The sequence below is a fragment of the Aquarana catesbeiana genome, linkage group LG07, assembly GCF_042186555.1.
Source record: "Aquarana catesbeiana isolate 2022-GZ linkage group LG07, ASM4218655v1, whole genome shotgun sequence".
NCBI classification, from domain to species: Eukaryota; Metazoa; Chordata; class Amphibia; order Anura; family Ranidae; genus Aquarana; species Aquarana catesbeiana.
The window spans coordinates 110,980,880-112,134,312 of record NC_133330.1 but is presented as its reverse complement, the minus strand read 5'-3'; the positions used below and the strand labels follow the sequence as shown (position 1 = coordinate 112,134,312).

Sequence of the window (1,153,433 nt, the reverse complement as noted above, 5' to 3'; positions counted from 1 at the left end):
AGACTCTTGCAACCTCTTCTACGCATCCTTCAAGAAGAAAACATCCCCTATCGTTGGGGATTTCCCTTCACCCTTACAGCCAAGAACCAAGGCAGATCTGCTGTTCTACGGTATCCAGAAGATCTAACCAACTTCTGTGACGCTTTGGGGATCAGCCCCCCTCAACTTCCGGATTGGGACTTAGTAACCACTCCACCGCCGCCGCCTACAATGTGGCAGAAGGTTCCCCCCTCTAACCGCAACCGGAGGGAAGGCACCCCTCACAAGAGTTCCAAATCCAGAAACGGCTGACTTGAACACTTTTTTCTTTCTTTTTTGGATACTTAAATATATAGATGCTCAGCCATTGCACTAGGCTGATAGATCTGTCCTGGACACCTTATTCATGCAATCCCCAATCTTTTGCCCCAGTTTTTTCATTTCTAAGTTTGATTTTGTTTTACTATATGGGCATATCTCAGTTGAGGCTTGGGAGGGAAGGTGTTTTTTTTTTTTTTTTTCCTTTAAGTCACCAACCCCTCCCCTCTAGTTAAGTGATGATTGTCACAATAATTTTGGTAATATCCTGTTGTATGATCAACCTAGGGCTCCCTTGCACCCGTCTGGCCTGCTCTGTTGGAGCGGGGCTGGACGGATCCTTGGGAAACCGTACTGACCTAGGTCCATTGACCTTTCAAGGTCAGCTGAAAACACTCCTTAGGCTTCGCCTTGTTTTGTTTAACACTAACCTTTGTTTCTTTCTTCTAGTCTCATCCTCTCTTAATCTATACCCCTTGTCCCTGAGTGACTCTCCACATGGACCGCAGACTGGGTCCAGACCCCTCGCCGGGGGTTGCCCGCTTCCAGTCCCAGGATCCATGGCCGTCGTCTTCAATCCAGGTAACATAAACCCCATCCCTTTCCCAACTAGAGACCATGGCTAGGATATTTTCATTAAATGTACACGGACTAAACTCCAATAAAAAGAGGCATCTAGCACTGAAGGAATTTAAACAGTCTGGCGCTGATATTATATTTGTCCAAGAGACCCACTTTGACAGGGGGGGCACCTTTGCTTTCGCATCCAGGCAATTCCCAAACAGCTACCTTTCCTCAGGACCACATAAACGGGCAGGGGTGGCCATACTCATTAAACAGGGTTCCCCATTTATATATGAGAGTCACTATGGAGACCCACATGGTCACTATATTATTGTTAGGGGTCAATGGAGGTCACGGGAGATCACCTTGTGCGCTCTGTACACACCTAATGTCAAACAACATAGATTCCTATCTAAAATGTTTACACGTCTTTTCCGCTCGGAACATGGGATCCTGGTGGTGGGGGGTGACTTTAATCTAATACACTCCACAAATGCCGACCGCCTTGTGGTGGACCCCCGGGCACCGTCAGCTCGAGCCCTCAGGGACTCGAAGCTCTTTCGCCAACTACTTAGAAAACATGCCCTCTTCGATGCCTGGAGGGCCCTCCACCCGGGGGATCGGCAGTACACCTTCTACTCAGCTCCCCATAAAACCCACACCAGGATTGACTACTTTCTTGTTAACAACTCTACTCTTAGAATAGTTCGAGAGGCCAAGGTGCTTCCAATCTCCTGGTCCGACCATGCCCCGATCACTCTTGCACTAGATGTGGAGTCCCCCAACCCTAGACCCTGTAACTGGAGACTAAACACTTTTCTCCTTCAACACCCTCAGTCAACCACGGAAATAACATCTTCCCTGAAATTTTACTTCAAAGAAAACAACACCCCTGACATCTCTCCTGCTACACTATGGGAAGCCCATAAGGCGGTCATCAGGGGTAGATGCATAGCTCTATCGTCGGCCATGAAAAAAGATGCATTAGCCACGAAACACCGAACTGAGAGGGAACTACGGGTTCTAGACACGCAGCTTCAAACATCTCCGACTATACCCCTCCTCAGGAAGGTTATCAAACTTAGGACGATACTAAGGGACTTTGCACTGGGCCAAGTGGAAAAAGCCTTGCTTCGATTGAAGCAGGTGTACTATGATAAGGGAAACAAGGCACATTCCTTGCTGGCAAAAAAACTACGGGAGAACTCCCTTAATGCAACCCCCCACCAAATTAAGCATAAAAAGGGCTCCCTGCTGTCCCATCCCAAAGATATTGCACATGCCTTTGCAGACTTCTACACCGACCTCTACAACAACCCTGACATCCCAAAAAATCCTCTCGCCCCAGAGCTCTCACTTAGACTACACCGTTATCTAGAACAAAGTGGTGTCTCCCGCCTACAATCCACAGACTTAGAGGCCCTAAACGCACCTATCACAGAAGAGGAAATAGAACATGCGATCAAATCATTGCCATCCCGTAAATCGCCGGGTCCCGACGGCCTACCATATGAATACTATAAAACTTTTCTTCCGCTCCTACTCCCTCATATGAGCAGACTATTTAACAACTTCCTTCGGGACACTCCGGTCCCAACTGATATGCAAAGATCATTTATTACCATAATCCCCAAACCAGATAAAGACCCCATATTATGTGCCAACTATCGACCCATTGCCCTTTTAAATTCCGACCTAAAAATCTTCACGAAAATACTCTCAATTCGCCTGAATGTAGTTCTCCCCTCTCTCATACATAAAGACCAGGTAGGATTCGTGCCACTTAGACAGGCGGGAGATAACACGAGGAAAGTGCTTGACCTAGTGGATGTAGCGAACAGGGAGGATTCGGCGTCTCTGCTTCTAAGCTTAGACGCCGAAAAAGCATTTGACCGTTTAGGTTGGCCCTTTCTGTTTGCCACCCTACAGCACATAGGGATGAAAGGTCCCTTCCTGCGAGCGGTGCAACACCTATACTCCAACCCCACTGCACAGGTCAGAACCCCCTTTGCCATTTCGGCCCCGTTCCCAATACACAACGGTACAAGGCAGGGGTGCCCCCTTTCTCCCCTACTGTTTGCACTATGCGTAGAACCTCTAGCGGCCCACATCCGGGGGAACCCAGATATTCACGGGATATCAGTTCGCGGTAGGGAGTTTAAAATTTCATTGTTTGCTGACGATATCATTATGACCCTGACGCAACCTAGAATATCCCTCCCGAACCTCCACGCCGAGCTTGATAAATATGGGGCACTATCAGGCTATAAAATTAATACATCCAAATCAGAAGCCCTCCCAATAAATATCCCAGAACCGGAGGTCGCACATCTACAGACCAACTTCCCATATCACTGGAAAACTATATCCTTAAAATATCTGGGAATCCACATTACTCCAACATTCGCAACACTCTATCAGGAAAATTTCCCCCCCCTGTTTCATTCTATCAGAACCATGCTCCTCAGATGGAAAAAACATCACCTCTCCCTACTGGGACGAATAACATCCATTAAAATGACAATCCTCCCAAAATTACTCTATCTATTCCAAACACTGCCCATCCCAGTCCCATCCAAACATCTCAGAAAACTTCAGACAGATATACTTAAATTTGTCTGGAATTATAAAAGGCACAGAATACCCCAATCAGTCCTTATGGCGTCTCGGTCTGATGGTGGCCTTGCTTTACCGAATCTGCTTAAATACTATCAAGCCGCTCAACTCAAAGCTATAATCTCGTGGTCCACCCAGTGGTCCTATAATAAGTGGACGGAAATCGAGAAGATCTGGATGGCCCCAGCCCACCCAAATAGTTTGCTCTGGTGTGCGGATGCGGAGGTGCCCCCTGAATGTCTACTAGGAGCTATGTCCCAACTCCGTAAAACGTGGAAAGCACTGCGCTCCCCGCATGGCCTTTCCTCTGAAAAATCGCTGTTAACCTCCTTTATATTCAACCCCAAAGTGCCGGATAGCCTCACACACCAGATGTCTTACCCATGGTCCTCCCGAAACTTGTTCCACTTCGGCAACATAGTAGATCCTAGAACACGTAGACTATTAGCCTTCTCCAAACTCCAAACTAAGCATGATATACCACGCCAAGCTTTTTATAGCTACTTACAGATCCGCCACTATGCCCTGACCATAGCACCTGACCTGCGATTTTCCTCCTTAACCCCCTTTGAAACCCTGGTTATGGCAGGTTTGACTCAGAGGGGACTGATCTCTGATATCTACAAAATTTTAAACTCCTACTCAACAGAAAAGCAAGGCAAACACCTCTATATGGTTAAATGGGAGAAAGCCCTTAAGGAGGAACTCTCCACGGAACAATGGCAGGTGATATGGTCCCAGGCAGCGAAAAGCTCAATTTGTACCCTATATAAGGAAAACGCTTACAAAATAATCTTCTTTGGGTACATGACCCCTGATGTACTCCATGCCATTTACCCCACTAGCTCAGATCGATGCTGGAGGTGCTCGGGAGCCAGGGGTACCCTTCTCCATATCTACTGGGAATGCCCCCAAATTGTCACCTACTGGGGAAAAGTTCAACAGTTACTGACCAATCTCCTGGGAAAAACACTCCCTATGACCCCCAAATTTTTCCTGTTAGGCTTGTCCCCACTAAAGCTTTCCAAAACCAATAAAAAACGAATACGCCACATTCTAACGGCAGCACGATGCCTTATAGCATTAAATTGGAAAAAGAAATCCCCCCCCACCCCTGAAGCACTTTATGCGAGGATTAAAGATATAGAGCTGATGGAGAAGATGACGGCCAGGATGCAAGACAGATTGGAAGCACATGATAAAGTCTGGGAGCTGTGGCACCTCCGGGAGGACTCCTTATAAGCGGATCACTGACTCACTCAGGTGACTTTACTCCTTCTTTTCTGTTCCTTTCCTTTTCCCTTTTCCTCCCCTTCTCTTGTTCTTATTACAAAAGTTGCTTTTGTTACTAGATATTGGAGGTTTGCTCCTGGCCTGTGGTGTTGGGGGGATGTGGTGACCGGGTTGACCTGGGGGCCGTATCCCTCTCGCAGCACGCTAAGGAAAACATTTCATGTACTTATACCTGTTTGTTTATTACTAAACATCACACTTTTCTAAATATCTCACCCGTTGTATTTTATGCAATGTAAACTGTGGTAACAGAATAAAATAAAAATGTTATTGAAAAAAAAAAAAGATATCTGACAACAGCACATGACTGGCACTCAAACCAGAATTCATGGCAGCTGAATAAAGACAAAATTCTAAAAATTGATCACATCTGATCACACCTGATGTACTACGGCCTATCTCATTTCTTGAGACCCCAACAAGCCAGGAAAAAGTACAAATACCCCCCAAATGACCCCTTTTTGGAAAGTAGACATTCCAAGGTATTTAGTAAGAGGCATGGTGAATTTTTTGAAGTTGTAATTGTTTCCCACAATTCTTGGGAAAATAAAGATTTTTTTTTTTTTTTTTAAACACAAAATTGTCATAATAACAAGTTAGTTCTCTTACACAGCACATGCATACTTACAATGACACACCCCAAAATACATTCTGCTGCTCCTCCTGAGTATAGCGATACCACATGTGTGAGACTTTTACACAGCCTGGCCACATACAGAGGCCCAACATGCAAGTAGCACCTCCAGGCATTCTAGGATCAGAAATTGCACATCTAATTTCTCAACCACTTATTACACTTTTGAAGACCCTGGAGCACCAGGACAATGGAAATGCCCACAAAATGACCCCATTTTGGAAAGCTAACACCCCAACGTAAAATCTATGAGGCATAATGAGTCTTTTGAACGGTTCATTTTTTTCCCGAAGTTTTTGGAAAATGTGTAAAAAAATGAAAACGCTTTTTTTTTTTTTTTTTTTTTTTAAACACACAAAGTTGTCCATTTATAAGAGATTTCTTTTTTTTTTTTTTTTGTAAATTCTTTATTTACGAAAACATAGGATATCAACATTCAGCATACATTGATACAAAAGACATATCAGTTTTGTTCGTGTTATAGGAACGTCTCGACTGGTCAGACCATGTAAATCTAACAGTAAGGCTTTACTATTTTTTTTTTTTTTTTTTATTTTTTTTTTTATAATCCAGAGTAATCATAATTTGGGTAGCCAAACTCTGGGTTAAGAAGCTCATTATGTCTCATGTGAGATTAAATGTATTTTTAGATAATTACTGTGTAGGAAAGCACGACCTATGGGTCGTCAATGCTGTTGAAAAGTTAGGAGAGAATTAGACAAAGTGAGAATACAGAAAAAGTAAAGAAGAGAGAAGAGAGGGAAAAATAGAGGGGGGGTGAAGGAGAGGGGGAGGATGAAGGAGAGGGGGAGGATGAAGGAGAGGGGGAGGATGAAGGAGAGGGGGAGGATGAAGGAGAGGGGGAGGATGATGGAGAGGGGGAGGATGAAGGAGAGGGGGGAAGGTATAGGGAGAAAAGTGATGATGGGGGGGACCCCTCATCCAGCCTTACCATCGGTTTTTACAGTGTTCCTCTCGAATAGACCAGTCTCTAGAATTTTATGCCACCTGCCTTGCAAACTCCTCAGAGTAGAAAAAGCCCATAGAACCCATAGAACCACTTCTTGAGGAACTGCTCTCTGAGTCCCCTCTCGGTTGCCACAAGTTCCTCCATGTTGTATACATCAGCTATCTTCTTCAACCACATTGCCGCTCCCGGGGGCTCTGTCCGCTTCCAGAGCAGGGGAATACAACTTTTCGCTGCTGTGACCAGCAGGGGCAGGATTGATTTCCTGTATGCCTTGCTCGGTATTTCATGGTGGTGTATTAAGAAGAACTCAGGACTCCTGGGCAGCTCTCGATCTGTGAACTTCTGTGTGATGCGATGGACCTCATTCCAGAAAAGTGTCAGGAGCCTACAAGACCAGAAGATGTGGAGGAGAGTGCCTGCCTCCTCCCCACACCTCCAGCACAGGTCTGAACTCTGCGGGAACATCCAGGGCAACCTAACTGGGGTATAGTACCATTGTGACAGCACTTTAAACCCTGCCTCCTGTTGGTTGGCACATATCGATGTTTTATACGTGAAGAGAATAATTCTCTCCTCTTGTCTCTTGGATAGCATTATACCCAGGTCTCATTCCCACTTGGCTATATAAGGAGGTCTGTACCCCTGGGGGGGTGTGATCAGAAGTTGGTACGATAACGAGATAGCATGACGCACTGGCTCTTGTTCTGAGCAAAGAGTCTCAAAAGAAGTCAAGATTCTTAAAAAAGTGCCGGAGCGGGCTGAGATTTAATAAAGTGAGCTAATTGGAGCTTGTGCCAGAAGGAGAGGCTTCCCAATAGAGGATCATTCATGTTTTCCCTAGACATCCACTTTCCATTCCTGGTGAAGTGGCGAAGTTGACTTCTGTCGCTCCCCTTCAGCTCTTGAAGTCTGGGGTCGCTCAATCCCAGGCTAAAGTCAGGATTCCCAATTACCGGAGTAAGTGGTCAGGGGGTAGGCGCTATCGGATGCTCACAAAAGATTTTTTAGGCCATTCGCCATGTCTCTCCTACCATGGGATGTTTAGTTACACGTTCAGGAAGGTTTTTCTGGCACCAAGGCAGTCCATCCAAGTCCATCCCTGACAGGAGCCGCTCTTTTTGGATCCATTGTTTTAATGTCCCGTGGCGACACCAATCAACGATTCTTGTCAAGTGGCATGCCGCGTGATACAGGGTCACATCCGGGAGAGCCATTCCACCTAGCATTTTTTGGTAAGCGTAAAATCGACTGGGCCAGTTGCGGAGGTTTCCGGGCCCAGACGAACATGACCAATGCTCGGTTAGCTGCTTTCAGAAAGGCATTTGGGATCCTAATAGGGAGGGTCTGAAGATGGTACAATATTCGAGGCATAATGTTCATCTTTATTATGCTACATCGTCCAAACCAGGGGAACATGCTCGTCTGCCACTTCTGTAAATCTTTTTTTGATGTCCATCAAAAGGGGGGGAAAGTTTAGGGAAAATAAATCCTCTATCTTGCTAGTCAGGCGGATGCCTAAATATTTAATGTAGGAACTTGCCCATTTAAAGGGAAAGTCTGCTCGTAGCAGGATGTTCAGAGACACCGGCATGGTTATATTTAAAGCTTCTGATTTCTGGAAATTGATTTTAAAAAAAGACAACGTACCATATTTCTGCAATTCCGGCAGCAGGTTTGGTATAGAAACCAATAGGTTAGATATGAAAAAAAGTAGGTCATCAGCAAAAGCTGCTATTTTAGGGGCCAGGGAATCACTTAGATGTATTCCCGATATGTTAGGATTGTCTCTCACCGTACGGAGGAAGGGTTCCAGGGACAAGATAAATATCAATGGGGATAAGGGGCAGCCCTGCCGTGTCCCATTGGTTATACCAAAGGGGGAGGAGAGCTGGCCATTTACTTTAACTTGGGCTGAGGGTCTGGAATAGATAGCATGTATCTAGTTCATCATCCGCTGGCCTAAGCCTACGTGATGAAGGGTCTCAATCAGAAAGGGCCAGTGCACCCTATCAAACGCCTTTTCAGCATTGGTTGAGAGGAGCAATATTGGGATTCCCCGCATTTTGGCAGCATGAATAAGGTTGATTGCCTTTGTGGTGTTGTCCCTCACCTCCCTTAAGGGTACAAAGCCCACCTGGTCTGAGTGTACAAGCGAAGGGATCCACTTCGACAACCTCATGGAGAGGACCTTGGTAAAGATCTTTAGATCGACGTTGAGGAGTTATATATTGGCCTGTAGTTTTGACAAAGCAAGGGGTCCCTATCTTCCTTTGGCATCACAGAGATGAAAGCTCGTAAGCAATCTTCTGGGGGGATCGCCCCTTCTCTGGCATCGTTATAAGCTGCCAGAAAGTGTGGCATCAGAAGATCGCCAAAAGTCTTGTAATATGTTAACGAGTACCCAGCGGGGCCCGATGCTATAAGATATTTCTAACACACAGCATGTACATAGCAAAAATGACACCCCAAAATACATTCTGCTACTCCTCTTGAGTATGGTTATACCACATGTGTGAGATTTTTACATAGCCTGGCCACATACAGAGGTCCAACATCCAAGTAGCAACTCCAGGCATTCTAGGAGCATAAATTACACACACAAATTCCTGCCAACCTATCACATTGTTGAAGGCCCTTCATATTTCTAACCCATAGCATGTACTGTACAAACCAAAATACATTCTTCTGAGCAAAGAGTAAAACAAAAGATTACCTGCGGTTTTAGTAGTGCAGTGGTCCACAGAGGAGAGCATCGGTCCAGGTAGCAGGCAGGGATGTGGTCAGCAGCAGCGAAAGGATCGTCCATGCAGCAAGCAGAAATACTTCCATAGTACAGGTAGCAGGCAGAGATATTAGGTTAGGTTAGTGCAGCCAAAGTTTAGGTCCAGGCAACAGGCACACGGTTCATGAAAAGTCCTGGGTCAGTGCAGGTAGAGTTATTGTCAGTACAGCCAAAGTACTTGTCCAGGGCAACAGGCAGGACCATCAAGGTCAGGAAAGAATGGGGACAGGGGTAGAGGCTTCTCCCACCCAAACTGCTTCCGGAGCCTCCAGACAACCAGACCCTGTTCTGGAAATTACAAAACAGAGAAAACCAAAAACTGGTTTTCTCAACTCAGAACACTATTCTGGAGCCCCACACATATGTGAGACCCCTGTGTAGCAGGGTGAAAGATCAGTCCAAGGGGCAGGCAAAAACATGGTCAACAGGAGGAGGTCAGTGCAGGTAAAAGGCAAAAATAGACGGTAGGCAGAGGCATAGTCGATAGTCCAGGGTCAGTTCACGTGAAAGGCAGAAACATGGCGGATAAACAATGCAGACGGCAGGCAGAGGCATAGTCGATAAGCAGGTCAGTTGAGTTGAGGCACTAGGTTGGTTGGTTGAGGTAGAAGGGAAATAATCAGCACAGCAATTGAAACCGGGGAAATGGCAGTCTATTAGATATTTGGGCTAATAGTTTACGAGAGTATGATAGCTCCTGAAGCATTCTCCGATGCATAGGCCAGGTTGGGAGGGACATTGGGGACAATGGAAACTGGTGTCTTCCCGAACTCCTCTTCTGCTGCACACCCAACATTTTTTTTGGCGTCTTCTTCCGGTTGCGGATGGTGGAATATTGTCAGGAAAGTGGCGCTCATGCAGTCTCCTGACACAGAGTGAATGCTTTGTGGGGGGATCCTTGCTGATAGATCAGGGCAGTGACAATATTTTTGATAAATTTGATAAAGGGGTTGGGTATTTCCATAGATTTTTGATAAGTGACGTACGCGTTATTAATGACCAAATGGAAGAAGTATATTGCAACTTTTTGTACCAGAAGAGGGACTTTCGTGTTGAAAGATAGGGCTGCAGCATTTGATCGTTTAAATCCAACCCCCCCCCCCCCATGAACTTATTGTATTTGTTGATACACCAAGACTTTTGAACTAAGCTCCTCCACTGTTAGGGGTCTCCATTCAAAAGGGAGGGCATAGCATGAGTTGGGTTGTTCTCTATTATATATTGACGGGCCAAAAGATTTTTTTTGGTCCATGATGCTTTGAAGTGATTTATTTGAAAAATAAATTTAAAAAAATCAATTTCAGGATAAACCTTCAGTGTTGGCCTGCACACCTAGCTGTGCTGTGAAAGGGGGGCTTGTGGCTGACCCTGTCCTAGAAGGCAGCCACAATGGGTTGGCCAAGGCATCCGGAAGATGGGTTTGGGCCCTACTTCTTTGGCGTGGAATTCCAGCGCTTGTACTGGGCCTTTCCTCCTGGGGTCTAGCAGCGCTTGTACTGGGCTTCTCCTCCTGGGGTCTAGCAGCGCTTATATTGGGCCTCTCCTCCTGGGGTCTAGCACCGTTGGCATTTGCTGATTGGAAATTGGGGTGTCTGGCGCTGCTGATAGCTGCCTGGAGTTCAGACCATCTTCTTTTTGGACGGACTACTTCCTCCTCCGATTCGGATGTACTGCCTTCAGGGGGGGGGGCTCGTATTGCGAACCAGAATCAGAGCTGGAATCAGAACTGTACTGGGGTGGTGAGAGCTCCCCGTTGCTCTCATCGGTCAGGCTTAGCATTTGGTATGCCTCTTCTGGGGTGTATACTCTTCTGGACATGATGGCTGTATGACAGGGCTGCATGACAAGGACTAATGGGCTGTACGTCAGCTAGAAATTGGCTGTATGTCAGGCACTGCTGGGCTCACGGGACAGGTACTCAGATGGGGTGAAAGATACTCAAACAAGGTGACAGGTACTCCTGATCGGGGATCGGGGTGGCAGGTACTCCGGTACTCCTGATGGAGGTGACGGATACTCCGGTACTCCTGATGGAGGTGACGGATACTCCGGTACTCCTGATGGAGGTGACGGATACTCCGGTACTCCTGATGGAGGTGACGGATACTCCTGATGGGGGTGACTGGTACTCCTGATGGGGGTGACTGGTACTCCTGATGGGGGTGACTGGTACTCCTGATGGGGGTGACTGGTACTCCTGATGGGGGTGACTGGTACTCCTGATGAGGGTGACTGGTACTCCTGATGAGGGTGACTGGTACTCCTGATGAGGGTGACAGGTATTCAGGTACTCCTGATGGAGGTGACAGGTATTCTTTATTCAAGGGGGGGAATCTGAGCACAGTAGTAATAATTAGTAACGCTGTAAGTCTGTAACTCACTGTTCCGATTTCTCCTTCTCACACTGGATCGGTGTGTGAGTAGGAGAACCCAGCAACAGCCATTACACTCGGGTTTGTTTACACTTGTGACCGGCTGTGATTGGACACAGCCGGTCACGTGGTAAAGAGCCAATTTTCATGTCCCTTGGGCTTTGACAAGCCTCGTCCCCGATCGCCGCGCTGCGCGCACGCTGAATCTCTTCAAAGTGACCGGCTGCGATTGGACACAGCCGGTCACGTGGTAAAGAGCCAATTTCATTGACTCTTTACCCTGATCGAGGATGGGCTGTGTCCGAGGGAAACGCCTCGTTCCCGATCGCCGCGATGCGGGCCCACTGCAGTGGTGAGAAGTGGAGGACGTCATATGACGCCCACCCGGAGGGAGAGAGGGTTCCTGCCGACGTCATATTACTATGGCCCGGAATGGAACTGGTTAAAGTGGAAGTAAACCCTATTATCGTTTTCAGCCAAGGAAGCTGCCATCTTGGCCTCTGTTTGATCTACAACTGCCATGATGCTGCACATGTGATCTGACAGTTTCGTTGAGAGCCAATGGGAGTGTTACATTTCTGGCAAGTGCCGGAAAGGTAACCCTTTTTGTTGGATGGGTTTACTTCCGCTTTAAGAGATATGTCTGATTGAATTTTCAGGAAGTCAGCTTTATGATTCAAAAAATGCATCATCTTTTCTGGCAGGGAGGATCTCTTAGAACAGGGATTGCATCATATACTCTCTCCTCTCTTTACACTGTAATCAGACTACATTTCCCATCATGCTTTGCAAATTATAATGAATGTGGGAGGTACACTAGGCTTGTACATGTAAATGTGAACAAGCCCACTTCAACATAAATCACACCCCTCATTCTGCAGCCAGCAAGCCATACATAACACATGGTATGATAGGTTACAGCCCCTTATAGATGTAAAGCATGTCTGTTCTCTCCCCTCCAGCCACAACAGGAGATAATCATATTGCCCTTACTTACTTTATGTAATCATTACTGAACTGTAGACACATCCCATAACTATATATTATACATACTGTACTCTGTTGTAATTCAGTATTACAAATATTGCTCCTGCTGCAGCTTTGAGATCATTTTAAGAGCAATCAATGACCCCAGTGCAGCTCATCAGTGACCTACCAGTGCATAGCGGGATCATTAGCACAAATCACAAGATGACACAGCAGGGATCTTTGGCTGTGACAGCGATCACTGTAATCTCCCACCGGATTGGCACAATGCGCTGTCAAATAACAATGCCGGCAGGAGATTACAGTGATCAGTGTTCTCGCATACAATACCTGTCACAGCCAAAGATCCATGCTGTGTCATCCGGTCATCTGATAACGATCAGGCTATGCACGAAGATAGCAGGGACGGGGGGGGGCGGTGTGGCGGGGATGGAGTGGAAATGCGGATTGCTGGCTAGAAGGAGAGAGAGGAGGAGAAGGAGACCACCTCCATGGGCGGCACAGACCGGGGGATGTGAGACCCCCCCGCCCACTACAGGAAATAGAACTCCCTGTTTGCTGTGGATTGAACTACAAGTGGGAGTGTCAGACCGCTGGCTGAGCTTAGGAGAGGGATAGAAGCCAGGGGTCTTACAAACAGGATGTCAGCAGGCAATAACGGTTTTTCAGCAAGATCACCAGGCTATTGCAGAGGAACTACAGAGCTCAGAAGAACATGGATGGCAACATTGATGAAGGTAGGAGATCAGCAACAAGGACATGGAAAAAAGTTTTTGCCCGGAGTTCTGCTTTAACTTCCCTGGCGGTAATCCCGAGTGTGGCTCAGGGTTAATTTTCAGTGCCAAAAGCGGTAACCCCGAGCCACACACTGGATTACACCACAGTATCCTTGTACAGTTATTTATCTTGTCCCTAGGTTCCCGCGATGTCCTCCCACTGTAACCTCTGCCCGATGCATCAGTGTTCCTGGGTTTCGTTCCCTGGGCAGAACCAGTGACAAATGGAAAAAAGTACAAAACATATTGTAATCTGTTAGGATTACATTACTGTATCAAATCATTTCAACTCAGTTTTGCCCCTAGTGCTTTGTCCAGTGCCCTGCCTGCACTTTCTGCCTGGACACTTGAGAACGTCCATGGCATCTAAAAAGCATCCCTCTACATCAAAAGTGGTTTTAGACCAGCTAGAAAACAGCAATAGTGAATTAGAATCACTTGAAGAATTGGGAGATAGTGATTTGTGGGGAAATTCATAGTCAGACACTGAAACTGACGTCAGCGATGATTCTGCGACTGAGCTCAATGATGTGCGAACTTGGTGCTCTTTTGACTGTGGTACGAATAACTCAGCTCCCCCAAGACTCCCATTTACTGGAGTATCTGGTATGAAAGTAGACGTTGAAGACGACAACCCCTTGGCATACTTACAACTATTTCTGCCGATGAGGTTATTGAAAAAATTGTTATTGAGACAAACCGGTACCAAGAGCAACAATTAGCTACTACGCATCGGAAGTTTCCAAGAAGCAGAAAGTGGGAACCAGTGACCAAAGATGACATTTGGAAATTTCTGGGCCTAATACTTCAGGGAGTGGCGGGGAAAGCCCTGCAGAAGTGGTATTGGACAACTAATAAATAACTTGCCACTCCATTCTTTGGCACAGTCATGTCAGAGATTTTTCCTGATCATTAAATATTTACATTTCGAAAACCACGAAGAATTTGATGAAACTACTCACCCTGCACCAAAACTAAAAAAAAAAAAAAATGGAAGTATCTCAAATGATTCTAATGAATTTCCAACGGAGCTATGTGCCAGAAAGAGATATCAGCATAGATGAAAGTCTAATGGCCTACAAGGGAAAGCTCAGCTGGGTACAATACATGGCATCAAAGAGCACGAATTGGTGTAAAATCCTACACGCTATGTGAATCGCCAACTGGCTACATTAGGAATTTAGTCCTATACACACTGGAAAAGGAACAAAATTTCAATACAAAATACAGCAACTATGGAATGGCAACATCTTCAGTTTTTTCACTCATTGAGCCAATGCTAAATCAGGGCTATTCCGCAACCAACAACTGGTGTACGTCTCCTGAACATCAGTTTCTTCTGCAAAACAAAAACAAATGCCTATGGGACCGTTAGGGCTAACCGGCGACATGCCGCCAATGTTTGGCAATAAGAAGCTGAAGACTGGAGAAATGGCTGCCTGGCAGAAAGGCAAAATGATGGCACTGCTATGGTGTGACAAGGAAGATGTGTGCCTAATGAGTACAGTTCATAATACCTCCGCTGTTATGGTACGCACGAAAGGTGGGAAAGAAATCGTGAAGACACAAGTAGTGATAGACTACAATAACACCATGGGAGGTGTTGAAAGAGCCGACCAAGCAATGACATTCTACCCAGCAACGAGGAAACAGCAAAAGTAGTACTACAAGAAGATCTTCAGGCATCTTCTTGAGCAATGCTTGTGGAATGCCTACATTCTGCTCAAAAAAAAGAAAGTTGCCGAACGTATCTTTGTGAACCACCAAAACCCATCAATGCCTGTGAATAGAGCTGGACATCATGCTGTTGGCGTTGTCAACCTGAAATGCCTGACTGGTGGTCACTTCATAGACTACATCCCACCAACCGAGAAAAAGTCAGCACCTACAAGGATGTGCATGGTTTGTTACTCAAAGCGAGATTACAGTGGAAAGAAAATCAGAAAGGAAACCAGGTTCCATCGTTCCGATTGTGACGTCGGACTTTGTGCAGTCCCATGTTTCAAAATTTATCAAACCCGGGATGTTTACTAAACCAATATGCAGTGTCTAGTATTACAGTGACTAGTAATATTGCACCCTTGTTTGGACAAATTTCAGTGTTTTTGATTTGATTACAATATTGAATAAAATGTATTATTATTATATTATTATTACATGGTTACATAGTAGACAAGGTTGAAAAAAGACACAAGTCCATCAAGTCCAACCTATGTGTGTGATTTTATGTCCATATTACATTGCATATCCCTGTATGTTGTGGTCGTTCAGGTGCTTATCTAATAGTTTTTTTTAACTATTTTTTGAATCGTGAAAGAGAATTCCATATCCTAACCGTTCTTACAGTAAAGAACCATCTACTCAGGAATTAGGACAGCAAGGTTAAACCTCTTCTCTTCTAATTTTAGTAAATGGCCGCGCGTCTTATTAAATTCCCTTTCACTGAAAAGTTTTATCCCTATTGTGGGGTCACCAGTACGGTATTTGTACATTGAAATCATATCCCCTCTCAAGCATCTCCTCTCCAGAGAGAACAAGTTCAGTGCTCGTAACCTTTCCTCATAACTAAGGTCCTCCAGTCCATTTATTAGCTTTGTTGCCCTTCTCTGGACTCTCTCCAGTTCCAGCACATCCTTCCTGAGGACTGGTGCCCAGAACTGGACAGCACACTCCAGGTGCAGCCAGACCAGAGTCTTGTAGAGTGGAAGAATTATTGTTTTATCTCTGGAGTTAATCCCCTTTTTAATGCATGTCAATATTCTGTTTGCAGCAGCTTGGCATTGCATGCCATTGCTGAGCCGGTCATCTACTAGGACCCCCAGGTCCTTTTCCATCCTAGATTCCCCCAGGAGGTTCTCCCCCTGGTGAGTAGATTGCATTCATATATTTTTGCCACCCAAATGCATTATTTTACATTTTTCTATATTAAACCTAATTTGCCATGTAGTTGCCCACCCTTTTAATTTGTGCAGATCTTCTTGCAAGGTTTCCACATCCTGCGTAAAAGTTATTGCCCTGCTTATCATTTGTATCATCCGTAAATACAGAGATTGAGCTGTTTATCCCATCCTCCAGGTCGTTTATGAATAAATGAAATAGGATTGGTCCCAGGGTCAGAACTAGAATTATAGTTCCAGATGACGTATTGATGACAAAACGCATAGGGCGGAGCCACAGTGTCATTGTACCACTTCCGGTTCTCGAGTTTGGAATGCAGAGGAAGCGGTACTTCCAATTTTAAATTGAGTTTATTACTTTGTAAGTTCATATCTTTATTATATATGGGAAATAAAACGGATTAAACCTTACTGCGCTATGGAGTTTTAATTTCTTCCCACATATACTGAACAAAAACGAGGAGAAGCAAGGGTGAGTCGGTTTACAATTGGGCAGGTGGTGGATTTTTAAGGCACAAAAATGGTAAAAAAGGTATATTCTAATATGAAAAGTATTTATTGAAATATGAAAAATACACAACATTTAATAAAAAAACATGTTGAGAATAAACACTCCAGTGTTGTCATACAAATCAGAATACATATAACGGACTAGTGTTTCCTGTACCCAACGCGTTTCGGAGTGAAAATGTAATCCTCCTTATTTAGGGGTATTAGTTTAAACAAGAAACTCAGTATTTTACATTAAAATAGAGAAAATGATAGCATAAATATAAAAATATATAACATATTGTACATCCAAATATAAAGTGTCAGACAGGATTCATGGAGGAATAATAAAGGGGAGAGCACTTACATAGACTGGAAGTCACAATTGTTTAAAAACATAGGAGGTGCCAAGAGGAGTTGTTTCCAAATTGCTTGAGCCACAGAGTCACTGAAGAAGGAGGATTACATTTTCACTCTGAAACGCGTTTGGTACAGGAAACATTATTTCGTTATATGTATTCTGATTTGTATGACAACACTGGAATGTTTATTCTCAACATGTTTTTTTATTAAATGTTGTGTATTTTTCATATTTCAATAAATACTTTTCATATTAGAATATACCTTTTTACCATTTTGAGCCTTAAAAGTCTGCCACCTGGGGATTTTGTTTCAAAAATGAGGAGAAGGGGCTGCAAAGAGGCATTAACATTGGAGGTCTGTTCCAGTAATACAGCAGTGTGGCTGTGAGAGGCACAACACCCCATAGCGGGGAGAGCTCTCTGGTAAGAGTATATATGAGAAGAGCACGGATTGAAGCACCTGCACTTATAAGTTCATTAATTCACCAGGCACGGAGAGGAATAAAAGTCACCAGTCACTTGATTTGTTTTTGAAGGACTATATTTATCATTATATTATACAAAATATATATATATTTCATTTGTTTAGCATGTTCTGTGGTTTATGGTCTCTCAATTCATATTTATTTTTATCAATTTTGTAATGTTTATTATGGATTAGATGGATTAGGATTAATGGCTCAAGTAATGTTTATGGTAACACACCACGAATTTTGAATAGCACAAGTCACTTTATGGTTTATTGAAGGATTTATAGCAAATTTCTAAGGTTCTATAACATAGGTCACTCATACGATGATTTAATCTTTCATCTCACATCCAATTAGCACTAAGCACTTTAATTACTGGAAAATACCACTCACAAAGTTTAATAGCACGTGTCACTTCACATGTTGGATTATTTAACTTTTGCAATACCACAGAGCAGCGCCATTACCACCACACCCATAACATTTATTTATATAATTATTTATAGTCAGTAATTTATTATAATTTATGATTTTGCGTTTCAAACTTTATCCACTTGACCACTGGGCACTTAAACCCCCTTCCTAACCAGAACAATTTTCACCTTTCGGTGCTCTCACATTTTGAATGACAATTACTCAGTCATACAACACTGTACCCATATGAAATTTTTGTCCTTTTTTTCACACAAATAGAGCTTTCTTTTGGTGGTATTTAATCACCGTTGGGTTTTTTATTTTTTGCGCAATAAAAGAAAAAAGACTGAAAATTTGGTAAAAAAATGAATTTTTCTTTGTTTCTGTTATAAAATTTAGCAAATTAGTAATTTTTCTTCGTAAATTTTGGCCAAAATTTATACTGCAACATATCTTTGATAAAAATAAGTACAACTTGGTGTATATTATTTGGTCTTTGTGAATGTTAGAGTGTCCAAAAGCTATGGTGCCAATATCTGAAAATTGATCACACCTGAAGTACTGACGGCCTATCTAATTTCTTGAGACCCTAACATGCCAGAAAAGTACAAATACCCCCCAAATGACCCCTTTTTGGAAAGAAGACATTCCAAGGTATTTGAAAAGATGCATGGTGAATTTTTTTGAAATTGTCATCCTTTCCCACAATTCTTTGCAAAATCAAGATTTTTTTTTTTTCACAAAATTGTCATATTAGAAGGTTATTTCTCACACACAGCATATGCATACAATGCATACAACAAATTACACCCCAAAACACATTCTGCTATTACTCCCGAGTATGGCAATACCACATGTGTGAGACTTTTACACAGCCTGGCCACATACAGAGACCCAACATGCAGGGAGCACCTCCAGGCGTTCTGGAGCACCCAGGCCAATTCTGACATTTCTCTCCTACATGTAAAAATAATAATTTATTTGCTAGAAAATTACATAGGACCCCAAAACATTATATATATATATTTTTTTTAGCACAGACCCTAGAGAATACAATGGCAGTTGTTGCAACTTTTTATCTTGCACGGTATTTGCGCAGCAATTTTTCGAACGCGTTTTTTTGGGAAAAAAAACAGTTTTGTGCTTTAAAAAAAAACAAAACAGTAAAGTTAGCCCAATGTTTTTGCATAATGTGAAAGATGAAGTTACGCCGATTAAATAGATACCTAACATGTCACCCTTCAAAATGGCACACGCTCGTGGAATGGTGCCAAACTTCGCTACTTAAAAATCTTCATAGGTGACGCTTTAAAATGTTTTACTGGTTAGGTGTTTTGAGTTACAGAGGAGGTCTAGGGCCAAAATTATTGCTCTCGCTCTAACGTTCACAGTGATACCTCACATGTGTGGTTTGAACACGGTTTTCATATGTGGGCGGGACTTACGTATGTGTTCGCTTTTGCATGCGAGCACACAGACGGGGGCGCTTTAAAATTTTTTTTTTTTTTTTTTTTTATTGTTCATTTTACTTTATTTTAGTTTGACACTTCCCCCCCCCCCCCAAAAAAAATTTTTGATCACTTTTATTTCTATTACAAGGAATGTAAACATCCTTGTAATAGGAATATGGCATGACAGGTCCTCTTTATAGTGAGATATGAGGTCAATAAGACCCCACATCTCACCTCTAGGCTGGGAAGCCTGAAGTAAAAAAAAACAATCCTGGCTTTGATCGTAGCGGTGAGTCGGTAGAAGCACCGGAGGGTGGTGGGAAGGGGGGGACGTCCCCTCTCACCTCCCATAAGAACGATCAAGCAGTGGAACAGCCGCTATGATCATTCTTATGGTGTAGGGAATCGCCGGCTGAAAAAGCTGATATCTGAATGATGCCTGTAGCTGCAAGCATCATTCAGATATCCCCGCTCAAAGTCAAGGACGTCATATGACGGCGGGCGGGAACTGGTTAAAAATTGCGGGGTATTGCGGAGTAGTGCAGGGTGTATTGCAGAGTATATTGCAGAGTATTGCTGGGTATATTGCAGAGTATTGCTGGGTATATTGCAGAATATTGCTGGGTATATTGCAGAGTATTGCTGGGTATATTGCAGAGTATTGCTGGGTATATTGCCGGGTATATTGCCGGGTATATTGCAGAGTAGTGCCAGGTATATTGCAGAGTATTGCCGGGCATATTGCAGAGTATTGCCGGGCATATTGCAGAGTATTGCCGGGCATATTGCAGAGTATTGCCCGGTATATTGCAGGGATGGCTGAGCATGGAGGGATGGATGGATGTGACTGCAATTGTCACTGAGCACCGCTGTGGGCACTACACATGCAGCCCACAGCGGTGCTGCCATCCGATCCCTCCCCCTCTCCCCTCGCACTGTACCGATCGGTACAGAGAGGGGAGGGAGGAACCGGCGTCATGACATGACGCCGGTTTGTTGATATGTGATCGCTCCGTCATTTGACGGAGCGATCACATGGTAAACGGCCGCGATTAGCGGCCGTTTACCGTGATCCGTGATGTGCCGGGTCCTCTGGACCCGGCGGTCACGGACGTCCACAAAGGATAACCCGACCGCGCTGTAGCCGTCTTTCGGCTATGGCCCGGTCGGCATGTGGTTATCATACCCGGGATGTTTACTAGACTCTTGTTTGGACAGGTTTAAGTGAGTTATTTCTAAGAATTACAGGCCTACAATATAAAACAACAAATTTCCATGCAAAACAATGTACCGCTTTGAAATTAAAAAATCTGAAATAATCAGACCGCCAGGGAGGTTAAGGGCTGGTTCACACCACAATAACGCGCTCCACATCTGTTCCGGATGCATTTCTGCATGTGCATTTTTAAAGCGTTTTTGTTGCGTTCCGGTGCATTTTTAAAAGCGTTTCCGGGTGCATTCCACATGTTTTTTTTCAGGTTTTTTTTTCTGGAACTGGAACTGACTGCACTGGTATGAACTATGCCATTGTGTGCGTTTCTTTGCAGAAAAAAAATGCACTGGACTGCATGTGGTGTAAACTGGCCCTATAGGATGAGTACACTTTTACAAAAAAATTAAATAAATAAATGCAGGTAAAAAATATGCATTTAATTTTATTTTTTTTGTTAGGGACCTGTAAAGCATTGCACCCACAATCAGCAGATCGTGGGTGTAATGCCACAGTCACGCGGACTGCTTGTGTAGCTGTCTGCCCGTACCTCCTATACAGGCAGGCAGTTACCCTCTGACAGGAAGCTCAATAAACTACCTAGAGCAAGGGTAGGCAACCCCCAGCACGCAAAGCCTCTTTTTCCAGCAGGCTACTCCCTCCCCAACAGCAGAGCAGTGCAGGGAAGTGTCAGACGCTAATGCATTTCAAGCTCACAATTCCCCATGCCGCACCTGCATTGTAAACGATGGGAAACATTGATTGGTTATCTAACTTAGTTGTAGCTGCGATCGTCAGCTCTTGTGATGGGGAAGAGATTGGGTGCAGTTCTGCTATGGGGGCGATCCCTGTTTCCAGGAGGAGGACGACTGTGATTGGCCACTGCCAAAGCCAGTCACAGTCCTGCTTGCCCAGCCCACCATCTGGAGGAAGATGACTCGCTTGGTTGCCACTACCAATCTCAAAGAAGGGATTTCACTGCAATTGAGAAAGCCACAATCAGGTGACAGTTTGTGGAATTACTGTTGAGCTTCTAGGAACTTTGTTGGAAAAAAATATAAATAATAATAATCTTCAAAAACACGCTGGTAGGTTAATTGCCTTCTGTCTAAAATTGGCCGTAGTATATGAATGTGAGTTGGGGACCTTGGATTGTGGGCTGTATGTGTGGAGTGCTGTGTAAATTGACGGCGCTATATGGGTACCTTAAATAATTAATACTATAATAGATGAGCATCTTAATGAGACACAATGTACAGGGATAGGGACAATTGTAGACGCTCACTCAGGTTGAACTGGATGGACTGGTGTCTTTATTCAACCTTTGTAACTATGTTAGGCCCCTTTCACATGTGTGGACCGTTCAGAACCGACTGTCAGTTTTTTCAGGCGGATCTGAACGGTCGCTCCATACAGCTCTATGGAGCCACGGATGTCCGCTGACATCCAATCCGCCCCGATCCGCACAATCCAGACGGATGGATGTTCTATTTTCCATCCCTCTGGTGGGTCGGATGAAAAACGGACAGGCGGTCCATAATCATCCGATCCCCCCATAGAGGAAAGCGGGGCTCTGACAGGTCTGTCCCTGCACAGTGTGCAGAGACGGACTTGTCATCCGCTGGCTCAGCGGGAATCAACAGAGCGATTCCAGCCGAGCAAGCGAATGCCTAAATACGGATCCGCATGTCTGAAAGGGGCCTAACTGTGTTTTTGAGGGGCACTGTGATGGGGAGGGCTCTGAGGAGGACCTGAAAAAGTGGGAGAGGCTCAGAGGGGGGCTGTAAAAGGGACACAAATGTGCATGGGGCTCTAAAGGGGGGACACAAAAAAGTGGAGGGCTCTGATGGGACATAAATGTGTGTGAGGGGGGCTGTGATGAGGGCACAAATGTGTGTAGGGGGGCGGTACTCTGAAGAGGACATAAACGTTCATGGAGATAATTTGTGTAAAATATACCATGTGGCCCTCGAAGTGAAAAAAGTTTGGAGACCCATGATTAAAGCCTCGTACACACGCTTAGATTTTTGGACGACCGAACGTCCGATTTTTGTGGCATGACAGTCTCATGTCGAAAGTGAAGAGGTTACCAACAATATGAAAATTTTCGTACAACAGAATACGACGACAGAAGTGACGTAATGTGTTGAATAGTTTTGTATGTGTTCTTTTGTTTCTGAGCATGCGTAGTCTTGCTCTTACGATTTTTTCCGTACGAAAAGCATACTAATGAAACGAAGATCGGACGTTAAGTTCACATCCGACAAAACTTTTATAGTCTGCACATCCAGCTTTTGTCTGACGAAAAAGTTAAAATCGGCTGTCAAAAGCACCGTTCTAACAATCCAAAAATCAGCAGACAGCTCGTCGTACAAATTTTCCCATCTGATTTTCGTATCGTGTGTACGGGCCTTTGGAGGAAAGCAAAAAACCCAGCAAAGCATAATCCAATTTGTTCCAGCAGGGGAAACAATTCCTTCCTGATCCCCCCGAGAGGCAACTGGATATTCCCTGGATCAACTTTACCTATAAGTCCTCATGCACACGGACGTTTTTACAGCTGCTTTTTTGAGCTTTTTTTGCAGCTTAAAAAGGCCTGTCTATGTTAGTCTATGGCTTCATGCCCACCTAGGCTTTTTTGAGCTGCAAGTGGCATAGGCGTTTTTAAGCTGTAAAAAAAACCCAGGACCAGTGGGTTCTGAGAGACGTTTTTCAGCTGTAAAAATGCTCTAATGCTGAAAAACGCTCAAAAACGTCATTCACCAACGTTTAACGTTTTTGATCCATTGGAAAAAAAAAAAAAAAAAAAACGCTCAAAAACGCTAACGCGGAAAAACGCTCAAAAACGCTATTGCAAAAACGCTGAAAAAAGTTTAAAAAAAAATCACTGCAAAGATACTGGTGTTTTCATAACGTTATTTTAACAGCCTGTGTGCATGAGGGCTAAATGTTAGTATCCAGTTATACTCTCAAACAAGAAAAAAAAAAAAAAGTAGGGATGCACCGAGATTTCGGCCACCAAAACATATCGGTCGAAAATTGTGTTTTCAGCACTTTGCCGAAAGGAAAATCTTGCCGATAATGGCGCCGAAAATTGTGCATGCGCAGTAGCGGGTGCGCGCGACGTGTGACGTCACTGACGTTCCTCATGAGCACGTTCCCCACAGTGGAGACATTATATATATGTACACAAATTACAAGTCAGATGTACTGCAGTGCATGGCAAGAGAGGTGCACTCACTGTTTAAAAAAAAACTAAACCACCCATCTTTTTTTTTGTTTTTATAGCTGCCTGGGGTTTAGTTTTTTTTAGATTGATTTTAGTCCTTTTTTCCCCCCCCCTCAGATTTCACTCCCACTATAGATCATTCTATGCTATTCTTCTACGCTACCAGCAAAGGTGGACCATGTCTGCAGTGTGGAAATATTTTAAAGTTTCTGATAAAGACCCCAAATTTGCAATCTGCAGTCTCTGCTCAGCAGAAATTTCAAAAGAGGGTACAGTGCCAAGGCATTTTTCAATAACAGGTTTGATACACCATCTGAAAACACGTCATTTAGTTCAACAAAATACAGGAAATCAGTACCGCTTCCAAAAAGTGCCTCAGGGCCAGGCTCAACACCATCTGTGGCGACAGTCTTTGAAAAGGTTAAAAAATCTACAAGTGACAGTCCCAAAGCTTGCGGCATTACAGAAAAAATTATGGAATTTATTGCATTAGATGACCAGCCATTCTCTGTTGTGGAGGACATTGGATTTCGTAGGCTCGTGCAACATATTGAGCCTCGTTACACAACACCAAGCCGACGCTACTTTGCAGATACCTGTCTACCTGAATTGTTTTGCAGTGTTAGAAAACACATTCATTAGCTAATGACTACCGACATCATAGCAATCAGTTTTACTACCGACATTTGGAGTTCAGTTGTCAGTCCAACAAGCATGCTTAGCACATTTCAATTGCAAAACATCCTACTTAACGCACGTGAGTTTGTTGGATCACATACAGCAGCAGCAATATCTGACGCTTTAAAAACCATGCTTGACACTTGGCATATTGAGAAGTCTAAAGTGCATTTGATTGTCCAAGATAATGCACGGAACATGGCAATGGAGGATAGTGAACTTAAAAGCATACCGTATGGCACACACGCTGCAATTGGCTGTGAATGAGGGATTGCTGAGTCAGAGCACCATATCTGATATCGTATCAAAAGGAAGAAAAATTGTGGGTGATTTTAACCATTTGCCGACCGCAGCATGTACATATACGTTGACACAATGGCACGGACAGGCAAATGGGCATACAGGTACGTCCCTTTAAATTTGCCAGCGTGTCATCGCGTGTGCACCGCGAGCTCCGGAGTCGATGTTCGCGGGGATACCCGCGATCGTCTCATGGAGAGGAAGAACTGGGACATGCTGATGTAAACAAGCATTTCCCTGTTCTGCCTAGTGACACTGACTACAGCTCCTTGTAATCGGGAGCGGTGATCAGTGTCGTGTCACACATAGCCCATCCCCCCCACAGTTAGAACACATCCCTAGGACACACTTAACCCCTGCAGCGCCCCCTCCTGGTTAACCCCTTCACTGCCAGTCACATTTACACAATAATCAATGCATTTTTAATCGCACTGATCGCTGTATAAATGTGAATGGTCCCAAAATAGCGCCAAAAAAGTGTCCGATCTGTCCGCCATAATGTCGCAGTCACGCTAAAAATCACTGATCGCCGCCATTACTAGTAAAAAAAAAAAAATAATAATAAAAATGCCATAAAACTATCCCCTATTTTGTAGACGCTATAACTTTTGTGCAAACCAATCAATAAACGCTTATTGCGATTTTTTTTTACCAAAAATTTGAAGCCTAAACTGAGGGAAAAAAAGTTTTTTTTTAAATATTTTTTGGGGATATTTATTATAGCAAAAAGTAAAAAATATTGATTTTTTTTCAAAATTGTCACTCTTTTTTGATTATAGCGCAAAAAATAAAAAACGCAGAGGTGATCAAATACCACCAAAAGAAAGCTCTATTTGTGGGGAAAAAAAAGGACGTCAATTTTGTTTGGGAGCCATGTCGCACGACTGCGTAATGGTCAGTTAAAGCGACACAGTGCCAAATTGCAAAAAGTGCTCTGGTCTTTGGCCAGCCAAATGGTCCGGGGCTACATGTTTTGAGGACTTGCCTAAGTCTTGTCTCCTCGGAGCTCTGGCTCTTAGGAAGAGGCAAGTTCTTGAAACACCTGATGAATGCTGATAAATTGTGGACTGGAAGCTGATGTTTTACAGTACTTTGACAACAAGCTTTTATACAGAACTGACGGCTTAGTAGTATGATGTGTATAATAGCCCGTACGCCCTCTGTCTTATTTTATGGTTCTTCTATTTTTGCAAAAATAAAGTAAACAGTGCAAATACCGTAGTCTACTCAAACAAAGAGGCTCTTAGCCTCCCTGGCGGTTTTCCCGAGTGTGGCTCGGGGTTAAAATTCAGTACCATTAGCGGTAACCCCGAGCCACACTCGGGATCGCATTGCAGGATCCTGGGGCGGCGTTACTTACCTTGTCCCCGGGATCCTGCGATGTCCCCCGCAGTGTCCGAGGGCTCCGTCCTCCTCCGAAGCCTCTCCGTGCCAGGCTCCGTTCCCTGCGAGCGGCGCGACGCACGGGGGCGGAGCCTGGCGGCAAATTCAAAAAACTGTCAAAATCATAACACATACAGTACTGTAATCTTACAGATTACAGTACTGTATGAAATGATTTCACATCCCTTTTGTCCCCAGTGCTCTGGCCCATGCCCTGCATGCAGTTTTACATGATATACACTGTTCTTTCTGCCTGGAAACTGGAGATTGTCCATAGCAACCAAAAAGTGTCCCTTTACGTCAAAAGTGGCTTTAGACCAGCTAGAAAACAGCGATAGTAAATTAGAACACTTGCAGAATTGAGCGATAGTGAATTGTGGGGAAATTTATTTTATTACTATTTTTTTAAATTTTTTTAATTATTTATTTTTATTTATTATATTATAATTTATGTTTTTGTGTTTCAAACTTTATCATACCCGGGATATCTACTAGACTCTGGTTTGGACAGATTTAAGTGTGTTATTGTTAAGATTTACAGACCTACAATATAAAACGCCAAATTTCCATGCAAAATAATTGTACCGCTTTCAGCACCTAAAATCCGAAATAATCATACCGCCAGGGAGGTTAGTCTACTCTTTGGCATTTTATTATGTCTGTTTTTTGTTAGGCGCCTTTCAAACGGACGGCTATTCTGCCGCAGTTAAAAGCATGTTTTTTTTTTTCTATGACGTTCAAGACAGCAGGCATCAGCTGCATTTGTACAGTGCGATTAGCTGCAGTTGCGTTTAGCTGCGGTTTGCCATTTCCATAGCAACCCGACAGGATCCCCACCAATACCAGGCACTGTTTGGTATGAATCTTGAGGGGGATCTCCACGGCAAATTTTAAATAAAAAACCGGCATGGGTTCCCCTCCAAGAGCATACCAGGCCCTTCGGTCTGGTATGGATTCCAAGGGGCACCCCCTACGCCCAAAAAACGGCGTGGGGGTCCCCCCCGAATCCATACCAGACCCATATCCGAGCACGTAGCCCGGTTGGTCAGGAAAGGGGGTGGGGACGAGCGAGCGCCCCCCCCCCCTCCTGAACCGTACCAGGCTGCATGCCCTCAACATGGTGGGGTTGGTGCTTTGGCGCGGGGGGTTCCCCTGCGAGCCCCCCCACCCCAAAGCACCTTGTCCCCATGTTGATGAGGACAAGGGCCTCTTCCCGACAACCCTGGCCGTTGGTTGTCGGGGTCTGCGGGCGAAGGGCTTATCGGAATACGGGAGCCCGCTTTAATAAGGGGCCCCACGATCCCGGCCCCCCACCCTTTGTGAATGAGTATGGGGTACATCGTACCCATACCCATACCCATTCACCTAGGGAAAAAAAGTGTCAAAAAAACACAGTACACGTTTTTAAAGTAATTTATTAGGCAGCTCCGGGGGTCTTCTGCCGACTTCGGGAGTCTCTCAGGCCTCTTCTCCCTCTCTCCGGTGTAGTCTCCGCGCTCTCTGGTTCTTCTCCGGTGCCTTCTTCCTTCTGCCGGGCTCCTCCGCTATCTTCTGCTCTTTTGCCGCTCTTTTGCTAGCGGAGGAGCCCGGTCTTTTGAGACGTCTTCTTCCCTCTTCTCTTCCAGAGATGTTGACACGATGCTCCCTCTCGCTGTAATGCCGTGAGCGAGTTCCGCAACCAATTATATAGGCATGGGACGTGGCCACCTGGTGATGTCACCCGGTGACTCCGCCCCCTTATGACGTCACAATACCATCATGCCCCGGGACTGTGACCTCATAAGGGGGCGGGGTCACCGCCTATATAAACCCATTGCAGAGGGCTCAGAGAGCATTCCAGCTGGAGAGAGCGTCGTGTCAACATCGGAAGAAGAGAAGAGGGAAGAAGACTGTCCAAAAGTCCGGGCCACCGCTAGCAAAAGAGCGGCAGAAGATAGTGGAGGAGCCGGCAGAAGATCCGGACACCGGGAAAAGACGCCGGAGAGACCCCCAAAGTCGGAAGAAGACCCCCCGGAGCTGCCTAATAAATTACTTTAAAAACATGTGTACTGTGCTTTTTTATTGACACTTTTTTCCCTAGGTGAATGGATAGGGGTACGATGTACCCCATCCTCATTCACAAAGGGTGGTTGGCCGGGATCTGGGGGTCCCCTTATTAAAGGGGGCTCCCGGATTCCGATAAGCCCCCCGCCTGCAGACCCCGACAACCAATGGCCAGGGTTATTGGGAAGAGGCCCTTGTCCTCATCAACATGGGGACAAGGTGCTTTGGGGTGGGGGAGCCCCACAGGTCACCAGAGTGCAGAACGAACTGCACTCCTGTGATCTACAGAGGAAGCATTCCCATAGAAGTCAATGGACCTGAAGTCGCACCTGAGCCAGACCACACTGCTCAGAAAACCGACCGGACTGTTTTTCAATTCGCACTGAATCCGCACTCCGGCTGCAGCGGACATATGTGAACAGGCACAATAAAAGCAATTGTCTTTCACGTCAGAAGAACTGGATGTGGTTCAAACTGCATCCAATTCGCATATGTGTGAACCTAGACTCAAAGAAAAAAAATCAGCACTTAGACAACTGGTGAACGCAACTCACTCATGTATTCCAGCATTGTGGAATTCCCCCTCACCCCCAACAGCTGAGCAGGGAAATAGACAAGTTGAAGATATCAAAGAAAGCCCCACTAAGTTGAAAAAAAACACACAATTCTATATTTCTATGTGGTTTTATCGCATCAAATTTTTCTGTAAAGAGAAGTTTCAACAACTGTTAATAGGCCGGCCATTTCAGTTCCATTATGATTTGAACTATCCTTCTTGTATATGCCACTAAACCCTTCCTATGTTCGATACTGTCCCCCAGTATATAATTGGGGTTATTTTTTCCGGCACATTCCCCATTCTCCCTCTCCCTTCTTACCTACCGCTTTTTGTCCCCCAACTCCTCTTAGGAATACCCATCCTAACAGTTCTTAAAATGATTGTAAAGTCTCGTTTAAAAAAAAATAAATAAATAAAACATATTATACTTACCTGCTCTGTGCAGTGGATTTGCACAGAGTAGCCCGGATCCTCCTCCTCTCAGGTCTCTCTTCGGTGCTCCTGGCCCCTCCCTCCTGTCGAGTGCCCCCACAGAAAGCAGCTAGCTATGGAGGCACCTGAGCCGAGCTGCAGCTCTGTGTGTCCATTCAGACACGGAGCTGTTGTTCGGCCCCGCCCCCTCTCTCCCCTGATTGGCTAACTTTGATTGACAGCCGCAGGAGCCAATGTATCTCAGCCAATCAGAATGGAGAATCTCGGATGGCCAAGGGACTCGTGAACATCACTGGACAGAGATGGGGCTCAGGTAAGTATTAGGGGATGCTGGGGCAGCTGCTGCACACAGAAGTCTTTATTTTAATGCATAGAATGCATTAAGATAAAAAAAACCTTCTGCTTTTACAAATCCTTTAAATTATGCCCTGACCCAGTTTAGAACAAGTCACCCCCAAATACTTCAAAATATTTTCAAATACAAAATGGTTCAAAATTATATTTAACTGTTCTTTTTCATGTAAGAACATACTACTCTTACTGCTGTAAGATTTATCAGTCGTGCCTTCACCATTGTTTATCCCTAAACTGTGTTCGATATCTATAACCACAAAAACATAACCACTTGGGCTCCAAAAGGTTTTACCCTCTTCATGACTGGGCTATTTTTTATATCCGGCACTGTGCTACTTTAACTGGCAACTGCGCAGTCATGCAACACTGTACGCAATAAACAAAATTAAAAAAAAAAAAACGATAATTTCTACTCTTCTAAAAAACCTAAAGAAACTTGCATAGCATACTAGCTCATTATGAATTACCTGAGATCGAAGCCCCTGCATCCGTCCTCCTACCCCGCTCCGGCGGCCGACATCGCTCCCGGAATTACTTCCGGGTATCGCGGGCTGCAGCGCTATGAATGGCCAGAGCCGCGAAGACGTCACTCCCGCTGGTAACAGCACAGTCTAACTGAATCAACGGCATGTGGTTTAGGAGATACCCAGTGTATCTACAGGTAAGCCTAATTATAGGCTTATCTGTAGCAAAAAGTGGTTGTAAAGGGTTTACAACTTTAAAACATATCCAATAAAATCATATTTCTTTATAAACTTAAGCCATGCTACAGTATTAAGTATTATGCTACATGGCTTTGTTAAAAAAATATCACAATAAGGTTTAATGTACACGGGACGTTTTAAAACCTCCCCTGAACGATTTAACTTGACAGATTGTAATCAACCTTTAAAAACGTCTGTTTTGCCGCGTTTTCGTTTAGGAGCATTTTTAAAAAAAAACATTTTTATTTATTTTTTCAAATAGTCAAAAATGTATCTCCATTAAAAATGCTTGTAAACGAAACGTGGCTAAAACGCGAGTTACCGCGTTTACAAGCTGTTACAGGCATTTGGCATTTCAAATGCCTCTGAACATCCGTCCTGAATGCATTTTTTTGCTTTCCAAAAAATGCTTCTAAGCTCAATTGCCTAGAAATGACTATAAATGACCCTGTGTACATGTACTGATAAGATAACATAGAGGAGAGTTCAGGGGCAGCTGAAATAAACGCCCAACTGCTCCTAAACGTCCGTTTACCAGCAGCAGTGTACATGAAGCCTAAGTGTACATTAATTGTGTGAAGGTTATAGCATCTACAAACTATGTTGTATATAATTGAAAATTGATCAATTCCGATGTACTGACAGCCTAATAACTTGGGGCCCTTAAAGTACAACTAAAAAGGTAAAACTTTTTTTTTTAGTTTTGGATGAAGTGCAAAGGTACTGGAACCCGTGTCAGTTTTTACTGCTCACTGTGCCTGTTTACCATGATCATTGAAAGTGAAAGTAAAACTCTTACAATATAGATACTCAGGGCAAACATGGCTATATGACCAAATGGGAGCAAGCTCTTGGGGAAGAACTCTCTGCATTGCACAGTGACAAGTCATATGGCAGCCAAAAGCTCTATCTGCACTCACTAGAAGGAAAACACATACAGTGAGGAGGAAAAAAGTATTTGATCCCCTGTTGAGTTTGTACATTTGCTCACTGACAAAGAAATTATCAGTCTATAATTTTATTTTACCAGTAAAAAGCAGAACAAAAAAAATTTAGAAAAACCCATTTGAAAAAGTTATAAATTGATTTGCATTTTAATGAGTGAAATAAGTATTTGAGCCCTTCGCAAAAACGGAAAATTGTATACTCACCTTTCCGTAATTTTCCTTTCCTGACGCATCTTCATGGCAGCACACACTGGGTTGTGACTCCGCCCCCACAACCTGACAGGATTGGTTTAGCTATAAAAGTTGAAGAGAGATGACCCTCACCATTCTCAGTATATATCATCTTAAGATAGGGTGGGAATCTGTGTGCTGCCATGAAGATGCGTCAGGAAAGGAAAATTACGGAAAGGTGAGTATACAATTTTCCGTTTTCCTGACGCCTTCATGGCAGCACACACTGGGAAATAACTCGCCAGTCAGGAGGGTGCAATTAAAGTTTTATTATTCTAAAGAGCTGTGGAATTGGCTGTAATAATGGATCTGCCAAAGTCCGCTGTAGTTAGATGTGCAGAATCAATCTTATAGTGAGAAGTAAATGTATGTCTTGACGACCAGGTAGCTGCCTTACAGATTGTCTCCGGTGAAACTCTGCAGTATGCTGCCCATGAGGTTGCCACTGCCCTGGTTGAGTGTGCCCTGATGCCTTCTGGAATGGCTAGTTGCTGAGACGAATATGCCTTCTTAATGGTGTTGACCAGCCAGGATGCGATTGTTCGGGAAGTTGCTGGATGACCTTTCCTAGGACCGTGAGGGATTATGAGAAGAGTATCTGATTTTCTGAAAGAGGCTGTAGCTTCCAAATAGCTGGTAATGATAGTTTTAACATCCAATGCATGAGGTTGACCCTGGTCGTTAGTAAAGGATGGAAGGTTGATATCTTGATTATAATGAAAAGAAGATGATACCTTGGGAGTGAAACGTTCCGAGGGTCTTAGTACCACTCTATCGGGATAGAAGACTAGGTAAGGCTCTGTTATTAATAGCGCTTTAAGTTCTGAAACTCTTCTCGCGGATGTAATGGCGATAAGGAAGGTTACTTTTAAAGTCAGGTTCCAAAGTGAGATTGACTCAATTGGCCAAAAAGGAGGTTTAGATAATGCATCGAGTACTGTGGAGAGATTCCAAGCTGGAAATGTGGGTTTCTTTGGAGGTCTGATTTTTAAGCAAGCCCTCATGAACTGAATCACTAGCGGATGTAGTGCCCATCTAATGCCTGTTTTAGCCGAAAGAGCCGAAATCTGGACTTTAAGAGTACTTGAGCTTAAGCCTTTGGTAATACCCAACTGAAGGAATTCCAGAACTTGTGGTGTCTCTGGTGATACTGGGTTCCATTTTCTTTGTTGGGCCAGAGAACAAAACCTATTCCATACTTGTGAGTATGTCTTGTTGGTGGTGTTTTTCCTTGCTTGTAGAAGAGTAGAAATGACCTCCTGCGAGCATCCCTGCTCTAACAGCCGAGTCCTTTCAATTTCCATGCTGTCAAGTGTAACTTCTCTGGAGCTGGGTGTAGAAATTGACCCTGGGACAGGAGGTCCGATGTTACTGGGAGAGGAAGCGGTTGTTGTAAGATGAGCTGTAGTAAGGTTGTGAACCATGGTCTCCTCGGCCAAAAGGGAATTATGGCTATTACTGTTGCTGATGATTTCCGAAGCCTGGATAGGAACCTCGCAATTAAGGGAACTGGAGGAAAAATGTAACCCAACTTGAAATTCCACGGATGGGTCAAACAATCCATCCCCTCGGCCGATGGGAAGGCTGCTCTTGCCAGGAATCTTCGACATTTGGTGTTTGCAGGTGTGGCTGCTAGGTCGATCTCTGGTGTTCCCCAGGTTCTTGAAAGAAGGGAAAAGGCCTGTTGGCTTAATGACCACTCGTTGTTTGAGAGCAGTTCCCTGCTCAAATAGTCGGCCAGCATGTTCTGAGCTGCTGGGACATATACCGCTTTCAAGTCTATTAGGTGTACTTGAGCCCACTCCATGATAGGGCGTACCTCCTGCATCAAAGAGCGACTCCTCGTACCCCCTTGCCTCTGTATATACGCTACCGCGACTTTGTTGTCCATTCGAATTACGACATTCTTCTCTACCAGGTATGGAGTGAAGGCCAGGAGTGCCTGAAAGGCCGCTCTGAGCTCTAGTATATTGGATACCATCCCATGAGCCTGAAACTTCCACTGCCCTTGGGCTGCTAGATTCTGGTAATGGGCTCCCCATCCTAGCTGGCTGGCATCTGAGGTAACCACCTCTGGTTGTGGAGAAACTAGAGGTTTGTATCTCTTGAGATTTTTGGGTCGTGTCCACCACCACATCGATTGCTTCACATACCTGTGTATGTAGATTCTCTGAAGCATTGATACTCCATCCCACTGCCTCAGAAAGGAATTCTGGAAGATTCTTGTGTGCCATTGAGACCACTGGATCATGGGTAGAGTTGCAGACATGGAGCCCAGGATACTCATACATACTCTGGCTGGCAAGTGTGTAACCGAGATTAGCCTCTGAATTTTCTGAATCAGAGGCATGATTTTCTCCTGAGGAAGCTGTACTCTGTTCAGGATGGTGTCTAGTTCCGCACCTAAAAAGATCATCTTCTGAGTGGGCTGAAGCTTGCTCTTCTGCCAGTTCACCAGCCAACCAAATTTCTGCAGAGTTAATAGTAGGATTTCTCGGTGTTGTATCAAGATCTGGCGACTTTCTGCTAGAAGAAGAATATCGTCCAGATAATGATGTACTCTTAGACCTTTTTCTCTGAGGTATGCGATGAGAGGCAGGAGAACTTTGGTGAAGGTCCTGGGAGCTGATGAGATGCCGAAGGGTAGGCATTGGAACTGGAAGTGATGTTGTTTGATTGAAAAGCGGAGAAATCTTTGAAAAGCAGGGTGTATTGGGATGTGAAGATAGGCATCTGATAAGTCTACGGACAGCATCCAATCTCCTAGATTCACTGCTAGTTGTATGGACTGTAGGCTTTCCATCTTGAAGGTTTCTAACTTGATATTTTTGTTTAGTCTCTTTAGGTCCAGTACTGGTCGTAAATCCCCCGTTTTCTTTTTTACCAAAAACAGAGGGGAGTAAAAGCCTCTGCCTTTTTGACATGGTGGAACCTCCAAAATTGCATCCTTTTGTTTTAGTTCCATAATGTATTTCAGAAGGATTCTTTCCTTGTCTGGAGAAGCTGGGAGTTTGGTTGGCAGAAAGTGGTTCCTGGGGATCTTGTTCAGGAATCTCCACCTGTGACCATACTTGATCGTAGAAATGGTCCAATGGTCCCTGATGTTTTCTGACCATATTTGTATGAATTTCTTTAGTCTGGCGCCCACCTTTGGAGGATGGGCGGGCGGGCGTACCTTCAAAAGGACTTCTGTTGCTCGGTAGAAGGGGTGGCCTTGGTTTTTCGCATCCTCAGAAAGGAAGACTGTGTGTTCTTCCAGTTTCTCTTAAACTTTCTGCCTGGTCTGTAGGTTTTGGCTTCTCTGTACCTTTCGGGAAGGTTACCTTTATAAGCAGGACCTCTTGGTCTCTTGGGTCTCCTGTCAGAGGGAATGAGCCCCGATTTTCCTCCCGTCACTTTAGAAATTGCTGTATCTAATTTGGAGCCGAAGAGATTGGAACCATCATAGGGAATTCTACACCAATTTGTTTTCGATGCTGCGTCGGCTACCCATGGTTTTAGCCACAGAGCTCGTCTTGCCATCACCGAGGCTAACATTGCCCGGGCCGAGCACCTAATAATGTCCACGGAGGCTTCTGCGATAAAATCGCCTGCTAATTTAAGTTCCTGTAGGGATGAAATTACCTTCTCCAAGTCTATCTCTCCCTGAAGAGATTTTTCAATATTGACAGTCCATCCTGTAATGGCTCTACCAACCGCTGCCGTGGTGACTGCTGGTCTGCAAGCGCCTCCTGCTGTGGAGTAGGCTTTTTTGAGTTCTAGGTCGATTTTCCGATCTAGGACGTCGCGGAAGGAAACAGCATCTTCAATGGGTAGGGTGACATGTCTTGCCAGACGCATTAAAGAGGCATCCACAACCGGGGCATTAATTAAGGAGGTGACGTTAGGTTCTCTTAAAGGATACATCTTTGTAAGTCTATTGTTTAAGTTAGGTCTCTTGTCGGATCTTTCCCATTCATCTTTAATTAAATCATTCAGCTCTTCAATGAAGGGGAAGGTTTCTGGATCCCTCTTCAGGTTCGGAAAATATTTCCGCGTTTTCTGAGGTATTTCTTCGGATTCTTCCCAACCTATGGCCTCTTTGACAGACTTTGCAAAGGGTTCGACCAAGGTGAAGTCAAAACCTGTTGGAATTTCTGGATCTTCGTTTTCTGAAGGAGATTCTTCTGCCCCTGCCTCGATCGCTGAGCGAGGAGGAGCCATGGACGTACCTGGGTCTGATCTGGTCGGCAGGGGTGCAGTTGACTTTATTATAGATTCTCTGACTGATTCCCGAATCAGGTCCGTTACTTCTCTGACGTCTGATTCTCTATCCTTCGTAGCTTCATTGAAGCACGAGTGACATACTAATTTATCTGGCAAAGCAGTAGCGCCACATACCCAGCAGCAATTGGCTGCGGGACGAGTGTGCTGGGTTTGCTTGCGATGTGACGAAGGTGACCTTCTATGATGAGATCGGCTACGTCGAGAACGACTGTGGCGTGAGTGACCATGACGAGAATGGCTTCGGCGTAAGTGCTTGTGACGCGAGATGAGGAGCGTGATCGGCTTCTGCGGGATCTTCTGCTTGAGGCATGGCTTGATCTCTCCCTGCGTCTTGATTCAGACCTGGAAGGACTGATAGAAGGAGTCTTGTCAGCAGATGTGCGCTCTTTTTTCTCTCTCTTCAATACTTACCATACGGACAGCCTCTTACCTTACTGGACGTGGATGGTCTGCTTGGGCAGTGGTCTCCATGAGCAGAGAGGAAGAAGGCAGGCAGGAATGAAAGAGGTCTGGAAGGGGTTAAGAGAGGAAGACAAACATATATATATACATATATTCATGCCTAGATAATAATAATAATAATAATAATAATAATAATATATATATATTTTATTATTCTATATTTTTTTTTTTTTTTAATTTTTCCCCTCCTAATTTTTTTTTTTTTTAAACCCTTGTAACGATGGATCAGGAAGGATAACAAGGACTTACCAGCTTCCAGAGAGAATCTTTGTTCCAGGATGCAAAAAAAGAGCAGGCAAAAACGAGCAGAATACCAAACTGCTGTTTTTAAAAGCCAGAGCACTTTTTTAAATATACCGCCGCCATCGCGCCAAAAATGACGCTCCGCGCATGCGCAGAAGCGTCGCAACGGCTCCGGCGCCATGTTGGGAGCTGGCAAAACAGTAAGCTGTCCCCATCTGGCTCCCCCGCGCATGCGCAATGCGGAACGGGACGCGCCGACGGCCATCCTGATCGCTGTGGAACTACAGAGCCCAGAATAAGAAGTATAAGAATTTCCAGGAAAAAGATAAGTAAAAATAACTTACAGGGGAGAAGAGATTTAGGAAGTGGAGACCACTGCAATACTGAAGCTTCTTTAAAGCTTACTCTGTGCCAGATGATCCATGTAGCTGCCCCTGAGACCACCAGAGTGGGGGCTCCCTCCATAGAAGCTCCTTTAGAGACTGTACAGGAGGGACTTCCAAACAGGAGAGGCTTGAACCTGCTGGGGTGATGCGGTAAGAGGCTCTGCGATGTCCAACCATCTTGTCAGGTGAGGATAAAAAAGAGAATGGTGGGGGTCATCTCTCTTCAACTTTTATAGCTAAACCAATCCTGTCAGGTTGTGGGGGCGGAGTCACAACCCAGCGTGTGCTGCCATGAAGGCGTCAGGAAACATGACTTAGTACTTGGTGGCAAAATCCTTGTTGGCAATCACAGAGGTCAGACATTTCTTGCAGTTGGCCACTAGGTTTGCACACATTTTAGGAGGGATTTTGTCCCACTCCTCTGTGCAGATCCTCTCCAAGTTAAGGTTGAGACCCACATTTGGTAACTCGAACCTTCAGCTCCCTCCACATATTTTCTATGGGATTTAGGTCTGAAGACTGGCTAGGCCACTCCAGGACCTTAATGTGCTTCTTGTTGAGCCACTCCTTTGTTGCTTTGGCCATGTGAAGAGAGGGTGACTCCCCCTAATGGGGGCATGTTTTTCTATCATTGTACAAAGTGCTATTCAATTGGTACATGACCCCTACCTGCCTGCACGCCATATACCTGTCGTCCTCGGATGGCTGCTGGAGGTGTTGTAAGGATTGGGGTACCTTACTCCACATCTACTGGCAGTGCCCATCTTTGCAATCTTATTGGCGCTTGGTCCAGGAACGTCTTCACTGACTCTACGAGGTCGATATCCCCCTCCTCCCAAAAAACTATCTTTTAGGGTTACTCCCCCCCCTAAATTACCTGGTTTAGCCAAAAAACTGACCAGTCATATCCTGACGGCGGCCCTCCAATGGAAGAGACAAAGCCTGCCGACCCCAACCAAGCTCTATGCTAGGATCAAGGATGTAGAGATTATGGAGTCCCTGATAGCAAGCCTGGTTAATAAGATAGATCATCACCATGCGGTCTGGGAGCCCTGGCATCTCAGAAAGGATCCACCAGGGATTTAAAGACCCTTCTCAACTCAGGAATCCGACTGTTCGCAGACCCTGGGGCAGTGGTGTATTTAGGTTTTGTGCTGCCCTAAGCCTAACTAACCCCCTAATTTAAATATGACCCACCCCTTCCTGTCAACGCCACACCCCTTCCTGTTTAATGCCCACCCTGTCATCTGTAAACCACACCCCTTCCTTTTGATGCTACACTTTTTGCTCTTAGAGCTCCACCTCAACTGCAGTGGACTCCTGCAGTTGGATATTCAGGTGCTTGAAGAAAGTTGAAGCTGCTCAGGCTGTTCAAAGCAATGAAAGGCTGACAGCCGCCGCAGCCATCCTCGATGTTTACATGTAATCACTTTATGGAATGATTATCTATGGTGAGGGACAGATGACTGTCCTTGGACACAAGCTGCTTGTGTGATCATCTGTCCCGAAACCCAGGTAATTGCTCCATGTGAGATTACATTGGAATACCAGTGGACAACTGCTGCCAGTCTGTCACTGGTTTGTATGGGCTGAGCTGTATGTTTTTGTGCGGGAGCCGGGAGAAGGGGCTTTTTTTGTGCGGGTGGGAAATATAAACCTCAGATTTAGGATTTTAAAGGCAATGTAACAAAGGATAGGATTAAAATAATTTATTGATATACAAAAAATTCATAACATACAAAAATAGAAAAATAGACTTCAATAATCAAGTGAATTTTTAAAATCAAGTTGCATGATGTAAAGAGAAAGAATATTAATCATAGACCGTGATACATTCTACTACGAGATAAAACCACCACCAATGCGATACGGTGGCGTCAAGTAGCAGTATTCCGACGTGTTTCAACTTATAGCTTCAAAAGAATCTTCCTCAGGGGAAAAATGTATCACATTCTAAGAAAGATCAAAATAACAATGTTACCAACTATATTTTTGTGCGAGTTGGGGGGGAGTGAGCAGATTTTTTGCTGCTCCCCCCTGTAAAGTGCTGCCCTTGGCCTGGGCCTTGTTGGCCTAGGCCAAGATACAGCGCTGCCCAGGGGTGATGAGCCTTGTCTTCCCAGGTTTCCTATTTTCTCTTCATCTTTCTCTTGTATGTTGGATTATTTCTTTTTTATAAATCCAGTGAGCATCTGGTTTACTCCATTTGGCCTGAAGTCACTGGAAAAGTCTCCATAGGAACCCACTACAATGTTTCGACACATCTGGTCTGCCTGATTTCCTCGTAGTCCATGTACTATGTCTTAGCTGAACTTGGCTGCAGATTTGGAGCCTCTATACGACACCTGAGTAATAATGTGTGTATGACATGACAGATCACTCTTGGAATTTTTTAACATTTTTAATGCTTATTCTTTTTTTGGTATTGGAAAAATATAAAACCTTAATAAAAATTGTCAATTAAAAAAAGAAAAGTGAAAGTAAAAGAAAATTCTACATTTTGGGTTGTCCCCAGAAAAGTAATAAAGAGAAAATCTTCCAATGGTGACACTAGTTCTGGTGACCGGGGTCCCAAAGAAATTCCCTTAGGGCCAGTTCACGCCAGATGCAGTTCAGTGCGCTTTTTTCTGCACTAAAAATGCATGCACAGTGTTTTCCATGTATTCCAAGGGCTCTAGTTCACACCAACGCAGTCAGTTCCAGTCAGTTTCCGCACCTAAAACTGACTAGAACTGACTGTACTGGTGTGAACTAGAGCCTTTGGCATACATGGAAAACAATGTGCATGCATTTTTAGGGCCGGTTCACACCATTAAAATGCACTCATACGTTCTGGATCAGTTTTCGCTTACAGTTCACACCACACAAAGTTCCAGTGCATTTTTGATACAATTTGCTAGGTTCCAGTACAGTTCTGTGCAGAAAAAATGCAGCACGCTCTACTTGTTTTTTCTGCACCAGAAACGGACTGAACTGGTGTGAACTAAAGCCATTGGAATACATGGAAAATACTGCATGCATTTTTAGTGCAGAAAAAAAGTGCACAGAACTGCATCTGGTGTGAACTAGCACTCAATTTGCAGGGATTTCCTCTCACTTAATGTTTGGCTATGGGACAGGAAGTGAAGGAAAATCTCTGCAATACAACAGAGATGGCAAAAAAAAAAAAAAAAAAGCTGATGGGTTCCTTACTCTATCCAAAAATGAAAATGGAAAAGACAAAAAAGTTTTGCCCATAGTTATACTTTAAAATGCCAGGATAGTACAAATATTCCACACATGACCCCTATTTGCAAAGAAGACAGTCTGAGCTATTTAGTAAGAGGGATGGTGAGTTTTTTCACCACTTGCCGACCGCTGCATGTACATATACGTCGACACAATGGCACGGACAGGCAAATGGGCGTACAGGTACATCCCTTTAAATTTGCCGCCGTGTCATCGCGCACGCCCCGCGAGTGCGATCGCGGGTCCCGCGGACGGATACCCGCGATCGTCTCACAGAGAGGAACTGGTAGCGTTTTGGTGAACTGGCAGGCACCAGCCCCAGGCAGCGTCAGGTTAGTGCCAGTAGCGATTATACCCACGCACGCACCGTACACCTCCCTTAGTGGTATAGTATCTGAACGGATCAATATCTGATCCGATCAGATCTATACTAGCGTCCCCAGCAGTTTAGGGTTCCCAAAAACGCAGTGTTAGCGGGATCAGCCCAGCACTTGCGTTTTGCCCCTCTGCCCGGCCCAGCCCAGCCCACCCAAGTGCAGCATCGATCGATCACTGTCACATACAAAACACTAAACGCATAACTGCAGCGTTCGCAGAGTCAGGCCTGATCCCTGCGATCGATAACAGTTTTTTTGGTAGCGTTTTGGTGAACTGGCAAGCGCCAGCGGCCTAGTACACCCCTGTTGTAGTCAAACCAGCACTGCAGTAACACTTGGTGACGTGGCGAGTCCCATAAGTGCAGTTCAAGCTGGTGAGGTGGCAAGCACAAGTAGTGCAGGTTTAGGTATCATCTTGGTATCATTCTTTTCAGCCAGCGGTCGGCTTTCATGTAAAAGCAATCCTAGCAGCTAATTAGCCTCTAGACTGCTTTTACAAGCAGTGGGAGGGAATGCCCCCCCCCACCGTCTTCCGTGTTTTTCTCTGGCTCTCCAGTCTCAACAGGGAACCTGAGAATGCAGCCGGTGATTCAGCCAGCTGACCATAGAGCTGATCAGAGACCAGAGTGGCTCCAAACATCTCTATGGCCTAAGAAACCGGAAGCTACGAGCATTTTATCACTTAGATTTCGCCGAATGTAAACAGCGCCATTGGGAAATTGGGAAAGCATTTTATCACACCAATCTTGGTGTGGTCAGATGCTTTGAGGGCAGAGGAGAGATCTAGGGTCTAATAGACCCCAATTTTTTCAAAAAAGAGTACCTGTCACTACCTATTGATATCATAGGGGATATTTACATTCCCTGAGACCCCGTACCTAATTGCCTGTAAGGCCAGACGCTGGTATAAAAAAGTGTCTGTATATTTATTCCAATTGGCTCTGCTGAATGCTTATGTGCTATACAAAGCTTCAGGATGAACTGGATCCTTCCTCAAATTCCAGGAAGAGATCATCACAGCCCTTCTGTTTCCAGACTGTGCTGTGGCCCAACTTCCCAATCCAAATGCAGTGAGCCGGCTGCATGGTTTAGGTATCATCTTGGTATCATTCTTTTCAGCCAGCGGTCGACTTTCACGTAAAAGCCATCCTAGTGGCTAATTAGCCTGTAGACTGCTTTTACAAGCAGTGGTAGGGAACTCTCCCCCCCCCCCCCAATTTTATCACACCGATCTTGGTGTGGTTTTTTTTTTTTCTTTCCAAAAGAGTACCTGTCACTACCTATTGCTATTATAGGGAATATTTACATTCCCTGAGCTAACAATAAAAATGATTAAAAAAATGAAAGGAACAGTTAAAAAAATAAATAAATAAGCAAAATAACTAATAACATAAAAATAAGCACCCCTGTCCCCTAGTGCTCACACGCAAAGGTAAACGCAAGCGCCGGTCTGGTGTCATATGTAAACAGCAATTGCACCATGCATGTGAGGTATCACCGCGAAGGTCAGATCGAGGGCAGTAATTTTAGCAGTAGACCTCCTCTGTAAATCTAAAGTGGTAACCTGTAAAGGCTTTTAAAGGCTTTTAAAAATGTATTTATTTTGTTGCCACTGCATGTTTGTGCGCAATTTTAAAGCATGTCATGTTTGGTATCCATCCACAGTTTCGGAGGCCATGGAATGCCCAGGTTGCACAAAACCCCCCCAAATGACCCCATTTTGGAAAGTAGACACCCCAAGCTATTTGCTGAGAGGTATAGTGAGTATTTTGCAGACCTCACTTTTTGTCACAAAGTTTTGAAAATTGAAAAAAAAAAAAAAAAAATTTTTTCTTGTCTTTCTTAATTTTCAAAAACAAATGAGAGCTGCAAAATACTCACCATGCCTCTCAGCAAATAGCTTGGGGTGTCTACTTTCCAAAATGGGGTCATTTGGGGGGGGGGGGGGAGGGGTTGTGCCACCTGGGTATTCCATGGCCCCCGAAACTGTGATAGGCAGTGAAGAGTGAAATAAAAAATTTACGCCCTTAGAAAGCCTGAAGGCGGTGCTTGGTTTTCGGGGCCCCGTACGCGGCTAGGCTCCCAAAAGCTAAATGTATTTTGGGGTGCAATTCCACATATGCCCATGGCCTGTGTGAGCAATATATCATTTAGTGACAACTTTGTGCAAAAAAATAAATAAATAAATTTGTCACTTTCCCGCAACTTGTGTCAAAATATAAAATATTCCATGGACTCAACATGCCTCAAAGCAAATAGCCTGGGGTGTCTACTTTCCAAAATGGGGTCATTTTGGGGGGTTTTGTGCCATCTGGGCATTTTATGGCCTTCAAAACTGTGATAGGTAGTGAGGAGTAAAATAAAAAATTTACGCGCTTAGAAATCCTGAAGGCGGTGATTGGTTTTCGGGGCCCCGTACGTGGCTAGGCTCCCAAAAAGTCCCACACATGCGGTATCCCTGTACTCAGGAGAAGCAGCTGAATATATTTTGGGGTGCAATTCCACATATGCCCATGGCCTGTGTGAGCAATATATCATTTAGTGACAACTTTTTGTAATTTTTTTATTTTTTTGGTCATTATTCAATCACTCGGGACAAAAAAAATTAATATTCAATGGGCTCAACATGCCTCTCAGCAATTTCCTTGGGGTGTCTACTTTCCAAAATGGGGTCATTTGGGGGGTTTTGTACCGCCCTGCCATTTTAGCACCTCAAGAAATGACATAGGAAGTCAAACTAAAAGCTGTGTAAATTCCAGAAAATGTACCCTAGTTTGTAGACGCTATAACTTTTGCGCAAACCAATAAATATACGCTTATTGACATTTTTTTTTACCAAAGACATGTGGCCGAATACATTTTGGCCTAAATGTATGACTAAAATGGAGTTTATTGGATTTTTTTATAACAAAAAGTAGAAAATATCATTTTCTTTCAAAATGTTCGGTCTTTTTCCGTTTATAGCGCAAAAAATAAAAACCGCAGAGGTGATCAAATACCATCAAAAGAAAGCTCTATTTGTGGGACGAAAAGGACGCAAATTTTGTTTGGGTACAGCATTGCATGACCGTGCAATTAGCAGTTAAAGCGACGCAGTGCCAAATTGTAAAAAGTGCTCTGGTCAGGAAGGGGGTAAATCCTTCCGGGGCTGAAGTGGTTAAAAGACCCACACCAAAGAATAAGGCGGACCTCTCCTTGATCCTCATCAGCTGGGATCTCCAACCCCACTACACTTTCAGCCCTCTCAGAGACCTGCACTGAGAGGAATGAAGGTGTAGAATTAGGTGTCCCAAGCACTTGTGGGCAATCTGCTAGCGGTACACCTAAATCCGATTGTAGCAGGCAAATTTCCCTACCCAATTGTTAAACCGTCGAAAGAAATCCGGTCCGGTCCCAGCCATCCACATGCTCAGAGGCTGAATGCTAGTTTGCTAAATTGCTAGCACTCCAACTACTGCCTTTTCAGCTGGTAGACTCTACCCCCTTTCGAGAATTTGAGGAATGTGTGGTACCTCAGTGGCAGGTTTTTTTTTTTTTCCCTCGGAAGGCCATTCCGGCTCTCTACCGACATGTGAAAGGCAATGTCTTGGACTTGTTGGACAGGGCGGTCAGCCGTAAGGTGCATATTACTGCTGACTCATGGTCCAGCAGGCATGGACAGGGACGTTACCTTTCTTTCACGGCGCACTGGGTAACCCTGCTGGAAGCTGGGAAGGATGCAGGACAGGGTGTAGTAATGTTGGAGCTTGATACGCCACCACGCCTCCAAAATGCTGGTAGTGGTGATTCTGCCACACCTCTCTCCTCCACCCCCTCCTCTTCTTTTTCCTCTACAGCCTCTTCCTGTGCAGATTTGACCTCGGAACCAGTTGTGCTCCGCAGGTGTTCTAGGGGCTACGCAAGCACTCAGGCAAAAAGTTGCCATGCGGTGCTTGAGTTGGTCTGCTTAGGGGACAGGAGCCACACTGGGGCAGAGATTCTGGCAGCTCTGCAGGGGCAGGTTCAGAGGTGGTTGACGCCATGCCAGCTTCAGGCAGGAACGGTGGTTTGCGACAATGGCACCAACCTCCTCTCCGCCCTCCGACAGGGACACTTGACCTATGTTCCCTGTTTGGCTCACGTCCTTAATTTGGTGGCGCAGCGGTTCTTGTGCAGGTAACCTGGGCTTACATGATCTCCTGAGGCAGGCCAGGAAAGTCCGTGGGCATTTCCGCCGATCATATAATGCCAGTGCTCGGCTGGCTGACCTTTAAAAGGAATGCAACCTGCCCAAGAACCGCCTCATCTATGACATGCCCACCAGGTGGAACTCAACATTCGCAATGCTGCAGCGGCTGCAGAGGGCCATCAATGAGTACCTGTGCGAGTATGGCACCAGGACAGGGTCAGGGGAGCTTGTCTTTTTTTCGCCACGCCAGTGGCTAATAATCAAGGATGCATGCACTGTCCTGTTACCATTTAAGGAGGCCACGAGGATGGTGAGCACTGACAGTGCATGCATCAGTGATACTGTCCCTTTTGTCTTCCTGTTGAAGCACACGCTGCGTGGAATAATGGACAGGGCACTTGAGGCAGAACAGAGGGAGGAAGAGGAGGACTTCCTTACCTCTCAAGGCCCCCTTTATCCAGACAGTATTTCTGCAGGACCACCTATCACACAGGAAGAGGAGAAGGAGGAGGGGGAGGAGGAGGATTGTGTCAGCATGGAGGTGGAGCCTGGCACTCAGCATCAACAGCAGTCTTCAAGGGATCATTTTCGGGCCCCAGAAACCCATGGACTTATACGTGGCTGGGAGGAGGTGGCTGCGGATCATGTCGTCCTTAGTGCCCCAAAGGACTCCGGACTGAATGCCTCAGCAAACCTACGCTGCATGGCCTCCCTGATCCTGCAAAGCCTGCGAAAGGACCCTCGGATTCGTGGTATCAGGGAGAGGGATCAGTACTGGCTGGCAACCCTTCTTGATCCACATTACAAGGGTAATATTGCAGAACTTATCCAGCCTTCGCAGAGGATGCAACATCTTCGGGAGGCCTTGCAGAAAGGTTTGTGCAATGCGTTTCCAGAGCCTGGGAGGTTGCAATTTCCTAGTCCTCCTGGACAACGTATTGCTGAGGCTTCGGTCAGTCACAGGAGCAGCAGTGGAGAAGGTGGCCGTCTGACCGATGCGTTCAATTATTTAGTCCGCAGCCCCAAGGTCTGATCGGTTCCAGCAACCATCGCCAGCATCTGATTTACATGGTGCAGGAATACCTTGGGGCAAGATCAGACTTGGAGACCTTTCCAACCGAAAATCCACTGGGTTACCGGGTCTTGAGGATGGATCACTGGCCAGAGCTTGCACAGTATGCAGTTGAGCTACTGTCCTGTCCTGCATTCTATCTGAACGCACATTCAGTGCTGTTGGAGGCTTTGTAACCGATCACAGATTACGCCATTCCACAGACTCGGTTGATCGGCTCACCTTCATAAAAATGAATCAGTCTTGGATCACCAGCTACCAAGCACCTGATGCTGATGTAACCAATATTTTTATGATTGTGAGATCCCTTGAAGACTGCCTATGCTGATGCTGAGTGACTATCCTATTCCTCTCCTCAATGTTCATGTTGATAGCTTCTAAGAACATTTTTGGTTCTGGACACCAGCACCAGTGCCTAAAGCCCAATTTTTCGGCCCCTGTTTAACAGGGGCGCGTAATTACAATTTATGATATAATATTTCACAGCAGGGCTCGTTCCTGCGCTCAACAGAATCTGTGAGGGGTTACAGTGTTGTGGCACCACCACCAGTGCCTAAGACCCAATTTTTCTGCCCCTGTTTAACAGGGGCGTGTAATTACAATTTTTGATCTAATATTTCACAGAAGGGCTCGTTCCTGCGCCCACCAAGAGTAACTGTGAGGGCTTACAGTGTTGTGGCAACACCAAAGGCCCAATTTTTCTCACCCTGTTCAACAAGGGCATGTAATTACAATTCTTGATATAATATTTCACAGCAGGGCCCATTCCAGCGCCCACCAAGAGTAACTGTGAGAGCTTACAGTGTTCTGGTACCGCCAACACCTAAGGCCCAAATTTCTGCAGAGTATATAGGGCAGGCCATATAGTATATACAGGCGGTCCCCTACTTTCAAACATACGACTTAAAAACGACTCCTACTTACAAACAGAGGGAGACAACAGAAAGTTAGAGGAAATCTACCCCTAGGAAGGGAAATTCTCTCCTGTATGAGTTAATATGGGAAAAAGGTGTCTCCACTGATGCTTTATTATCATCAATCCTTGTTTCCCTAAAAAACCCAAATTTTCAAAATCCAATTGTCATTTGGACAGAAAGTGAGGTGAAATCTTCTGAACAGGGGCACAGACAGAAAAACAAATGTTACAGGGGTGATGATAACCCTTCCCTATGTTATCCAAAAAGCTTAAAAATAGATTTTTTGGCTGGAGATACACTTAAAAAATGTACCTGTTCCAAATTACAAACAGATTCAACTTAAGAAAAAACTACAGGCCCTGTCTTGTTTGGACCACCTGTATACTGCTGTTCAGAGTATATAGGGCCTGGGGGCCCCACGCCTTTTCTTTGGGTGCAGGGTTTCCCTTAATATCCATACAAGACCCAAAGGGCCTGGTGATGGGCTGGGGGGGGGGTACCCATGCCGTTTTTATCAATAATTTTCATCCATATTGCCCGGACCCGACATTACATTACAGCCGCAAGCAGTTTTAAGTGACTTTAATTCCTTTAGAAATGTCATTTTGTGCAGGGACTGTTCTAAACACTGGAAACATGCGCCACTTTACAGGCATACTATAGACACCCCCAGGTACGATATCTAAAGGAATATTTCACTTTTATTTTTTCACTTTAAGCATCATTAAAATCACTGCTCCCGAAAAAACAGCAGTTTTTAAAACTTTCTTTTGCACTGATACATGTCCCCTGGGGCAGGACCCGGGTCCCCAAACCCATTTTAGGACAATAACTTGTATATTAGATTTTAAAATTGGCACTTTTGATTTCTCACGTTCGAGTCCCATAGACTTTCACGGTGTTCGAATGTTCGCGGAAACTTTCGGTCCGTTTGCATGTTCTGGATGCAAACCGAACCGGGGGGTGTTCGCTCATCTCTGGTCAGAGACGGAAGACCTAGTACAGGGGGCGGTCAGAGACGGCAGACCTAGTACAGGGGGCGGTCAGAGACGGCAGACCTAGTACAGGGGGCGGTCAGAGACGGCAGACCTAGTACAGGGGGCGGTCAGAGACGGCAGACCTAGTACAGGGGGCGGTCAGAGACGGCAGACCTAGTACAGGGGGCGGTCAGAGACGGCAGACCTAGTACAGGGGGCGGTCAGAGACGGCAGACCTAGTACAGGGGGCGGTCAGAGACGGCAGACCTAGTACAGGGGGCGGTCAGAGACGGCAGACCTAGTACAGGGGGCGGTCAGAGACGGCAGACCTAGTACAGGGGGCGGTCAGAGACGGCAGACCTAGTACAGGGGGCGGTCAGAGACGGCAGACCTAGTACAGGGGGCGGTCAGAGACGGCAGACCTAGTACAGGGGGCGGTCAGAGACGGCAGACCTAGTACAGGGGGCGGTCAGAGACGGCAGACCTAGTACAGGGGGCGGTCAGAGACGGCAGACCTAGTACAGGGGGCGGTCAGAGACGGCAGACCTAGTACAGGGGGCGGTCAGAGACGGCAGACCTAGTACAGGGGGCGGTCAGAGACGGCAGACCTAGTACAGGGGGCGGTCAGAGACTGCAGACCTAGTACAGGAGATGGTCAGAGACTGCAGACATAGTACAGGAGATGATCAGAGACTGTCGGTCCATTTTCATTCATCACAATTTATTGGAGTGGTCATGCAATGCTGTACCCAAACGAAATGTACATTCTTTTTTTCCCACAAATAGAGCTTTCTTTTGATGGTATTTGATTGCCTCTGCAATTTTTATTTTTTGCGATATAAACAGAAAAAGACTGAAAATTTTGAAAAGAAAAAAAAAAGATATTTTCTACATTTTGTTATAAAAAATGTCCAATAAATTCAATTTTAGTCATACATTTAGGCCAAAATGTATTCAGCCACGTGTCTTTGGTAAAAAAGACATGTCAATAAGCGTATATTTATTGGTTTGCGCAAAAGTTATAGTCTACAAACTAGGGTACATTTTCTGGAATTCACGCTGCTTTTAGTTTATGACTGCCTATCTCATTTCTTGAGGTGCTAAAATGGCAGGGCAGTACAACCCAGCCCCCCCCAAATGACCCCATTTTGGAAAGTAGACACCCTAAGGAAATTGCTGAGAGGCATGTTGAGCCGATTGAATATTTTATTTTTTGTCACAAAAAAAAAGTTGTCACTTAAGGATATATTGCTCACACATGCCATGGTTATATGTGGAATTACACCCCAAAATACATTCTGCTGCTTCTCCCGAGTATGGGGATACCACATGTGTAAGACTTTTTGGGAGCCTAGCTGCGTACAGGACCCCGAAAACCAAGCACCGCCTTCATGATTTCTAAGGATTTCACCTCTCACTACCTATCACAGTTTCGAAGGCCATAAAATGCCAAGATAACACAACCCCGCCCCCCCCCCCAAATTACCCCATTTTGGAAAGTAGACACCCCAAGCTATTCGCTGAGAGGCATGTTGAGTCCATGGAATATTTTATATTTTGCCACAAGTTGCGGGAAAATGACAAACTTTTTTTGACACAAACTTGTCACTAAATGATATAGTGCTCAAACATGCCGTGGCCATATTTAAAAATTACATCCCAAAATACATTCTGCTGCTTCTCCTGAGTATGGGGATAGCACTTGTGTGAGACTTGGGGAGCCTAGCCGTGTAATGGACCCCGAAAACCAATCACCGCCCTTCAGGCTTTCTAAGGGTGTAAAATGGTGATTTCACTTGCTCACTACCTATCACAGTTTTGGAGGCCATGAAATGTCAAGAAAGCACAACCCCCCCTCCCCCCCCCCCCCAAAAAAAAAAATTTGAGTATTTTGCAGATCTCGCTTTTTGTCAAAAAGTTTTGAAAATTGAAAAAAGAAAAAAAAAAATACATTTTTCTTTTCTTTCTTCAATTTCAAAAACAAATGAGAGCTGTAAAATACTCACCATGCATCTTAGCAAATACCTTGAAGTGTCTACTTTCCAAAATGGCCTCCATAACTGTGATAGGTAGTGAGGAGTAAAATCACAATTTTACACCTTTAAAAAGCCTGAAGGTGGTGCTTGGTACGCTGCTAGGCTTCCAAAAAGTCTCACACATGTGGTAACCCCATACTCAGGAGAAGCAGCAGAATGTATTTTGGGGTGTAATTCCACATACCGTATATACTCGAGTATAAGTCGAGTTTTTCAGCACATTTTTTTGTGCGGAAAGCGCCCCCCTCGACTTATACTCGAGTCAAGCACTTTTCTGCAGCAAAAAATTTCATTTGCAGAACTGACTTTGGGGCCCCGTATCTCAGGGCCACTTGGTGCTAGGAACCCCAAATTTGGTGTGCAAACCCAGTGGAACTGGTACCACAACATATCCAAAGAAGTTCCTAGCACTAAGTGGCCCCGAGAGACGGGGCCCCAAAATCGGTTCGGAAAATGTCATTCTCTGCTGCAGAAAAGTGCTTGACATTTTCTGAACCGATTTTGGGGCCCCATATCTCAGGGCCACTTGGTGCTAGGAACCCCAGCAAATTTGGGGTTCTTAGCACTAAGTGGCCCCGAGATACGGGGCCCCAAATTCGGTCCACTGTGTCCATCTGCAGCAATGTCATTTCGGGACCCTTTGGGTTCAGAGACCCCAAATTTTGGCTGCAGCTAGGGGGCATCTAGGAACCCTTAACTACCGAGTTTGAAGTTCAGGGGACCTATGGCTGCAAATGGGCACAGTGATGCTGCAAATGGGCATTGTTGACCCTCTTTTCCACTTACAGTAGCTGTGCATTTCTCACCCTCGTCTTATACTCGGGTCAATAAGTTTTTCCCATTTTTTTGTGGTAAGTTAGGGCCTCAGCTTATACTCGGAACGACTTATACTCCATAACCATGCCAGATTTGAACAATATATCATTTAGTGACAACTTTGTGTAAAAAAAAAAAAAAAAAAAAAAAAAAAAAAAAAAAAAAAAAAAAAAAAAGGTAATTTTCCCGAAACTTTAAAAAATATAAAACATGCCCATCAGCAAATAGCTTGGGGTGTCTACTTTCCAAAAAGGGGTCATTGGGGGGGGGGGGGGATGAACTGTTCTGGCATTTTATGCACAACATTAGAAGCTTATGTCACACATCACCCACACTGACCGCTTGAAGACAAAGCCCTTTCTGACACTTTGTTTACATGAAAAAATATTTTTTTTGCTAGAATATTACTTTGAACCACCAAACATTATTCAGTGGAACCTTGGATTACGAGCAGAATCCGTTCCAGAAGAATGCTTGTAATCCAAAGTACTTGCATATCAAAGCGAGTTTCCCTATAGAAGTCAATGGAAACAAAGATAATGAGTTCCGCATTGACTTCTATTGCATGCAATACCGCATGTGGCCAGAGGTGGTGGGGAGGCGCCGTAGAGCTTCGGAATAACTCGGGGACAGCTCGGCTGAACTCGGAAACACTTGGAAACGGAGTATTTCCGAGTGGCTCCGAACTGTTCAGGGTGTCACCGGCGCCCCCGCACCTCTGGCCAAATGCGGTACTGCACACCACATTAGCTTGAATTCTGCTCGTTTTGCGAGACAACACTCACAAACCCAGTCAAGATTTTTTTTTTTTAAAGTTGCTCGTCTTTCAAAACGCCCATTAACCAAGGTTCCACTCTATATTTTTTTTAAAGCAAAAGCCCTACAGATTAAAATGGTGGGTGTTGCAATTTTTTTCACACAGTATTTGCACAGCGATTTTTTAAACACAATTTTTTTGGAAAAAAAAACACTTTTTTATTTTTAATGCACTAAAACACACTATATTGCCCAAATTTTTGATGAAATATAAAAGATGATCTTATACCAAGTACAAGATTACCAAACACCACATGCTTTAAAATTGCACACAAACGTGCAGCGGTGACAAACTACATACATTTTTAAAAGCCTTTAAAATCCTTTACAGGTTACCACTTTAGATTTACAGAGGAGGTCTACTGCTAAAATTATTGCCCTCGATCTGACCTTTGCGTTGATACCTCACATGCATGGTGCAATTGCTGTTTACATATGACACCAGACTGACGCTTGCGTTTACCTTTGCGTGTGAGCACTAGGGGACAGGGGTGCTTATTTTTATGCTATTAGTTATTTTGCTTATTTATTTATTTTTTTTTAACTGTTCCTTTCATTTTTTTAATCATTTTTATTGTTAGCTCAGGGAATGTAAATATTCCCTATAATAGCAATAGGTAGTGACAGGTACTCTTTTGGAAAGAAAAAAAAAAAAAAACCACACCAAGATCGGTGTGATAAAATTGGGGGGGGGGGAGAGTTCCCTACCACTGCTTGTAAAAGCAGTCTACAGGCTAATTAGCCACTAGGATGGCTTTTACATGGAAGTCGACCGCTGGCTGAAAAGAATGATACCAAGATGATACCTAAACCATGCAGCCGGCTCACTGCATTTGGATTGGGAAGTTGGGCCACAGCACAGTCTGGAAACAGAAGGGCTGTGATGATCTCTTCCTGGAATTTGAGGAAGGATCCAGTTCATCCTGAAGCTTTGTATAGCACATAAGCATTCAGCAGAGCCAATTGGAATAAATATACAGACACTTTTTTATACCAGCGTCTGGCCTTACAGGCAATTAGGTACCGCGCCAACAACTGGTCGTTGAGGTCCACCCCTCCCATGTTGAGGTTGTATTCGTGGACAAAGGGGGGTTTCTCCACAACACCAGTCGCCGTTTGAATTTGGACCGTCGTGTCTGCGTGAAGAGAGGACAGAATGAAAACATTCTTATTATCCCTCCACTTTACAGCGAGCAAATGATTACATCTCAAGCAGGCTCTCTCCCCCAGCCTAATACTGGAATCTACAAGACGCTGGGGAAAGCCCCAGCGATTTGATCGCACTGTGCCACATGCGCCTATTCCATGATCAAACAAGTGACTAAAAAGTGGCACGCTTGTGTAATAATTGTCCACATACAAGTGGTACCCCTTTACGAATAAGGGTGACACCAAGTCCCACACAATCTTACCAGCACTCTCTAAGTAGTCTGGGCAGTTCTCTGGCTCTACGTAACTAGCTCTTCCCTCGTAAACCATAAAACTATGGCCCCTTTCACACTGTCGGACCCTTCAGGTCCGCCTGTCAGTTTTGACGGCAGACCTGAACGGGCACTCCATGCTAGTCTATGGAGCGGCAGATGTCAGCGGTGACATGTCCGCTGACATCCGACCCGGTCGGATCCGCTAAAAGCAGACGGATGCCCCTATGTTCGCATCCATCCCTGGCGGATCGGATGATATCTGATGAAAATGGACATGCTGTCCATTTTCGTCCCATCTCTCCATAGGCAGCAGCGGCGCTCGACAGGCCACTCCCCGCTCAGTGAGCAGAGAGGGACCTGTCATCCGCCAGCTCAGCGGAGATCAATGGAGAAATCTCCCGCTGAGCTGGCTGACAGAGGCGGACTCCGAGGCAGCAGATCCGCCTCGTGGGAATAATGCCTAAATGTATAGCCTGTTGCCCTGTCACAGAGCTTATACATCTTGACCTGGCACGCTTGCTGGGAAGATACTGTTTGAATGACAAGTGGCCAGAAAACCTAATCAGGGACTCATCAACGCAGACAACTTGATTGGGAGTAAACAAGACTGCAAACTGCTGGTTGATGTGGTTTACGAGGGGCCGAAATTTGGAGAACCAATCGTATTCAGGGTCACCGCGAGGATGACAGAGTTCATTGTCATTGAAATGCATGAACCGCAAGATCTGCCCGTATCGTGTCCTGTCCTATGCATTAAGATAAAAAAATTAAAAAAAAAAACTTGTGTACAGCAGCCCCCCTAATACTTACCTGAGCCCTATCTAGATCCAGCGATGTGCACGAAACTCGGCTGTCAGGGACTCTCCCTCCTGATTGGCTGAGACACACAGCAGGCGCCATTGGCTCTCGCTACTGTCAAAGTCAGTGAGCCAATGAGGAGAGAGAGGTGAGAGCCATGGATCCGTGTCTAAATGGACACACAGAGCAGCGGCTTCGCTCAAGTGCCCCCACAGCAAGCTGCTCGCTGTGGGGGCACTCAGCAAAAGGGAGGGGCCAGGAACGCCAGTGAGGGACCCGAGAAGAAGAGGATCTGGGCTGCTCTGTGCAAAACCACTGCACAGGTAAGTATAACATTTTTTTTGTTTTTAAATAAAAAATTAAAGAAAACACAAGACTTTACTATCACTTTAAGATATTAAATCAAAATTTGTTTTTTTTTTACTGTCACCAGTGCAGTACAGTGTCATCATGTGATTGGTGTGGCGGTGATCAGGGACACTACTGGTGACAGTATGCATAAAGAAAAAAAGAAAACCATTAGTAAATCATTGTTTATTCTATTTTTTTAACCTTAAAGTGGATGTAAACCCAATGTCATCCTTTCTAAACTACTGCCATAGGGGTTATCTATAAGGATATACATGCCTCCTGCATGTATCTTTACCTGTAAAATGTCTCCCCTCTGTCCGTTATGAGAACCCAAAAACTGCAGATTCGGTCGGTGGGTCTGTTGTCTGGAGCTCGGTGGGTAGAGTCGTGATGTCAGTAGACTCCTCGCCCACCTCTACACTCCCCTTGTCAATATGCATTTTCTCCTGCACTGAACTTCTGCTATGATCTCTAACATCCAGTGAAAAGACAGGAAAGTAACCACATGACTTCAGTATGCCAAATCATTGCGAGGTGTGGAACAGCCAATCCTTGCAAAGCTGCTGAAGAAAGGAGTGGGGGTGGGGAATTAAAAAATAATGCATGTCTTATGCCGCGTACACACGGTCGGACTTTTCATCTACAAAAGTCCAACGGACGCCGACGGACTAAAGCTGGCTGGTAATCCGATCGTGTGTGGGCTTCTCCGGACTTTCAGCAGACTTTTTCAGCCTCAAATCCGACGGACTTTAGATTTGAAACATGCTTCAAATCTTTACGTCGTAACTACGACGGACCCCGAAATCCGCTCGTCTGTGTGCTAGTCCGACGGACAAAAACCCATGCTAGGGCAGCTATTGGCTACTGGCTATGAACTTCCTTATTTTAGTCCGGTGTACGTCATCACGTACGAATCCGTCGGACTTTTGTGTGGTCGTGTGTAGGCAAGTCCGTTCGTTAGAAAGTCTGCTGCAAGTCCGCCGGAAGTCCGCCGGAAGGCTGTCGGACTTTTGTAGACGAAAAGTCCGACCGTGTGTACGCGGCATTAGGCTAGTGCACGACATATGTAAACCACCTGTCACTCACAGCAAGGGGGAGGATTTGACAAAGTTTTTCTCTGTTTGTCAAGATTTATCTCACTGAACAATAAAAGAGGATTGCTCAGAGCTGGATTAACTCTTTGTGGCAAGACTGGGCTTAAATGATAGGAAATCTTATACTCTACATTATGACATCAAAAAAAAAATTTTTTTTTTTTCGGGTTTACATCCACTTTAACCACTTCCCGCCCGCCCTATAGCGGATTGACGTCCGGGAAGTGGTTGTGTTATCCTGACTGGACGTCATATGACGTCCAGCAGGATAACATGCCGCAGCGCGCCCCCGGGAGCGCGCATCGCGGCGATCGTGGAGCGGTGTGTCAGTCTGACACACCGCTACACTGATCTTGGTAAAAAGCCTCCGGCGGAGGCTCTTTACCACGTGATCAGCTGTGTCCAATCACGGCTGATCACGCTGTCAATAGGAAGAGCCGTTGATCGGCTCTTCCTCACTCGCGTCTGACAGACGCGAGTAGAGGAGAGCCGATCGGCGGCTCTCCTGGCAGGGGGGGTCTGCGCTGATTGTTTATCAGCGCAGCCCCCCCGCAGATCACCACACTGGACCACCAGGGATCGCCACTAGGACCACCAGGGAGAGGGGCAACATGTGGATGGCCAGGTATGTACCCCATGGCCATCCACATGTGCCCAGTGTGCCAAATCTGTGCCAATCAGTGCTCACAAATTGGCACTGATTGGCACAATTATGTTGCAGTGATGCCCAGCAATGCCACCCTTAGGGGCATCACTGCAAACAAGCAATGCCATCAGTGCCACCCATCAGTGTCCATTCATGCCACCTGTCAGTGCCCATCAGTGCCCATCTATCAGTGCCCATCCGTGCCCATCTGTGCCAACTATCAGTGCCACCCATAAGTAACCATCAATGCCACCTACGAGTGCCCATCAATGCCACCTATAAGTGCCCATCAGTGCCGCATACCAGTGCCACCTATCAGTGCCCATCAGTGCCACCTATCAGTGCCGCCTATCAGTGCCCATCATCAGTGCCACCTCACCGGTGCCCATCAGTGCCGCCGTATCAGTGCCCGTCAGTGCAGCCATATCAGTGCCCGTCATTGAAGAAGAAAACTTACTTATTTACAAAAAGTTTTAACAGAAACAAAGAAAAACTTGTTTTTTTTCAAAATTTTCGGTCTTTTTTTATTTGTTGCGCAAAAAATAAAAACCGCAGAGGTGATCAAATACCACCAAAAGAAAGCTCTATTTGTGGGAACAAAATGATAAAAAATTTGTTTGGGTACAGTGTAGCATGACCGCGCAATTGTCATTCAAAGTGCAACAGCGCTGAAAGCTGAAAATTGGTCTGGGCGGGAAGGTGTCTAAGTGCCTGGTATTGAAGTGGTTAATCTAACATGTTTTTTATTTGTTTTATTTTATTTTTTTTTTACATACTTTCATCAGAGTAGTTTAGTGTCACCATGGTAACAGTGTACTGCTCTGAGGGGGCGATCAGGGATTTTTTTTTTTTTACACTGCTGTTACAATGATCGCATAGTAGCAATCACATGATCACCAGGCCCTGAGTACGGGGATCCACTATGTCCAGTGAACACAGCGGTTGCGGGGGGCATGCAACCTCCTTAGCCTGAGCAGGCAAGATTACATACTTATACGTGATTCTGCCTGCACCTGCCGACCTGACGCAGTATGTGTGGCTGGTCGGCATGTGGTTAATTGAACAAGCTGAATACAGAAGTTGATTGATTGCCATGCACAGCTCCTTCAGATTTTGGCCGATCCAATGTATTTTAGGTAGGATATTAAAAAAAACAATTTTTAACCACTTGACGACCGCCTCACGCTGATATACGTCAGCAGAATGGCACGGGCAGGCAATTTCACGTACCTGGTACGTGGTTGCCTTCCCGCGGGCGGGGGGGTCCGATCGGACCCCCCCCGGTGCCAGAGGCGGTCGGCTCTAGTTCGCGGGCGATGAGAGGTGAGGGGGAGGCCATCCATTGTTGGCCACCCCCTCCCGATCGCTCCCGGTGGATGAAAATGCTTCCTCTCCCTCTGTAATGTAAACAGAGGGAGAGGAAGTGATGTCATCCCTCCTCGAGCCGGTCTTTTTCATTCCGGCACCGAGGAGAGAAGACATCAAGTAAGTGCACAACACTACACGTTCAGTAGAACACGCCAGGCACACTTTTCACCCCCCTTCACCCCCCGATCACCCCCCTGTACCCCCTGTCACACTGACACCAATAGCAGTTTTGTTTTTTTTGCATTGGTGTCAGTTTGTGAGTTATAAGTGTTAGGGCAGTTAGGTTAGCCCCCTTTAGGTCTGGGGTACCCCCCTTTAGGTCCAGGGTACCCCCCTAAACCCCCCTAATAAAGGTTAACCCCTTGATCACCCCCGTCGCCAGTGTCGCTAAGCGATCGTTTTTCTGATCGCTGTATTAGTGACACAGGTGACGCTAGTTAGGGAGGTAAGTATATAGGTTCGCTGTCAGTGTTTTATAGCGACAGGGACCCCCATATACTACCTACTAAAGTTTTAACCCCCCGATTGCCCCCTAGTTAACCCTTTCACCAGCGATCACTGTATAAGTGTTACGGGTGACGCTGGTTAGTTTGTTTGTTTTTTATAGTTTACTATAGTTTTAGGTAGGGTTGTCCCGATACCACTTTTTTAGGACCGAGTACAAGTACCGATACTTTTTTTCAAGTACTCGCCGATACCGATTACCGATACTTTTTTTTTAATGTCACGTGACAGTTTTTTTGTTTTTGTTTTTTTTTTTTTTTTTTTTTTTTTTTTTTTAACAGTGCTTGCTTTTTTTGGGGGGGGGGGGGGAGGGGGTGAACGTTGTATGTGTGTGTTATTTTTTTTTTTTTTACAATTTTTTTTTTTTACAATAATATTTTTTTTATTCTTTATTGTTTTTTTTTTTTTTTTTTTTTAATCAGCCCTTTTGGGGGGCTTTGGTGAGATATCAGGGGTCTTAACAGACCTCTGATATCTCCCCCTTGAGACAGAGAAAGAGACAGAGGATAGAGATTCCCCAGTCCCTTTCTCTGCAGCGTCAGCTGCACTGAGAATGAATGGAGAGAAGACAGCGGCTCCTCTCCATTCATAAACTGACACATCGTAATCACAGGTGTTTCAGTTATGTGAATGGACAGAGTCAGCTGACTCTCTCCATAAACAAAGGAAGGAGGAGGAGGACGGAGGAACGGAGGGGGAGAACGGAGGGGACAGATAAGGAGAGCAGAACGGAGGGGACAGATAAGAAGAGCAGAACGGAGGGGACAGCTGAGAGGGACAGATAAGGAGAGAGGAATGCAGGGGACAGCGGAGAGGCACAGAGGAAAGGAGGGGGCACGGAGGAAGATGCAGTGACAGTCAGCTGTGAGCGATCACAGCTGTATGTCACTAAAGCAGCTGAAAGCCGCTGGGGGAGAATCTTTGTAACTCCCCCACGCGCCGATCACAGCTGACTTCCAGGTATCGGTGGAAGCATCGGGAGCATTTACCCGAGTACAAGTACTTGGGCAAATGCTCGGTATCGGTGCCGATACCGATACTAGTATCGGTATCGGGACATCCCTAGTTTTAGGGCACCCGCCGTTTATTACCTTATAAAGGTTGAACCCCCTAATTGCCCGGCGGTGATATAAGTTACGTTTTTAGGATCAGATAAGGTCTGCGTCGCCCCAGGCAGCGTCAGGTTAGCGCCAGTACCGCTAACACCCACACACGCAGCATACACCTCCCTTAGTGCTATAGTATCTGAATGGATCGATATCTGATCCGATCAGATCTATACTAGCGTCCCCAGCAGTTTAGGGTTCCCAAAAACGCAGTGTTAGCGGGATCAGCCCAGATACCTGCTAGCACCGACGTTTTGCCCCTCGGCCCAGCCCAGCCCAGCCCACCCAAGTGCAGTATCAATCGATAACTGTCACTTACAAAACACTAAGCACACATAACTGCAGCGTTCACAGAGTCAGGCCTGATCCCTGCGATCGCTAACAGTTTTTTGGTAGCATTCTGAATCAGTCGCTAACAGGAGCTTTTTTGCCTGCGAGTCTCACTAGTGTACCCCTAAATTTAGAGCCCAAAATGGCAAATCGAAGGTACACTAGTGAAGGGGCCTACACGTTTCTGAGCATGACAGATAGTGAAGAGGAAGTCACTCATCTGTCAGATTCAGGCTCAGAATATGATCCTGTAGAGGACAGCGGCTCCATGACAGATAGCTCTGACGATGGAGTTGTGGTCCCTGCTAAGGTCAGGCGTACCAGACCCCAAACTTCTTCTTCTGTCCTTGAAGTGCAAGAACCGCAGGGCTCTCGTATGGAGCAGAGAAGTACTAGCGCCACTATTCCTTCTGGTGAACTGGCAAGCACCAGCGGCCTAGTACACCCTGGTCATATATCTAGCACTGCAGTATCACGTGGTGACGTGGCGAGTCCCATAAGTGCAGTTCAAGCTGGTGAGGTGGCTAGTAGTATCCCGCTGCCACCAAGAAGACAAAGACAGGCCCATCGTGCCCATAGTGCCCTTCCTGCTGCATTCGCCAATCCGAATTAGGAACCCACCACTTCTGCAGCACCCGTACTTCCCCCATTCACTGGCCAACCCGGAATTCAGGTGGAAACAGTTGATTTTACGCCACTGGATTTTTATTCGCTGTTTTTCACCGAAGATCTCTATAGATCTATTGTGGACCAAAGCAATTTGTACGCTGGTCAACATATCGCCACTATTCCCCAGTCCTCCCTTGCCAGAGATTGGAAAACAATTACGGTTTCCGAATTTAAGCTCTTTCTGGGCCTTTCCCTCAACATGGGCATAAATAAAAAGAGTAAGTTGCGGTCATATTGGTCCACTGACCCAATTTACCATATGCCCGTGTTCTCTGCCTCCATGACCAGGGCACTTCAACGACAATGAACTCTGTCGTCCTCGTGGAGACCCTGGATACGATCGACTCTACAAAATTCGGCCCCTCGTAAACCACTTCAACCAACGTTTTGCAGACTTGTTTACTCCCCATCAAGTTGTCTGCGTTGATGAGTCCCTGATTAAATTTTCTGGCCGCTTGTCATTCAAACAGTACCTTCCCAGCAAGCGTGCCAGATACGGGGTCAAGATGTATAAGCTCTGTGACAGGGCCACAGGCTATACATGTAGTTTTATGGTTTACGAGGGCAAAGATAGTCACGTAGAGCCGACAAACTGCCCTGACTACATAGGAAGCGCTGGCAAGATAGTGTGGGACTTGGTGTCACCCTTATTCGAAAAGGGGTACCACTTGTACGTGGACAATTATTACACGAGCGTGCCACTTTTTAGCCACCTTTTTGATCATCAGATTGGAGCATGTGGCACGATGCGACCTAATCGCCGGGGCTTTCCCCAGCGGCTTGTAGATCCCCGTCTTAGGCTGGGGGAGAGAGCCTGCTTGAAGTGTAATAACTTGCTCGCTATGAAGTGGAGGGACAATAAGAATGTTTTTGTTCTTACCTCCCTTCATGCAGACACGACGGTCCAAATTCCTACGGCGACTGGTGTTGTGGAGAAACCCCTCTGTGTCCACGAATATAACCTTAATATGGGAGGGGTGGATCTCAACGACCAGTTGTTGGCGCCGTACCTAGTTGCCCATAAGGCCAGACGCTGGTACAAAAAAGTGTCTGTTTATTTATTTAAATTGGCTTTGCTGAATGCTTATGTGCTATACAGAGCTTCAGGACGGACTGGATCCTTCCTTAAATTCCAGGAAGAGATCGTCAGAGCCCTTCTGTTTCCAGACGGTGCTCCACCTCACCATCCCCAACCAAATGCAGTAAGACAGCTGCATGAAAGGCATTTTCAATATGTCCTCCCGAGTACCCCTACCCAACGAGCCCCCCAAAAAAGATATTGCGTCTGCAGCAAGCGCGGATTTAGGCATGACACCCAGTATTATTGTCCCTTCTGTCCTGACAATCCTGGTCTTTGCATTGGTGAATGTTTTGAACGCTACCATACACTAGTTGAGTATTAGCGTAGGGTACAGCACTGAACAGACTAGGACACACTTTCACAGGGTCTCCCAAGATACCATCGCATTTTGAGAGACCCAAACCTGGTACCAGTTAAAAAAGTTAAAGTTACAAAAAAAAGTGTAAAAAAAAAAAAAAAAAAAAAGAAAAAAAACAAAAAAATATATAAAATAAAAAAAACAAAAATAGTTGTCGTTTTATTGTTCTCTCTCCATTCTCTCTCTATTGTTCTGCATTCTATACTGCAATGTTTTACTGTTATGTTTTTATCATGTTTGCTTTATAGGTATGCAATTTTTTTTTTTATACTTTGTTTTTTTATTGTTAACCACTTTTTTGTTTTCAGGCACGCCATTCAGCTGCAGAGCGGATTTATTTATCTTGACAGCAACAGCGTTTGCTCCCACGATACATAAAGCCGTGACTCCAGCGCTGTCGGAGGTGATTTCACCAACACAGTTACATAATTCAGCATATATGCCGAAGCGTGGGGGCAGCAGTGGGTGGAGGAGCGATTTGCTCCTGCCTTTTGCGGGAGGATGCCCCCATGCTTCGGCATATATATATTTTAGGTAGGCACAGGTTGCGTCAAATGTTTTAATTTTTTACTATGTTTTTTTTTGTATTTGCTTTGCAGGTATGGTAAGTATTACTGTTATACTGTAATGTTACTTTGTTTTTTGTTAACCATCATTTGCTTAGCAGGTACGCCATTCAGTTGCAGCGCGGATTTATTTATCTTGACAGCAACAGCGTTTGCTCCAATGATACATAAAACCGTGACTCCAGCGCTGTCGGAGGTGATTTCACCACCACAGTTACATACTTCAGCATATATGCCAAAGAAAGGACAGTTCAAAACCCCCCCAAATTACCCCATTGTGGATAGACACCCCAAGCTATTTGCTGAGAAGCATGTCGAATCCATGGAATATTTTATATTGTGACACAAGTTGCGGGAAAAAGACAAATTTTTTTTTTTTTTTTGCACAAAGTTGTCACTAAATGATATATTGCTCAAACATGCCATGGGAATATGTGAAATTACACCCCAAAATAAATTCTGTTGCTTCTCCTGAGTACGGGAATACCACATGTGTGAGACTTTTTGGGAGCCTAGCCGCGTACGGGACCCCGAAAACCAAGCACCGCCTTCAGGCTTTCTAAGGGCGTAAATTTTTGATTTCACTCTTCACTGTCTATCACAGTTTCGGAGGCCATGGAATGCCCAGATGGCACAAACACCCCCCCCAAATGACCCCATTTTGGAAAATAGACACCCAAAGCTATTTGCTGAGAGGTATAGTGAGTATTTTGAAGACCTCACTTTTTGTCACAAACTTTTGAAAATTGAAAAAAAAAAAAAAAAATACATTTTTCTTGTCTTTCTTCATTTTCAAAAACAAATGAGAGCTGCAAAATACTCACCATGCCTCTCAGCAAATAGCTTGGGGTGTCTACTTTCCAAAATGGGGTCATTTGGGGGGGGGTTGTGCTATCTTGGCATTTTATGGCCTTCGAAACTGTGATAGGTAGTGAGGAGTGAAATCAAAAATTTATGCCCTTAGAAATCCTGAAGGTGGCGAGTGGTTTTCGGGGCCCCGTGCGCGGCTAGGCTCCCAAAAAGTCCTAAACATGTGGTATCCCCGTACTCAGGAGAAGCAGCAGAATGTATTTTGGGGTGTAATTCCACATATGCCTATGGCATGTTTGAGCAATATATCATTTAGTGACAACTTTGTGCAAAAAAAAAAATTTGTCACATTCCCGCAACTTGTGTCAAAATATAAAATATTCCATGGACTCAACATGCCTCTCAGCAAATAGCTTGGGGTGTCTACTTTCCAAAATGGGGTCATTTGGGGGGGTTTTCTGCCATCTTGGCATTTTATAGCCTTCAAAACTGTGATAGGTAGTGAGGAGTGAAATAAAAAATGTATGCCCTTAGAAATCCTGAAGGCGGTGCTTGGTTTTCGGGGCCCCGTACACGGCTAGGCTCCCAAAAAGTCCCACACATGTGGTATCCCCATACTCAGGAGAAGCAGCTAAATGTATTTTGGGGTGCCCATGGCCTGTGTGAGCAATATATCATTTAGTGACAACTTTTTGTAAATTTTTTTTTTTTTTTTTTTGTCATTATTCAATCACTTGGGACAAACAAAATTAATATTCAATGGGCTCAACATGCCTCTCAGCAATTTCTTTGGGGTGTCTACTTTCCAAAACGGGGTCATTTGGGGGGGTTTTGTACTGCCCTGCCATTTTAGCACCTCAAGAAAGGACATAGGCAGTCAAAAACTAAAAGCTGTGTAAATTCCAGAAAATGTACCCTAGTTTTTAGACGCTATAACTTTTGCGCAAACCAATAAATATACGCGTGTTGACATTTTTTTTTACCAAAGACATGTGGCCGAATACATTTTGGCCTAAATGTATGACTAAAATTGAGTTTATTGGATTTTTTTTTTATAACAAAAATTAGAAAATATCATTTTTTTTCAAAATTTTCGGTCTTTTTCCGTTTATAGAGCAAAAAATAAAAACGGCAGAGGCGATCAAATACCATCAAAAGAAAGCTCTATTTGTGGGAAGAAAAGGACGCAAATTTCATTTGGGTACAGCATTGCATGACCACGCAATTAGCAGTTAAAGCGACGCAGTGCCAAATTGGAAAAAGTCCTCTGGTCTTTAGGCAGCCAAATGGTCCGGGGCTGAAGTGGTTAATTTTGCATTGTTTCTTAGCCCTACTACAGTAACAAACAACAAATATACACATATATAGTACCACTCCAAACATCTGGAGCAGGAGAATTTAAATTGGGGTTTATTTGATTGTGGTTAATTATAGTGGCATGAAAAATAATGGTTTTTTTTTTTTACTATATTTGGCCAGTTTTCCTGATAATAAAAATCAGGAGATATCCAATACCATTTACAGCCAAACATAGGCCCAATTTTTCCTGGAAAAAAACATGCTATAATTTACCGTGTCTGTGTTTAGGGCCACTTACCTGCACACTTATTACATTAGGACAAGCTGCTGTGACCATGCCGCCACATGTCCTCAATCAATGGGCTGCACGCAGCCCCTGAAGTTCCGGAAGCTGCAAAAAATATAAAAATGTCTCTCTCACACTATAGGGGCATCATCACCCAGGTGGACAAGGCCTTAGTAGTTGTGACATGTACAGTTTTAATAAGATATGCCAAAGTTGCAAAACTGTGATCGGGCATTAAGATCTGATTACCTTCAGGCATTGAACTCAAAACCCCATAAATTTACATATTGCAGCTTACCAATCATTAGATGTGGAGCATGCAGGCATATACTGGCCCTCGGGACTACCGGCAGTTTCCCAAGGGGGAGATTGCTCAGTGTACCAGTTTCAGGGACAGCCAGTGGCATCATTAGGGGGTGGCTTTTGGGGCTATAGCCCCGAGTCCCAGGGGTGCCCAACCACAGGGCCGCGGCTTACTACCGGGCCGTGGCCTCTCTGCAGCCGTGCGGCGGGCAAAACGGGCAGGCAGCAAGGGAGAACCAGGCGGGCGAGAGAGCAGAGAGATGACATTGTCATCTGCATTACCGCTGTTCTGCCCTCACTGCGCAGCCGCGGGCAGCAGAGAGATGACATCATCTCTCACTGCCCGCCCTCTCTCTGGTGACATTGATGTAAGGAGTGGCTCTCTGGGGACCCTGATGTAAGTGGGGGGGGCTCTCTGGGGACCCTGATGTAAGGGGGGGGGCTCTCTGGGGACCCCGGTGTAAGGGGGGACTCTCTGGGGACCCCGATGTAAGGGGGGGACTCTCTGGGGACCCCGATGTAAGGGGGGGACTCTCTGGGGACCCCGATGTAAGGGGGGGGAGCTCTCTGGGGACCCTGATGTACGGGGGGGGGACTCTCTGGGGAACCCGATGTAAGGGGGGATTCTCTGGGGAACCCGATGTAAGGGGGGGGACTCTCTGGGGAACCCGATGTAAGGGGGGGGACTCTCTGGGGAACCCGATGTAAGGGGGGGGACTCTCTGGGGAACCCGATGTAAGGGGGGGACTCTCTGGGGACCCCGATGTAAGGGGGAGGCTCTCTGGGGACCCCGATGTAAGGGGGAGGCTCTCTGGGAAACCTGATGTAAGGGGGAGGCTTTTTTGCGCAATGGCGTATAGTTAATATACTGCTTTTGTGCGTGTTTGGAAAATTAAAGTGGGCTGGTCTGGATGAAGCCCCGGGCCACATTTTTGTCCCAGTCCAGCCCTAGGTGCATGCATTGGTTTTCTTTTTTTAATAAAAATTAAGAAAATGTTTGCTTTTGGAATTAATACCATTTTAAGCAATTACATTTTTATGTGTATATATAATACATTGTAAAGTGCGCGCTTTCCGCCGTTTGCAGTCAGACACGGAAGAGACAGTGCTGACAGCAACATCCCGCCAAAAGCCCACAGTGTCTCAGACATCAGCTTATTCGTCAACCCATTACCACCCCCCTTATAAAACTACATACACTATTACGAAAATGCTCACCGGCTACCGGTCTTCAGGCCCGTCACGCCACACGTTGCTAATGGCGAACCGTTTTTTTTTTTTTTTTTCCTCTTTGAAACAGCAGATTTGCCGACAACGGCTGCGCTCGCACAGACTTGTGGGATTTGAAGTTCTAAGTAGTGAAGAAAGCCTTTCCAGAGTAACAGCAGATACTACAAATCCCGACATGCTGTGCGCGAAGAGCAGCCGTAGGTGGGACGGTTGAGAGTATTGCTAATGTTGAAACAGCGGTGAGCGCAATGTTCTCAGTGGTAGTGTGTCAATGAGTCCGCTGTTCGTCAGTGCTGATTAGTTATCGTGTAGAGGCGATGTTGTGTAAGTGTGGAATGTTAATTGGAAAGAAAAAATCCAACAGGCATACTCTTTTGAATACAATGTTTCTTCTGCAATATAATAAACTTATTACCCCAAGCCTCTTCAGAATGCCCAGTTTTGTGTACAGTGTCAGTATGCTAGGAGGAATGGCATAATCCTGAACAGGCCAATCAAAACAGCTGAAGACCGGTACCCGAAAGAAGCCGTGAAGGACCTTGCAGGCAGGGCCTGTGTTCTGCTGAGAACTCCAACTCCCCAAAATCTCCAACCACCTCACTTCTGGTTACAGTTTTTAGCAATAATTAGAGATTTACAGGAGTTAGCGTTTTTGGCAGAACCCCGGGAGCGTATACAGTCCTTTACTGGATGATTTCGCTGTTATGACACAACACCGCTCACTACTAACCAAAAACATGGCTGCCTCCAAGGCAGCTACAACTTTTTTTCCCTGTACCCGCTGTTCTGTCAAAACAGCAAAATCATCCAGCACCGGACTGTATACGCTCCTGGGTTCTGCCAAAAACTGCAACTTGTGTAAATCTCCAATTATTGCTGAAAACTGTAACCGGAAGTGAGGTGGTTGGAGATTTTGGCGAGTTGGAGTTCTCGGCAGAACACCAGTGCTACCTATAGGCGAGATAGGGGCCTGCCTAGAGAGCACTTTGGTCACCTGCAGCGCCAGCAGGAGTGAACTGGGCCCAAGGCAGCTGGGCTGCTCCTTGGACTGGCGCCGCTCACCCAGACTCTCCACGCCAGCCCGAGAGTGCTGTGCTGCAGCCTATAGCCTCCCCCCTTCCTCCTCTGCCCCAGGAACCCCCTGGTGCGGCCTGTTGTATGAGAACGGGGAGAGGTGGTGCAGATGGCAGAGCGCAAAGGTACAGCGGCTCTTGGTGAACCAGTGGGGGATACCGAGGAGAGACTGGGTGGTGGGACCACAAAGAAGTACTCTGTGTGTCCCGTGCTGGGGAGAGCCTGACGATGGAGCCTGGAGGCCATGGAGAGGTGAGGAGGATCCATGGATGTACATTGTACTGGGGAGGGGGGTGTTCTGTGAGCAGTGCAGGGCTACACTGAGGGCTGGAGATGTACAGGACTTTCCAAACAGAGTTAGTAGGAATCAGGTGGGTCACTGTAGTAGTCAGGTGGGTCTGTGTAGTGGTCAGTGTAAGAATTGGGTAGGTGAGTGTAGTGGTCGAATGGGTCAGTGTAGGAATCGGGTAGGTCAGTTTAGTGGTTAGGTAGGTCAGTGTAGGAATTGGGTAGGTTATTGTAGTGGTCAGGTAGGTGAGTGTAGTGGTCAGGTGGGTCTATGTAGTGGGCAGGTGGGTCAGTTTAGGAATCAGGTGGGTCAATGTAATGGTCAGGTGGGTCAGTGTAGTGGTCAGGTAGGCCAGTGTAGGAATTGGGTAGGTGAGTGTAGTGGTCTGGTGGGTCAGTGTAGTGGTCAGTGTAGGAATTGGGTAGGTTAGTGTAGTGGTCAGGTGGGTCCATGTATGAATTGGGTAGGTCAGTGTAGGAATCAGGTAGGTCAGTGTAGTGGTCAGGTCGATCCGTGTAGTGGTCAGGTAGGCCGGTGAAGTGGTCAGGTGTAGTGGTTAGGTAGGTCAGTGTAGGAATCAGATGGGTCAATGTAATGGTTAGGTGGGTCAGTGTAGGAATTGGGTAAGTTAGTGTAGTGGTCAGGTGGGTCTGTGTAGGAACCAGGTGAATCAGTGTAGCCACAATCTGTCACAGCCAGGTGCCCGCAGTTAAGAAACCGCCGCTGATAACCAGAGGACCGGTGGAACAAACAAAGGACTGGGTGAGCACAGCGCTGGGTCCTGGGACAGGTGAGTATCTGTTTATTAAAAGTCAGCAGCTACAGTTTATGTAGCTGCTGACTTTTAGGCTGGGTTCACACTTATGCAAATTGGATGCTGGTTTCCGCTTATCCAATTCACATAGCAGGAGATTGTGACCGGCTCTCTATGAAACCGGTTGACACATCTCTGCAGTGGCTCCGGTGTGAATTGCACAGGAGCCCTGTGCGTCTTTTGGTCTGTTTCAGGTCCGAATTCAGCCAAAAATTCTGGCTTAAATCGGACCTGAAAAGGTGAATAGAGACGCACCAGACTCCTGCTGTGAGCTGCTGCGTGCTCTAGTGTGAACCCAGCCTTAATTTTTCAAAATTAGCTGGAGTGCCTCTTTAAGTAAGCAGGCCCGTTTTTAACCACTTGACCTCCAGAAGATCTTACCCTCTTCATGACCAGGGCATTTTTTGCTATTCAGTACTGTGCTACTTTAAAGCGGTAGTAAACTCCACTTTGTGATTTTTCTATGTACAGGTAAGCCTATAATAAAGCTTACCTGTAGGTAAAATGAATATCTATTAAATGTGCGCTGTTTAGGAGATATAATTATGTTTATTTGGCAGCCACTGACGTCACCAGCACATGCGCTATGAAAGAACAGTATACTTATTCAGTTCCTTCAGAGCTCTGTGCCTCGGGATTGACATCATTGTGGCTTGGCCATTCAAGCGGCTGGAGTTCACAAACCGGAAGGAAGACCCGGTGAAGGTGAAAGCCCTGTCAGCGGTGATAGCATGCTGTTGTTGGGCTTTGTTTCAAGGTAAATTTTTCATAATGTGCTAGTATGCGATGCATTACCTTGCAGGAGGTAAAAAACATTTTTTTCCTTAGGTTTACTACGACTTTAACTGGCAATACTGCAACACTGTACCCAAATTAAATTTATATAATTTTTTCACACAAGTAGAGCTTTTTTTTTAGTGGTATTTAACCACTTCAGTATCTGGCACTTTCTCCCCCTTCCCTGGCCAATATTCAGTTTTCAGCGGTGTCATATTGTGAATGACAATTGTTCAATCATGCAACACTGTACCCAAAATGTTTTAGCATTAATCATTTAATCACCGCTGGGTTTTTTATATTTTGCTAAATAAACTAAAAAGACCAAAAATTTGGAAACAAATGCATTTTCTTCATTTCTGTTATAACATTTTGCAAATAAATAATCTTTCTTTATAAATTTAGGCCAAACTGTATTCTGCTACATTTCTTTGGTGAAAATAACCCAAATCAGTGTATATTATATATATATATATATATATATATATATATATATACACACACAGTCTCTCACAAAAGTGAGTGCACCCCTCACATTTTTGTAAATATTTTATTATATCTTTTCATGTGACAACACTGAAGAAATGACACTTTGCTACAATGTAAATTAGTGAGTGTGCAGCTTGTATAACTGTGTAAATTTGCTGTCCCCTCAAAATAAGTCAACAAACAGTCATTAATGTCTAAACCACTGGCAACAAAAGTGAGTACACCCCTAAGTGAAAATGTCCAAATTGGGCCCAAAGTGTCAATATTTTGTGTGGCCACCATTATTTTCCAGCACTGCCTTAACCCTCTTGGGCATGGAGTTCACCAGAACTTCACAGGTTGCCACTGGAGTCCTCTTCCACTCCTCCATGACGACATCACAAAGCTGGTAGATGTTAGAGACCTTGCACTCCTCCACCTTCCGATTGAGGATGCCCCACAGATGCTCAATAGGGTTTAGGTCTGGAGACATGCTTGGCCAGTCCATCACCTTTACTCTCAGCTTCTTTAGAAAGGCAGTGGTAATCTTGGAGGCAGTGGTGGAACTACCACCATAGTGACCCATGTGGGCGCAATGGGGCCCACAGCCGAGTTGGGGCCCGGTGAGTGGCATTGCTAGGTGGGTGCGGGCCACACCAGGTGACACCCTTGGGTAGCGGCAGCCGCACCATTAACACCGCTCGCTGTGCCTCACGCCGCTGTGTCCCTCAGCGGCGCGGACTGAAGCCGCCTCCCCTTCTCTCTGTTTACATCCACAGAGGAGGAGGAGCCTGCACTCGAGCCTCGAGGGACACACACAGTGTGTATCTGGTGACTGGCAGCGCTGTTCTGAGGTATGTAAGAAGGGGGGGTGTCTATACTGCTGGGGGGGTCTGTACTACTGAGGGGAGTCTGCACTGAGGGGAGGGGTCTGCACTACTGATGGGGGGTCTGCACTCAGGGGGGGTCTGCACTACTGAGGGGGGGTCTGCACTGAGGGGGAGGTCTGCACTACTGAGGGGGGTCTGCACTGAGGGGGGTCTGCACTGAGGGGGGGAGTCTGCACTGAGGGGGGTCTGCACTGAGGGGGGTCTGTACTACTGAGGGGGGTCTGTACTGAGGGGGTGTCTGCACTGAGGGGAGGTCTGTAATAAGGGGGTGTCTGTACTGCTGGGGGTGTCTGTACTGCTGGGGGGTCTGCACTTGGGTGAGGGGTATGTACTGATGGGGGGTGTCTGTACTGACGGGGGTCTGCACTGAGGGGGTGTCTGTACTGCTAGGGGGATCTGCAATGAGGTGGGGTCTGTAATGCTGGGGGGGTCTGCACTAGTGGGGGTGTCTGTACTAAGGGGGGTGTCTGCACTGCTGGGGGGTCTGTACTACTGAGGGGGGTCTGCACTGAGGGGAGTGTCTGCACTGAGAGGGGTCTGTAATGTTGGGGGGTCTGCACTGGGGGGTGGTCTTTACTGAGGGGGGTGGTCTGCACTGGGGGGTGTCTGTACTGCTGGGGGGGTCCTGCACTGAGGGGGGTGTCTGCACTGAAGGGGGGTCTGTAATAGGGGGGTGTCTGTACTGCTGGGGGTGTCTGTACTGATGGGGGGGTCTGCACTTGGGTGGGGGGTCTGTACTGATGGGGGGTGTCTGTACTGAGGAGGGGGGTGTCTGTACTGCTGGGGGGGTCTGTACTACTGAGGGGGGTCTGCAGTAAGGTGGGGTCTGTAATGCTGGGGAGGGTCTGCACTGGGGGGGTGTCTGTACTGATGGGGGTGTCTGCACTGCTGGGGGGTCTGTACTACTGAGGGGGGTCTGCACTGCTGGGGGAGGTCTGTAATGCTGGGGGGGTCTGCACTGGGGGGGGGGTGTCTGTACTGAGGGGGGTGGTCTGCGCTGGGAGGGTGTCTGTACTGCTGGGGGGATCTGCACTGAGGGGGGTGTCTGCACTGAGGGGGGGCTCTGTAATAGGGGGGTGTCTGTACTGCTGGGGGGTGTCTGTACTGATGGGGGGACTGCACTTGGGTGGGGGGTCTGTACTGATGGGGGGGTGTCTGTACTGAGGGGGGTCTGCACTGAGGAGGGGGGTGTCTGTACTGCTGGGGGGGTCTGCACTGAGGTGGGGTCTGTAATGCTGGGTAGGGTCTGCACTAGGGGAGTGTCTGTACTAAGGGGGTGTCTGCACTGCTGGGGGGGTCTGTACTACTGAGGGGGGTCTGCACTGCTGGGGGAGGTCTACACTGAGGGGGGGTCTGTAATGCTGGGGGGTCTGTAATGCTGGGGGGTCTGCACTGGGGGGTGTCTGTACTGAGGGGGTGGTCTGCACTGGGGGGGTGTCTGTACTGCTGGGGGATCCTGCACTGAGGGGGTCTGTAATGCTGGGGGGTCTGCACTAATGGGGTGTCTTTACTAAGGTGGGTGTCTGTACTGCTGGGGGGTCTGCACTGAGGTAGGGGGTGTGTGTACTGATGGGGGTATGCATGTGTGTCCTTCAGGGGTTGCATACAGTATACTCCATACTTTGTTGTTTGAAATTAATATAAGCTGTTGCCTGGGTACTGTGCTACATGAGTGTGGTAATCTGTTGTTCAATGGCATTAGTTCATTTTTTTTGTGTGGGGGGGGGATGTTTGCGGGGGGGAGCATACAGCATTTTGCAATGGGGCCCTGTGATTTCTAGTTATGCGCCTGCTTGGATGTGTGTTTGGGGTCGTTATCATGTTGGAATACTGCCCTGCGGCCCAGTCTCCAAAGGGAGGGGATCATGCTCTGCTTCAGTACAGTGGGGCAAAAAAGTATTTAGTCAGCCACCAATTGTGCAAGTTCTCCCACTTAACCACTTGCCGACCGCCGCACGACTATATACGTCGACAGAGCGGCACGGGCAGGCAAAAGGACGTATATGTACGTCCTTGCCTGCCCGCGGGTGGGGGGTCCGATCGGACCCCCCCCCGGTGCCTGCGGCGGTCGGCAAATCTCCCCCGGCGATCGGAGGTGAGGGGGAGGCCATCCATTCGTGGCCCCCCCCTCGCGATCGCTCTCAGCCAATGGGATCATTTCCCTGCCTCTGTATTGTACACAGAGGCAGAGGAAATGATGTCATCTCTCCTCGGCTCGGTATTTTCCGTTCCGGGCCGAGGAGAGAAGACTGCAATGTAAGTGCACCAACACACTACACACAGTAGAACATGCCAGGCACACTAAACACCCCGATCCCCCCCCCCGATCGCCCCCCCGATCCCCCCCCAATCACCCCCCCCCCCCCCTGTCACAAACTGACACCAAGCAGGTTTTTTTTTTTTTTTTTTTTTCTGATTACTGTATTGGTGTCAGTTTGTGACAGTTACAGTGTCAGGGCAGTGAGTGTTAGGCCCCCTGTAGGTCTAGGGTACCCCCCTAACCCCCCCTAATAAAGTTTTAACCCCTTGATCACCCCTTGTCACCAGTGTCGCTAAGCGATCATTTTTCTGATCGCTGTATTAGTGTCGCTGGTGATGCTAGTTAGGGACGTAAATATTTAGGTTCGCCGTCAGAGTTTTATAGCGACAGGGACCCCCATATACTATCTAATAAATGTTTTAACCCCTTGATTGCCCCCTAGTTAACCCTTTCACCACTGATCACTGTATAACCGTTACGGGTGACGCTGGTTAGTTTGTTTATTTTTTATAGTGTCAGGGCACCCGCCGTTTATTACCGAATAAAGATTTAGCCCCCTGATCGCCCGGCGGTGATATGCGTCGCCCCAGGCAGCGTCAGATTAGCGCCAGTACCGCTAACACCCACGCACGCAGCATACGCCTCCCTTAGTGGTATAGTATCTGTACAGATCAATATCTGATCCGATCAGATCTATACTAGCGTCCCCAGCAGTTTAGGGTTCCCAAAAACACAGTGTTAGCGGGATCAGCCCAGATACCTGCTAGCACCTGCGTTTTGCCCCTCCGCCCAGCTCGGCCCAGCCCACCCAAGTGCAGTATCGATCGATCACTGTCACTTACAAAACACTAAACGCATAACTGCAGCGTTCGCAGAGTCAGGCCTGATCCCTGCGATCGCTAACAGTTTTTTTGGTAGCATTTTGGTGAAATGGCAAGCACCAGCCCCAGGCAGCGTCAGGTTAGTGCCAGTACCGCTAACACCCACGCACCGTACACCTCCCTTAGTGGTATAGTATCTGAACGCATCAATATCTGATCCGATCAGATCTATACTAGCGTCCCCAGCAGTTTAGGGTTCCCAAAAACGCAGTGTTAGCGGGATCAACCCAGATACCTGCTAGCAACTGCGTTTTACCCCTCCGCCCGGCCCAGCCCAGCCCACCCAAGTGCAGTATCGATCGATCACTGTCACTTACAAAACACTAAACGCATAACTGCAGCGTTCGCAGAGTCAGGCCTGATCCCTGCGATCGCTAACAGTTTTTTTTGGTAGCGTTTTGGTGAACTGGCAAGCGCCAGCGGCCTAGTACACCCCGGTCGTAGTCAAACCAGCACTGCAGTAACACTTGGTGACGTGGCGAGTCCCATAAGTGCAGTTCAAGCTGGTGAGGTGGCAAGCACAAATAGTGTCCCGCTGCCACCAAGAAGACAAACACAGGCCCGTCATGCCCATAGTGCCCTTCCTGCTGCATTCGCCAATCCTAATTGGGAACCCACCACTTCTGCAGCGCCCGTACTTCCCCCATTCACATCCCCAACCAAATGCAGTCGGCTGCATGAGAGGCATTTTTATGTCCTCCCGAGTACCCCTACCCAACGAACCCCCCCAAAAAAGATGTTGTGTCTGCAGCAAGCGCGGATATAGGCGTGACACCCACTATTATTGTCCCTCCTGTCCTGACAATCCTGGTCTTTGCATTGGTGAATGTTTTGAACGCTACCATTCACTAGCTGAGTATTAGCGTAGGGTACAGCATTGCACAGACTAGGACACACTTTCACAGGGTCTCCCAAGATGCCATCGCATTTTGAGAGACCCGAACCTGGAACCGGTTACAGTTATAAAAGTTACAGTTACAAAAAAAGTGTAAAAAAAAAAAAAAAAAAAACACAAACAAAAATATAAAATAAAAAATAATAGTTGTCGTTTTATTGTTCTCTCTCTATTCTCTCTTTCTCTATTCTCTCTATTGTTCTGCTCTTTTTTACTGTATTCTATTCTGCAATGTTTTATTGTTATTATGTTTTATCATGCTTGCTTTTCAGGTCTGCAATTTTTTATACTTTACCGTTTACTGTGCTTTATTGTTAACCATATTTTTGTCTTCAGGTACAGCATTCACGACTTTGAGTGGTTATACCAGAATGATGCTTGCAGGTTTAGGTATCATCTTGGTATCATTCTTTTCAGCCAGCGGTCGGCTTTCATGTAGAAGCAATCCTAGTGGCTAATTAGCCTCTAGACTGCTTTTACAAGCAGTGGGAGAGAATGCCCCCCCCACCGTCTTCCGTGTTTTTCTCTGGCTCTCCTGTCTCAACAGGGAACCTGAGAATGCAGCCGGTGATTCAGCCAGCTGACCATAGAGCTGATCAGAGACCAGAGTGGCTCCAAACATCTCTATGGCCTAAGAAACCGGAAGCTACGAGCATTTTATGACTTAGATTTCGCCGGATGTAAATAGCGCCATTGGGAAATTGGGAAAGCATTTTATCATACCGATCTTGGTGTGGTCAGATGCTTTGAGGGCAGAGGAGAAATCTAGGGTCTAATAGACCCTAATTTTTTCAAAAAAGAGTACCTGTCACTACCTATTGCTATCATAGGGGATATTTACATTCCCTGAGATAACAATAAAAATGATTAAAAAAAAAAAAATGAAAGGAACAGTTTTAAAATAAGATAAAAAAGCAAAAAAATAATAAAGAAAAAAAAAAAAAGCACCCCTGTCCCCCCTGCTCTCGCGCTAAGGCGAACGCAAGCGTCGGTCTGGCGTCAAATGTAAACAGCAATTGCACCATGCATGTGAGGTATCACCGCGACGGTCAGATCGAGGGCAGTAATTTTAGCAGTAGACCTCCTCTGTAAATCTAAAGTGGTAACCTGTAAAGGCTTTTAAAGGCTTTTAAAAATGTATTTATTTTGTTGTCACTGCACGTTTGTGCGCAATTGTAAAGCATGTCATGTTTGGTATCCATGTACTCGGCCTAAGATCATCTTTTTTATTTCATCAAACATTTGGGCAATATAGTGTGTTTTAGTGCATTAAAATGTAAAAAAGTGTGTTTTTTCCCCAAAAAATGCGTTTGAAAAATCGCTGCGCAAATACTGTGTGAAAAAAAAAAATTAAACACCCACCATTTTAATCTGTAGGGCATTTGCTTTAAAAAAATATATAATGTGTGGGGGTTCAAAGTAATTTTCTTGCAAAAAAAAATAATTTTTTCATGTAATCAAAAAGTGTCAGAAAGGGCTTTGTCTTCAAGTGGTTAGAAGAGTGGGTGATGTGTGACATAAGCTTCTAAATGTTGTGCATAAAATGCCAGGACAGTTCAAACCCCCCCAAATGACCCCATTTTGGAAAGTAGACACCCCAAGCTATTTGCTGAGAGGCATGTCGAGTCTATGGAATATTTTATATTGTGACACAAGTTGCGGGAAAGAGACAAATTATTATTTTTTTTTTTTTTTTTGCACAAAGTTGTCACTAAATGATATATTGCTCAAACATGCCATGGGAATATGTGAAATTACACCCCAAAATACATTCTGTTGCTTCTCCTGAGTACGGGGATACCACATGTGTGAGACTTTTTGGGAGCCTAGCCACGTATGGGACCCCGAAAACCAAGCACCGCCTTCAGGCTTTCTAAGGGCGTAAATTTTTGATTTCACTCTTCACTGCCTATCACAGTCTCGGAGGCCATGGAATGCCCAGGTGGCACAAACCCCCCCCAAATGACCCCATTTTGGAAAGTAGACACCCCAAGCTATTTGCTGAGAGGTATAGTGAGTATTTTGCAGACCTCACTTTTTGTCACAAAGTTTTGAAAATTAAAAAAAGAAAAAAAAAAATTTTTTTTTTGTCTTTCTTCATTTTCAAAAACAAATGAGAGCTGCAAAATACTCACCATGCCTCTCAGCAAATAGCTTGGGGTGTCTACTTTCCAAAATGGGGTCATTTGGGGGGGGTTTGTGCCACCTGGGCATTCCATGGCCTCCGAAACTGTGATAGGCAGTGAAGAGTGAAATCAAAAATGTACACCCTTAGAAATCCTGAAGGCGGTGATTGGTTTTCGGGGTCCCGTACGCGGCTAGGCTCCTAAAAAGTCCCACACATGTGGTATCCCCGTACTCAAGAGAAGCAGCAGAATGTATTTTGGGGTGCAATTCCACATATGCCCATGACCTGTGTGAGCAATATATCATTTAGTGACAACTTTGTGCAAAAAAAAAATAAATAAATAAATAAATTGTCACTTTCCCGCAACTTGTGTCAAAATATAAAATATTCCATGGACTCAACATGCCTCTCAGCAAATAGCTTGGGGTGTCTACTTTCCAAAATGGGGTCATTTGGGGGGGGTTTGTGCCATCTGGGCATTTTATGGCCTTCAAAACTGTGATAGGTAGTGAGGAGTAAAATCAAAAATGTACGCCCTTAGAAATCCTGAAGGCAGTGATTGGTTTTCGGGGCCCCGTATGCGGCTAGGCTCCCAAAAAGTCCCACACATGTGGTATCCCCATACTCAGGAGAAGCAGCTAAATGTATTTTGGGGTGCAATTCCACATATGCCCATGGCCTGTGTGAGCAATATATCATTTAGTGACAACTTTTTGTAATTTTTTTTTTTTTTTTTTTCATTATTCAATCACTTGGGACAAAAAAAAATGAATATTCAATGGGCTCAACATGCCTCTCAGCAATTTCCTTGGGGTGTCTACTTTCCAAAATGGGGTCATTTGTGGGGGTTTTGTACTGCCCTGTCATTTTAGCACCTCAAGAAATGACATAGGCAGTCATAAATTAAAGACTGTGTAAATTCCAGAAAATGTACCCTAGTTTGTAGGCGCTATAACTTTTGCGCAAACCAATAAATATACACTTATTGACATTTTTTTTACCAAAGACATGTGGCCAAATACATTTTGGCCTAAATGTATGACTAAAATTGAGTTTATTGGATTTTTTTTAGAACAAAAAGTAGAAAATATCATTTTTTTTCAAAATTTTCGGTCTTTTTCCGTGTATAGCGCAAAAAATAAAAACGGCAGAGGTGATCAAATACCATCAAAAGAAAGCTCTATTTGTGGGAAGAAAAGGACGCAAATTTCGTTTGGTTACAGCATTGCATGACCGCGCAATTAGCAGTTAAAGCGACGCAGTGCCAAATTGTAAAAAGTGCTCTGGTCAGGAAGGGGGTAAATCCTTCCGGGGCTGAAGTGGTTAAAAAGATGAGAGAGGCCTGTAATTGTCATCATAGGTATACCTCAACTATGAGAGACAAAATGTGGAAACAAATCCAGACATTCACATTGTCTGATTTTTGAAAGAATTTATTTGCAAATTATGGTGGAAAATAAGTATTTGGTCACCTACAAACAAGCAAGATTTCTGGCTCTCACAGACCTGTATCTTCTTCTTTAAGAGGCTCCTCTGTCCTCCACTCATTACCTGTATTAATGGCACCTGTTTGAACTTGTTATCAGTATAAAAGACGCCTGTCCACAACCTCAAACAGTCACACTCCAAACTCCACTATGGTGAGGACCAAAGAGCTGTCGAAGGACACCAGAAAACAAATTGTAGACCTGTACCAGGCTGGGAAGACTGAATCTGCAATAGGCAAGCAGCTTGGTGTGAAGAAATCAACTGTGGGAGCAATAATTAGAAAATGGAAGACATACAAGACCACTGATAATCTCCCTCGATCTGGGGCTCCACGTAACATTTCACCCTGTGGGGTCAAAATGATCACAAGAACGGTGAGCAAAAATCCCAGAACCACACGGGGGGACCTAGTGAATGACTTGCAGAGAGCTGGGACCAACGTAACAAAGGCTACCATCAGTCACACACTACGCCGCCAGGGACTCAGATCCTGCAGTGCCAGACGTGTCCCCCTGTATAAGCCAGTACATGTCCTGGCCCGTCTGAGGTTTGCTAGAGAGCATTTGGATGATCCAGAAGAGGATTGAGAGAATGTCATATGGTCAGATGAAACCAAAGTAGAACTGTTTGGTAGAAACACAACTCATCGTGTTTGGAGGAGAGAGAATGCTGAGTTGCAGCCAAAGAACACCATACCTACTGTGAAGCATGGGGGTGGCAACATCATGCTTTGGGGTTGTTTCTCTGCAAAGGGAACAGGACGACTGATCCGTGTACATGAAAGAATGAATGGGGCCATGTATTGTGAGATTTTGAGTGCAAACCTCCTCCCATCAGCAAGGGCATTGAAGATAAAACGTGGCTGGGTCTTTCAGCATGACAATGATCCCAAACACACCTCCCAGGCAACGAAGGAGTGGCTTCGTAAGAAGCATTTCAAGGTCCTGGAGTGGCCTAGCCAGTCTCCAGATCTCAACCCCATAGAAAACCTTTGGAGGGAGTTGAAAGTCCGTGTTGCCCAGCAACAGCCCCAAAACATCACTGCTCTAGAGGAGATCTGCATGGAGGAATGGGCCAACATACCAGCAACAGTGTGTGACAACCTTGTGAAGAAAACCTTTGACCTCTATCACTGCCAACAAAGGATCTATAACAAAGTATTGAGATGACCTTTTAATATTGACCACTTATTTTCCACCATAATTTGAAAATAAATTCTTTCAAAAATCAGACAATGTGATTGTCTGGATTTGTTTCCACATTTTGTCTCTCATAGTTGAGGTATACCTATGATGACAATTACAGGCCTCTCTCATCTTTTTAAGTGGGAGAACTTGCACAATTGGTGGCTGACTAAATACTTTTTTGCCCCACTGTATGTCACAGTACATGTTGGCATTCTTGGTTTCCTCAATGAACTGTAGCTCCCCAGTGCCTGCAGCACTCCCTCCACCATGCTTGACTGTAGGCAAGACACAATTGTCTTTGTACTCCTCACCTGGTTGTCACCACACACGCTTGACACCATCTGAACCAAATAAGTTTATCTTGGTCTCATCAGACCACAGGACAAAGTTCCAGTAATCCATGTCCTTAGTCTGCTTGTCTTCCGCAGACTGTTTGTGGGCTTTCTTGTGCATCATCTTTAGAAGAGGCTTCCTTCTGGGATGACAGCCATGCAGACCAATTTGATGTAGTGTGCGGCGTATGGTCTGAGCACTGACAGGCTGACCCACCACCCCTTGAACCTCTGCAGCAATGCTGGCACCACTCATACATCTATTTCCCAAAGACAACCTCTGGATATGGCGCTGAGCACGTGCACTTCAACTTCTTTGGTCGACCATGGCGAGGCCTGTTCTGAGTGGAACCTGTCCTGTTAAACCGCTGTATGGTCTTGGCCACCGTGCTGCAGCTCAGTATCAGGGTCTCGGCAATCCTCTTATAGCCTAGGCCATCTTTATGTAGAGCAACAATTCTTTTTTTCAGCTCCTCAGAGAGTTCTTTGCCATGAGGTGCCATGTTAAACTTCCAGTGACCAGTATGACAGAGTGAGAGCTATAACACCAAATTTAACACACCTGCTCCCCATTCACACCTGAGACCTTGTAACACTAACAAGTCACATGACACCGGGGAGGGAAAATGGCTAATTGGGCCCAATTTGGACATTTTCACTTAGGGGTGTACTCACTTTTGTTGCCAGCGGTTTAGACATTAATGGCTGTGCGTTGAGTTATTTTGAGGGGACAGCAAATTTACACTGTTATACAAGCTGTACAGTCACTACTTTACATTGTATCAATCATATCTAATCACATGGTACAGATGGGCAGTGATTGATCCTGTCTGTACCATGTGATCACTGTGACCAATCACAGCTAGCAACACAATTATGCACAGTGAATGGAAGCCATCCATTGTGTACAATTGTCATATAACCTGCTGTGATTGGTCACAGCAATCACATGGTACCAGCGGCGGGCTGTGTCCGGTGGATACAGCGGGTGACAGATCAAGCCACAGTGTGGCGATCGTAAGGCACGTTCTGGGTAGACGTCATATGACGTCCACCCAAAATGATAAATGCCTGCCTTGCCATCATTTGTCTATAGCCCTAGCGGGAACTGGTTAATTCAAGCAAGCAAATATATAGATGTGCAACAAAATCTGAAACAGATCCTATTGTACTGAAAAGTCTATATAGTCTTTTGTCTGACAGCTGCAGATGCAGCAAAAGAGAGAATGGGGAGAGAAAGTCCACTGAATCAGGGCCAGCCTTATGCAGAGAAGCAAAAGCAATCTCCAGGATATGTAAAAGAAGAAAAGAATGCCACCACTGAGTTTTTTTTTTATATAAATGAAAAAATACCAAAATTAAATTAAAAAATAAATAAATAAATAAATTTCGTTACAGAAATCTGTCATCGGCTGTGTCCAGTGTCATCATATAACTGGTGTTGTGGTGATCAGGTATACTGACTGGTGACAGCTTTGTTATTAAGAATTTTTTTACATAGTCATTCAGACATACTGATAAAAATGTAAAATAATACATTTGGGTGGCAAAAATATGAATGCAATCCATACACTGGGGGGAGAACCTCTGGGGGAATCTAGGATGGAAAAGGGCCTGGGGGTCCTAGTAGATGATAGGCTCAGCAATTGCATGCCAAGCTGCTGCTAACAAAGCAAACAGAATATTGGCATGCATTAAAAAGGGGAACTTCAGAGATAAAACGATAATTCTCCCACTCTACAAGACTCTGGTCCGGCCACACCTAAAGTATGTATCCTTAGATGTAGCTATGAGTAAGCACTCAGTCCTGAGTGCGAAACGCGTCAGCTTATCTGTACTTTCTGCATGACAGTCTTGTTATTTTGATGATCCCATTTTTTCAATAAAGTGAAAATTTTTTGACTACATCCGGTGTGCGGCATCCGAATCTTCTCCTCCATTCAAGCCTGCACACCTAAAGTATGCTGTATGCACCAGTCCTCAGGAAGGATGTACTGGAAATGGAGCGAGTACAAAGAAGGGCAACAAAGCTAATAAAGGGTCTGGAGGATGTTAGTTATGAGGAAAGGTTGCGAGCACTGAACTTATTCTCTCTGGACAAAAGACGCTTGAGAGGGGATATGATTTCAATTTACAAATACCGCATTGGTGACCCCAGAATAGGGATAAAACTTTTTCGCGGAAGGGAGTTTAACAAGACACGTGGCTACTCATTAAAAATAGAAGAAAAGAGGTTTAACCTTAAACTACGTAGAGGGTTCTTTACTGTAAGAGCGGCAAGGATGTGAAATTCCCTTCCACAGGCGATGGTATCAACGGGGAGCATTGATAGTTTAAAAAACTATTAGATAAGCGACCACAACATACAGGGATATACAATGTAATACTGACATATAATCACACACATAGGTTGGGCTTGATGTACTTTTGTCTTTTTTCAACCTCACCTACTATGCACCTATATAACCCCCGGAGGGGGGGGGGGCATGGGGACATCAGGGATTTTTTTTTTTACACTGTCATTGCTTATAACAGTGATGATCACTGTTATAAGCAAAAGTTTTAACTGTCATGAATGACTTTCATGACAGCTTGCTTCAGCGGCAAGCCTGGGCGGGTGCACGGTGTGCCCAGGCTCCGTAGAGGGGGGGCGCCGAAGTGCCAGAGTGCTTCCCTCCCTTCTGCTATCTTGTGTGCAGTGGCATCATTATGGGGGCGGCCCACACAGAGGCACAAGTAACGCTCTTTTCCCCGCTCACTCCACTAGTGTACAGAAGCGACCACGCTGTGACAAGGGGGAGGCGAGCCATGGGATCTCAGCGTATCTCCCCCCGCCCGCCCCCCTTTGTCCTGCAGTGGAGAAGAGAGAGTGGCTCTCATCTTGTTCACCGCCAAGCTTGGAGCTTCCCTCCCCATTGGCCACAGCGGAGGGCCAATCAGAAGAGGCTAGCATCATGGGAGGGCCAATCAGAAGAGGGGAGCATCATGGGACATGTAGTCCCAGAAGATTGTCAGCCCCATTTTTGTAGACAGGCAGCAGACTTCAGCCCCCAGCATTCACTCTGCTGGGGGGAAAGATTGAGAGCCTGGAACCCAGGAAGAAGCTAAGTGACTGCTACAGGAAAAAGAGAGGACTGTGCTGGGGGAAGCCAGAGAGAGAGCGCCACGCTGTACACACACCACCAGAGAGAGTGCGCCACACTGTACCTGCACCACCAGAGATAGAGTGCCACGCTATACCCGCACCACCAGAGAGAGAGCGCCACACTGTACCTGCACCAGAGAGAGAGAGTGCCATGCTGTACCCACACCACCAGAGAGAGAGCGCCATGCTGTACCCGCACCACCAGAGAGAGAGCGCCACGCTGTACCCGCACCACCAAAGAGAGAGCGCCATTCTGTACCCGCATCACCAGAGAGAGAGCGCCACGCTGTACCAGCGCCACCATAGAGAGAGCCACATTGCTGCCCAGTGCCACCAGAGAGGGAATCATGTTGCTGCCCAGCACCACCAGAGAGAGGGCCACGCTGCTGCCTAGCACCACCAGAGAGAGGGCCACGGTGCTGCCCAGCACCACCAGAGAGAGAGCGCCACACTGTACCCACGCCACTAGAGAGAGAGCGCCACGCTGTACCCGCACCACCAGAGTGAGAGCGCCATGCTGTACCCGCACCACCAGAGAGAAAGCGCCACGCTGTACCCGCATCACCAGAGAGAGGGCCACGCTGCTGCCCAGCACCACCAGAGAGAGGGCCACGCTGCTGCCCAGCACCACCAGAGAGAGAGGAAAACGGAGCCAGGGTACAGACATGCTACACTACTGGGCAACCCAGAGTGAGCGAACGTCCAGCCAGAGAGATCACTGCTGCAGGGTCTGGTAAGAGGGCCTGTTGGCCATTATCCATTATTGCTCCTAGGGACTGAGCAATTGGAAAGTGCCTAACCTGCTATTCTCTCTAGGCCTTATTGACAGCCGCAACACGCGCCAATGAGCTCCAATGCTGGGCTGCTCTTCCAAAAATACGAGGGGGGGTGACACCATGTTTCACTGCACCAGGTGACACCAATCCTAGTGACACCACTGCTTGTGTGTGTCTCACACACCGCACAAGCTTTGGTCTGAAATGCCCAGTGGCGCTGTAACAAAGTCCTGCCTCCCGGGAGATAGACGGAACACTGATCCAATGCAGTGAAACTGAATCAGTGCGACGTGTATCATAGGAGCCACGAGACGGTCTAAGAGGCGGAACTTTGTTACAGTGGCCGCCCGGGAGATTCAAATCCAAGCTCAATGACAGCAGGAGATCGCTGCCGCTCTGTGTGATCCAGGGACACTGGTAGGCTGCAATTGGTGGGCACTGGTAGGTGGCAATTGGTGGGCACTGGTAGGCCCACAATTGATTGACACTGACAGGCTGCAGTTGGTGGCCACTGGTAGGCTGCAATTGGTGGGCACTGATAAGGCTGCATTTGGTAAGCACTGGTAGGCTGCCTTTGATGGGCACTGGTAGGTTGCAATTGGTCGGCACTGGTAGGCTACAATTGGTGGATACTGATGAGGCTACATTTGATGGGCACTAATAAGGCTGCATTTGATGGGCACTGATGAGACTTCATTTGATGGGCACTGATGAGGCTGAGTTTGGTGGGCACTTATAAGCTGCATTAAGGGGGCACTGGTAGGATGCATTTGATGCACTGATCTCTTGTATCATTTCTGTAGTCTCTGACCATCTCTTGTACTATGTCTGTAGTCTCTGACCATCTCCTGTACTATGTCTGTAGTCTCTGACCATCTCTTGTATCATGTCTGCAGTCTCTGACTATCTCCTGTATCATATCTGCAGTCTCTGACCATCTCTTGTGTCATGTCTGCAGTCTCTGACCATCTCTTCTATCATGTCTGCAGTCTCTGACCATCACTTGTATCATGTGTGCAGTCTCTGACCATCTCTTGTATTACATCGGCAGTCTCTGACTATCTCTTGTATTATGTTGGCAGTCTCTGACTATCTCCTGTAGTATGTTTTGCAGTCTCTGACCATCTCTTGTATCATGTCTGCAGTCTCTGACCATGTCTTGTATCATGTCTGTAGTCTCTGACCATCTCCTGTAGTATGTTTGCAGTCTCTGACCATCTCTTGTATCATGTCTGCAGTCTCTAACCATGTCTTGTATCATGTCTGTAGTCTCTGACCATCTCCTGTAGTATGTTTGCAGTCTCTGACCATCTCTTGTACCATGTCTGCAGTCTCTGACCATCTCTTGTATCATGTGTGCAGTCTTTGACCATCTCTTGTATTATGTCGGCAGTCTCTGACTATCTCCTGTAGTATGTTTTGCAGTCTCTGACCATCTCTTGTATCATGTCTGCAGTCTCTGACCATCTCTTGTATCATGCCTGCAGTCTCTAACCATCCATTGTATCATGAAGAAATAAAGTGATCTCGCACAAAATTAGAAAATCACAAAAAAAAAACAATGGAATAAAATCCACTGATGGATAAATGATATAACAAAAATAAGTGCAATAGTAATAAAGTGCAAGTCCTAACATATGGTAAAACATATAAAATGTCAGTGAATAAAGTGACAGTGAATACCATAAATATTAAATAAATTCATAAATGTGTCTCCATCACGGTGGAGTACCATGAAAAAGTAATTAAAAATAAACAACAAGATAAAAGTGCACTACACAGTCCAAACATTGAAATAAACACCAATACATAGTATAAAGTCTATGAAAGATACAACAATGTGTATATAGATCTTCCAAGTGGGAGTGATGGATTTACAGGAAATTCCAAATCAATAACTTGGTATAAATGTTATATAAGGTAAATGGTATCAACCACATAAAGTTCCATATAATCTCTCTCAGTCTGTGGTCTCCCAGAACTCTCAACTTAATGATGTATGGTATTTTGCATAGAAAAATAATGAGTATCATCCACGTTCTTCTAACTGGATCCTATTGTGTGCATATACACTTCAGGTAGAGCCTTTGATGTTTCTCCCCTTCAAAACTTCCACAGATATATCCTGGATCACTTGTGAGGATGCCAAGAGGTTTAGGAGGTCAGTTTTTAGCAAATCCCACTGTCCATTCACAAAGCTGGTACACAATCCTGAAGTATTCCAGCAGTCACCATTTATACGTCCATACCATCTCCAGGTGATCTCATTTGTAATGCTTTAACGCTTTGTGTAGAAAATGAGACGCTTGCCTGGTATATTCTTGTATCACTAATTGAGAATATCGTTCAGTGCTCTCCATTCCTGGGGCCACACACAGTCACATGATGGGGGATCGTGCTGGGCTCCCCCCCTCCGGACAGAACACATGTGTCCAGCACTGCGCCTGAGCCGCTTAGCAGACATGATACATGGTCAGAGACTGCAGACATGATACAAGAGATGGTCAGAGACTGCAAAACATACTACAGGAGATAGTCAGAGATGGTCAGAGACTGCACACATGATACAAGAAAAAAAGAGAGGGGGGGTCTTTTAGAAAAAAAAACCCAGGGGGGGACACTTTAGCCCATCCAGAGTTGGTCCCAGTGGTTTGGGTTTCGGGGATGTGTCTGGAGCTAACACAGCATACACACACCTGAAGATAACCCATAAACATTAAATAATGTGAACAATAGCCATCCACCTGGAGGTCATAAACAGATATTTTCCTCCAGGGTGGCAATCCTCTGAATAAAATGGCATATACAAAAAAGACGGAATGAAAAAAGATTCCAAAAAGTATTCTTCAAAAAGGATTCCTTAGATAAGCGGGACCAACAATTTTTATTAGTTATCCATAAAAAAATTAGAAACAACATTTATATGTGGTATAATTAAATAACCCTCCTCCAAAATCATTTAGTTTTAAAGAGAGGTCTTAAAGAGAGACACCGGTGTCTATCACAGTCAGCCACACTGTTTGACACTCCATACACACAGCTTGACAGGGGATTGGGGACTCTGATCCGGACATGGGTTGTTTAAATGTTAATCGATTATCGTGACACACACTCCGAAGAGTGATTCAAGGTGTAGCCTAAAAATGTTTTGCAGACACTCCAAGGCCAGCTGGCCACTTAAGAAAAGGTATTTTCCAAGTCCTGCTAGATCTTCACTCGAGCATGATCAGTGGGTTTAGGCTATCATATACAGCAAAGTTCATCTATCAGCCATGGGGATCAATAGAGGAGTAATTTAAAAGATATGGAACATGGTGAGTAAAATAAGGAATGGTGCAGGTCAAGGAAACAGATACAGGTGATGGTAGCAGTAATTTTCACATTGTGTGAAGACTGTCACAGCTCACCGTTTTGACGTCTTGACCCAGCAGTCCTTTATCCCTTTATATAGGCTTCACCAGGATGATTCCAATCGGGGAATGGCACGGGTCAAGGAAACAGGTACAGGTGATGGTAGCAGTAATATTCACATTGTGTGGAAACTGTCACAGCTCACCGTTTTGACGTCTTGACCCAGCAGTCCTTTATCCCTTTATATAGATTTCACCAGGACGATCCCAATGCTTCAGGGGAAGACCAAAGGCAGGTTATCAATCGAATGGTGTATCTCTTCAAAGGGTTCCGCTGGATGGTTAACCTTGATAAGTGTCTTTTTTGAAGTTTGGTTACCTTCCGTGCAGAGTCCGTATACTTAGCCAATTCACATCAGCCCAGTTAAATCCACTATTTGTTGTGGGCTAGTATGTCAGCCAAGCAGAGCCAAGCAGAGCGGAGCTACAGGTGGATGGATGAAATTTCACCATAGGGCCATCGTGTAGGCAGATAGGCTGGTGCTCATGTTGCTGGAAACAAAAGTCTGTCTTGCTTACATGTTTCGCTTGTGTACCAAGCTTCCTCAGAGCATGCGCAGTTGCAACAGGAGTGCCCTTAAGTAATCAAGGATTTAATTAGATAACTTGGAATCAAATTAGGGAACTCTGTGTTGGACTGTGACTGATTAGACAGTATACAACACAACACACAAACATAATAAACACCCCGTGCAGCTACCCTGTGCCAGAATATTTCCGCAAAACCAATGTACAGATCAATTTCACATATACAGAAACACCCAGCGGGGCAAAGTCACTAGTGTCATCTACCATCAATTCTAGCAGATGCCAACCAACAAGCCAGATGTTCCCCCAGCCGGAATTATAACAATAATACGGATAGAGCTTAAACAGGCTTGGAAAAAGGAAGAAAAGGAAAAAGAAGAAAAAGAAAAAGAGAGTAAATTTCAATAAGCGAAAACCCTATATATCCATGTATTGAATCCCCCTGGGAAGGTTTTTTAATTAGTCAATTGACGGGATCCGAGAAGTCTTATGGACAGAATACAATATATATAGTGATGGTGATGGCCGGACACGCTTCCAGAATGTGTCACATATGCTGTCGAAAGGATGTCAAACCGATATACATAAATATAGCCCTTAGGGTCAGAGATATTATCTCAAAGGTTGGTCATGCAGGCTTTAAAACACAGGAAACAATATGTATTACTTATTTTCTAGTGAGCAAAGATGTGCGCCATGGAAAGGTACCAATGCGCACCTGACACAAAAATGTGGATCTTTAATTTAAGAAGCATGCAGCCTACAGGGTTAAATAATGAATGCAACTTATCGGTATTTTTGGAACAGTAGGAGTTATGTATAGAGAGAGCAGGTCAGGTGCGCATTGGTACCTTTCCGTGGCGCACATCTTTGCTCTCTAGAAAATTACTGCTACCATCACCTGTATCTGTTTCCTTGACCCGCGCCATTCCTTATCTTACTCGCCATGTTCCATATCTATTAAATTACTCCTCTATTGATCCCCATGGCTGATAGATGAACTTTGCTGTATATGATAGCCTAAACCCACTCACTGATCATGCTCGAGTGAAGATTTAGCAGGACTTGGAAAATGCCTTTTCTTAAGTGGCCAGCTGGCCTTGGAGTGTCTGCAAAACTTTTTTAGGCTACACCTTGAATCACTCTTCGGAGTGTGTGTCACGATAATCAATTAACATTTAAACAACCTATGTCCGGATCAGAGTCCCCAATCCCTTGTCAAGCTGTGTGTATGGAGTGTGAAACAGTGTGGCTGACTGTGATAGACACATGATACAAGAGATGGTGGTTGATACCATTTACCTTATATAACATTTATACAAAGTTATTGATTTGGAATTTCCTGTAAATCCATCACTCCCACTTGGAAGATCTATATACACATTGTTGTATCTTTCATAGACTTTATATTATTTATTAGTGTTTATTTCAACTTTTGGACTGTGTAGTGCACTTTTATCTTGTTGTTTATTTTTAATCACTTTTTCATGGTACTCCACCTTGATGGAGACACGTTTATGAATTTATTTAATATTTATGGTATTCACTGTCACTTTATTCACTGGCATTTTATATGTTTTACCATATGTTAGCACTTGCACTTTATTACTAGAATAGAAAAAAACTTGAATCACGCTAATAAATAACCATGAAAATTATTAGAAATTGTCAATAAAGAGTATTAAATACCCTGGAATGAAATACTAAGGTACATAAAATCAAATGGGTGTATGAGCTATATTAATATAAATCTCTGTGATCGCTATTGGTATAATCTATAACCAAATTGAATACATAATGGAAAAACAAATAATAAAAAATCTCTCAATAAATAATATAAATTGTCCACCCGTGCAAAACAACAAGGACAATATAAAAGTCCACACAAGGAAAATCTTCAACTGTTGTGTAGTGAAAAATATGTGATCCACCACCAGTGTAGAAGGGGTTACTCCTTACCAGACATAGATGATACCCCATTACAGAGGATCATAGAAGACATGTCAGCTGTATTGGTAAGTGTATCTCCCGTGCTGGACTGCTGAACTGCGGCTGTACCTCAGATCGTCATATGGGCCAGATCAGTTCAGATGTAAAGCATGGCATGTAACAGAAAGCAGAAAAACTCTGATTGTGTAAAACCTTTAACTTTATTTATATAAAACGTCAAAAACACACTTACAAACGTAGTCGGTAATCAAGCCTAGAGTCCGAACACACACGGACAGACCCGTCCTACTGGAAGGAAAACACAGACTGGAGGTGACGTCAGCGTGTCGTCCTACTCCGCCCTACGTGTTTCGTGATAGGTCACGTCATCCAGGGGTATGGGTGGCGCGCTGCGTCACCTCCCTAAGTACCGGAAACATCGAGCCAAGCCTCGCTCTGAACCGCGGTCCACCAGTGAGCGTCCAAATTGCTCAATATGGAGCGTGGGGCCAGACACGGATGGCCAATGAGTATTAGTAGATAATGCCAATACTAATACATACTAATAAATACTAATAAATCCCACAAAACATAAATACAACTCTAAAGCACCTATGCATGTTATCTGATATGAGTTCAGCCAAAGGCATCCAGTGCTAATAATATGTGTAAAAAAATACCTCAAATATTGGTAAAAGTATTAATAAAAAACTTTATATTAACAGAGGGGCCCTTGATATATATATCAAGGACACACCTGAAAGTTGTTAATCAAAAGTTAGTGAGAGATGCATATCCTTGTCAATCGCAACCCTAAACAGGAGTGCAATTAACAATGTAAACGTGGTACAGATCAACCCGCATGAAGTGTATGGTCCATCTCAACATCAACCTAACCTATGTCTGGTAAATGAACACTAAAATAACCAGCAGCTCTAACTAATCTGATAAATATAAATATACAGCAAACACTTGGGTTCTACCAAATGATCTTAAACCTGGAAATAAAAAGATCTGGACGATTGGGACCACAACCACAATGAGAATCACTGACATCTAGTGGTGAAACCACAGAATGCACAGCAAAAATTATCATTATGCATAGGATAAACGCCAAGTTCAAACCATAAAAATTTGTTAATTAAAAATATTCTTAAAAATTATTTTAGACACCAAACTTTTGTATGGAAACTCCAAAACAAAAAAGGGGGGAGAAGCTGTGACTTCTGCCACAAACTTGTAAATTTGTGAAATAATATACAATAGTCCTAAAGCAGCCCCATGGGTCCAAACATTGCTAATGAGAGGGACTCGTAGGACCCGGTAGATAGAGGCTCAGAGCAACAGCACCAATCACCCCCCAATTCACCAAGAACCATATAACCAACAAATACTCAAGAATTATTGATGAAAGCATTCACGTCGGTATCAACACTGAGTCCAAATGGAACATAAGATTTGAGTCTGTGGATCCAGGACATTTCACATTTTGAAATCTCCCTAACCAATGACCCACCCCTCCAATGTGGTCTATATTTGACAATACCCATATATATTGTATTAGAGGGGTTTCTACCATGTACCTCATCATAATGTCTTGATACTGGATGTTTATCGAAACCCCTTCTAATATTATTTATATGCTCAGTCAATCTGACCTTCAATGCCCTTTTGATCCTCCCCACGTACTGTAAACCACATGGACACTGTATAAGGTAGACCGCACCTTCAGATGAACAGGTTATAAATGGTTCTACCCTATACGTACATGAGGTACTAGTAGAAGTAAACTGACTGATTTTTCTGTCTCTACATCTATTGGCGATGCAGACCTGACATTTTTTACACCTGTGGTAACCCGTGAGATTATGAAAAAAAATCCTGTTTAGACTTGGTGGATCTTGAACCGTGGGGGCAATCCTATTACCAAGCGAGGATGCTCCTTTAAACACAACCTGGGGATTTTTTGGTAGTATGGTTCCAAGAACCTGATCACTGGTTAAGAAATTGTCATGAACGGGTGTGACCAGATTGTGTGGACTGCAAAGAGGAAACCCAACTGCATGTAAAGGTGAAATAGAATAATGTTTATTAAAGATAAGTGATATAAATAAACAACACCCCAAATACAAATAGTGCTCAACCAACCAACAGAAACCCACAGACAACAGATAATATATACAGCCAAAGGGAAGTACCGAAATCAAACACGTTAGCCAGGCCAGGGTCATACACAGGGGGATCAGCAACTGAACAAGGGCAGGTTAGGAGAGGGAGATAATGGATGGGATATGGCTACAAGGGAATAGGAACACAGGAGGGACAGGATCAGGATGGGATCGGATACCGGCTTAGGAGCAGGTTCAGGTTCCAGATACAGGGCGCAAGGAAGAAGGATACCAAGGCAAGCATGTGATTGCTTGCCGGGTATTTATAGGCCTGTGATTGGCCTCAAGTGACACCTGATTGTAGGAGGTACTGTCTGCTCCACACTGCCAGGATCTATCCGCTGGTGGACGCCAGTACTGCGGCCCAAAGATGACATAACATCAGCAGGGAAAAGCTTTCCTGACAGCTCCAAACTGCCAGGAGACACCTGCTGGTGCACCTCAGTACTGCATGCCAAATGACATATTACCAGAGGATGGAACATTTCCTGACAGATATGCTAGTGTTTACGAATCAACCTCTTGACACTCTTATGTTGCATTGAAAACGTTGGAATAAATGGCAAAGAGAATTGGGTGTTATCCCTATCCTGTTGTTTATCTCTCAAAAGCAACAACCTATCTTTGTCCCGTATAGATTGAAGCGTTCTCGACAAAGCACCACCATCATACCCCTTAGGGGTCTAAACAGGAATTTTTTTCATAATCTCACGGGTGATTGGTGCTGTTGCTCCGAGCCTCTATCCACCGGGTCCTATGAGTCCCTCTCATTAACAATGTTTGGACCCATGGGGCTGCTTTTGGACTATTGTATATTATTTCACAAATATACAAGTTTGTGGCACAAGTCACAGCTTCTCCCCCCTTTTTTGTTTTGGAGTTTCCATACAAAAGTTTGGTGTCTAAAATAATTTTTAAGAATACTTTTAATTAACACATTTTTATGGTTTGAACTTAGTGGGTTTATCCTATGCACAATGATAATTTTTGCTGTGTATTCTGTGGTTTCACCACTAGATGTCAGTGATTCTCATTGTGGTTGTGGTCTCAATCGTCCAAATCTTTTTATTTCCGGTTTTAGATCATTTGGTAGGACCCAAGTGTTTGCTATATATTTATATTTATCAGATTAGTGAGAGCTGCTGGTTATTTTAGTGTTCATTTACCAGACATAGGTTAGGTTAATGTTGAGATGGACCATACACTTCATGCGGGTTGATCTTGCACTCCCGTTCAGGGTTGCGATTGACAAGGATATGCATCTCTCACTAACTTTTGATTAACAACTTTCCGGTGTGTCCTTGATATATTTATCAAGGGCCCCTCTGTTAATATAAAGTTTTTTATTAATACTTTTACCAATATTTGAGGAATTTTTTTACGCATATTATAGCACTGGATGCCTTTGGCTGAACTCATATCAGATAACATGCATAGGTGCTTTAGAGTTTTATTTATGTTTTGTGGGATATATGGTACACCAGAGTGGTATGAGACGCTTTGGTTTATTAAACTGTACTTTGTCTGATTTTATTATAAGGTTTATTAGTATTGGCATTATCTACTAATACTCATTGGCCATCCGTGTCTGGCCCCACGGTCCATATCGAACAATTTGGACGCTCATTGGTGGTCCGCGGTTCAGAGCGAGGCTTGGCTCGATGTTTCGGTACTTAGGGAGGTGACACAGCCGCCCGTGCCCCTGGATGACGTGACCTATCATGAAACACGTAGGGCGGAGCAGGACGACGCGCTGACGTCACCACCAGTCTGTGTGTTTTCCTTCCAGTAGGACGGGTCTGTCCGTGTGTGTTCGTCCGACACAACGGACTCTAGTCTTGATTACCAACTCCGTTTGTAACTGTGTTTTTGACGTTTTATATAAATAAAGTTAAAGGTTTTACACGATCTAAGTTTTTCTACTTTCTGTTACATGCCATGCTTTACATATGAACCGATCTGGCCCATATGACGATCTGAGGTACAGTCACAGTTCAGCAGTCCAGCACGGGATATACACTTACCAATACAGCTGACATGTCTTCTATGATCCTCTGTAATGGGGGATCATCTATGTCTGGTAAGGAGTAACCCCTTCTACACTGGTTGTGGATCACATATTTTTCGCTAGACAACAGTTGAAGATTTTCCTTGTGTGGACTTTTTTATTGTCCTTGTTGTTTTGCACGGGTGGACAATTTATATTATTTATTGAGAGATATTTTATTATTTGTTTTTCCATTATGTATTCAATTTGGTTATAGATTATACCAATAGCGATCACAGAGATTTATATTAATATAGCTCATACACCCATTTGATTTTATGTACCTTAGTAATTCAGTCTGGGGTATTTAATACTCTTTATTGACAATTTCTAATAATTTTCATGGTATTATTTATTAGCGTGATTCAAGTTTTTTTCTATTTATGATTTGGTATATGTGTGTCATATATTTTGAATTGCTGCTTTCACAGTCATAAGTTCATGTTTTTTTTGCATCACTTATTTCTTAGCGCAGTTTTAAGTTTCTTTTTTTCTTGACTTTATTACTATTGCACCTATTTTTGTTATATCATTTATCCATCAGTGGATTTTATTCCATTGTTTTTTTGTGATTTTCTAATTTTGCGCGAGATCACTTTATTTCTTCATGATACAATGGATGGTCAGAGACTGCAGGCATGATACAAGAGATGGTCAGAGACTGCACACATGATACAAGAGATGGTCAGAGACTGCAGACATGATACAATGATCCCTTGCGCTACTATGAATAACTGTGGAAGGTGCCTGAGTGCAACACTAAATAGTGATAATCTAAATGATTGCTGCAAAACCCGATGGTCTTCACAATAACACGCAGCAGTGAATGAAGAAATAAAGTGATCTCGTGCAAAATTAGAAAATCACAAAAACCAATGGCATAAAATCCACCGATGGATAAATGATATAACAAAAATAAGTGCAATAGTAATAAAGTGCAAGTGCTAACATATGGTAAAACATATAAAATGCCAGTGACAGTGAATACCAAAAATATTAAATAAATTCATAAATGTGTCTCCATCAAGGTGGAGTACCATGAAAAAGTGATTAAAAATAAACAAGATAAAAGTGCACTACACAGTCCAAACGTTGAAATAAACACTAATAAATAATATAAGGTCTATGAAAGATACAACGATGTGCAGAGGCGTCATCAGGGGGTGGCTATTGGGGCTACAGCCCTGAGCCTGGGGCCAATAGCACCGAGTCTCTTGTCCCGGTCCAGAATGCAGGGGACAGGAGCGGACTGAGCCGTGGTAGCGCTGGCTCCGGCTCCAGCTCCGCCCCCGCCTGACTCTACTCTTGGTCACTGGTTGCTATAGCCGCCTAGCGGCTAGCAACCAGTGACGTCACTGCCCACTGTGCCCACACTGCCCAGCATTCAAAGCAGAGGAGGATTACACTTCCTCCTCCTCCGTGCTAGTGCTCATGGGGCCTGCGACTTCTGGACTGGAGTGTCCCTCCGGTGGCGGCGTGGAGTGCAGAGCAGCAGGGATGGGGTTACCTGGGCAGCTGGGAAGAGCCCAGGAGGGAGAGAGAGAGAAGACACCACCACCCTGAGCAGCATCCCCAGCGCCTCTCAGAGCCTGCACTCCACCTATCAGTCCTCTCCCAGCGCGCTGTGACTGGAACAGGAAGAAGGCGGGAATTACAATTTGGCCACCGTGCGACATCGATCGGCGCTGGGGCGGGTGGGTCTCCTCCTCTACTCTGGCTGCCTCACACACCAGCACCACGGCTGAGCTGCTGCTGTAGGACCTGGACACATGAAGTCTGTCTCCTACTGGTCAGGTAGGTCAGTCAGTGTGTGTATGTCAGGTACCAGATCAGTGTATGTAGGTCAGTGTGGGTAAGGTAGGTCAGTGTGGGTCAGTGTTTGTCAGGTAGGTCAGTGTATGTAGGTCAGTGTGGGTCAGGTAGGTCAGTGTATGTCAGGTAGGTCAGTGTATGTCAGGTAGATCAGTGTATGTCGGTCGGTGTATATCAGGTAGGTCAGTGTATGCCAGGTAGGTCAGTGTGGGTCAGGTAGGTCAGTGTTTGTCAGGTAGGTCAGTGTGGGTCAGGTAGGTCAGTGTATATAGGTCAGTGTTTGTCAGGTAGGTCAGTATATGTAGGTCAGTATATGTAGGTCAGTGTGGGTCAGGTAGGTCAGTGTATGTAGGTCAGTGTTTGTCAGGTAGGTCAGTATATGTAGGTTAGTGTGGGTCAGGTAGGTCAGTGTGGGTCAGGTAGGTCAGTGTATGTAGGTGAGTGTTTGTCAGGTAGGTCAGTATATGTAGGTCAGTGTGGGTCAGGTAGGTCAGTGTTTGTCAGGTAGGTCAGTATATGTAGGTCAGTGTGGGTCAGGTAGCACAGTGTGGGTCAGGTAGGTCAGTGTATGTAGGTCAGTGTATGTCAGGTAGGTCAGTGTGGGTCAGGTAAGTCAGTGTGGGTCAGGTAGGTCAGTGTATGTCAGGTAGGTCAGTGTGTGTCAGGTATGTCAGTGTGTGTGTGTCAGGTAGGTCAGTGTATGTCAGGTAGGTCAGTGTATGTCAGTGTATGTCAGGTAGGTCAGTGCATATCAGGTAGGTCAGTGTAGGTAGGTCAGTGTGTGTCAGGTAGGTCAGTGTATGCCAGGTAGGTCAGTGTGGGTCAGGTAGGTCAGTGTGTATCAGATAGGTCAGTGTATGTAGGTCAGTGTGGGTCAGGTAGGTCATTGTATGTAGGTCAGTGTTTGTCAAGTAGGTCAGTGTTTGTCAGGAAGGTCAGTGTATGTAGGTCAGTGTGGGTCAGGTAGGTCAGTGTATGTTAGGTAGGTCAGTGTATGTCAGGTAGGTCAGTGTGGGTCAGGTAGGTCAGTGTATGTAGGTCAGTGTTTGTCAGGTAGGTCAGTGTGGGTCAGGTAGGTCAGTGTATGTAGGTCAGTGTGGGTCAGGTAGATCAGTGTATGTAGGTCAGTGTGGGTCAGGTAGGTCAGTGTATGTCAGGTAGGTCAGTGTGGGTCAGGTAGGTCAGTGTATGTCAGGTAGGTCAGTGTATGTAGGTCAGTGTATGTCAGGCAGGTCAGGTAGGTCAGTGTATGTCAGGTAGATCAGTGTATGTAGGTCAGTGTGGGTCAGTGTGGGTCAGGTAGATTAGTGTGGGTCAGGTAGGTCAGTGTATGTCAGGTAGGTCAGTGTATGTAGGTCAGTGTGGGTCAGGTAGGTCAGTGTATGTCAGGTATGTCAGGTAGGTCAGTGTATGTCAGTGTAGGTCAGTGTATGTCAGGTAGGTAAGTGTATGTCAGGTAGGTCAGTGTGGGTCAGGTAGGTCAGTGTATCTAGGTCAGTGTGTGTAGGTCAAGTAGGTCAGTGTTTTTCAGGTAGGTCAGTGTATGTAGGTCAGGGTGGGTCAGGTAGGTCAATGTATGCCAGGTAGGTCAGTATATGTAGGTCAGTGTATGTCAGGTAGGTCAGTGTGGGTCAGATAGGTCAGTGTATGTAGGTCAGTGTTTGTCAGGTAGGTCAATGTGGGTCAGGTAGGTCAGTGTATGTAGGTCAGTGTTTTTCAGGCAGGTCAGTATATGTAGGTCAGTGTGGGTCAGGTAGGTCAGTCTATGTCAGGTAGGTCAGTGTATGTCGGTCAGTGTATGTCAGGTAGGTCAGTGTGGGTCAGGTAGGTCAGTGTATATCAGGTATGTCAGGTAGGTCAGTGTATGTCAGGTAGGTCAGGTAGGTTAGTGTATGTCAGGTAGATCAGTGTATGTCAGGTAAGTCAGTGTGGGTCAGGTAGGTCAGTGTATGTCAGGTAGGTCAGTGTATGTCAGGTAAGTCAGGTAGGTCAGTGTATGACAGGTAGGTCAGTGTGGGTCAGGTAGGTCAGTGTATGTCAGGTAGGTCAGTGTATGTAGGTCAGTGTGGGTCAGGTAGGTCAGTGTGTGTCAGGTAGGTCAGTGTATGTAGGTCAGTGTATGTCAGGTAGGTCAGTGTGTGTCAGGTAGGTCAGTGTTTGTAGGTCAGTGTGTGTCAGGTAGGTCAGTGTAGGTCAGGTAGGTCAGTGTGTGTAGGTCAGTGTATGTCAGGTAGGTCAGTGTGGGTCAGGTAGGTCAGTGCATGTCAGGTAGGTCAGTGTAGGTAGGTCAGTGTGTGTCAGGTAGGTCAGTGTAGGTAGGTCAGTGTGTGTCAGGTAGGTCAGTGAATGTAGGTCAATGTATGTCAGGTAGGTCAGTGTGGGTCAGGTAGGTCAGTGTATGTAGGTCAGTGTGGGTCAGGTAGGTTAGTGTATGTAGGTCAGGTAGGTCAGTGTGTGTCAGGTAGGTCAGTGTATGGCAGGTAGGTCAGTGTGTGTCAGGTAGGTCAGTGTGTTTCAGGTAGGTCAGTGTATGTCGGGTAGGTCAGTGTATGTCATGTAGGTCAGTGTGTGTCAGGTATGTCAGTGTATGTAGGTCAGTGTATGTCAGGTAGGTCAGTGTAGGTCGGTGTGTGTCAGGTAGGTCAGTGTATGTATGTCAGGCAGGTCAGTGTGTCAGGTAGGTCAGTGTGTGTATGTGTCAGGTAGGTCAGTGTATGTCAGGTAGGTAGGCAGGTCAGTGTGTGTATGTCAGGTAGGTCTGTGTGTGTGTCAGGTAGGTCAGTGTATGTCAGGTAGGTAGGTCAGTTTAGTGGTCAGCATTGATGGGCACTGGTAAGCCAGGCAACAACCAGCAAGTGAGCTTGCCCCCGCCACACAACCACACAACCCCTCCGCCCAACCAAAAAAACCTAGCGCCACTAGAGCCTCCCCCCCCCCCGTGCCGGCCTTGGACTTCGGGCTGAAGCCCCTGGTCTTTTTGCCACCTAGCAATGCCCCTGACGATGTGTATATAGATCTTCCAAGTGGGAGTGATGGATTTACAGGAAATTTCAAATCAATAACTTGGTATAAATGTTATATAAGGTAAATGGTATCAACCACATAAAGTTCCATATAATCTCTCTCAGTTGGTGGTCACCCAGAATTCTCGCCTTAATAATGTATGGTATATCGCTTAGAAAAATAGCGAGTATCATCCACGTTCTTCTATCTGGATCCTATTGTGTGCATATACACTTCAGGTAGAGCCTTTGATGTTTCTCCCCTTCAAAACTTCCACAGATATATCCTGGATCCCTTGTGAGGGTGCCAAGAGGTTTAGGAGGTCAGTTTTTAGCAAATCTCACTGTCCATTCACAAAGCTTGTACACAATCCTAAAGTATTCCAGCAGTCACCGTGTATACATCCATACCATCTCCAGGTGATCTCATTTGTAATGCTTTAACGCTTTGTGTAGAAAATTAGATGCTTGCCTGGTATATTTTTGTATCACTAATTGAGAATATCGGTCAGTGCTCTCCATCCCCGGGGCCACATACAGTCACATGATGGGGGATCGTGCTGGGCTGTCTTCAGTCTCTGAGCATCTCCTGTAGTATGTCTGCAGTTTCTGACATATCCTGTATCATGTTTGCAGTCTCTGACCATCTCTTGTATCATGTCTGCAGTCTCTGACCATCTTCTGTATAATATCTGCAGTCTCTGACCATCTCCTGTATCATGTCTGCACTCTCTGACCATCTCCTGTATTATGTCTATGTCAGAAACCATGAATCAGACTGAGACAGAAGTACAGTTAATCACACTTGTTTAATAATAATAAAAAGGTAAACAGAGTAAGCGTAGTCAATACATAGCCAGAGTTCAGTAACCAGATCAGGTAGTCAGCCAATGCCAATGTCAGAGAGCCATAGATCAACGTAATAGTACAGCAAGCAGGATCAGGAGCCAGAAGGGACGTCAGTCAAGCAAGTTTTCAACAGTAACGCAGGAGAAAGTCTCTGAGATGTGACCAAAGGCGAAGGCAGAGATGAAGTGAGCTGGACGGCTTTAAGTAGCCAGGATCATCAACTGCTGAGTAACTGTGGAGAGATAGGAGCTGGCAATTAGCCGACAGCTGAGTGGCCAGCTCAGAGAAGGAAGGGCTGAGCCCAGCCCTGACAGTACCTCCTCAACGACCTCTCCCCCTCCGAGGACCACCGGGCTTGAGGGGAAAACGTGGAAATCACGGAGGAGGACAGGGGCATGTACGTCCGAGGATGAGACCCAAGAGCGTTCCTCCAGACCATACCCCTTCCACTGCACCAGGTACTGTATGCACCCACGGAACCTACGGGAGTCAACAATGGATTGTACTTCATACTCCTCATGGTTCTCAACCTGTATAGGGTGAGGATGTGGCACCGAGGTGGTAAAGCGGTTGCAGACGAAAGGTTTCAATAAGGAGACATGAAACACATTAGAGATGCGCATACTAGGAGGAAGGTCCAACGCGTAAGCCACTGGGTTAATCCTGCAAAGGATACGGAAAGGCTGAATAAACCGAGGTGCGAACTTCAAAGAAGGAACACGAAGTCGGAGGTTGCGAGACAACAGCCAGACCCTGTCCCCAACCTGGTAGGAAGGCGCAGGCAGGCGTCTGCGGTCAGCATGGAGTCTGTGCCTATCGTTAGCATGTTGCAAAGCCTCCTGGACTTGTGCCCAAGTGGAACGAAGGCCACGGAGATGCTCCTCTAACGCAGGAATACTCTGCGGAACAAACAAGGCAGGCAACACCGAAGGTTGGAAACCATAGTTCGCCATAAATGGGGACAAACGTGAAGCTGAATTCAAAGCACTATTGTGAGCAAACTCTGTCCATGCTAAGAGGTCTGACCAGTTGTTATGATGGTCAGAAATATAGCAACGTAGGAATTGCTCCACGGAACGATTGGCTCGTTCTGCGGCCCCATTAGACTGCGGGTGATACGCAGAGGACAAAGCAAGCTGAATACCCAACTGTGCACAAAAGGCTCGCCAGAACCGGGACACAAACTGACTACCCAGGGCCGGGCAAAAGGAGCAGCTGCCCTGGGCCCTGTCATTGTTGTGGGGCCCAAAGCAGCTGCCTCATACTTGCCAACTATCCTGGTTTAAATTCCCTTGTCCCTTGAGATTTTAGTCCTGTGTGTCCCAATATCTCAGTGTGAAGTGCTGCTACTAATGCTAACGCTCTGCCCTATTGTTGTGTACAGATGACCCACCTGCAGACCCTGGGGGTCATTTACTAAGATGAATGCACTGCGCTGGTTCAGACCTTAATTGGTGCGCTGGATAGATCCTTAATTCAGCGTGTGAACCGGCGCACACACAGGAGTACCTACACGCGAGAATGTTTCCAGCATGATGGGATCGCGCTGGTTCTCGGCGAGGTACATCTCGCGCTCGCTGCAATAGGAAAAACACATCTTCCTATTAAATCAGCACGAGAAAAACCGGCATGGGTTCCCCCTCCGGGTGCATGCCAGGCCCTTCGGTCTGGTGAGGATTTCAAGGGGAACCCCCTACGCTGAAAAAACGGTGTGGGGGGTCCCCCAAAATCCACACCAGACCTTTATACGAGCGAGCGCCCCCCTTCCTGAACCGTACCAGGCCGCATGCCCTCAACATGGGGGATGGGTACTTTGGGGAAGGGGGGCGCGCTGCGGGCCCCCCCCCCAAAGCACCTTGTCCCCATGTTGATGAGGACAAGGGCCTCTTCCCGACAACGGTGACCACGCCCCATGCCTATATAAGTCGCCGCACACCTCGCAAATGGCATTACAGCAGGAGAGAGCGTCGTGTCAACATCGGAAGAAGAGAAGAGGGGAGAAAACGACCGGATCTCCACTAGCAAAAGAGCTGGAAGAAGATAGCGGGGCTCTGGCAGAAGATACTGGAGAGGAACCGGACAGCGGCAGAAGACCGGACCCCCGCTAGCAAAAGAGCTGGAAGAAGATAGCGGGGCTCTGGCAAAAGATACTGGAGAGGAGCCGGACAGCGGCAGAAGACCGGACCCCCGCTAGCAAAAGAGCTGGAAGAAGATAGCGGGGCTCCGGCAGAAGATACTGGAGAGGAATCAGACAGCGGCAGAAGACCGGACCCCCGCTAGCAAAAGAGTTGGAAGAAGATAGCGGGGGAGGCCGGCAGAAGATAGCGGACACCGGGAGAAGAGGCCGGACAGCGTGGAGAAGAACCGGACACCGGGAGAAGATGCGGAGAAGAGGCCGGAAGTTGGAAGAAGACCCCTGGAGCTGCCTAATAAATTACTTTAAAAACCTGTGTAGTGTGTTTTTTTTCTTGACACTTTTCTCCCCCAGGTGAATGGGTAGGGGTACCATGTACCCCATACTCATTCACGTAGGGTGGGGGGCCCGTATCTGGAGGCCCCCTTATCAAAGGGGGCTCCCGGGATCTGATAACCCCCCCGCTCGCAGACCCCGACAACCAACGGCCAGGGTTGTTGGGAAGAGGCCCTTGTCCTCATCAACATGGGGACAAGGTGCTTTGGGGTGGGGGGGCCCGCAGCACGCCCCCCTTCCCCAAAGTACCCATCCCCCATGGCATGTGGCCTGGTACGGTTCAGGAGGGGGGGGCGCTCGCTCGTCCCCACCCTCTTTCCTGACCGGCCGGGCTGCATGTTCGGATAAGGGTCTGGTATGGATTTTGGGGGACCCTCCACGCCGTTTTTTCGGCGTAGGAGGTTCCCCTTAGAATCCATACCAGACCGAAGGGCCTGTTATGCTCTTGGAGGGGAACCCATGCCGGTTTTTTATTTAAAATTTGGCGTGGAGTTCTCCCTCAAGATTCATATCACAGTGCCTGGCAATGGCGGGGATCCAAGTCGGATCCCCGTGTTTGTCGCTCATGGGGAAAGGAAAAAAAAATTTTCCTTTCCCCATGAGCGAGCCAGCTCGGCGCTGCTATCTGCAGCTGACACAGTGCAGTGCGATTATCTGTGGTTAAGTGCGGATAGCTGCGTTAGATCGCAGCTGGACGCAGTCAATTCTATTTTTTCTATCCGCACCAAACCGCATGTAATCAAAACGCAGTGTGTGAATGGGGCCATAGGAAAGCTTTGTGTGCGTTTAGCTGCGGTAGAAAACGCAGCTAAAAGCACAATTCTATCCGTCCGTGTGAAAGGATAAGGCCCCTTTCACACTGGCACGTTTTTCAGGCGCTAAAAATAGCACCTGAAAAACTCCTTAACAAGTGGCTCCATTCACTCCAGTGTGAATCGGGTGCTAGCAGGACAGTAGGGCTTCTTTTACACTGGGGTGGTGGGGGCGTCTGCGGTAATGCAGCGCTATTTGTAGCACGGCTTTACTGTCGTTTTAGCTGCGTTATTGGGCTGCTAGTGGGGGCGGTTTTAACCCCCCTGCTAGCGACTGAAAAGGTTAAACCCACACCCGCAAAACTCTGCTGGAGCGGCATTTTGCCGGCAGTATCACAGCGCTGCCCCATTCATTTCAATGGGGAGGAGCGGTGAGTTCACCGCACCAAAGAAGCTGCGGGCAGGACTTTTTTTGACGCCCTGCCAGCTCACCGCTCCAGTGTGAAAGCTCTCACTGGAGTGAATGGAGCCGCTTCTTTAGAGCATTTTTCAGATGCTATTTTTAGTGCTGTAGCGCCTCTAAACGCCCCAGTGTGAAAGGGGCTTAAAAAAAAGGCCTGCTAGCAGCACCTTTGGAGCAGTATATAAACCGCTCCTGCCCATCGAAATCAATGGGACAGCACGGCTATACTGCCGGCAAAACGCCGCTGCGGTGGCGTTTTGTGGGCAGATTTATATAAACCCCTTTTCGGCCGCTAGCGGGGGTAAAACTGCTAGCCGCCGAATACCGCCGGTAAAGTGGCGCTAATAATAGCACCCTTTTACCGCTGTCGCCCGCACCACCCCAGTGTGTAAGATGCCTCGGACCTGCAGACCTGAACGGACACTCCATAGACCTCTATGGAGAGTCGGATGTCAGTGGTGACATCAGACCCACTACAATCCGAAAAAGTGTAACAGAGGAAACACCTATTTTTCCATCCGTCTGCGGATCAGATCAGGTGACGACGGACTCTACGGTCCGTCAGCATCCGATCCCCCATAGAGGAGAGCGGAACCCTGACAGGTCCATCCCTGCACAGTGTGCAGAGACAGACCTGTCATCTGCCTGCTCAGCGGGGATCCACGGAGCGATCCCCCGCTGAGCAGAGCGGGCTCCATACACGGACATGTCCGTGTGAAAGAACCCCAAGGCCAACGCCCTTTGTACAAAAATCCACCGGAAAGTTTGTACAAAGTCCCATCGTGTGTATGAGGCTTAAACACCAGAAATTCATCTTTTCATATCTTTAAAGGTCACCATACACTGGCCAATCAGTTAGATCTTCCATAAATTAGATTCAATGCAAGAGCCTGTTTGGTTTTCTACAATTAGAAGTAATTCTTACAGTGCATCTTCCTATTACTGCTTTAGCCTAATGCTCTCTTTCCACTATTTCAACCCCAAAGTTGCGTGAATTACAATGTGCTTTTTCGGCTTGTTTTCCACTATTGCAAATTGTCATGCCACTAGGGACTGAAAAGTTGCATCACAAGTTCTACCCCATGATTTACAATGAGTACCGTTCATATGTGTGCGACTTGCTTACGCCCATGCTGTATACACAGCAGGCACACATTTTTATTACAGAAATCCATATTTGGCATGGAAATGAACCACTTGCTTACTGGGCACTTAAACCCCCCTGCTGTGCAGACCAAATTTCAGTGCTCATGCACTTTGAATGACAATTGCGTAGTCATACTTAGCAAAATGTTTTGTTTTTTTAAGTTCTCACAAATAGAGCATTCTTTTGGTGGTATTTGATCACCTCTGTGTTTTTTTCTTTTGTTCAAAAAAAAAAGGAAAAGACAGATTTTTAAAAATAATTTTGTATATTTTTGGATATTTTGATATTAAATTTTGCAAACAGGTAATTTTTCTCCTTCATTGATGTACGCTGATGAGGCGGCACTGATTGGTTACACTGATAGGCAGCACTGCTTGGGAACACTGGTGGGCATTAATAGGTGGCACTGGCAGGTGGTACTGGTGGGCACAGATGAGGCAGAATTGCCTCTTCGGGACCAATGTCCCTTGCACCTAAGCCGGTGATCAGCTTTTATTTTTATCCTCATGTTGTCAGCATGAGGAGAAAAAATAAACAATTACCGAGCTTTAGTTTACATCATGTAATCAGCTGTCATTGGCTGACAGATAATCGCGTGGTAAGGGGCCGGGATCGGCCCTTACTTCGATCTGTGATCACCCGAGTCTCAGTGCGCCCTGCAGGGAGCACACGGGGAGCCCGTCCTATGACAGCCTCCCAGAAATTCAGGTCCACGCTGTGGCCGTCGTTTGGCTATAGCACAGACACCAAGTGATTAATAGAAATGCAGATTTCTAGGACTGGCCAAAAATAATGTTTAGAGTCAAAGGCAACTGATGACTTTCTATTAAAGTTCTAAATGGGCCTTTAATATGCATCACAATTGAACTTAGGAATGTGTCTTTGCAAAGTTAAACTAATTAAAATCCGTTCTTATTTTTGCTTGGGGATAGACTGTAGAGGGATTCGAAATTTTGTCAGAAAGGGTGATAGGGGGAAGACACCTCCCAAATTTTTCCAATTTCTCATTCAAAATTATTCACTTCCTGTCACATAGCCAAACAGGAAGTGAGGGTAAAACCCTACCAATGTATGTCCTTGGGGACACAGCGGTCAAACTAAATAGTTTCCCCATTCGGGAAATTGCACTCTAGCATTTTGCCATGTACATCCCAAATTATTATGTATCTTGGGGTTTATTTACTAAAAGGTAAATTCACTTTGCACTACAAGTGCACTTAGAAGTGCAGTTGCTGGAGATCCTAGGGGGACAAGCAAGGAAAAGAAAAAAAACAGCATCTTTGCCTCTACATGATTGGATGAGAAAATCACCAGTACTACCCCTCAGATTTTCATCAACTACACTTGTATTGCAGAAAGGATTTGTCTTTAATAAACCCCAAAATACCTAATAATTTGGGGTGTACACAAGAAAGTGCTAGAGTGCAATTTGCATAGTGGGGGCACTAGTTAGACTGACCTGTGTGTCCCCAAGGAAAAATATTGTTAGGGTTTTACTCTCACTTCCTGTTTGGCTATGTGACAGGAAGCAAAGCCAATTTTAAGAAAAGGGACACAAAGCCCAACCTTAAAAAAAAAAAATAAACAAAAATAAAAAATAAAAATCTTGATTTCCCTCAAATGTCCACAATTAGAATAGGATTGTCTTCAGCTTGATTTTAGTTCAGTGCTTCTCAACCCTATCCTCAAGTACCCCCCAACAGGCCATGTTTGCAGGTTTTCCTTCATCTTGCACAGGTGCTTTAAATCAAAGTCAATGGTTTTGTATTTTGGACAGCTATTTTAGATAAGATAAAATTTCCTAAACATGTCCTGTCAGGGGGGTACTTGAAGACTGAGGCTGAAAACCACTGCTCAAAACGAAAATTGAATACTTACCACTCTGAAATGTTACTTTCCTGGTCACTATCCATGGCAGCATACGCACAATCCATGCATGTGCTACCATGAAGGCACCAGGAAAGTAACTTAAGGCCTCTTTCACACGGATGATCCGTATGTCCGTTTTTCATCCATCCGTTTTCGGATGAAAAACGGACATACAGTCATCCCTATGGAGCGTCGGATGTCAGCGGTGACATGTCCGCTGACATCCGACCCCGCTCCGATCCGAAAAGTGTAACGGAGGAAAAACCTACTTTTCCCTCCGTTTTCGGATCGGATCGGATGACGACGGACACTACGGACCGTCATCATCCGATCCCCCCATAGGGGAGAGCGGCGCTCTGACAGGTCCGTCGCTGCACAGCGTGCAGCGATGCACCTGTCATCTTCCTGCTCAGCGGGGATCGGCGGAGCGATCCCCGCTGAGCCAGCGTGTGTTCACGGGGCGGATCATGACTGATCTGCCCCGTGTGAAAGAGGCCTTAAACTAAAAAAAAAAAAAAAAAAGATTTGTGTAAGACATGCCAATCAGCCTAGTTAAGCTGCAGCTGGGAAATCAGTTGCATGAAAAGAACACACATAAAAAAACAAAAAATTTGAAACCATTTTATTGCTCCAAAAAAAAAAAACAGGACTCGGAAAAGAAGCAAGGAAAGCAAAATACGCACATGTATGTTAATTTGAGACACTAACAGAATATATTTGAGGTTTGACTCTTTTTCAGTGTAAATTAACAGGAGTTAAAAGGAGTGCACCCACAAATGGACATCTATTAGACCCCTTTCACACCGAGGGTGTTTTGCAGGCGCTTTAGCGTTAGAAAAAGTGCCTGCGATCCGCCCATAAACAGCTGCAGCATTGTCTCCAGTGTGAAAGCCCGAGGGCTTTCACACCGGAGTGCTGCGCTGGCAGGACGTCAGGAAAAGTCCTGTCAGCAGCTTCTTTGGAGCGGTGAAGGAGCGGTGTGTTTACCGCTCCTCCACCACTGCTCCCCATTGAAATCAATGGAGCAGCGCTGGGATACCGCCGGCAAAACGCTGCTATTGCAGCACATTGCGGGCGGTTTTAACCCTTTCTCTGTCGCTAGCGGGGCGCTTTTACCCCATCGCAAATCCGACGGTAAATCCGACGGTAAAACGCTGCTATAAATAGTGGTGTTTTACCGCCGATGCTATAGACGGCTCGGTGTGAAAGGGGTCTTAAGGATTAAAATCATTAGGCACAATATCTTGAGAAAGAATTTTAAAAATAATGCAGCACAAACAGTTAAATCAAAGTGAGTACACCTGTTAAGGATGTCCTTAAATTACTAACCTAAAAAACACACTCTGAACATACCCAAAAACATTCAAGTGCCGTTCACACACAAAAAGCACCACCAAAAAAAAAACAAAGTCCCTGAGCATGCCTAGAACAACCCAAATGCAGCTAGCACAAAATAAGCCCCCCCCCCCCGTCCAAAATTAAGCACATCATCCAGCATGCACCAAAATTACAGGTGGGACCAAACACCCCCCAGTCCAGGGGGGCAACTAAAGAGCCTAACGTGCAATAGTTATACAACAAATACCATTGCAGTCTAAGGGAACTGACTTGGCAATTTTACTAGTCCCCACTTGGCTGGCTTATCTTCTAGTTATTGGCCTTAACATGGGTATGGGGCCCAGGTTCCACCCTAAGGGACATATATCAATGTCACCAATTGGACAACCCCAAAAACAAACCAAGGACAAATGCCTTTAAATATGCCAAATTGCGTAAGGGCCAGTTCACACCAATGCAGTCCAGTGCATATTTTATGCATCAAAAATGTATGGAAATTCGGTTATATGGTTTTCAATGGCATAGTTCACACCAGTGCTTGCAGTTCCAGTGCGTTCCAGTTCCAGAAAAAAAATGAGAACATGCTGCATTTTTTCTGCACTGGACTGTACTGTAAAGCTGTAAAACGCATCAAAAACGCACTGGAACGCACTTGTCCTTATTTAAGTTTAAGAAAAAAGAGGGGGGGGGGGGACTCTGTATGGACTGTATCAAAAATGCACCAAAAACACACTGGAATGCATCAAAAGGGCCAGATTACACCATAGAAACGCAGTCTGGATACGTTCCAGGTGCTTTTCTGCATGCACGTTTTTGATGCATTCCAGTGCGGTTTTGGTGCGTTTTTTTTTATGCAGTCCAGTGCTTGCTTCCCCCCTCTTTTTTCTTAACCTTAAATAAGGACAAGTGTGTTGCAGTGCGTTTTTGGTGCATTTGGGTGCGTTCCAGTGCGTTTTTTATACATTTTACAGCGTTCCAGTACAGTCCAGTGCCTAAAAAATGCAGCATGTTCTACATTTTTTTCTGGAACTGGAAATGCACTGGAACTGCAAGCACTGGTGTGAACTATGCTATTGAAAACCATATAACCTACTTTCCGTGCGTTTTTGATGCAGAAAAAAAATGCACTGGACTGCATGTGGTGTGAACGGGCCCTTAAGGAATAAAAGTTATTTAAAACTACTTGCGGCTCTAATGAAATGTCGGTCCGGCAATACACATAAAAGTTCATTGATAAAAACAGCATTAAGAAAAAAAACAAAATTAAGAACAAAAAAATGTGTGGGGTTCCCCACGAAATTCCATACCAGGCCCTTCAGGTCTGGTATGGATATTAAGGGGAACCCCGTGCCAAAATAAAACACAAAATGGCGTGGGGGGTCCCCCTCAAAATCAATACCAGGCCCTTCAGGTCTGGTATGAATTTTAAGGGGAACCCCACGCCAAAATTTAAAACAATAATGGCGTGGGGTCCCCCTCAAAATCCATACCAGGCCCTTCAGGTCTGTCATGGATTTTAAGGGGAACCCCGCACCAAAATTTAAAAAAAATGGCGTGGGGTGCCCCTAAAAATCCATACCAGACCCTTATCCGAGCACGCAACCTGGCAGGCCACAGGAAAAGAGAGGGGACGAGAGAGCGCCCCCCCCCCCGCCTGAACCATACCAGGCCACATGCCCTCAACATTGGGAGGGTGCTTTGGGGTCCACCCAAAGCACCTTGTCCCCATGTTGATGAGGACAAGGGCCTCATCCCCACAACCCTTGCCCAGTGGTTGTGGGGGTCTGCGGGCGGGGGGGCTTATCGGAATCTGGAAGCCCCCTTTAACAAGGGGACCCCCAGATCCCGGCCCTCCGCCCTGTGTGAAATGGTAAGGGGGTCATTCTATTTTGGCCATATTTGTTAGTTGGACAGTTAGTACTACACCTCCCACATCACCCACATCACCCCCATAATATTGGCACTTCCAGCTTATTTAAATTTGAAGTTAAAGATGCCGTGCGCCATGTCTATAGTGGCGTACTGATTGCCTCTTCCCGTGCGCCGGGAAGAGAATAGTAAATGGGGGATCGCGCTGTGTTACCGGCGCAAATGCTTTGTAAATATGAAAATGTAATTTGCGCATCGGCGTGCACCGCAAATCATGACACAAATGCTTCGTAAATCAGCCCCCCTGTGTTTACATGTAAATTACCGGCATTCCAATGTAAATAGCGGCGGCCGGTGGCATTGATATGTATATTATGCCCCCCTGAGGTCATATCCACAGTAATTTCTAGCAACCAATCAACAAGCAGAAATCATGTGCTGTAATTTCTAGCAACTAATCAGTGAGCCGTAATGTGTGCTGTAACCTCTAGCAACCAGTCAGTGCGCGGTAATGATACACTGTAACCTCTGGAAACCAATTGCAATAGCTGCCTAATCTAATAAATAAAGACGGCCCTGTGATTACCCCTGTCTGGGACAATTACCTTGGGTAGCCCATGTAAGCGGAAGATCTCCCGAGCAAAAATAGAAGCCAGTTCCTTAGAAGAAGGCAACTTCTTGAGTGGAATACAATGCGACATTTTCGAGAACCGGTCAACCACCATAAGGATAACTGTGTTGCCCTGGGAGTTGGGTAACTCCACAATGAAATCCATAGACAGGTGGGTCCAGGGCCCCTCTCCATTGGGTATGGGTTGTAGGAAGCCCACTGGAAGGTGTCGTGGAGTCTTACTCTGAGCACACACGGAACAGGCAGCTGCGAAGGCAGTTACATCAGCACTTAGACTAGGCCACCAGAATTGTTGGGAAATGGCCCAAACGAGTTGATTCTTCCCAGGGTGGCCAGCAGCCTTGGGAGAATGGTAAGTCTGGAGAAAAGCAGTACGGAGACTCTTGGGAACAAAGCAGCGGTCACAATGTTTCTCAGGAGGAGCATCGACCTGAGCAGCAACAATTTTGTCACCCAAAGGAAAAGTAATACTGGTGTGAACCGTAGCCAGAATACCATCAGGAGGAATCACAGGAACCGGAACCGGAACCGACTCCATTTTGGAAGTGGAGGAAAATCGTCGTGACAAGGCGTCAGCCCTTACATTCTTAGTACCGGGTAAGACAATATAATTAAAACTCGACAAGAAAAGAGCCCATCGCTCCCTTCTGGGAGAGAGACGCTTAGCCTCAGACAAGAATGTGAGATTCTTATGGTCAGTGAGAATGAGAACCGGCACAGTGGTACCTTCAATAGATGTCTCCATTCTTTCAGGGCTAAAATGATCGCCAACAGCTCTCTGTCACCAATCTTGTAATTGCACCCTGCCGGTGACTATTTATTGTAAAAGTAGCCACACGAATGCATAGCGCACTCAGAGTTAGGACGTTGGGACAGAAGGGCACCAACTCCAGTCTCAGAAGCATCAAATTCTAGGCAATAAAAGGCAACGTAGCATCAGGGTGTGCCAACACAGGAGCAGAAAGAAGGGCAGCCTTGAGATACTCAAAGGCCTTAATGGACTCCGGAGACCAACTCTGTGGGTTGCCGTCTTTCCTGGTCATATCAGTCAGGGGCTTGACCAGAGACGAGAAGTTACGAATAAGCTTCCGATAATAGTTGGCAAAGCCAAGAAAACGCTGCAGAGAACGTAAACCCATGGGTTCAGTCAGTGTGGCCTGGCAGGTACATATAGCTTCCATAATCTGTTTCAGAGATGGCTCCCCCTCCCCACTCCTCTGGCATTATATCTCCCATTTCTTCCTGTGGAAACCCATCCAGGTAGAGTCCAAAGGAGGAACAATATTCGCCTGGTTGGTTTCCCTGAGAAGGCAGAGGGCAAACAACCCGAAGACTTCCTTGAAATGTGGCTTAAGGACAACATGGCGAACTATACCTTTTCACACTTATTCGCCATAGAGAGGGCTCACAGGGTGCCATCTAAACCTCCCTCTCCTGGGTCTCTACCTTCTACATTTTAGAGACAGTGAAAATATCCTTCATGCTGCCCGCACTATGGGAGACTTGCAATTTAATGGTAACCGAATTTCAATCTACCCTGACTTTTCTGCTGCTACGCAGAAACAGAGAACCAGTTTTGTGCATGTCAAGAAAAGACTCAGAGATCTCCAGCTGGCCTATAGCATGTTGTATCCTGCAAAACTGAGAGTGGTGGATAGGGGAAAATTTTCCTTCTTTAACTCTCCCACTGAAGCTTCTCGCTGGCTGGACACTAGGAGGCGCAATAGCCCTGAAGATAGACGCTGAAAGAAAGACACACATCCCTTTGATGTATGCCACTGCAGCATACCTCTCCAATCTTCTTTTGCTTATCAGTCATGAGGCTCAAAATAGTGTCCTTGAGCTCTGACACCTCAATTACACCATGCTTGTCCTGCTCGGTTCTACATGTTGGTTCAAAGTTCATTCTACTAAATTACTCTTGGATACAAGAGGTTTTTTTTCTCCTTCCTTTTATTATTTTAAATTTTTTATTATTATTTTTTTCTTTGGGGAACTTTATTATCTACCTCCCTGAGTGTATTACTGAACTGTGTATTGCCGGGAACTTGTACTTTTAAGATCCTTTTATACAGAAGAATAGGAGGTGTTTTTTTTCTCTTTCTTTTGCTTCTTTTCTGTTTTTTTTTTTTGTTGCCGGCATTGGCTACAGAAATTGTTTCCCTAATACATACAGGGAGGGCAGGGGGCGGTGGTTCACTCTTTTTGTTTTTCCCCTTACCACGATTCACTACAAACTGGTAAGCAGTGGGTCCCCCACCTGCTGAAGAACTATAACTTCAGGAATTGACTACGACCTATGACCCCCTGAGGTCGTCTATTATTGTTATAGTTATGGGATATGGGCGCACGGCATGTTGAGGCTGTGTGCAGGGTGGGAAGGGAAGTTATGCTCTGTTGTGTGCTGTTGTCTCTCTCTGTTTTAGTCCTCACAGATTGAAGTGGCTGGCCAAAAGCTGGTTAGCCGATGCTCTCCTGGGAAGCCAGTTCTGGTATTACTCCTCTTTCAATGGCGGGTAAGATAAATATATTATCATGGAATGTCCGTGGTATGAACTCAAAGATAAAGAGGTCTCTTGTCTTTGACTTTATCCGAAGATATAAACCCCATATTGTCCTGTTAGACACACCTACAGGGGTCCAAAGTCATGGCATTAAAGAAAGCTAACATTATGAGGATCATACATGCTGAATATTCAACGTATTCTCGGGGAGTGGCCATCTTGGTTACTAAGAAAGCAGCGGCACAAATTATACAGGTCAACTCAGACCCTAATAGTATATATGCCATATTAGTGTGTCAAATGTTTGGTATATGTTTAACTTTGGTGTGTGTGTATGTTCCACCACCGTTCTCCTTCCAAGTACTAGAAAGCATTCTAAATGAAACTGTGAAGATAGCACAGGGCCCGCTATTGTTAATGGGCGATTTTAATGTAGTGTCGGATGGGGATCTTGACAGGCATGGATGTGCGTCTGGCATGCGCCACACCCTTTCATCCTGGCTCAATAGTTATGCACTTATGCCGCGTACACACGGTCAGACTTTTCGTCTACAAAAGTCCGACAGCCTGTCCGACAGACTTCCGGCGGACTTTCGGCGGACTTGCGGCGGACTTGCGGCAGACTTTCTAATGAACGGACTTGCCTACACACGACCACACAAAAGTCCGACGGATTCGTACGTGATGACGTACACCGGACTAAAATAAGGAAGTTCATAGCCAGTAGCCAATAGCTGCCCTAGCGTGGGTTTTTGTCCGTCGGACTAGCACACAGACGAGCGGATTTCGGGGTCCGTCGTAGTTACGACGTAAAGATTTGAAGCATGTTTCAAATCTAAAGTCCGTCGGATTTGAGGCTGAAAAAGTCTGCTGAAAGTCCGGAGAAGCCCACACACGATCGGATTACCAGCCAGCTTTAGTCCGTCAGCGTCCGTTGGACTTTTGTAGACGAAAAGTCCGACCGTGTGTACGCGGCATTACTGATGTATGGCGTTGCAATAACCCAGGAGTCAGAACGTATTCATGCCACTCGGAAACTCATAAGACACTGACTAGAATAGATATGCTCCTGTCCTCCATGGATGGTCTCCAAATTATATCCGGGGTCAGGTATCTTCCTAGAGCTCTGTCAGGTCGCTCTCCAATGGAAGTCACATTAAATTTGAATGTGCCCATTGGAAGACGACAATGGCACCTAAAAACACAATGGTTACAGGAGGAATACGTGACACTTGGCTGCAAGACGGCTATTAATCATTACTGGAGGGAGAACGGTGCTGAGACCTCGATAAATAATCAATGGGAGGCTTTTAAAGCCACCATGAGGGGGGTGTTCAATAAAGAGACGAGAGCCTTTGCAAATGCCTTAAACTCAGATATTAAACAGGCTGAATGTGATGCTGCAACAGCTGAACAGGAATATATGCAAAACCCCTCACCTCAGACTTATCAGTTTTGGCAAGACCTGACAAGGCAATTTAAATTACTTCTGACTGACCAGACTATGAAGAAACAACTACAACAAGCTAGATCCATATTTGAATTTGGTGACAAAAGTGGCCGCCTGTTGGCCTTTTTGGCACGTCCTCTGTATGCCCCCACGTCGGTACTGCACCTTAAACAACCAGGGGGAGACTTGGTGAGGGATTCACAAGATATTCTGAACACGTTTGTAGACTTTTATGACAACCTATACCAGTCCCAATCAAGATGTACTGATCAGGAGCTTTCCTCCTATTTGGGGGACCTGAACCTTCCATCTTTGGCACCGGAAGATAGTGTAGCATTGGAACATTCCATTACCTCAGAAGAGATAGCTGGTGCTATTTCCTCCTTTAGGCCGGGTAAGTCACCTGGACTTGACGGCTTCCCGGTGGAATGGTATCAGCTACACAAAGAAAGCTTAATCCCGCAACTCCAAAAAGTGTTGTAAATGCAGAAAAAGAAGGTATACTACCGGAATCCATGCGTGAGGCCCTTATTGTTGTGATACCAAAACCCAGTAAAGACCCAAGCGAATGTGAATCATATAGACTGATCTCCTTGATCAATACTGACGTCAAAATATTGGCCAAAATCTTGGCTGGTAGATTGCAGTCAGTAATCCTTAAATTGATCAACTCGGATCAAACTGGGTTTATCCCGGGCCATTGTACCCACATGAATCTTAGAAGGCTCTGTGTAAATTTACAAATTTCACATACGAATACAGGTAAAAGAGTCGGTCGAATGGAATTATCTGTTTTCCCTGCTTAATAAATTGGGCTTTGGACCTAGATTTGTGAACTGGGTTAAGTTACTGTATAATGATCCCCGGGCATGTGTTAGAGTGAATGGGCTCATCTCAAATACATTTAAGATAGGTAGGGGGACGAGACAGGGATGCCCCCTGTCTCCGCTCCTCTTCACCCTAGCTATAGAACCCCTTGCGGTTAAACTTAGGAGTCGGGATGACATCAGGGGGCTCATGGTTGGGGATCTGGAGGAACGAGTATCATTATATGCGGATGATATGCTCCTATATTTAGGAGATCCGGAACTCTCATTATCTAATGCATTCAATGTAATTCAGGAATTCGGTAATTTCTCTGGTTTCCGAATTAACTGGTCCAAATCATCACTGTTTCCTCTACATCCTCAGCCGAACTTAGTACTTCCCACCCAATGCCCTCTAGCGATAACCAGTTTAAGTACTTAGGAATACAGATCCAATTGTGCAATCATTCACGAAAATGAATCTATGGCCTGTAATCAACGCCTTCAAGGATAGAGTACAGAAGTGGAAAGATCTTCTGCTCACATTGTTGGGGAGAGCTAACTTATTTAAAATGATTTTTCTACCAAAATTTTTATATATACTCTCTAACGCCCCACTATATATCCCTAAAAAGACGTTCCGATACATTGACTCCCTGTTGACCTCCTTTTTGTGGGGAGACAAGGCAGCTCGTGTGTCGCTGGCCGTTCTACAGCTACCAGTAGGAAAGGGTGGTCTGGCGATACCCGACCTTCGCTTGTACTACTTGGCGTCTCAACTAGTTCAGGCCCACTGGCATATGTTTCCACAGCTGAATAACGCTGTCACTGCGGTGGAGGCAGCTGTCGCAACCTCATAGGAAGCACTTTTGAATTTCTTTTTTAGAGGGATGGTGCCTACTCAAGACGGGGTAACTGTACTTCAATCAGCTAAGCGGGTACTTGAGATCTCTATAAAACATATACAAGACGGACCTCCACACCTATCACCAAATACACCACTATGGTTCAATCCTCGTCTAAAGGACCTTTCTCGCTTGAAGGATGGATATAGGTGGGCCAAATTTGGTCTTACGTATGTGCATCAACTATTTGAGAGAGGTGAATTTAAAACGTTTGCACAATTGAAGAGGGAAATGGGTGTCCCTGACACATGGGCGTTCTATTATTCCAGGCTGCGGCATGCTGCGCATGCACAATTTGGAACGGGGATGGTTCTGTTAGAAAACACAAAACTTGAATCAATGCTTGCAGAACCTGACCACACGAAACGTATTTCCACTTATTATGTGGTACTTATGGAAAAAACACAGCCGAGAGAGAAGAAAATGAGAGAGAGATGGACAGACATTATCCCAGAGTTGACTGAGGCTCATTTGAATGAGGTTTTAACCTCGTATATGTCCACGGTCATCTCTGCGAGGGATAAACTGATCCAACTAAGATACCTACATCAAATGTATTACACCCCATACAGACTATATAAGATGTGCAGGAGAGCAGACCCTATTTGTCATAAATGCCTGGTGGCAGAAGGTACTTTTATGCACATGGTTTGGGACTGTAGTAGGGTACGACCCTTATGGTCACAGGTAACCCAGTTTGTTGCAGAAACCTTTGATCTTCCAAATATATGTAGCCCACTGCTGGGTCTCTTGGGGATGATAGAGGACGATGTAATGAGCAACAATACTAGAATGTTTTTGAGATTATTGTTTCACTATGTCAGGAAGCTGTTTGTCTTGAATTGGATAAAGAGCGATCATCTTACCTTAGGAGCTTGGAAAAGATTAATTGATGCAAATATTACACTGTATAAAATGACATATGAAGCAAGAGGAAGTAAGAAAAAATTTAATAGAGTATGGGGCAGATGGATAAACACAAAAGAAACTACACCATGTGACATCTAAAATGATTTTGTTATAAAATATAGCCGAATGATAGACTGGGTAGGATGATATTGTGAGAACATGTTCCAGGGGACTGGAGAGATGACAGCGCACTGCACAATTGGTTTAAGAGGTATATACCTCTTTGGTTTAGTTCTTTAACTTTATATATATATATATATATATATATATATATATATATATATATATACACACATATACACATATATATATATATATATATATATATATATATATATATATATATATATATATATATATATATATATATATATATACACTTTTATATTATTTTTTTACTTTATTTTATTATTTTATGTTTTATACCAGATATTGGATTGCTGATAATTTGCATTACGATTACAGAAAATAACTGGTATTTTAGAGTTAAAAAATTGCTACCTGTACTGATATATCCTTTATCATAAGATGTTTATCCGAAACTACCCTTGAATGTTAATTATATTTTGACGGTTGCAACCGACAATATACCTTACATGCAATGTGTTATCCTATGTATGTACATCTGGCAAATAAAAACCTTTTAAAAAAAAAAAAAAACGCTTATTTTTTTTTTCCTTTTATCTGAATGTGAACTCTTGGTTAAACAAACGAAATCTCTTTAATGCACAGCATGTGCAGACCATCTCTTAACCAGGACTCAGGGGTTTGTAGCGCTGTAGGCACCCTCACCGTTGTGGGACAAGACCTACACTGATCCCTCCAATCCTTAATTGGGTTACACAGGTTCGGACTCTTTTCTTTTGTTTTTCTTTTTTCTTCAACCTACCATTTTTTATGTCACATTGATTATCACATAAAAAAGACAATAATTAACGAATTAATTACAAACCGCACTCCCTTTAAAGTGCAAGTGCAAATATCACACACTAGTGTAAAAAATAAAATGTAAATGTGTCAAATGATAATACTCATAAATGACTTTCGACTGGGTGAAGTCAGCAAACAATCAAACATCAAAAAATTGAAAAATTGAAAAATCAAAATCAAGTGAAAGCAAGAGTTCAAGATATGGCTTTCAACTGGGTGAAATCAGCAAACAATCAAACATCAAAAAATTGAAAAATCAAAATCAAGTAAAAGCAACAGTTCAAGATATAAAGGAATTCAAAATGAATTCAAAAAAGTGTTGAAATGATGTGGAAATCAAACATCTGGATAAATTCTCCTGGAGTTCGGCAAAACATCAGAAACAGTCATCCACCACCATCACTGGCCACACAGCCTACTCACCAGATTGTGGTGACTCCCATGACAGGAGTCAAAAACGCTTCAAGGACAGCCAGAGAAGCTTCACACGATCATGGCTTGGTTCAGGTGCTGGAACTCAGGTAACACTGTAGCTGCTTGGATGCATGCAAATGAACTCCCAAATAGAGATGGGTCATTGCAGACCATTAGTGACATAAATGGGGAGAAAATGAATGGAGAACTCCCATCGTGAAGCCAAAAATTTATTGGACAGGCTACAAACAAGTCGGACCGGTTTCGTCAGTGCATTCGGATGTCATCAGGGATCATACGTACAGGCACGCCGCTTCCTTAAATACACACACTAAATGAAGGTATCCAATCCGGTGACATCCCGCCTCGCGAAGGGATTAACCAAGATTAAAAATATAAAATAAACACTGCCATCTTGTGGCCAGCAAACAGAATGCGATATAAAATAACGTCTAAACTGCCATCTTGTGGATAGATGCCAGATTACACAACTGAATAAAATGTCAGTTTATAGTGGATAAATAAATCAGGATGTATAAATAAAATTAAATTAAATTAAATTAAATAGTGGGGTTAAGTAAATATAATTTAATTTAAATATAAATATAAACAATTTAGAGAATATAAAAAATTAAAAAAAATTAAAGAATATAAAATTGGGGGGAGTGTAAATTTAAAGGGATGAGACCGGAATGGATTGCCTTTTCACAATATATATCAGTATGGGTCAATAATTAGACAGATAACAATTTAGATCAATGTCGACATTAATACCTGCCGGAATAAGTGTGTTCAATCTATAAACCCATTCCGTTTCATTTTTTGATATTCTCTGAACCATATTTCCTCCCCTCCAATCAGCATCCAGCTTGTCTATCCCAAAAAATCTAGCCAAGCTAGGATCCTGCTGGTGGTGGATTCTAAAATGGTTCGAGAGACTGTGTTTGGGAAAAACGTTTTTTATGTTTGTGAGGTGTTCATTGATACGTGTGCAGAGGTTTCTCTTGGTACATCCGACATACTGTAACCCGCAGGGGGAAATAATGAGGTATGTGATATAGGTAGATTTACAGGGGATAAATTTATCTATTTTATAGTCTTTGCCCGTGCAGATCTGAAGTGTCTACTTTTCTCATATTATTCCTAGTTAATTTGCAGGCTTTACACTTCCAACAGTAAAAAAACCCTTTAACATCCAAGAAAGTGGGAGCTCTCCTGGGGGGTTTAATACATTCGGGGCCAGTTTATTTCGCAAGTTCAGTGCACGCCGATAGATGAATCTAGGATGTTCTGGCAGGAAACTAGACAGAGTCTTGTCTCCTAGCAAAACTGGCCAGTGTTTTGAAAAAAAATTTTCAACACTTTTGTAATCCCTATTAAAACTAGTCAGAAAAGGAACATAGTCCAATTCACATTTTTCTTTGATATTATCTTTCAGAAGTTTGTCCCTATCCATCCGTGAAATAAGTCATTGTGTGGTCCTAAGATCATTTTCCCGGTACCCTTTTTCTTTGAATCTGTCGACCAATAGATTTGATTGAGACATGTAATCTGATATAGAATCACAATTACATCTAATCCTTAACAGTTGCACCTTAGGTATCCCTTTGAGCCAGTTGGGATGATGACAGCTGGCCGGGGGTATATAACTATTTCTATCAGTGATCTTAAAATGGGTCTTGGTGAAACTGCTGATCTGCTGATCTGCACAGAGCTTCCTTGGCTCCTCCCACGCGTTACATCACAGTCACGTGACTTTTTCAAGGATCCTTGAAAAAGTCACGTGACTGTGATGTAACGCGTGGGAGGAGCCAAGGAAGCTCTGTGCAGATCAGCAGTTTCACACAGTGTACTGCACTGAATCTGCTCCTGTCTAAGGCGGCTGACTGCTATAGTAAAACCTGCATATGCCTTATCATTATAAGGCACACGTGAGTGGATTGAAGTTTGCCTGTGTACCTTGGTATCCTAACTATTGCACAATGATTGGTTTTTTTCTCTTATCTGCCTGTTTATGATTCCCACATTGGTTGTGAATAGAAGCAAAAAACACATTGGTACTATCAATGAGCACCTTAATTAAGCAAGTGTTTTTAAACAGCTTTGCTAGTGATCAAAAGCTCTATACCAATCAGGATTCTACACCTGTATAATTGAACCTTCTGAATACATCCCTATATATTTATTTTTTATGTGAATTTTTTACACATTTGGTGTCACTAATTTTTAATAATTTTACACTATTTTGATTGCTGGATTTTATAGGAATTTTTACTCACCGCTGGATTTACTTGACTATTTATATTTATTCATATATATTAATTTTTATGCACATTGTGAAGCGCTTCAAATATCATTATTTATTCTTTTTAAGTGACTCTGAAAACACTCTCTTTTGGTAGCAGCCTCACTTGGTTTTATGTGTAATTATCAGCTATTTAGCATCACAGCGCTTTGTGTTTTATATATATAGTTTCTACCATTGACCATTGATTATCACATGATTCCTAAATTTTATATTACTATTTTGATGCTTACAGGCTGCAAGCACACCTTTTTTTTTTTTTCATTTGTTCATGTCAGTGCTCGCCATAATGCTTATAAGATTATTGCTGTGATGTTCAATTTCAGATGCTATTTCTCTTTTTGTGATTCAAACCACAACTGTATTACATGCTTCTCTCCTCCCTTTCTCCCCCCTCTTCCCTTTCCTCTCCTTCACTCCCCCCTCCTCCCCCCTCCTCCCCTTCTCCAACCTCCCTAAACCCACCCTCCCCTAACCCATATCCCTCCTCCTCCCCTTCCCTGCAGCCCTCCTCCTGTAGCTAGAGAATGACGCTGCAAACTTCTCACAGTCACAGGCTACTTATACTATGCTATTACAAACATAATGATATAGTGTTATTACAAAAGGTTGTTTGAGTTTAACGTTACATAAAGTTGTATTTTCCTGGTTTGCAGCGGGGAGCTGTCACTGCTCCCCCCTCTCATGGTACACACACTCCCTGACCAGCAGCCTGGCGGGGGAGTCGGTGCACTATTTGGTTGGGCAACTATGTCCAACACACTTGTTGCTTCTTCACCTAACTGTCTGCTCTACAACATCTTTACCCTGCTCTTTGAACTCTCTCTCTTCTTCTTCCCCTATCTTTCTCTCTACATCCTCTATTGTTCCCCACTAGGTCAGGTGGGTCGCATGGTCCTTGTACTATCACTTAAAACTCTCTCCCCGAACCCCCAAATGGCCCCACTAAATATTCTCTCCCTTAATGTGAAGGGACTAAACTCCCCTAACAAAAAGGTTAAAGCCTTTCGTACCTTTGCATCTCTTAAGGCCAATATAGTGGCCCTCCAGAAAACCCACTTCTCAACCCAAGCAACTCTGAGATATTTCAGTTCAAAGTACCCCCACGTGTCCACCGCCTCTGCTGCCACTAAGCAACGTGGCGTCCTAATTGCCTTCCATCATAACCTGCCATTTACCCCGACAACTGAAATTAAAGACCCCGAAGGTCGTTACATTATTTTAGTAGGACTATTACAAGATATTGAGACCACTATAGTTTCATATTATGCTCCCAATAATAATCCAAACCCCTTCTTTACCCACCTCTTGCAAGTAATCCATACCCACTGCAAAGGCACACTATTTATGTGCGGTGATTCTAATTTAGTATTGCATCCACATCTTGATAAATCTCCATACACCCCTGAACACTATTCCCCTTCTATACATTTCCGTAATTTATTTCAACAAGCCTCTCTGATAGACACCTGGAGAGAATGTAACCCCTCCAAGAAAAACTTCAGTTTCTACTCATATCCACACAAGTCTTTCTCAAGGATTGACCATATTTTTATACCAGTATCTTCCTCACCAATTCTACTCCAATCCTGTATACACCCTATAACATGGTCAGACCACTGTGCAGTAATCACAACAGTCTCTTCTTTAATCCCGCAAGCTAAAGATCACACCTGGTGCATAAACTATGCACATTTAACCAACCAGTCATATTGCTTTGACATACAACTTGCCCTTAAAGAATACATACAACACAACTCCACCCCTGGAATTTCACCTGTCCTCCTTTGGGAAGCACACAAACCTGTGATCCGAGGGACTTGCATCTCTGTATCCACCCACCTCAAAAGAGATAAAAAACTCAAAATACAACTGGAAGCAGATTTTCACTGCCTCTTTCTCCAATTTCAATCCTCCCCAACTGAACTCCACAGAATTTCATTAGAGAAAACGAAAGCTGAACTGGACCTACTTCTGGCTGAATCAGCAGATAAGGCCATTCGTAGATCCAATCACACAATTTACACTAAAGCCAATAAACCTGATACCTTTCTAGCATTACGACTTTGTCGTCCGGAGCGGGTGCACAACCCCATTAGACTCAAGTTGGCCAAAGATGATTGCACAAGTAACCCTGTTGAGGTACTCTCTGAATTTCGCAGAAAGCTGGCTGAACTATATACAGCAAAAAACACCTTATTAATGAAACAAGCCAAAGCATTATTCCAAAATGTAACTATCCCCAAATTGTCAGAGACCAATCGTGAGTCAATGGAGTGCCCTGTTACGTCCGAGTAAGTTCTCCTTGCTATTAAAACGCTTAAACCTTACAAGCGTCCGGGTCCCGATGGACTCTCCAGCTCTTACTTTAAGAAATTTGCTACTATCCTGGCTCCCCTACTCACTAATGCTTTCAACGCCCTCCTTAAACAACACTCCTTCGGTCGAGACGCGCTGACAGCTATCATTTCCATGATACCCAATACAAATAACTCCCTTTGGTCCAATTACAGACCCATTTCTTTACCCAATCTGAAGATTAAGATCTTAGCCAAAATTATGACGTTACGCCTTAACCCAATCATAGGCGGCCTCATACATAAAAACCAGGTTGGCTTTATACCACGATGACAAGCCAGCGACAACATCCGATGTGTAATCCTACTCCAACATCTTGCTCAAGCACGGCAAATACCCATGCACCTTTTATCACTCGATATAAGGAAGGTGTTTGATACAGTCTCTTGGCCTTACTTAGACTTTAGATTGCAACGTTGGGGTTTTGGCCCAAATTTTCTGCAATGGATAAACTCCCTATACAATCAACCACAAGCTTACGTTAAATACTCGGGATTTCGATTGGACTGTTTATAAATACAACGAGGTAAGAGACAGGGTTGCCCCCTCTCTCCCCTAGTATTTTCTCTAGCGATTGAGCCGATAGCTGCCCTGCTCAGAGCGAATCCGAACATTAAAGGTTTAGATATAGCTTCCACATCCCATAAACTCTGTTTATTTGCTGATGATGCATTGCTATTCATCACATCACCACGTACAACTCCAAATCTTATCTAACTCTTAGACAAATTCGCTTTAATAACAGGCCTAGAAATTAATCAGTCCAAATCCAGAGCTCTCAACGTGTCTCTCCCACTAAAAGAATTTGAACATATACAAGAATATTTCCCTTTCACCTGGTCCACATTATCGATACCTTATCTCGGTATTAAACTAACTAGTGATCCGGCCCATCTATTTCGAACAAACTATCTCCCTATGTTAAAGCACCTTACGACCTTACTAGAAACTTGGCGACTGCTTTGCGTCTCATGGCTTGGTCGAGTTGCAGCGGTAAAGATGTCTCTACTTCCAAAACTTCTATATTTATATAGATTTCTCCCGGTCCTAGTCCCTCCTTACTTCCAACAAATTATCCAAACACGAGTAGCCAAGTACATATGGGGCCCCATCAGACCTAGAGTGTCAAGGGCTATACTACTCCGTAGCAAGCTTTGTGGGTGGCTAGGGCTACCTAATTTCTTAAGATATTACCATGCCACCCAGCTGGCCCAGATCACCCTCCTTCATGCAAATACAGAGATACCATTGTGGATCAGCCTGGAAGCGATCGACCTTCACCCCCTCACTGTGGCTAACTTACTATGGTTACCTACCTCTACTCGTGGCCATATAAACAACCCCATTACTGGGCACTCTCAAATTATGGGACAAACTACAAGGTCCATTTAAATTGATATCAGCTCACTCCCCGTTACTTTCTTTCCTATAACTTCCGAAATTCTACCCAGCCCTCGCTGATCCAAGATCATTCCAGCTCTGGCGGCGAGCAGGTCTGCATCACATACGTGACCTTGTCACTGGAACCTCTATAAAGACGTTCTCAACCCTGAAAAATCAAGCGGAAATGCCCTCAAAAGAATATTTTAGATACCTCCAGATAGCCCACTTTGTCCGCACAACTATATGCTCATACTCTTCGCTAGATGACCTTACCATATTTGAAGGAATATGCAACTCAGATCCCCATGCTCCGGGCATTATATCCCGTCTCTATAATCACTTAACTTCTCCCCCAGTTAACCTGCCCACTTACACAGTACAGTGGTCTACAGACTTATTAATAGACCATAATGCAGAAGAATGGTCAAATATATGGATTAACACAAAAAGCTAATCTCACAATATAATTGCCCAGGAAGCGAACTATAAGGTTCTCCTGAGGTGGTACCTAGTACCAGCTAGGATTTCTAAATTTCTCCCAAATTACCCCTCAGTATGCTTCCGAGGCTGCGGTGAGAAAGGCACTCATGCCCATATATGGTGGACTTGCCCGATTGTCCAGAAATTTTGGGTGACAGTATTCCGTATGGTTTCCACTTTACTCCAAAGTACCATAGACCCTGACCCGTCTTTGGCATTACTAAACCATATCACAATAGAATGCACTAAACCCCAGACACGTCTCCTCCTTCAACTCACTACAGCAACTAAACAGACAATAGCTAGGGCCTGGAAAACCCCAAAACTGAACCTTACCGAAGTTAAGAATAGGATTACCCAAGCCACGATACACAGTAAAATCGAAGCTACAATCTTAGATAGAATTCCTCAACACCTCAGAATATGGAGTCCCTGGGTTGAGTCCCTGGCTCTAGTAGATGCTGATTTTGATAAGCATCTACTAGGGCCTTAGTCCCCTTGCGGGGGTCTCGGACTAGGATCCACAGCATTTTAATGCCCAATGCGACCCCCCCGACCACTCTCTTTCAACTTTCTCTTATCTTTTTTCGTTCCCCTCTTTCCCCTGTCCTTTCCCCCTCTCCCTTCCTACCTACCACCTTACTCATAACCTCCTAACTGGTAATGTTACCTAACCGTTGCACAAGGTTTACTAAGTTCTGATCCTCTAGATGTTTGAGGATAACTCTCACCCCAATCACATGATCACACTATAGTTGTCTTATCTTTCTTTATCCGCCGCAATAAATCCGAAGCTTTCACACTTATTGCTAAAATGATTATCCCTTGTACTTACAGTAATGATAACTGTTTCTTTACGCATGTTAATAGCTCAACGTACAAAAAGATGTTGTGTAAAATACACTGTTAACTGTTATACAATGATTACCTGTTGATATTAATGTTTTCTTTTCAATAAAAAAGATTGAACAGAAATTGCCAGCGGCTCCGGAATCCAGATGTGCCGAGACTGAACAAGAGGAAGCACCAACATGAAGGAATACAGAAAGGAGATATGGGTCTAATACTCCACCTTCCAGATGTATAAGCCCCGATCATTTTTCCAGATGAAGAGAACAAGTGTCATGAAAATGACCTTTGACTCCACAGTAGAGGCACAGACCCAGAGTTCTGCACCTAGCGCGTTCTTCGGGAGATAACTTGGTCTGGCCCAGCTGCATAGGTTCCTCAACAGGCAGGGGGTGCTCCTTGGATCGAAGAGAAGGGACAGGGAGCTCAGTCTGCCTAAAGAACGGGGAGTGCTGGCATCTTTTTTCCAGGGCCCTCCCCTGAAAGCGAATATTGATCTGGTTACACAAGGTGATGACACCGTCCAGATCAGCAGGGAGGGATCTTCCTGCTAATTCATCCTTCACTCTGAGAGAGGCCATGTAAGAAGGTTGCAACTAGGGCCTCATTATTCCAGCTCAATTCAGCTGTGAGGATATGGAACTGAAGAGCATACTGTCCCACAGAAGCGGACTCTTGACAAAGACGTAAGAGAGCGCTGGCCACTGAGGAGACACGACCCGGTTCCTCGCAGATATTCCGAAAAAGTTTCAAGAAATCAGACAGGCTAGAAACCACTGGATCATTCAGTTCCCACAGAGGAACAGCCCAGGCTAACGCCTCACCGGACAGGAGGGATTTAATATAGGCTACCTTCGCCCGATCAGACAGGAAGTTTTGTGGCTGGAGTTCAAAATAAATTGTGCACTGGCTAAGGAACCCCCTGCAGGCCTTGGAGTCCCCAGAGAAGCGGCCTGGAACTGGCAGTTGTAATGAATGTGTGGCTGCGACTGGTGCGATATTTGCAGCAGCAGATAGTGTTTGAGGTTGTTGAACTGGGGATCCTAACAAGGCCTGAACCTGTTCAAAACGGGAGGCCAAATCCTGAAGGAATCGCATCACCTGGGTCTGATGCGATTCCTGGGTCTCAAGTCTGTGAACTAAGCCCTGCAACGGATCATCTGCAGGAAGCGGCACGTCAGCCGGGTCCATGGCTGATCAAACTGTCAGGCCACCTGAGGCCAGTTGACAGATGCACACCGTTGGGATCAGGAGTGCACCACAAGGTAGTGGACCCTACGGCTGACTGCTGCGGATGAGAGTCAGGGTGGTAAAGGAAGGCAGGGCAGCTGGAACACCAACACGGATCACACCGGGGTTACAGCGTAAGATTCCCTAGGGCGCGGAGTCTAGGAGCCAGCAGGTGTTCATCAGAGCCTCTAGTGGTGAGTATGGACTGGGCTGCAACTGGATCCAGCTCACGCCCACAGTAGGCAACAGGAGGATAGGGATAGTAAGGGAATAAGCCAATGTCGGGGCCACTAACAGACAAGGACAACAGAGTACACGCCAAAGGTTTAGGGTCACAGGCAAACAGGGATAGTCAGGGACACGCCAGAAGGTCAGGGTCACGAGCAGACAGGAATAGTCGAGAATACGCCAAGGTCGGTAACAGAGACAAACGTAAAGAGCAAGGCAAGCAGGAAACAGGAAGCCAAACACACAATGGATACACAATGGTTGATCAGCAAGGTTGGCTTTCAATGCCCAGGTTAATATAGTGTTCCTAATTAGAGACCGTGGTGGAGCTATGCTGAGGGAAGATTATTTAAACAGTCAGGTGAGAGTGGCTGGCCTCTAAAGGTGAACACAGAAGGAAAGGTGAGCTGACAGACACACATTACTGCATAACCATGACAGTCTGCAACATACTCCTCCATGGCCTTATCCTCCAAGACCGACAAAGGGTAAACCCGGCCACGAGGGGTTATGGCACCAGGTTGAAGGTCAATTGCGCAATCATACGACAAAGTACCGGCTTGACCTTTGTCAAAGACATCGCTAAAATCGCGCTACTCCTCCGGCAGGAAGGAGAGTGAAGAGGTGCACAGGACCTTGGCTACCTTCTGAAAGCATCTCTTACTGCACTGTGGCGACCAGGACAGAACCTCAACACGGAGCCAATCAAAAGAAGGGTTGTGCCTCTGTAACCAAGGAAAACCAATAACCAACGGAAACTTAGGTGAGGAAATAACTTGGAATTGGATTATCTCATGGTGAAGGGCCCCTACGGCCATGGACAACGGAACAGTCTCAAGAGTCACATGGGCAGGCTGTAGAGGTCTCCCGTCAAGAGCCTCAATGGCAAGTGGAGTGTCACGCAGCTGCAGCGGAATCGAGTCCTTCGATACAAAGGCAGCATCAATGAACAGGCCTGCAGCCCCAGAGTCGATTAGAGCCTGTATCTCGATGGATGACTCAGCCCAAGACAGGGTAACCGAAACCAGGGGCTTATCTTTCTGGGAAACTGGAGATGAAACAACGCCACCTAAGGTCTGTCCGTGACAGGACCTCAAGGTTCGGGCGTTCCCTGGACGAGTAGGACAAGATTTCAAAAAGTGACCAGCCTGGCCACAATAAAGGCACAATCTCTTCCTCCTCCTAATGGCTCTCTCATCCGCAGAGAGACACGTGAAGCCCAAGTGCATGGGTTCATCTCCACAGACCGACTCGGTATCAGAAGGCATGGGAGGTGAGGGAGGCAAGGGTGGGACTGCAAACCTCGGAGACAAATGTACAGGAGGCTTGTGCCAGCGCTCCTTAAAAGAGAGACTTTCTCTGAGTCTGGGGTCAATGAGGATGGCAAATGTGATCAAACTCTCCAGCTCAGTGGGTATATCTCGGGCTGCTATCTCATCCTTGATATTATCCGAGAGACCATGAGAGAAGGCAGCCAGGAGGGCCTCATTGTTCCAAGCAACCTCTGCTGCCAGAGTACAGAATTCAATGGCGTAATCGGCAACAGTTCTCGTACTCTGTTTGATGGACATGAGGCTCTTGGCAGCAGAAGCGGAGCATGTGGGAACATCAAATACACTTTTGAAGGAAGCCACAAATTCTGGGTAACTCAGGACCACGGGTTTTTGCGTCTCCCATAGAGGGTTTGCCTAGGCCAAGGATCTTTCAGAAAGCAAAGATATCACAAAACCTACTTTGCTTCTGTCCGTGGGAAATGCCTGGGGCAGCATCTCAAAGTATATCTCAACCTGGTTGAAAAACCCTCTGCATTGAATTGGATCACCCCCAAATCACTGGGGAAGCGGAGTGGAACTGGACATGCCGCTTATAGAGGTAATACGCGAGGCGGGTACCTGCACAGAGATTGGAGCAGCAGCAGGGATGGCCTGCAACACAGGTTGTACCGGAGCAGCCATAGTGGAAGATTCCAGGTGAGCGACTCAGGAGCGTTTGTACCGCCAAGGCAAACTGATCTATGCGGTGATCTTGGTCATCCAGGATACTGGTCATTTTTTATTTTTAATGGAAAAAATATTACCAACAAGTGGACTGACTGCATCTTCTGAATTCATGGCCTTCTCCTACTGTCAGAAACCTTGAATCAGACCAAGACAGAAGTACAGTTAATCACACTTGTTTAATAATAATAATAATGTAAACAGAGTAAGCGTAGTCATTACATGTTACAAACCTAAAGGGTGAGCCCCAATTGTAGAGGATGGCTTCTCTTACGCCTCCGACTTGAGGGCCCCTGGTAGTGGTGACAGGGGTGCAGGAGTGCAGAGTGGTACGAGTGCCTGGCAGAATCAAGAGCAGAAGGATCAGATGGCCGGCACAGCTGACAGGATGGACCAGTAGACAGGAACTGCAGACTGGACAACTCAGCAGACAGGAGAGCAGGCAGGATAGATCAGCAGACAGGTGAGCAGCCTGGGTGGCTTAGCAGACAGGCCCAGCAGACTGGATGGCTCAGCAGACAAGCTCAGCAGACTGGATGGATCAGCAAACAGGTGAGCAGCCTTGATGGCTCAGCAGACAGGCCCAGCAGACTGGATTGATCAGCAGACAAGCTCAGCAGACTGGATGGATCAGCAAACAGGTGAGCAGCCTGGATGGCTCAGCAGACAGGCCCAGCAGACTGGATGGATCAGCAAACAGGTGAGCAGCATGGATAGCTCAGCAGACAGGTCCAGCAGACTGGATGGAAGTTCAGGAACATCAGACAGGTCGGGTCGAAAAGCAGGCTGGAAGCAGCAGCAGAGGTGCAAAAGGAGCAGGCAGAGGGATGGTCAAACAAGCCAAGGGTCAGGTACAGGCGGATAACAGGAACAGTCTCAAAGCAAGCCGGGTCAAAACAGGAGCAGATATCAGGTTTTCAGGGAACACATACACAGAGCTGCAGAGCAAACAGCAATGATGCAAGTGTCAGACAGGTTTAAATAACCCGCCAGACACTAACGAGTGCATGTGCGTGCGTGCATAGACGCCCGCAATCGTGCACCGATGGGTCTAATCTGCCTGTTACTGGCAGGATCTTCATGACATTACATAGCCAGAGTTCAGTAACCAGATCGGGTAGACGGTCAATATTCTATGTCAGAGAGCCAGAGATCAACGTAGTAGTACGGCAAGCAGGATCAGGAGCCAGAAAAGACGTCAAACGAGCAAGTCTTCAACAGGAATGCAGGAGAAAGTCTCTGAGATGTGACCAAAGGTGAAGGCAGAGATGAAGTGAGCTGGATGGCTTTAAGTAGCTAGGACTGACGAGCAAATCATCAACAGCTGAGTAACTGTGGAGAGATAGGAGCTAGCAATTAGCCGACAGCTGAGCGGCCAGCTCAGAGAAAGAAGGGCTGAGCCCAGCCCTGACAGTCTGCAGCCTCTGACCATCTCCTGTACTATGTCTGCAGTCTCTGACCATCTCCTGCATCATGTCTGCAATCTCTGACCATCTCTTGCATCATGTCTGCAGTCTCTGATCATCTCCTGTATCATGTCTGCAATCTCTGACCATCTCCTGTGGTCAGAGGCGGCTCTAGGCTTTGTGAGGCCTTAGGCAAAATTTAGTCATGAGGCCCCACTCATGCCCTTTGCAGGGGTTAAGAATGAACCCAGTGGTGGCGCATCTTATTACTGCTGCTGTCTGTGTCAGTGGATGGGATGTGTAATGCGCCAATAACATGGGATGAATAGGAGAAAAGTGTCAGCAGAGACTGGCATAGTACACATCCCTCCCACACAAACAGCAGCAGTAATAAGATGCTCCGCCTCAGGGTTTTCCTAAGCCCCTGAAAAAATAAGGGTGGGTATGGCGGAAGGGACTAGGAACCATGGGGTAGGGGAGAAGGAGGAGGGGGTAAAAAGGGGGAAGTGGGTAGGAGATGAGGGATGGGTAGAGGAGAACTGGAGTGAAACTGGGGGATCCTGGTCTGTAGAGGAAGTGAGGGAGGGTGAGAGGGGGAGAGGGAGAAAGACCTTTACATCAGAATACTCACTGGGAGGCAGGAGAGAGAAGGCAGGGAGTGGTTGGATGGATGGATTAGGCTGCATTTCTCTTCTTCTGGTTGCTGGGTTCAAACTTCCCGCCCACAAAAACACAGGAGGAGGGGGAAGAAGGATGAGGAGCAGAAGCAGCTCTCTCTCCTTTCCCATCTGTGAGGGAGGGGAGAACTGTCAGCGCTGGTTCTCTCTCTGGCTGTGATCCGGAGCTGTCAGTGAGCTTCCATCCCCCAGTGAATTGGTCCTGATCGCAGCCCCGGATCATACAGCTTAGACTGGCTGGGACTCGGCACTGTGCTGATGGCAGAGGGATCCCTGCTGCCAGCCTCAAAGGGGACTCTTTAATTAGGCAAATTAGGCAGCCGTGCGGGCCCTGTGAGCACGAGGCCTTAGGCGACTGCTTAATTTGCCTAATTAAAGAGCCGCCTCTGCCTGTAGTATGTGTGCAATATGCCTGGGGGCTCTTTCTAACAGTCGTCTGTGCCCCCAGGATCGGCCCTGGCTTGTTTACTATTGTAACCTGTGTTTGGCTACAAATAATCACATGGTATAGGGTGCCAGGTACCATGTGATAGATAGGGGCCAATCAGAGCATCACAATAGTAAGCAAGCAGTCATGAATGGCTTTAATGCAATCATGTGATCGCTATGATTGGTCATAGCGATCACATGATACAGCTGGGTACCGAACGCCATGATTGGCTGTGTCCACTGGACACAGTGGTCGCGAAATTGTGCCGCTGTATGCCCCAGGGGGCGCACCAGTACGCATGTGCTCCACAATGTACTGGTGCCTGCAGCTTCCACCAGCTCTCAATTTTTGAAAACAATTTTTTTCTCTTTTTTACTATTTTTTTTACAATCAGCCATCAGAGTAATTCAGTGTAACTTTTTAATTTTTTTACAATTTTGTTTGGTTTTTTTTTTTTTTTGCTGATAATTTTTATTCATAATTATACTAAATACATCACATTACTCAGTATACAAAATTCAAAACAGTAAAAAACATCCTAATACCCTACGAGATGTATAAATCCATCCTGCAAGGAGTACTCTTCTAATTTTCTCCCACATTAACCCCTATTACCAGTGGCGTAGCGTGGGTTGTCAGCACCCGGGGCAAGGCAAGTAATTTGCGCCCCCCCTCCCTAACCTGCGGACTTTTATCACTCCCTGAGTCCCTTCAAATACAATAGTACTGACCTACCTGATTCCCATACTGACCATTACACACTACACTGACCACTATACTATACTGTCCACTACACTAAGGACTACACTGACCACTACACTACACTGACCACTATACTGTCCACTACACTGACCACTATACTATACTGTCCACTACACTAAGAACTACACTGACCACTATACTGTTCACTACACTGACCACTATACTGTCCACTACACTGACCACTATACTACACTGACCACTATCCTGACCACTACACTTAGAACTACACTGTCCACTACACTATACTATACTGACCACTATACTACACTGAGAACTACACTACAGTGACCATTACACTGTCCACTACACTACACTGACCACTATACTACACTGACCACTACACTAACCACTATACTGTCCACTATACTGACCACTACACTATACTGACCACTACACTACACTGACCATTATACTGTCCACTACACTGACCACTATACTACGCTGTCTACTACACTACACTGACCACTACACTACACTGACCACTATACAGACCACAATACTACACTGTCCACTACACTACACTGTCCACTATACTACACTGACCACTACATTATACTGACCACTACACTATACTGACCACTATACTACACTGTCCACTACACTACACTGACCACTACACTGTCCACTACACTACACTGACCACTACACTATACTGACCACAATACTACACTGTCCACTACACTGTCCACTACACTACACTGACTACTACACTATACTGACTACAATACTACACTCACCACTACACTACACTACACTGTCCACTACACTATACTGACCACTACACTGTCCACTATACTACACTGACCACTACACTATACAGACCACAATACTACACTGACCACTACACTACACTGTCCACTACCCTATACAGACTACAATACTACACTTCCACTATACTACACTACACTACACTGACCACTACACTACACTATCCACTACACTACACTGACCACTATACTACACTGTCCACTACACTGACCACTACACTACACTGACCACTACACTATACTGACCACTATACTACACTGTCCACTATACTACACTATCCACTACACTATACTGACCACTATACTACAATGTCCACTACACTACACTGACCACTACACTATACTGACCACAATACTACACTACACTGACCACTACACTGTCCACTATACTACACTGTCCACTACACTACACTGACCACTATACTACACTGTCCACTACACCACACTGTCCACTACACCACACTGACCACTATACTACACTGTCCACTACACCACACTGTCCACTACACCACACTGTCCACTACACCACACTGACCACTATACTACACTGACCACTATACTACACTGACCACTACACTATACTGACCACTATACTACACTGACCACTACACTATACTGACCACTACACTGTCCACTACACTACACTGACCACTATACTACACTGTCCACTACACTACACTGTGCACTACACTACACTGACCACTATACTACACTGACCACTATACTACACTGTCCACTACACTGACCATTACACTATACTGACCACAATACTACACTGACCACTACACTATCCACTACACTATACAGACTACAATACTACACTGTCCACTACACTATACTACACTGTCCACTATACTACACTGTCCACTACACTCTACTGACCACTATACTACACTGTACACTATACTGTCCTGCCTAGTTTTCCTATACTGACACTACATATATGGCGCCTGTCTCTTCTCTCTCTCCCCCCCGCCCCCCCGCCGTGTTTATCCATTCCTCACCTTCTTGTATCGGTGTCTTACATCGGTCTGGAGGATAGGAGGAGAAGACAGCTGCCCCGGCGGCTCACACTCTCCAGTGCTCGTCTCCCCTGCGCTCCGGCCGCCATATTTATTGTTTCCCGGCGCACTGTGATTGGGCGTATGGGGGTCATGTGCGGAGGCGGGACTTCAGGAGCAACCGTGATCGCGGATAGGCCAGCCCCTCGCCACACATGACCCCCATACGCCCAATCACAGGGCGCCAAACACCGGACATGGCGGCGGAGCGCGGGGGACACAGGAAATTAAATTAGGAGGAGGCAGCCAGTAGTGACACTACTGGCACGAAATTGCGCCCCCCTAAATGTCGCGCCCGGGGCCACGGCACCCCCCGCACCCCCCACGCTATGCCACTGCCTATTACCCCGGTACATAAACCCAGTATCAAGCCCTCTCTTTATCATAGATTCTTGCACACACACTTCTACTCTTATCTTGGGACCTACACATTTCCCTATCCTCTTTTTACACTGTTCTCAATATAGGGTGGTCCAGCTTCGCCAACCAGGGATTCCAGATTTTTTTAAATTCCTTTATATTCCCTCCCCTTACATAAACTATCTTTTCTTTCCCTATTGTTTCTGACACTGTTCTAAACCAGTCGTCTACAGAAGGGGGTTTCTCAGCCTGCCATCTCTTGGCTTTTCCCTTTCTTGCCTGGTAGAGGCATCTCCGCACCGCTTTTATTTTATCCCTCTCGTTGCCCAGGTTCCCCCCCACCCCCAGGATACACAATTTCGGGTCTAATTTAAGACTTAAATTGAAGATCTTGTTTATGGTCTCAACTACTTCCGCCCAATAGCGAAATAATTTGGGGCATTTCCATAGCATATGTAACAAATCTCCTGTGGTTTGGCACCTGGGACACTTAGCATCTACCCTTCTCCCCCACTTAAATAGTTTTTTGGGGGTATAATATGCCCTATGTAGCAACATTAAGTGTGAGAATTTCTGGGCAGTGAGACCGAGACCCGGTGACCCCCTTCTAGTATCTCCTTCCATTGGGTATCCAATATTGGCCCTAGGTCTCTTTCCCACTCCCTTCTACACTTAAGTTTTTACAAATATGTTGATAAAATTCTGCTATTAGCCCTCTTGATCCCTCAGTGCTCTCTATTTTTTGAGGAATAGGAGATTGTTCTCCAAATTGGGCCTGCAATGCATGCCTGATTTGTATGTATTTAAAATATGACTGATTCGGGATACCAAATTCCTCCTTTAGAGCGGCAAAAGTTTTTAACATATTACCATTATATAATTGTTCTAGTTTATCTATCCCCTTTAGCTCCCATGACTTAATTTTCCCTATCTGTGTCAGTTCTTGATGATTCTTGTTATCCCAAAGAGGTATACATCTCGCTACACCCTCCATACCCTTCAGGCCCTTAATGCAATTCCAGAGTTTTAACATTAGTTTGACTGTGGGGTCCTGTAAACAAACGAGTTTGCCTCCAGTACCTCCAGAACCCGCCTATGAGGTGCTCCTGTAATCATTATTCCCATATTATTATTACCCGTAGGGCCACTACCTGATCTCAAATGTTGCAACTGGGCTGCCAAGAAATAGCAACGTGGGTGTGGGACCGCCATGCCCCCCTCACCCATTGCTAACTGTAGGGTCTGTAGGCTTATCCTGGGATGCCCCCCCTTCCACCCAAGCCCTCTAAACAACATATTTATTTTTTTGAACCATTTTCCATAGATCCATACTGGTGAGTTGTGCAAAATGTACAGTAGCTGGGGCAGCCACAGCATTTTGACCAAATTGCACCTTCCAGCTACCGACAGTGGGAGTCCCTTCCATATGTCAATCTTTTTTTTAATTTTCACCAGCAGAGGGGCTAAGTTATTGTTTAAGAAATTGTCATTGTTATTGTTATGTGAATTCCTAGATATTTTGTTTTCTCCACTATTTTTAATGGGGTTTCTTCCAGAAAGGTGCCTTGTTTAAAAGAATCTATTGGTAGCAAGACAGATTTCTCCCAGTTTATGGTGAGACCTGAGACCCCCCAAAAATCTGAGAAGACACCCATCACCTGTCTAAGTGAGCCCTCCGTATTTCCCAGGAAAATAAGGACATCGTCCGCGTATAACGCGATCTTCTCCTCCCTAGTCCTTCTCCGGAACCCCTCGACAAACCTATTTTGCCTTATAGCGGCGGCCACTAGTTCCATTGCCAAAGCAAAGATCAGGGGTGATAAAGGACACCCCTGTCTTGTGCCTCTCTCCAGACGGAACTCGCTAGAGAGCACATTGTTGATTCTGACCTTTGCTTTAGGGTTGTTGTGTAAGATTTTTACCTATCTACTAAACGAAGTGCCGAAGCCAAATACCTTCAATACCTCCCATATGAATCCCCATTCAAGGCTGTCAAATGCCTTCACCACGTCTAACATCATGACAGCTCTGGTGCCCAAATTTTCTATTGGGATTTGTAAATTCAAAAAGAGCCTCCTTATATTCTCACTTGTTGACCTTTGGGGAAAAAACCCTGTTTGATCCGGGTGGACTAACTTATGAATTATTTTTTGAAGCCTGGTGGCAAGAATTTTTGCCAGGACTTTTGCATCTGAGCATAGTAAAGAGATAGGTCTATACGATCCGGGTTCTAAGGGGTTTTTCCCTTCCTTAGGCAGCATTATAAGTGTGGCCTCCGTCATTGATTCAGGTAGCTTCCCCTCCTGATATGCCCATTCAAACACCCTGAGAAGCTCTGGTAATAATATCTCCCCATAGTTCTTATAAATCTCCGCGGGGAGACCATCAGGACCCAGGCATTTCTGATTGGCCAATTCCTTTACAGCTGTTTTAACATCTTCTAATGTGATCGGGGCCTCCAATCCCTCGGTGTCCGACCCTGTGAGGGAGGGCAACTCCATTTTCCTAAAAAGGCTTTCCATTTCCGCCCCTACCACTGGCCCCCGGGATTTATATAATTCTTTGTAATATTTTTTAAACGTTTCATTAATTTTATCTGGCTGGGATGTAATCTCGCCATTCCTGGTTCTGATGGCGGGAATCGTTGGGGGGGGGAGAGTCTGATTTAACAATGTGGGCCAATATCTTCCCTACTTTCTCCCCTTCTCCAAATATTATTTGTTTTTGAAATAGCCTCTTACTTTCAGATTTCCTAATCATTACCTCTTTATATATTAACTGTTTATTCTCCCACCTTTGGTAATTTTCCGGGGATGGCTTTTTCACAAACTCCCTTTCTGCTACTTGTACCTCCTCCCTGGCCTTCTCTTCCCCAACCATTGATGCTTTTTTTATTCTTGAGATCTGCTGGATCAATAGACCCCTCAAATACGCCTTCAGGGCATCCCACATTACCCCTCTTGCTGTGGAGTCCTCATTTAGACCTATGAATTCTCTCAGCCTAGTTATGATCTCATTTGGGTCCTCAAATATCTCGAACCATATTGGATTCAGCTTCCATGTACCACACCGTTTATTCATCCCAGTGTCCATCATAGCTGTCACCAATGAATGGTCCGATATTCCCCTGGGATGGTAAGTTATACCTCTAACTATCTAACTATAGAGCGGCCAGGTCATTACCTAATATAAAGTCTATTCTTGAGAGTGAAGAGTAAGTGCCGGAGTAGCACGAAAACTGTTGTACCCCCGGTTTACTCATTCTCCAAAGGTCAATCAACCCTGCCTCTTCAAGAAACTGGCCCATTCGAATTCCATGCAAACCCTGTCCCTCTTTTCCTGAGGGAAATCTATTTCTTTATTTATTACAACATTAAAATCCCCAACTGCAATGACAGGGATATTCGGTTTGTCAACTATAAACTCCAATAAACCATATAGGACTTCTAGTTTAAAGGGTGGAGGGTTATAGATGTTCGCTAATATACATTCCTGGTTCCCTATTATGCAGTGCAAGAAAAACATATCGACCCCCCCGTCATCTATTTTGCATTGCCTGCAGGAAAACACAACCTCCATCCCAATTAGCACTGCCACCCCCCTCGAGTAAGAGGTGTGTACCGCATGGAACTGACACTGATATTTTTTATTTCTTATATGCATTTTAGTGTCCCTAGTCAGGTGCGTTTCCTGCAGACAGGCAACATCCACTTTAAAAGTATCTAACATATCAAATACCAGTGCTTTTTTTGGGGGAGTACCCATCCCCCTGACGTTCCATGAACTTATCTTTATTCCCATTGATTAATTAGGGGTGAAGTTATCACAAAGGCAAGGACAAAAAGCAAGTAATAACCAGGGGTACACCCTCAATACCTTTGCGGGGAAAATCCCATCTGAACCCATTACTCCTGTAAAATTTCCTATTGTGTTGGCTTTTCAATTCTATATAACCCCCTTTCTCCCTGTACCCCATTTACCCGGATATAGGAATACTTCTCCATATTCAAAAAATAATAACCCTATTTTAACACACAAAAAAAATAACAAAATTTCTTTTCATGTCATACCTGTCCCAGTGTTTAACCAACATACCAATTATCTCACTACAAACCTTAATATTATACCCGTATTTATCCGTGTCTTTGTATAATTCAGTGTGTCATACCTAATCTTTTCTTTTAGTGTGCAGCTTGATACCCTATATTGTGTTCTATTTTTCCCGTGCCCTTTACCCCTCCCCCCCTCCCTAGCCCCCCCAATTTTCCCACCCACCCTTCCCCCCCTCCCTCCCATACCACTCTAGGTTACCCCTAGGGGCTTTTTTAATGGCCAACCCATACCCACCCACCCTTCCATACCACTCCCCACCCCCAACCTCACCGACCCACCCCCCCTCCTCCCCCCCTCCCTCCATATACTCAACAAACTTGTTATAAACACACCCCAACTTAAATCCAATTCCATTTACCGTGTCTCAATCCCTTCTCACTCCATTTAATAAACATATATATTAATAAAATAAAATGATGCCCCATTTATGTGTACTAATTCCAACACTGTTCCACCTCTACTTCCTGGGTAATTGGTCTTTCTTATCCTCTAGCCATGCTAGTGCACTGTCAGGGGACTCAAAAATCTGACTTCCCCCCAGTGCGTTTATCCGTAACTAAGCTGGGTAGAGGAGAGCGTATGTGACGTTGAATTTCTGGAGGCTAAGTTTAACCCCCAGGAACTCAGCTCTGCGCTTCTGTAGGTCCTGGGAGAAATCTGGGAATATTGATATCCTAGCATCTTTATATAAGACCTTCCCCATTTCTCGAGCTTTACTTAGGAGTCTTACTTTGTCCTTATAATTTAAAAATTTCACTAGGAATGGTCTTGGGGGGGTTTCCAGCGGGGGGGGGGGGGGGGTCTAAACGGAACTCTATGCGCTCTTTCTATTGAGAATTGTTGAGTAAATGTCTCACCCCCAAATACCCCCACCAACCAGTTCTCCAGGAATGCAATTGAATCCGAGCCTTCACTCCCCTCCGGTACCCCCACCACCCTCACATTGTCCCTGCGAAGTCTGTTTTCCATTTCATCAAACTTCCCCACCAGCCTGTCAATTTTTTCCCTCCAGATCTTCACTTCTTGCTTCATAGGGAGCAGCTCATCCTCTATCAAGCTTATTCTGTTTTCTGCTTCCGTCACCCTTTCTGCTGTTTTCTTAAGGTCATGTCGTACTAGGGTCAGCTCCTCTTTAATATCCTTCATTTGATCTCCCAAAACCCCTAAGGAGTGCTTACATGTGTTTATTGCCAACAAAATGTCTTTTAAGGAGGGCTCTCCTTCTCCCATAGGAACTGGGGTAACTGTGGCCTCCAATTCTTTACTAATGGCTCCTGAGGCTTTCGTGGAGGGAATTTTTGTGCTTGATGTACCTATGGGCAAGCCCGGGTGTCCTTGGCTTTTCCTGTCCGTTGCTAATTTGTTTTGAGCTTGCTGCCGCCCTTTGTTTGGGGTATGCTCCGCTACGAGGACCATTTTCTCCAACTTAGCGGAGGCTGCAACCGCCGCTGCCATTGCCCGCCCCACAGTGGAGTGAAGGCCTTTTTTCTTCTCCTTCTCCTTATCCTTGGCTGACCGTAGAGATTGAGTTCCCATATTATCCTGGTTGGGGTGCTCATCACCCTTTCTTCTCCCTGACATATTGGGTTTACACCTTGTAGGATTATCCTTTATCCCAGCTGCACAACCTCTATCACAATAGGTATATTTGTTTGCACAGTTCCACCAACACCTGTTGTTATTTATTATTCAGTATGGTTGGTGTACTTTCCACCCAGAGAGGGGGAAGAGAAAGCACAAATGCCAAGCTATTCCACAGAGGGAGCCTTTTACCTCCTACCCCACTGCTCAAACAAAAAAGTCCCAAGGCTGGCACCACTCCACTTCACCCACAGGGTTATACAACAGCTCACAGTCTCTTATACCATACTAGGGTCCCTTAATGAACCCCTCTTTAGTTTTTACTGATACCTCAGCGGTGAGACAGCAGGATACGCCAGGAAATAACAGGGGATAACAGGGAGAGTTAATACAATACCTCCGTTTCACACTACAGGGCATACTTCATCCCCGGTCACTCGATGGTGTTTAAGTCCGGAGGATTACTCCTGTGCTCTCCACCTCGCAGTATGAAAACCTCAGGCTCGTTCCTCCACCCCAGCCAACACAAGACTCCAACCACCGAACAGAGAGCCTTCACAGGATGGTTACTTCATGCGCTTTTCTGCTCATCGAAGCTCTGTTCCTGCCATTCCGCGTCCTCCTCCTCCGACCCCTCCCGCCGGCCGCCAAACCGAGCCCTCCCACACCGTCTCACGTCACGCGGGGAATACACCGCCTCTGCCAGACTCCGCTCCTTCCCACTGTCCCGAGCAGCATCGCACTACTCCGATAGATATGGCTCCGGGACTGTATGAATCGAGGACAGCACCGCACAGCATGAAGAATAGTAGGTGAGAGCCTTCGTTTTAGTACGGGGAGGCTGGATTATCCATGGGCTACATAGTCCTGGAGCGGGATGGACACTCACTCTCACTCCACTTCTCTCACCTCCATCCGCTTCCGGCCACGCCCCCCCTACAATTTTGTTTTTTATAGTTTTTTTTTTGTTACATAAAGTGACCAGAGCAAAGCAGTGTTACCATAGTGACACTGCACTACTCTGGGGGATGATCAGCATATATATATATATTTTTTAACACTATGCTTATAACAGTGCTGATCGCTGTTATAAGCAATCCTTTTTATGAATGCACTCTATACCATGTGATTATTTGTAGCCAATCACAGATTACAATAGTAAGCAAGCTGTCATGAATGAAAGTCATATAATAGTCGAGGATCAGAAAGGCAAAGTACAGAAGGTCAGCTGGACACAATACGGAAAGTCAGCTGGGCACAGTACGGGGGTCAGGAATTCACAGTACAGGGACAGCATTGTGCAGTACAGAAGGTCATCTGGGCGCAGTACAGGGGTCAGGAGTGCACAGCACAGGAGGTCAGCTGGTAACAGTATAGGGTTCAGCATGGCACAGCATGTTGGTCAGGAGGGCACAGTACAGGAGGTCAGCTGGGCACAGTACAGGGGTCAGGAGAGCACAATATAGGGGGACAGTACAGGGGGCATGGTGCCTGGGGGTCAGGAGGGCACAGTACAAGGGGTCGGCATAGCACAGTAAAGGGGATCAGGAAGACATAGTACAGGGGGAGGAGGGCACAATACAGAGGGCAATCTATAATAAAGAAACAGTTTCCTCAAGCAGTGCAGTGCAGGGAAATTGCTGTCACAGATCTCACCTGTTCTGGCGCCTGTCAGTGTGCTAAATTTACAATCTGGATTGACATCTCCCCCCTCTTCTTTCCTACAGCAATTTCTGGCGCTTTGCAGGGGCTAAGGAAAAACCCCCTGAGGCGGAGCATCTTACTATTGCTGCTGCTTGTGTAGGCAGGATGTGTACTACGCCAATAACATGCGATGACTAGGAGAGGAGGGCTGGCAGGGACTGAAAGAGTACAAATCCCACCCACACCAGCAGCAGTAGTAAGATGCTCCGCCTCAGGTTCTGCTGGGGGAGAGGAGATGGGAGAGATGTCATTCCGGGTTATAAGGTATATTTACATACCTCCCAACTTTTTGAGATGGGAATGAGGGACACTTATCAGCAAAAGTATGCAGGCACAGGATGCACCCCTTGCCACGCCCCCTTAAAGAAGAATTGAACAAAAAAACAAGATTGGTTAAACCCACAAGTGCTTTTTTTTTTACCACAACTACTCATTTATATTGGCTTTTGGAATTTACAAATGCAGCAATTTAGAAATCAGATGAAAGGTTTAGCACTGGGAAACACTTTTTGAATGATAAAACTATATAGATCAGATCAAAATGAGGGACAAGTGAGGAGGAATGAGGGACAGAGGGACATTGTTCCTATTCAGGGACAGTCCCTCGAAATCAGGGACAGTTGGGATCTATGTATTTAGCCCAAATACAGACTGCTGCTGTCACCACAGCCCTGGTTCTGGGATGCTGCTGAGGAGTCGCCTAGGCGGCCGAGAACAGGAAGGAGGAAGTGGGACAGGAAGTCCCACTAAAAAGAGGGTACACCCCCCCAAAAAAATGACATGCCATATGTGGCATGTCAGGGGGCGAGGAGTGCTTAAAGCGGAAGTTCCACTTTTGGATGGAACTCCGCTTTAATAGAAAGCGTGACTGTCTCAGCACATCTGAGACAGTTGGCAAGTATGCCCTGAGAATAGGTAAGTATTCTTTCTGCTGCAGGGTAATTAGTATAGGCATTAGAAGTGGGTCGGAGCAGTTTTAAGATTAGACAATTTTAGCCTGGAATTCTACTTTAATAAAATTATTTACGTATTTGTTAAGCTAGTGTAGCCAGGAGTTGGCTAATAGTGCCTGCATTATCAGGATACACTCTACAGCATTGCTACTGTGAGCCTTTTCCCTTATAGTGCTCAGCTCGGACTCTGTGTCATCACACCCTAAAGATAGAGTGACTGAGATCATCTAAGAATGAAGCATCTTGGGACATGTAGTCCAGGGAGCCAAGTTTTACATTCAGTCAGACTGTTATGGACTTGTCAGGTCACCCGAGTCCAGGTGACAGATGCACACCGTTGGAGTCAGGAGTGCACCGCTAAGGTAGTGGACCCTATGGCTGACTGCTGCAGATGGAACTCTGGGTGGTTCAGGAAGGCAGGTCCACTGGAGCACCAACACGGATACCACTGGGAGCTAGAGCATAAGATTGCCCAGTGCGAGGAGTCTAAGAGCCAGCAGGTGTTCACCAGAGCCTCTAGTGGTGAGGATGGACTGCGCTGCAACTGACTCTAGGTCACAGCCCCCAGGGTCTCCCAGCTCACGCTCACGGTAGGCTACAGGAGGACAGAGAGGAAGCAGCAGCCTAGGACAACAAGGGATAGTAAGGAGATAAGCCAAAGGTCAGGGCAACTAGCAGACAAGGATAGACAGAGAACACACCAAAAGGTCAGGGTCACAAGCAAGCAGGGATAGTCAAGAACAAGCCAAGATCGATAAACAGTATCAGACGTAGGACACAAAGCAATGAGCACACCGAAGTCAAATCACAATATTGATCAGCAGAGTTGGCTTGCAGTGCACAGGTTAATATAGAGTTCCCTGATAGGGGCTGGGGTAGAGCCATGCTTTGAGGAGATTACTTAAGCAGCCAGGTGAGAGAGGCTGGCCTCTTAATCTGAACACATGGAGAGGTAAGCTGATAGACAAACATTACTGCAAAACCATGACAGTACCCCCATCTTACGAGGCCTCCCCCTCCCCCCGCCTGGGCCCAGGCTTAAAGGGAAACTTCAGATATAATCTCCTCAACAGACGAGGTGCAAAGACCTCAGATGCAGTGATCCAAGACCTTTCCTCACGACCAAACCCTTTCCAATGTACGAGGTACTGAAGAATGCCTTTACGAAACCGGGAATCCAGAACTTGACTAACCTTGTACTTTAGATTATCTTCAGAAACCAGAACCGAGGTAGGGAGAGGACGAGAGGACTTATTGAGGACTAAAGGCTTTTAGGAATAGGTAAGGGCATGAGAAGACCATCAGGAGTCTGAGCAGGGTCCCCCAGACCCTTAAAGATGAGCTGGACATCCAGCACAGGACCATCAGACTGGACAGAGGTCAGTAGATCCCTGAGGCCAGGTTAGTTAGAAGGTGATGTGTCACAGGAGTCAAGCTGGATAGCTGAAACACAAGCAGAATGCTGAGAGCCCTGAAAAAAGGTTGAAAACCCCACCTGGCCGAATGAGGCAGTTTATCCAAAGGATGGATTGAGCCTCTTAGATAGGTTTGAATGAACGTAGTAGTAGTAGGGTGAGGCCAGGTTACAGAAGGTCCTGAATAAGAAAAAGCAGGAAGCTCACTGGCATGGGCTGGACTGGCATAACTGGTGCAGAGGTCGACTGAATAGCATCAACAGGTGTAGCGACTACCTCAATCGCATCGCAGGGCAAAGGTAAATGGTTATGCAAACTGAAGTCAATGATCGGCTCAGGCTCACAGGTGGGCTCCTCATCCAGAGTGCCACATGACCAAGAGAGTGCATCAGCCCGACTACTGCAGGACACATCCCAGAAATCGCTATATGCAGCGGGAAGAGCAGAAGATACTGGGATGATGGCAACAGGGCATTTCTCATTTGGGGCAACCTTGAGTAGGCAGGACGGGGAACAGGAGGAACCCCAAGCCAGGATTTGTCCAGCAGTCCAGTCAACGTGTGGAGAATGGAGCTGTAACCAAGGAAGACCCAAAACGATAGGAGTTGAGGCCTTAGGTAAGATAAGGAAGAATATCCACTCCTGATTGAGTGTCCCTACCGACATCTTAACAGGGTGGGTCCAGAAGATAGGGCCCCCTGAGAGAACAGTGCCATCAATCGCCAAGACCACCAATGGCGTGGTGAGGGGCAAAAGGTTAATGCCGCGTACACACAAGTGGAATGTCCGACAGAAAAAGTCAGACGGAAGCTTTTCATTGTCTATTCCGATCATGTGTATGCCTCATCGGACTTTATTTTTCGAAAATTCTGATGGATCTAGAAATGGAACATGTTCTAAATATTTCCAGCGGAACCAATTCCTATCGGGAAAACAGCTCATCTGTATGCTGTTCCATATGCACATTCCTCACGCTGCAAATCTGTGATCTTTTAATGCAGCGCATTCTTTTCTTCTTTATAATGCTAGAAGAATGAAGTTGTTTTGCTGCTCATATTCACACAGAGTTCTCACAAACTGATTTCTGGATTATTTCTCCTGATCTCATGAATAATACTGTATTTTTTTAAAAGCCCGATCTCCATAATAATGTTTCCAATTTTTTTTTGTAGTCATCTTTTATTATTTTTTATTTCATCAAGATCTTTTTTTAGGATTATTTAAAAAATATTTTCTAGTAATCTCCATATTTTTTTGTGTGTGTCAAGTTACCACAATAACATTATTATCTTTTTTTTTGTTTGAACCTCAAGGAGGCTGGTTGGTGTTCCTTGTTAATTTGACATTGTCTTTTTGAAATGTACCTGCCTACTCACAAACTGTCCTTTTTGAAGAAAAACACATAGGCAAGTATTTTCTGAAAATAAAATATACATTTATTCCGGGTACCAAAATAAAGAGGAAGGCAACGCTGGAGAAACTTTTAGAATTTGCAAAGCCTTTTGGCCCCCAGGGCACACATCAAGTCTATGGAAAAAAAAATTGGGATCTTGAGGGGTCCATATAATAGGGAGCACAATCTGGTCCAGGAATCCCAGAGATCAGGACCAGCAGCAGATGATATCTATGTCCCCAGGCTGTGGTACTACACCAGCCTGTGTCTTCTGTCAGACCAGACTGAACCCAGGCCATTACTTTCTTCTCTTCGCTGCAGCCTTCCCTCCACGCTGCCCTGCACCCTTCCCTGCAGCCTTCTCTGCAGCCTTCTTTGGAGGCTGTGGCTCTGGTGGTGGACTTGTGGCAGGAGGAGGAGGATGGGTGAGATCATTTATGTGGCTGTTCTCAGTCAGCTAGCCCCTCAGTCCCTTCTGAAGGGCCTCACCAAAAATTCCCTCACAGAGGAGGCGTTGGCCCTCCTCCAATTTCATTAATCTTGTAGCTAGATAGCAGCCATAGGCCTCTTCAGCGTCAGGGGGGCTTCTGAGGACATCAGTTGCTTCTCTAATGAGGCCCAGTGCTGCCTCCTCTGTCACCGTCCCCTTCCTGGGCCTTTTTGTTGTAAGGCAGAGGGGAGGCACCTGGGATTGGGTGAGGCTCCTACTGGGCCCGCCCACCTCCTGGCTGACACGGGGCCCGCCCACCTCCTGGCTGACACTGGGCCCGGCCTCCTCCTGCCTGCCACTTTCCAGACCCTCCTCCTGGCTGAGCTCATCCTGTGTATAAAAAAGGGACATAGTTTTAGTTTTTGGTTCATCAATCACACAATTTTTAGCTCATGACTTGCAAATTGAATGTTAATAAATAGAAAAGACTATCATTCTGACCCCAGCATTTTTCAAGCTGGTCACAAACATTTTTGGCCACTACTGTCAATTGATATGTATACAGGGGGTCCCCGGGTTACGAACAAGATAGGGACTGTAGGTTTGTTCTTAAGTCGAATTTGTTTGTAAGTCGGAACAGTACCTTTTTTTCAGTGCACATCCAGTCTTTTATTTATTTTTGTATAATTTTTTTATTTTTAATATTATTTTTCTTATTCTTTACTTTTTTAATTACTTCTTTTTTATTTTATTAATTTAATTATTACTGTATTTCTTATTTTTTTTTAAATTTTTATCAATTTTTTTTCATTTAAACTTTATTGCTATCACACAGGAGAAAACAATTCCCTGTGTGATAGCAATTGGAGGTGACAGGTTCTCTTTATTGACCCTGTCACCTCCAAAACAGGAGTCCCAACACTGTGCTAGATTTCCACAGCACAGCACAGCTCTCCCCTCTCACTGTTTACATGGCAGCAGGGACAGGAGACACCAGAGAGAGGGGACCTGATGTGTGATGGCACAGCAGGGAGATGGATGGATGGAGACAGCAGCAGCAGTGTCTGTGATCCGAGTCCGGGCAGTGCACCTCGGCGGGGCAGCGGCGCAGGAAAGACCGGGGATCCTGGAGGCTTCACTAGGCCGCACTAGGCCGCGGCCACGACGGGCAGTTTTAGCGGCCTGGCAGGCCACCGGACCGTACCAGGCCTGTGGATGGGCAGGCCAGGAACGGAGGAACGGCTCAGTCAAGCAAGGAGAGGAAGATTCGGCCGGCAGTGACGTCATTCGGGCCCCGTTCGTAAGTAGGAGTTGTTCGCAACTCGGATGTTCTTAAGTCGGGGACCCCCTGTACATAATTTTTTGGATAAAATCATTAATTTGTAATCAATTATCACATCTAGTTAACATCATTAATATTAGGACAATAAATATGTAGAAAAATAATATACCTGACTCCAGCTGGGCGCATCCACTTCTTCCAGGATAGTAGGCCCAGGTTGTTCCTCGTCAGCCTCTGCTGGGGTGGAGGGAAGGGTGGAGGGAAGGCTGCAGGGAAGGGTCGAAAGTGATTCCCTGGCTTCAGTCTGGTCATCCAGAAACCGCAGTTTGTTGAAGTACCACAGCCTGGGTACATACATGTCATTTGCTGATGCTCCTGATCTCAGGGAAGCCTGGATCTTATTATGCTCCTTCTTATACATGTTCCTCAATATCCCAATTTTCTTTTCCAAGACCTGGATGGTTGCATCTGGGATCCGAGTCTTCACAAATCCCAGAAGTTTCTCCAGCGCTGTCTTCCTTACTTTTTTATTGTAATATACGTACGACACACGCGTGTACTTTATATACACTGCGCATGCATCGCCCACGTCGCCCGCCCCTGCGGTTCTTTCTAGTGTATTCCCCGCCCCTTCTCTTCGGCGCGCAGTTGGAGCGACATGGCGGAGATAGAGCAGGTGTCTGTTATTAGTAATTCCAGTAAGGAGGAGGAGAAAAGCCCAGAGCCAGAAACGTTCCGATCCCGGAGGAGATTTAAAGCCTTAAATATGTCCTTTGGTGAGATGGTGGAGATGGGGGACATCTTGAGGACGACCGACTATGATGGGAAGCATGGACCATACATAAACCCTAATGTGAGAAAGGACGAGATCATGACGAAAGTTGTGAAGAGTCTGCACAGAAATTTTGGGGTACAAAGATCAAAGGAGCAATTGAGGAAACGCTGGTCAGACCTGAAACTAAGGGAGCAGGATCAGTATAGAAGGATCAAGAAAGTGCTTCGAAAAAGTAAGTACTTGTCATGTGTTCTTCTTCTTATTATTATTACTTGTATGCTGCTCCATGTGCTTTTATTTACTGTACGACATTTTAAAATGGCAAGTTTCAGGTTATTGGGCACAGTAATCATTGTAGTAAACATCGTTTGCTCATTAAATACGATGTTTTGGGCAGATACAGGTTAAATACATTTGGTCATGCCTAAATATCTGTGTGCTAAAGTATACCTTTTGTTTCCTTCGCATAGGGGAATGAAGACTCGGAGGACAACACTCAACAGAGGACACCAAGAACCCCCCACCTGACAAAGAAGGGGAACTCCAAAAAACAACACACCCTGAGGATCTGGAGGAAGGAGAGGTGGAGGAACTTGGCGAACTTGTCACCACAACAGGTGAGTGTCTGACACCCCAGCTTCAGGTAATATATGTATGCCTGCATATTTATAATACCTGTTTTTACAAAACTTTTAAGGTGATTTGCTAGTTGTGGAAGAGCAAGCTGAACATTTCACAAGTGACAGCGCACAAAGGCTCATCCACAACATCATGACATGCAATCGTGAAATTGACATCATAAGAAGTCAACTAAATTTTATGGAGCAACAAATTAAGAACATGATTGATGTGTTGGAGAGAATTTAAAAAATCTTCAAAATGCAACTATTTTAAGAATTGTTTAAAAAAAAATTTTTTTGATAAATATTAAAAGCCAAATTTTGAAGACGGTGTGACACGGTGTGTCAACATGTGCTATTTGCCATCAGGGGAGATCAATGTATGCGTTTGGTGGGTGCAACCCCTTCCTCACAAATGCAGTAGGTGAGAGGAAGGGGTTGCACCCCCAAAACACGTCCATTGATCCCTCATGATGGGAGATAGCACATGTTGACATTAGTCATGGGATCAAGAGGTAAATACCCATTTTGAATCCCAATTTGTGTGCATCTTCAAACTTTGGCTTTTACAGGGGTGACATTACCCCATCTGATGAAGGCAAGATCAAGATACTTTGGACACTAGAATGTCTGATATTGCCTTCTGTTTTTCTAAGTTGGACTTTGTAAGTTCCAGTTTTGTATGTTATGTTATTAAACATGCCTATTTAGAACAAAAATAAAAAATTACAACAAAAAAACAAAAAAAAAAATGTTGTCAACAAAAATTTTATAACGCACATGTGTGAATGTGCACACAGTAAAAAAATTGATAATCAACAATGTGTGGCTTCTTATTTCAATGCTTAATACCAGTTTTTTTAAGTAATTTTGTGTTTACAGTGACAATGGGGCTTATTTACTAATGGAAAAACCACTTGGCACTACAAGTGCACTAGGAGAACCTAGGATACAGCCAAAACAAACACAAGCAATAAAGAAAATTCGAGATTTTAACAGATTTTGTTTTATTATAAAAAGTTTTAAACATTGTCTGGCATAGCAATGGCCCCCCTACCCATAAAATAATTCACATTATTCTCCCGAACTTCACAGGCTCTTTGGGGGGCCAAGCCAGTATGGCCAGTATCCAGGCCCGTCAGAGGATTCTGGGTAATAAGTCCGGCCTCAGGCCCAACTGAGGCTATATAATTTGTGGAATTTTAAATAATAAATAATTGTGCAGTATGCAGCATGATAGGATGATATGATTGAGTCTGTAGTCCGCCATATGTATTGCTGTCAGAAACAGGCAGAACCAGCTGCCCATTATCCTGAAGGCATTCTCAACAACTCTTCTTGCTCTGGCCAGCCGGTAGTTAAAAACCCTCCTCTCCGGAGTGAGGGTCCTTTGGGGGAATGGCCTCGTCAGGTGCTTGCCCAGACCGAACACTTCATCTGCAATAAAGACAAAGGGGAGTCCTTCCACGTTATCCGCATCAGGTGGCAATGCCAGGCCACCACTCTGGAGACGCTGGTAAAAACCCTGTCTGGGCAAAGACTTCTCCATCCGACATCTGGGCCATTCTTCCCCATGTCCACATACAGGAATTCATACTGTGCGACACCACCGCCATTAACACTACACTATTAAACCCCTTATAGTTATAATAGTAAGACCCCGAATGGGGTGGTGGCACGATGTGGACATGCTTCCGATTTATAGCCCCTCCACAGTTGGGAAAGTCCCAACAGTTGGCAAAATGGGAGGCCACAGTCTGCCATTCCTGTTGAATGTAACTGTGGAGTCAAACAAGAAAATAAAATATAAGTACTTTTGGACATAACATTGCAAGCAGATTACACAAAAAACATTCTTGCCCAACATCAGTATAACATTTATTTTAAGGAGTATTTAAAGACAAAAATATAAGGCCCACTTATCAGATTCCTCCCCCCCTCTGATGGCCCATTGATAAAATTTTAGGGGGGGCTTATAAATTAATTTAAGGACACACATAACATTTTGACACATTTTAGGGGGTGTTTATGGTAAAGCACTACAATGGAGCTGTCAATATACATTAAGTGACTAGGCTAGGTGTATATGGGCCCAGGATAGCGTGCTGGGGAGGTTAGTGAAGGAAAATATGCATGAAGGACAAAAAAGGAACATTAAAAGATTTCAGCATGCATGAGGACAAAGGGGACATTGACAGCATATTACAATCATGGTAATTAGGGAATGATGAAAGAAATACAATACATTAGCATACATTAAATACATATAATGTGATGTTAAAGGAGAAAACTTACCTTAATATAGTCCTTCTGCAGGACCTGTGTGATGGCAGAACAGGTCTCTGTGATAATGATCCTAAGAGCCTGTGGGGAGATGCCTGTTGAGAACCTGAGGTCCTGCAGGCTTCTCCCAGTCGCCAAGTACCGCAAGGTGGCGACTAGCCTCTGCTCTGGAGTGATGGCTTGCCTCATGCAGGTATCCTGCCTGCTGATATAAGGGGTCAGCAAAGCCAACAAACTGTGAAATTTGGGGTCCGTCATCCTGAGAAAGCTCCTGAAATCATCAGGATTATTCTCACGGATCTCACGAAGCAAAGGCATGTGAGAGAATTGGTCACGCTGGAGCAACCAATTCTTGGTCCATGAACTCCTCCCCGCCCTGTTCATGGACTGGGCTTGGGTCAAAGAATGAACCCCAACACCAAGCCCCCGCATAGCACGAACTGTACGACCAGTACGTACCCCCAACATGGCTTCAAAACGGTCAGCTGGTCAAAACGAACTTAACAGAACGCACTGAAGAACAGCAAGGCCTGTGAAGAGCGAGCTGAAAATCAGCAACAAGCAGACAAGAACGCACTGAAAAAACAGATATGAACTGACTACACGCACTGAAAAGCAGACACAAACCCACAAGCACAAACTGAACAGAAGTTAAACGATCTGAAAAAGCTAGAGTCTGAAAAGCGCGGATCGTCTCTAACCAAACATCTACTAACATGAAATAAACACGAGATAAACACGAGAAGGAGCCCAAAGGGTGGCACACTGGGTATTGAACTTCCGTTTTATAGTCCCGTCGTACGTGGTGTACGTCACCGCATTCTTGATGGATGGACTTTGGTGTGATCCTGTGTACACAAAACAGCAATTCCATCGGAACTCCGTCGGAAAAACCTTCAGAGTTTATTCCGACGGTAAAACCGGTCGTGTGTACAGGGCATAAGTCTCATGGAAGATGCAGTTCCCCAGTCCATGAAATTGCCAGCGGCTCCGGAATCCAGATATGCCGAGACCGAATGAGAGGAAGCGCCGACATGAAGGAACACAGAAAGAAGACGAGAAGGTGAAGGTGATATTTCAGGGTCCAATACTCCACCTTCCAGTTGTATTAGCCCCGATTGTTTTTCCGGACGAAGAGAGCAAGTATCACGAAAATGACCTTTGGCCCCACAATAGAGGCACAGGCCCAGACTTCTGCGCCTAGCGTGTTCTTCGGGAGATAGCTTGGTTCGGCCCAGCTGCATAGGTTCCTCAGCTGGCAGGAAGTGCTCCTCGGGTCAAAGAGAGGGGACAGGGAGCTCAGGCTGCCTAAAGACCGGGGAGTGCTGGCATCTTTTTTCCAGGGTCCTCTCCTGAAAGCGAATATTGATCTGGTTACACAAGGTGATGACACTGTCCAGATCAGCAGGGATAGTTCTTCCCGCTAATTCATCCTTCACTCTGTCAGAGAGGCCCTGTAAAAAGGTTGCAACTAAGGCCTCATTATTCCAGCTCAGCTCAGCAGTCAAAGTACGAAAATGAAGAGAGTACTGTCCCACAGAAATGGACTCTTGACGGAGACGTAAAAGGGCGCTGGCCGCTGAAGAGACACGACCCGGTTAGTCGAAGATTTTCTGAAAAAGTTTCAAAAAGTCAGACAGGCTAAAACCACTGGATCATTCAGTTCCCACAGAGGGGCAGCCCAGGCTAACGTCTCGCCGGACAGGAGGGATATAATATAGGCTACCTTTGCCCGATCGGACAGGAAGTTTTGGGGCTGGAGTTCAAAATGAATTGTGCACTGGCTAAGGAACCCCCTGCAGGCCTTGGGGTCCCCGGGGTGAACGGAACAGAGCAGGTAAATGCAAATAATTTGTGGATGTGGCTGTGACCGGAATAGGTGTGGCAGCAGATAGCGGTTGAGGTTGTTGAACCGGGGGTCCTAAGGAGGCCTGAACCTGTTTAAGACGGGAGGCCAAATCCTGAAGGAATCGTATCACCTGGGTCTGATTAGATTCCTGGGTTTCAAGTCTGCGGACTATGCCCTGCAACGGATCTTCTGCGGGTAGCAGCACATCAGCCGGGTCCATGGCTGATCAAACTGTCAGGTCACCTGAGTCCAGGTGACAGATGCACACCGTTAGAGTCAGGAGTGCACCGCTAAGGTAGTGGACCCTACGGCTGACTGCTGCAGATGGAACTCTGGGTGGTTCAGGAAGGCAGGTCCACTGGAGCACCAATGCGGATTCCACTGGGAGCTAGAGCATAAGATTCCCCAGGGCACGGAGTCTAAGAGCCAGCAGGTGTTCACCAGAGCCTCTAGTGGTGAGGATGGACTGCGCTGCAACTGACTCCAGGTCACGGTCCCCAGGCTCTCGCAGCTCACGCTCACGGTAGGCTACAGGAGGACAGAGAGGAAGCAGCAGCCCAGGACGACGAGGGACAGTAAGGAGATAAGCCAAAGGTCAGGGCAACTAGCAGACAAGGATAGACAGAGAACACACCAAAAGGTCAGGGTTACAAGTAAGCAGGGATAGTCAAGAACAAGCCAAGATCAGTAAACAGTATCAGACGTAGGACACAGAGCAATGAGCACACGGAAGCCAAATCACAATATTGATCCGCAGAACTGGCTTGCAGTGCACAGGTTAATATAGAGTTCCCTGAGAGGGGCTTGGGTGGAGCCATGCTTTGAGGAGATTACTTAAGCAGCCAGGTGAGAGTGGCTGGCCTCTTACTCTGAACACATGGAGAGGTAAGCTGACAGACAAACATTACTGCATAACCATGACAGGACTATAAATCTCAGTCAGCTGGGGAAGTAGAACAGAATGTTGGGAGAGGTAATAAAATGCCTGTGGGGACAGAATCGGCCTCTTGGGACTGTGGCCTCAATCTGCAAGCAGTGACTCGGTGTCAGACGGTGCTGCGGCCGAGATGCGGCCTGTGCATCAGGGAGAAGGGGAGTCATCATGAACGGGTACAGGAGCATCCACTGCCAGCCACTCCTGGTCATTCAACAGCAGCTTGGAGGCCGCTCTCTTCACATCCACACCAGATCCAGCTGAGCTGCGGTGCGACGCGGGGTTTGAGCGCCATTCCTTGGGCCAGACTCTGCAAAGGCCTGCTTTGGAGTCATTAGGACTGTTGAGCAGGCACTTGCCCATCCTCCTATAACAAGCGACACTGCATGCAGACACCACTGTCTTGTTCTTTTGCCTAAACCTGTAGGATCTTGTGCTACATATACTCTTTGCTGAGCAGTGTGTCACAGATACCACATGCAGGCATCCAGCAGGGGTGATCAGATCAGTTGGCTGCACTTAAAGGAATCAGGACCAGAGGAATAAGTGAAAATATATATTTATTAAAAATAATGACACGCTTGAAAACTAACACCAGTAAACCATAAACAAGAGAAAAGTAAATGAACACAGCAAACCTTATATAACACCTAACTAACTATATACAAGTAAAGGGAACACACATAAGAAAAACAAGACAGGGAAGCATAAGGTCAGTAAAGGGCGCAGGAAGCAGGTTCCAGGGGCAGGTCTCTGGATCAGTATTCAGGGTTCAGGACAAGAGACAGGAACAGGTCAGGCTCAGGCAGGGACACGGCTTGCAGGGAAAATATGGAAGCACTGGTCCTACCTGCAAAGCGGACTTATATTAAACCCCAGAAGTCCTATCAGGTGCAGCCTAATGACCTGTATGGTCCATCTGCTGGGAAGCACCCGCTGGGGGCCACCAGAACCACACCCTTTGGCTTTCAACACAACAGTGCCACCAGCAGGTGACTCAAGCAAGGACACAGGTCCTGACAGTCACCCCCTTAACCACTTAACAACCGGCCCATAGCCGAGTGACGGCTACAGGGCGGTTGCTTAACTCTGGGAGGGCGTACAGTGACATCCTCCCTGAATTCAGCACCCGAGAGCTGAATTCAGGGAGGATGTCACTGTACGCCCTCCCAGAGTTAACATCCATGACCGCCGGGTACAGAGGACCCGGCGCATCATGGATCACGGTAAACGGCCGCTGATCATGGCCGTTTACCATGGGATCGCTCCGTCAAATGATGGAGCGATCACATGTAAATGTCATGACGCCGGTTCCTCTCTCCCCTCTGTGTACCGATCGGTACACAGAGGGTTAGGGATTGGATGGCAGCATCGCTGTGGGCTGGATGTGTAGTGCCCACAGCGCTGCTCTGTGACATGTGCAGTCACATCCATGGATCCATCCATCCATGCTCAGTCATCCCTCCATGCTCAGCAAAACCCTGCACTACTCTGCAATACTCTGCAATTCCCTGTGCAATACTCTGCAATCCCCTGTACAATACTCTGCAATACCCTGCAATACTCTGCAATACTCTGCAATAGCCTGCAATACTCTGTGCAATACTCTGCAATACCCTGTGCAATACCATGTGCAATACTCTGCAATACTGTGCAATACCCTGCAATACCCTGCAATACCCAGCAATACCCTGCAATACCCTGCAATACTCTGCAATAGCCCGCAATACCCTGCAATACCCCGCAATACCCTGCAGTACCCTGCAATACTCTGCAATACCCCGCAATACCCAGCAATACCCTGCAATACCCAGCAATACCCTGCAATACCCCGCAATACCCAGCAATACCCTGCAATACCCCGCAATACCCAACAATACTCTGCAATACCTCGCAATACCCTGCAATACTCTGCAATACCCCGCAATACCCAGCAATACCCTGCAATACTCTGCAATACCCTGCAATACCCAGCAATACCCTGCAATACCCTGCAATACACAGCAATACCCTGCAATACCCTGCAATACTCCGCAATACTCCGCAATACCCTGCAATACTCTGCAATACTCTGAAATACCCTGCAATACCCAGCAATACCCTGCAATACCCCACAATACCCAGCAATACCCAGCAACACCCTGCAATACCCCGCAATACCCAGCAATACCGTGCAATACTCTGCAATACCCTGCAATACCCCGCCATACCCAGCCATACTCTGCCATACCCAGCCATACCCAGCCATGCTCGCCCATACTCTGCCATGCTCAGCCATACTCTGCCATGCTCAGCCATACTCGGCTGTACTCGGCCTCTGTATGTGGCCTGGCTGTGGAAGTCTCAAACATGTGGTATCGCTGTACTCAGGAGGAGTAGGAGAATCTATTTTGGGGTGTCATTTTTGGTATGTACATGCTATGTGTTAGAAATATTGTATAAATGGACAACTTTGTGTTAAAATAAAAAAATGTGTTTTAACCACTTCCTGCCCGCCGTCATACAACGTTCTTGACTTTGTGCGGGGATATCTGAATGATGCCTGCAGCTACAGGCATCATTCAGATATCAGCTTTTTCATCCTGCGATTCCCTACACCATAAGAATGATCATAGCAGCTGTTCCATGGTTTGATCGTTCTTACGGGAGGCGAGAGGGGACATCCCCCCCTCCCGCCACCCTCCGGTGCTTCTACTGAGTCACCACTACGATCGAAGCCAGGATCGTTTTTTTTTTATTTTTTATTACTTCAGGCTTCCCAGCCTAGAGGTGAGATGTGGGGTCTTATTGACCCCACATCTCACTGTAAAGAGCACCTGTCATGCCATATTCCTATTAAAAGGGATGTTTACATTCCTTGTAATAGGAATAAAAGTGATCAAAAAAATTTTTGGAAAAAAGTGTCAAACTAAAATAAACAAAGTAAAATGAACAATAAAAAAAAAAAGTTTTTTGAAGCGCCCCTGTCCCCGTGTGCTCGCATGCAGAAGCGAACGCATATGTAAGTCCCGCCCACATATGAAAACGGTGTTCAAACCACACATGTGATGTATTGCTGTGATCGGTAGAGCGAGAGCAATAATTTTGGCCTAGACCTCCTCTGTAACTCAAAACATGTAACAAGTAAAAAATTTTAAAGCGTCACCTATGGGGATTTTTAAGTAGCGAAGTTTGGCGCCATTCCACGAGTGTGTGCAATTTTGTAGGGTGACATGTTAGGTATCTATTTACTCGGCATAACTTCATCTTTCACAAAAACATTGGGCTAACTTAAAGCTTGTCTTGTGTACACACAGTCACACCAAATTCCGACCGTCAAGAACACGATGACGTACAACACGTACAACGGGACTAGAAATAGGAAGTTCAATACCCAGTGCACCACCCTTTGGGCTCCTTCTGCTGATCTCGTTTATCTCATGTTAGTACAAGTTTGGTGAGAGACGATTCGCGCTTTTCAGACTCTAGCTTTTTCAGATCATTTTACTGTTGTTCATTTTGTGCTTGTGGGTTCGTACCTGCTTTTCAGTGCATGTAGTCAGTTCGTATCTGTTTTCCAGTGCGTTCTTGTCCGCTCGTTACTGATTTTCAGCTCGCTCTTCACAGGCCTTGCTGTTCTTCAGTGCGTTCTGTTTAGTTTGTTCTGACCAGTTGACCGTTTTGAAGCCATGTTGCGGTTACGTACTCGTCGTAGAGTTCATGCTGTGTAGGGGCTTGATGTTAGGGTTCTCACTTTTACCCAAGCCCAGTCCATGAACAGGGCGGGGAGGAGTTCATGGACCAAGAATTGGTTACTCCAGCGTGGCCAATTCTCTCATATGCCTTTGCTGCGTGAGATCCAGGAGAATAACCCCGATGATTTCAGGAATTTTCTCCGGATGACGGACACCGTTTTTCACCGTTTGTTGGCTTTGCTCACCCCTTATATTACGAAGCAGGACACCTGCATGCAGCAAGCCATCACTCCTGAGCAGAGGCTAGTCACCACGTTGCGGTACTTGGCGACGGGGAGAAGTCTACAGGACCTCAAGTTCTCTACAGGCATCTCCCCCCAGGCTCTGGGGATCATTATTCCAGAGACCTGTTCTGCCATCATTCAGGTCCTGCAGAAGGACTATATTAGGGTAAGTTTTCTCCTTTAACATCACATTATATGTATTTAATGGTTGCTAATGTATTGTATTTCTTTCATCATTCCATAATTACCTTGATTGTAATATGCTTTGAATGTCCTCTTTATCCTCATGCATGTTGTAATCTTTTAATGCTCCTTTTTTGTCCTTCATGCATATTTGCCTTCACTAACCTCCCCAGCATGCTATCCTGGGCCCATATATACCTAGCCTAATCACTTAACAATGTATTTTTGTCAGCTTCATTGTAGTGCTTTACCCTAAACACCCCCTAAAACGTGTCCAAATGTTATTGTTGTCCTTAAATTAAGGCAGAGTGCCAGAGGCTATTTGTTGGCTCCCAAACTCATTTAGAACCCACCTAAAATTTTTACAATGGGCCATCAGTGGGGGTGAGGAATCTGATAAGTGGACCTTATATTTTTGTCTTTAAATACTCCTTAAAATAAATGTTATACTGATATTGGCCAAGAATGTTTGTGTCTAACCTGCTTGCAATGTTTATGTGCAAAAGTACTAATTTTTTTATTTTGGTTTGACTCCACAGTTTCCTTCAATGCCACAGGAATGGCAGGCTGTGGCCTCCCATTTTGCTCATCGTTAGGACTTTCCCAACTACAGAGGGGCAATCGATGGGAAACGTCCACATCGTCCCACCACCCCTTTCGGGGTCATACTATTTTAACTATAAGGGGTTTCATAGTATCGTGTTGATGGCGGTGGTGTCGGCGACATATGAGTTTCTCTATGTGGACGTGGGGAAGAATGGCCGGATGTTGGATGGTGGAGTCTTTGCCCAGACTACAAGTTCTACGGATGTCTGCAGAGTGATGGCTTGGGATTGCCACCTGATGAAGAGAACATGGAAGGACTCCCATTTGTTTTTGTAGCTGATGAAGCATTTGGTCTGGGTGATCACATGATGAGGCCATTCCCCCAGAGGACCCTCACCCCAGAGAAGAGGGTTTTTAATTACCGGCTGGCCAGAGCCAGAAGAGTCGTGGAGAATACCTTCGGGATAATGGCCAGCCGGTTCCGCTTATTTCTAACATCAATTAACATGGCAGAGTACAAACTTAACCACATTGTTTTATCCTGCTGCACACTGCACAACTTTTTAAAGTGAAATGCACCTGGTTATGTTGCCACAGTTGAGCCTGAGGCCGGACTTCATGAGAATCCAATGATGGCCCTGGAAGCTGGCCGTCCTGGCTTGCCCACCCAAAACGCCCGTGAAGTGGGTAAAAAATATGTGGAATATTTTACGGGTAGGGTGTCAGAGAGCTCACCTTGCTGGTCATGGGATTGGCCACCAGAGGGAGTGCCTGTGAGCAAGCCGGCCTATTTAAGTTTGTCAGGCACTCTGTTCAGTGCTGCCTGATCATCAGCTTCCTGTGCCGTAGTTCCTGTTTCCTGTCTTGTTTTCCTGTTTACCTGATCTCGTGACGACCCGGATTGCCCTTGGATTCCCCTGTTTGCTGCCTGTACCTGACCTTGGCCTGTTTGACTCCGCTTCTGCCTGCTCCTATTGTACCTTGCTGCCAGTCTGTTGCCGAACCCAGCCTGTCTCCTGACCATCCTGCTCAGTCTCATCGCCTGTGTTCCAGCCTGCACCTGCTGTTCATAGACTGCTATTCCACCAGCATCTGGACTCTAGTTCACAGGCTCTCATACCACTCCGCACTCCTGTGCTTCCTGTTACCTTACCAGGGGCCGCGAGTCGGACGCGTAAGGGAGCCTACTCTCTGCCCAAGCGGACTCACCGGTCTGGTAAGTAGGAGTCTGATAGTATCAGGCAGCCATGACCGAGTCCGGGCAGGGGGCCTCCCCTATGGACGAACTTTGCAGACACTTGGCAGGATTAACCCAAGCAGTCAAAAGTTTACAGGATGGCTATACCCGACTAGAGGAACGTGTTCAGGCCCTGTCTGCACCTACCAATGCTCAGGGGACTTCGTCTGCAACCGGGGCACCCTCCGCAGTCATGCTCCCTCCAGAGCCCAAAGTACCTATACCGGAGAGATTTTTTGGAGACCGTAGTAAATACCGTGCATTCCGGAATGCATGTAGTCTCTATTTTGCTCTGCAGCCTCGGACCTTCTCCCTAGAAGCCACCAAGGTGGGCTTTGTTATTTCCCTGTTGTCCGGTGAGCCTCAAACCTGGGCCCATCACCTTCTGGAACAAAAGTCTGATGCCCTGGAAAGTCTGGACGCCTTCTTCTTGGCGATGTCCCAACTTTATGAGGATCCTCAACTAACCGCTTCTGCTGAAGCTTCCCTGCACTCCCTTCGGCAAGGCCGCAGGGCAGCGGAGGACTATGCTGTTGAATTTAGGCGCTGGAGTTCCGATACGGCATGGAATGACTCGGCTCTGCGTCATCAGTTTAGAATGGGTTTGTCCGATCCACTCAAGGATGAGTTAGCACGGGTTGGGATACCTCAGACCCTGGAAGAATTAATTAACCTCTCAATCCAAATTGACCGTTGTCTGAGAGAACGACGCACCGAAAGATCTACCAGTGCCTATCGACCCACTTGGATGCTTCCACAGGTTCCCAGTCCTCCTAGTAGGCCTTTGGCTCCTCCAACCTCTCCAGTTTTCGACACATCAGAGCCTATGCAGCTTGGTCTGCTCCGTCCTTCCTTGACTCCTGAAGAGAAGTTACGAAGACGTAACCTTAACCTATGCCTCTACTGTGGGGAACCTGGGCACTACGCCAGCGTCTGCCCCAACAAGACGCGTAAGTGTCGTTCTTATGCTCGTATATGTGCTACTATCATGCCAAAACCTAGTACTCACCTTACCATCTCTGTCACTTTGCAGCTTCCCGGAAAGGCTATCCAAGTCTCAGTCATCGTTGATTCCGGAGCATGCAGCTGCTTCATGGACCAGGCCTTTGCAGCTCAGCATGATATCCCACTCCGACTCAAGACCCAGAGCCTGGCTGTCCACCTTGCAGACGGTTCCGCCCTCCGTTCCGGTCCTGTCATTCAAGAGACTATCCCTATAATAGCTACTATAAACTCTCAACACCAGGAATTCCTCCGTCTAGATGTCATTTCCTCTCCCCTGTTCCCTGTCATCCTGGGCATGCCGTGGTTGCTGGGCCATAACCCCCATATCAACTGGGTTTCTGGCAAAGTGGAGTTTCTCTCTGATTATTGCCAACAACATTGCCTGCCAAGAATGGCCCATGAGATACCTCAACTCCTCGGCCTACACCCTGAAACCAACTCACACCAAGCCATCCCAGAACCCTACCGAGATTTCTCTGATGTATTCAGCAAGAAAGGTGCTGAGACTCTACCGCCACACAGGCCCTATGATTGCCCTATAGAGCTGCTACCTGGAACCGAAGTACCCTTCGGTAGGATCTTTCCATTGACTTGCAGGAATTGGATACACTAAAACAATACCTTGATGAGAATTTAAAGAAAAAGTTCATCCGCCCGTCCACATCTCCGGCCGGCGCAGGCATATTCTTTGTGGAAAAAAAAGATCATTCCCTTCGGCCATGTATCGACTACCGGGAATTAAATCGGATAACGATCAAGAATCGCTACCCCTTACCCCTGGTGCCTGAATTATTCCAGAGGCTAGGAACAGCAACTGTCTTCACAAAACTGGATCTTCGCGGAGCCTATAATTTAATCCGTATCCGGGAGGGGGACGAGTGGAAAACCGCTTTTCGCACTCGTTTTGGGCATTTCGAGTATTGCGTTATGCCCTTCGGTCGATGCAATGCCCCAGCCACATTCCAACATTTTGTGAACGACATCTTCCGGGAATTTTTGGATCTCTACGTCATCGTCTACCTCGATGACATTCTCATTTTCTCATCATCACTGACTGATCTTCGCAGGCACGTCCGGAATGTCCTCGCCCGGTTCAGGCAACACGGGCTGTATGCTAAACTCGATAAATGTGAATTTGAACTCCAATGCATCCAATTCCTGGGGCTCATCATTTCAGTGGAAGGTATTAAAATGGACCCTCAAAAGGTGTCCGCCATCCTGGACTGGCCCGCACCTACGGACAAGAAGGGGGTCCAACGCTTCGTTGGATTTTCCAATTTCTATAGGAAATTCATCAGAGACTTTTCCAAGATCATCGCCCCCATTACTGAATTAACAAGACAGGGAACCCGATTCTGCTGGACCCCCAGGGCTCAATTGGCCTTTGAAAAATTAAAAGGATTATTCACGTCGGCCTCCATCCTCAAACACCCTAACTCTGCCTTGCCATTCGTGTTGGAGGTTGACGCCTCAGAGGTCGCAGTAGGAGCTGTACTCTCCCAACGTCAGGGCCCCAAGGCCCTTCTGTTTCCAATAGCTTTTTTTTCTCGCAAATTATCGGTGTCTGAAAGAAACTACGATGTAGGAGACCGGGAGCTTCTGGCCATCAAGACAGCTCTGGAGGAGTGGCGCTATCTTTTGGAGGGTGCTGTACATCCTATTCTAATCTACACGGACCACAAGAACTTGGAGTACTTGAGATCTGCCAAGAGACTAAAACCGCGACAAGCCAGATGGGCGCTCTTCTTCTCTCGCTTTCAATTTCATATAACCTACAGACCCGGCTCCAAAAACATCAAACCAGACGCTCTCTCACGAATGTTCCATGACTCCAAAGAAGCCGTCCCTCCGGACACTATCCTGCCTGCAGGAAATTTTTTATTACTTCAGGGGGATTTAATCTCCAGACTAAGGCAAGCTTCCACAACTATACCCCAACCCACTGAGACCAGCCTAAGAGATGGTTTACTCTGGCATAAGGAGAAGATCATGGTTCCTGAGAGCCTTAGGGTACCAGTACTAGAGCTTTGCCATGACCACAAGTTGGCTGGGCACTTCGGGGCTCAGAAGACAACCGAACTGGTGCAGCGCACCTTTTGGTGGCCACAGTTGGCCGAGGACTGTAGGAATTACGTCAGTTCCTGCCACACATGTGCCCGAAGCAAGAATATTCGGACGAAGGCCTGGGGCTTACTGAAACCCTTGCCCATCCCTGACAGACCTTGGAAAATGATCGCGATGGATTTCATTGTGGAACTGCCCCCATCCGAAGGCTTCTCCACCATCTTTGTCATAATTGATAGATTGTCAAAAATGGCTCACTTCTTGCCTATGAAAGGCACACCCTCAGCCGTGGAAACGGCGAAGATCTTCATTAAAGAAATTGTGAGATTACATGGGGTTCCCTCTAATATCGTCTCGGACCGGGGTGTCCAATTCACCTCCAGGTTCTGGAAGGCATTGTGTGGTTCCCTCGAAATTGAGTTAGCGTTCTCTTCAGCCTATCACCCTCAGACAAACGGCCAGACGGAGAGAACCAACCAAACCTTGGAGCAGTACCTCCGTTGTTTCTCGGCCTTTTCCCAGGATGACTGGGTTTCTCTGCTACCAGTTGCGGAGTTTTCATACAATAACTCCCTCCACTCAGCCATCAACCAGACGCCATTTTTTGCCAATTATGGATTTCATCCCTCCTTTCTACCCAGCTCAATACCTGAATGCTCCCTCCCGGCAGTGACCGAGACATTGGAATTCTTCTCTACCAACAACAAACTTCTGCAGGAAACAATGGCCCAATCCCAGGCTTCTTATAAAAAAACATTCGACAAGAAGAGGCGCGGGGAGCTTATCCTGGAACCTGGCAATCAAGTATGGCTGTCCACAACTAACTTAAAAATGGCTTGCCCTTCTAGGAAACTAGGGCCTAAATTCATGGGACCCCTCTCGGTGAGAAGAAAAATAAACAACGTAGCGTACGAGCTCAGTCTGCCGGACTCCTTCAAAATACACCCGGTTTTCCATGTCTCCTTACTGAAACCGGTCACTCCTGATCCTTTCCCCAACCGTAGTACCAGTCCTCCTGAGCCTGTTATGATCAATAACGAGGAGGAGTTTGAAATCGAGGCTATCCTGGACTGTAGGAAAAGGCGCAATCAAATACAGTATCTTATTAAATGGAAGGGGTATGATCCGGAGGACAATTCCTGGGAACCAGAAAACAATTTACATGCCCCGGAACTTATACAGACTTTCAGAAATGTTCATGCCTCCAAGTTGGCCCGGCTGGGCATGCGGAGGCTGCCCTTAGGGAGGGGGCACTGTCAGAGAGCTCACCTTGCTGGTCATGGGATTGGCCACCAGAGGGAGTGCCTGTGAGCAAGCCGGCCTATTTAAGTTTGTCAGGCACTCTGTTCAGTGCTGCCTGATCATCAGCTTCCTGTGCCGTAGTTCCTGTTTCCTGTCTTGTCTTCCTGTTTACCTGATCTCCTGACGACCCGGATTGCCCTTGGATTCCCCTGTTTGCTGCCTGTACCTGACCTTGGCCTGTTTGACTCCGCTTCTGCCTGCTCCTATTGTACCTTGCTGCCAGTCTGTTGCCAAACCCAGCCTGTCTCCTGACCATCCTGCTCAGTCTCATCGCCTGTGTTCCAGCCTGCACCTGCTGTTCATAGACTGCTATTCCACCAGCATCTGGACTCTAGTTCACAGGCTCTCATACCACTCCACACTCCTGTGCTTCCTGTTACCTTACCAGGGGCCGCGAGTCGGACGCGTAAGGGAGCCTACTCTCTGCCCAAGCGGACTCACCGGTCTGGTAAGTAGGAGTCTGATATAGGGGGGCCATTGCTATGCTATGTTAATTTTTAAATATTTACACAATAAAAAAAAATTTATATGATAATGATAAAATCTTGATTTGGATTTACTGCTTGTGTTTCTTTTATCTGTCTCCTAGGTTCTCCTTGTGCACTTGTAGTGCCAAGTGGTTTTAACATTATTTAAATACCACCCATTGTCACTGTAAACACCAACTTAATACAAAAAGTGTTATTGAGCATTGAAAGAAGAAGCCACACATTGTTGAGTAGAAAGCCTTTTACTCCATGCACATTCACGTGTGCATTCTAAAACATTTTGTGGTAAAAAAAAATCTTTTTTTTTTAAAGTTTTACCTTGAAATTTTTGAAAAAGTACAGAAACAGGCATGTTTCCAAACATTGCAAAAATGAAGGCAATATCAGACATTATAGTGTGAAAAATGTCTTGATCTTGCCTTTATCAGATGGGGTGAAGTCACCCCTGTAAAAGACAAAGTTAGAAGATGCACACAAATTGTGAGTCAAAATGGGGATTTCCTTTCTGATCCCATACCTAATGTCAACATGTGCTATCTTCCATCACGGGGGATCAATGGAAGTGTTTCGGGGGTGCAACCACTTCCTCTCACCTACTAGAGTTGGGAGGAAGGTGTTGCACCTACAAAACGCATACATTGAAATCCCCTGATGGCAGATAGCACATGTTGATACACTGTGTGCATCTTCCAAATTTGGCTTTTAAACTGTATTAAAACTTTAGAGAATTAAAAAAAAAAAAAAAAAATCTGTAATCTTTTTTGGATTTAGATTCTCCCTAGTTCATTAATCATGTTCTTCAGTTCTTGGTTTTTTCTTTGATAAGGTCTAAATCCCGACTACACCACATTATGTCCTGGATAAGCCATTGTGCACTGTCACTGGTGAAATTAGTAGATTGTTCTTCCACAACCTGCACATCACCTAAAATAAAAATACACACCATGTATTATAAATATGCAGGCATACATCTATTACCCGAATCTGTGGTGTCAGACACTCACCTGTTGTGGTGACAATCTCAACCACTTCTTCCACCTCTCCTTCCTCCACATCCTGAGGTCGTGGTGTCCTCTGCTCCCCTTCTTCCTGAGGTGTGGTGTTGCTGGTGTCCTCAGATGGATCAAGTCTTTTCTCCCCTATGAGAATGAAGCAAAAGGTATACATAGCACACAGATATTTGTGGCCAGAAATATGAATGTGAAACATTGCTTGGAAGTGGGGTACAATTGTCTGTTTCGGGAGAGTTCCAAGTTTAAGACATGATTAATTCCCTTAACCAAGCTTGAATATTTTCCTTTTTTGGACAAGTTTCACACATGTAGACACCCCAAGTATCCACTGGAGTACCTGTGTGGGACACCTTAAAAAGTTTGTTCTTGTGTCCTACACTAGTGCTCCTGAGTCCAGATGTGTAAACAGCTGCTGAGTGTCCTCTACTTAAATTACACTGAATCAAGTTTGCAATTCCTTCTAGTTACAAACACATCTAGACAACAATGTCCTAAACTTCTTTTACAAATTAGCATGACCAAATGTAGTTAACCCTGTATCTGCCCAAAACATAGTATTTAGTTGGCAAACGAACAATGTTTCTTACGACCGATTACTGTGCCCATGAACATGAAAGTAGCCATTTTAAACTGTACAATAGTAAAGAAAAGCACATGGAGCAGCATGCAAGTAATAATAATAATAGGAACACAGAGGGGCATGGCCGGCAGCGCGGAAGATGGCCACAGTGTAGGAGACCTCCGGGACACACAGGCTTTTCATAGCGGCACGAAGCGACTCGACGCATAACAAATTACATCCCCAGAACAGCCCCCGTAAGCTCGCGGACATGTTCACTCAAGTCCGGAACCCCCGCAGCCAACATGGCGCTGCCGCCTCAACCGCCGCTACATGAGGCAAGAACCGCTCCGGACCTCACAAACTGGAGACACGAGTGAAACAATCTCCTCACTACTCGGAACAGGCAAGTAATCACAGCTCCCCTTCCCACAGCACCCAGAAGTCCAGACCCAGGCTGGATCCAGTTCCACATGACACGGACGAGGAGGAGGGGGAGGGGGGCAGCATGGAGGAGGCCGCAAATACTATGGACCCCATCACTCAATTCCCCACCACAGGGTAACCGATCGTGGACACCACGTTAAAAAGCATGCTTGTAGCTCTTCGCAGCACACTGCACAGTGACATGCTGTCAGCAGTCTCCTCATTAAAGGCTGAAGTGGCAGAGTTGGGAGACAGGATTGGCCACATGGAGGATAGAATGGGAGAGTATGCAGAGGCCCACAATGACTTAGTGGACGCACACAGAGATACAGGGGATGCCATAACACAAATCAAAATGAAAATCGCAGACCTCAAAGACTGCTCCAGTTGCAACAACCTTAAATTCAGAGGGGTAGCTGAGACTGTATTACAAGGCAACCTAAAATGCTACTTACTTCAAATGATGTCCACCCTTTTACCAGAAGTCCCAGTGCAAGAAATGGTTATTGATAGGGCACACAGGCTACCCAAACCTCCATACCTCTTAGAACATATCCCCAGAGATGTCATTGCGAGAATCCATTTCTTCCATGTCAAGGAAAAGCTACTCCAAATCACCAGACAAACGAACCCGCTCCCAGACTCTTACGCAGGGATCAAACTATTCGCGGATCTCTCACAACATACTTTGATGGCTTGCAGACAATTGGTTTCAGTGACAAAAATGCTGCAAAACCACAAGATTTTATACAGATGGGGCCCGCCAGCTAAATTAGTGATTAACAGAGGCAACAAACAAAATGTAATCACTACACTTGAAGATGGCCTTAACCACCTTCGATCATGGAACCTCCTTCCACCCCCCCGGTGACCATGACCAGCGAAGAAGAAATGATACTCAACCCAGATACCCTGAGGACACCTCAGATCGTTGAAAATCTACTGCGGAGCGACATGAACCCCACTATAGTGGAAGCCTCAGTTTACTCATGAATCTACAGGACTTCTCCGCTCCTAGTTCTTAATCCCCTACAGAATACCTCTAAGGAAGCCGTCCCTAATGGGCAAGTAGTTACCCCCATTCACACGGAGAGTAGCGGCCGCTACTCAGTAACCCACCTGACTATTTACACAGTTTAACATTTAGTGAAATGTTTTTTGTTTGCTGTTTTTTTTGTGAGCGCAACAACGGCTCAAGTTTCTCTTTTTGCGCTATGTCCATTCCACGCTATCTGGATCTCACCAGCCACAGGAAAAAACACATCCACACATGTATCTTGCACTAATCTTTTCTGTTTACAGGTGACGTTAACTCCAATGCAGAGACATCAACACACTATGGATAAAGTCGAGTACCTACGGTACCTACAAGAGGACTCTGGCATCTTATGGCTCAGGATGAAGTTTTGCATAGTGTCTGGTAATCTATTAAGCATTTTATCTCTAACCCTGTGACATGACCATATCCATTGTCTCACTCAACGTGCACGGACTGAACAGTCCCTTTAAGCGTAAAGCAGCTTGGAAATTACAAGCAGACATTTTCTGCATTCAAGAGACCCATTTCCATGCATCCAAGGCCCCACAGTGCTCCCACAACTTATACCCACATGTTTTTACTGCTAATGCCCCAATCAAGAAGAATGGCATCTTTATAGCTATCTCCTCCTCGGTAGCATTTACAATGCATGAGGTTCATACTGACCAAAAGGGCCGATATATAATATTAATCTGTTCTATCAATAATATTTCCTACACCATTGAGAACTTATATGTGCCTAACGTTGGTCAACTTAAGTTCTTAAACTCCCTTTACAGGAAAATAGAGAGGATTCAGAAGGGCTCACCCCTCCTTGTAGGGGATTTCAACACCGTAGTAGATCAAACTATGGATGTCTCAAAACCGAGTTCTCATGCTAGACAAACCTTACAAGACTTCCTTAAAAGGAGTCTTCTATATGATCCGTGGAGGTGCATGCATGCCACTGAAAGAGATTTCACCTACTTTTCAGCTCCCCACGGATCATATTCAAGGATCGATCTCTTTCTAACAGACTTGAACCTACTACATAAAGTTCTTAAGTCTGAAATTATGAATATAACTTGGTCAGATCACGCACCCATCAAATTAACTTTGACAGAAAATCACAGAGCCGACTCGTCTCTGGCGCAACAATGCATTTCTGTTCAACAATCAAAAATGTAGGGAAAGATTGAATGGGCAATTAGAGGAATTTTTCCAACTTAACTTAACCCCCGAGTCAGACATGTCTAATGTATGGTGCACACATAAGGCTTATACTAGGGGGCTACTGATACAGCTGGCATCTAGAGAAAGGAAACGCAGGTTGCAACTGATTGATAACCTACTCGCCAAAATACAAACCCTTGAAACACACGACAAGCAAACTCACGACCCAAGCTCTCTTACAGACCTAATGAATTGTAGACACAAATTGAGACTTCTTATGCTCTCAGATCACGAGAAGCAGACACAAAGACTTAAAGCCAAATACTACTCACAAGGAAATAAAGCTGGCAAGCTTCTAGCCAACCAACTTAAAGCATGTCGCACAAAAAATTCAATAGCATGTCTCCTAAAACCAGGAACTAACTCTAAGATTTTTCACCCAAGGGACATAGCAAATTCTTTCCGAGAATACTGTCAATCACTATATAACCTTCAGACTGACCCAGATACTGTACAACCCACAGAGGACGTGATTCAAAAATATCTGACTGACCTTCAGCTCCCAACCATAGATGAAGACACGCTCTCACGATTAAATTCACCTATGACCGAAGCAGAAATCTCCTAAGTCATTAAATCCCTTCCTAACAATAAGTCCCCAGGAGCCGATGGCCTATCCTCTGAATACTACAAAACCTTCCAAAACACCCTCACCCCACACCTACAAACACTATTCAATGAAGCTGCAACCTCCGGTTCATTTTCCGAGGAAATGCTTAAAGCCATCATTGTTACTTTGCCCAAACCAGGGAAGGAGCCAACTTCTCCGCAAAATTTTCGCCCAGTTTCGCTTCTAAATACAGATCTTAAAATATTCTCCAAAATTATAGCCAATAGACTGGCGGAAATTACGCCCTCTCTAATAAATATGGATCAAGTGGGTTTTGTTAAAGGCCCACAAGCCTCAGACGGTACTAGGAAAATGATTGACCTTCTCACCATCTTAGAATCCAAAAGGGAACAGGCAGCCTTTTTAACATTAGATGCTGAGAAGGCCTTCGATCGGGTACACTGGGGGTACCTCAAAGCTACACTCAGTAAGTTTGGAATTCAAGGCACCATATCGAGGGCAATCTCAGCATTATACTCCTGCCCCTCAGCCCAAGTATATAAATCCAATACATTGTTAGACACATTTAAGATCTCAAATGGAACTAGGCAGGGTTGCCCCCTGTCCCCCATAATTTTCACCCTCATAATGGAACCATTTGCTGAAACTATTCGACAAAACTCGAATATTACAGGTATTAATACTGCAGATTGTGCCCACAAAATTGGACTTTTTGCGGATGATGTCTTACTTACTTTGACTAATGTGGCTCCTTCCCTGAGGATGGTACAAGATGAAATCGAGAAATTTGGTAAAATCTCATATTACAAAGTGAACCTAGTGAAGTCCTCCATTCTCCCCATCAATATTAACACACAGGCTATCAAGAACTTAAAAAGAGAGTTCCTTTACACCTGGGATAATAATAAAATAAGCTATCTAGGTATCAAACTAACCTTCCCCACATCTACACTATATGAAGCAAACTTCCCTCCACTGCTACAAGAAATCAAGCAAGACTTACTTAACTACAGGAAATCTGAAATCTCATGGTTGGGCCGTATAGCGGCATTCAAAATGCTGTCCCTCCCCAAGATACTCTATCTCTTTCGTACTATACCTATCAGAATCCCCACTAGTTTCTTCACCACTGTAAATAGGCATATTAATGCATATGTTTGGAAGTCCGGCAAGGGACTACCGAACTTACAGCTTTACCACAGGGCAACAATACTTGACCAACTTAAAGCATGGTTTGAACTCACTCTCACCAAGCGCTGGGTCAATATAGAGAAGAATATCTTATTAAAAAGAAACCTAACTTCTTTATTGATATCGAGTGCCACACATCAGAAAGTTTATATAGATAGTGCAGCCACTATCCTAGCAGCAGTTGAGGCTTGGAACACATCATTAAAAGAACTTCCCTACAATGATTCCCTCAAAGCCATAACCATCCCTACAACAGCCTATGAATACCTCATCCCCTCATTTTCAATAGCCTTTAGATTCAATACGGAGCAACTGTCCTTAGATGAGATGCTAAAGTCCCAGGATCTACAAACTTTATATAAAGCAGCACAAATAAAACACTTTCACAGAAATCACCCCAATCCCTATGTCAAAGTAAATAATACAATCTGGACATATTATCAGAGTATAGCGCCACCCAAAAAAGGAATTTTGTGATTCTATAAGTACCTGAACAACCAACAGGCTACGTTAAAACCTCCTCAAATTATTAAATGGGAAAAAATTATAAAAAGAGAGTACCCCCTAGCAGACTGGAATAAAGCCCTTAATGTGACTCTGAGCTCCTCCCATTGTACCTCCCACTGGGATAATGCTATAAAAATAATCTACAATTGGCATTTGACACCAGCCAAACTTAATTGTATATACCCTGATGTATCTGCGTTATGCTGGAGCAATTGTAGACAAACCGGTGACCTACTCCACATTTTATGATCATGCATGATTATTAAAACATTCTGGAAATCGGTGTCCGCTTTAATTACATACATCACCAAATCGAGCACTAACTTAAACCAAAATATGGCCATTTTTGGAATGCAGTTAGACAGCTTTCCCAAACAATTCTTAACAATAGTCTCCCACATTTTAATAGCAGCCCGAATGACAATAACAAATGATTGGAAAAAACAGTCAGCTCCCAATATAGCTGAAGTTATACGTAGAGTGAATACAAACTACATATGTGAAAAATACATAGCATACCAAAATAACTCAATCCACTCGTTTAACATAAAATGGATGTCTTGGACCCAGGAGTATAACTTGACCCATTTCTGAAATAGACTTTAAACAATTACCACTAACTTACTCGGACTACTCAAACTCCTTGACCCCCCTCTGAGCATCTGTAGGCCAGGGGAGGGCCGAGAACAACAGACCCGTGAACAATTTACCAACTTTAGTTTGTATAAAAGATACCGCCATACCCTATATGCTAGAATAACTACCTGGAACGGAAATGTTTGCATCTCGAATTGGTTGGATGTGACTATAGGACAAAGTTGTATGTTAACCAGTTTTCTTTTCCTTTTTTTTTTTCTTTTTTTGGAACATGTTCTGATGGTAACAGTCTTATATTCCAATGCTCAGTTCGATACATAGATAAAGATAGTAAAGCAAGGAAACTTCTAATTACCTTACTGTATATTGTGTTCATGCAAATATTTGTACTATGCGCAAAATATTAATAAAAAATGTTTGAAATAAAAAAAAATAATAGGGACACACGACAACTACTTACTTTTTAGAAGCACTTTCTTGATCCTTCTGTACTGATCCTGCTCCCTCAATTTCAGGTCTGACCAGCGTTTCCTCAATTGCTCCTTGGATCGTCGTATCCCAAAATTCCGGCGCAGACTCTTCACAACTTTATTCATGATCTTGGCCTTTCTCACATTTGGGTTTAGGTACGGTTCATACTTCCCATCATAGTCGGCCCTCTTCAATATGTCCACCATCTCCACCATCTCACCAAAGGACATATTGGAGGCCTTAAATCTTCTCCTCCGGGATCGGGGCGTTTCTTGCTCCGGGCTTTCCTCCTCCTCGTTACTGCTATTATGCACCTGCTGTGTCTCCGCCATGTCGTCTCCCACTGCGCCAAAAGAGAAGGGGCGGGGAATATTCTAGAAAGAATGGGCGGGGCGGGCGACGCGGGCGGAGTTTCATGCATGCGCAGTGTATATAAAGCTAACACGTACGTACGATCTGTGAGTGGAGGAAGCGCCAAACGTTATAACGAAGGTAACATTTTAACTTGGGTCATCAGTGGCCTATACTCATTCTAGACTGAGGCCTGAGAAAAAAGAACAAACATAGTCAAAACATAGCCAAAGTTCAGTAACCAGAATGGATAGTCAGCCAAGCCAGAAGTCAGGGATCAACATAGTAAAACAGCAAGCAGGATCTGTAGCCAGAAGGGATGTCAGCAAAGCAAATCTTTAAACAGGAACGCAGGAGATCTTCTCTGTGATGTTGACCAAGGCGAAGGCAGAGATCCTCTGGACTGGACGGCTTAAGTAGGCAGGACTGATGAGCAGGATATCATCAACAGCTGAGTAACTGTGGATAGAGATGGGAGCTGGCAATTAGCCAACAGCTGAGCGGCCAGCTCAGAGAAGGAAGGGCTGAGTCCAGCCCTGACAGTACCCCCTCCTCAATGACCCCTCCCCCTCGGAGGACCACTAGGCTTGAGGGGAAAAAATCGCAGAGGAGGACAGGGGTATGTACGTCTGAGGATGAGACCCAAAAGGATTCCTCTGGACTGTACCCTTTCCAATGCTACAGGTTACGTTATGCGCCCACGAAACCTACGGGAGTCAACAATGGACTGTGCTTCATACTCCTCATGGTTCTCAACCTATACAGGGTGAGGATGTGGCACCGAGGTGGTAAAGCGGTTGCAGACCAATGGTTTTAATAAGGAGACATGAAATACATTCGAAATACGCATATTAGAAGGAAGGTCTAATGCGTAAGCCACCGGGTTAATCCTGCAAAGAATACGGAAAGGCCCAATAAACCGAGGTTCAAACTTCATTGAGGGAACATGAAGTCGGAGGTTGCGAGATGACAGCCAGACCCTGTCCCCAACCTGGTAGGAAGGCGCAGGCAGGTGTCTGCGGTTAGCATGGAGTCTGTACCTATCATTAGCATGACGCAAAGCCTCCTGGACTTGTGCCCAAGTGGAAAGAAGATCACGGAGATGCTTCTCTAATGCAGGAATACTCTGCGGAACAAACGAGTCAGGCAATATGGAAGGTTGGAAACCATAATTCGCCATAAATGGGGACAATCGGGAAGCAGAATTCAAGGTACTGTTGTGAGCAAACTCTGCCCACGGTAACAGGTCTGACCAGTTGTTATGATGGTCAGAAATATAGCAAAGTAGGAATTGCTCCAAGGACTGATTGGCTCATCCTGCTGCCCCATTAGACTGCGGGTGATATGCAGAGGAGAAAGCAAGCTGAATTCCCAACTGTGCACAAAAGGCTCGCCAGAACCAGGACACAAACTGACTACCCCTGTCCGAGACAATCACCTTGGGTAGCCCATGTAAGCGAAAGATCTACCGAGCAAAAATGGAAGTCAGTTCCTTAGAAGTGGGCAACTTCTTAAGTGGAATACAATGACACATCTTTGAGAACCGGTCAACCACTATAAGGATAACTGTGTTGCCCTGGGTAACTCCACTACAAAATCCATAGACAGGTGGGTCCAGGGCCTCTCTCCATTGGGTATTGGCTGAAGAAAGCCCATTGGCAGGTGTTGTGGAGTCTTACTCTGAGCACACACGGAAGAGACAGCTACAAAGGCAGTTAAATCAGCACGTAGACTAGGCCACCAGAATTGTTGGGAAATGGCCCAAACAAGTTGATTCTTCCCAGGGTGGCCAGCAGCCTTGGGAGAATGGTAAGTCTAGAGCATGGCAGTACGGAGACTCTCTGGGACAAAGCAGCGGTCACAAGTTTCTCAGGCAGAGCATGGACCTGAGCAGCAAGAATTTTGTCACCCAAAGGAGAAGTGAGACTGGTGCGAACCGTAGCCAGAATACGATCAGGAGGAATCACAGGAACCGGAACCGACTCCAACTTGGAAGTGGAGGAAAATTGTCGTGACAAGGCATCAGCCCTTACATTCTTAGTACCAGGTAAGAATGAGACAATGTAATTGAAACTTTACAAGAAAAGAGCCCATCTCGCCCTTCTGGGAGAGAGGCGTTTAGCCTCAGACAAGAATGTGAGATTCTTATGGTCAGTAAGAATGAGAACTGTCACAGTGGTACCTTCGAGGAGATGTCTCCATTCTTTCAGGGCTAATATAATCGCCAACAGCTTTGTCACCAATCTCATAATTGCACTCCGCAGGTGACAATTGAAGGTCAACTGCGCAATCATACGGCTGGTGTGGAGGAAAACTACCAGCTTGGTCTTTGTCAAAACATTGCTAAAATTGCGGTACTCCTCTGGCAAGGAGGAGCGTGAAGAAGTGCACAGAACCTTGGCTACCTTCTGGAAGCATGTCTTACTGCATTGTGGTGACCAGGAAAGAACCTCAGCACGGAGCCAATCAAAAGAGTGGTTGTGCCTCTGTAACCAAGGATAACCAATAACCAGCGGAAACTTATTTGATGAAATAACTTGGAATTGGATTATCTCATGGGTAAGAGCCCCTACGGCCATGGACAATGGAACCGTCTCCTGAGTTACATGGGCAGACTGTAGAGGTCTCCCGTCAAGAGCCTCAATGGCAAGTGGAGTGTCACGCAGCTGCAGCGGAATTGAGTGCTTTGATACAAAGGCAGTGAATCAATGAACAGGCCTGCAGCCCCAGAGTCGATTAGAGCCTGTATCTCAATGGACGACTCTGCCCAAGAAGAGGTAACCTAAACCAGGGGCTTATCCTTCTGGATAACTGTGAATGAAACAATGCCACCTAAGGTCTGTCAGTGACAGGACCTCAAGGTTCGGGCCTTCCCTGGACGGGTAGGACAAGACTTCAAAAAGTGACCTGCCTGGCTACAATAAAGGCACAATCTCTCCCTCCTCCTAAAGGTTCTCTCATCCACAGAGAGATGCGTGAAACCCAAGTGCATGGGTTCACCTTCACTGACCGACTCTGTACCAGGAGGCATAGGAGGTGAGGGAGGCACAGGTGGGACTGCAAAGCTCGGAGACAAATGTACAGGAAGCTTCCGCAAGCGCTCCTTAAAAGAGAGTCTTTCTCTGAGTCTGGAGTCAATGAGGATGGCAAACGTGATCAACTTCTCCAGCTCAGTAGGGATATCTTGGGCTGCTATCTCATCCTTGATGGTATCCGAGAGACCATGAGAAAAAGCAGCCACGAGGGCCTCATTGTTCCACGCAACCTCTGCTGCCAGAGTATGGATTTCAATGGCATAGTCGGCCACAGTTCTCGTACTTTGTTCGATGGACATGAGGCACTTGGCAGCAGAAGCGGAGCGTGCGGGAACGTCAAATGCCCTTTTAAACGAAGCCACAAACTCAGGGTAGCTCAAGACAACGGGTTTTTGCATCTCCCATAGAGGGTTTGCCCAGGCCAAAGCTCTCTCAGAAAGCAAAGATATCACGAAACCTACTTTGCTTCTGTCTGTGGGAAATGCCTGGGGCAGCATCTCAAAGTATATCTCAGCCTGGTTGAGAAACCTTCTGCATTGGACTGGATCACCTCCAAATCGCTGGGGAAGCGGAGCAGAACCAGACATACCTCTTATATCCACACGAGGCAAAGACTCGGGCACTGCCGCCATTTTGTGGCTTCTCCTCACTCTCCACTGCACACCACGAGGATGGCCACACAGAGCTCCGACGGGGAGCCCCTATGAGAGAGAGCTATGCCCCCTTCTACCCCTGAGGCTGGCGCAGAGGCAATTACCAAGCCCATACTGGAGGCTATAACTGCCAGCAAGGGGGAACTAATGGTCAGAATTGACCACCTGGCATCAGAATGTAAGCTCATCCGCCATGACCTTGATAAAATGAGGGGCCGAATGTCAACTGTGGAGGGTCGCATCTCTGACATGGAGGACTCCACCACCTCCCATACAGCCCACCTATCCAAACTGCAGGATATGGTAAGGGCTTTGTAACACAGGGCGGATGATGCAGAAGATTGGTAGCAGAGAAATAATGTGCAGGTAATGGGGCTCCCTGAAGGGGTTGAAGGTTCTAAGAGAACATTCGCTGAACAGTTCTTTAACCACTTAAGGACCAAGCCTCTTTCTAAGATTTGTTGTTGTTGAGTTAAAAACAGTTTTTTTTGCTAGAAAATTACTTAGAACCCCCAAACATACATTTTTATCTAACACCCTAGAGAATTGTCAGGGCTGGCTCAGCCCTTCCTTCTCTGAGCTGGTAGCTCAGCTGTCGGCTAATTGCCAGCTCTCATCTCTCTCCACAGTTAACCAGCTGTTGTGGATCTGCTTGTCAGTCCTGCCTACTTAAAGATCTCCAGCTCACTTCATTCCTGCCTTTGCCTTGGTCACATCACAAGAAACCATCTACTGCGTTCCTGTTTAAAGACTGGCTTTGCTGACATCCCTTCTGGCTCCTTATCCTGCTTGCTGTTCCTCTACTTGGATCCCTGACTTCTGGCCTGGCTGATTATCCGATCTGTTTACTGAACTCTGGCTTGGCTGATTACCTGATCTGGTTACTGAACTATGGCTTGGCTGACTACCCGATCTGGTTACTGGTCTCTGGCTATGCTTTGACTACGCTTACTCTATTTACCTTTTTACTTTTATTAATAAACAAGTGTGATTTTACTTCTGTCTCGGTCTGGTTCATGGTTTCTGACAGTAGGCGAAGGCCATGAATTAAGAAGGTTCAGTCAATCCACTTGTTGGTAATATTTTTTCCAGATTGGATGAGCAAGATCACCGCATGGATCAGTTTACCATGGTGTTACAAATGCTGCTGAGTCGCACAGCTCACCTGGAATCCCCCACTGTGGCTGCTCTGGTACAACCTGAGTTGCAGGCCGTCCCTGCTGCTGCGCCAGTCTCTGTGCAGGCACCCGCCTTGAGTATTACCTCTATAAGAGGTATGTCTGGTTCTGCCCCACTTCCCCAGCGATTTGGGGGCGATCCAGTTCAATGCAGAGGGTTTCTTAACCAAGTTGAGATATACAGTGGGGACGGAAAGTATTCAGACCCCCTTACATTTTTCACTCTTTGTTATATTGCAGCCATTTGCTAAAATCATTTAAGTTCATTTTTTTCCTCATTAATGTACACACAGCAACCCATATTGACAGAAAAACACAGAATTCTTGACATTTTTGTAGATTTATTAAAAAAGAAAAACTGAAATATCACATGGTCCTAAGTATTCAGACCCTTTGCTGTGACACTCATATATTTAACTCAAGTGCTGTCCATTTCTTCTGATCATCCTTGATCAGAACTTCATTTGAGTCCAACTGTGTTTGATTATACTGATTGGACTTGATTATGAAAGCCACACACCTGTCTTTATAAGACCTTACAGCTCACAGTGCATGTCAGAGGAAATGAGAATCATGAGGTCAAAGGAACTGCCTGAAGAGCTCAGAGACAGAATTGTGGCAAGGCACAGATCTGGCCAAGGTTACAAAAAAATTTCTGCTGCACTTAAGGTTCCTAAGAGCACAGTGGCCTCCATAATCCTTAAATGGAAGACGTTTGGGACGACCAGAACTCTTCCTAGAGCTGGACGTCCGGCCAAACTGAGCTATCGGGGGAGAAGAGCCTTGGTGGGAGAGGTAAAGAAAAACCCAAAGATCACTGTGGCTGAGCTCCAGAGATAGGAGAAAGTTGTAGAAAGTCAACCATCACTGCAGCCCTCCACCAGTCAGGGCTTTATGGCAGAGTGGCCCGACGGAAGCTTCTCCTCAGTGCAAGACACATGAAAGCCCGCATGGAGTTTGCTAAAAAACACCTGAAGGACTCCAAGATGGTGAGAAATAAGATTCTCTGGTCCCGATGAGACCAAGATAGAACTTTTTGGCCTTAATTCTAAGCGGTGTGTGTGGAGAAAACCAGGCACTGCTCATCACCTGTCCAATACAGTCCCAACAGTGAAGCATAGTGGTGGCAGCATCATGCTGTGGGGGTGTTTTTCAGCTGCAGGGACAGGATGACTGGTTACAATTGAGGGAAAGATGAATGTGGCCAAGTACAGGGATATCCTGGACGAAAACCTTCTCCAGAGTGCTCAGGACCTCAGACTGGGCCCGAAGGTTTACCTTCCAGCAAGACAATGACCCTAAGCACACAGCTAAAATAAGGAAGGAGTGGCTTCACAACAACTCCGTGACTGTTCTTGAATGGCCCAGCCAGAGCCCTGACTTGAACCCAATTGAGCATCTCTGGAGAGACCTAAAAATGGCTGTCCACCAACATTTACCATCCAACCTGACAGAACTGGAGAGGATCTGTAAGGAGGAATGGCAGAGGATCCTTAAATCCAGGTGTGAAAAACTTGTTGCATCTTTCCCAAAAAGACTCATGGCTGTATTAGATCAAAAGGGTGCTTCTACTAAATACTGAGCAAAGGGTCTGAATACTTAGGACCATGTGATATTTCAGTTTTTCTTTTTTAATAAATCTGAAAAAATGTCAACAATTCTGTGTTTTTCTGTCAATATGGGGTGCTGTGTGTACATTAATGAGGAAAAAAAATGAACTTAAATTATTTTAGCAAATGGCTGCAATATAACAAAGAGTGAGAAATTTAAAGGAGTCTGAATACTTTCCGTCCCCACTGTACTTTGAGATGCTGCCCCAGCCGTTTCCCACAGACAGAAGCAAAGTTGGGTTCGTGATATCTTTGCTTTCTGAGAGAGCCTTAGCCTGGGCTAACCCTCTATGGGAGACACAAAAACCTGTTGTCTTGAATTACCCTGAGTTTGTGGCCTCCTTTAAAAGGGTATTTGACGTTCCTGCATGCTCCGCTTGTGCTGCCAAGTACCTCATGTCCATCAAACAGAGTACGAGAACTGTTGCCGACTACGCCATTGAGTTCCGTACTCTGGCATCAGAGGTTGCTTGAAACAATGAGGCCCTCGTGGCTGCTTTTTCTCATGGTCCCAAGATATACCCACTGAGCTGGAGAGCTTGATCTCGTTTGCCATCCTCATTGACTCCAGACTCAGAGAAAGACTTTCTTTTAAGCAGCGCTTGTCATTGAAATCCATGCGTCCGGCACCCTGCATGAATTAGGGGGGCGGCGCCCCTAATGGAGCGGCCGCCACTGCCTAAAACAAATTTTAGGGTATTTTTTACTGTAATTTTGTGTTTCCTAGACCTTTGCAGTAATAAGCCATAAAAAATTGGAGCTACCACTACTTTACTCTCTATGGTATCTGCTTTCAGAAAATATATGTTTTGGGGTTTTTTGCAATCTTCAGTCCTAACATTTTTTTTTTAACTGCTCGCCGACCAGCCGGCACAGTTATAGGGCGTACACACGGTCGGACTTTGTTCGTACATTCCGACAACAAAATCCTAGGATTTTTTCCGACGGATGTTGGCTCAAACTTTTTTTGTCTACACACGGTCGCACAAAGTTGTCGGAATTTCCGATCGCCAACCACGCGGTCACGTACACCACGTACGACGAGACTAGAAAAGGCCGGTTCAGAACCAAGCGCGGCACCCTTTGGGCTCCTTTTGCTAATCTCGTTAGTAAAAGTTTGGTGAGAGACGATTCACGCTTTTTCAGACTCGTGGCTTTCAGATCGTTTTCTGCCATTCAGTTTGTGCTTGTGGGTTTGTATCTGCTCTTCAGTGCGTGCAAGCAAGTTCCGCGTGACTTTAGGTAGTCATTGTATTCTTGTTCGTTCGTTACTGTTTTTCAGGTCGCTCTTCACAGGCCTTGCTGTTCTTCAATGCGTTCTGTTACTTCGTTCTGAGCAGCCGACCGTTTTCTAGCCATGTTTCGTATGCGTACTCCTTCGTGCTGTGCGGGGGCTTGGTGTTAGGGTCCTGACCTTGACACAAGTCCAGTCCATGAACAGGGTGGGGAGGAGTTCATGGACCAAGAATTGGTTGCTTCAGCGTGACCAGTTCTCTCATATGCCTTTGCTCCGTGAGATCCGTGAGAATAATCCTGATGATTTCAGGAACTTTCTCAGGATGACGGACCCCGTGTTTCACCATTTGTTGGCTTTGCTGACCCCCTATATCAGCAGGCAGGATACCTGCATGAGGCAAGCCATCACTCCGGAGCAGAGGTTGGTCGCTACCTTGCGGTATTTGGCCACAGGGAGAACTCTGCAGGACTTGAAGTTCTCGACAGGCATCTCCCTCCAGGCTCTGGGTATCATTATCCCAGAGACCTGTTCTGCCATCATACAGGTCCTGCAGAAGGAATATATGAAGGTAAGATTTTTATCCTTTTATATCACATTTTATTGTATTGAATGTTTGTTAATATATTGTATTTCTTTCCTCATTCCTTAATTACCATGATTGGAATATGCTGTGAATGTCCCCTTTGTTCTCATGCATGCTGGATTTTTATGTAATTATTATTTTAGGTCCTTCATACATATTTGCCCTTCAATAACCTCCCCAGCATGGTGTCTCCTGCCCTATATTCACCTCATGTAGTCACTTAACAATGTATTTTATCTGCTCCATAGTAGTGCTTTACCCCAAACACCCCCTAAAATGTTTGGAAATGTTATTTTTGATTTAAATTCAGGCAGAGTGCCAGAGGCTTTTTTTTTGTGGTGTCCCCAAATAATTTTTAGTAACCCTCCCTCCCCCCAACTGCTAAGTCAGCTGATCCCAATTCTCTATCTATCCTCAATCATCTATCTGCTGACTTTGCCAAACCCATACACACTATACCCATCTCTTTAGTGCTCAGATTTATGGATGAATTCCCCAAAGCATGTAGTGCAAGGGTCTGCCTGTATACTTTCAAATGGTACTGTTTAAAGTTTTTGTATCCTATTATTATCTTGACAGGTAATAGCATAATGTCCAAATGTCCTCAAATGTGTACAGTGTGTATTTATATCTTTGTATTATGACAGTTCTTACCTGTCCAGTGGGCTGCCAATAGTGTAACTAAGGAGGGTCTGTTCAAAGTAATAGCCTGTATTTAGGCATTCACCTCTCAATGAAGTGAAGAGGGTTACCTGTCCAAGATTTCCACACACCCCCTATAATGTTACAAATGGCCCATGAGAGGGGGGGAGGGGGAATATGATAGGTGTACCTTATACTTTCACCCCGGAACAGAGGGTTTTTAATTACCGGCTGACCAGAGCCCGAAGAGTGGTGGAGAACACATTTGGAATCCTGGCCAGCCGGTTCCGACTATTTCTGACAATCATCCATATGGCGGAGTATAAACTGAACCATATTATACTGGCGTGATGTGTTCTCCATAACTTTTTAAGGAAACATTCGGCCAACTATGCTGGCTCAGTTGGGCCTGAGGCCGGAATCCTACATCAAACCACACTGACGGCGCTTGAAAGTGGCCGTCCTGGCTTGCCCTCCCTGAGTGCCCGTGATGTCCGGTTACGCTACCTGGAGTTCTTTGCGGGTAGGGGGGCTATCAATATGCCAGACAATATGTGAAGCCTTTTTATAATAAAAAAAAAAAAAAATTCTTTGTGGACATTTACTGCTTGTGTTTGTTTTAGCTGACCCTGACAGAAATGTTTTGAGTGCAGAAAATGGCGTGATTGTGTAACCTTATACAAAGCACTGTTGACTGTTATTTCCTAAATGCAAAAACGCATTTCACTACAAGTGCACTTGCAACTGCACTGAAACTGCATTTGTAGTGCAAAGAGGATTTGCCCTTAGGAAATAACCCCCATTTTTGCATAAAACAGCAATTACATCACCGCAAAAGTGTTGTAGTGTTGAGACAATAATCCACACATTCTTGAGTAAGCCACTTTTTTATACCTGCACAATCACATGTGCATTTATCAAAGGTTTTTAAAACAAACCAACATGTTTGTTGTATAACAATTTTTGCAGTAGCATTATCAAAAATCGAAATGTCCATTTCAGATAAAACAGACCTGTGTAAAACCAACAAGAAAGCCAAAGAACTTGAACTTACAAAGTTCACATTAGGTAAAACCTGAAGGCTATATCAGACATCAGTATTTAGGAACTGTGTTTGATATAGCGTTCAGATGGGGGGAAATCACCCCTGGAAAAGCCAAATTTGGAAGATGCACACCAATTTACGAATGTCAACATGTGCTATCTGCCATCAGGGGGGATCAAGGGACGTGTTTTGGGGGAGCAAGCCCTTCCTCAACGCTACTTTATAATTGAGGAAGGGGTTGCACCCCCAAAACGCGTCCATTGATCTCCCATGATGGCAGATAGCACATGTTGGCACACTGTGTGCATCCTCCAAATTTGGCTTTTCAAAACATTGAAAAAAGATTTAAAAGATTGGACCACAATCCCAAAAATATATTTTGTGGGGTTTTAAATTCGCCCCAAAACATCAATGATTTTATTATTTTTTTTAATAACATCATTGATTTTTTGCTGTATGTTGTGCAATTCGAGATTACACCCCATGATCTCCCTGATCAGGATCTGGGCACTTTCTGATGTAAAACGTTCTGGATCCCTCACATCACGATCACCTAAAAAGAGATAAAGAAAACAAAAACAGGTATCAAAAATCTGCCACCATCCATCTCTTACCTGAGTCTGTGGTCGCAGACACTCACCTGTTGTGGTGCCAATCTCCACCACATCTTCTTCTTCCTCCTGCTCTTCTTCGTTTGGGGGTATTTCACCTTCTTCCATAGGTGGGGGGTCTGTGGTCTCCTCGGATGAGGGGTGTCCTCCGAGTCTTTTCTCCCCTATGTAAAACAAAAATGGTATAATTAGCACACAGATATTTGATGGCAGAACTAGAAATAGGAAACATTGCTTGGAAGTGGGGTACAATTGTCTATTTTAGCCGAGTTCCAAGATGTATTTTTTTTATTGCCCTTTGTCAAGCTGCAATACTTTACCTGTTTTGTAGAAACTTCACAGATGGAGACCCCCCTATAGTATACACTGGAGCACCTGTGTGGCCCCCTAATAAAAATGGTGTTCTGGGGTCCCACACTAGTGCTCCAGTGTCCAGATGTGAAAACAGCTGCTCAGTGTCCTCTCCTTACACACAATCTAGTTTGCATTTCATTCTAGTAACAAACCCATCTACACAAACAAATATTGGCATCCAAGTAGGCCCCAAAAAAATGTGGGAAAATGCATATGGCCTAAACAATGGTGTTTTAGAGGCCGAAAGAAAAATGTTTGATACGAACGAATAATGGGCCCATGAACATTAAAGTTGCCCTTTTAAACGTTACAATTAATAAAAGCATATGGAGCAGAACGAAAGGAATAAAGACAGAAAGAATAGGAACACAGCACGACTACTTACTTTTTTGCAGCACTCTCCGGATCTTTCGGTACTGCTCTGGCTCTCTCAATTTCAGGTCAGACCACCGCTTCCGGAGCTGATCTTTCGATCTTCGGATCCTGAAATTCCTCAGAAGACTCCTGACCACTTTCGCCATGATCTTGGCCTTTCGTATATTGGGGTTGGGGTAAGGCCCATACTTCCCGTCATAGTCGGACTTCCTCATGATGTCGACCATCTCCAACATCTCCCCAAAGGACATATTTGTGGCCTTAAAACGTCTCCTTCTGGATCGGGATGTGTCCGGATCCGGGCTTTCCTCCTCCTCCTCGTTCCTGCAATTAGCACGCACCTGCTGTGACTCCGCCATGTGCTCTTCCCCCACTGCGCCGAACGAAAAGGGGCGGGGAATAGAATAGAAAGAACGTCAGGGGCGGGCGGAGTTACACGCATGCGCAGTGTGTATAAAGCGTAACACGCGTGCGTATTACGTACGATCTGTGAGCGGAGGAAGGAGCATTGGACGCGCCGATCGTAAGAACGAAGGTAAGAGACAAACTTGTGCCTATACTGCTTCTAGATTGAGGCCTATATTGTAACAAGATTAGGAGAGTTTTGTCTGATATTAGGCTTTGTCTTGTGTTGTGTCTTGCAGTGAACATGGATATGCTACTCAAAGATAATGACTTCATGTCAGTATTCGTAGAGATGCTAAGGGAGCTGCCCTGTCTGTGGGATATTAAACACCCCCATTTCAAGAACCAAGCAAAGAGGAAGGCAGCACTGGAGCAATTGTGTGAAATTGTGAAGCAGGTGATCCCCACGGCAGACATCACCTATTTAAAGATATTAATTGGTTGCCTGAGGAGCACATATCTAAGGGAGCGCAAGAAAGTCCAGGATTCACAGAGATCCGGAGCAGCAGATGACATCTATGTCCCCAGGATGTGGTACTATGACAGGCTGCATTTTCTGGCAGGCCAGACTGAACCCAGGCCATCCCTCTCCAGTCTTCCTTCCACGCTTCCTTCCCCCCCGGCTGAGGCTTCTGACGCCCAACCTGGGCCTTCCAGGCCACATGTGGAGGAGCCCAGATTAAGCCAGGTATAGCATTCCTCTAAATATTTCAGGTTGTCCAATCAATGATGTTAACTAGATGTTAGTTGGGAGTACTAATTTATGATTGGGATTGATGAAGCAACAACTAAAACCATGTCCCTTTTTCATACACAGGGAAGTCTCAGCCAGGAGGTGGCCGGGCCAAGCCGGCTGGCTGATCTGCAGGTCCCTCCACCCCCCCTGAAAAGAGAAAGTGGCAGTAGGAGGAGTGCCCTAGAGGAGGCTACCGGAGGACTCTTTTGGAGGGCTACAGAGGTCCTGGGAGCACGACAGACCGTGGAGGAGGACATTGCTGCCGTCATTGCATATAAAATGCAGAGGATGGAGGAGGGCCAACAAGTCATGTGTGAGGCGCTCATATTGGAGGCTCTTGAGAAAGGTATGAGGGGCCAAATGACAGCTCAGACACACCTTTGCGATGGTCCTCCTCCTCGTCCTGCAGGTCCTCCTCCTCCTCCTCCCTCTCCTCCAGGTCCCCCCAGTCCTCCTCCAGGTCCTCCCAGTCCTCCTCCTCCTCCAGGTCCTACTCCTCCTCCTGCCACATCTCCAACTGCACAGCCACAGCCCGGAAGGAAGCATGGAAGGAAGACCAGACAGTGATTGGCCTGGGTTCAGTCTGGTCGGCCAAAAAATGCAGCCTCTTGTGGTACCACAGCCTGGGGACACACATGTCATCTGCTGCTATCCGGATCTCTGCGAATTCTGTACCAGACTGCACTCCCTTACATATGGACTCCTCAGGCCACCAATTTTGATGTTGAAGAATTGATGTCTGCCGTGGGGGTCCCAGGCTTCGCTAATTTCTCCTGTTGATCCAGTGTTGCCTTCCTCTTTGTTTGGTTCTGATCCCTTAATAAAGGATTTTTTGTTTTGAATTATACTCTCCTATGTGTTTTACTTCAAAAAGGACAGTTTGTTTGTGAGGATTCAGGTACATTTCAAATATACAATGTGAAATGAACAAGGGACACCAACACCAAACAATCTCCTTGAGATTAAATAATAAAAGATATCAATGGTGTTGGGGTAACTTGACACACAAAACACACACAAAAATATTCTGGAGTAAAAATAAAAATAACATTGAACAAAGATCAGCCTTTGAAAAAATCCAAACATTAAAGAAAAAAAAAGGCTTAAAATCCAAAAAAAAAAAAAAAAAAAAAGTTAAAACTGTCAGATGTGACAACTAATAACAATATATTCAGGGAATCCCAATAAAAAAACACAAATAAAACTTTGTGAGAAGTGTGTGTGAATATGAGCAGCAAAACTACTTAATTCTTGTCACATTATAAAGAAGAAGAGAGTGCGCTGTATTAAACCATTTTTAACATTGCAGCGTGACGAAAGTGCTATATCCATTGCGAACGCTAAGTTTACCAGAATGAGCTGTCCCGTCTCGGAATTTCTTCTGAGCATGCGTGGCACTTTGTGCGTCGGAACAGGCCACACACGGTCGGAATTGACGCGATCGGATTTTGTTGTCGGAAAATTTTATCTCCTGCTGTCCAACTTTGTGTGTCGGAAAATCCGATAGAAAATGCTGATGGAGCCCACACACGGTCGGAATTTCCGACAACACGCTCCGATCGGACATTTTCCATCGGAAAATCCGACCGTGTGTACGGGGCATTACACTGTGGCAGGTTGGCTCAGCTCCGCGAATTGCCGTACCGGTATGGCGATCCCTTTAATGGCTATAGCAGGCATGCACATGCGGCCGCGTTGTCTGCTGGCCACCCGTGATCGCTCCACAGAGAGCCAGAACGGGGATCAGTCAATGGAAACAAACAGATCCCCGTTCTATCAGGGAAGTAAAACAGAGATCTGCTGTTCCTAGTGATCAGGAACAGCGATCTCTCTCTACTCGCTGTCAGTCCACTGCCCCCACAGTTAGAAACACCTCAGCTTCGAGTTCGAGTCAAACCCATGTTCGACTCGAACATCGCATGTGCGACCGTTCGTCGAATTGCGAAAGTTATGGGCCGTTCGCGCCAAATTCGAGTGGCGCGTCACGGCCCATAATTCACTGTGGCATCGCAGTGCATTGCTGGCTGATGGTTGGCCAAGCATGCACTATGACCCGCATGCTTGACCAATCATAGCGCCGTCTGTCAGGGTGGCTTTGGCCAATTATGGCTCAGGGGGTTTAGTACACGCCCCACACTATATAAGGCCGCCTGCACGTCGGCCCTGTGTAGTGTGTTCCGGCGTTGAGAGAGAGATAGAGAGAGAGAGACAGTGTCATTTTATTTAAGTTAGAGTAGGTAGGCGAGTCAGTTAGCTGCACTTACAGTGTATTGTGTATATATATATATATATATATATATATATATATATATATATATATATATATATGCATCCTAGGTGTTGTGTGTGTATATATATATATATATATATATATATATATATACACTGTATTCAGTTTAGCTAGATCCATTCCTGTTATTCTCTTCCTACTGACAGGCAAGCAGGTGTTTTTACAGTATTTACAGCTACCTGAAGAAACTTGCTGGTGTTCTTCTGATCCTATTAGTCCTATTAGCTACAGTATTTACAGTTAGTTTAGTGCGTCCTCTGCACAGTGTGCACCTAAAGCTACCTGAAGAAAATTGGTGGTGTTCTTCTGATCCTATTAGTACCACAGGCAGCTGCAGTATTTACAAGTTAGTGTAGTGCGTCCTATGCACAGTGTGCACCTAAAGTTACCTAAAGAAAATTGGTGGTGTTCTTCTGATCCTTATGCCCTGTACACACACTGTACACATTGGACATTGATCGGACATTCCGACAACAAAATCCATGAATTTTTTTCCGATGGATGTTGGGTCAAACTTGTCTTGCATACACACGGTCGCACAAAGTTGTCGGAAAATCCGATCGTTCTGAACTCAGTGACATAAAACATGTACGTCAGGACTATAAACGGGGCAGTAGCCAATAGCTACTTAATTTAATAGCTACTACTTAATAGCTACTACTTAATAGCTACTTAATTTATTCTGAGCATGCGTGGCAGTTTGTGCGTTGGAATTGTCCACACACGGTCGGAATTTGCGCGAATGGATTTTGTTGTTGGAAAATTTTATAGCCTGCTTTCAAACTTTGTGTGTCGGAAATTCTGATGGAAAAAGTCAGATGGAGCCCACACACGGTCAGAATTTCCGACAACAAGCTCCGATCGCACATATTCCGTCGAAAAGTCCAACCGTGTGTACAGGGCATATTAGTACCGCAGGCAGCTGTAGTATTTACAAGTTAGTGTAGTGCGTCCTCTGCACAGTGTTCACCTAAAGCTACCTGAAGAAAATTGGTGGTGTTCTTCTGATCCTATTAGTACCGCAGGCAGCTGTAGTATTTACAAGTTAGTGTAGTGCGTCCTCTGCACAGTGTGCACCTAAAGCTACCTGAAGAAAATTGGTGGTGTTCTTCTGATCCTATTATTACCGCAGGCAGCTGCAGTATTTACAAGTAATGCCCTGTACACACGGTTGGATTTTCCGATGGAAAAAGTGTGATCGGATTGTGTTTTTGGAAATTCTGATCTTGTGTGGGCTCCATCTGACTTTTTCCATCGGAATTTCCGACACACAAAGTTTGAGAGCAGGATATAAAATTTTCCGACAACAAAATCTGATCAGTTAAATTCCGATCGTGTGTACACAAATCCGATGCACAAAGTGCCACACATGCTCAGAATAAATTAAGAGACGAAAGCTATTGGCCACTGCCCAGTTTATAGTCCCGACGTACGTGTTTTATGTCACCGCGTTCAGAACGATCGGATTTTCCGACAACATTGTGCGACCTTGCGTATGCAAAACAAGTTTGTGCCAACATCCGTCGGAAAAAATCCATGGATTTTGTTGTCGGAATGTCCGATCAATGTCCGATCGTGTGTACAGGGCATTAGTGTAGTGTGTCCTCTGCACAGTGTGCACCTAAAGCTACCTGAAGAAAATTGGTGGTGTTCTTCTGATCCTATTAGTACCACAGGCAGCTGCAGTATTTACAGTTAGTGTAGTGCATCCTCTGCACAGTGTGCACCTAAAGCTACCTGAAGACAATTGCTGTTGTTCTGATCCTATTAATACCACAGGCAGGCAGCTACAGTATTTACAGTTAGTGTGTCATGGTTATGCAGTAGAGTTTGTCTGTCAGCTTACCTGTCTCCATGTGTTCATCTCTAGAGACCAGCTGACCCTCACCTGACTGCTTTTATAAACTCCTCTAGCATGGCTCCACCCCAGCTCCTATCAGGGAACCCTATATTAACCTGTGCACTGCAAGCCAGCAGTGCCGATCAACCATTGTGTGTTAGCTTTCGTGTGTACTTGCTGTGTTTCCTACATCTGATTGCAGTTACCGACTTTAGCCTGTTCTCGACTTTACCTGACCTTTGGCGTGTTATGTTTATCCCTGTCTGCTAGTCGCCCTGACATTTGGCTTATTCCTTACTTTCCTTGTTGTTCCAGCCTGCTGCCTCCTTCCTCTTCTCCTGTAGTCTACCGTGAGCGTGAGCTGTGAGACCTTGGGGGCCGTGACCTGGAGCCAGACTGCAGCTCAGTCCATCCTCACTACTAGGGGCTCTGGAGAACACCTGCTGGCTCTTAGACTCCGCGCCCTGGGGAATCTATGCTCTAGCTACCAGTGGGATCTGTGTTAGTGATCCAATAGACCTGATTCCTGAACCTCCCAGGGTTCAATCCGCAGCAGTCAGTCCTAGGGTTCACTACCTAGCGGTGCACTTCGGAGTCCTACAGAGTGCATCTGTCACCTAGCCTCTAGGTGACCTGACATAGTGTTTTTTTTTTCTTAAATATTCTTTATTAACATTTCTTAAAATTTACATATCTTCCAACCGGCATGTGGTGATAACATCAAATTCATATAAACAAAGTTCCCTGGGGAGACGGCCACATACCCCACGTCCGTATATATTGTATTTCATACCAACAAACCTATTCTATCCCCAAGTTTACGACAAATGCCCATTATTTAATCAATGTCCATTTTACCTACCCCTATTTCCTAACCCCTCCCCGCCTCGGGATTCCATTTTTTTTTTTTTTATTTTATCTTTTTATTAATAGCAATATAAAAAGTTACATACTTTTCGTGGCATATTGTATTTAAAGTGCAATTAGCCAAGACAATAAAACATATTACAAAGGCAAAAATAGAACTAACTACCTCGCCTATCTACTGTGCGCTATGGTAATTACAAACATTAATAAATATGTAAGTAATAACAACTTTCAATGTGCTATTTTTCCCCGGGATTCCATTTTCAGTTTGAAGTTCCCCAAAGGATTTTAATACGTTCCCTTTATATAGCTGGGATAATCTGTTTATGCCCCATCTCTCCCATTCTTTAAACTCCCCCATGGCCGCCACCTCCTGTAAATTCCTATTATGCCACAAGGGGGCATATTCTGTAAACCCAACATATCCCATTAAGCTCTTTATTGCCTTCCAGACCTTTATTATCATCCTAATTGTGGGGCCGCTCTCAGGGAAAGAGTCAGCCTCCAATGCCTCCACCACTGTCATATGTGGCGCCTCCAGAGTCAACAACCCTCTATCTGCACTTCCGCCGCTTATATGCTGCAGCTGTGCTGCGAGAAAATAACATCTTGGATGCGGGAGTGCCATTCCCCCCTCCTTGATTGGCAGCTGTAGACTCTGGAGGCTAATCCTAGCCTTACCCCTCCTCCACACCAACTCCCTAAATAGTGTGTCAATTTTCTTAAACCATTTTTTATTCACCCACACCGGTGAGTTGTGTAGAAAATACAGTAACTGGGGCAGCCAGACCATCTTAATTAAGTTACCTCTCCCTGCCACTGTTAGGGGCAGCCGGCTCCAAATATCGATTTTGCGCTTAAATTTAACCAGTAATGGGGCTAGGTTATCTTCTATATACTGCTTGGGATCCTTTGTCATGTTTATACCTAAGTATCGTATTGTTGCAACCACTTTCAACTGGGGGATTCCCGGTGTCGCAGAGTTATTAGGGATATCTATAGGCAGAAGTGCCGATTTCTTCCAGTTCACCACTAATCCTGACAAGTTACCGAACCTCTCCATCGTATCCATTACCTGCCTAAGGGAGTCCTCAGTGTCTCCAAGAAACAGTAGGACATCGTCGGCATACAGAGCAATCTTCTCCTCTCCTGTTCTTCTTATAAACCCCCTCACCCTAGGGCAGGACCTGATATAAATTGCTAGTGGCTCCATGGTGAGGGCAAAAAGGAGGGAGGACAGAGGGCACCCCTGCCTCGTCCCTCTTTCTAAACAAATTTTTTGTGAGTTTTCATTGTTAACCTTAATCTTCGCACTCGGACCGTTATACAGTATTTTAATCCATTTTATAAAAACGGGACTGTCACGCTTGAGTGCTTCCGTCAGTATACCGCTTCCTAAGTTCTGGAACACGAGTCCAATGGATCTGGCTATAGGAACCCCCAAGAACTAGACAACACCAGTCTTGGAGTACATCAGAACTGTTTATTTGAGATCTCACACACATTTATACACCAGGATGACTCAAAGCTAACCTAATTAACATGAGCTAATTTACTACAAAATTTACCAAGACTAGATGACAGACTTGTGGGCACCGAGCTTCACACAGTAATATAAACACAATAGCTGGAGCTAATTACAATTAACAATACAAACAAAACCTAATTAACATGAGCTCCAATAGGAGTCGTCCCGTCTCCTACATTGTATAGAGGACAATGTGATCAGCTCATTCAATTAACATACATCCTGGGAAATATTGTGGACAAATATTACTGTCCCATTTTAAGTAGTCCAAGATATATTTTCTCACTCACCCTGTGCCAGGATGGCACAGGGTGACTTAGACATAAGATGTATTCTGAGTTCCACGGGCCCTCCCGTCACATCTCTCCCCTTTCGGCAGAAGACTAACACAGGAGGAGACCCCAGACGGATTGACTCCGAAGTTAGTAAGTAGTTCCAGTCCTCTAATGCCTGTACCCACACAGTACCCCAAATAAATTGTTCCAAACAAAGCATTACTCACCCAGCCAACCTCTGCCTCTCTCAGAGAACATATCTGCCGCTGGGGAGAGGCCTGGACTGGCCCTTCTCCCTGGAATCCTTTCTGCCGCTGGAGAGAAGACAGGGTGTCTGGGCTCACTCTGTCATGCTGTTGGGGATCTGGGCCCACTGCCCAGCATCCCTGGGGTATACAGGTGGAGACTGAAGTCCCATCCACCTTCACAGGAAATCCATCCTCTGTTAGTTGAGGGCAGAGTCCAGCAGTCCTCGGCCCTGTTGCCAGCCCTTCTGCTGGAAACCCCACACCATCTGTTCCGGCTAACTGTTGGAGAGGGAGGCCGACTGCCCCGCCTCCCTGGAACTCTGTAGTTGTTGCCGGTGCTGGGCAGAGGTTGGTAGCACTCTGCCCTGTTGCCAGCACTTCTGCTGGGGACTCCGCATCCTCCTCTCCGGCTAACCGTTGGGGCAGGAGGCTGGCTTCCTCCACTCCCAAACTGTGTAGCTGCCATTGGGGAGGTGAGCCGGCTGCTTCCTTTTCCATTCCCTCATCTGGCTGCTGGGACGACATGTCGATGGTACTGTCTCCCAGGTGCATGGATCTTTGCTGGGGAGGAAAGCCCGCTTCCTCCACCCTGGCCAACTGTTGGGGAGGGACAACACACACCTCCTCTCCCTTCTCCCCCTGTATCTGCTGCTGGGAAGTGATTGCCATCTTCTCACCCTGAGCCTCCACAATTGCTGCAGGTGTGGGGCAGAGGTCTTGGACCCTCTGTCCGGTTGCCAGCACTTCTGCTGGGGGTTTGCCAGGTGGTTCCTCCTTTACAGAAACGTCTATTAAATCCCCAGTCTCTGGAATTGGTAAAAGTGTGGGACAGAGGTCTTGGACCCTCTGTTCAGTTACCAGATCTTCAGCTGGAGAAGTTTGTTTTAACTCCATAGATGCTGCTGGCAGAAAATCACATGTCCCTGTCAGTGTTGTGGGAGAAAGGCCGACTACCTCTTCTCTCAAGAAGGCCGAAGCCACTGTTGGTGCTGGGCAGAACACAGTGAACTTTGGCCCTGATAGCAGCTCTTCTGCTGGAGGCTCATCAGGTTGTTCTTCCTCAGCAGAAAAGTCTATCAAATCCCATGTCTCTGCAACTGATGTCTGGGGATAGAGGTTCACCATCTCCTGTCCATGGAACCCAGAAGATGCTATCATTTCTGGGCAGAGGTTAGCAGAGCTCTGCCCTGTTGTCAGCACTTCAGGTTTGGGGACGTCAATCTCCGGATTTTCCACTGCCGATTCTCTGGCATGCTGCTGAACTTGTTCTAGCAGTTTCCTGTATGCCCTTTCCAGATGCTGTTCCTTCCTTAGCAAATGGTCCAGATCAGGTTTGAGCTCTGAGACCCCTGCAAGACCGAGCATAGACTCTTTATATTCTCTCAGGTCCTCAAGGTCAGGTTCCCCTTCATCGCCAAACATAAAAAGATCTGTAAGGCTCTCCCACAGCAATCCAGGGCTGCCAAAGTCATATCCCTCCAGAGAGCATTCTGTTGTCTCCCCAAAATATCCCTCCTCTGCGTGCCATTGCAGAGCCCGATAACGATTGTCCAGCTCTATCTCCTGCTGGACCAACCTGTCCAACTCAGTCACCCATTGCTCCTGGGGCTGCTCTCCCAGGAATGCCATCCGCAATGCCCGTTGGTCACTGGCCCGTTGCTCTTGGGTTGGAAAGCACTTGCCCTGTTTTATACCAGCGAGAAGGAGGGCTGCAATCCAGAGCTCCACCCGAATTTGCTGCCTAAGCTCCAGGTATTCATCCTCAGACACAGTCCTGGTGTATGTTGAAAGGATGATCCGCAGCAGCCCCGGGAATTCTGATGCCAGGTCCATATCTCCGCTGGGGTGACTGAAGTCTGCTATCCTGATCTTGGATCCAGGTGGAGGTTTAGATTTCCCAGACTGCAGGAAGCTTTCCCGCTGCTTGCCACCAATGTCACGGAACGTCCCACACTCCGCTTGAGTGCTTCCGTCAGTATACCGCTTCCTAAGTTCTGGAACACGAGTCCAATGGATCTGGCTATAGGAACCCCCAAGAACTAGACAACACCAGTCTTGGAGTACATCAGAACTGTTTATTTGAGATCTCACACACATTTATACACCAGGATGACTCAAAGCTAACCTAATTAACATGAGCTCCAATAGGAGTCGTCCCGTCTCCTACATTGTATAGAGGACAATGTGATCAGCTCATTCAATTAACATACATCCTGGGAAATATTGTGGACAAATATTACTGTCCCATTTTAAGTAGTCCAAGATATACTTTCTCACTCACCCTGTGCCAGGATGGCACAGGGTGACTTAGACATAAGATGTATTCTGAGTTCCACGGGCCCTCCCGTCACAGGGACCTAGGCCGAATTCTTCCAGAACCCGCCAGAGATAACTCCACTCCAGGCTGTCGAAGGCCTTAGTTATGTCTAGGGACACCACGGCTCTTGACCCCATGTTCTCTGTCGGGGTCTGGAGATTCATGTATACCCTCCTTATATTCATACTAGTGGTCCTGTGAGGGATGAATCCCGTTTGGTCCGGGTGTATTAGTTTACAAATGATTTTATTAAGTCTGGACGCCAGTACCCTTGCCAGAATCTTGGCGTCCGTACACAACAAAGATATTGGCCTGTATGCCGATGGTTCTAGTGGGTCCCCCCCTTCTTTGTGGAGCAGGATAATGGTAGTTTCGGTCATAGAATCGGGCAACCTCCCCTCCTTTAGTGCCCAATTCAGAGTTTTAAGTAATTCTGGTAACAGGATTTTCCCGTATTGCTTATAGATCTCAATCGGGAGACGGTCTGGCCCCGGAGATTTATGATTTGCCATTCCATTCACCGCTTGCCTCAGTTCAGCTAAAGTTATTGGGGCATCTAATCCCTCTTTGTCCTCCTCTGTAGCGGTGGGGATTGGCATATTCCTGAAGAATTTATCCATATCCTCCTCTCCGACTATCCCCTGTGACCTATACAGGTTTTCATAGTACTTCCCAAATGTGTCCGTGATCTCTGAACTATGAGAAGAGATCTCACCATTTAGAGTCCTAATTACAGGAATTGTCGAGGAGGAGGAGTTGGTTTTCACTAGGTAGGCCAACATGCGTCCCACACTTTCTCCTTCCACAAAGACTCGTTGTCTCTGAAAAAGTTGCTTATTCTCCCCCTTCCTTAGTACTACTATTCTGTAAGACTCTTGTTTATCCTCCCACAGTTTCGGCCTCTCTGGCGATGGATCCTCCAGAAATTGCTTCTCTGCCATCTCCAAATCCCTCCTAATCCCTTCCTCCCACTCTCTTGCTTTCTTCTTGTCACCTGCCACCCCCTGGATCAGTATACCCCTGAGGAATGCCTTCAGGGTGTCCCATTGTATACCCACTGTGGTTGAACCTTCATTAAATCTTACAAAATCTTCTAACTTTATTATTATCCTCTCCGGTTCTCCCATTAACTCCAACCAGTATGGACTAAATTTCCAGAATCCCCGAGCCTCCCTACCCCCTATATTCACTAAGACCACCATCAAAGAATGGTCCGAGACCCCTCTCGGGAAGTATGCTACGTCCTTTATTAGTGGCAACGCTTCTGCATTCCCGAGGGTCAAATCTATCCTTGAAAGGGTGGAGTGGGAGGCCGAGAAGCAGGAATATTGCCTTATTCCAGGATTCCGCAGCCTCCACACATCTATCAATCCTGCCTCTATCAAAAACTGGCCTAAACGGCCCTCTACTAGATTATGTGTTTGAACTGTCGGTGGGAATCTATCCAGTGCTTTGTTCGTCACCTCGTTAAAATCTCCTACGACTATTACCGGGGTATCCGATTTATCCAACATGAATTCCATTAGCTTATACAACACTTCGAGTTTAAAGGGTGGGGGGATATAGATGTTAGCTAAGACATACATTCTATTTTCTATTAAACAATGCAGAAAAATATAGCGGCCCATATCATCTATACTGGTCTGCCGACAGGAAAACACCACGCCTCTTTTCACCAATATGATCACCCCTCTAGAATATGAGGAGTGAACCGAGTGATATTGGGCCTGAAACCTCCTATTTTGTAGATATTTCACCGTGTCCTTTGTCAAGTGGGTTTCCTGCAAGCAGACCAGGCCCACCCCCCTCATTTCCAACAGCAAAAAGATGGCCGATCTCTTATTTGGATTCCCCATCCCCCGTATATTCCAGGAGCCTATCTTAAAAACCTTAGACTTCATCAAAGGAGCGAAGAGCAGGAAGTAGTTTCTATAAACCCCGTGGTACACATACCCAAAAAACAGGAAAAAAATAAATAAAAACCCATCTTTAGGCTTAGTACAATATATTGTGCAAAAAACCTCTGCATCCTCTGTGACTCCATACCCTTAAGGCAAATAACAAAGAACCCCACTACCACTTCCGTGAAGTGCATTATATAAAAAAAAAAAACACCCCATGCTTGCTCTCTGTGCTTTAATGCCCGTAGGGCTTATCCTACTATTCTTACTGTTACTATTATACTATGACTATTCCAAGTGTTCCCCCTTATCTTCCATTTTCCTTTTTTATTTACCACACTTGTGTTCAATCCTGGATCCCCTATCCCCCTGCGTTCCCCCCCAGTTACTAAGTGTGTTCTACTTTCACTCTGTCTTAATTTAACAAACCCCCATTCACCCACCTCCCATCCGTCCCACCCCCCCCAAACCACCCACCCCCATCCATCCCACCTAACTCTCTTGGCTCCTCTCCTTGAATTTCAGTCTCTGTTTGTTTCCTTCGAACCAGCTTGTTGCTCCTATCACTTGAAGCAAAGGCAATATAAGTGGCAGTGATCCTGAACTTTGAAAATTGTACCACAGTTACCCGTGCACTCCTCGATCCCTTTATTTTGTAATGCAGGGTCACTTGCACACCGTCTCTTAACAACAGCAGCAGCGAACAGCCAACTGTCAGGGCCTGTGCCCTATTTTAAAGTCCTGCTCACCTGCCCTCTCCGAACCTCGGATTTCAGCGACACAACGTCTGGATTCCGGCCAACCTCCGGAGGAGTTCTTCAGGTGCCACTTAGCAGGGACCTTCCCAGTTACCCCCCACTCTGGGGCCGCCAATCTTTCACCCTCCAATCTTTCACCCTCCACTGCTTCCGAATACTTTCGGCTCCCCGGACTCCAGGTGCACATGCGCAGTGGTAGCAGCAGCTCCGGCGGCACAGCAACAGTGCGGGACGGCTTTCAGGCTATGGGCGCCGGTTCCTCCGCCAGACCACACCTCCACACCCGCCCTCTACCGCACAGAACACCGGGGACAGTCTCCCAAGACGCAGAGCTGTCTAGTATTGCCGGCCGGATACTTCAGCAATAGCAATACGGTGAGAGGAGACTCTCATCTCACCCCTCGTTCACGCTCCACACTCAACCAACACCGGCATCTGACATAGTGTACTGTGTCCTCTGCACAGTGTGCACCTAAAGCTACCTGAAGAAAATTGGTGGTGTTCTTCTGATCCTATTAGTACCACAGGCAGGCAGCTGCAGTATTTACAGTTAGTGTACTGCGTCCTCTGCAAAGTGTGTACCTAAAGCTACCTGAAGACAATTGCTGTTGTTCTGCTCCTATTAATACCACAGGCAGGCAGCTACAGTATTTACAGTTAGTGTACTGTGTCCTCTGCACAGTGTGCACCTAAAACTACCTGAAGAAAATTGGTGGTGTTCTTCTGATCCTATTAGTACCACAGGCAGGCAGCTGCAGTATTTACAGTTAGTGTACTGCGTCCTCTGCACAGTGTGCACCTAAAGCTACCTGAAGAAAATTGGTGGTGTTCTTTGGATCCTATTAGTACCACAGGCAGGCAGTTGATTCTGCTAGCTGCAGTATCAGTATATATATATATATATATATATATATATATATATATATATATACATCCCAGCTTTGTGCAGCTACATCTCACTGCAGGCCATTAGTATGTCTGGAAGACCAACAAGGAGAGGCAGACAGTCACAAGCCAATAAAAGAGGGTAAGCAGGCTCTGTCTCTAGAGGTAACAGTGCTGGTCGTGGAGACGGTGCATCCTCATCAGCACGTGGCCGTGGGACACGCTTGTCCTTTTTTTCGGCAGCTGGAGCATTGAGCCGCAACCTGCGGAAGACTTGGTAGAGTGGATGACCAAGCCGTCCTCATCCTCCTCATCCTCTCTCACCCAGGCTCAGGGTACTTTGTCTGGCAAAGCAGCTGCCAACGCGGCCTCTTCCCTCGGCTCAATGGCATCAGTCACTCCTTCCCTAGCCCCACCATGTCCTCCTGAGGAGTCCCCCAAACTGTTTGACCACAGTGTTGGGTACATGCTCCAGGACGATGCCCAGCATTTTGAAGGCTCCGATGATGGTACCCAGCTAGAGGAAGGCAGTAACGTGAGCCCAGAGAGAAGGGGTGCCCAAGAAGGACAGCAATCTGGCAGTCATGTTCCCCCAGCTGCAGCATACTGCCAGCTTTACTCCAGTGATGAGGAGGGAGGGGATGATGAGGTCACTGACTCCACGTGGATGTCTGATAGGAGAGAGGGGGAGGAGGAAGAGGGTGCACATCTCCAACGAGGCAGGATGCCCTCCAGGGGTCAGCTTAAGGGCAGCACACCGACTGCATTACACCGCAGAGCTCCGCATGTGCAGGGCGCTGCTGTCTCTGCGTGTTATTCCAAAAGTTCTTTGGTGTGGGCCTTTTTTGTGACGAGTACATCAGATCCCACTGCTGCTATTTGCAACATATGTCTCAAGCGTATCTCACGTGGCCAAAACATCACCCGCTTGGGCACCACCAGCTTGACCAGACATATGTTGACCTGCCATGCAGTTCGTTGGCAAGCGTACCTAAAAGACCCACACCAAAGAACAAAGCGGACCTCTCCTTGCTCCTCATCAGCTGGGTTTTCCAACCCCACTATACCTTCAGTCCTCTCTGAAATCGGCACTGAGAGGAATGAAGGTGTAGAATTAGGTGTGTCACAGCCAAGTACTTGCGGGCAATCTGCTATCGGTACACCGACGTCAGATTGTACCAGGCAAATTTCCGTGCCCCAGCTGCTGCACCGCCGAAAGAAGTTCGCTCCCAACCATCCACATGCCCAGCGGTTGAATGCTAGCTTGGCTAACTTGCTAGCACTTCAGCTGCTGCCTTTTAAGTTGGTACTCACCAAGGTACTCACCAAGGCCGAGTTGCTGAGAGAGGCTCCCATTGCAGCTGGGCGCACGATACCCCTGGAAGTGGCACAGCGGGTATTGGGCATGAAGAAGCACGGGTCACCAGCAGGTAGAAGAGGTAGCGGGAAGGTCTTCTGGCAGAGAGAAGATCCGTGCAGGGTGGACTTGACACTGGACTGGAACTGGCTTGGCTGAAGCCCAAACAGCGAAGTCTGGAGAAGAAGACTGGAGCCAGTTCAGTGAGGAGGCTGAGGGTCAAACACAGAGACAAAGTCCAGAAACAGGCCGGGGGTCAAACACGGAAAGTCAGGCAGTAGTGGAGCAGGCTGATAATCAATCCCTGGGATCAGGCAGAGACAGAGTCCAGGAGGAGGCCGAGGGTCAAACACAGAAATCAAGCAGGTAGAGAAATCCGTGAGACAAGCCAAAGGTCAGGTGCTGGAGGGGTTCAGGAGAGGTCAGGTCAATCCGGGTCACAACAGGTAGGCACAGGTACACAGGCTCAGGAACAGGTTACAGGAAGCTGAGAAGACAAACCAGCAATGAGACAATACACAAGCTGTCTTTTATAGGCCCGCCAGGGGGACTCCCGCTGTGCGCACGTGCCCACGTAATAGTGCCGCATTGCGCACCCGCGTGCGCTGGCCCGCAGTATTGGACACTTGTATGCGCGAACCCGCTGAATCACGTACCCGTGCGTGCCGTAGCGCCACTCTACTGCGCAGCTGAACAGGAAAGCGCCGACGCTGGCAGGTCAGATTTCCGTTATTCCTCTGACAGTGCCCCCCCCAAGGGGCAGCCTCCGGATGCCCAGCTGGGATCGTATTCCTGGGTGTCTTCTGTGAATGTCCTGCACTAAACGAGGGGCATAAATGTTGTTAGAAGGTTCCCAAGAATTGTCCTCTGGGGGATACCCCTTCCATTTAACTAGGTACTGGACCCGTCCCCCCCTTTTTTCTGCAATCTAATATAGCCTCAACTTCAAATTCTTCTTCCCCTTCAATCTCAATTGGAGGGGGGAGGTAGTTCTTCTCTTCCCGAAAAAGGATTTGGGATTACTGGCTTTAGTAAAGAGGCGTGGAACACTGGGTGTATCCTATATGAACTGGGTAGCGTTCGTTCGAAAGCCACAGGATTTACTGCTCTCTTAATCTCAAAAGGACCAATGAACTTTGGGCCTAATTTATGTGATGGGTAGGGAAGTTTGAGATTGATAGCAGATAGCCACACTTTATCTCCAACCTTAAAACTCGGGTTACTCCTTCTCCCTCTATTGTAGTATTTTTCATAGCTATTTTGAGCTTTCTTCAAGGCTTCTTGAATCTGTAAAAAATGTGTTTGGATAAAGTTTTTCCAATCCTGTACTGCAGGAGTTGACACTTCAGGGATGGAATCTGGTAGAAAAGAAGGGTGGAACCCGTAATATGCCCAGAAAGGTGTTTGGTTGATGGCAGAGTGTATGGAATTGTTGTAGGCAAATTCCACGCAGGGCAGAAGGGTAGACCAGTCATCTTGGGAGCAGGAGCAGAAACAACGGAGGTATTGTTCTAAGGATTGATTAGTCCTCTCTGTCTGGCCATTACTCTGTGGGTGATAAGCAGACGAGAGAGAGGTTTTGATTTCCAGAGACCTACACAGATCCTTCCAAAACTTTGAAGTGAACTGAATTCCTCTGTAGGACACGATGTTGAGAGGAACGCCATGAAGTCTCACAACCTCTTTTCTGAAGATATTTGCAGTAGCTGAAGCAGAGGGAGTGCCCATCATGGGCAGAAAGTGTGCCATCTTTGAGATACTGTTGACCACTACTAGAATGGTAGTAAACTTCTCAGAGGGGGGTAGGTCCACAATGAAGTCCATAGAGACCTCTCTCCAGGGGCGTTCAGGGACGGGTAAGGATCTTAGAAGTCCCCAGGCCTTGGTGTTTGACCCTTTACTGTGTTGACAAGAAATGCAGGATTGCACAAATTTTTTGCAGTCTTTTCTCCAGCCCGGCCACCAAAAAGAGCGATGAATCAATTCAGAGCTTTTTTTGTATTCCAAAGTGCCCTGCTAGTTTGTGGTCGTGAAAAGTCTGCATAATCTGGAGTCTTACTGAGGGAGGAACGAATATCTTGTCCTGGGCCCATAGCAACCCATCTTTCCTTTCCAAAGAGGATACTTTGGATCCGGTGCATTGACTGGAGGCCTGTTTGATGGCTGACTTAAGACTAGGCTGAATGAGGCAAAGGAAGTTGTGTGGGGATAGGATGGTTCCAGGTTCTGTTGGTTTGCAAACTTCAGGAAACATACGGGAAAGTGCATCCGCCTTCCCGTTCTTGGAGCCAGGCCGATAAAAAATGTGGAAGTTGAACCTTGAGAAGAATAAACCCCAACGGGCTTGTCGGGGTCTAAGGTGCTTGACTGTTCGGAGGTACTCCAGGTTTCGATGGTCCGTGAAGATCATGATGGGTTGGGAAGCCCCCTCTAGCAAGTATCTCCATTCTTCTAAGGTGAATTTTATAGCTAACAGTTCTTGGTCTCCGTCGTAATTTTTCCCCGGGGGGGGGGGCTGAGTTTTATGAGAGGCAAAGGCTACGGGGTGAAGCAGTGCTTTCTGGCCACTTCTTTGGGAGAGGATAGCTCCTGTTGCAGACTCTGAGGCATCCACTTCTAGTACATAGGGCAAAACTGGATTGGGATGTTGGAGAAAAGGGGCTGAATAAAAAGTCTTTTTAATTCATCAAAAGCTTCCTGGCTTCCTGGGACCATTGGAATCTAGCCTGCTGGCGGATGAGCTGAGTGATGGGAGAGATGATTTAGGAAAAACCTTTAATGAACCTGCAATAAAAATTGGCGAAGCCAACAAATCGCTGAACCCCCTTTTTGTCAGAAGGAGCTGGCCATTCCTGGATGGCTTTAACCTTTTGTGGGTCCATTGCGACCCCTACTGTAGAGATGATGAATCCGAGGAACTGGATGGTATCCTTCTCAAATTCACATTTCTCCCCTTTTAGATATAGGCCATGTTTTCTGAGGATCGAAAGCACCTTCTTCACATGAGTTTGATGTAGCTCTATTGTAGTGTAAAAAATCAAGATATCATCAAGATAAACGATCACAAAGTTGTCCAGATACTCACGCAAGATGTCGTTGACCAGGTGTTGAAACATAGCCGGGGCGTTGCAAAGCATGAACGGCATCACTAAATACTCGAAGTGCCCAAATCTGGACCTGAAGGCTGTCTTCCACTCATCTGCGTCACGTATTCGAATAAGATTATAGACCCCCTGAGGATCTAGTTTGGTGAATATTTTAGCGGTTCGGGACGTTGGAAAAGTTCAGGAATGAGAGGGAGTGAATATCTATTCTTAATAGTCATTTTATTGAGCTCTCTATAGTCCACACAAGGTCTCAGAGATCCGTCTTTCTTTTTGATGAAAAAGATTCCTGCTCCGGCTGGGGACAAAGAGGGAGGATGAACCACTTTTCAAGGTTCTCATTGATATAGGAACGGAGAGCTTCTAATTCGGTCTTAGACAAAAGGAAGATGTGGCCGAAAGGGATTTCAGAACCAGGTAGGAGTTCAATAGAGCAATCATAAGGCCGATGGGGTGGCAAACTATCAGCCTTTTTCTTGTCAAGGATGTCCAGAAATTCATGATAGGCAGTAGGGACATGCTGGAGATTATCTGGCATAGGCTGTAGAGTTGAACAGGTGGCAGTTTTGTCATGGCTTGGCAAAAGGCAATGCTGAGAGCAGTACACGGAGGAGAAGAGAATTTCTTTCTTGCTCTACTTGATCTGAGGATCATGGGCCTGCAACCATGGGAATCCTAGGATAATTGGAAACATGGGTGAGCTTATAATGTCAAAACGAAGAAATTATTTATGTCCAGAGTCAGTGGAAATAAGAATGGGCTTGATTTCTTGGGTGACCGGCCCAGAGCAGGGTAGGGACCCATCTGCCAGGTGTATTTGCAGGTATTGTTTCTTGACTTGGAGAGGGACGTGCAGACTTTGAGCGAGGGACGTGTCTAGGAAACAACTACAGGCTCCTGAGTCAATGATGGCCAGTAGCTGAATCTCCTCTTCCGCCACCTGAAAAAAGACCGGGAGGATAAGGTGAGACTGGCTAGAACCAACAACTTGAAAATTCATGGCAAACTGTGGACTGGACTTACTAGGTCACACGGGGCAATTGCGTAAGAAGTGGCCTGCTTCTCCACAGTACAGTACAAGGTTGGCCTGACGCCGGCAAAGTCTTTCATCGGGAGTGAGCGGAGACCGGATTAAACCCAGTTACATGGGCTCCATGGAAGGAGCAGGAACAGGAGGAACCTGAGGTAGCATCAACAACTGGACAACTGGAAACTCTCAGAACGTTGCTCCCGGAGTTTGGTGGCTAGTTGGATCAGATCTTCCAGGGAGTCAGGAGTATCCACCCGAGCCAATTCATCCTTTAGAGTTTCCCAGAGACCCTGGCGATACTGGTACTTGAGAGCGGCCTCATTCTAGCTGGTGTCACCTGCCCATCTTCGGAATTCCACGGTGTAGTCTTCCACGGGTCTCTTCCCCTGGGTCAGAGCGTGCAAAATGGATTCAGCGGTGGCAGTGCGCTGCGGGTCGTCATACAGCTGACCCATTGAATCGAAGAAAGTGTCCACCGAGTCAGGGCTGATCCTGGCCGGGGTGCACGGGGTGCAGTGCACCCAGGCGCCACAGAGGTGGGGGCGCTGAAGTGCCAGAGTGCTCCCCTCCCTCCTCCTCTTGTCCGTAGGCATCTCTCTCACCGCCACCGCCGTCACTGTGCCCATCCCCCCTCCCTCCACCTGTCAGAGGAGGAGAGCGAAACAGCCGGAAACCGGAGCGGTTGTCTCTGTTTGCAGAGAGAGACCAGCCGCGGCCGCGCAGTGACGTCACGGGGGGGGGGGCGGTCCGAGCCCGACGTGTTCCACTTCTCCTCCTGTGTGTAACTCCCGCCTGCTGCCCAAGCCTGACACGCTCTGTTCTCCACCCGGGCGGCGCGGCTGCACACCGTCCTCTCCTCTCAAGCTGCCGCCCGGGTGTTTTTAATTAGCCTAATGGAGGGGGGGTCTGTACTAATGTAGGGGTGGTGGTTTGTCCTGGGGGGTCTAAACTAATGTAGGGGGAGGTGATTTGTCCTGGGGGGTCTGTACTAATGTGGGAGGAGTGGTTTATCCTGGGGGGTCTATACTAATGTAGGGGGGAGGTGATTTGTCCTGGGGGGTCTGTACTAATGTAGGGGGGGTGGTTTGTCCTGGGGGGTCTATACTAATGTAGGGGGGTGATTTGTCCTTGGGGGTCTAAACTAATGTAGGGGGGTAATTTGTCCTGGGGGTCTGTACTAATGTGGGGGGAGTGGTTTGTCCTGGGGGGTCTGTACTAATGTAGAGGGGGTGATTTGTCCTGGGGGGTCTAAACTAATGTAGGGGGAGGTGATTTGTCCTGGGGGGTCTGTACTAATGTGGGGGGGTGGTTTGTCCTGGGGGGTCTATACTAATGTAGAGGGGTGATTTGTCCTGGGGGGTCTGTACTAATGTAGGGGGGAGGTGATTTGTCCTGGGGGGTCTGTACTAATGTAGGAGGTGGGTGGTTTTTTCTGGGTGGTCTATACTAATGTAGGGGAGGTGATTTGTCCTAGGGGTCTATACTAATGTAGGGGGGAGGTGATTTGTCCGGGGGGGTCTGTACTAATGTGGGGGGGTGGTTTGTCCTGGGGGGTCTGTACTAATGTAGGGGGGGTGGTTTGTCCTGGGGGGTCTGCAGTCTCTGACCATCTCCTGTACCATGTCTGCAGTCTCTGATCATCTCCTGTATCATGTCTGTAGTCTCTGACCATCTCCTGTATTATGTCTGCAGTCTCTGACCATCTCTTGTACTATGTCTGCAGTCTCTGACCATCTTCTGTATTATGTCTGCAGTCTCTGACCATCTCCTGTATTATGTCTACAGTCTCTGACCATCTCCTGTATTATGTCTGCAGTCTCTGACCATCTCCTGTACTATGTCTGCAGTCTCTGACCATCTTCTGTATTATGTCTGCAGTCTGACCATCTCCTGTACTATGATTGCAGTCCCTGACCATCTCCTGTACTATGATTGCAGTCTCTGACCATCTCCTGTACTATGTCTGGGGGCTCTTTCTAACAGATTCTCTAACAGAAGCCCTATCTGTGTGCATCAGAGAGACTCCCCTCCAGGTCCCACTCTTCCTGTATTTTCTTAATTGTTAAAAGATCATGGGAGGATCCCAGGGTAACAAAAAGTTCTTAGGGGAACATTTCTGTGTTTGAGTGGTTGCCATAGAAACATTTGTAAAGGGGAGGAGTTGGTAAGATGACCACGCCCACGTGGGGGCGCCAGAAATATTTCTGCACCCATGCGTCTATGACCCTAGGATCGGCCCTGCACCGAGTTGAGGAGATTGTGGGCCCAACATTGTGGTTTGTCAGACAGCAATGAGATGACAAATCCCACTTTAACAGACTTGGAATGAAAAGTCCTGGGTTGGAGGGCTAAGTACAACTGGCAAGCATTTTTAAACGCCCTAAACTTCTTACGGTTCCCGGAAAACCGTTCCGGAGTGGGAACTCTGGGTTCAGGAAAGGTCATCACTACTACAGGGTTGGTTTGACCTTGCTGGGAAGATGTTCCACTGGCAGATGACGTGGTATCTAAGAGGCCTGGAGAAGTAGTCAGGTGCTGAAGGCGGCCTTCAATCTGGAAATATCCGTCCTGAAGTCTCTGAACAGCTTGGGTAAGGGCTGAAACTTGCTGGCAAAGTGCCTCGAGGGGAGAGGCAGAGTCGGCCTCGATCATGGCTGGTTTGTACTGTCAGGTACTCACCAAGGCCGAGGTGCTGAGAGAGGCTCCCCTTGCAGCTGGGCGCACGATACCCCTGGAAGTGGCACAGCGGGTATTGGGCACGAAGAAGCACGGGTCACCGGCAGGTAGAAGAGGTAGCAGGAAGGTCTTCTGGCAGAGAGAAGATCCATGCAGGGTAGACTTGACACTGGACTGGAACTGGCTTGGCTGAAGCCCAAACAGCGAAGTCTGGAGAAGAAGACTGGAGCCGGTTCAGTGAGGAGGCTGAGGGTCAAACACAGAGACAAAGTCCGGAAACAGGCCGGGGGTCAAACATGGGAAGTCAGGCAGTAGTGGAGCAGGCTGATAATCAATCACTGGGATCAGGCAGAGACAGAGTCCAGAAGGAGGCCAAGGGTCAAACACAGGAATCAAGCAGGTAGAGAAGTCCGTGAGACAAACCAAAGGTCAGGTGCTGGAGAGGTTCAGGAGAGGTCAGGTCAATCCGGGTCACAACAGGTAGGCACAGGTACACAGGCTCAGGAACAGGTTACAGGAAGCTGAGAAGGCAAACCAGCAATGAGACAATGCACAGGCTGTCTTTTATAGGCCCGCCAGAGGGACTCCTGCTGTGCGCACGTGCTCACGTAATTGCGCCGCATCGCGCACCCACGTGCGCCGGCCTGCAGTATCGCGCACTTGTGTGCGCCGTAGCGCCACTCTACTGCACAGGCACACAGGAAAGCACCGACGCTGGCAGGTCAGATTTCTGTTATTCCTCTGACACTCTGCCCCCTTCCGTGAGTTTGTGGAATGTGCGGTTCCTCAGTGGCAGGTTCCCAAACGCCCCTTTTTCTCACGGAAGGCGATTCCGGCTCTCTAATGGCATGTGGAAGGCAATGTCTTGGCCTCGCTGGACAGGGCGGTCAGTGGTAAGGTGCATATTACCGCTGACTCATGGTCCAGCAGGCATGGACAGGGACGTTACCTATCTTTCACCGCGCACTGGGTGACTCTTCTGGCAACTGGGAAGGATGCAGGACAGGGTGCAGTAGTGTTGGAGGTTGTTCCGCCACCACGCCTCCAAAATTCTAGTAGTGGTGATTCTGCCACACCTCTATCCTCCACCCCCTCCTCTTCTTCTTCCTCCATGGCCTCTTCCTGTGCTGATTTGTCCTCAGAACGAGCGTTGCTCTGTAGGCGTTCAAGGGGCTACGCAAGCACGCAGACAAAAAGATGCCATGCGGTGCTTGAGCAGGTGTGCTTGGGGGACAGGAGCCACACTGGGGCAGAGATTCTGTCAGCTCTGCAAGGGCAGGTTCAGAGGTGGTTGACGCCAGCTTAAGGCAGGTATGGTGGTTTGCGACAATGGCACCAACCTCCTTTCAGCCCTCCGACAGGGACAACTGACCCATGTGCCCTGTTTGGTTCACGTCCTTAACTTGGTGGTGCAGCGGTTCTTGGGCAGGTACCCGAGCTTACAGGATGTCCTGAGGCAGGCCAAGAAAGTCTGTGTGCATTTCCGCAGGTCATATATTGCCAGTGCTCATCTGGCTGACCTCCAAAAGGAATTTAACCTGCCCAAGAACCGCCTAATCTGTGACATGCCCACCAGGTGGAACTCAACGCTGGCCATGCTGTAGCGGCTGCACACGCAGCAGAGGGCCATCAATGAGTACCTATGCGTCTATGGCACCAGGACAGGGTCAGGGGACCTTGTTTTTTTTCCCAACGCCAGTGGGCTATGATCAGGGATGCATTCACTGTGCTGTTACCATTTGAGGAGGCCACGAGGATGGTGAGCAGTGACAGTGCATGCATCAGTGACACTGTCCCTCTTGTCCACCTGTTGGAGCACACGCTGGATGGAATAATAGACAGGGCACTTGAGGCAGAACAGAGGGAGGAAGAGGAGGACTTCCTTGCCTCTCAAGGCCCCCTTTATCCAGACAGTGTTCCTGCGTGCCCGCCTATCACACAGGAAGAGGACGAGGTTGAGGAGGAGGAGGATTGTGTCAGCATGGAGGTGGAGCCTGGCACTCAGCATCAGCAGCAGTCTTCAAGGGATCATTTACAGTCCGAAGAAACCCATGGACTTGTACGTTGCTGGGAGGAGGTGGCTGCGGATCATGTCGTCCTTAGTGACCCAGAAGACTCCGGACCGAATGCCTCAGCAAACCTACGCTGCATGGCCTCCCTGATCCTGCAAAGCCTGCGGAAGGATCCTCGTATTCGTGGTATCAAGGGGAGGGATGATTACTGGCTGGCAACCCTCCTTGATCCACGTTACAAGGGTAAGGTTGCGGACCTTATCTTGCCGTCGCAGAGGGAGCAGAGGATGAAACATCTTCGGGAGGCCTTGCAGAAAGGTTTGTTTGCAACGCGTTTCCAGAGCCTGGGAGGTTACAATTTCCTGGTCCTCCTGGACAACGTGTTGCTGAGGCTTCGGTCAGTCACAGAAGGAGCGGTGGAGAAGGTGCGCCGCTGCGTTCAGACAATTTTTTAGTCCGCAGCCCCAAGGTCTGATCAGTTCCAGCAACCATCGCCAGCGTCTGATTCACATGGTGCAGGATTACCTAGGGGCAAGATCAGGCTTGGACACCTTTCCCACTGAAAATCCTCTGGGTTACTGGGTCTTGAGGATGGATCACTGGCCAGAGCTTGTACAGTATGCAATTGAGCTACTGGCCTGTCCTGCATCCAGCGTTCTTTTGGCACGCACATTCAGTGCTGCTGGAGGCTTTGTGACCGATCACAGGGTGCGCCTGTCCACCGAATCGATCGATCGGCTGACCTTCATAAAAATGAATCAGTCTTGGATCACCAGCTACCAAGCACCTGATGCTGATGTAACCAATTGATTTTTTTTTAAATGTGAGATCCCTTCAAGACTGCCTATGCTGATGCTGAGTGACTATCCTGTTATGCTGAGTCACAATCCTCTTCCTCCTCAATTTTCATGCTGATAGCTTGTAAGAACATTTTTGGTTTTGGGCACCGCCACCAGTGGCCAAGGCCCAATTTTTCTGCCCCTGTTTAACAGGGGCGTGTAATTACAATTTTTGATGCAATACTTTGCAGCAGGGCTCATTCCTGCTCTCCAACTATAGTATCTGTGAGGGGTTGCAGTGGTATAGGTGCAATGAAAAATCTGGACTGCCGCACTCCGGATTGGAATAATAAAGGTAAAATCTTCTTTATTGAAAAAATGACATGGTATAAAATGCGTACATTGCTCTGTTGAAGTGATACAGCAAAACCGCTGACGCGTTTCACGCTCCCATAGAGCGCTTACTCATAGCTGGTTTGTACAACAATGAAAGTCACTTATATACACATTGTACGTCTCACACATGACCCCATACTGATTGTATAACTCTAAACAGCTGATCGTTAGATTGTATGGCCTCTTAACATAGAGTTAATTGGGTGTGTGTTTTATGGTGGAGTGTTTATTGAAGACGTGAATGTGAAGACAAGATGTTTCTATAGACAATACAAAAAATATCCATAAATAAAAAGTTTATATTGCTTTTAAAAGTCTTTTGAAGAAGGAAAGTTAGGAAGATATAAAGTTTCCTTTCTTTCCACGGGACTGAGATAGGTGCTAAAACTAGCGCTTAGACGTATAAACATGTAAACCATTATATAAATGAATGCAGGTATATATGAGCCATATGGCCCAGCAGCCACGGCATAGTGCGAAAGATATCATATGTCTGCTCAGTTTACAAAAAAATTTTTTATATATAAATGAGAATATTGTAAAGGTTATTATGAGGAGACACTATGAAAAACCACTGTGTTTTGTAAACGTTAAAGTCTTACATGTGAGGATCTGTGACAGTGTTTGCATGACTTTCAAATTTCATGACTTTATGTGAACTCTGCCAGATTTGAAATGCAAACAAAGTGTATGCATATATGGTGTGTGGGTGCTTTTTTAGTAATCTGAACTCCACAAGGAAAGAAAAAAAAAATATATTTTATAAATGCATGTATATGTGCATTTATGTGTATCATAAATATAAAAGGTGAAAATGAAAAATAAAGTGGAGATCAACATAAAACGTGAAGGGGGCATGTGTATATATATATATCTATCATCGTGAAAGTATATATAGAATATATATAAAATGAAACAAAGTGGAAACTAAACCATGTGTTTGTGGCTTGACTAAAAAACACGATCAATAAATGGTCTATGTCTGAGTGTATGTTTCCCATGCATCTCCTACACATATACCTGTCGAGCTTGTGATACGCATACAGGAAATAAATGGTGATAAAATATATCATGCACCAATAATTCTGTGGCTCAAACTCTCAAAAATATATGTGAGGGGTTGCAGTGTTGTGGCACCAGCACCAGTGCCCAAGGCCCAATTTTTCAGCCCCTGTTTAACAGGGGCGAATAATTACAATTTTTGATGCAATACTTTCCAGCAGGGCTCATTCCTGCGCTCCAACTATAGCATCTGTGAGGGGTTGCAGTGTTGTGGCACCAGTGCCTAAGGCCCAATTTTTCTGCCTCTGTTCAACAGGGACATGTAATTAAAATTCTTGATCTAATATTTCACAGCAGGGTCCATTCCTGCACCCACCAAGAGTAACTGTGAGGGCTTACAGTGTTGTGGCACCAGCACCGCCACCACCAAAGGCCCAATTTTTCTACCACTGTTCAGCAGGTGCATGTAATTACAATTCTGGATATAATATTTCACAGCAGGGCCCTTTCCGGCGCCCACCAAGAGTATCTGTGAGGATTACAGTGTTGTGGCACCACCACCACCACCGAAGGCCCAATTTTTCTACCACTGTTCAACAATAGCATGTAATTACAATTCTTGATCTAATATTTCACAGCAGGGCCCGTTCCTGCGCCCACCAAGAGTAACTGTGAGGGCTTACAGTGTTGTGGCAACACCAACACCTAAGGCCCCAATTTCTGCAGAGTATATAGGGCAGGCCCCTACTTTCAAACATCCAACTTACAAACGACTCCTACTTGCAAACGGAAGAAGACAACAGGAAGTGAGATGAAATCTACCCCTAGGAAGGGAAATTCTCTCCTGGAAGAGTTAATATGGGAAAAACGTGTCTCCTCTTCACTGATGCTTTATCACCAATCCTTGTTTCACTAAAAACCCCAAATTTTCAAAAAACATTCGTCACTGGGACAGAAAGTGAGGTGAAATCTTCTGAAGAGGTGCACAGACAGCAAAACAAATGTTACAGGGGTGATAACCCTTCCCTATGTTTTCCAAAAAGCTAAAAAATAGATTTTTTGGCTGGAGCTACACTTTAAAAATCTACCAGTTCAAAATTACAAACAGATTCTACTTAACAACAAACCTACAGTCCCTGTCTTGTTTGCACCGCCTGTATACTGCTGTTCAGAGTATATAGGGCCTGGGGGCCCCACGCCTTTCCTTTTTTTAAATTTTGGTGCGGGGTTCCCCTTATTATCCATACAAGACCCTAAGGGCTTGGTAATGGACTGGGGGGTGGGGGGTAACCATGCCGTTTGTCTCACTGATTGTCATCCATATTGCCGGGACCCAACATTACATTAAAGTCATAAGCAGTTTTAAATGACTTTTATTCTTTTAAAAATGTCATTTTGTGCAGGGACTGTTCTAAGCACGGGAATATTTCACTTTTTTTTCACTTTAAGCATCATTAAAATCACTGCTCCCGAAAAAACGGCTGTTTTTAAAACTTTTTTTGCATTGATACATGTCTCCGGGGCAGGACCCGGGTCCCCAAACCTTTTTTAGGACAATAACTTGCATATTAGCCTTTAAAATAAGCACTTTTGATTTTGAACGTTCGAGTCCCATAGACTTTATTGGGGTTCTAAAGTTCGCGAGAACTAGTGCGAACAGAACCGGGGGGTGTTTGGATCATCCCTACTCCCTAGGGAACACTAAACCCCTTGATCTCCCCCTAGTGTTAAGTCCTTCCATGCCATTTATACAGTGATCAGTGACTATTTTTAGCTCTGATCACTGTACTAATGTCACTGGTCCCAAAAAAGTGTCAAAAGTGTCCGATCTGTCCGCCCCAATGTCGCAGCCCCGTTAAAAATCACTGACCTCCGCCATTACTAGTAAAAAAAAAAAAAAAAAAGCCTGTAATAAAAATGCCATAAATATATCCCCTATTTTGTAGACGTTATAACTTTTGCACAAACCAATCAATATATACTTATTGCGATTTTTTTTTTTACCAAAAATTTGTAGAATACATATTAGCCTAAACTGATGAAGAAATTTGTTTTTTTGGGGATATTTATTCTAGCAAAAAGTAAAAAAAATTGTTTGTTTTTTTCAAATTTTTTATCTTTTTTTGTTTATAGTGCAAAAAATAAAAACCGCAGAGGTGATCGAATGCCACCAAAAGAAAGTTCTATTTGTGGGGGAAAAAAAAGGACCTCAGTTTTGTTTGGGTACAGCGTCGTATGACCGCGCAATTGCCAGTTAAAGCGACGCAGTGCCGTATCGCAAAAAAATGGCCTGGTCATTAAGGGGGTAAATCCTTCTGGGGGCTGAAGTTGTTAAACATGAGCAAAAAACAAAACAAAAAAAAAACAAAACAAAATAAAACTGTCTCTGGCAGCGAAGCGGTTAAAGGCAGTTATTCTGCGGAGGCTGGCACCGGGTTGGGTGATCTAGGCGGAGCCACTGGGGAAACTGGAAACGAAAGTCGAGGGGACTGTCCTGCGACTGTCGGGGAAAAATCAATGCAGATAGAACGGAGAGTGGAAGACACAGCAGGGTAAGGAGAGACTGGGGACTGTTTGCAGATTGAGAAGTTTAGAAGCGGTGTGCAGAGAAGTTTCAGTGTCCTGGGCTGCCCACGTGCTGTCATGTTTTGCTGATTGACAGCGTGTAGGATGGAATGAGGAACGCATTGAAGGCACGTCATATAGCAATAGAATAGCAAGCAGGGAAAACTGGCCTTGTGAAAGCTTCCGAAGGCATTTTAGATACACGTACACAATAACGTAGCTGTGTATGGAAGATGACACTGGAACAGCATGCGATGTTTGTGTAGACTTTACTTATGATGTCAGTGTAATGGGCGATCTGTATATTACTAATTATTAAAGGCTCGCATTTAAAATACGCTGATATTGGACTGTTCGGGGTTAATCGGCTGTTGCTAGGTAGATAGTTCTGTTAACAAAGGCGGAGTTTGAGTTTATTTCCTGTGCTGTCAGCTATGACTAGCTTTAGTTCTATCGTTTTAGTACTAGAAACATAGATGAAAATGATATGTGCTGTAGGTTTTTGTCTTCGGCAATGTTCCATTGCTTGGCTGTAGGCAAGGAGAACGACATTCAATACTAAGCGGAGGAAAAGTCTTCAAGAAAATGGCGCTCGTGACCTAGGCGTGGTTAAGGAAGTTTGTCCCCTGGCGTTTGAGCAGAATGGCTCCGGTGTTGTAAAAATTTCTTGTCACGTCACTTCCTGTGCGGCTCCGTCACTCAAACAGCTGACGGCGGGGCCTTACCGCGCATGCGCGATTTCACGGCCCTACATCCCGCGCTTAGCTCCCGCATGCGCGGTAAAGCCCCGCTGTCAGCTGTTGAAGTGACTGAGCCGCACAGGAAGTGACGCGGTCGAGATTCTGTATGGGTCGCAGAAATTTTTACAACAGGTGCTGAGGGGTGTTTCCGTTAGTAGTTAAGTGTGCTTGTAGTTGGTCTAGCGCTGTAGGAAGGGCTGTAAGATGTGGATTTTGTCCATTTATTTTCTGAGCAGCTAGTACTGGGTTCTGCAGAGTTCTCTTCGTGTTCGGGCTTAGGGGAAGCCGGTGCTCTAATGAACTGAACCTGGAAACGGACTTGAGAGCGTGTAAAAATTCGCTGCAAGTCCATCAAAAGTGATACTGAAAAAAACTTTGTTATTTGTTTGGATGGATGTGACATCATAGGCCTGAAAGAAACAGGATTGCTGACGCTTCTTCTTCCACCTCGTTTTCTGAACAGACTTTGCTCATCATTATGATCTCTATCAGAAGTAATCACGGATCTGTCTCGTTCTAAATTGTGGTGTCTTAGAGCAAACCTGGGATCTTGGTTTATGATATTATTAAAATGTCCTCTAAAAAGTCTGGAAAGAAAAAGCGCTCTCGTGGTCCAAAGACTGAGGGTACGTCTGCAGAACAAGTAGTATTTGGCTTATTGAGTGAGCTGCTTTCGAGAGGTGTAGAACATGGAGCCTATAAATGGTGTCTACAAAAAAATGCTGACCCGAAAAGAACTGTGTTTGTTAGCTGTGTTCCGGCAGAAATGCCTAATGGAGTAATATGTGCTATTATGGCTAGAACATTGAATCGGGGCCTTGTAGAAATTGTTGATGCTGTGAAATCTGCTGACAGTGTTTACCAATCCCTGCTTGTACAAGCTGAAGGGAACATTGACAGCGAAGCCTGCCAAACCCTTATCCGCTGTGAAGATTGTCCATTGGGGTATTGGATAATGATAATGCCATTAGAAGACAGTAATATAGGACTGGCAACTGCAGAAGTGGACCCGCCATCTGTTAATAAGGAGCCCCCACCCTGGCCAAAGGTGTCTACAGATAAGATGTTCTCAAAGGACCCCGCTGTTCTTACCAAGGGACCACCTGCTGTCAAAAAGCTTTTAGAAAAAAAGGTATTTTGTTCTGCAGAGGAGTCACCACCAAAGGGAAGTTTGCAATCGGCAATGGCACCATCTAAGGAAGCCAAAATGTTACCAGGTGCAATGGAACCATTACAAGTGAGGGAGCCACCACTTGTTGGAAAGCAACCTCCATTACAAGCTACATCAACTACAAAGGAACTTTCTTTGCTGGAAAAGGGCCTGCCATCTATGAGGAAGCCTTCTTCAGCAACAAAAATGCCTTTAGTTTGCCAGCATCTTCCGCCACCATTTAAGGTTCTGCCAGCTGCAAAGTTATTGCCAGCTGTAAAGGAACTGTCTCCAGAAACAAACGCTTTGCCACTTGAAAAGGAAGAAAAGCGGCTGAATGTGCTGATACCTTCAGTGATAAAAATCATCCTACCTGCAAATGATTCACTTCCCTCAGCAAAGGTTTCTTCACCTATAAAAGGGATGCAGATGATAAATAAGAGTGATAAGAACCACCAAACTGTTCAAAATGAAACCGATAGTCTAGTAAAGCTTCCAACTAGAGAACACTTTGATACAGTAGTTCCTAACCCAAGTCCTATCATAAATTATGGGACCCAAGGTAGAATTAAGTTTCCAGTTACCAAGCTGCCAAATGCAACATATGATCCAGTTTGGGGAGGTGAGATAGTGTTACAAGCATTTAAATCATTCGGTATTACAAGTGTGGAGATAAATTCTGTGGTCTCTGTAAGGTGATTTTGTGTGGGGTTTTTTTTTGGTTCCTGAGATCAACATTCTTCTGATACTATGCTCTTTTAATTCGGTGCATGTATGTCAACATTTGTTTCTGACGTTATGTTAAAAGATTTGAGATGCTTTAAATATTAGCATTTAAAATATTGTCATAACCTTAGCAAGGTCAGGATTTTTCTTAATGTGGGCCAACAATAAATTAATAGCTTGTACAGTACAGGAAAATATTTCAAGAGAAATGTTCTATTCCTGTTACATACCAATTTTAAAGATGGATTCACTTTTTTTTTTTTTTTTTAATATTCTGAGACAGGGCAGCTAAGTATTCAGCTTTGCAACTAAATGTTTAACGTTAGTACCGTATCATGAGATGAAGAAAAGGACTACCGTCCTTTGGTTCAATAGATGCTATATTTATGCATATATTGTTCATTTCAATAAAAAATAAAAATTTACCAGGCAGCCAAAAGTTTTATGCTTACCCTACATTAATAGAAGTTCAACTTCTTCCTTTTTTTTTTTTCAGAAATTTCAATTTTATCATTTGTGGGGTCAAATTGGCATTTGTTTTTTTGACAATGGCGATAAAAACATTGAGGAGCAGGATGGAAATTAACTAATTTCTAACTGTATGTGGCTTTCATTAAGCACATACATACAAAAATTGATTGTTAAAGCAAACAGAATTTTAAAATATGCTGAGAGCATATAAGAAAATCCAGACAGCCGCACTCCAGGAAAATATTATCCAAAGAAATTTATTGTAAAATCAGGATCATACCATATACAGAACACTGTGGCAAAATATACAGGCAGTCAGCTAACGCATTTCGCACTTATGCTAAGTGCTTACTCATAGCTAACAATAATAAGAATGAGACAACATATATACTTTCTATTGTGAATCATGTGACTATGTAATCATGCTGGAATCCGGAACAGCTGAGGTCCGGCTATGAAGGGTGTAAACACCTGTCAATGAATGATAGATGATGGGATTAAACATCCCTGTGGATACAAAGTATATAAATGTAAGCAATGGAAAAAAGAAAAAAATATAAAATTAACATGAAGGAACAGTGAGATTGATGTTTAAAAAGTTGACAAAGTGAAATTGGGTAAAAAGGAAATGAAAAAGTGAGTAAAGGAGAAAAATTGGATCTCAAAAAACTTATAAAAATGTATATGTGTGTGTATGTGCCCATATGTGAGGAGAAAAATTGTGTATATTAGACAGTTGATTGCGTGAAACAAAGAGTGAAATTCCAGTGTGAGCAAGAGATGTCACTCTAATGTGACTTCAATGCTATATAAAATAAATAAATATAGGACCGGGAGAAAAAGAGTGAAGTATGGAGATAATTATCTGGATGTATAAAAATGTTATAATATAGGGAGGGGAAAATACATAAAAGTTATACATAATGTGTCAAACAAAAAAAATATATATGTGTGTGTGTAGATAGATAGATAGATAGATAGATAGATAGATAGATAAACACTATTGCTTCGACCGTGTGTGGGCTCCACCGGACATTTTCCATCGGATTTTCCGACACACAAAGTTGGAGAGCAGGAGATAACATTTTCCGACAACAAAATCCGTTGTCGGAAATTCCGATCATGTGTACACAAATCCGACGGACAAAGTGCCACGCATGCTCAGAATAAATAAAGAGATGAAAGCTATTGGCCACTGCCCCATTTATATTCCCGACGTACGTGTTTTACGTCACCGCGTTTAGAACGATCGGATTTTCCGACAACTTTGTGCAACCGTGTGTAGACAAAACAAGTTTGAGCCAACATCCGTCGGAAAAAATCCTAGGATTTTGTTGTCGGAATGTCCGAACAAAGTCCGACCGTGTGTATGCCCTATAAGACATATGTTTTGATTTTGTAAATAAATGAAGTCCATGGTCATATAAGGAAAAAAGGGGGAAAACATATAGATATATGCCTCCTATTTTTTTTTAAAAAGAACTGTGTGTTTATGTCAAAAATATATACTTTTGTATTCACATATAAGTCACTCGAATGCGTGGTCTCAAATTTCTATAATCTGTAGAAACGAAGCCCCTCTCCTGAAAGGAGAAAACAGATAGACAAACACATGTGTTGATGAAAGAAGTTAATTAAATGCACATAGTAAAAGTATTTTAAACCTGTTCTACTGTGTGTATATGAAGAAAAAGACGATAAAAGAAAAAAGAGAACGGGGAAAGAAAAAGGAGGGAAAAGGAAAAAGACTTTCATCAAATTACATGTGTGAACATATTTCAGTATCATGAATAAAATCTTGAATACAATAAAGATAAAAGCCATACTTTAGAGAAAACAACTCTATGTTCAACTGTATATACATAAGAACTCATCAACAGTTGAAAAGTAGAGCATTTAAATACACAAAAAGATATGTGTGTGTGTGTGTGTGTATGTGTGTGTATATATATATGTACATGCACACGGACCGTGTTCGTTAGGAAGTCTTAGGGTCCCTATAGACATATTAATCATCCCCCCCCCCCCCCTACACAGTATAAGCCACCTTGTGAGAGTTCTTCTCTTTTTTCTTTCCAGGGAGCCTATTTTCAAATATGATTAACATAATCAATAAATACATGTTTTATGGCATACCCATGGTTTACTATTTTGGCTTAGGACATATATATTTTTCTGTATAATTTTTTGCATATGCGTTTGTATAGCTTGAATTACCACAAACTTCACGAACATATATCCAGCTTAGCATATACCTTTTACATAGATGTTTCTTTTACTATTTACAGAAAATTATGGTCCTAATAAGGACGGTCTTTATGCGTGTGTGTGTGTGTGTATGTGTGTGTGTGTGTGTATATATATATAATATATATATATTTTGACACAGGAGACTATTGTCTTAATGAACACGGTCCGTGTGTGTGTGTGTGTATATAACACACACACACACACACACACACACACACACACACACACACACACACACAAAGACCGTCCTTATTAGGACCATAATTTTCTGTAAATAATAAAAGAAACATCTATGTAAAAGGTATATGCTAAGCTGGATATATGTTTGTGGTAATTCAAGCTATACAAACGCATATGCAAAAAATTATACAGAAAAATATATATGTCCTAAGCCAAAATAGTAAACCATGGGTATGCCATAAAACATGTATTTATTGATTATGTTACTCATATTTGAAAATAGGCTCCCTGGAAAGAAAAGAGAAGAACTCTCACAAGGTGGCTTATCATACTGTGTAGGGGGGGAAAATGATTTATATGTCTATAGGGACCCTAATGCCCTGTACACACGGTCGTATTTTCCGACGGAAAATGTGTGGACCTTGTTGTCGGAAATTCCGACCGTGTGTGGGCTCCATCACACATTTTCCATCGGAATCTCCGACACACAAAGTTTGAGAGCAGGCTATAAAATTTTCCGACAAAATCTGTTGTCGGAAATTCCGATCGTGTGTACGCAAACCTGACGGACAAAGTGCCACGCATGCTCAGAATAAATTAAGAGACGAAAGCTATTGGCTACTGCCCCGTTTATAGTCCCGACGTACATATTTTACGTCACCGCGTTTAGAACGATCGGATTTTCCGACAACTTTGTGTGACCGTGTGTATGCAAGACAAGTTTGAGGCAACATCCGTCGGAAAAAATCCATGGATTTTGTTGTCGGAATGTCTGATCAATGTCCGACCGTGTGTACAGGGCATAAGACTTCCTAATGAACATGGTATGTGTGTGTGTATGTGTGTATGTGTATATATATATCTATCTATATTTAAATGCTCTACTTTTCAACTGTTGATGAGTTCTTATGTATATACAGTTGAACATAGAGTTGTTTTCTCTAAAGTATGGCTTTTTATCTTTATTGTATTCAAGATTTTATTCATGATACTGAAATATGTTCACACATGTAATTTGATGAAAGTCTTTTTCCTTTTCCCTACTTTTTCTTTCTTTCCCCGTTCTCTTTTTTCTTTTTATCGTCTTTTTCTTCATATACGCACAGTAGAACAGGTTTAAAATACTTTTACTATGTGCATTTAATTAACTTCTTTCATCAACACATGTGTTTGTCTATCTGTTTTCTCCTTTCAGGAGAGGGGCTTCGTTTCTACAGATTATAGAAATTTGAGACCACGCATTCGAGTGACTTATATGTGAATACAAAAGTATATATTTTTGACATAAACACGCAGTTCTTTTAAAAAAAAAAAAAAAAATAGAAGAGGCATATATCTGTTTTCCCCCTTTTTTTCCTTATATGACCATGGACTTCATTTATTTACAATTAAAACATATGTTTGTTTTATGTATATTCACACATACTTTGGTCATAGTGTGTGTTATATATACACATATACATTTTTTTGTTTGACACATTATGTATAACTTTTATGTATTTTCCCCTTCCTATATTATAACATGTTTATACATCCAGATAATTATCTCCATACTTCACTCTTTTTTTTCTCCCGGTCCTATATTTATTTTATTTAGCATTGAAGTCACATTAGAGTGACATCTCTTGCTCACACGGGAATTTCACTCTTTGTTTCACGCAATCAACTGTTTAATAAACACAGTTTTTCTTCTCACATTTGGGCACATACACATACATTTTTATTAGTTTTTTGAGATCCAATTTTTCTCTTTTACTCACTTTTTCATTTCCTTTTTACCCAATTTCACTTTCTGTCAACTTTTTAAACATCAATCTCACTGTTCCTTCATGTTAATTTTATATTTTTTTCTTTTTTCCGTTGCTTACACTTATATACTTTGTATCCACAGGGATGTTTTAATCCCATCATCTATCATTCATTGACAGGTGTTTACACCCTTCATAGCCGGACCTCAGCTGTTCCGGATTCCAGCATGATTACATAGTCACATGATTCACGATGGAAAGTATATATGTGGTCTCATTCTTATTATTGTTAGCTATGAGTAAGCACTTAGCATAAGTGCGAAACGCGTTAGTGATTGCCTTTATATTTTGCCACGGTGTCCTGTATATGGTATGATCCTGATTTTACAATAAATTTCTTTGGATAATATTTTCCTGGAGTGCGGCTGTCCGGATTTTCTTATCTGCTCTCAGCATGATTCAGCATTAGCCAGCACCTGGGGCTCTTTACTCCTGGAGAGAATCATCCACTTTACACCTGGTTTGGATCTACACTGGTGCGGGGAAAACTCTCTTGCAGAATTTTAAAATACTTTTGAGTGACATTTATCAAGTGTTAGTGTTTGTTACCCTAAAAAAAAAATGGATCCTGTTCCTTTAAAGCAGGGATATGGAATTAGCGAACTTCCAGCTATTGCAAAACTACAAGTCCCATCATGCTTGTGGCTGTCGGTATGCCTCATGGGACTTGTAGTTCTGCAACAGCTGGAGGTCTTCTAATTGCATATCCCTGCTTTAAAGCATGTTATACAGTGCATGTGCTGTGTAATCTGGCCCTCTGTATCACCTGAAATACCTGGCTATGGCTGCTGAGCCCTGACACAATGGTCAGTTTACGTGCCTCTGTCATCTGCTGCTATCTGCAGCTCTCCTGTGTCTCCCTCTCTCTCCCCCCTCCCTGCCAGTCAGCAGGTACCAGCACTGCTCTGCTACTCTTCCCTCTGCTCTAAAACTATGTTAGGTTTATACCATCCCCATTATTAGATAAGAACGTGTGTCCTAGTGTCTGTACTTTCCAAAAAAAAAAAAAAAAATACAGATTTCTACTTGTTTTCCCAGCGGTCACGTGACTACCTGGCTCTCTCCTCCTTTCCCCCTCCGCCTCCCTGGCTGACGTCAGCTCGGCCCTGCCCACTGTAGCGGCCAGACAAGGAGAGAGCCAACGAGTCAGGTGAGTGTTGGGAGGCATTGTGAAAACAGGTAGAAATCGTCCTTCCCCTTTTTTTTTTTTTTTTAGCACAGGCACTAGCACACATGTTCTTATCTAACATAGGGGATGGTATAAACCTAACATAGTGGCTTAACCACCACTTTAAAGGAAGTATAGCCAAAAGCGCGTTTGGCTGTACTTCTATGGATCACAGGAGTGCAATTCTTTTGGACTCCTGTGACCTGTTTTCAGCAGATAGTGGGCTGAAGTCTGCTCTCTGCTGATGTCACAGAAGTCAGTCCAGGCACCGCGTCTCTCGACAAAGTCTGGATCTGCAAGGTGCCTGGAACAACATCCAGCTCAGCCTCTTGGTGAACCGCTAACAGCTTGAGCCGGCTGCCCCCCTCCACAGCTCATGGCTGGATGCCGACTGACTGTGCCCAGCCACCATCATCTGTCCCTAACCGTAGTAATCCCTGGCTGTGTGAACAGTCACAGATAGCTGCAGACACTCAAGACAATGCAAAGACATGCTGATGTTGCAGCAGCTATCCATGACTATTCACACAGCCAGCCATTACCTGTGGTTAGCAACTAAGGATAAGCTCAGGCGTATTCGCAACCCGCACGTGCAGAGCCCGCCAGGAAGTCAGAACAGCAGGCAGTGAGACATTTTCCCGATCCGCGGCTGCAGAGATCTAGAAATGTCTCACTGCCTGTGATTAGCGCTGTGCAGTGCCGACTTACTGGCAAGCTCTGCACGTGCGGGTTGCGAACACGCTTCAGTTCATCCTTATTAGCGACAAATGATCGTGGTTGGGTGCAGTCCATTGTTGCATTGTAATGGGTTGAACAGCTGCAGCTCTTCTGACACACTTGCCATTTTAGACGCAGGAATCCTCAGATGAATCAATAATAACACAGAAATGTGCATGTGAGCTCTACAGCGTAATTTTTTTGTGCTTCACGTTTTATCTGTAAGCTACGAACACCTTGAAACTCCATCCCTGGCAGAAAGTAATTTTGTGTTCTTTCTTCTTCTTTCTTCTTCTTTCTTCTTCTTTCTTCTTTCTTCTTTCTTCTTTCTTCTTTCTTCTTTCTTCTTTCTTCTTTCTTCTTTCTTCTTTCTTCTTTCTTCTTTCTTCTTTCTTCTTTCTTCTTTCTTTTTTTCTTGTCATGTAAATCGAAGTTTTAACTTTCTCGCTCTTCCATTTGCTTATTTTCTCACAGGTGTTTCTATGGAGAGGCAAAAAAGAAGAGAAGATATTGAAAAGGGCTTGCAGTTTATTCAGTGAGTTTATCTCAGGTTTTAACATTTGGAATGAAAGTTTATTTCCTACTGTTTTACATCTGTATTATTATTTTTAATAGGTCCACCATACCTTTTCATGGCAATCAAGAGGCGTACAAGGTAAAATTTGTTGAATACGATATATGTTTTTCTATGTTTTCTCCATTTTTGCGTTCCTCTTGATAATACCTCCCTTTCACGCATAATTCTTGATACATGTGCCAACTTTAGTAATCGTGCCTGTTCAGTGAAGCATCCGGGTATACCTTTTTCAAAGCTCTGCATGGTTGATGTAACTGTATTGGAGGATGCCAGCTTTTTTGCAAGGTTTTGCAGGGAAAGGCTATGATTTAATCCGTTAAGTATGGGTTTTTTTTTTTTTTTTTTTTAGATTTATACTTACCTAGGTGGATGCAGCATCAGTCCAATGCTGCATCTGTCCCCTGGTGCCTCTGCACTGAGTGATAGAACCCTGCCGATCGTTCTAATTTCAGAGCTCCGTAAACAGAGAGCGGTAGACTGTCAGTCACAGCTCTCTGCTCATCTCCCTCTGCACTCATTGGAGCACAGGGCTATGGAGGGGGCGGAGCAGCAGTCTCAGGCTCTCAGCGGCTCGCTGAGAGGGCTGTCAGTCAAGGCACCTGGCAGATCTTGACTCCCATTGTCGGGATAATGTGGTGCCTGGATAATGTCAGCAGAGAGCAGGCTTCAGTCTTCTCTCTGCTGAAAACGGGTCACAGGAGTGCAAAACGAATTGCACTCCTGTGATCCATAGGAGCAGCCCAGCCAAATGGGCTTTGGCTGGGCTTTGGCTGGACTTGAACTTTTAAAGGCCAACTCCAGGTAACTAAAGAATTATTCCTTGCAGTGGGACTATGCCTGTACTGCAAGGGTTAAATGCTAAGGGACCAGTAAAAGAAAATGCATTGCCCCCTCCTCACAGACACATCCCTGGAGCATCTTCTCATGCTCCAGCTGTCCAGGGTCCCGACTACATCGAGACTAATACAAGGTCCACAGCTCTGCACTGGACATGATGTTGAGGGACAGTCCACAGCCAGAATTTGGAGGAGCACCATTAGCCTGGGGAGTGGGGTGGGTCAGGTGATTTAATTATTTCTCCTCTCCTCTAGATTAAACAACTCTTGCAGTGTGGATGCAGCTCCCCTGCAAGGGATCATTTTAAATATTCCCTGGGCTTATAGGGGAGCATGCCCTTGTTACCCAGTTTGATTTCTTGGTGGTTTTTACTGAACTCTAATGCTAGTACTGCTAATGGTGTCCCATACATCTTTAGAATGAGCTGACATGGCTCCCAACCCTCTTGTTTCATTAGGCCAGTTTGAATATGTTGGATATTTTTTTCCTTTGCTCCCAGTTCTACCAGCTTGTAATTAAAGTTCTCTAGTAGAGGTGGGTTTTAGCCCCTTAGGTTGTTTTTTTTTTTTTTTTTTTTTAATTTTTGCACCTAGCTTCCTCCTTCTGCAGGTGGGGATATAAACCCACACATATTTTGAGTGAGCTGTGGTCCTTTATAAATCAATGAATTGGAAGGGAAGTCAAACTTCTGTAATTAAAAATCCCCATAGGCGACGCTTTAACATTTTTTACTGGTTACATGTTTTGAGTTACAGAGATCTAGGGCTAGAATTATTGCTCTCGCTCTAACGTTCAAGGCGACACCTCACATGTGTGGTTTCAACACTGTTTTCATATGTGAGCTGTGCGTTCGCTTCTGCATGCGAGCACACGGGGACAGGGGCACTTTAAATTTTTTTTTTTTTTTTGTTAATTTTACTTTATTTCTAATTTGACACTTTAAAAAAAAAAAAAAAAAGCTTTGATCGCTTTTATTCCTATTACAAGGAATGTAAACATCCCTTGTAATAGGAATATAGCATGACAGGACCTCCTTACAGTGAGATATGGGGTCAATAAGACCCCACATCTCACCTCTAGGCTGGGAAGCCTAATATTAAAAAAAAGCAAAAAATGATCACGGCTTCCCAGCCGAGGCGGCGCCGTTTTTTTGAATGCAGAGGCCGGGTGTGACGCCATAACATTGCGCCCGGCCTCCATGATCATAGAGACTCCGGCAACCATCTGGTTCACCGGAAATCTCTATGGTGGACATCCGGGGCCGACGGTTCCGTTCTACGACTCACCGATCACAGAGTTGAGTCGGTAGAAGCATCGGAGGGCAGTGGGAGGGGGGGGACATCCCCTTTCACTGCCCGTAAGAACTATCTAGCGTCTGACCAGCCGCTGTGATCATTCTTATGGTGTAGGAAATCGCTGTCTGAAAACGCCGATATTTGAATGATGTCTGTAGCTTCAGGCATCATTCAGATATACCCCTGCTAACTTAAGGACGTCCATGGATGCTCAGCAGTCGGCAAGTGGTTAATAAGCATTTTTCAGTCCTTCTGCTATTACCTTGATTAGCCAGGAAAACATTCTTTGTCTTATTAAAACTAGTTTTCCTGGTGCCAAAGTGGTGGTGACCTTGCCAACTTCTGCCCACAGGACCAGCGCAAAGCCATAAGGTGTTAATTTGCTTTAAGCAAATAACTGAAGTTGCATTACAATACTGTTGCTTCTAACTGCATAGAGCTCCCACAGCAGGGAATAGACTAGCTTTTGCTGGGAATGGAAGAGCAAAAAGAATAAGCTGGAACTGAGGCTTCACTTCTGCTAGTCCATTTTTCTTTGAGGATTAAGTTTACCATGAGTGGAGAAGACCTGAAGAGCCAGAGGGCTCTAGGTAAGAACTTTGCTACAGCATTTCTATAGCCAGAGGAGGTAGCCTGACTGGCTTTCTAGGGACAGTGCCCTTTTGGGAAGCCCAGGACAACAGCATCGGAGATCCCGCTGAGGTTGAACAACTGTTCATAGCAGAAGGAGATTAAAAAAGCAGATTGCAAAGTCTAAATGTTTTGAAGCGTCTTCTCCACTTGTGGCCTCTGCATATGCTCTGAAAGTTTCTGAGTCATGGTGTTTTGCCCCAGTTCTCGTGACAAAACAGTTCACTGTTCCAAAGGCCTTGGTGGGCATTACCTTTTCTGGATCTTGAAGGTCTAAGGGGGGGATTGGTTCAGATGCAAGTTTTCTATTGAAATATTCAAAATTTGCCTTGCCTCTCTTTACTTGGGAGCCTTTCTGGCTTTTGTGGGCATCATGGATAACTAATGTTTCCATATCTTCAGCAATTTCTATGCCTTGCTATCGGACTTATATGGCCAATCTGGGGTCCTGCCCCTTGTCCTCTCGTCGTCAGCACCTTGGGTATTAGGATGCATTATTGCCTTCCTGATTCCTCATGCTAGGATCTTTAGATGATCACCAGGTGAGAAATCAACTGGTGTGGACTCTTTTGGATGGGTCCAGAACTTGCAAAGATCGTCGCTAGAGCAGACTTGCCTTGGGAAAATCTGAATGGTCTCCCACACAGCTCAGGACAGAGTGCTTTTCCTCATTTATAACTTTACACACTCTCGTCTCAGATTCAAGCTGTCTGGACCAGGATTTATCTGGCTGTCCTCTTTTGTATGAGAGGCCCAGAACTGAGGGTAGCCTCATGTGAGGCAATTTTACAGGCCTTTGTTCTTCAGGGGACAGGTTGACTTGGTCCTTGGACAGGTGATTTGCCTATCGCTGAGGCTCATGTGTTTGGCTCTTGAGCGAGGGAGTCCTCCCTTCCTGTTAAAGAAATCCCCATGGATCCCCATACCATTTGGTCAGTCTGGAGAGGAGTCCTGGACATCCTTTATAACAAGCGACTTGTTTGTCTTTGGCATCTTGTTTCCCAAAGTAACATCCAGAAGTTCTGGATGGATTAACTGTCCCTGAGGTATTAGACCTCCCTTAGTGGAAGGTTATGCCATCTGTATTTAAGCAGACAAAGCCATGAAGGTGGTGTACGTCATTTTGTCAGGTGGGTCCAGAGTTTTGCCATAGCAAAAAGATAGATTGGTATCCTTGGCAAAATGTCAGGCATGAGCATCTTTGGTATACACTGTGGCAGGCAGAAAGCACCAGGCAGCAGCGCCTAAATCTCTGAGATGATGGACATGATGTTCCTCATTGTTCCAGACTGAACTAGGCAGATGTACTATGCCAACTTAAAGGGACATCAGACAGTTGCTCTGTGGGATCTACTGGATCAGGATCCTCTGTTCCCAAGGAATGTGTGTTTTTTTTTTTTTGCCATCCCAATTTAAAGTGTTCCTAAACCCAGTACCCTGCATTTACTATATCTGGTCTCCCACAGTACACAGAACATGGAAATGCAATAATTTTAGTAAATATAGACTGCTAAATGTGAAAAAAAATGTGTGGTGCTGATATAGACAAGTACACCAAAAATGATTAGAGTATAAATCTGTGTATAAAAACCGTGCTTAAATAGTTGAATAGAAATGTATGACCCAAAAGCATGTGTAATGAAAACATATCCGTGCGACTATGCAAACCATTAAAGTTGCATAAATCACTAGGTGTAAACCGGATGTTAATTAAAAATATACGTAAAAAAAAAAAATTGCACACAAGGTGTAATATCTATAGAAAATATGTATCTCCAAGTGTAAATGAGTATCACATCTTCAAAATTATATTTTGAACTAATCATAAGTGCTCCAAATACACATAATGCAAAATGTAAGCCTCCAATAATACATGTGAGTATTATATATACAAACAATAATGACACCCTGAAAGTGCAAGACAAGAAATAAAGTGATGAAAAAGTAAAATATCAGTGGAATAAACTTATACACTCACTATATGTGAATAATCATATATATCCAAATAATATACAAGAAATACAAATGAAGTAGTGTCATGCAAACATGGTGTTTAGTATATAGAGTCCATGTTATTAAACAAAGTGATAATTCAAATAGATGGAACTAATGTGATGTTTTGATATTCCAAATCTGAAATGTATCTCGGGAAGCTCTAGGGATAAGCTGACATTCAAGTAGATATCTTCACATTGATAACTTCAAAAGGTAAGGAAAGATGAGGTACTCTTACCAGCAGTGATGGACTTACAAGCCATGAGCGGTGAGTCAAATACGCATTATATCGCCAAGCGGTGGATGTGGATTTGGTCCTAATCGATGGAATGTTCTGACCAGAAAATGAGCTTGAAGCCTTACTCACCACGAATGGACATGAGCCAGGCCCAGACACCCAGCTGTCTTAATAGCCGTCTTACTCTAAAGTGTGGCGGGCTTTAGTCATCATTCACAATCCACTCCATCAAAGACGATTCACAGGGTATAAAAGAAAAAAAAAAAGAGAGCCTTCACATAGTGTAAATCCGATAAAAAGAAATGGGATTTATTTGAATAAAAATATTCTCCAACATCCAAAAAAGACAATCCTAACAGTAAAAACTTTGGTTCAGTTGAACTAAAAAGCGCAATAAAAAGATGGCTAGGGTAGCAAATGGACCCAATGCGTTTCGTCCTCATAGACTTCTACTACATACCCCAGTAGAAGTGAGGGTGTACTGTGGTCCTTTCTATGCAAACATTCGGCACATAAAATATTCTCTTTGCCATGCTTATACTTGTATATCATGAATATTATGTTTTGTTTATTTTTAAACCTCTTTACAGGAACTGCTTGCTCCTTCTACTCACGAAGAAGTGTTGTAATACCATGAGATCTGGAGAGATTTGCCAGCTGACCGCATGTTCCTGATCATTTCTTATCTATTCCATAGGGCAAAGTTGTTGGTCCTAGTTCGTCTTGCTTGGAGTAGTTTATATCTGTCTCTTCAAAAAGGATATCCTTATTCAGTTCTTTGGTCTGTCTTCAGTTCACCCATAAGGAAGTTTTTGTCTCTTTGTTGGATGAACGTGGACCCTGTACTGATGCTCCTTTTTTCTAGCTCCACCCTGTCGAGTCAACTCGGTAGACCATTATCCAACCCCGTGGTCTAAAGTTAAGGTTCCATCCCTTCCTGACAGGATGCACTCTACTAAATCTGATTGCTTCCTGAGCTTTTGGCAGCAGACCACTGTTTCTCGTAGTGGCAAGGCTGCTGCCTAGGCTTTTGTCCTCACTTTCTATCATATTGCTTGTAGCCTTATTAGTACACTTGCAACAGGCAGGAGCAGGTGAATGCTGTCTGTGGTGCTGTTTTATTTATTTTTCTTATCGTACATCACGGGACACAGAGCCATAGTAGTTATGTGGGTTATAGGCCACCTTCAGGTGATGGACACTGGACACTGGCACACCCTAAGACAAGAAGTCCACTCCCTATATAACCCCTCCCACTACTGGGAGTACCTCCGTTTTTTTTTTTTGCCAGTGTCTAAGGTGTTGGTCACAAGTAAAGATGTGCTGTGCAGAGCTCCACTGGAGCAATCCTTGCTGGGGCTAGCTATGCAGCCGGATCCATTCAAAGTGTCTTCTAGGCCAAATTAAATGTCCGAAGAAAACAAGGCTTTGCCTGTAAATGCTTCTCTTTTTAGAGATCCAGTACTTTTGGTATTAAGGCCATAAAGTTTTACTGGCGGAGGTGCTATTACAGGCCCAGGATCGTGGGTTCCCCAGCTCCTGAAGGTTTTATTTACGGAACCCACCGTGAAGGGTGAAGATTGGTACTGTTGGTTTTACCACAGAAAACCCTGCGGCGGGAAAGGTAAGTGGAGTTTTCTAAGAAATTTTTGAATTTTCTTATGAATGTCTCCTTTTAAGTTAGTAAATGTTGTCATGCCTATGTGTCATCACTGGGAGCTGTATGGAACACATACCTTCTCATGCTTTGTTCAAAAGATCACAATGTGTCCGGAGCAGCAGGCTTCCTTCTCTCCAGTCAGCAGCAGACCTCCGGTAAGTCTGGGGGGGGGTTTCCTCCTCACCAGACACCCCCACCTGTGCTGTGTTCTCCCCCTCTTCACGAGGAAGCTCATTAGGAGAAAAATGGGGGGAGAAAAAGAAACCGATCGGCACGGCGGCTTTCAGGCTCTCTCCTCACCATTTTTGTCCCCCTCTCAGAGTGCTCCCATAGGATCAGAAACTCGCGTGAGAAAGTTCGTTTTTAAAAAAGGGGGGGGGGGGCTGAAGGTGACGGAGGGGAGCGGGGCTTAGCGCGGCGTTGGCGTCCTCCAACGTCCAGCGCAGGAATGTGTGTGTTTTTAAAGCACCATTTTTACTGCTGCAAGCTGACGGAGGGACACAAGAGCAAGAGGGGCATCAAAGAGGTTTTGTGACTTAGGCATTCCTTTTGACACATTTACTATTGCATCAGGCTGAGCATTAATAGCAGCGGCAGGGCTGGACTATTGCTCAAGCAGTGAATGCGTTCCTTCTGGTAGTACCTCTGCTTTGTGCATCGGGCTATGGTTGGAAAGGGGGGGTAAAAACACCTCATAAAAGGGCTCTAGGAAGCCTAGAACCATCTAAAAAAAGATGGCATCTTCCCCGAGAGTGCTTTGGCTGGTCAGAGTGAGCCATCAGGGACGTCGGGTGTTGCAGCTGCTTTTAGCACTGCAGGCCATGTATATATTACTGAAGAGGTTTTTTCCTCAACCATTTTAGGCATGGAACAAAAAATGTATGCCTTAATCGCATCCCAGAGTCGGACTAAGCATAATAGGTCCCCGTCCATTACCCAGGACCCTCAAACTGGGGAACAGGGGGCGAGAAATTATGCTTTTCTCTCAGGGGACCAGGAATAGGCTGATGACTCCTCTTACGGATGGATCGGGCTCACAGGAAAGGTTGTTGGTACAATCTCTCACTGAATTGGTCCGCTCCACATTCTTACTGCCAGTAGTGGAGTCAGTCAATGAGCCCACTTCTTGTTTGGGTTCGCTAAAGACTCCCCAAGCTATTCATGCTTTTCCTATCCATTCATCCTTAAAAGACCAGTTTAACCACTTCCCACCCGGCCACTGCACATAAACGGCCGGGTGGGCTATCTCTCCTTCTGAGTGGACGTTCAGGAACGTTCTCAGAAGGAGCGGGATCGTGCCCGCGCAGTGGCGCGATCCCGATGCGCTCATGTCACCCGGACACGGCGCATCTCCGGTCGGTAGGAGGGCTCTGCGATTGGCCCTCCTGATCACATGACAGCTGTGTCGAATCACAGCCGTCATGTGATGTAAACACAGAGCCGGTTGCTAGGCAATCTGCTCTCCTCACACGGAAGTTGTCAGTGAGGAGAGGAGAGCGGATCGCTGCAGTCGGCTGGTGATCAGTGAGTATGAGCTGTTTTTTTACAGCTTTTTACTCACTGATCACCAGTCTAGTGTCCCCACACATGTAAAAAAACACAAAGTAAACACACACAATGTCCCCAAAACACATCCCCACATAGTAAAAACACCTGTCCCCCACATATGTCCCAGTAAAATCACATGTCCCAATGATTATCTGCGCACATCTGTACATGATCATTTGCGCACATGTGTCCATGATCACAAAAACAAATTATTATACACTTAACGGGATTTTTTAAACAAAAACACGTAGCAGAATACATTTTGGCTTAAATTTATGACAAAATTCGATTTTATTGTATTTTTATTAAAATAGAAAGAAGAAAATATTGTTGTTTTTTCCAAATTTCCGCTCTTTTTTTTCGCTTATATCGCAAAAAATAAAAACGGAGTCATGAATAAATACCACCAAAAGAAAGCTCTATTTTTGTGGGAACAAAATGATAAAAATTTCATTTGGGTACAGCATTGTATGACCGCGCAATTGTCATTGAAATTGTGAGAGCGCTGAAAATTGGTCTGGGAAGGAATTGGACGAAAGTGCCCAGTATTGAAGTGGTTAAAGAGGTGCTCAAGATTATTCCTAATCAGCAGGCCCAAGATTTGGCCGGGATATCAGAGGCGTTATGTTTTACAGTAGACGCTATTAAAGATTCTATTCTCCAAGCCTCATGGCTTATGCTCGGGCTGGTACATGTGCATAGAGTTCTATGGTTGAAAAATTGGTCAGCCTAAGCGCCATGCTTGGCTAGTTTTCCATTTCATGCTGAACAGTTGTTTGGAGACTATCTGGATAAATACATCCAAAGAATTTCTAATGGAAGAAGTTCCCTGTTATCAGTTAAGAAGAAGTTTAAGCGTTTTTCTTTTAAATGGGCTTCTTCTCCAGTGCCAGGGGCATCTGGCTTCAGGCAGTCTCGACGGCTTCCACCCTCAAATCCCCTTGGGGGAGGAAACCCACTAAACAAAATACTAAAACCTCCTTTATGAAGGGGCACCCCCGCTTACTCGAGTGGGGGGAAAACTTCTGCAGTCTACTGGAAAAGCTTATGTATTCTGAGTGGGAGCACCCAGATAAACAGTTTTCCTCCCAAAAAAGTTTTCAACACTTTATCCTATGGAGGAAGAATTTAATAAGGAATGGGAGATTCCAGCAATTGATGCTGCTATATCCTCTGTGAACAAAAACTTGACTTGTCCTGTAGACAATGCTCAAATGTTGAAGGATCCAACAGATAAGAAGTTGGAATTCCTATTTAAAAACAATATTTCTATTTTGGTGACTAGAGTTCCCGTCTCCTCATTTTCTCAGATCAAACGTTCCCAGAGACCCAGAAAAAAAAGTCTTTCTGGCTTTGGATCATCTCTCTTGTCTCAAAAAGTGATATAGGTGGTCCCCGTGGAAGAGCGAGGTTTAAGGTTTTATTCAAACCTTTTTACGGTACCAAAACCACGGGATGTCGGACCTTTTTTAGATCTCAAAGATCTAAACCGTTTTTTGAATATCCGCTCTTTTTGCATGGAATCAATCCGATCAGTGGTCTCCATTCTACAACGTGGAGAACTGCTAGCGTCAATCGACATCAAGGATGCTTATCTACATGTACCTATTTTCCCCGCTCGCCAGAAATATCTACACTTCGAGATAGAAAATCTTCATTTTCAGTTTGTAGCTCTGCCTTTCGGTCTAGCTACTGCACCTTGAGTGTTTACAAAGGTTTTGGCTCCCCCTTTAGCCAGATTAAGGGCTCAGGGTATAACGATTCTAGCTTATTTAGACAATCTATTCTTGATAGATCAGTTGGTAGCCCGCTTAAACCAGAGTTTGGTCACCACAGTCCGCTACCTGGAATACCTAGGTTGGATTCTCAACCTAGAGAAATCCTCCTTAAAACCATCAAGGAGATTGCAGTACTTGGGCCTGATCATAGATACAGCTCAGAGGGTGTTTTTGCCCCAGGCAAAGATCAGTTCCATAAGGGAACTGATTCAGCTAGTCAAAGCAAAGAAGAATCCTTCTATTCGACTTTGCATGAGATTGTTGGGAAAGATGGTAGCTTCATTCGAGGCCGTTCCTTATGCGCAGTTTCATTCGAGACTGCTGCAAAACAGTATCCTGTCAACTTGGTCCAAGCTCTAGACTTCCCAATGCGTTTATCCCCCAAAGTGCGTCAAAGCTTCAGCTGGTGGTTGATATCCAAGAATCTTCAGAAAGGAAAGTCCTTCCTACCAGTTACCTGGAAGGTGGTGACAACAGATGCCAGCCTTCTGGGCTGGGGAGCAGTCCTGGAAGAAGCATCTGTGCAAGGAAAATGGTCCAAAACAGAAATGACCTTGCCCATCGATATTCTAGAGATTCGGGCAGTACGCCTGGCCTTGAAGGCCTGGACGCTCAGATTATGGAATTGTCTTGTCAGGATCCAATCTGACAATGCCACAACGGTGGTCTATATTAATCACCAAGGGGCACGAGAAGTCATGCAGCTCAGAGAGAGGTAAATCATATCCTATCGTGGGCAGAAGACAACATTCCTTGCCTATCGTCAGTCTTCATTCTGGGAATAGAGAACTGGAAGGTGGACTACTTGAGTCGCAAACAGTTGTTCCCAAGAGAATCGACTCTTCACCCCGACATCTTTCTGTCAATATGTCAAAGATGGGGAATTCCGGACGTGGATCTGTTTGCGTCCAGTTTCAACAAAAAGTTTGACAACTTTGTGTCAAGGACAAAGGATCCGCTGGCATGTGAAACGGATGCCTTGGTTTTTCCATGGGATCAGTATTCACTGATCTATGCGTTCCCTCCTGTTCTGCTGCTTCCACGCCTTCATCACAGGATCAAGCAGGAAGGGAAGGTGGTGATTCTTGTGGCCCAGGAGATCTTGGTATGCAGAGATTGTAAAGATGGCGGTAGGGGATCCATGGATCCTACCACCGCGGCCAGACCTTCTCTCGCAAGGTCCGGTATTCCATCCTACCCTACAAACGCTAAATTTAATGGTTTGGCCATTGAGACCCACATTCTGAAAGACTGTGTCAGGTTCAGTAGTTTCTACTTTGGTTAATGCTAGGAAGCCGGCCTCCAGAGTCATATATTATAGAGTCTGGAAGGCATATGTCTCCTGGTGTGAATCCAGGGGTTGGCACCCCAGGAAATATGTCATAGGTAGGATCATTGAATTTCTACAGATGGGATTAGAAATGAAGCTGGTCTTGAGTACTATCAAAGGCCAGGTGTCCGCCTTATCGGTGTTTTTTCAACGACCACTTGCTTCAGACTCTCTGGTTATTAGTTTTATTCAGGGGGTAACGCGGATTGATCCTTCGGTTAAGTCACCCCTGAACCCTTGGGACTTGTATTTAGTCCTGTTGGGATTACAGATACAGCCTTTTGAGCTGATACAAGATATTACCTTGGTCCTTTTTGACAAGGAAATTCGTTTTTTTGGTTGCCATATCTTCTGCAAGAAGAGTATCAGAGTTGGCTGTTCTTTCTTGTAAAGAGCCATATTTGATTATTCATAAGGATAAGTTTGTATTGCATCCTCATCCTAATTTCCTACCGAAGGTAGTGTCAGGTTTTCATTTAAACCAGGATATTGTTCTGCCTTCATTTTTTCCAGAACCTCGTTCTGCGGAAGAAAGGTCACTACATTCTCTTGATGTGGTAAGAGCAGTCAAGGTCTATTTGAAGGTGACCGCTCAGATTCGTAAAACAGATGTTTTGTTTGTGTTGCCAGAAGGTCCTAAGAGAGGACAGGCAGTGTGGAAATCTACTTTTTCTAAATGCATTCATCAAATGATTGTTCAAGCTTATGGTTTAACCACTTGCTTACTGGGCACTTAAACCCCCCTCCTGTCCAGACCAATTTTCAGCTTTCAGCGCTGATGCACTTGGACAATTGCGCGGTCATACAACACTGTACCCAAGTGAAATTATCATTTTTTTTTTTCCCCACAAATAGAGCCTTCTTTTGGTGGTATTAGATCACCTCTGCGGTTTTTATTTTTTTGTTATAAAAAAAAAAATATATTTTTTTTATTGTTATAAAATTTTGCAAACGGGTAATTTTTCTCCTTCATTGATGTCGCTGATGAGCCGGCACTGATGGTTGGCAAAAATGGGCACTGGTTACACTGAAAAGCAGCACTGCTAGGTGGCACTGATTGGCACCACTGGTGGGCATTGATAGGTGGCACTAAGGGGGCACTGCTGCAAATACCTGGGACTCTGATCCAAGCAAAAAAATATATAATAGTGATGGTGTTTGCGCTGTGAGGGAAGGTGAGAGGAGTGTTGCCAAAAGAATACTGGTGAAAACTAAAGTGGTAATAGCAACTGAATAAGTGTACATAAAATAATGGCTAGTGCGGTAATCATAAAATATAAAACATATGAAATAGATGCCAGTCCAGTGTTAACTTATATAGAAAAACACAAAATAAACAAAGTCCATGGATAATGAAGAAAGGTAAAAAAAAAGTCTGTGTCAAGCAAAAAAAAGCAACAATCCCACCACCAGGAAGCACACGTGTGCCAAGTGCAATCTTCAGTGATGACACCTCTGTGTCTGCAAGCAGCTCACCTTACTGCTGTAAGGTGTACAGCATATACTGGTCACAGGTAAGGAGGTTGATGAGAAGATAGAGCAATTTCCTATGTGTTGCTTGAGCAGTCCCAATAATGGATGTATGGGATCATGCGGAGAAACATAAAGAATATATAGCGTGATACCGCAACAAACACAGTGGGAAAGGGGCGGATCAAACAATGATGCACTCACTTTTGAAAAAGGAGCATAGGTGTCAATCCAACGAACGCCGAGTTCGTATGTCCTCAGTGTGGCATCTACGGTCAGCTCCTGCTCCTCAGTGTTTGTCAGGTGGACTCAACGAATGTTGGCATAAAACATGAAGAGATATGCATATAGCGTAATCCTGTATGCAAAAAACAATTTATTGAAAAACTTAGAAAAACAAACTCACATATAGAAGGCTGTATGAGGTAAAAACATCCACGAGCGCCAAGCTCGTCTCCTGCCGTCAGGTTGTGTATGTACCCAGTGCTCCAATCCTGCCATGTATCGTCACATCACGTGACTTCATCAGGGATCCCTAGTGTCCATCACCTGAAGGTGGCCTATAACCCACATAGTAACTACTATGGCTCTGTGTCCCGTAATATACTTCAAAGAAAAGGATTTTACAGGTAAGCTGTTTCAAAAATCCTATTTTTTTTTTTTTTTTGGGGGGGGGACACCCCCTTGAGAAAGGGGGGGGGGCATTCTTGTCCTGCTGATTTGGATGTTGGTGCAGATGGGGAGAATATTGCAGATGGTGATTTGTGTTTTATTGCCACCTTTTAGGACGTTCACCTTTTTATATGAAGACAGTTTCTGGTATAAGACTGCTTAGAAACTAACAATGGTAGAAGGTTCCAGAGCACAACTGCCATGCAGTTCCTGAAGGTAATTTAAAGCGCCCGCTGTACAGCTGGGCTGCGGCCCCTGGAACTAACTGCTGCTGTAGGACTAGCAGCATCTGAATATTGTGCGCATCTTACGCAGAGATGTTAACCAACACGATAGGCCGGACAGCTAATCGGGTCCTCTTTGGCGCATTCTTTCAGGACTACTGATGGGTTTAGAAGTCCTCACTACAGCTGACTTTAGCAGGAAGGTGGTAGCTTACTCACGTTCTTATAAGATAGGATTTGCGTAAAGTGCTATTAACCTGTTATGGACCGCCCCAAGCAGATGTACTGTGGCAGGGCAGCCCTCCTGCGTGAAATTGCATACATGTACGTGATTTCGTGCACTGGGGTGCGTGCGCTGCCGGCGGCCCACTCCTGCTGTGACACAGCGGGAGCCAGTCGGCGGGTCCGCAGGGACAATCTGATCGTTCTCAGGAGAGGCAGTATGTAAAGAAGGCAGACCATCATTCTTTGAGAGGGGAAGATGGAGATCTTGTGGTCCTAGCAAATAAAATAAATAAAATGCAATAAATTTATCCAATAGTTTGTAGACGCTATAACGTTTGTGCAAACCAATCAATATACGCTTATTGAGTTATTTTTGGAAAAAAAAATGTAGGAAAAATACATAGTGGCCTAAACTGAAGACTTTTTTTTTTTTTTTTTAATTTTTTTTTTATTGGTTGTTTTTTAGCATAAAGTAAAAATTATTATTATTCAAAATTGTCCAGTATTTTTTTTGTTTTTTTTGTTTTGTTTCTAGCGCAAATAATAAAAACCGCAGAGGTGATCAAATACAACCAAAAGAAAGCTCTGTTTGTGGGGAAAAAAAGACATACATTTTTTTTGGGGTACAGCTTCGCTCGATCGCGCAATTGTCAGTTAAAGTAACGCAGTGCCCTATCGCTAAAAATATCTAACATGTACTTTCCTGCTCCTATACAGAGGTTTTGCACAGAGGAGCCCCAATCTCCTTCTCGGGTTCCCCACCAGCACTCCTGGCCCTTTCCTCCCTCCTTAAAGTGTTAGCTCACCTTTACAGAAAATCTCACATGGATGGCCCTGACAGATCTGAATTAGAGGTGCACCAAATAGAAATTTTGGTGCCGAAACTGAAAATTCAGGATGCACTTGACTAAATAAAAAAAAAAAAAAAAAAAAATATATATATATATATTATATTTCAAATTCTTAATATGAACTTTATTATCGGCACCTTTAGAGCAAGAAAAGCTCAAGAAAAATGCATCTTTTTAAATTCTATGCATGTCTTCAGACTGGTCCATTGTGGCGCTTGCTGCATTTTTGGTCCGTTATAAAAACTGCATCAAAAATGCACCTACCCATTGAGAAGCTTCGAAAACGCAGTAAGGACGCATCAATAATGCACCCGTGTTATGTTTTTTGATGTGGTTTTTCGTTCACATAACCTATGAAAAACATACCATAAGCATATTGAAATCGTGGTAAAATTGCATGTGTTTTCGGCACACTTATGAGCACCTTTTTTTCTCTATCTACAAAATGCCAAAAGCGCAATTTTTGGCTGATATGTTTTGGATGCAGAAATTTTGGTGCATCTCTAATCAGAATCTGTCTGGTCTGTCCTTGCAGCGCTGGACGGAAAGGAGAATTCCAAATCCCCAGACCGATTAAGTGACTAGTGGGGAGGGGCTCTGGTATTGGCTCTCCTCTTACAGATTATCTGTAAAAGTGAACTAACCCTTTAAGCCCTGGTTCACGTTGGTGCGATTTGTCATGCGCTTTGACAGTCTAAAATCCCATGACAAGTCACACCCTACTGCCGGCAACGGAACCTTCGAAAGGTTCCTGCACTAGTATTTTTTTTTTGTGTGATTTCATTGCGACTTGCATTGACTTCTGTTAAATTAAGTCTCAAGCTGCAATGAAATTGAAGGTCCAAATCGCACTGATCTGCGGCTTTAAAATCGTGCTGAAGTATTGGTGTGAACCAAGGCTAAATGTTTGATTGGGGTGGATGCTGCTGGGTGTCACCTTTTCGTCATCTGTCAGTGGAAGCATGTTTATGTACAGGATCGCAGAAGAGGAAGAGGCAGGCCCCCCAATATAAACAGTAGTACTTTTTACGTTGCTGTGATTGGCCACTACAATGCTCACAAGGCACAGAGCTGCTCGGATCAGCTGTGTGCCTTTTTTGTCCCTGATATGAACTCTCTGACAGTTTAGTCACAGACAGGCACACTTGTGGCCTACGCCTTATTTCTGCAGTGCCTTTTTAAAAACTGCACTTGAGAAATGGGAATCCACCTCCCCCTTTTTTTTTTTTTCATAACCTTGCGGTAGAGAGGTGGCCTTTGCAGCAACCACTTTAGGATAATTTCTGCATGCAGATAAAATTGTTCTATTTACAGCATTTATCTTTTAAAAGAAACCTATACTGAGAGACATACAGATACTGCCATTATTGACCACATTCTGAAACAACCAGATGTCTGGCTGTCTTCGTTTGGTTTATTAATCAGGAACAAGAATATACTCATTGAAGAGTGAGGTCAGACTCCTGATCTGTGTAATTTTTCTGATCTGGGACTTAAAGTATTGAAACCATTGGATTATTTTTACAGCAAGGTAGCTGGCATTTTCAGGAGAGGTCAGCAATAGCATTCCACACATTTGAACATCAGTACTAAAGTGAAAGAACATAACTGAATATATCATACTCCACAATACAATCGAATGTAATTTTAATTCTGTGGATCTTTTTAAAGTGATTGTAAAGGTTTGTGTGTGGTGTTTCTTGTTCGTTAAAAAAAAAAAAGTCCCTATCCTGGCTCCTCCTCTTTGGCGAGTGCCCCCACAGAGAACCGATTCCCATGGGGGCACCCATGCAAGTGCGCTCCCAAGTCCTGCTGCTGCGTCCATTGACACAGACAGCAGGACTTGGCCCTGCCACCCGGCTCCTGTGTCGCTGGATTTGATTGACAGCAGCAGGAGCCAGTAGTTCCTACTGCTATCAGTCTATCCAATGAGGACCCGAGACAGCGGCTGGAGCTGCTGGGCTTGTGCTCGTCGCTGGAATGATTGGGTTCAGGTAGGAAAAAGGGGGGCTCTGAGGGGCAGCGGCAGCACAGAAAATTTTTCACCATAATGCATTAAGGTCAAAAACTGAGACTTTACAACTCCTTTTAAGGGCCCTTTTCCACTGATCAATTTTTCTTCCATTTTTTTTTTTCATTGCCAAAAGCGGAAGAAAGATGCATGACCATGAAATTCTTTGGAACTCTTCACACCAGTCAGTTGTGTGTTTCAAAAAGTCCTGCATAGTGGTCAGGGTTGGAGTTTTGGAGGCTTTGTTGCGTGATGACTTGCTAAAGGCACTCTCTATAATTTTATAGACTGCTGTTTACTGACACAAGTGGGGTCATGGTGTCATGTAAAAATACCTGGTCGACTTCCCTCAAATGGATGGTGATGATCGGGATGACATGTGTGGGATGCCTTCTTCACTAGACTCATGTCGGCAAGAAATCCTCTTCAATATAAAATCCTTCATAGGGCGTGCCAGATTTGCTAAGTTCTTTCCCTCTCAGTCCTCTACCTGCTGGTTCTGTTCTGTCCCACAAGCTGAATTTATTTATATATTGAGGGACTGTGTGGCCATCCAACAATTTTTGTTGCAAATCTGTTTATTGGGTTTGGTGGATTCCTTAACACCTAAGAAGAAAGTAACACATACCCTACTTTTCTTGTTTAACTACGCCAGGAAAATAATAGATTTATCATGGAAAAACCTGTGGCTACGTCATCTGCCTGCAAAGCATTGATGAACAAAACTCATTTTGTTCATCTCCCTACCTTTTTTATATAAGGCTACTTATAAAAAAGTACACAAGAGGGCTCAAACGCCTAGTGCCTTACCAACAAAACCATTTATCAAAAACGCACAACAGTGTTATACTTGCAAAATGGGAATAAAATCCAACTCTGATGAAGGGGTTCTGTCCCCCAAAACACAAAATATTTTTCACTGTGTTGCATCAGATGAAAGTTGCATCAGATGAAATGCCCATCTCACCTGCTGGAGCTGTTCACTTGATAAGCTTGATTTTATTCCAATTTTGGGAGTATGGGGTCAATTCACTAAAGCTTACTGCATGCTATAAGGGTATCAGGGTATAAGGGGGTGGTAAATATTGCATAAAAAGCGCTTAAGTCCAATTCACGAATGGACCACAGAGTAAAAAAGCATGCAAATATTACCACCAGGGATTTGCTGGCGGTATCGCGTGCGGTATTTGTCCCCCAGGCTGTTTTTTTGACACATAGCTGGTTGCTAAGCAGCGGGCCGGGAAGCCTGCCGCTGTGTCCTTTACAACTGATAACTTGTCATTTGACAGACAGATAAAACGTATGAAAAGAAAAAACACGCCAACATTTTTTTAAAAAACAGCGTAGGGGTCCCCCCCCCCCAAATCCATACTAGACCCTTACCTGCCCCCCCTGAACAATACCAGGCCACATGCCCTCAACATGGGGGGGAGCTCTGCCTCCCCCCACCCCAAAGCACCTTGTCCCCATTTTAATGGGAACAAGGGCCTCATCCCCTGGTGGTTGTGGAGGTCTCTGGGCAGGGGGCTAATCGGAATCTGGAAAGCCCCCTTTAACCACTTCGCATCCAGGCCAATTCTGACACTTCGCTCCTACATGTCAAAAATCATCATTTCTTTGCTATAAAATTACATAGAACCCCCAAACAGCAATTTTTCAAACGCGTTTTAAAAAAAAAAAAATAAACAGTTTCATGCTTTAAAAAAAAAACAAAACAGCAAAGTTAGCCAAATTTTTTTGCATAGTGTGAAAGATGAAGTTATGCTGAGTAAATAGATACCTAACATGTCACGCTTCAAAATTGTACATGCTCGTGGAATGGCGCCAAACTTTGGTACTTAAAAATCCCCATAGGCGACGCTTTAAAATTTTTTACTGGTTACATGTTTTGAGTTACAGAGGAGGTCTAGGGCCAAAATTATTGCTCTCGCTCCAACGTTCGCGGCGATACCTCACATGTGTGGTTTGAACACCGTTTTCATATGTGGGCGGGACTTACATATGCATTCGCTTCTGCGTACGAGCTCACGGGGACAGGGGCGCTTTAAAATTTTTTTTTTTTTTTTTATTGTTAATTTTACTTAAAATTTTTTATTTTGACACTTTAAAAAAAAAAAAATGTTTTTGATCACTTTTATTCCTATTACAAGGAATGTAAACATCCCTTGTAATTGGAATATGACATGATCGGTCCTCTTTACAGTGATTTATGAGGTCAATAAGACCCCACATCTCACCTCTAGGCTGGGAAGCCTAAAATTAAAATTAAAAAAAAAAAAAAAAATGATCACCGCTTCCCAGCCGAGGCGGCGCCATTTTTTTGAGTGCAGAGGCTGGGCGTGACGTCATAACATCGCGCCTGGCCTCCGAACGATCATAGAGACTCCGGCGACCATCTGGTCCGCCGGAAATCTATGATCTACATCTGGCGCCGGCGGATCCGCTCTCCGACTCACTGATCGCTGAGGTGAGTCGGTAGAAGCACCGGAGGGGGCGGGAGGGGGGGGGGGGCGTCCCCTTTTGCCACCCGTAAGAACGATCAAGCGGCGGAACAGCCGCTATGATCATTCTTATGGTGTACGGAATCGCCGGCTGAAAATGCCGGTATCTGAATGATGTCTATAGCCTCGGGCATCATTCAGATATAACCCCGGAATCTCATATTTGGACTTAAATACAATTAAAAAAAAATATTTGTCATTTGAAAAAATGACAACAGAAAAAATGGCCCTTTAAGACGTATGGGCGGAAGCGATGTTTTGACGTCTCTTCCGCCCCACTATAGTATGGAGACTGGTGGGGGCCATCTTCGCCTCACTCGTCTCTATACCCAGCCATGGACAGGTCCCAATCGCCTCCGCCGCTGCCGACTGCTCCGGTAAGCGGTGGAGAGCGGTGGGAGAGGGGGTGGCCCCTCTCCCGCTGCCAATAACGGTGATCTCGCGGTGAATTCGCCGCAGAGACCACCATTATCGTAAACAGGACCGCCGGCTCAAAAGATGGATACCTCGGTTGTGGCAGCAGCGGCTGCCGTTACAGAGATATACATCTTTAAACTGCTGACGTATATGTACAGGAGCCGGTCGGCAAGTGGTTAAGGACGCAGGGGCCGGCTTCCGGACCCACTCCTAAGGCCCCTTTGACACTGGGGCGGCGTCGGCGGTAAAGTGCCGCTATTGTTAGCGGTGCTTTACTGTCGGTATTCGCCCGCTAGCGGGGCAGTTTTACCCCCCGCTAGAGGCCGCTTTGCCGGCGGTATAGCCGCGCTGTCCCATTGATTTCAATGGGCAGGAGCAGTGTATACACCGCTCCGAAGATGCTCCTAGCATGACTTTTTTTCCCGTCCTGCTAGTGCACCGTTCCAGTGTGAAAGCCCTCGGGGCTTTCACACTGGAGAGACAGCAGCGGCTGTTTCGGGTCGGTTTGCAGGCGCTATTAATAGCACCTGCAAACTGCCCCAGTGTGAAAGGGGCCTTAGTACCCACCCTTAACTAATGCAGTAATTACCGCTAAATCAAACAAATACCGCATTCGGTATTTAACACTAAATTCTTTTTTTTTTTTTTTTTTTTTTTTTTTTAAGGAATGTGGCTTTTACAAAAGAATAAGAAATCAAACATGTCAACCAACCAATTCCATTATTGAATAATAATAGAAACTTTTCAGTCAGGACTTTGTACATTAGTGAGAAGACAATCCTGGTTCCATTACCTCGTTATAATTATTATATTTCACACTGGGGCGTTTTTCAGGCGCTTTAGCTTTACACTGGCCTGTATAGCGCCTGAAAGAAGCCTAATCTGCAATCCCAATGTGAAAGCCCGAGCCCTTTCACACTGCCAGCGGCCGATAAACGCTGGTAAAGCGCCGCTTAAGACCCTTTCCACACTGGGGCGTTTTTCGGGCGCTGGCAGTTTGAAAGGGCTCGGCCCATCGGCGCACCCAGCCCGTGGCAAAAACATGAAAGCGCTGCAAAGAAGCTGCTTGCAGGACTCTTTTTGATGCCCTCCCAGTGTAGCGCCCCAGTGTGAAAGCACTCGGGCTTTCACATTGGGATTGCAGATGAGGCTTCTTTCAGGTGCTTTACAGGCACTTTTTTTAGCGCTAAAGCGCCTAAAAAACGCCCCAGTGTGAAAGGGGTCTCTGTGTGAAAGCACTCAGGCTTTCACGTTGGGATTGCAGATGAGGCTTCTTTCAGGTGCTTTACAGGCGCTTTTTTTAGCGCTAAAACGCCTGAAAAACGCCCAATTGTGAAAGGGGTCTAAAACATAAAACTGTGGTCTAAAGACTCCAACAGTTATACTCTGCAGATTCACTGGAACCGTAGAGGAAGCCTCCCAACTAACATAAAACATAGTTGTAATAAACATGTGCAGTCCATTGAGTAAAATTAGTAGGGAGGAAGGAATGTTATTAAAAGATAACCGCAAACCAGGGGGATTTTTTCCTTTTATAAGAAAAGAGGGTGGGTGACACCAAGGTGTCAATAGGGGGAAAAAAGAGAGGAAAAAAAAGAAGTAAAGGAGGGACAATAGAAGGAAAGTAAGAGAGGAGGGTGGAGGGATGTGAAGTTCCGGCAAGGCCGATGACCCTAGACTCCAAATTACCTTAAGTCAAGCGACTCAAATGTAGGACTTGTACTCGTCTGAAAATCGGAACAGGTTCCAATGTGTCCAATGGGTGTTGTGCTCTTCCTCCTTTTCCCCTAAAGCAGCTGTAAGATGTTCCATCCGCTGAATATTACAAACCCTAGCGAACCATTACGACACTGTCGGGGTTTGCTGCTTCCACATGCTGGGGACACACGCCCTGGCTACATTCAATAGGTGTTTCAAAAGAGATTTTCGATAACGCTTACATGACATGGGAGTCAGATTAAGAAGTATTGCTGCTGGATTATCTTGGAGAGCAAAATCAGTAAGCTTATGAATAATCTGTAACACTTGTCTCCAGAAAAGGGTCAGAACTGGGCATTCCCAGAAGATAATGTGTAATAATGTGCCAATTTGCGTACCACATCTCCAACACAGAGGACTGTGACCTGGGAATATGGACGCTAGTACGGAGGGCGTCCTATCCAGCGTGTCAGGTTCTTGTATCTGATTTCCTGATATTTGCTACATAAGGAGGACTTATGAGCGAAATGGAGTATACGATTCTTTTGATCTTCCGTGAACGTGACATTAAGATCCCTATCCCACTTCCCAAGATGGGGGGGGGGGGTCATGTTGGGATATGTGTGCGAGTAAAATGTTATAGGAACTTGAAAAGGATTTCCGTACGGGCTCATCTCCCAGGCATAAGTCTTCAAAGGGCGTCGGCTGTCTGGAAACCAATGGCTTCCGGGAGGGATCTGAGGAAATGTGAAAGTTGCAGAATCCTCCATCTGCCCAAGATGGAGGAACCAGAGCTAGGGTATATGCTTGAGGGATCACTCCATCCAGAAGGTCCAATAAAAGAGGAGGCTATTACTAAACTTTGGTCTGGGTGAAGCCTTAAGTTTCTATCAGAGATACCTGGTAGAAAGTCCAGGTGACCAATTATAGGCGTTAAGGGAGAGGGAAAGCAGGGCAATCTCACCAACTTAAAATATCTATTAAGCTCCTGCAAGGTGGGCTCAATAAGTGGGTGTGGAGAGGAGAATCTGGAAAATCGAGACCCGCTCCAGGGCAGACCCTCGAGGGGAAATGGCACTGTTTCCCGTTCTAGACAGGCCCATAACTTATGGGGTAAGTGTCGGCACCAATCCACCACTCTATTCATGTTAACAGCTGTATAGTACAAGGCTGGGTCCGGGAGGCCCACCCCTCTTCTAGGTTTAGGTCGCTGTAATAGTGATCTTTTAAGTCGCGCAGGTTTACCCTGCCAAACATAATTAATGAAGATCGTCCGTAATTTGCGGAAGAAGGTCTGTGGTATCCTGACTGGCAGAGCTTGCAAGAGGTACAGCAACCTTGGCATAATATTCATCTTTAAGACGTTGCATCTACCAAACCATGAAACCACCAAGTTCTTACATCTGTTTAAGTCTGAGGAAAAAACACCCAGAAGGGGCTGGAAGTTAAGTTGGTAGATTAGATGGAATCTTGGTGCCTAAATATTGAATTGCCTGAGGGGTCCATTGGAAGGGAAAGTTGCCATAAGGGGAGTCTGTACACTTGGAGTGAATTGAACGCATGCAGTATTTTACTGTATATTAGCCGTGATTTGACCCCGTTAACATTGTGTGTTAATAAATGGTTTTGTTGGCAATGCACTAGGCATTTGCATCCTCTTGTGTGTGTTTTTACAGTATTCTGGAGGTTGCCTAGTCTGAGGAGGTCTACATCGTTGAAACCATTGCCCGCCATAATCCTTTTTGGGGAGTTCTTTGGATTAAGCACTGGATAGTTTGGGGAGGTTTGGTGAATATGTCCACCATGTCTGACTAAATGGTTTAAAGTGGTTGTAAAGTCTTGTGTTTGTTGTTTTTATGGGGGAAAAAAAAATGTTATCCTTACCTGCCCTTTTGCAGTGGATTTGCACAGAGCAGCCTGGATCCTCCTCTTCTCGGGTCCTTCTGTACACCTGGCCATTCCCTCCTGTTCAGTGCCTTACAGCAAGCAGCTTGCTATGGAGGTACCCCGAGCCAAGTCACAGCTCCCTGTGTCCATTCAGACACTGAGCCCCGCCCCTCATTTCCCCTGATTGGCTAGCTGACTTTGACAGCAGCGATAGCCAACGGCGCCACTGCTGTCTTGGCCAGTCAGGAGGGAGAATCACGGATGGCTGAGATACTGTGGACATCGCTGGACAGAGAGGGACCTCAGGTAAGTATTAGGGGGGCTGTGGGGGATCTTCTGCACACAGAAGGCATTTTATCTTAATGCATAGAATGCATTAAGATAAAAAACTTCTGCCTTTACAACTCCATTTTAAGTTTAACAGGTCTGTCCTCCAGTGTTTAATTTTAAGACTTAAATATATTCATTGACTAAATACTATTTTAGTCAACTAAAATATGACTAAAACTAAAACCATTCAGATGATTAAAACTTAAATGACATTTTAGTCAAAAGACTATGACTAAAACTAAATTGAATATATATCACAATGGCTAAATCTGTGTCTGTAGTGCATGTTCAAACCTTAATACCATAAATAATAAACATCTTATTAGGAGTATATAATGTTTGTCAGAAAATAATGCATTCAAATTTAACTAAACCCATTAGCGTTTAGTCGACTAAAATGTACTGGGGATTTTAGTTGACTAAAACATGACTAAAACTAAAATGGCATTTAGTCAAAAGACTATAACTAATTTTAAATCGAAATTTGATGTAAAAATTAACACTGCTGTCGTATTATATATATCGGAGGTTGGGCTATGTTCCATGTGCTTCCAGAGATGATACTTCATCAGCTTTAAAGTTATGGCTGCCCTCATCCTGCAAAGCCTAATTATGTTGTATAGGAACTGATTACTGTTGTGACATTGCTTTATTGTATATCCCATGTGGATGAAAATTGACAGTTACTTACCGGTAACAGTTTTTCTAGGATATCTTCCAGGACGGCACACCTGAGAGATGAGAGGCTCCTCCCTACAGGAAACACAATCGATAGCTGTTTTAAGTCCCCACCCTTCCCCTTGATCCTCAGTTTGTAGAGAAGTAACTCCTGAACCTGGTTCACAAGGGAAATCATTCCTCATAGGTACTCACCTTCTAGTGTTCTACCATTTTCCCTCCTCCAACGGGCGGGAAGTAGGCCTGCCGTCCTGGAAGATATCCTAGAAAAACAGTTACCGGTAAGTAACTGTCAATTTTCTCTTAGTCATCTTCCAGGACGGCACACCTGAGAGGATAATCAAGTACCTCAGGCCTACCTTAGGGTGGGACCACTGCAAGACCCTCTTGGCGGACCTTGGTTCTGCAGTGAGTTTTACCTCCACTCCCTATGCTTGATGAAGGTATTCTAGCTGGATCATGCGGCTGGTCTGCAGGTCTACTCCACCAATGTCCCTGCCTTCTCCGCTTCGGATGCAGGATCTAGGTGGAGTGGGCTCTTAAAGATGGAATCAGAAAACATGTTAAACTTGTAGGTTAGCAATGTTGCCTGTCTCACACATCTAACAACCATGGCCTATTGTGCCTGTAGGTGCTACTTAGAACCCCTAAAGATTAATCAGAGACCTGTGTTGTAAGACAAGGACACTACATTAATCACTAAGAGGGCCTGTCTTAACACTACCCTGTTCAGGGAATTAAAACTGCAAAAAAAGGTGGGCCCCTAACAGACAACCTTTTTTGTTCATTTTTATCTTTACATCAGCAAAGACTAAAGGGAAGCCTACTTAAGGGTAATAGATTAACCGAGGCTTGATCCCTGGGTTTAAGGCATGCCCACTCTATGGCTTTGCCTACTTCAGGAGAATAAAGTTCATAGCAGGAGTATAACACTTATACTGCTACATCTAGTTCTGCTAGAAGGGTGAGATGAAGGCCATGCACCGAGCCGTAACCTATTTGGTCGGGTATACATCTTTATACTTCATCTTCAGGTCATAATACTCCTCTGAACAGAACTTCCCAAGTTCTTACTAAGCAGGGCGATTCTTTATCGCCTTCCTCCAGTGTCCTATAACCCTACTGGGCTTCAACCCTAGGAAATGGTTCCAGCATTCCTGAATGTAAGGGGCTGAGGCTTTCTGACATGTGACGTCTGCAGCCAGAACTCCAGGCCCCTCCACGGAAAAGAGGGCTGAAATACAAAAGGTGATCCATGCATTATTAATATCACAAATTAAAAAGATCATAGATTGTGGACCCAGCACAATAGATTTAGACAGAAAGGACACAAGCATAGACAATAATGTGTATCCGAGTGTGGCTAGCTAAACCAACATATCAAATATGGGAGAGACCTAAATCTGAACTTCAATGTAGACAAACAGTCCTCACAGTCTGGTTTTCTGATGTGCAGCCAATATGTAAAAACATTAAGACACACGCAAACCCTCAGCCTTGGTTCACACTGGGACGACTTGTCAGGCGACCTAGTCACCTGACAAGTAGCGCCCTGTTCTGTGCAATGGAACCGTTCTAATCGGCGCGATGCAAGTTGCTCCGACTTAGAAAAAGGTTCCTGTACGACTTTGGGGGCAACTTGCATTGACTTCTATACAGAAGTCGTTTCGCAAGTCGCCGCTGAGTTGTGTCCTGGGTCGCCTGAGGCAGTCGCGCTGTAAGTCGTGCTGCCTCAGTGTGAACCGACCCTAAATGCTGCGTGTTTCTGAAGTGCAGCTAGCTAGGTCATAACTGATATATATACACATAAAGGACGGAGTCCTGTTTACGGTGGAGTTTTACTGATGTACAGCAAAACAGGGCCATAAATATAAGACAGAAAGACCCAAACTTCTATGTTGCGTATTTCTGACGAACCACCAAATACAGTTATAAGATCAATATGGTCACACAAGACAATATCTTTTCTGTTATGCAGTTCTGTAGTGCAGTCACATAGAACCAACACAGAAAGGACCCAAGCAACCTGCAGCATTGTGTTTTTCTGAAGTGCAGTAAGGTAAGGGAATCTGAAACAGAAAGCACCAACAAGCTTCAATGTTGAGTATTTCTGCTGTGCAGCCACATAAAAACAGACAGCCTTCCTAGCTGCGATTTTTCTGGTGTATTGCCAAGTAAGGCAATAACTCCATGATGTCTATTCTTGTTGTGTAGCAAAACCTCAACCAGGGACAGATAAAACTTAGGGCTCCCACACCTGTGCGACCCAACCTGCAACCACAAAAACGCAAGAGAAAAGTCATACACCATGGCTTCCAATGGGAACCATTCGTGTCTGTGCAACTCCAGGTCGCAGCGCCACCAAACAGACCCTGCTTTCTGGATCCACAGACCTCAAGATTACACAGGTCGCAGGTAACTTGCAATTTTCAGGTTGAACAAGCGAGGGGTCCCCAATGCTGTATCTCCCTGGAGGCGTGCAGCCAACAACCCCCTGCTGTGTATCCTTAAGAAGCAGCAAGGTAGAACAATGAGAACAGAAAAGACACCGCTCACTGCTGTGCCTTCTGATATGCAGCCGATAAGGCAGTAAATATAGAACATATAGGACACAAACAAACAATCTTCAATCTTTGTGTATGTCTGATGTGTAGCAATATACCAATACTGAGCAGAGACGCCACCACCCTCAATGTGTCTCCCTGCTGAGGCAGCAAAAACAAATCAGAAAAGGACAAGCAACCTCACTGCTGTGTCCCTTCTGATATGCAGCCAATAAGGCAGTAAATGTAAGACATAAAAGGACAGACAACCTTCAATCTTGTATATATCTGATGTGCAACAATATAACAATCTGAATAGAGATAGCACATCCATATTGAAGGGATTTGGCATGCGACTCAACATGTCAAATCGCATGCCTAAAATCGGCAGCCTTTGCCGTTAATAGCACGGTCAGCCCGACGCCACTTTGCGGGGCTGCACCGATTACCAAAGGCAGTACCAGTACTACCCCTGGCACAGGTTCAATTTGTATTTCCCAACAATTCAGGACCATCAATCTTCACTACTGCCTTTCTAATAAGCAACCAATAAGGCAGTAATACAGGACACAAAAAACCCCACACAGAACTCAATTTTGAGTATGTCTGATGTGCAGCAATATAACAAATATGAGCAGAGATGTCACAAGACTCAATGATGTGCATTTGCGCCATGCGTCACAAGACCAGAAAGCACAGACCACCTTCCCTGTTGTATTTTTCTGATCTGTAGCCAAATAAGGCAGTACCTTTTAGGATATAAAAGACAACAAACAAGCTTCAGTTCAGTGCATTTCTGATGTACAGCAATATACCCCTTATGAGCAGAAATGTCACATATCTCAATGTGCATTTCTGCTGTGCCACAAAACATCCCAGCAAGGACAAACCTTCACTACTGAGGTCTACTGGTGTGCAACCAAGGAGGAGTCATGGTGTATCCCTTTATGAAATAACCAAACAAAGCAATTTGATCCCTAGGCATAGCCTGGGCTGTAGATACTAACACTTCACCCCCAGTGAAGGAACAAATCCTAAAATGGTTAGACACCTTACTATAGTAGCTGTTGTCCTACCTTACCTCTGTAGACTGAGCAAACGCTGATCAGAAACTAAAGTCTCAATGAGCCCAGCCCTAGAGACCAATTTAGGACAGCCTCTAGAAAAGGTGGTCACCAATTTAGCCTGGAGGAAAATAGCCACCTCCAGGCTTTAAACAAGCAATCATGTATCTATCTAGCTCTTGCATATGTTTGCACAGAAAATCCTTAATTAAAGGATATAGGAAGCGATTTATGGTAAATCGCCTTTAGATCTGTCACTGAGTTGACTGCAGCCCAAACCAACAAAAAGGTTTTTTTCTTACCTCCGGCACTATAATATAACCACAATGTAAAGGTGGAGTGGGAGGTTGGAGCTTAGGACTTCAGATTCCTAGTAGCTGGGCTAATAGGGCCATATAACCTAGTGCACCTGCTGACCAGGAGAGCTTACTCCTGAATCCTTCAACCATTGCACAATCCATAAATTGTTCAGTGGTATACCTGGCCTGTAAGGAACTCTTTGTATCTACCAGGTCCCCCCCCTTAGCTCTATTCATCCCTACTAATGTCCCACAACCGGACATGTAGGGAGAGGCTGGCAACCTACTGTTGTGATAACCACAGTGTCTCTGCTGTAAGAGGGAGCTGTGGCTGGTGGTTTTAGCAGCAGCTTCTGGGCTATTTTGTTATGCAGACCCCAGGTCCTACACGGTACCACTCAGTAAATACAGGGGGAAGGGGAAGAAATGCCTTACCTACCTCTTTCCCATCTGAGGTGGTTTAGGCACACTCGCTCCTCTGCACCACTTGTCCACCATACAGCATCTCTGATGTAAGAGGGAGCTGTAGCTGGTGTTTTTAGCAGAAGCTTCTGGGCTATTTCAATCCAGACCCCAGGGGAGATTATCTCAAATGCCCAGAAACCATCTGACTGGGATTGGGGATTTTGCAGCTAAATTCCCAAGGTAAAGGAAAGTACTCACTGTTGTCGTCGTCTTCCCCTTTTGCCACAGCCACCGGGCTTGCTTTTCCATCCTTATGGTCCACACGCAAGGAGGATAGCCGCCAAAGTGCCCCCCCAACTGCTGTCCCCGTAGGGAGCTGCAAGGTTAGGCTGTGTCCTGCCAGTCAGTATATACACCTGGGGGGGCAATGCCGTACGTTCCTCATTCCATTCTGAGGTGGTTTAGGCAGACATCCACTGTAGTGAACTGGTGCCTCCTCGAGGAGGATGTGGGCGCCTGCTCCTGCTGACTCTCAGCCTTCCCTCCTGGGTAAGAACGTGGGTCGTTCAGGTGGCGCCTTCCCCAGCAGCCCACGCGAGCTACCAGGGGCCCAGGAGTCCGGGGCCCTGGAAAGAACTGACAGCCAGCACCCCTGTCTGAATGGACGCCCGGACAGGTAAGGGGTGGAGACAGGAAAAAGGCCCCTGAAGTTCTGGGGACACCACTGTACCCAGGGGCCTTCAGCTCTCAGGGGGGCTCTTCCAGTTTCTGCTGCCCCCCCTGAGGAAAGGATAGGGGAACCCCCCAGGAAGGATAAATATATCCGGCCAGACCCAGAGGCCCATCAGATACTAACCTGGCCCACCCTGCTTAGCCTCCGAGATCATACGAGATCGGGCAGGCGGCGCCCTCTTTCGTTTTCAGGGTGATGTGGCCGTAGGCCTTCCCAGGCATTTGGTCCGGCTCCCAGGGGGGGACCACCAGCCCCAGGCTTCGGGTCATTTGGAAAAAAAAAACAAACGGTTTCACTGTGCTTAGGGAGAAACACAATCAAAAACTGAGGATCAAGAGGAAGGATGGGGACTTAAAACAGCTGTCGATTGATTGTGTTTCCTGTAGGGAGGAGCCTCTCATCTCTCAGGTGTGCCGTCCTGGAAGATGACTAAGAGACATTGCTTTATTGTATATCCCATGTGGATGAAAGTTTTGTGATGGATGTCTATATCGTGCTGCTTGGAGCTGTGCTGACTACTGGTGCTAATATATTGTTCGTTTATTTTAAGAATCCCCCCCCCCCCAAAAAAAAGTCCTGCATGCTGCATTTTTGGTTCATGTCTAATGTAGTAAAAAAAACGCACCTTTTTGAAATGAATGAAAAACACACCCTCGAAAACCAGCGTATTTGGTGCAGTTTGAGTCGCATATCCTTTTATTTTTTCGCAGGTGCATAACACACCAGAAACGCAGTGATGTAGTGTGATAGCCTGAAATAGATTACTTATAGAAAAGTTACATTTGCATATGAAAACTGATTTGCATTCCGTGTCTCTGGATTTTTCGATGCAATTTGATAATTTGTGATATTTGTATTTACGATATAGCACTCCCATGGTAAACGATCAATTGGAGCAGAGTTATCTTGCTAACATGATTGTATTTATACCCTAAACTAGACCAAATTCTGTTTTGTTGTCCCACTGAAATCAAAGATTTATTTAAATGTAATAACTTTGTCGTTCTCTTTTTCTTTAGCATTTTCTTCAGGAGCTGGTTGACAACTTGTATAAGGAGGGCAATGACCTATACCATGAAGATGAAGTGAAATTAGCACTGGGGCAATATACAGAAGGTCTGACAGTGGCAGACTATGCAGCTTCTGAAGAACTTGTCCTTTCTCAGGAGCTGTTGTGCAGATTGTTTGTGAACCGATCCTGCTGCTATTATTCCATGGTGAGTAAGATCATATTGATGCAACACTGCTCTATAAATTTAATTATATTAGATGTTAATGTACAGCAGGTAAAATGAGAATCGAACACTCACCATATTTCTAGGTAAATTCATTTGTTTTTTTTTTTATTATTTTTATTGAAAAAGGTATAAAACAGTGACAATAAACAATGCGTTTAACATGAGCACGTGGAACAATAAGGTACATTTACAGTGCATTGATATTTTGCATAAGTATAATCATACAGCACTCTTTAAACTAAGCCTGATATACATAAATAAATTTCTAAAGGTGTTACTGACGTGAAATTTTCACCACAAGTCTAACAACTCATGCAATCCATGCATGCAAATACAAAGAAACCAAAACAAATACGTTCAGAAATTAAGTTATGTGTAATAAAATGGAATGACACAGGGAAAAAGTATTGAACACATGAAGAAAGGGAGGTGCAAAAAGCCATGGAAAGCCAAGTCAACAGCTGAAATATATCAGTATTTCGAAAGCAATCCTGCCCCTTGTCAGTGCAAATTAATATCAGCCTTGTTCAGTCTCAACTGATGGTCTAATAAAAGGTGTCTCCTTACCAAGGTGTCACACGAGAAACCGCTCATGATGGGTAAAAGCAAAGGCCTCTCTCCCAAGACCTTTGCAACTTTATTATTGCAAAATACTGATGGCATTGGTTACAGAAGGATTTCTAAACTTCTGAATGCTCCAGTGAGCACTGTTAAGGCCACAAATAAATAATGCACTCAACCACCATGGCCTGTATGCACGCTCACCACACAAGACTCCATTGATGAAGAAAAAGCGTGTTTAAAATTTTACTGCACATGATTTAGACAAGCCTGTAAAATACTGGCAGAATATAGTCTGGTCAGATGATATAAAAATTGAACTCTTTTGGATGCCATCATACACACCTTGTTTGAAGGTCAAATAGCACTGCACATCACCCCAAAAACACCATACCAACAGTGACGTTTGAAGGTGGGAACATCGTTGTATGAGGTTTTTCAGCATACAGTACTGACAAATTTATTGATGGAAAGATGGATGGAAAAATGTACCAAGACATTCTTTATAAAAATCTGCTGCCATCTGCCAGGATGATGAAGATGAAACAAGGGTGGACATTTTGGCAAGACAGTTATCCCAAATGCAAAGCCAAGGAAACTCTCAACTGGTTTCAAAGAGAAAATAAAGCTGCTAGAATGGCCCAGCCAATGACCTTGAATCCAATAGAAAATCTACGGTAAGAACTAAAGTTTAGACTTCATAGAAAAGGCCCATGGAACCTTCAGGATTTGAAGAACGAGCCAAAATCGGTTTCTCCATACAGGAGGTGTCTTGAAGCTGTCATTACCAACAAAGGTGTTTGTACAAAGTATTAAATAGATTTCAGTTAGTGTGTTCAAAACTTTTTTCCCTGTGTCATTCCATTTTACTACACATAACTTATTTGCTTTTTGTCTTTGCATGTATGGATTGCATGGGTTGCTACCGACATGTGACAATTTTATGTCAATATCAATAGCACCTTTAGAAAAATGGTGACGTTCAATACCTATTTTACGCGCCGTATGTTATACAATCATGTCTAAACTGTGGTGCTACAGGGGGAGAGGCGCCAAGCGGAAGTTCACCTCTACCCCCCCCCCGCAATCTTCTGGGACACGTCACAGAAGAATGCCCGGCCATTCAAGACGGCGCAGCACGGCTCACGCATGCGCAGTGCGCACCCGACTGTGAGGCCGCAAGCTGTCACGGCCAGGCGCCCGCATTTGCAATGCCAGCGCCGTGGAGAGGAGGGGGCAGAGCAGCGAGGCTTCGGCTGCTGGATCGCGGGACAGGTGAGTGTCAAGAGTCCAGTAGCTACACTTTTTGTAGCTGCTGACTTTTAAATGGGTGGAACTCCGCTTTAACATGACTTTTGTGTATAAGTGGGTAATGTGAATGTAAATGGAGTTTTAACCACTTAAGGACCAGCCTCGTTTTGGATTTTAGGTGTTTACATGTTTAAAACAGTTTTTTTTGCTAGAAAATTACTTAGAACCCCCAAACATTATATATATTGTTTTTTTTTTCTAACACCCTAGAGAATAAAATGGCGGTCATTGCAATACTTTTTTTTGCACCGTATTTGCGCTGCGGTCTTATAAGCGCACTTTTTTGGGAAAAAAAATCACTTTTTTGAATAAAAAAAATAAGACAACAGTAAAGTTAGCCCAATTTTTTTTTATATTGTGAAATATAATGTTACGCCAAGTAAATTGATACCCAACATGTCACGCTTCAAAATTGCGCCCGCTTGTGGAATAGCGTCAAACTTTTACCCTTAAAAATCTCCATAGGCGACGTTTAAAAAATTCTACAGGTTGCATGTTTTGTGTTACAGGTCTAGGGCTAGAATTATTGCTCTCGCTCTACCGGTCGCGGTGATACCTCACATGTGTGGTTTGACCACCGTTTTCATATGCAGGCGCTATTCACGTATGCGTTCGTATGCTTCTGCGCGCGAGCTCGTCGGGACATGGCGCTTTAAAAATTTTTTTTTTAATTTATTTTACTTTATTTTACTTTATTTTATTTATAGCTGCTGCTGTTACCGAGATATCCATCTTTAAAAAAATGACGTATATATACAGTGGCCATTCGTTAAGTGGTTAAATAAATATAACATTAATCCAGCCCTCAAACTTTCCGCTCTCATTAGGTGAGTATAAATAAGCTGAGGGCGAGTCAGCAGGCTGGGTTGAACAGGAGCCGCTTTCTTCTCCCAGCCTCCGCCCCTTGTCATTCTCTTAGCAGGGTCTGTCATACCCCGGGAGTCGGAAAGAACTAGATGAGGTGGGGGCGGCGAGCGGGGTTGGGCAAGAGCTGGCAAAGTCTAGCAACCAATCACCACCTTGTTAATAGGAAAAGTTAACTTTGCCAGCTCACGCTCCCCTATCCAGCGCTGTGCTCTGCTGTAAGTCTGTGTATACTAAATCAGTGAAGGTGTCATTCATTGGTTTTATTGTTTTAAATGCTATATTTAATATAGCAATAAAATATTTACTTAAGGCAGTAATGATGTTTACCGTGCCTATAGTAGCCAATCATATTTTATCCTTATTTTATTCATCAGTCAGATGAAATTAAATATGCTTTATGTTAATATTGTTAAAGTTGTTGGTATTTATTTTTGTAACTTAATTCTGCATAAAACATTTAACAGTGTCATTTCATAAGATAATTTTCGAGCAAGTGTTTAGGGGTATGGGTGAGGTGGGGTATCTGATGGTGAGTAACTCTTAAGGCCTGGCTATTAGCTCAGGACTTGACATTTTGAGCCCTAATCTATTTCCAGGCACTAGATTTGATTTCAAATAGAACATTTTGTAATGAGCCTGTCCACAAACCAGAATGTTTCAGGCTTCCTGCTCCATGTTTTTTTGTGTAATCACTTTTTTTATTTTTCAGATCAACACATGACAGAATATAAGTCGTATAATCATCGACCGCGCAGGGTCATGTAGGCGACAATTATTAGTATTTAGGTTGAACAAAAACATATATTACCACGTAACAAAAGCAAAGTGCTTATCATGGGAAGACTCTGGAAGGCCGACAAAAAGGGGCAACAAAGGAGCATCTTAAATGGGCCGCCTTCTGGAGAGTGCTTGGCCTGCTGGCTCGCGGCCGGAGCAAGAGGGGGGCCCCCCCCTCTAAGGGCCTCCATCAGTCCGCCCCCAGCTCCACGCGAGCCACCAAGACCACAGAGCGGTAATTGTGCCCATATAGAATCGGCTGAATTCCTAGGATACCCAGCATCCATCCCAAAGGGCATTGGGGCCACACTAGTCGAATTTTCAACCAGTTATCCCACATGAGTTTCCCATGTAATTTTTATAAATGAACAAAAAGGAGTGGTAACACATAATAAAGAGGGGAGGAGAAAGGGAGAGAAAGGTGGAAAGGGGAGAAGGGTTGGATTAGGTTACCTGTAAATAAAGTTGAGCTTCTTCCGCGCCTGCAACGGACTCGCCGTGACCGAGTTCAAGGTTCCATAAGTGGATTTAGATCCTGAGGTTGGGCCAGATGGGTTGGGTCCTCGCTTCCCTAAGATCTCTAAGTGCGGGGTCTGCTAATTCCAACAGTGCCACGTCTAAACTGGAAGGCACCTTGTCAGGGTCAGAAGTGTAATTAGTCCAGGGTGCCCAAGTGTTATGGAATCGGTCTTTATGGCCTTTATTAGTCGCCACCCAATCCTCAGCCTCCCGGATCTCACTTACCCTATTGATCCACTCGTCTCTTGTGGGGATCGTGGGTTTCTTCCAATAAATTGGAATCAAGCGTCTTGCTGCATTCAACAAATGAGGCAGTACACTTTTCTTATATCTACGTAGCGGGATCAGGGGACGTGCAGGAGAAAGTGAGTCAGAGAGAAAGGGACATCTATCTCTGTCACTATTTTAATTTGGTTTCGTATGTCTTCCCAGAAGGGTTTAATCAGGGAGCAATCCCACCATATTCGCTGTCCGCAGCCTCTCCAGCACAACTCTGATGTGGAGGGGTAAAAGCGGGTCAGGTCTGCTGGTACTCTGTACCATTGAGACAGTAGCTTAAAGTTCGTTTCCTGGGTTTTGGACTCTATCGAGGATGAATGGGTAAGATGATATAAGTGTGTTAAGTCCGTCTTTGCAATAGTTAGTCCTAAATCATTCTCCCAGCGCCTTATATAGGCAGGTGTAGTATGAGGGAGCGCTGACCCTATTAATTTGTACAGTTCCGAGACCATATGCGGTGTGGGTTCTTCTGCAATGAAAAGTTGCTCAATGTGGGTGAGAAGTGATAGGTCCCTAATCTTATTTCCCTTTAGTTGAAAGAAATGGTGTAATTGCCTGTACTTCCAGAAATTCATTGGTGCGCCTTGTCGACCTATAGGCAAAGCATCATAACTCAAGAGTTTACCGTCTTTCATGAGTTTACCACAACTGGCATCTCCACCTTCTACCCATGACTTAAAGAAGCCCATTTGCTCCCCTGGGGGGAATCAAAGGAAACCCCCCAGTGGAGCCAGCAGGGAAACTGGAGGGGCCAGTTTCAGCAGCGGGTTAATCTTATCCCAGACCGACAGTACCTGAGTGGTCAAGGGGGAAGTCATCTCCGACAATCCCCTATGCTCTCGGGACAACCAGGGAGCATATGATAAGTTCCTGCCCACTAGGCATTTCTCTAAGGATACCCACAGTTTCAAGCGAGTATGGAAACGCCAGTTAAGCATCCTCTGTAAAGCTATGGCTCTATAATATCGTCTGACGTCTGGGAGACCCAGACCACCATTCTGTTTTGAACGTCGTAGAACCCGAAGGGCTATCCTAGGTTTGCGTGCGTTCCATATAAAATTTGACAGTAAGCTAGACAGTCTGTCGAAAAAAGGTCGAGGTAGGGGATTGGTAGCATCTGTAAAAAGAACAGAATGCGGGGCAAAATGTTCATTTTTATTATATTCACTCTACCTAGCCATGTAAAGGCCGTCTGTGTCCATTGGGAGAGATCTTTTTTGACCATAGCTAACAATGGGAGATAATTAGCGGTATATAGGCTGTCAAAGCTATCTGTGAGTTGCACCCTCAGGTATCGTATAGACGACGTAGTCCAAGTAAAGGGAAAGGCGGTTTTAAGGGTCGTGACTAGGTGGGCCGCCAGGCAGATGGGGAGAATTTCAGATTTTGAAAAATGTATTTTAAAATTTGAAATGGATCCAAAGAGCTTCAGTTCCTTCATTAAATTGGGCAGAGAGAGCAGGGGGTCTGAAACATGAAACAAGACGTCGTCGGTATACGCCGAGAGCTTATGTTCTGTATTACCAACCTTAAGCCCTTTAATGTCAGGGCTAGCGCGTATTGTGTGGAGAAATGGATCCAGCACTTGGGCGAACAGGAGCAGTGAAAGAGGACACCCCTGTCTCGTGCCATTTCTGATGGGGAAGCGAGCTGAAAGGGTCCCATTTACCTTAACCTGGGCGCAAGGTGTGAAATATAAGGCCATAATGGAGGACAGCATGCGTGGACCTAGTCTCAGTGACCAATCACCCCGGTCGAACGCTTTTTCAGCGTTTGTTGACAATATAAGATAGGGCTGTGGTTCTGGACGAGTACGAGCCCAGTGAATGAGGTGCACCGCCCTGAGAGAATTGTCTCTGGCCTCCCTACCCGTTATGAATCCCGTTTGATCTGGGTGGACAATTTTGGGGACAAGATGTTTTAGTCTATTTGCCAATATTTTCGCTAAAATTTTTATGTCCAGGTTAAGGAGGGAGATTGGACGATAACTTTGGGGGACAGTGGGGTCCTTGCCCTCTTTCGGATCACGGTGATATGAGCCAGAAGGGCCTCCGGGGGTATAGTCCCACCCTCTGCTATAGAATTAAAGTATCTACACATAGGGGTCTCCAGATGAGTCAGGAAGGCTTTGTAATATGCCTTAGTGAACCCATCGGGTCCAGGGCTCTTCCCATTGGGTAAGGAGTTCATTGTAGCACGAAGCTCATTTAGGGTAATTGGAATATCTAGGTCCAAGGATTGTTCGTTTGTGAGCGTTGGGAGGCCAGCCGCAGTCAGGTAGTCTCGGATCGCACGTTGTCTAGTGTCTTGTGAAGCGGGAGGAAGGCCGGAATCTAAGTTATATAGAGTGGCATAATAAGCTCGGAACTCCGCAGCAATTTTAGAGGAGTGTAGGAGCGGTGCCCCTGAAGCATCCTGCAATTTATGTATATACGTCTGTGCATGACGCTTCCTAAGGGCACGAGCCAGCATTCGACCGCATTTGTTCCCGTGCTCGTAATATTTATGTGCTATGAATCAAAACTGTTCACGAGTTTGACAGTCGACTAGACGCAGGAACTGTTCACGTAGCTCTGTCAGTTCCTTCAGTGCCTCAGGACTCCCGTTAGCTTTGTGTCTAAGTTCTGCCTTCTGAAGCGCAGTGTGTACTCTCAAGAAGTCCGCCTGACGTATCTTCTTAAGTCTGGAACCCTGAGAAATCAGTGTTCCCCTAACCACCGCCTTATGAGCCTCCCAAACCATCCCCTCATTTTGCTCGTCAATTGGGTTTTCCCTAAAATATTGGGACAGGGTGTCTGCGACCTCAGCCATCACTACCGCGTCATCTAGTAAATTATCGTTGAGTCGCCAAGTCCACGTTCTCTGCGTGCCTGAAGGCAAGGTAAAGGCCATCGTTACCGGGGCATGATTGGGAATAGAGATGGAGCCAATGGACGCAGACTGTAAGCGTTCAAGAATATTACGGTCTACATAGATGTGATCAATGCAGGTGTATACATCATGCACTTTAGTATAGTAGCTAAAGTCCCGGTCTAGTGGTTGAAGCGTCCGCCAGCTATCAGTCAGTAAATGGGACTGAATAGTCTTACGGAAGTGCTTAAGAAATGCATAGGAGTGTGAGGGCCTTGCATGGGATATATCTAACAAAGGGTCAGGGCTTACGTTAAAGTCACCTCCTAGAACTAGGAAGCCTTCTCTAAAATCTGCCAGGTGGTTCAGTGTGTTGTCAATAAAGGTGAGTTGGTCAGCGTTCGGGGCATAAATTGTTGCGAATGTGTATTTCTGACCAGCGATACTGCCCTTCAAAAAGACGTATCTGCCCAAGGGATCTACTTCATGGTCTGAGGGTTGAAAGGGGCATGTCTTGTGTATGGCAATAGCTGTCCCTTTAGATTTGGGGGTCAGAGACGTGCTTCTAAACCACTGGTTGAAAAGGTGAGTGGGTAGTTTGGGAAGGGATTTTGGCGTAAAGTGAGTTTCCTGGAGGAAGATCACTTGAGTCTTCAGTCATTTTAATTCCCCCCAGAGCTTATTACGTTTGTGCGGGGAGCAGAGGCCCCTGACATTATATGTACTTACCCGTAATGTAGCCATGGGGTGACACTTATGTGGTCAAGATGTGTAGATTGACGGCGAGCCCGCTGCAGGGGGGGAGGGAGAAGAGAAGGCAAAAAAAAAAGGGAGAGAAAGACAAAACATATATGAGGTAAAGAACAAAAACAAAAGTAAAAGTATAACCATCAAAACAGCGCGGATGATAGCATCCAAGCTCATGTAACAACTAAGGGTCATGTTGAGGAGTCCCCCCCCTAAAAAAAAAAGAAGGGAGTCCAGACCATGACCCAAGATCCCAATGGGGATCAATACCCATAAAAATAGGGTGGCCATAAAAAATGAGAGGGCCTCCGTCTCCGCCCACCGCATCTAGCGTGGTGTGATCAGAGAGGGAGAAAGTGGGGGGACCCTAAAGGCTCAAAAACATTTAGGCCTACATATAGCCTTGTAGTTAACGTTGGGAGGAAGTTCCAAGTGCAATATGCAAAGAGACATACAACTCGTTGTCAGTTAGCCAAAAAGAGTGCGTATGTTAATTCCCAGATGGGCCTGGTCCCAATGAGGACTCCGAAAGATGTCGCCTGCGGTTTCTCCTGCGGTTTTGATTCTTGGTGGGTTGCCATGGCTGAGGAGCGGGCAGCTTAGCAGACACAGAGTCTGAGGAGCACCTCCAGTCAGGAAAGTCAACCGGATCCAAGTCCAGGGAGGACAAAAAGTGCGGGAGGTCATCTTTGGTGCGAAGGGTCACGGTTCTGCCCTCTTTAGTGACTTGGAGGCAAAAAGGAAATCCCCATCGATACACTAAGCCTGCGTCCTGGATAGCTGCTATGAGAGGACGTAGTGATCTGCGTTGCATAAGGGTGCGTCTCGAGATGTCTTGGTAAAAAGCCAAATGTGCACCATCAAAATAGGGTTTCCCCCTCATCTTCTGCATAATGCGGTCTTTAAGCGTATATTTTATGCAATTTACAGATGATGTTGTTTGCATCTTGAGAAGGGGGTTTCAGAGCCCTGTGTGCACGGTCTATTTCAATCGTAGCAGTGGCAGGCAGGCCCAGAATTTCTTTAAAGACTCCTAGAGTGAGGATAATGTCCCTAGCACCAGTGGCTTCAGGTAAGCCCCGTATCCTGATGTTTACCCGTTGGCTACGGTTCTCTGTGTCATCCAACTGACATAACAGGGCCTCAATCTGGTGGCCCTGCATGGTGCATTTATCTTGAAGCATGGAGATGACAGGGAGGGCATCCTCAAATTTTTGCTCCAGGGATTCAAGCCTGCCTCCCAGGTGACTTGTATCAGCTTTGAGCTGTGCAATGTCTTCTTTAAAGGCTTTTTCTACCCTGTCAGCAAAGCGTTCAAGATCTGCTTTCGTGGGTAGGGACATGATATGGCACCTGATATCTGTATCAGCCAGGGGATCTAAGTCAGCAGGATCACCGTCCTGGGATGTGGGGGAACCCGGGGAGATCGGGGGGGGGGCGAGTCACTCACCGACCTTGGAGACTGTATGGGGGATTCGTCCAGCTGCTGAGACTTGTCGGCGGTGGACTTTGCGGCCTTGTGTGCACGCTGTGTCTTCCCGGCCGGCGCCATCTTGGAAGGCTCATGGCCTCTCCCGTTGTGCCCGGAGTAGAAGGAATCTAGCTGGGACTGCCGTGATCGGTCAGTCCGTTTGTGGCTGGGAGGATGCCCGGTGTCTCAGGGACTTAATTCGCTGCTGGAACGGGCAATTTTCTCCGCTGTAGCGCTGTGAAAGTGCGGCGTTGAAACGGAGCTGAGAAGGCACACGTCTTCACTCCTCCATGGTCAGGACATGCCCTTGCTCATGTTTTTTTAAATGGCATAGCAAAGCTGTTATATTTTGTGCATTTAGGAAAGAGTCCAGGCCTTTTTTAAAACCATCTACTGAGCTGGCCAGAACCAGCTCTTGAGGGAGTCTGTTCTACATTTTCACAGCTCTTACTGTGAAGAAGGAAGTCGAGAGAAGACCCCTCTAAGTGCAGTATTCTAGCAATTTATCAGAAAATGCAGTTAAGAACACTTACAGGAGATCAGCATAAAAAAGCTCGTCAAATAATTGCATTCCTGGCGTCGGTAGGGTCACTCTCTGTCCATCTCCTGTAGCTGCGGGCCAGCATGGGGACACTGACAGTGACAGGGTATGGGATTGTATAATGTAGATATATAGAGAGAGAAAGATTTGTTATGTAATTTTGTATTGTCTCTTGATGGATAGGTGTGTGTGTGTGTATGGATAAAGTTCTGAATTGCGAGTGTATGGTGGGTGGATAAAGTGTGCGATGAGGTCTGATGGATCAAGTGACGTGTCTTGAAGCTCATAAATAAGCTCATAAAAATTTTAATAAGCCTAGCCCAGAAGGTGGAACTTCTTTTCATTGGTTCCTGTGCCTAAACCTGTGTACTTAACCACCTGACAAGTCGTGCTCCATGCATTGCAATGGAACCGTTCTAATAGGAGCGTCTCAAGTCGCTCCGACTTAGAAAAAGGTTCCTGTACTACTTTGGGGAGGCTTGCATTGACTTCTATACAAAAGTCGTTTTGCAAGCCATGTTGAAGTCGCCCTGTACGGGGCAGCTTCAAAGTCGGAAGACTTTGAAGCCGCCCCTGTGTGATCCGACACTTAGACACCAAGTGTCATTCTAGGACAAGGGATATTTGCTCTAAATTATTCTTATAAATAATCTGTTATAAGAATGTCCATTTGCTCATGGTACAGGCGTGGCCATATGATATTTCTAATATATGTTTTTGTATGTAATGTTTTTAGGAGATCTGGTAACGCCATCAGATGAGCGTACATTTCTGATACAGCAATATTTAATAGTACGAATCTTTGATTATCAGGAGTTGAAATTCCATATATAGCAATTGGACTGCCCAAAGTACTTAAATTCTAAAATAAACTATTTGAATATAGTTGTGTCACACACACATTTCCTAATAGTGATTACAAATAACTGTAGACATAACACCCTTTTCACCATGTATACTGTGTTCTGATTTACAATCCTATGAATATGTCCATTGTGTTTGTTGTGTAGAATCATTTATAATCCATTGGCATATAATATCTATATCTATCTCTCAGACAGGGTCCTGATAATTTGCAACATAGAAATTGTGGAGCGACTTTATATTATTTGAATGTCTTTAGCTGGTGTTACAGGAAAAAATAGTTCCTTTCTGTGAGTGGGTTTCTTCTGTGTTTCTTTCTTAGGCTTGCCACCATATAACCACGCAAGTCCATCTAAATATACGTAATGCCTTCATACCCCCCCCACCATTTAAACACCGATCAGGGGTTATCTTCAAACTTTTTTTTTATTACTGGTCCAAGGATCATCAAATCCTATTTGGCGATCAAAAAAATAGAATTATCCTTGGCTTCAGGAGAAGAATACACACTCATTGTTTTTTATAACTAGTTACAGACCTTCAGCAATTTGAGAACAAAAACAAAGTCTCAGGTTGAAAACTTATATGACTTGTGTCCCGAAGTTGACCCTTTGTCTCTGGGACCCATACCTACTTAAACATCCATGTTGAAATTATGAAAATATATCGATTTTTTTTTTTTTTTTCTTTTTTTTCCAACCAGAGTTCTGAGAGCCACCTTTAAAGAATGATGTATAAAAGTGGGTGGAAATAAGAGAAAAAAAAAACATGCCCTATTCTGTGATGCAGTAAGGCGGTGCATAATGGGATCTGACGTTTTCTGAATGGTCACATGATAAATGAGGAAGTGATGGCCTCAGAATGCATTTTTTTTTTTTTTTTTAAATTTTGAACAGACGTGCAGATTTAAAGCAGAAATTGGCTAGTGAGAGATAATATTGGAATAGCATGGGAAGAAAATACATTTGAAAAAGCTTCTATTTATTATGAAAAGTGTAATTCTGCCTGAATGAAGTGAGCTTACCCTTTAATAGTTTTCTATAACTAAAATATTCTCATACCATCTTTTACTGCACAGGAGACTTTCACTTGGCAACTTGTTTTTAAATGCACTGAATATTGTTTTGTATTGGGCAGAAAAAAAAGAAAAAAAATGTGAAAAAATTTAATATAATTTCAAATCTGCTCATTAAATTGTTTTCTCTTATTTATCTTGACTGCAAATATGTGTAGATTTTAACATACATGAGTACTGTATAGTCAATAAACCAATTTTTAGTTTTTAGATACCTAAAGTAAGACTTAAGGGCAAAACTTTTTCTTTTTTTTTTTTTTTCTGTTGGAGGACTTTTTTTGCCATCTGTGTCTCATTGGGGAAATTTCCCTTCATTTAGTGCCAAAACAGGAAGTGAAAGGATATCTGTCCAAAGGCAGGGAATCCCTAATTGTCAACAGAACTAGTGTCCCAATAGGAAGAGTTCTGTTCTGGTGAAAGCCCAAAATTTGGCATTTTCTTTCACTTTCGATGATGACCGTAAACAGGACAGCTAGGGATGATGATTTTCCCTAATTGGGACAGAGACAGCAGTAAAACAAATCCAATCAGCAGAAAACCAAGGAACAGAATTGTAAAATATATAAAGTGTAACACAATGCATTGTTACAAGATATCAGAGATAGCATTGAATTTGAACTTTAGTAAGGTGTAACAAAGATAAACAATAAGCAAAAGGTGAACACCAAGGGCGACTAGCCTTAAAAGTAACCAAGTGGTTATATAAACGTCACGATTATCATTACATTACAGTCCAGCGAGCTTGTTCGTTAGGGTAGCTGTGAGCCGTTGTGCGCCTTGATGTATCGGTGGAAGTCCCCAAGAGCATTGGTGGTGGTAGTGAGCGTGTGTAGACTTACTATTCAGGTTGCCAATTTGGGGATTATTGTTTATTGTCATTTGTTGGTTGCGCGGTGATGTCTATGGTTAGTTGCCTAATGTCCCTAGATGAGTTAATTTCCTGTGGGATTGCAGTCACCGGACCACTAGCAATTTCACAGGTAAAAGTTGAATCCAGTAGGCTTTATCAGTGTTCAGAGTGGTCAAGTGAGATGGTGGGGAGAACCGGTTATGTAAGTTTGTGTGGAAGGGGGGGACATCGGATTGAGAAACTCGTGGGAGAGGAGAGTGATAATGGATATAGTTAACGGGGGGGGGGAGGAGAGATAAAAGAGTCTAGTTATAGGGAAGTGAGTGGGATATCAGTCTCTGGAGGGAAGTAGTGTTTATGCCTGTAGTGTAGTGAGTGTGTAAAGGGATCGCAAATGAGAAATATGGGGTGGGGGGGAAGAGAAGATGATAGGGGGGAAAAGGGCAACATTTTCCTCCGACCTGACATTGTGTTCCTTCCTGTATCACTGAGATAGTAGTTTGGAGTATTCATCAGTAGTTTAGAAGTAATGCCAGCAGGACCGAATTTTCTTGAATATTGGTGGGCGTGTCTTTGGCTTGGTGCCCTAAATCCTCCATTTCTGCTAATTTTTATTTATGCGTCTGAACCAGTCTGCCATGGTTGGGGGCTTGGTGGACTTCCATGGAGTTGAGTTGCACATTTTTGCAGCGTTTTAAGAGGTGTAGAGAGAGAGAGAGAGAGAGAGAGAGAGAGCGAGAGAGCAATGATGATTTTTTTTTTTTTTTTTTGGGATGGAGGAGTGGTGTAGGAGCATTTTGGGCTGAGGTAAATTCTATCTGATAGGTGGTAATTTGAGTAGTGAGGCGGTGGACCTCTTTCCAGAAATTTTGGATTGAGGGACACGTCCACCATATACTTCGGAGCATGCTCCAACAGTTGGGGGATATAGTGGGGGAGATTTTGTGTAGTCTAAGGGGGGTCTTGTACCACCTAGAAAAGACTTTGAAGCCATTTTCCTGCGCAGATACATTGATTGAACCCTTGTGGATATAAGAATAGATGTTTTCTCATTCTTCTGAGAGGTTAATCGACAGTTCCCTTTCCCAACTATGGCTTGCTATATTGGATTTTGGGTTCTGGTCAAAGAATAGGATGGAATATATGTCTGAAATCAAATGTCTTTGCGGTTCTTTTCTGGTACAAATCACTTCGAAAGGTGTGAGTTGTCTAGAATAGTCGAAGCGTGTTTCAGGGTCGTTTAGGAAGTGTCGGAGTGGATATATATGTCCAGAATGGGAAGGATCGTCCAGACATCTGTGTTGACAATATGGGTAGGGTCAGAAAAGTGTCCCTGGAGAAAGTGTTCTGCGCGCATATCAATATGGGCCCAGATTTCTGAGAGGAAAGAGTCTGCTAAGCCTGGTGGGAATTCCCAATTGTTACGGATGGGAGTCAGTGGACCCGGTGAAGAGGATGTTTTCTGAAAAATTTGTAATGTGTTAATTAAAGTATGTTTGCAGTGGTGGAACATATATTGGAGCGGTCCAAGGTAGTAGCCATATTAGTATAGAGAACGCATTTTCAATGTTTGTCCATGCTTTAGTATGGGCATGAACATTCCAGTCTCTTCTCGTTAATTAATATGCCCAATGGTATTTGGCAATATCTGGAAAATCTATGCCACCTTTTAATTTGGGTAGAGTTAATCTTTTAAAGCGGAGTCTAGGACACCCTTTGCCCCACACAAATTCTGTACAGGCTCTGCGGTATGAGAATCGTTTGTAAAACCTATAATATTCTCGGGAGGATGTTCATTTTGATTATTGATGCCCTCCCAAACCATGAGAAAATGCCTGTCGACCATGACTTCAGGTCATTCTGAATGTTTTTGAAGGCTCGGGAGGTAATTTTTGGCATACAAGTCAGATAATTGAGATGGTAGTTGGATCCCAAGATAGGTCATCAAATCTCTGTTCCACCTGAATGGGAAGTTAGCTTGACATTGCGCAAGTGTCTCTTTCTGTAGGGAGACATTCAGAGTTTCCGCAGAAATTTATTTGTAGGTTAGTCAAGGTTTTGAACGTGGCGCAGTCCTTGAGTAAGTTGGGTAATGTATTATGTGGTTCTGTCACAAACCAGAGAATGTCGTCTGCGAAAGCGGTTAACTTGTACCCTGTTTCCCCGAAAATAAGACCTAGCGTGATTGTCAGTGATGGCTGCAATATAAGCTCTACCCCCCAAATAAGCCCTACCCTGTTTCCCCGAAAATAAGCCCTACCCTGAAAATAAGACCTACAAGGACTTTAACTAGGGCTTATTTGGGGGGTAGGGCTTATATTGCAGCCATCACCGACAATCACGCTAGGTCTCATTTTCGGGGAAACGGGGTATGTAGTCTTGGAGAACGACACTCCTTTGATATCCGGGTTGGAGCTAAGGCATTGGCGTAGCGGTTCTAGCATGAGGACAAATATTAACGGGGAGAGAGTGCACCTTGGCAAGTTAGATTCGCAATTGAAAAGGCATTCGATAGGTGGCCATTAACTCGAACCTATGCAGTTGGGGAGGAATAAAGTGCCAAAATTGTAGCATGCGGTCTCGTATGCCAATTATTTTGAGGACTTCTGACATGTAGTCCCATTCCACCCTATTGAATGTCTTCTCTGCATCCATGGATAGAAAAAATCCACGTTGCTGAGTAGAAGTTAACCATTTGTGAATATTAATGGCTTTTATGGTGTTATCTCTCACTTCTCTGCCCGATATAAAGCCCTCTTGGTCTAGTGAAATGAGTTTGGGCAGTAAGGGTAGGAGGCGGTTCGCTAGGATTTTGGTGTAGGTTTTGAGGTCTACGTTCAGTGGGGAGATTGGATGGTAGTTGGTTACTTGTGAGGGTCTTTGTTCGGTTTTGGGATCACAGTGGGGGATTGTCGGATGAAAGGGAGTTAAATGCTCTCAAGAAGTGTGGTTTAAGCGTTTCTATAAAAGTTTTATAATATCCTGTCGTCAAACCGTCTGGCCCAGGACTCTTTCCATGTTTCAACTGTTTAAATATTATTTACAGTATATTACAAAAGTGAGTACACCCCTCACATTTTTGTAAATATTTTATTATATCTTTTCATGTGACAACACTGAAGAAATGTCACTTTGCTACAATGTAAAGTAGTGAGTGTACAGCTTGTATAACAGTGTAAATTTGCTGTCCCCTCAAAATAACTCAACACACAGCCATTAATGTCTAAACTCCCGGCAACAAAAGTGCGTACACCCCCTAAGTGAAAATGTCCAAATTGGGCCCAAAGTGTCTATTTTGTGTGGCCACCATTATTTCCCAGCACTGTCTTAACCCTCTTGGGCATGGAGTTCACCAGAGCTTCACAGGTTGCCACTGGAGTCCTCTTTCACTCCTCCATGACAACATCACAGAGCTGGTGGATGTTAGAGACCTTGTGCTCCTCCACTTTCCGTTTTGAGGATGCCCCACAGATGCTCAATAGAGTTTGGGTCTGGGGACATGCTTGGCCAGTCCATCACCTTTAACCTCAGCTTCTTAATCAAGGCAGTGGTCGTCTTGGAGGTATGTTTGGGGTTGTTATGTTGGAATACTGCCTTGGGGGCCCAGTCTCCGAAGGGTGGGGATTATGCTCTGCTTCAATATGTTACAGTACATGTTGGCATTCATGGTTCCCTCGATGAACTGTAGCTCCTCAGCGCCGGCAGAACTCATGCAGCCCCAGACCATGACACTCCCACCACCATGCTTGACTGTAGGCACGACACACTTGTCTTTGTACTCCTCACCTGGTTGCAGCCACACAAGCTTGACACTATCTGAACCAAATAAGTTTATCTTGGTCTCATCAGACCACAGGACATGGTTCCAGTAATCCATGTCCTCAGTCTGCTTGTCTTCAGCAAACTGAGGACATGGTTCCAGTAATCCATGTCCTCAGTCTGCTTGTCTTCAGCAAACTGTTTGCGGGCTTTCTTGTGCATCATCTTTAGAAGAGGCTTCCTTCTGGGATGACAGCCATACAGACCAATTTGATGCTGTGTGCGACATATGGTCTGAGCAATGACAGGCTGACCCCCCACCCCTTCAACCTCTGCAGCAATGCTGGCAACACTCATACGTTTTTTTCCCAAAGACAACCTCTGGATATGACTCTGAGCAGGTGCACTCAACTTCTTTGGTCGACCATGGCGAGGCCTGTTCTGAGTGGAACCTGCTCTGTTAAACCACTGGTCATGGCCACCGTGCTGCAGCTCAGTTTCAGGGTCTTGGCAATCTTCTTATAGCCTAGGCCATCTTTATGTAGAGCAAGAATGAATTTTTTCAGATCCTCAGAGTTCTTTGCCATGAGGTTCCATGTCGAATTTCCAGTGACCAGTATGAGAGAGTGAGAGCGATAAAACCAAATTTAACACACCTGCTCCCCATTCACAACTGAGACCTGGTAACACTAACGAGTCACATGACATCGGGGAGGGAAAATGGCTAATTGGGCCCAATTTGGACATTTTCACTTAGAGGTGTACTCACTTTTGTTGCCAGTGGTTTAGACATTAATGGCTGTGTTTTGAGTTATTTTGAGGGGACAGCAAATTTATACTGTTATCCAAGCTGTACACTCACTACTTTACATTGTAGCAAAGTGTCATTTCTTCAGTGTTGTCACATGAAAAGATATAATAAAATATTTACAAAAATGTGAGGGGTGTACTCAGTTTTGTGAGATACTGTATATCTCCGTGGGTGAGAGGCTGCTCTAGGTCTCTGGCTTCCAAAGTAGACAGGGCTTTGGGGCTATATTTTGTGAGGAAATCCCTAATCATCTGTGATCTTGTGTTATAATATGTCCTAGGGTCGGAAGGGTTTAGATTGCAAAGGTGAGTGTAATATTGGACGAATTGATCTGCTATCTGATCATTGGATACTATTTTACGTCCCACTGAGAGAGTGAGTTGTCATGGACGTTTTTTTCGATCGGAGGGCTCTCGCCAAAAACTTTCCGGCTGATATCCGTGCCATTGTGTGATAGCATGGATTTGTTACAGGCCTTCCTTAAGATCTCCTCCTTAACCACTTCAGCCCCGGAAGGATTTACCCCCTTCCTGACCAGAGCACTTTTTCCAATTTGGCACTGCGTCGCTTTAACTGCTAATTGCGCGGTCATGCAATGCTGTACGCAAACTAAATTTGCGTCCTTTTCTTCCCACAAATAGAGCTTTCTTTTGATGGTATTTGATCACCTCTGCCGTTTTTATTTTTTGCGCTATACACGGAAAAAGACCGAAAATTTTGAAAAAAATGATATTTTCTACTTTTTGTTCTAAAAAAAATCCAATAAACTCAATTTTAGTCATACATTTTGGCCAAAATGTATTTGGCCACATGTCTTTGGTAAAAAAAAATGTCAAGTGTATATTTATTGGTTTGCGCAAAAGTTATAGCGCCTACAAACTAGGGTACATTTTCTGGAATTTACACAGCCTTTAATTTATTACTGCCTATGTCGTTTCTTGAGGTGCTAAAATGGCAGGGCAGTACAAAACCCCCACAAATGACCCCATTTTGGAAAGTAGACACCCCAAGGAAATTGCTGAGAGGCATGTTGAGCCCATTGAATATTCATTTTTTTTGTCCCAAGTGATTGAATAATGACAAAAAAAAAAAAAAAAAAATTACAAAAAGTTGTCACTAAATGATATATTGCTCACACAGGTCATGGGCATATGTGGAATTGCACCCCAAAATACATTCTGCTGCTTCTCTTGAGTACGGGGATACCACATGTGTGGGACTTTTTAGGAGCCTAGCCGCGTACGGGGCCCCGAAAACCAATCACCGCCTTCAGGATTTCTAAGGGTGTAAATTTTTGATTTCACTCTTCACTGCCTATCACAGTTTCGGAGGTCATGGAATGCCCAGGTGGCACAAACCCCCCCCCCCCCCAAATGACCCCATTTTGGAAAGTAGACACCCCAAGCTATTTGCTGAGAGGCATGGTGAGTATTTTGCAGCTCTCATTTGTTTTTGAAAATGAAGAAAGACAAAAAAAAAAATTTTTTTTTTTCTTTTTTTAATTTTCAAAACTTTGTGACAAAAAGTGAGGTCTGCAAAATACTCACTATACCGCTCAGCAAATAGCTTTGGGTGTCTACTTTCCAAAATGGGGTCATTTGGGGGGGTTTTGTGCCACCTGGGCATTCCATGGCCTCCGAGACTGTGATAGGCAGTGAAGAGTGAAATCAAAAATTTACGCCCTTAGAAAGCCTGAAGGCGGTGCTTGGTTTTCGGGGTCCCATATGCGGCTAGGCTCCCAAAAAGTCTCACACATGTGGTATCCCCGTACTCAGGAGAAGCAACAGAATGTATTTTGGGGTGTAATTTCACATATTCCCATTGCATGTTTGAGCAATATATCATTTAGTGACAACTTTGTGCAAAAAAAAAAAAAAAAAATTTGTCTCTTTCCCGCAACTTGTGTCACAATATAAAATATTCCATGGACTCGACATGCCTCTCAGCAAATAGCTTGGGGTGTCTACTTTCCAAAATGGGGTCATTTGGGGGGGGTTTGAAGTGTCCTAGCATTTTATGCACAACATTTAGAAGCTTATGTCACAAATCACCCACTCTTCTAACCACTTGAAGACAAAGCCCTTTCTGACACTTTTTGATTACATGAAAAAATTATTTTTTTTTGCAAGAAAATTACTTTGAACCCCCACACATTATATATTTTTTTATAGCAAATGCCCTACAGATTAAAATGGTGGGTGTTTCATTTTTTTTTTTTTCACACCGTATTTGCGCAGCGATTTTTCAAACGCATTTTTTGGGGAAAAAACACACTTTTTTACATTTTAATGCACTAAAACACACTATATTTCCCAAATGTTTGATGAAATAAAAAAGATGATCTTAGGCCGAGTACATGGATACCAAACATGACATGCTTTGCAATTGCACACAAACGTGCAGTGGCAACAAAATAAATACATTTTTAAAAGCCTTTAAAAGCCTTTACAGGTTACCACTTTAGATTTACAGAGGAGGTCTACTGCTAAAATTACTGCCCTCGATCTGACCGTCGCGGTGATACCTCACATGCATGGTGCAATTGCTGTTTACATTTGACGCCAGACCGACGCTTGCGTTCGCCTTAGCGCGAGAGCAGGGGGGACAGGGGTGCTTTTTTTTTTTTTTTTTTTTTCTTTATTATTTTTTTGCTTTTTTATCTTATTTTAAAACTGTTCCTTTCATTTTTTTTTTTTTTTTAATCATTTTTATTGTTATCTCAGGGAATGTAAATATCCCCTATGATAGCAATAGGTAGTGACAGGTACTCTTTTTTGAAAAAATTGGGGTCTATTAGACCCTAGATTTCTCCTCTGCCCTCAAAGCATCTGACCACACCAAGATCGGTGTGATAAAATGCTTCCCCAATTTCCCAATGGCGCTATTTACATCCGGCGAAATCTAAGTCATAAAATGCTCGTAGCTTCCGGTTTCTTAGGCCATAGAGATGTTTGGAGCCACTCTGGTCTCTGATCAGCTCTATGGTCAGCTGGCTGAATCACCGGCTGCATTCTCAGGTTCCCTGTTGAGACAGGAGAGCCAGAGAAAAACACGGAAGACGGGGGGGGGGGCGGGCATTCTCTCCCACTGCTTGTAAAAGCAGTCTAGAGGCTAATTAGCCGCTAGGATTGCTTTTACATGAAAGCCGACCGCTGGCTGAAAAGAATGATACCAAGATGATACCTAAACCTGCAAGCATCATTCTGGTATAACCACTCAAAGTCGTGAATGGTGTACCTGAAGACAAAAAAATGGTTAACAATAAAGCACAGTAAACGGTAAAGTATAACAAATTGCATACCTGAAAAGCAAACATGATAAAACATAACAATAAAACATTGCAGAATAGAATACAGTAAAAAAAGAGCAGAACAATAGAGAGAGAGAATAGAGAGAGAACAATAAAACGACAACTATTATTTTTTATTTTATATTTTTGTTTGTGTTTTTTTTTTTTTTTTTTTACACCTTTTTTTTGTAACTGTAACTTTTATAACTGTAACCGGTTCCAGGTTCGGGTCTCTCAAAATGCGATGGCATCTTGGGAGACCCTGTGAAAGTGTGCCTAGTCTGTGCAATGCTGTACCCTATGCTAATACTCAACTAGTGAATGGTAGCGTTCAAAACATTCACCAATGCAAAGACCAGGATTGTCAGGACAGAAGGGACAATAATAGCGGGTGTCACGCCTATATCCGCGCTTGCTGCAGACACAACATCATTTTTGGGGGGGTTCGTTGGGTAGGGGTACTCGGGAGGACATAAAAATGCCTCTCATGCAGCCGACTGCATTTGGTTGGGGTTGTGAATGGGGGAAGTACGGGCGCTGCAGAAGTGGTGGGTTCCCAATTAGGATTGGCGAATGCAGCAGGAAGGGCATTATGGGCACGACGGGCCTGTGTTTGTCTTCCTTTTTGGTGGCAGCGGGACACTATTTGTGCTTGCCACCTCACCAGCTTGAACTGCACTTATGGGACTCGCCACGTCACCAAGTGTTACTGCAGTGCTGGTTTGACTACGACCGGGGTGTACTAGGCCGCTGGCGCTTGCCAGTTCACCAAAACGCTACCAAAAAAACTGTTAACGATCGCAGGGATCAGGCCTGACTCTGCGAACGCTGCAGTTATGCGTTTAGTGTTTTGTAAGTGACAGTGATCGATCGATACTGCACTTGGGTGGGCTGGGCTGGGCCAGGTGGAGGGGCAAAACGCAGGTGCTAGCAGGTATCTGGGCTGATCCCACTAACACTGCGTTTTTGGGAACCCTAAACTGCTGGGGACGCCAGTATAGATCTGATCGGATCAGATATTGATCAGTTCAGATACTATACCACTAAGGGAGGTGTACGGTGCGTGGGTGTTAGCTCTACTGGCACTAACCTGACGCTGCCTGGGGCTGGTGCTTGCCAGTTCACCAAAACGCTACCAAAAAAACTGTTAGCGATCGCAGGGATCAGGCCTGACTCTGCGAACGCTGCAGTTATGTGTTTAGTGTTTTGTAAGTGACAGTGATCGATCGATACTGCACTTGGGTGGGCTGGGCTGGGCCGGGCGGAGGGGCAAAACGCAGGTGCTAGCAGGTATCTGGGCTGATCCCGCTAACACTGCGTTTTTGGGAACCTTAAACTGCTGGGGACACTAGTATAGATCTGATCAGATATTGATCCGTTCAGATACTATACCACTAAGGGAGGCGTATGCTGCGTGCGTGGGTGTTAGCGGTACTGGCGCTAATCTGACGCTGCCTGGGGCGACGCATATCACCGCCGGGCGATCAGGGGGCTAAACTTTTATTCGGTAAAAAACGGCGGGTGCCCTGACACTATAAAAAATAAACGAACTAACCAGCGTCAACCGTAACAGTTATACGGTGATCAGTGGTGAAAGGGTTAACTAGGGGGCAATCAAGGGGTTAAAACATTTATTAGGTAGTATATGTGGGTCCCTGTCGCTATAAAACGCTGACGGCGAACCTAAATATTTACGTCCCTAACTAGCGTCACCAGCGACACTAATACAGCGATCAGAAAAATGATCGCTTAGCGACACTGGTGACGGGGGGTGATCAAGGGGTTAAAACTTTATTAGGGGGGGTTAGGGGGGTATCCTAGACCTAAAGGGGGGCCTAACACTCACTGCCCTAACACTGTAACTGTCACAAACTGACACCAATACAGTAATCAGAAAAAAAAAAAAAAAAAAACCTGCTTGGTGTCAGTTTGTGACGGGGGGGTGGTGATTGGGGGGGGGATCGGGGGGCGATCGGGGGGGGATCGGGGTGTTTTGTGTGCCTGGCATGTTCTACTGTGTGTGTGTGTGTGTGTGTTTGGTGCACTCACATTACAGTCTTCTCTCCTCGGCCTGGAACGGAAAATACCGAGCCGAGGAGAGATGACATCATTTCCTCTGCCTCTGTGTACAATACAGAGGCAGGGAAATGATCCCATTGGCTGAGAGCGATCGCGAGGGGGGGGCCACGAATGGATGGCCTCCCCCTCACCACCGATGGCCGGGGGAGATTTGCCGACCGCCGCAGGCACCGGGGGGGGTCCGATCGGACCCCCCACCCGCGGGCAGGCAAGGACGTACATGTAAGTCCTTTTGCCTGCCCGTGCCGCTCTGTCGACGTACATCGTGCGGCGGTTGGCAACTGGTTAAGTTGGTAGTCTATTATGCAGCAGACTAAATCTCTGGGTGGATCATAATCCCTGCCTCTTGGGCAGAGGGCGCAAGGGGTGCTTTCCATCCCAAATGGTGTAGTGGGGGCCTGTCTAGTAGGTTATTGAAAAGGTCTACCACCTCAACTTGTAGTTGGTCTACGTCAATTGTTTCTGGGAGGCCTCGGAGACGGAGGTTGGTTAGCCAAGTCCTCCATATGATGATTTAGGTCCCGGAGTTGCAGGGTGTGGGTGTCCAAGGCATGGTATGTGCAGCAGAGTGCTGTGGAATGGTGCGCCATCACTTTTACCACTTCTTGGACTCTTCTTGCGATCGCCTGTATGTCGATCCGGAGGTCAGTGATCGCAGCCGTTGGGGTTTCTTTAATGTCTGCCGCCACAGATCGGAGATCTCTTAGGCTGGGGTGCTGGTGCAGTGTTAGAATTATCTCTCCATTTTTGGGAGAGATCCACATGGTGACTGCATCCCCGGATATCAGGCCTGTTGGTGAAAGTCCGCTTTGAGTGGGTGCCATATTGCCGGTCTAGGTCCGGAACGTTTCTGGGATATTTTGGCTCAATCTGCTGGTCAAGTCGCAGGCATACCTGGAGCGGGATGTAGAGGAGTTGCGGGGGGAGTTACCCATGATTTCCAGGCTTGTATGTGTGTGGAAAACCTCTGTTTTAGTCTGGTAAACCTCCCTCAGCGGGAGCTCACAGGCTAAGCGGCCATCTTCCACCGAGGTCAAACCATGCCCCCTCCTGGTTTTCTTTTTATTATCAGTAAAATCCTGACAGGTTTTCTAGTCCCTCTCCACTGTATCCAAAACTAAAAAAAAAAAAAAAAAAAAAATTTGGGCTTTAGTTCTAGTGCAATAATTTTGGAGTACAAGGGCTATAATTTGTAAACCAGCCTTGGAGAATATTATTATAAAGTAGGGATGTTGTGAATGTCTTTATTAAAAAAGAGCTTTTCAACTTTAATTAAATATTTCTTGTCACCAAATGTGTGCATATGCCAAATGGCAAAAAAAGGAAAATACTCCTTCAAATTCATTTTATTTTTTTTTTTTTTTTTTTTTTTTTTTTTTAGCTCTGGCATGCTTTTTACTAACTGTCTTGGGGCATGTTTTCCTTCCACCAATGACCTTCCCCCTTGCATTGACACATATGATGGGACTTAATTTACTCCCACTCACCCTAGGGGCTCATGCACAATGCATCTCAAAGAAGCGGCTCCTACATGCTTTTGAGCTTTTTTTGAGCTCTTTTTTTTTTTTTTTTACCTGGAAACTCATGTTGTCCATTGTTTCCATGCGAACTATGGCTTTTTCACAAGTTTTACAGGCATTTTTGCTTTTACAGACAACCCCCTCCCCACCAAAATCGCGTTATTGAGCAGAAAAGATGCCCAAAAAGTGGCATATGCTCTCACCCCCCCCCCCACCAAACTCACATTTGTGAGAGGAGATTTTGAGCAGAAAAGTGCCCAGAAACGTGAAAAAGCTTGAATGCACAAAGAGAAAATGAGCTGAGGGGGAGGGTTTGTGGGGAAAAAAAAAAAAGCTTATGCTCAAAAAAGCTTGAAGCTCAAAAAAACTGCTCGGTATTCTTTGGCTTCTTGGGCAAGCACCAGCCCCTACACCAGTTCCTTGTTTCCCCTCTCCCCTTTTCCTTTTTTTCTCACCCATTGTTCTCTGATCCCCATCTGTTTTCATTTTAGGTTTTAAAGAAAAATAAGCCACGTTCTTTTAGCTGCATGGGGTGTACCCCTGTTTTATGTACTAGTATTGCAGGTTCTTGAATTTGTATGTTCTAGGGGCCTTGTTCGGAAATAATGTTTTCCATGTAATCGGATTTCAGAATTATTAAAGATGACACGGTTCCGAATGTGTGTTGATATTTTATTATTATTATTTTTTTTTTTTTTTTTATAACGATAAGCATGATGGTTACAATCCCACACTCTGGGCTTTCCCTCCATGCACAGGTCTTGGGCAATTTGTACAACCTGAACAGGGGGTATAGGAGAGGCCCTTGAGGTGTTTTAGCCCGGGTTCGCACCTATGCAAATTAGATGTGCGTTTCCCCGCATCTAATTCGCATAGCAGGACAATGTGACTGGCTTCCTATGGAGCTGATTCACATATCTCCGGCGCAGCTGTGGAGCGCACTGCACAGAAACGCTGTGCGTCTTTGGCTCCGTTTCAGGGCCGAATTCAGGCATAGAATCGGCCCTGATTCGTCCCTGAAACGGGGAACAGGGACGCACAGCGCTCCTGTGCGATCCGCAGCCCGTTTTATAGTGTGAACCCGGGCTTAATGGCATTGTACAATGTCAAAGTATTTTGCTGTAGTCATAAGCTCTGTGGCATTTTGTTTGCCTTACCTTGTAATAAGCTTGCATGTTGAGGCAATAAACTTGCATGTTGAGGCTGCAGTTTGTAGTCATGGCTGATTTGATTCCCCAATGCATAATTCCACCTAACTTGCACCTATTCAACAGAGGGGCAAGCAACTTCTTGTTTAGTTACTAGAGCTGTGCAATTCTGGATAAAATGAGAATCACAATTTTTTTGCTTAGAATAAAAGATCACAACTCACTCATGATTCTATAGAACTTTTTTTTTATCATTAAAGTTTATTGAAGGAAAAAATAAAAGTTGCATTGAAATGATTCATTTTACAAACATGTGTTGTGATGAAGCAAACGATCTGAAAAAACAATGTCAACTAAATCAGTAGGTAGTAAGTTACTATAGCAATAACCACAAGGTTTATCATAGGTAATGCCTGAGGCCTCTGATTTATAACAGGATCCATCACCTACGCAATAGAACTTTTCCAATCTTTATGTTCAAGAGAGAGAGGGGACAAAGTTGGGGTTAGATAGATTAAAGAAGAAAGTGAAGAGGAGAAAGAGTGTAGTTAGTTACTGTACAAGGGGGTATCAGAAATTCTAAGCAAATGTTTTAAATTTCCAGGTATTCTTCAACAAAGGTGCAGTCATTTGACACCAGTATTCAGGACAATCCAATGTAGTATTATACACATTAAATCTTGAGTAAGAATTGTAAGAAAACCTTCAGAATCAGGTCGCTCATGGCAGTAGAGTTATAAGTATCTGAAATTCAACCCTGGCCCAGCAGAACCTCATAGGCTTGAGAGTATCTGTAGACAAACCAGGAAAACCAAGTCTTGTGATAACGTTCTACAGTCTCATTAGATTGGGCTGCGGTGTCCTCCATCTCACAGATGTAAGAGACGTTGTGCAACCAATCTTTTAGTGTGGGAATACTTGTTGATTTCCAGAAAAGCAGCATAAGAGAGTTAGCCGCATTTATCAGATGTCTGGAGAGAGAATTTTTGTATTTCTTGAAAGAGAAATTTGAGATGTGCAGCAAACAGGCTGCGTTAAGCTTAAGTTTGGTCTCCGTGGTTTGATAGCTTTTCTAATTTTGGACCAGAATGGTAGTAGCATTTCACAGTGCCAACAAATGTTAATCAAAGTACCTCTTTCTTTGTTGCATCTCCAGCATGTGTCAGACGTCTGGGGGGTACCATTTGTGCATTTACTCTGGGGTGGCATACCAATGAGTCAGGATCTTATATGCAGTTTCCTGCATACGGCTGCTAAGTGAGCATTTATGGGACAATATGCAGGCTCTTTCCCACGGGCTATCGTTAATCAGTAATCCCAATTTGTCTGACCATCTGTCTCTGAACCTATCCGCACCTGACCTCTTCAAATTTTGCAACCACACATAGGAGGAGGAGGTGGCTTTCTGCACATGATCTCCGTTGAAGCATACTGTCTCAAACTCAGTGAGTTCTCTCTTAAAGTAACCTTTGCAGGTTGTATTGTTGAGGAGAATTTGGAATGCTTGGTGAGAGTGTGCAAAATGTCCAAGGATGTGCCTATGAGAGGATGCATTTTTATGGAATGGGGATATTTTATTTTGGGTACCTAAGGAGAAAATTGAAGGGAGACTGTGCTCATGTCATTTTCTATTGAGACCCAGTCCTTGAGCTTTGAGTGGCAGTGCCAATCAATAATATGAGCGATGCGTGTGGCATGGTAGTACGCTTTGAAATCAGGAATACCCATACCGCCCATTACTTTGGGTCTAGTGAGAAGGGGTGATTTTATACGAGGTGGTTTATGGGCCTAGCTGAATTTCGTCTGTAATGTATGGAGGGTTTTGAAAAAGCTCTGAGGTATTTTCATAGGCAGAGTGCGGAGTAGATATAGGATTTTTGGCAGGACAGTCATTTTGCAAATAGCTGCCCTGCTAAACCACGAGAAATGTGTTGGATGCCAATCTTGTAGGTCTTTCCCAAATGCTTTAAAGAGAGGAGGAAGAGTCTAGGAGTCAACCAGATCCCAAGGTATTTAATCCATAAGGGGCTATTGTTCTGTGCCATATTTAAATTGTTCTCAGGTAACGTGATGTTCATAGCTTCAGATATAGAATAGTTTATTTTGAGATTGGAGATGTAGCCATATAGAGAAAACTCTTTCATGAGAGAGGGAATGGAAACATGCGGGTCAGTCAAAAAAAAATAAGAGAGAGTCTGCATACGCAGCGACCTTGAATTCCTTCTCGTTAATCTGGAAACCCTTAATAGATGCATTTGCAAGTATGTGCCTGATCAACGGTTCGAGCAATATAATGAAGTGCAAGGGAGATAATGGACAACCTTGTCTCGTCCCATTTTGTTATGTTGACACTATCCGACAACGTATCGTTTATCTTAAGTTTAGCTGAGGGGTTTTGATATAATGCTGAAATCCAGGTCATGTGTGAACCCAGACCCACATGTCTGCAGGTCCCCAACATATAATCCCAAGCTACTCGATTGAAGGCCTTCTCCGCTTCTGTTGACAAGAGAAAGCCCTCGTTCTTTCGCTGGTTAGCAGTACAAATCAAGTCCAAGGATTTCGTAACATTTTCCTTGGCTTCTCCACCGGGCATAAAACCTGCCTGGTCCGGATCAGTCAAGTCGTGAAGTAACGGTTTCAGCCTGTTAGCAATGATTTTAGCCATGAGTTTGACATCCAAGTTCAGCAAAGAGATCGGCCTATACCTGGCACAATGCAGTGGGTCTTTGCCAGACTTGGGTATCACTTTAATATATGCTGATGGGAAGTCATTCGGTACTAGTCTCTGTTCTGACAAAGACTTCAGTGCATCTCTAAGGGGAGTAGTTAGTAAGTCGGTAAACGTCTTGTAATAGATGGCACTAAATCCGTCAGCACCAGGACTCTTGCCGGATTTCAAGTCTTTAATAGCTAGTCTAATTTCTGGGATGTTTATGGGGCTCTCCAGTTGGGAGATGTCATCCTCAGCAAGGGAGGGAAGGGAAGCTTGGAGTCCCTCAGATAATCTTTTATGGCCTGTGATCTGTCATTTAAAACGTCTGTTGGTTTGTGTTGGAGCGGTAGGTTGTACAGAGTAGTATAGTACTCATGAAAGTGCTGTGCTATCTTATCTGTGGCTCTATCTATTTTACCCCCTTTGTTTTGAGGCGATTCAGTACGCATTTGCAGCGCTATTCAAGTCATTCGTTCATTCATGAATGCCCATGATATTGTACTGGCAGCCTGACCCCTTAAGGCCCTAGCTAGTATTTTGCCAGTTTTGTGGCCATGTTCGTAATATATCTTTTTTTTTTCCTAAAGAAAAGGAATCTCTTTGACTTAGTATCTAGAATCTGTTTAAGGGTTTTCCTGGTTTCCAATAACGATGCCGCCGAATGGGTCGTGAGGGATTGTTTATGTAGGGATTCTAAGACGCGAATGTTAGTAGTCAATTTGGTAATTTCTTTGTCTTTTTTTTTTTCTTTTATTCTACGCGTTTCCATTTGGATTAGTTCCCCCCCTAATATAGCACTTATGTGCCTCCCAGACCATCAAAGGATCCACCTCAGGGGTAGTGTTATGTTAGAAAAATACAGTCAGCGAGGAGGTCAGTTTGGGTAGCAGGGTTGGATCTGTAAGTAGGAAAGAATTTAGTCTCCAGATATTTGACTTGACGGGGGTTCTGAAAGGTTCAAGGCAATGGAGATTGGGGCGTGGTCTGAGATAGTCTGTAACCCTATGTTTGCCTCGGAGAGTGTTTGGAGATCCCTTTTGTGAGATGAATAAGTAGTCTATTCTCGCGTAGCGATTGTGTAGGGTTGAATAAAAGGTGTAGTCTTTACCTTCTGGATGTAAAAAACGCCACGTGTCCATCAAATTAAGTGAGTGTAAAACGTTTTTGATTCTCTTTAAAATTTTGTAGATGATATGTGTCTTCCCTGAGGAAGTATCTTCTGTTGGATTAAGAGGGATGTTGAAATCCCCACCTAGGATCTGACGGCCAGTACTAAAACTTGTCAGTTCTTTGATCATTTTTTGGCAGAATGTAAGCTGTGCCAGGTTAGGAAAGTAGACATTAACTAAAGTGAGGGTAACTCCTCCACACACTCCCTTGAGGAAGCTAAATCTTCCCCCCGGGTCAACTAATTTATCTGATATCTCAAACTTGGCGTCTTTACTCACCAGATTCGAGACTCCTTTTGATTTGGAAATGTCATTGGTGGCATGATGTGCCAAAGCGAAGTAAGGATCAGTGAGCCTTGGTATATGATTTGTCTTAAAATGCGTTTCCTGGAGAAAAACAAAGCTGGGCCTACCTTTTTTTAATTCTCTTAAGAGAGTAGCTCGCTTCTCTGGGATATTCATACCCTTGACATTATGTGAGATTACTGTGGGACTGCGTCCTAGGTCAGAGTAGACCATGGTGAGAGTTGAGAGAGATGGCGAAATGCACCTGCAAGTACAGCTCAGAAAATACCAATTAGATACAGTCACGGCTGAAAATTCTTATCACTTTAAACACCAAAGTAGAAATAGAATGGAGTCTGGGAGGTTATAGACAGAGAATAAGAAAGTGGGGGAGGGGAGAATAATTCACTCCCTCTTTAGACGTGTATCACATCCCAGAGGGTCAAATTTAGTGTGCACGGGTGGGTCCAATGAATTACCACCCGAGACACTATTGCGGGGTCGAGGGAGACACCCGATGAGAAAAGGCAGCAACTACTTTACGAAGTATACATAAGTGTGTATGTATGTATGTATGTATGTGTATATATATATATATATATATATATATATATATATATATATATATATATATATATATATATATATATATATATATATATATATATATATGTGTATGTGTGTGTGTATAAAGAAATGACTAACAAATAATATAGAAACGGTCAGACTGTGGCCTGATTACATCCTATAATATCTGCACTGAAAATGATAGGTGATCAACGATGAACAATAATCTATAACTGATATTACCAAAGTATTAGGAAGTGTATAAAGTGTAGCGCTATATGTGTAAATATTATAAATGAAAAAACGTAGTGAGCTAAGCCCAAACCATTCCTGGAGGGCCCACGAAAAAAATTAAAAATAATATGATTCAAAGTTACATATAAATGACTAAATACAATCAGAAATGTACTGAGTGCCACACACTGTCATATAAATTGATACTAATAGACCAGTGAAAAAACAACGTGAAAAATAATATAAAAGTGAAGAAATAACAAAATGTCCATAAATGTTGAAAATTATGATCTTAATGAAATTCAACACCCGCCACCAAAAGTCTCTGAGGATTGGATAATGAAAACAACGATGGAAAGCTTCTGCCAAGTGGATAGATAAAACACCAGATAAATAAGACGTCTAAATGAGTGTCGGTACCACCACCGGAGCATCAGAGGAGGCTTACCGGAACCAGGTGACTTGAGAAGACATACGTCTTACAAGTCTCAGAAAGCTTGTTTAGCCACCAAGGCTGGCAAGATGGATCCTCAGGTGTCCTCAACTTCAAATGGGGGGGGGAGAGATAGGGATCCCGTCACAGCTTCAGCCGTCCAGACTTATCAACAGGCCAACCGGATATATTTACATGCCATGGGAGAAATAAAGCTCACATGGCATGATATCGTTTAAAAACATGAATTTATTAAAACAATAAAAAGGAACACTCACATGTTAGGAGATCAGAATAAGCTCAAAACTGTATATCAATCGCGGTGATCGTAGGGAGTCCACCCAACATGTTTCGGCTAACGAGCCTTCATCTGGGGTGTGCAACCCCCCACCTCACCGCTATTTAAACTAGAAATGACCCCCAGTGGGAGTGTCACAACACAGGAAGTGCCCTACTGATGTCACTTCCGGTTTGATAGATTGGTATAAATAGTATGAAGTATATGTAAATTGTGGGATTCTAGTCAGTGGTATTATGCCACTAGCGCCAATTAATAAAGTTCAAAAATAAGAAAATAAGACAAAAAGGAGCGTCTATAGTATTCATATGGCCAGCCGACCCGGAAGTGCTCGGAATTTAACCAAGCCTGTGTCAGCATGGCCAGATAGGCAGATCAGAGCGCCTTCACGCTCCGCCCGCCGGGCGTGTCCAGGTAGCAGGTGTCGCAATGGGAGCGAAGTTCGCTCCCAGTCTGGCCAATTTATTTATGGCCAAATGGGAGGAGGATGTCGTCTATGCTATGCAGAGCCCGCACCTTTTGTTGTGGGCTCGGTACATAGATGACATCCTCCTCCTATGGACTGGGACTTCGGACGATTTGGTTGATTTTTTTGCGACCCTTAATGATAACAACATGAATATTGTCTTGTCTTTTGAAGCAAGCGTATCCTCTGTCCATTTTTTGGACCTGGTTATTGAGAGAAGGGAAGGCCAATTTGTATTCAGTACCTATTTTAAATCCACCGATCGGAATGGATATATTCCTACCGATAGCTGCCACCATGCCCCTTGGATCAGATCAGTCCCCAAAAGCCAGTTCCTGCGATTACGCAGGAACTGCAGTGATCTCAACACCTTTAAGACCCAAGCAGCGTCTCTTAAAAATAGATTTTTGGAGAAGGGTTATAAACCCTCAGATTAGGATATGGAGATAGACAATGCCTGTCTTGTTGATCGTCAAACACTTTTAGAGGACAAACGTAGACAGGTTAATGAGGACTTTAAATGGTCTTTCATGACATCCTTCTCCATCCAACATAAACACATTAGAAGAATTTTTGAACACCATTGGGACGTTCTAAAAACAGATAAGATCTTGGGCCCTATGCTGCCCGGAACCCCTAAGGTGGTCTTCAAGGGTGCTCCGTCCCTTCGAAATAGGTTGGCACCTAATGTGGTTAATCCCCCAAACAAACCTTCCTTTTTTCACAACTGGACCGGTTTTCACCCCTGTAAAAAATGCTTGGTCTGCCAATATAATATCAATGGTAGGAGAGACTTTTTCCTCCACGGTGACTGGCCGTTCCTACAAGATCAAGCAGTTCTGCACCTGTGCGACCACAGGGGTAGTTTGCCTTTTGACCTGCCCATGTGGCAAACAGTATGTGGGACGAACTATCAGGTCATTTACTACCAGAGTCTCTGAGCACATCAACCTTATCAAGGCAGGTAGCCACAAACACACGGTACCTCGTCACTATAGGGAATTCCACGATCGAAACCCTTAAGGTACTCAGTTTCTCATCATCGACAAATATGTGGCTCCCTGGCGGGGTGGATCAACCCTTAGGGGGGTCTCCCTTCTTGAGACTTACTGGATTTACGAATTGAGTTGCCACTTACCGCAAGGTATCAACGTGGAGTGGGACATTAATTCGTTTATTAATCGGGCATAGCTACTCATGATCTCTGTCATTTTTATTTCCATTTTTTATATTATTTTTATACATTTTTCTTCTGGTGTATATGTTTTTTTAATTAAATTCTTATATTAATGCCAGGCAGTTTTTGACCACTAATATATTTTATATTGTGACATTATACAATTACTTTTTGTATCTGTGTACCTTGGTGGATGTCCCCTTTTTTTAGTGGTATTACTGTTATTGGTAGTCCCCCTTGCATATGGTGCATTACATGGATTCTTTGGGATGTCCCCCATTGGTAGTGTCACTTTTTAATACTTTATGGTTGTGGCTATTGCCCCCATACAAATATTAGCACTTAATCTTTTAATTCTACTAATTTTTTATTTCCACTTCGTGCTTGTTGACGCTTATAATTTGGATGCGCTCCAGGTTCTTATTACTTCCACCTTTGCTGACACTTGGCCTGGGTTATGAGATCGCCGGGATGTAGTTCCGGCCTTCTCCAGCCTATTGGGGCCCTCCTCCCTACTTACAGGAAGTACGGGAACTGTCAGCGTGGTGACGAAGTTAAGTCCCGAGCGTCGAATGCGCGCGCGCAGCATTCGACGGACGGGGGCCCTGTCTACACATTTGATGCGGAGTCTGAGGGGCGGAGCATGATGGCGCTCCGACCTATGGATTCGCCAACCGAGAGCGAGGCTTGGTGCGCAGGCGGACTTCCCTCTGGGACTTCCGCTATTGCGCACGGCCCTGCTACCTGGACACGCCCGGCGGGCGGAGCGTGAAGGCGCTCTGATCTGCCTATCTGGCCATGCTGACACCGAGGCTTGGTTAAATTCCGAGCACTTCCGGGTCGGCTGGCCATATGAATACTATAGACGCTCCTTTTTGTCTTATTTTCTTATTTTTGAACTTTATTAATTGGCGCTAGTGGCATAATACCACTGACTAGAATCCCACAATTTACATATACTTCATACTATTTATACCAATCTATCAAACCGGAAGTGACATCAGTGGGGCACTTTCTGTGTTGTGACACTCCCAGTGGGGGTCATTTCTAGTTTAAATAGCGGTGAGGTGGGGGGGTTGCACACCCCAGATGAAGGCTCGTTAGCCGAAACATGTTGGGTGGACTCCCTACGATCACCGCGATTGATATACAGTTTTGAGCTTATTCTGATCTAACATGTGAGTGTTCCTTTTTATTGTTTTAATAAATTCATGTTTTTAAACGATATCATGCCATGTGAGCTTTATTTCTCCCATGGCATGTAAATATATCCGGTTGGCCTGTTGATAAGTCTGGACGTCTGAAGCTGTGACGGGATCCCTATCTCTCCCCCCCATTTGAAGTTGAGGACACCTGAGGATCCATCTTGCCAGCCTTGGTGGCTAAACAAGCTTTCTGAGACTTGTAAGACGTATGTCTTCTCAAGTCACCTGGTTCCGGTAAGCCTCCTCTGATGCTCCGGTGGCGGTCCCGACACTCATTTAGACGTCTTATTTATCTGGTGTTTTATCTATCCACTTGGCAGAAGCTTTCCATCGTTGTTTTCATTATCCAATCCTCAGAGACTTTTGGTGGCGGGTGTTGAATTTCATTAAGATCATAATTTTCAACATTTATGGACATTTTGTTATTTCTTCACTTTTATATTATTTTTCACGTTGTTTTTTCACTGGTCTATTAGTATCAATTTATATGACAGTGTGTGGCACTCAGTACATTTCTGATTGTATTTAGTCATTTATATGTAACTTTGAATCATATTATTTTTAATTTTTTTCGTGGGCCCTCCAGGAATGGTTTGGGCTTAGCTCACTACGTTTTTTCATTTATAATATTTACACATATAGCGCTACACTTTATACACTTCCTAATTCTATTTTTCCTTTGTCTAAGAGGAGTGTCAGCTGCTTTCTGTGTAACCATCCTCTATTATTATTGGTGCAGCGCTGTACTCATCTCCCATTGGTTCCATATATTACCAAAGTATAACTGAGTATATTTTTGCCCCAAGGTATGGCTGGGAGGAGACACGGGACTGCGTCTCCTATCCCAGTCAACCCTGCTTAGATGCGGACATTCCAGAACATTCGTTATAACATGTTGTGACCATTATATAAACTGACTGTTGCTTAACTAGTTGTATCATGACAGGGACCCTGTGATATAAAGTGGGATTAGGAGCAGCCAAAATACGTCCCAGCAAACAGTCATCTCATATGAAAAGCCTGATTAGGGAACCAATAGCAGGTTCTTGTGATCAGTTTAATCCTGCCTAAATCCCTCATGGATCCATAAGCAGTTTATCGCCCGGTAGTGCAACCACCGTGTAGGTTTGAGGCATCTGAAAGTAAAGTCAAAACAAAGTCTGGGTAGCAGTTGTTCAGAAAATCTCCGTTAGGAAGCAACAGACCTTGCAGTCTGGCTCAGCTCAGCAGTGAATATGTCTCCATGCGGAGCAGCCGGCGCTGCGTTGCTTAGAGTGAGTAACTGTGCCCAGCCAGAACCTTGTAGTGATCAAATAATTCCGTTGCCCATCTGGTATAACATCTGAGAATCAAACTGCTTTTGCAACAAAACAAGTTTAAACATGTTAAAAGCTAAGACCCTCAATCTTCCATAATGCTCCTGGAGGAATGTGGCCGATTTGCGGGGTGTGCCCGCCAACTGTGCATCATAGCGATGTTGCTTCTGCTTTTGGAGTAATGTTTCTCCGGTGATGTCAAGGGGGAGTGAGGTGGGCTCCGATCTTTGGGCGGCAAAGTGAACTCCTGGTACCACTCCGGTAGCTCGATCGGACTGATTTGGAGGGCATTGCAGAACTCAGGGAGGTTGTCGGGTGTACGGAGGGTGTGTTGTCTGCCGTTATGGGTAACCAGCAAGGCAAAGGGGAAGTGCCACATGTAACGCATGTCCTTCTCCCTCAGTTTATCTAAGAGAGGTCGCAGGGCCCTGCGATTTTTCAAGGTGATCTGGGAGAGATCTTGAAACATTTTGATGTGTTCTCCATTAAGCTCTATATGTTCATTCCTGCGGGCCTTAAACATAATATCCTCTTTAAGAGTGAAGTTTTGCAAACAGCAGATGTCTCTGGGGGGTAAAGTATCTGGGCCCCTAGCTCTCGGAGCTCTGTGTGCTCTGACAAACTCCGGCCTTTCTAAGAGGCTGTTGAAGACTCTGTAGAACTGAGGTGATTTGATCAGCCATGACAGACTCTGGTATACCGCAGACTCTAATGTTATTGCGTCTCCCTCTGTTGTCGAGTTCCTCCAGGTGTCTGTTCATTTCGATAAAATGAAGAGCATGAGAGGAGACAACTTTATCCAATCTGTTAATCACTTTATCTCTTTGCTTCCCTGCTGTCTCTACGGTGGCCATCTTTTCCTAGGAAGCTAGTTTTTAGGTCCGTAATGGCCACGGAAAACGAGGCTTTAATGTCTGCTGCAAAGCCTGACATGTCCTCGTATGTGAGGAGGTGATCAGAGCGGGCATTTCTCCTACCATTTTCCTCCGCTGCCGACTGTGAGTCCTCACTATATTCCTCGTCCACGTGAGCCGGTGCCATCTTGCGCCCCCCCCCCGCCGTGACTTTCAAGACAGCAGCTTGATTCTTGAAAATGTCAGATATTCCTCCCAGCGCTTGCAGCCATAGATCGATGATGATATGTCGGCTCTGTTTGTTCATGCTCAGATGTTTTTTTTTTTTTTTTAAAGATATTTTTATTGATTTTTGTTTTTTAATACAAACCAGTTGTACAAAAAAAAAAACACAACAAACAGTCACCAAATAAATCACTGTTAAACATTGGTATACCTTGTCAAGTATATTGTCTACATATGAGGGGGGGAGAAAAAAACCAAACAGCTAACTGGTGGTAATTCGATCTGAGATTGATCACATAGTTTATGCATAACCATTTATTAACAAATATGAGTTATAGTAGTTCACATATATATGGTGTTCTTTCTGGCATGGCACGCGAATGGTACAGATCAAGCACACATTATATAGAGAGGGTCATGGGGCTAGCCAGCCACCTGTCCCATATTTTGTGGAACATTTTTTTTCGTTTCCTAAGTTCAAAGGTAAGTTTATATAACGGTATGACATCATTAATTAGTTTTAGCCATAGGGATTTCACAGGTGTTTGTATACCTTTCCAGGATAGTATAGACTTTCTAACATAAAAATAAAGTATACGTAATAGTCTCTTAGCCTGTTTTGGTATCTGTAAATCACCAAAGACCCCCAGTAAGCCATTCTTCGGGTGAATAATATTGGGGAGTCCTAGAGCAGAGGAAATGAAAGAACCCACCTCTCTCCAAAAGTCTTGAACCACCGGACAAGTCCAGAAGCAATGTAGGAAATCGGCATCTCCCCCACAGCCCCTGAAACATTCAGCATTGGGTTTCAACCCCATCTTACACCGCCTAGCTGGGGTAAGATGAGATTGGTGAAAAATCTTAATTTGTATGACCCGGTCTTTAGATGAGATAACAGTATTTTTGTATGTGTCACTAAATTCAGTCCAGTCTTCCTCCGTAAGTGAAATGTCCATGTCTGCCCATTTATTCTGCGCTTTGCTGAATCTGGGTTAAAATCTGTCATTAGGGCAGCGTAGTAAGCAGAGACAAGTTTATTAGGATCAGGTTGTCTTAGCAGTCTCTCCAATGGGGGCAAGTCTATGGGGTCGTTTAGGGAGCCAAACTGAGCTCGGATAGCATGTTTAAGCTGGTAATAATGGAACAGGTAGGAGCTTGGTAAATCAAAATCAAGTCTCAGTTGTTGAAAAGTTTTAAAGCCTTGGTCGTTATATAGATGGCATAAATATTTTACCCCTTTGGAGTACCAATGTTTAGCGTCGGGTAAGGAGTTTAGTTCCTGTAAAGTGGGGTTAAACCACAGAGGATTGTTCGGGGATGCCGACCAAGTATATCGAGAAATTTTTTTGACTATGTGTTGAAAGATTGAAAGTGTAGTTGCCAGCATGGAAGTACCTGGTCTATTTGGGACTTTGCCCCCTATAAATTATATTGTGGAGAGTTTCCATGGAAGTCGCGATGGCACCTTCAGTAGTAGTACATGCATTTGCCAGGGCTGGATGTAACCAGTCATGTATATGCACCAGTTGTGACGCTAAATAATAAAGAAAGAAATTTGGAAATGCCAGGCCAGCCATGTAAGACGGCAGCCTTAGTGTCTCAAGTGCCACTCTAGGGGGTTCCCTCCTTTCCACAGGAACGTCACACATAACGTGTCAATACGTTTAAAAATAGATTTAGGGATTGCACATGGGGAATTAGCCATAACATATAGCAATTTCGGGAGATAGACCATTTTGAGGAGATTTGCTCTTCCCATAAGGTCAAGGGGCAGATCCATCCATTGTTTAGTTTGCTCCTGTAAGCGATTCAATATGGGATCTAAATTATTAGTAATGTAAGTGGATAGGGGTGATTGTACCAGGACCCCGAGGTATCGGAAGGAGGACACCACCTGTAATTTAGAATCCGGATGAATCTGGGGAATCGTTGCTGTATCCAAGGGGAAAAGACTTGATTTATCCCAATTCACCCGGAAACCGGAGAAATCTCAGAATATGTTAATTTCAGCTAGTAAAGACTGAAGTGACCCGCTAGTATCTGCCAGATACACCAATGTGTCGTCTGCATAGAGCGAAATTTGCTCTTTTATAGTGGTAATAGGAAGTCCTTTAATAGATGAAGATGAGCGAATACGTGCCGCTAGGGGCTCCATGGCTAGGGCGAATAGAAGTGGGGACAGCGGGCAACCTTGCCTTGTACCTCTTGTAATGGGGAATGTCTCTGTAACCAAGGAATTAACTCGAACCTTGGCCTGGGGGGAGGTATAAAGGAGTCTTATCCATGCCACTACACGCGGGCCAAAACCATACAACCGCAACACCCGAAAAAGATACGGCCATTCCACACTGTCGAATGCTTTGCAAGTGTCTAAGGATACTATGGCTCGCGTTGGGGGGCAATCATGTGGATATTGCAAATTGTAAAATAATCTACGAATATTCATTCTACTGGATCTTCCTGGTATAAAGCCCCCTTGGTCACTGTTAACCAGAGTGGTGACTACTTTATTTAAACGATTTGCAAGCACTTTAGCCAGTATCTTAACGTCCACATTTATAAGGGATATTGGTCGGTATGATTCACATTTAAGTGGATCCTTTCTAGGTTTCAGCAGAAGTATGATCAGGGCCTCACCCATAGTGGGGGGAAGGACCCCAGTGCCCAAAGCTTTATTATATGTACGCAATAAATGTGGGCATAGTAATTCCCTAAACTGTGTATACCATTCGGTAGGGTAACCATCCAACCCGGGCGTTTTATGGGCTGGCATTTGTGAGATGGCTGCAGCAATCTCTTCCACCGATATGGGCGCCTCCAACTCATCCCACCTCTCAGAAGACAGGGAGGGGAGGGATATGTCAGCGAGGTAATCATCCAGCTGGGTTTCAGAGTATTCAGCCCTGGAGGTATAAAGGTCTTTGTAAAAGTTAAGAAAAGCCTCCATAATATCTCCAGGAACATCACTAATTTGGCCCTGTATGGTCTGAATACGTGGAATAGATACAGGAGGTCGGTCTGGTCGCGTGAGATATGCCAGGAGATGCCCAGCTTTGTTACCGTGTTCAAATGCTTTCTGTGTAGTGTGTAATCGTTTTTGTGTAAGATCTAGTAAACGAATTTCATATTCTCTACGCCTCTGTAACCATACCTCTCTCTTATCAGGGGACGGGTCAATGGCATAGCTAGACTCTGCCTGCACCATAGCGGTCTCTAGTTCTGTAGTAAGCTGTTGGTTATTTTTCCTCAATACCCCTGTGATGGACATAAAAGTACCCCTCAGTGTGGCCTTAAAGACTTCCCATTCTGTAGAGTGGTCTGCCGTTCCCACATTGTCTCTCCAGTATTCCACAATATCCCTCCTGCAGGTCTCTTGCACCATTTCATCCTCCAGCCAATAAGAATTTAGTCGCCAAATGGCTTGACCTGAGCCTGGAAGGATGTCGCGGTCCACAGAGAGAGGAGCGTGATCTGAAACCCCTCTGGGCAAATATGTAACCGCAGTAACAAGGGGAAGAGTGTCTGTAGGGGCGAAGACCATGTCGATCCTAGACATGGTGCGAAAAGAGACTGAGTGACATGAAAATTGTTTATCATCTGGGTGTTTCCACCGCCAAAGTTCTGTAAGATCATGAACCTGTACCCAATCTAAAAGGGAGGGAAAGGATCTACCCCCGCCTCCCAAACGGTCCATGGCTGGATCCAGTACTGCATTAAAATCACCTATGTAGAGTAAGGGTCCTGGGGGTCTATTCAGCAAATAGAGTGACAGTTTAGATAGCATTTCCACCGAAAATGGGGGGGGGGGGGAAGAGAGAAAGTAAATGTTTACCAGAGTGAGTGTCACAGTAGAAATTTATAGGGAAAGTATAACAAATCTCCCATTTGGGTCTGTCTTTGTATAATTTCAGCTGGAAGGGATTTGGCTAATAAAATAGAAACCCCCCTAGAGTAATTTGTATGGGTGGCATGATAACATTGAGCCAGCCATGGACGCCTGAGGGCCCTCACCCTATCGTCAGTCAGGTGAGTCTCCTGGAGACAAACAATGTGGGGACTGTGTTTTTTGAGGACTGAAAAGACCAGAGACCTTTTTTGAGGTGCATTCATACCTCTAGTGTTCCATGACACTATTTTCAGTGACCTGGACATTTAAAACAGATTCTATACCATAATCACATATATATGTAAATACTTTCATCTTCAATACCTTGCATGCCGTGCCAGTCCACCCCCACCCAATCACATCCATATTGCTTTGTAAATAACTTTTACAGAGACGTACACCATTAATCAATAAGGTAGAGAATACCACTGAGCTGCTCTGAGCAGCAATTAAAAAAGAAGAAAAATGTTTTGAAAAAACAGAAAAAGGAAAAAAAAGGGGAAAAAATTAACCCAAACAGAACATTTCTTGAAAACCCGTTTCCCCCACCCCGCTCGGCCTTCCCCAACTTAGTGAGCCTTGGATCCCTGAACCTGGTGAAATCCCTCTTACCCCTTAAGCACAAAAAGGGAAACATTCTCGAGGTTTGAACTGTTCCGTGGCCACGCCACTAACTGGTGAGGGGGTACTGTGGAGTCCGGTGTGGCTCCCAACCGAAAAAAAGGGGGAAAAAATTGTATGTGTCCCGGTCCAGGATGTTCATCTCTGTAGAAAAATAGTAGGCCATTCAAAGGAAAAAAGAAAAAAATATATAGAAGGAGAAAATCAAATGTTATCTTGGGACTTATAGTGCAGGTATTAAAGGTAAACAACCATCCCATATGGGTTAGGCACATTGTAAATAAGGGATCATAGTGTTGCTACAAGACGGAAGGCATCAGGGAGTCAATGGGCTTGCTGTCTGTTACTTCTTCTTCTGTCAGCGGGTCCGTAGCGATCATTCAGCCAGGCCATTGCTTCTTTAGGTCTAATGTAGAATTGAGCTTTATCATCATGGATGATACGGAGCTTAGCAGGAAAAAGCATGGCGTATTTCAGTCCTTCTTCACGTAGCCGATTCTTCACTGCTGAGAAGGAGATACGCTGGCGTTGAATTTCAGCCGAAAAGTCAGGATAAATTGAAATATTATTGCCGTTGTATTTATGCAGACCCTTTTCTCTTGCAATGCGCAGGATAGCCACCTTGTCTTGGAAGTTGAGAATGCGTGCTATTAGGGAACGTGGAGGTGCCCCTTCAAGGGGAGGACGTGGAGGGGTACGGTGTGCCCTTTCAATCACATAGGAGAACGAGGGTGCATCAGTGCCAAAAATGTCCCTTAACCATGAGCAAAGGAATTTTTCAGGGTGTGTGCCCTCTGCACGCTCAGGAAATCCTACAAAGCGAAGGTTGTTCCGTCTGGAACGATTTTCCAAATCATCAACTTTAGCACGGAGGGCCGCCATTTCCCCAGTATGATCACGCACTTTAACAGAAAGGGGGTGTACATTATCTTCTATGGAACTAATGCGTTCTTTCATGTCCCCAGCCCTGTCACGAAGGTTTTGGACATCTTGTTTCAGGAGAGAAAAGTCCATCCTTATAGAGGCTATCTGGGATGTGAGTGAGGCTTTGCAATCTTGTATTGCTAGCATAATGGAGGCTAAGGTTGGTTCTGCAGAGGGAGAAGCTTCCTCTGGGTCATTATCAGCAAAATGTTGAGAGTCCTGTGTTGAGTAGGGGTTATGGAGTTGCTGGGGGTCTATTTGTGACTGAAAGATAGCTGGAGTAGAAGCACTCACCCCACTAGCAGAGCTCCGGTCAGCAGGAGAGCATGTCTGCAGCGTGTCTGTCTGAGGAGTCTGTGTCCCGGCGCCATCTTGCCTCCGAAAGCCCGCCAGCCGATACGACGTGGATGTGGCCCAAGCCGGCCCGTATTTCACCATATTTGCCAGCCTGTTGGGTGCCCACAGCCATGGGGAGCAATTAGAGACCTTCGGTGAAAGGATAGGACACAGGATGCCTGTAGGATGGCGGTTAGAAGCCGGAGCGTTGTGTCTATGCGACCGCTTGCTCCACCATCAAGCCACGCCCCCCCCCCCCCATCCTCAGATGGTTGGTGCAGAAAGACGGGTTAGGGCCGCATGTCTGACGGAGCTCCTCAGTTAAGCTACCATTCTCACCGCACACCAGGCCATGCCAGAACTTTAAAAAAAAAAAAAAATTTAAAACCCCTGAACATTAGGTTATCAAACAAGATAGCAATAAAATAAGACACAATTTTTGCTTTAATCAAATTTAAAGAAATATAATGAAAAATAATGTAATGTGTAAAGAAATTACCATTTAAGTTTTTTATATTTGGGTCTTTACCTACTGCAACTTTTTAGTTGAGCTGTCAGCAATGGTACAAAGCATTGAAAAGTTTTTTCAAATAAAAAAAAAAAAAAAAAAAAATGTTTTTTTTCAATTTTGCGCTTTTTTTTGTGGGCGTGCGCCCATTCACGAGTGAGGGAGCCAACCAGCGTGTCCGGCCGACTCTATGTCCGCCGGCCACCCGCGATCACTCCAGAAAACAGGCAGAACGGGGATCTGTCAGTGTAAACAAACGGATCCCCATTCTGTCAATGGAGGAGAGACCGATCGTCTGTTCCTAGTGATTAGGAACAACGATCTCTCTCCTCCAGTCAGCAACTCCTCCTTAGGACACACTTAACCCCTTGATCGCCCCCTAGTGTTAACCCCTTCCCTACCAGTGACATATATACAGTAATCGGTGGCTATTTTTAGCTCTGATCAATAGTTCCAAAAAAGTGTCAAGTGTTCAATCTGTCCAACGCAAAAATCGCAGATCACTGCCATTACTAGTAAAATAAATAAAAATGCCACAAATCTATCCCATAGTTTGGTTTGCGCAAAAGTTAAAGCGTCTACAATCAATATACGTTTATTGCGATTTATTTTTTACCAAAAATATGTAGCAGGGTACTTTTTTTTTTTTTTTTTTTTATTTTATTTTTTTGGGGGATATTTATTATAGCAAAAAGTAAAAAATATTGTGTGGTTTTTAAATTTTTTTTTTTCCCAAAATTGTCACTTTTTTGTTTTATAGCGCAAAAAATAAAAACTGCAGAGGTGATCAAATACCACTAAAAGAGAGCTCTATTTGTGGGGGGGAAAAGGGACATAAATTTTGTTTGGGTTCAACGTCGCACGACCACATAATTGTCAGTTAAAACGACGCAGTACCATATCGCAAAAAAAAAAGACCTGGTCATTAAGGGGACAAATCCTTCTGTTCATTATGTGGTTAATTAGTTTATAAAATGGAAGTAAATAAAAAAAAATCAGCAGGAAAATGTTTAAATGGAGGAGAATAAGGAGTTAATGAGGCTGGTTAGAGTGAATTGAGGGATAATAAGAGGTTAAACAGTGGAACAATTTTAATAAACCCCCCCCCCCCAAAAAAAAAAAAATTGACAAGGTTACTTTAAACTAACTTCATTTGCAGATCGAAGTTCATACCTTTTTGATCTGTAATGCCCCTTTCGCGCTTGTGTGACTTGTCCTGCGCCTTGGGACTGCAAAGTCACATGAGAAGTCGTACCCCATGATTTCCAGTGAGTACTCTTCATATCTGCGACTTCAAAGTAGTCCCTGTACTACTTTGGTCCGACTTTGTTGCGAGTTGAGGTCCATAGACCTCAAGTTTACACAGGCATGCCCTGAAAGTGTGGTAAAATCACGTGGCTTTTAAGTTGCGGCAGTGTGAAAGGGGACTTAGGCTGCATTCACATTACAGCGTTTTGAATCGCGGGCAGATCTGCCACGGATTTGACAGCGCTGATGTGTGACAATATGCGGAACTCGCATTTTGAGATGCCATTCATTTGAATGACACCTCAAATCGTGGTGTGAGTCTGCCACGATTGTCGCACGATAAAACGTGAGGCAACCCGCATCGCGGGATGCATTTTTCCCTAAAGTAGCTCCTGAACTATTTTTGGGCAACATGCGTCCCGTGATTAAAAGCACATTTTATCGCGCGACACTCACAGCAGGCTCGCACCACGATTTGACGTGTCATTCAAATGAATGGCATCTCAAATGCGAGTTCCGCGTTTTGTCATTCACGCATTGGTGCTGACAAATTGCGAGCAGATCCGCGGCAAATCTGCCCGTGATTTCAAAAGCTGTAGTGTGGATGCAGCCTAAATGAGTGAACAGATACAATATTTCTTTTTAACTGTCTTTCAGCGCTGAGCAATGTTGTTGATAAACATTGCCGCTGCTCCTTCCTTTTTTTTTTTTTTTTTGACAGCTGTAACTTCTCTGCACTTTTTACATGAATCGTGGAAATGCTGGATTAATGTTGTGTGTGCGTGTGGGGGGGGGGGTGTTAGAATCGAGATTGCGATCTTTTAACGATTTATCGTGTAGCTCTAAGTCACTCGATGCTTACCATTTCTCTATGTTGCAACACACATGGCTGAGTGCAACTGTGATGAAAACAAACACAGCCCTTCCAGTATGGTAAGCTCTGTTAATTGGTCTCACCTGCAAAGCACTAGACCGAGAGACCCAGGGATTGTGGGATATATAGTTTCTCTAGCGAAAGTTCAGTTCTCAAACTACAGATAATGGTCATGCATTACCCTATGCAGTACCACGCGTAATGTTTCAAACAAACAAATTAGAATGTGCTGATTTAGTCTACTATAGACTGCGCACAGGGCAACAAATGTAACTATGAAACTACATGATCAATGTACATCTCATAAAAACTCGAACAGGTAGAAATGCTTATAATGCCTTTTAAGTTGAACACCACTGATATATAATTTAAGATTTCTTTTTTTTTTTTTTCTATATTGGTTAGTAGCAAACAATCTGCATTGGGAGAATATCCCTACTCCTGTTATGCAGTCACAATTAGGAGGAAGCTAATTTTGATCTATTCATCCAGGGTCTGTTCGAGAAGTCTTTAGAAGATAGTGAAAAAGCTCTGAGTCTGGACAAGGAGAACATGAGGGCTTTATATCGTAAAGCCAAAACACTGGACAAGCTTGAAAAGCACCAAGAAGCCTATAGTTGCATCAGTCACAGGATACTGGCCCTAGTACAGGTATACTAAACCAAGAAGGGAAATTGCTGCTGGTCTTTGTGCATTAAAGCTTACCTGCATCTCTTTTTTCTAGGATGAGAGTGTAACTGAACTTGCACAGGAGCTGGTGCAGAAACTGGGCTTAAAGCTACGTAGGGCATACAAGAGACCTCAGGTAAGCATGTGATGTTTCTTCTTATGCCCCGTACACACGGTCGGATTTTCCGACGGATAATGTTTGATAGGAGCTTGTTGTCGGAAATTCCGACCGTGTGTAGGCTCCAGCGAACATTTTCCATCGCAATTTCCGTCACACAAAATTTGAGATCTGGTTCTCAAATTTTCCGACCACAAAATCCGTTGTCGTAAATGCCGATCGTGTACACAATTCCGACGCACAAAGTTCCACGTATGCTCGGAATCAAGCAGAAGAGCAGCACTGGCTATTGAACTTCATTTTTCTCGGCTCGTTGTATGGGTTGTATGTCACCGCGTTCTTGACGTTCGGAATTTCCGACCAACTTTGTATGACCGTGTGTATGCAAGACAAGTTTGAGCCAACATCCGACGGAAAAAAAACATGGATTTTGTTGTCGGAAAATCCTATTGCGTGTACAGGGCATTATGTGTACTTTCTTTTAATAAAAGAAAAAAAAAAAGAGCAACTTTGTGTCTGTTATGCATACTTATCTTAGTCACATGGTTGTGGCCTTCAGGAAATCTGCAATATCTTTTTACAAGCAACACCTGCACAAATGATCCTCATAGACTTCTATGGGGCTGTCTGCCAGTACAAGAAATGGCTCCAATAGAAGCTTATGGGGATAGACTGTGCAGGTGGCACTTGGCTCGGGAAATTAAATTTTTTACTTTTTAATACCGTTTCCCCGAAAATAAGACCTAGCGTGACTGTCGGTGAAGGCTGCAATATAAGCCCTACCCCCAAATAAGCCCTACCCTGTTTCCCCGAAAATAAGCCCTACCCTGAAAATAACACCTACAAGAACTTTAACTAGGGCTTATTTGGAGGGTAGGGCTTATATTGCAGCGTTCACCGACAGTCACGCTAGGTCTTATTTTCGGAGAAACAGGGTAATTTTTAGGGGTGAAACTGGGATTAAGCCTAGGTTCACATAGGCGGGTTTGAAATTGTGCTTAGCTGAACTCAAACCCGCATTTCAGACCAACTTTGGGAGTGATTTCAGCGACATCTATGCGGGTTCCTGCACAGATGTCTATTGAAACTGCCCCCGAAGTCGCCAAGCGTAGAGCAGGAACTGCTTTTGGGAATCATTGCGGCACTGCAAAATCTGCTTCACACCGATTTTAGGGTGGTGTCATTGCTGGCAATAGGCGGGGATTTGACTTCCCAACGGCCCAATGTGAACGTGGGCTTGGTGTTGTGTGTAGTGTGAGTAGCGTTAAAGTGTTCTATGCATGAAGGTAGAAAAACCTTCAGGGTGCAGCCCCTCCCCCAATACTTACCTGGGCCCGATCTTCCATTGCTTTCCCGGCACTCTCCCTCCTCATCGGCTAAGATAGCATTGGCTCCCGCTGCGTCAATCACAGCCAGTGAGCCAATAAGGGGAGAGAGGGGACAGGGTCGAGTCACGGCTCTGTGTGTGAATGTACATGCAGAGCTTTGGCTCAAAAGCGAGCCTGTTCGTGGGGGGGCTGCTTGCTCTGGGGGCGCTTGGCAGGAAGATGGGGATGAGCGCGCCGGCGGAGCACCCTATAAGAGGAGGATTGGTGCTGCTCTGTACAAAAACACTGCACAGAGCAGGTAGATATAACATGATTTTTTTTTTTTTTTTTTTTTTAATTTTTCACTTTTGTGTCCCTTGTGCTGATGCTGCTTCCTTTAGGGTGAAATCTTTTAAGTTGTGTCTCTTGTGCTGATTTTTATTTGACTGCACTTGGGCTTAACGTTTTTTATTGACTGATGACATAATCAAAATGTGATTGCTTAAAAGCTATAGTAATACTATACTATGAAATGTGAAAATGTAATAACATTAATACATGGATGAAATTGTGAACACCGTGACCATTACTACTTCTTTTTTTTAACTTTTTAACTTTTTTTTTATATATGTTCTTTCACTAAAATAGAACATAGAAATTGACTGTAGGGACAAACCGCCTCTAGGGGGAGATGAGCCCTACCTAAAAAAAAATGAATGAACAGTTAAAGCGATATTGAACCCGAAACAAAATATATAATTTATTGCAGCACGTGTAAGGATTGGTAGGCTACATTCGTTTTATTCTTTTTTAGGCTTTTTTTTTTTTTTTATCTCTTTTCACCTGGTGGATCTGGCCAGTAAGGGGCACCTTTTTGGAAAGCAGCATTGTCCATCAGGGGGGAAGGAAGTCTTTTAGATGTGCTAGCAGATTTAGCTACCAACAAATTGAAGCCAATCTCCAACTAACACTTTATAATCAGTTACAGCACAGTTTTTTTCCCTTTGGGATAAAGGTTTTACATAAATAAACAAACTTGTTTTTCTGACTTACTGGCCAGGTCACCAAATGAAAATAAAGGAAAAGACTTAAACTTAAAAAAGAAAACAACTAATGCAACCATAGAATCTAAAAATTGGTAAGCTGCAATATAATATTTGCTTTTGGGTTTAATACAGCTTTAATAGTATACAATGCAGTAAACTGAAGACAATATGGCATGTAAATATACAGTGGGTATAGAAAAGAATTGTGCCCCCCCCATTTAAAAAAAATCACATTTTGTTGCTTTACAGCCTGAAATAAAGATACAGTCTTTGGTTTATCCTGCTGTATTTACTCAGTTCAACTTAAAACATCCAAGTGAAAAATACAACACCAACATGTCAGAAAAAAATAAACCAAATCACTGAGTTGGAAAAAAATCACCCCCTCGTGTCAGGATTTTGTTGAACCACCTTTTGCTTTACCCACTTTAGGATTGCCCCACGTACATATACTGTGACAGGGGGCCCTTAAGCACAAAATCGCATACCTGTATGTGATTCCTCTCTTCGACTCTGGGGTGCGTGTGCACACCACCGGAGCCCCGCTCCCGCTATGATTGGACACAGCAGAAGCCAATTAGCAGGTCTGGTGGGCGCGATGGCTGCCAGGACCCACCAATGATTCACAGGAGAGGCAGAACGGCAGTCTGCGAGGGAGGAATATGGAGATCTTGTGTTTCTACTAAGCAGAAAAACGGATGTCTGTTTTCCTCCAGTTTTCCTCCAGTCACAGCATTCCCCCTACAGTTAGAAAGAACTCCCTAGCAGCACACGTAAGCCATTGATTGCCCCTGATGTTAACCCCTTCTCTGCCAGTGTCATTTATACAGTGACAGTGCATTTTTTTTAACACTGGTCATTGTATTGGTGTCGCTGGTCCTCAAAAAGTGTCACTTGGTGTCAGATTTGTCTGCAGCAATGTCAGTCTCGCTAAAGATAGCTGATCACTGCCATTACTAGTAAAAAAACAAAAAACAAAAAAAAAAGGGCCATAAATCTATCCTATAGTGGACGCTAGAACCTATGCACAAACCAATCAATATACAGTAAAACCTTGGTTTGAGAGTAACTTGGTTTAAGAGCGTTTTACAAGACAAGCAACATTTTTAACCAGTTACCAACCGGCCCATAGCCAAATGACGGCTGCAGGGCGTTTGGATAACTGGGAGGGCGTACAGTGATGTCCTCCCAGAATCCTGCTCTTGCGCGCCCCCTGGGGCACGCACCCGAGAACATCCGTGACCGCCGCGGATCACAGTAAACAGCCGCTGAGTGCGGCCATTTACCATGTGATCGCTCCGTCAAATGACGGAGCGATCACATGTAAACAAACCGGCTTCATGTCATGACGCTGGCTCCCCTCTGTATACCGATTTTGTACAGTGGAAGGGAGAGATCGGATGGCAGCAGCGCTGTGGGCTGAAACTGTAGTGCCCACAGCGCTGCTCTGTGACAATTTCAGTCACATCCATAGATCCATCCATCCATGCTCTGCCATACCCTGCCATACTCTGCCGCCATACTCTGCCATACCCAGCCATACTCTGCCATACCCAGCCATACTCTGCCATACCCAGCCATACTCTGCCGTACCCAGCCATACCCAGCCATACTCTGCCATACCCAGCCATACTCTGCCATACTCTGCCATACCCAGCCATACTCTGCCATACTCTGCCATACCCAGCCATACTCTGCCATACCCAGCCATACTCTGCCATACCCAGCCATACCCAGCCATACCCAGCCATACTTTGCCTCTGTGGCCAGGCTGTGGAAGTCTCACACATGTGGTTTCGCAGTACTCAGGAGGCGTAGGAGAATCTATTTTGGGGTGTCATTTTTGGTATGTTTATGCTATGTGTTAGAAATATTGTATAAATGGACAATTTTGTGTTAAAAAAAATGCGTTTTAACCACTTTCCGCCGCCGGCCGTCATACGACGTCCTTGACTATCTGAATGATGCCTGCAGCTACAGGCATCATTCAGATATCAGCTTTTTCAGTCGGCGATTCCCTACACCATGAGAATGATCATAGCGGCTGTTCCACTGCTTGATCGCTCTAACAGGAGCTGAGAGGGGACTCCCCCAAAACATGTAACCAGTAAAAAATTTTAAAGCGTCGCCTATGGGGATTTTTAAGTAGCAAAGTTTGGCGCCATTCCATGAGCGTGTGCAATTTTAAAGGGTGACGTGTTAGATATCTATTTACTCGGCATAACTTCATCTTTCACATTATGCAAAAACATTGGGCTAACTTTTGTTTGTTTTTTAAGCACAAAACTGTTTTTTTTTTTTTTATCCCAAAAAAACGCGTTCGAAAAATTGCTGCGCAAATACCGTGCGAGGGTTCTATGTAATTTACTAGCAAATAAATGATGATTTTTACATGTAGGAGAGAAATGCCAGAATTGGCCTGGGTGCTCCAGAACGCCTGAAGGTGCTCCGTGCATGTTGGGCCTCTATGTGGCCACGCTGTGTAAAAGTCTCACACATGTGGTATCGCCATACTCTGGAGTAATAGCAGAATGTGTTTTGGGGATGTAATTTGTGGTATGCATATGCTGTGTGTGAGAAATAACCTGCTAATATGACAATTTTGTGAAAAAAAAATAAAAATCTTGATTTTGCAAAGAATTGTGGGAAAAAATGACAACTTCAAAAAACTCATCATGCATCTTTCTAAATGCCTTGGAATGTCTTCTGTCTCCAAAAAGGGCTCATTTGGGAGGTATTTGTACTTTTCTGGCATGTTCGAGTCTCAGGAAATTAGATAGGCTGTCAGTACTTCAGGTGTGATCCATTTTCAGATATTGACACCATAGCTTTTGGACTCTATAACTTTCAGAAAGACCAAATAATATACACCGATTTGGGTTATTTTTACCAAAGATATGTAGCGGTATAAATTTTGCCCAAAATATATGAAGAAAAATTACTAATTTGCAAAATCTTATAACAGAAACAAAGAAAAATGCATTTTTTTACAAAATTTTCTGTCTTTTTTTCTTTTATAGCGCAAAAAATAAAGAACCCAGCGGTGATTAAATGCCGCCAAAAGAAAGCTATTTGTGTGAAAAAAGACAAAAATTTCATATAGCTACAGTGTTGCATGACTAATTAAAAAGTACGAATGCACAAGACACCAAAGAAATATCAGGAATTGCAAATGGATATTTTACTGGATATTAACCACTTGCCCACTGGACACTTAAAGCGGAAGTAAACCCGTCAATTTGATGGTTTCAAAAAACGGTTAACATTCCCAGCATGCCGGAATTGCTAGCTGTCACATCTGCTTGTGCTCTCAACCAAACTGTCAAACCATCCATTTGTTGGTGTCATAACGGATCACATGTGCAGCATCATGGCAGGTACAGATTAAACAGAGGCCAAGATGGCAGCTTCCTTGGCTAAAAATTATGGGAGGGTTTACTTCCACTTTTAAACCCCCTTCCTAACCAGACCAATTTTCAGCTTTCAGCGCTCTTAAAAATTGAATGACAATTACTCAGTCATGCAACACTGTACCCATGACATTTTTGTCCTTTTTTTTCACACAAATAGCTTTCTTTTGGTGATATTTAATCACTTGCCGACCAACCAACGCAGTTTTACTGCGGCAGAATGGCGCGGCTGGGCGAAACGACATTGTTACGTCCACAGTCCCCTCCCCCCTTCAGTTAGAACACACACTAGGGAACACAACCCCTTGATCTCCCCTAGTGTTAACCCCTTCCCTGCCAGTGACATTTTTGCCATAATCTGTGCATTTTTGTAGCACTGATCGCTGTATAAATGCCAATGGTCCCAAAAATGTGTCAAGTGTCCACCATAATGTCGCAGTCCCAATTAAAAATCGCAGAACGCCGCCATTACTAGTAAAAAAAAATTAAATAAATAAATAAAAATGCCATAAGACTATCCCTTATTTTGTAGACGCTATAACTTTTATGCAAACCAATCAATATACGCTTATTGCGATATTTTTGGAAAAAAAAAACTAGAAAAATACATATCTGCCTAAACTGAGGGAAAATAAATAAATAAAAACCGCAGAGGTGATCAAATACCACCAAAAGAAAGCTCTATTTGTGGGGAAAAAAAGACGTCAATTTTGTTTGGGTGCAACGTCGTACAACCGCAATTGTCAGTTAAAGTGACGCAGTGCCGAATCGCAAAAAGTGCTCTGGTCAGGAAGGGGTTAAAATCTTCCGGGGCTGAAGTGGTTAATCATCACTGGGTTTTTTTTTAAATGTTTTGTTCTAAATGGAAAAAAAGACCGAAAATTTTGTAACAAAAATTAATTTTTCTTTGTTTTTGTTATAAAATTTAGCAAATTAGTAATTTTTTTTCACAATTTTTGGCCAAAATTTATACGGCTACATTTGTTTGGTAAAAATAACAATAACTTTTCTGCAGGATGTGGAAAACCTTGCAAAAAGATCTGAACAAATTAATGGGGTGAGCAACTACATGGCAAATTAGGTTTAATGTAGAAAAATGTTAATGCATTTGGGTGGCAAAAATATGAATGCATTCTATACACTGGGGGGAGAACCTCTGGGGGAATCTAGGATGTAAAGGACCTGGGGGTACTAGTAGATGATAGGCTCAGCAATGTCATGCAATGCCAAGCTGCTGCTAACAAAGCAAACAGAATATTGGCATGCATTAAAAAGGGGATACTTTTCAGAGATAAAACGATAATTCTTCTGCTCTACAAGACTCTGGTCTGCCCGCACCTAGAGTATGCTGTCCAGTTCTGGGCACCAGTCCTCAGGAAGGATGTACTGGAAATGGGGCGAGTACAAAGAAGGGCATCTAAGCTCATAAAGGGTCTGGAGGATATTAGTTATGAGGAAAGGTTGCGAGCACTGAACTTATTCTCTCTGGAGAAACGCTTGAGAGGGGATATTTCAATTTACAAATACCGTACTGGTCACCCCTTTTTTTTTTTTTTTTTTTTTGTATGATTTATGGTTTTGCTCATCACTGCCCCACACATGCAATGCATGGCTGCATGTGTGGGGTCAGTGATGAGCAAAACCATAAATCATACAAAAAAAGGTATCAATGAAGTTGTGATGTGCATAAATCACTAAGACAATAAGACATGCATAGACCATAATTAATCAAAAATTTGCACATAATGGTGCATCAGATATGTGTCTGACTTAAGTACCTGATGATGACAGAGGGTGCACTGGTTTCCCACTGCAGCCTGTGAGGCGGACACGTGCGGCCATCTAGTATTCTTCTGGCTCGCTCGGGTCTCCCACTGCCCGCAGCAGCCTGTTGTGAGGGGGACAAGCGCGGGACGCTGGCTTAGGTCTCCCGCAGCAGCCTGTGTGACAGTGAGCCGAGGAAGACTCTCTGGAGACCGGGAGTTGGGGACACTCGCTCCACATGTCTCCTGTCCAGTAGCAGGCAGCTAAACACACACCGACACGGCTGGGGATGACGTCAGCGGGAGGCAGGAAATGAGGGCGCGGCTAACAGTTCGGCTCAGTGTGGAGAGGCAGGGCACAGCGCCTTTCGGTTGCTTTCTGCTCTGTTCGGAGAGGCAGGGCACAGCGCGGCACGCAGATGACGTCACCCCAAAATCGATTATTTTGGTCGCAGTATCGATGCCGAATCACGGACGCCCCTACCCACAACAGGATATTATCACCTCCATGCTTTACTGTAGGATTGGTGTTATTTGGATGGTGAGCTGTATTGAATTTGCAGCTCCAGGTGAGTGAGTCTGTGGTTAATCCCCACACACACTAGTCAGGTGCTAGCCCAGCTCGCATTCTGCAGCCATCCGGAATCAATTCCTCACATATTGTTTTGTGTTGAGGCCAAATAATTACATTTTACTCTCATCTGACCAGAACACCTTTTTCCATGTGGCCTCAGAATCTTCAAGCTGTGTGTCAGGAAAGCTTAGTTGTGACTGCATGTGTCCTTTTCTTGAAAAGAGGCTTTTTTTTTTTTTTTTTTTTTTTGTAACCCTCCCATGCAAGCTACTTTTTTGGGGAATTTGTGATATTGTTGCATGCACATGATGACCACTCTGTCATAAATTTGTACAACTGCTTCAGAGTTTCTGTAGGCGTCTTGGTGGTCTCTGACTAGTTTCCTCCTGGCTCTTTCATCCAGTTTGGAGCAACGTCCTGATCCAGGGAGGGTCTGTGTTGTACCAAATACCTTCCACTTCTTAATAGACTTCACTGTGCTTCTAGGCATTGATAAAGCCTTTGAAATTTTGTTGTATCCATCTCCTGACTTGTGCCTGTCCACACCTTTATCCCGGAGATCTTTTGACAGTGCCTTGCCACCCATAGTTGATTTTTTTGCCTCAGTTGCACTATTTGTATCTTTCAGTGGGGAGAATATTGTTGGCGATGAGTCCTATAATGGACAATAGAGGGTTGATTTACTAAAAGTAGAGGGTGCAAACTTTGGTGCAGCTCTGCGTAGAAACCAATCAGCTTCCAGGTTTTTTTGTGATAGCTTAACTGAGCAGGCCAAAATTAGAAGCTGATTGTGCAAAATCAATTGATTGCATGCAGTACATGCACAGGCTTACATCTGGTAAATATTGTAAATACAGTATATAAAATGCTGCACCATTGCATTTTAATCACATGCATTACATGTGGTTACAGTGTAAACCTATATGTAATTGGTAGCGGGGATTTCCACTGAAAGCAGTGGTGGTATAATTTTTACTGTGGCCACAAACCAAAGCATCAACGCCAAAACATGTATAAAACTCTATTCGGCTGTCTTTGCAGCCTTCGGGGGAAGGGAAAAGCACAGCTCGGCCACCTGTTTTTAATACCCACTCTAGTGCAATGTACTGGAACGGTGTTCTAGCACCTATGCCAGAGACGGTGAGGGAGAAGCACTCTCTGTATTCTATTGCTTTACCAGGGCGGCTGCAGAGTGAGCCGATGCAGCTCATTTAGTTTCGGCTGCAGCCTGAAAGAGGGGAAGGTGGAATGATATAATTTGCACTCCGCCTCTCCCTGCAGACCAGATGCTGGTTTGGGCCCCAGTCACAGCTCAGCCATGTGGAAGAGCTGCGCTGCGTGTAGCCTGCCTGCTCACTATGGACTGGTGACAAGTTGTTAGATGTCACATTTTTGATTTACAATGTTGCTGAATATGGGCCTGTGCTGTGACTTTCTCTTTCTTGGATTGGGCTGTCTCTTTGCTGCATATATGGGGATGTCTCTACTGGATAGGGCTGTCTCTTTGCAGGATTAAAGATAAAATTATGTGCAGCGCTTAAATATTTGTACTGCTACTAAATTCATGTGTGAAAAAAAAACTATGTAAGATGTGAATGACCACAAAAGAAAAAAAAATGACAAACCGGTGAAAAGTGATGTGGATCTCACAAAGCTCTAATACTCTAATCCGTATGCTGTCATATAGAAGTTGGTAAATCGTGAATTGAAAAGTCCATGAAGGAATAGTGAGGAAAACTAAACTTCTAAGACAAGAAAAGATATTCCACGTGATGTCAGTGTTGAATGGAAAAACAACGCTGAAACCACCACCGGTTGTGTAAAGGCTTACCGAAGTGAAGGGACTCAAATGGGCATATGCTCAATGAGTCAACAAGGCTTGTGATGTAAAAACCAATGCATGGGACCTCTGCTTCTGTATTCCAGATCAGTGTAAGATGGTCCAAATAACTCAGAACAGCAATCCTCAGAAATGGCCAGCGTGATGGACTGGGACTTCTCATGCAGTCAAACAGTGTAACCAAAGAAGAAAATACTCCACATAGTGTGAACCCGTAAAAATGTTATATGTTTAACCACTTAAGCCCCGTACCATTTGGCTGCCCAAAGACCAGAGCACTTTTTGTGATTCGGCACTGCGTTGCTTTAACTGACAATTGTACGGTCGTGCGACGTGGTCCTAAACAAAATTGATGTCCTTTTTTCCCCACAAATAGAGCTTTCTTTTGGTGGTATTTGATCACCTCTGCGGTTTTTATTTTTTGCGCTATAAACAAAAAAATAGCGACAATTTTGAAAAACGCTTTTTACTTTTTTGCTATAATATGCCCAAAAAATATATAAAAAAAATTTTTTTTCCCTCAGTTTAGGCTGATGCATATTCTTCTACATATTTTTGATAAAAAAAAAATCGCAATATGCTCTTGATTGGTTTGCGCAAAAGTTATAGTGTCTACAAAATAGGGGATAGTTTTATGGCATTTTTATTAATAATTTTTCTTTTCTTTTTTTTTTTTTTTTTTTACTAATGACTACGACATTATGGCGGACAGATCGCACACGTTTGGCGTGAATTTGAGACCATTAACATTTATACAGCGATCAGTGCAGTTAAAGCGGAGTTCCACCCTAAAGTGGAACTTCCGCTCATCGGATTCCTCCCCCCCTCCCAGGGTGTCACAATTGGCACCTTTCAGGGGGGGGAGGGGGGTGCAGATACCTGTATAATACAGGTATCTGCACCCACTTCCGGGTATAGCTAGCCGCAGAGTCCCCGCCCACCCCCGTTGTGTTGTGGGAAATATACAGTTCCCACAACACAACGGGGACCAGTGTAGACGCGCAGCGCGACTCGCGCATGCGCAGTAGGGAACCGGGCAGTGAAACCGAAACGCTTCACTTCCCGATTCCCTCAGTGAGAATGGCGGCGGCAGCACCCGAGGATCGAGGAACGGTGCGGCCTCGGGTGCTGACATCGCTGGACCCCGGGACAGGTGAGTGTCCTTATTTTAAAAGTCAGCAGCTGCAGTATTTGCAGCTGCTGACATCTAAAAAAAATTTTTTAGCGAAAATCCGCTTTAAAAATGCATTGATTACTATAAAAAAGGTTAACCACTAGGTGGCGCTGTAGGGGTTAAGTGTGTCCTAGGGAGTGATTCTAATTGTGGGGGGGAGGGGCTATGTGTGACACGACACTGATCACAGCTCCCTGTAATCAGTGTCACTAGGCAGAACGGGGAAATGCATGTTTACATTTCCCCGTTCTTCCTCTCCTTGAGACGATTCTGGATGTCAGCGGGACCCGCAATCGCACTCACGGAGGTCGCGGCGGGCGCCCGCAAACCGCTTCTTGAAGGGCAACGTACAGGTACGTTTATCTGCCTGTACGTGCCCTTCTGCCGACGTATATCTGCGCGAGCAAGTTGGCAAGCGTTAATAAAATTGGGAACACTCACACTTAGATGAATCAAGCGCTTGAAATGTACAATATAGACAACGCAATGACACCTGCAGGGCTCATCCCAATTTACTAATTAGGTGACCTCTTTGCAGGATTAGGCTGTCTCTTTGCTGGATATATAGGGATGTTTCTGCTGGATTGGGCTGTCTCCTTGCAGAATATATGGGGATGTCTCTTTGAATGTATGGGTTGTTGGATTCGGTGGGACGACCACTGGGTGGGTCCTGGGGAGTGTTGGTGTTCAAGCCTGGGGGTGCCCAGGCCTAAAGCTGTGTAAGGAGCCCAAAAATTTCTGATGGCTGCCCTGGTAAGAATACGTTAATACTTTTGACGTTTAATACCGGTGTTATGGCAAAAGCAAGCTGCCATGATGACCCAGGTATAATTTTTTACTATGGGTGATTCGCATTCGCCGCGGGATAGGTGCTTTCCGCTAATTTCTGGGCTTACCAGAGCCGTCGGTAAAGCCTGGAAGCAATCTGATGCAGTAGTTTGCTGGGCAGGAAGTCGAGTGAGGGCAAGATGGCCCCCACTTGGCTCTATGCCCTTGGAGGACTGGAGCAACCTCTGATGTCCCTTCCGGTTCTTGGACATAGACAAAGTCAAAATGTGAAAAAACATTTTTTTTTTTTTTTTTTTTTTTTTTGCTTTTAAAGGTAAATGAGAGATCTGGGGTATTTTTGATTTGAGATCTCTCAAGAAAGAGGACTGTCATGCTTATTGCTATTACAAGGAATGTTTGTTTATGTTCCTTGTAATAGAAATAAGTGATCAAATAAACATTAAGGCCCCTTTCACACTGGGGCGGTGGGGGCGTCGGCGGTACAACAGCGCTATTTTTAGCGTTGCTGTACCGTCGTTCTTGCAGCGGTATTCGGCCGCTAGCGGTGTGGTTTTAACCCCCACTGGCGGCCGAAAAAGGGTTAAAATCCCTCGTACAGCGTGGCTATAGCTGCTGTATGGCCGCGCTGTCCCATTGATTTCAATGGGCAGGAGCGGTGCTCCTTCACCGCTCCAAAAAAGCGGTTTGCAGGACTTTTTTCACCATCCTGCCTGCGCACCGCTTCAGTGTGAAAGCCCTCGGGCTTTCACACTGAACAGACAGCGGAGGCTGTTTAGGGGCGGTTTGCAGGCGGTATTTTTAGCGCAATACCGCCTGCAAACCGCCCCAGTGTGAAAGGGGTCTAAGGCCCCTTTCACACTGGGGCGGTGGGGGCGTCGGCGGTACAACAGCGCTATTTTTAGCGCTGCTGTACCGTCGTTCTTGCAGCGGTATTCGGCCGCTAGCGGTGTGGTTTTAACCCCCGCTGGCGGCCGAAAAAGGGTTAAAATCCCTCGTACAGCACGGCTATAGCCGCAGTATTGCCGCGGTATAGCCGCGCTGTCCCATTGATTTCAATGGGCAGGAGCGGTGAAGGAGTGGTGAATACACCGCTCCTTCACCACTCCAAAAAAGCGGTTTGCAGGACTTTTTTCACCGCCCTGCCTGCGCACCGCTTCAGTGTGAAAGCCCTCGGGCTTTCACACTGAACAAACAGCGGAGGCTGTTTAGGGGCGGTTTGCAGGCGGTATTTTTAGCGCAATACCGCCTGCAAACCGCCCCAGTGTGAAAGGGGTCTAAGGGACAGTGTAAAAAAAAAAAAATTAAAATGGGATTTTTTTTTTTTTTTTTTAAAGCGCCCCATCCGTCCGTGCTTGCACTCAGAAGTCAACGCATATTAAGTCGCACCCGCATATGTAAACGGTGTTCAAACCTCACATAGGTGAAAAGTGTGGCGTGCATTTGTATTTATCCTCCCTGAGTTAATAAGAACCACCTTTTGCTGCAGTTACAGCTGCAAGGCTTATTGGGTATATCTCCAACAGCTTTGCACATCTAGCGTGAAATTTTTGCCCATTGTTCTTTGCAAAATAGCTCAAGCTCTGTCAGATTTGATGGAGAGGGTCTGAGAACAGCAATTTTAAGTCTTGCCACAGATTCCCAATTGGATTTAGGTCTGGACTTTGACTGGGCTATTCTAACACATGAATATGCTTTGCTCTAAACCATTCCATTGTAGCTCTGGCTGTATGTTTTAGGGTCATTTTCCTGCAGGAAGGTGAACCTCCGCCCCAGTCAAGTCTTTTTGCAGACTCTTTTTGCCCTGTACTTGGCTCCTCCCATCAACTCTGCCACCACCTAGTTTCACGGTGGGGATGGTGTGTTCAGAGTGATGTGCAGTGTTTAGTTTTCTGCCACACATAGCGTTTTGCTTTTAGGCCATAAAGTTCAGTTTTGGTCTCCTCTTACCAGAGCACCTTCTTCCACATGTTTGATGTGTCCCGCACATGGCTTCTCGCAAACTGCAAACAGGACTTCTTATGGATTTCTTTTTGCCACTCTTCTATAAAGGCCAGGTTTGTGGAGTGCACGACTAATAGTTGTCCTGTGGACAGATTCTCCCACCTGAGCTGTGGATCTCTGCAGCTCTTCCAGAGTTACCTCCAGAGTTACCATGGGCCTCTTGGCTGCTTCTCTGATTAACCACTTCCCGACCGCCGCACGACTATATACATCCTAAGTTTGAACGGGGATATCGTTGTTATGGCAGCAGCTAGCTGCCATAACCCCGGTATCCCCGTTTTTGTGCGGCGGCCGGCTTTCAGATAAAAGTGGTCCCTGCGGCGGATTCGCCGCGAGATCACTTTTATCGGTGGCGGGAGAGGGGCCCCCCCGCCTCCCGCCGCGATCCGGTGCCCTCCGCCGCTTACCGGAGCCGTCGGTAGCGGCGGAGGCGATCGCGTCCTCTTCCGTGGTTTGTCTGGAGACAAGTGAGGCCAAGATGGCGCTCACTCGTCTCCATGACACTGCTGGGCGGAAGCGACGTTAAAACGTCACTTCCGTCCTCGCCTCTTAAAGCATATTTTTTCAAATGTCATTTTTCTAAATGACTTTTTTTTTTTTTTAATTGCATTTTAGTGTAAATATGAGATCTGAGGTCTTTTTGACCCCAGATCTCATATTTAAGAGGTCCTGCCATGCTTTTTTCTATTACAAGGGATGTTTACATTTCTTGTAATAGGAATAAAAGTGACACAATTTTTTTTTTTTTTAAACAGTGTAAAAATAAATAAAATATTGTAAAATAAATAATAAAAATAAAAAAAAAAATTTTTAAAACCCCCCTGTCCCGACGAGCTTGCGCGCAGAAGCGAACGCATATGCGAGTAGCGCCCGCATATGAAAACGGTGGTCAAACCACACATGTGAGGTATCGCCGCGACCGGTAGAGCGAGAGCAATAATTCTAGCCCTAGACCTCCTCTGTAGCGCAAAATATGCAACCTGTAGAATTTTTTAAACGTCGCCTATGGAGATTTTTGAGGGTAAAAGTTTGACGCCATTCCACGAGCGGGCGCAATTTTCAAGCATGACATGTTGGGTATCAATTTACTTGGCGTAACATTATATTTCACAATATAAAAAAAAATTGGGATAACTTTACTGTTTTATTTTTTTATTCAAAAAAGTGAATTTTTTCCAAAAAAAGTGCGCTTATAAGACCGCTGCGCAAATACGGTGCAAAAAAAAGTATTGCAATGACCGCCATTGTATTCTCTAGGGTGTTAGAAGAAAAACCATATATAATGTTTGGGGGTTCTAAGTAATTTTCTAGCAGAAAAACCTGTTTTAAACATGTAAACACCTAAAATCCAAAACGAGGCTGGTCCTTAAGTGGTTAATGCTCTCCTTGCCTGGCCTGTCAGTTTAGGTGGATGACCATGTCTTGGTAGGTTTGCACTTGTGCCATACTCTTTCTATTTTCGAATAATGGATTGAACAGTGATCTGTGAGATATTCAAAGCTTGGGTTATTTTTTTTATAACCTAACCCTGCTTTAAACATCAACATCCATGACCTGTGTGGTGTGTTCCTTAGCTTTCATGATGCGGTTTGTTCACTAAGGTTCTCTAACAAGCTCAGAACAGCTGTATTTATACTAAGATTAAATTACACACAGGTGGACTCTATTTACAAATTAGGTGACTTCTGAAGGCAATTGGTTCCACTAGATCAGGGGTTTTAAACTGGTGGCCCTCCAGCTGTTGTGAAACTACAAGTCCCATGAGACATTGCAAGGCTGACAGTTACAAGCATGACTCCCACAGGCTGAGGCATGATGGAACTTGTAGTTTTGCAACAGCTGGAGGGCTGCCAGTTTGAGACCCCTGCTCTAGATTTTAGTTTGGGGTATTGGAGTAAAGGTGGTTGAATAAAAATACATGCCACACTTTTCAGATATTTATTAGTAAAAAAATTTTGAAAGCCATTTATTTTCCTTTCCACTTCACCATATTGTGCCATTTTTGTTAGGCTATCACATAAAATCCCAATAAAATACATGTAAGTTTTTGGTTGCAATATGACAAAATGTGGAAAATTTCGAGGGGTATCAATACTTTTTCAAGGCACTGTATAAGGTGTGAGATGGCTGCATAGGGGAAGCCTATCGACACCTTTAAAAAACATCCACTGCCGGAATATAAAATGGAATTAAAACAATTAGTTGACCAAACATTATCTGATGGCATCATCGTGAAAAAGAATTGGCTTTTCTAAAAGCGTTTTACAACACTGCATATACAGTATCTCACGAGTGATTTACACCCCTCACATTTCTTATCGTACATCACGGGACTGTCAGAAATCATGAACCAGACCAAGATAGAAGTACAGTAAAATCATACTTGTTTGTTAATAAAAATAAAAAGGTAAATAGAGTAAGTGTAGTCAAAGCATAGCCAGAGTCCAGTAACTGGATTGGGTAGTCAGCCAAGCCAGAGTTCAGTAATCAGCCAGGCCAGAAGTCAGGGATCCAAGTAGAGGAACAGCAAGCAGGATAAGGAGCCAGAAGGGATGTCAGCAAAGCCAGTCTTTAAACAGGAACGCAGGAGATGGTTTCTTGTGATGTGACCAAGGCGAAGGCAGGAATGAAGTGAGCTGGAGATCTTTAAGTAGGCAGGACTGACGAGCAGATCCACAACAGCTGGTTAACTGTGGAGAGAGATGAGAGCTGGCAATTAGCCGACAGCTGAGCGGCCAGCTCAGAGAAGGAAGGGCTGAGCCATCCCTGGCGGGGACCACAGAGCCATAGTAGTTACTATGTGGGTTATAGGCCACCTTCAGGTGATGGACACTGGCATGTCCTAAATGAAAAAGTGTACTCCCTATATAACCCCTCCCACTGGTGGGAGTACCTCAGTTTTTTCGGCAGTGCCCAAGGTGTTGGTCACGAGTAAAGATGTGCTGTGCTGAGCTCCACTGGAGCAATCCTTGCTGGGGCTAGCCATGCAGCCGGATCCATTCAAAGTGTCTTTTTGGCCGAATTGAATGGTACCCGGGCCTCGTATCTGAAGAAACGAGGTCTTGCCTGTAACGCTTCTCTTTTAGAGAGCTGGACCCCGGGATCCAGTACTTTTCGGTATTAAGCTTTTACTAGCAGTGGTGCTATTACAGGTCCAGGATTGTGGGTTTCCTCGAGGATCCCCAGCTCCTGAATGTTTAATGGAACCCACCATGAAGGGTGAAGATTGGGTCTGTTGGTTTACCACAGAAAATCCTACAGCGGGAAAGGTAAGGAGTTTTCTAAGAAATTTTTAAAATTTTCTTATGTCTCCTTTAATTTAATAAATGTTGTCATGCCTATGTGTCACCACTGGAGGCTGTATTGAGCACTTACCATCTCATGCTTCTCAGAGAGCCCACGTTGTGTCTTGGAAGCTGCAGATTCTTCCTCCTGCGGCCAAGCAGCAGACCTCTGGTAAGTCTGGGGGGGGTTTCCTCTCCCCACCAGACACCCCCCTGTGCTGGTTTTGTTCCCCTCTTCTTGGACAAAAAAAGCACTGCAAGTTTTTAAAAAACAAAACAAAAAACGGCGCTAACAGCACGCCGCTCGTCGGCTTCCAGAAAAAGCTTTTTTTAAAAAGAGGGGAAGGGCCGTAAGGGGGGGGGGCTTAGAGCGGCGTTGGCATCCTCCAACGTCAGCACGGGAAGGTATGTTTTTTAAAAGGCACCATTGTGCTGTTGCAAGCTGCGGAGGGACACGAGCAAAGGTAAAACAGATGTTTTGTTTGCATATAAGATATTGGTGACACAGGCCATTTCCTTTGACACATTTACTACTGCATCAGGCTGAGCATTAATAGCAGTGACAGAGCTGGACTATTGCTCAAGCAGTGGATGCATTCCTTCTGATAGCCCGATGCACAAAGCAGTGGTACTATGGCAGAAGGGGGGTAAAAAATACCTCCAAAAAGGACTCTAGAAAGACTTTACAGTCACACGGAAGCCTAGATAAATCCCAGTAAAGATGGCATCCTCCCCTGAGAGTAATATGACTGGTCAGTGTGAGCCATTAGAAGGGGCAAGTGTTGCAGCTGCTCTTAACACTGTAGCCCCTGTGTATATTACTAAGGAGGTCTATTCAACAACCATTTGCTTGAAGCAAAAATTGATTCTTAATCGCATCCCAGAGTGGGACTAAGTGTAGCAGGTTCCTGTCCATTGCTCAGGACCCTCTTGCTGTGGAACAAGGAGCGGGAGATGACGATTTTCTCCCAAAGGACCAGGAAGAGCCTGATGTCTCCTCTTCCGAAGAACCTGATACGGAAGTATCAGGTTCGCAAGAAAGGTTGGTACAGTCTCACTGAATTGGTCTGCTCCACATTTTTTCTGTCAGTATCGCAGTCTGTCGATGAGCCCACTTCTGGTTTGGGGGTCACCAAAAAGCCTCCCCAATCTGTTCATGCTTTCCCTATCTATTCATGGCTAAGAAAGCTTATTCTGAGTGGGAGCACCCAGATAAACTGTTTTTTTCCTCCGAAAAAAGTTTTTCAATACTTTATACTTTGGAGGAAAAGTTTTATAAGAAATGGGGAATTCCAACAATTGACGCTGCTATATGCTCTGTAATCAAAAACCTGACTTCTACAGTAGACAATGCTCATTTGCTAAAGGATCCATCAGATAAAAAGTTGGAGTTCCTTTCTTTCACTCGCAGGTTCAGTTGTTCAACCGGCGCTGGCAGCGATCAGAGTATCTCAGTCCTTATAGGACCAGTTTATAGAGGTACTCAAAGTTATTCCTGATAAGCAGGCCCAGGATTTGGCTGGGATATCAGAAGCGTTGTTTTCTACAGTAGATGCTATGAAAGATTCTATTCTCCAGGCCTCACGGCTCATGCTAGGGCTGGTACATGTGCGTAGAATCCTATGGTTGAAAAATTGGTCAGCCGAAGTGCCATGCAAAAAGCTCTTGACCAGTTTCCCATTTCATGGTGAACGGTTATTTGGAGACGATCTGGAGAAGTATATCCAAAGAATTTCTAATGGGGGAAGTTCCCTTTTACCGGTTAAGAAGAAGTTTAAGCATTTTTTTTTTCTTTTAAACGTGATTCTTCTCCAGTGCCAGGGATATCAGCCTCCGGGCAGTCATGACGACCTCCACCATCAGGTTGAAGAGGTAAACCTCAGGGTCAGTCCCAGGGTCAAAGAGGACCTGGGGGAGGAAACCCACAAAACAAAATACTAAAGCCTCCTTATGAAGGGGTGTCCCCGCTCGTGTGAGGGGAAGGGCTTCTACAGTTTTCAAGGTTCTGGCAGGAACAATGTCAAGACAGATGGGTGGCTTCCTCAGTTTCTCTGGGTTACAAACTAGAGTTCCTGTCTCCTTGTTTTCTCAGATGAAACGTTCCCAGAGATCCAGTGAAAAAGGTCTCTTTCTAGCTTTGGACATCTCCTTGTCTCAAAGAGTGATATCGGTGGTCCCCTTGGAAGAGCAAGGTTTAGGGTTTTATTCAAACCTATTCACGGTTCCAAAACCAAACAGGGATGTCAGACCCATTTTAGATCTCAAACATCTAAACTGGTTTTTGGATATCCGTTCTTTTCACATGTAGTCTCCATCCTTCAATTGGTAGAACTTCTGGCATCAATCGACATCAAGGATGCCTATCTCCATGTGCTGATTTTCCCCACTCACCAGAAATTTCTATGCTTTGAGGTAGAAAATCTTCATTTCCAGTTTGTAGCTCTGCTTTTCGGTCTAGCTACTGCACCTCGAGTGTTTACAAAGGTCCTGGCCCCTCCCAGGTTAAGGGCTCAAGGTATAACAATACTAGCCTACTTTAAATGATCTTCTCTTGATAGATCAATCGGTAGCCCGCTTAATCCAAAACTTTGGTCACCCCCCTCCCCCCCCCCCCCCCCCCAGGAAAGGATCAGTTCCATAAGGGAACTGATTTAGTTGATTAAAACAAAGAAGAATCCTTCTATTCGACTTTGCATGATGTTGTTGGGAAACATGGTGGCTTCTTCGAGGTCGTTCCTTATGCGCAGTTTCATTCAAAACTGCTGCAAAACGGTATCCTGTCAACTTGGAACAAGAAGGTCCAAGCTCTGGACATCCCAATGCGTTTATCCCCCAAAGAGCATCAGAGCCTCAATTGGTTGATACCCAAGAATCTTCAAAAAGGAAAATCTTTTCTACCAGTTACCTTCTGTGCTGAGGAGCAGTCCTGGAAGAAGCATCTGTCCAAAGGAAGTGGTCCAATTCAGAGATGGCCTTGCTTATTTATAATCTAGAGATTCGGGCAGTACGTCTGGCCCTCGAGGCCTGGACGCTCAAACTTCAGAGTTTTCCTGTCAGGATCCAATCCGACAGTGCCACAGCTGTGGCCTATATCATTTGCCAAGGGAGGGGGCACGAAGAGGTGAATCATATTCTATCTTGGGCAGAAAACAACATTCCTTGCCTATCGGCAATTTTCATTCCAGGGATAGAGAATTGGCAGGCGGACTACTTGAGTCGCCAACAATTGTTCCCGGGAGAATGGTCCCTTCACCCCGACATCTTTCTGTCAATATGCCAAATATGGGGAGTTCCGGATGTGGCTCTGTTTGTGTCTAGTTTCAACAACAAGATCGACAAGTTTGTGTCAAGGACAAGGGATGCGATGGCATATGGATCAGATGCCAAATTGTACACACGCTGCCCTTATCAAAATAAAAAATAAGAAATTTCCACTAAAATATTAATAAAGTGATATTGTGCTTCACATATACAAAATCTATTAATACTATACTATACGTTAATGTGCAATAAATTTCAATGAATGAATAAATAGGTAAAAGTGCTCCAATAAGCCTGTGTATTGCAAATATTCCACAAAGCTTGTGCAATTTTCAAACATTAATAGATAATTCAACACAAACATCCATGCGATTTAGTGTTGCATCCAAGCATATCAGTACTGCATCTATGCAATATGGTGTTAATGCAATGTTCGAACAATAAAAAGTTAAAAAATACAAAAAAAGCATCCATGCGATTTGGTGCTACATCCATGTGATTCTATGCAATTCAGTGCTGTGTTGCTGTGCAATGATTAAATTAACAGTCCGATTTAGTGTTGCATCCATGCATTTCAGTGCTGCATCTATGCAATGTGGTGTTTGAACATTGCACTAACAATAAAAAGTTAAAAAATACAAAAAAGCATCCATGCAATTTGGTGTTGCATCCATGTGATTCTATGCAATTCAGTGCTGTGTTGCTGTGCAGTGATCAAATTAACAGTCCACAGATCTTCCACAATCCATTCATGTGTTATGGTGAACACAAACTAAAGTGCTGTGCGCTCATACAAGTCTTCCCCCAGGTGATAGCCCCTCACCTTAGGGCGTGCGACCTTGCAGTTAAGCTTGGTCAGAATGCGCCTTAGAACCTCTCTGGGTTCGATGTTATATGCAGGGTTCTGGATAGATTTGCACTGGTGCCTCTGTTCCTCACAGCAGTCCCGTTTGTACCTCAATATATCAATATAAAAAGGACTTCATGGTGCAGTATGTACTAAATTTATTAAAATCATAAACAAATCCCGCAATGGGTACTCACAGTAACAAGGCGCTTAAGGGCGCCACACTAAAACAGCAGAGACGAACGGGCAATGGTATGGGGTGGCGTGCTAATCTGTCCCAACAGGTTGTATGTATAATGTTCCGTCCTGTCCCCTTCCGTTAAGCGCCTTGTTACTGTGAGTACCCATTGCGGGATTTGTTTGTTTTTAATAAATTTAGTACATACTGCACCATGACGTCCTTTGTATGTTGATATATTGAGGTACAAACGGGACTGCTGTGAGGAACAAAGGCAGATCTATCCAGGACCCTGCATATAACATCAAACCCAGAGAGGTTCTAAGGCGCATTCTGACCAAGCTTAATTGCAAGGTCGCATGCCTTAAGGTGAGGGGCTATCAGCTGGGGGGAGCACTTGTATGAGCGCACAGCACTTTATTTTGTGTTCACCATAACACATGAATGGATTGTGGAAGATCTGTGGACTGTTAATTTGATCATTGCACAGCAACACAGCACTGAATTGCATAGAATCACATGGATGTAGCACCAACTCGCATGGATGCGTTTTTTGTATTTTTTAACTTTTTATTGTTCGAACATGGCACTAACACCATATTGCATAGATGCAGTACTGATATGCTTGGATGCAACACTAAATCGCATGGATGCTTGTGTTGAATTATCTATTAATGTTTGAAAATTGCACAAGCTTTGTGGAATATTTGCAATACACAGGCTTATTGGAGCACTTTTACCTATTTATTCATTCATTGAAATTTATTGCACATTAACGTATAGTATAGTATTAATAGATTTTGTATATGTTAAGCACAATATCACTTTATTAATATTTTAGTGGAAATTTCTTATTTTTTATTTTGATAAGCGCAGCGTGTGCACAATTTGGTTTAACTATTTTGCATGGTTATGAGACATGCGTAACGTTAGCAGCTGATCATTTGCAAAGATATACTATTTTGGAGACCAGATTTGGTCAATTGCCTTGGTTTTTTCCGTGGGATCAGTTTTTCACTGATCTATGCGTTCCCTCCTGTTCTGCTGCTTCCGCGCCTTCTAGCAGGATCAAGCAAGAAGGGAAGGAGGTGATTCTTGTGGCCCAGGAGATTTTGGTTTGCCGAGATTGTAAAGATGGCGATAGGGGACCCTTGGACCCTACCACTATGGCCAGACCTTCTCTCGCAAGGTCCGGTATTCCATCCTACCTTACAAACGCTAAATTTAACGGTTTGGCTATTGAGACCAACATTCTAACTGATCGTGGGCTGTTAGCTTCTTTAGTTTCTTTGTGGGTTAATGCTAGGAGGTCATCCTCCAGAATCATATACTATGGAATCTGGAAGGCATATGTCTCCTGGTGTGAATCCAGGGGTTGGCACCCCAGGAAATATGTCATGGGTAGAATCCTTGAATGCCTACAGATAGGATTAGAAATGAAGCTGGCCTTGAGTAATATCAAAGGCCAGATGTCGGCCTTATTTGTCTGTCTTTTTAACGACCGTTTGCTTCTCACTCTCTGGTTCGTAACTTTATTCAGGGGGTAACGCGGATTAAATCCTCCAGTTTGGTCACCCCTGAACCCTAGGGACTGAATTTTAGTCCTGTTGGCTCACAGAAGCAGCCTTTTGAGCTAATACGAGATATTCCCTTGGTCCTCTTGACGGGGGAAAAATAATTTTCTTGGTTGCCATATCTTCTGCAAGAAGAGTATCAGAGTTGGCTGCTCTTTCTTGTTGTTTGTTCATAAGGGTGAGGTTGTATTGCGGCCTCATCCTGAATTCCTACCGAAGGTAGTTTCATTTAAACCAGGATATTGTTCTGGCTTCATTTTTTTCCAGAACCTCGTTTTCTGTGATAGAAAAGTCACTATGTTCTCTTGATGTGGTGAGAGCAGTCAAGGTCTATTGAAAGTGACGCTCGGGTACGTAAAACACATGTTTTGTTTGTGTTGCCAGACGGTCCTAAAAGAGGACAGGCAGCGTCAAAATCTACTATTTCTAAATGGATTTGTCAAGTGATTGTTCAAGCTTATGGTTTAAAGAGGAAAATTCCTCCTTTTCATATTAAAGCGCACTCCAAAAGGGCAGTTAGTGCTTCTTGGGCAGTGCATCACCAAGCCTCCATGGCTCAGATCTGCAAGGCCGCAACTTGGTCTTCAGTCCATATATTTACCAGATTCTATCAAGTAGATGTAAAAGGCATGAGGATATCCCTTTGGGCGCAGTGTGCTGCAGTATGAGTCCTCTAGTCTCTTGGTGCCCTACTTTGTTGTGTCTGACTCCCTTCAGTTAGCTTTGCTATGGGACATCCCACATAGTAACTACTATGGCTCTGTGTCCCGTGATGTACGGTAAGAAAATAGGATTTTTATAACAGCTTACCTGTAAAATCCTTTTCTTTGAAGTACATCATGGGACACAAAGGTCCCTCCCTTCTTGGTATACACGTGTATTGCTTTGCTACAAAACTGGGGTACTCCCACCAGTGGGAGGGGTTATATAGGTAGTACACTTTTTTAATTTAGGGGGTGCCAGTGTCCATCACCTGAAGGTGGCCTATAACCCATATAGTAACTACTATGGCTCTGTGCCCGTGATGTACTTCAAAGAAAAGGATTTTACAGGTAAGCAGTAAAGCTGTATATTTACAAAAAATAGGATTTTTATATCTATCCCCAGTAGTCTTCCAGAGCAGCCCTTGAGAGATGGAGCTCCTCCCATCGCCACAGGAAGCACATTGCCTTTCAGTTTAAAAGGCGGTTCCTCAGGCCCATGGTCAGTCATTTTGTGTTTCCTTTGTTGGAGGAACATGTTGCTGAGGGACCAGAAAAGGAGGAAAACATCTCTTTGGGGCTGCCTGAAGGTAGGAGACCACACATGGAGACTGGGTCCTATCCGACGGTGCTCTATTGTCCTTACCATTGCTTTTTGGCCCAGGTACTGTCCAGCAGACAGGAGCAGACCCATTGCTCCCCTCCTTCTGAGTGCTTGGTGAGGGCCAGTGGCAGGTTGGTGCAGGTTCCCCCAGGGTGGAAATGTGCAGCACAGGTAAATCGGGTGAAATGGCAGGGCCGTGCTGCCTGGCATGGTGGGACATGCACTTCATCTCCTGGCTGTTTCTTTTTTTTTTTAAAGATATTTTTATTGATTTTTTTACAAACCAGTTGTACAAAACAAGCACAACAAATAACCACTTAATTAAGCTCCGTCAGTCATTGGTATACAGTGTCAAGTACTAAGCTCATGTGTAAACAAAAGACAAATAGTGGTACAGCAGTTTGATATTGATCACATAGGTACATACACAAGCATTTCGTCAGCGTATAACAATATTAGTAATCTGCATAAAGTATAGCCTAACCTGGCGCGGCCTGTAAGTGATCCCTACCATGCATACATTATAAAGAGAGGGTCAGGGGGCTGGCAAGCCATCTACCCCAGATTTTGTGGAACATTTTTTTCCTTTTCCTGAGTTCAAAGGTAAGTCTATACAATGGTATAACGTCATTAATTAATTTTAGCCATAGAGATTTCAAAGATGTCTGTATACCTTTCCATGACAACAGTATAGTCTTTCTGACATAGAAATAAAGGATACGTAATAATCTCTTAGTCTGTGATGATATCTGTAAGTCCCCAAAGATCCCTAACAGACCTTTTTTTGGGTGGATGATGTTAGGAAGGCCTAGAGCAGAGGAAATGAAAGAACCCACCTCCACCCAGAAGTCCTGAACCAGTGGACAGGTCCAGAAGCAGTGCATGAAACACTCAGCCGAGGGTTTCAACCCCATTTTGTATAGCCTAGCCGGGGTGAGGTGGGATTGGTGAAAAAGTTTTACTGTATAACTTGGTCCCTAGATGAAATGACTGTATTTTTGTATGTGTCACTAAACTCAGTCCAGTCCTCCTCCGTGAGTGAAATGTCCATGGATGCCCATTTTTCCTGTGCTTTGCTGAATCTGGGGTTAAAATCTGTCATTAGGGCTGCGTAGTAGGTAGAAATAAGTTTATTAGGGTCAGGTTGTCTCAGCAGCCTCTCTAGCGGGGGCAAGTTAGTGGGATCATTTAGGGAACCAAACTGAGCTCGTATAGCATGCCTAAGTTGATAATAGTGGAACAAATAAGAGTGTGGTAGGTCAAAGTCAAGTCTCAGTTGGTGAAAAGTTTTAAAGCCTTGGGTGTTGTATAGATGACATAGATATTTTACTCCCCTGGAGTACCAACGCTTGGTGTCGGACAGGGAGTATAGTTCCTGCAGGGTGGGGTTAAACCACAGGGGATTATTTGGGGATGCTGACCAGGTATGTCGGGAAATTTTTGTAACAATATATCGGAAGATTGAAAGGGAGGTGGCCAGCATGGAGGTACCTGGTTGATTTGGGACCCTGCCCCTATAAATAATATTATGTAGGGTTTCCATTGAGGTCGCAATGGCTCCTTCAGTGGTGGTACATGCATTTGCCGAGAAGGGATGTAGCCAGTCATGAACGTGCACTAGCTGTGATGCTAAGTAATAAAGAAAAAAATTTGAAAACGCCAAGCCCGCCATGTGTGACAGCAGCCTTAGCGTCTCAAGTGCCACCCTAGGGGATCCCCCACTCCACAGGAACGTTGTACAAATCATAGCTATACGTTTAAAAATAGATTTAGGAATTTTACAAGGGGAGTTGGCCAAAACATATAGCAATTTCGGTAGGTAAACCATTTTAAGTAAACTTGCCCTTCCCATAAGGTCCAGAGGCATGTCCATCCACTGCCTAGTTTGCTCCTGTAGGCGACTCAGTAGAGGATCTAAATTATTAGTAATGTAAGTGGATAAAGGCGACTGTACCAGGACCCCAAGATATCAAAAAGAGTGCTGCAGAATCCAATGGGAACAGGCTAGATTTGTCCCAGTTCACTCGGAATCCAGAGAAATCTCCGAACGCATTGATCTCGGCCAACAGTGACTGGAGTGACACATTGGTATCTGCCAGATACACCAAGGTGTCGTCAGCATAGAGCGAGATACGCTCCTCTATGATAGCAATAGGCAGGCCCTTAATAGAAGGGGAGGAACGAATTTGTGCCGCTAACGGCTCCATGGCCAAGGCAAATAGGAGAGGGATAGTGGGCATCCCTGCCTCGTACCCCTAGTAATTAAGAATGACTCAGTGACCGAGGAATTAACCCGAACACGGGCTCGGGGGGATGCATAAAGGAGTCTAATCCATGCCACCATGAGGGGACCAAAACCATACAGCTGTAACACCCGAAAAAGATACGCCCATTCCACACTGTCGAATGCTTTACAAGTGTCCAGGGATACAATGGTTGTAACTACAGCATTTAAGCGGTTTGCAAGCACTTTAGCCAGGATCTTAACGTCCACATTTATGAGGGATATTGGGCGGTATGATTCACTATTAAGTGGATCCTTGCGGGGATTCAGCAGGAGTATGATCAAGGCCTCTCGCATAGTTGGAGGGAGGACCCCAGCATCCAAGGCCTTGTTATAGGTACGTAACAGAAGTGGGCACAGCAAATCCCTAAATTGTATATACCATTCAGTGGGATAACCATCCAGCCCAGGAGTCTTATGAGTTGGCATTTGCGAAATGGCCGCCGCAATCTCTTCCACCGAGATGGGTGCCTCTAACTCATCCCTCCTCTCAGTGGAAAGGGAGGGGAGAGATGTCAGCAAGGTATTCGTTTAGCTGGGATTCAGTGTACTCGGCCCTGGACGTGTATAGGTCTTTGTAAAAGTTTAAAAAGGTTTCCATTATATCCCCAGGAACATCACTAATTTGACCTAGCATAGTAAGGATACGTGGGATAGTTACAGGGGGACGGTCAGGTCTTTTCAGATATGCTAAGAGGCATCCAGCCTTATTACCATGTTCAAATGATTTCTGTGCTGTATGTAACAGTCGCTTTTGAGTAAGGTCTAACAAACGGAGTTCATACTCCCTACGCTTCTGTAGCCATGCTTCTCTCGTGTCAGAGGTCGGGTCAGAGGCATAAACAGACTCAGCCCGCACCATGGCGGTCTCTAGCTCCACAGTAAGCTGTTGGTTATTTTTCCTCAAGACCCCAGTGACAGACATAAAAGTGCCCCTCAATGTGGTCTTAAAGGCTTCCCATTCCACAGAAGGGTCCACTGTTCCCACATGGTCTCTCCAATACTCCGTAATATCCCTTCTACATGTCCCCTGCACCACCTCATCCTCCAGCCAGTAAGAATTTAGCCGCCAAATGGAAGGGCCCAAGCCTGGGACAATGGCGAGGTCCACAGAGAGAGGAGCATGGTCTGAGACACCTCTAGGTAGGTAGGAAACCGCAGAGACAAGGGGAAGGGTGTCCGCAGGGGCAAAGGCCATATCAATCCCAGACATAGTGCGGAAGGAGTCTGAATGACAAGAAAAATGGTTTTCGTCTGGGTGTTTCCAGCGCCATAATTCAGTAAGGTCATAAACCTGCATTCAATTCAGAAGGGAGGGGAAGGATCTACCCCCACCCCCCAAGTGGTCCATGGCTGGATCTAATATAGCATTAAAATCACCTATGTAAAGTTAAGGTCCGGTTCAACAAGTGAAGTGACAATTTCGATATGGGGGGGGGGGGGGGGGGGAATGTAAATGTTTACAAGAGTAAGCCTCACTGATGAAATTTGCAGAGTAAGTATAACAAATCTCCCATTTGGGTCTGTCTTGACTTGTATAGTTTCAGCTGGAAGGGATTTAGCCAGTAAAATAGAAACCCCCCTAGAGTAATTTGTGTGTGTAGCATGATAATACTGAGCCAGCCATGGACGCTTAAGGGCCCTCACCCTAGTATCAGTTAGGTGAGTTTCTTGGAGGCATATGATATGGGGACGGCATTTCTTTAGGACTGAAAAAACATGGGACTAGAGTTGCCACCTCATCCCTTTAAACCCGAACACATATTAATTACACAGGTTCTGAGGCTAATTTGATGCGGATAAGTGAGTTTAATTACCACCTTAATCTGCCTCAGAACCTGTGTAATTAACATGTGTTCGGTTTTAAAGGGATGAGGTGGCAACTCTACATGGGACCTCTTTTGAGGGGCATTCATACCTCTAGTGTTCCATGACACTATTTTTAGGGACCCTGTCATTGCAAGATAAACATTTATACCATGACATGTATGTATGTAAGTGCACTCATATCTAATACCTCACAGGCCGCGCCAATCCACACACATTCAACTACATCTATACCGCATTGCAGATATCTGTGTTTACTGAAATATGTGCTGTTAATAGACAAACCAGAGAGAACCAATGAGCTGCTCCGAGCAACCGCTATAAAAAAGGAAAAAAGGAAAAAAAGGAGAAAGGAAAAAAAAAAAAGAGCAAAAAATGAACCGTTTAAAAAAACCCGTAATCCCCACCCCGCTCGGCCATCCCCAACTTAGCGATCCTTGGATCCCTAAACCCGAATAAACCCCTCTTACCCCATAAAAAAAAAAGGGGGGGAATGTTATTGAGAGTCCAACTATTCCGTGGTCACACCACTAACCGGTGGGGAGGTAATGTGGAGTCTGGCGTGGCTCTCAACTGAAAATAAAGTAAAGTTACCTCCTGATCCATGATGCGTTTTCTCTGCCTTCACACGGAGGTGCAGAAACATTCAGTCCTTCTTGATGGCAAATAAAAGAAACAGCAGGCCAATCAAAAGGGGGAAAAATAATAATAATAATAAGAATTCCAAGCGTAGGAGAAGGGCCTGATGTGTAAATAAGTAATGCTCCTTAAAGCTCATGGGAAACGTCAAAAGTTATTACAGGACTTGCGGTTCTCCTAGTAAAGGTGGTCAGCCCCAGTATTATGGGTCAGGCACATAGTGAATGGGAGACTTCAGAGCTGTGTCAAGAAGGTAGTCAGCAAAGGGGACATTGAACAGGTGTTGCTGTCAGTTACCTCTGTGTCTGGCTGCAGGTCCATAGCGATCATTCAGCCATGCCATGGCTTCCTTAGGACTGGTGTAAAAGTGAGCTTTACCATCGTATATGATGCGAAGCTTGGCAGGAAATAGCATGGCGTATTTCAGTCCCTCTTCACGTAGTCGATTCTTCACTGCTGAGAAGGAGATGCGCTGGCGCTGAACTTCAGCTGAGAAATCAGGACAGATATATTATTGCCATTATACTTGAGCGGACCTTTCTCTCTTGCTATTTGTAAGATGGCCACCTTATCCTGGAAATTGAGGATGCGTGCTAGGATTGAGCGTGGAGGTGGCTAGGATTGAGCGTGGAGGCACGCCGTACCCCTCCGCGTCCTACAGGGGAGGACGCAAAGGGGTACGGTGTGCCCTTTCAGTCACATAAGAGAATGAGGGTGTATCCGTGCCGAAAATGTCCCTCAACCAGGAGTATAGAAATTTTTCAGGGTGCGAGCCTTCTGCGCGTTCGGGGAACCCAACAAAACGGAGATTGTTCCTTCTTGAACGATTCTCCAAATCATCGATTTTGCCGCGAATGGCAGCTAGTTCCTCGGGATTATCCCGCACTTTAACAGATAGGGGGTGCACAGTGTCCTCTACGGAACTAATGCGTTCCTCCATATCCCCGGCCCTGTCGCGAAGGTTCTGGACGTCCTGCTTCAGGAGTGCGAAATCCATCTGTATAGAGGCTATTTGGGTAGTGAGTGAGGCCTTTCAATCTTGTATAGCCAGCATAATGGTGGCCAGGGTAGGTTCAGCAGAGGGAGGAACCTCTTCTTGGTCATTGTCAGCAAATTGCTGGGGGTCCTGTACTGCCTAGGATTCTTGTGGTGACTGTGAGACTGTTTGTGTGCAGAAAATAGCTGGATTGGAAACACTCACCACACAAGCAGAGCTCCGGTCATCAGATATGGATGTCTGCAGCGTGGCTGCCTGAGAAGCCTGTGTCCCGGCGCCATCTTGCCTCCGGAACCCCGCCAGCCGGTCCGACGTGGATGAGGGCCAAGCCGGCCCGTATTTCACCATGGTAGCCAGCCTGCCTTGTGCCCACCGCCGTGGGAAACAAATGGAGCCCTTCGGTGAGGAGATAGGACGCCTGAAGGATGGCAGTTAAGAGCCGGAGCGGTGTAACTATGCGGCCGCTTGCTCCACCATCAAGCCACGCCCCTCCCTCCTGGTTGTTTCAGACGCACCTGGGCTGGAGATGCCGTACGCGTAATTTTTTTGCGGATCGGTGTCATCACTGTGCGCCCAGACTTCTGGTTCCGGGTTTCCAGGGCGCAAGGGGGAGGGGAAGCCCAGGCTGGGCCTAGAGAACTCCTGACCACTGACCAGCGTCCAGCAATACTGGACTAGCGACAGGATCCAGAACAGAGGGGAGACCATGGAGGTGAATCCCCAGGCCTCTCCGGCGGAGGCAGGCACCAGCCAAGCAAAGGGCGGCTGGGCAAGCTCCATGCTGTGATGTTTTACCATGTGGTGGTGGTTGTAGGTCTGGACTAGGGAACCCCATGGTGGTGGACCTCTCGCTGTTCCAGGGAGTTTGCAGCAGTGGACTGATGTGCAGCACGGTGTTGAAGGGGGGGGAGGGGGCTCGGTAGCTAACACCCCCTACCCCTTTCTGTTTTGCAGGCAAAAGAGGCACCCAGGGAGGACAAGTCTGGCTGCAAGAAGTGCCCAAATTGTGGTAACAAGCTTTCTTCGAGCTTTAATAGAGCCTCGTGCAGGCAGTGCATTGCAAACCTGCTTAAGTCAAAAGCAGACTGCCCCCTGGCAAAGTTTCTCAGCTGTTTTTAGGGCAAGGTTGCCTCAACATTTTAAATCCCTTAGAGATAATATCCGATGTGAATGCTTCAGCCTCTAACCGTAGCGCAGCTGCAATTCCCTCTTCTCCAGGCCCTACAACTTCTAGCTCGGGGGAGCCCCGAAGAGTCAGGGAGCAGAGCCTGGCTTTAGTTAGGCCTGTATCTTCTGACTCCGACTCTCTTCAGGATGAAGATCAGGCCATAGCTAACAAAACTGCTAAATACAAACTGTCCCTTGAAGAAGTGAACGATTTTGTTAGGCGCAGTATTTGACACGCTGGAAATAATGAAGTTGTTCAATCAAGGTTCCCAGTTCCCAAATGTTTTGCAGGACAATTATATGGGTCAGATGGTAGACGCACCAACTAGAAACAAGGAGTTACTAGATCTACTGATTACCAACAATGCAGACCTTATCATGGATGTGGAAATACGGGGCAATTTAAGAAACACAGGTCAAAATTGGCTTCAGTATAAATCACACAAATAGGAAACACAAGGGGAACACCAAGACACTGAACTTTAAAAGAGCCAACTTCCCTAAACTACGAACCTTGCTAGAAGATATAAATTGGGATAAAATCTTTTAAAAAAAAAAGAACACGGAGGAGAGATGGGTTTGCTTTTAAGAGCATATTAAATAAGGGCATTAGCCGGTGCATCGCATTGCAAAATAAATTTAAAAGGGCGAACAAAAGTCCTGGATGGCTTAACGCCTATGTAATAATATATAAAACCAAAGGAGAAGGCCTTCAAAAATACAAGGCTTGAGGGATCATCATCAGCATTCAGACTTTACAAAGAATGCAGCAAGATATGTAAGGGTGCAATTAGGGTCGCTAAGATAGAACACGAAAAAAAAACAGTGGAGGAGAGCAAAAAAAAAATCCCAAGAAATTCTTTAAGTATACAGTAAAAAAGGGAGGACAGACCATATTGGCCCCATAAATAATGAGGAAGGACATCTGGTTACAAAGGATGGGGAGATGGCAAAGGTATTAAATGTATTCTTCTCCTCAGTCTTCACGAGGGAATCGGGGGAGCTTCAGTAGCCGAAACTGCAGTGTTTGTCCGCATGACGCATCACAGGAAGCACCCTCATGGCTAACAGAGGACAGAATGTGAAATAGACTTGGGAAACTTAAAGCGGGATTCCGTCCTAAAAAAAAAAAAAAAAAAAAAAAGTCAGCAGCTACTAACACTGTAGCTGCTGACTTTAAATAAGTACTTACCTGTCCTGGGTGCCCGCGATGTCGGCCACCCGAGGCCGACCCGTCCCTCGGCTCTCGGGTCCCGGCACCGCCATCCTAAGTAAGGGAAACAGGCAGTGGAGCCTCTTGCGGCTTCACTGCCAGTTTCCTACTGCGCGAGCGGCGTGGCGCTCCGTTTTGTGAATGGCCCCGTGGTGTTCTGGGAACACACACAGTTCCCAGAAGACAATGGGGCTGCTCACCGAGGAGCAGAACACACTGCGGAAGAGAAGGAGGCAGATTAGGAAGACTACCTAGCAACAAGGGTTTAGGTAAGTTTAAAAAAATTTTTTTTTTTTTAAATCTTTTTTAGGTTTTTTGGTGATTTTTTTTTTTATTGTCAGGGTGGCCCTCCACTTTAACATTAATCACCGGGTCCAGATGGCTTGCACCCGAGGGTACTTGGGGAACTCAGTCAAGTAATTGCCGGACCGCTGTTCTTAATTTTTACTGACTGGAATGGTACCAGCGGATTGGAGAAAAGTCAATGTAGCACCAATATTTTAAAAAAGGGCCAAAATACATCCCTGGGAATTACAGACCAGTCAGCTTAATATTAGTATGCAAGCTCTTGGAGGGGATAAGGGACTATATATAAGATTTTAGTAAGGAAAACTGTATCATTAGCAGTAATCGGCATGGATTCATGAAGAATCGTTCTTACCAAACCAATTTATTAACCTTCTATGAGGAGGTGAGCTGCCATCTAGATAAAGGAAGGCCCGTAGATGTGTATCTGGATTTTGCAAAAGCATTTGACATAGTTCCCCATAAATGTTTACTGTACAAAGGTCCATTCGCGTGGACCATAGGGGTGAGTACATGAATTGAAAACTGGCTACAAGGGCGAGTTCAAAGGGTGATGATAAATGATGAATACTCAGAATGGTCAGGGGTGGGTAGTGGGGTCCCCCAGGGTTCTGTGCTGGGATCAATCCTGTTTAATTTGTTCTTAAACGACCTGGAGGATGGGGTAAATAGTTCAATCTCTGTATTTGTGGATGACGCTAAGCAGGGCAAAAACTTCTCCGCAGGATATGGAAACCTTGCAAGAAGATCTGAACAAATTAATGGGGTGGGCAACTACATGGCAAATTAGGTTTTAATGTAGAAAAATGTAAAAAAATGCTATCTACTCACTAGGGGGTGGAAAAGGATCTGGGGGTCCTAGATGGGCTCAGCAATGGCATGCAATGCCAAGCTGCTGCTAGCAAGCAGATTATTGACATGCATTAAAAAGGGGATTAACACCAGGGATAAAGCGATAATTCTCCCACTCTGCAAGACTTTGGTCCGGCCGCACCTGAGTATGCTGTCCAGTTCTGGGCACCAGTCCTCAGAAAGGATGTACTGGAAATGAAGAGTACAAAGAAGGGCAACAAAGCTAATAAAGGGTCTGGGGGATATTAGTTATGAAGAGAGGTTGCGAGCGCTGAACCTATTCTCTCTGGAAAAGAGATGCTTGAGAGGGATATGATTTCAATTTACAAATGCCATACTGGTGACCCCACAATAGGGATAAAACTTTTTCGCAGAAGGGAGTTTGATAAGACACGCGGCCACTCATTAAAATTAGAAGAAAAGAGGTTTAACCTTAAACTGTGTAGAATTCCCTTCCACAGGCAGTGGTTTCAGCGGGGGGCATTGATGGTTTCAAAAAACTATTAGATAAGCACCTGAACGACCGCAACATACAGGGATAAACAATGTAATACTGACATATAATCACACACATAGACATGATAAAATGTATGAAGCCCTGGGGAAAAAGGCGAAAGTTTTTCCAGTGCATAATGTACTCTCTGACCTTATTTGAAAAGAATGGGCGGAGCCGGACAAAAGGGAAAGGAAAAGAAGGTATACTTTTTAACTGCCCCAGTCAGAACCCCAAGCCACTGTGACGTCAGGCTTCCGGTGGGAGAAAGACTAAAGGGGTTTCTCCCACAGTTGGAGATGACAGCCTCAAATGAATTTGTGTTAAGCATTATAAGGAGGGGTTAATAAGCCCTTGAATTTCACAAAGATCCGCCCTCCAAGTTTCTTGTTACAAAACTACTAAGAGACTCAGAGAAAGCCAGGGTCTTACCCTTACTGATCGGGGAAATGGTAGATCAAGATGTATTGGTGCCAGTCCCAGTTCAGGAACAGGGGGACAGTTTCTATTTGCACGGATTTGTGATAAAGAAGCCATCCGGAAAGATCAGACTAATTTTGAACCTCCGGACCCTGAACTTATCCATCCGATACAAACTTTTTTTTGCATGGAGTCCATTTATTCGATATAAAATCTTTTGCAGGAATAAGTTTTCATGGCAACTTAGGCATCTTTTAGATCCAATCTACATATTCCAATAAAGAGGGAATGTCAAAAAGTTCTTTGTCTGGCAATTCAAATTGAAGGAAAGATTTATCACTTCCAGTGCAGAGAATTTCCCTTCAGACTGTCATCATCCCCGAGAATTTTCACCAAAGTTCTGGCCAAAGCACTAGTCCCCCGTGACTCCAGTCCATCTCGATAGTGCCATATTTGGACGATCTACTCATGGCCCACTCAGAGAAGGAGCTTTGTCGGGATCTGGATATAACACAACTCAGCCTACAACGTCCGCTTCCACCAAAGAAGCCTGCAGAGGTTCCTGTTGGGAGAACTAAAAGACAAAGGCCTAGAAGAGAACATAATGAATCCCACCAGAGTAAAGCGATCTCTATGGTGGTGGAAAGACAGGGAGAACCTTCACAAGTGGGTACTTTGGATACTACGCATAACATCCATACTGACCAGATGCCAACAGTTGGGGTTCGGGAGCCCATCTCAACACTTGCTGGGCCCAAGGCAAGTGGACCCCAGAGGAAGAAAAGTTCTCCAATTGGAAACAGCTGACAGCTATTCTCAGAGCCTTACTAGCTTTCCAGGAAACTGTCCAGGGTCACCACCTCCCAGGTTCTTTCCGACAATACGATAGCTGTAGCGTATATCAACAAACAAGGGGGTACCAGAAGTCCCCGTCTAATATTAGCAGGCAAGTACATTTTTCAGTGGGCAGAAAACAGCCTAAAATCCATCTCTGCGGTGCATCTGAAGAGAGAGCAGAATAATACTGCAGACTTCTTGAGTCAACAACAAGTTTCAAACTAAGAGTGGTCTCTGCATCCAGAAGTATTCGACTACATAGTGGCTTACTGGGGGAAACCAGAAGTGGATCTGTTTGCGACCAGGGAAAATGCAAAAGCTCCAAGTTTCTTTTCACTATGCCCAGGAGATCAACCCATAGTGGTGGATGCTCTGCAATACTCCTGGATCTTCAGCCTGGCTTACGCATTTCCTCCCCTCCACCTCATTCCGAGGATTTTGGCAACATTTCATTTTTTTTTTTTTTAAATTGTCTTTATTACAAGTTTTAGAACACACAACACATATACAACTTAGGTGCCTACGTTACACAATTACAATAATGGAGGAAATGCAATCATTTGTCAGAGTGAGTTGTTTGTCATACATTGAAACCAGGATTAATAACACTACTCCCCAACTAGTATAAGACCATTGATTAGAGTACAAATCTCTCTGTCAGTGAAAACATAAATATTACTCAACTGGTTCTAGGACTTGGAGTTCAAACCTGTCTCTGTAACATAATGTCTACAATAAAACACAAGATTCACTGAGCTGTCAAGTTCGTCAAACCATTTACGCCAAACTCTGTCAAATTTCAACGGACAGCCCCTATTTGCGTATGTGTCTTTATACAGCGTTAGGCTGTCATTGACCAACCGCTTCCACTGTGTACAGGAAGGGGGATCAGACTTTTTCCACTGCATCGTAATATTCTTCCTGGCATAAAATAGTAACAACCCAATCATTGTGCGTTTTGCTAATGTTGGGACAAGATTTTCTATCAAGCCCAGTAGGCAAACCTTCATCACCTGTGGTAAATTAGTTAATGCAACTTTGTTAGGTTGTACTTTAGGGCATTGCCAGAAAATATGGGAAAAATCTCCTGGTGAGGTGCCACATCTCCAGCACTCCGAAGAGTGTTCAGAGTTCATCACATGGAGTCTGTGTGGAATGAAGTAAGCCCTATGAACAATTTTAAACTGTACCAATCTGTCCCGTATGGAAACTAACGACCGAAAAGGGAAGTCCCAGACGCCATCCCAGTCATCATTGTCCAATGCGGGGATATCTCGTTGCCAATGGGACCAAAGCTTGTCAAGAGGTGGCAAAGACACACAGATCAAATGCGCGTATATGCGTGATGTGGGTTTCTCTGCACAACCAGATCTGAGCATCTTCTCCAGCTCCAACTGAGTTAGGATGCAGGATGAGCATAGAAATTGTGCCGCAAATGCATGTGATAGTTGGAAATAACAAAACTGGTAATGCTTCGGTAAATTATACACAGAGGAAAGCTGAGAGAAGGAGTAGGGAGGCCTGTGATACTACGTGCGATATGAGTTTTATGCCATGTTCGGTCCATGCGTGTGGGTCTAAGAGTTTGCAAATATGGGTTAAATTTGGATTTAACCATAATGGGGCATTAGGGGAAATCTCTGACTGTATATATTTTTCCATATTCAGGCCCATTCGCCAAGCCTGCAGGGTAGTAAGCATAGAGGGGGTCAGCGGGTATGGGGCGCGGGGGCCCCTGTAAATTAGAAATTGAAGGGCTTCCCAAGAACCCACCACTGTGGCCTCCAGCGCAGTAGATGCGTTAGTTCTGTCAGGGTTTAGCCACCAGACCACAGCCACCAGCTGTGCGGCCAGGAAATATTTATGACAATCTGGAAATGCCATGCTGCCTTGCGACGTTGGCCTCCTCAAGGTCGACAGCCGGTACCTGGACGGGGCAGGGCCCCATAAGAAGGAGGAAAACAGTTGATTGAATTTAAAAAAAAAAAGATTTAGGGACCCACTGCGGAGAATGGCGAAATAGGTAGGTGAACCTGGGAATAATTTTCATTTTGAGGAGATTAACTCTGCCCCAAATGGATAAGGGCAATTTACTCCATGACTTAAATTTTGTTTTCGTGTCACCAAGTACTGGGTCTAAATTCAGTCTAATGAAGTCCGAAGCTTGAGTGGAGACATGGACCCCCAGGTATTTAAAGGTGTTGACCCATTGTAATGGGCTATCTGAGGGGGATGTGACTCTGGCAGCCTGATCTATCGGGAATAGAATGAATTTTGACCAGTTGACCTTAAGTCCAGTTACCGCAGAAAACGTATTTAGGGCTGTCAATGCCCCTTGTAATGACGGGCCAGCATCATTGAGAAAGAGAACCATATCATCTGCGTACAGGGCCACTCTTTCCTCCAGCAAACCAATACGGAGCCCTTTGACGTGAGGCAATGTACGCAATGCCTCCGCCACTGGCTCAATGGCAAGAGCAAACAAGGCCGGAGAAAGAGGGCAGCCCTGTCTAGTTCCCCTGAAGAGTCGGAACGGAGCAGACAATCCACTTCCCAGGCGTACCGAGGAAGTGGGGCAGCTGTAGATCACCTGAAGCCATTTGATAAACAGTATTGGGAATCCCATCCTACGCAATGTTTCCCAGAGAAAGGGCCATTCTACTGTATCAAACGCCTTTTCTATATCTAGTGAGGCTATTGCTCTTGTCCCAGTGTTGTGGTGCTGGGCATGTATGTTCGTGAACAGTCTCCGAAGATTAATATCTGTGGACCTACGAGGCATGAATCCCGTTTGGTCAGGATCTATCACCGAGGGCAGCAGGGGGTATAGGCGGAGGGCCAAAAGTTTAGTTAATATTTTGAGATTGTTGTTTAATAACGCAATTGGTTTATACGAGGCACACAAAGCTGGGTCCTTAGGGGCTTTATGTATTAGAGTAAGGTAAGCATGATGCATTGAAGCGGGTAGATCACCATTAGCCAAGCAAGCAGTGTACAACTGGGCCAATATAGGTGCCAAGAGTTCATCATGTGCTTTGTAAAAATCTATCAGAAGGCCATCCGACCCCGGCGCCTTTCCGGAGGGAAAGGACCGGATAACGCCCAAGACCTCCGAGGTCGTAAATGGTTGGACAAGTGACTCTCGCTCGACATCCGAGAGCCAGCCAAGCGCCATTTGATCCAAGAGGCCTTGTAATGTCTCAGGCTGGAAATTAGAGGGGAGAGCGGAGGTATAAAGCATTTCATAAAAGGCGTTAAAACGTTTTCAGTATTCCCGACTGGGATGTCACCGTCTCCCCATCGGGAGAACGCAAATTAGAGACAACTGTAAGTGGTTGATCATGTTGTGCCAGCATGGCTAAAAAGCGGCCATTTTTATCCACCTGCTCAAAAAACGCTGCCTTCCCTTATACATGTCTACCCATGTGACCTCTGTCAGATGTAAATTTAGTGTTCTCTGAGCTGCCCTTAGCAAATCGAAATGAGCAGGCGTGGGGTCTGCACTATATGTAGAGGCGTGATCCGCCACTGACTGCTGTAATGATTGAGTCTCCTGAATCTGCTGCCTCTTGATACTAGCTATAGATGAAATGTACTGCCCTCTAGTATGAGCCTTGAAAGCGTCCCACACCACTTTCGGAGATGTGGATCCAGTATTCAATTCCCAAAATTCTACCAACCTGGGCGGGATTGTATCTGCCAACTCAGGATGGGAGACCCACTGTGCCCCCAGCCTCCATAGAGCAGTGTTACGGAATGCAGGAGAGCGAAGTACAATAGCTAATGGGCTATGATCTGACAACCCACACGGTAAGTAGGAAGCCTCCACAACATCTGCCAACATCGCCGGATTAGAGAAAGCCAAGTCTATTCGCGATGCAGTCTTGTGGGAGGCTGAAAAGCACGAATAGGCTCTGGTAGTAGGGTGTTTCCACCTCCAGATCTCCTCCAGACCCACTGTCTGGGCCCAGACAGTTAGATCAGCACCATAATTCTTAGGTAGGATAGGCCTATCTAATTCCGGGGAGATGATGGCATTAAAACCTCCCATCACTAGTATTTTCCCTGGACAAAAGGCCGCCTTCTCCAGGACCGCATACAGTATGTCAGGTGAAAAAGGTGGGGGTATATATAAGTTCATTACAATATATCTTTGAGACCAATGCGTAAACACCACTATAGCAAACTTGCCCTGGGAGTCTGTGCAAACCTCTTCGATTGTACATGGAAAATTCTTGTGTATTAATATCGAGACCCCCCTGGCATAAGAAGAATACGTAGCATGAATGGCCCTCTGGATCCAGGGTTTTTTTAAAGTCAGGACCTTGCTACCCGTGAGGTGAGTCTCTTGAAGAAGAATGATTTGAGGGGAGTGAGATTTTAGATATTGAAACAATAGAGCGCGTTTAAATTTGGAATTAAGACCTCTGACGTTCCATGAGAGGACAGTGAATGAATCAGCTAAGGAGGTAGCCATGCAGACTTAGATAACCATATCCAGCTAGGATAGGAAGGGGAGCATATTCGGGAGCAACTCATAGGCAGCAAAATCACTGGCATATTCCACCATGTACCAACAACACTTAACCACTTTGGCAACCTTATACAAAAACAAACAAAAAACTAAAACGTACATTACCCAAGCACGGAGTGCTTTTCCTACTATTTCCCATCCCCCCCTTCAAAACCGAGGAGGGAGGCCTGGGAATAGTTTTACCTCTAAACCAAACTTGAGAACTGTAGATATACCCCTATTTGGGGATATTACTATTTCAACCAGTCCACACACCAGGCAGTCGGTTGAGAAATGGTTGTTCGTCCTCCGTCTACTAACCAGTCAATAAAAAAAAACGAGGGTTGTGGAACAATGGGGGGGGGGGGGGGGGGGTGGGCAAAGATACGGACTGTGGCCCTGTCTCTCGGGGTGATGAGGCACTCCCACGACCAAGAGTTGAGCGGTCCAACTCCATATACAGTGCATTAACGCGCTTCGCTCTAGATAAGGGGGTGAGATTGCTGAAAGCTGAAATGTTCAGTATGTAAGCGAGCATATGTCACGGATCAGCGCCCCCAGGTGTATAAGCTGGTATAGTGATCTGGAATCCTCCAAACTGAAAGATAGCCATCAACAGCATTGGGTAGAGGAAAACTTTGAAATTAAAATGAAAAGAAAGGGACAAAAATAGGCTTCCTGAAGTTGGCTATGCAAAGTAGGGATATTAAACTTGAGACAAGTGTCACTTACGTCCATCCAGCCAGGATATAGCAGCTTCCGGGTCCATAAAGAAGTGTGCACGCTCACCATCAAGCACACATAGCTTGCTGGGGTACAGCAGACTGAACTTGAGGCATTTATCCCTGAGGCGTTTTCTAACCTCCGTGAAGGATCGATGTCGCTGCTGCACTTCTGGAGAATAATCAGGGAACAGCATTATTTTTGCATTCTTGCATTTTTGCAGGTCTTGCTTCTCTCTGCCGCCAGGATCCTGTCCCTGTAATTCAATAGCTTGAGCAGGAATGGCCTAGGCGGGTTACCAGGGATTGGAGGGGTTGGAGGGACCCTATGAGCCCTCTCCACCACAAAGGTGGGAGGCATGGCAGGTAAATCCAGTAATGAGATGAGGAAAGTTTCCGCAAATTCAGCCGGTCTAGTCCCTTCAGTTCTTTCAGGGAGGCCAATTATATGAATGTTATTTCTTTAGCGATTTTCGGTGTCTGCAGACTTCTCTTGCAGGGCTTTCACTTGCAGCTGTAGTGCACGGAGGTCCCGGGAGTCGGACCTTGTGTCATCTTCCAATTGTGAGATGCGTCCTTCAGTCTCAGCAAAACGGGACCTAAATTTATCCATGTCATGCCTTATTAGGCTGACATCTGTGGCTAGGTGGTCAATTTTGACCATTACCAAGTCATTTCCTGCTTTTATAGCCGCTAGTAGTTCAGCGTGAGGCAGCGGGCTCAGAGGTCGTCTGGGTGCCGACTGACATCTTTGCAGCAGAGAGCCTCGTGGGCAAGATGGCGGCTGCGGACCGGGCGGCACTTGTGGAAGAAGACCGGAGCTTACCCGGAGATAGTGGCGGACCCCGCGGAGTGCCGTGTGTCCTCCCAAACCCCAGGGTGCCTGGTTAAAGGTGGATGTCAGCAAGTAGTAGCGCTGTGATAACTGTCAGGATGGATGCTCTGTCTCAATACGTCCTCTCCGTCTTACATCCCGGCCACGCCCCCTTGGCAACATTTCTAGTAGAAGAGACACGTTTAATCTTGGTAGCACCATTCTGGCCCGAGAGACTGTGGTTTTACAACGCTTCTTAAGTTCGCAGACAAGTCCCCTCTGAGGCTACCCCTCAGACAAGACCTTCTTGCGCAGGGACCTCTACTGCATCCACAAGCTGCCACAATAAAGCTATCAGCGTGGCTACTGAGGAAGAAATCCTGAGGAGCAAGGGACTATCGGAGAGGGTTATACGTACTTTACTTCAGAGTCGAAAACCAGTCACCAGAGCCATCTATGGCAAAATCTGGAAAAAATGTAATGCCTGGTTAGACAGTAGAGGGGAGGAAGGCAAGAGCACAATTAGCATAGCAATCCTAGATGTTCTTCAAGAAGGGATAGATCGAGTGTTTTCGCGAAGTAAAATCAAGGTACAGGTTGCTGCCTTAAGTGTGTACCCAGAAAATCGCTTACAGGAAGATCTGCCTATAGCAAGGTTCTGTAAAGCAGTCGCAAGACACAGACTAGTCCAGGTTCACAAGACCCCAACCTGGGATCTATCGGTAGTCCTCAGGGCCTTTTTGGGGGTGCCGTTCAACCAATCTCAGAGGCTTCTTTAAGAGTGCTCACGCTTAAGACATTGCTCCTGGTTGCGATCAGAAATTGACTGGAGTAATGGCACTGCTGGGACAGTTAAAGGGCAAAAATTTATAAACCAGGACAATTTTATGGTCCAGTTTATTGAGGCCCCAAATAGGAATGAAGCTGTTGGACCTGGTAATCTCAAACCATGCAGAGCTTATTACTAATGTTCAGATAAAGGAACACCTGGGTAGCAGTGATCATAACATGATTTCATTTGATGTTAGCTGTAAACAAGAGATACATACGGGAAATATAAAAACACTTAACTTCAAGAGAGCAAATTTTCCAAGGATGAGGGCTGCTGTCCAGGACTTAGACTGGGAGGGAATATTGGCATCGATAAACGCAGAACAGAAATGGGAATTCTTCAAAAAGACTGTTTGGGACCTCATTGCAAAGTATATTCCCATGGGCAATAAGTTTAAAAGGCTAAAAATAAAACCTATGTTGCTCACAGTCAAAGTTAGAAAAGCTATAAACAATAAGAAAAGAGCTTTTAAAATATAAAAATGAAGGAACACTAGTGTCATTTAAATGCTACAAAGAATTTAACAGAATATGTAAAAAGGAAATCAAGGATGCAAAAATTCAAAATGAACGACAGATTGCAAAAAATAGTAGGACAAACCCCCAAAAATTCTTCAAATATATTAATAGTAAAAAGGTCAGGTCTGAGCATGTAGGCCCTTTACAAAATAATCTAGAGTGGGTGACTGGGGACAAGGAGAAGACTAATTTATTAAATACTTTCTTCAGCTCTGTGTAAACAAAAGAGCATGGGGGAGCTCATGTCCATAATGGGGGTGGTATTGACACAGCCCCGAATGATCCACAATGGCTCAAAAGTGATATGGTCCAGAAATATTTAGACAGAATAAAGGTGGATAAAGCACCTGGACCTGATAGCATCCACCCACAGATCCTAAAAGAATTGAGCTCTGTAATTTCAAAGCCATTGTATCTAATTTTTAGGGACTCATTAATGACGGGAATAGTACCACTGGATTGGCGCAGGGCGAACGTGGTGCCTATATTTAAAAAGGGATCAAAGTCTTTACCAAGTAACTATAGACCTGTTAGTTTAACTTCTATAGTCGGGAAGATACTGGAGCATTTAATAAAAGACCACATAGACGAGTTCTTGCTGGAAAAAAACATTTTAAGCAACAGACAGCATGGATTCATGAAAGACAGAAGTTGTCAGACAAACCTGATTTCTTTTTATGAAGAGGTAAGTAAAACATTTGGACAGAGGGGTGGCTGTGGACGTGGTATACTTGGATTTTGCAAAAGCGTTTGATACAGTTCCGCACACACGGCTCATGTGTAAGTTAAAGTCTACAGGCTTGGAAATATCAGTTTGTAAATGAATAGAAAACTGGCTAAAAGACAGAATTCAGAGAGTAGTGGTTAATGATTCTTACTCTGAATGATCTAAGGTTATCAGTGGTGTACCCCAAGGTTCAGTGCTGAGACCCTTACTCTTTAATATCTTTATAAATGATATTGGGTCTGGGATCAAAAGTAACATTTCTGTCTTTGCAGATGACACCAATCTATGCAGTGGAATAACGTCCTTACAGGATGTCTCCAATTTACAAGCTGACCTCAATGCACTGTCTGATTGGGCGTCTATGTGGCAGATGAGGTTTAATGTTGAGAAATGTAAAGTTATGCACTTCGGGGTTAAGAATATGCATGCATCATACATACTAGGGGGGAGTACAACTGGGGGAATCTGTAGTGGAGAAGGATCTGGGGGTTTTGGTTGATCATAAACTCAATAATAGCATGCAATGCCAAGCTGCGGTTTCCAAAGCGAGCAAAGTCCTTTCTTGTATTAAGAGAGGTATGGACTCTAGAGAGAGAGATCATTTTGCCCCTGTTCAAATCATTAGTAAGACCTCATCTGGAATATGCAGTTCAGTTTTGGGCACCAGTCAAAAAAGGATATCGGGGAACTGGAGAAAGTGCAGAGAAGGGCAACCAAACTGATAAGTGGCATGGAGGAGCTCTGCTTATGAGGAAAGATTAGAGGAACTGAATTTATTCACTCTTGAGAAGAGGAGACTAAGGGGGGATATGATCAACATGTTTAAATATATAAGTGGTCCATAAAGTGAATTTGGTGTTGAGTTATTCACTTTAGGGTCAACACAGAGGACAAGGGGGCACTCTTTACGACTGGAGGAAAAGAGATTTCATCTCCAAATACGGAAAGGTTTCTTCACAGTTAGAGCTGTGAAAATGTGGAATAGACTCCCGCCAGAGGTGGTTCTGGCCAGCTTAGTAGATTGTTTTAAGAAAGGCCTGGATACTTTCCTAAATGAGTATTTAGCATTTATAGGTAAAGTTGATCCAGGGAAAATCCGATTGCCTCTTGGGGGATCAGGAAGGAAATTTTTCCCCTGCTGTAGCAAATTGGCGCATGCTCTGCTGGGGTTTTTTGCCTTCCTCTGGATCAACTGTGGGTATAGAATTCGGTCTATTGGATTGTACGATATTTTTTTTTTTTAGTTTTTTTTTTTTTTTTTTTATGGTTGAACTGGATGGACTTGTGTCTTTCCACTTGCTGGATGTGAGGTGTATTCTAGGATATTTAGAAGCAACCAAAGCGTTTAGGAGAGCGGATTCACTTTTTGTCCTGTTCTCCGGTAATCGTAGTCACTTTAGCTAGATGGATTAAGTTAGCTATTACAGAAAGGTATAGAATACTAAATAAAAAACCTCCTGGGGGTATTAAGGCACACTCCACAAGAGCGCTGTCGGCGTCCTGGGCGGAAAAGGCTGGTGCTACCCCGGAGCAGATCTGCAAAGCAGTCACATGGTCAAGCTTTACCACCTTTTACAAGGCACTACTGACTAGACCTACTGTCTAGTCAGGAGCAGGCTTTTGGGAGGAAGGTCCTCCAAGCTGTCTCCCCCCCCCCCCCCCCCAACTTATACATACAAAAAAATTATTTCTGCTGTACAATGCATGTATACAATCTCAGTGAATAGTGCAATACATGGGACTATCAAATATCTTAGTATAAAATTGTGCATGGATCACATTACAATTATTTTTACATTAGTTGATTAAAGACTTTGTTGCTCATATTGGTTCGTAGTAATATTGTTTACTCAATCATACTTTTAGCGTGTGATTTGCACTGGGATACTAATCAATTATCTAATTACTCTAATTGTAGGAGGGAAAGGGAAAGAAGGGGAGGGAAAAAAGGTGGGGGGAGGGGAGAGAGGGAGGGGAAAATCGCTATAAGCACCATCAGGCTGTACAGGTCCTTATTGCTTAGTCCATGCCACCCAGATCTTCCCAAACTTCCCGGTTGATATACAGTATCTCACGAAAGTGAGAACACTCCTCACGTTTTTGTAAATATTGTATCTTTTCATGTGTGACAACACTGAAGAAATGACACTTTGCTACAATGTAAGTTAGTGAGTGTACAACTTGTAGAACAGTGTAAATTTGCTGTCCCCTCAAAATAACTCAACACACAGCCAATGTCTAAACCGCTGGCAACAAAAGTGAGTACACCCCTAAGTGAAAATGTCCAAATTGGGCCCAATTAGCCATTTTTCCTCCCCGGTGGTCTCTATTGAAGGAGAGCCTTCTTGTCCATTGCTGCGCCGTTGAGCGCTTTTATTCTATCAATTTTACTTTGAATAAACTTTGGAAGCATTTTTTATACGCATCGCTCTTAGTTTTTCCTTTTTTGGGGGGAATGCTGCTGTCCATTTGAATTACAGTTCTGATCATATGGACTTTCATATAATATACATTTATTAGCTCTGATCATATGGACTTTTATATTATTTATGAGTTTCTTTTTGCGCTGCACTTATTTGTTTTATGATTGTTAATGAGGTTGGTGTTATCCTTTTAGTGTTCAGCTTGCATCCGTCATTAGGTATAGTTTGCGCTGATTGTCCTCTGTTTTTTTTTTTAAAGTGAGTACACCCCTAAGTGAAAATGTCCAAATTGGGCCCAAATTAGCCTTTTTTCCTCCCCGGTGTCATGTGACTGACTCGTTAGTGTTACAAGGTCTCAGGTGTGAATGGGGAGCAGGTGTGTTAAATTTAGTGTTTTCGCTCTCACACTCTCATACTGGTCACTGGAAGTTCAACATGGCACCTCGTGGCAAAGTACTCTCTGAGTATCTGAAAAAAGAATTGTTGCTCTACATAAAGATGGCATAGGCTATAAGAAGATTGCCAAGACACTGAAACTGAGCTGCAGCATGGTGGCCAAGACCATGCAGCAGTTTAACAAGACAGATTCCACTCAGAACAGGCCTCGCCATGGTCGACCAAAGAAGTTGAGTGCACGTGCTCAGCATCATATCCAGAGATTGTCTTTGGGAAGTAGACATATGAGTGCTGCCAGCATTGCTGCAGAGATTGAAGGGGTGAGGGGTCAGCCTGTCAGTGCTCAGACCATACCCCACACACTGCATCAAATTCGTCTGCATGGCTGTTGTCTCAGAAGGAAGCCTCTTCTAAAGATGATGCAAAAGAAAGCCCTCAAACAGTTTGCTGAAGACAAATGCAGTTTGCTCAAGTCTAAGGACATGGATTACTGGAACCATGTCCTGTGGTCTGATGAGACCAAGATAAACTTATTTGGGTCAGGTGGTGTCAATCGTGTGTGGAGGCAACCAGGTGAGGAGTACAAAGACAAATGTGTCTTGCCTACAGTCAAGCATGGTGGTAGGAGTGTCATGTTCTGGGGCTGCATGAGTGCTGCCAGAACTGGGGAGCTACAGTTCATTGAGGGAACCATGAATGCCAACATGTACTGTGACATCCTGAAGAAGAGCATGATTCCCTCCCTTCAGAAACTGGGCCGCAGGGCAGTATTCCAACATAACGACCCCAAACACACCTCCAAGACAACCACTGCCTTGCTAAAGCAGTTGAGGGTAAAGGTGATGGACTGGCCAAGCATATCTCCAGACCTAAACCCTATTGGGCATTTGTGGGGCATCCTCACACGGAAGGTGGAAGAGCGCAAGGTCTCTAACATCCACCAGTTTCTTGATGCCATCATGGAGGAGTGGAAGAGAACTCCAGTGGCAACCTGTGAAGCTCTGGTGAACTCCGTGCCCAAGAGGGTTAAGGCAGTGCTGTAAAATGATGGCCACACAAAATATTGACACTTTGGGCCCAATTTGGACATTTTCACTTAGGGGTGTACTCACGTTTGTTGCCAGCAGTTTGACATTAATGGCTGTGTGTTGAGTTATTTTGAGGGGACAGCAAATTTACACTGTTATACAAGCTGTACCCACACTACTTTACATTATAGCAAAGTGTTATTTCTTCAGTGTTGTCACATGAAAAGATATAATAAAATATTTACAAACGTGAGGGGTGTACCCACTTTTGTGAGATACTGTATGTAGAGTGGCAACATGGAGTTCACCAGGGCTTTCCACTGGGAGACCATGAGAGGTTCAGGCTGCTTCCACTGAATTAGGATAGTCTTTCTAGAATAGAACGAGGCATAGAACACAAACAATCTCATGTCTGTTAGGTGTGACATTAAATAATACTTCATATTCCCATTGCACACATTCCTGGATGAGCTCACGAATATGGGTGCTGCAGCAACAACCAGTTGGATACCGGTTCAAGTCACAATGAAGATATTTGCCAGCACACCATGGAATGGCGTAGATAGCGTCCAAACGTGTAATTTATTGCATGATCACAACACAAGGCGAGTGCAACGTTTCAGAGTCATGCAGGATCCTTTCGTCAGGCATGTGATAAATGTGGAAAGGAGTGGGAGGAGTTTTGTTTTTTTCCTTTTCTCTTTTTCTGATTGGTTGATGTTTCTTTAAATATATTCCACTGTTTTTCCACTTTTATCACATGCCTGACGAAGGGGTCCTGCGTGACTCCGAAACGTTGCACTCTCCTTGTGTTGTGATCATGCAATAAATTACACGTTTGGACGCTATCTAGGCCGTTCCATGGTGTGCTGGCAAATATCTTCATTAGGTGTGACATTGTCGCATACTCCCGGAAGCAGAACAATTGGATTCATTCCTATTTGCAGATGGCCCACTGAGTTGATAACGTCTACCACTTCTGACCAAAATTGTTGTATTAAAGGGCAAGACCAGACAACATGTATAAAGGTACCCAGCTTATTATTGCATTTGGGGCATCTATCTGTTTGGGTCGGGTAAATTCTAGAAAGTCTCTGCGGCCTGTAGTATGCCTTGTGAAGGAATTTGAGCTGGATATACCTATCCCTCGCTGAGACCATCAGGAGAATATACTGTTGAATCCCTTTTTCCCAATCATCAGCAAGAGCAGGCAGATCCTCCTTCCACTTATTGTACAGTTTGGTCCCCCCACTAGATTCCTCGCATGATATCCGACGATACAGGGAGGAAAGGATGCGGTCTATGTTCCTAGAGATCAGGAATTTCTCCACCCCATGGGACTGTATAGTAATCCCTTCTGGGAATTGTGCCTGCACTGCATGTCGCAGTTGTCGGTATCTAAAGAACATCTTGGAGGGAAGCTGAAAGTTGGTCTTGAATATATCGAGGAGGAGGATTCTACCCCCTTGACATAATTTGTTGTACAACCTTAATTTCATATCTAGCCCACAAAGCCAGATCTGGGGCCGATTGTAGGTGGCCTAGTTTAGGATTGCCCCATAATGGTGTGTATGGGGAGATGGTATTGGGACCATTAAGTTTCACAGACATTTACTCCCAGACTGACTGTACGCATGGGAGTTGTCATTTTGGGATGATGTACTTTGGGGCCCCTAAACACCAAGTTACTCAGCGCTGAGTATGATCCCAGTATGGCCGCTTCCAAATTAACTGAAGGGTTAGATTGTGGTTGGGAGAACCACCACCGGACCGTTACAGCAACTGCTGCCCAATAGTACTGTTTAAAACAGGGGAGTGCCAGACCTCCCAACGAGAGGGGAGCTGTAAGGTGGTCCGGGCAACCCTAGGGGCTAGTCCTCCCCAGACAAAAGTAGTAATTATTTGATATAGTTTCCTGAAGAAGGAATTGGGGATGGGAGTGTTGCAAAAAGACGGAATTTAGGCAGAAATGTCATTTTAAGGAGATTAATCCTTCCCACAGGTGAAAGGGGGAGAGATTTCCAAGCTTGGCATCCAACAGTGAGTAGAAGCAGGATTGGGTACAAATTGTCTGTCAGGTATAGAGAGCGGTCTCTTTGGTTCTCAATCCCTAAGTATCTAAATTTGGGGACCATAGATGGTGGTATCTGTGGTTCCGGGGGGGTAGAGTCTGGGATAGAAAAAAAGGGTCAATTTTAGTCCAGTTAATCTGGATGCCTGAGAAGGATCCATAATTGTTAATTTCCATGGCAACTGTCAAGTATGCAGACATTTCTTGCATCGTCTGCATAAAGGGAAAGCTCAGTCAGCGGACCCACTGCTATCCCTTTAACTGCTGGGGAGGATCTAAGCAGGATGGCCAGGGGTTCTATAGCCCCAGAGATAGTGGGCATCCCTGCCTAGTTCCCCTACCCATGGAAAAGGAGGGTAAGAGCACGCCATTTGTGCGGACTCTTGTGGAGGGATGTCTATAAAGTAGTTTTATCCAGGAGACAAACTTGGGACTAAAGTTAAATCTGTCAAGGACTTGCCACAAAAACTGCCACTCCACCAAGTCGAAGGCCTTCTCAGCGTCTAAGGAGGCCACGACGCCCGGGGAATCCATCCTTCTTGCCCGAGATATATACGTTTATAAGCGGCATAGATTTATGTCCGTACCTTTACCTGGCATAAATCCTGTTTGATCCCCATGAGAGGATGACTGAGTTAAGTCTGGTTGAAAGGATTTTCGTGGTCTTTTTGGTGTCCACATTCAAGAGCGATATAGGGCGGTATGAAGCACATACTGTAGGGTCTTTATTGGATTTGGGTATCGCCACAATCACCACCTCTGACATAGAGGGAGGGAGACATCCCTCCTCCAGCATGGTCAGAAGCAGGCCGTGAAATTTAGGGACTAGGTGTTCACTGTTGGTCTTGTAGAATTCCGCTGGTAGGCTGTCAGGGCTTGGGGTTTTGGCCGATTGGAGTTCTGCCACTGCGACCTGCACCTCTTTGACCGTGATGGGAGCGTCTAGGGCAGTGATGGCGAACCTTGGCACCCCAGATGTTTTAAAAATACATTTCCCATGATGCTCAAGTACACTGCATAGTGCATGGGAAATGTAGTTCCAAAACATCTGGGGTGCCAAGGTTCGTCATCACTGGTCTAGGGTATTGCGGGAATTCTATTTGATCTAGAAAGTTATGTATGCTATCTGGGGTAAAGTCAGTTCTAGATGTATAAAGGTGTTCATAATACCTAGCAAATTGAGCATTAATGCCAGTGGGGTCAGAATGTAGCACCCCATTGTCATACATAATGTGAACAATGTGAGGTGTGGAGGAGAGCGTTCCCTGGCCAGCCACGTCAGCAGTTTACCTGTCTTCTCTCCTTGTTCAAAAATTCTCTGACTGAGAAAGCAGCTGCTTCCTGGTGGTCTCTACTTTCAGCAGGGAGATTTCCTTATGGAGGGATTGCATGGCGTCATGTCAGTGCATCTTTAGAGGTCATGTATCTGTCCTCTAATAATTGGACCTTTCTTTCTGCTTCCTCCAATGCTATTCTCGTTTCTTTTTCTAAGCTTCCCAATAGCTGTTTTGTATTGCCCTCGTGTGTATGCCTTAAAGGCGTCCCAGAGCATCGGGGTGGCGTGCCTCCATTGTTTACCCAGTAGACTCCCAGCTCTCCCTCAACCAGGAGGGTCACCCGCTTGTCAAAGACCCATAGGCCCGAGAGCCGCCACAGTGCAGGTCCCGCCAGTGAATCTGTTTGTAATTTCAATAAGAGGGGTGCGTGATCTGATATGCCACGGGGCAGGATCTCCACCTTCTGTATCCGGGAGAGCAGGGAGTCGTGGTATAGACCAAATCATTTCTTGAAAAGGAGGCGTATGTAGCCGAGTGACACGTAAACTGTTTTTTTTCCAGGTGCCTTAGTCTCCAGACATCACTAAACCCGTAATTATCCACCCACTGGGACAGGGGGGAGTCACCAAGGGGGCCCGCACTTAGTCTGTCCAGGACAGGGTTGGGGGTCGTGTTAAAGTCTCCGGCTAGTATTACAGCAGCCTAGGGATATTGTGCTATCAGTGGGGTAAGCTTTCGGAGAATGTCAAGAGTGGCTGGGGGAGGTATGTCCCACAACCAAATGTTCCAATCTATCACACATTGCATGGAGGGCCACATATCTCCCCTCTGGGTCAAGGTGGAGGTCTAGTAAAGTGAATCCGAGAGACTTGTGGACCAGGACGCTGACACCTCTAGAATAGGAGGAATAAGTTGAATGATAATATGCACCCATCCAGGGATTCCGGAGGGCCAGCGTCCTGCTCCCGACCAAATGAGTCTCCTGCAGTATACATACATGGGGAGTATATTTCTTTAAATAGTTAAACACCAGTGACAGCTTGATCTTGGAGTAAAAACATTCCAAGACAAAATAGTCAGGGAAGTCATCATGGTATTATGGAATAATCCAGAGGGCAACAGAGCATCATCAGTAACATGTAAGCTATGAGCATGCACAGAAATAACATCACAGTATTCACTCATATGAGAACGTCACCAGGAAGATCTTCTATGCCATCTGGTGGAGAGAGATCAGAGCTGCATACATTCCTGAGGAAAAAACTGTAGGCTTATAAATTTACATAAAAATAGTGTAAAAGACCCAACAGGGAGTAAACGCATACTCCAGCAACGTCCCCAACCACCCACCCCGCAAACCTCGGTGTGCCTTCATCCCAAAAATATCCGTGGCAACTGCCAATGGGGGATATGAACAGAGGGACACCCGAGTGTCACAGTACATACAAAAAGTCCACCAGTGCAATTTAAAGGTTTAACGGTCCATGCAGAATGTGAGATCACCCGGGAAAGAAAAAGATTCCGGGGGTACAAAACTTAAAACTGTTGCAAACCGAGTCAGAGCTCAAAAAGTGGGTGGCTTCCCTTTCATGGCAGCATATAGTGCAGATGCAGGGGTAGTAGTCAGGTGCACAGGCAAGTCAGACATGGAGCTCTTTCTCTGGGCACCAACAGAGTTCCGTATTCAGACATGTCTGCCTGTAGCAATTGCCAGTAAGCGGGGACAGCAGCCCGAGCACATTTTAGTCATGCATGCCAAGGAAGTCAGGTAAATATAAGGGTATAAAGGATAAATCGGACATACCACATAGCTCTTGGTACTTGTTAGCGTCTAGGTAAGGTCTCCAGCCAGTGTGAGGCATCTTCAGGGGAGGTAAAAAAAAGCGCACCATCTCACCATCTTGGACCCGCAGCCTGGCAGGGAATAGCATGCTATATTTTAGGGTTGTCCCGATACCGATACTAGTATCGGTATCGGCACCGATACCGAGCATTTGCCCAAGTACTTGTACTCGGGCAAATGCTCCCGATGCTTCCCCCGATACCTGGAAGACAGCTGTGATCGGAGCGTGGGGGAGTTACAAGATTCTCCCCCCGCGGCTTTCAGCAGCTTTAGTGACATACAGCGGTGATCGCTCACCGCTGACTGTCACTGCATCCTCCTCCATGCCCCCTCCGTTCCTCTGTCCCCCTCCGCTGTCCCCCTCCGTTCCTCTCTCCTTCCCTGTGTCTCTCCGCTGTCCCCTCCGTTCCTCTCTCCTTCCCTGTGTCTCTCCGCTGTCCCCCTCCGTTCCTCTCTCCTTTCCTGTGCCTCTCCGCTGTCCCCTCCGTTCCCCTCTCCTCTGTCCCCTCCGTTCTGCTGTCTCTCTTCGCTGTGTGAATGGACAGAGTCAGCTGACTCTGTCCATTCACATAACTGATACATTGTAATCTCCTGTGATTACGATGTGTCAGTTTATGAATGGAGAGGAGCCGCTGTCTTCTCTCCATTCATTCTCAGTGCAGCTGAGGCTGCAGAGAAAGGGACTGGGGAATCTCTATCCTCTGTCTCTTTCTCTGTCTCAAGGGGGAGATATCAGAGGTCTGTTAAGACCCCTGATATCTCACCAAAGCCCCCCAACAGGGATGATTAAAAAAAAAACAAAAAAAAAAAACAAAAAAAAAAAAACATATAAAGAATAAAAAAAATATTATTGTAAAAAATAAAAATTGTAAATAAAAAAAAAAAAAAAAAAAAACAGACACCGTTCAACCCCCCCCGAAAAAAAAGAAAGCATTGTTAAAAAAAAAAAAAAAAAGCACTATCACATGACATTAAAAAAAAAAAGTATCGGTATCGGCGAGTACTTGAAAAAAAGTATCGATACTTGTACTCTGTCCTAAAAAAGTGGTATCGGGACAACCCTAGTTACCGGTAAGTCTAACTCCGGTTTTTCATGTGACAACAATGAAGAAATTACACTGTGCTACAATGTACAGCTTGTACAGTGTACATCTTGTATAACCATGTCAATTTGCTGTCCCCTAAAAATAACTCAACACAGCCATTAATGTCTAAACCACTGGCAACAAAAGTGAGTACACCCCTAAGTAAAAATGTCCAAATTGGGCCCAATTAGCCATTTTTCCTTCCTGGTGTCATGTGACTCATTAGTGTTACAAGGTCTCAGGTGTGAATTGGGGGCAGGTATGTTAAATTTGGTGTTCTCGCTCTCACTCTCTCATACTGGTCACTGGAAGTTCAACATGGCACCTCATGGCAAAGAGCTTTCTGAGGATCTGAAAAAAAGAATTGTTGCTCTATATAAAGATGGCCTAGGCTATAAGATTGCCAAGACCCTGAAACTGAGCTGCAGCAAGGTTGTTAAGACCATGCAGCAGTTTAACAGGACAGGATCCACTCACAACAGGCCTCGTTATGGTTGACCAATGAAGTTACATGCTCGGCATCATATCCAGAGGTTGTCTTTGGGAAATAGACGTATGAGTGCTGCCAGCATTGCTGCAGAGGTTGAAGGGGAGGGGGGGGTCAGCCTGTCAGTGCTCAGACCATACGCCGCACACTGCATCAAATTGGTCTGCATGGCTGTTGTCCCAGAAGGAAGCCTCTTCTAAAGACGATGCACGAGAAAGCCTGCAAACAGTTTGCTGAAGACAAGCAGACTAAGGACATGGATTACTGGAACCATGTCCTGTGGTTTGATGAGACCAAGATAAACTTATTTGGTTCAGAATGGTGTCAAGCATGTGTGGCGGCAACCAGGTGAGGCGTACAAAGACAAGTGTGTCTTGCCTAATGTCAAGCATGGTGGTGACGCTGTGACGGCAGCATAGTTCATTGAGGGAAACCTGGATGCCAACATGTACTGTGACATACTGAAGCAGAGCATGATCCCCCCCCCCTTTCGGAGACTGGGCCGCAGGGCAGTATTCCAACATAACGACCCCAAACACACCTCCAAGACTACCACTGCCTTGCTAAAGAAGCTGAGGGGTAAAGGTGATGGACCGGCCAAGCATGTCTCCAGACCTAAACCTTGTGAGCATCTGTAGGGCATCCTCAAATGGAAGGTGGAGGAGGGCAAGGTCTCTAACATCCACCAGTTCTGTGATGTCCTCATGGAGGAGTGGAAGAGGACTCCAGTAGCAACCTGTGAAGCTCTGGTGAACGCCATGCCCAAGAGGGTTAAGGCAGTGCTGGAAAATAATGGTGGCCACACAAAATATTGACACTTTGGGCCCGATTTGGACATTTTCACTTAGTGGTGTACTCACTTTTGCTGCCAGCGGTTTAGACATTAATGGCTATGTGAGGTATTTTGAGGGGACAGCAAATTTATACTGTAATCCAAGCTGTACACTGGCTGCTTTACACAGCAGCAAAGTGTCATTTCTTCAGTGTTGTCACGTGAAAAGATAAAATATTTACAAAAATGTCAGGGTTGTACTCCACTTTTGTGAGAGATATAGATATATAGATAGATATATTCTATTTACCCAAAATTCACATAGACAGCAAATCATCCCTGCCCCCCACCCCTCCCAGACAGACCTGTGTTGCACAGTCATTATGGTGGCTACATAGAGAAACTGCTAGTGATCGCTGCCACTTTAGTAAAGTTTTCAATGAATGCCACAGGATTTTTCCCTTCTGCCCTCTCTGGTATGCCCACCGCACGGACATTATTGCGTCTCTGCCTGTTCTCCATGTCCTCTAAACGGGCCGGTGATAATCGATTTGCATATGGCGAACTTCTCTCTGCAGTGGTATAACATCCTCCACATTGCTCACTCTGTCTTCCAGGGCTGCAGTGCGGTCGCGCAGTTTCTGCATATCTTGTCTAACTAGATTCAGCTCCAGTTTCACCCTTTTAATCTCAGTAATTAGTGTAGTAATAGACACATTGCACGATGTAATTGCTGCAAAAATATCCCTAAGGGTTGGTTCAGAGGCAGGGAGCTCCTGGTCTGCCAGAGCCCTGGCATTATTATCAGGGGCTAGTGTATTCGCTGCGTCCCGTGAGGAGGTATGTGCTGGGTCCTCAGGACATGCATTCTCTTGTGTCTCTGTTAGGGAGTCCTGCCCGGTGGAATCCAGAAGAAGGGAGGGTGTTTTGGGCAGGCTACCCTTTCCCAGAGCACCGCCAAACATCTTAAAGGCCGCCTCTTTGGCTGAGCGCTGGGACTGGGCGCCATCTTGTCAGCCATGCTCTGTTGCTGGCAGAGAGACTGTTCCTCCTTTGCGGGACATGTCTGCTACCGGATCACGGAGAATGTGGTACCGCTGGATCGGGGATGGTGTGGGGATCCCTCCGGTGCAGGTTAGTAGCAGTTTGGTCGAGACAGGATGGCTAAGTCAGGAGAAATGCACGGATTTTCAGCTGAGCTTTCACACCACGCTGTCTACTCCAGCCGCAATCCACCCCCCCCAACTTCAGTAAAGTTTGTATAATTAAGTAATGAAATGTTTCTTTGATAGATGGAAATAGCTGATATCAACATACATTGCCAAACCAGATAAAATGTGTGGCTATGGCTATGTTTTAATTTTTAACAATTGGGTTAAATAACATTTTAGGCTTTTTCTTACTCCCATCCAGAAGTCCTGTTAGATATTGTCAGTAGTACTCTGCATTTGTATACCACTGTCCATTCGCTATGCTTTAGTAAGGTTGGGCTTGTCTCCTCCTGGTAGTGATTTGCCATTACTGTCACCTTTTTTACGTTTTATTGCCCCAAGCCACAAGAATGCGGAAGATGCTGGCTATCCTTGCCACCATCTGGCGGGACTGGCATTCTGCAGAGAATCCAGGATGGGCTTCCCTTCCCCCACGGCCTTTCCATTGGCCACAGAGTGCTGTCATATTTTTTTTCATAGGACACATGTAATGTAAATGCTCCACTCCTTCATTGCTTGTGAGATCATTTTACTTTCTTGCTATTGAATCGTATATTTTTTCATGCATGAAAGTTATCTTGCTTCTGTTCTTTGTTCTATCTTCTTTAGTATATAGATCTTCCCTGACCATTAATGCTAAAAGGGCTGCATGACCAATGTCTTCTTTCCTTTTCTTTCTTTCTTTCTTTCTTTCTTTCTTTCTTTCTTTCTTTCTTTCTTTCTTTCTTTCTTTCTTTCTTTCTTTCTTTCTTTCTTTCTTTCTTTCTTTCTTTCTTTCTTTCTTTCTTTCTTTCTTTCTTTCTTTCTTTCTTTCTTTCTTTCTTTCTTTCTTTCTTCTTCGCAGAACAGACATGGAAATGCTCCGTCCTATGCCGAAGAACTGTATCGCCTAATATTTTAAATATCAAAAGTAAAGTTCTACTTAAACATTTTTCCTGTTATTCTTACAGCAAGAACTTGAGAAATTTGGCTTGCTCACCAATGGAATATCTGTGTCTGCAGACAGCAAGGTAATGGTACTTTTTATGGTTACTTTTTCTTTTTTTTTCTTTTCTTTTTTTTTTTTTTTTTTTTTTTTGTATTTATAAACAAAATAAAAAATCTGTCTTGCTTTTTTGCACAAGCTAGCTTTCATTTCTAGTCCTTTATTATTTGCCCTTATTTGACTCCATCCCATTTTTGTTATATTTGCTATAGTCTTAGTATAGTGTATCTTGTTTGGGAATGACAAGTCTAAGGCCCCTTTCATGCGATCGGCCTGCAAAGATCCCCCTGTCCGTTTTTCAGCAGATCTGAGCGGGCCACCCATTGACTTGTATGGGCTGGCGGATGTCAGCAGAGATGTGTCCGCTGACACCCGCCATCCGATCGGACAAGATCCTCTGAAAACAGACGGATGGCGATACGTTCGTCATACGTCCATCCGATCAGATGAAAACAGACATGCTGTCCGTTTTCATCCGATCTTCCCATAGAGAACAGGGGGGCTCTGACAAGTCTGTCCCTGCACAGTGAGCAGAGACGGACCTGTCATCCGCTTGCTCAGCGGGGATCAACGGAGCGATCCCCCGCTGAGCTAGTGGAGTCCGCTGATCGGATCCACCCTGTGTGAAAGGGGCCTAAGAGTTAAAGTTGGTCTTTAAGGCTTCACCCATAGCAGGTTGACATAAAGTGTATCTAAACCCAAGAACAAAATGTAATATATTCCAGCTTTCCAGTCTTTAAATGTGGATTTACACCAGGGAGCTGTGCTGAATCTAGACAACTGGTGTGCGTTAGGGACACAGTCATACAACTTTAATGAAATGTTGTAAGTGACCTTTCAATACAGTTCTCTCAGTTACAGCCGTGTTATGTGGTTTGTGTTGCAACCTGCTATGCTGAAGAAAAAGTACTGCATACAGTGAATACTTTTTCTCATTTAACTGTCCTCATAGGAAACCATGCTTTTTGTGTTGTCTTGCAATGAAACTTTGCTGGGTAAGCCACCAGGCCCCTGTTTACAGTACTTGATTGTTAGCTAATCTGTTGGGCCTGTTTATCAACATCTATTGTATGTGACCTTTGGCTGACCACACTGGGACATAGCTGTAGGTTTTCCTACACCTCATGCCTGATATTTCTGTTTATCAGGCTCTCCATGTTTTATTTACCTTTAAGTTGCATGTGTACAACTGGTTTTGTATGCTCTAATCAACCCCTGCGTGGGTCTGTTCTATTTGTCTTTTGGCCGTCCCACAACTTACTTGGTACGGTATGTTTTTGATCCTATCCATGTATGTGCCACATTGTTTTCCTTTCAATATAATATTTGGTAAAAGATAAACTGGAGCAAAGTTGACAACACTGCTTGGGGTTTTAGTGCAGCACAGGCAGAATTGACAGCTCTCTGCAGGATTTTTGAAGGTCACTGGATTTTTGGCAGAATCTACAGGCAATTTACTCACAGAATGAAGAGTCCGCATATTATAAGAAGATGTGTATGTATCGTAGAGATGTTTTTTTTGTTTTTGTTTTTTTTCCCTCCTTGTGTTCATTGACGGTCACAGCTCTTCTTAATCTTAACTGTAGGGTTTATAGTGCCACCTACAGGAGTAGACAAAAACATATTTGGGGGGTACACCCCAAAATGCGTTTAGATTCAAGATGGTGCTGCTATAAGACTAACAAACAGTACAAAACATATTACAGCGCACACATTCAAGAATGACATTTAATGCAAGGCTAGTTAAGAACACCTGAATATATTCATAAAAATACGGGGTGTTGGTCACACTATATGGTCATATAGTGCTAAGCCCACTTACTACAACAAAGTACCCCGAATTAGTGGGTCCTACCCTAGTAATAGAATGAAAGATCCTGTGTCTCAACCATGGGAGCTGAACTCCTCTATGTGGGAGAACTGAAGGGGATTCCTCCTATGCACTGGTGGCCACTAAATAAGAGGTAATGAAGAGGGGGCGGGGTGCTCCCAGCCCAAAAAACCTGGTCAGGGTCTTTTACAATATACAAAAACATATTTGGGGGGCACACCCTAAAATGCGTTTAGATTCAAGATGGTGCTGCTATAAGACCAACAAACAGTAGAAAACATATTACAGCGCACACATTAAAGAACGACATTTCATGCAAGGATCTTCCATTCTATTACTAGGGTAGGACCCACTAATTTGGGGTACTTTGTCGCAGTAAGTGGGCTTAGCACTATATGACCATATAGTGTGACCAAACCTCCGTATTTTTTTGAATATGTTCAGGTGTTTTTAACTAGCCTTGCATGTCATTCTTGAATGTGTGCGCTCTAATATGTTTTGTACCTATAGGAGTAGGACACTAGGCCGACAAAGTGCTCAGCATTGTCTATAGGCAGTCCTAGCTGGTATAAACCCCTTCTCTGCTCCACAGGCAGGCTTTCCTGTGATCCTGCAAGCAGGTTCTGGGTCTCATGATGTCCACCTTTTGAGTCAGTTCCACACGAGGGGTCTTTAGAAAGAAATCTTGTTGAAGTGGAAAAAGTCCCCACTGTCCTTGGACAATCGGATTCAGCTGGACCAGAAGGCCAGGACCAGGGTCTGGTGGCTTGCTCACTTTTGGCTGGGAAGTTGTTTCTCCTGCTGCATAAGATAGTAGTACAGTGGGGATGGAAAGTATTCAGACCCCCTTAAATTTTTCACTCTGTTATATTGCAACCATTTGCTAAAATCATTTGTTCATTTTTTTCCCTCATTAATGTACACACAGCACCCCATATTGACAGAAAAACACAGAATTGTTGACATTTTTGCAGATTTATTAAAAAAGAAAAACTGAAATATCACATGGTCCTAAGTATTCAGACCCTTTGCTCAGTATTTAGTAGAAGCACCCTTTTGATCTAATACAGCCATGAGTCTTTTTGCGAAAGATGCAACAAGTTTTTCACACCTGGATTAGAGGATCCTCTGCCATTCCTCCTTGCCGTGCAGATCCTCTCCAGTTCTGTCAGATGGGATGGTAAACGTTGGTGGACAGCCATTTTTAGGTCTCTCCAGAGATGCTCAATTGTGAGGGCTCTGGCTGGGCCATTCAAGAACAGTCGAGTTGTTGTGAAGCCACTCCTTTTGTTATTTTAGCTGTGTGCTTAGGGTCATTGTCTTGGAAGGTAAACCTTCGGCCCAGTCTGAGGTCTTGAGCACTCTGGGGAAGGTTTTCATCCAGGATATCCCTGTACTTGGCCGCATTCATCTTTCCCTCGATTGCAACCAGTTGTCCTGTCCCTGCAGCTGAAAAACACCCCCACAGCATGATGCTGCCACCACCATGCTTCACTGTTGGGACTGTATTGGACAGGTGATGAGCAGTGCCTGGTTTTCTCCACACATACCGCTTAGAATTAAAGCCAAAAAGTTCTATCTTGGTCTCATCAGACCAAAGAATCTTATTTCTCACCATCTTGGAGTCCTTCAGGTGTTTTTTTTTTAGCAAACTCCATGCGGGCTTTCATGTGTCTTGCACTGAGGAAAGGCTTCTGTCTGGCCACTCTGCCATAAAGCCCCATCTGGTGGAGGGCTGCAGTGATGGTTGACTTTCTACGACTTTCTCCCATCTCCCGACTGCATCTCTGGAGCTCAGCCACAGTGATCTTTGGTTTCTTCTTTACCTCTCTCACCAAGGCTCTTCTCCCCCGATAGCTCAGTTTGGCTGGACGGCCAGCTCTAAGAAGGGTTCTGGTCGTCCCAAACGTCTTCCATTTAAGGATTATGGAGGCCACTGTGCGCTTAGGAACCGTAAGTGCAGCAGACATTTTTTTGTAATCTTGGCCAGATCTGTGCCTTGCCACAATTCTGTCTCTGAGCTCTTCAGGCAGTTCCTTTTGACCTTATGATTCTCATTTGCTCTGACATGCACTGTGAGCTGTATGGTCTTATATAGACAGGTGTGTGGCTTTCCTAATCCAGTCCAATCAGTATAATCAAACACAGCTGGACTCAAATGAAGGTGTAGAACCATCTCAAGGATGATCAGAAGTAATGGACAGCACCTGAGTTAAATATGAGTGTCACAGCAAAGGGTCTGAATACTTAGGACCATGTGATATTTCAGTTTTTCTTTTTTAATAAGTCTACAAAAATGTCAACAATTCTGTGTTTTTCTGTCAATATGGGGTGCTGTATGTACATTAATGAAGAAAAAAAATGAACTTAAATGATTTTAGCAAATGACTGCAATATAACAGAGTGAAAAATTTAAGGGGGTCTGAATACTTTCCGTCTCCACTGTAACTGCAGATGCTAACCTGTCCAGCTGGGGAAGGGGGTGGTGGGGTGGGGGATGCTGCTTTAAGATTAGCTAAAGGATGCTGGACGCCGGAGGATGCCCTATCAGTGTCCTGGAACTTCGAGTGATCAGGCTAGGTCTAGATCAGTAGACAAAGCTGCTTCGTGGACACCCAGTCAGAATTAATTTGGACAATTCACCGGCAGTGACCTATGTCCGCCATCAAGGCGGCATGAAGAGCGCGCCAGCCATGCTGGTGGCCTCCAGAATCCCTCTCTGCCATATACTGGAGTTGTGTGAATGGTTCGGGCTGAACAAAAGTTTGGCCCATACATCGCATGTTCGCCCGTTCGGCGAGCACCTAAATGGCGGTGGGCGGGCGTTCGCCCCGCCCAACGCCCTGCATGCTGCGCAATACATTCTAAGCCATAATTGGGCAAAACTTTGCCGAATCAGGGAGCAGTGAACAGCTGGTTATTAAAGAGCTGGGCCGGCCACGGCGTCCTTAACAACCTATGCATCATCAGCTGTCAATGGACTTCCCCGCTGACAGCTGAATAAAAAACTAAGAAAAACATTGCCGGCAATAAAAAAAAAAAAAGTGAAAAAAGAGCCCCCCAAAAAAAAACCCAGCGTGGGATCCCCCCAAAATCCATACTAGATCCTTATCCAAGCACGCAGTCTGGCAGGCCAGGAAAGGAGGGGGGAGCGAGCCCCCTGAACCATACCAGGCCACATGCCCTCAACATGGGGGGAGTGCCCAAAGCACAGTGTCTCCATGTTGATGGGGACAAGGGCCTCATCCCCACATCCCTGGGCTGTGATTGTAGGGGGCTTATCGGGATCTGGAGGCCCCAAGATCCCAACCCCCCCCCCCCATGTGAATGAGTATAGGGTACATAATACCCCTATCCATTCACCAAAAAATTGTCAAAAAGTAATAACATATTTGACAATTCCTTTATTAAAAATAAAAAGTGTCCCCTGATGTAGATCCATCGTCAATCATGTCGCCACTACCGGACCCACCAAAAAGAAAAAACAAAAAAAAAAACGCTCCGGCATCAACAAAGGCAAACCGCCGAATGCCTGGCAGTTCTTATATAGGTATGGGGTGGAGCCACCTGGTGATGTCGCCTGGTGGCACCACCCCCTTGTAAAGTCTCCTGGTGGCACCACCCCCTTGTGGCACCACCCCCTTATGACGTCACCTGGTGGCACCACCTCCTTGTGACGTCACCGACTGGTGCATGCTGCATCGGTGACATCACAAGGAGCTGGTAACATCGATGCAAGGTCATTTTTTTTCTGTGGGAATTATTTGAAGTGCACAGAGTGCATTGTCCTGCAGTGGGGTGACATGTTTTGCCATTTGGTGCGCTGTGGAAAAATGCAGTATGTCCACATTTTTCCACTCTGCACAGCACAATTTGCCATAGCGCTCTCACGATGTGGGGTCAGTTTACTAAAGGGACAGAAGCTGTACACTTTTCACAGTATTGATTAATAAGGCAAGATTTTGTTCACTTTGAACACCCTGTCATGCACATGGGAATTTTTTCTTCTAGTACATGATGGTATTGAATGCAGCGTTGCCTTATCTGCTAAAGTTTGCAGTGTGAATCTACCTCTAATCTCGTAATATACCTTAGTGTCAGCCTATCTTTACCCTCTTCTTTGTTATTTCTATTACAAAATTATTAATTGTGCATAAATTATATTGATCTAATTGTATCATAATGATATCCTTGCTTTTTTTTTCATTATTTTAGGCTTCTAACAGTATGGGAACTGTTGATGACATTTATACAGGCAAGTTTACTTTATTTGCAGTATCTGCATAATCTACAGTAATGTTAAGCACAGCAGCAATATTGGTGTGTTTTTGTCTTTTTTTTTTTTTAAATCCTAGATTACACTAGCTGAAAGGCACTGAGAAAAATTGAGTAACCTGTACCAAGGAAAGAAAATGCCATTTACATTTTTAATTTTGTTTTAAGGTCTAAAAGTTGTATTATAAGGTATTAAATGCAGGACCCAGTCCTTGCACTATAAAATAAACAGACATTGTGATGCTAGCATTGTAATATCACAACCTTCATATATTTAGCTGTCTAAATGTCAACTGGCCTAAATGGTATTAGTTGGTTAGTCATCTGTTGTAGTGCAAACAAAAGGCAATTTTTTTTTTATACAATGGAGATGGATTAGAACACCTGTCCATTTTTTTTATTGCTGTCTGTGTCCCTGTTAGGGAGATTAACTCTCTCTATTTGTTCTGTTTTCATCTAAAGTGAAAGAAAAACATACATTTTGGGTTGTCACCAGACTAAGAATAGAAGGAAAACTTTCCAACAGAAATAAAGGGGAAATCTTTCAGTGGAGACATTAGCTCTGATGACAACCAGGAGTTCCCTTACTTTGGAATAATCTCCCTAATGGGAAAAAGGTGGCCATAAATAAAAACAAAAAAAACTGACGGGTTAAAACTCTTCCTTACTCTATCCAAAATGAAAAAATGTGAGCCTTTAGCACTACTTTTAGGGGGATATGGGTATTGGGGGCAGAATCGTTGTTTTGTTTCTACCTGTTCTAGCTAAGTCTTGGGTCTGGTGTATGGGAACTAATTTTTTTTTTTTTTTTTTTAGGCTGCTCTCCAAAGAGTAATAATGGTCTACATAAGACTTCTGCCAAACTATGGCAGTTACTCCTTTGGAGAGCAGCCTAAAAAAAAACTTGCTGATGTGTGATGGTATTCAGTAAAGGCTGCGGTCGGGCAACGTCATCCTCGCCAAGGCGAGGAAAGTGGGAGTGAGTGCCACCAGAACAAGAACTCCCCCTTCCTCCAACAACCCCCCCCCCCCCCAAAAACAAAAAAAATAAAAATAAAAATTCATCCTTGGGAACTTTCATGTTGGGGGGTAAAGGTCTGCTTTAAAGTGTATGAGTATTTTTTATTTTTTTTTAAATAACAAACATGTCATACTTTGTGGTTTTGCACAAAACAGCCCTGATCCTCCTCTTCTAAGGTTCCCGGCTGGAGCACCTGGCTCCTCCTCCCCCGTTTTTATAATGCCCCCATAACAAGCCACTGCACTTGTGCAGGCTTGATCCTGAGCCATGCTGTGTGCGTTCATTGACACACATGGTGCCGCTCAGCTCCGCCCTCTTTTCTCCTCACTGGCTGTGATTGACAGCAGCAGGAGCCAATGGCTCCTGCTGCTGTCTCAGAGCCAATGAGGGGAGAGGGGAGCAGTGATGCTCTCAGGCACGGCGCTGGATCAAGATCTTGGGCTTTGGTAAGTATTTGGGGGGGTTGGGGGGGGGAGCAGAACACAGAAGATTTTTTTCTTCACAGATAGAATGTATTACAGTAAGGAAAGAAGTTTGCATCAACCTTGGTGGGCGTCCACTTGACTATCACACACCTTTGGTATATAAGAGGCAATGATAAAAAATGTTTGCAAGATAAATGACTATGTACAGTCCATAAAGTCTGTGATATGATACTTGAAGGCAGCCCAGTGGAGATTAGAAGCAATACTCTGTGGAGGCTGGGGAAGAAAGCACAAAGCGCCAACCTAAGTGCAGTAAATCAGAACAATTTATTTAGGCAAAGGATGCATATATAGTCACAAGGGTATGTAAATAATAGGCATGTCCACTTCCACAATGAAATCGTGGAAGTGGACATGACAATCGGATAGTATAAGAAGGACGATCAAATGTTATAAAAATTGTAAAAATACATGATAGTACCTTTGGCATGAAATGGGACACTGAATGTGATAGTAAGAAGGAGACCATGAATGAAAATAATAAAAATTGAAAATAATGATGAAAACTGAAATATTTCTATATAGATAGCTATATATCTATATAGATATCGCTATATATATATATATATATATATATATATATCTCTAGCTAGAGAGAGAGATATTTCAGTTTTCATCATTATTTTCCATTTTTATTATTATTATTTTCATTCATGGCCTCCTTACTATCGCATTCAGTGTCCCATTTCATGCCAAAGACACTATCATGTATTTTTACAATTTTTATATTATCTTTATACCATTTGATTGTCCTTATACTGAATAGAATAAAGAATCTGCGCTTGGGCCAGAGGAAAATAGGTGTGCAGCCTACCCTGCTAGGTCCCCAACAGGGGACTAGAATAATAATAGGTACAAAATAGGGGTTAAATGGCACTACCTATATACTGAAAGGCGACAGACCCAGGTCGCCTGTTAGGTGATGTGTGCCTCTAATGTGACTATTAAATTTGCATATACCAATAGTGCAAATCCTCGCTATAATAGCTAATTAGTATGAGCTGTGATATTATAAAAAGATATAATAATAAAAAAGTGATTCAGAGAACGTGATACTCCAATATCATAGATACAGATATAACAATACGAATAAAAATAAGAAAAAGCCAGTCCCAATGTGTATAAAAAATAAATAATAAAAGACCAGTCCAAAGAGTTAAATCACTAGTGCTGAATCCAAAAAATATGCATCAAGAAATCAATCAAAACAAAGTTTTTTGTGATTTAAGTGCTTGGTGACTGTAAACACAGGAAAAATCCAGTTGACTTTTGGTGCTCCCCCTCTTCGGTCCCCACTCACCAGTGGGGAAATGAAATGAAAATGAAAATTTTACCTGTACTGGATATCGGAGAAAGTAATAGGAGAGGAGTCTAGCTGGCTGATCTGCCCCTGGAGAGATTATCTGCACACTCGGTTCAATCTAGATGCGAGATATCCCTGGGGGGGTCCATAGGAGCTGGATACTGGATGGAAAGGTTGGGGAGGAGCCTGGCTGCATGATCTATCTCTGGAAATATCATCTGTACATCAAGCCTGTCCTCTATGCGAGATACCCCTGTAGGGGTTATTTGAGCTGGTGAGTGGGGACCCAGGAGGGGGAGCACCAAAAGTCACCTGGATTTTTCCTGTGTTTACAAGATTAACAATCACAAAATACTTTGTTTTGATTGATTTCTCAATGCAGATGCATATTTTTTGGATTTAGCACTAGTGATTTAACTCTTTGGACTGTTCTTTTATTTTTTTTATACACAGTGGGACTGGCTTTTTCTTATTTTTATTTGTGTTGTTATATCTGTATCTTTGATATTGGAGTATCACTTTTTTATTCATATTTTCATAGTCACATTAGAGGCACACATCACCTAACAAGCGATCTGGGTCTGTCGCCTTTCAGTATAAAGGTAACGCCATTTTACCCCTATTTTGTACCTAATATCCTTCTTATACTATGCGATTGTCATGTCCACTTCCACAATTTCCTTATTGTTCCCCATGCTCAAGCACATTTAGTCCTGCAGCAATATTCATCTCTGCCTGTTTTCTGCTTAATGTTTTCTATTTTTATTTTTATATACATATTCATGATTATTATGCCATGTCTGTGTTTTCTCCTCCCAAACCCCCCTACCCTCATGCATGAGGTATAATTCCTAGTCACTTTTGTTCCACCCCAAGCTGTATAGTCACTAGGATCCAGGAGTTCTGGTAGCATAGCATATAAGCCCTCAACCAAAATAGCCCCTACCAGGCCTGAAGGAGCGCATGCTCCGCAAACGCGTCGCCTGCTTAATGACATTCCGTCCAACCGGAAGTGAAGTCATCCCCCGGCATCCTGTGTGACAGAGGACCAGGAAACACCGGCATCCACCAGCGCAACCCGCTCCAAGGCATCCATGCTCTGCCCCTGAAGAACTCCTTCCTTGGACGGCTTTTCTTCCTCTTTTGACATGCCTATTTTTTACATATTCTTGTGAGTATATATGCATCCTTTGCCTAAATTGTTCTGATTTACTGCACTTAGAGTGGCGCTTTGTGCTTTCTTCCCCAGCCTCCATTAAAGTAAAAAACCTCCTACCTTGTACGTTAAATGTAAAATGGGTAGCGTAACCTATAGCCTATATTGACTTGTTTTTATAAATGTTTTTTGAGTTCTTATAATTTTTGTCTCTGTTGAAATTTATTTCTGTAGATTTTCCTTCAGAATCAGAATTGTTCCCATCATCCCTTGGAATTAACTGTCCCAATAACAGTTTAGGAGCTGCTGCACATCTCCCTTCACTGGCCCCTACCATGGCTCCCGCAGCCAACCATTATTTTACTGACTGTGATGTAATTGGAGATGAGCTGGACTCTTTTCTGGAATTGGAAATGGTGAGAAATTATTTTTAAAGGGGCTGTGTAAAAAAAAAAAAAAAAAAAAAAAAAAAAAAAATTTAAAACGCCCCCTTATTCTTCCGTGCTCGCGCACAGAAATTAACTTTGTATGTTAAATGTATTTAAACCACACGTGAGGTATTGCCACGAACGTTAGAGCGAGGGCGACAATTCTAGCACTAGACCTCCTCTAATTGTAAACAGGTAACTGATTTATGTATGACACGTGTTTATGTATCTCATGTTGTAAAGTGCTGCGTAAACTGTTGGTGCTATATAAATCCTATATAATAATAATAATGTATTTATTCATTCTTTCATATAATCCGTTTTTCAAATGTTTATTGCAAAATTGGTTTAATTGCTAATGTACTTATCACGAGTACACAAGTGGGGATTTGTTTTCTTTATCATACATCACGGGACACAGAGTGAGGCTATTCCTTACTTACGGGGTTGTACTTCATCTCCAGGTGAATGGACACTGGTAGACTAAAGGTCTTTTAGACAGGAAGTGATCCCCTATATAACCCCCTCCCATACAGGAAGTACTTCAGTTTTTTTACCAGTGTCTGCAAGGTGGATGGGCATGTTTGTTTGCGCTCTCTCAGGCGCCAGGTCTTGAAGTCCCAGCATGGTTCTAAAATGAATCAAGCGATTGACTGATTTGAACCTATTTGAAACAAGCTTAAAGGCTAAGATAGATGGTACCTGAGCCTTGCAAAGAAGACGCAAGGATTCTGCAAGGCTTTGCCTGTAATGCGACCTCCGGGTGCTAGACCCTGCGTAGTGGAATCCTGGACACCACAGAGCTAAGGCATTCCTGCAAGGTGCTGTACAGATCCAAGGGAGTGGACCTAGTTCTTGAAGGTCCTCAAGTGACAGGAACCTGCTGTGATGGGTGAAGATTTGGCTCTTAGTTTATAAGGTTGCCTTGCGCCTGGACGGATAAGTAAAATCTCCCCCTTGTTTACTTATTGTGGGGTGCCCCATGTGTGTAACAATCTGTCAATGCAGCTAAGGCTGGACACCTGTGTGGCAGTGACCGCAGGGGGGAGTTTTGGGCTAACTGTTGGAAGGAGTAAGCTTTCTTGTTGTCTTTTGCTGTCTTATCTTTTGTGGATAGTCCACGCACAAAAATTTGTTGCGTGCATGCACACGGGACCGTGACCGCGACCGCGTGCAGGCGCAGAGTGTCCCGATGCACAGCCATCTTATTAAGCTGAGTGGCTGACATTTAGCTCTTCCAGGGGACCGCTGTTGAACACAGAGCAGGGTCTGAAAACCTTTAGCTTTCAGCAGTTCAATCCTCCTTGGTTGGCAAGCTAAAGAGCTTAGCAGGATTGTTGTATAAGGGCTTAAGCCCTATTAAAGGGTCTCCCTTCTGGGCTAAAATACTAAACCCAGGTACTCCCTTTTTGTGGCTTGCAATGTCTTAAAAAAAGGAGTGGGGCAAACACTACAGGAAAGGGCACACCTTTGTCGTCAGTAGCTCCTCAGGAGCCTAGTCGAAACCTTAGTGTTGTATCCCCTGAGACCCCAGGGGCTTCTGGGCAATCTGAGCTGCTGCGCCTGTCTGGTATTGTGCCTACAGTCAAAGCTGCTACTTCACTCTTTATAACCAGGGATTAACTGTCCTCAGCCCTAGCCGGGTTAGAGCACAGGATTGCTGGCATGATTGCCTCCATCCTGCAGGGTGGCAAGAAGTGTGACAAATTCCCTTCCCCTGAGCCTCCTAATTTGGAGCAGGAATGGGTTGAGGAAGGGGTAGAGCTAAATGCCAAGGATTCTGTGGAGGGCCTGGCAGATGAGTCTGCTTCTGAGGAATCTGGGCCAGAAGATGTCCAGTTGGTATTAGAAAAAGGGGGATGATTTATGCGCTACCCAGAAAAAAAAGTAGTAAACTGCTACAAACCATATGACAAAAATGTGAACAGAAATTAAATAAATTGTAGCGCTAAAAAACACATATGCAAATTATCTCTGTGCACATAAACATAGTGTCCCAATAGTGACTTGTTGTCAAAGCAAAAACAGTCCACAGTGAATTTATGTGATCCGTGTGGCAGTTCTTTCTGCTTCTCAACGGTCAGCTCAGGTGTCATCAAGATTAACGGATAGATGGAATACGCTTACCGGAAATGTTGGATTCTACTGCCGTGAGCATAGAATCAATAAAGCTTTTTGCCACCAAGGGCAAAAGTGTGGAATGATGTAGGGAAGGGTGGAGCCTCTGCCAGGCCGGGATGTCCCTCTCGGTCCACTGGAACAGGATAGGATTGGTTCCAAAAGAAAGTAATTTCTCAATTCACCGGAACATGTGGAAAAAAGAGGGATGCTTCCACATAGTGTAACTCAGGGTATTTTATTACTAAAAAAACCGCAATACATAAAACGTGATCACGAGTAAAAAGGCAGTGTACAGGGTATATAAAACCGCCCTACGCGTTTCGATCTAAAGATCTTCAACAGGGGCATATGGGACCCTCATGACACTGCCCAAATTCATAAAATAATGTATGCAATCAAACATAATACAAGACCAATGGGCTGTAAACAATTGAGCAATGATGAATCCTATTGGACAAAGGAGAGCGTCCACTAATAAAATGTGACTCACCTTCTCCTCAGGTCCAATCAGTATACCTGTAGTGAAATGTGAGTGTAACCTTCTGCCAATAAAAACATGCAATCTCGCCCAAATCTATTAGGATTGGTAGGATTCCGAATGGGCGTCCACATGCTGGAAGCCCGGGAACTGAGCGGAACTCCCGCATGTGACGCCAAAACCAGGAAGTGTGCAAGACGCACGTGGAGGTTGCCTAGCAACCATGCACGCCATGTCCGGAAAGCCCGCGAACGCAAACCACGTGTTCGCGCGGCCGTCACGTGACACCCGGTTCCTACCCCATGTGACGCCTGACATCGCTCACATGTGGGCGGTACTTGCAGGTCACTAAGCAACCATGACGCAGTGTCAGAGAAGCCCGCAACAACATGGGCATGTCTGCACTGCAATCACCTAGGCAACCTCCACGTGCGTCTTGCACACTTCCTGGTTTCCGCGAGATTTGGGCGAGATTGCATGTTTTTATTGGCAGAAGGTTATACTCACATTTCACTACAGGTATACTGATTGGACCTGAGGAGAAGGTGAGTCACATTTTATTAGTGGACGCTCTCCTTTGTCCAGTTGGTATTAGCCTCTCAGTCGCAGAGGCTGACCAGTTCTTAAGCCACACAAGTCTGTGCATGTGTACAGACAGGAGAGCCAGACGAGAGACTTGCTGTATAGAATCCTTTAAGGCATCTACAGCAAAACACAGTGCTAAGGTAGAACGCCTGCCTTTACACGCATATTAACTTTAATGGCACCCTAGTCTTAGTCCGTAGGGTTCAGTATTGAGTTGGCTCACCCTTTGCAGCTGTAAGAGCTTCAACTCTTCTGGAAAGGCTGCCCACAAGGTTTAGAAGTGTGTTTATGGGAATGTTTGACTATACTTCCAGAAGCGCTTTTGTGAGGTCAGGCAATGATGTGGACGAGAAGGCCTGGCTTGCAGTCTTTGCTCTAATTCATCCCAAAGGTGTTCTATCGGGTTGAGGTCAGGACTCTGTGCAGTCCAGTCAAGTTCTTCCACCCCAAACTCCCTCATCCATGTCTTTATGGACCTAGTGTAAAAAATTTCCATTATATACCATAGTTTGTGGATGCTATAACTTTTATGCAAACCAATAAATATAAACTTATTGGTCTTTTTTTCACCAAAGACATGTAACATGTTTTTTGGTCTAAAAATTTTTAAGAAATTGGATTTTTTTTTAATATGTTTTGTAGCAGAAAGTACATAAGTACATTTTTTTTTTTTTTAATGTTCTGTCTTTTTTATTAAATACTATACTACCAAAAAAAGCTATGTTTATGTGAAAAAAGATATACACTTTTTTTGTTTGGGTACAGCGTTGTGTGACCGCGCAATTACCAGTTAAAGTGCATTGAAAAAGTATTCATACTCCTTTGAAAGTTTTCACATTTTGTCATGTTACAACCAAAAACAAAAATTTACTTTATTGGGATTTTATGTGTTGGACCAACACAAAGTGGCACATAATTGTGAAGTGGATGGGAAATGATAAATGGTTTTCCAATTTTTTTTTTTTTACAAATATCTGAAAAGTGTGGCGTTAATTTGTATTCAGCCCCCTTTACTCTGATACCCCTAACTAAAATTGCCTTCAAAAGTCACCTAATTAGTAGATAGAGTCCACTTGTGTGTAATTTAATCACAGTATAAATACAACTGTTCTGTCAAGCCCTCAGAGGTTTGTTACAGAACCATAGTGAACAAGCCGCATCATGAAGGCCAAGGAACACACCAGACAGGTCAGGGATAAAGTTGTAGAGAAGTTTAAAGCAGGGTTAGGTTATAAAAAAAAAAAAAAATATCCCAAGCTTTGAACATCTCACGGAGCACTTTTCAATCCATCATTCATTGGTAGCAAACCTACCAAGATATGGGCGTCCACCTAAACTGACAGGCCGGGCAAGGAGAGCATTAATCGCGTACCGACCAGTCAACGTAGCTGTATGCGTGTCGCTGGTGGCTCTAGTGTGCCTGCGGGTCGGGCGGACTCTGTCCGCCGGTGACCCGTGAGCGCCTATTAGAGGCAGAATGGGAAAACTGCCTTTGTAAACAAGGCGTTTTCCCCGCTCTGACAGGCGACATGACAGGAATCTACTGTTTCCAGTGATCGGGAACAGTGACCTCTGTCATGTCCCTGGCAGCCCATGCCCCCTACAGTTAAAACACACCTAGGGAACACATTTAAACCCTTTGATCACCCCCTAGTGTTAACCCTTGCCCTGCCAGTGACATTTACACAGTAATCAGTGGCCATTTATAGCACCGATCGCTGTATAAATGTCAATGTTTCCAAAAAAGTGTCCGTTCTGTCTGCCGCAATGTCGCAGTCCTGCTAAAAATAGCAAATCGCCGCTATATATATATATATATATATATATATATATATATATATATATATATATATATATATATATATATATATATATATATATATATATATAAAATGTGTGTATTATAGCAAAAAGTTAACAAAAAAATTTTTTTTTACCCAAAATTGTCGCTCTTTGTTTATAGCACAATAAACAAAAACCACAGAGGTGATCAGATACCACCAAAAGAAAGCTCTATTTTTGGGGAAAAAAAAAAGGACCTCGATTTTGTTTGGGTACAACCTCGCACGACTGCGCAATTGTCAGTTAAAGCAACGCAGTGCCGTATTGCAAAAAAAAGGCCTGGTCATTAAAGGGGTAAATCCTTCCGGGGCTGAAGTGGTTAATCAGAGAGGCAGCCAAGAGGCCCGTAATAACTCTGTAGGAGCTGCAGAGATCCACAAATCAGGTGGGAGAATCTGTCCACAGGACAACTATTAGTTGTGCACTCCACAAATCTGGCCTTTATGGAAGAGTTGCAAGAAGAAAGCCATTGTTGAAAGAAAGTCATAAGAAGTCCCATTTGCAGTTTGAGAGATGCCACGTGGGAGACACAGCAAACATATGGAAGATGGTGCTCTGGTCAGATGAGACCAAAATTAAACTTTGACCCAAAAGCAAAACGCAATGTGTGGCGGGAAACTAACACTGTACATCACCCTAAACACACCCCACTGTGAAACATGGTGGTGGCAGCATCATGTTGCGGGGATGCTTTTTTTCAGCAGGGACAGGGAAGCTGGTCAGAGTTGATGGGAAGATGGAGCCAAAAACAGGGCAGTCTAATGCCCTGTACACATGATCGGACATTCCGACAACAAAATCCATGGATTTTTTTCCGACGTATGTTGGCTCAAATTTGTCTTGCATACACACAAATCTTGTCGAAAATTCCGAACGTCAAGAACGCGGTGACGCACAACTACGACGAGCCGAGAAAAATTAAGTTCAATAGCCAGTGCGGCTCTTCTGCTTGATTGCGAGCATGCGTGGAACTTTGTGCGTTGGAATTCTGTACACACGATCGGAATTTACGACAACGGATTTTGTTGTCGGAAAATTTGAGATCCAGATCTCAAATTTTGTGTGACGGAAATTCCGATGGAGCCTACACATGGTCGGAATTTCCAACAACAAGCTCCCATCGAACATTTTCTGTCAGAAAATCCGACCGTGTGTACGGGGAAGAAGAAAACCGGTTAGTCTGTCAAAGACTTGAGACTGGGGCGGAGGTTCGGCGGAGAGAATCTATGGCAAAACTTGTAGAAATTGCTGTTCACAAATGCTCTCGATCCGATCTGACAGAGCTTGAGCTATTTTGCAAACAATGGGCAAAAATTTCACTCTCTAGATGTGTCAAGCTGGTAGAGACTTACCCAAAAAGACTTGCAGCTGTAATTGCAGCGAAAGGTGGTAACAAAAAGTATTGACTCGGGGCTGAATAAAAATGCACGCCATACTTTTCAGATATTTATTTGTAAAAATATTTGAAAACCATTTATTGTTTTCCTTCCCCTTCACTATTATGTGCCATGTTTTGTTGGTGCATCACATAAAATCCTAATAAAATACATTTACATTTTTGGTTGCAACATGACAAAATATAGAAAATTTAATCTGATATGATAAATTTATCAAGGCACTGTAAACTAGAGCAGTGCTAAATAGCAAAATATGGTCTGGTCATGAAGGGCGTAAAACCTGGAGCTGAGGTGGTTAAAAAAGAGTCAAAGTCTTTGCCAAGTAACTATAGACCTGTTAGTTTAACGTCTTAGAGGGACAGGAAGGGAAGAAACGGAGTGTCTAATGCTTCATGCTCTGAATGGTCTAAGGTTATTAGTGGTGTATCCCAAAGTGTTGGGAACCTTGCTTTTTTTTTTTTAAGGTATTTATAAATGATATATAGGGTCTAGGATTAAAAGAACAATTTCAGTCTTCAGCCTAGGAAGGTGGAGTTGGAGCAGTGGCTGCTAGTGAGTGTCTCTGTGTGAGGATAGATGCTGTGTGCATTGAGGGGCTTGAAGCTTTAAGGAGCCTAAAGTTGTGTGCACCCAAGACCGTGGGCCTGGAAGATCTGTTGGTTTGAGTTACTAGTACCTATAACAGCAGTGCTGTTAAAGTGGGAGTCCGGCGACCAATCTTTTTTTTAGGTCATTGAGACACTTTGCTAATCCCAAAATAATACTCAGTTTGGGTGTAATATTTCCGCCTCTGTCTGTTTTCGTACTGAAGAATAACTTTAAAAATGTGATGCTGGCTGTTTCCATCTTGCTTGTGGGCATGTGAAGCCCACAAGCATTGATTTCCTGGATGCGGTGAATGCTGTTCATTCACAGCTTTTTCACACGCATGATCATTGTTCCCACACTGAATCTTGGGAAGCCTGACACTAAGCTCCCAGGAGACAGTGCGGCGACGGGGAAAGGCAATAAACACGCCTTCTCCCATGGGAGGAGAGACAGGAAGTGCCACAATAAAGTACAATATAAAGGTAATTACAGCAATTAAAAAAATTTTCGTGCGGCATTTGAACATCTATGCAATTAACTGAAGGTGGTAAGATTAAGTTAAAAATTTGAGTGGAACCCCACTTTAAAGAGTAGCCATTTTGAAACACCTATGCTCCGGGGGCTACGTTCTGGTTATGTCATTACGCCCTAAAGACCTTGGCTCATCAGATATGGTCCGGAGGAATGATTCTTATTCAGGCTTTCTCTGATCTTCTGTAGTGGGGGATCGTGAGTCTCTGGTAAGCGGTCATTTTTCACTCTTGGTGGTGCATCAAGCACTATCTTTACACCAAGCATTAATGGACTTTTTCACATTATTGTATTTATTTACCACGTGGGTGATCTAGTCATTTGTGTGTGGACTCACGTTTATATTTATTTTTATATTTATATTTATAGCAGTCCCACTATTGTTGTTCGATCTTATTTATTTTTAGTGGGACTGCTTTAGCAGTCCCACTATTATTCAATTTTATTTATTTTTATTAGTTTGACTGCTTTAGCAGTCCCACTATTGTTATTCGATTTTATTAGTGGGACTGCTTTAGCAGTCCCACTATTGTTCGATTTTATTTATTTTTAATTTTATTTATTATTCCGTACTTTTTTTGGCTCTGCGTAACTTCTTGTTAACACTTGTTGCCATGGTTACCAAAGCTTCTGTTATACACAGGGGGGGGAGGTGGCTGGAGCATCTCAGCTCTGATTACAGAGCCCGAGGGAGGGGACAGACACACCATGTACTGATTTATAATAGAGGAATATGATGGGGCAGTTTTGATGGGGCAATTCTGATGGGGCAGTTTTGAGGGTGGCAATATGATGGGGCAGTTTTGATGGGGCAATTCTGATGGGGTAGTTTTGATGGCAATATGATAGGGGCAGTTTTGATGGTGGAAATATGATGGGGCAGTTTTGATGGGGGCAGTTTTGATGGGACAATTCTGATGGGGCAGTTTTGATGGGACAGTTTTGATGGGACAATTCTGATGGGACAATTCTGATGGGGCAGTTTTGATGGTGGCAATATGATGGGGCAGTTTTGATGGTGGCAATATGATGGGGCAGTTTTGATGGTGGCAATATGATGGGGCAGTTTTGATGGTGGCAATATGATGGGGCAGTTTTGATGGGGCAATTGTGATGGGGCAATTGTGATGGGGCAGTTTTGATGGGGCAATTGTGATGGGGCAGTTTTGATGGTGGCAATATGATGGGGCAGTTTTGATGGCAATATGATGGGGGTAGTTTTAATGGTGGCAATATGATGGGGCAGTTTTGATGGTGGCAATATGATGGGGCAGTTTTGATGGTGGCAATATGATGGGGCAGTTTTGATGGTGGCAATATGATGGGGCAGTTTTGATGGGGACAATTTTAATGGAGCAGTTTTAAAGGTGGCAATATGGTGGGGCAGTTTTGATGGGGCAGTTTTGATGGTGGCAATATGATGGGGCAATTCTGATGGGTCAGTTTTGATGGCAATATGATGGGGGCAGTTTTGATGGTGGCAATATGATGGGGCAGTTTTGATGGGGACAATTTTGATGGGGCAGTTTTGATGGCAGTATGATGGGGGCAGTTTTGATGGGGGCCGTTTTAGCAATTCAGCTATTCAGCATTCCCACGCATTTTCCCCAGGAAATGCATTTTCTAGTTATTTTTATTATTTTCAATTGTTCTAACATCAATTATCTTATACTGTTTGGGGTTATGACACTTTGAAATGCTTACACCTCGTTTGATATGCATCCAGGGATTTATTGCTGAATTGGCTATTTATTTATATGCATGTCAGTTTTTAGCGCAATTCCATTTTTTCCAATTTCAGTCTTTGCACACGACACAAAGCTATACATTGGAATAGCATTCTTCCAGAATGTCTCCTACTTACAAGCTGACCTCAATGCACTGTTTAATTGGGCAACTATGTGGCAAATGAGGTTTCAGGTTGATAAATGTTAATTTATGCACTTGGGGGCTAAGAATATGCATGCATCATACATACTATGGGGAATCAATGGTGGAGAAGGATCTGGATGTTCTAGTACATCATAAGCTTAATAATGGCAAGCATAGCCAAGCAGCGGTTTCCAAAGCAAGCAAAATCCTTTCTTGTATTAAGCGAGGTGTGGACTCCAGAGAGAGGTATAATTCTGCCCCTGTACAAATCATTAGTAAGACCTCATCTGGAATATACAGTGCCTTGCAAAAGTATTGACCCCCCTTGGCTTTTTACCTACATTACAGCCTTTAGTTCAATGTTTTTTTTAATCTAAATTACATATGATGGATCAGAACACAATAGTGTAAGTTGGTGAAGTAAAAAAAAATTATATATATATATTTATTATAAACAATTTTTCAGAAATAAACTGATAATTGGCATGTATTCACCCCCTTTGTTATGAAGCCCATAAAAAGCTCTGGTGCAACCAATTACCTTCAGAAGTCACATAATTCGTGAAATGATGTCCACCTGTGTGCAATCTAAGTGTCACATGATCTGTCATTACATATACACACCTTTTTTTGAAAGGCCCCAGAGGCTGCAACACCTAAGCAAGAGGCACCACTAATTAAACACTTCCATGAAGACCAAGGAACTTTCCAAACAAGTAAGGGACAATGTTGTTGAGAAGTACAAGTCAGGGTAAGGTTATAAAAAAAATATCCAAATCTTTGATGATCCCTAGGAGCACCATCCAATCTATCATAACCAAATGGAAAGAACATGGCACAACAGCAAACCTGCCAAGAGACGGCCGCACAGCAAAACTCACGGACCGGGCAAAGGAGGCATTAATCAGAGAGGCAGCACAGAAACCTAAGGTAACCCTGGAGGAGCTGCAGAGACTGGAGTATCTGTACATAGGACGACAATAAGTGGTAGCAGAAGAATGCCATTACTTTCAGCAAAAAACAAAATAGCACTTTTTGAGTTTGCAGAAAAGGCATATGGGACACTCCCAAAATGTATGGAGGAAGGTGCTCTGGTCTGATGAGACTAAAATTGAACTTTTTGTCCATCAAAGAAAACACTGTCTGGCGCAAACCCAACACATCACTTCACCCAAAGAACACCATCCCCACAGTGAAACATGGTGGTGGCAGCATCATGCTGTGGGTATGTTTTTCAGCAGCCGGGACTGGGAAACTCCTTAGTGTTGAGGGAAAGATGGATGGTTCTAAACACAGGGATATTCTTGAGCAAAACCTGTACCACTCTGTGTGTGATTTGAGGCTAGGATAGAGGTTCACCATCCAGCAGGACAATGACCCCAAACACACTGCTAAAGCAACACTTGAGTGGTTTAAAGCAGTAGTCATCAACCCTGTCCTCAGGGCCCACTAACAGGCCAGGTTTTATGTATTGCCTTAGGGAGATGCAGATTAGAATACTGCAATCACTGAGCAGCAAATGCTATCACCTATGATATGTATTTCAGTTATCTTGCAAACCAGGCCTGTTAGTGGGTCCTGAGGACAGGGTTGATGACCACTGGTTTAAGGGGAAACCTGTAAATGGGTTGGAATGGCCTAGTCAAAGCCCAGACCTCAATCCAATAGAAAATCTGTGGTCAGACTTAAAGATTGCTGTTCACAAGCGCAATCCATCCAACTTGAAGGAGTTGGAGCAGTTTTACGAGGAGGAATGGGCAAAAATCCCAGTGGTAAGATGTGGCAAGCTCATAGAGACTTATCCAAAGTGACTTGGAGCTGTGATAGCCACAAAAGATGGCTCTACAAAGTATTGACTTTAGGGGGGTGAATAGTTATGCACATTGACTTTTTCTGTTATATTGTCCTATTTGTTTGCTTCACAATAAAAAAAAAAAAAAAAAAACATCTTTAAAGTTGTGGGGCAACTTTTGTTGTGAGGCAGCAAAACATGAAAAATGCAAAGGGGGGGGGGGGGGGGTGAATACTTTTGCAAGGCACTGTAATCAGTTCAGTTTTGGGCACCAGTTCACAAAAACGATATTGGCAACTAAAGGTTGCAGAGAAAGGGCAACCAAACCGATAAGAGACATGGAGGAGCTCAGCTATGAGGAAATATTAGAGGAACTGAATTTATTCTCTTGAGAAAAGGGGTTGGGAGGGGGGGGGTGATATGATCAACGTGTAGATTTACAGTTTCTTGCGAAAGTATTCGGCCCCCTTGAACTTTTCAACCTTTTGCCACATTTCAGGCTTCAAACATAAAGATATAAAATTTTTATTTTTTGTGAAGAATCACCAACAAGTGGGACACAATTGTGAAGTGGAACGAAATCTTTTGGATTTTTGAAACTTTTTTAACTAATAAAAAAATGGAAAGTGGGGCGTGCAAAATTATTCGGCCCCCTTGCGTTAATACTTTGTAGAGCCACCTTTTGCTGCAATTACAGCTGCAAGTCGCTTGGGGTATGTCTCTATCAGTTTTGCACATCGAGAGACTGAAATACTTGCCCATTCTTCCTTGCAAAACAGCTCGAGCTCAGTGAGGTTGGATGGAGAGCGTTTGTGAACAGCAGTTTTCAGCTCTTTTCACAGATTCTCGATTGGGTACAGGTCTGGACTTTGACTTGGCCATTCTAACACCTGGATACGTTTATTTGTGAACCATTCCTTTCTAGATTTTGCTGTATGTTTGGGATCATTGTCTTGTTGGAAGATAAATCCCCGTCCCAGTTTCAGGTCTTTTGCAGACTCCAACAGGTTTTCATCCAGAATGGTCCTGTATTTGGCTGCATCCATCTTCCCCTCAATTTTAACCATCTTCCCTGTCCCTGCTGAAGAAAAGCAGGCCCAAACCATGATGCTGCCACCACCATGTTTGACAGTGGGGATGGTGTGTTGAGTGTGATGAGCTGTGTTGCTTTTACGCCAAACATATCGTTTTGCATTGTGGCCAAAAAGTTTGATTTTGGTTTCATCGGACCAGAGCACCTTCTTCCACATGTTTGGTGTGTCTCCCAGGTGGCTTGTGGCAAACTTTAGACAAGACTTTTTATGGATATCTTTGAGAAATGGCTTTCTTCTTGCCACTCTTCCATAAAGGCCAGATTTGTGCAGTGTACGACTGATTGTTGTTCTATGGACAGACTCTCCCACCTCAGCTGTAGTTCTCTGCAGTTCATCCAGAGTGATCATGGGCCTCTTGGCTGCATCTCTGATCAGTCTTCTTCTTGTCTGAGCTGAAAGTTTAGAGGGACAGCCAGGTCTTGGTAGATTTGCAGTGGTCTGATACTCCTTCCATTTCAAAATGATCGCTTGCACAGTGCTCCTTGGGATGTTTAAAGCTTGGGAAATCTTTTTGTATCCAAATCCGGCTTTAAACTTCTCCACAATAGTATTACGGACCTGCCTGGTGTGTTCCTTGGTCTTCATGATGCTCTCTGCGCTTTCAACAGAACCCTGAGACTATCACAGAGCAGGTGCATTTATACAGAGACTTGATTACACACAGGTGGATTCTATTTATCACCATCAGTCATTTAGGACAACATTGGATCATTCAGAGATCCTCGCTGAACTTCTGGAGTGAGTTTGCTGCACTGAAAGTAAAGGGGCCGAATAATTTTGCACGCACCACTTTTCAGTTTTTTAATTGCTAAAAAAGTTTAAAATATCCAATAGATTTCGTTCCACTTCACAATTGTGTCCCACTTGTTGATTCTTCACAAAAAATTAAAATTTTATATCTTTATGTTTGAAGCCTGAAATGTGGCAAAAGGTTAAAAAGTTCAAGGGGGCCGAATACTTTCGCAAGCCACTGTAAATACTTGTGTGGTCCATATAGTGAACTTGGTGTTCACGTTAAGGTCATCAGAGGACAAGGGGGCACTCTTCATGTCTAGAGGAAAAGAGATTTAAAGTTTAACTGAAGACAAAACTTTTTTTTTTTTTTTTTTTTTTAGTTTTGAATAGGGTAAAGAGGGATTAGAACCCCTGTCAGTTTCATTGTGGTCTGTCCGACCTTTAGGGAGATTCACCCTGTTTATTTGTCCTGTTTTCCATTCTCATTGGAAGTAATAGTAAAAGAAAATCACAAATTTTAGGTTGTCCCCAGAAAAGTAATAGAGGGGAAATCTTCAAATGGGGACACTAGTTCTGGTGACCTGGTGTTCCCCAAGGAATTCCCTTTATTTGCAGGGTCTTCCTCTCACTTCCTGTTTGGCTATGGGAAAAGGAAATAAAGGAAAATATACTAATTTGGACAGAGATGGCGAAAAAAAAAAAAAAAAAAATCTGACGTGTTATAACCCTCCCTTTCTCTATCCAAAAGGAAAAAAAGTTATGCCTATATTTCTACTATAATCTTCAAATTCGGTAAGGCTTCTTCAGTTAGGCTACTTTCACACTGGAGCGTTGGGGGCATTGGCAGTATAGCGCCGCTATTTTGAGCTTTACCGTAGTTTTTGCAGAGGTTTAAAACCGCCTGCAAAGCGCCGCTGCAGCGGCTCTTGGCCGGCTGTTCGGTGGTGCTGCCCATTGATTTCAATGGGCAGGGGCACTTTAGGAGCGGTGCAAATATGCGGCTTGCAGCACTGCAAATATGCGGCTTGCAGGACTTTTTTTGGCGTCCTGCCAGTGCACCGCTCCAGTGTGAAAGCACTTTGGCTTTCACAATGAAGTGAGAGGAGAGGCTCTTTACAGGCTCTATTTTTAGTGCTATAGGCGCCTCAGTGTGAAAGCAGCTTAACTGTGAAAATGTGAAATAGGCTCCCTCAAGAGCTGGTTCTGTCCAGCTCAGTAGATTGCTTTAAAAAAGTCCTGGATTCTTTCCTAAATGTACATAATATAACTGGATACTAATCATTTTAGGTAAAGTTGATATCCGATTACTTCTCGGGGAGCAGGAAGGAATTTTTTCCCCTGCTGGAGCAAATTGGTTCATGATTTGTTGTGGCTTTTTTTGCCTTATTGTTTTTTTTCCATGTTGACCATGAGCTTATAGCAAAAAGTGGAATGCCAGGTCCTTAACCACTTCAATGCTGGGCACTTTCATCTCCTTCCTTCCCAGGCCAATTTTCAGCTTTCAGTGCTCTCGCACTTTCAATGAGAATTGCGCGGTCATGCAACACTACCCAAATGAAATTTTTATCATTTTGTACACACAAATAGAGCTTTCTTTTGGTGGTATTTATTCACGACTCCGTTTTTTATTTTTTGTGATATAAGCGGAAAAAAGAGCGGAAATTTCGAAAAAAAAACCCAATACTTTCTATTTTAAAAGAAATCCAATAAAATCTAATTTTGTCATAAATTTAAACCAAAATGTATTCTGCTACATGTCTTTGAAAAAAAAATCCGTTAAGTGTATAATAATTGGTTTGTGTGATCACGGACATATGTGCGCAGATGATCATTGGGACATATGATTTTACTGTTACATGTGTGTGGTGACAGTGTTTTGGGGACATTGTGTGGGGACACTGGGTCGGTTATCAGTGTGTAAAAAGCTGTAAAAACAGCTCATACTCACTGATCACCAGCCGGCTGCAGCGATCCACTGTCCTTTCCTCACTGACAACTTCCGTGTGAGGAGAGGAGAGCTGATAGCCTAGCAACTGGCTCTCTATCTACATCACTTGATGGCTGTGATTGGACACAGCCATCATGTGATCAGGAGGGCCAATCACAGAGCCTTCCTGCCAATAGGAGATGCGCCGTGTCCCCCTCCTCCTGGGGAACGTTCCTGAAGGTCCACTCAGGAGGAAGCACCCACCCGGCTGTATATGTGCAATGGCCGGGTGGGAGGTGGATAAGCAGTGGAAACTGTGCTGTGGTTTGTTCCCTATACGGACCTGGCAGCAAAAGGTTTAAGGTATTAGATATCCAGACTGTTTTAATGCAGGGGTAGACAACCTTTGAGAGGTTGAGATCTACCTTAATTTTTTTTTTTTAACTAGCAAGGACTAACTAAATAGTAAAACTATAAAAGATAATAAAACGAGTGTCACAGTAAAAAATATAAACTTAGCCTACATTTTAAAAGTGGATGTTGTCAGTAGTGCAGGTGACAGTGTCAGTAGGGCAGTGGGTGGTATCAGTAGGGCAGTATATGGTGTCAGTAGGGCAGGTGATAATGGCAATAGGGCAGTGGCTGGTGGCAGTAGAGCAGTGGATGGTGCCCCCCAAATAGCAGTGCCCTCTGCCCATTATAGGTCAAACCCTTCTTTCGCACAATAGTGACCTCTGCCCCCCCCCAAGCAGCAATGTGCTCTGCCCTCTTTATATAACCCACTATCCCCCCCCCCCCCCCCCCAACGCAGCAGTGTCAATGTCAGTACAGCAGTGGATTAATTCTCTTACCTATAGTGGTGTACATGGAGCAGAAGTGGGACACATCACAGCTCTGGACAAAGGGCGGTAGCTTGAGATGCTGGCAATTAACTTTCCATATTAACAAGCTGTTGCCTGGTTTCTACGACCGCCTAGCAACCAATCATCTACCAGTTAACTTAAAAAGTTAACTTGGCAAGCTCTTGCCCACCGTTCTGAACAGTGCTGCCTTCCGATTTCTGCTGTGCTGTGTGGTGAGATAAGCGCAGTGGAGGATGCTGGAAGGGAAGACTGGCACCAAGGTGCGGGAGTCGATAAAGCAGAGTGTTAATGATTGACCCGTCACCCACCCGCGGTCGACGGGTTGATCGCGATTGATGGGTTGGCGACCCACGGTTTAAAGTATTACACGTTTACACAGTGAAAATGTTGGCATTGCAAAATTTGTGTGGAGAACCAATCCAGTATAATTTCTGCCTTTTAGAAAATATTTTATGCTGAAAGTCTATTTCAGTTCAAAGTATTACGTACCTCAGACTGTGATTTAGGTTGATTGTAATGATTATCCGATTTATATTCTTTCAGGCATCCAAACATGTGCCACAGCTTATACCAGTATTACCTCCTGGCAATCACCTGCTGTCAACATTGGGACCTGCTAGCCTTCCAGTATCATCCAGCCTGCCGCCTGCTTCTTTTGGTTTGCTGGACACTCTGAAACCACTAGTGGTGCCAGCCAAATCGCCTCTAAAGCCCTCTTTTAATATACACTTGGATACTCTGGACAGATTTGATTGCACACGGGAGACATTGGATAGCCTGGACACTTTTGTAAATGGTAAGGGTTAGCAATAAAGTAAGATAAGAACCAGAGGTGAAGTCTTTGGCAGAGGAATCTCGCTGGTATCTTGGGCAAGAAATAAACCTGTATTATTTGATGGCAGATGCCTGAACATGTTTGAGTTTACCATAGTTTTTAGTGTACTTTCATGTATCCCCTGTTGGTGATATCAGTGTTGCTAGGGGTTTGATGTACTGATCTTTCCTGAGGAATTCTATAATACCCTTTTAAGTTCTACTGCTGCCCACAGGAGGATTGGAGACTGGCAAAAAATAAAACTGTAGGCCAGCCCAGAATAACCCCTCCCACTACCAGCATGCCTCATTTTTTTGCTAGTGTCCTAGGAGGATGCACATTTTCTTCTTGCCTCTGCTGAGAAAAGTTTAACCTATTTTTATTTCCTAGCTTTTCTTTTCTTTTCTTCAATTCAATTTCTTTTTTCTCTTGAATCAAGAATCTTCACTACATTGAGCTGAGCTGGCCTTAGCAATTGTAGCTATTAAGAACATTTCTTCAACCTAGCTTTCGAGTGCTATGTCCAGACCCAGCTGGACTGAATGTAGCATAGCTAGCCTGAGAATGACCTTCGGGCACTAGGTTCCACTTAAAGCGGAGTTCCACCCATTTTTGCAACTTGTTCTTAAAGGAATGACCACCACTTATTATTGTACAACAATTAACAAAAAAGTGATTAGTTTTTTTTTTTTTTTTTAATAACAAACATATACATAACTCCACTGTGCAGTTGGTTTTGCACAGTGTGGCCCCGAACTCTGTCTTCTGAGGTCCCCCGGCGGCGTTCGCGGCTCCTTCTCGCATCGGTAAACCCCTTGGGAGAAGCGCTCTCCCTAGGGGTTACCGCGCAGGTGAGCTCCGGAGTCCAGAATTTGCGTACATAGACACAGAATGCCAGACTTGGCCCCCGCCCCCCGGCGCCCGCGTCATTGGATTTGATTGACAGCAGCGGGAACAAATGGCTGTGCTGCTATCAATCTATCCAATCAAGAGCCAAGAACCCCGGGCAGACAGGAAGGAAGAGCGCGTCGCCGCCGAGGGAATGAATGGGCTCAGGTGATTACAACGGGGGAGCTGGGGGGGGGGTGATCACTGTCAGAAGTTTTTTCACCTTAAGGCATAGGATGCTTTAAGGTGAAAAAACATGAGGGTTTACAACCCCTTTAAATTAAGTACCTTGTGTACTTCCATCCCAGCGTCGCGGCCCAGGGCATCATATCCTGCTGCTCCCCCCGCTGCCTTTTGGGACCTGTGTGTGTCCCAGAAGACGGGGCCATTCAGAAAGCGCCACAGGAATCCAGCGGTGAAGGCTCCACTGTTGGTTTCCCTTGGTTAGAATGGCGGCGTCTGCACCCGATCCGATGGACATATCGGCCTTGGGGGGTCGACATTGTGGGCTCCCTGGACAGGTAAGTGTCCCTATTAAAAGTCAGCAGCTACAGTGTTTGCAGCTGCTGACCTTTAAAAAAAAAAATTGCAGCTGGAACACTGCTTTAAGGCACTTTCCAGACCCCTTTCTTGTAACCTTTTAGCCACAAAGTGCTTTTCTGGTCCAAAGCCGTTAGGTAATGCCTGTCTATTAGGCTCTGTGGGTAGGCCGGTTGGGCTGAGCGCTGGGAGCTTCCTTATTGCTTGGACTGATAACTGCTTTTAAATTTCCTGTGTTACATAGAAGGTGAGGTCAAAAAAGACACAAGTCCATCAAGTCCAACCTATGTGTGTGATTATATGTCGGTATTACCTTGTATATCCCTGTATGTTGTGGTCATTCAGGTGATTATCTAATAGTTTCTTTAAACTATTGATGTCCCCCACTGAGACCACCGTCTGTGGAAAGGAATTCCACATCCTTACCGCTCTTACAGTAATGAACCCTCTACGTAGTTTAAGGTTAAACCTCTTTTCTTTTCATTTTAATGAGTGGCCACGTGTCTTGTTAAACTCCTTTCCGCGAAGTTTTTTTATTCCTATTGTGGGGTCACCAGTATGGTATTTGTAAATTGAAATCATATCCCTCCTCTCAAGCATCTCTTCTCCAGAGAATAAGTTCAGTGCTCGCAACCTTTCCTCATAAATAATATCCTCCAGACCCTTTATTAGCTTTGTTGCCCTTCTTTGTACTCGCTCCATTTCCAGTACATCCTTCCTGAGGACTGGTGCCCAGAACTGGACAGCATACTCTAGGTGCGGCCAAACCAGAGTCTTGTAGAGCGGGAGAATTATCATTTTATCTCTGGAATTAATCCCCTTTTTAATGCATGCCAGTATTCTGTTTGTTTTATTAGCAGCAGCTTGGCATTGCATGTCATCTACTAGGACCCCCAGGTCCTTTTCCATCCTAGATTCCCTCCAGAGGTTCTCCCCCAGTGTATAGATTGCATTCATTTTTTTGCCACCCAAATGCATTATTTTACATTTTTCTACATTGAACCTCATTTGCAATGTAGTTGCCCACCCCAATAATTTGTTCAGATCTTTTTGCAAGGTTTCCACATCCTGTGGAGAAGTTATTGCCCTGCTTGGCTTAGTATAGTCCGCAAATACAGAGTCTGAACTGTTTACCCCATCCTCCAGGTCGTTTATGAACAAATTAAACAGGATTGGTCTCAGCACAGAATCCTGGGGGACCCTACTACCCACCCCTGACCATTCCGAGTACTCCCCATTTATCACCACCCTCTGAACTTGCTCTTGTAGCCAGTTTTCAATCCATGTACTCACCTTATGGTCCATGCCAACGGACCTTATTTTATACAGTAAACCTTAATGGGGAACTGTGTCAAATGCTTTTGCAAAATCCAGATTCACCATGTCTGCGGGCCTTCCTTTATCTAGATGGCAACTCACCTCCTCATAGAAGGTTAATAGATATGGTTTGGGAAGAACGATTATTCATGAATCCATGCTGATTACTGCTAATGATACCGTTCTCATTACTAAAATCTTGTATATAGTCCCTTATCATCCCCTCCAAGAGTTTGATGTTAGGCTATTGATGTTAGGCTAACTGGTCTGTAATTCCCAGGGATGTATTTTGGGCCTTTTTTTAAATATTGGTGCTACATTGGCTGTTCTCCAATCAGCTGGTACCATTCCAGTCAGTAGACTGTCAGTAAAAATTAGGAACAATGGTCTGATAATTACCTGACTGAGTTCCCCAAGCACCCTCTGGTGCAAGCCATCTGGTCCCGGTGATTAATGTAAAGTTTCCCAAGTCTAATTTTAATTCTGTCCTCAGTTAACCATGGAGGTGCTTCCTGTGCTGTTTCATGAGGATAAACACTGCAATTTTGGTTACTGAAGTCGTGAAGACTGAGAAGAATAAATTCAATACCTTCGCCATCTCCCTATCCTTTGTAACCAGATGCCCTTCCTCATTCTTTATGGGGCCAATATGGTCTGTCCTTCTTTTTTACCGTTTACATACTTAAATACTTTCTTGGGATTTTTTTTTGCTTTCCTCCGCTATGTGTCTTTCATGTTCTATCTTCGCTGTCCTTATTGCACCCTTACATTTCTTGTTGAATTCTTTACAAAGTCTGAATGCTTATAATAATCCCTCAACCTTCTATTTTTTGAATGCCTTTTCCTTTGCTTTTATATGCATTTTTACTTTGGAGTTAAGCCATCCAGGACTTTTGTTCACTCTTTTAAATTTATTACCCATGGGATGCATTGGCTAATGCTCTTAAAGCAAACCCATATCTCCTGCGTGTTCTTTGTTCCTAAGATTTTATCCCAATTTATGCCTTCTAGCAAGGTTTGTAGTTTAGGGAAGTTGGCTCTTTTGAAATTCAGTGTCTTTGTATTCCCCTTATGTTTCCTATTTGTGGGATTTATACTGAAGCCAATTGACTTGTGATCGCTGTTACCTAAATTGCCCCATATACATCCATGATCAGGTCTGTATTGTTGGTAATCAGTAGATCCAGTAATGCTTTATTTCTAGTTGGTGTATCTACCATCTGACCCATAAAATTGTTCTGCAAGACATTTAGGAACTGGCGAGCCTTAGATGAATGCGTGGTTCCCTCTGCCCAGTCTGTCTGGATAATTAAAATCCCCCATTATGATAACACTTCCTATCCTTGCTGCCCATCCTTGTGATAGATCTGTCTCCCCTTCCTCCCTCAGGTTAGGGGGCCCATAGCATACTCCCAGTATTATTTTCCTGTTGGCTTCATCCCTTTGGAGCTCTACCCATAAGGATTCCACCTCCTCCCTAGCTCTCTTAGTGATGTCATCTCTCACATTCACTTGTACATTATTGTTGATATATAGGCATACCCCTCCCCCTTTTTTGCCCCCTCTATCCTTGCGATAAAGGGTATACCCTTGAATGTTTGCCAGCCAATCATGAGAGCTGTTGAACCAGGCCTCTGAAATTCCCACAAAATCCAAATCCTCCTCATACAACAGTATCTCTAGTTCACCCATGTTGTCTGCCAGGCTCCTGGCATTGGTAAACATGCCACGTTGTTTAGACCGGTCGCATATTATCCTCTTATTGGGTTTTCCAAGATTGCAGCTAGGACTTGCTACTATACTTACATTGGGTTTATGTACTTTGGTCAACCTACCACTAATGCCCCCAATACTACCCTCTGGAATATGTTCCGCGCTGACTATCTCTACCACTGCCCCCCACCCCCCGTCGCCTGGTTTAAAAACACCTCTAACTTTTTGGGCCTCTTGACTCCCAGCTGATCTGCACCCTCCTCGTTTAGGTGTAGTCCATCCCTTCTATAGTACTGGTAATCGATTGAGAAGTTTTGACAGTTTTTACTGTGGAAGGGGTTAACACACAGGGACTGAGCTCTGATGTCATAAACTGGGTTTAATTTCAGCCATGTTTTTCTGTGATTCAACATCCAGCAAGCATCTCCCTGTTGCTTCTCCTGAAAGAGCCACATGGAATGCCCATCTCCAGTTTGTTCCTTCTGCCTACAGTGACTGTTCTTTAGCCATCTGACCCTCACTAGCTACTAGCAATCTGGGTTTTTCTGGGTACCTGAGGCCTTGCTTCATACTGTGAGCTTAGTTGCATCACTGCCAAAAAGATTATATTACATATCTGTATCTAAACTCAAAGGCGATGGTCCTGCTGTAATGATTACCTCAGCTCACGCTCCCCTTACAGTTCCAGGGATGTTTGTCTTTTACCTTCTGAATTTACCGATGTCTGCAATCTGTAATCCTGCTTCCCTATGGTTATAGGGTCCACCTGTCACTGGATTCCTCAGCTCTGCCAAGTTAGGCTGTGTGCTCTGCCTTATCGTCCGGGGCTCTACTACAGTCACACAAGACTCTGACAAATTCACCCAGTTCCTTGCTGATACTGGTCCACAGAGGCTCAAAGCGTGCTCTTGCATTGTCCTCTGCAGAGTTCATTGCTGATTTAAGGCCCCCTCAGTCTCTCCCATATAAGCTTGTTTTTAAAGAATTGCAGCCTTTTATTATCACCTAAAGATTTACAATAACCATTTTGTCTCTTATTGATGAAGTACTTAGTAGTCTGTGCATGAAAGATCAGCTTGTTGCCTCAAGTTTTAGGTTGTTTATAGCCCCTACAGCTGAAAAGATCTTCACATTACACCTGCTCTTTGTGGTAATTTTGTCTGGGTCTTGGATGCACCCCTGAAAACCCCCTGCTTACTGGATCTGGTTCCTGTTTGGGTAGGAGTTTAAACCCTTCCCGCCGAGCGTACGTAGATGTGTGTACTCGGCTTTCCGGGTTTATACCGGGATGATGCCCGCATCTGCAGGCATCATCCCGGTACCATGTTGTAGAGCGGGCGATCGGCTATCCATGTATAACTACCGATGCTGCTAAAAGCCGCTCGGCTGTTATACCGGCGGAGCGGGAGGCGTCCCTCCCGCCGCCTCCCGCTGCTCTTACCGGGCCTCCCGATCCACCGGGAATGCCCGATCGATGATCCACCGCCTCCGGCGGCTAGTGACAGTCTGGAACTAAGTCGTGCACGGCTTCGTTCCAGCCTTCTAATTGTAAACGCGGAAGCGACGTCATGACGTCACTTCCGTTTACTCGGCTGCAAATGGCGCCGGTTTAAAAAAAAATATACAGTGTTCAGAATCACCGTTTTCGGCAATCTGAATACTGTGAAGTGCAAAGGAGGGATTTGGAGGTCTTTTAGACCCCCGATCCCTCCATAAAGAGTACCTGTCACCACCTATTACTGTCACAAGGGATGTTTACATTCCTTGTGACAGCAATAAAAGTGATCAAAATTTTTTTTTTTAAAAAAAAAACACAATTTCTAAAAATAAAACAAATAAGGAAAAAAAAATATTTTTAAAGCGCCCCCGTACCCGCAAGCTCACGCGGCAAAGAATCCGCATACGGAAATCGCGCCCACATATGTAAAAGGTGTTCAAATCACACATGTGAGGTATCACCACGATCGTCAGAGCGAGAGCAATAATTCTAGCACTAGACCTCCTCTGTAACTCTAACCTGGTAACCGTAAAAAAATTTAAAGCATCGCCTATGGAGATTTCTAGGTACCGTAGTTTGTCGCCATTCCATGAGTGCGTGCAATTATAAAGTGTGACATGTTTGGTATCTATTTACTCAGCGTAACATCATCTTTCACATTATGCAAAAAAATTGGGCTAACTTTACTGTTTGTTTTTTTTTAATTCATGAAAGTGTCCCTTTTCCCAAAAATTTGCGTTTAAAACACCACTGCACAAATACCGTGTGATAAAAAATATTGCAACAATCGCCATTTTATTCTCTAGATTCCCTGCTAAAAAAATATATATAATATTTGGGGGCTTTAATTTTCTATCAAAAAATACGGATTTTAACTTGTAAACACCAAATGTCAAAAATAGGCTTAGTCATGAAAGGGATAACCAGTGGCCTATACCCACTGTGGATCTGCCATTGACCCACCTTAAAGTGAAAGTAAACCCATCAATTTAACAGTTTCAAAAGTTGAAGATTAAGCAGAGACCAAGAAGGCAGCTTCCTTGGCTAAAAAAAAAAACGATTTGGAGGGTTTTCTTCCACTTTAACAGGGATCCACTTAGCTGGTAGAATATGCTCTTACATTTAATGGTTCTACTGACCAACAGCTAGAATCCCTTTTTAAACAAGTTTTTGGGCGAGCCTTGCTCTTCACCCTATTTTGGCTGTGACATTAGTTTGTCAAACTGTGGAAAATGGTCTAAATCGTTCCAATGGGATCTCTGCTGCAACAGTAGATTCTTTTTTGATGGAATGTGTGGAACAGATGTCTTATGCTTCAGCTGTGATAGCCTGTCTTTAAGCATCTAGGCTTTTTTCCCATACAAGTCTGTATACCAGTGTTTCTTAACCTTTTGTTCTTCAAGGCACCCTTTAAAATTCTGTACATCTCAGGGGGCCCCATTCTAAATTGTAAAAAAAAAACTAAACTGAATAAGCCTTCCAGTTCAGGGTTTGATGTGGACTTTACACCCCACCTTCAAGAAGATCCTGACATTGTTGAACACTTCTATACTACCATCTGGAGTTCCAGAATAGGCAAATCCCCAAATATCCCCCCTCAAAAAAGTGTATTTTTTCCAAAAAAAGGGTGCTTGTAAGACCGCTGCGCAAATACGGTGTGACAGAGTATCGCAACAGCCGCCATTTTATTCTCTAGGGTGTTAGGAGAAAAAATGTATGTTTGGGGGTTCCAAGTAATTTTCTAGCAGAAAAACCTGTTTTTAACTTGTAAACAACAAATCTCAGAAAGAAGCTCGGTCCTTAAGTGGTTAAACTTAATAAAGTTGGGTTTCATTATTTAATGCTCGCCTTTATTCTGTTGGGAAAACAAAAAGTGGTATAGATATATAGATAGAGATATCCCGATCGCTAATCTCTAAAGTGATTACACCCCTCACATTTTTAGAAATATTTTATTATATCTTTTCATGTGATGACCCTTTGCTACAATATAAAGTAGTGAGTGTACAGCTTGTATAACAGTGTAAATTTGCTGTCCCCTCAAAATAACTAGACACACAGCCATTGTCTAAACCGCTGGCAACAAAAGCGAGTACGCCCATAGGCATTAGGGTGTGCACCCCAAAGCTCAAACACACGTGTGTGTGTGTGTGTGTGTGTGTGTGTGTGTGTATATGTATGTGTATATATTATGCATTGGGAAGATGTCCCTTTTTACTGCATGTCCTGTGTGACCCAACAGGAAGTGAGAAGTAGTCTCCCTAAAGTGCTAAGCCAGAACAAGTCCTCATTGGACTAATTCATTTTTTGGCTGACTTTTTTTTTATTCTGTTGACAGCACTCTAAGTTTGAATTGACCCTTGCTCTCACCCACACCGACATTCGCAATCAACACAAATAGAAAGTGTGAATATCCAGAAAGCAAAACAAACAAGTCTTGCTGTCTGTTGGTGTGTGTTGCTGTCTGTTGGTGTGTGTTGCTGTCTGTTGGTGTTTGCTGGGTTGCATTTTGGGGACTTTTCCTTTTAGTTTTTAATTTGCCTTTTGCTGTCACTTTTTAAATAGCTTTTTCTTTTTTTTTTTTTCTTGTTTCATCAGTCTATCAATTAAGGGGTGTGGTTAATTGCTCACAGGTTCCTATTTAACTTGTTGTAGGACTCAGTCTGAGCGTGCTCAGTTTGAAGCTGTGGAGCTTGGTGTAAGTGGAGCTGGATTAAGTGGGATTTAAAAACAAGTGTTAGAGTATACAAGTCTTGCTGTCTGTTGGTGTGTGTTGCTGTCTGTTGGTGTGTGTTGCTGTCTGTTGGTGTGTGTTGCTGTCTGTTGGTGTTTGCTGGGTTGCATTTTGGGGACTTTTCCTTTTAGTTTTTAATTTGCCTTTTGCTGTTAAGTGGGAGTTAAAAACAAGAGTTTAAAACAGGAGGTTATAACAGGGGTCATAGTACCTGTGTAGTGTGAGTATCTGAGTGTTGTCTGAGTAGTGTGTGTGGATCGTTAGTACTTGTGTATTGTGTACCTGTGTATTGTCTTGTCGTGTACCTGTGTATTGTCTTGAGTATTAGTGCCAGGAAGCTAGTTGTTAGGTAATTTGGACAGGGTAAAATCCCCAAATCCTCACCAAATTTAATAGGTACGATGCCCGGCGGGTGTGGAGAGGCGACTCTTTGTACATCTTGCCGCATGTATGCGTTCCTTGATCATCCGATTGAGGGCGAATACTGCTGTGCAAAATGTAAGCACATTGTTTCCCTGGAAGCCCAGGTTCTGAATCTGGGGAAGCAACTGTCAGCACTGAGAAGTCCCTCCATACTAAAGGTGAGCCAGGAACGTACACGGCAGGTGCCGGCAGGGGCCAGCACAGAGGCGGGTGGAGACAAAGAGGTGCAGGCACTAGCAAAGAGTAGATGGGTGAGAGTCAGGAGGGGTAGAGGGGGAAGTGCCAGGGAGGCCGATCCAGGACTGGAGCATCCCAATAAGTACGCTCCATTAAGTGACATTGGTGAAACCAGTCAGGGACCAGCACTGCTGGAGATGAGGGACTCTCCTAGCTGCCAGGGGAAGAACTCCTCCAGTGAGAGTGGGGGGGCAGCAAAGGGAAAGGAAAGACAGATTCTGGTGGTAGGGGACTCAATTCTTAGAAGGACAGAGAGGGCAATCTGTAACCAAGACCTGAAGCGCCGAACAGTATGTTTTCTACCGGGCGCTCGGGTTCGGCACATCACGGATCTTGTGGACAGATTACTGGGAGGGACTGGGGAAGACCCGGCTGTCATGGTGCACGTTGGCACCAATGACAAAGTCAGAGGCAGATGGAGTGTCCTAAAGAACGATTTTAGGGACTTAGGAGCTAAATTGAGGAAAAGGACCTCCAAGGTAGTGTTCTCAGGAATACTACCGGTACATCGAGCCACACCAGAGAGGCAGAGGGAGATTAGGGAAGTAAACAAGTGGCTGAAGAGCTGGTGTAGTAAGGAGGGGTTTGGGTTCCTGGAGGACTGGGCCGACTTCTCAGTCGGTAACCGGTACTATAGAAGGGACGGACTGCACCTAAATGAGGAGGGTGCAGATCTGCTGGGAATGAAGATGGCCAAAAAGTTAGAGGGGTTTTTAAACTAGGCGATGGGGGGGGGGGGGGAGGGTCCAGAGACAGTGATAGCCAGCGCGGAAGATATTCCAGAGGGTAGTATTGGGGGCATTAGTGGTAGGTTAACCAAAGCACAAAAACACAAGGTGAGTATAGTAGCAAGTCCAAGTTGCAATCTTGAAACACCCAATACGAGGACAATATGCGACCGATCTAAACTATGTGGCATGTTCACCAATGCCAGGAGCCTGGCGGACAAGATGGGTGAACTAGAGATACTGTTGTACAAGGAGGATTTGGATTTTGTGGGAATTTCAGAGACCTGGTTCAACAGCTCTCATGATTGGCTGGCAAACATTCAAGGGTATACCCTATACCGCAAGGACAGAGAGGGTAAAAAAGGGGGAGGGGTATGCCTATATATCAAGAATAATGTACAAGTGAATGTGAGAGATGACATCACTGAGGGGGCTAGGGAGGAGGTGGAATCTTTATGGGTAGAGCTCCAAAGGGATGAAGCTAAGGGGAAAATAATACTGGGAGTATGCTATAGGCCCCCTAACCTGAGGGAGGAAGTGGAGACGGATCTCCTATCACAAATTGGATTAGCAGCAAGGATGGGAAGTGTTATCATAATGGGGGATTTTAATTATCCAGACATAGACTGGGCGGAGGGAACCGCGCATTCATTTAAGGCTCGCCAGTTCCTTAGTGTCTTGCAGGACAATTTTATGGGTCAGATGGTAGACGCACCAACTAGAAATAAAACATTACTAGATCTACTGATTACCAACAATACAGACCTGATAACAGATGTGGAAATACAGGGCAATTTAGCTAACAGCGATCACAGGTCAATTAGTTTCAGTATAAATCACACAAATAGGAGACATGAAGGGAACACAAAGACACTGAATTTCAAAAGAGCCAACTTCCCTAAACTACAAACCTTGCTAAAAGGCATAAATTGGGATAAAATATTAGGAACAAAGAATACGGAGGAGAGATGGGTTTGCTTTAAGAGCATATTAAATAAGGGCATTAGCCAATGTATCCCATTGGGTAATAAATTTAAAAGAGCGAACAAACATCCTGGATGGCTTAACTCCAATGTAAAAATGCATATAAAAGGAAAGGAGAAGGCCTTCAAAAAATACAAGGTTGAGGGATCATCCACAGCATTCAGAATTTATAAAGAATGCAATAAGAAATGTAAGGGTGCAATTAGGATGGCTAAGATAGAACATGAAAGACACATAGCGGAGGAGAGCAAAAAAAAATCCCAAGAAATTCTTTAAGTATGTAAACAGTAAAAAAGGGAGGATAGACCATATTGGCCCCATAAAGAATGAGGAAGGACATCTGGTTACAAAGGATGGGGAGATGGCAAAGGTATTGAATTTATTCTTCTCCTCAGTCTTCACGAGTGAATCGGGGGGCTTCAGTAACCAAAACTGCAGTGTTTATCCTCATGACACAACACAGGAAGCACCTACATGGTTAACAGAGGACGGAATTAAAATTAGACTTGAGAAACTTAACATTAATAAATCACCGGGACCAGATGGCTTGCATCCGAGGGTACTTAGGGAACTCAGTCAGGTGATTGCCAGACCGTTGTTCCTAATTTTTACAGACAGTCTATTGACTGGAATGGTACCAGCTGATTGGAGAAAAGCCAATGTAGCACCAATATTTAAAAAGGGCCCAAAAAACATCCCTGGAAATTACAGACCAGTTAGCCTAACATCAATAGTATGTAAACTCTTGGAGGGGATGATAAGGGACTATATACAAGATTTTAGTAATAAGAATGATATCATTAGCAGTAATCAGCATGGATTCATGAAGAATCGTTCTTGCCAAACCAATCTATTAACCTTCTATGAGGAGGTGAGTTGCCATCTAGATAAAGGAAGGCCCGTAGACGTGGTGTATCTGGATTTTGCAAAAGCATTTGACACAGTTCCCCATAAACGTTTACTGTACAAAATAAGGTGCGTTGGCATGGACCATAGGGTGAGTACATGGATTGAAAACTGGCTACAAGGGCGAGTTCAGAGGGTGGTGATAAATGGGGAGTACTCGGAATGGTCAGGGGTGGGTAGTGGGGTTCCCCAGGGTTCTGTGCTGGGACCAATCCTATTTAATTTGTTCATAAACGACCTGGAGGATGGGATAAACAGTTCAATCTCTGTATTTGCAGACGATACTAAGCTAAGCAGGGCAATAACTTCTCCGCAGGATGTGGAAATCTTGCAAAAAGACCTGAACAAATTAATGGGGTGGGCGACTACATGGCAAATGAGGTTCAATGTAGAAAAATGTAAAATAATGCATTTGGGTGGCAAAAATATGAATGCAATCTATACACTGGGGGGAGAACCTCTGGGGGAATCTAGGATGGAAAAGGACCTAGGGGTCGTAGTGGATGATAGGCTCAGCAATGGCATGCAATGCCAAGCTGCTGCTAATAAAGCAAACAGAATATTGACATGCATTAAAAGGGGGATCAACTGCAGAGATAAAACGATAATTCTCCCGCTCTACAAGACTCTGGTCCGCCCGCACCTGGAGTATGCTGTCCAGTTCTGGGCACCAGTCCTCAGGAGGGACGTACTGGAAATGGAGCGAGTACAAAGAAGGGCAACAAAGCTAATAAAGGGTCTGGAGGATCTTAGTTATGAGGAAAGGTTGCGAGCACTGAACTTATTCTCTCTGGAGAAGAGACGCTTGAGAGGGGATATGATTTCAATTTACAAATACTGTACTGGTGACCCCACAATAGGGATAAAACTTTTTCGCAGAAGAGAGTTTAATAAGACTCGTGGCCACTCATTACAATTAGAAGAAAAGAGGTTTAACCTTAAACTACGTAGAGGGTTCTTTACTGTAAGAGCGGCAAGGATGTGAAATTCCCTTCCACAGGCGGTGGTCTCAGAGGGGAGCATTGATAGCTTCAAGAAACTATTAGATAATCACCTGAATGACCGCAATATACAGGGATATGTAATGTAATACTGACACATAATCACACACATAGGTTGGACTTGATGGACTTGTGTCTTTTTTCAACCTCACCTACTATGTAACTATGTAACCTAACAGCGGTTTTTTACCTTTCAGTACTCAAAGAAACAAAACAAAAAAAATAACAAAAACAAAGTTTTGGCTTTAGATATTCTTTAACTACATTCTACAGTGAGCAGCCAATATATTATCTACTTTATACCCCCCATGTAACAGAAGAAACGTATCCCTCTACCTCCAACAGCTTGATTTGTTTGTTTTTTTTTTTTGTTTTGTTTTTTATCAAAATAAATTTTATTGCGTATAAAAGACAATGCAGATGTCACATACAAGGTGCAACAGGCACCACCATGGTAAAACAGGATACATATAAGTGTCTGACAAATCGCACTAGTAGCTGGAGTATTGCCAAACGAAGTTGCATGCACTAAGAACATGAATTTATGTAATAACTTGCTAGCATAGGCATCAGGAGAGTCCGCTAATTAGCCTTATTAACAGGTTTTGAAAAAAGAAAAAGTTGGCATTAGTCAACACAAGTAGAAGAGTCGTCCACCCATCTGTCCCAAATTTTGTTAAATTTACCAGGGCATCCTTGGTGAGAGTAGAGGACTTTTTTGTAGGGAAGAGTGAGATTCACGGCCCTCTTCCACTGCTTAATTGTAGGGGAGGCAGGTCTAAGCCATAGCTGGGCAATTTGCATTCTAGCAGTGAATAGGGTCTCCTGTAGAAATATCGTGAGGTACTTCTCGTTCTCAGATATGTGAAGGAGACCGAGAAGACATTGGCGTGGGCACAGTGTTCGGGGAGAGCCCATGCGATCAAGAAGAAATTTAATGACCTGTGTCCAGTATTGCTGGATATGTGGACAGGACCAGATGAGATGGTAAAAGGTACTGTTGGTATCGCCACACCTGGGGCAGGCTTGGTCAGTGTCTGGTTTGTATCTGGACAGACGGGAAGGAGTAATGTGACAGTTTAGGTGGGACTTTTTTAGAGACTTCTAGTATTTCCCCCCACTGCTCATCCTCTATCCCACCCAGGTCAGCTTCCCACCTAGTTTTCAGCTGGTATGCGTGGGCGGTGGCACGGTAGGTAGAAGAAGGTGATTGTACAAGGCAGAAATTAATTTCTTGGGATCCTCACCAAGGATCACATCCGCCAAGTCCACCGACTCCAGTCTAGGAATAGAAACATTAAATTAAGATTGAAGGGCATGGCGGACCTGTAGGTTTTGAAAGAGCATATGGTTGGGGAGATCAAATTCCTCTTTGAGGGCTTGGAATGGCTTAATGGCACCGTCAGCAATAAGTTGAGACAGGTATATGATTCTCCTGGCAATCCATATTTTGTGGTCGGGGATGGTCATTAGTTCTGAAAGGTGGGGATTATCCCAAAGTGGCGTGTGAGTATGCAGGGGCGGGGCTCCAGTAATGGTTTGCGCTAGTTGCCAGATTTTGCTGTGGTGCAATAGCATATGCCTCCTGTCGCCTAAGCGAGACAGGCCCCGATGTTTACAGAAGAGTATCTGGAAAGGATGGACCACTACGTCAGTAGCCGCCATACACACTAGTGTAGAGTAGCGGCGTTTGTCGTGTCTATTAAGGTAGTAGAGGTGAGACAGTTGGGAGGCTATGTAGTATAGTGCCAGGTCGGGAAAAGCGGTCCCCCCCAGATTGACTGGGCGTCTCAAGGTCTGCCATGACAGTTTATGCCTGGAGGAACCCCAGATAAATGTGTTAAGAATGGATTCCATATTTCTGAACATATGGGCTGGGATGTATAGCGGGGCGTGCCAGTAGAGGTAGAGTAGCTTGGGGAGAAGAATCATTTTTACTAGTTTGATACGGCCCATGATTCCAAGAGGGAGTCTGGACCAGACCTGGGTTTTGTGTTTAAAGCGGAGTTCCACACAAAAATGGAACTTCCGCTTTTCGGAACCCTCCCCCCCTCCGGTGTCACATTTGGCACCTTTCAGGAGGGAGGGGGGTGCAGATACCTGTCTAAGACAGGTATTTGCACCCACTTCCGGCATAGACTCCCATGGGAGTCTACGCTTCTTCCTGTCCCCACTGCGCTGTCTCCTGGGAACACACAGCTCCCAGGAGAGAGCGGGGACCACTTGGAACGCGCAGCGCGACTCGCGCATGCGCAGTAGGGAACCAGGAAGTGAAGCCGCAACGCTTCACTTCCTGATTCTCTCACCTAGGATGGCGGTAGCAGCTGCCGAGAACCGAGCAGGTTCTCCGCGTCCCCTGCCGACATCGCTGGACCCTGGGACAGGTAAGTGGCCATGTATTAAAAGTCAGCAGCTGTAGTATTTGTAGCTGCTTGCTTTTAATATTTTTTTTTTTTGGCGGTGTGGGTGAACCCCCGCTTTAAGATGATCATATAGTGCAGGGATTTGCCTCTGCCTCTAGGTGTCATACTTGTGGCTGTCAGAGTCTTGCTTTGCCTCATGGAACTTGTAGTTCTGCAACAGCTGGAGGTCCACTAATTGCATATCCCTGATATAGTGGTTCCAAATTTAACCGTGTGTAGTCTGCAAGGGAGCGGGAGCACTGTACACCCAAATATTTAACTTGGTCGGTCCTCACCAGGGGGAGGAGAGCCTTCTGTGCGGCAGTAGGGGCAGTAACGTCTATAGGGAGTATTTGAGATTCATTTTTTATTTATTTCTTTATCGTACATCATAGGACACAGGGCCTCAAGTAATTACTTGGTGGTGGGTTATGGGCCTACCTTCAGGTGTTGACACTGGTATACAAGAAGATGACTCCCCTATATAACCCCTCCTCCTTCCAGGAGTCCTCAGTTTTTTCGCCAGTGTCTAAGGTGTTGGTCACGAGTGAAGATGTGCTCTGAGGAGCTCCAGGGAGGGATCCATGCTGGATTTAAAAAACCTCCACAACCGGATCCATCCTCGCCACTGAGACCATAGGATGGTACCTGGGCCTCGCATTGAAGAACGAGGTTTTGCCTGTAAGCTTCTCTTTGAGAGCTGGACCCTAGGAACCAGGACTCTTTTTGGTTTTTCATACTACCTAAAGTTGTTCCTGAGGGGTGCTATACCGGTCCAAAGGGGTTACAGCAGTAGTTTATGAACACACAAAACCAGCCATTTGCATTTTTTTGTATAAAGTGAAGTCTTCCTTTAAAACTAGGAGCCTAACAAACACTGCTGATAAAAATTTCCCTCCCCCTCCCCTCTCCTCCTGGAGAGGTGCGGTAACAGCTGACACTTATGTGTAATCGGGTTCTCACCTGAGGCTTAACACAGATGCTCTCAGTTCATATGCTGAAGACAGAAGTCTGTCACACTAAGAGACACAGGAGCGCTGGGCATGTAAAGGTGTGTAAACAGATATTTTCAGCACAGGAAATATTATGGTACTCAGCATCAAAGGCTGATCCTTATGGCAACATTGTTTTCTTTTGCTAAAACTATTGTTCAGCTAATACCATAATTTGTTAAAATGCCTCTGCTGTTGTGGTTAGCACATTTGATTTCCAGTGTACCACAAAAGTACCAAGGATTCCACCCCCAGGCGCTGGGAACTCCAGTCATGCCTCCACACTGTCATCCTCTCCAGAGATACCTGACATGGCAAGCCAGGGTGAATCATTGGAAGCAATTGGTGGTGCAACTGCTTCTCACACTTCAGCCCCTGTGTATGTGACTGAAGATGCATTCTCCTCTGCCCTGTTGGGCTTAGAAGGAAGATCAGCGGCTTTAATCGCATCCGCTATCCAAGAGGATAGGAAGCATGCTAGATCCCCCTCCCCCACCTCAAACCCCTTTTTCCAAGGGAACAGTGGGCACAGGATGAGGTGTTATCCTCAGGTGATCATGGGGAAAAACAAGCCAAATTTTCCTCTGCGGAGGAAACAAGAGTTGATGAACCTTATGCAACCTCACAATCTGACAAATTGATGATACAAACTCTTACAGAGATGGTTCATTCCACTTTTTATACTACTCCTAACAGAGTAAGCTGAAAGTCCAGGTCCCTTCTTTTTTTTTTGTTTTTAAAAAAAAAAACAAAAAACCTTTCACAGTGCTTATTTATGCTGAATGGGATCATCTGGATAAGCATTTTTTCCCTCCGAAGAGTTTCTCAGTTCTCTATCATGGAGGAAAAATTCACAAAGGTTGGAATGTACCAGCAGTAGACGCTGCGATTTCCAGCATCAATAAAGATGCATAATTGCAATGGCGCTATGTTTTGCCATAGATGCCATAAAAGACCCTATCCACCAGGCGTCTCGCCTTGCGCTTGTGCTCGCTTGTGCTAAAACACATGCTTAGGACCCTGTGGTTAAAAGGGTTGGTCAGCCGAAGCATCTTGCAAAAAAGGGTGTCTGACTAGTTTCCCTTTTCATTGGGGAAGGTTTGGTGAAATACATCCAAATGATTTCTAGCAGTTAAGCTCTTTTGTCCAAAAGAAGGTATAAATGTCCTTTTATTTAAAGTGAAGCCACAACAGCTCACAGGTTAAATACTCTGACGGCCAGTGCAGCCATGGGAGACTTCCTGACAGACATGGATTCAGATCCACGTTCACTAGTGAAGGAGCCACTCCTCACAGGTTATCTACTCTGATGGCCAGCGTAGCCATGGGAGGCTTCCTGAAAGACGTGGGACCTCGTCCTCACGTTGGCTCCTTGTGACCTTGGACAAGTCACTTAAACGGATTCCTTCCCCTGCGCAGGGGCAGCTGCCTCTAGGCAGCAGTGACGGCCTCCACCGTCAGACTCTAGGGCATAATTTCCAAGGAGTACTGTTCAGATCTGTGCGACTTCAAGGTAGTCCCTGCACTGCTTTGATGCGACTTGAGGTCCATAGACCTCTAGAATACACAGGCATGGTTTCCTGTCGCATCACAATCGCGCCCGACGTATTCTTGGCGGCAAAAGATCACGGTAAAATCACGCAACTTTGGGGTTGCAATAGTGGAAACTGAGCCTAAGAGGAGAAAACATTCAGCCCCTGTATACATGATTGAAAATGCGTTTTTCCTCCGCCCTGCAGGGCCTAGAAGGAAAATTAGCGACTTTAATCGCATCTGCTATCCAAGGATGGGAAGCGTGTTAGATCCCTCTCAAGGGAACAGTGGGTAGAGGATAAAGGATTACCCTCAGGTAAATGGGAAGAAAGGCAAACCGAGTACTTCTCTGCAGAGGAGACAACTGGAGTTGAACTTTTTTTCAGCCTCGCAATCTGAGAAATTGCTGGTACAAACCTCTTACAGAGATGATTTGTGCCTCTTTCAAGCTACCTCTAGTAGAGTCAGCTGATCTGTTTTTTCTTAGGTTCCTTGGAACCTTCACTGCCTTTTTCATGCGTTTCCTGTACATGTACAGAGCCACGCAGAAATTCAACAGATCCATTCTAGATCTAAAAGAATCTAAATCAGTTCCTGAAGATCCGCTCCTTTCTATGTAGTCGATCAAGTGAGTAGTTTCTATCCTGCAAGGAGGAAAACTTCTGGCGCCTATCTGCATCAGGGATGCATATCTGCATGTCCATATATTTCCCGCTCACCAAAGGTTTCTGCGGTTCGAAGTAGAACGGCAGCATTTCAGTTTATAGCCTTGCTCTTCGGGCTAGCTACAGTACCTCGAGTGTTCACAAAAGTGCTAGCCCCACCTGTAGCCAGGTCAAGGGCACAGGGCTTAAACAGTCTTGGCATACCTAGACGATCTATTGCCAATAGACCAATCGCTGTATGGAATAAGGCGTACGCATTACAACCAGTTAACTCGAAAGGTCTGGGTTGCGTTCTCAACCTAGTAAAGTCTCCATTAAAATCGCTAAAAAAGGGCTGCAGTATTTGGATCTGATCATAGATACAGCCCAGAAAAAGGGTCTTCTTGCCCAGAAAAAAAAACACAACTCCATAAAAGAGTTGGTGCGGATGGTCAGGTCCAAAAGAGGTCCCTCCATTCACCTTTGCATGAGGTTGTTAGAAAGGATGGTGGCTTCATTCGAAGCAGTTCCCTTTGCCCAGTTCCATTTGAGACTGTTGCAAAACAGTATTCTATTTGCTTGGAACAAAACGATCCAAGCTTTGGACTTGCCAATGCGGCTGTCCCCAAGGGTGTCCCAAAGCTTCAGTAGGTGGTTACTAAAGAATGTCCTAAAGGGTAAATCCTTCAGACCACTTATCTGAAAAGTGGTAATGACAGAGAAGACAACTGTCCAAGGACAGTGTTCAAGAACCGAAAGAGCCTTGCCCATCAACATCCTAGAGATTCAGGCAGTGCGTCTGGCTCTAAAAGCGTGGACTTCCAGGTTAAGGGATTGTCCCGACAGGATCCAATCCGTCAATGCCACGGCTGTGGCCTATATTAATCACCAAAAGGGGCACCAAGAATCTCTCAGTGCAGAGAGAAGTGAACCATATTCTAACTTGGGCAGAAAGAAATATTCCGTGCCCATCGGTAGTCTTCATTCTGGGAATAGAGAATTGGCACGTGCACTACATGTGCCGCCAGCAGATTATTCCCAGGGGAATGGTCTATTGACCCCAACATGTTTCGGGCTGTTTGTCAAGGATGGGGGACTCCGGATGTAGATCTTCTAGCATCCAGTGCAACATAAAGTTAGTCAACGTTGTGTCCACAACAAAGTATCCATTCGCATGCAGAACAGATGCGTTGGTGATACTGTGGGATCAGCTTTTACTGATCTATGCATTTCCCCCTGTTCAGTTGCTGCCTCAACTTCTTTGCAGGATCAAGCTGGAAAGAAAACCGGTAATTCTGGCAGCACCAGCATGGCCCAGAAGGTCATGGTATGCAGAGGTCGTAAAGATGGCAGTGGAGGATCCATGGTCCCTTCCACTAAAGCCAGACCTGCTCTCACAGGGGCCGATATTCCATCCTACTTTACAAATGCTAAATTTAATGGCCTGGCCATTGAGACCCACATTCTGAAAAGACGTGGGCTTTCCAGGGTAGTTATTTCTACTTTAATGCTAGAAAGCCTATATATTATAGAGTCTGGAAAGCTTATGTTTCCTGATGTGAATCCAAGGGTTGGCACCCTTGGAGATGTATTAGAGGCAGAATTCTTGCCTTACTACAAGTAGGCATAGAGATGAAGTTGGCCCTGAGTAATATTAAGGGCCAAGTCTCAGCCTTATCAATTTTATTTCAAAGACCACTTGCTAGTCCGGGGTTTCATGCAAGGAGTGATGCGGATTAATCCGCCAGTTAAATCACCCTTAAGCCTTTGGGACTTGAATTTAGTTTTGTCAGTGTTACAAAAACCGCCATTCGAACCATTACGGCATGTTCCCTTAGTCCTTCTGACTAGGAAGCTGATATTTTTGGTTGCTATATCCTCAGCAAGGAGGGTTTCAGAATTGGCTGCTCTTTCCTGTAAAGAGCCATACTTGATTATTCATGAAAACAGAGTGGTGTTACGCCCTCGTCCAGGCTTTTTGACAAAAGTGTTTTCAGGATTTCATCTGAATGAAGATATTGTCTTGCCATCGTTTTTTCCAAAACCATGTTCCAAGGATGAAAAGTCACTACATTGTCTTGATGTGGTGAGAGCAGTGAAGATCTATTTAAAGAAAACTGCTCAGATTTGTAAGACTGATGTCTTATTTATTCTGTCAGAGGCTCCTAAAAAAGGACAGGCAGCGTCCAAATCCACTGTGGCTAAGTGGATTCGGCAAGTTATAATTCAAACTTATGATTTAAGGGGAAAGATTCCCCCTTTTCAAGTTAAGGCGCACTCTACCAGAGCGGTTGGTGCTTCTTGGGCAGTGCGTCACCAGGCCTCCATGTTTCAGATCTGCAAGGCTGCGACTTGGTCTTCAGTGCATACATTTACAAAATGTTATCAAGTAGATGTAAAATGGAATGAGGATATCGCCTTCAGGCGCAGTGTGCTGCAAGCAGCAGTATAATTCCTCAAGGTCTGGGGGTGCCCTACGGGTTGTCTCCCTCCCCTCAAGTAGCATTGCTATGGGACATCCCACCAAGTAATTACTTGAGGCTCTGTGTCCTGTGATGTACGATAAAGAAAATAGAATTTTTAAAACAGCTTACATGTAAAATCCTTTTCTTGGAGTACATCATAGGACACAGAGCTCCCGCCCCTCTGTTTTATGGAGTGAGAGTATATTGCTTACATTGCTTGGCTACAAAAACTGATAACTCCTGGAAGGAGGAGGGGTTATATAGGGGAGTCCACTTCCTGTATTGGTTATACCAGTGTCAACACCTGAAGGCAGGCCCATAACCCACCACCAAGTAATTACTTGAGGCTCTGTGTCCTGTGATGTACTCCAAGAAAAGGATTTTACAGGTAAGCTGTTTTAAAAATCCTATTTTTTTTTTATTTTGATTTTTTTTGCCACTTCAGCAAACTCTTTGAGAGACTTAATTCAACTTTTGCAGTTCATCTATGTCCCTTCTCGTTTTCACATCATAGTAGCCTTTTGTCGATGCTATATGCAAAAATTCTTTTAAGACTTGTAGAAAAGACATATAAAACTTACAGACCCTGTATATAAAATGTACTTTTCCCCATTAAAGATCTATGTTCTGAGTTCTTCTGCATAACTCCAAGTTTTTTTTAATTCTTTCCAACACTCCCACTTATCCTTTACCCCCTCTCCATGTTCATCCCTACAGAAACTTGTGTGTTCCATATAATATATTTCTTCTACTGCAATAATCCACTCCATTATTAAAGGACTATCTGCTGCTTGCCATTTCTTAGGGATAAGTTTTTTGCCGCATTTAACAGATGTGGCACTAGGGATTCTTTATATAGTTTTACTTCGCCCTCTATTCCATGAAGTAGTACTGTCCACGGGTCTTCCACTACTTCTATTTTAGTAATTTCTTTTGTAAAATATAAAATCTTTTCCCAGTATCTTTTGATTGTAGGGCAGTCCCACCAAAGATGAGCCATTGTACCCACCCCTTTGCAGCCCCGCCAACATTCAGACGTTTTGCCCCTTTGGTATTTACTAACTTTATCGGGGAGTAGCATACCAACCAGTTAAACATTTATAATTCATTTCGGCTGTGTTGGCATCTACAGCCGAACTGTGGATTAGTTCCAATATTTTCCTTATAGTGTTTTTATCTTTCTGTGAACCCAATTCCCTTTCCCATTTTCTGATAAATGGAGGGACCTCCATCTCTTCCACCGTCAGCAACAATTTGTATATCTTAGATATGATACCTTTTGTGTTATCTACGAGACACAACCTTTCCAATTCGGTCAGATCATCTCCCGACCTTATTGGCTGGGGTAGACTTCTGACAAAATGTCCCAGCTGGAGGTATCTCCATTCATCAATCACTCATGCTTCCTTGTTCTGTATTAATTCTTGAAATTATACTATCTTCCCCTTTTTGAATATATCTCTTAATTGTGCCCTATCATTTTTTTTTTAAATTGTTTTTATTGTAATTTCAAGGTAAATACAAAACAAAACAGAGCCTATTGGGCATACCCAGGCTCGGTCAACAACTACACACTAATAAAAAAGAAAAAAAAAAACCAAAAACGTATGTATGTATGTATGTGTGTGTGTGTGTATGTATATGTGTAATATATATATATATATATATATATATATATATATATATATATATATATATATATATATTCCTAACTAAACCACTGTACGCTCAACCACCTGTGCAAAATATTCAAAGCAATCCTCTAATTCTATGTGTACCCTGCAATACCCACTTTAGTCATTCATGAAATAAGATGTGCATTACAATAACATATTAATATTCCCCTCCTTCCCATAAACTATCGACTGAACAGCCCAAGGACGTCTATGAGATCAGGGATGCCATTTGAGTCATTCCTGGTACTTAACAGAGTGAAACTAATCATCGGCCGAATCTGCATTAGTGGACAGGGATTCCGTCCAAATATCCCATATTTTGTGGATTTTTTTGCCACAGCCACGTGACAGGTAAGTAGCTTTGTACAATAGTAGAGCCGCATTCACTAACCTTCCAGAAATTTATTGAAGGTGCAGATGAGGCCTTCCATCTGAGTACTATAGATTTACGGGCATAGTAAAGTAATAATCCTAGCAGGGTTCTGATTGCTCGGCGTGGGGCCAGTGGTTCAACGAGTCCCAGCAGACATACCTCTACAGACAATGGCACAGGAGTGGTGGTGACGGTCAAAATAAATTTGGTTACCTCAACCCAAAAAATTGCAATCTGAGGACAGTTACAAAAAAAATGAGTGAAATCCGCTGTGGCTGAGTTACACCTCCAGCAAGAGGCAGAAATAGATGGATAGATTCCATGTAGACGCTTGGGCGTGTAATATACCTTATGTACCATTTTAAATTACACCAATTTATCTCTGGCTGATACTAGTTGTGAAAAGGGGTATTCCCACATTTCTTCCCAATCTTCTGTTTCTAATGTAGGGAAATCTATCTCCCACTTTGCTTTAAGGTTTTCTAGTCCCGTGTGGACGTTGGGGAGTAGTGCTTTATATATGGAGGATAAGGGTTTAGATAGAGCTTAACCTCTGAGCAGAGTCTCCAGATTCGAAGTATAAAAGGCCACGGGAGCATTTACAAACTGAGTGTTGAAAGCGTGCCTAAGCTGCAGGAATCTAAATAGGTGTGAGTTTGGTAAATTATATTGTTGTTTCAACCTGTCAAGTCTGTATTCTGCCCTCAAGACAAATTTGATTTATATATTTGATGCCCTTGCATGCCCATACCCCAGGGTCAGGAATGGACCCGAATTGTGGCAATTGTGGGTTAAACCAAAGAGGGCTATAGGGGGAAATGTGTCCAGAAGGTATGGGGCGTAGTGAATTTGCCACTGACCACGCCCGTATGACCGCTCTCATTGCTGATGTATGCCCTATCATTTTTAATCCAATTTCCCTCAACGCTCTTTTTTCCCGGTGCAAAATAGTCATTTTCTTTAAGTGCTATTAAAGGTGAGTTTTATATATCTTGTTACACTGTTTATACGTTGTGTCCCAGATTCTTAAAACTACCCCTGTCAATATATGTGCATTTTCATCTAATATTCTGTAATGAGGGGGGTTCCATACTATAGTTCCTAATTGTGCTTTACAAATTTTTTTTTCGATATTCACCGATCTTTTCTCCTTATTATCTCTAACCCACTCTATCACTCTTGATAATAATATCGCTCTGTAATATTTTTGGATGTCGGGGACAGCCAAACCACCACATTTTTTTTCCGGTTTCAGTATAGCAAGGGAAACTCTTGCCTTCCTGTTCTTCCATATAATATTCATTATTATCGATTTCAACTTTCTTATATAAAACTGTGGGAGCGCCACTGGTAGCATCTGGAACTTATAGGTAATTTTTGGTAGGAGGACCATCTTTATGGAATTAATACGACCTATCCAAGATAGTGGTTTGTTTTGTAGTCTTTTACTCTCAGCTTTTATTTAATCTAATAAGGGGATATAGTTTATTTTATAAATCTTCTCCAGTGACTTAGCTAGTTTTATTCCCAGGTACTTTACTTCTTTCTTCCAAGCAAACTGAAATTCCTTTTTCAACTTCCTCTCTTCCTCTTTACTTAGATTAATATTTAAGATTTCAGATTTTGAAGTTTGATATTTCACCGTATTGTTTTAAGTCTTTTAATAAGTTGGGCATTGTAATCCTGGGGTTAGTTATATAAAATAACACATCATCCGCAAATGCTGCGAGCTTGTGTTCCTCTTCCCCTACTTTAAATCCACTAATATCCGGATTGTTGAGAGCAATGGTTCCAGGGATAAGACGAAGAGCAAGGGGGACAGGGGGCAGCCCTGTCTTGTCCCATTTTTCATTTCAAAGGAGGCTGAAGGGGATCCATTGATTTTAATCGATGCCATAGGGTGTATAAAGCGTTTTGATCCAGCTGATCATTCTCGGACCCACTCCCATAGTTTCTAAAGTTTGTATCATGAACCCCCAGTCTACCCTTTCGAACGCTTTCCCGGCATCGATCGACAGGAGTAGACCTGGGGGCCCCTTTTCTTTTATCTTCTGGAGTAGGAGTAGGGTTCTCGCCCCATTAACCCTCCCCTCTCTTCTTGGAGTGAATCCTACCTGATCAGGGTGTATCAGCGTGTTCATCGACCCTTTCTAACGACTTGCTAATACTTCAGCATACAATTTAACATCTGCATTTAGCAGCGATATTGGCCTATAACTAGAGCACAGCGTACCGTCCTTCCCCTCCTTCGGAATGACTGGGATCAAGGCAGACAAGGCCTCTCTACTCAGCTCGAAGTCAGTACCTAGGCCATTCATAAATTGACATAGCTTTGGCGTTAATTTATCCTTAAATTTTTTGTAATAGTATGTTGTAAATCCATGGGGGCCGGGGCTTTTCCCCGGAGCTGAGTCCACTAAAGCTCTATTTATCTCTTCCTCAGTTATAGGGCTCTCTAATGTGTCTTTAATGCTTTCTGAGATCTTTGGAAGTCTAGCTTTTTTTAAAAATTCGACTATTTTTTTTCTTTTCTCCCCTATCTGACGCCCGGTCTTATCAACCGAGTATAGTTCCTTTATAGTAGTTTTTAAAAGATTCCCCTATTTCTTTTGTTGTATGGTCCATTTCTCCTTTGTTTTGAATTTTTTTCAATATAATTTCTAGATTTTTTTTTTCCGAAGCATTCTGGCTAAGTGTTTACTGTTTTTATTCCCCCACTGATATCTTTCTTTAGCCACCTTATAAAATGTTTTTTTTTTGTTTCTAGTTCTATAAGATCTTTTAATTCATCTCTTTTTATAACTAGTTTTTGATACGCTGCTCTATTTTGACCTTTATATTTTTTATGTTCTTGCTCTATTTTAAACATTTCTTCAGTAAGGTTTTTCATTTTCTCTTTTTTCCCTTTTTTTTTTTTTTCTTTGCTCCGATTTTTATTAAGATCCCCCTAATATACGCCTTATGGGCCTCCCATAAGGAGGACCCCAAGATCTCTTCAGTTTCATTTATCAAAAAATATTATGAATAAAATGATGCATTGTATTATCTATTGGTAATATACTGCCTTTAGTGCCTATTTTGTACTTCTAAAGTAAGTGAAACAATGTGTGAAACTTTTTGTTAAATAGTAGCTTGTGTTTAAATACACCTTAACAGTTGCATAGACACATATAAAAAATATGTTCAGCAGATAGTGTTTCAAACCTTTTACTAATTATACACCCCAAAACCTTCAGCCAGTGAGTGCTAATGAAAATTTCTACTATATGAGGCATATAATTTTGTGATCAAAGTCAAATCCTAATAATCCACCAAATTGTATTGAAATGATACCTCCTCCTCTGATAAGCCCAGGCTTAGTGGGTCTGTGTCAGCGGTGGAGCTGCTTGCCTGTAATCAGCCGCCGGTATAGAAGAGTAGTTTCCACAGCTTCTACTGGTCTTCCCCCATATAAAAGATAACATTGTGAAAAAAAAACATTGCGCAGCTATCAGCCAAATTTTAGACGACATAAAAAGCTACTTGTTGCCACTCACATGGTCCCTTAGACATAGATCGCATTAATACAGGATAATGGTCAGCACATCCAGCTCCGTGCTGCTCAGAGCTTCTGCTCATACACTCACAGGCAGATCGCACTCCAAACAGAGCGTCACAGGGTAATAATCCCCACGCTAGCCTGTGACGCTCTGTTTGGAGTGCGATCTGCCTGTGAGTGTATGAGCAGCAGCACGGAGCTGGATGTGACTGACCATTATCCTGTATTAATGCAATCTATGTCAAAGGGAGCATGTGAGTGGCAACAAGTAGCTTTTTATGTCATTTAAAATTTGGCTGTTATCTGCGCAATAGTGTTTCTAAACAATTTTATCTTCTATATGTGGGAAGACCAGTAGAAGCTGAGGAAACTACTGTTCTATGCCGGCGGCTGATTACAGACAAGTCGCTCCACCGCTGACACAGACTCACTAAGCCTGGGCTTATCAGAGGAAGAGGTATCATTTCAATACAATGTGGTGGATTAATTATTATGATTTGACTTTGAGCACAAAATTATATGCCTCATATAGTAAAAATTTTCATTAGCACTCACTGGCTGAAGGTTTTGGGAGTGTATAATTAGAAAAAGGTTTGAAACACAGTATCTCCTGAACATATCTTTTATATGTGTCTATGCAACTGTTAAGGTGTATTATTTAAACACAAGCTACTATTTAACAAAAAGTTTCACACATTGTTTCACTTCCTTTAGAAGTACAAAATAGGCACTAAAGGCAGTATATTAACCAATAGATAATACAAGCGCATCATTTTATTCATTTTATTTTATAACAAACTGTGGGGTGTCACTAATTGATTGCAGCTGTATTGCCTTTTAATATATTTTTTCACTATTGTATTATTGTATTTTTTTACTATTTCTACAAAAAAATCTTTTTAGTCCACTTCAGCGCTTTAGGAATTTTATAATTTTATCAAAAAATATTTTTCTAGTTTCTTTTCTACAATCTTTAAGCTTATCTCGTCATGGAGGAGTTCTTCATTTAGTTTCCAAGCCAATGAATGTCTTTGGTTCTTGGAGACTTGCATTTTCATTCTTACTGGAGCATGGTCCAATAATGTAGTTATCTCTATTCTGGATTTGACTATCCTATCTAGAAATCTGTGGTCTACCAAAATATAGTCTAACTTAGAGTAAGTCCCGTGCACAGGGGAGTAAAACGTAAAATCTTGTATTTTAGGATTCATTATCCTCCAAGTATCCACTAATTGACAGGCATGTTGTTTCTGTCTTATCTTTTTTAATTGCATGTTATTCGTCCCCAGTGCACGCGACATAATATCCACATCTGGTTCCATGCAGAAATTCAGGTCTCCCATCAAAATCAGTCCCCCACTCACAAAATGTATTAGCTTCTCCAGCATATTATTCAGAAATTTTATCGGCTTCTTATTAGGGGCGTATATATTTGCCAATGTACATTCCACTTCCCCCAGAGAACATTTCAAAAAAATGAATCTTCCCTCAGGATCGAGTAGCCTCTCTACTAATTTAAACTGCACCCCCTTCGCAAACCCTATTGCAACCCCCCTTGCTCTCTTCGTAATTGTGTCCCCATAGAACCAAGTTGGAACATTGTTAGACCATAATTTGATATTTGATATCTGAGATAGGTGGGTCTCTTGTAGGAAGAGCACTTCGGCGCCATACCACTTAAGTTCTTTTAATATCCTATGTCTTTTGGTGGGTGTGTTTAGTCCCCTTACGTTATAAGTCATAAAATTTAATTCTGACATCTTTCCCCTCATTTCCTATGTAGGACTTGCTCCTCTGATCTATAACGGGTTTTTTTTTGCTCTTTTGTACGTTTTACACAGAATATTCTCCCCTTCCTCACCCCCCCATCCCTCCATCCCTCCACCCCGTGGCCCCAAACTGGCCCCCAGATCGTTGGTCGCACAGCACTGATCCGTGGAGAAAGAGGAATGGACGGGGGGAGAATGTTCTTTCACCCAATGGGGTGAGAGATCTAAATGTGGGATTTTTGCCAAACTATAATCTTGCCACTGCATAAATTTGATCCTTCAGTTCTCAGCTCCAAACCACCTTGTATACGGTCTTATATTAATACTTTTAGTTTTAACAACATAGTATGGTAATATGGTTAGAGTGGTTAAAACCAGGAAGTCATGTGGATATATTAGCCCTGTGTGAACCACTCCCGTTTGTATATGTGCTCAGCTGTTTCTTTAACGGGGACTGCCCTCCTCCAGATAGGTGTTACTCCCAGTATCTGTTCTTAGCACTTTAAACAGTATTTCCACTCCTTCCCCTGGATTTAGTTTAATATAACTTATGCTGAGGATATTTATTTCTTTGCCTCCTTGTTGTGAAAATGTGCACCAGCAAACACAGATTAGCAGTATTAATCAATTGTGTTGCGCCTAAGTCAGTTTCTTGGTTTCTAGTGTCAGTTAGAGGGAGATAGTTTTATGAATATTAACATCATCACTTAACCAATTCAGAGCCCTGTGCTTCATATGAATCAGTCCTCAAGTTCAATTTTACATACTAGTAAAGGCTCTTATTTAACCTTGAACTTCCCCTATATAGGGGTACCTCCTTTTTTTGCCCTTCAAACTTGCGTGTCAGCACTTCCTGATGTTGCTCAGCTCTTTGATCCTGGCTCCTTTATGTTCCTCCCCTCACAGGCGATATCCCGAGTTGAGCTGCCATCTCTAGGGCTCCAGGGGGTCGAGTGCCGGGGGGATGCTCAGGGGGAAAGAGGGGAAGAGAAGGGGGGGCAGCGGACCTGCCACTTGCGATCCCCGCGCGTCGCCTCGCTCGCCTGCCACTTCAGCCGCCCTCGCTTCCTTCTCTGGTCGGCTTAGCTGCAGCGAGCGGACTCCACGTCTACCCGCAAGGATGTAGATAGCTGGGTCGGAGCGGTTCCTTCTCCCTCCCTCCCTCCTTCCAAGACTGCCACAGCCAGCTTTGAGGGAGCATCCGCTCTCATTCCGGCGGACACACTCTCGCCCCTCCCTCCATGACATGCGTTACGTCATCACGTCTCTGTGAGGAGGTTTGAGATTTAGACCAATTGATCTGCAGTCCAGAGAGCACAGAAGTGCTGAATTAAGTGCAAGGCCGCGGATAGCGAAGGGCCCGCATCTTCCAAGTAAAGGAGCATCTCGTCCGCGTATAGACTAAGCACTTCGGTCACATGTCCCATGCGGAGGCCCCATATATCAGGGTGCGCCCTTATGGCGACGGCCAATGGTTCTACAGCCAGCGCGTATAGCATAGGGGAGATGGAGCAGCCTTGGCGGGTTCCTCGGGACAGAGAGAAGGGAGTAGATGTCTTTCCATTTACCTGGATCCGGGCGGTGGGAGCTTGGTAGAGGAGTTGGAGCCACTTAACAAATCTGGGACCAAAGCCAAATCTGCAAAGGCATTCCCACATGTAGCCCCACTCCACTGAATTAAATGCCTTGGCGGCATCAAGGCTAACCACCACCCTCGATCCAACATTATTGTGTGTAGCTTGGAGGTTCACGAACAATTTTCTAAGTTTTTAAATGCTGTGTTTTGTTGGGCATGAATCCTGTCTGGTCGGCATGAATGAGTATTACTTTATTAAGTATAAGGGCAAGAATTTTGGCTAATATTTTAACGTCTAATTGTAAGAGGGAGATAGGGCTATAGGATTCGTGATTCGTGATTTCCTGGCTTTGGGATGAGGACTATCAGGGCCTCGCTCATGGTACATGGGAGCATACCGGATTCGTAAATATGGGAATACAGTGCATGCAGTTTGGAAAGAAAAACCTCTTGAAACTGGGAATAAAATTCTAACGGGAGGCTGTCAGAGCCAGGGACCTTGGATGGCGGTAGGCATGCTATTGCTTCTGTGATACACTCCTTTGTTATAGGCGCTTCTGGGAGTTCCACTTGGGGACCCGTAAGGGAGGGAAAATCTATATTCTGTAGGAGTGAGTGTAACTCACTCGGAGGATGGTTAGTATACAGGTCAGAATAAAGGCGTCTAAACTCCTGGGCTACCTTTGTTGGGTCTGTGAGGATGGTCCCAGCTTCAGATAGGAGCTGGACCACTACAGGGGGACTATGACCCATATGAGCCATATACACCAGGAGTTTTCCTGCCTGCTCACCGTGCTCATAGGTTTTTTGTTTGCTGAAAAAGATTCTTGGCCTTTTCAAAATGTAAGTGGTCCTTGAGTCTGGAATGCAGGCATAATTGAGCGGAGTTTGAAGCTGTCGGGTCAGCAAGGAACACTTGCTCGAGGGAGCTCAGTTTTTTCCTAGGCTTGTTGTAGGATGAGTTTGGATGAGGTCTTGTGTTTATACGTGTAGAAAGGATATTACGTGCATGTAGTTTAAAGGCCTCCGCCTCCCACACCATCCCAATCGATTTCGAGCCACCATTGGATTGGAAATGAATCCATTCACGCTGAACAGCCTCTAAATCAGGGAGAACTATGAGCCAAAGCGGATTCAACCTCCAAACACAGGTCGGAGCAGCAGAAGGCAGGTGGAGAGTGGCCCAGTGGGGCGAATGATCCGATAGAACCTTGGCCCTGAACCCCACTTCAAGGAGGTCCGTGGCCAGAGTGGGGGATAGCTTAATCAGATCTATACAAGACATAGCAGCCTGAGAGGGGGTGAAGCAGGAGTAGGCAATTGTTGTAGGGTATTTGAGTCTCCAGGAGTCAGACATGGTAAATTCCAGAAGGAACCTGCCAAACCTGGTCGATGTAGGCTGAGTAGGTGATGTGGGTGGGCAGGTGGAGTCTGTCAAGATGGAGGTCTACTACCATGTTGAAGTCCCCCAGCCATATAGCTGGCACTGTGGGGTGTTGGGTCATGAAAGCAATTCCCTCCTTGAGAGCCGCAAACTGGAAGGGTGGGGGAATGTAGAAGGCCAGGAGGAGGACCTCGAGGCCTCCCATGGTGGCATGTAAGAAAAGGTACCTGCCCTGCAGATCCGACCGCAAGCCATGAAGCCGAAACTGAACCATTTTAGCAATGAGGATGGCAACTCCTCTGGAGTTGTTTGTTTGTGTGAGGGGCCTGGTAGATCCAGCCCACCCAGGGTTTTTTCAATGACATCTGCATTTGGCCTGTAATATGGGGCTCTACAATAACAGATATGTCTGCTCGCATTTGTTTAAGATAGGATAGTACTGCAAGCCTTTTGGGCTTAGCCCTCTATCCTCTCGCATTCCATCTGACTAGTTTAAGGGTTGCCATCATAGTAATTGTGATGTTTGACCATTCAGTCGGATCAGCAGGGGGCGGCACAGGTCCATGATCGCATATGGTGCAATGGACATGGACATATACATGTACATATGTTGGAACAAAAACTCCACTGCCCGTCTCATAGCGGATCCCCGCATGCATGCCAGAGAGAGCAGTAGAGCATCAGCAGCATACCTGCAGGGGACCACACAAAGAGCCGGACAGACGGGCAGCATCTTTAGTACATTTTGGCATAAATAGTGCAATATAACACATGTTAGACATTGTAAGAACAGAAAAAGAAAAAACAAAACCATTACCAACTCTGGACCAGTGTGGCATAACAAACTTGTAGCGGCCCTCCACGGCGGTGGGGGCTGAGGCTGGCCAGGGAAACATAATACAGTGACAGTGTAGCGCTATTAAAAAGTATAAGTAAAAAACTAAATGTGAAACCAAAACATATTGGATAGACTAAATATAGCCCAGTAAGTAGGTGAAAAAAGTGTTGCATGGTATGTCCCTCTAACGGAGGTAGTCCCAATCTTGGAAAAATGGTGTAAGGCTTGTCTGTAGTCAATAACAACTAAACTCGAAAAGTAAATGGGTACGCTTACCAGCTGTGATGGACCCCGAATGTCGTACGACAGAGGGGTCAAACAAGCTTGGGATCTTGTGCTGTATTCATCGGAGGTTGCTCGGGTGCTGGACACAGATGAATGGGACCTGGGCTCCTGAACCGTGCAGACTTCAAGTGCTCCCCAGCCTGATAGCTGTCTCCGAAGCTGTTCCGTGATGGCTCCAGGAAGTAATCATATAAAATGGAGGAAAGGAGAAGGACTCCAATGGTGAGGTCAAAAACCATTTGGGTTTATTAAAGTCAAATGGTAGACTCCAAGGTAATAAAAGTGATCACAAGAAACAAGTTATAAAATAAGATAAGAGCAATGTGGGATACAAGAAATGCTGGCCTGACCGGTTTCGACACTAAGGGGTCTTCAACTGGGGCAAAACTGTATCTCCTCACATTGCCCTTGAATATATACACTAATATGCCAGAGATCCGTCCTCCAAGGGGACGGAGTCTGACGACCAGCTGGATGGCCAGTGACACAGGCAGAACAAACAAATTATTAGGGGGCACTAGATAACATATAACTAAATCAATATATGTTACACCAGCGTTTGAAATAAAAAAAGGGGTTTAAATCCTATCAGTGACTGAAAAGGAGGCCGGACATTTATTCATGCGTTCCAAGCCTCAATGTGAACTCCCATCATGTGATAAGCTAGGACCAATGAGGCCTGGTATTCATAGAACAGTACCCAAGGAAGGGTTATACACAGCCCAGCGTCGGACGTAATACGTGCGCAGACCCGAAGCATCGGGATGCGCAACGCCACTGACAAGACAACTGGGCGGTGTATCGTGAGAGATTACCCAATCCAGAGTCACTTATAGGACGGTGAAACCTCGTGGTGCGGTCATGTGACATCTAGGTCACATGACCGACTGAAAAAGAGGCCAGATATGTTAATGGGATCCAAGCCTCAATGTGAACTAAAATCATATGGTGTGTTCCGACCAATGGGACACAGTGATCAAAGAACTGTACCCAAGGAAGGATTCCACATAGCCCGGCGTCAGACATAATACGTGTGCAGATCCAAAGCATCGGAATGCACACTGACATGACGGCTGGGCGGTGTATCAAAAATATGAGGTGACACCCTCTGGGGTATGTTCAACTTCCGGTGGGAAAATAAAACTGAATGGAGACAATAAATAAATTTGCACATCAAAACATGGTTAAAACTCTGGTTATGAGATAAATCTCATAGTAAACGGCAAAGAGCGTCATAAAACAACCTGAGCATGGAATAGATGATATCCAAAAGGTAAATGTTTAAATTGATAGGTAAATGATGGTAATAATAAACGTGCCTAACTTTGATAGCGTATGTTTTGTGCAACACACTAGATTGTTACACACACCATACGCAGTATACGAGATTGTGTATCAATACTTCAATCCCAAAGTGTTAGTTGACAGAAACAGTATTAAGGAAACTCAATATAAGAGCAATGTGGGGTCATTCACTGCTGAGAACAGTAACAGAGAGAATATATGCTGAATGGGGTATGGAGGGGGAGTGGGCCGATTATTAAATGCACTTAGGCCTGGTTGATAAAGCAATTAAGGTCCCACTCCACATTCATACCATGGGGCGTATAACATTTGAGTTCATATATCCAAAATGTCTCGAATCGAGACCACCCCCCCCCCCCCCCCCCCCCCGTAGGCAAGAATCACCTCTCCAGTTAGAGACAAAGTGATCTATAATCTGAAATTGGGTACCGGTGGGGTTTTTGCCATGATGTTCCAGGTAGTGACAGGATACAGTATGTTTGGGGCATCCCTATTTAATTTTAGCCAGGTGTTCATTTACCCTAATGCTAAAATTCCTGATTGTCCTCCCTACATATTGTAATTTGCAGGGGCATGTAATGAGATAGACTATGTACCTAGTTACACAGGTTGTAAAGTGTTTCATAGAGTATGTACGTGAAGTTACTGTGAACGAAAAGGTGTCGGTTTTTCGTCTACCCAGAACATTATGCAAACAGATATTGCACCTTCTGCGGGGAAAAAGGCCATTCGTTTGGGGGGGATCGATGGTATTGGGTGCGATATCGCTCTGTATAGAGCGTGCTCCCCTGAAGGTAACCCCTGCCTTGTCTGGGAGCAAGGGACCCAAAATTCTATCGCTTTGGAGAATCTTCCAGTGCTTACTGATGATCCTCTTCACATCCCTATGTTGGGAAGAAAAGGATGTGAAAAAGGACCATTTCCATTTATCGTTTGTAGCCATCTTGGATTTGGGCTCCAAAAGAGTCGCTCTCTCAATCCTGGAGGCCAAACTGATATCCGCATCTAGGTCAGAGGGCTTATAGCCTTTTTCTATGAATCGCTGCCTGAGAACTTGTGATTGGAAAATGAAGTTGCTGTTCTGAGTACAATTCCGTCTTAATCGAAGGAATTGGCCTCGGGGGACAGATTTAAGCCATTGGTAATGATGGCAGCTGTCCACAGGAATGTATCCATTCCTGTCAGTAGGTTTAAAAAAAGCTTTGAATTCAAGGTGATTGTTAATAGATGTAATTTCTAGGTCAAAGTGTATGGTCGTGGTGCTGGCCTCGTAATTAGAGGGACATACCATTCAACACTCTTGTGGACACTTTTTTCACCTACTTACATAGTTACATAGTAGGTGAGGTTGAAAAAAGACACAAGTCCATCAAGTCCAACCTATGTGTGTGATTATGTGTCAGTATTACATTACATATCCCTGTATGTTGCGGTCATTCAGGTGATTATCTAATAGTTTCTTGAAGCTATCAATGCTCCCCGCTGAGACCACCGCCTGTGGAAGGGAATTCCACATCCTTGCTGCTCTTACAGTAAAGAACCCTCTACGTAGTTTAAGGTTAAACCTCTTTTCTTCTAATTTTAATATGTGGCCACGAGTCTTGTTAAACTCTCTTCTGCGAAAAAGTTTTATCCCTATTGTGGGGTCACCAGTACAGTATTTGTAAATTGAAATCATATCCCCTCTCAAGCGTCTCTTCTCCAGAGAGAATAAGTTCAGTGCTCGCAACCTTTCCTCATAACTAAGATCCTCCAGACCCTTTATTAGCTTTGTTGCCCTTCTTTGTACTCGCTCCATTTCCAGTACATCCCTCCTGAGGACTGGTGCCCAGAACTGGACAGCATACTCCAGGTGCAGGCGGACCAGAGTCTTGTAGAGCGGGAGAATTATCGTTTTATCTCTGGAGTTGATCCCCCTTTTAATGCATGCCAATATTCTGTTTGCTTTATTAGCAGCAGCTTGGCATTGCATGTCATTGCTGAGCCTATCATCTACTAGGACCCCCAGGTCTTTTTCCATCCTAGATTCCCCCAGAGGTTCTCCCCCCAGTGTATAGCTTGCATTCATATTTTTGCCACCCAAATGCATTATTTTGCATTTTTCTACATTGAACCTCATCTGCCATGTAGTTGCCCACCCCATTAATTTGTTCGGGTCTTTTTGCAAGATTTCCACATCCTGTGGAGAAGTTATTGCCCTGCTTAGCTTAGTATCGTCTGCAAATACAGAGATTGAACTGTTTATCCCATCCTCCAGATCATTTATGAACAAATTAAATAGGACAGAACCCTGGGGAACCCCACTACCCACCCCTGACCATTCTGAGTACTCCCCATTTATCACCACCCTCTGGACACGCCCTTGTAGCCAGTTTTCAATCCATGTACTCACCCTATGGTCCATGCCAACGCCCTCCTTATTTTGTACAGTAAACGTTTATGGGGAACTGTGTCAAATGCTTTTGCAAAATCCAGATACACCACGTCTACGGGCCTTCCTTTATCTAGATGGCAACTCACCTCCTCATAGAAGGTTAATAGATTGGTTTGGCAAGAACGTTTCTTCATGAATCCATGCTGATTACTGCTAATGATATCATTCTTATTACTAAAATCTTGTATATAGTCCCTTATCATCCCCTCCAAGAGTTTACATACTATTGATGTTAGGCTAACTGGTCTGTAATTCCCAGGGATGTTTTTTGGGCCCTTTTTAAATATTGGTGCTACATTGGCTTTTCTCCAATCAGCTGGTACCATTCCAGTCAATAGACTGTCTGTAAAAATTAGGAACAACGGTCTGGCAATCACCTGACTGAGTTCCCTAAGTACCCTCGGATGCAAGCCATCTGGTCCCGGTGATTTATTAATGTTAAGTTTCTCAAGTCTAATTTTAATTCCGTCCTCTATCAACCATGTAGGTGCTTCCTGTGTTGTGTCATGAGGATAAACACTGCAGTTTTGGTTACTGAAGCCCCCCGATTCACTCGTGAAGACTGAGGAGAAGAATAAATTCAATACCTTTGCCATCTCCCCATCCTTTGTAACCAGATGTCCTTCCTCATTCTTTATGAGGCCAATATGGTCTGACCTCCTTTTTTACTGTTTACATACTTAAAGAATTTCTTGGGATTTTTTTTGCTCTCCTCCGCTATGTGTCTTTCATGTTCTATCTTAGCCGTCCTAATTGCACCCTTACATTTCTTATTGCATTCTTTATAAAGTCTGAATGCTGAGGATGATCCCTCAACCTTGTATTTTTTGAAGGCCTTCTCCTTTGCTTTTTATATGCATTTTTACATTGGAGTTAAGCCATCCAGGATTTTTGTTTGCTCTTTTAAATTTATTACCCAATGGAATACATTGGCTAATGCCCTTATTTAATATGCTCTTAAAGCAAACCCATCTCTCCTCCGTATTCTTTGTTCCTAATATTTTATCCCAATTTATGCCTTTTAGCAAGGTTTGTAGTTTAGGGAAGTTGGCTCTTTTGAAATTCAGTGTCTTTGTGTTCCCTTCATGTCTCCTATTTGTGTGATTTATACTGAAACTAATTGACCTGTGATCGCTGTTACCTAAATTGCCCCGTATTTCCACATCTGTGATCAGGTCTGTATTGTTGGTAATCAGTAGATCTAGTAATGTTTTATTTCTAGTTGGTGCGTCTACCATCTGGCCCATAAAATTGTCCTGCAAGACATTAAGGAACTGGCGAGCCTTAAATGAATGCGCGGTTCCCTCCGCCCAGTCTATGTCTGGATAATTAAAATCCCCCATTATGATAACACTTCCCATCCTTGCTGCTAATCCAATTTGTGATAGGAGATCCGTCTCTACTTCCTCCCTCAGGTTAGGGGGCCTATAGCATACTCCCAGTATTATTTTCCCCTTAGCTTCATCCCTTTGGAGCTCTACCCATAAAGATTCCACCTCCTCCCTAGCTCCCTCAGTGATGTCATCTCTCACATTCACTTGTACATTATTCTTGATATATAGGCATACCCCTCCCCCTTTTTTACCCTCTCTATCCTTGCGGTATAGGGTATACCCTTGAATGTTTGCCAGCCAATCATGAGAGCTGTTGAACCAGGTCTCTGAAATTCCCACAAAATCCAAATCCTCCTTGTACAACAGTATCTCTAGTTCACCCATCTTGTCCGCCATGCTCCTGGCATTAGTTAACATGCCACATAGTTTAGACCGGTTGCATATTGTCCTCGTATTGGGTGTTTCAAGATTGCAACTAGGACTTGCTACTATACTCACCTTGTGTTTTTGTGCTTTGGTTAACCTACCACTAATGCCCCCAATACTACCCTCTGGAATATCTTCCGCGCTGGCTATCACTGTCTCTGGACCCTCCCCCCCCCCCCCATCGCCTAGTTTAAAAACCCCTCTAACTTTTTGGCCATCTTCATTCCCAGCAGATCTGCACCCTCCTCATTTAGGTGCAGTCCGTCCCTTCTATAGTACTGGTTACCGACTGAGAAGTCGGCCCAGTCCTCCAGGAACCCAAACCCCTCCTTAGTACACCAGCTCTTCAGCCACTTGCTTATTTCCCTAATCTCCCTCTGCCTTTCTAGTGTGGCTCGATGTACCGGTAGTATTCCTGAGAACACTACCTTGGAGGTCCTTTTCCTCAATTTAGCACCTAAATCCCTAAAATCGTTCTTTAGGCACTCCATCTGCCTCTGACTTTGTCATTGGTGCCAACGTGCACCATGACAGCCGGGTCTTCCCCAACCCCTCCCAGTAATCTGTCCACAAGATCCGTGATGTGCCGAACCCGAGCGCCCGGTAGACAACATACTGTTCGGCGCTTCAGGTCTTGGTTACAGATTGCCCTCTCTGTCCTTCTAAGAATTGAGTCCCCTACCACCAGAATCTGTCTTTCCTTTCCCTTTGCTGCCCCCCCACTCTCACTGGAGGAGTTCTTCCCCTGGCAGCTAGGAGAGTCCCTCATCTCCAGCAGTGCTGGTCCCTGACTGGTTTCACCAATGTCACTCAATGGAGCGTACTTATTGGGATGCTCCAGTCCTGGATCGGCCTCTCTGGCACTTCCCCCTCTACCCCTCCTGACTGTCACCCATCTACTCTTTGCTAGTGCCTGCACCTCTTTGTCTCCACCCGCCTCTGTGCTGGCCCCTGCCGGCACCTGCCGTGTACGTTCCTGGCTCACCTTTAGTATGGAGGGACTTCTCAGTGCTGACAGTTGCTTCCCCAGATTCAGAACCTGGGCTTCCAGGGAAACAATGTGCTTACATTTTGCACAGTAGTATTCGTCCTCGATCAGATGATCAAGGAACGCATACATGCGGCAAGATGTACAAAGAGTCGCCTCTCCACACCCGCCGGGCATCGTACCTATTAAATTTAGTGAGGATTTGGGGATTTTACCCTGTCCAAATTACCTAACAGCTAGCTTCCTGGCACTAATACTCAAGACAATACACAGGTACACAACAAGACAATACACAGGTACACAACAAGACAATACACAGGTACACAACAAGACAATACACAGGTACTCACAGACCTTCGTGCACTCGCAATACACAAATATACAGTACACAATACACAAGTACTAACGATCCACACACACTACTCAGACAACACTCAGATACTCACACTACACAGGTACTATGACCCCTGTTATAACCTCCTGTTTTAAACTCTGGTTTTTTAACTCCCACTTATTCCAGCTCCACTTACACCAAGTTCCACAGCTTCAGACTGAGCACCTTACTTGGTTATATTTAGTCTAGCCAATATGTTTTGGTTTCACCTTTAGTTTTTTACTTATACTTTTAAATAGCGCTACACTGTCACTGTATTATCTAATTTGAACTTTGTATGTTTGAGTGTTAGCAGCTTTTTCTCACTTACCCCATTATAGCGCAGTCCTTTCCTTCACCTTGGCCAGGGAAACATAACTTGAGAGGACAGCGATGTGCACTGTTGTCTCTGAGCAAGAGGAAAAAAGAAAGCAACAGACTGCATTTGGGATGGATGGCCAGGTGCACTCTCAGCCATCAAGGGGGTGAACAAAAGTTAACAGAGGTGCATAGCGGTGCTAAATAGTCTAGCATCTGGGTGTGGATGGGGGGTGCAGTTACATTGAGTGGCTTAAACTGTGTTCTATTATGAGGGACAGTACGTGTTGAGTGAAGCACCAGAAACAACTTTGCGGTAGTATTGTTGCGAGCCGGGGGGAAGGAGGAAAAGCAAAGTGTGGGTGCCCCCAGGGTTGCCGCATATGCGGCTAGGGGAGATAAGGGGAAAGCCAGTCACGGTTTACTCACTGTTTATAGTAAGGGCATCGTTTATTGTGTTCTCCGGATCTCAGTCCAGTAAGGGACATCTGAGGACGGTTGTGCACGATAAGTTATGATGGTGCAGGGGCATCTGCGTCCCGTCTCTCCAGCCAGGGGATAACTGCAGAAGGGTCCTCAAAGAAATGAGCTCTGCCATCGCGGATAACATGAAGGCGTGCCAGGAATAGCATAGACAAGATGGTGGTTACGGAGCTGGCGCTTGGCTTCTGAAAATTGCACCCTTTTTTTCTGGACCTCGGCGGAGAAATCTGGAAATACTGTGATGTGCGAGTTGCCGAATGGGATGTTGCCCTTCCCGTGGGTAAGGCGCAGGACGGCATCACGGTCCCGATAATTGAGCAGCTTTGCGATGAAAGTGCGCTTGGGGGGGGGGGCCACAGATGGTGGAGGCCTGGAAGCCAAACGGTGCGCGCACTCCACCACAAACGTGGAAGAGAAGGCCTCTCTACCAAAGTTGGCAATCAGTAGATTTTCCAAGAACGAGGGGGTGTCCGATCCCTCCGATCTCTCTGGCAGGCTGACAAATCTGAGGTTGCAACGGCGGAGTCTATTTTCCATGTCGTCCTGTTACCCAGGACGACATTTAGCTGGTGTTGGAGCCGCTCTGTGGAGACTTGTAGAGGAGGGATGTCGTCCTCCACCTGCCTGACTCTGAGCTCTATCTGTTACCCTCTCCCGCAGTTTGTGCACGTCCTGGCGAATGAGGGAGATGTTGACCTTGACTTCAATCCTAGACGTGAGGGTCGTTTGGCAGAGGGAGACGGCATCGAGGATACGAGCGGTGTCTCCAGAAGGCGGGACCTCCTCCCTCTAGCTGGATGCGGCACCATCTTCCCCCACTGTGTCTGGTTCGTCGTTACGATATTTGCCAAGTTTAGCGATCGCTCCCTGAGCTTTCTTCGGCGGCGACATTGGCACAGCAGCTTCTCTGGGTGATGCTGGTGATTTGTGCTGGTTTGAGGGATGATGAAGTCCCGCAGGATCAAGTTTTAGGATAACGTGCAGCCGGAGCTCTTGCTCTGCACTCCTCACGCCATGCAGCTTCAGGCCACACCCACACAACTTGATTGTTAATAACAGTAAGACCCTCATCTCATTTACACAATTGGAGCAACTGTGATTGTCCTTGTATGTTTAAACACCATGGACTAGTTTGGGCTATATGGCACTGTTTGGTGGCTCTGATGGGCACTGACAGGGGAGAGGGGGAATTTTACAAACAGCACATAGCAAAGCTTGAAAGAGCCGCTCAGTGTGTGAAACTGTCAGGTAATGTAACTGCTTTCTGAGAGATCAGCTGTCGCAGCGGTGATGTCGGAGGTGGGCGGGACCAAGCAGCTATCAAACACCAGCCAATGATTGGGCTTCTTAAGAATGGGGGTGGAGCCACATAAACGTAGCGGCCCGCCCCGAGCCCATCCCATTGGCTGGTGTTTGATAGCCGTTCGGTCCCGCCTACCCCCGACATTACCGTTGAGTTTTGACAGCTGGCCTTTCTCACTGCAAGCAGTTACATTACCTGGCAGTTTCACACTGAGCGGTTCTGACGAGCCTCGCAATCTGCTCCATGGAGGGTTAAGATACTGTGATAGTAGTTCAGGAAGGGGAGAGATAACTGCACAGCCGCCTCTCCTCCAGTGTCTCACTACCCTCAGCGCCAAAGATGGAGATCATGGGAGACAGCCCACATTCGGCTACACTAACACGCATGGGATGATTGGGGTGTGCCCAGGCTCACCTGGCACACCCCGTGCACACGCCTAATGAGTACACCCCTAAGTGAAAATGTCCAAATTGGGCCCAATTATCCATTTTCCCTCCCCAATGTCATGTGACTTGTTAGTGTTACAAGGTCTCAGGTGTTGATGGGGAGCAGGTGTGTTAAATTTGGTGTTATTGCTCTCTCTCTCTCATATTGGTCACTGGAAGTTCAACATGGCACCTCATGGCAAAGAACTCTCTGTGGATCTGAAAAAAAGAATTGTTGCTCTACATTAAGATGGCCTAGGCCAGTGATGGCGAACCTTGGCACCCCAGATGTTTTGGAACTACATTTCCCATGATGCTCATGCACTCTGCAGTGTAGTTGAGCATCATGGGAAATGTAGTTCCAAAACATCTGGGGTGCCAAGGTTCGCCATCACTGGCCTAGGCTATAAGAAGATTGTCAAGACCCTGAAACTGAGCTGCAGCACAGTGGCCAAGAACAATACAGCGGTTTAACAGGACAGGTTACACTCAGAACAGGCCTTGCCATGGTTGACCAAAGAAGTTGAGTGCACGTGCTCAGCGTCATATCCAGAGGTTTACTTTGGGAGATAGACGTATGAGTGCTGCCAGCTTTGCTGCAGAGGTTGAAGGGGGTGTGGGCAAAATTTTCTTGGGCCCCCCTCCCCATTCTGAGACATACAAAAAAATAGCAGATAGACTCAAAATCAGTTTACTGCAGCAGATCACGCAGCGATTGCAATTGTTTGCCAGAGGTTACAGCCTATCCTTACTGCTCACTGGCTGGTTGCTAGAGTTTACAACACATAATTTCTGCTTGCCGATTGGTTGCTAGAGGTTACTGCACATTATTAGCGCTCACTGAGCAGTGGATCAATCCCAAATTGAGCAAGTAAAGTGGCACATTAATACACATACTACAGGAGAGGGTCAGAGTGCAGACATACTGCAGGGGATTACCAGAGACTGCGGACATACTGCCGGGGATTACCAGAGACTGCGGACATACTGCAGGGGATTACCAGAGACTGCGGACATACTGCAGGAGATTACCAGAGACTGCGGACATACTGCAGGAGATTACCAGAGACTGCGGACATACTGCAGGAGATTACCAGAGACTGCGGACATACTGCAGGAGATTACCTTAGACTGCGGACATACTGCAGGAGATTACCTTAGACTGCGGACATACTGCAGGAGATTACCAGAGACTGCGGACATACTGCAGGAGATTACCAGAGACTGCGGACATACTGCAGGAGATTACCAGAGACTGCGGACATACTGCAGGAGATTACCAGAGACTGCGGACATACTGCAGGAGATTACCAGAGACTGCGGACATACTGCAGGAGATTACCAGAGACTGCGGACATACTGCAGGAGATTACCAGAGACTGCGGACATACTGCAGGAGATTACCAGAGACTGCGGACATACTGCAGGAGATTACCAGAGACTGCGGACATACTGCAGGAGATTACCAGAGACTGCGGACATACTGCAGGAGATTACCAGAGACTGCGGACATACTGCAGGAGATTACCAGAGACTGCGGACATACTGCAGGAGATTACCAGAGACTGCGGACATACTGAACGAGATTACCAGACTGCGGACATACTGCATGAGATTACCCGTGAATTGGGGCCCCGATGACAGCTTTGCAGAATGCACAGAGGACACAGGAGACTGCATTTGCGCGCAGCCAGCACAGAGGGGGCGGAGTCGGGAGCTCCACTGACGCTCTGACCCCGCCCACGTGCAGCCTGTGTGCTTGGAAAAGAGCAGCTGTAGTTAGAGCAGTGATTGGAGTGGGCGCGTCAGTGGAGCTCCCGGCCCCGCTCCCGGACCTCGGTATTCCCAAAAAAGTATAGAGGGGCGGGGCCAGGAGCTCCACTGACGCACCCACTCCGATCACTGCTCTAACTACAGCCCCTCTGTTCCGAGCATACAGGCTACATGGGGCGGGGTCAGGGCGTCAGTGGAGCTCCCGGCCCTGCCCCCTCTTGGCTGGCTAGATCTGGAATACAGCCTGCTGTGTCCTCTCTGCACTCTGCAAAGCTGTCATCGGGGCCCCAATTCATGGGTAGCGCGGGCCCCCCTACAAAGATTGGGCCCTGGGCAGGTTCCCCGTTTGCCCTGCGCTAAAGACGGCCCTGCATATGCCACACACTGCATCAAATTGGTCTGCATTGCTGTTGTCCCAGAAGGAAGCCTTTTCTAAAGATGATGCACAAGAAAACTCGCAAACAGTTTGCGGAAGACAAGCAGACTAAGGACATGGATTACTGGATCCATGTCCTGTGGTCTAATAAGACCAAGATAAACGTAATTGGTTCAGATGGTGTCAAGCGTGTGTGCTCACTTTTGAGATACTGTGCATATATATACTTTTTTCAGGAATCATCCAGGGTCAGCATCTATTTCCTGCACTGAGATGCTGGCTTAGAGATCGCATAACCACTAAATTGTGATGCTTGTATATTTCAAGTCTCTGCTTACACGTTATCATACACAGATTAGTTCCTTGTTGTCCACTCTAAGCCCCCTTTCACATTTTAGTTTTTTTCTGCTCCGCATGCAGAATCCTATTCTTTCTAAATGTGTCTGTTCACACTTGTACACTCAGTCACCCTACACTCAAAATTGTTTACTCACTTTTTTTTTTTTTTATAAAGCCCATGGTATATTTACATGTAAAGGTCAACATAATAAACCAGTAAATATATTGGATGCAGATCAATGAGTGAGACACTATAGAGATCCATAAGCCTAGGTACTAAGAATTCTCTGTACCCCGTGTGGACAGGGGTACACAGTCAATACCGTTATTTGTTCAGAAAAAACAAGTAAATATCCCCCCAAAAAAGAGGGAAGGAGGGGTTAGGGAAAGGAACCATGGTCGTGCCACCAAACCGTTAGAATTAGGGGTCCCACCATAGCGCATATTCATGCCAACAAAACCACTTTTTAAGGAATTTTTCCGGTGGCCCTTCTTTGTAGCCACCAGGTCCTCCATCTCCTTGATTTCAACTATTTTTTTAAGCCAAACGATTATGTACGGTGCCTGCGGCTGCTTCCAGAACAGTGGAATATAGCTCTTTGCTGCTGTAATCAAGAGGGGTAGAATGGAGCGTCTGAAGTAAGCAGCAGGACCAAAAAAGATGGGGGAGAGAACCAGACTCCCCTCTGCATCTCCAACAGAGAACTGAGCATTGGGGAACATTCAATCAATTTTGTCAGGGTCAAACGTTTTATATGAGAATAGGAGAATTCGCTCCCCCTGTTTATCCGTGAAAGTCAGTCCTAGGTCTCTTTCCCACTTGTCAATGTAGGGGAGTTTGAAACCCGGTGAAGGGAATACCAATAGATGGTAGGTCTGTGAAATTGCATGGCGCAAGGGAGAATGCTCCACACATAGAAACTCTAACATGGTAAAGCTTCTTGGGGATGGTAGGGAGCCCAGGAAATGCTCCAGCTTCAGTTTTTGCCAAAATGAAAGTCTCTCGAACCTCGGGTCTTCCGTGATTCGTTGTCTGGTGATCCATTGGCCAAAGTGCCCAGCCTGAAACAACCCAGCAGCCTTCAAATTTTGAAAGCCAGGATAGCACAGGCCAGGGCTGAAGGCCAGATTCCCCACTATAGGGGTAAGTGGGGACGGGTTCAGGGCAATAGCCAAGTCCCTAAGTGCCTTGGAGCCAATCCGCCAGATTTTCCCCACTGTAGAGTGAGAGTGAGCCTAGATAGGCAAGTTCGGGTGACACCACGGCACGGATTCCATCGAGATCCCAACAAGGGCCTGTTCTTTGCACCCACTGTTTAAGAGATCCGTGGCAGGACCAATCCAGAATTCTAGCCAGGTGGCATGCCACAAGGTAAAGATTGGCATCCGGGAGAGCCATACCTCCCATCAATTTTGGTAGTCGCAAAATCCATTGAGCCAGTTGAGGAGGCCTCTGGGCCCATAAGAAGTTAAGGGCTGAGCCCAATTCCTGCACCTTCACACCTCAGATGAGCCCAATTCCTGCACCTTCACACCTCAGATGAGCCCAATTCCTGTACCTTCACACCTCAGATGAGCCCAATTCCTGCACCTTCACACCTCAGATGAGCCCAATTCCTGCACCTTCACACCTCAGAATGAGCCCAATTCCTGCACCTTCACACCTCAGATGATCCCAATTCCTGCACCTTCACACCTCAGATGATCCCAATTCCTGCACCTTCACGTCTCAAATCGGCCACAATTCCTGCACCTTCACACCTACGATCAGCCCAATTCCTGCACCTCTAAATTTGCTGTAACCAATAGCTTGTTAATTACCAGTGCAAAATGAGAGCAGGCAGCTTGGTGTGTCCAACTCGGCACCAGGACCAGATCTAGCCTGCCTGATAAAAGGGTGCAGTAAAAAATATCAGGGCGCAGAGGATAGGGTCAACAGTTTGTAGGGTATTGTACAGAGGCCAGCAGGACAGAGAATTGGAGATCAACATAGGAGTGTATGGGGGTCAACAAAGCAGAGGACAGGAGCCTGTAGGGTGGAGAACAAGGTTCAGCAGGGAAAAAAAAAACGGGTCAGTAGGGCAGAAGACAAGTGGTTAGCAGTACAGTTTACACAGGTCAGCAGTACAAAGGATGGGGTCAGCAGGGCAATGAACAAGGGACAGCAGGGCATAGGACGGGTCAGCAGGACAGTGTACAGGGGTTGGCAAGGCATAGGACTGGGGTCAGCAGGGAGGAGGATGTGGTCAGCAGGGCATAGGAAAGGGGTAAATGGGGCAGAGGACAGGGTCAGCGGGGCAGAGGATGAAGCCAACGGGCAGAGGACAGGGTCACTGGGGAAGAAGATGGGGTCAGCAGGGCGGAGTCAGCAGGGTGAAAGACTGGTCATCGGGGTGGAAGACAGGGGCCAGCAGGGCATAGGTCAGGGATCAGCAAGGCAGAGAGGGGCAGAGGTCGGAGTCAGCAGAGTATAGGATGGTGTCAGCAGGGCACAGGATGGGGTAGCAGAGCAAAGGGGGGTCAGAAGGGCACACACACACGGGGTGGGGGCGGGTCAGGAGAACACGCTTCAGGGGGTCAGGAGGGCACACACCAGGGGGCAGTCGCAATGCTTTAATGAGGTCAATTTCTCACTGTGCTGTATGAAGAGGTGATGCAATCACATTTGTCAGCTAGCACCTCTATGCTAAGCTGCAGTAACTCAGCAGACTTAGCATAGAGGTGCCTGTAAATGAATCCACGATATACTGCTAGATGATTTTTACCTCCAGGCAGGCACATTCGCTCGATCCCTCTGCTCAGCTATTCACACCCCCCTATTCCAGGCGGGCGCAATCTCGGGGGTCAGGCACATCCCCACCCTGCCCACTCAAGCAGCAGCCTGCAGGAGAGAGGCTGGAAAGCTGCTGTGGGAGGTACAGGGAGCGGAGAGCCCAGTGCCGATCTGTCAGTGTCCTTTGCCGGGCTGCGCTCAGCCTTGGAGACTGAGTTGGTAATGTTTTCTCGGGGGGGGGGGGGGAAGCAATTGCCCTGTTGCCACCCCACCCCTGGATCCGCCCCTGCCTCAACACTGTTTCGTTGTCGGCTGTAGGCAAACTGAGTGAGGTGGGCGGCAGGGGATTAAAGTTAGAGAGAGCCAGCCATGCTCCCTTCTGTGTGGCCGGCTTTGCTGATGTATAAGAGGTGTCCCAGGATTCCCTCGCGTGCCGTCCTAAATGTGTATGCGTGCCATGTCTGGCACGTGTGACGGGGGTTGCCGACCCTGGTCTACAGGCTTGGAAATATCAGTTTGTAAATTGATAGAAAACTTGCTAAAAGACAGTATTCAGAATGAAGTGGTTAATGATTCTTACTCTGGTCTAAGGTTATCAGCGGTATACCCCAAGGTTCAGTGTTGGGACCCTTACTTTTTAATACCTTTTATAAATGATATGAGGTCTGGGCTTAAAAGTACAATTTCAGTGTTTGCAGATGACACCAAGCCGACCTCAAGGGTCCCTTGAGAAAGTCACGCGACATGTGATATGCGTGGGGAGAAGGAGTCAGTGACGTCTTCGCATAGTGTTTGGCAAACACAGCGATAGCTGTATGAGCGGTGAAGCTGTCTGACCATTATAACAAAATCGATTCAGCTACTGCAAATGTTTTTGTAGCATTTAAAAACACTTTGCAATGATGGTTTTTCTTTTATCTTTATGTGAATCATCACCTTGCAAATGGAGTTCATCATGTAACTGTGATCTGTGATAATTGAAATATAAGCAAGTTCATCGAAGGCAATTGTTTGGACATTTAGACCTCAGCTGGATTAACACAAACATTATTTCTTCCATCTTTATATACCTGGGATGTGTTCCCTTATTTTTTTTTTTTTTGATGCATCTATTTATTATTCACTTTACTGATTGTGATATCGGGGTATATGTGTTTTGATGCATTTATTTGCATTTATTCACTTTGATTGAATAGTCTTCACAGTGAGAGCTGTGAAAATGTGGAATAGACTCCCTCCAGAGGTGGTTCTGGCCAGCTCAGTAGATTGCTTTAAGAAAGGCCTGGATTCTTTCTTAAAGGCACACAATATAACTGGATACTAACATTTATAGGTAAAGTGGATCCAGGGAAAATCCGATTGCCTCTTTTTGGTCAGGAAGGAATTTTTCCCCCTGCTGTAGCAAATTGGATCATGCTTTGCTGGGGTTTTTCGCCTTCCTCTGGATCAACTGTGGGTATAGGATTGGGTATATGGGATTGTATGATATTTTTGATTTATTTATTTTTATGGTTGAACTGAATGGACTTGTGTCTTTTTTTCAACCTTATGAACTATGTAACTATGCATTGATCTAGTGTATCATTCGTTCCCCTAAACCAATGTGTTTAAGAGTTTCTGTCAAGAAGGTCTAGTTCACCCCATCAAACGCCTTTTCGCCATCAGTTGATAGGAGTAGCTTGGGGATCTTCCGAGCTTGAGCAGCGTAGATCAAGTTGATGGCCTTGGTGGTATCATCACGGGCTTCCCTCGTGGGTACAAATCGCACCCAGTCAGAATGAACCAGTTGTGGGATCAGCTCAATCAGGCACATAGCAAGTATGAACAATTTGAGATCCACGTTCAGGAGGGAGATCGGTCAGTAGTTTTCAGAGTAGTGGGTCTTTCCCCTCTTTCGCCATCATTGCAATATGGAAGGTTATAAAACAAAGTATAAGATCGCCTAAATATCTCGGTAATATCATCAGTGGCGTGTACCTTACGCTGGTTTTCATTGAGGAGTTCCAGTATAATTGTGCTAACCTGTTGGGCCCTTAGAGCACGCGCCAGAATCCTGCCGCATTTGTCACTATGCTCATAAAAGGAGCATCTACACTTTTTGCCAATGTGGCCTTTGCTGTGTCCAGAGCTAGGGAACGCAGTTGATTACTCCACACTGTACGGGGTCCGCGAGGGTCTTACTGGCCATCGATTGCTTATGAAATGCCTCCATGGCCCTGATCTTTCCCAGTAGGTCCACCATCTGCTTGGTCTTTTCTTTTTTGAGGCGCAACCCTATTTTAATCAGGATTCCCCTGATGTATCCCTTATAAGCCTCCCACACCATCATAGGCTCACTGTCCGGTTTCACATTGGTAAAAAAGAAAAGTGTCATCTCACTAGAGATCTCCTTCATAATCTCTGGGATTTGAAGCAAGGAATCGTTTAGTTTCCACGCCCATGGCTTGGAGGTTGGGTACAACAAATCTATGTCCACAGAGACCAGAACATGGTCCAAAAAAGTTATTGAAACAATGGAAGCCACCATAACTAGTTCTAGTGTATGAGTCATGAGGGCAGGAATAAAACGTATAATCCCGCTGATTCGGATGGAGTATGCGCCACACGTCCATGAAGTTTTGGAAGTTTTTCTTTAAACGTTTCAGCGCTGTGTAGGAGGCATTCCTAGAGGCGTCCAGAGCCGGTCCAATGTGAAATTCACATCGCCACCTACTATCTCTGCCCCTTCTGCGAATTCCCGCAGTTTGGCAAAAACTGCCTCCAGATAGGTGATCTGGTTTGAATTTGGAAGATACAAATTTACCAGAGTGACCTTGGGATTCCCCAAAGTACCTTTCACAAAGAGTGCGCGTCCCTCTACACCACACCACTGGTCTCCAAACACCCATTGGATTGAATTGCGAATCAGGATGCTAATCCATCTGGGCTTGGCATCCAGAGAGCAGCCGTGCGTAGATTGTTGGGAAGAAGCGGTTGTGGAGTTTAGGCAATTTGTCAGCATGAAAATGCATCTCCTGAAGGAAACAATTATGGGCGTTCATGTTTTAAATTTGTGAGCACCATAGAGCATTTCTTTGGTGTGTTCAACCCTTTTGCATTAAGAGAAACTAAACGCACGGGCTCCTTCATTCCAGCAGCCATGTCTACGATTGGTCGACGAGCGGCTGTCGAATGGTGGGAAGAGGTAGGTCGGCGAGGGGGGAGGAAGATTTTTTTTTTTTTTGGAGCGAGCAACCGAAGGCTGCCCACACAATAAGCAAACCTAATACGCAGTAAGCGTATAAGAGACCTCATCTCCAGACACTTAGGCAGCACAATAAAGTGAGCCGAAAAAAGATGGCCAAAAACAAACAGGAAAACTTAAGCGACTGCCAATAGGGTGCAGCCCTATGTGGGGAAGAGGCAGGGCACAGCAGAGAGCATGGGCTCCCTATCCCAACCTAAGCCCAAACATTATAAAATGTGTCAACAATACAGGTAAATAAGATGTCAGCGATGCGATCACTGCCAACCCCATAAAGATGTATATAAGGGCAGTGTGACAAGGCCAGCAATTACCCTTCATGTCAGTTCTTAACTTTGCCATAGAATACATGTACATAAATAAAACCTAACACAAGGAGAACCAAACTCCTATTACACCACAAACTGTGGACCTAGTCTAAATCTAATGCCATATGCTCTCAGGTTAGAACCTAGTAAGTGTGGCACATAGTCAGATCATGAGGTTCATCTTCTAAAGGAGTTGCAGCCGTAATTATCCACACCCCAAGAAGACTAACCGTACAACTAGGTATACAGGGGGAGGGGATGGGGAGAGGAGTGGGCGTAGGATGGGGAGGGGATGGGTAGAAAGGAGGAGGGGAGGAGGGGGGGGAGGGGTTGGGAAGGGAGAGCGGAGGAGAGAAAGGGGAAGGAAAAAAATAAAGGGGGGGGGGGTGGATGCGTGAGGTAACAGCATTCAGACACTCAGTGTCTAAGTGGGGGGGAGGGTGCTGAGAGAGGGGAGAGTCCCCTAGGGAGCTCCATCCCCCCCCCCCCCCCCCCCCCCCCCCATAACTCGTACACAGCAATAGACAACAGTAGATGGTAAGCGCTATAGAGCTTATGCAAATGAGCAGCGGTTTATTAAGCAGTATAACAGAACAGACAGTTATACCTTTTGGACCTCATGGCAGGCAGAACACCATCATAGCAATGAGCTTAGGCTGGTTGGGAATCGGGAGCTCTAGCAGCAAGCGTCTTCACTCTGCCATGTCCAGGCCATGCCCCCGCACTTTTTTTTTTTTTTTTATTAAAGTGGCTGTAAACCCTCACATACCCAGTGAAGTGAACCGCCTTAGATGATACACGGAGATCAAACAAATCTCCCTACATAAGTTTTGCATGTATATCTGCAGTCTTCAACTGTATATATTCTTTAGAAAGTGCTCTTCATGTTACAGATTTTCTCTTCCTGGTCAGCACTGGAAGTGACTTATTGGCATACAGCCAAGACAGCTGATTGGAGAAAAGGCGCACACCCCCACTCCACATTGGCAAAGGAAGGAAGGAATGTGCAGAGCTCTGCTTTGAGACGGCAAGCTGTCTGCTAATCCTATTTATAGCAACCTCCCACGACACACACTTCAGGCTGCAGTCTTGGAGGACTTGTCAGAAGTTATCAGGCTGATAACAGAGCTACTGGGCAGGAGAAAGCTACAGGACTTAGTGCTTTGAAGAGAGATAAGAAAACACTACAGATATGTGCCCAGCTCAAATGTCATGAATCGGGTTTACATCCACTTTAAGCATATTGAAGCGTTTTTGTTTTAGACTTCAATAAAGGAATGCTTAGCTTGCGCTTTTATGTCTGAAGAACTCATCTCCTCTTGTACAGCTGCTTTTTCCTCTCGTTTTCCAGCCCAGGAAACAAACTCATGAAGCTTGATCACATGCAAAAAACATGCACCAGGAATATGCTCTGCTCGGGTATGAATGCAGACTCAGTGGGCTCAATTCACAAAGCAATATTGCATGCGATATTTGGATCATATGGCTGATTTTATCCAAATATCACACGTGGCATTGAAAATGTCAGTTCATTATCGGTTTATGCGGTAATAAGAAACGCACTAAATCCTGCATAAGCTAGAAGTCAATTCACTAACAAAAAAATACTTTTAAATAAGTTGTGGTCTAGCCACTAATGATTTAACAAATGTATAAAATTAATAGTTGATTATTTAGGAGCCAGCACACAGTTCTTTAACAGCAGCCTGTGACTCATTCCAGACCTGCTCATTCAGCTGTCAGCTTTCTTGGCTGACAGGTGAATCTCTAAACATAGGTTCCGCCTTCCCGAACCATACCAGGCCATGTGCCCTCTTCCTCCAAAATATATAAATATATAATGTGTTCGTGTATATGTATGTGTGTGTGTATATTAACCAAAAGTATTGGGAAGTCTGTTTTTACACGCACATGAACTTTTAGTGGCATCCCAGTCTGTCTGTAGGGTTAAATATCGAGTTCCCCTTACCTTTGCAGCTATGACATGGAGAAACTTGAGTGGCCTGCACAGAGTCCTGACCTCAACCCGATAGAACACCTTTGGGATGAATTAGTGAAGACTGCTGGGCCTTCTCATCCAACATCAGTACCTGACCTCACAAATGCGCTTCCTGGAAGAATGGTCAGACATTCCCATGGACACTCCTAAACCTTGTGGACAGCCTTCCCAGAAGAGATGAAACTGGTATAGCTGCAAAGGGTGGGCCAACTCAATATTGAACCCTAAGGACTAAGACTGGGATGATAAGTTCATGTGCGTATAAAGACAGGCATCCCAATACTTTTGGTAATATAGTGTATGTGTGCAAACATTTTAGGCAGGTGTGAAGAAATGCTGTAAAGTAAGAATGCTTCCCAAAATACATTTTAAAATTTATTTACAAATTGTAAAATGAGCAAAAAAATCTAAATCAAATGTATATATGGTTTGACCACCCTTTGCCTTTAAAACAGTATCAGTTGTTCCAAACATTTTGGAGAACTAACCACAGATCCAGAACTTATTTTTTTCTGCTGAAGGTAGTTCTTAAAGTGGTTGTAAACCCAATAAAAAAAGAAAAAAAAACCCTGCAAGACAAAGGCATAATGAGCTAGTATGCATAGCATTCTAGCTCATTATGTATTACTTACCTTAGATCGCCGCTCCGGCCGGCGACATTTCTCCCTGGAGTTACTTCCAGGTATCACGGCTCCGGCGCTGTGATTGGCTGGAGCCGCGATGGCATCACTCCCACGCATGCGCGCAGGAGCCGCCGGTAACGGCACAGTCTAACTGCCATTGCTTTAGTGCGCATGTGCTGATGACGTCGGCACATGCAAATACAGGGGATATCTCTGTTTAGGAGATATCCAGGGTAGCTACAGATAAGCCTTATTATAGGCTTACCTGTAGCAAAACGTGTGTTGTAATGGTTTACAACCACTTTAATGGCATTGGCTGTATGTTTGGGGTCGTTGTCCTGCTGCAGAATAGGTTTTGGGCCAATTGTATGCCTCCCTGATGGTATGGCATGATAGATAAGTATCTGTATTTCTCATTATTGAGGAGACCATTGATCCTAACCAAATCTCCAACTCTATTTGCAGAAATGCAGCCCCAAACTTCCAAGGAACCTCCACCATGTTTAACTGTAGCCTGCAGACACATTTTTGTACTGCTCTCCCGCCCTTCGACGAACAAACTGCCTCCTGCTACAGCCAGATATTTAAAATTGTGACTCATTAGTCCAGAGCACCTTTTTACAGTTTTATGTGTCTAAAGGAGAAGTACAGCCAAAGCTCGTTTAGCTGTACTTCTGTGGATCACAGGAGTGCAATTCGTTCTGCACTCCTGTGACCCGTTTTCAGCAGACAGCAGGCTAAAGCCCGCTTTCGGCTGACGTCACAGGGCCGGTCCAGACGCTCCTATGTCTTCCATAGTCCAGTGCTCCAGTGAGCATTGGGGGAGCAGAGAGCTCAGGGAGCACTGAGAATCGGGCGATCAGCGGTGTTTGATCACTTGGTTCCTTAGCCCTAGAGCTGGCTGGGGACTGATGCCGCATCCACCTAGGTAAGCATAGCTCTTAAAATTTTTTTTTCCCCAAACTTCTCTTTTTAATAATTTGTTGGTTTAGATAATTTTATATATAAACAGGTTTTTAGGTATTCCTTATTTGCTTTGAAAGTGTATATTACGACAGGAATATTTTCATGAAGACATGAAAAGTTATCAGACTGGTCTCATTTAACCCCTTGTCTACTAAGGTATGTGTATAAACATCCTGGTATTTAAAGGGTTAAAACAAGCTCACGGCGGCAGCAGCATTGTTTTGTATATTTGGCTCCTGGCTATCCAGTAAAAGTGATCTGGGCGGCTGTAAAGGGTTTGTGAAGTGTCCACCCCCTGTTATGGATCTTGGCTCTCCTGCTCCTCTGGGGAGCCTGGGACCATAGTGAACACTGTCAGGATGGAGAGCAGCAACAGATCGAGGAACACCTTGCTGAAATGGTGGGGAGTTGTTTTATCAGCTGGAGTGGTGTATATGGGAGACATTAGGGGTATCAATAGACCCATGGGTCTCCATAAGAGAACCTGCCAGTGCTATCACTTGGGGACTTGATGGCTCGATTTTATAATGTGGCAAACAAATTATGCAATTGGAAGAGGAGAATTGTATACTGAAATAAATACTATGCAATGCCGAATCATGCCTGCATTCAGTGGTGGTTATGATTTGTAAAAATTAAAGAATAAGATTGGAGAGTGTATTTATGCGTTCATAACCTTTGTGAAACCTAGGGCTTGTTATTTTTTGGCGAGTTCTTGGTGCTCACAGATGTGATGGAATCACTAATTAATGGGTGATGTGCGTTCTTTCGGCAAGACGCGCAATACGTACAGAAGGTTTCTGCAAGTTGTTAAAGAGGAGCTCCAGTCTCCCCAAAACAAATTAAGTCAGCAGCTACAAATACTGTAGCTGCTGACTTTTAATATAAGGACACTTACCTGTCCAAGGATCCATGATTGTTATCACCCAAACCAATTCTTCAATTACCTTTGGGGTCCAGGTGCAGGCATCTTAGGTAAGATGTACCTGGCGTGTGTTTACAGCCAGTTTCCTACTGCGCATGTGTGAGCCGCGCTGTGCTTTGTGAACAGTCCCGCAGTCTTCTGTGACCTGTGATGTGTCCCAGAAAGCTGTGGGGGGCCGAAATCCGGTTCGATCACCGTGGCAGTATGAGCAGAAAGTGGGCGTAGGTACCTTTCAATACCAGGTACCTGCTCCCCCTCCCCCTTAAAAAGTGCCAAATGTGGAGGGAGGGGATGATGCAAACAAGCGGAACTTCCACCTTTTGGGTGAAGTTCCGCTTTAAGTCGTTGAAACTTATGGCCCATACACATGATCCGAATATTCTGACAGATCGTCCATTTTTTTTTTTTTTTTTATTTGCATGCTAGTTGCTTTAGTTGCTTATCAAAAATGGAGAGGTTACTAAAGTTACGCAAATTCTTGTACGACAGAATCAGAAGTGATGTAATGTGGTGTTGTAGTGCATTTCTTTTGCATTTTCGGACGACAACTGTACTGATTAACCACTAAAGCCCTGGACCATTTGGCTGGCCAAAGACCAGAGCACTTTTTGCGATTCAGCATTGTGTCGCTTTAACTGACAATTGTGCGGTCGTGCGACGTGGCTCCCAAACTGAATTAAAAATGCATTGATTACTGTGTAAATGTGACTGGCAGTGAAGGGGTTAACCAGGAGGGGGTGCTCCAGGGGTTAAGTGTGTCCTAGGGAGTGATTCTAACTGTAGGGGGGATGGGCTACGTGTGACATGACACTGATCACTGCTTCCGATCACAGGGAGCTGTGATCAGTGTCATTAGGGAGAACGGGAAATGCTTGTTTACATCAGCATTTCCCCGTTCTTCCTCTCTGTGAGACTATTGCGGGTAGCCCTGCGGACATTGGATCTGCGGGACCCGCGATCACACTCTAGGAGCTTGCGCGCGCCGTTGGCAATGCACACTCGACCACACGGCGACAAATTTAAAGGGACGTACCTGTACCCCCATTTGCCCATCCATGCCATTCTGCCGACGTAAGTGTTCGTGCGGTGGTCGGCAAGCGGTTAAATGAAAATCGTACGATCTGGTATCATGCGAGAACATTTTTTGTGTTTGTCTGATCAGATAATATCGGATCAAGTGTCATGATTGGCTCTCGAAAGGTCTGTACGAACGATCCGATTATCGTACGATGTATTTTTCATCGGATTTTCGGATCTTGTGTACGGGCCATAAGAAGGACTTTATCATTGTCACATGACACATTTATTTAAACTTTTGTTACATTTATTTTATATATGTCACAATGTTTCTATATTTGTCTTTTTTTAAAACACATACTTGTACTTGTTTGGTACATTTTAGTGTTATTTGGCATATGTGACTATAGTAGCACTTTGTGTTTAACATTTTGGTGTTGGGTGGCGCTTTCCCTCCTTCAGCCCAGGGAAGGTTGGATGCCACCCATGCAGCTCGCCCGGCGTGGGTAGAATGTCTCAGTCGGGCCTGGTGCATAAGGATGCGGTTTCCGGCTAGAGCACAGTGGTGGGCCGACGCGGGTCTTGCGTTCTGGCCAGTGGAGCGCAGAAGGAAGGGCCGGGCTTCCAGCACAACACTTCCAGTTTCGGGTCCCGCAGGGAGCGTTGACGCCAGGGCCATTGGCGGTAGATTCGAACGCCAGCCACAGCAGTGTGGTCATCACACAGTGGCATGATGCTGCAGGAGGTGGAATAGCATGCAGGGTCCATCCTGGAAGCAGAACAAAATGGCAGTGGTGCCAACCCTACTCAGGTAGCTTTGAGAATCCAAGGAGGGCTCTGGCTGCTGTCCAGGCACAGGTGCAAGGTGGTGGGGCACCCCTGGCAGGGCGGTGGTTAGCTGACAGGTTCTCCTTCTGTATTTTTCAGGCTCAGCTCAAGGACCCAAAGAAGTTAGGGGGGAGAAAGAGGTGCCCGTCGTGTTCAGTTAAATTTAAGGATAACTGGAATAAACCCGGTCTGCAGACAATGTATTTTCAAATTGGTGTGCAAAGAGTCGGTGGCTTCTGCAAATCTTTTCGTGTGCAAAGAAGGAAATGTCCGCTATTAAGTCGATGTAGTCTGATCTTGAAACCCAGAACCAGCCAGCAGAGGTACCCCTTGTTTCAGACCCAGAGGAGGGTGACGAAACCGGAGGGGCGGATCCGAATTCCTTGGAGGAGCTAAGTGAGGCGACTTCATCCAAGGACACTCTGGATAAGGGGACAAAATCTGCTAGATAAAAGCTCTCACTCGAGGAGGTGGACACTTTGTTGGGCACGATTTACAAGATGCTCCAGCATCGAAGAAACAGTGTGAAATGGGGAAGCAAAAGGAGGTATCCTTTTTTTTCCTCTCCTTAAAAAAAAAAAAGCCTCAATGACTTAGTCTCGCAGTAGAAAAAGATTGCCCCCAAATTTTTTTGTTCTGAAGATAATTGAGGAGGGTTATCGATTACACTTCAAAGGCAGTCCGCCCTCAAACTTTGGTTACCTCCCCTCCCAGGAATCCTCAGAAAGCATCAGCCCTTCCCTCTGATTTGCAACCTGGAAGACAAGCGGGTTCTTGTCCTGGTCCCGCCGCAAGAAATAGATCGGGGTTTCTATATACATCTTTTTTTGTTCAAAAACCATCATACAAATTTTGCCTGATCTTGAACCTGAAAAAACTAAACAAGGGAATATTTACAAAAACTTTTGAATGGAAACGACGTTCACTGCAAAGACTATTCTGCTTCCAAATTGCTTTGACATCCTTCGACTTGAGGGACCGCATACTTGCATATCCCGATTCACAAGGATTCACAAAGGTTCTTGAGGGTTGCGATCAAGTGGGGGAAGAATATTTGCCACTTGGCTTGTCCTCTTCCCTCAGGATTTTCACAATTTCTGGCAGAGGCTCTTGCCCCGCTGAGGTTAAGAGGAATCTCGGTCATCCCGTACTTGGACGACCTTTTAGTCTTTGCCCCCAGTATGCTCCAATTACAGAGGGTTTTTCAGGTGGCAATGCCTTTCTTGGAAGACCTGGGGTGGATCATAAACAGAGAAGAATCAAATCTGATCTCTTCTCAAGATCTGCACTACTTGGGGTAAAGTTTGAATTCCGTAGCGCAGAAGGTGTGTACCTCACAGAAGAAAAGATTAAAAAAAGTGGTGGAAATGGTGTCTTATTTGCAAAACAACCACCCAGTATCCATCCAGATGTCACGTCTGGGTCCAACTGGAGGGAGCTGAGGGCTATTTGGGAAGCTCTGAGCGCTTTTGCCAAGGAGTTGAGGGGTCACCACATTCAGGTCCCTTCGGACAATGTTATGGCAGTCTCTTACCTGAACAAACAGGGAGGGACATGCTGCCAGTGTCTGATGAACCCGGCGAGCATCATTTTGTTCTTGGGCTGAGACCAACATTTAATCTCGGCAGTTCACCTGAAGGGGTTGGACAATTGTTTAGTAGACTATCTGAGTCGCCATCAGGTGTGCGAGTCAGAATGGTCTTCTGAATGGGGAGGTTTTCCAGCTAATCATGAAGAAGTGTGGCCTTTTGCAGGTGGACTTATTTGCCAACAAATCGCATGCAAGAGTTCCAATGTATTTTTCATTGGAAAGGGACAAGCTAGTCAGGGGGGTGGATGCGTTGGCACAGAAGTGGACATGTCAGCTTTCTTATGCCTTTTATGGAGGAAGTTCGTTCAGAAGAAAACCACAATGATTCTAGTGGTTCCGTATTGGCCAAAGAGGGCATGGTGCTCCAGTCGGCTTAGTCTAGCGGAAGAACCTCCCCCTCATGCTTCTGCAGGAGGAGGATTTATTATCCCAGGGCCTGATATTGTGTCCAAAAATTCAGAGCCTAATGGCCCATAGACACGATCCGAAAATCAGACGAAAAATACCGCTTTCAATGCAATCGTACGTTAATCGGATCGTTGGCACAGAGCTTTCGAGAACTGATCACAACAGTTCATTCGATATTATTTGATCGGACATGCACGAAAAATTTTCTCGTACGATACCAGATCGTACTATTTTCATTTAATCAGTACAGTTGTCATCCCAAAATACAATACAGATGCACTACAACACATGGCATCACTTCCGATTTTTGTATTCTGTCGTACAAGAATTTTCGTAACTTCGGTAAACTCTTCAGGTTCGAAATATGACTAGCATGTAAAAAAGATGATCTGTCATCTGATGTTCAGATCGTGTGTACAGGGCATAAGACTGTCTGCCTGGTAGCTGAAGAAAGCATTTTGAAGTCTAGGGGATTTCAGGGGCTATCCAGGAGGAAAACGGTCACGCAGGCCATTTTTTTTTTTTTTTTTTCTTGGCTAGACACCAGGAAGGTGTCTGCTGGTATTCCTGCCGACCTGGAGTTTTTGCAACATGGAGCAGATCAGGGGTTAGCCATTAGTATGCTCAAGGTACAAGTGGCTGCCCACTTGTCTGTGTTTTTGGATTAATCGCTGACATCAGATCGGCTAGTTATCAGATTCTTTAAGGGGCTGTCCAGATATAGGTCCTCTCCTGGACGACTCCCAGAAACCGAGTTAAAGCGGTGTTCCGCCCAAAAAAATAATAAATTAAAGCCAGCAGCTACACATAGTGCAGCTGCTGACTTTTAGCAATAGGACACTTACCTGTCCTGGAGTCCTGCGATGTCGGCACCGCAGCTGATGTTTCCATCAACTGTCGGGTGCTGCCGCCGCCATTGCGGGTGAGGGTACCCAGCACTGTAGCCTTACGGCTTTACGCTGGAAACCCTACTGCGCATGCGCGAGGCCCCGATCCTCCCTCCTACTGGCCCGGCGAAAGGGAGAGGAGGAGGAGGGAGCCCCGCAGTGATGTTACGGGCCACGGCCCGGACTTCCAGGAGTGGGAACAGGATACCTGTCAAAGACCCCCCCCCCCGAAAGGTGCCAATTGTGGCACCGGAGAGGAGACAAATGAGCGAAAGTTCCACTTTTGGGTGGAACTCCGCTTTAAAGGTAAGTCTCTTTCCTTTTTTTTTTTTTTTTGCTGTAAAATTCATTTTGGTTTGTGTGTGTGTGTATATGTGTGTGTATGTATGTATATATATATATATATATATATATATATATATATATATATATATATATATATATATATATATATGCAGCATAAAACTGCAACTGCCACCATTTTATTATACAGGGCCTATGTCTTCGGAAAATATACCTTTTTGGTTGTGGGTTTTAAATACTTTTCTAGCAAAAATCACAAATTTTAACACGTGAATTTTTTTTAAAAAATGACGAAGTTGGCCATAGAAGTATGATAATAGACCAATCTTAGACCGCAACAGACTTTCTGAACTTTTTCTCCTGCAACAATTGGCCAGTGTCTCTGCTGTGATTTGAAAGTGCCCTTCCACATCTCTTCATCCAGTCCCACAGACAGTCATCCAATTTCTGAGGTATCTTTTTTAGGTTTTGTTTTTTTGTGTTCATTGCAGTGATGTGTTTTGTTTTTTGTCTGTGTAGATTCCAAGCCTCTGGAGCCAGTATCTGTGAAGGGGAATGCGAACCACAAGGTAGGCCAGTACATCCTAGCCCATGCATCTTAAATCATGTTTAAGAAATATGCTTGCATTTAAGGAAAGAGACCTCTTTTCATACAGCTTTTTTAACACTTTAGAAAAACTGGCTACTGCTTACTAAAATAAGCTTCTGACCACTATCTTTTGAAATATTGTTTTTGTTGCTCTAGAGAGGGTGCCTGAAAGCAGCTCTGGAATGTATGTAAGCAATATAACGCAACCATTTTTTCCTGGATTAAAAATAGAAGTTGGAAAATAAAGCTATGTATTCATTTCCCAACGCTTTCAATGTAATGGAGTGAGATAAAGCGATGCGCCTTTTGCACCTGGTTACAAAACTTTACTTTCATGAGGGTTCCCTAAAAAAGAGCATTCAGAAATTTCAAAAGAACCTACAGAAATCAAATTCTCCTGTAAGTAACAAAGATTCCAAACTGACGGAAGTACTACATTCCACGTGCCATCTCTTTTTATACATGTTCTAGAACTCCCCATGAACCACGCTTCCCTGTTATTTTGGACTGACCCCCCCTCGGGAACCTCATAGCAGCGTCTAGAGATGGGTGAACAATTCTCTGAAGCCTCCTACACCTTGCTATTCCCCAGCCACTATGAGTGATTTTATTGACCAATATGAATGCAGAAAGGGGAAGACTATCTCTTGACCTTGTTAGGAAGTGTTGAAATTTGCACATTAGGACACCCCCAGATTCAGGGCTCTCAGGATGCTCATCTAAACACATGTGGAAATGACAACTCACCCCAAAATTATCCTCAAAATGTCACTAAAATTAAAGAGAAATGTATAAATCTTTCAGATATAAAATGTATGTAAATCCTAAATCTATTTTGCATTATGTTTGGCATGAGACCTCAATGTATACGGTTTCCTTAATGTGGAACTTTAGTCACTTTTTTTAACTACCCATCTATTAAATCTTCTGCCCTTATTGTTTTAACTTTTGGATAGTAAAACATTTTTTTTCTGCCTGTAAATACCCTATACAGCCCACTTCCCGTTTCTTGTCTGGTAAAAAGCCTAGGCTTATGACATGTACAGCTCTCTCTCACACAATCGTGAGAGTTTGCCGGGGGGGGGGGGGGGGGTGAGTCATAAGAGGGCCAATGAAAGCTGCAGAGCTGGAGGTGTGTGTCTGTGTAAATTCCGAAAGTGGACAGGCAGCAGCTTCAGCTGCCCACAGTTAAAATGGTTGCAGCCAGACTCGGTGGAGGGAGATTTCTGCAGCATATTTGGCAAGTACAGAATCTCAGTATATGTAAAATAATATGCAAAGTAGTTGGAGAGAAGCTTCAGAAAATGTTTTTACTACAAATTAGGGCTGCAACTAACGATTATTTCCATAATCGATTAGTTGGCCGATTGTTTCGATTAATCGGTTAATAACCTTAAAAAAAAGTGTGATGTATAATTTAGTTAAAGGGGTTGTAAAGGTAAAAATTTTTTCACCTTAATGCATTCTATGCATTAAGGTGAAAAAACTTTTGACAGTACCGCCGCCCCCAGCCCCCCCGTTTTACTTACCTGACGCCTCGAATCTTCGCTCCTCGTCAGCTTCATTGCAGCTCAGCCTGGTCGCTGATTGGCTGCAGTGGATGGATTGAAAGCAGCGCAGCCATTGGCTCGCGCTGCTGTCAATCACATCCGATGACGCGGGGGGCGGGGCCGAGTGATACAGCGAGCGGCTATAGCCGCCGGCTGTATCACGGGAGCGCGCCCGCAAGCACTCACCACCGTGCGAGGGAGCTCGCATGAAGGTGGTAAATGCTTGCGGGGAGGAGCTGAAACAGCCGCCGAGGGACCCCAGAAGACCAGGTTCGGGGCCACTCTGTGCAGAACGAGCTGCACAGTGAAGGTAAGTATAACATGTTTGTTATTTTAAAAAAAAAAAAAAACATCTTTACAACCCCTTTAATATGTAAAGTTTAAAAAAAAGGCTATTCTTGTATATCTCTATGCAGTGGTAAATATAAATAACCAACTATATGGTTAGGGAGCAAAATATCTAATCCACTCTGAGAATAACAGACAGAAGAAATATATACTGTATATACTATTAGAGGAGATATACACTGTATATACTATTAAAATGTGAATCTGGTAAATCTCATCAGACTCCGAGATCAAATTCTTTTATTCAACAAACAATGTCTTCCTTCTAAAAATTTTTTATTTTAAGAACGTTCGTTCGATTTTCTAATCGTTAGTGGGGTCAAATCGACGTTCATTTTCAACCACAGTGACGGGAAAATTTTTAAATAATAGCAAACTTCTTGGTCAAAGGAATTTTCAGACAGTGTATGCGGTTTTCGTTCAGAAATTACATTCATTTTAAAAACAGAATGTTAAAAACCAAGTGAAAATTTCAAACAACATTCTTTCATTCAGCGAATGTACAAAGATTTTTTGTCTGAATAATCTCATCTGAAAATTTTGTCTAAAAATTGATCGGTATGGCCAGCATAAGGCTCGATACACACCTATGCAGTTTACTTTTGATCTGTTTCTGCAGTGCTTTTTGCTGTGCGTTTTGACTTTTGTGCACGTGATTGTGCTGCAATTTGCGTTTTTGCATTTATTTTTGGCCAATTTGTTGTTGGCAAGATTAAAAAAACAAAAACTGCTGCAATAATTACATGCTTTTCTGCAGCTTTTCCATTGAAGTATATTGAACCATAAAAAGCACAGTTTTGCATTAAAAAAAGTCCCTGACCCTTTCCAAATACGCAGCGGCTGAAAAAAGCATAGATGTGAACATGACCCCATAGGAAACCATGTAAATGGACTGTAGTGCGTTTCTGCAAAAAGCACGAAACACATATATGTGAACCAGGTCTAAGACGTTTAGTAACATAATGGGGTTAAAAAAATTAAAATTAGCCCTTTATATTACAAAGAAAAACAGATAATCACTACTGTAAGGGTTTTTTTTTACTGTAGAACTGTGAAAGTAATATTTACAGTAGCGATTATTTGCTCTTTTTGTACTATATAGGGCTTATTTTATTTTTTTTTTAACCCCATTATGTTACTGGCCGATTAATCAATTATGAAAATAGTAATCGATTAATTTCATAATCGATTAGTTATCGATTAGTTGTTTCAGCCCTACTACAAATTATGTGAGCAGACTGCAGTTCCTCTTTACGCAAATATTGTTTTGTGAATTTGTTGCAAAGTTCGTTCTTTGGAGATCCTGCAAGTAACAGCACTTCTGTTGTAGGTTGACAACACTAAGCCACTGTCAGCAATTAGCAGCAGTGTTGTCAGCCTGCTGTGCGAGCTCCTTCAGTTTACCATTGGGCTGTCTTCTCAGAAAAGATAGGAAGCCCAATGACCAACTGAAAGAGTGCACATGGCAGACTGACAGCTCTGTTGTTAATTGTGAGTCGGATTAGCATTTCCAGTCTACAACTGAATTGCTGTTATTCGCAAGATTACCAGGAGAAAAGCTTTGCAACAGATGTACATAAAACGTTTTGCTTAACCACTTAAGAACTAGCCTCGTTTTGAGATTTTGGTGTTTACATGTTGAAAACTTTTTTTTTTTTTTTTGCTAGAAAATTACTTGGAACCCCCAAACATATATTGTTTTTCTTTTTACACCCTAGATAATAAAATGGCGGTCATTGCAATACTTTTTTTCACACCGTATTTGCGCAGCAGTCTTACAAGCGCACTTTTTTTGGAAAAAATTCACTTTTTTGAATAAAAAAATAAGACAACAGTAAAGTTAGTCCAATTTTTTCTTATATTGTGAAAGATGATGTTACGCCGAGTAAATTGATACCCATCATGTCAAGCTTCAAAATTGCGCTTGCTCGTGGAATGGTGTCAAACTTTTACCCTCAAAAATCTTCATAGGCGATGTTTAAAAAAATCTACAGGTTGCATGTTTTGCATTACAGAGGAGGTCTAGGGCTAGAATTATTGCTCTCGCTATACCGATCGCGGTGATACCTCACATGTGTGGTTTGACCACCGTTTTCATATGCGGGTGCTACTCAAGTAATTAAATGTATACACTGCGCTAAAATCTAAAAATAAATAAAAAATGAGGAGCAGCTACATACAAAGTGACAACAACCAAGAAATACTGTGAAAGAAAAATGTAGCGCATAAACTGTGCAGGAAGTCCTCAATCAAGAAAACCGCTGAAAAATAAATTTCAATAAATAGTGTCCACAGCAATAATGTAACTTATAAGTCTCTCAATAAGGATAAATAAAGTCCAGTAAGTGAGTGGAAAAAATATATATATGTGTGAAGTGTCCCACTGAAAATAATAAGTAAACGTGTAACGGCAAATGCTCAAACACAGGTGGATTCTCAAATCTTCCAAAAGAACTGTATCCAACAACTGCATATGTCTTGGTAGAAATGATGTGTAAGAAACTCTTACCAGATAAATTGGACTCCCTTGTCAGCGACAGGGAATCACTCGAGCGGGTTGCCTCTCAGGGCCTGGAAGCGGACATCACAACTCTGGAAACCTTCTGGGTCAAACTCTGCATGGATCTCCCGGGGCCGCCAGGTGGGTCCTCCCAAAGGATGGCCAAGGTACGAATCAAAGAAGACAGTGCGTCACGCATAAAACTGGAGTGGAGGCTGGATTTTCTCTCAGATGGTATGTGGAGAAAAAATAAACAGGCTCCACATAGTGTAGATGAGCAAGGTGGGGTTTTTTTATTGCTAAAAAAGCCTGGTTACAATAAAAATGTGATCACAAGATATAAAAACAAAAATGGGCAACAAGGAGGATGCTGAAAGGTTTTGCATTACAGAGGAGGTCTAGGGCTAGAATTATTGCTCTCGCTATACCGATCGCGGTGATACCTCACATGTGTGGTTTGACCACCGTTTTCATATGCGGGTGCTACTCAAGTATGCTTAAACAAAATAAGTGCAGCGCAAAGTGTGACAGATAAATATATGCAGAGTCAAATATAGAACAATATAATACTCAGAAGTCCATAGAATCCAATCTGAAAGCACACTCCTTCTGGGGACACACAGGTGAAATTCTTTCCAATCGATGTAGTAGGAGAAGCATATCAATGAATGAGGTTGCGCTTACCAGATTCGGTGGACCCCTTAATTACAGGGGTTCAGGGACAGCATGAGTAAACCAAAGGCACACTGCTGGGCTGGTAGTCATTGTATATCTGTTGTATTCATTTTTCACTTCCGTCCCGCGGCCAGGGAGGAGGAAGTGAAAAATGAATACAACAGATATACAATGACTACCAGCCCAGCAGTGTGCTTTGGTTTACCCATGCTGTCCCTGAACCCCTGTAATTAAGGGGTCCACCGAATCTGGTAAGCGCAACCTCATTCATTCATTGATATGCTTCTCCTACTACATCGGTTGGAAAGAATTTCACCTGTGTGTCCCCAGAAGGAGTGTGCTTTCAGATTGGATTCTATGGACTTCTGAGTATTATATTGTTCTATGTTTGACTCTGCATATATTTATCTGTCACACTATGCGCTGCACTTATTTTGTTTAAGATTGTTTTTGGAGGTTGGTGCTATCTTTTAGTGTTCAGCTTGCATATTATTTAGTTTGCGCTGATTGCCCTTTATTTTTATTGGCTACTCAAGTATGCGTTCGCTTCTGCGTGCGAGCTCGTCGGGACGGGGCGCTTTAAAAAACAAAAAAAAAAAAAAATTTTTTTTCTTATTTATTTTACTTGATTTTATTATTTTTTCACTGTTTAAAAAAAAAAAAATTGGGTCACTTTTATTCCTATTACAAGGAATGTAAACATCCCTTGTAATAGAAAAAAAGCATGACAGGACCTCTTAAATATGAGATCTGGGGTCAAAAAGTCCTCAGATCTCATATTTGGACTAAAATGCAAAACAAAAAAAATTTGTCATTTGAAAAAAGGACAACAGAAAAATGTGCCTTTAAGACGTATGGGCGGAAGTGACGTTTTGGCGTCGCTTCCGCCCTCTTATGGTATGGAGACGGGTGGGGGCCATCTTAGCCTCACTCATCTCCATACCACAGACGTGAAAGGACCCGATCGCCTCCTCCGCTACCGACGGCTCCGGTAAGTGGCGGACGGCGCGGGAGGGGGGTGGCACCTCTCCCGCCGCCGATAACTGTGATCTCACAGTGAACCCACCGCAGAGACCATTATCCTAAAGAGAACTGCCGGCTCTAAAGATGGATACCCCGGTTGTGGCAGCTGCTGCCGTTACCGAGATATCCATCTTCAAACTGCTGACGTATATGTACATGAGCCGGTCGGTAAGTGGTTAAAGAGGTTGTAATCTCTTACATATGCACAGAAAGTGACTGGTCTCAAGTGATGCATAAAAATGAAACACATCCTCCTACATAAGTGTACCCCCCCCTTTTTTTTTTTTTTCCATCGCCCCCCTTGGGAATTTTTAAAACTGCATAGAAAAAAAGATGTATTTATTTTTTGTGCAAATCTTCAATCCCATGAGCTTGGATCCTTTGTAATCTTTATTTTATTAAAAAAAAAAAAAAAAAAAAAAAAACACATAAAATACATAAAGTACAATAGAGTCAACAACATGTCATTATTGACGGTGCAGAGTGGCCGATTTAGCCTAAGAGCATTAACATCTGAGATTAAGTAAAGCAAAAACCAGACAAACTGGGAAGGCATGGGGAAGGTATTTGATCAGGTATGCACATCACTATTAGCAGGTCTCCTCAGCTTCAGTGAGGGCTCCGCCAACTCCAACAGCATGAACTTGGATCTTGAAAAGGCTCAGGAAGTAATTTATTATTAATTTAAAGTGGCTGTAAACCCAATGTCATCCTTTCTAAACTACTGCCATAGGGGTTATCTATAAGGATATACATGCCTCCTGCATGTATCTTTACCTGTCAAATGTCTCCTCTCTGTAATTAGACCCGAAAAACTGCATATTCTGTGGGTGGGTCTGTTGTCTGGAGCTCGGTGGGTGGAGTCGTGATGTCAGTAGACTCCCCGCCCATCTCTACACTCCCCTTGTCAATATGCATTTTCTCCTGTGTATTTCTAACATTGAACTTCTGCTGAACTTCTGCTATGATCTCTAACATCCAGTGAAAAGACAGAAAAGTAACCACATGACTTCAGCATGCCAAATCATGCTGAGGTGTGGAACAGCCAATCCTTGCAGAGCTGCTGAAGAAAGGAGTGGGGGTGAATTAAAAAATACTGCATGTCTCTTAGGCTAGTGCAGGAGATGTAAATCACCTGTCACTCACAGCAAGGGGGAGGATTTGACAAAGCTTTTCTCAGTTTGTCAAGATTTTTCTCACTGAACAATAAAAGAGGATTGCTCAGAGCTGGATTAACTCTGTGTGGCAAGACTGGGCTCTTATACTCTACAGTATGATATAAAAAAAAAAAAAAAAAATTTCAGGTTTACATCCACTTTAAGTAATTTCGCTATTTGTATATCCTCTGTTTGAGTGATCCTTAGGATAGCTGAAACATAAATGAGAAACATGGGGGAAAGTGTTGCTCAGTGGGCCAAATATCTATTGCGATAATGTGGCAAGTCTGACAGTGGTGTGCTGCAGATCTGGTAATAGTGGCCCCTAATAGGGACCTTACTGAAGTAAGATAGACCTAAAATAAGTGCGATAGTTTGAAGTAAAAGTGTAGATTTGGACAGATTTTCTATTGTTAGTTTTGTGGGTTGTTTCTTTTTTTTTATGTGTGTGTGTGTGAGTGAGTGGTATGGGTAAAATTCTGCTCCTTTAATGCCAGAGGCTTTAACTCTCCTTTTTAACCACTTCAGCCCCGGAAGGATTTACCCCCTTCCTGACCAGAGCACTTTTTACAATTTGGCACTGCGTCGCTTTAACTGTTAATTACGCGGCTATGCAATGCTGTACCCAAACGAAATTTGCGTCCTTTTCTTCCCACAAATAGAGCTTTCTTTTGATGGTATTTGATCACCTCTGCCATTTTTATTTTTTGCGCTATAAACGGAAAAAGACTGAAAATTTTGAAAAAAAATGTTATTTCCTACTTTTTGTTATAAAAAAAATCCAATAAACTCAATTTTAGTCATACATTTAGGCCAAAATGTATTCGGCCACATGTCTTTGCTAAAAAAAAAAAATGTCAATAAGCGTGTATTTATTGGTTTGCGCAAACGTTATAGTGTCCATTGTATTGTGTACAAACTAGGGTACATTTTCTGGAATTTACACAGCTTTTAGTTTGACTGACTATGTCATTTCTTGAGGTGCTAAAATGGCAGGGCAGTACAACCCCCCCCCCCCCAAAAGACCAAATTTTGGAACGTAGACACCCCAAGGAAATTGCTGAGAGGCATGTTTAGCCCATTGAATATTAATTTTTTTTGTCCCAAGTGATTGAATAATGACAAAAAAAAAATTTACAAGTTGTCACTAAATGATATATTGCTCACACAGGCCATGGGCATATGTGGAATTGCACCCCAAAATACCTTTAGCTGCTTCTCCTGAGTATGGGAATACATGTGTGGGACTTTTTAGGAGCCTAGCCGCGTACGGGGCCCCGAAACCAAGCACCGCCTTCAGGATTTCTAAGGGCATAAATTTTTGATTTCACTCCTCACTACCTATCACAGTTTTGAAGGCCATAAAATGCCAAGATGGCACCCCCCCCCCCCCCAAATGACCCCATTTTGGAAAGTAGACACCACAAGCTATTTGCTGAGAGGCATGTTGAGTCCATGGAATATTTTATATTTTGCCACAAGTTGCAGGAAAATGACAAACTTTCTTTTTTTTTTTTTTTGCACAAAGTTGTCACTAAATGATATATTGCTCAAACATGCCATGGGAATATGTGGAATTACACCCCAAAATACATTCTGCTGCTTCTCCTGTGTACGGGGATACCACATGGGTGGGACTTTTTGGGAGCCTAGCTGCATACGGGCCCCGAAAACCAATCACCGCCTTCAGGATTTCTAAGGGCGTAAATTTTTGATTTCACTCCTCACTACCTATCAGTTTCGAAGGCCATAAAATGCCAAGATAGCACAAACCCCCCCCAATGACCCCATTTTGGAAAGTAGACACTCCAAGCTATTTGCTGAGAGGCATGGTGAGTATTTTGCAGCTCTCATTTGTTTTTGAAAATGAAGAAAGACAAGAAAAAACTTTTTTTTTTCCTTTTTTCAATTTTCAAAACTTTGTGACAAAAAGTGAGGTCTGAAAAATACTCGCTATACCTCTCAGCAAATAGCTTGGGGTGTCTACTTTCCAAAATAGGGTCATTTGGGGGGGGGGGGTTTGTGCCACTTGGGCATTCCATGGCCTCCGAAACTGTGATAGGCAGTGAAGAGTGAAATCAAAAATTTACGCCCTTAGAAAGCCTGAAGGCGGTGCTTGGTTTTCGGGGTCCTGTACGCGGCTAGGCTCCCAAAAAGTCTCACACATGCGGTATCCCCATACTCAGGAGAAGCAACAGAATGTATTTTGGGGTGTAATTTCACATATTCCTATGGCATGTTTGAGCAATATATCATTTAGTGACAAAAAAATTTGTCTTTTTCCCGCATCTTGTGTCACAATATAAAATATTCCATGGATTCGACATGCCTCTCAGCAAATAGCTTGGGGTGTCTACTTTCCAAAATGGGGTCATTTGGGGGGGTTTGAACTGTCCTGGCATTTTATGCACAACATTTAGAAGCTTATGTCACACATCACCCACTCTTCTAACCACTTGAAGACAAAGCCCTTTCTGACACTTTTTGTTTACATGAAAACATTTTTTTTTGCAAGAAAATTACTTTGAACCCCCAAACATTATATATATTTTTTAAAGCAAATGCCCTAAAGATTAAAATGGTGGGTGTTTCATTTTTTTTTTCACACAGTATTTGCGCAGCGATTTTTCAAACATATTTTTTTGGGAAAAAACACACTTTTTTTTAAATTTTAATGCACGAAAACACACTATATTGCCCAAATGTTTGATGAAATAAAAAAGATGATCTTAGGCTGAGTACATGGATACCAAACATGACATGCTTTAAAATTGTGCACAAACGTGCAGTGGCGACAAACTAAATACACTTTAAAAGCCTTTACAGGTTACCACTTTAGATTTACAGAGGAGGTCTACTGCTAAAATTACTGCCCTCGATCTGACCTTCGTGGTGATACCTCACATGCATTGTGCAATTGCCGTTTACATTTGACGCCAGACCGACACTTGCGTTCGCCTTTGCGCGAGAGCAGAGGGGGACAGGGGTGCTTTTTTTTTTTTTAATAATTTTTTTGCTTTTTTATCTCTTATTTTTAAACTGTTCCTTTCATTTTTTTTTTTTTTAATCATTTTTATTGTTATCTCAGGGAATGTAAATATCCCCTATGATAGCAATAGGTAGTGACAGGTACTCTTTTTTTGAAAAAATTGGGGTCTATTAGACCCTAGATCTCTCCTCTGCCCTCAAATTATCTGACCACACCAAGATCAGTGTGATGAAATGCTTTCCCAATGGCGCTGTTTACATCCGGCGAAACCTAAGTCATGAAATGCTTGTAGCTTCTGGCTTCTTAAGCCATGGAGATGTTTGGAGCCACTCTGGTCTCTGATCAGCTCTATGGTCAGCTGGCTGAATCACCGGCTGCATTCTCAGGTTCCCTGTTGGGACAGGAGAGCCAGAGAAAAACATGGGAGACGGTGGGGGGGCATTCCCTCCCCCTGCTTGTAAGACCCCATTCACACAGGGGCAACACGACTTGCAGGTCGCCTCAGCGAGGCGACCTGCAAACGACTGCCCGGGCGACTTGCAAAACGACTTCTGTATAGAAGTCTATGCAAGTCGCCCCAAGTCGCCCCCGAAGTCGTACAGGAACCTTTTTCTAAGTCGGAGCGACTTGCGTCGCTCCCCTTAGAACGGTTCCATAGCACAGAACGGGAGGCGACTTGTCAGGCGACTAGGTCGCCTGACAAGTCGTCCCTGTGTGAATGGGCTGTAAAAGCAGTCTAGAGGCTAATTAGCCGCTAGGATTGCTTTTACATGAAAGCCGACCGCTGGCTGAAAAGAATGATACCAAGATGATACCTAAACCTGCAGGCATCATTCTGGTATAACCACTCAAAGTCCAGCAACATACCAGTACATTGCTGGTCCTTGTTGGGCATATATTGTAAACTTTTTTTCCTGCAGCCTGTTGGCTGAAAAAAAAAAAAAATTGCTCGGTGGGTATACCCACCATTAGAATACCTCCCTTCATCCACTTCTAATGATGGGCATACATGCACCGTATATACAGTCAGGTCCATAAATATTGGGACATCGACACAATTCTAATCTTTTTGTCTCTATACATCACCACAATGGATTTGAAATGAAACAAACAAGATGTGCTTTAACTGCAGACTTTCAGCTTTAATTTGAGGGCATTTACATCCAAATCAGGTAAACGGTGTAAGAATTACAACAGTTTGTATATGTGCCTCCCACTTTTTAAGGGACCAAAAGTAATGGGACAATTGGCTGCTCAGCTGTTCCATGGCCAGGTGTGTGTTATTCCCCCATTATCCCATTTACAAGGAGCAGATAAAAGGTCCAGAGTTCATTTCAAGTGTGCTATTTGCATTTGGAATCTGTTGCTGTCAACTCTCAATATGAGATCCAAAGAGCTGTCCCTATCAGTGAAGCAAGCCATCATTAGGCTGAAAAAACAAAACAAACCCATCAGAGAGATAGCAAAAACAGGTGTGGCCAAATCAACTGTTTGGAACATCCTTAAAAAGAAAGAAACGCACTGGGGAGCTCAGCAACACCAAAAGACCGGGAAGACCACGGAAAATAACTGTGGTGGATGACCGAAGAATTGTTTTCCTGGTGAAGAAAACACCCTTCACAACAGTTGGCCAATTCAAGAACACTCTCCAGGAGGTAGGTGTATGTGTGTCAAAGTCAACAATCAAGAGAAGACTTCACCAGAGTGAATACAGAGGGTTCACCACAAGATGTAAACCATTGGTGAGCCTCAAAAACAGGAAGGCCAGATTAGAGTTTGCCAAACATCTAAAAAAGCCTTCACAGTTCTGGAACAAAATCCTATGGACAGATGAGACCAAGATCAACTTGTACCAGAGTGATGAGAAGAGTATGGAGAAGGAAAGGAACTGCTCATGATCCAAAGCTTTCCACCTCATCAGTGTAGCATGGTGGTGGTAGTGTCATGGCGTGGGCATGTATGGCTGCCAATGGAACTGGTTCTATTGTATTTATTGATGATGTGACTGCTGACAAAAGCAGCAGAATGAATGCTGAAGTGTTTTGGGCAATATTATCTGCTCATATTCAGCAAAATGCTTCAGAACTCATTGGACGGCACTTCACAGTGCAGATGGACAATGACCCGAAGCATACTGCAAAAGCAACCAAAGAGTTTTTTTAGGGAAAGGAGTGGAATGTTATGCAATGGCCAAGTCAATCACCTGACCTGAATCCGATTGAGCATGCATTTCACTTGCTGAAGACAAAACTGAAGAGAAAATGCCCCAAGAACAAGCAGGAACTGAAGACAGTTGCAGTAAAGGCCTGGCAGAGCATCACCAGGGATGAAACCCAGCGTCTGGTGATGTCTATGCGTTCAAGACTTCAGGCTGTAATTGACGGCAAAGGATTTGCATTCAAGTATTAAAACATGAAAGTTTGATGGATGATTGTTAATCTGTCCCATTACTTTTGGTCCCTTAAAAAGTGGGAGGCAAATATACAAACTGTTGTAATTCCTACACCGTTCACCTGATTTGGATGTAAATACCCTCAAATGAAAGCTGAAAGTCTGCAGTTAAAGCACATCTTGTTCGTTTCATTACAAATCCATTGTGGTGGTGTATAGAGCCAAAAAGATTCAAATTGTGGCGGTGTCCCAATATTTATGTACCTGACTGTATATGCTGAAGCATGGGGCATCCTCCCGCAAAAGTTAGGAGCAAATCGCTCCTCCACCCACTGCTGCCCCTACACTTCGGCATATATGCTGAAGTATGTAACTGTGGTGGTGAAATCACCTCCGACAGCGCTGGAGTCACGGCTTTATGTATCATGGGAGCAAACGCTGTTGCTGTCAAGATAAATAAATCCACTCTGCAGCTGAATGGCGTACCCGAAAAACAAAAAAATGGTTAACAATAAAACACAGTAAACAGTAAAGTATAAACAAATTGCATATCTGAAAGGCAAACATGGTAAAACCTAATAACAATAACACGTTGCAGAATAGAATGCAGTAAAAAAGAGCAGAAAAATAGAGAGCAATAAAATGACAACTATTTTTGTTTTTTTTATTTTATATATTTTTTTGTTTTAATTTTTTTTACTTTTTTTTTTTTTACACTTTTTTTTGTAACTAACTTTTGTAACTGGTACCAAGTTCGGGTCTCTCAAAATGCGATGGCATCTTGGGAGACCCAGTGTTAGTGTGCCTAGTCTGTGCAGTGCTGTACCCTACGCTAATACTCAACTAGTGAATGGTAGTGTTCAAAACATTCACCAATGCAAAGACCAAGATTGTTAGGACAGGAGGGACAATAATACCGGGTGTCACGCATATATCTGCGCTTGCTGCAGACACGACATCTTCTTTGGGGGGCTCGTTGGGTAGGGGTACTCGGGAGGACATACGGAAAATGCCTATCATGCAGCCGGCTTACTGCATTTGGTTGGGGAAGGTGAGGTGGAGCACCGCCTGGAAACAGAAGGGCTCTGACGATCTCTTCCTGGAATTTAAGGAAGGATCCAGTCCGTCCTGAAGCTCTAACCATATGTATAGTTGCGCTACTTAAGAAAGAATAATAAAAAAAAATCAAGAATTATAGCTGCCAGCATCAAACAGTATAGTGAACCGTGCAGTAAAAAGTAATAATGAATACAGCGCTAAATTAAGTGAGAAACAGGGTGATACACTGTCATAAGAAGTGTATATAATGCGTAATAATATTTAAAGACAAAAATAGACAAAATGAAAGGACAATCCCCAATGGCTGAAAGGAATGTCCATATTAAAGTAAAAGTCATTAACATATGAAACGTGATATCCTTTATGTGAAGAAAGAGACATCGTGTATGGATGGTGCTTCTAAGTCTTCATGCATTCAAGATGGATTTATGGGTAGCAGAAGTGGACACAATCACCATACGGCTTAGTGTCATACAGGCTTAAGGATCGATCGATCCCGGGAGTGCTTGCTTGAAGGTATTGGTGGTAGATTCCATCTATGGCAACCGTAGCTGTAGAGTGGTGTTCAGATCAACAGCGGATGGATGGATAATCTTCACAGGAAGCAAACCACAAGAAACTGCAACTTCCCCCGCGTGGGACATCAGTTCATAAGGGGAAAGGAAAAAACTCCACATAGTGCATGAATCCGATAAAAAAAATTATTAGGAAGTGCCAGGGAGAAAAAAAGGTTTTTTACAAGCATCAAACTTGATGAATAAAAGTGATCACAGATAGCTAAAAAAATCGCGTGGTGACAGGGCACAAGTAGCGTCAGCAACCCGACCCGATGGTCCTTCAACTGGGGCGTATATACAATTAGGATTGGCGAATGCAGCAGGAAGGGCACTATGGGCCTGTGTTCGTCTTCTTGGTGGCAGCGGGACACTACTTGTGCTTGCCACCTCGCCAGCTTGAACTGCACTTATGGGACTCGCCACGTCACCAAGTGTTACTGCAGTGCTGGATGTACGACCAGGGTGTACTAGGCCGCTGGTGCTTGCCAGTTCACCAGAAGGAATAGCGGCGCTAGTACTGCTCTACTCCATACGAGAGCCCTGCGGTTCTTGCACATCAAGGACAGAAGAAGTTGTTCATGGTCTGGTAAGCCTGACCTTGGCATGGACCACAACTCCGTCGTCAGAGCTATCTGTCATGGAGCCGCTGTCCTCTACAGGATCGTATTCTGAGCCTGAATCTGACAGATGAGTGACTTCCTCTTCACTATCTGTCATGCTCAGAAACGTGTAGGCCTCTTCACTAGTGTACCTTCGATTTGCCATTTTGGGCTCTAAATTTAGTGGTACACTAGTGAGACTCACAGGCAAAAAAGCTCCTGACAGTGACTGTATCAAAACGCTACCAACAAAAACTGTTAGCGATCGCAGGGCCTGACTCTGCGAACGCTGCAGTTATGTGTGTTTAGTGTTTTGTAAGTGACAGTGATCGATCGATACTGCACTTGGGTGGACTGGGCTGGGCTGACGGGCAAAACGCAGGTGCTAGCAGGTATCTGAGCTGATCCCGCTAAAACTGCGTTTTTGGGAACCCTAAACTGCTGGGGATGCTAGTATAGATCTGATCGGATCAGATATTGATCCGTTCAGATACTATACCACTAAGGGAGGTGTATGCTGTGTGCGTGGGTGTTAGCGGTGCTGGCGCTAACCTGACGCTGCCTGGGGCGACGCAGACCTTATCTCACCCTAAAACTTAACTTATATCACCGCCGGGTGATTAGGGGGTTAAACCTTTATAAGGTAATAAACGGCGGGTGCCCTGGCACTATAAAAAATAAACTAACTAACCAGCATCACCCGTAACAGTTATACGGTGATCACTGGTGAAAGGGTTAACTAGGGGGCAATCAAGGGGTTAAAACCTTTATTAGGTAGTATATGGGGGTCCCTGACGCTATAAAACGCTGATGGCGAACCTATATATTTACCTCCCTAACTAGCGTCACCTGTGACACTAATACAGCGATCAGAAAAACGATCGCTTAGTGACACTGGCGGCGGGGGGTGATCAAGGGGTTAACCTTTATTGGGGGGGTTAGGGGGGTATCCTAGACCTAAAGGGGGCTACCACTAACTGCCCTACCACTTATAACTGTCACAAACTGACACCAATGCAATAATCAGAAAAAAAAAAATTGCTATTGGTGTCACTGTGACAAGGGGGTACAGGGGGGTGATGGGGGTTGAAATGTGTGCCTAGAGTGTTCTACTGTTAGTGTAGTGTTTGGTGCACTTACTTGATGTCCTCTCTCCTCGGCGCCGGAACGAAAAGACCGGCTCGAGGAGAGATGACATCACTTCCTCTGCCGCTGTTTACATTACAGCAGCAGAGGAAGAATGTCATTGGCTGGGAGCGATCGTGAGGGGGTGGCCATGAATGGATGGCCTTCCCCTCACCTCTGATCGCTCGGGGACAGACGCCGACCACCTTGGGCACGGGGGGGGGGTCCGATTGGACCCCCCCCCCCCGCCCGCGGGAGGCAAGTAACGTACCCATACGTTTCTTTGCCTGTCCGTGCCATTCTGCCGCAGTATATCTGCGTGAGGCGGTCGGCAAGTGGTTAAAAGAACACAAAGTTTAAACTCATTTCATAAACAGAAAATTGGTATCATATTGTTCCAGGAAACACATTTTTCATTTAGATCACATCCCCAACATACGGAACAAAAATTATCCAACATGGTTTCATGATGCATTTCCATACTCTAAATCATGAGGAGTTTCCAATCTTACAATATTGGAAAGGTAGAGATGGTAGAGCCCTAATTATAAAGATCCTATTATATGGGAAATTTTTTACAATCATTAATTTCTACTTGCCAAATTATGAGCAAATTAAGAGGGGAATATAAATTGAAAAAATTGGTGTATATCGCGCTGATATATATCTAGTAGCAGCCAGCACAACACTAAGACAAGTGTAAATCAAGGAATAAATAAGTAAAAATTGAAATTATGTGCAGCGCTCAAAACATGGAAATACATATGTATACAAACTAATGTACACTGTGCAATGACCACAAAAACTAATAATAATGAAAATGAGATGTGAAATTCACACCCAAACTAAAGTCCATGTGCCATCATACAAAAGTTGTTTTAAAACATAAACATATCGGTCTTTAAATGGTGAAAACAAATTGTGTAGATAGAAGTGGGATTCCATGTGATATCAATGTTGAGGTGAGGACACAGACAATAGAACCACCACCGGTTAGTGAGGACGCTTACCAGAGTGAGGATTCAAATGGGCATATGCTCAGTGAGTCAACAAGGCTTATGGTGCAATCACCAAAATATGGGACCTCCACTTCTGAGTTCCAGATCAAGATGTAAGGCAATCCAATTGGTCAAGAGATGTCACCAAGAAGCTGTCTTCAGAAGCAGCCAACTTGTCAGACCAAATCTTCTCAAGTGTTCAAAATAGCATGACCAAAAAAGAAAATACTCCACATTGTGTGAATCCGTATAAACATAACATTTATTAAAAGAAAATTGGAAACGCTCACATTTAGAAAGTGGATCAAGCGCTTAAAATTGAAGTTTGTGGATAACGCAATGATATCAGCAGGGCTCGTCCCAGCACGGTTTCGTCTAAAGAGACATCATCTGGGGTTGATGTCTCTTTGGGTGAAACTTGCCGGGACCCAACTATTTACACCACAAAGTATGGAAGCTCATATTGCACTAATCCCAAAACCAGAAAAGGACCACACGCTGTGGTAATTATCAATCAATCTCCCTTACAAATAGATTTGCGTCTATATTCTAAGATTATTGTGAATAGACTCGCACCCATTTTACCTGCACATATTAGGCAAGGGACAAAACAATACAAAACATGTACACTAGTGGAGTATGCCCAGAAAGGAGCTATCCCAGCATGTCTTCTATCGGTCGACGCTGAGAAAGCATTTGATCTGGTGGAGTGGCGGTTCTTGAGAGAAGCTTTAATTCAGCTCGGGATTGGACCCAGGATGCTACATAGGATCATGGCGTTGTATTCCCATGTACAAAATGCCACATCTGCCCCTTCGTTGAAAGGACTAGTGTCTTTAGAGACGCGATGGGGAAAAAGGAATATCAAATTAGGGACCTAATCAACTGTTCCACCACGAAGGTGGTCTATATGATTAGTTGCCCTTGCCCAAAAATCTACATCGGCAAAACAAAAAGGTCCCTTAAAATTAGGATAGGTGAATAAAGGCATTTATACCCTAAAGTTACCAGCGAGGAGGGGGGACTTTGATCGTAATCCTTTGCAGAAAGAGAAATGGTGGATATATACCCTGGGATCTCTTGCACCTCAGGGTATGAACACTGAATTGAATATGCAACCGTTTCTGTATCAATGAAAAATTGCCTCTTCCTAGGCAAAATCTGTCCCTCTTTCCATTTATCCATCCTTTCTCGACCCTCTCCCTACCCTTTTTCCTGCTCGAATGTCCTTTCCAGGTGCTTCCCTTCCATTCCTCTGTCTTCCCTCCCCTCTCCATTCCTCTATTTCCTCCTTTCCTGACCCTCTCCATTTATTCATCTCATCTTTCTTTCATAATGGCCCCCTGTTCTGGTGTTTTTTGAAGGCAAAGACACTTAAATATAATTGAACATATAACCTTGAGAGACCCTAGACCCAACTTTAATATTCATGTCTATATGTTCTATGTTTCCTAGAGTCAGAAAGGGGTGAAAACATCTAAAAAACACAAAGAAATAAAAAAAACAATAAATTATGAGCCACAAACTAAACAAAAGTGCCTTTTATCACCAAACAGGAATATGCTACAAGCATTCATGATCAATATATGGCAAGCACTGCGACATTACAGATGAATGAAGGACACTTATCCAAGCCTTTTCTATTCCTGCTTGTCCCAGTTACACTCATAAATAAAAGCAACAACAAGAGGAGGGGCGAGCACACCTCGAGGCACTATAAGGGAGAGGTGTAAGCTCGCATCTTGAACGTCCAGTTGGAGCTACGTAACGATGCGTTGCGAAACGCGTCAACGTAACTGCGGTGCTTGGATGCCGTTTCAGTGATTCCCCATACAATACAGGAAGCAATGGAGCGGAGTACCTTCCATTGAAGTTTCCACCCATACTGCCGAAGCTGCCACGAGCAGGACTACTAGCGGCCGCTGGACTTGTTTTGCGGTGAGTGGATACCAGGGTCTGTGACACCTGCTGGCGTCGATCCAGCCACTTCAAAAAGACGGATGGAAGTGTGAGAAGCCTGACACTATCCCGAAACGCCGATCGCATATCTGCATGGAAGGCAGTAATGTTATTTGGCAGTATGGACACACACTTCTTTACATCCTCACCTAGGAAGGTTACTAGCACCTAACTGTACACCGCGGGGATCTAAGTAGTTCCCGTGACAACTTGTTTTGTTGGCCGCACAATCAGGGTACAACTTCAGGTGATGATGGCTGGAAAGTGAGTGATATGATACCACCTATACCCTAGTGATTCTATTCCTCAACCCAACAATCACTGTCATATTGATACAGCCTGCCTAGTTACTGACGAGACCCATGATAATGTTTGTTTGGACATTACAGCTAAGAGCTCATTTTGACCTTTTCTATTCATAGGATGTGCACTTTCTATACATCAATCTTGTGACTTTCTAAATCGGAGCACGTATTGAATAGAGGTATAGCTGGTGACAGCAACTATTTTAACATTACTCAATCCATCTGGCCTTATTAAATGGTGTCATCATACTAGTCAGCTTGAGCCTCATTGCTATCTCCGGGGACCACACTCACATGGTCACCCCTGTATATGTTAGAATTTTCATTAACTTACTGTGATTAATTGGCATTTTGCCTTAGGGGTTTCCACGTGTGTGTGTGTATCACTGCAGGCGCCTGCACTGCATGTTTATCTTGTGTGTTAGTCATTGTGGTTGGTGAGTCTTGTTTGTCCTTGTCAGTCTGTCTGTTTTGTTGGAGCACCATCTGTGGGGTCTGTCCCCCCTTTGGTGTATCATTTCATGGTTGGTGACTGGAGACCGTTGATGCTTTTTTGGCTTCCTTTGAGAAGCAATTGGCTTTTACTTAATATGTGTTTTTGGTAAATCAATAAAATTTGGTATTGGTTTTTATACTACTTTCTCTCATTGCCCTCTGACCATTAGTAGCTGTCTGTATCCCTGAATTACCCACCTTGGTGTTCATTCTCAGGAATAGTTTTTTTGTATGTTGAAAATATCCCTACCAAATAAGGATCAGGAACTCCTTTAGAAGAATTTCCCTTTGTAAATAGCAAAAATTGGCAATTAAAAATCTAGGCATATACATCCCAACAGATATGACTAAACTGCAGGAATTGATTTACGGTATTTCCCAATAGTATGCAAGGTTATAAAATTACTCCAAAGATATAATAAAATGGTCCATTCATGGATAGGGAGAACTAATACAGTAAAAATGTATATTGCCAAAATTACTGTATGTATTTCAAGCTATACCCTTGACTCCTCCAATTAATTTATTGGCACAGCTACGTAAAGCTATAGGAAGCTTTATCTGGGCTCATAAAACATCACAAATAAAAATAGATATTCTAATTAGAACAACAAAGAACAGAGGCCTTGCTCTCCCTGGTTTAACAAAATATGTACAAGCCGCGTCTTTAATTAGTATCATAGATTGGTAGATAATGCAAAGTATAAACAATGGGTAACTTTGGAGGAAGACATTATTTGTTTGCAACTTAAATCCCTTCCATGGATTAAATCCCAGTTCCAACCAGGGAAAAAAGATTTAGCGCTCTTTACGTTATCGACTCTGAGGATGTTGGAAAAAATCTTGAAAAAGGGATGCCTTTCCACATTGATGAGACCAATGACCCCCTTATTTTTGAATCTTGTATTTCCACCAGCACTAGAAGCTATTAACTTTCTTAAATGGAAAAGGATTGAAAATGTAAGGATAGCTCAGACCCTAGTGGACGGCAAGCTTCCACGATTGCACGAACTGGGGCCGAACATGAACACAAATGGATGCGCTATCAACAGTTAAATACATACTTTAGGACTAATGTACAACCTTCCTTAACTGGTAGACAACCAACTAGCTTTGAACAACTATTAATAAATGAACAAAGACCGATCCATAATTTATCAACTATATAAGCTCCTACTTCCTTCTGAATCTCTTAATGAGTTAATATGTATGAGAAAGTGGGAAAACGAAATAGGGAGTTCCAATTTCACTGGTAGAATGGGATAAGGCATTCTCCTTGATACATAAAACCTCAATAGCGATTAGAAATCAAGAAAGGAATTCTAAAATCATGATGAGATGGTATTGGAGTCCAGTAGAATTGCATAAAATAAATGGAGAACCCGGAAACATGTTGGAGATGCCTTAAGGAAAGAGGGACCATGACACACACATGGTATAATTGTCCAATGGTGAAGGCTTTCTGGTATAGATAATCAATATTTATCGGAGGATATCGGGTTCTAAGATACAATCAAGTATTAACATCTCAGTATTAATCATTATTCCAGGATCCAGAAAAACCATTAAGACCGACATATAGAATTCATTTCGAGAAAGCAGTGCTCTTTGTTGAGAACAGGGGGCACTATTTTATAAAGCAAGGACTGTATACATGTATTTGTATTAAATGTGAAATGGAAAATAATAAAGAGAGATTGAAAACTACATAAGTTGTACCTCTTTATCTGCAGTCCTCTCTCCTCCACAGTCAAAGTGCAGAATTTATACAGCTTGTCTGAGCTTCCAGAAAGCATGGGACGGGGAGCTAAAGTATCCCCTTGCCCCCCCTCCTTCACACAGGAACAGAACTGAGGCTGTCAATCACATGCCGTGTGCTGGAGCTCCCTTCCCTATCACATTTTTACCTCTTGGTGTCAGGAAAGATGTGTTAATGACTCAAGCAGATAGCAAAGGAACGAGGCAGTAGACAGAAATTACACTTGGTGCCCTGGATTGAGACAAGAACACGCTATAGAGGGATATGCTTTGTTCATATTTCATGTCTGAGGTTTACAGTCACCTTAAGAAAACTGTATACAATGAGGTATGTTTCCACACTTAGTTTGGTTTTGGGTTTACATACACCTAAAAGGAAACCTATGATTTTGAAAATATCAAAGCTGTCATTGCTGACCAGTTTTGGTTTACTTACCTTTTTTGCCTCTTCTTCTTGGTTCCCCTGAAGGCATGGGTGTCTGGAAGGGGGGAAAGAGCCCCCCGCCCACTGGAGCAAGGTGTCGGAACACAGACACTCAGGACCGATCCTGGGCGGGTGCCCATGGTGCACCGACCGCGCCCAGGCAGTGATGTCGCTATTGGGGGGGTTGCGCGGTGCGGCCGGAGGGTGACCCTCCACTCAGTCCGCCAGTGAACACAAGCAACCGCTGTGACAGGAGAGAGGCGGGCTGTCAGTGTATCTTCCCCCACTTTCCCCCCACCCTTTCTCCTGTCTGAAGTAGAGAAGAGAGAGCGGCTCCCATCTGGTTCACAACTCAGCTTGGTGCCCGTTTCCTTTCCTTCCCATTGGCCACAATGGAGGGCCAATCGGAAGAGGCAAGGGGAGCATCATGGGACATGTAGTCCCGTAAGATTGGCAGCCCCATTGTTGTCCACAGGCAGCAGACTTCAGCCCCCCGCATGCACTTTGCTGTGGGAAAGATTGAGAGCCTGGAACCCAGGAAGAAGCTGAGTGACTGCTACAGGAAAAAAGAGGACTGTGCTGGGGGAAGACAGAGCCACGCTGTACCCGCACCACCACAGGGAGCGAGCCACGCTGCTGCCCAGCACCACCACAGAGAGAGAGCTACACTGCTGCCCAGCACCACCAGAGAGAGCCACACTGCTGCCCAGCACCACCAGAGAGAGCCATGCTGCTGCCCAACACCACCAGAGAGAGCCACGCTGCTGCCCAGCACCACCGCAGAGAGAGAGCCACACTCCTGCCCAGCACCACCACAGAGAGAGAGCCACACTGCTGCCCAGCACCACCAGAGAGAGAGCCACGCTGCTGCCCAGCACCACCAGAGAGAGAGCCAAGCTGCTGCCCAGCACCACCAGAGAGAGAGCCACGCTGCTGCCCAGCACCACCAGAGAGAGAGCCACGCTGCTGCCCAGCACCACCAGAGAGAGAGCCACGCTGCTGCCCAGCGCCACCAGAGAGAGAGCCACGCTGCTGCCCAGCGCCACCAGAGAGAGAGCCACGCTGCTGCCCAGCGCCACCAGAGAGCGCGAGCCACGCTGCTGCCCAGCGCCACCAGAGAGCGCGAGCCACGCTGCTGCCCAGAGCCACCAGAGAGCGCGAGCCCATTTGCCTGCCTGTTCCATTCTGCCGACGTACATCTGTGTGCAGCAGTCGGCAAGCGATTAAAAGCTATGGGCGCAATTGGCGTTTTGACGTTGCTTCCACCCTGAAATGGTATGGGGACGGGTGGGGGCCATCTTCCCCTCACTCAGCTCCATAGCACACACTGCAACGGACGCGATCGCCTCCGCCACTGCCGGCTGCTCCGGAAAGCGGCGGAGGGCACCGGGGGGGGTGGGGGGTGTGTGTGTGCCCTCTCCCACCGCCGAGAAGTGATCTTACGGTGAATCCACTGCAGAGACCCCTTTTATCTGATAGAGGACCGCCCGCTGAAGAAGAGGATGCTGGGGTTATGGTAGCTGACTGCTGCCATAACAACGATATTCCTCTTCAAAATATTGGCGGCAGGCGGTTTGTAAATGGTTAAAACTAAACTGCAGTGACTGGAATGGCTTCATAATGCCAGCAGAGAGATGGTCTTACAGCTTTCTCAATATTGATTCCATTTAAATTATTGTACAAATGATTTTTTTTAATCTGTGTGTAAACAGAAAACATGTTAGTTTTTGCTGTGATTTTTTTTTTTTTTTTTTTTTTTTCTCTCTTTTTTTAACAGAATGGCGGAAACGCTGTAAACCTTGGTTTTTTACCGAAGATTGATCCTGCTGTTCTTACACCAGCCATGCCTGTTAGCCCACTGATGCAGACTTATGAATTTAAGCAAGGCTGTCAACAATGTTTTGTGAGAATAGGTAAAACTTACTTTATGGGCATTACTGTATGCTTACCTACATTAAAAAGAACAGCAAGATGCACAACGTTGTCTGGAAGAACAAGACTTTTGCTCATAGCAACCATGATCTTTTTATTCTTCTTTAAAAAGTTTAGTGGAAGGGGGGAATACTCCTACATTATTACTACATTGGTTTTAACTACTAACTTCCCATAAGATTATATGTGTATTTAACATTTTATGCATTTTATTTACCCTTAAAATCCTCCTTTGTGTAGATCTTGAAAAGCCTTGAGTCTACTGCTGGATGCTACCATCTTGGATGTGATGTCAGCAGCCCAAGCAGCAGACTCAGAACTATAACTTAAAGCTAAACTCTAGCTTTTGATACACTTTACACAGTTCATTTGGGCCAATGAACTATGTCCCTCACTAACATGTGAGGCCACTAGATGTACTGTATAAACAATATGTAGCTGAGGCTACATACAGCATACTGCACTGTGTTCCGGTGTCCTGTCGAGAACTGTCACCCATCGGATATTGTCCGCCCTGTACTGTGCAGGCGCAGCGCTTGCGCAGTACGAAGGACAAAGGAGATGCAGAAAGTCTTCGAACATGAACAGCTGTTAATGAGATGTATGTGCAATTAACACTATATTGTGCCACATGCTCCCGATGCTCGTACAACTCTGCAAGGGGCGGATGCATACAGAAGATGCACCCGTCAACATTGAACTTCCCGCCCTTATCAGCTCTGCCCATTGTAAAACTGCAAAGACGTGTAGTTTACACACTTCTCAATATTACATCCGCCCCTTTGAGAAATCCTCCCCCATCATATGAGCTCTGGCCATCTTCTGTATGCATCCGCCCCTACACCCGCCCCTTGCAGAGTTGCACGAGCATCGGGAGCGTGTGGCACAATGTAGTGTTAATTGCGCAGGTGCCGTGTACAGCTGATGAACAGCTGTTCATGTTCGGAGACTTTAGGCGTCTCCTTTGTCCTCCGTACTGCGCAAGCGCTGCTCCTGCGCAGTACAGGGTGGACGCTATTTGATGGGGAACTTTCTCGGCAGAACACTGGGTTCAAGCCGAGGCTTCCTGTCTTATACCGAAAACGCAGAGTCTTATATGATCAGCGCTCAGCCATTCAGAGAAAGCAGTGTAGTTTATACAGCACATCCAGCGGCCTCACATGTTATTGAGGGACATGGTTTGTTTCAGCCAGCTTGGCCCAAACTATGTAAAGTGTATCATAAGCTGAAATTCAGCTTTAAGTGACACTATAGTATTCTAGTCCACTCCTCCCCTGACAGATACATAAATTTATGTGGGAGGGTTTGTGCTATTGAATTGAATCTTCTTGAAGTCAAAATGAATGCATTTTGAATGCACATTGCAAGTGAATACTGTACATTTTTTTTTTTTTTTTACAAAGGATAAAGACAGCAAGTAAAAATGTAAAATATAGAATTTCCTGTGTTTTTTGTTAACTATGTTTTAAGGTTGGTAACAGGGTCGGTTTAAACCGAATTTCTTATTTTGGATCAGGGAACTGTTTAAAACTCCTTTTGGGTTTTTACTGCAGTCTTTTAGATTATTTTAGTCATTCCTGTCCTGCTGACATTGTTTTGCCAAACAAGAAGTGAGGGAAATCCAGTAGCAGTGTCAAGGACAGAAATATTAAAATATTAACCTGACAGGGGTTCTAGCCTTCTATCAACCACACAAGAAATGAGGAGACACCTCTTTATATTGATTGGTCTCACAGTGATTTTTTTGTTTATTTTCCAATTATTATTTTTTAAAACATAGGTTTACATCCACAAGTCTGTGTTTTTTTGTTTTTTTTGTTTTTTTTGTTTTGTCTGGAAATGTTTTTCTTTTTCATACATTATGGGACACAGGGTCAGGCTAATATTCACTACCTGCTGGGTTATACTTCATCATTGGGTGAATGGACACTGGTAGACCCAAGGTCTTCAGACAGGAAGTGATCCCCTATATAACCCCGCCCATACAGCAAGTACTTCAGTTTTTTAACAGTGTCTGCACGGTGGATGGCACGGTTTGTTTGAGCTCTCTAAGCTCCAGGTCTCTAGTCTCACAAATGGTTCCAAAAGTGAATCAAGGGATTGACCGATTGGATCCATTTGACACAGGCTTTTATGCTTAGATAAATGGTACCCGAGCCTCACAGACGACTCAGGATCCTGCAAGGTTTTGCCTTTAATGTGGCCTCCGGGCGCTGGACCCTGCGGAGTGGAAATCCTAGACACTACAGCGCTAAGGCATTTCCTGCAGGGTGCTGTACAGGTCCAAGGGAGTGGACCCTAAACATGAAAAATGTACCCAGTTCTTGAAGGTTCAAGTGACAAGAACCCGCCGTGAATGGTGAAGATTGGGCCCTTAGTTCCTAAGTGGCCCTGCGCCTGGACGGGTAAGTGAAACCCCTTTATTTTATTATTGTGGGGTGTCCCAGTGACTGTAACAATCAGTCAAGCTCGCTTAAAGGCTGGACACTTGTGTGCGGTGACCATACGGGGAGATCTGGGCTAGCTGTGGGTGTTTGCAAAGTGTACCTCTTTTACCTGTACGATGGCACAATACGGTGCGCCATTTCGCCTTGGTTTGCCACGGCGCACGTGCGTTTGCAAGAGCGCCCCTGGGCTCAGCAGTTTGTTTGGCGGCCATGGCGCACGTGGATTTGCCGCACATGCGTCGTAGCTTTATATGGGTGCACAAAGATTTGCGTCGTACGTGAATACAGTCACACCCACTCGCCGGGACCGCACACGCATTGAACATTCCGGCGCACACCCAGCTTATTTAAGCTGTGTATGACAAGCATGTGGTGCTTCCAGAAGGCAGCTGTGGGACACAGAGCAGGCTCTGAACAGACACTTGCAGTGGTTAATTTCTCCTTACCCGGGTCACGTGAGTCAACAGGTGTTGCTTGGCAGGCTAAAGGTGCTTAGCATGATTGTTGCATAGGGGCTTGGTGAGCCCTATTAACGGGTCTCCCTTTTGAGGTGTTTTAACTACACCCAAGTACTCTTTGTTTGCGGCATTGAATGTTTTCTAAAAAGAGGAGTGGGGCTAACACCACAGGGAAGGGCACCCCTACATCATCGATAGTTCCTGATGAACCTAGTAGTATCCCTAATGTTTTATCCCCTGAAAGACCATAGGCTCCCGGGCAATCTGAGCCGCTGCGCCTATCTGGTATTGTGCCTACAGTCAACACTGCTGCTTCACCCTTTATCACTAAGGATAAACTGTCCACAGCCCTAGCCGGGTTAGAGCACAGGATTGCCGGCATGATTGCATCCATCCCACAGGGTGGCAGGAAGCATGACAGATTCCCCTCCCCGGAATCGCCTCGTCTGGAGCAGGAATGGGTTGAGGATGGGGAAGAGCTTAAAGCTCAGGATTGGGTGGAGTGCCCGGCAGATAAGTCTGCTTCCGAGCAATCTGGACAAGAAGATATCCATTTGATGTCTGCCTCTCAGTCGCAGAGGTTTTTTATCCTGACTGAAATGGTTCGTTCTGCCTTTAAGTTGCCTCTTGCAGAGGTGACTGAGCCCCCCTGGTCCTCTTTGGGATCTCTGAGACCTTTGCAGGTCGCACAGACTTTCCCGCTACACCCCCTGTTTGAACAGGCGGTGTATGCTGATTGGGAACATCCTGACAGGACTCTTTTGCCTCCTAAAAGGTTTTCCCTTTTATATCCCATTGATGAAAAGTTTGTTAAAAAATGGAGCATGCCGGCCGTAGTTGCAGTCTCTTCCTTAAACAAGAACTTAACTTGTCTGGTAGATAACGCACAGGGCTTAAAAGACCCTGTTGACAAGAAACTGGAGTTATTATTAAAAGCTTCCTTTTCTTTGGCCAGTTCAGCCATGCAGCCAGCTGTTGCAGCAATTGGTATTTGCCAGTCCGTAAAGGATCAAGTCAAACGGCCGGATAGGCCTAACCAGGGGGATGATCTGCCTGAAAGTAAGATGGTTATTCCTCGTGATCACTTGGACAAATCCAAAAGATTTCCAGAGGGAATAGTTCTCTACGTCCTGTGAAGAAAAGCACCAAACATCCCTTGTTTTAAAACCCAGGACCTGCTCCCTCAAACGTCTGTGTCAGGGCGGTTCCGCCGCCAGCAGGGTGCTAGGGCTAGGGGCAAGGCCAGGGCCAGAAAAGGCCCTGGGTCCAAAATTCTTCTAAACCCAGTGCCAAGCCCTCCTTTTGAGGGGACACCCCCACTCCATCGGGTGGGGGAAGGCTGCTGCACTTTGGCGGACATTTGGAAAACAACAATTCAGGACGAGTGGGTCAACTCAATTATATCTCGCGGTTACAAGCTGGAGTTACAGGGGGGTGCCCACTCAGAGGTTTCTAAGATCCAGCGTTCCTTCGGATCCTCCAAAAAGAAACCTATTGCTTCAGGCACTACATCATCTAGTGCATCAAGGAGTGATTGTAGAGGTTCCGGTATCCGAAAGGGGCACAGGGTTTTACTCAAACCTGTTTATGGTTCAGAAACCAAACGGGGACCCAAGGCCCATTTTGGACCTAAGGTCCCTGAACGAGTATCTATTGATACAATCCTTTCGGATGGAGTCTGTCCGCTCAGTAGTAATCTCACTCCAGAGGGGAGACTTTTTAGCCTCCATAGATTATAAAGGACGTTTACTTACACAAACCTATCTTTCAGCCTCATCAGAGGTTCCTACGTTTTGCAGTAGAGGAAATTAATTTTCAGTTGTGGCTCTACCCTTCGGGCTTGCTACAGCTCCTCGGCTGTTCACAAAGGTACTAGTACTGGGTCTTTTAGGGGCCCAAGGGATCCGGGTACTCGGGTATATGGAGGAGCTCCTGCTCAGAGATCACTCAGTACAGGCTCTAGAACAGAGCATAATATACACAGTGAGGTATTTGAAAAACTTAGGCTGGATCATAAATACCGAAAAGTCAGCCTTGAGACCAGCTTAAATTCTAAAATATTTAGGTCTGATTCTAAACACGGTCCAAGTTTTCTTGCCACTGTAAGGATCTGTGCCCTGAAGGATCAGGTGTGTCAGATAAGGGACACCAGACAACCCTCCATTCGGCTCTGTATGAGTCTTTTAGGGAGGATGGTATCCTCCTTCGAGGCAGTGCCCTATGCCCAGTTCCATTCCAGGCCTTTACAAGACATCTTGTTGGCTTGGAAGAAAAGCCCTGGATTATCCAATGTGCTTATCTCCTCAGGCATGCTTAAGCCTAAACTGGTGATTGCAGGATCAGAACCTGCAAAAAGGAAAATACTTTTCTCCCGGTAACTTGGAGAGTACTGACTACAGATGCCAGTCTCTCAGGCTGGGGAGTGACTCTAGATGAGCTCACAGCCCAGGGGAAATGGCCAGGGACAGAGCAGTGTATAGTGGAAAATCTGCGCTGCCTCCTATTATTTAATAAGTGAAAAAAACAACAATTAAGGTGCTGAAACAAGGGGGAGAGAAGATGAGGTTAATTCCTTAACCGTGAAGATAATGTGATTAGGTATAGGTGCTGCAAGTTAATTAGCCTGACTATACAGCTCATAAGTAATGGAAAAGAGATTAAATTGCGCAAACCTAAGGTTCTAATACAATCAACCTGTGTGCAATAACATTCGAATACACTCAAAATGTGTTGACATTCAAGTCCATATAGTGTGTCAAAAGTAGTGTTTTCAAACAAAACTGGTGATATCATCAGACTGCGTTGACATTCAACAGGGTGAAGCACTAGTCTCTGACGACGTCACCTTGCATCAGCTGGCTGGCTTGAGCCTCGGCTGTTTGAAAACTGTTTCATTGCCTTTGGATGTCAGTGTTCTATCGAAGTCTTTGCAATAAATTCTTTTATCGTAAATACTGCACCATGAAGTCTCCTCTTCTCTTTACCTGGTAAATAAATCTGAGTTTGGAAGACATATAGGAGGATCCGTGAAAATATATACTCGCGCTAATGGTGTGAAAAACAAGAAATTAGACAAAGGCAGCTGCTATACACAAAGTGCTGATCACTTGGAAAAATATAAATAAATGAATATAGCGCTCGCAAACACAATAAAAGTAAAAAAAAAAAACACAAAATAAATATATATACTAAAAAAGTCCTAAAATCGTGACTAAAGTGCTCCAATCCAAAGTGAAGGAAATGCAAAATGCTTCAGAGATATTCAGGTGGTATTCAAAGGTTCTTTTAGAATGTTTCTCAGCCGGATAAACTGGTACCCAGAAATGAAAAAGAATGGGACTGAGTGAAGTACTATTAAAATGTTTTGTATTGCATAAGGGAATGGGTACTTACAAAAAGTAAGATCAAAACAGGCACAATCATGGAGTTGTATGTGTAAAAACGCAGTTCCTGGCGTGCGTTCCACAGGACCGGAAGTGACGTCAGTAATACCGGAAATTCACCCTCCCACGGGGCGTCATCAAGGACCTTGGAGGCTGAGAACCATTCTAAAAGAACCTTTGAGCTGATGATCTGACACCAATCCATCATCCCTGGATATTACTATCAAGCTTTAATTGATCCCCAGACTGAAAAGCTGGGTGTCATTTGGATCCGGTAAGTGGGGACACATGAGGGGGTGTTGTGTACACCTGAATATCTCTGAAGCATTTTGCATTTCCTTCACTTGGGATTGGAGCACTTTAGTCACGATTTTTGGCCTTTGTTTTGTTCATTATATATATATATTTATTTAGTTTTTTTTCACTTTTATTGTGTTTGTTAGCGCTATATTCACTTATTTATATATAGGAGGATCGGTTAATGCTGTGTGGAAACATTGCATGTAACAGCAATCCGCTGCATCGGGAGGAATACGGGTTCAGGAGGTGTATTAGGAGGAATATCCATGGTCGGACCGACCCATTCCTGAGCGAGTGTAACATCAGTTCCGGAGGTGCCTTTGAAGGAATATCTATATCACTGAGCCCATTTGATCTCTATTACTGGAGATCCACCTTATCCGGTAAGCACCCCCCCTTATCAGTCAACATTGAATAGGAAGTCTTAAATTTCAACGTGAATGCCTGACATCATCAGTTTTGTTCTATCTTTTTTTAAACACTTGGACACACTTGAGAAACACGTGGACTTGAATCTCAACACAGCCTGATTATATTACCAGTTTTGTTTAAAAACACACCTTTTGACACACTATATGGACTTGAATCCCAACAGATTTTGAGTGTATTAGAATTTTATTGTACACAGGTTGATTGTATTAGAACTTTATATTATAGATTTGCGCAATTTAATCTCTCTTTTCCAGGGACAGATCAGACCTTGCCCATCAACGTCCTAGAATTACGGGCAGTACGTCTGGCCCTAAGATCCTAGATGGTGGAGCTTCAGGACTGCCCCATTAGGGTTCAGTCCGACAGTGCCACTGCAGTGGCCTATATAAACCACCAAGGCGGTACCAGGAGTCGTTCAGCTCTGAAGGAGGTGAACTACATCCTAGCCTGGGCAAAGGAACATGTGCCAATAATATCGGCAGTCCATATCCCAGGTGTAGAGAACTGGAAGGCAGGTTATATCAGCCACCAGCAGATCTGCCTAGGGGAATGGTCCCTACACCCAGAGGTGTTCCAGGAAAATTGCCAACCTTGGGGATTGCCAGAGGTCGACCTACTGGCATCCAGGTTCAACAACAAGCTACAGCAGAACAAGAGATCCTCTGGCAATTGGAGCAGATGCTCTTATAGTTCCATGGAGCCAGTACTCCCTGATTTATGCTTTCCCTCCGATCCCTCTCCTTCCACATTTGTTGCGCAGGATTCGGAGAGAGGGAGACCAGTCATTCTGGTGGCACCAGCCTGGCCCAGAAGGTCCTGGTTCCCGGAGATTGTGAGACTGACAATAGACAGGCTATGGACGCTTCCACGTTGCCCCGATCTACTGTATCAAGGTCCTATATTCCACCCTAATTTACAGTCTCTAAATTTGATGGCATGGCTATAGAAGCCTGAGTGTTAAAGGACCGTGGCATCTCAGGACCAGTGCTGTCTACTCTAGTGAATGCTAGAAAAGCTATCACTAGGAAGATTTATCATAAGGTCTGGAAGACTTATATTGCTCGGTGTGAAGCCAAAAAATAGCATCCTCGGAAATATGTGATTGGGAGAATTCTCTTTTCTACAGTCAGCTGTGGCAATGAAATTGGCTTTGAGTACAATCAGAGGTCAAGTTTCGGCCCTATCAGTATTCTTCCAAAGGCCTTTAGCCTCCCATTCACTGATCCAAACCTTTATGCAAGGGGCAACTTGCTTGCTTCCCCCATTAGGTCACCTATGTGTCCTTGGGACTTGAACTTGGTGCTGTCTGTGTTACAGAAACAACCATTTAACCACTTGCCGACCGGGCCATAGCCGAAAGACGGCTGCAGCGCGGTCGGCTAGTTCTGGGTGGACATCCATGAACGTCATCCCAGAAACCTGCTCTCACGCGCCCCCTGGGGCGCACACCCGAGAACTTCCGTGACCGCCGGGTCCAGAGGACCCGGCGCATCACTGTTAACGGCCGCTGATCGCGGCCGTTTACCATGTGATCACTCCGTCAAATGACGGAGCAATCACATGTCAACAAACCGGCATCATGTCATGACGCCGGTTCCTCCCTCCCCTCTCGGTACAGTGCGAGGGGGAGGGATCGGATGGCAGCACCGCTGTGGGCTGCATGTGTAGTGCCCACAGCAGTGCTCAGTGACAATTACAGTCACATCCATCCCTCCATGCTCAGCCATCCCTGCAATATACCCTGCACTACTCTGCAATACTCTGCAATATACCCTGCAATACTCTGCAACATACCCAGCAACACTCTGCAACATACACAGCAATACTATGCAACATACCCAGAAATACTCTGCAACATACCCAGAAATACTCTGCAACATACCCTGCAATACTCTGCAACATACCCTGCAATACTCTGCAACATACCCTGCAATACTCTGCAACATACCCTGCAATACTCTGCAACATACCCAGCAATACTCTGCAACATACCCAGCAATACTCTGCAACATACCCAGCAATACTCTGCAACATACCCAGCAATACTCTGCAACATACCCAGCAATACTCTGCAACATACCCAGCAATACTCTGCAACATACCCAGCAATACTCTGCAACATGCCCTGCAATACTCTGCAACATGCCCTGCAATACTCTGCAAAATACCAAGCAATACTCTGCAACATACCCTGCAATACTCTGCAACATACCCTGCAATACTCTGCAACATACCCCGCAATACTCTGCAACATGCCCCGCAATACTCTGCAACATACCCTGCAATACTCTGCAACATACCCTGCAATACTCTGCAACATACCCTGCAATACTCTGCAACATACCCCGCACTACCCTGCAATATACCCCGCACTACCCTGCAATATACCCTGCAATATACCCGGCAATACTCTGCAATATACCCGGCAATACTCTGCAATATACCCGGCAATACTCTGCAATATACCCGGCAATACTCTGCAATATACCCGGCAATACTCTGCAATATACCCGGCAATACTCTGCAATATACCCGGCAATACTCTGCAATATACCGGCAATACTATGCAATATACTCTGCAATATACCCGGCAATACTCTGCAATATACCCGGCAATACTCTGCAATATACCCGGCAATACTCTGCAATATACCCGGCAATACTCTGCAATATACCCGGCAATACTCTGCAATATACCCGGCAATACTCTGCAATATACCGGCAATACTATGCAATATACTGGCAATACTATGCAATATACTCTGCAATATACCCAGCAATACTCTGCAATATACCCAGCAATACTCTGCAATATACCCAGCAATACTCTGCAATATACCCAGCAATACTCTGCAATATACCCAGCAATACTCCGCAATACCCTGCAATTTTTAACCACTTCCCGCCCACCGTCATATGACGTCCTTGACTTTGAGCGGGGATATCTGAATGATGCCTGCAGCTACAGGCATCATTCAGATATCAGCTTTTTCAGCCAGCGATTTCCTACACCATAAGAATGATCATAGCGGCTGTTCCACTGCTTGATCGTTCTTATGGGAGGCGAGAGGGGATGCCCCCCCCTTCCCGCCACCCTCCGGTGCTTCTAACGACTCACCGCTACAATCGAAGCTGGGATCGTTTTTTTTTATTTTTTTATTTCAGGCTTCCCAGCCTAGAGGTGAGATGTGGGGTCTTATTGACCCCATATCTCACTGTAAAGAGGACCTGTCATGCCATATTCCTATTACAAGGATGTTTACATTCCTTGTAATAGAAATAAAAGTGATCAAAAATTTTTTGGGGGGGAAAAAAGTGTCAAACTAAAATAAATAAAGTAAAATGAACAATAAAAAAAAAAAAAAAAAAAAAAAATTTTTTTTTAAAGGGCCCCTGTCCGTGTGCTCGCATGCAGAAGTGAACACATACGTAAGTCCCGCCCACATATGAAAACGGTGTTCAAACCACACATGTGAGGTATCACTGCGAACGTAAGAGCGAGAGCAATAATTTTGGCCCTAGACCTCCTGTAACTCAAAACATGTAACCAGTAAAAAATTTTAAAGCGTCACCTATGGAGATTTTTAAGTAGCGAAGTTTGGCACCATTCCACGAGCGTGTGCAATTTTGAAGGGTGACATGTTAGGTATCTATTTACTCGGCATAATTTCATCTTTCACATTATGCAAACACATTGGGCTAACTTTACTGTTTTGTTTTTTTTTAAAGCACAAAACTGTTTTTTTTCCCCAAAAAAACGCGTTTGAAAAATTGCTGTGCAAATACCGTGCGAGATAAAAAGTTGCAACAACCGCCATTGTATTCTCTAGGGTCTTTGCTAAAAAATATATATATATATATAATGTTTTGGGGTTCTATGTAATTTTCTAGAAAATAAATGATTATTTTTACATGTAGGAGAGAAATGTCAGAATTAGCCTGGGTGCTCCAGAACGCCTGGAGGTGCTCCCTGCATGTTGGGTCTCTGTATGTGGCCAGGCTGTGTAAAAGTCTCACACATGTGGTATTGCTGTACTCGGGAGGAATAGCAGAATGTGTTTTGGGGTATAATTTGTTGTATGCATATGCTGTGTGTGAGAAATAACCTTCTAATATGACAATTTTGTGAAAAAAAAAAAAGAAAAAAAAAAAATCTTGATTTTGCAAAGAATTGTGGGAAAAGATGACAATTTCAAAAAACTCACCATGCATCTTTTCAAATACCTTGGAATGTCTTCTTTCCAAAAGGGGGTCATTTGGGGGGTATTTGTACTTTTCTGGCATGTTAGGGTCTCAAGAAATTAGATAGGCTGCCAGTACTTCAGGTGTGATCAATTTTCAGATATTGGCACCATAGCTTTTGGACTCTCTAACATTCACAAAGACCAAATAATATACACCAATTTGTACTTATTTTTACCAAAGATATGTAGCAGTATAAATTTTGGCCAACATTTATGAAGAAAAATTACTAATTTGCTAAATTTTATAACAGAAACAAAGAAAAATTAATTTTTTTACCAAATTTTCAGTCTTTTTTTTCTTTTATAGCACAAAAAATAAAAAAAACAGCGGTGATTAAATACCACCAAAAGAAAGCTCTATTTGTCTGAAAAAAAGGACAAAAATTTCATATGGGTACAGTGTTGTATGACTGAGTAATTGTCATTCAAAATGTGAGAGCACCAAAAGCTGAAAATTGGTCTGGTTAGGAAGGGGGTTTAAGTGCCCAGTGGTCAAGTGGTTAAACCTACTAAGAAAATTCCATTAGACTTGCTGTCACACAAGCTAGCCTCCCTGATGGCTATCACCTCGGCTAGAAAAGTGTCGGAGTTGGCGGCCCTCTCATGCAGGGAACCATACTTGATCCTTCACAATGACAGTCGTGTTACTACCTGTTCCATCTTTTTTTGCCAAAAGTGGTGTCGGCCTTTCATTTAAATAAGGACATTATTTTGCCTTCTTTTTTTTTCTCTCAGCCTCATTTGGCAGGAAAGAGACGTCTGCATTCTTTGGATGTTGTCCAGGCAGTCAAGGTTTATTTGATCCTCGGATCTACGCAGATCTAGGCAGACTTTTTTTTGGTTTTTTTTTTGGATTACCGAAAGGACGAAGAAGGGGCAGGCAGCTTCCATTGCCAATTGGGTCCGTCAATTGGTCATTCAGGCCTACGGTCTGAAACATCGGTCCTCCCTTTAGGGTGAGAGCTCATTCTACCAGGGGTGTAGGAACCTCCTGGACTTTTCGCCATCAGGTATCTGTGGCTCAGATTTGAAAGGCTGCTGCCTGGTCTTCAGTGCATACGTTAACAATTTTATCAAGTGTATGTTCGAGCAGCCGAGGATTCGGCTTTCGGCCGCAGTTCTGATGGCTATTGTTTGGCAGGGTGTCTCCCTCCCCTCAAGGCTATTGCTCTGGGACGTCACAGAAGGTAATGAATATTAGCCTGACTCTGTGTCTCATGATGTATGAAAAAGAAAATAGGATTTTTTCGTCATAATCACCTGTAAAATCCTTTTCTTTGAGTACATCATGGGACACTGAGATCCCTCCCCTCTTTTTTGAGGATTTAGTGCTTGCTACAAAACTAAAGTACTTCCTGTATGGAAGGGGTTATATAGGGGATCACTTCCTGTCTGAAGACCTTTTGGTTAACCAGTGTCCATTCACCTAATGATGAAGTATAACCAAGCAGGTAATGAATATTAGCCTGACTCTGTGTCCCATGATGTACTCAAAGAAAAGGATTTTACAGGTAAGTATGACTACTAAAATCCTATTTTTTTTTTACTGTTTTTCAAAAAAGATCGTAAAGTTTTTGAATCATTAACAAAATAAGCTTTTCTAGACCTGGTTGATGTGTTTGTATGTCTTCTTGCTTTATATTTCCATGCATAAATTTACCTTTTTAGGGATCAAAGCTCTGGACTTTACACACAGGGAAAAATTAGACCACAAGTGCAAGAAAGATATTTTACTAGGACGAATGAAAAACGCTGAAAAGAAGACATGGCTCAAAATTCGTCCAAGACCTACAAAAGATTTTTCTGGCCCCTACATGTTGTGCAAAGGTTAGGAAGTCACTATTCACTTTGGGCACTGCAATAATTCTGATGCAACAGTAATTCCATTGTCGTAGATAAATGTATGACTATTGTGTAAAAAAGAAAAAAACTGCTCCTGTGAACAATCGGTGGAGATCCTGTCATACATCCACCCTTCCACGTTCAGAACTCTGCATTGTGAGAATAATAGTATGAGGTCTGCGAATGTTGGAGAGAGTAGAAGGGGGTGGGCAAGCAGCACAACTCTGTTATCCCATACAGCAGTGTAATATTGACACTTGGGGCACTATCCAGCTCCTATTAAGGATGCCTTAAAGAAGGATTTTTTACAAGAAGTAGCAGCAACACCCTGCAGGAGATGGGATACTCACTATTACATTTACCTAATGTTTTAGGTGCTGTAGCCCCCCCCAATTACAGCTTTAAAACCGTATTAAACCCAAAAGCAAACATTTATTATATTGCATATTACCAGTTCTTAGATGTGATAGCTGCATTGGCTTCCTTTTTAGGCCTTTTTCTATTTTCATCTGGTGATCCATCCTGCAAATCTGTTGTTTTCAAATGCACAAGCTCTCCAGCAGAATGTTTGTTTACATTAATGATACAAACCACATAACACTGGCAGGGGTTATTAAAATGATCTGCTTTTATTTTTTAATGCAAAACCTATAACCCCCGCACTGTTTGCTGTAACTGATTATAAAGTGTGAGCTGGAGTTTGGCTTCAGTTTGTTTAGTGTATCGAAATCTGGTAATAAATTGAATTAATTTAATACTAACCCCCCTGACTGACAAAGTTGCTGTCTGCCGTGCCTCCTGTGCTTATTCATTCAAGGTTATGTCTCACGAATACGGGAGGTGTTACTGGCTAGATCACCAGGTGAAAACAGAGGGGTAAAAAGCCAAAGAAAAGAAAACTGATGCAGCCACCACATCTAATGATTGGTAAGCTGCAATGTAATATGTTTTTTGGCTTTGGGTTTATTAGCACTTTAACCACGTAAGCCCCGGACCATTTCGCTGGCCAAAGATCAGAGCACTTTTTGCGATTCGGCACTGTGTTGCTTTAACTGACAGTTGCCGTGCGACGTGGCTCCCAAACAAAATTGACGTCCTTTTTTTTCCCCAAAAATAGAGCTTTCTTTTGGTGGTATTTGATCATACCTGCGCTTTTTATTTTTTGCGCTATAAACAAAAATAGAGCGACAATTTTGAAAAAAACGCATTATTTTTTACTTTTTGCTATAATAAATATCCCCAAAAAATATTTAAAAAAAAAATTTTTTCCCTCAGTTTAGGCAGATACGTATTCTTCTACATATTTTTGGTAAATAAATCGCAATAAGTGTTTGATTTTTTTGTGCAAAAGTTATAGCGTCTACAAAATAGGGGTTCGTTTTATGGCATTTTTATTCATATTTTTTTTTTGTTATTAGTAATGGCGGCGATCTACGTTTTTTATCGTGACTGTGACATTATGGCGGACACATCGGACAATTTTGACACATTTTTGGGACCATTGTCATTTTTACAGAGATCAGTGCGATTAATTTGCACTGATTACTGTAAAAATGACACTGGCAGTGAAGGGGTTAACCACTAGGGGGCTAGGGAAGGGTTAAGTGTGTCCTAGGTAGTGTTTATAACTGGGGGGGAGGGGCTACGTATGACACATCACTGATCATAGCTCCCAATCATTGTCATCGCTAGGCAGAACGGGGAGATGCTTGTTTACATTAGCATCTCCTAGCTCTTCCTCTCCGTGAGACGATCGTGGGTATCCGTGCGGACATCGAGTCTGCGGGACCCGCGGTCGGACTCACGGAGCTGGCAACGCCGGCGAGGCGCACGGCGGCAAATTCAAAGGGCGTACAGGTACGCCCATTTGCCTGTCTGTGCCATTCTGCCAACGTACATCGGCGTGCGCCGGTCACTATGTGGTTCAAATACTCTTATCAACTGTTTCTGCTTACTTTCTTGCTTAACCACTTGCCAACCAGTCGCCGTCATTGTACGGCGGCAGGTTGGCTCGTTCTTGCGAATCGCTGTCATTGTGTTTCGGCTCGGGAACTCTATTTTGTGGGCGCACACCCACTGGCTAGCGGGGGAGCCAATTAGCGGGTGGGGTGGACTCTGTCCGCCGGCCACCCACAATCGTTGCCCGCAGTGACAGAGCGGGCATCTGCCTGTGTCAACAAGACAGATCTTCGTTCTGACGGGAGATCACACAGATTGCAGGAAGATGGATCTGTGTGTTTCCAGAGGCAGCCCATCCCCCAATACAGTTAGAACACGCCTGCAGGGAACAATTTAACCCCTTGATCACCCCTGATGTTAACCCTTTCACTGCCAGTGTCATTGGTACAATAATGCCCTGTACACACGGTCGGATTTTCCGACGGAAAATGTGTGATAGGACCTTGTTGTTGGAAATTTCGACCGTGTGTGTGCTCCATCACACATTTTCCATCGGAATTTCCGACACACAAAGTTTGAGAGCTTGCTTTAAAATTCCGATCGTGTTTATACAAATCCGACGCACAAAGTGCCACGCATGCTCAGAATAAATTAAGAGACAAAAGCTATTGGCTACTGCCCTGTTTATAGTCCCGACGTACGTGTTTTACGTCACCGCGTTCAGAACGATCGGATTTTCCGACAACTTTGTGTGACCGTGTGTATGCAAGACAAGTTTGAGCCAACATCCGTCGGAAAAAATCCATGGATTTTGTTGTCGGAATGTCCGATCAATGTCCGACCATGTGTACAGGGCATAACAGTGCATATTTTTAGCACTGATTACTGTAATAATGTCACTTGAGTGTGACTCAGTCTCAAAAATGTCAGGTGTCCAATCTGTCCTCCGTAATGTCGCAGTCCCGCTAAAAATCGCAGATCACCACTATTACTAGTAAAAAAAAAAAAAAGACATCTATTCTCTGTTTTGTAGACAATATAACTTTTGTGCAAACCAATCAATATACGCTTATTGTGTTTTTTTTTTTTTTTTTTTTTTTTACCAAATATATGTAGAAAAATATATGTTGGCCTAAACTGAGGAAGAAATTTTTTTTTTTTAAATATTTTTAGGGGGGATATTCATTATAGCAAAAAGTAAAAAATAATGCCTATTTCTCAAAATTTCGCTCTTTGTTTATTATAGCGCAAAAAATAAAAACCGCAGAGGTGATCAAATACAACCAAAAGAAAGCTTTATTTGTGGGGAAAAAAGGCCATAAACTTTGGGTACAGTGTCGCACGATCGCGCAATCGTCAGTTAAAGCGATGCAGTGTTGTATCGCAAAAAATGGCCCAGTCATTAAGGGGGCAAATTCTTCCGGTCCTTTTACTAGTTAATTTGTATTGATACAGTTTGTCAGAAAACAGCAGGGTTTGCCCCAATTGTATAATGAATGTTTGACTTGATTTATGCTTACTTTAAAGTATAACTAAACCCTAGGCAAAAACTTCTTGCCTAGGCTTTATATTGTTTAAATAGCAACCTTACAAAAATGGCCTGAAAAAAGAAACCATCACATCTAATAACTTGCGTCTTCAATATACTTTGAAAAGCAGCCATTTCCAACCTTAGTAGCCCATGGGAACCCTTGAAATATTTTCCTGGTCTCAGGGAACTCCTGCTTAACCACTTGCCGGCCGCCATATAACAGAATGACGGCGGCAAAGTGGTTTCAATATCCTGACTGGGTGTCATATGGCGTCCGCAGGATATTAAGCCGCTGCGCACCCCCCCGGGGGGGGCGTGCATCGCGACGATCGTTGTTGCGGGGTGTCAGTCTAACACCCCGCAACACCGATCTAGGTAAAGTCTCTGATGGAGACTCTTTGCCACGTGATCAGCCGTGTCCAATCACGGCTGATCACGATGTAAATAGGAAAAGCCGGTGATTGGCCTTTCCTCACTCGCGTCTGACAGACGCGAGTAGAAGAGAGCCGATCGGCTGCTCTCCTGACGGGGGGGTCTGTGCTGATTATCAGCACAGCCCCCCACTCGGATCCCACCCAGGACCACCAGGGAAGCCACCCGGGACCACCAGGTATGCCTCCTAGGAAATACCAATCAGTGCCCAGGCAGCTGCCAATCAGTGCCCACTAACAATGCCTACCACTGCCAGTGCCACCAGGGATGCCCATCAGTGCCACGTATCAGTGCCACCCATAAGAACCCATATTTGCAGCCTTTCAGTGCCCATCAGTGTCGCCTATCAGTGACCATCAGTGCCGCATATCAGTGCCCATCATTGGTGCCGCCTTATCAGTGCCTGTCAGTGCCACCTTATCAGTGCCCATCAGTGAAAGAGAAAACTTACTTATTTACAAAAATTTTTTTAACAGAAACAAAAGCAAAACTTTTATTTTTTTCAATATTTTCGGTCTTTTTTTATTTGTTTAGCAAAAAATAAAAACTGCAGAGGTGATCAAATACCACCAAAAGAAAGCTCTATTTGTGTGGAACAAAAATAAAAATTTAGTTTGGGTACAGTGTTGGATGACCGTGCAATTGTCATTCAAACTGCGACAGCGCTGAAAGCTGAAAATTGGTCTGGGCAGGAAGGTGTATAAGTGCCCTGTATTGAAGTTGTTAAACCTATTCATCAGGGAAAGTCCAATACATTGTTAGCAAGTAAGAAGAATGTCCCCCTTACAGTAGTGGTCAGAATGCTACCCACAAACAAGATCACTGATATCTTGCCACTGGCTCTGCCAAATGTTGTTGGTCCCTGGGACTATGCATATACCACCAAAATGGAATATCAATTTTTGACGGCTCAAGGAACTCCTGGCAATATTTTAGAGGGGGTATTCTTCCACCACCAGCAACTCTTGTGGACAAAAACTTACCTTCGGTGCTGGACCTGAAAGTGTAAGTCCACCCTAAAACTAAAATCCCTGCATCTACAGACAGCTACATTCTAAGACTAACCTATCTAGCCCTGTAAAGCCGATATCCGTATACATACCTTGTCTTAAGCCGATCTGACTTGATCTCCAGTGGCAGAAGCTCTGCAGAAGACACAGCCAGCTGTGAAATGAATGGGGAGTGATGTCATCCATAGACTTACTATGGGGCTTCCATTGTCGGTTGTGTCCTCTGCACCTACTTTCAGAGCAAAGCCGTGGCTGACAGCTCAGCGTGGGATCTAGTCGGATCGGCTACAGAAAAGGTATGTATGCGGATTTCTTCTTTACAGGGTTAGATAGGTTAGTGTTAGATCATGGATATTTGTAGATCCAGGGATTTTAGTTTTAGGATGGACTTCTACTTTAATATTATACAAGATCAAAAGCGCAGGGTCCCTTTTAAACAGCCAGGATGGGCTCTAGTAGAATATTAAACTCGCACTGTCAGGTTAGCACCAGCAACCACCCAAGCACATTTCTACACTGGTAGAATCACTTCTACAAAAAGCCGAGACAAAAATATGTAAACAGTCTCTTACTGCTGTAAGCAGTAGATATGTTGGTGGCAGTGAAAGTGTTAAAGCCCAGTTCCAGTTTACCTATATAAAAGTATGTACAGGTCCCTCAGGACTCCCATTACATCTCTCTGCTTTCAACATTTTTATTCTTGTGGTATTTAGTACCTATAAGATTTTCCCTGACAAAGCAGGTACATACTGTAAGCTCCATGAACACAGCTGGGTTGTATAGTGCTGCCAGCAGCAGCTACACTCTGAGATTCTCTGTGCAAGGCATCTGCACGACTGCTGCTGTGTGTTCCAGTGACTGTGAGCCTATCCAGACATGCCATCGGCCATCACCATCGATTCCATCTCCCCCTTATAAAAGAAAACCGTGGCGCTAGAGAAATGTGACTTAACCAATACATACAATTCAAATCACAAAATCATATATAGTAAAGTCCATAATGAGAAATAAGTATCTAATGATGTGAAGGTACAATATGAAGACAGCACTAGTGGCAGCACTCCATAGAGTGAAGCAGGTAGCTCTGTAGGTATAAAAGGAAAGCACAGAGGTGCGCCAGACTAAAGACAGAATTAGTGATAATCACATTTATTAAAAGCAAGACAAAGGGCAACTCATATCTTAGTATAATCAAGCAAGCACGTATAAAATCTTTTTGGCCGGTCCTCGGACTCTCTCGGATGGCCCTAGATGGAAAGTAGCGTCAGGCAGTGGAGTTGTGTTTGTGAATGACAGTAGGAAGCGACCGATCACCACATTAACCAGTGTGGAATACAAGATGGCACCAGACGTGACATCGCTCGGGAGGCCAATCTGACGTAAAAGCGGCAGTAACACGTTTCAAAGCTTCTGCTTTTTCATCAAAAGTTAGGTTATGTCAAACGCTGCAATAACCAAGAAAATACTCTCACGGGGGGGTGCATGTCCTGACAGTGGCGCCGAGCAGTAGCTAACCGCAGAGTTTTGAACTTTCCGGGCTCCAAATACAGGGTTCTGCCCACCAAACCTGCACATGACTGGGTAGGTATAGGAAACACAAGGACACAGCTGGCACTCCTTAAGCTCGGGCATCCATTGGCACCTGTCTTCAGCAGCCCTGTACCCCGCCATCCAAAGTGTGGCATAGTTGGTGCCCAGCCTTTCTAATGCCCAATCGCTCAGGGAGCAGCAACAGCCAGCTGCAGCTCTGGCAGTCAGACCCTAAGCTAAAACAGATCCTGCTGAGTCCATTTCCATATGATCAAAGAAGAAATTTTACGAGGTAGGGCCCCATAGATTTTGATGAGGCTCAGATTCATGTCATATCAGACCTCTCACCACACCCTGAGAATGCAGGGCATGCTACTCCCCTTATTGGAGGTGATCTGCACGGCGGAAGGGACATATCGATGGGGTTACCCATTTCACCTTGTCTTCCGGTGAAAGCAAACTTTTGCCCTATACAACAAGTCTCAGGTACTGGATTTGCTCCAGTTTCTGGAATCTGAGCCAGTTCCAGGTGCCAGACTGGTTGAAATGGCCAGTTGGCAGCCCAGGGCTTTTGATGAACATGCCACTTCCATCCAGACTTCGAGGAACATCTGCTCCCCCCCCCCTCCTCACTAGCCAACAAGATCTACAGATTCAGAAATCTGATGCTGGTGAGCTCCACTTTGAGGTAGCACCCGAGTAATTTTTAAAGAGTTTATCATGCAGTAATGGACAGAGTTCTCACTTTTGAATTTGTCATGAGTCATATGGTAACCCATATGCCTATCTAATTAATTATCCTCCCCCAAAATCCATTTCTGGGGACCAAAGTCAAGTCACTCAGCATGTTGCTTAGTGACTTTTCTAGAAGGGACGGCTTGACTTGAGTATGTTGAGTAATATCAGACACTTCTCAACCTATTTCAGTTTTGTCTTGTCTGTTATTAATCTACAAATGTATATAGGTAATTGCTATTTAATTATGTTTGCTCCTACTGTGCCTTGTTACTGGGGTCAGGGGTTCTGTGGGCAGTGGATGGGCTAGGTTTTTACCTGGTAGGGAATGTTGGCCCTCTGCCCTCCTGTTGTACCTGTGGTGAGTAGTGATTTCTTTTCTATGCTGGCATGGCATCTGGATACACCTTGGCTGTGGTGCTAATTATCTTTATTGATATTCCAGCACTCTTTTGGGCCCTCTGAGCAATGGAGCCCTAGGTTTCTAGAAAAGTGACCAGTTGGTTTGAACAGGGTACTTGCTGATACGATACGTCATGGACGGATATCCTCCTTGTTAGTCAATCGGCTTGCCCATCAGTTTGTTATAATGTTCTGGAGTATGGGGGACCCAGAGTGGCCAACTAATAGCTCTATAACACCTATGCCACCTGATGGATATCAAGCAGTCATCAGTTTAATGTAATACTGCATCATATTGATGGGGCTGCATAGAGCCCTGTGTGTGTGCTTAAGTTTCTACAGTATATTTTTATATAGCTGAGGCAAGACTGCATAATAATTTCTGCTGTAAGCCACCCTGGACTCCCACACCTTGGAGTTATAATATGCGATTTGTATACATGGTTTACTAGATCAGTGATAGATCTGCACAGCCCAGGAACCAGCCTAACAATATATGGTTAAAATGTACCTTCATTACACTAAACAGTTCTGTGCAACCCACTTCCATTAGCTATTGACCCTTTATGACCAAAGAGATCTTATAGGCTGAGCAGATGGTGTCCCCTGGGGGGTGATCCTTGAGCAAATTGTAATGCCGTCGATCGCCATTCTCCCCTCTATTTTGGGTGGGGAGACAGCACACTTGGCCCAAATTTAGATATGCTCTGGGGGTCACATCCTCCATGGTCAAGTGGTAACTGCTAATATTATCTACTTGTTATGCATTGCTTTTCTCAGTTTTGTCATTGTCTGATGTACTGGACAGTACTAGGACAGAGGTTTTGCGTTTGAGAATAATGCTGGTGGGTTGAGGGGAAAGTGGCACATCCAGTGAGCCGCATCTTTAGATGCGTTAGTCTTTTACTAGAATACCTGGAGTGTTTTCCCACATTTTGAATAGACAACAGCGGGGTCGTTCCCCCTGACAGTTGTCATTTGTACTCCGAGTCTCTAGTAAACCGTATTAGGAAGGGTATGAGGGGAAATGGGAAAAGTGACCTGGGGTGTGCCGTAGTCACGTGGTCAGTATGCCTAAAGGGGGCAAAAAATAAAGACAGTAGGATGAGCTAGCAAACGGATTTATTGAAAGTAACCATGTGTAACATTAATCAGCCAAATGGATGAATGCCCGTCACATCTCAACATGTGGATCCGGGATATATCTGGAGAAGCATGCTGAATTCCACCTAACTTCTTAATTACGTGAACAGGGACCCCTTGGCGAAAAGCAGTGGAAGCCGCACCTATGACAACGCTCCGTTCCTATGACAACGTCCCATAGGACGAAACGTACGTTGGAAGGCAGACGCGCTGATGTCATCGTTTCTATCCCACTGTGAACGGCTGTATGCAGGCCTGCCGGCTGTTCCATGATACATGCTTTTAATCATACTTTCTAATGTAAGTGCAACTATTCTTTATTTCAATAAACTGTTTATACGGATTCACACTATGGAGAATGTGTCTCTCATTTCCTTGGGTTCCCCTTGCTGACCTTTGGTTTCTTTGGACGGAGAGTTCTGGTTGCCCTTCCTCTGTGATGAGACTGATGGTGGTGTCCTTGCTGAGTGGATTTCTAATATAAGCTGTGTTAAAGCTTACCTCTGGTAAGCGTGCATCGTTATAGGTGGTGGATTTTTTCACTGGGTGCTTGCTGACGAACTTTTCAATCACCATTTGTGGATTTAATTAACCTTAAGGACTTTCTTATATTTGACTCACCATTTTTCACTTATTTATTATCCATTTTTATTTTAAGTCACATATGGTTTCCAAGTATCACTATCCGGGTTGGATTATATATTGTGTGTTTTTCATTTATAAACTTGCTGCACTTTGCGAGATTATTTTTTTATATTTTTCTTAAATTGTGGTCTATTCACATCCTTATAATTTAATTGTTAGCGCGGTTCTGTTGATTATTTTGAAGGCGCATCTATCCTTAAAGAATGTCCAGAATACGTTTTCGGGTCCAAACCTAGGTTTGACAGCAGTGTTTCCTGAACTGTGTTGTGGAGAGGGGAACACTAGGGAAAGGCAATAGTTCACTGTCCCTGGGTTTATCCGCTGTTACCACCATGAGTTGGTCTAAGACTGTGACCAGGCACCAGTCATTGCTGGTCTCAAAATATAATGTCTGTGTCTTGCAGGCGTCCAGATGCAACCGGAAATGATTGCGGTACCTAACTAACTGGTTGATCAAGAGTATCCGGGAATTCGACCCAGTACAAGTGAACTCACCTGGCCTGACAAAACCATAGAAGGCAGGATACATGGATCTTCTGAATCCCCTTAAGAATGGCCTTGATGGGATGTGCTGCAAAAATGGATGGCTTATTGGGGTCCGCAAGGACAAAAAGTGTTGAATTCCTGCCAGATATGTCTTGATAGTGCTGTAGGATAGCTTGAGCTGTGAGTGGCAGAAGGCAACGAAAGCAAGTAGAGATTGAATGTTGTGGTAATCAATCCTGGGATACCGAGCCTGGAAAGCCTGGAAGGTATTCCAGGCCGTGTCATAAGCCTTCCTGGTGTTATTTGACAATGACTTGTTGATCAAAGCTGCTGCGTCAGCCAAGTGGGAATCTAGTCCATTGCTAGCAGCGTGAAATGCGGGGACGGTGTGGCACAGGCGCCTGCGTCTGGGACCTGCCGGAAAAAATAGCAGGTAGTTAAAACGGGACAGAGCATCCGCTGCTGTATTCTCTACGCCACTGATAAACCTACAGCGTATGTGGAAATGGAACTGAAAGGACAGCCAAATTCGCCTATGTACAAAAGACATAAAGAGTAAAGACCTGGATCTGCCTTTGTTAACAATTTCTGATGTAGCCTGATTGTCTGTGGAGAAAACAACCGTTTTACCTGTCCAAAAGTGACCCCACGTCTGTGCTGCCGACACTGAGGTATATCTTGAACAAAGATGATGTCTCTGCAAACCATGGAATAGCCAAGATCTCGTCTGGCCATGGCCCAGCTAGCCAGTGAGTGCCAAAAATAGCCGCATAGCTTTTGTGGCTGCTGCATCAGTCAAAACCCACATACGCAAGTCAGATAGAGCCGCGGAATCTAACTTGACCTGACAGTCGGGAGCTAAAGGTAACAAGAACAACAAACAGATCCACTGAGGCTGGAGTTGGATGGTTTTCCAAAACCTCAACCCTGGCCTGCAACTCCTGATAGGAGGTCGCCAGTGCGTTCAGGGTGGAGTGAATCTGTGAGAGGGATAAAGCAACAGTCCGTAGGGTAAACTGCTCAGCATTGGAGCCTGAGGCCCAGGGAAACCACAACCTGAATAGTTCAGCCTTGCGAGCCGAAGCCAGGTATGAAATACCCCTGCTCTGTAACTCAGCCATAAGTCTCGGGACGGTCCAGGTACTTGGCAATGGCGTGCTGCCATGTTCAGAACACCTTGCCGGAGAAGGAGGGATGAAGGAAAAGTCTTCATGTCGCCTGTGACATGACCTATGCAACCAAAACAAAACTGTCATAAGCAAGAATTATACATCAACCGAACCTATGTCTTACCTTCGACATGGATTAACCCTTCTTTATCCCTCTTACTATACTTCTTTTTTTCTTTTTTTTACTGTGGCTAAAGACAAAGGATGTGTATTGTAAGACTGAGAAAGTGTTTACCCACATGAAATCACAGAGGCCAAGTAACATGAGGTGAAGCAGGAAAAATTAAAATGTAAACTTAGGCCTACGGAACCTGAAAGCTTGTCAGGCCAATGAGGAGATATATATATATATATATATATATATATATATATATATATATATATATATTAAGGACATCACTGCCTCCAAAGAAGACAAGGTGTTCCCAGAAATAACAGTGTATCGTCAGCTTATAGCGCAATCTTATCCTCTCCCAAAGATCTACTAAACCCAATTATATTTGATGATAGACAGATGCAGCTAAGGCTTCAAGGGCCAAGGCAAACAGCAAAGGTGATAGTGGGCATCCCTGTCTTGTACCTCATAATGGAAAAGGTGCCGATATATAACCATTTTACCTTTACCCGTGCCACTGGAGCAGCATAGAGAAGTTGTATCCATCTTATAAACTGGGGTCCAAAACCAAATTTTTCTAGGCAATGCCACAAAAAATCCCATCTATACTGTCAAAAGCTTTTGCCACATCAAGCGACAATATAGCTCTATTACCCAAATTTTCAGACGGGACTTGCAAATTAAGAAATAAACGCCTTATATTCCTTGCGGTAGATCTATTTGGAATGAATCCAGATAGTACATATAGACCAATCTTGGATATTACTTTTGTCAATCTAGCAGCAAATACTTTTGCCAGTAGCTGAATTAAGTAGTGAAATTGGGCGATATGATTCAGGGTTATTAGGACTTTTATCTGGTTTTAACAAAACTATTATAATTGCTTCAATTATGGAAGGTGGGAGGTAACCACTTTCCAATGCTATATTAAAGACTTCCAACAATTCAGGCAACAAATCATCTCCATAAACCTTATAGACCCACCCCTATGGACCTCAGTTGTTTTTTATCCAACTGGTGATTTGATTATGTGGTTTAGTATTTGTTCATTGGTTTATTTTCATTTCTATTTTTTTTTCATTTATGGCAATTTCTTCATCGTACATCATGGTACACAGAAAACCATAGTAATTACTATGTGGGGTATATAGGCAGCTCCGCCACGGGCAGGCAAAGACAGTCACTGGGGCATTCACAGGCAAGATACTTTTCCTCGTCCGTGTACCTGTATCCCAGCTAGCAGATGGGCAAAACAGAGAATGGAAGGAGAGGAGGATCAGGGAATTTAGGGAGGATTAGAGCAAGTTTGAAGCGTGTAATGTCTGAAAATACTGGACATTGCTATTAGAGGTTAGCAAGTTCAGGAGGGAAGAGTCGGAGCACGCCCCACATGCATCCACATCTGAATACCTGGGTCAGCATATTAATATCACGGTCTGTTCCATGACAGCTAAGTGCCCAATTAGCTGATGACAAGGGCCGATATCTGACAAGCATGTCTAGTGGGGCTTTGGTCAACGTGTATTTTTTGAACACCGACCACCTTCTTTTCCTTAAAAAGCTCACCCCATTGATTCTGGAATATAGTGACAGCATACCAATTTCGGGAGTTGACTTTAATTTTGCTTACGACCCTTTGGTGGACGTTTCCTAAGGGTTGTCTCACTTTTCATACCACTATAGGGACAGTTGAAGGCTTCACCTCCTCAATCTGGTGGGCATTTGGCATTTCCACTATCAAAATGACAGACCGGGACTATACACTCATCTTCCGTTCTCAAGACCTATTCCTGACTTGATTATTTATTTTTATCCCTCACAAGGAATAACCTTGGGCCTGTTCCACCTCCATTTATTCAATCCTTCTTTCAGATCACGCTTCTGTACATCTACAATTGAAAGTTTCAATTACTGCCTCCAAATTGCCCTCCTGGCGACTGAACAAATCTCTTAAAGTAGAACTATAGGCAAAACTTTTTTTTTTCATTTTGGATGGAGTAAGGGAGGGTTATAACCCCTGCGAGGTGTTTTTTTTTTTTTTTTTTTTTCCAGTCTGTGTCCAATTGGGAAGATTTTCCTTCCCTTTCTGTTTCATAGCCAAAAACGGAACCTCCGAAAGTGGCACTTGTTAACCCTTACATGGTTTGGAAGGTGTAATTCTTTCAAAATTATGTGGCAGCAGATCTCAATCAAATTCAATCGCTACCTATCAAAATACCCCAATTTTCCTTTTGCAGTCCTGCACACCATTCTAACGAAGTAAATTTGGAGTGACAAGGCTGCTCGGATGAGATTTGCTCTGTTTACCATCCTGAAAAGAAGGGGGTGGAATTGGCCTTCCTGACTTTGTACAATATTATAAGAGTGGTAATGTTAGACATGCATCGAACAGCGCTCTTCTTCAGTGGCCTTATCTGCCTTCCCCTCTATAGCACTTAAACAGTATTGATCCCTCCAAAGACCATTCCACAATTGGTGCCACTATTGCAGTAATCTATCAAACCTTTTCCCAAAAAGGGTTGTCTCCTTATCCTTTTACTTAATGTTGGTGTTGCTGAAGCTTAAATTTCCTCCTGGTATGGACAATAGACAGTTGTTGCATCTCGTGGAGACTGGCCAGACCAAATGTCTACATTGCAAACTGCTGAATGCCCCTACAGAGATCTTTGTACATCTATATCTCTGCAAATCTGAATCAGACCTACAAAAGTAGTTTACAAAATCCCAGATTGCTGGGCTCATTCATTTAGCTCATAGATCCTCAATTGCAAACCACTTCCGATTACAGGAATACAAGTTGATGTCAAGGTGGTATAGGGTCCCAACACTCTTGCACAAATTCTATTGTCAAGTTTCCAAGATGTGTTAGAGATGTCACAAAAAGCTGGGCACACTATTGCATATTTTTTTGGCAATGCCTAATGCTACATCAGTTCTGGACAGGAATGAAGAACCTTTCCTACAATTGACATCAGTGAACCTAGGCTCGGACCCTTTGGTTTATCTGCTACAACTTAATGCAGTGCCTTCACACTGATACAAGAACACCCTGACTGTACACCTGTTGAATGCAGCCCATGCCTGCATCCCTGATCTATGGAAACAGACCTCCCCACCAACGTTAGGCCACTGGTTTGCTAGACTGAATGAAATCAGAAACCTGGAAAGCTCAATGACCATGTTGTTTAATCCATGTCTTTATGGACCTTGCTTTGTGCACTGGTCCAAATTATTTGGTGGAGGGAGGATTATGGTGTGGGATGTTTTTTCAGCGGTTGGGCTTGGCTCCTTAGTTCCAGTGAAGGGAACTCATAAGGCATCAACATACCAAAACATTTTAGACAATTTCATGCTTCCAACTTTGTGGGAACAGTTTGGGGATGGTTCCTTCGTGTTCCAACATGACTGCGCACCAGTGTACAAAGCAAGGTCTATAAAGGCATGGATGAGCGAGTTTGGGGTAGAGGAACTTGACTGACCTGCACAGAGTTCTGACCTCAACCCGATAGAACACCTTTCAAGTGAATTGGAGCGGAGATTGCGAGCCACGCCTTCTAGTCCAACATCAGTACCTGACCTCACAAATGCACTTCGGAAGAGTGATCAAACATTCCCATGGACACACTCCTAAACATTATGGACAGCCTTTCTAGAAGAGTTGAAGCTGTTAAAGCTGCAAAGGGTGGGCCAACTCAACGTTGAACCCTACGGGCTAAGACTGTGATGCCATTAATGTTCATGTGTAAAGTCAGACATCCCAAAACTTTTGGTAATATATGCTTTCTTGGATTATACATGTGCATAGGGTATTAAAGATTTTTTTTTTTTAAAGTGTGTGTGTGTGTGTGTGTGTGTGTGTGTGTGTGTGTGTGTGTGTGTGTGTGTGTGTATATATCTCTCTATATCCAAAAGTTTTGGGACACCTGCCTTTACACCCACATGAACTTTAATGACATCTCAGTCTGAGTCTGCGCTTTAATTCATCCCTAATGCCGCGTACACACGAGCGCGAATTTCCGACGAAAATCTTGGATGTTTTTTTTTTTTTTTTGACGGAATTCCACTCAAGCTTGCCTTGCATACACACGGTCACACACGTTCTCTGAACTTTCGACCGTCAAGAACGTGGTGATGTACAACACTATGTTGAGCCGAGAAAATGAAGTTCAGTGCTTCCGAGCATGCGTCGAATTGTTTCCAATGATGAGTGATTTTTTTGCGCGTCCAAATGGCATACAGATGATCACATTTTCGGATAGGAACTTTTCCCAACCGAAAAATAGAGAACATGCTCTCAATCTTTTACTGGCTGGAATTCCGCCAGCAAAAGTCTGATGGAGCATACACACGGTTGCATTTTCAGACCAAAAGCTCTCATCTGAGTTTTGCTGGCGGCATTTCCGATCGTATGTACGCGGCATGAGGTGTTCTATCAGGTTCATATGGGTGTAAAGGCAGGTGTCCCAATACTTTTGGTATTATAGTGTGTGTGTGTGTGTGTGTATGTATATTCAATATACAGTTGTGCTCATAAGTTTGCATACCCTTACATACTCTGGCAGAATTTATGATTTATTGGCCATTTTTCAGAGAATATGAATGATAAAACAAAAACTTTTCTTTCACTCATGGTTAGTGTTTGGCTGAAGCCATTTATTATCAATCAACTGTGTTTACTCCTTTTAAATTATCACAACACAAACTACCCAAATGACCCTGACCAAAAGTTTACATACCCCAGTTCTTAATACCATGTATTGTCCCCTTTAACATCAATGATAGCTTGAAGTCTTTTGTGGTATTTGTAGATGAGGCTCTTTATCTTCAAAGATGGTAAAGCTGCCCATTTGTCTTGGCAAAAAGCCTCCAGTTCCTGTAAATTCTTGGGCTGTTCTGCAGGAACTGCACGCTTTGATCTCCCCAGAGTGGCTCAAAGATATTGAGGGCGGGAGACTGAGATGGCCACTCCAGAACATTCACTTTATTCTGCTGTAGCCAGTAACAAGTTGCCTTGGCCTTGTGTTTTGGATCATTGTCGCAGCTTTCTGGCTGATGAATGCAAATGTTCCTCCGGTATTTTTTGATAACATACTGCATTCATCTTGCCATCAATTTTGACAATTTCTTGTGCCTTTGTAGCTCACACATCCCCAAAACATCAGCGATCCACCTCCGTGTTTCACAGTAGGAATGGTGTACCTTTCATCATAGGCCTTGTTGACTCCTCTCCAAATATGTAGTGTTAATGGTTGTTGCCAAAAAGCTCAATTTTGGTCTCATCACTCCAAATGACTTTGTGCCAGAAGGTTTGAGGCTTGTCTCTATGCTGTTTGGCGTATTGTAAGCGGGATACTTTGTGGCATTTGCGTAGTAATGGCTTTCTTCTGGCGACTCGACCATGCAGCCCATCTTTCTTCAAGTGCCTCCTTTTTGTGCATCTTGAAACAGTCACACCACATGTTTTCAGAGTCCTGTATTTCACCTGAAGTTATTTGTGGGTTTTTCTTTGCATCCCGAAAAATGTTCCTGGCAGTTGTGCCTAAAATTTTAGTTGGTCTACCTGACAGTGGTTTGGCTTCAACAGAACCCCTCATTTTCCACTTCTTGATTAGAGTTTGAACACTGCTGATTGCCATTCTGAATTCCTTGGATTTCTCTTTATATCCCTTTCCTGTTTTATACAGTTCAACTACCATTTCCCACAGATCCTTTGACAATTCTTTTGCTTTCCCCATGACTCAGAATCCAGATACGTCAGTGCAGCACTGGATGAAAGATGCAAGGGTCTGTCAGGAGTCCAGAAACTTATTGACCTTTTATACACGCACACTATTTACAAGCAAACAGATCACAGGTGAGGGTGGTTACCTTTAACCACTTCAGCCCCGGAAGGATTTCCCCCCTTCCTGACCAGAGGACTTTTTGCGATTCGGTACTGCGTCGCTTTAACTGACAATTACACGGACATGCAACATTATACCAAAACAGAATTGATGTCCCTTTTTCCCCACAAATAGAGCTTTCTTTTGGTGGTATTTGATCACCTCTGTGGTTTTTATTTTTTGCGCTATAAACAAAATAGCGAAGTGACAGACCTAGCCAGAACAGAGGCTTTTGGAGGGGACTGAATGCTAGCTGAAACATTTGGGGGAAGGATGCTCTTTGTGAGCTGTATGCCTGGGGACCCTTGAGGTGGTGTTACTTTGGATTCAGGTCCATATCCCCCCCAAGACACACACTCTGGGAACCCTGTATATGCCATATTAGAAATAGTGACTGATTCATACTGTTGGGATACACTGTTACTGTTAGAGGCTAATGTCATCAACTCCAGTCACCTGTCTGTTGTCTTCTATAATGTAAATGAGTCTAGTCTGGCTTGCCACAGCTTCTAAGAGTTTTTCACCTATTGTTGTTTGTGCTAATTAACCCTGCAATTGTATGAAGGAGTTCTGTGTTGAGATGTATGATAATGTGTAGAGTAGTTAGGGAGTCACTTCGGCTGCTTTAAGGGATTAGTTAATTAGCTTATGTTAATTTATGTTTCTGGTTACAGGTGTATTGTTAGAGTAATATCAGCAGGAGGAGGGAACCGCCTCCTCTTCTACTGTATATAAGACTTGTATTTTGGTTCTAATAAAGAGTCCATGTTAAGCAACTAAACAAGTATCGTCTTGTTTTGTGCTTTTGAGCTGTTGGAATATCTGATATCTATATTCAGACTGGGAGGAAGCGGTATATGATGAAAGCACTCAAGCGGAGTGTGGGACGTTTCGTTACAAGCGTCAATTTTGAAAAAAAGCAATATTTTTTACTTTTTGCTATAATATCCCCCAAAAATATATAAAAAACAAATTGTTTCTTCAGTTTAGGCCGATATGTATTCTTCTACATATTTTTGGTAATAAAAATCGCAATAAGCGTATATTGCTTGGTTTGCGCAAAAGTTATAGCGTCTACAAAATAGGGGATAGATTTATGGCATTTTTATTATAAAATTTTTTATTAGTAATGGTGGCGATCTGCGATTTTTTTTTTTTTTTTTTGTATCGTGACTGTGACATTGCGACGGACACATCGGACACTTTTGACACTATTTTGGGACCATTGTCATTTATACAGTGATCAGTGCTATAAAAATGCACTGATTACTGTGTAAATGACACTGGCAGGGAAGGGGTTAAACACTAGGGGGGGATCAAGGGGTTAAGTGTGTCCTAGGGAGTGAGTCTAACTGTGGGGGATGGACTACCACTGACTTGACAGCGAACACTGCTCCCGATGACGGGGAGCAGTAGATTTTCTGTCATGTCACTAGGCAGAACAGGGAAATGCCTTGTTTACATACTGCCGCTCCGTGACAGGATTGCGGGTCAACGGCGGACATCGAGTCCGTGGGACCCGCGGGCACGTGCCCACTAGCCCCACAAATTAAAGGGGGTGTACAGGTACGCCCATTTGCCCACCGCTGCCATTGTGCCGACATATATCTGTGTCGACCAGCCGCTGTCATACTACGGCAGGTCGGCGCAATCCTGCGAACCATCGTAGCTGTACGTCAGTCCCTTTAAGCAGGATAGCAGGGGTACGCCCGCTGCACTGCGGGGGTGCCGATGTGTGTGGTCGTGGGCAGGAGGGCCAGAACAGGGGCGTGTGCATGTAAACACACAAATCCCTGTTCTATTAAGAGAGGCAGGTCGTGAGTTCCTACTAGCTAGGAACAACTATCTGTCATTTCTTCCAGTCACTCCATCCCCTTCAGTTAAAAAACAAACTAGGGAACACAGTTACCTCTTGATCTCCCCCTAGTGTTAACCCTTTCCCTGCCAGTGACATTTACACAGTAATCAGTGCTTTTTTATAGCACTGATCGCTGTATAATTGTCAATGGTCCCAAAAATGTGTCAAGTGTCCAATCTGTCCGCCATAATGTCGCAATCCCGATAAAAATGCCTTAAATCTTTCCCCTATTTTATAGACTCTATAACTTTTGTGGAAACCAATCAATATACGCTTAATGCGATCTTTATTACCAAAAATATGTAGAATACATATTGGCCTAAACTTAGGAAAATTTTTTCTTTTAAAAAAAATTGGGGTTGATGGAAAGAAAATAGCTCAATTACCCCATCAACAAAGTCAATGTTAATGGAGGAATCCCTCCTGCTGCGCTATTGTATTCTGACAGCAGGAGGTTTCCCGGGCCATCAGAATATAATGATCCCTGCTTGCAGCTATAGATGCCGGCAATGATCCAATGAAAAAAAAAAAGACAGGCTGGTTGTACTGAAGTCGATCGATGGATCGACTTTAGTACAACCAGCCTGCCCTTATATGGATCAAAATTTTGACTGGTTCCTGCTGAACTGGCTGAATTTTGGTCCATCTATGACTGGCTTTAGTCTCACTAGATTTGGAGTGAGATTTGATCATATAATGTGCTGCTCTGCTCTTTTCCTGATGACCCAGGATGGTGATGGATTAGCTTTCTAGCATCCAGACTGTGGATAAGGAAGAAAAGCAGTATCCCGTGCTAAAAAAGGAAAACGCGCTATTGATCTGAGTTGCATCAGATCCATTTAACAAGGTGAGAGCAGTGATACACTGGTGAGCCAACACAGTATAAACACCCAGAATAGCCCTGTTGCACTTCAAGGGGAACCCATACTGATTAAAAGAACGTTTTACATCTGCAGGAAAATTACCAGCACCATACTGGAATGTAAACAATATATTGATGTATGATCTAAGGACGTTACACCGTTATATATGACACTTGATATATATTAACCACTTCCCTACCCGCCCATAGTCATATGGTGGTATCTCCCATCCTGGGCGGGCGTCATGTGACGTCCCCGGGTTCCCGGTGGTATAGGGGGCGCGCGCCGCGTCACTCGGGAGCCGATGCGCGTGCCCGGTGACCGCGATGGCACCCGGGATTGCTGATGACAGAGCAGGATCGTGGATGTGTGTGTTTGTAAACACACAGATGCACGTCCTGTCAGGGGAGAGGAGACAGATTGTGTGTTCCTAGTATATAGGAACACCGATCGGTCTCCTCCCCTAGTCAGTCTCATCCTCCCACATTTAGAATCACTCCCTAGCTGACACATTTAACCCCTTGATCGCCCTCTAGTGTTAACTCCTTCCCTGCCAGTGACATTTACACAGTAATCAGTGCATATCTATAGCACTGATCGCTGTATAAAAGTCAATAGTCCCAAAATATTGTTAAGTGTCCGATCTGTCCGCCGCAATGTCATAGTCACGAAAGAAATCGCAGATCACTGCCATTACTAGTAAAAAATAAATTAATTATAAAAATGCCACAAATCTATCCCTTATTTTGTAGGCGCTAAAATTTTTTTAAAATTTTTTTACCAAAAATATGTAGAAGAATACATATTGGCCTAAACTGAGGAAAAAATGTGTTTTTTTTTTTTAAACTGGGATAATTATTATAGCAAAAATTAAAAAATATTGTGTTTTTTTTTTTTTTTTTTCAAACTTGTCACTCGTCTTTTGTTTATAGCGCAAGAAATAAAAACCGCAGAGGTGATCAAATACCACCAAAAGAAAGCTCTATTTGTGGGGGAAAAATTTAATTTGGTTACAGTGTTGCATGACCGCGCAATTGTCATTCAAAATGTTATAGAGCTGAAAATTGGCCTGGGCAGGAAGGGGTAAAAATGCAGTGTATTGAAGTGGTTAAGTTTGTATTTTCTCTTCTGGCATAACACTTTTTTGTTTTTGTTTTTTTAAAATACCATGTAATAATATGTGTATAAGTCATCAGTAAGTGGTAACCACCCGATAGGAATAATTTTTGTTTTGAACTTCCAAATGGCACCTTATTGATTGTGTGTGTGTGTGTATAGATAGGTTTTTTTTTTTTGGTATTTGAGTATGCACTGAACTGTAGACACCATTTGTTTTTAAAAAAATACACTAGGGCACAGATAACAATAGACCATTTGTTTTATTGCACAGCACAATTGTTTTGTGTATATATATCCTTACAGTGAAGTAAGACGTGAACACTTGTTTGGTGTCAGCAGCAATATATACAATATTGTTTTTTATATTTGCAAAATACATTGCACACATTTGCGCTGGAGTAACCTCATGGTTAAATACTTTGCTCTGGCATGAGGAAATCATACGATAAATCAGTAATGGTGAAAAGAAAGTTACCGCAGGGAGCCTGCAGGGAAAAACTAGCAACTGGTTTTTAGCACCCTGGTTACAATTTTTGGGTACTGTTTCTACAGTTCAGGTCCTCTTCAATGCGGCGTTGCATTTTATGAATAATTTATACAATTAGAATGTTGTAGTTTAAATTGTTCTCTTTTAATGTGTGAAAATTGCATTAACCTGAATAGTTCCATCTAGAACGGTCTCCACCAATGTGTTTTTGCTTTGCACTGCACTGGTATATACAGTACTGCACATAGTCACTTTGCAAAAAAAATTAAAAAATTACTCTCTTGCTCACATTTGGAAGATCATCACACTGAATAGGGGTGAATAATAAAGTGTACCTCCTCAACATATTATAAAAACAAATGATAAAGGCGAAAGCTGTTCTTTTATTTACATATTACAGAAAGTTAGTTATTTTTTGGAAATTTAGGACAACGGTTTTGTTCCAGTAAGAACTGCAGTGCAGTTATCTATTGGAGATAAGTAGATGGAGTGTGTTCAGTCTTATTTGTGGAAAGATTTGGGAGGTTTATGTAAGATTGTTTTCCTTCTTTAAGTATGGCTAATTAGTTTATTATTTTACTGCAGATATTCAAAGCCGACAGGACTGTAAATATGGAGATAATTGTACATTTGCGTATTACCAGGAAGAAATAGATGTGTGGAATGAGGAAAAGAAGGGCACTTTTCACAGAGACCAGCTTTTGCAGCACCCTGCGTTAATAAGGCCAGGAAATGTGGCACGACTGCTTCATGAACAGAATGGCATCTTCACTTTTTTATGCCAGGTACTGGTATGCAAGTCAGGGGTGGTGTTGTCTTGATTCAAAAGTGTAACGTTATTGTGATACTCAAAATTCTTACACATCTGACTATGTTAAATTAGAATTCCATCCTGACAGAAGTTGTAACCCCTTTTTCTTCATATTATGGCAGTGGTTCTACATTAAAACTGATCTCCCAGGTTTCGTTACTTTAGTTTGTTTGGACCATGCCGGTCCAACTGAACTATTCAATTCATTGACTGCTGCATTGGCTCTAATGTGCTTAATGAACTGTATGTATCTTGAGCTATATACAGTACACAGTGCGGGGTTTGGCTGTGAGTCTGGCACTTCCTGCCTTACACCTGGAACAAAGCAGAATCGGTCTCAGTGATGCTCAGCTATTCACAGGCAGCTTTGTATTCTGTGAATAGCTCAAGAAAGAGGTATCCTCGAAACGTGTCCTGCGACCCCACTTTTACAGGAGACCATTGTACACTGAGAGCTGTTCTTGGGATTGAGTGAGCTGAGCAGGAGCAGCAGAGACTTCTGGCATCCAGCCCAACTTTGCATCGGTCAGCTGGCCACACAGTGATCCGTACACTGTGGCTGCTCATCCATCCTTTCCTTGTGGCTGTGTTGTGTGTTGAGTGGGCTCTTTCTTGTGAACTATATGTGCTCTTTCACATTTTATTTTGTGAGCATATATTGTGTTTTTAATAAAGCCATTTGATCCTTTTACTACACCAAAGGTCTGCGCTGTTTTCTCCCTTCACTTGCTTTTGTTTTCTGTGAATGAATACAAAGCTGCTTCTGATGGGCTAAAATGGAGAGGTGGGCAGATGACCTCACGATCTCTGACTCAGCCAATTAGAGAAAGCTTTTGTATTCATTCACAGAATACAAAGCTGCATATGAATGGTGGAGCGTTGCTCAAGCGGACTGTTTTGTATGAGATAGGAAGTCTTTCTTGCGCATGGAACCCCCGCTCTGTGTATAGCTGAAACTACATACAGTGCTAAGACTTCATGTACACGGGACGTTGTTCAACCTCTCCTGAACGATTTAACTTGACAGCTAGAAACCAGCGTCTAAAAACAGGCGTTTAGCCGCGTTTTACATTCCACGTCTGTAAATGAAACGCTGCTAATCGCAAGTTACCACGTTTAGGCTTCATGTACACGGGACATTTCTCATCCTCTCCTGAACGCTGGAACATCACAGCTAGTAATCCATGTTTAAAAAGGTGTGTTTAGCAGCGTTTACAAGCCACGTTTAGCCGCGTTTGCGTTCAGGAGCGCTTACTAGAGATAACCTTAGGAGACCCTCCCAAATGATTAGAAAGCACTAAAAACTATTAACTATTTCAGCCATTCTGTGAGAGAACAATGTGAGTAGCAGCTGAGAAAGCAGTGTGCTTGTAGCTAGCTGTTATTTTTTGGTTGGTTTGTTAATATGGATCCCATAATGAGCATGTGTGAGCAAATGCTCCTGATGTTGCTTTTGCTGAGGCTCCAAAGATGTAGAAAATTGCGTGAGAGGACCAGAGTTCGCCGCTACTGGACACATCCATTGATGGCTCAACACATGTCCACAGGATACTACACAGAGTACAACGGCCTTTCATCAACCCTCCTCTGGCACTTCTCAAGTCTAGAAGAGTGTGGGTCAGAATTTGATTCTTGTGAGCCACTGTCCTCAAGTGAGGATTGCTGTGAGTCCATTTATAGCTAGCCTTTTTCTCAGCTAGCCAGTTGTGTGGCTATCACAGGCATCAGACAGGTCCTGAAGTTCAATTTGTGCAATCTCTGCCTGCAAACTCCGCTATCAACATTTATCACAGCATAGGTGTGTGTCTTCAAAGAGGTCAACTGCTGAGGACACAAGAAGCTCAAGCAGCCACATAGGTAAGGTGAGTCTTCAGGCAGTCCAACAGGCAGCAGAGTGAGCATGTTAACATTGCATACAAAAACAGAAGGATGGTGGAGCAGTAGAATGGACACCCAAAACATGCCACATGACAAGCAGCTTAGGCCGCCAATTGTAAAAGCTGGCTAAAAATGCTGTGGAACACAGAGTGGGGATACTTAAGAGGCTTTGAGCTACAGATTGTTGAGTTTGGTTGGTTGCCAAGTTTCACCATAGAGTAATAACTACATAAGGGCATTACATATGAAGGAAGTACTGCCAGCACTTTATATATAACAAAAATGTACAATTTGCTGTTTCTTTCCACAGGCTTGCTTTGATAGCAAACCTCAGATTATTAGCAAGAGAAATCCAGAGAACCCAGAATTCTGCACAAACCCCACAAAACAGCACAGATTTCATGACCACAAGTAAGTATTGCACAATGTAGACATGAATATGCTATTTCAAAACCGAGTTAGGGAGATCTTTTGTGTAAATGTGAACTTGATTATCTTTAGAGTGATAATAAACCCTCCTAAAAATAAATGTAGCTGCATACTTTGTCACAATTGCTTTCCATCCCCAGGTTTGTGCCGTTTATACAGGATTACCAGCCTATGAAAGTCTCACATGTTGAGTTTCCACCTGTAGGGTGTCCCCAATGTCCCCTTCGTGCTATCCAGACATGCATGCTCCCTGCCTCTGGTGCCTTAGCGTTGGTCGCATGCACAGCAGTGGGCACTGCTTATTAAAAACTGGTGCATTACGGGTAGGGCCTCGCTGATGCTCTGCCAGGCCGGCACATACACAGTGCTGAGATTTGATTTCTAAATACAGTGCTGTGTATGAGTTAGCCAGGCATACTACCAGTGGCCCCCAGTCGGGCATGGGGCCAGTTGGGCTTGGCACCAGATATCATGCATGCACAGGCTGGGCGCAGCAAAAGCAGCCCCGTTGCTGTTCATAGTTAGTAAGGTTGAATAAAGACACCAGTCTATCCAGTTCAACCTGAGTGAGTGTTGGTGCACGTCCACAATTGTCCCCATCTCTATACATTGTGACCCATCAAGATGCCCATCTAATATTTTATTTAAGGTACCCATATAGCACCATCAATTTTTACACAGTGCTCCACACACACATCGGTCCTCACCCCCAAGGAGCCTACAATCCAAGGTCCCCAACCCACACACTAGGGCCAATTTATTATGGACAGAAGCCAATTAACCTACCAGCATGTCTTTGGAGTGTGGGAGGAAACCGGAGTATCGGAAGGAAACCGGAGTATTGGAAGGAAACCCACGCAGGCAGAGCGAGAACATGCAAACTCCAGGCAGGTAGTGTCATGGTTGGGATTTGAACCAGCGACCCTTTTTACTGCTAGGTGAGAGTGCTACCCACTACACCACTGTGCCGTTCAAAGGAATGCTTCCCCCATTGGTGGGATGCATACCACATTAAGCCGAGGCACGGATCCGAGAGTGGGGAATACTTGGATGTTTACCATCCATATACAATTATGCTTTTTATCTTTGCCATACTCAGATAATCATTGGTTTAATACTATCGTGCCTTGGACGTGATCCGATGCCCACCAGACCATTGCAGTGACTCTGACATCAACGTTCAATAACCGGATGAGGGTCTGTTCACTCTATTTTGATGCTGCAGTCGGTACAGAGTTAATGTTCTAGAATCTGATGCATGTTGTGCAGCCCAGAAGAAGCAGATAAGAAGTCTGCGAAACACGTCGGCTTATTGTACATACAAGCATCTCAAGTTTTATGGATTATTTGAGTCATTTTTGGTCAATTTTGTATATGGCCTAATGCTACCATCAAAGTTTTTATACTGTGAATACTTTGTAATAAATTCATATTTTATTATCATCCATTGTGTATGTGCTTACCTCAGAGACAGTGACATATCCGGGAAAGTCCCATCACCTCATGGGGGGAAGTGATGCTCTCTCCAATTTTGTTATAATTGATTTCTCAGATGTGGATATGACAGTTTGTCCCTAGAACTGGTCCAACAATTTCTAATATATATTCTGCTTACATATACTGCATATGCCTCGTGAGGTGCTATAGGGGTGTGATCACAGGTTAACACTATAAACTCTAAATTAACCCTATCCACACTGCTGAGAAAACCATTGAAGTAATTAATCCCGTATAAATTGTCGTTTTTTTTCTTTTGGACAGATGTCTTGTGCATGTGTTAAACTCAAGCACGGTAAAGTACTCCAAAATTCGTCCACTTCATCCTCGATTTCAAATGGACGTGTGTCGTCATGAGATGCGTTATGGTTGTCTTCAGGAGGACACTTGCAACTTTGCACATAGCCATGTAGAACTGTGTGTTTGGATGCTGCAGAAACAGTCAGGTACCTCCCACTTGCATTTATAACCCCATTTCCAGCTTTCCTTATCCTTGCTACACAGGTTGCTTGTTTTCTTTGGTGTTTATAGTGCAGCATGAATTTGGTTCAAAAGAAGTGTGGTGGAAAATCCTTAAAGGGCATATGACACTGAATTTAAATACGGTAATTGGTGAATGTGATGTGTGCAAGCCAACTACTTCCACTACAATGAAAACCCTCTCTGTAAGCTTTTTTTCCCCCAGTGCATACTGTATGTATGTAGTTATGGTCTCTCTTTCCATTTGAGGCAAAATCTAGGAGCATAAAAAAATATTCTGTTTTGAGTAGGATCTATTTGCTGCATTGCTTTGGGCCATAAAATAGTTATGTATAGCGTTTTGTAGGGATGCACCGAATGGGTTTTTTTTGTGCCGAAAATGAAAAATACACTAGGCCGAAAACCGATACAGAAACAGCACCGATACCGAAAGTGACTGCTTTTAAAAATATTTTTATACAGGAGATGGTCAGAGACTAGGGACATGGTACAGGAGATGGTCAGAGACTGCGGACATACTACAGGAGATGGTCAGAGACTCGGGACACGGTATAGGAGGTGGTCAGACTGCGGACATGGTAGAGGAGATGGTCAGAGACTGGGGACATGGTACAGGAGATGGTCAGAGACTGCGGACATACTACAGGAGAGATGGTCAGAGACTCGGGACATGGTAGAGGAGATGGTCAGAGACTGGGGACACGGTACAGGAGATGGTCAAAGACTGCGGACATACTACAGGAGATGATCAGAGACTGCAGACATGATAGAAGAGATCAATGCAGCCCGCGTTTGCCCCTCAGATGCAGCCCACATGTGCCCATAAGATGCAGCCTGCCTGTGCCTATAAGATGCAGCCTCACCTGTGCCCATCATGCAGCTTGCCAGTGCCCGTCATGTAGCCTGCTAGTGCCCGTCATGCAGCTTGCCAGTTCCTGAATCAGAGCAGCGATCTCTGTGTGTCACAGAGCTGCATTTGTATTGCCCGGGTCGCAGTAACAATGTCCCACCAATGTCTCCTTAAAGGTATTAGAGATGATTTACTAGCCTTAAAACATGAGGTTCAAGTAGTATGTGCCCGGACAACTGTCCTTGAGGGGAGACTCAGTCAGCTAGAAGATGATGTGAACCCGATGAGACAAGAAGTAACGCTAATGAGGGATCAACTAAATTTGTGTATGGAATATAGGTTACGTAGAGAGAACATAAGGGTTCTGGGTCTCCCAGAGAGAAGTGAAGGGAACAATCCTATAGAATTCATGGAAGGTTGGCTTTTTTTTTTTTTTTTTGAAAAATTCTGTTTATTTCTTTTTAAAAGACATATACATACAACATTTGGACGTGTCGTTAGGACACTATCCATATTAGGTCAACATGACCATATCCCTATCTAACAGAGACCTACTAACTAAAACATATCTCAATCCCCTCCCCCGACCCCCCCCCCCGAACCACAGCTCGACAGACAAACCGGATCTTCAGTTTTCCACCTCATCTAAATCAAGGAGTTATGCTTGCATTTTTATAAGTATACCAGTAATAATCTCAGCAGACGCTCCCCTAGTCAAAAACCTCGTATTGCATATTTCCACCAGGGGACGTATCATGTCTAGAAACATCATTTTCATTTAGTACTCTCATCCACTACCCCACCGTGTTGTTGGAATTAAACCACGATTGCCACACCCTATCGAATTTTTTTTTACACCCCCTGGACTCATATGTTGCTTTATAGTAAGGTAGCATGGAGTTCACTTGGCTTTTCCAGGAGGATATGCTCGGTACCTCTGGTCTTTTCCATGCCAACAAAATTGCCTTTCTACCATAGAAAAACAGAACATTTAGCATTGTGCGCATGGCCCGTGTGGGTACTATCTCATCTACTAATCCAAGCAGACAAACCCTGACTGTCAGTGGGATCGGCACTGATATTAATTCAGCGATGCAGGTTGTGATATCAGTCCAAAATCTTTGAATATGGGGGCATTGCCAGAAAATGTGGTTAGCATCTGCAGGTGAGTGAGAGCATCTCCAACACTCTGCCGAGGCTGTGGGAAAAATCTTATTTAGTCTAGCTGGTGTATAGTAGCTTCTATGCAAAAACTTGAACTGAATCAACCTGTCCCTTGCAGACACCAGATGTTTGAATGGTTGAGTCCATAGATCATCCCAGTCCTCCCCCTGTATATCCGGGACCTCCGCCTCCCACTTTTCCCTGCATCTGGTGATTGCCAGTGGGGTTACCTTGAACAATTCTTTATATGTGTTTGAAAGGGGCTTACTCAGATTCTCATCTGTTAACAACATTTCAAGAGACGAGGGCAGAGATTCCATCCTCATCTCCCCAAATTGCGCCTGAAAAGCGTGTCTAACTTGTAAAAATCGAAACAGATATGAATTGGGAAGATCATGCCTCGACTGTAGTTGAGAAAAGGTCAATATCTCACCAAAGGTTGTTATATCTTTTAATGTCTTGATTCCTCTACTAGCCCAGATCATAGGGTCTGGCAAGTTGTAGAATTGGGGTAAAGTCGGGTTCATCCAAATAGGGGTTGAAGGTGACACCCCCCCCATAACTAGGGCACGCCAGTTTCACTGCTGTTTCCCAGGCCTTAATAGTGGCTTTCATTGTTAGTGTTAGGGGCAGTTCTGACCTGGTACCTCTAAACAAGGCAAAATGCAGACTGTCATATGACCCCAAGTGAGCTGCCTCCAAGACTGTAGCCGCATCTCCATCTTCTGCTACCAACCACCTGTGCGCAAAAACCATCTGCCCCGCTATGTAGTACTTATGCCAATCAGGCAGTGCCAATCCCCCTTGCTCCCCCGGTTCTTGCAGTACTTTGAGCCCTATTCTGGGAGCTTTAGGAGCCCAAATGAAAGATGAGATAATGCTGTCTAGCTTCCGAAAAAATGACCTCGGTATCCAGACAGGTGCATGTCTCAGAAAGTACAATATAACGGGGAGAAATTTCATTTTTAGCAAACTAATGCGACCTATTAAGGATAGTGGGAGTTTTGTCCAAGTTTGTACTTTTTGTTTCAATACCGTTATCAGTGGCAGCAAATTAAGTAGCATATAGTCTTGAACATTTGAAGTGATCTGTACCCCAAGGTATTTAAGGGACGTGACCCATTGTAGTGGTAGGTGGGGATCCGCTCCCGTCTTGGCCCCTGAATCTATTGGTAGAATGGACGATTTTCCCCAATTTACTTTTAGACCTGAGAAGGCTGCAAAATGATTTATGATTCCTAGTGCCGCTCTCAAGGAATCCCCCGGATCATCAAGGAACAATAACATATCATCTGCGTATAGTGCCAGAGACTCTTCTATTGTACCCACTCGTATGGATTTTATTGTTGGAGAGGACCTAAGGGCTACCGCCAGTGGCTCCAGGGCAAGGGCGAACAAGAAGGGGGATAGCGGGCAACCTTGCCTGGTTCCCCTACCCACTTCAAAGAAATCCGAGGTGGACGATTCCAATCGGATCGCCACTTTCGGATGTCTATAAAGCATGGCCACCCATTTCCTAAATCGTGGGCCAAAACCCATAAACTCCAAGACCTTGAACATGAATGACCAATCTACAGAGTCAAAGGCCTTTTCAAAATCAATAGAGACCACTACTCTAGTGTCGGAAGCCCCTGACTGTATTTGTAAGTGAGTGAATAGTCTCCTTAAGTTAGTGTCTGTTGACTTCCCCGGCATAAACCCTGTTTGATCTATGTTAATAATAGAGGGGAGTACTTCCGCCAACCTGAGGGCCAAAATCTTTGTTAAAATTTTTAAGTCTGTATTTAACAGAGCTATCGGCCGGTATGATGCACATTCCTTTGGGTCTTTCCCTGGTTTTAGTAAAAGAACCATGTAAGCCTCCAGCATAGAGTCCGGCAAAGCATCATGTTTGTGGCAGCATTCCAAAAGTAAATTAATTCTAGGGGCCAAGACTTCAACATTAGCCTTATAAAAATCAATTGGAAACCCATCTGGCCCAGGGGCCTTGTTCTGAGGGAAAGTAAAAATTGCTTTCTGAATTTCTTTCACTGTAATTTTAGCCTCTAAATTGGCCATGTCGGTCTCTGATAATTTTGGTAGTGTTAGGTCTCCTAAAAGGGAGTCCTATTCAGTCGGGTCATAGGAAGGGATAGGTGAGTGTAAGGAAGAATAGAACTTGATAAATTCCTGCATGATACGTTCTGGTTCGTTAAGCAAGTTTCCCCCCTGGTCTTTTATGACTGGAATGTTGGTCAGCGGGTGATAATCAGCGACCAACATTGCTAACAGTTTCCCGGTCTTATCCCCCTCCGCGAAGACTGTTTGGGCTCTCTTTGACATGTCGGCACGGGCTTGGCTCGTAAAGTGTATGGATAAGGAGCGTCTCGCCTCCAATAAGGCGTCATAAGAGGCCCTCGTAGAAGACTCCGCATGGGTCCTGGCACTTTCCCTTTCCCTCTGCTGTAGGGACTCTGTTTCTTCCCTATCCTGCTTACGTGCTGTTTTAATAGCAGATATGTATTCCCCCCCTTGTCACTGCCTTAAAAGCATCCCAAACAATATGAGGGTTAGCTGTGTCGACATTGGATGACCAATACGACTGAATGGCCTCCATCACCTGGACGGAAACCTGTTCGTCTTGTATCCATCCAGGGGCGAGACGCCAGCATCTTCCCTTTGCTTCCGCGGCGAATGATAGGGTAACTGCAAGAGGGTTGTGATCTGTCAGACCACCGGCCAGATATGTTATATCTTTTACATAAGGTAGTAATAGGCTATTCCCAAAGGCTAAATCTATCCTTGCAGAAGACCTGTGGGCCGTTGACACATGTGAAAAACATTTATCATCTGGGTGCTTCCAACGCCACAGCTCCGTAAGCTCCGCCACAGTCCTCCAGCCATTTAAGTCAGCTGAACCCCCTAGCCGGGTTGGAGGTGTCCAACACTGCATCCAGAACGGCATTGAAATCCCCCAACACAGCCACAGGGAGGTGAGCGTATGGCGCCATTTTCTTCAAGAGATCATATAATAGCTTGACCCGAAAGGGTGGAGGCATATATACATTCACTAGCATGATAGTTTTATGACAGATTTCTATAACTATCGCCACATATCTGCCTTCTGGGTCAGTAAACACATGATGGATCGTGCACGGTAAAGACTTTGAAATTAGGATAGAGACTCCTCTAGCAAAGGTGGAGTACGTTGAATGTAGGGCTTTTTGAACCCATGGTTTGCGTAGAGAAAGTATTCTACTGCCATCCAAGTGTGTTTCCTGTAGAAGCATGATATGTGGTCGGGACCGTTTGAGGTATTGGAATACTGAGGCCCTCTTAAGTTTGTGGTTAAGGCCCCAAACATTCCAAGACACAATCCTAATATCATCTGCCATTACAACTTTTACTGTCAAATATTAGCCAGAGAAACATCCGCCAAGGGGAACTAGCCCCAATTATATTATCTAGCATATCTGTGAGGAAAACATATTTATAATAATAACCCCTAAGTCGAGCTGTGGCCCTAGAACATCCCACCCTTGCTTTTATACCAGCAACCAACAAAACCATACCGGTATAGAGCTTGATCCCTGAACAAAACAACAACAACAAAAAAATTGCGGTGAATTCCCGCCGCAGTAATCGAAAGTTCGGCAGTTCCTTTTGTAGTCCAAGTCCCCTCCACTAACTCCTGCCATAAGAAGTGGAGATGCTTATGATATTACAAAAAATCTGGGTATGTGATATTCTCAGGTAATGTGTAGACATAGAAGAAAAAAGCATAAATAAAACAAAACAAGGAGGGAATAAAAAAACAAAAGAAAAACCCAGGATTAGAACCCCCGCAAAAGCACAAAAAAAAAAAAAAAAAAACCCCACCAGCCAGCACCATGATCTACATTGTATGGGCAAGGGTGTCGACCTTACCACCAGATTTATATCCTGGATATTGAGATTTTTCTCATGTATTGCACCTGTGTTGCAAGGCCCTTATACAAGGAAAACTGGGATCTTCTTGCCCCTTCAAGGAAGGAGGAAAATTGCCTCAAAAAACAAGAAGCCAAAAATCAAAAAGAAAGACAAAAACAAAATCTTCAGTATGGCATTTCTGCTTCACTTGCCTGCCAGCATGTCGTTCACAGGACTTTAAAATTCTTTGTCCATCCATTCACAGGCTTCTTCCGGGTGCTCAAAAAATTTCACCGATCCTTTATGTTGTATTCTGAGCTTGCTGGGATACATCATGCTGTATTTGACCTCCTTTTCTCTCAGGCGTCTTCGAACTTCAGTAAACGATCGTCGCTTCTGCTGTGTCGCTGCTGAGAAATCTGGGAAAAGCATCACTCTTTCATTTTCATGTCGGAGTTCTTGTAGTTTCCTGGCTTGGGACAGGATCATGTCACGATCTCGGTAGTTCAAGAAGCGAACCAAAAAAGGTCTAGGGTAGGCTCCTGGGGGTCTGTTGCCTGCAGGGACCCTGTGAGCTCGCTCGACTACGTAGGTAGGAGGCATATCCTGCAGGGACAAAAGCTGCTTGAAGAGACGTTCCGCAAATTGCGCAGGTTTGTCTCCTTCTGCTCCCTCAGGGAGTCCCACCACGCGGATGTTGTTCCTCCTCTGGCGATCTTCTGCGTCAATAGCTTTGTTTTGCAATGACCTAACTTGGTCTCTAAGCTCAGCTATTTGAGCACCATGATCGTGAGAAGCATCTTCTATTTCAGAGTCACTTGTCTCCACTGTGGTCATCCTACCTCTAAACTTATCCAGGTCGTGCCTTATTAAGTTGCACTCAGAGGAGAGGTGATCATGAGTTCTGCTTTGCTAGCACCGATCGCCTCCAATATCGGTCTGGTGATCGCTTCTATGTCCACTGATTTTGCCAGAGCATTCTCTGATGCTTCTCCCCCTATTTCTTTAGCCTGTGCCATCTTACCAGCAGACGATTTGGCGTGCTGCTCCTTCGGCGGAGAAGACAAGATGGCGGGGGCGGGGCCAGGCGCCGTTTCCTTAATGGAGCGAGACTGTCTCTGATCCGACAGTGCCTTAGCGGACTTCTTTGAAGTTGAAGAGGGCATCACTAGAAGCAGCGTTCTCTCCTCTATCTAGTGGTAAGCTCGGTAAGCTGTTGTGATCACTCCACTGTCACGGATTTCAGACAGGAGAGACGGAGCTGTGGAGGAAGGCGTGCTGCCGCGATCACATCCGGCCGGAAGTCTTATGGAAGGTTGGCTTAAGGAGAAATTTGGCAAGGACTCGTTATCAAGTTTTTTTGCGATTGAACGTGCGCACAGAGTTGCCTCCAGGGCCCCGTCCTCAGGGGGTCAGCCAAGACCCCTTATTCTTACACTTCAGGGATAAGGTTACCATCCTCCAGAAAGCAAGAGAGATGAAGAATATACAGCATAATGGTGTAAGGATTTCAATATATCCAGACTTTTTCCCTGAGCTACAGAAACAAAGAGCTAAGTTCTTACAGTGTAAACGGAGGTTACAACAGTTTAAAATGAATTATGCGTTACTTTATCCCGCACGTCTGCGAATATCAGCTTTTGGGGAAGTCAGGTTTTTTAATGCTCCTATAGAAGTAACAGCATGGCTGGAAAAGAACGAAGGAAGACTACAGCGGGGGTGAAAGAATCTGAGGAGACCAGTAGTCGGCAGTGAATATTTAATCTAATGTACGGGACTTTTTTTTTTTGTTTTGTTTTTTGTCTCTATTCTTCTCCAGGACTTATGATTGGTTATATATATGTGCATATGGGGGGGGGGGGGGATATTTACGTTCACATTGATTATGCTGGGGATAGTTCCCCTCTTATTAGGTTTGGGCAGCACTGTTTGAAAGAGATACATCACTTCAGGGGGTTGTGATGGTCACAATAGAAGCCCTTAGTTTGGGCCCAAAATTAGGCAAGGGGATAATGGGTAATTGGATGGGGGTGGGGAGGGAGTGTTGAGGTGGCGGGGGTTGGGGAGTATGTGTGGTTGTATGGGAGAATAAGGGGGGAAGATATGTGTTATGGTATGATATAAGAGATTTTGAGTTTGCACAAGTGGGGGAAGCACTTAGGTGGAATAGAGGAATTAAGGGGAAAATGTTACTGTATTTAAGCACAAAAGAATGAAGAGCAAGTTTGAGGAATATCCTGAGGGGAGAAAGGGAACATGTACAGGAGAATGATGGGTACCAAAGATGGTAGAGGTAAATCCCCAGATCTAATAAAGCAAGTTAAGATTTGCTCATGGAATGTGCAGGATAGGTCTAAGAAGCAAGCAATTTTCTCTATGGCTGGTACCGGGGGATTTAAAATACACTGCCTGCAGGAGACTCACATGGTGAAAAGTACAGTCAGTGCCTTATGGCATAGGAATTATCAGGTGCAGTATCATTCCACCTATTTCTCCTTTTCAAGAGCTGTGAGTATACTGATAAATTTGGGTTTGGTTTTCTCCTGTAGTCAGAGTAAGGTAGATGAGAGTGGACGGTATATTTTTCTTTTTTGTGTAATTGAAAGCAGAGTATGTGTATTGGCCAATGTTTACATTCCTCCCCCATTTAGTATGGAAATTTTGGGTGATTTAACTAGATTTATAGCAGATATCCCAGGGGTGCCGGTTATAGTGGCAGGAGACTTTAATATGACTATGAATAACTGTATAGATTTCCACCGAGAACTACTAGCAATGGGGCACCTAGTGGCCCGCTCCTCCAATATTGTGAGGAGATAGGGTTGGTGGACGTCTGGAGGAAGTGGCATCCGGGAGTGAAACAATATTCGTGTCACTCTAGGACACGTGCTACTTTATCCAGAATTGACCTTTTGCTGGGCAATGAGAAAGCACTGAATGTATTGGAGGAGATAGTTTATGAGCCAAGAGGAATTTCGGACCACTCACCAGTAGTTTTTTTAATAAAAACTGGGACGAGCCATAGTAGAGGGGACTGGAAAGTAAATCCCTTTTGGCTCAAAATTATTGAAGATGCTGGGACTATCACAGCTAGCTTGGTGGAATTTGTAAATTTAAACTCAGGATCTGCCCTATTGGGGATAATATTGGGACTCCCTGAAGGCTTTTCTTCGGGGTGTGCTAATACAGAAAATCTCCTATGTCAAGAAACAATCACAGGTTAAAGAGATCAAAGCAAAAGAGAGGGTGAGAAGAGCCAAAATGCGGTAGGTGGCGGTCCCTACCCTAGCTAGTTATGAAAAGTGGGTAGAGAGTCAAGATGATTACAGGAAATTGGTTTTGGAGAAAGTGGAAAGGAAAAAATTATTTCAGAGATGGAAATTTTTTTTGGGAAGGAGAGCAAGTTGGGAAAACTCTGTCTCTGATAGTTAAGGCAAATTGCCCCTCAGCCACTGTACCAGCAATTGAGGATAAGGATGGGAAAATTAAAAGAGCTACCCCGGAAATAGTAAAAGAATTTAAAAAATATTTTGAAAACCTGTATAGTACACCACAAATAAATGTAGAAGGGGAAATGTGTTTTTTTTGGGGGTAAATTGAAAATAACCCCTTTATCAAAAGAGGATAGGGAAAAATTGGATGCCCCGTTGACGCTGGAAGAGTTGCAAAGGGTAGTAGCAGATATGGCAAATCAGAAAGCACCGGGTCCTGATGGCTTACCCATAGAAATATTTAAGAAGTATGGGGAAGTATTACTCCCTAAACTCATGGAGGTGCTCAACGGGGCTGCAGAGGAAAGGAAACTGCCCATATTTATGATAGAAGCCACAATAATTGTTTTACTAAAAGAGGGGAAAAACCCGCTTGACGTGATCTCATATAGGCCTATATCGCTTTTATGCCTGGACGTGAAGATCTTTGCAAAAGCCTTGGCAACAAGGTTGCATATTATAATTTCCAAAGTAATACATTCAGACCAAACCGGTTTTATACCGGATAGATCTACAAGCACAAATATAAGGCGAGTGTACCTAAACATGCAACTGCCAACAGAGAACAGCGGTAACAGAGCCAACCTTTCATTAGACGCGGCTAAAGCTTTTGATTGTCTTGAGTGGCACTATATCTGGAAGGTATTGGATGAATTTCAATTTGGCCCTAACTTTGTCCATTGGCTAAGTCTATTATATGATAGCCCAAGGGCTAAGGTTAGGGTTAACGGGGAGTGATCAGAATGGTTTCAGTTGAAGAGGGGAACAAGGCAGGGGTGTCAGTTGTCACCCCTGCTCTTTGCCCTGGCAATGGAGCCATTGGCTATTGCTTTGAGATCTGCCCAAGAGGTACAGGGTTTTAAAAGGAGGGGGGAGGAGAAAGTTGCTATGTATACTGATTACATCTTGCTGTCCCAGGGGGGATACGCAGGCTTCTCTGAAGGTAGCTATGGGGATAGTCAAGGAATTTGGTTATTTCTCTGGGCTGACAATTGGGAAAAATCTGTACTTTTGCTAATAGACCCTTCATAGATTCACTTCCGAAACAAGTATCCCAAATTAGAGTAGTAAGTCAAATGAGATATTTGGGTATTAATGTAACAAGAGACCTGGGGCAGTATATAACAGGAAATGTGGTTCCACTTATGAAGAAATTAAAACAGAAAAGCAGGGTGTGGGGCCGTCTCCCTCTCTCGGTCGCCGGGCGTTGCAACTTAATTAAGATGGTATGGTTGCCACAAATTTTATATGTAATACATAACTCTCCAGTGTGGATTCCTAAACACTGGCTTAAAAAAATGCAGTGTGTTTAGAGAGTTAATTTGGAAAAACGGGGTGGCAGGGATCCATTTGCAGGCGTTGCGGCGGCCGAGGGAGGTGGGGGGCATGGCACTGCCGGATCCAAGGTGCTATTTCCTTGCGACTCAAATGCAGTATATGGGAGGTAGCAATAGGCCAGGAGAAAGAGGAGCAGGGTATAACGTACTGCTGAATGATACTAGCCATGACACGATAATAGAGGCGGTTGAGGCAGACTCTTTCGGCTCCAATTCACTCACTCAGCTAATGGTTAAAAGTTGGGAGTCCATCAAGAACGCATTAGGCTACGTTGGCTTCTCAGAGTTTTTCCCATTATGGGATAATAAAAACTTAAAAGAACTTAAAGTAATTGGGAAAATAGAGGAATGGGACCGGCGGGGTATTCACTGCCTGGCACAGCTGTATAAGGCAGGTAGGTTAAAGTCATTCCAGGAGAATCCAGCGGAAGGGTAGGTTCCCAACCGATCATTTTATAGGTACCTGCAAATCAGGCATGCCCTAGATGCACAATTTAGTGGGAAGGAGCCAGAGCGGTGTGAAATGCCCTCTTAGGAAATTGGTCAATGCTAGTACTTCTAAGGGATTAATTTCTGATATGTACGGGAGTTTAAACATGACTGTTCAGGAAGTATTGGTGGAACCTAAAAATAGGATTAAATGGGAGGGCGATGTTGGGCCAATATCGGACGAACAATGGAAATATGTTCTGGCATCAGGGCCCAGGATCTCCCTCTCTCCCTCACAGATTATCTCTCATTTGTATTTGATACACAGGTCATATTACACACCCTTGAAGCTGTATATGTTTGGAAAGAAGCCTGATGCTGTATGTCAAAGGTGTGGAGAGGGGAGGGGTGACTTGGTACACATGTTTTGGCGATGTCCCAGGTTGCACAGGTATTGGAAGGGTTTAATTGAAAAAATAAATTCTGTGTTTGGGATGTCGCTGGGTATGGAGGCCAGGACCTGTCTTATGGGCCTGATGGAGGAAAATGGTATATTAATAGACACGCAGACTGCAATAATTAGATGTTTGTTTCAAGGTAAAAAACTTATTGCATGGAAGTGGTAGGCAAAAGATCCCCGACGGTAGTAGAATAGTTGAAAGAGGTAAAGGAGGTGATTGGAAAGGAGAAGTATACTTACAAGAAGAGGGGTAATAATAAGAGATTTGAAAAAAATATGGAGGTTATGGTTGGCATCAGAATACGTCAGTTAAAGTTGGTTGGGATGGTAGATGTAGTGTGAAGAAAGGTTGGTGTGTGTGGGTTGGAAGGGGAGTTGTGTGAGGAGGGGGTTGGGGGACGGAGGGGAGAGGGCTGAGGAGTTAAAAAGGGGTAAAAATTAGAATATTTATAGGTGTTTTTGTCATTTGTAAACTTCTTAGAGGGACAAGTGGCGTTCAGCCACACGAGATAAAATATAATTAAATAAAAAGATTGCAGTTGAACCCTCTTATTTAATTACTGTAATGCAGTCAGGCTGCTGCATATAGAGCAATAAGCTGCTCTTCCATTTTTTAAGTTTCTTTTGGGAGGATTCAAATTCTTTGTGCTGGCACCACTTGGAGAATGAGACTGCTGCTGTCACACAAAAGCAGTGGTCTGAGTTTCCAGTAGTCCGACATGTCCCCCTGCACACTTCTCCAATTTTCAATACTTTAGCTTCCTGAGTAGCATTATTTATTTTGATTGCTGTGGATTCCTGTGGCTAGATTCACAGGTAGATGTGAATAGTTGCAGTTGTTCAGCCTGTACAGACCAAAGAGCAGCTGTTGGTGACATAATTCACCCAGGTAAGCTCTCTTATCAGATTATCTGGAGTGACCATCTGAAGTGGGGAGGCAGCAAGGAAGTGTGGATTTGTGGGGGTGATTGGCTAGCAAGAGAAGTGTCGGGATGCTGTGTGGGTTGGAGCACTCTCCTCCTGTGCAGTGCAGGCTGAGCTCCCCAAACATGCGGGGCGGTATCCATCTTCTCCTCCTCCTCTAGTCTATTGACATCTGTTACACGATTGGAGATTTGTGGATGTTTAACCCTGTGAGGGTTGATGCTGTTGTTGTCGAGCATGCGAGTGCAAGGCATCTTTATCTGGTGAGTGCATATCCAGAGGGGTGTGGAATCACCAAGTGGACTTGGTGTGGTGGAAGAACCCAAGTGTCCTTGGCGCAGTGGTGGGACCATAAGTGTGGGTGTACGGATCTTGTTGGACCGTCAGATTTTCATTATGGGGTATTATTTGTAGAATTTTGAGGGAAATAATGAATTTAACCCATTTTGGAATAAGGCTGTAACAGCAAAATGTGGAAAAAGTGAAGCACTATAGGTACTTTTCAGATGTACTGTAGATGAACCAGCTTTTCGTTCCACTATTCCTCAGTGGTTTAGACGTTTCATTATTTAAGTTTATGGTCTCAGGGATTGGGTGCCACCCTCTCCTGTCAAGGCAAATGCTACTAAATCTGTAAGTGCCTCTTGGGCTGTCAAACATCAGGATACTTTTAATCAGATTTGCAAGACTGTTACCTGATCATCTGTTCATACATTCTCCACGTTTTACCAGGTGTATGGTCAGACTTCATCTGATGCTATTGTCAGGCAAAAGGTCCTCTAGGCAGTTCTGTCTACTTTAGTTAGTCCCCAGTTTAGATGTTTTTTGTGGACCTGTTAGCATTTTGTTTGCTGTTGCCCACCCCTCAGTTGGGCTGCGATTGGTCATCCCAAAAGTACAAGACTTCCTGTGTCCCTCAATGAACGAGAAAGAGAAAAGGGTTTTTTTACACACCATAAATTCCTTTCATTGAAATATGTTGAGGGGCGCAGTTCCCACCACTCGGTTTATGATCATGCACTTGGTACTGCATTGCCACAAAACCAAAGCTTGCTGGCAGTAGAAAGGGTTATAGAGAGCTGGCTTACTATTTTTTTGTTTGCCAGTGTCAAATCCTCTTTTAGGCAGTAGTATAACTTGAAAGTACAAGCCTTCTGTGTCCATCAGAATACCCCAAGAAAAGGATTTTATGGTTACTACGAATATCCTATTTTACAGCAAGTACAGAAACCATATTCACTTAGTCATGACTGGTTCACTTTGACTTACATGCATAACTAAAAAAAAATATTTAGTTTTCTTTTAACAAAACAGCTGGACCAAAATTATTTCCATGATGTTTTCTGCATTGATCTTGTATGGTCTCTCCCTGAACATATTTTGTAAAGTTCCAATTCCATGTTCTAAACGTTTTTTCCGTATCTGTAATTTGTAATAGCTTTTTTATTTTTTTGCATCTGTAGCTCATTCATAAACTGTGTTGTCTTTTCTTATCCAGGTGTCATTCAAGAAGAGATTGTGCTTGAATCTGAGCGCATGTGGAAGGTTCCTGAGAGAAAAACCAAGGTATATTTTCTGTGAAAATACATTGTACTGTCAGAGCTAAAATTAAAATGAAAGTGTGTCAAGGCACAGGGTGGAGATGGCCTGTTTGAAAGGTATATAAGCATTTAAATGGCATACAAATACTCAATATTGTGTCAAAGCTATGATTAAAGCAAAAACTGTTTTGATTGCAGTGTAGTATTTTTTCTCAAAGTGGGTTGTGATATAGACGTATTTGTTCATGCATAATAAAGTAAACCTGTACTGACCAGATTAAGAGCTGACATTGCTGATCTCTGCCTGGTTTTCTCTGATCTTAGTCTTTTCTTTGACCCAGACAGCAAAGGATATCAGAGTGAAGTAAGCACTTAGGATGATTTTTAACACACTTTTTTGCATAATTTGTTAGTGTCTCAAAAGGTAATAAAGCCAATTATGGTGCGCACACAGACCTAAAAAATGACCGACTGTGATTTGGACACAGCTGGTCACATGGTAAAGAGCCATTTTCATTGGTGATCACGGCCTTTGTGACGGATTGCCAAACAGTACATTGTTTACTGGGCCTTCGGGTTTGGCACATTGCAATTGGATTGACAGATTGTTGGGTGGGGCTGTGGAGGACCCAGCTGTCATGGAACATATTGGTATCAATGACAAAATTAGATGAAGATGGAGAGTCCTAAAAAAATTATTTCAGGGCCTTAAGTGCAATATTAAAGAAAAGGGCCTCTTATCCAGTATTCTCAGAAATATTGCATGTGCCTTGAGCCACACCAGAGAGTTAGCAGGAGCTTAGGAAACATAATAAGTGACTGAGCAACTGGTGCAGGAAGGAAGGTTTTGGGTTAATGGAGAACTGGGCCTTCTTTTTGGTCGGTTATTGGCTCTGTAACAGGGATGGACTGCACCTAAACTGGGGGGGTGCAGCTCTGCTGAGGGCAATGATGGCCCAAAGGTTGGAGGTACTTTTAAATAGCTGTAGCTGGCAGTGAGCAAAGGTCATAGTGTGTTACCGGAGGCAACATTGGTAGTGTAACTAGAATACCTAAAACCAAGACATGTACAGAATCTTACAAAAGTGAGTACGACCCTCACATTTTTGTAAATATTTTATTATCTTTTCATTTGACAACACTAAAGAAATTACTTTGCTACAATGTAAAGTAGTGAGTGTACGGCATGTATAACCGTGTACATTTGCTGTCCCCTCAAAATAACACAACACTAACAAGGGAGTATATCCTCGGCAGGGGGCGTGACCGGATGGATGGGTGTGTGCAGCGCTGTGTGATGGAGTGAGTGTGTGAACGCAGGGACGCTGTGTGGCTCTCCCCACCCCCCGCTACACATCTCTGGCTAGTTGAGCGCTCTCCTAGGGCATATCCCTGAGCACACCTGGGCCTGGATGAAAGTCGTCAGAAGGTGAAGAGAAAGCCCTGGACATTCAAACTATCTTCCAGCCTTCTCCTTAACTCCCCTGCCCTAGGCGGGCTGTGGGAGCCAAAGAACCTGCAGGTGTGTCGTCAAATCCCCGCCCACCAACGGAGCTCCGAGACAGCGGACCGAGCAGACCGAGCGTGTGAGAGGCGACCGGCCGCATTCGGTTTTACCCGGGAGGAGTGTGTCACCTAAAGACCCGAAGGCGGTGGGGTACAGTAAGTGGCCTTGTGCACACAAATTTACTTCTCAACACAGGTAATATCCAGTATAATCATGATAAGGGGAAGATTTCTCCTGTGAAGCCCGGGTTGCTTTCTATCTCTTATGCTGCTCTCCTTCCCAGCTGTGCGGACTGCTTGATATTGCCCCAGGAGGGGAAAATGTTTTTTACACACTCCAGCTACTCTGCTTAATGTGGGACTGGTATGGAGGTGGAGTAGGAACTGTGGGAGGACTACGTGGGGTGGCCAGTACTAATAGGGTGATTTGAATCTTGGGGTGGAGTTACCCCCCACATACTACCCTGTGCATATGCTAACTGAAGGGTAATCCAGTTGGCGGCACCTTTTTCATATGCTATACAGCGTGGGCCATTCAGCTGGACTCATAACTCGGTGTAATTGGTGTTTTTTTTTTTTTTTTCTCTTGTTTCCTTCTTTTATTTATTTATTTATTTATTTATTTTTTTCTCCCCTGCTCCTTATACTCCACTTATATAAGCACTGTGCTGGCTAGTAGTTGTGAGGAAAGGAGCGTACAATGCAGAACCTACGTTCTGCCAAAGATCAAAACCTGCAGCTTTCAGTAGAGGTGTCAGCAGCAGCAAAGTTAGAGCAATATGCTCACGCTCCAGCTGTCACAATCAAAAACAAACCAGGGGGGGGGCACCTGATAGGAAAAGCCAGGGTCAACAGCAGGTACTGCCATCAGGGGCTACTCAAGCGGCCCATTCATCCAAAACGCACAATACAAAAGGACTGGGGTTACGTGATCAAAATATAAATGTAAATATGGAAGTTAGTACCGATTCAAACTAGGGAAAGAACCAACTCTTACAGACGTATTTATGGCAGTGGGGGTGTGTAACTCCTCGCTTAAAGAACTTTGTGAGCAGATGAGGGGAGTAAAAGCGGACCTGTTGTTGGTCAGGCAAGACCTACAGAAAACTGCTGAGAGAACAACAGCTCTGGAAGAAAGAGTAGGGCTGCTGGACGATGACATGTCCCCATTGATTAAGGAAATGAAATGGTTAAAGGAGCAGATATCCAAACAAGCTTCCAAATTAGACGAAATGGAGAATAGGAGCCGAAGGGATAATGTGAGGCTGGTGGGACTACCTGAAAAAAGCGAGGGCATTGACCCGCCAGAATTCATAGAAAAGTGGTTGGTAGAATTATTTGGAAGAGAATCATTTTCAGCATCCTTTTCAGTAGTAAGGGCCCATAGGGTCCCCTTTAGGGCTCCCCCAGCAGGGGGCTTCCCCAGACCTTTACTTATAAGTTTTCTTAATTATAGAGACAAAGTGGTGTTGCTCCGTAAAATAAGGGAGGCAGGAAATGTCCTCTTTAAAGGGGCTAGAGTATCTTTTTATGCGGATTTTTCTCCAGACCTGCAGAAGTGAAGGGCAGCGTTTATTCAATCAAAACGCACCTTACAAAAATTTAACCTTTCTTATGCCCTCCTCTATCCGGCAAAGCTACGGGTATCAGCTTTGGGAGACACCCTGTTCTTTGATTCTCCTGCTGGTGTGGAGAAATGGCTCGAGGAGAACAGAGAAAAACTTTCAAGCTCAGCATAGAGTGACGTGATAAGACTTGGGATATACTGGCTTTTTGGGGTGGGGGGGGGGTTAGGGACACACAGGTGCCTGTTGGGGGGGGGGTGTTGAATGGGAGAGGAGTATAGGAGGCAGTGTATGGAACTAGATGGAGTTAGTTGGGTAATGGTCACGGTTAACCCCCAGGGGGTTCACCTAGATAGATAGGTGGTGGGGGGGTAGGAGGGGGTCTGGGTAGGGGGGGTTGGGGAGGTGGGAGGGGTAGAATGATTGGTAAAATGTTCACAGGAAATATATACACCTTTGGAAAACACACAGGTCGGTTCCAGGGTCTCACACTTAGATATAATGACAGGAAACTGGCTCTTAAATTATTATTCGTAAAACACATATGCTTACTATTCACGTTTATATTAAGGTAGTGCGGATGTGGATTTTCCACACCTTTTTTGTTTGCTCTTTAGTTTCACTAGCGTTTGAAAGGTTAAAGGTGACAGGTTCCCCACTGGATATGTCTACACATGGGGGCTGTAAGGCGCAAAATAATTTGTATAGTAACTAGGTCAGTTGTAGGTAGAGGTACCTGCCTGGGCTCCTCTTCCCATTCCTTTTTTTTTGTTGTTCCTTTTTTTTTTCTTTCTTTCTTGTTTTTCTCTTTTTTTTCCCCAGTTATATTTCTAAATAACTATGATGCAGGCCGGAACAGTGAAAATAGGATCTTGGAATGTTAGGGGTTTAGGGACACCGCTCAAAAGGCTGGCAGTGCTCTCTGTGATGGAGAACTATGGGGTAGACCTGGTTTGCCTGCAGGAAACTCACCTTACCAAGGATACAACCCAGCATATGCAGTCTCATAAATTTCAACGTCAATTCCATGCGGTCCATTCTTTATATAGTAGAGGGGTGAGTGTCCTGGTGAAAACGGGGGTGAAATTTTCCTGCAGGCAATCCAGGATAGATGAAATGGGCCGTTATATTTTCTTATTATGCTCTATTGACAATGTTATGTATGTACTGGCAAACATTTATATTCCACCCCCTTTTAATTTAGATGTTATGCTTAAATTGAATGAATTTCTGTTAGATAAAAAGGAGTTTCCGGTTATAGCAGTTGGGGATTATAATGAGGTCCTAGATAGAAGGTCGGACCGCTTTCCAGTGAGAACCCTCTCAGAGTATGCTGCAAAGAGCCGTTTGAGTCAGTTTTTGGAGGAAGTGGGGTTGGTGGACCTGTGGAGGGTGCGTAACCCGGGGGTGTTACAATATTCCTGCAGCTCAGTATCATATTCAGCGCTCTCGAGGATAGATCTGGCCCTGGGGAACGATAGAGCACTTCAGCTATCAGGCAATATTCTTTATGGGCCAAGAGGGGTCTCGGACCACTCCCCCACTCCTTCCCTCTCTGAGGGAGTTTGTAGATTTCAATCAGGGTACAGTGCCATCCACTGTGCTATGGGACGCTCTTAAGGCTTTTTTTAGGGGGGTCTTAATACAGCAGATGGGCAAATTTAATAAAGAAGCTAGAAGGGAGGAAGAGAACTCACTAAGGGAAGCACTAGAGGCTGAAAATAACTTCATTAGTAACCCTACCCCTGAGAAGGAAAAGGTATGGCAAGAGAAACAAGTGTATAAACAGGTTACCATGCAGAAGGCAGAGACTAGGGGGTTACTCCAACGTCGGGTATCTCTGGTGGAGGGAGAGAGGGTGGGAAGAGTGTTGGCACAGTTGGTGAAATCCAATACAGCCCCGCCAACGGTTCTTGCTATTAGAGTACAGAGTGGAGATATTCTTTCAAGCCCCTCAAAAATAGTGCAAACCTTTAGGGATTATTATAAAAAACTGTATACCTCCCAGAAAAAAGGTAAATATGAAGTGATGGAGGACTTCCTGGGGAAGTTGTCGATCCCGAGGTTGTCGCAAGAGGAAAAGGAGTTATTAGAATCCCCAATAACAATTGCTGAATTACAACAAGCAATTGGAAGTATGGCATGCCTTAAGTCGCCGGGTCCCGACGGAATTCCAATCGAGGCCTACAGGCACTTTGGGGAAGTGTTAATCCCTGCATTGCTGCAAACACTGGGGGACGCATTTGATGGGGGCCGATTGCCGGCATCAATGCTAGAAGCAACAATTATAGTGCTGCAGAAGGAGGGGAAAGATCCCCTAGATGTGGCTGTATATAGGCCAATTTCCTTACTAGGTACAGATGCTAAAATCCTGGCCAAAGTCCTGGCTGCCAGATTGAATGGTGTTATTCATAAATTAATACATGAAGACCAGGCGGGATTCATGGCCAATAGATCTACAAGTTTGAACATCAGAAGGGCCTTCTTAACCTTACAGTCCCCCATGGAGAATGAGGGCTCAAGAGCCTTATTAACCTTAGATGTTTCCAAGGCTTTCGATAGTGTGGAATGGGGCTATATGTGGCACTTGTTGGGGAAATTTGGGTTTGGTCCCTCCTTCATAGGTTGTATTAAAATGCTTTATAACAACCCTAAGGCAAGAGTTAAAATAAACAATGAGTTTTCAGACTGGTTTGAGCTGGAGAGGGGGACGAGACAGGGGTGTCCACTCTCCCCTTTGCTTTTTGCACTGGCGATGGAGCCCCTGGCTATCTCCATTAGAGAAAGCCATGAGATAATAGGTTTCCAGAGGAGGTCGGGTGAAGAAAGAATTGCGCTGTGCACGGATGACATTTTGTTATTCTTGGGAGATATCAGGAACTCAGTACCGGGGGCAATGAGAATAGTGGAGGAATTTGGTAGCTTCCCTGGGTTGGAAATAAATTGGGGGAAATCCGAGTTCCTACCGTTGGACCCACTAGGAGCGCCAACAGTACACGGACTGCCTCAGGTGGCAGTGGTGGAAGCATTGAAGTATTTGGGAATTGTCCTCACGAAGGACCTCAATCAATACATCAGTAAAAACCTGGTTCCTCTCGTCAAAATTTAAACAAAAGATAGGCATATGGAGACGTCTCCCTTTGTCAGTAGCAGGAAGATGCAGCCTTATAAAGATGATTTGGATGCCTCAACTACTGTACGTCCTGCATAACTCCCCAGTGTGGATTTGTAAGAGCTGGTTTAAAAGAATTGAGGCTCTGTTCAGGGAACTGATATGGAAAGGGGGACAGGCCAGGATACGGCTTCAAGTACTCCGGCTCCCCAGTCAGGAGGGGGGGTTGGCTCTTCCCCACCCAGAGCGTTATTTTCTTGCAACCCAGCTGCAGCAATTAATGGGGTGTGGGTCCCCGGAGGGTGGTACTCCGAATGGTAGATTAATACTGACAAGTGCTCGCCATAATACGCTAATCGAGGCCTTGGAGGCAGACATGTTTCATCATGAATCCCCAACAATTTAAATTGTTAACTAAGCTCTGGAAATCTGTTAAGAAATTAATGAGGCGAGGGGTTTACAGACTACACCCCTATCTGGAATAACCGCAACTTACAGGAAATTCTAAAAATCGGAAAAGCTAGAGTGTGGGAGGCCTTTGGGATTAAAACGCTAAGACAGCTGTACTTAGGTAATACTCTTAAAAAATTCCCTGAGTTGGTCAGGGAATTTAAGATTCCACAGAGTTCCCTTTTTCTGTACGGCCAGATGGAACATGCCCTCAGGGCCCAATTTGGAGATCAGCCTCCGAGATGGGAGGGAATGCCCTTTTTTCGAAATATACTCCAGGTAGTCCCCACTAAGGGGCTAATATCCAAAATCTATGACCAATTAAGTAATTCAGAGAATAGTAGGGGGGTATTACAGAGGGTAAGAGCTAAATGGGAAGAGGATTTGGGGGTAATACCCCAGGAACAATGGAAGAGGATACTTGAGATGGGGTCCCTGGTGTCAGTGTCCCCCTCACAGAAGATATCGCATCTGTTGCTGCTTAACAGAGCTTACTATACTCCGAAACGGCTGTTTAGGTTCGGTAGAAGATCTAACGATAGTTGCCCCAGATGTCGGGAGTCTGGGGATCTTATCCACATGCTATGAAGGTGCCCCAAGCTGGTCCGTTACTGGGAGGGGGTGACTAGTAGCCTGGAAGATATTTTTGGTACCTTAGTGAAAAGGGAGGCAGTGGAATGCATCTTGGGATATAGAAGGGTAGAGGGGGAGAGGAGGAGTACTACACTGGCAATTTTGAGAGGTCTGTTTCAGGCTAGGAAATTGATAATGCTAAGGTGGCTATCAAAGGACCCCCCAACTGTGAAAGATTGGATAGGTACACTTAGTGACTCCCTGAGCAGGGAAAGAGTGGAGTACATTAAGAGAGGAAATCTCCAGGAATTCGATAGAATGTGGAAGCCGTGGGAGGAAAAGGTGGGTTGCCTAAGGGGAAAGTTTGGAGAGCAGCAGTGTGGGCCATAGCTACAGCAGGACAAATCTGATAGGAATAATAGAATTTTTTGGTTAGTACTGGGGGAGTTAGGGTTGGTGGAGACTCGTCATAGTAGATAATAGTAGAATTCATTAAATCTTGTGGTTGGGTAGGATCCTGCATAGAGGGGGTAGGGGGAAGGAAGGAAGGAGGGAGGGTGGGATTGGGGGTATGGGAGGGTCGGGGGGTTATTATGCCCACTCAACAGTTGCCACTGGCGTTAACAGTGGGCGGTGGGTGTGGGGAGCTCACTAGTCCAGCTTTTTCTGTGTGGTTTTCCTTTTTTTTTTTTTTTCTCTTTTCCTTTTTTTTTCTTTTGTCTCTCTCATTAGGGCCTTTCGGTCAGGGTAAAATAAGGTATGGGTACCATTGCGGGATTGTGCTGAGATGGCTGGGCAGCTGGGAATAAGTAACTAGGAATTTTTTAAGTAAGATACTTAATAAACTTATATAAAATGTTTGTATATATCTTGTTAATTTAAAGTAAAAGGAAAGGAAATCCACAATGATGTGAAGCTAAGCGGGCGATAGCTATGAACATTATGCTGATTATGCCCACTAGTGGTGATTGCTGATGTGGAAAAAAAAAAAATAACACAACACACATCCATTAATGTCTAATCCGCTGGCAACAAAAGTGAATACACCCCCAAGTAAAAATGTCCAAATTGGGCCTAATTAGCCATTTTCCCTCCTTGCTGTCATGTGACTCGTTACTGTTTCAAGGTCTCAGGTGTGAATGGGGAGCAGGTGTGTTAAATTTGGTGTTATTGCTCTCATTCTCTTATACTGGTCACTGGAAGTTCAACATGGCACCTCATGGCAAAGTACTCTGAGGATCAGAAAAAAAGGAATCGTTGATCTACATAAAGATGGCCTAGGCTTTAAGAACATTGCCAAGACCCTGAAACTGAGCTGCAGCACGATGGCCAAGACAATACAGCAGTTTAACAGGACAGGTTCCTTTCAGAACAGGCCTCGCCATGGTCGACCAAAGAAGTTACGTTCACTTGCTCAGCATGAAATCCACAGGTTGTCTTTGAGAAATAGACGCATGAGTGCTGCCAGCATTTCTGTAGAGGTTGAAGGGGTGGGGGGTCAGCCTGTCAGTGCTCAGACCAGACACCGCACACTGCATCAAATTGGTCTGCATGGCTGTCGTCCCAGAAGGAAGCCTTTTCTAAAGGTGATGCGCATGATGATATTGTTTTTTTAAATAAAAAGTCACAAATACTTGAGAGCTCTCTTCTCTCCCCCCTTTCACTTGTAAATCTATACTGAGCTCCAAAAAAGGCTCAGGAGCACCGTGTTGTACACCTTTAGAAGATTTCCTTCTATCAGGACATTTGGGTGGATGCTAGCAGCAACCTGGATTTGGAGGTGTGGTGGCCAGTCTGTGAACTTCAGGAAATACCCCATTGCTGTGTTTGACTCTCTGTAATAGGGATCAACAGAGTCTGGTAAATGTGCGCTGTGCATCTGTATGTTGGTGGAAAGGACAACACTTGTCTTCACTTTTGGTGGATGAATATCACATTCTTACCGGATTTAATTTGGAATTATTCTATGGATTGTTATAATCACTTTTAAAGGAGGCACTGAGTGTTTTTGGGTTTCTATTGACACCATCCACATCCCGGTGGTGATATTTTTAGGATACTTTTAAGTTATTTATTTCATGCCAGTTTTTTGTCTTTCACATTATAAATTGTGAGCGCGGTTTCTAATCTATTTTAAATTGGCAGCTCCTTTAACACATTTCACGGGTTTTCAAATATTTGATTCCACATAAATCGTCACCCCCTTTGGTTAAAGGTTACCATTTGCGCAGGTGTAGGAACCCTTTAGGTCCTATATTCATTGCGTATATCATAGGAAATGTGGGTAATGCAAGAACACTAAATTTTAAAAAAGCCAACTTTACTAAACTGCAATCCATACTACATGACATTAAATTCTGGGTGGGTAAAATCCGAACGGCTAAATTCTGAAGTAAAAAATGCATATTAACATGAAAAAACTGTCCTTTAAAAAAATATAAGGCAGAGTGGTCACCTTTGGAAGTCCAACACTACAAAGAATGCAAGAGTGTGATCAGGGCAGCTAAAATTGATTATGAGAAATGCATAGTGAATAGTAAAAAAAAGAAATCACACAAAATATTCTAAATATATTCCAAGTAAAAAGGCAAGGTCAGAACATATTGGTCCCATAAAGGATAATCAGGGGAAGTTGGTTACAAGTGAAGGCAACTGTAATAAATGTTTCTCCTCAGTTTTTATAACAGTAAAGAATGGGTATAATAATCAAGACTGTATTGTTAGTAACACAGCACAAAATATGCCCTTGTGGCTAACAGAACCCAGTGTTCTAAAAAGACTTGAAAAAGCCAAGGCTCGTTTGGCTGTACTTCTCCTGTGACCTGTTTTCAGCAGAAAGTGGGAAGAAGTCACAGAGCCGGTCCAGGCTCAGGCAAGATCACAACAATGGAGTCTGGACCCGCCCACATGCCTGGACCCGCACCCAGCTCAGCCTCTGAGAGACTGTGCCAGCCGTTCCCGCCCCCCCAGCGCTCGCTCGGGGGGCTGAGCAGAGAGCTGGTGACTGACAGTCACCAGCTCTCTGCTCACAGAGCTGTTCTCAGAGTTAGGACCAATGCTGCATCCACCTAGGTAAGTATGATTCTAAAAAACAAATCCCATACATCTCTTTTTAATGTGAATAAATCACCAGGACCAGATGACTTACACCTACTCACAGAGCTTAGCCATGTTATAGCCAGAGCAATATTTCTAATCTTTGAGGACAGCTTGGTGACTGGAATAGTACCAGCTGATTGGTAAAAAGCTTACGTGGTACCAATATTCAAAAAGGGCCACGATATATACCTGTAAACTACAGACCAGTCAGCCTAACATCAATAGGTATGTAGACTATTGGAGGGGATGATAAGGGACCATGTCCAAGAATTTGCTGATGAAAATAGTATCATTAGTAATAACCATCTGTGTCTGGATTGCGCCAAAGCATCCAATACAGTCCCCGATAAATGCTTAATTTACAAATTTGAGGTCTGCTGGCTTTGACAATAATGTATGTACCCGGATAGAAAAATGTTTCTCTTTATCATACATCACGGGACACAGGCTAATATTCATTACCTACTGGGTTATACGCCATCTCTAGGTGAATGGACACTGGTAGACAAAGTCTTAGAGAGGAAGTGATCCCCTATATAACCCCTCCCATACAGGCAGCACATCAGTTTTTTTGTTTTTTTACCAGTGTCTGTAAGGTGGATGGGCACGTTTGTTGAGCTCTCTGAGCTCCAGGTCTTTAGTCCAACAAACGGTTCTTAACCACTTCAGCCCCGGAAGAATTTACCCCCTTCCTGACCAGAGCGTTTTTTGCGATTCGGCACTGCGTCGATTTAACTGACAATTGCGCAGTCGTGCAACGTTGTACCCAAACAAAATTGATGTCCTTTTTTTCCCACAAATAGAGCTTTCTTTTGGTGGTATTTGATCGCCTCTGCGTTTTTGTTTTTTTTTGTTGCTTTAAACAAAAAAGAGCGACAATTTTGAAAAAAAAAACACAATATTTAGTACTTTTTGCTATAATAGAGATCCCCATTTTTTTTTTTTTTAAAAAAGCAAATTTTTTCTCAGTCTAGGCCGATATGTATTCTTCTACATATTTTTGGTTAAAAAAAATCGCAATAAGCGTATGTTGATTGGTTTGCGCAAAACTTATAGCGTCTACAAAATCTGGATAGATTTATAGCATTTTATTATTATTTTTTTTTTTTTTTTTACTAGTAATGGTGATCTGCTATTTTTTTTTTTTTCCTTATCGTGACTGCGACATGGCGCACACATCGGACAATTTTGACACATTTTTGGAACCATTGGCATTAATACAGCGATCAGTGCAATTAAAAATGCATTGATTACTGTAAAAATGTCACTGGCAGTGAAGGGGCTAACACTAGGGGGTGGTGAAGGGGTTAACTGTGTTCCCTGGGAGGTGATTCTAACTGAAGGGGGAGGGGACTAACTAGAGTGACGAATTGTGGTTCCTAGCTAATAGGAACACACGATCTGTCACTCCTGTCAGAACAGGGAAGTGTGTGTTTACACACACTCGTCCCTTTTCTGTGTCTCCTGCTCACGATTGCTCTTGGCCGGTGGTCATCGCGACCGTTGGCCACGAGCATCGGCACCCCCGCTGTGCAGTGGGCACGCGCCTGCTAGCCGGACCCAGCAAGCCGAAATATAGCTACATGGTTTTGCGCAGGGGAGCCAACCTGCCACTGTATAACTGCGGTGGCTGGTCTGGTTAAATGAATCGAGGGATTGACCGATCGGATCCATTTGTCACAAGCTTATATGCTTAATGGTACCTGAGCCTCGCAAAGAAGACGCAAGGATCCTGCAAGGTTTTGCCTGTAATACGACCTCCAGGCACTGAATCCTGCGTAGTGGAATCCTTAACACCACAGAGCTAAAGCATTCCTGCAGGGTGCTGTACAGGTCCAAGGGAGTGGACCCTAAAACATTAAAAGGGTACCCAGTCCTTGAAAGTCCTCAACTGACAGGAACCCGCCGTGATGGGTGAAGATTCGGGTCTTAGTTTCAAAGGCTGCCCTGCGCCTGGACAGGTAAGTGAAATCCCCTTTATTTACTTATTGTGGGATGAACTCAGTGATTGTAATAATCTGTCATGCTAGCTAGAGGCTGGACACCTGCGTGCGGTGACCACAGCGGGGTGGGTGTTCAGGGCTAGCTTTGGGTGTTTGCAAAGAGTGCCTTTTTTTTCCTCTTGTTGTCTGGCTGTTTTTTACCCTTAATGATGGTCCGTACACTAGGGTGCGCCATTGTGCATCTTGGTTCGCCATGGCGCATGTGCGTTCGCCAAAATGCTCAGCAGTTTGTGGTTGTTTGGCGGCCATGATGCACACGGCTTTGCCACGGTGGCAAGAATCCTGACAGATCCCCCTCTCCTGAGCCTCCTAATTTGGAGCAGGGAATGGGTTGAAGAAGGAAGAGCTAGATGCCAAGGATTCTGTGGAGGGCCTGGCAGATGAGTCTGCTTCTGAGCAATCTGGGTCAGAAGATGTCCAGTTGGTGTCTGCCTCTCAGTCGCCGAGACTTTTGATCCAGACTCTTACCGAGATGGTTTGTTCTGCCTTTAAGTTGCCTCCTGCAGAGGTTTTTGAGCCCCCCTGGTTCTCTTTGGGTTCCCTGAGGCCACCTCAGGCCACACAGGCTTTCTCCTTGCACCCACTGTTGGAACAGGCAGTGTATGCTGATTGGGAACATCCTGACAGGATTTTCGTTCCTCCTAAGAGGTTTTCCCTTTTTTATATCCCATGGAGAAAAGTTCATCAAAAAGTGACGCATGCCAGCCGTAGATGCAGCAGTTTCTTCCTTTTAAGCAAGAATTTAACTTGTGCGGTGGATAACGCACAGGGCTTGAAGGACCCTGTTGACAAGAAACTGGAGTAATTATTAAAGGCTTCTTTTTCTTTGGGCAGTTCAGCTATTCAGCCAGCTGTCGCAGCAATTGGAGTCTGCCAGTCTTTAAATAATCAGGTCAGACAGCCTGAAACGCCTAACCAAGAGGATGATCCTGCTGAAAGCAAAGCAGATATACCTCGAGGGCTGTGTTTTGCTGTTGATGCCTTAAAGTATTCAATACAGCAGGTTTCGCCTTTGGCTCTCCTGTATGTCCACATGCTCAGACTTTTGTGGCTTAAGAACTGGTCAGTCTAGCTTCCTTGTAAGAAGTGATTGGCAGGATTCCCCTTTCATGGGGAACGTTTGGTGATGATTTGGACAAATATATACAAAAGATTTCTGGAGGGAAGAGTTCTCTACTTCCTGTGAAGAGAAAGACCAGACGTCCCTCCTTTTAAAGATTAGAAAAGATGAAGAGGGCGCTGAAAAATAATACGCTATAATCTAAACGTTTTTTTAACCAGACAAAAAGTGAATAATCCTTCACAGCAAATTGTAGAAACACCCCATGTGCTCTGAGTAAATCTGCTTACCAGAAAGATTTGACTACTTCAATTTACTGCTTGCCGACCGCCGCACGAACATTTACGTCAGCAGAATGGCACGGACAGGCAAATGGGCATACAGGTACGTCCCCTTATATTTGCCGCCATGTGGTCGCTTGCGTGCGACCCTGCCGCGAGCTCAGTGATCGCGGGTCCTGCGGACTCTGCGGGGATACCCGCGATCGTCTCACGGAGAGGAAGAACGGGGAAATGCTGATATAAACAAGCATTCCCTGTTCTGCCTAATAACACGGACATTGATCACAGCTCCCTGTGATCGGGAGCGGTCGTGTCACACGTAGCCCATCCCCCCTACAGTTAGAATCATTCCCTAAGACACACTTAACCCCTGCAGCGCCCCCTCCTGGTTAACCCCTTCACTGCCAGTCATATTTACACAGTAATCAATGCATTTTTAATTGCACTGATCGCTGTATAAATGTGAATGGTCCCAAAATATCGCCAAAAGTGTCCGATCTGTCCGCCATAATGTTGCAGTCACATTAAAAAACGAAGATCGCCGCCATTTCTAGTAAAAATTAATAAAAATGCCATAAAACTATCTCCTCCTATTTTTGTAGACGCAATATCTTTTGCTCAAACCAATCAATAAACGCTTATTGCGATTTTTTTTTTTTTTGCCAAAAATACGTAGAAGAATACGTATCAGCCTAAACTGAGGAAAAAAATGGGTTTTTTTGGGGATATTTATTATAGCAAAAAATAATGCTTTTTTTCAAAATTGTCGCTATTTTTTTGTTTATAGCTTGTTTTGTTTATATATTTATTGTTTAATAAAAACCGCAGAGGTGATCAAATACCACAAAAAGAAAGCTCTATTTGTGGGGAAAAAAAGGACAGCAATTTTATTTGGGAGCCATGTCGCACGACCGCGGAATTGTCAGTTAAAGCAACGCAGTGCTGAATCGCAAAAAGCACTCTGGTCTTTGGGCAGCCAAATGGTCCGGGGCTTAAGTGGTTAAAAAGTGAGTCAAACGAAGTTTTGGCAGGGTAATGCCTGCTACATATAATGGAGATGTATAGAACTCTTCCTCCGCGGGGATTAGACATGGGATATATAAGAAAAAAAAGCGGAAACCCATACCGTAATTCTGTTTAAAATGAAAGCAAAAAATACAGGAGCCAAGTGGCCGGTTACATGTATGAGTGCCTTGACCCGGCACTGGGCCTGCTGGCTTGTCTGTGCTGGATGGTGCCTCGCGTCCAGCCTCCATTCCTGGCGTTTGTTCCACCAACCCGACCAGAAATGCGTGGAGTAGCGTGACCAAATACCGCCTCGACGTACGTTTCGTGATTACATCTTCAGGAATCTCCATTATACAGTATCTCACAAAAGTGAGTACACCCCTCACATTTTTGTAAATATTTTATTATATCTTTTCATGTGACAATACTGAAGAAATGGCACTTTGCTACAATGTAAAGTAGTGAGTGTACAGCTTGTATAACCGTATAAATTTGCTGTCTCCTCAAAATTACTCAACACGCAGCCATTAATGTCTAAACCGCTGGCAACAAAAGTGAAAATGTCCAAATTGGGCCCAATTAGATATTTTCCCTCCCTGGTGTTATGTGACTCGTTAGTGTTACAAGGTCTCAGGTGTGAATGGGGAGCAGGTGTGTTAAATTTGGTGTTATCGCTCTCACGCTCTCATACTGGTCACTGAAAGTTCAACATGGCACCTTATGGCAAAGAACTCTCTGAGGATCTAAAAAAAATGTTTGCTCTACATAAAGCTGGCCTAGGCTATAAGAAGATTGCCAAGACCTTGAAACTGAGCAGCAGCATGGTGGCCAAGACCATACAGCGGTTTAACAGGACAGGTTCCACTCAGAACAGGCCTTGCCATGGTCGACCAAAGAAGTTGAGTGCACCTGCTCAGCATCATATCCAGAGGTTGTCTTGGTGAAATAGATGTATGAGTGCTGCCAGCATTTCTGCAGAGGTTGAAGGGGTGAGGGATCAGCCTGTCAGTGCTCAGACCATACGCCGCACACTGCATCAAATTGGTCTGCATGGCTGTCATCCCAGAAGGAAGCCTCTTCTAAAGATGATGCACAAGAAAGCCCCCAAACTGTTTGCTGAAGACAAGCAGACTACATACATGGATTACTAGAACCGTGCCCTGTGGTTTGATGAGACCAAGATAAACTTTTTTGGTTCAGATGGTGTCAAGCGTGTGTGGCGGCCATAGGTGAGGAGTACAAAGACAAGTGTGTCTTGCCTACAGGCAGGCATGATGGTGGGGCTACATGAGTGCTGCCGCCACTGGGGAGTTACAGTTCATTGAGGGAACCATGAATGCCAACATGTACAGTGAAGCAGAGAATGATCCCCTCCCTTCGGAGACTGGGCCGCAGGGCAGTATTCAAACATAACGACCCCAGACACACTTCCAAGACGACCACTGCCTTGCTAAAGAAGCTGAGGGTAAAGGTGATGGACTGGTCAAGCATGTCTCCAGACCTAAACCCTATTGAGCATCTGCGGGGCATCCTCAAATAGAAGATGGAGGAGTGCAAGGTCTCTAACATCCACCAGCTCCGTGATGTCATCATGGAGGAGTAGAAGAGGACTCCAGTGGCAACCTGTAAAGCTCTGGTGGATTCCATGTCCAAGAGGGTTAAGGCGGTGCTGGAAAATAATGGTGGCTACGCAAAATATTGACACTTTGAGCCCAATTTGGACATTTTCACTTATGGGTGTACTCACTTTTGTTGCCAGCAGTTTAGACATTAATGGCTGTGTGTTGAGTTATTTTAAGGGGACAGCAAATCGACACTGTTATACGAGCTGTGCACTCACTACTAGTGTCATTTCTTCAATGTTATATGAAAAGATAACAAATTTACAAAAATGTGAGAGGTGTACTCACTTTTGTGAGATACTGTATGTAGCAGGCATTATCCTGCCAAAGGATTATAAGCAGATTATTTACTCCGAGCAACTGGGGTGTTTTTACAGTTTGTGGTGAAGGATTATTCACTTTGTGTCTGGAAGACTATCTGCACAGAAGATTCCCTTTGATCATTGATTTGTTTGGGGACTATTTTTCCTGGCTCATTGGTCAATTTATAGTTATGAGCACACGTTTGTTATCACATGAATGTAGCTTCATAATTGTTCAGTTTTTTGCATTTTCAGCACACTTATGAATGTTTTTTTTTTTTTGTTAAAAAATGTTTCGATTATCACGTATTAGTTAGCTCCCTCTTCATCTTTTCTAATCACATTTTGAGTATTAATACTACTAAATTAGGGGAGCAGCTGTATTTTTTTATTAGGTTCATTTTGTCACACAGGCTCGGAGTACACACAAATTTTCTTGTCCCTCGTTTAAAAATTCAGGGACCACGTCCTCCGGTGTCTCAGCGCCAAGGCCGTTCCGCTGCCAACAGGGTGCTGGAACCAGGGGCAGGCCCCATGGCCAGAAGAAACCCTGAGTCCAAAACTCTTCTAAACCCAGCACAAAGCCCTCCTTTTGAGGGGATGCCCCACTCTATTGGATGGGGGAAGGCTGCTGCACTTTACCGACATGGAGAACAGTGGTTCAGGACGAGTGGGTCACCTTGACAGTATCCTGCGGTTACAAGCTGGAATTACGGGAGGTTTCCCCCTCAGAGGTTTCTAAGATCCAGCGTTCCCTCGGATCCTCCAAAGAGAAACTTATTGTTTCAGGCACTACGTCATTTAGTGTTTCAAGGAGTGATTGTACAGGTTCTTGTATCCGAAAGGGGCGCAGGGATTTATTCAAACCTGTTTACGGTTCAAAAACCAAACCGGGATACAAGGCCCATTTTGGATCTAAGATCCCCGAACCAGAATCTAATTATCCAGTCCTTTCGGATGGAGTCTGACCACTCAGTAGTAGCCTCGCTACAGATAGGAGACTTTCTAGCCTCCATCGATACCAAGGATGCGTAATTACATGTACCTAATTTTCAACCTCACAGTGGTTCCTGTGATTTGCAGTAGAGGAACTTTATTTTGAGTTTGTGGCTCTGCCCTTTGGGCTTGCCACAGCTCCCCAGGTCTACACAAAGGTCCTAGCACCAGTATGGGTCTTTTAGGGGCCCAGGGGATCTTGGTGCTCGGGTATCTGGATGACCTCCTGCTCAGATATCACTCGCTACAGGTTTTAGAGTATAGCCTGCACAGTGCGGTATTTGGAAAGCTTGGGCTGGATCATAAATATTGAAAAGTCAGCCTTAAGACCAGTCTGAAGTATTTAAGTCTGATCCTAGATACGGTCCAGGCAAGGGTATTTTTACCACCCATAAGAATCTGTGACCTGAAAGATCAGATGCGACAGGTAAGGGGCACCAGACAACCCTCCGTTCAGCTCTGAATGAGTCTTCTAGGAAGGATGGTGTCCTCCGAGGCAGTACCCTATGCCCAGTTTCATTCCAAGCCTATACAACAAGACATCTTGTTGGCTTGGAACAGGAGAAGGCAAGCCCTGGAGTATGCCATGTGGTTGCAGGATCAGAACCTGCAAAAGGGAAAATCCTTCCTCCCGGTATCTTGGAGAGTACTGAATACAGACGCCAGTCTCTCAGGCTGGGGAGGGACCCTACAGGGGCTCACAGTTTAGGGGAGATGGTCAAGGACAGTACATAACCTGCCCATCAACATCCTGGAGTTGCGGGCAGTATGTTTGACCCTACGGGCCAGGACGATGGAGCTTCAGCACTGCCCTATCAGGGTTCAGTCTGACAATGCCACTACAGTGGCCTATATAAACCACCAGGGCGGTACAAGGAGTCATTCAGCTCTGAAGGAGGTGAACCAGATACTAGCCTGGGCAGAGGGACATGTGCCGATTCTATCGGTGGTCCATATCCCAGGAGTAGAAAACTGGACGGCAGATTATCTCAGCCGCCAGCTGATATGCCTGGGGGAATAGTCCCTATACCCAGGGGTGTTCCTGGTAATTTGCCAGCGTTGGATGGCCAGATGTCGATCTATTGGCATCCAGGTTCTGCAACAAGCTACAGCAGTTTGTGTCCCGAACAAGGCATCCTCTGGCAATCGGAGCAGATGCTCTGGTAGTTCCATGGAGTCAGTACTCCCTGGTTTATTGCTTCCTCCCCGATTCCTCTACTTCCACATTTGTTGCGCAGGATTCGGAAAGAGGGGGTCCCAGTCATTCTGGAACCAGAAGGCCCTGGTTCCCGGAGATTGTGAGATTGGCAATAGACTGGCCATGGACGCTTCTGCGCCACCCCGATCTACTGTCTCAAGGTCCTATATTCCACCCCAATTTTACAGTCTCTAAATTTGACAGCATGGCTATTGAAGCCAGGGTACTGAAGGATCGTGGTATCTCGGGATCAGTGGTGTCCATGAGAATGCTAGGAAAGCAGTCACTAGGAAGATCTATCATAAGGTCTGGCAGACTTATATTGCACTTATATAACTCGTTTGCTTCCCCCTATTAGGCACCTATGTCTCCTTGGGACTTAAATTTGGTGCTATCAAGGAAATTCCATTAGTCTTGCTGTCATGCAAGCTAGCCTTCCTGATATCCATCACCTCCCTCCCCTCAAGGCTATTACTGTGGGACGTCCCAGTAGGTAATGAATATTCGCCTAACTTTGTCCCATGATGTATGATAAAAAAAATAGGATTTCTTTATCGTACATCATGGGACACAGAGCCTTAAGTAATTACTTAATGGGTTATGGGCTACCTTCAGGTGTTGACACTGGTAAACTCAATCAAGGAAGTTTACTCCCTATATAACCCCTCCTCCTTCTGTGAGCACATCCGTTTTTTCGCCAGTGTCTAAAGGTGTTGGTCACGAGTGAAGATGTGCTCTGAGGAGCTCCAGAAGGGATCCATGCTGGATTTAAATAGCCTCCATGGACCAGATCCATCCAAAGTGCCATTGAGGCCTAAATGGATGGTACCTGGGGCCTCTTATCTGAAGCACGAGGTTTTGCATGTAGCGCCTCTTTTGTCGGGCTGGAACCCAGGGCTTAGGTCTTGTTACATTACCCAAACTTCCTGATGGGGTGCTCTTTACAGGTCCAAGGCAGTTGGAACCCCGTTTTTAGGGACCCAGTCCTTGAAGGTTTGCTACGCAGCCCGCCGTGATGGGTGAAGGTTGGATTGTCTCTTAATTCAGCAAATCCTGCAGCAAGGATGAGGTAAGGGAAGAAACTTGGGTATTAAAAACATCTATGTATTTCTTCCATTAGGGAAAAAATGCTGCTCCTCCCCCCCCACCCCACCCACCCATCGTGTTGGGTCGGTGGACCCGAAAACGCCGTGCTCAAGCATGGGAACATTTAAAAAAAGTAAAAAGGTAAAAGCAGAATTTTTTCTTTGAGGGGGCGGGGCCTAAGCGTGGTGCTGTGAACGTCCATGAGGACACACGGCAGGCTAAAAATACAAAACAGGTGTGACAGTCTTTCCTCGGCTGACGAGGAGAAAACAAGCAGCCTGCAACACAAGGACACGAGCTGTGGGACATGTGAGGGTTGCAAACTGGCATTCCTGATACAGGAATGACACCTTTTTCCCAGCACTAGGCTGAATTTTATAGCGGCTTTAAATGTCATGACTATTTTCAGCGATTAAGTGCAATTTGTATAGTACCTCTGTTTTTGTACTTAGGACTATGCCTACCAAAAAAGACACCACAAAAACCAAAAAGGTAAAGGTTTCACCCCCAGGCGCTAGGATCCGAGTCGCATTTCTATGCTGTCATCATCACCTGAATTACCAGTTATGGCAAGCCAGGGTGAGCCATTGGAACAAATTGATGGTGCAACTGCTTCTCACATCTCAGCCCCTGTATATGTGACTGAAGATGTCCTTTCCTCCTCCCTGCAGGGTCTGGAAGAAAGATTAGCGGCTTTAATCGCATCCTCCATTCACATGGATAGGAAGCATGCTAGATCCCCCTCCCCCACTTCAGAACCTTTGCAAGGGGAACAGTGGGCACAGGATGAGCTGTTACCCTCAGTCGATCAGGAGGAAAAACAAACCGATGACGATTCCTCTGCAGAGGAAACAACGGTAGATGAGCCTTTTTCAGCCTCTCAGATCTGAGAAATTGCTGATACAATCTCTTGCGGAGATGGTTCGTTCTACTTTCATGCTACCCCTAACGGAGTCTCCTGAAAGTTCAGTTTCTTCATTGGGTTCCTTAAAACTCTCTCAACCTTTGCATGCGTTTCCTGCACATACATTACTAAAACAGCTTATTTTTGCTGAATAGGATCACCCGGATAAGCATTTTCTCCCTCCTAAGAAAATTGCAATTCTCTATCCCCTGGGGGAGAAATCCTCCAAAAGATGGAAAATACCAGCAGTTGACGCTGCGATTTCCAGTGTGAATAAAGGCCTAACTTGTCCAGTAGACAATGCACAAATGCTTAAGGATCCAACAGATAAGGTCTACCGGCCCCCTGGACCATTATCGACTTTCCTTGATGAGTTTTCTGCCTGGCTACCCTACTTTCTCTCTTCGGAAATTCCCACAATCCTTCTCTGTGATTCCAACATCCCTGCTAATACAAACACTCCTGCTACTTCTAAACTTCTTAGTCTAACTTCTTCATTTGACCTGAAGCAATGGGTACAGGCTTCTACTCACTCTGATGGCAACACCCTTGACCTTGTATTCTCCTACCTATGCACTTCATGCAACTTCTCAAACAATCCTTTTTCTCTCTCAGAAAAATCACCTTATTAGTTTCTCTCACCCCTTGTCTTCCACCACCTTTCCCTCCAATCGCCTAACCATCACCCGTAGAAACTTTCGCAAATTCAACTCCTCACTCCTCTATTCTGCTACTGACCACCTCTATGACAAAATCTCTCCCCTGTCTTGCCCCAACCAGGCCATGTCCATCTACAATAAATCCCTGTCCTCCACCCTGGACAAGCTCGCTCCCCTCACTACACGCAGAATCAGGCCTCGACCCCTACAACCCTGGCAAACAGATGACACTAAAATTCTCAAAAGACGTAGTCGCGCTCTTAAGCGTCTGTGGCACAAGACTACGTCTCTCAAAGACTTCAACCAATACATATCTGCCCTCCAAAAATACTATTCTTTCCTCCACACTGCCAAGCAGACCTATTTTACGACTCTTATTAACACCTTCTCATCCAGTCCCCGTAAACTCTTCTCTACCTTCAACTCTCTACTTTGTCCTCCACCGCCTCCACCCACTGACTCACTCACTGCCTAAGAGATCGCTAATCACTTCAAAAACAAGATTGATACAATCCGTGATGAAATCTCCACTCTACAGGTATCTCCCCCAGCTAAGACCCCATGTCAACAGGTACAACTGACACTCCCCCTATTCAAATTTGCTACTACAGACGAAGTTGCTAAACTCCTTTCTATCACCCACCTAACCACCTGTCCCCTGGACCCTATTCCCTCTCATATACTACGGTCGCCCTCTGACTCCATCCTACACTCTCTAACCCACATCTTCAATCTCTCCCTCACCTCTGGCATCTTCCCCAATGCTCTAAAACATGCACTGGTCACCTCCATACTTAAAAAGCCGTCCTTGTACCCTACCAATCTTAACAACCTACGCCCTATCTCCTTGATCCCCTTTTCCTCTAATCTCCTTGAACGCCTGGTTTACAACCAACTGAGTGACCACCTCATTAAAAACAACCTTCTTGATCCCCTTTAATCTGGATTTCGCCCTCAACACTCCACAGAAACTGCTCTTTTAAAACTCACAAATGACCTATTAACTGCAAAAACCAACGGACACTATTCTGTACTCCTACTTCTGGATCTTTCAGCTGCCTTTGACACGGTTGACCACCTCCTCCTCCTCAAACTTTACTCCTTCGGTCTCCGTTACTGTGCTCTTCAGTGGCTCTCCTCCTACCTATCCCAACGCACCTTCAGTGTCACTTACAATTCTACTTCCTCCACTTCTCTTCCCTTCTCTGTTGGGGTCCCCCAAGGTTCTGTTCTTGGACCTCTTTTATTTTCAATCTACACCTCTTCCCTGGGTCAGCTGATAGCCTCTCACGGCTTTCAATATAATTTCTACGCTGACGAGACACAAATCTATCTCTCCACCCCTCAACTCACTCCATCAGTCTCCTCACGCATCACTAACTTACTAACCGACATATCTGTATGGATGTCACACCACTTCCTCAAACTCAACTTGTCCAAAACCAAGCTTATAATATTTCCTCCCCCACGTGCCTCTTCCCCTGACTTGTCTGTCAAGAGCAATGGCACAACCATCCACCTGTCCCCACATGTCAGGGTGCTAGGTGTTATCATGGATTCTGAACTCTCCTTTCGGCCCCACATCCAATCATTTTCCAAAGCTTGCCGCCAACAACCTCCAACATCTCTAAACTACGTCTCTTTCTAACCAATGAAACCACAAAGCTCCTGATTCACTCCCTGGTTATCTCTCGCCTCAACTACTGCAACTTCCTCCTCATTGGCTTGCCTTTAAATAGACTATCCCCCCTTCAGTCCATCATGAATGCTGCTGCCGCCAGACTCATCCACCTTACAAACCGCTCAGTGTCTGCGACCCCTCTCTGCCAATCCCTGCATTGGCTGCCACTCGCCCAACGAATTCAATTCAAAATACTAACAATAAGTTACAAAGCCATCCACAACTTTGCCCCCAGCTACATCACTAGCCTAGTCTCAAATTACCAACCTAATCGCCCTCTCCGTTCCTCCCAAGACGACCTGCTCTCTAGCTCCCTCATCACCTCCTCCCATATCTGCCTCCAGGACTTCTCCCGAGCCTCGTCCATCTTCTGGAATTCCCTACCCCAATCTGTCAGACTGTCTCCAAATTTATCCACTTTTAGGCGATCCCTGAAAACTTTTCTCTTCAGAGAAGCCTATCCTGCCTCCATCTAACAACTGCACTATTTTCTCCATTAGCTCATCCCCCACAGCTATTACCCTTTTGTATAACTTGACCCTACCTCCTAGATTGTAAGCTCTAACGAGCACGACCCTCTGATTCCTCCTGTATTAAATTGTATTGTACTTGTACTGTCTGCCCTAATGTTGTATAGCGCTGCGTAAACTGTTGGCGCTATATAAATCCTGTATAATAATAATAAATAAGTTGCCATTACTCAGTCTGCAGTCGCTGCAATAAGCGTCTGTCAGTCCCTAAAGGACCAATTTAAACAGGTCCTTAGAGAGCTTCCTGCACAACAAACTCTGGATTTGGCTGAACTACCAAAAGCATCATGCTTTGCCATAGATACTATTAAAGATTATATTCACCAGGCATCCCACCTTACGCTTATGCTTGTGCATATGCTTAGAATCCCCTGGTTAAAAAATTTGGGCAGCTGAAGCACCATGTAAAGACCTCCTAACTGGGCTCCCTTTTCATGGGGAGCGACTATTTGGAGAAAACTTGGACAAATATATCCAAACAATTTTTAATGGGAAAAGTACTCTTTTGCCAGTCACCTCTGCCGTCACACTCTAGAGGAAAATCTCAGAGTCAGAGCTAGGCTCAAATGAAGTCCTGGGGTCAGAAACCTGCAAAGCAGAATCCTAAAGCCTCATCATGAAGAGGCAACCCCCCTCACCAAGGTGGGGTGAAGACTTCTGCTGTTTTCAGAAGTCTGGAAAGCAAGAAATTCAGGACAGATAGGTCATCTCCATGGTAATGCTGGGGTAACAGCTTGAATTTTGGGACTTTCTACCGTCTTGCTTTCTGAGGTCAAGCGTTCCCGAAGATCCAGAGAAAAGACAATCTCTGTTTTAGGTACTAGACCGATTAATATCTCAAGGGGTGATCATCATACATATCCCCACAAAGGAACAAGGTTTGGGGTTTTATTCAAACCTTTTTATGGTACCAAAACCAAAGGGAAATGTCAGACCCATTCTAATTCTAAAAAAATAAATCAGTTCCTGAAGATCCGCTCCTTTCACATGGAGACCATCAGGTCAGTAGTTTCTATCCTTCTAGGAGGAGAACTTCTGGCATCAATCGACATCAGGGTTGCATATCTGCATGTCCCTATATTTCCTTCCCATCAAAAGTTCTGCGGTTCGAGTTAGAACAGAAGCATTTACAGTTTGTAGCCCTGCCCTTTGGGCTAGCCACAGCACCCCCCTGGGTGTTCACCAAAGTGCTGGTCCCACCTCTAGCCAGGTTAAGGGCACAGGGCATAACAGTCATAGAGTACCTAGACTGATCTATTATTAATAGATCAGTCGGTGGCTCATTTGGAGCAAAGCGTACGCTCTACAACCAACTATCTGAAGAGTTGGGTTGGATTCTCAACCTAGAGAAATCTTCCTTAAAGCGGGGGTCCACCTATCTTTTTTTTTTTTTTTTTTTTTTTTTAGTTCATTCACAAACTTTTCTTCTCAGCATCCACATATTGTGTGTAATATGTCCGCCTGTGTCAGATTTCGTCGGAAAGAATAACTTATATTATTCACTGCAGGCGGTTTCCATCTTCATTGTGGGCATTTGAAGCCCACAAGCATTTATTTCCTGGATAAGGTGAATGCTGTGCTCCCAGCATTCACCGCCCATTCCCGCACATGTTCAGTGGCATCCTGGGAAGCCTGAGACTAGCTCCCAAGAGACTGTGCGGAGTCTGGGAGAGGCTAGAAACACGCCTACACCCACGGGAGGAGAACCAGGAAGTGCAAAGAAGAATAGAAAAATAAAAGGTAATTACTGCGATTTAAATTTTTTGAAACGGCATGTCAGCATCTAGGCAAGGAAGAGAATACATACAGATATTGTTCAAAATTTGGGTGGAACCCCGCTTTAATACCGCTAAAAAAGCGGGAGTACTTGGGTCTGAGCATAGATGCAGCCCAGGAAAAGGTGTTCTTGCGTCAGGCAAAGATCAACTCCATAAAAGATTTGGTGCTGATGGTCAGGTCAAATGGTGATCCCTCCATTCGCCTTTTCATGAGGTTGCTAGGAACCATGGTGGCTTCATTCAAAGCAGTTCCCTATGCCCAGTTTCATTTAAGACTGTTGTAAAACAATACCCTGTCTGCTTGGAACAAAACAATTCAAGCTTTAGACTTGCCAATGCAGCTGTCCCCAAGAGTGTCCCAAAGCCTCACTTGGTGGTTACTAACCCAGAATCTGCTAAAAGGAAAATCCTTCAGACCAGTCATCTGGAAAGTGGTAACGACAGATGCCAGCCTTTCAGGCTGGGGAGCAGTATTAGAAAAGACAACTATCCAGGGACAGTGGTCAAGAACCGAAAAGAATCTTGCCAATTAATATCCTAGAGATTCGGGCAGTGCGCCGGGCCCTAAAGACCTGGACTTTCAGGTTATGGGATTGTCCTGTCAGGATTCAATCCGACAATGCCACAGCTGTGGTCTATATCAATCACCAAGGGGGCACCAAAGGTCTCTCAGCACAGAGAGAGGTGAACCATATTCTAACTTGGATAGAAAGGAATGTTCCGTACCTATCGGCAGTCTTCATTCCGGGAGTAGAGAATTGGCAGGCGGCCTACCTGAGTCGCCAGCAGTTATTCCCAGCAGAATGGTCTTTTCACCCCGACATATTTAGGGCTGTTTGCCAAAGATGGGAGACCGCAGATGTAGATCTAGCGTCTAGGTTCAACATGAAGTTAGTCAACTTTGTGGCCAGAACAAGGGATCCATTCACATGCGGAACGGATGCGTTGGTGACCCCATGGGATTAGTTCTCACTGATCTATGCATCCCCCCCTATTCAGTTGCTGCCTCGACTTCTTCTTTGCAGGATCAAGCTGGAAAGAAAGCTGGTAATTCTGGTTGCACCAGCATGGCCCAGAAGGTCATGGTATGCAGAAATCATAAAGATGGCAGTGGAGGGCCCATGGTCCCTTCCACTACGGCCAGATCTGCTCTCACAGGGACTGATATTCCATCCTTCCTTACAGTCTCTAAATTTAACGGCTTGGCTGTTGAAACCCACATTCTGAAGAAACGTGGGCTTTCCGGGTCAGTTATCTCTACCCTGATTAGTGCAAGGAAGCCAACTTCCAGAACTATATATTATAGAGTCTGGAAGGCTTATGTTTCCTGGTGTGAATCCAAGGGTTGGCACCCTCGGAGATATTTCATAGGCAGAATTCTTGCCTTTTTACAGTTAATGGTAGAAATGAAATTGGCCTTGAGTACTATTAAAGGCCAAGTCTCAGCTTTATCGGTCTTATTTCAAAAGACCACTTGCTACTCATTTTTAGTCTGGGGTTTTATACAAGGGGTGACGTGGCTTATTCCACCCGTCAAACCTCCCTTGAACCCTTGGGACTTGAACTTAGTTTTGTCTGTGTTACAAAAAACAGCCAATTGAACCGATACAACATATTCCCCTAGTCCTGATAAGGAAGTTGGTATATTTGTTTGCTATATACTCAGCAAGGAGGGTTTTGGATTTGGCTGCTCTTTCTTGTAAAGAGCCATATTTGATTTGTCATGGGGACAGAGTGGTGTTACGCACTCGTCCAGACTTATTTTATCAAAAGTGGTTTCAGGTTTCACCTGAACCAAGATATTGTCCTGCTATTGTTTTTTCCAAAACCATGTTCCAGGGAAGAAGAGTCACTACATTGTCTCAATATGGTGAGAGCAGTGAAAATCTATTTTAAGACAACTGCTCAGATTTGTAAGACTGATGTCCTATTTATTCTGCCAGAGGATCCTAAGAAAGGGCAGGCAGCATCAAAATCCACTGTTGCAAAGTGGATTCAACAAGTGACAATTTAAACTTATGATGTAAGGGGTAAGATTCCCCCGTTTCAAGTTAAGGCGCACTCTACCAGGTCGGTTAGTGCTTCTTGGGCAGTGTGTCACCAGGCCTCCATGGCTCAGATCTGTAAGGCCGCAACTTGGTCTTTAGTGCATACATTCACAAGATTTTATCAGGTGGATGTAAGGAGGTATGAGGATATCGCCTTCGGGCGCAGTGTACTGCAGGCAGCAGTATAAATCCTCAAGTCTGTGGGTACCCTGCGGGTTGTTTCTCCCTCCCCTCAAGTAGCATTGCTATGGGACGTCCCATTAAGTAATTACTTATGGCTCTGTGTGCCATGATGTACGATAAAGAAAATAGGATTTTTATTACAGCTTACCTGTAAAATCCTTTCTTATCGTACATTACAGGACACAGAGCCATAGTAGTTACTATGTGGGTTATAGGCCACCTTCAGGTGATGGACACTGGCATGCCCCAAGACAAAAAGTGCCCTCCCTATATAACCTCTCCCACTACTAGGAGTACCTCAGTTTTTTGCCAGTGTCTAAGGTGTTGGTCACGTGGAAAGATGTGCCGTGCTGAGCTCCACTGGAGCAATCCTTGCTGGGGCTAGCCATGCTGACCGGTTCCATTCAAAGTGTCTCTTCTGGCCAAATTGAATGGTGCCCGGGTCTCGTATCTGAAGAAACAAGGTTTTGCCTGTGAATGCTTCTCTTTTTAGAGAGCTGGACCCCGGGATCCAGTACTTTTTGGTAGTAAGGCAATAAAGTTTTACTGGCGGGGTGCTGTTGCAGGTTTAGGATAATGGGTTTCCTGAGGATCCCCAGTTCCTGAAGGTTTAACGGAACCCACCGTGAAGGGTGAAGATTGGGTCTGTTGGTTTGCCACAGAAAACCCTGCTGCGGGGAAGGTAAGTGGAGTTTTCTAAGAAATGTTTTGAATTTTCTTATGAATGTCTCCTTTAAAGATCAGTAAAATGTTGTCATGCCTATGTTTCACCACTGGGGGCTAAATTGAGCACTCAACACCTTACGCTGAAAGAACATGCTGTGTCAGGGAGCTGAGATGCTTCTTCCTCCAGCCAGACAGCAGGACCTCTGGTAATCTTGAAGGGGATTCTTCTCCCCACTTATCGCCCCCCCCTGTGCTGACAGTCTCCCCCTTTTTCGGGGAATAAGCGCTCTAAAGTTTCTTAAAAAAAAAAAAGACAGAGAAACTGGTGCGATCAGCCTGCCGATTGGCAGCTTGCAGCCCCCCCGCGCCATGCTGGTTCTTCCTGTAGCTTCGAGAGGACCTGTAATCTGCTGCTCGCGCGGGAAAAAAACTTTATTTTAAAGAAAAGGGTAAGAGCCGTAGGCAACGCGGGGCTTAGCACCGTCGGTGTTCTCCGACACCCTACACGAGGAGGCGAAGTTTTAAAAGCACCTTTGTGTTACTGCACACAACGAGGAAAATAATCTTTTTGGTTGCCATATCCCCAGTTTCGGAGTTGGCGGCTCTTCCTTGTAAAGAGCCATATTTGATTATTCATAAGGATAAGGTGGTATTATGGCCTCATCCTAGATTCCTACCAAAGGTAGTGACGGGTTTTCATTTGAACCAGGATATTGTCCTACCTTCTTTTTTCCCAGAACCTTGGTCTGTGGAAGAGAGGTCACTACATTCCCTTGATGTAGTGAGAGCAGTCAAAGTCTATTTAAAGGTGACCGCTCAGATCCGCAAAACAGATGTTTTGTTTGTATTGCCAGACTGTCCTAAAAGAGGATAGGCAGCGTCAAAATCTACTATTTCCAAATGGATTCGTCAAGTGATTGTTCAAGCTTATGGTCTAAAGAGGAAAATTCCTCCTTTTCATGTTAAAGTGCACTCCACCAGGGCTGTTAGTGCTTCATGGGCGGTGCATCACCAGGCCTCCATGGCTCAGATCTGTAAGGCCGCAACTTGGTCTTCAGTCCATACATTTACCAGATTCTGTCAAATCGATGTAAAAGGTCATGAGGATATCACCTTTGGGCGCAGTGTACTGCAGGCTGCAGTATGAGTCATCTAGTCTCTTAATGCTCTACTTTTTGTTGTCTCCCTCCCTTAAGTTGCCATTGCTATGGGACATCCCACATAGTAACTACTTTGGCTCTGTGTCCCGTGATGTACGATAAGAAAATAGGATTTTTATAACAGCATCCCTGTAAAATCCTTTTCTTTGAAGTACATCACAGGACACAGAGGTCCCTCCCTTCTTTGGTATAGATGTGTATTGCTTGTCTACAAAACTGAGGTACTCCCGGTAGTGGGAGAGGTTATATAGGGAGGGCACTTTTTGTCTTAGGGCATGCCAGTGTCCATCACCTGAAGGTGGCCTATAACCCACATAGTAACTACTATGGCTCTGTGTCCCGTGATGTACTTCAAAGAAAAGGATTTTACAGGTAAGCTGTTATAAAAATCCTATTTTTCTTGGAGTACATCATGGGACACAGAGGTCCCTCCCCTCTTTTTGGATTAAGTATATTGCTTTGCTACTAAAACTGGAAGGAGGAGGGGTTATATAGGGAGTAAACTTCCTTGATTGGGTTTACCAGTGTCAACACCTGAGGGTAGCCTATAACCCATTAAGTAATTACTTAAGGCTCTGTGTCCCATGATGTACTCTAAGAAAAGGATTTTACAGGTAAGCTGTAATAAAAATCCTATTTTTTTCATCATACTTACCTGTTAAATCCTTTTCTTTGAGTACATCATGGGACACCAAGGTCCCTCCCCTCTTTTTGAGGATGCAGTGCTTGCTACAAAACTGAAGTGCTTCCTGTATGGGAGGGGTTATCTAGGGGATCACTTTCTGTCTAAATAACTTTGATCTACTAGTGCCCATTCACCTAGAGATGGCGTATAACCTAGTAGGTAATGAACATTAGCCTAACTCTGTGTCCGTGATGTACTCAAGGAAAAGGATTTTGCAGGTAAGTATGATGAAAAATTCCTATTATATGCGTGCGTCCAGAGGGTGGTCATAAATAGTTGTGAGCAAGGATGTTCCAAGGCTCAGTCTTGGGATCAGTTCTGTTTAATTTGTTCATAAATTATATATATGTTGGTACAACTAGTTCCATCTCCACATTTGCTAACAAAACAAAGCTAATCAGGGTAATAACTACACAGAAGGATATAGAAACTTTAACCCTTTCGCTGCCAGGCCCTGTGCTCCATTTTTACACTCAGGTGGCCAGACTGTTTTTGCAATTTTTCCTTTGCTTTTTTATTTTTTTACTTGTAGCTTTCAGAGTTTGTAAAAGACACATGACCAGTAGAAAAGGTGCTACTGACTTTTAAGGTCCCACAATATTTGCGCAAATGTTTATTAAAACAATATTTTTGCTAGAAAATCCACTAAAATCATGATTAGCAGATAAATACACAGCAAATTTTACAAATTTCCTACTAAATATAAAAGCTTAACCTGTATTGAGTTAATAAATAACAAATATTTCTAACTTTTAAATTGACCTTTTTGCGAAATGGTGAAAATTGAACAGACGCATAAGTGTAAATATCCAAATTTCTCTAAAAATCTAAAGTTTTCATTTTTCCCTTACAGCTTTCAGAATTTGTGAAAGACCCCCACCCCACCCCCCCAAACCACATGTTTTCTGAACGCATATGACCTCTAGAATAAAAGGAAGGTGCTACTGATTTCTTAGGCCCAGCGGTATTTGCGCAAATGTTTATCAAAACAATATTGTCGCTAAAAATACACTAAAACCATTGTTGGCAGATAAAAACGCACAATTCCTGCTATATGCCTGCTAAATATAAAAGCTTATCTTATGTTGCGTTAATAAATAACAAATGTTTTAAATCCTTAATTGCGCCTTTTTGCAAAATGGTAAAAATTGAACATACCCAAAAATTTATCTAAAAATCTGGAGGTTTTCATTATTCACTTACAGCTTTTAGCGTTTGTAAAAGACCCCCCAAAAAATATATTTTCTGAAAGCATATGACCTCTGGAATAAAAAGAAGGTGCTACAGATTTTTTTTTTTTTTTTTAGGCTCAAATGTTTATCAAAAGAATATTTTCGTTAAAGCACTAAAATCATTAATAGTGGATACATACATGACAAAATGTATAAAGTCCCTGCAAAATTCCTGGTAAATTTAAAAGTCAAAACTGTATTGAGTTAATAAATAACAAATATTTGTAAGTTTTTTTAAATTACACCTTTTTGTGAAATGGTGAAAACTGAAGGTACGCAAAACTGTTAAAAAAACAATTTACTCTAAAAATCCAGAGGTTGCTATTTTTCACTTGCAGCTTTCAGAATTTGAAAAGACCCCTCAAACGAGAAATTTTCGTAAAGCACATGACATGTAGAATAAAAAAAAGTGGTACTGATTTTTGGGCCCCGCAATAATTGCGCAAATGTTAATCATATTGCTATTTTTCACTAAAAATACACTAAAATCATTAATGGTGCACAAAACACAACATAACTAACAAAAGTCCTGCTAAATTGCTACTAAAGCATCAACATGTGGCATACTAAAGTGTAAGCCCATGGAGGACCATGTTTACCCGCACAGGGATGCACAGATTTTCCGTGCATCCCCATACAGGCAGTCCCATTTATCAGTTGGGATGCAACGGCTGCACAGGCATAGCTGCTGTTCCCAATCTGACATCCGTGTGGATGTGGGTACATGACCTCAAACGCAGACCGTGTGAGCTCAGGGACATGCATGCAGACAGGGCCGATCCTGGCCGGGGTGCACGGGGTGCAGTGCACCCAGGCGCCACAGAGATGGGGCGCTGAAGCGCCAGAGTGCACCCCTCCCTCCTCCTCCTCCTCTTGTCCGTAGGCGGCTCTCTCCGCCGGTCACCGCCACCGCCGTCACTTTGCCCATCCCCCCTCCCTCCTCCTGCCAGAGGAGGAGAGCGAAACAGCCAGAGACCGGAGCGGCTGTCTCTGTTTGCAGAGAGAGACCAGCTGCGGCCACGCAGTGACGTCACGGGGGGGGGGCTGTCCGAGCCTAATGTGTTCCACTTCTCCTCCTGTGTGTAACTCCCGCCTGCTGCCCAAGCCTGACATACTCTGTTCTCCACCCAGGCGGCGCGGCTGCACACCGTCCTCTCCTCTCCAGCTGCTGCCCGGGTGTTTTTAATTAGCCTAATGGAGGGGGGGGGTCTGTATTAATGTAGGGGTGGTGGTTTTTCCTGGGGGGGTCTAAACTAATGTAGGGGGGAGGTGATTTGTCCTGGGGGGGTCTGTACTAATGTGGGAGGAGTGGTTTATCCTGGGGGGGTCTAAACTAATGTAGGGGGAGGTGATTTGTCCTGGGGGGTCTGTACTAATGTGGGGGGGTGGTTTGTCCTGGCGACTATAGTTGGTGGAGGGGGTGATACCATGTTTTACCGCACCGGGTGAAAACAACCCTAGTGACGCCACTGCAGCCGCTGGCTCTTGTTTCCCCTCTCCCTCTCCTCCTCGTGCGCGCTGCTGTACTAGTGAGCGGTGCACTATGTTTCTTCCCCCGCCTTCATATCGGCCAGGGAAGAAAGGAAAAAGGAGCAAAGAAGAGGATTGTGGGACATGTAGTCCTGAGGACTGGCAGCCCCACTGTAACACAGAAACTGCAGCCCACACAGCATGCTCAGCTGAATGGGAGAGAGAGCCAGGAGCCCGGGAAAGCTTTCAGGGAAGTGCACCCAGGACTCCAGAAGGAGAGGACAGTGCTGAGGGAACACCATCAGAGAGGGAACCCCGCTGACCTGCTCCTCATGAGGGAAAGCCACACAGGCTAGCGCCATCCCTGGTGGAGAAAGGAATGGAGTCATTGCCAGAATACAGATCTGGGCTCTACCCAGCGGCGTCGCCACGGGCAATTCAGAGTGAGCTGACTCCTGATCAGTGGAAGTGTTGCTGTATCGCTGGGTCAGGTGAGAGGGCCGATCGGCCATTATTTACTAACGTCCATAGGAACTACAGTCTCTGACCATCTCTTGTATTATGTCAGCAGTCTCTGACCATCTCCTGTAGTATGTCTGCAGTCTCTGACCATCTTCTGTATTAAGTCTGCAGTCTCTGACCATCTCCTGTATTATGTCTGCAGTCTCTGACCATCTCCTGTATTATGTCTGCAGTCTCTGACCATCTCCTGTATTATGTCTGCAGCCTCTGACCATCTCTTGTAACATGTCTGCAGTCTCTGACCATCTCTTGTAACATGTCTGCAGTCTCTGACCATCTCCTGTAGTATGTCTGCAGTCTCTGACCATCTTCTGTATTAAGTCTGCAGTCTCTGACCATCTCCTGTATTATGTCTGCAGTCTCTGACCATCTCCTGTATTATGTCTGCAGTCTCTGACCATCTCCTGTATTATGTCTGCAGCCTCTGACCATCTCTTGTAACATGTCTGCAGTCTCTGACCATCTCTTGTAACATGTCTGCAGTCTCTGACCATCTCTTGTAACATGTCTGCAGTCTCTGACCATCTCCTGTATTATGTCTGCAGTCTCTGACCATCTCCTGTATTATGTCTGCAGCCTCTGACCATCTCTTGTAACATGTCTGCAGTCTCTGACCATCTCTTGTAACATGTCTGCAGTCTCTGACCATCTCTTGTAACATGTCTGCAGTCTCTGACCATCTCTTGTAACATGTCTGCAGTCTCTGATCATCTCCTGTATTATGTCTGTAGTCTCTGACCATCTCCTGTATTATGTCTGCAGTCTCTGACCATCTCCTGTACTATGTCAGCAGTCTCTGACCATCTTCTGTATTATGTCTGCAGTCTCTGACCATCTACTATATTATGTCTGCAGTCTCTGACCATCTACTGTATTATGTCTGCAGTCTCTGACCATCTACTGTATTATGTCTGCAGTCTCTGACCATCTACTGTATTATGTCTGCAGTCTCTGACCATCTACTGTATTATGTCTGCAGTCTCTGACCATCTACTGTACTATGTCTGCAGTCTCTGACCATCTCCTGTACTATGTCTACAGTGTCTGACCATCTCCTGTACTATGTCTGCAGTCTCTGACCATCTCCTGTACTATGTCTGCAGTCTCTGACCATCTCTTGTACTATGATTGCAGTCTCTGACCATCTCCTGTACTATGATTGCAGTCTCTGACCATCTCCTGTACTATGTCTGGGGGCTCTTTCTAACAGATTCTCTAACAGAAGCCCTCTCTGTGTGCATCAGAGAGACTCCCCTCCAGGTCCCATTAGTGTACGCTCTTCCTGTATTTTCTTTATTGTTAAAAGATCATGGGAGGATCCCAGGGTAACAAAAAGTTCTTAGGGGAACATTTCTGTGTTTGAGTGGTTGCCATAGAAACATTTGTAAAGGGGAGGAGTTGGTAAGATGACCACGCCCACGTGGGGGCGCCAGAAATATTTCTGCACCCAGGCGTCTGTGACCCTAGGATCGGCCCTGCATGCAGATCTACATGGATGTAAAATTTTGAGCAACAGCTCCGTTCGTGCATTTGCTACATCCCAAATGACATCATTGGGACTACCTGCATAGAGATGCACTGAACACCTGTGTGTCCACGTAAAGGTACACTGTGTATGCCCTGTGTGAACAAGGCCTAAGGCCCCTTTTCACACAAGCAGACCGATTGGGTCTGCCTGTCCATTTTTCAGGTGGGCCCAATCGGACCACCCATTGTTCTCTATGGAGAGGGTGATGTAAATGGACATGTCATTTACACCCGCCTGCATCCGATCCAGTCCAGTCAGAGATCCGTTTCCATCCGACCGCCTAATAGAGAACAGCAAGCTGTGTTAGCTCTGCATCAGCGGAGCGGACACAGTTTTGTAAAGTGGTAGAATTATCACATTTTGAGTATACCGTCCAGTTCTGGTCACCAGTCTTCAGGAAGGATGTGCTTGAGCTGGAGAATGTCCAGTGAAGGGCTAAAAAGGGGACTGGAGGACCTTAGTTGTGTGGAGTGATTTACAATCATTAAACTTATTCTCCCTGGAGAACAGACGCTTAAGATATGATTTCAATACACAAATATCTAAAAGGGAATTCTGTCATAGTGAGAAAACTATTAATTCTCGGATAACTTAAAAGGACACGCGGCCACCCAATGAAGTTGGACAAGAAGTGGATTAATCTTAAACTGTATAATGAGCTATTTACTAATAGAGCAATAAGGATGTGGCACGCCCTTCCACAGTTGATGGTATCGGCAAGGAGCGTCGATTTGATTCCAAAACTGTTAGATGGTCATCTTAGCAAACATAATATACAGAGAGATGGGAAATGATAGTGACATAACATTTACATATACAGACACACGAATACAGGTTGAACTGTATAGACTGGTGTCTTTATTCAACCTTATTAACAATGTAACTTTAAAATGTAATTTCTCTGTATTACCTTAACTGAAGTGACTTGTTTAAAAGTGCTTTTACTGCTTGTACAGAATATGTAAATACTTTAACCACTTGATGCCCACGCTATAGCCGAAAGATGGCTGCAGCGCAGGCTTAAATTGCCAGGAGGACGTTCATGAACATCCTGCCCTGCTTGCTCACGCACGGCTCGTGTTGTGATCACCGGCTGATCACGTGACGTCAACATAAGCCGGTAATCGGCTTTTTTTCCCCTCACGCTGACAGTTTGAGCAGAAAAACAAGCTGATTACCGGCTCATGTAAAAGGGACATCGGTCCCACACCGACAGCCACTGCTGCTAAGCAGTGCCCATCAGTGCTGCTAAGCAGTGCCTACCAGTAACCACCATTGCTGCTGATCAGTGCCACCTACCAGTGTCAATGAAGGAGAAAAATTACCTGTTTGCTAAATTCTATACCAAACTATGAAAACTTTTTTGAAAAAAATAATTTTTTTTTGTTTGGGAAAAAATAAACCCAGTGGTGATTAAATACCACCAAAAGAAAGTTCTATTTGTGTAAAGAAAATTATAAACATTGCATATGGGTACAGTGTATGACTGCGCAATTGTCATTCAAAGCGTAACAGCGCTGAAAATTGGCCTGGGCAGGAAGGGGGTATAAGTGCCTAGTAGGCAAGTGGTTGAAATACTTTATAGCCAAAGCTATTTTGGCTGTACTTCTCCTGTAGGTCCCAGAAGTGCAGTTGGTTTTGTAATCCTGTGACCCGTTTTCAGCCATCAGCGGCTGCAGCCTTCAGCTTTTTACAAGCTTTTTAAAAGCGTTTTAGAAATGTATTATAAGCGTTTTACAGCCCCAGACATTTTCGTTTAGCCAATAGAAAGCCCTAGGGGGAGGAGAGAAAGCAAGGGAGTTGTGGGACTTTAAATGAGGTGCATGATAACATACATCTCCATCCCTGAATCAGAAATAACAAAGGGGTTTTTGGGACTTTAAGTGAGGCACAAGACATGTGGTTGGAGAAATTGTAAAATTGTTTAATTGGCTTATAAACAAAGCGTTGAACATGAGTATTTTTATCTATATACACAAGACAATGGCATACAAAAAATAATTCATGTATGTACATGCACACATTTAAAATCGCATAGTATGCTATGGAAGTAATTAGTAGAAAAAGCCAGTGCTTATTGAGTAATGAATACAAATGGGTTATAGGATGCAAATAAATCACAGTAGAGGTCAAGCTATGTGTTGGGAACATGGTGACATTGATAGGCTCGATGCGTTTCGTGGCCAGTTGCCACTCATCAGGACAAAATGCATAGCGTATCTGAAAAAAGGTGCCAAATAGGATCTAATGTTTTGCCCAAATAGTGAGAAAGAAGATAGGAGCAAGGGGAAACAAGTTGTTCAACGCTTTGTTTATATACCAATTAAACAATTTCTCCAACCACGTGTCTTGTGCCTCACTCAAAGTCTCAAAAACCCCTTTCTTATTTCTGATTCAGGGATGGAGGTGCATGTTATCATGAACCTCATTTAAAGTCCCACAACCCTCTTGCTTTCTATATTAATAGGGAAGAGAAAACAAGATGTGTATCTCCCTGGAATACTTGCATATAAATAGTTCTAAATAAGCAGTGTTGTAAGTCAAGATCTGTGAGGCAAGTTTTTCCCGGGAGCCGAGGGAATGAACCTAAGGAGGAAGCGAGCACACCCCCAGGAGCACCCTCCAGACATAATAAGCAAAGGTGAAAAAATTCAGATAGGTCTGTAGAGTAAATGATATTGGACCAATATATGTAACTAGTACCAATATATACATACTGTATTCATGAACTATAAACCAACACCCATTATTGCTATATTGAAAACGTGAAAAGCGTAGTAAATACCAAGTGAAGGGAATCGTACATCACAAAGAGAGAAAAAAAACGAAGAAAAAGAAAATATAGAATGAAAAATAGCATGAAAACCATACAATACCCCAAAGGTTTGAAAGGGTGAAGAAAAACAGAGGTGTGCAGTCTTGGTTATGGAGAGGAAATCACAGGGATAGTTACCCGGTGATATTGCACAGAGACATGCTGTGCATGTGTAAGGAGGAAAGCCAGAGTGTGAACAAGACTTCCAGTGGGGGAATAAGTAACACCTGACAATCCCTGTGCTCCTCCCATACATAATCATGGATAAGAAGCCAACACCCTTTGTTGCCTGGAAAAGTGTAGTGTATACAAAGTGAAAGAAACCATATACCACGAAAGAGAATAAAAAGGTGAAAAATTGCATGAAGATCATGCAGTTTCCCAAAGAGGGGGAAGGGTGAGGGGAAAAAAAAGGTGTGTGATAATGACGATAAAGAGGAAATCGCAGGAATAGTTACCTGGTGACATTGCAGAGCTGTGCTCTGACCCATGATGTGCATGTGTGAGGAGAGAGCCAGAGCGTGAACAAGACTCTTGAGGGGGTATAAGTAATGCTCCACACTCCCCGGGCTCCTCCCAGCGTCACGCTAAGCATGGAAGATCGAGGAGAGATGGCCCACAGCGGCAACCATCCTCTGATGATGCCCAACCCCTCCCCTCATGTACCAGCTAGATGATTAACGCGCCGGCGTCATGACGTCCGCTAGAACGCACAACATATGGTGCGAGGTGTGGTGCCGATGCACGTCAGGGAAAACCCGCCCACCGCGTGAAACACAGCAGGGGGGGCACCCGACATGCATCGCTGCTCCCGGGTATATAGACAGATATGCAGCCCGACAAGTAAACAACTAAAATAGAAACTATCACTAAATATGGAATAATGGATGTGTGTATTCAAAAACTAGACTCTGTAGAAATAGTACAATACAGATGGCATATGCGGACAATATTTATAGTGTCATCCAAATCGTACACCAATATGAATTAATCAAAAAGTAACAAAGTAATCCAGACCAACCAGTCAATTGTTCCTCCATCCCTGTTAATATAGAAAGCAAGGGGATTGTGGGTTAAATGAGGTGTATGATAACATGCACCTCCATCCCTTAATCAGAAATAAGAAAGGAGTTTTTGGGACTTTGAGTGAGGCACAAGACACGTAATTGGAATATAATCAAAGCGTTGAACATCTTGTTTCCCCTTGCCCCTACATTCTTTCTCACTATCTGAGCAAAACATTAGAGCCTATTTGGTACCTTTTTTTCATTGTTTTCAGATACGCTATGCGTTTGCTCCTGATGAGTGGCATCTGGCCATGAAACACGTCAAGCCTATCAATATCATGACATCTCCAACACTTAGCTGTGATTTATTTGCATCCTATAACCCATTTGTATCCATTACTCAATAAGCACTAGCTTTTTGTACTAGTTACTGCCATGGGATGATATGCGATTTTAGATGTGTGCATGTCCATACATGGATTCTTATATATATATATATATGTGTGTGTGTGTGTGTGTGTGTGTGTGTAATATATATATTTAAAAATTTTACAATTTCTCTGACCACGTGTCTTGTGCCTCACTCAAAGTCCCCAAAAAAACTTTTGTTTTTCATACATCATGGGACACAGAGTTAGGCTAATATTCATTACCTACTGGGTTATACTTAATCTCCAGATGAATGGACACTGGTAGACCTAAGGTCTTCAGACAGGACGTGATCCCCTATATAACCCCTCCCATACAGGAATTACTTCAGTTTTTTACTAGTGTCTGCAACGTGGATGGGCACATTTGTTTGAGTTCACTGAGCTCCAGGTCTAGTCCCACAAACGGTTCTTAAATGAATCAAGGGGTTGACCAATCAGGTCCATTTGTCACAGGCTCTATATGCTTAGATAAATGGTACCCAAGCCTCGCAAAGAAGATGCAAGATTCTGCGAGGTTTTGCCTGTAATGCGATCTCCGGACGCTGGACCCTGCAAAGTGGAATCCTGGACACCACAGCGCTAAGGCATTCCTGCAGGGTGCTGTACAGGTCCAAGGGAGTGATCCTAGATGCGGTCCAAGCAAGGGAATTTTTGCCACCCGTAAGGATCAGGTGCATCAGTAAGGGGCACAAGACAACCCTTAATTCGGCTCTGTATGAGTCTTCTAGGGAAGATGGTGTCCTCCGAGGCAGTGCCCTATGGCCAGTTCCACTCCAGGCCTTTACAACAAGACATCTTGTTCGCTTGGAACAGGGCAAGCCCCAGATTATCCAATGTGCTTTATCCTCAGGCATGCTTAAACTGGTGGTTGCAGGATCAGAACCTGCAAAAGGAAAAATCCTTTCTCCCGGTAACTTGAAGAGTACTGACTACAGATGCCAGTCTCTCAGGCTGTTGAGCGACCATAGAGGGGTAATGGTCAAGGACAAAACAGATTCTGCCCATCAGTGTCCTGGAGTTATGGGCAGTACGTCTGGCCCTACGGTGCTGGACGGTGGAGCTTCAGGACTGCCCTATCAGGGTTCAGTCCCACAATGCCATGCAGTGGCCTATATAAACCAAGGTGGTACCAGGAGTTGTTCAGCTCTGAAGGAGGTAAACCATATACTAGCCTTGGCAGATGAACATGTGCCGATTCTATTGACAGTCCATATCCCGGAAGTAGAGAACTGGAAGGCAGATTATCTCAGCCGCCAGCAGATCTGCCCGGGGGAATGGTCCCCACACCCAGAGATGTGACAGGAAATTTGCCAGCGTTTGGGATGGCCGGAGGTCAACCTACTGGAATCCAGGTTAAACAAGCTACAGCAGTTTGTGTCCTGAACAAGAAATCCTCTTGCAATCGGAGCAGATGCTCTGGTAGTTCCTTGGAGCCAGTACTCCCTGGTTTATGCTTTCCCTCCGATCCCTCTCCTTCCACATTTGTTCCGCAGGATTTGGAGAGAGGGGGTTCCAGTCATTCTGGTGGCACCAGCCTGGCCGAGAAGGCCCTGGTTCCTGGAGATTGTGAGACTGACAATAGACGGGCCATGGACGCTTGCTTCCATGTTGCCCTGTTCTACTGTCTCAAGGTCCTATATTCCACCCCAATTTACAGTCTCTAAATTTGACTGCATGAAGCCAGACTGTGGCATCTCTGGACCAGTGGTGTCTACCCTAGTGAATGCTAGAAAAGCTGTCACTAGGAAGATCTATCATAAGGTCTGGAAGATAGCTTGCTGTGAACCCAAAAAATGGCATCCTCAGAAATACGGGATTGGGAGAATTCTCTTTTTCTACAGCCAACTGTGGAAATCAGATTGGCTTTGAGTACAATCAGAGGTCAGATTTTGGCCCTGTCCGTATTCTTCCAAAGGCCTTTAGCCTCCCATTTGCTGATCTGAACCTTTATGCAGGGGGCAACTCGTTTGCTTCCCCCCATTAGGTCATCTATGTGTCCTTGGGACTTGAATTTGGTGCTGTCTGTGTTACAGAAACAACCATTTGAGCCTATCAAGGAAATTCCATTAGACCTGTGGTCACGCACGCTAGCCTTCCTGATGGCCATCACCTCAGCTAGAAGGGTGTAGGTGTTGGCGGCCCTTTCGTACAGGGAACCATATTTGATCCTTCACCACGACAGGGTCCTGTTATGACCTGTTCCATCCTTTTTGCCAAAAGTGGTGTCAGCCTTTCATTTAAATCAGGACAATATATTTTGTCTTCTTTTTTCTCTCAGCCTCCTTGAGCGGAAGAGGGACGACTGCATTCCTTGGACGTTGTCCGGGCAGTCGAGCTTTATTTGTCTAGATCTGTGGAGATCCGAGGATCAGACTCCTTTTTTGTTTTACCAAAAGGACCCAAGAAGGGGCAGACAGCTTCCAAAGCTTCCATTGCCAATTGGGTCCATCAATTGGTCATGCAGGCCTATGGTCTGAAACGTAAAGCTCCTCCCTTTAGAGTGAGTGTAGGGGTGTAGGAACCTCCTGGGCTTTTCGCCATCAGGCATCTGTGGCTCAGATTTGTAAGGCTGCTACCCGGTCTTCAGTGCATACGTTCACAAAATTTTATCAAGTGGATTTTCGAGCAGCCGAGGATTCGGCTTTCGGCCGAAGTGTACTGCGGGCTGCTGTATAAGGTCTGATCCCCATTGTTTGGCAGGGTGTCTCCCTCCCCTCAAGGCTATTGCTCTGGGATGTCCCAGTAGGTAATGAATATTAGCATAACTCTCTGTGTCCCATGATGTATGAAAAAGAAAATAGGATTTTTTCATCGTACTTGTAAAATCCTTTTCTTTGAGTACATCATGTGACACTGAGATCCCTCCCCTCCTTTTTTGAGGTTTCAGTGCTTGCTACAAAACTGAAGTACTTCCTGTATGGGAGGGGTTATATAGGGGATCACTTCCTGTTTGAAGATCTTTGGTCTACCAGTGTCCATTCAACTGGAAATGAAGTATTAAGTAGGTAATGAATATTAGCCTAACTCTGTGTCCCATGATGTACTCAAAGAAAAGGATTTTACAGGTAAGTATGACAAAAAAAATCCTTTTTCTTATAGGGGGAGGAGAGGGAGAGGAAATTAGGGGTGAAGGGCAACTGTTTGAGCAGAAAACGAGTGACAAAACGCTCTTAAAACACTCAAGTCAGGCGTTCCTATTGAAGTCGATGGGGCCAAAAACGCTTGTAATCTGCCAAAAGGAAGCTCGTACTTTTTGAAGCTTCAGGCGTTTTGCGTCAATCGACAGAACGTTCAGATGTGTACAGGGGCCATTGAAATTAATGGTATTTGGCTTGTTGAGCATTTAGAGCTACAAGCTTCAAGCAGAAAATGGCTCAGGTGTAAACGGGGCCTAAAGGAGTCCATACTACTTTTAACCAAATGACCTCCAGAAGGTTTTACCCCCTTCATGACCAGGCCATTTTTTACTATTCGACACTGTGCTACATTAACTAGTAATTGTGCGGTCATGTAATGCTGTACTTAAAGAAAATGTCCTTTTTTCACACAAATAGAGCTTTCTTTTGGTGGTATTTGATCACCACTGGGTTTTTTATTTTTTTGCGATCTCAACGAAAAAAGATTGCAAATTCAAAAAAACAATATATTCTACTTTTTTTCCTACATTCTGCTACTACTCCTGAGTAATACCACATGTGAGAGACTTTTTGGCAGCCTAGCCACATGCAGGCCCCCAAAATCCAGTGATCACCTTCAGTTTTTAAAGGGTATATTTCCTCATGTCACTTCCTCACTACCTATCCGTTTTGGAGGCCCTAAAATGGCAGGATAGTACAACCCCCCCCCCTCTCTCTCTCTCTCTCTCTCTCTCTCTCTCTCTCTCTCTCTCTCTCTCTCTCTCTCTCTCTCTCTCTCTCTCTCTCTCTCGACCCCTTTTTTGGAAAGTAGACACCCCAAGGAATTTGATAAGAGGCATGGTGAGTAGTCCTGGCATTTCAGGGCCTCCGAGCAATATATCATTTAAGTGAAAACCTTGTGTGGAAAAAAAAAAAAAAACATTTTTGTCATTTTCTAGAAACTTAAGGCAATAAATAAAATATTCCATGGACTCCACATGCCTCTTGGCAAATAGCTTGGGGTGTCTACTTTCTGAAAAGGGGTCATTTGGGGGGTGTTTTGTACTATCCTGGCATTTCAGGGCCGTCAAAATTGATAGGTAGCCAGGAAGTGTGATGAGAAAACTACACCCTTTAAAAGCATGAAGGGGCTTATTGTAGCAGAATGTATTTTGTGATGTAATACCACATACAGTGCATCCGGAAAGTATTCACAATGCTTCACTTTTTCCAAATTTTGTTATGCTACAGCCTTATTCCAAAACTGATTAAATTCTTTATTTTCCTCAACATTCTACAAACTAATACCCGATAATGTCTTATAAACTATAAATCTATCTCTGCGCTGGTCTGGTATAGAACTGCTACAACCCAAATCCTGGAAAGGAATATAAAATAAAACAAAAATTACTAATGGTACGCTGTTCCTTTAGATTTGTGAAATCATGTGCTAAAATAGCAGATTAAGTGAGCAAATAAATCTGACACAATCATTCCTATAACTTATGCTCAACCTATGATCAGAGTATATTCATACAGATTATTCATATTTGAGCACCTATAGAAGTGATTGTGTCAGATTTAAATACCCCATAATGACAATGTGAAAGCAGTTTGTTTGAAATCTTTGCAAATGTATTAAAAAACAAAAAATAAATCACATGTACATAAGTATTCACAGCATTTTGCTCAATACTTTTCTGAGGCACCTTTGGCATCAATTACAGCCTCAACCCTTTTTAAATATAGTGCTATGAGCTTGGCCCACCTATTTTTAGACAAATGGGGAGCGTCGGTTCACAGCCATTTTCAGAGCTCTCCAAAAATGTTCAATCGGGTTCAAGTCTGGGCTCTGGCTGGGCCACTCAGACATTCACAGAGTTGTCCCCATAGCCACTCCTTTGTTATCTTGGCTGTGTACTTAGGGTCATTGTCCTGTTGGAAGATGCATCTTCACCCCAGTCTGAGGTCCCGAGCGCTCTGGAGCAGGTTTTCATCAAAGATGTCTCTGTACATTGCTGCATTAATCTTTCTCTCAACCCTGACTAGTCTCCCAGTTCCTGCCGCTGAAAAACATCCTTACAGCATGATGCTGCCACTACCATGCTTCAGTGTAGGGATGGTATTGGCCAGGTGGTAAGCGGTGCCTAGTTTCCTCCAGACATTATGCTTGCCATTCAGGCCAAAGAATTTAATCTTTCATCAAACCAGAGAGGAACCCTCTCTTTAGCTAGTTGAGGGGCGTGACCGGATGTGGGAGTGAGAGGGTGTGTGAGATCTCCTCTCCCTCCGCTCTGACCAGCTAAGCTACAGGCTGAGGAGACTACCGGTATGTCGGCGGCAGCGTAAGTAGCGGAACCCGGCTAAACTACAGCGCTACTGAGCACACCTGATCCCGGCGCAGACTCGGTGGATGGAGCTGAGGTGGGGTGTGAGAGACCCCTACCAGCGGGCCAGCGGCCAAACGAGGAGACGCTTCGGTAGCGGCTACAGCAGCTTCAGCAGCGGCGGTGTCAGTTAGTGTGGCGGTGAGAGAGCCAGGAAGACGGAGCCATAGGGGTGGCATGAGAGGCCCCCCCCTGGCTGTCAGTAGCATCCGAGCAGGCCGAACACAGTAACAGCAGAAGCAGCGATTGAAGTAAGCCAATAAAACCAACAACGTAACGCTGTGAAACTGGAGAGTGACCAAGAAGACGTCAGACATAGGTGAAAACTTTCCTCTTTTTTTTTTACCTCATATACTATGTTTGCTGTGGATGACTCTCATTCCTGGTTCTTGGTTGAAGATTTGGTTTTTGATTGGTTCTTGAAGAAGCTTAACTGAGTTTGCAAGGTGAAAACCTGGTTAAATGTTGCTTTGTTGCCTCATTATTTATTGATCTTAAAGAGGCAGTACCTGAAATAGTGGAAAATAGCAGCCCCAGTCCGAAGTGGGAGACGGACTGGGAGCTGGTGTATGAGGCTCTTTTTTCTTACAACATAAATAGAACCAGTGGAACGGTGGATGCAAGCTGCTTAATTAACATCAGCTGTAAGTGAAACTGCGTTGTTCATGTGTCTGTCCACTGCCCCATGAGCTGCTGGGCCGATGTCGTGGTGACAGAGACAAACGGAGTGCTACCTTGGTGATACCATTTTTGAGTAAAACCAGCAGACCGGGATTGCAATAACCACACATTCTATCTCAAATTACTAAAAGGAAAGGTGTTTTTTTTTTTTTTTTTTTGTTTTTCTCTCCCTTCTCCTACTTTTTTCTTCCCCATGATAATAGCATGGCTGGGAAGCGGGCAGCAGAGGAAAAATTAAACCAGCACCAGTTACAAAATCAGTCACAACAAGCAGGAGGTCAGGTTACACGCTCTGCAAAAAATCAGACAAACCAAGTGAAAGTCGCAGCTGCAGCAGCGGCAGCAACAAAGTTAGAGCGTTTTACTAGGACCTCCCTATCACCAGTAAAATCCCAACAATCAACACAAATAGGTACCTCGGCGGGTAGGAAAAGCCAAAGTAGCGGGTTAATACCGGCCGTAACAAGCCCAATCGCAGTGCCGCCCACAAAAGGCCACGGGGCGGGAAAACTTGATACTACAAGTGATGATACAGAATTCAAAAGGCTACCTAATATAACCGAGGCAGATATGGAGGGAGGCCAAAATGGAGGAGTGGAAGAGCCAACAATGAGGGACCTCCTGTATGCGATAACCGCATGTAAGGAATCAATTTCTGGTTTGGCTACTCAGTTAAAAAGCATAAGGGAGGAACTGGTAGTGATGGGCAGCAGACTGAAAGAAACGGAGGGAAGAACAACAGCCCTAGAGGAGAGACTAAGTTCTGTGGAAGACGTGCTATCCCCGCTTAGACAAGACATAACTGATATAAAGAAATACATAAAAAATCAATCAGCTAAAATAGATGAACTAGAAAATAGAAACCGGAGAAATAACATAAGAGTAATAGGCATGCCTGAACGGAGCGAGGGATCTGACTCTATAGAATTTCTGGAGGGATGGATCAAGGAAACATTTGGGACTACATCTTTTTCTCCTTTCTTCAGCATTGAACGTGCCCATCGAATCCCCTTTAAACCCCGACAAGGCAAGGAGTACCCGAGACCTATAATTATGAAAATGTTTAATTTCAGAGATAAAGTATCTTTGCTTCGGAAGGCGAGAGAAATGAGAGAGATCTTATATAGAGGGGTAAGAATTTCATTATAGCAGGACTTTTCTCCGGACCTGCAAAAACTCAGGGCGGCATATATGCCGATTAAACGTGTGCTACAGCAAAAAAAGATGGACTATGCATTACTGTACCCCGCCCGCATGAGAATAACCACAAGGAATGGGACCCTTTTTTTTGATTCCCCCCGAAATGTGGAAGAATGGCTGGAGAATACAGAGAGAACAATACGGAATGCAGGAGAAGAGAGACTAGAGACTAATTAGATCTTGGTTTTTTTTTTTGCATTAGGGAGGAGGGAAGGGAAAGGGGAAACAGAGATAATAAGTAACACATTAAGAAATAAGTAAATAACAAACCACAAGTAAAAGTAAGAATCAGGGAGTGATGTAGGGACAGGTTATAAAATAGTAGAGGTTAGAGTACACTTATTAAAACACATCGAGTCGACACGATAAACTATTTTGCTTATGAATATAAAAAATTAAAACATATGAATGGCACTAATAAGGTCAAAGGAATAGGATTATAAATTAGTAAAGGTTTGATATACACTCTTTAGAACACATTGAGCTGACACGATAAATTGTTTTGTTTATAAGCACAAAAAATTAGAACACATGAATAGCACTAATTATGGTCAGAGAGGGGGGGGGGGGGCGAGATAGGGACCCCTGGGGTAAGGGGGTATTGAAATGTATGGCACGGGTAAGCTATGCCAGTGCAGTTTGGGGAATGAGAGCAAGTGGGAGGTCAGGAACATAGCCCCTAGGGTAGGCCCAGTTGGGCAGGGAGGGAAGGTAGGGGGTGGGTGGGCGAGAGGGTGGGGGAGGCAGGAGGGCATGGGGGGGGAAAGGGGGAGGAGAGGGGAGGGTGGCAAGGGAGGTAGGGGAGGGGTGGGTGGGAAAGGTACAACTCAAACAAATAGTGAAAAACACCACAAACATAAGTTTATTCACAAATACCTCTTACGTTTCACCACTGATGGCGGGGGGATTAGGAGGAAGGCTGATAGATACGTATTACACACTGAGGGGACCCAAGGGGTAGGAAAAATTCGGAAGGATAATTGTATTTTCACTTTTTGCTTATGTTGTTGTCTTTGGCCTTATAATTATTTGAACTGGTATGACTCCCTATATGAGTAAGGAAAAGGGGAAAAAAAAGGGTCTACTTCTAATGACATGGAATGTGAGAGGGTTGAGGGATAGAGACAAGAGAAGTGCAATGTTTAAATATTTTGATAAAATGAAACCTCAGATAATCTGTTTACAAGAAACACATTTGTGTCCAGACTCTGTTCACCTATTGCGTTCAAGGAGATACCCGACACAGTTCCATTCCATGCACACCTCATATTCAAGGGGAGTTAGTATTGTGGTCTCCTCGGATGTCTCCTTTGAATGCATAGAACAGAGGGTGGACAAGGAAGGAAAATTTGTTTTTTTGCTGTGTAAAATTAACGGACTAAAGTGCATAATTGCATCTATATACATACCCCCACCATTCTCACCAGTTCCACTTGGGTGTCTATCACAATTTATAGCTTTGCACCCGGATGTCCCGGTGTTAGCACTGGGTGATTATAATAACATTTTAGACAACTCCCAAGATAGAATGTCCGTGACACCTAGAATTACGAGACAGACAGTTGGCAGGACGGCTTTTGCTGCCCTGCTTACGGAAATAGGACTCCGGGATGTATGGAGAGAGAGACATGAAAAGGACAGATGTTACTCGTGTTACTCTGCATCACACGATGGTTTTTCCCGTATCGACCTGGGTTTAGGGAATGAGGCACTCTTGCAGCTAGTAGAGGACTCAGCGTATGAGCCACGCCTACTATCCAACCATTCCCCATTTTGGGTACGGTTAGACACCACTCGAATGCCGGGGCGACCATTATGGAAGGTGAACCCCTACTGGTTAACTTTGTTTCCGCAGGCAGATAGAACAAGAGAGGCACTACGGGAGTTCCTGCAATTTAATAGGGGATCTGCCAGTGCTGTGGTAGTATGGGATACACTCAAGGCATTCTTGAGGGGATGTCTCATTAAAGAAATTGCGGGAATTAAAACACGTTCCAGGGAATGGGAGAACAGGGTACAGGAAGAACTGAAAGAAAGGGAACAGGCCCTAATAAGAGATCCATCAAAACCTAATCAAGAATCCTGGAAGGAGGCACAATTGGTATATAACTCGGTTTGGTTATCAGCAGCAGAGAAGAGAAGATACTTTCAGCAACAAAGTTACTTTGAAGAAGGGGAAAACACTGGTCGTCTTTTAGCCCTTATAGCCAGAGAGCAACGAGATTCTACTAATATCCTGGCTGTGAGGGCTAAATCTGGGGAGAGGCAGACCCTTAGCTCAGATATTCTGAGCAGCTTTCAGCAGTTCTATAGGGATCTGTACTCCAGTAAAACTAGTTATACTCCATCTGATTTGGTACGGTTTTTACAAACCTGTCCGCTCCCGCAGTTATCGGAGGCAGACGGGGAATTGTTAAACCGCCCAATTACATTAGTGGAACTGAGAGAAGCACTGGAGGGGACAAAACACCACAAATCACCAGGCCCAGACGGGATTCCGGCAGAGGTATATTCCCATTATAGGGAGGACCTCCTACCATCATTATTGCAGGCCATAAGGGAGGCTGAGGAAGTGGGCTATCTACCAGATAGCATGCACAAGGCAATAATAACAGTAATTTTAAAGCCTGGGAAAGATAAACTCCTATTGGATTCATACCGCCCAATTTCGCTATTAAATGCGGATGTTAAATTGTTTGCCAGTGTTTTGGCTAAAAGGTTATCTCGAGTGATTGGCAAGCTGGTCCACTGTGATCAGTCTGGTTTTATACCTACCCGATCTACATCGGATAACATAAGGAGACTCTACATGAACCTGCAGATGCCAGTGGACAACCCGGGGGGTAGGGCCATTCTGTCACTGGACGCCTCAAAAGCGTTTGATAGTGTGGAGTGGCCCTACCTCATGGAAACACTTAAAAGATTTGGTTTGGGAAGTAAGTTTGTATCTTGGGTAGAGATACTTTATTTCAAACCCAGAGCCAGAATACGCATCAATAATAATCTTTCGCCTCCATTTGAATTGCATAGGGGGACTAGACAGGGTTGCCCACTGTCTCCATTGCCTTGGCAATAGAGCCTTTAGCCATAATGATCCGGAATTCAACGGAGGTGGTGGGGTTCCGTAGACATCAGAGAGAAGAAAAAATATCTTTGTACGCAGATGATGCACTTATATATCTGGGCGATATGACTTCATCTCTGCGGGCAGTAATGGAGATAGTGGGAGAATACGGCAGTTTCTCAGGCTTTGATATTAACTGGTCAAAATCAACTCTAATGCCCATAGACCAGCCGAGGGACCGACTACCTGTGGGAGCGGAACAAATAGCAATAGTTAATAGCTTTAAGTATCTGGGAGTAATGGTTTTCCCGAATCCGGCCGAGTATCTTCGGTTGAATTTGGAGCCATTGCTCTCTAGACAGAAAGAAAAAAGCAACAGCTGGTGCAGGCTCCCCCTATCAGTTATAGGACGAGCTAACTTAATAAAAATGGTGTGGGCACCACAGCAATTATACGTCTTCCATAATTCACCGGTATGGATACCAAAAAAGTGGTTTAAGCGAGTTGATACACTAATGAGGGAACTGATATTGAAAAAAAAGGCACCCAGAATTAGCTTGGAAACATTGCAATATGAAAAGGATAGAGGAGGACTGGCAATACCCAACTCTAAGCTGTATTTTTTGGCATCACAGCTACAACAAATGGCAGGGTGGGGTCGAAAGGGGAATGAGGACCCTACATATAAACTGGTGACCATATTGGAACCCACGCTAGAAGCGGCCTCACATTTGGAAATGGACTTGCCAAGTATGAAAGGGGTAGAACCTATAAATACGCTTTTTAAAAAGGTATGGGGAGAGGTTCGGAAAGCGCTAAAAATAACAGGCGTGCTCCCATTCACGCCGATTTGGCATAATAGAAGATACCCCGAGATCCAGGAACTACAAGGGTTTACACACTGGAAAGAAAAGGGGATTCAGTTCTTCCCACAATTATATGAGGGAGAGGTACTGAAGACATATGAACAACTATGCAGGGAATTCCATTTGAACCCGAGGGATTTCTTTCAATACCTACAACTTCGCCATGCGTTACAGGCACAACAAATAACACATTCTCAGACAGTACCAACAGTATCACTCTTGAGTGAGGTTTTTTGGGCAGATACAAGGAAAGGGTTAATATCAAAAATATATAGGGAGTTGCTGAGATCAGTTCAGGATCATACTCTGTTTAAGTGCCGAAATAAATGGGTAGAGGATATAGGAGAGATAGAAGAAAAACAATGGGAAATGGCGCTTGAGGCTATTCCGGTGGTGTCGCTTTCCGCAACCCAAAGACTGTCACAATTATTTATTCTCCATAGGGCTTATAGGACATCAGTACAGCTTTATAAATGGGGACGAGGAGACTCCCCACTGTGCCCTAAGTGTAGAGTACACAGAGGGGATTTCATCCATTTAATTTGGAGGTGTCCAAAGCTGTATAGATACTGGGAAGAGGTCTCCCAGCATATTTCGAGGTTGGCGCGGGTTCCCATCCCCCTAAACCCGACTGTATACTTGCTTGGAGCCATAAATGCAAAAATGTTCCCGGGAGGAAAGTACTTTATGTTAACTAGATTGATGTATCTGGCCAGAAAACTTATTGCAAAGTACTGGACGGCCCCAACGGTGCCTACAGTGAAGCAATGGATTGCCTACCTCAATTCTCTTCTCCCTAGAGAACGACTAGCTTATAGTTGTAGAAGTGATAGGGGTAAATTCGATAAGATATGGCAGTCATGGTTGGGGGATGTGGACCTGGCCCCGCATCAATTGATAGTAGAAAGGCTTCAGATGTAGAGACGGGGGGAAGTGTAGAGAGGAAGAGGGAGATAGAGACAGTCGAGGGAAAGGAAGACGAGAAGGAAGTGTGCAGGGACGGGGAGAAGGGAGAGAGAGACAGAAAGATGGCCTGTAAAATCAAGGATAATACAACTAGATAATCAAGAACATTGGATAGGGGGGAAGTTAGTGGCTATTGTGAATGTGGTGAATGGAACACTAAAGGTAATAGGAAAGTTTTGTTGTGATGGAGGGGGGGGGGTACAGGGAGGGGAGGGGAGGAACGGTGGAATAAAACAAAGAAAATGGAGTAATGAATTAGGAATAGAGATACAATTTTGTATGGAATGAGGGTAGAAACACAAGAATGAGCTTGTATAAACCACACATTTTATTCTATGTCTTTGTACTATTAAATAACACGAATGATTGAAAAAAAGAAGGAAAAAAAAAACCAGAGAATTTTGTTTCTCATGGTCTGAGTCCTTCAGGTGCCTTTTGGCAAACTCCAGGCGGGATGTCACGTGTCTTTTACTGAGTAGTGGCTTCTGTCTGACCACTCTACCATACAGGCCTGATTGGTGGAGTATTGCAGAGATGGTTGTTCTTCTGGAACTCTCCACAGACAAATGCTGGAGCTTTGTGAGTGACTATCGGTTCTTGGTCACCTCCCTATCTAAGGCCTTCTCCCCCGATCGCTCAGTTTGGCCGGGCGGCCCACTCTAAAAAGAGTCTTGGTGGTTCCACAGTTCTTCCATTTACGGGTGATGGAGGCCACTTTGCTCATTGGGACCTTCAACGCTGCAGAAATTTGTGTACCCTTCCCTAGATCTGTTGCTCGATACAATCCTGTCTCAGAGGTCTACAGACAATTCTCTGGACTTCATGGCTTGGTTTGTGCTCTGACCTGCACTTAACTGTGGGACCTTATAAAGACAGGTGTGTGCCTTTCCGAATCATGTTCAATCAACTGAATTTACCAAAGGTAGACTCCAAGTTGTAAAAACATCTTAAGGATGATCCGTGGAAACAGGATGCACCTGAGCTCAATTTTGAGTGTCATGTCAGAGTGTGAATACTTTCCAAAAAGGAGTAATTTAGGGGGTGTTGGAACTGTCCTGGCATTTATGCCACACATCACCCACTCTTCTAACTGCGTTAACCTTTTCACTGCCAAGTTTGTACGCCGTAGGGACCTACAGAAGTGCCTGCAGGTGGCCAAGTCCATACGGACCTAATTTCTCCCTCTCCTATAAGCTTATGGTCACTTCAATGACCATAAGCTTATATCAGAATTGTTCAGCAATTGTTCATTCTATAACTCTGATCAGTGAATTACAACCCGCTGATCAGAGTTATTAATCCTAAATGTGACCAACCCCCACCGCCGATTCCTTGTCTCCTGCCACTCCACCTCCCGCCGCGCTTTCTCATCTCAAACTGCCCCCCTCCCGCTCTCCTCTCCTATCCCCTTCACCCCCTTCTCCCTCCCCCAGCACTTATCCCCCTCCACTCGATCCAACCCCCCCTCTAAACCGGATCCCCGCAGCCACCATCATTGGCCGGCATCCCTCCTCTGCCACTCCCTCCGACTTTAGGTGTTGCATGGGGCTGGGGGGATCCAGATGTGTGTGTCCCCCAACTGTCCCCGTACCCCCGATCCATGGCCGCTGCGAGCGGCATCTCTCCTTCCCCTCCTGATCTCCGCGATCTGTTAGGCTGGGGGGTGCGGGGGGGGGGTGCGGTGCGGATGGGGTGAAGTTGGGACTTGGATGCATGTGTTTACTAAGCTCCCCCCTGTAGTACAGTGGATATAGGCAGCGATCGCTCCTATATCCAGTCACAGCTGTTTTTTTTTTTTTTTTTTTTTTTTTCTTTTTTTAAACTCAAACTTAGTAAGACTCCCCAGGTCTGCCCGCACTCACCCCTCCACGGTGACGGTCCCCGCACTCATCCCTCCACAGCTTCCTCATCTTCTCCTCCTGGCCAATCCTGTCTGTCCTGATTGACCAGGAGTAGAAGCCGGTAGACCACAGCAATAATTCGCTATTGTCCCAAGTAGGTGGGTTCGGGGTGCAATGCTCTGTGCCCCAAGCCCAACCTTTTTCAAGCCAATTAGATCCTCAGGCTCCATTAATGTGGCTTGAAAAAAAACTCAAACGTATGAGCCCGGTGCCCCTAATAGACCGGCTACTCCTGGTAAGACCCCTTTCACATAGAGCGGACTCTGTCAACCAGATTTTGCCTGCTCAGCAGGGGATCTGTCTGCTGATCCCAGCTGTGTCTGTGACCTGTCCGCTCCGCTGATGCAGAGTGGACACGGACACAGCTCGCTATTCTCTATGGGGTGGTCGGATGGAAACTTACCACCTGTCCCATTCCATCGGATACCATCTGATCCGATCTGCTAGATGGATGGGGAATGGGATCCCCATCCCTCTCTTTTTAGCAGACTGGACTTGATCGGATGCAGGCGTGTGTAAACGGACACATGTCCATTTACGTCAGCCTCTCCATAGAGAACATTGGGTGATCCGATTGGACCCGCCTAAAAAACGGACAGGCAGATCCGATCGATGTGCTTGTGTGAAAGGGGCCTAAGACCTTGTTCAGACAGGGCATACACAGAGTACCTTTACAGGGATGCACAGGTCTTCCGTGTGTCTCTGTGCAGGCCGTCCCATTGATATCATTTGGGATGTAGCACCTGCACAAACAGAGCCGTTTCTGCCAATTTTACATCCATTTAGGCCACATGCATGTCCCTGAGCTCACACTGTCTGCTTTCGGGGTCATGTACCCACATCCACTCGGATGTCAGATTGGTAACAGCAGCTATGCCTGTGCAGCCGTTTCATCCCAATTGACATAAATGGGACTGCCTGTACGGGAAAGCATGGAACACCTGTGCGTTCCTGTGCAGCTAAACATAGCCCTCAGTGGGCGTACACTTTTGCGCAAATATCATGGGGCCTTTAAAAAGAAAATGCTATTGATTTTTTTCTACTGGTCCTATGCTTTCAGAATAATATGGTTTGGGTTTTTTCCACAAATTCTGAAGAGTAAAATGAAAACCTTCAGATTTTTAGATAAATTTGTATATTTACATTTTTGCGTACGTTTGATTTTAACCATTTTGCAAAAAGGCACAATGTAAAAATTAAAAATATTTGTTATGTATAAACTCCATACAGGTAAAGCTTTTATGTTTAGTTGGACTTTAGCAGGAATTTTGTCAAATTAGCTGTGTTTATATTTGCTAATAATGGTTTTAGTGTATTTTTAGCAAAAATATTGTTTTGATTAACATTTGCGCAATTACCACGGGGGTCTTTCGCAAATTCTGAAAACTGTAAGGGAAAAATGAAAACCTTCAGATTTTTAGATAAATTTGTATATTTACATTTTTGCGTACGTTCCATTTTTAACCATTTTGCAAAAAGGCGCAATGTAAAAATTACAAATATTTGTTATGTATAAACTCCATACAGGTAAAGCTTTTATGTTTAGTTGAACTTTAGCAGGAATTTTGTCAAATTAGCTGTGTTTATATTTGCTAATAATGGTTTTAGTGTATTTTTAGCAAAAATATTGTTTTGATTAACATTTGCGCAATTACCGTGGGGCTCTTTCGCAAATTCTGAAAACTGTAAGGGGAAATGAAAACCTTCAGATTTTTAGAGAAATTTGGATATTTACATTTTTGCGTACGTTCAATTTTCACCATTTCGCAAAAAGGCGCAATTTAAAAGTTACAAATATTTGCTATTTACTCAATACAGGTTAAGCTTTTATATTTAGTAGGGATTTCATAAAAGATACTGTTTTATCTGCCAATAATGGTTTTAGTGTTTTTTTTTCAAATATGTTGATTTGATAAACATTTGTGCAAATACCGCGGGGTCTAAAAAATCAGTTATTTTTCTTCTTTTTATTCTACTGATCATATGCTTTCAGAAAATATATGATTTGGGGAGTCTTTTACAAACTCTGAAAGCTATAAGTGAAAAATAAAGCAAAGGAAAAATTTCAAAAATGGTGTGGCCACCTGAGGGTACAAAATGGAGCACAGGGCCTGGCAGCGAAAGGGTTAAGACCAAGCCTTTTCTGACACTTTTTTTTTTGTTTACATTAAAAAAATCTTCTTTTTTTGGCTAGAAGATCATTTTGAACCCCCAAACGTTCTATATATATTTTTAAAGTAGAGGCCCTAGAGAATAAAAGGATTGGTGTTGTAATTTATGTCACATGGTATTTGCGCAGTGGTTTTTGCAAATGCAATTTTTTTGGAAAAAACTTTTTTAATTTTTAATGTGTGGCGGAGGTGGTTGGAGAGGAAGAGTAGAGGAGCGGTAGAGGTGGGGGGGGGGGGTTCTGACAGTAGCCAATGAGAGTGCAGTCTTGGGCGGTGACATGTGCAGAGGCAGAGTTGCCTGGAGTCACTGGAGGATTCCGGAGACACACCTGACTCCTCTGGTATAGGGATGTGACATGGAGAATATCTCCCCCATATCACATATGGCAATCTATTCTCAGGTCCGTGCCGAGCGATCTCTGATACTTTGTATAATGCGGGTGAATGGGGCGGAGTCAGGTGTGACGGGGCGGGGGCGGACAAGTCGTAGGTGGCTCATGTGACGCAGTGGACCGAGTGGAGACCGGGAGGGAGTCGGTGAGTGAGAGGCGGCCGGTGAGCCCAGTGTACGGGGATATAAATACACCCATCTATAATGTGTATACACACCTGTACATTGTATACACATCTGTACATTGTAAAAGTATGAAAATGTGGGGCTCACAAATTAAAATATACATGCAAAAATATATATAAATGAGTGTAGATGTGAATTGAAATAAACAAAGCAAAATCCAAATGAAGTGAAGTCCAAATGAAATAATCGAAAGTATTCTAAGTGTTTCAATCCACGATGGGAAAAGAAACTTTTCAGGTGCAGAAAACGACAAACGCTCCAGAACTTTTCAGGTGCAAATCAACACCCCCATATGTGTTCCCACCCACTAAATGACGATGACCATCAGCTTTACAGTCTGGGGGTCGCTTCAGGCTTAAATGATGGTATCCAGAGAAGTTCAGGGATGGTGATGTACACATCAGATCAAAAGGATTCTTATTAGAATTTCTCAGCAGAATTGCCAGACACCAAAAAAGATTTAAAAAATGGAACTAATAGTGAAAGTACCGTTTTAAAAGGATTTATGCCACATACAAATGGGTAAAAGTATATAATTAAAACAGGCATGTAAAATGGGATTGTAGATGTGTCAAAATGCCATTCACGGCGTGCGTTCCACAGACCAGGACGTGTGTTACCACGAAGCAGGAAATTATGTCAGTGCCGCCGGAAATGCGTCAACGCGTTCCACCCTCCCACAGGGCGTCATCAAAGACAGGGCGCACTTCTTTCTTTATTTATCGTGATTTAATCACTATATTTTGATTTGTCACATCTGACTAAAAAATTATTAATTTTTTATTTTTTGGTTTGTATTTTTTTTCAAGCCTGATCCTTTTTTTTTTTTTTTTTTTTTTTGACCAGAATATTTTTGGGTGTGTTTTGTGTGTCAAGTTACCACAACACCATTATTATTGAGTATTATTTAATCTCAAGGAGGTTGCTTGGTGTTGGTGTCTCTTGTTAATTTGACATTGTATTTTTGAAATGTACCTGTCTCCTCACAAACTGTCCTTTTTGAAGAAAACACACATAGGCAAGTATAATTGAAACAAAAATTCATTTATTAAGGGCTCATAACCAAACAAAGAAGGAGGCAACGCTGGATAAACAGCAGAAATTGGCGAAGCCTTTGGCCCCCGGGGCACACATCAATTATTTAAATTGGTGGCCTGAGGAGTCCATATATAAGGGAGTTCAGTCTGGTCCAGAAGTCCATGAGATCAGGAACAGCAGCAGATGACATGTATGTTCCCAGGCTGTGGTCACACAAGAGCCTGCATCTTTTGCCAGACCAGACTGAACCCAGGCCATCACTCTCTGGTCTTCCTTACACGCTTCCTTCCTGGCTGTGTCTCTGGTGTTTGGAGGTGTGGCAGGAGGAGGAGGACCTGGAGGAGGAGGAGGACCATGGGTGAGCTGACAAATGTGGCTTTCGCATATGAGTTGGCCCCTCAACCCCTTCTGTAGAGCTTCTAAAATGACACACTCACATAAGAGGCGTTGGCCCTACTCCATTTGCAGCATTTTGCAGGCTGTTATGGCAGCAAAATCCTCTTCCACACTGTGGGGTGTTCTGAGGGCCTCAGTAGCCTTCCAAAATAGGCCAATTGCAGCCTCCTCCAGGTTACTCCTCTTCCTGCCACTTTTTCTTTGAAGGCGGAGGGGAGGGACCTGGGTATCGGGCAGGCTACTTGGCCCGGCCACCTCCTGGCTGAGACTTCCCTGTGTATGAAAAAGGGACATCGTTTTAGTTTTTGGTTCATCAATCATAATCATAAATTAGTACTTCTTACTAATGTAGATTTAACATCATTAATTTGACAACCCAAAATATTTAGAAGAATGCTATACCTGACTCAAGCTGGGCTCCTCCACATGTTGCTCTCTGGAAGGCCCAGGTCAGTCTGTCGTAGTACCACAGCCTGGGGACATAAATGTCATCTGCTGCTGCTGATCTCTGGGAATCCTGAACCTTCTTGTGCTCCCTTAGATAAGTACTCCTCATGGCACCAAATAGGTGATGTCTGCCGTGGGGCTTCACAAATTGCAGCAATTCGTCCAGCGCTGCCTTCCTCTTTGTTTGGTTCTTATAATCGGGGTGGTTTACCTGCCATAGACAAGGCAGCTCCCTGAACATATCTATGGATATGCTCATAATCTCCTGATCCTTCAAGATATCCATTTTCTCTGCAAGACACAACACAAGACAAACCCTAAAGTCAGGCTAAAGTCTCCTAATCTTGTCCCAATAGAGGCCTCAATCTAGAAGCAGTATAGGCCCAATGTTAAATCTTACCTTCGTTATCACGATCGGTGCCTCCGATACTCCTTTCTCCGCTGACACAAATCGTACGTACTACGCACGCGTGTTACGCTTTATATAAACTGCGCATACGTGAAACTCTGCCTGCCCCTGACGTTCTTTTTAGTCTATTCCCTGCCCCTTCACGTTCGGCGCAGTGGGGGAAGAGCACATGGCGGAAACACAGCAGGTGCGTGCTAATTACAGCAACGAGGAGGAGGAAAGCCCGGAGCCAGAAACATCCCGAACCCAGAGGAGACGATTTAAGGCCTCAAATGGGGAGATGGTCGACATCCTGAAGAGGATCGACTATGATGGGAAGTATGGACCCCCAATGTCAGAAAGGCCAAGATCATGGCGAAAGTAGTCAAGAGTCTGCAGAAGAATTTTGGGGTACGACGATCGAAAGATCAACTCAGGAAGCGGTGGTTGGACCTCAAATTAAGGGAGCACGAGCAGTACAGAAGGATCAGGAGAGTGCTGCAAAAAAGTAAGTAGTTGTCCAGTGTTCCTATTCTTTATTCTTATTACGTTTGTGCTGCTCCATGTGCTTTTCTTAACTGTTGTACAGTTTAAAATGGCAACTTTCATGTTCATGTGCACATTATTCGTTCGTATGAAACATTGTTAGTTCAGCATAGAAAACACCATGTTTTGGACATATGCATTTGAATACATTTTTGCTAGCCTACTTCTCTTCAAATAATTTTGGTGTCTAGATGGGTTGTTAACTAGAATGAAATGCAAACTAGATTCTGTGTAAGGAGAGGACACTCAGCAGCTGTTTACACATCTGGACACTGGAGCACTAGTGTGGGACACCAGAACACCCTTGTTATTAGGGGGCCCCACACAGGTGCTCCAGTGTATACTATAGGGGTGACTCCATCTGTGAAGCTTGTACACAACAGGTAAGTATTCAAGCTTGACAAAGGAAAAAAAATATTTCTTCATCTTGCAACTCTGCCAAAAGAGACAATTGTACCCCACTTCCAAGCAATGTTTCATATTCCTATTTCTGCCATCAAATATCTGTGTGCTAAGTATACCTATTTTTTTTTTACATAGGGGAGAAAAGACTCGGAGGACACCACTCATTCGAGGAGACCACAGACCCCCCACCTCATGAGGAAGTGGAAATCCCCCAAAGGCAACAGGAGGAGGAGGGAGACGTGGTGGAAATTGTCACCACAACAGGTGAGTGTCTGCGACCACAGGCTCAGATAACATATGGGTGGCGGCATATTTATAATACATGGTGTGTTTTTTTTATATATATTTTTAGGTGATCGTAATGTTGTGGATGAAGGACATTTCACCAGTGAAAGTGCCCAGAACCTGATCGGGGAGATCATGGGGTGTAATAGGGACTTGGAAAACATCCAGAAAAACATCAATGATGTTAAAAACAAAATGAAGATGAGTTTAAAACCCCTCAAAATCCCTAATGTAGTTTGCATTTTTTCCACATAAAATTGTTGCACCTTTTTTTACATAGTGTCAGAAAGCCAAATTTTGAAGATGCACACAGTGTGTCAACATGTGCTATCTGCCATCATGGGAGATCAATGTATGCGTTTTGTGGGTGCAACTCCTTCCTCAATAATAAAGTAGCTGAGGGGAAGGGGTTGCACCCACAAAACACGTCCCTTGATCCCCCATGATGGCAGCTAGCACATGTTGACATTCGTGAATTTGTGTGCATCTTCAAAATTTGGCTTTTCCAGGGGTGACTTCACCCCATCTGAACGCAATATCAAACCCAGTTTAGAAATACTCATGTCTGATATTGCCTTCAATTTATAACAAAGTTGAACTTTGTAAGTTCCAGATTTGTGTATTTCTTGTTGGTTTTAAACATGCCTGTTTTACCTTAAATGGACATTTCTACTTTTATTAATGTGACCCCAAAAATTGTTATACAACAAACATGTTGGTTTCTTTTAAAAACCTTTAATAAATGCACATGTGATTGTGCTTGTATTAAAAAGATTGTTCATCAAGAATGTGTGGATTCTTCTTTCAATGTTCCCCAAATTTTTTGTTGGTAAAATTGTTGGTTTCTGTGACAATGGGGGTTATTTCCTAAGGGCAAATCCACTTTGCACTACAAGCGCAGTTTCAGTGCAGTCTCAAGTGCACTTGTAGTGCAAAGTGTCTTTGCCTTTAGTAAATAACACCCAGCAATGCTTTCTAATGTTACACAATCACGCCATTTTCAGGACTCCCCAAATTTATGTCATGATCAGCTAAAAGAAAGACGAGCAGTAAATGTCAGCAGATATTTTAGTTCAAATTTGTTTTTTATTTAAAAAATGTCTCAGACATTGTCTGGCATATTGATGGCTCCCCTACCCGCAAAGTATTCCATGTATCTTAGACGGACCTCGCGGGCACTCAGGGGGGCAAGCCAGGACGGCCAGCTTCAAGCGCCGTCAGGGTTGGTTCATTTGCTTGAATTCCAGATTCAGGCCCAACTGAGCCAGCATAGTTCACAGAATTTCTCCATAAAAAGTTGTGGCGAACACAGCACGCCAGGATGATGTTTGAGTTTATACTCCGCCATATGTATGGGTGTAAGAAATAGGCGGAACCAGCTGCCATTATTCCAAATGTGTTCTCTACCACTCTTCTGGCTCTGGCCAGCCGGTAATTAAAAACCCTCTAGTCCGGGGTGAGGGTCCTCATACGGAATGGCCGCATAAGTTGGTCCCCCAGCGCAAACGCCTAATCCGCAACGAAGACGAATGGGAGTCCTTTCACATTGTCTTCTGGAGGTGGCAAGTCCAAGCTGCCATTCTGGAGACGCCTGTAGAACTCCGTCTGGGCGATGACTCCACCATCTGACATCCGGCCATTCTTCCCTACGTCCACATACAGGAACTTGTAAGTAGCCGACACCACCGCCAACATCACAATACTATTGAACCCCCTGTAGTTGTAATAGTATGACCCCGAGTTGGGTGGTGGGATGATGTGGACGTGTTTCCCATCAATTGCCCCTCCGCAGTTATGAAAGTCCCACCGCTGGGCAAAGTGGGAGGCCACAGTCTGCCATTCCTGTGGGTTGGAAGGAAACTGTGGAGTCAAACAAGAAAATAAAATTAATCATTTTTCACATAGCAGATTAGACACACATTCTTGGCCAACATCAATATTACATTTATTTTAAGGAGTACTTAAAGACAAAGGTATAAGGTCCACCGATCAGATTCCTCCCCCCCCCCCCCCTCTCATGGGCCATTTTATAAATTTTAGGGGGGGGGGGGGGATGTTTTGGACAGGTAACCCTCTCCACTTCATTGAGAGATGAATGCCTAAATAATGTGTATTACTTTGGCCAGCCCCTCCTTACTTACACTATTGGCAGCCCACTGGACAGGTAAGAAGTGTCATAATACAAAGAGATAAATACACACTGTACACATTTTAGCACATTTTTACATTCTGCTATTACCTATCAGGATAATAATAGGATACAAAAACTTCAAACAGTACCATTTAAAAGTATTCAGGCAGGCCCTTGCACTACATGCTTTGGGGAATTCATCCATAAATCTGACCACGAAAGAGGTGGGTATAGTGTGTATGGGTTTGGCAAAGTCAGCAGATAGAGGATTTTTTATCAGCTGAGTTAGCAGTTGGGGGAGGGAGGGTTCCAAATGATTTTGTGACCCCCCCAAAAAAACCTCTGGCACTCTGCCAGAATTTAAAGCACACATCACAATTTTAAACATTTTAGGTGGTATATGGGGTAAAGCACTACTATGGAGCTGACAAAAATACATTAAGTGACTACACTAGGTGAATATAGGCCTAGGAGAGCATGTTGGGGAGGTAAGTGAAGGCAAATATGTATGAAGGATAAAAATTACATAAAAATCCAGCATGCATGAGGACAAAGGGGACATTCACAGCATATTACAATCTACAATCATGGTAATTAGGGGATGAGGAAAGAAATACAATATATTATCAAACATTAAATACAATAAAATGTGATGTTAAAGGATAAAAATCTTACCTTTAATATACTCCTTCTGCAGGGCCTGGATGATGGCAGAACAGGTCTCCGGGATAATGATCCCCAGAGCCTGGGGGGAGATGCCTGTCAAGGACTTAAGGTCCTGCAGGCTTCTCCCCGTCGCAAGTACTGCAGGGTGGCGACTAACCTCTGCTCCGGAGTGATGGCTTGCCTCATGCAGGTATCCTGCCTGCTGATATAGGGGGTCAGCAAAGCCAACAAACTGTGAAATACGGGTTCCTTTATCCTGAGAAAGTTCCTGAAATCGTCAGGATTATTCTCACGGAGCAAAGGCATGTGACAGAACTGGTCACCCTGAAACAACCAATTCTTGGTCCATGAACTCCTCCCCACCCTGTTCATGGACTGGACTTGTGTCAAGGTAAGGACCCCAACACCAAGCCCCCGCACAGCACGAACTCTACGAGGAGTACGTATACGCAACATGGCCAGAAAACGGTCACCTGCTCAGAACGAAGTAACAGAACGCACTGAAGAACAGCAAGGCCTGTGAAGAGCGACCTGAAAATCAGTAATGAACAAACACGAACACAATGACAAGTCAATTGTACTCGCTGCACGCACTGAAGACCAGATACAAACCCACAAGCACAAACTGAACAGCAGAAAACAATCTGAAAGCCACGAGTCTGAAAAAGCGCGAATCGTCTCTCAGCAAACTTTTACTAACCCGAGATTAGCAAAAGGAGCCCAAAGGGTGCCGCGCTTGGTTCTGAACTGTCCTTTTATAGTCTCGTCGTACGTAGTGTACGTGACCACGTTCTTGGCGATCGGGAATTCCGACAACTTTGTGCGACCGTGTGTATGCAAAACAAGTTTGAGCCAACATCTGTCGGAAAAAATCCATGGATTTTGTTGTCGGAATGTCCAATCAATGTCCGATCATGTGTAGGGGGCATTAGAATACTTTTCATTTAATTCATTTGGACTTCACTTGATTTGGATTTTGCTTTGTTTATTTCAGTTCACATCTACACTCATTTATATATATTTTTGCATGTATATTTTAATTTGTGAGCGCCACATTTTCATATTTTTACATTTTTCTAGTGATTAGCACTTTGTGTGTGGCAGCTGCTTTTGTTTTCTGTTTCACTGTCTTTTCACCACTAGCGGGAGTTTATATTTTAGGATATATTGTTTACACCTGTACATTGTATACATTGGTGGCAGGCCGCTCATTAGGAGGCAGGGCGCCGGACGCATGGATTTCAATGTCTTTTTTTTTTTTTTATAAGCACATGATTAAAGCTGTAGGATGGAGTAGCGGGGGGGGGTTGTTTTTGGCCCCCCCCCCCCCAAAAAATGGAGCACCAGCCGCCACTGGTAGTGATGATGGGGTGGACACGTCCTCTCCCACTGCTTTTACATGAAAGCTGACCACTAGCTGAAAAAAACGATACCAAGATGATGCCTGCACAGGCATCATCCTGGTATAACAACTCGGTGTCCAGTGATATACGTTGCTGGTCCTTGTTGGGCATATATGTAATTTTTTTTTTCATGCAGCCTGTGGGCTGAACAAAATAGACGCATAGAAAGAACAGTCAATTAAAGGAATTTAAAGATTTTTTGGGGAGGTATCAATTGGTAGCTATTTGGAGGGCTCAACATCAAACCGAAAAAAAATATTCATACTATTCAAATATACATGATACATATCATAGAATAGACTACTTTTTCATTAAATGACCCGGTATGATGACTCCTTCAACTGATATAGGTGGATTCTTATGGTCAGATCATGCCCCGATATACTTGGAGCTTAGGATATGTGAATATAAAAAAGCGAGGGGGACATGGAGGTTAAATGATAATTTAATTAAAGATAAAGTATGTGAAGGCGATATCCATGAAGCAATAAAAGAATTCTTAATAATACACAAAAAAGATGAAACAACAATTTCCTTGCAATGGGAAACATTGAAATGCGTGCTATGGGGACTACTCATCAAGCACGGCTCAAGATTAAAAAAAAAGAGCAAAAGAATTGATGATAGAAATTGAGAACTTGTAAAAAAACATAAGCAGAGTATTAACTCATGTGACGTAATAACTTTAAAAAATAAAAGAATGGAATTACAGGCCGTGCTTGATGAGGAATCCCTTCGAGTTAGGGATAAAAACAGAACACAATGGTATCAATATGGAAATAAAACTGGGTAAATACTCGCTAAAACACTAAAAGACCAACAGCCCATGACCTCCATAATAAAAATCCTAAAAACAAATGGGGACCTAACGTATGATCCAATAGAAATATCTAAAACATTTCACACATTCTACTCTGTATTGTATAACATTAATACACAACAAGGAAATAAAGAAAAGGAAAATAATGGGGAAGAGATTAGAAAATATATAGAGGAAACGGCTTTACCTAGATTTCCTGAGGAACCAATTCAGGATCTGGAAAAAGAGAAATATCATCAGAAGAGATTCAACAAGTTATCTCTGAGCTGGTCCCAGGAAAAAGCCTGGGTCTGGACGGTTACACTTCCAGATTCTATAAAGCATTCCAAGATTTAATTATACCTATTCTTAAAAAAACATTTAACTCTATATCTAACACCAAAATCTTCGTCCTACAACGTACCGAAGCTCATATAATATTAATACCAGAGAAAGATCATACATCATGTATTAACTATAGACCAATCTCCCTGACCAACTTGGATATAAGAATATATTCAAAAATTATCGCAAAAAGATTAACACCTATTTTACCCAGATATATTAAGTTAGACCAAACGGGGCTCACGAAAGGTAGAGAAACTAGAGATAATATTATAAAAACCTGCACATTGGTGGAATATGCTCAGAGAGCCGCCATCCCCTCATGTCTTCTGGGCGTTGATGCGGAGAAAGCTTTTGATAGAGTGCAATAGCAGTTCTTAGAGGAAACATTGGTTCAGATAGGAATGGGTCCAAGAATGCTTAGTAGGATCGTTGCATTGTACTCCAATTCAAGAGCTAAGGTAAGAACAAACAGAATATAAAAATATCAAATGGAACTCGACAGGGATGTCCCCTGTCTCCTTTGTTATATGTACTGGTAATGGAACATCTAATTACGGCAATAAGAAAAAATAAAGATATTAATGGGATAAAGGTCAAGGATATAGAATATAAGACAGCTGTATGTGCAGATGACTTGTTATTATATGTTACTAATCCTATTATAACATTTCCAAACTTAATAAAAGAATTTAAAAGATTTGGGGAAGTGAGTAATTTTAAAGTTAATTACAATAAATCAGAGGTATTGAACATATCATTATTAAATAATACATATACACTTTTGCAAAAAGATTTTCCATTTAAATGGAAACAAGGAGCAATTAAATATTTAGGAATATTTATCCCGAAGGACTTGAATCAATTGCAGGAGTTGAATTACAGTGCGGCGATCCGAAAAGTAATTAAACTATTGCAAAAATATGATAAAATAACATATTCATGGTTGGGAAGAATTAATATAATAAAAATGGGCATATTGCCAAAGATATTGTATATTTTTCAGACAGTTCCCCTAGTCCCTCCTAAGAAATTAATGCTGGAATTAAAAAAAGCCCTAATGAGTTTTATATGGGCTCATAAAACCCCTTGAATAAAGAGAAATTTTAATTAGAACTAAAGAAAATGGAGGTCTAGCATTGTAAATACTTACAAGCAGCATCATTAACTAGCATTATTGATTGGTATCATAATAAGGAATCTAAACAATGGGTAAATCTAGAAGAGGAATTAATAGGACCACAAGATTTCTGCCATGGATAAAACCCCACTTAAGACCGGGAAAAATGAATTAACTATCTTTGTAAATGCTACATTAAAAATATGGGATACTGTAATAACCAAGGGTAAGCTTTCCACTATGATCGAACCTATGACACCTTTGTTCTCCAACCCCGAATTTCCTCCAGCTTTAGAAACCACAAATTATTTAAAATGGAATATATTGGAGAATGCCAGGGTGGAACAGATTCTAGTGGATGGTAAGCTACCAAAATTGCAGGACATGGGATCTGAATATAAAAGTAAATGGTTACAATATCGATTAAAAACATTTGTTGAGTCAAATATACCGCTGATAAATAGACCAAAAACAAAATTCGAAAAAAAAAAAAAAGAGAATCTAATAGATTCCTCCATTCACATCAATCGATGTGAATGAAGAAATCTCAGACAAAAAAAAGTGAAAAATACACTATGCCGAAGATTAGGGGCGATCTGCCCACTGGACCACCCCAAGACCCTCATGCTTGGGCGTATACATTTTTTTTTAACTGCAGATCAGAAATCTCCTCCCACAGTGCTGCTCGTACAGCACACCCTGCTGCTGTCAGAATAAACAGATCAGTGCTGCAGCTGAGTAGCATCCCTGCAAAGCAAATAACGATTAACAACAAAACAAAGTACCAAACAATAACTCAATAAAACAATTATTTTGTAATTATTATTTTTTTTAACCAGAGACCAGATCAGAGATGATCGTTTCTCGTGTTCACTGATAAGAATGGTAAACCCGAGAAACACTGGCGGGAGGCAAAAAGCCAGTTTCCAGCTAAAAAAAAAATAAAGCACTTGCAAAACGCAACATGTATATATACATATTGTGGTCGGAAAGCGGGATAACGGCAAATAATGCCAAGCTGCAGTTCCTAAAGCGAGCAAGAAACCTTTGTGTTAAAAGATGCATTGACATCAGAGACGTAGTACAGCCTCTGCATACGAAATGGCTTCTTTATAGTTAGTTTATAACGTTGAAATATACACAGGTCCATCCAGTTCAACCTTAGTGTTTGTGTGTTGTGTTTTTATATTCTCTAACAATTCCCAGAGCCCTATATATTCTGCTTCCCGAGAAAGAATTCTACGTTTTTTAAAGTGATTGTAAGGGTTTTTTTTAAATAACAAACATATCATACTTAGCACGATTTTGCCACGTTTTGCAGTTTTCGTCAGCCGTCGGTCAAAGCAGTTCAAAATGGTTCAAGTGTACATGAAGCCATTCTGAAAAAGCTGCGCTGACCTTTAATGTGGCCCTATGCTCTGCTGTGGGTGCTATCCAAGACACCTGCTGTTGTACTGTGTTTGTCAACAGCAGAGCACTTTACAGGTCCAGTGCCACAGTACTCTCACTGGTGGAACCCTGTCCATGAAGACTCCTTAGAAAGTATTTCTACTGGAATGGGTGAAGACAGTCTGGATGGGGCATGTTCCTCTGCATCCTGCCTGGAACTCTTTAGCTTGTCTGCACTGTGGGGACCACATGGCATCTTCCAGACCACCGCTGCGGTAAGTTAAAGGCATTACCCTTTTAAGGGAGCATGGTGTTTGTTTTGTACCACTGCTCCAGAGCTCCAGTTCGGAGCACTGGTCACAACACTTACGGTTGGTGGCAGGAACAGCGTCCTGCACCATTTTTGGGCGTCTACCTTTTTCAGTCTGCATGGGCCATTTTGAAATTGGTGCCCAGCATATGCTCTGTTAAACCTGCATGAGTCTCCCTTGTGTTGCCGCACTGCCTATGCATGCGCCATTACCTACGTGTGCCTGTGTACCTTCTTAGCCATTGCACCTTCTCCTAAGCTGCACCACAGCCATGATCTTTTCAGAATGATTATCCACAGGCTCTTGGCTGCCTTACTGTAATGAGCTCACAGATGGCCAGATATCATCCTCCCCTTCTGCTGCTATTCGTCTGTAACTACCCCTTTTGGGGCCTTCACATTTGTACTATGGCAGATCATAGGCACAGAGGGAGTAGTCCTGTGGACCCTTTCGGCTCCCAATCGACTATTAACTCTGAGTAGGCTTTCAGCGTTGCTGCCCAAAGGTTTGGCACCAACTAGGGTTTCCATGCTCCTTGGCATTCCTTGCACACATTTGCCTCAGCAAAAAAAAAAAGGCTAGGCCTCAGATACAAAAATTAATATATATTTTTTTTAAATCTGAGGCTAGAAAGAGTTTCTTTTGCAACTCCCAGTTCTCGTGGCCCAAGTTCAAGCCTGGGAACCCAGTTCCACCAAAAGTATCGGGACTCCCAAAGCTGTGAACAGTTCTCCTTATGGATGTCTGTTAACATTTACAACCATCTGCCCTAAAAGAGTCTTGGACGCTTGAGTGAACAATCTAGTGTCAAGTGGATACAAGCTAGAATTTCAAGCTTTCCCTCTGCCCCACTTCATGTGTTTGAGCCTGCCAACATCTCTGCAAAAACTAGCAGACCCCCATGCTGCTTTGACACAACTCTTCTCTTTCAAGGGGGGGGTGTCTTTGCTGGTTTTATGGAACAGAAATAGTTTTGGTGCTTCAATTCATCATCCTCAAAGAAAAATGGGGCATATACCCAATTTTGAACTTTAAAACTGTGTCTTCATTCAAGCACAAAAATTCTGCATGGTAGCTAAGTCAATCATTGCCTCCTTCCATGCCATTCATTTCTGGCCTGGCCTTTGTGGATATCACGAAAGCCTACTTGCATATCCCCAGCCAGCTCATCATTGCTACTTGCACTTTGCAGTGGGCATATAACACTACCAACTGTTACATTTTTGCAATACTTCTCTTCTGTCTGTCCATGGCACATTGGGCCTTCACTAAGGTACTAGGTCCTGTGCTTGCTCTGCTTCATACACTGGGTATTAGAGCCAACATAGCTTGGAGCATCTTGGTCTCCTACTAGATACAGCTCTAGATGCAGGGTTTCTTTTCTGCCAGAGTAACTCCTGACTTTTTGCCCCCTAGTTTGGACTCTGCAATCCAAGGGCCAGCCAACTCTCAGCTTTTGTGTAGGCTTGATAGTTGCCACTTTCAAGGCAGCTTATATTCCAAGTTCCACATCATAACATTGTAATGCAACATTCTAGCCACGTGGGACAAGAAGACATAGACACTGGACAGTTGTATGCACATGACGCCCAGGACCAGGTTGACCTGGTGGTTACAAATCCAGCCTTGGAGTTGAGGAAATCCTTCTATTTGCTCTATAAGCCTGACAGGCTGGGGAGGAGTCCTGGGCACCCATTCGGAACTCAAAGCAATTAATTTTTTCCTTCACTGCTGGACCTCTCCCTGTGGGTTCATGCAACCTGGATTCAGGTGGATTGTGAGGTCATGTTACCTGAATTACCATGATGGCTTATGGCAACCATTGGTGAGGAACCAAAAGTCTCACTGCTCAAAGAAATCCTGGCTTTGACGGACCTTCATGTTTAAAACCTGTTCACTGTGCACACTCCAGGTATGGAAAATTGATAGACATTATAAGCCATCATCTGGTGTCTGAAAAGTGGTCTCCTCACCCGGAGGTATTTCACCATGGTAACTTGTGTGATAATGTACTGCGACAGTCTAAAACGGGCCTTTGACAAAGAAGGTATTGGAAAAAATGTGTAGTTACTGATATGACGGTTTTCATATACTCTGTGCATAAACTCTTTACATATTGACTGCTGTCTAGTTTAGCGTAATATATTGTTTTTGTTTTTTGGAATTTATGGTCAAGCCTTTCACCTGATTCTGATTCTACAGCTAGTCAGATTTTACTGAGTTCAGTAGCCATGATTCCAGAATTTACCTTCCACTCCTAATAGTGAAATGCGGCCTCTTATGGCTTCTCTGTTTAGGTATATTGGTGATATTTGTATAGGAGAATATAATGCGAGAGAGCCAGCAGGCACACTTTGACTGCACTACTTGTGTTCCCTGAACTGCTACTGTAGTGCCCCCCCCACACACACCTTTTTGATATTTTTTTATTTTTATTTTTTTCTTGCCTATCACTTTCAAACGATAAATTTTCTGTGATCACTGCATGTTAAAAAAAAAAGTATCATGATTATTGTCTACTTATATATTACCGTATATACTCGAGTATAAGTCGAGTTTTTCAGCACATTTTTTTGTGCTGAAAGTGCCCCCTCGACTTATACTCGAGTCAAGCACTTTTCTGCAGCAAAAAATTTCATTTTCCGAACCGAATTTGGGGCCCCATATCTCAGGGCCACTTTGTGCTAGGAGCCCCAAATTTGGTGTGCAAACCCAGTGGAACTGGTACCACAACATATCCAAAGGGGTTCCTAGCACTAAGTGGCCCCGAGATACGGGGCCCCAAAATCGGTTCGGAAAATGTAATTCTCTGCTGCAGAAAAGTGCTTGACATTTTCTGAACCGTTTTTTGGGGCCCTGTATCTCAGGGACACTTGGTGCTAGAAACCCCAGCTTTGAAATTTTATGGTGCTAGTTCCGCTGAGTTTGCACACCAAATTTGGGGTTCCTAGCACTAAGTGGCCCCGAGATACGGGGCCCCAAAGTCAGTCAACTGTGTCCATCTGCAGCAATGTCATTTCAGGACCATTTGAGTTCAGAGACCCCAAATTTTGGCTGCAGCTAGGGGGCATCTAGGAACCCTTAACTACCGAGTTTGGAGTTCGGGGGACCTATGGCTACAAATGGGCACAGTGAGGCATGCAAATGGGCACAGTGAGGCTGCAAATGGGCGTTGTTGACCCTCTTTTCCACTTACAGTAGCTGTGCATTTCTCACCCTCGTCTTATACTCAGGTCACTAAGTTTTTCCCATTTTTTTGTGGTAAATTAGGGCCTCGACTTATGCTCATAACGACTTATACTCGAGTATATACGGTATGTATTGAGGAAGCTTGAAGGATGCTGAAAATGACTTTGCCCAATTGCCATGCAAAATAATTGGTTTACTTCCTAATGGGTTACTAACTTGGAACAATTATGCAACACAGGGAAGAAACAGGCATGCCTGTTCTTTGTCAATAATTTGGTTAGTGTGGACAACATTGCATGGCAGTCTCCGTTATTTTGTTAAGAATAGATTTCCATTAAGATGCAGAACATCCAATATGTTGGGCTTTTGTTAGGTAAGTGAATGCAGCAGGAAAAAGTTTCATAAATCCTCTATCCAAATTGTCACTCGTTATATATCTTTTGGTGTATATTAATGTATCTGTTTGAAGTGATATTTTTTCAAAAACTTTATACAATTTTGTTTTTGCTGTCAGTTAACACACACCAGTAGCATATAAAAAGTCCCTTTTTATCTAAACGTGTTTTTGTTGCTTTTATAGTCCTTGCCTAAACCACTGGACATGAAGATGAAGTTTGTCTGTGGACAATGTTTGCGGAATGGGAGAGAGATTGAGGCAGATCGTGATGGAAAATACTGTACAGCCAAAGCAAGACATAGGTAAGCAGCCTCTTTACAACTGTGTTAACATATAATGCACAGAGTGCTGCGGTAGAAATTTCAAAGGATTTACTCTGTAATGTTAAATAAAAAAAAAAATGAATGGTTTAATACTAATTTAAGCTCTACATAGTGTGGTGTTGAAATACAGTAAATATCATGAGACATGTTGTTCTAAAGCAGCCCATTCATATTTTTTTATGATTACCTAATTCCCTCTTCCATAAACTCAATGTGGATATGGGAATCCTTCTCTGAATTATTGTACTCTGACAGTTGAGAGACTTCCCCGCCGGTGGCAGGGATCGTTCGGGTAAAACCTGACAAGGTGGTTGCACCAAGGTTTGTCAGCATATCAACTTCTGTACAACCATCCTACCCATACATTGATCAAAATCCAGCCTGCCCTGCTGAACCCGCCGCATGTCTATATATGGCCAGCTTAAATGCAGTCTTATTCATGTAAATCATCTGCAGAGAAGACTTCCACGCCAGTAGCTTTGGAGTGTAAAAGTGGGACATTACTCTTACTAGTAAATTCATTCCTATGACTTTTCCCGGCCTGACCAAGGGATTACTCCTCCTATGGACAGAAAGCAGAAAAACATTTTCAAAAGATGGTTTACAGATTTTGCCTGATTGATCTATCTGGGCCTGCCATGATGCGTCATGGAAATTAGCGGTAAGAGTAATATAGTACTTTCACCTCTTTTTCATGGCAGCCTAAGAACTTTTTATCTTGAAATTGGCCTTTAAAAAAAGAACAATCTAAAAGGGGAGATTTTCTGGCTTATAGTACACACTGTAGAACATGAGTTCTAGTTGCCTTGATATGTTTTTAAGTAGGATTGTGGGTTCAATGATCATGCAGTGTTTAATATTTCTTTGTACAATATCGCCTCAGAAGATTTGTATGCTGGTTCCTGCTTTTTCCTAATCTTACAGTACAGGACACAGGCTCCTTTGGCCATGTGTTATATGCTGCCACCTTTGGTGAGGACACTGGCAAAAAAGTTGTTAGGACAGCCTATATAACCCCCTCCCAGTCCCATTAATCTACAGTTTTTTGCTAGTGTATTTTCCTCCGAACGCAAAAAGGTGACCTCTTGTGATGACTTCTAAAATGAATACATCTACACCAAGTTTGCTGTATGGACCACTTATGTGTTTACAGTATACGTTGTGATCATATACCCCCTTAATCGCTTTCTATCAAGCGAGAATAAATTCAGTTTAGCTTATTTTTCCTCATAACACTTTATCAGTTTGGTTAGCCTTCTCTGCACTTTCTCTAGTTGCCCATTGTCCTCTTTATTAACCAGTGCCCAAAACTGAATTGTATATTCCAGATGATGTCTTACTAATGCTCTGTATAGAAAAGAAACAACAAAAAGTGTAGCGCTAAACCATATCATAAATAAGTAGGTATACAGTGAAGGGGATCACCAGTACAAAGACCCATTCATGGATAGGAAGTCCTGATATAAGTGTTATGACTAAAGATGACAATGTTTAGTCCTTAGGTAAACATATTATAAACAGGTGAATCCAGTGTCCCAAAACGGCAGATCAGCTCACTACCACCGAGAGAAAAAAAGGCTTACCAGATGTGGTGGACCCGACAGGGCATATGCCGAATTGGGTCAGATAAGGCTTGGGTGGTAAGAGGCTGTGGATATCTGTGGTATCGCAGATTACTGGATTCCTCCAACTGGTGCCCGGGTCCTGGAAGGTGTGAGGAGTCCCAAGAATGTAGATGGTTCTATGGATCCAAGGGGGGGGGATGAAGTGCTCCGTGGATGGATCCCTCAAACCAGCATTCATTGGGTTTAGGTGATGATGTTAATGTGGAAAAAAGAAAGGAAGGGCCACATAGTGTAAATCCGATTATAAGATTTTAATAATAACTGTAAGGAAATACACTCACGTATAAGTCCAAAGAATAATACAGCGCTGTGACAAAGTGGCGACAATGGGGTCCTGCCCGACGCGTTTCGTCCTAAAAAGACGTCATCATATATAATGCTCTGTATAGGACAAAATTCTCTCCCACTCCCTCTCTCTCTTCCCTCTCCCTCTCCTTTACCTCTTTAAATACAAGAAAGTATTTTGCTAACTTTAGGAACTGCAGCTTGGCATTGCATGCACCATAATAACCAGACCCTTCTTGATCATTGACTCTTCCAGTCATACACCTCCTAGAATGAATGATGCATGCATATTTTTAGCTCCCAAGTGCATAACTTTGCGCTTATTAATATTAAATTTAATGAATCACTTGCCCAATTAAGCCACTGCCTTAAGGTCCATTTGTAAGTTGGAGATATCCTGTAAAAAAACATTATTCCACTACACAGCTTGGTAATATCTGCAAATGCAGATATAGTACTTTTAATCCCAAACTATATAATTTATAAATACTGTGGGGACGGAAAGTATTCAGACCCCCTTACATTTTTCACTCTTTGTTATATTGCAGCCATTTGCTAAAATCATTTAAGTTCATTTTTTTCCACATTAACCACTTGACAACTGGGCACTTAAACCCCCTTCCTAACCAGACCAATTTTCAGCTTTTGGTGCTCTCACATTTTGAATGACAATTACTCAGTCATGCAACACTGTATCTATATGAAATTTTTGTCCTTTTTTTTCACACAAATAGAGCTTTCTTTTGGTGGTATTTAATCACCGCTGGGTTCTTTATTTTTTGCGCCGTAAAAGAAAAAAGACCGAAAAATCTGTAAAAAAATACATTTTTCTTCATTTCTGTTATAATATTTTGCAAATTAGTAATTTTTCTTCATATATTTTGGACAAATATTATTCCGCTACATATCTTTGGTAAAAATAACCCAAATCGGTGGATATTATTTGGTCTTTTTGAAAGTTTTAGAGTCCAAAAGCTATGGTGCAAATATCTGAAAATTGATCACACCTGAAGTACTGACGGCCTATCTCATTTCTTGAGACCCTAACATGCCAGAAAAGTACAAATGCCCCCCAAATTACCCCTTTTTGGAAAGAAGATATTCCAAGGTATTTAGAAAGATGCATGGTGAGTTTTTTGAAGTTGTCATTTTTTCCCACAATTCTTTGCAAAATCAAGGTTTTTCTTTTACTTTTTTTTTTCCACAAAATTGTCATATTAGCAGGGTATTTCTCACAGACCGCATATGCATACCACAAATTACACCCCAAAACACATTCTGCTATTACTCCCGAGTACGGCGATACCACATGTGTGAGACTTTTACACAGCGTGGCCACATACAGAGGCCCAACATGCAGGGGAGCACCTTCAGGCGTTCTGGAGCACCCAGGCCAATTCTGACATTTCTCTCCTACATGTAAAAATCATCATTTATTAGCTAGAAAATTACATAGAACCCCAAAACATTATATATGTTTTTTTAGCAAAGACCCTACAGAATACAATGGCGGTCGTTGCAACTTTTTATCTCGCATTGCGCAGCAATTTTTTTAACGCGTTTTTTTTGGAAACAAAACTGTTTTGTGCTTTACAAAAACCAAAACAGTAAAGTTAGCCCAATGTTTTTGCATAATGTGAAAGATGAAGTTACGCCGAGTAAATAGATACCCAACATGTCACCCTTCAAAATTGCATGCGCTTGTGGAATGGCACCAAACTTTGCTACTCAAAAATCCCCATAGGCGACGCTTTAAAATTTTTTACTGGTTACATGTTTTGAGTTACAGAGGAGGTCTAGGGCCAAAATTATTGCTCTCGCTCTACCGATCGCAGCGATACCTCACATGTGTGGTTTGAACACCGTTTTCATATGTGGGCGGGACTTACGTATGCGTTCGCTTCTGCATGCGAGCACACAGGGGCGCTTTAAAATTTTTATTTTTTTTTTATTGTTCATTTTACTTTATTTATTTTAGTTTGATGCTTTTTTCCCAAAAAAAAAATTTTGACCACTTTTATTCCTATTACAAGGAATGTAAACATCCTTGTAATAGGAATATGGCATGACAGGTCCTCTTTACAGTGAGATATGGGGTCAATAAGACCCCACATCTCACCTCTAGGCTGGGAAGCCTGAAATTAAAAAAAAAAAAGATCCTGGCTTCGATCGTAGCTGTGAGTCGGTACAAGCGCGGGAGGGGGGGACATCCCATCTCGCCTCCCGTAAGAACGATCAAGCAGTGGAACAGCCGCTATGGTCATTCTTATGGTGTAGGCAATCGCCGGCTGAAAAAGCTGATATCTGAATGATGCCTGTAGCTGCAGGCATCATTCAGATATCCCCGCACAAAGTCAAGGACGTCGTATGACGGCCGGCGGGCGGGAAGTGGTTAAAACGCATTTTTTTTTTTAACACAAAGTTGTCCATTTATACAATATTTCTAACACATAGCATGTACATAGCAAAAATGACACCCCAAAATAGATTCTCTTGCTCCTCCTGAGTACGGCGATACCACATGTGTGAGACTTCCACAGCCTGGCCACATACAGAGGCAGAGTACAGCCGAGCATGGCTCAGCATGGCGGGGTATTGCGGAGTATGGCGGAGTATGGCGGGGCTTTGCAGAGTATTGTGGGGGTATTGCAGAGTATTGTGGGGGTATTGCAGAGTATTGTGGGGGTATTGCAGAGTATTGTGGGGGTATTGCAGAGTATTGTGGGGGTATTGCAGAGTATTGTGGGGGTATTGCAGAGTATTGTGGGGGTATTGCAGAGTATTGTGGGGGTATTGCAGAGTATTGTGGGGGTATTGCAGAGTATTATGGGGGTATTGCACAGCAGAAGGGATGGCTGAGGATGGATGGCTGGATGTCTCTGTGCAGCGCTGTGGGCACTACACATCCAGCCCACAGCGCTGCAGCCATCCATCCATCCATCTCCCTCTCCTCCACAGTGTACCGATCGGTACACAGGAGGGGAGGAGAGGAACCGGCGTCATCAGATGACGCCGGTCTGTTTACATGTGATCGCGCCGTCATTTGACGGCGCGATCACATGGTAAACGCCCGCGAGCAGCGGCCATTTACCGGGATCCGTGATCCAGAGGACCCGGCGGTCACGGATGTGCTCTGGTGCGCGCCCCAGGGGGCGCGCGAGAGGGGAATTCCGGGAGGACGTCATAGTACGTCCTCCCAGAGTTAAGAAACCGCCCTGCAGCCGTCATTCAGCTATGGGCCGGTTGTTAAGTGGTTAATGTACACACAGCACCCCATATTCACAGAAAAACACAGAATTGTTGACATTTTTGCAGATTTATTAAAAAAGAAAAACTGAAATATCACATGGTCCTAAGTATTTAGACCCTTTGCTGTGACACTCATATATTTAAGTCAGGTGCTGTCCATTTCTTCTGATCATCCTTCATATGGTTCTACACCTTTGTTTGAGTCCAGCTGTGTTTGATTAAAATGATTGGACTTGATTAGGAAATCCACACACCTGTCTATATAAGACCTTACAGCTCACAGTGCATGTCAGAGCAAATGAGAATCATGAGATCAAAGGAACTGCCTGAAGAGCTCAGAGACAGAATTGTGGCAAGGCACAGATCTGGTCTAGGTTACAAAAAAATTTCTGCAGCACTTAAGGTTCCTAAGAGCACAGTGGCCTCCATAATCCTTAAATGGAAGACGTTTGGGACGACTAGAACCCTTCCTAGATCTGGCCATCCGGCCAAACTGAGCTATCGGGGGATAAGAGCCTTGGTGAGAGAGGTAAAGAAGGACCCAAAGATCACTATGGCTAAGCTCCAGTCGGGAGATGGGAGAAAGTTGTAGAAAGTCAACCATCACTGCAGCCCTCCACCAGTCGGGGCTTTATGGCAGAGTGGCCCGACGGAAGCCTCTCCTCAGTGCAAGATACATGAAAGCCTGCATGGAGTTTGCTAAAAAAAAAACACCTGAAGGACTCCAAGATGGTGAGAAATAAGATTCTCTGGTCTGATGAGACCAATATAGAACTTTTTGGCCTTAATTCTAAGCGGTATGTGTGGAGAAAACCAGGCACTGATCATCACCTGTCCAATACATTCCCAACAGTGAAGCATGGTGGTGGTAGCATCATGCTGTGGGGGTGTTTTTCAGCTGCAGGGACAGGACGACTGGTTGCAATTGAGGGAAAGATGAATGCGGCCAAGTGCAGGGATATCCTGGACGAAAACCTTCTCCAGAGTGCTCAGGACCTCAGACTGGGCCGAAGGTTTACCTTCCAACAAGACAATGACCCTAAGCACACAGCTAAAATAACGAAGGAGTGGCTTCACAACAACTCCGTGACTGTTCTTGAATGGCCCAGCTAGAGCCCTTACTTAAACCCAATTGAGCATCTCTGAATGGCAGAGGATGCCCAAATCCAGGTGTGAAAAACTTGTTGCATCTTTCCCAAAGACTCATGGCTGTATTAGATCAAAAGGGTGCTTCTTCTAAATACTGAGCAAAGGGTCTGAATACTTAGGACCATGTGATATTTCAGTTTTTCTTTTTTAATAAATCTGCAAAAATGTCAACAATTCTGTGTTTTTCTGTCAATATGGGGTGCTGTGTGTACATTAATGAGGAAAAAAATGAACTTAAATGATTTTAGCAAATGGCTGCAATATAACAAAGAGTGAAAAATGTAAGGGGGTCTGAATACTTTCCGTCCTCACTGTAGGATAAAAAGTAGGGGTCACCACACTGAACCTTAAAATACACTACTAAGAACATTATACCAATCAGAATATGAATTACCGTATATTTCGGCTTATAACACGCACTTTTTTCCCCCTTAAAATCAGGGAAAATCATGGGTGTGTGTTATACGCCAATCCCCACTGATTGTGAGCGCCGCCGACATACACATAGTCGAGTGTACACGGCTCCTTTCGGCTCCGCTCACAGTCACGCCCAGTCCCACCATTGGACCAGTGTTATGTCCATCATAGGGCCGGGACTGCGAGAGGAACTGAGAGAAGCTGAGTATACTCGGCTTTGTGTATGTTGGCGGCGCTCGCTCCGCTCACAGTCAGTGGAGATCAATGCCAATTTTAAATAATCAGCCTGCAATAAGGCTGGGCAATGCTGCAAAGACACTGGGCAATGCTGCAAAGACACTGGGCAATGCTGCAAAGACACTGGGCAATGCTGCAAAGACACTGGGCAATGCTGCAAAGACACTGGGCAATGCTGCAAAGGCACTGGGCAATGTTGCAAAGGCACTGGGCAATGGCGCAAATGCACTGGGCAAGACTGCAGATGGACACTGGGCAAGTTTGCAATGATGGACAAGGCTGCAGATGGACACTGGGCAAGTTTGCAATGATGGACAAGGCTGCAGATGGACACTGGGCAAGTTTGCAATGATGGACAAGGCTGCAGATGGACACTGGGCAAGTTTGCAATGATGGACAAGGCTGCAGATGGACACTGGGCAAGTTTGCAAAGATGGACACTGATACGGCTGCATTGATGGGCATTTAAATGTAAGTTTTTTTCCTTAAACTTCCCTCCTAAAAATTTTTTTCCTTAAAATTCTCTCCTAAACTTGGGGTGCTGATAAATACAGTAATATTCACTAACTTCTGAATACGGTCTTTTAGCCAGTTTTCTATCCACTTACAAATTTAATTTTCTAAGCCTGTATAGGCTTTAATTTACACACTAGTAATGTCTGGTGAACTGTAGCAAATGAAAAACAAATTATTACTGCGCTTGTGTCAGTACTTGAAAGCATAAAGCTGCAGCCACAACTGTGAGATATTTATCACAAAATGCAAAATAAAAAATGTGTTGCGCTAGACCAAAATAAGTGATAAACTGTGCAAAGCACTCAATCCAATGTAAGTCCAAAACAAATAAATATAGTCCTATAAATCGTGATGGAAAAAGTAAAAAGCCTTGCAATCAAGGATCAGAGAAGAGGTGGATCAAACACTCTCCACCGCAGGGGTCCACCACAAACCAACAGATAAGATATCCTCTTGCCAGATAGCCAGGACCTCCTATTAGGAAGGTCAAACACGCTATGGGGTAGAGCTGCATGATTCTGGCTAAAATGAGAATCACAATTTTTTTGCTTAGAAGATAGATCACGATTCTCGCGGCGTAATATCATCTTTCACATTAAAAGAAAAAAAATTGGGCTATCTTTACTGTTCCTTTTTTTTTTTATTCATTGAAGTGTATTTTTTCCCAAAAAATTGCATTTGAAAGACCGCTGGGCAAATACAGTGTGACATAAAATATTGCAGCAATTGCCATTTTATTCCCTAGGGTCTCTGCTAAAATATATATAATGTTTGGGGGTTCCAAGTAATTTTCTAGCAAAAAATATTGATTTTAACTTAAAGAAGTGTCAGAAAAAGATTTAGACTTTAAGTGGTTAAACTTCCTGCATTTACACATTGAAAACTTAGCAGACTGCCTGGATTATTTATTTATACAGAAGTTTTATCCCTTTGATCTAAGAAGGAAGCTTCGTTACAATGTTTCACGTTAAAAGACTTGGCAGAATGCCCAGATGCTTTCTTTTGACAGCTGAGTGAGCAGATAAAGTCTCTTCACTTGTTTATATGAAAGATTGGTCAACCTTTGCAGGAGAGATCGTCAGGGGAGGTGAATCGAGATCACGATTTTTTAACGATTAATTGTGCAGCTCTACTATGGGGTATTCCCCTATTGTCCATGCTCCAGCAGGGATTGTAGGGAGGGCAGAGATGTCATCTCACAGTACCATTAACAACAACAACCACGGATTCCAGATGGATAATGTAGATTAACAAAACACTAATAGTATAAAACCTTAAAAATTGTTTTATCAAAAAGAAATACACTCACATCGGCGAATAAAATATGTGCATATAGACAAATACATCCAGGCAGGTAAAATGGTGTCTGCCTCCACTTCTGGGTAACACACTGATGTCCGCTGATGTGGCGGCACTGATTGGCAGCACTGATAGTCTGCACTGATGGGTGGCACTGTTGGATGACACTGATGGGCACAGACAAGGCAGCGGTGGCTCTCTGTGTGAGGGACCGATGTCCCTCTGACAGAAGTCGGTGATCTGCATTATTTCCCTGAGGGAAAAAAACTATTACCGATCTTCTGTTTACATCATGTGATCAGCTGTCATTGGCTGACAGCTGATCATGTGGTAAGGTTCCCCTTTACCTCAGCCTGAGCGATATTACCTGGACATCTTCCCCCAGTCCAAGCAATAGGTTGGCAGAGAGGGGACCTTGCAGGGCTGCAAATTATTTATTTTTGCATTTTCCATTTTTTTCATGGTCTAGTGTACACCAATTTAGACAATCTTGCACCACTTCCTGAATAGCGGGGTAATTTTGCTACAAGTTCTGCAACACATTTGGGTGCACAATAACCCATTCTGTGTGCATAGTCCAGTACTCTGTAGTAGGCACCCATTCCTTCCTCTGGCTTCAGGGACCATCTTGAGCACATTTGATTTGCTGAAGACAGTCACACCACAACTTCAGCTGCTACTCTCCTCCAGTTCATGAAAGGACAAAAACCTTAGTGCATAATTTGAACAGAAAACCCCTCATGGACTATAGAGCAGACTGTTATAAATAGTAAAAATGTATTTTATTATGTCAATATCATAAAAACAGTAAAATGTATAGAAAAAAACGTGCATAAATTAAGCTGCATTACATCTAAATAACCTTCACAAGCGGGGATATGGTGTGCAATAAAGCTGCCCATACATATTCTGGGGCTAGCTTCCATAATCGTTTGTGTTGAAACCCGACATGGCATGGTGAATACCTCCAGTTCTTGGCTTAAGTCTCTGTATCAGCCTTCAGTAATTTATCCTACAGCCTCAGTCATGGGACTTGGGACAGTTGCACACCCCTTCTGCTTTGTGGCGACATTGGCCACGGTTATAAGTACCTGAGAGGAGATCCCCTCACTGTACACGGGGCCATGATGAGATTGTTCATGGTTCTTCTCAAAACTCTGCGCCTCAATCCCCATGCCTTGTAATCTCCTTTTTTCTCTTGGGCACTCCCAAGCACGTTTTACATGGTGTTGCTGGCTCTTCTCTCAGCCTGCGAGCAAGTGTCTGTGTAGCTGACACAGTGACTTCTATGTTGGCAGGGTTCTGTTGCTTCCAGCAGTGCTGTGCCCACAGGAGGGATGGGATAGATATCTGTGTATGAACATTTGGCCCATTGAGGCACTAGTTATATTGGCTTAACATGAGCTGTAGGAGAACTGTGTTGTCAGGCTGCTGCATCTATACATCGGGTGCCCACATTCACGAAGTGTATAGCGCTGATTAAGGAGACTTTGTGTAATCATTATACTGTCAGGTTATCTGAATAGCATCTGCTTAGTACATACGTTGCCACATTAATTTCCAGAGTTTTTCAACATTCCTTTGTCCTCCCATTGCACAGTCCCTTCTATAGACTTTGAAGCCAGTATGCATTTATTACTACATATTGGGACTGTGCATCACCGTGTATTCAGACACAGAGAGAGAGAGGGATGGATGTATGTGGACCTGTATGGATGCAATAGGCCGTTACTTTGTTGGATAGGCCTTCCATTAACACAGTACAGGTGCATCTCAAAAAAATTCGAATATCATCAAAAAGTTAATTTATTTCAGTGTTTCAATTCAAAAAATTTAACATATATTATATAGATTAATTGCAAACAGAGTGATATATTTCGAGCATTTCTTTCCTTTAAATTTGATTATGACCTACAGCTAGTGAAAACCCAAAATTCAGTATCTCAGAAAATTAGAATATTGTGAAAAAGTTGGATCGGAATTAAAAAACGCACTAATACATAACATAATACTCAAATGCAAGCAGCAACTCTCCTGCAAGATACAGTTGTATGCAAAAGTTTAGGAACTCCTGACAATTTCCATGATTGTGATTTCTAAATATTTGGGTGTTTGGATCAGCAATTTCATTTTATGCTATCAAATAACTGAAGGACACAGTAATATCTCAGTAGTGAAATGAGGTTTATTGGATTAACAGAAAATGCGCAATATGCATCAAAACGAAATTAGACAGGTGCATAAATTTGGGCACCCTGCTCATTTTGTTGATTTGAATACCTGTAACTACTGAGCACTGATTAATTGGAGCACACAATTGGTTTGGTGAGCTCATTAAGCCTTGAACTTCATAGACAGGTGCATCCGATCATGAGAAAAGGTATTTAAGGTGGCCAATTGCAAGTTGTCTCTCCTCTGAAGAGTGGCAACATGGGGGCCTTCACCTGAAAACAAAGATTGTAATAATACATTATGGTTTAGGGGAAGGCTACAAAAAGTTATCGCAGATATAAGATGTCAGTGTCCACTGTGAGGAACGTAGTGAGGAAATGGAAGACCACAGGCATAGTTCTTGTTAAGGCCAGAAGTGGCAGGCCACATAAAATATTGGAGAGGCAAAGGCGAAGGATGGTGAGAACGGTCAAAAACAGCCCACAGACCACCTCCAAAGACCTACAACATCAACTTGCTGCAGATGGTGTCACTGTGCATCCTTCAACAATTCAGCGCACTTTGCACAGGGAGAAGCTGTATGGGAGAGTGATGCGAAAGAAGCCTTTTCTGCACACACGCCTCAAACGGAGTCACTTTAGGTATACAAACGCACATTTGGGCAAGCCAGCTTCATTTTGGAATAAGGTGCTGTGGACTGATGAAACAAAGATTGAGTTATTTGGTCATAACAAGGGGCGTTATGCATGGTGTCAAAAGAACACAGCATTCCAAGAAAAACACTTGCTACCCACAGTAAAATTTGGTGGAGGTTTCCTCATGCTGTGGGGCTGTGTGGCCAGTGTCGGTACTGGGAATCTGGTTAAAGTTGAAGGTCGCATGGATTCCACTCAATATCAGCAGATTCTTGAGAATAATGTTGAGGAATCAGTCACAAAGTTGACGTTATGCCGGGGCTGGATATTTCAACAAGACAACGACCCAAAACACTGCTCAAAATCTACTCGGGCATTTATGCAGAGGAACAAGTACAATGTTCTGTAATGGCCATCCCAGTCCCCACACCTGAATATCATTGAACATCTGTGGGGTGATTTGAAGCGGGCTGTCCATGCTCGGCAACCATCAAACCTAACTGAACTGGAGATGTTTTGTAAGGAGGAATGGTCCAAAATGCATTCATCCAGAATCCAGACATTCATTACAGGCTATAGGAAGTGTCTAGAGGCTGTTATTTCTGCTAAAGGAGGCTCTACTGAATATTGATGTGATTTTTCTGTTGGGGTGTTCAAATTTATGCACCTATCTAATTTCGTTTTGATGCATATTGTGCATTTTCTGTTAATCCAATAAACCTCATTTCACTACTTACAGAAAAATAAATGTCCACAAGTGATGTAATTATTCCTGGTGATTATTAGCACCATCCACCACCTTGAAATGTAATTCTGTGCATCAACACCACCACCAGAGGCTGAAAGACTTGTTTACCAGCTCACATGGACCTCTTACCACAAGAGGTCAATAGCGCTTGTGGCTCTATACCCAACCAGGGCCTTTTATGACTTCAGAGGGTCTTAGCGCATTGGCATACCAATCTTCCTCACACAATTGACATAGGAGTATCCCAAAATGAAAAAGGCTCCACATAGTGTTAAATCGTAAATGTATTCTACATATGCTAAAAATTCCACTTGCATCAATGATGCATATATAAACGCCTTAAAATCATATGCATCAACTGGCACACATACAAACCTGCCCTTCCGGGACTCGAGGGTTACGGTGACATCAGCGCGTTGCTCCCCCTACGCGTTTTGTCATATGTTGCCATCGTCCAGGGGCACAGGCAGCACGCTGAATCACCACTTAATATCCATTACAGGTTAGCCAAGCCTCGATCTGAGCCTCGGGTGGCCATACCAAACAACAATATGAAGCTAAACTATGACCAAACCTCGGTATCATTTACAAAAGGGTAGGTCAGTATTCATATGTAAACCTAAATAGATGTAAATATCTTTCCCGTGGTTATCCATTTACATGAAAACATAACACCAACAAGACACTCTCTCCTCTGTTGTTTAAATCTCGGAGGTCCTTATATCATCTATGTGGGCTATTTGCTCTAAAAAGTTGGGATTACAAGCAGTCGCATCCTAACTATTCTATTCTTTTTTTGATTCCAACTTATCTATTCTCTAACTGTTTATTCTTTGATATATCATACTGTATATACCAATTTCCTATATACCCATTTTTTATTTTGTAAGATTTGATCCCTTGCTTTCAGATAAAATTTTCATTAAACCGACAGGAAGTGGCACAAATCGGCCAATAGGGTCACATTAATGCCACCCCCAAAATTACCTCTAGTGGACAGATTTATAAAGAGCACAACATAAATAGTGCCTTCTGCGAAAGCTGACAGCAGGAACTATTAAAAAAGTCTGATGGTGTCGCATTAATATAGTCACCTAGAGTGACATCTTGGGGGCCAAAAACATAGGTAGCTAATTTTTAGTGTTCTATCTACAAATGCTAAATAGCAGGAAATATTACTGTTTATTCATTAGGGTCACCACACAACTTACAACTATGGTAACATCTGGTGAATATATTCTAAATTAGTGATCATTAAAGAACGATCAGATTTCACAGATTGGTTTTTGAACTTGTATATGGTGATGAGCCTCCAAATTACTCAAGGAACAATAATAGGGAAAAATTGGGACAAAAATAAGAATAATTTGGGAATGCAGTATAAGGACTCTTAAAATGCAATCCCTCTCTTGCGACTGTGTAAACCCCCAAAAGTTACTACCTACAAGTGAGGCAAACCGAGACTCAGACCAAAGTTTACAGTTGTTATGCACACTCAAAAAACAAATACATTTCTAAGCAAAGAAAATTAGGAATTATTAATAAATGCATTTACATCAATATCTACATTTAGACCGTAAGGGATATATGATTTTAACCTGTATATCCAGGTCATCTCGAGCTTGGAGATCTCTCTAACTAAGAAGCTGCCTCTCCAATGGGGTCTGTACCTATCTATAACTAGAAACAAGGTGTTAGAGGTAGAGGTGCATCGAATGGAAATTATGGTCCTGAAAATGAAGGATGCACTTGGCTGAAACCCGAAACCTACAGTTTTTTTAAAAATATATACATTTTGATATATAATTTGTATTATATTCAACTTTCATGAATTTAATGAATTTTAAAAATACAATCCAGTAATGTAAAAGTAGTACTTTAACTAGTTGCCGCCGCCCACCATCAAATGACGGCGGGGCGGCTCGGCTGTCCTTCTGGGATGCCGTCATATGACAGCGTCCCAGAACAGCCACGCCGTATTGCTAGGATATGGCGCGACCCTGATCTCTGTAAAGAGCTGTGTCCGCGGCTCTTTAACCATGTCATTGGCTGTGTTCAATCACAGCCGGTCACATGTAAACACGGAGATGCCGGTCATTGGCGCTCCTCACCTCACACTGATAGTGTGTGTCGAGGAGTGCTGATCAGCGGCATCACCTCACAGAGGACATCTAGGGAGGTAATCAGGGCGCTGATAATCAGTGCCCTGATTACATTATAGCGCCAAAAGTGTCACCAATCAGTGCCCATCACTGCCCACAAGTGCCACCAATCGGTGCCTATTAGTGATGCCAGTCAGTGCTGCCTATCAGTCCCGCCCATCACTGCTGTCCATCAATGCCCATCAGTACCGCTCAATAGTGCAGCCTATTAGTGCTCACCAGTGCCACCTCATCAGAGCACATCAGCGAAGAAAAATTACTTGATTACAAAATTTACTGACAAACGAAGTAAAAAATATTTTTTAATTTTTTTGGTCTTTTTTATTATTATTTATTTTTAGTAAAAAAAATAAAAAAAACAGCAGTGATTAAATACCACCAAATAAAAGCTCTATTTGTGTGGAGAAAATGATAATTTAATTTGGGTACAGTGTAGCATGACCGCGCCATTGTCATTCAAAGTGCGACAGCGCTGAAAGCTGAAAAATGGCCTGGGCAGGAAGGGGGTATAAGTGCCCTGTATGCAAGTGGTTAATAAAGTAACCCACAAAAATTGGACACAGAAAATAAAATAAATACAAAATTAAATAAAAGAAACTTGCATATGCAACAGAATAATAATAAAAAAAAAAAAAAAAAACGGGCATAATATAAAATACCAAAGATTAAGAGCCTCTATGCTTATGTAGACGTATTTTCACTTTTTATTGTGCAATACAAAAAAAATAGAAGAACTATAAAACAAGACAGAGGGTGCATGAGCTTATATTAATACTACTAACAAACCGTCGAGTGTATCAAAGCTTGCTGTCAACATAAAACAGCAGCTTTCAGTTCACGATACATCACCACATCACATAATGGGACAACTGAAAAACCCAACAGGCTAATGTGTTTCAAGGGCTTGCCACTTCTTTGGAGCCAGAGCTCTGTGGAGAGGCAAGTCCTCAAAACACGCTAGCCTGTTGGATTTTCCGGTTGTCCCATTATGTGATGTATCGTGGATTGGAAGCTTACTTTGACGACAAGCTTTGATAGTACACCGGTTGGTTTGTATATTTACTTACCACCGTTTTATAAACAGCGATGTCTTTCTTAAGATAATGCACTAGGCTGGTGCGCCCTCGGTCTTGTTTTATTTCAGACCGTGTATCCACTGACTTCCCTAGTCATAAGAGGGCATCAAGGCAAGGCATGTCCAGTGGAGCCAGCAGGGAAAAATGTAGGCATAAGCCAACAGTCTGGAACCCACTTCTAAGCACCGGAGATTGTGAGGTTGATTTACTAAAACTGGAGAGACTGAAAAATATGGTGCAGCTGTGCATATTAGCTAATCAGCTTCTAACTTCGGCTTGTTCAATTAAGCTTTGACAAAAAAACATGGAAACTGACGAGTGGCAAAAGCATAGGCACTGGCAGGCCTGGCCTCTATTCTGTTTCATAGCCCTTCAATTGCATAGTTACTGTGTAAAAAAAAAAAAATGTTAATAATAAATAACTATAACCAACAGAATTATGGCAGAAGGCCGTTATTCTTTTTCACAGTTTCTTTGTAAACATATGATATTTTTCAACTTAAATGAGAACTAATTTCCATAAGTTCTCTCCCCAAGCTGTCAGCCTGTGTATGTGCGATAAAACTGTATGTAGCTGCAGCTACATACAGTATAATAAAAGGAGGGTGTTTTGGGACTTTGAATGAAGCAATGGCCTAAAGGTTCTATGCCTCCATCCCTATCAATATTACGGAAGAAGCAAAGAGTGGGACTTTATATGAAGCACACGGTAGCAAATGAATGACTTGGTGAATATAAAAAATAATTATTGGTTCATGATATATAATCTCTTATGTAAAAATGTTTTACACGTTTTTATGATCTATGTACCAAATTCAAAACTAACATTACAAAGTAATTAACAATACAATGAAATTTTATATATATATATATATATATATATATATATATATATATAACTATAACACACACACTGCAGTTGATATCTATGCAACCTGTTGACCTTACTAATTCTCGTCAATGTAGATAAAAGATTGGGTATGGTGGCAAAAATTTCATAACAAATATAAACATGTATTATTAAATAAACAGCTATCATAAAATCTTGTCAACCCATGATTAATATAGAATACGGTAGTTAAAGCGTTTCGTGGTAATCCTCAGGAGCAAGCCTGTAGTAGAAAAAAAAAAAAAATAAATATATATATATTTACTAGTAAATTAAAAAATATATATTATATAGAGTATGGGACTCCCCTACAACATTTTACTTGCAAAAACATCTGTGTGTTGATGGTGTGCTATTGAGGATTGTAAACCGTCCGAGGGCATCATTTCCGGGAACTGTGGCGGTGTGCATGGCGACAACAACCAAAACAGACAGCAGTGGGTGTGTGTCCATGGAGTGACCCTGGTGTGTGATCAGGAATGAGACCCCAAAATTGTGAAAAAATGTATATGCATGAATGTTATAGGTGAATTGTGTAATCTCATGAGCATGGGTAAGTTGCAAATGTAGGAAAATGGCTGTGAAAAGAAAAAAGGAAAGGGGAAAAGAAAATTAAATAGAAGTGAAGGAGAGTGAAAATGTACCACCAAAAGGAACTAGATGAACTAAAAAGAACAAGAAGTGAATAAAGACAACCTGAAAAGTAACTAGTGTAGGTCAATTGATACCTGTTGCTGGAATATGAGAGCCATGATCCGTGGTTATACATAGTGTCCAATGTGAAGAGGAAGCGTCCTGTGTGCCTGGCCTAACTAAGGATGATGCCTATATAGGGACACTGCCACAACACAACCCCCAACGTCACGCAAGCGTGCTTCATATAAAGTCTCACTCTTCACTTCTTCGGTAATACATACAGTATACCGCACTGTGTTTTGGTTATGAGTGGAGACTTCTCGGAACACAGACTAGTCTACAGTCTAGTCTATAACGCTCAGCCAATCACAGCGTACAGTCTAATCACACATGCAGCGGGCTGACCGCTTAAGGAGAGTTATAGTTTGGCCCAAATGAACTATGTAAAATACTGTAGTTCAAAAGCTGGAGTTCTTTTAAATTGAAAATTATAGTGCAAAAAGTATAACTAAAACGAACAACCACCATTCTGTTTATGTAAACTAAAACGTATTTCAAGTTTGAAGTTTCAACTTTACAGTCCACTGTAATTGATTTGAAATCTAGTGCAAAAGTGGCACAACTAGACAATTTGAACATAGAAAATTGGACTGTGCTACTGCTTTCTATTTAAAGGGTAACTCCACTTTTGTGGCCAAAAAAAAATAGCAAATAAAGAAAAAATAATATAGCACAATTGCGACACTAATTATATTGTAATTGAATGTTATTAAAAATTACCTTTCCTTTTCAAACTGCAGCCACTGTAATTTGTTGAGAAAGCATTGCAATATGGCTACCTGGAGTTGTTCTGTGTACTGACCACTCCCCAGAAATCTAATTTCCTGCTTGTGTGATTGGCTCACTAATTTTCCCAGAAATCTGCCTAAGATACGAGTCAGATTTCAGGCATTGCCCTGCAACAAAAATGTCATTTTTGGAGAGATACTTTCAATAGGAGCATGTCTAAAGGGATGAAGGCCCAGCAGATTTCCTCATTAGTGCCCTGCACCTGCACACCTGACAGTTAAATATGAAACCACTCCCATTAGACCCCTTGCACACTGGAGCGCTTTGCAGGCGCTATTGCGCTAAAAATAGCGCCTGCAAACCGATCGGAAACAGACGCTGTGTAGGGTGCTTCCACCTCCAAATCTCTTCTAGACCCACTGCCTGGGCCCAGAGAGATATGCACAATGGTGCTTAGGTGTAACAGGTTTGTCTAAATCTGGGGACATGGTAGCATTAAAGTCTCCCATAATTAGAATTTTTCCGGGGCAGAAAGGTGCAGCCTTTTCCATAACCACATATAATATGGCGGGTGAGAAAGGCGGAGGAATATACATGTTAATTACAATATACCTGTGAGACCAGAGTGTAAATACAACAATAACAAATTTACCCCGTGGGTCCGTGCACACTTCTTCAATCACACATGGGAAGTTCTTGTGTATAAGGATCGATACTCCCCTTGCATATGTGGAGTATGTGGCATGTATAGCCCTCCGTATCCACGGCTTTTTCAGTGTCAGGATTTTGCTGCCCATGAGGTGGGTTTCCTGAAGAAGAATGAGTTGAAGGGAGTGAGATTTTAAATACTGGAATAGAAGAGCTCGCTTAAATTTTGATCCGAGACCCCTGACATTCCAGGAAAGAACAGAGAAGGAATCAGCAAGGGGATTAGCCATCTGAGATATATGATGAAGACCAGCTAGGATGTGTGGGAGGGCGTACCAGAAAGCAACTTATGAACAGCATAATCCTTGATATATTACACCATGCATCATCAGCATTTAGATTTTTCCAAAACCATAGACCAAAAAAGAAAAAACATAAAAAACATTTAGAAACATTTTTGAAACAACCCAGGCACGATGTGCCTTTCCTACTATGCCCCATCTCTCTTCCAAAACAAGGGAGAGGGCTGGGGATAGTTTTACCCCTAAACAAAAAAACTTAGAGCTGTAGTAGCAACCTTAACTTGGTGCACCAAACTTATACACCAGTCCAGAAATCAGATGGTTAGCCAAGGTCCGTCTCCTTCAACTGGTGAGGCTTGGGTATTACCCAGGAGTGGACACTATGGCAGTCCACCAAGAAACCACCAACAGGAGATGTGAGTGAGAGTGGTGGTCTCCGGGGGGGGTGTGGTCCAGAAAGTAGAACGTCTTTCTTATATGTATAGGTGAATGTGTCCTCGGTTCGAGGCGAGCAGTCCAGCTCCATATGCAAGAAAGACTGGAGAAGTAAAATACCGGGGGGGACAGCATCAAGCAAGCATAAGGCACGGATCAACGTCGCTTAAGCAAGAAAACAACCAGCCCTGAATACTGTCAAGACAGGGGAGCCGTCAGTAGCATCCATGGGGAAAAGAAATTTCAGAGAAAGCAAGTTACCATATTCGCTATATAGATAGATCACTTACAACCATCCAACAAGGATAACATTGTCTCTGGATCGGTAAAGAAATGTGCCCGATCACCGTCGATCACACAAAGTTTGCTTGGGTAGAGTAAACTGAATTTTAGGCCTTGTTCCCTGAGGCGGCGTCTGGCTTCAGTAAAGGAGCGACAGCGCTGCTGTACCTCCGGCGAATAGTTGGGGAAAAGCATGATTTTTGCTTTATTAAAACGTAGGTCTTGCTTTTCTCTGGCTGCTGCAAGTATCTTGTCCCCGGTCCCTGTAGTTTAGTAATCTGAGCAGAAAGGGCCTTGGAGGGGCTCCAGGTATCGGAGGAGCTGGAGGAAACCTGTGTGCTCTCTCCACTACATAGGTAGGAGGCATGGCAGGTAAGTCCAGCAGGGAGAGAAGGAAGGTTTCTGCGAACTTAACAGGCCTGGTGCCCTCCGCTCGCTCAGGAAGGCCCAACACACGGATGTTATTTCTTCGAAGTCTATTTTCAGTGTCTATAGACTTTTCTTGCAAGGCCTTAACCCGTAGTTGTAATGCACGGAGGCCCCGGGAGTCTGATCTGGTATCATCTTCTAGCTGGGAGATGTGGCCTTCAGCCTCTGTAAACCGGGACCTAAATTTGTCCATATGCCTTATCAAGCTGACATCCGTGACCAGGTGGTCGATTTTGACCATTACAGAGTCATTGCCCGCTTTTATGGCCGCCAATAGCTCCGCATGAGAGGCTGCCTGGGCGGCAGTCAGCTCGGAGGAGGTTTGTGTGCCTGCAGATATCGTAGCTGCTGGAAGCCTCGTAGGCAAGAAGGCGGCTGAAGACCGGGTGATGGTCGTGGAGGAAGAGCGGAGCTTACCCGGTGACGGCGGAGGAGCCCTCTGGGTGTTATGTGTCCTCCTAGACCCCAGAGTGCCGGATTGAGGTGGTAATTTGGAGTTTTTAGCACAGAGATAACTGTCAGAATGAAGGTAAGAGCGGAGCTCAGCCTCGGCATGTCTTCTCCCTCTCACATCAGGCCACGCCCCCCGGCATACTTCACTTTAAGAACAAAAGTTGTTCAGCTTTCTCACAGGAGAGACGGTTCCTCTTATCAAGAACATGCAATGCTATACTGAATAGTCTCTCACTCTCTGTACTGGTGCTTGCGGCAGATAAATATCTGCGTGCAAGCAGTGGAAAACGTTCATACGCCAGTACTCAAGGGGATTGCCGCTTCTGGCGATGGGTTGTTCAGCTAAACAAATCTGCTGCTGTTGGGTAGCTGCAGTTGTTATGGCACTGCTATGGACCGGGGTGCATTCATGTAAAATTTCTTTAAACATATCAGATAGCAAGGGAGTGTGTTCCTCTTCACTTGTATGCAACTGTTTCTCTGGTACAATTTCCTCTGTGCTGCACATCGATACTGCTTCGCCAGATGTTTCCATCACCTCCATCTGTACCTGTATCATTTCCTGTGCATGCTGCTTTTTATACGCATTAAAATAATGTTCTTTAAATTGAGGATCCAGAACTGTTGCAATGCCGTAGAGAGGGTTGGACTTGGTGTCTTGAAACCGGTTGTTAATAGCCTCCAGTAGAGTGGTTTAGCTGTTTTTATGCCATGATCTGTTTTTGCCTCTTTTCCTAGCAGATGCTTTAGTGCAGCAATTAGGGGAATAACTTCAGCAATGGAAGCATTAGCTGAGCTTATTTCTTTTAACTGTTCAAATGGAGTTAGACACCAACTATTTTCAACTAACATCCGCTGATGTGCGCTCAATGTTGCCGACAGTTCATAATCTGCAATGTACACAGCTAAAACACATCTTTGTTCGAGAAGACTTTGCAGTGTATAGTAGGTTCTGTTCCACGAGTGGCTACATCTTGCTGCAGTCATTTTGGTGGCATTCCAAACTGTATCTGCAAGGCTTGTAATCTGAAATAAGCAAGTGGAGAATGTGAAGAAGTGACCCACGTTTTTTCTCTTCCTTTTGATACTATATCTGATATGGTGCGCTGACTCGGCAAACCCTCATTCACAGCCAACTGTAGCGTGTGTGCCATGCACGGTATGCTTTTAAGTTCACTGTCCTCCTATAGCCTTTGCCATGTTCCGCGCATTATCTCGGACAATCAGATGCACTTTAGACTTATCAATGTGGCAAGTGTCAAGCATGGTTTTTAAAGCATCAGATATTGCAGCTGGAGTGTGTGATCCAACAAACTCACGTGCATGAAGTAGGATGTTTTGCAATTGAAATTTGGCATCTAACCACTCAGCTGTCAGGCTAAGTATGCTCGTTGGACTGACGTCTGAACCCCAAATGTTGGTAGTCAAACTGTTTGCTGGGATGTCGGTAGTCATGAGCTCATGAACATGTTTTGTAACACTGCCAAACAATTCATGTAGACAGGTAACTGCAAAGTAGTGTCTGCTTGGAAGTGTGTAATGCGTAATGTATGTTGCATGAGCCTACGGAATCCAATGTGCTCCACAACAGAGAATCGCTGGTCGTTTAACGCAATAAATTCCATAATTTCATCTGTAATACCACGTGCTTTGGGACTGTCACTTGTAAATTTTTTAGCCTTTTCGAAGACTGTGGCCACAGATGGTGTTGAACTTGATGTGTTTGGGGTACTTTTTGGAAGCTGTTTTTTCTTGTATTCTGCATGTTGAACTGGATGATGTGTTTTCAGGTGGTGTTATCAAACCTGTTGTTGACAAATGCCTTGGCACTGTACCCCCTCTTGAAATTTCTGCTGAGCAAAGACTGCAGATTGCAAATTTGGTGTCTTTATCAGAAATTATTTCCACACTGTAGACTTGGTCTACCTTTGCTGGTAGTGCAGAAGAATAGCATAGATTGATCTATAGTGGGAGTGAAACCGTAATGTCACCGTAACCCTCGAGACGGATTGTTTGTGTGTAGGCCGACGCATTTTAGGGCGTTTATATATGCATTAAAAATGTGAGTGCAATTTTTTGCACATGTAGAATAAATTTTTACGATTTTATATTATGTGGCGCCTTTTTCATTTTGGAGTACTCCTATGACAACTGTGTCAGGAAGATGGGTATGTCATGCGGAAAGATCCTCTGAAGTCCTAAAAGGCCCTGGCTTAGTATAGAGCCACAAGCACTATTGACCTCTTGTGGTGAGAGGTCCATGTGAGCTGATAAGCGAGTCTTTCAGCCTCTGATGGTGGTGTTGATGCACAGAATAACATTTCAAGGCAATGGATGATGGTGATACTCGTCAGGAATAATTATTACATAACTTGTGGACATTTATTTTTCTGTGATTGGTGCAACTCTAAAAAGCTATATAGTATTGTGAAAAAGTTCAATTTTTTAGACTAATGGTGTCACACTCTAATCAGCTAATTAACTCAAAACACATGTAAAGGTTTCCTGGGCCTTAAAATGGTTTCTCAGTCTGATTCAGTAAATTACACACTCATAAGACGGCTGACTTGACAGCTGTCCAAAAGACTCATTGACACCCTCTACAAGGAAGGAAAGTCACAAAATGTCATTGCTAAAGAAGCTGGCTGTTCACAAGCATTTTAATGTAAAGCTGAGTGGAAGGAAAAAGTGTGGTAGAAAAGGGTGCACAAGCAGCAAGGATACCACCGCTTTGAGAGGATTGTGAAGTAAAGGCCATTCAAGAATTTGGGGAAAATTCACAAGGAGTGGACTGCGGCTGGTGTCATTTCTTTAAGAGCCACCACACTCAGATGTATCCAGGACATGGGCTACAACTGTCACATTCCTTGTGTCAAGCCACTCCTGAACCAGAGACGTCAGAAGCGTCTTACCTGTGCTAAGGAGAAAAATGACTGGACTGTTGCTCAGTGGTCCAAAGTCCTGTTTTCGGATGAGAGTAAATTTTACATTTCATTTGGAAATCAAGGTCCCAGAGTCTAGAGGAAGAGTTAAGAGGCACAGAATCCAAGTTGCATGAGGTCTCCACAGTCAGTGATGATTTGGGGAGCCATGTCATCTGCTGGTGTTGTAAAAGAAAGATGAGAAGTTGGGACTTTGTATGAGACCATGACTATCCAGTACACAGATCTCCATCCCTATTGGTTTGTAAAGGAGGGGAGAAGGGGGAATAGGGAAAATGGGACTTTATATGAAACACAACACTGTATATTGAATCACTCAAAGATAGTAATTAAAACGTTTATTAATAACACAATTAAGCATAGTGCAATAGATAACATGATTGGTAGAAGAATAGATGATACAGAATAAAGATAAACATGATTAATGCATCATATAGTAAAATAGATATTATTGCACATGGGTAAATGGTAAATCAGCAGTATACTCAAAAATGTGTAAAAACATGATGGGTAATGTAAATAATTGATGATTCAAACAAATCAAACCCATGGTATTCACATGATTGCTGTGGCATAGCATCAAATATAAAGCTTGACACGTTTCGTGGGTTGTCTCCACTCATCAGGAGTAGCTATAAATAAGGGGTACCTATAATGGGTTGTGTAAATTAAATTAATGAATGGTAATTGATTAAAAATAGGGAGAAAGAGAACATCAGACTATGGTCCTAGCACTCTTACCTGTGGGTATAATTTACAAGAATGTAGATCATGATAATGATGAGAGGCACTGGGAGGTGAAGAAACATAACCCCCCGGGAGCTGGGGTGATGGCAATGCAACGACAGGAGTGATTGGTGAGGGCCCCTAGGGGCTACTGCAACAGTAGAGATTGGCATGAGATTAGTGACCATAGGGAGAATAAAGATAGGCATAAAGCGAGAACAGAATAAGGAAAAATAGAGCCCTGAGGTAAAGAAAGAGAAGTGAGCCACGGGGGGGGGGCACCCAAAAGTGGTGAAAAGGGTGAACTGTGTGAACAAAAATAACCAACAAAACATAGCAAACCACCAATGGAGGAAGCCATGGCAATGAAATTACCTGAAGCTTCTAGTGAAGCGTGTGGTCAGGAAGTGATTTGTGAATATGCCACAATGGATGTGGAAGAACAGAGTGGGTAAACCACAGTGATATAGTGGTGAAGAACGGCCCGCTCGCCAAACAGAGTCACACCGACGTCATGCAGGCGTGCTGGGAGAGAGGGGCGACCATTTCCGAGCGACTAGTGCTCTTAAATAGACGCCCAACCTCCCCCATGCTGCACACCGATGGAAGAGTCACGCCAGCGTGTGGCCCCAAAGAATGAGACACGTGACGACTTGAGGGTGTGGCATCAACGTGCAGCAAGCGCGAGCCCCCAACCCCACGACCGAACAAATCGGGGGGATGGGGGATAGCCCCGGTGCGCATTGCAGCTCCCGGGAGTGAAATGAAAAACGCCCCCCAAGTAGTAGCCTAACAAACAAGTCTAACAGAACAGGCTGGCCCAGTATTGCATGTACCTAAGCTGGCACTTGGTGCATGTCAACAGAATTACATGGGATAGGTAAAATAGATAAGTGTGCGTTTCCATCCCTAATCAATTATAAAGGAAAGATGAGAAGTTGGGACTTTGTATGAGACCATGACTATCCAGTACACAGATCTCCATCCCTATTGGTTTGTAAAGAAGGGGGAATAGGGAAAATGGGACTTTATGTATTGCACTATGGTCAATTGTGTTATTAATGTTTTAATTACTATCGTTGAGTGATTCAATCTACCCAAGTGTTGTGTTTCATATAAAGTCCCATTTTCCCTATTCCCCCTTCTCCCCTCCTTTACATTTGCTGGTGTTCGTCCACTGTGTTTTTTCAAATCCAAAGTCAGCACAATCCTCTACTATGAAATTCTAGAGCACTAAATGCTTCCCTCTGCTGCTGACCAGCTTTATGGAGATGCCGGTTTTATTTCTCAGCAGGATTTGGCACTTGCCCACAATGGCAAAACTACCAATACCTGGTTTTTACCACTTGCCGAGCAGCCACTGTATTTATACAGAGGCAGGTCAGCTCTCCTGTGCAAACTGCCGTACGGGTACAGCAATCTGTGCATGTGAAACTGTAGGGCGCGCATGCCCACTGCACACCAAAATTTGTAGCAGCGGGAGCATGGAAGACACCCCTAGTATAGTTGATTTAAACACAAAATATCCTGGTTTGTGATGCATGAAAGAATTGCTAGTGTTGTCAATGACTGAAGTGCTTTGTAGGAACGTGGGAGCCCTGGGCATCATACATTCATGTACCTTTATCGTGACCATAGATATAGCACAGACACTGAGCTCCTCTTCCCCTAATTTTTCGACATCTTTGTCCTAGTTCTCCTCTTGTCCCAAAGATCATAAAATTAACAACACCTTCTTTCCCTCTCCTCTCCCTTTCTCCTTTTGTCTCTATTCTTTTCTCTTTATGCTTTTTTTTCACAACGCCGAGAAATTCTCTCTCGGGTCAGTTGTGAGACTTTCGGCTGTATTCTAGATGGTGATAGGTAGCGTTAACTGTGATTTAAGAATAATAATAGAGTTCACCTTCTTGGTACTGTTCTTCGCTACACTTGTTAGATTCTTTAACGTCTTGCCGCCCTCCGGCCGTCAAATGACAGCTGGGCGGCGCGGCTCAAGTTCTGGGTGGACGTCATATGACCGCCCTCCAGAACAGCCGGTGTTGCTAGGTCACGGCGTAACCCCGATCTGTGTAAAAAGCCGCGGCTCTTTAACCACTTGATCGGCTGTGTCCAATCACAGCAGGTCACATGTAAACATAGAGATGCCGGTAATGGGCGCTGCTCGCCTCACACTGACAGAGTGTGAGGAGAGGAGAACCGATCAGTGGCATCTCCTCACAGAGGACATGTAGGGATGTAATTGGGGTACTGATCATCAGTGCCCTGATTACAATAAAGTGCCAGAAATGCCAGCAATGCCACTGCCAGCAACCAGTGCCCACAATTGGCACCAATCTGTGCCCACAAGTGCCAGCAGTCAGTGGCTATCAGTGCTGTTCGTCACTGCTGCCCATCAATGCCACCCATCAATGCCCATCAGTGCTGCCCATCCATGCCGCCTATCTGTGCCCACCAGTGCCACCCATCAGTGCCACATACAGTGGGGACGGAAAGTATTCAGACCCCCTTAAATTTTTTACTCTTTGTTATATTGCAGCCATTTGTTAAAATAATTTAAGTTCATTTTTTTCCTCATTAATGTACACACAGCACCCCATATTGACAGAAAAACACAGAATTGTTGACATTTTTGCAGATTTACTAAAAAAAGAAAAACTGAAATATCACATGATCCTAAGTATTCAGACCCTTTGCTGTGACACTCTTATAATTAACTCAGGTGCTGTCCATTTCTTCTGATCATCCTTGAGATGGTTCTACACCTTCATTTGAGTCCAGCTGTGTTTGATTATACTGATTGGACTTGATTAGGAAAGCCACACACCTGTCTATATAAGACCTTACAGCTCACAATGCATGTCAGAGCAAATGAGAATCATGAGGTCAAAGGAACTGCCTGAAGAGCTCAGAGACAGAATTATGGCAAGGCACAGATCTGGCTAAGGTTATAAAAACATTTCTGCAGCACTTAAGGTTCCTAAGAGCACAGTGGCCTCCATAATCCTTAAATGGAAGACGTTTGGGACGACCAGAGCCCTTTCTAGAGCTGGCCGTTCGGCCAAACTGAGCTATCGGGGGAGAAGAGCCTTGGTGAGAGAGGTAAAGAAGAACCAAAAGATCACTGTGGCTGAGCTCCAGAGATGCAGTCGGGAGATGGGAGAAAGTTGTAGAAAGTCTACCATCACTGCAGCCCTCCACCAGTCAGGGCTTTATGGCAGAGTGGCCCGACGGAAGCCTCTCCTCAGTGCAAGACTCATGAAAGCACGCATGGAGTTTGCTAAAAAAAAAACACCTGAAGGTCTCCAAGATGGTGAGAAATAAGATTCTCTGGTCTGATGAGACCAAGATAGAACTTTTTGGCCTGAATTCTAAGCGGTATGTGTGGAGAAAACCAGGCACTGCTCATCACCTGTCCAATACAGTCCCAACAGTGAAGCATGGTGGTGGCAGCATCATGCTGTGCGGTTGTTTTTCAGCCGCAGGGACAGGTTGACTGGTTGCAATAGAGGGAAAGATGAATGCGGCCAAGTACAGGGAAAACCTGGACGAAAACCTTCTCCAGAGTGCTCAGGACCTCAGACTGGGCCGAAGGTTTACCTTCCAACAAGACAATGACCCTAAACACACAGCTAAAATAACGAAGGAGTGGCTTCACAACAAATCCGTGACTGTTCTTGAATGGCCCAGCCAGATCCCTGACTTAAACCCAATTGAGCATCTCTGGAGAGACCTAAAAATGGCTGTCCACCAACGTTTACCATCCAACCTGACAGAACTGGAGAGGATCTGCAAGGAGGAATGGCAGAGGATCCCCGAATCCAGGTGTGAAAAACTTGTTGCATCTTTCCCAAAAAGACTCATGGCTGTATTAGATGAAAAGGGTGCTTCTATACTAAATACTGAGCAAAGGGTCTGAATGCTTAGGACCATGTGATTATTTCAGTTTTTCTTTTTTAATAAATCTGCAAAAATGTCAACAATTCTGTGTTTTTCTGTCAATATGGGGTGCTGTGTGTACATTAATAAGGAAAAAATGAACTCAAATGATTTTAGCAAATGGCTGAAATATAACAGAGTGAAAAATTTAAGGGGGTCTGAATACTTTATGTCCCCACTGTATCAGTGCCCATAAGTGCAGCATATTCGTGCCTCATCGGCGCCCATCAGTGCTGCCTCATCGGCGCCCATCAGTGCTGCCTCATCGGCGCCCATCAGTGAAGGAGAAAAATTACTTTATTTACAAAATTTACTGACAAACTAAGAAATACTTTTTTTCTAAAAAAATTTTTAGGAAAAAATAAAAAACCCAGGAGTAATTAAATACCAAGAGAAAGCTCTATTTGTGTGAATAAAATGATACAAATTTCACATGGTTACAGTGTAGCATGACCGCGCAATTGTCATTCAAAGTGTGACAGCGCTGAAAGCTGAAAAATGGGCTGGGCAGGAAGGGGGTGTAAGTGCCCTGTATTGAGGTGGTTAAAGAGTTGGTGAGTTCTGTCACAATGACCTGATATTGCCTCTTCGTTAACTTCATTTTTACTAGTTTTGTAACTTGCCTGACTGAACAATTGTCCTGAAGCCCTCAATCCATGGAAACTAGTACAGAATTTATAATGTTAAACCATTTAACCTGTGGCTGGGCGATGTTATCCTGCCCCACGTCAGTTTTCTCCCATATGGGGAGTGTGGGGTGACACCCTTTGCTTAAGGCCTAGCATTTCATAGTGTTGATTTTGGTTCTTTCCTGATTATTACATGAGAATTTATCTATGTAATTTTCTCGACAATGTCCGAATGTATGACACTCTCTTTTTATTATCTTTTGTTTGTTCATCACGATAAGTCAATAAAAATATTGAAACTAAAAATTTGTAGCAGAATACATATTGGCCTAAACTGATTAAATTTTGTATATATATATAAAATACATTTTTGGTAAGTATTGTAGCAGAAAGTAAAAAATATTGTGCTGTTTTTTTTTTCAAAATTGTCAGTGTTTATGGCGCAAAAAATAAACCGCAGAGGTGATCAAATACCACCAAAAGAAAGCTCTATTTGTGGGAAAAAAGGACATAAATTTTGCACGACTGCGCAAATGTCAGTTAAAGCGAGGCAGTGCCGTATCGCAAAAAAAATGGCCTGGTCATTAAGGGGGTAAATCCTTGGGGCGTGACCGGATGTGATCGAGGCAGCACACATCTCTCTGAAGCTCCGTTTATCCTGCAATAATCCGTGGTTTTGGAGCAAACTTAACCGACTTTTAATATCATTACTAGCTGGGGGAAGGTGCAGGGATCAAAACGATGCACTCCTCTGCCTCCAAGAAGAACCAGAAGGCTCTCAAAGACCAGCGACAGACTCGCTCCACGAAGGACGCTGAACGAGACTCCGCCCCTGCCATCTTGTCTTCCCAGAGGCCGGATCAGCGCGCCAAAACAAAGGCTGAAAAAATGTCGCCGACAGGAGAGGCGGCGGAGCTTGGAGCTGATGCTGAACCAGCAGAGGACCAGCTGCTGGCTGTGGACACAGAGGCGATAGCTAGACCGATCCTGGAAACCATCAATGCCAGTGTCAGGTGAGTACTTACCATGGCCGAAATGCCGAGAGCGGTTCGCCCTTGCCACTACGCGCACCCCGTCCCCTGGAGTTGAAAGAGGGAATGGATGGCACTAAGGAGCATGGGCCACCAGCAGGTATGGGTCTCCTGTGGGAAACTGCAGAGCCGGGTCTGGGGATGCAGGAGTCCAGGAATCAGTGGAAGTCCCGTTGCTGGGTGGAGCAGACAAACTGTAAGCAAGCAGAGGGTCAAACACAGGCAATAAGCAAGACAAGTCCGTAGAACAGGCCGGGGGTCAAACACTGGTATCAAGCAGAGGAAGTCCGTTAATCAGGCCGGAGGTCAAACACTGGTATCAAGCAGAGGAAGTCCGTTAATCAGGCCGGGGGTCAAACACTGGTGTCAAGCAGAGGAAGTCCGTTAATCAAGCCGGGGGTCATTACAGGAGAGAGGCAGCGTGGTGAGAGCAGTCCGAGTCACAACAGGAAATCAGGTGAGCATAAACAGGAAGAAACAGGAGCTGAAGACAAACCAGCAACAGTCTGGGTGTTGGAGCTGTTTTAAATAGCCCCACCAGAGTGTCACGGTGGGCATGCATGAGTCACCGTGCGCACCCGTGTGCTATCGCACGCGCCCAGGGACAGGATGAATGTGACTGGAGAGGACCCTTTTCTGACAGTGCCCACCCCCCCAAGGGGCGGACTCCGGACGCCCAAACTAGACATCAATTCAGGATGTTCCCGATGAAAACCTTGGATTAAACGTGGAGCATGGAGATTCCTAGCAGGCTCCCAGGAATTGTCTTCAGGAGGGTACCCCTTCCACTGAATTAGATATTGGAGCTGTCTGCCCCTCTTCCTGCAACTCAAAGCAGACTCCACTTCGAATTCGTTCTCCCCATCCACTTCAACAGGTGGAGGAGGAAGTTCCTTTCTCCCAGAGAAAGGGCTGGCTACTACAGGCTTAAGCAGGGATGCATGGAAAACTGGGTGTATTCTATAAGATGTTGGTAGTGCCAGCTCAAATGCCACGGGGTTGACCATCCTCTTGATTTTAAAAGGCCCGATGAACTTTGGCCCCAGGTTCCGTGAGGGCAGAGGTAATCTGAGATTTGTGGTTGCCAACCAAATTTCCTCACCCACTTTGAAGATTGGATTTTCCTTCCTTCCTCGGTTATACTGTTTTTTATAATTGACCTGAGCTTTCCGTAGAGTGTCTTGGATCCTTTGGAAGTTAGATTGAATAGAGCCTATCCGGTTTTGTACGGCAGGAACAGACATTTCAGGGAGGATGTTACGGAGGAAGGGAGGATGGTATCCAAAGTTTGCCCAGAAGGGTGTTTGGTTTGTTGCGGAATGAACGGAGTTGTTATAGGCGAACTCAGCATATGGTAGGAGAGTCGCCCAATCATCCTGTGAACCAGAACAAAAACATCGAAGGTACTGCTCCAAGGTTTGATTTGTCCTCTCCGTCTAGCCGTTGCTCTGAGGATGGTACGCAGAGGAGAGGCACAGTTTAATTTCCAGGGTCTTGCAGAGCTCCTTCCAAAACTCTGAGGTAAATTGAACACCCCTGTCAGAGACGATGCTCTTGGGCACACCATGGAGTCTGATTATTTCCTTGAGGAAGATATTAGCCGTATCAGAAGCAGAGGGGGTGCCCTCCATGGGTAGGAAATGCGCCATCTTGGAGAGGCGATCAACTACGACCAAGATGGTGGTAAACCCCGCCGAAGCAGGTAAGTCCACAATAAAATCCATTGACACTTCCGCCCATGGTCGTTCCGGGATGGGCAAGGGTTTGAGTAGACCCCAAGATTTGGTGTTTAGACCCTTATTGCGTTGGCAAGGTAAACAAGAAGAGACATAGTCTTTACAATCCCGTCTCCACCCCGGCCACCAAAAAGAACGGGAGATCAGTTCAATAGTCTTCCTTGTTCCAAAGTGGCCTGCGAATCTGTGATCATGGAAGGTTTTGAGGGCTAGAGGCCTTACATCCTGTGGAACAAAAATTTTCTCTTTGGCCCAGAGCAGCTCATCATGTTTTTTAAAAGCATGTGTTTCAGGAGCGGAAAGGCGGCTAGACGAGGATTTGATAGAAGTCATTAGATCAGATTGGGTGACTCCAAGGAAGTTTTGCGGAGAGAGGATGGTACTAGGCTCAGTGATCTGAGGAGTCTCAGAGAACATCCGAGAGAGCGCATCTGCTTTTCCGTTCTTAGAGCCCGGTCTGTAGGATATATGTAATTTAAATCTAGAGAAGAAGAGGGCCCAGCGGGCTTGTCTGGGCCTTAGCCGTTTTGCTGTCCTGAGATACTCTAAATTCTTATGATCGGTGAAGATCATAACAGGATGAGATGCCCCTTCCAACAGATACCTCCACTCTTCTAAGGCGAACTTGATGGCCAGCAGCTCCCTGTCACCTACATCGTAATTGAGTTCTGGTGGACTCAGTGTCTGGGATGCGAAAGCTACAGGGTGAAGAATGGCCTTGGGCCCATGTCTCTGGGAGAGAATGGCTCCTGTAGCAGTTTCTGAAGTATCCACTTCTAACACAAATGGTAAAGCCAGATCAGGATGTCGTAAGATTGGTGCAGAAACAAACAAGGTTTTGAGCTTGGTAAAGGCTTCCTGTGCTTGCTGTGACCATTGGAAACGGTCGTGTTGATGGGTAAGTTGAGTGATAGGTGCCACAATGGATGAAAAGCCACTAATAAACCTTCTATAGAAGTTGGCAAACCCGATGAACCGTTGTACCCCTTTTTTGTCTGATGGAGCCAGCCATTCTTGAATTGCCTTGACCTTTTGTGGGTCCATTACGACCCCATTGGTGGAGATGAATCCCAGAAACTACACCACAGTCTTCTTGAATTCGCATTTCTCAGTCTTGAGGTATAATTTATGATTCCTGAGTATGGTAAGGACTTTTTTAACGTGGACTCGGTGAAGCTCAATGGTGGCAGAGAAGATGAGGATATCGTCTAGGTAAACGACTAAGAAATCGTCAAGGTATTCTCGGAAGATGTCATTAACTAGATGTTGGAAAGTGGCCGGGGCGTCGCATAACCCAAAAGGCATCACCAGGTACTCATAATGGCCAAACCTGGATCTAAAGGTGGTCTTCCACTCATCCCCGGGCCAAATCCTGATGAGATTGTAAGCACCCCGAAGATCCAGTTTAGAGAAGATCTGGGCCGACCAAAATCGTTGGAACAATTCGGGAATGAGTGGTAGTGGGTAACGGTTCTTTACCGTTATGTTATTTAGTTGCCTGTAATCCACACACGGCCTTAAGGACCTATCTTTTTTTCCCTACGAAACAGATACCAGCTCCGGCTGGCGAAGAGGAAGGATGGATGAAGCGTTTTTCTAAGTTTTCATCAATCTAATCCTTCAGGACCTTCAGCTCAGTTTCTGACAGTGGAAAAATGCGGCCAAACTGAATTTCTGAGCCAGGAAGGAGGTCAATGGGGCAATCGTAGGGCCGGTGAGGCGGTAGGCAGTCCACTTTCTGTTTGTCAAATACATCCCGGAACTCAAGATATTGTGAAGGGATGTGTTGGAGATTGTCAGGCACGGGTGAAATGGCTGAGCAAATACCAGGAGCTGGGGTGAAGCAATGCTGGGAGCAGTATTGAGTGGAGAAGGATACTTGGTCTTCCAGTTAATTTGAGGTTCATGCGCCTGGAGCCAGGGCAGGCCTAAGATTACAGGAAAGATAGGTGAATGGATAAGGTCAAATTGTAGAAACTCTTGATGGCCTGAGTCGGTGGAGGTAAGGATGGGCTTGGTTTCTCGGGTGATGGATCCAGAATGGAGAAAGAGACCCATCAGCCAAATGTGCCAGGAGACTTTAAGCCTTAGCCTGAACAGGGACATGTAGATTTTGGGCCAGCGTGATGTCTAGGAAGCAGCTACAAGCTCCGGAATCAATTATTGCTGGCAGACGGGTTTCCTCTTCCGGTAGCTGTAGAGAAATAAGGAGAGAAACATAAGTCTTGGGTATACTCATGGATCAATAATTCAGTGTCTTGCAGGTATGACTTACTAGGCCTCATTGGACAGCTGCAGAGGAAATGACCAGAACCTCCACAGTACAGGCACAGATTGGATTGGCGTCTGTGTTGCCTTTCTTCAGGAGTCAGGGGGGCACGGACCAGTCCGAGTTGCATGGGCTTGGCTTCAGGAGCTGAGGAGATAGCAGCAGTAGGAGGTGGAGTATGGATAGGCATTGGCCTGAAGGGGGTCCAACTAGGTCGTGGCCCTTGAAAACATCGCTCACGTAAACGCCTATCCAGTTTGGTGGCTGATTGGATTAGTTCCTCTAGAGAGGCTGGGGTTTCTATCCTAGCCAGTTCATCCTTAAGGACCTCAGCCAGACCTTGATGGTATTGGTACCTCAAAGCAGGCTCATTCCAACCCGTGTCGCTGCCCACTTGCAGAATTCCACTGTGTAATCCTCTATGGGCCACTTTCCCTGGGAAAGGTTATGCAGGGTTGCTTCAGCTGTAGCAGTGCGTTGTGGATCGTCATAAAGTTGAGCCATGCTCTCAAAGAAAGTATCAATAGAATTCAAGACAGGGCTCCTTTGTTCCATCAGACTGTGAGCCCAAGCTTGTGGCTCCTCAGCTAGAAGGGAGATAACAAACCCCACTTTTACTGCGTCAGAACAAAAAGTCCTGGGCTGGAGGGCCAGATAGAGCGAGCAGGCATTCTTGAAGGCTCTGTATTTTTTACGATCCCCTAAGAAGCGCTCAGGTGTAGGGACCCTGGGCTCAGGGAGCGCCATAACTACCGTTGAGCTTGCAGTGGGCTGAGGGGCGGAGGCCCCACTAGTAGGTGTGGGAGCTGCAGGTAGAGGCGGACTGGATAGTTGCTGAAGGTGGCTGTCAATTTGCGTATACCCCTCTTGTAGTTTCTGGACTGTATCAGTGAGGGCTGAGACCTGCTGGCACAGGATCTCTAAAGGGGAACGCGCTCTGTCGGCCTCAGACATCTGGCTGGTTTGTACTGTCAGGTGAGTACTTACCGAGGCCGAGATGCCGAGAGCGGTTCGCCCTTGCCACTACGCGCACCCCGTCCCCTGGGGATGAAACAGGGAATGGGTGGCACTAAGGAGCACGGGCCACCAGCAGGTATGGGTCCCTTGTGGGAAATTGCAGAGCCGGGTCTGGGGATGCAGGAGTCTAGGAACCGGTGGAAGTCCCGTTGCTGGGTGGAGCAGACAAACTGTAAGCAAGCAGAGGGTCAAACACAGGCAATAAACAAGACAAGTCCGTAGAACAGGCCGGGGGTCAAACACTGGTATCAAGCAGAGGAAGTCCGTTAATCAGGCCGGGGGTCAAACACTGGTATCAAGCAGAGGAAGTCTGTTAATCAGGCCGGGGGTCAATCCAGGAGAGTGGCAGCGTGGTGAGAGCAGTCCGAGTCACAACAGGAGATCAGATGAGCATAAACAGGAAGCAACAGGAGCTGAAGACAAACCAGCAACCAGTCTGGGTGCTGGAGCTGATTTAAATAGCCCCGCCAGAGTGTCACGGTGGGCATGCATGCGCCAAAGCACCAATCCAGCGCGCACACGCCCAGAGACAGGATGAATGTGACTGGAGAGGACCCTTCTCTGACAGCCAGTAAGTCTGAACTAATGGGGCATATAGACCACCTCTCCTCGGAATGCACTCTGATCGGACACAATCTGGACAAGATCCGGGGCAGGCTCACCACAGTGGAGGCCAGGGTGTCTGATGTGGAGGACACCTCTCACACGCAGGGCACTCAGTTGTCAGAGCTCCATGACCTGGTGAGGTCTTTACAGCGCAGGGCGGACGACGCCGAGGACAGACAGAGGAGAAACAATATCCGGGTGGTTGGTTTACTGGAGGGATCTGAGGGGGACAAGCCGGTTCAGTTCGCTGAGGCCCTATTCAAACAATTACTATCGCTAAAAGATTTACCCCCCACTTATGTTGTGGAGAGAGCACAGAGGGTCCCCACAGGTAACAGACCTCCAGGAGCTTTTCCCAGACCCTTCCTGGTGAGGTTCCTGAACTACAGGGACAGAGACATGATATTGGCCCAATCAAGGAAAATACAAGAGCTCAAGCATGAGAACTCCAGGGTGATGCTTTTCCCTGATTTTTCAGCTGCCACCCAACAAAAACGTTGCTCCTTTATTCATGTTTGCAAGCGGCTGAGGGAAAAGGAGATCCAATATAGTATGCTGTACCCTAGCAAACTAAGGGTTAAATACAGAGGCAATGTAAAGTTCTTTGAGAATCCTGCAGAAGCCTGTGATTGGCTGGATAAAGAACTTTCATAGTTGCTGCATACCTGGCCAGACCTTATTTGAACACTGGGGCTGGGATGCCCAGCCTCAGCAGCACCTGTTGTGCATTGCTATTTGAACTCCCGTTCAATGTTGCAGACAAATGCACGTTGCATAGATGTCCGGATTGATGATCATATCCAATCACTGCAAATCACCTGGAGGAAGCGCACCCACGGAATGGATCTACATGGCAACTCATCTCACTATCAACCTGGGGTGGCTGACCATATGTCATGGAGAACTGTGAGACTCATTCACTTTTGGCTCCCCAGTGGGTTTTCTTTGCTGCGAATTTCCAGTTTTTCTCAGTATCATCTTCTTACACCTTTTTCTACAGTGGGGGGGGAATACTCCCCCCATGCTACTTTTTAAGTCGAGCATCCACGTTACACATACTTCTGGGCTCCGTGTTCCTGTAGTATGGAGCACAGGAGGATGTGCCAAATCAACAAGGAACTGCCAAACATTTGACAGATGCGGCCGGAACTCACCGCAAGTTTTTCTTGGTTGGTTTTTGGGATGAAGCTATATATCGGAACTTTTTGTGTTTTTTTTTTTTAGGGTTGGTTTCTGGTATAATAGCAGGGGGGAAGTTCTACTTGTCACAGCTCATACATTTGTACTCAATATATGTTCTTTCCTGGGGCAGAATTATGCAGCAGATATAGCTGTTGAGCGGGAGGGGGAGGTTTTTCTTATATCCTGTAGAGAGACACCTGTATCAGTAACTATGACCATGGCAAATAAGATCAGTGTTTTGTCTTGGAATGTCAGGGGCCACAACCACAAATTTAAACGGGCCTCCGTATTCCAATATTTAAAACACACTAAGCCCCATATCATTTTCCTGCAGGAAACACATTTACATGGTAACAGGGTACTAGCATTACGCAAGCAGTGGATTCAGAGAGCTCTGCATTCCACCTATTCTACTTTTGCTAGAGGGGTTTCCATGTTAATTAGCAGAGCTGTCCCTTGCACCATCCATCAGGTAATCACAGACCGGGGGGGGGGTAGATATGTGGCAGTAGTAATGAATATATACTACTGTAAAGTGTTTTTGGTCAATGTATACATACCTCCTCCCTCCCAGGTTCAATTGCTGTATGACATGCTAACTCGACTGGCTCAGTATGTGCATCTGCCCTTGTTTCTGATGGGAGACTTCAGCGCCATCCTTGATGCGGCGTTGGATTCTTCTAATCCGAATAGGGGGAGCTCTGCTGATTTAAATGGCTGGGCTTCTGTAGCAGACTTGCTGGAGGTATGGCGATGGAAGCATCCCACGGATCGCTGCTTCTCTCACATGTTGACGGCACATGGCTCCTCAACCAGGATTGATATGGCCTTTGGTAATGGTCTCCTGCTGCCGTATGTGGAGGGTATTGAATACTTGGCTTGGGGCCAAGTGTTTCCCAACTTTTTTTTTCAGTTAAGGCACCCTTTAAAATTATAGTCTCGATGCACCCCATTCTACAATGTAAGAAACTATTCTAATTGATTTACATAATACATCAACATCCACAAATGTAGGACACCCAAGGTTTATTCTTCCAAATCCAATACACTTTTGCACACTGGTACCGCCTAGTATTCCAATGTTTCTCTTCTCCCTCAGTTTTTCCCCATCACTCAGCTAATGTGACCCCAGCACTGACAGAGAGAGGCAGGGGAGGGTCATTGGTTGTTAGGACGCTGGCGGCTTAAAGGTCGTAATAGTGCACAATGAAAACATGCTGGTTTGCACACAATTTTGGGGCTGTTTTTAGGCATTTTGCCAATGCACCCTTGAAGAAACCTCAAGGCCAAGGCACCCTGGTTAAAAATGGTTGGTCTAAGGCATACAGGCTGGAGTTTCATTTCCTACTGCTCCGATTTATGCCTTCAAAACTGTCCGTCTCTCCGAGATTGCTTGCCCCCTTAGACTGCCTTCCAACAAGGCCAGTCTATTTGGCACCTCCCTCCTCTGGTGGTAGCATTGCTTCTGTATAAGAGGAGCTGGAGCATACTGACCACCAAGAAGGTACTGGGGGGAAGCATTTATGTAGTTATCACTGGTTAGTAAGGACACTGGCAGGTGCAGAGCCAGCAGCCGCTGGTGTCTTTAACAACTAGTGAATAGCAGGTTGTTAAGGACCCGGAACTCTATGGCATCCTTAACCAGCTATTCAGATGTGTTGCACATTAAGAGCATAGCATGTTTTACAAGCACTCCTGTGTGAAAGCAGCTTAAGAGGGGAAATAATTACAATGTAAAAATATATCGGAGTTGAATTCAGAAACGATAACAAATGGTTTATTCTAAAGCCCCAGAAGAGGAAATACAGCCATAATCTCAGGTTAGGAGGAAAAAGGTTTAACCTTAGATTTCAAAAAGGGTTCTTCACTGTTAGAGCAGTTAATATGTGGAACTGCATCCCCCAGGAAGAGGTAAGGAAAGTGGTGACAACTTCAAAAACTTTTACATGCCTTCTTCGGGAAGCAGAATATACAGGGCTGTGGGAATTGTTAGAGCATAACAATCACACATACATAGGTTGAACTGGATAGACCGGTGTTGCAGATAAGGCAAAATGTATAGTTTGCTGTTTTGCAGACATTGGTGTAAAAAGTTGAAAACCACCGATGTGTATGGCAGTTAAGTATCTGCTCTTTGGTAACTCTTCCTCATGCCTTGTTTCTCCTATTCATTTCTATGTTTTTGGCAGTTGGACAAAAGATAAACGTGTATTGCTTATGATGTCCGAGTCCAAAAAGAAGTGGGTTCCCATCCGACCGCTCCCATCCATTCGCTCCTTTCCACAGCAGTATGAGGTGAGGCTTTGTTTCCACTATTTTTTACAGCTTTTTTTTTTTTTGGTTTATTATGAAATTGTATCATACAGTCGCCTAAACAGTAGACCAGGTTTCATTAAATCACATTAGAGCAGAAGTAAGCCCTCCTGTTCTTTTCAGCTAAGAAAGCTGCCATCTTAGCCTCTGTTTGATCTGTAACTGACTGATGCTGCACATGTGATCAGTTATGATACCAGTCATCTGATGGTTTGACAGCTTGAGGGCAAAAGTAAATGTGACAGCATTTCCTGCATGCTGGGGATGTAACTATTTATTGATGTGTTTTAGTTCCCATAGATTTAACAATAAAAAAAAAATAGTTACATTCCTGGCATGCCAGAAATGCTAGAAGTTACATTTGCTTGTACTCTCAACCAAACTGTCAAACCATTTAATAGCTGGAATCATAACTGATCACATGTGCAACATCCATGGCAGTTGCAGATCAAACAGAAGCTAAGATGGCAGCTTCCATAGATGAAAAGGATATTAGGGTTTAGTTCCACTTTAAACCATGAAACAAGGTTGTTCTATGTTAAAAGTTCCTATAATTTTACAAAATTTACATACAGTACATGTCAAAGAATTATGTGTAATTCGGTGTTTCCCAGATCTGTTCTTGGGGACCACTAGCAGGTCATGTTTTACAGATCTCTTCATAAAGTCAGTTTCTTTCAAACTTTGATTCATTAACACAAATACCTAGACTTCTGGTTAACATGACCAGTTTGTTACCTCTGAGGAAAACCAGAACGTACCCACCCCACAGTAAGACCTTTGTACATAGGGTCAGTAAAGGGTTTAGAACATTCTCTCAGGTACATGGCTAATCCTACTTTTGATGATAGTAGGGGACAACCTTCAGTATAACAGCAACACCTCTCTAACTGTTGGTATACAACAGCTGGCAACAAATGCTGCTTCTATCTGTTTTCTGGACAATATATGGTCTAGTGAATAAAAGAACACAGTAACATGCTCTAGTTGGATTTCGAGTTGTGCTGTCACTTTTGTGTAATATTAAGCAACGCTTATTCTCAGACTCCCTAGATCAGATTTGTGTAAGCTGCTGGTAATTTTATTGTTTCACGTCACTTGTGTCAAACACATGCCGAATCCGGCCCTTCCGACCATTTCATGTGGCCCTCGCACCTCTCCCACAGTTATGCCCCCCCCCACCCCCCCCGACTGGGCCACCACCTGGTCTCAGCAGTTGGCAGCAGAAAACTGCTGTGTAGCCGCAGCACCTCCTCGTCTCCTCCTCTTCCCCTGTTCTCAGCATTCAGTGGACTCTGACCCTCCTGGTCCTCCTCCAGACCCTGCACTTTCTGCTTTCCAGCTCCACCCGCAGCTTCTTGCTGTCAGCAGCCAAGGTAAGGGAGGATAGGGGACTCTTAACCTCTGATGGTTGGGGGAGGCTGTTGACATCTGATGTAAAGGGGGGGGGGGGGTGATATGGACATCGGTTTATAATTATTATGAAAATACAACTCTATGCCAGTTGAAAAGGAGGGTTGCACACAGCTGGTATCATCTACATGAAACTTTATTGGGGACTGGCTTACTGATACAGCCGACTCCTTAAGGGCAACCAAATCAAAGTCGGCCAATGAGAGGAGTGGGTTGGGCCACAGCTCTGTGTCTGAATTTTTCTTATGTTTTGGAGATATTTTGCCGATGCATTCTATCGAATGCTTTCTCAGCATCTAGTGCCAAAAGGAAAGCAGGGTGTTCTGTTATTTTCAATATGATTACATTCACCATTCGTCTAGTACCGTCAGGCGCTTGTCTGCCTTTTAACGAAACATACTTGATCTAGCCCAATGAGATGTGATGTTATATTTATTAAGTGATTGGCTAGGATCTTAGCATACATTTTTATGTCTATATTTAGTAATGATATAGGTCTGTAATTTATGGGTTATGTTGGGTCTTTGTCTGGTTTTGGTATGGTAATTATTAGTGCTTCTAACTTCTCTTTTGTGTATTGGCTAGATAATGCTGCTTGATTAAACATTTTGGTCAAATGTGGCGATAGTATTTCACTAAATGCTTGTTAATATTCTCCTTTGAGTCCACCTATGTCTGGGGTTTTATTTTTAGTTAGGGATTTTATAACTGAGGGTTTCTTGTAATGAAATTGGGTCGTTGATAAGTTTTAGGTCTTCAGGCTTTATTTTTGGTAGGTTGATATTTTTTAAATAGTCAGCTATATTTTGGGGTGTAGGTTGTGGAGTGTTTTGATCTTCCTTAAGGTTATATAGAGATTCATAATATTCTGAGAAGGAATCAGCTCTTTCTTCGGAGTTGTATATTGCTTTATTTGATTTGTGCTGATTTAATTTGTTAATTTTGTTTTCATTTGGCGTATCTGGTTAGCCAAAAGTTTACCAGCTTTATTACTTTGTGGATAATAATTGTTTCATTCATTTTATGTACTTGTCATGGTTATCTATCAGCATATATCTCAGTTCAGTTCTTAGGCTGCTTTCACACTGAGGCGCTTTGCAGGAGCTAAAGTGCCAAAAATAGCACCTGCAAAGCACCCTGAAAGTGCCGCTCAATTCACTCCAATGTGAAAGCCCTGAGAGCTTTCACACTGGAGCGGTGCACTTGCAGGGCGGTCAAAAAAAGTCCTTCAAGCCGCATCCAAATATAGCGCCGCTTTACCGCCAGCGCTGCCCGCCTCAGTTTTCAAGTAGCCTTAGAATATTGAGTTGTTGTGCTATTTTTATATCACTTGGGGGTTTTTTTGTGGTTTCTTCAGCTTCGGTAATGTCTTTTTAATATTTTGTTTAATTCAAATTTCCTTTTTTTTTTTTTTTTCTCTAGCTGCTATCTGTATTAGGAGACCCCTGATGAATGCTTTATGAGCACACCATAGTGTGGTACTTTTCATCAAACCATTATTATTGAGTACAAAAAATTCTCTAAGGTGTTTTTTTTTTTTTTTTTTTATCACGGACAAATGTAAAGAAGAATGTAAGTGTTGTTCCTCCATAATTTGTAATTGGTACAGGGAGGTCCTGTATTAATTTCTGTTTTTATTGGAGCATGATCAGTCCAAGAAATATTGTGGAATTGTAAAACTGGAAATTAGGAGAGGGTAACACCTATAAATATATGTACCAGGATGGGCTATCAGTATGTATGCAGACCGCACACTTATCACAGAATTCAAATACCCATTACTGGACACAAAGCCTAATACCTACTTGCAAAAATGCAGCTTAAAGCAAATAGGTAGGTTCCTCTAAATCATGGCATACATGGAAGAAAAAGGACCAGAGGGTCTAGGGACAGGATTATTCAAGCAGGAACACACTGGCTGTAAAATTATAAACTGGAACAATTTATTGACTTGTATAAATAAATAGATTCCACCCACAATATCAAATAAACATACTAACCTCCACCACTAAATAAAGTGACATAGTGCTGAACAACAGACTCACCACCCGGTACCCTCTTCAATCATTTCAAACATCCCCAAAAATACCATTATATGCAACCACCTACTGGGGATAACCCAGATAAAAGGGCAATCAAATAATATTCAGAAGGCAAAAGTGTGTCAATTAAGTCATACAGACACAAAACGATAAAAAAGGTTGGTGAAGGGATTCACTTAAGAAGGTAGCCTTTTGTAGATCCTGCCAAAAAGATAATGTTGGATGGAAATCACTGGGATCAAAAAAGATCAAGGGTCACAGCAAAGGATCCATTGAGAAAAAAACTGTGAAAGTCCTCTATCCTGCCATATCTTCATGGAGGTGTAAATGCAGTAAAGTTTATTAATGAAAACGGCATATCATGGAGAGATGAGATGCAACAAAACGCATACCTTCACTCCACTATCCCCTAGATAGTTCTGTGTGTGGGGTAAAGAGGACAGCTTGTCTTCTAATTAACGTTGGAGCCGCCAGAGTGGAAGTATAAATTCAGTAAAGTTTATAAAGAAAAACGGCATGTCATGGAGAGATAAAGTGCAACAAAACACATACCTTCACTCCACTACCCCCTAGGCAGTTCTATGTGTGGGGGGGAGAGGACAGGTTGTCTCTTAGTTTACGCTGGAGCCGCCAGAGTGAAAATAGGAAAAAAAAAACCCTCTGAGTAGCGAACCCCTGATGGTCAGCGGGGTAGGGGGTCATCCAGATAATTCCAGTATGTGTGGGGGCTGCCACGTCCAGGTCCTAGGATCTCCGGCCGCCCGACGCTAGTTAGGAAATTACATCGGACTTCCACATACTGCTCACTCAGCGCTTCCTCGTAGACGCCAGGAACCACAGCCGTACAGTGTTGGGAGCAGAGCTTATCTCAGAGGGCTCGCATGAATTGCAGGAGGGATGTTAAAGTAATTCCAGGTGGTGGCTGTAAAAGTTTGGGCGTCTAGCTGACACGTTTCAATCGGCAAACTATTTTTCTCAGAGCTAGGGATACATTGGAAGACAGGAAGCTAAATACTAGAGTGATTTGTCTAATTGGCTGTCATGAAATTCAAACAGACTACCTCCATGAAGCAATTAACCCTAAAGACTCGATAGTAATGTGCACATGAAAACACCTTTAAAACCGTCACACAGTGAGTAGATGGATGAAAGAAAGATCAGAAAATATTGTAACAGGAAGGAGGGGAGGGAAAAGAAATTACTAGTTCCAAAAATTCCATATAATTATCAAAAAACACAATGCGGACCGTATAACTTTGTGTAGGACTCATCCTGAGCCTGCTCATTGTGAGGCTGTTGGAACTTAGTCCAAGTGGAACTGGTCTAAGTGGTGAGTTAAAACCAGAGTTTAAAACAGGAGGTTATAACAGGGGTCATAGTACCTGTGTAGTGTGAGTACCTGAGTGTTGTCTGAGTAGTGTGTGTGGATCGTTAGTACTTGTGTATTGTATACTTGAGTATCGCTCGTGCACGTAGGTCTGCGACTGTTCTGCAATTGCACGTAGGTCTGTGAGTACCTGTGTATTGTCTTGTTGTGTACCTGTGTATTGTCTTGAGTATTAGTGCCAGGAAGCTAGCTGTTAGGTAATTTGGACAGGGTATAATCCCCAATCCTCACTAAATTTAATAGGTACGATGCCCGGCGGGTGTGGAGAAGCGACTCTTTGTACATCTTGCCGCATGTATGCGTTCCTTGATCATCCGATCAAGGGCGAATACTGCTGTGCAAAATGTAAGCACATTGTTTCCCTGGAAGCCCAGGTTCTGAATCTGGGGAAGCAACTGTCAGCACTGAGAAGTCCCTCCATACTAAAGGAGAGCCAGGAACGTATACGGCAGGGGCCAGCACAGAGGCGGGTGGAGACAAAGAGGTGCAGGCACTAGCAAAGAGTAGATGGGTGACAGGAGGGGTAGAGGGGGAAGTGCCAGGGAGGCCGATCCAGGACTGGAGCATCCCAATAAGTACGCTCCATTGAGTGACATTGGTGAAACCAGTCAGGGACCAGCACTGCTGGAGCTGAGGGACTCTCCTAGCTGCCGGGGGAAGAACTCCTCCAGTGAGAGTGGGGGGGCAGCAAAAGGAAAGGAAAGACAGATTCAGGTTGTAGGGGACTCAATTCTTAGAAGGACAGAGAGGGCAATCTGTAACCAAGACCTGAAGCGCCGAACAGTATGTTGTCTACTGGGCGCTCGGGTTCGGCACATCACGGATCTTGTGGACAGATTACTGGGAGGGGCTGGGGAAGACCCGGCTGTCATGGTGCACGTTGGCACCAATGACAAAGTCAGAGGCAGATGGAGTGTCCTAAAGAACGATTTTAGGGACTTAGGAGCTAAATTGAGGAAAAGGACCTCCAAGGTAGTATTCTCAGGAATACTACCGGTACATCGAGCCACACCAGAAAGGCAGAGGGAGATTAGGGAAGTAAACAAGTGGCTGAAGAGCTGGTGTAGTAAGGAGGGGTTTGGGTTCCTGGAGGACTGGGCCGACTTCTCAGTCGGTAACCGGTACTATAGAAGGGATGGACTGCACCTAAATGAGGAGGGTGCAGATCTGCTGGGAATGAAGATGGCCAAAAAGTTAGAGGGGTTTTTAAACTAGGCGATGGGGGGGAGGGTCCAGAGGCGGAGATAGCCAATGCGAAAGATATTCCAGAGGGTAGTATTGGGGGCATTGGTGGTAGGTTAACCAAAGCACAAAAACACAAGGTGAGTATAGTAGCAAGTCCTAGTTGCAATCTCGAAACACCCAATACGAGGACAATATGTGACCGGTCTAAACTATGTGGCATGTTCACCAATGCCAGGAGCATGGCGGACAAGATGGGTGAACTAGAGATACTGTTGTACGAGGAGGATTTGGATTTTGTGGGAATTTCAGAGACCTGGTTCAACAGCTCTCATGATTGGCTGGCAAACATTCAAGGGTATACCCTATACCGCAAGGATAGAGAGGGTAAAAAAGGGGGAGGGGTATGCCTATATATCAAGAATAATGTACAAGTTAATGTGAGAGATGACATCACTGAGGGCGCTAGAGAGGAGGTGGAATCCTTATGGGTAGAGCTCCAAAGGGATGAAGCTAAGGGGAAAATAATACTGGGAGTATGCTATAGGCCCCCTAACCTGAGGGAGGAAGTGGAGACAGATCTCCTATCACAATTTGGATTAGCAGCAAGGATGGGAAGTGTTATCATAATGGGGGATTTTAATTATCCAGACATAGACTGGGCGGAGGGAACCGCGCATTCATTTAAGGCTCGCCAGTTCCTTGCAGGACAATTTTATGGGTCAGATGGTAGACGCACCAACTAGAAATAAAACATTACTGGATCTACTGATTACCAACAATACAGACCTGATCACAGATGTGGAAATACGGGGCAATTTAGGTAACAGCGATCACAGGTCAATTAGTTTCAGTATAAATCACACAAATAGGGAATACAAAGGGAATACAAAGACACTGAATTTCAAAAGAGCCAACTTCCCTAAACTACAAACCTTGCTAAAAGGCATAAATTGGGATAAAATATTAGGAACAAAGAATACGGAGGAGAGATGGGTTTGCTTTAAGAGCATATTAAATAAGGGCATTAGCCAATGTATCCCATTGGGTAATAAATTTAAAAGAGCGAACAAAAGTCCTGGTTGGCTTAACTCCAATGTAAAAATGCATATAAAAGCAAAGGAGAAGGCCTTCAAAAAATACATGTTTGAGGGATCATCCTCAGCATTCAGACTTTATAAAGAATGCAACAAGAAATGTAAGGGTGCAATTAGGACTGCTAAGATAGAACATGAAAGACACATAGCGAGGGAGAGCAAAAAAAAGTCACAAGAAATTCTTTAAGTATGTAAACAGTAAAAAAGGGAGGACAGACCATATTGGCCCCATAAAGAATGAGGAAGGACATCTGGTTACAAAGGATGGGGAGATGGCGAAGGTATTGAATTTATTCTTCTCCTCAGTCTTCACGAGTGAATCGGGGGGCTTCAGTAACCAAAACTGCAGTGTTTATCCTCATGACACAACACAGGAAGCACCTCCGTGGTTAACAGAGGACAGAATTAAAATTAGACTTGAGAAACTTAACATTAATAAATCGGGACCAGATGGCTTGCATCCGAGGGTACTTAGGGGAACTCAGTCAAGTGATTGCCAGACCGTTGTCCCTAATTTTTACAGATAGTCTACTGACTGGAATGGTACCAGCTGATTGGAGAAAAGCCAATGTAGCACCAATATTTAAAAAGGGCCCAAAATACATCCCTGGGAATTACAGACCAGTTAGCCTAACATCAATAGTATGTAAACTCTTGGAGGGGATGATAAGGGACTATATACAAGATTTTAGTAATAAGAACGGTATCAGCAGTAATCAGCATGGATTCATGAAGAATCGTTCTTGCCAAACCAATCTATTAACCTTCTATGAGGAGGTGAGTTGCCATCTAGATAAAGGAAGGCCCGTAGATGTGGTGTATCTGGATTTTGCAAAAGCATTTGACACAGTTCCCCATAAACGTTTACTGTACAAAATAAGGTCCGTTGACATGGACCATAGGGTGAGTACATGGATTGAAAACTGGCTACAAGGGCGAGTTCAGAGGGTGGTGATAAATGGGGAGTACTCAGAATGGTCAGGGGTGGGTAGTGGGGTTCCCCAGGGTTCTGTGCTGGGACCAATCATATTTAATTTGTTCATAAACGATCTGGAGGATGGGATAAACAGTTCAATCTCTGTATTTGCAGACGATACTAAGCTAAGCAGGGCAATAACTTCTCCGCAGGATGTGGAAACCTTGCAAAAAGACCTGAACAAATTAATGGGGTGGGCAAATGAGGTTCAATGTAGAAAAATGTAAAATAATGCATTTGGGTGGCAAAAATATGAATGCAATCTATACACTGGGGGGAGAATCTCTGGGGGAATCTAGGATGGAAAAGGACCTGGGGGTCCTAGTAGATGATAGGCTCAGCAATGGCATGCAATGCCAAGCTGCTGCTAACAACGCAAACAGAATATTGGCATGCATTAAAAAGGGGATCAACTCCAGAGATAAAACAATAATTCTCCCACTCTACAAGGCTCTGGTCCGGCCGCACCTGGAGTATGCTGTCCAGTTCTGGGCACCAGTCCTCAGGAAGGATGTACTGGAAATAGAGTGAGTACAAAGAAGGGCAACAAAGCTAATAAAGGGTCTGGAGGATCTTAGTTATGAGGAAAGGTTGCGAGCACTGAACTTATTCTCTCTGGAGAAGAGACTCTTGAGAGGGGATATGATTTCAATATACAAATACCGTACTGGTGACCCCACGATAGGGATAAAACTTTTTCGCAGAAGAGAGTTTAACAAGACTTGGGCCACTCATTAAAATTAGAAGAAAAGAGGTTTAACCTTAAATTACGTAGAGGGTTCTTTACTGTAAGAGCGGCAAGGATGTGGAATTCCCTTCCACAGGCGGTGGTCTCCACGGGGAGCATTGATAGCTTCAAGAAACTATTAGATAATCACCTGAATGACCGCAACATACAGGGATATATAATGTAATACTGACACATAATCACACACATAGGTTGGACTTGTGTCTTTTTTCAACCTCACCTACTATGTAACTATGTAATTTAAAGAAATGAAAAAAATCAATAAATCAAATGGTCAAATAACCCCACAGAGGAAGAGGAACACTTACAGTATAATACAATTTGGTTATTTATTAGAGGGGGAGGAAAGAAACATCATATGTCACCCTCTGTGTGCATATAACTAAAGCCCATCTTTATTTCCAAATACAGAATAGTTAGGATTCTAGAAAGACTGCTAAGTTACATTCGTTGTTTAAGCCAGCAGGCTGAAGACTGTTTAGAAGATAAATCCACATTTTTTCTTTTTGGTATAAAATATGGTCAAAATCCCCCCTTCTAAGGGGGAGATTGTCTGTAAAAGCCCTTCACACAAAGACCACTTGGATCTCCACCACGTTCAGTTAGAAAATGTAACGGTAGTGGTCGTTCGTCATCTTTTTTGAGGATGCTTTGGATGTGTTCACTGATTCTAATTTTAAGTTGTCTTTTAGTTTTACTTATGTATATCTTGCCACAAGGACAGGTGATCATATAGATCACCCGTGTGGTAGAGCAACTGATAAAAAATTTAAATTCTTTTTGACCCGCAGAATCAGTGAACACATCCGTTCTCTCGACGTGACCACAAATGGAATATTTCCCACAAGGGAAGCTACCGCGCAGAGGGGGCAGGTCAGTCAACCAATTTTTGCTAGGGGATCTTATATATTCAGAGTGGGACAGAATATCCCCCAGGTTTTGTGACCTACGTGCTGTCATCATGGGTCGATCCCCTATGAACTTCCCCAAAATTGGAGCTTCAGATAAAATGTCCAATGTTTAGTAAGGACCTCTTTAACCTGGTCCCATTGAGCTCAAAACCTAGTAATGATTCTGATGGGGTCCTGGGGACTGCGTTCATTTTTGTCCCTAGGTGTATCAGTCAAAAGGTCCTCTCTTTTAGTGTTGGTGGCTCTACTTTTGGCTCTTCTGAAGTCAGTAAGATTAATGACAGTCATATCCTGTGACTCCGTGGAAGAAAACTCTGAACATCAATGGTAGAAACTTGCGTTTCACATACACATATTATTCAAATACAGTCTCATTTTTGGATCTACAGATCAGTATACAAGATGATAGACTTGTAACTAAGACATATCGCAAAAAAACAGCTGCAAACACTATTGCAGGCGTCTAGCCATCATCCACATTCCCTGATTCAGGGAATTCCAATCGGTCTGTTCTTGAGGATCAGACAAACTGTTCCTCGGATGTTTTTTTTCGGGAACAGGCCTCCGAGCTCTACACACGTTTTCGGGAGAGAGGTTACTCACATAGGTCCATCAGAAGAGCCAAAAATAGAGCCATCAACACTAAAAGAGAGGACCTTTTGACTGATACACCTAGGGACAAAAGTGAACGCAGTCCCCAGGACCCCATCAGAATCATTACTAGGTTTGGAGCTCAATGGGACCAGGTTAAAGAGGTTTTTATTTAAACATTGGAACATTTTATCTGAAGCTCCAATTTTGGGGCAGTTCATAGGGGATTGACCCATGATGACAGCACGTAGGTCACAAAACCTGGGGGATATTCTGTCCCACTCTGAATATATAAGATCCCCTAGCAAAAATTGGTTGACTGACCTGCCCCCTCTGCGTGGTAGCTTCCCTTGTGGGAAATGTTCCATTTGTGGTCATATCGAGAGAACAGATGTGTTCATTGATTCTGCGGGTCAAAAAGAATTTAAAATCAAAGAATTTATCAATTGCTCTACCACACGGGTGATCTATATGATAACCTGCCCTTGTGGCAAGATATATATAGGTAAAACTAAAAGACAACTTAAAATTAGAATCAGTGAACACATCCAAAGCATCCTCAAAAAAGATTATGAACGACCACTACCTTTTATATTTTCTAACTGAACATGGTGGAGATCCAAGTGGTCTTTGTGTGAAGGGCTTTTACAGCCTGAATCTCCCCCTTAGAAGGGGGGATTTTGACCGTATTTTATACCAATAAGAAAAAAATGTGGATCTATCTTCTAAACAGTCTTCAGCCTGCTGGCTTAAACAACGAATGTAACTTAGCAGTCTTCCTAGAATCCTAACTATTCTGTATTTGGAAATAAAGATGGGCTTTAGTTATATGCGCACAGAGGGTGACATAGGATGTTTCTTTCCTCCCCCTCTAATAAATAACCAAATTGTATTATACTGTAAGTGTTCCTTTTCCTCTGTGGGGTTATTTGACCATTTGATTTATTGATTTTTTGATTTTTTCATTTCTTTAAAGTTTTGATAATTATATGGAATATTTGAAACTAGTAGTAATTTCTTTTCCCTCCCCTCCTTCCTGTTACAATATTTTCTGATCTTTCTTTTATCCATCTACTCACTGTGTGTGTGAGACGGTTTTAAAGGTGTTTTCATGTGCACATTACTATTGAGTCTTTAGGGTTAATTGCTTCATGGGGGTAGTCTGTTTGGATTTCATGGCAGCCAATTAGACAAATCACTCTAGTATTTAGCTTCCTGTCTTCCAATGTATCTCTAGCTCTGAGGAAAATCGTTTGTCGATTGAAACGCGTCAGAAGGACGCCCCAATTTTCACAGCCACCACCTGGAATTACTTTAACATCCCTCCTGCAATTCATGCCTCCTTCCCCCGTGCTTTTGCTGCCTTATGCATGGATGTTCACACTGGAAAACCGTTGATTCCTGTGATCTACACACAACCTTCACAGCTGTGGCCTCAATAGCCATTCATCTAACCCCTTCTCTGCACACTGTGTGGTGTAGGATTACGGAGAGTTCCATCCCAGCTGGGAGCCCTCTGAGATGAGTGTCCCCTCTCCCCCCACACATATAGAACTGCCCAGGAGGTAGTGGAGTGAAGGTATGTGTTTTTGTTGCACTTTATCTCTCCATGACATGCCGTTTTTCTTTATAATCTTTACTGAATTTACACTTCCACTCTGACGGCTCCAATGTTAATTAAGAGACAAGCTGTCCTCTCTCCCCCACACACAGAACTGTCTAGGTGGTAGTGGCGTGAAGGTATGTGTTTTGTTGCATCTCATCTCTCCATGATATGCCGTTTTCATTAATAAACTTTACTGCATTTACACCTCCATGAAGATACAGCAGGATAGAGGACTTTCACTGTGTGTTTTTCTCAATGGATCCTTTGCTGTGACCCTTGATCTTTTTTGATCCCAGTGATTTCCATCCAACATTATCTTTTTGGCAGGATCTACTAAGGCTACCTTCTTAAGTGAATCCCTTCACCAACCTTTTTTATCGTTTTGTGTCTGTATGACTTAATTGACACACTTTTGCCTTCTGAATATTATTTCATTGCCCTTTTATCTGGGTTATCCCCAGTAGGTGGTTGCATATTATGGTATTTTTGGGGGGTGTTTGGAATGATTGAAGAGGGTCTCAGGTGGTGAGTCTGTTGTTCAGCACTATGTCACTTTATTTAGTGGTGAAGGTTAGTTTATTTAATATTGTGGGTGGAATCTATTTATTTATATATGTCAATAAATTGTTCCAGTTTATAATTTTACAGCCAGTGTGTTCCTCCTTGAATAATCCTGTCCCTAGACCCTCTGGTCCTTTTTCTTCCAAGAAATATTGTAGATCTGAGCTTTGGTTATGTTCTGAAGTAGTAATTTGTCCGTGATAAAATAATCTATCCTTGAGTAGATTTTGTGGACATGAGAATAAAATGTATAGTCCCTTTCGGTGGAATGCAGACACCTCCAGGGATCATACAAATCTTCATTGGAAAATACCGGTATCTTATTTAGTCCCATTCTTTTGGTGTGTCCTTGATTGGAGGTGTCTATATATGGGTCCATTGGTGCGTTGAAGTCTCTGCATATTATGAGTTGACCTTTTTGCATTTTTCGTGCCTTTGTTATAATTTTCTTTATAAATTGATGAGGATTTTTGTTTGGGGCATATATATTCACAATAGTATATTCTGCGTTTTCAATGGTTGCTGCTAGAATAATGTACCGACCTTGAGAATCAGTCTTAATGTTTAGGGGTCGGCAAGATTCAGAGTCTTTATTAGCCAATATTACCCCTTATATCATATATCATGTGCTAACCTAGGATGTTTAACTCCCCACACAAAAGTTGAGAAAGCCCTCCATATTTGTTTTAAAAAAATTTGCAGACCTGCTATTGGCCCCGTATACAGGATATAAATGATTTTAGGCATTATACTCATTTTAAGGGCATTCACTCTGCCAAACCACGTCAACAGATGGCCTCTCCATCTCTGCAAGTCTTTCACTATAAACCTCAGCAAGGAGCCATAATTAAGATCATATAAACGCCTCAAGTTGGGGGTGATGTATGTTCCCAGGTAAAGGTATGCAATCACGACAAGGAAAAGACTGTTGCAGAGAGGTTGTCATCCTCAATGGGACATGGATTGGCATCAGTACCGATTTCTCGTAGTTTAGTTTAAAATTAGATAGAAGGTCAAATCTGCGTACTTCACTCATCAATTCAGTTAGAGATTTCTTTGGGTTAGACAGGTAGAGCAACAGATCATCTGCTGAAATTTTATGCTCTATTGCTCCAACCTGTATCCCTACTATCTTCCTGTTTTTTTCTGACCATACACAGAAATTGTTCCAGCACCATTGCGAACAGAAATGGAGACAAATTACACCCCTGCCTCGTCCCATTCCTTATGTTAAAGTGATCCAGTCCATTTTGTACCCAGTGTAATACATGCAGGGCTCAGATAGTATTGCTCTGGCCTCTCAACCCTTCGTGAAACCTGTCTGGTCCGGATTAACCAACCTTACTATATGATCTTGCAATTGTTTGGAAAGGATCTTTGCCAACATTTTAGTGTCTGAGTTGAGGAGGGAAATGGGTCTATAATTAGCACAATGTTGAGGATCCTTCCCAGCTTTTGGGAGGGCTGTCACATATGCCAGTAATGCTTCCGGGGGCAAAGGGTTACAGGCTGTAATTGAGTTAAAGTACTTACAAAGGGGGTCGATAACATTGGCCAGAATTTTTTATAGTAGGTTTGTGAAGCCATCAGGCCCTGGACTTTTGCCCTTTGACAGTGTTGCCACCACAGCATTCAACTCCTCAATGGTAATCGGCCACTCCATTTCTTCCAGGGCCTCTGGAGGAAGACCAGAGGCCTTTAAATATTCCTTCCCCAGCACTCCCCATAGGCATCGAGCCTATATTGTACAATGCTCCATAAAAGCGATGAACTTCAGTGGCTATTGATTGAGTATCCACTATCTCTTTGTTATGACACCTTAACCTATGGACATGGCGTGAATTTTGTTGCTTCTTTAACTGTCTTGCCATCAACCTACCCCCCTCATTTCCTTGTTCATAAAAACGATGAGCAAAATACCTATGTTTATTTCTGACTTTCCGGTCCAGACACTGAGAAAGATCACTTCGTAGTGTCTTCAGTTTCTGGGCATCTACAGGGTCTAGGTGAGCTTTATCTTTGACTTTAAGCTGGTGTATTTCTTCTAAAAGAGCCACAATCTCCTTCTGTCTTTCCTTTCTAATACGGGATCCCTGTGAAAACCATTCCCCTCTAATAACCGCCTTATGAGCCTCCCACACTGCTTGATTCGACACCTCACCGGGCGTATTAATCTCAATATATAATTCCAGTATACAGGATGGGGAATCCACGGCCAGCCTATCATCCAAAATGGACTCATTCAGTCTCCATGTCCGCTCCCCTCCTACCAGCTGGAACCAAAGTCAGGGTTATAGGAGCCTGGTCAGATATTGTAATTGATTCAATATTAGAAGAATGCACATGATTCAAATAGAACTGATCCACCATTAGTAGATCCATCCGTGAATATGAATCATGGATTTTGGAATAATAACTATAATCCCTTTCCCTGTTAAGCAGTACCACTAAATGAAGTGAGCGCAAGCTTTGTTTAATGTGTTTTAGAACTCTCAATATCAAAAAGCCTTCCCTGAATTTACCCAGTATTTCCAAAGTTTTAGATTTAAAATTTACGGTGTGATTATTAGGCGCATAGATAGACGCAAAGGTGTAACACTGGCCCTCTATTTTACCCTTCACAAAAAGAAATCGGCCTTCAGGATCTGCTCTTATTTCAATGGGTATCAGAGGGCGTGAATTATGAAAAGCAATTGTAACACCCCTAGCCCTTGGAATGGGGGATGGTGCATGAAACCACTGATTAAATGGGAAAAGGGGTATGCGTGGGGTCGACCTTGCTGTGAAGTGTGTCTCCTGTAGAAACACTATTTCTGCCCCCAGTTGGTGCAGTTCACACCAGAGATGACCCGTTTTACCAGGTGAGCAAAGCCCCCTTACATTATAAGAAATGATCTTTGCTCTATCAGCCATATCGCATTTTGTACGTACAGCTTATTAGACCTATTTCTCCTTCCATTAAATTGACATCTGTTCTCTCCGTGAAAAACCCTACTCTGTCCATAGTGCTCCATATATGCATCTGGCAGGAAAGGGGGAGAGGAAAAAAAACACATAATGACAAGACATCCCACATTTGTAACCTGTCCGCTAATTATTATTATTATTATACAGGATTTATATAGCACCGTCAGTTTACGCAGCGCTTTACAACATTAATTGGGGGCTAAGTCCGAGATAGGGGAAATCCCCATACCCGGAGTCATTCTTCCTTCCGCACCTTGCGGAATACCAAGTCCCTTAACTCGGGACCAACATTGGGGAAAAAAATGTTAAAAGGCATGAGCAGAAACCCAAGAGTATTTTATGCAGTAACTACCTATTACCCCTTTTCCTTTTTCATTTGTCCATCCTTTTCCAAATGTTGGTCACTGCTGGGCATTATAGTCCCACTGTTTTCTTCAGCCTTATCCCCTCCAAAAGCCGCTCCATACCCCAGCAGACTTCCCTCTGTCCCTCCCTAGCCACCATCCATCCCCTGGATGTCTCGGTCCGGCTCCAGAGGACTGCAGCCGCTCACTTGGGGTCCGCTCCTGGATACTGCAGGGCTGTGGTTTATCCTTGGACTGCCCCCTTGACCCTTGGTCATAGTCACTGCTGGACTTTGTAGTTTCATGTCCTCGCATCAGGCCTCTGTGGCCCAACCCATGGGACCCTCGACTATGCTCTGGGGAGCCACATTCCAGCTCTGCGGCCCCTCTCCTCAGATCGGGAGAACCGTGCTTTGTTCCCCCCTGAGCCACTGCCATCTCCATTGTACATCCCGCTTGTCTGCTCTGCGACGTCAGATAGGCCCGTAGCCCACCTGATTGGCTCCTGCTCCCGCCCGGCATCTGAGCAGCTGTACGGGGGCGTGTGGACATGCTTCCTGCAGATGAATAGAGAGCCTCTAACCACCTGGTCTCCTGAAGCCTGGGGATCACAGCATGCTCAGTCAGCGACTCAGCATGTCTACCCATGCCACGCCCCTCTTCCAAAATTGATTTGACTTTACTGCCTTTGAAACAGTGTGTGGCCAAAAAAGGTACATTCCTCTCTGTATACATCTGTATTGACTTATTCATTCCTGGTGGGAAGTCTGTGTTAGATATCAGCGGTGTTTGAGGACCTGGGGATGTATTTAAGTCAGAGATCTGACCCCAATATGTTTAGCTCAAGTGAGTAACTGGAGACTAATGCAAGCTTTTTTGTTCGCCCATAAAAATCTCCTGAGCATGGAGTGTAGCGCTCAAAGTAGTTCGTTGGTAAAAGGATTGGGATAGTCTGGAAAAAATACAGAATTCTAGGTAAGATTGTCATGTTAATTATGGCCACTCTGCCAAACCACGAGAAATATTTTAAAGACCGTTTCTCTAGGTCCTTATTTATGGCTTGTTACAGAGGTTGAACGTTCATTGCGTAAAGTGAGTCAAGTTTCGGTGTCAACCATATCCCTAAGTATTTAAGAGCTTTGTCTTCCCACTAAAAGCTTGCAATTATTTTGTGATGATTTTTGTATTATATTTTAGGGATAATTTCAAGGCTTCAGACTTTTTATAATTTATTTAGAAATGTGATATATCGATGTATTGTGTAAGCACATTGCATGAGTTAGGCATAATAATATGTGGCTGGGTTATGAAGAACAAAAGGTCATCTGCATATGCTGCAGTTCTGCCTTTTACCTAGAAGCCGTGTATAGATGGCCAGTTATTCACTGTACAAATGGCTCTAGGGTGAGAATGAAGAGCAACGGTGAAAGGGGACAGCCTTGTCGCGTTCCGTTTTGGATTATTACCATATCAGATAGTGCTTCATTTATTTACAGATGGCAACTAGAAAGTCCCACAATACACAATCGAAGGCTTTCTCCGCGTCTGTAGAGAGTAACAATGGTCTCTTTGCGTTTTGTGGATAAGGTTTAGAGCTTTTGTCACATTCTCCCTGGCCTCCCTGCCTGGCATGAAGCCTACCTGTTCTGGGCCCATTAGCTGGTGTAACAATGGCCTTAAGCGGTTTGCTAAAATTTTTGCAAATAATTTCAGGTCGAGGTTAAGTAGGGAAATTGGCCTGTAATTGCCACAGTCTAATGGATTTGGTCCTGAGGGATCTCTTGGGGGTCTCTTATGCCGTGTACACACGAGCAGGCTTTTCGACCAGACTGGTCGGACGGACCGAATCCAGCAGACAATCCAACCGTGTGTGGGCTCCATCGGACCTGCACGGACTTTTTCGGGCGAAAATCTGACAGACTCTAGTTTTGGAACATGTATCAAATTTGTCCGATGGACTCGAGTCCGGTCGAAAAATCCACTTGTCTGTATGCTAGTCCGACGGAGGAAAACCGACGCTAGGGCAGCTATTGGCTACTGGCTACTGACTATCAACTTCCTTATTTAGTCCGGTCGTACGTCATCACGTACGAATCCATCAGACTTTGGTATGATCGTGTGTAGGCAAGTCCGTTTGTTAGAAAGTCCGTCGGAAAGACCGTCGGACCTTTGATGCTGAAAAGTCCGCCCATGTGTACAGGGCATTAAATAATTAAAAGTTTTCAATAGGTGTGGTAGTAGAAGTGTGGAGAAGGACTTATAGTAGTGTGCTGTAAAGCCATCTGGACCCGGACTTTTTTCCCTGGCTTGAGAGATTTAATGGCCATTATTAGTTGTGTTTCCGTGATTGGGTCTTAGAATTGTTGGGAGTCAGTATCATTTAGTGTGGGTAAACCCCTATCGTTAAGATATTGTTGGATTATTTGTTTCCGCGTCCCAGGTTGATCTTTCGGTCTATGTGCATTCGGTAAATTGTACAAGTCAGTGTAGTTATGGAATATTTGTGCAATCATTTCAGTGTCCTGTACTATTCAATTATTTTTATTTTTGATGGCAGATATGTTTGTAGATAGCTGTGCCTCTTCAGTGCTCTAGCGAGGAATTTCCCTGTTTTTATCCCCATGTTCATAAAAGCATCCCTTTTTAGAAAAGGGGATCTTCTGTGCCTTATGGTTTAGGATTGACTGTAATCTTTTCTTTAGTTCAAGTAGGGCATTGGTTGTTTCTATCGCTTCTTCTATCAAGTTCCTTTCCAGCTTCCCTTTTTTTCATTGCACCCATCCTAATAAACTCCCCTCTAATCACACATTTGTGGGCTTCCCATATTGTTAATGGAGACATCTCATCTGTGTCATTATCCGTGAAGTTGGCTTTTCAGGCTTCTGATATTTTCCCTAGTCCTGATGTGTCTGTAAGCAAGTACGGGTTTAACCTCCAATTGCTAGTTTTTGGCTGTCTAATAGGCGTCTGCAGTGTCATTAAGACAGGTGCATGACCTGAAAAGGCTTTAATACCGATCTTGGCAGTTTGCAGGAGAGGTAGATTCCTTTGAGAGAGAAAGTTGTAGTCAATGCATGTGAATTTATTGTGTAGAGCAGAGAAATATGTGAAGTCCTTGCCTGTAGGATTAGTTGTGCACCATGTATCAACCAGTGTAAGTGAGGCTAATGAGGTTTTAATTTTTCGTATGGTAAACTAAATGTACCATCTGATGTGGCTTGTAGTGGATTCAGCGGTGTGTTAAAGCCCCCCCCCCCCCTAATACTATGCAGCCTGAGGCGAAGCCCTTCAATTCTTCCACACAATGCTGGCAAAATGGGACTTGGGATGAATTGGGGAAATACACGTTTGCCAGCATGATTGGTATCCCAGCCTTCCATCAGCGTCTGCATGTTGCTATATGTCAAAGCCTGCATTTTTGTGACGCAAAATAGATACCCCTTTAGATTTGGAGGTGAGGTTTACGGCATGGTATACGTTTTATAGTACTGTTTATCGTGTAGTCTTGGTACGGTACCTGTTTTGAAGTGTGTCTTTTGAAGAAACACAACGGATGGCTTCACCTTATTTAGTTCTCTTCTCAAATGTGTGTTTAAGCCCCTAACATTATGAGAAATCACAAAAGGTTGTTTATCAAGCTTAGAATAAGACATAATCTGTGAGCAGTATACCTGGACTTAGTGGTTAGTTTCAACGCGTACCTTGGTGGATGGAAAGAAAAGATTGGAATGAGAAGAAGTGTAGAAACGTAGAGAAAGGTAGTCTAGATACTCTTTAGCAAGAGAATCTTGTGAGGAGAAAGTTTAAGGATATATGTCTCCTGTTATAAACCTTTAGGAGAGAAATGAGAGATTCGTGTTTAGCTAAATAGCCGAACAGAATCCACTGTTAGAGGCAATGGGAGGTTACTACCACAGGAATGTCAATAACGTATGTAGAAAACCTGTTGTGCTAAAATGTTGCAAGCGTTGCCTCCCACGCCCTCAAATCAATTTAAATTGTTCATGCACCCCTTCCAGCCATTTAAGTGGTAGCATGAGCTCAAATCATTAAAACAGCATTAAGAGCAAGCGGAAAATAAACTTTGAAGCCCTGGTTATGTCAAATAACCTGATGAATATGAATAGCCTGGCAGTAGCCAAACTCCATTATAAACAAACCCCCTAATATATACTAAAAGGCATCTTTGGCAATAATGCGTAGTAGAGCAGATTGTATCAGATATTAACGAGCAAGGTCCGATACTACCCTAATTCTGAATTTGCCCAGAGAGGGTCACAGTTCGACTAATTTGGAACAAGGGGAGTACAAACCTATATACATCGCACCTCTGTATGTTATTTGGGAAATTTAACTATATCTATCAGTGTGTAGATATACAGTCAGGTCCATACATATTGGGACATCACCACAATTCTAATCTTTTTGGCTCTATACACCACCACAATGGATTTGAAATTAAACAAACAAGATGTGCTTTAATTGCAGACTTTCAGCTTTACATCCAAATCAGGTGAACGGTGTAGGAATTACAACAGTTTGTGTATGTGCCTCCCACTTTTTAAGGGACCAAAAGTAATGGGACAATTGGCTGCTCAGCTGTTTCATGGCCAGGTGTGTGTTATTCCCTCATTATCCCATTTACAAGGAGAAAATAAAAGGTCCAGAGTTCATTTCAAGTGTGCTATTTGCATTTGGAATCTGTTGCTGTCAACTCTCAATATGAGATCCAAAGAGCTGTCGCTATCAGTGAAGCAAGCCATCATTAGGCTGAAAAAACAAAACAAACCCATCAGAGAGAGAGCAAAAACATTAGGTGTGGCCAAATCAACTGTTTGGAACATCTTTAAAAAGAAAGAACGCACCGGTGAGCTCAGCAACACCAAAAGACCCGGAAGACCACGGAAAACAACTGTGGTGGATGACCGAAGAATTCTTTCCCTGGTGAAGAAAACACCCTTCACAACAGTTGGCCAGATCAAGAACACTCTCCAGGAGGTAGGTGTATGTGTGTCAAAGTCAACAATCAAGAGAAGACTTCACCAGAGTGAATACAGAGGGTTCACCACAAGATGTAAACCATTGGTGAGCCTCAATAACAGAAAGGCCAGATTAGAGTTTGCCAAACAACATCTAAAAAAGCCTTCACAGTTCTGGAACAAAATCCTATGGACAGATGAGACCAAGATCAACTTGTACCAGAGTGATGGAAAGAGGCCTATTGAAGGAGCAGTGGCTCCGAGCGCGTAGCCTTCTCTCAACCTCCCTGCTAGCCCTCTCCCTGGAAGATCCCTCCCCTGGATACCGAACCCGGAAGCAGACGGACGACCTGTGACGTCATGCCCGCTCCACGCCGGCCCCTAGTCTCTTCCTGATGGCCACAGAAGGAGCTCCCGGCTGGTAATCCACCTTCTGCAGCCCAGCATCCCTGCAGCGTCACCTCCACAGCATCAGAGGGAACACCGAGGACCACATACCTATACAGATGAGCCTTTTATATGTTTTTATCGTGTAAGTGTGTTTTTACCTGGTGTCATTAAACATCATTTGTTAATACTACACTCAGGTGGCGCTTCCTTCTCTACCCCTCTCAGAGTGATGGGAAGAGAAGAGTATGGAGAAGGAAAGGAATTGCTCATGATCCAAAGCATATCACTTCATCAGTAAAGCATGGTGGTGGTAGTGTCATGGCGTGGGCATGTATGGCTGCCAGTGGAACTGGTTCTCTTGTATTTATTGATGGTGTGACTGCTGACAAAAGCAGCAGGATGAATTCTGAAGTGTTTCAGGCAATATTATCTGCTCATATTCAGCAAAATGCTTCAGAACTCATTGGACGGCGCTTCACAGTGCAGATGGACAATGACCCGAAGCATACTGCGAAAGCAACCAAAGAGTTTTTTAAGGGAAAGAAGTGGAATGTTATGCAATGGCCAAGTCAATCACCTGACCTGAATCCGATTGAGCATGCATTTCACTTGCTGAAGACAAAACTGAAGGGAAAATGCCCCAAGAACAAGCAGGAACTGAAGACAGTTGCAGTAGAGGCCTGGCAGAGCATCACCAGGGATGAAAACCAGCGTCTGGTGATGTCTATGCGTTCCAGACTTCAGGCTGTAATTGACTGCAAAGGATTTGCAACCAAGTATTAAAAAGTGAAAGTTTGATGGATGATTGTTAATCTATCCTATTACTTTTGGTCCCTTAAAAAGTGGGATGCATATATATTAACTGTTGTAATTCCTACACCGTTCACCTGATTTGGATGTAAATACCCTCAAATTAAAACTGAAAGTCTTCAGTTAAAGCACATCTTGTTTGTTTCATTTCAAATCCATTGTGGTGGTGTATAGAGCCAAAAAGATTAGAATTGTGTCGATGTCCCACTATTTATGGACCTGACTGTATGTATATATAGATATATATCTATATATATATATATATATATATATATATATATATATATATATATATATATATATATATATAGTGTGTGTGTATATATAGATATATATATATCAGTTGGTCAAAAACTAGAGAGTAATCGTGTTCATATTTAGTCGACCTGTGGGCCTCATATAGCAATCAATAAACATAGGTACTTGTGCAAGAGAACGAGGTTGGTTAGTTGGCAAGGATACGCATATATAGGTAAGTAAGCATATAATTTAATGTTTCGGGATCCAATTATGTTACAAAGATACCGGATATCGGAGACCAGTCAGGCATGTTTGGTTTAAACTCTTGAGAGGATGGTGAGTTCCAGGGTCTGGTCATCTTTTAATTGAAGTCATCACGGTGTGATTCCAACTGTCGCCACAAGATGGTGCCCAAGATTAATAAATCTCTGTGTGAAAAAGTTTCATCATGGAAAGTCAAACATCTGTGGAAGGCATAATGCATCAGGGAAACAGGGGTTTCCACCCAAAATCAAATCGGTGGGGGTTGGGGGGGTTGTAGATAACAGGTAAGTCAATAAGGCTCACGGCCTGTATAACAATGATAATGTGAGTTACCTCCTAAGATGACAATGGAGAGAATCATTCCGATGCAATATCAAGAGCAACCTGCAAATACAGTTCCATATGAAAGGCACAAGCAGTATAAAGCAGGAATCAGGTGTTGAATTGAGATCTAGATCCCTTGGCAGAATAAGGGGATTTGCCATAGCTGGGGTCTGTGCGTTTGTTAAATTTTGTTTTTTTGGTGGAGGGAGGTTTGAAAGGGGATACTTAACGGGTATGAAGTGGAAAAGCTCCCTGTATGGGGATACAAAATTCCTTGTACCATTCTGGCAGGTCAATTAAGGGCAACTGCAGTTGCTCGCAAAAGGTTGGAGTGTCCTCAGGCAATTTTGAGAAAAAGCAATATTTTTAAAATTTTGCTAAAATAAATATCCAAAAAAAATATATAAAAAAACATTTTTTTTTCCTTAGTTTAGGGCGATATGTATTCTTCTACATATTTTTGGTAAAATAAAATCGCAATAAGCGTTTATTGATTGATTTGCACAAAAGTTATAGCGTTTACAAAATAGGGGATAGTTTTATGGCATTTTTATTAATATTTTTTTTTTTATGGCGATTTATCGTGACTGCAACATTATGGCGGACACATCGGACAATGTTGACACATTTTTGGGACCATTGTCATTTTTTTTGCAGCGATCAGTGCAATTTAAATTGCACTAATTACTGTAAAAATGACACTGGCAGTGAATGGGTTAATCACTAGGGGGCTAGGGAAGGGTTAAGTGTGTCCTAGGAATGTGTTCTAACTGGGGGGGGGAGGGGCTGTGTGTGACACATCACTGATCACACTCCCAATTACAGGCAGCTATGATCAGTGACAGTGTCACTAGGCAGAACGGGGAGATGCTTGTTTACATTAGCATCTCCCCGTTCTTCCTCTACGTGAGACGATCGCGGGTGTCCCCGCGGACATTGAGTCCGCGGGACCTGTGGTCGGACTCACGGAGCTCGCGACAGGCGCGCGCACGCGATGGCACGGCGGCAAATTCAAAGGGACGTACAGGTACACCCATTTGCCTGTCCGTGCCATTCTGCCGACATACATCGGCGTGCGCCGGTCGTTATGTCGTTAAGTGGGAAACTATGCAGGCAGCATATAATGTCCCTCGGAGGTGCTGTGTCCGTGGGACTTGGATTCAGGCCCTTTTCCCACATTCTGTTGCTCATCTGTAGGTTAATTACGAGTGGACATGCACACAGCGGTGTGTTTATAATGTACCATATAAGGTTACACTTATTACCTATGCCCTTGTGGCACTCTAACACATAGGCGTTCATCATTAGGCAAGCACTTACCATTACCCTATGATTAGCTATAGTTATTTTTTTATATTTTATCCTCTAGCACATGCCAGGGGATGAGTGCGTATTAATATCCTAGATAAGGTGAATATAAAAATATTTGGTCATGATGTATACTGTGCTTGATGTATTTACAATTAACATTGGTTGTATGTAAAAATATATGCATGGAAATATGACTTATATGTATGTAAACAAAGTTTTCTGTTTGTATAGTGAGACCTGTTTTTCCTTCACTCCCCTTTTTTTGTGTGTCCCGAGGAAGCTGATCAATGAAACGCATTGACGCACAGGGGCTTACTTACCTGAAATCTTGTAACAACGTATCCAAAGTATTGGGCCCTTATTGGCCATATTCTCTAAATATGAATACATGTTTTTTTAATGATGCTTGTTAATGTATATTTTTTGATTTGACCTTTTTCTATAAATATGAATTATTTTTCATTCATATTGTGTTCCAATCTGCCTTTTAAAGTCCGACCTATTGGTCTCTTGTTTTCCTTCTTTGTTACTTTGTAATACTGTGTTATGATTCTAAATCATATAACTATGTTTATGATGTTTATAGTGATTTTGTCAGGTAAAATAGTGTATAACCAGGGGCGTGGCCTGGAGCTACATGGCGTAGGGCATGGGTGCTCAACCTGTGGCCCTCCAGCTGTTCTGGAACTACAAGTCCCATCATGCCTCTGTCTTTGGGAATCAGGCTTGTAACTGTCGGCCTTGCAATGCCTAGTGGGATTTGTAGTTTTGCAACAGCTGGAGGGCCACAGGTTGAGCACCCATGGCGTAGGGTATGCAGACTGATAGCTCTGCTTGAGCAGTATCCTTTTTATTGATCCTGTGGATTATCCTCTTTGCTTTTTGCCTACATTCTGCCTGCTGTGGATCCCCTTCCTTCGCACAGCTATGTCTCCACCGAAGAAGATATCTGGCGCCATCGCGAAGCTTGACAGATACCGCCACAAAGGAGTTCGACTCATGGGGGTAGATGGTGCCTCTCCACTCCCGGAGACCACCAAAGGTGCTTGAGGCAATTTCTACCTGTCAAATTACACTCTCAAATTGAGGAGGGGGAAGGTCGACATCTCCCTTTTAAAGCAAGACTTTCACAAACTGCGTGAGTGGGTAACCGAAACTGAATGCCGTATCAACCACATGGAAGAAGACCTGCCCCCATTACTAGTGACCACAGAAAGGTTTCAACACCAACTAAACTCCATACTACAGAAGCAAGAGGATATGGAAAACAGGCACTGGAGATGCAACCTTTATTTCATGGGCCTGAGAGCTTAAAGGGATTGTAAACGCTCATGGTTTTTCACCGTAATGTATTCTATCCATTAAGGTGAAAAATCTCCTGTCATGTATTAGCCCCCCAGTGCCCCCCTTATACTTACCTGAACCCTGTCTTTCTCTGGCCGGGAACGAGCACACCAGCTCTAGCTGGTGTTTTGTGTCCTGATTGGATAGATTGATAGCAGTGCAGCCATTGGGTCCTGCTGCTGTCAATCAAACCTAATGATGTGGGGGCAGGGCCGAGTCCGGCTTTCTGTCTATGGATGCAAAAGCTGGACTCGGGACGGCGCCTGCAGGGTAACCCCCAAGGAGAGAGCTTCTCCTAGGTGGTTTCCTGATGCAGGGAGGAGCCAGGAGCGCCATTGAGGGACCCCAGAAGAGGAAGATCGGGGCCACTCGGGGCAAAACAAACTGCACAGTGGAGGGAAGTATGACATGTTTGTTGTTTAAAAAAGGAAACACAAGGGTTTAGTAATCCTTGAAGGCTCTGATCCACTGACTTTCCTGGAAACCCTGCTGATTAAGACATTTGGCAGTTAGGCCTTCTCCACCACGTTTGTGATGGAATGCGCTCGGCCGAAAAATTCCTAAACTACCTGGATCAAGACACCATCTTGAGACTTACCTGTGAGAAAGGTAACATCCCCTTTGGCAATGTCCAGGTGGCTGTATTCCTGGATATTTCTGCCGAGGTACAGAATAAATGGGCGCAGTTTACAAAGGCCACGCAGCAGCTCTGGATCCACCACCTGACCATGGCCCTTTCCTGGCTGAAGCAATGAGACGTGGTCAGCCCTTTACCCACCTGAGGTCTCCTTCATTTGGCTCACCTTCATTGTTTGCCCGAAGGTTACACTCAAGAACTTTTTGCATGGCTTGTCTCGCTACCAAGGCTGCAGAGCACCCTTCTTCTGAGAATTGTGAGTTGGGCATTGCCCACATGTTTCCCTTCTACCTGATCCCATTTTACCTCGGCTACCCATTCCTGTTATTGCAGCCAGGCAGAACACCCTGTCCCACACACCCTCTCTCACCATGCCCCTTGATATGTCCCCCTAATGCCTTATTATAGAACTTTGGTATTCTCAAGCATCTCACCCGCTTCTTACCCACTCTGAGACCCAACACCACACGCTCTTCAGTAGTTGGACGCCCCCAAGACTTACAGTTGCCCTGAAACTATGCCACTTTTCAAATATTGTTTTTTCCTGGTTCTTCAAGTTTTGTTTCCCTGGCCAGCCTCTGCCCTCCTAGTTGCAGTGGGCTGTAGTTTGTCTTGTTATGCTGGCCCAGTGATCATAAGGACTGCTTTTCCTTTTATTGTATATTTGACATGTCTTCAGAACTCTTTTGATTGCTTCTACAGCGTGTTTCTCCTTATGGGTCAAAGTGTTTTCCCTCATTTTATATACAGTCCATGTATGCCAGCTGCCATTTTAACCTTGGGTCATCTATTCTGCATATCGTGTATTCAGTAGCTGTATTAATACTTGGCTATGCAGATGGAGTTGTACAATATCGCTTTACTCTCCTGGTAGTATGTTCTATCATTAGCCGATCCCTGCAAGTCCGACTGCATTCTTCTTTACTCCTAGTCCTATCGTGGCCTCTCAAGTTTGTGACCTGGAACATCAGGGGGCTGCTGGCAAAGCCTAAGCGTATTGCTATACTATCCCATCTTAAGTCCCTTTGGGCGGATATATCCATATTGGTAGAAACCCATGTCACAGGTCAGCTGCAAGTGGCACTTAAAAAAAAACCCTGGGTCGGTTGGTTATATCAAGCCCCATGCACCTCCAGCTCTCGTGGTGTGGCCATACTGATTGCCAAAACTGTGCAGTTTCAGCTCCATGGCAGTTGGACTCTCAGGGCCGGTTTCTATTTTTGCACCAGTGTTTTGTAACTTATGCTTTTAGCATTCTACATGCCACCACCGTTTCAGTTTGCTGTGCTATAAGATGGTATTGCATTTATGGCTCGGCACCCTACAGTCCCTGCTACCTGGCTGGGGGATTTCAACACGGCAATAAATCCTAGCCTGGACAAACCAAGTCCCAACATCCCCACCTCCACACACAGACTTCGATTACTAGGTTTGGGAGATTCCTTTTTAGAGTTTGCCCTGACTTCATACCTGGCAACATAAACACCCAATCTCTAAAAGCTACTCCTTTTTCACCCCTTCACGCATGTTTTGCATTGATTGCATTCTCATTACGCCCCCCCTCTTGCCCAACCTAATTGATGTAGGATTTGGTGCCTGGGTGCTCTGATTACTCTCTCTATTGTGCCACTGTACGCCTGTCCGCATCTAGAGACTGAACCCCTTCTGGCTCTCCTCTTCCTGACGTGAAGAGCCTACAGAGGGAATGGGTTTTCTACTTTCATACTAACCGTGACACAGCCCCTGTTGGGATAGCGTGGGAAGCGTTTATGATGCACGTATGATATTGTCTTCTCGCATCAATGGACACAAAGCTTCATCCAACTGAGTGCTCCAGCAAGCGGACGAACACTAGAGATCCTTAGAACAGGTCTGAACGGACCGGCAAGCCGCTTGCTTACATGGCTCCCCTTGATCATAAACCCCCAGATCACTAACCCTGACTTCATGGCCAGAGGGTTTAAAACCTTCTATTCAGACCTCTATTCCTCCTCTGCTAGCTAATTCTTATGACAAACTGTCTGCATTCTTGCAAACATTGCATTCCCTATGTTAACTTCTTCTCAGGTTAGCCAACTGGAGACTCCCCCGACACACGCACTGTTTAAGGCACATGGGTTGGATGGTCTCCCCCTGGAATTTTATAGCAAATTCAGGGAGGTCCTTACCCCTAAACTACGAGAATTATATGCTCATATATTTGATTCAGCCATTTTACCAGCTACCATAATTTTAATACCTAAACCAGGAAAAGATCCCTTGCTCCTCGAGTCATATCGCCCCATATCTCTCCTGCAACTAGATGTCAAAATTCTCGCAAAGATTCTAGGATTATGCCTTAAGGTCATACTGAATCTGATTTATTCAGATCAGGTTTTCACACCATACCCAAAAAAACACGGCTTTTAACATCGGAGGACTTTTCATGAATCTCCAGTCCACTCATGATACCACTGGCTCCAGAGTAGTGGTCAGTTTAGATGCCGCTAAGGCATTCGATTCAGTGGAGTGGAGCTATTTATGGGAATGTCTTTGCAGGTTTGACTTCGGCCCGAAATTCATCGAATGGCTCCAACTCTTATACCAAGTTCCTACAGTCTAGATCCAATCAACGGTAGGGTCTCAGATCCTTTTCCCCTCTCGCAGCACCCGCCATGGCTGCCCTATATCTCCATTGCAATACGCCTTGGCTGTGGAGCCCCTTGCCATCGTCATTATAGCTCACCCGGACATTAGGGGTCTCCGCCTGGGTCAAATAACTGAAGTCATCAGCCTATATGCGGACAAAATGCTCCTGTATCTGGAGGATGCAGGTCCATCATTACTGGCCGTTTTACAGCTCATTAAAGGGGTTGTAAAGGTAAAATTTTTTTTTTTTTAAAAATAACAAACATGTTATACTTACCTTCACTGTGCAGCTCGTTCTGCACAGAGTGGCCCCGAACCTGGTCTTCTGGGGTCCCTCGGCGGCTGTTTCAGCTCCTCCCCGCAAGCATTAACCACCTTAATGCAAGCTCCCTCGCATGCTGGTTAGTGCTTGCGGGCGCGCTCCCGTGATACAGCCGGCGGCCATAGCTGCTCACTGTATCACTCGGCCCCGCCCCCAGCGCGCCGCATCATTGGATGTGATTGACAGCAGCGCGAGCCAATGGCTGCGCTGCTTCCAATCCATCCACTGTAGCCAATCAGCGGCCAGGGTGAGCGGAGGAATAGATGTCGGGAACGAGAAGCTGACTTTCGAGGCATCAGGTAAGTAAAACGGGGGGGCTGGGGGCGGCGGTATTGTCAGAAGTTTTTTCACCTTAATGCATAGAATGCATTAAGGTGAAAAAATTTTTACCTTTACAACCCCTTTAAGCAATTCAAGGAATTCTCAGGCCTACAAATTAACTGGACTAAATTCCAAATTCTTCCCCTGGATCAAGAGGATCCTACAGCTGAACAAGCTGCCCTTCCTCTAGTCAGTGCGTGTCAGATAAGGTACCTGGGCATTCAAGTGTCTAGTTCCTTGACCAGACTATATACTTTGGATTGATAGGGAAGTCATATGCCTCTCACGTGTCTTATCCAACGGTACAGTCAAATAGTTTCAAGAAGTAAAGATTGGGATTGGATTACTTAACCATATTATCTTCTGCTACTTTCAACTCTGTTATGCACTCAACACTCAATTCTGGGACTCTATCCCCAGCCTTGAACCTTTTATATTTAGTGGAGGTCAGGCCAGGACCCCAAGAAACTTACCTCTATGTTCTACAACCACTGCACTACAACAATGCAGCCCGCTGCCACCGTTCTGGCCCGCCAATTGAAATCCTGTTGGATGGGGGATGTAGGGTGTTGTGAGTGTGGTATGGAATCTTAATACATATGAGGAATTTAAATTAAGATCTCAGTGTTATTTTTTATTTTTTGTGGTTTTTTTAGTGCCTTCGACCTTACGGTAAAATTGTGAACTTTGTTCAGGTAATAACGTACCACAAAAATTTCCTGAGTTCGTTAATCTATGGGCAATTCTTACCAATGTTTAAATATCTCCCACTAAAATCAATAAGTAAATAATTTGACTTTATTCATTTACAAGTATAGATACACAATTTCATATAGAACCGGGATTTCTGATGATTAGTACTTCATACACTTCATCAAAAACATCAACACAGCACTAAAACTATTTTCTTAATACTTTACAAATAACTCAGGGGAGACCAAATGGCTATGTTAGAAAAATGTTTGCGGTAATCGCACCTTACGTTCAAAAACACAATATCTCCAGTCGCTCGCGGAAACGGTCCTAAATTCCTCCGGCCCGAAGGAATACAAATTATGTCTCGCAGAGTCAGCAAATAGATATTGTCAATTTGAAAGAAATATTAATCCAACAGAGCTACTAGATTAAATGGGGCGATAAATACGTTCCCTGGGACCACAGTGGCCTAAATTGTTGTAATACAGGCCTATACCTAAATTCACCCAAACACGGTTTCAACACACACAGCCTAGACAATTAATGTGTGAAAATGATTATTTATAAAACTACCCTACAAACTGTACATAAGGTTAAAGCATAAACTGTAAAATACAATCACTACAAATTTTGAGAGGAAAGGGTTAATTAATATCCTTATGGTCTGTATCTTACCACAGGAAAAAGAGAAGATATCCGACAGATTATAAGTATGTTCGATTAGTTCCAGTGGCAAAGTCCAGCAAGATGGGGAGTGGTCAATTATCAGCAGGCTGCTTGTTCGTCTAGGGAGTGTATCCAGCGTGTGGGTCTGCGGTCCTCTCTCTATGGCCCTCACATACTTTATACCATCTGGGACAATAAGTTCATAAACTCAGCCCAGGTGGTTTGGCTTATTCTCCATTGGTTGGAAAACTCTAATGATTTACCTGGTGAGCTCAGGTATTATCACCTTCAACCACTAGGTGTGTCTGAGGGCAGAAAAATGTTTTCTGAACTATTTGTTAAAAAAAAAGTTCTTTCATAATGGGTATCAGTGTGTATATTGGGGCAGCTGAATATACATCTATATTATTCAGGGACTCCGGCAACCGGTACAATATATAATACACTGATTCATCAATATCACACAAAATTACTGTCTATTTGGATAGCTGCATAACTCCTGCACATCCTAATGAAGACCTATTTATCTTGGAACAACACATGCTATATGGGTCTTTTCATATAGATGTAGTCACGATTTATATGTCTTTTATAACCATGATGGGTATCTTTACACAATTCTTAATTTGTTCTATATCAAAATATCATATTTCTATCTTATGACAGAGTACACATTGGGTCAGTGGATACTAAAATCATAGTTGTATCAATGACCTGGAATCTAATATAGACTTTATATTACTTATACTCACATGTATTTAGACAGGATTTAAATGTTTTCATAAAATGTTTGAAATGAACCTTGGACAGGCTCAGTGAAGATTTAGATAAGGGTTTAGCTGTACAAACAATTCCTGGAGTTTAGACAATAGGTTCCGTTAGATATCAGCATGGGTGGTGGGATTTTCAATAAACAATTGTTCTATCTATATAATCAAAATGTAACAATTCATTTGATGCAATTTTAGACACATTCATTATAGATTGTTCATATACTTGTGACTGGTGTATCATTAACCTCGCATCTCAGCTATTGTCTGGGGAAAAACTGAGTCAACATTGGGTTCTTACTAGGGAGACGATCTCACCCTTTGACACAATGGGGTTATTGACCCTAGCTTTTCCTTTAATCAAAGGCTTTGTTATCTTGATCTTAACCACTTGCCGACCGCCTAACGCAGATATACTGCGGCAGAATGGCACGGGCAGGCAAAATCACGTACCTGGTACATGATCTGCCTGACCGCGGGCGAGGGGCTCATCGCGCCCCCCCACCGGTGCCCGAGGCGGTTGGCTTCATTAGGGGAGCGATCCAGGCTGAGGGGGAGACCACTCATTCATGGCCACCCCCTCGCGATCGCTCCCAACGAATGAGAATCTTCCTCTGCTGCTGTATAGTAAACAGCGGCAGAGGAAGTGATGTCATCTCTCCTCGGCTTGGTATTTTCCTTTCCGGCGCCGAGGAGAGAAGACATCTGAGTAAGTGCACAACATACACTTACAGTAAAACACACCAGGCACACTTTACACCCCCCGATCACCCCCTAATAAACCCCCCCCCCCCCCCCCCCCGTCACAGTGACGCCAATAGCAGTTTTTTTTTTTTCTGATTACTGTATTGGTGTCAGTTTGTGACAGAAGTGGTAGAGCAGTTAGTGTTAGCCCCCTTTAGTTCTAGGGTACCCCCCTAACCCCCCCTAATAAAGTTTTAACCCCTTGATCACCCCCCGTCGCCAGTGTCACTAAGCGATTGTTTTTCTGATCGCTGTATTAGTGTCACTGGTGACGCTAGTCAGGGAGGTAAATATATAGGTTCGCCATCAGCGTTTTATAGCGTCAGGGACCCCTATATACTACCTAATAAAGGTTTTAACCCCTTGATTGCCCCCTAGTTAACCCTTTCACCAGTGATCACCGTATAACTGTTACGGGTGACGCTGGTTAGTTTATTTTTTATAGTGTCAGGGCACCCGCCGTTTATTACCTAATAAGTCAGATAGGGTCTGCGTCGCCCCAGGCAGCATCAGGTTAGTGCCAATACCGCTAACACCCACGCACGCACCATACACCTCCCTTAGTGGTAAAGTATCTGAACAGATCAATATCTGATCTGGTCAGATCTATACTAGCGTTCCCAAAAACGCAGTGTTAGCGGGATCTGCCCAGATACCTACTAGCACCTGCGGTTTGCCCCTCCACCCAGCCCAGCCCACCCAAGTGCAGTATCGATTGATCACTGTCACTTACAAAACACTAAACACATAACTGCAGCGTTCGCAGAGTCAGGCCTGATCCCTGCGATCGCTAACAGTTTTTTTGGTAGCGTTTTGGTGAACTGGCAAGCACCAGCCCCCGGCAGCGTCAGGTTAGCGCCAGTAGCGCTAACACCCACGCACGCACCGTACACCTCCCTTAGTGGTATAGTATCTGAACGGATCAATATCTGATCCGAAAAGATCTATACTAGAGTCCCCAGCAGTTTAGGGTTCCCAAAAACGCAGTGTTAGCGGGATCAGCCCAGATACCTGCTAGCACCTGCGTTTTGCCCCTCCGCCCAGCCCACCCCACCCCACCCAAGTGCAGTATCGATCGATCACTGTCACTTACAAAACACTAAACACATAACTGCAGCGTTCGCAGAGTCAGGCCTGATCCCTGTGATCGCTAACTGTTTTTTTGGTAGCGTTTTGGTGAACTGGCAAGCACCAGCGGACTAGTACACCCCGGTCGTAGTCAAACCAGCACTGCAGTAACACTTGGTGACGTGGCGAGTCTCATAAGTGCAGTTCAAGCTGGTGAGGTGGCAAGCACAAGTAGTATCCCGCTTCCACCAAGAAGAAGACAAACACAGGCCCGTCGTGCCCATAGTGCCCTTCCTGCTGCATTCGCCAATCCTAATTGGGAACCCACCACTTCTGCAGCACCTGTACTTCCCCCATTCACTGACCAACCAAATGCAGTCGGCTGCATGAGAGGCATTTTCTTTATGTCCTCCCGAGTACCCCTACCCAACAAACGCCCCCCAAAAAAGATGTTGTGTCTGCAGCAAGCGCGAATGTAGGGGTGACACCCGCTATTATTGTCCCTCCAGTCCTGACAATCCTGGTTTTTGCATTGGTGAATGTTTTGAACGCTACCATACACGAGTATTAGCGTAGGGTACAGCATTGCACAGACTAGGCACTCTTTCACAGGGTCTCCCAAGATGCCATCGCATTTTGAGAGACCCGAACCTGGAACCGGTTACAGTTATAAAAGTTACAGTTACAAAAAAAGTGTAAAAAAAAAAAAAAAAACACAAAAAAATATATAAAATAAAAAAAAAAAAAAATAGTTGTTTTATTGTTCTCTCTCTCTCTATTCTCTCTCTATTGTTCTGCTCTTTTTTTACTGTATTCTATTCTGCAATGTTTTATTGTTCTTATGTTTTATCATGTTTGCTTTTCAGGTATGCATTTTTTTATACTTTATTGTTTACTGTGTTTTATTGTTAACCATTTTTTTGTCTTCAGGTGCGCCATTCAGCTGCAGCGTGGATTTATTTATCTTGATAGCAACAGCGTTTGCTCCCACGATACATAAAGCCGTGACTCCAGTGCTGTCGGAGGTGATATATGCCGAAGCATGGGGGCAGCAGGGGCGGAGGAGCGATTTGCTCCTTACTTTTGGGGCGGATGCCCCCATGCTTCGGCATATATAAATGGTGCATGTATGCCCATCATTAGAAGTGGGTGGATGAAGGGAGGTATTCTAATGGTGGGCATACCCACCAATCTCTTTTTTTCGTTCAGCCCACAAGCTGCATGAAAAAAAAAGATTACAATATATGCCCAACAAGGACCAGCAACATACTGGTATGTTGCTGGACTTTGAGTGGTTATACCAGAATGATGCCTGCAGGTTTAGGTATCATCTTGGTATCATTCTTTTCAGCCAGCGGTCGGCTTTCATGTAAAAGCAATCCTAGCGGCTAATTAGCCTCTAGACTGCTTTTACAAGCAGTGGGAGGGAATGTCCCCTCCTCCCACCTTCTTCCATGTTTTTCTCTGGCTCTCCTGTCCCAACAGGGAACCTGAGAATGCAGCCGGTGATTCGGCCAGCTGACCATAGAGCTGATCAGAGACCAGAATGGCTCCAATCATCTCTATGGCCTAAGAAACAAGAAGCTATGAGCATTTCATGACTTAGATTTCGCCAGATGTAAACAGCGCCATTGGAAAATTTGGAAAGCATTTTATCACACCGATCTTGGTGTGGTCAGATGCTTTGAGGGCAGAGGAGAGATCTGGGTCTAATTAACCCCATTTTTTTCAAAAAAGAGTACCTGTCACTACCTATTGCTATCATAGGGGATATTTACATTCCCTGACATAACAATAAAAATGATAAAAAAAAAAAGAAAGGAGCAGTTTAAAAATAAGATAAAAAGAAAAAAAAATAATAGAAAAAAAAAAAAAGCACCCCTGTCCCCCCCTGCTCTCGCGCAAGGGCAAATGCAAGCTTTGGGCTGGCGCCAAATGTAAACAGCAATTGCACCATGCATGTGAGGTATCACCGCGAAGGTCAGATCGAGGGCAGCAATTTTAGCAGTAGACCTCCTCTGTAAATCTAAAGTGGTAAGGCTTTTAAAAATGTATGTAGTTTGTCGCCACTGCACGTTTGTGCGCAGTTTTAAAGCATGTCATGTTTGGTATCCATGTACTCGGCCTAAGATAATCTTTTTTATTTCATCAAACATTTGGGCAATATAGTGTGTTTTAGAGCATTAAAATTTTAAAAAAGTGTGTTTTTTCCCCAAAAAATGCGTTTGAAAAATCGCTGTGCAAATACTGTGTGAAAAAAAAATGAAACACCCACCATTTTAATCTGTAGGGCATTTGCTTTAAAAAATTATATAATGTTTGGGGGTTCAAAGTAATTTCTTGCAAAAAAAATTTTTTTCATGTAAACAAATAGTGTCAGAAAGGGCTTTGTCTTCAAGTGGTTAGAAGAGTGGGTGATGTGTGACATAAGCTTCTAAATGTTGTGCATAAAATGCCAGGACAGTTCAAACCCCCCCCCCCCCAAATGACCCCATTTTGGAAAGTAGTCACCCCAAGCTATTTGCTGAGAGGCATGTCGAGTCCATGGAATATTTTGTGTTGTGACACAAGTTGCGGGAAAAAGACAAATTTTTTTTTTTTTTGCACAAAGTTGTCACTAAATGATATATTGCTCAAACATGCCATGGGAATATGTGAAATTACACCCCAAAATACATTCTGTTGCTTCTCCTGAGTACAGGGATACCATATGTCTGAGACTTTTTGGGAGCCTAGCCGCATACGGGACCCCAAAAACCAAGCATCGCCTTCAGGGTTTCTAAGGGTGTAACTTTTTAATTTAACTCCTCACTGCCTATCACAGTTTCAGAGGCTATGGAATGCCTAGATGGCACAACCCCCCCCCATGACTCCATTTTGGGTAGACATCCCAAGCTATTTGCTGAGAGGTATGGTGAGTATTTTGCAGACCTCGCTTTTTGTCACAAAGTTTTGAAAAAAGAAAAAAAATAAGTTTTTCTTTTCTTTCTTCATTTTCAAAAACAAATGAGAGCTGCAAAATACTCACCATGCCTCTCGGCAAATAGCCTGGGGTGTCCACTTTCCAAAATGGGGTCATTTGGGGGGGGGGTTTGTGCCATCTTGGCATTTTATGGCCTTCGAAACTGTAATAGGTAGTGAGGAGTGAAATCAAAAATTTACGCCCTTAGAAATCCTGAAGGCGGTGATTGGTTTTCAGGGTCCCGTACGCAGAAGAAGCTGCAGAATGTATTTTGGGGTGTAATTCCACATATGCCCATGGCATGTTTGAGCAATATATGCTTCCTTTTGTTCCCACAAATAGAGCTTTCTTTTGATGTACCCAAAATTTTGTTTGGGTACAGCATTGCATGACCGTGCAATTAGCACTTAAAGCGACGCAGTGCCAAATTGTAAAAAGTGCTCTGGTCAGGAAGGGGGTAAATCCTTCCGGGGCTGAAGTGGTTAAAACACTAATTTGACCATTGTCAGCTGGTTTTGTGTAAGGTGTCACCATTGTTCAGGTTACTCTGTTTCAACATGCGTTTTGTATCTTGACTTCAGCTCTTCACTGGATAGGATCATTTAATCAGCCTTTTCTGTTGGGGGGGGGGGGGGCGCTCTCCTGGAGTGACGACTCCTCAGCTGAAGGCTACCTGAAAAATAAAATATTTTGATGCATCTCGGCCATGGCAAGGGGAAATAGAGGATGAAGAGTGGGAAGAGGTCATGCTTGCAAAACTGTATCTCCTAAACTGTCTGAACGTCTTACCCTCTTATACGTATTACACAGTGTCACAGACCTAGCCGGGACAGAGGCTTTTGGAGAGGACTGTATGCAAGCCTGTTGCCTTTTGATTATGGGCCCTGGATTTTCAATGGATTCATTCTGTTGGGACACATACTGTGAGGAGATGCTGGTGTCATCAACCTGTGTTTATGTTAATTGAATGAGCGAATGACATTGTCCTCTATACAATGTAGGAGGCGGGACGACTGCTATTGTGTTGATATAACTGTGTGAAACTCTGTGCCCACAAGTCTGGGCGAAAGGTCATGTCTCAGTCACCTAGTCTGTATAAAGGATTAGATAATTAGCTCATGTTAATTAGGTTACATTTGTATTGTTAGAGTAATCTTCTCCTGTGTATATAAGACTGTATTCTGGTTCTGAATAAAGTGAGTTCTTGGTAGCAACAAGCAAGTGTCGCCTTGTTTGTGCTCAGAGAGGTTGGGATATCTGTATACAGACTGGGAGGAAGTGGTATATGACGGAAGCACTCAAGCGGAGTGTGGGACGTTCTGTGACATTGGTGGCAAGCAGCGGGAAAGCTTCCTGAAGTCTGAGACATCCAAACCTCCAACTGGATTCAAGATCAGCATAGCAGACTTCAGTCACCCCAGCGGAGATATGGACCTGGCATCAGAATTCCCGGGGCTGCTGCGGATCATCCTTTCAACATACACCAGGACTGTGTCTGAGGATGACTACCTGGAGCTTAGGCAGCAAATTCGGGTGGAGCTCTGGATTGCAGCCCTCTGTCTCGCTGGTATAAAACAGGGCAAGTGCTTTCCAACCCAAGAGCAACGGGCCAGTGACCAACGGGCATTGCGGATGGCATTCCTGGGAGAGCAGCCCCAGGAGCAATGGGTGACTGAGTTGGACAGGTTGGTCCAGCAGGAGATAGAGCTGGACAATCGTTATCGGGCTCTGCAATGGCACGCAGAGGAGGGATATTTAGGGGAGACAACAGAATGCTCTCCGGAGGGATATGACTTTGGCGGCCCTGGATTGCTGTGGGAGAGCCTTACAGATCTTTTTATGTTTGGCGATGAAGGGGAACCTGACCTTGAGGACCTGAGAGACTATAGAGAGTCTATGCTCGGTCTTGCAGGGGTCTCAGAGCTCAAACCTGATCTGGACCATTTGCTAAGGAAGGAACAGCATCTGGAAAGGGCATACAGGAAACTGCTAGAACAAGTTCAGCAGCATGCCAGAGAATCGGCAGTGGAAAATCCGGAGATTGACGTCCCCAAACCTGAAGTGCTGACAACAGGGCAGAGCTCTGCCAACCTCTGCCCAGAAATGATAGCATCTTCTGGGTTCCATGGACAGGAGATGGTGAACCTCTATCCCCAGACATCAGTTGCAGAGACATGGGATTTGATAGACTTTTCTGCTGAGGAAGAACAACCTGATGAGCCTCCAGCAGAAGAGCTGCTATCAGGGCCAAAGTTCACTGTGTTCTGCCCAGCACCAACAGTGGCTTCAGCCTTCCTGAGAGAAGAGGTAGTCGGCCTTTCTCCCACAACACTGACAGGGACATGTGATTTTCTGCCAGCAGCATCTATGGAGTTAAAACAAACTTCTCCAGCTGAAGATCTGGTAACTGAACAGAGGGTCCAAGACCTCTGTCCCACACTTTTACCAATTCCAGAGACTGGGGATTTAATAGATGTTTCTGTAGAGGAGGAACCACCTGGCAAACCCCCAGCAGAAGTGCTGGCAACCGGACAGAGGGTCCAAGACCTCTGCCCCACACCTGCAGCAATTGTGGAGGCTCAGGCTGAGAAGATGGCAATCACTTCCCAGCAGCAGGTACAGGGGGAGAAGGGAGAGGAGGTGTGTGTTGTCCCTCCCCAACAGTTGGCCAGGGTGGAGGAAGTGGGCTTTCCTCCCCAGCAAAGATCCGTGTACCTGGGAGACAGTACCATCGACATGTCGTCCCAGCAGCCAGATGAGGGAATGGAAAAGGAAGCAGCCGGCTCACCTCCCCAATGGGAGTGGAGGAAGCCAGCCTCCTGCCCCAACAGTTAGCCGGAGCAGAGGATGCGGAGTCCCCAGCAGAAGTGCTGGCAACAGGGCAGAGTGCTACCAACCTCTGCCCAGCACCGGCAACAACTACAGAGTTCCAGGGAGGCGGGGCAGTCGGCCTCCCTCTCCAACAGTTAGCCGGAACAGATGGTGTGGGGTTTCCAGCAGAAGGGCTGGCAACAGGGCCGAGGACTGCTGGACTCTACCCTCAACTAACAGAGGATGGATTTCCTGTGAAGGTGGATGGGACTTCAGTCTCCACCTGTATACCCCAGGGATGCTGGGCAGTGGGCCCCGATCCCCAACAGCATGACAGAGTGAGCCCAGACGGGTTGACTCCGAAGTTAGTCCATAGTTCCAGTCCTCTACTGCCTGTACCCACACAGTACCCCAAACAAATTGTTCCAAACAGAGTATTACTCACCCAGCCAACCTCTGCCTCTCTCAGAGAACATATCTGCCGCTGGGGAGAGGCCTGGACTGGCTCTTCTCCCTGGAATCCTTTCTGCCGCTGGAGAGAAGACAGGGTGTCTGGGGTCTCCTCCTGTGTTAGTCTCCTGCCGAAAGGGGAGAAATGTCACAGACCTAGCCGGGACAGAGGCTGTTGGAGAGGACTGTATGCAAGCCTGTTGCCTTTTGATTATGGGCCCTGGATTTTCAATGGATTCATTCTGTTGGGACACATCCTGTGAGGAGATGCTGATGTCATCAACCTGTGTTTATGTTAATTGAATGAGCTAATGACATTGTCCTCTATACAATGTAGGAGACGGGACGACTGCTATTGTGTTGATATAACTGTGTGAAACTCGGTGCCCACAAGTCTGGGTGAAAGGTCATGTCTCAGTCACCTAGGCTGTATAAAGGATTAGATAATTAGCTCATGTTAATTAGGTTACATTTGTATTGTTAGAGTAATCTTCTCCTGTGTATATAAGACTGTATTCTGGTTCTGAATAAAGTGAGTTCTTGGTAGCAACAAGCAAGTGTCACCTTGTTTGTGCTCAGAAAGGTTGGGATATCTGTATACAGACTGGGAGGAAGTGGTATATGACGGAAGCACTCAAGCGGAGTGTGGGACGTTCCGTGACACACAGGTCTTACCTAACGCCAACCTGCCTCTCTAAGTATCAGCCGGATTACAATCCAGCATGTCCCAGGTGCAGTGACCCTAAAGGTACATTTTACCACTTGTTATGGTCCTGCCCCTCTCTTCAAGGATACTGGACACAAGTGGTCAAATTTCTACATGACCAAATGGGCTCCTGCCAACCCTCCGTCCTAAGCAATTTTTACTGGGTCTCCTGTTCACCTCCGAGGAGGATATGTCTTTGTATTTTCCTACAAGAGTTGCTGTTTATGGCCAGAATGCTGATTTCCAGAACCCGGATCAAAGATTCATCCCCAACTATGCAACAATGGATTGGGGCTATTATTGTCAGCCTCCCCTACAAAAAGGTATTCTACATTTATAGGGGTTGCCCAAATAAATACCATAAAATTTGGGACAGATGGCTGGAGAATGCCTCCACTTGCATAGATGTGGAGTGAACCATCTAGTATAGGTCAATATGCAAGAATTGTGTACTCTCCCATATACACTTCCTACTTGGGCCCTTGTATGGGTATATCTGGTCTTATTCATGTATACCGAGGCTATTTAAGTTCTCCTTTTTATTTACTATCCTCACTATTTGATGTGTCCCGGTGCTTCTAACTTGGCGCTGCAAGCAAAGTTGACTTTCAGCCTAGGTTCACATTGATGGTATTTGACATGTCAAAATCGGCGGCTATTGCCGGCAATGGCACCGCCTGAATCGGTGAGATGCCACATTTGCAGCGCCACACCGATTCCTAAAAGTAGTTTCTGTACTACTTTTGGCAACTTCAGGTGCGATTTCAAATGACATCTGTGCAGGAACCCGTACAGATGTCTCTGAAATCCCTCCCGAAGTCGAACTGACATGCGGGTATGGAATTGTGCAAGTTATGCTGAACTCGCACGATTTCAATCCCGCTGTCAGTGTGAACCTAGGCTCAATGTTTCCTGCTCTGTATGACCATGTCACTGTGTGTTTTATGTAAGGTGCTCGTTGCAATAAAGTTTGTTTTTGACTAAAAAAAAAAAAAAAAATAGTCCCTTGCGTGGATATATTGGTATGTTATGACCGTGTCATAAGGTCTTTACCTTATGACTTGCAATAGACAATCCATGGAATAAGTTTGTTATATGGATAATTTGAACATATAAATGGTTACAAAATTCCTTTGTATAACCTCCCATAGAGGTCCCTTTAATGAGAGATGTTTGTCTTTTTCAGAGTGGAGACAATGCTTGGTCACTGGATAACCAAACCTGTTTTATCTGTTGTGTACACAAGTCTACCTATACTAAAGGCATATATACTGTGCACTGGAAGTGCACTTCAATTGCAGTTATTGTAGAATGGAGGGGAAGATCTGCTGATTTCGTTCATCCAATTATGTGAAAGTAAAAATGCTGTTTTTTATTGCCTTGCACGTGGTTGAGTATTCTTTTGCAAAGGGAAGATTAATTTACTAAGCTCTGTGAAAGTGCACAGTATGTTTGCCTTTAGTAAATCAACCCCATAGTGTCTTCATACTCCACATTCTTGCAAATATTGGTTAGTTTGTTTATTATGCCAGGTGTTTTAGTATATCTAAACCATTGTTTATACCCCCAGTTCTGTAAGCAGGCTTTTTTACAAACCCCCAGCAGTTGGAGAAAAACAGAATATCTGTCTCTGTGTGAGAAACTTGCATGACTTGAGACCTGAAATTAACCTTGGATCCCTGGGGCTCATTCACTCTCAAAACATCCCATGATTCCAAAATTGAAATGATAAAACATACCTATTTCTTCATTAAGGTTCTGACAGTATTCTTGCACAATAACTTTAAAGTATGTAATAAGATAATGGGCTATTTAAATTTTTCACACAGATTTGTGTCCATGTGCAGAATGGGAAGAAGTGCCAATATATTGGGAACTGCACTTTTGCACACAGCACAGAGGAGAAAGACATCTGGACTTATATGAAAGAGAACAAAGGTTGGTGTGGTTCCTTTTTTGGTGCCGATGGCTGCATGGAAAGCAATATATTTTTCTTTAATCTATTGATGATATACATAGTTGGGTTGAAAAAAGGCACAAGTCCATCTAGGTTAACCAATAAAAAATTTAAAAAAAAAATCACACAACCCCATATACATAATCCAATACCCCACAGTTGATCCAGATGAAGGCAAAAAAAAGCAAAGCATGATCCAATTTGCTACAGCAGGCAGGGCCAGATTAAGAGCATCATGGGCCTGGTGCTGAGGATTTTGGTGGGCCTCTTTAATAATTAAAATGAAAACGCAAACACTTTCTTCAAAAAAAAATAAAACAAAAAATAAAACAAATTAAATTAAATAGAGATGGGGTAAGGGAGGCTGAGAGAGAGGGGGGCTGAAAGGGGGGGGGGGGGGGTTGAGAGAGGAGTGTAAAAGATGGGGGGGAGAGGTTGCCTCTGGGTAGCTTAAAGAGGAAGTAAAAAATTTTTTTCTCCTTCCCCTCCAAAGTAAAAACATAATGTGCTAGTATGCATCGCATACTAGCACATTATGTGACACCTGCAAACGAAGCCTGTACAGTCCCCCCTGGTGGCTGCATCCATTTTCTCTCCTCTTCCTTCCAGGGCCGCAGACTCCGGCTCTGTGACCGGCGGTGCCGCGTGACGTCACTCTCGTGCATGTGCGCAGGAGCTGCCGGTCACAGCACTCGCTACTAAAGAAAAAACAGCATGGGTGCCCATTCCTTCAGAGCACATGCACCGATGACATCATCAGCGTAGTATACTGTAAATATCTCCTAAACGGCGCACATTAAGCAGATATTTACAGTACCTAGAGGTAAGCCTTATTCTAGGCTTACCTCTAGGTACAAAGTGTAAAGGGAGGTTTACAACCTCTAAGTAGAGTAGTAATGTGGCTCTTGTAGCATGCCATGGCAAACTGTGAGTGGGTCCACAATGGGGTAAGAGTGGGAGGGGCTTAAACGGGCATAGTTAAAAAAAACAAAAGCCTTCCTGTAAAGTATGCTGAAATTGCCGTCCTGCCAGCCAGAGTCTCAGGAAATATACAAACCTCAGCACAATCATTATTTTAAAAAAGAAAAAACTGCCTTTACTTATGATTTTATGTGCACTGAAAATAGAGAGCTAACACTCCAAATTGTAATCCTTTTCTCTGTTACCTCTGGACATCCCCCTTCCTCCATCTGCTCACCTTTGCAGTACAGGCTGATGGCAGGCTTAGTGGCAGGCAGAGCATGTTTACATCCCCAATGTCGGCAGCATTCAGCGGTGGTGATGATATACCTATGAATATGCCCTGCGATTTACCTATCAATGCTGCCTGCCGCCAGTGCTGGGACAAGGCCATCCAGTACCCAAGGCAAAGATACCAAGCTGCACCCCCCCCCCCCCCTACACACACACACCATAGGGAAAGGGGAAGGGTTGGCAACTGGGTCTTGGGGTGGGGTGCATGAGGTGGAAGGTAGATGCTGTGACCTGGAGAGTGAGAGATGCATGGCACAAAGGCAGGGTAATGAAACAGGGTGGGGGAAGATGAATAGGAGTGAAGTTCTGGAAGAGGTAAAAGATGGGTAGACTGGCGGAAGCATAAGGAGGAGAGGTTTGCATTCAGAGGTGCTGTGATCTGTAAAGTAGTTGGTAGAGAGGCACAGTGACCAGCGAGAGGTAGGTGGCAGACTCTGTAACTGTGTAGAGATGGTGAGTTGGTATGGGGGGGTTCAGGTGGCAGGGATTCGCTGTGAGAAGAGGGGTTGGACTGGAATTAAAATTGGGGTTGGAGGGAGGAGTTGTGATTATGGGACCTGGTCAGTGTTGCCTCTAGCTTCCTCCAGAGGTATATTTCTTTTTCATTCATCATGGGACACAAACTCAGGCTAATATTCATTACCTGCTGGGTTATAATACTTCATCATCAGGTGAATGGACATTGGTAGACCAAAGGTCTTCAGACAGGAAGTGATCCCCTATATAACCCCTCCCATAGAGGAAGTACTTCAGTTTTTTACCAGTGTCTACAAGGTGGATGGCACGGTTTGTTTGAGCTCTCTGAGCTCCAGGTCTCTAGTCCCACAAAAGGTTCCAAAACGAATCAAGTGATTGACCAATCTAATTCATTTGACACAGGCTTTTATTCTTTGAATAAATGGTGCCCGAGCCTCGCAAAGAAGACTCAAGATCCTGCAAGGTTTTGCCTGTAATGTTGCCTCCGGGCACTGGACCCTGCGGAGTAGAAATTCTGGACACTACAGCGCTAAGGCATTTCCTACAGCGTGCTGTACAGGTCCAAGGGTGTGAACCCTAAACATGAAAAGGGTACCTAGTCCTTGAAGGTCCAAGTGACAGGAACCCGCCGTGAATGGTGAAGATTGGGCCCTTGGTTTCTAAGTGGCCCTGCGCCTGGACAGGTATGCACCTTTGCCTTTATCTGGGTGCATGAAGATTCGCGTCATACGCGAATGCAGCCACGCCCGTTCACCGGGACCATGCATGTGCATGCGCAAAACGTTCTGGCGCACAGCCAGCTAATTTAAGCTGTGTACGCCAAGCATGCAGTGCTTCCAGAAGGCAGCTGTGGGACACAGAGCTGGCTCTGAGCCAGACACTTGCAGCGGTTTCTCCTTACCCGGGTCACGTGAGTCACCAGGCGTTACTCGGCAGGCTAAAGGTGCTTAGCAAGATTGTTGCATAGGGGCTTTGTGAGCCCTATTAAAGGGTCTCCCCCCCCTTGAGGTGTTAATACTACACCCAGGTACTCCCTTTTTGTGGCTAGTAAATATCTTTAAAAAAGAGGAGCAGGACTAGCACTACAGGGAAAGGCACACCTATGTAATTCCTGATTAACCTAGTCGTATCCCTAGTGTTGTATCCCCTGAAGGACCAGAGGCTTCCAGGCAATCTGAGCCGCTGCGCCTATCTGGGATTGTGCCTAGAGTCAATGCTGCTGCTTTACCCTTTATCACTAATGATGAACTGTCCTCAGCCCTAGCCGGGTTAGCAATCCTGTGCTCCCCGGAGCCTCCTAGTCTGGAGCAGGAAAGGGTTGAGGATGGGGAAGAGCTTAAAGCTCAGGGTTCTGTGGATGGCCTGGCGGATGAGCCTGCTTCCGAGCAATCTGGACAAGAGGATATCCAGTTGGTGTTTGCCTCTCAATCACAGAGGCTTTTGATCCTGACTCTTACCGAAATGGTTCATTCTGCCTTTAAGTTGCCTCTTGCAGAGGTTACTGAGCCTCCATGGTCCTCTTTAGGATCCCTGAGGCCTATTCAGGCCACACAGGCTTTCCCCTTACACCCTCTGTTGGAACAGGCGGTGTATGCTGATTGGGAACATCCTGACAGGATTTTTGTTCCTCCTAAGAGGTTTTCCCTTTTATATCCCATGGATGAAAAGGTTTAAGAAGTGGAGCATGCCAGTCTTAGATGCAGCAGTCTCTTCCTTAAACAAGCACTTGACTTGTCCGGTAGATAAAGCACAGGGCTTGTTTTTTGCCACTTTAGCGAACTCTTTTGAGAGACTTAATTCAACTGTGCAGTTCATTTTTGTCCCTTCTCGTTTTCACATCATAGTGGCATATGTATATAGCGCTTATAAAATGTATATAATGTTTCTTACAAAAAGAGATACACACCCTATTGAAACATAAACATAAACCATAATATCCCAACTCCTTCCGACCCCCTCCCTCATCCCCTCCCCACCTCACTTAAAAACACTAGTTCTTATTTAGGTTTATTGTTGCTATCTGTTAACTTCTTACTTAGGGCTGGGGGAAAAATCGATTTGAATCGAGTTGAGAGGTCTAATCGATTCAAATTTTCAGAAAATCGGTTTTTTTTTTTTTCACCAGGACCGGCGCTGACACCGCACTGGTACTGAGGAGCTGCGGGCAGGAGTTTTTAGGTGAGCCACGGCCTTGCCTAAAAACTCCTGCCTGCAGCTCCCCAGGACCAGCGCTGACACTGCGCCGGTCCTGAGGAGCTGCTGGGCAGGAGTTTTTAGGTGAGGCCGCAGATTCGGCCTAGTCCGCGAGGCCGGACGCCGCGGATTAGGCCGAAGCCGCAGCCTCGCCTAAAAACTCCTGCCCGCAGCGCCTCAGGACCGGCGCGGTGTCCGTCAAAAAAAAAAATTGAATCGTGACTCGTTTTTTTTTTTTTTTTTTTTCTTTTTAAATCACCCAGCTCTATTCTTACTGTCCCATTTATAGATCTATACTCTTAATTCTTTCGCGTAGCTCCATGTTTTTTTAAACTCTTTCCAGTACTCCCACTTATCTTTAGCCCCCTCACTGTTTTCGTCTATACTGTGTCTCAAACATTCCATGTTGTAAGTTTCCTCTACTGAATCTATCCATTCCCATATTAGTGGACTTTCTACTTCTTGCCATTTCCTGGGAATAAGTCTTTTTGCTGCATTTAAGAGGTGAGGTATCAATGATTCCTTATATTGTTTTACTTCTTCTTCCCCTCTGTACAGCAATACTGTCCACGGATCTTCTACAATTTCTTTTTTAGTGATTTCTTTTATAAAATATAAGATCTTTTTCCAAAATTTTTTGGTTTTAGGACAGTGGGCCATTGTTCCTACTTCCTTGCATCCTCGCCAACATTCTGCTGATTTACCATTTTGATATTTACTGATTTTATCTGGGGTTGCATACCACCTGGTTAGGCATTTATAGTTCATTTCAGCTGTTTTGATGTCCACTGCCGAACTGTGGGTTAGTTTCAATATTTTTCCTATAGTGATTTTTATCTCTCTGTGACCCCAATTCCCTTTCCCATTTTTTAATGTATGGCGGGATCTCCACTTCATCCACTGTTAACAGTAGTTTATATAACTTAGAAATTATGTTTTTTGTGTTATCTGCTGTACAAAGCCGTACCGGCGCCGTTAGATCTTCACCTGATCTTATTGAAAGAGGTAAATTCTTAATAAAGTGGTTCAGCTGGAAATACCGCCACTCATCAATCACCCATGAATCTTTATTGTGCTTGAATTCTTGAAAAGATAAAATTTTCCCTTTTTTTTATTATATCTTTTAGTTGTGGCCTTTCTTTTTTTTTTATCCAATTCCTCCTATTGTCTTTTTCCCTGGTGCAAAATATTCATTTTCTTTCAGTGCAATTAAGGGTGAATTATATTTCCCATTGAGTTGTTTGTACGTCGTGTCCCAAATTTTTAAAACATTCCGTGTCAGTGCGTGAGTACTTTTATCTAGTGTTCTATGATGTGGCGGGTTACATAGTAGGTGAGGTTGAAAAAAGACCCAAGTCCATCAAGTCCAACCTATGTGTGTGATTATGTGTCAGTATTACATTATATATCCCTGTATGTTGCAGTCATTCAGGTAAGATATTATTCAGGGTCATTCAGGGTTCCATATTAAATTTCCCAATTGTGCTTTACTAAGTGTTTTTTCTATATTAACCCATCTCTTTTCATTTTTTTTCCCTAAGCCATTCAACAACTCTCGACAGAATAACCGCTTTGTAGTAATTTTGAATGTCGGGGACTGCCAACCCTCCTCTTTTTTTTATCCTGCTTTAGTATTAAGAAGGAGACTCTAGGTTTTTTATATTTCCATATAGAGTTCAAAATTATCGATTTTAATTTTCTAAGGTAAGGTTGTGGTAGGGCTACAGGCAACATCTGGAACTTGTATGTAATCTTTGGTAGGAGGACCATCTTTAGAGTATTAATACGACCTATCCATGATAGTGGTCTACTTATTAGACTTTTACTTTCAGTCTTAATTTCATTCAATAGGGGTATGTAGTTTAATTTATATATCTTCTTCATTGAATTAGCTAGTTTTATTCCCAGATACTTTAGTTCTTTCCTCCAAGAAAATTTGAATTCCTTTTTCAGCGTCTGTTCTTCAAGCTTACTTATATTTATATTTAGGATTTCTGATTTAGCTAAATTTATTTTAAAGTTTGATAATTTACCATATTGTTTTAAAGTTTTTAACAGATTGGGCATTGTGGTCCTAGGATTAGCTATATAAAATAAAACATCATCCGCGAATGCTGCACTTGTATTAGGGTTGTTTCATATTGTAGCAAGTAATGGCTCTAAGGACAGCACGAATAATAGAGGGGATAAGGGACAGCCCTGTCTCGTCCCGTTTTTCATCTCGAAGGGGAGGGACGGTGTTCCATTTATTTTTATAGTTGCTGTAGGGTGGTGATATAGTGTTTTAATCCACCGGATCATTCTTGATCCGACTCCCATAATTTCTAATGTCTGCATCATAAGCCCCCAGTCTACCCTGTCAAAAGCCTTTTCGGCTTTTACTGACTGAGTAGATCTGGGGGCCCACTTTCTTTTATCCTCTGAAGTAGGAGCAGTGTTCTCACCCCGTTATCCCTTCCTTCCCTTCTTGGGGTGAATCCTACCTGGTCAGGGTGAACCAGTGTGTTCATCAGACCTTTCATCCGTCCTGCCAATACTTTAGCATACAGTTTTATGTCTGCATTTAACAGCGATATTGGCCTGTAACTGGAACACAACGTACCGTCCTTCGGGATTACTGTAATCGTTGCAGACAGGGCCTCCCTACTCATTTCATATTCCAGGCCATTCATGTATTGACATAACTTTGGGGTTAAAATTTCTTTATATTTTTTATAATAAAACATTGTAAACCCGTCTGGGCCAGGGCTTTTCCCCAGGGCCGAGTCAGACAGGGCTTTGTTTATTTCCTCCTCCGTTATAGGATTTTCTAGTGACTCCTTTACGTTATCAGTAATCTTTGGTAATCTGGCCGCCTTTTTTAAAAAGTTATGTGTTTTCCCTCTTTTCTCCCCTGGCTGCCCCCCCCCCACCCCCCACCCCCCCTTGATCCACTTAATATAACTTCTTATAGTAGATTTTAAAAGTTTCCACTATTTCTTTTTTTCTTTTGTCGTATGGACCATTTCCACTCTCTTAGTTTGAATTGTTTCTATATAATTTGTCAATTTTTTTCTTTTGTCGCATTCTAGCTAGATATTTACTAGCTTTATTCCCCCACTGATACCTTTCTTTAGCTATTCTATTGAATGTTTTTTTTTGTCTCTTGTTCCATAAGGTCTTTTAATTCATCTCTTTTAAGCACTACTTTTTGGTATGACGCTATATAGTGGCCCTGATGTTTTTTATGTTCTTGTTCGACTTTAGATATTTCTGCAATTAAGTTTTTGATTTTCCCGATCTCTCCTTTTTTTTTTCCCTTGCTCCTACGTCTATCAGGATCCCCCTAATGTAGGCTTTATGAGCCTCCCATAGGGTGGACCCCGATATCTCTTCGGTATCATTTTTTGCAAAGTAGTATTCAAGTTCCTTTTCCACAATTCCTGAGCCAACCTTGTCTCGTAGAAGATCTTCATTTAATCGCCAAGTAAAGGGTTGTCTATAATTCCCGGGTACTGTCATTTTCATTTTCACTGGGGCATTGTCCGATAGCGTAGTTATTTCGATACTAGTATCTATTACCCATTCTAGGGCTCTATGGTCAACCAGTATATAATCTATCCTTGAGTGTGTCCCGTGTACAGGGGAGTAAAATGTATAATCTTGTACTTTAGGGTAAAAAATCCTCCATGTGTCCAGCAATTGACACCTGTACAGTTTGTGTTTTATCATTTTTAGTTGTACGTTATTCATCCCCTGCACCCGGGACATACTATCTATTTCTAGTTCCATACAGAGATTCATATCTCCCATTAAAATCACATGTCCCCTCTTAAAGTCCATCAACTTCTCCAGGGTATTTTTAAGAAATTTTATCGGGTTCCTATCGGGGGCGTAAATGTTTGCCAGTGTATATTCCATTTCGCTTAATCTGCCTTTTAGGAAGAGAAATCTTCCTTCTGTGTCGGTCATCCTTTCTTCCAATTTAAACCAAATTCCTTTTGAAAACCCTATTGCCACCCCCTTGCTCTCTTTGTAATTGTATCTCCATAATAGCATGTCGGGAAATTTCTGGAGTATAATTTCACGTTTGATTCATGTGATAAGTGGGTCTTTTGGAGAAAGACCACCTCTGCCCCATACCGCTTTAGTTCTTTTAGCATCTAGTGTCTCTTAGTGGGTGTGTTTAATCCCCTTACGTTATAAGTCATAAAATTTATAGTTGTCATCTCATTTTTTCCTGGTTTCTTATGTGGAACTGTCTTCACCTGTCTATAACGGGGCTTTTACAATCTTTTTTGTAAACGACGTGAGGTATCCCCATCCCCCCCTTCCCCCATCCCCCTTCCCCACCCCACCCCACCCCCACCCCCTGGCCCCAAACAGGCCACTAGATCGTCGAAGGCCCTGGATACCATGACCCTCTCCAAATCTCAATCTCCTGAGGTGAGGCTCCGAGTGTGCCATCCCACCCCCCCCCCCCCCACCATATTAAGTTGGGTTTATTGGGGTGGTGGGCCGGCCACTCACTCAACACCCAACCAGGGTCAGCCTTTCTCGACCTCCCTCAACCGTTCCTCCCCACCACTCACTCCCCCCACCCTCCAAAACCATCCTCTTGAGCAATTTCTACTATTTTTATTTTAGGCTATACTCCTGTTCATTGCCCTCTTCCCATTATAATGCCCACACTTCATCAGTCCAGCCCGGCAGCTCTGGCACCTGTAGATCTAATTTATTACAGAATTCCGCCAGTTCTTCAGGGAATCTTAGCCAGACTGATCTTCCCTCTTTGAAGCCCAACAAACATGCTGGGTAACCCCAGCTGTACTTAATATCCTGTGCTCTCATCCGCTCCAGCAGGGGTTTCAAGGGTCGCCTTGCCAGCGTTTCTGGTGCCAGGTCGGTGAAAATTTGTAGCTCAAAACCAGCACACACCGGAACGCCAGCCTGCCTTGGGAGATCTGGGAGATCTGCTAGTTGGTCTCCACAGGTCCAACGAGAGCCTCAGGAATCAGGATTAGGGTGGTGGGGGACGGGGTTGGGGGGGGCTGATCTCAGTCCCCACGCTCCGCCGCTCTGCACAACCCAGTAGTTTCACCCACTGTCATGCAGACGTGCGGCATCCGAGCATGCGGGTTCCGGAAATGGCCGATGGGGGTGTCGTCTGCAGCCACAGCACCTCTCCTCCCCTTTCCTCTTCCTTGCGTCCGCCAAGGCTCTCCCCAGGATGGCGCCCACTCGTGCACTAGCCGACACGCCCGGGCCCCTCCCTCCGTGACCAATGTCACGTCCTCACATCCTCACGTCCATTCCTTGAAAGACCCTGTTGACAAGAAATTGTAGTCATTATTAAAGGCTTCCTTTTCTTTGGCCAGTTCAGCTATTCAGCCAGCTGTAGCAGCAGTTGGTATCTGCCAGTCTGTAAAGGATCAGATCAGACCACCTGACGGGCCTAACCTAGGATGATCTGCCTGAAAATAAGGTAGATATTCCTTGAGCGCTGTGTTTTGCTTTTGCTGCCTTAAAGGATTCAATACAGCAGGTTTCTCGTTTGGCTCTCTTGTCTGTACATAATATATGGCAGACTTTTGTGGCTTAAGAACTGGTCAGCCAAGCTTCCTTGTAAGAAGTTATTGGCAGGTTTCCCCTTTCATGGGGAATGTTTATTTGGTGATCATTTAAACAAATATATAGTTGTGCTCATAAGTTTACATACAAAGAGGAAAAACAGACAGCGCAAAACCAAAATCAAAACCCAGTAGCTGAACACTGAAGGCCAATATAAAATCCTCAGTTAAAACTCTCAAAATAAAGCAGTGCAGCACTTAAAGGAACAAATACATATAATAAATATGAGGAAAAGTCCCAAAATATATCTTGATCCGATGAAATGGATAATTGTCCACTAGTAGAAAGGAAACTCCTCAGATAGTGAGAAAAAGGTGTAGTGATAAGATATACTTGACATTCGTGTATCAACACCACTGTGTTCCACCACCAGAAGTAGAGGCCGCTCACCTTATTGAGTAGACCTTCTGCGCTAACAGATAGGTCACTCATGCAGTCCCTTCCACAGGGTAATGATAGAGATGAAAGGGCTGATCACATATGTTTTCCCCAAGAATTGCAGTATCCAAATGTCAATCTCATCAGCAGGTATAAATCTTGTTAAAATAAAATGACAGGACATAGTGCTCTCCATATGATAAAAAGGTGAATTTATTAAATAAAAAACGTTACTCACAAAGATAGCACTGAATCCCAGTGCAGGAATATAGGACATATAGAAATAAAACCAGATAGGTGGCTGTACTGACGTCACGGAGCCCCTCACACGCGTATCGTCTGTGGGTAAGGACTTCCTCAGTGAATCTGATTGTGGGCCTGTGCGTCAGTTCTTATATTTGATACTGGTTCATCAAACAATTCATCAGGAAACAGAACCCACCCCTCCAATCAGAACCCAAATGAATGGCCCTACCTTATTGTTGACTGGGGTTTAGGGTTTGGACATAACAGAGGATCTGATAGGGCACTAACATGTAAGCACCTCCGTTAACCTCCTTACTAAATACTACGTCGTCATCAGCTGCCATACCTTCCATAACCTGAACATTATCATTTCCGGGTGGAGGGAGACCCACATCCTCCCATGACAGCTAATGCTCAGTCATCCTAGGGGCGAGCCCGCCCCAGTAAAAATGCCTCCCTATAGACAGAGGCAAACGCGTGACCGCGCTCAGCGATCTGCCCACAGCCTCCACGTCACATATACGCTCAAAATAATTATAAGAGATCAGGCAGGTCTCCCTAGCGACGGGGACGGAAGGAGTGTTCGTGCTGAGCGATCAGCCCATGCCACACGCAAGCTCAAATGAAATAGAGACCTGCGTGAGTAATCAAGCAAGTCTCCATGGTGACTGAAATCAGCCGCACAACGATAATAAGGACAAAGATCCACAACAAAACCTACAATGATTAGAAATAATTAAAATGGAATAAAAAAAGGATAATGACCCAAATAGAAAGGGGGACAACCGAAAGGGCTTAACAAAAAGCTATTGGGAAAACTAACTAAAAGGTCACCCCCCCATCCCAACCTGTAATTATTTCTAATCATTGTAGGTTTTGTTGTGGATCTTTGTCCTTATTATCGTTGCGCGGCTGATTTCAGTGCTGCTTCCCCGTCACCATGGAGATTGGCTTGATTACTCACGCAGGTCTCCATTTAATTTGAGCTTGTGTGTGTTGTGAGCGGATCGCTCAGCACGAACACGCCTTCCGTCCCTGTCGCTAGGGAGACCTGCCTGATCTCCTATAATTATTTTGAGCATATATGTGACGTGGAGGCTGTGGGCGGATCGCTGAGCGCGGTCACGCCGTCTGCCTCTGTCTATAGGGAGGCGTTTGTACGGGGGGCGGGCTCTCCCCTAGGATTACTGAGCGTCAGCTGTCATGGGAGGATGTGGGTCTCCCTCCACCCGGAAATGATAACGTTCAGGTTATGGAAGGTATGGCAGCTGATGATGACGTAGTATTTAGTCAGGAGGTTAACAGAGGTGCTTACATGTTAGTGCCCTATCAGATCCTCTGTTATGTCCAAACCCTAGACCCCAGTCACCAATAAGGTAGGTCCATTCATTTGGGTTCTGATTGAAGGAGGGGTAGGTTCTGTTTCCTGATGAATTGTTTGATGAACCAGTATCAAATATAAGAGCTGACGCACGGGCCCCCAATCAGATTTGCTGAGGAAGTCCTTACCCACGGACGATACGCGTGCGAGGGGCTCCGTGACGCCAGTACAGCCACCTATCTGGTTTTATTTCTATATGTCCTATATTCCTGCACTGGGATTCAGTGCTATCTTTGTGAGTAACGTTTTTTATTTAATAAATTCACCTTTTTATCATATGGCGAGCACTATGTCCTGTCATTTTGTTTTAACATGATTTATACCTGCTGATGAGATTGACATTTGGATACTGCAAGTCTTGGGGAAAACATATGTTGTCAGCCCTTTCATCTCTATCATTACCCTGTGGAAGGGACTGCATGAGTGACCTATCTGTTAGCGCAGAAGGTCTACTCAATAAGGTGAGCGGCCTCTACTTCTGGTGGTGGAACACAGTGGTGTTGATACACGAATGTCAAGTTTATCTTATTACTGCACCTTTTTCTCACTATCTGAGGAGTTTTCTTTCATAAGTTTACATAACCTGGCAGAATTTGATTTCTTGGACATTTTTCAGAGAATATGAATGATAACACAAAAACTTTTCTTTCATTCATGGTTAGTGTGTGGCTGAAGCCATTTATTGTCAATCAACTGTGTTTACTCTTTTTAAATCATAATCATAACACAAACTACCCAAATGACCCTGATCAAAAGTTTACATACCCCAGTTCTTAACCACTTCAGCCCCGGAAGAATTTACCCCCTTCCTGACCAGAGCACTTTTTGCGATTCGGCACTGCGTCGCTTTAACTGACAATTGCACGGTCGTGTGACGTGGCTCCCAAACAAAATTGACGTCCTTTTTTTTCCCACAAATAGCTTTCTTTTGGTGGTATTTGATCGCCTCTGCGGTTTTTATTTTTTGTGCTATAAACAAAAATAGAGCGACAATTTTGGAAAAAAATGCATTATTTTTTACTTTTTGCTATAATAAATATCCCCCAAAAATATATTAAAAAAAATGTTTTTCCTCAGTTTAGGCCGATACATATTCTACATATTTTTGGTAAAAAAATCACAATAAGCGATTATTGATCGGTTTGCGCAAAAGTTATAGCGTTTACAAAATAGGGGATAGTTTTATGGCATTTTTATTAATTTTTTTTTTTTTTTTTCATGGCAGCGATCAGCGATTTTTATCGTGACTGCGACATGGCGGACACATCGGACATTTTTGACACATTTTTGGGAAGATTATCATTTATACAGCAATCAGTGCTATAAAAATGCACTGATTCCTGTGTAAATGACACTGGCAGTGAATGGGTTAACCACTAGGTGGCAGTGTAGGGGTTAAGTGTGTCCTAGGGGCGTGTTTCTAACTGTCAGGGGGATGGGCTGTGTGTGTGTGACGTCACTGATCTCTGCTCCGATGACAGGGAGCAGAGATCGAGTGACACTGTCACTAGGCAGAATGGGGAGATGCTGTTTACATCAGCATCTCCCCGTTCTTCCTCCCCGTGAGGCGATCGCGGGTATCCCTGCGGCGATCGAGTCCGTGGGACCCGCGACCTGACTCACGGAGCTTGCCGCGGGCGCCCGCTGGCCGCCTCTTAAAGGGCAACGTACAGGTACGTGGTTTTGCCTGTATGAGCCCTTCTGCCGCAGTATATCTGCGTGAGGCGGTCGGCAAGCGATTAATCCTGTGTATTGCCACCTTTTAACATCAATGACAGCTTAAAGTCTTTTGTGGTGTTTGTGGATGAGGCTCTTTATCTTTTCAGATAGTAAAGCTGCCCATTCCTCTTGGTAAAAAGCCTCCAGTTCCTGTGAATTCTTGGGCTGTCATGCATGAACGGTTTGAGATCTCCCAAGAGTGGCTCATTGATAGAAAGTTTGAGGTTTGTCTCTGTGCTGTTTGGCGTATTGTAAGCAAGATACTTTGTGGCATTTGTGTAGTAATGGCTTTCTTCTGGCGACTCGACCATGCCGCCCATCTTTCTTCAAGTGCCTCTTTATTGTATATCTTGAAACAGCCACACCGCATGTTTTCAGAGAGTCCTGTATTTCACCTGAAGTTATTTGTGGTTTTTCTTTGCATCCCGAACAGTTTTCCTGGCAGTTGTGGGTGAAATTTTAGTTGGTCTACCTCACCGTGGTTTGGTTTCAACAGAACCCCTCATTTTCCACTTCTTGATTAGAGTTTGAACACTGCTGATTGGCATTCTCAATTCCTTGGATATCTTTTTATATCCCTTTCCTGTTTTATACAGTTCAACTACCTTTTCTTGCAGATCCTTTGACGATTCTTTTGCTTTCCCCATGACTCAGAATCCAGGAACGTCAGTGCAGCACTGGATGAAAGATGCAAGGGTCTGTCAGGAGTCCAGAAACTCGTTGACCTTTTATACACACACACACACACACTAATTACAAGCAAACAGATAACAGGTGAGGATGGTTACCTTTATTAGCCATTCAAACCCCTTTGTGTCAATTTGTGTGTATGTTATCAGGCCAAAATCACCAGGGTATGCAAACTTTTTATCAGGGTCATTTGGGTAGTTTCTGTTGTCATTATGATTTAAAAAGAGTAAACACAGTTGATTGATAATAAATGGCTTCAGCCAAACACTAACCATGAGTGAAAGAAATGTTTTTGTGTTATCATTCATATTCTCTGAAAAATGGCCAAGAAATCATAAATTCTGTCAGGGTTTGTGAACTTATGAGCACAACTGTATCCAAAAGATTTCCGGAGGGAAGAGTTCTCTACTGCCTGTTAAGAAAAGCACCAGGCTTCCCTGGTTTAAAACCTCAGGGACTGCTTTCTCAAATCTCTCAGTGCCAAGGCAGTTCCGGCGCCAACCGGGTGCTAGGGCCAGGGGCAAGCCGCAAGGCCAGGGCCAGAAAAATCCCTGGGTCCAAAATTCTTCTAAACACAGCACCAAGCCCTCCTTTTGAGGGGACGCCCCCACACCATCGCGTGGGGAAAGGCTGCTGCACTTTGCAGACATTTGGAGAACAATAGTTCAGGACGAGTGGGTCACCTCAACTATATCCCGCGGTTACAAGCTGGAGTTGTGGGGGGTTCCCCCTCAGGTTTTTAAGATCCGGCATTCCCTCGGATCCTCCAAAAAGAGACTTATTGTTTCAGGCACTACATCATTTAGTGCATCAAGGAGTGATTGTAGAGGTTCCTGTACCCGAAAGGGGCGCGGGGGTTTTACTCAAACCTATTTACAGTTCAAAAACCAAACAGGGACACAAGGCCCATTTTGGACCTAAGATCCCCGAACCAGTATCTATTGATCCAGTCCTTTCAGATGGAGTCTGTCCGCTCAGTAGTAGCCTCACTCCAGATGGGAGACTTTCTAGCCTCCATCGATATAAAGGACGCATATTAACACGTACCTATCTTTCAACCTCATCAGAGGTTCCTGCGATTTGCAGTAGAGGAATGTCTTTTTCAGTTTGTGGCTCTACCCTTCAGGCTTGCTACAGCTCTCTGGATGTTTCCAAAGGTCCTAGCACCAGTACTGTGTTTTTTAAGGGCCCAAGGGATCCTGGACAACCTCCTGCTCAGAGGTCACTCACTACAGGCTCTAGAACAGAGCATAACATGCACAGTGCGGTATTTGGAAAGCTTAGGGTGGATCATAAATACCGAAAAGTCAACCTTGAGACCAGCTCAAAGTCTAAAGTATTTAGGTCTGATCTAAGATACAGTCCAAGCAAGAGTATTCTTGCCACCTGCGAGGATCTGTGCCCTGAAGGATCAGGTGTGTCAGATAAGGGGCACCAGACAACCCTCCATTCGGCTCTGTATGAGTCTTCTAGGGAGAATGATATCCTCATTCAAGGCGGTGCCCTATGCCCATTTCCATTCCAAGCCTCTACAACAAGACATCTTGTTGGCTTGGAACAGGAGAGGACAAGCCCTGGATAATCCAATGTTCTTATCTCCTCGGGCACGCTTAAGCTTAAACTGGTGGTTGCAGGATCAGAACTTGCAAAAGGGAAGATCCTTCCTGCCGGTAACTTGGAGAGTACTGACTACAGATGCCAGTGTCTCAGGCTGGGGAGCCACCCTAGAAGGGCTCACAGTTCAGGGGCAATGGGCAAGGACAGAACAGATCCTGCCCATCAAGTTCCTGTAATTTTGGGCAGTCATCTAGCCCTACGGTCCTGGACGGCGGAGCTTCAGGACTGCCCTATCAGGGTTCAGTCTGACAATGCCACTGCGATTACCTATATAAATCACCAGGGCGGTACCAGGAGTTGTTCAGCTCTGAAGGAGGTGAACCACATACTAACCTGGGCAGAGGGACATGTGCCAATTCTATCGGCGGCAGTCCATATCCCGGGAGTAGAGAACTGGAAGGCAGATTATCTCAGCCACCAGCAGATCTGCCCGGGGGAGTTCCAGGAAATTTGCCAATGTTGGGGCTGGCCAGAGGTCGACCTACTGGCATCCAGGTTCAACAACAAGCTACAGCAGTTTGTTTCCCGAACAAGAGATCCTCTTGCAATCGGAGCAGATGCTCTGGTAGTTCCATGGAGCCAGTAAGCCCTGGTTTATGCTTTCCCTCCGATCCCTCTCCTTCCACATTTGTTGCGCAGGATTCAGAGAGAGGGAGACCCAGTCATTCTGGTGGCACCAGCCTGGCCCAGAAGGTCCTGGTTCCCGGAGATTTTGAGACTGACAATAGACGGGCCATGGACAATTCCACGTCGCCCCAATCTACTGTCTTGAGGTCCTATATTCCACCCCAATTTACAGTCTCTAAATTTGACAGCATGGCTATTGAAGCCAGGGTGTTAAAGGAACGTGGCAGCTCGAGACCAGTGGTGTCTACCCTAGTGAATGCTAGAAAAGCTGTCACTAGGAAGATCTATCATAAGGTCTGGAAGATTGCTTGGTGTGAAGCCAAAAAATGGCATCCTCGGAAATACGTGATTGGGAGAATTCACTTTTCTACGGTCAGCTGTGGAATTCAAATTGGCTTTGAGTACAATTGGAGGTCAAGTTTTGGCCCTATCAGTATTCTTCCAAAGGCCTTTAGCCTCACATTCACTGATCTGAACCTTTATGCAGGGGGAAACTTAGTTGCTTCCCTCCCATTAGGTCACCTATGTGTCCTTGGGACTTGAACTTGGTGCTGTCTGTGTTACAGAAACAACCATTTGAGCCTATCAAGGAAAGTCCATTAGACTTGCTGTCACGCAAGCTAGCCTTCCTGATGGCCATCACCTGGGCTAGAAGGGTGTCGGAGTTGGCGGCCCTTTCGTGCAGAGAACCATACTTGATCCTACACCACAACAGGGTCGTGTTATGACCTGTTCCATCCTTTTTGCCAAAAGTGGTGTCGGCCTTTCATTTAACTGCTTGCCAACCGCTGCACACACATATACAAAGGCAAAATGGCACAGGCAGGCAAATGGGCGTACAGGTACGTCCCTTTAAATTTGCCACCTTTCGGGCTCCGTGATTGCATTGTGGAGAGGTAGAACGAGGAGATACCTATGTAAACAAGGCATTTCTCCGTTCTGCCTTGTCATAACAGAGATCTACTGCTCTCTGTCATCGGGAGCAGTGATCGCTGTCATGTCCTAGGTAGCTCATCCCCTCCCCACAGTTAGAATCACTCCCTAAGACACACTTAACCCCTTGAACGCCCCCTAGTGTTTAACCCCTTCCCTGACAGTTTTTATAGCACTGATCGCTGTATAAATGACAAGGTCCCAAAATAGTGTCAAGTGTCCGATGTGTCCGCCATAATGTCACAGTCACAATAAAAATCGCAGATTGCCGCCATTACTAAAAAATAAAAAAATTTAAAAAATGCCATAAAACTATACCCTATTTTGTAAACACTATAACTTTTGCGCAAACCAATCAATATAGGCTTATTGCGATTTATTTATTTAATTTTTTTTACCAAAAATTTGTAGAAGAATACATATCGGTCTAAACTGAGGGAAAAAAATAGTTATTTTTATTTATTTTTGGGGAATATTTATTATAGCAAAAAGTAAAAAATATTGCTTTTTTTTTCAAAATTGCTCTTTTTTTGTTTATAGCGCAAAAAATAAAAACTGCAGAGTTGATCAAATACCACCAAAGAAAGCTCTATTTGTGGGGAAAAAAGGACGTCAATCTTCCAGGGCTGAAGTGGTTAAATCAGGACATTATTTTGCCTTCTTTTTTCTCTGTCTCGTTCGGCGGAAAAGAGACGACTGCATTCTTTGGACGTTGTCCGGGCAGTCAAGGTTTATTTGTCTAGATCTGCAGAGATCCGTGGATCAGACTCTTTTTTTGTTTTACCAAAAGGACCCAAGAAGGGGCAGGCAGCTTCCAAAGCTTCCATTGCCAATTGGGTCCATCAATTGGTCATTCAGGCCTATGGTCTGAAACGTAAAGCTCCTCCCTTTAGGGTGAGAGCTCATTGTACCAGGGGTGTAGGAACCTCCTGGGCTTTTCGCCATTAGGTATCTGTGGCTCAGATTTGTAAGGCTGCTACCTGGTTTTCAGTGCATAAGTTCACAAAATTTTATCAAGTGGATGTTCGAGCAACCAAGGATTCGGCTTTCGACTGCAGTGTACTGCGGGCTGCCGTATAAGGTCTGATGGCTATTTTTTGGCAGGGTGTCTCCCTCCCCTCAAAGCTATTGCTCTGGGATGTCCCAGCAGGTAATGAATATTAGCCTAACTCTGTGTCCCATGATGTATGCAAAAGAAAATAGGATTTTTTCATCATACTTACCTGTAAAATCCTTTTTTTTTTTTTTTTTTTTTTTTTTTTTTTTTAGTACATCATGGGACACAGAGGTCCCTCCCCTCTTTTTGAGGATTCAGTGCTTGCTACAAAACTGAAGTACTTCCTTATGGGAGGGGTTATATAGGGGGTCACTTCCTGTATAAAGACCTTTGGTCTTCCAGTGTCCATGCACCTGGAGATGAATTATAACTCAGCAGGTAATGAATATTAGCCTAACGCTGTGTCCCATGATATACTCGAAGAAAAGGATTTTACAGGTAAGTATGACACAAAAAATCCTATTTTTCCCAGTTACAATAATAATATTACTAACAGGAAATTTCAGGTGTTACTTACAGGCTTGAAGACTCCTGTTATAATCTCCTGTTTTCAACTCACCACTTAGTCAAATTTCCACTTTTTCTAAGTTCGATCAAGCAAAAAGTGCAAGAGCAAGGATAAGGAAGCGGGTTTTACCGGCATCCAATTCACATGTCAGACTGTGACTGGCTCTTAATGAAGCCGGTTCACACAGCTCCGGGACGGCTGAGGAGCGAATTGCATAGGAGTCCTGTGTGTCTTCTGGTCCGTTTCAGGTCCAAATTCAGCCAAACATTTGTACTAAAATCGGACCTGAAACAATGAACAGGGACGCTCCCCCGAACCCCGGCTGAGAGCCGCTCCACACGGCAGTGTGAACCAAGCCAGAAGGTGGACATAGATGGGTATTTTTATTTATTTTTTGTTCAACTAGTGTTGAATGAAAAAACAAAACCTAACCGATTCCTACATTTCCTCCATCCTTAGAAACTAGGTGAATGGCGCAGTGCAGTTCACCTGCACCCGCTGCTGTCAGAATACACTGAACAACGGCTTCAGCCACTGATCTAAATGTTTTCCAGCATCCATTTGATCAAATGGTCCCCGCGGGACTGGCCAAATTTCAGTCACTCTATTGCCAGCTTTAGGAAACCTTTCTCCATTGCCTGGATGTGGTAAAGGCCGTCAAGGTTTATCCTCCTGCCACTACTTTAGACAGGTTCCTTGTTTCATTCTGAAAGGTCCCATTAGTGGTTTTGACAGGTTATTATGCAGGTCTGTGTGCTTCAAAATAAGTGATTCACCTGGCCTTTATTGAGTCCATTGAGGGGCAAAGCTCCCCACTCTCCTTTTGTGCTTTCTTCTGTGGCTTGCTACACCTGAGCAGGTATGAGGTGTTATAGCCTGTAGGCCAGTGGTGGTCAACTTTCTTTATATAGAGGGCCTCAAGTGCGGCTCCTCAACATCAACAAAGGGGTGCACATACCTTTCAGTGAATATTCAGTGTCAGACAGCAGACGCATAACAAGATATGATCAAAGACTGTGGACAAAATGGTCATATATTGCAGACATGTTACAAGAGATGGTCAGCGAAAGCAGATGTGCTACAGGAGACAGTCGGAGACCGCGGGAGACGGTCAGAGACCCCATGCGCGATGCGGGAGACTGTCGGACCGCAGGCGCGGTGCGGGAAATGGTCAGAGACCGCAGGTGATGGTGAACATGCTATAGGAATTGTTGGAGACGAGCTTCAGAAAACAGTCAAACTGGAACCATGTTACATCAGGCTGCTAGAAATCACTATTATCTTTGGGGAATTGGAAAACACAGATTAGGTGCTGCAGGGGCCCAAAGGGCTGCACAAAAGTGCCAAAGGGCTGCATGTTGGGCACCAGGGCTCTAAGGGATTCAGTTTCTGTGTGTTTGGTGTCCATTTCTCTTGTAGTCAACAATGCAGTATAACCCTAGGTTTTAGGCAATTTACTTAAATTGACTTGGAGAAGAGAATTTTACAATGAATATAAAAACCCAACCATTTCAAGTAAGATTCTGTTCACTCTATCTTTGAATTATGGCTTTACTCTTTCTTGTCAGTGCTGGATCTGCAGCAGCTTTTTGACATGTGCAATAAGAGCAACAGCACAGCAGAGAAACCTGGGAAGCCAACAGTAGGAGTCCAGAAAGATACTGAAAAACAAATTCTGATGCCAACGGATTATGCTGATCTTATGGTAAAATGTTTCTCTTTCAAGCTTTTAGGTTGTTGGCAAACAATCGGGTATTTCTGTAGGCTTTGTTCTGTTTAATCTCTTTTTCGATATTCCTTAAAGGCTGGCTTCCACTGCTATCTCTGTGGAAAGAACAGCAATAGTGAGAAGCAGTGGCGGAAACACATTCAATCAGAGAAGCATAAGGACCGTGTGTTCACCCTGGAAAGTGAAGACAGTCCCTGGAAGTATCGCTTCCCAGCAGGGGAGTTCAAGTTATGTGAGAGGTGAGTGTGCCGATAATGTTCTAAGAGTTGTATATAAATAAGCCTACCCCCAACCTTGGAGGTTTTGAACAGCTAGACCCCAGGTTTATTTTAACTTCCCCATAGGAAGTTTCTTTGTAGCTTCAGTGAGATGGCTAGCCTAGCAAGGCACATATGTGCCACTGTTAGGCCATTGGTTCATTGTGTCAGAAGAAAAACTGCACCAAACAAGTAAAGACAGGTATAATTAGTGTCCACCTGGAGCACCCAGAATGCGGTGCAGCTGTGCATGGTAGCCAATCAGTTTTCTAACTTCAGCTTGTTCAACTAAGCTTTGATAATAAAACCTGGAAGCTGATTAGTTTCTATGCAGAGCTGCAGCAGATTTTGCATGCTCCAGTTTTAGTATCTTTTGTGTTCTTTTAATTGCAACTTTTTATGCATTGACCTATCTACATAGATTTCGATATGTCCAGCCAAAGATTCAGCTGTATCTACTGACAGTTTAACTCAGGCACAGAAGTTGAATCCAATGCAATCTTGCTTCACAAGTTACATCACATAGGGTGTTTTCCATTTTTTTGAGATGTAAGAGGACAATAACTTTCTAAACCTAGCTTCTGTGTTTAGCAGAAACTATTTGAGGAACATAAGAACATTAGGCAGCGTCTAACTAGAACTGCAAAAGCTAGTGTAAAAACAAAGTGGAAGCAGGGAACATACCAAATGCACACAATAAAATTTGTAGTGATGCAGAACTGCCACTGCATGTAAGTAGTCCCCACAAAATACTAACATAATATGATATATCGAAGACCGTAAAATACGTATCGGTGTGACACAGCACTTCCCACCTGATATAGGCAAACATAAGACGCAAGAAAGGTAAAGTGTTAGATGAATCCCTAGAATAACCAATTTTTGAGTCAGAGAGCCTACAATATGTCAAAACTTCAAGTAACCCAATTGTAATCCGCTGGATAAACAGAACAAGTTGTCAAGTTGAAACTTTGATGTCCTTGAGCAGTTCTTCAAGATATCAGGTCACGTCTCCAAAGGTGGGGAAACCTGCAAGGTCTCATCTATCGGCTAAAAAGTCTCTCTAGTTTGTTGAGGAAATTCCTTGACAAGTCTAGAAGACTCCACGTGAAAAAAGGGGATGTTCATGCACAATGACAGATGTAGATGACTTTGATGAGTTTCTTAGGCTTTTCTTTGCTAGCAGAATTCCAAGCATGAGGCTTGCATTGTCATATGTATCTTAAGAGACAAATCTGCAGCTAGGTTGTAGGTTTGATGATTTGACAAGTGTAGCCTAAGTGGTGGTAGAACTAGCCTAGCGTTGCAGCTGGTTGTCCACGAGCAATTTGAATATGTCGATTCAGTAGGGAAGTAGTTAAATAGTCAGGTTGAAAAAAGACACTAGTCCATCTAGTTCAACCAATAAAAAAACACACACACAGTGTGTACATAAATACTATCCTATACCCATTGTTTATCCAGAAAAAGGCAAAAAAAAAAAGCATGATCCAATAATTCCTTTATGCATCCAGCTTTTTTTTTAAACGATCTGCTGAGCTGGCCAGAACCAGTTCCTGAGGGAGTCTATTCCACATTTTCACCACTTTTACTGTGAAGAAGCCTTTTGGTATGTGAAGGTCAATTCTCTTTACCTCCAGACATAAAGAGTGCCCCCTTGTCCATTGTAAAGACCTGAACATTAATAACGCTACACCATGTTCACTATATGAACCACTGATGTACTTTCTCCAGTTTGCCGATATCCTTTTTGTAAACTGGTGCCCACATTTGAATTGCATCTTTTAGATGAGGTCTTGTTACTGATTTGTACAAGGTAAATTTATGTTGTCTCTCTGCCTGGAGTCTGTACCTTTGTTGATGAAAAAAAGTATTTTGGTAGCTTTAGAAACAGCAGCTTGCGGCTATTAAGTCTATGATCTACCAGAACACCCAGATCCTTCTCCACCATTCACTACAGCTGTTCTCCTAGTGTGTATGATGCATGTTTTAACCCCTCAAGTGCATAATTTTACATTTATCAACATTAACTACCTCAATACTGGGCACCTTCACCCCCTTCCTTCCCAGACCAATTTTCAGCTTTCCATGCTCTCGCACTTTCAATGACAATCACTCAGTCATGCTACACTGTACCCAAATTAAATCTTTTTTAATTGTTCACACAAATAGAGCTTTCTTTTGGTGGTATTTATTCACCTCTAGGTTTTTCATTTTTTGCAATATAAGCGTAAAAAGAGTGAAAAAAAATTTACTTTTGGTTTTAAAAGAAATCCAATAAAATCTCATTTCGTCATAAATTTAGGCCAGAATGTATTCTGCTACATGTCTTTGGTAAAAAAGAATCCCGATAAGTGTATGATAATAGGCTTGTGCGAAAGTTATAGTGTCTACAAGCTATGCTACGTATCGTTGAAAATTGATCAATACTGATGTTTCATTTCTTGATGCCCTAAAATGTCAGGAGAGTACACATGCCCCCCAAATGACCCCTTTTTGTAAAGATGACAGTCCAAGGTATTTAGTAAGAGGCATAGTAAGTTTTTTGAAGTTACAGTTTTTTGCACACAATAGAAAACTAAGAAATTTTTTTTTTCCCCCCACAAAATTGTCATAAGTTATTTCTCACACATGGCATAGATAAACTTGCAATTACACCCCAAAATATATTCTGCTACTCCTGGGTATGACGATACCACATGTGTGAGACTTCCACAGCCTGGCCACATACAGAGGCCCAACATGCAGGCAGCACCATCAGGTGTTCTACGAGCATAAATTACACATTTAATTTCCCGAGGACCTATCACATTTTTGAAAGCCTTGGAGCACCAGGACAATAGAAACGCCCACAAAATTACCCCATTTAGGAAAGAAAACACCCCAATATATATTCTACGTGGCATAATGAGTCTTTTGAACATGTCATTTTTTTTTCACAAGTTTTTTTGGAAAATGTGGAAAGAGAATGAAAACTTTTTTTTTTTTTTTTTAAACACAAAGTTGTCAATTTATAAGATATTTATAACACATTGCATGTACATGGCAAAAATTGGCCCCCAAAATATATTCTGCTACTCCTCCAGAGTATGGGGATACCATATGTGTGAGACTTACACAGCCTGGCTACAGAGGGAGGCCAAACATCCAAGCATCACCTCCAGGTGTTCTAAAGGCATAAATGTACACATTTCATTAACGATCACATTTTTGAAGGCCGTGGAGCACCAGGACAATAGAATTAGATGCGCCAGCTGTTCAGTGGGACAGATGTGCGCCAGCTGTTCAGTGGGACAGATGTGCGCCAGCTGATTAGTGGGACAGATGCGTGACAGGTGTTTTCACTGTGTTGGGGACACAGTGACAGGACACTGGGGGACACTAGCTGGGTGATCGGTGTGTAAAAAGCTGTAAAAAACAGCTCATACAAACTAATCCCCAGCTCGCAGCACAAATCCCCTCTCCTCCTCACCGACAGGCTCTGTGTGAGGAGAAGCAGAGCCGATTGCTGTTACAATAGCTGTGTTTACTTTATATGACTGTGATTGGACGCACCCATCATGTGATCAGGAGAGCCAATCACAGAGCCTGTCTCTGGGTGACACAAGCACGTTGGGATCGCGCTGCTGCGCGGGCACGTGATACCACTCCTTGTGAGGTCACCAGGCTGTTTACATCACATGATGGCTGTGATTGGACACAGCCATCATGTGATCTGGAGGGCCAATCGCCGAGCCCTCCTGCCGTTCTGAGATTTGGTGTGTCCACTCAGGAGGAAGCGCTTCTCACCCGGCCACTGCAAATAAACGGCCGGGTGGGAAGCAGTTAAACCTAATTTGCCACGTATTGTCATGGGCAAAAATATTGGCACCCCTTCATTTCTGTCAGGTAATGCACCACTTTGACCAAAAAATTGTTGCAATTACAAATTATTATTATTATACAGGATTTATATAGCGCCAACAGTTTGCGCAAATGTTTAGGCATTTTTATGTTTATTTCTTTTGTAATGGTATGACACAAAAAAAGTGGAGAAACAAAAAGCCAAATCTGACACATTTCACGCAAAACTCCAAAAAAGGACTGGACAAAATTATTGGCAACTTCTCACAAGTGTAAGAAATGCATTGCAAGTTTGTGATGCTCCTGTAATTTGTAATTAAACTCACCTGTATCAATTAACAGGTGCTGACGATATAGAAATCACAACAAAAGAAGCAGCGCTGTAAATCAAATATGTGATAATAAAATCACAAGTGTTGAATAGTGATAAATAAAGTTCATGAACAATCAAGTGACATAATAAAGTTCAATCAATGGAGGAAGTCTTCAAAGGTGCAATAGATGAAACCGGACAACTGAGTTCCTTATTTGACAAATACAGATGGGACTAGATAGATCTTCACCACACCACAGTGTTATGAATAAAATGGGCGCTTACCAAATGGCAAGCTTAAAAAAGCTTGTGACCTTAACCCGGTCGGGGCCTTTCCTGAGATGGGAACACTGTTAGACAACTCCTCAGACCGTGGATGGCTCGCTATCCTCCACATAAGGATACCAGGATGCAGAGAATACTATACTCCTAACTTGGAGTTGTTCTCACAAACAATGCCCCAAAAAAAAGGAAGGAAGGAAGAGCAACATAGCGTCATCCTGGATGGATATTTATTTAAAAAACATTAGAAATACACTTACAGTGTGTTGAATAAAAACAGCATAGAAAGCCGGCCGGCTAGCACGAACACCTGTCCTACAGGCGGTGGATATGGCACGTCAGCACGCCCAAAAAAAACGTGTCAAGATTTTGAGGATACCACCCCTCATATTCCCATCAAGATTTTTATGAATTTTACTGTATACTGTAGCGCCCCCCCCCCCCCCCCATCTTTCCCCATTCCACCCACCATTGGGAACCTTGTCCCATTATATTCTAAATCGCCCTCCCCCTTCCATTTAGGTGCAAACCATGTTTAGCATGTAGGTTGTACTCCACTGAAGTAAGCCCAGTATTCTAGGAACCCATATCCTTTCCTCTTACACCAGGTCTTTAGCCATTCATTCAGTTCTCTAATTTCTACCCGTCTTTCCTATGTTGTGCATGGTACAGGCAATATTCCAGAGAATATAACCTTGGAGATCCTTCCCTTCAACCTGCAGTCATGTTCTTTAAATTGATTCCTCCATGTATTTTGTCATTGGTTCCAACGTGGACTAAGACAGTTGGGTCATGCTCAGCCCGTACAGTAATTTATTAACCCGGTTCACCACACTTGTTTGCTATTTCACTAATTAACTTCATTTAATCAATTCTAATCGATCACATAATTGATCACATGACTCATGATACCCTAGTATATATTTGTGGCAAAACTTTGTGGTTATGTAGCTATGACTAAGCACTGTTGAGCGTGTGAAACGCATCAGGTAATCTATCCTGTACCCTGTTGTGGTTTGAACTTTTGTTATTTTTTTTACAATAAAGGCGTTTTTTTGGAGTGCGGCTGTCCAGATCCTTCTAATTGCTATATGCTTAGCCTGCACCTGCTGCTTCCACCTTGAGCAGAGTGCCATTCTCAACACACCCACCTGGAGCGGTGATCCCTTCTCCCATTTGCTCCTGGTCTTTGCATATATTGTTACTGGCTCTGAGACGTTGTTTATCACTCCTTTACTTCATATAATTATCCTCGAGGAAGATTGCCTACTATGGATGACACTATATCTGTTCCTGCTACAGCGGAGGTCGTGTTTAGTAGAACCCTCACAGCACCATCAGACAATCTTCTTCGATTGAATGTACAGACACACACCCTACAATCCACGGACAATAATGATGTTACTTTGAGACGTCTTTTGAGGAGATTGGAACATCTGATGGCCAGGGAAATCAGGTCTTTCTGGAACGTCAGCTTTCTTACAGAATATATTTCCTTAGAACAGAATATATTTCCTTAGGACAGAATCCTCGTGGTTTGAGAATCAAAAAATTTCCCACATGAGATCTGTTTGATTGTCTTTAAAAAAAAGTGGACTGATACGCTATCAACCTGCTCATTTAAACTTATGGATATTATTGTTTCATCAAAAAATAAGGAACTTGAAAATCTACAAGCTGAAATGTCCACGATACAGAAAGACCTCACCACTTTACCAAATCATAGTGGCTTTTCGGAGCCAGATGGCCGCTTAAACAAAAAACTGGACAAAATGGAAAAGGATGTCATTGAGAATAAGAGGCAAGATGACCAGAGACCGCATAGATTATGAGAGCAATAATGTTTATGTTTGGAAAAAGCCTCAATTTTTTTTCTGGTAGGTCACGCAGACCCCAAAAAAAGGGGTAAGCTTCTCTGACCCCCAAAAGTGAACTAGCCAACGATACATTAGCCATAGCCATTACAGCATCGGATTCGTCACCTGAACAGCCTACTACAAAAATCGGCCAATTGACGGCCGTATCATCTCGGAAACCCTTGCGGTTCCAGCAAAGAGGCGAAAAAGAAACAACCACAAAGAAAAGGAGAGGAGGAAGGAGACCCAAGTGATCCAAAGGCCACCCACTATTTACTACGAGGCAAGACCCCACAATATTTTCCAATGTTGTGAGCATTTCCAAAAAGATACTAAGTGATGATGAAGAAAGATAATTAAACAAGGGATTGAATTTTGCCCCCCACTAGGCATTTCAATTTTTTTGAGAAATTGCTAGATGTAAATTTGCATGTAGCCTTACGCTTAAAAAGAATTATGTTCCGTCTATTGGTGATGATGCCTCCTCGTTCACTTCTGATACAGGTGAGTCTCCTCCCTCCCCTCGTTTGTTCACGGAGGTCTGTGCTTTACAGGATCTTATAGATTTGGCTTCAGAATCCAGCCCTTGCCTCAGTGATCCTGCTGACAGACACAAAACAATATCTTTTAAGCTTAGATCTGATTTCTATCCAGTGGCATCGCGAGGCAAGGATCTTGATTTGTTCCAAAAGCTTGTGGAGAGGGATCTGACTCATTTGGCTCGCAGTTGCCGGACAGATCCTATGTCGGAAAACCTCTCTAGCTCTGAGAGACAATCCCTTCAATCCTTAAGTTCTGATGATAGCTTTGTGATAGGAAATGCTGACAAAGGTGGTTCAATTGTGGTTTTAGACTCAATTGTATACAGAGATGAAGCCCTGCGACAACTGTCTGATACAGATACCTACCAGAAACTTAGGGCAGATCCCACTTCTGTGTTGGTATTTTCTCTCAGAAAAAGATTTGTTCATTCCTGAGTTCCCCATAATGCCAGTGTTTCACCATCTCCCTAAAGTCTACAAGGGGTTAAACCCCCTTGTGGGCAGATCAATTGTCGCAGGCAGTGGGCCACTCAATGAGCGTTTAGGTGAATGGATAGTCAGTTACAACCCCTGGTGGTCAGTCTTCACGGTTTTATTAGGGACACTAAACAGCTTCTCATTAAATTGCAAGATTTTGAGTGGAGAGCCAATTACAGGTAGATCACCTGTGATGTCACAAGTCTGTATGCTAGCATTCCTCACCCTCTGGGCATACAGGCTTTTGCTTTTTTTCTTTAAAAACTGGAAACTTTTCATTAGTTCTTCAAGAATTAATTTTGCTGTGTCTAGACTTTTTACTTGCATATAACTTTGTTTGACGTGTGCTATTATCTCCAAAGATTTGGTGTCTCTATGGGGGCGAAGTTTTCGCCCTTCCTGGCCAACCTCTATATGGGGTGGTGGGAGAGGACCTGCATCTTTGGACATGATAGCCCCCGTTGCATGGACACAGTCTTTTTCTGTCGCTAGATTGATGACCTGCTTTTCATCATATCAGACAAAAGGTTGATCTCAATGTATGGCTCCTCTATCTGAACGATAATAATCTCAACCTGAGGTTTACTGGACACCTTCAGGAGGTTTCCATTGAATTTCTCGATGTACAGCTGTCGGGTAGGAATGATGCTGTAGTCACTGGACTACACAGGAAACCCACAGCTGGTAATGCATTATTGAGAGCTGATTCTGGTCATCCGGGATACACCATCAGAGGTGTCCCAGTTGGTCAATGTATCATGAGCATAAACCACGCTGTGTTGTGAAAGAAACTATTGGGCAGCCAGCACAGCCGAAGACAAACGGCACAAATAAGAAAAAATGCAGCGCTTAAAAGTACTAATAAACAGTGTTGAATAATATGTTGTGTTACCAACAATACTAAAAAATATGTGATAATATCCACCACGTGAGGAAATAATGTAATAGCAGGAACACTGTGAGAACCAAAAAAGGCCTGGTATCAATGAACAATGTCAGTAGGTTAGTATTTGAGACATCATTGGGACAGAAGACATCAATGAAGACATGTTGATAAGGAAATCTTGTGAAGAGACCACCACCAATTGTATGAAGGCTTACTGGAAAGGTTGGACTTAAAGGGGCATATACCTCAAGTCAAACGGCTTGTGGTGATATACACCCTTAGTAATGTAGAGCCAACAGCGATCAGGATAGCCACGATCACATTAAGTACTTACGTTAATGATCTCCAGTGTTTTCCCAAATGGGCAAGCAAATATGGTTCAGCTGGAGAGGAGGACGGCCAGGGAGGATTCACATTCTCACACGATAAAACCAAAATGAAAAAGAAGGTTCCACATAGTGTGATATCGCTTTTGAAATAGTTTTTAATAAAAAAGGTAAAAAGTTTGACACTCACGTTTCAGGTGCGATTAGCGGTTAAAAGGACATAAGATGGCACAATGGTGATGACAGAACTCAAACTGACACATTTTGTCTGATTAAACTTCATCTGGGGTGTGAGTAACAGCCATCACCAATGTGTTTATATAAGTAATGTGGCCCCAAATTCAATCGCCAACTAACCGGAAGTTCCGGTGTGGATGTACGTCACTTCCGGTCCGGATAAAATTTAAAATAGCCTTGAAAAAGAGAAAATCTACAAGGCAAAATCTAGGAACAAACGGACCAATATATGATTTAGTGGGGAGGCACATTAAATATGGAGAGGTAAGTGCAAACCGCGCTTCGATATGGGCACTACCAGTCACAACATCAGAACGCAGACGTTGTGCACAACGAAGCCTCGTTACAAAGTGTGACCATGCGTCATCACTTCGGGTTAATAGCCGGAAGTACATGCAAGTCAAACCTCGCGGTGAATAGCGGTAAGAGCAGCCGCTGGACATGAGCAATAGTCACGGTGAATGTGATGACGTCACACGCATCACAGTGAACGTGATGATGTCACACGCATCATCAACGTGCACGACGGCCTAATGGTGACACTCTGCTCAAAAACAATGCCGGAAGTTAACTAAGAAGATCTATATGGAGTATTAATCCAAATAATCTACATTAAAATCCGGATCAAGTTGGAGCCACATCAGTCATGATGTATATAACATTAAAATGGCATACAATATAGACAAATTATAAAATGTGCACATCTGGATAAACATAATCGAATGGGCTGTAACAATGTTCTCAAAAGGGTAAATTACCCATATTAATGTCAAACTATTAAGAATAACAATACAACTAGTACCATGCCTTATTTATAAAAGCATTTATGTACCACTCCACATTCATTCCGAGTGGGGAGTGGGACTGTAACCGATATATCCAAAAGGTTTCGAGACGAGAAACACCCCTAGTTGTAGCACCCCCCCCCCCCTCCAGGGGGGAATAAATCTATCAATAACCACAAATTCTGTGCCCCTGGGATCGCGTTTGTGAAATTCACGGTAATGTCGAGGGACAGTGTGTTTAATAATCCCATTCTTTATCTTTGCAATATGTTCAGCCACCCAGATGGAAAACGTACGTATGGTACGACCAACATACTGTTTGCCACAAGGGCAGGTCAACAAGTACACAACATTTGTGGTAGCACATGTACAGAATTGTTTAATAGGATATGTGCGTTTGGTGACAGTGGATGAAAACTCTTTAATCACATGTCCTCTACAGATATTATACTGGCACACTGCATTTCTTACATGGATAATACCCAATTAAATTGTGAAAAAAAGATGTTCTAACAGGTGGGTTGATAACATTAGGAGCAATCTTACTCCTTAGAAAAGGAGCTCCTTTATACATGACTTTTGCTCTTTCTGGAAGTAGTGTACCCAAAATCTGATCATTTTTTAACACACTCCAATGACGTTCAACAATAGATTTATTCTGTTTGTGTTGTACTGAAAACGATGTCAACACTGACCATTTGAAAGCTTCATCAGGATCTTGCCGGGGATTATCAGCAAGCAGAGATGCACGTTCAATTTGTGAGACACGATGAAGGTCTGAATCTACTTCACCCTGATTATAGCCCTTATCAAGGAACCTCTGTCTTAATACATTAGCTTGGTTTTTAAACGTGTCAATATCAGGACAGTTCCTGCGTAAACGCAGAAACTGACTCTTAGGGACTGAACGCAACCAGGATTTGTGATGCCAACTGTCAGTTGGAACAAATCCATTACAGTCCGTACGTTTAAAGTAAGTACTAAACTTGAATTTTGGCCTGACTGAATTCATAAGATAAAACAATGTCTCTCATTCATATTCAGAGACGAAAAAAATTGAGACAGAGGTTCAAATTGGTGACGGCCGTTACTCATACCCCAGATGACGTCTAATCAGACAAAACGCGTCAGTTTGAGTACGATCATCACCAGTGTGCCATCTTATGTCCTTTTAACCGTTGATCGCATCTGAAATGTGAGTGTCAAATTTTTTACCTTTTTTTATTAAAAACAATTTCAAAAACTATATCACACTATGTTGAACCTTCTTTTCCCTTTTGGTTTCATCGTGTGAGCACGTGAATCCTCCCTGGCCATCCTCCTCTCCATCTGAACCATATTTGCTTGCCCATTTGGGAACACACTGGAGACCAGTACAGTTTAAGTCTTTAATGTGATCGTGGCTATCCGGATCGCTGTTATCTCTACATCACTAAGGGTGTATATCGCCACAAGCCCTTTTGACTTTGTCCCTTTAAGTCCAACATTTCCGGTAAGCCTTCATACAATTGGTATCAGTCTCTTCACAAGATTTCCTTATCAACATGTCTTCATTGATGTCTCAGAAATACTAACCTACTGACATTGTTCATTGATACCAGGCCTTTTTTGGTTTTCACCGTGTTCCTGCTACATTATTTCCTCATGTGGTGGACATTATCACATATTTTTTAGTATTGTTGGTAACACAACATATTATTCATCACTGTTTATTAGTACTTTTAAGCGCTGCATTTTTTATTTTTTGGTTCCGGTTGAAAAGTTCTTAAGACTCAAAGGTCTGTGTAGTGAGGTGACAGATTTTGCTAGGAAAAGGAGACATGGCTCACAGATTTAGGGATAGAGGATATCCTGAAAAAGTTCTCAACTGAGCCTTTCGTGTGGCTAGCGAAGTCCCTAGAAACACTCTATCAGATAGAAACCCAGGGTCTCGCACTGATGGAGACAATTCTCCCTTTGTGGGAGATGCTTCAGTATTTTCCACACCATACACTATTGAATTTGACAAGATTAAAAATAGTTACTAAATATAAATAAAGGTCTCCGCCGATACTCCTCCCCCCCCTTATCCCATTCCCTAATATACCTTACTACTTCCCCTTACCTCCTTCCCCCCCTCCCCCCCACCTTCTCACTCCCATCTATTCTTTTCCTCTTTCTTCTCTACTACTAGCTTCTCTATTTTTCTGCCTTCACCTTGGGTAGCTACCTTCTGATTAAAGTAAATGAGTATCTAAGAAAGACTTGGAATTCAGCTAGAAACATAATTAGATGATTCCTACATATCTTCACAGGAAAATATACATCTTAGTAACAATAACATGTTAACGGATTTGATTTCCTAAGTCTTTCTATATGTGTTATCTTATGTTATATTATACCATCGGGAGGCTGCGACCCCCTTGAACTGTTTTATACCGCCGTGGTATGTTCGGGGCTTTGCACTTTCTCTCTTTTATAAAAAAAATCAATAAAATTTATATTTGCAAAAAAAAAAAAAAAAAAAATAGTTACTAAATATATACCTATTCTCTTTAATAACCCTGCATACAGTAAAATTTTGTCAAAAGGTATTAGGACAGTGTCCGTAGAGCCCCTACCCTAGGAGGGTCTCTATCACCCAGTTTATTTGCTAGCAAGAAATCCGGCTCTAATTTGGTTGCATTTCAAGGGCAACTACAGATGCGGAATGAGGGGATGCGACTATTGTCGCCACATCGAAAGAGGTCAGTTCATCTAGAAATTTTTAGATTTCATCATTTATCAATTGTTATACCAAGTTTTTGATCTATGTCATTACATGTGAGCTATGCTGCATCCAATATATAGGTTGCACTACACGCTGGCTGAAAGATCAGCTTTATGATCACTTGTATGACATTGAGAAAAACAAGTCCACTAATGTAGCCAAACATTGGAATCTGGTCCACAATAAGGATATTGCTAGTCTGTCAATACAAGGCATTGAGAATATAGTGACTCCCAAAAGGGGAGTGATAGATTCAGAACACTTTGCAAACGCAAAGTGTTCTGGATATTCACCCTACGTACCAGAATCTTGGCAGGGTTAAACTTTGTGTGGGATGTTTCCCACTATTATGATTAGGTTAATGGTCATTAGCATTTTTTGACTGATGTCCTAACCTTTGCTCTTAGGGTAACAATACCATCCACCGGTTTTATGCTATATATTCATCATGGTTATCCCTAAATTCTAATATTAGCATAGGTATGTAGATAAACAGTGACCCCCTGCTATGATGACCACAACACCTACCACCTATCTAGGACACCTTCTCTAGTGGACGATATATAACCCATGGATTTATGCCATTTGGGTGAAACCTTTCAACATTATATATTCACCCATTCATATATGCTAGTTTTGTGGCCCCTGCATGCACATACATTTTTATTCCTGTCTTCGACATTTCAGTTGATGTGGACACGGATGGGTCATGAAGGATTAACTTATTCATGGACGAATGTACCTATACACATTTACCAAACATATCGGCCGAGCTCATTGATTGACCCATTCAGTTGTTTTCAATTTATTGGCCAATCTTATTGATCGACCCATTCAATTGTTTCCAATATGGGATATAGATAAGGCATAATTTTGTTGGTATATTCTTTGCTTGTATTTTTTTGTTGGTATCTGTTGACATGTGTCTCTCTCTCTCTCTCTCTCTCTCTCTCTCTCTCTCTCTCTCTCTCTCTCTCTCTCTCTCTCTCTCTCTCTCTCTCTCTCTCTCTCTCTCTCTCTCTCTCTCTCATACATATATATAGATATATCTAGATCTAGATCTAGATATATATATATCTTTTGACACATTTTTGGGGTCATTGGAATGATTGACATGTACCTTCTGTGCCCATTATAACAATGATTGAAAGTACAGGGTCCATGACAACACGGATCTTCAGATGGTCTTTTTCTCTTGCTTTTCTCCCCTCCCTTAAGTATCCTATCCATTTTCTGTTCTGTTTTGTTTGGTTTTGTTCTATATTCATGTGCACAGTGGGGATGGAAAGTATTCAGATCCCCCTTAAATTTTTCACTCTGTTATATTGCAGCCATTTTCTAAAATCATTTAAGTTCATTTTTTCCCTCATTAATGTACACACAGCACCTCGTATTGACAGAAAAACACAGAATTGTTGACATTTTTGCAGATTTATTAAAAAAGAAAAACTGAAATATCCACATGGTCCTAAGTATTCAGACCCTTTGCTCAGTATTTAGTAGAAGCACCCTTTTGATCTAATACAGCCATGAGTCTTTTTGGGAAAGATGCAGCAAGTTTTTCACACCTGGATTTGGGGTCCTCTACCATTCTTCCTTGCAGATCCTCTCCAGTTCTGTCAGGTTGGATGGTAAACGTTGGTGGACAACAATTTTTAGGTCTCTCCAGAGATGCTCAATTGGGTTTAAGTCAGGGCTCTGGCTGGGCCATTTAAGAACAGTCACGGAGTTGTTGTGAAGCCACTCCTTCGTTATTTTAGCTGTGTGCTTAGGGTCATTGTCTTGTTGGAACGTAAACATTCGGCCCAGTCTGAGGTCCTTAGCACTCTGGAGAAGGTTATCATCCAGGATATCCCTTTACTTGGCCGCATTCATCTTTCCCTCGATTGCAACCAGTCGTCCTGTCCCTGCAACTGAAAAACACCCCCACAGCATGATGCTGCCACCACCATGCTTCACTGTTGGGACTGTATTGGACAGGTGATGAGCAGTGCCTGGTTTTCTCCACACATACCGCTTAGAATTAAGGCCAAAAAGTTCTATCTTGGTCTCATTAGACCAGAGAATCTTATTTCTCACCATCTTGGAGTCCTTCAGGTGTTTTTTTTTTAGCAAACTCCATGCGGGCTTTCATGTGTCTTGCACTAAGGAGAGGCTTCCGTCGGGCCACTCTGCCATAAAGCCCCGACTGGTGGAGGGCTGCAGTGATGGTTGACTTTCTACAACTTTCTCCCATCTCCCAACTGCATCTCTGGAGCTCAGCCACAGTGATCTTTGGGTTCTTCTTTACCTCTCTCACCAAGGCTCTTCTCCACTGATAGCTCAGTTTGGCCGGACGGCCAGCTATAGGAAGGGTTCTGGTCATCCCAAACGTCTTCCATTTAAGGATTATGGAGGCCACTGTGCTCTTAGGAACCTTAAGTGCAGCAGAAATTTTTTTGTAACCTTGGCCAGATCTGTGCCTTGCCACAATTCTGTCTCTGAGCTCTTCAGGCAGTTCCTTTGACCTCATGATTCTCATTTGCTCTGACATGCACTGTGAGCTGTAAGGTCTTATATAGACAGGTATGTGGCTTTCCTAATCAAGTCCAATCAGTATAATCAAAGACAGCTGGACTCAAATGAAGGTGTAGAACCATCTCAAGGATGATCAGAAGAAATGGACAGCACCTGAGTTAAATATGAGTGTCACAGCAAAGGGTCTGAATACTCAGGACCATGTGATATTTCAGTTTTTCTGTTTTAATAAATCTGCAAAAATGTCAACAATTCTGTGTTTTTCTGTCAATAGGGGGTGCTGTGTGTACATTAATGAGGAAAACAATGAACTTAAATGATTTTAGCAAATGGCTGCAATATAACAAAGAGTGAAAAATTTAAGGGGGTTCTGAATACTTTCCGTCCCCACTGTATATATTAACACATGCAGTAATTTTTATGTACATATGTTTATAGGGCTGGTCTTTGGTTCTGTGGGTCCTTTTTTTCCTGATTTGAAGTTTCTACTTTTTTCCTTTGCCCATTCATGCTGCTATTTCAAATGAAAAGTTACATCACATAGTCCTCATTTATTGGACATACTAAATCATTCAAATTATTTATTCATCTTGTATCATATTTTATAAAACTTTTTGGCATCTAATCTATTGAATGGGCATCGATGCACACAGATTTTTGTGCATGATTTTTTATATACATATTTCAGTCATTGAAATTTATGTGTGTATGTGTATATATATATTTTTCTCCATATATGTTGCATTTCATGTGTTTACTACTGCAGTGTATATTTATTATTATATTTAAATTATATATAATATATTTATATATAATTTTTTTTTACACATAAATGCACTTTATATGTTTATTATATATAAATATATATTTTTTTTGTTTTTTACAGGACTACACATGCACATTTATCCAGGAGCTGTAGTTATACAATTGGAATTTTTTTGATTCATTCAAATTTCATTATTTTTTTTTTCATATACATTGGTATTCTTCCGCATTTTCTCCTGGGTATTTGTGTGCCTCCTTTACTTAATCACACTTGTTTGCTATTTAACTAATTAACTCCATTTAATCAATTCTAATCGTTCACATAATTGATCATATGACTCATGATACACTAGTATATATTTGTGGCAAAAATTTGTGGTTATGTAGCTATGACTAAACACTGTTGAGAGTGTGAAACGTGTCAGCTAATCTATCCTGTACCCTGCTGTGGTTTGAACTTTTGTTATTTTATACAATAAAGGCGTTTTTATTGGAGTGCGGCTGTCCAGATCCTCCTCCTCCTAATCCGGTTCACCACATGTCGAACCCTGGCACCAGGGAGACAGAAAACCATTCAGTTGAGGCGATCCTAGTGACAAATTTTTCGAAGTCCTTCTAAATATAGAATCCCCTATTACTACCAACTGTGTAGGCCTACCTGCACGAACCTCACCACCCCTACTAGATGAGCTGCTCTCCCAGAGAGGGGTAGCATTTATCTAGGACTGCCACCTCTGAGTTTACCACCTCCACATCTTCACTCAACTTGGCAAATTTGGGGGCGTGTCCTAAGATGTCAGCGTGAGCAGACGTGTATCTCAGAGCTCTACTGCTCCAGCGATCCTGATACCCATTTAACCGGGTCACCCGACTCCCTGTGCCGGCTCAAACAGCGGTGAATGCCTTCTTGACCAGCCGGTCGAGGTAAAGGGAAAAAACTTAAATTCCCCCCAGAAATACCGCCAGAGACCGGCCCTACCAGCCAGAGGCCTAGTGAGCGGACGCCTCGTGCCAACATGGCGTCACAAACAGACACACAGGAGGGACCTGCTGCTTCTGTCCAAGGCATCCCAGTGGTCATGGCAGCAATCGCCACTTGCCAAACGGCTGTTTCCTCATGCCAGGCAGCCCAGACATACAAAATTGAAGAGGTGCAGATGGATGTGGGCCTCATCAGGCAGGATCTGGACAAAGTCCGCTCCAGACTGACCGTGGCTGAGAATTGGGTGGGACTGGTTGAAGATGCGGTAGGAGACAACACAGGAGAGAATCGCATGCTGCAATCAAGAGTGAAATTGTTGGAACACCGTGCCGAGGACTCAGAGAACAGGTGCCGACGGAATAACATCCGTATCGTGGGACTGGCGGAAGGTGTTGAGGGTAAGAACCCCACGGTGTTTGCAGAGAAGCTGCTCTGCTCCCGGCGGCTCACCTGTCCCCCTACTTCACAGTAGAGAGAGCCCATAGACTTCCACCACAACCTGGCCCGCAAAGCTCTCCTCCCCGCACCTTTATAATGCGTCTCCTAAACTTTAGGGACCGGAATGAACTGCTTAGAGCTGCTAGAGCCAGGCCGGTGCAAGACTATTTTGCACCCTAGGCGAGACCAGCTACTTGCTTCCCCCCTCCCCCCCCCAAAAAATCAAAATGAATTCAATAATTTTAGCACCAGATCTCCTGGTGGAGTGATGGAGCCAGGTGGACAGGAGAGGGGGGTGCAGCCAGGTGGAGGGAGGATGGAGCCAGGTGGACAGATGAGGGGGGTCAGACAGGTAAGGAGATAAGGCCGGGTGGACGGGAGAGGCGGGGTGCAGTCAGGTGGACAGGAGGGGGTGCAGCCATGTGGGGGAAGGATGCAGCCAGGTGGACAAGAGGGGGATGCAGCCAGGTGGACAGGAGGGGGATGCAGACAGGTGGAGGAATGGAGCCAGGTGGACAATAGGGGGGATGCAGTCAGGTGGAGGGATGGAGCCAGGTGGACAGGACGGGGGTGCAGCCAGGTGGAGGGATGGAGCCAGGTGGACAGGAGGGGGGGATGGAGCTAGGTGGATAGGAGGCGGTGTAGCCAGGTGGATAGGAGGGGGGCAGCCAGGTGGAGGGATGGAGCCAGGTGGATAGGAGGAGGGGTGTAGATAGGAGACGGGTGTAGCCAGGTGGAGGGATGGAGCCAGGTGGATAGGAGGGGGGTGTAGCCAGGTGGAGGGATGGAGCCAGGTGGACAGGAGGGGGGTGTAGCCAGGTGGATGGGGGGGTGTAGCCAGGTGGAGGGATGGAGCCAAGTGGATAGGAGGGGTGGTGTAGCCAGGTGGATAGGAGGGGGTGTAGCCAGGTGGAGGGATGGAGCCACGTGGATAGGAGGGGGGTGTAGCCAGGTGGAGGGATGTAGTCAGGTGGACAGGAGGGGGGGTGTAGCCAGGTGGAGGGATGGAGCCAGGTGGATAGGAGGGGGGGTGTAGCCAGGTGGAGGGATGGAGCCAGGTGGATAGGAGGGGGGGTGTAGCCAGGTGGAGAGATGGAGCCAGGTGGATAGGAAGGGGGTGTTGCCAGGTGGATGGGGGGGTGTAGCCAGGTGGAGGGTTGAGGGAGGCACACATTAGTGAAAAGTTCTGACTGGAAGCCCTCATCCCCAGCGCTTCCCCCCACCACCTGACAAGTTCTTACCTTGGGGCACTTCTTTCCAGCTCCCTCCACATGGCAGCGGGCAGCAGTCAATTTGTCACAAGTCCCAGGATTAGTAGAGGGGGTCTCCTACAGGCTGTGAGTCACAGCTCACACACAGGAGACCTCCTCCAGCTCGTCCCCCATCTGATCAGCTGATCGTATGGTTTCAACCCCGGGCTCCGGCGGATGACCACGGAGAGGCTGGGTAAGCAGGGCGGGCTGCAGGAGCAGCTTTGTTTTGGGCTCCTCCAAGGCAAATGGCCCGGCAGCCACAGCCCAGCATGTGTCCTATGGCCAGTCCATCCGGCTGTCTCTGTGCACAATGCCGCTCTCCCTGCTCCTCCAATGGCTGCACATCACCCAGGGAGGGAGGCGGGGTGGGCAGAGAGCTGACACCCAAGGCTGCTGGACATTGATATGGTCGCCCCTGGCTCTGGGGGAGGGGGAATCTGCCTGCTCCTTCTCCCCGCCAATCGACTCTGCAGCCAGCCAGATGGAGCCACGGGAGCCTCCTCCCACTATACTCTGCACCGCACCAGCTGCCACCCGCCAGGGGGGAACCAATCCTCTTGAGGAGACCCAGCAGCTGTGGCTGCACCCCTAGGCGGCAGTGCGCCCTATGCGGCTGCCTAGTTCGCCTAGTGGGAGCGGCGGGGGAGCTGACATACATAAACAATTGCCTGATGTTTCCAGACTTTTCCATTGAGACTCAAAAGCTCCGGCGCTCATTTGATGCCGTTAAAGTAGGCCTCCATACTAAGGGGATCAAATATAGTGTGCTTTTTCCTGCCAAACTACGGGTGATCGACGGTGAGACAGTCCATTTCTTCACCTCTCCAAGAGAGGCTGCAAGCTGGCTGGAAACTGCCCCCGCTGGTGTGAAATCCCGCGGAGTTGCTGCTATTCTGCTTGTTCCTCTAGATGGCCATGTTCCTTGGATTAAAGGTCTTAAACTTTAATACATTAATGATTAAACTGTGGTACTGTATTGAATCTCGGCTGACCAATTCCTTCAACAGATGTGCCTTCCTATTAGTCGTCTGCTGGCAGCCTGTAACTGGCATATGCAACCTCATGTTTTCTACTGGACTTCCACAAGGAGGTACTCCACTAGCAGGCTGCTGCCTGACTTTGCACATACTTTGGTAAAGGAAGTCTGTCCCCTTATTATGGCGTCGGCTGCTATCCCTTTCACTGACGGCAAAGTCCGTCTCAATGTTGCACCTTGGCAGCTAGCCCATTCTACTTTTGTTAGTTTATCACAAATTTTCTTTTTTGTTGGAACGGTAACAAGTAAGTTGGAAGCCCCTGGCAAGCCCAGGCGATTTACCTGACTCGGTTAAGACACAATAGCAGCATCTCTTTGGTACTTTGACTGCTCCCTCAGCTACCTCAATTTTTGTGTTTAACCCTCCCTTTTTCTCCCTTTAAATTTGCTGTTGGGGCACATGCGATGCTAAACTGCTGACACTTGGGGAATACACGCACGCCTCCCAGAAGTTGGTTGCCTTCGGGCAGGTTATTTGGGCAATATGCAGTCTTGCCTTGGGTGGGACCTGCGGGGTGGGACCTGCGGGGTGGGGGAAGGGAAGGTTGGCCGTTGCTGACCAAGTTTCGATTACAATGTTGGGTTTGATTTACAGTTTTAAGTTGGAAATGTTCTGTTTATTGTTTGTTCCTTTATGGCATGATCAGCTTTTGGTTGTCGGTGCATACAGTGCGGGGAGGACTGGGATGACCAGTGCTGACTGGTTGATCCCTGGAGGGAGTGGAGTACCTTCGCATACAGTCCACCATAAATGTCCAATCAGCACTTTCATAATACCATGGCTCAGATATCTGTGATTTCATGTAATGTGCGGGGTCTTAATTCTGCCCATAAGAGATCCCTGGTATTCAACTATGTAAGGAAATGTTCACCGCACGTCTGTGTTCTACAGGAGACTCATCTCCTGGGTTCTCGAATCCTGAGCCCTAAAAAGGTCTGGGTGGGATCTCACTATCATACAACGTACTCCACTTACTCTAGGGGAGTCAGCATCCTGATACACAAGCAGCTGCCCTTTCAGCTCTTGGATATCAGGATGGACCCCGGGGGCAGATATGTCATTCTCCACGCACTAATTGCCAACAATCCATGTGTCCTAGTGGGGCTGTACCTCCCCCCCTAGCCGACCCGACTTTACTGTACACAATTATGCTGATGGTGATTGACTATGGGGTGGAGCACATTCTAGTAATGGGTGACTTTAACTTGACCCCTGCCTCAGACACAGACTGACTTCACTCAGTGTCTCGCTGGGTGCCAGGCTTGACAGACTGGGCTGCTTCTTTCGCCCTGACAGCTGTATGGCGCCACTCCAATCCCAATACTAGGCAGTTCACTTGTCACTCCACCACATTCAAAACCTTATCCCGTATTGTCATGATCTATGCATCACATTCTATACTTAGGAAGGTCACCAATGTTGATATCTTGTCTAGGGGAATCTCAGATCATGCCCCCTTACTTCTCCAGGTATCTTTTGGGCCTCCTGGGGAGAGGTTGTGGAGGCTTTCCAGATATTGGATTGAGGATGAAGGAATTCAGGAGTCTGTGCAGGAGGGGTTGTGCAACTATTGGCTGGATAACGCTGACACTACTACTCCTCTGGTCGCCTGGGATGCCTTCAAGGCTTGGACCAGGGGAGAGTATATGGCGCGTATATCGGCAGCTCGTAAGAAATCTACACACTCCCTGGAGGGTTTAGAGGAAGCGGCCAGGATAAAAGAGGAGGCATATGTGGCACACCCTGACCAGGTCACATATGGAGCATGGCAGTTCGCCCTGTGACAATTATCTTTGTGCAGAGTGGAGGGGACACAGAAATCACTTCTCACCACAGCCCAAAAAATATTTGAATATGGCAACAAGAGTGGCCGCCTGATGGCGTGGTTGGCTAAGGGACAATTCGCCGTCACCCATATTGGCGGAGTCAGAGACTCGGAGTGGGTACTATTGAAATCACCTAGTGACATTAACTGCAGATTCGCCCAATACTATCAGCACCTGTATTCCTCCAGGGTGGATTACTCTCTTCAGGAATTATCCGAGTACTTAGCTGAAGTTCCTCTCCCGACTCTTGGTGACGAGGCATGCACAAACCTGGAGGCGGTCCAGACTGCTATATCTCAGCTCCAGGCAGGGAAGACCCCAGGGGTTGACGGTTTACCAACGGAATTTTACTCCCAACATCAGGATCTACTAGCCCCTCGGCTCGTAGCACTGTATGCTCAGTTTTTTGAGTTAGAGGCACTCCCTGAATCCATGTCAAAGGCGGTGGTGGTGTTGATTTCTAAACCAGGCAAGGATCCTGAAGACTGCTCCTCCTACAGACCAATCTCCCTCCTAAACGTGGACGCCAAGGTTTTGGCGAAAATCCTGTCAAATAGGTTATCTGTGGTATTGGAGGAGGTGGTGGTTTATCCAGATAAAACTGGAATTATGCCTGAGAAGGGGACCGATATCAACTTCCGCCGCCTCTTTCTTAACATGTCTGTAACGCATGAAAACAGTGGTAAGCGAGTCCTCGCCTCCTTAGAAGCTGAGAAGGCGTGTGACTCAGTGGAATGGGTCTTTTTGTGGGAAGCACTGAACCGGTTTGGATTTAGTCCTAGATTCCTTAGGTGGCCACATATGCTGTACCGGGCACCCGTGGCTGGTATCCGAACCAATGACAGGCTGTCGGCGCCCTTTGCGTTAGAGGGGCACACGGCAGGGCTGCCAGTTATCCCCAGCCCTATTCGCGCTTGCACTTGAACCCCTGGCAAATCTAATTCTGAATTCAGACGGGGTGAGGGGACTCAGGGCGGGATCCCTGGGGGAGAAAATTTCTCTCTATGCGGGCAACACTTTACTGTACCTGCAAGACGCGGGCGAGTCATTGGAAGCGGCGCTAGAAATATTTGACACATTCGGTAGGTTCTCAGGAATACATATTAATTGGTCTAAATCATATCTTTCCCCTAGACCATCAGGCCCGTGACCCTGACATAGAGATACCGCTACGTTGGGTTGACTAATTTAGGTACTTGGGTATCCAGGTTAGAAGGAAGCTGACAAGCTTCATAGATCTGAATCTGCAACCGGTCATGTCCCAACTTCGGACCAGATGTGCCTCCTGGGCCTCCCTTCCCCTAAACCTTATGAGACGTATAAATATTCTGAAGATGCTGTTCTTCCCCAAATTTTTATATGTCTTTCACAACAGCCCTGCCTGGATACCCAACTCCCTTTTTGTAGAACTAGACAAATGTGTGGGCTCATTCATTGGGGGGGAGCGACCCGCAGACTGGCTAGATCGACCTTAACTCTTCCTGTCCACTATTCGGGGTTGGCTCTGCCAAACTACTGAACCTACTATTGGGCGGCTGTGCTGGTCACAGTCAGGTGGTGGTATATTCTCTCCAAGAGCAATGCAGCAGTGTGTTTAGACGCAGCTATTTTTGGATCGCTCCGAGAGTTGGGTAACTTTATAGGGTACATAGGGCATACGACAACCTCCCACAACCTACCAGAACAATCCTTCAGGCTTGGATAGTGGCTAGACGTGGACTTCTCCACCCCCAGAACTGGTCTCCCTTCTGACCTCTATGGGGGAACCCTAACCTCCCGCAACTTAGGACAGTACCAGAGCCACACATCTGGGCTATATACGGCATTAAAACGCTCGGAGATATCTCGGTGGGTGTCCTACTGCCGTTTACGTCCCTCCGAACTAAATACCACCTACCAGGGTGAATGTACTTAAGGTACCTCCAGTTACGCCACGCCATTCGGGCACAATTCCCGACACCCAGATTAACTATGGACCCTGTGGAGAAATTGCTGGCCCAGGAGAAACTGCAGAAGCCCCTATCCGCTCTATACCTTGAACTGGGATAAGTGGAAACTGGATATGCCAGACCTGGACAGAGAGGATTGGGATGACTGCTTAGTTGATAGCACTTCTTTACTAACCTCATCAAGGGAAAGGCTGATACAGGTTAAGTTCCTTCACAGGGTCTATTATACCCCCCAGAGGCTTCACAAGGTTTATCCACAAAGATCACAGAATTGTCCTCGGTGCCACAATGGAGTAGGCTCATACTTTCATATATATATATGCGCTGTCTAAAAATCTAAACTAGGGGACGCTGCTGCAAAAACCTATAAATCTGATCGAAACAAACAATAAATGATAGAATAGTGATGGTGTTTGCGCTGTGAGAATGGGAATAGAGGTGTGGAAAGTGCTACAAAAAAAAATGCTAGTGGAAACTGAAAAGATATGCGATAAAGGTAAACAAATGCGTGTACAACAAATCCAAGTACATCAAATAATAGCTAGTTATATTAATAGTAATAGTAAAAAGGCTAGGTCAGAACATATTGGCCCCATAAAAGATGATCCGGGAAGTTGGTCACAAGGTGGAAGGCAACTATATTAACCGCTTGCCGATCGCGCTATAGCCGAATGACGGCTGCAGCACGTCTCGATAACTCTGGGAGGGCGTACATTGACGTCCTCTCAGAATCCCGCTCTCGCGCGCCCCTGGGAATATCCGTGACCCGGGATCACGGTAAACGGCCGCTGATAATGGCTGTTTATCACGTGATCGCTCCATCAAATGACGGAGCGATCACTTGTAAACAAACCAGCGTCACGTCCGGTTCCTCTCTCCCCTCTCTGTACAGATCAGTGCAGTGTGAGGGGAGAGATCAGTGGCAGCAGCGCTGTGGGCTGGATGTGTAGTGCCCACAGCGCTGATATGTGCCCATTCCAGCCAGCCATCCATCCATGCTCAGCCTACCCATCTATACTCCGCATACTCATCCATCCATGCTCATCCATCCATACTCGGCATACTCATCCATCCATCCATCCATCCATCCATGCTCACCTGTCCATACTCAACATACTCATCTATCCATCCATGCTCAGCATACCCATCCATACTCGGCATACTCATCCATCCATCCATGCTCACCCATCCATACTCGGCATACTCATACATCCATCCTTCCATGCTCACCTGTCCATACTCAGCATTCTCGGCCATCCATGCTCAGCCATCCATACTCAGCATACTGATCAATCCCTACTCAGCATACTCATCCATCCATCCATGCTCAGCCATCCATACTCAGCATACTCAACCATTCATACTCAGCATACTCAGCCATCCATACACAGAATACCAATCCATGCTCAGCCATCCATCCTCAGCAATACTCATCCATCCATGCTCAGCCATCCCATCCACCCCCATCCATAATTAACCTTATCCAGCCACACTCAGCAGTATCCAGCCACACTCAGCCGTACCCAGCCACACTCAGCCGTACCCAGCCACACTCAGCCGTACCCAGCCACACTCAGCCGTACCCAGCCACACTCAGCAGTGACCAGCCACAATCAGCCGTACCCAGCCATATTCAGCCGTACCCATCCATGCTCAGTCATCCATCCATCCTCAGCAATACTCATCCATCCATCCATACCCAGCCATCCCATCCACCCCCATCCATAATTAGCCATACCCATCCATACTCAGCCATACTCGGCCATACCCGGCCATACTCTGTATGTGGCCACACTGTGTGTAAAAGTCTCACACATGTGGTATCGCCATACTCAGGAGGAATAGTAGAATGTGTTTTGGGGTGTAATTTGTGCTATGCATATGCTGTGTGTGAGAAATAACTTGCTATAACAATTTTGTGGAAAAAAAAAAGAAAAAAAAATTTGATTTTGCAAAGAATTGTGGGAAAAAATTACAACTTCAAAAAACTCACCATTCCTCTAACTAAATACCGTGGAATGTCTATTTTCCAAAAAAGGGGTTATTTGAGGGGTATTTGTACTTTCCTGGCTTGTTAGCGTCTCAAGAAATGAGATAGGCCGTCAGTGCATCATGTGTGATCAATTTTCAGAGATTGGCACCATAGCTTGTGGACTCTATAACTTTCACAAAGACCAAATAATATACACCGATTTGGGTTATTTTTACCAAAGATATGTAGCAGTATAAATTTTGGCCAAAATATATGAAGAAAAATTACTAATTTGCAAAATTTTATAAAAGAAACAAAGAAAAATGCATTTTTTTACAGAATTTTCGGTCTTTTTTCTTTTATAGCACAACAAATTAAAAACCCAGCGGTGATTAAATACCACCAAAAGAAAGCTCTTTTTGTGTATAGGTACTGTGTTGCATGACTGAGTAATTGTCATTCAAAATGTGAGAGCACCGAAAGCTGAAAATTGGTCTGGTTAGGAAGGGGGTTTAACCACTTCAGCCCCAGAAGAATTTACCCCCTTCCTGACCAGAGCACTTTTTACGATTCGGCACTGCGTCGCTTTAACTGACAATTGTGCGGTTGTGCGACGTGGCTCCCAAACAAAATTGACGTCCTTTTTTTCCCACAAATAGAGTATTTTTTTGGTGGTATTAGATCACCTCTGTGGTTTTTATTTTTTGCGCTATAAATATAAAAATAGTGACAATTTTGGAAAAAAGCGCATTATTTTTTACTTTTTGCTATAATATCCCCCAAAAATATATAAAAAACACATTTTTTTTTCCTCAGTTTAGGCCGATAGGTATTCTTCTACATATTTTTGGTAAAAAAAATCGCAATAAGCGTTTAATTGGTTTGCGCAAAACTTAGTGTCTACAAAAAAGGGGATAGTTTTATGGCATTTTTATTGATAATTTCTTTTTTACTAGTAATGGCGGCGATCAGCGATTTATTTATTTTTTTTTTTTTTTATGGCAGACATATCGGACAATTTTGACACATTTTTGGGACCATTGGCAATACAGTGATCAATGCTATAAAATTACATTGATTACTGTAAAAATGTCACTGGCAGTGTAGGGGTTAACCACTAGGTGGTACTGTAGGGGTTAAGTGTGTCCTAGGAAGTGATTCTAACTGTGGGAGGGAGGGGCTGTGTGTAACACATCACTGATCACCGCTCCCGATTACAGGGAGCGTGATCCGTGTCATTAGGCAGAACGGGGAGATGCTTGTTTACATTAGCATCTCCCCGTTCTTCCTCACCATGAGACGATCACAGGTATGCCGGCGGACATAGAGTCCGTGGGACCCGCGGTCACGGAGCTCCCGGCGGCGCGCCCGCGAACCACCTCTTAAATGGCAGTGTACAGGTACGTTAATCTGCCTGTACGTGCCCTTCTGCCGCAGTATATCTGCGTGAGGCAGTCGGGAAGCGGTTAAATGCCCAGTGGGTAAGTGGTTAAATGGATTTTTTTTTTCTCTATTTATATTAATGAAAAGGAGTGGTAAACCAAACAAGACATTAAGGTTAATAACTGTAAATTAAATGTAGCCTTGTGGCTGACAGAAACCAGTGCTCAAAAAAGACTAGAAAAACTCAATGTGAATAAATCACCAGGAACAGATGGCTTACATCCGAGAGTTCTCAAGGAACTTAGCCATGTTATAACCAGATCATTATTCCTAATTTTTAAGAACAGCTTGCTGACTGGAATGGTATCAGCTGATTGACAAAAAAGCAAATGTGGTATTAATCAAGGACTTGCATATCTGGAAACTACAGAGCAGTCCGACTAACATCAGTAGTATGTAAACTATTAGAAACAATAATAAACTACCATATCCAAAAATTTGCTGATGAGAATAATATCATTTCTAGTAATCAACATGGATTACGAAAGACCATTTTTGACAGACCAGCCTTTTAACATTCTATGAGGAGGTGAGCTGTAATTTGGATATAGGAAGGTCTGTGGACTACAGTGTATCTAGGTTTCACTAGCCTTTGATATCGTACTCCATTATTGCTTAATTTACGAATTTAGATCTTTTGGCATTGATGAGATCGTATGTACCTGGATAGAAAACTGGTTGCAGGAGCTTGTCCAGAGGGTAGTGATTAAAGTGGAAGTTCTTTCAAAATCTAATGCTAAAGCTGCTCCCACCCCCATTCTAAGCCTGTTCTATCTAACCCTTTAAAGAAATTTTCTGAATACTTGCCTATTCTGAAGCCTCTCTGTTCCAGTCATATGATCTCTCCGATGGCGGCTGCTGTGTAGAGGAGAGATCGCCAACAGTGGCTGCAAATGCCTGGTAGATGAAGTCACCCATATGCTTACTACAGAGCATTGATTGTCAGCTGTCCCTCCTCTACAGTCACTGACAGCTGATCATGGGACCAGACTGGCGCCGCTTCAGCATATGTAAGTATACAAAGTATATTCTTATCTGAATGCCCTGTTTGGTAGCCATGATGTTGCCACATCCCGGTAAGTAGCTACAGAAAGTTTATGTAAGGAACTTTTGGAAAGGCACTACTATGACAAATATATAAAAAATACAAATATAGTTTTTATTAAATACAATCTTAAAACAATAATAAAATACATGCAACAGTGAATGCAAATTTTGCACAAAATAGGACTTCATAACAAGAAATGGCTCCAGATCCCAAAAAGGATCGTGGGTACCCCTACGCATTTCGACTCAAGGGTCTTTGGGGCTTCTCAAGAGCAACAGATTGGACAACTGTCTAAAAAGATAAACAGTAATAAGTGTCATAAACACATAAATGCACATAACATGTATATAGGAATTCATATCAAGTAATGCAACTTACTACATACTGTATGGCACAGAACACATGCATGCAAGAGCACCAGGACCCCTCCAAAGCCTCCACAAGTAGAAAACCATTCAAAGGACATAAACCTGATGAATAATAAGGGCTCAATGAACAAATAGACTTGTATAGACTGGAGGTACTGTACCTGTATTAATAACCCAAAATAAGGGCAAATGAGTATCAAAACTTAGAAGCATAAATACATTGGAGTAGCAAATGAAAAATGAATAAATGGCTTACTAAGGAGTAGAAAAAAAAACAATGCGACTAATCCACGATGAGTACATCAAAGGTGCAGAGGTGCCAGCACATATTGCACAGACTCAGAACCCAGGAGGTGCACGGGAGGTGCGTCACTGGAGGTCCGAGGATGCACAACATCTCCACGGCCACTAAGTGGCCATCCCAAAAGCCAGGGTGGAGAGTCCACCAGATGGACAAGCTAGTGGATAAGGAGAAAGCTCCCGTTCCAGATGGATCTGTATGGGGGCCACCTGTGCTGGGAATGGATTCCTACAGGGGGGCAGTAAGGGAGAGAGCCCCTTAAGCCGACACATGCATGTGTCCTACGCCAAAGCATGAGTGCATTACCCATTACTATATTATTGCCAACACTGCCTAAATGCATAACTTAGATGCAAAATTACAAGCAATAACTAATGATATTGAAACATAAATGGAATATTGATAATACCTATGCCTAATGAACACAGGGGGGGGGAACAAACAAACAAAAATAATCCACAACAGTGCAAACCCAGCTATTACCGCATAAAACTGCTAATCTCAAATTTTAACCAATTATTTGTCAATTTGGCAGTTTACTATGTACAGACTTATTAGTATTATGAGATTAGATCAAAAGTGTCTATTGCAAACCCAGCTATTACCGCATCAAACCACCAATATTGAATATAGAATTTTTTTCAAAAAAAAGCCTGACTGGCAAAGCGAAAGGAGAGAAAAGAAAGTGTCTCAATACATATAACAGGCCCAATGGAAAAGCCCAATAATGATGCACCGGTGTATAAATGTGCAATAATCTAATTACATAAGATTTTCTGTTCTACCAGAGCTAAAGCCTTGAAGAAAGGGGCGATAGCTGAGAACTTCATTGAATCCCGAAGGGCTATTGGCTTTGAGGCCAAAAATCCAGTGGGATTCCCTCTGTGGGACCTGCCTGTTCCAGTCACCACCTCTGATGTTCATATCCACGCGTTCCAGAGCCCAAAATTGTAGCTTAGGGACATATGGTAGTCATGCATGTGGACCACGTGATGACCAATAGGGGAATAAATATTCCCAATTTCCGCAGCATGGGTATGATCATATATTCTCCTCCAAAACTAGCAAATGGTTTTAAAATGCGCCACAAGGGCAGGTCATGATGTATGACACCAGTGGTTTGGCAATCCACATATCTTTTAGGGCGAAATATATGTCCATTCAGGAGGGGAGACGTTGGGTTTGAACAAATGTATTTGCAATAGTTGCATGAGCCACAGGGAAAAGTGCCTGCCATGGAATGCGTGGCAGGCAGTTCTGTCCTAGCCGTAAAGCTGCTAGAGACCAACCTGTCGCAAAGCGATGAGGCTCACTTAAAGGTAATTTGAGGATGCGTAGAAACAATCTTGGCTATTTTTGGATCAGAGGGCAGCAAGTGCCAATAATTATGGGTGTATTTATGAACAGAATGTTGCTCACAATAAGGAGTTTTAATACGTAAAGTAGCTTCCTCCTTTCAAGGAGGATGAGGCCCAAATAACAGTTGCGATCGTGGTTGCATAATTGCACAATTATATGCCCTCCGAAGAGCAGATTTGGAGCAGGCTGTCTCCAGCAAACCTAATTTAAGTTCATCTGTAGCCTTCTTGAACTTGGCTTCATCACAGCAATTGCACCGTAGGCGCAAATACTGTGAGTAGGGTATGGATTGCACAAGAAGCTTGGGATGAAAGCTCTGTGCTTGAAGAATAGTATTGCCGGTGGTCGGCTTGCGATATAGATTACTGCTAAGAGTTCTATCATCATTAACCTCAATCTCCAGGTCTAAAAAGGTAACCTGTTGATTGTAAGACATATTAAATGTCAAGTTGTAGTTATTTGCATTCATTGCTGCTAGCAGTAGCAGAACTTTCAGGGTCGCAGCAGTCGCAATTGTGACTGGGCCCTGTCGTTCTGCCGCTGTGTGTCGGTTTTAGTATGCAGTGGGAGGCGGCGATTGGCAGCTGTGTATGGTGCCTGCGAGCTGTGGGCATCTCCCTGGGGCTTGTAGTTCTCTCTCCGAATGTATACAGTGGAGAGGGGAGGGGCCTCTGACCAGGGCATGTATCGGGTTCACTCTTCAGTGAGTCACTCTGCTTCTACACTCTTGCCGATACATGCCCAGGTCAGAGGCGCCTCCTCTCTCCACTGTATACATTCGGAGAGAAAACTACAAGCCCCAGGGAGATCCCGCAGCCTGTGGACACAATAGAGCTGCCGATCGACACCTCCCCTAGGTGGGGGGCACGGAGATGGGTTGGGGGTGCATAGACAGCGGAGACCAGCCAGGTACAGGGGGAACCTCTGGAAGGGGGGGTGGCTGTCTGGGGACCCTGATGTAAGGAGGGGGCTGTCTGGGGACCCTGATGTAAGGGGGGGCTCTCTGGGGACCCTGATGAAAGGAAGGGGCTGTCTGGGGACCCTGATGTAAGGAGGGTCTTTCTGGGGACCCTGATGTAAGGAGGGGCACTCTGGGGACCCTAACGTAAGGAGGGGGGCCTCTCTGGGGACCCCAATGTAAGTATGGGGCCCTCTGGGGACCCTGATGTAAGTGGGGCTCTCTGGGGAACGTGATGTAAGGGGGGGACTCTCTGGGGACCCTGATGTAAGTAAGGGGGGGCTCTCTGGAGACGCTGATGTAAGTAAGGGGGGCTCTCTGGGGACCCTGATGTAAAGGGGAGGCTCTCTGGGGACCCTGATGCAAAGGGGAGGCTCTCTGGGGACCCTGATGTAAGTAAGGGGGGGCTCTCTGGAGACGCTGATGTAAGTAAGGGGGGCTCTCTGGGGACCCTGATGTAAAGGGGAGGCTCTCTGGGGACCCTGATGCAAAGGGGAGGCTCTCTGGGGACCCTGATGCAAAGGGGAGGCTCTCTGGGGACCCTGATGCAAAGGGGAGGCTCTCTGGGGACCCTGATGCAAAGGGGAGGCTCTCTGGGGACCCTGATGCAAAGGGGAGGCTCTCTGGGGACCCTGATGCAAAGGGGAGGCTCTCTGGGGACCCTGATGTAAAGGGGAGGCTCTCTGGGGACCCTGATGCAAAGGGGAGGCTCTCTGGGGACCCTGATGCAAAGGGGAGGCTCTCTGGGGACCCTGATGCAAATGGGGAGGCTCTCTGGGGACCCTGATGCAAAGGGGAGGCTCTCTGGGGACCCTGATGCAAAGGGGAGGCTCTCTGGGGACCCTGATGCAAAGGGGAGGCTCTCTGGGGACCCTGATGTAAAGGGGAGGCTCTCTGGGGACCCTGATGTAAAGGGGAGGCTTTCTGGGGACCCTGATGTAAGGGGGATCCGCACTCAGATATGTAGCGATATTATAGATATATCATGGCCCAAAAGCTCATATGCAAGTTATACACATCTTTTCTTTACAGGGTTAGATAGAATATCCTTAGAATGGGAGTAGGAGTAGGCTTAGCCTTAGTTAGACTGAACTTCTGCTTTAATGGCATATTTTTTTAATGGTCCAGAGCTGTGAGCAGGGTGCCCCATGTCTCTGTCCTTTAACCAAGTCTGTTTATCTTGTTCATAAATGATATAGGGGTTGGAATAAATAATTTGGTCTCAGTGTTTACTAATATAAAGCGGGGCAATAACTGTACAACAGGATATAGCAACTTTACAAGATGACCTAGTTAAAATGGAGGGGTACTTAAAATAGAGGGGTAGGCAGCTATAAGGTAAATGAGGTTTATTTGATTGCACTCAATTATAGAAAAATTAGTCCTGCTGAGTTTCTTCCAAAGGCAGTATAATTGAAGTATAAATGTAAGTTGGTTATCCTGTAATTTGCACTGAAGCAGAACAACTATGCAGTGCAAAGGCTAAAACATTTCCCTCTAAGCCCAACATGTTGACAAATTGTAAAGTTGCAAGTGAATGACTGCTTTTGTCATCCAAGACAACATATACCTTAAAGCGGAGTTCCACTAATTTTTGTGTTTATTAAAAATAAGCAGCTTCAAAAAGTGTAGCTGCTGACTTTTAATAAACACACACTCACCTGTCCAATGGTCCAGCAATACGGCCGCCCAAACCCTCCCTTCTCTCCCTCGCCTCTCACTGGTGCCGGGATTGCAAGTATGGTCGCACAGCTCCCCATTGTTCGGGCAATCTTCTGAGGCCTGTTGGAAGATGAACCTTTGCCCCAGTTTGTGGTCCGCAGCACTCTGGAGCAGGTTTTCATCGAGGACATCTCTGTACATTGCTGCATTCATCTTTCCTTTGATCCTGACTAGTCTCCCAGTTCCTGCCGCTGAAAAACATCCCCTTAGCATGATGCTGCCACCACCATGCTTCACTGTAGGGATGGTATTGGCCAGGTGATGAGCGGTGCCTTGTTTCCTCTAGACATGACGCTTGCCATTCAGGCCAAAGAGTTCAGTCTTTGTTTCATCAAACTAGAGAAGTTTGTTTCTCATGGTCTGAGAATTCTTCAGGTGCCTTTTGGCAAACTTCCGTCTGGCCACTCTACCATTCAGGCCTGATTGTGGAGTACTGCAGAGATTGTTGTTCTTCTGGAAGGTTCTCCTCTCTCCACAGAGAAACACTGCAGCTCTGTCAGTGACCATTGGGTTCTTGGTCACCTCCCTGAATAAGGCTCTTCTCTCCTGATCGCTTGGTTTGGTCGGGTGGCCTGCTTTAGGAAGAGTCCAAACTTCTCCCATTTAAAGATGATGGCGGCCATTGTGCTCATTGGGACCTTTAATGCTGCAGAAATTTTTCTGTACCCTTCCCCAGATCTGTGCCTCGATACAATCCTGTCTCAGAGGTCTACAGACAATTCCTTGGACTTCATGGCTTGGTTTGTGCTCAGGCATGCACTGTTAACTGTGGGACCTTGTATAGACAGGTGTGTGTCTTTCCAACCATGTTAATTTTGGCATCAAATTTTGATTTAGTTTTAGTTAGTCTTTTGACTAAAATGCCATTTTAGTTTTAGTTCCATTTTAGTCATCTGCAATTTTTTTACTTGACTAAAATCTCCAGTACATTTTAGTAGAATAAAATCATTTGTCAACTAAAATCGAAAGCGTTTAGTGAATAGGCAGCCAGCCATCAGAGTAAGAGGTGGCTCTGTAGGTAAAGAGGATGGGAGAGAAGCAGCGCCAATCTAAATGCAGTATGTGAAGCAAAAAGGAAGCAAGCAGTGAAGTCCCTCTGCATGATTGTTTTATTTATTTATTTTTTATCGTTTAATTATTTTTTATCCTATTTTTTACTCCTTTATTTTGGACAGATAATGTCATAAAACTATCTTTTACTTCTATATATTTTTCACTTTTTGATCTTCTGTTTTCATACTATGTTTGCGTCATGAATAAACCACCATTTGTTTAATGTATTACACCACTGGCATGTTCCCATGGCTGCCACTCGCTGTGCTGTTTCTGTGGGGTTATAGCTGTTGCCGGTGCGCTGAGCCCTGCTGTCCACTGGCACCACTGCCCCTATTTAACTTCAGCTGAGAGCAGTGCTGGGACAAGGCCATTTGGTGTCCAGGGCGAAGATGGCAAACTGCCCCCCCCCCCCCCCCCCATATTTATAAGAAAGAATCAATGTTGTTTCAAAACAAGAATATACTTAAAACAATACAAATTCAATTATCACCCCACACACAGTATTTCGCCCTTTACATGAATACCCCCCTCCCCCACACACACACACACACAGTATTGTTACTCTTATGCCTGCTAACAACCCTCCGAGGGCCGTCTTTAACCACTTGCCGACCAACGCACTGCGATATATGTCGACACAATGGCACGGCTGGGCAGATTTTTTTTTTTTTTTGATTTTATTGAACAATTTACATTTTGAACACAGTTCTGCAAGTTACAAGGCATTACTGGAGAAATGCATAAACCAAAGAAATGTGGCTTATACACATATACCCCCCCCTTCTATAGCCACCTCTGTACCCCCCCCTTCTATAGCCACCTCTGTATACCCCCCCCCCTTCTATAGCCACCTCTGCATACCACCTTCCACAGCCACCTCTGTATACCCACCTACCACAGCCACCTCTGTATACCCACCTTCCATAGCCACCTCTGTATACCCACCTTCCATAGCCACCTCTGTTTACCCCCCTGCCACAGCCACATCTGTACCCCCCCCTTCTATAGCCACCTCTGTACCCCCCCTTCTATAGCCACCTCTGTACCCCCCCTTCTATAGCCACCTCTGTATACCCCCCTTCCACGGCCTCCTCTATATACCCCCCTTCCACGGCCTCCTCTGTATACCCTCCTTCCACAGCCACCTCTGTATATCCTCCTTCCACAGCCACCTCTGTATACCCCCCTTCCATAGCCACCTCTGTATACCCCCCTTCCACAGCCACCTCTGTATACCCCCCTTCCATAACCACTTCTTATATCCCCCTTCCACAGCCACCTCTGTATACCCCTCCTTCCATAGCCACCTCTGTATACCCCCCTTCCACAGCCACCTCTGTATACCCCCCTTCCATAGCCACCTCTGTATACCCCCCTTCCACAGCCACCTCTGTATACCCCCCTTCCACAGCCACCTCTGTATACCCCCCTTCCACAGCCACCTCTGTATACCCCCCTTCCATAGCCACCTCTGTATACCCCCCTTCCACAGCCACCTCTGTACCCCCCCCCCCTTCAATAGCCACCTCTGTATACCCCCTTCCATAGCCACCTCTGTATACCCCCCTTCCACAGCCACCTCTGTTTACCCCCCTTCCACAGCCACCTCTGTTTACCCCCCTTCCACAGCCACCTCTGTATACCCCCCTTCCATAGCCACCTCTGTATACCCCCTTCCATAGCCACCTCTGTATACCCCCCTTCCACAGCCACCTCTGTATACCCCCCTTCTATATGCACCTCTGTATACCCCCTACTATAGCCACCTCTGTATACCTCACCTTCTATAGCCACCTCTATAAACCCCCCTTCTATAGCCACTTCTGTATACCCTCCTTCCACAGCCACCTCTGTATACCCCCCTTCCACAGCCACCTCTGTACCCCCCCCCTTCTATAGCCACCTCTGTATACCCCCTTCCATAGCCTTCCATAGCCACCTCTGTATACCCCCCTTCCATAGCCACCTCTGTATACCCCCCTTCCATAGCCACCTCTGTATACCCCCCTTCCATAGCCACCTCTGTACCCCCCCCTTCAATAGCCACCTCTGTATACCCCCTTCCATAGCCACCTCTGTATACCCCCCTTCCACAGCCACCTCTGTATACCCCCCTTCCATAGCCACCTCTGTATACCCCCTTCCATAGCCACCTCTGTATACCCCCTTCCATAGCCACCTCTGTATACCCCCTTCCATAGCCACCTCTGTATACCCCCCTTCCACAGCCACCTCTGTATACCCACCTTCCATAGCCACCTCTGTATACCCCCCTTCCACAGCCACCTCTGTACCCCCCCCACCTTCAATAGCCACCTCTGTATACCCCCCTTCCATAACCACCTCTGTATACCCCCCTTCCACAGCCACCTCTGTATACCCCCCTTCCATAGCCACCTCTGTATACCCCCCTTCCATAGCCACCTCTGTATACCCCCCTTCCATAGCCACCTCTGTATACCCCCCTTCCATAGCCACCTCTGTATACCCCCCTTCCATAGTCACCTCTGTATACCCCCCTTCCATAGCCACCTCTGTACCCCCCCCTTCAATAGCCACCTCTGTATACCCCCTTCCATAGCCACCTCTGTATACCCCCCTTCCACAGCCACCTCTGTATACCCCCTTCCATAGCCACCTCTGTATACCCCCCTTCCACAGCCACCTCTGTACCCCCCCCCCTTCTATAGCCACCTCTGTATACCCCCCTTCCATAGCCACCTCTGTATACCCCCCTTCCACAGCCACCTCTGTATACCCCCCTTCCATAACCACTTCTTATATCCCCCTTCCACAGCCACCTCTGTATACCCCTCCTTCCATAGCCACCTCTGTATACCCCCCTTCCACAGCCACCTCTGTATACCCCCCTTCCATAGCCACCTCTGTATACCCCCCTTCCACAGCCACCTCTGTATACCCCCCTTCCATAGCCACCTCTGTATACCCCCTTCCATAGATACCTCTGTATACCCACCTTCCATAGCCACCTCTGTATACCCCCCTTCCACAGCCACCTCTGTACCCCCCCTTCCATAGCCACCTCTGTACCCCCCCCCTTCCATAGCCACCTCTGTACCCCCCCCCTTCCATAGCCACCTCTGTATACCCCCCTTCCACAGCCACCTCTGTATACCCCCCTTCCATAGCCACCTCTGTATACCCCCCTTCCATAGCCACCTCTGTATACCCCCTTCCATAGCCACCTCTGTATAACCCCCTTCCACAGCCACCTCTGTATACCCCCTTCTATATGCACCTCTGTATACCCCCTTCTATAGCCACCTCTGTATACCTCACCTTCTATAGCCAAATCTATAAACCCCCCTTCTATAGCCACTTCTGTATACCCTCCTTCCACAGCCACCTCTGTACCCCCCTTCTATAGCCACCTCTGTACCCCCCCCCTTCTATAGCCACCTCTGTATACCCCCTTCTATAGCCACCTCTGTATACCCCCCTTCCATAGCCACCTCTGTATACCCCCCTTCCATAGCCACCTCTGTATATCCCCCTTCTATAGCCACCTCTGTATATTCCCCTTCTATAGCCACCTCTGTATACCCACCTTCCACAGCCACCTCTGTATAACCCCCTTCTATAGCCACCTCTGTATACCCACCTTCCACAGCCACCTCTGTATACCCCCTTCTATAGCCACTCCTGTATACCCTCCTTCCACAGCCACCTCTGTATACCCCCTTCTATAGCCACTTCTGTATACCCTCCTTCCACAGCCACCTCTGTATACCCCCCTTCCACAGCCACCTCTGTATACCCCCCTTCCACAGCCACCTCTGTACCCCCCTCTTCTATAGCCACCTCTGTACCCCCCCTTCTATAGCCACCTCTGTACCCCCCCTTCTATAGCCACCTCTGTACACCCCCTTCTATAGCCACCTCTGTATACCCCCCCCTTCCATAGCCACCTCTGTATACCCCCCTTCCATAGCCACCTCTGTATACCCCCCTTCCATAGCCACCTCTGTATACCCCCCTTCCATAGCCACCTCTGTATACCCCCTTCCATAGCCACCTCTGTATACCCCCTTCCATAGCCACCTCTGTATACCCCCCTTCCATAGCCACCTCTGTATACCCCCCTTCCACAGCCACCTCTGTATACCCCCCTTCTATAGCCACCTCTGTACCCCCCCCCCCTTCTATAGCCACCTCTGTACCCCCCCCCCCTTCTATAGCTACCTCTGTACCCCCCCCTTTCTATAGCCACCTCTGTGTATACCCCCTTACATAGCCACCTCTGTATACCCCCTTCCACAGCCACCTCTGTATACCCCCTTCCACAGCCACCTCTGTATACCCCCTTCCACAGCCACCTCTGTATACCCCCTTCCATAGATACCTCTGTATACCCCCCTTCCATAGCCACCTCTGTATACCCCCTTCCATAGCCACCTCTGTATACCCCCCTTCTATAGCCACCTCTGTATACCCCCCTTCTATAGCCACCTCTGTATACCCCCCCTTCTATAGCCACCTCTGTATACCCCCCCTTCTATAGTCACCTCTGTATAGCCCCCTTCTATAGCCACCTCTGTATACCCCCTTCCACAGCCACCTCTGTATACCCCCTTCCATAGATACCTCTGTATACCCCCCTTCCATAGCCACCTCTGTATACCCCCTTCCATAGCCACCTCTGTATACCCCCCTTCTATAGCCACCTCTGTATACCCCCCTTCTATAGCCACCTCTGTATACCCCCCCTTCTATAGCCACCTCTGTATACCCCCCCTTCTATCGTCACCTCTGTATAGCCCCCTTCCATAGCCACCTCTGTATACTCCCCTTCCATAGCCACCTCTGTATACTCCCCTTCCATAGCCACCTCTGTATACTCCCCTTCCATAGCCACCTCTGTATACCCCCCTGTCCACAACCCCTTCTGTAAACAACCCCCCACGTCCATCCACACCCACCATTGTATTCCTTCCTTTAAAGAGTTCTCACCTTTTTTCCCAAATTCCTCCCCCTCCTTCTCACAGTTCTCATCCTCACTCTGTGACACTGCACCTTTCTGGTATGTGTGTGCGCTCTTTTTCCAACACATAGTCTCAGTGCAGTCTCAGATCTGTAGCATACAGCCAGAACACTTCACTCTGTTCTGTGCTATAGAAGTCTGAGGGGGGTGACGGGATGGGGGAGCATGGACAATCGCACTGCCTCACTCCCTCTCACAGGCCAGCCACTGGCGCTCCTGACAGAGGGAGAAGTAGGACAAGTCTGCACTTAAACACACAGCCCGCAGCTGTTCTCCTCCCCGTCAGTGTGGCCGCCTGTGTTAACCAGGCCGGGAGAGCAAACTGGGGAGGACGGCACAGCTGTGTTTGTGACCGCTACACCGGGAAAACTATTCTAAGGCAGCGCAGGCTTCAGGGGCAGCTGCTTTTGCCCTGCGTTTAAAGCGGTTGTAAAGGTGTTTTTTTTTTTTTTTAAAATAACAAACATGTTATACTTACCTTCACTGTGCAGCTCGTTCTGCACAGAGTGGCCCCGAACCTCGTCTTCTGGGGTCCCTCGGCGGCTGTTTCAGCTCCTCCCCGCAAGCATTCACCACCTTCATGCGAGCTCCCTCGCACGGTGGTGAGTGCTTGCGGGCGCGCTCCCGTGATACAGCCGGCGGCTATAGCCGCTCGCTGTATCACTCGGCCCCGCCCCCCGGCGCGTCGCGTCATCGGATGTGATTGACAGCAGCGCGAGCCAATGGCTGCGCTGCTTTCAATCCATCCACTGCAGCCAATCAGCGGCCAGGGTGAGCGGAGGAACAGATGTCGGGAACGCGAAGCTGACTTTCGAGGCGTCAGGTAAGTAAAACGGGGGGCCTGGGGGCGGCGGTTCTGTCAGAAGTTTTTTCACCTTAATGCATAGAATGCATTAAGGTGAAAAAATTTTTACCTTTACAACCCCTTTAAGACGGCCCTGAACCCACCCCCTCTCACACTCCGCCCAGGGCACTCGACCCTCCCGCCCACCCCTTGTACCAGCTCTGGCTGAGAGTGCCGCTCAGGAGGCCTAAGGAAGGAGCATGCATCCTCTGAATGCGCGCCGTGCCCACCGCAGTCTGTCTCCCTTGTAAAGCTCACTCGCTCTCCCACCCACTGCCCTGGAGCACTGGAAACCACCGGCGCGACCGACAATGTGGGACGCCGCAGAACCCAGCTCTCCATCCAGTGGGACTTCATTGTTTGGTCTCTCTTACATGCCATGTACCCTTCTTATCCTGTAAGTGCAATACCTAATAAATGTTCCTTTTTGCTTCACATACACTTAGATTGGCACTGCTTCTCTCCCATCCAAAGTTCATGAGGTTAAACGTCCCTGCCTCACAATTTCATTTTTGTGTGGCATGGCAAAGGCTGTGAATACTTATGTACAGTGGATATAAAAAGTCTACACACCCCTGTTAAAATGTCAGGTTTCTGTGCTGTAAAAAGATGAGACAAAGTTAAATAATTTCAGAACTTTTTCCACCTTAAGCCCGGGTTCACCCTCTAGCAAACACTGCGGTGCCGATCACATGCGATGTCTGTGCAATGCGAGTTCAGCCATACAGTTTGGGTTTTCTCACCCATGCGGTCTGATTCTTGCCGATTCCACAATTCGCACTGCGATCTGTGAACCGATCTGGGGGTGTCATTAACATTGTATTGACGCCCACAGCGGTTCACAGAAGGCAGTGTAAACTGCCTGCAGGAGAGATGCGTTGCAGGAATCGGCGCTGGAATCTATTAGTTTTGTTTTTTATAAATGTGCAAAGATTTCAAACAAACTTCACGTTCTCATTATGGGGTATTGTTTGTAATATGTGGAGGAAAATGATGACATTTGGTTTTACAATGAAAACGATGTCTAATAAGCTGAGGCCTGGCAGATGAGGATCTGCCTTAGCAAGTTGTAGTTCAAGCAAGAGATCACTTAGCCCTTTCACACTGTTAGCATGGCCACATTAACGGTAAAGCACTGCTAGTTTTAGCGGTGCTGTGCGGGCGGGGGTGGGGCACTTTTAACCCCAAAGAAGGGGTTAACAAGGGGGTAAAAGTGCCGCTGCTGAAGTGCAGCCCATTGATTTCAATGGTAGAGTCAGTTTAGGAGCAGTGTATACACCACACTACTCCAAAGACTCTGCTTGCAGGTCTTTTTTTTCGGTCCTGCAAGCGCACCGCCCCAGTGTGAAAGCATATATGCCATGGGCATATGTAAAATTACACCCCAAAATACATTCTGCTGCTTCTCCTGAGTACGGCGATACCACATGTGTGAGACTTTTTGGGAGCCTAGCTGCATACTGGGCCCCAAAAACCAATCACCGCCTTCAGGATTTCTAGGGGCGTAAATTTTTGATTCACTCCTCACTACCTATCACAGTTTCGAAGGCCATAAAATGCCAAGATAGCACAACTCCCCCCCAAATGACCCCATTTTGGAAAGTAGACACCCCAAGCTATTTGCTGAGAGGCATGGTGAGTATTTTGCAGCTCTCATTTGTTTTTGAAAATGAAGAAAGACAAGAGAAAAACATTTTTTTTTTTCAATTTTCAAAACTGTGACAAAAAGTGAAGTCTGCAAAATACTCACTACACCTCTCAGCAAATGGCTTGGGGTGTCTACTTTCCAAAATAGGGTAATTTGGGTGGGTTTTGTGCCACCTGGGCATTCCATGGCCTCCGAAACTGTGATAGGCAGTGAAGAGTGAAATCAAAAATTTACGCCCTTAGAAGGCCTAAAGGCGGTGCTTGGTTTTCGGGGTCCCGTACGCGGCTAGGCTCCCAAAAAGTCTCACACATGTGGTATCCCCGTACTCAGGAGAAGCAACAGAATGTATTTTGGGGTGTAATTTCACATATTCCCACGGCATTTGAGCAATTTATCATTTAGTGACAACTTTGTGCAAAAAAAAAGTTTGTAATTTTCCTGCAGCTTGTGTCAAAATATGATATATTCCATGGACTCAACATGCCTCTCAGCAAATAGCTTGGGGTGTCTACTTTCCAATATGGGGTAATTTGGGGGGGTTTTGAACTGTCCTGGCATTTTATGCACAACATTTAGAAGCTTATGTCACACATCACCCACTCTTCTAACCACTTGAAGACAAAGCCCTTTCTGACACTTTTTGTTTACATGAAAAAAATATTTTTTTTTTTGCAAGAAAATTACTTTGAACCCCCAAACATTATATATTTTTTAAAACAAATGCCCTACAGATTAAAATGGTGGTTTCATTTTTTTTCTTTGACACGGTATTTGCGCAGGGATTTTTGGGAAAAAACACACTTTTTTAAAATTTTAATGCACTAAAACACACTATATTGCCCAAATGTTTGATGAAATAAAAAAAGATGATCTTAGGCCGAATACATGGATACCAAACATGACATGCTTTAAAATTGCGCACAAACGTACAGTGGCGACAAACTACATTTTTAAAAGCCTTTACAGGTTACCACTTTAGATTTACAGAGGAGGTCTACTGCTAAAATTACTGCCCTCGATCTGACCTTCGCGGTTCCTTTCAGTTTTTTTTTTTAATAATTTTTATTATCTCAGGGAATGTAAATATCCCCTAAGATAGCAATAGGTAGTGACAGGTACTCTTTTTTTGAAAAAATTGGGGTCTATTAGACCCCAGATCTCTCCTCTGCCCTCAAAGCATCTGACTACACCAAGATCGGTGTGATAAAATGCTTTCCCAATTTTCCAATGGCGCTGTTTACACCCGGCAAAATCTAAGTCATAAAATGCTTGTAGCTTCCGTTTTCTTAGGCCATAGAGAAGTGTGGAGCCAGTCTGGTCTCTGATCAGCTCTGTGGTCAGCTGGCTGAATCACCGGCTGCATTTTCAGGTTCCCTGTTGGGACAGGAGAGCCAGAGAAATACATGGAAGACGGTGGGGGGGGGGGGACATTCCCTCCTACTGCTTGTAAAAGCAGTCTAGAGGCTAATTAGCCGCTAGGATTGCTTTTACATGAAAGCCGACCGCTGGCTGAAAAGAATGATACCAAGATGATACCTAAACCTGCAGGCATCATTCTGGTATAACCACTCAAAGTCCAGCAACATACCAGTACGTTGCTGGTCCTTGTTGGGCATATATTGTAAACTTTGTTTTCATGCAGCCTGTGGGCTGAACGAAAAAAAGAGATTGATCGGTGGGTATGCCCACCATTAGAATACCTCCCTTCATCTACCCACTTCTAATGAAGGGCATACATGCACCGTATATATATGCCGAAGCATGGGGGCATCCGCCCCAAAAGGTAGGGGCAAATCGCTCCTCCGCCCCTGCTGCCCCCATGCTTTAGCATATATGCTCTTTTTTTAAATGTGGTGGTGCAAGCACCTCCTACAGCGCTGGAGTCACGGCTTTATGTATCGTGGGAGCAAACGCTGTTGCTGTCAAGATAAATAAATCCGCGCTGCAACTGAATGGCGTACCTGATAAGCAAATTATGGTTAACAATAAAACAAAGTAACATTACAGTATAACAGTAAGACTTACCATACCTGCAAAGCAAATACAAAAAAAATAGTAAAAAATAAAACCTTTAACACAACCTGTGCCTAGAATATATATATGCCGAAGCATGGGGGCATCCACCCGCAAAAGTTAGGAGCAAATCGCTCCTCCGCCCTCTGCTGCCCCCATGCTTCGGCATATATGCTGAAGTATGTAACTGTGGTGGTGAAATCACCTCCGACAGCGCTGTAGTCATGGCTTTATGTATCGAGAGAGCAAACGCTGTTGCTGTCAAGATAAATAAATCCGCTCTGCAGCTGAATGGCGTACCTGAAAACAAAAAAATGGTTAACAATAAAACACAGTAAACAGTAAAGTATAAAAAAATTGCATACCTATAAAGCAAACATGATAAAAACATAATAACAATAAAACATTGCATAATAGAGTACAGTAAAAAAGAGCAGAACAATAGAGAGAGAACAATAAAATTACAACTATTTTTGTTTTTTTTATTTTATATATTTTTTCTTTTTTTTTTTTACACTTTTTTTTGTAACTGTAACTTTTGTAACTGTAACCGCTTCCAGGTTCAGGTCTCTCAAAATGCGATGGCATCTTGGGAGACCCTGTGAAAGTGTGTCCTAGTCTGTGCAGTGCTGTACCCTACGCTAATACTCAGCTAGTGTATGGTAGCGTTAAAAACATTCACCATTGCAAAGACCAGGATTGTCAGGACAGGAGGGACAATAATAGCGGGTGTCACGCCTATATCCGCGCTTGCTGCAGACACAACATCTTTTTTGGGGGGCTCGTTGGGTAGGGGTACTTGGGAGGACATAAAGAAAATGCCTCTCATGCAGCCGGCTTACTGCATTTGGTTGGGGAAGGTGAGGTGGAGCACCGTCTGGAAACAGAAGGGCTCTGATGATCTCTTCCTGGAATTTAAGGAAGGATCCAGTCCGTCCTGAAGCTCTGTATAGCACATAAGCGTTCAGCAAAGCCAAATGAAATAAATAAATAGACACTTTTTTGTACTAGCGTCTGGCCTTACGGGCAACTAGGTACGGCGCCAACAACTGGTCGTTGAGGTCCACCCCTGCCATGTTAAGGTTATATTCGTGGACACAGAGGGGTTTCTCCACAACACCAGTCGCCGTAGTAATTTGGACCGTCGTGTCTACATGAAGGGAGGTAAGAACGAAAACATTCTTATTATCCCTCCACTTCATAGCGAGTAAATTATTATACTGCAAGCAGGCTCTCTACCTCAGCCTAAAACGGGAATCTACAAGCTGCTGGGGAAAGCCCCGGCGATTAGGTCGCATGGTGCCACGTGCTCCAATCTGATGATCAAAAAGGTGACTAAAAAGTGGCACGCTCGTGTAATAATTGCCCACGTAGTGGTACCCCTTTCCTAATAAGGGTGGCACCAAGTCCCACACAATCTTGCCAGCGCTTCCTATGTAGTCAGGGCAGTTTGTCGGCTTTACGTGACTATCTTTTCCCTCGTAAACCATAAAACTACATGTATAGCCTGTGGCCCTGTCACAGAGCTTATACATCTTGACCCCGTATCTGGCACGCTTGCTGGGAAGATACTGTTTGAATGACAAGCGTCCAGAAAACTTAATCAGGGACCTATCAACGCAGACAACTTGATAGGGAGTAAACAAGTCTGCAAAACGTTGGTTGAAGTGGTTTACGAGGGGCCGAATTTTGTAGAGCCGATCGTATTCGGGATCTCCACGAGGACGACAGAGTTCATTGTTATTGAAGTGCATGAACCGCAAAATCTGCTTATATCGTGCCCTGGCCATGGAAGCAGAGAACACGGGCATATGGTGAATTGGGTCAGTGGACCAATATGACCGCAACTCACTCTTTTTGGTTATGCCCATGAGGAGGGAAAGGCCCAGAAAGATCTTAAATTCAGAAACCGTAATTGGTTTCCAATCTCTGGCAAGGGAGGGCTGGGGAATAGTGGCGATGTGTTGACCAGTGTACAAATTGCTTTGGTCCACAATAGATCTATAGAGATCTTCGGTGAAAAACAGCGAATAAAAATCCAGTGACGTAAAATCAACTGTTTCCACCTGAATGCCGGGTTGGCCAGTGAATGGGGGAAGTACAGGTGCTGCAGAAGTGGTGGGTTCCCAATTAGGATTGGCAAATGCAGCAGGAAGGACACTATGGGCACGATGGGCCTGTGTTCGTCTTCTTGGTGGCAGCAGGACACTACTTGTGCTTGCCACCTTGCCAGCTTGAACTGCACTTATGGGACTCGCCATGTCACCAAGTGTTACTGCAGTGCTGGATGTACGACCAGGGTGTACTAGGCCACTGGTGCTTGCCAGTTCACCAGAAGGAATAGCGGCGCTAGTACTTCTCTGCTCCATACGAGGGACCTGCGGTTCTTGCACATCAAGGACAGAAGAAGAAGTTCAGGGTCTGGTATGCCTGACCTTGGCAGGGACCACAACTCCGTTGTCAGAGCTATCTGTCATGGAGCCGCTGTCGTCTACAGGATTTACACAGTAGTCGGTGCATTTTTGTAGCACTGATCGCTGTATAAATGACAATGGTCCCTAACTAATGTCAAGTGTCCGATGTGTCCGCCATAATGGCCTAGTCATGATAAAATTTGCAGATCGCCGCCATTACTAATAAAAAAAAAAAAAAAAAAAAAAGAAGAATAATAAAAATGCCATAAAACTTTCCCCTATTTTGTAGACGCTGTAACTTTTGCGCAAACCAATCAATATACGCTTATTGCTATTTTTTTTTTTTTTTACCAAAAATATGTAGAATACATATCGGCCTAAACTGAGGAAAAACATTTTTTTTTTATATATTTTTGGGGGAAATTTATTATAGCAAAAAGTAAAAAATATTGCGTTTTTTTTTCAAAATTGACGCTCTTTTTTTTGTTTATAGCGCAAAAAATAAAAACTACAGAGGTCATCAAATACCACCAAAAGAACGCTCTATTTGTGGGGAAAAAGACGTCTATTTTGTTTGGGTGCAACGTCGTACGACCGCGCAATTGTCAGTTAAAGCGAAGCAGTGGCAAATCGCAAAAAGTGCTCTGTCAGGATGTGTATTGAAAAAATGCACCTGCAAATATGCAAGCTGCAACCTGCACGTTTGTGAATCAGGCCTAAATCCAATAAAAATAGTGTAGCACAACTCCTTACCAGCATGTTGCACTTTGATTATTTATCACCGATTGATAGCACATATGATTGTCATATTTATTATTTGCATTTTTAATGTTCATATTTGCTTTTTGCACACTTTTTAATACTGATCCTTGGTTTAGCGCAGACACAGTTTTTAGATTAATTTTGTCACTTACACGGATATGAAACGTGGTTAGTGTTTGCAGCTTGCCTTCATTAGGAAATTTACTCTGGAGGCATTAACCCATTTGTGGCTCGCAAGACCTTTCTATACTTTTCAACTCCTTACCAGTACATACTAAAAATCAAGTGTCAAATTTTTAAAAATATATAATGCATCACATTAAAAAAAAGTCCAATATTCAATGATCCACAGTCCATTGTCTCTCTAATGATTATTTCAGTGCAGTAAATGAACACCCAATGTCTTCAATCTATATTCATGCTTCTGTGCTCATCCTTTACAGAGTGAAAAACCTGTTCACCTCAACAAACAAGGAATACACATGTAATGTGTGTAACCCAGGATCTCAATAAACCATAAATCAGTTATTCAGTCCTCCCCCCTGCTCCGGATTTCTGCTTCTTATCACTCCACCACACAGCTCACACATGCATAGCAGGGTTATAAAATGAAGAGGCACAGAAACCTAGTGTACACAGCTAAACATGTTTATTCCCCACACAGCATACACTTACTTTATCAATGATTTCCACAGTGCTTCAATAACACACACATCAACTGACTCAGCTCCCAGGCACAAGAACGGCCTGTGATTGGGTTTCTTCAGTAGGCACCATCACGGCTCCCCATTGGCTCAATCCCCACCACGTGTTTCGCCTACCAAACCTCATCCAACCCAGCGGAATAACTTCATCTCGTCCATGCCCATGCTAGACACGTCATGCCTGGCCCCGGAGCTGTGTGGGAGATGTAGTTCTATGGGAGGGGACGTGGTGTGGACGAGATACACCTTGTACAGGATTTTCTCGCGTGCCCACAGAGAGGGCTTGGTGTGCCAGCTGTGGCACTGTCAGGACTGGGCTCAGCCCTTCCTTCTCTGAGCTGGCCGCTCAGATGTCTGCTAATTGCCAGCTCCTATCTCTCCACAGCTACTCACCTGTTGATGATATCCTGCTCGTCAGACCTGCCTACTTAAGCCGTCCAGCCCAGAGGATCTCTGCCTTTGCCTTGGTCAACCTCACAGAGACTATCTCCTGCATTCCTGTTTAAAGACTTGCTTGGCTGACATCCCTTCTGGCTCCAAATCCTGCTTGCTGTTCCACTACACTGATCCCTGACCTTCTGGCTTGGCTGACTATCCGTTCCGGTTACCGAACTTTGGCTATGTTTTGACTACGTTTGTTCTATTTACATTTATTGTTAAACAAGTGTGATTTAACCATACTTCTGTCTCGGTCTGATTTCATGGTTTCTGACAGTAGACGAAGGTCATGAATTCAGAAGATACAGTCAATCCACTTGTTGGTAATATTTTTTCCAGATTGGATCAGCAGGATCACCGAATGGATCAGTTTGCCATGGCGTTACAAAAGTTCCTGAGTTGCACGGCTCACCTGGAATCTTCCACTGTGGTTTCTCTGGTACAACCTGTGTTGTAGGCCATCCCTGCTGCTGCTCCAGTCTCTGTGCAGGCACCGCCTCAAGTATTACCTCTATAAGAGGTATGTCTGGTTCCGCTCTGCTACCCCAGCGATTTGGGGGCAATTCAGTCCAATGCAGAGGGTTTCTCAACCAGGTTGAGATAGAGTTTGAGATGCTGCCCCATGCGTTTCCCGCAGACCGAAGCAAAGTAGGTTTCGTGATATCTTTGCTTTCTGAGAGAGCTTTGGCCTGGGCAAACCCTCTATGGGAGATGCAAAAACCTTTTGTCTTGAGTTACCCTGGGTTTGTGGCCTCCTTTAAAAGGGTATTTGACGTTCCCGCACACTCTGCTTCTGCTGCCAAGTGTCTCAAGTCCATCAAACAGAGTATGAGAACTGTTGCCGATTACGCCATTGAATTCCGTACTCTGGCAGCAGAGCTTGGAACAATGAGGCCCTCATGGCTGCTTTTTCTCATGGTCCCGGATACCATCAAGGATGATAGCAGCCGAGATATACCCACTGAGCTGGAGAAGTTGATCACGTTTGCCATCCTCATTGACTCCAGACTCAGACAAAGACTCTCTTGTAAGGAGTGCTTGCGGAAGCCTCCTGTACATTTGTCTCCAAGCTTTGCAGTCCCACCTGTGCCTCCCTCACCTCCCATGCCTCCTGGTACCGAGTAGGTCAGTGAAGGTGAACTCATACACTTGGGTTTAACACATCTCTCTGCGGATGAGAGAACCTTGAGGAGGAGGGAGAGATTGTGCCTTTATTGTGGCCAGGCAGGTCACTTTTTGTCTTGTCTTGTCCTACCCGTCCAGGGAACGCCCGAACCTTGAGGTCCTGTCCCTGACAGAGCTTAGGTGGCGTTGTTTCGTCCCCAGTTATCCAGAAGGATAAGCCCCTGGTTTCAGTCACCCTTTCTTAGGCTGAGCTGTCCGTCGAGATACAGGCTCTAATCGACTCTGGAGCTGCAGGCCTGTTCATTGATGCTACCTTTGTATCGAAGCACTCGATTCCGCTGCAGCTGCGTGACACTCCACTTGCCATTGAGGCTCTTGACGGGAGACCTCTACAGCCTGCCCATGTGACTCATGAGACTGTTCTGTTGTCCATGGCCGTAGGAGCTCTTCACCATGAGATAATCCAATTCCAATTCACCTAAGTTTCCACTGGTTATTGGTTATCCTTGGTTAGAGAGGCACAACCCCTCTCTTGATTGGCTCCGTGCTGAGGTTCTCTCCTAGTCGCCATAATGCAGTAAGACATGCTTGACGAAGCTTGATTTGAGAGGGGCATACAACCTCGTGAGGATTAAGGAGGGCGACGTGTGGAAAACCGCATTTAATACCAGAACAGGCCATTATTAGTACCTCGTAATGCCTTTTGGCCTTTGTAACGCCCCGGCAGTTTTCCAGGAATTTATTAACGATGTCCTCCGAGATTTGTTGCAGTTGTGTGGTGGTTTATCTTGTTGATATCTTCATATTTTCCAAGTCCCTGGAGAGCCACCACACAGATGTCTGTCGTGTGCTTCAGAAACTAAGAGAGAACAATCTTTATTGTAAATTGGAGACGTGCGAATTCCATCGTGAACAGGTTAAATTCCTGGGTTGTGTCATTTCCACTGCTGGTTTTTTGATGGACCCCGAGAAACTTTCAGCAGTCCTACAGTGGCCCCGACCTGTGGGTTTTCGTCCTCTGCAGCATTTTCTGGGCTTTGCCAACTATTATCAGAAGTTTATTGGTAACTTCTCGTCTCCGGTCAAGCCCCTGACTGATATGTCCAGAAAGGACGGTAACCCACAGAATTGGTCTCCGGAGTCCGTTAAGGCCTTTGAGAGTCTCAAGGCTGCCTTTGTTTCTGCTCCTGTGTTGGCACATCCTGATCCTAGGTTACCTTTTTTTCCTTGAGGTTGATGCTTCTGAGACTGGTGTTGGCGCCCTTCTGTCTCAACGTCCTACCTTTGAGAGCGCTATGCATCCTTGTGGCTACTTTTCCAAGAAATTGTCACCTGCGGAGTGCAACTACAAGATCAGAGACAGAGAGCTGTTAGCGATCATTTTAGCCCTGAAAGAATGGAGACATCTCGTCGAAGGTACCACTGTGCCGGTTCTCATTCTTACTGACCATAAGAATCTCACATTCTTGTCTGAGGCTAAACGAATCTCTCCAAGAAGGGCAAGATGGGCTCTTTTCTTGTCAAGTTTCAATTACATTGTCTCATTCTTACCAGTGCTAAGAATGTAAGGGCTGACGCTCTGTCACAACAATTTTTCTCCACTTCCAAGATGGAGTCGGTTCCGGGTCCTGTGATCCCTCCTGATCGTATTCTGGCTACGGTTCACACCAGTCTCTCTTCTCCTTTGGGTGACAAAATTCTTGCAGCTCAGGTCCATGCTCCTCCTGAGAAACCTTGTGACCGCTGCTTTGTCCCAGGGAGTCTCCATACTGCCGTGCTCCAGACTTTCCATTCTCCCAAGGCTGCTGGCCACCCTGGGAAGAATCAACTCTTTTGGGCCATTTCCAAACAATTCTGGTGGCCTAGTCTATGTGCTGATGTAACCGCCTTCATAGCTGCCTGTTCTGTGTGTGCTCAGAGTAAGACTCTACAACACCTTGCAGTGGGCCTCCTACAACAACCCATACCCAATGGAGAGAGGCACTGGACCCACCTGTCTATGGATTTCATTGTTGAGTTAACTCCCAGGGCAACACAGTTCTCCTTATGGTGGTTGACTGGTTCTCAAAAATGTCTCATTGTATTCCACTTAAGAAGTTGCCCACTTTGAAGGAACTGGCTTCCATTTTTGCTCGGGAGATCTTTCGCTTACATGGGCTACCCAAGGTGATTGTCTCAGACAGGGGTAGTCAGTTTGTGTCCCTGTTCTGGCGCGTCTTTTGTGCACAATTGGTAATTCAGCTTGCATTTTCCTCTGAGTATCACCGGCAGTCCAATGGGGCCGCAGAACGAGCCAATCAGTCCTTGGAGCAATTCCTACGTTGCTATATTTCTGACCATCATAACAACTGGTCAGACCTCTTACCGTGGGCGGTGTTTGCTCACAATAGTGCCTTGAATTCTGCTTCCCGATTGTCCCCATTTATGGCGAACTATGGTTTCCAATCATCCATGTTGCCTCACTCATTTGTTCCGCAGTTTTCTTGCGTTAGAGGAACATCTCCGTGTTCTTCGTTCCACTTGGGCACAAATCCAGGAGGCTTTGCGACATGCTAATGATAGTACCTATCAGACTCCATGCTGACCGCAGACGCCTGCCTGCGCCTTCCTACCAGGTTGGGGACAGGCTTTGGCTGTCATTTTGCAACCTCCGACTTCGTGTTCTCTCTGAAGTTTGCACCCCGGTTTATTGGCCCTTTCCGTATTCTTTGCAGGATTAATCCAGTGGCTTATGCATTAGACCTTTCTTCTAACATGCGTATTTCATGTCTCCTTATTAAAACCTTTGGTCTGCAACCGCTTTACCACCTCTGTGCCATGTCCTCACCCTGTACAGGTCGAGAACCATGAGTGGTATGAAGTACAGTCCATTGTTGACTCCCGTAGGTTCCGTGTGCGCATACAGTACCTGGTGCCTTGGCAGGGGTACGGTCCAGAGGAACGCTCTTGGGTCTCATCCTCGGACGCACATGCCCCTGGCCTCCTCTGTGATCTGCATTCCTGTTTAAAGACTTGCTTGGCTGACATCCCTTCTGGCTCCATATCCTGCTTGCTGTTCCACTACACTAATCCCTGACCTTCTGGCCTGGCTGACCATCTGTTCTGGTTACCGAACTTTGGCTATGTTTTGACTACGTTTGTTCTATTTACTTTTTTTTATTAAACAAGTGTGATTTATCTGTACTTCTGTCTCGGTCTTATTTCATGGTTTCTGACTAATGCATGCTAATATTCTGCTGACTTTGCTTGCCAATGCATACTATTGCTAAGTCTGTCATATACTAGGACCCCCAGATCCTTCTCCATCGTGCAATCCCCCAGAGCTTCTCCCCCTAGTAAGTAACCTGCATTTATATTTTTAACCCCCAAGTGCATTACTTTATATTTTTTAATGTTAAACCTCATTTGTCATCTGGTTGCCGTCTTGTAAGGTTCCTACATCCTGCTGTGATGTTATTGCCCTTTAGCCATTTAGCCATTTATTCCATCCTCTATATCATTTATAAATAAATTAAACCTAATCGGTCCCAGGACAGAGTCTTGGGGTACCCCACTTACCACTCTAGACCATTCTTAGCACATGTTATTTAACACCACCCTGGATGCACCCCTGTAGCCAGTTTTCTGTCCAAGAGCAAACCCTATGGTCCATGCCTGCAGACCTCAGTTTATAGAAGTGTTTGTTGGGAACTGTACCACATGCTTTTGCAAATTCCAGATACACCACATCCACAGGCCTACCTTTGTCCAGCTGACAGCTCACTTCCTCATAGAGGGTGAACAGGTTGGTTTGGCAAGAACTGCCTTTCATAAACCCATGCTGATTACTACTAATTATACTGTTTTCCTCAGAAAATTCTTGGATATAGTCCCTTTTCATCCCCTCAAATAGTTTACATACTATTGATGTTAGGCTGACAGGTCTATAGTTACCAGGAATATAACTCTGCCCTTATTGGTACCACATGGGCTTTTTGCCGATCAGCTGGTACCATTCCTTTTCATATGCTGTCCATAAAGATTAGGAATAGCGATCTGGCTATACCCTCTTTGAGTTCCTTGAGGACTCTCGGGTGCAAGCCGTCAGTTCCTGGTGATTTGTATTAAGTTTTTCCAGTCTTTTCTGGACACTGACTTCTGTAAGCCACAAAGTTACATCCTGTGACATGTCACTAACCATACAGTCGTGATTGTTATACCCTTCCTTTTCCTGTGTAAAAGCTGAGAAGAAGAAAGCATTTAGTACAGTTGGCTTCTCCTTGTCATCTAAAACCAAGTTCCCCTCATCCCCCTTTTATGGGGCCAATGTGCTCTGACCTCACTTTTTTACTGTTTATACATTTTAAAGAATTTGTGTGGCTTTTTTTTTTTTTTACTCTCCTCTGCTATGTGTCTCACATGCTCTATCTTAGCCACCCTGATTGGGTTCTTGCACTTTTTGTTGCATTCCTTGTAGTGTTGGAATGCTGACAGTGAACCATCCGCTTTATATTTTTCTGTATTTAATATGACTTTTTACGTTATGGTTTAACCACTCAGGTTTAACGTTTGTTCTATATTTATTGCCCATTGGAATGCACTCGGTAATACCTTTTTAATATGTTCTTAAAGCACTCCCATTTTTCTTGTGTTTAATGTATCTAAGATTTGGTTCCATTTAAAGTGGTTGTAAACCCTAAAAAAAAAAAAAAAAAAAAAACCTGCAAGACAAAGGCATAATGAGCTAGTATCCACAGCATACACTAGCTCATTATGAATTACCTGAGATCGAAGCCCCCACAGCGGTCCTTGTTCACCGTTCCAGCGTCGGACTTCGCTCCTGGGGGTTACTTCCGGGTATTGCGGTTCCAGCACTGTGATTGGCCGGAGCCGCGATAATGTCACTCCCGCACATGTGCATGGGAGCTGCCAGTAACGGCACAGTCTAACTGAAGCAACCTACGTGCCGTTGCTTCAGTTTGCTTAACCACTTCAGCCCCGGAAGGATTTACCCCCTTCCTGACCAGAGCACTTTTTACAATTTGGCACTGCGTCGCTTTAACTGACAATTGCGCGGTCATGCAATGCTGTACCCAAACGAAATTTGCGTCCTTTTCTTCCCACAAATAGAGCTTTCTTTTAATGGTATTTGATCACCTCGGCCGTTTTTATTTTTTGCGCTATAAACGGAAAAAGACCGAAAATTTTGAAAAAAAATGATATTTTCTACTTTTTGTTATAAAAAAAATCCAATAAACTTAATTTTAGTCATACATTTAGGCCAAAATGTATTCTGCCACATGTCTTTGGTAAAAAAAAATGTCAATAAGCCTATATTTATTGGTTTACGCAAAAGTTATAGCGTCTACAAACTAGGGTACATTTTCTGGAATTTACACAGCTTTTCATTTATGACTGCCTATGTCATTTCTTGAGGTGCTAAAATGGCAGGGCAGTACAAACCCCCCCCCCCCCAAATGACCCCATTTTGGAAAGTAGACACCCCAAGGAAATTGCTGAGAGGCATGTTGAACCCATTGAATATTTATTTTTTTTGTCCCAAGTGATTGAATAATGACAAAAAAAAAAATTACAAAAAGTTGTCACTAAATGATATATTGCTCGCATAGGCCATGGGCCTATGTGGAATTGCACCCCAAAATACATTCAGCTGCTTCCCCTGAGTATGGGGATACCACATGTGTGGGACTTTTTGGGAGCCTAGCCGCATACGGGGCCCCGAAAACCAATCACTGCCTTCAGGATTTCTAAGGGCGTAAATTTTTGATTTCACTCCTCACTACCTATCACAGATTTAAAGGCCATAAAATGCCCAGATGGCACAACCCCCCCCCCCCCCAAATGACCCCATTTTGGAAAGTAGACACCCCAAGCTATTTGCTGAGAGACATGTTGAGTCCATGGAATATTTTATTTTTTTACACAAGTTGCGGGAAAGTGACAATTTTTTTTTTTGCACAAAGTTGTCACTAAATGATATATTACTCACACAGGCCATGGGCATATGTGGAATTACACCCCAAAATACATTCTGCTGCTTCTCCTGAGTACGGGGATACCACATGTTTAGGACTTTTTGGGAGTCTAGCCGCGTACAGGGCCCCGAAAACCAAGCACCGCCTTCAGGATTTCTAAGGGCGTAAATTTTTGATTTCACTCCTCACTACCTATCACAGTTTTGAAGGCCATAAAATGTCAAGATGGCACAAAACCCCCCCAAATGACCCCATTTTGGAAAGTAGACACCCCAAGCTATTTGCTGAGAGGCATGTTGAGTCCATGGAATATTTTATTTTTTGACACAAGTTGCGGGAAAGTGACAAAATTTTTTTTTTTTGCACAAAGTTGTCACTAAATGATATATTGCTCACACAGGCCATGAGCATATGTGGAACTGCACCCCAAAATACATTTAGCTGCTTCTCCTGACTATGGAGATACCACATGTGTGGGACTTTTTGGGAGCCTAGCCGCGTACGGGGCCCCGAAAACCAAGCACCGCCTTCAGGATTTCTAAGGGCATAAAGTTGTGATTTCACTCCTCACTACCTATCACAGTTTTGAAGGCCATAAAATGCCCAGATGGCACAAAAACCCCCCAAATGACCCCATTTTGGAAAGTAGACACCCCAAGCTATTTGCTCAGAGGCATGTTGAATCCATGGAATATTTTATATTGCGACAGAAGTTGCGGGAAAGTGACAATTGTTTTTTTGTTTTTTGTTTTTTTGTTTTTTGTTTTTTTGTTTTTTGTTTTTTTTGTTTTTTGTTTTTTTTTGTTTTTTGTTTTTTTGTTTTTTGCACAAAGTTGTCACTAAATGATATATTGCTCAAACATACCATGGGCATATGTGGAATTACACCCCAAAATACATTCTGCTGCTTCTCCTGAGTACGGGGATACCACATGTGTGGGACTTTTTGGGAGCCTAGCTTCATACGGGGCCCCGAAATCCAATCACCGCCTTCAGGATTTCTAAGGACGTAAATTTTTTATTTCACTCCTCACTACCTATCACAGTTTCGAAGGCCATAAAATGCCAAGATAGCACAAAACCCCCCAAAATGACCCCATTTGGAAAGTAGACACCCCAAGCTATTTGCTGAGAGGCATGGTGAGTATTTTGCAGCTCTCATTTGTTTTTGAAAATGAAGAAAGACAAGAAAAATGTATTTTTTTTTTTTTTTTTCAATTTTCAAAAGTTTGTGACAAAAAGTGAGGTCTGCAAAATATTCACTATACCTCTCAGCAAATAGCTTGGGGTGTCTATTTTCCAAAATGGGGTCATTTTGGGGGGGGGGGTTTGTGCCATCTGGGCATTCCATGGCCTTCAAAACTGTAATGGGCAGTGAAGAGTGAAATCAAAAATTTACGCCCTTAGAAAGCCTGAAGGCGGGGCTTGGTTTTCGGGGTCCCGTACGTGGCTAGGCTCCCAAAAAGTCTCACACATGTGGTATCCCCGTACTCAGGAGAAGCAACAGGATTTATTTTGGGGTATAATTTCACATATTTCCATGGCATGTTTGAGCAATATATCATTTAGTGACAACTTTGTGCAAAAAAAAAAAAAAAAAATTTGTCTTTTTCCCGCAACTTGTGTCACAATATAAAATATTCCATGGACTCGACATGCCTCTCAGCAAATAGCTTGGGGTGTCTACTTTCCAAAATGGGGTCATTTGGGGGGGGTTTTAAACTGTCCTGGCATTTTATGCACAACATTTAGAAGCTTATGTCACACATCAGCCACTCTTCTAACCACTTGAAGACAAAGCCCTTTCTGACACTTTTTGTTTACATGAAAAATCTATTTTTTTTGCAAGAAAATTACTTTGAACCCCCAAACATTATATATTTTTTTTAAAGCAAATGCCCTACAGATTAAAATGGTGGGTGTTTCATTTTTTTTTCACAGAGTATTTGCGCAGCAATTTTTCAAACGCATTTTTTGGGAAAAAAACACACACTTTTTTAAATTTGAATGCACTAAAACACACTATATTGCCCAAATGTTTGATGAGATAAAAAAGATGATCTTAGGCCGAGTACATGGATACCAAACATGACATGCTTTAAAAGTGGCGACAAACTAAATACATTTTTAAAAGCCTTTACAGGTTACCACTTTAGATTTACAGAGGAGGTCTACTGCTAAAATTACTGCCCTCGATCTGACCTTCGCGGTGAGACCTCACATGCATGGTGCAATTGCTGTTTACATTTGACGCCAGACCGACGCTTGCGTTCGCCTTTGCGCGAGAGCAGGGGGGGGACAGGGGTGCTTTTTTTTTTTTTTTTTTTATTTATTTATTTATTTTTGCTTTTTAATCTTATTTTTAAACTGTTCCTTTCATTTTTATTTTTTTTTTATTATTTTTATTGTTATCTCAGGGAATGTAAATATCCCCTATGATAGCAATAGGTAGTGACAGGTACTCTTTTTTGAAAAAATTGGGGTCTATTAGACCCTAGATCTCTCCTCTGCCCTCAAAGCATCTGACCACACCAAGATCGGTGTGATAAAATGCTTTCCCAATTTCCCAATGGCGCTGTTTACATCCGGCGAAATCTAAGTCATGAAATGCTCGTAGCTTCCGGTTTCTTAGGCCATAGAGATATTTGGAGCCATTCTGGTCTCTGATCAGCTCTATGGTCAGCTGGCTGAATCACCGGCTGCATTTTCAGGTTCCCTGTTGGGACAGGAGAGCCAGAGAAAAACATGGAAGACGGTGGGGGGGGGGGGGCATTCCCTCCCACTGCTTGTAAAAGCAGTCTAGAGGCTAATTAGCCGCTAGGATTGCTTTTACATGAAAGCCGACCGCTGGCTGAAAAGAATGATACCTAAACCTGCAGGCATCATTCTGGTATAACCACTCAAAGTCCAGTAACATACCAGTACGTTGCTGGTCCTTGTTGGGCATATATTGTAAACTTTTTTTTCATGCAGCCTGTGGGCTGAACGAAAAAAAGATATTGATCGGTGGGTATGCCCACCATTAGAATACCTCCCTTCATCCACCCACTTCTAATGATGGGCTTACATGCACCGTTTATATATGCCGAAGCATGGGGGCATCCTCCCGCAAAAGGCAGGAGCAAATCGCTCCTCCACCCACTGCTGCCCCCACACTTCGGCATATATGCTGAAGTATGTAACTGTGGTGGTGAAATCACCTCCGACAGCGCTGGAGTCATGGCTTTATGTATCGTGGGAGCAAACGCTGTTGCTGGCAAGATAAATAAATCCGCGCTGCAACTGAATGGCGTACCTGCTAAGCAAATGATGGTTAACAAAAAAACAAAGTAACATTACAGTATTAACAGTAATACTTACCATACCTGCAAAGCAAATACAAAAAAAAAACATAGTAAAAAATAAAACATTAAACGCAACCTGTGCCTACCTAAAATATATATATGCCGAAGCATGGGGGCATCCTCCCGCAAAAGGCAGGAGCAAATCGCTCCTCCACCCACTGCTGCCCCCACGCTTCGGCATATATGCTGAAGTATGTAACTGTGGTGGTGAAATCACCTCCGACAGCGCTGGAGTCGCGGCTTTATGTATCGTGGGAGCAAACGCTGTTGCTGTCAAGATAAATAAATCCGCTCTGCAGCTGAATGGCATGCCTGAAAACAAAAAAGTGGTTAACAATAAAAAAAAAGTATAAAAAAATTGCATACATATAAAGCAAACATGATAAAAACATAACAATAAAACATTGCAGTATAGAATACAATAAAAAAAGAGCAGAACAAGAGAGAATAGAGAGATAACAATAAAACAACAACTATTTTTGTTTTTTTTTATTTTATATTTTTTTTGTAGTTTTATTTTTATTTATTTTTTTTTTATTTATTTTTTTTTTACACTTTTTTTAAGTAACTTTAACTTTTTTAACTGGTACCAGGTTTGGGTCTCTCAAAATGCGATGGCATCTTGGAAGACCCTGTGAAAGTGTGTCCTAGTCTGTGCAGTGCTGTACCCTACACTAATACTCAACTAGTGTATGGTAGCGTTCAAAACATTCACTAGTGCATAGACCAGGATTGTCAGGACAGGAGGGACAACAATACCGGGTGTCATGCCTAAATCTACGCTTGCTGCAGACACATCTTTTTTGGGGGGCTCGTTGGGTAGGGGTACTCGGGAGGACATAAGGAAAATGCCTCTCATGCAGCCGGCTTACTGCATTTGGTTGGGGAAGGTGAGGTGGAGCACCGTCTGGATACAGAAGGGCTCTGACGATATCTTCCTGGAATTTAAGGAAGGATCCAGTCCGTCCTCAAGCTCTGTATAGCACATGAGCATTCGGCAAAGCCAATTGAAATAAATAAACAGACACTTTTTTGTACCAGCGTCTGGCCTTACGGGCAACTAGGTACGGCGCCAACAACTGGTCGTTGAGGTCCACCCCTCCCATATTAAGGTTATATTCGTGGACACAGAGGGGTTTCTCCACAACACCAGTCGCCGTAGTAATTTGGGTCGTCGTGCCTGCATTAAGGGAGGTAAGAACGAAAACATTCTTATTGTCCCTCCACTTCATAGCAAGCAAATTATTACACTGCAAGCAAGCTCTCTCCCCCAGCCTAAGACGGGAATCTACAAGCCACTGGGGAAAGCCCCGGCGATTAGGTCGCACGGTGCCACATGCTCCAATCTGTTGATCAAAAAGGTGACTAAAAAGTGGCACGTTTGTGTAATAATTGTCCACGTACAAGTGGTACCCCTTTCCGAATCAGGGTGACACCAAGTCCCACATTATCTTGCCAGCGCTTCCTATGTAGTCAGGGCAGTTTGTTGGCTCTACGTGACTATCTTTGCCCTCGTAAACCATAAAACTACCTGTATAGCCTGTGGCCCTGTCACAGAGCTTATACATCTTGACCCCGTATCTGGCACGCTTGCTGGGAAGGTACTGTTTGAATGACAAGCGGCCAGAAAATTTAATCAGGGACTCATCAACGCAGACAACTTGATGGGGAGTAAACAAGTCTGCAAAACGTTGGTTGAAGTGGTTTACGAGGGGCCGAATTTTGTAGAGCCGATCGTATCCAGGGTCTCCACGAGGACGACAGAGTTCATTGTCGTTGAAGTGCATGAACCGCAAAATCTACTCGTATCGTGCCCTGGTCATGGAGGCAGAGAACAGGGGCATATGGTAAATTGGGTCAGTGGACCAATATGACCGCAACTCACTCTTTTTATTTATGCCCATGTTGAGGGAAAGGCCCAGAAAGAGCTTAAATTCGGAAACTGTAATTGGTTTCCAATCTCTGGCAAGGGAGGACTGGGGAATAGTGGCAATGTGTTGACCAGTGTATAAATTGCTTTGGTCCACAATAGATCTATAGAGATCTTCGGTGAAAAACAGCGAATAAAAGTCCAGTGGCGTAAAATCAACTGTTTCCACCTGAATTCCGGGTTGGCCAGTGAATGGGGGAAGTACGGGTGCTGCAGAAGTGGTGGGTTCCCAATTCGAATTGGCGAATGCAGCAGGAAGGGCACTATGGGCACGACGGGCCTGTGTTCGTCTTCTTGGTGGCAGCGGGACACTACTTGTGCTTGCCACCTCGCCAGCTTGAACTGCACTTATGGGACTCGCCATGTCACCAAGTGTTACTGCAGTGCTGGATGTACGACCAGGGTGTACTAGGCCGCTGGTGCTTGCCAGTTCACCAGAAGGAATAGCGGCGCTAGTACTTCTCTGCTCCATACGAGAGCTCTGCGGTTCTTGCACTTCAAGGACAGAAGAAGAAGATTGGGGTCTGGTACGCCTGACCTTAACAGGGACCACAACTCCGTCGTCAGAGCTATCTGTCATGGCGCCGCTGTCCTCTACAGGATCGTATTCTGAGCCTGAATCTGACAGATGAGTGACTTCCTCTTCACTATCTGTCATGCTCAGAAACATGTAGGCCTCTTCACTAGTGTACCTTCGATTTGCCATTTAGGGGTACACTAGTGAGACTCACGGGCAAAAAAGCTCCTGACTGTTAGCAACTGATTCAAAACGCTACCAAAAAACTGTTAGCGATCGCAGGGATCAGGCCTGACTCTGCGAACGCTGCAGTTATGTGTGCTTAGTGTTTTGTAAGTGACAGTTATCGATCGATACTGCACTTGGGTGGGCTGGGCTGGGCTCGGCCAAGGAGCAAAACGCAGGTGCTAGCAGGTATCTGGGCTGATCCCGCTAACACTGCGTTTATGGGAACCCTAAACTGCTGGGGAGTATAGATCTGATCGGATCAGATATCGATCCATTCAGATACTATAGCACAAAGGGAGGTGTATGCTGGGTGCGTGGGTGTTAGCGGTACTGGCGCTAACCTGACGCTGCCAGGGGCGACGCAGACCTTATCTGATCCTAAAAACGTAACTTATATCACCGCCGGGCAATTAGGGGGTTAAACCTTTATAAGGTAATAAACGGCGGGTGCCCTAAAACTATAATAAACTATAAAAAACAAACTAACCAGCGTCACCCATAACACTTATATGGTGATCGCTGGTGAAAGGGTTAACTAGGGGGCAATCAGGGGGTTAAAACCTTTAGTAGTTAGTATATTGGGGGTCCCTGTCGCTATAAAACACTGACAGCGAACCTATATACTTACCTCCCTAACTAGCGTCACCTGTGTCACTAATACAGCGATCAGAAAAACGATCGCTTAGCGACACTGGCGACTGGGGGTGATCAAGGGGTTAACCTTTATTAGGGGGGGTTAGGGGGGTACCCTAGACCTAAAGGGGGGTACCCCAGACCTAAAGGGGGCTAACCTAACTTCCCTAACACTTATAACTGTCACAAACTGACACCAATGCAAAAAAAAAAAACTGCTATTGGTGTCAGTGTGTCAGGGGGGTGAAGGGGGTGGAAAGTGTGCCTGGCGTGTTCTACTGAACGTGTAGTGTTGGTGCACTTACTTGATGTCTTCTCTCCTCGGCGCCGGAACGAAAAAGACCGGCTCGAGGAGGGATGACTGTTTACAGAGGGAGAGGAAGCATTTTCATTCGCCGGGAGCGATCGGGAGCGGGTGGCCAACAATGGATGGCCTCCCCCTCACCTCTCATCGCCCGGACCCCCCGCCCGCGGGAGGCAGATCACGTATGGGTACGTGATTCTGCCTGCCTGTGCCATTCTGCTGACGTATATCAGCGTGAGGCAGTCGGCAAGTGGTTAAGTGCACATGTGCCGATGACGTCGGCACATGCAAATACAGGGATATCTCCTAAACCGTACAGGTTTAGGAGGTATCCAGTGTAGCTACAGGTAAGCCTAATTATAGGCTTGCCTGTAGTAAAAAGTAGTTGTAAAGGGTTTACAACCACTTTAATATCTTGCTTTATTGAAAGCCGTTTTGAAGAATTCGCCTGAAATTGAGTGTTTGTGTACTTCCCTTGTGCCTCCTTTTTCCTATGATGTATGCTGAAAGTGATCATCCTGTGATCACTAGATCCCAAGTTGTTCCGTATTTCCATATCTGTGATCAGATCTGAGTCACTTGTAATTAATAGATCTAGTACTGCATCATTTTTAGTCAGGGAATCCACCAATTGGGACAGGAAGTTCTCCTGTAGGACATTTAAGAAATGACGGGCCTTTATTGAGTGAGTGGTCCCTGCTGCCCAGTCAATATCAGGATAGTTGAAGTCCCCCATTATGATCACATTTCCCTGCCTCAACGCTATTTCTAACTGTGAAATGAGATCCAACTCCTCTTCCTCAGGTTGGGGTGGGGGTGGGGGTAACATACTCCCACTAGTGATTTCCCACCTACTTCTTGCCTTTGAAGTTACACCCACACAGATTCCACCTCCCCCCTTGCCCCATCCCTGATGTCATTCCTCTCCTCCACCCGTATATCGGCCATATCTGAACATCCAGAAACACAGCTGTCTTCTAGGCCAAAGTTAATATAAATGGTCTGTTGGAGAGTGGAAATCTTTTCTTTAGTTAGATAAACCGAAATTTGACATTTTTGTGAACAACATTGGACGCCGTGCCCTCTGGACTAAAGAGGAGAGGTATTTTCCAGCTTATTAGCACTCATTAGCTTACACGTCTGGAAAAGCACCATCATTGCTAAAACATATATACAGCATGTGTGTGTATACAGTTGTGCTCATAAGTTTTCATACCCTGGCAGAATTTGGTTTCTTGGCCATTTTTCAGAGAATATGAATGATAACATAAAAACATTTTTTTCACTCATGGTTAATGTTTGGCTGAAGCCATTTATTATCAATCAACTGTGTTTACTCTCTTTAAATCATAATGACAACAAACTACCCAAATGACCCTGATCAAAAGTTTACATACCCTGGTGATTTTGGCCTGTTAACATGTACACAAGTTGACACAAAGGGGTTTAAATGGCTATTAAAGGTTACCATCCTCACCTGTGATCTGTTTGCTTGTAATTAGTGCGCGAGTATAAAAGGTCAATGAGTTTCTGGACTCCTGACAAACCCTTGCATCTTTCCTCCAGTGCTGCACTGATGTTTCTGGATTCTGAGTCATGGGGAAAGCAAAAGATGTGTCAAAGGATCTGCGGGAAATGGTAGTTGAACTGTATAAAACAGGAAAGGGATATAAAAAGATATCAAGGGAATTGAGAATAGCAATCGGTGTTCAAACTCTAATCAAGAAGTGGAAAATGAGGGGTTCTGTTGAAACCAAACCACGGTCAGGTAGACCAACTAAAATCTCAGCCACAACTGCCAGAAAATTTTTTTGGATGAAAAGAAAAACGCACCAATAACTTCAGGGGAAATGCAGGACTCTCTGAAAACATGTGGTGTGGCTGTTTCGAGATGCACAATAAGGAGGCACTTGAAGAAAGATGGGCTGCATGGTCGAGTCGCCAGAAGAAAGCCTTTACTACGCAAATGCCACAAAGTATCCTGTTTACAATACGTCAAACAGCACAGAGACAAGCCTCAAACTTCTGGCACAAAGTCCTTTGGAGTGATGAGACCAAAATTGAGCTTTTTGGCCACAACCATTAACGCTACATTTGGAGAGTCAACAAGGCCTATGATGAAAGGTACACCATTCCTACTGTGAAACACTGAGGTGGATCGCTGATGTTTTGGCACAGGAAATTTTGGTCAAAATTGATGGCAAGATGAATGCAGTATGTTATCAAAAAATACAGGAGGAACATTTGCATTCATCAGCCAGGAAGCTGCGCATGGGATGTACTTGGACATTCCAACATGACGATCCAAAACACAAGGCCAATTCGACCTGTCATTGGCTACAGCAGAATAAAGTGAAGATTCTGGAGTGGCCATCTCAGTCTCCTGACCTCAATATCATTGAGCCACTCTGGGGAGATCTCAAACGTGCAGTTCATGCAAGACAGCCCAAGAATTTACAGGAACTGGAGGCTGGAATGGGCAGCTTTACCATCTGAGAAGATAAAGAGCCTCATCCACAAATACCACAAAAGTCTTCAAGCTGTCATTGATGTTAAAGGGGGCAATGCATGGTATTAAAGGGGCTGTAAACCCTTGTGTGTTTTCACCTTAATGCATCCTATGCATTAGGGTGAAAAAACTTCTGCCCTTTGTTTTACTCACCTGAGCCCGTTCGCTTCCACGGCAGAGATGCGCTCTACCTCTCTGCCCGTTGTCTTGGCTCTTGATTGGATAGATTGATAGTAGCGCAGCCATTGGCTCCTGCTGCTGTCAATACAATCCAATGACGCGGGGGGGAGCCGAGTTCCGCTTTCTGTGTGAATACACGCAAAAGCAGGACTCGGGAGCGCGCCCACATAGGTGTACACCAAGGAGAGCGCTTCTCCGATGTGGACATCTGTTCCGGGGAGGAGCTAGCAGCGTCACCGGCGGACCTCAGAATACTGCGCAGTGGAGGTAAGTATGACATAATTTAAGAGAATGTAGGTGTGGCGCTGTTCTGGTTTGAGATAAAGACACCTGTTATAATGAACCTACTGTGTTACACCCTCTGCAGTCCACCGGAACCGGGTGTGAGTATGTAAAAAGAATCGATAAGCATAATCCCAGAAAAAAAAAATATACAAATAAACTGTAGCAAAAAAATTCCACTATCAATGTATATACCCCTCTGGAGGGTGTGAGATCTTATGAAGTGGTGCTGGTGTTCAAATATGTCCTCTACTGAATACGCCCACGTTTAAAAGTAGGAATAAATGTATATTATAAAGCTGGTTTATGAATTTGGGTGATGGGATTCACAAAATAGGTGAAGAAAACAGCAATATTTGCTATGGCGTTATTGTGCTACACCGTCTGCATGAACCTGTTTATGTTGTGGAAAAAATATATGTGGGCAAATGTGGCACTATATAGATAAAAAATTAAAATAAAATAACCTAAAGACTAACTATGTCCTGGTTTAGAAATGGATGTGTTTGGGATGTATTGCACCCCCTGGCAGTTGCTATACCAGAATTAGTATGGGCAAACAAATTAATAATTAAACGAAAAAGGATAAACTAGTGAAGTGGTGATACCCATGAGCTAAATGTATCTTAGTTTACATAATGTAATGCGAATAGTGTGATTTTAAATGTGTTACACCCTCTGGTGGGTGTTGGACAAAATTAATTAAACAATAAATAATAAATGATACATTTTTCTTGAGAGAAATACATGAATTGAGTATACACAAAATGACTTGTGCTCAAAAAGTGTCCAGTGCTTGCTGATGAAGTATACACAAACTGAATGACTTGTGTTCAAAAAGTGTCCAGTGCTTGCTGATGAATGATGATTTTTTTTTTTTTTTTGTTTTTTTTTTTTTTTTAAAACTTCCTAATCAGGTGACAGCTGGTATTGGTGATCCTTATTCGTGCTCCTAATGTGAATGCACTCATCGAATAGCCTCACCCCCTTCCCAGGGGTACTGCGCGGTCACAGTATCTGCCCCTGTGTAGCAATCCTTGAAACCCCTGGTCCATGCTTGTAATATTGTTGGCAATGTTTTTATTTATTCGTCATGTATGGAATAGAATGGGACGCCCATAGTGTGAATCTGTATTTAAAACTTTTTTTTTTTGGTCCCATACAGGTTTTAGGCTTTTCCAGAGCAAGGGTGCCAGGCAGGTCAGCCAGAGGGGGTCAGCAGCCTGTGTCTCCGTAGGTCAAAGAGCTTCACGCTTGCTGCACAGCTTATAAGACTCTCTCACTCGCTTCCTTGACATGTCTTTGACCTACGGAGACACAGGCTGCTGACCCCCTCTGGCTGACCTGCCTGGCACCCTTGCTCTGGAGAAGCCTAACCCCTGTATGGGACCAAAAAAAACTAGCGTAAACAAATTTTAAATACGGATTCACACTATGGGCATCCCCTTCTCTTCCATACATGAAGAATACATAAAAAACATCGGCAACAATATTACAAGCACGGACCAGGGGTTTCGAGGATTGCTACACAGTGGCAGATACTGTGACCGCACAGTACCCCTGGGGGGGTGAGGCTATTCGGTGAGTGCATTCACATTAGGAGCACGAATAAGGATCACCAATACCAGCTGTCACCTGATTAAGAAGTTTTTATTAAAAAAATCATCATTCATCAGCAAGCACTGGACACTTTTTGAGCACAAGTCACTTTGTGTATACTCTAATTCATTTATTTCTCTCTAGAAAAATGTATAATATATTATGTATTGTTTAATTTTGTCCAACACCCAGCAGAGGGTGTAACACATTTAAAATCACGTTCAAAGAGAGGAAGGGGGAGGGGGACGGCCGCAGTTAGCTGCTCCTGTCAGTCAATGTCTCCACCCCCTGACAGGAAAAGAGAGGGGGACTATTGCGGTACTTAGTATAAATATGTACTAGACAAAGAAAGGGGTAGAGAAGGGAATAACAGGTTTTATAAAATTTCAATTTTAATAGAATCAGTATTTTAAAAAAATATTACAGTACCACATACAGTTGCGATTTGAAACAATGACAATACATACAACCATATGGATTACACCCAAATTTTGATGGTAGGTAAATATATAGCTTGATTTCTCGACCGGTTTCGCGGTTCTCACCGCTTCCTCAGGAGAGCAATATCTATGGTGTAACATAAAATAGTTGTAACACATACAAATAACTCAACAATTGTATAATAAGGTTATTGTCGCAGCAGATTTGATAAAATACATCAAACAATTACATACAGGTTGTAAACAATAAGGACAAGCTCACCCATTCAGGAATTCTCTGTGGGTATGTAAGGCCCCATGAAATTCCCCCTGCGGCGAACACAGGGGATAGCAGACAGCCTCTGGTGGATAAATTTTGGATAATTAAATTATATAATTCACCAAACTAAAATATCCAGAAAAGAGTGGAGTATAGGAGTGCCAGTGATATAACTGTCAGTAGTTCAAAAACCATTGTGCAGTGAAGAAGCAGGGAAGAATTGTAATGTTGCTTGAAATTAAGGGTGCAAGGGGAGGGGGGGGGGGGAGAGGGGAGGGGGGGGGAAAGGATGGGTAAGGGAGGGGAAGAATTAAGCGGAGGGTCAGGAAGAGGAAAGAACCCAATAATTCCATCTATGTGGGGAAAAGGTAGAAAGAACTGCACACTTGTATTAAAGCGGGCACTCACCACTAGAGGATTACTAGGTTATGAGACGCATGAGTTGGGGTAGGTGAGGACATCACAATAAAAGGACCGTAGAACAGAAAGGTCAAAAAGACCAAAAACTGTTAGCAATGAGGGCCCCCTGAAGCTGGAACCATTAATGTATAAGAAAAGGGGGGAGGTCGCAGCAGCAACTGAAAACAGAAATTATATCTAGATTACTAAACACAGTATACAAGGGGTTAATCCACAGATAGCAAAAATGGTATAGCTACAATACACTGGGGATAAATAAAGTAAGATTTGCAAATATGTGGGGTAATGCAGGCTGGCAGTAAAAATGAAGCAGTCAATTGCAAGCTGAGAGCGCTAGTCACCACAGAGGGTGGAACAATGGAAACACAGCAATGAACACAGGGACTGATAACACTGCATGTGGAGTTGTACAGGGGCGCCACGCAGGGAGGCTTAGTGCGGGACCGAGGATAAGAAGTGGGGGAGAGGGCTAATAATAACAAGGACAGGGAGGGGGAAAAACTCACCTAGAGGGACGATCCTCCACCAACGCAGCGTCAGGAGGCTGTAGGCTCGTACAGCGGCCATTGCCGGCCGCTATAAGAGCACCCCAACCCGGAAGTCAGGGACGGCAAACCGAGGGCGGTCCCTGACGTAGCCGGGTCTGTTCGCCCGCACTGCGCAGGTGCACGACCAGGTGCTACTGCGCAAGCGCGCATTCCTGTCAAAGGGAAACGAATTCCCAGACACGAAGGCACAAGCAGCTCAAAGGCTGCCAGGGCGAACTTGTGTCCGCCGCAGAGAGAAGCATCGGAGCGCAGCAAAAACCAACAGAGTCTGATTCTCAAGGGAGAGGTTGTCCTTTCACAGCAAGAAATAACACATCATAATAAATAAGCAAAAACGATATATTGATTCTGTGTGTAAACATTAGGGTGTCAACAAACAACAACAATAAGGGTAAACCTTAAGCAGGGAAGGCATCATACATAGTAGTAATTCCCAAAATTGACAGGGGGGAGGGGGGGGAAGCGGGGAAGGGAAAGAGGAAGGGGAGGGGGGGGACGCGGGGGGCCGGAGGGGAGGGGAGGGGGGGAAGGGAAACTGTAATGGAAGGGTGGGGAGGGGAGGGACGAGAAGGAAGGTAAGGGGGAATTGGATAAAATTGAGGGAGGGGCAGGAAGGGGAGAACCCAAGGCTTCATAAAAAGGCCCTATACGACACTGACTCGTTAAGGCCGGGGGGGGTAGTGGCGTTGAGTCGCTCGATCCAAAGGGATTCCCTTTGGAGTATCGAGCGATCCCAATCGCCACCCTTGGTATTGGGTTTGACCACCTCCAACACCAGAAACCTGACAACAGAGTTGTCGAATCTGTGGTGCAGACCGATATGTCGGCCAATGGTGGTCAATTTACCGTTTTCTGAATCATAGAGATGGTCACCGATTCTCTGTCTAAATTCCCGAATTGTTTTGCCTACATAAAAGGCTTTACATATACAGTTCATAAGATAAATGACCCCTTTTGTGCCACAGTTGGCAGAGGTCCGTGGAACCAGAGTCTCCCCATTAGGTAAGACCACAGTTCTACTTTCATGGACCCAAGGGCACCGGGGACAATCCCCGCATTGAAATGTGCCATTCGGTCCATTCCTTAAGGGTCTAATAGGATTATAATGGCTGGCAGTTAATTGATCACGTAGCGACCGCGCTCTACGGAAGACAACTTCCGGTGTGGGTCGAATATATTTGGTCAGTGTGTGGTGTTCAGCCAAAAGATGCCAATGTTTGGTTAAAATATTACGAAGTAGGCTGTGGTGTGCAGAATAGGTCGTGATGAATCTTACAGTTTCTGTAGGGGGGGAGTGTTCCTTGCCTTTAAAAAGTAGGGAAGTCCGGGAGCGTGACAAGGTCTTATTATATGCTTTGCGCAAATTGGTAGAGGAGTGACCACGTAGTAACAGGCGTTCACGTAGTGCCCTAGCCTGACGTTTAAAGTCGCTGTCGTGTGTGCAGTTTCTACGTAGGCGTAGGTACTGAGCATAAGGTATGCTCCGCACCAAGGGGCTCGGATGTGCGCTAGTGGCAAATAAAAGGGTATTGCCAGCAGTTGGTTTTCTGTAGAGGTCAGTGCCCAATGTTCCATCCGGTTGTTTAATAATCAACAGGTCAAGGAAAGGGATTTGTTCAGTCTCTATTTTGAAAGTAAATTTGAGATTTAGGTCGTTGATGTCGAGTTGGTGTAAAAATTGTAATAGTTTGCCCCTAGGACCCGTCCATACCATGAACAAATCGTCAATAAAACGATACCATATAAGGATATCGTTTAAGAATTCCATGTATTGATCATGAGCGTGGATATGTCGCTCCCAGCCACCTAGGTATAAATTTGCATATGCTGGGGCACACGACGTCCCCATTGCGACTCCCTGTATTTGCAAAAACAACTGATTGTTAAAAGTAAAATAATTTTTTGTTAATATGAAATACAGTAGTGCAAGTACGAATTGGTTAAAGGGCCAGGTAGTTGTATCTTGTTCAGATAAGAAGGAACCAGCCGTCCGTACGCCCTGCTCGTGGGGGATACTAGAGTACAAAGCCTCAATATCAACAGCCACGAGCAGGGCGTCCGGAGGAATCTGGGTTCCCTCAAGGTGTTGCAAGAGGTCGGTAGTGTCTCTGATGTAGGACGGGAGACTACGGACATGAGGCATTAAAAATGCATCAACGAATTTACTCGCGTTGTCTGTTACCGAGCCTATCCTGGACAAATCGCAACTGTATGTGGTACTGTAATATTTTTTTTAAATACTGATTCTATTAAAATTGAAATTTTATAAAACCTGTTATTCCCTTCTCTACCCATTTCTTTGTCTAGTACATATTTATACTAAGTACCGCAATAGTCCCCCTCTCTTTTTCTGTCGGGGGGGGTGGAGACATTGGCTGACAGGAGCAGCTAACTGCGGCCGTCCCCCTCCCCCTTCCTCTCTTTGAACTTGATATTTGGGATGATGGTACCTTTACCCTTTGAAATAATTTCTTTAACCTAGGCGGTTTCCTTCATAACATTTAAAATCACACTATTTGCATTACATTATGTGAACTAAGATACATTTAGCTCATGGGTATCATCACTTCACTAGTTTATCCTTTTTCGTTTAAATATTAATTGGTTTGCCCATACTAATTCTGGTATAGCAACTGCCAGGGGGTGCAACACATCCATTTCTAAACCAGGACATAGTCTTTAGTTTATTTTATTTTAATTTTTTATCTATATAGTGCCACATTTGCCCACATATATTTTTTCCACAACACAGGTTCATGCAGAGGGTGTAGCACAATAATGCCATAGCAAATATTGCTGTTTTCTTCACCTATTGTGTATCCCATCACCCAAATTCATAAACCAGCTTTATAATATACATTTTATTCCTTCTTTTAAACTTGGGCATATTCGGTAGAGGAAATATTTGAACACCAGCACCACTTCATAAGATATCACAGGGGTATATTTAGCTACAGTTTATTTGTATATTTTTTCTGGGATTCTGCTTATCGATTCTTTTTACATACACCCAGTTCCGGTGGACTGCAGAGGGTATAACACAGTAGGTTCATTATAACAGGTGTCTTTATCTCAAACCAGAACAGCGCCCACACCTACATTCTCTTTTAAATTAACTCTAGTACACTCCACCTAGGTGGTGGTGTATCTGTAGGGGCAGTAGTTAATTTCTAATTCAATTTCCTCCTGTACTTGTATCCGGTGCGCAGATTTATACATTAACCTTTCTAAGTATGACATGTTTGTTATTTTTTTTTTTAAACAAGGGTTTACAACCCCTTTAAGAACTGGGGAATGTAAACTTTTATCAGGGTCATTTGGCTAGATTCTGTTGTCATTATGATTTAAAAGGAGTAAAAATAGTTGATTGATAATAAATGGTTTCAGCCAAACACTAACCATGAGCGAAAGAAAAGTTTTTGTTATCATTCATATTCTCTGAAAAATGGCCAAGAAATCAAAAATTCTGCCAGGTTATGTAAACTTATGAGCACAACTGTATATATAAACATATAAACTGTGTGTGTGTATATACATATATATATATATATATATATATATATATATATATATATATATATATATATATATATATATATATATGTGTGTATGATATATATATAATCTCACAAAAGTGAGTACACCCCTCATATTTTTGTAAATTATTTATGTCTTTTCATGTGACAACACTGTTTTAGCAGAGTTTGAACCTCTCCTTTTTTTCAACATTAAAGAAATGACACTCTGCTACAATATAAAGTAGTAAGTGTACAGCTTGTATAACAGTGTAAATTTGCTGTCTCCTCAATCCTAAATGAAAAATGTCCAAATTGGACCCAATTAGCCATTTTCCCTCCCCGGTTTCATGTGACTCGTTAGTGTTACAAGGTCTCAGGTGTGAATGGGGAGCAGGTGTGTTAAATTTGGTGTTATCTCTCTCTCTCTCATACTGGTCACTGGACGTTCAACATGGCACCTCATGGCAATAAACTCTCTGAGGATCTGAAAAAAAAATTGTTGCTCTACATAAAGATGGCCTAGGCTATAAGAAGATTGCCAAGAGCCTGAAATTGAGCTGCAGCACAGTGGCCAAGACCATACAGCGGTTTAACAGGACATAGTTACATAGTATGCGAGGTCGAAAAAAGACACAAGTCCATCAAGTCCAACCTATGTGTGTGATTATAAACAGGTTCCACTCAGAACAGACCTCACCATGGTCGACCAAAGAAGTTGAGTGCATGTGCTCAGCGTCATATCCAAAGGTTGTCTTTGGGAAATAGACGTATGAGTGCTGCCAGCATTGCTGCAGAGAGGCTGAAGGGGTGGGGGGGTCAGCCTGTCAGTGCTCAGACCATACGATGCACACTGCATAAAATTAGTCTGCATGGCTGTCATCCCAGAAGGAAGCCTCTTCTAAAGATGATGCACAAGAAAGCCCGCAAACAGTTTGCTGAAGACAAGCAGACCAAGGACATGGATTACTGGAACCATGTCCTGTGGTCCGAGACCAAGATGTACTTATTTGGATGGTGCCAAGGGTATGTGGCCGCAACCAGGTGAGGAGTACAAAGACTAGTGTGTCTTGCCTTACAGTCAAACATGGTGGTGGGAGTGTCATGGTCTGGGGCTGCATGAGTGCTGCAGGCACTGGGGAGCTACAGTTCATTGAGGGAACCATGAATGCCAACATGTACTGTGACATACTAAAGCAGAGCATGATCCCCTTCAGAGACTGGGCCGCAGGGCAGTATTCCAACAGAACGACCCCAAACACACCTCCAAAACAACCACTGCCTTGCTAAAGAAGCCGAGGGTAAAGGTGATGGACTGGCCAAGCATGTCTCAAGACCTAAACCCTATTGAGCATCTGTGTGGTATCCTCAAACGGAAGGTGGAGGGAGCACAAGGTCTCTAACATGCACCAGCTCCATGATGTTGTCACGGAGGAGTGGAAGAGGACTCCAGTGGCAACCTGTGAAGCTCTGATGAACTCCATGCCGAGAGGGTTAAAGCAGTGCTGGAAAATAATGGTGGCCACACAAAATATTGACACTTTGGGCCCAATTTGGACATTTTCACTTAGGGGTGTGCTCACTTTTGTTGCCAGCGTTTTAGACATTAATGGCTGTGTGTTGAGTTATTTTGTGGGAACAGCAAATTTACACTGTTACACAATTTTGATTTGATTTTTTTCAGAAATCATGTAATCTTCACTGCTCAACATTTGATGGAGTTTTTTTTTTGTGGCTATACCATGCTAATAGAGCAGTGTTTTTTTTTTTAAATAACACAGTGATCAAAATTGGATAACGGTGACTGTAGCATGGAGAAAGATAACAAACATTTCTGAAGGTTACAACAATGAACAATTAGTAGGAAGTGTACAGGCCCTTGCTTTGAATGACTTCAGCACATCTGCAGCCACAGGACATCACTAGTCTCTTACACTACTGGTGTGATTTTGTTCCAATCTTCTTCCAATCTCTCTTAAACAGTTCGGTGACTGTAGTGGGTTTCTTGGCCATAACTTTGTCGCCAAGGATTTTCCAGAGGTTTTCTATTGGGTTTTGGTTAGGACTCTGGGCTGGCCATTTCATTATTTCCATGTTTTCAACTTCAAGAAACTGCTTTACCCGTTTTGCTGTGTGACAGGGGGCATTGTTCATGAAAATTGCTGGCTGATTGGGTGATGAATGCAGGAAAGGAACCGCATTTTGTCGAAGGTTTTGATAAGCATTTGCATTCACTCTGCCATGTAGCTGTATAAGAGGTCCAACTTCTGCAGAAAACACCCCCCAAACCATGATGTTTCCCCCTCCCACCTTTCACTGACTTCTTTACACAATTTGGGTTCAGTCTTTCCCCAGTTTGACGATGAATATAATGCTTCCCTTTGGACCCAAATAAATGAAACTTGCTTTCATCAATAACGTTAACTTTGGACCAGTTCTCCTCTGTCCACACAACATGCTTCTCAGCAAAAGTAAGTCTAGACTTTTATTCTTTCTGCTGAGACGTTTGGTCACTGCAGAGTGGGCTTTCATTCCTAATTCTCCTAAACGGTGAGACTCTGTATGGCGAGACAAATCCTTACTCAGTGCTGAACTGGCGAGCAATTGCAGCTGTAGTGTTAAACTGATTGTCCATTGAGATTCTCCGCATTATCCTGTCCTCTCTTGCATTTTGCATTTGTCTTTTGTGAACGACCAGCCTTCTCTGGGGACTTGAATGAATTTGTGACGTTGTAAAGATGTGCAATATTCTAGAAATCACAGATTTGGAACAGCAATCTTCTCTTGCTATGGCTGAAAGGGTCATCCCTTTGGCCTTTATCTGGACAACCTGCTGCTGGAAGGTTTGAGTCACTTTAGAACGGCTCACCATCTTCCAAAGTCAGTGAAAACTGGAAAGTTAGGCTACCAGTTAAATAGGGTTAATGAATGAAATACCTCCCAGTTATTGCTATTTTTGTTATCTAAAAGTGTTCTTCAATTTTGATCAATGTGCTTTTCAAATCTCAATGAAGTTTTTTATTCTGTGCTTCCACTCACAGAGCTGGTGGACGTTGGAGTCCTTGCGCTCCTCCACCTTCCATTTGAGCATCTGTGGGGCATCAAAAAGTTTTAGATCTGGAGACATGCTTGGCCAGTCCATCACCTTTACCCTCAGCTTCATTAGCAAGGCAGTGGTAGTCTTGGCGGTGTGTTTGGGGCCGTTATGTTGGAATACTGCTCTGCAGCCCAGTCTCCGAAGGCAGGGGAAAATTGAGGAAAACAGCTGAACGGCCACACTCCGAAGAACACCTTTTATTCTTGGTAAAACAGTGTAGAAGATCCAAAATCTATTACATCATGGTGATGAAAGGTACAGACAGGCTAACGAGTTTCACCTCAATATAGATGCTTAATCATAGCAGTCTCCGAAGGGATGGGATCATGCTCTGCTTCAGTATGTTAGAGGACATGTGGCATTCATGGTTCCCTCAATAAACTGTAGCTCCCCAGTGCCGGCAGCCCCAGACCATGACACTTCCACCACCATGCTTGACTGTAGGCAAGACACACTGGTCTTTGTACGCCTCACCTGGTTGCCGCCACACACGCGTGACACCATCTGCAACAAATAAGTTTATCTTGGTCTCAGACCATAGGACATGCTTTCAGTAATCCTTGTCCTTGGTCTGCTTGTCTTCAACACACTGTTTGTGGGCTTTCTTGTGCATCATTTTTAGAAGATGCTTCCTTCTTGGACGACAGGCATGCAGACCAATTTGATGCAGTGTGCGGCGTATGGTCTGAGCACTGACAGGCTGACCCCCCACCCCTTCAACCTCTGCAGCAATACTGGCAGCAGTCATACGTCTATTTCCCAAAGACGACCTGTGGATATGACGCTGAGCACGTGCACTCAACGTCTTTGGTCGACCATGGAAAGGCCTGTTCTGAGTGGAACCTGTCATGTTAAACCACTGTATGGTCTTGGCCACCGTGCTGCAGCTCAGTTTCAGGGTCTTGGCAATCTTCTTATAGCCTAGGCCATTTTTATGGAGAGCAACAATTCTTGTTTTCAGATCCTCAGAGAGTGCTTTGCCATGAAGTGCCATGTTGAACTTCCAGTGACCAGTGTGAGAGTGATGACACCAAATTTAATACACCTGCTCCCCATTCACACCTAAGACCTTGTAACACTAACAAGTCGCATGACACTGGGGAGGGAAAATGGCTAATTGGGCCCAATTTGGACATTTTCACTTTGGGGTCTACTCACACTTTTGTTGCCAGCGTTTTAGACATTAATGGCTGTGTTGAGTTATTTTAAGGGGAAGCAAATTTACACTCTTGTACAAGCTGTACACTCAAGGCTTTACATTGTAGCAAAGTGTCATTTCTTCAGTGTTGTCACATGAAAAGATATAATAAAATATTTACAAAAATGTGAGGGGTGTACTCACTCTCTCTTGTGAGATACTGTGTGTGTATGTGTATATATAATATATATTTTAAAGCAACATATGTTCCTAGCCACAACATCTTTTTCAGGGAAGGCCTTGCATTTTTCAGCGACAATGATAAACCACATACTGCGTCTTTGACAACAACATGGTGTAGTAGAAGAGTCCTGGTGCTTAACTGGCCTGCCTGCAGCCCAGACCTTTCACCAATGGAATATATGTAGCACATATTGAAACCAAAAATACGACCTAGAAGACCCAGGACTGAAGAGAAGTTAGGACCCTATATTAGGCAAGAATGGGACACCATTCCTCTCCCATAACTCCAGTAACTGGTCATCTCAGTTCCCAGATGTTTAGAGAGAATTGTTAAAAGAAAAAAGGATTCTACACTTTGGTAAATATAGCCCTGCTCCAACTTTATGACAAGTGTTGCTGCCATCAATTTCAAAATGACCTTATTTTTTTTACCCAAAATTGTACTTTTTCTCAGGTTAAACATCTGATAAAAAATAAAAATATTAACCAGGTGCTGCCAAATACTTCAAAAAACACTGTAAAACTTTTCAACTGAAATGCTGATGCCACCACCTACAAGAGTGTGTTCCCACACCAGCAGTGAAATAAACCTTTAAAACGTAGGGCCGCAGTTCTCAAAATAGTCATTAAGACCGAAATCCCAGTGCTGTAAATACAGTAAAACCTTGGTTTGAGAGTAACTTGGTTTGAGAGCGTTTTGTAAGACAAGCAACGGTTTTTAATAAAGTTTGACTTGATATACAAGTAACATCATGTTGCAACTGAGTAGAGAAGAGAGGTGCCTCTAAGTGTAACAATATGGTTACGTTTAATGAAGGTTGTAAATGAACATTTAGCAACGCACATGGTTGATGATTAAAACAGACACATCTAAGCATGCAGGCATCCAGGGTAACGCTGTCCACATAGGCCGTCCTCCACACCGCCATGGACATTGCTATAATCTTTTTATAAGGACTATAAATGGAAGGATTTATGAATAAATAAATGGTTGTGGAACAAATCATCTGAGTTTCTATTATTTCTTATGGGAAAATTTGCTTTGATATACAAGTGCTTTGGATTACAAGCATGTTTCCAGAACGAATTATGTTCGTAATCCAAGGTTTTACTGTATATCAAATTAAATAAATCACAACAAAGGCAAAGAAACAATAATGCCATAGGCATAGAAAGAATATAAAGTGGACACTGACCAAAATCCCAGTACTACAAAAACCAAACAAAAAAAATTGTAACTTTTTTACATACTGGTTCCTGGCCTGCATATCTTGATAGTATACATTACATCCTTATTCTAGAAGATATACCTTTTTTTCTTTTTCCCCTGGCTTTGTCTCAATGTTAATGCTAAGCAGGAGCAAGATGTGGGAACACTACAGGGAGTCCTAAATAAAATAATGGAGTGGGCATCTACAGTACATGGCAATGAAGTTTAATGTTGAAAAATGTAAGGTAATACATTTGGGAGCTAAAAATACGATCACAAGCTACTCACTAGGGGAAGAACCTCTGGGGGAAACCAGGATAGAGAAAGATCTGAGGGTCCTAGTAGATGACCGGCTCAGCAATGGCATGCAGTGCCAGGCTGCTGCAAGCAAAGCAGAATATTAGCATGCATTAAAAATGGGATTTACTCCAGAGATAAAACAATTCTTCCACTCTACAAGACTTTGGTCTGGCTGCACCTTGAGTATGCTGTCCAGTTCTGGGCACCAGTCCTCAAGAAGGATGTGCTGGAACTAGAGACAGAGTCACGAGAAGGGCAATAAAGCTAATAAAGAGACTACAGGATCTCAGCTATGGGGGGGGTGAAGACTCCAAGCTTTGAACTTATTCTCTCTGTAGAGGAGACGCTTGAGAGGGGATATTATAGCGATATATACGAATACCTTACTGGTGACCCTAACATAGGGAAAAAACTTTTCAGTGAAAGGGAGTTTAAACAGATACGTGGCCATTCATTGATATTGAAAGAGAAATGGTTTAACCTTAAACTGCATAGAGGATTCTTTACTGTCAGAGCGGTAAGGATGTGGAATTCTCTTCCACAAGCAGTGGTATCAGCAGGTAGCATTGATCATTTCAAAAAACTATTAGATGGGCATCTTAATGATCACAACGTACGGGTACTAAGGTACTATTGACATAAACACATACACACACACACCACAGTTTGAACTGGATAGACTGGTGTCTTTTTTTTTTTTTTTTTTTTTTTTTTTTTTTTTAAACCTTACTGACTATGTAAGGCTGGGCATCTTTATTGCCAAATTGTATAAAAGAATGTTTAAATCCCTCTGTTCCCAGGGATTTTTGGCTGGTTTCCTTTACTCTCCACCCATGGTCCATAGCAGCTTTGGCATTTGCTGATCTTGCCCAGCCTTCTTCGTTAGCCTATGAAAATTTCTTTTTCTTTTCTTTTCTTTTTTTTTTTTTAGCAATGTGTTTAAACTACAAATTCCATATAAATTGTGGAACTATTTTGTTATAAAATTTGGATAGTGTGGGTTAGAGCTGAATAGCTTTGTAGAGTTTAAAATCTTTTTTATTTTTTTTATTTACCAGGTTTGATGAGATGCAAAGTTGTCCTAATGAGAACAATTGTCCATTTGCTCATGGAAAGGATGAATTGACAGAATGGAATGAACGAAGACAAGTTTTGCAGTTAAAGGTTTCCAAAGCTCGCAAAGACCAGCTTCTGGAACCCAGCGACTCTGACTTTGGAAAATATACTTTTCTTATGCAAGATTTAGCACAAGGGAGTGAAGTGAAAGAAACACTGGACACATTATGAAGCTACCCCTTCCCCTTATAACCTGCAGTTTCTGTCCTTCCTAGGAAACAAAATTGGCTTTAAACTACAGAGATGTGGTCTTTGTCTTTCACAGTATGTCGCTGATTCCGGGGCACATGTTCATCACATCTATAAACTCCTAATTATTGTACGTTATCCCAAGGACAGTATTGCAATCAGGATGTCCATTACATCTAAAGTGTTTCCATTATGTATGCGACTGTGATTTGTGATATACTAATATGTTTTTTGTCGTTAGTGCCAAAAATGTAGCTATTTTCCTATTTTAGGTTTTTTTTTTCATTTTCACATGAAAGTACATTTCAGGCCACACAGGGATAGTACCTACTTAAATACTATAATGAGAAAATGTTGTATTACGGGATTAATGACTGTATAACAGACAGAACAGCTTGTAATGAAATGTATTTGTAAACTTTGAATTTTTATGTGTATTGTCTTCATTCAACAAGTGAATGTATATTTCTTTACTCGTTACCAAGTGCAGAGAGCACATAATATTCAATGACCACAGAACACCCATTTTCTTTTCCGCTTTTTACTATGACTTCGCTAAATTGCTTTCAACACTATTATTTTGGTGTCTTATTACATTTTTTCTTTAAATAAAATGCTCCAGTAAAGAGGTTTGAAAAATAACTTGCGGTAAACTGAGTTTAATTTTTATTTATTTCTCTGTCATTGAGGGACATAGTCATGTATCCATAGGTTATACTGCAATGTACAAGCTTTTCTCAATAAGGATTGAAAGCACCATGATGGCCCCTGGACAACCCCCGAATACTTTTTAAACCTGTTACCATTTTGGAAAGGATTTTGTTAAACAGAGACCAGTAGAGGTAATTCTTTAGGGCTTCAACTGACCAAAAGATAGAATTTCTCTTTAAAAACCCTGTGTTCATTGGAGGACCCCGCCTTTGTCCTACAGTGCCTTGCAAAAGTATTCAACCCCCCCTGCCTTTTTACCTATTTGTTACATTACAGCCTTTAGTTCATTTTTTTTTAATCTGAATTATATGTGATGGATCAGAACACAATAGTCTAAGTTGGTGAAGTAAAATTAGAAAAATATATACATAAAATTATTTTTCAGAAATAAAAAAATGATAATTGGCATGTGCGTATGTATTCACCCCCTTTTGAAGCCCATAAAAAGCTCTGGTGTAACCAGTTACCTTCAGAAGTCATATAATTAGTGAAATGATGTCCACCTGTGTACAATCTAAGTGTCACATGATCGGTCATTACATATATACACCTTTTTGAAAGGCCCCCAGATGCTGCAACACCTAAGCAAGAGGCACCACTAACCAAACACTGCCATGAAGACCAAGGATCTCTCCAAACTAGTAAGGGACAATGTTGTTGAGAAGTACAAGTCAGGGTTAAGTTATAAAAAAAAAAAATCTAAATCTTTGATGATCCCTAGGAGCACCATCAAATCTATCATAACCAAATGGAAAGAAAATGGCATTAAGGAGGGCATTAATCAGAGAGGCCGCACAGAGACATAAGGTAACCCTGGAGGAGCTGCAGAGTGCCACAGCAGAGAATGGAGTACATAGGACGACAATAAGCCATACACTCCATAGAGTTAGGCTTTATGGCAGAGTGGCCAGAAAAAAGCCATTACTTTCAGCAAAAAACAAAATAGCATGTTTTGAGTTTGCGTAAAGGCATGTGGGAGACTCTCAAAATGTATGGACGAAGGTGCTCTGGTCTGATGAGACTAAAATTGAACTTTTTGGCCCTCAAAGAAAATGCTATGTCTGGCACAAACCCAACCCATCACATCACCCAAAGAACACCATCCACACAGTGAAACATGGTGGTGGCAGCATCATGCTGTGGGGATGTTTTTCAACAGTCGGGACTGGGAAACTGGTCAGAGTTGAGGGAAAGATGAATGGTGCTAAACACAGGGATATTCTTGAGCCAAACCTGTATCACTCTGTGTGTGATTTGAGGCTAGGACGGAGAGGTTCACCTTCCAGCCGGACAATGACTCCAAACACACTGCTAAAGCAACACTTGAGTGGTTTAAGGGGAAACATGTTGGAATGACCTAGTCAAAGCCTAGACCTCAATCCAATAGAAAATCTGTCAGACTTAATGATTTCTGTTCACAAGCGCAAACATCCAACTTGAAGGAGCTGGAGCAGTTTTGCAAGGAGGAATGGGCAAAAATCACAGTGGTAAGCTCATAGACTTATCCAAAGCGACTTGGAGCTGTGATAGCCACAAAAGGTGACTCTACAAAGTATTGACTTTAGGGAGGTGAATAGTTATGCACATTGACTTTTTCTGTTATTTTGTCCTATTTGTTTGCTTCAAATCTTCAAAGTTGTGGGCATGTTCTGTAAATTAAAGGATGCAAATCCTCAAACAGTCCATGTTAATGTGAGGCAACAAAACACAAAAAATGCCAAGGGGGGTGAATACTTTTGCAAGGCACTGTATCCTGGCTTTGACCTTAAATTGTCAAACTGTGGAGGAATAGTTTTTTTTATACCTTCTTTTTATTATTATTTTAAAACATACAGCATATACAAAAAACATCAAGGTCCAGGAGCGTATTACAGTAGCATCATAGATTTTACCATATCAGGCATATCATCCAACTGATATAACTTATTAAGCACCTTTCATATTTAATCCACTTTGAAAGCGGAAAAAGCAAAATTCACCCCTTATTAATTCTATAAACCATCCCACCCTTCAACCCCCCCCTCAACCCTCCCTGTGTTACAGTGTTAGCAATCATATCTGTGCACCGTATCTATTTATGTTATAAATAAATATATTGTGTATATTTTATTTTACTCTCCTTTCTCTCTCTACACTCGCCCATCCCCATCCTCTCCACCAACCTGTTAACTGACTCTATGGTGGGCAACCCATTTTATCTAACATGGCTTCCACAGCTTTAAAAATCTAACAAAGTTCCTTCGTATAATAAACACCACTTTTTCCCTCCATACCATGGCATTCATCGCCTTAACCCATTCTTCAGGTGTGGGGGTCTAACTGATTGCCAGTTCTGGACTATTATCTTTTGTGCTTGAAAAAGGCACCTTATTACTGCCATGTTTACAGTCGCAGTAATTTCCTCTATTTGTCCCAACAGACATATCATGCCATCCAGCTCCAGCTTAATCCCAAAAGTATTATTAATGTCTTCCAATATCCCTGCCCAGTGCCTAAATAACTTTGGGCACCTCCACATCATATGGATCAGATCACCTGTTTCCTGACACCTTGGGCATTTAGCGTCGGCTCTGTAACCGAACCGGAAAAGCTTCTTTGGGGTATAATACACTCTATGTAGCAAAAATAAGTGCAACATTTTCTGTGAAGGGAAAACTGACACTTGGGGACTCCGTTCCAATATCCTCCTCCACTACTCTTCTGTTATTCTTTTCCCCAAGTCCTCTTCCCATCTGTTTTTATTTCTTAGCCAGTCTTTCCCCAGTAATGGTTTTACTGCATATCTGTTCATATATCTCGGATATCAAACCCTTGGACGATCCTGTTTTGACTATTTTTTGAATAAGAGGGGCTTTACACCATTCCACTGTTTGGTTTTTAAAATGAGCATTCAAAGCGTGTCTGATTTGAAGGTATCGATAGAATGAATAGTTTGGGATACCATACGCACTCCTCAACTCCGCAAATGACTTCAACGTACTCCCATCGTATACTTGAGCAAGTCTTCTAATACCACACACTTCCCATTCAATTATTTTACCCATAGGGATCAAGTCTGGTAGATATTTGTTGTCCCAAATTGGGGTATATTCTATTGGCCCCCTATATCCCATTACTTTCAGTGTCTGCCAAACTTTTATAATTTTAATGTGGGACTCCCCAAGAGTAGAGTCCGCTTCCAGGGCTTCAACCAAACTACCATGCAGAGCTCCCTGCAAAATCATTTCTTCCCTTTTATTCCCCTCCCGCGATGTACCACATCCCCTCAGATGCTGTAGCTGAGTGGCCAAAAAAATAACTGCGGGGGTGTGGGACTGCCACTCCTCCCTCTTTTATTGGTAACTGCAATATCTGTAGTTCTATACGAGGTTGCCCCCTCTTCCAAATTAGTTCCCTAAGCAATGTTTCAATGTTTTCTTGAACCATTCCATTCTGATCCAAACTGGGGAATTATGTAGCTGGTACAGTAATTGCGGCATCCAAATCATTTTTATCAAATTGATTCGTCCAGCCACAGACAGAGGGTGGCGGCTCCATATATCACACTTGCGTCTAAATCTAAGCAGGAGAGGAACAAGATTATCATCAATGTACTGGTTTGGGTCCCTTGTTAACCATATTCCTAGGTACTTCATCCTATGCACAACCAAAGGTGGCAGGGAGTTTATTGATCTACAGGCATCAGGGCGGATTTCTCCCAGTTTATTACCAGCCCCGAAAAACCTCCCAGAATCCTCCACAATACCCATAGCTGCCACTAGGGATGTGTCGGTATCACCCAAGAAAAACAGGATGTCATCTGCATTTAATGCAATCCTGTCTTCCCCCGTATCTCTTTTAAATCCCTGTATCCCCCTTGCTGATCTAATCGTGATCGCTAATGGCTCTATTGCCAAAGCAAATAATAGAGGTGACAGGGGACACCCCTGTTGTGTTCCCCTCTCAAGCTGGATTAACTCGGAGTGTGCATTGTTCATCCTTATCCTGGCCCTTGGGGACTCATAAAGTGCTTTTACCCAGCCTACAAAGATAGGCCCGAACCCAAATGTCTCCAGAACCCGCCATAGATAGTCCCACTCCAAGCTATCGAAAGCCTTAGCGGCATCCAAGGAAACGATAGCTCCGCGAACCCATATTTAAAGTTGGTATCTGCAGGTTCAAATATACCCTCCTAATATTGATATTGGTAAATCTGTTGGGGATAAACCCAGATTGATCTGGGTGTATAAGCTTTTGTATACATTTACTCTAGCTGCCAGCACCCTTGCCAATATTTTTTTGAGCATAGCAGTGATATTGGTCTGTAGGATGAGGTGTCCATTTGATCTTTCCCCTCCTTTGGCAGGACTACTATTGTGGCCTCTAACATTGAGGAGGGCATCCTCCCCCCTGCTGTCGCCTCCCCCAACACCCTTAATAGTTCTGGGAGCAGCACCTCCCCGTACCGCCCATAAATCTCTGTGGGAAGACCATCTGGTCCAGGAGATTTCTGATTGGCCATCCCAGCCACTGCGCCTTGCAGTTCCTCTAAAGTTATAGGGGCCTCTAGTTCCTCTTTTTCCTGCTCTAAAAGGACTGGTACATCAATCCCCCCATAAAAGCGGTCCATTTCTCCTACCTCTTCTCCCACTCTAGATTTATATAAATTTGCGTAATACTGTCTAAATGAATCCATAATTTCAGGAGTCCAAGAGGAAGTTTCTCCCCCAGTTATTGTTTTTCACCAACCGGGCAAGCATACGACCTGCACTTTCCCCCCCAGCAAAAGCACATTGACCCTGAAAAAGGCGCTTATTCTCGGCCTTTCTAGTAACAGCATTTTTATATTTCTGTTGACTTTTAAGCCACGTCTCTTGTTTTTCTGGGGTTGGGTCTTCCACATATTGTTTTTCTGTTTCCACAACTTCACTCTCAATACTCTCCTCCCATCCCCTGGACCTCCTCTTAATCCTTGCGACCTGCTGTATTATTAGCCCTCTGAGGAACCCCTTAAGAGTATCCCACACTATCCCAGCTGATGCAGGCCCCTCGTTCAATGTTACAAATCCTCTTAGTTTTAATATTACGTCAGTTGGGTCCCCCATTAACTCCAACCAAAATGGGCTTATTTTCCACTCTCTTGGGGATCTTGGACCTCAACTTGAATCGTCACTATTACTGGTAAATGGTCCGACACTCACCTTGGGGCATAAATAATGTTTTTTAACAACTGTAGCATCTCCCCGTTACCAAAAGCCATATCAATTCTAGATAATGTTGCGTGTGAATTGGAAAAGCATGAGTACTGCTGACTCGCTGGATTTCGAGTTCTCCAAATATCACACGTTCCCACCTCTTCCATAAATTGAGCTAAGCGGCCCTCAGGGACCCTATCCGTTTGCATCCTGGGCGGAAACCGATCTTTATTCCTATCAAGAACTTCATTAAAGTCCCCCACCACTATAACCGGTATACCCTCTTTATCTTCTAAAAATTCTGCGAGTTTGTATAAGATCTCCATCTTGAAGGGTGGTGGAATATAAAGGTTTGCCACAACATATGGTTTATTTTCTATCTGACAGTGTAAAAACACATAGCGCCCTTCTTTATCTATGATAACTCCCTGAGAAGAGAAATGCACATCGGCCTTTACCATTATGCTCACTAGAATAGGAGTAGACCAAATGGTACTGGAACTGAAATTTCTTACCACCAAAACCTGTCATTGTGTCTTTTGTAAAATGTATCTCCTGTAAGCAAACCAAATCCACCCGACTCTTCTCAAGTGTGGAAAAAAACACCCTTTTTTTAACCGGGTTGCCAAGCCCCCTGACATTCCAAGAGGCTATATTAAAATTACTAGGTTGCATCCAGGAGGTCTCTATAATATTCCTGAGATGGTAAAAAATGAGGACAGGGGACTGGTGAGCTATACACATCCCTCAATAAAAAAAAGCACTCAAAATGATAAACATTACACCCTTATCTATACTTCGGTGAATATTATTTACCAATAATTGATCAGTAGTAAAATATATTATACATATCCCATTTAGTGGTACACAGCTTGTTTTCTTAATGTCTTTATCCCAATCCTGTATATAAAAATTAATGTAAGTAGTGTTCCCCCCGCCCCCATACCCTTGCCTACCTAGGCTAACCCCAGGGTTTTTTTTTTTTTTTTTCAAATATAAGTTTTATTAAGTTTTACAAACTCAAAGGAATACAGAAGAGATAAAATACAACTGTGGCCGCAATATACGGTCAGACTTACATACTGGTCTTAAACAGAAAACTAAGATTCCATCTGTAAAATGGATGGTAGAAATTGTAATTAAGAAAACATGTTCAAGCATCACACACAGCACCTGAATCGACCAAAACCATTCCTTGTCTCATATGCCTTTTTTTTCCCTAAGATGTCTCGGTCACTGGGCTGCGTACATAATCGGATTATCTATATCCTAATCACAGTAGCAAGACCAGAGAGCAAGGTCAGTTTCAGATTGGCTAAAGATAAAACCATCAGTTGAGAGAATAGAGGGTAGAAAAGAAAGAGAAGGGAAGGGGGGGATGGGGGAAGTGGTATTGTTCAACACGAGTGTGATGGACGAGGTAGTGGCGTTATCCTTCCATCTGTCAGTCACGTCATGACCCTAAGCATTTAGTAAGGTTTGCCCTTCATCAGAGATATAAACATATTCCATGACCTCCAGATTTTAGAATGTTTGTCTTGTTTGTGTTGTGCTGTGAGCACTAAGTCCTCTATTTTTTAATGTCCTCTACTTTACGCAGCCACAATCCAATAGATGGGGGTGGTGTTTGTTTCCATGTAGCTGGAATACAAGATTTTGCAGCATTGAGTAAATGTCTTACAATAGATTTCATATAAGACTGTGCTGGAAATGTAACGGTGTGAAGCAGGAAGATCGCTGGGTCTTTCCAGATAGTGTGGTCTGTGAATTTTTGTATGATTGTCTCTATTGTCCTCAAAGTGTTGCAGCAGTGGGCAGGATCAAAAGATGTGAAGTAGTGTCCCTTTGTCTGTCTGGCATCTCCAGCATTTGTCTGTTGTACTAGGAAAGACTCTGTGTAGTAGCTGGGGGGTATAATACCACCTTGTTAGGACCTTATAGTTTGTTTCCTGCATTCTGGTGCAAATAGACAATTTTAACAAGAATCTGACAATATTTTGTTTCTGCGTGGTAGTAAATGTGCATTGTAGGTCGTTTTCCCATTTTTGCAGGAACCTCAAGTCTGGTTGTTCCGCCGTGGTGTTAAGCAAAGTATATGTTTTTTGAGAGTACATGGGATAGTATCCCTTCGTCTCTACAGTATTCTTCAAATGTCAGGTCGCGTTTGAATTTTGCTGGTTCTGGTATTGAATGTATGAAATGATGTAATCGGATCGCCTTCCAAAATGTAAGTTGGAAGCTCCCGGTGTCGCTCATCAAGGATTAGATTGAAGTCCATTGTTCCCCATCCAGAAAATGTAGAGCACAATCTTTACCCGCAGTCCAAAGTGTCTCGTAATCTGTTTGAACTAGACCAGGCGGAAACGCCGGATTGCATAGTATTGGGGCTAATGGGGTTTGTCTTGATGTCAGGGAAGTAGTCTTGATCATAATAGAGCCTATTCGTAACGTGGTACCTATGATAGGATGTGTCATCATCTCTGGAGGTAGTCTATCGTAGCACCATATTGCTCCCTTTAGTGGAACCCCTACTTGAATGCGTTCTACTTGAATCCACAATTTGGTTTGTTCATGTCTTGTCTTGTTTGTTCGTGTCTGTTCCAATCGACAATTCTCCCTAGGTGTATCTCTTGGTAATAGTGTTTTATATCTGGGAGGGCCAGTCCTCCGTAGTGTTTTGGTAATGTCAGGTAACCTTTGCGAAGTCGTGGTTTGGCATAGGACCATATGCATTTTGTGAATATTGAATGTACTTGTTTAAAATATGTCGGGGGGATCTTTATTGGTAACGCTTGAACTAAGTATAGGAATTTCGGGAAGATACACGTTTTAATCAGATTGCGTCTACCAAACCAGGAGTGAAGTCCTTTGCCCCATTCCTCGAGCAGTCTTCTTGCTTTAGCCAACATTGGGGGGGAAATTCAGTTCAAAAGTGTGGGTAAGGTCACCAGGGATAGTGGTTCCTAAGTAGTTAATGTGACTGTCTGACCCACTTGAAGTTAAATTTAGTTTTCAGGGGAATCAGGTTCTCCGATGTCATGTTAATGCCCATGGCTGTGGATTTGTCAAAATTGATTTTCAGATTAGATATGTGCCCATATCGCTTGAATTCTGCAATTAGATTTGGGAGTGATATCACCGGATTAGTAAGGAAAAATAAAAGATCATCAACATATGCAGAAATCTTGTATTGGGCCTGATCTATGGTGATTCCGGTTATGTCTGGGTTCTGGAGTATCATACAAAGAAAAGGTTCTAGTACCAGGGCAAAGAGAAGGGGTGACAAAGGGCAACCTTGCCTGGTACCATTAGAGATAGTGAAAGGTCCGGAGAGGACTCCATTAGCTTTGACCTGGGCCGTTGGGATGGAGTAAATATTGGAGATCCAATGTAGCATGTTCTCACCTAGTCCTATGTGTTAAAGGACAGAAGACATGAATTCCCAACTCACCCGATCAAAGGCTTTTTCAGCGTCTGTACTGAGAAAGACACATTGAGTTTTAGTCACCGAAGCCCTGTGTATTAAATTAAGTACCTTTGTGGTGTTATTCCCTTGAGGGAACGAAACCTACTTGATCTAAGTGGATAGGATCTGTCATATGCTGTGAAAGTCTATTGGCCAATATTTTCGTAAAGAGTTTGAGATCTATGTTTAGCAAAGATATAGGCCTATAGCTGCCACAAGCCGTTGGGTCCTTTCACTCTTTAGGTATGAGGGAGATATGTGCCCTTAAGGTGTCTCTTTGTAGGTGGCCTCCCTTTGTGAGGTTGTTAAACAATTTGATCATGTAGGGGCCAAGTACTGGTAAGAAGGCTTGATAATATTGGAGGGTGAACCTGTCGGGGCCTGGCGCCTTGCCCGGTTTCATACTTTTGATTTCGCATTATAGTTCCATTAATGCCGCCCCAGTTTCTTCCGGGAGTTTGGGAATGTCTGACAAATTTAGATATTCTTTTATTGCAGAGCTTACTAGTACACTACTTTGGGAGATTATATAGAGAGGAGTAGTAGGCCCGAAATTCGGTTGCAATTTGGGTGGGTATGACTTTTCTATGTCCCGAGGATGAGATGACTTGAGGGATGTATGCGTGTAGTTTCTGTTGTCTGACTGCATTGGCTAGCAGTTTCCTGCATTTATTCCCTGATTCATAGGAAAGTTTCCTACAGGATTGTAACGCCACCTTAGCCTTATATTGCAGTATGTCTACTGTTTGTCTGACAGTAGTGTCAGTAGTTCTGTTTCCAGTGAGTTTTGTGTCTAGTTTCTAATTCATGAATTTTACTTAAGAGTAGTGATAGTTGCTTTTCCCTGTCTCGCTTGATGTGTGCACGATGCTTAATCAGCACCTCTCTAATTACGGACTTGTGGGCTTCCCACAATATCCCCGGGTCACAGTTGTCAGTGTCGTTGGTTAGAAAATACTGAGTTAGTTCTTTGGTAACATCTGTTAATACCGATGGGGTCTGTAGTAGGCTTTCATTTAGCCTCCAAAACTTAGCTTTGGTCGTCGAGGTCTGTGAGAGTATATAGCGTATGGTAATGGGTGCGTGGTCCGACCAAGTGATATTACCTATCACCGGGTCTTGTGCTGCCTCTAGTTGGCTATGTGGTATCAGAAAATAATCGATACGGGAATATACTTTGTACGGTGACAAAAAGAACGTGTAGTCCCTTTCCCCCGTGTGGTGAAGCCTCCATATATCTATTAGTTGGGCTTCATGTAGAACACGAATGATGCATTTGTGTATAATGGTTCGGAGAGATGAGCTGCCGAAGGATGTGTCCACTGTTGGGTTCAATGTTATGTTAAAATCACCTCCCAGAATCAACTGCCCTTCTGCAAAATCTGTCAGTAGGGTAAGTGTGTTGTATATGAAAGTATCTTGTCTGTCATTTGGTGCATAGACCGTGGCTAATGTCACAAGTACGTCTCCTATTAGTCCTTTGATGAACACATACCGCCCGTCTGTGTCAACTTTGGAAGCACGACAGGTCCAGGGTACAGTCCTCGCAATGAGTATCGCTACTCCCTTAGATTTTGTAGTTGGATTGGTGGCATAGTAAGTCGTCGGAAAGAACCTGTTGTGCAGACATGATGGTGCGCCTGCTTTGAAGTGGGTTTCCTGTATAAACACTATATCTACTCTAGCTCTTTTGAGATCATTCAAGAGCATACAGCATTTTTCAGGTACATTTAGCCCTTTGGAATTCAGTGAGAAAATATTAATGTGGTCCACCACGCCCATGCCGAAGCGAAGGGTTGTAAAAAGGTTATCGGGGGAGGGGGTGGTTTGGTAAGATAGAAAAAGTGTAGGGGATTAGATTAGAAAAGGGAGAGCAAGGATAGTTTTAGAAAGAAGGAAGCGCACACCAAGTACTCTTAAATGTCCTTTCTAATAAAAATTGTTAAAAGAAAAACAATTTTATGCAAATTTCTGCATAGAAACACACTCCGGTTATCGCCGGGAAGGTGTTTTGGCCTATTGGGGAGGAGGTTAGACTACGACTGGAGGAGTCTACCCGGTCCCGTCCCGTCCCGCCCCCCAACCTTAAGGTATTACTTTGGCATGCAACGTGGGAAAACCTATAAAGTCAACATTATATATATATATATATATATATATATATATATATATATACACACATATATACAAGTTAACGGATAATAACTTATATACAGCCCCATATGCACATATATATTACTCCCGTGCTAAATGGACCCGCATTCCCTAAACCGCCAGGCCGGCCCCGTTCTCTCTGAGAGGGGAGTCACAGCCACCCCCACATGAATACAACCACGTCCTTCAGGATTAAACCCGGGGAAGTACAACTGCAGCCCGTTGACCCATATGTCCATCTATTCCCCTCCTCAAGGAAGCACCCTTCCCTCCTCCCCCCACTAACTAACGTAAGAGGATTCCTGGTCTGTCTCACCGACTCAAAATTCCACCGGAGCCCGCCAGGTGGTCACCCCCAGCTTGTATTAAAAATTATTGCGGCGTTAAAAGACACAGTTCAAAATAAATCTGAAGAGTGGGAGGAATCCAATCACCAAATGTAGTGTGAAGATGTAGAGAAGTCACTCGTCACCACGTGATAATGTAGTCTGCTTACCAGAAGGTAATAAGGATTAGGCATGAATGGTTATCTCTCAATAGCATCCAGCCAACCGGAACCCCTCATCAGACAACAACCTCTGTGTAACTTCCTTCATGTATATACAACTCCCAATGATCACTTCAGAATTATGGCTTTCAGGCATGTAGTCATCATAAACCCAGAGAGAGAAATGAAGGACCCATAGTGAAGCCCGTAATATTATGTAAAAAAATTTTAATGTAGTAACTTACAATTGAGGTTCAAAACAGCATGCATCAAAGAAAGGACAATCCGCTGCAGCAATCAGCGTACGCATGTCAGCCTGCCTGACATGTTTCTTCCTAACGGATGTCTTCAGAGGCATCGTATACTCATTATCTCCATACTAAGAAACCAAAATCTCATTACATGAATGGCGTCAAAGTGATATTATCATGGGGGGCGGTCTACGTGTTCCTTATAAATGGCTTTAACATGCACAACCCTCTTAAATGCTATCTGATTTTACGTCACATCTTAGTTCCCCCCAGTTAACAAACCATCTTACGTCTTCAACACAACCTGTATGGAGAAAATAACCGTTAGGAGTAGAAGACTCTGTAAACCCATCACCGACTCAGATAATCTCCTATTGTCTCTATAATTACATGTAGACACGTGCATCCTGGAACCAAGCTCTCTTGGTTATAGTTTGAGTGTCCTCCGCAATTGTCATGTTAGGTAACTCCCTGCTGTCCAGTGATCCTGTCCCTTATGAACACTTTCAGTTCTGGAGTGTGGTCTGACAATCTGTAGTGGGTCATCGAAAGAGCAGTAATCCAGGAGTGTCACTGTGTATCCTATGAGGCTCATATGAGGTGGGGGCAGGCGGATGCCCCTCTTGCGTGTCCTTCTCAAGAGACCTTTCAAGGTGTCTGTAGTGGTGGGTAAAAGTACACACATGAGGATATTAGCCTAGTCAGTTATCTATCTGTAAGTGCATCCCTGATCCACACCGTCTGGTCACCTCCTACCCAGATGTCAGAGCCGTGGCTTGAAGTTTAATTGAGGAAAAGGGGTTAGGGGTTACCTCGAGCTTTTGCCCGGGGAGAATGTTTAGGTTGCATAGGTGGTTTCTGAATGGGACAGGTGATGGGAGATTTCACCACAGTAACATAGTGGGGCATAACTGGGGGCACATATTAGGGAAGGTATACAAAAATGTGTGCTCTCACCCTTGCGGCAGCCACCGCTAAGTTTCCCTGTCTTCTTCTGGTGATGTGATGCGGGATCTGCGCCGGCTTCTCTGTGGCCTTGGTGAGCGGGCTCTGCTCTGATTCGAACCTTCTACACGGGGGGCAAATCGCGGAATCACTTGGAGCCAATCCGGAACAGCTATTGGATCCGCTTCTAGAAATTCAAACAACGCAGGTAGTTCTGATGGCAATCACAGAGTAAAGAACTGTGATTTTTTTCTTAATTGTCACCGCTAGGGGGAAAGCCCCAGTGATATGTAATACCAGCGTATTGAGCAATTTCTAGCACAGGCTTTAGTAGTGCCCTCCGCTGCAGGGTGGCCCTTGAGAGATCTGGCAAAATCTGAATAGTGGCCCCATCAAACTCAATGTCTCTCACCTCCCAAGCCCTCCATAGGATGGTTTCTTTATGCACATACTGATGGACCCTACAGATCACATGCCTTGGATCAAAGGACATAGTGGTTGGAAAGTTCTCCCCCGCTATATTTCTGAATATGGCCAAGGTGGTCGCTGTCAGATCTTCTGAACCAGTGGCTTCGGGCAACCCCCGTATTCGTAGGTTGTTCCTCCTACTGCGATCCTCGATTTCTACCAAGTGCAGCTGCTGAGCGAGTACTGATGTTGCTTGTGCGGCTTGGTTGTCTTCTACTTGTTTCAGTCTCTGCTCGAGTATCGTCACCTTATTCTCCCATGCGATCCATCAGGGATGTGATATCTGCTCGCACCTCCGCAATATCCTTGCTGTTAGAGGCTTCAAGTCTGCTGGTCAGTGACTCAAAGTCTCAGCGACTCGTAGGTAGGGCCTGTAGAAGTGCTTGCAGCTCCACGTCCGCCCGTAGGGTAAGGGGTGTAAGATGCGGGTGATCTGGGTCCTGTGTGTCAAAGCAGAATACCGCTGGGGTATCCAGGTCTCTGTCCATGCTGTGTGGGGCCATGGATGGTGTTTGTGTGGCGCTTGGTGCTGCACTCACATGTCCACCGGGCCTCGTGCTGTCCGCCATTTTAGGAGCCGGAGATGCCTCCTGTGAGCCGGGGAAATATCTGTGAATTTCTCCGCAGGCTTGCGCTCTGGGAAGCTGTTTTTTGTAATGTCTCCCTCTGCGTTTCCCAGCCGAGTACATGCCTTGGTTTTCTGTATAATATCGCTGATGTTAGGACCGAAGGGGCCAGGAAGGCACGGGAGCTCCACTGAAGTACGTCCTTACACGGCCATGTCCAGACCACGCCCCCCCAACCCCAGGGGTTTTATGCGTGACCTTTCTCCCACCTACCCCCCATTTCGCACACTCATACCACCCCAATATTGTGTACTGTGTTATTATTTCATTTTTATACATCCCACTCCACCCTCCTCCCACCCACATCAAAACAATCAAAAACATCCTAACAGGTACACAACCTGCCACATACATTATAATGCTACCATACATTTGCCTCCCCCTCCCCCCTCTATTAATCCGACAATCCAACCATATTACACTTATGGCTCTGCAGTCTGAAAGTTATTTTTATTCTCTTCAAGCCATCTTGCCGCATCAGTCGTTGTATCAAAAAATTCCCCCAGGTGCCATTATTCGCAAGTGTGCTGGATACAGTAAAGCATACGTAATATTATACTTCTGCAAAGAGCGTTTTATCCCTATAAACTCTGCCCTTCACTTTTCTAACTTTGGAGAACAGCCTGGGTAGAATGATATCCTGGTGCATTTGAAAAAAATACTCCCCATCTCCCTAGCTCTTCTTAGGAGAGTCTCTTTATCTTTATAATTGAAAAATTTTAGAAGAATTGACCGGGGATGCCCACCCGATGATGGGGCTCTAGCAGGAACTCTATGGGCTCTCTCTATGGCAAATAGGGGTGAAAAAGCGTTCTCTCCAAATGTTTCTTTGAACCACTTTTGTAAGAACTCAACAGGGTGGGGACCTTCACACAGTTCTGGGAGTCCCACCACTCGCACATTACTCCTATTTTCCATTTCATCAAGCTTTAAGACCTGAAGGCCCATTTGTTCTCTCATTGCTTTAATTTCCTGTTTTAAGGGAAAAATAATCTTCAATTAAACTCAGTCTCTCCTCTAGGGCCGTAGTCCTTTCCACGGTTTTCTGCAGCTCCTGACCCATCACAAGTAGCTCCTCCTTAACCATTTGCTTACTGGGCACTTAAACCCCCCTCCTAGCCAGACCAATTTTCAGCTTTCAGCGCTGACGCACTTTGAATGACAATTGCACGGTCATACAACACTGTACCCAAATGAAATTTGTATCATTTTTTTTCCACAAATAGAGCTTTCTTTTGGTGGTATTTGATCACCTTTGCGGGTTTTTATTTTTTGATAAAAAAATGTAAAAAGACCAAATTTAAAAAAAAAAAAAATTTTTTATATATTTTGTTATAAAATTTTGAAAAAGGTAATTTTTCTCCTTCATTGATGTACGCTAATGAGGCAGCACTGATGAGCACCGATAGGTGGCAGTGATGGGCACTGATGGGTGGCAATAATGGGCACTGATCTGTTACACTGCTAGGTGGCACTGATTGGCACCACTGGTGGGCATTGATAGGTGGCCCTTGTGGGCATTGATAGGTGGCACTCATGGGCATTGATAGGTGGCACTGTGGGCACTGTCAGGTGGCAATGGCAGGTGGCACTGGCAGGGGGTACTGGTGGCACATATGAGGCATTATTGCCTCTTCCTCTTCGGGACCGATGTCCCTTGCTGATGAGCCGATGATCAGCTTTTTTTTCCCCTCGCGCTTATAGCGCGAGGAGGAAAAAAAAAAACGATCACAGAGTTTCTGTTTTGATCATGTGATCAGCTGTCATTGGCTGACAGCTGATCACATGGTAAGGGGCCGGGACCGGCCCCTTACTCGGATCGGTGATCACCCGAGTCTCAGTGACTCGGTGATCACAGCGTGCTCCACGCGTGCCCTATAGGGCGCGCACAGGGGAGGCCGTCATATGACGGCCTCCCGGGAATTCAGGATATCAAGTAGTTAATTCCCCCAACTTACCCCCATAAACTATTCAATGAGCATTTACATGCGTTAACAGCAATGAGTATGTCCTTCAGTGTTGGTTCTTCCTGTGATCCCAAAGAAGTATGAAAGGCCGGTTCAACTGGAGGCACCAGGGTATCACTTTCTGTCCCTTTATTACCTGCCATCTTTGTGCCCGTCGATACGGTAGCTTTTTGAGCTTGACCTTTACCTTGGCTCTTTCCTGAGAAAGTCCAGATTGGGCCTTTGTGGTCAACTGCGGTGGCCCTTTATTAAGTGATTTTTCAGGTGTATGCGCAAACCTCTCCAATTTAGCAGCTACTGCAGCCTGGCTCCCCTTTTCCTTCTCTTTTACTGATCATGTTCCATGAGAGCCAGTGTTCTCCTGGTGTAACTGCTCCTCTCCCTTCTTTCTAGTCATCCTGGGCAAAAAATAAACTACAAAATGCAAGATTGGCTGTTCAGCTGTTTTAACTGTTTAAGAACACTTGAGGGTACAAAAAGCACAGATGTCCTCAGATGTTTATGCATAGATACCGTCACAATTCCAGATACTTATATGCTGTCCCAAGCAGATAGTTAATTTATCAGAACACAATGCATGGGCTTCTTCACAATTTAGGTAATCAAAGCGTACTGTGTGGGCTCATTCACCGTTCAAATAGTGCCTATATCAAAGTGCTGTGCATGTACTAATTCACAGTTCAGATAGCACCTTTATCAGAACGCAGTGCATAGACTTACTCACAGTTCAAATAGTACATTTATCAGAACACAATGCATGAGCTTATTCACAGTTCAGACAGTGCATTTACCAGAGCACAGTACCTGTACTTATTCACAGTTCTGATAATTTGTTTATCAGTGCGCAGTACATGGACTCATCCACAGTTCAGTTGGTGCGTTTATCAGAGCACAGTGCATGGGCTTATACACAGTTCAGATCATGCGTTTATCAGAGTGCGGTGCATGGGCTTATTCACAGTTCAGGTAATGCATTAATCAGAGCACAGTGCATGAGCTTATTCACAGTTCAGGTAATGCGTTTATGAGTGCAATGCTTGAGCTTATTCACAATTCAAACAGTGCGTTTTACCAGAGCACAGTGCATAGGCTTATTTACAGTTCAGATGGTGCATTTATCAAAGCGCAGTGCATGGACTTATTCATGGTTCAAACAGTGCATTTATTCGAGCACAGTACATGGACTTATTCACCGTTCAGACAGTGCCTTTATCGAAGAGCAGTGCTTGGATTTATTCACAGTTCAGATAGCTATATTATCAGAGTGGTGTGTATAGATTTGCGGGGCTATTAGCACAGATATACCTGAGTATCATACACTGTTAACTGTTGAATCTTAAGGGCTAGATTACCTGGGGTGTCTCAATGGCAAGCATTCAGAGTGTCATTTTTTAAAAAGCTTATAGTCCAAAATTCCAGCACCATGTGTATGTTTGCTCAGACTGTGGTCTTGCAGTCCTTGCTTGCTTTTCAGGTAATATACTAGTATAGAAGTATGTCACGCACCGCTCCAGCCCGTCCTTGACCCCCCCGAGGGCGACTCCAATCATACCTTTATTGATCCAGACGCTGATGCTGATATTAATACCCGTGCCAGTGCCCACTCTCACTCGTTGCTTCTCATAGTATGCTGAATATTTTTCTTCTTCCTCTCACGGAGTTTTCGCAGGGATATATTTTTTTTTAACTTACAGGCCGCCTCTCAGCTGTTTGGCATCTCTCAGGTTTGTCCGGAGCTATCCGAGACTGTGCAGCGCCTCCTCTCCCGCCTCCAAGCGGAGGCTCGGTCTGTCAATCAGCCTGCCAGATCTATCTGAGTGCTCCCCGCACACTACTCCTACCCCTGAAAGTCAGCAGCTCCAGCCGCTCGGCGTCTCCATGCACTGCGGCACCATCTCACTCCAGGGAAAAGGTGGGAGAGAGAACACACACGTCCCATGCTCTCACTCCATACTCTCCCTCCACTCACATCCGGTCATGTCCCCCCTCCTCTCCTCGTTACCAACTCTCATGGAGGAATAGTTTAAATCCCTCAACTGATCTGTACACTGTGGCAGTGTATCCTTTTTTAGGATTGCCTGCTGGAAGCACCTAAGCTTGTCTCTTGTATGGGTCTGTCAGCACAATCGCTCAGAGCATTCTGGTTTATGTGCTGGGATGCAGATGCTGCTTCCATGGAGCGCCTGACCCAATTGGTCATTAGGGGGGAACTTCTCCTCAGACCAACACTTGACATTATCATCAAGGAGGACAGAGTACCCACCTGCTTCGGCATAAGAAGTCTAAAGAAAGGTTGGCTAAGTCTCTTCCATCACTCCTTCATTATTCCATAAGTAGGCACCAGTAATCCCTCTAAACGTGGTACTCTTACCACCTGCAGGTTTAATTAATCTGCTATATTCTTAGTAAAGTCTTCAGCAACACGAAGCCCACATAAATGGTGGGGGGAGTGCTTTGTTAATGTAGGTTGTTGTATAGTTTGTGCTTCAGGCATTCAGATGCAAAGTACTTTTTTTTTTTATTTTTTTTTTTTTTTAGCTTCACAGACTGATCTCTCACCACTAGCACTCTTCTAACTTCCTGTGTCACTGCTCAAGTTAGCAGACCTGAGCCTTGATCACTTGGGATCTCCTGAACCAAAAAAATACTACTTTTAGTTCCTTGGGTGAGTTAGGTTTCAGGAGCTGTATCCAAACCTGGCTATTGCTCTCTTCCACAGAACAATCTCTTACCTCCCTTGGTACATGTAAGGACATCAGTTGTGCTTAGTATCCATCAGATCCACCATCCTTGTCCCTCCCCAGAGGGACCCTCTGACCTACACTGTCAGCTAGGACACTGTTCAACAAGAACTCAGCCTTGCCCCTGCACCCTGAGTGCTGTCCAGTGTGTTGGTTCCAGTGTGTGCCCTGGTGCCTTTTCTTGGCACCCCAATCGTGGAACTCTCAGATGGCCTCCTGTGGAGAGAAAAGTCTCTCTGGGCTCTAATGGACAGTTGCCTTCAAGACTCTGGAAGACCTTGTTTTATCAAGAATTCGAATTGAAAACTTTTCATTGCTTGCAGACAAGTTAAAGTAGAAGTCCATCCTAACACTAAAATCCCTGCATCTATAGACATTCACAATCTAACACTAGCCTACTGTATCTAACGCTGTAAAGAAGAAATCAGTATACATGCCTTTTTTTTTTTTTCTTTTTTTTTTTTTAGATCTGACCCGATCCCACGCTGAGCTATCATCTTCGGCTTTGCTGTGGAGGCGGGTGCTAAGGACACATCCGACAATGAAAGGCCCATAGTTAAGTCTATCGGTGATTTAATTTCACAGCCGTTGTCAGCTATGTCCTCTGCAGAACTTGCGCTGCTGGAGACCGGATCGGCTTCAAAAAAAGGTATGTATACGGAATTCTTTACAGGGCTAGATAGGTTAGTGTTGAATCGTGGATGTCTGTAGATGCAGGGATTTTAGTGTAAGGGTAGACTTGCACTTTAAACCAGTATAGTTCAGTCGGAAGTTTGATAGCATGTTTGACCATATGTCCTATTGCCTTGATCAGGGAGTTTCCTGCCTCATTGCTCTCCTTGAAGGTACTACTGTCACAAGTCATCTTAAGGGTTTTTCCTCTGTGGTGTTTGTCTTGACAAAGTATTGTATTCTGAGATGAGGTGAGTTAAGGCTTAGATAAGGACAAAAAAAGAACACAGATTTTATGCAATAAAAATAACTGAACATTCATTAAATAAAGTGGCACTTCACATGTTTGACACTTAAGATAGTGGACATCGGGTCAGAGGTGAGCAGCCTGCTCACTTCTGTAACCACTTCTGGCCTTCACTTGACATCGGGTGGTTATACCGGAATGATGCCTGCAGCTGCAGACATCATCCTGGTACCATATTTTTAAAGCCGGCAATCGGCTCTCTTGTAAAAGCAATTCTAGCAGCTAACTAGCCACTGGATTGCTTTTACAAGCAACAGGAGGGGACATCCTCCCCCTCCTGCCAATTTTGCAGCTTTCTTGGGCACTAACGTCCCACCAGGAGACCCGAGCATCCAGCCGTGTGCGTCCGCCGGCTGGTCGCATAGTCAAACAAAGACTGGATTGGATCGGCTCTCGGCTATGGTAACCGGGAAGAGATGACTTGACATCGCTTCCGGTTTACCCAGATGTCAATGACGCCAGTTTTAAAAAATTAAAAGCATTCTAAAGCACCTTGGTGTTTTGAATGCTTTTAGGGCAGAGGAGGGATTTGGGGTCTTATAGACCCCAGATCTCTCCATAAAGAGTACCTGTCACATGCCTATTGCTGTCACTAGGATGTTTACATTTCTTGTGATAGCAATAAAAGTTTTTAAGAAAATTTTCAAGCAACAGTGTAAAAATAAAAAACAATAAATTAATAATTAAAAAAAAATTTAAAGTGTCCTCCGTGCTCTCACGCTCAGGTCTTTCATGCATGCAAACAGTGATCGTTGTTCGTGAGATGTTGCCGTGAACGTCAGATCATGGACAGTACTGTAATTCTAGTACTAGCCCTCCTCTCTAAATCTAAAGTGGTAACCTGTAAAGGCTTTTAAAGTGTCTACTATAAATAGTAAAATTTACGTAGATTGTCGCTGTTGCACAGGCGCACGCAATTTTAAAGTGTGAGATGTTTTATATCTACTCAGTGTAACATCATCTTTCATATCTTACAAAAAAATGGGCTATGTATTTGTGTGGTTTTTTTTTGTATTAAAATTCCAAAAAGTGTATTTTTTCTTTAAAAAATTGTATTCGAAAAACCTCTGCGCAAATACTGTGTGACATAAAAAATTGCAACGCCCACCAATTTATTCTTTAGAGCCTCTGCTTTGAAAAAAAAATATTTAATGTTTGGGGGGTTCTAAATAATTTTCTAGCAAAAAATACTGATTGTTATATGTAAACCCAAAGTACCAGAAAAGGCCTAGTCTGGAAGTAGATGGGACCCGCTGAATGAATCTTTAATCAGCTGTGTTCACAGTCCTGCAGGCACCACTAATGGAAAAGTTGGCCAAATATGTCAAGGTGGAGATCCAAGTAGCAAGGTGATGTGTTTCAAGGAGTACCCTCTTTTTCAAGCCTTAATTCTGCTGCGGGCAACACAGCTTATAGAGCACTCTAGGAGCTGGAAGCTGTGGTTCTAATGCAGATGGAAAGCACCTGTTAAAAAATGGATAATTCTTATCAAAATAGTAAAACACTACCAAATCTTGGGGAGGTAACCAAATACTCAATGGTGACATATAAATTAACAAAGATTTAAAATGTGAATCTTACTTTCAGTCATAAAGAATTTATACAGAGTTGCCAGTAGAGGGGGGCATGTTGCTAATAATACAAAGCCCAGCTGCAATGGCAAACATTGGGGCTGAATTACTATAGACAATTAGGCTGTTCACTTTGCAGGAAAAGTTGCATTATGCAAGAAAATTTTCCACAGAAAAATGTGGTAAAACCTCACTTTTCAAAAAACATACAGTTGCGTGCAAGGGAAAAAAAGGTTTTTGCTTGCATATGACTCAAGGAAGGATGTCAGTCATGCACTAAGCTCTGGGGAAAACTCCCTTGCAAAGTGCAACTTTTCTTTCAAAGTGAAATGTCTATGATCCTTTAGTAAATTAAAGCTGATGTCCATCTTTTAGTGAAGTTTAAGTAGTTTAGATAAAATAAATTATTTTTCAATAAGAGATGCAGCTACTGGGAGCAACATACAGTATACAGTGCTGTGTTGCGGCAGTGGGATGGGAATTTCTTCTCCCGCACCCAAAACAAAATTGAGTCGGGCTGAGCTACACTCAGCCTTTCAGACAGAGCTTCCACTGTTGCAAGGCATAAGTGGCTTTCAAGTCAGGAAATAAGCATAACTTGCCATCTGAAACAATGTGTTTTAATCCCACTACCCCCCTAGTAGCCCAAACCTGGGGATCAGGAACACTGTTCATATGCAGAAGAGCTGGATTACCCGAAAGGGTAATATGAGGAGAGAACCTTCCAGGGGAGCAATAACTAGCTGTAGCCCTATGCTATATATCGAGATAGTGGTTCGCATCAGGCTCGTGATTCCAGGGTGAGACCTGGCCCCCCGAAACACCAAGTTTCTGAGGGTGGAATATGATCCCATTATGCATTATGGCCGCCTCTAGGGTCACAGCGGGATTATCCCAAGGCTGAAAGAACCACCATTACCAAAACCGCTGCCCAAACATAAACCTGAAAATTAGCCAAGAACAACCCACCCTGTGTACGGGGTAATTGGAGGTTAGAGAGGGTCAAATGCGGCTGTCTCCCAATCCACACAAAGAAAGAGATGATGGCATTCAATTTAACAAAAAAGGAAGCTGGGAGTAAGAGAGGACCTTTGCCAAAGAAATATAAAAACGTCAGCCGATACAGTGAATATAAAAAGTCTACACACCCCTGTTAAAATGTCAGGTTTCTGTGATGTAAAATATTGAGACAGATAAATCATTTCAGAACTTTTTCCACCTTTTAATGTGGAATGTGTTTTTAACCTATAAACTGTACAACTCAGTTGAACAACAAACTGAAATGTTTTAGGTGGAGGGAAGTAAAAATAAAAAATAAAATATGGTTGCATAAGTGTGTACACCCTTAAACTAATGCCGCGTACACACGGTCAGACTTTTCGGCTACAAAAGTCCGACAGCCCGTCCAACAGACTTTCGACGGACTTTTGGCGGACTTGCGGCAGACTTTCTAACGAACGGACTTGCCTACATACGATCACACAAAAGTCCGACGGATTCGTACGTGATGACGTTTACCGGACTAAAATAAGAAAGTTGATACCCAGTAGCCAATAGCTGCCCTAGCGTGGGTTTTTGTCCGTCGGACTAGCATACAGACGAGTGGATTTCTGGGTCCGGCGAAGTTACGACGTAAAGATTTGAAGCATGTTTCAAATCTAAAGTCCGTCAGATTTGCGGCTGAAAAAGTCTGCTGAAAGTCCGGGAAAGCCCACACACGATCGGATTGTCCGCCAGCTTTGGTCCGTCGGCGTCCGTCGGACTTTTGTAGACGAAAAGTCCGACCGTGTGTACGCGGCATAATACTTTATTGAGGCACCTTTTTATTTTATTATAGCACTCAGTCTTTTTGGGTATGAGTCTATTAGCATGGCACATCTTGACATCTTGACTTGGCAATATTTGCCTACTCTTCCTTGCAAAAACAGTCCAAATCTGTCAGATTGCGAGGGAATCTCCTGAGCACAGCGCTCTTCAGATCACATCACAGATTTTCAATTGGATTCAGGTCTGGGCTCTGGCTGGGCCATTGCAAAACTTTAATCTTCTGCTGAAGCCATTCCTTGATTTGGATGTATGCTTTGGGTTGTTGTCATGCTGAAAGATGAAGTTCCTCTTCATGTTCAGCTTTCTAGCAAAAGTGTGAAAGTTTTGTGCCATTGTTGACTGGTATTTGGAACTGTTCATAATTCTCTTTAGCTTGACTAAGGCCCCTGTTCCAGCTGAAGAAAAACAGCCCCAAAGCATGATGCTGCCACCACCATGCTTCACTGTGGTTATGGTGTTCTTTTGGTGATGTGCAGTCTTGTTTTTGCGCCAAACATATCTTTTGGAATTATAGCCAAAAAGTTCAACCTTGGTTTCATCAGACCATAGCACATTTTCCCACATGCTTTTGGGAGACTTCAGATGTGTTTTTGCAAAAGTCAGGCTTGGATGTTTTTCTTTGTAAGAAAAGGCTTCCATCTTGCCACTCTACCCCATAGCCCAGACATTTGAAGAATACGGGAGATTGTTATCTCATGTACCACACAGCCAGTACTTGCCAGATATTCCTGCAGCTCCTTTAATGTTGCTGTAGGTCCCTTGGCAGCATCCCTGACGAGTTTTCTTCCCATCATAAATTTTGGAGGAACGTCCAGTTCTTGGCAATGTCACTGTTGTGCCATATTTTCCCAAGTCATCTTCCAGGATGGCCTTATGAGAGAGTGGCTCCTCCCACCTAGAACAGGAAACACAAATCCACATTAGTATAAAAGGACAGGTACTATGCATGGTCGCTTGGTTATTGTGTTTCCTCTGGCTGGACAGGATCACCGTTTTTTCTTTCTTCATCTGTCCGGCCTTCATGCTAGGTGGCAGGGGCCTCCCGAGCTAGAATCTGATTCTCCTGGGGCAGTGTTCCTAGGCAGATGAAAAACTTAGCCTGGGCTCCCCTGAGGGGTCTTGGACCCAGGGGAGGCTGAGAGACCCTCTCACCCTCCTGTATGCTCTTTATGTCCTGAGGGCAGCCATAGTTGGAGACTAACCCTTTCCTTGTGGTTGTAGTGCAGTGCACTTACCTGCTGGCTTCCCTCCATGTGTGCTGTGCAGCCAGGCATGGTTTCCTGGTCACTGGAGAGCCAAGAACAATGTGCTGAGGTCACTTCCGGTCCAGCCGTTTACCTGTTTCCGGCGGAAGTGACGCGGCGGAGAAGCTGGCGGCCATCTTGGATGTGGCAGATGGCCGAATGGAGCCCTGTGAACGCCAGCAGGGTGAAGGGGGAATGCAGTTTTCCTCGAGCATGCCGATCCACACATGCCAGGCCAGGTACCAAAGGGAGGACGTGGGCTGTGCTGGGGGGTCCCAGCTTACTTAAGGACCCTGCTTTGATCATTCCCTGCAGGGCATCATGGAGGTGGTTGCTGCAGAAGAGGAGGATAGGGGGACGCAGGAGAACCCAAGCCCAAAATGTAGGACAGTGATGTCTTTGCATCATCTTATCCTTGCCTGTCGCTCGGTGGAGGGGGCACTCAAGTGGAGTGTTTTGCTTTCCTTTCCATTGAATGTCAGGCAGCAGACACTGGTGTTTTTTTCTCCTTCTTTATTCTAGTTCAATCTTATTTTATTGAAGGGAACAAAAAGGGAAATGTATTCCACATAGACAACATCATTAACAGTAGTAAGTGATGACAATAAAGCAAATGTATAAGGAGGTTACACAATGTAGTATTGTATCAAGTTCGTTATGTGTGTCGCAAAGAAAAAAAAACATTAATTAGAACAACATTTGGAGACATAACATGGATAACTAAAGGGCCTTCTCACTGCAAGGGAGGGGATTTCGTGTAAACATCATGTATTACTACAATCAAACTTATTCTAAAAATCTGTTATGCTGTAGAGGATTTGTCTGTGAGGGTCATATTTTGCATCTGGAATAAGTGTAATGGATTCTGAGGAGTACATTTATACAAAGAGGAGAAGAATTTGAGAGAAAGTAGGGGAAGCAGAAATCTTAGGGACAGGAGTCGCTCCAACATGGTCATGAGGTGGTGTTGCCTAGGTTGCCCTCTGCCCAGGAGATGAAGTCTGATGAGTAGCGGAACATGGATCATGAAGTCCAAGTAAGAGAGAACTGATCGTCTTTATTAGATTCCTCAGCCAACAGATATTCGAGGTCTCTAATGTGGTCCACTTCAATAGCCCACTCCCCCAGGGAAGGTACAGTCCTCGACTTCCAATAACGTGGAATCACTATTCTGGCCACAGCCAAAAAGTGACGCAATACACCTTTTTTTAATGGACTTGAATGTGCCCGGGAGTATGGATAAGAGAGCTATCTCAGGTGTAGGAGAAAGAGAGGTCACCATCAGTTTGCAGTATAGTAGGAAGATCTGTTGCCAGAATTTCTGTATGGGAGGGCAGTCCCACCAAACGTGGAGCATGGTACCCCTGGAGCATAGACACCGCCAACAGGTATCCGCCATTGTCGAGTTGAAGTGATGCATAGTCGAAGGGCATCTATACCACCTCATCACCAGTTTGAACCCTTTTCTTGAGTTTTACTAGCTAGAGAGAGTTTATGCGTCAGAATAAAGCATTTGTGCCAGTCAATGGAGGAGACTGAGTGTCGTAAATCTTTTTCCCAAGCCGTCGTGTAGGGTGTGAGATCTGGGTAAGAAACATTCAGCAAGAGGGAATAAAGCTGCAATACCACATGCATTGGAGGAGCATATCCTCGAATCCTGTCGGTTCACCTAGAATATCTGATACAGATGGGGAGGTTCGGATATAGGAAGTTAATTGTTGTTTCTGGAGCCACTGCATAGGGTATCGAGAAAGCGATTTGGTAGGGGTATCTGGCTTTAGTGTGGGGTCTGCTCAGAGAGCCTGGGAATACCTGCTATAGTCTTCTTTTCGCCAAGGTCCAAAGCTTGTCATGCGCATAGCCGATGGGAAGGCCGGAGTCCCAAATAGGGGAATCATAGGCCCCGAAGGATATGATATAAGCAATCCCAGATTTGGATAGTTTGACGAGTAAGGTCACAGAGGGGGTATGAGCCCCTACGATTTGCGGGTGTGGTCCATGGAAGAGCTGAGAGTTCAATGGGGTTCATATGGCTTTCCAAGTGAACCCAGAGTTTGGTCGCATGGTTATGGAACCAGTCAAGTATGCAAGTATGTATCGCTGCCTTATGGTACAACAAAGCATCTAGGGCTCCAGCTCCTCTAGCTTTCTGAAGAGATGACGTTCTTAATCGAATTCTAGGACAGGCCGAATTCCAAATGAATTTAGAGAACAGCTGGCGCAATTTCCATAAATAAGAGTTAGGTATGCATATAGGAATGTCTGGAATAGGTACAAAAACCGGGGAAAAACATCCATTTTCAAGGTGTTCACCCTACCAAACCAGGAGAGCCGTTTGGACGTGTAGGTAGACAGATAGGCTTGAGTTCTAAGGAGTAAGGCTGAATTCACACCTATGCAGTTTTAGTGCTTTTTGCATTTAGCAGATTTACACTACAGTTCATTTACCATTGTTTTCTATGGAACATGTTCTGTAGTGCAAATCTGCAAAATGCAAAAAGCACTAAAAATGCATAGGTATGAATCCAGCCTAAGGGGGTAAAATTCTTGGAAAAGAGTTGGGATGCATCCTCCGGTATTTGAATACCAAGGTATCAGATGGAGTTGGACCCCGTTTTAAAGGAAAAAGCAGTTGAGAGTCTGTGTACGTCTGACTTTGGCAGAGAAATATTGAGAATTTCTGATTTATTGTAGTTTACTTTAAAATTACTGACTTCCCCAAATCTCTGGAACTCCTGCAACACTGAGGGCAGGGACGAGTGTGGATGTGTCACAAATAGGAGCAGGTCATCTGCGAATAGAGCAAGTTTAGTTTGAGTGGGCCCGACCGCTATTCCGTGCACAGAGGGAATGTGAGCAATATTTAAATGTTCCATGGTGAGAACATATAGGAGGGGAGACAGAGGGCACCCTTGTTGTGTGCCATTATAGATAGAGACAGAGAGCCATTCAGTCTAATCCTAGCAGATGGAGAGGAGTAGAGGGACATTATCATTGAGATCATGTGGGCTCCCAATCCTATTTGTTGTAAAGACAGCCGAAGGAATTGCCAATCCACTTGGTTGAATGCCTTCTCTGCATCGACTGTTAAGAGGCATAAAGGAATATCGTGGGTTCGGGCATAGTCGAATAAAAGAAGGGTTTTCAGGGTGTTATCCCTTGCTTCTCGGCCACTCACAAATCCCACTTGATCTAAGTGGATCAAACTGGGCAACAACGGTTGTATTGTGTTGGCCAACACTTTAGCGAAGATCTTCAAATCCACCCTGATCAGGGATATTGGCCTATAGTTTGCGTATAAAGTTGGGTCCTTCTCTGGTTTTGGGATAAGAGATATGAGCATCAAGTGTTTGTGGAGGGAACACTGAGCCCTCTGACACAGAGTTGAATACTTTAGTGAGGAAGGGAATAAGAAGGGGAGCAAATAGTTTATAAAACTTAGGAGTAAAGCCGTCCGGCCCTGGGCTCTTGCTAGTTGGTGTACCCGCAATGGCTCTCGCAACTTAATTTGCTGTAATAAGTGTTTCAAGTTCGGTAACGGCTTCCTCATCCAAAGTGGGGGGGCACAGTTTCCATGATATAAGAGAACTTGTCCTCCTCTGAAGTAGATGGGGAACCTGATGACTGGGCCGCAGGTATGTTGTACAGGGATTGGTAAAAATCCCTGAACATCTTTACTATCTTAGAAGGTGAGGAGACTGATTCTCCTTGCAGTCCTTGGCTATGGGAGATGAAAGTAGAGGATACTTTGGGGTGCAGGGAGCGGGCCAGTGGCCTGCCACATTTGTCTTGGAATCTCTCCTTCTTTATTCTTAGCAGCTCTCTTAAATAGCTCCTTGTATCTTTTTGTGCCTCCCTAGGGGAAGAATCGGGAAGATAAGGATGGAACAGGGCCTGCTGAAGTCCCTAAAAAGATGTGCCTCTAGTAAACATAAGTTGTCATCCTCATGGAAGAAATCATTATGCTAGGACTGTATAGACGCTTTGGCCAAAAAAGAAACTAGCTCTATGTTTAAGAAATTTTTAGATACAATGAAGACAAATGGTTAAAACGTTTGAATCTTTTAGATCCTCTCTGCAAGTTTCCGGACCCTCTGATACTGCTATACTCAGTCTTCTGGTTTTAGCGCAGTAGCTCTGGCTCTCACACCTACAACTGCTGAGGGGGAGCAGGGGGTGCTGGAGGAGGTGGAAGAAGGGTCTAGTGAGCAATCCGGCCCTGAAGAGGGAGAACTAAAGGAAGAAAAAGGTAGTCGCGTTCAGAAATTCCTTTTTCCTTTTGAGGAAACAGAGGAGCTCCTAAAGTTAATTTATGATTCCTTAGAGCTGGAAGAGGAAAAAAAAGGATTTATCTGTCCATGACAAATTATATGCAGGATTCAGTGGTCTATTTAGGTTTTGTGCTGCCCTAGGCCTGACTAAGCTTGCACACCCCCTAATTTAACTATGACCCACCCCTTCCTATCAAGGCCACACCCCTTCCTTTTTAATGGGAGGACAGAGGGACGCCGCGGGAGGAGGATAGTGAGGGATGCGGCATCTTTTCATTTGGGGGTAAGGGGATATGTGCTTGGTGCTTTGGGAGGCTCTTGCACTGAAGTCGTGTCCCTACTCTGTGGCTCCTCCTCCTCCTGGCTGTGTACACTAGAACATTGGAGCCGAGAAGGGAGGAGGAGCCGAGGAGTGTGTGTGGCTGACAGTGGGGAGAGAGGTGTCGGCTGCTACGGAAAACTTGTGGGACTCCGGGCGGCAGATGTCCTGGGTGCCCACGCTGGCGCATCCCTGTCTGGCCAGTTACGGAAACTCAGTGCCGGAACTTGTTGTGGGCTCCGGGACAGTGGCGTCACTAGGGTTGGCCTAGAGGATATCAGGTTAGGCACTTCCTAATGGCTCAGTCCCTGGGAAAAGTAATGGATAATGGCCAACAGGCTCTCTTACCAGACCCGGTGAAACTGCAACAGTGATCCCTCCGGCTGGACATTCGCATACTCTGGATTGCCCAGGCCAACTCTAGTCAGTAGTGTAGTATGTCTGTACCCTGGCAGTGGCTTTATCTATCTCCCCCTCTGGTGGTGCGGGTACAGCGTGGCTCTCTCTCTGGTGGTGCGGGTACAGCTTGGCTCCCTCTCTGGTGGTGCGGGAACAATGTGGCTCTCTCTCTGGTGGTGCGGGTACAGCATGGCTCCCTCTCTAGTGATGCGGGTACAACGTGGCTCCCTCTCTAGTGGTGCGGGTACAACGTGGCTCCCTCTCTGGTGGTGTGGGTACATCGTGGCTCCTTCTCTGGTGGTGCGGGAACAACGTGGCTCTCTGGTGGTGCAGGAACAGCCTGGCTCTCTCTCTGGTGGTGCGGGTAGAATGTGGCTCCCTCTCTGGCAGTGCAGGAACAGCATGGCTTTCTCTGGTGGTGCGGGTACAGCATGGCTCCCTCTCTGTTGGTGCGGGAACAACGTGGCTCCCTCTCTGGTGGTGCGGGTACAACGTGGCTCCCTCTCTGGTGCTGCAGGTACAATGTGGCTCCCTCTCTGGTGGTGCGGGAACAACGTGGCTCTCTCTCTCTGGTGGTGCGTGTACAACGTGACTCCCTCTCTGGTGGTGCGGGTACAATGTGGCTCCCTCTCTGGTGGTGCGGGAACAACGTGGCTCTCTGGTGGTGCGTGTACAGCATGGCTCTGATGGTGCGGGTACAACGTGGCTCTGGTGGTGCGGGTACAGTGTGGCTCCCTATCTGGCTTCCCCCAGCACAGTACTCTCTTTTTCTCCTACTGTAACCCCCCTCCCCCTCCCAGCAGAGTGCATGCATGCTATGGGCTGTAGCAGGATGTGGGTGGACACACTGGGGCCGCCACTCTTCAGGGATCACTTTTCCCCTGATGCCCCCATTGTCTTCTGATTGGCCCTCTGCTGTGGCCAATCATGGGGAGGGAAAGAGCGGGCAGGAAGCTGGGCAGCGGCGCGGCGAAACAATTAGAGCCGCTCTCTCTCTCTTCTCCATTCGGCTGAGAGAAAGGGGAAGGGGAGGCGAGTGGAGAGATACACAGATAACCCGCATCTCTCCTCTCCCTGTCACAGCGCTGCTGCTCCATTTACCAGAGAATTCGACAGCAGCAGAGAACTCCCCCGCTCGCCCCCCTCCCCTTTCTGTCAGCTGAAGGGAGAAGAGAGAGAGAGCGGCTCTAATGGGTTTTGCCGCGCCACCGCCCAGCTTCCTGCCCGCCGTTTCCCTTCCCCTGATTGGCCGCAGCAGAGGGCCAATCAGATAGAGAGAATCATGGCTTTATGGGGGCGGCTTGACAGCTCCTGCTTAAACTGCTTTCTGGCCCCATCTGCAGCCATGACGCCACTGCACTCCTAAGCTGTACTTTCCTAATGTGCCCTGCTGTGGGAGGAGGAGGAGCAGGAGGAGGAGGGCGCGGGTGCCGCCCTAGGCCTGGGCCTTGTTGGCCTTGGCCAAAACACAGCACTGGCAGGGTTACATTTAAAAAAATCAAGATCCTTTCCAGTTCATGCAGTATTGAAGGACACAATATGGCAAGAATGGAAGGAGCCTCAAAAGGAGATTTCCATTTAAAGAGGAAGACTCATCGCTTTGGGAGAAATGTCCTAAACTGGATGCAGCCCTGTCCAGGGTAGCAAAGCATTTATCCTTTGAGGACACAGAGTCACTTAAAGATACTATGGACAGGAAGGCAGAAGGTTATCTTAGGAAAGCATGGGACGCAGGAGCGGCAAATTTCCAAACGGCTATTTCTTCTACCTGTGTTGCCAGGACCCTTGACCTTTGGGTAAGGCAGCTAAAAATTTTACTAGAGTGATACTCCAAAAGAGGAACTTCTGGATTCACTTCCAGTACTTAACAAGGCGGTTGCTTATATTGGCGATGCTTCGGCTGAAGCAATCAGATTTTCAACCAGATGCACAGCTCTAATCAACCAAGCAAGGAGGGCGATTTGGTTGAAAACTTGGGCAGGGTGTTACGGAAATAAATTACCGTCTCAGACCGTCCTCGGGAATCAAGATAATATTTATTGCATATGCAAGAGAAATAAATTGCATTACATGTTCATGCAGTCATTGTCATTTCTGAGGAAAATACTGTGGTACATGTCTTTTTTATAAGCCCTGGACACCCCCCTTTCCTGTTTTAAAACATGCCCAGTCTCATGTGTTTTCAACTTTATTCTGGACACAACAGGAAAGGTGGAAGTGTCTGTTACAGACTGTTATCTTCATTCACAATGGTTACAGGATACTGACTTGGAAAACTCCCCAAGCCAACACAAAAAAGCTAAATGGTGCTGACTCCATATTATCACTAGTCTTTAGCTAAATCATTAGATTATTTCTAGGCCATGATAAACAAAATGGCGTTTTTCATAATTGACATTTAAAGTATAATTTCTCTAACAATTTCTCTAGAGGGATGCCTCTTCAAAGTCAGTTATGTTCTCTGCCTTACAAAGGAAAAAGGAAAGTCTTTGGAGAAGACTTAGATTCTGTATTGGAACCTTTATCGGACAAGAAACAAGGTTTTCCGGTCCCCAAAAAACAATAATACAAAAAAGGGTTTTGTCCTTTCAGGAAAATGGGGCCAAAAGAAGGTAGTAAGCAAGATCAGAAAAAAATCATGGCAAAATAGAAAACAAAATGTATATATGGGTGAACCACAAAGAGAAAGTTTGAATTCTCAATAGGGCGTTGCCAACATCCCAAAATATATTATTTTAGAGGGACCCTAATAAAAGGGACACTTGTACCCCCCGGTACAAAGGGACCTTAAAGGCGAACCAAGGAAATTTTTATAAAAACATGTTATTTATTTGAAAAAATGCTTAAAAACGCACATATAAAACCATAATAGTAGTCTATACAGAACATGCAGTATAAATAAAGAATTTGGGGGTTGGTAAGTCTCCACCGAGAGGGCCCCCCCACCCAGAGTAGTAAATCCTGAATAGATGCAGCACAAAAGGGAAGGAGCCCTCCCAGTAGGAGGGGGGCAGGGAGGAGAGAGAACAGGATTGGAGGGAGAGGAGAGACACAAGGGGAGGGGGAGGGGAAAAAAGGGGGGGGGAGAGACAACTGCCAATAGCTTCTAGTTTTCAAACTGCCCTTCCAGACTAGTGGTCTACATCTGGGCTAGGAGGGGATATCTCCAGTGGCAAGGATCCCCAGGAGTCTATCCAGGAGGACCATATCTTGTTGAACCTACTTGGACAGTTCCTATTGATATATGTTATTTTATATAGTGGCAATACAGTATTCAGGGTATTCCTCCAGGTGGTGATGGTGGACGGGAGCCCAGATCTCCATCACAACAAAATCTCCCTACGAGCATAGTAGGTGGCATACGCTAGGAACAATTTCTTGTATTTTCCCATACTAGGATCATTAGTCACATTTAATAACATGGTTTCTGGTTGCAGTGGGACAGAGGTTCCCGCTGCCTGGTTAATATCTGCCAGGACCTGCTCCCAGAACTCCTGCAACGTGGGACACGACCATGTCATGTGTATAAAAGAGGCCTCTGGATCCCCACATCTAGGGCAATTTGGGGACCTGCCTGGGCATATAACAGCCAACCTCTGAAGTGTGAAGTTGGCTCGGTGTAGAAATTTTAATTGAAGGAAATGGTCTCTGGCTGAAATCATTATCAAGATATATGAGGAGACGCAAGTCTCCCAGTTCTCCTCCTTAAGGGATGGCAGGTCCCTTTTCCATCTTGTGTATAGTTTGGTCAGTTTAGTGGGTATAGAGGCTGATAAGTGGAAGTATATTGTGGACATAGGGGCTGATAGGACCTTAGTGGTTAGCAGCCTCTCCACTGGGTCCAACTCGAAGTGAACACCGCCAGGGAACTGATGTTGAAAGGCATGCCTCACCTGCAGCAAACGGAAAAACATCCAATTTGGTAGGTTATATTTCGTTTTAAATTCTGGGAACGTGCTCAATCTACCCTCAGTTACCAAATGTTTCAGGCCCACTATTCCCTTATTGGCCCATACCTGCGGGTCTGGTACGCTACGGAAATGGGGAAGATTAGGATTACCCCATAGAGGTGCATGGGGAGAGGTAGCACCCGGGGTGTGATAAGTTGACCTGGCTTGTTGCCAAACCTTAATGGTTGTGGGCATCAGGGTTTTCAAGTTGGGGTGTGCCCTGACTCCATGGAATACTAGGTTGATAAGTGCAGCATATGATGCCAGGATCGCTGCCTCCAAGGTTACCGCCGGGTTGTCTCTGGGTTGTGAGAACCACCAACAGGCTGTCACCAGTATGGCTGCCCAATAATATTGCTGGAAGTTAGAGCCAGCCCGCCCTGTCCCACTGACAACTGTAGCGTAGACAGTGCCAGCCGCGGCACCCTGCCCAACTAAATAAAGGAGGAGACTATGGATTTCAGTTTATTAAAGTAGGACACTGGGATTAGGAGTGGGCTATTCCTAAAATGGTATAAACATTTAAAAAAAACTACATAAACCTCTATTTGGGATTTTTAAGGCAATGAAAGCTATAAAGTTGAGTAAAAATACATTTATTATACATATAAATTTAATTACATCAAGTTCAATTCAATAGGTAAATAGGACTTATTCATGATATCACATAGCAAAATTGTTTAAAAGGTACACTGTATAAAGAAAGAAAAATTTGGAAGAGCCTGACACATCATACTACACGATACAGTCACCACAGATAGAAAGCCGTGGCGTTGAGTAGTAGAGTTCCAACGCGTTTCAACATGCTAATTTCAAAGAAAGTCTTCCTCAGGAAAATGTATCACAATCTAAAGAAAATCAAAACAACAATGTTATAAATTATGTAAGGCTGTATACATATCTCCCATATAGCAAGCCTACCACGACACTTACATCCTCCAAATGCACTCTAAGGGTAAATGATATTTCCAGTGTCAGGGCGAGAGGTCTCAATCCTCCATTGGCTAGAACTGTCCTATAATCCTCTACAAGACGGCTGGATATGAGATTACAATCCAGGTATTGGCATTCCCAGCGTCAAGTATTTGATAGCTGTATAGAGCAGAGTGATATATTTTTTTTAAATATACGGGATGATGTCAATGACACATCCATACCACTTGGGTCAATTATAAATTTTGTTTCATAAACAGGGTGAATAATACACCCATACCTCGACCTTGACTCTGGTGGTTGGATGTGGACCCTTTGAAGGTATACACTTATAATTTTTTGGTGATTTGGGTTCACCTATTTTGTTCTCCCCATGGAATTTTCTATCGGGGGAGATTAGTGTACCCTAAATCAAGAAAAGCTTTTTTGGCTTTTCAATTTATTTATTCAGATCTCTGTTTGGCTGCTTGGACGTTACCCGGGGGGGCATCATGGGGGACCTACAGGGAGGAGAATGGGAGGAGTTTATGGCCAACATTCAGAAGAGCTATCAAGGGAAAGAGCAGGTTATTTCTGACCTATCCTCTATTTTTTCTAGTCTGACCAAAATTCTGAAAAAAAATCTGCCTTACATTGGCATATTGAATCTCTCGGGAGATACATTAGGGAAGGTATAAACCCTATCGGCCTGAGAATCCAAATATTTCCTATCTTAGACAATATCTCCAAAGAATTAAAAAATAATTGGGAGAGCAAACTGAATGACTGCTCTACGAATCACATGTTACTATTACAGAATGAATATAGACAGCGGCTAGAGAGCATGAATGTGGAAAGCAGTACATTGTATGACCGGCTTTCCCCACTCAAAAAGCATGAGGAATATGCTGCTCATGAAAAGAGATTAAAAGATCACTTGGAGACCTTCGATAAAGCCATCCTCATTAAAAAAGAGAAAAAATACCGGAGGGACAAAAATGCTTTCGGAGAGGGCAGGGCCTATAGGTGGAATACAGTCCAAAAATCTTAAAAGAGAAACCCAAGAACCTCATACCATGAGAATGCAAATAAATTAATGATTTCCTATCTGACACACCCTCTAACTCTTCCTCCTCAGCTTCCTCACATACTGGTCAATTCCGTGGTAAAAGAAAGGGACCCTTTCCAAAACAAGAAACGGAGGGAGAGATTAAACAAAGCAACAAAAAACGTACCACGGATCCACAATCAGTGCAACCATCACGGGGTGGGAGAGGTGGCGGATCTAGTACAGTAAAAGGTGCATCCTATGGGAGTTTAAGAGGCCCCTCCTCTAACCAAGGTAAAGGTAATAAGAAAGACCACGGAGCCTATCCCAAAACCCAGCAAACACAACTCGACAGTTTTTTAGACCAGAACAATGCACCACCACCCACTCCATTGCCTCTGACACAACTATCGATGATACCCATGATACCTCCAACTCAAAAGGAAGATTGGATGTCATCAATCTTTCCTCGCATTCTTTGACACCAGCTGAAGGAGAGGTATTATCCTTGGGTCTCTCCTTCTGCCCTAATCGGGACATGGACAGTTTTGAGACTATCAAGGATATTCACCTATTAGCTAGGAAGCTGTTGTTAAAAAGTCTCTATACCAAACAAACAATCATTGAACCTGAAATAGCACCTAACCTAAAAGCAGCTGATTTCAAAGCCCTAGGAGACTTGAATCTATTATTACAAGAAAACAATGCCATGGAGGACCTCTGGGAGGAAGAACTAGAAACTGGAGAAAGTGATGGGGAGGGGACTGGAGAGGAGGAGGGGAAAACCATTAGGTACATGGACAAAAAATTTAAAAAGAAATCACACAAGTTTCCACCCCCTAACCTCAACCCAGCGATAGCTCTATTCATAAAACAGACTACTAGAGAAATAGAGGAACTAGGTAGACAGACGAGTAGAAACAACTTTAGTCCAGAACTTCGACATGCACTGCAAACCCTTAAAAATGATTTGAACATCACAATCAAGGCATCTGATAAAGGGGGAAACATTGTCCTAATGAACAATATAAATTATGAAAAGATGTGTTTTAACATACTCAATAATACTAAATGTTATAAAAAAAATTCTCCGGCATTGGTTGATAGATTCAACCAGGAATTCCTATGCCTTGTTGATGAATCCTTCAACGACGGTGCCATCAACAAGGACATGTGGGAGTTTATACGAACACGGCACCCCTGTTTACCTACATTTTATGCCTTGCCAAAGGTGCACAAAAAACTGGATGACCCGCCGGGGAGACCAATTATCTCCGGCAATGGCTCCATCACGGAGGGCATCAGTCAAATCATAGATCACCATCTTAGGCCCCATGTTATGGATCTACCCTCCTACACAAGGGACACGATCCATCTACTACAAATTCTAGATACCGGTAACTTGGTCATCCCTGATTCTGCCCTATTGGTCACAATTGATGTGGAATCACTTTACAATTGCATCCCACATGACGCAGGAATTGCTGCCATTGAACGGGTCCTCAAGCAACGGGCCACCACAGATTGGAAGTTCAATGCCTTCATGCTTCGGATGCTAGAATTCATTCTGAAGTACAACACCTTTTTGTTTAAGGGCTCCCACTACCTCCAGGTACAGGGGGTGGCAATGGGGGCGTGCTGTGCACCTTCATATGCCAACCTGTACCTGGGGGAGTGGGAGAAGGATTTCTTACTGGGAGAAAGGTCGTCCATGTACTCTCGCCACATTTGCATGTGTCAGAGATACATCGACGACATATTTATCATCTGAGATGGTCCAGAAAACGAACTTAGAGATTGCCTGAGCTGTATGAACCAAAATAGCTTTAACCTCTTCTTTACCGTGACATACGAAGAGGTCAACTTTTTGGATATCACTATTTCCAAAGACCAGGTCGGAGGACTCTCGAGTAGGCTATTTAGGAAGGAGACTGCTGGTAACACACTGCTACATGCAGACAGCTTCCATCCAGAGCCACTCAAGAGATCAATTCCATTCAGCCAGTTCCTGAGGCTTAAGAGGAACTGTAGTACATACGAAGACTTCCAACGAGAATCTGATGAACTCACCATCAGATTAATGGATAGAGGGTATACGAAATCAGCTCTCAAAAAGGCCTTCAATCACGTCAAAAACACAGACAGATGGAATTTAATTTTCAAAACAAAAAATCCAAGCAAAGAGGATACAACGACTAGAATCATTATGAGATTCTCTAATGAACATAACAAGATAAAGAAAATCATCTCTAAGCACTGGCCAATTCTCATGGAGGATCCTATCTTGGCGAGTTTGGTTACAACTAGGCCCCAAATTACATACAAAAAAGCAGGTTCCATTGGGAACATGCTTACACAAAGTGAATACAGGGGAAGTGCAAGAAAAGACCCCTGCAAAATTTGGGGAACTTACCCCTGCGGGTCTTGCTCACAGTGTGGCGTTATTGGGAGGAGGACTACATTGTCATTGCCCAATGGGGAGAATTTCCAACTATGTAATTTTGCCAACTGCAGGACACAGGGAGTCGTGCACCTTATGCAATGCCAATGTGGGGCCTTCTATGTTGGAAAGACCAGGCAAGAATTTGGTAAAAAAGTCGAACAACACATGCATAGCATGGGCATTGGCAATCTTTACCTACCACTCGGTAGGTATGTAGCCAGACAACACAACTACAGGATGCCCAAGGTTAACTTCACAGTCCTGGACAGACTCCATATACCAATCGGGGGGGTGACTGGAACAAGGTTCTGCTCCAGCGAGAAATGCGCTGGATCAGGTACCTTAGAGCCACTACCCCCCTGGTTTGAATGAAACAGAGAGTTTTAGGCCATTTTTGGATGGCTTTAGTTCGGGCAAAACCGACTAAAAGTCACCTTGTTCCCCCTATCATGTTTCATTTCTATGTGCTCTAAATACCTTTACTTTTTCTGACCTCTCAGCCCTATGGGGTATCCGGTGTGAACCCCTGGTTTGCTAATAAGTATCTAGACATGAGATATATTACTTCAAGGGTTTTTTTAGATATTTTGTATATATATGTGGTTTCTTGGTGTCTCATCACCATTTGATCTGGCCATATTTCTTTAGGCCAATTTCAAGTGGAGGTTTGAGGAGCACTATTATTGTATTTGTTTCACTTTTTCATTTTTTACCGTTTGGTGCCCCCTTATGGCCATCTATTAGTAGTTTTGTTTCATCTTCCATCTAGGTTATCCTCCATGCAACTTTGGGGTTCTGCGGGGGTGAGAGGGTCTCTCCCTGTTGGTATCCCCAGCGGGGAAGGTTATTTACCCTATCTGTCCCATCCCTACCCGGCACAGGGGGGCCGCGATGCCCTGCTTGCACGCCACGGCAATTTTTACCCCTATGCTTGAAACTATGTTTCGAGCGAGTTCTCCATGTGTCGGTGGTTATTAGTCCTCTGTCATCCCCTTTCCACCCTGTGTGTCCCAGAGTGGTCTAGTGTGATTACCCAATCATGTGCTACACCCTCCTGTTGCTTCCACCAGCCACCCTTCCCCAGGCCGCTCCGTTAACCAGGATGTATCATCCTGTCAAACGGACATTCCGGCCACCTCTCATTCCATCTATTGGGGGAGGGAGCAGGGGGGAGATTCCCTGATAGGTAGTGACACCGTGCCTGCCGCACCTTTGGCATATGATTAGACACGGAGTTACCCTATCCCAGTGTTTCCATCTATGGGCGTGGCCCTCTTCCATCATGGCGGCTTGCCCTTCATGTCCGAGCGTCTCCGCGACGCACGCCGCCACAGCGCACATGAGCGGTAATAGCGGCGGCGTCTATGTTGTGGGACGCTGGACTCCCCTGTCTTCTGTGGTTTTGGGCTGCATCGCGTCATTGGTTGACGCAGCGGCCCATCCCCGCCCACATGATTCAAAAGGACGCCAGGGACGGCAAATGGCGCCATTCCTTCCCTCGGTCATCAGCCGAGGGCTATCAGGGTGTGCAGACTGCTCCTGTTCGATTGGACTCTATTCCTTGTCACAAGTAAATGTATCTGCTTGGGATTTATTTATTAGAATAGGAGAAGGGGGTTTTCTTTCTACCTCTTTTCCCTATCATGGCTTTTTGTCCTTTTCTCATTACCCCTTTTTTTCACTCTGCTCTATACAGCTATCAAATACTTGATGCTGGGAACGCCAATACCTGGATTGTAATCTCATATCCAGCCATCTTGTAGAGGATATAGGACAGTTCTAGCCAATGGAGGATTGAGACCTCTCGCCCTGACACTGGAAATATCATTTACCCTTAGAGTGCATTTGGAGGATGTAAGTGGTGTGGTAGCCTTACTATATGGGAGATATGTATACAGCCTTACATAATTAATAACATTGTTGTTTTGATTTTCTTTAGATTGTGATACATTTCCCTGAGGAAGACTTTCTTTGAAATTAGCATGTTGAAACGCGTTGGAACTCTACTACTCAACGCCACGGCTTTCTATCTGTGGTGACTGTATCGTGTAGTATGATGTATCACTCTCTTCCAAATTTTTCTTTCTTTATGCAATGCACCTTTTAAACAATTTTGCTATGTGATATCATGATTAAGTCCTATTTACCTATTGAATTGAACTTGATGTAATTAAATTTATATGTATAATACATGTATTTTTACTCAACTTTATAGCTTTCATTGCCTTAAAAATCCCAAATAGAGGTTTATGTAGTTTTTTGAAATATACGTGATGATGGCAATGACACATCCATACCACTCGGGTCAATTATAAATAAAGGTACAAAAATTTTGGGAGGAAGACCATCTTTATTAGATTAACTCTTCCTACTAGAGTTAGGGGCAGTGACCTCCACTCTGTGCAACGCTTCGAGAAGTTTGCAAGCAGTGGGGTCAGGTTAAGACCCATATACCTGGCCACCGGCACACCCATACATATCGCCAGATATTTGAAATTGTCCACCCAAACAAGCGGGCTCTGCATAGGTGGTCTAGGCCTGGTGGGATTCAAGGGGTAGATTATTGATTTATCCCGATGTACTTTGATTCCCGAGTGCATTCCAAACTCATTGACTAACTGCAGGGCTGCTGGGAGTGAGGAGGAGAGGATCATTTAAATACAAGATAGTTCCATCTGCATACAAGGATATTTTCTCCTCCACCACTCCCACCTGAATTCCCCGGATCACAGATGCATCTCAAATCCACGAGGCCAAGGGCTCCACTGCCAGCGCAAACAGCCTGGGAGAGAGCGGGCATCCCTGTCGGGTACCCCTATCCAGCGGGAAAGCCTGTGATAGGGAGTTATTAGTGCGCACTCAGGGAGGCATACATCATGCGTAGCCATTTAATAAACACTGGTCCAAACCCGAATTTCCAGAGGACAGCCCAGAGGTACTCCCATTCAACTAAATCTAAAGCTTTTTCGGCATCCAAGGACACCACTACCCGCAGGCTGTTCCCCGGAGCTCTATCCATATGTGTCAGCAGTCTGCGTATGTTGATGTCTGTCCCCCTGTCCGGCATGAACCCAGATTGGTCCGGGTGTATTAGAGCTGTGATTACTGAGTTCAATCGGCCCGCCTGCACTTTAGCAAGTATCTTCAAGTCAACGTTTAAAAGTGAGATCGGCAGTTAGGAGGAACACAGTTCGGGGTCCCTGCCAGGCTTGGGGAGGACAACAATCACCACCTCCAACATGGAGGGAGGTAAAGTAAAGGGAAAGAGGACCTCTCTAAATGTGGGAAGGAGATCGTTTGCATATCGCTTGTAGAATTCTGCCGGGTACCCATCCGGGCCCGGCGTCTTTCCACTTTGCAGGGATTTTACTGCCATTTGGATCTCTTTAAGGGTCAGAGGACTATCCAACTTCTCCCTGGCGGCATCTGTAAGGTATGGTAGATCTACCTGCTCCAGATATTCGTGCATCTCCTGGTCTGTATACTGAACCCTGGGGCTATAAAGTTCTTGATAATAAGCGGCAAACCGAGCATTAATTTGGGAGGTGTCAGTTAGGATTTCCCCGCTGGGTGACTGAATTCGGGATATGGATACTGGGGAGGAGTGCTTCCACAACCAAGCCAGCAGGCGGCCATTCCGCTCAACCTGCTCAAAAATCCTCTGGCTCTGATGGAGCAGATGTATCTTTGTAGTAGAGATGCGTATAAGGGACACGTCTCTCAGAGCCTCCCTAAAAAGTGAGTATGTCTGAGGAGAACGGTCCCTAACGTAGGCGGATTCCAGTGCCTCAGCCCTAGCCTCTGCTTCCTGTAATTCCCTGCGGGCTCCCCTACGAACACCCCCAATGTGTGTCTGGAAGCTACCTCTCATGCATACTTCAACTCATCCCAAATGTCAGGGATTGGGACAGATCTGTCTCTGGAGCTCCAGAAATCCCTCATATCAGCCTTACCTGGGATGTCCCCCCTCTGGTGGTGAGCATGACAATTCAAGCATCAGGGAGATCGGAGCATGGTACGAGATTCCTCTAGGCAGGATAATGATGTCCCTCACCCTGGAGAGGATAGGCCCCCCAGAGTATACCAGGTCAATCCTGGAAAAAGTTTTATAAGAGGCTGAGTGGCAGGTAAATGCCCTCCATTGGGGGTGTCTCCATCGCCAGTTGTCCGTGAAGTTAAACACTTCCGCCCATGCCTTCAACTCAGTGGCAGAGCTGGACAACTGGGTCAGCCTATGCATTCCAGGGTCCGGGACCATGGACAGGACATTGTCTGTGGCAAACTGTGCAATTCTGGAGACTATTTGGTATAAAAGGGGGATCAAAGCAGGAGGAGGAAGATACAACCCCACAATGACCACCTCAAAGTTCAGGATGTTTGCATGGACAATGACATATCTCCCACCTGGGTCTACCTCCAGTGCCAATAGGCAGAAGGGTAGAGATTTGCTTACGAGTATACTTACTCCTCTTGCGAGGTTTGAATAGGTTGAGTGGTATGTGTGGCCCACCCAGGGTTTCCGCAGGCTCATGGTCTTCCCCCCAGTCAGGTGGGTTTGCTGGAGAATACAAATGTGTGGGGATTGCCTTTGCAAGAACTGAAACACCGGTGACCTCTTGATCTTGGAATTCAGGCCCCTGGTGTTCCAGAACACAATTTTACACACAGACATTGAGCTTCATATACCATTCTATAAGAGGGAGAGACACCCCTGGAGCCCACTGGGCTCCCACCACACCACCACCATCAAACACCTGTAGAACACTCCCTGCGCATAACATTAAACATTTAGTACATAGAGCAAACTGACTCAGATAGGCAACCCCAACATCCCCCCCCACCCAAACCAGAGGGGGCCCTCCTCCCAAAACATAGAGGGGCAACAGGCCCCTGTAGGGGTGCAATGTGCAAGAAGGCACCGGAGCCCCGTCCTCTGGAGTACAGTACATGGATCGGGTAATGGAGTCCGGCAATCAAAATCAGTGCAGTCTCCCAGCCTAAGCTGGGGGCAATAAATTTAAGGTTACGAACTTAACTTGAGTGGTCCGAGGACAACTTGCCAACAGAGTAGAAACATTCTCCCCCCCCCCCATTACCTGTGAGGGTGAAGTGTCCTGTGTGGCAAGCATACTTGTGCATAGACATATTATAGCTCAGACAGGCAACATATGCTTGAAGTGGGGAGAGGAGGGGGAGGGGAATCCACAGTCACCAGGGAAGCAAAATATGGTCTTGCAAGGCCTGACACCAGTCAGTGCAGCACTTAACCCCCACATCCCCTGCAAGTTCATGGTGAAGTAACCTGGTCTGCATCATGATAGGGAGGAGGGGAAGTGGAGATTTCCCTTTGGCACCTCCGTGGGGGGCCCCACAGTATAGACAGAGTGGCTCAGCTGCACTGTGCATGGTTTATCATCTGGTGCACATATAACAGTATATAACAGTATTTACCATAGTACGCCATCCGGCCTAAGCTCGTCCATCTTGCCGGCAGCAGTTAGATCCCTTCAACAGGACAGTCTATGTAGCTGTAAAAGGGGTGAAGAAGACAGCAAAAGGGAAGAAAGCATTTTAGTGTCTGCGTATCGTTTCAATCCAGGATGAGGCCTCCACTGGTGAAGTAAAAAACCGGGTGGTCTCCCCATTGTCCACCCGCAGCCTTGCTGGGAAAAGCATGCTATACTTGAGCCCCTTAGCCCTCAGTTTAGCGCGTACCGCATCAAACGACTTGCGTTGGCACTACGTTTCCATAGAAAAATCCAGGAATATCATCAGCCTTGCATTTTCAAATTTCAGCTCTGGTAATGCTCTGGCCTCCCTTAGCACCATCAAAATGTAGGAGCTTGAAAATGAATGTGCGGGGAGGGGAGCCCACGTGTGGCTGGCATGCGGTGAGCCCTCTCAATGTTGAAGAAGGGAGAGAAGCGTGCTCTCGGCAGCAGTTCTTTAAGGAGGCACTCAGTAAAGGCAGTGGGATCAGTTCCTTCAGACCCCTCTGGGAGGCCGACAATCCGCAGATTATTAGGCCGATTGCGGTTCTCGGCATCCTCCGCACGGCTTTTCCAGGGCCTTTACTCTGGCCTTCAATGTATGCAGATCTCCGGTGTGGTCTTGCACTGTATCTTCGGTCGCCGACACCCCTGCTCCACCTCCGCAACGTGGCCGCGAAAGGAGTCAAGGTCCCGGCGGATGAAATCCACGTTCGTCTGCAGGTGGTCTATCTTATCCATCAATGCAGTCTGGCCTGAAGCAATTGTCTGCATGGTGGTCACGAGGTCCACCGCCGTTGCTGGAGGGGAGTCCGTGGTCTCAGTCTGGGACACCATGTTGGCAGGAATGGCGCCCTGGCCTCTGGTCTTGGCCCTGTCCAGTGAAGCCGCTGCTGACTTAGGCTTCCAGGACTTACCACTGGGCATGGCCCAGAGTCCTCGGCGTGTCTCTGGATTGTTTCCACTACTCTTAGGAGACTAGGCACCAGGATAAAGGTAGGATTAGTGGCCGGACTCCAGGGGCTCTGTCACTGAGCGTCTTCTCCCGTCGCCATCCTGGACTCGCCCCTCCAGAGGCGTTTTTAGGAGAGGAAAAAAGTATGTTCTGAAAAACAAGTAAGAAAGGGCTTAACATAGACATTTTATTTAAAACATGGTCCAACATTGCAGTATCTGAGAGTGTCCAATATACATACCAGTATTGAATTATATAAAGAATTGTGTATATATATATACAAAAATATGTGCAGAAAAAGCAATTTCCTTAAAGGGTTAGACAAACTTCCGCCATCAATTGTCCAACCAAAGAGAGGATAAATTCTGTCCAAGCCCGGAAAAGCACACACAAAGGTCCCAGAGCGGAATCACCACAACAACACAGCCACCGTGAAGCCCTAAAGGATAATAAATGACTTATTATATTTGATTTAATGACCTAAGATTCTACCTCCAAAAAACACCCTAATCATGCCTATCTTTTATGTTTGAGCTGGATGTGTTGCATCCCAATCCATATGATTAAAAGGGATGTTTATAATAAAAGCTTCCCATATTATAATGGTTAATTACAAAGCCATAAAAAGAGAAAAAACTTATAATGATGCAAGGAAGGGGGGGAAAGGGAGACAACTCCCTTCCCTCTCCTTAGATGAGACAGACCATATGAATTTGGTAAAAAATGGCTTTGTTGGTCTCTTTATCTAGTCCCTTTAATTACTTTTAATGTAGCTGTAGTTGACAAGTGGCTGGACCGTTGTTGTTTGTCAGGCAAAGTTTGCACTGGTCAAGACTCTATCAGCAGCTTTTAAAGACTGCCGGCGCCTGCGCAGTGCAGGTCATTGTATTAGTGTCAGCAGAGTGTGTTGTTTTTAGGGGGCGCGTCATTCCGTGAGGTGCAATGATGTCATAATACCGCGACTCGAGGGGGAACGAACGAACATAGAACACAGCGCGCCACCTTGGAGTGAGAGGGGGGAAGGGGGGGGCCACGTGACAGATTGCATAAGACGGAGACAAACATCTCCATAGCAACCAGTAAATAATAGAAATAGAGGGCAAAATTTTTAAGTATATAAAAAAAAGGCTATGGGGGGGAGCATTCAAAGGGATCTCCAGGGCAGGATGAAGCCCACCGGCGTGATATAATTGCAGATACCCCGTCAAACCAAAGAGAACCAGGCCGGCGGGGCCCGCAATGTAAAATAAAGGCCCGCCCCCCCATCCGAAGAATGGAGAGAGAAGGCCCCCGTGCGCCAGGCGGGGATAGACCAAGCCACAGACGGAATAGTAGGGGGCGGAAGTATTTCATAAAAGTTTTTCAGAAAGGTGACCGCCTCACGCAGATATATTGCGGTAGAAGGCAAAACCATGTACCTGTACGTTGCCCTTTAAGAGGCTGCCAACAGGTGCGCGCGCCCGCGGCAGGCTTCGTGATTTGGGTCACGGGTCCCGCGGACTCAATGGCCGTGGGGATACCCGCGATCGCCTCACGGGGAGGAAGAACGGGGAGATGCTGATGTAAACAGCATCTCCCCGTTCTGCCTAGTGACAGTGTCACTTGATCTCTGCTCCCTGTCATCGGAGCAGAGATCAGTGACGTCACACACACAGCCCATCCCCCTGACAGTTAGAAACACGCCCCTAGGACACACTTAGCCCCTACACTGCCAACTAGTGGTTAACCCCTTCACTGCCAGTGTCATTTACACAGGAATCAGTGCATTTTTATAGCACTGATTGCTGTATAAATGACAATGGTCCCAAAAATGTGTCAAAAATGTCCGATGTGTTCGCCATAATGTCGCAGTCACGATAAAAATTGCTGATCGCCGCCATTTAAAAAAAAAAAAAAATTATTAATAAAAATGCCATAATACTATCCCCTATTTTGTAAACGCTATAACTTTTGCGCAAAACCGATTAATAATCGCTTATTGCGTTTTTTTTTTACCAAAAATATGTAGAAGAATACGTATCGGCCTAAACTGAGGAAACATTTTTTTTTTATATATTTTGGGGGGATATTTATTATAGCAAAAAGTAAAAAATAATGCGTTTTTTTCAAAATTGTCGCTCTATTTTTGTTTATAGCGCAAAAAATAAAAACCACAGAGGCGATCAAATACCACCAAAAGACAGCTCTATTTGTGGGAAAAAAAGGACGTCAATTTTGTTTGGGAGCCACGTCGCACGATCGCGCAATTTTCAGTTAAAGCGATGCAGTGCCAAATCGCAAAAAGTGCTCTGGTCAGGAAGGGGGTAAATTCTTCCGGGGCTGAAGTGGTTAAACGAATCCAAATATGTGTAGCACTAACTCTCGGTGGAGCTGCTGGTTTAAGCGGGCTTGTTACCTTCACTCTCGACACCTCTGTTTCACCGGCACCGGGTCTAGGGTTCCGTTGAGTTTACCTCTGGTCGATAAAAGCACCAACACTTAAGTACGTTTTCAGTGCTTTATTGAACCAAGTAACGAAGGAAGTAGGAGGAAAAAGGCAGGAGGAAAACTGCAGGGAAGCTCAATAACCTTTCTTTAGGATTCTTGAGAACGTCCTTTAAAATTGAATATTGTAATCAGATGCAATCCCCTTGTGGGACAAAATCTTTTTCTCGCCTGGATAGGCCTCTCTCACTTGCCTAGCAGCCAGCACGTAGCACGAACAAAAGTCTTTGCCACAGACTTGATTGAAATAAACCCGTACGATCCTCTGCCACAGGATGTATTGGTTTAGCGGTGAACGTCAGACACAGTACTTGGACATCTAAGCCAACCCGGCAGTACCATGCTGTAGAACCACTTTAGGATACGTCCTCCAACCGAGTCACCAGGCCCCTCTCCAAACCAGCACTCTGCATGATCCTTCCATGACGGGTCCTCCCCTGGGATCTTCTCGGTTGTCCAGCTTCTTCACTCTGGATAGACACCTCAGGACCATTCCTCGGCTGCTGTGGTAGGCCCCAGACAGACTTCTGGGCCCATCCATGCGCCGCAGCGACACGGCAACAGAACGGAGGACCGCGAGATAGCACTCTAACGCATACCTGTCTGCCAGGAGGGCCAGCAGGTGGCTGTAAAAAAAACCCTAAAACATGGCGTCTGTCCCATAAATACCCTCTCCCAGAATGCAACAGCACTCCCGGGTGTATACCTACCACGGAATTCATCCATCTCAGAGACTGTTCAATCCTAGTTGAAGTTGTCTCCTCATTCTATTCCTCTCATTATTACCATCCTTAGGACTTATATATTGCCATTTACCACTCACCTTCACATTTCTGTTTGCTTATGCTTTATTGTGTGTTTATATTAGTCACTTCATTTATTGTTTTTCACTTCATTGCATTGAACAATATCATTTTTTTGCACTTATTTGTAATATATGTAATACTTTTTGGTAGTTTGCAGTGAGAGACATACAGTTACATGATACTACCATTTTCATTTTGTCTTGCAGTGTATACACTATATGTGCACATGTTTGTATTTAGAGGAACTACTTGTTTCAAGTAGCCTCCCCCCATTTTTTTTCATTTTTTATTTTTCAGCGCCACACTTTTATTTCTTCATATCTGAGAATGTGACAGATCCTTGACAAATAATTATTCCTTTCCACAACCTCCCGACACAAAGCCATCCAAAAAAGGGCGAAAGCTAATTTGAGTATTAAGTCCTGGAAATAAAGTTGCATTGAGATCGACAATCCAACGGACCTCCCTCTGGAGCAAGATCTTGTTCCAGTCACCACCTCTATTGTCAGGATGAACTCTATCAAAAATGGTGAAATGAACATGGGGAAACTTGCCCGCATGGTGATCACGCACATGTCGCCCCAGAGGGAGGTCCGGGTCCGCTTGTTTCATGCTGGTGATGTGTCGTGCTGCTCTTTTATAGAACTCTAATTTTGTTTTTTGTGGTGTTCTTCTGATCCTATTAGTACCACGGGCAGGCAGCTGCAGTATTTACAGTTAGTGTAAAGCTTCCTCTGAACAGTGTGCACCTAAAGCTACCTGAAGACAATTGCTGTTGTTCTGCACCTATTAATACGAAGGCAGGCAGCTACAGTATTTACAGTTAGTGTACTGCGTCCTCTGCACAGTGTGCACCTAAAGCTACCTGAAGACAATTGCTGTTGTTCTGCTCTTATTAATAACACAGGCAGGCAGCTACAGTATTTACAGTTAGTGTACTGTGTCCTCTGCACAGTGTGCACCTAAAGCTACCTGAAGAAAATTGGTGGTGTTCTTCTGATCCTATTAGTACCACAGGAAGGCAGCTGCAGTATTTAGAGTTAGTGTACTGTGTCCTCTGCACAGTGTGCACCTAAAGCTACCTGAAGAAAATTGGTGGTGTTCTTCTGATCCTATTAGTACCACAGGCAGGCAGCTACAGTATTTACAGTTAGTGTACTGTGTCCTCTGCACAGTGTGCACCTAAAGCTACCTGAAGAAAATTGGTGGTGTTCTTCTGATCCTATTAGTACCACAGGCAGGCGATTCTGCTAGCTACAGTATCAGTATATATATATATATACATCCCAGCTTTGTGCAGCTACATCTCACTGTAGGCCATTAGTATGTCTGGAAGGCCAACAAGGAGAGGCAGACAGTCACAAGCCAATAAAAGAGGGCAAGCAGGCTCTGTGTCTAGAGGCAACAGTGCTGGTCGTGGAGATGGTGCATCCTCATCAGCACGTGGTCGTGGAACACGCTTGTCCTTTTTTTCGGCAGCTGGCTGTGTTGAGCCGCAACATGCGGAAGACTTGGTAGAGTGGATGACCAAGCCGTCCTCATCCTCCTCATCCTCTCTCACCCAGGCTCAGGGTACTTTGTCTGGCAAAGTAGCTGCCAACGCGGCCTCTTCCCTCGGCTCAGTCTCTCCTTCCCTAGCCCCACCATGTCCTCCTGAGGAGTCTCCCGAACTGTTTGACCACAGTGTTGGGTACATGCTCCAGGAGGATGCCCAGCGTTTTAAAGGCCGATGATGGTACCCAGCTAGAGGAAGGTAGTAACGTGAGCCCAGAGAGAGGGGGTGCCCAAGAAGGACAGTAATCTGGCAGTCATGTTCCACCAGCTGCAGTATACTGCCAGCTTTGCTCCAGTGATGAGGAGGGAGGGGGTGATGAGGTCACTGACTCCATGTGGATGCCTGATAGGAGAGAGGAGGAGGAGGCACATCTCCAACGAGGTAGGATGCCCTCCAAGGGCCAGCTTAAGGGCAGCACACCAACTGCATCACACTGCAAAGCTCCGCATGTGCAGGGCGCTGCTGTCTCTGTGCGTTATTCCAAAAGTTCTTCGGTGTGGGCGTTTTTTGAGACGAGTGCATCAGATCCCACCGCTGCTATTTGCAACATATGTCTCAAGCGTATCTCGCATGGCCAAAACATCACCCACGTGGGCACCACATGCTTGACCAGACCTGCCATGCAGTTCGTTGGCAAGCATACCTAAAAGACCCACACCAAAGAACAAAGCGGACCTCTCCTTGCTCCTCATCAGCTGGGATCTCCAACCCCACTATACCTTCAGTCCTCTCTGAAACCTGCACTGAGAGGAATGAAGGTGTATAATTAGGTGCGTCACAGCCAAGTACTTGTGGGCAATCTGCTATCAGTACACCAACGTCAGATTGTACCAGGCAAATTTCCCTGCCCCAGCTGCTGCACCGCCCAAAAGAAGTTCGCTCCCAGCCATCCACATGCCCAGTGGTTGAATGCTAGCTTGGCTAAATTGCTAGCACTTCAACTGCTGTCTTTTCAGTTGGTAGACTTTGCCCCCTTCCGTGAGTTTGTGGAATGTACGGTTCCTCAGTGGCAGGTTCCCAAACGCCATTTTTTTTCATGGAAGGCGATTCCAGCTCTCTGCCGGCATGTGGAAGGCAATGTCTTGGCCTCGCTGGACACGGCGGTCAGCGGTAAGGTGCATATTACCGCTGACTCATGGTCCAGCAGGCATGGACAGGGACGTTACCTATCTCTCACCGTGCACTGGGTGACTCTTTTGGCAGCTGGGAAGGATGCAGGACAGGGTGCAGTAGTGTTGGAGGTTGTTCTGCCACCACGCCTCCAAAATTCTACTAGTGGTGATTCTGCCACACCTCTCTCCTCCACCCCCCTCCTCTTCTTCTTCCTCCATGGCCTCTTCCTGTGCTGATTTGTCCTCGGAACCAGTGGTGCTCCATAGGCGTTCAAGGGGCTATGCAAGCACGCAGGCAAAAATATGCCATGCGGTGCTTGAGCTGGTGTGCTTGGGGGACAGGAGCCACACTGGGGCAGAGATTCTGTCAGCTCTGCAGGGGCAGGTTCAGAGGTGCTTGACGCCACGCCAGCTTAAGGCAGGTATGGTGGTTTGCGACAATGGCACCAACCTCCTCTCCGCCCTCCGACAGGGACAACTGACCCATGTGCCCTATTTGACTCACACCCTTAACTTGGTGGTGCAGTGGTTCTTGGGCAGGTACCCGAGCTTACAGGATATCCTGAGGCAGGCCAGGAAAGTCTGTGTGCATTTCCGCAGGTCAAATAATGCTAGTGCTCGGCTGGCTGACCTCCAAAAGGAATTTAACCTGCACAAGAACCGCCTAATCTGTGACATGCCCACCAGGTGGAACTCAACGTTGGCCATGCTGCAGCGGCTGCACATGCAGCAGAGGGCCATCAATGAGTACCTATGTGACTATGGCACCAGGACAGGGTCAGGGAACCGTGTTTTTTTTTCCCCACTCCAGTGTGCTATGATCAGGGATGCATGCACTGTCCTGTCACCATATGAGGAGGCCACAAGGATGGTGAGCAGTGACAGTGCATGCATCAGTGACACTGACCCTCTTGTCCACCTGTTGGAGCACACGCTGCGTGGAATAATGGACAGGGCACTCGAGGCAGAACAGAGGGAGGAAGAGGAGGACTTCCTTACCTCTCAAGACCCCCTTTATCCAGACAGTGTTCCTGCGTGCCCACCGATCACACAGGAAGAGGATGAGGAGGAGGATTGTGTCAGCATGGAGGTGGAGCCTGGCACTCAGCATCAGCAGCAGTCTTCAAGGGATCATTTACAGTCTGAAGAAACCCAGGGCCCAATTTTTCTGCCCCTGTTTAACAGGGGCGTGTAATTACAATTTTTGATGCAATACTTTGCAGCAGGGCTCATTCCTGTGCTCCAACTATAGCATCTGTGAGGGGGTTGCAGTGTTGTGGCACCAGTGCCTAAGGCCCAATTTTTCTGCCCCTGTTCAACAGGTGCATGTAATTACAATTCTTGATATAATATTTCACAGCAGGGCCCATTCCAGCGCCCACCAAGAGTAACTGTGAGGACTTATGCAACATACACACGGTCAGACTTTTCGACTGGACTGGTCCAATGGACTTTCCGACGGACTTTTGACAGACTTCCGCTGGACTTTTTTTTACGAACGGACTTGCCTACACGCAACCGGACTACGGACGGCCTTGCCTACACACGACCGGACTTCCGGCGGACTTATTTCCCGACAGAGTTACGGCGAACTTTCCAAATGAATGGACTTGCCCACACACGAACAAGTCCGTTCATTTTGAACGTGACTCGGGTACGACGGGACTAGAAAAGGAAGTCAATCTCACCGCTTTTATCGGCGAGATTGACACCTTGCGAGCCCCGTCGCGAGGCATACCAGGCCCTTAGGTCTGGTATGGATTTTAAGAGGAACCCCCTTCGCCGAAAAAACGGTGTGGGGTCCCCACAAAAAATCCATACCAGACCCCTATCCGAGCACGCAGCCCGGCTGGTCAGGAAAGGGGGTGGGGACGAGCGAGCGCCCCCCCTCCATAACTGTACCAGGCCGCATGCCCTCATGTCAACATGGGGGGGTGGGTACTCACACACCATTACAGCGGGAGAGAGCGTTGTGTCAACATCGGAAGAAGAGAAGAGGAAAGTAGACGACGCAGAAATCTGCTAGCAAAAGAGCGGCAAAAGAGCAGAAGATAGCGGAGGAGCCCGGCAGAAGAACCGGAGAGCGGGAGAAGAGGCCGAACACTGGGAGAAGAACCGAACATCGGGAGAAGAGGCCGGGGAGAGCGGAGAAGAACCGGACATCGGGAGAAGGGGCCGGAGAGACCCCCCAAGTTGGAAGAAGACCCCCGGAGCTGTCTAAGAATTTACTTTAAAAACCTGTCTAGTGTGTTTTTTTATTGACACTTTTTCCCTAGGTGAATGGGTAGGGGTATGATGTACCCCATACTCATTCACATAGGGTGGGGGGCTGGGATCTGGGGGCCCCCTTATTAAAAGGGGGTCCCGGATTCCGATAAGCCCCCACCCACAGACCCCGGCAACCAACGGCCAGGGTTGTCGGGAAGAGGCCCTTGTCCTCATCAACATGGGGACAAGCCCCGCCCCCAAAGCACCCACCCACCATGCTGAGGGCATGCGGCCTGGTACTGTTCAAGAGGGGGGGGGCGCTCGCTCGTCCCCACTCCCTTTCCTGACTGGCCGGGCTGCATGCTCGGATAGGGGTCTGGTGTGGATTTTTGGGGGACTCCACGCCGTTTTTTCGGCATAGAGGTTTCCCCTTAAAATCCACACCAGACCTAAGGGACATCGTCGCCTCCCCCTGCGCTCGCTGCAATAGGAAAATTTGTTTTTCCTATTGCAGCTAGCGCGAGATGCAGTACCGTGCCCTTGCGTCGTATCTGGTCCATCAGACCAGCATACAGACGATCAAGGCTTTCCGTTAGGAACTGAGTCCGGCGGAGTTACGACGTAAAGATTTGAAGCAGGCTTCAAATCTATAGTCCGTTGGATTTCCGACCGAAACGGTCCATCGGAAGTCCGATGCAGACCACACACGGTCGGATTGTCCGCCGGATTTGATCCGTCGGACCAGTCCGGTTGGAAAGTCCGCCCGTGTGTACACGGCATTACAGTGTTGTGGCACCAGCACCACCACCACCAAAGGCCCAATTTTTCTACCACTGTTCAATAATGACATGTAATTACAATTCTTGATCTAATATTTCACACCAGGGCCCGTTCCTGCTCCCACCAAGAGTAACTGTGCGGGCTTACAGTGTTGTGGCAACACCAACACCTAAGGCCCCAATATCTGCAGAGTATATAGGGCAGGCCCCTACTTTCAAACATCCAACTTACAAACGACTCCTACTTGCAAACGGAAGGAGACAACAGGAAGTGAAATGAAATCTACCCTTAGGAAGGGAAATTCTCTCCTGTAAGAGTTAATATGGGAAAAACGTGTCTCCTCTTCACTGATGCTTTATCACCAATCCTTGTTTCACTAAAACCCCCAAATTTTCAAAAAACATTTGTCATTGGGACATAAAGTGAGGTGAAATCTTCTGAAGAGGTACACAGACAGCAAAACAAATGTTACAGGGGTGATAACCCTTCCCTATGTTTTCCAAAAAGCTTAAAAATACATTTTTTGGCTGGAGCTACACTTTAAAAATGTACCAGTTCAAAATTACAAACAGATTCTACTTAACAACAAACCTACAGTCCCTGTCTTGTTTGCACCGCCTGTATACTGCTGTTCAGAGTATATAGGGCCTGGGGACCCCACGCCTTTCCTTTTTTTAATTTGGTGCGGGGTTCCCCTTAATATCCATACAAGACCTAAAGGGCCTGGTAATGGACTGGGGGGGTGGGGGGTACCCATGCCGTTTGTCTCACTGATTTTCATCCATATTGCCGGGACCCGACATTACATTAAAGCCGCAAGCAGTTTTAAATTACTTGTATTCCTTTAAAAATGTCATTTTGTGCAGGGACTGTTCTAAGCACGGGAAACACGCGCCACTTTACAGGCATACTATGGACACCCCCCAGGTATGATATTTAAAGGAATATTTCACTTTTTTTTTTCACTTCAAGCATCATTAAAATCACTGCTCCCGAAAAAACTGACGTTTTTAAAACTTTTTTTTGCATTTATACATGTCCCCTGGGGCAGGACCCAGGTCCCCAAACCCTTTTTAGGACAATAACTTGCATATTAGCCTTTAAAATGAGCACTTTTGATTTTGAACGTTAGAGTCTTATAGACTTTAATGGGGTTCTAAAGTTTGCGGGAACTTTCGGTCCGTTCGCAGGTTCTGGTGCGAACCGAACCGGGGGAAGTGTTCGGCTCATCCCTACTCAGCATATGCAGTCTTCAAAGGATCCCACATACATACAAAAATCAATCGGTTACATCAGCATCAGGTACTTGGTAGCTGGTGATCCAAGACTGATTCATTTTTATGAATGTGAGCCGAGTAGCACTAATTTAGTTTAGAAAGAACGCTGGATGCAGGACAGGCCAGTAGCTCAATTGCATATTCAGCAAGCTCTGGCCAGTGGTCCATCCTCAAGACCCAGTAACCCAGTGGACGTTCTGGTGGAAAGGTCTCCAAGTCTGATCTTGCCCCTAGAAATTCCTGCACCATGGAATTCAGATGCTGGCGATGGTTGCTGGAACCGATCAGACCTGGGCACTGAGGATTGAAGAATTGGCTGAAGGCATCTGTCAGCCGGCCACCTTCTCCACCACTCTTTGTGTGACTGAACGAAGCCTCAGCAACACGTTGTCCAGCACCAGGAAATTGTAACCTCCCAGGCTCTGGAAATGCATTGCACAAACCTTTCTGCAAGGCCGCCCAAAGATGTTTCATCCTCTGCTCCCTTTGCGAAGGCTGGATAAGTTCTGCAACCTTACCCTTGTAACGTGGATCAAGAAGGGTTGCCAGCCAGTAATGATCCCTCTCCTTGATAACACGAATCCTAGGGTCCTTTCACAGGTTTTGCAGGATCAGGGAGATGCAGCGTAGGTTTGCAGAGGCATTCGATACTGAGTCCTCTGGGTCACTAAGGATCACATGATCCTCAATCACCTCCTCCCAGCCACGTTCAACTCCATGGGTTTCTGGGGACTGCAAATGATCCTTTGAAGACTGCTGCTGTGCTGAGTGTTATCCTCCACCTCCATGCTGACACAATCCTCCTCCTCCTCTACCTCTTCTTCTTCCTGTGTGATCGGTGGGACTGTAGGAATACTAGTATGTGGATAAAGGGGGCCTTGAGAGGTAAGGAAGTCCTGCTTTTCCTCCCGCTGTTCTGCCTGAAGTGCCCTGTCCATTATTCCACGAAGCGTGTGCTCCAACAGGAAGACAAGAGGGACAGTATCACTGATGCATGCACTGTCACTGCTCACCATCCTCGTGGCCTCCTCAAATGGTGACAGGACAGTGCATGCATCCTTAATCAGTAGCTACTGGCGTGGCGAAAAAAAGCCAAGCTCCCCTGACCCTGTCCTGGTGCCATACTCACACAGGTACTCATTGATGGCCCTCTGCTGTGTGTGCAGCCGCTGCAGCATTGCCAACATTGAGTTCCACCTGGTGGGCATGTCACAAATGAGGCGGTTCTTGGGCAGGTTGCATTCTCTTCGAATGTCAGCCAGCCGAGCACTGGCATTATATGAACGGCAGAAATGACCACAGACTTTCCTGGCCTGCCTCAGGAGAACCTGTAAGCCCGGGTACCTGCTCAAGAACCGCTGCACCACCAAATTCAGGACATGAGCCAAACAGGGAACATGGGTCAAGTGTCCCTGTCGGAGGGCGGAGAGGAGGTTGGTGTCATTGTCGCATACAACCATTCCTGGCTGAAGCTGGTGTGGCATCAACCACCTGTGAGCCTGCCCCTGCGGAGCTGCCAGAATCTCTGCCCCAGTGTGGCTCCTGTCCCCTAAGCAGACCAACTCAAGCACCACATGGCATCTTTTTGCCTGAGTGCTTGTGTAGCCCCTTGAATGCCTACAGAGTACCACTGGTTCAGAGGAGAAATCTGCAGAGGAAGAGGCCATAGAGGAAGTAGAAGAGGAGGGGGTGGAGGAGAGAGCTGTGGCAGAATCACCACTAGCATTTTGGAAGCTCCAACAATACTGAACCCTGTCCTGCATCCTTCCCAGCTGCCAGCAGTTATCCAGTGCGCCGTGAGAGAAAGTTAACGTCCCTGTCCATGCCTGCTGGACCATGAGTCAGCTGTAATATGCACCTTACTGCTGACCGCCCTGTCCAATGAGGCCAACACATTGCCTTCCACATGCTGGTAGAGAGCCGGAATGGCCTTCCTTGAAAAGAAATGGCGTTTGGGAACCTGCCACTGAGGTACCGCACATTCCACAAATTCACAAAAAGGGGACAGAGTCTACCAGCTGAAAAGGCAGCAGTTGCAGTGCTAGCAATTTTGCCAAGCTAGCATTCAAACGCTGAGCATGTGGATAGATGGGACCAAATTTCCTTTGATAATTTAGCAAATGGGGTAGGGAAATTTGCCTACTAAAAATCTGATGTTGGTGTACGGCTAGCAGATTGGCCGAAAGTACTTGGGACACCTATTTCTATACCTTCATTCCTCTCAGTGCATGTTTCTGAGAGGACTGGAGGTATCGTGGGGTTGGAGATCCCAGCTGACGAGGAGCAAGGAGAGGTCCCCTTGTTCTTTATTGTGGGTCTTTTAAGTGCTGTTGCCAACGGACTGCATGGGAGGTCGTCATATGTCTGGGCAAGCATGTGGTGCCCATGCGGCTGCTGTTTTGGCCACACTTGATACGCTTCAGACAAATGTTGCAACCAGCAACAGTGCGATCTGCTGCACATGTGCCAAAAAAGGCCCACACCAAAGAACTTTTCAAAATATGCGGGGAGTCAGCAGCACCCTGCACCTGCTTAGCTCTGCGGTGTGATGCAATAGGGTGGCTGCCCTTAAGTTGCCCCCTGGAGGGCATCCTACCTCGGTGGAGATGTGCCTCCTCCTCCTCCTCTACCTCCTCTCTTCTATCAGGCACCCAAGTTGAGTCGGTGACCTCATCACCCCCTCACCTTCTCGTCACTGGAGCAAACTTGGCAGTATGCTGCAGCTGGGGGACTGCCAGTTTCTTGACCTTCTCGGGCACCCCCTCTCTCTAGGCTGACTTTACTCCCTTCCTCAACCTGGGTACCATCATCAGAGCCTTCAAATCGCTACGCATCCTCCTGCAGCATGTACCCGACACTGTGGTCGAATAGTTTGGTGGACTCCTCCGTGCATGATGGGGCTAGGGAAGGAGTGACTGTTGACATGGAGCGGATGGAATAGGCCGCTTTGGCAGCTGCATTGGCAGGCAAACTACTCTCAGCCTGGGTGACAGAGGATGAGGAGAATGAGGACAGCTTTGTTATCCATTCCACCAACTCTTCTGCATGTTGTGGCTCAATAACATAGCCAGCTGCAAGAAAAAAAGGACAAGCGTGCCCCACGGCCACGTGCTGAGGATGCACCGTGTCCATGACCAGCACTGTCGACTGTAGACACAGAGCCTGCTTGCCCTCTTTTAGTGGCCTGCGAGCGTTTGCCTCTCCTTGGTGGCCTTCTGGACATGCTGTAAATTTTGTTTAGCAAAAAAACACTACAATGTATTGTGTACTGTGTACACCACAAGGAAAGTAGTAGCAACTGCACTAGGGGTGTACGGTACTGTGTACACCAACAGAAGCTTATTTACAACTATGGGTGCACTGTATGTATTGTGTACACCACCAAGAAAGTAGTAGCAACTGAACTATGGGTGCACGGTACTGTGTACACCAACAGAAGTTTAATAACAACTATGGGTACACTGTATGTATTATGTACACCACCAGGAAAGTAGTAGCAACTGCACTAGGGGTGCACGATACTGTGTACACCAACAGAAGTTTAATAACAACTATGGGTACACTGTATGTATTGTGTACACCACCAGGAAAGTAGTAGCAACTGCACTAGGGGTGCACGGTACTGTGTACACCAACAGAAGTTTAATAACAACTATGGGTGTACTGTATAGACCACCAGAAAAGTATGAGCAACTGCACCATGGGTGCACAGCACTGTATACGGTGTACACCGCCTGAAGTATATTAGAAACAGTACACCAGGAATGGCCTGCAGAGTTGTGTATATATATATATATATATATATATATATATATATATATATATATATATATATATATTAAATACACTGCAGCTAACTGAATCACCTGCCTTCCTTAAGAATATTAGAAACAGTACACCGGGAATGGCCTGCAGTGAGATATAGCTAAACTGTATGCAGTGGATATATATATACACGAGATCTGTATATATATATTAAATACACTGCAGGTAACTGAATCACCTGCCTTGAAGTATATTAGAAACAGTACACCAGGAACGGACTGCAGTCAGATCTAGCTAAACTGGATACAGTGGATATATATATATATATATATATATATATATATAGTGGGGACGGAAAGTATTCAGACCCCCTTAAATTTTTCACTCTTTGTTATATTGCAGCCATTTGCTAAAATCATTTAAGTTATTTTTTTTCCTCATTAACCACTTCAGCCCCGGAAGGATTTACCCTCTTCCTGACCAGAGCACTTTTTACAATTTGGCACTGCGTCGCTTTAACTGCTAATTGCGCGGTCATGCAATGCTGTATCTAAACAAAGTTTGCGTCCTTTTGTTCCCACAAATAGAGCTTTCTTTTGATGGATTTTGATCACCTCTGCGTTTTTTATTTTTTGCGCTATAAACGGAAAAAGACAGAAAATTTTGAAAAAAAACGATATTTTCTACTTTTTGTTATAAAAAAAAAAATAAACTCAATTTTAGTCATACATTTAGTCCAAAATGTATTCAGCCACATGTCTTTGGTAAAAAAATGTCAATAAGCGTATATTTATTGGTTTGCGCAAAAGTTATAGCATATACAAACTAGGGCACATTTTCTGGAATTTACACAGCTTTTAGTTTATTACTGCCTATCTCATTTCTTGAGGTGCTAAAATGGCAGGGCAGTACAAAACCTCCCCAAATGACCCCATTTTGGAAAGTAGACACCACAAGGAAATTGCTGAGAGGCATGTTGAGCCCATTGAATATTAATTTTTTTTTTGTCCCAAGTAATTGAATAATGACAAAAAAAAAAATTTACAAGAAGTTGTAACTAGATGATATATTGCTCACACGGGCCATGGGCATATGTGGAATTGCACCCCAAAATCCATTCTGCTGCTTCTCCTGAGTATGCGGATACCACATGTGTGAGACTTTCTGGGAGCCTAGCTGCGTACGCGGCCCCGAAAACCAAGCACAGCCTTCAGGATTTCTAAGGGCGTAAATTTTTGATTTCACTCCTCACTACCTATCACAGTTTTGAAGGCCATAAAATGCCAAGATGGCACAACCCCCCCAAATGACCCAATTTTGGAAAGTAGACACCCCAAGCTATTTGCTGAGAGGCATGGTGAGTATTTTGCAGCTCTCATTTGTTTTTGAAACTGAAGAAAGAAAAGAAAAATGTTTTTTTTTTTTTTCTTTTTTCAATTTTCAAAACTTTGTGACAAAAAGCGAGGTCTGCAAAATACTCACCATACCTCTCAGCAAATAGCTTGGGGTGTCTACTTTCCAAAATGGGGTCATTTGGGGAGGGGTTGTGCCATCTGGGCATTACATGGCCTCCGAAACTGTGGCAGTGAGGAGTGAAATCAAAAATTTAAACCCTGAAGGCGGTGCTTGGTTTTTGGGGTCCCGTATGCGGCTAGGCTCCCAAAAAGTCTCACACGTGGTATCCCCATGCTCAGGAGAAGCAACAGAATGTATTTTGAGGTGTAATTTCACATATTCCCATGGCATGTTTGAGCAATATATCATTTAGTGACAACTTTGTGCAAAAAAAAAATTGTCTTTTTCCCGCAACTTGTGTCACAATATAAAATATTCCATGGACTCGACATGCCTCTCAGCAAATAGCTTGGGGTGTCTACTTTCCAAAATGGGGTCATTTGGGGGGGGGTTGAACTGTCCTGGCATTTTATGCACAACATTTAGAAGCTTATGTCACACATCACCCACTCTTCTAACCACTTGAAGACAAAGCCCTTTCTGACACTATTTGTTTACATGAAAAAATAATTTTTTTTTGCAAGAAAATTACTTTGAACCCCCAAACATTATATATTTTTTTAAAGCAAAGGCCCTACAGATTAAAATGGTGGGTGTTTCTTTTTTTTTTCACACAGTATTTGCGCAGCGATTTTTCAAACGCATTTTTTGGGGAAAAAACACACTTTTTTAAATTTTAATGCACTAAAACACACTATATTGCCAAAATGTTTGATGAGATAAAAAAGATGATCTTAGGCCAAGTACATGGATACCAAACATGACATACTTTAAAATTGCGCACAAACGTGCAGTGGCGACAAACTACATACATTTTTAAAAGCCTTCAAAAGCCTTTACAGGTTACCACTTTAGATTTACAGAGGAGGTCTACTGCTAAAATTACTGCCCTCAATCTGACCTTTGTGGTGATACCTCACATGCATGGTGCAATTGCTGTTTACATTTGACGCCACACCAACGCTTGCGTTCGCCTTTGTGCGAGAGCAGGGGGGGACAGGGGTGCTTTTTTTTTTTCTTTATTATTGTTTTGCTTTTTTACTTTATTTTTAAACTGTTCCTTTCATTTTTTATTTTTTTTTATAATTTTTATTGTTATGTCAGGGAATGTTAATATCCCCTATGATAGCAATAGGTAGTGACAGGTACTCTTCTTTGAAAAAAATGGGGTCTATTAGACCCTAGATCTCTCTTCTGCATTGAAAGCATCTGACCACACCAAGATCAGTGTGATAAAATGCTTTCCCAATTTCCCAATGGCGCTGTTTACATCCAGCGAAATCTAAGTCTTGAAATGCTCGTAGCTTCCGGTTTCTTAGGCCATAGAGATGATTGGAGCCATTCTGGTCTCTGATCAGCTCTATGGTAAGCTGGTGGAATCACCGACTGCATTCTCAGGTTCCCTGTTGGGACAGGAGAGCCAGAGAAAAACATGGTAGACGGTGGGAGGGGGGGACATTCCCTCCCACTGCTTGTAAAAGTAGTCTAGAGGCTAATTAGCCGCTAGGATTGCTTTTAAATGAAAGCCGACCGCTGGCTGAAAAGAATGATGCCAAGATGATACCTAAACCTGCAGGCATCATTCTGGTATAACCACTCAAAGTCCAGCAACATACCAGTACGTTGCTGGTCCTTGTTGGGCATATATTGTAAATTTTTTTTTCATGCAGCCTGTGGGCTGAACGAAAAAAAGAGATTGATTGGTGGGTATGCCCACCATTAGAATACCTCCCTTCATCCACCCACTTCTAATGATGGGCATACATGCACCATATATATATATATATGCCGAAGCATGGGGGCATCCGCCCCAAAAGTTAGGAGCAAATCGCTCATCCGCCCCTGCTGCCCCCATGCTTCGGCATATATCACCTCCGCTGGAGTCACGGCTTTATATATCATGGGAGCAAAGGGCTGTTGCTGTTAAGATAAATAAATCTGCGCTGCAGCTGAATGGTGTACCTGAAGACAAAAAAATGGTTAACAATAAAACACAGTGAACAGTAAAGTATAAAAAATTGCATACCTGAAAAGCAAACATGATAAAACATAATAACAATAAAACATTGCAGAATAGAATACAGTAAAATAGAGCAGAACAATAAAGTGAGAATAGAGAGAGAGAGAACAATAAAACGACTACTATTTTTGTTTTTTTTAGTTTATATATTTTTTTGTGTTTTTTTTTTTTTTTTTTACGCTTTTTTTGTAACTGTAACTTTTATAACTGTAACCGGTTCCAGGTTCAGGTCTCTCAAAATGCGATGGCATCTTGGGAGACCCATTGAAAGTGTGCCTAGTCTGTTCAATGCTGTACCCTACACTAATACTCAACTAGTGTATGGTAGCGTTCAAAACATTCACCAATGCAAAGACCAGGATTGTCAGGAAAGGAGGGACAATAATAGCGGGTGTCACGCCTATATCCGCACTTGCTGCAGACACAATATCTTTTTTGGGGGGGTTCGTTGGGTAGGGGTACTCGGGAGGACAGAAAGAAAATGCCTCTCATGCAGCTGACTGCATTTGGTTGGGGATGTGAATGGGGGAAGTACGGGTGCTGCAGAAGTGGTGGGTTCCTGTGACAGACTCACCCAGGACAGAGGCTATTAGAGGGGACTGAATGTGAGCCTCTTGCCAACAGATTATGGGCCCTGGATTTTAAGGGAACAATACTCTGCAAGGTGAATTAGAAACCCAGTCTGATCTGTACTAATCAGACTCAGAATCGTGTATATATGTATATATTGTATGTGGTCTCATTCTGTTGTGGACTCTTTCCTGTGGTCATTTGGGATGTGTGTCCCTGTAGAGGGAGTGGGGATTCCTCCAGCAGCCCCCGGTGATAAGACCGATTCATAATGCTGGGACAAATACTGTTAGGAGATGCTGATGTCAATTCCAGCCACCTGTCTGTCTGTTACCTGCTAGAATGTGTATTGTAAATAAGTCTAGTATGGGATCTAAGAGTCATTAGATCCCCCTTGTTATTTGTGTTAATTAACTCTGCTATTGTGTGAAGAAGAGTTCGGTGTTGATTTGTGATAATGTTGATTGGGTTTTCTGTGCTACAAAATGGCCAGTCTGGCCTAAAGGTCATGACTGAGTCATCTAGGCTGTCTAACGGGATTAGTTCATTAGCCCATGTTAATTAGGTTTCTGGTCACAGGTGCATGTTCAGAGTAATATGAGCAGGAGGTATACACCTCCTCTTTTACTGTAAAAAAGAGCCTATATTCCTTTCAATAAAAGAGATCCCTGTTTAAACTTACATACAACCTGCCTGGTGTTTGTTCTGAGCTATCACAACTGGATTCGAACGGCACATAGCTGTAGTTCAAATCCCGGAGCATCGGATGACTGAACCATCAGATGTTGCGATCTGCAATCTGATTCTATAGCAGCAGAGGAGTGTCGGGAGAGTGGAACCGAGCGAGCAGGGGCTCGTTACATTGGTTGGCAGCTGTGGGATTTGCTCTCCAGTTACTGGGACACTCCAAACCAGCCTGCAGGAGAGCCACTCTGAAAGATTTACTTGAGAGCCGGGAGGGACCGGTGGGATCGTGCTTCCTTGCCGTGAACACATCCAAACCATCACCTGGATCCAAGGTCCAGATAGCAGGAGAGTAGAGGTACAGATACCAGCCACCATGGAAGAGGAATTCAGAAGGAGTTTGCGAGAGATGCAGATACAGCACAGAGGACCAGTATCAGAGCAGGTCCTGCTAGGATGGTTTGATTCTATCCACTGCGAACTCTGGAAGGAAGCGTTAGCCTGTGAGCAGTGAAACCAGGGAAAAGTTCTCCCCTCCATCCGTGTAAGGTACTGGTCGCCGTATGAAGTGCGAATGCTGTTATTGGGGAAACAGCCGAACCAGGAGTGGTCAGCTGAGTTGCGGTTGGACGAGAGCTACAGAGCCCTCCAGTGGTATGTAGCCCAAGTGTGCTCATGGACAGCGGATGACAGCCCCACGGAAGGCTTTGACTACGATGGCCTGGGATTGTTGTACTGGAGGCTGTCCGGGGACCCTGACTTTGGGAGTGATCGGGAGTGGCGTTTGGAGGAAATAATAGAGCACAGAGAGCGAAGACTGAATGTCTCGGAAGTGCACTGGGCACAGGAAGATTTGGAGTCTCTGGCCGTTCAGGAATGGGAGCTTGAGATGGCCTACAGACAGCTGCTAGACTCTGCTCAGCAGCAGGGTGGGGCTCCCTTTGCCTGGGACTATCAGGAAATACCAGTTGACAACTCTGAAATCCTGGCTGAAGAGTTGACAATGTGGCAGAGTAACAGTGTGCTTTGCCAACCTGCCCCCGCAGCTATGGAGGCGGAGGTCTTATGGCGGATGCAGCAAGTGCTGACTGACCTTGATGAACCTGTTTCTGCATTGGATGATCTTGGATGGAGGAATGTGCCTGTCCAGCAGAATGCCAGAGAATCGGCAGTGGAAAATCTGGAGATCGCTATCCCCAAAGCTGAAGTGCTGACAACGGGGCAGAGCTCTGCTAACCTCTGCCCAGCACTGATAGCATCTTCTGGATTCCAGGGACAGGAGATGGTGAACCTTTATCCCCAGACACCAGTTGCAGAGACAGGGGATTTGATAGACTTTTCTGCTGAGGAAGAACAACCTGGTGAGCCTCCAGCAGAAGAAGAGCTGTTATTAGGGCCAAACTTCACTGTGCTCTGCCCAGCACCAACAATGGCTTCAGCCTTCTTGAGAGAAGAGGTAGACGGCCTTTCTCCCACAACACTGACAGGGACATGTGATTTTCTGCCAGCAGCATCTATGGAGTTACAACAAATTTCTCCAGCTGAAGATCTGGTAACTGAACAGAGGGTCCAACTCCTCTGCCCCACACTTTTAGCAATTCCAGAGACTGGGGATTTAATAGACGTTTCTGTAGAGGAGGAACCACCTAGCAAACCCCCAGCAGAAGTGCTGGCAACCGGACAGAGGGTCCAAGACCTCTGCCCCACACCTGTGGCAGTTTTGGAGGCTCAAAGTGAGAAGGTGGCAATCCCTTCCCAACAGCAGATACAGGGGGAGAAGAGAGAGAAGGTGTGTGTTGTCCCTCCCCAACAGTTGGCCAGGGTGGAGGAAGCGGCCTTTCCTCTCCAGCAATGATCCGTGCACCTGGGAGACAGTACCACAGACATGTCGTCCCAGCAGCCAGATGAGGGAATGAAACAGGAAGCAGCTGGCTCACCTCCCCAATGGCAGCTGCACAGTTTGGGAGTGGAGGAATCCAGCCTCCTGCCCCAACAGTTAGCCAGAGCAGAGGGTGTGAAGTCCCCACCAGAAGTGCTGGCAACAGGGCAGAGTGCTACCAACCTCTGCCCAGCACCGGCAACAACTGTGGAGATCCAGGGAGCCGGGACAGTCGGCCCCTCTCTCCGGCGACAAGCTGATGTAGTGGAGCTGCTACTCCCAGCTGAATTGCTGGCAACAGGGCAGAGCGCTGCTGGCCTCTGCCTCGCACCTACAGTTTCTTCTCAGCTTCAGGGAATTGGGACAGTGGGCCCCTCTGTCCAGAAACAGGCCAAGCCATGGAATGGTAAACACCACCCAGCTGAAGCGCTGACAGCCAGACAGAGAGTAAATGACCTCTGCCCCACACCTACTGAGATCACTATTCCTTGCAGCCAAGAAAGGAGATCATGCAGGAAGACTATGTGAGTTCACTCTGCCTGACTAACGCATGTCCAGACCAGGTGGAGGTCTGGGACCTTGTTAGTCAACCTTTGATGGGGGAGAAATGTGACAGACTCACCCAGGACAGAGGCTATTGGAGGGGACTGAATGTGAGCCTCTTGCGAACAGATTATGGGCCCTGGATTTTAAGGGAACAATACTCTGCAAGGTGAATTAGAAACCCAGTCTGATCTGTACTAATCAGACTCAATCGTGTATATATGTATATATTGTATGTGGTCTCATTCTGTTGTGGATTCTTTGCTGTGGTCATTTGGGATGTGTGTCCCTGTAGAGGGGGGGGATTCCTCCAGCAGCCCCCCTGCTGATAAGACTGATTCATAATGCTGGGACAAATACTGTTAGGAGATGCTGATGTCAATTCCAGCCACCTGTCTGTCTGTTGCCTGCTAGAATGTGTATTGCAAATAAGTCTAGTATGGGATCTAAGAGTCATTAGATCCCCATTGTTGTTTGTGTTAATTAACTCTGCTATTGTGTGAAGAAGAGTTCGGTGTTGATTTGTGATAATGTTGATTGGGTTTTCTGTGCTACAAGACGGCCAGTCTGGCCTAAAGGTCATGACTGAGTCATCTAGGCTGTCTAACGGGATTAGTTCATTAGCCCATGTTAATTAGGTTTCTGGTCACAGGTGTATGTTCAGAGTAATATGAGCAGGAGGTATACACCTCCTCTTTTACTGTATAAAAGAGCCTGTATTCCTTTCAATAAAAGAGATCCCTGTTTGAACTTACATACAGCCTGCCTGGTGTTTGTTCTGAGCTATCACAACTGGATTCGAACGGCACATAGCTGTAGTTCAAATCCCGGAGCATCGGCTGACTGAACCATCAGACGTTGCGATCTGCAATCTGATTCTATAGCAGCAGAGGAGTGTCAGGAGAGTGGAACTGAGCGAGCAGGGGCTTGTTACAGTTCCCAATTAGGGAACGCAGCAGGATGGGCACTATGCACACAACGGGCCTGTGTTTGTCTTCTTCTTGGTGGCAGCAGGACACTACTTGTGCTTGCCACCTCACCAGCTTGAACTGCACTTATGGGACTCGCCACTTCACCAAGTGTTACTGCAGTGCTGGTTTGACTATGACCGGGGTGTACTAGGCCGCTGGTGCTTGCCAGTGCGCCAAAACGCTACCAAAAAAACTGTTAGCGATCGCAGGGATCAGGCCTGACTCTGCGAATGCTGCACTTATGTGTTTAGTGTTTTGTAAGTGACAGTGATCGACCAATACTGCACTTGGGTGGGCTGGGCCGGGCGGAGGGGCAAAACGCAGGTGCTAGCAGGTATCTGGGCTGATCCCGATAACACTGCATTTTTTGGAACCCTAAACTGCTGGGGACGCTAGTATAGATCTGATCGGAGCAGATATTGATCCGTTCAGATACTATACCACTAAGGGAAGTGTACGGTGCGTGCGTGGGTGTTAGCGCTACTGGCACTAACCTGACGCTGCCTGGGGCTGGTGCTTGCCAGTTCACCGAACGGCTCCAAAAAAACTGTTAGCGATCGCAGGGATCAGGCCTGACCCTGCGAACGCTGCAGTTATGCGTTTAGTGTTTTGTAAGCGACAGTGATCGATCGATACTGCACTTGGGTGGGCTGGGCAGAGGGGCAAAACGCAGGTGCTAGCAGGTATCTGGGCTGATCCCGCTACCACTACGTTTTTGGGAACCCTAAACTTCTGGGGACACTAGTATAGATCTGATGGGATCAGATATTGATCCGTTCAGATACTATACCACTAAGGGAGGTGTATGCTGCGTGCGTGGGTGTTAGCAGTACTGGCGCTAAACTGATGCTGCCTGGGGTGAGGCAGACCCTATCTGACCCTAAAACCCAAGTTATATCACCGCCAGGCGATCAGGGGGCTAAACCTTTATTAGGTAATAAACGGCGGGTGCCCTGACACTATAAAAAATAAACTAACTAACCAGCGTCACCCTTAACAGTTATACGGTGATCACTGGTGAAAGGGTTAACTAGGGGGCAATCAAGGGGTTAAAACCTTTATTAGGTAGTATATGGGGCTCCTTGACGCTATAAAACGCTGACGGCAAACCTATATATTTACCTCCCTAACTAGCGTCACCAGTGACACTAATACAGCGATCAGAAAAACGATCGCTTAGCGACACTGGCGACGGGGGGAGATCAAGGGGTTTCACTGTGACGGGGGGGGGGTGATTAGGGGGTGATCAGGGGGTGATTGCGGGGTAATGGGGGGTGTAAAGTGTGCCTGGTGTGATTTACTGTAAGTGTGAGTGTTGTGCACTTACTCAGATGTCTTCTCTCCTCTGCGCCGGAACGGAAAATACCGAGCTGAGGAGAGATGACATCACTTCCTCTGCCGCTGTTTACTATACAGCAGCAGAGGAAGATTCTCATTCTTTGGGAGCAATGGCGAGGGGGTGGCCACGAATGAGTGGTCTCCCCCTCAGCCTGGATCGCTCCCCTAACGATGCCAACCGCCTCGGGCACCAGGGGGGGGGGGGGCACGTGCCCCAGGTATGTGATTTTGCCTGCCCGTGCCATTCTGCCTCAGTATATCTGCGTTAGGCGGTCGGCAAGTGGTTAATGTACACACAGCACCCCATATTGACAGAAAAACACAGAATTGATGACATTTTTGCAGATTTATTGAAAGAGAAAAACTGAAATATCACATGGTCCTAAGTATTCAGACCCTTTGCTCAGTATTTAGTAGAAGCACCCTTTTGATCTAATACAGCCATGAGTCTTTTTGGGAAAGATGCAACAAGTTTTTCACACCTGCATGTGGGGATCCTCTGCCATTCCTCCTTGCAGATCCTCTCCAGTTCTGTCAGGTTGGATGGTAAACGTTGGTGGACAGCCATTTTTAGGTCTCTCCAGAGATGCTCAATTGGGTTTAAGTCAGGGCTCTGGCTGGGCCATTCAAGAACAGTCACGAAGTTGTTGTGAAGCCACTCCCTCGTTATTTTAGCTGTGTGCTTAGGGTCATTGTCTTGTTGGAAGGTAAACCTTTGGCCCAGAATGAGGTCCTGAGCACTCTGGAGAAGGTTTTCGTCCAGGATATCCCTGTACTTGGCTGCATTCATCTTTCCCTCGATTGCAACCAGTCGTCCTGTCCCTGCAGCTGAAAAACACCCCCACAGCATCATGCTGCCACCACCATGCTTCACTGTTGGGACTGTATTGGACAGGTGATGAGCAGTGCCTGGTTTTCTCCACACATACCGCTTAGAATTAAGGCCAAAAAGTTCTATCTTGGTATCAACAGACCAGAGAATCTTATTTCTCACCATCTTGGAGTCCTTCAGGTGTTTTTTTAGCAAACTCCATGCGGGCTTTCATGTGTCTTGCACTGAGGAGAGGCTTCTGCCGGGCCACTCTGCCATAAAGCCCCGACTGGTGGAGGGCTGCAGTGATGGTTGACTTTCTACAACTTTCTCCCATCTCCAGACTGCATCTCTGGAGCTCAGCCACAGTGATCTTTGGGTTCTTCTTTACCTCTCTCACCAAGGCTCTTCTCCCCCGATAGCTCAGTTTAGCCGGACGACCAACTCTAGGAAGGGTTCTGGTTGTCCCAAATGTCTTCCATTTAAGGATTATGGAGGCCACTGTGCTCTTAGGAACCTTAAGTGCAGCAGAAATTTTTTTGTAACCTTGGCCAAATCTGTGCCTTGCCACAATTCTGTCTCTGAGCTCTTCAGGCAGTTCCTTTGACCTCATGATTCTCATTTGCTCTGACATGCACTGTGAGCTGTAAGGTCTTATATAGACAGGTGTGTGGCTTTCCTAATCAAGTCCAATCAGTATAATCAAACACAGCTGGACTCAAATGAAGGTGTAGAACCATCTCAAGGTTGATCAGAAGAAATGGACAGCACCTGAGTTAAATATATGAGTGTCACAGCAAAGGGTCTGAATACTTAGGATCATGTGATATTTCAGTTTTTCTTTTTTAATAAATCTGCAAAAATGTCAACAATTCTGTGTTTTTCTGTCAATATGGGGTGTTGTGTGTACATTAATGAGGGAAAAAATGAACTTAAATGATTTTAGCAAATGGCTGCAATATAACAAAGAGTGAAAAATTTAAGGGGGTCTGAATACTTTCTGTCCCCACTGTATATATACACGAGACTGACTGTATATATATATATTAAATACACTGCAGCTAACTGAATAATCTGCCTGTCTGCTCTAAATGACACTCTCTCTCTCTGTCCACGCCAACAACACACTACACGAGGCCGATGTGCAGGCGGCCTTATATAGTGTGGGGCGTGGACTTAGTCCCCCTGAGCCATGATTGGCAAAGGCACCCTGCCTTTGGCCAATTATGGCTCTCTTAGCTGAGGTCGCTGTGATTGGCCAAAGCATGTAGGTCATGGTGCGTGCTCTGGCCAATCATCATACAGCAATGCACTGTGCTCCTGCAGTGCATTATGGGCCATTACGCGCAGCTTGAATTTGTCGCGAACGGCCCATAATGTTCGGTTTTCAACGAACGGGCGAACAGCCAATGTTCGAGTCGAACTCATGTAGGACCCGAACAAAAAGCTCATCCCTAGTTTAATGTTGTGTTTTTATGGAAAATTCATAAATAAACACCTTTCAAAAAAAAAGAATTACAACAGACGCAAGCACATGGGGCTGGGGAGCTCACATGGACCACCAGGCAGCGCAAGGAAAATGGGATCAGTCCTGGGCCATAAAGTCTTCCTGTCAGGATCACTTAAGTGCTCCTGCTCCTCATTCCAGCATTCCGGGTTTTGGCTATTGCATTCTCCCTGTCTGTTTCCACCTGCAAGGTGATTGATGTGGTCAGTCACCTGTTATAAGCAAACCAAACGCTCAGTCTCTTGCTTGTGATAGTGAGTAATACCTGTGTTGTTCCTGATCAAACTCCCTGTCTGTCTGCCCTGCTTTGCTAGTTTGGATTTCCCTGTGTACGAGTTTGGACCAGATTATTGGACTATTCCTTGAACTCAGCCTGCCTTTTTACCTGGACTGTTATAGAACCATGCTATCTGTCTGCTAACTGCAAGTATCTCTTTGCTTTGCTCAGTTTGCATTTGCCCTGGTGTGGTGGCAAGGCACTATAGCAGTGTGTATAAGTCCTGGGGGCAACCAACTACCGGTAGACCTGCTTGCCTTAAGGGAAAAGGGGCTGCTATAGGTGAAGCACACAGTAGCCAGCCATAGTGTCTGACCACCTGCATTGGGGTAGACACTTCCAATGCAAGAGAACTGAGAGCCATCTGGGAAGCCCTAAGCAACTTTGCATGCAGCATAAAGGGAAGACACGTATTAATCCTTTCAGACAATATCGCCGCAGTATCCCATATCAACAAACAAGGAGGCACCTGCAGAGCAATCCTCAGAGAAATAGCGGAGTTAATATTTGCCTGGGAAGAGGAGAACGTTCTTTTCCCTTGCAGCAATACACATCAAAGGGAAGTTAAATTCATTAGCAGATTTTCTGAGCAGGGAGCAGATCGCACATACGGAGTGGAGTCTGAACCATGATGTATTCTCGCTAATCGCTCAAAACTGAGATAGACCTTTTTGCTTCCCCAAAAAATGCGAAAGTAGGAAAATTCTTCTCAATAAACAGGAATCCAAGCAGTTTAGGGTTGGATGTGTTCGCTCACCGCTGGTCAGGGAAGCTATTGTAAGCATTTCCCCTTTTCAGGCTCATTCCGAAAGTCTTACAGAAGATCCAAACAACAGATGCAAAGGTTATAGTGCTAACTCTCTTCTGGCCGAAGAGAGCATGGTTTCCTGTGCTCCAGAACCTCTCAATCGCAGACTCCTGGAAACTTCCAGTAAGAGAGGACTTACTAGTTCAAGGGGAAATGTTTCATCCGCTACCAGGCCGGTTTTCTCTGACCACCTGGCTACTGAGGAGCAATTGCTAAAGAACAAAAGTCTGTCCCAGAAAGTAATTTGTACTATATTGGATAGTAGGAAAAAGTCCACCAATCTAATTTTGCCAAAATTTGGAAGAAGTTCTGCTACTGGCGGAAGGATAAAGGCAGGATCTTTGGGTCCATAATCCCACCCAATACTCTTAAGGTGCAGGTAGCGGCATTATCCAACTATTTGGACGTGAAAATAGCAGACAACACTTTGATAAACAGGTTCATCAAGGCAGTCTTTAAGAAAAGACATCCTCAACAAAGGAGATTTCCCCCTTGGGATTTATCGGCAGTACTACAGAGTTTTATAAAAGAACCATTTGAACCTCTAGAAGAAAGCTCTCTAAAACTCCTAACATACAAAACTGTTCTCTTGGTGGCCCTGGTGTCAGCCAGGAGGGTGGGTGAATTACAAGCATTGTCAATTGCTGAACCTTACTGCCTCATTTTTCCCGACAGAATCATTTTATCCAAGGTTCCTACCAAAAGTGTCCACCGATTTTCAGAGGTCTGAGGACATATTAATTTCGTCTTTCTGTGAGCAAGCATGCAATTTAAAAGAAGAAAATTTTCACAAATTGGATGTCAGGAGATGCCTCTTATGCTACATCGAAAAAACTAATGGAGATCTGTACCAAATCTGTGCTGTAGGTCGTAGGAAAGGACAAGGAGCCTCAAAAGCTACTATAGCTAGGTGGATGAGGTCTGCTATTGAGGAAACCTATTCCATAGCAGAACTGCAGGTGCCACCACCAACCTAAGTTATTACCTGTTAACTTGATTTCAAGGTATCTCCCAAGATGGCCTTGTTCCCACCCTGTGATTATGTAATTATAATAATGATTATTAGAGGTGTAGGTTATAGGCCTTCAGTTGTTTATTACTGAGGGACCCCTGTCCTCTTATACTAATGTGAATTTGTGTTTCCTGTTCTAGGTGGGAGGAGCCACTCTCTCATAAGGCCGTCCTGGAAGATTTCTGGAAATCAAGTTAACAGGTAATAACTTAGTTTTCTCCACTTGATGACTGATTTCACGGTGTTCCATGGTATATATAATGTCTTGGAAATTCTTTTGTACCGTTCTCCTGACTGATACCATTTAACAAGCCAGCGCAGAAGATATTCCAGAGGGTAGTATTGGGGGCATTAGTGGTAGGTTAACCAAAGCACAAAAACACAAGGTGAGTATAGTAGCAAGTCCTAGTTGCAATCTCGAAACACCCAATACAAGGACAATATGCGACCGGTCTAAACTATGTGGCATGTTCACCAATGCCAGGAGCATGGCGGACAAGATGGGTGAACTAGAGATACTGTTGTACAAGGAGGATTTGGATTTTGTGGGAATTTCAGAGACCTGGTTCAACAGCTCTCATGATTGGCTGGCAAACATTCAAGGGTATACCCTATACCGCAAGAATAGAGAGGGTAAAAAAGGGGGAGGGGTATGCCTATATATCAAGAATAATGTACAAGCGAATGTGAGAGATGACATCACTGAGGGAGCTAGAGAGGAGGTGGAATCCTTATGGGTAGAGCTCCAAAGGGATGAAGCTAAGGGGAAAATAATACTGGGAGTATGCTATAGGCCCCCTAACCTGAGGGAGGAAGTGGAGACGGATCTCCTATCACAAATTGGATTAGCAGCAAGGATGGGAAGTGTTATCATAATGGGGGATTTTAATTATCCAGACATAGACTGGGCGGAGGGAACCGCGCATTCATTTAAAGCTCGCCAGTTCCTTAATGTCTTGCAGGACAATTTTATGGGTCAGATAGTAGACGCACCAACTAGAAATAAAACATTACTGGATCTACTGATTACCAACAATACAGACCTGATCACGGATGTGGAAATACGGGGCAATTTAGGTAACAGCGATCACAGGTCAATTAGTTTCAGTATAAATCACACAAATAGGAAACATAAAGGGAACACAAAGACACTGAATTTCAAAAGAGCCAACTTCCCTAAACTACAAACCTTGCTAAAAGGCATAAATTGGGATAAAATATTAGGAACAAAGAATACGGAGGAGAGATGGGTTTGCTTTAAGAGCATATTAAATAAGGGCATTAGCCAATGTATCCCATTGGGTAATAAATTTAAAAGAGCAAACAAAAATCCTGGATGGCTTAACTCCAATGTAAAAATGCATATAAAAGCAAAGGAGAAGGCCTTCAAAAAATACATGGTTGAGGGATCATCCTCAGCATTCAGACTTTATAAAGAATGCAACAAGAAATGTAAGGGTGCAATTAGGACGGCTAAGATAGAACATGAAAGACACATAGCGGAGGAGAGCAAAAAAAATCCCAAGAAATTCTTTAAGTATGTAAACAGTAAAAAAGAGAGGACAGACCATATTGGCCCCATAAAGAATGAGGAAGGACATCTGGTTACAAAGGATGGGGAGATGGCGAAGGTATTGAATTTATTCTTCTCCTCAGTCTTCACGAGTGAATCGGGGGGCTTCAGTAACCAAAACTGCAGTGTTTATCCTCATGACACAACATAGGAAGCACCTCCATGGTTAACAGAGGACAGAATTAAAATTAGACTTGAGAAACTTAACATTAATAAATCACCGGGACCAGGTGGCTTGCATCCGAGGGTACTTAGGGAACTCAGTCAAGTGACTATGTAACAATGAGATCCCTCTGATGCTTTGGAAGCCCTTTGCGGACCATGGCTGTTGCTGTAGGATGCCTCTAAGAAAATGTTGGGAAAGACCTACTAGAGCAGCTAAACTTTATTTGGGGTTAATCAGAGGCACTTTAAATGATAGCAGGTGTGTACTGACTCCTATTTAACATGAGTTTGAATATGATTGCTTAATTCTGAACACAGCTACATCCCCAGTTATAAGATGGTGTGCATCAAGAACAGTAGGGTGTCGTCCGAGATCAATCTCCCTTAGATAGTCACACAGTTCCTCATCTGTGCCTGCCTTTTGAGAGCTATAAAGCTTTTGATAGTATGAGGCAAAACAAGCATTGATATGAGTGGGATCAGTCAATGCCCAAGTAGGATCACAATTTCTGTAGATGGACACAGGCGAGGACTGTTCCCTAGCCAACCAAGCCAACATGCGGCCATTCTCCCCTTGCAGAAAAAATGCACTGAGATTGATGTAACAGATGAGTCTTAGTAGCAGAGGAACGGAGAAGAAGGACATCCCGGAGAGTAGCCTGAAAGAAAGTATATACCCGGGGGTCTCCTGTTTGAGAATACTCCAACTCCAGTGAGGTGACCTTTTCTTCTACCTGTTGAAGATCTGCCCCCAACTCCCATCACACGTGTCAGATACGAGACCAGTACTGTATCATATCAGATCTACATGGTTCAGAAACCCTCAAGTCGGATAAGCAAAATCAGGAAAGACACCACAGTGCATCAACACACTAGACACACTAGACAAAGTCTATGCTGGAAAACGTTTTATAGGTTTCCAAGTGGCAAGTATATGTCCGCTGAAGGGGATAGAGCCATCTCCACACATCAGTAAAATTAGAGGCCTCTGCCCAGACAGCCAATTCGGAGGGAGCGCCAACCACTGGGGAGAGTCTGTCCATGCCAGTGTCCAGGACCATATTGAAGTCACCAAAAATTAGAACATTGTCAGTAGAGTAGGTCACAACTTTAGCCACCAACTGATTGAGTAGTCTAGTGGAGACGGGAGGAGGCAGGTATAAGCCTACCAAAACATTCTCCTGCCTGTCCAATATGGCATGTAATATAATATATCGGCCGTCCGGGTCCAACTTCAGCACCAATAGTCTAAAGGGAAGGGATTTGTGGAACAAAATACTGACCCCACGGGATTAATTTATGTATGAGAAACGATAGTGATGACCCACCCAGTGTTTCTTAAGGCTCAGGAGTCTACTCCCCACCAGGTGGGTCTCTTGTAAAATACAAATTTGGGAGCAGTGGGATTTCAGCAATGGGAAAGCTTGTGATCTCTTCACTGGAGAGTTTAAACCCCTGGTATTCCAGAACATTACCACAAGGGGATAGGAGAGGGAATTGGGACTATATGATACTTAAGGAATAGTAGAAAAAAGTAAAGATGATGTAGAGGTAAAAAATTTACAAAATTTATTCAAGCAAAGTTAAAAAAACTTTAAAAGAGGAAAAACATTTTACAAAAATTATTAAAATATAGATACTGTGTATAAATACACAGTAGTGCCAATATAGCTATACATAAAAAGTAGACCCATTACGTGTTGGATAATGCTGAAATAAGTGGACACAGAGACCCAAACGCATTTCAACAAATTGTCTTCTTCAGGGGATGAAGATGTCCACTTGAGAAAGATATCTGAAGAAAACACAAACAAAGTAATATCCCAAAATACAAATGAACAACATTTTTTTGTTCATTTGTATTGGGTCTACTACGCTTGAATACATTTTGTAACTTTTTACCTCTATATCAGCTTTATTTTTTTCTACCATTCCTTGGGTATCGTATAGTCCCAATTCCCTCTGGTATCCCCTTGTAGGCTTTCTGTATTGTATTGCAGGAATAGATACCCCCCTCACCTTTTGGTCCAGGAACCTAGCTGCATTCATTAAAACAGTGCAGTATGTATCCACATTACAACTGGATAAAAAGTGGATCGACCAGATCTAAACCAAATCGGTGGTAACTTTTAGACACGTTTTTAATCTTGGAATTGGCTTATGTGGCATCGTTCCACCTAATGGCTGGGGCTTCCCCCAATGACATGTAAATACCTGATTAAGAAAGGGGGAGAAAGCCTACTTGAGAAGTAATGAATTGCTCACAGTAAAGTGGAAGGACAAACCTGATGTTTTCATCCTGTCTTCTAATCACGCAGACACGACAGTTCAAATTACAATGGTGTCTGGTGTTGAGAAGCCTGTGTCATAAACCAGATGTGACCAGAACTGTGTGACTGCAACAGAGTGAACCAGACATAAATAGGTGAAAGTAAGTAAGTTTATTAAAGTACATGCATATAAATGTGAACACACCACCAATACAAACAGAGTGAACAAATCAAACAACCAAACAGTGATAATAAACCAACCAGCATATATAGCAAAAGGGAGTACCAGAATCGTAGTCAAGCCAGGCCAGGGTCATAAACAGGAGATCAGCAGATGGGGGGCCAGGAGTAAACAGACAGGGAACAAGATGGAAGGGATCAGGCTGCAGGGCAAGGATCCAGGGATACAGGAACAGATACAAACAGGTTTAAGGATAAAGGATACAGGATCAGGATAACAGATAAATAGGCTGCAGGTCAGGGCACAAGGACAACACCAGGGCAAGGTGTGTGTGCACTTGCTGGGTATTTATACTCATCTCAATCAGAGAGATCAGCAGATGGGGGGCCAGGAGTAAACAGACAGGGAACAAGATGGAAGGGATCAGGCTGCAGGGCAAGGATCCAGGGATACAGGAACAGATACAAACAGGTTTAAGGATAAAGGATACAGGATCAGGATAACAGATAAATAGGCTGCAGGTCAGGGCACAAGGACAACACCAGGGCAAGGTGTGTGTGCACTTGCTGGGTATTTATACTCATCTCAATCAGACTCAGGTGATGCCTGATTGCAGGAGATGATGTCGGCCCCACACTGCCAGGAATCAACCGCTTGTGGACGCCAGTACTGCGGCCCAAAGATCACATAATACTACCAACAGGGGAAAGCTCCCCTGGCAGTTCCAGACTGCCAGGAGACACCTGCTGGTGGACCACAGTACTTCATGCCAAATATCAGGCAGTGTCATCAGGGGATGGAACCTTCCCTGAAAGCCTGTCTGTGTCCAGGACTACAACCTTAACATGGGAGGGGTGGACCAGATGATGAAGCTGTACTTAGTTTCCCGTAAAGCCAGACACTGGTACAAAAAAGTGCCTGTATATGTCTTTCAATTGGCTCTGTACAATGCTTTTGTACTTTACAAAGCGTCATGAAGAAGTGGATCCTTCCTAAAATTTCAGGAAGAGATCATCATGGCCCTTTTGTATCCAGAAAGTGCTGTGGCTCAAACTCCCAATCCAGATGCAGTGAGCCGGCTGCATGAGAGGCATTTTCTGGATGCCATTCTGGGTACCCCGATCCAAAAGTCACCCCAAAAAAGATGTGTCTGCAGCAGACACGGAATACGAAGAGAAACATGCTTTTCCTGTTCCTCCTGTCCTGGCCAACCTGGTCTCTGCCTCAAGGACTGCTTTTGTCGCTACCACACACTAGTGGAGTATTCATGTAGGGTACAGCACGGCACAGTCTAGGTTACACATTCACACACAAGGGTCTCAAAAGATGTTAGATAGTCAGGAAACTAGCTATAACATTGAGACCCTAGCCTGGAAAATTTACAGTTTATAAGTTACAAAAAAGTAAAAAAAAAAAAAAAACATAAACAATTAGGCCAGACTTGTTGGTTGGAGGCTAGACAGTGGGGACCTAGAGTGGAGAGTGTGAACAAGTTTTGCTTTTAACTGCTGGTGATTGCTGTGTTGCATTTTAGGTTATTTTTGGGGCTTTTCCTTGCAGCTTTTTAACACCTTTTTCTGGCACTTTTCTTTATCGTACATCATGGTACACAGAGCCTTAAGTAATTACTTAACAGGTTATGGGCCACCTTTAGGTATTGACACTGGTATACACAATACAGGAAGTTGACTCCCCTATATAACCCCTCCTTCTTCCAGGAGTACCTCTCTTTTTTCGCCAGTGTCTAAGGTGTTGGTCACCAGTGAAGATGTGCTCTGAGGAATTCCAGGAGGGATCCAGGCTGGATTTAAAAACCTCCACTACCGGATTCATCCCTGCCACTGCGACCACAGGATGGTACCCGGGCCTCGCATAGCGAGGTTTTGCCTGTAACTCTTCTCTTTGAGATTTGGACCCTAGGAACCAGGACTCTTTTTGGTCTAGCTACATTACCTAAAGTTGTCCTGAGGGGTGCTATACAGGTCCAAAGGAGTGGAACCACTATTAAAAGGGACCCTCTCTTTGAAGGTTTAACTACGCTGCTGGCCGTGATGGGTGAAGTCTGGATCTGTCTGTTTTCAGCAGTATCTTGCAGCGAGGAAAAGGTAAGAGAAAAGCTTAGGAGCTGCAAAGTCCACCTATGACTTTTCTTTCAATATGTAATATTGTAATGCCTTAAAGCTCCTCTAGCGGGAGTAAGAATGCATATACCCTGTCAATCTGTGCTAACTTACAGCGTGTGTCCTAACAGCTGGAGGGGGTTCTCCTCTCCCCCCAACTGGGGAAACTGAGTGGCTGGGGGTACATGATATTACATTTCTAAACAGTTTTGTGAAATGCTAGTGTGACAAACACTAAAGACTGCCAAACTGTATCGCCACATGGCAGCTGCAGCTTCCCTCCTCCTTCTGGTCTGTGTCTCAGACCCAAAGCCGTCCACGCACGCGCTGAGATTTTTACATATGAAAGAAGAAGGAGGAGGGAGGATCAGGGAAGGGGCGTGGCTAAAGCGGTCAGGCACCGTGTGCAAACTCAGCGTCCTCGTGAAAGCACATGGCGCAGAGACAATCAGGTTTACACCTGAGGGCTTAAAAGCTGATGCTCTGAGAACTAAAAGTGTCTACCAGAGCAGCTGAAGCAAGGTTGCCACAGGACACAGGAGTGCTGGAGCACGTGAGGGGTGTACACAGGCATTTTCAGTACAGGAAAAGACATTATTGTTTAGCATCAGATTAATCTATGCTGCCATTGTTTTTCCTACTATTGCTCAGCAAATAGAACAGTTCTTATGCCCCGTACACACGGTCGGACATTGATCGGACATTCCGACAACAAAATCCATGGATGTTGGCTCAAACCTGTCTCGCATACACACGGTCACACAAAGTTGTCGGAAAATCCGATCGTCTTGAACGTGGTGACGTAAAACACGTACGTAGGGACTATAAACGGGGCAGTAGCCAATAGCTTTCATCTCTTAATTTATTCTGAGCATGCGTGGCACTTTGTGTGTCGGATTCTGTTGTCGGAAAATTTTATAGCAAGCTCTTAAACTTTGTGTGTCGGAAATTCCTATGGAAAATGTGTGATGGAGCCTACAGACGGTCGGAATTTCCGACAACAAGGTCCTATCACACATTTTCCAGCGGAAAATCCTATTGTGTGTACAGGGCATAAGAGTGCCTCTGCTTTTGTGCTTAGCACTATGGCTTCCAAAATTACTACTAAGGCACCAAAGGTTCCACCCCCAGGCTCTGGGAACTCCAGTCATGCCTCCACACTGTCATCCTCTCCGGAGATACCAGATATGGCAAGCCAGGGTGAGTCTTTGGAACCAATTGGTGGTGCAGCTGCTTCTCACACTTCAGCTCCTGTATATGTGACTGAAGATGCATTTTCCTCTGCCCTGCTGGGCTTAGAAGGAAGATTAGCGGCTTTAATCACATCCTCCATCCAGGGCGATAGGAAGTGTGCTAGATCCCTCTCCCCCACTCCAAACCTTTACCAAGGGAACAGTGGGGACAGGATGAGGTATTACCCTCAGACGATCGAGAGGGGAACAACAAGCTGATTATTCCTCTGTGGAGGAAACTATAGTTGATGAATCAGCCTCACAATCTGAGGTACAAATCCTTATGGAAATGGTTTACTCCACTTTCATGCTACCCCTAACAGAGTTAGCTGAAAGTCCGGTTTCCTCCTTGGGTTCTTTGAGACCTTTACAACCTTTGCATGCATTTCCGGTCCATGCATTACTAGAAAAGCTCATTTATGCTGAATGGGATCATCCAGAAAAGCATTTTCTCCCTTCAAAGAGATTCTCAGTTCTCTATCCCATGGAGGAGAAATTCACCAAAAGATAGAAGGTTCCAACAATTGATGCTGAGATTTCCAGTGTGAATAAGAGTCTAACTTGTCCAGTAGACAATGCACAAATGCTTAAAGATCCAACAGATAAGAAGTTGGAATTCCTGTTAAAATCCTCTTTCTCCTTGGCAGGGACCGTTACTCAGCCTGCAGTCGCAGCAATAGGCATTTGTCAGTCCTTAAAGGACCAATTCACAGAGGCTCTTAAAGAGCTCCCTGCACAACAGGCCCGTGAGTTGGCCGAACTACCAAAAGCATTATGTTTTGCCATAGATGCTATGAAGGATTCTATTCACCAGGCGTCCCGCCTTGTGCTTGTGCTAGTACATATGCGTAGAACCCTTTGGTTAAAAGATTGGTCAGCCGAAGCACCTTGCAAAAAGCTTCTGACTAGTTTCTCTTTTCATGGGGAGTGACTATTTGGTGATGATTTGGATAAATATATATTCAGACGATTTCTAGTGGAAAGAGTACTCTTTTGCCAGTCAAAAGAATGTATAAACATCCTTCATTTAAATAGACTTCTCCTGCGCCAGGGGCATCCGCCTCTAGGCAGTGGCGACGGCCTCCGCCATCAGACTCTAGGGGAAAACCTCAGGGTCAGACCCAGACACAAAAGAAGACCTGGGGCCTCAAATCTGCATGGCAGAATACTAAAGCCTCATCATGAAGAGGTGTCCCCCCTCACCAGAGTGGGGGGAAGACTTCTGGAATACTCTGGCAAAGGGAAATTCAGGACAGATGGGTTCTCTCCACGGTGTCTCTAGGATACAAACTAGAATTTTGGGAGTTTCCAACGTCTCGTTTTCTGAGATCAAACGTTCCCAAGGACCAAGGGAAAAGGCAATCCCTGTTTCAAGCATTAGACCGATTATTGGCTCAGGGGGTGATCATACAGATCCCCACAGAAGAGCAAGGTTTGGGGTTTTATTCAAACCTGTTTACAGTACCAAAACCAAATGGGGGTGTCAGACCCATTCTGGATCTAAGGAATCTAAATCAGTTCCCGAAGATCCGCTCCTTTCGCATGGAGTCGATCAAGTCAGTAGTTTCCATCCAACAAGGAAGAGAACTTCTGGCATCCATTGACATCAGAGATGCATATCTGCATGTCCCTATATTTTCTGCTCACCAGAGGTTTCTGCAGTTCAAAGTAGAACATCAGCACTTTCAGTTTGTAGCCTTGCCCTTCGGGCTAGCTACAGCACCCTGGGTGTTAACAAAGGTGCTGGCCCCACCTCAAGCCAGGCTAAGGGCACAGGGCATAACAGTCTTGGCGTACCTAGACGATCTATTGTTAACAGACCAGTCAGTGGCTCGCTTGGAGCAAAGTGTACGCTTTACAATCAATTACCTGGAAAGTCTGGGTTGGATTCTCAACCTAGAGAAGTCTTTCTTAAAACTGCTAAGAAAGCTGGAGTATTTGGGCCTGATCATAGACACAGCCAAGAAAAGGGTGTTCTTGCCTCCGGCAAAGATCAGCTCCATACAAGAGCTGGTGCGGATAGTCAGGTCAAAAAGAGATCCTTTAACCACTTCCCGCCCGCTCTATAGCGGATTGATGTCCGGGAAGTGGTTCGGTTATCCTGACTGGGCGTCATATGATGTCCAGTAGGATAACATGCCGCCGCGCACCCCCGGGGGCGCGCATCGCAGCGATCGGTGGAGCGGTGTGTCAGCCTGACACGCCACTACACCGATCTTGGTAAAGAGCCTCCGGTGGAGGCTCTTTACCACGTGATCAGCCGTGTCCAATCGTGGCTGATCACGCTGTCAATGGGAAGAGCCGTTGATCGGCTTTTCCTCACTCGCGTCTGACAGACGCGAGTAGAGGAGAGCCGATCGGCGGTTCTCCTGACAGGGGCGTCTGCGCTGATTGTTTATCAGCGCAGCCCCCCTCAGATCACCACACTGGACCACCAGGGATCGCCACTAGGACCACCAGGGAAGGGGCAACATGTGGATGGCCAGGTATGTACCCCATGGCCATCCACATGTGCCCAATGTGCCCAATCTGTGCCAATCAGTGCCCACAAATGGGCACTGATTGGCACCATTATGTTCCAGATCTGCCCCCAATATGTTTTATCAGCGCCACCTGTCATTGCCCATCTGTGCCAATCAGTGCCCACCTATCAGTGCCCATCAGTGCCACACATCAGTGCCACCCATAAGTACCCATCAGTGCCACCCATATGTACCAACCAATGCCTCCTACGAGTGCCCATCAGTGCTGCCTATGAGTGCCCATCAGTGCCGCATACCAGTGCCACCTATCAGTGCCCATCAGTGCTGCCTATCAGTGCCCATCATCAGTGCCCGTCAGTGCCACCTCATCAGTGCCACCTCATTGGTGCCACCTCATCGGTGCCCATCAGTGCCACCGTATCAGTGCCCGTCAGTGCAGCCATATCAGTGCCCATCATTGAAGGAGAAAACGTACTTATTTACAAAAAATTTTAACAGAAACAAAGAAAAACCTTGTTTTTTTTCGAAATTTTCGGTCTTTTTTTATTTGTTGCGCAAAAAATAAAAACCGCAGAGGTGATCAAATACCACCAAAAGAAAGCTCTATTTGTGGGAACAAAAGGATAAAAAATTTGTTTGGGTACAGTGTAGCATGACCGCACAATTGTCATTCAAATTGCGACAGCGCTGAAAGCTGAAAATTGGTCTGGGCGGGAAGGTGTCTAAGTGCCTGGTATTGAAGTGGTTAAATCGCCTTTGCATGAGGTTGTTAGGAAAGATGGTAGCTTCATTAGAAGTAGTTCCCTATGCACAGTTCCATTCGAGACTGTTACAAAACAGTATCCTGTCTGCTTGGAACAAAATGATCCAAGCTTTGGACTTGCCAATGCAGCTGTCCCCAAAAGTGTCCCAAAGCCTTAGTTGGTGGTTACTAACCCAGAATGTGCTGAAAGGGAAATCCTTCAGACCAATTATCTGGAAAGTAGTAACGACAGATGCCAGCCTTTCAGGCTGGGGAGCAGTACTAGAGAAGACGACTGTCCAGGGACAGTGGTCAAGGACCGAAAAGGCCTTGCCCATTAACATCCTAGAGATTCGAGCAGTACGTCTGGCTCTGAAAACCTGGACTTCCAGGTTAAAGAATTGTCCTGTCAGGATCCAATCCAACAATTCCATGGCTGTGGCCTATATCAATCACCAAGGGGGCACCAAGAGTCTCTCAGCTCAGAGAGAGGTGAACCATATTCTAACTTGGGCAGAAAAGAATGTCCCATGCCTATCGGCAGTTTTCATTCTGGGAGTAGAGAGTTGGCAGGCAGACTACTTAAGTCGCCAGTAGTTATTCCTGGGGGAATGGTCTCTTCACCCCGACGTTTTTCGGGCTGTTTGCCAAAAATGGGGGACTCCGGACGTAGATCTTCTAGCGTCCAGATTCAACATGAAGTTAGTCAACTTTGTGTCTAGGACAAGGGATCAATTTGCATGCGGAACAGATGCACTGGTAACCCCGTCAGATCAGTTCTCACTGATCTATGTATTCCCCCCTATTCAGTTGCTGCCACGACTGGAAAGAAAGCCGGTAATTTTGGTAGCACCAGCATGGCCCAGAAGGTCATGGTACGCAGAAATTGTGAAAATGGCAGTGGAGGGTCCATGGCCCCTCCCACTAAGGCCAGACCTGCTCTCACAGGGGCCGATATTCCATCCTAATTTACAAACGCTAAATTTAACGGCCTAGCTATTGAAACCCACATTCTAAAGAAACGCCTGCCCAGAACAAGAGCCGCACCGTGTACATCTTGTTGCATGTATGCGTTCCTCAATCATCCTATCGAGGGTGAATACTGCTGTGCAAAATGTAAGCACATTGTTTCCCTGGAAGCCCAGGTTCTGAATCTGGGGAAGCAACTGTCAGCACTGAGAAGTCCCTCCATACTAAAGGAGCGCTAGGAACGTACACGGCAGGTGGCGGCAGGGGCCAGCACAGAGGTGGGTGGCGACAAAGAGGTGTAGGTACTAGGAAAGTGTAGCTGGGTGACAGTCAGGAAGGGTAGAGGGGGAAGTGCCAGGGAAGCCGATCCAGGGTTGGAGCATCCCAATAAGTATGCTCCATTGAGTGACATTGGTGAAACCAGTCAGGGACCAGCACTGCTGGAGCTGAGGGACTCTCCTAGCTGCTGGGGGAAGAACTCCTCCAGTGAGAGTGGAGGGAAGCGAAGGGAAAGGAAAGACAGATTATGGTGGTAGGGGACTCAATTCTTAAAAGGACAGAGAGGGCAATCTGTAACAAAGACCTGAAGCACCAAACTGTATGTTGTCTACCAGGCACACAGGTTCGGCACATCTCAGATATGGTGGACAGATTACTGGGAGGGGCTAAGGAAGACCCAGCTGTCATGGTGCACGTTGGCACCAGTGACAAAGTCAGAGGCAGATGGAGTGTCCTAAAGAACGATTTTAGGGACTTGGGAGCTAAATTGAGGAAAAGGACCTCCAAGGTAGTATTTTCAGGAATACTACCGATACATCGAGCCACACCAGAAAGGCAGAGGGAGATTAGGGAAGTAAGCAAGTGGCTGAGGAGCTGGTGTAGTAAGGAGGGGTTTGGGTTCCTGGAGGACTGGGCCAACTTCTCAGTTGATAACCAGTACTATAGAAGGGGTGGACTGCACCTAAAGGAGGAGGGTGCCTTCATCAGCTGGACATGAAGATGGCCAAAAAGTTATGCCGCGTACACACAATTGGAATTTTGGCCTGCAAAAGACCGATGAGAGTTTTTCATCGGAAAATGCGACCATGTGTATGCTTCTTCGGTTTTTTGCTGGCCGAATTCCAGCCAGCAAAAGATTGAGAGCATGCTCTCAATTTTTCGGTTGGGAAAAGTTCCTATCCGAAAATCCGATCGTCTGTGGCAATCCCGACGCGCAAAATTCCTACGCATGCTTGGAAACAATTCGACGCATGCTCGGAAGCAGTGAACTTCATTTTCTAAGCTTGTTGTAGTGTTGTACGTCACCGCGTTCCTGACGGCGTAATTTCAGCAAACTTTTGCGTGACCATGTGTATGCAAAGCAAAGTTGAGCGGAATCCCGTCGGAAAAGCCATCATATCTTTTTGAGAAAAGCGGTCATGTGTACGCGGCATTAGAGGGGTTTTTAAACTAGGCGACGGGGGGGGGGTTCAGAGGTAGGGATAGTCAGCGCAGAACATATTCCAAAGGGTAGTATTGGGGGCATTTGTGGTAGGTTGACCAAAGCACATAAGCCCAAGATAAGTGTAGTAGCAAGCTCGGAACACCCAATAAGAGAATAATATGCGACCAGTCTAAACGACGTGGCAAGGTCACCAATGCCAGGAGCCTGGTGGACAAGATGAGTGAACTAGAGATACTGTTGTACGAGGAGGATGAAGCTAAGGGGGAAATAATACTGGGAGCATGCTATAGGCCCCCTAACCCGAGGGAGGAAGGGGAGACAGATCTCCTATCACAATTTGGATTAGCAGCAAGGATGGGAAGTGTTATCATAATGGGGGATTTTAATTATCCAGACATAGACTGGGCAGAGGGAACCACGCATTCATCTAAGGCTGGCCAGTTCCTAAATGTCTTGCAGGACAATTTTATGGGTCAGATGGTAGATGCACAAACTAGAAATAAAGCGTTACTGGATCTACTGAATACCAACAATACAGACCTGATCGCGGATGTGGAAATATGGGGCAATTTAGGTAAGCGATCACAGGTCAATTGGCTTCAGTATAAATCACACAAATAGGAAACATAAGGGGAATACAAAGACACTGAATTTCAAAAGAGCCAACTTCCCTAAACTACGAACCTTGCTAGAAGGCATAAATTGGGATAAAATCTTAGGAACAAAGAACACGGAGGAGAGATGAGTTTGCTTTAAGATCATATTAAATAAGGGCATTAGCCAATGCATTTCATTGGGTAATAAATTTAAAAGAGCGAATAAAAGTCCTGGATGGCTTAACTCCAATGTAAAAATGCGTATAAAAGCAAAGGAGAAAGCCTTCAAAAAATACAAGGTTGAGGGATCATCACCAGCATTCAGACTTTATAAAGAATGCAACAAGAAATGTAAGGGTGCAATAAGGACGGCTAAGATAGAACGTGAAAGACACATAGCGGAGGAGAGCAAAAAAAATCCCAAGAAGTTCTTTAAGTATGTAAACAGTAAAAAAGGGAGGGCAGAACATATTGGCCCCATAAAGAATGAGGAAGGACATCTGGTTACAAAGGATAGGGTGATGGCGAAGGTATTGAATTTATTTTCTCCTCAGTCTTCACGAGGGAATTGAGGGGCTTCAGTAACCAAAACTGCAGTGTTTATCCTCATGACATATCACAGGAAGCACCTCCATGGTTAACAGAGGACAGAATTAAAATTAAACTTGGGAAACTTTAACATAACATTAATAAATCACCGGGACCAGATGGCTTGCACCCGAGGGTACTTAGGGAACTCAGTCAAGTAATTGCCAGACCATTGTTCCTAATTTTTACTGACAGTCTACTGACTGGAATGGTACCAACTGATTGGAGAAAAGCCAATGTAGCACCAATGTTTAAAAAGGGCCCAAAATACATCCCTTTGATTTACAGACCAGTTAGCCTAACAGCAATAGTATGTAAACTCTTGGAGGGGATGATAAGGGACTATATACAAGATTTTAGTAATGAGAACAGTATCATTAGCAGTAATCAGCATGGATTCATGAAGAATCGTTCTTGCCAAACCAATCTATTAACCTTTTAGAAGGAGGCGAGTTGCCATCTAGATAAAAAAAGGCCTGTAGATGTGGTGTATTTGGATTTTGCAAAAGCATTTGACACAGTACCCCATAAACGTTTACTGTACAAAATAAGGTCCGTTGGCATGGACCATAGGGTGAGTACATGGATTGAAAACGGGCTACAAGGCGAGTTCAAAGGGTGGTGATAAATGGGGAGTACTCGGAATGGTCAGGGGTGGGTAGTGGGGTCCCCCAGGGTTCTGTGCTGGGACCAATCCTGTTTAATTTGTTCATAAATGACCTGGAGGATGGGGTAAACAGTTCAATCTCTGTATTTGTGGACGATACTAAGCTAAGCAGGGCAATAACTTCTCCGCAGGATGTGGAAACCTTGCAAAAAGATCTGAACAAATTAATGGGGTGGACAACTACATTGCAATTGCGGTTCAATGTAGAAAAACGTAAAATAATGCATTTGGGTGGCAAAAATAAGAATGCAATCTATACACTGGGGGGAGAACCTCTGGGGGAATCTAGGATGGAAAAGGACCTGGGGGTCCTAGTAGGCTCAGCAATGGAATGCAATGCCAAGCTGCTGCTAACAAAACAAACAGAATATTGGCATGCATTAAAAAGGGGATTAATTCCAGAGATAAAACGATAATTCTCAAGCTCTACAAGACTCTGCTCCAGCCGCACCTAGAATATGCTGTCCAGTTCTGGGCACCAGTCCTCAGGGAGGATGTACTGGAAATGGAGCGAGTAAAAAGAAGGGCAACAAAGCTAATAAAGGGTCTGCAGGATGTTAGTTATGAGGAAAGGTTGTGAGCACTGAATTTATTCTCTCTGGAGAAGAGACGCTTGAGAGGGGATATGATTTCAATTTACAAATACCATACTAAAAACTTATTGGCAGAAGAGAGTTTAACAAGACACATGGCCACTCATTAAAATTAGAAGAAAAGAGGGTTAACCTTAAACTCCTGTGACAGCAGGCAGGTAAAATCACCTGGTTGCATCCAGGATGGAAAATATATATGCCCTAGGTTCAGGCTTTATGCTGACTTATACCACTAGGGGGAGTGCTGGGAGTCCTGCAGGGGAAGAGTTAATGAGCCCAGTAAGTGGGCTCATTAAGACCTATACAAAAAACCCTAGAATGCTTAGGGAGATGCTCCATTCTGGTACCAGTTCTGTGTGTGTAGACTGGGGAGTGTGGTATCTGTCCTCTGCGGTGAGTTAACGCCTGTGTGGCAAACTTCTAAAAGAGAGATAGGGACTGGGGCAGCACAAGGCTGCACCCAGTTGTTAGATAGGGAATCTACGTGTGTAGTAAGCGGTCAAACTGACCAGGATTTCTTTTCATGTTTCTTTTTGTTTTGCTGTTATATTTGTCACTGCATATAGCATAAATAAACCGCACCTTTGTTTTTCTTCACCTGCAACGCTGTCTGCTGTGCCTGATTTTGTGTGGTGAACCCATCCAGGGGGTCACACACACCCGCTGCCGAGTTAACCCCTCACACTCCGTAGAGGGTTCTTTACTGTAAGAGCGGCAAGGATGTGGAATTCCCTTCCACAGGCGTTGGTCTCAGCGGTGGGGCATCGATAGTTTCAAGAAACTATTAGATAAGCACCTGAATGACCGCAACATACAGGGATATACAATGTAATACTGACGTATAATCACACACAAAGGTTGAACTTGATGGACTTGTGTCTTTTTTCGACCTCACCTACTATGTAACTATGTAATTACAAAATTATAAAAATAATTAATTAGTCACAAAAATTATTGTTTTAATGAGTTAATGTTCTGTTTTACTGTGTTTTAATGTTAACCATTGTTTGATCTTCAGGAATGCCATTTAGCTGCAGCACTGATATGTTTATTCTGACAGCAACAGGGTGTTGCTCTCAGAATATATACATCAGCACTTGTAGCATTTCTGGAGGAGACTTCTCATCCGAAGTTAAAAAAAAAAAGAACGTATATGCCCAAGCATGAGGGGCCTGAGGTGGTCAGTGTGCGGATTGAATTTGAGGAATCTGTTAGTTCTTTTTTTCTTTCAGCTCATGGGCTGAACGGAAAAAAAAAGAACATTGCATGTATGCCCATCATTGGAAGTGGGTGGATGCAGGGTGGTATATGCTAATGGTGGGCATACCACACACTTTTTCTAGCAGAGATTCTTTCATCCACATTGATTGATGTGAATGGAGGAATCTGTTGGGTTCTTTATTTTTGTTCAGCCCACAGGCTGCATGAAAAAAAAAGAACATTACATATATGCCGTCTGGTACGTCGCTGGACTTTGAGTGGTTATACCAGGATAAGGCCTGCAGGTGCAGGATTCATCTTGTTATCGTTTTTTTTGGCCACCAGTCACCTTTCATGTAAAAGCAATCCTAGTGGCTAATTAGCCGCTAGATTGCTTTTACAAGGAGTGGGAGGGAATGTCCCCCTCCCGCCGCTTTCCACGGTTTTCTCTGGCTCTTCCATCCCACCAGGGAACCCGAAAATGCAGCCGGCGGTTCTGCCAGCTGACCATTGAGCTGATCGGAGGCCAGAACTGCTCCAATCATCTCTATGGTCTAAGAAACCGGAAGCATTTCATCACTTCGGTTTCATCGGATATAAACCGTGCTATTTTAAATTGGGAAAGAATCTGATCACACGGATCTTGGTGTGATCAGATGCTTTAAGGTTAGAGAAGAGATCTAGAGTCTAATAGACCCCAGATTTCTCAGAAAAGAGTACCTGCCTACTACCTATTGTTATTACTGGGTATATTTATATTTCCTGTGATAACAATAAAAGTGATCAAAAAAATGAAAAGTGTAAAAAAAAAAAAAGCAAAAAAAAAAAAAAAAATAGGATTTTTATAACAGCTTACCTGTAAAATCCTTTTCTTTGAAGTACATCACGGGACACAGAGCCATAGTAGTTACTATGTGGGTTATAGGCCACCTTCAGGTGATGGACACTGGCACACCCTAAGACTGGAAGTCCACTCCCTATATAACCCCTCCCACTACTGGGAGTACTTCAGTTTTTGTAGCTAAGCAATTCATGTGTATACCAGAAAGAAGGGAGGGACCTCTGTGTCCCATGATGTACTTCAAAGAAAAGGATTTTACAGGTAAGCTGTTATAAAAATCCTATTTTCTTATCGTACATCACAGGACACAGAGCCATAGTAATTACTATGTGGGATGTCCCGTAGCAATGCCAACTGAAGGGAGGGAGGCACAACAAAAGTAGGGCACCATGAGATCAGAGGACTTATACTACTGCTTGCAGCACACTGCGCTCAAAGGCGATATCCTCATGACCTTTTACATCTACTTGATAGAATCTGGTAAATGTATGGACTGAAGACCAAGTTGCGGCCTTGCAGATTTGAGCCATGGAGGCTTGGTGATGCACTGTCCAGGAATTACTAACAGCCCTAGTGGAGTGTGCTTTAATATGAAAAGGTGGAACTTTCCTCTTTAGACCATAAGCTTGAACAATCACTTGTCGAATCCATTTAGAAATAGTAGATTTTGATGCTGCCTGTCCTCTTTTAGGACCTTCAGGCAACACAAACAAAACATCCATTTTTTTAATCTGAGCAGTCGACCTTTAAGTAGACCTTGACTGCTCTCACCACATCAAGAGAATGTAGTGATTTTTCTTCCATAGAACAGGGTTATGGAAAAAAATTAAGGTAGAACAACATCCTGGTTTAGATAAAAACCTGACACTACCTTTGTTAGAAAGTTAGGATGAGGACACAATACTACCTTATCCTTGTGAATAATAATATGGCTCTTTACAAGAAAGAGCAGCCAACTCTGATACCCTTCTTGCAGAGGATATGGTTACCAGAAAAACTAGTTTCCTTGTCAAAAGGACCAAGGGAATATGCCGTATTGGCTCAAAAAGTCTGTTTTTGTAATGCCGACAGAACTAAATTCGAGTCCCAAAGGTTCAGGGGTGACCTAACTGGAAGATTAAGCCGCGTTACCTCCTGAAAAAAACTATGAACCAAAGAATGCGAAGCAAGTGGTCGTTGAAACAATACCGATAAGGCCGAGACCTGGCCTTTGAAAGTACTCAAGGCCAGCTTCATTTCTGACCCCATCTGCAGAAAGTCAAGGATTCTACCTATGACATACCCCCCTGGGGTGCCAACCCCTGGATTCAACCCAGGAGACATATGCCTTCCAGACTCTATAATATGTGATTCTGGAGGCTGGCTTCCTTGCATTAACCAAGGTAGATACCACTGAACTTGACAGCCCACGTTTCTTCAGAATGTGGGACTCAATAGCCAAACCGTTGAATTTAGTGTTTGTAAGGTAGGATGTAATACCGGACCTTGCGAGAGAAGGTCTGGACATGGTGGTGGTAGGGTCCATGGGACCCCTACTGCCATCCTTATGATCTCGGCATACCAAGATCTCCTGGGCCACACTGCGGACCACAAGAATCATCGACTTCCCTTCCTGCTTGATCCTGCAAAGAAGTCGTGGATGCAGGCAGAATAGGAGGGAATGCATAAATCAATGAGAACTGATTCCACGGGAATAGCAAGGAATTTGTTCCGCATGCTAGCGGATCCTTGTCGATTTGTTTGTTACATCTGGGATCCCCCATCTTTGACATATTGACAGGAAGATATCGGGGTGAAGGAACCATTCTCTCGGGAACAACTGCTGGTGACTCAAGTAGTCCGCCTGCCAATTTTGTATTCCTAGAATGAAGACTGCCGATAGGCAAAGTACATTGTTTTCTGCCCAAGATAGGATATGATTCACCTCTCTCTGGGCTGCACAACAACTTCTTGTGCCCCCTTGGTGATTGATTTAGGCCATTGCTGTGTCATTGTTGGATTGGATCCTGGCAGGACAATTCCGTAAACTGAACGTTCAGGCCCTCAGGACCAAGTGCTCTGCCCGAATCTCTAGAATATTAGCGGGCAAGGCCATTTCTGATCTGGGCCACTTCTCTTGGACAGTTGCCTCTTTCAGGACTGCTCCCCAACCCAAAAAAGGTTGGTATATGTTTTTACCCCTTTCCAGGTAACTGAAGGAAGGATTTTCCCCTTTGCAGATTTTTGGTTATTAACCATACACTGAGACTCCGGTGCACCTTTGGAGTCAGACACATTGGGAAATCTAGAGCTTGAACCCTTTTGTTCCAAGCCGATAGGATACTGTTTTGCAGCCTCATGCAAGGCTGAATAGAAGAATTCATCTTGCTTCGACCACCTGAATCAGTTCCTTTATGATCTTGACTGGGGCAAGAATACCCTTTTCTGGGTGTAACTATGATCAGGCCCAAGTATTTTAGCCTTCTTCATGGTTTTAAGGAAGATTTCTCTAGGTTGAGAATCCAAGCTAGATATTCCAGGTAGTTGAATGTAGTGAACGTACTTTGGTCTAAGCAGGCTACCGACTGGTCTATCAAGAGCAGATTGTCTAGGTAAACTATAATCACTATACCTTGGGCCCTTAATCTGGCTAGAGGAGGGGCCAGAACCTTTGTAAACACTCAAGGTGCAGTAGCTGACCGAAAAGCAGAGCTACACACTGAAAATGAATATTTTCTACCTTGAAAAGTTAACTGCTACACCTGGCAATCCCTGCTTGCATCTGCTGCTGCCACCTCATTTTTCATGCAACCCTAAGGCTTGTCTGGGCTTCATTAATCAGTGTTTAATCCACTTTGAACTTTCCAGCCACCATTTTCCAACTGATCGCACCAAAGTCGCATATATCATCTCTCTCCTTTCTGGTGATGCTCTAGTTTGGGCCTCCCCACTCTGGGAATCACACAATTCTATCACCTCCGACCTCCAGGCCTTTTTGGATGCATTCCGGAAAACTTTTGATGAGCCTGGCAGAGAACCTTCTGCTGCTGGGGCCCTCCTTCGTCTTTGTCAGCAAGGAATGACAGTCGGCCAATACGCAGTTCAATTCCATATTCTGGCCGCTGAACTCAAATGGAATAATGAGGCTCTTACTGCTACCTTCTGGCAAAGCCTATCTGAGTGTGTAAAGGATGAACTCGCTGGACGCACCATTCCTACCACATTGGTTGATTTAATCGCATTGAGCATTGAATTAGACATTCGCTTCCAGGAGCGGGCCCTGGAAAGATCCAGATCCAGTCTTCCCCCTGCTGGCCGTCCAGCACAGGTAGTCCAAAGACCTGTGGAATCCTCTCCGTCTTCAACCTTTCACACGTTGGAAGAACCTATGCAGCTTGGGTGAACTCACCTCACTAAAGAGGAACGTGCTCAGCGCATGGGATTGGGCTTGTGCCTTTATTGTGATGATAAAGGACATCTTTTGAACTCCAGGGTCTAGGTTACTCGGAGGGAGGTGATCTAGACCGATCCTTTAATTTTGTCCACTTCTCTAGTTTCACCCTGCCCGTGGCTATCCACTGGGCTCAAAATGCCTATCAACTCTATCCCAGAGACACAAGCCATGTCTGAATACATTCAGGAAAATCTGCAAAAGGGTTTCATCAGGAGATCCAACTCACCTGCCGGAGCCGGGTTTTTCGTTGTAGGGAAAAAAGATGGTTCACTCCGTCTATGTGTCGACTACAGGGGCCTTAACACCATGAAGAACCGATAACCTCTTCCTTTAATTTCCGAACTCTTTGAAAGACTGCAGTGTTCTAGTGTTTTTACCAAATTGGATCTTAGAGAGGCCTACAATTTAATAAGAATCCGCAAAGGAGACGAGTGGAAGACCGCCTTTAACACCAGGGACGGACATTATGAATATCTTGTGATGCCCTTTGGCTTGTGCAATGCCCCAGCTGTCTTCAAAAACTTGGTTAATGAGATCTTCCTCAACCTTCTGTATGTCTGTGTTATTGTACATCTGGATGATATTCTTATTTTCTCACCAGACTTACTCACTCATTGTCTTCATTTGAAAGCTGTGCTTCAGCAACTACGGGACAATTGTCTATATGCTAAATTGGAGAAGTGTCTATTTGAACAAACACAAGTTCCATTCCTGGGCTACATAATCTCGTATCAGGGCCTCCTCATGGACCCAGCCAAACTTCGAGCCATCTTTAAGTGGCCCCAGCCCTCTGGTCTTAAAGCCACCCAACGCTTTTTGGGCTTCACCAATTACTATCGCCAATTCATTCTTAATTACTCCACCTTGGTAGCTCCTATTACAGCTCTCACCCGGGGTGTCAATGCCCGGATCTGGTCCCCTGAAGCCTTTAAAGCTTTCCACAAACTCAAGGCAGCCTTCTTCTCCACCCCAATTCTCCTACGTCCGGACATTATGAAACCCTTTTCTCTGGAGGTTGATGCCTCTTCAGTAGGAGTCATTGCCGTCCTACGCCAAACTCAGAAGGGCAAGTCTCAGCCTTGCGGATTCTTTTCCAAGCAGTTCGGTTGAACCCACACCAAGCTCGCTGGGCCCTCTTCTTCGCCCGCTTCAATTTCAACATTACCTTTCATGCTGGGGTCAAAAACCTTCGTGCCGATGCCTTGTCCAGGTCGTTTGATGTCAATGATTCTGAGAATCACCTTGATCCTGGTTCCATCATCCCCCTGCATTATATTCTAGCCACTACTCAGCTACGGTCTACGCAGCCTCCTCCAGGTAAAACTTTTGCAGTTCCCGCACTTCGTCTCAAACTCCTTGCTTGGGCACATGACTCCAAGTTTTCTGGACATCCTGGCATACCTCGTACTTGTGACCTTCTTCAGCATCATTACTGGTGGCCTTCTCTTCATAAGGATGTCAAGGAGTACGTTCAAGCTTGTACGGTTTGTGTACTATCCAAATCTTCCTGCTGGGTTGCTTCTGCCCTTACCAGTTCCTGATATACCTTGGCGTTGTAATTCCATGGATTTTATCTCGGATCTTCCCCCCTCAACAGGTTCTACAGTCATCTGGGTAGTGGTGGATCGGTTCTCCAAAATGTGTCACTTGATTCCTCTCCCAAGCCTTCCTTCTGTTCCCAGTCTTGCCACAACTTTCATTAAGGAGATCTTTCGTCTTCATGGGATGCCTTCACATATCGTCTCTGACAGAGGAGTTCAATTTACTGCTCAGTTTTGGAGAGCCTTGGCCAGCTCCTTTGGGATTAAATTGGATTTTTCTTTCATCCCCAGTCCAATGGGCAAATGGAACGTGTCAATCAAAATGTAGAACGTTTTCTCTGTACCTTCATCTCAGCCCACCAAGATGACTGGGTGGACCTTTTGCCCTTGGCAGAGTTTGCCTTAAACCATCACTCCAATGCCAGTTCTGGAAAATCTCTCTTCTTCACAGTTTACAGGCAGCATCCATCTGTTTCCTTTCCTGTTCCCATTTCTCCTCTTGTACCAGCAGCAGCTGAAACCCAAAGATCCTTCAACTCAATCTGGAAAGAAGTCTCTGAGAATCTTCATCTAGCTGCTTCCAGGCATAAAACGGCAGCAGATCATCATAGCTGTCCGGCTAATAAGTTCCTGCCTGGCGATAGAGTTTGGCTCTCTACCAAGCACATCCGACTCCGGGTGCCCTCAATGAAATTTGCCCCTCGCTTCATTGGTCCATTTCCAATTCTCCGTCAGATCAATCCAGTTGCTTTCAAGCTCCGTCTGCCCTCTCATCTCAGGATCCCAACTCCTTCCATGTCTCCCTGCTCAGGCCACTGGTCCTCAATCGCTTCTCTCGCCCTTCTTCTCACCCCGCTGTGGCTGATACCATGGATCAGATCGGATTGATTGGAAGGGCTATGGTCCGGAGGAGAGGTCTTGGGTTCCTGCTACCGATGTCTCAGTCCCACTCTTGACCAGATTCCATTGGAAATTTCCCTCCAAGCCAGCCCCCAGACATATAGGGAGACCTTGTAAGCGGGGGAGGGGGGTTACTGTCACAGATCGGCTGCAGTGCTGATCTGTGTCTTACCTGTTACTGCTGTAGGTCGGCTGGTTCCTGTTGTTCCACAGCTTGTATTCAGCTCTTGCTGCACTCAGCAGTTATGGGTGTTGCAGGCTTCACCTGTTGTCTTTTTATATACTTCCTTCCTGCTACTTCCTGTCCAGCCTCCCATGTGCTTCTCTATTTAAATTCCACTCAAACCAGTTTTTGATTGCTTGAGCAACACTTGTTTCTGAGCTCCCTTCGTGTAACCTGCTTTAACCTGACCTCTCGTGAACTGATCTCTTGTGTACCGACTCGACTAGTTCTCCTGATTATGTTGTCTGCTGCCCGCCCTGACCTTGGCTCGCTATCCAACTCTCCTTTGCTTCATCCATCCATCCATCCATCCATCCGTGTCTGACAGTGTCTTCTGGTACTTCCCTAGTGAGCTGGGTGAACCCGGGGGTCGTAACCTGGGGTCAGCACGCAATTAAGCCCAAACCCTTGTGAGGGGGTCCCTGGCAGAATACCGGCTGGCCCTTAGACTCCACGCCCTGGGGGATCCCATGTCACCTGCTCGCCTGTGTGTTCACAGCAGTAGTACCTTGACAAACAGCCGTTTCAGCGCAAAAAGGAAGACTAGCCAGGAGCTTCTTGCATGGCACTTAGCAAAGGGTGCGAGGCCTGAAGGATAGAATCTCTCACAGTAACTATTGCAAACATAAAGCTGCTAGTAGCTTGCCAGATCCTGGGCCTGCTGAACAGGATAATCTTGAGCACCTGTTTAAACTGGTCTCTCAACGATTAACCAATTACTGTCAGCGCAGGCTGAGACACTCAACCTGCCACAGAAAAAAAGTGTTTTTTAATGGAAATGGAATTCCAACTTTTTATCCGTTGGATCCCTAAGCATTTGAGCATTGTCTGCCGGACAAGTCAAACTTTTATTCATAGAGGATATAGAAGCATCAATTGCTGGTATACCCCACTTTTAGTGAATTTTTTTCCTCCATAGGATAAAGTGTGAAAAACTTTTTAGGAGGGAAAAAATGCTTATCTGGGTGATCCCACTCAGATACGAAAAGCTTTTCCAGCAATGAATGGACAGGAAAGGCATGCACAGCTTGAGGAGGCTTTAGCGAACCCAAACACTCAGTTAAGGGTACATAAATGTGGAGCAGACTATTCAGTAAGAAATTGCACCATGAATCTTACAGATTGTGAAGCTGATCCCCCTGCATTTGACCCCTCAGAAGAGGAGTCATCAGCCACTTAATGGTCCCCTGAGGGAATTCATCTTCTTCCACCCCCAGTTCATCAGTTTGTGGGTCCTGGGTAATGGAAGAGAACCTGTCGCATTTTGTCCCACACTGGGATGCGATTAAAGCCGCTAACCTTTTTTCCAATCCTATTATGGCTGAGGAAAAAAGACCTTTTAATAATATAGACAGGGGCTGCAGTGTTGAAATCAGTTACAAACATTTCATGGCCCCGATGCTCACTCTGACCAGCCACCCCCTCTCAGGGGAGGATGCCATTGTAGAGATGAGTAGGCTTTCCAGAGCTTGAGAGAGAGACTCTTTTAGCCCTTTTTGGGGGTGTTACAACCCCCCCCTCTGACCTTAGCCCGATGCACAAAAGCAGAGGTACTACCAGAAGAAATCACATCCAGTGCTTGAGCAATAGACCAGCCACTGCTACTGCTATTAATGCTCAGCCTTTTTGCTATTGTGTCCCTTCGACATCTGCAGACAGCAAAAATTGAGCTTTTAAACATACTCCCACGCTGGACATTGGAGGACACCAACGCCACGCTAAGCCCTGCCCCTTCCATCACATCGCGCCCCCTCTCTTTTCAAAAGAGGGTTTTCCCGCGCGAGCGCAGGCCTCTGATCCGACGGGATCGACGTGTGTGTGTGTGTGTGTGTGTGTGGGGATGGTGAGGAGGAGACCTCAAACAAGCCACCGTGCAGGAGCGGTGAATAAACAGAGCGGCATTGCCAATCGTTTTTGGCTTCCCCTATGCAGGAAGAGGGGGAGAGCTTTGTCCAGGTGGGGGGTGTTTCGTTGAAGTAAATCCCCCCCGATCTAACCAGAGGTCTGAGCTGCTCGCCGGTGGGGAGGCCTGCTGCTTCTGCTGACACAGCGTGATCTGTGGTGACTCTTAGGCATGACAACATTTACTTTTTTAAAGGAGACATTTCATAAGAAAATTAAAAAATTCCTAAGAAACCTCCACTTGCCTTTTCCGCCGCAGGATTTTCTGTGGTAAAAACCAACAGAGCCAATCTTCACCTCTCACGGTGGGCTCCGTTATAAAACCTTCAGGAACCGTGAACCCTCGAGGAACCCACACTCCTGGACCCATGAAGTACCCCGCCAGTAAAAACTTTATGGCTGAAAAAAACCAAAGCTCTGGATCCCGGGGTCCAACTCTCTAAAAAGAGAAGCGTTACGGGCTAAACTTCGTTTCTTCCGCCACAAGGCCCAGATACCATTCAATTCGGCCTGAAGAGACACTTTGAATGGATCCGGCTGCATAGCTTGCCCCAGCAAGGATTGCTCCAGTGGAGCTCAGCGCAGCACATCTTTACTTGTGACCAACACCTTAGACACTGGCGAAAAAACTGAGGTACTCCCAGTAGTGGGAGGGGTTATATAGGGAGTGGACTTCCTGTCTTAGGGTGTCCCAGTGTCCATCATTTGAAGGTGGCCTATAACCCACATAGTAATTACTATGGCTCTGTGTCCCATGATGTACAATAAGAAGTAAACAATTTAAAGCACCCCCGTCCCCCTATGCTCACACGCAATAGTGAACGCAAGCATCGGTCTTGTGTCGGTATGTAAACAACCATGTCAGGTATCATCACAAATGTCAGATCGAGGGCAGAAATTCTAACACTGGATCTCCTGTGTAATTCTAAAGTGGTAACTTGTAAAGGCTTTTAAAGCGTCGCCTATGGATATTAAAAATGTGCGTAATTTGTTGCCGTTACACGGGCGTGCACAATTTTGAAGCATGTCATTTCTGGTATCTACCGTATTTACTTGGCATAAGATTATCCTTTATATTTTACCAAACAATTGGGCAATATATTGTGTTTGTGTGCATTAAAATTCAAAAAAGTGTATTTGTTCCAAAAAATTTGCATTTGAAAAACTGGGGTTCAAAGTAATTTTCTAGCAAAAGATGCTTTTTTCATGTAAACAAAAAGGGTCGGAAAAGGCTTGGTCTTCAAGTTGTTAGAAGACTGGGTGATACTTTTAATTGAGTCTGATCGCTATAGCTTACTTTCAACCTTTAAAATCAATGTTCAAAAATCGGAAATATTAAATATTACGTTGTCAACCACACGCATACAGGTTCTTCAACCAACGTTTTCCTTCCCTTGGGCTTCTTCATTTTTGACATATTTCGGAGTCAAATTGACCTTCCCAATAGACAAAGTTTTTCAAGTTAATTTTCCACCGTTATTACGGGAACTCTCCTCCGATTTGGAAAGATGGAACTAACCTATACATGGATGGGTAGGAATGCTATCCTTAAAATGAATATTCTTTCAAGAATAATGTACCTTTTTCAGACTTTGCCAATAGCTATCCCAGAGTCCTTTTGAAATCACTACGCAGTGCTTTTATTAGATTTATTTGGGCAAAAAAATAGGCTTTTTTAAAAACAGCTTACCTGTAAAATCCTTTTCTTGAGATTACATCACGGGACACAGAGCTCTATTCATTACATCATGGGTTAGATAGCCACCTACCCTCCCATATGGAGAGTACCTCAGTTTTGTAGCAAAGCAAAAAGTAGCCCGATACATATATACATAAATCCCGAAGAGGGGCGGGGAGCTCTGTGTCCCGTGATGTAATCTCAAGAAAAGGATTTTACAGGTAAGCTGTTTTAAAAAAATCCTATTTTCTTGTTCATACATCACGGGACACAGAGCTCTATTCATTACATCATGGGACGTCCCAGAGCAATGCCCAAATTACGGGGAGGGAGACACAGATCAGAAAAAAGACCGCCATTGGACGTGAGGACCTACACTGCTGCCTGCAGTACACTGCACCTGAAAGCGGTATCCTCATGCCCTCTTACAGCCACCTGATAAAATCTAGTGAATGTATGGACCGAAGACCAAGTTTCAGCTTTGCAGATCTGAGCCATGGAGGCCCGGGGATGCACTGCCCATGAAGCACTTACTGCTCTAGTCGAGTGCGCCTCAACATGAAAAGGAGGAATCTTCTTTTCCAAACCATAAGCCTGAACAATAACTTGTTGAATCCACCTAGCTATACTCGACACTGCCTGGCCCTTTCTGGGACCGTCTGGCAGTACAAACAGAAAGTCAGTCTTCCGCATCTGAGCAGTCGTGTGCAGATAGATTTTGACTGCTCTGACAACATCTAGAGAGTGTAACAACATTTCCTCCGAGAGCAGGTCTGGTCGCAGTGGGAGCACCCATAGCCTTCCGACTGCCATCCTCACGACCTCTGCATACCAGGACCTCCTGGGCGAAGTCGGGGCTACTAGGATTACTGGTTTCCCTTCTGTCTTGTCCCTGCAAAGTAACCGAGCAAGAAGCGGAACTGGAAGGAACGCATAGATCAGAGAAAACTGATCCCACGGAACTATCAAGGCATCTGAACCTTGTGCTAGCAGGTCCTTTGTTCTTGATACAAAGATGTCCAGTTTGTTGTTGAACCTGGAGGCTAGTAGGTCTACATCCGGGGTACCCCATCTCTGGCATATTGCCTGAAATATGGTGGGGTGTAGCGACCATTCTCCTGGGTCCAGCTGCTGGCGGCTTAGAAAATCCGCTTTCCAATTTTCCACTCCTGGAATAAAGACTGCAGATAGACAAGCAACATGTTTCTTTGCTCAAGTGAGAATGTGATTCACCTCCTTCTGGGTACTCAGACTCCTGGTGGCCCCTTGGTGATTGATATAGGTGACTGCTGTGGCATTGTTGGACTGAACTCAGCCAGTTCAGTCTTGTAGCCTGTCTGTCCAGGTCTTCAGGGCCAGATGGACTGCCCAAAGTACTAGAATGTTGATGGGTAAAGACCCTTCGGTTCTGGACCATTTGCCTTGGATCGAAGCTTCTTCCTGAACTGCTCCCCAGCCTGAAAGGCTGGCATCTGTAGTTACGACCATGCCCAAATATTCCAGCCTTTTTAGGGGCTGTAATAGTGATTTTTTCAGGTTGAGGACCCAGCAGAGGTACTCCAAGTATCTTACTGTGCTGGGCACATTGTGCTTCAAGCATGCCATGGACTGTTCTACCAGTAGTAGATCGTCTAGATAAGCTATTACTGCTATGCCCCGATCCCTTCGTTTTGCCAGGGGTGGAGCTAGAACCTTTGTAAATACTCGAGGCGCCGTGGTTAGATCGAAAGGGGGGGCCACAAACTGGAAGTGGCGTTGCTCTACCGCAAACCTTAAGAAAATTGGCACATGTAGATATGCATATTTGATGTCTATTGATGCCAGGAATTCTCCCTCCTGAAGGGTGGAAACAACTGAGCGGATAGACTCCATGCGCCGAATGTTTAAGAACTGATTTAGGTCCTTTAGATCCAGAATGGGTCTGACATCTCCGTTTGGCTTCGGGACTGTAAAGAGGTTTGAGTAAAACCTTGAGCCTTGCTCCTCTGGAGCCGCCTCTATGATCACCCCCTGAGATAACAGGCGATGCAAAGCCAGAAACAAGGGTCTCCTTTTCTCTGGGTCCTAGGGAACACTTGACCAAAGAAGACGGGATGGTGAAAATTCCCGAAATTCCAGCTTGTACTCGAGAGATACAGTGGAGGATAGCCACTTGTCCTGAACCTCTTTCTGCCAAACGCCCGCAAAACACTGAAGCCTTCCCCCCACTCGGCCGAGCGGGGAAGCCCCTTCACAAGGAGGCTTTGGGATTCTGTTTAGCAGATCTTTGACCCCAAGGCTTCTTTTGCCCATGGGCTTGGCCTTGGACCTTTCCTCTTGTACTGGACTGGGAAGGCTGTCGCCTAGAGGTTGAGGTACTCGGGGCTGGGGAAAAAGAACGTTTAAAAGAAGGACGTTTATCTTCTTTTTAACCGGCAATAAGGTGGTCTTGCCACCAGAAATCTTCTGGATATATTTATCCAGATCATCCCCAAACAAGCATTCCCCATGAAATGGGAACCCAGCTAAATATCTTTTGCATGAGGCTTCAGCTGCCCAATGTTTAAGCCAAAGGGACCTACGCATGTGTACCAGCAGGAGTGTAAGGTGGGATGCTTGCTGGACAGAATCCATAATAGCACCTACTGCAAAACAGAAGGCCCTCGGAAGAGCTGCATAGTCTTGAACTTGCTCAACAGGAAGAGAATTAACTACCTGCTTCACCTGCTCCTTCAAATATTGGCACATACCAACCGCTGCAACCACAGGTTGGACCACAGCGCCAGCGAAGGCAAAGGAGGATTTAAGTAATGATTCCAGCTTCTTGTCAGTTGGATCTTTAAACCCCTGAACATTGTCCACAAGACAAGTTATTATTTTATTCACGCAAGAAACAGCATCTATTGCTGGCACACTCCATTTCTTGGTGAATTTTTCCTCCATTGGGTAGAGCAGGGAGAATTTCCTAGGAGGAGAAAAGGATTTATCTGGGTGAGTCCAGCCATCATACATTAACTTTTCCATTAATGGATGGATGGGAAAGGAAAATGCAGCCTGTGGAGACTTCCGAGACCCCAAGGATGAAACAGGAGACAGCTGGTTCAGTACAGGGCAAATTGTATGTGGTACACACCATCTCTGTATAATATTGCACCTGTAGCTTGAGAGCCTGCGGGGTAGAAGAGAGCTTCTTCTCATCCCCTGATTCATCCGACTGCTCATGATCCCTGTCCCCAGACAGTGTTGTATCATCAACATCAGACTGGTGATCATCTGATAGGGAACCCAGAGCAGAGTAAGGAGGCTATCTCCTAAGGATGCTGTGATAAAAGCAGTAATCCTTTGTTCTAAACCACCCAATGCTGCCTCCATAGCATCTTCAGTTACATATGCAGGGGCTGCAATATTGGGAGAGGCAGCAATGCTTGACAGCGGCGATTGCTCACCCTGCCTGGCTGCCTCCAGTCTCTCAGGGGGGATGTTACCCTGCAGGCACGTCTAGAGTCCCCTGACCCTGACGGTGACTTCTTGGTGCTCTTTTAACCTGCCCCTGAAACCCTTTTGCGGGTAGACATAGTCTAAACCTAACAAAGCAGAGGTACTAAAATCAATTGCATACACTGTTGTACCTAGCTTACAATAATAGTGTTTGCTTAGACTGCACAACCTGATGCTAAGTAGGTGTCTTAGGTGTGCCTGTGTCCGATCCACATGAGATGCTCATGTGCCCTAGCTCTGTGTCCTGCCGCTTACAGACCCCTGGCGACCTGGGCTCTTTAAAACAAGCGCCTCATGCCTGCGTAGTGAATTGCCGTGCACGGCACTCGCAACCACGCCCACCTCCTTCCCCGCCGTTTTTGACGTAAAAGCACACCCCTGTGCGCGAGCGTAGGGCTAATATGGCGGCGGCCGGGGGCGAGGGGGGAAAAGGAGAAGACCGGGAGGCTACGCAGGACCCCAAGACTAAGTGGGATCCCCTTTATCATTTAAGTGACAGAGCCTGCAGCGGAAGAGGTGAGCGACTCATAGAGCAGCTTCACTGAGCTGTATTTCCTGGAAGCATGTAAGTAACACCAGGTATGCCTCTTACTCCCTCTAGTGGCGGAAAACATGTAAGACATGCAACAACTCAAAGAAGCTAATCCTTAAGGTGTTCACCTAGGATTGCTTCACTTACCTTATCCCCGCCACAGGATACTGCTGAGAACAGCCAGACCCAACCTTCACCCATCACGACGGGTAGTGTTATGCCAACCTTCAGGGTTCTGGGTTCCTACTTACAGGAGCCTCTTCCCTGGACCTATAGAAGACTCTGCCAGAAAAACTTTGTTCATCTTCAATATATGTGCTCAAAGGTACTGGATCCCAGAGCCCAGTCCTCAGAGAGAGACATTATAAGCAAAACCTTGTTTCTTCTTCCACGAGGCCCGGGTACCATCCATCTTAGGCGATATAAATTGGCCCGAGGTATGGATCCAGTTGTGTAGCTCCTAGAACCCCGCAGGGACCTTCAAACAGAGCTTTTCTTCTAAGCACATCTTGCATCGTGACCAAACACCTTAGACACTGGCGAAAAAACTGAGGTACTCTCCATATGGGAGGGGTTATATAGGGGGGGAACGCTCCTTACAATTAGAGTTGCCAGCACCTGAAGGTGGCTATCTAACTCATAATATAATGAATAGAGCTCTGTGTCCCGTGATGTGTGAACAAGAAAGCATCCCCGTCTATCCTTTAATTTATTGGCTATGTCAAAAACCCAGGGGGTATGGCTTTTCCAGATCCGATAAGATACTACAAAGCACCACATCTTGCCAGGGTACTTGCCTGGTGTAGGGACGAGGGACATAAAATCTGGGTATCGATTGAACAATCATGTACGGAGATCCCACTCCGATGCCTTCCAGATCCGATAAGATACTACAAAGCAGCACACCTTGCCAGGGTACTTGCCCGGTGTAGGGACGAGGGACATAAAATCTGGGTATCGATTGAACAATCATGTACGAAGATCCCACTCTGATGCCTTCCTTGGCTATGGCTAAGAACATTGGGAACCTTAAGACACCACTCCCTGATAGGGACAACTCTAAAAGTAATGGAACAGAGCCATCTTTTTTCAAAATTCGATGGGAAAATTACTTGACTCTATCCAGTTTTGAAAAACCCGTTATTCCCCCCGGCTATACAGAAAGTCGTCTTAAACAAACTATGCGACGGGTAAATTACAACTAGGAGACTTTCTTGAAGCATCAAGGTTGAAGACCTGGGTGGAAATACAGTCGCTGTTTAGTCCGTCATTGGATCCATGGTGGATGTAACAGCTTACTCATTTCCTTACCTCCCTTAATAGGGGGGAGCGATCAGACCGCTTAAACACACCTCTGGAAAATTTATGTTTGATAGAAAAGCCTTCTGTCCATGGGGTATCTGAGGTATACAAAATACTAATAGATCCCTCTGAAGACTTTGATTCCAAGATTCCTTTTGAAATGGGAAAGAGATTTAGATATTACATTTTCCAAGGAACAATGGAGCTATATCTTATATTTTGCCCGTTATTCCTCAACAGCTATTTAATACCAAGAGCTATGCTATAAAATTCTGACAAGGTGGTACAAAGTTTCATCATTATTACAAAAAATGTATCTGGAGAGGAGGAACACTTGCTGGCGGTGTGGAGAGTCAGAGGGCAATATGCTTCATATCTTTTGGTCGTGTCAGAAGTTAGTGGATTTCAGGTCTAAAGTGCGAGACACTATAGGACAGTTAACAGATAATGACTTGGAATCTGACCCAGCAAGATATCTTCTTCACCTTTCTGACCTTTAAAAATGTAAATATCGTAACTCGCTGGTCGCTCATCTTTTGAATGTGACAAAGGCCTGTATCCGGCTGTTTGGAGACAGGAGTCACCCTCTTCGATCTCATTATGGTTAAAAAAAATAGCAGATATATATGCCATCGAAAAAGGTACTGCAACCATGCAAGGTAAGGAGGAGAAATTTAATAAAAAATGGAAACCATGGTCTCTTCTTGTATGTACCAGGGAATACGGCTGTGTGCTTGGGGAGCAGGTAGGGTGTTAGGGGGAAGGAAGAGAGCGAGATAATTTAATTATTCTTGTAGAAAAGTTTTTTTTTCTCTCCCCCCCTCTCCTTATCCTTTTCCTTGGTAAATAGTACTTGTCTATAAGTGAGAAGTGAAGACAGGAAAAATGTATACATGAATGATAGAATGGATATATTAGAGAGAGGAGGGATCAATTTTTTTCCCCCCTTCCCTATATAATATAATTTTTTTTTCTTTCTTGTGTCTTTATGTTAGAGAATAAGCCACGTATATCTATGGAAAATCGAATTACTGTGTGTCAAGTTATATTTTGTGATACGCAAGCAACAAAATGTCTTATATGTTAAATTAAAAAAAAAAAAAATAAAATATAGAATTAAAAAAAAAGTAGACTGAGTGATGTGTAGCATAGGATTTTAATGTTGGGAATAAAATGCCAGGACAGTTCAAACTGCATTTTAAGTTTTTGGAAAATGACTTTTTTTTTTTTTTACTCAGTTATTTTAATAAGATATTTTTCACACATTAACACCCCAAAACACATTCTGCTACTTCTCCTGAGTATGAGGATACCACATGTGAGAGATTTTTTGGCAGTCTAGCCACGTACAAGACCCCAATATCCAATAAGCAACTTGAGGATTTTAAAGGAAGTTATTTTCTCATTATACTTCCTGGCTACCTATTACAGTTTCAGAGGTCCTGAATTGCCAGGATAGTACAAAAAACCCTCAAATGACCCCTTTTTCACCCCAAGCTATTTGCTGAGAGTCATGTTGAGTCCATGAAATATTTATTTTTTTGCCACGAGATCTAGAAAATTACTTTTTTTTTTACACAAAGTTGTCACTTAAATGATATATTGCTCACACATGCCATGGGTATATGTGGAATCACACCCCAAAACACATTCTGCTACTTCTCCTGAGTATGAGGATACCACATGTGAGAAACTTTTTGTCAGTCTAGCCACGTACAGGACCCCGAAAACCATAATGCACCTTCAGTTTTTTAAAGGGCGTTATTTCCTCATTACACTTCCTGACTTCCTATCACAGTTTCATAAATGCTAGGATTGTACAAAACACCCCTAAACTACCCCTTTTTGGAAAGTAGACACTCCAAGGTGTTCTGATCATTATAAGGTATATATTTACTGATCGTACTGTTGCTTTAAATTGGCATCTATTATTAACAGGAAGTGTAGTATATTACACCCACTTCCTGCCCAGCAGACATTATCAGATAATCTTACTACAGTGAAGGAAGCATGTTAAAGACCTCCACTATTTCTTAATACTGGCCTTGGAAGCATAAGTCTGTAAGTAGGCTGTCATTAGTTTTCAATTAATTAGTATATGTTCTACTAATTCAACTACATTTCATCTGTTTGTTTAGTAGGATGTTTCTGTCAGGAAGTTCATTCAGCTAGGCCACATTTTTGCTAGCTAGTGCCTTAACAGTATTGTAGCATGCCTGTTACTATTTGCATTTGTGATGTAATGTTAAATGCTAATGTATATTTTTATAATTTGTGTTTTGCAGTTTTACAAAAAAACTTATTCTCAGTAAAGATTACAACTATTAGCCCTTCCTCCTGAGTCTTTATTGGGAAGCTGATAGCTGTCTGCCAAGCCTTGTACTTTGAACACATTGTGAGGGCAGAACAGTAAAAAGAGTTTTAACACAGCAGGCCTAGTCAAAAGAAGAGTGGATTCATTCTGCTCATCATCAGCTAACCTCTACAGCCATAGACATTACAAAGAAGTAATCTGTTTCATCATGCAGCACACAGACAAGGATACTATACCAGTCATCCCTCAGCATACACAAGCAGAGGAAAGCATACACAATATGCCAACCAACAGGTCACGCTGCACAAGCTCCAGAGTCTCTAGTCAGTCAGATCAGACATCAGCTAGTGCTAAATCTGCCAGGTCCAAGCGCACTAGCTCTAGACATTCAAGCTGCTCTAACCTGTCATCCACCAGTGCTACAGCTGCCAGGGCCCATGCAAAAGCAGAAGCCACGCGTGCACTGGCTTCCTATGCAATACGTGAAGCTGCAATGATAAGAGAACAGGGCTGCATAGATGAAGAACATCATATGATTAAAGCTAAAAGTAAAGCTGAAGCACTTAGAAGAAAAGCAGAGGTGAATGCATCTTTACATATTATCAAGCAAGAAAAAACAGCTTCAGCAGCCTTAGTTGAAGCCGAGGTGCTCATGAGAGCTGCCGAAGAACAGTACAGAGAGCACTCTGTGATAGATACCCAGATGACACCACTCAGTGCAATCCAACGCACCTGTAAGTATGTACAATTGCATGCAAACATGGACACTGATCAACAGTCTAATGATGCATTAGAATCATCAAGGGTCCCGCTAGCAGCAGGCAACTTTGATATCGCTCGATGCTACAAGACTGAACCAGAACTTTACTATAACAAGCCAAGTAGTTACATACTCAGAGACCAATCTGTTGGTCCTTCAGGAAATCAAACGAATGGTGACATAATCCCTCCACGGGAAAATAAAAATCTGGCCTATAGCAGAAAGACTTGCAGTAAACGAGAACAACCACACGACTATAGTGGATTTAACCAAGCATCCCAACCATCTTACCAGCCACAGACATGCCCTGTGTTTGTTCCCAGAAAATGCCCACCTGAGGCAGCAGGAGCCACAGATGTGACAAAATACTTGATACGCAGTGAAATGGTGAGCTCTGGTCTCCTGAAGTTTGATGACCGTCCAGAAAACTATTGTGCCTGGAAGTCATCTTTTCTAAGCAGCACCCAAGACTTAAATCTGAAAGACAGGGAAAAGCTTGATCTACTCTCCAAATGGCTCGGACCAGAGTCCACTGAGCAAGCCAAAAGAATCAGGTCAGTACATGTTCAAGATGCGACAGCAGGGCTTACAATGGTATGGCAGAGATTGGGAGACTGCTATGGGTCACCCAAAGTAATTGAAGATGCACTTCTGAAGAAAATTGAAAATTATCCAAAAATAACAAAGACAATCAGAAGCTGAGAGAGCTTGGTGACATACTTTAAAGCTGGAGGCGGCAAAGGCTGGTGGATACCTGCGAAGCCTCTCATATTTGGATACAGCACGTGGACTGAAACCAGTAATTGAGAAGCTTCCTTACAGCTTACAAGAAAGATGGATCACGCAAGCATCAAAATACAAGGAAGATCATCAGGTAGCATTTCCATCTTTCTCCTTCCTCGCCAAATTCATTGTGAATCAAGCTAAAATACGCAATGACCCAAGCTTCGCCTTTTTGAACATGGGAGGCTCCAGTTCTGTAAAGACAGAGAAACAACCTTCAGTGCACAATAAAGAACGCAGAGCAACAGTGTCTGTACAGAAGACAGAAGTACCGACTGAGTTTGAGGCCAACCAGGTTAAAAGCTCAGGAATGCAAATTGAGGACCCAGATAAGCAGTGTCCACTACATAAAAAGCCTCATCCACTGAGAAAATGTCACAGTTTCAGATGCAAGACAATAGAGGAGCGCAAATCTTATCTTAAGGACAAGCGCATTTGTTTCAGATGCTGTGGTTCAACTCAACATCTTGCTAAAGACTGTGTGAAGACAATTCGATGCAAAGAATGCAATAATGACAACCATCTGTCTGCTTTACACCCAGGACCAGCACCATAGAAAACGGTAACCAGTAACCCAAGAAGATCATGGTGGGGAGCAAAAAGAGAGTGCATTACCAGCAATAACCTCAAAGTGCACTGGGATCTGCACAAACACATTTAGCTCTAGATCATGCTCCAAGATATGTTTAGTCAAGGTGTATCCTGCAGGCCTCAGAGAGAAGGCAATCAGAATGTATGCAGTCTTAGATGAACAAAGTAACAGATCTTTGGCAAGAACAGAGTTCTTTGACCTCTTCGGTGACAGAGGAAGTCCAACTTCGTATACTTTGAAGACATGTTCAGGAGTTGTGGAGACATCAGGGAGAAGAGCAAACAACTACATCATCGAGTCATTAGATGGGAAAACGTAGCTGACTCTGCCCACTCTCATAGAATGTGATATGATACCAGATGATAGATCAGAGATACCCACACCTGAAATTGCATGTCACTACCCTCATCTGATGCAAATATCAGACAAGATTCCAGTACTGGACCCAGGTGCTGCAATGATCCTTCTACTTGGAAGAGACATACTGAGAGTGCACAAGGTCAGAGAGCAATACAATGGGCCACACACTGCACCATTTCCACAGCGTATTGACCTTGGATGGGTCATCATTGGTGATGTATGTCTGGATGGAGCTCACAAGCCGGCAAAAGTGAATGTCTACAAAACAAACATGTTGCAAAATGGCCGCACATCATGTCTTAGCCCCTGTACCAACAGGATACAGATTAAAGAGAGACTAGCCAACCCAATACAACAGCAGAAAGTTCACGCGAGATGATGACAAACCAGCACCATCTGTTGAAGATAGCCTCTTCCTTGAGATCATGGACAGAGAAGTCTTTATAGATGAGTCAAACAGCTGGGTAGCTCCACTACCTTTCCGTTCACCCCGACGTCACCTTCCTAACAACAAAGGACAAGCAGTGAAGCGTCTTACCTCATTGCGACGCACTCTAGACAGAAAGACAGATATGAAGGAACACTTCCATGATTTCATGCAGAAGATCTTCGACAGTGGTCAAGCTGAAATAGCACCACCATTGGAAGAAAAACAAGAATGTTGGTACTTACCAATATTTGGAGTGTATCATCCTCAGAAACCAGGACAGATACGAGTAGTATTTGACTCCAGTGCAAAGTAAGAAGGCCTTTCCCTAAACGATGTCCTCCTCAGTGGACCTGGCCTAAATAATACACTCCTTGGAGTCCTCACCAGGTTCCGAAAAGAACGCGTTGCAATAACAGCAGATGTACAACAAATGTTCTACTGTTTCCTTGTCCGCAAAGATCACAGAGACTACCTGAGGTTCCTGTGGTATGAAAACAATGACTTTAACAAAGATGTTACAGAATACAGGATGAAAGTACATGTGTTCGGGAACAGCCCCTCTCCAGCTGTAGCTATCTACAACCTGAGACGAGCAGCACAGGAAGGTGAAGAAGAGCATGGAACAGATGCCAAACAGTTTGTCATGAGAAATTTTTATGTAGACGATAGACTTGCTTCTTTCTCCAGCAACGAAGAGGCTATCGACATCCTGAAAAGAACAAGAGAGATGTTAGCAGAATCTAACGTAAGGTTACACAAAATAGCATCCAATAGCAGGAAAGTCATGGAAGCGTTTCCCTCAGAGGAGCGTGCAAAAGACCTCAAGGACCTGGATCTAGGAGCAGATTCGCTGCCCCTTCAAAGAAGTTTAGGGCTCAGTTGGGATCTCAAAACCAACAGCTTTACATTTAGAGTATCCAGAGAAGAGAAGCCATTCACGAGAAGAGGTGTCTTGTCCATGGTCAACAGCCTTTACGACCTCTAGGATTTGTAGCCCCCATAACCATGCAAGGCAAGGCTCTTATGAGAGAAATTACTACTGAACATGAACAAAGTGAGTGGGATACGCCTCTACCTGAGGAGAAAGAAATGCAGTGGAAGTTGTGGAAGGACTCATTAATAGAGCTTGAACAACTTATCATCCAAAGGTCATATGTCCCTGTTTCTTTGTCTGCCACAAGCGAAGAGAATTGTGTGTATTCTCAGACGCATCCACTATGGCTATAGCAGCTGTAGCCTACCTTAGAGGAATGGACTTTGAAGGACAAAGTTATGTTGGGTTTATCATGGGAAAGTCCAAACTAGCTCCACGTCCTGCTCACACTGTTCCACGTTTGGAGCTTTGTGCTGCTGTCTTAGCAGTGGAGATGGCAAACTTGATTATTGCTGAGCTTGACATTGAAATTCATGCAGTGAAGTTTTACACAGACAGCAAGATTGTGTTAGGATATATTCACAATGCTTCGAGAAAATTCTACATGTACGTGTCAAACAGAGTGATACGCATCAGAAAGTCCAGAACAGTGGCACTACATCAGTACGGATAAAAGTCCAGCCGATCATGGGACTAGACCGGTTCTAGCGGCTGCCCTTAAGCACACTAACTGGTTTTCAGGACCATCTTTTTTGACTAGATCATAAATCGAAGAGACCACTCAGTTTGAGACATTTTAACTTGTAGAACCAGATAACGACAAAGAAGTACGTGCACAAGTAACAGCGTTTAGTACCATAACTACTAGAGGTAACCTTGGCGCACACAGGTTTGAAAAATTCTCCAGCTGGAAGCCACTCATTCGAGCTCTAAGAAAGCTTATTCACCTAGCCAAATCCTTCTGTAGAGCTGCAAACACTGACAAGTGTAATAGCAATCATCTTATGCAAGCCAAAATCATCATCATTAGATGTGTTCAGCAAGAAGTTTTCAAAGAAGACATCAAGTGCCTTCTTAAAGGAGAAGAGATCTCCAAACACAGTCCGCTCAAAAAACTGAACCTGATATTTGATGAAGATGGAGTGATAAGAGTTGGAGGTCGCTCGTCAGCAGTTGATATGACGGTCGAAGAGAAACATCTTTCATAATGCCCAAGAATCATCACATTTCATTTCTGTTAGTAAGACACTATCATGAACAAGTTGCACATCAGGGTCGCCACTTCACTGAGGGAGCAGTTCAGTCAGCTGGATTATGGATCATAGGGAAAAGTAAACGACTACTCTCCAGTGTCATCCACAAATGTGTAATTTGCAGAAAAATCAGAGGGAAATTTGAAGAGCAAAAGATGTCAGACTTACCTGCTGATAGACTTGCTTCAAACCCACCCTTTACTCATGTTGGCCTAGATGTCTTTGGTCCTTGGAATATCTCCTCACATCGGACCAGAGGAAGCAGTGCAGAAAGTAAACGTTGGGCTGTTCTGTTCTCTTGCATGAGTACAAGAGCAGTACACATTGAAGTGATTGAGTCTCTGTCTACCTCTAGCTTTATCAATGCTTTGAGGAGATTTTTCTCTATCCGAGGACCTGTGAAGCAACTCCGCTCAGATCGGGGCACAAATTTTACTGGGGCCTGTAAGGAGTTAAGGATCCTTACAGAAGACTTTGAGACGAGTGCTTATCTTCAAGATCAAAGATGCACTTGGACCTTCAATCCTCCTCATGCGTCACACATGGGAGGAGCTTGGGAGAGGATGATTGGAGTGGCTCGTCGCATTCTGGATGCCATGTTTCTGAAGGTTGGCTCTACTTGCCTTACACATGAAGTTCTCATCACACTTATGTCTGAAGTCATGGCTATCATGAACGCTCGACCCTTAGTTCCAGTGTCTACTGATCCAGAAATGCCGGTAGTCTTGACACCTGCAATGCTTTTGACCCAGAAGATGGAAACAGTGACAGCCCCCACAGGAGACTTTGGTCTCAAAGACCTTTACGCCAAGCAATGGAAGCAAGTTCAGAGTCTTGCAGACATCTTCTGGAATAGATGGAAACAAGAGTACCTGGTGACGCTCCAGTCACGCAGAAAATGGCAAGTTGACAAGCCTAACCTGCAAGTCGGAGATGTTGTCCTACTAAAAGACGCTCAGACGAATGGCCAGTTGGACTCATTGTTGAGACTGTACCTAGTAATGATAGTAAGGTTAAAAAGGTCAAAGTTAAAGTCGTTTGTTTTACTTCTTAAAAAGGAAACATAGTGGTATAATGTTCATTATGCCAGGTGGGGAGTGTTCTGATCATTATAAGGTATATATTTACTGATCGTACTGTTGCTTTAAATTGGCATCCATTATTAACAGGAAGTGTAGTATATTACACCCACTTCCTGCCCAGCAGACATTATCAGATAATCTTTCTACAGTGAAGGAAGCATGTAAAAGACCTCCAATATTTCTTAATACTGGCCTTGGAAGCATAAGTCTGTAAGTAGGCTGTCATTAGTTTTCAATTAATTAGTATATGTTCTACTAATTCAACTACATTTCATCTGTTTGTTTAGTAGGATGTTTCTGTCAGGAAGTTCGTTCAGCTAGGCCACATTTTTGCTAGCTAGTGCCTTAACAGTACTGTAGCATGCCTGTTACTATTTGCATTTGTGATGTAATGTTAAATGCTCATATACATGTGAAAAATAAAAACCAGCACATCCAAAATGACTAAAGGTGATAGCCCATAAAACATTGACACAACAAAAATTGAATGAAAAATAATAATAGTATGATGAAGTAATGGTGAAAACAAGTCTCACATGGAAAACTAAAGCAGATATTTCAACACGTGAAAAAAACCTTTGAAAATACTAGAGATGTTCAAAATTAAAAAATATACAATAAGGATATGTGTAATAAAAGTGTCAAACACAAGAGGGGAAAATAAATCCAAAATAAGTGTACAAGTAAAAACCCAGTAGCAAATAGTGTAAAAATTTCAAAACTGAAAAGTCCAGATACAATGTGAATTGAAATCCAAAGGAAGTGTGGATAATTTCCCAAATGCCTGGTGGGACTACTGTTATGGTAGTCATCTCTAGCTGGTAAAGAGCCTCATATCTCACTTGGGTGTGAATACTCTGGATGTTGGACTTACTTTTACCACACTTCCTTTGGATTTCAATTCTCTAGAACATCTCTAGTGTTTTCAAAGGTTTTTTTCACGTGTTGAGATATCTGCTTTAGTTTTCCATGTGAGACTTGTTTTTACCATTACTTCATCATACTATTATTATTTTTCATTCAATTTTTGTTGTGTCAATGTTTTATGGGCTATCACCTTTAGTAATTTTTGATGTGCTGGTTTTTATTTTTCACACGTATATGAGCCTTTTTGGTGATTTCTTTTCATTTCACATTATTGTTTTAGCGCTGCACTTTTTATTTTGGTTTATTTGAGTTTAGTATTGGACTTTTTGTGCTGGCGGCTTTTACACTTTACCATTCAATTTATTCCTTTTTTCAGCGCAGCGTTTAACCCTTGGGTTTTTTATTATAATGTTAAATGCTAATGCATATTTTTATAATTTGTGTTTTGCAGTTTTACAAAAAAATTATTCTCAGTAAAGATTACAACTATTAGCCCTTCCTCCTGAGTCTTTATTGGGAAGCTGTTAGCTGTCTGCCAAGCCTTGTACTTTGAACACATTGTGAGGGCAGAACAAAGGTATGTGCTAAGAGGCATGGTAAGTATTTTGCAGATCTCATTTGTTGCCACAAGTTTTGGAAAATGAAGAAAGAAAATTAAAATGTATTTTTTCTTTTCTTATTTTTCAAAACCTTGTGACAAAAATTGAGATCTGCATACTCACAATGCCTCTTATCAAATTCCTTGGGGTGTCTACTTCCCGGGGTAATTTGGGGGGTGTTTGTCATATCCTGGCATTTCAGGGCCTCCGAAACTGTGATGGGTAGTGAGGAAGTGTAATGACATACCTCCCAACTGTCCCAGATTCGCCGGGACTGTCCCGGTATTTGATCCAAGTCCTGGCGAATCAGGGCTTTGTTCCGGAGTGGAACCAAGTGCTGGAACAGTGGACGCCCTAGCACAGGCACCAGTAACACCTGCTCTGCGGCTTGTGTGGGGTGTCTCAGGTCCTGCACTGCTCTGTATATGTGACAGGCAGCCGGGAGTGAGAGATGCCAGCTGCCGCACACATACACAGTGCACTGCAGAATGGCTTGCAGCTCCTCCTTGGCTGTGATAGAGACATGAGGGGGAGGCAGGAGAAGTCATGTCATGCCCGGATCTATAGGAGTAGTGGAGTGGGCTGCCCTGCCACCTTTCAGTTATAACCAGTACCCCCCCAGATTTCACCTGTGCCCCCCCAGGCCAGCCCCCATACAGTGGCGTATCATCCATACGTCCATGGTGTTCACTGCAGACGGGCCCAAGGGGGGCCCACTGTGCTCTGACCCACACTGCACCCATGGATGGTCCGTCCCTGGTTGACAATCAGGGATGATCGGTGCGGTGGTGGCCCGGTGTCATTTACCGGCCCCTTCCTGTTCTGAATGAGCAAAGTTGGTGATAACTGCCTCTGTCTATTCATAACTGAAGCATTGTAAACTGTGTTTACAATGCTTCAGTTTATGAATGAACAGAATCCTCTGTCTCCTGTTTATTCATTGAGGCTGAGGCTGCAGAAAGGGACTGGGGAATCTCTGTCCTCAGCCCCTTTCTCTGTCTCAAAGGGGAAATGTCAGGGATCTGTTAAGACCAGTGATATCTCACCAAAGCCCCCCAACAAGGCTTATAAAAAATAAAAATAATTGTTTAACCTCCCTGGCGGTATGATTATTTCGGATTTTAGGTGCTGAAAGCGGTACAATTATTTTGCATGGAAATTTGGCGTTTTATATTGTAGGTCTGTAAATCTTAACAATAACACACTTAAATTTGTCCAAACCAGAGTCTAGTAGATATCCCGGGTATGATAAAGTTTGAAACACAAAAACATAAATTATAATATAATAAATAAAAATAAATAATAAAAAAAAAAAAAAAAAAATAGTAATAAAATAAATTTTCCCACAATTCACTATTGCTCAATTCTGCAAGTGTTCTAATTTACTATCGCTGTTTTCTAGCTGGTCTAAAGCCACTTTTGACGTAAAGGGACACTTTTTGGTTGCTATGGACAATCTCCAGTTTCCAGGCAGAAAGAACAGTGTATATCATGTAAAACTGCATGCAGGGCATAGGACAAAGCATGGGGACAAAAGGGATGTGAAATCATTTCATACAGTACTGTAATCTGTAAGATTACAGTACTGTATGTGTTATAATTTTTACTTCTTTTTTCATTTGCCGCCAGGCTCCGCCCCCGTGCGTCGCGCCGCTCGCAGGGAACGGAGCCTGGCACAGAGAGGCTTCGGAGGAGGACGGAGCCCTCGGACACTGCAGGTGACATCGCAGGATCCCGGGGACAAGGTAAGTAACGCCGCCCCAGGATCCTGCAATGCGAACCCGAGTGTGGCTCGGGGTTACCGCTAATGGGACTGAATTTTAACCCCGAGCCACACTCGGGAGAACCGCCAGGGAGGCTACAACAGTTAAAAAAATGGTAAAAAAATTAAATAAATATAAAAACTACTGACACCATCCACTGCCCCAACCCCCCCCCCCCCCCAAAAAAAAAGCATTGTGAAAAAAAAATACAAAAAATAAATTGTAAAAATGTATAGAAAAATAAAATTGTGAAAAATAATAAAAATAGAAAAATTCTGACACTGTGCTTTGCTCTACTGACACCGTCCACTGCCCTACTGACACTATCCACAGGCCCCCAAGAAGCATTTTGAAAAAATGAAAAAAACAAAAAAACATGTAATTGTAAAAAAATAAAATAAAATAATAATAAAAATAAAGAACTACTGACACCGTCCACTGCCCTACTGATACTATTCTGCACATACCACCCACCGCCATACACTTTGCACTGTACATTCCCTATTTAACACTACCACATTCTACACTATGTAAGTCTCCTCAGACTCTATTTAACCACACCTCCTTTAACCACGTAAGGACCGCCTCACGCCGATGTACGTCGGCAAGGCGGCACGGGCAAGCAGAATCACGTACATGTACGTGATCTGCCTCCCGCGGGTGGGGGGTCCGATCGGACCCCCCCCCCGGTGCCCGAAGCGGTCCGTTTTTGACCAGCGGCGATTGGAGGTGAGGGGGAGACCGTCCGTTCGTGGCCCCCCCTCGCGATCGCCGCTGGCCAATCGGATCATTCCTCTGCTGCTGTATGCTAAACAGCAGCAAAGAAAATTATGTCATCTCTCCTCGGCTCGGCATTTTCCATTCCGGCGCAGAGGAGAGAAGTGTTCAATGTGAGTGCACCAAACACACACACACAGTAGAACATGCCAGGCACACAAAACACCCCCCTTTACACCCCGATCACCCCCTAATCACCCCTCCCCCCCGTCACACTGACACCAAGCAGTTTTTTTTTTTTCTGATTACTGCATGGTGTCAGTTTGTGACAGTTAGTGTGTTAGGGCAGTTAGGGTTAGCCCCCTTTATGTCTAGGGTACCCCCCTAATAAAGTTTTAACCCCTTGATCACCCCCTGTCGCCAGTGTCGCTAAGCGATCATTTTTCTGATCGTTGTACTAGTGTCGCTGGTGACGCTAGTTAGGGAGGTAAATATTTAGGTTCGCCGTCAGCGTTTTATAGCGACCGGGACCCCCATATACTACCTAATAAATGTTTTAACCCCTTGATTGCCCCCTAGTTAACCCTTTCACCACTGATCACCGTATAACTGTTACGAGTGACGCTGGTTAGTTCCTTTATTTTTTATAGTGTCAGGGCACCCGCCGTTTATTACCGAATAAAGGTTTAGCCCCCTGATTGCCCGGCGGTGATATGCGTCACCCCAGGCAGCATCAGATTAGCGCCAGTACCGCTAACACCCATGCACGCAGCATACGCCTCCCTTATTGGTATAGTATCTGAACGGATCAATATCTGATCCGATCAGATCTATACTAGCGTACCCAGCAGTTTAGGGTTCCCAAAAACGCAGTGTTAGCGGGATCAGCCCAGATACCTGCTAGCACCTGCATTTTGCCCCTCCGCCCGGCCCAGCCCAGCTCACCCAAGTGCAGTATCGATTGATCACTGTCACTTACAAAACACTAAACACATAACTGCAGCGTTCGCAGAGTCAGGCCTGATCCCTGCGATCGCTAACAGTTTTTTTGGTAGCGTTTTGGTGAACTGGCAAGCATCAGCCCCAGGCAGCGTCAGGTTAGCGCCAGTACCGCTAACACCCACGCATGCACCGTACACCTCCCTTAGTGGTATAGTATCTGAACGGATCAATATCTGATCCGATCAGATCTATACTAGCTTCCCCAGCAGTTTAGGGTTCCCAAAAACGCAGTGTTAGCGGGATCAGCCCAGATACCTGCTAGCACCTGCGTTTTGCCCCTCCGCCCAGCCCAGCCCACCCCACCCAAGTGCAGTATCGATTGATCACTGACACTTACAAAACACTAAACGCATAACTGCAGCGTTCGCAGAGTCAGGCCTGATCCCTGCGATCGCTAACAGTTTTTTTGGTAGCGTTTTGGTGAACTGGCAAGCACCAGTGGCCTAGTACACCCCGGTCGTAGTCAAACCAGCACTGCAGTAACACTTGGTGACGTGGCAAGTCCCATAAGTGCAGTTCAAGCTGGTGAGGTGGCAAGCTGCCACCAAGAAGAAGACAAACACAGGCCTGTCGTGCCCATAATGCCCTTCCTGCTGCATTCGCCAATCCTAATTGGGAACCCACCACTTCTGCAGCGCCCGTACTTCCCCCATTCACATCCCCAACCAAATGCAGTCGGCTGCATGAGAGGCATTTTCTTTATGTCCTCCCGAGTACCCCTACCCAAGGAACCCCCCCAAAAAAGATGTTGTGTCTACAGCAAGCGCGGATATAGGCGTGACACCCGCTATTATTGTCCCTCCTGTCCTGACAATCCTGGTCTTTGCATTGGTGAATGTTTTGAATGCTACCATACACTAGTTGAGTATTAGCGTAGCGTACAGCATTGCACAGACTAGGCGCACTTTCACAGGGTCTCCCAAGATGCCATCGCATTTTGAGAGACCCGAACCTGGAACCGGTTACAGTTATAAAAGTTAGTTACAAAAAAAAGTGTAAAAAAAAAAAATATATATATATATATATATATATATATATATATATATATATATATATATATATATATAAAATTAAAAAAAAATAGTTGTCATTTTTTTGGTGGGCTCCACCCTTTATTTATCATTATTTTTTTCTATTATGCACATACTGCCTGCACGTCCACATAGTGCTATATTACCCATAGTGGTTTAGATCACCATCCTATACCTCAGTAAAGACAAGAGTTGATACCCAGTACACCTAGATATTATAATTTATTGTAGGATTAGCGCAGCACCATCCCCATTTGTCAGTTGTTAGTCACACCAGGGTTTAAGGCTGGACCCCATTCGGTGCAAGCTGCTTTTCCCTATCTAAAACCACCTATAACACCACTGCTTGGTAGCACAGGAATAATACTCCCTATATTGATTGTTTATCCAACCTTTGCAACCATGGATGTGTTTGCCTATATGGATAAAAGAAAAGTAAACCTTGAAGAGGTGTTTAATGCCTCTAATACTAATATCACAAAAAATCTAGACCTGGAGAGCCTAATGAGGAGGCTCGGACACAACATGGAAAAAAAGGTGAGTCTCTGGTGGGACACATGCACCTTTGAAACTTATCTTAAAGAAAACTTAGTCCCAAGAAGATTAAGATGGGACGTACCTCCCAATGATGGCCTTACAGACCAAGAATCAAACGAAGAATGGTTCAAATTCTTCAATGATAAGGGACTGGAACTTTTAAGATTCTTATTAGAAAGGAAACAGAGAAAAATGAAAATCATCGACCAAAATATTTCTCAATTAAAAGAAGAGTTGGAAGTGTATAAAGAAACAACAGAATTTAAAACTCTAACCACACAGCTGAACAAAGATCTTATCAAGAAAGATAGAGAGGTACAACAAAGGAAGAGCAAAAAGTACACTAGAGACATAAAAGATTTCAGAAATGACCAGGTATTCAAATGGCAGAATCTCATTGGTAGAGGAGATAACGCATCCACTTACGCAACACCAGAAAAAAGTGTGAGGGTTGATCCCCACCATACTGTAGAATCACCCAATATGCAATCCAGGAATTATCAAGATGCAACTACTCCGAGACAACACGACCCGGATAGGAGAAATACTTACCATCAGCCATCTACCCCATATCGAGGGGATAGAAAACCGCAGTCGAATCGAACTCCACAGAATGGAGGAAGAAAACCCTATTGGAAAAACAACAGGTAATCATTCAACAACTGGCAGAAACAACCGTACGATCAGAGAGACTATAGAGGACCACCCCAAGGACATAGAGACCAAAGAAGACCACCGTATGAATATAGGGAGAATAGGGAACCACCATATGAATATTATGGGCCAAGAGGAAGAAGTCCGGGGTATGAACATTCCTATGGTGAAAGAAGAGGTCCCCAACAAAGAAACCAACACCAATATGAACGGAGTCCGATACCGACACACAACTACTATGCCCCACTCACCTATAGAGGCGAAGAAGAGAGGCAGGAGAGAAACCACCCTCCATATTATGGAGAACAAGCACCCAATAGGCCTTTTTTAGACAGGGGCAGAGAAGACCTCCCACCGAGATTGGTAGACGAGACCAGAAACTCCAGTAAAAGCCCAGGAAGAAGAGAGGACGGAGATCAGGAAAGAGAGAATAAGCGAAAAAGAGAGTGAAGGGAGAAGGGATTTTCAACCTGAGCGGACAAGAACTGACACATAAAGAGATTGCTGTGCTGGATAAAGGTCTCAAGTATGCACCTATGAAAAATTTGGACAAATTTCAAACATATATTGGAATTCAGAAATTCATAAGGAAATTGAACATCCAGAAATACATTGTGAGCAACCCTATGAGATCAAATCACCCAATCATTGAAGATAACGGCATCACACATAGCACGTTGAGGAACAAATCTGTTTTTAACCCGCCCATAAAGGATAATAAATATATAGAAGTTTTTAAAAAAGTGGTGCCAGAAGATATTCAGGAACTCAAAATCAAGAAGAAGGAAGACCCTGATTACATAAAAAGTGCCATTCGCAAACAAAACAAAGAGAAAAGAGTTGGTAATCCGGCCAGCGGATAAAGGTGGGGGGATTGTCATACTCTCAAAGGAACAATACCATCAGACTATGACAGAGATGCTTAGCGATGAGAACACCTACACGAGGCTACTGAGTAACCCTATATATAGATGTAGGAAAGCATTGGAACAAACTGTATGTCTTGGAGTGAAGAAAAATATATTGAATTAGAAGGAAGCCAAGTTTTTAGTCCCAGAGTCGGCTCGTACACCTATCATATACACTCTACCTAAGATTCACAAAAATAATACTAATCCACCACCGAGACCAATAGTAAATGGTATAGATTCGTTAACATCACGTTTGGGCCGATATATTGACGTATTTTTGCAACCGACTGTACAACATACACGAGCATATCTGAAGGATACTAAACAGATGCTGCAGATCCTGGAAAATGTCCCAAAAGAAGAAGGCCCATGGATTAAGGCCACTGCAGACGTCTCGTCACTATATACCTTTATACCGCACCATTTGGCATGTGAAGCGGCCAAATGGGGCTTGAGGAAGTATACTCAATTACCATGCATGCAGAGGAAATTTCTTATAAAGTGTATTGAGTTTAATCTCAAGAATAACAACTTCTGGTATAACAACAAATATTACCGACAGCATACTGGAGTTGCAATGGGGGCGAAATTTGCCCCCAGCATAGCCGGGTTGTTCATGGCCCAATGGGAGGAACATAGCATTTTTGAAGACACACCAAGCGAATTAGTATTGTATAAAAGATATATTAGTCCCATCCTTTGGGACTACTATCACCTTAATTTTATCTTCTGGTTCGCAGTCAACCTACATATGCGACCTAGATGCATAGCACCATGATATGTAGTTGTTTCTTAGTTAATCTTTTAGACCACAGCTAGGACCTTTTTCTGTCAATGTTTTAGTGTCTAGATCTCATATTAGATTTTATTATATGGGCGTTTTATCTCCCTAGTTTCGCTTTAAATAAATAAAACATTATTTTATTATATTTTTCATACTTTTTATAATTATTAATTGCTCATTGTAATTTTTTATTGTATTTTTATTATTCCAACTATCTATTTGATATATTTTTATTATATTATACTTATAGCATAGGATTGTTAAGTATGGAATTACTGTACGAGAGTACATTGTTCACAGTGGGAGGCGCTTTGTTTAAGTGAAGCAACAATATCCCCCCCACTATTATTCCATTGTTACTCACTGTTTTACACTAGATTCCGATCCTAGATAGAAGTGAGTATGTTATTTTAACAAGATTACATTGAAGCGTTTGGCTTCCCTCTATTACCATGTCTCCTGCTATTCAGATGAGATTTTAACAATTTTTCAATAGGCGTACATAGCAGAGAGCATGTATACACTGCTCATTCGTTCTCCTGTTGTTTACAACTATCCTTTGACAATCAGTAAAATGGCAGCCCCCATAGAGCTCCAGGAAAATGGCCGCTATGACAAATCCCCATACAACTTCGAGAAAATGGCCGCCGTCCATACACTTTGCCTGGTCTATTTAAAGACAGTGGAGTGTGCCCTATAGCATCCCCTGATGAAGCCACGTGACCCGTGATGCCACGCGTAGGGACAGGCACCGCCCACTGTCAGCAGTGTATGAGCTTGCCGCTCGTCTGGATACACTGTACCTTTCGTTTTCTACTGTGTGAGTACCCTGTATGCTGCTAATGTTGAATAAAGTCTGATACATGCTTGAAATACTACACTATATGGTATCTTCATCTCTCCATTTACTATGATGCTCTCCATGGATCTGAGGTCTGATAAATGACAGTCCATTACCTAGGACCCCCCTGCACAGGAGACACCACAAGCGCTGTCTGCTCTATGCTGTAACCTCAGTATAGTGAGGTAAGGGGCCATTATCTACCACTATAGGATTGTTGCATGGAGGAGATCCTGCTGCACACTTCACATTCATCACTCTTCTGAACAAATGATTTTTAAACTCAGCTGCTATCTACACGACTTAATTGTCTGTTATCACTAAGGAAGCATTGAAGCTGTTTTTTGTTGCACTAAGTCACCTTTATTGGATTGTATTATTTTAAGTTTGAGCACCCCCTGTTGGCGCTGGACACTATATTGCATGATGGACAACTATAAAGATCACTTTGGACATTCAATGTAACATTGTATCATTTGGCAATTTTTGCTTTTATGTTATTGAGTTTTTAGCCATCTATTTATTCATATGAATCATGGTTCATTGAACTATAATAATTTCCGGGCCATTATCTACCACTAGAGGATTGTTGCATGGAGGAGGGCCTGCTGCACACTTCACATTCACCACTCTTCTGAACAAATGATTTTTAAACTCAGCTGCTATCCACACAACTTAATTGTCTGTTATCACTAAGGAAGCATTGAAGCTGTTTTTTGTTGCACTAAGTCACCTTTATTGGATTGTATTATTTTAAGTTTGAGCACCCCCTGTTGGCGCTGGACACTATATTGCATGATGGACAACTATAAAGATCACTTTGGACATTCAATGTAACATTGTATCATTTGGCAATTTTTGCTTTTATGTTATTGAGTTTTTAGCCATCTATTTATTCATATGAATCATGGTTCATTGAACTATAATAATTTCCGGGCCATTATCTACCACTAGAGGATTGTTGCATGGAGGAGGGCCTGCTGCACACTTCACATTCACCACTCTTCTGAACAAATGATTTTTAAACTCAGCTGCTATCCACACAACTTAATTGTCTGTTATCACTAAGGAAGCATTGAAGCTGTTTTTTGTTGCACTAAGTCACCTTTATTGGATTGTATTATTTTAAGTTTGAGCACCCCCTGTTGGCGCTGGACACTATATTGCATGATGCACAACTATGAAGATCACTTTGGACATTCAATGTAACATTGTATCATTTGGCAATTTTTTGCTTTTATGTTATTGAGTTTTTAGCCATCTATTTATTTATATGAATCATTGGTTCATTAAACTATAATAATTTCCGGATATTAATTCACAGCACTTTGTACTGGCATTTAATGTCTCAGCGGCAATCACTATCTTATTGAAAAAAATATTTTATTATTTTTTTTAATTTTATTGTAGATTTCACCATGGTTTTATTTTTATTCAAGCTGAGAGATACATATGTATAGTTTTTTTGGTGGGCTCCACCCTTTATTTATTATTATTTTTTTCTATTATGCACATACTGCCTGCACATCTACATAGTGCTATATTCCCCATGGTGGTTTAGATCACCATCCTATACCTCAGTAAAGACAAGAGTTGATACCCAGTACACCTAGATATTATAATTTATTGTAGGATTAGCGCAGCACCATCCCCATTTGTCAGTTTTCATTTTATTGTTCTCTCTCTCTCTATTCTCTCTCTATTGTTCTGCTCTTTTTTACTGTATTCTATTCTGCAATGTTTTATTGTTATTATGTTTTATCATGTTTGCTTTTCAGGTATGCAATTTTTTATACTTTACCGTTTACTGTGTTTTATTGTTAACCATTTTTTTGTCTTCAGGTACGTCATTCACGACTTTGAGTGGTTATACCAGAATGATGCCTGCAGGTTTAGGTATCATCTTGGTATCATTCTTTTCAGCCAGCGGTCGGCTTTCATGTAAAAGCAATCCTAGCGGCTAATTAGCCTCTAGACTGCTTTTACAAGCAGTGGGAGGGAATGCCCCACCGTCTTCTGTGTTTTTCTCTGGCTCTCCTGTCTCAACAGGGAACCTGAGAATGCAGCTGGTGATTTAGCCAGCTGACCATAGAGCTGATCAGAGACCAGAGTGGTTCCAAACATCTCTATGGCCTAAGAAACCGGAAGCTACGAGCAATTCATGACTTAGATTTCGCCGGATGTAAACAGCGCCATTGGGAAATTGGGAAAGCATTTTATCACACCGATCTTGGTGTGGTCAGATGCTTTGAGGGCAGAGGAGAGATCTAGGGTCTAATAGACCCCAATTTTTTCAAAAAAGAGTACCTGTCACTACCTATTGCTATCATAGGGGATATTTACATTCCCTGAGATAACAATAAAAATGATTAAAAAAAAATGAAAGGAACAGTTTAAAAATAAGATAAAAAAGCAAAAAAATAATAAAGAAAAAAAAAAAAAAAAGCACCCCTGTCCCCCCCTGCTCTCGCGCAAAGGCGAACGCAAGCGTCGGTCTGGCGTCAAATGTAAACAGCAATTGCACCAGGGCAGTAATTTTAGCAGTAGACCTCCTCTGTAAATCTAAAGTGGTAACCTGTAAAGGCTTTTAAAGGCTTTTAAAAATGTATTTAGTTTGTCACCACTGCACATTTGTGCGCAATTTTAAAGCATGTCATGTTTGGTATCCATGTACTCTGCCTAAGATCATCTTTTTTATTCCATCAAACATTTGGGCAATATAGTGTGTTTTAGTGCATTAAAATTTTAAAAAGTGTGTTTTTTCCCCCAAAAATGCGTTTGAAAAATCGCTGCGCAAATACTGTGTGAAAAAAAAATGAAACACCCACCATTTTAATCTGTAGGGCATTTGCTTTAAAAAAATATATAATGTTTGGGGGTTTAAAGTAATTTTCTTGCAAAAAAAAAAAATTTTTTCATGTAAACAAAAAGTGTCAGAAAGGGCTTTGTCTTCAAGTGGTTAGAAGAGTGGGTGATGTGTGACATAAGCTTCTAAATGTTGTGCATAAAATGCCAGGACAGTTCAAACCCCCCCCCAAATAACCCCATTTTGGAAAGTAGACACCCCAAGCTATTTGCTGAGAGTCATGTCGAGTCCATGGAATATTTTATATTGTGACACAAGTTGCGGGAAAGAGACAAATTTTTTTTTTTTTTTTGCACAAAGTTGTCACTAAATGATTTATTGTTCAAACATGCCATGGGCATATGTGAAATTACACCCCAAAATACATTCTGTTGCTTCTCCTGAGTATGGGGATACCACGTGTGTAAGACTTTTTGGGAGCCTAGCCACGAACGGGACCCCGAAAACCAAGCACCGCCTTCAGGCTTTCTAAGGGCGTAAATTTTATTTCACTCTTCACTGCCTATCACAGTTTCGGAGGCCATGGAATGCCCAGGTGGCACAAAACCCCCCCAAATGACCCCATTTTGGAAAGTAGATACCCCAAGCTATTTGCTGAGAGGTATAGTGAGTATTTTGCAGACCTCACTTTTTGTCACAAAGTTTTGAAAATTGAAAAAAGAAAAAAAATGTTTTTTCTTGTCTTTCTTCATTTTCAAAAACAAATGAGAGCTGCAAAATACTCACCATGCCTCTCAGCAAATAGCTTGGGGTGTCTACTTTCCAAAATGGGGTAATTTGGGGGGGTTTGTGCCACCTGGGCATTCCATGGCCTCCAAAACTGTGATAGGCAGTGAAGAGTGAAATCAAAAATTTACACCCTTAGAAATCCTGAAGGCGGTGATTGGTTTTCGGGGCCCCGTACGCAGCTAGGCTCCCAAAAAGTCCCACACATGTGGTATCCCCATACTCAGAAGAAGCAGCTAAATGTATTTTGGGGTGCAATTCCACATATGCCCATGGCCTTTGTGAGCCATATATCATTTAGTGACAACTTTGTGCAAAAAAAAAAAAAAATTTGTCACTTTCCCGCAACTTGTGTCAAAATATAAAATATTCCATGGACTCAACATGCCTCTCAGCAAATAGCTTGGGGTGTCTACTTTCCAAAATGGGGTCATTTGGGGGGGTTTTGTGCCATCTGGGCATTTTATGGCCTTCAAAACTGTGATAGGTACTCAGGAGAAGCAGCTGAATGTATTTTGGGGTGCAATTCCACATAGGCCCATGGCCTGTTTGAGCAATATATCATTTAGTGACAACTTTTTGTAAATATTTTTTTTTTTTGTTGTCATTATTCAATCACTTGGGACAAAAAATAAATATTCAATGGGTTCAACATGCCTCTCAGCAATTTCCTTGGCGTGTCTACTTTCCAAAATGGGGTCATTTGGGGGGGGTTTTGTACTGCCCTGCCATTTTAGCACCTCAAGAAATGAGATAGGCAGTCATAAACTAAAAGCTGTGTAAATTCCAGAAAATGTACCCTAGTTTGTAGACGCTATAACTTTTGCGCAAACCAATAAATAAACGCTTATTGACATTTTTTTTACCAAAGACATATGGCCGAATACATTTTGGCCTAAATGTATGACTAAAATTGAGTCTATTGGATTTTTTTTATAACAAACAGTAGAAAATATCATTTTTTTTCAAAATTTTCTGTCTTTTTCCGTTTATAGCGCAAAAAATAAAAACGGCAGAGGTGATCAAATACCATCAAAAGAAAGCTCTATTTGTGGGAAGAAAAGGACGCAAATTTCGTTTGGGTACAGCATTGCATGACCGCACAATTAGCAGTTAAAGCGACGCAGTGCCAAATTGGAAAAAGTCCTCTGGTCCTTAGGCAGCATAATGGTCCTGGGCTGAAGTGGTTAAGCCACGTCCAATATTTATTGCAATTTAAAACCACACCCACTTTTCACTACAGCGCGCAACACATGCCGCATTTAATTCTCCACCAATGCCTAGGGCTCCCTTTTCATCTTGCACAGGGCCTCACTGATTTCATGATACGCCCCTGCCCCCATGAATAGAGTACCTGCCCGCTAAAAGAAGTGACAGCAACTATGCTCTTCCTCTCCTGTCATTCCAGCAATCCTCCATATGGCAGGTGAAACTGGATCCATAGATTGGACTGTACACAGTATGATTAGCACCCCTATGTCCTCCAAGAGCTGCTCATCTTCCGACAGCAGAAAATGTGGATGGGGGAGGTAATCATACAGTGTACAATCTGATTTATGGATCTGGCCGGCATTGTGCTGTATGGAGGAGCGTTGGTATGACAGGAAGGGGGGGCTTTTTGCCCAGGGAAGGTTAATTTGGGGGGGGATATTTTTGCTAGGAGGAGGAATGGGGAGGGATTTCGGTTAAGAAGAAGAATGGAGGGAGGGATTTTGGTTAAGAGGAAGAATGGGGGGTTTGACCCCCTGTACCCTGCCCTACTGACTCCTGTTATCTGTCCTGCTGACCCCTGTACCCTTCCCTACTGACTCCTTTCCTGCTGACCCCTGTACACTGCCCTACTAACTCCTGTTCTCTGTCCTGCTGACCCATGTACCCTTCCCTACTGACTCCTGTTTTCCATCCTGTTGCACCCTGTACCCTGCCCCACTCAATCCTGTCCTCTGTCCTGCTGACCCTTGTACCCTTCCCTACTGACTGTAGTTCTTTGTCCTGCTGACCCTGGTATAATGCTCTACTAACACCTGTCCCCTGTCCTGCTGACCCCTGTATCTTGCCCTACTGACTCCCGTCCTCTTTCCTGCTGACCCCTGTACCCTGCCCTACTGACTCGTGTCCTCCATCCTGCTGACCCCTGCACCCCTCCCTATTGACCCACTGTCCTCCGTCTTGCTGATCCCCATTCTCTGCCCTAGTGACCCTTCTTCTTTTTCATACTGACCCCTGTGCCCTGCTCTGCTGACACCTGTATACAGTAGGTACAAGGAAGCGCAGGTTTTGTTTAACCACACTCCTTAAGCCCCTCTCACTGTTAAGAGTTTGGCCACACCCACATTTTGCAGCAGCACGCTCCTCACTTCGCAGATCACTTCCTCCGTCAAGTGTCCCTCATTCTGAAGTTCAAAAGTTGTAAGGTATGTAATAAGGAAATACACCCTTTGAAAGCCTGAAGGTGGTCATTGGATTGGGCCTGTACAGTGCTAGGCTGCCAAAAAGTCTCTCACGTGTGGTTTCCCCGTACTTGGAAGAAGCAGCAGAATGTATTTTGGGGTGTAATTCCACATATACCCATGGCATGTGTAAGCAGTACGTCATTTAGTGACAACTTTGTGTAAAAAAAAAAAAAAAAAGTTTTTGTAATTTTCCAGAAACTTGTGGCAAAAATGAAATCTTTCATGGACTCAACATGCCTCTCAGCAAATTGCTTTGGTTGTCTACTTTCCCAAAAAAGTGGTCATTTGAGGGGGTTCTGTGTTATCTTGGAATTTCAGGGCCTCTTTAACTGTGATAGGTAGTGAGGAAGTGAAATAAATATATATATATATATATATATATATATATATATATATATATATACAGTATCTCACAAAAGTGAGTGCACCCCTCACATTTTTGTAAATATTTTAATATATCTTTTCATGTGACAACACTGAAGAAATGACACTTTGCTACAATGTAAAGTAGTGAGTGTACAGCTTGTATAACATTGCAAATTTGCTGTCCTGTCAAAATAACTCAACACACAGCCATTAATGTCTAAACCATTCGCAATAAAAGTGAGTACACGCCAAAGTGAAAATGTCCAAATTGAGCCCAATGTGTCAATATTTTGTGTGTACTGCCAGTACTGCCTTAACCCTATTGGGCATGGAGTTCACCAGAGCTTCACAGGTTGCCACTGGAGTCCTCTTCCACTCCTCCATGACGACATCACGGAGCTGGTGGATGTTAGAGATCTTGCGCTTCTCTACCTTCCGTTTGAGGATGCCTCACAGATGTTCAATAGGGTTTAGGTCTGGAGACATGCTTGGCCAGTCCATCGCTGTCAGGAAAGGTCTTCCCCGCTGGTAATATCGATCATTTGGCGTGCAGTATTGAGGTCCACCAGCAGGTGTCTCCTGGCAGTTCGGAGCTGCTCTTTCCTGCAAGTATTCTGTCACCTTGGGCCGCAGTACTGGCGTCCACCAGCGAAGGAATCCTGGCAGTATGGAGCAGGTATTCCCCTCTGCAGACAGGTATCACCTGATCTTAGTTAGCAGAGCTGCAGTATAAATACCCAGCAATTGCAGACTTATATTGCCCTGGTATTGTCCTTGAGCCCTGTCTTGTATCCTGTTACTCTGATGCCTGAACCTGTAGCCTGATTCCTGATTCCTGGAACCTGTTGCCTGATTCCTGGAACCTGTTGATCCTGTTTCCTGTCCGTTACCTGAATCCTGGACTCTGAGCCTTGTACCTGACCCGTCCCTCCTGTCATCCATCCATCCTCTCTTGTCCTGTTTATGACCCCGGCCTGGCTTGACTACGATTCTGGTACTCCCTCCTGCTACATATGCTGGTTGGTTTTATATCACTAATTGTTTGGTTGTTCACTCTGTATTGGTGGTGTGTTCACATATGCATTTTCCTTAAACTAACTTTCACCTATTTATGTCTGGTTCACTCTGTCACATCTGGTTTATGACAGAATACCAGGGCCATCCCTGACCAGAAGTGGCTGCACTGGGGAACCATTTTGATTTAGTTGGTTGCAAACATGAATGCCGATGAGGTGATTTATTTTTCTCTGCTGGCATCTGAAAGTAGTGATTATTGCCGCCAGGCTTTGAAAGGATGGTCTAGTGACCAGTTGTTTGCCACTATACGTTTGGCTCACTCCCTGGTCGATCAGGGTTATATATTGTTTGGGGAGGTGCAGCCTTTGATCAAGCTATGTACTGAGCTGGCCCTGCCCTGTATTCCAGAGGGCCGTGATGACTTCACTCCTCCTTTTGATATGAATCAGGTTGTATCCCTAGTGTGGCTTTTTGAAGATGATCCAGCCGATTTTTGTGAGCACTACTCAGCCTGTTCCCCACAGGTGATTGCGAAGTGCATTGTGCCTGCTCAGTCTTTTGTTAGACAGGGAGATTTAAAAGCACAGTTTGTACAACCTATACTTTCAGCATGGTCTGACATGATGCAAGCAGCTCCAGCCAAACAAACCACCTCTGCCACCAAACACCAGCCTACCCAAATGTATGTTTCCCCATCACCCACCTGCCTCTTCTCAGCTGCCTACAAACCCACAGGAACTTTCCCCAGCTACCGTTACCTCTTCTCTGCCATATCCCAATCCTCCTTTCCAGTCTGCTGCACCCCTCACCTACAGAGCTTCAGTGGCTAAGCCAAAGAAAAAACGAAAGTTTCTTCCAACCAAGACAATCCTGCCAGTAACCCAACCTGCCTCCGCACCAGCTAATCCAACCCAGTCTGACATCCCAGTGTCTGCCTTCCAGCCTGATGTCTCGGTGCCTGCCTTCCAGCCTGATGTACCTGCCTTCCAGCCTGATGTGCCTACCTCCCAGTCAGATGTGTCCGCCTTCCAGCCTGATGTCTCGGTGCCTGCCTTCCAGCCTGATGTCTCGGTGCCTGCCTTCCAGCCTGATGTCTCGGTGCCTGCCTTCCAGCCTGATGTCTCGGTGCCTACCTTCCAGCCTGATGTACCTGCCTTCCAGCCTGATGTGTCCGCCTTCCAGCCTGATGTCTCGGTGCCTGCCTTCCAGCCTGATGTCTCGGTGCCTGCCTTCCAGCCTGATGTCTCGGTGCCTGCCTTCCAGCCTGATGTCTCGGTGCCTGCCTTCCAGCCTGATGTACCTGCCTTCCAGCCTGACGTGCCTACCTCCCAGTCAGATGTGTCCGCCTTCCAGCCTGACGTCTCTGTGCCCGCCTTCCAGCCTGACGTCTCTGTGCCCGCCTTCCCGCCTGACGTCTCTGTGCCCGCCTTCCCGCCTGACGTCTCGGTGCCGGCCTTCCCGCCTGACGTCTCGGTGCCGGCCTTCCCGCCTGACGTCTCGGTGCCGGCCTTCCCGCCTGACGTCTCGGTGCCGGCCTTCCCGCCTGATGTACCTGCCTTCCAGCCTGACGTGCCTACCTTCCAGTCAGATGTGTCCGCCTTCCAGCCTGACGTCTCGGTGCCTGCCTTCCAGCCTGACGTCTCGGTGCCTGCCTTCCAGCCTGACGTCTCGGTGCCTGCCTTCCAGCCTGACGTCTCGGTGCCTGCCTTCCAGCCTGACGTCTCGGTGCCTGCCTTCCAGCCTGACGTGCCTACCTTCCAGACAGATGTGTCCGCTTTCCGGCCTGATGTCTCGGTGCCTGCTTTCCGGCCTGATGTCTCGGTGCCTGCTTTCCGGCCTGATGTCTCAGTGCCTGCCTTCCAGCTTGATGTCTCGGTGCCAGTGTTCCAGCCTGAGGTGCCAGTGCCTGCTCTCCAGCTTGATGAGCCCGCTGCTCAGCTTGATGAGCCCGCTGCCCAGCCTGATGAGCCAGCTCTCCAGCTTGAAGTGCCCATGCCTGCTGCCCAGCTTGGAGTGCCCATGCCTGCTGCCCAGCTTGGAGTGCCCATGCCTGCTGCCCAGCTTGGAGTGCCCATGCCTGCTGCCCAATTTGGAGTGCCCATGCCTGCTGCCCAATTTGGAGTGCCCATGCCTGCTGCCCAGCTTGGAGTGCCCCTGTCCGCTGCCCAGCTTGGAGTGCCCCTGTCCGCTGCCCAGCTTGGAGTGCCCCTGTCCGCTGCCCAGCTTGGAGTGCCCCTGTCCGCTGCCCAGCTTGGAGTGCCCCTGTCCGCTGCCCAGCTTGGAGTGCCCCTGTCCGCTGCCCAGCTTGGAGTGCCCCTGTCCGCTGCCCAGCTTGGAGTGCCCCTGTCCGCTGCCCAGCTTGGAGTGCCCCTGTCCGCTGCCCAGCTTGGAGTGCCCCTGTCCGCTGCCCAGCTTGGAGTGCCCCCTGTCCGCTGCCCAGCTTGGAGTGCCCCCTGTCCAGCTTGGAGTGCCCCTGTCCCCTGTCCAGCTTGGAGTGCCCCTGTCCCCTGTCCAGCTTGGAGTGCCCCTGTCCCCTGTCCAGCTTGGAGTGCCCCTGTCCCCTGTCCAGCTTGGAGTGCCCCTGTCCGCTGCCCAGCCTGGAGTGCCCCTGTCCGCTGCCCAGCCTGGAGTGCCCCTGTCCGCTGCCCAGCCTGGAGTGCCCCTGTCCGCTGCCAAGCCTGGAGTGCCCCTGTCCGCTGCCCAGCCTGGAGTGCCCCTGTCCGCTGCCCAGCCTGAGGTACCCGCTGCCCGGCTGGACACCATGGACTTTCCCCAGCAACGGCTAGCTGGAGCGTCCGGAGGTCGCTCCTTCGAGGGGGGGTACTGTCAGGAAAGGTCTTCTCTGCTGGTAATATCGATCATTTGGCGTGCAGTATTGAGGTCCACCAGCAGGTGTCTCCTGGCAGTTCGGAGCTGCTCTTTCCTGCAAGTATTCTGTCACCTTTGGGCCGCAGTACTGGCGTCCACCAGCGAAGGAATCCTGGCAGTATGGAGCAGGTATTCCCCTCTGCAGACAGGTATCACCTGATCTTAATTAGCAGAGCTGCAGTATAAATACCCAGCAATTGCAGACTTATGTTGCCCTGGTATTGTCATTGAGCCCTGACCTGTATCCTGTTACTCTGATTCCTGAACCTGAAGCCTGATTCCTGGAACCTGTTGATCCTGTTTCCTGTCCGTTACCTGAACCCTGGACTCTGAGCCTTGTACCTGACCCGTCCCTCCTGTCATCCATCCATCCTCTCTTGTCCTGTTTATCTACCTTCCCAGCTACTGATTCCCTGTTTATGACCCCGGCCTGGCTTGACTACGATTCTGGTACTCCCTCTTGCTACATATGCTGGTTGGTTTTATATCACTAATTGTTTGGTTGTTCACTCTGTATTGGTGGTGTGTTCACATATGCATTTTCCTTAATAAACTAACTTTCACCTATTTATGTCTGGTTCACTCTGTCGCAGTCACACAGTTCTGGTCACATCTGGTTTATGACAATCGCCTTTACCTTCAGCTCCTTTAGCAAGGCAGTGGTTGTCTTGGAGGTGTGTTTGGGGTCATTATCATGTTGGAATACTGCCCAGTCTACAAAGGGAGGGGATCATGCTCTGCTTCAGTATTTCACAGTACATGTTGGCATTTATGGTTCCCTCAATGAACTGTAGCTCCCCAGTGCTGGCAGCACTCATGCAGCCCCAGACCATGACACTCCCACCACCATGCTTGACTGTAGGTACGACACACTTGTCTTTGTACTCCTCACCTGGTTGCCACCACACACGCTTGACTCTATCTGAACCAAATAAGTTTATCTTGGTCTCGTCAGACCACAGCACATGGTTCCGGTAATCCATGTCCTTAGTCTGCTTGTCTTAAGCAAACTGTTTTCTTATGCATCATCTTTAGAAGAGGCTTCCTTCTTGGAAGACAGCCATGCAGACCAATTTGATGCAGTGTGCGGCGTATGATCTGAGCGCTGACAGGCTGACCCCCCCACCCCCTTCAACCTCTACAGCAATGCTGGCAGCACTTATACGTCTATTTCCCAAAGACAACATCTGGATATGACGCTGAGCACGTGCACTCAACTTCTTTGGTCAACCATGACAAGGCCTGTTTTGAGTGGAACCTGTCCTGTTAAACCGCTGTATGGTCTTGGCCACCATGCTGCAGCTCAGTTTCAGTGTTTTGGCAATCTTCCTATAGCCTAGGCCATCTTTATGTAGAGCAACAGTTCTTTTTTTCAGATCCTCAGAGAGTTCTTTGCCATGAGGTGCCATGTTGAACTTCACATAGGGGTGTACTCACTTTTGTTGCCAGTGGTTTAGACATTAATGGCTGTGTTGAATTATTTTAAAGGGGACAGCAAATTTGCACTGTTATGCAAGCTGTATACTCACTGGTTTACATTGTAGCAAAGTGCCATTTCTTCAGTGTTGTCACATGAAAAGATATAATAAAATATTTACAAAAATGTGAGGGGTGTACTCACTTTTGTTAGATACTGTATGTATATAGATATATATCTATATATATTAGTTTGTAGATGCTATAACTTTCACACAAACCAGTTAATATACACTTATTGGAATTTTTGTTTTTACCAAAGACATGTAGCAGAATACATTTTGGCCTACATTTATGATGAAATTTGAGTTGGATATTTTTTATAACAGAAAGTAGAAAATATCTTTTTTTTTTTTTTTTTTTTCAAAATTTTCAGTCTTTTTTCATTTATATCGCAAAAAATACAGAAAAACTGTGGTGATCATACCACCAAAAGAGAGCTTGATTTGTGTGAAAAAAAGGATATGCATTTTGTTTGGGTACAGCACTGCATGACTGCGCAATTACAAGCGCAGTGCTGAATAGCAAAAAATGCCCTAGTCTGGAAGGAGGTAAAACCTTCCGGAGGTCAAGTAGTTAAAGCTAATACATGCAAAATATAAAGTAGACCTAAACTCTGGGTTTTATTTAAGTTTTATGTAATAAAATATTGTTTTTGCCTGTCTTTGCATTACAGTGCTGTTAAAAAAGAAGTTTGGTATTCCAAAAACAAAAAAAACTCACCTAGGTGGATGTAGCACTGATCCCAGCTGTATCTGTAATCCACTGCTTCCAATCTGCTGATCGCTCAGTTCTCGGTCTTCATAGTTACATAGTTACATAGTAGGTGAGGTTGAAAAAAAACACAAGTCCATCAAGTCCAACCTATGTGTGCGATTATGTGTCAGTATTACATTGTCTATCCCTGTATGTTGCAGTCATTCAGGTGATTATCTAATAGTTTCTTCAAGCTATCAATGCTCCCCGCTGAGACCACCGCCTGTGGAAGGGAATTCCACATCCTTGCCACTCTTACAGTAAAGAACCCTCTACGTAGTTTAAGGTTAAACCTCTTTTCTTCTAATTGTAATGAGTGGCCACGAGTCTTATTAAACTCTCTTCTGCAAAAAAGTTTTATCCCTATTGTAAGGTCACCAGTACAGTATTTGTAAATTGAAATCATATCTCCTCTCAAGCGTCTCTTCTCCAGAGAGAATAAGTTCAGTGCTCGCAACCTTTCTTCATAACTAAGATCCTCCAGACCCTTTATTAGCTTTGTTGCCCTCAGTAAGCAGAGAGATGATAACTGTCAGTCAGTGGCTCTCTGCTCTGCCCCTATAGCGCTCAGTGGAGCGTCAGGCTGTGGAGGGGGTGGGAGCGGCTGGCTCAGGCTCTAAGCGGCTCTCTGAAAGGCTGAGCTAAGTGCCGGTCCAGCAATCTGGGTGGATCCTGTCATTAAAGTCAGGATCTTTTCAGAGCCTGGACCAGTTGAGTGACATCAGCCGATCGTGGACTTTAGCCTGCTGTCAGCTGAAAACAGGTGACAGGAGGGCAGAACTAAGTGCACTTCTTTAAAAAAAAGAAGATATAAGGACAAAAGAGCATTGGCCCTACTTCTCTTTTAATTTCTTCCAGTTCTTTTCAGCCGCTTACTGCCTGCATATATTTGCTTAATTGTCTGTGCAATAATGATTTGGAATGGCTTTGTGATAGTGATAGAATGAGATTATGCTTGTGTAATGTGTGTCGGCTTGATCGCTTGATAACACTTGAGGCTGGGTTCACACCTCCGTGTGGAGCGGCTCACAGCAGGGACCAGTGCGTTCCTGTTCACTGTTTCAGTTCTGATTTTTTTTTTTTTTTTTTGGCTGAATTCGGACCTGAAACAGACTAGAAAACACATAGGACACCTGTGCAATTCTGTCCGCAGCCGTCCCGGAGCTGGCTCCGGCCATGGGAATTGGATTGAGAGAAAACCACATTTAATTCGCAATAGTGTGAACCCAGCCTGAGAGAGATTTGCCCCTCCCCCATAATTGGAAGTGCATAAAAAAGACCCATTGCAGGATCATAAAATATTATTTGAATGAAAGCAGCATATATTTAAAAATTCTGAAAAAAAATGTAAAATATATTTTAAGGCTGTGACTGATCAGACTCCCTTCCATTCACAGATCTTGTTACAAGGAGCGTAATCAGTAAAATAACTTTTCTCAGTGGAGGAGAAGGAAGAAGCGGGCATGTCCCCTTCGGACCATCTTAAGGCTGCATTCACACCTGAGCGTTTTCAGCTCATAAAACGCTCATCTCAAAAGTTCCAAGACGTCCAACAAACAAAATCCTATTAATTTAAATGGCCCCTGTTCACATCTGAGCGTTCTGTCGCCTGAAGCTCAAAAAGTACATGAGGTTCTTTTCAGGCAGATTACAGGTGTTTTACTTCTTTTTACATTGGTGACCTTTGGACCAGAGGCGTAACTAGAACCTTCAGGGCCCCGGTGCAAGAAACAATGATGACCCCCCCCCCCCCCCCCCTTCCATCCGAGCTCCAGGCTCCCAATGTTGGGAGAGTATCCATGGACATCCTCCCAAAACCGTGCTTCCCGCATTCCCCCTGGGACATGCATCCAGCGCAATCACAGTGGCCCTTTACCATGTGATGTCAGCTGATCACATGTAAACAGACTTGCCGGTTATCCGCAGCCCTTCCCTCCCACGCTGCGTCTGTGTGAGGAAAGGACTGCCATTAACTGTCAAGAATGTCAGTAAATTGTTTACACTGATAATCAGTGCCATGTATCAGTGTCCATCAATGCCGCCTATCGGTGCCCATCAATGCCGCCTACAAGTGTTACTTATCAGTGCTCATTAATGCTGCCTATTAGTGCCCATCAAATCTACCTATCAGTGCTCATTATTGCAGCGTCCATCGTGCCACCTATCGGTACTCTTCAATACTGCCCATCAGTGCCCATCAATACTGCCTTAGTTCTGCCTATCAGTGTTCCTCAGTGCCCATCCGTGCAGCCTATGAGTTCTGCCTATCAGTGCTCATCAATGCCCATCAATGCCTCCTATTAGTGCAGCCTATCAGTGCCCCCCTTCAGTGCTCATCAGTGCCCCCTATCAGTGCCCCTAGTGCCTTCTCAGTGCCCCCTATCAGTGCCTCCCTTCAGTGCTCATCAGTAAATCCCATTGGTGCCTCCCATCGGTGCCCCCTATCAGTGCTCATCAGTAAATCCTATCAGTGCCTCCCATTGGTGCACCCTATCAGTGCCCCTAGTGCCTTCTCAGTGCCCCCCATCAGTGCCTCCTATCATTGCCCACCAGTGCCTCCCATCAGTGTCCCCTAGTGCCTTCTCAGTGCCCCCTATCAGTGCCTCCCTTCAGTGCCCATCAGTAAATCCTATCAGCGCCTCCTATCGTTGTCCCCTATCAGTGCCTCCCCTTCAGTGCTCATCAGTAAATCTTATCAGTGTCCATCAGTGTCCTCTATCAGTGTCCATCAGTGTCCTCTATCAGTATCCATCAGTGTCCATCAGAGTCCTCTATCAGTGTCCATCAGAGTCCTCTATCAGTGTCCATCAGAGTCCTCTATCAGTGTCCATCAGAGTCCTCTATCAGTGCCCTCTATCAGTGCCCATCAGAGTCCTCCATCAGTGCCCTCTATCAGTGCCCATCAGTGTCCTCTATCAGTGCCCATCAGAGTCCTCTGTCTTCTCAGGACAGCATGGCTCTGAGCGGAGAGCGTGTCTCTCCAGTGGCATCACTAGGGTTGGTGTCACCCGGTGAGGAAAAAATTGGTGTCACCCCCCTCTACCAACTATAGCCCCCCTCAGTACAGACCCCCCTCTCAGTATAGACCCAACACTAAGTACAGAACCCCCAGTATAGATCCTCCTCACTAAGTACAGACCCCATCCATCAGTATAGCCCCCCTCTATCAGCATAGACCCCCATCTATCAGTGTAGACCCCCTTAGTGCAGACCCCATCTATCAGTATAGACCCCCCTTAGTGCAGGCCCTCATCTATCAGTATAGACCCCCCTCTATCACTATAGACCCCAGTGTAGACCCCCTCCATCAGTGCAGACCTCCCCTCCCTCATTGCAGACCCCCCCTCCATCAGTGCAGGCCCCCCACAATGCAGACCAGACCCCCCTCATTGCAGACCCCCCCTGCATCAGTTCACACCCCCCTCAGTACAGACCCCCCTCCATCAGTGCAGACCTCCCCTCCCTCATTGCAGACCCCCCTCCATCAGTTCACACCCCCCCTCAGTACAGACCCCCTTCATCAGTGCAGGCCCCCCACAATGCAGACCACTCCCCCTCCATCAGTGCAGATCCCCCCCATCAATGCAAACTCCCCTCATTGCAGACCACCCCCCTCCATCAGTGCAGACCCCGCATTGCAGACCACCCCCCTCAGTGCAGACCCCCCCATTAATGCAGACCCCACTCAGTGCAGACCCCCCTCAGTGCAGACCACCGTCCCTCCATCAGTGCAGACCCCCCTCCCATAGCGTTCCCCCCAGCACATGTCTATTTTGATAAAAACTTTACAGACCTCAGAACAGCGCGGGATAGGCACAGCGGCATGTGTCCCTCGGACTCCTCCTCCCCCCCCTCCATAAACAGAGAGGAGGGGGAGGCGGTTTCGGTCCACTCCGCTGTGCACAGCGCTGTGTAGGGGTGAGGACTTGCGGCGTGCGGTGCCACTACCCACAGGTGTCACCCCTCTGGCGGGTGTCACCCGGTGCGGCCCACCCCCCCCCGGCAACGCCTGTGTGTCTCTCATCTAACAGCAGCACAGAGACACCGGCATCGTTTGTTTTATTTCCCTCTCCGTGTGTCCTCTCTTGCACGGGATGACAGAGGACACACAGTTGATCTTCTCCCCCCTCCCCCCTCCTGTGTGCTCTGCGGGAAATGTGAGCTCCTTAGCTTCACACTTGACTGCCCGCGGAGCACCGAGAGGGGAGGGGGGAGAAGATCAGCTGTGTGTCCTCTGTCATCCCGTGCGAGAGAGGACACACGGAGAGGGAAATAAAACAAACGATGCCGGTGTCTCTGTGCTGCTGTTAGATGAGAGACACGCTCTCCGCTCAGAGCCCCGTGAAGAGCAACCCCACTGGGCCCCCCCACAGTGGCGGAAGGCCGGGCCCCGTCGCAAGTGTGACTGTTGTAACCCCGGTAATTCCGCCACTGCTTTGGACCTAAAAACGCCAGATTCTGCCCGCGATTTGGAAACGCAAATCGCAGAACGCCCTTGCGATCCCTGCTATTTTGAAAATCACCAAATCATGGTGTCATTTTGCCGCAATTGTCGCCCGGCGAATCGCAGTAAAAACGCGTGTAGCAAGGTCCCTGGCCTACTTCAGTCTAATGAGAACCTCCAGGGCCAGAGATAGCTGACATCCTTCTGAATATGGTGGGTTGTGAGGCATAGTGGGTGCAAGGTGGATAAAGTTATTGGGCACCAGACACTTCTTGAATGCAAAAGAGATGTTTATTTCTCTTACAAACTTTTGTGGGGGAAAGAGGGTCCAGGACACCCTTAGGTAGTTGCAATTTCAATTGGCAGACTCTGAGACTTCAATAGGAGAACAGCCATGCAGGGAAAGACATCCAGCAAGACACCACATCTGCACATGCAGGAATGTTGTCTCCTATGGCAACAGTCTTTAACATTTCCAAACACAAAACAGTTCCTTCACCTTCACTACAACTTCTCCTTGTAGTGCTTCAGTACACTGAGCTCCCGGTCTTTTACTAGACCCACTGATTCACTGCCACTGAACCCCTTGAGCTCCTCCAATCTTCACAGTGGTATCTTCCTAAAGCCTCACCCCTGCCTCATTGCTGGGTCCCTAACTTGACACTTACAGATACTTCTCAAGCTTCACCCCGCTGGCCTGCTCGGTCCCTGGCTTGGCAAACAAGGCTGCTCTGCAAGCGTCACCTCCGCTGGCTGGGTATCTCTGACTTGATCACCTCCTGAAGTTTCCCGATTCTCCACCGTGCCGGTTCAGTGAGAATACTGCTCCGGTACTTGCCTCAGTTACTCACTGTGGTCCCTGGTAAAGACGGTTGGTCCCTTAGTGGCAACAGCTTCCCCTCTTCCTCCAACCACTGACAGGTTTTTCGGCCGACAGAACCGTCACTTCTGGTTGGACTGCAAGCTGCAATCCCAACCGTGCACTGCTCTTTTGCTTCTGGATAGGCCCTCAGACAGCCTAGCTGCCAAATGCCCCCGGGATAGGCCCAATCTCCTGCCTAGCAGCCCCACGACACACGTCCACCCAGGTGGCACAGAACCTAGATCACCTGACTCCCCCCAAATATATAGGTACTTCCAGCAGGCCATGGGATTCAAAGAAATCCTTGCCCATTGGCTGAGATCTGAAATGTCAGAAGTTCACACTGACATCTGCGAACCGCTGCAGGTGTCAATTTAAAGTTAATGACACCCCCAGATCGGTTCACAGATCGCAGTGCGAACTGTGAAATGGTGCAGGAATGTGAACACCCATGCAATCCGATTCCAGTGCAGACCAAAAAAAGGGTCCTGCACCATTTTGGTGCGAATGCGATGCGATTTCTGCTATACAATTTGTATGACTGATTTTGTATCGCACAGACACAGCATATGATCTGCACAGCAATGCGGTGCGAATCATATGCGATGTCTGTGATTGCACAAGTGTGAACCCAGCCTAAATAAGGTTATACATCTATTTTAATAGTCTGTGTCTTTTATTTTGAGTGGCTGGAATGAAAGTTATGCTTTATTCTGTGCATTGCTTGGGTTAAAGTTACTAAATATAGGTGACACACTTTATCTGTACAGTCCTCTTACATAACCAGTCCCTTCTGCAAGCTAAAGGTCCTCCTTCTGGTTAGGTAATAGATCCTCTTTTCATATCATTGGTCTCGGAAAATTTCCATGTTACTGCTCCCTCCCTTTTACAGCTATTGGAGAGTCATTAAGTGTAGAAGCCCCGAGCACTCTCCTCCCTAGGGTTCTTTTCTTGTGTAATCCCAAACAAGTGTCATTGTGTGTGCCTGTGCTCTATTCCAGCAGCAACAATGTCCAAATCCGAGACTGTCAGAGGCGTTCTGGATATCCCTGAAATGCTGAAATCTCTCCTGGAATATTCTTTGCCACAGCAGGACACAGGTAAAACACAGATGAATTAAAATTTATTATCAAAATGTACAAAGTGGGTTTTCTTGAGCAAGCTTAACTTTGCATTTGAGATTGCTGTAAATTCCTGTTGCTAAACCCTAAAGAATTATTCTGCAGTAGACTAAAATGATTTAATCACAAAATGCACATTCTGATTATTGTGTTATATAATATGCATTGTATTGTAACTGTACTGTCTGCCCTCATGTTGTAAAGCGCTGCGCAAACTGTTGGCGCTATATAAATTCTGTATAATAATAATAATCTGTAGCATTAAAAAAAGGTGACTTTAGTTTTAAAATATTTTTTCAGTCTTGCCTTGCTCTAGCAAAATTGGATCTGCAGCTAAATTTACTGGTATTAATCTATAATGAAATTAAATAGCCCAAAAAAGTTTTGGAAGGCTGAGAATATTTTCAGATTTAAATTCATTATTATAAACATTCTCCTGAGCAATAATATGGATTGACGTCCACCGAAAAGATCTTTCGAAACTGTGCAAAGTTGAGATTCAAAGTCTCTTTATTGAATGTCACAGGTTTGTACCTGTTCACACCGCACCCTGGTGACTAAGATATGTTAATGAGGCACCCTCCCCTTAGGCACCATGCTTTTAGATGCAAAAACTAATTTATAAAGTAAGTCCCCTACATACGAACGAATTCCATTCCGAGAGCATGTTCTTAAGTCCAGTTTGTTTGGTCAACAAAGTACCAATCAACACAATCAGCCCAATAAATTATTGTAGTAGTTTCATAACACATTTTGCACAAATAATACATGGAAAAAAAGGTTGAAATAAAGATAAAGTACTGTATACAGTAAAGTACACAGAAGCACAACCACTTGTAGAGGATGCATGTATAAGATTTTATGCCAGAAATGTGAACTAACTCACATGATTGGACATACAAACGCATGTCCGTATCTTTGCAAGTTCGAAAATAGAATGTTCATGTAGGGAGACTAACTGTATCTTTAGTTGCAGGCATCATAGGGTTTCCTACTTCAATACAAGTACCAAAGCACTATAGATTTAACTAAAACCTTCAAAAGGTTACATTTTTTCCAGCATGCTTATCATCTATTCAGGTAATGGAAGAGCTGTGCAGGAAAAAGCTGCTGACACAGCACAATGTAATGATGCTTCCACATGTGTTCTTTGAACTTGGTCATGTCATATCACAGTGGTTGCATGGGAAAGCATCATTGCACCTTGCCTTGTAAGTATAACTTCCCTGAGTAGCTCTGCATTTTTACTGTTTGGGGCACTTCATTTACTGAACTCCCCATAGATTTGAGATACCATTTGACTGGAGCAAGTCATGATCTCATGTCAATGGGAACCCCAAATTCTGCCAGACAGAATTTGCGGCTTCACAGCCTGCTTCCTGCTGTGCATGCCTGAGTCACGATGCGCTTTTTAAAATTGGTTCCCGCTGTCTTCTGGGACCTGTGTGTCTCCCAGAAGGCAGCGAGGATGAAGGAGGGGCTGGAAATTCGCACTGATCGTGCGGTGATATTACCTGGAAGTAGGTGTGGGTACAGGTTTTGACAGGTATCCACACCCCCAAAAAGTGCCAAATGTGGCAGTGGCGGGGGGGCGGTGCGAACAAGTGGAGCTTCCCTTTTTGGGTGGCGCTCTGCTTTAAGAATGCTTTTAGAAATAGAAGTGTTAGTAGTTTATTTTTATCAATTAACAAAATGGAAAGTATATGAACAGAAGAAAAATACAAATCAAATCAATATTTGGTGTGACCAAACTTTGCCTTCAAAACAGCATCAGGTACACTTGCACACCATTTTTGAGTGAACTCGGCAGGTTATTCCAAACATCTTGGAAAATTAACCACAGATCTTCTGTGGATGGAGTCTGCCTCAAATCTCTCTGTCTCTCATGTAATCCCAGACAGACTCGATAAAATTGAGATCAGGGCTTTGTGGTGGCCAAGCCATCACTTCCAGGACTCCAGGGTCTTCTTAATGCTAATGACATTGGCTGTATGTTTAGGGTAGTTGTCCTGCTGCAGAATAAATTTGGGCCCAATCACACGCCTGACTGATATTATGGATAAGTACCTGCCTGTATTTCTGAGCATTGAGGACACCATTGAGCCTGACCAAATCACCAACTCCTTTTGCAGAAATGTAGCCCCAAACTTGCACCTCCGCCATGCTTCATTGATTGCCTGCAGCCATACATTATTGTACCGCTCTCCAGCCCTTCACCAAACAAACTGTATTCTGCTACAGCTACATATTTAAAATTTTGACTCATCAGTTCAGAGTTACTGCTGCCATTTTTCTGCACCCCAGTTCCCATGTTTTCATGCATAGTTGAGTTGCTTAGCCTTGTTTCCACGTCAGAGGTATGGCTTTTTGGCCGCAGTTCTTCTATGAAGACCATTTCTGGCCAGACTTCTCCATACAGTGGATGGGTGGGTTCCTCCAGTTATGTACTGATGGCACTGCTGGACATCTTCTGATGTTGAAGGGAAGTAACCATGATGTGTCTTTCATCTGCTGCATTACGTTTCCTTGGCCAACTATTGCATCTATGGTCCTCAATGTTGCCCATTTCTGTGAAACCCCAGTCTGCTGGGAGAGACCTTGCTGATGCAGTATAACTACCTTGTGTCTTGTTGCTGTGCTTAGTCTTGCCATGGTGTATGACCTGTAACACGAAACTGTCTTCTACAACTTCACCTTAGAGCAGCTTGGCTGTTCCACAACCTGTTTTAAGCCTCCTACACAGCTTTTTCTGTTTTAATGACTGTGTTTCAACCTACATATGAAATTGATGATCATTAGCACCTGCTTGATATAATTGATTATTCATAAACCTTACTCAAATCCTACAAAATCCCCGACTTTGTGCAAGTATACAAAGTGTGCAAGTGTAAGAATTGATGCTGGTTTGAAGCCAAAGGGTAGTCACACCAAATATTGATTTGATTTGTAATTTGCTTCTGTTTGCTCACTTTGCATTTTGTAAATTAATAAAAAAGAAACCATTTAGACCACAGTCTATTTTTGGAAGCATTCTAAAGGCCCGTACACACGATTGGACTTTTTGACAACAAACATGCAAATTAGCTGTTTTGGAGCAACATCCGACCGTGTGTATGCTCCATCGGACAAACTTTTTCTGTTTCCATCGGACTTTTGTTGGCTGTGCGAACGCACAAACTTTCCGGCAACAAAAGTCAGATGGTGCAAATTCCGATCCTGTGTACACAAAGGCATCGGACTTTTGTACAAACTACAGTACGCGTCTGTGAGAATGTTTCCAGCGCGAACCCATCGCGCTGGCTCTCGGCAACAGGGTACTGTACATCTTGCGCTGGCTGCAATAGGAAAAAAAACACATTTTCCTATTGCGGCGAGAGCGAGAGGGAATTCCCCCCTGGGGGCATATCAGGCTCTTAGGTCTGGTATGGATTTTAAGGGGAACCCCCTACGCCGAAAAAACGGCATGGGGGTCCCCCCCAAATCCATACCAGGCCCTTATCCGAGCACGCAACCCGGCCGGTCAGGAAAGGGGGTGGGGACGAGCGAGAGCCCCCCCTCCTGAGCCGTACCAGGCCGCATGCCCTCAACATGGGGGGGTGGGTGCTTTGGGGGAGGGGGCGCCCTGCGGCCCCCCACCCCAAAGCACCTTGTCCCCATGTTGATGAGGACAAGGGCCTCTTCCCGACAACCCTGGCCTTTGGTTTTGGGGTCTGCGGGCGGAGGGCTTATCGGAATCCGGGAGCCCCCTTTAATAAGGGGGCCCCCAGATCCCAGCCCCCCCACCCTATGTGAATGAGTATGGGGTACATCGTACCCCTACCCATTCACCTGGGGAAAAAAGTGTCAATAAAAAAAAGACACTACACAGGTTTTAAAAGTAATTTATTAGGCAGCTCCAGGGGTCTTCTTCCGACTTCGGGGGTCATCCTATGACCATGCCCCCTTATGACCTCACGGTCCTAGCATGCCCTGGGACTGTGATGTCATAGGGGGCGGGGTCACCGCCTATATAAGTCATAGCGGAGTGCCCAGACAGCATTACAGCCGGAGAGAGCGTCGTGTCAGCATCTCTGGAAGAGAAGAGGGAAGAAGACATGTCTGAAGACTGGGCTCCTCCGCTAGCAAAAGAGCGGCAAAAGAGCAGAAAATAGCGGAGGAGCCTGGCAGAAGGAAGAAGGCACCGGAGAAGAACCAGAGAGCCCGGAGACAACACCGGAGAGAGGGAGAAGAGGCCTGAGAGACCCCCGAAGTCAGCAGAAGACCCCCGAAGTCGGAAGAAGACCTCCGGAGCTGCCTAATAAATTACTTTTAAAACCTGTGTAGTGTCTTTTTTTTTATTGACACTTTTTTTCCTCAGGTGAATGGGTAGGGGTACGATGTACCCCATACTCATTCACATAGGGTGGAGGGGCCGGGATCTGGGGGCCCCCTTATTAAAGGGGGCTCCCGGATTCCGATAAGCCCTCCGCCCACAGACACCGTAAACCAACGGCCAGGGTTGTTGGGAAGAGGCCCTTGTCCTCATCAACATGGGAACAAGGTGCTTTGGGGTGGGGGGCCGCAGGGCGCCCCCCTCCCCCAGAGCACCCACCCCCCATGTTGAGGGCATGTGGCCTGGTACGGCTCAGGGGGGGGTGCTTGCTTGTCCCCACCCCCTTTCCTGACCGGCCAGGTTGCGTGATCGGATAAGGGTCTGGTATGGATTTGGGGGGGGCCCACGCCGTATTTTCGGCATGGGGGTTCCCCTTAAAATCCATACCAGACCTAAGGGCCTGGTATGCCCTTGGAGGGGAACCCATGCCGGTTTTTTATTTAAAATTTGGCGTGGAGTTCCCCCTCAAGATTCATACCAAACAGTGCCTGGCATTGGCGGGGATCCAAGTCGGATCCCCGCACCAGTGTGAACCCAGCTCGCAAGGTGTCAATCTTGCCGATAAAAGCGGCGAGATTGACACAATATCAGACAACAATACAGAAGTTGACCAAAGGGTGGTGGTAAAGAGCTGAAAAACCACGTGATTAGGTGAAAGTTGGAAAAAGTCCTGGAAAAGTTTTGCCGTCTGTATGCAATACAAACTTATGGCCAACTCCCTTTGTACAAAAATCCACAGGAAAGTTTGTACAAAGTCCTATCGTGTGTATGGGGCTTTACTTTACAACATTTCTTCATACCTGCCTAAAAATTTGCACAGTACTGTAACTTGCGGAGAAAAATCATGTTGCCAATCCTAATGAACATGACACCCTGATGTATTCACGTTCAAGGTAACATGATTTAAAGGGGTTGTAAAGGTTTAATTTTTTTTTTTTTTTTTAATAAAAAACATATCATACTTACTTCCACTGTGCAGTTCGTTTTGCACAGAGTGGTCCCGATCCTCATCTTCTGGGGTCCCTCGGCGGCTGTCTCGGCTCCTCCCTGCAGAGCTAACGCCCCTCTGGGAAGTGCTCTCCCAATGGGGTTAGCTTGCGGGCGCGCTCCCGTGTGACACAGTTGGCGGCCATAGCCATAGTATATCACTAAGCCCCACGGCACACCGCGTCATAGATTTGATTGACCGCAGCGGGAGCCAATGGCTGCGCTGCTATCAATCATCCAATGAAGAGCCCACATGAGCTGGGGGAAAGAAACGCAGGATCGTGCCCACGGAGATTCGGGGTTCGGGTAAGTAAAACGGGGGCTCGGGGGGGCCAGAGAGTGCAAGGGCATAGGATGCATTAAGGTGAAAAAACGCAAAGCTTTACAACCCCTTTAAAAAACTGACATGTGCTTCTATTTGGAAGATTAAATCTTACTAGGATTCTTTTAGGCCCCTTTCACACTGCCGCGACTTGAAAGTTGTGCAATTTTACCGACGTGATTTTGATACGATTTCAGGGAATGCCTGTGTAAACTGGAGGTCTATGGACCTCATCTCGCATCAAAGTCGGAACAAAGTAGTACAGGGACTACTTTAAAGTAAGTGCGACTTGAAGTCACATAGGTATGAATCGTTATCATTGGGAATCATCAACCCCCCCCCCCCCCCCCGCCCTTTACATGTTTCCTACTAATACCTTCATATTCGAAAGAGTTTCTGAATTGCCCGCAATGAGCTGCATGGATGCTGTTATTTTGTTATTTGGTAGTGCATGTGCAGAATAGTCATAGAAATATATAAAATTATTCCATCCCCCCCCCAAAAAAAACAAAATAATATTAATACCAACACGAAGACAATAACAGTGTTATTTGAGGATAAGCTGTGATTAGCCAACATTTATAATTGCTGTTACTGCAAGTTGAATTTCATCCCATTGTTTAGATGCCAGGTGTGAACAATTTCATAATGACGACAGTGCCTGTTGATAAGCACAGAGAGTGGGTGTAACCACATGCTCATTCAAGTCAGTGGTACATCAGAACATTTGTTGCAGCTTGTGGCTAATCTACTTCCATATAATTGACCTACTTTCAGAAATACTGGCAGCTTTTCCAGGTATGAAAAAGCAGGATGGAAAGGGTGAGGTCTGCCAGACAGCATACTTTGTATAGCAGTGCCAAGTGATGTGGCAATAGCAACTTAACTTTTACAGTGCCTGAGCAATATTACACAAGACAAATCTGAACAGCACATCCTTCATAGCTTGTTTACACCAAATGCTTTCAGGTGTGAACGCTGCGTTCAGTTCCAAGACTTTCAAAAAAAAGTACAATAGCATGCATTTTTTGCACTGGAATGCTTGTAAATGTAGCGAATCGCACTTAAACGTTAGAGGAATTTAAAAAAAAAGTAACATCTAAAATAGCTCTTCTGGTGATCCATACTATACAGTCCACTTCTTGGTTTACTAGAAAACATATGCAGGTGGTTTGCAGAGCTGTACATATCTGGACATGGCTGAAAAAGCCTTGGTAGATTATGAGCTCAGGCATGTTCACACACTATTTATCCAAAAACTCTTCAGCTATCCCGCTGGGAAGCTCCCAGAGCGGACAGCCAATCATAGGTGGCGGGGGCATAAATATGTGCAGCTGTGGGGTAGGGAATGCCTTCACCACCTCTGATTAGCTGTCCACTTTGACAGCTTGCCGGCAGAATAGTGTCCGAACATGCCTGAGGCATTCATACCCACGATGCAGAATCATCCAGAACTGTTAAACCCAAAAAACTTGCATTACAAGCATAATGCCAAAAACAGAGATATGGAATGAAATAGCTGTGCATATATACCCTGATTTTGAACAGACTGGAAAATCCCAAAAGTGAAATACTGGTGAGTCAAAAGATTTATATTTATATATACAGAATTTTCTATTTTTTGCATACACCCGTATACTATACCCATTTATGCAAGTGCTGGTGTATACCAGAGTACAGCTGCGCACAGTCATTCATGTCTATGGATTGTTTTACGCAACACTTGGGTTTTCCTGGCAGGGGAAGCCCCTTTGAAAGAAATTGGAGACAGACGGTGCCCGCAGTTATTTGCGGCCATTCGCATGTAATTGCACTGTACATGCAATACCTGCAAACAGCTGTGGGGGCTGTCAGGCTCCCATTATTTTTAACTGCTTGCCGGCCACCTACTGCAGATGTACTGTGGCAGGTTGGCTCTATTGTACAAAACAATGTACCTTAATGTGGTTTTGTGCAATAGCCACAAGAAGGTGCATGCGCACGCTAAGTGGACACGGGGAATGCCAATCCGTGGGTCTGGCAGACCCGATGTTTGCCGGCCACCCATGATCGTTCCCCGGAGAGGCAGAACGGCTATCTGCCTATGTAAACAAGGCAGATTGCCATACTGACAAGGGAGAAGATGGAGATCTTGGGTTCCTGCTAAGCAGGAACTTGGATCTCTGTCTTTACCCAGGCAGAGCAACCCCCACACAGCTGGCCCCCCATTAGGAGCACACTTAACCCTTTGATCGCCCCTGGTGTTAACCCCTTCCCTGCCAGTGTCATTAGTACAGTAACTGCATTTTCACTGTAATAATAGCACTGGTCCCCAAAAAAGTGTCAAAATTGGCAGTTAGGTCTTTAATTTGTCCACCACAATGTCGGAGTCCTGCTAAAAATCGCTGATCGCCACCATTACTAGTAAAAAATAAATAAAAATGCCATAAAAATATCCCATAGTTTGTATACGGTATAACTTTTGTGCAAAACAATCAATATACGCTTATTGGGATTTTTTTACCAAAAATATGTAGCGAAACATATATTAGCCTAAATTGATGAAGAAATTCGATTTTTTAAAAAAAAATTTTTATTGGATGTGTTTTATAGCCGAAATTAAAATATAGTTTTTCTTTTTAATTGTCGCTCTTTTTTTGTTTATAGCGCAAAAAATAGTGAAAGAAATAAAAACCACAGAGATGATCAAATACCACCAAAAGAAAGCTCTATTTGGGTAAAGTGTCGCACGACCATGCAATTGTCAGTTAAAGTAATGTAATGCTGTATCGCAAAAAATGGCCTGGTCATGAAGGGAGTAAAACCTTCCGGGGCTGAAGTGGTTAATAGGGCTTCCAGTCCACATCTTTTGGCATGGGTTCCCATTGGGTCTCCTGCAGGTACTCACACATGGCCCCGTTTCTAAGTTTGATTGGGGCCTAAATCTGCTGAATGCTTTGGCATGCGGTTTTTACTAAAGTATTATTTTTACTCGGTGTATGCATTTTTCAGCTATGTTCTGTTCTAATGGCCCTGGTTTATCAAAGGTTTACTTTAAACCTGATATCTAATTATTAAGGAATAGGGATGAGCCGAACACCCCACGGTTCAGTTCGCACCAGAACCTTCGAACGGACCGAAACTTTGCACGAACGTTAGAACCCCATTTAAGTCTATGGGACTCGAACGTTCAAAATCAAAAGTGCTCATTTTAAAGGCTAACTTGCATGGTATTGTCCTAAAAAGGGTTTGGGGACCTGGGTCCTGCCCCAGGGGACATGTATCAACGCAAAAAAAAGTTTTAAAAACGGCCGTTTTTTTGGGGAGCAGTGATTTTAATGATGCTTAAAGTGGAAAAAAAAAGTGAAATATTCCTTTAAATATCATACCTGGGGGGTGTCTATAGTATGCCTGTAAAGTGGCGCGTGTTTCCCGTGCTTAGAACAGTCCCTGCACAAAATGACATTTTTAAAGGAATAAAAGTCATTTAAAACTGCTTGCGGCTTTAATGTAATGTCGGGTCCCGACAATATGGATGAAAATCAGTGAGACAAATGGCATGGGTACCCCCCCAGTCCATTACTAGGACCTTTGGGTCTTGTATGGATATTAAGGGGAACCCCGCACCCAAATTAAAAAAAGGAAAGGCGTGGGGCCCCCAGGCCCTATATACTCTAAACAGCAGTATACAAGCAAGACAGGGACTGTAGGTTTGTTGTTAAGTAGAATCTGTTTGTAATTTTGAACTGGTACATTTTTAAAGTTGGAGCTCCAGCCAAAAAAATCTATTTTTAAGCTTTTTGGAAAACATGAGGACGGGTTATCACCCCTGTGACATTTGTTTTGCTGTCTGTGCTCCTCTTCAGAAGATTTCACCTCACTTTCTGTCACAATGACAAATGTTTTTAGAAAATTTGGGGTTTTTAAGTGAAACAAGGATTGGTGATAAAGCATCAGTGGAAAGGAGAAACGTTTTTCCCATATTAACTCTTACAGGAGAGAATTTCCCTTCCTAGGGGTAGATTTCATCCCACTTCCTGTTGTCTCCTTCCGTTTGCAAGTAGGAGTCGTTTGTAAGTTGGATGCTTGAAAGTAGGGGCCTGCTCTATATACTCTGCAGAAATTGTGGCCTTAGGTGTTGGTGTTGCCACAACACTGTAAGCCCTCACAGGGCCCTGCTGTGAAATATTAGATCAAGAATTGTAATTACATGCACCTGTTGAACAGGGGCAGAAAAATTGGGCCTTTGGTGGTTTTGCTGGTGCCACAACACTGTAAGTCCTCACAGTTACTCTTGGTGGGCGCTGGAACGGGCCCTGCTGCGAAATATTAGATCAAGAATTGTAATTACATGTCCCTGTTGAACAGGCACAGAAAAATTGGGCCTTAGGCACAGGTGCTGGTGCCACAACACTGCAACCCCTCACAGATACTCTAGTTGGAGTGCAGGAACGAGCCCTGCTGCAAAGAATTGCATCAAAAATTGTAATTACACACCCCTGTTAAACAGGGGCTGAAAAATTGGGCCTTAGGCACTGGTGCCACAACACTGCAACCCCTCACAGATACTCTAGTTGGAGCGCAGGAACGAGCCCTGCTGCAAAGAATTGCATCAAAAATTGTAATTCCACGCCCCTGTTATACAGGGGCTGAAAAATTGGGCCTTAGCCACTGGTGGCGGCGCCCAGAAACAAAAATATTCTTACAAGCTATCAGCATGATCATTGAGGAGGAAGAGGATATTCACTCAGCATAACAGGATAGTCACTCAGCATCAGCATAGGCAGTCTTGAAGGGATCTGACATTTAAAAAAAAAAAATGTATTCGGTTACATCAGCATCAGGTGCTTGGTATCTGGTGGTGATCCAGGACTGATTCATTTTATGAAGGTCAGTCGATCGACCGAGTCAGTGGACAGGCGCACCCTGTGATCGGTTACAAAGCCTCCAGCAGCACTAAATGTGCGTTCCGAAAGAACACTGGATGCAGGACAGCCCAGTAGCTCAATTGCATACTGTGCAAGCTCTGGCCAGTGATCCATCCTCAAGACCCAGTAACCCAGAGGATTTTCGGTGGGAAAGGTGTCCAAGTCAGATCTTGCCCCTAGGTATTCCTGCACCATGTAAAACAGACGCTGGCGATGGTTGCTGGAACCGATCATACCTTGGGGCTGCGGACTAAAAAATTGTCTAAACGCATCGGTCAGACGGCCACCTTCTCCACCGCTCCTTCTTTGACTGTTCAAAGCCTTGGCAACACGTTGTCCAGGAACAGGAGTTTGTAACCTCCCAGTCTCTGGGAACGCGTTGCACAGACCTTTCTGCAAGGCCTCCCGAAGATGTTTCATCCTCTGTTCCCTCTGCGACGGCAAGATAAGGTCTGCAACCTTACTCTTGTAACGTCGATCAAGGAGGGTTGCCAGCCAGTACTGATCCCTCTCCTTGATACCACGAATATGAGGATCCTTCCGCAGGCTTTGCAGGATCAGGGAGGCCATGCAGCGTAGGTTTGCTGAAGCATTCGGTCCAGAGTCCTCTGGGTCACTAAGGATGACATGATCCGCAGCCACCTCCTCCCAGCCACGTACAATTCCATGGGTTTCTTGGGACTGTAAATGATCCCTTAAAGACTGCTGCTGATGCTGAGTGCCAGGCTCCACCTCCATGCTGACACAATCCTCCTCCTCGTCCTCTTCCTGTGTGATCGGCAGGCACGCAGGAACACTGTCTGGATAAAAGGGGAGCTAGAGCTAAGGAAGTCCTCCTCTTCCTGCCTCTGTTCTGCCTCAAGTGCCCTGTCCATTATTCCACACAGCGTGTGCTCCAACAGGTAGACAAGGGGGACAGTGTCACTGATGCATGCACTGTCGGAGGGTGGAGAGGAAGCTGGTGCCATTGTCCCAAACCACCATTCCTGCCTTAAGTTGGCGAGCCGTCAACCACCTCTGAACCTGCCCCTGCAGAGCTGACAGAATATCTGCCCCAGTGTGGCTCCTGTCCCCCAAGCACACCAGCTCAAGCACTGCATGGCATCTTTTGGCCTGCGTACTTGCGTAGCCCCTTGAACGCCTACGGAGCACCACTGGTTCCGAGGACAAAGCACAGGAAGAGGCCATGGAGGAAGAAGAAGAGGAGGGGGTGGAGGAAAGAGGTGTGTCAGAATCACCAGTAGTGGCATTTTGGAGGCGTGGTGGCGGAACAACCTCCAACACTACTGCACCTTGTCCTGCATCCTTCCTAGCTGCCAGCAGAGTCACCCAATGCGCCGTGAAACTTGGGTAACGTCCCTGTCCATGCCTATCGGTGAGAAAAAGTGGCGTTTGGGAACCTGCCACTGAGGAACCGCACATTCCACAAACTCACGGAAGGGGGCAGAGTCTACCAACTGAAAAGGTAGCAGTTGAAGTGCTAGCAATTTTGCCAAGCTAGCATTCAATCGCTGGGCATGTGGATGGCTGGGAGTGAACTTCTTTCTGCGGTGCAGCAGCTGGGGCAGGGGAATTTGCCTGGTACAATCTGACATCAGTGTACCGATAGCAGAGGACTGAAGTTATAGTGGGGTTGGAGATCCCAGCTGATGAGGAGCAAGGAGAGGTCCTCTTTGTTCTTTGGTGTGGGTCTTTTAGGTACGCTTGCCAACGAACTGCATGGCAGGTCAACATATGTCTGGTCAAGCATGTGGTGCCCAAGCAGGAGATGTTTTGGCCACGCGAGATACGCTTGAGACATATGTTGCAAATAGCAGCGGTGGGATCTGATGCACTCGTCTTAAAAAAGGCCCACACCAAAGAACTTTTGGAATAATGTGCAGAGACAGCAGCGCCCTGCACATGCGGAGCTCTGCGGTGTGATGCAGTCAGTGTGCTGCCCTTAGGCTGGCCCCTGGAGGGCATCCTGCCTCGTTGGTGATGTGCCTCCTCCTCCTCCTCCTCTCTCCTATCAGGCACCCACGTGGAGTCAGTGACCTCATCATCCCCTCCCTCCTCATCACTGAATCAAACCTGGCAGTATGCTGCAGCAGGGGGAACATAACTGCCAGATTGCTGTTCTTCTTGGGCACCCCCTCTGTCTGGGCTCACGTTACTGCCTTCCTCTAGCTGAGTACCATCATTGGAGCCTTCAAAACGCTGGGCATTCTCCTGGAGCATGTACCAAACACTGTGTTCAAACAGTTATAGGGACTCTTCAGGAGGACATGGTGGGGCTAGGGAAGGAGTCACTGATGCCATTGAGCCAAGGGAATAGGCCGCGTTGGCAGCTGCTTTGCCAGACAAAGTACACTGAGCCTGGGTGAGAGAGGATGAGGACAGCTTGGTCATCCACTCGACCAAGTCTTCCGCATGTTGCGGCTCAACACGGCCAGCTGCCGAAAAAAAGGCCAAGCGTGTCCCACGGCCACTTGCTAATGAGGATGCACCGTGTCCACGACCAGCACTGTTGCCTCTAGACACAGAGCCTGCTTGCCCTCTTTTATAGGTGACTGTCTGCCTCTCCTTGTTGGCCTTCCAGACATACTATTGGCCTGCAGTGAGATGTAGCTGCACAAAACTGGGATGTGTGTATGTATATGTGTGTGTGTGTGTGTGTGTGTGTATGTATATATATATATATATATATATATATATATATATATATATATATATATATATATATATATATATATATATATATATACCGATTATACTGCAGCTAGTAGCAGAATCAACTGCCTGCCTGTAGTATTATTAGTATGAGAACACCTGCACTTGTCTTCAGGTAGCTATACTGTAGGTGCAACTGTGCAGGGTACACAGTACAGTAACTGGAAATACATCAAGAGCCTACACAAGCACATGGCTTCAGGTAGTTATACTGTAGGTGCAACTCTGCAGGGTACACAGTACAGTAACTGGAAATACATCGAGCCTATGCAAGCACCTGGCTTCAGATAGCTATACTGTAGGTGCAACTGTGCAGGGTACACAGTACAGTAACTGGAAATACATCAAGAGCCTACACAAGCACATGGCTTCAGGTAGTTATACTGTAGGTGCAACTGTGCAGGGTACACAGTACAGTAACTGTAAATACGTCAAGAGCCCACACAAGCACCTGACTTCAGGTAGCTATACTGTAGGTGCATGTCAGGTCTCTCACTTACCAGACCGGAGAATCCACTTGGGCAGAGGGAAGGCTCCCTTACGTATCTGACTCGCAGCCCCTGGTAGAGCAGACAGGAGGCACACGAGTGCGGAGTGGTATGAGAGCCTGTGCAGGAGTCCGTATTCCGGAAGCTAGCAGTCTTCAAACAGCAGATGATAGTCAGAGGCACAGGCAACGGATGCTGAGCAGGAGCTAAAGACAGGTCAAGCACAGCCTGGGTTCGGCAACAGGCGGGCAGCGGAGGTACAGGAGGAGCAGGCAGAAGCGAGGTCATACAAGCCGGGGTCAGATGCAGGCGGAGGTCAGAAGGGTCCAAAAGGCAAGCCGGGTCGTCAACAGATCAGGAACACAGGAACTAGGAACAGGAAACCGGAACTAGGCACGGAGCTGTTGATCAGGCAGCACTGATCAGGGGGAGAGGAAGGCCTAGATAGGCTGATTGGCGCTAAACGCCGCGCCCCATTACGCACAGGCGCCCCCCGCACGCACGCCCGGACAGTGGCACGCACACCAGCACCACCAGACCAACGCATAGTAGCGCCCACAGGCGAACGCGCGCTAACGTGAATGCGCCCGGGCACCACCGCATCCACCACGGCCAGCTGGAATGCCAACACCAGTGCCCATAGAGGCAGGCGCCCATGCACCCGCAGGAACGCGCGCACCAACGTGCCCTGACGCCCAATCAGGTAACCTCTCTGACAGTGCCCCCTCCTCAAGGGCACTTCATATTCCCATCGCACACTTTCCTGGATAAGCTCATGAAATATGGGTGCTGCAGCAACAACCAGCTGGATACTGGTTCAAGTTAAAATGGAAATATTTGCCAGCACACCATGTGCCCGACGAAGGGGTCCTGCGTGACTCCGAAACGTTGCACTCTCTGTGTGTTGTGATCATGCAATAAACTACACGTTTGGACGTTATCTACACTGTTCCATGGTGTGCTGGCAAATATTTCCATTTCTCCTCAAGGGCAGACACCGGATGCCCAATTGGGCTAACTTGGAAGCATGTGAGTCCTTGAAGGCCTGCAAGAGTTCTTCGGCATGCAAATTGTCTTCTGGTTCCCATGAGTTGTCCTCAGGACCATATCCCTTCCAGTTAATGAGGTATTGGGTTTGATTACGTCTCCTTCTGCAGTCTAATATTGCTTCCACTTCAAACTCCTCCTCGTTGTCTACAAGAATGGGTTTGGGTGAACCGACACTACGGCCAACAAAAGAATTGGGGATAAACGGCTTCAAGAGAGATACGTGGAAGACCAGGTGCACCTTCAGAGAATTCGGCAGATCAAGCTCATAGGCGACATTGTTAATCTTCCTCCTTACCAGGAAGGGCCCCAGGAACTTAGGGCCTAGTTTTTTAGATGGACATGCCAGCTTCAGATTGGCGGTTGATAACCATACTGGGTTGCCAGGTTCCAACACAAGTTCTCCACGCCTCTTTTTATCAAAAATCTTCTTATATCCTTCTTGGGCCTTGGCCTTGGTATATTATAATAGTCTGTTGTTCACTGAGAAGAAATTCAGGGTCTCAGATACTGCAGGAACAGAACACTCAGGTATTGATCCAGGCAAAATGGTCGGATGAAAGCCATAGTTGGCATAGAATGAAGTCTGGTTGGTGGCTGAATGCAAGGAATCATTGTAAGAGAACTCCGCAATAGGGAGTAGGGGAGCCCAATCATCCCGAGAGAAGGCGGAAAAGCAGCGGAGATACTGCTCCAGAGTCTGATTCGTCCTCTCCGTTTGCCCATTAGACTGGGGATGGTAGACCGAGGAGAACGCTAACTCAATTTCCAAGGAACCACAAAGGGCCTTCCAGAATCTGGAGGTGAACTGGACACCACGGTCAGAAACTATACTCTTCAGTACTCCATGTAGCCTGACAATTTCCTTAATAAAAATATCAGCTGTCTCCGTGGCCGATGGAGTACCCTTCATTGGGAGGAAATAAGCCATTTTAGACAATCTGTCTACGAGGACAAAGATGGAGGAGAAGCCTTCTGATGGGGGGAGTTCGACGACAAATTGCATTGAGATCATACTCCATGGTCTCTCTGGGATTGGGAGAGGTTTCAATAGTCCCCAAGCTCTAGCCTGGCTGGTTTTGCTTCTAGCGCAAGTATTGCAGGAATCAACGAACCTTCTACAATCCCTAATGAGATGAGGCCACCAGAAGGTACGTAGTACCAGATTGCTCGTTTTTCGTGAGATGAAATGTCCAGCTAATTTGTGATCATGACACAGTTGTAATACCTGTACCCTTAATTCTTCGGGGACCACAATCTTGTTTTCATGCCAAAACAGACCATCCTTGGTACAGGCCCCAGCGGGTGGCGTCGCCCCCATAGAAGCCCATCTGATCTGAGAGATTATGTCTTCTTGTAGAAGCAAGAAATTCCCAGGGGGAAGGATGGTATCTGGAGGTAAGGTTTTTTCCGAATCATGGAACATACGTGAGAGTGCGTCAGATTTAATATTTTTGGATCCGGGTCTGAAGAGGACGTGGAACTGAAATCGAGAAAAAAAGTGCCCATCTGGCCTGCCGGGGTTATAGCCTCTTAGCCGTTCTCAGGTATTCTAGGTTTTTATGGTCCGTGTAGACCAGGATGGGATAAGCAGCACCCACCAGAAGATAACGCCATTCCTCTAAGGCCGCCTTAATAGCCAGCAGTTCACGATCTCCTACATCGTAATTTCTCTCGGAAGATGAAAGTTTTCTTGAGAAAAACCCCACAGGGTACAGAAGAGCTTTGGTGCCTTGTCGTTGTGAGAGTACGGCTCCTACCGCAATTTCGGAAGCGTCAACTTCTAACACGAATGGTAGAGCTGGGTTGGGGTGTTTTAAAATGGTGGCTGAGGTAAATAGGGCCTTGAGTTCCTCAAAGGCCGACTGTGCCTTAGGAGTCCAGCAAAACCGACTTCCTTGTCTGGTGAGTTCAGTAATGCCCCGTACACACGGTCGGATTTTCCGATGAAAAATGTCCGATCGGAGCGTGTTGTCGGAAATTCCGACCGTGTGTGGGCTCCATCGGACATTTTCCATCGGATTTTCCGACACACAAAGTTGGAGAGCAGGAGATAAAATTTTCCGACAACAAAATCCGTTGTCGGAAATTCCGATCGTGTGTACACAAATCCGACGGACAAAGTGCCACGCATGCTCAGAATAAATAAAGAGATGAAAGCTATTGGCCACTGCCCTGTTTATAGTCCCGACGTACATGTTTTACGTCACCGCGTTTAAAACGATCGGATTTTCCGACAACTTTGTACGACCGTGTGTATGCAAGACAAGTTTGAGCCAACATCCGTTGGAAAAAGTCCTAGGATTTTGTTGTCGGAATGTCCGAACAAAGTCTGACCGTGTGTACGGGGCATAATGGGAGCGATTATCGAGGAGAATCCTTTTATGGATTTTCTATAGAACTTGGCAAAGCCAATAAAGCGTTGTACCCCTTTCTTATCAATAGGTGCAGGCCAGTCCAAGATAGCAGATACTTTTTGGGGATCCATTTTGATGCCCTCAGGGGAGATGATCAGGCCCAGGAACTGAATGCATTGAAGCTCGAATTCACATTTTTCAAGTTTTGCATAGAGCCCATGTTGCCTAAGTCGGATGAGAACATTCCGCACATGCCTGCGGTGGTTGGCCAGAGAGGCGGAGAAAATCAGGATAACATCCAGATAGACTATGACATAGAGGTCTAGGAAGTCTCGGAATACATCATTGACAAAGTGCTGGAAGGTGGCTGGCGCGTTACACAGGCCAAAGGGCAAGACAAGGTACTCGAAGTGCCCAAATCGAGTACGGAAAGCCGTTTTCCACTCATCCTCTTCTCTTATGCGGATTAAGTTGTACGCCCCGCGGAGATCCAGCTTGGTGAAAACTTTTGCGGTTCCCAGCCTTTGGAATAACTCGGGTACTAAAGGTAACGGGTATCTGTTCTTTACAGTGATTTTGTTTAATTCCCGGTAGTCGATACAGGGGCGTAGGGTGTGATCCTTCTTCTCCACGAAGAAGATGCCTGCACCAGCTGGAGACGTAGAAGGGCGGATAAACCCTTTCTTTAGGTTCTCGTCAATATAATTTTTTAGGGTGCCTAGCTCCTGCTCAGTTAGTGGGAAAATCCTCCCAAAGGGAACTTTGGTTCCAGGTAAGAGTTCTATTGGGCAGTCATAAGGCCTGTGAACTGGAAGGGTCTCTGCCCCTTTCTTACTGAAGACATCCTGGAAATCCCGGTAGGCCTCGGGAAGGGATTGGCAAAGCTTGGTATCAGAATCCAAACAAAGACAGTGAGTCGGTGTCACAGGTGTCCCATATAAGCAACGTTGCCTGCAGTAGTCAGATGGGAATTGGATTTTTCCTGTGGACCAGTCAATGCTGGGGTTATGTGCCTGTAGCCAGGTTATTTCGAGGATGATTGGGAAGAGAGGAGAGGAGATGACATCCATGTGTAAAAGTTCCTGGTGTTCTGGGCCTATGGTGGTCTCGCAGGTGACTGGACTGGAACTAAGGGTAGAGCCATCAGCTAGGAATACTGCAAGACCCTGGGTCTTAGGTTGAAGAGGAATGCCATGGTTATTAACAAAGGTCTGATCGATGAAGCCACTGCATGCTCCAGAGTCAATAATGGCCGACACCGGGATGTTCTTTCCGGGAAGCTGTAATACAACAGAGATTTGGGCACAAGAGGAAGAGGACGTCAGATACTTACGTATCTTATTGGGGCAGGTCCTCACAAAATGTCCTTGTTCCCCACAGTACAGGCATAAGTTGAGTACGTCTGCGCATCTTCTCTTCCGGGGTAAGGGATGGCCGGAGCAGACCAAGTTGTATGGGTTCGGATGCTTCCGTGGCTGGAGTAGAGGAGAGAGGCAATTGGTTGTTAGAACTGGGAACCCTAGGGAGCATCCAAATAGGACGAGGATGACTAGAGGATCTCTCAGAGTGTCTTTCTCTAAGACGACGGTCAATTTGAATAGACAGGTTTATAAGTTCATCCAGAGTCTGGGGTATCTCAACACGTGCCAGCTCATCCTTAAGGGGATCAGATAACCCCATCCGATATTGATGACACAAGGCAGCGTCGTTCCACTCTGTATCAGAGCTCCAATGTCGGAACTCAACTGCTTAGTCTTCGGCCGCTCTGCGGCCTTGCTGCAGGGAATGCAAGGCTGCCTCAGCAGTAGTAGTACGTTGAGGATCCTCATATAACTGCGATATTGCCAGGAAAAAAGCGTCCAGGGTATCCAAGGATCTAGACTTCTGCTCCAGTAGATGATGGGCCCAGGTCTGGGGCTCGCCGGACAGCAGTGCAATGACAAATCCCAAATCTTAGTGGCGTCCAGAGAGAACGTGCGATGCTGTAACGCAAAATAGAGCTCGCAGGCGTTACGGAAGGCCCGGTATTTGCGACGATCTCCAGTAAATTTTTCGGGTGCGGGTACCCTGGGTTCCAGAGGAAGCATTACTACGGAGGATGCTGGGGATAGTCCGGCAGATGATGCCCCTTGAGGGGGAGGAGCTGCTGAGAGGGCTTGGACCTGACCCTCTAATCTGGTGTAGCCTTCTTGTAGGCTCTTGACTGCTTGGGTAAGGCCCGTGAGGTGCCTACAAAGTTCATCCATGGGGGAGGCCCCCTGCCCGGACTCGGTCATGGCTGCCTGATACTGTCAGGCCTCTCACTTACCAGACCGGAGAGTCCACTTGGGCAGAGGGAAGGCTCCCTTACGTATCCGACTCACGGCCCCTGGTAGAGCAGACAGGAGGCACACGAGTGCGGAGTGGTATGAGAGCCTGTGCAGGAGTCCGTATTCCGGAAGCTAGCAGTCTTCAAACAGCAGATGATAGTCAGAGGCACAGGCAACGGATGCTGAGCTGGAGCTAAAGACAGGTCAAGCACAGGCTGGGTTCGGCAACAGGCGGGCAGCGGAGGTACAGGAGGAGCAGGCAGAAGCGAGGTCATACAAGCCGGGGTCAGATGCAGGTGGAGGTCAGAAGGGTCCAAAAGGCAAGCCGGGTCGTCAACAGATCAGGAACACAGGAACTAGGAACAGGAAACGGGAACTGGGCACGGAGCTGTTGATCAGGCAGCACTGATCAGGGGGAGAGGAAGGCCTAGATAGGCTGATTGGCGCTAAACGCCGCGCCCGTGCGCGCGCTGTTACGCACAGGCGCCCACGCACCTGCCCCCGGACAGCGGCACACACACCGGCACCACCAGACCAACGCATAGTAGCACCCACAGGCGAACGCACGCTAATGCGTACGCGCCCAGGCACCACCGCGTCCACCACGGCCAACCGGAATGCCAACACCAGTGCCCATAGAGGCAGGCGCCCGTGCACCCACAGGAACGCGCGCACCAACGCGCGACGACGCTCAGTCAGGTAACCTCTCTGACAGTGCAACTGTGCAGGGTACACAGTACAGTAACTGGAAATACTGTAAAAACGCCTGCCTGTCAGTATATTAGGAAGAGAAGAACAGGATCTAGCTAAACTGAATACAGTGTGTGTGTGTGTGTGTGTATGTATGTATGTATGTGTGTATATATATATATATATATATATATATATATATATATATATATATATATATATATATATATATATATACACACACAATACACTGCAAGTGCAGCTAACTGACTCGACCTGCCTACTCTATTAACTTAAATCAAATGACACTGTCTGTCTACCTATCTCTCTCCACCGCAACACACTACACAGGGCCGACGTGCAGGCAGACTTACATAGTGTGGGGCGTGTACTAAACCCCCTGAGCCATAATTGGCCAAAGCCTCCCTGGCTTTGGCCAATTAAGGCTCTCTGTACACACGGCGCTGTGTTAGCAATGCACTGCGATGCCACAGTGAACTATGGGCCGTGACGCGCAATTTGGCGCGAATGGCCCATAACGTTTGTAATTCGGCGAACGACCGAACACACGATGTTAGACTGGAACACGAAGCTCATCCCTATTAAGGATGAGCTCCGGCGTGTTCGCACAGCCCACGTGCAGAGCCCGCCAGGAAGTCAGCACTGCGCTAATCACAGGCAGTGAGACATTTACCCGATGCGTGACTGCAGAGATCGGGAAATGTCTCACTGCCTGTGATTAGCGCAGCGCAGTGCTGACTTCCTGGCGGGCTCTGCATGTGGGCTGTGCAAACACGCCGGAGCTCATCCTTACTAGTTATACATAGCTCCCAACTGATTTTGAGGGACTGTCCCTCCTTCAGAACAAAGTCCCTCATTCCTCCTCATTTGTCCCTCATTTTGGTCTGATCTACATAGTTGTACATAAAATGCACTACTTATTTATCATAAAGTGTTTCCCAGTGCTAAACCTTTCATTCAATTTCTAAATTGCTGCATTTGTAAAATCCAAAAGCCAGTATAAAGGAATAGTAGCAGTAAAAAAAGGCACTTGTGGGTTTAGCCAATTATTTTATTTTGTACAGTTCTCCTTTTAAGTGGGCGTGGCATGGGGTGTATCCTATGCTTTTGCTACCTTCGGTCATTTTTTTCAACTTTCCATCTATTAAACATTCTGCCCTTGTTGTTTTAACTTTGGATAGTAAAACATTATTTTTTTTTTTCTCTCTATCTCTATGTATAGTATTTTAGGAATTTTGTGGACCAACAGTAATCACTATTATGTTGACCAATGACTACTTACATAATACTACTGTAATTACATAATAAAAGGACACCATGTTGTAAAGCTTGCGTTCTTCTATTCTAATAGGAAGATAGAGGTCACAGGTTGTGGAAGCTTGTCTTTCATTTATTTAATGTAAACCCCCAGACAATGTTTAGAAACTAAAAGCTGTTTAACCACCCAGACTTGTTTTTCAGCCCGGATCACAAATACTATCACAGAAAACCATGGATATTGTAAGAAGCTGTCTGAATGTATGGCCTCAAGCCATTGCTGAAATCTCACACCAGTAATGCCTGGGAGAAAAATGTAAACCTATATTGTGGGAGTAAGACGAGACTCTTTTCTTAAGATCTCCGTACACTGACAGATTTTTTTTTCGTTCAGCCTACAAGCAAAATCTAACGCTAGCATACATGGATTGAAATTTGGCCAGTCAACTTCTGTACAACCAGCCTGTTGGGTTTTTTCTAAACAATCACTGCTGCCGGCTATAGCCGGCAATATTAATCAGTGTGTTCAGATGAAGGGGAAGTTTCCCCACCGCCAGAACACAAGGAGTAATTCTCCTAACCACAGCGAATGGGTGAATGGGGTCACTTTTTATTTTTCTTTCAACCCACTGGTTGGACGATGTTTAATGTATGTATAAAGATATGCAGCGCTAGAAATTCAAACATGAACTATGTAAATGAGAGTTAATGTTCCAAGAAATGGCATCACCAACAGTGTAAATATGACAAGCTGAGGTGAACTATGAAATCCTCCACCGCACACCAACACACCGGGCCTCTTACCGCAGAAAATGGACCAATAAGTTATAGGTGGTCAGATAAACATGATATATCCACTATAGCATGACTTCCACTCTGGTACCAGACAGCTAGAGGAAGAGATCTTGGACAAGGACACACAATGGGTAGATGAGGCTGTGCGAGTTTTCCTTCGGATCCCTTTGCGGGCGGACTGCCCAAAACTGTCGCCCAGGATAGCCGAAAGATACGTCTCCGTGCTGCACACTACGGCTGTAAAATCAACCTGGACAGTGTGATCATCCTCAGACCCCTCCAGCAGAAGCACTGCTCCATCCAAACCCTGCAGTCAGCACTGGAGTTCACAGTGAACACAGAGCACTGTCTGGACAGTCATGCTATAGTGGATATATCATATTTATCTGGCCACCTATAACCTAGTGGTCCATTTTCTGCGGTAAGAGGCCCAGTGTGTTGGTGTGCGATGAAAGATTTCATAGTTCACCTCAGCTTGTCATATTTACACTGTGGGTGATGCCATTTCTTGGAACATGGACTCTTTACGCTCAATGACAGTGGACTTTTATTTACATAGTTCATGTTTGTATTTCGCGCTGCATATCTTTATACATTTTTTTTTAATATTGTTACCTAAATTTTATGCTAGCTGCTGAATAGACATTAGCACAGTGATCAATTTTATTTATTGGATGATTAATGTATGGCTAGCTTAATGCAGAGTTTCACCCAAAAATTCAATTTCCGCTTTAAGCACTGTTTTTTTTCGGGGGGGAAGCGGGTTCCCAGTTTTGACGGGCACCCAGCTCCCACTTCCTCCCCTGGCAATCTTCTGGGACACATCACAGGTCTCAGAAGATTGCCCAGCTATTCACAACACGCAGCATGGCATAGCCGGGCGCCCACAGTTACTATGCCGGCGCCGCGGAGAGGAGGGGGAGAGGAGCGAGGCTTCGTGCGCCCGCATCGCTGGACCGTGGGACAGGTGAGTGTCTGTTTATTAAAAGTCAGCAGCTACACTTTTTGTAGCTGCTGACTTTTAAATGGGTGGAACTCCACTTTAACTGATTCCTCCATCCACACTAAGACTTAAGACCCGTAAATATGGTGCTTTCGACAGCCAATTCTGGTTTTTCGGCAGACAAAAGCTGGATGTGCAGACTATAACATTTTTGTTGTACGCGACCTCAAAGTCTGATTTTCGTTTAAACAGTATGGTTTTCGGGGGCATGTCCAAGATGGCGACCGGGATGGACGCATAGTTGAGAGGCTCCAGCACCCTGCCGGCTAATAATCCTGTTTCCCTGCGGATTTTCACAACCTGGAATCACCCAGACACAGCTCTGAACTTACAGACCTGGTATGCCCTATAATCGCCGCTCCGCCGCCCACAAGAAGCCCTCTACAGCCCGCAATACTCCCCGTGGCGGGAAAGCTGATAGTAACAAGACGGCTAATATGGCGTCACAGACCGAGGAAGCGGATCCTGAGATTCTAGACGCAGACCACTTCACAGCGCTGATGCAGGCGATCGGGACTTGCCAAACTACATTGACAGGCAAAATTGATAAAATACAGCTGGAGATGGGTCTTATTCGTAAGGATATGGACAAATTCAGAACTCGGCTGTCGGAGGTGGAGCGCCGCGTGGGGGACACGGAAGACGTGCTGGGTGAACACACATCAGCTCTCCGAACCCTCACCACTAAAGTAAAGGCATTGGAATATCGTGCGGAAGACGCGGAGAACCGCAACAGGAGGAATAACCTCCGAATTATTGGCCTCCCTGAGAAGGCTGAAGATCCTGATCCAGCTGGATTTACCGAGCGCCTTCTACGTCAGTTGTTCCCCCAGGCGGCTTTCTCCCCCTTCTTTGCGGTGGAGCGCGCCCACAGGATGCCGGCGGCATCCTCCGGCTGCTGAACTATAGAGACCGCGATGCTGTGCTGAGAGAAAGTAGGAAGATGGAAGCACTGCGATTCGAGGGGTCCCGCCTGATGATCTTCCCAGATTTCTCTGTCGAGACGCAAAAACAGCGCAAAACATTTGACCAGGTGAAGCAAGAGCTGCGCAAAAGAGGCTTCAAATACAGTATGCTTTTCCCGGCCCGTCTACGGGTCCAAGACGGAGAAACACACAGATTCTTTACTGTCCCAGAAGAAGCTGCTAACTGGCTGGACACTATTCCACAGCGCTGAAAATGGGCCCTCATTGCTACCTGCTCTCTCTTTCCAGTGGAAATCGGAGATATACATATCAACCAGTGATCACGTCATGATGAACACACCACCTGAACTAACCGACACCATTGCTGAGGCAAAATAACTACTACTTACTATGGAACTTGCATATGACAAGCTACTGCTGACCAGACCTTTGAGACATACATGAACACCAGTGACTGCGTTGTGCAGCAAAAGGCCGCATTGAATGGCATATTCCAGTGGGTGATTTTTTGTTTGCGGCAACGCACTTTTAATTTGTTTTACCCTGCTGGTCTCTGGAAATTAGCCGGTCACTGATGCCGTTAACACACGGTCCTTTACTCCTCCTGAAGATGGACTTTTAATGCAACAAGATACTCTTGGTCAGAACTTTATGACGTACGTATGCACCACCGCTCACGGTGTGACACATGTTTATATTACACAGGAGAATCGACGGTGCACCTCGTGACTCTAACTCATGCAGAGGAATCCCCTACCCACATTCTGTTAAGAGGGAGTTGGGGAATTGGTTACAGGGATCCTTCAATTTTTGAACCCGGGTGCACCTTCATCGCCGGCTGGGTAACGGTCGGTGATGGAGGGACCTCCTCTATTATATAAGGGACATAATTCTTCCGCAAGGGAACTGATTCCCCCTTTTTCTATTTTTATGTTTTTACCTTGATAAGGTTTAGCTGGCAGACACCACGACTGTTAAACAGTTTGTGGGCTTTCTTATTGTGCCTCCAAGGCGCCCTGTTGGCGCATCGCCTCCCAAGGACTTAAAGTCATGCTTTGTTTGGGTGATCAAACGCACCTGAGTTTAAGGGGTTGCGTGGGGAGGGGGGGAAGGGGTTTTGTTCAACGGTACACCATAAAATATGTTTGTGTTGATGCTCATATGACAGACTTCTATTTGACCTGTTTATTAGGAGTAGGAAATGTACTTGATAGTGAATCAGGTGTACTGGATATGTGCCTGGGTCTGGGTGGAGGTCCGGAGGATGGAGCGGTCGTGATAATTGCCCACTTACAAATATGGCCCCCCTTAGAGTGATATCTTGGAATGTGCGGGGGCTCAATTCCAAATTTATGAGATCCCTAGTATTTTCATACTTGAAAAAATATCACCCGCACATTTGCTTACTCCAGGAAACCCACCTTACGGGCTCGAAGATACTTTCTCTCAAGAAGCCATGGGTGGGATCATATTTCCACTCCACATACTCCTCCCACTCCCGGGGAGTTAGTATCCTCATACACAAGGTGCTCCCCTTTGTGCTTCTGGACCTTCGCCTAGACCCGGACGGGCAATATGTAATTTTACACGCACTGTGTGACAGATTGGAAATGTTAATAGTAGGGGTATATGTACCACCACCGGCCAAAATGACGATTCTGCATAAAATTCAAACTATTATTGCAGGCTATTCCACCCCTAATATAATCATAGCAGGTGACTTCAACATGACCCCCAACCCCAGTGCTGATAAACTGCACCCAGGTCAGACGACCGAAACAGCGATGTCTCGTTGGGCGGAGGTGTATGGCCTCTATGATACGTGGAGATGGAAAAACCCACAGGGTAGACAATTTTCCTGTCACTCTGCTACCCATGCAACATTATCACGCATTGACCTAATCTATGTTACTGACCCCCTGCTATCCCGGGTGTCCGCTGTCTCCCTTCTACCGCGTGGCATATCGGACCATACCCCTGTCATGCTGGATCTCTCCACAGGCTCAGCAGCTAGTGCGGGACTGTGGAGACTTTCCAGATACTGGATCACTGATGAGAAAATGGAACCGATAATGTTAATGGAGCTTGGGGAATACTGGACACATAACGATCTCACAGCCCCTCCACCAATGGTATGGGACGCATTCAAAGCGTTTGCCAGGGGCAGATATCAGTTTAACATTTCTAAAATTAGGAAAGAGTCGAAACTGGAGCTTTCGACGGCTGAAAAAAGGGCACTAAGACTTGAGACTCAATACACAGCCTCACCAGATCAGGCCACACATACTGATATGCTCACGGCATATAGTGAGGTGGCGCTTATTCGTGCAGCCTCCTGCCGGCGCTTCCTCCTTGCCCAGACTCAACGTATGTTTGAGCAGGGCGAACGATCGGGTAGATTGCTAGCCTGGCTGGCAACAGAACGGGCTGGAAGCTCCTGTATTGCAAATATTAGAGATGAAGATGATACTTTGCTCTCTGACCCCGTGCATATCAATGCGCGATTTGAGCGGTATTATCAGCAACTCTATACATCCAGAGCAACATACTCCCCTGAGGAATTAAATCTATTTCTCCAAAAGATAGACTTCCCTACCTTAAGAACAGAAACGAGCCAGGCGCTGGAAGCTCCCATAACCCTAAAAGAAGTCCAGAGAGCCATTAAGTCACTTCAGGCAGGTAAAACTCCGGGACCGGACGGACTGCCCACGGAGTTCTACAAAACTAATCTGGAAATATTAGGCCCCCACTTCCACTCCACGATCACTAAAGCACTAACTCAACAATGTCTCCCACCCTCAATGATGGAGGCGGTAATTGTTGTCATTCCAAAATCAGGGAAGGACCCGGAATTGTGCTCGTCCTACCGGCCCATTTCTTTATTGAACGTGGATGCCAAAATCCTTACTAAGATTCTGGCGGGTAGATTAAACTCGGTGATACTCTCCCTAATACATGGTGACCAGACCGGGTTTATGCCGGGCAAAGGCACCGACATAAATATCCGCAGACTCCATACTAACATAGTGCTGCCCCGTGACCCTAAGGAGAGTGGAGTGGTGGCCTCGCTAGACGCCGAGAAGGCCTTTGACTCGGTTGAGTGGGCCTTTCTCTGGGAGGTAATGTCTAAATTTGGATTCGGAGCTAAATTTATCAGCTGGGTCAAACTACTCTATAAATCCCCATCGGCCAGGGTACGCGCGGGTGGTCTCCTCTCCCCCCCCTTCCAACTATGCAGAGGGACAAGGCAAGGATGCCCACTGTCCCCAGGACTTTTCGCCCTGGCCATTGAACCTATGGCTATATTGCTCCGCTCGGCTTCTGCGGTGAGGGGACTGGAGATGGGACCACTGGTGGAACGACTCTCGTTATACGCGGATGATACGCTTTTATATCTAGGCGACGATACCCATTCTTTAGTTGCGGCTCTAGAAATAATAAACTATTATGGAGATTTCTCTGGGGTCAAAATTAATTGGAGTAAATCTAATCTGTTTAGTCTCGCTGATAATAACCCCCCCCACACCTGACCTGACCCCCCTCCGCAGAGTTACCCAGTTTAGATATCTTGGTATTGAGATATGTAGAGACCTGACCCAATACCTGACGCATAATCTATACCCAATCCTTCAAACCCTTATTGCAAGATGTCAGGCCTGGAAAACGCTTCCGCTGACACCAGTGGGAAGGGTGAATCTATTAAAAATGACATTCCTCCCTAAGTTCTTGTACATTTTTAGGAACACTCCGGTCCCAATCCCTGTTTCTTTTTTCCGCAAACTAGACGGGGTAATCTCCTCCTTTATATGGGGAGGGAAAACTCCAAGAATAGCGAAAGCCAAGTTACAACTTCCCCTGTCTTCTGGAGGCCTGGCATTACCATGCTTTCAGAAATATTACTGGGCGGCAGTGCTAGTCACTGTTCGCTGGTGGTTCAAACAGCCTAGATCAAACCCTGCGGTAAATCTCGAAGCAGCTATAATGGGTTCCTACTCAGCTCTTACGAACCTTGTCTATAGAGGAGTAAAGGCCAGCCCACAAGTAACCCTACCAATGCGCACCACACTACAAGTATGGGAAAAGGTCACTGCAGCTATAGCCAAACAAGATACTATCTCCCCTCACACCCCACTATGGGATAATCCCAAACTTCCACACTTTAGATCCATCCCAGACCCCAGGATTTGGGCTAAATTTGGGATAGTGAAGATTAAGCAGATTATGCCTAACGGAAAAATTCTCCCATTCCCAGAACTCAAAATGACCTACCAGCTTCCTTCCTGGATGCTATTTCGATATCTTCAGCTAAAACATGCTACGCAAGCACAGTTCCCCAGAGTGGTTACAGTGGTCCCAAATATCGTGGAGAGCTTCCTTACCTCACGGGGGGTAGACAAGATAATCTCTTCCATATATCTACGCCTTACCTGCGGAGACGCAGAGAAGACCCCACATCTACTGCAGATGTGGAAGACAGACATCACTGATCTCTCTGACGAACAATGGGAACTGGCAATTCAAAACTATATACCAACAGTGATCTCGGCTAGGGATAGATTTATCCAACTCAAATTCATACACAGAGCTTATTATACACCGCAGAAGCTAGCACGGATATATCCTACGCAATCAGAGCAATGTACAAAATGTCAGCAGTCGGTAGGGACGTTTTACCATGTCATCTGGGAATGTCCTGTCATCCAGGAGTACTGCAAGAAAGTGGTTGAAGAAATTAACTCTGTCACCAATCTTTCTGTACCCTTGGATCCTAAGATTCTTATCTTGGGAATTACTGAATTGATAACTCACTCCACATATGACAAATTACTAATATTTTATTTATGCTTTTATGCTAGAAAAGCCCTCCTCCAACAATGGAAACTAATGACTCCTCCCACGGTAAATCAATGGCGTGCCCTGGTGGATGCGGTGCTACCCTTATACAAATTAACGTATATGGGTCGCAAATGTCCCCAAAAATTTGACAAGGTGTGGAAATCATGGGTGAGCACTAGATCACCTTCAGTTTGACCCGCCCCACGAAGATAGCTCAATAAATAAGGATACTGATGGGTATACGGGTTGACTAACCAGGCTTTCAAATATTTCTTACAAACAGATGTAGAGATAACACTCGCCTACCCAGTATGACTGAGACAGAAATCACAGGAACCTATAGGTGAAGCCCTCTACTTCCCCAAAGAAGCCCTGTATGAGCGCTAAGCCCTTCTGTTCATGTGTACCCAACTAACAAGCTTAATTGACTTGTCATAATCAAGTATATGCCTGAGAAGATACAATAATATAGCTAGGTCTACTATAATCCCCTTTCCTCCTCCCACCCTTCCCCATCAATTATATGGTCAATTATATGGACACTTTTCTATACCAGCACATAGGCCAGGCCAGAATACCATACTCCGCATTATACTTCAGAACAGATCTTTGTAGCATCATCAAATTACATCCGCCCTATTCAATTGTGATCTATTATTTTTTTCTAGATAGGTTACATTGCTAAGATATACTTATGATGTACCGTGTTTTGTTTGTTTTCTTTTGTATTATTTTTGTATTTGTTATAAATAAAAACTTTTCTGTTAAAAAAAAAAACAGTATGGTTTTCTGTACGAAAAAAATCATCAGAGCAAGACTACGCATGTTCAAAAATTAAAGAATACATACAAAACTAGTCAACACATTACGTCACTTCTGAAGTTGTATTCTGTCGTCCGAGAATTTTCGTAATGTTAGTAACCTCTTCACTTTTGACATGAGACTAGCATGCAACAAAAAAACGGATAAACGGTCGTCCGAAAATCTGATCGTAGGTACGAGGCTTAAGTTTACACTTGTGGTTGGGGTCGGTAAAACCATGCAGTTAACATGGATTTACCGCCCCCCCCAACTGCTCTCTCTGAAGCTGCAAAGGCAGCAGACAGGAGTGTATACATACCTTGGTGTAGCAAAAATTATCCCCCAAGTCACATTTGGGAGGCAGTTCAGTATTACAATTGCACTGCAAACGTGTGTAATACATTCAATTGTAGCATGGTGGTACAAGTATTTAGGGGTTAACCACTTCCTTCCCCACCCCGTCAAATGACGTCTGCAGGAGAGATCTCCCATCCTGGGTGGGCGTCATATGACGTCCTCAGCTTTCCGGCCGTCTAGGGGGCACGCGCGTGCCCGGCGGCTGCGATGTCCGCCAGGCACCCACGATTGCAGGTAACAGAGCAGGGACATGGATCTGTGTGTGTAAATGCACAGATCCATGTCCTGTCAGGGGAGAGGAGACTGATCGTGTGTTCCCAGTACAGAGGAATACCGATCGGTCTCCTCCCCTTGTGAGTCCCCCCCCCACAGTTAGAATCACCCCCTAGGTAACACAGTTAACCCCTTCCCTGCCAGTGACATTTATACAGTAATCAGTGCATTTTTATAGCACTGATCGCTGTATCAATGTGAATGGTCCCAAAATAGTGTCAAAAGTGTTCTATATGTCCGCCGCAATGTCAGTCATGATAAAAATCGCAGTTCACCGCCATTACTAGTAAAAAAGATAAAATAAATAATAATAAAAATGCCATAAATCTATCTCCTATTTTGTAGATGCTATAACTTTTGCGCAAACCAATCAATATACGCTTATTGAGATTTATTTTTTTTATATACCAAAAATATGTAGAAGAATACATGTCGGCTTAAACTGATGAAAACCTTTTTTTTTTTTTTTAATTGGGATATTTATTATAGCAAAAAGTAAAAATTTCATTTTGGGTACAGTCTTGGATGACTGCACAATTGTCATTCAAAGTGCGACTGTGCTGAAAACTGAAAATTGGCCTGGGCAGGAAGGGGGGGGGGGGGGGTTGCCCTGTATTGAAGTGGTTAAAACAGGCAGTGAGGAGGTGACATAATGCTTCCTCACCACTTATTAAACACCTTCTGAAAAGCGATCCACTTCAGATCTTTAGAGGGCACTGGTAATGGAAACGAGCCCTAAAAGTATGGATGGATGTATCCCCCTGCTGGACTATTGTATTCTGACAACTTCTTCCAGCGGTTATCAGATGACCCAAGATTCAGCCAACAAATTTCTGGGTTGTGAGAGGGGGCTGATAGGGGCACGCACTAATTTTTGCCAGTTCATCAGTAACTGGCAGAAGTTTGCACAGTGTTTGGCCAACAACATAGTTATGGTCGCTATACAAGGTCTGATTTGTGTAAAGGATGCAAGCAAATTAAGAATTACTAGTGATAATTTGATGAGGTAGGGATTGATAATACAACAATATGTTGGCCTGACGCACATAGACACTATATTGTCAAAAGTATTGTGACACCTGCCTTTACACACACACGAACTTTAATGGCATTCCAGTCTTGGTCGGTAGGAGGCCCACCCTTTCCAGCTATAGCAGCTTCAACTCTTCTGGGAAGGCTGTCCGCGAGGTTTAGGAGTGTGTCTATGGGAATGTTTGACCATTCTTCCAGAAGCGCATTTGTGATGTTTGACGACAAGGCCTGGCTCGCAGTCTCCGCTCTAATTCATCCCAAAGGTGTACTATCGGGTTGTGGTCAGGACTCTGTGCAGGTCAGTCAAGTTCCTACATCCTAAACTCGCTCACCTGTGTTGTTATGGACCTTGCTTTGTGCACTGGTGTGCAGTCATGTTGGAACAGGACGGGGCCATCCCCAAACTGTTCCCACAAAGTTGGGAGCATGAAATTGTCCAAAATGTATTGGTATGCTGACGCCTTAAGAGGTCCATTCACTGAAACTAAGGGGCCAAGCCCAACCCCTGAAAAACAACCCTACACCATTATCCCCTCTCCACCAAATGATTTGGACCAGTGCACAAATCAAGGTCTATAAAGACATGGATGAGCAAGTTTGGGGTGGAGGAACTTGACTGGCCTGCACAGTCCTGATCTCAACCTGATAGAATACCTTTGGGAAGAATTAGAGCGGAGACTGCGAGCCAGGCCTTCTCGTCCAACATCAGTGCCTGACCTCACAAATGTGCTTCTTGAAGAATGGTCAAACATTCCCATAGGCACACTCCTAAACCTTGTGGACAGCCTTCCCAGAAGAATTAAATCTGTTATAGCTGCAAAGGGTGGGCCAACTCAATATTAAATCCTACAGACTACAACTGGGATGCCATTAAAGTTTATGTAAAGGCAGGTGTCCCAATGCTTTTGACAATATAGTGTACATTTGACTTTCAGTAACCACATGCTGCACAAGTGACCATAGGAAGATGTCCAACAATCCATGTTTATTTTTCAGTCTTCATTTAGTTTGAGCTACAATATCCACTATTTTCTGTGTCTTATTGCATTCAGCATTAATACGTATATATTCTGATCTAATTCTTTATTCTGTTTGGAAGTAACTTTGATTTGTAATATGCAGCACCTAGAAGAAAACAAAGCTAGTATTGTATGCTCTATAGATAACAAAGGATTATAGTATTAAGGTTGAAGTAAAGGCATAAAAAGACCAAAATACCAGTATCTAAATTGTGAAGACCGTTCTTTGATAGAGAAAAATCACATGCACCAGTCACACTTCCCACATCTCAAGTGCGGTTCTCCACTTTTCCCTCCTCTTTGAAGTCAAAGCCAAGAAATCACTGTGCAAAAAATTGATTCTTCTCTATGAAAAAGTCATAAGGCGTTGCCTTGTATGAGGATTAGGGTTACTTAAATAACATGAAGAGGTTCTTCAGTCTAAATAAAATCTGCAGCTGCAAATACTGTAGCTGCTGACTTTTAATAACAGGACAATTACCTGTACAGGGATCCAGCACTATCCTCAACTGGGCCCATTCTTTACCAGTCTTTGGGTTCCTGGCACCACTATGCTTACTGTGGGAAGCCGGCTGTGACTCTTTGCAGCTTCACAGCTGGCTCCTCACTACACATGCGTAAGTCACGCTGTGCATTGTGAATGGACCCGCGGCATCCTGGGTAGGGAGCTTCGACTCGAACATCGTGTGTTCCGTCGTTTGCCGAATTACGAAGATTGTGGGCCATTCGTGCCAAATTCGGGTGGCGCGTCACGGCCCATAATTCACCACAGCATCGCAGTGCATTGCTGGCTGATGGTTGGCCAAGCATGCACTATGACCCGCATGCTTGGCCAATCACAGCGCCGTGTGTACAGAGAGCCGTAATTGGCCAAAGCCAGGGAGGCTTTGGCCAATTATGGCTCAGGGGGTTTAGTACACGCCCCACACTATATAAGGCTGCCTGCACATCGGCCCTGTGTAGTGTGTTGCGGTGGAGAGAGATAGACAGAGAGACAGTGTCATTTGATTTAAGTAGGCAGGTCGAGTCAGTTAGCTGCACTTGCAGTGTATTGTGTGTGTGTGTGTGTGTGTGTGTGTGTGTGTGTGTGTGTGTGTGTGTGTGTGTATATATATATATATATATATATATATATATATATAGATATAGATATAGATATAGATATATAGATATAGATATAGATATATATATATATATATCCCAGGTGTTATATGTATGTGTGTGTTTGTGTATATATGTGTATGTATATATATATAAAATATACACTGTATTCACTTTAGCTAGATCCTGTTCTTCTCTTCCTAATATATACTAACTGGCAGGCAGGTGTTTTTACAGTATTTCCAGTTACTGTACTGTGTACCCTGCACAGTTGCACCTACAGTATAGCTACCTGAAGCCAGGTGCTTGTGTAGGCTCTTGACCTATTTCCAGTTACTGTACTGTGTACCATGCACAGTTGCGCCTACAGTATAGCTACCTGAAGCCAGGTGCTTGTGTAGGCTCTTGACGTATTTCCAGTTACTGTACTGTGTACCCTGCACAGTTGCACATACAGTATAGATACCTGAAGACAAGTGCAGGTGTTCTCATACTAATAATACTACAGGCAGGAAGTTGATTCTGCTAGCTGCAGTATAATCATCTCACTGCAGGCCAATAGTATGTCTGGAAGGCCAACAAGGAGAGGCAGACAGGCACAAGCCAATAAAAGAGGGCAAGCAGGCTCTGTGTCTAGAGGCAACAGTACTGGTCGTGGACACGGTGCATCCTCATCAGCACGTGGCCGTGGGACACGCTTGACCTTTTTTTTTCGGCAGCTGGCCGCGTTGAGCCACAACATGCGGAAGACTTGGTCGAGTGGATGACCAAGCCGTCCTCATCCTCTCTCACCCAGGCTCAGGGTACTTTGTCTGGCAAAGCAGCTGCCAACGCGGCCTATTCCCTCGGCTCAATGGCATCAGTGACTCCTTCCCTAGCCCCACCATGTCCTCCTGAGGAGTCCCTCGAGCTGTTTGACCACAGTGTTGGGTACATGCTCCAGGAGGATGCCCAGTGTTTTGAAGGCTCTGATGATGGTACTCAGCTAGAGGAAGGCATTAATGTGAGCCCAGACAGAGGGGGTGCCCAAGAAGGACAGCAATCTGGCAGTCATGTTCCCCCTACTGCAGCATACTGCCAGGTTTGCTCCAGTGATGAGGAGGGAGGGGATGATTAGGTCACTGACTCCACGTGGGTGCCTGAAAGGAGAGAGGAGGAGGAGGCACATCACCAATGAGGCAGGATGCCCTCCAGGGGCCAGCCTAAGGGCAGCACACTAACTGCATCACACCGCAGAGCTCCGCATGTGCAGGGCGCTGCTGTCTCTTCGCATTATTCCAAAAGTTCTTTGGTGTGGGCCTTTTTTGAGACGAGTGCATCAGATCCCACCGCTGCTATTTGCAACATATGTCTCAAGCGTATCTCGCGTGGCCAAAACATCTCCCGCTTGGGCACCACATGCTTGACCAGACATATGTTGACCTGCCATGCAGTTTGTTGGCAAGCGTACCTAAAAGACCCACACCAAAGAACAAAGATTACCTCTCGTTGCTCCTCCTCAGCTGGGATCTCCAACCCCACTATGCCTTCAGTCCTCTCTGAGACCTGCACTGAGAGGAATGAAGGTGTAGAATTAGGTGCGTCACAGCCAAGTACTTGCAGGCAATCTGTTATCGGTACACCGACGTCAAATTGTACCAGGCAAATTTCCCTGCCCCAGCTGCTGCACCGCAGAAAGAAGTTTGCTCCCAGCCATCCACATGCCCAGTGGTTGAATGCTAGCTTGGCAAAATTGCTAGCACTTCAACTGCTACCTTTTCAGTTGGTAGACTCTGCCCCCTTCCGTGAGTTTGTGGAATGTGCGGTTCCTTAGTGCCACGTTCCTAAATGCCACTTTTTCTCATGGAAGGCGATTCCGGCTCTCTACCGGCATGTGGAAGGCAATGTCTCGGCCTCGCTGGACAGGGCAGTCAGCGGTAAGGTGCATATTACCGCTGACTCATGGTCCAGCAGGCATGGACAGGGACGTTACCTAAGTTTCACGGCGCATTGGGTGACTCTGCTGGCAGCTGGGAAGGATGCAGGACAAGGTGCAGTAGTGTTAGAGGTTGTTCCGCCACCACGCCTCCAAAATGCCACTACTGGTGATTCTGACACACCTCTCTCCTTCACCCCCTCCTCTTCTTCTTCCTCCATGGCCTCTTCCTGTGCTTTGTCCTCGGAACCAGCGGTGCTCCGTAGGCGTTCAAGAGATCAAAAGATGCCATGCGGTGCTTGAGCTGGTGTGCTTGGGGGACAGGAGCCACACTGGGGCAGAGATTGTCAGCTCTGCAGGGGCAGGTTCAGAGGTGGTTGACACCACGCCAACTTAAGGCAGGAATGGTGGTTTGCGACAATGGCACCAACCTCCTCTCTGCCCTCCGACAGGGACAACTGACCCATGTGCCCTGTTTGGCTCATGTCCTTAACTTGGTGGTGCAGCGGTTCTTGGGCAGGTACCCAGGCTTACAGGATGTCCTGAGGCAGGCCAGGAAAGTCTGTGTGCATTTCCGCCGGTCATATAATGCCAGTGCTCAGCTGGCAGACCTCCAAAAGGAATTTAACCTGCCCAAGAACTGCCTTATCTGTGACATGCCCACCAGGTGGAACTCAACGTTGGCCATGCTGCAGCAGCTGTACACGCAGCAGAGGGCCATCAATGAGTACCTGTGCGACTATGGCACCAGGACAGGGTCAGGGGAGCTTGTTTTTTTTCCCCACGCCAGTAGGCCATGATCAGGGATACATGCACTGTCTTGTCACCATTTGAGGAGGCCACGAGGATGATGAGCAGTGACAATGCATGCATCAGTGACACTGTCACCCTTGTCCACCTGTTGGAGCACACGCTGTGTGGAATAATGGACAGGGCACTTAAGGCAGAACAGAGGCAGGAAGAGGAGGACTTCCTTAGCTCTCAAGGCCCCCTTTATCCAGACAGTGTTCCTGAGTGCCCGCCAATCACACAGGAAGAGGACGAGGAGGAGGATTGTGTCAGCATGGAGGTGGAGCCTGGCACTCAGCATCAGCAGCAGTCTTCAAGGGATCATTTACAGTCCCAAGAAACCCATGGAATTGTATGTGGCTGGGAGGAAGTGGCTGCGGATCATGTCGTCCTTAGTGCCCCAAAGGACTCCGGACCGAATGCCTCAGCAAACCTACGCTGCATGGCCTCCCTGATCCTGCAAAGCCTGCGGAAGGATCCTCGTATTTGTGGTATCAAGGAGAGGGATCAATACTGGCTGGCAACCCTCCTTGATGTTATCTTGCCATCGCAGAGGGAGCAGAGGATGAAACATCTTCGGGAGGCCTTGCAGAAAGATCCGTGCAATGCGTTCCTGGAGACTGGGAGGTTACAAACTCCTGTTCCTGGACAACGTGTTGCCGAGGCTTCGGTCAGTCAAAGAAGGAGCAGTGGAGAAGGTGGCCGGCTGACCAATGCATTTAGACAATTTTTTAGTCCGCAGCCCCAAGGTATGATCGGTTCCAGCAACCATCGCCAGCGTCTGTTTTACATGGTACAGGAATACCTAGGGGCAAGATCTGACTTGGACACCTTTCCCACCGAAAATCCTCTGGGTTACTGGGTCTTGAGGATGGATCACTGGCCAGAGCTTGCACAGTATGCAATTGAGCTACTGGCCTGTCCTGCATCCAGCGTTATTTCGGAACGCACATTCAGTGCTGCTGGAGGCTTTGTAACCGATCACAGGGTGCGCCTGTCCACCGACTCGGTCGATCGACTGACCTTCATAAAAATGAATCAGTCTTGGATCACCACCAGATATCAAGCACCTGATGCTGATGTAACCGAATACATTTTTTTTGAAATGTCAGATCCCTTCAAGACTGCCTATGCTGAGTGAATATCCTGTTATGCTGAGTGACTATCCTCTTCCTCCTCAATGATCATGCTGATAGCTTGTAAGAATATTTTTGTTTCTGGGTGCCGCCACCAGTGGCTAAGGCCCAATTTTTCAGCCCCTGTTTAACAGGGGCGTGTAATTACAATCTTTGATGCAATTCTTTGCAGCAGGGCTCATTCCTGCGCTTCAACTAGAGTATTTGTGAGGGGTTGCAGTGTTGTGGCACCAGCACCAGTGCCTAAGGCCCAATTTTTCTGTCCCTGTTCAACAGGGATATGTAATTACAATTCTTGATCTAATATTTTACAGCAGGACCCGTTCCAGCGCCCACCAAGAGTAACTGTGAGGACTTACAGTGTTGTGGCACCGCAAAACCACCACCACCAAAGGCCCAATTTTTCTGCCCCTGTTCAACAGGTGCATGTAATTACAATTCTTGAGCTAATATTTCACAGCAGGGCCCTGTGAGGGCTTATGCCCCGTACACACGGTCGGATTTTCCGATGGAAAATGTGTGATAGGACCTTGTTGTCAGAAATTCCGACCGTGTATAGGCTCCATCACTCATTTTCCATCGGATTTTCCGACACACAAAGTTTGAGAGCAGGCCATAAAATTTTCCGACAACAAAATCTGTTGTCGGAATTTCCGATCGTGTGTACACAAATCAGACGCACAAAGTGCCACGCATGCTCAGAATAAATAAAGAGATGAAAGCTATTGGCTACTGCCCTGTTTAGAGTCCCGACATACGTGTTTTACATCACCGCGTTCAGAACGATCGGATTTTCCGACAACTTTGTGTGACCGTGTGTATGCAAGACAAGTTTGAGCCAACATCCGTCTGAAAAAATCCTAGGATTTTGTTGTCGGAATGTCCGATCAATGTCCGACTGTGTGTACGGGGCATTACAGTGTTGTGGCAACACCAACACCTAAGGCCACAATTTCTGCAGAGTATATAGGGCAGGCCCCTACTTTCAAACATCCAACTTACAAACGACTCCTACTTGCAAACGGAAGGAGACAACAGGAAGTGAGATGAAATCTACCCCTAGGAAGGGAAATTCTCTCTTGTAAGAGTTAATATGGGAAAAACGTTTCTCCTTTCCACTGATGCTTTATCACCAATCCTTGTTTCACTAAAAACCCCAAATTTTCTAAAAACATTTGTCATTGTGACAGAAAGTGAGGTGAAATCTTCTGAAGAGGAGCACAGACAGCAAAACAAATGTCACAGGGGTGATAACCCTTCCCTATGTTTTCCAAAAAGCTTAAAAATAGATTTTTTGGCTGGAGCTACACTTTAAAAATGTACCAGTTCAAAATTACAAACAGATTCTACTTAAAGCGGAGGTCCGCTGAAAAAAAAAGTATTAAAAGCCAGCAGCTACAAATACTGCAGATGCTGACTTTTAATATATGGACACCTTACCTGTCCATGGAGCCCGCGATGTCGGCAGCCGAAGCTGATCCGTCCTTCGGCTCTTGGCTGCTGCCGCCGCCATCCTCGGTGAGGGATTAAGGAAGTGAAGCCATGCGGCTTCACTTCCTGGTTCCCTACTACGCATGCGCAAGTCGCGATGCGCGTCCTCTCAGGTCCCTGCTGTGTTCTGGGACCTGTGTGTCTCCCAGAATACAGCGGGGGAGGACGGGGTAGGCGCCGGAAGTGGCATAGATCACCGTAAGCGCCGTGGTGATCTATGCCAGGAAGTGGGAGCAAATGCCTGTATTAGACAGGTATCTGCTCCCTCCTCCCCCCTGAAAGGTGCCAAATGTGACACCGGAGGGGGGGAGGAATCCAAAAAGTGGAAGTTCAATTTTTGGGTGGAACTCCACTTTAACAACAAACCTACAGTCCCTGTCTTTGCACCGCCTGTATACTGCTGTTCAGAATATATAGGGCCTGGGGGCCCCATGCCTTTCCCTTTTTTAATTTGGGTGCGGGGTTCCCCTTAATATCCATACAAGACCCAAAGGGCCTGGTAATGGACTGGGGGGGGTACCCATGCTGTTTGTCTCACTGATTTTCATCCATATTGTTGGGACCCGACATTACATTAAAGCCGCAAGCAGTTTTAAATGACTTTTATTCCTTTAAAAATGTCATTTTGTGCAGGGACTGTTCTAAGCACGAGAAATACGCGCCACTTTACAGGCATACTATAGACACCCCCCAGGTACGATATTTAAAGGAATATTCCACTTTTTTTTCACTTTAAGCATCATTAAAATCACTGCTCCCGAAAAAACTGCCATTTTTAAAACTTTTTTTTGCATTGATGCATGTCCCCTGGGGCAGGACCCGGGTCCCCAAACCCTTTTTAGGACAATACCATGCAAATTAGCCTTTAAAATTAGCACACTTGATTTTGAACATTCGAGTCCCATAGACTTCAATGGGGTTCTAATGTTCGTGCAAAGTTTTGGTCCGTTCACAGGTTCTGGTGCGAACCGAACCGGGGGGTGTTCGGCTCATCCCTAATCCTGGGCCCTTGAACGTGGGGGAGAACTTCCAGTAAAATTGGGAGCGGGTACCTGACAAAACTAGGTATCAGCTCCCCTTAAACAAAAAAGTGTTCCAAAAGTGGAAAAAGGGTGGAGAGGACATAAAGCAGAACTTCCCTTTTGTATGTTAGGTTCCACTTTAAGGTGCTATTTATAAGTTATTTCAGATGCTACTGAAAGGGTTTACAGTTTTCCTGTTTCTTCTTGTATTCCCTCTTGCTTTCCATGAACAATGAGAATTAGCTTGGTCCTGATGTCTGCTTTTAGGGTGGCTCCTTTCCCCTGTAGGATTCCATAAAGCCACCCATGAGCATGCCCACTTATGACTGGCCCTATGGATGAGTCTGCTTGTGTCTATAGTAGGAGACAGGCACTGTGGACCTGGAGCCGGCAGCAGTAACTGACAGGGTATGCTGCTTTTTGGCACACACATACAGGAAAAACTATAAAATACAACTTGGAATGTATTTACATAAAAAAGGAGTGTTTAAAGTGCTCACCTACAGAAAATAACATAGAGGTTAACATACAGCAGACACCCTCTGCGCCCCCCCAGTCCCCGCTGTATTTACCACCAGGGCTGCCAAGCTGTCAGCAACCCTGCAGCTGCTCCAGAGGTCCAGGGATTTCAAATCCCTGCTCATCTTCTCCATCAGTGCTTCTGAGATGACGTCAATATGATGGCGCTGACCAATCAGAATCAATCATTGATCTAGCCCATGCTTGAAGCACTGCATGGAGAAAAGGAAGAAGAGATGGGATTTCAAATCCTCAGACTGCTGGAGCAGCTGCAGGGATGCTCACAGCTCAGCAGCCCCATAGGTAAGTACAGTGACGCCTATAATCTACAGTATCTCACAAAAGTGAGTAAACCCTCACATTTTTGTAAATATTTTAATATATCTTTACATGTGACAACACTGAAGAAATTACACTTTGCTATAATGTAAAGTAGCGAGTATACTGCTTTGTATAACAGTGTAAATTTGCTGTCCCCTCAAAATAACGCGACACACAGCCATTAATGTCTAAACCGCTGGCAACAAAAGTGAGTACACGCCTAAGTGAAAATGTCCAAATTGGGCCCAAAGTGTCAATATTTTGTGTGGCCCCAATATTTTCTAGCACTGCCTTAACCCACTTGGGCATGGAAATCACCAGGGCTTCACAGGTTGCCACTGGAGTCCTCTTTCACTCCTCCATGACGACATCACAGATCTGGTGGATGTTAGAAACCTTGCGCTCCTCCACCTTCCGTTTGAGGATGCCACACAGATGCTCGATAGGGTTTAGGTCTGGAGACATGCTTGGCCAGTCCATCACCTTTACCCTCAGCTTCTTTAGCAAGGCAGTGGTCATCTTGGAGGTGTGTTTGGGGTCGTTATCATGTTGGAATACTGCCCTGTGGCCCAGTCTCCAAAGGAAGGGGATCATACTCTGCTTCAGTATGTCACAGTACATGTTGGCATTCATGGTTCCCTCAATGAACTGTAGCCCCCTAGCACTCATGCAGCCCCAGACCATGACACTCCTACCACCATGCTTGACTGTAGGCAAGACACACTTGTCTTTGTACTCCTCACCTGGTTGCCGCTACACAAGCTTGACACCATCTGAACCAAATAAGTTTATCTTGTTCTCATCAGACCACAAGACATGGTTCCAGTAATCCATGTCCTTAGTCTGCTTGTCTTCAGGAAACTGTGGGCTTTCTTGTGCATCATCTTTAGAAGAGGCTTCCTTATGGGACGACAGCCATGCAGACCAATTTGATGCAGTGTGCGGCGTATGGTCTGAGCACTGACAGGCTGACCCCCCCCACCCCTTCCCCACCCCTTCAACCTCTGCAGCAATGCTGGCAGCACTCATATGTCTATTTCCCAAAGACAACCTCGGGATATGACGCTGAGCACGTGCACTTAACTTCTTTGGTCGACCATGGCAAGGCCTGTTCTGAGGGAACCTGTCCTGTTAAACCACTGTATGGTCTTGGCCACCATGCTGCAGCTCAGTTTCAGGGTCTTGGCAATCTTCTTATAGCCAAGGCCATCTTTACGTAGAGCAACAATAATTTTTTTCAGACCCTCAGAGTTCTTTGCCATGAGGTGCCATGTTGAACTATCAGTGACCAGTATGAGAGAGTGAAAGCGATTAACACCAAATTTAACACACCTGCTCCCCATTCACACCTGAGACCTTGTAACACTAATGGGTCACATGACACCGGGGAGGGAAAATGGCTAATTGGGCCCAATTTGGACATTTTCACTTAGGGGTGTACTCACTTTTGTTGCCAGTGGTTTAGACATTAATGGCTGTGTGTTGAGTTATTTTTAGGGGACAGCAAATTTACACTGTTATACAAGCTTGTACACTCAATACTGCATTGTAGTGTCATTTCTTCAGTGTTGTCACATGAAAAGATATACAATATTTACAAAAAATGTGAAGGGTGTACTTACTTTTGTGAGATACTATACATGCCAATTTTACCAGATGAATAGCTATGCAAAATAGACTCCCTGGTTCCTAACATAACGGTACTAAATAATGTTTATCAGCAGTTCTATCAGGAAAGCTGTACAAATGAGAAAATGTAGAAATGAGCCAGATGCAATATTAGATACTGTAGCTATTGAGGACTTTAAGTATTTATAGGCTAATGTATGTATACTACCTTGCTCTGCCTGTGCTGTGTAATTTGTTTTATTGGTTATGTACCTGGTGAGATGACAAACTATAAAAACACCCTACTTTGTTACGGAAGAAAGCTTTTTGATGCTTTCTCTTCGTTATCCACAGTAGTTTTCCAGCCAGTTCATCTGATGGAAGCAATTAAAATTACAGCTCCTTATTTTGGTGTGTTTGCCAAAACAGAAGAGCAGGTCAAAGTGAAACTAGCTAAGAGGTTTCATTTTTTTTTTTTTTTTTAATTTGAAAAAGGAAAGTTAGAACTTTTGGAAGGTTGCTATTGCTCTCTGTGGCTCCATCAGGGAGTAACCCTGCATTTCCTGCCCTCAAAGACCTCACAAGATATAAGTGGACCACTCCTCCCGCATCCCACCTATGACAGTTGTCACTGAAACAAATGTCTCTGTTAAAAGATTTTTCCTCCATTCCTGTTCTTGCCTAAATAAAAGATGAGGATTTACCCTCTCGTTCTCTTGGGGAGGATGGTTACCGAGACAAATTGTGAGGTTAGTCCTTCCCAACAGGTACATGAACAGCAATAAAAGCCTATAACTTTCCAGATTTTGTTAAACTAGAAAAATTCTAAGAACTAAATGTTCCTATGCTTTACAACTAAGGAAGCGTCCATCTTAGCCTATGTTTAATCTGCAGTTGCCATGGTGCTGCACATGTGATCAGTTATGGCTCCAATCATTTGATGGTTTGACAGTTCATTTGAGAGCACAAGCAACTGTAATGCCCTGTACACACGGTCGGATTTTCCGATGGAAAAAGTGCGATAGGATTGTGTTGTCAGAAATTCCGATCGTGTGTGGGCTCCATCGGACTTTTTCCGCTGGAATTTCCGACACACAAAGTTTGAGAGCAGGATATAAAATTTTCCGACAACAAAATCCGATCATTTAAATTCCGATCGTGTGTACACAAATCCGACGCACAAAGTGCCACGCATGCTCAGAATAAATTAAGAGACCAAAGCTATTGGCTACTGCCCCGTTTATAGTCCTGACGTATGTGTTTTACGTCACCGCGTTCAGAAGGATCGGATTTTCCGACAACTTTGTGCGACCGTGTGTATGCAAGACAAGTTTGGCACAAAATCCGTCTGAAAAAATCCATGGATTTTGTTTTTGGAATGTCCGATCAATGTCCGATCGTGTGTACAGGGCATATCAGTTCTCATTTGCAGTATGCTGTCACAGAATGTAGCTGTTTAGAGGAACCCTTAAATCAATGGGTTTAGTTTCACTTTAAGTTGAGGGTGTAGGAATAGTGTTTCTCATATAGTTGGTTTCTAACTGTCCAATACAACAACATCGGTAATATCTGATGATTCACTATGCAACCTGTCCTAGCCCACTTCACATCAGGTGTGCAAGATTGCATGGGCTCATTATGGCTAATTCAATCCTACATAACTACATATATGGACACCAATTGAAATTAGGTGACAGATGCTTATTCTAAAGCTGGATACACACTATACAATTTTCTGTAGATTTTTTTCCTTCAGATTTACCAAAACCATATAATATGAGGTCAAACCTTAAGGCTATGTTTCCATTAGTCCGTCCCCAAAGTTGCGCGATTTACACTGCAACTTTACAATGCGATTTATGTTGCGATTTGATGCGACTTTAAAAACGACTTTGATGTTCTGCGATTTAGCCAGAGTGATGTAATTCCTTATCCTGCTTATAGTTATTTCCCCTTCCTGTCTTCCACACTCACGTACATCAATATAGGAAGTGATGTATTTGGGAGGAGCAGAGATCATGTGCTTCCGTAGACTTCCGTGGAAGTCGCAACAAAGTCGCGGTGTCAGACATGTACATGCGACTGCATTGCGACTTAATACCTTTCTATGGAGAACAAGTCGCACCAAAGACGGAACAAAGTAGTGCAAGAACTTTTTTTGGAGACGCTGCGACTTGATTCGCACTAATTAGAACGGGGACCATTGAAATACATGGGTTTTGACTTGTCATGTGTCAAGTCGCAAAACAAGTCGCAGTAGTGGAAACAGTGCCTAAGAGTTTCAATTTGTATGCAATCGGGCAGGCCCTTGCACTACGTGGTTTTGGCAAATCTAAAGGAAATCAGACAACAAAAGTTGTATATGTGCATGGGGTCTCAGGGTCACCATACATGTTACAGTCCACTTTAGATTTACCAAAACTATGTAACAGGAGGACCGATCCAAACCACTCAATCAATTTGTATCCAAAATAAGGCAAGCCCTTGAACTACTTAGGTACTGTATTGGTAAATCTAAAGGATATTGTACAATCAGATTGTAAATTTCATGGTGAGCTTTGCTGTCATGCATTTTCCAGCATAGGTGACATGCACAGACATCCATTTTGCATATGCATTGCAATTCATTAGAAGGAATTCCTGCATGCTGCATTTTGGATGTGATGACCTGCAGTTTTTCATTTAAATGGAGAATTTCATATGCCTGAAATGCTCAATACTCTGGGCACTCTGCTGTGAACAAGCCCTTTGACTCTCCATACCTACATAGCTGCTGAAACCCAACTGGCAATCAGTGCAGTGTGTCACATCAAACTTACTATAGTAATGCTTCTGGAAGCTTTCAAGTAAACCTTAACTGAATGACATTTAGTTTTCCAATGCACTGTGCATCACAACCAACTGCCATTTATTTATGTTATAAAAATACTTTTTTAATCCTTTTTTGCATATCATTGCAGCAGATCTTCTGCCACCTTTGCAGCTACTTTCTGCATACATTCTAGAGATGGGTGCATGGTAGCTCTAGGCAGGTTTCCCAATGGTGACAATAGTGGTCCACACCTGTATAATAATATGTGTAAGGCTGGCTTCACACTATCTTAGCATGCAGCTCACCGCATGGGTCCAGTGTGTCTCCGTTCACCTTTTCAGGTCTGATTTCATTTTTGGGCTGAATTCAGACCTGAAACGGACCAAAAGATGCACAGGGCTCCTGTGCAAGTTTGCATCGGAGCCACAGCGGAGATATGTGAACCGGCTCCATAGAGAGCCAGTCAGAATCTTCTGCTATTGCAAATTGGATGTGGTGAACCCCCCGTCATCAACACAGGCATGTTAACTGTGGGCACCTGGCTGTGACAGCTTGTAGCTTCACAGCTGCGTGCACATTGTGAATGGTCCCATAGTCTTCTGGGACCTGTCATGTGTCCCAGAAGACTGCGGAGAGGGAGTATGGAGGGAATTTCCACTTCTGATCACCTAGGCGATCTGAGCAGAAGTGGAAGCGGGTACTTCTCTTTTGGGTGGAGCGCCGCTTCAATGAGGAACTGTTAAGTTTAGTTCCCCTTTAAGTAGCCAAAACTAAAGTTGAAAAAACACTGAGAGCAGGCAGCAGCTCTTTATTGCAGGAGAGACATGCTATGTCTAGTCTCTTCTGCAATACTACACACTTACTGGCCCGCCCACAGTCTTCTATTAAATGCATGCTGGTCTGGGCATGTGCAAGATGACGCCATCTACCGTTGGCCAATCAGAAGCCTGAAAAACGGGCACTTGGGAGAAGGTGACAATGGTGGTTGGTGAAGAATGTAACCGCTGTATCGCTGGAAGGTAGAAGTGACTATAGCAGGAAATTTAGTTCCACTTTAGACTTTGTCTGTAGATGTCTGGGTGGATTTAATAAAACGTTTCTGCAACAAAGTCTAGATTACCATTCAAAATCTGACCAATTCATGCTGAATCTGCAGATATTCCAGCCATAGGTGCTCCTGATGGTACCACCTTGCTTGACAAAAGTCAAATGAACAATCGACTTTTGTCAAAGGTGGAAAGTTGTCTGCCAAACAATCTGGAATCTTGGTGTGCTTTGTGAATTTCTTCTAGATCTGTGCAATAACCCAGTGTGAGACTTTGCCTCTGTGCAGGAACTTCCTGTAATAAACACCGGTCCCTGCTGCTCCATCTCCTTGTGCAGGCACTGCAGGGTGACTGGTCTTGTCTCCGTCCCTCCTGTTGTTTTCTGCAGGCAGCCTGTAGTGGGTGGAGCCTGCTGGGCCCCTCCCACAGCACTGATGATGTTGCTGTGACTCTTACAAGATAATAGCTTGATTTGCAAAGGCATCTGGTGCATACAAAGTAAATTCCTATTATTTGTGGCTATTGTGTATAAAAAATGAAAGTTTTGTGTGGCTTTGATTACTTAATTCAGATACATTAATATTCCGTCTAATAATCCTGCTTCAGCGAAAGTGATGAATGCACTAACAGTTTATAAGGGGGGGGGGGGGGTGAATTGGATTAGTCCATGCATATTAAATATTCGATATATTATTTATCAACACTTTTGTGTATAGGCTGCAGAGATCGGCAGGACTAGAAGAAAGTAGACATACAACTACAGAGGAAAGAACACTGACATTCCTCCAACCACGTGGTCACCCCATCACATGACACTCGTGTTCTCCACACGTGCTGCAGCCTTGTGACAGCTCGGAGTGGTAAACTATGGGCGGCGACATTCCTCATATTCCACCAATCATATACATCGCATACTTATACACCCAAAAAGAGAGGCGGGGCTGACCCCGCCACATCTCTCTCCTCCAAAACGTGACTTCGCTTGTGGCATCTCGTGACGCCGAGGCGTGAATAGAGTTGCGTAAGGCAAAGCGTCGACAAATCAGAACGCTAGATATGCCTAATCCAAGTTGAGGGAGCCAATGGGCTGCTTTTAAATGGATAATATTAGTCCAGGCAGCGTCTTTTAGTGGTGGATTACCTAATTAATAGTCACTAAGAGCCCTCCATCGAACTACGTCATTGTCTGTGGTCGACAGCCTGTTGGTCGAGAAAACTAGCGCAGAAAAAAAAAAAACCTCGTTTGCATAGAGGCTGTCAGCTGACCAGTCAGCGTATAGGGTGCATGAATAATTCAGTGAATGTGAAGCCGTGCTCTGTCTAGCCTGGTTGGCTGTTATTGCGATCAGGATGTCGGCTCCTCAGCCTTCAGTCGAGTCCTCTACCTCTCCGGCCGCTCCCGGGTGTCTTCTGGGCCAATCCTTTCCCCTTGTGCTGAAGAAACTCATAGAGAACCCTCCGAAGAACTTTCTGGATACAGGAGAAGTGGGTGAGGAGATATAAGTGGCCATGGCGCCTCCTCCCTTAGCTGCCATCGGCCATAACCCACATTTCTTCTGGTAGAGGCAGGGCTTAGCAAGGCTGCTTGTAGATGCATGGCGGTAATAGGAGGACTGGTGGAAATGTGTCACCAGAAAGGTGGCCACATATCAGTATTCGGTGTCCCTTCTAGTGGCCTTGCTGTAGGCTGAGGCTCGCTTCCTACCCTATGTGGGTTTACATCACCAGAGGCACAATTAAAGGTTCCACCTCATTGTGTATAGCACAATTATGATGTTGCTGTGACTCTTACAAGATAATAGCTTGTTTTGCAACGGCATCTGGTGCATACAAAGTCAATTCATATCATTTGTGGCTATTGAGTATACAAAAATGAAAGTTTTGTGTGCCCGGAGTTTGGCTTTAATCACTTCATTCAGGTAAATTAATATTCCTGGTCTAATAATCCTGCTACAGCGAAAGTGATGAATGTACTAACAGTTTATAGGGGATTTTTGTTTGATTAGTCCATTCATATTAAATGTTCTATATATTATTTATCAGCACTTGTGTATAGGCTGCAGAGATCGGCAGGACTATAAGAAAGTTGACATACAGCTACACCGAGCTTATGGTAGGTGATCACCTACCTCCCAACTTTTTAAAATAAAGAGGGACGCCTTTTAGCACACAGTATGTAAGGCACACATATAAGGACACATCTATGCCATAACTAACCTCAGTTCATTGACCACAAAGAACTAATATGCAGAAAATAATTGGCTAAACCAGGCAAGTGTTTTTTTGATCTCTGTTTCTCCCTAAGGGCCCTTTCACACAGGCTCTCCGATCAGGTCCACCTGTCAGTTTTTCAGGCGGACCTGATGGGATGCTCCATTCAGCCCTATGGAGCGGAAGATGTCAGCGGTGACATGTCTGCTGACAGCCGCTGTTATCCAATACAATCCTGTCAGAGAAATCCAGGCGGATGTAGACCTTATTTTCCATCCATCTGGCGGATCAGACTGGATGAAAATGGACAGGCGGTCCATTTTCATCCAATTTCCCCATAGAGGTGAGTGGTGCTCTGACAGGTCCGTCTCAGCACAGTGAGCGGAGACAGACCTGTCATCCGCCTGCTGAGCGGGGATCAACGGATCAATCCCCCGCTGAGCAAAGCCCTTATATTGGCTTTTCAAAATAACAAATGCAGTGATATAGAGCAGTGTTTCTCAACCTTTTTCCAGTCGAGGTGCCCTTGCAAAGTATTTTCAGTCTTGAGTCACCCCTGTCCAAGGCTTGCATCACGTTACTGTGTTTCAGAACGCACGCTAAATTGCGCTCATTCCTCACATGCATACAAATGATCTGCTCATTAGGGTTGCCATGAATTCTTCATGGTACCCCAAATTGGTAAACATAGGGTGATTTGGTACACAATTTAAAATAAGTCTCGGGGATGACTTTTCCTGCATTTCTGCGGTTAGGGAAGCCCATTGCAATGAATGGGCTGCCCTGCATGCAGCCACACAGATGTGAACGAAGGTCTTGTTCACATGTGAGGTTCAGGGGTTATAAAACCACATGGTTGAGCTGTTTTTACCATCCCTATCTGCTCCCTCTTTAGCTGCAGCTGGAAGTATAACCCCAGGTGAATAGGGCTACACTGCAACCGCCCCACAACTGTGTGCATTGCTTGTGGTGTGGTGATGCTGCATTTACAGTGTTAACGCACATACCTACACATGTACGTACACACTTGCATACATATATACGCGTAAACACACATACATACATGCAGACACATGTACGTACATAAAGACAGACACATACACACACACACACACCCATGTATACATTCCTTTAAAAGTTACAGTACAGTACCTTCCCTCACTGGGTACTACACTGTAGGGGGGAGGCAGAGAGCACAACACACATTCCCTCTCCCTTTGCTTTTACTTTGCTGAGTCTTACGGAGCTCGCTTCCTGTGCCGATGTGCAGTTTGGCTGGGGATCTGGAGATCAGTCTCATCTGACAGCCTTTCTCTACCAGGATCCTGGCAGTACCCCAGGGTGCGCGGAACCCTGTTTGAGAAAGGCTGATAAAAAGAGTAGAACCCTGTTTGAGAAAGGCTGATAAAAAGAGTAGTGCAACAGAATACTTCTAATTAATAAAATAGTACCTTTGTATAGAGATGTACACAAGACCAAAAAGAGGGACAACAAAGGCAGGCCATAGACAGTGCTTAGAAGGGGAGTCCCGTCTCCCCCCCCCCCCCCCCCCCCTGAGCAGTTGTCTGCTCCGACACGGGGGTGGGTGGGGGAAGCCGTGTCTGCCATAAGATAGTGATTATTGCTAGCAGCTATAGCAGCCGCTATTGATAATCGCTAGTGAATCCGGCAGGCTAGTTGTACCCAAGCTGATCGATTTGATCAGCTTGGTACGTTCAACCTGCCCACACATGGTTTAAATCTTGGCCGGTTCAGCACCTATGGCCGGCCTAAGGCTGCACAAGGAACTTGGGGTCAAAAGAGGGACAGTTCCCCTAAATGAGGGACAGTAAGGGGGTATGGTGATCATATAGCTGCGCATACTCAGCCTGATGTTACTCCTTTTACTGGCCTGGTGTGGTGATTGGCTTTTTAGGGCTCTTCTAAAGGGCGATAAACTTTTCTGATCCTCAGGCTAGGTTCACATGTGTGTGTGTATGTGTTTTTTTTTTTTTTTTTTTTTTTAATGCGAGAAGGTGCGTTTTTGGGTCCATAGACTTCAATGAAAGTGCATTGCATCAAAAACGCATTTATATACTTTTTTGGTAGGGTTTAGTGTGTAACATCCAGTCCCCTTCTCCTACCAAAAAAAAAAAGCATGAAAACGAAATAAAAAGATAAACAATGTGCATGAACAACGCACACACAGTCTTTTTGGCCACATTCACATCTAGTGTATGCTAGATGTGCTTTTTTTGTGTAACCTATAGGGCGGCTCATTTTATTTAAATGCAACAAACAAAGCTCCTTAACCTTTTTCAGACATAGAGCAACACACACTTCTGCATGCGTTCACTAAACGCGCAGATGTGAACAGAGCCTGTACACGATCAGAAAATCGTATGAAAAGTTCCACTTTCAAAGCGATCGTACGATTATCTGAATATTAGTACAGAGCCTTTGAGAGCCGATCACGGCAGTTCATATATAGATATATGAACACAGATATAATACGATCGGACAAGCACAAAAAAAAGTTCTTGTATGATACGAGATTGTACAGATTTTCCATTAATCAGTACAGTTGTCATCTGAATATACAATTCAAATACACTACAACACATTACATCACTTCCAACTTTCTATTAGTTGTACGAGAATTGTAACTTTAGTAAACTTCATTGTTGATATGAGATTAGTATGCAAAAAAAAAAAAAAGATCATTCGGCCGATAATCTCATCTTGTATACCAGGCATTAGAGCCACTCATTAGACAGATTTTTACAGTTTGGCAGATATGGACAATCCAATTGGAAAAATCTGTGTATTGGAGACAGTTCCTTTCTTTTCTAATTTAGATACATTGTACTTAGAGGAACCTGGAAGTCGCCATTGCTGATTTTCTTTTTCTGCAAATGTTAGGCTAGCCATACACACATGGATTCTGCTCATTCAGTCCTGTGGGCGGAGCAAGAGAAATCACTAGATTCCCCCAACCTTCCATCCGCTGGTTATTGTATTCTGACAGCCATATTTGTCTGAAAATCCAAACAGTGGCTACATCTGATTGGGTGGAGTCACTATTTTGGCATGAGAATGTTCTGCCCAGCTCCTTCGATTATTAAAGGAGAAGTTCCGCTTTAAGCATTCCTCTCCAAGCCGCAAGCTGTCAAAGCTGGGTGCCCACAGCTGTAATGCTGGGGAGAGAGAGAGAATCGAGGGTTTGGGCGGCCACATCGTTGGATCCTGGGACAGGTGAGTGTGTGCTAATTAAAAGTCAGCAGCTACGCTTTTTGTAGCTGCTGACTATTAATAAACACAAAAAAGACTAACTCTGTGTTAAATCGCAGGTCCCTCGGAGATGCTGGCATCTTCTCCTCAGCTTTTTCTGGGTGCTGGCCTTTGGCTGGCTGTATGTCTTGATTGGCCCGTGCGGGATGATGTCACTCCCATGCATGCGCAGCAGTCATTCACCCTGACACTGTGCTGGAAATGTCAACGAAGCTGCACATGCGCAGCACCTTGTACATTCCTCAGAGGACGGCGAACAGACAGATGCGTTTGACAAACTCCATAGTCCTGGCAGGATTACCCATGACTTGAAATTTTGATGCTATAGCAACAATAGGCTGAAATTCAAAGAGTATATGGTTATCGTTGTCGTCCAAGTGGACGTACAATTCTTAACTATATGGATGTGTTACATTCATGCTCCGCATTTGCAGCTTAGCCCATTTTATTTGATGCTTTTATGCAAGACAAAGCAATTCTGTGGGAAAATAATTACTTGATCCCCTGCATATTTTGTAAGTTTGCCCACTCACAGAAATGAAGGGTCTATCATTTTTTTTCATGGGTGTATTTTAAATGATAGAGACAGAATATCAACCAAAAATCCAATAAAAAAAAAAAAAAAACAATACAAATGTTATAAATTGAGTTGCAGTTTAGTGAGTAAAATAAGTATTTGATCCCCCTACCAACCAACAATAATTCTGGCTCCCACAGACTGGCTACAAGATGTGCTCATGTGGTATACAGATTAGTCCTGTCAATTTAACCACTTTCCGCCCGCCATATAACAGAATGATGTGCGCAAAGTGGTTAAGTTATCCTGACTGGATGTCATATGATGTCCAGCAAGATGAGCTGCGATCACACGCCTGCGGGGGTGCGCTGCATGGCGATCGTTGGTGTTTTGTGTGCCAGTCTGACGTAGGCTCTTTACCATGTGATCAGCTGAGTCCAAGCACAGCATAAACAGGAAGAGCTGTGTATCGACTTTTACTCCACTCGCGCTGACAGACACGAGTAGAGGAGACCCCATCGGCTGCTCTCCTGACAGAGAGGGTCTGTACTGATTATCAGCGTAGCCCCCACCAGGGACGTTACCCAAGACCACCAGGTATGACCAGCAGGGTTGCCAATCAGTGCCCATTAGAGGTGCCAATCAATGCCCAGCAGTAATTCCTGTCAGTGCCTCATCAGTGCTGCCTATCAGAGCCATCTATTAGTGCCTCCTCACCAGTGCCCATCAGTGCAGCCTCATTATCTCCCATCAGTGAAGGAGAAAACTTACTTATTTACAACAGAAATAAAGAAAAACTTTAATTTTTTTCCAAAATTTCGGTCTTTTTTTTAATCAAAAAATAAAACCCCGGTGGTGATCAAATACCACCAAATTAAAGCTCTATTTGTGGGGGAAAAAATGATAAAAAATTTGCTTGTGTGCAGTTTTGCATGACCGCGCAATTGTCATTCAAAGTGCAACAGCTCTGAAAATTGGTCTGCGCAGGAAGGGGGGAAAGTGTCTTGTATTGAAGTGGTTAAGAAGGTGCTCCTAATGGCAACTCATTATGTGTATAAAAGACACCTGTCCACAGAATCTTTCTTCCATTCAAACTTCACCATCATGATCAGACCAAAGCTATCAAAGGATGTCTGGGACAAGATTGTAGACCTGCACAGGGCTGGCTACAAGACCATCAGCAAGAAGCATGGTGAGAACGAGACAACTGATGGAGAGATTATTCGCAAATGGAAGAAATGTAAAATAACCATAAATTGCCCTTGGTCTAGAGCTCCATGAAAGATTTTGCCTCATGAGAAAAGTGAGGGATCAGCCAAGAGCTACACCGGAGGAGCTTGTGACATAAAATCACACTCATAGGTTGGACTTGTGTCTTTTTTTCAGCCTCGCCTACTATGTAACAATGTGAATGATCTCAAGCCAGTTGGGACCACAGCCACCAAACAAACCATTGGTAACAATACGCAGCCATGGATTGAAATCCTGCAGCACCTCCTCAAGAAGGCACATGTACAGGCCGTCTGAAGTTTGCCAATGAAACATCTAAATGATTGGGAGAAAGTGCTGTGGTCAGATTAGAGAAACATTGAGCTCTTTGTTGTTAACTTGACTCACTGTGTTTGGAGGAAGAAAAATGCTGACTATGACCTTAAAGCGGTGTTCCAGCCGTAATTTTTTTTTTTTAAAGTCAGCAGCTACAAACACTGTAGCTGCTGACTTTTTTAATAGGGACACTTACCTGTTCAGGGCGCCTGCGATGTTGCCCCCCCGAGGCCGATCCGTCCCTCGCATCGTGTGCCGGCGCCGCCATCCTCACTAAAGGAAACAGGCAGTGCAGCCTTGCGGCTGCACTGCCTGTTTCCTATTGTGCATGCGCAAGTCCCCTGGCGATTTCTAAATGGGCGGCTGTCTTCTGTGACATACACAGGTCCCAGAAGACACCGCACCCAAATTTCCCAGAAATCAACGCAAGGAGGAAAAGACTGAAGATCACCGCAGAATAGGAAGTGTCAGATTAGGATGATCTGCCTAGCAACAGGCATTTCTGATAAGTAAATTTTTTTTTTAATGTATTTAAAAGGAGCGTTTTTATGTATTAATTTTTTTTTTTTTTTTGGGTGGACCTCCGCTTTTAAGAACACCATCCCTACAGTCAAGCATGGGGCTGGTTCTCTGCTAAAGTAACAGGCTGACTTTGTTGCATTGAGGGGGCCAATGGATGAGTTCATGTATTGTAAAATCTTGGATGAGAACCTTCTTTCTTCAGCCTGAACACCTGAAGATGGGTGGATGAGTCTTCCAGTATGACAATGACCCAAAACATACCGCCAAGGCAACAAAGGAGTGGCTCAAGAAGAAGCACATTACGATCATGGAGTGGCCTAGCCAGTCTCCAGACCTTAATCCTATAGATAGAAAATGTATGGAGGGAGCTGAAACTTCGAGTTGCTAAGAGACAGCCAAGAAACTTTAAGGATTTGGAGAAGACCTGTAAAGAAGAGTGAACCAAAATCCTTCCTGAGATGTGTGCAAACCTGGTAACCAACTACAAGAAACGTCTTACCTCTGTGCTTGCCGACAAGGGTTTCTCCACCAAGTCATGTTATGCTTGGGGACCAAATACTTATTTTACTCACTGAACTTCAACTCCGTTTATAACATTTGTATTGTGTTTTTTTTTTTCTGGATTTTTGGTTGATATTCTGTCTCTATCAATTAAAATACACCTATGATAAAAATTCTAGACCCTTCATTTCTTTAAGTGGGCAAAATCTGCAGGGGATCAAATCCTTTTCCCCACTGTAGGTTTACGTTAACTACCTCAATAATGGAACCACCCCAATACCTGGACACTTATACCCCTTCCTGCCCATCACAATTTTTCTGTCACACTTTGCCAATTACATAGTCATGTACCCAAAAAAAAAAAATATATATAATAATAGAAAAAAAAGCATGGCCGGACCTCTTAAATGTGAGATCTGGGGTCAAAAAGACCTCAGATCTCATATTTACACTAAAATGCAATAAAAAAAACAACTTTTTTTTTCTTTTTTTCTCTGTATGTTGTACATGCATACATTCTTCTAGGGGAATTCTAATGATAATTTGTTTGCTACCTCACTATTTGCACCGCTTTTGGATTCCCTGCTTTCTGCCAGTTTTACATCAGGAAGGGTGAATTGCTGTGGGAGTGAGCACTTGGGTGGGGTGTTGCTCTCAAAAGCTCCATGGCTTTTCCCACTATTCAACTTTTAAGGAACTTTTGCCCTGCTGCTGCTTTTGCTTTGCAAAAGAGCCATGTAGAACTCTGATCTCTCTCTGGTTGTTTCTAGTTCCCATCTACAGTGACCTTGGGCACCTCGGGCCTTCATACTCTAACCAGCTGCCTGGGTTTGTGAGTACCTTGTTGAATTTATCACCATGCAGGCACAAGTCTGTATCTAGACTCATAGAGGTCGATCCTACTGCACAGTCTGGCCTCATCTTGTGCTGTGAAGATTCCAGGGATGTTTACTGAGGACATTGATGTCTGTAATCTTGAATCCTATGACCTTGGCTCTGTCAGGTGAGGCCATGTCCCTACCTTGCATTTAACACATGTGAAACAAATCAATGAACCCTGTGAATATTATGCTATTGCTAGCAATATTCCCCTTACATTTGACAATGTATATATCCTCTGTATAAATAAGTGAAGTGTCAACACAACGTTATGTGAAAACATACACTTTTGTGCAAATATCTTAAACGTGAATCTGGCGCTCACACCTAAAAAATCTTATGTAGAAAAAAATTAAAGTGCATAGGTATAATGTTTCTCAATCTCAAAAATAATTCATAAATAAAGTGCAACTGTGCAAAAAATAAAGTTCATCTTCCCAATTTCAATCAAAAATATGATCCAAAAGTGCATCTATTTAAAAAAAAAAAAATCAAAGTCCATATTTACAATCCCACAACGAATTAAAAGCAAAATCGTAATCCAACTCTTGATGCAATTATACACCCGATGAGCTCCTTCACCATAAGTCCTAAAGTTAACTCACCAGAAATTGTAGCTGGTCAAATTATAAACCAGTAACTGCGCTTTTTGTGTTGTATATCAGGCAAATCCCCTCTCCATCGTGCTGTCTTTAACGTGTCCTCTTGTCAGTTTCTCTCCCAAAGGAAAAAGATCTCCCATAGCGTAATACCATTCAAATAATGCATGTTTATTAAAACAATTTTTTTAAAAGCACTCACATTTCACAAGTGTCTGTCCGACACTAGGGAACACAAACATGATGATTTGTATATAATAGTCGGCTCCGGCTGCAGTCTCAAAGGCTGCAAGCACGATCACAGAAACACCCGATGTCAGCATCCTAGCCCTGTCCTACTAGTTTTGTTATTCAGCGTCCTAACGCTCCTTGGAGGTTCTTTGATTTGTTTCACATGTGTTAATTACAAGCCATTTATTACTTGGTTACAGGATTTTTAGATCTGCGCTGCTCACTTCCCTTTTATCTGTATCAACTAGTGTTTCACTAGTACCAAGTGGCAGCATTTCTAGGTAGAATCCTCCACCATCCATCAATATTTTTGGCGTTGTTCCTTGTTTTATTTTTGGTCATGTCCCTGGCTTGTCATCGGGGTCTCTACTGCAGTTACACAAGACTTTTTGTGTCCAATTCCTTGCATGTGCTGATCGCAGGTGCTCTAAGCATGCTCCAGCGCCTTCAATATCTGATCACACAACGGGTTTAGAGGTGATCGGCCCAATGACTGAATCGCACTGAGGGTCCCTACAGCCTTTCTATGGTTATGTTGCCTTTGAGAAATCCCAGCCTTCTGTCATTATCTCAGACATGCATGAGACTGTTTGGGCCCCTTTTGTTGTACATTCTTATCTGCATCTGGAGGTTCAACCTGCTGTCTTCAGCCTTGGGTCTTTTAGAGCTCTTGCAGATGCAAAGAGATAGATAGATAGATAGATAGATATATAATATAATTTTTTTTTTATCTCATTGGCGGCAATTCTATTCTTTTTCTGGATACACGGATTTGGGTCAGATTGACTCCGACCTCTGACTTATACATTAAATCCACGGACAGGAATCAACTTTTACTATTTAATAGTTACCATCCACTGCACATGTTTAAATCGATCGTGAAGAGTCAACTGCTGAGGGTTAAACGTATTGTCAGTAATGAGATAGTAAGGGAAACAAGATTACAAGAGATGTGCCAAAAATTCAGGGAACAAGGTTGGTTATCCAGAGAGGATGATTATACAGGAATTGATTAAAATTCAAAATAAGGATGTAACTTTTACCTTTAGGAAACGTAAACAGGAGAGACCAAGATTACCATTTATTTTTCAGTTCCATAGTTACAGTGAAAACATCTTTAGTATTATTTAAAAAACATTGTCCCCTTCTAAAATGGTCCTATCCCCAGATAGATATTTTAGAACAAGTTCCCATAAGAGCCTATCGGCATAATAAGACTCTAAGGGACTCTCTAGTTAGTTCTGAGTTTAAGGCCAGCACACATGAAACAAAAATGACATTCTTGGGGGAAAAAAAGGGATGTTATCCCTGTTTAAATTGCATCCAATGCAACTTACTACTTAAAAATGATCATTACACTCATCCTACTAATGGAGAAAAGGTCGTAAATAATGGCTTCCACACATGCCAATCCTCCTATGTGGTATATATCCTCACATGCCCCTGCAGTTTGATATGTGTCGGAGAAAAGATCAAGGATAGAATAGCCCAGCACCGCAGCATGATAAGACACAAACAGCCCAGTTTACCAATATGGAGACATTTCCTAGAAAAAGGGACACAAGGAATCTGATCTGCACTTCATGGTATTAGAGGAAGTATCCAGGGATAAAAGAGGGGGTGACAGAATTTTAAGAAACGGGAGGTATGATGGTTTAACAAGTTACAGTCTCTTCATCCAAATGGAATGAATAGAGATTCTTTGATCTGTATCTATTCCTATAAACATGGATTGGGATTTATACAATCATATTTTTCTTCCCTAGATTCAATGGAAACTATACAGGATTTGAAACAGGGGAATCATCTTGAAGATGATTACATGGAAAAAAATGTTTTGATATAGCAATATTGAGAATTATCAACATTTAATTGCTGTGAATGACTTATTCTGAGAGAGAGGAGTGGGATGTCAGGTTTTCACAATATTAGATGTAGTGGCGTGGTTGATATGGGTTTTGTTCCCCAATTGATCGTTACAGTCTGATACTTACTATATGTACGTAGTAGATTCTCCCTCTCCTCCTATGTTTCTACTTTTTCTACTTAATTCTTTTTTTTTTTTTATGTGTGTGTGTATGTATATGTGTATGTATAATATATGTATGTATATGTGTGTGTGTGTATATATATATATATATATATATATATATATATATATATATATATATATATATATATATATATAGTGTGTAATTTTTTTTAAAAGCAAAGGCCCTACAGATTAAAATGGTGGGTGTTGCAATCATTTTTAATTTTTTTTTTCACACCGTATTTGCACAGCGATTTTTCAAACGCGCTTTTTTGGGAAAAAACTTTTGTAAATTTTAATGCACTAAAACACACTATATTGCCCAAATGTTTGGTAAAATATAAAAGATGATCTTATGCCGAGTACATAGATACCAAACACGTCATGCTTTAAAATTGCACACAACCGTGCAGCGGCGACAAACTACATACATTTTTAAAAGCCTTTGCAGGTTACCACTTTAGATTTACAGAGAAGGTCTACTGCTAGAATTACTGCCCTCAATCTGTCCTCAATTGCTGTTTACATATGACACGGGTGGTTTTTTTTTTGTTTTTTGTTTTTTTTTATCATTCTTATTGTTACCACAGGGCATGTATATATCCCCTATGATAGCAATAGGTAGTGACAGGTACTCTTTTAAAAGAAATAAAAAAAAAATTGGCGTCTATTAGACTCTAAATCTCCTCTGCCCTCAAAGCACCTGGCCACACCAAGATTGGTGTGATAGATTGCTTTCCAATTTTCCCAAAGGCGCAGTTTATATCCAGCAAAACCAAAGTCATGAAATGCTCGTAGCTTCCGTTTCTTGGGCCATAAAAGATGATTGGAGCCGTTCTGGTCTCTGATCAGCTCTATTGTCAGCTGGCGAAACTACCAGCTGCATTCTCTGGTTCCCCGGTGGGACAGGAGAGCCCGAGAAAACCATGGAAGACAACGGGAGGAGAACGTTTATTCCTACTGCTTGTAAAAGCAGTCTAGCAGTCTAATTAACCGCTAGGATTGCTTTTACATGAAAGCTGACCGCTGTCTGAAAAGAATGATCCCTAATGAACGAAAAAAGAGATTGATCGGTGGGTATGCCCACCATTAGAATACCTCCCTGCTTCCACCCACTTCTAATGATGGGCATACAAGTACCGTTTTTTTTTTTAAATTTTTTAACTGTGGTGGTGAAATCACCTCCTACAGCGCTGGAGTCACGACTTTATGTATTGTGAGAGCAAACGCTGTTGCTGTCAGAATAAATGAACCTGTGCTGCAGCTGAATGGTGTACCTGCAAAGCAAATAATGGTTAACAATAAACAAAGTAACATTACAGTATAACAGTAAGACATACCATACCTGCAAAGCAAATACAATAAAATAAAATACAGTAACAAAAGAGAAGAAAATAAAACTTTTTTTTTTTAATTTGCACTTTTAGCTGTAAACGTTCCAGATTAGGGTCTCTAAAAATGTGATGACCATCTCATCTTTAGAGACCCTGTGTATGTGTGCCCTAGGACTGTGCAGTGCTGTACCCTATGCTAATATTCCACTAGTGTGTGATAGCGACGGAAACATTCGCTGATGCATAGATCAGGTTGGCCAGGACAGGAGAGACAATAATAGCGGGTGTCACACCTATATCCACATTTTCTGCAGACACAACATCTTCTTTGGGCAGGGTACCACGGAGGACTTCTGGGAAGTGCCTCTCATGCAGCCGTCTCACTGCATTTGCATTGGGAAGTTGGGCCACAGCACCGTCCGGAAACAGAAGGGCTGTGATGATTTCTTCCTGGAATTTTAGGAAGGATCCAGTTCGTCCTGTCGCTTTGTATAGCACATAAACGTTCTGCACTGAAATAAGTATACAGACCCTTTTTCTTTATACCAGTGTCTGGCCTTACGGGCAATTTAAGTACGGAGCCATCATCTGGTCCTTAAAGTCCTCTCCTCTCATGTTAAGGTTGTATTTGTGGACACAACACCAGTCGCTTTTGGAATTTTGACTGTCATATCTGCATGAAGGGAGGACAGAACAAAAACATTGGGGGAAGCCCCGTTGATTATATCGCATTGTGCCACATGCACCAATTCCACAATCAAAAAGGTGACTAAAGTGGCCATGTACAAATGGTACCCCTTTCCGAATAAGGGTGACACCAAGTCCCAAACAATGTTGCCAGTGCGCTCCCTATGTAGTCTTGTTAGTCTTTTTAGTTATGCCCATGAGTATGGATAGGGTCTGGGGTAAGCTGGGGTTCCTAGCACCAACTGGCCTCGAGATACGGAGCCCCAAAGTTGGTTTGGAAAATGTCATTCTCTGCTGCAGAAAAGTGCTGGACATTTTCTGAACCAATTTTTGGGGCCCTGTATATCGGGGCAACTTGGTGCTAGGAACCCCAGCTTTTGATATATTGCTAGTTCCACTGGGTTTGCACACCAAATTTGGGGTTCCTAGCACTAAGTGGCCCCGAGATACGGGGCCCCAAATTCGGTCAACTGTGTCCATCTGCAGCAATGTCATTTCGGGAACCTTTGGGCCCAGAGACCCCAAATTTTGGCTGCAGCTAGGGGGCATCTAGTAACCCTTAACTACCAAGTTTGAAGTTTGGGGGACCTATGGCTGCAAATGGGCACAGTGAGGCTGCAAATGGGCATTGTTGACCCTTTTTTCCACTTACAGTAGCTGCGCATTTCTCACCCTAGGCTTATACTCGAGTCAATAAGTTTTCCCAGATTTTTGTGGTAAAATTAGGTGCCTCGGCTTAAATTCGGGTCAACTTATACTCGAGTATATACGGTATATGATATCCTAGATTATTTTAGTGTTTTCATAGAAAATGAGTAATATTGATTCATATTTTTTACAGACCGATTTTCAATTTTGTTTGCAGTTCATATATATTCATTCTAATGTTCTTATGTTTGTGTTTTTTTTTTTTTTTCCTAGAAAAAGACAAGACCAATTTGGACAAAGATGACAGCTTTGATGGAAATTCATTCTCTGTTTCTGCGGCACTCATGCCACCTATCTGGGATAAGACCATTCCTTATGATGGCGAATCTTTCCACCTGGAGTACATGGACCTTGATGAATTCTTGTTGGAGAATGGCATCCCATCCAGCCCAACACAGCTTGCGCGGGCAATTCAAAACCCACTTATGCCAGTTGCTGAGCTGGAAGATGAAGAGGAGACCGCTTCCACTTCTGCATCCCCTGTGTCACCATCAGGTTTACTGCAAACATGTGAAAGCAAAGGTGAATTTGTTCAAGGGTTTTCTTTTAAAAATAAATCTTCATAGCCTAACCACTTGCCGACCAGCCGCCGTCATTATACTGGGGCAGGTCGACGCGAGCCGTCGTAGCTATACGTCGGCTTGCGGGATCAGGATAGCAGACGCACTCATGCCCTGCGGGGTTGCCAATGCTTGTGCCTGATGGTCGTGATGACCGCCGGCCACGAGAGATCATGGGCACAAGAGGCAGAACAGGGACGTGTGTGTGTGTGTGTGTGTGTGTGTGTGTGTGTGTGTAAACACACAAACTTCTGTTCTGTGAGAAGTGACAGATCGTGAGTTACTAATAGCTAGGAACCACAAACTTTCATTTCCTCTAGGTCAGTCCCCTCCCCGTACAATTGGAAACACACACAGGGAACACAGTTAACCCTTGATCGCCCCCTAGTGTTAACCCCTTCCCTGCCAGTGACATTTTTACAGTAATCTGTGCATTTTTATAGCACTGATCGCTATATAAATGCCAATGGTCCCAAAAATGTGTCAAAAGTGTCTGCCATAATGTTGCAGTCCCGATAAGAGTAGCAGATCACCGCCATTACTAGTAAAAATAATAAAAATGCTATAATTCTATCCCCTATTTTGTAGACGCTTTAAATTTTGCGCAAACCAATTAACATACGCTGCTTGCGATTTTGGTAAAAAAAAGAAAAAAAAAAAATATGTAGAAGAACACATATCGGCCTAAACTGAGAAAAAAAATTAGCTTTTTTTTTTAAATGGGGATATTTATTATAGCAAAAAGTACTATATATATATATATATATATATATATATATATATATATATATATATATATATATATATATATATATATATATATATATATATATATATATATATATTTTTTTTTGTTTATATCGCAAAAAAGAAACCCGTAGAAGCGATCAAATACCACCAAAAGAAATCTCTATTTGTGGCAAAAAAAGGACGTCAATTTTGTTTGGGTGCAGTGTCGCATGACCACACAATTGTCAGTTAACGCAGTGCCGAATCGCAAAAAATGGCTGGTCATTTAGCAGCCAAATCTTCCGGGGCTGAAGTGGTTAAATTTTATCTTATCCCTCACCCCCACAATATTTATTCACATACCTAAGGCCACTTTCACACTGAGGCAGTTTTCAGGCTAGTTATAGCCTCTAAAAAGCACCTGAAAACTGCCTCCTATTCTGTGCAATGAGTGCTTTCACACTCTGGCGGTGCGCTTGCGAGATGTTAGGAAAAGTCCTTGGGGCGCTATAAATAGCGCTTCCAAAATGCCCCTGCCCATTGAAATGAATAGACAGCGCTTTGAAAGAGCTGCAAAACGGGACTTTTTTTTTTTTTTTTTTTTTTTTTTAGCTCACGTGACAAAAAGGAAATCCGCCCCGCTATCGCCCAAAAAGCGCTGCTAAAGCACCACAAAAATGACCGGTGCTTTAGAGGCGCTGCAGTGTGAAAGGGGCCTTATTGTTTAGGTTAGATTTTTACAGAAATCGTCTTTTTAATCTAATTCAGACACCTCCATGTAGTAACTAAACAAATAATCTAGTCCCCAAGATCAGAAGCTCTTGTACCTAGCCTGCAGGTGAAGCTATTGTAAATCTGTGTAGTACATTTGCATTTGACCCATAAAAACTTTTAAACATTAACTCTGGTCAGCTTGTAAGCAAAACAGTTTATGGTAGCTCTTCCACTTTTTCTATTAAGGTTGTAATAAGGTCCTTGACGTGACTCTTCTATTATGTTTAGCCCTTGTCCTCTAAAACATCCCTTTTCTCTCTCCTGGGGGGTCCCAAAACTGCTGTCTCTTCTTTCACATTTGTGGGCATCTCCCTTAGCTAATCCCTTAGCCTACTTAATTTCTGATGGATTGCAAAGAACACAGATCTCTCCATGACTGCTCCTTGTGCACAGGGAGCAAATAGTTATAAGCTCCCAAGATTTCTGGTAAAGTCAACCAGTGTTTTTTTTTGTTTTTTTTGCACTTATTGAACAAATCAAGCAAACGTACATTAAAGAGGATTTCCAGTCTGTAAAAAAAAATAAAAAAAAACATTTCAAGTCGACAGCTACAAATAATGTAGGTGCTGACTTTTACTACAAGGACACTTAACCTGTCCAAGGATCCTGTGATATTGGCACCCCCAGCCGATTCGTCAATCAGCTTTGGGGGCAGGCTCCGGCATTTGTAATAAGGGAAACAGGCAGTGAAGCCTTTTTTCCTACTGCGCATGCACGAGTCACACTGCACTTTTTGAATGGTCCCGTCGTCTTCAGGGACCTCTGTGTGTCCCTGAAGGCAGCAGGGGGTAGGGGGAGGAGCTGGAAATGTCGTAGATTTCCGTGTGGCGATCTTACCCAGAAGTGGGAGCTGGTACCTGTCAAAGCCCCCCAAAAAATCCCCTTTTTGGGTTGCGCTATGCTTTAAGCAGGCCAAAAGGGAGCAAATAGGAGATGTTCATTTTAGGGTCTACATACTTTCCACAAGCAGTAGAACACTAAAATTAAACTCCAGTCAGCAGAAATCTGTATTTATTTCTTGTCCTTTAAAGAATTTAGTGAGAGGTGGGCTATTCTGTTGCCTACAGTAGTATTGGACATTTGCAAAACAAAAAAATTGTGGGGCAGCCCAGTATAACCCCTCCTACTCCCAGCATATGCCTGTTGCTATGTCACTGCTGAGCTGGTCTTTCTACACAACTATATGAATTCTCTTTTCTCAAGGCTGATTTTGGAGTGGTGTACCACGAACCCTGCTGGATTGGTCATGCAGGGCTAGCCTGGAATGTGACCTTTGGGCACTGGGCCCTGCAGTGTGATGCTTTTTAGACCCGAGTGTACCATGTTGACCTCAGAGCTCTCCAAGTTTAGAACCATGACAAAGCCCCAGGTGTGACCCTTTCTCTGAAAACTCACTTTGGGGTAGACTGTGTGGTTGGATTACCAAGGTCTTGGCACTGTTTTTAAAGTTCCTGCTGCGCCAGTGCTACTGTGGAATAAGTAAACGCTAAGGGATTGAAAGCTGACCTAATTCGATAGGTGGAGTATCATGCGTGACTGCAAGTGACCTGTGAAACTGCTGCTGGCTTACAGTGACACCTTCGGTTGCCTGAACCTCTCATGCTACCAGCAGCCAGGTATGTGAGTATTTGAGGTCTAGGCTAGCACTCTGAGCTATGTTGTCTTCACATTGTGGTGGTGGATCATAGACATGTGGTGATCAGTGTCACTGTTTCCCCCAGCTCAGAGTTCACTAATGGCTCCATAGCTACCTGCAGTGCACTCTGTTACCAGACACTGGTAGCCTGGAATTTAACCTCTTTTTGCGTTTGTAGTCTTCAAAGTCTTCACTGATTCAGTTGGGCGTGGTCCCTTCCTTGGCTCTGTCCTGAGAGGATTTCACTGCAGTAATATAAGATTTTATAGACCAAATAGCACATTGGATTGCTGAGGTTGACACTATATGTAAATAGGGTACTTCCACACCTTACCCCTGCTGAGTCCTTCAGCTTGTGGCGTTGGCTGCCTCTAAGCCTTCAGCCACTGGGACTGTCTGATGGTTAATCTTTTAAGTTGACAGATAACCTTATAGCATAGTAATAGCAAGTCTCTGCCATTATTCCTAAACTTAGAGACTGTCTCGGCTCTTATTGACGTGTGGTACAAAGTGGATGTAAACCCAATGTCATCCTTTCTAAACTACTGCCATAGGGGTTATCTATAAGGATATACATGCCTCCTGCATGTATCTTTACCTGTCAAATGTCTCCCCTCTGTCTGTTATGAGAGCTGAAAAACTGCAGATTCTGTGGGTGGGTCTGTTGTCTGGAGCTCGGTGGGTGGAGTCGTGATGTCAGTAGACTCCCCGCCCACCTCTACACTCCCCTTGTCAATATGCATTTTCTCCTGTGTATTTCTAACTGAACTTCTGCTATGATCTCTAACATCCAGTGAAAAGACAGGAAAGTAACCACATGACTTCAACATGCCAAATCATGCTGAGGTGTGGAACAGCCAATCCTTGCAGAGCTGCTGAAGAAAGGAGTGGGGGGTGGGAATTAAAAAATAATGCATGTGTCTTAGGTTGTCACTCACAGCAAGGGGGAGTATTTGACAGTTTTTGTCAGTTTGTCAAGATTTCTCTCACTGAACAATAAAAGAGGATTGCTCAGAGATGGATTAACTCTGTGTGGCAAGACTGGGCTCAAATGATAGGAAATCGTATACTCTAGTCTACAGTATGATAAAAAAAAAAAAAAAATTCGGATTTACATCCACTTTAAGCCTCAAGGATCGGCCTGGATTATTTTTTTTTCTTTGAAGCTTCTTGGTGCAGTGCTTTGTCAAACCCCAGTACAAAGAAAAATGCAGAGGGGGTACAGAATGGCCAAACCTCAAAAGTGGAAGGGTCTCACCCTGAACCTTCCAGGACGCAAGGCATCTGATGGAGGCAAGGTATGCCATGGTCTGCCTAGGCCGAAGCCAGGTGGACCCCACTTTTATGGACCAGCCAAAGCTGGTCCACCAAATCCTTTGTGGGGAGGGCCAAATGACCTGAACACTAAAGAACCACACTCTGACATCAGGGGCAGGCCCCCGATGGCCTGTATGCTCCGTCTCTGCAAAAATGCACAAAAAGACACATACAGTGCAAGTGCCTGTGACAAAAACATGACAACAAAAAGGTGCCATGTGCAGCACATAGCTGGCCTTTCGGCCAATATAAAACTTGCCCTGGCTAGCCAGAAGGCAGCATCCAAAGGCATAGTGCAAGATAAAAAGTGACATATCCTTTTGCCAGTGAGCCAATGATGTGTGCAGTACAAAAGTGTTTTTCTGACACCCCTGGGAAGCCACATGCAGGGGCATATCACCAGAAAAATGCAGCCCTATTCCAATCAGGAAGGCATTAGAACTTCGGGAGAGCCTTGCCATTAACCAGGTACAAGCCTGTTGCACCAGGCCAGAATCAGCCTGGGATGAAAAAGACCCCCATTCCCACCTTATCACATCAGGTGATTACTTGCTGGTGCCTCCACACAAGAGGCACCAGCTTTCTCCCTTCCGATAACTAATAAGAGCATATACTACACTTGATCTTGGCCAAAAAGCTTCTACCGGTGCTTTTGAGGGGAAAAATTTCAGGGTTGTTATAGTGGTGCAAAAAGTCCCAGAGCACATATGCACCATCGGTCTGTACCCAGCCCTCAATACCTAGGAGTCACCAGTGGGGAGGCCATTTATTCAGCGGTTTAGTTGTGATTTAATTAGGTGTTCTTGCATAGCAAGACCACTTGCCGTTATCTCACATATAAATTATTCTTATAGCCAAATTTACCACCCTAACTCCTCCCACAGCTTTTACACTACATAGACGGTAATATACAGAAACGTGCAGATTGTTCCCGATTGGTGTGCTATTACTTTGTGGAACGTTTCGTCGAATGGTTCACGAAATATCGTTGTTTTTGCGGCGAAATTGGTCCCATAGGAATGAATGTCGAAATGTTCAAAACTAGAGTGGGAAGTGACAAAAGCTGACAACCCCATGATCAGCTAAAACATTATGTCCACGCGATAATCAGCCAAAACATTATGACCACAACATGGGAAAAAAAAAAAAAAATCATTTTTGAAAAAAAAATAAAAATCCTTTTTTAAATAAATGTTCAGCTCTTTCAGCTAATGATGGGACTTTTTTTTTTCTTTACTACTATTTATACTTTTTAAAATATTAAGCTTTTTAACACTTTTCACAGTTACTCCAACCACACAACAGTTACTCAAACCACTCCACCCAGTTACTCCGTCCACTCCAGTTGTAGACTACTGTAGGTGGAGGCAAGAACACTTCACACAATTTCCCAAGAAATTGTAGCTTTTCTAGTTATAAATGCATCTGCACTTAATTTTCAAAGTCCCACAAATACCTGTTGAGCCTGCCAGCGAAGGCCATGATAAGATATTTTTCCTGTTAATCCCACCTAAAAAAAATAAATAAATAACCTAAAGTGAAAAATACACGGCAGAAACCATTTAAATATTCATGGCCAGGGCGCCGCTTTTGTTACTCTGGATGTAATTTGAGAGGTTTGGAAGTTGCTAACCATCCTTCTGATGCTAGGCCGACTGTTGTTGCCTGGGCGCCTTGCCTTTATGTTGCTTAGTGTGTCTGTGAGACTCAGGTGCTTTCTGTGCCTGCGCAGCTGAGTACCCTCTGTGGCTGTGCACCCTGCCTCTTCCTGCTTGCAACACTGTAGTGGTAACGGCTTTTGGCTCTCTCCTGGTAGCACAGTATAACAGGTTGTTACCATATTACCTGATTTACGGTGGCCTAGAAATTCTTTGCAGAGGTAATGGTTACCCCTCTGAGTACGATATTCACAAGCATGGCAGATCACGAGTACAGAGGAAAAGGTTCAGGTAGACTTTATAGCTTAGCTCTAATGGAGGGATGCCGGGGTCCCGCTGGTACTGCTGATTTTATTACCGTTGGCTGATTTTACTGTTGTTGGTGCTTACTGCTGGACGGGTCTCTGACTAACCTCCCCCCGTTGGGTCTGTGGACCCGAAAACGCTGTGCAGGAACATTTTTAAATGTAATGCCCCGTACACACGGTTGGACATTGATCGGACATTCCGACAACAAAATCCTAGGATTTTTTCCGACGGATCTTGGCTCAAACTTGTCTTGCATACACACGGTCAGACAAAGTTGTCGGAAAATCTGATCATTCTGAACGCGGTGACGTAAAACACGTACGTCGGGACTATAAACGAGGCAGTAGCCAATAGCTTTCATCTCTTTATTTATTCTGAGCATGCGTGGCACTTTGTGCGTCGGATTTGTGTACACACGACCGGAAATTTTATAGCCTGCTCTCAAACTTTGTGTCGGAAAATCTGATGGAAAATCCGACCGTGTGTACAGGGCATAAGAAGGGGCAGAATTTTTCTTGGAGGGGGCGGGACCTAAGCGCGGTGCCGTGAACGTCCACGAGGACGCACGGCAGGCTAAAACAAATAAAACTACAGCTGTGACAGTCTCTCCTCGGCTGACGAGGAGGAAACAAGCAGCCTGCAACACAGGGACACAGGAGCTGTGGGACACATGAGGGTTGCAAACTGGCATTCCTGATACAGGAAAGACACCTTTTTCCCAGCACTAGGCTGGACTTTATATCGGCTTTAAATGTCATGACTATATTCAGCGATTAAGTGCAATTTGTATAGTGCCTCTGTTTTTGTACTTAGGACTATGCCTACCAAAAAGACACCACAAAAAAGTAAAGGTTTCACACCCAGGCGTAAGGATCGCGAGTCGCATTTCCACGCTGTGATCCTCGCCTGAATTACCAGTTATGGCAAGCCAGGGTGAGTCATTGGAACAAATTGATGGTGCAGCTGCTTCTCACATCTCAGCCCCTGTATACGTGACTGAAGATGTCCTTTCCTCCTCCCTGCAGGGTCTGGAAGGAAGATTAGCAGCTTTAATCACACACACACACTTCAGAACCTTTGCAAGGGGAACAGTGGGCTCAGGATGAGGTGTTGCCCTCAGTTGATCAGGAGAAAAACAAACAGCTGATTCCTCTGTGGAGGAAACAACGGTAGATGAACCTTTTTCAGCCTCACAATCTGAGAAATTGCTGATACAAACTCTTACAGATATGGTTTGTTCCACTTTCATGCTGCCCCTAACGCAGTTTCCTGCAAGCTTAGTTTTTTTCCTTGGGTTCCTTAAAACCTTCTCAGCCTTTGCATGCGTTTCCTGCACATGCATTACTAGAACAGCTTATTTTTGCTGAATGGGATCACCCGGATGAGCATTTTCTCCCTCCTAAGAGATTTTCAATTCTCTGTCCCCTGGAGGAGAGATTCTCCAAAAAATGGAAAGTACCAGCAGTTGACGCTGCGATTTACAGTGTGAATAAAGGCCTAACTTGTCCTGTAGACAGTGCACAAATGCTTAAGGATCCAACAGATAAAAAGTTGGCATCCCCTGTTAAAATCTACTTTTTCCTTGGCAGGTGCCATTACTCGGCCTGCAATCGCTGCAATAAGCTTCTGTCAATCACTAAAGGACCAATTTAAACAGGCTCTTAGAGAGATTCCTGCACAACAAGCTCGGGAATTGGCTGAACTACCAAAAGCATTATGCTTTGCCATAGATGCCATTAAAGATTCTATTCACCAGGCGTCCCGCCTTATGCTTATGCCTTATGCCATATGCGTAGAATACTGTTGTTAAAAAAATTGGTCAGCTTGAAGCACCGTGTAAAAACCTCCTAACTGGGTTCCATTTTCATGGGGAGCGACTTTTTGGAGAAGACTTGGACAAATATATCCAAACAATTTCTAGTGGGAAAAGTACTCTTTTGCCAGTCGAGAAAGTATAAACTCCCTTCATTTAAATGGGCTCTTTCCCCTGCGCCAGGGGCTTCCGCCTCTGCAGTGGCGACGGCCTCCACCGTCAGACTCTAGAGGAAAACCTCAGGGTCAGGCCCAGGCTCAAAAGGAGTCCTGGGGTCGGAAACCTGCAAAGCAAAACCCTAAAGCCTCATCATGAAGCGGCAACCCCCCTCACCAAGGTGGGGGGAAGACTTCTGCAGTTTTCAGAAGTCTGGAAAGAGGAAATTCAGGACTGATGGGTCATCTCCACGGTAACGCTGGGGTAAAAGCTGGAATTTCGGGACTTTCCACCATCTCACTTCCTGAGGTCAAGCGTTACCAAAGATCCAGAGAAAAGACCATCTCTGTTTCAGGCACTAGACCGATTATTAATATCTCAAGGGGTGATCATACAGATCCCCACAAAAGAGCAAGGTCTGGGGTTTTGTTCAAATTTTTTTGTGGTACCAAAACCAAATGGGGATGTCTGACCAATTCTAGATCTAAAAAACCTAAATCAGTTCCTGAAGATCCGCTCCTTTCGCATGGAGATGATCAGGTCAGTAGTTTCTATCCTTCTAAGAGGAGAACTTCTGGCATCAATTGACATCAGGGATGCATATCTGCATGTCCCTATATTTCCCGCTCACCAAAAGTTTCTGCGGTTCGAGTTAGAACAGCAGCATTTTCAGTTTGTAGCCCTGCCCTTCGGGCTAGCCACGGCACCCCAGGTGTTCACAAAAGTGCTGGCCCCCTCCATAAGAGAGCTGGTGCGGATGGTCAGGTCAAAAGGCGATCCCTCCATTCGCCTTTGCATGAGGTTGCTAGGAACCATGGTGGCTTCATTCGAAGCAGTTCCCTATGCCCAGTTTCATTCAATACTGTTGCAAAACAGTATCCTGTCTGCTTGGAACAAAACAATTCAAGCTTTAGACTTGCCAATGCGGATGTCCCCAAGAATGTCCCAAAGCCTCACTTGGTGGTTACTAACCCAGAATCTGTTGAAAAGAATATCCTTCAGAGCAGTCATCTGGAAAGTGGTAACGACGGATGCCAGCCTTTCAGGCTGGGGAGCAGTACTAGAAAAGACAACTGTCCAGGGACAGTGGTCAAGAACCGAAAGAACCTTGCCCATCAATATCCTAGAGATTCGGGCAGTGCGTCTGGCTCTAAAGGCCTGGACTTTCAGGTTACGGGATTGTCCTGTCAGGATTCAATCTGACAATGCCACAGCTGTGGCCTATATAAATCACTAAGGGGGCACCAAAAGTCACTCAGCACAGAGAGAGGTGAACCATATTCTAACTTGGGCCGAAAGGAATGTTCCGTGCCTATCAGCAGTCTTCATTCCCGGAGTAAAGAATTGGCAGGCGGATGACTTAAGCCGCCAGCAGTTATTCCCAGGGGAATGGTCTCTTCACCCCAACATATTTCGGGCTGTTAGCCAAAGATGGGGACTCCGGACCTAGATCTTCTAGCGTCCAGGTTCAACATGAAGTTAGTCAACTTTGTGGCCAGAACAAGGGATCCAGCATTCCCCACTATTCAGTTGCTGGAAAGGAAAGCCGGTAATTCTTGTGGCACCAGCATGGCCCAGAAGGTCATGGTATGCAGAAATCGTAAAGATGGCTGTGGGAGGGCCCATGGTCCCTCCCACTATGGCCAGATCTGCTCTCACAGGGACCAATATTCCATCCATCCTTACGGTCTCTAAATTTAACAGCTTGGCTATTGAAACTCGCATTCTAAAGAAACGTGGGCTTTCGGGGTCAGTTATCTCTACCCTGACTAATGCAAGGTAGCCAGCTTCCAGAACTACATATTATAGGGTCTGGAGGGCTTATGTTTCCTGGTGTGAATCCAAAGGTTGGCACCCTCGGAGATGTATCATAGGCAGAATTCTTGCCTTTCTACAATTAGGGGTAGAAATGAAATTAGCCTTGAGTACTATTAAAGGCCAAGTCTCAGCTTTATTGGTCTTATTTCAAAGACCACTTGCTACACATTCTTTAGTCCAGGGATTTATACAAGGGGTAACACGGCTCAAACCTCCCTTGAACCCTTGGAACTTGAACTTGAAGTTTTTGTCTGTGTCACAAAAACAGCCATTTGAACTGATACAGCATATTGCCTTAGTCCTTTTGACAAGGAAGTTGGTATTTTTGGTTGCTATATCCTCAGCAAGGAGGGTTTCGGAATTGGCTGCTCTTTTTTGTAAAGAGCCTTGTTTGATTTTTCATGAGGACAGAGTGGTGTTACGCCCTCGTCCAGGCTTTTTGCCAAAAGTAGTTTCAGGTTTTCACCTGAACCAAGATATATTGTCCTGCCATCGTTTTTTCTAAAACCATGTTCCAGGGAAGAAAAGTCACTGCATTGTCTTGATATGGTGAGAGCAGTGAAAATCTATTTAAAGGCAACTGCTCAGATTCGTAAGACTGACGTCTTCTTTATTCTGCCAGAAGGTCCTAAGAAAGGACAGGCAGCGTCGAAATCCACTGTCGCTAAGTGGATTTGGCAAGTGATAATTCAAACTTATGATCTAAGGGGTAAAATACCCTCTTTTCAAGTTAAGGCGCACTCTACCAAGGCGGTTAGTGCTTTTTGGGCAGCGCGTCATCAGCCCTCCATGGCTCAGATCTGTAAGGCCACAACTTGGTCTTCAGTGCATACATTCACAAAATGTTAGGTGGATGTAAGGAGGTATGAGGCTATCGCCTTCGAGCGCAGTGTGCTGCTGGCAGCAGTATAGGTCCTCAAGTCTGGGGTTACCCTCTGGGTTGTCTCCCTCCCCTCAAGTAGCATTGCTATGGGACGTCCTATTAAGTAATTCCTTAAGGCTCTGTGTCCCATGATGTACGATAAAGAAAATAGGATTTTTATAACCGCTTACCTGTAAAATCCTTTTCTTGGACTACATCATGGGACACAGAGGTCCCTCCCCTCTATTTTGGGATTTAAGTATATTGCTTTGCTACAAAAACAGATCTGCTCCTGGATGGAGGAGGGGTTATATAGGGAGTGAACTTCCTGGATTGGGTATAACCAGTGTCCATCACCTGAAAGTGGCCTATAACCCATTAAGTAATTACTTAAGGCTCTGTGTCCCATGATGTACTCCAAGAAAAAGATTTTACAGGTAGGCTGTTATAAAAATCTTATTTTTTACCTCCCTTAACCACTCCAGCCCTGGAGAATTTGGCCGTTCAATGACCAGAGCACTTTTTACAATTTGGCACTGTGCTGTTTTAACTAATTGTGCGGTCATGCAATGCTGTACCCAAACGAAATTTGCGTCCCTTTTTTCCCACAAATAGAGCTTTCTTTTGATAGTATTTGATTGCCTCTGCGATTTTTAATTTTTTGCGATATAAATGGAAAGACTGAAAATTTTGAAAAAATATTTTCTACTTTTTTCTACTTTTTGTTATAAAAAAATTTAATAAACTCAATTTTAGTCATACATTTAGGCCAAAATGTATTCAGCCACATGTGTTTGGTAAAAAAAATGTCAATAAGCATATATTTATTGGTTTGTGCAAAAGTTATAGCGTCTACAAACTAGGGTACATTTTCTGGAATTTAGCAGTTTTAGGAATTTTTAGCAGTTTTTTTAGTTTTACTACCTATCATTTGTTGAGGTGCTAAAATGGCAGGGCAGTACAAACACCCCCCCCCCCACCCCCCCAATGACCCCATTTTGGAAAGTAGACACCCCAAGGAAATTGCTGAGAGGCATGTTGAGCCCATTGAATATTTTATTTTTTTTGTCACAAGTGATTGAAAAATTACAAAAAAAATGAACTTTAGGCTTTCTAAGGGTGTAAAATGGTGATTTCACTCCTCACTACCTATCAGTTTCAGAGGCCATGAAATGACAAGATAGCACAACCCCCTCCCAAATGACCCCATTTTGGAGAGTAGACACCCCAAGCTATGTGCTGAGAGGCATGTTGAGTATTTTTCAGATCTCGCTTTTTGTCACAAAGTTTTGAAAATTGAAAAAAAAAAAAATTTTTTTTTTCATTTTCAAAAATGACATCTGCAAAATACTCACCATGCCTCTTGGCAAATACCTTGGGGTGTCTACTTTTCCAAAATGGGGTCATTTGGAGATGTTTTGTGCTATCTGGACATTTCGGGGCCTCCGTAACTGATAGGTAGTAAGGAGTAAAATCATAATTTTAGGCCTTTAGAAAGCCTGAAGGCGGTGCTTGGTTTTTGGGGTCCTGTATGCGGCTAGGCTCCCAAAAAGTTTCACACATGTGGTATCCCCGTACACAGTAGCAGCAGAATGTATTTTGGGGTGTAATTCCACATATAACCATGCCATGTTTGTACAATGTATCATGTAGTGACAACTTTGTGCAAAAAAAAAAAAAAAAAAAATGTAATTTTCCCGAAACTTGAGGCAAAATTTTAAATATTCCATGGACTCAACATGCCTATCAGCAATTGGGGTGTCTACTTTCCAAAAAGGGGTCATGGGGGGGGGGGGGGCGGTTTGAACTGTCCTGGCATTTTATGCACAACATTTAGAAGCTTATGTCACACATCACCCACTCTTCTAACCACTTGAAGACAAAGCCCTTTCTGACACTTTTTGTTCACATGAAAAAATATTATTTTTTTGCAAGAAAATTACTTTGAACCCCCAAACATATATATATTTTTTTTTTAAAGCAAAGGCCCTACAGATTAAAATGGTGGTTATTGCAATTTTTCTCTCGCACAGTATTTGCGCAGCAATTTTTTTTGGAAAAAACACACTCTTTAATTTTAATGCACTAAAACACAATGTTTGATGAGATAAAAAAGATGATCTTATGCCGAGTACATTGATACCAAACACGACATGCTTTAAAATTGCGACAAACTACATACATTTTTAAAAGCCTTTACAGGTTACCATTTTAGATTTACAGAGGAGGTGTACTGCTAAAATGACTGCCCTCGATCTGACCTTCGTGGTGATACCTCACATGCATGGTGCAATTGCTGTTTACATATGACACCAGACCGATGCATGCGTTCACCTTTGCACATGAGCACAGGGGGACAGGGATGTTTTTTTTGTTTTTTGCTTTTTTATTTATTTTTTTTTAAACTGTTCCTTTTATTTATTTTTTTTTAATTTTTATTGTTATCTCAGGGAATGTAAATATCCCCTATGATAGCAATAGGCAGTGACAGGTACTCCTTCTTCTTCTTTTTCTTTTTTTTTTTTTTTTTTTTTTTTTTTTTTTTTCAAAAAAAAAAAAAATTGGGATCTCTCCTCTGCCCTCAAAGCATCAGACCACACCAAGATCGGTCTGATAAAATGCTTTGCCAATTTCCCAATGGCGCTGTTTATATCCGGCGAAACCGAAGTCATGAAATGCTCGTAGCTTCCAGTTTCTTAGGCCATAGAGATGATTGGAGCCGTTCTGGCCTCTGATCAGCTCTATAGTCAGCTAGCGGAACCACCGTCTGCATTCTCGGGTTCCCTGTTGGGACAGGAGAGCCAGAGGAAAACCATGGAGGGGGGGGGGCAGGGGAGAAATGTTCCATCCCGCGGCTTATAAAAGTCTAGAGGCTAATTAGCAGCTAGGATTGCTTTTACATAAAAAGCTGACCGCTGGCTGAAAAGAATGATACCAAGATGATAGCTAAACCTGCAAGCATTATTCTGGTATAACCACTCAAAGTCCAGCAACATACCGGTACGTTGCTGGGCATACATTGTAATGTTCTTTTTTTTCATGCAGCCCGTGGGCTGAACGAAAAAGAGATTGATCGGTAGGTATGCCATTAGAATACCGCCCTTCATCCACCCACTTCTAATGATGGGCATACATGCACCATTTTTTTTTTTTTTTTTAAACTGCGGTGGTGAAATCATCTCCTACAGCGCTGAAATTTGCTGATTTGCGTATCGTGGGAGCAAATGCTGTTGCTGTCAAGATAAATAAATCCGTGCTGCAGCTGAATGGCGTACCTGCTAAGCAAATGATGGTTAACAATAAAACCAAGTAACACTACGGTATAACAGTAAGACTTGCCATACCTGCAAAGCAAATACAATAAAACATAGTAAAAATAAAACATTGCAATCTGTGCCTAAAAAAAAATATATGCCGAAGCATGGGGGCAATCCGCCCCTAATGTTAGGAGCAAATCGCTCCTCCACCCCTGCCCCCATGCTTCAGCATATATGCTCTTTTTTTTAAACTGTGGTGGTGAAATCTTCACCGTCGGCGCTGAAGTCACGGCTTTACATATCGTGGGAGTAAACGCTGTTGCTGTCAAGATAAATAAACCCGTGCTGCAGCTGAATGGCATACCTGAAAACAAAAAAATGGTTAAACAATAAAACACAAACAGTAAAGTATAAAAGAATTACATACCTGAAAAGCAAACATGATAAAACATACAGTGGGGACAGAAAGTATTCAGGCCCCCTTACATTTTTCACTCTTTGTTATATTGCAGCCATTTGCTAAAATAATTTAATTTAAGTTCATTTTTTTTTTCCTTCAATAATGTACACACAGCACCCCGTATTGACAGAAAAACACAGAATTGTTGACATTCTTGCAGATTTATTAAAAAAGAAAAACTGAAATATCACATGGTCCTAAGTATTCAGACCCTTTGCTCAGTATTTATTAGAAGCACCCTTTTGATCTAATAGAGCCATGAGTCTTTTTGGGAAAGATGCAACAAGTTTTTCACACCTGGATTTGGGGATCCTCTGCCATTCCTCCTTGCAGATCCTCTCCAGTTCTGTCAGGTTGGATGGTAAACGTTGGTGGACAGCCATTTTTAGGTCTCTCCAGAGATGCTCAATTGGGTTTAAGTCAGGGCTCTGGCTGGGCCATTCAAGAACAGTCACGGAGTTGTTGTGAAGTCACTCCTTCGTTATTTTAGCGCTGTGCTTATTGTCATTGTCTTGTTGGAAGGTAAACCTTCGGCCCAGTCTGAGGTCCTGAGCACTCTGGAGAAGGTTTTCATCCAGGATATCCCTGTACTTGACCGCATTCATCTTTCCCTCGATTGCAACCAGTCGTCCTGTCCCTGCAGCTGAAAAACACCCCCACAGCATGATGCTGCCACCACCATGCTTCACTGTTGGGTCTGTATTGGACAGAAGATGAGCAGTGCCTGGTTTTATCCACACATGCCGCTTAGAATTAAGGCCAAAATCTCTCATCAGACCAAAGAATCTTATTTCTCACCATCTTGGAGTCCTTCAGGTGTTTTTTTTTTTTTCTTTTAGCAAACTCCATGTGGGCTTTCATGTGTCTTGCACTGAGGAGAGGCTTGCGTTGGGCCACTCTGCCATAAAGCCCCGACTGGTTGGAAGGCTGCAGTGATGGTTGACTTTCTACAACTTTCTCCCGTCTGCATCTCTATGGCTCAGCCACAGTGATCTTTGGGTTCTTCTTTACCTCTCTCACTAAGGCTCTTCTCCCCCGATAGCTTAGTTTGGCCGGACGGCCAGCTCTGGGAAGGGTTCTGGTCGTCCCAAAATTCTTCCATTTAAGGATTATGGAGGAACCTTACGTGCAGCAGAAATTTTTTTGTAACCTTGGCCAGATCTGTGCCTTGCCACAATTCTGTCTCTGAGCTCTTCAGGCAGTTCCTTTTGACCTCATGATTCTCATTTGCTCTGACATGCACTGTGAGCTGTAAGGTCTTATATAGACAGGTGTGTGGCTTTCCTAATCAAGTCCAATCAGTATAATCAAACACAGCTGGACTCAAAGGTGTAAAACCATCTCAAGGATGATCAGAAGAAATGGACAGCACCTGAGTTAAATATGAGTGTCACAGCAAAGGGTCTGAATACTTAGGACCATGTGATATTTCAGTTTTTCTTTTTTAATAAATCTGCAAAAATGTCAACAATTCTGTGTTTTTCTGTCAATATGTGTACCCTTTCATGACTAAGCCTATTTTTGAAATTTGGTGTTTTACAAGTTAAAATCCGTATTTTTTGCTAGAAAATTACTTAGAGTTCCCAAACATTATATATATTTTTTTAGCAGAGAATCTAGAGAATAAAATGGCGATTGTTGCAATATTTTTTTATCACACGGTATTTGTGCAGCGGTGTTTTAAACGCAAATTTTTGGAAAAGGGACACTTTCATGAATTTTAAAAAATCCAAACAGTAAAGTTACCCCAATTTTTTTTGTATAATGTGAAAGATGATGTTACGCCGAGTAAATAGATACCAAACATGTCACCCTTTATAATTGCACGCACTCGTGGAATGGCGACAAACTACGGTACCTATGAATTTCCATAGGCGACGCTTTAAATTTTTTTTACGGTTACCAGGTTTGAGTTACAGAGAAGGTCTAGGGCTAGAATTATTGCTCTCGCTCTGACGATCGCGGCGATACCTCACATGTGTGATTTGAACACCGTTTACATATGCGGGCGCGACTTCCGTATGCGTTTTCTTCACTGCGCGAGCTCGCGGGGACAGGGGCACTTTAAAAATTTTTTTTTTTTTTTTTTTTTATTTTATTTATTTTTTTACTTTATAAATTGTGTTTTTAAAAAATTTTTTTTTTTTTTTTTTTTTTTTTACTTTTATTGCTGTCACAAGGAATGTAAACATCCCTTGTGACAGTAATAGGTGGTGACAGGTACTCTTTATGGAGGGATGGGGGGTCTAAAAGACCCCCCATCCCTCCTTTACACTTCAAAGTATTCAGATCGCCGAAAACGGCGATTCTGAATACTGTGTACTTTTTAAAATTTGGCTCCATTGCCAGCCGAGTAAACGGGAAGTGACGTCATGACGTAGCTTCCGCGTTTACAACGAGAAGGCTGTAACGAAGCCACCCACAGCTTCGTTCCAGCCCGCCCCCAGCCGCCGAAGGTACCCGATTGGACACCGGGCCTCCCGATCGCACGGGAGGCCCGGCAACAGCGGCGGGAGGTGGCGGGAGGGGGCATGTCCCCTCCCGCTCCTCCGGTATAACAACCGAGCGGCTTTTAGCCGCATCGGTTGTTATACTCAGGTAGCCGATCGCCCGCTGTAAACAACGGTACCGGGATGATGCCTGCAGCTGCGGGCATCATCCCGGTATAACCCCGGAAAGCCGAGTACGCATATGTGCGTACGGTCGGCGGCAAGGGGTTAATGAGGAAAAAAAATGAACTTAAATGATTTTAGCAAATGGCTGCAATATAACAAAGAGTGAAAAATTTAAGGGGGTCTGAATACTTTCCATCCCCACTGTAGTAACAATAAAACTTCGCATTGTAGAATACAGTAAAAAAGAGCAGAACAATTGAGAGAAAATAGAGAGAGAGAGAACAATAAAACGACAACTATTTTTTTTTTTTTCATGTTTTTTTGTAACTGTAACAGTTGTAACGGATCGGTTCCAGGTTTGGGTCTCCCAAAATGCGATGGCATCTTGGGAGACTCTGTGAATGTCTCTCCTAGTCTGTGCAGTGCTGTACCCTATGCTAATACTCCAGTAGTGTGTGATGGCATTCAAAACATTCACCAATGCAAAGACCAGGATGGTCAGGACAGGGGGGCACAATAATAGTGGGTGTCACGCCTATATCGCGCTTTCTACAGACACATTTTCTTTGGGGGGCTCGTTGGGTAGGGGTACCAGGGAGGACATAAGGAAAATGCCTCTCATGCAGCCGGCTTACTGCATTTGGATTGGGAAGTTGGGCCACAGCACTGTCTGGAAACAGAAGGGCTGTGATGATCTCTTCCTGGAATTTAAGGAAGCATCCAGTTCATCCTGAAGCTTTGTATAGCACATAAGCATTCAATAGAGCCAATTGAAATAAGTATACACTTTTTTGTACCAGCGTCTGGCTTTACGGGCAATTGGGTACGGCGCCAACAACTGGTTGTTGAGGTCCACCCCTCCCATATTAAGGTTATATTCGTGGACACAGAGGGGTTTTTCCACAACACCAGTCGCCGTAGAAATTTGGACCGTTGTGTCTGCGTGAAGGGAGGACAGAACGAAAACATTGCGATTATCCCTCCACTTCACAGTGAGCAAATTATTACACTTCAAGCAGGCTCAATCCCCCAGCATAAGACTGGACTCTACAAGCTGCTGGGGTAAGCCCCGACGATTGAATCGCACGATGCCACATGCGCCAATTCAGTGATCAAACAGGTGACTAAAAAGTGGCACGCTCGTGTAATAATTGTCCACATACAAGTGGTACCCCTTTCCGAATAAGGGTGACACCAAGTCCCACACAATCTTACCAGCGCTCCCTATGTAATCTGGGCAGTTCTCCAGCTCTACGTGACTGTCTCTTCTCTCGTAAACCGTAAAACTACATGTACAGCCTGTGGCCCTGTCACAGAGCTTATACATCTTGATCCCGTATCTGGCACGCTTGCTGGGAAGATACTGTTTGAATGGCAAGCGGGCAGAAAACTTAATCAGGGACTCATCAACGCAGACAACTTGATGGAGAGTAAACAAGGCTGCAAACCGTTGGTTGAAGTGGTTTACGAGGGGCCGAATTTTGTAGAGCCGATCATATCCAGGGTCACCCCGAGGACGACAGAGTTCATTGTCAATGAAGTGCATGAACCGCAAGATCTGCTCGTATCGTGCCCTGGCCATGGAGGCAGAGAACACGGGCATATGGTGAATTGGGTCAGTGAACCAATATGACCACAACTCGCTCTTTTTGGTTATGCCCATGAGGAGGGATAGGCCCAGAAAGGTCTTAAATTTGTAATTGGTTTCCAATCTCTGGCAAGGGTCGAATGGGGATTAGCAACGATGAGTTGACTAGCATACAAATTGCTTTGGTTCACAATAGATCTGTAGAGATCTTTCCTGAAAAACAGCAAATAAAAAATCAAGTGACATAAAATCAACTATTTCCACCTGAATTCCGGTTTGGCCAGTGAATGGGGGAAGTACGGGTGCTGCAGAAGTGGTGGGTTCCCAATTAGGATTGGCGAATGCAGCAGGAAGGGCTAGATGGGCCTGTGTTTCTTCTTGGTCGCTGCGGGACACTAGTTGTGCTAGCCACCGCACCAGCTTGATCTGCACTTATGGGACTCGCCACATCATCACATGTTACTGCAGTGCTGGTTTGACTGCGACCAGGGTGTACTAGGCCGCTGGTGCTTGCCAGTTCACCAGAAGGATGAGCGGCGCTAGTACTGGCTCTCTGCTCCATACGAGAGCCTTGCGGTTCTTGAACCTCAGCGACAGCAGAAGAACAGGGTCTGGTACGCCTGACCTTGGCAGGGAACACAACTCCGTCGTCAGAGCTATCTGTCACGGTGCCACTGCTGTCTACAGGATCGTATTCTGAGCCTGAATCTGACAGATGAGGGACTTCCTCTTCACCATCTGTCATTCTCAAACGTGTAGGCCTCTTCACTAGTGTTCCTTTTTGATTTGACATTTTGGTCTCTAAATTTACTGGTACACTAGTGAGACTCGCAGGTAAAAAAGCTGACTGTCAGCGACTGATTCAAGTGCTACCAAAAAAACTGTTAGCGTTCGCAGGGTTCAGGCCTAACTCTGCGAGTGCTGCAGTTATGTGTGTTGTGTTTTGTAAGTGACAGTGATTGATTGAGACTGCACTTGGGTGGTCTGGACTGAGGGGCTAAACGCAGGTGCTAGCAGGTATCTGGGCTGATCCCGCTAACACTGCGTTTTTGGGAACCCTAAACTACTGGGGACGCTAGTATAGATCTGATCAGATCCGATATTGATCCGTTCAAACACTATACTACTAAGCGAGGTGTATGGTGCGTGCATGGGTGTCAGCGCTACTGGCTCTAATCTGACGCTGCCTGGGGCGACGCAGACCCTGACTGACGCTAAAACCTAACTTATATCACCTGCCGGGCGATCAGGGGGGTTAAACCTTTATTGGGTAATATACGGCGGGTGCGCTGATGCTATAAAAAGCAATCTAACCAGCGTCACCTGTAACACTAATAGTGATAACTGGTGACAGAGGGTGAAAGGGTTAACTAGGGGGCAATCAGGGGGCTAAAACCTTTATTAGGTAATATATGGGGGTACCTGAGACTATAAAAATCTGACGCTGAAACTAACTGGCTAACTAGCATCACCAGTGACACAAATACAGCGATCGATTAGTGCCAGTGGCGACAGGGTGAAAGGGTTAACTGGGGGGGGGGGTCAATGGGTTAAACCTTTATTAGGGGGGTAACCTAGACCTAACGAGGGCTACTACTAAATGCCCTAACGCTTATTTCAGTCATAAATTATACCAATGCAGTGATCAGTGAAAATCTGAAAACTGCAATTGGTGACACAGTGACAGGGAGTGAAAGGGTTAACTGGGGGGGGGTGATTGGGGGGGGGCGGGGACAGCGCCACATGTGTACTGGTGTTAGTGTACTGTTGGTGCAACTCACGGTTAGATGTCTGTCTCTCCCTCTCTCCCCCCACAAGGACATCACTTCCTCTTGTCTGTGTTTACACTTACACAGGCAGGGGAAGCTTTTCATTCGTTAGGAGTGATCACCATGTCCAGACCATAAATCATTGCTCTGGCCCTGGGGACTGATCTCTCCCCTAACGAACCGACCGCTGCAGGCACGGGGAGGGCGGGACGTACAGGTCCGCCCATTTGCCCACCCGTGCCATTCTGCCGACGTACATTGGCATGCGGCAGTCGGGAAGTGGTTAAACGGTTTTCTCTGGCTGTGGTCTGCCTGCAGGAGACTCCTCTCCATATTGATACACTACATTACTTGCAGCATGCCTAGTATTTGTACCCAATATCATTCTATTCATACCTCATATTCTAGGGGGTTATTGATCTTGATGGCTAATAATGTGGAATATACCTGCAGACATGCCAAGTTGGATAACTTGGGGTGCTGTGTATTTTTGTATTGTCTGCTTTATAATCAACCATGCATAATAGCTAATGTTTATGTTCCCCTTTGGTATTCCTTAGGGATCCTTCGAGAATTTTCTGCAATTTTTGATGGATAAACCAGATATTCCTATTGTGGTTGTGGAGGATTTTAAAAATTAAATCCTGCACTTGATAAATACAATGTAGTTGACCACCCTATTAACTTCCCTACTCCCTTTGCACATTTTCTTCAAGATATGGAAGAAATTGACATTTGGCGGTTGAGGAACCCGGAGGAGAAATGTTTTTTTTTTCTTGGACGCATATGTCTTTGGCGAGAATTGACTTGGCGTTGGGTAACACTTTAATTCTCCCTTTGATTGCTAATGTGGCCTATTCTTCTAGGGGTCTGTCAGATCATTCCCAATTAGTGCTTACTTTACTTTTACAGTCTCCAGCCTCAAAGGGATATTGAAAAGCTAACCCTAACTGGTTAACTGTATTAGACCCCTCGATTAGTATTTCTTTATCGTACATCACAGGACACAGAGCACCATAGTAATGACTATCTGGCTTATATGCTACCTTCAGGTGATTGGACACTGGCAACCAATAGTAAGAAAGTTCCTCCCATTTAACCCCTCCCATAGGGAAGTACCTCAGTTTTTTCGCCAATGTCTTGAAGGTGATGGTCATGGCTGTTAAAGCTCTTCAAAACTTAAATGATGTCCCAGTAAAGGGCGTTCTGATCGATCCATGCAGATGGCATGAAGGCTGAAATGGATGGTACCCGAGCCTCGGAACAGGAGTGAGGTTTTGCCTGTAATGTGTCCTATATGGCGCTGGACCCTTGTAGTTGGTATTCCTGGTCTATTATTTTGCCCAAGGTAAACCAAAAGGGTGCTATACGGGTCCAAGGGTGTGGACCCCAAATAAAAACGGGGGACCCGGTCCTTTGTGGTCCAGCAGAGACACAACCCACTGTGGTGGGGGAAGATTGGACCTGTTAAAACAGGTCCTGCATCGTGGATGGATGTGTACTCCCTCTGGGATGGCTATGTAAATTTCCTCCTGCGGATTGCAGTGCTGTGTTGGGCCTCTAGGTGTCGGGTGCTCTGTGTGTCTTGGTGTATTTGGCCGCCAGAATATAGCGAGACAGGCAGTGCGTGCAAGTGCGGTGCGCATGCGTGTTCGGCGCCTGACGTCAGTGGCAACTCAGGGCGCCGGTACAGCATGGTACAAGAATCCTGGGCTTCTGGCTGAGTGCTGAGAGGACTCGGAGCGGTACTGGGCACGTGAGTCTGGAGGTTTTTGGACACGGCTACTGCAGGTTGGGGGGGGGTGGGGAATTATTGAAATCTGTGATAGCTGCTATATGCTGGAGGGAGTACTTTTTTCCTCGTTACTTGTAAGCAATGTCTTCCAGAAAACGAGGTGGGGGTAGCGCAGCAAGTAGGCAAGTGTTCCACCTTTGGGTTCAGGGGACCAACCTCATGTTGCTGCTTCTTTAGCCTCCTCTGAAAGACCTGCGGCATTTGGCCAGTCTGAGCCATTACGCTTGTCAGGCATTGTGGCCACTACCAATGCCTCTGCCTCGGCTTACGTTACTAAAAATTATTTAGCATCAACCTTAGCTAGCTTTGAGGGCAAAATATGATTGCCACTGTAATGCAGGGAGGGAGAAAACGTAATAGATCTCCCTCTCCTGAGTCTGGCCCCAGTGGGGATCCACTAGAGCGCCAGGACTCTCATAGCCGGATAGGTCCTTCTGATTTGGGACCAGATTGGGCAGAGGATGTAGAGGAGATGGCCGTGAAGGACCGAGAGGAAGGAGAGGCTGAGGATTCCTCTTCTGAGGAGTCTGGCGGATGAACCTTTTTCAGCCTCCCATTCCCAAAGGTTGTTCATCCAGTCTCTTGCAGAGATGATGAGAGCTGGGTTTAAATTACCCCCCGGTTCAGGAGCCAGAAATCTCCTTTTCCCCATTGGGATCCTCTCGTCCTCAGCAAGGTTCCCAGGCTTTCCCTCTGCATCCTTTGTTGGAGCAGGTGATTTACGCAGACTGGGATCATCCTGACAGGGTATTCCTGCCTCCAAAGAGGTTCTCTTTATTATATCCTATGGAGGAAAACTTCAGGAAGAAGTGGGACACGCCTATGTTTGATGCTGCCATTTCTTCAGTGAATAAAAGTTTAACCTGTCCAGTTGATAATGCCCAGGTGTTTAAGGATCCAGCTGATAAAAAGCTAGAATCCTTGCTGAAAGCTTCTTTTGCGGTGGCTGGTTCAGCAGTGCAGCCAGCAATTGCGGCTATCGGTATTTGCCAGTCCTTGAAGGACTATTTGAAGAGGTTGATTAGGAACCTACCCTCTCAGGAGGAGACTACCGAGGAATTATCGGAGCTTCCTCTCGCTTTGTGCTTTGCAGTAGACGCACTGAAGGATTCGATCCAGCAGATCTCTCGTTTTGCGCTACTGTCGGTACATATGCGCAGGGTCTTATGGTTAAAGAACTGGACAGTCGAATTGCCATGCAAAAGGTTGCTGTCGGCATTTCCCTTTCATGGGGAATGCCTATTTGGGGAAGATTTGGATAAATATATCCAGAAAATCTCAGGGGCTAAGAGTGCTTTGCTTCCTGTTAAAAGGAGAGGTAAGCAACCTTCCTTTAAGATTCCTAATGCTCTGGGGCCAAGTGCTTCGTCTCCCAAGCAGTTTCAACGGCCTCAGCCGTCTGGGTTTAAAAGGCCTCAGGGTCAGAAAAAGCCCTGGACTCAAAAATCAGCCAAACCTAACTCCAAGTCTACCTTGTGAAGGGGCGCCCCCACTCTTGCGGGTGGGGGGAGGCTACGGATATTTTCGGAAGCTTGGAAAAGACTTGTGGAAGACAGGTGGGTCATTTCCACTGTGGCGCAAGGTTATAGAATGGAGTTCTGGGAATTCCCTCCTCGGTATGAACTCCAGGGTTCCCACGGATCCGGAAAAGAGAAAATGTCTGTTCCTGGCCTTGGAGCGCCTGGAAAAGCAGGGAGTAATTGTCAAGGTTCTGCACGATGAAAGATTTGGGGGGTTTTACGCAAATCTTTTCACAGTGCCAAAACCAAATGGAGAGGTAAGGCCCATTTTGGACCTAAAGGCTCTCAATCAGTTCCTAAACGTTCGATCATTCCGTATGCAGTCGATTCGTTCTGTGATGGCTTCCCTGAGAAAAGGGGAATATTTGGCGTCCATAGATATCAAGGATGCGTACCAGCATGTACCGATTGTCGAACCTCATCAAAAATGTCTGCGTTTCGCAGTGGAAGAGCGTCACTTCCAATTCGTGGCTTTACCATTTGGTCTAGCTATGGCCCCCTGGGTGTTCAAAAAGATGCTGGCCCTGGTGTTGGCATCCCTAAGGTCTCAGGAATCTGTGTGGTAGGGTATTTGGACGATCTTCTGCTAAAAGACCAATCTCGCCCAGACTTAGCGCAAAACGTAACCAGAACGGTTCAGTTCTTGGAACTCCTAGGTTGGGTCCCAAATGTGGACAAATCAGCCCTTTGCCCAGCTCAGGTTCTGATATACCTGGGCCTGATCTTGGACACAACTCAGGTAAAGGTGTTTTTCCCTCCCTCAAAGGCCAGCTCCATAGTGGAGCTTGAAAGAAAAGAGAAACAAGGGCACACCAGCCTTGTGCATTATCTTTTAAAACATTTATTGAATAAAAATAGTAAAAAGAAACAACTCACAAGCAATTGGTAGAGGAGGCACAACATAAAGGTGCACCGACAAACAGCATGCGACTTAGGATGAGCGAAACCTTCCAAGGATCGTGGAGGAACGCACAGGCATCACAATCGGCTAATAGTGGAGCTTGTCCGGATTATAAAAAGAAAAAAGAAGCCTTCTATTCGGCTATGCATGAGGTTACTGGGCAAGATGGTGATGTCCTTCAACGCAGTCCCTTATGCACAATTCCTTTCCAGGATGTTCCAGAACAACGTTCTGGAAGCCTGGAACAAGGTCGCTCAGACCTTGGATTGTCCTATGTCTCTGTTCCCAGGGGTAAGACAGAATCTCTCATGGTGGTCAAGGACCAGCAACTTGACAAAGGGAAAATCATTTCCGCCTATAACCTGGAGGGTGGTGACCACGGACGCGAGTCTTTTGGGCTGGGGAACAGTCCTGGAGGAAGCATCAGTTCAGGGGATATGGTCCCGAGCAGAAAAGAGCCTGCCCATCAATCTCTTGGAGATTCGGGCAGCCCGCTTAGCTCTACTTTTCTGGACATCCAGGTTACGGGGATTTCCTGTCCGGATCCAGTCCGACAACTCCATGGTGGTAGCATATATAAACCAAGGAGGCACCAGGAGCCAGGCGGCCCAAAGGGAGGTAAATAGTATTCTAGCCTGGGCAGAGGAGCATGTTCCGTTTCTTTCGGCAGTGTGGACAATTGGCAGGCAGAATTTCTAAGTCACCAACAGTTGTTGCCGGGGGAGTGATCCCTTCATCCCGAGGTGTTTCTTCAGATCTGCCAACATTGGGGTACCCCAGATGTAGATCTATTGGCGTCCAGGTTCAACACCAAGCTGGACAAGTTTGTGTCCAGGACCAAAGATCCATCTGCTGTCGGAACTGATCCATTAATAGTTCCTTGGGATCAGTATTCCCTGATGTATGCTTTTCCTTCAGTTCAAGTGCTGCCACGGCTGCTGCGCAGGATACAGGAGGAACATAAGCCAGTAATCCTGGTGGCTCCGGCTTGGCCCAGGAGAGCTTGGTACACAGAGATTGTGAAATTGGCAGTGGAGGACCCATGGTTCCTTCCATGCCGTCCGAACCTGCTGTCTCAAGGGCCCATATTCCATCCTACTTTACGGTCGCTAAATTTGACGGCTTGGCTATTGAAACCAGAGTCTTGAAAGATCGTGGTATTTCGGGTTCAGTCTTATCTACCCTGATAAATGCTAGAAAATCTGTCTCTAGAAGTATTGACTATAGAGTCTGGAGGTCATTCTTGTACTCCAAGAAAATGATTTTACAGGTAAGCTCTATTAAAAATCCATTTTTCTCATGCTTTAGAGGATTTTTTTAATAACTATTAAACACTCTGCACAAATATTTGTAGTATGGGACTCATTGAAGGCATATTTAAGAGCCGGTTTAGCATTAGTTAGGTTTTACCTGTACTTCCTCTTTAAGGCGGTCAACCAGGCAGCGGCTAGATAGATTACTAGTTCCGCGCATGAAAATCAGGCGATATGGTCAGAACAACAAATTATACACCACTATAGCAACGAAAAAGGCAGAGCAGAAACAATTTTTTCTGCAACAACCTTATTTTGAGGAGGAAGATCTTCTAGTGACAATTACAAAATCCCAAAGACCTTTTAAGCTATTTAGGGGTAATAGATAATTTAGGTAGGAGGATAACATTCCCTGAGGATATTTTTATGTACATTTCTGTGTTTTTTTTTTACACAGATTTATATAGTAGTAAGGTATGAAATGTCTGAACTACAACAATTTTTAGATTCTATGATACTACCAACTTTATCAGGGGAGGATCGCTCTCTTAGGCTCGATTCACATCTATGCATGTTGCTATTGAGCCCCCAAACCATACCAGACTGTTGATGGGAACTGATGGGGATTCCGATAAGTGTCTCTTCCCGACGACCATTGCCCGGTGGTTGTTGGGGTCTGTGGGTGGGGCCTTATCGGAATTTGGCCCCCAGATCCTGCCCCCCACCATGCATTGTACCCCTACCCAGTCCCCAAAAGTAGCGTAGTGTGACAAGACAATGGACAGTTTTGAAAAGTCCTTTATTAAAAATGTCGTCTTCTTCTTCCCCGCTTTTTCTTCAGGGCTTCTCCTTCTTCTTCTTCCGGGCTTCTTCTTCTCCTGCTTCTTCTTTCGGTCTTCTTCTTTGTCCGGTGGTGTTCCTCCGACGCTGCTTCCGCCGCCGACCCCCCTCCTCCGATGCTGTGTCCCGCTGATCTGTCCGCGCCGATGTCACGCATTTCTTAGATAATTATGGAACGTGGCCATCGGATGACATCATCCAGAGGCCCAGCCCACTTGTGATTTCCCTGCCCGGGGCATGATGGATTTGTGATGTCACAAGGGGGCGGGGCCTCCGTATGACGTCATCTGATGGCCACACCCCATAGTTAGCTAAGAAATGCTTGACATCGGTGCTGACAGATCAGCCAGACGCAGCTCCAGAGAAGGGTTGTCGGTGGGAGCGGCGGCGGAAGAACACCTGACAAAAAAGGCCGAAAGGAAGAAGACTGGAAGAAGAAGCGGAAGAAGCCCGGAGGAGGAAGAAGACTTTTTTTAATTAAGGACTTGTCAAAAACTGTGTCTTGTCTTTTGTTACACCACACTACTTTGTTTGGTGAATGGGTAGAGGTACAATGTATCCGATACCCATTCACATAGGGGGGACAGGATCTGGGGGCACGCTTGTTAAAGGGGGCTTCCAGATTCCGATAAGCCCCCGCCCGCTGACCCCGACAACCACCGGGCAAGGATTGTCAGGAAGAGTCTCTTGTCCCCATCAACATGGGGGCAAGGTCCTTTGGGGTGGGGGAGCAGAAATTTAGTTATTTAACCCCTTGCCGACAAGCGCACGACGATATACGTCGGCACAATGGCACAGCTGGGCAAATGGGCGTACAGGTACATCCCCTTTAAATCGCGGCATTGTCAGCGGGCGTGGGGCGTTCGCACGCCCGCCGTGAACTCCGTGACTGTGCCCCGCGGACCCTGTGTCCGCGGGGGGCCCGCAATCGTGTCATGGAGCGGCAGATGTAAACGAGGCATTTCCCTGTTCTGCCTAGCAACATGACAGAGATCTACTGCTCCCGCTCATCGAGAGCAGTGATCTCTGTCATGTTCTATCCCTCCCCACAGTTAGAATGACTCCCTAGGACACCCTTAACCCCTTGATCGCCCCCCCCCCCCTAGTGTTTAAACCCTTCCCTGCCATTGTCATTTACCCAGAAATCGGTGCATTTTTATAGCACTGATCGCTGTATAAATGACAATGGTCCCAAAATAGTGTCCGATGTGTCCGCCATAATGTCGCGATAAAAATCGCAGATCGCTGCCATTACTAATAAAAATAAAAATAAAAATGCCATAAACCTATCCCCTATTTTGTAGACGCTATAACTTTTGCGTAAACCAATCAATATACGCTTATTGCGATTTTTTTTTTTTTTTTTTTTTCCAAAAATATGTAGAACAATACATATCGGCCTAAACTGAGAAAGATATTTTTTTTTAATATATTTTTTGGTGATATGTATTATAGCAAAATGTAAAAAATATTGCTTTTTTTTCAAAATTGATGCTCCTTCTTTTTTTTTTTTTTTTTTTTTCCTTCTTTTTGTTTATAGCGCAAAAAATAAAAACCGCAGCGGTGATCAAATACCACCAAAAGAAAGCTCCATTTGTGGGAAAAAAAGGACATCAATTTTTGTTTTGTTTAAAGCGACGCAGTGCCGTATCGCAAAAAGTGCTCTGGTCAGGAAGGGGGTAAAATTGTGATTAAAATTTTCGGGGTTTTTTTTTTTTTTTTTTTTTTTTGTTCTGTATAGGTATTTGTCATGTGCTTTGTTTGTATATGTGTAAGAGAAAAAAAAAACAACTTTAAATTCAATAAAGTATTTGAGAAGGGGGGGGGGGAGTAGCTAGCTACCCTTGTTGTTCCCGCTTATTGTGAGAGCAGCCTGAGACTACTCACACCAAGGTGTCCAGCATTGAGACCCCTAAATTGCCTAAACCAGCTAAGCTTTTTCTGGTTCTCTTGCTGGTGGAACTGGTCCTGTATGGGGACTGGCCTTACCCAGAAGATGTATACTCCTCCAAAACGCTTAACATAATTTTTTTTCTGTTGGAACATTTCCTATGAGGATAGATGTTCTTCCCTCATGGCCTCCATGGAGGATAAGCCTGTGTACGAAGACTTTATAGGCAAGAAGTTACAGGCCCTTTTTCATGGGAATGTTTTTATTTTCTATTTTTTCATAAGAACCTGTTACTCCATACCAACGAAGACTGGTTCCAAGGCCTCTTGCAAATGGGAGATGTCTGTCAGCCTTCTGGTCCCAGAAAATCTTGGACGCGTGGGTCCAGATTGCTCTTTCCAAAGGGCTAAAAACTGCCTTCTCGCTTCATGCTTTCAAATGTATAACCAAAAACAGAAGGCCATCAGGCTTCCACCTTCTGAAGTTCTGATATTGGATGATACGCGTAAAGGGACAGAGCCTGACCTTGATGACATCACGCTGTGCAACCTGTAGGAGTGTTCTGTGAGCCATTGTCCTGTCATGTTTGGACTAGAGGGATTACATGTGCGCTATTTCTGCACAAGCTACTAGGTACGTGATCTGGCACAGAGCGCCCGCCCTGCCGCAGTAAACTGAGCAGTAACGTTAGCCTATTTTTTTTTTTTTTCATCCAAAAGTTTTGATTACCTGTTTAAATGTAAGAAATTTTCTGTATCACTTATTACTTAAGGCTGCTTTCACACTGGAGCGGGCAGGCGTTGACGGTAAAACGCTGCTAGTTTTAGCTGCGCTTTACCGTCATTTTAGCGGCGCTATTCGGCTGCTAGCGGGGCACTTATAACCCAGCTAGCGCCCGAGGAAGGGGTTGAATGCGCCCGCGAAGCGCCGCTGCCGAATCGCTTTGCAGGCACTTTGGCAGAGGTGCGCATTCATTTCAATGGGCAGGAATGGTGGAGGAGCGGTATACACCGCTCCAAAGATGCTGCTTGCAGGACTTTAACATCCTGCCAGCGCATCGCCTCAGTGTGAAAGCACTGGGGCTTTCACACTGAGACTGCAGGGGAGCCGTTTTGCAGGCACTTTACAGGCACTATTTTTAGCCCAAAAGTGCATGAAAAATGCCCCATTGTGAAAGGGGTCTAACTGTTAGATTTTATGAGATGAAGGGGAAAAAAAAATCGGCATCATATATCGGCCGCCGCGATTTCTAAATATCGGCATTGGCCAGAGAAAAACCCATATCGGTCGACCTCTACAATCAAGCGGCTAACGCTGCCTTACAATGTTTGGTGTGTGTACTGTTTTTTAGTAAGCAATGTGCTGGTTTTTACTCCCTTCTTTGCAGGGAGAAAAAAAAACACAGCATATTGCTGCTGTCTGTAAAGAGCTACAGGAGGCAGTCAGCAAGTGGTTAATATGTTTGTGGGCAGGATAGGGACAATAAGGAGATGAGGCGCTATAACTAATTTTGTGTGCTGTTTTTTTTTTTTTTGTTTAATTGCAGTAGTAATGTTTTTGCAGGCTATTGATGGTTTTGGAAAAGTTTATGCTTGAGAATATGCTGTTTATTGTGTTTTTTTTTTTTTTGTATTATGCTTCCAATGCAGACATTCCTCTGAAAGAAGAAAATGATCCTCCTAGCCCTGCTGACCCAGATAAAATAGAGATTGAAGTAAATTTCAATCCAGACCCTACTGACCTGGTGCTTTCAAGTGTGCCAGGAGGAGAGCTATTTGACCCTAGAAAACACAAATTTGCAGAAGAAGAATTGAAGCCACAGCCCATGATAAAGAAAGCAAAGAAAATATATGTTCCAGAAGAACTGAAGGTAAATTTTACACTTTCTATTGTTTGTAATTTAACCACTTGCCTACTGGGCACTTTTACCCCCTTCCTGCGCAGGCCAATTTTCAGCGCTATCCCACATTAATTGACAATTGTGTGGTCATGCAACACTGTATCCATATGAAATTTTTTATCACTTTTATTCACGCAAATGGAGCTTTTTTTTTTGGTGGTATTTAATCACCACTAGGTTTTTTCTTCTTCTGCTAAATAAACCAAAAAAGACCAAAAAATTGGGGTGGGGGTGGGGGGCATTTTATATTATATTTTACAAACGGGTAAATTTTCTCCTTCACTAATGTGTAATGATGTGGCAGCAATGAATGGTGACACTAATGAGGGGATACTGTTGGGGCTGCACTGATAATCGGGACACTGCAAATCAAGCTGTGATTGGCCCTTTACCCTGATCAGCTGTGTTCGAAGGCCACAGCGATCACAGAGCGTGGCGCCCTCCCAGAACTGGCCGACCATGCTGTAGCTGTCATTTGCTATAGCGTGGTTGGGGAAGTGGTTAAACACCAGACAATAAATTACCAGTGGGGTGTTTTAACCACCTCACCTCCAGAAGATTTACCAAGATTCCTGACCAGGCCATTTTTTTGGGATACGGCACTGTGTTAATTTAACCTACAAAATTTACGTCCTTCCCCCCCCCCCCCCCCCCCCCCCCCCCCCCACAAATAGAGCTTTCTTTTGGTGGTATTTGATCACCACCTGCATTTTTTTTTTTTTTTTTTTTCGCGCTATATACAAAAAACGACCTACAATTTTGAAAAAACAAAACTATTTTTTACTTTCTGCTCTAAAACATATTCATAAAAATAAATTGATTGGTTTGTGCAAAAGTTATAACATCTACAAACTATGGGGATATTTTAATGGAATCTTTATTTTATTTTTTACTAGCAATGGCGATGATCAGCGACTTTTAGCGGGACTGCCATATTGCAGCGGACAAATCGGACGCCTAACTGACCTTTTTTGACACTTTTTTTTGGGAACCAGTGACCCTACATATTGATCAGTGCTAAAAATATGCACGGTCACTGTACTAATGACACTGGCTGGGAAGGGGTTAACAGCAAAAATCAAAGGGTTAACTGTGTTTTCTAACTGTGGGGAAAGTTCTTTTACTAGTGGAAGGCATTAATCGGTGTTCTTGCTTTACAGGAACACATGATCCATGCCTTCTCTACTGACAGAATGGCAGTCTGCCTTGTTTACACAGGCAGTCGCTCTTCTGCCTGTGTACAGAATGATCAGCGGGTGCCAGTGAACATCGGGTCCGTGGCACCCGCTGTGTACAATCACAGCGGGAGCAAGCCGGCGGCGCACACCCACGCCTGATACCCTAGAATGCAGGATCACGTGTATATATAAGTGATTCTGTGCAGCGGTGGTCGGCAAGCAGTTAATAGTGGTAAACTGACTCTCCCGGCTGTACGTTTTTCCAGTTTCTTTGCATGGTACCACAGCAGCCTAAAAATCCTGGGGGGGGGGGGGGGGGGGGGGGTCGGGGTTTTTTTTTTTTTTTTTTTTTTTTTTTTTATTTTGGTCACTATTTTGACCCCTTCCCTGTGTAGCTCATACATGTGCAGTACACTCAAGATATGTGTGTAGGCAGCTAATAGCTTCTAAAGACCATAATTTTAGTTCTTTGCAGTCATGCCAATCCTCTATAAATATATATTATTATTATTTCTGTGATTCAGAAACTACCAGGGTGGATTTGATCTAAATCAAGTCGACTTTAAATCATGATTTAAATTGCTAGTAAAAAGGCTTGATTTAAATCATAATTTTTAAAGAGCAACTGTCATCTCTGTCCCACAGCGGCTCCTCCTCTAACCCGCTGTTGACTCACCGACAGTCCTATTCACTTTAATGGGACGGCTGGTGATGTGGCAGTGACACAACAAGGTGAGGGACATGGCGGCAGCAGGTGAGTGGATGCCCACTAACAGGCGTTACCATGATGAATCTGAAATGACAGGTGCTCTTTAAATGTAAGGACTTCTTCTTGCTGGTAGTTAGAATCTTTAATATTTGCAAACAAAATTAAGGTTTCCTATTTAGAATAAGTGGTCAGGTTAGTAAAGCAGCGATATCATAACTGATTCAATCATACAGTTTGTAGTGTACATATATTTGGAAAACAATGGGATAAAGGAATATTCCTGAACTTCCTGTACTGTGAAATTGTGTGAATGCAGTACATGTTATCTCAGCTTGGATTAATTGTATGAGTTTACCAAAAATGTACATATTGCAGAATATACAGCCTCATGCTACACAACTAAGCTGCATTTCATGCTGAATAAACTAAATTATTAATGTATCTTAAAATAGAAAACTATCTTTAGATAGGTTTTTACTCCAAAAGCATTTCATTAAAATTAAATTTGATTTAAAAAAAAAAAAAAAAGTAAAGAAACCAGATTTATTTATTTTAAATCATCATCGATTTATATCCACCCTGGAAACTACTCAAAATTAACTACAATTGGTGCCCCCAATTACTGTAATTTGCCATTCTAAAATCTACCATCAGGTGCTTCTGTCTCCAGACCTTCAGCTGCTCTGCATGCAACTAGTTTTAAGCCACAGACAGATATGGGAAATCCTTTCTATTAAAACATTAAGTAGTTATTTTGGGTAATATAGGGCACAAGGTTTTACTTGGGGGTGGGGTCTCGGGGATGGGCAAGAACATGAGTCCTATTATTTTTATATTATTACAAATAGTCTATTCTGCAGTGTCATTTAACATGCGTTTCAGTGCAGACTTCTTAAAGAGGTTGTAAACCTCCCTCTAATCTTTGTACCTATAGGTAAGCCTAGAATAACCCTTTCATGACTAAGCCTATTTTTGAAATTTGGTGTTTACAAGTTAAAATCCATATTTTTTGCTAGAAAATTACTTAGAACCCCCAAACATTATATATATTTTTTTAGCAAAGAATCTAGAGAATAAAATGATGATTGTTGCAATATTTTTTATCAAACGGTATTTGTGCAGCGGTGTTTTAAACGCAAATTTTTGGAAAAGTGACACTTTCATGAATTTTAAAAAATCCAAACAGTAAAGTTACCCCAATTTTTTTGTATAATGTGAAAGATGATGTTACGCCGAGTAAATAGATACCAAACATGTCACCCTTTATAATTGCACGCACTCGTGGAATGGCGACGAACTACGGTACCTTTGAATTTCCATAGGCGACGCTTTAAAAAAATTTTACGGTTACCAGGTTTGAGCTACAGAGGAGGTCTAGGGCTAGAATTATTGCTCTCGCTCTGACGATCGCGGCGATACCTCACATGTGTGGTTTGAACACCGTTTACATATGCGGGCGCGACTTCCGTATGCGTTTTCTTCGCTGCGCGAGCTCGCGGGGACAGGGGCACTTTAAAAAATTTTTTTTTTTTTTTTTATTTATTTAATTTATTTATTTTTGTACTTTATAAATTGTGTTTAAATTTTTTTTTTTTTTTTTTACTTTTATTGCTGTCACAAGCAATGTAAACATCCCTTGTGACAGTAATAGGTGGTGACAGGTACTCTTTATGGAGGGATCGGGGGTCTAAAAGACCCCCGATCCCTCCTTTACACTTCAAAGTATTCAGATCGCCGAAAACGGCGATTCTGAATACTGTGTACTTTTTTAAATTCGGCGCCATTGGCAGCCGAGTAAACGGGAAGTGACGTCATGACGTCGCTTCCGCATTTACAAGAAGAAGGCTGGAACGAAGCCGCTCGCAGCTTCGTTCCAGTCCGCCCCCAGCCGCCGAAGGCAGCGGACCGGACACCGGGCCTCCCGATCGCACGGGAGGCCCGGTAACAGCGGCGGGAGGCGGCGGGAGGGGGGGGATGTCCCCTCCCGCTCCTCCGGTATAATAACCGAGCGGCTTTTAGCCGCATCGGTTGTTATATTCGGGTAGCCGATCGCCCGCTGAAAACAACGGTACCGGGATGATGCCTGCAGCTGCGGGCATCATCCCGGTATAACCCCGGAAAGCCGAGGACGCATATGTGCGTTCGGTCGGCGGGAAGGGGTTAAGCCTGTACTGTACTGTAAATATCTCCTAAACATGCGCCGTTTTAAGAGATGTATACTGCGCTGATGATGTCATCGGCGCATGTGCTCTGAAGGAATGGCTGCTGCCTGTGCCGTTTCTTCATGAGCGCGTGCCGTGACTGGTGGCTCCGGCCAGTCACACGGCCAGAGTCTGCGGCCCTGGAAGGAAGATGGATGTGGCCTGCGGCAGGGATGACGCAGGCTTCGTTTGCAGGCAAGTATCACATAATGTATGCATACTAGCGCATTATGCCTTTACTTTGCAGGGAAGGGTAAAAAAATTTTTTTTTCGGAGTTTACTTCCTCTTTAATCCTTTATGATGGTGTTTTGATGTAGGATGATAAGTACTGGAACAGACGAAAGAAGAACAACGTGGCAGCTAAGAGATCTCGAGATGCACGGCGGCTCAAAGAAAACCAGATTACTGTGCGGGCAGCATTCTTGGAAAAAGAAAACACTGCACTTCGCACAGAGGTGGCTGAACTACGCAAAGAGTTGGGCAAATGCCGGAACATCATTTCCAGATATGAGAGCCAATGTGGACAGTTGTAAGCATTCTCTTAAGAACTAACCTATTTCCTTCCAACTTCAGTCAACTTTTCAACCATAGTAAAGCTGGCAGCACTTTTAGAGGAAAGGCAGAACTCTCCTTATATTACGTAGTTCACAATACAGGCAGTGATGGTATTCTAATCTTGGCCATTGGTTACCAGTGAAGAGCTAGCATTGACCTTTGCTGCTCACCTTTTTATACAGAGCTGATTATTTCAGTGCAAAGCAGTACAGGAGATAATTCCTTTTGTGGAATCACTAAGCACAGTATGGTCTGGTCTGTATGTGGCTCAAAAGTAGTTCTGACTATGTAAGTTGTGATGTTTTTGCCTATAGACAGTTAACCTTTATTATAGACCTGTTAACCACTCCTGATCCAGGCCAATTCTGACATTTCTCTCCTACATGTAAAATCCATAATTTTTTTGCTAGAAAATTACATAGAACCCCCAAACATTATATATGTTTTTTTTAGCAAAGACCCTAGAGAATACAATGGAGGTCGTTGCAACTTTTTATCTCGCGCAGCATTTGCGCAGCAATTTTTCAAACACATTTCATGCTTTAAAAAACAAAACATTAAAGTTAGCCCATTTTTTTTTTGCATAATGTGAAAGATGAAGTTACGCCGAGTAAATAAATGCCTAACATGTCACGCTTCAAAATTGCACACGCTTGTGGAAAGGTGCCAAACGTCGGTACGTAAAAATCCCCATAGGCGACGCTTTAAAATTATTAACTGGTTACATGTTTTGAGTTACAGAATTATTGCTCTCGCTCGAACATTTGCGGCGATACCTCACATGTGTGGTTTGACCACCGTTTTCATATGTGGGTGGGACTTACGTATGCGTTCGCTTCTGCACGTGAGCACACGGGACAGGGGCGCTTTAATTTTTTTTTTTATTTTTTTTTTTTTTTTTTTTTTAGATTTGACTCTTTAAAAAAAAAAAAAAAAAAAAATTTGATCACTTTTATTTCTATTGCAAGGAATGTAAACATCCCTTGTAATAGGAATATGGCATGATCGGTCCTCTTTACAGTGAGATGTGGGGTCAATAAGACCCCGCATCTCACCTCTAGGCTGGGAAGCCTGAAATAAAAAAAAAATAAATAAATTAACGATTATGGCTTCCCAGCCGAGGCAGCGCCATTCATTTGAATGCAGAGGCCGGGCGTGACGTCATAACATCGCGTCATAACATCGCGTCATAACATCGCGTCATAACATCGCGCCCGGCCTCCGAACGATCATGGAGACTCCAGCGATCATCTGGTCCGCCGGAAATCTCTATTACCATCCGGTGGATCCATTCTCCGACTCACCGATGGAAGCAGGGAGTCGGTAGAAGCATCGGAGGGAGGGGGGCGTCCCCTCTCGCCGCCCGTAAGAACGATCAAGCTGTGGAACAGCTGCTATGATCATTCTTTATGGTGTAGGGAATCGCCGGCACTAAAAGATGATATCTTAATGATGTCTGTAGCTGCAGGCATCATTCAGATATCCCCGCTCAATGTCAAGGATGTCCCTGGACGTACCTTGGGCGGGAAGTGGTTAAAGTACCAGAGATTATGTAGTGATAAATGTAAAGTTATGCAATTGGGGGCTAAAAACATGTATGCATTGTACATCCTAGGGGAACAGGGGGAATCAATAGTGAAGGATCTGGGTGTTCTGATCATAGATGTAATAATAGCATGCAGTGCCAAGCTGCAGTTTCTAAAACAAGCAAAATACTTTCTTGTATTAAGAGGTATAGACTCCAGAGAGAGACATCATTTTGCACCTGTACAAATCAGTAAGACCTCATCTGGAATATGCAATTAAGTTTTCGGCACCAGTTCATGAGAAGGATATCGGGGAACTGGAAAAGTACAGAGACTGGCAACTAAACTGATAAAAGGCATGAAGGGGCTCAGCTCTTTCTTAAGAAGGCATTTTAAGGGGGTTTATTGTCCCCATGTATAAATACATAAGTGGTCCAAATAATAATTTTGGTGTAGTAATGCATTTTAAGGTCTTCACAATCGGCAGGGGGGGGGGGGGGACTCTTTATGTCTGGAGGAAAAGAAATTTAACTCCCAGATATGGAAAGGCTTCTTCTCAGTGAGAGCTGTGAAAATGTGGAAGAGACTCTCTCAGAACTGCTTCTGTCCAACTCTCTAGATTGCTTTAAAGAATAGCTGCATATTGCTATATACAATATGTGATTATGCATATAGTTTTTTTTTTCCTTAAAGTGGTTGAAAACCCTTACACGCCACTTTTACCTATAATAAGGCTTACCTGTAGGTACCATGAATATCTCCTAAACTTGCACCATTTAGGAGATATTCACTGTATCAGCATGTGCCGACGACATCGGCACATGCGCTCTGAAGAAACAGCTTGCTCGTACCGTTTCTTCAGCTGCTATGCTGTTACTGGCTGCTCCCGCGGGCATGCACTGGTGTGATGTCATCGCGGCTCCGGCCAATCACAGTGCCGGAGCCTGCAAACCCAGAAATTACTCTGGTAGACACGTCGCCGGTCACGGCGTTGTGCCCGGACTTGCTGCGGGGGCTTCAATCTAAGGTAAGTATTTAATAATGAGCTAGTATGCTATGCATGCTAACTCATTATGCCTTTGTCTTGCAGGTTTTTTTATTTTATTTTTTTTTCCTTGGGTTTACAACCACTTTAACCACTTACAGCCCGACATATTTGCCTGCTTTAATGACCAGGCCGTTTTTTGCGATACGGCACTGCATCGCTTTAACTGACAATTGCGTAGTCGTGCGGCGCTGTTATAAAACAAAATTGATGTCCTTTTTTTTCCCACAAATAGAGCTTACTTTTGGTGGTATTTGATCACCTCTGAGGTTTTTATTTTTTGCGCTATAAAAAAAAGAGCGACAATTTTGAAAAAAAAAAAATTTCTACTTGTTGCTGTAATATCGCCAAAAAATGTTTTTAAAAATCAAATTTTTTCATCAATTTTGGCCAATATATATTCTACATATTTTTTGGTAAAAAAATTCACAGTAAGCGTATATTGATTGGTTTGCGCAAAAGTTATAGCGTCTACAATCTATGGGATTTATGGCTTTTTTTTTTTTTTTTTTAACTAGTAATGGCGGTGATCAGCGATTTTTAGCGGTGCTGCGACATTGTGGAGGACAGATCGGACAATTTTGACACATTTTTGGGACCACTGACATTTATACAGCGATCAGTGCTATAAAAATGCAATGATTACTGTATAAATGTCACTAGCAGGGAAGGGGTTAACACTAGGGGCTGATCAAGGGGTTGAATGTGTTCCCTAGTTTGCATTTCTAACTGTGGGGGGATGGAACTGACTAGAGGAGGAGACATATCCGTTGTTCCTAGCTAGTAGGAACAGACTATCTGTCTCTCCTCTCTGAACAGGGATTTGTGTGTTTACACACACGTCCCTGTTCTGGCTCTCGTGCCCGCGATCGCGCGCATCTGTTCCCCTGCCGTGCAGCGGGTGCGCCTGCTATAGGTATTTAAAGGGCCGATGTACAGCTACGATGGTCCGCGGGATTGTGCCGTCCTGCTGCAGTATAATGACGGCGGATGGTTGGCAAGTGGTTAAAGGATACGTTCACCTTTTTTGTTCATTTTTTTTTTTCTTCTAAATTCCAACCCCCCTATGTACCAATATAGCATTAATGTACTTATTTTGCAAAAATATCAAAGCTTTCCATTAAATCTACAGACACTTACTTCACTTGTCCTCATAAATGTTTCCAAACATATCAATTAGTAATGCCTTACTTCCTGGACAGACTAGAGGTCATGACACAGGAAGGAGTTGACCAGCAGACCTCATTAGCATACACCTTGCATCATCCACCCTACTACCTACCCACCCATTCTCAGCTGCACGTTTTTTTTTTTAAATGAAATGCAATCAATCAGTGATCACCCTCCTCACTAAATACACAATATACAATCAGATTGCATAGTGTATGGCCATCGTTATGCAAGTACATAGGAGGGGAGTGGACAGAAACACTCAGCTGTCAAGCCCCGTTCACATATCTTCATAGCGGGAACTCGCATTCTCACATGCGTTTTTTTTTGGGGGGGGTGTTTAGGATCATTTTCACTCATCACGCATAGGGCAGCCCATCCACCTGAATGGGCTGCCCTGCACGCAGCAATCGCCCCAAAGAAGCTTCAGGGCTTTTTTTTTTTTTTTTTAGATCGGAGCTTAGTGCAGTTTTTTACTGTGATTTTTGGTGCAGCACATTTCTGAAATGCAAGGAAATGCACAGATGTGAATGGAGCCTCATTGTTCTTGTGGTATCGCACAACTTTTACTTTCAGGCCCCATTCACATTTAGCATAGCGGGAGCGCACATTTTGTGGCTCGTTTTTTTCTGTGACACACATAGGACAGCCTGTTTATTTTAATTGGCTGCACTACATGTTGCTCATGGGAAATTTTGGCGTTTTGTCTGATTCGTGTTTTTTACGGTGAATTTTGAAGCATTTGCCACTCGTTTGTTTCACATGGCAAAATGTGTAATTGCTTCTGTGTTTGGTGTGCCACTGAAAGCAACTAGTAATTTTAGGTGTATAAAGGTGGCCATACACTATACAATCTGATTGTACAAACATCCATGAGGACAGTGAAGAAAGTGTCTGTAGAATTAATGGAAAGCTTTGATATTTATGCAAAAGTTATATCTTCTAAGTCTGGAAGATTTTTTAATGGCTGCTGAAGGATCTCTGAGGTTATTTGTTTCATAAAGTTAATTGAAACATATTGACTCTTTGTGCTAATCTAGATAATTATGTTGTGACTGCTCTTGAAAGTTTAAAGGAGGCAGTGATGCTGTTTGTACACTGATGCTATGTTTGGAAAACACTGCACCATCCTGCTTCAGCCTAAACATATTGTAATTCTGTTTTTCAGTAACTGCGCTGTAAATATTAAAACAAAACTTGGAGCGATCGGTTTAAAATATATAATTTTTATGTGCACATTGTCTTTGTAATCTGAGACTTTTAAGAATTTTTTTATTCGTGTTTACTTGGTATTTGACATGGTCTTAAATCGTCTCCTTAATAGGAATTAAAGTGTAAAACTGTACCCAAAGTGTCGTATAGTTGCTGTAATTAAAATGTAACTCTTATACTTGCTCTGTTTTTGCTTTTATTCAAAGTGACTTCAGTGATTCAGAGTGATTCTTCTTTCAAAATATTTTTTTTTTTTTTTTATTTTTTTATGAGTAAACTTCGTCTATTTTCTGGACCTAGCAGAAGTGGAACACTGCTTGAACACTTGAAAATATCTACTATTCTACAACTGAATTTGAATGATTTTCTGGAGGAAATGTTCTCTTCTTTTTGAAGAGAGAATTATGGATAATGGATTTGTAAACCTTTTTCAAACTCCCTACTTTTTTTTTTTTTTTTGACCTTGTATATGGCTGAACTGGACAAACTCCTAATACAGGTCTAAATAGAAGCAGAAGCAGTGAGGACCACAGCACCTTCTCATATAAAACCGATTATAGATCTGAATGATCAGCATCCCTGAGAACCGCAGCATTTTCCCATATACGATGGATGGTAGCCTTGAAATGAAATTGCACTGTAAAGTTAAGGCTGAACTCCAGGCAAAAACTATTTACCCAGTTAGGATTTTTGTGTGTGTGTGTGTGTGTGTCTCTATATATATATATATATATATATATATATATATTCTATCAGTATCTCACAAAAGTTAGTACACCCCTCAAATGTTTGTAAATATTTTGTTATATCTTTTCATGTGACAACACTGAAGAAATGACACTTTTCTAAATTGTAAAGTAGTGAGTGTACAGCTTGTATAACAGCGTAAATTTTCTGTCCCCTCAAAATAACTCGGCACAGACATTAATGTCTAAACCACTGGCAACAAAAGTGAAAATGTCCAAATTAGGCCCAAAGATCACTGCCTTAACCCTCTTGGACATGGAGTTCACCAGAGCTTCACAGGTTGCCACTGAAGTCCTATTCCACTCCTCCATGACAACAACATGGAGCTGGTGGATGTTAGAGACCTTGCGCTCCCCCACCCTCTATTTGAAGATGCCCCACATTTGCTTAATAGAGTTTAGGTCTGGAGACATGCTTGGCCAGTCCATCACCTTTACCCTCAGCTTCTTTAGCAAGGCAGTGGTCGTCTTGGAGGTGTGTTTGGGGGTCGTTATCATGTTGGAATACTGCCCTGCGGCCCAGTCTCCAAAGGGGGGGGGGGGGGGGATCATGCTCTACTCTAAGGCATGTTCTGAGTGGAACCTGTCCTGTTAAAACGCTGTATGGTCTTGGCCACCATGCTGCAGCTCAGTTTCAGGGTCTTGGCAATCTTCTTATAGCCTAGGCCATCTTTATATAGATCAACAATTCCTTTTTTTCAGATCCTCGGAGAGTTCTTTGCCATGAGGTGCCATGTTGAACTTCCAGTGGCCAGTATGAGAGTGAAAGCGATATCATCAAATTCAACACACCTGCTCCCCATTCACACATGAGACCTTGTAACACTAACGAGTCACATGACACTGGAGAGGGAAATGGCTAATTGGACCCAATTTGGACATTTTCACTTAGGGGTGTACCCACATTTGTTGCCAGTGGTTTAGACATTAATGGCTGTGTGTTGTGTTATTTTGAGGGGACAGCAAATTTACATTGTTATACAAGCTGTACACTCACTACTTTACATTTTAGCAAAGTGTAATTTCTTCAGTGTTGTCACATGAAAAGATATAATAAAATATTTACAAAAATGTGAGGAGTGTACTCACTTTTGTGAGATACTGTATACATACACACAGTATATACATTTTTTATTTCTTTTTGTAGTGCTAGTGTAAGTTCTCTAATTTGACCGAATAGCCTTCTGTAATCTAAGAAATTGGATGTAGTTGTATTGTCTGGCAGATGTGCCTGGATTACAAGGCTTGCTATAATAATTACATATCCTTTCATAGGCAAACCGTTTACACATGTCATTCAACTGTTTATCTAGCTCTGCGTAGTTCAGCTTCAATTCATAGTATAAAAAAAAAATTCTACTGTTCTGCCTGACCCGCATAATAATTTGTGTGAAGTTGTGTACATGCTAATCTCATTTTTATTCTGTTTTTGTCAAAGCTAGTTAGTAAGAACCAAAGCCCATCAACATTGTAAAGGACAATTGCATTCAGTGGAAATCCTAAGCAATAATGCCTTTGATTTCCCCGACGTTGGAAGTTAATTGCTATATGGAATGCATTGCTTTTTTTTTTTTTAAATATGGCTTTGTTGTAGTGGAGCCTACGGAAAAAGGATGTTGCCTGGGATAGACTTTTTCTACTATAGGCCCAACCTTTAAACCTTCCAGCTGGTGTATCCAAAACAGAAAACCTGTAAGCAGGTTTTCATTCCTGAATGGTTGAATGAAGATTGACATGTTACAAAGCATTTCTGGTGCTCTTGCATTGGCATCTATAATTCAAACCTTGCAAATGGCCTAAATCTAGCATTCTCTTGACGGAGTTAAACTGCAGTTCCGTATAATATTAAACAAAGAAAATGCTGTGGTTGGAGGATCTTTAGGGACCTCCTAGCTATCGCTACAGAACAGCTTCCTAGATAGTCAATGATATAGCAGACAATGAAAGATGACATTATGTGGTACAGCTATGAGAATCGATTTGATTTTAGGCTGTCCAACTGTTTTAGATTTTTGTCTTTTTTGTGGTATGTGTGCTTCTTTGACCCGCTTAATATAAATAACAGTTTCAATGTGTGTTAGTTTTTATTTTTCATTCATCTATTTTGTGTAATTTTTTCATTTATTTTTGTACTTGCAGTGACATTTTCATACTATGTTTCAGTTGTGCTTTCTGCCTCCTAGTAGTGTACAGAAATTTGTGCTGTACTGTTTTCCCTTTCTTAATGGCAGGTTGTCAGTCTGTTCAAATTAATAAAGACGACAACATTTTATATCCAGTAACTTCTATCTGCAGTCCTTTTTTATAAAGGATGTCCGTTGCATTTGTCTGACTTGCATATAGCCACGTTGGGGGAGGGGGGGGAGGTAGAAACATCTGTGTGTGGAAACATACATATTAACCATTTTTAAAGTTTTACCTCGGGTACACTACCTGAAAAGACAGCTTCCCTGCTATAGTCGGCGTTCTGACGGACAGCAAAATAAATCCTGTTTAGCCACCTGAACTGTGTGTTGAGCAAGTTAGCAGCCTTGTTTTGAGAGTTTAATAATGTCATTTTGCAAGAGGCACAACCTGTATATGTAGCGCACAAATATGGCTGCTTCCATATCTGTTTTCAGTGCTTTAAACCGTACAATTATGTACTCTATGTGACTTTCATTTTTGATATGCTTGCTGTACAATATTATAATATGATGTATGTTTGCAGTTTTGGCCAGCTTTAGTCTTGGAAACCAGTCGGTCTTCCTAGTCAACACAAACTGCAGCCAGCGGGCTGAATGAAAAAAAGTAAAAAGCAAACGGATTCCTCCATCCATATTCCATACAAATGAGGTAAATAGAGGAATTCTCTCTCAGGGGATTCTGACAGTGGCACTCCTCCACTGTCAAAATACACTGAACAGTTGGCTGCAGCTGCTAATCAAGAAGTTTCCCAACATTCTCCTTCAACAGAAGTCTTTTGGTGATGGGCATAAGCATCAAAAGCTTTGTCATGCACACAATTTCATTTAGACAAAAACACAACTTTAGTTGGCAGTACTAAGCAGAAATCTCATCTCTCTTTAATGAGCCAAATGGTTGCTTCCGTGTTTGTGTATGTACTTTATTTACAGACAATATTGACGCAAAGCATTAAGACAGCAGTTTTCCTTTTTAGGGCCATTTCAACATAGATGACTTTCACCTTCTAATGGTTTGCATTATGGAAAATCTCTCGGTTTAGTGATGTATAGCTTGAAAACAAGAATGATCATGGCTCCTAATAATCCATTTGTTTTAATATGAAATTTATATATATATATATATATATATATATATATATATATATATATATATATATATATATATATATATATATATATATATATATATATATATATATATATATATATATATATATATACACATATATGTATAATTTAAAAAATAATAGTTTTGTACAGTATAAAATGTATTAATGCAGACTGGCCATTTTAATATAGATGTTAAACTGCAAAAAAACTCTTGATCTATTTGTTAGTAAAATTAAACCTGTTTCCAGAACCATATGAAGTTTTTCTTCATTATGACTGACAGCTGTGTAGAATTGTTTTACAGTGTTCGTTGTCCATAGTTTACATTTCATTAAGACATAAAAGTGAAGTATGGTGTGTTTTTTTTTTTTTTTTTGTGTTGATATTCATACTTAGGTGGATGCAGCATCAGACCGATGCTGCAGCTATCCCCTTGCGTCTCTGCACTGAGAACCGAGCCACCGAACACCGCCGATGGCTCGGTTCTCACTCCTCCCCGAGCGGAGAGCTGCTGACTGTTAGTCAGCATCTCTCCTGCTCTATTCCTCCATGCTCATTGGAGCGCTGAGCTGTTGAGGGGCGGGGAGCGGCCATCTCAGTGGCTCGCTGAGACTACCATCAGTCAAGGCACCTGGCGGATCCAGACTTCTTAAGTTGGGATGACTCACTACCTCGACTAATTGCAGTGATGTCAGCGGAGAGCGGCCTTCAGACCAGTCTTCGCTGAAAACGGGTCACAGGCGTGCAAAACGAATTGCACTCCTGTGACCCTTAGGAGAAGCGCAGCCTAAAAAGCTCAGGCTGGACTTCTCATTTTTAAAGGATTACTAAATTCAAGAGCAAAATTTACAGCAGCTTATAGTTCTTAGATGTGGTGCCTGCATTAGTTTTCTTTTTCAAGCTAAAAACATTTTGAAAAATACTTTTTGCCAGAAATGTGTTCAGCTGCACTGAATAATATTTTCCTTCCTAGTTGTATAAATTACCAATTGCCTTTCCCCCAATGTAGGGAAGAGGAAGAGATATGGACAAGTTCATAGTCGATAGCTGGAGAGCAGATTGTAGTAACAACCTTGGTTCCCTCCATAGTTTCATTGAATGAATGATGTAGTCACCCAGGGACAGGAAGTCTTTTTTTCTGTATTACCAGGTGAAATTAAAGCAAGAAAGCTTGAATAAGCTGCAATATATTACATTTTTGGTCATGGGTTTAGATACAGTTTTAAAATATTAAAAAACACGGGTCATTCTGAGATAGAGAGATAGAGATATATATAATATTAGGGCTGGGGGAAAAAAATAGATTTAAATCTTGAATCGAGTTGAGAGGTCAAATCGATTCAAAATTTAAGCAAATCGTTTTCTTTTTAGATTTTTTTTTTTTCACCGCGTCGGTCCTGAGGCGCTGCGGGCATGAGTTTTTAGGCTTTATTTATGATTACATACTAGCCAATTTTCGTTTAGGAGCATGTATTGCTGTGGAGGTATGAATTTTGTGGTAATTTTATTGTACATCTTGCGCTGCCTTAAGAGTTATGTATAGGTGCATCACATAGGGTTATTGCCCAGCAGTGGTTTTGATGAATTTCCATTTCACCCAGTTCATATTCTCTACTTTTATCCTTTGTTTAATGCATAGCTTTGTAGCTTTAATTTTACAATTTTCATTTTATAAAGATAGCGTATGCACCAAATCCATATGGTGTTGAAACAGCATAAGGATTGGTGCATTAAAACAATCGGAAGTGTGTGTGTGTGTGGTAATTGCTCATGCATTTGAGACAATGAATTGACTTACACAGCGCAGCTCAATGGCTGCACTTACGTCATTGCACCTTCTGATTGGTCGCAAGCTATGTCATTTCTTTAAATAGCAGCCCCCGACTTAGTAGATCACGCCCTCAGACGAAGTCCGGAAGTGACGAAACGCACCAGACGTGATCTACCGGAAGTGACATATGCGCTCCACGAGCTGAAGAACCAGGAAACATACCACTGCTGTACACAGCGGAGGTCCTTTTTGTTTAGCTGACGTTTGCAGCTACATACAGGCACAGTGCTTTTTTTTGCTTTATGGTTATTGTAATTTGGTATGCATATATGGTTAAGTGGGGGCATTTTAGAATAAAGGTTTTATGTTTTAAACAATATCACACTATGTGGACATTCCATTTCTCCCCTATGGCTCAATCCGAGCGCCAAATAGCGTGACTGGCACCTGGTGGACGTTTGAGTTAGAGCAGTGGAGAAGCTTTTTATGAACCAGGGCTCATTATAACTGTATTTCTGGTGAGTGCATCCCCATAGGGGAAGTTATCCCTCGCGTGCTGTTATTACATGCTGGAAGTACCCTACACGGAATGCAGTGAAAGTGATATCCAAATCTTCTCCATTGCCCACATCATCCTATGCATCAACTGAACTTATTAAACCTGCCTTTGTTTGAGCAGTTAGAGCGCTGCTGCAATATTGAAAGAGACTTTAAGTTTTTGTATATTGCCTTCTTGATTTTTGATGTGATTTTTGAGCAGCTGCTTTTAGTAACTTTATGACATAATTTTACATTTATATTGTTAAACTAATGATAATAGTAATAAAATATATTCTATCACAGGAATCTCATATCCTTAGGCGCAGAGCGGTGTTTCATTAGGCATATATTACAAAAGTATGGTATAACAGAAATTACATCAAGAAATGTACTTAAGGAGTTAAAGGAATAATGCAAGCTTTACAAAGATGCCAACAACTTAAGTGTATGACTACAAAACACATCTGCTATATCAGTTTTCAGTAGGTAATAAAATAATGTATTTGTACAGTGCTAAGTAGCAGCATTTAGCCGAAGTTCAGTATTAACGATTAGACCCTATGCACGCAGGGCATTAGAAAAAATGAGCTGCAAAGCCACTACCAACGCCAGGAAAAAGCGGCGGTAAAAATTCACTTTTTGTAGCTTTTTGCATTGGCGTTAATGCGCGTTTAGCTTTTAGCAGCGTTTCTCTGCCTCTCTTCAAATTCAGTGGTTCCCATTGATTTGAATAGAAGTTGGATCACGATGATCCAACTTGAGTGCGACTTGTGCTCTGAAGATCTTGAAGGGGAACCCCACGCCAAAATGGAAAAAAAAAGTGTGCCCCCCCATACCAGGCCCTTTGAGTCTGGTATGGACCTTGAAAGGGAACCCACGCCAAAATGGGGGGAAAAAAGACCATTCAGTCGGGGTTGGATTTTTGAGGGGAATCCTCATGCCCCCCCCAAAAAAAAACCAGTGTGGGGTCACCCCAAAATCAGTACAAGACCCTTATCCAAGCATGCAGCCTGACAGGTCAGGAAGGGGGGGGGTGAGTGACCATACCAGGCCACACTCCCTCAAAAGTGTTTTTTTTTTTTTTTTTTTAAGTTTACGAGAAAATTTGGTGAATAAGTAATTTTTCTCCTTCACTGATAGGCTGCACTGATGAGGCAGTAATATGCAGCACTGATGGGTGGCACTGATCTGCATTACTGATGAGCACTGATAGGTGGCAATGATGGGTGGCACAAATGAGCAGGCAATGAAAGGCAGCACTGACTGGCATGACTGATGGGCACAAATTGGCATCACTGCATTGACTGGCATCACTGTTGGGGCTGCACTGATAATCATGGCACTGATCATCAGTGCCCTGAATATCTGTACAGGTCTCACCTGTGAGGAGATGCCGCTCACCTCTTCTCACACTCGGTCAATGTGAGGCGAGGAAAGGCAATAAACGGCATTTCCATGTTTACATGTGATCAGCTGTGATTGGACACAGTTGATCACATGGGTAAAGAGCCACATCATTGGCTCTTTACCGAGATCGAGGTTGCGCCATGTCCCAGGGACACGGAGCCTCCCCAAATGCCACGCCCGGTGAGACTGGGGCGACGTCATGAACAAGAGGATCATTTGTCTATACGGTGTAGCGAAAGTGTACAGAACTGTGCTTGCTATCCCGTGAGCTCTATGATGCCATATGAATCTAATAAAAACCCTTTGTAGGTTGCATAACTGGATCATGGTAATCACAACAGGCAAAGTCTCAAAGTATAGCAGCTTCGGGGGAATAGCCATTTTAAGGGCTGCTATGCGGCCTACTAAGGAAAAGTTATAGGTGTTCCACTGTCTTATCAACTTATAGATTTCCTGAAATAAAGGTGGGTAATTAGCTTTATATAGTTCAGAATATGTAATATTGAGTGGGTTGAAAATGGTGCCTAGTGTAATGTTTTTTTAAAACATAGCTGCCCCTTTAAGAAAGTGTAAACACTGAACCGTATAAAAAAATCAAATGTAAAGGTGTTGCTACTAAAAACATCAAGGTGAATAATACAAATTGGATATGAACAGTATTGCGAAAAAACAAGTGTGATTGAAAAAGCAAATAAATAAAGTCCAAAGTGACAATGTCAACACCATAAATAGATGTGAGTCTTCTGGTTTGATGTTCCTTCAAAAGGCTTCACCACGAGTGCTCATGAGGTAGATGGCAACTCACCAAAGGTGTCTGACTACTTTTTACAGTACAAATTTTGAGTGTAGCCTCATGTAATCAAAAATAATAATTTGTTAAGAACGTACCATCATCCAAATTAATATACAAGAACAAGGAAGAGTGGGATCAAAGGGACAGTGGCTGATGTTGGCCCGATCATGATCCCACCCTGGAAAAGACTGGACTATATCGGTACAGATAAATAACAATGAACAGTTGAGTAAAAGGATTTATTACAAAGAAAGAAATTACATAGTGTACTTGTTAAAATTGCAAAAACAGAGGCTCAGAGTTGCCCAAGAGGCATCTGTTGTTACAGGGTATAGAATGGTCTGGTTCTCGACTAGTTTCGCGGTATTACCGCTTCCTCAGGAGGACCAATCTATGAGAAAGATAGTACATAATAATGCAGACAATATGCATACAAAAATATAATACAGCATGTAGAAGAAACATCATAAGAGGTAAATAAGGAAGTGGCTTACCCTATATCTAGGTGAATATGTGCGGCACCCAGCTGCCCAAACATAACTCCCCCGCGGCGGACAAGGGGGATTGTGCGAAGTTCCCTGAATGGATAACAAAATGGCAATTGAGGGGTCTGATATGTTAGCTGGTTGAGGGTAAAAGAGGGGGAGGATAGTCATTGGTATAAAAGGGGGGAGATAATTAGGGGCAAGAGGGAAAGAAAGGAAAAAGGATAAGGAAAGAGGAGGGGGGTAAGATGGGGGAAGGAAAATAGGAAAGGGAAATTGGGATGGGGGGGAGGGGAAAAGAGGGTAGAAGGGGGAGGGGAACAACAGGGAAGGGGGGGAGAGGGGAAGGGACAAGAGGGTAGTAGGGAGGGAGAATGGACAGGGGGGGGGCATAAAGAGGGGGGGGGGGGAGGGGAGGTAAACCAGGGGAGGGGAGGGAACGGGAGGTATGGGGGGGGGGGAAAGGGGAGGGAAGGGCCGGGAGGATCAGGAAAGAGGAAACGGGAGGGGGGAGAGGAGGGGGGGGAGGGAACAAGATGGGACAGACAGGGCATAGAACCAGGGGAGGAAAGGAGGGGTAAAATTGCCCGCACCCTCGCTATGACATTGAGGCATACGTTGTAGCTTACCATGGTAAGAGGTGATAAAGTACCAAGCCACATACAGGCTTCTTGATAGCGCAGGGGTCGGATGGCCCGTAGGGAGCAGGAGCACCCACTATGTCCACCAGATGGGGCATCAAAGGGGGGACACGGGTGTGGGAGCCCAACAGTGTAAGGGGATATCCACAGGGTAATATGGAAGTCTGTCAATAAAAACGTATCGCATATAACATGAGATACAGGGTAGTATCCGTGAGACGGTATCAATAATAGATAACGTGGGATAAGGATAGTATCCGAGGGTAAAATTAAGGACAAACATACCCAAAAGGATCCCCGGTAGGATAACGAATGCATCCCTTCCATCCAAACCCACGTGTGCAACTTTTAGTGGGGAGAGCCGCACTGCTCACCCAGAAGGCCCGAGGGCCCATTAAGTGAGCTCCCCAACCCGGAAACGCCCACGACGCCGCCGTCCGGCGGCGTCTGACGTCACCATCTGGCGGCGCCTGACGTTGCCGGGTCAGTTTCTCCGCACTGCGCAGGTGCGCGACCAGCGCTACTGCGCAAGCGCGTTCAAGGCGAGCCAATGGGCGGAGAGCCCAGGGAATAAACGATTGACCTCATCCCTGCCAGGAGAGACACAAGTCCGCCGCTAGGGGAGGCATAGGCAGCCAGGAACCACATCAGGCACCCAGGGAACGCCACAAAAGTAAAACAACAATGAAATAATGATAAAAAAGAACATAAATAATGTAAACAATTACAGATAAAATTGGGTATAAGTGGCAGTGTGAATGCCACAATAACAATTACGGTGTTTGGTAAACACTGAGGAAATTGACACTCCATAAACGGCACAGATAACAAGGGGAACCCACTAACGGGGGCCATTGTGTAAGGTGAAGGGGGTAGTGCACTAGGAATGGTAATTAGTAGGTAAAAAAGTGAGGAACCGCAGCCATGGATGATCACTGGACTGCGGGCACGTTCTGGGTGATGGGAAGTATGTGAACTAAACAGTTGGGAAAGTAATAAAGTGAATGGAATGGTGAAGAGTGAAGGACAGTAATGATAGAACAGGTGCATTAGGGGTGAAAGGGTGTGCCATGAAAGTGAGAAATAATAAGGGTGATGTAGTGTAATGACGACCCACAAAGGGGAGGCCATGTGATTTAATTGGTGAAGGGTATCTCAAGGAGGTTGAATTGGGGATGCAATGGCACAGGAGGCAGGTATCACCACACAGTGCTACATTCAGGTTGGTACAAAAATATAGTTACAAATAATGCCATGATATAATAATATGATGAGTTGAATGCAAAGGAAGAGTAGTTAACGTGGGTAAAATTCAGCTGAGGATTATAAATGTGGGTAACAGAAACAATCACAGTTCCCTTCCAGTTCTCTTCCCTCTTGCCCCTAATTATCTCCCCCCTTTTATACCAATGACTATCCTCCCCCTCTTTTACCCTCAACCAGCTAACATATCAGACCCCTCAATTGCCATTTTGTTATCCATTCAGGGAACTTCGCACAATCCCCCTTGTCCGCCGCGGGGGAGTTATGTTTGGGCAGCTGGGTGCCGCACATATTCACCTAGATATAGGGTAAGCCACTTCCTTATTTACCTCTTATGATGTTTCTTCTACATGCTGTATTATATTTTTGTATGCATATTGTCTGCATTATTATGTACTATCTTTCTCATAGATTGGTCCTCCTGAGGAAGCGGTAATACCGCGAAACTAGTCGAGAACCAGACCATTCTATACCCTGTAACAACAGATGCCTCTTGGGCAACTCTGAGCCTCTGTTTTTGCAATTTTAACAAGTACACTATGTAATTTCTTTCTTTGTAATAAATCCTTTTACTCAACTGTTCATTGTTATTTATCTGTACCGATATAGTCCAGTCTTTTCCAGGGTGGGATCATGATCGGGCCAACATCAGCCACTGTCCCTTTGATCCCACTCTTCCTTGTTCTTGTATACTTTTTACAGTAGGTCAAAATGCGCTTAGATTGAATGGACCAGAGGAATCCTAGGTAGGTATTTCTCCACGGTGTAACCCCCTCCAGAGGACGGCTGAGGATAAGGGAACAGACTCCACCAAGGACAAACAAAAATAATTTTTTTTTGTTTTTTTTTTTTAAATGTTTAAAAAGAAACGAACAAAAATTTTTTCCACTCACATGTGACTGTGCTATGCCCAGCACTAAGGTGTCTAAAGCATGTGCGGATGAATATATTGGAATCACAGCAGCATGTGATCCATGCCTTGTTCTGGATATACCAAAAGGTTGCTACATAGAGGACCCGGAAGTGACGGGTCCGCACTTCTACGTACGTTTCACTGTACTGGCATCACCGGGAAGGGACGAACTGCCATTTCCTGTTTGCTTTTATAATGCACAAAAGGGTGCGATTGGCTAGGGTCCCTAAACATGGAAATTTGAGGATAAAAAAAGGAATCTACGAATCTACCTCATTCCCGGATATCATCTGCCCATGCCGCACACACCTAATAAACAATTGCAACTAACAATGTAAAAACCTTAAGGGCACTTTCACACTAGCAGTGCCCGGGCGTCGGCAGTAAATCGCCATTATTTTTATCGGCGCTTTACTGTCTTTGCAGCACTTTTTCGGCCGCTAGCGGGGCAGTTTTAACCCCTGCTAATGGATGAAAAAGGGTTAAAAGCGCCAGCAAAGCACCACTTCGGCGGCGCTGCCCATTGATTTCAATGAGCAGGGGCGCTGTAGGAGCGGTGTATAAACCGCTCCTACAGCTCCTCAAAGATGCTGCTTGCATCAATACAATACAATCAATCTCAGTTCACCACTCTTCTTCACAAAGAAGAAACCAGCACCAGCAGGAGACGAGGATTTGCGGATGAAAACCTTAAGAAAATGCGTCTGCAACATACTCCTCCATGGCCTTATCCTCCAAGACCGACAAAGTGTAAACCCGGCCACGAGGGGGTATGGCACCAGGTTGAAGGTCAATTGCGCAATCATACGACCGGTGTGGAGGCAAACTACCGGCTTGACCTTTGTCAAAGACATCGGTAAAATAACGGTACTCCTGCGGCAGGGAGGAGAGTGAAGAGGTGCACAAGACCTTGGCTACCTTCTGGAAGCATGTCTTACTGAATTATGGCGACCAGGAGTGAACCTCAGCGCGGAGCCATTCAAAAGAGGGGTTGTGCCTCTGTAACCAAGGATAACCAATGACCAGCGGAAACTTAGGTGAGGAAATAACTTTGAATTGGATTATTTCATGGTGAAGAGCCACTACGGCCATGGACGATGGAAAAGTCTCATGAGTCACATGGGCAGGCTGTAGAGGTCTACTGTCAAGAGCCTCAATGACAAGTGGAGTGTCACGCAGCTGCAGCGGAATCTAGTGCTTCGATACAAAGGCACCATCAATGAACAGGCCGGCAGCCCGTGTCGATTAGATCCTGTATCTCTATGGACGACTCAGCCCAAGAAAGGGTAACCAAAACCAAGGGCTTATCCTTCTGGATAACTGGGGATGAAACAATGCTACTTAAGGTCTGTCCGTGACAGAACCTCAAGGTTCGGGCGTTCCCTGGATGGATAGGACAAGACTTCAAAAAGTGACCTCCCTGGCCACAATAAAGGCACAATCTCTCTCTCCTCCTAAGGCATCCGCAGAGAGACGCGTGAAGCCCAAGTGCATGGGTTCACCTTCACTGACAGACTCGGTACCAGGAGGCAAGGGTGGAACTGCAAAGCTCGGAGACAAACGTACAGGAGACTTCCGCAAGCGCTTCTTAAGAGTCTTTCTGAGTCAAAGAACATTCACAGGGTCTGTAAAGTAAATAGACATCCACCATATAGCATGAGGACAAGCCTATACTATCTAGTCAATCTAATATTGGTCTGTTAAACATGAATCTACCTGCAGCAGCTTTGCCATCAGAATTTTAGGGCCAACCAAACAAATTTCTAGCCTGGAGAGGGAGAGGCCAAGGGACAAGCAAGGCCCTATGGCTGCAACTATGGGCCTGATCTGGCAGAATGATCCGTCTGGCCATCAACAAAGATGACCGCGGCCGCCACTGGCGCATGCGTCCAGTACCCGCATCACAAGGACGCGTCCGTCCGGGTCGGGTGTAATTGTGCATGCCCAGGAGGCACCCCGTGTTGAGAACGGGCCAGTGAGGTGAGGACTTGTTTTATACAATCCTTATCTCTGAGTGAACTTACCCCAGTAATACTTTTTTACATTCTGATTTCTTATCTCTTGCATAGTTACATAGTAGGTGAGGTTGAAAAAAGACACAAGTCCATCAAGTCCAACCTATGTGTGCGATTATATGTCAGTATTACATTGTATATCCCAGTATGTTGCGGTCATTCAGGTGCTTATCTAATAGTTTTTTTTGTTTTTTTTAAACCATCGATGCCCCCCATTGAGACCACCGCCTGTGAAAGGGAATTCCACATCCTTGCTGCTCTTACAGTAAAGAACCCTCTACATAGTTTAAGGTTAATTTTAATGAGTGGCCACGTGTCTTGTTAAACTCCATTCCACAAAAAAGTTTTATCCCTATTGTGGGGTCACCAGTATGGTATTTGTAAATTGAAATCATATCCCCTCTCATGCGTCTATTCTCCAGAGAGAATACGTTTAGTGCTTGCAAACCTTTCTTCATAACTAATGTCCTCCAGACCCTTTATTAGCTTTGTTGCCCATCTTTGTACTAGCTCCATTTCCAGTACATCCTTCCTGAGGACTGGTGCCCAGAAATGGACAGCATACTCCCAGTGTGGCCAGACCAGAGTCTTGTAGAGTGGGAGAATTATTGGTTTATCCCTGGAGTTAATCCTTTTTTGATGCGTGCACATATTCTGTTTGCTTTGTTAGCAGCAGCTTGGTTGCATGCCATTGCTGAGCCTATCCTCTACTAGGACCCCCATGTCCTTTTCCATCCTAGATTCCCCCAGAGGTTCTCCCGCTAGTGTACAGATTGCATTCATATTTTTGCCACCCAAATGCATTATTTTACATTTTTCTACATTGAACCTCATTTGCCATGTAGTTGCCCACCCCATTAATTTGTTTAGATCTTCTTGCAAGGTTTCCACATTCTGTGGAGAAGATATTGCCCTGCTTAGCTTTAGTATCGTCTGCAAATACAGAGATTGAACACACCATCCTCCAGGTCGTTTATGAACAAATTAAAGAGGATTGGTCCCACCACCCTCTGAACTCGCCCTTGTAGCCAGTTTTGAATCCATGTGCTCACCCTATGGTCCATGCCAACGGACCTTATTTTGTACAGTAAACCTTTATGGAGAACTGTGTCAAATGCTTTGGCAAATCCAGATACGCCACATCTACGGGCCTTCCTTTTATCTAGATGGCAGCTCACCTCCTCATAGAAGGTTAATAGATTGGTTTGGCAAGAACGATTCTTCATAAATTCATGCTGATTACTGCTAATGATACAGTTTTCATTACTAAAATCTTGTATATAGTCCATTATCATCCCCTCCAAGAGCTTGCATACTATTGATGTTAGGCTAACTGGTCTGTAATTCCTAGGGATGTATTTTGGGCCCTTTTAAAATATTGGTGCTACATTGGCTTTTTTCCAATCTGCTGGTAACATTCCAGTCAGTAGACTGTCAGACAATGGTCTGGCAATTACTTGACTAAGTTCCCTAAGTACCCTTGGGTGCAAGACATCCAGTCCCAGTGATTTATTAATGTTAAGTCTCCCAAGTCTAATTCTAATTCTGTCCTCTGTTAGCCATGAGGGTGCTTCCTGTGATGTGTCACGAGGATAAACACTGCAGTTTTGGTTACTGAAGCCCCCCGATTTCCTTGTGAAGACTGAGAAGAATAAATGCAATACCTTCGCCATCTCCCCATCCTTTGTAACCAGATGTCCTTCCTCATTCTTTATGGGGCCAATATGGTCTGTCCTCCCTTATTTACTGTTTACATACTTAAAGAATTTTCTTGATTTTTTTTTTTTTGCTCTCCCCTGCTAGGTGTCTTTCGTGTTCTATCTTAGCCGCCCTAATTGCACCTTTACATTTCTTGTTGCAGTCTTTATAAAGTTTGAATGCTGATGATGATCCCTCAACCTTGTATTTTTTTAAAGGCCTTCTTTTTTGCTTTTATTTGCATTTTTACATTGGCATTAAGCCATCCAGGACTTTTGTTCGCTTTTTTTACATTTTTTTTTTTTTTTACCCAATGGGATGCACTGGCTAATGTCCTTATTTAATATGCTCTTAAAGTGAACCTATCTCTCCTCCGTGTTTTTTGTTTCTAAGATTTTATCCCAATTTATATCTTCTAGCAAGGTTCTTAGTCTAGGGAAGTTTGCTCTTTTGAAATTCAGAGTCTTTGTATTTCCCTTATGTTTCCTATTTGTGTGATTTATACTGAAGCCAATTTTGACCTGTGATCGCTGTTTCTTAAATTGCCCCGTATTTCCACATCCACGTGATCAGGTCTGTATTGTTGGTAATCAGTAGATCTAGTAACGCTTTATTTCTAGTTGGTGTGTCTACCATCTGCCCCATGAAATTGCCCTGCAAGACATTTAGGAACTGGCGAGCAGGGCCGGACTGGGTATGAAAACCAGCCCTGGAAAAAATGTCATACCAGCCCCATAGCATTATTATACCAGCCCAACAGCATAACGTCATTATTTTCTTGTTCATAAAATGGAAAACCATGCATTTTAAAGCACATTTAAAGAGTGCATTATATATAGATAAGACAGATATAAAAGCACATAGGGCTTTATATTTATATATATATATATACACATATACACACACACTGCTGTGCATTCGCTGGTTACACAGTGCTGTGTTAGGGAAGCGATTTATTTGATTTCCTAACACTGACCCGCCTCTCAGCCAATCAGGTGCACTGGGTCTGGTTACCTGTCACCTGATTGGCTGAAGCGACAGGCGCTGTGATTGGATGCCTATCGGAGGGTGCGTGGAGCAACGCGCTGACCTGAGACAGGTAAGTGCCGGGCGGGGGAGACACTGGCAGGATTTGATGGGCAAACTGGCGGCAATTGATGGGGCAAACTGGCGGCAATTGATGGTTACAGTGGCTGCGTTTGATGGCATAGTGGCTGCGTTTAATGGGCACAGTGGCTGCGTTTGATGGGCACAGTGGCTGCATTTAATGGGCACAGTGGTGGCGCTTGATGGCACAGTGGTTATGTTTAATGGGCACAGTGGCTGCAATTGATGGGTACAGTGGCTGCGTTTAATGGGCACAGTGGTGGCAATTTATGGGTACAGTGGCTGCGTTTGATGGGCACAGTGGTGGGAATTTATGGGCACAGTGGCTGCGTTTAATGGGCACAGTGGTGGCAATTTATGGGTACAGTGGCTGCGCTTGATGGCACAGTGGCTGTGTTTAATGGGCACAGTGGCTGCAATTGATGGGTACAGTGGCTGTGTTTGATGGGCACAGTGCCGGGAATTTATGGGCACAGTGGCTGCGTTTAATGGGCACAGTGGTGGCAATTTATGGGTACAGTGGCTGCGTTTGATGGGCACAGTGGCTGTGTTTAATGGGCACAGTGGTAGCAATTTATGGGTACAGTGGCTGGGCTTGATGGCACAGTGGCTGCGTTTAATGGGTACAGTGGCTGCGTTTGATGGTACAGTGGCTGGAATTTATGGGCACAGTGGCTGTAATCGATGGGTACAACAGTTCTTGATGATAAAAGATAAAAATGAATATCCCTTGCCTGCATGTAACAATATTATGGACCCCATTGCCTGGTTTGGACACACCTCAGCCACCTGGTTTTGCCACTTGACACATCCATCTATAGCCAAAGCGTTTTTTTAGTTTTGGGTAAAATAGCAGTGGATTGAAACGCTTCTCAGGTTTTATTGAAGTTGAAGGCCCAATTAGAAAGATTTCTTCACTTCCTGTCAGGTAAAAAAAAATCGTCCCTAGAATAGGAAGTGATGACAAATCTCTCAGAGCTCGGCCAGAAATAAAAATGTTTTTTTTTTTTTTAATGTAGAGCAATGAGAGCTTCCGTCAGTATTTATTGTTGTCCATTCCCCTGCTGCAGATTTTCCTTTAGTTCCTGTCTCATAAAAGGTTGTCCCAGAACAGAAAGGGGAATCTCTTGAATACAGGCTTAGATCGCGGTAGAACCTGACAGGGGTACTCATCTTTCCTTATTCTATCCAAAATTAAATAAAACGTTTAGAGTATAGATACACTTCAAATTCTGATGATTGTGCTCTCCTACATACTCCTGACCACTGCACATTGTAAGCAGCTGTGCTGTAAACTATATAGTCTTGACCACAGCAAAGTCTACATTTCTTTTCTGACCGTCATAATTATTTGTTTCATTTCAGGATTACGAGAGAGAGAGAGAGACTTAATTCTTGTGCTGCAGCTGCACGGCCGGCCACTTCTATTCTCCTCGTGCAGATTAGTGGGCGGTGCTGGCGCCACACGGGACGTGTCACGAAGGGAAAAATCAAGCAGCACGGTGTTCTCCTGCTCCTCCCCTCACACACAGAGGCATATTACACTTTAGTTGAGTGTGGGCGGCACCGGATCGGAGGAGGAGACACAGTGACACAGGCATTGCATAGTGCAGGGGCCGCCGCTGCTCTTCATATTGCTGACACAGGCAGCCAGCCAAGCTCCGAGGCAAAACCGGCCTCATCGGTACTAAATGCAGCCAGCCTACCGGGAAATATCCCGGTAGGCCAGTGCGGCCCTGGGTCTGCCATGTGCCCACCAAGTGACTAAACATACTTATGTGGTTTTCTCATGTATAGGAGTAGTAGTAAAAAGTATTTTATAGTATCATTACCTACTCGTATACATAAGAAACTGAAAAAATAACTAGAAAAAACATTTTATATTTTCACCTTTACATTTTTTGCTTTAGTTTCAAGTAACACTAATATAAAAAGATTTATTACAAATGTTCAAAACATTCAAAAAATAACACTTTAGACTGTTTTGTTTTAAATGGTGTGATTTCAATATGTTTTCCGAAAAAAAAAAAAAAAACACTGGGCTTCATCTTTTTCATTTTTTATGTGGTCAAAATTAACAATCTTTTTTTTTTAATTTTTTTTATTGTCACTCGTTTCTAAAAAAAAAAGTACTATCTGTCCCTAGAAAACAAGATCGAGATTGGTTAGATTGCAAAAAAACGGAAAATTGTATACTCACCTTTCCGTAATTTTCCTTTCCTGTCGCATCTCATGGCAGCATACACCTATGGGTTGTGGCTCCGCCCCCGCAACCTGATAGGACCGCGTAGCTATTAAAGTCTGAGAGAGCCCCTGCCCCAGCATTCTCCGTGTATATATACCTCACCTCAGATGGGTGGGCATTTGTATGCTGCCATGAGATGCGACAGGAAAGGAAAATTACGGAAAGGTGAGTATACAATTTTCCGTTTTCCTGTCGCATCATGGCAGCATACACCTATGGGGAATAACTCGCAAACTGGGTGGGTATGAGCAAAAGATAAGTTTTTTATTTAGAAGGTATTGAGGAGTTAGCCTGAATAATTGCTCTCCCAAATTCTACCGTGGACAATCTAGCGGAGTCCACTTTATAATGAGAGATAAAAGTGGTTTTCGAAGACCAAGTGGCTGCTTTGCAGATGGTTTCGGCTGATACCCTGCAGTAGGCCGCCCAGGAGGTCGCCATTGCCCTTGTGGAGTGTGCCCTTAAGCCCTCAGGTACTCGTGCATTGTTAGATGCGTAAGCTCTCTTAATGATCTTCACCAACCATGCTGCGATGGTGCGAGAGGTTGCTGCTTGTCCTCTTCTAAACCCATGAGGAATGACCAGTAGGTCCTCTGTCTTCCTTAAATTGCTGGTTGCCAGGAGGTAGGCCTGGATATTCGACTTTATGTCAAGCGGATGTGGATCACCCTGTTCTGTGGATAGGGTGGGGAGACATAGTTCTTGGTTAAAGTGGAAAGATGATGACACTTTCGTGATGAAGCGATCCGATGGTTTTAAGACTACTTTGTCTGGATAGAACATCAAGTATGGTTCCTTAGCCTGTAAGGCCTGAATTTCCGATACCCTTTTAGCTGATGTAATTGCTATTAACAAAGTGACTTTGAGAGTTAGGTCCCACAGGGAAACATTCTCTAACGGAAAAAATGGCTCATGGGATAAGGCTTCCAACACTAATGAAAGAACCCATGTCGGGAAGGAAGGTTTCCTAGGTGGTCTCAGCTTTAGGCAAGCCTTCTGAAATTGGATGATGAGAGGTTCTTGAGCCCATTTCACTCCTGTCATAGCGGATAGGGCTGATACATGTACCTTCAGGGTACTAGACCTAAGACCTTTATCTAGACCTAACTGGAGAAACTCGAGGATCTGAGGAACTGATGGAGATGCCGGGTTCCAGGATTGCTGTTGTGCGACTAAGAGAAAACTCTCCCAGACCCTTTTATAGGTTTTATTGGTCGTGGATTTTCTGGCCTGGAGGAGAGTGTCTATCACTTTCTGGGAGCAACCTTGGACTAAGAACCTAGTCCTTTCAATCTCCATGCTGTTAGATGCAGCCTCTCCGGAAATGGGTGAAGGAGTTGCCCCTGCGACAGTATATCCGCTGTCATTGGGAGTGTCAGTGGTTCTGCTGTGCTCAATTGGAGGAGCGTCGTAAACCATGGTCGTCTCGGCCAAAATGGGAGGACTGCTAGCACTGTGGCTTTCGACCTCTTGAGTCTGAGTAAGAATCTCGGAATGAGTGGTGTTGGCGGAAATATGTACCCCAAACGGAAGTTCCAGTCGTGTTGTAGGCAATCCGTGCCTTCTGCCGATGGGAAAGGAATTCTGGCTAGATATCTCTGGCATTTCGTGTTGACCGGTGTTGCCGCCAGGTCTATATCCGGTATCCCCCAGGTCTGGGTTATGAGGGTAAAGGCTTGGTGACTTAAGGCCCACTCGTTGTTTGATACAAAGGTCCGGCTAGTTGATTTTGGACTCCTGGGACATACGCTGCCGTTAATCCCGACAGGTTCAGCTGTGCCCACTCGAAGACTGGACGGACTTCCCGCATCATGGAGCGACTCCTGGTGCCCCCCTGCCTGTTGATATAGGCAACTGCCACTCTGTTGTCCAATTTTAGCAGGACCTCTTTCCCCCTGAGGAGGGGGCTGAAGGCTAACAGAGCTTGGAAAGCTGCTTTCATCTCCAATATATTTGAAACCACGTTCTGTGTTCTGAATGTCCAAAGGCCCTGGACTGCGTGATGGCAGTAGTGTGCCCCCCAGCCCTTCAGGCTGGCGTCTGAAGTGATTATTTCCTGAGGAAGAGGGACTATATGCCTGCATCTCTTCAGATTGTTCAATCTGGTCCACCACCAGAGTGATTGTTTTATTTCTTTTTGGACTACGATCGGCTGAGACAATGATACCCCGTTCCATTGTTTTAACAATGATGCTTGCAGAGGTCTGGTGTTCCATTGGGCCCATTGTACCATTGGGATGGTTGCTGAGAATGACCCCAGTATGCTGAGGTACTCCCGGGCTGGTAGTGTGGTAGAGGCTAATAACTTTCTTGCCTTCTGAATGAGGCTGGGAATTTTTTCCTGCGGAAGTTCCACCGTATTGAGACGGGTGTCTAGTTCCGCCCCCAGGAATATCATTCTCTGAGTGGGCTGCAGATTGCTTTTCCCCCAGTTTATGATCCAGCCGAAGTTTTGTAGGGTGGTAATCAGAATGGATCGATGCAGTAGAAGGGAATCCTGATTGTCTGCTAGCAAAAGGATGTCGTCCAGGTAATGATGGACCCTCAATCCTTGTTCTCTTAGTAAGGCTATTACTGGCAGTAAGATTTTTGTGAATGTCCTTGGAGCGGTGGAGATCCCGAACGGGAGGCTTCGGAATTGAAAATGATGTAGACCTACCGCAAAGCGGAGAAATTTTTGGAATGAGATGTGAATGGGGACGTGCAGATAGGCGTCTTGTAAATCGACGGAAAGCATCCAATCCCCGATATTCATGGCCCGAAGAATTGACTGGAGGCTCTCCATTTTGAATGTCTCGACTAAGATTGAGCGATTGAGATTCTTTAGATCTAAGACAGGGCGTAGATCCCCCGATTTCTTCTTCACCAGAAACAACGGGGAGTAGAATCCCGTTGACCTTTGGGATATTGGAACTTCCACTATGGCTTCCTTTTGTAACAGGTCTTGGACGTACTTTGTCAGTAGCATCCTTTTTTCCCGAGATGCAGGTAATCTGGTTACAGAGAATTGGTCTCTTGGAGCCCGTGTCTTGAATTTCCATTTGTGGCCGAACTGGACAGTGTCTATCGTCCATGGGTCCTTTATTGTATCCGCCCAGACCTGCTTGAAACTCATGAGTCTGGCCCCCACTAAAGCTGGTTGGGCGGACGCACCTTCAAAAAGACTTTTGTTCCCCTGACGCAGGGGTCTTAGACTTTTGGAGCTTGAGGAATGATGACTGGGGATTCTTCCAGTTCCTCCTATACTCTTTTCCGGGCCTGTAGGATCTTGCCTCTCTGTATTTATCTGGCAGATTTCTTCTAGAAACTGGTGGTCTCTGCTGCCTGGGCCTCCTATCTGAAGGGATGAGTCCCGATTTTCCCCCCGTGACTTTAGAAATAGCCACGTCCAGTTTTTCTCCAAAAAGGTTTACGCCATCAAAGGGTATTTTGCACCAATTGGATTTTGAGGAGGGATCTGCCGACCAGGGTTTTAACCAGAGCGCCCTTCTGGCCATTACTGAGCTTAACATTGCTCTTGAAGTGGTTTTAATTATATCCACAGAGGCTTCTGCGACAAAGTCGCCTGCAAGACTAAGTTCTTGGAGTGCTGAGATAACTTTCTCCTGCTCTATTCCTTCCGATACCAGCTTCTCGGCCATCGTGGACCAGCTTGAGATAGCCTTACCGACGGCAGCCAATGCTATTGCTGGCCTGCAAGCGCCACCTGCCGAGAGGTAGGTTCTCTTAAGATCCAGATCGATCTTTCTATCCAGGACGTCTTTGAATGTGACTGCATCCTCTATTGGAAGTGTTACGTGCCTGGCGAGGCGCATTAGGGAGGAGTCGACCACTGGAGGAGATATTAGTGGGTTGACGTTAGGCTCTTTAAGTGGATAGAGTTTTGATAATCTGTTGCTGAGGCCAGTTTTTTTCTCTGGCTTTTGCCACTCATCCTTAATTAGATCCTCAAGTTCCTCAATGAACGGGAAGTTCTCTGGGTCTTTTTTAAGATTTGGAAAGTATTTCCTCACTTTTTGAGGAGTTTCTTTTTCTTCCACCCAGTCGATCGCCTCTTTTACTGACTTCACGAATGGGTCGATCAATGAGAAGTCGAAGCCGGTGGATGCCTCTAGATCATCAGTGTCAGAGAGAGGGTCTGACGTCTTTGATGATGATGGGGCAGTGGATGAGGTACTTTGTATAGGTCTGCTGGCTTCTGGCTCTGCGACTTGTGGTGATGGATCAATTGGTTCTCTTGCCTCTGTTTCTCTGTCTTTAGTTGCCTCAATGAAGCATGTGCGACAGGCCAGTTTGTCTGGAAGTGCTGTAGCACCGCAAATCCAGCAGGAGTTCCCGGGTGGACGGGAAGGCTGGGTGACAGGAGATTTCCTGCGCGCAGGGGATTTTTTGTGGTGGGAGCGACTATGCCTTGATCTTGATCGGCTTCTCCTGCGACTTGAGCGGCTTCTGCGATTTGAGCGACTTCTGCCGCGCTCTGAGCGACTCTGCCTGTGGCTTGAGCGGCTCCTTCTTGAAGGCTCCCCTCGTCTTGAATGTGACGATCTGGAAGACCTGGTGGGGCTGTTCAATTTAAACAGCATTAGTGAGGGCTCTCTTTTTCCTTCTCTTCATACTTACCCATCATCCCCTCTTACCTAGTAGGCTGGCGATGGTCTACCTGGGCAACGGTCTCCATGAAAGGTGATGAATCAACCTATAATTATATAGGTGGCTTAGCATGCATGGGATAGCAGATAGTAAACAAGCAAAGAAAAAAGCCATCATAGATCTTACCTGGGCGTGGAGATAGCAAGAGAGAGAGAGGGTAGATTAGCAAAAGAAATCCGGTCAAAATTCCCCCTTACAGGCTCAGGAGAGAAGAGACAAGAAAATGCTGACATTACAGCATTTTTAAACTTGCCGCCGTCCCGGGGTGATGACGTCACGCTCGAGCATGCTCAGATGCGCTCTGAGGCCTCCGACGCCATTTTGGAAGCTGGAAAGTGGGATGTCCTAACAAGCTGGAGCTATGGAGACAGACAGGAGGGGAAGTTACCCACAGGTGCACAGAAAGGAGCTGGAGACCGCTGAGATCCATAAACCTGTTTAAGGTTTGTAATGTATTGTAACATACCCCTGAGACCATCAGAGTGGGGTTCCTTCCATTGAGCTCATTTAGAGGCTGTACAGGATAGGACTTCCACCCAGGAGAGGCTAGAACCTGGCTGGGGCGAATGTTTTAGGTAAGGGATGCATGTTTTCGGTCCTTGACAGGTGAGGAAAAAAAGGAGAATGCTGGGGCAGGGGCTCTCTCAGACTTTAATAGCTACGCGGTCCTATCAGGTTGCGGGGGCGGAGCCACAACCCATAGGTGTATGCTGCCATGATGCGACAGGAAAAGCAGTTTTGATTTGTGGCCTATATATGCTCAAAAGCCTGTAAAGTTCTATTCCATGGACAGAAATTACCCTTTTGAGGAGATATATAATTCCAACCAGACTTTCACATTTTGTTGCGGTTATTTCTGAAACTAGAGGGAAAAGGAAATTATTATTATTCAGGATTTATATAGCGCCAACAGTTTACGCATCGCTTTACAATATAAAAAGGGAGACAATACAGTTATAATACAATAAATACAAGAGGATTAAGAGGACCCTGCTCATAAGAGCTTACAATCCAATAAGGGGCAGGTGGTACAAAAGGTTGTAACTAGGGAATGAGCTGATGGAAGTGGTAAAAATTAGTTGGAGGCGTGATAGGCTTTCCTGAAGAGATGAGTTCTCAGGGATCACCTGAAGGTAGCAAGAGTAGGGGTTAGCCAGACAGGTTGAGGTAGCGAGTTCCAGAGGATAGGAGAGGCTCTGGAGAAATCCTGGAGACGAGCATGGGAGGAGGAGGAGACAAGGGTGCTTGAGAAGAGGTCGTCTTGGGGGGAGCGGAGAGGACGGTTTGGGTGATATTTGGAGACAAGACTGGTGATGTAGCTCGGGGCAGAGTTGTGAATGGCTTTGTATGTTGTGGTTAGTATTTCAAATTTAATTCGCTGTATTATTGGGAGCCAGTGTAGGGATTGGAGGAGAGGGTTGTCAGACGCTGAACGGTGGGTAAGGTGGTTAAGCCTGGCAGCAGCATTCCTGATAGACTGAAGAGGGGATAGCCTATGGAGAGGTAGGCCAGTGAGAAGGTAGTTGCAATAGTCAAGGCGAGAGATAACAAGGGAGTGAATGAGGAGCTTAGTGGTTTCATTTGTTAAAAAGGGGCGCATTTTAGAGATGTTACGGATGTGAAGTCTACAAACTTTTGACAATGATTGGATTTGAGGCTGAAAGGACAAGTCAGAGTCTAGGACTACACCTAGTACCCTGGCTTGAGGGGAGGGACTGATTGTTACATTATTGATTTAGATGGAAAAGTCATGGAGGGGGGCATGGGCAGGGGGGAATAATAATAGCTCAGTTTTAGAGAGATTTAGTTTAAGGAAGTGGTGTGACATCCATGCTGATATGTCAGTAAGTTAGTAATGCGAGAGAAGACTGAAGGAGTGAGGTGAGGAGTAGACAGATTTGGGTGTTCGTCCACGTATAAGTGGTATTGGAAGCCATGGGAGGTTATCAAGTGACCAAGGGAGGAGATGTAGATAAAGAGAAGGGGTCCAAGAACAGAGCCTTGGGGGACCCCCACTGAAAGGGGCAATGGAGAGGAGGAGACAGAGTTGTAGGCAACACTGAAGGAACGCTGCAATAGGTAGGCAGAGAACCAGGATAGAGCAGAATCTTGGAGGCCAAGGGAATGGAGTTTATTGAGAAGTAGCAGGTGGTCAACGGTATCAAAGGCTGCAGAAGGGTCAAGCAGTAGTAGTAGGGAGTAGTGGCCGTTGGTTTTAGCAGTTAGGAAATCGGAAATCGAAATGCAAACAACATAGTGTAATTTTACATGAATTATCATTCCTCTCTGGATTTTTTGTTGCACAAACAAGACCAGAAAATGTATATAATATTTCACGATATGCAACTTATTTTTCTCCCAAAATGTCTTTATTAAAATTGAAAGGCCACTTACAGTGGGGACGGAAAGTATTCAGACCCCCTTACATTTTTCACTCTTTGTTATATTGCAGCCATTTGCTAAAATCATTTAAGTTCATTTTTTTCCTCATTAATGTACACACAGCACCACATTTATTAAAAAAGAAAAACTGAAATATCATATGGTCCTAAGTATTCAGACCCTTTGCTTAGTATTTTGTAGAAGCACCCTTTTGATCTAATACAGCCATGAGTCTTTTTGGGAAAGATGCAACAAGTTTTTCATACCTGGATTTGGGGATCCTCTGCCATTCCTCCTTGCAGATCCTCTCCAGTTCTGTCAGGTTGGATGGGAAATGTTGGTGGACACCCATTTTTAGGTCTCCAGAGATGCTCAACTGGGTTTAAGTCAGGGCTCTGGCTGGGCCATTCAAGAACAGTCACTGAGTTGTTGTGAAGCCACTCCGTTATTATTTTAGCTGTGTGCTTAGGGTCATTGTCTTGTTGGAAGGTAAACCTTCGGCCCAGTCTGAGGTCCTGAGCACTCTGGAGAAGGTTTTTGTCCAGGATATCCCTGTACTTGGCCGCATTCATCTTTCCCTCGATTGCAACCAGTCGTCCTGTCCCTGCAGCTGAAAAACACCCCCACAGCATGATGCTGCCACCACCATGCTTCACTGTTGGGACTGTATTGGACAGGTGATGAGCAGTGCCTGGTTTTCTCCACACATACCACTTAGAATTAAGGCCAAAAAGTTCTATCTTGGTCTCATCAGACCAAAGAATCTTATTTCTCACCATCTTGGAGTCCTTCAGGTGTTTTTAGTAGGGTTGTCCCGATACCGATACTAGTATCGGTATCGGCACCGATACCGAGCATTTGCCCAAGTACTTGTACTCGGGCAAATGCTCCAGATGCTTCCCCCAATACCTAGAGGACAGCTGTGATCGGCGCGTGGGGGAGTTACAAGATTCTCCCCCAGCGGCTTTCACCAGCTTTAGTGACATACAGCGGTGATCGCTCACAGCTGACTGTTACTGCATCCTCCTCCATGCCCCCTCCGTTCCTCTGTGCCTCTCCGCTGTCCCCAGCATTCCTCTCTCCTTATCTGTCCCCCTCCGTTCTCCCCCTCCGTTCCTCTCTCCTTATCTGTCCCCCTCCGTTCTCCCCCTTCGTTCCTCTCTCCTTATCTGTCCCCTCCGTTCTCCCCCTCCGTTGCTCTCTCCTTATCTGTCCCCCTCCGTTCTCCCCCTCAGTTCCTCCGTCCCCCTCCTCCTTCCTTTGTGTATGGATAGAGTCAGCTGACTCTGTCCATTCACATAACTGAAACATTGTAATCTCTTGTGATTACGATGTGTCAGTTTATGAATGGAGAGAAGCCGCTGTCTTCTCTCCATTCATTCTCAGTGCAGCTGAGGCTGCAGAGAAAGGGACTGGGGAATCTCTATCCTCCGTCTCTTTCTCTGTCTCAAGGGGGAGATATCAGAGGTCTGTTAAGACCCTCACCAAAGCCCCCCAAAAGGGCTGATTAAAAAAAACAAAAAAAAAAAAAACAATAAAGAATAAAAAAATATTATTGTAAAAAATAAAAATTGTAAAAAAAAAAAAAAAAAAAACACACACACATACAACGTTCACCCCCCCCCAAAAAAATAGCAAAAAAAAAAAGTATCGGTAATCGGTATCGGCGAGTACTTGAAAAAAAGTATCGGTACTTGTACTCGGTCCTAAAAAAGTGGTATCGGGACAACCCTAGTTTTTAGTAAACTCCATGAGGGCTTTCATGTGTCTTGCACTAAGGAGAGGCTTCCGTTGGGCCACTCTGCCATAAAGCCCCGACTGGTGGAGGGCTGCGGTGATGGTTGACTTTCTACAACTTTCTCCCATCTCCCGACTGCATCTCTGGAGTTCAGCCACAGTGATCTTTGGGTTCTTTACCTCTCTCACCAAGGCTCTTCTCCCCCGATAGCTCAGTTTGGCCGGAAGGCCAGCTCTAGGAAGGGTTCTGGTCGTCCCAAACATCTTCCATTTAAGGATTATGGAGGCCACTGTGCTCTTAGGAACCTTAAGTGCAGCAGAATTTTTTTGTAACCTTGGCCAGATCTGTGCCTTGCCACAATTCTGTCTCTGAGCTCTTCAGGCAGTTCCTTTGACCTCATGATTCTCATTTGCTGTGACATGCACTGTGAGCTGTAAGGTCTTATAGACAGGTGTGTGGCTTTCCTAATCAAGTCCAATCAGTATAATCAAACACAGCTGGACTAAAATGAAGGTGTAGAACCATCTCAAGAATGATCAGAAGAAATGGACAGCACCTGAGTTAAATACGAGTGTCACAGCAAAAGGTCTGAATACTTAGGACCATGTTATATTTCAGTTTTTCTTTTTTAATAAATCTGCAAAAATGTCAACAATTCTGTGTTTTTCTGTCAATATGGGGTGTTGTGTGTACATTAATGAGGAAAAATATGAACTAAATGATTTTAGCAAATGGCTGCAATATAACAAAGAGTGAAAAATTTAAGGGGGTCTGAATACTTTCCGTCCCCACTGTACCACCAAAGAAGAATGCAGAAATTATTTTAGAAACTACTGTAAAAAAATCTTCTAAATACTTACAATTTTGCTGGCATACAACGCAGGTAAATGGTACTCTTCTCATTAAAGTAATGTCTGCACTGCATTTAGTTAGTTTCAAAAGGTCAATGTCGTCATTTAAATCAATATTGTATCTACCAACAGTCTTCAAGTAACCTAATTATAAGCAAACTAGGTTTGGTAAATGGATGACTAAACCTTGAATACATATTGCCTAAAGTTTGCATTCATATAGTTCTTAAAGCATAGCTAAGCCCAAAAACAAAAAATGTTTTTAATATATTGCAGATTACTAGTCCTAGATGTAGTGACTGCACTATTTTTCTTTTTTACAAGCTATTTTCCTTTACCTGGTAATTCTGCAAGTAACAAATCACCTGACCAAGGATACAATGCTCAATCACCCACTGCATTAGGCAAATGAAAACCGATCAGGACTGCAGAACCCCCTCTCCTTCTCTCCATAACATAGAGTGGTGGGATTCTGCAGTCCTTAGAGATAGCTAAGGATAATGTTACTGATAAGAATACAGCACAGGCAGAAAGCACAGGAAGTTATCAGCTCATTAAATTTATGGCAAGAGCAACAATAATTTATTATGCCATATAAAATAGATGTTACAAAAGCTTTCTATGGTATATTTAACCACTGCCTGCCCGTCATATAGAAAAATTGATGGCTGGAAAGTGGTTCTGTTATGGCTTCTTACGACGCCCAGCAGGTAAAGCCGCGATCGCGCACCCGCGGGGGCGTGCAGCGCGGCGACTGTGTGTGTCAGTCTGGCACACCACATCTCCAGGCACGAGTAGAGGAGAGCCGATGGGCTTCTCTCCTGACAGGGGGGGTCTGTGCTGATTATCAGTGCAGCCCCCCCCCGGGGATGCCCACCAGGGGTTGCCCATGACCACCAGGTAAGCCCACTAGAGCCCACCAGGGATGCCAATCAGTGCCCATTAGGGATGGCACTCTGTGCCCATCAGTGCTGCCCATCAGTGCCATCTATCAGTGGTGCCCATCAGTGCCGCTTAGAAGTGCCCTCCAGTGCCAAGGTAAAAGACAAAGAACAGCGCCCTCTAAATGCAGCAAGTTTATAACTTTTTAATTTATAAAAGGTAAGATTAAAAGCACTCACAAAAGAGTGATGTTTTCCAGCATGGGTATGTGTAATATAAGTTTCATCTTCATTGTCCCCGAACGGTGCTAGGCATCACTGTCTGTTGGAGGCGATCAGGTGTTCGGCTTCTATCCGGTTGCACTGTATGCTCACAGCGCTGCCGGAAGGCTGGATCGTGGATCGGCAATGCTCTGTGATGTGGTCACTTCCGGGAAAAGGGGTCGGCCGGCGGTGCTTCTTGTTCAGAGCATGCGTGCTCCTTCCTCAGGCTTTACTGGTGGCCATCTTGGTGTAGGCTAATTATACCATACCTCCACTGTATGGTATAATTAGCCTACACCAAGATGGCCACCAGCAAAGCCTGAGGAAAGAGTACGCATGCGCGAACGCGAAGCACCGCCTGCCGACCCCGTTCCCGGAAGTGACGACATCAGAGCGTTGCCGATGCCCGCTCCAGCCTTCCGGCAGCGCTGTGAACATACTGGATAGAAGCCGAACACCTGATCGCTTCCACCAGCCAGTGATGCCTAGCACCAATAAGCACTGCCTCATCAGTGCCCGTCAGTGCAGCCTCATCAGTGCCCATCAGTGAAGGAGAAAATGTACTTATTTACAAAGTTTTATAACAGAAACTTTTTTTTTTATAGCGCAAAAAATAAAAACCCCAGTGGTGATCAAATACCACCAAAAGAAAGCTGTGGGGAAAAAATATTATAAACATTTTGTTTGGGTGCAGCGTCGCATGACGGCACAATTGTCATTCAAAATATGAGAGCGCTAAAAGCTGAAAATTGATCTGGGCAGAAAGGTGTATAAGTGCCTTGTATTGAAGTGGTTAAGCAAATAGCAGAAGTTAATTGTTAGGGTTTGCATGCTTTTTAAGAGCCCATTCACACAGGGACGACTTGTCAGGCGACCTAGTCGCCTGACAAGTCGCCTCCCGTTCTGTGCTATGGAACCGTTCTAAGGGGAGCGACGCAAGTCGCTCCGACTTAGAAAAAGCTTCCTGTACGACTTCGGGGGCGACTTGGGGCGACTTGCATAGACTTCTATACAGAAGTCATTTTGCAAGTCGCCCGGGCAGTCGTTTGCAGGTCGCCTCGCTGAGGCAACCTGCAAGTCATGTTGCCCCTGTGTGAATGGGGTCTAAAGCTCTATTGCTGAAAGCAGAAAGTGTGGAGCTTTTTTAGCCTGATAAATCTGCTTACACATTTGAAACCTTTCTCTGCTTTGAGTATAATTAATTAAATGGGTTTAGAATTAGTGGAACAGGAGAATTGGATTGGATGCAGTTATTATATTAACTTGGTTGTTCATTACCCATTTTTTAAAGGCATACTATAATGGTTTGGTGTAATTTTAAATGATACATTTTTAAATTGGTTTATATATGTTTATTTATTTTGAGTATTCTAAATTTTACAGACCAAAACGTAGTACAGCATGTACTCCTGACTCTACTGTTACAGAGTATATTAGGATTTCTAAATAGAGAAAACGGAAAATAAGCTCCTCATCTTCAGACTTCCTCTGTCTAAATATACATGTGTAAATTTAATTGCTATTAAGTTCTGTAAACATGCATTTTTCAACAGAGCAGCTAAGACTAGCTTGGGAAACGTGGAAATTAGTCCGAAGAACCAGCTATTGACTAGAAATAAAAATACAAAATATTTAAAAATATTTAAGGCATTTTTTTCATATTAAGGCCCTTATAATTATTTAAAGTTCATATCCTAATATTTATAAAATCTATAAAATATTTACAAAATCACTGTGTCATCTTTGCCGTGCTTTTTAAATGTGAAGATTGTCAGAATATATCTGAAATAGCCTTATCTGCTGAAGCACAATATGCTGTTTCCCAACACAAATAAGGACCAGAGATTGTTATTATATTATATTGTTTTCTTACACATTTCTATCATCCTTTTCAGAACTTTTATCTTTATATCAGCATTAAGGATGAGCTTCGTGTTCGAGTCGAACCCATGTTCGACTCGAACATCGTCTGTTCGCCCGTTCGCCGAATTGCGAACGATATGGGCCGTTTGCGCCAAATTCGTGTGGTGCGTCACGGCCCATAATTCACTGCGGCATCGCAGTGCATTGCTGGCTGATGATTGGCCAAGCATGCACTATGACCTGCATGCTTGGCCAATCACAGCACTGTCTGAACAGAGAGGCGTAATTGGCCAAAGCCAAGGAGGCTTTGGCCAATTATGGCTCAGGGGATTTAGTACACGCCCCACACTATATAAGGCGGGTTCCAATATGTGGGACGCACGGTACGCCCCCTTCAAGTCAGGATAAATGAGCACATTGGTAATATCCGGAGGGGCTTTATAGGCCACCCGGTATCCAAACACTATCTTAATGTGCATGGTAAAGACCCCAAGGGTACTCAGTTTATAGGTATTGATAGATTAAAGGTACCATGGAGGGGAGGACCTAAAAGACGAGCTATATCCAAGCTAGAAATGGAATGGATATACAAAATCAGATGTCTTAAACCACGAGGGCTCAATGTCGATAACGAAATCAATGCGTTTATTGATAATGCATGATAGAAATATTTGACATGGTAACTAATGTGTTCATTGATAAGATATGATTGTAATCAATTAATTATTTTATCGTGTATGGGGGATTAAACTTATGTATAACAAAGAATAGGGAGTATTCAGAATTTTAGATATGTGTTTTACTTCTAAGTTTGTTTCGCAGGCTCCTTATGTCTAATATACACTATTGTCTATCTCTTATGTCAATGATTGTAAAGGGGGATATTGGGGCTGGACATGGCTGTCATACTCAAATTTAATATAACATACCCAAATTCCATACAATTTTTCCGGGAAAAATTTTAATTTTTTTTGGTTATTCTTTTGTCATTTTGGTATTTTTATACATATATATTTTATATTTTTATGTTACAGCTCATAGGTCCTTATTATAATCGATCGGGCCAATTTTTTATGAATTATGTTATATTTTTATTTTTATTTTATTTTTTTAATTTAGATTTTTTTCGCTGCAATAAATTGCAGTGGATTATATTAGTTTAATTATTTTTGTGTATATCATATATACTGTAGAGCGCATACTTATTGGCGCTATGACGGTTTCTGATATAATAATTCTATATGCAGGATACCGGATGTTCATGCTTATCAAGTTCTGTCATTTTTATATCTATACTTGGAGTCACACGTCTAAGTACTTCCTGTTTTCAGCTACGATCCGCCTCTATAGGAGGCTTCTAATGACAGCCAGGTTGAGGCTTGGTATTCCTCTGCGCATGCCCAGTCATGTGACTGGCCAACGCGGAAACGAGGCTTGGTTGTATTTTACTTTACAAAAGGTGATGGTTCATTGCGTCGCCCGTGCCCCTTAGAAGACGTCACGTATGACGAAAAACATGTAGGACGTGGCCTCGCAGTGCTTGCCATCACGCATGCCTATGTTTGCACGGGCGTTCAGCCTTTGTTTATGCCGGCGTTTTTAAACATTTTAAATTTTTATTCTTGAATTTTGTATAAAGACCGATGGTCATTTAAAGCAATAAACTCCTTACGATTATTACTACACTATCGGAGTTTTCCCCCTTTTTTCTTCTTATCCATGGAACCTCTGAGAAACGAGTCTCCCTCCTGTCGCTGAAGCAGAGATAACATCTTTGAGTGGGTGGCGCTCGCGAGCAGGACCAGGACATCGATATCCATCTGTCCCTGCAGAGGGTCATATCTGCAAGCTCGTATGACCTCACTACATAGGAGGTCCAACAAGTTCGGTAAGAGTACATCCATTACCACTCTTCCGCAACTATCCCCATTGGAACTATCGGTGGCTGGGAAGTGTTCTTACATCCTTCACCTTTCCACCTTGATGTGATACACCAAAGGAACGGTTTATCCCCTTCACATACCTTTTCTTGCAATTTCATTTTTCACGAACTGAATGTGGCGTTTTCCAAGCGATTTGGATTTTAATTGCACCTTTTGAACTTTTCACTCCTTTTTTTTTTTTTTTTTTTTTATATATTTTCCCTCACAGAGATATATTATAATTTGCAATTTGTTATTTTGTTGCACTGTGGTTTTACTTTAAATATATACTACAGCCTCTGGTATGTTTCCAAGAAACTTTTTAGTCGCAGATTTAATTTCACTATATATGATATATTTATGCTAGCGCACAATTTTAGTTTATATATGATTTTTACACTTTATTGATATTTGAAGTATTTTGTTGCAGCTGCACTTTGCATTTCAAACATTTTATTTTATTCACGGTTTTGGCTCATTAGCGCGGGTTTTTCTTACAAAACTATATAAGGCCGCCTGCACGGCGGCCCTGTTTAGTGTGTGTTCCGGCGTTGAGAGAGAGATAGACAGAGAGGCAGTGTCATTTGATTTAAGTTAGATAGATTAGGCAGGACAGTCAGTGAGTTAGCTGCACTTACACTGTATTGTGTATATATATATGCATCCCAGGTGGGTGTGTGTGTGTGTGTGTATATATATATATATATATATATATATATATATATATATATATATATATATATATATATATATACACACTTCAGTTTAGCTAGATCCGTTCACAGTCAGGCAGCTAGACTATTTACAGTTAGTGTAGTACGTCCTCCTCACAGTGTTCAGTTAAAGCTACAAGTTAGTTTAGTGCACAGTGTTCAGCTAAAGCTACAAGTTAGGGTAGAGCGTCCTCCACAGTGTTCAGCTAAAGCTACAAGTTAGTGTAGTGCGACCTTTGCACAGTGTTCAGCTAAAGCTACAAGTTAGTGTAGTGCGACCTCTGCACAGTGTTCAGCTAAAGCTACAAGTTAGTGTAGTGCATCCTCCTCACAGTGTTCAGCTAAAACTACAAGCTGTAGAAGGTTGGTGGTGTTTTCCTGATCCTATCACTACCGCAGGCAGCTAAATAAGCTACAAGTTAGTTTTTTGCGACCTCTGCACAGTGTTCAGCTAAAGCTACCTGTAGAAGGTTGGTGGTGTTCTAATACTACAGGCAGGCAGTTGATTATGCTAGCTGCAGTATCAGTGTGTGTGTGTGTGTGTGTGTGTGTGTGTGTGTGTGTGTATGTATATATGTGTGTGTGTGTATGTGTATGTGTATATATATATATATATATATATATATATATATATATATATATATATATATATATATATATATATATATATATATATATATATATATATATATATAATCTATCCCAGCTTAGTGCAGCTACAGGCCATTAGTATGTCTGGAAGGCCAACAAGGAGAGGCAGACAGTCACAAGCCAATAAAAGAGGGCAAGCAGGCTCTTCATCAGCACGTGGCCGTGGGACATGCTTGGCATTTTTTTCGGCAGCTGGCCGTGTTGAACCGCAACATGCGGAGGACTTGGTCGAGTGGGTGACCAAGCCGTCCTCATCCTCCTCATCCTCTCTCACTAATGCTCAGGGTACTTTGTCTGGCAAAGCAGCTGCCAACGCGGCCTCTTCCCTCGGCTCAATAGCCTCAGTGACTCCTTCCCTAGCCTCACCATGTCCTCCTGCGGAGTCCATCGAACTGTTTGACCACAGTGTTGGGTACATGCTCCAGGAGGATGCCCAGCGTTTAGAAGGCTCTGATGATGATACTGAGCTCGATGAAGGCAGTAACGTGAGCATGGACAGAGGGGGTGCCCAAGAAGGACAGCAATCTGGCAGTCATGCTCCGTCTGCTGCAGCATACTGCCAGGTTTGCTCCAGTGATGAGGAGGGAGGGGATGATGAGGTCACTGACTCCACGTGGGTGCCTGATAGGAGAGAGGAGGAGGAGGAGGAGGCACATCACCAACGAGGCAGGATGCCCTCCAGGGGCCAGCCTAAGGGCAGCACACTGACTGCATCACACCACAAAGCTCCGCATGTGCAGGGCACTGCTGTCTCTGCGCGTTATTCTAAAAGTTCTTTGGTGTGGGCCTTTTTTGAGACGAGTGCATCAGATCGCACCACTGCTATTTGCAACATATGTCTCAAGCGTATCTCACGTGGCCAAAACATCTCCCGCTTGGGCACCACATGCTTGACCAGACATATGTTGACCTGCCATGCAGTTCGTTGGCAAGTGTATCTAAAAGACCCACACCAAAGAACAAAGAAGACCTCTCCTTGCTCCTCATCACCTGAGATCTCTAACCCCACTATACCTTCAGTCCTCTCTGAGACCTGCACTGAGAGGAATGAAGGTGTAGAATTAGGTGTGTCACAGCCAAGTACTTGTGGGCAATCTGCTTTCCGTACACCAATGTCAGATTGTACCAGGCAAATTTCCCTGCCCCAGCTGCTGCACCACCGAAAGAAGTTCGCTCCCAGCCATCCACATGCCCAGCGGTTGAATGCTAGCTTGACAAAATTGCTAGCACTTCAACTGCTATCTTTTCAGTTGATAGACTCTGCCCCCTTCCGTGAGTTTGTGGAATGTGCGGTTCCTCAGTGGCAGGTACCCAAACGCCACTTTTTCTCACGGAAGGTGATTCCGGCTCTCTACCGGCATGTGGAAGGCAATGTCTTGGCCTCGCTGGACAGGGCGGTCAGCGGTAACTTGCATATTACCGCTGACTCATGGTCCAGCAGGCATGGACGGGGACGTTACCTAAGTTTCACGGCGCATTGGGTCACTGCTGGCAGCTGGGAAGGATGCAGGACAAGGTGCAGTAGTGTTGGAGGTTGTTCTGCCACCACGCCTCCAAAATGCCACTACTAATGATTGTGACACACCTCTCTCCTCCACCCCTCCTCTTCTTCTTCCTCCATGGCCTCTTCCTGTGCTTTGTCCTCGGAACCAGCAGTGCTCCGTAGGCATTCAAGGGGCTACGCAAGTACGTAGGCCAAAAGATGCCATGCGGTGCTTGAGCTGGTGTGCTTGGGGGTCAGGAGCCACACTGGGGCAAAGGTTCTGTCAGCTCTGCAGGGGCAGGTTCAGAGGTGGTTGACGCCACGCCAACTTAAGGCAGGAATGGTGGTTTGCGACAATGGCACCAACCTCCTCTCCGCCCTCCGACAGGGACAACTGACCCATGTGCCCTGTTTGGCTCACGTCCTTAACTTGGTGGTGCAGCGGTTCTTGGGCAGGTACCCAGGCTTACAGGATGTCCTGAGGCAGGCCAGGAAAGTCTGTGTGCATTTCCGCCGGTCAGCTGGCAGACCTCCAAAAGGAGTTTAACCTGCCCAAAAACCGGCTAATCTGTGACATGCCCACCAGGTGGAACTCAACGTTGGCCATGCTGCAGCGGCTGCACGCAGCAGAGGGCCATCAATGAGTACCTGTGCGACTATGGCACCAGGACAGGGTCAAGGGAGCTTGTTTTTTTCCCCACGCCAGTGGGCCATGATCAGGGATGCATGCACTGTCCTGTCACCATTTGAGGAGGCCACGAGGATGGTGAGCAGTGACAGTGCATGCATCAGTGACACTGTTCCCCTTGTCCACCTGTTGGAGCACACGCTGCGTGGAATAATGGACAGGGCACTTGAGGCAGAACAGAGGCAGGAAGAGGAGGACTTCCTTAGCTCTCAAGGCCCCCTTTATCCAGACAGTGTTCCTGCGTGCCCGCTGATCACACAGGAAGAGGAGGAAGAGGAGGAGGAGGATTGTGTCAGTATGGAGGTGGAGCCTGGCACTCGGCATCAGCAGCAGTCTTTAAGGGATCAGTCCCAAGAAACACATGGACTTGTACGCGGCTGGGAGGAGGTGGCTGCGGAAAATGTCGTCCTTAGTGACCCAGAGGACTCCGGACCGAATGCCTCAGCAAACCTACGCTGCATGGCCTCCCTGATCCTGCAAAGCCTGCGTAAGGATCCTCGTATTCGTGGTATCAAGGAGAAGGACCAATACTGGCTGGCAACCCTCCTTGATCCACGTTACAAGGGTAAGGTTGCGGACTTTATCTTGCCGTCGCAGAGGGAGCAGAGGATGAAACATCTTCGGGAGGCCTTGCAGAAAGGTCTGTGCAATGCGTTCCCAGAGACTGGGAGGTTACAAACTCCTGTTTCTGGACAACGTGTAGCTGAGGCTTTGGTCAGTCAAAGAAGGAGTGGTGGAGAAGGTGGCCGTTTGACTGATGCGTTCAGACAATTTTTTAGTCCGCAGCCCCAAGGTATGATCGGTTCCAGCAACCATCGCCAGCGTCTGTTTTACATGGTGCAGGAATACCTAGGGGCAAGATCTGACTTGGACACCTTTCCCATCGAAAATCCTCTGGGTTACTGGGTCTTGAGGATGGATCACCGACCAGAGCTTGCACAGTATGCAATTGAGCTACTGGCCTGCATCCAGCGTTCTTTCGGAATGCACATTCAATGCTGCTGGAGGCTTTGTAACCGATCACAGGGTGCATCTGTCCACCCACTCGGTCGATCGACTGACCTTCATAAAAATGAATCACCACCAGCTTGAATCACCACCATCTTGGATCACCACCAGCTACCAAGCACCTGATGCTGATGTAACCGAATAATTTTTTTTGAAATGTCAGATCCCTTCAAAGACTGCCTATGCTAAGTGACTATCCTGTTATGCTGAGTAATTATCCTTTTCCTCCTCAATGATCATGCTGATAGCTTGTAAGAACATTTTTGGTTCTGGGTGCCGCCACCAGTGCCTAAGGCCCAATTTTTCAGCCCCTGTTTAACAAGGGCATGTAATTACAATTTTTAATGCAATTCTTTTGCCGCAGGGCTCGTTCCTGCGCTCCAACTAGAGTATCTGTGAGGGGTTGCAGTGTTGTGGCACCAGCACCAGTGCCTAAGGCCCAATTTTTCAGCCCCTGTTCAACAGGGACATGTAAGTAGAATTCTTGAGCTAATATTTCACAGCAGGGCCCATTTCTGCGCCCACCAAGATTAACTGTGAGGACTTAGTGTTGTGGCACCAACACCACCAAAGGCCCAATTTTTCAGCCCCTCTTCAACAGGGGCATGTAATTACAATTCTTGATCTAATATTTCACAGCAGGGCCCTGTGAGGGCTTACAGTGTTGAGGCCACAACACCACCTAAGGCCCAAATTTCTGCTGAGTATATAGGGCAGGCCCCTACTTTCAAACATCCAACTTACAAACGACTCCTACTTGCAAACAGAAGGAGACAACAGGAAGTAAGATGAAATCTACCCCATAAGAAGGGAAATTCTCTCCTGTAAGAGTTAATATGGGAAAAACTTTTCTCCTTTCCACTGATGCTTTATCACCAATCCTTGTTTCACTAAAAACCTCAAATTTTCAAAAAGCATTTGTCATTGGGACAAAAAGTGAGGTGAAATCCTCTGAAGAGGAGCACAGACAGCAAAACAAATGCCACAGGGGTGATAACCCTTCCCTATGTTTTCCAAAAAGCTTAAAAACAGATTTTTTGGCTGGAGCTACACTTTAAAAATGTACCAGTTCAAAATTACAGATTCTACTTAACAACAAACCTACAGTCCCTGTCTTGTTTGCACCGCCTGTATACTGCTGTTCAGAGTATATAGGGCCTGGGGGCCCCACGCCTTTCCTTTTTTTAAATTGGGTGCGGGGTTCCCCTTAATATCCATACAGGACCCAAAGGGCCTGGTAATGGACTGGAGGGTACCCATGCCGTTTGTCTCACTGATTTTCATCCATATTGCCAGGACCTGACATTACATAAACCTTGCAAAAAGATCTGAACAAATGAATGGGGTGGGCAACTACATGGCAAATGAGGTTCAATGTAGAAAAATGTAAAATAATGCATTTGGGTGGCAAAAATATGAATGCAATCTATACACTGGGGGGACAACCTCTGGGGGAATCTAGGATGGAAAAGGACCTGGGGGTCCTAGTAGATGATAGGCTCAGCAATGGCATGCAACGCCAAGCTGCTGCTAACAAAGCAAACTGAATATTGGCATGCATTAAAAAGGGGATCAACTTCAGAGATAAAACGATAATTCTCCCACTCTACAAGACTCTGGTCCGGCCGCACCTGGAGTATGCTGTCCAGTTCTGGGCACCAGTCCTCAGGAAGGATGTACTGGAAATGGAGCGAGTACAAAGAAGGGCAACAACACTAATAAAGTGTCTGGAGGATCTTAGTTATGAGGAAAGGTTGCGAGCACTGAACTTATTCTCTCTGGAGAAGAGACGCTTGAGAGAGGATATGATTTCGATATACAAATACCATACTGGTGACCCTACAATAGAAATAAAACTTTTTCGCAGAAGAGAGTTTAACAAGACTCGCGGCCACTCATTAAAATTAGAAGAAAAGAGGTTTAACCTTAAACTACGTAGAGGGATCTTTACTGTAAGAGCAGCAAGGATGTGGAATTCCCTTCCACAGGCGGTGGTCTCAGCGGGGAGCATCGATAGCTTCAAGAAACTATTAGATAAGCACCTGAATGACCGCAACATACAGGGATATATAATGTAATACTGACACATAATCACACACATAGGATGGACTTGTGTCTTTTTTCAACCTCCCCTACTATGTAACTATGTAACCATATATTAAAGCCGCAAACAGTTTTAAATGACTTTTTTCCTTTAAAAATTTCATTTTGTGCAGGGACTGTTCTAAGCACGGGAAACACGCGCCACTTTACAGGCATACTATAGACACCCCCCAGGTACGATATTTAAAGGAATATTTCACTTTTTTTTTTTTTTTACTTTAAGCATCATTAAAATTACTGCTCCCAAAAAAACGGCCGTTTTTAAAAGTTTTTTGCATTGATATATGTCCCCTGGGGCAGGACCCGGGTCCCCAAACCCTTTTTAGGACAATACCATGAAAATTAGCCTTTAAAATGAGCAATTTTGATTTCGAACGTTCGAGTCCCATAGACGTCAATGGGGTTCTAACATTCATGAGAATTTTTGGTCCGTTCGCAGGTTCTGGTGCGAATCAAACCGGGGGGTGTTCGGCTCATCCCTACTCTTGAGTACCAGTGCCACATGCTGTGGAGATGGACACCGAGATGAGAGGGTACTCTCTAGTGTCTCCGTGAATGCACACAACCCGTAAAGTTTTGCTTACTGGACCAATCTTCCCAATTACTCTAGGATGAATCAGGGTTACCATGCTTCCGGAGTCCAGCAAAGCTCGGGAAGGGAGGTGGTTCACTTGGACTTCACACTCAAATTTCTCTTCTCCAAGGTCAAGATGTGTTGTACATACTTTATGGGCATAAAAAGACCCCCTCCGAAGAACCCCGCATTCCATGGGCTCCTCTTGCAGTGGGCCTGGGTATGGCCCCAGGAATGACATCGCCAACATTGTACATCCCCCTCCTCTCTGAACAGGAACAGATCACTGAGGAGGTACCGGGAGTGACTCTTCACCTTCTGGGGTGTTGGTTCCAGGGCTCCATGGGACGTTCTTTCAAAGGGCAGCAGTCGATCGAATAGGCCGTGGCAGACTGGGCCCTTGGCGCTTGGTAGGGCCAAGCAGATCCTCCACCACTGTATATCGTTCCACCATCTCGACAAGGAGGTTCACTGTTTTGGGGTCTCCATGGCTGACCCACCGTTGAAGGTCGTCTGGCAGTGACCTTGGGTATCAATCCAGCACGACCCGCGCCATGATTTGGGGGCCAGACAACACTTCGGGCAGGAGCCATTTTTTTACCAGTTGCACCAGGTCATGCATTTGAGACCATGGTGGATGATCTGGACGATACTTCCATTGGTGAACTCGTTGGGCCCGAATGGCCGCAGTCACCCCCAAATGAGCCAGTATTTCTACCTTTAGTTTTTGATAGTCTTTAGCATCATCCGGTGACAGGTCGTAGTAGGCTTTTTGAGGATCTCTGGTTAGGAAAGGAGCAATTAGGCCGACCCACTGGTCCCAAGGCTACCCTTCTCTCTCTGCCGTCCTATCAAATGTAGCAAGAAATACCTCTACATCATCACTCAGGGACAACTTCTGCAAAAAATGGCTTGCCCTCACAGTCACCTGGTTGCCAGGGGCAACAGCCGCTTGTTCACGGCCCTGAGAAAGTTGCTGCACTGCTTCTTTTAAGGCAGTCACCTGAGCCTGTATAATCCCTTGCTGGGTCGCTTGCTGGGCTGCCAACTGGGCCACCAACAGGCGAGTATTTTCTTGTTGCAGAGCCAGCGCCTCTTTGTGGTGCGTTTGTTGTACCTCCAGCTGGGTTGCTAAGCACTGATTAGCTTCCTCATGGCGAGTCTGCGCTTGCATATTAGCCAGGGACAGCTGTTAAATTAGCTCCTCCATTGCTTCAGCTTTCAGGGTTTGGGCAGCTTTTAACCTAGGACATAAATCCACTGTACTGTCCCTTTAAATGTCAGCTTAAGCCAAATCCAAAAAAAAAAACGCCTGTTACTCTGTCCTGCCCGCATTCGAGCACCACTTGTAAAGTTCGGGGGAACCATCTAGATCGCAGGACACAGGCTTTTCACTCAAAAGGAGGTTTATTGAACTTAAATAGATTTACAGCAGCAAAAACAAAAGAAAGAGATTTCAGTCTCACTGACTTGCAAAGTCCAAAACTGCTATTGCAGTTGAACAGTCCTTGGTTTCTGTTGCAGGTAGCTTCCCCTGCCAGGAGGCTTCCAGGCAGAACACTGCTGTTCACTTTTGTTGCTGCACACAAAAACACCATCCATATTCTCCTCTACACTCCTCCACACTCATCTACAACTTCCTGTCTTGTTTTAAACCCGCTTCCTGTGACAGGTGAGTTAACCCTTTTTGTTCCCTTAAAGGGACCACAGTCCAAACAGAGGGGAAACATAGCGTCCTTCCAGGACCCAGCCCTGGCATCCTGTACACCTCCTACAGGACAGCAAATCCTTCCAGAAAACCAGAGTGATGGAAAAATGGGAAATAAATATAGGTACTACATTTACGTATGACCAATGGCAAAAAGCGTTCCAAACAATCCAAAAAACATCCCACTGTATAAGTCACTGGGAAATGACAATTAGAGTGACTAATAGATGACAGTAAACCCCCTACAGACTGGCAAAATTCTTCCCACACACCTCAACGATGTGCTGGAGGAATTGCGGCCACCAAGGCCACCTATTGCACATGTTCTGGGAATGTCAATGCTTGATCAGTTTCTGGAACCAGGTATTCCAGCTGATCTCTTCTATTAGTGGTATAATCACACCCCCAACCCTGCATTAGCAATTTTCCATATAGACGTAGACAAATTCCCATACAATATAAGGCCTGTGTTATCCCACATAATCCTAACTGCGCGATCCCTGGTACTACGAACTTGGAAAAACACCCTAACTGCAAACATCACTGATGTGACAAGAATAATTCAACGAAACTATACCTTTGAACGCATACTGGCAATCAATTCTCTGAAGTGTGCGAAATTTGATAAAATCTGGGGTATTTGGACTGCCAAATACAAACCGTCATAAATACATGATACTAATATGTCTTACTTCATCTGTATTTCAATGAAATCTGATTCAACCAACCATAATTGGTATGTACAAACCTAAGTGCTTACTATTATTATTTGCTTCATTATTTTCACATATCTGTTTTATGTTGTTTTTGTTTTTTTCTCTTGTACTGTTGATAAAATTCAATAAAAACCTGAATGATTAAAAAAAAAAATAAATTAAATGGGGCATGTCAAGATTTAACACTTCATCCCTGCAACTGCGGTTGTGTGCCTCTAATAGGAACTAAAAATGTGTTGCTTTTGTTGCTCCTGGGTGTTGGATAATTACAAACCAACTAAAATCTTTCTTAAAACTGTTAAAATTGTAAGGTGGTTAAAATAAATATTACCTAAAATATTACTTTTGCATGAAAGATTTTATTCAAATTTGGTTTTAAACAAACATTGGCAGCATATTAGTCTTTTTGCAATCGGTTTACTTTATATAAGATGTCCAATCTTCCAAGTGCAATTTTTATTTTGTGTGAAAGAAAAGGTAAACAACTACTGTGAATACTGTGGTATTGTACTAAACTATATTATAATTAACTATGCCATCATCTAACCTATAGTATAAGTATAGCAATAACTCTCGATGGAGCTGCTGGTTTAAGCGGGCTTGTTACCTTCACTCTCCTTCCCTCTCTTTCACCGCCACCTGGTCTAGGGTTCCGTTGAGTTTACCTCTGGATGATACACACACCAACACTTGAGTACGTTTTCAATGCTTTATTAAACGATTTACTAAGGAAGTGGCAGAAGGGAAACTGCAGAAGAAACTCAAATATCTTCTTATAAGATTCTTGACAAACTACAATATTTCGTGAAAAATTCGGCAAAACGTTCCACAAAGTAATAGCACACTAATCTGGAACAATCCGCACGTTTCGGTATATTACTGTCTATGTAGTGTAAAAACTGTCTATGTAGTTTAAAAGCTGTGGGAGGAGTTAGGGTGATCATGGGATTGTCAGCTTTTGTCACCTCCCACTCTAGTTTTGAACATTTCCCCATTCATTCCTATGGGACCAATTTCGCCGCAAAAACAACAATATTTCTTGAACCATTTGGTGAAACGTTCCACAAAGTAATAGCACACCATTTGGGAACAATCCGCACGTTTCGGTATATTACTTGTCTAAATTTGAAGGGGCTAGAGTGTAGTTTCAATGAATGTCAATGGACGGCGTGAGTTGCAAACAAATGGTCATATTGTGAAAACTATCAGGACTATGGCTTAGCCGTGGACATGTTTAGTGGCAGCAGGGATAGCTGAACGTTTTGATATAAGATTTGTGTAGGTGGGCTTGAAAATGAGGGAGTGGCGGCAGTTTAGAAATCATGTTCTGATTTTCCAGCTTTTGTCATCTCCCACTCTAGTTTCCCCATTCATTCCTATGGGACAAATTTCGCCGCAAAAACGACGATATTTCGTGAACCATCCGGCGAAACGTTCCACAAAATAATAGCACACCATTCGGGAACAATCCGCACGTTTCGGTATATTACTTGTCTATGTAGTGTAAAAACTGTGGGAGGAGTTAGGGTGGTAAATTTGGCTATAATAATAATATATATGTGAGATAACAGTAAGTGGTCTTGCTATGCAAGAACACTTAATAATGAATGTCAATGGACGGTGTGAGTTGCAAACAAATGGTCATATTATGAAAACTATCAGGACTATGGCTTAGCCGTGGACATGTTTAGTGGCAGCAGGGATAGCTGAACGTTTTGATATAAGATTTGTGTAGGTGGGCTTGAAAATGAGGGAGTGGTGGCAGTTTAGAAATCATGTTCTGATTTTTCAGCTTTTGTCACCTCCCACTCTAGTTTCCCCATTCATTCCTATGGGACCAATTTTGCCGCAAAAATGATGATATTTCGTGAACCATTTGGCGAAACGTTCCACAAAATAATAGCACACCATTCGGGAACAATCCGCACGTTTTGGTATATTACTTGTCTATGTAGTGTAAAAACTGTGGGAGGAGTTAGGGTGGTAAATTTGGCTATAATAATAATAATAACTAGAAAAGCTACAATTTCTGGGGAAATTGTGAAAGTGTTCTTGCCTCTACAACTGGAGTGGGCGGAGTAACTGGGTGGGGTGGAGTGGCTTGAGTAACTGTGAAAAGTGTTTAAAAAGCTTAATATTTTAAAAAGTATAAATAGTAGTAAAAAAGTTCCATCATTCGCTGAAAGAGCTGAACATTTTTTTCAAAAGTAATTTTTTTTTTCAAAAATGAATTTTTTTTTAATCAAAAATGATTTTTTTTTCTTCAAAAATGATTTTTTTTTTCAAAAATGAATTTTTTTATTTCAAAAATAATTTTTTTTTCGAAATTATTATTTTTTTTAAAGTAATTTTTTTTTCAAAAATATTTTTTTTTTCAAATATATTTTTTTTTCAAAAATAATTTTTTTTTTTAAAAATTTTTTTCAAAAATATTTTTTTTTTTTTCAAAAATATTTTTTTTTCAAAAATATTTTTTTTTTCAAAAATATATATTTTTTTTTTTCAAAAATGATTTTTTTTTTTTCCAAAAATTATTTTTTTACTTTTTTCAAAATTTTTTTTTTTTTTTCAAAAATATTTTTTTTTTACATGGGGTGGTCATAATGTTTTGGCTGATCATGGGGTTGTCAGCTTTTGTCACTTCCCACTCTAGTTTTGAACATTTCGCCATTCATTCCTATGGGACCAATTTCGCCGCAAAAACGTCATTTCGTGGACCATTCGGCAAAACATTCCACAAAGTAATAACACACCATTCGGGAACAATCCGCACGTTTCGGTATATTACTTGTCTATGTAGTGTAAAAACTGTGGGAGGAGTTAGGGTGGTAAATTTGGCTATAATAATAAGAATAATATATATGTGAGATAACAGTAAGTGGTCTTGCTATGCAAGAACACTTAACTAGAAAAGGTACAATTTCTGGGGAAATTGTGAAAGTGTTCTTGCCTCTACAACTGGAGTGGGCGGAGTAACTGGGTGGGGTGGAGTGGCTTGAGTAACTGTGAAAAGTGTTAAAAAGCTTAATATTGTAAAAAGTATAAATAGTAGTAAAAAAGTTCCATCATTCGCTGAAAGAGCTGAACATTTTTTTCAAAAGTAATTTTTTTTTTCAAAAATGAATTTTTTTTAATCAAAAATGATTTTTTTTTTCAAAAGTAATTTTTTTTTTCAAAGGTAATTTTTTTTTTCAAAAATGAATTTTTTTATTTCAAAAATATTTTTTTTTTCGAAATTGTTATTTTTTTTAAAGTAATTTTTTTTTCAAAAATAATTTTTTTTTTTCAAAAATATTTTTTTTTTTCAAATATATTTTTTTTTCAAAAATAATTTTTTTTTTTAAAAGTAATTTTTTTTTCAAAAATAATTTTTTTTTTTTCAAAAATATTTTTTTTTTTTTCAAAAATGATTTTTTTTTTTCAAAAATTATTTTTTTACTTTTTTCAAAAATAATTTTTTTTTTCAAAAATATTTTTTTTTTTACATGGGGCGGTCATAATGTTTTGGCTGATCATGGGGTTGTCAGCTTTGGTCACTTCCCACTCTAGTTTTGAACATTTAGCCATTCATTCCTATGGGACCAATTTCGCCGCAAAAACGTCATTTCGTGGACCATTCGGCAAAACATTCCACAAAGTAATAACACACCAATCGGGAACAATCCGCTCGTTTCGGTATATTATTTGTCTCTGTAGTGTGAAAACTGTGGGAGGAGTCTACAAGCATTATCAAGTCTAGCAGATGAAGTCACATGCATTTGGAGTGTCTCAGCATCTTGTGTTTACAACCACTGTTTCCTAGCAACGCTCATGCCCTGTTTATGCTTCCCAAATACTGCTTCATCAAAACTGCCCCATCAGAATTACCCCATCAAAACTGCCCCATCATATTCCTCTATTATAAATCTGTACATGGTGTGTCTGTCCCCTCCCCCGGGCTCTGTAATCAGCTGAGATGCTCCAGCCACCTTCCCCCCTGTGTATAACAGAAGCTTTGGTAACCATGGCAACAAAACAAACACTAACAGTACACTCTGATTAATGGCTAAAATTTCCTGAAATGACCTCTAAACAAATGGCCGTATTTTAAAAACTATACATCCTATAGCGAAGATCTTTATATTGTGAGAATCACAAGACCCATACCTAGATTTTGATGTATAGTATGTCTCTGAAATATTAAAAATGGAGGCACGGTCGCAGTTTAGAAATTGCCCTTCAAATTTGAAGGGGCTAGAGTGTAGTTTCAATGAATGTCAATGGACGGTGTGAGTTGCAAACAAATGGTCATATTGTGAAAACTATCAGGACTATGGCTTAGCCGTGGACATGTTTAGTGGCAGCAGGGATAGCTGAACGTTTTGATATAAGATTTGTGTAGGTGGGCTTGAAAATGAGGGAGTGGCGGCAGTTTAGAAATCATGTTCTGATTTTCCAGCTTTTGTCATCTCCCACTCTAGTTTCCCCATTCATTCCTATGGGACCAATTTCGCCGCAAAAAACGACGATATTTCGTGAACCATTCGACGAAACGTTCCACAAAGTAATAGCACACCATTCGGGAACAATCCGCACGTTTCGGTATATTACTTGTCTATGTAGTGTAAAAACTGTGGGAGGAGTTAGGGTGGTAAATTTGGCTATAATAATAAGAATAATATATATGTGAGATAACAGTAAGTGGTCTTGCTATGCAAGAACACTTAATAATATATATGTGAGATAACAATAAGTGGTCTTGCTATGCAAGAACACTTAACTAGAAAAGGTACAATTTCTGGGGAAATTGTGAAAAGTGTTCTTGCCTCTACAACTGGAGTGGGCGGAGTAACTGGATGGAGTGGCTTGAGTAACTGTGAAAAGTGTTAAAAAGCTTAATATTTTAAAAAGTATAAATAGTAGTAAAAAAGTTGAAGTCCCATCATTAGCTGAAAGAGCTGAACATTTTTTTCAAAAGAATTTTTTTTTTTTCAAAAATGAATTATTTTTTTTCAAAAATGAATTATTTTTTTTCAAAAATGATTTTTTTTTTCAAAAATGAATTATTTTTTTTCAAAAATGAATTTTTTTTTTTTTTTTTTAAACGAAATTTTTTTTTTCAAAAATATTTTTTTTTTCAAAAACTGCCATCAAAACTGCCCCATCAGAATTGTCCCATCAAAACTGCCCCATCATATTGCCACCATCAAAACTGCCCCATCAGAATTGCCCCATCAAAACTGCCCCATCAAAATTGCCCCATCAAAACTGCCCCATCATATTGCCACCATCAAAACTGCCCCATCAGAATTGCCCTATCAAAACAGCCCCATCATATTGCCACCATCAAAACTGCCCCATCAGAATTGCCCCATCATATTGCCACCATCAAAACTGCCCCATCAGAATTGCCCTATCAAAACTGCCCCATCATATTGCCACCATCAAAACTGCCCCATCATCTTGCCACCATCAAAACTGCCCCATCATATTGCCACCATCAAAACTGCCCCATCATAATTGCCCCATTAAAACTGCCCCATCAGAATTGCCCTATCAAAACTGCCCCATCATATTCCTCTATTATAAATCAGTACATGGTGTGTCTGTCCCCTCCCCCGGGCTCTGTAATCAGAGCTGAGATGCTCCAGCCACCTCCCCCCCCTGTGTATAACAGAAGCTTTGGTAACCATGGCAACAAAACAAACACAGTACACTCTGATTAATGGCTAAAATTTCCTGAAATGACCTCTAAACAAAAAGCTTTTTCCCAAAAACTATAAATCCTACAGAGAAGATCTTTATATTGTGAGAATCACAAGACCCAGACCTAGATTTTGATGTATAGTATGTCTCTGAAATATTAAAAATAGAGGCACGGTCGCAGTTTAGAAATTGCCCTTCAAATTTGAAGGGGCTAGAGTGTAGTTTCAATGAATGTCAATGGACGGTGTGAGTTGCAAACAAATGGTCATATTGTGAAAACTATCAGGACTATGGCTTAGCCGTGGACATGTTTAGTGGCAGCAGGGATAGCTGAACGTTTTGATATAAGATTTGTGTAGGTGGGCTTGAAAATGAGGGAGTGGTGGCAGTTTAGAAATCATGTTCTGATTTTTCACCTTTTGTCACCTCCCACTCTAGTTTCCCCATTCATTCCTATGGGACCAATTTTGCTGCAAAAACTACGATATTTCGTGAACCATTCGGCGAAACGTTCCACAAAATAATAGCACACCATTCGGGAACAATCCGCACGTTTTGGTATATTACTTGTCTATGTAGTGTAAAAATTGTGGGAGGAGTTAGGGTGGTAAATTTGGCTATAATAATAAGAATAATAAGAACTAGAAAAGCTACAATTTCTGGGGAAATTGTGAAAGTGTTCTTGCCTCTACAACTGGAGTGGGCGGAGTAACTGGGTGGGGTGGAGTGGCTTGAGTAACTGTGAAAAGTGTTAAAAAGCTAAATATTTTAAAAAGTATAAATAGTAGCAAAAAAGTTCCATCATTAGCTGAAAGAGCTGAACATTTTTTTCAAAAGTAATTTTTTTTTTCAAAAAGTAATTTTTTTTTTTTCAAAAATGAATTTTTTTTTTCAAAAATGATTTTTTTTAATTCAAAAATGATTTTTTTTTCTTCAAAAATGATTTTTTTTTTCTCAAAAATAATTTTTTTTTCGAAATTATTTTTTTTTTTAAAGTAATTTTTTTTTCAAAAATAATTTTTTTTTTTCAAAAATAATTTTTTTTTTTCAAAAATATTTTTTTTTTTTACATGGGGCGGTCATAATGTTTTGGCTGATCATGGGGTGGTCATAATGTTTTGGCTGATCATGGGGTTGTCAGCTTTTGTCACTTCCCACTCTAGTTTTGAACATTTCGCCATTCATTCCTATGGGACCAATTTCGCTGCAAAAACATCATTTCATGGACCATTCGGCGAAACGTTCCACAAAGTAATAGCACACCAATCGGGAACAATCCGCTCGTTTCGGTATATTACTTGTCTCTGTAGTGTAAAAACTGTGGGAGGAGTCTACAAGCATTATCAAGTCTAGCAGATGAAGTCACATGCATTTGGGGTGTCTCAGCATCTTGTGTTTACAACCACTGTTTCCTAGCAACGCTCATGCCCTGTTTATGCTTCCCAAATACTACTTCATCAAAACTGCCCCATCAGAATTACCCCATCAAAACTGCCCCATCATATTCCTCTATTATAAATCAGTACATGGTGTGTCTGTCCCCTCCCCCGGGCTCTGTAATCAGAGCTGAGATGCTCCAGCCACCTCCCCCCTGTGTATAACAGAAGCTTTGGTAACCATGGCAACAAAACAAACACCGTACACTCTGATTAATGGCTAAAATTTCCTGAAATGACCTCTAAACAAATGGCCGTATTTTAAAAAGTATACATCCTACAGCGAAGATCTTTATATTGTGAGAATCACAAGACCCAGAACTAGATTTTGATACATAGTATGTCTCTGAAATATTAAAATTGAAGGCACGGTCGCAGTTTAGAAATTGCCCTTCAAATTTGAAGGGGCTAGAGCAGGGGTCTCAAACTGGCGGCCCTCCAGCTGTTGCCAAACTACAAGTCCCATGAGGCATTGCAAGGCTGACAGTTACAAACTTGACTCCCACAGACAGAGGCATGATGGGACTTGTAGTTTCACAACAGCTGGAGGGCCACCAGTTTGAGACCCCTGGGCTAGAGTGTAGTTTCAATGAATGTCAATGGACGGCGTGAGTTGCAAACAAATGGTCATATTGTGAAAACTATCAGGACTATGGCTTAGCCGTGGACATGTTTAGTGGCAGCAGGGATAGCTGAACATTTTGATATAAGATTTGTGTAGGTGGGCTTGAAAATGAGGGAGTGTCGGCAGTTTAGAAATCATGTTCTGATTTTCCAGCTTTTGCCATCTCCCACTCTAGTTTCCCCATTCATTCCTATGGGACCAATTTCGCCGCAAAAACTACGATATTTCGTGAACCATTCGGCGAAACGTTCCACAAAGTAATAGCACACCATTCGGGAACAATCCGCACGTTTCGGTATATTACTTGTCTATGTAGTGTAAAAACTGTGGGAGGAGTTAGGGTGGTAAATTTGGCTATAATAATAATAATATATATGTGAGATAACAATAAGTGGTCTTGCTATGCAAGAACACTTAATAATATATATGTGAGATAACAGTAAGTGGTCTTGCTATGCAAGAACACTTACTGTTATCTCACATATATATTATTATTAAGTGTTCTTGCTATGCAAGACCACTTACTGTTATCTCACATATATATTATTATTAAGTGTTCTTGCATAGCAAGAACACTTACTGTTATCTCACATATATATTATTATTAAGTGGTCTTGCTATGCAAGACCACTTAATAATAATATATATGTGAGATAACAGTAAGTGGTCTTGCTATGCAAGAACACTTAATAATATATATGTGAGATAACAGTAAGTGGTCTTGCTATGCAAGAACACTTAATAATATATATGTGAGATAACAGTAAGTGGTCTTGCTATGCAAGAACACTTAACTAGAAAAGCTACAATTTCTGGGGAAATTGTGAAAAGTGTTCTTGCCTCTACAACTGGAGTGGGCGGAGTAACTGTGTGGAGTGGTTTTGTGGTTGGAGTGGCTGGAGTAACTGAAAAGTGTTAAAATGCTTCATATTTTAAAAAGTATAAATAGTAGTAAAAAAGTTGAAGAAGTCCCATCATTAGTTGAAAGAGCTGAACATTTTTTTCAAAAATTATTATTTTTTTTCAAAAATGATTTTTTTTTTTTTTCAAAAATGATTTTTTTTTTTTTTTTTCAAAAATGAATTTTTTTTTTTTAACCACTTGACAACTGGGCACTTAAACCCCCTTCCTAACCAGACCAATTTTCAGCTTTTGAGGCTCTCACATTTTGAATGACAATTACTCAGTCATGCAACACTGTATCTATATGAAATTTTTGTCCTTTTTTTCACACAAATAGAGCTTTCTTTTGGTGGTATTTAATCACCGCTGGGTTCTTTATTTTTTGCGCCGTAAAAGAAAAAAGACCGAAAAATCTGTAAAAAAATACATTTTTCTTCATTTCTGTTATAATATTTTGCAAATTAGTAATTTTTCTTCATATATTTTGGCCAAAATTTATATCGCTACATATCTTTGGTAAAAATAACCCAAATCGGTGGATATTATTTGGTCTTTTTGAAAGTTAGAGAGTCCAAAAGCTATGGTGCGAATATCTGAAAATTGATCACACCTGAAGTACTGACGGCCTATCTAATTTCCTGAGACCCTAACATGCCAGAAAAGTACAAATACCCCCCAAATGACCCCTTTTTGGAAAGAAGACAATCTAAGGTATTTAGAAAGATGCATGGTGAGTTTTTTGAAGTTGTCATTTTTTTCCCACAATTCTTTGCAAAATAAAGGTTTTTTTTTACTTTTTTTTTTTCCACAAAATTGTCATATTAGCAGGGTATTTCTCACACACCGCATATGCATACCACAAATTACACCCCAAAACACATTCTGCTATTACTCCCGAGTATGGCGATACCACATGTGTGAGACTTTTACACAGCGTGGCCACATACAGAGGCCCAACATGCAGGGGAGCACCTTCAGGCGTTCTGGAGCACCCAGGACAATTCTGACATTTCTCTCCTACATGTAAAAATTATCATTTATTAGCTAGAAAATTACATAGAACCCCAAAACATTATATATGTTTTTTTAGCAAAGACCCTAGAGAATACAATGGCGGTTGTTGCAACTTTTTATCTCACACGGTATTTGTGCAGCAATTTTTTTAACGCTTTTTTTGGAAAAAAAACTGTTTTATGCTTTACAAAAACCAAAACAGTAAAGTTGGCCCAATGTTTTTGCATAATGTGAAAGATGAAGTTACGCTGAGTAAATAGATAGCCAACATGTCACCTTTCTAAATTGCACGCGCTTGTGGAATGGCGCCAAACTTTGCTACTCAAAAATCCCATAGGCGACGCTTTAAAATTTTTTACTGGTTACATGTTTTGAGTTACAGAGGAGGTATAGGACCAAAATTATTGCTCTCGCTCTACCGATCGCAGCGATACCTCACATGTGTGGTTTGAACACCGTTTTCATATGTGGGCGGGACTTACGTATGCGTTCACTTCTGCATGCAAGCACACAGGGACAGGGGCGCTTTAAATTTTTTTTTTTTTTTTTATTGTTCGTTTTACTTTATTTTAGTTTGATGCTTTTTTCCAAAAAAAAAAATTTTGACCATTTTTATTTCTATTACAAGGAATGTAAACATCCTTGTAATAGGAATATGGCATGACAGGTCCTCTTTACAGTGAGATATGGGGTCAATAAGACCCCACATCTCACCTCTAGGCTGGGAAGCCTGAAATTAAAAAAAAAAAAAAAAAAAGATCCTGGCTTCGATCGTAGCGGTGAGTCGGTAGAAGCGCGGGAGGGGGTCATCCCATCTCGCCTCCCGTAAGAACGATCAAGCAGTGGAACAGCCGCTATGATCATTCTTATGGTGTAGGGAATCACCGGCTGAAAAAGCTGATATCTGAATGATGCCTGTAGCTGCAGGCATCATTCAGATATCCCCGCACAAAGTCAAGGACGTTGTATGACGGCTGGCGGGCGGGAAGTGGTTAAAATGCATTTTTTTTTTAACACAAAGTTGTCCATTTATACAATATTTCTAACACATAGCATGTACATATCAAATATGACACCCCGAAATAGATTTTTCTACTCCGGCGATACCACATGTGTGAGACTTCCACAGCCTGGCCACATACAAAGGCCAAGTACAGCCGAGCATGGCTCAGCATGGCGGGGTATTGCGGGGTATGGCAGGATAATGCGGGGCTTTGCAGAGTATTGTGGGGTATTCCTGGGTAATGTGGGGCTTTGCAGTGTATTGTGGGGGTATTGCAGGGTAATGCGGGGTATTCCAGGGTAATGTGGGGCTTTGCAGAGTAATGCACAGCATTGCAGAGTAGTAGGGATGGCTGAGCATGGATGGATGGATGTCTCTGTGCAGTGCTGTGGGCACTACACATCCAGCCCACAGCGCTGCAGCCATCCATCCATCCCCCTCTCCGCTCACAGTGTACCGATCGGTACACAGGAGGGGAGGAGAGGAACCGGCGTCATCAGATGACGCCGGTCTGTTTACATGTGATCGCGCCATCATTTGACGGCGTGATCACACGGTAAACGGCCACGATCAGCGCCCATTTACCGGGATCCGTGATGCACCCGGCGGTCACGGATGTGCTCGGGTGCGTGCCCCAGGGGGCGCGCGAGAGGGGAATTCCGGGAGGACGTCATATGACATCCTCCCAGAGTTAAGCAACCGCCCTGCAGCCGTCATTCAGCTATGGGCCGGTTGTTAAGTGGTTAAATTAATTTTTATTTTTTTTTAAATGAATTTTTTTTTTTCAAAAATTTTTTTTTTTTATGGGGCGGTCATAATGTTTTGGCTGATCATGGGGTTGTCAGCTTTTGTCACCTCCCACACTTTTTAACATTTCACCATTCATTCCTATGGGACCAATTTCGCCGCAAAAACAACGATATTTCGTGAACCATTTGGCAAAACGTTCCACAAAGTAATAGCACACCAATTAAATGACACTGAGGCCGGATTCACACTGGTATAGTTCAGCTTTTCACAAAGTTCCACAAGGTAATAGCACACCAATTAAATGACATTGATTCCGGATTCACACTGGTATTTTTCAGCTTTTCACAAAGTTCCACAAGGTAATAGCACACCAATTAAATGACATTGAACATTTCGCCATTCATTCCTATGGGACCAATATTGCCGCAAAAACGACGATATTTCGTGAACCATTCGGCGAAAAAAGTTCCACAAAGTAATAGCACACCAATTAAATGACACTGAGGCCGGATTCACACTGGTATAGTTCAGCTTTTCACAAAGTTCCACAAGGTAATAGCACACCAATCGGGAACAATCCGCACCTTCGGTATATTACTGTCTATGTAGTTGAAAAACTGTGGGAGGACTTAGGGTGGTATGATCATGGGGTTGTCAGCTTTTGTCACCTCTCACTCTAGTTTTGAACATTTCGCCATTCATTCCTATGGGACCAATTTCGTCGCAAAAACGAAGATATTTCGTGAACCATTCGGCGAAACGTTCCACAAAGTAATAGCACACCAATTAAATGACATTGATTCCGGATTCACACTGGTATTTTTCAGCTTTTCACAAAGTTCCACAAGGTAATAGCACACCAATTAAATGACATTGAACATTTCGCCATTCATTCCTATGGGACCAATATTGCCGCAAAAACGACGATATTTCGTGAACCATTCGGCGAAAAAAGTTCCACAAAGTAATAGCACACCAATCGGGAACAATCCGCACGTTTTGGTATATTACTTGTCTCTGTAGTGTAAAAACTGTGGGAGGAGTCTACAAGCATTATTAAGTCTAGCAGATGAAGGTATGACCACATGCATTTGGGGGGTCTCAGCATCTTGTGTTTACAACCACTGTTTCCTAGCAACGCTCATGTCCTGTTTATGCTTCACAAATACTGCTCAATACACAGGACCATGATAGCTGTAGTAACTGTGCAGTAATTCAAATGGCCGTATTTTAAAAACTATAAATCCTACAGCGAAGATCTTTATATTGTGAGAATCACAAGACCCAGACCTAGATTTTGATACATAGTATGTCTCTAAAATATTAAAATTGAAGGTCGCAGTTTAGAAATTGCCCTTCAAATTTGAAGGGGCTAGAGTGTAGTTTCAATGAATGTCAATGGATGGTGTGAGTTGCAAACAAATGGTCATATTGTGAAAACTATCAGGACTATGGCTTAGCCGTGGACATGTTTAGTGGCAGCAGGGATAGCTGAACGTTTTGATATAAGATTTGTGTAGGTGGGCTTGAAAATGAGGGAGTGGCGGCAGTTTAGAAATCATGTTCTGATTTTTCAGCTTTTGTCACCTCCCACTCTAGTTTCCCCATTCATTCCTATGGGACCAATTTCGCCGCAAAAATGAGGATATTTCGTGAACCATTCGGCGAAACATTCCACAAAATAATAGCACACCATTCGGGAACAATCTGCACGTTTCGGTATATTACTTGTCTATGTAGTGTAAAAACTGTGGGAGGAGTTAGGGTGGTAAATTTGGCTATAATAATAAGAATAAGAATAATAATAATATATATGTGAGATAACAGTAAGTGGTCTTGCTATGCAAGAACACTTAATAATATATATGTGAGATAACAGTAAGTGGTCTTGCTATGCAAGAACACTTAATAATAAGAATAACTAGAAAAGCTACAATTTCTGGGGAAATTGTGAAAGTGTTCTTGCCTCTACAACTGGAGTGGGCGGAGTAACTGGGTGGGGTGGAGTGGCTTGAGTAACTGTGAAAAGTGTTAAAAAGCTTAATATTTTAAAAAGTATAAATAGTAGTAAAAAAGTTCCATCATTAGCTGAAAGAGCTGAACATTTTTTTCAAAAGTAATTTTTTTTTTTTCAAAAATGATTTTTTTTTTTCAAAAGTAATTTTTTTTTTATGGGGCGGTCATAATGTTTTGGCTGATCATGGGGTTGTCAGCTTTTGTCCCCTCCCACTCTAGTTTTGAACATTTCGCCATTCATTCCTATGGGACCAATTTTGTCGCAAAAACGACGATATTTCATGAACCATTCGGCGAAACGTTCCAGAAAGTAATAGCACACCAATTAAATGACATTGATTCCGGATTCACACTGGTATATTTCAGCTTTTCACAAAGTTCCACAAGGTAATAGCACACCAATTAAATGACATTGAACATTTCGCCATTCATTCCTATGGGACCAATTTTGCCGCAAAAACTACGATATTTCGTGAACCATTTGGTGAAACGTTCCACAAAGTAATAGCACACCAATCGGGAACAATCCGCACGTTTCGGTATATTACTTGTCTCTGTAGTGTAAAAACTGTGGGAGGAGTCTACAAGCATTATCAAGTCTAGCAGATGAAGTCACATGCATTTGGGGTGTCTCAGCATCTTGTGTTTACCACTGTTTCCTAGCAACGCTCATGCCCTGTTTATGCTTCACAAATACTGCTCCATACACAGTACACAGGACCATGATAGATGTAGTAACTATGCAGTAATTCAAATGGCCGTATTTTAAAAACTATAAATCCTACAGCGAAGATCTTTATATTGTGAGAATCACAAGACCCAGACCTAGATTTTGATGTATAGTATGTCTCTGAAATATTAAAAATGGAGGCATGGTCGCAGTTTAGAAATTGCCCTTCAAATTTGAAGGGGCTAGAGTGTAGTTTCAATGAATGTCAATGGACGGCGTGAGTTGCAAACAAATGGTTATATTGTGAAAACTATCAGGACTATGGCTTAGCCGTGGACATGTTTAGTGGCAGCAGGGATAGCTGAACGTTTTGATATAATATTTGTGTAGGTGGGCTTGAAAATGAGGGAGTGGTGGCAGTTTAGAAATCATGTTCTGATTTTTCAGCTTTTGTCACCTCCCACTCTAGTTTCCCCATTCATTCCTATGGGACCTATTTCGCCGCAAAAATGACGATATTTCGTGAACCATTTGGTGAAACGTTCCACAAAATAAAAGCACACCATTCGGGAACAATCCGCACGTTTCGGTATATTACTTGTCTATGTAGTGTAAAAACTGTGGGAGGAGTTAGGGTGGTAAATTTGGCTAGAAGAAGAAGAAGAAGAATATATATGTGAGATAACAGTAAGTGGTCTTGCTATGCAAGAACACTTAATAATAATATATATGTGAGATAACAGTAAGTGGTCTTGCTATGCAAAATTGTGGGAGGAGTTAGGGTGGTAAATTTGGCTATAATAATAATAATAACTAGAAAAGGTACAATTTCTGGGGAAATTGTAAAAAGTGTTCTTGCCTCTACAACTGGAGTGGGTGGAATAACTGGATGGAGTGGCTTGAGTAACTGTGAAAAGTGTTAAAAAGCTTAATATTTTAAAAAGTATAAATAGTAGTAAAAAAGTTGAACTCCCATCATTAGCTGAAAGAGCTGAACTTTTTTTTCAAAAATGAATTTTTTTTTTTTCAAAAATAATTTTTTCTTTTAAAAAATGTATTTTTTTTTTTTCAAAAATGAATTTTTTTTTTCAAAAATATTTTTTTTTTATGGGGCGGTCATAATGTTTTGGCTGATCATGGGGTTGTCAGCTTTTGTCACCTCCCACTCTAGTTTTGAACATTTCACCATTCATTCCTATGGGACCAATTTCGTCGCAAAAACGACGATATTTCGTGAACCATTCGGCGAAACGTTCCAGAAAGTAATAGCACACCAATTAAATGACATTGATTCCGGATTCACACTGGTATATTTGAGCTTTTCACAAAGTTCCACAAGGTAATAGCACACCAATTAAATGACATTGAACATTTCACAATTTATTCCTATGGGACCAATATTGCCGCAAAAACGACGATATTTTGTGAACCATTCGGCGAAAAAAGTTCCACAAAGTAATAGCACACCAATTAAATGACATTGAACATTTCGCCATTTATTCCTATGGGACCAATTTCACCGCAAAAACTATGATATTTCGTGAACCATTCGGCGAAACGTTCCACAAAGTAATAGCACACCAATCGGGAACAATCCGCACGTTTCGGTATGTTACTTGTCTATGTAGTGTAAAAACTGTGGGAGGAGTTAGGGTGGTAAATTTGGCTATAATAATAAGAATAATAATATATATGTGAGATAACAGTAAGTGGTCTTGCTATGCAAGAACACTTAATAATAATATATATGTGAGATAACAGTAAGTGGTCTTGCTATGCAAGAACACTTAATAATAATAACTAGAAAATGCATTTCCTGGGGAAAATGCGTGGGAATGCTGAATAGCTAAATTGCTAAAACGGCCTCCATCAAAACTGCCCCATCATATTGCCATCAAAACTGCCCCATCAGAATTGCCCCATCAAAATTGTCCCCATTAAAACTGCCCCATCATATTGCCACCATCAAAACTGCTCCATCAAAATTGTCCCATCATATTGCCACCATCAGAATTGCCCCATCAAAACTGCCCCACCATATTGCCACCATCAAAACTGCCCCATCAGAATTGCCCCATCATATTACCACCATCAAAACTGCCCCATCATATTGCCATCAAAACTGCCCCATTAGAATTGCCCCATCAAAATTTTCCCCATCAAAACTGCCCCATCATATTGCCACCATCAAAACTGCCCCATCAGAATTGCCCCATCAAAACTGCCCTATCATATTGCCACCATCAAAACTGCCCCATCAGAACTGCCCCATCAAAACTGCCCCGTCATATTGCCACCATCAAACCTGCCCCATCAGAATTGCCCCATCAAAACTGCCCCCATCATATTGCCACCATCAAAACTGCCCCCATCATATTGCCACCATCAAAACTGCCCCATCAGAATTGCCCCATCATATTGCCACCATCAAATCTGCCCCATCAGAATTGCCCCATCAAAACTGCCCCATCATATTGCCACCATCAAAACTGCCCCATCAGAATTGCCCCATCAAAACTGCCCCATCATATTGCCACCATCAAAACTGCCCCCATCAAAACTGCCCCATCAGAATTGCCCCATCAAAACTGCCCCATCAGAATTGCCCTATCAAAACTGCCCCATCAGAATTGCCCCATCAAAACTGCCCCATCAGAATTGCCCTATCAAAACTTCCCCATCATATTGCCACCATCAAAACTGCCCCATCAGAATTGTCCCATCAAAACTGCCCCATCATATTGCCACCATCAAAACTGCCCCATCATAATTGCACCATCAAAACTGCCCCATCATATTCCTCTATTATAAATCAGTACATGGTGTGTCTGTCCCCTCCCCCCGGGCTCTGTAATCAGAGCTGAGATGCTCCAGCCACCTCCCCCCCGTGTATAACAGAAGCTTTGGTAACCATGGCAACAAAACAAACACAGTACACTCTGATTAATGGCTAAAATTTCCTGAAATGACCTCTAAACAAAAAGCTTTTTCTCAAAAACTGTAAAAGATATCAAACTGAAAAGCTGTAGCCAGATAGCTGAATATTTTGTGAACATTTTAAAGTTTGTTTGGTGTCTGTAGGTGAAAGTATGAAGGAGCTGAAACTTTTGGGAGCGGAAGAAGATTTTAAGGATCTGAAGCATGCTCTTATTGACTTCAATGTTAAAAAAAAAGTGTTAAAAAGCTTAATGTTTTAAAAAGTATAAATGGTAGAAAAAAAGTTGAAAAAGAGCACACATCAGCTAAAAGAGACGAACATTTTAATAGTTGAATGGTTTTAATAGCTGAAAGTATGCAGAAGTTACGCAGAGCCAAAAAACGTACGGAATAAAATTAAAAATAAATAAAATCGAATAACAATAGTGGGACTGCTAAAGCAATCCCACTAACTAGAAAAGCTACAATTTCTGGGGAAATTGTGAAAAGTGTTCTTGCCTCTACAACTGGAGTAGGGGGAGTAACTGGGTGGAGTGGCTTGAGGTTTTTTTATTCAAAAAATGTTATTTTTTTTTTCAAAAATATTTTTTTTTCCAAAATAATTTTTTTTTTTCAAAAATATTTTTTTTTCAAAAATTTTTTTTTTTTCAAAAATATTTTTTTTTCCAAAATAATTTTTTTTTTTTCAAAAATATTTTTTTTTCCAAAATATTTTTTTTTTTTTCAAAAATATTTTTTTTTCCAAAATAATTTTTTTTTTTTCAAAAATATTTTTTTTTTCATGGGGCGGTCATAATGTTTTGGCTGATCATGGGGTGGTCATAATGTTTTGGCTGATCATGGGGTTGTCAGGTTTTGTCACCTCCCACTCTAGTTTTGAACATTTCGCCATTCATTCCTATGGGACCAATTTCGCCGCAAAAACGACGATATTTCGTGAACCATTCGGTGAAACGTTCCACAAAGTAATAGCACACCAATTAAATGACATTGATTCCGGATTCACACTGGTATTTTTCAGCTTTACAAGGTAATAGCACACCAATTAAATGACATTGAACATTTCGCCATTCATTCCTATGGGACTAATTTTGCCGCAAAAACGACGATATTTCGTGAACCATTCGGCGAAACGTTCCACAAAATAATAGAAACACCAATTAAATGACATTGAGGCCGGATTCACACTGGTATTTTTCAGCTTTTCACAAAGTTCCACAAGGTGATAGCACACCAATTAAATGACATTGAACATTTCGCCATTCATTCCTATGGGACTAATTTCGCCGCAAAAATTATGATATTTCGTGGACCATTCGGCGAAACGTTCCACAAAGTAATAGCACACCAATCGGGAGCAATCCGCACGTTTCAGTATATTACTTGTCTATGTAGTGTAAAAATTGTTAGAGGAGTCTACAAGCATTATCAAGTCTAGCAGATGAAGGTATGTTAGAATATCATTATGAATGGTTGAGTTCTTGTGATAATTGAATTATATATATAAATATATATATAAATATATATATATATCTTCTATGTATGGAAAAGGTGACGTTATATAGGTTTTTATACTCATATAAGTTTATGCTGGTATAGGCTTTGTATGCATTGCTTGGGAGAGATTCATCTCACATGTGGATACAATTTAGTGTAGACCATTTCACCTCCCCCATCGTAAGAAGATTAGATTACAGTCTTTCCAAAGACACAAAGTTTCAGTATGTTAAGAATATAAGCTGTTTCTTTACATTGCTATATTTCTTGATTAGGATATTAATAAGAACACTGCATTTTACATATATGTATACTGATATGTAGGATTTTATATGTTTAAAGGAAATGTATATATTGTAAGTTAAATGATTCTTAAAAGATAGCTTTTTTCACATAGTTCATAGCCCCACCCTTAGGAATGTTGGAAGGAGTAATTCAAATTTCCCGGTCTTTTCTATGGGACTATAACAAACCGTTTTCAAGACACACACACACACACAGATCTCAAGATATACACACAGACATATCTGATTTAAACTTTATTTTAAGAATAATCTATTTTTGTATTCTACATTTTGACATTGTTTTTGTAACATTTTGCTAATTGATCATTAAATCAATTTTGGAGGTTTTACACGAGAACTTAACAGATTTTTCTTGGAACTTTTCTCATCAATATGTATTATTGAAATATAGTTATTAATACAGTAAATAACTCGATTATTACAGTGGCGAGCCATTTGCCAGATTCTTTTTGTCCGAATATCGAATTTTTTTTCAATAATTTCTCCTTCCGCTTGTCGAGAGGGAATATCAGCAAAAACTGATTATTCAGACAAGCTTTCAGGAGAAATCGAAAAAGTTCATTTTCGGCATCATTGAATTGAACTTGGAAGGAAAAGAAACATTAGAATTGGTGAGACGTTTGTGCACGTACAAGAAAAATCTGTTTCTTGATGACGTAATTTCCCGCCAAGAGAGGGAACGCGTGTTACATGAAGGAAGCCGTCTTACATTGGTAAGTTATGGATTTAATTCATGAATTATCCAGTGAGAGTGATTTAGAATTTAAAAATTTGTCAAAGTTTGTTAAAGATGATGAATTATGGTGTTACATGTTCAATGAATGCTTACAGGCTAATAAGAAAATACAAAAGTCAAAATTTACATTTAAGAAATTCAGCAAACAGGTTAGGAATTTGATTAAGTTAATTAAAATTTATGATACAATGATATCAGGAGTTTTTGAAAGCAATGTAGTTGGTACAAAAGAGGAAACAAAGGACAATAGTTTATGTACTAATTGTCAGATTTTGACTGAAAGGATAGATGATTTGCAGAGTGCAATTCAAATAAAGGATATTCAGTTGTCTGAGTTACAGAATAATGTAAAGTTTAAAGCAGAGTCAAGCAAGAGTTTAGAGATTAATGTTAATGCAGACTCTATGAATGTTACTGCAGATTCTATGCAGAAGCCTTTTGTACAAGATATGCGGTTTTTCAAGGTTGATGACCAGGAAAATGAAGTTTTGCTTAAAACAAAAATACTGAATAAAGCTGCTGAATGCAGACACCGTTTAGATATATTACAAAATGGCGTTCAGAGTGCCACGTGTAAGGCCACACCCAGAGATGGTGAGATACACGTCACAGGCAGAACTAAAGTTTCAGAGCAGACAGGAAATACTTCCCTACATACTACACAAAGGAAAACTTTGAAAGTAGAAAATACAGAACATATTTCTGAGCAATATATTCTTTCTTCTTTAAACAATAGTTTGACTGATTTGCCTTATGCTTCAGAAGTCAAACAGATCAGTACATTGACTGTTAATGACAGTTCAATCAATTTGAAAAACAATGATGAAATTGAGAGGGATGGATTACTTCCATCACCATCAGGATTTAGGAAAAAAGGTTCTGAGTCATCTCCAACATTAAAATATGTGACTTCACTTTTATTAGATGAAAGTGGAAGGCCATGGTTACATGGTTTATTAAATGGCAAGGATACTAAATGGTTAATAGATTTAGGATCTAAACTCAGTTTAACTAAAAACAAATTACATGTGAATATTGATTCTCCAAAATGTAATTTAATTGGTTTCAATGGAAAAGGAAATACAGTTGCAGCTAAAGTTTCTGGTGTGAATTTCGAGATTCCGGGAGTTTTAAAAACTAAAATGGACATCTGGTGTTGCCAAAATACAGAGAATATTTTAGGCATGGATGTGATTAGTAAATTAGATTGGATTATTGATTTAAGTAATTCTACTATATGGAAAGATTCATCTAGGCCCAAATCTAGGTTAATAGATTCTTCCATGTACAATAATGTGGGAAGTATTTGTACAGCAGTCGCTGACATTTCTTCAGATCTTAATTGGCCACACACAGGAACCAATCTCGAATTGGAACAATCGGTAAGAGCACATAAAAGTCTTTGGAGTCAGAACAAAATGGATACAGGTTTGTTTAAAGATATTGAGATAGAAATTGAGGGACGAGACCCTGAACCCCAAATTCAAAATAAGTTGCCACAAGAATCAATAGGTCCAGTTTCTGACATTGTACAATCATTTTTACAACAAGGAATATTAAAGAAGGCACAATCAGTGGTAAATAATTGTATTTGGCCTATCAAGAATGCTGATGATTCGTATTCTTTATCAGTTGATTTAAGATCACTGAATAAATGCATTACAAATAACAAACCTATTGTTCCTAATTTAAATTTAATGTCACAAATGGATGCCAAGGCCAAAGTATTTTCAGTACTGGAAATTTCCAATAGTCATTTTTCAGTACCAGTAACAAACAGCTGTCATTATAAACTTGCCTTCAGTTTCAATAAAGAAACTTATGCCTTCACTAGAATAGTTCCAGAAATGGAAATCAGTGACGGAATAGTGCACGAGTGCTTGGAGAAAGTTTTATCAAAATTTTCTAGATCAAAATGTATTTTCCAACATGTGGACAAAATTTTGTTGTCTACCCAAAATACAGAGGAACATGTCACTCTGTTGACGGAGTTATTTACACTGTTACAAACAGCAGGATTGAAATTGAACACAGAGTCAGTTCAGTTAATGAAAGATAAAGTTAATTTTCTTCATATGCAAATTAGTCATGGACAGAGAAAGTTATCACAGGAAAAAGTTAGAAACATTTCTGCTATTCCAGTTCCAACATCTTACAAGGCATTATATCAATTTTTGAGTGAGGTAAATTCTTGCAAAGAGTTTTTACAGGAATACGATGATAAAGTTAAACCATTATTTGATTTCCTGAAACAAAAAGATGTTGTGTTTGATGAATGGTCTCAAACCCATACAGATGTTTTTGAAATGCTGAAAAGAGATTTGCAGAATGCTGTTTCATTGCATACAATCGAAATTGGAATATCTATGCCTGTTTTATTGTCTACTAAGGTATCTGAGAATTCCATCTCAGTAATTTTATTTCAGGTAAAAGATGGTGAACCGAAAATAATAGGTTTTTTCTCCAGAGGTTTGACAAATATGGAAAAGACTTTTGACACAAATATGAAGCAATTGTTAAGTGTTTATTTTGCAGTCAAAGTAACAGAAAAGATTGTGAGATCTAGGATGATCATATTACGGACACCTGATCTGTCATTAAAAATTCTTTTTAAGAGAATTCATTCAGGAGAATTATATGACAAATATTGCCCATTTTTTAAAACTTTAAAATCTAAACCCATAGAGGTAGATGTGATAACAGAACATTCTCAGCTAAATTTATTCAGAAAGCCTATAAATGGGATTGTTAGAACAAGTGCTGAGAGATGCTTTGAGACAGGATTTGTTAATAATATTAAAAATTGTTCAACAGGTCTTTCTAGGTGTTACCCAAAGAATGGTTATACTATTCAGCAAAAATTCTACAGAAAATGCTGAATTGAAAATGTTAGAAGTACAGTACAGCACGCATTACTCTGAAATATTATAGAAGAGAAGTGAATGAATATATAATTCGCTTTTGTCTTCTGGGGTAATTTTAAATCTTTTATTTAGTTTATGAAAACAAGATTTTATATTATGACTAAAAAAAGAGAAATTGCGTCCTGTCGTTTAACTACACAGAATAATAAATTAGAGTATAGGTAATTTTAAGAAAAATAGAGCAAAGTAAGGTAATTAGAAATGTTATTATTAAAATATGTTGTATGTAGTTTGTATGTCATAATAAAATATTAGAATTTTGGTATGTAAAATGAATAGGTAAATGAAGGTATATTTTGCATGTATTTAAATTCTCAATAATGATACTGCATTCTTTTTTAGGATCTGACTTGTAAGTCACCAAAAGAAAGAAATTTAATATTTCTAGACCTTCCAGATGGGAACAAAATCTTGAAGTTTAAGAATATCAGTTCTGGGAGAAGAATTGACAGAAGAGATTCATTCGTTATAATTATTGTCATTTTAATGTTCAATAAAGTTTTTCCAACTTTACAGAGTGCAGGAAGAAGAAGAAGAAGAAGAAAAATTCTCGAGAACCTCTGATAAGAGAGGACATTTTAAAAACAATGGACTTTTTAGTTTTTTTTTACTACTGATGAAATCATTTATCCATCAGATATATTGCAGTTTTTATATATCATTTTTATGTGACAGGACATGTTTATTATATCAAGATGAGATATTTTTTACACATCATTTTTTACACTCATATATAGTGTATTTTCAGAGTTGAAAGGGTTAAACATCCCTACAATAGAGTCATTCTAGTTAGAGGGAACATCTGGTGTTAATTAAGACAGAGTACATTTTTCTTAAAGGTACATAAACAAGATAGGATTAACTTTACATTGTAATATGTATTTAGTTTTGAAATCATCTCACTTATATGAACAAATTGAAGTTAAGAACATATTTTATGTTTAATTTTGACAAGGTTATTAGAAAGGTTTTATGGATTATAGATTTATGTTAAACACAATTTGGAGGGAAAATATGAAACAAATTTCTGAAGTGATATCTATATTTCAAAGTATTGTACAACAATGTTACATTTATGAATCATGAAATTAAGGGGATTTATTTGGTAAAAGAAAAAGAAAATAATAAGGGTGAAAATTTTTTTTATGGTATATGAAGATGAAGGGTTATGAATTCACTTTTCCTTATACAGAATCAAATTTGAAAATATATATTTAAATCAATTATCTTAAAATCTTTGAGGATGAATGAATACGGATGTGATGCGTTTGAGGTATAAATGGATTTAGAGTTAGATTCAGATTTATATAGATTTAAAATGAAAAGATTAATTTAAATCAATCATTTTGAGAGGGAAATGTTAGAATATCAGAATTTATGAATGGTTGAGTTCTTGTGATAATTGAATTATATATATAAATATATATATAAATATATATATATCTTCTATGTATGGAAAAGGTGAAGTTATATAGGTTTTTATACTCATATAAGTTTATGCTGGTATAGGCTTTGTATGCATTGCTTGGGAGAGATTCATCTCACATGTGGATACAATTTAGTGTAGACCATTTCACCTCCCCCATCGTAAGAAGATTAGATTACAGTCTTTCCAAAGACACAAAGTTTCAGTATGTTAAGAATATAAGCTGTTTCTTTACATTGCTATATTTCTTGATTAGGATATTAATAAGAACACTGCATTTTACATATATGTATACTGATATGTAGGATTTTATATGTTTAAAGGAAATGTATATATTGTAAGTTAAATGATTCTTAAAAGATAGCTTTTTTCACATAGTTCATAGCCCCACCCTTAGGAATGTTGGAAGGAGTAATTCAAATTTCCTGGTCTTTTCTATGGGACTATAACGAACCGTTTTTAAGCCAGCCTCTTTGGGAAAGGTGGGGGTTAATTGAAGGAGTACAGATAGGCTGTGGGAAGAGGGACAGATGCTTTGCAGCTCTCCATCAAGACACACACACACACAGATCTCAAGATATACACACAGACATATCTGATTTAAACTTTATTTTAAGAATAATCTATTTTTGTATTCTACATTTTGACATTGTTTTTGTAACATTTTGCTAATTGATCATTAAATCAATTTTGGAGGTTTTACACGAGAACTTAACAGATTTTTCTTGGAACTTTTCTCATCAATATGTATTATTGAAATATAGTTATTAATACAGTAAATAACTCGATTATTACAAGGTATGACCACATGCATTTGGGGTGTCTCAGCATCTTGTGTTTACAACCACTGTTTCCTAGCAACGCTCATGTCCTGTTTATGCTTCACAAATACTGCTCAATACACAATACACAGGACCATGATAGCTGTAGTAACTGCAGTAATTCAAATGGCCGTATTTTAAAAACTATAAATCCTACAGAGAAGATCTTTATATTGTGAGAATCACAGGACCCAGACCTAGATTTTGATACATAGTATGTCTCTGAAATATTAAAATTGAAGGCATGGTTGCAGTTTAGATATTGCCCTTCAAATTTGAAGGGGCTAGAGTGTAGTTTCAATGAATGTCAATGGACGGTGTGAGTTGCAAACAAATGGTCATATTGTGAAAACTATCAGGACTATGGCTTAGCCGTGGACATGTTTAGTGGCAGCAGGGATAGCTGAACGTTTTGATATAAGATTTGTGTAGGTGGGCTTGAAAATGAGGGAGTGGTGGCAGTTTAGAAATCATGTTCTGATTTTTCAACTTTTGTCACCTCCCACTCTAGTTTCCCCATTCATTTCTATGGGACCAATTTCACCGCAAAAACGACGATATTTCGTGAACCATTCGGCGAAACGTTCCACAAAGTAATAGCACACCATTCGGGAACAATCCGCACGTTTCGGTATATTGTCTATGTAGTGTAAAAATTGTGGGAGGAGTTAGGGTGGTAAATTTGGCTATAATAACAATAAGAATAACTAGAAAAGGTACAATTTCTGGGGAAATTGTGAAAAGTGTTCTTGCCTCTACAACTGGAGTGGGTGGAATAAATGGATGGAGTGGCTTGAGTAACTGTGAAAAGTGTTAAAAAGCTTAATATTTTAAAAAGTATAAATAGTAGTAAAAAAAAGTTGAAGTCCCATCATTAGCTGAAAGAGCTGAACATTTTTTTCAAAAGTTTTTTTTTTTTCAAAAATGATTTTTTTTTTCAAAAACTGCCATCAAAACTGCCCCATCAGAATTGTCCCATCATATTGCCACCATCAAAACTGCCCCATCAGAATTGTTCCATGAAAACAGCCCCATCATATTGCCACCATCAGAATTGCCCCATCATATTGCCTCCATCAAAACTGCCCCATCAGAATTGCCCCATCATATTGCCACCATCAAAACTGCCCCATCAGAATTGCCCTATCAAAACTGCCCCATCATAATTGCTCCACCAAAACTGCCCCATCATATTGCCACCATCAAAACTGCCCCATCATAATTGCCCCATTAAAACTGCCCCATCAGAATTGCCCTATCAAAACTGCCCCATCATATTCCTCTATTATAAATCAGTACATGGTGTGTCTGTCCCCTCCCCTGGGCTCTGTAATCAGAGCTGAGATGCTCCAGCCACCTCCCCCCCTGTGTATAACAGAAGCTTTGGTAACCATGGCAACAAAACAAACACAGTACACTCTGATTAATGGCTAAAATTTCCTGAAATGACCTCTAAACAAAAAGCTTTTTCCCAAAAACTATAAATCCTACAGCGAAGATCTTTATATTGTGAGAATCACAAGACCCAGACCTAGATTTTGATGTATAATATGTCTCTGAAATATTAAAAATAGAGGCACGGTCGCAGTTTAGAAATTGCCCTTCAAATTTGAAGGGGCTAGAGTGTAGTTTCAATGAATGTCAATGGACGGTGTGAGTTGCAAACAAATGGTCATATTGTGAAAACTATCAGGACTATGGCTTAGCCGTGGACATGTTTAGTGGCAGCAGGGATAGCTGAACGTTTTGATATAAGATTTGTGTAGGTGGGCTTGAAAATGAGGGAGTGGTGGCAGTTTAGAAATCATGTCCTGATTTTTCAGCTTTTGTCACCTCCCACTCTAGTTTCCCCATTCATTCCTATGGGACCAATTTCGCCGCAAAAACTACGATATTTCGTGAACCATTCGGCGAAACGTTCCACAAAATAATAGCACACCATTCGGGAACAATCCGCACGTTTCGGTATATTACTTGTCTATGTAGTGTAAAAATTGTGGGAGGAGTTAGGGTGGTAAATTTGGCTATAATAATAAGAATAATAAGAACTAGAAAAGGTACAATTTTTGGGGAAATTGTGAAAGTGTTCTTGCCTCTACAACTGGAGTGGGCGGAGTAACTGGGTGGGGTGGAGTGGCTTGAGTAACTGTGAAAAGTGTTAAAAAGCTTAATATTTTAAAAAGTATAAATAGTAGTAAAAAAGTTCCATCATTCGCTGAAAGAGCTGAAAATTTTTTTCAAAAGTAATTTTTTTTTCAAAAATGAATTTTTTTTAATCAAAAATGATTTTTTTTTCTTCAAAAATGATTTTTTTTTTCAAAAGTAATTTTTTTTTTCAAAGGTAATTTTTTTTTTTCAAAAATGAATTTTTTTATTTCAAAAATAATTTTTTTTTTCAAATATATTTTTTTTTCAAAAATAATTTTTTTTTTAAAAGAAATTTTTTTTTTTCAAAAATATTTTTTTTTTTTTTTTCAAAAATGATTTTTTTTTTTCAAAAATTATTTTTTTACTTTTTTCAAAAATTTTTTTTTTTTTTCAAAAATATTTTTTTTTTTACATGGGGCGGTCATAATGTTTTGGCTGATCATGGGGTGGTCATAATGTTTTGGCTGATCATGGGGTTGTCAGCTTTTGTCACTTCCCACTCTAGTTTTGAACATTTCGCCATTCATTCCTATGGGACCAATTTCGCCGCAAAAACGTCATTTCGTGGACCATTCGGCAAAACATTCCACAAAGTAATAACACACCAATCGGGAACAATCCGCTCATTTCGGTATATTACTTGTCTCTGTAGTGTGAAAACTGTGGGAGGAGTCTACAAGCATTATCAAGTCTAGCAGATGAAGTCACATGCATTTGGAGTGTCTCAGCATCTTGTGTTTACAACCACTGTTTCCTAGCAACGCTCATGCCCTGTTTATGCTTCCCAAATACTGCTTCATCAAAACTGCCCCATCAGAATTACCCCATCAAAACTGCCCCATCATATTCCTCTATTATAAATCAGTACATGGTGTGTCTGTCCCCTCCCCCGGGCTCTGTAATCAGAGCTGAGATGCTCCAGCCACCTTCCCCCCTGTGTATAACAGAAGCTTTGGTAACCATGGCAACAAAACAAACACTAACAGTACACTCTGATTAATGGCTAAAATTTCCTGAAATGACCTCTAAACAAATGGCCGTATTTTAAAAACTATACATCCTACAGCGAAGATCTTTATATTGTGAGAATCACAAGACCCAGACCTAGATTTTGATACATAGTATGTCTCTGAAATATTAAAATTGAAGGCACGGTCGCAGTTTAGATATTGCCCTTCAAATTTGGAGGGGGCTAGAGTGTAGTTTCAATGAATGTCAATGGACGGCGTGAGTTGCAAACAAATGGTCATATTGTGAAAACTATCAGGACTATGGCTTAGCCGTGGACATGTTTAGTGGCAGCAGGGATAGCTGAACGTTTTGATATAAGATTTGTGTAGGTGGGCTTGAAAATGAGGGAGTGGCGGCAGTTTAGAAATCATGTTCTGATTTTCCAGCTTTTGTCATCTCCCACTCTAGTTTCCCCATTCATTCCTATGGGACCAATTTCGCCGCAAAAACGACGATATTTCGTGAACCATTCGGCGAAACGTTCCACAAAGTAATAGCACACCATTCGGGAACAATCCGCACGTTTCGGTATATTACTTGTCTATGTAGTGTAAAAACTGTGGGAGGAGTTAGGGTGGTAAATTTGGCTATAATAATAAGAATAATATATATGTGAGATAACAGTAAGTGGTCTTGCTATGCAAGAACACTTAACTAGAAAAGGTACAATTTCTGGGGAAATTGTGAAAAGTGTTAAAAAGCTTAATATTTTAAAAAGTATAAATAGTAGTAAAAAAGTTGAAGTCTCATCATTAGCTGAAAGAGCTGAACATTTTTTTCAAAAATTATGATTTTTTTTTTTCAAAAATTATGATTTTTGTTTTCAAAAATTATAAATTTTTTTTTCAAAAATGATTTTTTTTTCAAAAATAATTTTTTTTCAAAAATATTTTTTTTTTCAAAAATTTTTTTTTTTCAAAAATGATTTTATTTTTATTTTTTTCAAAAATTATTTTTTTTTTTTTTCAAAAATTATTTTTTTTTTTTCAAAAATTATTATTTATTTTTTTTTCAAAAATATTTTTTTTTTTACATGGGGCGGTCATAATGTTTTGGCTGATCATGGGGTGGTCATAATGTTTTGGCTGATCATGGGGTTGTCAGCTTTTGTCACCTCCCACTCTAGTTTTGAACATTTCGCCATTCATTCCTATGGGACCAATTTCGCCGCAAAAACTACGATATTTCGTGAACCATTCGGCGAAACGTTCCACAAAGTAATAGCACACCATTCGGGAACAATCCGCACGTTTCGGTATATTACTTGTCTATGTAGTGTAAAAACTGTGGGAGGAGTTAGGGTGGTAAATTTGGCTATAATAATAATAAGAACTAGAAAAGGTACAATTTCTGGGGAAATTGTGAAAGTGTTCTTGCCTCTACAACTGGAGTGGGCGGAGTAACTGGGTGGGGTGGAGTGGCTTGAGTAACTGTGAAAAGTGTTAAAAAGCTTAATATTTTAAAAAGTATAAATAGTAGTAAAAAAGTTCCATCATTCGCTGAAAGAGCTGAACATTTTTTTCAAAAGTAATTTTTTTTTTCAAAAATGATTTTTTTTTCTTCAAAAATGAATTTTTTTTTCTTCAAAAATGAATTTTTTTTTCTTCAAAAATGAATTTTTTTTTTCAAAAGTAATTTTTTTTTTCAAAGGTAATTTTTTTTTTCAAAAATGAATTTTTTTATTTCAAAAATAATTTTTTTTTTCAAAAATATTTTTTTTTTCAAATATATTTTTTTTTTCAAAAATATTTTTTTTTTTAAAAGTAATTTTTTTTTCAAAAATATTTTATTTTTTCAAAAATATTTTATTTTTTCAAAAATAATTTTTTTTTTCAAAAATATTTTTTTTTTTTCAAAAATTTTTTTTTTTTTACATGGGGCGGTCATAATGTTTTGGCTGATCATGGGGTGGTCATAATGTTTTGGCTGATCATGGGGTTGTCAGCTTTTGTCACCTCCCACTCTAGTTTTGAACATTTCGCCATTCATTCCTATGGGACCAATTTCGCCGCAAAAACGTCATTTCATGGACCATTCGGCGAAACATTCCACAAAGTAATAACACACCAATCGGGAACAATCCGCTCGTTTCGGTATATTACTTGTCTCTGCAGTGTAAAAACTGTGGGAGGAGTCTACAAGCATTATCAAGTCTAGCAGATGAAGTCACATGCATTTGGGGTGTCTCAGCATCTTGTGTTTACAACCACTGTTTCCTAGCAACGCTCATGCCCTGTTTATGCTTCCCAAATACTACTTCATCAAAACTGCCCCATCAGAATTACCCCATCAAAACTGCCCCATCATATTCCTCTATTATAAATCAGTACATGGTGTGTCTGTCCCCTCCCCCGGGCTCTGTAATCAGAGCTGAGATGCTCCAGCCACCTCCCCCCTGTGTATAACAGAAGCTTTGGTAACCATGGCAACAAAACAAACACAGTACACTCTGATTAATGGCTAAAATTTCCTGAAATGACCTCTAAACAAATGGCCGTATTTTAAAAACTATACATCCTACAGCGAAGATCTTTATATTGTGAGAATCACAAGACCCAGACCTAGATTTTGATATATAGTATGTCTCTGAAATATTAAAATTGAAGGCACGGTCGCAGTTTAGAAATTGCCCTTCAAATTTTAAGGGACTAGAGTGTAGTTTCAATGAATGTCAATGGACGGCGTGAGTTGCAAACAAATGGTCATATTGTGAAAACTATCAGGACTATGGCTTAGCCGTGGACATGTTTAGTGGCAGCAGGGATAGCTGAACGTTTTGATATAAGATTTGTGTAGGTGGGCTTGAAAATGAGGGAGTGGCGGCAGTTTAGAAATCATGTTCTGATTTTCCAGCTTTTGCCATCTCCCACTCTAGTTTCCCCATTCATTCCTATGGGACCAATTTCACCGCAAAAACTACGATATTTCGTGAACCATTTGGTGAAACGTTCCACAAAGTAATAGCACACCATTCGGGAACAATCCGCACGTTTCGGTATATTACTTGTCTATGTAGTGTAAAAACTGTGGGAGGAGTTAGGGTGGTAAATTTGGCTATAATAATAATAAGAATAATATATATGTGAGATAACAATAAGTGGTCTTGCTATGCAAGAACACTTAATAATAATATATATGTGAGATAACAGTAAGTGGTCTTGCTATGCAAGAACACTTAACTAGAAAAGGTACAATTTCTGGGGAAATTGTGAAAAGTGTTCTTGCCTCTACAACTGGAGTGGGCGGAGTAACTGGGTGGAGTGGCTTGAGTAACTGTTGTGTGGTTGGAGTGGCTGGAGTAACTGTGAAAAGTGTTAAAAAGCTTAATATTTTAAAAAGTATAAATAGTAGTAAAAAAGTTGAAGTCTCGTCATTAGCTGAAAGAGCTGAACATTTTTTTCAAAAATTATGATTTTTTTTTCAAAAATGATTTTTTTTTTTCAAAAATATTATTATTTTTTTTTTTAAATATTTTTTTTTTTTTCAAAAATTATTTTTTTTTCAAAAATAATTTTTTTTTCAAAAATAATTTTTTTTTTCAAAAAATATATAAAGGAAAATTTATTGTCAAATACTTACCGTAATTTTCCTTTCCTGATGGACTCCATGGCAGCCTACGTGTGGGTTAACCCCGCCTCCTCTCCAATGCTATAAATGAGAGCTCACCGCTAGGTACCGTGTTCTATAACTAGCCGACTCTTTGACCGATGGGTGGGGACTCCGTCTGCCATGGAGTCCATCAGGAAAGGAAAATTACGGTAAGTATTTGACAATAAATTTTCCTTTTTCCTGACAGACTCCATGGCAGCCTACGTGTGGGAAATAACTAGCCAACCACACGGGTGGGTATGCTGAACAAAACATAATTTAATTTGTCCTATCAACTGATAGGAATTTTCAAACCAAAGTTTACAGAAGACAGTGAAGCCGACTCTATGCAGTAATGAGACATGAATGTATTAATAGAGGCCTAAGAGGCCGCTTTGCAAATGGTATCTGGAACCACTTATCGGGCCGCCACCCAAGAAGCTGCCATTCCTCTGGTGGAGTGTGCTGTCACCGCCTCTGGAGGAGCCCAGCCCTTAGCCCTATATGCTTGCTGGATGGTCTGGACGATCCAAGCTGTAATTATCCTGGTTGAAGCCCTCTCCCCTTCATAGCTGCCTGAGTGCAGTATGAATAGGTGGCTAGAACGTCTAAAGGGAGAAGTAATTTGCAGGTATTCCCTTAGAACTTCGCCCATATCCGGAGGATGAGTCACAGTGGACCCCGGGGTCTTGAATGTAAGCAAGACGATTTCTTGGTTCTCGTGGAACACTAAAGTCACTTTTGGGTTCGAGCCCATTATAGGGATAAGGACTACCCGATTCAGAAAGAAAAAACGTCAGAAAGGGATCTTCATGACCTAGTGACCCAATCTCAGAGACCCTTTTAGCCGAGGTAATGGCTACTAAAACAAAAGCTACCTTTGTTGAGAAATCCTTAATGGAAAGCGGGGAGGGCCCCGTGGTACTTAGTCCAGGCAGTGAGTCGAGAACAAGGGGAAGGTCCCACTTGGGAAAACTTGGTCTCCTTTGGGGCTTGAGTCTTGGCGCCCCATGGAAGAACTGCCAAATCAGGGGACGAACCTCCAATTTTAAAACAAATTGTAGCGCTAAAAACACACGAAAAAATGATGAATAATAAATAAAAAGTTCAAAGTGCATATAAACGTAATGTCCCAGAAAAGCAAGTGTGTGATCCAAAGGAACAAAAATCCACAGTGCAAATAAATGATCTGTATATCAATCTTGTCTGCTTCACAACCTTCAGCTTGTATATCATCGATTAAAGCGAATAGATGGAATACGCTTACCAGAGAGGTTGGATTCTACTGCCGTAAGCATAGAATCAATGAAACTTATTGCCACCCAGGGCGAAGTGGTGAGATGTTGGAGGCAAGGGTAGAGCCTCTACCAGGCCGGGACGTCCCCTCTCTCCCACCGAAGCAGAGCCGGAAATGGATTCCAAAGGTGGTTTCTCAGTTTCCCAGGATATGTGGAGAAAAAAAGGAATGCTCCCACATAGTGTAACTTCTGGGTGTTTTTATTCAAAAAAAACCACGATACATAAAAATGTGATCACAAAGATAAAAGAAAATAAAGAACAGTGTATAGGGTCTATAAAAAACCGCCCTACGCGTTTCGTTCCAATGACCTTCAACAGGGGCATAAGGGACCCTCATAACACTGCCCAAATTTATAAAATACTATATGTCATCTAAAATAATCAAGACCAATGGGCTGTGCACAAACGAACAACAATGAAGTCCCAGAAAAGGCTGACAAGGCTGAGACTTGGACTCTAAGTGAGCTGATGGATAGAGATAAAAACTAGGCCAGATTGAAGGAAACTGAGAATATCCTGAACTCCAGGATTTTAAAAGACCTGCTCGTAGAAGAAGCAGACAAATTCGATCCAGACTCTCCTATACACTTTATTTGTCCTTGAGCTCATGAGGGTAGAAACCACTCTTGCGGCGCACCCGAGATATTCCAGCCTCTCCCCCTCAAGAACCAGACCATCGGTCCCAGTTGTGCCGGATAAGGTTTTGTTTTGTTTTTTTTTGGTGTAGGACTGTCCCTTGAGAAAGAAGGTCCGGCCTGAGGGGAGAGGCACTGGATCCCGGAAGCTAAGCTGGAATAGAAGGGGAACCAAGGCCTGTTCGGCCAATAAGGGACTATCATCACTGATTTGACTACTTCCGCTTGAAACCTCCGTAAGAGTAGGAGGACAATCGGGAGCGAGGGAAAGGCGTATGCCCCCCTGAACCTCCATTGATCCGTCAGGGCATCTGTTCCGAATGCTTGACTACAACGGCCCCGAGTAAAACTTTTTTTTTTTTTTATCTTGAAATTGCAGGGGGGAATCGAATAGATCTACTTCGGGACTGAATCCCAGCGACAGAATCCACTTGAATATCTGCACATGAGGGGACCACTCATTGTTGTCTAACTGGGTGCGCGAAAGGAAGTCCGCTTGAGTGTTCTGGACTCCGGGGACGAATGCCGCCGAGATGCCGGCCAGATTCTTCCGGACCCACGACATGATGGGTTCGACTTCTCGAAGAAGTGTGGAACTGCAAGTACCCCCTTGCCTTTTCACCTAGGAGCCTGCTGTGGTGTTATCCATCCCTAATAACACTGACTTTCCTTTCAGGAGATGAGAGAAGGATTGGAGGCACACCAGGCCGCCCGAAGTTCCAGGACATTCGAACCTAAGTTGGGGAGATGTGTCCCACTTGCCCTGAGCAAGGTTCCACCCACAGAGGGCCCCTCCAGCCGAAACCACTGGCATCGGTTGTGACCATGACCCAGAAGATGGGGCAATGGAGTGGTAATTTAGAAGGTTCTTGCACTGAAGCCACCAAAGGAGACTGCTCCTCATCGTTGCCAGTAAGTGGATAGGTTGACTCTTGTCCCTGACTTCCATTGCTGGAGGATCCCGATTGAAAAGGGCGTAACTGCTACAAGGCCCATTTGACCATGTGGGTTGCAGAAACCATTGCGCCAATAATTTTTAGGCATTGTAATGCTTTCAGACGTGGTGAGTGAGTATAAGGCCTGAGAGATTGTCTTTCGAATAACTGGTATTTTTTTTTTTTTTTTAACCGAGAGAGAGATGGTGTTCTCCACTGTATCGAACTGAGCCCCCCCAGGTATATCCGGTGTTGGCCTGGATATAAGTGGCTCTTTCTATGTTTAGGAGCCACCCGAAGTTGAACAAGGTGGAGATCCCCTGTTCCCTGTAGACCAGCAGTTGATATTTGTCCTGAGACAGCACCAAGAGGTTGTCGAGGTAATGATAAAGGTGTACTCCTTTCAGCCTGATGAGGGTGGCTATGGCCAAAAGAACTTTAAAAAAGACTAGAGGAGAAGTCGTTAGCCCAAAGGGAAGGCAGATGAATTGCAGATGTTCTTGCCTGACTTGAAACCGGAAGTATTTCAGAAAACTCCTTCGCCACCGGGACATGTATGTAAGCTTCTTTTAAGTTAATTGAAATCGGCCAGTCGCCTAGCTGTATGGCTTGTTGAATGTGTCTCCAATTTGAATTTCCCATGTCTTATAAATTTGTTTAGGTAAGTCAGATCGATGACCGGACGCCATGCACCGTTTTCTCTTTTGAACTAAAAAAGGGGGAGTATACCTCCTGGAACCATTTGTCCCTTTGGACACATATCACTGCTCCTTGGGCTTTCAGCAAATCCACGTAGGACAGTAAGGCTTGCTTCTGTTCTTCCGCATGAGGAAGTAGAGTGGAGACATACCTGGGGGAAGGAATACTGGTGAAGGACCAAGCGTGGCCTGACGAAACCGTGTTGACACCCCTAGTAGTCCGAGATCAAGGCCACCCAGACATGCCAGACGAGGATCAGACGGGCCCCCACCCGACCTGCCTGGTGGGAGTGATCTCAAAAAGATTTGGCCAGATCACATCCGCTGGACGTTTAACCCTTAGTGAGCTTTCAGGATGATGGCTGCCCTCTGCCCCAATTCTTTCTGGGGTCTCGGCCAGGTCTGTCAGAGTGAGCTTCTCTCGAGCGTTCCGGGCTGCGTCTTCTGTACTGGAGTTTTTTTCCATTAAAAACAGACGCCTATCCTGGAGCCGGAAGCCCATGGCATGGGTTATGGCATCGTCCAACTTGATGCCGAACAGTGAAGACCCTTCAAAGGGGATTTTACACTAGGATTGCTTGGACGCCAGGTCAGCAAGTCAAGGATGAAACCCGAGGGCACATTTGGCCGTGAATGAGGGCAATATAATCCGCGCCAGCGGGCGGATCAAATCGATAGATGCTTCCCCCAGGAAGACTGCCGCCAGTATTAACTCTGCAGCTGCCAAACTTCTAGCCAGCCCTTCTGAAACACCCCTGAGGAAGGAGTCCACGTTCTATGTCCAGGCTTCCATAGCCTTAGACATGGCTGCTAGGGCCAAGGCAGGTTTGCAAGCCATTCCAGCAGGCCCCTAAATCTTCTTGAGGTCCTGTCTATTTTTCTCTCAAGACCATCCCTGAATGACACTGCATCCCCCAAAGGGAGGGTCACACGCCTGGCCAGACGCATCAAGCTGCATCCACAAGAGGAGTGTTTTCACTTTTCTGCCTTGACGGGGTATAATCTGGAGGTTTTATTTGACATGGAGGACTTCCTGTCCACCTTGCTTCATCCCTCATCAAAAAATGACCTTTGATTCAGCAAGGAGCGTAAAGTTTGAGTGCTCTTTCCCCAGGTGCTTAAAGAATCATTTTCTGTTTAGCCGGAGGGGTGGAAGGGTCTTCCCACTTAAGGGGCTCCCTAATTGCTTTGATTAGTAGAGAAACTAGAGAGGTCAAACCTCCGATATCCTCTTCAGCTTCCAACTCACTATCCGATGAATCGGGCAAAGTAACACAAGGCTGGGAAGGGCCCGAATCCTCACAGGCCAGGGAGCCAGATAGCGTGGTGGACTGGCTCTGCATGTGGCGTGTACCCATTTCCTTCAGGGATTTTTGCACCACACGCTTCATGAGAGACTCCATACGTTGATTCTCTGTCTCTTTTTCCCTGACCGCTCGGGCATAACAGTCACCTAAGGACTTGCCCTCCGGGACTCATGTCCCACATCCCCAGCAGGCCCTGTGGTCAGAGCGGCTGTCATGGCGGTGGGGCGGTGTCTAGAGGAGGAATGGAAGCGTCTTGTCTGGATTATGATAATGATGCTGTAGTTGTGGCCTGGCAAGGTCTGTGTCTCTCTGGACCACAATCTGAGGGTCCGACCTGGAAGGGCTGTAAGAGAGAAAAAAGGAAGGGGGGGAGGCAATATGTGACATCGGACAACGCCAAATCTTGCGACTGTACCTCAACCCCTCCCCTCACCTGCACACACCTTGTGCGTGAGGGTTGGCCACATGAAGGCGGTGACTTGTCCATGCCTCTGGATGCAACACGTCACAAAATGGGTGGTCTGCAGGGAAACCAGGGGCCCGAGAATGCCAAAGACATATAGAGATCAATGATCTTATGTGCCCCATATTCCATAAATACATTATGCTTAAAAGTTATTATTATTTTAATTATATATATATATATATATATATATATATATATATATATATATATATATATATATATATTTTTTTTTTTATATATATATTATTATTATTTTTTTACAATAATAAAAACTGATATGCAAAAGAATATTGCAACATTCCTGTAAATACACACATAATTCCCTTGGTGAAAGGGAGAGAAAGCAGACCAGCACTCACCAGTGTAGACCTGGGCTAGGGGAGATGTGCAGCTGCAACCGCTTCTGCTCATAGCCTGGGAGAATCCCATTCTAACAGGAGCCAGCAGCTGACTTCAAATCCCCCGCCCGTGACGTCACCGCCCCCCCACCTCGCGCCTGCGCTGTGGGGAGGACCCGTACGGCGCCTGCGCGGCCGCCTCGGGAACCCACCGTTCTTGCAGAGGTCTCCGCGCATGCACGAACAACGGTGACGGCCGCGACCCGGAAGCGCCAAGGCGAGCTGGAATGAGGGGACAAAAATACAGTTTATCGAATTATTTGAGCCACATACAACATATAAACACAGAAACTACTGCCATGGAGAAAGAAGAGGGTCGCAGACCTTGCCAGCCGATGATGCGTCCGTCCATCCTGCACACAGAGGCCACCTCCCATCCACCAGTGGGGTATCTAGTGCCTCAAAAGCTACTCGCCCACCCATGGCTGGGCCCTGAGCTGCACCGCATAAGAAGTGTGCTGAAGACTTTGAAAACATCCGACCGGACACGAACAGCATGTGTAGGTCCATTGGAGGAGGACAAAGAAAGAACACGGTACCTAGCGGTGAGCTCTCATTTATGGGAATGGGGTCCTATAGCATTGGAGAGGAGGCGGGGTTAACCCACACGTAGGCTGCCATGGAGTCTGTCAGGAAATATATTTTTTTTTCAAAAATGATTTTTTTTTTTTTTTTTTTTCAAAAATGATTTTTTTTTTTTTCAAAAATGATTTTTTTTTTCAAAAGTTTTTTTTTTTACATGGGGCGGTCATAATGTTTTGGATGATCATGGGGTGGTCATAATGTTTTGGCTGATCATGGGGTTGTCAGCTTTTGTCACCTCCCACTCTAGTTTTGAACATTTCGCCATTCATTCCTATGGGACCAATTTCGCAGCAAAAACGACGATATTTCATGAACCATTTGGTGAAACGTTCCACAAAATAATAGCACACCATTCGGGAACAATCCGCACGTTTCGGTATATTACTTGTCTATGTAGTGTAAAAACTGTGGGAGGAGTTAGGGTGGTAAATTTGGCTATAATAATAATAAGAACTAGAAAAGCTACAATTTCTGGGGAAAATGTGAAAGTGTTCTTGCCTCTACAACTGGAGTGGGCGGAGTAACTGGGTGGGGTGGAGTGGCTTGAGTAACTGTGAAAAGTGTTAAAAAGCTTAATATTTTAAAAAGTATATATAGTAGTAAAAAAGTTCCATCATTAGCTGAAAGAGCTGAACATTTTTTTCAAAAGTAATTTTTTTTTTTCAAAAATGAATTTTTTTTCTTCAAAAATGATTTTTTTTTTCTCAAATAATTTTTTTTTTCGAAATTATTATTTTTTTTAAGTAATTTTTTTTTCAAAAATATATATTTTTTTTTTCAAAAATATTTTTTTTTTTTTTTCAAAAATTTTTTTTTTCAAAAATATATTTTTTTTTTTTCATGGGGCGGTCATAATGTTTCAGCTGATCATGGGGTTGTCAGCTTTTGTCACCTCCCGCTCTAGTTTTGAACATTTCACCATTCATTCCTATGGGACCAATTTCACCGCAAAAAACGACGATATTTCGTGAACCATTCGGCGAAACGTTCCACAAAGTAATAGCACACCAATTAAATGACATTGAGGCCGGATTCACACTGGTATTTTTCAGCTTTTCACAAAGTTCCACAAGGTAATAGGACACCAATTAAATGACATTGAACATTTCGCAATTCATTCCTATGGGACCAATATTGCCGCAAAAAACTACAATATTTCGTGGACCATTCGGCGAAATATTCCACAAAGTAATAACACACCAACCGGGAACAATCCGCTCGTTTCGGTATATTACTTGCCTCTGTAGTGTAAAAACTGTGGGAGGAGTCTACAAGCATTATCAAGAATAGCAGATGAAGTCACATGCATTTGGGGTGTCTCAGCATCTTGTGTTTACAACCACTGTTTCCTAGCAACGCTCATGCCCTGTTTATGCTTCCCAAATACTACTTCATCAAAACTGCCCCATCAGAATTACCCCATCAAAACTGCCCCATCATATTCCTCTATTATAAATCAGTACATGGTGTGTCTGTCCCCTCCCCCGGGCTCTGTAATCAGAGCTGAGATGCTCCAGCCACCTCCCCCCTTTGTATAACAGAAGCTTTGGTAACCATGGCAACAAATCAAACACAGTACACTCTGATTAATGGCTAAAATTTCCTGAAATTACCTCTAAACAAAAAGCTTTTTCTCAAAAACTATAAATCCTACAGCGAAGATTTTTATATTGTGAGAATCACAAGACCCAGACCTAGATTTTGATATATAGTATGTCTCTGAAATACTAAAAATGGAGGCACAGTCGCAGTTTAGAAATTGCCCTTCAAATTTGAAGGGGCTAGAGTGTAGTTTCAATGAATGTCAATGGACGGTGTGAGTTGCAAACAAATGGTCATATTGTGAAAACTATCAGGACTATGGCTTAGCCGTGGACATGTTTAGTGGCAGCAGGGATAGCTGAACGTTTTGATATAAGATTTGTGTAGGTGGGCTTGAAAATGAGGGAGTGGCGGCAGTTTAGAAATCATGTTCTGATTTTCCAGCTTTTGTCATCTCCCACTCTAGTTTCCCCATTCATTCCTATGGGACCAATTTCGCCGCAAAAAAGACGATATTTCGTGAACCATTCGGCGAAACGTTCCACAAAATAATAGCACACCATTCGGGAACAATCCGCACGTTTCGGTATATTACTTGTCTATGTAGTGTAAAAATTGTGGGAGGAGTTAGGGTGGTAAATTTGGCTATAATAATAATAATAACTAGAAAAGGTACAATTTCTGGGGAAATTGTGAAAGTGTTCTTGCCTCTACAACTGGATTGGGCGGAGTAACTGGATGGAGTGGCTTGAGTAACTGTGAAAAGTGTTAAAAAGCTTAATATTTTAAAAAGTTTAAATAGTAGTAAAAAAGTTGAAGTCCCATCATTAGCTGAAAGAGCTGAACATTTTTTTCAAAAGTTTTTTTTTTTTTTCAAAAATGAATTATTTTTTTTCAAAAATGAATTTTTTTTTTTTTTAAACGAAATTTTATTTTTCAAAAATATTTTTTTTTTTCAAAAATAATTTTTTTTTTCAAAAACTGCCATCAAAACTGCCCCATCAGAATTGTCCCATCAAAACTGCCCCATCATATTGCCACCATCAAAACTGCCCCATCAGAATTGCCCCATCAAAACTGCCCCATCAGAATTGCCCCATCAAAACTGCCCCATCATATTGCCACCATCAAAACTGCCCCATCAGAATTGCCCTATCATATTGCCACCATCAAAACTGCCCCATCAGAATTGCCCCATCATATTGCCACCATCAAAACTGCCCCATCATAATTGCCCCACCAAAACTGCCCCACCATATTGCCACCATCAAAACTGCCCCATCATAATTGCCCCATTAAACTGCCCCATCAGAATTGCCCTATCAAAACTGCCCCATCATATTCCTCTATTATAAATCAGTACATGGTGTGTCTGTCCCCTCCCCCGGGCTCTGTAATCAGAGCTGAGATGCTCCAGCCACCTCCCCCCCTGTGTATAACAGAAGCTTTGGTAACCATGGCAACAAAACAAACACAGTAGACTCTGATTAATGGCTAAAATTTCCTGAAATGACCTCTAAACAAAAAGCTTTTTCTCAAAAACTATACATCCTACAGCGAAGATCTTTATATTGTGAGAATCACAAGACCCAGACCTAGATTTTGATGTATAATATGTCTCTGAAATATTAAAAATAGAGGCACGGTCACAGTTTAGAAATTGCCCTTCAAATTTGAAGGGGCTAGAGTGTAGTTTCAATGAATGTCAATGGACGGTGTGAGTTGCAAACAAATGGTCATATTGTGAAAACTATCAGGACTATGGCTTAGCCGTGGACATGTTTAGTGGCAGCAGGGATAGCTGAACGTTTTGATATAAGATTTGTGTAGGTGGGCTTGAAAATGAGGGAGTGGCGGCAGTTTAGAAATCATGTTCTGATTTTTCAGCTTTTGTCACCTCCCACTCTAGTTTCCCCATTCATTCCTATGGGACAAATTTCGCCGCAAAAACTATGATATTTCGTGAACCATTCGACGAAACGTTCCACAAAATAATAGCACACCATTCGAGAACAATCCGCACGTTTCGGTATATTACTTGTCTATGTAGTGTAAAAATTGTGGGAGGAGTTAGGGTGGTAAATTTGGCTATAATAATAAGAATAACTAGAAAAGGTACAATTTCTGGGGAAATTGTGAAAAGTGTTCTTGCCTCTACAACTGGAGTGGGCGGAGTAACTTGAGTAACTGTTGTGTGGTTGGAGTGGCTGGAGTAACTGTGAAAAGTGTTAAAAAGCTTAATATTTTAAAAAGTATAAATAGAGTAAAAAAGTTGAAGTCTCATCATTAGCTGAAAGAGCTGAACATTTTTTTCAAAAATTATGATTTTTTTTTCAAAAATTATGATTTTTTTTTTCAAAAATTATAAAAAATTTTTTCAAAAATGATTTTATTTTTATTTTTTTCAAAAATTTTTTTTTTTTTTCAAAAATTATTTTTTTTTTCAAAAATTATTATTTTTTTTTTTTCAAAAATATTTTTTTTTTTACATGGGGCGGTCATAATGTTTTGGCTGATCATGGGGTGGTCATAATGTTTTGGCTGATCATGGGGTTGTCAGCTTATGATTTTTTTTTTCAAAAATTATGAATTTTTTTTTCAAAAATGATTTTTTTTTTCAAAAATATATTTTTTTTTTCAAAAATATATTTTTTTTTACATGGGGCGGTCATAATGTTTTGGCTGATCATGGGGTGGTCATAATGTTTTGGCTGATCATGGGGTTGTCAGCTTTTGTCACCTCCCACTCTAGTTTTGAACATTTCGCCATTCATTCCTATGGGACCAATTTCGCCGCAAAAATGACATTTCGTGGACCATTCGGCGAAACGTTCCACAAAGTAATAACACACCAATTGGGAACAATCCGCACGTTTCGGTATATTACTTGTCTCTGTAGTGTAAAAACTGTGGGAGGAGTCTACAAGCATTATCAAGTCTAGCAGATGAAGTCACATGCATTTGGGGTGTCTCAGCATCTTTCGTTTACAACCACTGTTTCCTAGCAACGCTCATGCCCTGTTTATGCTTCCCAAATATTACTTCATCAAAACTGTCCCATCAGAATTGCCCTATCAAAACTGCCCCATCATATTCCTCTATTATAAATCAGTACATGGTGTGTCGGTCCCCTCCCCCGGGCTCTGTAATCAGAGCTGAGATGCTCCAGCCACCTCCCCCCTGTGTATAACAGAAGCTTTGGTAACCATGGCAACAAAACAAACATCGTACACTGATTAATGGCTAAAATTTCCTGAAATGACCTCTAAACAAATGGCCGTATTTTTAAAACTATACATCCTACAGCGAAGATCTTTATATTGTGAGAATCACAAGACCCAGACCTAGATTTTGATACATAGTATGTCTCTAAAATATTAAAATTGAAGGCACGGTCACAGTTTAGAAATTGCCCTTCAAATTTGAAGGGGCTAGAGTGTAGTTTCAATGAATGTCAATGGACGGCATGAGTTGCAAACAAATGGTCATATTGTGAAAACTATCAGGACTATGGCTTAGCCGTGGACATGTTTAGTGGCAGCAGAGATAGCTGAACATTTTGATATAAGATTTGTGTAGGTGGTCTTGAAAATGAGGGAGTGGTGGCAGTTTAGAAATCATGTTCTGATTTTTCAGCTTTTGTCACCTCCCACTCTAGTTTCCCCATTCATTCCTATGGGACCAATTTCGCCGCAAAAACAACGATATTTTGTGAACCATTCGGCGAAACATTCCACAAAATAATAGCACACCATTCGGGAACAATCCGCACGTTTCGGTATATTACTTGTCTATGTAGTGTAAAAACTGTGGGAGGAGTTAGGGTGGTAAATTTGGCTATAATAATAATAATAACTAGAAAAGGTACAATTTCTGGGGAAATTGTGAAAAGTGTTCTTGCCTCTACATCTGGAGTGAGCGGAGTAACTGGGGGGAGTGCCTGGAGTAACTGTTGTGTGGTTGGAGTAACTGTGGAAAGGTTGAACTGGGCAGATGGGCAGAGTAACTGTGTGGAGTGTTTGTAGTGAGTAAAGATAGTAAACATTACACTAACCAATTGATTGATCAAATTTAAAAAGTGCACAAGTGCTAATGGTGTAGAAGGTAGAAATATCGGTAAATGACTTTGTCGGACACAGACTTAAGGGTTACCAGGATTTATTCCGCTCCAGCCAAAGCATAGCACCTGACGGACTCGCGTCCCAAAATCAAGTGTGTCAAAAACAGTTTACACAGTGTACATATAATTTCAATATATTGCATCACAAGCGAACTGGCGGTATATTTCCGTTATACATTAACATTAACATTAACATTTTGAACAGTCAACTTTTTGAACTTTTTGGATACAAGACAATTCATTAAAGCATATACTTTAAACCCTTACAAATTTTCAGTTTCTCTGCAGTTTTGCTCCTTGCTGTTTCTTTGTCTTACTAATCAGCAAGCAGGCTATAGCACAGGAAGGAGAGGGTGAGTGTGATGAGGACAGTGTGATAGGGCGAGCTGACGTGCTGCATCTACCGTCTGTAGGACGGGTGATCGTTTTAGCCAGCCGGCTTCTTATGCTTATTTGAATCTGCTACACTGTAAGTGTTATTTTAATTCTTTTAATAAACCTCAAAACCAGGATTACGCTATGTTGTTTCCCTCTCTTTTCCCGGGGTACCCCTAAATGAGAACAACCCCCCAGCTAGGAGTCTTTTATTAATCTCCATGATAAGAGTGATTTCCTGTGACTTGGTGGACTAGTGGTATCATCACCCTTTGGCTGTATGAATTGGCATGTCGTTTCCTACAAGCCCATCCAATGAAAGGCCCTGACCGGGTTAAGGTCGCAAGCCCCCTTGTGCTTGCCGTTTGGTAAGCGCGCATTTTATTTTCAGCTACCACCGTGGTGCGGTGGAGGAATTTTTTCTATTTTACATTTCCTGCTTTAAAAAAATGGGGTCTGAGCCTATGTATTTTCACAACATTTATTTGGACTTTATTCACTGTGTTAGGACTGTCCAGTGAACACTTATTGATTTAGGTTTCAAGAACTGTGTTAGTTATTTAATTTGGGTTCTAACCAATTAGTCCTATTCAACACTGGTACTAGTATTTACTCCTATTTACAGCGCTGCTATATTTGTTATATTGTTGTATTAGTGTGTGTATCTCACATAGAGTGGCTGCTTTTGTTATTATGTAGTTTTTTGTAATTTTTTTTCACTAAGTTATTTTCATCACTATTTTGGTTATCCCCTATTTGGTCATTCACAATATTTCACGAACAGGTACTCTTTTTGGGTGCACTACAGCGCGGTATTCCTCTTACTATATGATGAGGACAGATGTCTGTGATGGATGGGGGGGAGTAAGTGAGTTCAGTGTCTAACAAGTACACCGAACATGAAATATAGAGAATGATGTTTAGCTAATTGTAAATGGTCCCACATAACTATGGCCACGTAAACTGACCCTCATTGCCACTTTATCTGTTTGATGACCACTGTCTCACAACCACTGTTTCCTGGCAACACTCATGCCCTGTTTATGCAGGCTCTAAGCGTGTTCACAACCACTGCTCAAAACACAATACACAGGATAATGGTAGCTGTAATAACTGTGCAGTACTCCTGACTGGAGACACTGCTGCACCCTGGAGATGTAAATGTGATCCAACAGTGTGTTTTTTTCTGTGGTGGCTGCCCAGACCAGTTGAGTATATCCTCTTGAGTGAAGAAGGTCAGATATTGGCTTCTTTTCTCTGCACAGAAAATCTTCATTGAAATCTCCACAGAGTATTATAGGTTGGCAATCCATTATTTCCAAAGATTCCAAGAGGCCCAGCAGGTTAGTAAGGAATTGGCCAATACTGTAATCCGGTGGCCTGTAAATGACAGCGATCAAAGCTTGTACAGGGGACTCCAGTTTGACAACCAAGAACTCCAAGTCAGTCACATTGTGATGATACTGCTTTTCATAGGCCTTGAAATGGTTTCTGACATACAAGGCGACACCTCCGCCACTTTTACTTGCAATGTCAGGAAGGTTTGTGTACGAGAGGTGTCTGTTGCGTTTGAACAGGTTGTAGCCCTCCAGCTGGAGACTTTCAGCAACAGAAGAGCCTGAGAGATGAGTTTCAGTGAAACATAAAACATCTCCAAGTGTCAACTCATGGTGAGATTTGATATCTTCAATGTGAGCTGGTAATCCTTCCGTGTTGTGATGGATAATTGTTAATGTTTGCTGTTTGTCTGTTGTCTGTAGAAACTTTAAGAGGGGCATAACACTTTCCAGTGATGCATTCTTCATTGAATCCAGGGAAGCTGTGATTTCAGGATCAGCAAAGATCTTCTTCTCATCAAAGTCGGTTATGTACAGTCCTTGTAGTGTAGTCGTTCTACTCAGAGCAACATAGGCCATTCCCGGTTGGAAGACCCGTTTCAATGAGACCACTGCCGACTGTATCGACATCCCCTGACACTTATGAATCGTACATCCAAAAGCCAACTTCAGGGGGAACTGCCTGCGAACAACTCCTTTCTGTCTCAGGTTTTCCTCTACCCTTTCTATGTACACCAAGTTGTCAGCATCACAAGACGACTTGTTACGGTATCTCTGTCCTGCATTTGGATTGTCCAGCACAAGCCCAAGCTTGTTTACCGTAGTAGCACCATTCTCAGTCTGGATGATTATTCTTGCAATCTTGCCAAATGTCCCGTTAACAAGCCCATCTTCTACATCAATGTTTCTTGTGATCATGATACGGGCACCTTCAGCTGCTTGCAGTGTGTCAATCAGATTGTCTTTGTGTCCTTTGAAAGGTTGGTGTTGCCTCAGCATCACTCCTGTCTTAGGGTCTTTTCTGTAATCGTCGGCATCTATGTTGGTGACGTTTGAATGGAGAACAGACACAGTTGCAGCATTATGTTTGTGAACCTCTTTGTTGGTGGCAAATATGTGTAGCACGTCATTAGGGCAGTGGGTGGGATCTGTAAAAGCCTGAGCAAGCAGAGCTTTGTCATCATTGCTTAAGGTGCCAGTCTTCTGCTTGACTCTGATTCTATTCAAAAGCTCAGCAAATGAAATGTCTTCCTTCTGTCGCATGATCTCTGTCAGCGTGATCATCTGAAAGTTGTCTTTCCAGACGTCATTGGTATTTTCCTCAAACACGCAGAGTGGCTTACTTTTTCCCAGCGGGGGGACCTGGTAAAAGTCTCCTACTGCTAGTACTGACATACCACCAAAAGGTTTCTTACTGCCTTTGATTTGCTGTAATCTCCAGTTGATGTAGGCAAACAGGGGCTTTGAAATCATTGACACCTCGTCAATCACAATGATCTCCGCATTTGACAGCTGTGCCCTCACTTCATCTATTAGATTTCCAAGTCCTTGGTAGGGTGGCTTCAAGCTTCTTGGCAACTTCAGCAGAGAATGCAATGTGTTGCCTGAAATGTTGAAAGCTGCTGTTCCTGTAAATGCAGTTAGTAAAACGCTGGGCATGGATATGTCTGCTTCCTCACGTAGTCTGGTAAGTTTACAGAGTATCTTTGTCGCCTCAGCATAGATGCACTTTATCAGGTGTGATTTGCCTGTCCCTGCACCACCAGTGACAAAGTAATAGAATGGGTCAGGATTTAGGCCACGCACACGGTTAGTGCACCAGTCACAAACTGAGTAGAATGTCTGAGCTTGTGTCCGGTTAAGGTTTCTGTACATTTTCCGAAGGAAATCAGGGCACATTTGTGGGGCTTTCACAGTAAGCGCAATTCCACCTGTTTGTTTGTGACGTGTATACTCCGGAACATCATCTTGTTCATTCTCATGAAGTGGCTCCCCTTCTTTGCGTTCCTCTACACATTCCAACCTATCCAACTCAGCTTCTGGGGCAAAGGTGTTCCAAGCATCTTCAACAGGTCCGTTTTTTACAAAGTCATCCAAGACTTGTTCCACAATTTTGTTGTGTTGTTCGAACTTCTTTTGGTTGCTGGTAACAATTGCAGACACTGCTTGGATTGCTTCTTCTCCTGGTAAGCTCACACAGGCGCCTTTGTAAAAATCCTGGTGTGTTGGGAACCTTACAGTTTTCAGTGATGACTCTGAACGGTGGGGGAGGTACAGTTTAAGCAGTCTGCCGTAGTAGTTCTCAGGGTCCTTCTTCTCTGAGAAGCGTGCGTACCTGATGATTGCAGGCTTCCCTCTCGTGCGTTTTTGAATCATTCCCATTTCATTCAATAGGCTGACACGCTTGCTGTCTTCCTTTTGCTTGCCATCTTCCTTCTGCTTGCCATAGACAACCCTGTAATGGGATGCAAAGTCTGCCAGACACATGGACTCAAACTCTGGTGTTTCAGGTCTGGCTCTGTATTTGTCGACAAAACTCGTCATCCACACATTAAGAGAATCGGCTGGTTTGTTCTGCAATGCACTGAGCGGGAGACTCATTTTCAGTGCGTTGTCACCAGTTGGCAGAAAAACAATCTCACGTGAGCAAGACTTCATTTTCAGGCTGCACGTACGGGCCACAGACTCCTGGGCGCTGACCTCTCTGTGTTTTGAATAAGCCTGAAGAACCTCTTTCATTTCTTCTCGTTCTGTCGCTGTTTCTGGGCTCATTTCTTTGACTATTGTTTTGAGATAGTCACTCAGCTCCCGTTCTGGCTTGGATATGTAGGACAACATGTACATGATGCAACCATACTCATCAAGAATGTACTGGATGTCCATGTTGGCGTTCCAGGCCGTCAGCAAATGTGGATTATAGTTGTTCACCCAGCAGTCCTTGACATCACGCTTCATTAGAATCACGCTTGAGGAGGTCAATGCCTGAATGTAGGAGTTGTACTGATTCAAAGTCATATCACACTGTGCCAGTAGCTGTGACATGTCTTCAAGCTGCACTTTTGGGTTATTAAGCAAATCCCAGACTGGTTTCAGTTTGTTTTTGGCTGCTTGTGGTTTCATTGCACAATCTCCTTGTTCTTCTGGCATCGGGTAAGTTATCCTCGTTTTTCTAATAGGTGGCTTTGGAAATCCAAATCTGCATACTCTGTTACCTTTCTTGCATGATTTTGAATGAGATCTGCTGTGCATTTGAAGTTCTGTTACAAATCTGTGAAGTAAGGCCTGTTTGGCTTCATCAGGCAGCTGGCATGAGATGTTATGATCTATAAAGGCACACACCTTGTCATCACTGTCTTGTCCAAATATAGGAGCTCCTGCTACCCAACAGAGACAATGTATATGAGGGCTCCCTCTCGCCTGAAATTCAACCCGGTAAAAGTAATCGATAACTTCACCAATTGGCTGTGCAGGACCCAACAGCAGCTCTCGCATCAGAGCATCAACCCGTTTGTCAAACATGCGCATGGTGGTCACTGGGTTGCCTCGAAGAATGTCACACTTTTCAGCCCAGTCTAGCCCCGCAAAATCCACCTTTTGACCTTGTTGTGCCTTTATTGCCGTTATTACCTCTGGCCATCTGAATTCTGCAGCAGAGAAGGTAAGAAAAAACGTTGGCTTACCCAATTGTCTGACCGTGGCTAGCAAATTCTTCAGATTTTTATCCCAGTAAGCTGGACTCCCTCTCAGTGGTTGCATGAACCTTGTGGCATCTCGGTTTCGCACCAACCTCTCAACCTCACACTTGTCCTGTAGCAGCTTGTTGGATATTTTCCGTCCATCCCTGGTATTGGGTTTTCCTTTCTTTAACTGGATGGACATGCTGCTTTTGGCCATGTGTGTTTCTGTGACAAACTGCGCAAAGAAGAGGTAGCTTGTGTCTCTTGCAAAACGAGTATCAACACAAAAAAGCCTTGCATTGAAATACATGCTCGGGGACAGTTTGACTTGTCTTGCCTGGTCCAATGTATTCTGTCCAGTAGGGAACTGAACAGGGAAAGCCATTGCCTCAAGCCTAGGAACTTTAAAGAAGCTGACAGGTGTGTTTCCTTGTGCAGGTGCAATGCTGAATATTCCATCACCGTGTGTCAGTGCTTCCTCTCCAAGGTCAGATGGCTGCAAACAACTGTCTAGGCCAATTCCAGGTCTTAGTGTATCCTTCTCATCCTCTGCATTGGGAGGTTGTTGGTCATGGCCTTCCTGTTGCTCAGAAGCAGCCGGTAAACATGCAGACTGTACCTCTGATGGATCACAATTTTCGATGCGTTCAAGTATCTCCATCATTTCAGTTTCGTCACAACTGTCGAGTTCCATCCCATCATCATTATCATCATCATCAGCGATTGTCTCATCCACTCTAATTGAAATGTCACTGTAGTCGGGGTGTGTGTCAATGAGTTTTGACAGACCTGCTACTACATTTCCCATGTTGACATAATGAAACAGCTGGTGGCCTTTGTAAGTCAGACGTCTTTTCAGCTTGACTCTGTGTAACTGGGATTTGCTGTGCGATCTTGGTAGAGTATTGACCGTGGTTTCCACCTCGGATGGCACACACACTACAGCGCCATGTATAGCTGCCTGTCGACCTTTGGGAAGTGTGATGATCTTGGCAAATGGCAGTATTTTGGCCAAAAGTTGTCTTTCCAGCACATTCAAATCGCAGAGCTCTGGGGGAATGGGCGCCAGCTCCATGTTGTTAGCTACAGCGATGGATGATTTGTGTCCTGCTTTTAAATGTAAATCACAGTTGTGACAAACCCATTCTTTGGTCCTTTCATCTGGTACGGTGCATTGTTCAGGTCCTTGACAGTGATTGTTGCACACATGGACATATTTCCCTGTCAAACAGGCAGCAACAATGTGTAGATTCTTCTTGTAATTGCTGTGAATGCAATGTTTCACTTGGTTAGGGAAAAGGGTGCGATGACACATCGTGCACACAAATGTTGGCCCAGCTTTAATGCATTCATGGAAAGTGGATATAGCTGTCTGCATTAGGCTGTTGTCCACTGGTTGACTGCATTCCCGCATGACACGAGTCCATCGTCTGTATTTCATTCTTATTTTGAAGGCACATTGCATCTTATGGGTTATGCGAAAATCTGCTTGAGTTTGACGCTTCATTTTCATGTAACTCATGCAATGTTGCAAGTGACGTTTTCTGAAAGCAGGATCATTATGATATTTTCTGGTGATGTATTGCTTCTGCTTCAACTTGAAATCGACATTTGTGGCATATTTTCTGGTGATGTATTGCTTCTTCTTCAAGTTGTAATCTGCATTTGTCGCATATTTTCTGGTGGTGTACTGCTTCTGTTTCAAGTTGAAATCTGCATTTGTCGCATATTTTCTGGTGATGTATTGCTTCTGCTTCAAGTTGAAATTGGCATCTGTTGCATATTTGCGAATGATATATTGCTTCTGCTTCAACTTAAAATCAGCATCTGCTCTGTATCGGCTGGTGATGTATGTCCTTTTCTTATTGGTGACAGACATCTTTGTAGCCTTGAAATCACGCCTTCTTTCATTTCTGTGTCTTGTCTTCAGTTTTTGTCGTCTCTGTGCATTTAATTTGGACAATGCCTTACTGTCCTTCCATATGCCCTGTGAGGATTTCGCATCAACTGACCGTGGAGAATGCTTGCTGGCTGGGAATCCAGTGTGTGTTACATCTTTGGTCATCTGTGTCACTTTGTTCTCCACATGCTTTGCATTATGTGGTTTGTCAGATTGCACCAGTGGGGACAGCAAACCATCTGACAGACGTATTGCACGATGAAATAAGACTGGCATGAAGTCATACTGCAGTCCATCAATAAGGCCTCTGGTGTCTGTAAGGAGCAATTCATACAACTTATAAATCCTTGCCCCCATATCACTCAAATGTGTAAAAGTGATCATAACAGCTTTTCCTTTTCCAGTGGCAGGAAGTCCATCCTTATTTCGACTATGAGAATCAAACAGTCCATATCTCCCAGACTTGTCTCTGAACAATGCAATGCAATATGGCACTACTATAAAAAGTGCATGTGTAACATCTGCATTGAGGCACTGAAGTCTTGTGGAGAGGTCAACAAACCAACCTTGGTTGTCACCGTCTACCGTGTCTCTCATACATCCCGATAACACTGGAGATTTAACAACGTTATACTCATATTTGTCAGTGTTGACTCTGAGGGGCACTTCTTCCATTGTCAAGTGTTGATGCTGATAGACATTTCTTTGTTTTAGCTGTTTTATTGTTGAGCCATACAAGCTGTTGCCCTTCTTCAGTATTTGATCAAGATCACCCTTTCTCACATCATCAAGCTCACTGTGGTATGCCAAAAATGTCAGAGCCATGCATGTACACTGTTTGTTCCTTAACCTTCCATAGCCATGATGACCCTGATGAAATGATGCCTGCACAGAAATCTCACTTGGTACACATGGTTCTTGCATGCCATGGTTTTCAGAAGTGCCCATCACACTGTCACTGTGCTCTTGAACTTGACACTGAGTTGAACATGAAAATGACACCACAGGTTCACTATGTACCTCCTGGGCACATTCACTGTCACAAACCTCCATATCCACTATGCTGCTGTGGGGCTCCGGATCCAGTTTAGTCCAGCGTATCTTTGCAGCTTTAGATCTCTTTCCTTTAGATGGCATGATGATATTTGTGGAAGGAGCTATAATTCTCCTCAGAGCTTTGTTCGAAAAGCTATAATTCCCCTCAGAGTTGTGTTGGAGGAGGAGCTATAATTCGCCTCAGAGCTGTGTGGGAGGAGCTATAACTCCCCTCTGAGCTGTGTGGGAGGAGCAATAATGCTATAATTCCCCTCAGAGCTGTGTGGGAGAAGCTTTATTTCCCCTCAGAGCTGTGTGGGAGAAGCTACATTTCCCATCAGAGTTGTGTGGGAGAAGCTATAATTCCCCTCAGAGCTGTTTAAAAGGAGCTATAATTCCCCTCACAGCGGTGTGGGAGAAACTATAATTCCTCTCAGAGTTGTGTGGGAGGAGCTCTAATTCTCCTCAGCTGTGTGGGAGGAGCTATAATGCTAAGCTGTAATTCCCCTCAGAGCTGTGTAGGAGGAGCTATAATTCCCCTCACAGCGGTGTGGGAGAAACTATAATTCCCCTCAGAGTTGTGTGGGAGGAGCTATAATGCTAAGCTATAATGCTATAATTCCCCCTTGAGCTGTGTGGGAGGAGCTATAATTCCCCTCAAAGCTGTGTGGGAGGAGCTATAATTCCCCTCACAGCGGTGTGGGAGAAACTATAATTCCCCTCAGAGTTGTGTAGGAGGAGCTATAATTCCCCTCACAGCGGTGTGGGAGAAACTATAATTCCCCTTTGAGCTGTGTGGGAGGAGCTATAATTCCCCTCAAAGCTGTATTGGAGGAGCTATAACTTCCCTCCAAGCTGTGTGGGAGGAGCTATAATGCTATAATTGTCCTTAGAGCTGTGTGAGAGGAGCTATAATTCCCCTCAGAGCTTTGTGATTTTTTTTTTTCAAAAATGATTTTGTTTTTTTGTTTTTTCAAAAATGATTTTGTTTTTTTGTTTTTTCAAAAATGATTTTTTTAAATGATTTTTTTTTTCAAAAATGAAATTTTTTTTTTCAAAAATGATTTTTTTTTTAATTTTTTTTTTTTTCAAAAGTAATTTTTTTTTCAAAAATATTTTTTTTTTCAAAAATTAATTTTTATTTTTTTCAAAAATATTTTTTTTTTTTACATGGGGCGGTCATAATGTTTTGGCTGATCATGGGGTGGTCATAATGTTTTGGCTGATCATGGGGTTGTCAGCTTTTGTCACCTCCCACTCTAGTTTTGAACATTTCGCCATTCATTCCTATGGGACCAATTTCGCCGCAAAAACTACGATATTTCGTGAACCATTCGGCGAAACGTTCCACAAAGTAATAGCACACCATTCGGGAACAATCCGCACGTTTCGGTATATTACTTGTCTATGTAGTGTAAAAACTGTGGGAGGAGTTAGGGTGGTAAATTTGGCTATAATAATAAGAATAATATATATGTGAGATAACAGTAAGTGGTCTTGCTATGCAAGAACACTTAATAATAACTAGAAAAGCTACAATTTCTGGGGAAATTGTGAAAGTGTTCTTGCCTCTACAACTGGAGTGGGCGGAGTAACTGGGTGGAGTGGCTTGAGTAACTGTTGTGTGGTTGGAGTGGCTGGAGTAACTGTGAAAAGTGTTAAAAAGATTAATATTTTAAAAAGTATAAATAGTAGTAAAACAGTTGAAGTCCCATCATTAGCTGAAAGAGCTGAACATTTTTTTCAAAAATTATTTTTTTTTTCAAAAATGATTTTTTTTATTTTTTCAAAAATATTTTTTTTTTCTAAAAATAAATTTTTTCTCAATTTTTTTTTTCAAAAATAATTTTTTTTTTCAAAAACATATTTTTTTTTCCAAAAATAATTTTTTTTTCAAAAATCTTTTTTGTTCAAAATATTTTTTTTTTTTCAAAATTTTTTTTTTTCAAAAATAATTTTTTTTTCAAAAATTATGAATTTTTTTAAAATTTTTTTTTCATAAATGATTTTTTTTTTTCAAAAAATATTTTTTTTATTGTTTCAAAAATATTTTTTTTTTTAAATGATTTTTTTTTCAAAAAATATTTTTTTTATTGTTTCAAAAATATTTTTTTTTTTTCAAAAATGATTTTTTTTTTTTTTCAAAAATGAATTTTTTTTTTTTTTCAAAAATAATTTTTTTTTTTTCATGGGGCGGTCATAATGTTTTGGCAGATCATGGGGTTGTCAGCTTTTGTCACCTCCCACTCTAGTTTTGAACATTTCGCCATTCATTCCTATGGGACCAATTTCACCGCAAAAACAACGATATTTCGTGAACCATTCGGCGAAACGTTCCACAAAGTAATATCACACCAATTAAATGACATTGAGGCTGGATTCACACTGGTATTTTTCAGCTTTTCACAAAGTTCCACAAGGCAATAGGACACCAATTAAATGACATTGAACATTTCACCATTCATTCCTATGGGACCAATATTGCCGCAAAAACGACGATATTTCGTGAACCACAAAGTAATAACACACCAATCGGGAACAATCCGCTCGTTTCGGTATATTACTTGTCTCTGTAGTGTAAAAACTGTGGGAGGAGTCTACAAGCATTATCAAGTCTAGCAGATGAAGTCACATGCATTTGGGGTGTCTCAGCATCTTGTGTTTACAACCACTGTTTCCTAGCAACGCTCATGCCCTGTATATGCTTCCCAAATACTACTTCATCAAAACTGCCCCATCAGAATTACCCCATCAAAACTGCCCCATCATATTCCTCTATTATAAATCAGTACATGGTGTGTCTGTCCCCTCCCCCTGGGCTCTGTAATCAGAGCTGAGATGCTCCAGCCACCTCCCCCCCTGTGTATAACAGAAGCTTTGGTAACCATGGCAACAAAACAAACACAGTACACGCTGATTAATGGCTAAAATTTCCTGAAATGACCTCTAAACAAATGGCTGTATTGTAAAAACTATACATCCTACAGCAAAGATCTTTATATTGTGAGAATCACAAGACCTAGACCTAGATTTTGATACATAGTATGTCTCTGAAATATTAAAATTGAAGGCACGGTCGCAGTTTAGAAATTGCCCTTCAAATTTGAAGGGGCTAGAGTGTAGTTTCAATGAATGTCAATGGACGGCGTGAGTTGCAAACAAATGGTCATATTGTGAAAACTATCAGGACTATGGCTTAGCTGTGGACATGTTTAGTGGCAGCAGGGATAGCTGAACGTTTTGATATAAGATTTGTGTAGGTGGGCTTGAAAATGAGGAAGTGGCGGCAGTTTAGAAATCATGTTCTGATTTTCCAGCTTTTGTCATCTCTCACTCTAGTTTCCCCATTCATTCCTATGGGACCAATTTCGCCGCAAAAATGACGATATTTCGTGAACCATTTGGCGAAACGTTCCACAAAGTAATAGCACACCATTCGGGAACAATCCGCACGTTTCGGTATATTACTTGTCTATGTAGTGTAAAAACTGTGGGAGGAGTTAGGGTGGTAAATTTGGCTATAATAATAATAAGAATAATATATATGTGAGATAACAATAAGTGGTCTTGCTATGCAAGAACACTTAATAACTAGAAAAGGTACAATTTCTGGGGAAATTGTGAAAAGTGTTCTTGCCTCTACAACTGGAGTGGGCGGAGTAACTTGAGTAACTGTTGTGTGGTTGGAGTGGCTGGAGTAACTGTGAAAAGTGTTAAAAAGCTTAATATTTTAAAAAGTATAAATAGTAGTAAAAAAGTTGAAGTCTCATCATTAGCTGAAAGAGCTGAACATTTTTTTCAAAAATTATGATTTTTTTTTCAAAAATTATGATTTTTTTTTTTCAAAAATTATAAATTTTTTTTTCAAAAAAGATTTTTTTTTTCAAAAATGATTTTTTTTTCAAAAATAATTTTTTTTCAAAAATATTTTTTTTTTCAAAAATATTTTTTTTTTCAAAAATGATTTTATTTTTATTTTTTTCAAAAATTATTATTTTTTTTTTACATGGGGCGGTCATAATGTTTTGGCTGATCATGGGGTGGTCATAATGTTTTGGCTGATCATGGGGTTGTCAGCTTTTGTCACCTCCCACTCTAGTTTTGAACATTTCACCATTCATTCCTTATGGGACCAATTTCACCGCAAAAACGACGATATTTCGTGAACCATTCGGCGAAACGTTCCACAAAGTAATAGCACACCATTCGGGAACAATCCGCACGTTTCGGTATATTACTTGTCTATGTAGTGTAAAAACTGTGGGAGGAGTTAGGGTGGTAAATTTGGCTATAATAATAATAATAATAATAATAATAAGAAGAAGAATAATATATATGTGAGATAACAGTAAGTGGTCTTGCTATGCAAGAACACTTAATAACTAGAAAAGGTACAATTTCTGGGGAAATTGTGAAAAGTGTTCTTGCCTCTACAACTGGAGTGGGCGGAATAACTGGATGGAGTGGCTTGAGTAACTGTGAAAAGTGTTTAAAAGCTTAATATTTTAAAAAGTATAAATAGTAGTAAAAAAGTTGAAGAAGTCCCATCATTAGCTGAAAGAGCTGAACATTTTTTTAAAAAGTTTTTTTTTTTCAAAAATGAATTATTTTTTTTCAAAAATGATTTTTTTTTTTAAATGAAATTTTTTTTTTCAAAAATAATTTTTTTTTTCAAAAATGATTTTTTTTTTCAAAAATAATTTTTTCTTTTAAAAAATGTATTTTTTCTTTTAAAAAATGTATTTTTTTTTTTTTTTTCAAAAATGAATTATTTTTTTCAAAAATATATTTTTTTTTTATGGGGCGGTCATAATGTTTTGGCTGATCATGGGCTTGTCAGCTTTTGTCACCTCCCACTCTAGTTTTGAACATTTCACCATTCATTCCTATGGGACCAATTTCGACGCAAAAACGACGATATTTCGTGAACCATTCGGCGAAACGTTCCAGAAAGTAATAGCACACCAATTAAATGACATTGATTCCGGATTCACACTGGTATATTTCAGCTTTTCACAAAGTTCCACAAGGTAATAGCACACCAATTAAATGACATTGAACATTTCACCATTCATTCCTATGGGACCAATATTGCTGCAAAAACGACGATATTTCGTGAACCATTCGGCGAAAAAAGTTCCACAAAGTAATAGCACACCAATTAAATGACATTGAACATTTCGCCATTCATTCCTATGGGACCAATTTCGCCAGAAAAACTATGATATTTCGTGAACCATTCGGTGAAACGTTCCACAAAGTAATAGCACACCAATCGGGAACAATCCGCACGTTTCGGTATATTACTTGTCTCTGTAGTGTAAAAACAGTGGGAGGAGTCTACAAGCATTATCAAGTCTAGCAGATGAAGTCACATGCATTTGGGGTGTCTCAGCATCTTGTGTTTACAACAACTGTTTCCTAGCAACGCTCATGCCCTGTTTATGCTTCACAAATACTGCTCAATACACAGAACACAGGATAATGATAGATGTAGTAACTATGCAGTAATTCAAATGGCCGTATTTTAAAAACTATAAATCCTACAGCGAAGATCTTTATATTGTGTGAATCACAAGACCCAGACCTAGATTTTGATGTATAGTATGTCTCTGAAATATTAAAAATGGAGGCACGGTCGCAGTTTAGAAATTGCCCTTCAAATTTGAAGGGGCTAGAGTGTAGCTTCAATGAATGTCAATGGACGGTGTGAGTTGCATACAAATGGTCATATTGTGAAAACTATCAGGACTACAGCTTAGCCGTGGACATGTTTAGTGACAGCAGGGATAGCTGAACGTTTTGATATAAGATTTGTGTAGGTGGGCTTGAAAATGAGGGAGTGGCGGCAGTTTAGAAATCATGTTCTGATTTTTCAGCTTTTGTCATCTCCCACTCTAGTTTCCCCATTCATTCCTATGGGACCAATTTCGCTGCAAAAATGACGATATTTCGTGAACCATTCGGCGAAACGTTCCACAAAGTAATAGCACACCATTCGGGAACAATCCGCACGTTTCGGTATATTACTTGTCTATGTAGTGTAAAAACTGTGGGAGGAGTTAGGGTGGTAAATTTGGCTATAATAATAATAACTAGAAAAGGTACAATTTCTGGGGAAATTGTGAAAAGTGTTCTTGCCTCTACAACTGGAGTGGGCGGAGTAACTGGGTGGAGTGGCTTGAGTAACTGTTGTGTGGTTGGAGTGGCTGGAGTAACTGTGAAAAGTGTTAAAAAGCTTAATATTTTAAAAAGTATAAATAGTAGTAAAAAAGTTGAAGTCTCATCATTAGCTGAAAGAGCTAAACATTTTTTTCAAAAATTATGATTTTTTTTTTTTTCAAAAATTATGATTTTTTTTTTCAAAAATTATGATTTTTTTTTTCAAAAATTATGATTTTTTTTTTCAAAAATGATTTTTTTTTTTTCAAAAATTAATTTTTTTTTCAAAAATATTTTTTTTTTCAAAAATGATTTTATTTTTATTTTTTTCAAAAAAAATTTTTTTTTTTCAAAAATTATTTTTTTTTTTTCAAAAATTATTATTTTTTTTTTCAAAAATATATATATTTTTTTTACATGGGGCGGTCATAATGTTTTGGCTGATCATGGGGTGGTCATAATGTTTTGGCTGATCATGGGGTTGTCAGCTTTTGTCACTTCCCACTCTAGTTTTGAACATTTCGCCATTCATTCCTATGGGACCAATTTCGCCGCAAAAACGTCATTTCGTGGACCATTCGGCAAAACATTCCACAAAGTAATAACACACCAATCGGGAACAATCCGCTCGTTTCGGTATATTATTTGTCTCTGTAGTGTGAAAACTGTGGGAGGAGTCTACAAGCATTATCAAGTCTAGCAGATGAAGTCACATGCATTTGGAGTGTCTCAGCATCTTGTGTTTACAACCACTGTTTCCTAGCAACGCTCATGCCCTGTTTATGCTTCCCAAATACTGCTTCATCAAAACTGCCCCATCAGAATTACCCCATCAAAACTGCCCCATCATATTCCTCTATTATAAATCAGTACATGGTGTGTCTGTCCCCTCCCCCGGGCTCTGTAATCAGCTGAGATGCTCCAGCCACCTTCCCCCCTGTGTATAACAGAAGCTTTGGTAACCATGGCAACAAAACAAACACTAACAGTACACTCTGATTAATGGCTAAAATTTCCTGAAATGACCTCTAAACAAATGGCCGTTTTTTAAAAACTATACATCCTACAGCGAAGATCATTATATTGTGAGAATCACAAGACCCAGACCTAGATTTTGATGTATAGTATGTCTCTGAAATATTAAAAATGAAGGCACAGTCGCAGTTTAGAAATTGCCCTTCAAATTTGGAGGGGGCTAGAGTGTAGTTTCAATGAATGTCAATGGACGGCGTGAGTTGCAAACAAATGGTCATATTGTGAAAACTATCAGGACTATGGCTTAGCCGTGGACATGTTTAGTGGCAGCAGGGATAGCTGAACGTTTTGATATAAGATTTGTGTAGGTGGGCTTGAAAATGAGGGAGTGGCAGCAGTTTAGAAATCATGTTCTGATTTTCCAGCTTTTGTCATCTCCCACTCTAGTTTCCCCATTCATTCCTATGGGACCAATTTCGCCGCAAAAACGACGATATTTCGTGAACCATTCGGCGAAACGTTCCACAAAGTAATAGCACACCATTCGGGAACAATCCGCACGTTTCGGTATATTACTTGTCTATGTAGTGTAAAAACTGTGGGAGGAGTTAGGGTGGTAAATTTGGCTATAATAATAAGAATAATATATATGTGAGATAACAGTAAGTGGTCTTGCTATGCAAGAACACTTAACTAGAAAAGGTACAATTTCTGGGGAAATTGTGAAAGTGTTCTTGCCTCTACAACTGGAGTGGGCGGAGTAACTGGGTGGGGTGGAGTGGCTTGAGTAACTGTGAAAAGTGTTAAAAAGCTTAATATTTTAAAAAGTATAAATAGTAGTAAAAAAGTTCCATCATTCGCTGAAAGAGCTGAACATTTTTTTCAAAAGTAATTTTTTTTTTTCAAAAATGAATTTTTTTTAATCAAAAATGATTTTTTTTTCTTCAAAAATGATTTTTTTTTTCAAAAGTAATTTTTTTTTTCAAAGGTAATTTTTTTTTTTCAAAAATGAATTTTTTTATTTCAAAAATAATTTTTTTTTCGAAATTATTATTTTTTTTAAAGTAATTTTTTTTTCAAAAATAATTTTTTTTCTTTCAAAAATATTTTTTTTTTTCAAATATATTTTTTTTTCAAAAATAATTTTTTTTTTAAAAGTAATTTTTTTTTCAAAAATATTTTTTTTTTTTCAAAAATGATTTTTTTTTTTTCAAAAATTATTTTTTTACTTTTTTCAAAAATTATTTTTTTTTTTCAAAAATAATTTTTTTTTTTACATGGGGCGGTCATAATGTTTTGGCTGATCATGGGGTGGTCATAATGTTTTGGCTGATCATGGGGTGGTCATAATGTTTTGGCTGATCATGGGGTTGTCAGCTTTTGTCACTTCCCACTCTAGTTTTGAACATTTCGCCATTCATTCCTATGGGACCAATTTCGCCTCAAAAACGTCATTTCGTGGACCATTCGGCAAAACCTTCCACAAAGTAATAACACACCAATCGGGAACAATCCGCTCGTTTCGGTATATTATTTGTCTCTGTAGTGTGAAAACTGTGGGAGGAGTCTACAAGCATTATCAAGTCTAGCAGATGATGTCACATGCATTTGGGGTGTCTCAGCATCTTGTGTTTACAACCACTGTTTCCTAGCAACGCTCATGCCCTGTTTATGCTTCCCAAATACTGCTTCATCAAAACTGCCCCATCAGAATTACCCCATCAAAACTGCCCCATCATATTCCTCTATTATAAATCAGTACATGGTGTGTCTGTCCCCTCCCCCGGGCTCTGTAATCAGCTGAGATGCTCCAGCCACCTCCCCCCCTGTGTATAACAGAAGCTTTGGTAACCATGGCAACAAAACAAACACACACAGTACACTCTGATTAATGGCTAAAATTTCCTGAAATGACCTCTAAACAAATGGCCGTATTTTAAAAACTATACATCCTACAGCGAAGATCTCTGATACATAGTATGTCTCTGAAATATTAAAAATGAAGGCACAGTCGCAGTTTAGAAATTGCCCTTCAAATTTGGAGGGGGCTAGAGTGTAGTTTCAATGAATGTCAATGGACGGCGTGAGTTGCAAACAAATGGTCATATTGTGAAAACTATCAGGACTATGGCTTAGCCGTGGACATGTTTAGTGGCAGCAGGGATAGCTGAACGTTTTGATATAAGATTTGTGTAGGTGGGCTTGAAAATGAGGGAGTGGCGGCAGTTTAGAAATCATGTTCTGATTTTTCAGCTTTTGTCACCTCCCACTCTAGTTTCCCCATTCATTCCTATGGGACCAATTTCGCCCCAAAAACAACGATATTTCGTGAACCATTCGGCGAAACGTTCCACAAAATAATAGCACACCATTCGGGAACAATCCGCACGTTTCGGTATATTACTTGTCTATGTAGTGTAAAAATTGTGGGAGGAGTTAGGGTGGTAAATTTGGCTATAATAATAATAAGAACTAGAAAAGGTACAATTTCTGGGGAAATTGTGAAAAGTGTTCTTGCCTCTACAACTGGAGTGGGCGGAGTAACTTGAGTAATTGTTGTGTGGTTGGAGTGGCTGGAGTAACTGTGAAAAGTGTTAAAAAGCTTAATATTTTAAAAAGTATAAATAGTAGTAAAAAAGTTGAAGTCTCATCATTAGCTGAAAGAGCTGAACATTTTTTTCAAAAATTATGATTTTTTTTTCAAAAATTATGATTTTTTTTTTTCAAAAATTATAAATTTTTTTTTCAAAAATGATTTTTTTTTTCAAAAATATTTTGTTTTTTCAAAAATATTTATTTTTTTTTCAAAAATGATTTTTTTTTTCAAAAATTCTTTTTTTATTTTTTTCAAAAATTATTTTTTTTTTTCAAAAATATTTTTTTTTTTACATGGGGCGGTCATAATGTTTTGGCTGATCATGGGGTGGTCATAATGTTTTGGCTGATCATGGGGTTGTCAGCTTTTGTCACCTCCCACTCTAGTTTTGAACATTTCGCCATTCATTCCTATGGGACCAATTTCGCCGCAAAAACGTCATTTCGTGGACCATTCGGCGAAACATTCCACAAAGTAATAACACACCAATCGGGAACAATCCGCTCGTTTCGGTATATTACTTGTCTCTGTAGTGTAAAAACTGTGGGAGGAGTCTACAAGCATTATCAAGTCTAGCAGATGAAGTCACATGCATTTGGGGTGTCTCAGCATCTTTTGTTTACAACCACTGTTTCCTAGCAACGCTCATGCCCTGTTTATGCTTCCCAAATACTACTTCATCAAAACTGCCCCATCAGAATTACCCCATCAAAACTGCCCCATCATATTCCTCTATTATAAATCAGTACATGGTGTGTCTGTCCCCTCCCCCGGGCTCTGTAATCAGAGCTGAGATGCTCCAGCCACCTCCCCCCTGTGTATAACAGAAGCTTTGGTAACCATGGCAACAAAACACACACAGTACACGCTGATTAATGGCTAAAATTTCCTGAAATGACCTCTAAACAAATGGCCGTATTTTAAAAACTATACATCCTACAGTGAAGATCTTTATATTGTGAGAATCACAAGACCCAGACCTAGATTTTGATACATAGTATGTCTCTGAAATATTAAAATTGAAGGCACGGTCGCAGTTTAGAAATTGCCCTTCAAATTTGAAGGGGCTAGAGTGCAGTTTCAAAGAATGTCAATGGACGGCGTGAGTTGCAAACAAATGGTCATATTGTGAAAACTATCAGGACTATGGCTTAGCCGTGGACATGTTTAGTGGCAGCAGGGATAGCTGAACGTTTTGATATAAGATTTGTGTAGGTGGGCTTGAAAATGAGGGAGTGGCGGCAGTTTAGAAATCATGTTCTGATTTTCCAGCTTTTGCCATCTCCCACTCTAGTTTCCCCATTCATTCCTATGGGACCAATTTCACCGCAAAAACTACGATATTTTGTGAACCATTTGGCGAAACGTTCCACAAAGTAATAGCACACCATTCGGGAACAATCCGCACGTTTCGGTATATTACTTGTCTATGTAGTGTAAAAACTGTGGGAGGAGTTAGGGTGGTAAATTTGGCTATAATAATAAGAATAATATATATGTGAGATAACAATAAGTGGTCTTGCTATGCAAGAACACTTAATAAGAATAATAATATATATGTGAGATAACAGTAAGTGGTCTTGCTATGCAAGAACACTTAATAATATATATGTGAGATAACAGTAAGTGGTCTTGCTATGCAAGAACACTTAATAAGAAGAATAATATATATGTGAGATAACAGTAAGTGGTCTTGCTATGCAAGAACACTTAATAATATATATGTGAGATAACAGTAAGTGGTCTTGCTATGCAAGAACACTTAATAATATATATGTGAGATAACAGTAAGTGGTCTTGCTATGCAAGAACACTTAATAATATATATGTGAGATAACAGTAAGTGGTCTTGCTATACAAGAACACTTAATAATATATATGTGAGATAACAGTAAGTGGTCTTGCTATGCAAGAACACTTAATAATAATATATATGTGAGATAACAGTAAGTGGTCTTGCTATGCAAGAACACTTAAATATGAGATCTGAGGTCTTTTTGACCCCAGATCTCATATTTAAGAGGTCCTGTCATGCTTTTTTTTCTATTACAAGGGATGTTTACATTCCTTGTAATATGAATAAAGGTGACACCATTTTTTTTTTACATGATAAATAAAATCATGTAAAATAGATAATAAAAATAAAAAAAACATTTTTAAACCCCCCCCCGTCCTGATGAGCTCGTGTGCAGAAGCGAGCGCATACGTGAGTAGAGCCCGCATATGACAATGTGTGTCAAATGTGTGTCAAACCACACATGTGAAGTATTGCCGCGACTGGTAGAGCGAGAGCAATAATTCTAGCCCTAGACCTCCTCTGTAACACAAAACATGCAACCTGTAGAATTTTTTAAACGTCGCAAATGGAGATTTTTGAGGGTAAAAGTTTGACGCCATTCCACGAGCGGGCACAATTTTGAAGCACGACATGTTGGGTATCAATTTACTTGGCGTAACATTATATTTCACAATATAAAAAAAAATTGGGCTAACTTTACTGTTGTCTTATTTTTTTATTCAAAAAAGTGAATTTTTTCCAAAAAAAGTACGCTTATAAGACCGCTGCGCAAATATGGTGCAAAAAAAGTATTGCATTGACTGCCATTTTATTCTCTAGGGTGTTAGAAAAAAAAACAATATATAATGTTTGGGGGTTCTAAGTAATTTTCTAGCAAAAAAAAATGTTTTAAACATGTAAACACCTAAAATCCAAAATGAGGCTGGTCCTTAAGTGGTTAAGTTAAATGGGTGGTTACATCATGTGACTGGAAAAAAAAAAGATTTCAGCAGTATCTGGTCAGTTCAGACATTTTGAGCAGATTTCTGGGTTCTTATCAGTAGTTTGTGTTGTCACATATCCAACAGTTTAGATTTCCCAAGAATTGAAACAAAACAAGTAGAAAAAAAAGTTAAAAAAAGTGCATTACCAATGTGAATGAACTAAAAAAACAAAAAACGATAGATAGGTGGACCCCCGCTTTAAAGTGATAGCGTGTATATATATATATATATATATATATATACACATACACAGTGTATGTGTGTGTATATATATATATATATATAATCTCAACATTATCAAACCCCTATGATTCTATTCACTATATTGGAAAAAATTGGTAAATAGCAATCTTTCTCTGTATAGAGATGACTACATGAATAGGGGTTGCCCTGGTAAGTTTGATAAAGTCTGGGCAAAGTGGTTGGATAAGCCATATACGGCATTGCATGCCCACGAGGGTTATTGATTGATTGATCCATGGGGTTAATATAGACATTTGTAGTTATGGGATTTCTGTGGCCACTGTGGTTAATAGGAACTAAAGGCTATTTTTTTATATTTAATATGTTAAATGTGATGATTTAGACCTTTGCCTAGTTAAAAATACTCCTTTGATATTTAATGAGACTGGATCTTGAATTTGCATTAATATTTTGCTTCACTGTGCATGATGTTTTTCTTGTTTTGTTTGTTGTGTATTAAGAAAATATTAAGGAAATAAAATAAAAATAATTTATAAAAAAAAAAAAAAAAAAGCTCTGGGCTCATTCTCTCCAAGATTCATTGGCCCGTACACTATACTTTCTAAGTTAAGGTGGATGTAAACTCCAAAGACATGCTGGTAGGTTAATTGGCTTCCAAAATTGATCCTGGTATATGGGTGTGAGTTGGGGACCTTGGATTGTGGGCTCCTTGAGGGTAGGGACTGATGTGAGTGTGTGATGTATGTGTGGAGCGCTGCGTAAATTGACGGCACTATATGGGCACCTTAAATAAATAATAATAATAGATGAGCATCTTAATGAGACACAATGTACAGGGATAGGGGCAATTGTAGACACTCACTTAGGTTGAACTGGATGGACTGGTTTCTTTATTCAACCTTACCAACTATGTAACTATGTAAACCTGATTCATGAAAATTGAGCTGGGCACACAGTGTTTTGTTATCTCTCTTCAAAGCATGTCCCATAGCTGTGTCCTGTGCTGTTCTTCTGGTATCAGCCTGATAACTCCTGACCTGTTCTCCTTCACATATGATAAATGCAGCCTGAATTTTGTGTTGGGGAAGATGCTATAAATAGATTAGCACAGAGCTGAATGATTCAACAAACAGAGCTGAAAGTCTCCATCAATGAGGAGAGGGGGTGTGTGCCTTTCCTCCAATCAGCTGTCTTGGCTGTATGTCCAGACTTCACTGCAACGTTAGCCAGGAATAGAAAATCTCCTAACAGGATGTGCACTTTCTGAACAGTATATAAAGATGAAGATAGCAGATATACAGTACATGTAAAACTTATGTAGGGAGAGCTGTCTCATCCCTGTGTATCATCTGAGGCTGTTCACTTCACTGGGTATACTGTATGTGAGGATTTACATCCACTTTAAGTCTGGTTTGTTTTAAACTTCAGATCCCTGAGAACTCCTTTCATGTTACCCTTCTAAAGCCTCAATAGGTTCTCTTGTCCTCTCCCTACCTCGGTTCCGGTCTCTGAGGATAATCAGGATATTTCTGTATTCTGGATTCCCAGCTCTGTAAAGGCATTCTTTAGTACTTTGTGCATTGGAAAGGTTTTGGTCCTGAGGAGAGGTCTTGGATCCCTGCATCTGATGTCTTTGCACCTCGTCTTTTGAGGAGGTTTCATTTGAGGTTCCCCTCCAAGCCTGAGCTCAAGCGGGGGGAGGCCTCATGAGGGGGGGTAGTGTCATGAATCTGCGGTAATATTTCATGCCCTGACTGTCTGCTTACATCTCTGGTCTGTGTATCAGCTTTAGGGACCGTGCTCTCATACTTGTGTCCACCTCTATCAGGAAACAATATTTGCCCGAGCAACAATGCTTTCCTGAGTGATTCTTGTTGTGTGCTCTACATTTGATTCCTGTGTACTGACTTTGGCTTGTTCTCCTGACCATCCCTGTCTACTTGTTGCCCCGACCTTCGGCTTGTTGTTCTGACCATCCCTGTGTGCTTGTTGCCCCGATCTTTGGCTTGTCCTCCTGACTATTCCTTGTTGCCCTGGACTGCTGCTTCCTCTCTATCTACCAGAGCCAGCCGTGAGCATGAGCTGGGAGACCCTGGGGGCCACGACCTGGAGTCAGCTGCAGCCAAGCCCATCTTCACCATCAAAGGTACTTGTGAAAACCTGCTGGCTCTAATGCCCTGTACACACGATTTTCTGATGGAAAAAGTGCGATCGAATTGTGTTGTCGGAAATTCCGATCGTGTGTGCGCTCCATCTGACTTTTTCCGTTGGAATTTCCCACACACAAAGTTTGAGAGCAGGATATAAAATTTTCCGACAACAAAATCCGATCGTTTAAATTCCGATCGTGTGTACACAAATCCTACGCACAAAGTGCCATGCATGCTCAGAATAAACTAAGAGACGAAAGCTATTGGCTACTGCCCCGTTTATAGTCCTGACGTACGTGTTTTACGTCACCGTGTTGAGAACGATCGGATTTTCTGACAACTTTGTGCGACCGTGTGTATGCAAGACTAGTTTGAGCCAACATCCGTCGGAAAAAATCCAATGGGTTTTGTTGTCGGAATGTCCGATCGTGTGTACAGGGCATTAGACTTTGTGCCCTGGGGAATCTTATGCTCTAGTTCCCTGTCCAGGACAGTGGCTGTGACCCTGTGTAGCTGCTTCTCAGAACCATCGACCCTGAGCAGTCAGTCGTTGGGTCCACAATCTCCACGGTGCGCTCCTGGTCACTTGGTATCGCAGGTGACCTGACAAGTACTTCTACAGGGTTATGGTGTGAAGGCACCAACAACATCCAAGGCCCAATTTTTCCGCACCTGTTACTTCTATCTAAAGTCTACAAAAGAGACACCAGACTTTATCTAAAAAATAATGTTATCTTGGCCTGAGTGCACAATAGTTTGGCTTCCACACATAAGGCTTGCTCACTGTGGTGCAAAAATGTGTTACTTCCATCCAAAGTCTGCCAAAGAGACCCCAGAATTTATCCAAAAAATCTCACATCCTGTTCTGAGTGCCTCATCATACAGACTGGCTCCCCAAGCCGTTGCTTACAAAATATAGCAAGCTTGCAAAGAAAATCAATTTAAACATCTTTTTTTTTCTTTCTTTATAAATGTCAGTTTTGCTGCAGCAGGCTCTATACACAGTACAGACTAAGGGGACCCCCCATACACTATATTCAAAGGAATTTCTCAATTTTATTGTTTAATTTTAAGCATCATTAAAATCCCTGCTCCTTTAAAAATGATCTTTTTAAATGCTTTTTTTTTGCATTTTGCCAGGCCCCCATACTCTTTTTATGGTTAATATCTTGCATATAAGCCTTCAAAATGGGGACTTTTGATTTTTAACGTTCGGGTCCCAGAGACTTCAATGGGGTTCGCAATTCGGGTCCAAACTTTGGCGATGTTCGAGAGTTCTGGCACGAACCAAACCAGGGGGTTTTCAGCCCATCTCTAATCTATTTTTATTACTTATATTACTTATTACTTTTATTACTGTTCCTGTCTGTCCTGTCCAAAGAGCACTTCCTTCTAAACCCTGTCTTTGCCAGGTTCCATACACTACTTTTTAAAGTGGATGTAAACCCTCACATATACCCAGTTTCAGCTTTCTACACTGTTTAGAAAATGTACATTGTGTTACAAATCATGTTTCCTCATTCAGTAGTGGGTGTGGAGTCTGGGCATACCCCGTGTTGAGCTGATTAGAGGTAAGACACACACCCCCACTCCACATAGGAAGAGGAACAAAGAAACTTGCAGAGCTGCAGTCTGAATAGACAAGCTCTCTGCTTATCTATCCCTAAGCACCCTCCCTTCCACAAATTTCGAGCTGTTTTTATCTCGTGTGTTGAAAAGTAGGGATGAGCCGAACACCCCCCGGTTCGGTTCGCACCAGATCCTGCGAACGGACCAAAAATTTGCGTGAACTTTAGTACCCCATTAAAGTCTATGGGACTTGAACGTTTGAAATCAAAAGTGCTAATTTTAAAGGCTAATATGCATGGTATTGTCCTAAAAAGGGTTTGGGGACCTGGGTCCTGCCCCAGGGGACATGTATCAATGCAAAAAAAAGTTTTAAAAACGTCCGTTTTTTCTAGAGCAGTCATTTTAATGATGCTTAGAGTGAAAAAATAAAAGTCAAATATTCCTTTAAATATCATACCTGGGGGGTGTCTATAGTATGCCTGTAAACAAGTGTCACATGTTTCCCGTGCTTAGAACAGTCCCTGCACAAAATGACATTTTTAAAGGAATAAAAGTAATTTAAAACTGCTTGGGGCTTTAATGTAATGTCGGGTCCCGGCAATATGGATGAAAATCAGTGAGACAAACGGCATGGGTACCCCCTCCCCTAGTCCATTACTTTGGGTCTTGTATGGATATTAAGGGGAACCCCGTACCCAAATTAAAAAAAGGAAAGGCGTGGGGCCCCCAGGCCCTATATACTCTGAACAGCAGTATACAGGCGGTGCAAACAAGACAGGAACTGTAGGTTTGTTGTTAAGTAGAATCTGTTTGTAATTTTGAACTGGTACATTTTTAAAGTGTAGCTCCAGCCAAAAAATCTATTTTTAAGCTTTTTGGAAAACATAGGGAAGGGTTATCACCCCTGTAACATTTGTTTTGATGTCTGTGCACCTCTTCAGAAGATTTCACCTCACTTTCTGTTCCAATGACAAATGTTTTTTGAAAATTTGGGGTTTTTAGTGAAACAAGGATTGGTGATAAAGCATCAGTGAAGAGGAGACACGTTTTTCCCATATTAACTCTTACAGGAGAGAATTTCCCTTCCTAGGGGTAGATTTCATCTCACTTCCTGTTGTCTCCTTCCGTTTGCAAGTAGGAGTCGTTTGTAAGTTGGATGTTTGAAAGTAGGGGCCTGCCCTATATACTCTGCAGAAATTGGGGCCTTAGGTGTTGGTGTTGCCACAACACTGTAGGCCCTCACAGTTACAAAAAAGGAAAAGTAAATTTGGGACTTTAAATGAGGCTGGCACCAAAGGGATGCTCGCCTCCATCCCGGTCATTGGTTTAAAAAAGAAAAAGAAAAGTGGGACTTTAAATGAAGCACACAGCAGCAGCACAAAAGCAGGTCATGTGACCAAAATACATTTATTTGGTATAATCCATGGTATGTAAAAATCATTTTGGGCATCCAACCTCTAAAATGCTGTGGGCATCAAGCCTCTATATAATAAACAATGTATTAATTATACAGTTGCAATAAAAAGTATGTGAACCCTTTTGGAATGTTATGGATTTCTGCACAAATTGGTCATAAAATGTGTTCTGATCTTCATCTACGTAACAACAATAGACAATCACAGTCTGCTTAAATTAATAACACACAAAGAATTAAATGTTACCATGTTTTTATTGAACACACCATGTAAACATTCACAGTGCAGGTGGAAAAAGTATGTGAACCCCTAGACTGATGAGATCTCCAAGAGCTAATTGGAGTGAGGTGTCAGCCAACTGAAGTCCAATCAATTAGATGAGATTGGAGGTGTTGGTTACAGCTGTCCTGCCCTATAAAAAAACACACACCAGTTCTGGGTTTGCCTTTCACAAGAAGCATTGCCTGATGTGAATGATGCCTCGCACAAAAGAGCTCTCAGAAGACCTACGATTAAGAATTGTTGACTTGCATGAAGCTGGAAAGGGTTATAAAAGTATCTCCAAAAGCCTTGCTGTTCATCAGTCCATGGTAAGACAAATTGTCTATAAATGGAGAAAGTTCAGCACTGCTGCTACTCTCCCTAGGAGCGGGTGTCCTGTAAAGATGACTGCAAGAGCACAGCGCAGACAGAGTGTCAGCTAAAGACTTACAAAAGTCTCTGGCATATGCTAACATCCCTGTTAGCGAATCTACGATACGTAAAACACTAAACAAGAATGGATTTCATTGGAGGATACCACAGAGGAAGCCACTGCTGTCCAAAAAAAACCATTGCTGCACGTTTACAGTTTGCACAAGAGCACCTGGATGTTCCACAGCAGTACTGGCAAAATATTCTGTGGACAGATGAAACCAAAGTTGAGTTGTTTGGAAGAAACACAACAATATGTGTGGAGAAAAAGATGCACAGCACACCGACATCAAAACCTCATCCCAACTGTGAAGTATGGTGGTGGGGGCATCATGGTTTGGGGCTGCTTTACTGTGTCAGGGCCTGGACGCTATCATCAAAGGAAAAATTCATTCCCAAGTTTATCAAGACATTTTGCAGGAGAACTTAAGGCCATCTGTCCACCAGCTGAAGCTCAACAGAAGATGGGTGTTGCAACAGGACAACGACTCAAAGCATAGAAGTAAATCAACAACAGAATGGCTTAAACAGAAGAAAATACACCTTCTGGAGTGGCCCAGTCAGAGTCTTGACCTCAACCCGATTTGATATGCTGTGGCATGACCTCAAGAAAGCAATTTACACCAGACATCCCAAGAATATTGCTGAATTGAAACAGTTCTGTAAAGAGGAATGGTCAAGAATTACTCCTGACCGTTGTGCACGTCTGATCTGCAACTACAGGAAAAGTTTGGTTGAAGTTATTGCTGCCAAAGGAAGTTCAACCAGTTATTAAATCCAAGGGTTGGCGTACTTTTTCCACCTGCACTGTGAATGTTTACATGGTGTGTTCAATAAAAACATGGTAACATTTAATTCTTTGTGTGTTATTAGTTTAAGCAGACTGTAATTGTCTATTGTTGTGACTTAGATGAAGATCAGATCACATTTTATGACCAATTTGTGCAGAAATCCATATCATTCCAAAAGGGTTCACATACTTTTTATTGCAACTGTACATAAATTTCACAATAAATCATGATCCGTTGTCACACACAGAGAGCAAAGATAACAATCAATATACATGTGTACATTTGTTACTATGATTGGACCCAAAAAGAGCCATAAAAAGTAAAGACAGAAAATTCAAATAATAAGAGACTTAATGCCATAACAGATACTTATGGAGGTAAGTGGAATCATTGAATTCTTGATATTCCATGATAAGGGAAGATTGGTAATATTCAAAGCTCTACGCGTTTCACGGTATAACAACCGCTCATCAGGAGCATACGTCATGGAATGATTCTAAAAAATATTTTTTATTTAAAAAAAAAATTATATTCAATAAATAAGCAGGAGATGAAAATGTTTTTTTTATATAAGAATAGTTTAATTGTATAGAATTAATTAAAGGTTGTGCGTCCAAACTCACGTCTGCATCAGCAATCCAGTAAAACTGCATCCAAAATTTCAGAGAGCTGCAAAGCAACGCTGCCGGACGCCAGGGTGATCTGAGGGAATGGGAACAACCGCCATTGGCAAAACCATAGCTGGTGGGTGTAGTGAGTGTAGGATGCGGACCTCTATGTGGGAAACCTAGATCGAAAAAAGCGCATTGATGTGTGATGATGTGTAAGTGTGGGAAAATGTAAAAAAGGAGTGATGTAGTGACAAACAGGGTAATAAAGATAGAGGGTGTGATAGGAAAGAATGAAAAAAGGGTGGAAAAACAGAGGATGAAATGAAGCCAAGAAAAACCATAAACAATAAAGACTGGTGAAAAAGATGAGATGAGGAAAAAAAGGAGACAATACCTGGTGTGCACAGAGTGGACCATTCCATACACATGAGTGTGATGCTGAACAGAAAGGAAGGTAAAGTGTGTGAAGCCCAGCCTTGGAGATGCCTATATAGGTTTTCCATCATGGCCCAACAACCAACATCAGGTCGACAAACAACACCTGAGAGTGGAGCACTTTCACCTGGGCAGCTCAGCCGCCAGGCGATTAGCGCTTATCCATCTCCCCAGTGTGTCTGCCGAACAATGACACACCGCCGGAAACACTGCGCCACAAGGACGCCTGGTGACACAGTTACTCTTGGTGGGCGCAGGAATGGGCCCTGCTGTGAAATAGTAGATCAAGAATTGTAATTACATGTCCCTGTTGAACAGGGGCAGAAAAATTGGGCCTTTGGTGGTGGTGCCACAACACTGCAACCCCTCACAGATGCTATAGTTGGAGCGCAGGAAATGAGCCCTGCTGCAAAGTATTGCATCAAAAATTGTAATTATACGCCCCTGTTAAACAGGGGCTGAAAAATTGGGCCTTTGGCCTTGGGCACTGGTGCTGGTGCCACAACACTGCAACCCCTCACAGATACTATAGTTGGAGCGCAGGAATTAGCCCTGCTGCAAAGCATTCATCAAAAATTGTAATTACACGCCCCTGTTAAACAGGGGAAGAAAAAGTTACATCAGCATCAGGTGCTTGGTAGCTGGTGATCCAAGACTGATTCATTTTTATGAAGGTCAGCCGATCGACCAATTCGGTGGACAGGCGCACCCTGTGATCGGTTACAAGGCCTCCAGCAGCACTGAATGTGCGTTCCGAAAGAACGCTGAATGCAGGACAGGCCAGTAGCTCAATTGCATACTGTGCAAGCTCTGGCCAGTGATCCATCCTCAAGACCCAGTAACCCAGAGGATTTTCGGTGGGAAAGGCGTCCAAGTCTGATCTTGCCCCTAGGTAATCCTGCACCATGTGAATCAGACGTTGGCGACTAAAAAATTGTCTGAATGCATCGGTCAGATGGCCACCTTCTCCACCGCTCCTTCTGTGACTGACTGAAGCCTCTACAACATGTTGTCCACGAGAACCAGGAAATTGTAACCTGCCAGGCTCTGGAAACGCATTGCACAAACCTTTCTGCAAGGCCTCCCGAAGATGTTTCATCCTCTGCTCCCTCTGCGATGGCAAGATAAGGTCCGCAACCTTACCCTTGTAATGTGGATCAAGGAGGGTTGCCAGCCAGTAATCATCCCTCCCCTTGATACCACGAATACGAAGATCCTTCCACAGGCTTTGCAGGATCAGGGAGGCCATGCAGCGTAGGTTTGCAGAGGCATTTGGTCCGGAGTCATCTGGGTCACTAAGGACGACATGATCTGCAGCCACTTTCTCCCAGCCACGTACAAGTCATAGTTACATAGTTACATAGTAGGTGAGGTTGAAAAAGACACAAGTCCATCAAGTCCAACCTATGTGTGTGATTATGTGTCAGTATTACATTACATATCCCTGTATGTTGCGGTCATTCAGGTGATTATCTAATAGTTTCTTGAAGCTATCAATGCTCCCCGCTGAGACCACCGCCTGTGGAAGGGAATTCCACATCCTTGCCACTCTTACAGTAAAGAACCCTCTACGTAGTTTAAGGTTAAACCTCTTTTCTTCTAATTGTAATGAGTGGCCACGAGTCTTATTAAACTCTCTTCTGCGAAAAAGTTTTATCCCTATTGTGGGGTCACCAGTACAGTATTTGTAAATTGAAATCATATCCCCTCTCAAGCGTCTCTTCTCCAGAGAGAATAAGTTCAGCACTCGCAACCTTTCCTCATAACTAAGATCCTCCAGACCCTTTATTAGCTTTGTTGCCCTTCTTTGTACTCGCTCCATTTCCAGTACATCCTTCCTGAGGACTGGTGCCCAGAACTGGACAGCATACTCCAGGTGCGGCCGGACCAGAGTCTGGTAGAGCGGGAGAATTATCGTTTTATCTCTGGAGTTGATCCCCCTTTTAATGCATGCCAATATTCTGTTTGCTTTATTAGCAGCAGCTTGGCATTGCATGCCATTGCTGAGCCTATCATCTATTAGGACCCCCAGGTCCTTTTCCATCCTAGATTCCCCCAGAGGTTCTCCCCCCAGTGTATAGATTGCATTCATATTTTTGCCACCCAAATGCATTATTTTACATTTTTCTACATTGAACCTCATTTGCCATGTAGTCGCCCACCCCATGGATTTGTTCAGGTCTTTTTGCAAGGTTTCCACATTCTGCGGAGAAGTTATTGCCCTGCTTAGCTTAGTATCGTCTGCAAATACAGAGATTGAACTGTTTATCCCATCCTCCAGGTCGTTTATAAACAAATTAAATAGGATTGGTCCCAGCACAGAACCAAGAAGTCCATGGGTTTCTTTGGACTGTAAATGATACCTTAAAGACTGCTGCTGATGCCGAGTGCCAGGCTCCACCTCAATGCGGACACAATCCTCCTCTTCCTGTGTGATCGGCAGGCACGCAGGAACACTGTCTGGATAAAGGGGGCCTTGAGAAGTAAGGAAGTCCTCCTCTTCCTCTCTCTGTTCTGCCTCAAGTGCCCTCTCCATTATTCCATGCAGCGTGTGCTCCAACAGGTGGACTAGAGGGACAGTGTCACTGATGCATGCACTGTCACTGCTCACCATCCTTGTGGCCTCCTCAAATGGTGACAGGACAGTGCATGCATCCCTGATCATAGCCCACTGGCGTGGGGAAAAAAAACAAGATCCCCGGACCCTGTCCTGGTGCTATAGTCGCATAGGTACTCATTGATGGCCCTCTGCTGCCTGTGCAGCTGCTGTAGCATAACCAACGTTGAGTTCCACCTGGTGGGCATGTCACAGATTAGGCGGTTCTTGGGCAGGTTAAATTCCTTTTGGAGGTCAACCAGCCGAGCACTGGCATTATATGACCTGCGGAAATGCACACAGACTTTCCTGGCCTGCCTCAGGATATCCTGTAAGCCTGGGTATCTGCCCAAGAACCGCTGCACCATCAAGTTGAGGACGTGAGCCAAACAGGGCACATGGGTCAGTTGTCCCTGTCGGAGGGCGGAGAGGAGGTTGGTGCCATTGTCGCAAACCACCATACATGGCTTAAGCTGGCGTGGCATCAACCACCTTTGAACCTGCCCCTGCAGAGCTGACAGAATCTCTGCCCCAGTGTGGCTCCTGTCCCCCAAGCACACCAGCTCAAGCACCGCATGGCATCTTTTTGCCTGAGTGCTTGCATAGCCCCTTGAACGCCTACAGAGCACCGCTGGTTCCGAGGACAAATCAGCACAGGAAGAGGCCATGGAGAAAGAACAAGAGGAGGGGGTGGAGGAGAAAGGTGTGGCAGAATCACCACTAGTAGAATTTTGGAGGCGTGGTGGCGGAACAACCTCCAACACTACTGCACCCTGTCCTGCATCCTTCCCAGCTGCCAGAAGAGTCACCCAGTGCGCGGTGAAAGATAGGTAACTTCCCTGTGCATGCCTGCTGGACCATGAGTCAACGGTAATATACACCTTACCGCTGACCGCCCTGTCAAGCGAGGCCAAGACATTGCCTTCCACATGCCGGTAGAGAGCCGGAATCGCCTTCCATGAGAAAAAGTGGCATTTGGGAACCTGCCACTGAGGAACCGCACATTCCACAAACTCAGGGGGCAGAGTCTACCAACTGAAAAGGCAGAAGCTGAAGTGCTAGCAATTTAGCCAAGCTAGCATTCAACCGCTGGGCATGTGGATGGCTGGGAGCAAACTTCTTTCGGCGGTGCAGGAGCTGGGGCAGGGAAATTTGCCTGGTGCAATTTGACGTCGGCAGATTGTCCGCAAGTACTTGTCTGTGACACACCTAATTCTACACCTTCATTCCTCTTAGTGCAGGTTTCAGAGAGGACTAAAGGTATAGTGGGGTTGGAGATCCCAGCTGATGAGGAGCAATGAGAGGTCCGCTTTGTTCTTTGGTGTGGGTCTTTTAGGTATGCTTGCCAATGAACTGAATGGCAGGTCGACATATGTCTGGTCAAGTATGTGGTGCCCAAGTGGGCGATGTTTTGGCCACGCAAGATACGCTTGGGACATATGTTGCACATAGCAGCGGTGGGATCTGATGCACTCGTCTCAAAAAAGGCCCACACCAAAGAACTTATGGAATAACGCAGATACAGCAGCGCCCTGCACATGCAGAGCTCTGCGGTGTGATGCAGTCGGTGTGCTGCCCTTAAGCTGGCCCCTGGAGGGCATCCTGCCTCGTTAGAGATGTGCCTCCTCCTCCTCTCTCCTATCAGGCACCCACGTGGAGTCAGTGACCTTATCATCCCCTCCCTCTTCATCACTGGAGCAAAGCTGGCAGTATGCTGCAGCTGGGGGAACATGACTGCCAGATTGCTGTGCTTCTTGGGCACCTCCTCTCTCTGGGCTCACGTTACTGCCTTCCTCTAGCTGGGTACCATCATCGGAGCCTTCAAAACGCTGGGCATCCTCCTGGAGCATGTACCTAACACTGTGGTCAAACAGTTCGGGGGACTCCTCAGGAGGACATGGTGGGGCTAGGGAAGGAGTGACTGATGCCATTGAGCCGAGGGAAGAGGCCGCGTTGGCAGCTGATTTGCCAGACAAAGTACCCTGAGCCTGGGTGAGAGAGTCTTCTGCATGTTGTGGCTCAACACGGCCAGCTGCCCAAAAAAAAGGCCAAGCGTGTCCCACGGCCACGTGCTAATGAGGATGCACCGCCTCCACGACCAGCACTGTTGCCTCTAGACACAGAGCCTGCTTGCCCTCTTTTATTGGCTTGTAACTGCCTGCCTCTCCTTGTTGGCCTTCCTGACATACCAATGGCCAGCAGTGAGATGTAGCTGCACAAAGCTGGGATGTATATATATATACTGATACTGCAGCTAGCAGAATCAACTGTCTGCCTGTAGTATTATTAGTATGAGAACACCAGCAATTGTCTTCAGGTAGCTTTAGGTGCACACTGTGCAGAGGACACAGTACACTAACTGTAAATACTGCAGCTGCCTGCCTGTGGTATTAATAGGATCCGAAAAAAAGCAATTTTCTTCAGGTAGCTTTAGGTGCACACTGTTCAGAGGACACAGTACACTAACTGTAAATACTGTAGCTGCCTGCCTGTGGTACTAATAGGATCAGAAGAACACCACCAATTTTCTACAGGTAGCTTTAGGTGCACACTGTGCAGAGGACACAGTACATTAACTGTAAATACTGTAGCTGCCTGCCTGTGGTATTAATAGGATCAGAACAACAGCAATTGTCTTCATGTAGCTTTAGGTGCACACTGTGCAGAGGACGCAGTACACTAACTGTAAATACTGCAGCTGCTTGCGATATTAATAGGATCAGAAGAACACCACCAATTTTCTTCAGGTAGCTTTAGGTGCACACTGTGCAGAGGACGCACTGCACTAACTGTAAATACTGCAGCTGCCTGCGATATTAATAGGATCAGAAGAACACCACCAATTTTCTTCAGGTAGCTTTAGGTGCACACTGTGCAGAGGACGCAGTAAAATAACTGTAAATACTGCAGCTGCCTGCGATATTAATAGGATCAGAAGAACACCACCAATTTTCTTCAGGTAGCTTTAGGTGCACACTGTGCAGAGGATGCACTACGCTAACTGTAAATACTGCGGCTGGCTGCGGTACTAATAGGATCAGAAGAACACCACCAATTTTCTACAGGTAGCTTTAGGTGCACACTGTGCAGAGGACGCACTACACTAACTGTAAATACTGCAGCTGCCTGTGGTACTAATAGAATCAGAAGAACACCACCAATTTTCTTCAGTTAGCTTTAGGTGCACACTGTGCAGAGGATGCACTACACTAACTGTAAATACTGCAGCTGCCTGCGGTACTAATAGGATCAGAAGAACACCACCAATTTTCTTCAGGTAGTTTTAGGTGCACACTGTGCTGAGGACACAGTACACTAACTGTAAATACTGTAGCTGCCTGCCTGTGGTATTAATAGGATCAGAACAACAGCAATTGTCTTCATGTAGCTTTAGGTGCACACTGTACAGAGGACGCAGTAAAATAACTGTAAATACTGCAGCTGCCTGCGGTACTAATAGGATCAGAAGAACACCACCAATTTACTTCAGGTAGCTTTAGGCGCACACTGTGCAGGGGACGCACTGCACTAACTGTAAATACTGCAGCTGCCTGCGATATTAATAGGATCAGAAGAACACCACCAATTTTCTTTAGGTAGCTTTAGGTGCAAACTGTGCAGAGGACACACTACACTAACTGTAAATGCTGCAGCTGCCTGCGGTACTAATAGGATCAGAAGAACACCACCAATTTTCTTCAGGTAGCTTTAGGTGCACACTGTGCAGAGGACACACTACACTAACTGTAAATACTGCAGCTGGCTGTGGTACTAATAGGATCAGAAGAACACCACCAATTTTCTTCAGGTAGCTTTAGGTGCACACTGTGCAGAGGACGCACTACACTAACTGTAAAGACTGCAGCTGCCTGCAGTACTAATAGGATCAGAAGAACACCACCAATTTTCTTCAGGTAGCTTTAGGGTCCATTCACACAGGGGCAACATGACTTCCAGCGTGACTTTGGAAGGCAGCTTGGACACGACTTGAGTATGAATCACAGCGCGACTTGGGGCAACTTACAAGCAACTTGAAGTTGCCTCCAGGGCAGGGGACTTTGCCAGTGGCCAGTCACATAATAATCAGCTCTGTGGGAGGGAGGGGTTTGCCTAGAAAGCTATTTTTACTTCCTGGAAAGTTGCTTCAGTTAAGACAGGAGATCCGACTTGGAGGCAACTTCCATTGAAATCAATGGGTACAAGTCACCTAGAAGTCGGATTGAAGTAGTACAGGAACCTTTTCTGAAGTCGGAGCGACTGCAGTAGTGTTCATTAAGATGTACCCATTCACTTACATTGATTTTTTTCATCTAGCGCGACTTGAGGCGACTTGAAGTCGGATCCAAAGTTGCCCCTGTGTGAATGGACCCTCAGGTGCACACTGTGCAGAGGACACACTACACTAACTGTAAATACTGTAGCTGCCTGCCTGTGGTACTAATAGGATCAGAAGAACACCAACAATTTTCTTCAGGTAGCTGTAAATACTGTAAACACACTTGCCTGCCTGTCAGTAGGAAGAGAATAACAGGAGCGTGTGGGAATAGGGGAATAGTGTGGGGCGTGTACTAAACCCCCTGAGCTATAACTGGCCAAAGTCACCCTGGCTTTGGCCAATTACAGCGCACTGTACAGACGGTGCTGTGATTGGCCAAGCATGCGAGTCATAGTGCATGCTTGGCCAATCATCAGCCAGCAATGCACTGTGATGCCGCAGTGAATTATGGGCCGTGACGCACCACTCGAATTTGGCGCGAACGGCCCATAACGTTCGTAATTCGACGAACGGTCGAACATGCGATGTTCGAGTCGAACATGGGTTTGACTCGAACTCGAAGCTCATCCCTATTGAAGAGCTTGTCAGAAGTGACTCATGCTGATAACAGAGGAACAAAGCAGCAGAAAGACATGGCACTTAGAGCTTTAAAGAGAGATAAGTAAACACTACAGGTATATATTGCAAAAGTATTCACCTTTTACGTGTTTTGTTGCCTCGCAACCTGGAATTAACATGGATTGTTGGAGGATTTGCATATTTTAATTTACAGAACATGCCCACAACTTTGAAGATTTTTTTTTTATTGTGAAGTAAACAACAAATAGGACAAAATAACAGAATAAGTCAATGTGCATAACTATTCACCCCCTAAAGTCAATACTTTGTAGAGCCACCTTTTGCGGCTATCACAGCTCCAAGTCGCTTTGTATGCGTCTCTATGAGCTTGCCACATCTTACCACTGGGAGTTTTGCCCATTCCTCCTTGCAAAACTGCTCCAGCTCCTTCAAGTTGGATGGTTTGCGCCTGTGGACAGCAATGTTTAAGTCTGACCACAGATTTTCTATTGGGTTGAGGTCTGGGCTTTGACTAGGCCAATCCAACACATTTACATGTTTCCCCTTAAACCACACAAGTGTTGCTTTAGCAGTGTGTTTGGGGTCAATTGTCCTGCTGGAAGGTGAACCTCCGACCTAGCCTCAAATCACACACAGAGTGGTACAGGTTTTGCTCAAGAATATCCCTGTATTTAGCACAATCCATCTTTCCCTCAACTCTGACCAGTTTCCCAGTCCTGACTGCTGAAAAAAATCCCCACAGCATGATGTTGCCACCACCATGTTTCACTGTGGGGATGGTGTTCTTTGGGTTATGTGATGTGTTGGCTTTGCATCAGACATAGCGTTTTCTTTGATGGACAAAATTTTAGTCTCATCAGACCAGAGCACCTTCCTCCATACATTTTGGGAGTCTCCCACATGCCTTTTCGCAAACTCAAAACGTGCCATTTTTTTTTTGCTGATAGTAATGGCTTTCTTTCTTTATGGCCACTCTGCCATAATGCCCAACTCTATGGAGAGTGCGGCTTATTGTCGTCCTATGTACAGATACTCCAGTCTCTGCTGTCGAACTCTGCGGCTCCTTCAGGGTTACCTTAGGTCTCTGTGCTGCTTCTGTGCTGCCTCTGATTAATGCCCTCTTTGCCCGGTCCGTGAATTTAGGTGTGCAGCTGTCTCTTGGCAGGTTTGCTGTTGTGCCATGTTCTTTCCATTTGGTTATGATAGATTTGCCGGTGCTCCTAGGGATCATCAAATATTTGGATATTTTTTATAACCTAACCCTGACTTCTCAACAACATTGTCCCTTGTTTGGAGAGTTCCTTGGTTTCCATGGCAGTGTTTGGTTAGTGGTGCCTCTTGCTTAGGTGTTGCAGCCTCTGGGACGTTTCAAAAAGGTGTGTATATAGTATCTCACAAAAGTGAGTACACCACTCACATTTTTGTAAGTATTTTATTATCTCTTTTCATGTGACAACACTAAAGAAATGACACTTTGCTACAATGTAAAGTAGTGAGTCTACAGCTTGTATAACAGTGTAAATTTGCTGTCCTTTCAAAATAACTCAATACACAGTCATTAATGTCTAAACCGCTGGCAACAAAAGTGAGTACACCCCTAAGTGAAAATGTCCAAATTGGGCCCAAAGCGTGAATATTTTGTGTGGCCACCATTATTTTCCAGCGCTGCCTTAACCCTCTTGGGCATGGAGTTTACCAGAGCCTCACAGGTTGTCACTGGAGTCCTCTTCCACTCCTCCATGATGGGCTGGTGGATGTTAGAGACCTTGCACTCCTCCACCTTCCATTTGAGGATGTCCCACAGATGCTCAATAGGGTTTAGGTCTGGAGACATGCTTGGCCAGTCCATCCCTTTACCCTCGCTTCTTTAGCAAGGCAGTGGTCATCTTGGAGGTGTGTTTGGGGTTGTTATCATGTTGGAATACTGCCCTGCGACCCAGTCTCCGAAGGGAGGGGATCATGCTCTGCTTCAGTATGTCACAGTACATGTTGGCATTCATGGTTCCCTCAATGAACTGTAGCTCCCCAGTGCTGGAAACACTCATGCAGCCCCAGACCATGACACTCCCACCACCATGCTTGACTGTAGGCAAGTCAGACTTGTCTTTGTACTCCTCACCTGGTTGCCGCCACACAGGCTTGACACCATCTGAACCAAATAAGTTTATCTTGGTCTTATCATACCCCAGGACATGGTTCCAGTAATCCAAGTCCTTAGTTTGCTTGTCTTCAGCAAACTGTTTGCAGGCTTTCTTGTTCCTCATCTTTAGTAGAGGCTTCCTTCTGGGATGACAGCTATGCAGACCAATTTGATGCAGTGTGCGGCGTATGGTCTGAGCACTGACAGGCTACCCCCACCCCTTCAACCTCTGCAGCAATGCTGGCAGCACTCATACGTCTATTTCCCAAAGACAACCTCTTGATATGACGTTGAGCATGTGCACTCAACTTCTTTGGTCGACCATGGCGAGGTCTGTTCTGAGTGGAACCTGTCCTGTTAAATCGCTATATGGTCTTGGCCACCATGCTACAGCTCAGTTTCATGGTCTTGGCAATCTTCTTATAGCCTAGGCCATCTTTATGTAGAGCAACAATTCTTTTTTTCAGATCCTCAGAGAGTTCTTTGCCATGAGTTGCAATGTTAAACTTCCAGTGACCAGTATGAGAGAGTGAGAGCGATAACACCATATTTAACACACCTGCTCCCCATTCACACCTGAGACCTTGTAACACTAACGAGTCACATGACACCGGCGAGGGAAAATAGCTAATTGGGCCCAATTTGGACATTTTCACTTAGGGTGTACTCACTTTTCTTGCCAGCAGTTTAGACATTAATGGCTGTGTGTTGAGTTATTTTGAGGGGACAGCAAATTTACACTGTTATACAAGCGGTACACTCACTACTTTACATTGTAACAAAGTGTCAGTTCTTCAGTGTTGTCACATGAAAATAAATAATAAAATATTTTTAAAAATGTGAGAGGTGTACTCTTTTTTGTGAGACACTGTATGTAATGACAGATCATGTGACACTTAGATTGCACATAGGTGGACATCATTTCACTAATTATGTGACTTCTAAGCCCCGGTTCACACAGGGGTGACTTGTCAGGCGACTTAGCCGCCTGACAAGTCGCGTCCCATTCTGTACTACGGAACCATTCTAATAGGAGCGACGCAAGTCGCACCGACTTAGAAAAAGGTTCCTGTAGTATTTTTGGGGCGACTTCAGGCGACTTGCATTGACTTCTATACAGAAGTCGTTTTGCAAGTCGCCGCTGAAGTCGTGTGCAGGTCGCCTCGGTGAGTAGCCCTGCAAGTCGTGTTGCCCCTGTGTGAACCGGCACTAAAGGTAATTGATTGCACCAGAGCTTTTTTTGGGCTTCATAACAAAGGGAGTGAATACATACTCACATGCCAATTATCAGTTTTTTATTTCTGAAAAATAGTATTATGTATATATTTTTCTAATTTTACTTCACCAACTTAGACAATTGTGTTCTGATCCATCACATATACTGCAATTCAGATTAAAAAAAAAAACAAAAACATTGAACTAAAGGCTGTAATGTAACAAAACAGGTAAAAAGCCAAGGGGAGTGAATACTTTTGCAAGGCACTGTAGATCAGATTTCATGAATGGGGTTTACAACCACTTTAGGTGTTTTGTCTTCTTGCTTGCTTGATTCTAGCTTCTGATTGCTCTCCATTTGCCCTGCTCCTGACATTCTCCTCATCTCTGTATACCTGCATTTTCTCGAACTTGGAGATATCTGGGACAGCACAGTGGTGTAGTGGTTAGCAATTTCACCTAGCTGCAAAAAGGGTCACTGGTTCGAATCCTAACCACAACACCATCTGCCTGGAGTTTGCATGTTCTCCCTGTATCCTCCAGGTACTCTGGTTTCCTCCCACACTCTAAAGACATGCTGGTAGGTTAATCGGATCCTGTCTAAATTGACCCTAGTATGTGTGTTAGGGACCTTAGGTTGTAAGCTCCTTGAGGGTAGGGACTTATGTGAATGTACAATGTATATGTAAAGTGCTGCCTAAATTGTGAGCGCTATAGAAGTTCCTAAAATGAATAAAATATTTGACTCCCTGGACATGATTTCTAGGTCATGTCCTTACTTTGACTCTATCTGCTTCCTTGGTTCATGCACTGTATTTCTGGGTTTCACCACTATCTGTTTTAGAACAATATCCAGTCTAATCCCTCTGATACTGGAGAATGCCAAGACCAGATAACATGATTTAGAATTTTCTGGTTTATACATATATTGTAAATAATATACAGTACATCTGGCAAAGCTTTGCTTGTTTTTATGAGCATGGACAGTGTAATGCTGTAGGCATTCAAAGCTAATCAGGAATTGCATAGAGGTTCATCAAAGTAAAATTTGAGTTTAATGTGGCTCACAAGACACTATTTGGAAATGACTCATTCAGAGCAAAATTGCATCCATGTGACAATTCTCTTTTCACTGCCTCCTTTTCGTCTCTGTGGTAATTAAATTGACAGAAACCTGGAAAAATTCCCACATGACATCGCCCCACATTTTAATCTAGGCAAAACATTCGCTGGAACTCTGAAATTCAGCATAGTAAAATAAAGATTTCCTTTAGGAAAATCTGGAAATATCTAGAACATATTAGCACCGCATTGTATTAGCTTTCTTTAAAATTATAATGATAATAATTTTGTGCACTCTGTAGAGGATCTTGAATTATTTATTAGTGCTGTACTTTGTATGACACAGCACCAGTATGACATAGTTGGTTTCACTACACATGGTCCTTGGCTGTTATAGTTTTTATCTGTTAAAGTTTTAAACACTTTTATATCTGCTCTAATAGGTTTTTAAATAGTATTGTGCATGCTTTTTATTCTTATGAAAAACTGCATTATCCTTAAGATAATTATTTTGCGACCTTACTCTGGCTGGCTTCCAGTCTGAACACAACTTCACAACCTCCGCCATGTTTACGTGAGAATTCTATGGGGCTCACAATTCATTTCCCAGAACAAAATTGAATCATTGCTAATGCCCTTTCTGTTCCAGGTGGGTAAACAATGCTGGATATTTACAGATAATGCAGGGCAAAGATCACATTATGCAATTGTAACAAAAATTTTCCAAGATTAGCTTTTTCATTGTTAAAGCGGGGGTCCACCTATCTATCGTTTTTTTTTTTTTGAGTTCATTCACAAACTTTTCTTCTCAGCATTACATACTCACATATTGTGTGTAATATGTCCGCCTGTGTCAGATTTCGTCGGAAAGAATAACTTATATTATTCACTGCAGGCGGTTTCCATCTTCATTGTGGGCATTTGAAGCCCACAAGCATTTATTTCCTGGATGTGGTGAATGCTGTGCTACCAGCATTCACCGCTCGTTCCCGCACATGCTCAGTGGCATCCTGGGAAGCCTGAGACTAGCTCCCAGGAGTCTGGGAGAGGCTAGAAACACGCCTACTCCCACGGGAGGAGAACCAGGAAGTGCAAAGAAGAATAGAAAAATAAAAGGTAATTACGGCGATTTAAATTTTTTTAAACGGCATGTCAGCATCTAGGCAAGGAAGAGAATACATACAGATATTGTTCAAAATTTGGGTGGAACCCCGCTTTAAATAATTTAGAAAGAAGCAGTTACTGCTAGTGGGGTGAATAACAGTTGATCTGTTGCTCTGTGATATCAACATATATTTTAATGCCATAAACTGATTTGAGTGATTCATTTCCCTAGCTGGTAAGTGAATCTTCTAATTCAAGTCTTCAAAATTAGAACTGGAAGAGGACAGGAATGAAAATAAGAAAAAGGGTTGGAAACTTCAAATAAGAATAAAGGGAATAAGAGGAATGAGGGAGCTAGTGTTAATGAAAAGGAGGAAATGACTTGTTATGTCTATTTAAAATAATAAACGCCAATATAGCAAGTGTTAAAGTGGAGGGCCATCCTAAAAAAAATTACATTAACATCCTTAAAAAAATATAAAAAAAAAAATTTGAAAAAAAATTTTTTTACTCACCAGAAACCCCAGTTGCTAGGCAATCTTCCTAATCTGCCTATCTCCTATTCCGCAGCGCTGTTTCTTCAATTCCTCCTCGTCAGCGAGCGGCCCCGTTGTCTTCTGGGACATGTGTGTGCCCCAGGAAACAACAGGGCCATTCACAAAGCGCTGTGCGGCTCGTGCATGCACAGTGGGAAACGGGCAGTGAAGCCGCAAGGCTCCACTGCCTGTTTCCTTAGTTAGGATGGTGGCGCCGGCAGCCGATCCGGTGGATGGATCGGCCTCGGGGGGCCGACATCGCAGGCTCGCTGGACAGGTAAGTGTCCTTATTAAAAGTCAGCAGCTACAGTGTTTGTAGCTGCTGACTTAAAAAAAAAAACGGCCGGAACACCCCTTTAAGCTGGCCATACCAGTGGCGGCCGCTCCATTAGGGGCACAGGGGCGCCTCCCCCCCAATCCATGCGCCTGGCCCCTAATCTACATGCAGGGCGCTGGACGCATGGATTTCAATGGGTTTTTCTTTTCTTTTGAAGCACATGATTAGACCCTGATGCTCTAATTGGCTTTAAAAAGGGTGGGCTTGGGGAACAAAGCACTTCACCCTGAGTCCACCCAGTTGTGTGACAATAGCGAATTAATATTGCTATTGTCATCCTGCTTCTCCTCCCGGCCAATCAGGAAGCGGGTCTTATGACCCGTTTGGCCGAGAGGAGAAGCGACTGTATTGGCTGCCGAGGAGGAGATGCAGGGGGAAGCCTCCGAGGAGGAGATGCAGGGCGAAGCTGCCACAACCTAGATGGGGTAAGTGCGGGTCTGGTGGGCGGAAAGTGAGTGATGGGGGGTAGTGGTTGGCTTTCCGATCAACTGAACGATGGGGGGGATTTTGAGTGATGTAGTGACCGAAGGGGGGGTGTAACGGGTGGTTTGTTTGCCGCCCTTTTAAAAAATGGAGCACCACCCGCCAGTAGGCCGTACATTATACAATTTTCTTATTTAATTTCCCTTATGCCGTGTACACACGGGTGGACTTTCTGACCAGACTGGTCCGACGGAATGAATCCGTTGGACAATCTGATCGTGTGTGGGCTTCATCGGACCTCCAGCAGACTTTTGCTGTTGAAAATTAGACGGACTTTAGATTTAGAACATGTTTCAAATCTTTCTGACGGACTCGAGTGTGATCGAAAAATCTGTTCGTCTGTATGCTAGTCTGACAGACAAAAAAAGGATGCAAGGGCAGCTATTGGCTACTGGCTATGAATTTCCTTATTCTAGTCCGGTCATATGTCATCACGTTCAAACAAACGGACTTTCGAACAGATTTTAGTCCGTTCGTGTGTGGGCGAGTCCGGTCTTACGCAAGTCCGTCGTAACTCCGTCGAAAGTCAGTCGGAAAGACCGTCGGACGTTTGATGCTGAAAAGTCCACCCGTGTGTACACGGCATTAGATTTACCTTCAACTATGTAGTGCAAGGGCCTGTCTGACTGCATACAAATTGAAAGAGTTTAGGTTTGACCTCATAGTACATGGTTTTGGTAAATCTAAAGGCAAATTGTACAAGAAAACTGTATAATGTATGGCCAGCCTTACAGTTATAGCATACTATTGTCAATTGTGAAGCATGTTTTCCACTAGCAATTTGGTTGCTCAGGGCCAGTTGGGGGGGGGGGGGGGGAGTAAAAATTTACTGTAGGAAGGGGGGCGCAGTGCTGGCAGTGTGCTGCTAAAAAATGTGTGGGAAACAAATATACTGTGTGACTACCGCCGGCTGCGCTACAATAGTGCACAGCTGCCTGCAACAATGTGCCGAGTGCGCTCCTGCACCCGGCACAAGCCTAGGACCCGGTCTTCCCTTCCCTGTCAGGTGGAGCCACGGAGTAATCTCTGCCCGACAGGCGCTTCCGAGTCCTGGCCAGTTGTGAAGTCACTGAGAGGTTGGCCAGGAGGCGGGAAGAGAGAGGACCATAGAGAGCTGCCAAACAGCGCAGTGAGTGCGAGAGGAGGAACCAACCAGGCAGTGCATAAAAAAGTAAGCATATGAACATCTACAGCAAACACGGGGCGGGGAGGGTCGGTGGAAGAGAGGTGAGATTATTAATTACCAATGGTATTAGTAATATGCAGCATGAAGGTGGTTAATGTACTGCTAGTGTCAGTTAATTAACCCCTTTGTGCTGCATTAGTGGCATCAGTATCAGTGTTCATTAACCCCTTTATGCTGCAACATAACACTGACACCACTGCCACTAATGCAGCACAGAGGGGTTAATTAACTGACACTGGTCACTAATGCACTAGTGACCAGTGGCAGTACATTAACTCCCTTCATGCTGCATATTACAAATAACATACTGTGACAGGGCTGCAACTACAGGAACTGCAGCGTACCCATACATCGCTGCCTGTTTCTGGCACATGTCCTCACCTGTCAATTCCCTTGTGATTTGACACAGCGAGAATCTGTCAGCAGATCCCAGACAATGATTCACAGCCGGGACCTGCTGATATGCTGTGTACAATCACAGCCCAGATAGGGCTCTGTACAGAGGGAATGATTGCTTTGTTTCTTCTCCCTACAAAGCAGGGAAAATAAACAAATCTGTGTTAAAAATCAGCACACTGTACACACATGTTAGGCACACAATTATCCCCTTTGATTGACCCTGGATGATAACCCCTTCCCAGCCAATGTCATTAGTACAGTGTCAGTGTAAAGTATTAGCACTGACCACTATATTAGTATCACTGGTGATGCCAGTGGCAGTTAGTCAGTTCCCACAAAGTGTCAGTTAGTGTCACTATCGCAGTCCAATTATAAGTCACTGATCGCCCCCATTTCTAGTATATAAAAAAAAATTCCAGTATATATTCCATCGTTTAGTAGACGCTATAGCTTTCACACAAACCACTTAATACACACTTTGTTAAAAAAATAAGACAAATAGCAGAATACATTTTGACCTAAATTTACAAAGATTTTTTAGTTTTTTTTATTGGATATGTTTTATAGCTGAAAGTAAAAAATATTGTTTTTGTTTCTTTTGTTTATATAATAAAAAATAAAAAACGGAGTGGTGTGCAAATACCATTAAAAGAAAGCTCTAAATTTAGTTGTGTACAGCGTTGCATGACCGTGAAATTGCCAGTTAAAAAGGACTGGTCATGAAGGGGGTAAACTCTTTCAGAGCTCAAGTAGTTAATCAACCCCCCCTCCCCCCAAAGAGGTAACCACTCCAGCCAGTTCATGGTGATCACAGAAACTGCCCTCAATGCTGGGGGTTATTACATTAGATAGCACAATTGCTGGGGATTATTTTTGCAGAAACTGACATGAATGCTGTGGGTTATTATTGCGTAAATTGGCTGCTGGTTCTTAAACTGGCACCAATGCTGGGGATTGAATAGTAGAAACTGACACTGATGCTGGAGGTTATTATTGCTGCTGCTGACACCAATGCTGTGGATTGTTGTTTTGTAAATTGGCACTGATGCTGGTGGTTATTATTATGGAAATTTCCATTTATACTGAGAGTTGTCATTTTCTAAACTGGCACTGATGCTGGGGGATATATTTGCAGAAACTGGGACTGATGCTGGTGGTAATATCGGCTTGCCGACCAGATCACAGGTACGACGGCTCTGCTGCACTGGATCAAGTACTAGGTAGGTAATCCAGCACTCCTAGGTAGGGGGCACACGTGCATGCAACCAGTGACCCGGCTGTGCTGTGATGCTACAGATGTTGATTAGGGATGAGCCCGATGTTCACGTCGAACGTAAGTTTAACTCAAACACCGGATGTTCGCCTGTTCGCCGGATAACAAACAATTTGGGGTGTTCGTGGCAAATTCGAAAGCCGCGGAACACCCTTTAAAAGTCTATGGGAGAAATCAAAAGTGCTAATTTTAAAGGCTTATATGCATAGTATTGTCATAAAAAGTGTTTGGGGACCTGGGTCCTGCCCCAGGGGACATGTATCAATGCCGTTTTTTCGGGAGCTAAAAGTGAAATATTCCTTTAAATTTCGTACCTGGGGGGTGTCTATAGTATGCCTGTAAAGTGGCACATGTTTCCCGTGTTTAGAACAGTCCGAGAGCAAAATGACATTTCTAAAGGAAAATAAGTCAAAAACTACTCGGGGCTATAATGAATTGTCGGTCCCGGCAATACAGATAAAAGAAATCATTGAAAAAAAATCATGGGATCCCCCCAGTCCATTACCAGTCCCTTTGGGTCTGGTATGAATATTAAGGGGAACCCTGAACCAAATTTTTTAAAAAAATTGCGTGGGGATCCCTCCAAATTTCATACCAGGCCCTTCAGGTCTGGTATGGATATTAAGGGGAACCCCGCACCAAAATTAAATAAAAATCCCCATCCCCACAACCCTTGCCCGGTGGTTGTGGGGGTCTGCGGGCGGGGGGCTTATCGGAATATGGAAGCCCCCCTTTAACAACAGGACCCCCAGATCCCGGCCCCCCCCCCGTGTGAAATGGTAACGGGGTACAAATAATGTACCCGTACCATTTCACAAGAAAAGTGGCAAAATGGTAAAAATGACAAGACACGGCTTGGGACAAGTCCTTTATTAAAAAATAAAAAAAATAAAAATGTCCCACAAAGTCTTCTTCTTCTTCTCTTGCTCCGCCGGTGGACCAAAAAAGAAAAAAAAACCCGCGACCGTCCCGCCTCCACAAGAGACTCCCGTCGTATGACACGTCTTCGCTTTGACAGTTCTTTTATAACTGAGGGCGGGGCCACACGTGACGTTCCCGGGTGACCCCGCCCCCTCTGACGCATGGGGACATCCCTATGGCTTCCCCGGGGTGTCAGAGGGGGCGGGGCCACCCAGTTAAATTATAAAAGAACTGTCAAAGCATCATACGGCGGGAGCCTCCCATAGAGGCTGGTCGGACGCAGTTTTTTCTTTTTTTTTTCGGTCCGTCGACGGAGCAAGAGAAGAAGACTTTGTGGGACATTTTTATTTTTTATTTTTTAATAAAGGACTTATCCTAAGCCGTGTCTTGTCATTTTTACCATTTTGACACTTTTTTTGTGAAATGGTAGGGGTACATTTGTACCCTGTTATCATTTCACACGGGGGGGAGGCCGGGATCTGGGGGTCCCCTTGTTAAAGGGGGCTTCCAGATTCCAATAAGCCCTCCACTCGCAGACCCCCACAACCACCGGGCAAGGGTTGTGAGGTTGAGGCCTTGTTCCCATCAACATGGGGACAAGGTGCTTTGGGGGGCTACCCCAAAGCACCCTCCCCATGTTGAGGGCATGTGGCTTGCGCATAGGCTTGGCTAGACTAGAATCCAGTGGATATATATATATGTAGGAGACTGTATATATATTTTATGCACTGAAGATCACTGAATCACCTGCCTGCCTGAAAGTGTATTTGAAAACATACACCAGGAACTACCTGCAGTCAGATATAGGCTTGGCTAGGCTAGAATGCAGTGGATATATATGTAGGAGACAGTATATATATTTTATGCACTGCAGATCACTGGATAACCTGCCTGGCCGGCCGGCCTGCCTACCTGCAAATATATTTGAATACGTACACCAGAAACGGTCTGCAGTGAGATATAGCTAAACTGGATACAGTGGATATATATATATATACCAGTCTGACTGTATATACAGTATCTCACAAAAGTGAGTACACCCCTAACATTTTTATAAATTATATACATTTTTTTAATAATTTTTTTTATAAATTACACTTTGCTACAATGTAAAATAGTGAGTGTACAGCTTGTATAACATTGTAAATTTGCTGTCCCCTCAAAATAACTCAACACACAGCCATTAATGTCTAAACTGCCGGACTGCATGGGAGGTCGTCATATGTCTGGTCAAGCATGTGGTGCCCAAACGGCTGCTGTTTTGGCCACGCTTGATACGCTTCAGACATATGTTGCAAACAGCAACGGTGCGATCTGCTGCACACGTCTCAAAAAATGCCCACACCAAAGAACTTTTGAAAAAACGTGCGGAGTCAGCAGCGCCCTGCACATGCGAAGCTCTGCAGTGTGATGCAATCGGTTGGCTGTCATTAAGCTGGCCCCTGGAGGGCATCCTGCCTCTTTGGAGATGTGCCTCCTCCTCCTCCCCTCTTCTATCAGGCACCCACGTAGAGTCAGTGAAAGCGTACACCAGCAATGGCCTGCAGTCAGATATAGGCTTGGCTAGACTAGAATGCAGTGGATATATATATGTTGGAGACTGTATATATATTTAATGCACTGCAGATCACTGAATCACTTGCCTGTCTGCCTGAAAGCGTATTTGAAAACATACACCAGCAATGGCCTGCAGTCAGATATAGGCTTGGCTAGACTAGAATGCAGTGGATATATATGTAGGAGACTGTATATATTTTTATGCACTGCAGATCACTGAATCGCCTGCCTGCCTGAAAGTGTATTTGAAACCGTACACCAGGAACTACCTGCAGTCAGATATAGGCTTGGCTAGACTAGAATGCAGTGGATATATATGTAGGAGACAGTATATATATTTTATGCACTGCAGATCACTGAATAACCTGCCTGAAAATATATTTGAATACGTACACCAGGAACGGTCTGCAGTGAGATCTAGCTAAACTGGATACAGTGTGTGTGTGTGTGTATATATATATATATATATATATATATATATATATATATATATATATATATATATATATATATATATATATATATATATATATATACAAAGCCGGGATGTGTGTGTGTGTGTATATATATATATATATATATATATATATATATATATATATATACCAGTCTGACTGTATATACAGTATCTCACAAAAGTGAGTACACCCCTCACATTTTTACAATTTTTTTAATATCTTTTCATGTGACAACACTGAAGAAATGACACATTGCTACAATGTAAAGTAGTGAGTGTACAGCTTGTATAACATTGTAAATAAGCTGTCCCCTCAAAATAACTCAACACACAGCCATTAATGTCTCAACTGCTGGCAGCAAAAGTGAGTACACCCCTAAGTGAAAATGTCCAAATTGGGCCCAAAGTGTCAATATTTTGTATGGCTACCATTATTTTCCAGTACTGCCTGAATCCTCTTGGGCATGGAGTTCACCAGAGCTTGACAGGTTGCCTCTGGAGTCCTCTTCCACTCCTCCATGACGACATCACGGAGCTGGTGGATATTAGAAACCTTGCGCACCTCCACTTTCAGTTTGAGGATGCCCCAGAGATGCTCAATAGGGTTTAGGTCTGGAGACATGCTTGGCCAGCCCATTACCTTTACCCTCAGCTTCTTTAGCAAGTCAGTGGTTGTCTTGGAGGTGTGTTTGGGGTGATTATCATGTTGGAATACTGCCCTGCCGTCCAGTCTCCGAAGGGAGGGGATCATGCTCTGCTTCGGTATGTCACAGTACATGTTGGCATTCATGGTTCTCTCAATGAACTTTAGATCCCCAGTTCCGGCAGCACTCATGCAGCCCCAGACCATGATACACCGACCATCATGCTTGACTATAGGCAAGACACAATTGTCTTTGTACTACTCACGTGGTTGCCGCCACACATGCTTGACACCATCTGAACCAAATAAGTTTATCTTGGTCTCACCAGACCACAGGACATGGTTCCAGTAATGCATGTGCTTAGTCTGCTTGTCTTCAGCAAACTGTTTGCAGGCTTTCTTGTGCATCATCTTTAGAAGAGGCTTCCTTCTGGGACGACAGCCATGCAGACCAATTTGATGCAGCGTGCAGAGTATGGTCTGAGCACTGACAGGCTGACCTCCCCACCCCTTCAACCTCTGCAGAAATTCTGGCAGCACTCATATTTCCCAAAGACAACCTCTGGATATGACGCTGAGCACGTGCAGTCAACTCCTTTGGTCGACCATGGCGAGGAATGTTCTAGGTGGAACCTGTCCTGTTAAATGGCTGTATGGTCTTGGCCACCGTGCTGCAGCTCAGTTTCAGGGTCTTGGCAATTTTTTATTATAGCCTAGGCCATCTTTATGTAGAGCAACAATTCTTTTTTTCAGATCCTCAGAGAGTTCTTTGCTATGAGGTGCCATGTTGAGCTTCCAGTGACCAGTATGAGAGAGTGAGAGTGATAACACCAAATTTAACACACCTGCTCCCCATTCACACCTGAGCCCTTGTACCACTAAAGAGTCACATGACATCGGGGAGGGTCAATGGCTAACTGGGCCCAATTTGAACATATTGACTTAGGGGTGTACTCACTTTTGTTGCCAGCGGTTTAGACATTAATGGCTGTGTGTTGAGTTATTTTGAGGTGACAGGTATACACTGTTATACAAGCTGTACACTCACTACTTTACATTGTAGCAAAGTGTAATTTCTACAGTGTTGTCACATGAAAAGATATATTAAAATATTTACAAAAATGTGAGAGGTGTACTCACTTTTGTGAGATACTGTATATATTAAATACACTGCAGCTAACTGAATTACCTGCCTGCCTGAAGCAGATTAGAAACAGTACACCAGGAACGGACTGCAGTGAGATCTAGCTAAACTGGATACAGTATGTGTGTGTGTGTGTATATATATATATATATATATATATATATATATAGCCAGGATGTATATATATATACTAAATACACTGCAGCTATGTGAATCAACTGCCTGCCTGAAGTATATTAGAAACAGTACAGCAGGGACGGTCTGCAGTGAGATCTAGCTACTGAATAAACTGACTGCTCAA

At 44.2% G+C, this 1,153,433-nt stretch overlaps 3 protein-coding genes across 13 annotated transcripts in view; 2 read left to right on the top strand and 1 right to left on the bottom strand.

Moving 5' to 3' along the window:
• The window catches only part of RANGAP1 (Ran GTPase activating protein 1), a 388,853-nt gene extending 323,280 nt beyond the window's left edge, over positions 1-65,573 (bottom strand). For 2 of the 4 annotated variants that reach the window (XM_073592639.1, XM_073592642.1), the window contains exons 1-2: positions 65,420-65,545; positions 63,911-64,003 (exon numbers count right to left, since the gene is read on the bottom strand). In XM_073592639.1, coding sequence (XP_073448740.1) covers positions 63,911-63,949 — 39 coding nt within the window. In that variant the 5' untranslated portion in view covers positions 63,950-64,003; positions 65,420-65,545. Of the gene's footprint in view, positions 1-63,910; positions 64,004-65,399 lie in introns of all 4 variants that reach the window. The other 2 variants (XM_073592640.1, XM_073592641.1) reach the window with 2 other exon arrangements.
• A 145,685-nt stretch (positions 65,574-211,258) lies between these two features.
• ZC3H7B (zinc finger CCCH-type containing 7B) lies at positions 211,259-772,160 on the top strand. 4 transcript variants are annotated; one of them, XM_073592637.1, is made up of 23 exons: positions 211,259-211,663; positions 221,361-221,421; positions 221,502-221,541; positions 251,802-251,999; positions 297,173-297,331; positions 297,405-297,485; positions 354,525-354,584; positions 360,606-360,645; positions 364,865-365,046; positions 381,427-381,679; positions 442,410-442,459; positions 466,169-466,304; positions 479,256-479,414; positions 501,321-501,520; positions 503,735-503,835; positions 505,615-505,796; positions 519,872-519,939; positions 591,442-591,560; positions 630,278-630,383; positions 672,499-672,607; positions 692,885-693,021; positions 693,121-693,284; positions 771,272-772,160. In XM_073592637.1, the coding sequence occupies exons 2-23, from the start codon at positions 221,369-221,371 to the stop codon at positions 771,498-771,500; spliced, it is 2,826 nt and encodes a 941-aa protein (XP_073448738.1). In that variant the 5' UTR covers positions 211,259-211,663; positions 221,361-221,368; the 3' UTR covers positions 771,501-772,160. The 4 variants fall into 4 exon arrangements, with proteins under 4 accessions (XP_073448738.1, XP_073448739.1, XP_073448736.1 ...); XM_073592638.1 differs by lacking the exon at positions 211,259-211,663 and adding an exon at positions 212,463-212,548; XM_073592635.1 differs by lacking the exon at positions 211,259-211,663 and adding an exon at positions 212,557-214,188.
• Positions 772,161-913,369: 141,209 nt separating this feature from the next.
• Positions 913,370-1,083,680, top strand: TEF (TEF transcription factor, PAR bZIP family member). Of its 5 annotated transcripts, none has more exons than XM_073592633.1 (5): positions 913,370-913,577; positions 975,119-975,427; positions 1,006,076-1,006,296; positions 1,010,733-1,010,944; positions 1,016,130-1,018,951. In XM_073592633.1, exons 1-5 carry the CDS (start codon positions 913,487-913,489, stop codon positions 1,016,149-1,016,151), a joined length of 855 nt encoding a protein of 284 aa, XP_073448734.1. In that variant the 5' UTR covers positions 913,370-913,486; the 3' UTR covers positions 1,016,152-1,018,951. The 5 variants fall into 5 exon arrangements, with proteins under 5 accessions (XP_073448734.1, XP_073448735.1, XP_073448731.1 ...); XM_073592630.1 differs by lacking the exons at positions 913,370-913,577; positions 1,016,130-1,018,951 and adding exons at positions 961,118-961,358; positions 1,081,882-1,083,680; XM_073592629.1 differs by lacking the exon at positions 913,370-913,577 and adding an exon at positions 961,119-961,358.
• The last annotated feature ends 69,753 nt before the right edge of the window (positions 1,083,681-1,153,433 follow it).

What these genes read in the sequence shown, in the direction of transcription:
- ZC3H7B (XM_073592635.1), top strand. Translation starts at nt 212,988, where the DNA reads ATGTCCTCTAAAAAGTCTGGAAAGAAAAAGCGCTCTCGTGGTCCAAAG. An exon ending in TCTTCACTTTTTTATGCCAG is followed by an intron (nt 501,521 to 503,734) that starts GTACTGGTATGC and finishes TTCTTTCCACAG; the next exon opens with GCTTGCTTTGATAGCAAACC. An exon ending in CCTTTCCACAGCAGTATGAG is followed by an intron (nt 630,384 to 672,498) that starts GTGAGGCTTTGT and finishes TTTTTCACACAG; the next exon opens with ATTTGTGTCCATGTGCAGAA.
- TEF (XM_073592629.1), top strand. Translation starts at nt 961,220, where the DNA reads ATGTCGGCTCCTCAGCCTTCAGTCGAGTCCTCTACCTCTCCGGCCGCT. An exon ending in TCTGGATACAGGAGAAGTGG is followed by an intron (nt 961,359 to 975,118) that starts GTGAGGAGATAT and finishes TTTTTTTCCTAG; the next exon opens with AAAAAGACAAGACCAATTTG. An exon ending in ATGTTCCAGAAGAACTGAAG is followed by an intron (nt 1,006,297 to 1,010,732) that starts GTAAATTTTACA and finishes GTTTTGATGTAG; the next exon opens with GATGATAAGTACTGGAACAG.